This window comes from Sorex araneus, chromosome 1, assembly GCF_027595985.1.
Source record: "Sorex araneus isolate mSorAra2 chromosome 1, mSorAra2.pri, whole genome shotgun sequence".
Classification (NCBI taxonomy): Eukaryota; Metazoa; Chordata; class Mammalia; order Eulipotyphla; family Soricidae; genus Sorex; species Sorex araneus.
Window position 1 is genome coordinate 384,382,728 of NC_073302.1, and position 1,069,431 is coordinate 385,452,158.

Genomic DNA, 1,069,431 nt, shown 5'->3' on the forward strand with positions numbered 1-1,069,431 from the left:
GAAGCCAGAGAGGGCTGGAGTAGATCCAGAGAGAGGACGGAGCTGGGAGTGCGGGAGATGGGAAAGATGGAAGATTGAATAAATGGTAACTAATCAGCAACCAGCTTGGTCCTCGTTCTTTCTTCGCCTGTCTTTGGCCAATGGCCGTCCTGATCCAGCCCATACACAGCAGTTCCAGAGCACTGAACGCAGGTGGTGAGACAGAGCCGCCCGGAGAGCCCGCGAGTGCACGTGCCCAACAGCGTGCTTTAGTTTTTTTGCAAATATGTTAACCAAAATTAACTTAAATGAATACATCAGGACTAAAATAGTAAATGGGGAATATTGTGAAAATTATTGATATCATTAATGATGAATTGCCTAGTCTTCTATATTAACAAATTACCTTCTACCCTAGGTTTTGATACCAAAATGAAATCCAACAGGATTATAAAGTTTAAAAGATTTAGAAATTTTAACTTAGACTTTTGGGGGTCTGGGAGTTGTTAGTTTTGGGGCCAGACCTTGAGATGCTCCCGGCTCTGTGCTCAGGGATCACTGCTGGTGGTCTCGGGGTACCACATGGGATGCCTGGAATAGAATATGTGCAAGACAAGTGTCCTACCTACTGTACTCTTACCCCTGACCCTGTGCTTTTTACACTAAACTGCATTGTATGTTTAAATTTTTCTTTTTAACCATGTGTATATTACTTTTTTTTTTTTTTTTTTTTTTTTGCTTTTTGGGTCACACCCGGCGATGCACAGGGGTCACTCCTGGCTCTGCACTCAGGAATCACCCCTGGCGGTGCTCAGGGGACCATATGGGATGCTGGGATTCGAACCCGGGTCGGCCGCGTGCAAGGCAAACGCCCTACCCGCTGTGCTATCGCTCCAGCCCCGTGTATATTACTTTTAAAGAATAAAATAATTGCTTCAAAATAAAAAATAAAGCTAAAACATTAAGTGGATTAGTTAAGTCACACAGTTAATATAGAGAAGATATTTCATTCAAGTCCAGGGCAATAGAAGTTGGACTTAAGAGCATTTAATGTTGTTGACATTAATTGTACATTCATCAATTTCACCTAACAAGGATGCAATCTACATTACAATCTTAAGGGTGATGTCATGGAAGCTCTTTTTGGGAGGTTAATATTTTTGCTTTCTTTGTACTGTTTCTTTTTCCTAATTGCGCTGAAAGAGAAAAGGACTTGACATCTTCAATTTTAAATAAGTGCCACTAACCTGTTTTTCAGTCCTCTTTTTAAAGTCTTTTCTTATCAAGTAAATTTAGTACTTTGTATGGGTGTGTAATCATTACTCAAGATTTTGACTATAAAATTGCAAAATCTACATAGGAAGAATAAAATTCATCTTGAAGTTTTATTTAACCAGAGTGAATTATAGGAGTTTGAAGAAATTTATCTCTGGAACATTATAGAGCACGACTATATGGCTTGAACCAGGAAAATTTACCTTTTCTCCTTTTTTATCTTTTTAATCACAGAACCCATTTAACTAAAAGCATGCTTCACAGAGCATTGACCTTTAGACTGTAATGGCTTCCTTGGGGCTATTACATCTTTAAGGGGAGTGCTTTTCTCCAATCTTTCAATCCACAAGTAAAGGTTACAAAGTTTAGACCACAAAATATCTAAATCTTTACTTGCAAATTTACTTTTTTTCACCAAAAGCCAAAACCATTAGCCCACTTTGAAGACTCCTAAGTGTATAAAATGACCTTAAAAATCAAATTTTTCTTTGAGAAAAAGAGGTTTTTTAAAAAACATAAACTAGTAGGGTAATAAATTTCACTGAAATCCTAAAGGCCACCTACAGAACCTGCTCTAATCAAGATTCCTGGATTTTGTTTTGATGTTTTGTTACATTTTTTTGTCACATCCTGCAGTGCTTTGGGTTTACTACTGGCTCTGTACTAAGGATTACTCTTGGAGGTTTCATGGACTGTAGGAGTGCCAACTGGGGATCCAACCTGATTACCAGCGTGCAAGGCCAGTGCCTTACCTGCTATACTCTCCAGTCCACATTTTCCAGTTGAATTTGTAGGGAAGATTCAGTTATGTTTTATTTTATTTATCGTACCATATAAAAGCTATAAGAAATTTGGAGTCATTATGTAGATTACTAGAAATCCTTTTCTTTTTGCTTATGTTTTTAACATTTACTAAACATATTATTAGTTTTTAGTCTAGTGCAACATTCATAGAAATTTTTGAAAAGTAAATTTATGAATAAGGGTGAAAAATAGAATTATCATATAAATTTTGTGGTTTATCGACCGATATTTTCTGTATAACATACATACATATTTGCCTGTATTATGATTAGGTTAATCTGCAAGTGTTTAAAAGATTCCAATAGTATTGCCATTAAAAGAATGGAAGATTTTACTCATTTTAAATTCCAGAGGGTTCTGAAGCAGAAAACATCTCTGTTCCATCGATCTTCAAAGTACTGTGTTCTGGTTCCTTTGTGTCTGGCTTCTATCCCCTGGTCCTTCAATGGAGATCAAACTCCAGTTATCACCTTTATTCATCTATTTATTTTTACTGAATCACAGTGAGATACAGTTACAAACTTTCATGATTATGTTTCAGTCATACAATGATCAAGCACCCATCCCTCCACCAGTGTAGTTATCACCTTTAGATTCTAACCAGCACTATCAAGCATGAGTTAAACAAAAGAACATAACACTTCTTTCTAATGATCTAAATATGCCATTGCTATTTATTACCATTTGTTAATGGCCAGAACACACTCTCAAGACTGACAGATAGCCCCTTTCAAGAAGAACTGCACAGTGTGTGTTTCGGTTCTAGTTGTGTGTTGTTTTCTGGAAAGCCATGGTTGATCATACCCTCATTTTTTTTTTAATTTATTTTTTAATTGAGTCACCGTGAGAACAGTTACAGGGCTTTTAGGATTGAGTCTCAGCCATACTATGCTCAAACACCCATCCCTTCACCAGTGCACATGTTCCACCACCAAAAACCCCAGCATACCCCCCTTCTGCTCCCCCTCTGCCTGTGTGGCAGATGATTTTCACTTTATTCTTTACTTACTTTGATTACACTCAATTTTCGACAGGAAACTCACTATCATTATTTGGAGTTTTTCCTACAACAGTCAGATCTGTCGGGGTGGCATCATTAGAGTGTATGTTTTCTATTGTTGGTAACAAAGAGCATATGATGTTGCACGGTCACAAAAACGGCCGCCCAGTTTTGGAATTCTGGTATTAACTCCAGAGGTATTTCTGCCAGCAGCCGCTGCATTCTGAGATTGGCTTCTGTGGCGCTGGGATCACGGCTGTTCAGGAGCAGAGGAGCTGTTCATGGGTGACCGCTTGAGTCTCATTTGGGCAGGAGGGAGGGCCAGTTCTGCCTCCCCCAATTGCAAGATTCCCCATGCATCCCGTCCCATCACTGCAAACTCCTACCTCTCTATCCAATTGGTTCTGAACGGTGGCGGTTGCCATGCTGTCAGGGGGGAATAGGCCAAGACACAGAAACCCTTCCCCTCCCCAGGCTGCACAGGGCCGTAGCTAAGTTCAGAGTCCAGGAGTATATCTGCCAGCAGCTGCTGCGTTTTGTGATTGGTTTCTGTGCCTCTGGGATAATGGACGCTCAGGGGTGGCAGAGCCATTCCTGAGCATATATTTTTTGTATCAGGAAAGGTCTCGCGGTTTGGAGATGTCCCAGTCCCGCATACTGGAGCCATGTTAGTAGAAGCTCAGTGTCACCGGGGCTCCATCTGGAGAAGGCGTGCTGGCTGTACCTTCTCCGTCTGGCATCCGGGTGTTGTTGGTCCAGTCTGGGGTTCGGAGCCATTTCTGGCTTGCAGTGCCTGCCAGAACGGCCCAGATTCTTCACTGTTGGTTGTGGCATACCCTCGTTTTAATGATGTAATTCTAAGGAAGATTTAATGAAGATTCCCTACTAGGATCTTACTCATTCCTTGGGGCTAGAGACATTGTACAGCAGATAGGGCATTTGCCTTGCATGCCACCAGCCCATTTTAGATCCCCTGCACTGTATAAGGTCCCTGGAGACCACCAGGAGTCATCCCTGAGTGCGAAGCCAGGATTAAACCCTGAGTTCCACCAAGTGTGTCCCCAAAACAAAAAATGAACTTTACTCATTTTTTTACTCTTGCATCCCTTATATATATGAAATTGAAATTTAAGGTGTAACAGAATTCCTCAGAGAAGAGGCAGTTTTGAAATTCATGATTTCAAAATTCCTGTTTTCATGTGCCTGGGGTATATGGATTTCTTATTTTCATGTTAGCTCAATAATTCATTTATAAATGTTGTTTAAAAACACACACATACACACCATTCCCAGCCTTTTAATTGCTCCTCTTGAGTTCTAATCTTTCATATTTCTGGAAATGGAAGTCACTCAATTATGTGTTTAGTTGTCTCTGCTTTTATTTGGCTTGGTTTAATCAATATATCAATATGCTCTATCTCCATTCTATCTCCTATAATTTTTTTCTATTTCTATGTTTTCTTTCTCTAACATGTTTTATTAAACATGGCTTATACTTCTCTCATTCATTCTTCCTGTCATAATTCTTTACAATTTTAAGCAACATAATAGAAGGGCCTTCTGAAGTATTCTAAAGTCTTAGTTCTTTACTTTCCTCTTCTTTCTTTCTGAATCTCACTCAGTGATGCAATTATTACATATTTTTATTTTTCTTTGTCATTACCAATAACTGATATAACTTCCTCAATCTCAGCATTTTTCTCTTTCTAGTAAACTAACATACCTATATTTCTAGCATAATCCTAGTACTTTAACATTAATAACTATTCTATTTTTCTGTGCTCCACAAGTGATTAGCAAGATATTAATCTATGTAATCTTTTCTGTCTCTGGTGCACACTGTTACAAACCTGTTTCCTATTGCTATGCTTTCCCAATTTATATTCTTTGGTTTAACATTAAAATCACCTTCGTTCATGAATCTTCAACTCCTTTGTTCTTTTAAGATGAAAGGGGATCATATCCAGCAGTACTCAGGGCTTAGTCCTATTTCTGTGCTCAGGGATCTCTCTTGGCAGGGCTTAGGGGACCATACGTGGTAGGAGAAATTGAACTGACATCAACAGTGTACAAGGCAAGTGCCTTGTCTCTTTCATTCCTTTGTTTTCTTTTATTCTTTTGTTTTGACATACATCAATAAATTCCAGTTTTTCTCTATTTTTCATGTGCTTAACTGAATTGTTGAATTTGGCAGAAAAAATAATATACATATTGACTTCTCCCTTTACATTCAGTACTATGAACTAAACAAGTAAGAGGATTTTTAATGGCTTTTTTGTATTGCAAGGCAATCATATTACATTTCTCATGGCCATCTATGGTGTTTTCTTGAAAATTATTTTACATTTTCCCCCCTTCCCTCAAATCTCCAACATATCCTTCCTCCCCTATTCTCGTTCTCAGTGCTAACCTTGCTTCTTATTTTACAGAAAATAGAAACAATCAGAAAAGATTTTCCATGTTCTTCCAATGACACTCTACTTACTAATTAACTTTAGATTGTTTTTCTACCTCCCATAGGTAGGGTTTTGCCAGCCTTGTCTTCAATGTTACCTTAGGAATTCTGGTCTGATGTTGAGGTCTTTAATCCACATCTCAAAAAACAAAAGCAACCGGTGTTGGCATGGATGTGGGGAGAAAGGGACTCTCCTTCACTGCTGGTGGGAATGCCCACTGGTTCAGCCCTTTTGGAAAACAATATGGAAGATTCTCAAAAAATTAGAAATTGAGCTTCCATTTGACCCAGTAATACTACTCCTGGGAATATATCCTGGAGAAGCAAAAATGTATAGTAGAAATGACATCTGCATTTCTATGTTCATTGCAGCACTGTTTACAATAGCCACAATTTGGAAAAATCTGGAGTGCCCAAAAACAGATGACTGGTTAAAGAAACTCTGGTACATCTACACAATGGGATACTATGCAGCTGTCAGAAAAGATGAAGTCATGAACTTTGCATATAAGTGGATCAACATGGAAAGTATCCTGTTGAGTGAAATGAGTCAGAAAGAACGAGACAGACATAGAAAGATTGCACTCATATGTGGAATATAAACTAACAGATAGGTACAAGCTTGTAATGATGCAATTTCTGGCAGAAATTTCTCTGAACTTAGTTACTAAAATACTAAAATACAGAAATCCAAAACTGTGCGGCTGCTACTGCGGCCGCTCAACCTCATATATCATTCTTAGCAATGGAAAACAAATTATCAAATGCTTCCTTTTCAGCAGGTCTGACTTTGGGGGGAGAAACTTCAAACAATAATAGTGAGTTTTTTGTTGAAATATTGAATGTAATCAAAGTAAAGTGAAAGGAAAGTGAAATTTATCAGTTACACAGGCGGGGTGGGGGGCTGGGGAGGTGGGGGTTGGGGAGGAGGTATACTGTGATTCTTGGTGGTGGAATATGTGCCCTGTGAAGGGATGGGTGTTCGAGCATTGTATAACTGAGACTTAAACCTGAAAGCATTGTAACTTTCCACATGGTGATTCAATAAAAAAATAAATTAAAAAAATAAACAAAATTCAAAAAATAAAGACTAATAGATGCATGTACTAAAAACAAGAAAATGTGTAATTTGCATTCACAAGTTCTTAACTCTGTGCAAATCTCCTTCATACAGTTTGCTTTTACAAAATCTGTTAATATTGAGCTACTTTATGTAAAAAATAAAATAAAATAAAGATTTTATTTATTTATTATTATTATTTTGCATTTTGGGACACGCCTGGCTATGCTCAGGGATTAGTCCTGGCTCTGCACTCAATAATTAGTCCTGGCATTGCTCAGGGGACCATAGGGGATGCCAGGGATTGAACTCATGTCTGCTACGTGTAAGGCAAATGCTATACCTGCTATACTATTGCTCTGGCCCTCAGCATCTCCTTTTAAACTCAGGAGCATTTACTCTTCTGCTAGCATTGTTATTTTCCCTGTTCTCTACTCCATAATTAATTTTGTCATTTATTTTTTTATTATTTTGGAGCCACATTTGGTGGCACTCAAGGATTACTCCTAACTTGATGCTCAGGGGTCACTCCACTATGTGGAGTCCTGGATCATTCCAGAGTCAGCAGCTTACAAGGCGAGAGACTTAACCCATGTATTATCTCTGTGACTCCTATTCCATAATTTTAATTTTGCTTCTTTACGTCAATTTTCTGCTGAGCCAGAAATGTATTCTAGAAATGTATGTAAGTTTCACTCAATTGTCTACAATCCTCTAATTGTCTCCCTTTGTACTTGGGATAAAATTCAAACTCCTTACACAACTTTGCAAAGTACACTGTGATCTGGCCTTGTCAATCAATGGAACTCCTCTTGTGTCTTGTACTGTGTTTCTCCGTTACTCATTGTATTCCAGTCACGGTAGCCTTACAAATCTCATCAATCTTCTCCGTAGTCTATGGTTTTGTTTCAGTTTTTCTACTGTTCTGTAAGATTCTTGATACATGTGTCTCAGTCTTTCCATTTATATTTTGGCTTAAAGTCATGTTCACAGGGAACTTTCCATAATTATCTTTGGGAGGTTGGGGGAGACAAAGTCTTTCATTTACCTTTAAAACAAAAATTCTTAGCATAGCATTTGACACTGTATATGATACTTTATTTATCAATTCTAATCTTTTGTACTAAATTTTTAGCTTAATTTTAGCATGTTACATATCTACGGTTTATGTTCATAGTACACAGAAAAGTACTTTTGAGTAAATATTTAAAAAGATTAGTGAATAAATAAATGATGGAAGAAGGAAAGTAAGACCTAATTATAATAAATTTCAGTCAAGATAACTCAACTTTTTCACTAACAGTCCCACTGTCTTGATTTAACAAATCAATGTGATTTTTAATTTGTCTTATATTATCTTTAATTTGTTATGTCAAGAGAAGGGTGGTTTTCCTCTAATATGATTGCTAAACTTTGATTTGACTAAAGGGATTACAAAATGATCTATATTTTATCACTATCAGGACTACAATGTAGCAAATAACTAAGCAGAGCAGCAAATAACTGGGCCTAGTGTATTTCTGACGAAGTAAAAAATAAAAAAGTGTATTTTGTGTCTTGTAGTGACTAACAATGACAAAATGTACTAGACACAGGAAAAGTTCCCTTATATTTCTCCTTTTCTAAGGAAAAGTGAGTCACCACATTCTTGTCACCTTTTCATCTATAGCATATACTTAATGTTCACTTTTTGTATTCCCTTAGCAGAGTATGGAAATGGTTAGTTACTTTAATGTTCCAAAGCTACTGTAAAGAGAAAATACTTTAATGTGGAACAGATGTCCAAGTATTGGGGCAATAGAGATATTATTTAGGTCAACGAAAAAGCAGATAAAAGGGCAGGGGAGGTTTACTTGTGATGAATGAATCCCGGAACCCAAAGCAACTGCAGTGAGAAAAGTAGACAATGATTGGCATCTTTAGGAATCGAGATCTTTACTATTTTGAGAGGGTTGTGGTCAAAGTTTTCATGAAGAAATAGTACCATAAATTTTTGTTTCTGGGTGACACATGACATTTGCAGACAGGATAGGATGTCTTCCTAAGGGAGGAGAAGTGTCCAAGAGCTGCAGTGTCTCAAATTGTTCAGAATTTATAGCAGGGGTCCAACAATAGACAAATAAATGGGTTTTGTCCCTCATCCCTTCTTCCTCCCTCTTGCCATCCTGAGAATTGCTGCAGAAGATTTCATTTTAATACTACTTTATTCAAATAATCTTGAAGAATTAATGAAGATTTTAAGCTTCAAAAGTCTCAGCTTTGACAAATAGAGTAATGCCAAAGAGGGTTTGCATTAGTTCTAACTAAAATGGTAGATACTGTCTTATGAATAGGTAGGTAAATGAACTAAGTAACTATATAATTATACTAAAAATATATTTATTATATAATTTATCACAATAAATTTATCATATAACCTATCATATAATTTATCACAATATACTATAATATTGTGCTATTTGAAATAAAATAAAACATTCATAATTTATAATTAAATAAGATTATTGGGGTATTCAAATAAAATATAGGTGAACTTTTTTAAACTTAAGGTAGAATGTAATATATATAGAGAGAGTAATATATATATACATACATACATACACACACACACACACATATAGCTGTCGAAGAGCCCAGCAAGTTACTGAGAGTATCCTGCCCACACCGCCCACACCGGAAGAGCCTGGCAGGCTACCCATGGCATATTCGATATGCCAAAACAGTAACAATAGGTCTCAGTCCCCTGACCCTGAAAGAGCCTCCCAACATTGGGAAAGATGAGTAAGGAGAGGCTGTTAGAATCTCAGGGCTCGGAGGAATAGAGACGTTACTGGTGCCCGCTAGAGTAAATCAATGAACAACGGGATGACAGTGATACACTGAAGGTAGAAAGACTTAGAAAGTGAATCAGGAATCCCAAACAATATCATAAAGAAAACTCAAAAATTTCTTCATCTTTTAAAATGTTTTGTTTCTTTTTCGGCCACACCCAGCAATACTCAGGGGTTTCTCCTGGCTCTACACTCAGGAATTACTCCTGCCAGTACTTGGGGACCATATGGGATGCTGGGGATTGTATCCAGTACAACCGCACCGCATTAGTCTTCAAGTGCTCTACCAACCTGTACTATAACTTTAGCCCCTTCACTTTTTTCTAAATGTTAACTATTGCTTTGAAGTTTTCTTCAGATAGTTTATAAGTATCTGTTTTATTAAGGATTCTGTTCTGTTCCATCACCATATATGAGTTCTCTTTACTGATGCTTCATTAGGTCCTATGGAGGTCTATGGCCTGTGACAGAGCAGGACAGGGGCCAGATGTTTGTGATCATGAGTGCCTGGTAGCATCTAAAATACTAGAGTTGTAAGGATCTGGGCTATAGTTGTGGTGTCTTGGCATTGAGGGCCTAGCAGCAGTTGTAGTACTGGTTTGTCTAAATAGATCCTTAGGACTGACATCAGAAATTCCTGGCAGGACTGGAGAGCTGTACAGGTTCCTTGAAGTTGCTAAAATGTAGTCATGCAGACCTCCCCATTTACTAGGCAACCTCAGCCCAGAAGGGTCAGAAAGAGACTGGGAAGAGATGGAGTACTCTCTGAGAAGCTAACAGGAAGCAGAGCCTGGCTCGCTGGGGGTGAGACCAGGAGTAAATCCTAGGTAGGGCCCTCCCTCTAAACTGATTATGCTTTGGGAAGTTTGTGGCTTGCTTGCTGGCGAGAGGGATGTAATTAGTTTGCTAGAAGACAGCTCATGATTAGTAGGGACTGAATCTATTTGCCTTTGGGGAGAAAATGTTTTTAATAGCTGTCTTTCTGCTTCCAGCTTGCTCAACTACTTGCTAGGAGTGAATGGATTAAATCTCACATCAGGGATTTGCCTTAGGGCCTATCATTTACATCCAAGTAGTTTCTAAAATAGCATCCATAACAAAAGCAACAACAAAAAAACTCTGAAAAACTTATGGCTAGCATATAAGAACTGTAAGAATATTTAAGAACATTTTTTTTAATCTCTCATAAAGTCCTTGAACTCTGATACACACCTCAGAGCAACTGTTTTTGAAAAGGATTGTCCCCATCCTATATAATAGAGACTATGTGAAGTATTTCTTTATAATCCTTCATGGCAGAAGATGAAGGCAATGAAAAACTATTTTAATTGCCTCACACTATGAATATATACAAATCATTTTCACATAGAACTAATGGCCAAAAATAGTCCTGTGGCACTATCTAACGTCAAGGCTGCTGGGATGTGTATTGTTCGGTGTGGCCTGGAAGAAATAAAACAAAAGAAAATATGATAAAACTAACCTCAAATAATCTTGTCTGCATTTGGCCATAGAAATGTTTATGTCTTTATGTTTTAACACAGAAAAATGCTCACAATACAGCACCCAAAAAACATGGTTTGGGACAATTTATCTGAGTAGAAAATGGCAGTAATGTGGGTATGCATAGGATAACATTGGTTTGTCTTTTCTGTCTTGCCGCAGGGAGCTTAGGTTTATTGGGCTGCTCCCATCACAGTGCTCCCATTCCTTTGTGTTTATTTGTAACTTCTTTCCTTGTGCTCTGTTGACTTGTAAATATTGTTTTTCTCTTCTCCTTAAGTCCTTCGCAGTTGATTCAGAGCAATGTCCTTTTAGTATGGGCACAAAAAGACAGTTAATTTTATGCTTTTGAAACTTGGGATCTAATGGACTCTCAGTGATGTTTACCTCCTGGGCATCTATTCTCTTGACTTAAGCCTCAGTTACCCTAACTTCCTAGCACCCCCAAAAGAGGGTCCTGATGAGGGACTGGATGGACCCAGGGCTAGCAGTGAGCTATGTGCTACCCTGGCATCGAGATGGGCCAGGCCAAAGTGCCATAATACTTAACTATAAGTTAAGAGCATGGTCATGGACAAATTCTGTCATGATCCAAAAAGTATCATTTATCACTGTATCACTATCATCCCATTGCTCACTGATTTGCTTGAGCAGGCACCAGTAACATCTCCATTGTGAGACTTGTTACTGTTTTTGGCATAACGAATACAACACGGGGAGCTTGCCAGGCTCGGACCCTGCTAGGATTAGGAATGATTAATCTGGCCTGAGCACTGTAGTCTGAGTCTGTGGCAAGATGTTCCCAGGAAAGCTGCTCTATAAGCCTCAATGTATGTCTCACTGTGTCCATACAAATATAACTAATATTAAGATGTTAATTAAGATGTCAATTAAGTTGTAGGACTAAAGAGAAGAGGTACACCCCTAGGTGGTGTTTCTTCCCTTAAGCCTGATGGGCAATCAGGAAGAGCTTCCTTATGCTGATTTTTCTACTGGACTGGGTATAGGTTGGCCCAGAGTGCTAGGCTTGGAGAGAAGAGAGAACTGGAGGAGTTAGGAGAGAGAGCAGGGAGCAAGATGGAGCACGGAGAGATGAGTGGGAGAGACAGGAGGAGACAACAGGAATGAGGGGCAATGTAAGACTAGAATGGGGGGCTCAGAGAGACTAGAACAGGTGCGTGGGGAGAATGGAATAAATGGCAACTGGTCAACCAACCAGCTCGGCCCTCATTTCTTCCTCTGTCTACCCCATGGCACGAGCCGCTCCAGCTGGGTGAGTGACTCACTTCCCCAACCCCGGCGGCGAGGGAGAGAGCTGTGGGGGCCTTCCCTGACCACCCGGAGATTATACAGGTGTGCCCCAAAAATACAAAAAAAAAAAGAAAGGAAGCACAGAAATATAAAATGACTTGGGTTATCTGGAGTTATTCTAATTTGTTTTAAAACAAATTTGTAAACTTTTAAGCCCTTTCCTATCATCACGTAAAATTTCTTTCAACATACTTCTGAACTGATCCTGGATGTTGCAAGATCCAAGTTAAGATTATTGCTATAACTACAAATAAAAAAAATAGACTGCAAGTGTCAAATAGACAAGTGAGTGAACAAGAATAAAATCATGCTTTGTAAATGGAATCATAAGCCATTTTGCAATCAAAGTAATAAATGCAGTTCAGAAAATATTAATGTACTTCAGGTGTTAATTGCATTTGTCATTATCAAGTGCTCTGTAATATTAGTACTTAGCTATTCTAAAGTCATTCAGGTATGTTAAACAATTAAACATGAGTCTGAGGAATAGCTTTATTTAGCCTTTTCAGTTATAGAATTATATATTATATTCAGTGTTTTCTACATTTTCTATGAGACAATAAGATTTTAGAATATTTTTGCAATATAAAAATTTATATTTCAGTAGTTGCAATATTTCAGTGGTATTTAAGTATCTCTCCCTGCTTCTTAAGTTTTGTGTAACATCTTGCTAAAGTTACTTTAAGGAACAAATGGAAGTATTTAAACCCTGTATGTTTTTCACTAATAAAAACCTAGTTTTTGTTCATGTCCAGTTTTAAATAATTCCATCATCTTTGAAGTGACCACTGGCCACCAAAGCAGTGATGACATAACAAAAAAGAGAAATTCAGACCATTTATGGATAAAATTATTCATACTATTAGTTACACAGCTTGTATAGTGCCACATATATTAAAGGCATTCCAACCCAGTTGGGTTGGAATGGAACCAAATCCTTGAACTAAAGCTCTTATAATAAAATAACATGTTGTAGATATGTAACACTGCCCCACCCCATTGTACCTCTTTTTGTTAGTTTAGGCAGGAAGTGTGAACTAAAAGTGAGCATGTTTAGCATTTCCATCATAAAAAGTAAAACTAAAAATAAAATTAGAAAAATAACCTCTGAGACTTTGATGTGTGAAAACATTTACGATATGGCATTCCTCAGGTCCTGGGGCATTATACCTCTAGATAATTCAAATGACAGCAACTTTGGGACTGCATTTAATGAAAATTCTAAGATTTCTAAAATAGTGCTTATAAGTAAGCCATCATCTTTTGAAGATAAGTGTTGTCCAAAACCATTTTTATCTAAAAGACAAAAAAATAAATAAATGGGGATGCTTTTTGTGAAATTAGTGGACTTTAAATCACCACCCCTGAGATGAATTTAGGAGATATGCCTCTATCTAAGTTTCTTTTCTGGGGCATTCTTGTTGAATCATAGAAGTGCCTTAAAAATATAAATGTCTATCAAGACTACCAAGTCATCCCTCCATCCTTTGACAAGGACTCTTGGTTACAAGGACACCAGCAAACCCTCAACGAGAGGGGCCAGCTGTCCCAGTTTCCTTAGAACTGAGGGGTTTCTAGAGACATGGGATTTTCCATTCTAAAATTAGATCAGTCCTAGACAAAGTGGAATGCCTTGGTCACCCTACCAAGCCTCAGGCTCCTAGACCTCACTGGTTGCTTTTCCAACAGTTCTGTTGGCTCATATTCTCAATGAATGTTTTGATTCAACTGGAATGGACAACATTTTGCAGCAACACTGATAACTACTGTTCTAAAATCAGGACGGAAAAGTCAGAGTCACTACTCCTTTCTTAAAGTTTTTTTTTCTAGGATTACCCATACAGAATGATATTTGGACACCTAAACTGTATGTTTTAATTTCTACCTTGCTTTTACCTGCCTCAGACATGGGGGTGCTGAAGCCAATGAGATTATGGTAAACCCTTGGGATTATGGAACTTGGTCTGCCAGGTGTCTGTTATTGCACACACATTGTATCTACAATAGGCCAGTTATTCATTTGTTTAGTTCAACAAATATTGGTCAAATGTAAATATGTGGTAACACTAATCCAGTTGCTGCAGAATCCAGGATGAACAGTACAGAGAAAGTACAGATATAAGCTCTGTACCACAAGTGCTTATATCTCAGAAAGGCAGAAGCTTTAAATAAAAAAGTATAGAAAGAAAAAGAACATGACCCTTCAGTTGATGCTAAGTGTTCTGAATTCAATAAAACACTGCCATGCTTATTAGCAACCACTAATAGGTAGCAGTCGAATAATAAAGTCCTAAATTAGAACTCCTCAAACCTTAATGTGCATATGAATTGCCTGTTAAAATGCAGATTCTGCTTCAGTAGGTCTGGAGTGTGGCCACAGATCCTGTGTTTCTAACTGGCATTCAGGCAGTGCTGATACTTATAGTTCGGACTACATGGATTAGCACAGTTCTAACGTTACAATAGGGAATCATGCTTGGAACATACTTGGAAGAGAATATTCAACTATTAGCCCTATTTAGGTCAGAGAGGCTTTAAATAGGCTTTGCTCTTAGAAAATTCTTGGTATCAAATGGGACGTGGTGATGAGTAGGAAAAACATGGAAACTTTTGAGAAGATAATATTCTTTAAAAAAAAAAGTTTCTTTCAAAGACCAATAGAAGTCATAGCATGTTATTGCATACACGCTAGCTTTATATTAAGGCCAATTCTTATTGTTTATGCAGGCATTTAGAGCATTTAGGTTTCATCTGTACCTTCTTCACCTGGACTTCCATGCAGTGTATTGTTTATAAAAAGAGTTGTTGTGAATGATAGAATAGTAAGGGTTACAAATGGATTATTCATCTATCTATGCAGTAAGCATCCTATAAGAAGCAGTTACCTTTGGGACGCTCTTTGCAACTGAACTGCGGGAAACAGCATCGGAGTAGCAGTGAGGAACCCATGTGTGGAAGATGTGGACCTACTGTGGCTTATCTAGGTAGTGCGTTACAACTCTCATCATCCCAACAGTAGAACCACAACAAGCTCTGTGTAAGCCTGAGGGGAAAGCGTCATTGTAAAACTGAAGACAGCTGCTTCCATAATAGAACTAATTGCACCCTGCATCAGAGAACAAAATTAGTAGCGAAAACAGTTATAAAAACTGACAGTGAAACATGACTCACTTAGGAACTGCTGCCAGTCAGGAACATTGTCATTGGCCACTGTTCAAAAACTCACACCTGCATTTTTGAATAGTAAACATATAAGATGTAATTACTACAAAAACATACGCCACTTTTTACTTGTGACAATACTATGTTTCACTCCCCTCACTGTTCTCCTCTGCTGCCTGACACCATGAGCAGCACAGACCAAACTGACCATATTACTTATTTATCCTCAGAAGTTCTAGCAGATAGACTTAAGTGTAACCAAACATTACCAGCCATGATTCATGCATAAAAACTTATCTTTCTCAGGCATCTCTTTTGCTGACATATTTCCTAGATGTCTTTGAGGCTGTCAATCAAGGAATAATGAATGTGGAGCTACGTGAACCATCAATTCTAAAGTGTATTGAATGTATGGCTGAGCTTCAATAGGCAAGCTTCAGTGACTTAGGGGATCATCCCTGACTCTCCCCTCACAGCTAGATAGAAATTTCAGTCTCAATTAAAACCAGATGTTGAGAAAGGACTTCATCTCTTCTCACAGATGAAACTCACATTTCTGTCTTCTTCACTGCAGTCTGTCTTAGAGAATTTGTGGGTTCCCCACATAGTACACATAGACTTCATTTCAGGTACAATTGAAAGGTTGTTTCCTCGTGGTGGCGGGTGGTGACTAGTGGTAGCAAATAAGCTCATTGGCTTCTAACCAAGAAGGTGGAAGGTAATGGTCACTAAGGAAATGTGACTTGGGCTGGCTATTGCAGCTTCTTTTTAAACACGACCTCAGTATTCAGATTGTGTTAAACCAAACTTATTAGCAAAGTAAGGTGAGTAGAATTTCATTCCAAAACAAATCATAAAGCAAAATCTGTTCAATGTTTTTGAGGACCGTGCCTGTGGAATGTTCAAGCTTTTGCTAAGGGAGCCTGTAGTTGCTGGGAAGTTATAAAACTGTGGAGTGACTAATCCTTCTTTCACCTGCTCAATTAATTAGCCAAACCAAAACATAAATCCAGAAACACTTGAGAACTCAGCTGGGTTTTGATGGTGCATAAGAGGCGGGTACTAAACATGATCTGCATTTCTTCCTGTAAATAATGGCAAAAAAATTTATAAATGTTTTTCAAAGGTCATATTCACAAATTCTAGAGATGCTTGCATAAGTGAAAAGGGAAATGTAATAATTGATTTATTTATTTATTTTTATTTCTTTTGCTTTTTGGGTCACACCCGGCTATCTACAGGGCTGAGTATACTCCTGACTAGGCCGGGATTTCTTATGTTGATTTTGCTAAAGGACTGTGTGTAGTCCAGAGGGTAAGGTGGAGAGAGGTAAGTAGGGGGAGACTAGTGGAGAAGGAAGTGTGCGTGAGATTGAATACATGGTAACTAATCAGCAAAAAAAAAAAATGGGGGAACTGGAGCGATAGCACAGCAGGTAGGGCGTTTGCCTTGCACACAGCCAACCTGGATTCGAATCCCAGTATCTCATATGGTCCCCTGAGCACTGCCAGGAGTAATTCCTGAGTGCAGAGCCAGGAGTAACCCTGGTGCATCGCGGGGTGTGACCCAAAAAGAAGAAGAACAAAAAAAAAAAACCCTCCTGAGGGCCCGCAGGCAAAATACCTCTTAAGGTGTTTTTCTCCTTTCCTCAGTCCAAAAACTCCATCAACAGCTTAATACTAGTTATTTTTGTATGGACACAATAAGAGATAAATTGAAGGCTTGTAGGGAAGCTCTCCTGGCAACATCTTGCCAGAGACTCAAACTACAGCACTCAGACCAGATTAATCATTCCTACCCCTAGCAGGGTCCAAATCTAGTTATTACTTTTTGGATCATGACAGCATTTGTTCATGACCAAGCTCTTAACTTACAGTTAAGCATTAGGCACTTTGGCCAGGCCCATATCGATGCCAGAGTAGCACAGAACTCACCACTTGCCCAGGCTCCATTTCGTCCCTCATCAGGACCCTGCTTTTGGGGGTGCTAGGAAGTAAGGGCAGCTGAGGCTTAGGTCGAGAGAACAGATGCCCAGGAGGAAAATATCATGTAGAGTCAAATGACTCCCAGGTTACAAAAGCATAGCATTTGCTAAGTCTTCCTGTGTCCATACGAAAAGGACATTGCTCTGAATAAACTACGCAAAGGACTCAAGGAGAAGAGAAAAACAGTATTTACGAGTCAACAGAACACTAAGAAAGAAGCTACAAATAAACACAGAGGAATGGGAGCACCGTAACGGGAGTAACCCTATAAACCTAAACTACCTGAGGCTATGTTATCCTACAGTACACCATAATGATTTGATTCAGGAGTATGTATTGTACAAGATTACTACAGTAAGTTTCATACTTATTGCCACGTTGCTACAATTATGTTGAGAACATTTAAGATCTACTCATCCAGCAATATGTGTGTGTTTGTGTGTGTGTGTGTGTGTGTGTGTGTGTGAGAGAGAGAGAGAGAGAGAGAGAGAGAGAGAGAGAGATGATGATGATGATGATGATGATGATGATGCTCGGGGGTTACATCTGACTCTGCACTCAGGAATTATCAGGAATTACACCTGGTGGTGCTCAGAGGACTATATGGGATGCCAGGTATTGAACCTAGGTTGGCCTTGTGCAAGGTAAACACCCTACCCATTGTACTATCACTCTGGCCTTCACTTATCAACTTCTAAACGTACAACATACTATTGTTAACTATACTCCCCAGGATGTATTATGTTATGAGAAGTTTGTGCCCTTAAGCCACCTTCACTTACTTTCCTTTCTTATTCACTTTATTTCCTTTTTTACTTGTCTTTGAGCACCCTGTATTTAGCAATATATTCAATCAGTCTTGGTACTTCTAGGATTTTTCTACTCTGAATATACCTGATCAATCACTTCAAGACTCAACACAATAAAATGAAGAGATAGAATAGCAGGTAGGGCACTTGCCTTGCTCATAGTGGACCCAGGGTCAATCCCTGGCATCTGGTTCCATGCATCCTCCAGGAACAATCCCTGAGTACAAAGCCAGAAGTAACCCCTGAGCACCACCAGCTGTGACCCCAAAACAAACTCCCTCAACACAATTGACTGATTTGGTCAAGGAACAATTCCCTGCCTCAGAAGTCAAAGGAAGGTGCTTCTCCTCAGTGCAAAGCAGCTACTCATTCTACCCTGCTTACTCAATGAGGCACAAATTTGAGAGCTAATGAAATTCTCAGGCCTCATTTTTCAGAGGTCTTTTTTTTGAAGGAGTATGGAAGAGGATCTGTTAGGGTGAGATCTCTTGTAGATAAATAGCATCAGTAAGCCAATCATTAGGGTATAAGTGAAACAATCTAAATACCCAAATATCCCTTCAATTTTATCAGTTGTCTCATAATCAACATGTAAATAGAGAATAAAATAATCATGTTATACTTCTCATTTATCTGCATTGGTCAAATTTGGGTCGCCTTTAAAATATGTAAGTATAAAATAGTGCAAATTCAGTGTTGGATCTGTGATTCCAAAATAATTTATGCCCATGCATGCTGTGTGCACGCACACACACATATCTGGAAAGCCTTTGTTTAATAAACCTATCTTTCTAGAAATATTTACTATTGAAGTATAAAATACTAAGACTAAATGTGTTTGCCAAGCATTGAAAATTTTTCAAAAATCATGTTATCAACTTCTTGCTAGAAATAACATAAAACTTGGTGCCAGCCAAGTGCTAACAAATAGTCTTTTATACTGGCAGCACACTAATTCCTTGGTCTTAAATTTCTTCTTCTCTCACATGGCAATATTTTAGCAAGCTGTTGATTTTTTCTACTTCAGCTCTGGGCACCACTATTTCCAAAACTTTAGGAACTCTGAGCAATCTGTGATTTCCTTCATTTAATCTTTCTGTGTCCCCCTCCCAAAATATGAACTGTTAACCTCTCTGAAATAAAATTAGAAAGAACTTTGAAAAATTTAGATGAAATGCTTAAAATGCCCATTTTTTAAAGCTGTGCAGCACCAGGATCAGGTTTCGTTTCAGATCATAAGGGGCAGGGGAAGAACCTAGGGCCCTAAATATAGATCAATTGGTTGGTTGGAGTGTATGCTTTGCATGTAAGATGCCATGGTTGGAACCCTGGCATAGCATGGTTTCTTGGTCACCATCAAGAATCACTTTGGACACTGGGTTTGGAGCAATACCTCAACAATGTAGGAAGGGAGTGAGGGAAAGAAGGAAGAAAAGAAGGAGGGAAGGAAGGAAGGAGGGAGGGAGGGAGGATGTAAAGGAAGGAAGGAAGGAAGGAAGGAAGGAAGGAAGGAAGGAAGGAAGGAAGGAAGGAGGGAGGGAGGGAGGAAGAGAGGAAGGGAGGGAGGGAGGGAGGGAGGGAGGAAGGAAGGATTCAAATGCCATGAGTGAAAAGGTCTCAAATGCCATGAGTGAAAAGGCTGAGAAAGGACATAATTTTCTTACTCTCCTTCATCCCAGAGATGTGCAACCAGAAAAGTCAGAAAAAAAAATTGGTAAATTGTGAAACAGTTGCAAAGTATTCCAAGACTAATTCAGGGCATGTGAAAGAGCTAGAGGTGAGCCAACCTTCATGGTTGCTCTGAAGTTTCTGAATCTTGCCCTTTCTATTCTACACCTGCCTTCTTTGCCCTAGTAGAGTTATGGCATCCCTTTATCTTATTTTTCTGCCTCTAGCCTCTTTAGTGCCACTAAAAAAAAGGGTTTGTTCTTATTTTTAAAGACTATCTGTGTTTGAATACAAAGACTATCCACAGAATGGGAAAGGATATTTACACAATACCCATCAGATAAGGGGTTGATATCAATGGTATATAAATCACTGGTTGAACTCTACAAGAAGAAAACATCCAACCACATCAAAAAATGGGGCGAAGAAATGAACAGAAACTTTACCAAGGAAGAGATACGAATGGCCAAAAGGCACATGAAAAAGTGCTCTACATCACTAATCATCAGAGAGATGCAGATCAAAACAACCATGAGATACCATCTCACACCACAGAGGCTAGCACACAACCAAAAGAACAAAAGCAACCTCTGTTGGAGAGGATGTGGGGAGAAAGGGACCCTTCTACACTGCTGGTGGGAATGCCGGCTAGTTCAGCCCTTTTGGAAAACAGTATGGACGATTCTCAGAAAACTAGAGGTTGAGCTCCCATTTGACCCAGCAATACCACTGCTGGGAATATATCCCAGAGAGGCAAAAAAGTACAATCGAAACAACATCTGCACATGTATGTTCATCGCAGCACTGTTTACAATAGCCAGAATCTGGAAAAAACCTGAGTGCCCTAGAACAGATGACTGGTTGAAGAAACTCTGGTACATCTATACAATGGAATACTATGCAGCTGTTAGAAAGAATGAGGTCATGACGTTTGCATATAAGTGGATCAGCATGGAAAGTATCATGCTAAGTGAAATGAGTCAGAAAGAGAGAGACAGACATAGAAAGATTGCACTCATCTGTGGAATATAGAATAATAGACTATAAGACTAACACCCAAGAATAGTAGAAATAAGTACCAGGAGGTTGTCTCCATGGCTTGGAGGCTGGTCTCTCATTCTGGGCAACTCAGAGAAGGGAACACCAAGTAAAATGTGGTTGGAGGTCATGTGGGGCAAAGATGATGCGGGCCCAATATAGACTAGAGACTGAACACAATGGCCACTCAACACCTTTATTGCAAATCACAACACCTAATCAGAGAGAGAGAACAAAAGGGAATACCCTGCCATAGTGGCAATGTGGGGTGGGGGGAGACGGGACTGGGGAGGGGGGGGAGTGATGTTGGGTTTACTGGTGGTGGAAAATGGGCACTGGTGAAGGGATGGGTTATCAAACTTTGTAAGGGAGAAACATGAGCACAAAAATGTATAAATCTGTAACTGTAAAAAAAAATAAATAAAAAAATAATAAAAAATTAAAAAAAAAAGACTATCTGTGTTTTTCCCTGGTTTAAAATTCCTTCATGGCTCCTCATCACCAAAGGGTTTTCGAAACTCTTGAATATGTTGTGTACTGGTCTAGGCCTCTCCCTTATCCCAACTACATTATCTAATGATAAAGTCAATTCAAACACAAAGACAAAAAATGTAAATTAAAGGAATAAAAAATAGCATATTAAACTAATCACAAGAAAATTGGAGTACCTATATTGATTTCAGACAAAGATGATTTCAGAATAAGAAAAATCATCAAAGAACGAGATTTTGTAATGATCAAAAAATCAATTATGACTGATAACATATCGTTATTGTGCATAAACCTTAAAAAAGACAGCAAAATACATCATATAAATACAGAAGTCCAAGAAGAAATAGGCAAAATAACTTTACAGTTGGAGACTCAATACCCTTGTTAATTACTTAAGGATCAAGCAGTGAGAAAATAAATCAGGATAAAATGCCTTGAACTACATAATCAATCAACTTGCTCTCAGAGACAAATATAGTCAACTCTACCTAAAGCAATGGAATATACACTCCTCTTAAAATCACATGGAACATTACTAAAAATTTTGAAGACATAAAGAGCTAAAAATATAGAAACCATCAAAAATTATATTCAGATCACATAAAAAAATCGATAACAGAAAGATAACTGAGACATAAGTCCCAAATATTTGCTAGCTAAGAAAGAGAAAAATAAAAGCAAAATGAAAATATGACATCAAATATTAGATGCCATGTGCGGGGCCTAGACAACAATTTATGGCATTAAATTATTGTATTAGAAAAGGAAATAGAGCTACAGATAGTCACATTTTCCTTTCTTTAGTGAATAATTTTTACTTATAAGAATGATTATTTTTAACTTTGTTTTGTGTGTGTGAGTGTGAGTGTGTATAGCTTTTTTGGGTGGAGGTAGGGCTCACACCTGGCAATTCTCAGGAGTTACTTCTGGCTCTACACTCAGGAATTACTACTAGCAGGGCTTGGGAAATCATATAGGATGCCAGGGATTGAGCCTGGGTCAGCTGCATGCAAGGCAAATGCTCTAACTGCTGTACTATTGCTCTGACCTGGAGAATAATTATTTTTAATATCCCAAAAATGTAATGCCATAGGACAGTATTTTAACATCATACAACAAAGAATCCACAAATTGTACTTTATAGGAATCATTGTACAAACTTTGAAATTTGGTGTATTTTGCCATATATGCAAATACAAGACATTTGTGTTCTCTTGAAGTAAAGATATAAGTTAGAAAATAGCATACTTATATATAGCATATTTGTATTCAAATCATGCTACCTGTGGCATATTTGATATGCCAAAAACAGTAATAACAATGGGTCTCATTTCTCTGACCCTAAAAGAGCATCCAATACTGCAGTGTTAAGAACGATGAGCAAGGAGAGGCTGATAAAATCTCAGGGACGAACTAGGCTGCCAAAATGAAGAAGGACTAAAATGACTGTTCTTTCAATGCATGTATGCTGGTATCAGAAGCATCCATCTAAGACCTGATGGTACAAGCTCAGAAGATCAAGTACGACATCATTGGTCTGACCAAGACGAAAGGGCATCGATCACATCACGCCATTTTCAACACTGGAGAAGAACTGTTCCTCAGAACATGTGACAATAGAGGCGTCGGTGATATTGGTGTCCTTGTTAACATGGATTTGGCCATGAGCATTGATTCATTCGAATGCCTAACACCCCATATCGGATAATTTTTTTTTTTTTTTTTTTTTTATTTTATTTTTTTTTTTTTTTTTTTTTTTTTTTTTTTTAATTTTATTGAATCACCATGTGGAGGGTTACATAGTTCTCAGGATTATGTCGGTTATACAGTTCTCAAACACCCTTCACTTCACCAGTGCCCATCTTCCATCACCAACCCCCCCAGTATACCTGCCGCCCCCTCCCACCTCCCCAGTCCCAACCCTTGCACATGACATGTTTCACTTCGTTTACGCCTTATTTCGATTACATTCCATGTTTCAACATACAACTCACTACCATTGTTGGGGTTTCCCCCAAAAAAGAAAAGCAGTCCTATTGCCAAGGAGGCATTTGATAGTTCTCCATTGCTAAGAATATAGAGATATTAAGTCCCGCTGTTTGTTACATAGTTTTTCTTTTTCCCCCTTGCCCCGCGCCACCGAGTTCACGCCTGTTTTAGTAATCGCCACGCTGCCTGACAAGGGAAAAAAAAACCGAAAAGGATGGTTATTTCCCGTCATCAGCAGGCGTGGGGCTCTGGCTTAGTTGATAGACTTGTAGAGTATCTGCAAGCAGTCTCTGGAACCGACGGTCTTGCGCTGGTGTCGGCTCCGGCTCGAGATTCCACCAGCGTCCCGCTGTTCCTTGTACATAATTTTTCCCCTTATATCCCATTCCCACGCCACCAGGTCTGTTTGCTTAATGGGCATCACACTGTAGTTGATGACACACCGCGTTTCTTCCCGAGAAAGAAGAAAATTTCTTCTCAGCCGGCGTGGGGATATAGCTTAGTTCAGTCTAGTGAGGTGGCTACCACTTTGATTGCCTTCAATATTTCAGCAACAGACTTACTATTAGGATCTCCCACAAAAGTCCGCCCCATTAGAAAGGAACCATTACATATTGCTCATACTAAGATGACATTAAGTCGCGCGGCCGCGGCAGCGGCCGCGCGGTTTTGGGTTTCTGTATAAAGTCCAGGGAAAGTACAACCAGAAATAACATCACTATAAACTTTTACCCTTTTATGGTGCTCATAAGATGGAGAAACCTAGAGAGAGGCTCGGCGTCTCCGTTTTGCGCTCAGGAAAACCGCGGCCCCTGCGCTGTGTTCAGGAGGGAGGAGTTGAGAGAGAGACAGGTTAAAAGAATTGGGGGATGCCCGGGTCCCACAGCTTCAGCACGCCGTGGGGTCTCTGGTCCCATGCCGGAATTAGTTCAGTGGGCTGCTTGGGGTCCGAGGGCGTCCCCTCGGGCCCCTCCATCATGCTCCTTCCACAGCCGGGTCCAAAAGGAAGCACACGTGGGGGAGGTGGGTTTAAGTATCTAACTGCGGTGGGCGGGGGTCGCCGCCCCCGCCCCCTGGGGACTCCCGCAAGCGCGCTCACGTCCTGTTTTGGCTGAATCGGCGACTCCGTTTTGCGCTCAGGAAAACCGCGGCCCCTGCGCTGTGTTCAGGAGGGAGGAGTTGAGAGAGAGACAGGTTAAAAGAATTGGGGGATGCCCGGGTCCCACAGCTTCAGCACGCCGTGGGGTCTCTGGTCCCATGCCGGAATTAGTTCAGTGGGCTGCTTGGGGTCCGAGGGCGTCCCCTCGGGCCCCTCCATCATGCTCCTTCCACAGCCGGGTCCAAAAGGAAGCACACGTGGGGGAGGTGGGTTTAAGTATCTAACTGCGGTGGGCGGGGGTCGCCGCCCCCGCCCCCTGGGGACTCCCGCAAGCGCGCTCACGTCCTGTTTTGGCTGAATCGGCGACTCCGTTTTGCGCTCAGGAAAACCGCGGCCCCTGCGCTGTGTTCAGGAGGGAGGAGTTGAGAGAGAGACAGGTTAAAAGAATTGGGGGATGCCCGGGTCCCACAGCTTCAGCACGCCGTGGGGTCTCTGGTCCCATGCCGGAATTAGTTCAGTGGGCTGCTTGGGGTCCGAGGGCGTCCCCTCGGGCCCCTCCATCATGCTCCTTCCACAGCCGGGTCCAAAAACCCATATCGGATAATTACGCTTGAATAGATGTGGCTCACTACCGGCAGTTTCTATCTTCGTCGTCTACACACCAACATCCAACTATGATAAAGAAGAAACTGAGAAGTTCTACATGGAGCTGGTAAACTTCTATAAAGAAGACCACACCTTCTACAAGATCATTGTCAGTGATTTTAATGCTAAGATAGGAATGAGAAGGTTGCCCAAAAACTTGACATCAGGACCCATGACCTAGAATGGAACAAACGGGGTGAAAGACTGTCTGAGTTCATCATGTTGACCAAAACCACCCATGATAACTCACAGTTCCAGAAGGCTGATTCTAAATGTTGGACATGGAAGTCTCCCATTGGACCATTCTACAATGAAATTGACCACATCATATTCAATCAATGGTTCTGCCTGACGGATATTGCTGTTGTCCCAAAATTCCAAATTAGATCGAACCACCATCTGCTTTGTGCAAAATTCTACTTCACAGATTGGGGAGAAAGTACTGCAAAGTTTAAGTTTAAGAAGAGAACTCCCAGAATGACCACCAACTGGGAGCTTTTTGGCACTATTGTGGCAACGTGGGAAGATGCCATCATTGACAACATCGACGAGGAATATGATCAACTGGTTCAGCACCTCCATCACTACACGAGGAATGCCAAGAGTGGGAAAGCCACAAACAGATGCCTGTCTTCGGAAACCCTCGAACTCATTCACCAATGTGGTTTGGCACGAGCCACAGGCAATCACATAGCTAATGTCCGAGCTCGTAAAGCTGTGCAGAGAAGTGATAAAGGAAGACCTCAAAGACAGAAGGGCAGCAATGTTGGCCGATGCGGCAGAGGATGGGAAAAGTATTCACAATGCTCGCCTGTTCTTCGCCAACTACAAGACCAAGATGACTGCCCTCCGACATCCTGATGAATCTATCACATCTTCCAGAAGGGCAATGGAGAGGATTATTCATGACTTCTACTCAGATCTCTTTGATAGCCACGTCCACCTGCCCACATACCAAATTCCGCAGGATGGGTATGTCGTTCCCAATGTTCTTCCTTTCAAAATCCTACATGCCATTTTGTCAGTAAAGACTCATACAGCACCTGGTCCAGACAAGGTCAGACCTGAGCACCTGAAGAATCTGAATCTCCTGCCAGTACTCGTCAATACACAGGCTTGGCTCTTCACATGCTGCCTGTCCGAATGCAAGGTTCCATCCCAATGGAAAACCAGTAGCACCATTCTGTTGTACAAGAAGGGAGATATCCAAAAAATCAACAACTATCGCCCGATTTGGCTGTTATCTATAGTCTACAAGTTGTTCACTCGCGTCATCCTGAATAGAATAGGCAGAACACTAGACAAAGGACAACCATGCAAGCAAGCCGGGTTACAAAAAGGATTCAGCATGATTGACCATATCCACATGATGACCAAGCTCATTGAAGTTTTGCGAGAGTTCAAGATGCTGCTCTGACTAATGTTCATCGATTTAAAGAAGGCCTTTGATTCTGTTGAGACTGATGCGGTCATCGAAGCCCTAGCCAAACAGGGCATTCAAACTCAGTACATCAGGATCCTCCTCGAGCTGTATTATGGATTCACTGCCAGGATCTCGCCATTCTACAAGGAAGCGATCATCGATGTAAAGAGAGGGGTTCGGCAGGGTGATACCATTTTACCGAAACTCTTTAATGCCACCCTCAAGGACGACTGGAATGGGAAAAAATGGGAGTAAAGATAGACAGTCAGCAACTACACCACCTCCTCTTTGCTGATGACATCATTCTAATAACACCAAACATTAGCCAAGCAGCACAAATGCTGGCCGACTTCGACCGTGAGTCTGGAAAGGTCAGACTGCAGCTGAATCTCAGCAAAATGATATTCATGAAAAGTGAACTAGTCCCTGACGTTCCATTTGCTCTCAATGAAATGAACATCTCCGAATGTAGCAGCTATGTGTACCTGGGTCGAGAATTCAACGTGAGGAATAACTTGGCGCCAGAACTGCGAAGGAGGAAGAGAGCAGCATGGAACACCTTCAAGAGCACCAAAGAAGTGGTTAAGAGGACAAAGAACCTCCAGCTTCAGGCACATCTTTTCTTTTCTTTTTTCTTTTTTTTTAAATTTTTTCAATTTTATTGAATCACAGTGAGATAGTTACAAGCTTTCATGTTTGGTTTACAATCTCACAACGATCAAACATCCATCCCTCCACCAGTGCACATTCCCCACAACCAATATCCCTGGTATAACCCCCCTTTCCCACCCTCCCCCTGCCTCTATGGCAGACAATATTCCCCATACTCTCTCTCTACTTTTGGGCATTATAGCTTGCAATACAGACACTGAGAGTTCATCATGTTTGGTCCATCATCTACTTTCAGCATGCATCTCCCATTCCAACTGGTTTCTCCACCATCATTTTGTTAGTGATCCCTTCTCTATTCCATGTGCCTTCTCCCCTCCTCTCATGAAGCAGTTTTCCAGCTATGGGGAAATCCTCCTGGCCCTTGTATCTACTGTCCTTGGGTGTCAGCCTCATGTGATGCTACCCTACACTCCACAAATGAGTGCAGTCCCTCTATGTCTGTCCCTCTCTTTCTAACTCATTTCACTTAGCATGATACTCTCCATGTTTATCCATTTATAAGCAAATTTTATGACTTCATCTCTCCTAACAGCTGCATAGTATTCCATTGTGTAGATGTACCCAAAGTTTTTTTAATCATTCATCTGTTTTAGGGCACTCGGGTTGTTTCCAGATTGTGGCTATTATAAACAGTGCTGCAATGAATATATAGGTACAGATGTCATTTCTACTGTGCTCTTTTGCATCCTCGGGATATAGTCCCAGAAGTTGTACTGCGGGGTCATATGGAAGCTCAATTTCTAGTTTGTTTTTTTTTTCTTTTTGGGTCACAACCCAGCGATGCTCAGGGGTTACTCCTGGCTTTAAACTCAGGAATTACTCCTGGCGGTGCTTGGGGGACCATATGGGATGCCGGGGATCGAACCCGGGTCGGCCGCGTGCAAGGCAAACGCCCTAACTGCTGTGCTATCGCTCCAGCCCCTCAATTTCTCGTTTTTGAAGGACTGTCCATATTGTTTTCCAGAAAGGCCGGACCAGTCAGCATTCCCACCAACAGTGAAGGAGTGTCCCTTTTTCCCCACATCCACACCAGAACTAGTTGCTTTTGTTCTTTTGAATGTGTGCCAGTCTCTGTGGTGTGAGATGATATCTCATTGTTGTTTTGATTTGCATCTCCCTGATTACTAGGGATGTGGAGCATTTTTTCATGTGCCTTTTGGCCGTCTGTCAGTCACATCTTTTCGACTCCACTGTTCTTCCTGCACTAACATACGCCTCAGAGATCTGGGGCATATAAAAACAAGAGGAGAACACTATTTCAGTATCCCAAAGAGGAATTGAAAGAACTATGCTTGAAATATCACATTTCACTCAAGTGAGAGAAGGAATCCAGAGTTCTGACCTCTGTCAACGATCAAGAATCAGGGAAGCTTTCTTATTAGCCACGGCGTCGAAAATCAGATGGGTTGGACACAATGCGATTTAGAGACAACTGGTGGATTAGAGCCGTTATCAACTGGATTCCATAGGACGTGAAAAGACTGCATGGTCACCCACCTACAAGATGGTCAGACTTCTTCATCAAAACCCTGAACGAACAGTTAGAGGCTCTTCGTGTACCTGGTCCGAGCAGATGCCATTGGGCTACACTAGCATATTACAGGGACGAATGGAGGCATTACTGGTGCCCACTCCAGCAAATCAAAGATCAACGGGATGACAAGTGATACAAGTGATTTTAAAATTTTAATTTTTAAAGGCGTTTATGATATTTTCTTATATTCAATATTCCAACACTTATCCCATCACCATTTTACTTTCTCACCATCATTATTTCCACATTTTCCCAATCACCCCTCAAGCCTGCCCCTAAAGCTGGCTCTGAATAATTTATTTTATACTGTTTGTTATAAATAATATGCTAACATGATTAAAAATTTTTTTCTTAGTAAAATACTACGTGAATATTGTTGCATCTTACCATGGAGCCCTTAAGCCCTTAAAAAGAGATTACTAACATGTTATTAAAGGTTAATCTTGTGTGTTTATATCATGTCAATCAAGATTGGTTGTCTTCTACTTTACATCCCATCCACTGTGGTATGCTACTCCTAGTTTATCAGTAATGTAGATGTTTCATGGCCACATTTAGTCCAGGAATTCAAAAATTTTGAATGAGGTGATAAAACAGGAGTTAAGTTTTTAACTGGATGGTGACTTTGGGTGCCCCAGATGACTTGGCCTGGTGCAGGGTCCGGAATTGTTTCTGCAACTTTTTTTTAATCTCTTTTGAGATTTGTATATGAATTTATGGACCCTGGCTAGTTAATGAGCTTATTTGGCATTAGAGGTAGTTCAGTTTTCCTGAAGGATAGGGAGATGTTCTTCACCTCCCTGTTCTTCAGGGAGGTAGCCCATCCCAGACTCCATGAGAGCCTGGAGATTTCAGTCACAAGACCTGCACACCTGAGTTTTTTTTTTAATAGATAAATTTCTGGATGAGGCTCATCCTGAGTAGTGGGGCTCAGCCATGAGTATGGTGATAATTGTGGGATGTGGAGGTTTTGGCTCCTGTGCCTCTGTTTGGGTGGGTGCTAGATTCACACCGCCCCCTCCAGTGTATTCTGACAACTCAGCCTCATTCAGGGCAATTTCAATGTAAAATCTGAAGTAAGATTTGTGAACTTTCTCTACTGCTCAGTTCATTCCAATATACATTTTTTACACATTGAATGGATTTTTACATATATCTGATTTATAGTTTTTTGCATCGGTCATTTGGAAAATACTGGTTCCTTGAGTTATACAAACTTTCTAAATGTTGGCACATTTTTTACAACATAGTATCAACAAATCACATTCATTAATACCACACAATTCTTATCTGGAAAGCCTTTAAGTATTGGGAAGCTGTCAAACTCACAGTGGCAGAAACAAATTTTCCAAAATTCTAGTTTTTGCTTGATAGATCAATTTTTATTGTCGGAAATAAATACTGTCAGTTGTTTTCCTTGAAGTGACAAGCTCACTTTGTTCATTTTTGAAAAAATGTCTGCTGCATACTCACGACTGAATAACCATAGTTTGTCAGTCATTCTCTCAAATTAAAATGGCATATTAAAAAAACAGCTAGTTTAGCTCTGAACTTGAATATCTGCACATACTTCATCATACATCAGTATGCAGCAACAGCGCTTTGTATGTTCTAGTTTTTGTCATACTGAAAAGAAGTATATCCAAGAGTTGGGATATTAAAGAACGATAAATTTCAATAATATATCAAAGTCATTTTTATTTTTTAATTGAAGTCTATTTCTTGTTTTGGTTTTGGACCACACCTGGCAGCATTCAGGACTTATTCCTGGCTCTGTGCTCAAGCGTCACTCCTAGTAGATGGAACAAAAAGCGTACCCAGTATCGAACACAGGTTAGCGTCATGCAAGGCAAGAGCCCTACCTGCTATACTATTCCTTTGGTTCCAAATTAAAGTTTTTCTTAAGTGACATTATTTTTCCTGTAAGCGCATGGTGGTAAAAAATACAGCTAGTAGTATGGCAACAATGGCACTGTTTGCTCTAAGTCACTCACATTTTTACCCACCATCACTTTGCCACTATCAGTTCCCCACAGTCAGTAGTCACTACAGAACAAAAGGAAATAAGGTCTTAGTGTTTAAATGTAAATAGTTTTGACACCATAAGCTCCTTGAAAGCCATTAAGTACTACCAATGGGCCCCAAAGACTTTGAAGCTTGTTATATTTTTATATGCCAGGGACTTATGAAAAAAATAGTCTGTTTCCATGTGCAGATAATTCAGTAACTGTTATGTATATCACTGTCATTAAGATATGATCATCTTCCAACATTATATCTGTAAGTATAGTGGAGAAGCTAAGAAAAATACTCACAATACACATATATGTGGGCGTGATGGAAGTGAAAATGTAAATGCATATAGTCAACTAAGCAGTTTCGAGGTAAATGGTCACTGGCAATGTGGTGATTTGCTGGTGACCATTCTAGAAAACGATAGCAGGCAATGATCATCTTTATCTCTTGCGGAATGACATTACAGCAGGTGGGTGAAACACTTAGCAGCAGGAAATGTGGAAAGACAAACAATGAAACTGAGGCCAATACAGATCCTGCCATTTGTAAACTCACACAAAGCTAGCCATTAATGAAATGTTAGGCACAATATCATTTTGAAGAGAAAGAGGAGGAGAGAGCACATCTAAGTCAACATGCCAGATTTAAGAATGTGGCTTGTTCAGCCATCTGTGGTTTGGGATATCAGCTTGCTTTGCCCTTACCATCAAAGGTGCTGAGTCTCTAAGAAACATAGACTCTACTCAGGAAGTGGTGAGTTCAAACCAAGTGAAATACATTCACGCGTTCTGGATGTTTGAGTATCCATTAGTGCAACTAGTGATATAAATCTGTACAGGGAGTAAGTCTTTTCTTACTAACGAATATAGTTGAGGGGGTATTAACCAATACTACAGCCTCTTCAGTCAATTGCTTTAATACTCCTCAGTTTTACAGGGAGGGGAAACCCAACAGCATCTTCCAGGACTGAAGTAAAAGCAGAAGTGGATGTAAACAAAATTAAAAAGTCGGGTTTTCAGGCTGGATCTGTAATAAGCTTTCAGCTGAAATGAAATGTAATTAGCGAGTACGATAATGCAGTTTGCTTCATTTAGCTCTTCAGTGGGTTTATAAACAAATTCTGTCGGTTAACTTGTAAAGCAGATGTATCCACTACACTCTGGCTAAGCACTAACACACACAGCTTCATGCAGGTGCAAGGAATACAACAAGAATGATTCATTTATCAATGTATGAGTGGAGAGTCGTGGCAACAATGAACATGCGCCATTTTTAAATGCTCCCCAGTAAAGATGGTTAAGAAATACTTAATCTGAGGGATTAAGAAAGAAAATCTGGGGGACAGCACACAAATTCTCAAAGTAAACCTTAGTGTTTAGTTTGTATTGCTTCTTTGAAGTCAATGTCAAGTGTCATTTGGGGTTTGGACTGAATGCAAGTTGCTCCTACCTCAAGATTAGCTGTGACTATAAGATCGGATCAGATCATTTCAAATGTTTTTGTATTTTTATACTTTAATCATAATGCCGTGGAGGTAAAAAAAAATGAACTTATTTGAAAAAGTGAGTAAAATAAAATATTAAACTCATCCTAGAAAATATGTTTAAAATATTGGGGCTGGTGAAATAGTATAGCAGATAAGTGCTAGTTTTGCAAGTGGCTAACCCGAGTTAAATCTCTAGGATCCTGGTTAATAGCCTGGCTTTGCTTTTTGGAAAACAATATGGATGTTTCTTAAAAAAAAAAAAAAAAGAAATTGAGCTCCCATTTAACCCAGCAATATCACTTCTGGGAATATATCCCAGAGATGCAAAAAAGTACAGTAGAAATGGCATCTGCACTTGTATGTTTATTGAGGCACTATTTACAGTAGATAGAATCTGGAAAAAACCCGAGTGCCCAAGGACAGATGACTGCTTAGAGAAACTTTGCTCTATCTACACAATGGAATACTATGTAGCTGTTAGAAAAGATGAAATCATGAAATTTGCATATAAGTGAATGGACATGGAGAATATCATGCTAAGTGAAATGAGTCAGAAAGAGAGGGACAGACAGAATGATTGAACTCATTTGTGGAATACAAAGTAACATAATAGGAGACTCACACCTATAAGAATAGTAGAGATAAGGGCCAGGAGGTTCGTTTTATAGCTTGGAAGCTGGTATCATGTGCTGGGGGAAAAAGCAGCTGGGATAGAAAAGGGAATACTATGTAAATGATGGTTGGAGGGCTTGCTCGGGATGGTAGATGCTTGCTGAAAAGAGACTATGGACCAAACATGATGGCCACTAGGTACCTGTATTGCAAATCATAACACCCAAAAGAAGAGAGGGTAAGAGGGAATGTGTCTTCCACAGAGGCAGGGGGTAGGAAAGGGTGGGGGTGGAGGAAGGGATACTGGGAAACTTGGTGATGGAGAATGGGCATTGGTGGAGGGATTGGTACTTAGACGTTGTATGACTGAAACGTAATCATGAAAGTTTGTAAGTCTCTAACTGTATCTCACTAAATTATCATTCATTAAAATAAAAGTTTTTAAAAGTTGGCTGGCTTTAAATTCTAGCTTTCTAGGAGTTGGAAAGATAGTACATTTAGTAGGGTATTTGTCTTGCACACAGCCAGTTGGGTTCAATCCCCACCCATTTGTTCCCCTGAGTACTACTAGGAATCATGAGGTGCTGAGTCAGGAGTAAGACCTGAGCACCTCAGGTGTAAGCCTCCAAACAAACAAACAAAAAATAAATTTTAACTTCCCTCAGTTATAAATCTCAGTTATAAATAAGGAATGAGTAAGCACAGAAAAGGACAGAGTATCCTCACAAGTTATTTTGTCAAATGTATAAGATAATGGCATTTCGACTGGTTCAGCCCTTCTGGAAAACAATTTGGACGACTCTCAAAAAATTAGATATTGAATTCCCATTTGACCCAGCAATACCACTGCTGGGAATATATCCCAGAGAGGCAAAAAAGTACAATCGAAACAACATCTGCACATGTATGTTCATCGCAGCACTGTTTACAATAGCCAGAATCTGGAAAAAACCCGAATGCCCCAGAACGGATGACTGGTTGAGGAAACTTTGGTACATCTATACAATGGAATACTATGCAGCTGTTAGAAAAAAGGAGGTCAAGAATTTTGTAGTTAAGTGGATGGGCATGAAAAGTTTCATGCTGAGTGAAATGAGTCAGAAAGAGAGAGACAGACATAGAAAGATTGCACTCATCTATGGTATATAGAATAACAGAGTGGGAGACTAACACCCAAGAACTGTAGAAATAAGTACCAGGAGGTTGACTCCATGGCTTCGAGGCTGGCCTCACGTTCCGGGGAAAGGTCAGCTCAGAGAAGCGATCACCAACTACATTGTAGTCAAAGGCCATGTGGGGGAAGGGAGTTGCGGGCTGAATGAGGGCTAGAGACTGAGCACAGCGGCCACTCAACACCTTTATCGCAAACCACAACAGCTAATTAGAGAGAGAAAACAGAAGGGAATGCCTTGCCACAGTGGCAGGGTGGGGTGGGGGGGAGATGGGATTGGGGAGGGTGGGAGGGACACTGGGTTTACGGGTGGTGGAGAATGGGCACTGGTGAAGGGATGGGTTCCCGAACTTTGTATGAGGGAAGTATAAGCACAAAAGTGTATAAATCTGTAACTGTACCCTCACGGTGATTCTCTAATTAAAAATAAATAAATTTAATAATAAAAAAAAGATAATGGCATTTCAATTATATCTGTAAAACATTTAATAAAGATAAAGAAAAAGATAAAAATATTGGGAATTAACTAGTACCTTGATTTTTATAGTCAGAGATGGTGTGTATGGTTGTCATTCATATTTGCTAGAAATGCACATAGAAATGCTAACATGTCTAGAATCTTGTGGTATTAACTATTAATAAAATAGGGTAAATGTTAACATTTTATTTAACACTGAGAATCCCTGTGTTCTAATCCTTGTCGTGTATTTTTAATTCAACTCTCAGGAAGTTTTCTTTCAAGGATTCATAGACACATGAATAATTGTTGTGCATTTTCAATGTAAAGCCATTAAGACTGGATATTTACTAAGAACTTTTCATTTATATTTTTCCTATATTTCCTATATTTATTCTTTTTAATTTTTAAAGGGGATATTATATTAATTGGTCATCTTTCCCTTCTACTTTATTCACAGTAATAGCTCTTTGTAGCTGAGGCTATAGTTCAATGTTAAAGTGCATGCCTCATTTGGATCAAAGTGATAGTACAGAGGGTAGTCATATGCCTTGCATATGGCCAACCCAGGTTCAATCCCAAGCATCCCATATTGTCCCCTGAGCACCACCAGGAGTAATTCCTAAGTAACGAGCCAGAAGTAACCTCTAACCATCTCCAGGTATGGCTAACCCCTCCCCACAAATAATAATTAAAATAAAGTGCATGCCTCACAATAATAACTATATATTTCTTATTTTTAATATATTAATTTTAATATCTTAATTTTTAAAGTTTATTTTATGTATTCGTTTGTTTTGACTTAGGGGTCACAGTCAGGAGTGCTTGATGCTACTTGTGTGGTGTTTAGGGGCTGCCCCACTGATGTGGGGGACTATGTGGTGTGGAGTATCAAAACCTGGTATGGATCACCAAACACACAGTCTGGAATTCCTGTCTCTTGAGTCATCCACCAATTATTTAATATCCTAAGTTTTGTTATTTTATTGAGGTAGCATTGATTTACAAGTCTAAGTATTTATACATTTTAGAGTATATTGTTACCACACCTTGCTCACCACCAAAATTCCCAAATCCTACCACCACAATCTACTGAACACTTTTAATGTTCTCTTTAACCAAACTCGGTCATTCTCTAAGAGTTTCAAAGTTTTTTCCTCATTGGACACTGTTCTGTTACTTTGTTAGTTTATATCCACATATAAATTACATCATTTAGTAATGTCTTTTTCCTTCTGTTACTTCGATTAATGTGAACATCACAACCACAGTTCCATCTATGTTTAGCAAATGCAGAATTTCATTTTTTTTCCTAGTTGAGTTGTATTCCAATTTATACCACTTGCTCTTTACTCACTCATTGGTTGTTGGGGACTTGGGTTGTTTCCAGGTTTTGGTGACCGTTAAAAAAGCTGCAATCAACATAGGTGTGCTCTTTCATTTCAAATTAGCATTGTGTTTTAACATCTTTTTTCCCTCTAATAAACTCAAACCTGTTAAAGGTAATTTTTATCTTGATCTACTTAGCTATTTTCTATGATATGGATCTGAATTATGGCAACATTTGTTTCCACTGTGGGTACCTAGAATGTTATTTTAAAAACCATACATGCTAAATAAATGTTTCCATATTCTCCCTCCATGCTCAGAACCGGGAGACTTTTTATTCTCAAACCATCCCATGTGGATTGTTTTTATTTTTCCATAGGTTTGTCTCTGTGCATATGGAACTTTCTGTCTCATTTCAATTTTTAAAATCTATTCTTAGATTCCACAATGAACCAATATTTCTTTGGTTCCATCAGAACTTCTATTGGAATTCAAAAGGATTTACACATTTTCAGGAATGCTACACTGATTTCTACCCTTTAGTCACTGAAGATGAGGAATTACTAGTGATGAGGAAATTTTAGTAGTTCCTCTGCTACCTTCTGGGCATTGTTTTTAATATTGTAGCCTACTCTATCCCAGCTAGAGTAGCAATTCTTTCCATGTATTTCCTTAAATTATGAACAACCTCCCTACTGCCTCTATTCCACATCATTAACCCACTGTTCCCTACCCTGCTACTCTCTTTATCTCCTCCCCAGGATTTTTCTTTAAGTCCAGACAAGCTATAGTCTTGCAGAGCCATTCCTTACAATCCTGCTTTTCTTGAGCTCTAGAGTCAAACTCCGCTGTGATCTCAAACTTGCCTCAGAACAGGCTGTAACTGAAACATCAGCTGAAACCACAAAGAACAACTGCCCTGGAACCAACTCTAAAATAAAATCATGACCTTCAGAGAAATACATAAATATTAATTACAAGGGTTTTCTGGTTGTTGTTGTTAATAAAGAACTGTCTTCTGCAAAGTGTTTCAGAGAGAAGCAGAAAAACTATTTTTAAAGTAGAAGCCAGGGATTCCCAGAGCTCCTCCACGGTAATTCAGAATGCATTAGCACCACAGTGAAAGCTCTTCCTGTACATATCATCAAGGGAATTTTTAAACCCAGAGTGTGTATTTGTTTTTAGAAGAAGATAACAGTTACTATACATAAAAAACATTTTATTTGTATCTCCGCAAAGATGGTTGAAGTTAGTGTAAAAACAGCCGAAAAACTATTTCTGTAGTTATGGTTCTTTTTAGAAATGTTACTTTTTTGTACTCAAAATAATTCTAAGTGAGAACTTAGAATTTTTCAAGAACTACAATTTTTTTGTCAAGATCTGTAATAATTTGAGTTCTTTCCTAATGCAACAAATTTTATCATACATATGATATTTTTATGAGTACGGAGAAAATAGATTTGTGTTAAGATGAAAATTAAAGGAAAGGTGTTATTATATGAAAAATACGTAGTAATGATGACCCACCAAATATACAGTGGTACAGGCAGTAGAAGTAACTCTTGAAAAGAATGGTAGATAGAAGGGCCAGAAAGACTGCTCCATAGCTGGAAGCCTGCCTCATGAGCAGAGGAGAGAAGGCAACTGGAATAGAGAAGGGATCCCTAAGAAAATGATGGCTGAGGAATTGGTCGGGATGGGAGATGTGTGCTGAAAGTAGATAATGGACCAAATATGATGACCTCTCAGTATCTGCATTGCAAAGCATAATGCCCAGAAGTAGAGAGAGAGTATGGGGAATATTGTCTGCCAGGGAGGCAGGGGGAAGGTGGAAAAAGTGGGGTATACCAGGGATATTGGTGGTGGGGAATGTGCATTGGTGGAGGGATGGGTGTTTGATCATTGTTTGATTGTAACCGACACATAAGCTTTTAAGCTTGTAACTATCTCACGGTGATTCAATAAAATTGTTTTTTTTTTTAAAAAAAGTAATTCTTGAAATAAGCTACACTTGGAATGGTACAAAATTCAAGGATGCTTTCATGATAGGAAAGAAAGTAGAACTAATGAACATTTTGTTTAACTTATAAATTAAAACTTAATTTAAGGATTTATTTTATGTGATATTGCATTATTTTTAAAAATATTTTTTGAAGTAAGGGTGCCTGCAGGCCAATTTATTCTACTGGGTTTTTAATTATATAATATTAGTGATCTCTGGGGCTTGGGTGAAAAGGTAATTGCATCAAAAAGGATGAAGTTTGTTATCTAATTACCATCCAACATACTTCATCCTCTCTTCCAGTCCAGTAAAAGTTGATGGATATATTATCATGATAATAAATGTCTCATTTGTGTTATTTATTTGGAGATAGAAATTGCATAAACTATATTAACTTTCTTCAGTATAGAAAGATACCTTTAAATATAATTTCTGTTTGTCAACATTTTAAGGTTTGATGAAAAATTCATGATGCAGAATGCTGTTGGCAAGGTGGAGTGATAAAACAAGTGTCTACACTCTTCCATACTTAGTAGTGTTCTTCAAATTTTAATATTCATAAGAGCCATCTGGGGATATTAGTAAGGTGCAGCTTCTGACTTAATAGGTGATCTAGTAGATAGGTTTAAGATTCTGCTTTTCTCAAAAACTCATAGATGATGCCAATGCATCATCTGGTGCAGTCCAGGCACCAGACTGAAAAAGCATCTTGATTTATTGGCAAATTTATAAATTTTGGAGATCATTTTGGGTTGAGAAGACTTAGCATGATTTTCTAATACATTTTAAACTACAGTTTTCTCATGTTAGCCAAATTTATCTTGCAAATTTAGCCAAATTTAGTTCTCAAATTTACCCCAAATGAGTCTATAGATGCACATATATATATAATTGGCAATTAATCTTTAATAACATAGGCTACTCAGACTGCACAAGACTCTATATGGATCCTATAAATTGTGACTGAGAGATTAAAAGCTGTTCTTATTCCACTGGACTGGATCTTGAGTCTGAGTTTTATAAATCAGCAAAGTGCAAAAGAAACTGCCCTCTGAGGACGTGACCTCCCCTAGCATGTTATTCCTACTGTGAGAATTACTGACAAAAGCAGCAAAACAAAATGTTGTGTATATCTTAATTATTTCTGAATGGTTATAAACAAAAATAAGTCAAAACATGCTATTTGGGATCTGAGACTTAAGCAAATGAGCTTTGCTTTCCAAGCATGGTGGTAAGCAGAGGAGATACCACCAGCTCAGCAGGGTATGACTGAGAACTAATCACCGGCCCATTTTGCTATCTCATGAAAAGCATAATTTACAGAGTTGTGATAAAAATAACAATGATAACCGTGTGAATTAATAAACTCACCAGCAAAACCACCATTCAAATACATCTGGGATAATTTAATTAACCCAAGCTGCACTTTCTCTGTCAATTCCAAACTTACAGGAATTGAATTGTTAAGTACATTTTTCACTCTGTGATTCTGAGAAGTTTATTTTTACCTGGCAAATTATTTTAAACATGAGACAAAGCAGGGCCACAGTGGTGAAATCACATAGGAAGTCTGCATTCCTGCTCCCCTGGTCTGGGCCCTGGCTGTCCCAGACTCTGTGCATAAAGAACTGGTGTGAATTTCAGATCCTGGGTCTGCACTAAATCACGAGAACTAGAGAAATTAGAAATGACACCATTTACCCAGGGGCCTTTGCCGAGGAGTATTTTTTTTGGAACTTTTACATCAGTCTAAGAACTCACTGACTTCATTAAGTCACGTGTGTGTGGCATTGTGTTAGGAAGGAAGGAAAGAAAGTGTTATTAGCTAGGTTTTTTTTTGTTTTGTTTTTTTTTTCCTTTGCCCTCAATCACTCTCTTTCTCATTTTATTTCATTGCATGTGGTATTTTCCTTTCCTCCCAAGATAACTATTATATCTTTCATCTCAAGATTTTTATGCAGCAATCTGTGTTAATTTTCCTGGTTCAGAGGAAATATATTTCTTTATGTGCACATAGCTTTAGAAACAAACTCTGGGTTGCCAGTTAAGAAATGGTTCTATAGCACATCATTTAACTTGCTGATACGTTATTTTTCTTCTTTTACCATATCTTCTTTCTTCTAGCTTTAAGACCTACGTTCCCAGACTAAGAGAAGAAATCAAGAAAAAGTGTGTGTGTGTGTGTGTGTGTGTGTGTGTGTGTGTGTGTGTGTGTGTGTATTTCCAGGCAGATGATGGTCAGTGAAAATGATATGTCTAGTTGATAACAAACACTGTCTTAGCCTCCCACAGAACACAAACCCTGAGGGCTTGGAAGAACAAAGCTATTCTCAGAGATGAGTGGGGAAGGGTAGGGGTCACATGCAACCTCTCATCCTGGTGGCACCAGCCGGAGCCCACAAACTATTTTATCATCCACTGACTCTAGCAGATCAAGGAAGAGCCTATTTTAGCAATTCCCTTTATGTAGCACATTAGCACTGTCATCCCTTTGTTCATCAATTTGCTCAAGTGGGCACCAATAACATCTCCATTGTGAGACTTGTTACTGTTTTTGGCATATCAAATACTCCATGGGTAGCTTTCCAGGTTCTGCCCTGTGAGCGGGATACTCTTGACTTTATGACCCTTTATGACTCAATAAAATATTCCAGTCTTTTGTTTTCCCAGTTCTTTTTCTCTGCTTTTTCCTAAGATACTGATCCTAGTCTAAGTCAAAGGAAGTTTTTTAATCCTGCCCCCTTTTATTTTCTTTTATCTACCTTTTATTTTCTTTTTTGTTTGCTTTTGGTGAAGATCTTCATTCAGTGTTCCTGTGTTTGCATCCATGCTTCCCCTATGCCTGTTTAAATCTGACATTTTACTGGTGGAATGAGAAGTCCCATTCTCTTTAGATTGCGAATTTATTTGACCTCCAGGTCAAAAGAAGCTTCAACCATTGCTTGCAGGAACTTTGCATATTCTATGTTTTTTCAAAAGTTAAAAAAAGAAAACCAGTGACCCAGAGAACTAGTTAGCTATTTTATTATTGCCCAAATTAATACAAGGATCTAAAATATATGTTTTGGGCCTATATTTTATCTAAATATATTATGGTCAATAATACTATTTCTTAAATTGCTGTTAACAAAATCATCATATAAAATATAATAAAATTCTGTGGGAAGATTTGTAGACAGTAAGAATTATTACTGAAAGCATGGGAAAGGGCTGGTAGTGATTATGTTATAAAAATTGATTATGGTGATGGTTACAGAACTCTTTGAAAATACTAAAGGATCACCTGGAGAACTTTAAAAGTTTACCAAGGTCTAAGCTCCACCCAAAACCAATTGGAATGGAAGAATCCATGAGTATACTGAACAACCACTTTAAAAAAAAAAAAAAGAAAAAGAACCTCTAGTTTTCTCTCCACCTATCTATCTTGTACTCTGCTCTCATCTTATATAGAAATAATCTGTAGCACTGTAGCACTGTTGTGCTGTTATTCATCGATTTGCTCGAGCGGGTGGGCACCAGTTACGTCTCTATTGTGAGACTTGTTGTTAGTATTTTTGACATATCAAATACACCATGGGTAGCTTGCCAGGCTCTGCCGTGCAGGCAAGAGACTCTCGGTAGCTTGCCAGGCTGTCCAAGAGGGATGGAGAAACCGAACCTGGGTCAGCTGCATGCAAGGCAAACGCCCTACCTGCTGTGCTATAGCTTCATTTTATAGAAGTAATCACTTTTATTAATTTTTACTTATCTTTCAAGTTTTCACTAAACTAGAGATTCCCCAACTGTATGCATCAAGATCAACTGGGATGCTTGCTAAAACATAGCAATTGGGTCCCATTCCCGATTCACAATGCCTGGCCTTTACATTTCTAACTCATTTATAAGTGATGGTGATATTGCTGACCTATAGAACCTTCTGCTACAAAAATGAAGAATCAGACCAAGGAGATATCAATAATTGGAATATAAAAAAAAAGGGTAGGGGGCATAACTAAACAAGATCTTGAAGTTGGTAGTGAGGATTTGAAGAGCCTGGTAGGATGAGGATATGTTATTCTGAAACAATCTAGTGAGGGAAAGACAAGATTCAAGATACTGAGAAACTTGAAATTGTGAAGATTATTCACCATCCAACCCAGGTTTAATTCCTCCGACTCTCTCGGAGAGCCTGGTAAGCTACCAAGAATATCTCACCTGCACGGCAGAGCCTGGCAAACTTCCTGTGGTGTATTCAATATGCCAAAAACAGTAACAACAAGTCTCACAATGGAGGCATTACTGGGGCCCGCTCGAGCAAATCGATGAGCAATGGGATGACAGTGACAGTGATTCACCATGCATTTGCACCTTCAATATGGTCACCACCAGCCACAAAAAGCTATTTAGTCCTGAATGTGATTATTGTAACTGAGGAAATATGTTTTAGATTTTAATTCATTTTGTATGAAATAACCTGTTTTGTGAATCTGTTTTAATAATAAATATTATGAACTCTAAATATGGATTATACGTTTCTCATGAAAATCTGGTATCTAAATTAAGATGTGCTGGAAGCTTAAAATATATATCAGATATTGGGTAATAAATGAAATATATACTTTATCAGATAGGTGTTAAGCAATTTTGTCATGTGAATGACAGAATGTAATTACACAAACCTAGTGCTCTTATGTTTCCATTGGACAGCACTTGTTTCATAATGCTCAACACAGTAACCAATAACTACAAGCTATTATTTAAATTTTCATTAATGGGTTATATGAAATCTGTAATTCAGTACCGAGTCTCACTAGCTATGTTTTTAGTGTTTAATAATCACACATGTTTAGTGATTGCCATATTAGATTGTGCAGACTTAAAACATTCATGTCATCATAGGAAATTCTATCAAACAGTTTTGGTGGGCTGGAGAGATAGCACAGCGGGTAGGGCGTTTGCCTTGCACGCGGCCGACCCGGGTTCAAATCCCAGCATCCCATATGGTCCCCTGAGCACGGCCAGGGCTAATTCCTGAGTGCAGAGCCAGGAGTAACCCCTGTGCATCGCCAGGTGTGACCCAAAAAGCAAAAAAAAAAAAAAAAAAAAAACAGTTTTGGTTCATGCATTTTTAATGACTTAAAAAAAGAGATTCTTTCCTTAAGGTGATGCTAAGAATTCTAAAGAGAAGAGTAATGGTATGAAACAATAGATATAGAAATGCTTCCGTTTTCAAGAAAGTAATAAAAATAAAGTGAAGGCATAGTTATGAATCCTTCACTGAAGTGAGGAAATTCAAGACTGACAGAGTCAATATGGTAGCATGTCAAGGGAAACTGCCTGGGAAGCAAGTGCATGGATAGGTCAAGTAGAGATGGGAAAGAACTAAGAATAAGATGACAATGTATACAAAGAATAAAATTTCTTAAATGTAAAAGGGTAAGGGAGAGAGGTAAAGGGCATCAATACCTTCCAAAATGCTAATTTTCATTATTGGAGTAGAGCATTTCAAAAAGTAATAATGGCTAATGTAACTCTTTAAGCTGATCTGAAGTTCCTAATGAAGAGTGCAGCCAGAAAGTTAGATTGTTTTAGTTTTTGAAGAGGATAGAGATTTTGAAGAAGATGACAGAGAGAGAGAGAGAGAGAGAGAGAGAGAGAGAGAGAGAGACAGAGACAGAGACAGAGACAGAGACAGAGAGAGAATATCCACAATGTACTAAAGGTTGGGGGATGTCAGTCAGAAGAGAAAAAAATTGAGAAAGTCAGGAAAGAAAAAAGTTTATATAAGTTGATGATCAGAATCCCTAAGGAAAATTTGCAGAGGAAAGAGCAGGAAGAATGATCAGAAGTGACATGAGAAGCAAAGAGTATGTTGCTCATAAAGCCACTCCAAATTTCCTCAAGTATAATATTTCCCTCTTTGGATCCCGGGGCCACTTTGCATTTCTTCAGTAAATTGTTTGTGTGTTTTGAGATATGGTATTTATATACTCATCTAACAATTCCCCCTACCCCTCATCTTTCTCAACTCCCTACTAGCACTTACTCCCACCTTTATATTATGCATACACATACTCTCACCAGAATAAGTTTTTCAGCGGCTAGTTCCTCCATTAATCTAGTATAAAGATACAGATAACTTCACAATAAATTTGATTTAAAGTTCTTAGAAACAAAATCATATGGAGGCTGTTATCTATAAGTTAGAAGAAATTTGAAGATTGCTTATAATTAGACATCATAGAAACTTGTTTTCTGTGTCATCTAATTTATTATTTGGCTAAAGCTTTGAATGAAGACATCCTTAGACAAATAAGAGTCTCCATACATCACTACAGATTTTCAAGCAGAAGAAATATAATAGCAACCTATAGGTTGATTTCATGCTAGAAATGGGACCCATGAAGAATAGTGAATCATTCACCTAGCAAGTTTTTATATAAGGCACTGTGCTCAGGGTTGCCTATGTGCACAGTATGACAATAGTCCTAGGACAGAGTCCTAATATATAATACAGAAATATGAAATAAAAATAAAGAGGAAGAAGAGGATAGTGAACTTCAATATCCTGTTATGCAAATATGGCTACTAGTTAACTTGAGCATTACATTGTTAGAGAAAAATTAAAAGTCCAGAGACACAGTCAACTAGAAATTAATATCCATCTACATGAGAACCAGAATTTCAATCTTATTTTTAAAACTCTAAGATTATTATTTTAAGCCCTTATGACCCAATGATCAGGACTTTCTGCAGAAAGAATAACTCCATTACACAAAAATAATGATAATATAGAGCATGTGCTTTCAGCAATGTCAGTCCATGTCATCTTTGATGTCCCAGAGAGGACACGTGATATATGCCAGGATCACTGAAATGTTAACACCAACTTCCTCCTTATTACACTTCATATCCTTTCAGGGATAATTAGCAATTTGATGAAATTGATTTTGAAAAGGGGAGAAACAAAGACAATATTTTATTTACTTTTTTCCTCCTTTTTTCCCCCTCTAAGATCTGTTTCCCTCTGTGCCTCTTGCAATTGAAGTTCATTCTGTAAACAATTGAGTCTCATTTTGCTCTTGAATTTTGGGTAACTTTAGAGTTTAATGGCCAGCTGTAATTCCCCTATCTGTGTTTGCATAACCTGGACCGTCAACAAGAAAATGCAGTTCTGTGGATGCTGGGCAGTGCTCAGGAAGCAAAATGGAAAAACTTATTCAGCCCAGGGAGGCCTCCATTTGGGGCTTCAAATTTGGGTATTTGGAGCCAAATCCTCATTCCATGTGACTCCAGGGGAGCTTTGGTCAGTGTGTAATTCAGTGTGGGTTGGGCAAGGAAAAGACAGAAGAACACGAAGCTGCCAAGTCTGAGGCCGATTACGCAGTTGTGACCTGACCTAGAATACAGTGCCGAGTTGTGTGTGGGTAACTCAACCAGAAAAACACTTCTGTGGTCTTATTAGTCGTGAACTTGAGATCATTTTAGGAGAAGATGAATTGCCCCTAAATGATTGATCTGGTATTTGGAGGAAATGCTGTTCTCTCTGCTTTTCCCAAATGGAGACACTAACCAGACGCTTGTCCCACACCCAGAGTGTTATTTGTGGTATGGCTTGTACTGTGGCCTGTGGGGGTATGATGACCTTGGACTAACAGTTCCCCTTTAAGTAGCAAACTTATGTTTTTCATCTTAACATGATATGCCGGAGGCACTGAATAACAACCTGCATCCTTTAACACACCACATGTCTGTGCCAGGTTTAAGCTGATAAAAGCTGGAGGGAGTGTTTTTTGAGTGGTCTGACTGAGGCTGGAAATAGCGATATTCAATAGACAGAGAAAGCCCTCCCTTTTTGTCTGTAGGCCCCCTCGAAGAAAATCATAGAGACGCTCTATGAGCTTGCACCCAAAGTAGCTTAAAATTTCAAGCGAAAGGAAATGTCCCTCCCCTTTCTTTGTAAGGTTTTGCAGCAAAATAACCTGTTTGCTGGAGAGATTAGGTTTGTCAGCTTCAGTTTTGCATGAGAAGGTCTGACCTTGAGAATTACAGAGCTCCCAGGAAACCCAGCAATGGAGGAAAAAAGAAAAAACAAAAAGCAAGACTGGCTGCAATCACCTGGGCAATCTCATATCTGATAAGAGTCTGGAAGAGGAGATTCAAGGAAACGGTGAGTCCAGCATACTGGCCACTGTCTCATTCAGAGCCATAGAAGAATCAAAATCTGGGAGCAATGCTCTCAAGATTTCCACATGTCACAGAGATGGCATTCTTTTATTTCTGTCCTAAAAAAAAAAGAGGTAGAGTCTGAATTTCCTTGTGTTGCTCTACATGTCCTATATCATGGACCTGTATAATGGTGTTAGATGGACTCTCTGTTTTTTCTCTGCCTTGTTTTACTTTCTGCCTTTGTGAGGAGTGGGGGAGAAGCTGAACTGTACACCAGCAAGACTCTTACTTGTAATGTTACTTCTTACGTGCAAACTAAAAGAAATAAAACACTATATGGACATACTGGAGAGATAGTACAAGGATTAAGATGATTACCTTGCATGAGGACAGCTCTAATTTGATTCCTGGCATCACATATAGTCTTTTGAGCACAGCCAAGAATATCCCTGAGCACATAGTAGGTATACACCCTGAGTCCAACTGGATATGACCAAAAGCAAAACCAATCATTCTATCAGTTATTTGGTCAGAATAAAACACTTGGGGATAATATATTCTATTCAAACAGTGTCTGATCACCAACAGAACAGTTCTCCCACATCTGATGATCAGAAAAGACCTGTAAAGTAGGTCAGTTAGCAGAAACAAGTGGTGGTTAGGGTGTGTAGGTAAAAAGGAACACTCATACACTGCTGATGGGAATATAAACTGATCCAACCTCTGTGGAAAATAGTACAGATGTTTCTCAAAATAATAAAAATAGATCTTCCATATTATTTATTCATCTCACTTTTAGATAAGTATCTCAAGAACACTGAAAAGATCTGTGTACACTTATATTCCTTGCAGTACTATTTGTAATAGCCAAATCTGGAGACAATCCAAGAATCCAACAACAGATGAGCAAATAAAGAAATACTGTATATGCACAACAAAATACTACTAAACTATGCGAAAAGATGAAATTCTGGCTTTTGCTTCAACAAGAATAGAATTGAAGTTGCTGTGTCATAATAAGCAAAATAAGTCAGAGGGAGGAGAACAGAAATAATGTAGTGATCTCATTCATATGTGGGATCTAAAGAGACAAAGGGAATAGACAAAACAACCCCTCGGATTCTGCCTGCAGAACTGAGGTTACAAAGGGAGAAGGTGAGAGTCTTAAAGGCAAAGAAAGTCCAATAGACACTGGTTCAAGGATACTGGTACTTTACTGGAGGGCATGGTGGAATAACATGCTTTTTTGTGGAGGTATAAAATTGTACTTCTAACACACATACAGTCTAAGGGCAGGAGAGATAGTTCAAGGGTTAAGGTGTTGCCTTACATGAAAATGACCTTGGTTTGATCCTGGCACCCAGGAGTAAGCTCTGAGCACAGAGCCAGGAGTAAGCTGAGCTTTGCTGGGTGTGGCTCCAAAAAAACCCCACACAAACAAAAAACATGTGTAGCCTAGTAAACACATGCTATCTTAAAAAAGATGTAGGAAGAAAGGAAGGAAGAAAAAAAGGAAGCTATTTTCCAATTTCACAGATTGGAAATAGCCCCTGGCTGATTCTATAAATAACCAGAAACCAAAGAAGTACCTGGCAGATCAGTTGCAGTCTTGAAATATTGTCATTCTACCCAGTTCCCTGTCAAAAATCTTAACTCAAGTTGCAATAACAAGTAATAATGAGTGACCCATGGCATTCACTGGCATCATGCTTTCATCTGTGACCCCTACTTCAGTTGTGGTCACCTCAACAGAAGTGTTTATAATCTTCCTTCTGGCTACTTCAGGCCTCACTGCCAGCAATCCATCAGAGTCCTCTCCATTAAGCTCTTCTTGTTGACAATACTGGATTGGAATAGTTTCACTTTCCATGTGACAGAAGCCACTTTACTAGTGAAAAATCCAACCAGCAGCCTCTTCTTCCACACCCGATTCCTTGTCCTTTCAGGTCATCCTTGTCACTATCAGTTACCAAACATGCTTGATCTTCATAGACTTTGCATGTGATTAAAATCTCTAGGAATAACCATCCATTACTGGGTATCTAGATAAGTATACACACCTGTTCATACCTTACCTTTCATGGCCAGCACAGGGAGGTTTGGGGCATTTGTTTTTAGAGCATGGAGACTGGTTTTGGTTTTCAAAACACAAAAAACTTCCATAATTAGAAATAAGTAAACTTTTTGTAATGCTGGTTCTCCATATTTGGAATGTTCTAACCATACATATCCAAATGGTTCTCCCCATCACCTGCTTCAAATTAACTCTTCAATCTCACCTACTCAATGACTCCCGCTTTCTCAGCATCAATGCAAGACAGGAAATTTAGCTCCACATTAGAGCACTATCCTTACATGTATGAAGTCATGGGTTCAATGCACAAAAAATCCAAACAGAGAAATCTCAACCCATCCATTTCCAGTCCCATTTATCTTGCTTTATCATTACCTCTCCATGCATGTATCACCTCAAAGGATGCTATTTTCTTATAAAGTTGATATGGAAAAGGGTATGCCTAATAATGTAGAATATCACTTTTAAAAAATTGGTTTCATCACAGTCACTTGACTTAAAGTTGTGATTTTAAAGAATCTTTTGGGAATATTATGTGTCCTGACATTAAATGTACTGTTATTGGCCATTTAATATGTTAGTCATTACTGTAAATTCTTCCTGCAAGACTTAAGTTTTAAGAAAGGAGAAAGTAGGGAGTTGTATTCCTTGATATGTTCCTAATGCCAGCAGTAGTACCTGGCACACAGTAGGTGCTCAAAACAATTTTTTAAATAGATATTTTCCCTCCTGCACTGTAGCACTGTCATCCCATAGTTCATTGACTTGCTCAAGCGGGCACCAGTAAACATCTCCAGTGTGAGACTTGTTGTTGTTACTGTTTTTGGCATATCAAATACGCCACAAGTAGCTTGCCAGGCTCTCCCGTTTGTAGGTGGGATACTCTCGGTAGCTCACCAGGCTCTCCGAGAGGGACAAAGGAATCAAACCCTGGTCGGGCTTGTGCAAGGCAGACGCCTTACCCACTGTGCTATCACTCCAGTTTTATCTTCATTCCCTTGCCCTGAAGATGGTTTACATTAGTCGTGAAAATCACAGTTTCTTTCTACCAAGTGGCTCCCAACTCACTGACTTGTGAACATTCACACATATATGTTATGTCAATAATCACGTACCTTTGAGACTAAATGGAGTATTTGTGGGGGGAAAAAGGCCAGGATATATCTTTTAATTTAAGGGATATAAGGATTTGATATCGAGCTACATTTGTTGAGACTTTTAATAAACTTCTTGTGAGCCCCCAAATCTGTTATTTTAAGCACATAAAATCTCAGTGCCATTTTTCATGTATGAAATGTTTATGTTCTCTGCTTGTGTGATCCTGCTGCATCTTTTCTAATTTCTTTCCCAGTAATTGCCAGCACATGTGTTTTACATAGGCTGTTGGAAGATAGCATGGGGTGAAGGGAAAGCTACTCCATGCTTGTTAGTATATAGACAGAATAATTCACGGTAGAGGCAAATGGATGATGAAAGTACATAGAGGACCATACCAAAAATTTAATGAATTAGCTGGAAAACTTTCCTTACCAAAGAGATCAATAATTTTGCATTTATAAAATGCAAACAATTTGTGAAGGGCAATGAGGAAAAGGAAAGATGATGTGAAATATAACCTTCTACTCAAGAACTGAATAATTCACATTTCTGCCAAGCTAATCAGAATATTGATACTGGTTAATTTGTGCATTGCCTTCTCAGTAGGGAAATCTATTTGGGAAACTAAATTATAAACTGATGGTTCCTTGATGAATATAAATTAAGAGCAAAAGGAAATTGGTTGGTCTTGACGTGGTAATAGTAATATTCCAACTCAATAACTAGAAAATCAGACAATGGACCAAATATTCACACCAATTACATTACATGGTCGTATCCACAGCTACAACACACACTGACAATGATTGTTAGCAGTTACTTTTATTCTTAGTAATAACCTAACAGTGGTAGGGCGTTTGCCTTTCATGCGGCCGTCCTGTGTTCAATTCTTCCACTTCTTTCGGAGAGCTCGGTAAGCTACCGAGAGTATCGAGCCGGCACAGCAGAGTCTGGCAAGCTACCCGTGGCATACTGGATATGCCAAAAGCAGTAACAAATAAGTCTCACAGTCGAGAGATATTACTGGTGCCCGCTCGAACAAATCAATGAGCAACGGGATGACAATGACAGTGACAGTGACAATAACCTAACACTTTTTCTGTACTTTCTATTCTATCAGTCCCTTCCTCCCTCCCTATAACCCCACCTTCCCCAGAGGTTTACACCTAGCCATGCTTAGAGTTTGCTTCTAGCTCTGTACTCAGGGATCATTCCTAGCATTTGGGGGGATCATATGTGATATCAGGGATTGAACTCAGCCCACCAATATGAAAGGTAAGAGCTTTTACCAGTGTATTTTTGCTCTGGCCCAATTTTTCTCATCTTAATATATGCTTGGACATTACTTACATGTTTCAGTTTATGAGATCCTGGTTTAATAGATCTGCTGGTATTATTGGGGAAGGGGGTTGGAGAGAGACGTGGTGGTGCTCAGGGGCTACTCCTGCTCAGTACTCAGGGGCTATGCATGGTAGTATGTGGGGAACCATGCAATAGCAGAAATGAAATCTAGGGTCTCATACATGTAAGACAAGTGCTCTAGCACTGAGTATATTATGGGCATCTATCACTTAGCCACATCCCTGGACGCCTCAGTTGTGATCTTTCTGTGCTTATTGCTAACTGCTGATAATGAGCAGACCCTTTCCTTTCTTCCCCATAACTACATTTTTGTAGGAGTATTGAATAAGTTTCCCTCAACACACCTTAAGTGTATGTGTCCAACAATGTTAGATAACCTCCATAGATTAAGTGAATTGTGATTTGCTCAACTATAGAATTCCCCATTCTAGCATTAGACTTTGTGTTTATAATGTTTTTACACACCCCTACATGAAAATTTCCCTTGTACCAGCTGACTTAATTCTTACAGTACAAACACACATTTTAAAAATATATTAATATATATAGGTATTCTTTACCTTCTATATCTGTTCAGAGGCTAAGTATGACATAAAATATAAATATCACCAATAAGAAGATACACAGATGTGACTACTATAAAATATGCTAAGGACAGAGACAAAATAAAGTGATAAAAGCTAACAAAACATTTATGATGACAGGAGAAATAATCTGTCACATAAAGACAACTGTCAGAGAAGAGACGACATCTGAATAGGTGATTCTCAAAATAAGAACTTCAAATGACCAGAAATAAGAAAAACTTCTGTCTTACTAGTGACTATAGACATGTAGTGTCTATAGTAATGAGATCAAGTCTGACAATAATTGAAAGAAATTGATAATATGTATGTTGAAGAGTGTGGAGAAAGGAACAATCTCATACCTCTGACTGGAGTATAATCACAGCCTTTTAAAAGAAAAACTGTCAATTCTTAGTAAGATCTTCAGTACAAGAACCTTTGATGGTAATTCCACTTCTATTATCTATTTCAGAACAATTCTCTGAGAACATAGAGCTATTTGAGTGAATATAATTATTTGCAATAGTGTGTATAATAGCAAAATCTCCCACCCCATATTTATATCACAAATCATATGATGTATCCAGAAAATAAAAGTTGGGTAGCCTTTAAAATGAAAGAATGGGTTATATGGAAGGATGTTAGATAATGTCCATCATGTATTTACTGAATGATAAAAACAATCTGTAGAGTGATATCAGTAGTATTATCCCATTTTTATAATAAATAATTTTGGGGTGCTGGGGGTAAAACCCAAAACTTCACACATTAAAAGTATAAACTCTATCACAAAGATATGTCCCAGTTCCCAACAAATATATGATTATATGTGTCAAAAACAGTCCTGAAAGAAACATACCAATCTAAAAGGAAAAGAATATTCTTTATTTCTGTAATTTATAATTCTGTAATTTATAATTCCATAATCTGTAATTCTGTGATTTGCAATTCTCTGTCTAAGAGTTTTTATATAGCTCACATTGCATTCCTATGGCTGCTATAACAAAGTCCCATATTTCTGATAATGGTACCCTTGTGAGTCACTGTCAAAATCTGGACTCCTTCTCTGTCTCTTTCTCCTTCCCCTTCTCCTTCCCTGCTGCTCAGATGAGAGATAGAACAGCCTTTATTTATTCTTTTCCCTTTTATTTTTACACTGGTGACCACTTGATTATAAATACATAAACGCATGGGACTTGTGGATTTTTACTCACAATAGTGATGTAGTTTAGCAGTTCTATACTTTTCCAAGGATATAGGGTCAAAAAATAGTACATGTATTACAGCTCTTGGGAACGCTTTGCTCAAGTCTGTTTCCCTCTTCTTACTAATCTTTCATAATGCCCCAGTTTCATAATGTGATTTAGTGAAATTAAACTTGAACAGCCCAAATTATATAATTAATTACATTTGCCTTCAATTACATTGACTAATTGATCCAAGCCTACTCACAAGCTACCTGCAGCCTGAGGTGGAATGAGGCAGGTGGTGAGGGCTCATTAGTTTAGTAGTTCATGTGTACTAGCTAATTTGATTTTTCAGATTGGGTTTTTTTTTGGGGGGGGGTGTCACACCTGGTGGTGCTCAAGGCTTACTCCTGACTCTGCATTCAGGGCTCAGTCTGGCAGATTTGGCGAATCATATGGGCTATTGGGGATCCATCCCAGGCCAGTCACATTCAGGGCAAGCTGTAATAACTCTCTGGCTCCTTTAAATTGCTTTAAGTCTCTACCAGAAGTCAGGTGAATTTCACTTATTCCAAGTACCTTATATTATATTTGCTTCTGCAGTCTCTTATCAGGGAAATTTTATCATAGATCACCCAGAGAATGAGCCCTATTGTCAGGCCTTTCTTAATATAATCCATCCTCCAAAGCCAGATGAACTTTCCTGACAGTGCAGTAATCAATGTTAATCCTAGGTGCATATGGGAGTTAAAGAGCACTATGCATACAGGAGGAATCGTTATGTGCCCCTTGAGTATCATATCCAATGCTGCTTCTCTTCAACAGTTTATAAGGAAGTAAACAATTCATAAGGGAGTGGATAAAATGATTGCTGAGAATTTATCCTTCTATTGATGAATTTAATGTCTGACCTGTAAAATATGTATACCTGGGAGCAGCAGCATTAGTATCTCAGAACTTTCTCAGTGGAACATCTTGAGCCTTTAGTCTATTGAACTAGACATCTTTAGACTATTGAATTAGATTCTGAGGTTTAATATAATCCTGGGGTATTCTTCATACATTTAAGTTTGTTTTGAGAAGATTTTCTTTGTAGGAAAGCAAGGGTCTTTCTGTTTAATGAAGGATTCTTGTGTCATTGATCAAACTGTAAGACCTAAAGAGAGGTAATCAAAAAAAGAGTGATGTCCATTTATGCTCTTATTTTCCATAATGCCATTCATTTACAACTGCTCTTCTAAGTCTGCTCTTTAATATAATGAATGCAGCATTGCTTTTGATCCCACTCTTCAAAAACTCTGTATTCCCTTAAAATCCTTCACTCTCACAATTATATGATGTTCCGAACTTGACTTTATAGCTGTATTGATTATTCAACTTCATATTATATACTCCATCCAGTAAGTGTATTCTTTGGTGAAAATAATGAACAATCTTCAATTATTACTCCTTTTACTACTCCTGTTTGAATTTGCTTACATAGCTTCGTCATTTGCTCTTCTAACTGCAATGTCTCTTTTCCATGTCACTGTCACTGTCATCCCATTGCTCATCGATTTGCTCGAGTGGGCACCAGTAGTAATGTCTCTCATTGTGAGACTTACTGTTACTGTTTTTGGCATATCCAATATGCCACAGATAGTTTGCCAGGCTCTGCCATGCCGGCTCGATATGCTCAGTAACTTGCCAGGCTCTCTGAGAAGGGTGGAGGAATCGAACACAGGTAGGCCACATGAAAGGTGAATGCCCGACAGCTGTGCTATCGCTCCAGCCCCTTTTCCATGAAACCTTTTAATATCTCCCCAATAAAAAAATGATCTCTTCTTGAATCCTTAGAAAATTTTACATCTGTTTTAAACTAGATATACTGACATTGTAGTCATTTTCTTCTTGCTAAACAGATCCAGCTTGGTGCCAAATAAATTGTAGGTGACTGATAGCAAATGAATGAGTAAATCTGTGATGTCAGTGTCTCATCAGATTATTCCTTGAGGATCAGTAGATTCAAAGAACTGGGATTCTGTTTGTTTCCTAACTCCTAAACTGTTATTCCATATTTCTTCTCATATAATATATCCAGTGTTTAGACTCTACTAAGTAAACTTGCTGAAGTCAAAGCTGCAAGATAATGTCAGTCTTCCTCTGTCTATGCAAATCCCAGACTGATATGGCTTTGTTTCTGCTGGACAGTCAGAGTTGTCGTCTTTGTATGATTTGTGCACTGAGAGCACTTCTAACTTACTGAATTACTGTAAATATGGCAGACTTTAGAACAACATTTTATCTAAATAATACACTTAACTTAGAAAAAATATCTTAAAGAATCATTGATAAAAAAAGGACACAAGGGGCTGGAACGATAGCACAATAGGTAGGGCATTTGTCTTGCACGTGGCTGCATCAATTCACAGCATCTCATATGGCCCCCCCCTCCGAGCACTAACAGGAGTAATTCCTGAGTGCATGAACCAGGAGTAACCCCTGTGCATCGCTGGGTGTGACCCAAAAAAGCAAAAAAAAAAAAAAAGAAGAAGAAGAAGAAGAAGAAGAGGACACGATATGGCTACAGCCAGAAGATGAACTGTTCAAATTTTTGAATGACTGCTTCCAGAATTTCTCATTTGGACTTAAAAATAGCATTTCTAGGCATACACTTCAGAAACTGAGCTAATTTTATAAAATTACTTCATATTTATTTCACCTTCTCTTATATTGTCCTGTCAGATAATAACATTAAATTCTGACCAAACTCTCGGTTCCTCTTTTGAGATTTACTGCTTAGTTCATTTTTGCTTAAGGAAACTAACTTGGGTATCTTTATAGCCATTGAGATACCATAAGTCAAATATAAACATCATAGAGAGCTAAATGAAGTTTCCTCTTAACTAACTCAAGGTTTTATTTACTTAAATAAAAAGTGAATCATGGGGGTCAGAGAGAAAGAGTCCAGGGCTAAAAGTGCCAGCCTTGTATATGTCCAACCTCTGTTTGATCCCCAACACTGCATGGTCCTTTAAGCATCACTGGGAGTAACCCTGGGAGTAGAGGCTCTGAATGTCACCAGCACTGCAGCGCTCCAATAGTGCTCATCCTTGGGCCCCCACATTGAACAATTGCCAAGTGAGGCCTCTAGAACTCCTGAGCATTGCTTGGGAGGATTCCCCACCCCAAAAAAAGAATGATAAATGTACTTACTTTAGTTTTCTCAATGGTGGTAAACTATATGTGACATAAATTTTCCAATTTAACCATTTTACTTTATAACTGAGAGGCTTCTAAAATCTCAGGGCTAGGACAAATGGAGACATTATTGAGACCACTCGAGAAATTTTATGATCAATGGGATAATGATGATGATGACTTTATAATTATTTGGTGTTAAGTTCACTTATATTGTTATGCAACCATCACCATAACTCATTTCTAGAAGATTTCCATCTTTCCTCACTGAAACTCCATATTTGATAAGCATTAAGTTCCTATCCCCTTCTGTTTCAGCTCCTTGAACATACCAGTATTCCTTCCTCTTTGAATTTGATTACTCCAGGTACATCATAGAAATGGATTGATAAAAATATTCATTGTGACTACTTATCTCACAGCATAATGTCTCCAACATTTATCCACATATCAGGTGTCAATAAAGTTTTGTTTTTTAAGACTGAATAATGTTCCTTTGTGTGTATATACCACATTTGGTTCATTTAGTCTCTGTGGTCTAATGCATGAGATGTTTCTACCTTTGGGCGATTGTGAATAATAAGGTAAGGAACAAGGATTCACAAATTGTTTAGATTTTTGAAACCATATAAAATTTTAGAATGTATATTTCTGGAACGGACACAAAATGTCTGGCATTTTTTATCCTGATTCAGTGTCAATATTCGCGACAATGCTGATCACTCATAATTCATCAAATAATAGCTAATTATCACCATCTAGATTCCTGTATATGTCACTTATAGCATTCATAAATTCAAAAAGGAAATCTAAGCAATAGAAATAGAAATTATGGGTACTTCACTTGAGCACAATATAAAGATTATTATCTCATAGAAATTGGCATTTAATTTAAAAAAGACTTCAAATCAGATTATTACTCTAAAATAAAACCCCATCTGATTTAGCTTTGAGGCTGAATAAATCTTAAATTAAAATTAAATTTATTCATTTTTCCCTTTAATTTTCTGATGATTTTAAACAGTAGCATTACCTGGGAGCTTCTTTCCATGTTTTAGGATATTTGGAATAGAGTGGTTTTCTGTGACCACATTTATATTATATTTATCCACCTTATACCACTAGATTTGTTGCCAAAAAGTGAATGTGGTATTAATGGGATGCAGTCCTATTGACAATAATAACAGCATGGATTGCTAACCACATGATAAGATCAAGATGCATATTTGAATTGGCTGTATTTATGTTCCAGATGCAAGATGATTATCTGACAACAGAGGCAACATGATTTAATATACAAGGCCCAGGGCCAGGAATTGGGAAATCTGGGTTTTATTCCTGGCTTCATCACTGAGGCCATGTATATATGAATGTAGTATTTTGTAATTGCACTGTTCTTGTTGACCCCAAACTGTTTCCCACCCAGTTCCTGTCACCAAAAGTGTTTTACTATGTTCAATTGTAATACAATTGTGTTTCTCCTTTTTCCTTTTTCTCCTCTCTTTATTCAACTCCCTTATTTCTCACAAAATTATACTAAATTTATATTATGTAAGAAACATATAAATAAATGCATTTTCAAAGTTACCGGTAATGTTAACTCTCCCTTAATTTTATTGTCCCAATCCCAGGTACCTCTCCTAGATGATTTCTAAATCTGCTCTATTTGTTTGTCTGTTTTAATTTCATTCATTTTCTGATTGTGGAGACTAGTTTCACTGCTTTTACTGCCATCCTTCTTTGCATACCTACACTGGCTCAAGTTCCATAAATCACTATAAAATACTTTCTAAGATGTTCTCTAGTGCACCTCGTATTTGTGAAAGGAGGTGGGAAGGAGTTACCACTATGTTTCAACAATAAGTGAAAACCAAAACAAACAGAAACATCAGAAACTGTTATTCAGCATTCAGAGCAAACTGCAGAGACCAAGACACAAGTACGAAGACTTCCAACTGACTGCAGAAGAATCGTGCAAGTAGCAAACCATAGAACCAAGGTCTGAAGTCTGGAGCCCTGATAGTATTGATGCATTTCTACAGGCCTAGAGGTGAACAATTCTAAAGTTAAACTTGAGCAGAAAAGTTGTGGGCGGGGGTGGTATTCATAGGGGAGTCCTTTACTTTTATAACTTTGCATTCCACTTTCTCCTAGTGAATTTTGGAGAAAAACTCCCTTGTCCTTCTCACCAGGGGAGAGGAGGAAAGGGTGGGGTAAAGGTATGTAAGGGTGTTGAGAAATTCATGTAAAGTTCACTGTGTCACTGTGTCACAGTCATCCCGTTGCTCATAGATTTGTTTGAGCGGGCACCAGTAATGTCTCTGATTGAGAGACTTATTGTTACTGTTTTTGGCATATCCAATACACATGGGTAGCTTGCCAGGCTCTGCCGTGTGGGCTCCATACTCTCAGTAGCTTGCCGGGCTCTCCGAGAGGGGCGGAGGAATCAAACACGGGTTGGCCGAGTGAAAGGCGAAAGCCCAACCGCTGTGCTATCTCTCCAGCCCATAAAGTTCACAGTCAAAAATATTTTTTGATAAATGAAATCAAACAAATAAATGAAAAGTTGGTCATTGATAGGAAGACAATGTCAAGTTGCCATCTAACAAATTATAGATTCAGTGAAATTCCCATTAAAATCCCAGACAGTTATTTTGTGGCATATTGACAGATTGTGAAGTTTATAGGGACAGGGAAAAATACACAGAATAGCTAATACATTACTGAAGAAAAAGAAGAACACTAGAGAATCAAGATTGCTATTTTTAAGATTTATGATAAAGATATTGCTATGGCAGTGAGGTACTAGAAAAACACTAGATAATCAGATCAATGGAATGGAATAAAATTGACCCAGAAATAGGTCAATTGATCTTTAACAAAACCAAAGGCAAAGATAGCCTCTTCAAGAAATGATATTTAAATAACTATATATTCATATCAAAATATTTAAATAACTATATATTCATACCAAAATATTTAAATAACTATATATTCATATCAAAATATTTAAATAACTATATATTCATATCAAAATATTTAAATAGCTACATATTCATATCAAAAAAAACTTAAACAAAAAACTACACACATTTTATATTCCTCATTAGATATTAACTCAAAATACATCACAACCACAAGTATAAAATAGCACTGTAGCACTGTCATCCGTTGTTCATCGATTTGCTTGTGCGGGCACCAGTAACGTCTCCATTGTGAGACTTGTTACTGTTTTTGGCATATCGAATATGCCACTGGTAGCTGGCTAGGCTCTGCCATGCGAGCAGGATATATAAAGTATAAAACTATAAAATTAGAGGCAATCAAAATTTTCAATAGCTAAATGCACAAACTTAGTATACCCAAAGTGTAATATTTATCTCTAAAAATTCATTTAAAGACACAAAAGTAGTTTAAACACGTATTGCTGAATGAAAGAAGCCAGTTTGACAAAACTTCAAATTTTATTATTCCAGCTATGGTATCTGGAAAATGCTAAGCTCTGGTGATAATGAAAAGACCAGGAAACCACTGGTCTGCTGCCAGAATGTGGACCAGTCTTCAGGACAGGGGTCAGTCTGCAGGTTAAAAAAAAGATTGAAGAGCATTACCATGAATCATAAGAGCAAACAAGAAAACAATTGAAAACTAGAAGAACCTCAAGTTGCCAGGATTGGATTCTACATGAATGGAGAATTGCTTTTTGGTTGTTGTTGTTGGGGGGTTGGGTGGAGGGAGGGAAGCTGGGCCACATCCCATAATGCTCAGGGATTACTCCTGGATTCACACTCCAGAATTACTCCTGATGGTGCTCTTGAAGTATACATTTCATTATGAATCTGCATTATCTGCATTTCTGGGTTGTTATCTTCTACGTGGTCAACAGAAATTGCTCAGATTGCCATAAACTTCACTGGAATACTATTCTGCCTCATCAGGAAATGCAGTAGGGTGGAGGTAAGAAATTTATAATTGCAAGAAGTCAGTCTGGGAATGTGACTCACTGGTAGAGTACATACCTTGAATATGTGTGAGGTACTAGATTCTATCCCTAGAGTCAAAAAACAGAATCAAACCAAAAATCCTGCAAAAAATCTAATGAAAACCATCTGCCATATATAGTACTCTACCCTTAGATATAACCAGTCACTGAAGAAGCCAAAAGCTATAGAATGGCATAAATTTTGATTTTTTTTTCTTTAACACATGGGGAAGAGGCATAGAGAAGGTTGAAGACCTGTCATATTGAACAAAATGTACCATTTGGGTTGTATTTTTTGTTCCTCTTGTGTGCCAGTAGTTGTTTCTGACTGATTTAGTAGTATTTGCAGCAATAAAATAATATTGCCAAAAATAAAAACCTGTGTTTATTTGACCTAGATACTGCTGACAAAAACACAATTTTTGGGCAAATAATGGTAAGATTCAAGTATTTTTTTTAAATCAAGAAATCTGGTCATTCTCAAGTGTGAGTGTATGTATTTGTATATAGATATACATATGTAAACATATAAACAAGCATCATGTACACGCAAATATATATATTCTACACACATATGAACACAAATAGATATCAAGACTGTATATAATACAAATACATATTGAAAACATATATTTGTTGTGGTGGTGCTGCTGCTGGAAATTGAACTCAGTGATACTGGAATCAAAAATCAAATACATGCAATACAAACCACTCAGACTGCATCTCCTATTCTTACCCTCCCTAGAGAAGAGAGCAAGCATCAGTGCAAAGGGAAATTGCAGAAGCAACACCTAGAAACAGGAGCACTCTAAGGGGAGAATCCTATGCCTCCTCCTTATGGTTTTGAGCATTCTACAAGTACAGAGAAAAAGAAACTCCTGTAGTAACAAACTCTAGAAATAATCCCTGAAAGTAAATTCTTAAAGTCTGGATTTTTCAGGTGATATTTTGAAGCTCTCTGACAGTGTGTCTAGAACATATAATCATAAAGAATATGCCTTTTATAAAGGCAAAAAATGCTTTAATAATTGGGGGGAGGGTTGGGGACACATTCAGTGGTGTTCAGGGCTTAGTCCTATATCTGTACTCAGGGGTCACTCATGGAAGGTCTTGGGGGACCATAGCTGGTGGTCAAGTCTATCTTGACAGCATACAAGACAAATACCCTGCTCTCTGAACTATGACTATGATCCTGAAGCTATAATATTTTTAAGTTACATCATAAAAATTACAGAATAACCTTACGTAAATAGCATTCTAAACAATATTTGTACTAATAAAGTTATTGGAGCAATAAATGTTGGTCTTGAAAATTGGTTCAATAAACACATCCTGAACAAAGACAAAGGTCTCCTTTCTCCTTTGAAACATATATTCCATTATAAATCTGCAGATAAACAAGTAGCGAGCTAACTCAAATGGCAGAGCTCATTCCTATCACATGGGAAGCCCAGAGTTCAATTTCCAGCACTGCCTGACACCCCTCCTTCCAAGGCACTGGGAGAACCAGAGTTTCCCAACTTCAGTGTGAGCTTCATACCTGAGAGACTAGTCCTGCTCCTTCTAGCCTCTCTGACCCTCCCCCCCACCCCCGCACTTCTAAATGTGGCTCATGTAAACATCAATTTTAAGAAAGAAATTAATCAATAAAATTCACTTTTAAAAACCCAGAAGACTTTAGAGAAGTAATTGGCTGTGTGGTCAACAGCACAAACAACAAAATATACAAACACTAAGAACGTTATCATTATAAATTGCAAGTAAACTCTTCAAGACTCTATGGTCATCTCAAAGGGACTACGAGTCAAATGAAGGAGGCTTCCATGTGACAGAAGTAAATCTAGTTAAAATGTGTTTAAACCTATGGCCATCTTTGAAAGGTGTAATTCAACTCGTAATTTTGAAAATTGATAAAGAGCATCAAGCATTTATTTCACTTTTCCTTTATAAACTATTGTACGGGGTAAGCAAACAGAAGATAAGAGTAAGGTTTGATAAATATTATAGTTTATTTAATAAAGAAATATGGGATTTAGATTTAGAATACCATTATTTTGTAACCCTCAATGAATTAATGATTCAACAATAACTGCTAAAATCACACACAGATGATCCCTAGTGAAAATATACCCCTCACTTTGAAACAGTTCTGACCAATAATAGAAAAAGAAAAAGGGAAATCAAACCTAAACCCAACAAACCTTTAAAATGTTAAATAGGGGCTGAACCCATAGCACAGTGGGTAGGGCATTTGCCTCACACAGTGCCGACCTGGGTTCGATTTCCAGATCCCATATGGTCCCCCGAGCACCACCAGGAGTAATTCCTGAGTGCATGAGCCAGGAGTAACCCCTGTGCATCACCGGGTGTGACCCAAAAAGATAAATAAATAAATAAATAAATAAATAAATGTTAAATAAGCGTGACAGTACCATGAATTAATGCATCCTGCAAATTCTCAGCTCTGAAGTTACAGGACAAACTGTCTTCAATTAATAACTTGCTAATAAAAGAAAAAAGGAAAGAGAATGTGTATTAGAAGAGATGTGGGAGATAAAACAACCAATCATAATATGAGAAACTTTATGGATTCTGTCTCGAATTCAGACATAAAAACTGATTTTCTAAAAATATCTTTTATCGCATAAATTAATGAATATGTCTACCTGGACAATGTCTGATAACTAAGAAATTAATTGGGATCTTACTTAATAGACTTGATAATGATACTACAGCTATTCTAGAGAATTTTTTTTTTGGCGGGGGTTGTATTATATCTGGCAGTGCTCAGGGCTTATTTCTGGCTCCAAACTCAGGGATCACTCTAGATGGGCTCAGGGGATTTTAATGACGTCGGGGATTGAACCCTGGTTGGTTGCAGAGCATGTGTTTCACCCACTCACTATCTCTCTCTGTTGCACTACAGCTTTTCTTATCATTTAGAGATACATATTGAAGTATTTACAAATGAATAAGTAAATTATATAGCCTTTGATTTGAGATAATAAGGGAGGAACATATGTTATATGTTAATAAATAGTTGGCTAGATAATAAGAAAAAAGAGACATGGGTGTGGTATATGAAGCAAAAAGTGATAATTGGTAAATAGTTCAGGAGTTCATTGAGACTTGTTCCACTTGTATATATGGATGGCATTTCTCATAATAACGTGTTTCTAAAAATATTTAATTGGAATATAATAAAGGAAAGAATGGAAATTCAGACACAACCCCCCCTTCAGGAAGTTCTGCTTGTGGTTTTTTCTCCAGGAGGAATTGCAGATTCTATAAGAAAGGGGTCACAGTGGAAAAACATGTGAATCAAAAACTATTAAAATGAAGTCCAGAAACTGTATCTGTTCCAACATTTCTGTGATATTAGATCCTAAGTGGTGCTGAGATGAACTTTAGAAAATTTCAAATTCCCTAAAGTTATCCTCAATATGTTTCTCTCTATGTGCATATTTTTGAGAAGAAAGTACATGGCTTTCCTTGGCCTCTTTTCCTTAACAAACTTTTCAGAACCACTACCAAAAGTGGGGAAATGAAGACAAGCGAGCTTCACAGCCAGCCTCAAAGGAGCAGTTGTGGGATCTTGCAGGATGGCTGTGAAGCAGATACTTGGATAATCCCCACAGTTTAACTAATGATCAATCCTCCCCCTACTCTTGCTGAAAAAAGGTAATGATGAACTCTGGCCCCAGGCAATCTCCCCAACAACTATTGTCAGTTCTCAAGCAGCTGTAACAGCAGCAATCCTTCTTGAAGGGTATTTGGAGATAAGTACTTTCAGTTTAGAATATCTGTGGGTCCTGGAATTTTCTAATGCTTCGTGAAGACCCTGCTTATTAAGGGTCCCTCAGACACTAAAAATGAAGGTAAGAATTTAGGAAACCCTGTGTTATTTCAGCAAACCAGAAATCTAAAAGAAAATGGAATAGAAACCTCTAGGGAGAGTCACTTTGGCTAGTCTATCTCAATGATTTACCCATCTCAATGATTCATGCAATCTGTGATACACTCCAAGATGAAAACAAAAGTGGTGCATTTTCCTAGATATTAGATATATAAGAGGTATATATAAAAAAGTAACCAAGGGCTTTTTGTCTACTGGGGGGAAATGGCAGTCTGATATGATATGGGTAACCACGAAAATGCCTTCAGAATCACAAGCAGGTTTTCAATTCTAACTCATACACAGAGGTTCAGAAGCTTACCAAATGCTCATTTTTAAGAACAATACTAATGATAAAACAGCACAAAAACTAATGTGATCACTATCATGGAAATTAAGTTTAACAACAATTTTTGTGTATGTTTAGCAATTTTCTAAAAAAAGCGAATTAAAAATAGCCATTTCAGGGACCCAGGTTATCGAAAGAGAAATTTATGCTTCTAGTAGAGAAATAATTCCAGTATATTCTGCTGCCAACTATCTTTGATTATTTATTCAGTATTTGATCACTGCATAAATATTAGAAGATTTTATCAATCCATTTTTTAAACATAATTAGCACTTTTGGACTTAAATTGGTCTGAATCAGTGGTTTGGATTATGGCTCTACCAGTGATCCTGAGCAGGTTAGGTTGTTTTTTTTTTTAAGGACTTTATACTGGAAGCAATGCACTCACCCCAGAGATTTGCTGACAATTTAATAAAAAATAATTCATGTAGGAATTTTGTACAATGTTTGGTTGACACAAAAAATAGTAGCAGTAGCAGCAGCAGTCATAGTAGTACTTGCTCTTGTTGTTGTAGATTAAATTTAATACAGTCCAACATATTTTTGTTAAAATAGTTTAGTGGGCTGGAGCGATAGTACAGTGGGTAGGGCGTTTGCCTTGCAAGCGCCAACCTGGGTTCTATTACCAGCATCCCATATGGTTTCCTAAGCACCTCCAGGAGTAATTCCTGAATGCAGAGCCAGGAATAACCCCTGAGCATTGCTGGGTGTGACCCACAAAGAAAAATAAATGAAATAAAATAGTTCAGTATATTCTATGACAACTCAATGTTAACCTTATTGAGGTGTTTAAACAGATACATTCTAACGGGAATGGGGGACATCTATCATGGCCAAATTTTAGAATTTTATGGAACAATTCTAATTAACTTCAAACTAATTTTTAATTTGAATAATTATTCTTTTCATAAAAAATGATCTCTTACTCAGTTGCCCTAGTTAGAGAATTGAAAGAGATTGATCAAATAAGCTTTGCTCAGACCTACTCCTGCCAGCTAGGAGTATATCCACCACTGATGGGTGGGCGAGGAAGCATATACCTGCCTTGATAATTTCTTTCCATCCAGAGAGGTGGGTTTATGTCAACTATAATGTAAGTCACAAGTGAGCAGAACTTCTATAATGAAGCAGTGTATTTAAAAATCTAACTACATAAAGGAGATTGACTCTTTCTACCTAATGATCTGGGCCACTACTTAAATGTAGGATGTTCTTAACCATTGGAATTACCTCAAGTCTGATGCCGACATACAATGCTATTCAAGAAGTCTGATCTCTGAACAGGTGCTTCATGCTAAACATCTATAGGCAACAATTATGATATGAAGGGCGATGGATAGTATCTTGGTTCTTTGGCTTCCAGAATAAGATGAAGATTATTCCTTCTCACTACCTAGTTGAAGCTGGATATAAAACTGAATAAATTTCACAGGGCACAAGCCAAACACATACCAGTTCTGACAGGGAGTTGTCAGGAGTGTAAACAGGGAGTCAAATGAAAGTTTAACCTTCAGTTTAGGAACATGTGTTGGAGAATGTGAGGGAAGGTTCTCACAAAGATATTGATAAAGGGCTTCCCTGGCTTCAGATCAAAACTAAAGTAGTATAAAAAAAAAGCACAGATAATTTTAAAAAGTATAGTCACTGACACTGTCACTGTCATCCCGTTGCTCACCGATTTGCTCGAGCAGGCACCAATAACGTCTCCATTGTGAGACTTGTTACTCTTTTTTGGCATATTGAATATGCCATGGGTAGTTTGCCAGGCTCTGCCGTGTGGGCAAGATACTCTCAGTAGCTTGTTGGGCTTTCCAGGAGGGGCAGAGGAATCGAACCCGGGTCAAACCTTTCATACCCTGAATTTAAGACCTTTAAACTGGAATACACTTTAGCATCTGTCCTGGAATATGAAGTTTGTGTGTGTGTGTGCGTGTGTGTGTGCGTGCGCATGCATGTGAACATATACATATACATGCATATGTGAAATTTTTATGGGACAAAGTCTACAGCTTTCTACTCTCAAGGTATTGCATAAAAATACTCATAATGACCAGTCAGTGAAATCCAAAATTTTTTAGAACAAAAGCTACTTATGCCCAATAAACCTACACTGCAGGCTTGTGTACATGCACACTCAAACACAGAAAGAAAATGAGACACTTTAAGAATGTCAATAAACCTCCTCAGACGTGTCTCACACTTTAAACTGAATGCTACTAGTTTTAAACAGTGCTATTCACAACATGCAATGTTATTTGAAAGCATGAGCCTCGGAGCTAAACTGATTTAAAAGTTTCAGCACTGGAGCATGAGTGGTAATACAGGGTAGGGCATTTGCCTTGCATGCGGCAGATGCAATGGATTGGAACACCAGGACCACATGTAGTCACGGGAGTTCTGCCTGGAGTAATCCTTGAGCTCAGAGTCAGGAATATGCCCTGAGCACTTACAGGTGTGCCTTCCCAAAGTTCCAACACTAAGATTATGTATGATTATTTATCCTTTTTACAATAAGTTTTCTCACCTGTAGTACCTCCTTTATAAAACGGAGACCAGAGTTAAATGAAAAACTGCATGTAAAACCTGAACCGTAGCATCTGCCACTTCGTAAAGTTTTAACTATTCTTTAGCTACTCATTGTTTTAGCTACTCATGCTGTTCATTACACATGCTAATTTTTCATCTCTAAAAGTTCTATTTGGATCTTATATGTATACAAAGAGATAGTTATATATATGACATACCTGCTATTTCTATTCTCATCATTCTTGTTTTTCTCAGCTCTTGAGCAAATGGAGAATATAATATGGCCATTGTTTAAAGTTCTCATCCTCTCATTTCATCATCTTTGTCATTTCTGTTTCCAGTAATTGATTTTTTTTCCTACTTGTGGTCTATATTTTCCTACCTTATTACACACCTGGTAAATTTTTATTGTATGCCAAACTTTGTAAATTTTGTCTTTGATAGTGGGATGTTGTTGTGTTCCTTAATTAGCATTGGATTTTGGTCTGGCTTGCAGCTGTAAGTTGGAACAGGTTGGTTCTTTTGAAAGCTTCTATTCTCTTTTCAAATTTATTAGAGTAAAAGCATTGGGCTTTGGTCTACACTGATTTAGTCCCCTAATGAGTTAATAAGGTAATATCTGTTTAAAAATTCTGACTCTTTTTAAAAAAATTCTTTCTACTCTGACTAATGGGGATCCATTATTTAGATCCTTATAGCCTCCCTGCTTCTTTCCATTGACTCTGTCTTTTGTGGGAGATTCTTTATGCCCTTTTTGTACAAATCAGGTCTGTTAGGGATTCTCTGCAGACTTATAGCACTCCCTCCTCTCTCCTATCCTTTTTCTCCTCTTCTCTCTCTTTGCCTATATATCTCTTCTCTCCAATAGTCTGTCCTCAAAACTATGGATGCCTGGAGTTTTCTAAAACTATCTCAATTCTGTCAGAGCAGGAAGTACTGAGAGAGCTGCAGCCTGGACATTGACTTCTGTCATTAGGCAGCAACTATCACAAGACTTGCTTTATTTGCTTTCCTTCTTTCATGGAAAGCAGTCTCGGGTGGCCTGTGTCTGACATCTAAATTTTTTTCATATATTTTGTACATTTTTCAATTTTTTCACTGTGGGAGGTAAATCCATTCCTTGTTATTCCATCTTATCCCAAAGTGGAGGTCCTTGGGTTATTATTATCTTATGCATGTCCATTTTAGGAATGAAACAGTCCTTAACAAAAAGTCAGATTACAAAGAGTAGTGAATGTGATATAACACAGACTATTCAAGTTTACATATGCGGTTACAAGATGCCATTAAATACACGCACCAATCTAAATCTGCAACATCTTGTTTTTCATTTTGTACTTTATTTTTTATAACATTTGATTTTTTGATTACTTGCATTGGCCAAGTATTTAGATAAAAGTTTTAAATTAGGAAGATTTCATATTATTTAAAATTCTGCTTAATGTATTAAAGTATAATATATTTTAATATATTAATATAATGTATATAATAATATAATAATATAAAATGTTAAGGTATTTTTTGAGAGACTGAGTAAATTAAAAAATTCTCTTAAAGAAGGAAAAGTTGAACATTTTCCCCCAAATAATGATAATATGTAATCTTCTAATGTTGGAAATAACACTATTCTTACATAAATAAATCACTGTATCACTGTCACTGTCATTCCGTTGCTCATTGATTTGCTTGAGCAGGCACCAGTAACGTCTCCATTGTGAGACTTATTATTACTGTTTTTGGTATATCGAATATGCCATGGGTAGCTTGCCAGGCTTTGCCGTGCGGGCGGGATACTTTCGGTAGCTTGCCCGGCTCTCCGAGAGGGACAAAGGAATCAAACCCAGGTCAGCCTTGTGCAAGGCAAACGCCCTACCCGCTGTGCTATTGCTCCAGCCCTAAGTTAATGCTATGATGTGAGATTCTTCCATTGAAAGGCTTTTGTTTGTTTTTTGCTTTTTTACTATATAACCTCATGATGAGAATATAAAACAATAACATATTGTTCAACAGTAGGTGAACTTGTGATGTGTGTGCAAGAGACACAAAGAAAGAACCACAAACATGACAGGGAATGAATTAGACAATTTTTTTTGTTTAAATAAATATTTTATGCTTGCTAATATGGTACTTAATCTGCAGGCTGAAAGTTAAAAATACATAATTGAAACTGAGAAATTCAAACTTTAAAAAATTACCCTAGTGATTACAAAATGTAATCACTGCATTTTGTATTATAATGAGTGAGCTTGTGCTACCAAATGTTTATTACAAGTTGTTCAAATAAGAAATGCCTCCCAAATCCACAAACTGCAGTATATACGTCTTATAAAAATTACTCTTAAATCTTACATTTCCCCTTAGAGACATTTATTGTTCTTAAAGAACAGTATTTTTTTCTTATTTCTAAATCTGCCTTCGATTAAACTAGAGAACTCTATAAATCAATAATAACCTTTTAGATATCAACCCCTTCGTAATTATGCCCTCAAAATCCAAGTAATTGTTTGCATACTTTATACAGAAATAAGTGGGGAAAAACATATGTTCCATTTGATTTGAGGGAATATAAAGATTTAGATTGTTTTCTAGCATTCGTAAAGTTTGGAGTAATTCTCTTTTGTATTACATTTGAAAATTAATTTATTTCATATAGAGAAACAAATATATCAAGTGATGCGATGCAGCTCTGGAGGAAAAAAATATTGCGTGTTAGGAAACAATATGGATTTTCATAACATAACTTTCATTAAATATAATACCATACAACCAGTAATCCTAAGAATTTTTTTAATTTTAGTCAAATCAATCTCTAGATATCTTTCTGATGCTTCTAGTCTATTTCCCAACAGGAAGTGGCTAAACATGCAAACAGGAGGGAATCTCAGATTATGAAACAATACAGGCATCTTGAAGGCGTCTCTCGTTGTAGAGTGAAATGACAGCAACCAGAGAAGCCCTGAGGCTGTTTTCCTAGAAGCCTACCCTGGGTGCCACCCATCTGTGTTCAGTTAAAGTGAGTGCGAGAGAGAAGAGTGTGCAAGCATGCGCACATGTGTGCGTGTGTGCGTACGTGTGTGTGTGTGTGTGTGTGTTGTGTGTGCGCGCGTGCACGTTTAGGTGGAAGGGAGAGAAGGACAGCCTCTCAGGTTGCAGAAATGAGTGGGGGCTCTGATACAGAAGGAAACCTTCTGCCTGGTGCTTCTCAAACAAGTACCCCTCATCTGCCCGTCCCTCCAGAGAAGTAATTTCACCAATACCAGCTGCAAGGGGAATGTTTTGTGTTTTCTTTATTCAAAGTGAAAGATGTTAAACAGAAAATTTCAGAAGCACTTTTGTTTGGGAAAGGGGAAAGGAAGATCACGGAAACTGGAAAACATCCATGAAATTAGCTCTAAATCATGGCCAATACTGATCATTTCCTGACAAGCTGTCTATCAGCCAAGCCACACTAGTTTATTCAAGGGCTCTGGTGACTTACAGGAACATCATGGGACAGTGATGTTGCAGTGGTAATTAAACGTTGTTGCAGTTGTGAGTATTTTTAAGTTCTAACTTAACAATAGTGGGTAGAACAAAACTCTATTATCTGAGTTCTCCAGACATTTTATTAAAATATCTCTTTTAGACATCCATCGCTTTAGCAGGAATTCGAGGAATATATGTGTAAAGACCCTAGGTGTCTATTTCACTTATTAAAAGACAGTGATAGGAAACAGAACAGAAAGTATGTATTCACTTGACAGTGGCAGCTCCAAAGTGAGTATTTGTGGGAGAAAATTTTTCTAAATACAATATCTATAAATAGCAGATGGAAATGAGCTAATTTGACTGTATGATTTTATTATTCATTATTCATCACCAAAAAATCTCATCTGCCTTTAATTGATATAATTATCTATAAAACCTCTCAATATTTCTATAGCCTAGGTATCATTGCGATTTTCTTCCAATTGATATTCCCTTCTATCATCACTTCAATCTGTGTCTTTCTCTTCTTTCAATTTCTCTGCACTGGATCTCTGACCCATTTTGACATATTTTATTCTTCAACCTGCATTGGTCATTGTTGCAATTCTAATTCTTACGTTGGAATTCAGGAGGAGGGGTATTCCAGATCAACTTTCCAAAAGTCACATCTACTATAGCAATATTATTTGTGTTCACAACTTCGTGTCAAATTATTTACTAAAAAAACTACCATAAATTGTTAAATGGTTCCTTCAAGCCCTTTTCCTGGGAAAGAGATAAGTTTATTAACTGGACTTAAATGTATACTTTGAAAATAGTTCCCCAGCTTAGTTATAATAAGAAATGCTCATCTCTGCAAGACTGGTGTGTATCTAAGGTTTGAATATCATCTGGGTACTTCGAAGAAGAGGGAACACATATGGAATATCTCACATATTTGAAGAATTATTTAAAATGAGAAACAGGCTCACCTGGATAACATTTTGTCTTTAAATTTTACTGACCTAAATTTGCAAGCCACAATGCAAAAGATGCATAAGGAACTGTTTAAATTGTTGCACTCTTGCTGTTCTGGTATTTGACAAGTTATATGAGAGATTTCTTCCTGGGCGCAAAGTGTTCTCTTCATAAGGGCTCTGATAAAAATCTGTCTCCACATTTTGCAATTTGTATGTTCCTGTTACTTTGTCTTGTTTCATAAACCAGAAAGCACTTATCTGCCCCAAATCATAGGATTCTCACAAGATTACAGGACAAAGATCCTGTACTCAAGAAACTTAGCATGTGGTTGGAGAAGCAAAAACTAATAAATGTAGGAAATAAATGGAGACCATATATGTTTTGAAGTGCAATAGGAAATGGTTTTGCAAGGGGATTAGGTGAAGGAAATGCAATGGCATAGATCAGGCAAAGAGGTAAAGAGGTTACCTTGCAAAGCTAACATTGAAGAGAGACCTTGGAGCAGAGAAAAATTCCACGAAGAAGCATAAAATAATACTGCATAGATGATAGGGAGTTAGGAAATTTACTTTAAAGACAGACAAAGCATTTTGAACTTAATGCCACCATAGAGTATTAAGCGGAGAGTGACATGATGAAAGTGTTTAGAAATAACAATCTGACAATATGTTGGAAGAATGGTGGAATTGTATGAAAGCAATGGGCAGTGTCAGGAAGCTGGTGGGGTAATCTACAGTTATCCAATCTAGGCAAAGGTTCATAACAGAACTAATAAAAAGAGCGCTAGGTACATGGCTCAGTTGTGAGTCCTAGGTTTGATTTCTAGCATGATATGATTCCATGAGCACATCTAGGAGTAGCCCCTGAGCCCAGAACCAAGAGTAGCTTGTAAACATAGTCAGGTGTGGCTCAAAAACAAACAGCAGAAAAGCTAATGAATGAAATCTACCTGTGCTATTTTGAAGAAAGTAATAATGGTATATGACAGAATAACTAGGTAAGCACAGACTAAGTGTCCAATGTAACAAGCACTATCCCAAGTTTGGAAATCTGGAAGAATGGTTATATCACATAGAGAAATGAGTTTTGGGAAATAAAATTTTGTAACTATAAAAAGTATTTCAGAGTATAGTAGTGTAAAATACCACTAGTGATGTAAACACACATATACACACACTTTCTCTCTAATGACACAGTAATCTGAGTATATTAAAAATAATTTAAATAACTTAAAAAAGTTATTTGTATACCCACATTAATGGCAACATTATTCACAAAAATAAAAAGATGAAAATAACCCCCAGTGACCATCTACTAACAACAATTTTTTTTAATGTTTAATTGCATATAATGGAATATTATTTGGCCCTTTAAGAGGAATAAAATGCTGATATATGCTTCAGCAAGGATGAACTTTGAAGACATTATATAAAGTTAAATAAACCATAATCAAAATAAGAGTTCATTTATTTGAAATAACCATAATAATCTAATTTATAAATAATGAAACTAATATATTGGTGACCGGGAGATAAAAAGAGGGAAAAATGGGAAGTTACTCTGTTTGTTTGTTTATTTATTTTTATTTATTAGATTTTTTGGGTTTTTTTGAGTCATATCTAGCTGTACTCAAGGCTTTTTCCTGGCTTTGTGCCCAGAAATCACTCCAGGAAGTGTTCAGGGGAATGACATGCAGTGCCAGTGATGAAACTGGAGATCATGTGCAAGGAAAGTGCCTTAACCCTTCACACACAGAAAAGTTACTACTTAGGAAGCATGGAATTTCAGTTTAATATGATGAAAGAGTTCTATAGATTGAAAAAGGTGATGACTACACAACAATGTAAATATGCTTAATGCCATCAAAGGGTGCACTTAAAGATGGAGAAAATGGTAAGTTTTATATTATGTATAGGCCACAACATTTTTTGGGGGAGGGGTGGGTTTGGGTCACACCCAGAGATGCTCAGGGGTTACTCCTGGCTCTGCACTCAGGAATTCTTCCTGGCGGTGCTCGGGGGACCATATGGGGTGCTGGGAATTGAACCCGGGTCAGCTGAGTGCAAGGCAAATGCCCTACCTGCTGTGCTATGGCTCCAGCCCCAACAATTTTTTTTAAATGTTATATTGTAGACAGAATATATAAACACTAAACATGACCAGGGGCTAAAGAAATAGTACAGCCAATAGGACATTGTCTCACATGCAACCAGTCTGGGTTCATTCCTTGATTCCCCATATGGTCTCCTGGCTCCACAAGGAGTTATTCCTGATTGCAGAACCAAAAGCAAACCCCAAGCACAACTGGATATGGCCCCATACAAAACAAAATAAATAACTAAACATAAACAAAAGAAGTGTCTTTTTAACCTGGGTTTAAATTTAGACTTCTGCTTACTAGTTCCCTGTCTTCTTTTTTTAGCATCTGTAAAATGGGGACAATAATGGAGATCAAAATACTAATGCACTCTTCAGCACTAAGTAGGTGCTGCATAAATGTTATTTTCCTTTTCAGTTAAAAAAATTACTTTTGGAAGCAAGAGAGATCATACAGGGGTTAAGGTGCTTGTTTTGCTTTCCACCAACCTGGATTTAATCCTCAACACTGCAAATGGACCCCTTAGCACAGCCAGGAGTGGCCCCTGAGTATCACTAAGTATGCCTCCAAAATAAAACAAATCAAGTCACTATAATTTTAAGTTCTTCCCTTCACAGAATTAGGCTTCAAGTATATTAATACTATTTTTGTTTGCGTAACAAGGAATAGTTTCAAAGCAGAGATATGGTGGCTGTCAGCGAGGAAAGAAATGTTATACACTTGTGTAGTAAAGGCCTTTGATGTGTAGACAGAAAATATAGGCCAAACCTACAGCTCTGTGTACCTTCTGACTGCACCCCAAGAACAGCTATCACATAAGCTTGACTTTTTTTCAACCTTAAAGAAATTTTATAACTAAATAAATGATTACTATGTGAGAACTAAGCTAAAACCTTCAAGTTTTAAGAATCTAGAGTTTGCTCAGAAGTGGGTACAGCATCCAGTATCTCTCAGTAGAATTCATTAACAGAGAAAATGGGTCAAGGGAGAAGTAACACAATGCTATGTTGAAGAGCTGTCACTGTCACTAGTTAAAAAGGAAAATTGGGGGGCTGGAGTGATAACACAGCAGACAGGGTGTTTGTCTTGCATGCAGTCAACCTGGGTTTGATTCCCAGCATCCCATGTGGTCCCCAGAGCATCACCAGGGGTAATTCCTGAGTGCAGAGCCAGGAGTGATCCCTGTGCATCACTGGGTGTGATTCAAAAAGCAAAAAAAAAAAAAAAAAAAAGGAAAATTGCAAAGTTTTCAAGAAGTGTGTAATGTGTGAATATGTGGCTATATTTGTTTAAACATCAAAAAATGTTACAAAACACTTATTTTCTTAAATTCTAAACATTGTCATGTTCCTGCTGTAAAAATCAATATTCAACCTAAAGTATGTCAAAACGAGAAATACAGTAATGAAAGAATCCTTCCAAAAATATAAATAATTGACAAAATCTCTCAGATCTGTAAAAGGAAACCTTCATCAGGTAGGGAGATAATTCACAGGACAAGAATGCATGCCTGGTATACATAGGACTCAATTCCTAGCACCACATGGTAATCCCTACTACCCAGGGGAGTTATCTCTGATGGTCTCCCTAACACTGCTGAAGTACCTCTTCACCCCCAAAAGATGCAGATTCTACATACAAAGCAGGGTTCGTGAGTTCAGATAGGTTCATTATATTGCATCCCCCATATCAACATATTTGAAACTGCAAAGACCATCTGAGATAACTTGTGATAAAGCCAAGACTAAAATCAAGTGTTTCTGTATTCAGTTCACTACACATTCAGTTATGTACACTTTAACACTAGGATGTCACAGGGTAGGGGAAATATAACTCCGTTAAATCTTATATCTTATACTGACATATCAGAATCAATACAAAGCCATTTATTGATTATAAATATGATCTTCAGACATCATCTCATTCAAAACAAACTCTAATTTCCAATTGCACTCAATATCCATAGTGCATCTTCCATAGTGCACATTCAGTTTCACCTTGTTGCCTGGCTAGTAGCCAGTTCTCACATGCCATGTATATAACAATCTCTTAAGACTGAAATTTGGGCAGCATATCTGTCTCTTGAACTGCATCACTGGCATCCTAAAGAGACACTAGTGTGGTCTTAATTCATAGAAAACAATCATTTCCACTGTACGAAACTCAAAACCCTAGGGAGGCAGTTTAGTAATTTAGCATTTTTGTTTCATGTGAAAATATTATTTCTAGTTCATAATGGGAAGTTCAAAAACATTGTTTCTTATCATTAAAAGCTTTCAGAAGTGTGTAATCTGAGCTTTTTATAGGTATGTTTCCTATAAAATGCCCTGAGGAACAACATACCGGTCTTTCTACAAAGAAATACCTTCAATATCTTCCGTTGCTTGAAGAAAAAGGTCTTTAATTTAGAGATGAATTAGTCATACACATAAACACTTTAAAGTCTTTGGAATCTGCAGTTAGTTTTAACAAGCTTTTAAGGTAAATTAGGAGTGTGTGTTGTATCTGTTATGTTATGATGACTGTGATTTACAGGAGAAAAGAACACACCAATTCATCCACTCAAGTTCTTTTGTCTAGGGAGGGCATCATACTCTGTGTGGGCTCTTCGTGAAAATTGGATAATATACGAGTCTCGACCTCAGGGATCTTTCAGTTAAGTGAGGGCTCTACAGAGAACTGTGATAGTTTCGCTACTCGAATAATCAAAGAGTATCACAGTCACCATACCCATCCCACACATTTCACCATTCTCTTTGCTGTTGATATTGGGGCTAGTGCGGAACAGGAGAGGAAGGAAGATATTTGCTCTTTTTCAATCTGCAAGTTCAACCTTTGAGTTCATGAATGCCAGTTCCCTGTGACCCTTCTCACTTACTCCCCTAGGACCTGCTGTTGTTCAGAATCAGAACTGACACCAACCTCTGTGGTTACTTGAGTATAAAATGCCAGGCGAAACCACAGCGTTGTTGAACACAGAAATCAAGAGACCCAAACTCTGATAACTGAACATAGAAAGGTATCTGTTAAGAGGGCAGCTGGAGGGAGGGAGGGATATGGGAGGGATTTGTGGAGAAACATTGACACTGGTGTTGGATTTGGTGCTGCTGTATTGTATGTCTAAAACTCAACTATAAATAACTTTGTAAATCACAGCACTTTAATAAAATTTAAAATAAAATAAAGAACCCATTGGCCAGCAAAACCAAATTATTATTATTATTATTATTATTATTATTATTATTATTATTGTTTGCTTTTTGGCTCACACCCAGTGATGTTCAGGGGTTACTCCTGGCTTTTATTCTCAGGAATTACTCCTGGCGGTGCTTGGGGGACCATATGGGATGCCACAGATCAAATCTAGGTCGGCCACGTGCAAGGCAAATGCCCTTCCCGCTGTACTACCTCTCCAGCCCCCATATTATTTTTTAAATGCCAGGTTAGACACCCCTCCCCCCACCCCACCCGCACACAATGGACTTCTACTTAAGTGTGTGCCTAGGGCATTTTTCAAAAAGGGGCCTATACCCATTCCCAGACTCTGCCTATGATAATCTCCTGTAGCCAGGGAGTCCCTGACAACAGATTGTCTCTGTGCCTGGACATCGCCAGGTATGTGCACATCATTAGTTTCAGTTGCCCTCCCTGCCTGACTTAGTCCCTAGAAAATGCACTAGTGAAGACTCCACCAGCAGCCTCTGCAGATGCTTGAGAAGGACCACACAATTATGAATGCTATGGACCCTAAGCCAATGAGACATTAGGTTTCCACAAACTCAGAGTTGTTAGCTAGAGCCATCCTACACTCGACACTACTAGGACTGTTGCCAGAGCATGATGCAGTTGTGTGTTCACCTGTAAGCTAAGGAAGGTCTTTCCTTACCAATAATTTTTCTTTACCAATTTTATCCACAATGTCTAAAAGAAGTGACTGCTTCTTCATATCTGCAGCTACCTATGCAATTATTCTGGGTCATGAAGAATCTGGAAAATGTGCCATCATCAATGGGATACAAGACTTGACTCCAAGGAAGGAAAGGGAAATGCTTGAATTTTCAGACAATCAATTCAAAATGATTGCTCTAAAGATGCTTAAAAAAAAAACTATAAAGAGAACATAAAAGAATAATTTAGCACAAATAGAAAAGCAATCAAAGAGAAAAAAAAACAAGAAATTAAGCAAAGATAAAAATTTATCAATGGTGACCCCAAAATTTATATATCTAAAAAAACCTAATAAATTTTGATTTTGTCTTGGTTGGAGATTTTGGATCACATCATTGTGCTTAGATTTTATACCTGACTCTGTGCTCAGGAATCTCTCCTGGTGGGGCTCAAGGGAACATATGCAATTTCTGGCCATCAAACCAGTATCTCAGGTCAAGCGCCTTATCTTTCCAGCTCAGAATTGTACAAATTTTGTACTAAAGAATACACTGACTGAAGAATTTATTAGAACGTTTCAAAAACAGATCGGACCAAGAGAAAGAAAGAATCACTGATCTTAAAGTGAATTATTTGAAATTAGCAGAGAAAAAAAGATAAAAAAGAATGAAAATAAATGACGAACGCCTATGAGACTATGAAAGTCGCCTTTCAATATATGGACATTGGATTCCCAGAAGGAGACAAAAGGGAGACAGGGGTAGAAAGCTTATTAAAAAATATAAAATCCAAGAACTTCCCAAACCAAGGGCAAGATTCAAATAAGCAATTTCATGAAGTTAACAGGTAACTCCAGTAACAACAACACAATAGAAGTTAAGTGAGGTGAGGAATTTCTTAACTAACCTCATGTGGTAAACACTTCACAAAATGTATACGTGTGCCAAATCATTACATTGCATATACTACACTTACACAGTGTTATATGTTATATATGTTACATATATTATATGTGCATTACATCTCCAAAAAGTGGGAATGGAAAAAATAAAAACTGCAATATCCACATACTAAAAAAAAAAATTTTTGGCAGAGAAGGAGGGTAAACTAAGCACTTTAGAAGTTAAATTTTATTGAGGTCATTTAAAAAATTGTTATGTATGTAAAATTATTATATATAGAAAACTATTATTATATATAGATAACTATATATAATTATCTCTGTATATCTACATATTATCTAGATTCCACAGGACATCAAAAGAACGTGTGGCTGTCTACCTACAAGATGGTCAAACTTTTTCGTCAAGACCTTGAATGAATGGTTTGAGGCTCTTTGTGTTCCTGCAGTGAGCAGACACCATTGGGCTACACTAGCACTCAACAGGGATGAATGGAGACATTACTGGCACCCGCTGGAGCAAATCCATGAACAACAAGATGACAAGTGATACAAGTGAAGTGATATAGATAACTGAACACTTATTCCACAAGCAGCCTTCAAACAAAACAGGACAAAACATATGATTTGCTCATAGAATTCTGTAATTTGCCATAACTAAGCTCTGTAAGAATACAGTAAGCCACTGAGGTATAATGCAGGGTAATATGGGAAAATGTACCTAGATGAAAAGATTTGAAAAAATATGCATGGGCAAAACAGTAAAAAAATATATCAGATGTTAAATTTTCAGAGGTAATTTTTTCACTGGGGAAAAAAGCCACTAAAAGACAATGATAGTCTCCAATCTATCTCATGTGTCTTCCCAACTTTTCTGTCTTCGCAAAGAGATATCCATTCCTCTTCTCTTTTTCTCTATGCTACAAGGCAAAAGGGGGTAAATATTCTAGAGGGTCTGACCTCACCAACCCAGGGGGCTAAACTGAATTCAGTGACTATGTCAAGGATGGTATGGACAAGCATTCAATAAGATTTTGTGTCTTTCCATTTATTACCCATTTAAAAACATTTGACCCATGCCTTTCAACACTTTAGTAAAACTTGTTTCTTCTTGTTCAAAGTTACAGATGCTGATGGAGCCTGTAATGGACATTCCATTTCACTTCTCCAAGGTGCATGGAGAGAAAGCTGTTCCAGGGGCTTCACCTGTGGCCCATACCTTCAATTACTTTTAGCAGGAAATAACCAGGTGATTTCTTGGTAAAAGGAAATGAATGACAGGGACAAAGGGGAATGGGCAGGATGAGGTTAGGAATATGGCCCTAAGAAAAAGAATCACCAGTATGGAATGTTACAGCAGTGGGCCCAGAGTGTGCCCAATAACCCAAATAACCTTAGATGACCAGACATCCAGAAGATAATTATCTCAGCATCCTAACCCTTGCTTTTGTCAGCAAGCAGTTACTAAAAGACAGAGCCATGCACCCCTTAAAGATTTAAGGAGCTGAAATCTCTAGGGAAATGCTCAGATAGATAGGGGCATCTTGGTAATGAGATTTTGGGAAATAATAAAATTTAAGAAGAAATTGCCTGGCCCTAAAATAACCCTGAGGCAGGAGGGCAGGAGGAACACACACCTTTGAGATGCAAATGCTGAGCTCCGGAGAGGTGAGGAAATTGAGGCTGGACCCAGAGAACGGTCCCAGAAAAGGAGAAGCTTCCGAAAAATGTTGATTAGAATATGAAAGGACCTTGGAGTGTGTGGGGGTTGAGTGTGGGGGACTTCGGGAAGGGGGGGGTAGTCTTTCTCTGTGATAAAGCCCAGGTGAGCTATTCTGTATTCAGAGAACTCCAGGCAATTTGGAGGAATGGTATCACTGTATCACTGTAAACTCGTCGCTCATCAATTTCCTCAAGTGGGCACCAGTAACCGCCTCCATTGTGAGACTTGTTACTGTTTTTTGGCATATTGAATATGCCACAGGTAGCTTGCCAGTCTCTTCCGTGTGGGTGAGATATTCTTGGTAGCTTGTTGGGCTCTCCGGAAGGGGCGGAGGAATTGAACCCAGGTCAGCCATGTTCAAGGCAAACGCCCTACCTGCTGTGCTATCGCTCCAGGAGAAATTATATATATTATATAAAACTTCTCCCAAAAGCTACTTGAGGCTCTGGAGAAGCCTGTGTTCTCTCTTGAAAATCTCTCTCTCTCTCTCTCTCTCTCTCTCTCTCTCTCTCTCTCTCTCTCTCTCTCTCTCTCTCTCTCTCTCTCTCTCTCTCTCTCTTTTCTCTCTCTGACTGTGAGTGTGTGTGTGTGTGGGGGGGGGGGGTGTCTGTGTCTGTGTCTATCTCTCCCTTCACATTTCTCTAAATTTTTTTAATAAAAAATACTATTTTGCCTTATCTAAAATAGGAAGAAAAGTGCTTATCCACCCCTTTATGTTAAAGGGATATAAAAATAAAAAGGTTTCCACCCTTCTCTGGAATCCTCCTTGGAGATCATGGGGAGCTTTCCCATAATCCAAGAGCTTCCCTGCCTTCTTTTCCCTTCTTTTTCTTTCTCTTAAATAAAACCCTCTGATTTCAACAGCAATAAAAATCTAAATTTAATATTTTTCTGTTTGCTTATTCCTGGCAGCACTGATAAGGTTCTTTCCCAAGAGGCCTTAATGATTGTCGCATATGCAGTTCTACTTTTTCTTATGCCTTTATGGCCTGGGAATGCATTTGTGTTAGTTAGGTTACCACTTTCATAAAAACTAAGTCTTAAAAACTACTAAGTTTTCTTGTAACTCACTCTTTCTCATTTAATTCTGACTTAGAAACTACCCTAACAAAAGAAATTAACCTCTCCTAATTCCTAATCATTTCTGGCAAAACAGTTAATAGACAAAACATATCTTTGAGGCTATATTCCCTATTCTTCTGGTACTGATTCATTATTTGGATATAGAATATTTAAAGGCTGAATATCTTTTTCTCTATAAAGAAAATGTATTAAAATATTACATTATATGTGTAATTTTGGCATCTGTTAATGATAAGTTGTGTTTTGCCAATTAAAGGTAGTAGATCATTTTAATGCTTTGAATATTTTAAAAATATCTAATAACTTCTGTGTACTATGAATGCAACTGCAATCTTTGAAATACTTCAGATCAGTGCTATAAGCTAAAAATTAATTACGTAGGTTCTTTTTCTCTCTGGAGAAGTCTGTGTTCTTTCTCTCCCCTCACATCTTCCAAAATAAATTTTGTTCAATAAAAAGCATCTTGCTTCAGTGAAAAATAATTATGTAGACATCTTAAATATGATAAAATTAGTGATTTTACCATTTGGTAAAATGGTTAAAAAAAAGAAAATTAAAAAAAAGTTTTTTAAAAAAAGAAAATAATTAATTTTATGAATCAAAAATAAAAAAAAAGGGATGGAGTGATAGCACAGCAGCAGGGCCTTTGCCTTGCACGCGGCTGACCTGGGTTTGATTCCTCCACCCCTCTCGGAGAGCCCGGCAAGCCACCGAGAGTATCTCGCCGGCACGGCAGAGGCTGGCAAGCTATCTGTGGCATATTCAATATGCCAAAAACAGTAACAACAAGTCTCACAATGGAGACGTTACTGGTGCCCGCTCGAGCAAATAGATGAGCAATGGGATGACAGTGACAGTGATGAATCAAAATATAATCAATAGTTTATACAGATCTCTTCCACTAATTCATCTAATCTATGCAATGATAACTAAGGCTAGTATACAGATATTTTGTCAGACTTCAAACACATAAAAGGAATCAGTATATATATATATATAGATTTATATATATGTATTGTCATGATGCAGATATATTTGCAATTAGGAGCATAGAATAAATTTTATTTATCAGTTTATAATGAAGAGCTTGAGTCTCATCTGAAGTGCCTGGTTCAACATTCCTTTAGGTCCACCTGTTTATTAAGTGTTTCTCTACTGATGGTGCCAAACAAAATATAAATTAAACCTGTGATCAGAAATAATCTCGAATCACAAATCATGAAATCCCGTTAATCACCGATTTCTCAGGCCGGCTCAGTAACATCTCATTTCATCCTTTCCCTGAGATCTTAGAAGTCCATCTTAACTCGGCCCTCCTAATGATGTTGCACTGGGGGCTCTTCAGGGTCAGGGGAATGAGATCCAGCTTGTTACTGGATTGTAAAAAACAAAAGCTCGCCGAGGGGCGAGTGCATTTGTGGGCTCTCCGGGTGGCTCTGTCTCAACGCCCGAGTTCGGTGCCCCGGAACCGCTGTGTGTGCTGTCGGTCAAGGGCAGGCGACGGAAGGAAGAAGGAAGAAGGCCAAACTGATTGCTCGATCCGTTTATTTCATTCTCTCTCTCCGCTTCTCTCCCGCTCTCGTGGATCTCTCTGGATCTGTGGATCTGACCCCCGTGGATCTGCCCCCGTGGATCTGGCCCCATGGATCTGGCCCCATGGATCTCGCCCATGGATCTGGCCCCCCAACCCACTCTTACAGCCTAGTTAAATCTCCACAGCATGAGGGGGTTGGGTGACAAAGGTGTGGTCACCATCAATAGGGTAAGGTCCTTTCCCTTAGGGGATGCTTCTCCTAGGACTTAATTCTCTTTTAGCAGGAGGATCCACCCAAGGGCAGAGTCCCATGAATGTGTTTCTCTTCTCAGCCAGCAAACATATAAGAATTCATAATATTAATTATTTTGTATGGACACAATAAGAGATGCATTAAAGCTTATAGAATTGCTCTCCTGAGGCCATCTCAATCTCAGACTACAGTGCTCAGGCCAGATCAGTCTTTCCTATCCCTGGCAGGGTCCCAGTCTCATAATTACTATTGGATCATGACAGCATTTGTCTATGATCAAGCTCTTAACTTATAGTTAAGAATTAGGCACTTTGGCCAGGCCCATCTCGATGCCAGTGTAGCACATAACTCACCGCTTGCCCTGGATCCTTCCCATCCCACGTCGGGGACCCTACTTTGGGGTGCTAGGAACTGAGGGCAACTGAGGCTTAAGTGGAGAAAGCAGATGCCCGGGAGGGAATAATATTTGAGGCCAATTAATTCCCAAGTTATAAAAGCATAATATTGTCTTCTTGTGTCTATACAAAACAGACGTAGCTTTAAAGTAAATTATTCAGAAGTCACAAGAAGAGGAGAAAGCCAATATTAATTTATATAATATAAATTCAGTATCCTAGGAAGCTCTGACCTTACAAATTAGCAGAATCAGATTAAGGGAAAGCCACGGATTAACTCTTTTGGGGAAGAGAGCATAGAGAAGTGATTATAGCTAAACAAAGGGATGGGAGAGAGTCGAGAACACCTTGATGGGTGAAGACTGGGGTAAACCTAAACTGGGAAAAACCAGGACAAGCAACTTGTGGCAAGGAGGGAAAGGACAAAGTAATGTCATCCTACACTGGATTTTGCATATGAATACACCATGGGAAGCTTGCAAGGCTGTCCCATGTGGGCAGGAAACTCTCAGAAGCTTGCCAGTTTCTCCCAGAGGGAGAAGTAGGGTAAAGAAATCGCGTGGCCGCTTTCACGCTTCTGAGAGCTTGCTTTTAAGTCTCTCTCTGGATGTTGGCTGTTGATGGGATTACACACACCTGGGTTTCTCTGTCGGTACCTTCATGCATGAGGCCTGTCCAAACGTGTGGAAAGGGGCCTTGAGCATGGCTGTAGCTAGGTTCTGGTGGTCTTCGGCTGCCAGGAGCTCTGCTCGTGGTGGGGAGGGAAGCTGGAGCCCATCCCCTGCGAGGGGCCCCGGGGAAGACAGCCAGGCGTGCGGGCAAGAGACTCTCTGATGAGAAATAATACAGAGAAATAATACAGCAGTCAGGGCACTTACCTTGCATGCAGCCAAATCCCCAGCTCCATATGTGGTCCCCTGAGGTCCATGAGGAGTAATGTGAGCACAGAGCTAGGAGTAAGCTCTAAGCATAGCTCGGTGTCTATATCCCACCCCCTACCCCCGCAAAACCAAGCAAACACAAAACGCATGTGTCAGAACCACAGAGTAGCACGCAGGAAATGACTGACCTCAAACTGTGGCTTCACCAAAACACACCTTCAGCCTCTACAAACCAGAATTATGAAGTTGAGCTGAAGAAATAGTACAGTGGATAGGGCTCTTGCCGTGCACTGAGCCAACCCAGCGTTGACACCCAGCATTTCCTATGCCTCCCCCAGCCCTGCCAGGAGTGATCCCTGATCAGAACTGAAGTAGGCCCTGAACACAGCCTGATATGGCCCCCCAAAAAAACAAAAACAAGCGAGCAAATCCAGAGTTACAAGTGCCTTAAGGAGCCAGATCTACCAGAAAAGAATGAATTGAGTTTGTAGACTAGCCTGAAAAAGAGAAGCAGAACGATCAGGACCTGGATGACATCAAGCACCCAAAATGACATTCTGTGTAATGTGCTTTGTTTAGTTGTTTTCTCAGCCCCAACACGGTATATATTTCAAATAAAACGCACTTGAACTTGACAGACAGCTGAGAGCACCGATTGTCTCAAGAGCAGAGATTCTTTGGAAATGATAAGGTGCAGACACTGTCAAATGGCTCCCTTTGCATTGCACTGCAATCTCCAGCCATAAAGGCTGCCAGGACCAGCAGGGGCAACGCTCCCAGCCATCCCTCAAAATACCAGGGTCCAGCTGTCTGCGGGCTCCCTGAACTACCTAATGACAGAGGCCTGAACAGCCCAGTTTGGGATGTGTTTGGGGGGAATCTCTGAACCTGGTACTCATGGGGAGAAGCAGCCAGTGGGGGAAGCTGTGTGTTCCTGGTGAGAGAGGCAACTAAGGAGAGATGCCTTGAGATCAGGCTTGCTGACTTGCTCCTACTTTTGAACTCTGCTTTCTCAGGATTTAGATGGGCAGCAGGTTCACTGCAGAAGACAGGTTGGGCCTATGGATTTGCATCTTCTGGGACTATGATTTTGGGAAATGTTCCCCTTGAAAGAAATTATCTCCTTGCTATACTCCCAAGATTTCAGGTTATAGTTAAGACAGAATGTGTGACCTGAGCAAATTCTAGTGTAAATTTGGTCTGTCAGGCAGAATTTGGTATGGGAGGAAAAGACAAGAGGATAGACCACTGCTCATGAAACTTTTGGGAAACTTGAGAAAGCTTAGACACTTGAGAAAACTTGACATAATCGACTCTATATAATACACATGCATTCATGGAACTCATGGGTTCTGGCAGACCACTGTAAAAATGATTTATCCCTGAACTTATTCAACACATTAATTAGAGTCTGTCTTGTGCCAACGTAAAACTCAGAAATGGGATGTTACTGAGCCCTTAGTTTCATTAGCAGTGTGGTTCTCATCTAGGTGGGACTAGAAAAAGTGTCCATAAAAATTTCATTTGAAAGGAAAGGTGGTGTTCAAGTTACCCCTCTACTGTCCCAGCTCACTAAGTTAAAAATATTAGTATCCTAAATTTCCATATGGAAATATGCTGTGGCAAGAGCCTCTTTCTTCTGCTGTTTTAATGGAATGCTCTGGAACCGCAGTGGCCAGCACAGGAGACTAACTTTGGTGAATGTATTTGGGTGAGTTATACACAGGGAGAGAAGTGACAGACTACTCACTTTTGTTGATACATTTTCTCAGCAATGTTACCAAGAAATACAACCACACCTTTGAGGCTATAATGTCCTAAAACTCACTATCATTTTGCCACATGCAACACTGACCCAGGTCTTATGTCTTAATATGTCCACTATTAATCCCCGTTTCCCCATTGAAATGTGTCTCTTCCTGTGCAACCCTGGTTCTTACTCATGACATTGTTTTATTCACCACAACCCACTAAGGCTCCCTAGAGGTACTGCTCTCCAATGTTAATGATAAAAATAATAAACTTTTCTTGCACGCAGCCAACCCGGGGTTCAAATCCCAGCATCCCATATGGTCCCCTGAGCACCGCTAGGCATAATTTCTGAGTGCAGAGCCAGGAGTAACCCCTGTGCATTTGGGTGTGACCCAAAAAGCAAAAAGCAAAGGTGGTCTAAGGATGCAATTCTATAGGATACTGGCTAAGGTACATGCTTGACATGTGCTCATCTAGGGTGTAATCCATGGTAACATGTAATACTCTCAAGCATCACTGGGTATAGTGTGGGAGGTGTCTGAGCACCACCAGAGTGGCAAGGAGAACCCCCAGCACTGCAGTGCCTGAGCACCTGCATGTCCCTGGACCCTAGCATTGAGTCACCAGGCCTGTTTGGCCAGAGTAGCACCAGAAAGAGCCCTGGTTTCTCCTGAGCACTGCTTGGGATGCACCTAACCCCAAACCTTACAAAGAACATAGCCATGGAACATAGTAGATCTAGGATTCAAAGCCATATTTATTTATTTATTTATTTATTTAATTGCATCACCACAATAACATCACACAGCTTTCATGACTGACTTTCATTCATGCAATGATCAAACACCCATCCCGCCACCATTGTGCATTTTCCACCACCACCACCACCCCCCCACCCCACCCCCTGCCTTTATGGCAGGTGCTTTCCTTCTCTCTCTCTCTCTCTCTCTCTCTCTCTCTCTCTCTCTCTCTCTCTCTCTCTCTCTCTCGACTTTGGGGCATTATGCTTTGCAATATAGATACCGAGAGGCCATCATTTCTTTGACACCCACTCCACTCCTTCCCTCCAAGCTATGCTCTGAGTCAAAATGCCGTGTGGCCTTCCCTATGCGCTCATCATACTTCTCTCCAGTCTCATCTCCTCTCATGTTCCTCACATTACTGACTTGTCCCCTATTTTATTTCTTGATCAAAAAGCAGTCATAGTTCTGCAGTTCTGTACACTTTTAATTTCTTCAGGGATTCAGCCTTGATTTTTTTACTGTAACACTGTAACATTGTCGTCCCATTGTTCATGGATTTGCTCGAGCGGGCACCAGTAACGTCTCCATTGTGAGACTTGTTACTGTTTTTGGCATATTGAATACGCCACCGGTAGCTTGCCAGGCTGTGCTGTGTGGGTGGGATACTCTAGTAGTTTGTTGGGCTCTCCAAGAGGGAATAGAACCCAGGTCGGGGGCATGTAAGGCAAATGCCCTACCCACTGTGCTATCGCTCCAGCCCATCTTATGAATTTTTACCTCTCCTCTATGTTTTCTTCCAGCTATTTTCTTAGGTTTATTTTATAATTCTTTCTGTTTCTCACATTTGGTGATTAGTTTATTAAAAATTTAGAACTTCTCAATGGGGACAGATTGCAAATACATTTCCATTTAAGCATAGCTTTCCACCAATTGATAGTGTTCTCAATTATTCCATTCCATGATAATATCCTCTATTTTCCATTATATTAATTCTATAATTTATGAATATTCAAGGTATTTTGCTAACTGAAAATATCCACATAAGTCATATTCTTGATATTGATCTCTTAATTATATGATGATCAAAAAGAGAATCTGACATTAGCACGTCAGTGACTACTTTTATAAATTTCTATGTTCCTAGAAGGAATGTGTTTTGCCAGTTGTTGAGTACAATTTTCTATGTAAGTTTATTCTTTAAAGTACATTGCTTATGCTAGTTTGCTGGATCTTCTGTGTATTTTATGATTTTTTTGTCTTTTGATTGATTGGTTGCCCAAATGGATATTTTGCTAAATCTCACATCAGGGTAGTAGATTTAACAATTTCTCTTTTAACTAAAAATATGCCTTTTATATAATGGATCTGTGTTTCTAAGTCTATGCTAGTGAATTACTTCATTGTTATTTAGTTGCTCTCTCCTCTAGATTACTCTCGCAATAGTCTTTTGTGTCTACTAGAAGTCTATCATGTATATTGTGTCTAATCATAGTATAATTATACTCATTTTCCTTTAAAAGTATTTGCTGATTTTATCCTTTTTTCTTCTTTAATTTTCAACAGCTTGGTGGAATGTCTTTATGTTTTAGGTGTATCTTTTGAGAAAACATCACGGAATAATCTTCATTGTCTATTGGAGTTTATACTCGCTGTAAAATAAAACATTTAAACCATTTTCTCTTTTTTAAATTTTATTCATCATACAATTATTCCTTTTAATTATTTGGATTTATTTGTGTTTTTCTGATATTGTTTTCTTCTTATTTAATTTTTGTTCATTTTACTTTTCTGTTAGTATGAAAACTATTCTATTCATGCACATTGGGCAATTCTACTACAAATGCTACTGTGACTAACTAATTTTAGTCAGTCGAACTAATATCTTTGTATCCTTTTATAAAGTAATAGTCTTCTGTTTCCATTCTTTGTTACCACTAGCCCTCAGATAAATGCTATGCTATTGCCATTTACTATGATCTCATTAATACTAATATTTATTGTTATTGTTTACAATTAATATTATTTAGATTTAATGACATGTTTATATATTCTTTGCTTTCCAGTTTTTATATGTCACATTTTTTTCTTATAGAATCTTTTTTTTTCCTTCTGATGTACCTTTTTCTATTACTTTTTCAGTAAGACATTGGTGGTAGACTTTTTTTGTCTCAAAATGACTTTAATTCAACCTTGTTCATGAAAGATGATTTTACTGGTAATACAATTACCTTTTCTTGAAAGATAATTTTAACTTCCTTCTTGAAGGGTAATTTTACTCTCTTTTTTAAAGTCAATTTTACCGGGTACACAATTCTTTTAGAAGTTTGTAGATAATCATCCATTCTCCTTTGGTCTCATTGTTGTTCTTATAAAGTCCCTTCTATATAAGTAATTGTAATAATAAAGATAGCTAAAAATTTTAATGTGTCAAGGACCATTTGATGCTATATTTATGTACACTATCATTTGACTCTTGTATCTATACTGTGAGGTAGGTTATACTAATTTATAGACGGTGAAACTGAGGTAAACAGCTTATTATTTATAAAGGTTATTATATAGAGAGCTTAATTTTAAACAGATAATTTAGTGCCAGAGCTTGTACTATTAACCATGCTACTCTGCAGTTTTTGTGATTTATATCTTCTGTTTTAAAGATTTTATTTTTAAAGAGATGCCAATCTGCAAAGAATTTCAGTACCCATACCAAAAAATAAAAAAGATTTTATCTATACTACCAGTTTTGTATTGTCTCGCTAAAATACGTCTAAAGATCAAAAGTTTGTGGGGTAGTTTGAGGTGGAATTTGAGGCCTTACCAGCTGTGTTCAGGGCTTCCTATGAGCTCTGTGCTTAGAGACCACTCTTGGGGATGCTTGGAGTGCAGTGGCAAGGATTAAAGAAGGGGTCAGCTACACACAAGTAAACACCTACTCCCTGTAATATCTTTTTGACTCCTAAGAGTAGAACTTTAATGATCTTATTTAGAATTTATATAAACTTTTACTTATTACATGACCTGTTGATCCACAATTCTGGGAGATTCTCTGATGTCACTTTGAATGTTGTTTCTTCTCTTGTTTGAAACAAGCTAATTTTTTTATGTCAAAGTAGTTTAGTCAGTTGCTCATATTTTGCATGTTTTAAATCTAGCTGAGATGTGTACTAATGCCTTTTGTTGAGAGGGAGTCTCCAATTATATGGAGGGACAAGTCTTGGTCAATCAGACCTATATTTTAATATAAGGACCCGAGGATACATCACTATATGAGCCCTGCAGCCAAGTAAAAAAATGTGCTGTCCAATGGTGATTGAGGGCCTTTGAAGTCACACCTGATGGTGTTAGGGGTCCTCCAGGACTGCACTTGTTAATTCTCAGTGAATTCTGTGGGCCAGTAACCCAACTGAAATTGGCTACATGAAAGGTAAAAGCATTAAAGCCTGAACTATCTCAGTCCTCTATAATAATACTGCCTATAGTTTGTGTTTATTGATTTTCCACTTTTGTTTAATCCACTGTTTATCTTATTGTGTATCTAATTTAATTTTTACAAATGTATAGAAACTTGATTTGGTTCTTTAAAAAATTATCTTGCTATATGTCATAGTCTCTTTTTTGGAGGGTCTTTTTTAATAGTCTAATTTATGTAGATGTTCCACACAGTTATTAAACATGTTTATATGGACATTTTAATATATGTGGTCTTTATTATTATTATTTTCTAATAGTTATTTTCCTTATAGGCTTTTAAAAATCTTGGGTGTCAGTTCAAATATTTCTTTAAATAGACTTTAAGGCTTAATATGAGTTTCTTCTTCAAAGTTTGCATTCTTTCTGTGGGACCCTTGGAACCATTTGTACAAAGAATTTGTTTGTTTGTTTGTTTATTCTGTGGTGCCAAGGTTTGAAGCATTCAGGTCTTATGCATACAAGACAAGTACTTGTTCACTGAGCCACATCCTGGGATGAACATATAAATCATTTTAAACAAACTTCTCAACATGAACAGTGTAATAAATGTTTCCTGACACTCTATGGGTGGTCTTTTGGTTATAATTTTTTTAGAAGACATCCACTATCATTTTTCCTAGAACAGAGAAAAAGATAAGTAAAATAACTCATTTTCTTCCTCTATAGGGTATTTCCTTCCCCGAACTTCATCCAATTCTAGGCAATCCGGTGTTATTTAGTTGGTTTCTGATCAAAACTTCCACCTGCGGTATGCCCTTGACTATTTGCCCCTCATTCCAGCCTTTAGAAACCTCAACTCTGGCATTTCCTTGCCTCCCACTTCCCCGGAGCAAACAACTGGCCTGTGCCCCCTTACTTCTCTCTATCTCTGCTTTCCTCCAAGAATTTTCTTTTAGTTTTGTCAGCTTAACTCTCTTCTAATATCATTTCATTTTAAATATTTGTATCTAGCATTTTTGGCACTCTTACAAATTTTTAAGTTCCTTGAATTGCTAACTGATCAGAAACAAGAGCATCATTGTCCCTACTCTTCACTGCCCCTCTACTATTTGTTTACAGGCATGGTCTTAAAGATTGTGTCCAACCAAGTTAATATGTTAAAATCCTAATGCCTCGTGTTGATGGTATTAAGAGCCTTTGAGAGGGAGTTTGATCCAAACAAGGATAGAGCCTTTATGAATGGTATTAACACTCTTATAAAAGATCTTGCAGAGCGTCATCAACCTTCTTTGGACTGCCAGTCTCCAGAATTATAAGAAATAAATTTCTATTTTTTAAGCCACCCACCCAGTCTGTAGTTGTGGAAATACTTTGTGGCCCCAAACTTCAGTACATTACATGCAAATAAAATATTGAGCTTCTTTCCATTTTGTTATTTGAATTGCTATTTTCCCTTGACTTTACTTAAAAATGCACAGACTGTGTAAAAGACAGGGGAAATAGTTCAAGTGATAGAGTTCAGCTCTGGCATGTGCTGAACCCAAAGTTAAATTTCCAGCAACATGTTTCCTACCCCCAGCACTACCAGGTGGTCCCCAAGCATTACTGAATCAAGTAGCATTGAATCATTGGGTCCAAACACCAAACCAAAAGATCAAGCATTGCCCGGAATGACCCAAACTCTTCTTCCCACCTCCACTGAGTATGGTTCCCATATGAAAATATGTATATATACATATGTCACTGTCATCCTGTTGCTCATCGATTTGTTTGAGTGGGCACCAGTAACGTCTTTTATTGAGAGACTTATTGTTACTGTTTTTGGCATATCCAATATGCACGGGTAGCTTGCCAGGCTCTGCCGAGAGGGCTCGATACTCTTGGTAGCTTGCTGGGCTTATATATTTATACACACATATATAATGCACTTTATAAACATTCCAACTTTCAAAAACTTGATGGCAATCTAATATTTGTAATTTTTCTATTCCAAATGGACTGCAGTGATAGCAAAGCAGATAAGGCATTTGCCTTGCACGCGGCCGACCTGGGTTCAATTACCTCGTCCCTCTCGCAGAGCCCGGCAAGCTACCGAGAGTAACTCGCCCACACAGCAGAGCCTGGCAAGCTACCCATGGTGTTTTTGATATGCCAAAAACAGTAACAACAAGTCTCACAATGGAGACGTTACTGGTGCCCACTCGAGCAAATCATTGAACAGCTACAGTGCTACGGTGCTATTACAAATAATGTTACACAAAATGTGGCACTTAGCTTTTAGCTTCCTAAACTCTATGCTCCAGAGTACTTAAATTTTTCCTAAATATATGTTCTTGAAGCAACAATATCTTATAGAATTCAACAAATCCTTACAGCAATTGGAAAAACAAAAATTTAGGGCCAGGGAAATAGTTCGGAGTTCAGGGACACAGGCCTTTCTTGTCCCCCAACACTCAATGTCCTGTGTTCCAGAAGAGACAGGTATGGTCCTAAAAGACAGCTGAGAACCACTAAAATGACTCTGATAGTGCCCAGCAATCCTGGACCTGAGCAGTGCTACATTTTCTGGCTCTAGCATTGAACTCTCCAGCCCATTTGACTAAGCATGTCCCTGTATCAAGAATAGTCCTCAGGCCAGCTGAGCAGTATATGGGAACCCCCTACCCCGCCAAATATAAATTATAATTATTAATTTCATGAAATACAGAAGAAATGATATTGTGTTATTTAATCCCCGTGCTCCAAAGTTGAAAAAATGTTCCATAAAAAAAATCTATGATAGTCACCTGAAAATATTTCTAGATCACTGCCAGAGATTATTCTATCAATACAAAGGAAATTAAAAGTTGACAGATAAAGAAATTGCTACTACAAGAAGTTTCACATTGATTTTAACATCTGAAAGCACTGGCACTGGCACTGTTATCCTGTTGCTCATCAATTTGTTCAAGCGGGCACCAGTAATGCCTCTCATTGTGAGACTTGTTGTTACTGTTTTTGGCATATCCAGTACTCCACAAGTAGCTTGCCAGGCTCTGCCAGGGGGAAGGGAGGGCTTGATACTCTCAGTAGCTTGCTGGGCTCTCCGAGAGGGGCGGATGAATCGAACACAGGTCAGCCACATGAAAGGCAAACGCCCTACCGCTGTGCTATAACTCCAGCCCATCTGAAGGCAAACCATAATAGTAAGGATTTCCACAGAAATTCTAATAAGTTACCTTATAAACTTACTCATGTCACATCACTAATGTGATGGCAAGGTCATCCTAGCAAAATCTGTCAAATGTGAAACTTCTGACAGTGCTCAATTTAAGTTTTTTTTTTTTTGGTTAAAACTATATCACTCACTAATGTCAATAAATTTGGATCAAATAATGAGCATGTGAAAGGCCCTGAGCTCAATGCCATTTAGAAAAATTAAGGTGTGTAAATGCATATGTAGTATTTGGTGGCAACATTTTAGAAATTCTAGACTTTTGTCTTTCTGTGCAGAACTTATTTTATTGACCAGGATTTCCCTGAAGAGACAAGCATAATTTAAACTTTTTCTAATAAAGAATTCATTCAATTAATATTTTGTAAACAGGCTACAAAAGCCATGAAAGCATTTTCCCATTGAAAAAAGTTACTTTCAAGTGTGAGTAGAGCTATTATATTGAATATATTAAGTTCAATGAGAATAAGGTGAGAAAAGAAATCAAATGTAGTGAAAAAGGAACAAAAGTCTTCTCAAAATCTTCAAGATGGAATGGATAAAAATAGGAGTGAAAAATAAGGAAAACATGAAAGAGCACAGCATATTCTGAAAATGCAGGATCATATATCATGTAAGCAGAAAAGAAAATAGAAAGCATTCAGGTAAATATGAGCTTTTGTAGAAAGTTGTAGTGATAGAAAATTAATTTTTGGTCAGAAGGTAAAGAATAATACCAGTTCATCTGGACAAGATAGTTCAGAGAAAGAAGTAGAGAAAAGAGAAGGTAGGCAGAATGTACTGAAACATGCAATTATTGCAAGAAATAAAAAGATACAATCTCCTCTGTGATAGATTTATTATGTAGGACAATGCTTCGAAAAGTAAATAAGCATAAACATTCACCTGGAGATGGTCTAAGATTTAAACACAAATTCTTTTTTTTTTCTTTTTGGGTCACACCTGGCGATGCTCAGGGATTACTCCTAGCTCTGCACTCAGGAATCATCCCTGGCGGTGCTCAGGGGACTGTATGGGATGCTGGGAATCGAACCTGGGTCGGCCACGTGCAAGGCAAATGCCCTACCTGCTGTGCTATTGTTCCAGCCCCTAAACACAAGTTCTGATGCAGTAGGTCTAAGTGGGCATGTGACTCTGTATTCTAAAAATCTCTCACATGACACGGTGCTGACCGACAGACCCACAGGTAAACCAAGAATTCTTCCAAGTCACTTATAGAATTTTATATAGACTTTGTTTTATCACTCAAAGCTGCGCTTACTTACTAACATTTTTCAAAAAATAAAGTTGGATGTTTTTTTGTTTTAAGTTTTATAGGGAATACTCCATGTACACATTGTTGCAGTTAAACCCTTGAAAAGAAAAAAAATAAATTCCAAGGTTTTCTCTTTCAGGATTCATAGCCTTCTGGGATCTCCTTCCCTCTTTCATAAAATGCAGTGTCTCTTGTCAAAGATGACTCAATTACTTATTTTCTCATTTTGTGCTTATATCATATAGAACCTTTTGCAAAAAATTGTTTAAAAATTTATGTATCTATTTATTTATTCTTGGTTTGGAGATCACACTCAGCAGTGCCCAGGGATTACTCCTGGATCTGCACTCAGAGATCATTCCAGGGGAGGCTCAGGGGGCCATATGGGGTAGAGGGTCTGAACATGGGTCTCTGCATGCAAGGTAAATGCCTTGCTTGCTGTACTATCACTCTGGCCCATAATTAATTATTTTTATAATTAATTCTTAAAATAAAGTATTGAAATATAGAATAAAGTCTATATCTAGATTTCAGTGAATATTTTCCTCACAATACCAATCACTGGACTTTGTACAGAGCAAGTACTTGTATCTATTTATTGAATAATCCAGATACCCTAAGTTGTTTCAAAAAATTTTATGTCTAAATGAAATAGGTTGCACACATAATCTTTTTTCCTTATGTGCATGTAAATTTTGCATTTCAAAATACTGAGCTTTGCACACAGTCTATAAATCTTGCTGTTAAGACATTTTCCTTCATTATCCTAAATTTATCTCAATTTCAATCCAATTAAAAACTGTTTACTAGCGTTTCCCCCCCATATAATTGAGCACAGTATAGTTGATTTTTCAAACTGTAAACATACATCTGTGAATAATTCCTAAATGCCACAGTATATAGGAGATCCTGCAGCATAATGGAAGTAATTTATTTCCAAATTGCTCCCATTTCTCTTATGACTTGTTTGCGAAGCTTTAATAAAATCAAGTCCAGCAGGTATGACAAGAGGCTGACCTCTTTTCTGAGTATTATGCATGCGACCCAAACGAAAGGTTCCTATAGCTTTTCTATAGCTCATAAATTCATACATCCCCAAAGCCATGTCCCTTGTTAGTCATTACAGCAAAGAGAAGTGGCAATACAGCATAGTATTTAAGAGCATGGGATCCAAAGTAAGACTTTTGTGGCTCACATTCTATTTCTACAGTTCTCCAATGTGTGACTTTAAGGGAGCCATTTAGGGCCAGGGAACTAGTACAGGAATTAAGGTGATTGTCTTACCTGCAACCAACTCCTGGTCAATCTGCAAATCATTCAGAAACATTATTTGAAGTTACCCCTAAGTACAGAGCCAGGAATATGTCCTGAACAATGCTGGTGGTGGTCCAGTTCTCCCTCACCCCTAAATGTCATTGAACCTTTCTCAATCTCAGTTATCTTATCTGTAAATAATAATACATACATTAAAGGACTCTTGTGAAGAGTGAATTGGTACATGTAAAGAACTAGATCTTAGTAGTTATTATAATTGGTATTAAGTTAATTTTTCATTCCTTCCTACCCCTACAGCAATCAATTTCTAGACAACCAATAGAGTTGACATTGTCACTGTATCACTGTCATCCCATTGCTCATCGATTTGCTCAAGCAGGCACCAGTAATGTCTCCATTGTGAAACTTGTTGTTACTGTTTTTCGCATATCGAATACAACACAGGTAGCTTGTCAAATTCTGCAATGTGGGCGAGATACTCTTGGTAACTTGCTGGGCTCTCTGAGAGGGGCGGAGGAATCGAACCTGGGTCAGCCGTGTATAAGACAAATGCCCTACCCACTGTGTTATCACTCCAGATCAGCTATTCAGTATTCAAAAAAATATACATTCTTACAATTGATATTCATAATTAATGGCAATCTTTGTTGGGCCATTTAGAAAGATGAATCTGATGAAGACCCTCTATAGGTCTAACCCATTTACCTATAAAGGACTTGATGAACAAAAATAAATGCATGGCACAGCACATCTAGTTAGTATGAGAGGTAGAGCCCAAGAAACTGTTCACTGTTATTTTCTCAACGCTCAGCATGACTGATTTTTAATAAAAGGAGGATAGTTGTGGAGATGACATGTAATATTCCATACAACTGGTAGATAAAATTTGGGAAGCGTAAGAAAGAAGAGCTGAGAGGAACAAACAACATTGCATGGGTAAGAGACACCACAGAGGAAATAGTATGAATGAACTCGCCTAACTGAAAAAACAAAGCAAGGGAAAGGGAAAGGGAAGTAGCAGCGCACACATTAGCAAGTGTGAGAGTTGGAGTTTGATTCCAACTTTGATTTGATTCCAAATTATCATCATCCGAATTTGATTCCAATTATCATGGATCTCTTTAGCACCACCTGGATTATTAGCTCTGGTAGCCCAAAAGCACCACTAAGTGGAGCATCTCTAAAAATGGTACAGTGCTGAGCACCACCAGATGTGCTGTGGCCCCTAGAGAACAAGGCAAAACTCAAAAGCTTGGCTCTTGGTGAGAAAATATGGTCTACACTCAACACATATACTTAGAACTAAGTGTACATACCAGGCACTGAGATTTCCATAGCACTTGTGTTTGGAGTCAGGATTATAAATAACTTATCAAACATGTCACCAATAAAAGGTATATCAGAGAGAGATGAACCTAGAGCTGCGGCACGAGAAGCAGAGCCTCCGCGCCTATTGACTGTGATCCTGAGGTCTCCTAACCCATTTTGGCACCAGAGCGGATGCTTGAGCCATGCATTTTGACTGTGAACTGAGCTACAACCTCGTGCAGCCCAGGGAGGGATTTTTCTCCCTCTCCACCCCATTTTTCTGAGCGAAAATGGCGGCAGCGGCAGCAGCAACGCGGTGAGAGCCACCCTCTAAGACCCCTCCACGAGGAGGTAGGACTTTCTTTAGTGACGTAGCCTGTAGGTGGTCCTGGGAGGGGGGGGTGTTCCCGGCGCGCCTTCTGCCCAGAGATGAACCGAGAGCCGCGGCACGAGAAGCAGAGCCTCCGCGCCTATTGACTGTGATCCTGAGGTCTCCTAACCCATTTTGGCACCAGAGCGGATTCTTGCAGCCATCCATTTTGACTGTGAACTGAGCTAAAATATTAGAAACCCAAAACCGCGCGGCCGCGATAGTTCTGTATGGAAATATGAAATGTGCTCAATATATATAGAGAATAATGGGAATATCATTAGCTACTTAGATGGGGGGTGGGGTGGGAGGGGGGTGTATTGGGGTTCTTGGTGGTGGAACGGGTGCACTGGTGAAGGGATGGTAGTTTAATCAGTATTTGACTGTGACTTAAACCTGAAAGCTTTGTATTTTTTTTTCTTGTTTTCACGGTGGTTCAATAAAATATTTCTTTAAGGAAAAAAAAAAAGGTATATCAGAGAATCATTTAAAAAACTACAAAAATTTGATCAAGCAATTCCTTCATTTTTAGAAACCTATTTTAGGAAATATGTTAGGGCAATTAAAACTGCATAAAAAAACATTCAATACAAAATTATATTCAAAATGCCCAATAGAGGTAAGGAATTGAGAAAATTATACTGTATCAATGTGATGAATTGCCTAAGTATTTATTGCACCTATACTAATTGAAAAAAATTATAAGATTATATTATCTGCTTATCCAAAAGTCACTGTCACTATCTATCATTCTGTTGACCGTCAATTTTCTTGAGCAGGCCCAGTAACGTCTCCATTCGTCCTAGCCCTGAGATTTTAGCAGCCTCTCTTTACTTGTCATTCCCAATGGTGCTGCATTAGAGGCTCTTTCAGGGTCAGGAGTATGAGACCCATCTTTCTTACTATATTTGGCATATGAATACGCCTTGGGGAGCTTGCCAGGCTCTCCCGTGAGGGCAGGAAGCTCTCGGTAGCTTGCCAGGTTCTCCGAGAGGGAGAACAAGGCTATAAGATATCGAGTGGCCACAAAGCAGCCATGTGCTTCCAGGAGCTTGGTTTTATAGTCTCTGGATGTTGGCTCTTGATGGGATTACAAGGCGCCTTGGGCCATTTGTGGATGAGGCCGTCTATCTGTTGGAAAATGGGGGATCTGGGTGGAAGAGGCCCAGTCCCGATCTGAACAGCCTTGAAGATCTCAGTCCCAGGTCCCACATACCTGGGTTCCTCTGCCAGTTCCTTTATGCGTGAGGCTCCTCCAAGTATGTGGAGAGTGGCCTTGAGCATGGCTGTGGCTGGGTTCTGGAGGTCTTCGGCTGCCGGGGCTCTGCTAGGGGCCGGGAGGGAGACTCAATCCACCCCCTCCGAGGGGCCCCAGTGAAGACAGACAGGCACAGGGGCAAGACTGCATCACTCTCTTCTGGGAGCTTGGTTTTATAATCTCTGAATGTTGGCTGCTGATGGGATTACACGTTAATGTGTGTAATCCCATCTAAAAGTATGCAAAGAAAAGATTAGAAAGAAATATACTAGAAAATTAGCTCCTCGTGCCTGCTGGGAAATATAAGGATTGGTTTCTATAATGTTCAGAATGCACATACCCTCATACTTCATCTCAACCCTTAGCTATACATTAACAAGAAGTATTTCTATTGACCCCCAAGTAGAGTTGACACAGACAGTAAAAAATCAAATATCAACGTCTGTCAAATGATCATTGTAACTAAATCATAGTCTGGTTATTATGGTCAAATGATTGGTCATATGTCATTGATAATAAGATTCAAATACATTTTTCATTAATAAGCTCTTAATGTTACCTAAATTAGATGATTATGTTATTACATGTCTCAACAGAACTGCATTTTCCATGAGAAAATTTGAACAATGTGTCAACATAGTCTGTTCCAGAAGATTGCTACCAATCATCAACTATGTGCAAGGCACTGAGTCAGGTCATTGTATAGCTTTCAAAGTTATTTCTATGTCCCAGTCACACAGCTAAGTGAGAAGATAGAAAAGAAATCAAAGTACATACACTTTCTGTCCTTAAGAAGCTTCTAGTCTTGAGACCAGGTGATGGTAGAGTGGATAAGGTGCATTCTGAGGCCTGAGTTTGATATCCAGGACTCCGTTGAGTCCCACTGAGCCCACCAGGAGTGATCCCTGAGTGCAGAACTATGACTAAGCCCTGAGCACCACCTGCTGTGGCGTCCAAAAAAACAATGAAACAAAAAAGAAGCTTCTAGTCTTAGGACGTGTGAGTGTGTGTGTGTGTGTGTGTGTGTGTGTGTGTGTGTGTAGAGGGGGGGCATGTAGTGGAATAAGCTACAATTATAATTCATGGTGTGTGAACAGAGGAAAAAATGCTACTTGAGGAAAAATCAAGATAGAGACATCAAAGATGGGGTCCAGGTGCAAGTGGCATTTTTGTTGAGGACAAAAGCATAAAAGGAAATTAGCCAGGTAAAGAGACAGATTGCTAGGGAATAGCTAGACAAAGGCCAGAGGTAAGAGTAGATCCAATAGATTTTACTAGAGGAATGCGAGTTAAGTATTTTCTATAGTGCAAGAGAGACTCTGCGCCAGTCTGTTTTCACTCAGGGCACCCCAGAGGGGGGCGGGTAAGAACTCTTCCCACCCCAAGGGACCCAGCCCCAGCAGCCGACCTCCACTACCCAACCACCGTCATTCTCCAGGCCACGACTCAAGTCAATTTGTGGAATCCTATATGCTCCCCTGAGCAGAGCCAAGAGTAACTCCAAGCATTACCAGGTGTGCCCCCCTCATCCTCTCAAAAAATTTAGATTTCATTCCAAGAGCAGTGGAAAGATTCTAAAAGTATTAATGGGGGGGGGGGTGATGATCATATAAATTAGCATTTTAAGAAACTCACTGTGTAATAGAACAAAGAATGAATGAGCAAAGTGAAAGAGACTAGGGCAAGATTTGAGTCAGGAAAAGTCTATTATATTATAATAATTATGAAAGCAAGACATGGAGTGGGACTAGACTCAGAGAAAGCAGAGGAAATACAAAGAAATATGGTTTCAGGAGATTCTGAAAAGTGACAATCAATGAGTTATTGATTGGTAACGTAGTAAATGTGGGAAAAGAAAAAAATCAATGATGACTTTGAAAAAAAGATGGAGATTACAAAGTAGAGAGTGAAGTTTATTCCCATATAGAATAAAAGGTAGGACAGAATATGATTACTAACTTACAAATAGAAATACAAGAGAAGGCTGGACAAATAATTCTTCAGGGACAGGGGCTCATAATGTTGAAACATCTTCAACCTTAGGAGGCATTGGATGTATAAATATTAAAGACTATCAGTTTGAAAAAGGTGGAAGGATATTTTAATTCTCTGGTGATATCGATCCTGTAATTTGGATTCTTTTCATTGACCTGCATTCTCAGGATAAGGAAGATTTACAAGGAAAGGCACAGACAGTTAAAAGTCCAAAGGTACTTCAATCTGCTCATCAGGACCTGGAATTCCTGCCTGAAAATGTTTGTGGCTCCATGTAATATTTCTCAAACTACGGCTATTTGAGGTTATGTCCAGGTCTTTATCAGCTAGGGAATTGCTGTTCTGAAAGTGTACTTGGTGGAAGACTTGCCAAACTTGTCAGAAACAAATCACTCTCTCTACTGCCTGAAAATTTCCTTTCTCTTAAAAAAAAAAAGAGCCGATTTTGATATAATTTTTCAAGACTTTGCATACCAGATTTTGTCCTGGAACAGATTTTGATGTAATATCAGACCTCTAAAAAATAAGTACTGGAATCTGAACACTGACCCTTTCTACTTCAGTTCTGCTAAGTTGAGCCCTGCAATCAGAACTTTCAGCAGTACTATGAGAGTTCAGAGAGGAGCTATCAAGCCTTTTAAATTGCCAGCCCAGCACATGTGGGATACATCTTGAACCATAAAATATGTTTTTCTAAGACCTTTCCTCAATTGTGAAAATTTAGGTTTAACAAGGACCAAGGAAGCCTATAAATCAAACACTATAAAATATTAAATTATGCACCTTACTTTAAGTGGGGTACATATATTTTATCATCTAGCAGTATGTGTTTGTATTTTCTGGAAATAGTGATTTCTTGAGTAGTCTGGGGGTTGGGGAACAAAACTACATTAGTTTTCAATTTACGGAACATGATGTTAGTGATTACATTAACTTAATCTAATATTATTTCTCATATTTAAAACAGAATGAAAGCCTTCTGTTTTGATTGTTGTTGGTTTTAAAACTATAAATGTGAATGCATAAATGTGAGTATGTAGGTGTGTATAAAAAATAAGGAAAATATTTAAAAAATAAGACTGGCTTTCCGTATAACAGGCTTAGTTTTTAGTGCAGCTGCATAGTCTCTATCTCATGGGATTAGAAGCTCAGCCTGAAGTCTCATTTAATTACAGAGCATTGACTACCATGAACTTCTTGCATCTGGACCCAAGATTAATAGGGAATATTTTGTTTCAGAGATCTGTATTATTCAGGATTTTTGTAGTTCAATTTCTAGCATTTGGTAAAAACAAAAGAAAACGTTCATAGGCAGCTAGCTGAACTTATTCTGTCACTGTCACTATCATCCCATTGCTCATCGACTTGTTCGAGCAGGCACCAGTAACATCTCTCATTATGAGACTTATTGTTATGTTTCTAGCATATCCAATACGCAAGGGATAGCTTGCCAGGCTCTGCTGTGCGGGCGCAATACTCTCGGTAGCTTGCCAGGCTCTCCGAGAGGGGCAGAGGAATCTAACACGCGTCGACTGCTTGAAAGGCGAATGCCCTACCGCTGAACTTATTAAATAAGTTTATTAAAGTTTACTGCCACTTTTTCCTTTGGGGTATTTGAAAATATAGGTCTCTTCACTTTTACTTGTGGACATTAAAGCTTACAGAATAACTCAGTTTATCTATAAACAACTACAACAATGATACTCATCTCACAGGTTTTCATGGAGATGACAACAGGTAATGAAAGGATAGCACATAACACCAAATACTGTTCAGTGTTGGATATTATTCATTGCTTTATTCATTCTAAAGTAACATTTGAGCTGGAGGTTGAACTAATTAGGTGATAAGGAGCTATCTATCAGAAGATTCTAAAAGGAGAAAAAATGAACAAAATGGCATCTCTGGACCTGATTGAGGACCAGAGTGACTGGAGTGAGGTGACAGTGATACAAGATGAGGCCTGATTGAAAGATAGTGGCCAAGCACATAGGTCTAGAAGGCCTCAGTTAAATCTGGACTTCCCATGATCTTTGATAAGGCATCAGATAATTTGAATCAGGATAAGGATGTGTACTGAGCTGCATTTTAAAAAGAAAAACATTCATATTGCTGTATGGAAAACTATGAAGTGAGAAGTGGTCAGAGGTTTAATAGAGAGAAGTGGTCAGAGGTTTAATAGAGAGATCATATAAAGCTTAACTTTATATGACCTTAATATAAAGTTAAGGTGAGAAGACTCAAAGGTGTACTAGAGTGGCCACACAGAAAATTAGACATCCTGGTGGAGAAAACCAGCAGGATGTTACATTTTATCACGTGGGGTGCAGAGAGAAATTTGGATTAGAGTTCTAAATGTGGGCATCATCAGCAAGCTGATAGTTAATAAACTCTGGGGATGGGTGAATATGAGTTGTCAAGAGTACATCAAGAATTGTAGGAGGCAAGGAAGACCAAGTTCTGGAATACCCCAAGATTTAGAAGAAAACAAAAGAGAAGAAACTATGTGAGCAAAGGAGCAACCAAATAAGCAGAGAGAAATTCAGGAAAGTAATGTCATGATGTCCAAGACAACAATGGAAGGAGTGGAGTCTATGAGTTAAAAAGTTGGAACAAAGAGAAAGATGAAAAACAGAAGAGGTCAATGGAGACTGACTCTTTTGGTCGGACAAGGAGACTTGTGGTAAGTTGTGGTAGATTTGTGGTAGTTTGTAATAAACTTGAACCTAAGTATTGTGAAAAATAATTTTAGGCAAACCTGCTGCAAAATTTATAGGAAAGATCAAAGAAATGAGATATGATTTTAAAACATACTTGTTTAAATTAATATAAAGAATTAATTTTAAAATGATATAACTAGGGCTAGATAGATAGTATAGTAGGTAAGGCATATGTCTTATATACAACTGACTCTGGCACCCCATATATTCCCCATACCTACAAGGAGTGATCCCTGAGTGCAGAGCCAGGAATAAGCCTTGAGCACAGCCAGATATGGCACAAAACAAAATAAAAAACAAAATAAAATAATATAACTAAGTTATTGATAGCAATTTTTCTACTCAGTAGGCATGAGGCACTATGTACTTCAAAATATTGACATTATAATCCCTAAAATGAAAGAGATAGATATTGTAGATATGTAAGTCAACTTATGTAAAGGGATAGAAAATTGTCCCACTATCTTGGAACTGGTAAATAGAGGAACCAGCATTGAAATTAAATCTCTCCAATTGCAAAGTCTGGTTTATCCAGAAGCTACAATGGCTATACATCTCTAATCTCAATTATATTCTCCAAGTGAATGTATATAGAATTGACCGTAGATATTAAGTTAATATGTTAGCCAATATTTTCCATTTCTCTGTGATCCCCATTACACCTAACTAATGACTTCATAGAACTGAGATTTCAGAGGTGCGTCAGGTCTCAGGAAAATGTGAACAATGACTCATCAAGAACTTGCCTTGATTTTCTCTACGTTCTGCAATTCTCAGCATTGGCTTCAGACTCAAGATGCTTTCTCTTATGTACACTAGATACCTTCTACTTTAAGCAGGCTGCATGTTCTATTGTTTATATTCTGAACAGAGAAAACCTTCTTAGGCGTGGAATATAGCCACTGTCTGAGCCAACTGAGACCACATTCAATCCTTCATCAGTCGTCAGGGAGCTGTCAAACATTGGTTGACCAAGATTAACCATCACCTCTCCCTGGAGCTGAGCATCAAGGGACAAACTATCAAAATCTGAACTGTTGAATACAGAATGCCCAGGTTTTCTTTGAAGCTGCAATCCTGTCTAAATAATTTATGAAGGGTTCAATTTATATATGTCCTTCCTCACCTGAACTTAGATCACACATTACCACAAACTGGAGTTATAAATGCTGTCATTCTCCTTTGCAGTGTTTCTGTGTTAAGGATTCTGCCAAATCTTCAGCAATTTATTTCTTTTTTTCCTTTGGAGATAAATTTACACAACTGTATGTATTTTAGAAGTACAATTTCACTCATCTTCCAAGTATGTTACCACACCACAACTACCACCAAAGTACCTCTATCTCTCCACCACAATCCAGTGGACCTCTTCACCCATTCAATTAGCCCCCTCTCATTCCTACCTGTTTTGTAACCACAGACCTGTGGTCTGAGTCCAAGGGTTTATTTCAGATGACGTTGCTTACTTCCCTGCTTTGCTTATTTGTATATCTTACATACAAATGAGATCATCTAATATTTCTCTTTCTCCTGAGTTATTTTCCCTTAATATAACCACCTTCAGTTTCGTACACACTGTAGCATAAGATTTTTTCCCCTATTGCTGTGTAATATTCCGTTTTATAGGTATATATGTATCATTTTTTAAAGGATCATCTACTCTTAGGCACTGGGATTTTCCCATGTACTGATTATAGTATATACCATTATAATGAACATAGATGTGTATATTTCTTTTTGAATTAGCATTTTGGAGTTTTCATGTTATATACTTAGGAAAAGAATTATCAGATCATAAAATTCACACACAATACTTGATATCCAATATATATATAAGAACTCATACAACTCAGTAAAAGAAAACAAATTTCCCCATTAAAAATAGAAAGAAGGACTGGAGTGATAGCACAGCGGGTAAGGCATTTGCCTTACACGCAGCGGACCGGGGTTCAATTCCCAGAATCCCATATGGTCCCTGGAGCACCACCAGGGGTGATTCCTGAGTGCATGAGCCAGGAGTAACCCCTGTGCATTGCCGAGTGTGACCCAAAAAGAAAAAAAAATAGAAAGAAAAAGCTGTTGTAGACACCACTAAAGAAGACATGCAGATAGTCAGTAGTACATAAAAAAAAATCATCATTACTTATTATCAGTGAAATGGAAATGAAAAGGACTATTTTGGGGCTAGGGCAATAGTACAGCAGGTAGGGCATTTGCCTTGCACACATGGCCAACCCAAGTTCAATCCCCAGCATCCCACATGGTTCCCCAAGAATTGGCAGCAGTAATTCCTGAATACAGAGCCAGGAGTAAACCCTAAGCATCACTGGATATGACCCAAAAAGAAAAAACAAGCAAACAAAATGACAACTTCACCTCATACCTGTGAGAATAACTTTTATCAAAAATTCTGGAACAAGTATTGGTGGCGGTGTGGAGAAACAAGTGTTGATGGGAATTTGTGTCCAATTTCTAAGGAAAACATCATGGAGACTCTCACAATATTAAATATTAGAAACTGGATCTTCCATATGATCAGTTTGCTATTACATGGGAACTATTTTCAGGGCAACCAATACTAATTTTTCCCCAAGCAAAAAAAATTAATGAAACTTTTGTTGGAATGGAGCTTTGTTTAGCCTAAGACTTAAGGCTGTAAATTACTCAAGGGGATACTCTGTCTTCTGTTTCACTGGTGCCTTTACTTTTAGTGGGTACTGAATAAATAAATTTGGCTTACTTTCCCTTGCAAAACACCAAAAAGTTTTCATCTTTCCCTTGCAAAACACCAAAAAAGTTACTATAAGAAGAAGTCATCAAATGTTGGGTCACTACTTGATAAATGTAGATGTAAAGAAAAAAAAATGTGTGGAAAAAATATGAAGAATTTTGGCAATCATGAACAAAGATTTTGTTTCATTTTGTTTTGGTTTATGACCATGCCTGGTGGTGCTCAAAGGCTATTCCTGACTATGTGCTCAGGAGTGACCCCTAGTGGCACTCAGGGATATGTGATTCCAGGGATTCAAACCAGGGTTGGCTATGTACAAGGCAAATAACACAGAAGGTAAGTGCCCCATAAGCTTTCAAAATTTTCATTTTATAAAATAAAAACAGTAAAAGTTGCCTAATTTTTTAAATTTCCAAGTCTAACCTCATCAGATAATGTTCCACCACACACTTAATTTCAGTCACCTAAGTAAGTAAGATAATCATCTTAATCTAAAATATAATTATGTCAGAGAATTAACTTTCATAATTATAAGATGCATTCCTTCATTTATACTTTAGTAGCATTTTATGAAGAATCTCTAGGAAGTAATGGAGAAAAAGAGAGATCTAAGCTTTGATTATTTACCATGAACTTAACACTTTCTTTTTTCTTCTTTTTTTTAAATTTATTTTTTAAAATGTTTTTATTTTATAAGTTAGTTCACAATATCTGATTAGATTTAATATTCAAACACCAATCCCACCACCATGACACCTTTCCACCACAAATTCTGGATGTTTCCATCCCAAACCCTAATCCCTGTCCCAAAACACAACTTTTGTATTGTCTGTTATGAAGAACTGCTGAACATGCTTACAAAAACAGTGTCCATATAAAAAACAGTGTGGAGATTGTTCTGTTTGGGCAGGAGCCATTAAGACATTCTATAGAATATCATTAACATGTTGTTAAAGTTTGGGTGATGTGAGCTTTGGTATATATATCTGAAAATATGTATAAATGCATATATATGTATATATAAATGTATTTCCCTCTATGATTTGTTGCATACTGTCTGAACCCCATCAAATATGGTGTGGTAATTATGGAGAATGGGTAGGGAGTGTCTTATGATGTGTCCAGGAATACATTCACTCATATGTAAGGCTTGGCCCCAGCGGGTGGGAAGCGGCCTGGAGTGTAAGTGGCAGTGGTTGGCTTGTGGGGGTCAGCCAAGCCTCACACATGACTAAAGTTCCATGGAACCCAGGTAATGGGGAATTTTGTGACCTTGAACTCTGGGCTCAACGGGACCCGGAAGTGGAGATCCTCTGCCCATTTCCCTCAGTCTCTGGCGACCCAGGGGTCACTCCCATAAACCAACTCCTGCCGGCGCCAGATAATCTCATCCACCCTCCAGATCCCACGGCTCCTTCTCCCAGAAGGGAGCATAAAATGAGGCTCCTATAACCATGCCACTGAATCCACACCAGGCTGTTCTCACTCAAGGCAACCCAGAGAGGGGCAGGTGAGAGCCCTCTCCGCCCTAAGGGACTTAACACTTTAGTGATGGATTTCTCTCTAGCAGCTAGAGCTCCATGAAGTCCTAAGGGTCTGACTATATACCTCACAACAAAAATTTGAGTACTTATCAGATATCTATCAGCTGAAGCGTTTAAGAAACTTCTTTATGTAGTAAAGAAAATACCGAATATCCAATGATTTATAATCTACAAAGCAAGCTGCAGTCTGTCAGAAAAAAAAGAAATGAAATGAAATGTGTCTTTGATACAACTCTAAGGAAGACTCTGAGGGGCAAGTAACCGAGCCTCTCATTCATGCCATCCCTGGTCACCACCCCAAATGTATGCACCTCCAGAAAGAACTGTTCACTGGTTAGCTAAATTCTATGTTCTGTGTTTTTGTTCCTCTAACCCAATTCTTAGTCTTCCTCTCCTCTTCTCTTTCCAAACCATCTCACTGGAAAACCCTGTGAACCTATTCCAAAGCAAACAAACTCTGCACTCCAACTGCTACACAGAACACTTCCTATGTTTTCTTGCCTTCCTGAAATTTGATGCTTCTCCCCCAGTTACTATTTCTTTGGCAGCAGTTTGAAGGACCATATTCCAAAACACCATATTCCATAGTTCTATAGTCTTTTCTCTCCCCAATTCATCTTCCAAACTATAATTTACCTATTATTAAGTTTAAAAGATGTTTGTTGTTTGTAATTCATGCCATTCAGCCTATCATCAACTTCTCCTCAATCATCAGCCACTAACTTCTGGATTATGGTCTTATTGAAAGATTATGAAGTCAATATCCTAAGACAACCAACACTCTCTTCCAGAGAACTATCCTATTCAATATCCATGGTTAACAGTGACTTACCTCATAAACTCCTGTCCACTCTAGTTGCCTAGTCTTGTCATATCTCAGACACTGTCAACACCCTCTAAAATCTTAAACTTGAATGTTCCACTCTCCAGTAACACATTCTGATTCTTCCAGATCTTTAAGTATAACTTTTTCTTCTGTATCTCCAATGAGTTTGTCTAACTAATCTACCATAATTACTCTGACCAGTCATCAATGAAGTTCTTGTTGCAACTCTGTAGGTGGGATTCTGTCCTTAGATTATTTAATCTCTTCTAACCTTTTTCTTTGCCTTGATTTCCTCCACTGATTTCCATAATATTATGGTCTCCTGGTTTTCTGACTATAACACTGTCCATTCCTCAGTATCTCCCTCTACCAACTCCATAACTATTTTTCCATCCTACTCTCAAGGTCCCATTTTTACCTATCTTCTCAGTTTTGTGTTTTTGCCAAGTAATTTCATTATTTCTCTCAAGCATAAGCACCAGTGAAACTTAAATTTTTTCCCATGAACCCTTTGAGAATAGAATAAAAAATCTGTATTTCATTCCTATAAAAGGACCAAAGGCATATCTCAGTAGCGAAACATTTGCCCTTCATGTGTGATTCCTTGGCTTCAACCCTTAGCACCAAAAACAAACAAATGAAAAAATTTATAAGCAGAAAGATGATAGTACAGGTTTTCTTCTTTTGTCTGCTGATGTGGTAAATTACATTAATTGGCTTTGAAATATTGAAACAGCCTCTTATTCCTAAAATAAATACCACATGATTTTGATAAAGTTGTCTTTTCATATAGCACTGGCTACTTCTTGTTAATATTTGTTTGGAAGGGGATGAACAGAAAGTATCTTTATTGGCATGCCTTCCCCCCACATACGCCTGCTGTTGTTTACTTCCAAGGTTCTCAGGGTTGTTGTTTCATTGACTGTTATAGTATGTCCAGATTTTCAAGTAGAAACTATAGAGAATATAGGCTTGCTCCATCTTCACTAATAAAAGAAATCTATTGCTTTTTGGTGTTTTATATAATAGAGATATGTGTTTAAACAAGTGAATCATCCTATTTACATAAAGTTTATATTCTTGATTTTGTTTGTTTTAGTTTACACTTTTTTTTACTGCATTAAAATTTTTATATTGATATGATTTTTGTTGAATATTATATCTATGTATATATCTATATTATATCTATACAAGGACTGGAGCGATAGCACAACCAGTAGGGTGTTTGCCTTGCACATGGCTGACCCGGGTTTGATTACTCCGTCCCTCTCAGAGAGCCCGGCAAGCTACCGAGAGTATCTCGCCTGCACGACAAAGCCTGCCAAGCTACCCGTGGCATATTCAATGTGCCAAAAACAGTAACAACAAGTCTCACAGTGGAGATGTCATTGGTGCCCGCTCAAGCAAATCGATGAACAACGGGATAACAGTGTGGCAGTGCTACAGTGCATTATATCTATATATTGTTGTATTTTTTTGTTGTTCATTTTTATTAGTTAACTATTTCTTCCTCCATCCTCTGTCATTTAAAAAAATCTCCTATAACGTCTAATTTATAAATACTTACTTTTCACTTCCTGGGTCATAAACAAAGGTCTTTCTTTTTCTCATATTTTTGTTGTTGTTGTTTGCTTGCTTGCATGGTTTTGGTTTTGGATCACTCCAGTCGGTGCTCAGGGCTTACTCCCAGCTCTGTATTTAGGGATAATTTCTGTGGGGCTCAGGGAACCAACATATAGAGTGCCAGAGATATGAACCAGGCTCAGCCACATGCGAAAATGAATCTTACCTCTTCTATTGTCTCTGATTTATAAGCAAAAGCAATTATAAGAAAATTAGATATCATCTGTTTTCTTTCCATTTTTTTCATTATTTTATTATTCCATTTACTCCTTTCATTTAATTTTTCATCTCTTTACTCCTTTCCTCAATAGGTGATCTTTAGAATTTACTCTTCTTTAAGAAACTATTTTTCTCACTGAAATAAAACCTTTTCAGGCTCTTACTTCTCTTGGTTGTAGAGAAACTTAGTACTTTATTTTGTTTCAGACTAGCATTATTTGCTTGCATTTATTCCCTTTTCCAGGATCATTCTCTTGACCCTTAAATTACATACTTGAGTAATATTTACATTTTTATAGGTAATGGGAAGATGTTGAACACTCTTTTGACCTCTTTGTTAGTTTTTATTTCTTATTCTTAATTCTCTGTTCTGATTTATTTTTCTCAAGTATTTGCTTTGGATGGGCTGGAGCGATAGCACAGTGGGTAGGGCTATTGTGCCTTGCACGCGGCCGACTCGAGTTCAATTCCTCTATCCCTCTCGGAGAGCCCAGCAAGCTACCAAGAGTATCTCGCCTACATGGCAGAGCCTGGCTGGCAAGCTACCCGTGGTGTATTCGATATGCCAAAAACTGTAACAACAAGTCTCACAATGGAGACGTTACTGGTGCCCGCTCAAGCAAATCCTTGAACAACAGGATGACACTGATACAGTGATATTTGCTTTGGATATTATAAAAAAGAAAAAGTTCTCTGTTGAGAGAAGGAAGAAAAGTGCCTGCCTTAGAGACAGGAAGGGGTTGGGGGATGGTGAGTGAAGGGAAGGAACCTGGGGACACTGGTGCTGGGAAATATACACTGGTTGAGTGATGGGGGTTGGAATACAGTATGACTGAAATCCAATCATGAACAGCTTTGTAAAAAACAATAAATTAATTTTTAAAAAGTTGTTGTATCTCACCGTGGTGTCATTAAATCCATTGTCTGAGGATTTACTAAAAAATAAAATGAAAAGAAAAGTTCTCTATTCAGGAATTCTTTATTTATTTTCAGTTAATATTTTGCCCCCAAATAGATGAATCTCAGAAATCTTGTGATCAAAAGAAGTCAGACATAAATGAGTACATGTGGAATGACTCCATTCACAGTTCAGGAACAAACAAAACAAGCAAAACTATTACAGATGATAGCAGTTATAATAATACACTGGGCAGTAAAATAAGGGTGCTTACAGTAGTGCTAGAATGCCTGTTTTCTGTTCTATATGGTGGTTACATTTATGAAAAACATCAAGTCATGTGAGTTTTTTATATTACTTTGTGTGAACTATGCTTCAATAAAAGTAGATGGTCAAAAAGAAATTAAATATATTGTAAATCAATAACTATGGAAGAAAATTGAAAAATAAGAATAAACATGTCTCCATTAAAAAATATAATAGCCCTCAAACTAAAGCTATTAATGGTGATTCCTAGAAAAATTCATAGAGTCAAATATATTTAACATATTGATATCAATGTATACCATCAGTGGTTCACACTTGAATGTGATTAAATTAGTATAAATTGCAGCGCTGGTATCAATATATTAATGCTATTTAAATTGTGTTGATTACAAAAAAAATGAATGAAGAGATTCCCAATATCATCCTAAAATATGAAGAAATAACCTCATATTTTGTTCATAAATGTGTAAGAACAAAGAATAATCAAGTATGTAAGTTCTTTAAAAGTATTTTATTGAAGTGACTGGTTTATATCATTACGTAGGCATCAGCTAATCAGCATTATAACTTGACATATGATTATTTAATAATTGCACCGAGTCTAACTTTCACCCACATATTCTTAATCCATTTATTTGATTTACTATTTTGTGCTCATTAGTTTTTCTTTGTTTTATTTTGCTTATTCTTTTTAGTTAATTTTTCAGGTGTCTGAAGAATGGTTTTATTTTGGATGTGTAAACACTATTATGAATATCACAAAAATTGCATTTCCTATCAATTAGATAGATAGATAGATAGAATAGATAGATAGATAGATAGATAGATAGATAGATAGATAGATAGATAGATAGATAGATAGATAGATAGATAGAGTGTCCCTGTCATTTTACCCACATACTTTCCTCCTACACCTCTGGTAACCACTGTTCTCTTACCTGAACTAAGGATTCTGATTTGTTTTGTTTGTTCACCTGCTTTGTTTCTTCACAAGATTTTTGCTTTGTGGTCATCATGAAGTTTGGATATAACTTTCTAAGTGTAGGTATGATGTTCGGTTTTTGGTTGTTAATTCTTACCTTTGAACACATTCCAAAACTATACATTTTCTAATCTCACCACATTTTCTGTTTTTGACATCTCAGTTTTTCATATTTATCTTACATTTCCTTTAATTACTGTGCATTAATTAGTTTTGACACTTTTTAATTTTAATGCTTGTAGTGATTGACCTGCTACTTTTATTGTATTTAATACCATTTCCATTTAGATTTCTTTTCTCTCCCAACCCTTCCTAGTGTGCATGTATATTCTTAATGTTATTTATTATTATTTATTTTCACCTTAGAGAAATCTCTTTAGCCTTTCTTACAAAGTCAGTCAGTTTAATGGTAATGAATTCCTTTAGCTTTTGCTCTTCTGGGAAACTTAAACTTACCTTCCACTCTGAATATTAGTATAGAATTCTGGTTTGGAGTTTTTTCCTTCTAGTATTTTAAGGTATGTCTTGCCACTCTCTTCCAGTCTCTATGATTCTATTGAAGAGTCTTCTGATAAACTTATCAGATATCCCTTGTAAATCACAAACTGTTTTTGCCTTTTGTTTTTGAAGACTCTCTCTTTATCTTTAACTTTGGCCACTGAAATTACAATTGGGGAGGGAAGTCTTTTTGGATTTCTTTTATTTGGAATTTTGTACTTTTTCTACCTAGATATTAATTTCTTTCTCTAGATTGGGGAAGTTTTTGACTGTTCTTCTAATTTTTGCTTTTTCTGTCTCTCTTCTCTTTTTGAAACCATTATAGTGTGAACATAATTCCTTCCATTTAATGTTGCCACAAAGATCTATTATTTACTCTCTAATTTTTTTTCTGGGAGTATTTCTTATTTACCTTCAAAGCTTCCTGTGACTTGTCCTCACTAAACCAGATTGAAAGGTTGGGATGCCATAGGGCATAATATTTTGGGACTTCAGACCACATCAGGGTGGGAGTTTCTTCCATGGCAAATGTCTCTGCTGCCCTTTTTATTGCTGTACTTTTATCCTTTGTGTGGAAACTCTATGCAGCTTTCTATTTTACTCTATGTAAATGATTTCATTTTTATTTGCAGGATTTACTCTATTACTGTCACTGCCATCCCGTTACTCATCGATTTGCTTGAGTGGGCACCAGCAACATCTCCATTGTGAGACTTGTTGTTACTGTTTCTGGCATGTCAAATATGCCACGGATAGCTTGCCAGGCTCTGCCGTGTGGGGGAGATACTCTCGGTAGCTTGTGGGGCTCTCTGAGAGAGGCAGAGGAATCAAACCGCATGCCAGGTGAATGCCCTACCTGCTGTGCTATCGCTCCAGCCCAGGTTTCACTCTTTGTAAACTACTTCATTTATATTTGTATTGTTGTTGTTTCTATAAGAAGGAGTGAGTTCAGGTATTTTCTATACTACCATCTTGAACTAGAATTCTCAAAAAGCTGAAAAAGAACCTGCGCCGTGTCACTTCCCAACCCCCCTTGCCCTACTTCCTGCTCCCTGCATCAACATCCTTCAGGGACTTGTTAACTGGATGGAAACAAATTCAAGCAATGAAAAAAGCACATGATTGACATCTATCCTGTGGATAAAATTTCTGGCTCCATAACAACTAATTAAACATTTCACAATAGAGTGACCAGCATATAAATAAATCAGACTTCATAAAAAGATGTTTAAAATTACAATCTATTAAAAAGTAGAAATTATTTGGAAAGCATGACATAATCAAGTGTAAGCTACTCTCTTAGGCATTTATTTTTTGGTAAAAGATGAATAAGGACAAGATATGTTTGTATCAATATCGTTTACTCCTGTAACAGAAAAAGCAAGCATCTTTGTAACATTCTATATTTTTCCACTGAGGTCCAACATTTTCTCATTTTCTCTTTCTTTCTAATCTCTGTGCAAATGAAATTTGTGAAGCAATCATTCCTTTCCTTGATCTGATGCTTTGTTTGCATTTTCATTCATCTCCTCATTTCTGAGGTTCTGCATTCATGCATATAAAAGGAAAAGTTAATAGAGCAGCAGGTCTTGGTCTGAAATCAGCACTTTGAGTATCAGCCCATGTAGAAACAGATTTTTTGTGAGCTGAATGGAACTGATAAAATAATAAATTGTCCTGCTGTGTAAAAGTTATGGGAATGCTATTAATGGGACTCATGCAGATCCTGGGGACGAACCTAGAAGCTGCAACAAGAATCTGATACAAAAGAAGAAGCTAAGTAAAACACTACAGACAAATTAACCCAATATGGAAAAGTGCACATGTGCATTAGGAGTCAATATCAATCATTAGGACATGCCCAGCTTTTGATATATCCAGGTTTTTTTTTTTCTCTTTTTTTTTTATTTTTTATTTTTTATTTTTTTTTTATTTTTTTTTATTTTTTATTTTTTTTTTAATTTATTTATTTTTAATTAGAGAATCACCGTGAGGGTACAGTTACAGATTTATACACTTTTGTGCTTATACTTCCCTCATACAAAGTTCGGGAACCCATCCCTTCACCAGTGCCCATTCTCCACCACCCGTAAACCCGGCGTCCCTCCCACCCTCCCCAATCCCATCTCCCCCCCACCCCACCCTGCCACTGTGGCAGGGCATTCCCTTCTGTTCTCTCTCTCTAATTAGCTGTTGTGGTTTGCAATAAAGGTGTTGAGTGGCCGCTGTGCTCAGTCTCTAGCCCTCATTCAGCCCGCAACTCCCTTCCCCCACATGGCCTTCGACTACAATGTAGTTGGTGATCGCTTCTCTGAGTTGACCTTTCCCCGGAACGTGAGGCCAGCCTCGAAGCCATGGAGTCAACCTCCTGGTACTTATTTCTACAGTTCTTGGGTGATAGTCTCCCACTCTGTTATTCTATATACCATAGATGAGTGCAATCTTTCTATGTCTGTCTCTCTCTTTCTGACTCATTTCACTCAGCATGAAACTTTTCATGCCCATCCACTTAACTACAAAATTCTTGACCTCCTTTTTTCTAACAGCTGCATAGTATTCCATTGTATAGATGTACCAAAGTTTCCTCAACCAGTCATCCGTTCTGGGGCATTCGGGTTTTTTCCAGATTCTGGCTATTGTAAACAGTGCTGCGATCAACATACATGTGCAGATGTTGTTTCGATTGTACTTTTTTGCCTCTCTGGGATATATTCCCAGCAGTGGTATTGCTGGGTCAAATGGGAATTCAATATCTAATTTTTTTTTTTTTTCAATATCTAATTTTTTGAGAATCGTCCAAATTGTTTTCCAGAAGGGCTGAACCAGTCGGCATTCCCACCAGCAGTGAAGAAGGGTCCCTTTCTCCCCACATCCTCTCCAACAGCGGTTGCTTTTGTTCTTTTGGATGTGTGCTAGTCTCTGTGGTGTGAGGTGGTATCTCATGGTTGTTTTGATCTGCATCTCTCTGATGATTAGTGATGCAGAGCACTTTTTCATGTGCCTTTTGGCCATTCGTATTTCTTCCTTGGTAAAGTTTCTGTTCATTTCTTCGCCCCATTTTTTGATGGGGTTGGATGTTTTCTTCTTGTAGAGTTCAACCAGTGCTTTATATACCATTGATATCAACCCCTTATCTGATGGGTATTGTGTAAATATCCTTTCCCATTCTGTGGATAGTCTTTGGATTCTGGTCACTGTATCTCTTGCGGTGCAGAAGCTTTTTAGTTTAATGTAGTCCCATTTGTTGATCTCTGTTTTTACTAGATTGCTTAGTTCCGTGCCACCTTTGAAGATACCTTTATCTTCAATATTGTGGAGGGTTTCGCCGACATTGTCTTCAATGTACCTTATGGTTTGTGGTCTAATGTTGAGGTCTTTAATCCATTTTGATCTGACTTTTGTGCATGGTGTCAGGTCAAGGTCTAAACCCATTTTTTTGCATGTGGTTGTCCAGTTGTGCCAGCACCATTTGTTAAAGAGGCTTTCCTTGCTCCACTTCACATCTCTTGCTCCCTTATCAAAGATTAGATGGTCATACATTTGGGGTTGTGTGTAGGGATATTCCACCCTGTTCCATTGGTCTACGGCTCTGCCTTTGTTCCAGTACCATGCTGTTTTAATTGTTACTGCTTTGTAGTAAAGTTTGAGGTTGGGGATGGTGATGCCTCCCATCATCTTTTTCCCAAGAATTGTTTTAGCTATCCTTGGACGTTTGTTATTCCATATGAATTTTAGGATTGCTTGATCCATTTCTTTGAAGAGTGTCATGGGTATATTTATAGGGATCGCATTGAATCTGTATAATGCTTTAGGGAGTATTGCCATTTTGACAACATTGATTCTCCCTATCCACGAGCAGGGTATATGTTTCCATTTCCTCATGTCCTCTTTGATTTCATGGAGTAGCGTTATGTAGTTTTCTTTGTAAAGGTCTTTTACTTCCTTGGTTAAGCTGATTCCGAGGTACTTGATTTTCTGGGGCACGATTGTGAATGGGATTGCTTTTTTCATGTCCCTTTCCTCTGCCTCATTGTTTGCATATATGAAGGCCATGGATTTTTGGGTATTGATTTTGTAGCCTGCAACTTTACTGTATAAGTCTATTGTTTCTAAGAGTTTCTTAGTAGAGGTTTTAGGCTTCTCTAGATATAGTATCATGTCGTCTGCAAATAGTGAGAGTTTGATTTCTTCCCTTCCTATCTGGATGCCCTTAATCTCTTTTTCTTGTCTAATAGCTATCGCAAGTACTTCCAGTACAATATTGAAGAGGAGTGGAGAGAGTGGGCATCCTTGTCTTGTGCCTGATCTCAGAGGAAAGGCCCTTAGTTTTTCCCCGTTGAGGATAATGCTTGCCGTAGGCTTGTGATAGATGGCTTCGACTATCTTGAGGAAAGTTCCTCCAAACCCCATTTTGGCGAGGGTTTTCATCATGAAAGGATGTTGGATCTTGTCAAATGCTTTCTCTGCATCTATTGATATGATCATATGGTTTTTATCTTTACTTTTGTTGATATGCTGGATTATGTTGATTGATTTCCGAATGTTAAACCATCCTTGCATCCCTGGGATGAATCCCACTTGGTCGTGATGTATGATCTTTTTGATGAGTTGTTGGATCCTATTTGCCAGTATTTTGTTGAGGATCTTCGCATCGGTGTTCATCAGGGATATTGGTCTGTAATTTTCTTTCTTAGTGGTGTCTTTGTTTGCTTTTGGTATTAGGGAGATGTGTGCTTCATAGAAACTGTTTGGGAGATTTCCTGTTTTTTCAATTTCCTGGAAAAGTTTGAGGAAAACAGGCAGCAGGTCTTCTTTAAATGTTTGGAAGAATTCGCCAGTGAAGCCATCTGGGCCTGGGCTTTTGTTTTTGGGGAGGTTTTTAATCACAGCTTCAATTTCCTTAACATTGATGGGTCTATTCAGGTATTCCAAGTCTTCTTTGTTCAGTCTTGGGAGATTGTAAGAATCGAGGAATCCATCCATTTCTTTTAGGTTCTCCTGCTTTGTGGCATATAGACTTTCGAAGTAGTCTCTAATGATCTTTTGAATCTCACTGGTTTCTGTTATGATGTCCCCCTTTTCATTTCTGATTCGATTTATTAGGGTTCTTTCTCTTTCTTTCTTTGTGAGTCTTGCTAGCGGTTTATCAATCTTGTTTATTTTCTCGAAGAACCAGCTCTTTGTTTCATTGATCTTTCGGATTGTCTTTTTGGTTTCCATGTCATTAATTTCTGCTCTAATTTTTATTATTTCTTTCCTTCGATCTGGTTTGGGTTCCCTTTTCTGGTCCTTTTCTAAGGTCTTGAGTCGTGAAGTCAAGCTGTCTATGTGGGCCCTTTCTTCCTTCCTGAGGAATGCTTGGAGAGCTATAAATTTTCCCCTTAACACGGCTTTAGCTGCGTCCCATATATCCAGGTTTTTTTTTTTTACAAGTTCTAGCACTGTCTAGTAGTCATAATGGAACCATATCCCATGTTTCAACATCTTAATCCTCTTGCCAAAATAATCATTTCCCAGGGATATGGGGGTGTAATTGTCATTAAAAGCAATCTATTACATTGTTAAGTTGTACAAATATTTATATTCAATTATCAGGAGAAATATAATTATCTGAACTACATTACACACAATGTCTTAAAATACAACAGAAGTACAAATGCTCATTTGAAGTCCCTAGGCCTCAGACTTCCCTTTTGTGATCTCCAGCTCAATCAACGTCTACTTAGTCCAGTTAGCATATTCTTCATTTAGGAAATTCCCAGGCAACTTCAGCCTCTCCCTTCAAGTCAAGAACATCCTATACCTTTGACTCTGTCCCTCATATGTTTGCATATAGAACCACTACACAGGAAATGCCTCTTCTGGATTCAGAAAGTGAAGGTAGTCATAGAAAAGTTGATAGCCATGCAGGAAGTAAGCCATTAGTATAGGTGGGAGTGGGGTGTGGGGTACACAGGAAGTGGGACAGTGAGAGAGGCAGAAATAGAGACACAGGCAAAGATAAGGGGACACAGGCTTTAAGGGAAAAAATTAAGGAACAAGAACTAAAGAGTAAAAGATTGATAAATATGGTTCTACAAAGAAGTCACCGATCATTTTATTTCTTTTGTAAGATTTTATTTTATCACTTTCTAAAGTGTCTTTATTTTATTCCAGGAATGGAGTGTTAAATTAAGTAGAAAAGGCTATCATCCTGGAATATGGACTTTTGAGTTAACTGAACTGATAAGGAAGATTGACTTTCTGTCCTTACACCCCTGAAGAAGAAACTGCTGACGCTCATCTCAAGGTATTCCTAGGATAGAGGGCATGTATGATTTCTTTTGTTTGTTTTTTGTTTTGAGGACACAACCAGTGATGCTCAGGATTTACTCTTGGCTCTGTACTCAGGAATTACTCCTGGTGGTTCTCAGAGAACCATATGGGATTCTCGGGATCAAACCCAGGCCGACTGCATGCAAGGCAAATAAATGCCCTACCCAGGGTACTATCACTTTAGCCCATGTGTGCTTTTCTGATAAAGAATTATCAGATTAAGTAGAGGTATAATAATCCCTTTGTAAAGAAGCAGAACATTAGTGAACAAATTACCCCCTTTAAGCACACAGGATAGATTGTGAAAGATTCAAACACAGATAGTTGAGGAGGCAATCAGGAACAACCTGGCAGCCCTGATTTAAGCCCATTGGGGAAACCATGTCACAATCAAGTCAGCATGGAAAGAAACTTGAGTTTGTGTGGAGCTGGAGCCAGTAAGTAAGGCAAACATTATTTAAAAATGAAGTCTGGCCCAGTCAAGTGTCTGTAGTCACATTCACATTCCCTTTTTCTGAAACACTTAGGGACTTAAGAAATGCAAGGAACACTGGTAGATATTCTGAAAATATAGAATTTGACCCCTCATCCATATGAATTTCTAATTCCATCAGAAATGTAAAGAAACTTTTTTTTTTTTGGCTTTTTGGGTCACACCTGGCGATGTTCAGGGCTGAGTCCTGGCTCTGCACTCAGGAATCAGTCCTGGTGGTTCTTGGGGGACCATATGGGATGCTGGGAATTAAACCCGGGTCGGCTGCATGCAAGCAAACGCCCTACCAGCTGTACTATTACTCCAGCCCCGAGTAAAGAAACTCTTAAATAGTAGGAGATAATTTCCAGATAGGAATAAGGAAACAGAACATTATAACTATGAAGCAGTATATTTTATTATTTTCAGCATGCTCTCTGATTTGTATGTACATTCTCACCAATGCTACGTGGGCAAACTCAAATTCTGCCATGAACACCTCTAAGTAATACCTGTAGTATTATTTCTTAGTGTATCATGAAAGTATGCGGTGAATGTACTGACTGATAATAACCCATCTTGTGCAATTTCTTATATCTTCTTTGTGGCTATATTTTGGATATCCATTGTGATCAGAAATTGGGACAACATATTACACTTAGAACCCCGTATATTCCTTCATTGAACAGCAGACAGAAAGCTCTATAAACACAATTAATCTGTGCTACTTGCCTATGCTTATGAATAGTTGAGCATTTTCTACTATGCTTCATAAATAGAAGTATTTCCTCCTTCATATACATTATTTAATACATTTGAAATTTCACCTATAGATAATGACTGTCAGTATAACATGTAGTCCTAAGTGGAATTAGTCTTCCTTACACTTGTTGGATAACTACAAGAGAGAGAATATATAATTAATGTTGTGCTTTTTAGTTATTTGCTTTTGGAAGTGGCAGGATTTAAACCCAGGGCCTCACACATGCAGTGCAAGTATTGAGTCATTTTCCTGGCCTCCTCATATGTTTTTAATTAGCCCATATATCATTACTAAAAAACATTCCCCAAAAAAGAATACTGTCATGAATAAACACACATTTTCTCTCATTGCTAATATGGATTCATTTTTCAGAGCATTCTATATTAATTTACTTTTATTCTTTTAGGAAACTTTTCAGGTACTGTGCATGAAATTAATTGAACAAAGAGCAACCTAGCATAATGGATGAGCTTCCCTGGGAGATACGGTCATCTACACTTTAGGAAAACACAACATGGACTTATAGGGGTAGCTCTAGTTTTAGAGCACATGCCTGAAATGTGTGAGGGCCTGAATTTGATTCACAGCACTAAGTACCACTGGCTATAGCTCTGATGACTCCCAAGAACAATCCAGTTGCCCCGTTGAACACTGCCAAACTGAGCCGAGAATGGAAAGCCCTTGGGCTCTCAGCACAGATTTTTTTTTTTAAAGAAAATTTAAAATAAAGAAAACGCAATCTAAATACAATTAGCATTGTAGCACTGTCTGTCGTGCCATTGTTCATCAATTTGCTCAAGAGGGCACCAGTAATGTCTCCATTGTGAGACTTGTTACTGCTTTTGTCATATTGAATATGCCACTGGTAGCTTGCCAGGCTCTCTGAGAGGGATGGAGGAATCGAACCCAGATTCGCCAAGTGCAAGGCAAATGCCCTACCCTCTATGCTATCGCTCCAGTCCCTAAATATAGTTAATAGTTTCTTTTTAATTGTGTACTTTCAAGAATTTCCACTCTGCAGAGTTACTGCAGGCTGCAACAAAGCATGGGGTACAAACATTAACACATAACACTTGACTTGTATCAAACTTTTAATGACAAGAGTTACACCTATAACTAAAGAATGTTTTCTATATTAGGATTTGGAATTGGTCCTCAGAGACTCTTTATTTCAAAGCCTTTGGGGAAATGCTAACCCAACACTAAAAAACTTGTGTGAACAGTCATTAGAAAAACCAAATTTAAGAATATACACTGTCTGCTAATTATAAAGAGGAGCCTGAGAAAGAATCTTCCAGGCCTGGCCACTAATCTGGTGAGACTGTATCTGCATTTGAAAAGGTGATGTCAGGCCCTTTACAGCTGTGACTCCTTGGCCAATCAAAAAATGGTGTGCAGCTGGGCTTGGTCATTTGTTCTCCCTGATCTTATCAGACAGGCTCCTTTTCCCATTTGACCTCCCCGTTCCCACTTGCATCCTCAATTTTCTTCTATTCACAAATTCATGGGATAGGAAGGCATTCATGTTCTTCTAATCCGCTGGTTTTCAAACTTGTTTATTTAAATCAAGAAATCCTTTCCTCAAATTAAGTTTCTCCCATTAGCCTGGAGCCACCTGGAGGAGCTCTGTCATTTGAGAGGTTACGGGGAACAGCTTATGGCCCACCTGTTATAAGGACCTATCCACCCACTGCGGACTTCAAGACCGAAATTCTATTCCCTCTGTCCAAATGAAGGAACTGATTCTTGAATTTTACATTTCCCAAAAACTCATTCTTGGCTTATGGGAGCAGAGGCACTTCTTATGACATAGGATTGGCCTCTGCGTGCAGCCATTTATTTGGCTTCTCCTTTTGAGAACCTGAAATGCTTGTACCCAAATTAGCAATTAACTGATTGGGTGCCTGCAGGACAGAGAATTACTGTGGACCTGGTGTGATTGGCTCGAGGATTGGCAGCAAGCATGGCCAGACAGAACCCAGGTTTCCTGATTCCCAGGCAGTTGCTCTTTTCTGTCCAACACCTGGACTTTCTTGCCAGTGTAAGACTTTCTTACAGTCTTCTTTCTAAGCTCCTTTGAGCTTTCCCCTCACAGTCAAGCTCTTGTCCACTGAAATTCAGCTCCTACTACTCTGTGAGGCTGCCTCATTATACCACTGCCACTGCAAATGTTGGAGCCAGAAAACTCTTCTATCCAAGGATGGAGATTGGTATAAATTGGGAATAGATCCCCGTACTTTCATAGTGGACATACATATAACTGCTGGTTCCATGACTGGTGTGGCTTCTCAGGGAGCTATGATTTTTGATTCACTGGCCCATATGAACTATTTTTTTTCCTACAATCATACTATTTTTGATTGATCATGTACACTCTATATAGTCTTGACTCTAGGTTATTTTTTGACTCCTGTCCTCAGCAAACAGTATGGTATTCTGGTACCAGCCAGGGCTTTGGAGGCGGAAAGACCTGGATTGCTTCCTTTCTCCTCTCTCTATCACTGAATCACTGTGGACCTGGTGTGACTGGTGTCACAGTTAAGTGACTTTCTAAGAGCACTGAGTTTTTCAAGCCTCGGATTTCTCTTTTATAAACTTTGGAGGAGAGAAAACTTCCCTGCAGGATCCTTGTAGGGAGGGGATGCAATCAGCATGTACTCAGCTCTCTCGGTGCATAATAAATATCTGGTACCACTGTCATGATTACCACCATTACCGTTTCCTTTGCATAATTTGTTGGAATAAAGCAAATTCCCCTAAGGTAAAGTTTCATAAAGTTGTCACAGGGAGGTGGCAGAGCATCTGATCTTAGAAACTCCCCTTAGAGTTTCCCCCCTGGGTTTTCAGGCTTGCCCAGTACTACCAGTACCTTTTGGAAGAGAACACATGAGTCCAAGATAAGATGGGTAGACATCTCTGTAATCACCTGAGAGCGAGCTTATTTCCCACTGATAAAGGGGTCGGAAAATTTCCAGACCTTTTAAAATGGGTTTTTACTAACAGTCTATCAAGTCTCCAGAGGGAACTATCATGTCTGAGACAGTCAGGATCCTTTTTTACTGACAGTTTGAGCTGTGTGGTTGAAATCATTTTTGACAAGAAAAAAACAGGCTCAAGAACAATGAAATAACGGATCGTCCACAGTGACCAATTTTCAAACTTTAATATCCACACAAATGTTTAATTATGGCACACAGCAAAAAATAAAATAGAATTTCATTGTGAAGATTGATGTAATTTTTTTCGTTTCTTTTTGTACTGAGAAGTAAAAAAGTGAAATAACTTCAAAAATCACTGCTATTAAGTCAAACTCTAAATCAAATACATTGTTCTAAGATATTTGTCAAAAGTTGTTACAGAGCACAATTTGCTTTGCTGAATCAATTAGTTTTTGCAAAGTTATTTTTATGTAGAACATTTGTTAGCTGGCTTTTAAAAATACATCTATATGGTTAGTGTTTTAAATGGTATACACAGATGTTATGCATATATATGATATGAAAAGGAACACTTTATTGAAAAAAGTTAAGACTTAATAAATCATAACAAATTCAATATTACATTCCATGTTGGGATTCTTTGGATACATCAGATTCAGAAGCTCTTCGTAATAGAAAGCATTTGTGTTTCTAAGGAAAATTCACTCAAGGAAGGACTGGTGCAGACTCTCCAGCTACATTTCCTTGCTCTTTTATTCTCAATGAAACAATAATTATTCAATCAATCTTGTCAACAAGTGGAGGCTGGTTTCATTTCAGTTGTTTACTAATTGTTGTTGGGTATATCTTTAGATCCTTGGAAATGTTGTCCAATTGTGACAAACTACTAATGAAGCGAGACTTGGTTAATTAGGGAATAAGAGCAATTAGCTTGTCAGCAGTTAATTCCTACAGTCCCTGAAGGAATGCTTCATTTAGGGATATGTATCACAGGAGCTATTGACCTCTAAACCTTCCCTCTTTTCTGTCACTGTTGTTTAATGAAAAGTCACTTATTTTGTCAGACTAATAACAGAGGTAATGAAGTAGCCCATGGCTTCAGTTTACTGCTCTGTTTTTCTCCAGCTAATTTTAGAAAGTTTAAAAATAGATGAATAGGTCTATTTTTGGCATCATTAAAAGAGGAAGCCCAAGGTGGGACTTTACGGAATCCTTAAATGCCTGCCGACCACCCCCAAAGCTATCTGGATTTTATTAGTTTTCACAGTGCTTTCTCTGCCAAAGAAAATTTAGTTGTGAGTTTTTTAATTTAAAAGACTTTTGTAAGCCAAACCAGTTGGTCTGAAAAGATGGTTCCAAAATATTTTCTATTTTTTCCCCATATCTATGGGAAGAATCTATCTTGAAAAGCAATAGGAATTTGGTGGAATGGTATTAGGTAGCTCATCTATAACCTTTTTGGGGGTGTGAGTGGTGGGCTGGGGGCACACCTAAGAAAATTTGATTTAATGGAAAGAGAGAAGATGATTTCAAAATATGTTAACTTTTTGCATGTTGATGACCAGAAACTATTTTGAAAAGCAATGGAATTAGGCAATTCATCTCTAACCTTTATGGGGGAATGAATGGTGAGGGCACACCTACAATGCTCAGGGTTTACTCTTGGCTATGCTCAGTGAATGTCCTTGTTTATTCATTTTGGGGGCTGAGAAAGTAAGTGAAGCTAGGATGAGGACTTACACATAATATGCCTTTAAAATATCTTAGGGGCTAGAGAAATAGCACAGTGAGTAGGGCATTTGCCTTGCACGAGGCCCACCCAGGTTTGATTCCCAGCATCCCATATGGTCCCCCGACCACCACAAGGAGTGATTGCTGAGAGTGCAGAGCCAGGATTAATCCCTGAGCATCACTGGGTGTGACCCAAAAAGCAAAATAATAATAATAATAATAATAATAAAGAAAATAAAATGTCTTAGGATAACTTGATTTATCCTTGCCAAAGCAATAATTTAAACAAGGATAGTATGGTTATTATCATCCTGGATCTACCATTCTCATAATAAATCTGGAAAAAATTTTTCTCCATATATAGACTGTGGCTGAGAATCCTGAGATTTCACTGAAACAATTTTCTGTTTCCCATCTCTCATTCCTACAAAAGGTTGGGGTAAGTGATGGTGGGGATTATATGCTGCTTCTTGGAAAACTAGTCAAGACCCAGGGTCTATCCACCCCACAACATATTTCTGGGCTTCTCAGACCTCACTTTGCTCTTCTCAGGAGCTTTATGGAAAACTCTTCAAAATTTAAGCCACTATACCAACTATAAGAAATGTAAGGGGAATAAGCGTTGAAATTCAAATGGAAGAAATTAATCTCATCTCACCACAGAGTTTCGCTAAATTTGTCACCAGTATTAGAGTATTAGAAGTAACCGTGCTGAGTTTATTGAAATTCAAAGGATCCAATAAATAGTATCACTTTCTTTTCATTTGAGTTCTGAACAAACTAAGAAATAAAACAACAGAATAAGTTGGATAAAAATCCACATTACTTTTACTCTAATATGATAGAGCCACAGTTCAGATTTTACCACATTCTCAAAATAAATTAATGTATTAAAGAACCCTAAATATAACATCCCCCCCTAAATATAACATTGCTTTTAGCCATTATATTGGACAATGTGGTTGATATTGGAATTAGGCTTCTAACACAGATAAGCAGGCTTCCTAAAAGGACTAGGTCCCAGGATTAAAATGACTTAGCACCCTAGTATCGAGATCATACATCTGTCCATATGCATGGGAAAAGTAGGCATGATTACCTTGGAGTTGAGCAGAGTTATTCCTGGTGGGGGCAGCACACAGGAGAGAAGAGTTGGTTTCACATGTCCTGCTTCTCTGTCCAAATCAGGCCTCTTCTCCCACAGGAGAACAATAAGAATGTGACAAGAATCCAAGTGTGTTTCCCAAGCAGAATTTCTGGGGATTCTTTTTGAGGAGGGAGTCACACCTGGCAGTGCTTAGGGATCATCCCTGTGGCACAGTACTTGGATTCACTTCCACAGTGCAGTGGATGGAACCTAGGGTGTCCTGCATGCAAAGCACAGGCTTCAACCCTTTACTCATCTCTCCAGGTTCACTCATGGGGAGATGGCATTGGAATTGGGGTGGTAAATGTAGTGAGTTCTATACACATACAAAAGTGATGTTTTACCCTCGAAATTCTATGCTGTTTTAAATTAATAAGAAATCTATTTTAAAGGGAGAAAACAGAGAATTCCTTACATTTTAGTAGATGAGATATAATAGTTGCCCAGTGACTATATTTGGAAAAATCATTTAAAAGTTAAGCATACGCTAAAATATGAAAATAAATCTTATTTATTTAAAATTAAATCAACTATCAGTTTTGACAGTGTCAATAATCACTGTCACTGTCATCCCATTGCTCATCGATTTGTTCGAGCAGGCACCAGTAACATCTCTCATTGTGAGACTTATTGTTACTGTTTTTGGCATATCCAATATGCACGGTTAGCTTGCCAGGCTCTGCCGCACAGGCTCGATACTCTCAGTAGCTTGCCAGGCTCTCCTAAAGGGGCAGAGGAATCAAACACAGGTCGGCCGCGTGAAAGGTGAACACCCAACTTCTGTGTTATTGCTCCAGCCCAGTGTCAATAATCTGTAAAGAAAATAAATAACATCTATAAAACTCTTGAGGCACCATTTTGAAGGACACATAAGAGAATGCACCAATTTGAGGTATTTCAAAGTAATCATTCAGTCACGGGTAGAGTGGGGTCTGGAGAGATAGTCCATTACGTAAAGTAGCTTTGCATGTTGCTGATCAATGTTTGATCCACAGCACTGTTGTAAACTAATAAGAAATCTATTTTAAAGGGGAGAAAGCAGAGAATTTGAGTAGATGAGATATAATAGTTGTCCAATGACTATATTTGAAAAAATAATTTAAAAGTTAAGAGCACTGGGACTGGAGCGATAGCACAGCGGGTAGGGCATTTGCCTCGCACGCGGCTAACCCGAGTTCAATTCCCAGCATCCCATATGGTCCCCTGAGCACCGCCAGGGTGCAGAGCCAGGAGTGACCCCTGTGCATCGCCGGGTGTGACCCAAAAGGAAAAAAAAAGTTAAGAGCACTGCATTTGGTTCCCTGAGCACCATCAGGAGTGATCCCTGAATACAGAACCAGGAATTAGATCTAAGCACAGCCAACCATGGCAAAAATTCCTCAGAACAGTGACAGTGCTTAAACCAAATTAATTGAATTGTTTTTTATTAAATGTTTGCTATGTATGTATTCTACCAACCTGCTCTATCTTCAACTTTCTGATGAGTAAAGAAAGACAGAAAGATAAAGGTAATAAGAGTTGTCCCACCATCCTCTGACACAATTTTTAGCATAAGGAACAATTACGAGGAATAATATGAAGAGAAGATATAATCTTGTTTCCTTGTCAGTTGTGCTCCTTAGAACACTACTGCCTTCAAAAGAAAGTGTCATTGTCATCTTTAGGTGCTCTTAGCATTCCAGTTCTGCTGTTCAGTCCTGGATACTTATCTTATACTTGCTTTAAGTACTGTTGAACCCCATGAGTGGTAGGTCATGAATTCTCAGCTCATGAATATTGGGCCTGCTGTCTACCAATGGGGCAGCTATGAAAAAAGGCACTATTCTGCATATATTATATCTCCTCTGTTCAAATGTGAGCTGGAGTAATAGCACAGTGGTAGGGTGTTCGCCTTGCATGCAACCAACCTGTGTTCAATTCCTCCGCCCCTCTTGGAGAGCCTGGCAAGCTACCGAGAGTATTGCGCCCACATGGCAGAGCCTGGCAAGCTACCTGTGGTGTATTCGATATGCCAAAAACTTTAACAATAAGTTTCACAATGAAACATTACTGGTGCTGGTGCCCACTCGAGCAAATTGATGAGCAACGGGATGACTGTGACTGCTCAAATGTATTTTATTTTCACATCAGACTTTATGTATTGAATACAATTTCAAAGACAAAATTATCAAGATTTCCAAAATGTAATAAGCAAAATGCAGGGACTTTTGAGCACAGGGCCCAGTGCAATAGCACAGATTATGTGCTCATGAAGCACTACTGGGTAGAGAGTTGGACTTAAGAGAATTCAGGCTGCAGATAAAAGACAGGAAAGACTGAGTTTCAGGATAGGGTATTTGAAAGATGAAACAACCCCTTATTCTTATTTTAAGCAGTTGCCATTTTTGCCAGGAGGTGAAAGTACAAATAATAAATGATCCTTGTACCAACAGCACTGGAGGCTGCAAGCTATTACCGGCAAGAGTATTTTGGGGTAACTTACCCCTCAATTAATACAAAGTACTTCTTTTTAAATTACTATTCAGAGTGTTATGGAGTGCATTTAGCTTTTGTGCTAAATCCCATTCCACTAAGCACAAAATTAGGTGAGTTTTTGGTGGATTTTTGTATACATCTAGCGACAAAATCTTATTAAAGTTGTTTATAATTTTTCAACAGGGTTAAATATATACATCTAGAAAATTTAACAGTTTTCAAAGTCATTAAGTCTTTTACATTTCCGATCGCTTCAGAGGTTGCAAAGTGATTTTACCTACAGAATTCCCACTTAGTCCACGTAATGAAACTTTGTGATAGGATAGGCAAACATGTTACCCTATGCCTGGACAAGTTTACCCTCCCGCAAATTGGATTATATGAACCTATGTCCCTCCACAGTCTAAGCTAATCAGAAAGAAGCAAAGAAGATCATTCAGCCCAAAGGCTAGGAAATGAATGATCTACCGTGACCAGACTATAAAGATGAATTGGGACAATTGGCTGTATCTCTCAGCAGAGGTAATGCAATTTGCCCAACACCGAACTCTGTATATAGCACATACCGACTCTCAACATTTCTAAGATAGAGCTATTGAGACATTTTCCCAAATTGTCTCTTTCTCGGTCTTCTTCATCTTTGTAAAAGGCACTTCCATCCACTTATTTGCTCAGCCAAAACCCTAGGAGTCATCCTTCAGTCTTTCTTTTCCTCCCTCCAATCTCTCAGCAAGCACCGCCAGTTCTATTGATAGCTTCAGTCTGTTTCTTTTTCTTTGCTACCGCCCATCCTCTGGTCCAAGCTATAATCATCTCTAGTCTAACTTTACAATAGGCACAAAACTTTTCTCCCTGTTTCCTTTCTTCAGCCCATTGGAGTCCATTCTCCACACGATAACCATTATGAGCTTTATAAACTGTAAACCAAACAAACAATGTCAATAATATACTTAAATTTTTTGGAATGTAAAATGACTTATTTGCCTCTGTTGAATTAGATGTATTTATTTACTTTAATATCTCTCTGTCATTTTTCTTCTTAGGGTAATTTTTATTCTAAGGTTTTGGTATATCACCTTTTGATTTTTGAAAATTATATCTTAAAGATATCCACTAACCTTTCAAATTTGAAATAACAGCAAAATAGTGCAGTTACATGTTGTACAATTTTGATGGAAAATTTACATTTTTATGCTTTCAAGTTAGTGGTTATTTCCCTTCATAATTTGACACATGGGTATTTCTCCTCCACCACCAAAAAAAATGAAGTCATGAAATTTGCTGATGGATGGACATGGAGAGTATCATGCTGAGTGAAATGAGTCAAAAGAAGAGGGACAGACATAGAATGATTGCATTTATTTGTGGAATATAAAAAACATATTTTATATATTAGTAAGTGCAAGACCTTATTTCACTAAACCCATAATTATTATATAATATCAGTCCTTAACTCTTACTATCTTTCAGCTGTAAATCTATGTTATCTGATACAAGTATTATAGCTGCTTTGTCTTTTTTGAATTACCATTTGCTTGTAGGATTGTTTTTGTTTTGAAGTCACATCTAGCTCTGTGCTGAGTGATCACTCCTGGTAATGCTCAGGGGACCATATATAATGCAGGAGAGCCAACAGGGGTCAGCCCTGTGCAAGGCAAGCACCTTAGCTCTGTATGATCTCTCTGGCCCTCATTTTATACCTTTTAATCATTAAGTTAATATAACCTACATTTCAGGTGATTACTGAAATATATGTATTATTTTCATTTTAAAGGCATTTTCTTTTTTTTTTTCTTTTTGGGTTACACCTGGCAATGCTCATGGGTTGTTCCTGGCTCTGAACTCAGGAATTACCCCTGATGATGCTCAGGGGACCATATGGGATGCTGGAAATCGAACCCAGGTTGGCCACATTGAAGGCAAATGTCCTACCGGCTGTGCTATTGCTCCAGCCCCCTTAAAGGTACTTCTTGATTTGCCTCTGTCCTTTTGCTTTTCCCATGTTTTCTCTATTGTGTTTTAACATCTCTTTTTTTTTGCATTCTGTTTGGTTTCTTCCATACTTTCTTATGTATTGCTTTCATGGCTTTAGACTGTCCTAAAGTTTGTATGTAAAGTTCTACAGTTATGATCTATTAGGTGGCTCAATTTTACATTCATTTTCGTGGGTCACCATTTATTTTCCCCCACATACACACTCTTACATTGTGTGATTTTGATGTCTAGCTATTACTAGTGAGATGGCTTTTATTTTTTGAAAACAACCTTACAGATCTCTTGTAGGACAGATTTGTTGGCAATGAATTTATTTCATTTTTGTGTATCTGTAAAACTCTTTATCCCTTCCTTTACCTTATGTGATAATCTGGCAAGAGATAGTATGCTCAGTTAATAATTATTTTCCTTGAGAATTTGAATGCTGTGTTCATCTTCTTCTTTCTTAGTTTCAGTGAAAATGTCTGCAGATGATTCTATAAGTCTTCCTTATGTTTTTCCCCCCCTAGATGCTTACAGAACATCATTTTTCACTAGGTGCTTATATTGTCCAATTCTTTAACTTTTGACACTTAAATTCAAATACCGAGAGATTGTTTGAGTTTATTTTATTCAAAATTATTTCAACCCTTTATATTCATTTGGGTATTTAGACACTTTCCCAAATTATGAAAGTTCTTACTGACTCTATCTTTTCCCCTTTTGCTGATTCCTCTCTTTCCGGGACCCTTATGACTTAGATATTACTCCTCTTACTGCAGTACTGTAGTGTGCTTACATTATTTTCACATTTTACAATTATTTTTTTCATAGGCTCATCATGAGCTGAGATGTATGCCAGTCCCTTACGTATCAGCTCACAGAATATAGACTCTGTATTCTTGCTAGTACTGGTAAACACCCCTATAGTATTCTTAAACTCAGCCATTGAATCTTTTAAACTCCATTGTTTCTGTTTAAAATCTTTACAGAGGGGCTGGAGCAATAGCACAGTGGGTAGGGCATTTGCCTTGCACGTAGCTGATCTGGGTTCAAATCCCAGCATCCCATATGGTACCCCGAGCACTGCCAGGAGTAATTCCTGAGTGCAGAGCCAGGAGTGACCCTTGTGCATTGCTGGGTGTGATCCCCCAAAAAAAGTAATAAATAAATAAATAAATAAAATCTTTACAGAGCTTCTATGTCCTTGTTAGAAGTCTCATTTGCTTGATCACTGTTTTTATCATTTAATTTAACTTCATGATTACTCCTCTTTAAGTAGGCTATTAAATTCTACTACATTTGAATTTTCTCTCCAATTTTTTTGTTTCTTACCATAATTTCTGGGAAATTTCCATTTTTTCATTTTAATCATGCAGATGAGCCACTATATATTGTTACGAGTAGCTGTTTTCCACTAGCATACTACTAAATATTATATCAGATCTGTAGACTGCAGGATATAAATCTAGAATATTACCCAGGATACTGTAATATCTGTTACTTGGTATACTGATTGACTCTCCCATGCCTATTTAGATGTGGGAGGTATAGAGCTAGCATGGCATAGAACTCGATGCCATGAAAAACATATATTACCAAAAGTTTCCATGAATTCAAGCCTCTCAAGGGACTCCTGGCATGGAGCCGGGGTGAAGAAAAGTTGGGGGTGTAGTCTGCAACCACCTTCTATTCTAGACCTGAGGATATCTCCTCTGCAGTCCCACAGTGCATGCTTTTCCAGCAACTTCAGGCTAGCTTTTCCTTCCCTGTACTCTGACCCTGATCTGTAGCTTTCAGAGGGCTGCAGGCAGGAGCCCAATCTAGCAGCTTCAGGTCTAGACTTTGATCAGGCTGTAATGTCAGCAGTTGTATTCAGTGAGGTGATTCTCAGATTCGGGGGGGATGGGGTGGAAACAGGGGAGGGGGATCCTCATTCAGTTGCTATGCTCTAGTAATTTTGTATTATTAGCTTCAAGCCTGGACAAAAACCACAGAAACTGGCCTCGGGCATCCATAGCACCAGTGGGGTGTAGGACGTCTTTCCCATCTGTTCTGGCTCTCGCTTCCGGGTGTCTTGGCAGCTGCAGTTGCCAGTGTCTATCTGTTGGCCCAGTACTAAGCTATGGCACTTTGCTCCCCAATATCCCGCTGCTCTCCAGAGGCAAACCACACGGTGCTGGACTTGACCCTGCTCTGAGCTTTTGAAGTACATCCTGCTATGTCCTGGAGCTACACCAGTGGTCTAATTTCCAGTTGTTCATGCTCTCTTCCCGCATGTCCTGCTGCCTTTTCAGTGCAGGCACTGCTCCTCCGGTCACCTCGTCCTATTTAACGTCCCATATTTCAGCTCATTGAACATTTAGCTGAAAAAGCGGGGGGGGGGGAAATATGGTATCTCTACTGCCAGCCATCTTGCTAGAATCCCTGTTCCTTAGTTATAGAGAATATTAGAGGCACATTTTAGAATTTGAATTTTTATGAATGGCACATATATAGCCCTCCAAAATATTTAGACTTTATCATTAATTTTGTCTAGTAATAAAGAGAAAATCCACACCTGATCATATAAACGCATTCAGAAAAAAAAAATCTGAAAGCAGAGCATGTTCAGAAGGCTCAAGAGAGTACAGTCTGCCAAGATGTGACTCGAGTAGCCGCACGTGTACAGCCTCTCCGTTGCTGGATGACCATGATCCCGGAGGCCAGCTAAACTACTTTTGGTACCAGCAGCTTCTTGCAGAAATGTCTCTAGACTGTGAACTAAGCCATGGCCCCATGCTGCCCCAGGAGGGGAAAGGATTTTCTCTCTCAGCTTTTCCTTTCTAGAGGGGGTGGGGAGGGAAGTCGTGGTGACCGCCATATTATTAGGGCCATTAAAGAGAGGTATGAGCTTGCAGTGATGCAATTTCTGGCAGATATTTCCTTGGACTTAGTTAGTAAAATACTAAAATACAGAAATACAAAACCTCATATCTCTTCATTCTCAGCAATGGAAAACAAATTATCAACTGCTTCATTTTCAGTAGGTCTGATTTGTGGGGGGAAACTCCAAATAATAATAGTGAGTATTTTTGTGGAAATACTGAATGTAATCAAAGTAAAGAGAAAGTAAAGTGAAAATTATCAGCTACTCAGGCAAGGGGGTGGCAGTGGGAGGGGAGGTATACTGGGGTTCTTGGTGGTGGAAAAGTGCACTGGTGAAGGGATGGGTGTTCGATCATTGTATAACTGAGACTTAAGCCTGAATGCTTTGTAAATTTCCACATGGTGATTCAAAAAAAAAAAAAGAGAGAGAGAGTACATGTTAAGAGGATCAGCAAGACTTGAAAGAAGAAATTGTATTTCAGTTAGACACAGAAAAAAAGGGTAACTATGTGGCAAAGGTAATATCGAAAGAAGATTTAGAAAACAAAGTCATAACACCATGGTAGAAATATACTCTACATAAACTTAGCAGAAGTAGAGGCCTTGAAAGGAAAATGATTCACTTGGTCGTAAGAGCCAGCAAATGTGTCAAATGATTTGGAATTTGGAAAATTGGTATGTAAACCAAAGCCACAGAATCCACAAGAGACACTGGACTTATGGCCAAATCTGAATTTTTTGAAACTGGTTCTTTAGAAAAATTGAAATATTAATACTTTACTAAAGTTCTATGAATCAGCATGTTTGAAAGCATTGCCACATACATTTTATGGATGCTGTTTTGGTTTATTTTATCATTATTTTGTTAGTTTGTTTTGGAGGCCACATCTGGCAATGCTCACAGGTTACTCCTGGTGCTGCACTCAGAAATTAATCGTGGTGATGTTCGAGAGATTATATGGGATGCTGGGGATCAAACCTGAGAAGGCTGTGTGCAAGGTAAACACCCTACCCATTGTGCTATCACTCTGGTCCCATTAGGTTGTTTATTATTTTAAAAACATTATTAGGTATGTAAGCAATTTATATGAAAAAAGTGATACATTCATACCTTTACAAGATTGTAAAATTACCTAAGAAATCTGGTATGATTTAGTTTCCTTTTGACAGAGTTTATTAATATATAATATTTCATTTTATTATACTATATACATTTCCAGGATGCCTCATTATAAATCAACATAGGGAATAATTGTATGGTATCACTGTATCACTGTCATCCCATTGCTCATCAATTTGCTCGAGCGGGCACCAGTAACATCTCCATTGTGAGACTTTTTACTGGTTTTGGCATATCAAATACACCAGATACTCTGCCGTGTGGGCGAGATACTCTCAGTAGCTTGCTGGTCTCTCTCAGAGGGGTGGAGGAACTGAACTCGGGTCGGCCACATGCAAGGTAAACACTCTACCACTGTGCTATCACTCCAGCCCAATTGTATGGTGAATTGGACATTTATTGGTGAGTTTATATACAGACGAACTATTTTTAAAAGGTCAAACTTCATTGGTAGTAGGAAATGTGAAGAGATGGGTGATGGAACATTGTATGACTAAAATCCAATCATGAACAACTTTGTAGCTGTTAATATCATGGTGATTCAATTTTTAAAAAATCAATAAGCTTTATCTCATATTTGCAGTAACATGTGCAGATAGCCTCTCAGCTCTGCATATAGGTAAATAATTCTGTTAAAAAAATAAATAAAATTATCAAACTTAATTTTCAGTACTCCGATATGTCAACCAAAGACATAATGATATTAACCTCTCTTTTATACACATGCCATAGATAGAGTATCAAAATGTACAAATTTTTTAATCTGAAAAAGATGAATTGGTAGAAGCAGACAGGCTGATTAGATACTGCTTCTGTCGTGCTGTTGCTATGTGATCATCCATAGATTTCTTTACTTCTTTGCTTCTAGTGGTTGATGCTGTGATAATTAAATATAATGCATGTCAAGTGCTTAGCTCCAAGCCTGGAATACAGTAAATGCTTAGTAAATTTTACCTATTGTGATGATAATAAGGGTAGCAGCTGAAGCTAAAACTTCTCTTAGCTACTAGCCAGATAAGGATATAAAAATTAATAATTTGTTTTTCATGTTCTTTGTTTATAACACAATCTATAAAAATTGGACATTTCAATAGTAAAATTTGAAAGATGAAAGTTTGAAAGATTATAATTGAGATCAATCAAAATTAAGGTCCTTTGTTCATTAAAAGAAATTATTAACAAGGTAAAAATACAGACTATAGAACTGAAGGAATATTTACAAAACATATTTGAAAAAATAACATTTAGAACATAAATAGTTTATAAATGAACAACAAAGGGACAAGCACCTCATTTTTACATGTACAAAGGAGTTAGTTGAATAGACATTTCCACCCCCCCCCGAAAAAAAATAGCTAACAACACTTAAAAAGATGTTCAGTGAATTAGTCATTAGAAAAATGAAAACCAAGGGGCTGGAGCAATAGCACAGCGGGTAGGGCATTTGCCTTGCACGCAGCCAACCCAGGTTTGATTCCCAGCATCCCATATGGTCCCCAGAGCACCGCCAGGGATAACTCCTGAGTGCAGAGCCAGGAGTAACCCCTGTGCATCGCTGAGTGTGACCCAAAAAAGCAAAAAAAAAAAAAACTACCCAAAACTACAACAAATTATTTATTACTTTAAGCCATTAGAATGGCTATAATTTGAAAAAGAGTATAATGTCAAGAATTTGTGATATTGTGAACAGATTAACTGCTTATACCATGCTGGGTGGAATATAGCCTTTATGAAAAATAATTCTTATTTATAAAGTTAAACTTAAAACTGACATATGACCTGTCTCACTTATAGATATGCACCACCCCAAATTAAAAATCTATCTTCAAGCAAATATATACACATGTGTGTTCACAGCAGCACTATTCATAATAACCCAAAAGATAAAGTATGCATCAACTGAGGAATAGATAAACAAGTTGTAGTATCTATATACAATGGAATATTGTTTAGCAATTAAAATCAAAGCTCTTGGCTAAAAGAACTAAACTGCATGCTTGATAGCCCTGAGTTAGATCCTTAATGCTTGAGGCCCTTGTTGTATCCCCATTATCATATCACTGGGCATCGCTGGGTGTAGGTCTGGTGGGCCCCGAAGTAGCACCAGGACCAAATAGTACATCCTTAGCAGCAAGCACTGTCAGTCTGTATCACGGAAAGTGATCCCTGTGAACGCAAGTACACTGAAGAGAACCTTCAAAAGAGTAATATTGCATGCTACTAAGTAGTTGAAATTAGAAAATATGCTGAGTAAAGAAAGTCTTTCATAAAATATCACATGGTATAAGTTTATTTATTTGAAATATCAAAAAGAGGTAAGTCTATAAAAACATAAAGTCAATTGGTGGTTGCCAGGACATGGAAGAAGGATCAGGGAGTGACTGCTTAATGGTATGAGATTTCAACTGGGTGAAAATTATATAATGGCTGCAGCTGGACAATATTGTGAATGTTCTAAATGTCACCCAATGTTAATTTTTATGTGATTTCATGTTATATAAAAATATGAAAACAAATTTATTTTCAGAAGAATATTTACATTAGAACCTATCTTAACCTCTATTTTATATTCCCATACCAAATGTTTCTTCCAATATACCTTGTTATTTCTTGACTTCTATTTCACTTCATATAAATCTACTGCTGGAGTCAATAAACTATGCTCTACAGGCCAAATTTGGCACATTTTTTATGTGTCCCCACAATTAAAAATGTAGATTTTTTGTTTGGTCTTTTTTTTTTTTTTTGCATTATTTTGGTGCCAGAGATCAATCCCAGGGCATCACACACATATGACAAGTCTCTACCACTGTGTTACATCCCTGACCTCTGCATTTTTAAATGACTAAAAAGATATTTTTTAATATTTGTACCTCGTGAAAATCAGATATAATTCAAATATTAGTGCCCATTCATAGTATTTGATTAGAACATGGTTGTCTCATCCTTTTATATATTGTCGGTGACTGCTTATATTAAAAGTATTCAGTTGTTGCAACAAAGGTAATATGGCCTGCAAAGCTAAAATATTTGTTGTCATTCAAAGAAAATGATATTCATCCCACTTCACTGAATTATAAACATCTAGAGGGAAGGAATCTCTCACAACACTCAGTCTGGTGACCTGTACATTTTAGAGCAGTAATTCACAAAAGTAGGTGATACTGCTCACTGGGAGGTGCTAGAAAGATGGTCAGGGGTTAGAGTGAGTGATGGACAGTAGGCTTCAATGCAAGTGTAGAGTGCTTTCTGTTTGTTCTCTTAAAGAAGTAGTTTTCCACGTGGGCCCTAAGTCATTTACTTTTTCATGAAAGGGAGTGGAAAGCTAAATATGTTTGGGAATCCTCTGTTCTTGAACTTTGGTAAATGTCTCTTTATTAAGTATGTGGGGGGGCCACACCCAGCGGACTTCAGGACTTACTCCTGGTTCTTTACTCAGGGAACGCTTTTGGTAGTGCTTGGGGGACCATATGTGGTATCAGGTAAACCTAGGTTGCCTGTATGAAAGACAAGTGCCTTACCCACTGCACTATCTCTCCAGTCCCTTTAAATACTTTTAATACTCAAATGGCTGTCATAGGAGCTCTGCTTCTACATGTGCCAAGTCTAGAAAGTTAGTTTTGTTGTTTTTTAGCATTTTCTTTGCTTTAATTATTCAAAATCCACAGATGAATGAGAGCATCCAGAGATTATATTTTGCTTCTTGATTTATCTCATTAGCATGATCACTCCAGTACAGTCATTTTGCCTCATGGGAACAATTTCATTTTTTAAAAAAATGGTGGTCATAATATATTAAGTGTATAAAACTCAGGTTACTTAAAATTTTTTTAATTGAATCATTGTGAGATATGCATTTACAAAGTTGTTCATGATTGAATTTCAGTCATACAATGTTCCAACACTCATCTCTTCATCACTGCACATTTCCTGCCACCAATGTTCCCAGTTTCCCTCCTGTCCCTCTCCCCTACAGCCTACCTCTGTTACAAATACTTTAAATACTTCTCTTCTCTTCTCTTCTCTTCTCTTCTCTTCTCTTCTCTTCTCTTCTCTTCTCTTCTCTTCTCTTCTCTTCTCTTCTCTTCTCTTCTCTTCTCTTCTCTTCTCTTCTCTTCTCTTCTCTTCTCTTCTCTTCTCTTCTCTTCTCTTCTCTTCTCTTCTCTTCTCTTCTCTTCTCTTCTCTTCTCTTCTTTCTCTTCTCTTCTCTTCTTTCTCTTCTCTTCTCTTCTCTTCTCTTCTCTTCTCTTCTCTTCTCTTCTCTTCTCTCCTCTTCTCTCCTCTTCTCTCCTCTCCTCTCCTCTCCTCTCCTCTCCTCTCCTCTCCTCTCCTCTCCTCTCCTCTCCTCTCCTCTCCTCTCCTCTCCTCTCCTCTCCTCTCCTCTCCTCTCCTCTCCTCTCCCTCCTCTCCTCTCCTCTCCCTCCTCTCCCCTCCCCTCCTCTCCTCTCCCCTCCCCTCCCCTCCCCTCCTCTCCTCTCCCCTCCTCTCCTCTCCCCTCCCCTCCCCTCCCCTCCCCTCCCCTCCCCACTCCCCTCCCCTCTCCTCTCTCTCTGTCTCTCTCTGTCTCTCTCTCCCATTCCCTCCTTCTTTATTTAATTTAATATACTATGAACAAAGGAGTGCAATATTAGTGTCTTCATCGTCTTTCTCAGGTCTGTTCTTTCAGTTTTCATCATCTGTTTTGAAGAAAGTTACTGTTGGTAAGAATGTAGACTGGGTAAGTCCTTATGGAAAACAGCATGGAAATTCTCAAAAAATCAAAACTACAATTCAATTATCATATGATCCAGAAACTCTATCCCTAGATATTGATGCAGAGAATGAAAACTTTAAAAATACTTATTTGAAAAGATATCTGCAATAATTAATAAATAAAGTTTGATGTAGAAACAACTCACATGTCAAACAACAGATGAGTATATAAAAAAGATGTGGTGTTTATACAGATTGGAACACTACTCAGCTATTAGAAAAGATCGATTCTTTCTCCAACATGGATGTAACTATAGGGAGTCAAGCTAAGAGAAATTAGGCAAAAGGGTAAAGACAAATGCCAGATGTTCTCTCTTATGTGGTATATAAAAAAAAGCAAAGAATGGGAACAGACAATGCCCAGATATTCAACAAAATCAAATGCTTAGGTTAATCACAGAGCAGAAGTTATTCAGAGGGGGGCAATGGGCTGAAAGGGTGGATGGGAAACAGTGTGCTATTGTGAAGGGTTAGGTTATGGAGGTTATGGTGGTTTATGTGGTGTGATCATGTAAATATTAACAGTAGTATAAACCACTGATAACACAATAAAAAAAAAGATGATGGCAGGTATTCTGTGGGTCTCCATTGTAATAGGCTGGAATGTTAAATAATGCATTATTTTTGACTTTGTGCTTGGCAGGTTACTCAACATATTTAGGTGAATCTCATTTTTAGAAATATATAGATTATTAACTTCCTGTTTTTCCTTTCTCAAATTTTTGATATGCATCTACAATTTTATAGGTCATATTTAGTGGAATGATATTAAAGGGTATTGAAAGGCTGAAGGCATTTTATGAATGCGAATTATTATGAAATAAAGTCTCAGGATGAGAGATTTGTCTCAATGTTTCTCACACATATCTTGCATGTGTGAGATCCTGTTTCGGGCAAGCACTGCCAAAAACTCATACACATAGGCATCATATGTAAACAAACTTAGCTTCATGACTTGTTGGTTCTAGAATTTTTCTACCTGACATCTCCATTAGTGGGCTGGAGCCCACTAACCAACTAACCAACCACTAACCAACACACAGTGGTAGGGCATTTGCCTTGCACGCAGCCGACCCCAGTTTGATTCCTTCGCCCCTCTCGGAGAGCCCAGCAAGCTACTGAGAGTATCTCGCCCACACTGCAGAGCCTGGAAAGCTACCCGTGGCATATTCAATATGCCAAAAACAGTAACAACAAGTTTCACAATGGAGACATTACTGGTGCCTGCTTGAGCAAATTGATGAGCAACGGGATGACAGTGATGACATCTCCATTTCGTAGATGAGAAATCGAGGTCCAGTGAGGTAAAATTTTGCAGATTATCAGTTTTCCAGTATTCCATATTGCCACACTTGTGGTTAGAAATTGCATTTCAAATCTTCATGATTCCTATAACACTTGCCTATATTGGTTTTCTCAATTGCAGTTTTTCAGGGAAAATTCTTTTTTCTCACACTCAAACTCTCGTATTCCCATGGCACGATTTCAACTTAGTCTCTTCGTCTGCAAAACATTGCATTATCTTGTTGGTTTTATCAAATAGTGGTATCTAAGTAGTATATTTGTATTTCATCCAACCAGAAAAATATGTGGCTAATTAGAATCCAGAATTAATAATATAAGATAAAGAAAAAGAAACAGAGATAAAATAATTTTTTCTTATCTGAACTATTTTGATATCAGATTCAGCTTCAAAATTATGGTTTTATACAGGGACATAAATTAATCTGTCTAATTTAACCTATTAATCAGCAATCACACTAATATAGAACAATAAGTTACAGTTTGGGGACATCAAGTTTAAATGAGATCCTAAATAAAGCATATAGTACAGTTACTATAACATCATCATCATTATCATCATTGACCATCCCCTTGATTGTCGAATTTCTCAAGTGGTCTCCATAAGGTCTCCATTCGTCCTAGCCCTGAGATTTTAGAAGCCTCTCTTTATTCATCCTTTCCAGTGGTGCCACATTGGAGACCCTTTCAGGTCAGGGGAATGAGACCCCATCATTGTTACTGGTTTTTGCATATGAATATGCCACGGGGAGTTTGTGAGGCTCTCTCATGTGGGCAGGAAACTCTCGTAGCTTGCCCAGAGGAAGAACTAGGCATCCGAGAGCTTGGTTTTATAGTCTCTCGATATTGGCCCTTGGTGGGATTACACGACCCCGGGGGCAGTCCCTGGGTTGACCGCCTAGCTACTGGAAAATGGGGAATCTGGTTGGAAGAGGCCCAGTACCAATCTGAGCAGGCTTGGAGGTCTCAGCCCCGGGTTTCACACACCTGGGTTCCTCTGCCGGTTCCTTCATGCGTGAGGCTCATCGAATGTGTGGAGAGGGACCTTGAGCATGGCTGTGGTTGGGCTCTGGAAGTCTTTGGCTTCGGGGGTTCTGCTCGTGGCAGGGAGGGAAATTCAACCCACCCCCTCTGAGGGGCCCCAGTGAAGACAGCCAGGCACGGAGGCAACTATAGCATACTATAACATAGTATGTTGTAACAAAATGCTAATTTTTTTCTGTGTCACTTTATAGGAGATATCATAGCTTCTCTTAGAAAATATATCCTAGACACCTACATCCCACTGCCACCAGGGCAATCACAAGAGAAGGGCTGGCCAAGTTCCCACCCTACCAAAGCCTCAGCAGCAGTACTTTCACCCCAACAGCCACCTCTTTGGGGATTGAAATCTCTGGGTCTTCTAGGAGCTGGAATGGGTGACCTGCCCACACCTCCCTATATTTCTGGAAGCCCCCGCAGCCACACCCACATTCCACGACCACCGCCATGTAAGCTCTGGCCCTGATCCAGAGATACATAAATCTTGAAAGAGATCAACTAGCTGCAAGTATTCCTTGGTTTTCCAGTCACAGCTGAGCCCATCCGAGTGATCTCAGGAAGGGGTGGGCCAAATTCCTGCCTTACCAAAGCCCAGGAGTGAATTTCCAGACATGAATGAATGATGCAAACAAAGAACCTAAAATTCACAATTCCTCTTAAGGGAGTGCAATGAACTCAACTAAAGATAGAGATGGAACTGCAAAGCATAAGAGATGCTCGGGGACTGAAAGTACACGTACAAGTGCTTTAACTTATAAAGGGTTGATAAGAGAATAAATATGGGCTCTTCTTAGTCATGTAAAGGTTCACGCAGTCAGGGGGCCCACGTCCAAGGAATACACTAAAGGAAGTGTGGGCAGAGGCACAAATGACAGATTTGAGTCTGTCTCATGATGAGCCAGCCTAGAGCCTTCAGAGCATGACTTCCAGAACCACAACAGACTCCAACACTTTCCACAGAGATGGGGAGGAAGCTGCTAGAACAAACACTATACTGAAATTTGCCCCAACTATGAACCTAATCAAACCCCAATGTTTTCCTGAGGTTAGAAAAAAACCCGACTGAGCATTTTATAAACAATATCTGTTTGCCTTTTGTCCCTTCTCTGCAGCCAGAAGTGGAAGTTCTAAGACCCATTAAAAAGTTTGGGTTTTATTTTGTATTTATTTCTTTACTATATGCTTTTCCTAGCCAAAACCAGAAAATGCTGGAACAGCTTAAGTTCATTCTCCTGAGATATCCAAATCAAAGTCATTTGGAACTACTTTGGCTAAGCATCTGAATTTTTCCATTCTTATCCAAACCAATGTTCAGTTCCTTGCAATTTACTTATATGTATCTACCTTCTCAAGTGTTTTGAGGTATTTCTTTCAGCATACATGTTGACCTTCAAAGGATATCAAGCAATTGAGTGCTGGCAAAAGCTGTATGAGTTCATAGCTCCCTACCATCATCTAACAAAGACAACCAAAAGTTCTGGCAACTTTGTCAACTCTCTCTATTTTCCATAGAAAATAGGAAAATTTAGAGAGGAAATGTCTAAGATCTTCTGCATAGTGATTTATTATATTCTACTTTATTTTATGTTATTAAATTTTCTCCCTCTTAAGTTTAAGAATCACTTTGGCCAAGTAAAATTTTAAGGCAACTCATATAATCTAGCCATCAAATTTACAAGGAAACTAGTTGCATTCCTTTCTAAAGACCATGGGGACAGGGGTTCCTTTGGTCAAACTTGCACTATCAGAAAAAAAATGCATTTTTATTGGGGGACACAATTTCTATTTATAGAAGCCCTAAGTGTCACCTTATTTTAAATGACCTGTATGCATGAATATATTACCTCTCAGGAAATTCTTGAGTATAATAGTAAGTTCAATGCCACAATCTTAATCTTTTTGTGTTTTGATTAGGGACATACTTAGTGGTGTTTGTGCTTACTCGTGGTGTGGCGATGAACTGAAGGATCACTCCTGGTGGGGCTCAGCGGCCCATATGGGTTCTGGGGATCAAACTCCAAGTTGGCTGCAGACAAGGCAAGTGCCCTGTCTGCTGTACTATTTCTCTAGCATCTACCACAATCTTAACCTTATATTTTTAAAAAAATCAGCTTATCTATAGTAGATTATTTCCCTTTTAATTTTTAACTTGGTTTTCTTTAGTGTTTAATGGTTTTGTGGAACTTCCACTATTGATGGCATATGGGGACATAAATAGGCAGAAGGGTGGCAGAAATATCATACCAAAAAATCAGGCCTCAGATAACTTTTCTATCTATGCAGTAGGATGAAGAAAATGCATGATACTGTCCTATTCAAAGCAGCAAAGAAAACGTGATGGCACGCCCAATGTTGTGTAACTGTTTTAATCCCAGCTTCTCTTTGGGTAATTATATATTTTAATTGTTTAAGGATAGCACACAACTTTGGCTGCACCTACCTGCATGTTTGATATTATGTTCATTAGCACAATCGTTTTCTAATACCAAAGGAGAAACATTTTTATGATCAGGTTGATAGAGGTCTAAAGTCAGCATCCCATTCTCAGTTTCTGGTGCTTCTAAAATGCACAAGTGCTTCTTTAGCTTTAAAACTTTCACCTGCTTTTTCCTTTCATGTAATTCACCTTTGTTCAGTTATTTTTCACCACCCCTGGAGTGTTTTCAAATATATTTCAAACCCCCAAGCAACCCCCAATTCAACTGATTGACTTCAGAGAACTCTAATGCTGGCCAGGCATTTTGCTACAACCCCATTTAGACGCAGCGGGAAGAGCAGATTTAAAAGGCAGATTACGTTTTTAGCTTTTTTAAAACTGCTTTATTAGAGAGGCTAAAAGCCACAGTGGTGGTAAGCTGGATTCTTTTGAAATGCAAGCAACTTCAAGACATCGAGGGAGCAGTCCTTGCCTGCCGAGCTCCTCCCTTTGGGTTTTCACTGATGGCAGAGACCAGCTGGCTCCAAGCATTTTTCTTAAGGGTCCTTGTGGCTCCAACAACAGACTCTATAAAAGCTCCAAAGAGGTTTCATTTAAGGGTCGGAGACCTTTGAAAAACAGCTCACCATGTTCTCCACCCCTGGACTTCTGGCAGGCCATTTTGCGTGAAAGGGTTGGTTCCATGCTGGCCTCCATTAATTGTAGGGGTTGGCCAAGGGACAGTAGGTAGAGAACCATGATGAGAATGTAAAAAGCTGCTTAGAGAGGAAAAACTACTTATGGACATAATTTCTGTGGTAGATAAATTAGATAGGTGGGGAAAGATAAATAGAGAGATGGAGGCCATATCAGTAGCTGTGACTCCACATATTGTCCTAAACAAGTTATGAACACTTTCCCTTCCATCTGTTTAAGACATCCTTGAACTATACAGGGAACTTCTTGTAAAGCAGTTGAAAGTCCATATCAAGAAGACTGGCTTAATGAGATTTCTAGAAAGCTAGTGAAATTTCTTAGAGGAAGTTCTTTTAGACATTCTGGAACAAAATGAACATTACAGGTTTTGAGAATGTTGCTAAAGTGCGCTGGAAGAAGCAGGCTGGATCCTATTGATAAGCAATTTTCTTAAGCTAAAGAGCTAAATAATCAGAGAAGGTAAGTAAATGGCATCTGGCTGGCTACCCATTCCCTCTGCAACCCAAAGAGCATCAGGAACTCATCATAACTTTTATGCCACACCTCCAGACGACCTTAGAATTCCTTCCCTGCAGCAGACCCCTATAATCCTGGATTTGATGGGAAATTTTCTTAAGTGTGTACGGATTACTTTAGAAGTCAGCAAACATTCCCATGGGTGAGACAAACAAGGGACCGGATCCCGTGGAGCTGGTAGAATGGAAGCTGGCGGAATGACAACTGCATCTTGTGAGCATGGCAGGAGGGATCTAGCTCCAATATTACCCCACAGAAATCTGGGGAAAACATGCCAGCAGATTTTTCAGTAATAAATAAAAATCCAATTTTTAAACTTGGATTCTGTTGGATTTTTAATGTTGAATCCAACAGAAGGATGGATAGGGAGTGAATTAATACCATGTGGGTCAAACCAATTACAAATGCAGAAAAAGTCAAATAAAAATACACCTGGCAAGTCATTGTAGTCTCTAGGTTTAGAAGAATTGAAAGGAGATTCCAATTTGCTCTTATCTTGCCTGAACTATCTTGCTACCATTTGCAGCTTAAAAACAAAAGAAAGCCATCTCACCGGGGCTTGAAGAGGGCATGTAACAAATTGCAGAAAATTACAGTCAATGGTTTGTGGCTGCAGATCTCCCCGCGTAATACACTAAGAAGTCCTGAAAAAATAGTCAAACTTTAAAGATCAAAGTTTCCACAGCTACAGAGGGGACCTTTCAACCAACTTACTTTTGTCTAGCTCCTCCCCCACCTCAGCCCCTTTTTTGTCAATCACAAACAGTTGTCCCAGGACTCAGCTTCTGACATTATCAGAGCCTAAAGGCAATGTCAGAGACTGTCTGCTCTGAGCTTCTTTCAAGCACTCCTCCCCTCTCCAGCCTGGGTGTCCCTTTGGGCTGTTTACATACGATTTCCTCTGGGTGGAACTTTGTTTTTTCTTTCCTTCTTTTGAGGCTGTTGTTTTTTCTTAAAATAGGAGGTCATTTCAGGCAGAAATGTGTTTTCGCCCCCTTGCTTCCTCTATGGCTGGGACTGGGGCCCTTTTGGAAAGAAGGAAATTTCCACTTTGTTTACAAGGAGGGGCTGGTTTTCTTTGGATATCCCACGAACTTGCTGGATAGGGAGTTTGGAGTTTCTAAGATTATCTAAGGAGTTCAGGAAACTCATTTAAACGGCATGACGATTTTTTGTTTACAAAAGGCAATGCATTTGGTCGCACCCATTCTTTTTTCTCCTAATTCATGTTTTTCCATCGCATTTTAGCTTCCCATACGTATGGCAGCCCTATATTTCAGTTCTCCACCTTGTCTTCCCAAGATCTTTCAGCTTTACATGTCAATCTGGATTATTTGACCAACATTCTGGACCAATTTCAGTATGAGTCATGATTTTATCCTTCGGGTTGGAAAAGTAATTTTCCCCTTCTTTTTAAAAATGTAGCCCTGACCCAATAGTTTTACTGGAAAGGACAGACTTGGTCATGCATACCTTTCTCCACCCCAACCAATCTGCTCAGGCCACATCTGTCAAGCAATCCATACCTCCATTTCCAATGTCAATACGCTCCGCAGTGGGTGTGGAATGTTTAGGCAACTTTGTTAATTTTACCTGAACCTCTAGAAGAATATATTCTAAGATAGTATACCCACTGGGGGCTTAGAAAAAATCTAGAAATTTCCAAAGCCAAACAAAATTAAAATTGTATCACTTGTATCACTTGTCATCCTGCTATCCCGAGGGTGCCAGTAATGTCTCCATTAGTCCCTGTCACATGCTAATGTAACTCAATGGCATCTGCTATCTCCAAGAACATGAAGAGCCTCAAGCCATTCATTCAGAAGAAGTCTGACCATCTCATAGGTGGGTGGCCAAGTGTTCTTTTGACGTCCTGTGGAATCCAGTTGGTAACATCTCTAGTTCAGTGGTCATCTCCAAATCGCATTACGTGTCCGCCCATCTGATTTTCGACGCCTTGGCAAACTACACAGCGTCCCTGATTCTTGATCGCCAACGGAGGTCGAACTCCGGATTCTTTCTCTCACTTGAGTGAGATAAGATATTCCAAGCATAGCTCTTTCAATTCCTCCTTGGGATACACGAATAGCATTCTCATGCTGGTTTTGTAAGGCCCAGGTCTCTGAGGCATATGTTAGTACAGGAAGAACAGTGGAGTCGAAAAGATGTGCCGGAGCCGGAGCTTCTTTGTCCTCTTAACCACTTCTTTGATGCTCTTGAAGGTGTTCCACGCCACTCTCTTCTTCCTGTGCAGATCAGGCGCCAGGTTGTTCGTCATGTTGAGTTCTCAACCCAGGTACACATAACTGCTGCATTCAGTGATGTTCATTCCATTGAGAGCAAATGGAACGTCAGGAATTAGTCTGTTTCTCATAAAATTGTCTTGGTGAGATTCAGGTGCAGTCGACCTTTCCACATTCACTGTCGGAATCAGCCAGCATTCGTGCCACTTGGCTAATGTTTGGAGTTATTAGAACGATGTCATCAGAGAAGCGGAGGTGGTGGAATTGCCAACCATCTGTCTTCACTCCCATTCCTTCCCATTCCAGTCATTGCATAATGTTCTCAAGGGTGGCACTGAAGAGCTTCTGGTGAAATGGTATCACCCTCCTGAAACCCCTCTCTTTACATTGATGATCACTTCCTTGTAGAATGGTGAGATCCTGGTGGTGAATTCATAATACAGCTCAGCTCACGGAGGATCCTGACATACTGACTTTGAATGCCCTGTTTGGCTAGGGCTTTGATGACCAGTTCAGTCTCAACAGAATTAAAGGCCTTCTTTCAATCGAAGAACATTAGACAGAGCAGCATCTTGAACTCTTGCAAAACCTCAATGAGCTTGGTCACTATGTGGATATGGTCAATGGTGCTGAATCCTTTTAGGAACTTGGCTTGCTCACATGGTTGTACTTTATCTAGTGTTCTGCCAATCCTATTCAGGATGACTCGAGTGAACAACTTGTAGACGACGAACAACAGGCAGATCAGGCCATAGTTGACAATGTCGTGGATGTCTCCCTTTTTGTCCAACAGGACAGTTCTGCTGGTTTTCCACTGGGATGGAAACTTTCATTCAGACAGGTAGCGTGTGAAGAGCCCAGCCAGTGTATTGATGAGTTCTGGCGGCAGATTCTTAAGGTGTTCAGGTCTAACCTTGTCTGGACTGGGTGCTGTATGCTTCTTTACCGACGAAATGGTGTGTTGGATGTCAGAAGGGGGGATGCTAGGAACGACATATCCACCCTGTGGAATTTGGTATGTGGGCAAGTGGACATGGCTATCAAAGAGATCCGAGTAGAAGTCGTGGATAACCTTCTCCATTGCCCTTCTGGAAGATATGATAGATCCATCAGGATGTCGGAGGGCAGTCATTTGGTCTTATAGTTGGCAAAGGACAGGTGTGCATTGCGAATTCTTTTCCCAGCTTCTGCCACATTGGCCAACACTGCTTCTCTTGCTCTTTGAGGTCTTTCTCTTTTTACATTTTTTTAAAAATTTTTATTGAATCACTGTGAGATAGTTACAAGCTTTCATGTTCGGGTTACAATTACACAGTGATCAAACACCCATCCCTCCACCAGTGCACATTCCCCACCACCAATATCCCCGATATACCCCCATTTCACACCCTTCCCCTGTCTCCATGGCAGACAATATTCCCTATACTCTCTACTTTTGGGCATTATGGCTTGCAACACACACTGAGAGGTCATCATGTTTGGTCCATTATCTACTTTTGGCGCCCAAGGACAGTAGGGGAGAAGGCAGATGGAATAGAGGTCTTTCTTTATTGCTTCTCTGCACAGCTTTGTGAGCTCAGTCATTAGCTTGTGATTGCCTGAGGCTTGCCCAAACCACGTCGGCAAATGAGCTCGAGAGTTTCCAAAGACAGGCATAATTTTGTGGCTTTCTCTCTCGGCGTTCCTCACACAATCGTGGAGGTGCTGAACCAGTCGATCATATTCCTTGTCAATGTTGTCACTGATGACAGCATCTTCTCATATTGCCGCAATTGTGTCAAAGAGCTCCCAACAGGTAGTTGTTCTGGGAGTTCTCTTCTTAAACTTTGCAGCCCTTTCTCCCCGCTCCATGAAGTAGAATTTCGCACGAAGAAGACAGTGGTCTGATCCTGTTGGAATTTGGGGACAACAGCGACATAGGTCAAGCAAAACCATTGACTGAATATGATGTGGTCATTTTCGTTGTGGAACTGTCCACCGGGAGACTCCCACGTCCAACGTTTAGATTCGGCCTTCTGGAACTGTGAGTCACCATGGATGGTCTTGGTCGACAATGGTGAAACTCAGACAGTCTCTCAACCTATTTGTTCCATTCTAGGCTGTGGGCCTGATGTGGAGTTCTTCGGGTGACCTTCTTGGTCCTATCTTGGTGCGAAAATCACCAAAAATGACCTTCTAGAAGGTGTGGTCTTCTTTATAGAACTTCTCCAGCTCCATGTAGAACTTCTCAATTTCTTCTCTGTTGTAGTTGGATGTTTGTGAGTAGACAATGAAGATAGAAAATTAAAATTACTACTATAGATAAATTTTGTAATGACTTTGGTAGATCTGATACACAAAAAGTACAGCTGGTAGGTGCGTGACTTATATGCAACGGACCAAGGTTCAATCCCTGGACCACTGTATAGCTTCCAAGCACTGCTAGGAGTTATCCCTGAGGAGCCAAAAGTAAATCCTAAGCCTTGCTGGGTGTGGCCAAAAGGACCCAAAATTAATTAATTACTTAATTAACTTATTCAAGATCATTCCCAATATAATATATATTTGAAGAACCATGATCACTGACAGAGACTACTCAGTAGCCTTTTTTCAGTGAAAGTCAGTCATCAGATCTTGATTTTGAAATTTTTACATATCGTGTGACACTACAAATACTACTATTTATTCCAATCCTAATAAAGGCAAGCAATAAAAATAAGACAGTTGTCAGGTAAAAAGGCTTAAGAACATAAAATATGTGAGCAGAGGAGTTTAGGATGATGGTTAGAAACCATAGCCTGGGTAACAGGCAGATGTGGGATGGGTTCTCAGCCATATTGTTACCAGCTGAGTAGCCTTGGGCAAGTTACTCACTTTGTCTGATTTTCAATTTCTCATCTGTAAAATAAGGATAATGATAGTATCTGCTTCATAGAGATGTTTTGGACTAATGTGTTAAAGACAAAGTTACCACTAACCCAGTAATAATTCTAAACTTTATAGGGCATTTACTATGGTTTAGGAACTACTTTGCCTGAATAAATCTATGAAATAGGAATTATTGTTATTATCCTCACTGTATGAGGATGCTAGGGGTTCAGAGATGTTAAGAACATATCCAGGGCCACAAAACTGCTAAGTGACAAAACAAGATTTCAACCCTAATGAAATGACATTAGCTTAAGTTCTTAAATATTGTGTAGCTTTTATTATTAACATCCTTTGAATGTGCAGTGAGTGCTCACTAGTCCAGAGATGTCCTAAAATCATTTCACTTCTAACATAATATCTCAGGTTGCTTCTAACTACAAATGCAATAATACCATATAGTAAATGGAGCAGAGATGTTCAAATGGCAATTGGATCTCTGTGTAAAAACACAAATGAGAAGAGGGGGCCCAACGGGGCTCTACCTCTCCCGCTGTCCGCGTTCGGTAGTCTCGCACCGCTTCCCCACCCTGGGGAGGTTGATGGCGATGATGAGGCAGGCGAAGGAAGGAACGGAGGCAAGTTGGTTGGTCTCGATCGCAGTTTATTCCAATCTCCTCTCTATACACTCCCGTCTCTCTCTCTGCTTCTCCCCCGGTTCTCGATCTCTCTCTGGATCTTCCTCTAATTCCCTTTCTGCCCCGCTCACTCTCACTTCTTTCACCTTGTGCTCTGCTTATGTGTGTGCCACTGTGCTCTCTGAGTCTGTCTCTCTGCGCCTGTCTCTCTGCGCCTGTCTCTCTGCGTCTTCTGTCTTCTTCCTCTGTCTTCTTCTGTCTCCTTCTTCCTCTGTCTTCCTTGTCTTCTTTCTCCTATCCCCATCTCTTCTATCTCCCCTCAGTGCTCCCCAGTATTAGTTTATATAGCAAATTACATAGGGTGGTGACACAAAGGTGAGTTTAACATCAACAAATCAACAAAGAAGGGTAAAACCATTTCTCGAGGAGATTAACAAAATCTCATCTAAGGAAATCTCATCTAAGGAGATCCACTCAAGGGTGGGGGTCCAAACAAGGGTGTATCAGGGTGTGAGCTAGTAATCTACTTAAATAGTTATAGTAAATCTACTTCTAATATTTCTAGCAATGTCATTCTGTATGAGCACAGTAAGAGATATAAAGTTTGGTTTTTCCTGAGGGCATCTCCAGACCACAGTCCTCAGGCCAGGTTAATCTTCCTAACCCCAGCAGGATCCTAATCTCATTGTTACTTTTGGACCATGACAGCATTGTCCATGATCATGCCGTCAACTTATAGTTGAGTATTGTGGCGCTTTGGCCTGGCCCATTTCGATGCCAGGGGAGCACATAACTCACCGCTTGCCCTGGATCTGTCCTGTCCCTCGTCGGGATCCTGCTTTTGGGGTGCTAGGAACTGAGGGCAACTTGAGTTAAGAAAGCAGATGCCCAGGAGTAAATATTATTGGAGTCAATCAACTCCCAATTTACAAGCACAATATTGTCTTCCTGTGTCCATACAGAAAGGACATTGCTTTAAGGTAATCTATGTTCCCTAAGGCAAGGCTAAAAGGACAAACCCCATGTTATCCTACAGATCTCTATAAAGTAATCGCACTATTTAGTTACCGTCATTGGGCTTTTTTGTCAGCCAGAAAAATAAATAATATACTTCTCATATTTTTATTTTTGTTTTGGGGCCACACCCAGCTTTGTTCAGGGTTTACTCCTGGATTTGCACTTAGGGATCACTCCTGGAGGGCTCAGGTGACCTTATGGGGTGCTGGGGATAAAACCCAATGTGCAAGGTAAGTGCCTTACCTCTTATACTATTTCTCCAGAACTTTGTTTTCTTAATTTTTTTGAATACCATACTTTTAAAAAAAGATTTACTTTACATCTTTAAATAATGTACTTTTAGATTTTTACATTTTTAAATAATATACTCTTTATTACCTCACGAAAGTAAGCTATCAGATCTTGATTTTGATTTTCCAATGCCACTCCACACATAAATGCTACTGCTTATTCCAGTCCTGAGAACAAATGTATATAATGAAAATAAGATAGGTGTGTGTTCAGATAAGATGGCTGACCTTTCTTTAATTTCTTAGTCTATTTACTTTCTTACTCTATCTTTTAATAGGGACCACAGCTAGTGGTGTGGGACAGGGAGAGAGGAAGCATGCTAGCAGTGACAGGGATGGACCTCAGACCACAGCATATACTCTACCACCTGCATATGCTCTGTCTTCCTGTTTTTTAACATGCATTCTAAAATGTTTTCAACAATATGAAACGAGGAAAAGGCTTCTAATACAATTTTGTATTTAAGCCAACTTAAATTCAGTTGCTTGAAACATCTATCTCTAACATTCTGGTAAACTTAGTTTTCCTCTAAAAGAAAATATATGTGTATGTTTGGAATTACAGATTAAAGGAATGTCAATTCTAAAAGGTAAACATTGATCTAATTTATCTAGATTCTAGAAAAGAAAAATTTTATAGTAAACCTTTGGGAAAATCCAAGTAACATTTTCATTATTCTGAAAAATGAAATAAATTGGAAGAAGTGGGAAGACATGACATCAAAAATAGAAGCATAAAACAGGACTAGAAAATTTTCAATATAGTCTAATAACCAAGGAATTTAATTAACATCACATGGTACGTTGCATATTTATGATAATATACGAAGACCACCGGAACCTAGCTACAGCCATGCTCGAGGCCCCTCTCCACACCTTCAGACAGGCCTCATGCATGAAGGTACCGGCAGAGGAACCCAGGTGTGTGTAATCCCATCAACAGCCAACATCCAGAGAGAGACTTAAAAGCAAGCTCCCAGGGGCTGGAGGGATAGCACAGCGGGTAGGGCGTTTGCCTTGCACGCGACCGACCCGGGTTCGAATCCCAGCATCCCATATGGTCCCCTGAGCACGGCCAGGGGTAATTCCTGAGTGCAGAGCCAGGAATAACCCCTGTGCATCGCCAGGTGTGACCCAAAAAGCAAAAAAAAAAAAAAAAAAAAAAAAAAAGCAAGCTCCCAGAAGCAATATCTTTAGCCTGCACACATGGGACAGCCTTGCAAGCTTCCCATGGTGTATTCATATGCAAAATCCAGTAACAAGCTGGATCTCATTCCCCTGACCCTGAAGAGCCCCCAGTTAGGAGGGCCAAGTTGAAATGTGATTGAGTCCGCCTGAGAAATCGGTGATTAATGGGATTTCATGATCCGTGATTCGTGATGATAATGTACTATCCTTAAATATAGTTGATATTTTGTTATACAGTTTTAAAATGACATTTTATTTGCACATAAACAAACATAGTTAATATTAGGTGAAAAAGAATGGAAATAATATAAATATATTTATGTAAGTGCTAAAGAGGTAGCACAGCAGGTAGGGCGTTTGCCTTGCACGTGGTTGACTCAGGTTTGATTCCTCCGTCCTTCTTGGAGAGTCTGGCAATTTACCGAGAGTATCCCACCCGCCTGACAAGAAACCCGTGGCATATTTAATATGCCACAAAACAGTAACAAGTCTCACAGTGGAGACATTTCTGGTGCCCGCTCAAGCAAATCGATGAGCAATGGGATGACAGTGATACAGTGATTGTATATAGGGGAAACTGAGGCTCAGAGAGCCTGAGATTTTATGGCTTGGCATACCAGATAGCTGGTTACTTATACAGCCAGCATTCATCATCTCCTGCTATTTAGAATGGTAGATTAAATCACAATACCTACTAGCACTTTGCTGTGCCTAATTTAGCAGTTTACTTACAATAAAGAGGCTTGTTTTTCAAGAGTTGGTAACCAGGAATAATTTCTGTGGGGAAAATTTCCAGGACAAGAAGTGATAATTCGCATGGGTAAACTTCTCATAAACCACCTGAGAAGGCCTTCAGCAGAATTGGAGGGGGGAAAAGATCATTGGCAGGAAAGGGAGTAGTTAGAAAGAGCAAATATTCCATTTTCCCACATCTAACTATGCTCATCCCACATTTCATTTTCCATTACAACTACTGTCTCTCATCTCAAACTGTAGCATTTGAGTCTTAGCCCCACTATTTACAAACCTCTTTCTCTTTTTTTGTTTTCACTTCTTTGCTATATAACGGGATTCATAACTAATAATTTTCTAGGGTTGATTCAAAAGGTAAGGAAAAAAACCCACATGAAAGTCTAACCTTAATATTGACTCATGATAAGTATTTTTAAAAAATCACCCATTATTATGATTATTTTACTCAGAGATAAAAATGGTAGAGCCAAAATTTGAGCCAAGCCTACCAAACTTCGGAAATAATTTTTGTTATTGCAAGCTAAACCATAGCCAGCTCTAATAAAGACACTATTCATAAACAATTCTGATGTTTCAGTCAGGACACAGGCAGACAATCCGTAGCAGCAGATTTTCAAGTTCGCTTATTCATAGTGAACTACTAAAATCACTGCCCTTATAAACCCAATGAAATCTTTCTTCATTGCAGCTCTGAACTGAGGAAGTGTAGTGTGAGGTTTAGCATGTTGTTCAATAACTTTTCACGAGCTGACCTTGACTTCCAGGAAAGGAAATTACAGAATTATCTATCTCAAGATGCACTATCAAAAATAAATGGTTCCCCGTCTTCTGAAACTCTTCTTGTAACCCCACTCCCATCCCCCAACTTCCCAGGTGAGACTAATCTTATAGCTGATACATTGTGGCCTTCCTGGAACTGGAGGCAGATTCCAGTTCTTTCAAGTGGGTTCCAGCAGCCTCTGATTTTGACCTCCACCATAACTGCAAGCCCAGCTCCATATCTCTTGAATTGCGAGGCCATGACAATTGGGGCCGCATGACAGCTCACTGTAAAATCACTGTCACCCCGTTGCTAATCGATTTGCTTGAGCGGGCACCAGTAATGTCTCCATTGTGAGACTTGTTACTGTTTTTGGCATATCAAATACGCCATGGGCAGCTTGCCAGGCTCTGCCGTGTGGGCAAGATACTCTCAGTAGCTTGCCAGGCTCTCCCAGAAGGGCGGAGGAATCGAAGCTGGGTCAGCCAGTGTGCAAGGCAAACACCCTACCCACTGTGCTATTGCTCCAGCACTGTGACAGCTCTACACATTAAATTTCACACTGCTCACGGATATATTTCCTGTCACTGGGTGAAGACTGGCAGGGAAGCAAAAGAACAACAGCTAGACTAATCCCCCAGAGACTCCTAGGAAAACTAACTACAAAGATTCACCCTCAGCACATCAGGAGCACAGCAGACCTACTGGAGAAGAGGCTAGAAGCCCTAAGCTCAAAGAGTGAAAACAACACAGAAGATTCAACCAATTAATGAGCACCAACCAGCTCAGTAATTTCTCAGAGAATTACTTTAGAGACAGCATGATGAAGAATTTCATAAGCGAACAGGAACAATGGCAAAACACAAGAAAGTGTGGAAGTTGAAATATGAAAACTAACCAGAAATGACAGAACTGAAGAGCATGGTAGATGATATTTAAAAAAAAAATTCAGAAGAAAAAAATTAAGGAGTTCCAGAATGAGATGAGATGGAGGAAACCTCTAGAAAACAACAGAAGGTGGAAAAAAGTCAGAAATGAACAGCATAGCAGCGAAATATGGGATGAGTTAAAGAGAAACAATATAAGAATCATCAGAGTCCTTGAAGACCAGGAAGGCAAATTAAATTGAAAACCAATAGCTAAAGAAAAAAGGTAAGAATATCTCAGAGTTGAATGCAACACTCAGATCTGAGGGGTCCTGAGAAGTCCTAGTGAAAATAGACTCAAATAGAAAACAACTCCAAGACACATTGTACTCTGACAAAATCCAAAACCAGACAGAATATTGAAAGCAACAACATTAAAAGAACTTACATACAAAATAAAGCCTGTAAGATTCACAATGTATCTATCAAATGAGATTCAATGAGTCAGAACAGAATGGAGGCATACAGTGAAATACAAACAAAAAACCAACTTCAGTGAAATGAACATCTCACCAAGAATAGTCTAACCAGTTCCATTTACTGTATCACTGTCATCCCATTGCTCATCAATTTGCTTGAGCGGTACCAGTAACATCTTCATCCTGAGACTTACTGTTACTGTTTTGACATATCGAATATTCCATGGGTAGCTTGCCAGGCTCTGCCCTGCAGATGGGATACTCTCAGTAGCTTGCTGGACTCTCGAGAGGGATGGAGGAATTGAACCCAGGTTGGCTGCGTGCAAGGAAAACGCCCCACCCCTTGTGCTATCGCTCGAGTCCAACCAGTTACACTATCATTCATAGTTGAAAGAATGATGCTGAATTTCACGTATAGGCAACAGTTTAGGGAATTCATAGCCTTGAAATCTACTCTGCAAGAAGCATTAAAGGTGCTTTTTTAAAAGACAAGATAGGGGTACAGTGATAGTACAGCTAGTGGGTGCTTGCCTTGCACACTATCAACCCAGATTTGATCCTTGGCATTACATGCGGTCCTCGAAATCCCTCCAGGAGTGATCCCTGAGGCAGAGCTAAGAGTAATCCCTGAGCACCAGTGGGTGTGCCCCCTTAAAAGAGATAAGACAAACCTCACCATTTGACATTGAGTATGCATTTACTCATGGCACTGTGGTTTCTCTATACTAGGATAAGAAATGATTTTATTTGTAACTTGCTAAAGAATTTTAGACCTTTTCAACAATAAATTAAAGCTTCCTTTATATTAAAGGTTCTACGTTTGATCAGGTGGTTTTTTAATTTACATCCTTTGTAGACAGTTTTATTACAATATTTTACTTACAAATGCAGTTACTTAAACAGTATCTACTTATAAAATTTCCTAACATAAATTCAATATTTCCTTTCTTAGGATATAACACTTTTAACGTTCATAGGCCTATTCAGATTTTCCCCCTTAAAATGTTCTTCATTCTCTTCCCTCTTACTAAATTTTACATTTGTTGGATTTATCTTTTTCATGCAAATTTCAAAATGTGTTAGCACAGAATTATTCATAAAATTAATTTTAAATTTGTATACCTGTACAAAAAGGGACACAATTTTTTAGAGAATTTATTTTATCAACTTAAGAAAAAAGAGGGAACCCCTGCCTGCTTTTTTGAGGACACAGGAAAGTCCAGATTGCCTCCCATCTCGATGACCACTTCCATTGGAGTCCTGGTTCAACAAGTCTTTCTGGTTTTATGGGAGTCGAGTCTATGCTGAAGAAAGAAAGGGAGAGAATACATAAATACATATTTTAACTTTTCCACACTCTTAGGCATTGGTGCCTAGGTGGCTAATGTGGTCATTATCAAGGAATCCCTCCTTCTGTAAACTAAGAGGAAGGTTCTCAGAGTACACAAAGGTGTTTCCACTCCAGGTCAATCCAGCTTTGGGATGATATTCTATTAATGACATTTTCCTTCCCCTACCAAAACAACAATGAAAGTTTCCGTGTGTTAATCACATAGCCTTAAAAACAAAAAACAACAGATGCAGGGAGAAAGTACAGTGGTGAGGGCACATACCTCGCACGGGCCTGACTCTGGTTCGACTCCTGATGCTGCGCGGTCCTCTGAGCATCGCTGAGTGCAGCCCTTGGAGGCCCCGGCACAGCCAGGACGGCCTGAGTATCCCGGCCTCACCAGCCCCAGCAGCATCACGTTCTCTGACCCTTGCTCCTGCGCAGATGGCAGAGAATCCCCCCGGTGGTGAGCCTTGGTTTCTGCTCTACCTCCAAAAAGTAAAACAAGATTCTGTGTTCGAAAAATAAAACTTGAGGGGAAGTATTTCAAACTGTACAGCCCCCAGAAACACTCAAATGTTAAAAAAAAAAAATGCATGTCCTTCTCCTGGCATCTCTAGCATCCACCGCTTCCTGTGCTGCCTCTATTAGGCATCTCCATTTCCGCAGTGCTGCTTCCACCTTTGCCTGTGCCTGCTTTCCCCTTTTCCGTTCTTTCCATTCTTTGCTGGGACCTTTTTAGACTGGCAGTGGCTTTGGAGGAGTAATTTTAAAAGAAAATCTTACAGGTCCTCTGTGTGGTTCATCCTACACCTTGCCTTTATATTCCTTAGTGTCCGCTGCAACTTTGGGCACTGTGGCAATGACAGTGGGACATAGCGGATGCAGAGGGGCAGAGCTTTGGGTGGGATAGGGAGTCATTCCTGTATTTTTACACTGGTCATGTATCACTGTCACTGTCATCCCGTTGCTCATCGACTTGCTCGAGCGGGCACCAGTAACGTCTCTCATAGTGAGACTTACTGTTACTGGCATATTTAATACGCACGGGTAGTTTGCCAGGCTCTGCCGCTCGGGATCAATACTCTCGGTAGCTTGCCGGGCTCTCCAAGAGGGGCGGAGGAATCGAACTCGGGTCCGCCGTGTGAAAGGCGAACGCCCAACCGCTGTGCTATCGCTCCAGCTCACTGCTCATAAGTAGCCATTTTTTTTAATACTTAAAACTCTTTAATTTAGGGGTTGGGGCAATAGCACAGCGAGTAGGGTGTTTGCCTTGCACGTGGCTGACCTGGGTTCGATTCCCAGCATCCCATATGGTCTCCTGAGCACCATCAGGATCGATTCCTGAGTGCAGATCCAGGAATAACCCCTAAGCATCACCGGTTGTGAACCAAAAAGCAAAAAAAAAAAAAAAAAACCCCTAACTCTTTAATTTAAAATTGGGAGGTTATTATGAATAACCAATGAATAACCATAATAATAACTTAAAATATTATTTCAAGTTAAATAAGTCAAAATGAATTTAATGAGATTAAAATTAATAATACATGAATGCCATACTCAATGTCAAAATTTTTAAAAATCAAGTACACCCAGCTGGGCTCACCCAGGTTTACTCCTGACTCTATACTCAGAAATCACTCCTGGTGGAACTCAAGGGCCATCTGTGGTGTTGGGGATCTAACAGTGAGGTTGGCCTTGTGCAAGCCAAATGCTTTATTCCAAGTTTTAACTCTCCAGTTTCCATAGACCAAGCTATTAACCATAATTCCATATTTCCTTTGTACTTTCTCTGTCTGGACTGGATCGATAGCATAACAGGCAGGGCATTTGCCTTGCATGCGGTTGACCTGGGTTTGATTCCACTACCCCTCTCGGAGGGCCCGACAAGCTACTGAGAGTATCTCACCCGCATGGCAGAGCCTGGCAAACTACCCGTGGGTATTTGATATGCCAAAAATAGTAACAAAAGGTCTCACAATGGAGATGTTACTGGTGCCTGCTTGAGCAAATCCATGAACAACGAGACGACAGTGCTACAGTGCAGTGCTACTTTCTCTGTCTATCTGAAATACACTTTCCCTAGATGCCCTTCAAGATACTCCCCTTCCTCTCTCAATTTAGGCCCCTCTTCAAACATCATTTTTTATGAATGGGTGAACTGTCTTGTTTGTCTGATCTAAAACAGCACCTCTTATGAATCTCTATGCCTTTCATATCACTTTGTATTATGGCACTCCTTTTAGCCTGATTATGATATTGAATGTTTATTTGACTATTCATGTAACGTCCCTTGTAAGATCAAGAGAAACATACTTCACCACCATGCTGTCTCATACCAAAGCTGAACGAGTGATGTCAAGTCTCTGGGCATTTACACTGAACATCCCACTGTCTCACTAAGGTGTTCACTTCTCCACTAAGTCAGTCTAATAGCAGTCTAATAATCTAACCTGCCCTAATGCAATGTTTTATACATAGCTCATAAAATCAAGTGATAAATTTTAGAAAGCCATTTCAAGAAAGTTTTAATGCTCAACCCCACTAGCTCTATGAAACCAGAACTGTCATTTTCTAGTGGGTAACATTTCCCAAAGGACTGCAGAGAAAGCACATTTTTCACTCAAAGTACATTTTTCTAGGCATATGTATTCCCAGGAGTAAATTGAGGAAGTAGATTCCTTGAAATTGATAAGGATCTTGGGAGCCGTGAATAGCAAAATAGACCCTCAGCCTCATTCAGTATAGACTGCTGGACTACATCTCCCAGGTGTGAGCCATTAATCAATCCCATTAAGTTATAATTCTCTGCTAAGCTAAGAAAACACAACCCAAACAGTAGCAAACATTTTCTCCCCTCTGCCACTTACCCCTAAATATGAAGGGCAGCTTTCTAAAAACTTCAGTCTTCTTGAGATTAGCAGGTCTGCAAAATATCCATCAGATTTGTCCAGAAAAAAATAATGTGCCAAATTCGATGAAGTGAGAGACCACTGTTTGATTCTGACCACTCACACACAAAGCTATTGCCATTGCCCAGATAAAGCAATGCAGAGCAACGCAGGATGACATGACTAAAATAAAACAAATCATTTGCAACGTGATTTCCTGCTGAACAGTGTTGTAAGCCATCCCATGGTATATAGTTGTTAGCTAACACAGAACAGACCCCCAGGCTCTTGAATACCAAATCCTTTTATATGACAAATGACATTGTGTGTGTGCTAATGAATGGTGACCACAGTAAAATGGCATGATATAATAGAAACATCAATGGCTACAGCAGAGGAAGACAACACTGTACTTCATCAGAAAAGCTTAGCTTGATCAGATGTGATGGACCAAAGGGATAAATGGCTACTGGGGCTGTCAAATCTACACTCAGCTGAAGGGCATAGAAAGTGTTCAAGGTGGCTTATTTAAAGGGTAACACAATGAAGCATAATTTATCAAGTGTCTGGCACATACAACCTTAAGGATTAGAGGTTAACGAGCTAAAGATACACAAAGATCCATTTCTGCTGTTAAGAGCAGGAATGTACTGATTTAAGTGAGACCTTATTTAATTTGTTTCTTATAAGACTCCAGTAAAGAAGATGGAGCATGTTCTATTAACCCCATTTTATAGACTAGAACGTTAAGACTCAGAATAGTAAGTGCTGTGTTCAAATCTTAAAGATAGCCCTTAATCATAGAACTTATCATCAAATGTCATCTCCTAATGAACAAGCTCCTAACTTAAATCTGGTTAATTGTATCAGTAAATGAACCATTCTTTGATGTCCACACCCTATATATTCTTCCAAGGATTCCTACTTGATTTCAGTCCAGTCTTGTGCATAGGTCTCTGTTCAACAATTGTTTTTGTTCCCTCCGGTTCCATGGTGACTTCCTCCCCACCCTTCTATTTCAAGTATTTCTTGAGCCCATCTCAAAGGTAAGTTAATACAATTTTCAATTCGCTTTTAAAAATGTTATTGGTGATATAATCAAGCCAGGATCATCATGGATAAAGAAAAATTAGAAGTCAGTTTTTTAAGAAAGAGGTGTGTTTCTTTTCTGAGAGTTATGAAATGTTCTAGTGAACAAAGATTTTACATTTCACTTTGTTCCTGAATCAGTAAATTTACTAACATATTAGATACTCCTGGACTGGAGCAATAGCCCAGCAGGTAGGACCCGGGTTCAATTCCTCCATCCCTCTCGGAGAGCCCAGCAAGCTACCAAGAGTATCCTGCCCGCATGGCAGAGCCTGGCAAGCTACTCGTGGCTTATTCGATATGCCCAAAATAGTAACAACAAGTCTCACAATGGAGACATTACTGGTGCCCACTCAAGTAAATTGATGAACAACAGGATGGCAGTGATACAGTGCTATTAGAGACTCTTAGCAAAGCGAGCCTCAGTGAAAAAGGAGTTGAGTAGTAAATCATGTAATTTGATGCCCCTGTCCTACAAATGAAAAATGGAAGCCCAACATGGCAACCCAGTTTACCCAAAGTCACCCAATTCCTTAATGCAAGTTCCAGAACCCAACCCAGCTGTTCTGTCTACTAATTCCTTCTGAGTTTTCTGTTGTGTGGATGTGTGTGGATTTTTTTTAATCTTTATCTCTCAGTATGACTCTTTGAAGGATAATTAATTTTGCTGATTTTTAAATTCATGTTTTTATTGAATTGGTTTGGTTCCATGAATCCCTCTGTTCTCCTGCCTGTCCAAAATGATAGGTCACTCCTAATAAAACGCTTCTCTCTCATGACTCCAAGAGACTATGATACCTAAGAGGTTACCATCAAGCAAGAAGGCACTTGTCCTACCCCCTGGGGCAGTGACATATTCCCTTGCAAACAAGGAATTCTTGTTTCAATATTTTAGCTTAGATTCCTTCAATCATTTGCAGAGTTAGGAGATCATGCCCAGACTTATGTTGGCCAGGTAGAAACTAATTTTCAACCTATGACTCAGGAGATATTAAACTTTAGCATACTTTGATTCTCTTAGAATCAGGTAACTTTCTTGGTGTCCTTTGTGATGATCTTCTTTTCTACTTCGTGTTTCTAGTTCTACCTTGTATTACTCAATATTTTGTTTCTTTCGTATTTGTGTATTTTTAGATATGTTTATTTTGTGGTTCATTACTTAATTTATGTAAAACTATGTAAAAATTAATTGGTCAAATATAGTAATTTATGGCAAGCTATACACTGAAATCAGAAAATTGAAGTTATTCTATTATCTCCAATCTCTATGACTTTTGCTAATAATTGATACTTCCTGAACCTCAGTGACTCCACAGAGAAACATAGTGTTGTGCAACAAAGATAAAAATCCTACAATATAGAACCCGGGGAAGGCTGAGTGACTGTTGAGATGGCTATTGTGGTAGCAAGGCTCTCACCGAATCTGAATCTGAAGGTGGTAGGTTTTCAAGAACCTAAGAGCCACTGTGTTTATCAGAGTCTCTTTCACCAATGTTCTGGTTTCTCTTTTCCATATTATCAGCACTTTTTAGAGTATGTTTCTAAATGCCAAATTAATTTTTAAAATCGTATTTAAGTGAAATGAAAAAATATCATGGCATAATTACTAAACTGCTTTTAAAAATCATATTAAAGTGACATCAAAAAATATCATGGCACAATTACTTAATTACTACACATGTATCACTTAAGAACTGAATAAATCAAATAATTTCTTTAAGAGAAATGGATTAAATAAATGTCAAATTCAGGCAACATTGCACTTAAGAGGGTGCAATAGAACACTGGATGCATCCAGGGAAACATATTAAATTTTACAAATACCAAATCTTATAAATTTAGTAGAAAAATTTTAAAAATTCATTAAATGGAAAATTAAAATGATCCCAGATTTTTTTTCTATTTTTTAAAAATCAGTATCAAGATGGTAGTCTGAGCATTTATTTTAAAGCTAAAACAATTTTTGTTCTGTTTTGGAGTCATACCTGGCTGTACTCAGGGTTTACTCCTGGTTCTATTTTCAGGGATCACTCTAGGCAGGGCTCAGGGAACCATTATAGGTGCCAGGATTGAATCCAGGTTGACTGCAAGCAAGGCAAATGACTAACCTGTTGTACTATCTCTCCAGTTCCCCATATTGTCAAAACAGTTCTACAATAGCTGAAAAATTAATGTTGACAAGCACATGATCACATGCTGGATATTTTCTTATTCCATTATATTTTCTTTTCGCATGTAGATTATCTATAGTATGCAATAATGCTTTGAATTCTACATTCTTACGTTATATTTTTAAACATTTTATTACATAAATGACTGCTAAGAATCCATCATTAATAAACTCTTACCCTAATCAAAGACATTTACTTGGAAATTCAATTAAATTCCGCGGAAGAGGTTTTTTAATAATTCTCATAGTCTTCATTTTAGAATTTCCATACATTTCCAGTTCTACTCACCACTTCATATATGTGTAACAGGAATTCAATATCTGACATTCTATATAGTCCCCCAAGCACCACCAAAAGTAATTTCTTTTCTTTTTTTCCTTTTTTTCTTTTTATAAAAACTTTTTATTAGAGAATCACTGTGATGTACAGTTACAAACTTATGAACTTTTGTGTTTGCATTTCACTCATACAGTGATCGTTTACCCGTCCCTCCACTAGTGCTCATTCACCTCCACCAATGATACCAGTATCCCTCTCACCACCCCCACGCCATCCCCCAACCACCCCACCCTGCCTCTGCGGAAGGGCATTCCCTTTTGTTCTCTCTCCTTTTGGGTGTTGTAGTTTGCAGTAGAGGTATTGAGTAGCCTTCATGTTCGGTCTATAGTCTACTGCCAAAAGTAATTTCTGAGTGCAGAGTCAGAAGTTACCTCAGAGCATTGCCGGGTGAGATAAAAAATTTTTTTAATTGAATCAACATGTGGAAAGTTACAAAGCTTTCAGGCTTAAGTCTCAGTTACACATTTCTCGAACACCCATCCCTTCACCAGTGCACATATTCCACCACCAAGAACCACAGTAAACTTCCCTCCCAGCCACCCTCCTCCCTGTGTAGCTGATAAATTTCACTTTACTTTCTCTTTACTTTGATTACATTCAATATTTCAACAAAAAACTCACTATTATTGTTTGGAGTTCCCCCCCCAAAGTCGGACCTGCTGGAAAGGAAGCATTTGATAATTTGTTTTCCATTGCTGAGAATGAAGAGATATGAGGTCGTGTGGCCACAATAGCGGCTGCAAGGTTTTGGAATTCTGTATTTTAGTAAATAAGTCCAGAGAAATTTCTGCCAGAAGTTGCATCATTGCTAGCTCGTACCTCTCTGCTACTTTATATTCCACATATGAGTGCAATCTTTCTATGTCTGTCTCTTTCTTTCTGACTCATTTCACTCAACATGATACTTTCCATTTGATCCACTTATATGCAAATTTCATGACTTCATCTTTTCTAACAGCTGCATAGTATTCCATTGTGTAGATGTACCAAAGTTTCTTTAACCAGTCATCTGTTTGGGGGCACTGTGGTTTTTTCCAGATTGTGGCTATTGTAAACAGTGCTGCAATGAACATAGAAATGCAAATTTCATTTCTACTATACCTTTTTGAAAAAACAACCTTTAGAGTTGTAATAATGAGGGAGACAGTGAGGATATACAATACCCCCAAAATAAATTTTTTCAGTTATAGGACGGAGAGTCTGTTTGATTTTATTACATTAACTTTTTTTACTAGCAGCTTATTCTAATTCTGCATTCCATTTGGCTAGATAGACATACATAAAAATAGATTCAGGAATAAATCCTGGACTTATTTTAATATTGTGCTAGGCTGTTGAGTTCATGCCAGTGTCCCTCAAGTACTTGAACCCTTTCTAAATGAGTCATGATACCTAATGTGATGGAGATATTCTGTAAATAGCTGAGAGACTGTATCATTCAGAGCATAATAACCAGATTTTTTAAAAAAGCTTGTACATGCTTGCTTACAGACCCATCTATTGTAGGTGTAAGTACATAGTACATAGTACTGCTGTATGTACCCCCACTGTGTTCCTTTGGGCATCATGGTTTATAATTTTGTTAATAATAGAATTTCAGGCATACCATGTTCCAGTCCCACACCTGCCATCACCGCCAGTTTCCTTTACCAATGTCTCAAACTCCCCTCCCACACACTGTTACCCATCCCCTTAGTAAATTCACTAAATAAAAAAAATTTACTATATTTTGGGCTGGAGCGATAGCATAGCGGGTAGGGCATTTGCCTTGCATGCGGCCGACCCAGGTTGATTCCTCCTCCCTCTCGGAGAGCCCTGCAAGAGTATCCCGCCCACACGGCAGAGCCTAGCAAGCTACCCGTGGCATATTCAATATGCCAAAATATGCCAAAAACAGTAACAACAAGTCTCATAATGGAGACATTACTGGTGCCTGCTCGAGCAAATCGATGAGCAGTGGGATGACAGTGACACAGTGATTTTAATATTTTGTATCTGTTTTTGTTCGCAATCTGTTTTTCTTTTTATTATTATTATTATTATTTTGCATTTTTGGGTCACACCTGGCCATGCACAGAGGTTACTCCTGGCTCTGCACTCAGGAATCACCCCTGGCGGTGCTCAGGGGACCATATGGGATGCTGGGAATTGAACCCAGGTCAGCCGCGTGCAAGGGAAACGCCCTATCCGCTGTGCTATTGCTCCAGCCCTTGTTTTTCTTTTTTAACAAAATTGATTGATTTTGTCAATTTGGTAATTAGTTCTGCTCAATTGGGAGACTCTCTGAAGAAACTAAGGTTCATAAAAATGCAATTTTTCTTGTTATTTTCTTTCATATTAAAAGAATTCCATCAGTTGTAGAAGATGAATCTATATCTTAGAGTCTTATCTCATATTATAGGTATATATTATTTTAATTCCTACTTACTTTATTTTTTAGGGTTTATTAAAATGGTTTTAGAGGTAAAACCCAGGACCTCACCTATGCATAGCATTATTGTCTCATTTAGCTGCATCCCTTGCTTTGGAAATTAGTTTGACATGAACTATTTTATATCAGCTTTCAAGGCTTAGTACATGTGGACATTGTCATACTTTTTGTTTAAAATCTGTTTTTGTCACACTTTGTTTAATTAGAAGCTGGATGGAGCGTTATTTGTTCAATCTTCTGAGGTCAAAGAACTACTTTTTTCTGGTTGATATCCAGGCTAATAAGCTAAGAAGTAAAATTAAGTATTTTTTTGTTTTTCTAAAGATAAACATTGGTAGTCTCTGAATATAGGTATTGATAATAGTATACAACTAGCTGGGCTTTAGACACCAGCTATGTAGGACAAAGAATGTACCATTGTTGCAACATTAAACGATTCCATCCTAACAGAGCTGAACTTACCACAATGAACGGGCAGGGTCCATGGTATAGTAAGAAGCAGACACTAGTGGAGGGTGAGATGTTGCAATGTTGTTTAAATAAAAAACTATTGTTATAAGTCAGTGCCTCAAATAAAAATATTTATTTATTTATTTATTATAATTTATTTTATTGAATCACCGTGTGGAAAGTTACAAAGTTCTCAGGCTTATGTCTCAGTTATACAATGCTCAAACACCCGACCATTCACCAGTGCCCATATTCCACCACCAAAAACCCCATTAAACTCCCCCCACCCCACCCCCACCCCCAACTGCACAACTGATAAATTTCACTTCATTTTCTCTTTACCTTGATTACATTCCATATTTCAACACAAAACTCACGATTGTTGTTGGAGTTTCCCCCCCAAAAAAAGACAGCCCTATTGCCAAGCATTTGATAATTAGTTTTCCATTGCTGAGAATGAAGAGATATGAAGTCCCGCTGTTCCAAGTACATAACTCTTTTTTTTCTCCTTCCCGTGCCACCAAGTTCATGCCTGCTTAATAGTCCTCATAATATGGCTAACGCCATGCCGCCCGACAAAGGAAAAAAAACGAGAAAGAAGATATTTCCCATCCTCAGCTGGCATGGGGCTATGGCTTAGTTCACAGTCTAGAGACATGGCTGCAAGCAGTTTCTGGAACCAAAAGGTCACTTCAGTGGCCTCCAGATTCTGGTAGATCAGCAGCAAAGCGGCCGCACAAAATTGTGGCCACCTAGGGGGAATCGCGGTGTAGCGTGCACTGGTATCGGCCCCTGCCCGAGACTGCCCAAGTGTCCCGCTGTTCCAAGTACATAATTTTTTAATTTTTTTTCCTTTTTTCCCCTTCCCGCACCACTAAGTTCGTGCCTGCTTAATAGATCTCATAATATTGCTGACGCCACGCCGGTTCTCCCCGAAAATGGAAAAAAAAAACGAGAAAGAAGGATATTTCCCGTCCTCGGCCAGCGTGGGGCTATGGCTTAGTTCACAGTCTAGAGAAATGGCTGCTACTTTGATTACCTTCAACATTTCAACAAAAAACTCACTGTTATTGTTTGGAGTTTCCCCCCAAAGTCAGACCTGCTAAAAAAGAACCGTTTCACATTGCTGACAATTAAGAGATATTAGGTCGCGCAGCCGCAAAAGCAGCCACGCGGTTTTGAATTTCTCTATAAAGTCTAGGGAAAATTCTGCCAGAAACTGCATCACTGCAAGCTTTTACTTTCCTTTTGTGGTGCTCATAAGATGGAAAAGCCTGGAGAGAGAAATTCTTCCCTGCTGGCGCCGCATGGGGCAGTGGCTCAGTTCACAGTTTGGAGGCATTTCTGGGAACTGCTTGTGTCCAAAGTAGTTCAGTTGGCCTCCAGGATCATGCTCATGCAGCAGTAGCAGTGGAAAGGCTACACACATTTGGCCGCTGGGCTTAAATATCGGCAGAGGGCGGGGCCGATACCCCTGGCCCCTGGGATCTCCTGTGCGTCCCTCGGCAGCTGAGCTAGTACTTCCATTTTGTGCTCAAAAAGTGGCAATCGCCATGAGCCCAGGAAGGAAGGGTTGAGAGAGAGAAACCCTGCCCGGCTGACGTCACATGGGGCAGTGTCTCAGTTCACAGTCTGGAGGCATTTCTGGGAGCTCTCATGTCCAAAGTAGTTCAGTTGGCCTCTGGGATCGTGCTCATGCAGCAACAGCAGCGGAAAGCTCAAATAAAAATTTTTATTTTTTTTTTTTTTTTATTTATTTATTTATTTTTTTTTTTATTGAATCACCAAGTGGAGGGTTACAAAGTTCTCAGGATTATGTCAGTTATACAATATTCAAATACCCCTTCCTTCACCAGTGCCCATCTTACATTCCCAACCCACCCAGTCTATCTGCCGCCCCCTCCCACCTCCTTAGTCCCCACCCTTATACGTGATAGGTTTCACTTCATTTGCGCTTATCTCAATTACATTCCATGTTTCAACACACAACTCACTACCGTTGCTGGGGTTTCCCCCAAAAAAGAAAAAGACAGTCCTATTGCCAATGAGGCATTTGATAATTCTCCATTACTAAGCATATAGAGATATTAAGTCCTGCTGTTTGTTACATAACTTTTCTTTTTCCCCCTTGCCCCGCGCCACCGAGTTCACGCCTGTTTAGTAATCGCCACGCTGTCTGACAAAGGGAAAAAAAACCGAAGAGGATGGTTATTTCCCGTCATCAGCCGGCGTGGGGCTCTGGCTTAGTTGATAGTCTAGTAGAGTGTCTGGAAGCAGTTTCTGGAACCAAAGCTCTTGCGCTGATATCGGCTCCGGCTCGAGATACCACCAGCGTCCCGCTGGTCCATGTACCTAATTTTTCCCCTTATTTCCCATTCCCACGCCACCAGGTCTGTTTGCTTAATGGACATCACACTATGTTTGACACCACGCCACGTTTCTTCCCGAGAAAGAAGGATATTTCTTCTCAGCCAGCGTGGGGATATAGCTTAGTTCAGTCTAGAGAGATGGCTACCATTTTGATTGCCTTCAATATTTCAACAAAATACTTACTATTCTTGTTAGGATCACCCACAAAAGTCCGACCCATTAAGAAGGAACCATTACATACTGCTGATACTAAGATGACATTAAGTCGCGCGGCCGCGGCAGCGGCCGCGCGGTTTTGGGTTTCTGTCTAAAGTCCAGGGAGAAAGTTGAAGGAGAGAGAGAGAGAGATTTCCGCACGGGGGACCTGGCGGAAACTCTCAAGTCACATACTGCAGGTTGCTGGTGGGCTGCCGGTGTCCCAAGCAGCTCCGTCCTCTTCGTCAGTCATTCTGGGGGTGCGGGCGCGGAGAAATGGGAAAGCCCACGTGGCTGCACTCTCTTTAAGTGTCCGATGTGGGCGGAGACCGGTACTTCCCCGCCCTCGATCCCCCGCCAGCCGCGCCGCGCACTTGGGTGCGTCTCTCCATTTTGTGCTCAGAAGTGGGATAGATGCTGTGCTGTGCCCAGAGGTTGAGGGGAAGAGAGATAGATTAAAGAAAAAAAAAAAAAAGAGAAACGCCAGGCCCCCGCTCGGGGGACCTGGCGGAAACTCTCAAGTCACATACTGCAGGTTGCTGGTGGGCTGCCGGTGTCCCAAGCAGCTCCGTCCTCTTCGTCAGTCATTCTGGGGGTGCGGGCGCGGAGAAATGGGAAAGCCCACGTGGCTGCACTCTCTTTAAGTGTCCGATGTGGGCGGAGACCGGTACTTCCCCGCCCTCGATCCCCCGCCAGCCGCGCCGCGCACTTGGGTGCGTCTCTCCATTTTGTGCTCAGAAGTGGGATAGATGCTGTGCTGTGCCCAGAGGTTGAGGGGAAGAGAGATAGATTAAAGAAAAAAAAAAAAAAGAGAAACGCCAGGCCCCCGCTCGGGGGACCTGGCGGAAACTCTCAAGTCACATACTGCAGGTTGCTGGTGGGCTGCCGGTGTCCCAAGCAGCTCCGTCCTCTTCGTCAGTCATTCTGGGGGTGCGGGCGCGGAGAAATGGGAAAGCCCACGTGGCTGCACTCTCTTTAAGTGTCCGATGTGGGCAGAGACCGGTACTTCCCCGCCCTCGATCCCCCGCCAGCCGCGCCGCGCACTTGGGTGCGTCTCTCCATTTTGTGCTCAGAAGTGGGATAGATGCTGTGCTGTGCCCAGAGGTTGAGGGGAAGAGAGATAGATTAAAGAAAAAAAAAAAAAAAAAAAGAGAAACGCCAGGCCCCCGCTCGGGGGACCTGGCGGAAACTCTCAAGTCACATACTGCAGGTTGCTGGTGGGCTGCCGGTGTCCCAAGCAGCTCCGTCCTCTTCGTCAGTCATTCTGGGGGTGCGGGCGCGGAGAAAAATCTCAAATAAAAATTTTTAAATAGAAAACATTAAAGATTTTGTCCCACTCATGCTCAATATTTACATGATTTTGTTGCTTTATTGTCTATCAGTTAAATAAGTATATGTATTATATCTATTGTATATGAAATTTCTGTATCTGTGCAGTGGCAAGAGAGGTGTTTTGGGAATGGGAATAAAAGAGCCTGATTGCTAGTAAAAATAAGTCCTTGCATTTACATGGAAATTTGAAATTGAAAGAATATTTTCTATATTGCCCCTTACAATGGGACAGTTATGTAGATGAGATACAACTAATTGGTCTAATATTAATCAAAATAAAATTCTATGAAATTCAGTTTTTTTAATTTACCCAATCCTATAGAACTAGAAGATTCTGGGTCAAACCTTGTGATTCTGACCCTAATCTGACCGGCTTTTCACCATTTACAGACATAATTAAGACTTTCACCAAGTAAAATTCTCCCCTTTGACAGTTTTCCATAACTCCCAATGTTATTTAGTTTTACAACAACCCAACTCAAGAAATCTGTGAAATGACTTTTTTCCTTTGATGTGCCTTTCCTCTCCGTGGAATGGACCCAACATTTTTCTCCACTAAAAAGCTCATTTTATTTGGTGAAATGGTACCTGAAGAAAACAACAAACAGACTAGGGGTTCCTAAACCATGGCCTGAGGGACAAGAAACATTACCCTCTCTGCTATTGGGACATCTTCAGCAACTCCAATGGATTTTCATCTGGGTTCCCATTTTTCCTCTCTTCAGTCAGCCAAAGTCCACATTTCCTTTGCTGTCACCACACACACAGTTTGACCCCAGTCCAGAATGGCAGCTTCCTCGGTCCTTTGAGGTCATAGCCAGCACTGTTCCGTGGACTCTCTGGCAGTGGACACTTGGGGACAGCTGCTGCTTGAGAGTCTTCTACAGCAATTCCGGCCCCTTCCTCAACAATGGCCTTGTGTGCCCTCTGGCTCTCTGGGACAATCACCCAGATCCTGCTTAGACCAAACCTCCCACCTGGTATGTTACTTGGGGCCCTCAATCACACAGGACAGTGACTGAGTGTTTGGTGTTGCTTGATCACCACTATCTCCTCCTAAAACCTCTCCCCCAGCTGCTAATTCAGTTGAGGCTATCAGCTTCCCATTGTCGCAGACAGGTAGCAGTTGTTGTTGGAAAATGTGAATCTTTTCTAGACTTTCCCATTCCTCCTTTGCTGCTTTGAAAAGATATAAGGGGTGATCCGGTGCAAGGAGATATTTTTGCATCAAGGTCTTGTTTGTTTCTGGGTTGTTTGCTTGTTAGTTTGGTGGTGGGGAGCACACCTGGCTGTACCCAGTTCTTATTCCTGGCTTTGCTCTTAGGGATCATTCCTGGTGGTCTTGGGTGATCATATGTGCCATTTAATTTTGAACAAAATCTTTGGGTCAGAGGAATCATTCAATGGACTCTATGCATTAAAGCATGATTTCCACTCAGGAGGGCCAGGTTCCATCTGTAGCCCTGATGGTCCCCTGAGCAACATAAAGAGAAACATCCACTTCCAGCACACAAACAGGAGTAGCCAACCACCACCTTCTCCCACTTCCACCCCCACCCCGCCCCATCCCCAGCACCTCCAGGTGTGATTCTTTAAGCAAACAAACCAAATGAAGCTTCCAGGCTGGAGAGCTAAAACAGGAGGTAAGGTGCTTGCCTTTCATGAGGCCAATCCAGTTCCATCCCTGGGACCATCTATGGTTCCCCAGGCACTGCCAGAGATCACTCCTGAGAAAAACTGAGAATAGGTCCTAAGTGCTACCAGGATTCAAAATAGAAGCACTGTAGCACTGTCATCCCGTTGTTCATCGATTTGTTCAAGCGGGCACCAGTAATGTCTTCATTGTGAGACTTTGTTGTTACTGTTTTTGGCATATTGAATATGCCACGGGTAGCTTGCCAGGCTCTGCCGTGCGGGCGGGATACTCTTGGTAGCTTGCCGGGCTCTCCAAAAGGGACAGAGGAATCAGAAATTGAACCTGGTCTGTCACGTGTAAGGCAAATGCCCTACCCACTGTAAGAAAAAAAAAGAACAAGGAGAAAAACTTTTATCAAATAATCTTTAGAATCTCCTCTACATTCTGCAAAACTGATATCGAGCACTGTGAGGAAGACTGCTGTCCTAGCAATAAGGCCAGCGAGCAGCAGCTACTAGGTTGAGACTGAGTTCTGTGCAATGGCTGTGAGGAAAGGCTGGTAGTGTATTAGTCAACAGGAAGAAAAACCATGAAAGGGGGTACAATCCTCCACAGGGCACTACACTCCATAGCTTCTGTAAAACCCAGTGCAATAAGAGACAGTTCCCGCAGCTCCAAGTTCCAAGCCTTGAAAGTTGCCCTTAAATATTTTTAAGAAATACATTTCTGATATATCTACATAGCCCTCAACCTTCTGAAGCAACCTTCCATCCACATTTACCAAGCACCCTCTCTCCTTGACACTTACACATCCATTCCTTTATTTCCTGTATTCATTCATTCCCCACCAGACAGAGTGCTAAGCAGTAGGGACAAATGACACTGAGTACCCCTGGCCATTCTGGGGATTCAGGACCAGGCATGGCCAGGAAGTTTTGTTCCCAAGATTTCTCTGTCAGCTTAATGTTCTGCCTTACCTCTTCACTTCCACCCCTGAGTCCTATTCTCTGCTAAGGGATAACTAGGATGCACTGTCATTTTGTTGTTCATCGATTTGCTCGGGCGGGCACCAGTAACATCTCCATTGTGAGACTTGACTAAGATATTGTGATAAATATATAAATCCATGAGGCCACTATCTTAACTAATATGTTTTTTCCCATATAAATGTGTACAGAAGTCCATAAAACTGGTATTTAAGGCCTATATTGCAAAGACCATAAACAATAAGCGTTGGCGGGATGTGGAGGAAAAATGACTTATTCACTGTTAGTGAAAACGTAAACTCATCCATTTTCTTTGGAAATCAGTATAGAAGGTTTTCAAGGTGCTAAAAATAAACTTACCACATAATATAGAATTCCAAGGGGTCAAAAAGATAGTATACTGTGTACAGCACTTTCCTCACATGCAACCAATCTGGGTCTAATCACTGACATCCTGGGCATTGGATCCAGTTTAGCTGCATGGAAGAAGTGAGAACTTAGCACTGTTGGAAGTGACCCCTAAGCACAGAGCCAGGAGTCATCCCTGATCACTACTGGGTATGGCTTAACCCCTCCTCACCCTCAACCCCCTCAAAAGGGAAAAAAACAAAAGTAATCTGAATTCTACTCCAGTTATTTTACTTGAAGAATATAAAAACATTAATTTGAGGGGCTGGAGAGATAATCAGAAGGATAGAGCATCACATGGCATGCAGTAAACCCTACATTCCAGTCTTAGAACCACATGACCCAAAGACTCCCTTGAGTATAGTCTCAATATCCCCCAGCATGACCCAGCTAAATTAACACTGCATCACCAGTTTAAGAATAAAACCAGCAGACCAATACTGTTGGGCCACTTTGTCAGGTCCCCAAAAGGACCGCTGTAGAGGGAGATCCCTATATAGTTACACACACACACACACACACACACACACACACACACACATTTGAAAGTCTATATGTACTCCTATCTTCATTGCAGCAGTATTCCATAGCTTAGATATAGAAACAACCCAAGTGCACAATGATTATAGATATGTAAATATGCATAATAGAAAGTATAAATATTCAGCTCTAAGAAAAAAATCATCTTACCATTTCTAATAAACAGGAAATTAGAGGGTGATATGCGAATATGAGTCAGAAAGAGAAAAAACAAACCACTGTTTATAGCATATAAGGAAACAAAACAAGAGGAAAAAAAAAGCCAATCCAAAGCTAATGCAGACTGCAGAACTGTGATTACCAAATAGATGTGGCTTGAGGGATCCAGGCACTTTGTTGATGGCTGCAGTATGTGAGTTTACTTTCGAAGAGGTAGGATAATACACTTTTGAAACAAATACAGTAATATGAACTATAGCTACCACAATAAAAAGGAAATTAATCTAATTAAATAAGGCTCTTCAAGAATAATTTTAGGGAACTGAATACATACTACAGCGGATAAGATACTTGGCTTGACCCCACATGAGCTTGACCCCAGGTACCTCATATGGTCTCCTGAGAACAGCCAGGTGTGACCATAAAACCAGCCTTCTCCACAGATAAAAAAAATAATTTAAGGGGGCTGGAGTGATAGCACAGCGGGTAAGGCATTTGCCTTGCACACGGCCAACCTGGGTTCTATTCCCAGCATCCCATATGGTCCCCTGAGCACCACCAGGGGTAATTCCTGAGTGCAGAGCCAGGATTAACCCCTGTGCATTGCCAGGTGTGACCCAAAAAAAGCAAAATAGATAAATAAATAAAAAATAATTTAAGTGTTAATATCTCTCAACAATTCAACAAATACAGAGAAGATAAATGGACTGGGGCAATGAGTATAAGTAACCAATCATTACAATCAGTGGCTGTCCTTTAAATTCATGTAAATGGCCTTCTCTCGACAAAAAATTGATTTACCTTAATTACTTGATAACAATATATCTTTTTTTACCTTACACAATTAATGAATGTTTGTCTTAAAAATGTAAATCCAAGTCTATAAGATCAATTATGTCACAGTAATATTATCAGAAAGATAAAATAATGTTAACACTGGTATGCATGAAAATTATCCTATTTTTCCAATATATAATCATCATTTTAGAATGCTGGGTCATGTGCTGAGGTTGGAGAGATAGTACAGTGGCTAAGGTATTTGCCTTACACATGGCTGACCCAGGTTTGATCTCCAACACCCCATAAGTGCCTTAGAGCCTGCCAATTGTGTGGCCACGAATAAACAAATTCAGGAGGATTGCTCCATAGTTGGAAGCTTGACTTATGAGCGGGGGGGAAAAGGCACCTGGAATAGAGAGGAGATCACTAAGAAAATGATAGTTGAAGGGATCGGTCCTGATAGGAGATGTGTGCTAAAAGTAGATAAAGGACCAAACATAATAACCTCTCAGTATCTGTATTAGAAACTATAATGCCCCAAAGTAGAGAGAGAGTATGAGGGAAATTGTCTGCCATGGAGGCAGGGGGACAGTGGGAAAGGGGGGGTATACTGGGAATATTGGTGGTGGGGAATGTACACTGGTGGAGGGATGGGTGTTTGATCATTGTGTGAATGTAACTCAAACATGAAAGCTTGTAACTATATCTAATGGTGATTCAATAAAATACAATTTAAAAAAGGGTCTTATGAGTATTTAAAAACTAATAAAGTAGAGAAGAGAAGGAAAGAGTTATTTCTGATAACAAGACCAAATGATCTATACTTTTTGAGTTTCTGAAAATAGTAGAGTCAGGGCCAGAGAGAAAATGCAAGGGTAAGGCACTTGCCCTGCAAGTGACCAATCTGGGTTCAATTCCTGCAACTGCATATGGTCCACTAAGCTCTGACAGACACTAAGTTCTATGCACAGAGCCAGAAGCAAGCCCAAGTACCACCAGGTGTGGCCCAAAGGTAACTACTACTATTACAACTGCTACTACTAAATGGCCATGAGTCTTAGAAACGCACTATTAGATATGGAAATGTAATCATATGGGGTTCTCTAGCCAATTTCTTTTTTTTTGTTTGTTTTTTGGGTCACACCCAGCAATGCACAGGGGTCACTCCTGGCTCATGCACTCAGGAATCCCCCTGGCGGTGCTCAGGGGACCATATGGGATGCTAGGACTAGCCAATTTCTTAAAAGAACATTTCTAGTTAATTATTACTTCTTCCAGAACACTAAATTTCATAGTTTACCAATAAGAAAACCCAAGCATTTTTAAAGTCAATAAAAGAAGCATTTTTTAGAAGCCGTATTATTTTGTTTTCTAGTAGAATACAAGAAACTTTCAATCTTTACATACAAAAAGATAAAAAATATATTGACAAAATATTATTATATTTGGTTAATATATTTTGCATCTTATATATGTGTGTATATATTGTTTTACAAAGAAATACAACAATTTGGTGGTTTCTGGGATATGATTGTGCCAGAGCTGATATTTTAGGAAAGTATCAAGCTTACTATTCTACTTTTCATATTTGTGTTTGGTACAGTGTGCCACTGTTAGCTATTCCTCATTGGGCACAGAATGTGTATGCCTTTGTAGCCAAAGTTTAATATTCATACACACTATGGCATGAAGGCACTCCTGAAAGCTAGAGGATACAGAACAATCTCGGAGCACTGTCAGGTCTGGTGTTTTCAAATAGAACTTGCTACTCTGTCTTCCGGCAGAGTCTCTTCCCCCACATTTGACTGTCTTCACTGGAACCACTCGTAGGGGGATGGGTTGAGTTTTCCTCCCCGCCCTGAGCAAGCCCCTGCAGCCAAAGACCTCCGGAACCCAGTCACAGCCATGCTTAAGGCCCCTCTCCACACGTTTGGACGAGCCTCATGCATAAAGGAACCGCAGAGGAACCCAGGTGTGCGGGAAATGGGGTTGAGATCTCCAAGCCTGCTCGAATTGGGACTGGGCCTCTTCCACCCAGATCCCCCATTTTCCAGTAGCTAGGCAGTCACACCCAGAAACTGCCCCCTGAGGCCATGTAATCCCATCCACAGCCAACATCCAGAGACTATGAAACCAAGCTCCTGGAAAAGCGAGGCCGCAACATATTATAGCCTAGTTCTCCCTCTCTGAGAACCTGACAACCTACCAAGAGTTTTCCTGCCCACACAGGAGAGCCTGGCAAGCTCCCTGTGGCATATTTATATGCCCAATACAGTAACAATGATGGGTCTCATTCTCTTTACCCTGAAAGAGCCTCTAATGTGGCATGTTGGGAAGGATGAGTAAAGAGAGGCTGCTAAAATATCAGGGCTAGGACGAATGGACATGTTACTGGGCCCACTTGAGCAAATTGAGGATCAATGGGATGATAGTGATCTTTTTGATACCTAATATTAATTAAAACCATAAACATACAATTTGACTTTAAGTTCCACCTTAATATAGACAATAGAAAATAATCACATATACTAAAACATATAGTTCAAAGGTGCTATTATATTATTGTTTATAAAAATGAATATTGAGAAAAGAAGGGGTTCACTAATTAAAAAGTTTCATATGTATACATTTGAATATCACATGTTATAATATCATTAAATACATAAGGACAGTCAATACATGAAGACTTTTTGTTTTCTCAAAAACTTTCATGTGATGTGTGAGAGAGTACATGTATAGAAAACAATTTGTTTTCAATGTCAAAATGTTAACAATGGCTAGTTATTCCCAGTGTTTTATATATATACCCTGGATCAGAGGTGAATTTATTCCTGTATTTAGTGTTTTTTTTTATCATAGTTTGTAAATCTATTTTCACTTTAAAGGGAAAAATAGCACTTAACAACAGAAGATGAAGAAGGAGTTGGAGAGAAAACTTCCCTGCCCCCGCCAAAAAACAGAAAATAATTGATCACAGGAGTTTTTTTTTTCCTTAAAAGAAAAAAAAAAGAAATTCTGTGCACAGAATCCAATAAGATGTATCCCGCAGAAGGAATGGAGTGTTATAGTAGCTAACAGTCATTCTACAAACTGTGTGTTACAAGCCAAGAGCACCTCAAACTGGAGCAGTGTCTTTTATCCAATTTTTTAAAAGCCTTTTATTTTAGTGACTGGACCAGAAACAAAAGCCTTCAGCAGTTGTCACTGCTCAAGTTCTTAGCTGCAAACATACACCAGCAGACTACCAAACTGACCTGAAGCCAGCCCGAGAGATAATGAAAGGATTAAGACACTTGCCTCCCACGCAGCTGACCCTGGTTGCCTTTAGTCCCTGGAGCATTGCCAAGAGTTACTGATGAACCTAGAGTCAGGAGTAGTCCCTGAGAACCTCTGGATATGGCCCAAACCCCAAAACTCGCCCTAAAAGGAACTCTAACCAGCGACAGTAATGCATTTGCTTTCTCACAATGTTGCTTGTAACCAGGACTTGTCAGCAGAAATTAAAAAAAGGGGGGGTGCAGTTGAGGTTCCTCTCCTTCACCTTTTAAATCCCAGGATGATGCCTAAAGCTTCTTTGAAAGAAGGGTTTTAAAGCAGAAGAAAAGAAGCAGCCTCATTTTACAAATTGGGAAACCGATGCCAATGAAGACTAAGTTATTCACCCAAGTGGAGATGCCAGGGCAGCAAGGTAGGCAATCACTTGTTCTGCATGTGACTGTTTTCAGAGCACCAGCTCGGTTCTTTACAAGAAATCCGAATGTTTACTACGTCACCCGATAAAAGAGGGTTATCCTCATCTCAAATCTGAAGTATTTGTTTCCTGGCTGAAGAATAATTAGCAGTGATTCCAATCATTGGGGTTCTTCTGGAAGGCAGCAAACCAAAATATAGCAGTCTTTAATATATCTAATGAAACTCCCCTGAAAAGCCATTGTGCTAAATGTCACAAGAGATTTTCATCTTAGTATTTAGTGGCTGCCAGGAGATGAGTCATCGCCATGGAATTTAATTTTAAATGGTTTTCAAATAAACTTACTGGTGCCCACTAATAATATGAAACTTTGGAAGGTGATGGGATGGCTATCACGATTTGAGACTTTTGAAATGTATATATCAAAAGCTACCTCTGATAGTTATGAAGATCTATCATATTCTCTGTCCCTATTGTTTCTAAAAAAGCTCTCAACCATGCTGCCCCCTGCCAGAATATACACTTTGGAATTCTTGCCTTATTTGCCTGCCTGAGACTCAAAAATATCTATCCCCATGCTCAGACATGTTTCTCTGGGCTCTATCATTAAATCCCTGATTTCTGGATGTGAACACAGAGGGCTTAAGCTTTGGTCAAGGTCACTCAGTGAGTCAGCAGCAAAGCTGGGAATGCAACCCAGACTTTCTGACTCCCTTGCCCTGTCCTCAGACCATCAAACCATATACCCCTGACCAGGATGAAACCAACTCCTCTGTCTCAGGGTTCAGCCTGAGCTGAGTTGTAGCTGCATTTTACTCTTTTCCCTTTTGAACATTCATAGGTCGTTTATTTCAGCAGATCATTGTTTGATCTCATTATTGTTCCCTCTACAGAGTCTTTAACATCCAATTTTTCAAATAAGTGTTATCTTAATTTGGAAGAGCAAGAAAAAATCTCTTTTCTCCCCCAACGTATCACGTTGTATAATTCTGGCAGTGCAGTGACTTCGACAACCCACAGAAGCTCTTTCCTTTGTTCTGCCGATGGTCAGTTCCTCTGCCAGCTTCTCCACGTGGCCCTCCTTGTGTTAGGGTCGGGCGTCCTGTGGTTCTGGCAAAATCACTATCCAGGGACAAGCCAGGCCTTGACGTGGCTGTTCCTTCTCCTGCTCTTTTCAATGTTCCTTGACCACAAGAGAACCCAGTTCTCCCGCCAACTACACCCCACATGCCACTTGAAATGTAGTCAGCAGTGAAGATCGAACAGGACGCCAGCCAGAGTCCAGAGCAACGTTTCTCGAGACAAGGGAAAAGCAATACAACTGGGTCTGCTGCCAGCAAGTACCATCTCCTGCCAATGACCACAAGTGGGGAGAGCAGGGTTTAATCCTCTGAGGAGTGGAACTGGCCCGTGAGTAAGCTGCCCTCTTTTTGCTGCAGTCCATAAAAATGTCTCTCTCAGCATTTTCTATCTGTCATGTTTGATCATAAATATTTTTCTCAAAATGAACCAAACTGTTTACTCCCCAAAAGTCTCTTGCCATTTTGAAGACAACTTTCCCAAATGGCTGGGGGTTTCCACAAGCCTTTTCCATGCCTTCTCCTGTCAGCGCTTAGGATCCTGCCTGGCAATGACTTTGCTCAGAAGCCGTGAGTTTAGTATCAGAGCAGCAGAGAAAAGGAGTCAGGGTATGAGAGGAGCATGTCCTTATGGGGCTAGCCAGGTTCCTTATTGTTCTTCCTACGTTTATTCCATCTCCTCAGTTCATGCCAAGCAGACCGTGGTCACATGAGAGTCCCCAAAGCTTCACACACACACACACACACACACACACACACACACACACACCCCACCCAGCAAAGTGCCACAGCTGCCCGGGGTGACTCTGATACCTCTCCTCCATCACCAGTGACAGTCTCCAGGGTCAGGGCTCTGCTGACATGGACTACCAAGTCACCATGGACACAGCTTGGCTCAAAATCGCCTTCTTTAAAGGTCTTAAAATTACATGCATTTGAAAGCCCATCCTGCTGGTCTTTCTCATCACACATGTTCCCAACACACACCATTATTCTAGTTTTCCGCTCTTTCTGCACACACCATCAGCTACTGTATTCCCACGAGAAGAAATATGTTTGCTTAATGTTGACAATGCTGGATAGACTCCAGGGAGAATGACAACATAATTTTGTTTACTATTCCCTCCAATTTATAAAGAAGTAAACTTCATTAACTTTTTCTGATAAAACACAAAGACGCTATTATTTTCTTGTCTTACCCATGAAATTAAAAAAGAAAATAAAAGACCTTTGATGTCCCCAAGAAAGCAGGATTTGTTTGGGGTTTTTTTTGAAGTTTCTATTGCTCTATCCAGATGACCTAGAGAATGATACTGCCTCTGCTGACCTCTGACCTGGGTTGGAAATGCCTAGCTCAGCAGTTCTGTGTAGTAGCACTGTAGCACTGTTGTCTCGTTGTTCATCGGTTTGCTCAAGCGGGCACCAGTAACATCTCCATTGTGAGACTTGTTACTGTTTTTGGCATATCAAATATGCCATGGGTAGCTTGTCAGGCTCTGCTCTGCAGGCAGAATACTCTGGGTAGCTTGCCGGGTTCTTTGAGAAGGACAGAGTAGTACTCAACAAAAAACAGTCTGCCCCTCCATGTATAGTTAATGGTCTACCTCACTTATTGGAAAAAAGAGGTGCTACACCTCTGGCTAGTATTATACAGGTAGACATTTTTTTAATGGAATAGAACGCAATCCTTAATATTTACTTTTTATTTGGTTTGGGGGCACAACAGCTGTGTGCAGGGCTTACTTCTGGCTTTGCAGTCTGGAATCACTTCTGGTGGGGCTCAGGAGGCTATGTGTGATGCCAGGGATGGAATTCAGGTTGGCCACATGCAAGGTAAGCACCCTACCTACTATACTACCACTCTTGCCCCTAAAAAATAGTCCTTAAAATGTCAAAAAAAAAACCTTGTGTGCCATGGAAATGTTCATAATCTATAGTTAGTTTAGTGCAATAAGACAGGTCAATGGCAGCATGTAAAGGATGATTTTGTGGTTTTTAAAAGGACGGAGACATTTTCTATTCATAGAGTAACAAAACTACAAAGAGAGGTATCTTATGCAAAGCAGTCTGTGACTCAGAATATTAGAGTATTAAAAATATATGATGTGGGGTCAAAAGATAGGACAGTGATCAGGATGCATGCCTAGCATGAGCCCCACACAGGTTCAATCTCTTTCACCACGTGGTCCCTGAGTATTGCCAGATGCAGTACTCCTGGAAAGCTTTCAGCTCTTGGGAGTGACCCAAGTAGTTTCAGCACTGCAGGACTTGAGCAGTTTTGCATCCTTGGACATTTGCATTGAAGGCCACTGGTCTGCTGATGAAAATTGCTGGCGAGTCCCTGAACCTACTCTTGAGTATCACTTGGGAGGTACCAAGTGATATGTGGAAGGCAAACTTTAGTCACAGATGGGCCTAAAGGGATGGAAGTAGGGGCTGGTGGAGAAGACAAATCAGCCTGGTCATTTTCAAAATCTGGTCAAGTTTTAGGGCCTCGTTTAGACTGGTGTTTTCTTGATTTTCAATCTGCAGGGTGGAAATCTTTTATGAAAGAAAAAGCATATGGAAAAAATAAAAGTTTTAGGAAACAGCTTTCACTTAAAAAAAGCTAGAGAACCAAACAAATGAATGACTCCAAAATATTATTTTCTTTATGAACTGTTCTTCTTTCAATAGGAAATGGTGGTATATGAGATTGTGTCCACAAATCCAGGCAGTCTCTGACTGCTTACAGAAATGAAATTGCTTCAAGTGGCAGGCATTAGGCAATTGAAGGAAAAGAATTTCAGGCTCTTGCACTTATTCAAATGTGTTTGGAGAATAAATATTCCACAGGTCTTAAATAGTCCTTTTATATGCTTTATTTTAAAGGCAGCATCTGAAGATCCGAGCATCAACAACAATGTGAAAGTTTCCTAACAGGCCTTTCTTGTTCTTTGGTTTAATGTACAGAAGTGAAAAGAAAGAATGTGAGGAAGAAGGCCTAAAAACAAAACAAAACAAAGTCTATAAACTCTAGGAACCAAACTCTATTAGGAGACAGAAAGAAACACCTTTCTCAAAGACAAATTGTTTTTTGCACATTGAGGAAAATATAGACAAAATGCTCTGAGATTTAGGACTCAACTATGTTTTCAATGATATGATTTCATTGGCAAAAAGAAACTGAAATAAAAATCTTTAAAATGGGATTCATCAAATTAAAGAGTTTCTGCATGAAAAAACATAAATCCCCAAAACCAATAAACAAATAAAAAACATGAGCTAAATTACACCAAACTGAATGGAAGAAAAATATTAGCAACCAACTCATTAGCACTCATCTGATAAAATTTTAATACAAAAAATGCATAAAATGCTCAAAAATGTCAACAACAAAGCACCCAGAAATCCTATCAAAAGATGAGTAGAAGAAATAACAAACACTTCTCTGAAGAGTACAAATCCAAGCCAAGACAATGATATACCATCTCACACTAGTGAGAACAGCACATATTAACTAACTAACTAAGTAAATAAATAAATAAATAAATAAATAAATAAATAGGAGTAATCTGTGTTGGTAGGAGACGTGATTTGAATAAATCACTTCTCATGCACTGCTGGTGGGAATATTGTCTGGCTTACCACTATTGAAATATATGGAAATTTCTCAGACATGTAAAAATGGACTTGAAATATGATCCAGTAATTCCACTTCTTGGTATCTATCCCCATGCACAAAAGGATTTATTCAAAAGGGTATATGTATAGCATTCATTGCAGCTCTTAGCACGATACCTAAGATATGGAATCAACCTACATGTCCAACAATTAATGAGTCAATAATGGTGTAGTATGTATACACAATGAAATACTATGCAGTTGCAAGGAATGGTGAAATCATGCAATTCCTTGCAACCTGGATGTAATGGGAGGATATCACATTAAGAAAAGTGAGTCAGAAAAAGGACAAACACAGGATGGTTTCACTTATCTGTGGTATATAGAATAACATAATGAGGAAATTAATGTTATCAAAGGTACCTATATTATAGAAATGACAAAGACAAGGAAGAAATGAGATTTAGGTTATAATAAAAAGAGGCAGACGGGAGGTAATAGGAGCAGGGTTCTATGGCACGTCAGTGCTAAAAAGGTGTGGTATATTTATATATATATAAACCACAAAGTCAACAACACTAAAACCATGAGATCCAAACTGCAACCGGGGCTAGAGCAATAGCACAGCGAGTAGGGTGTTTGCCTTGAATGCAGTCAACCCGGGTTCAATTCCCAGCATCCCATATGGTCCCCTGAGCACCGCCAGGAGTAATTCCTGAGTGCAGAGCCAGGAGTAAATCCTGTGCATTGCCAAGTGTGATCCAAAAAAGAAAAAAAAAAAAACCTGCAACAACCAACAAAAAATGTGCCTGTGAAAAAGTCAGGCTGGAGAATGGGAGAAAACCTGGGGACACTGGTGGAGGGGAACTAACACTGGTGGTAGGACTGCTGTTGGAACATAGTATGTCTGAAATGCAACCATAAATAATTTTGTATGTTATTGGGCCTTAATAAATAATTAATTTGGGGGGCTGGAGCAATAGCATACTGGGTAGGGCATTTGCCTTGCATGTGGCCAACCTGGGTTCAATTCCCAGCATCCCATAAGGTCCCCTGAGCACCGCCAGAAGTGATTCCTGAGTGCATGAATCAGGAGTAACCCCTGTGCATCGCCAGGTATAACCCAAAAAGCAATAAAAAATGAAAAAGAAAAGAAAAAATAGATTTTGAGACACACAAAAGAATTTCGGAATCAAGTAGCTTGCTGCAGAGATGCCTCCAGACTTTACACCAGGCCCTTTCACCGGGGTGCTTCACACAGGCCCAGGATCCCATTGCTCACTGATTTGCTTGAGCGGGCACCAGTAATGTCTCCATTGTAAGACTACTTGTTACTGTTTCTGGCATATCTCATACAAACTGGAATTATATTCTGTTTGCTTTCCTGTGTCTAATTTCTTTCATGAAACATGTTTTCAACATTTAGCTATGCTGTAGCACATATTCAAATTCTACCCAAATTTTCCCTTCCTTCCTTCCTTCCTCCCTCCCTCCCTCCCTCCCTCCCTCCCTCCCTTCCTTCCTTCCTTCCTTCCTTCCTTCCTCCCTCCCTCCCTCCCTCCCTCTCTCCCTCCCTCCCTCCCTCCCTCCCTCCCTTCCTCCCTCCCTCCCTCCCTCCCTCCCTCCCTCCCTCCCTTCCTCCCTCCCTCCCTCCCTCCCTCCCTCCCTCCCTCCCTTCCTTCCTTCCTTCCTTCCTTCCTTCCTTCCTTCCTTCCTTCCTTCCTTCCTTCCTTCCTTCCTTCCTTCCTTCTCCTTCCTTCCCTCCTTTTATTTCTCTTTTTTTCTTCCTCCCTCTCTGCCTCCCTCCTTCCTTCCTTCCTTTCTTTCTTTTATCTTCCTTTCATCTTCCTCTCTCTCTCCCTTCCCTTCCCTCTTCTATTTCCAGGTTCGCCCACACTTAGCAATGCACAGAGATCACCCTTGGTGGTACTCAAGGGACCATACTCAGTGCTGGGGATCAAACTGTGGTCATCTACACACAGGGCAAGCATCTAACCCCTGTACTATATCTCTCTGGCCCATGTGTACAATGAAACTCTTTAAGTTTCATTATGTAAAGAGGACATTTCTAGCCGTGAATTTCAAAATTTTTATTGACTTTTCTTTATTGGTAGTACTTGTTCTCCAACTTTGTTAACCCTCCATAGAAAAGCAGAAGTCCTGATCTTCCCTGGCTTTGCCTCACTTACATTCTCCTGAGCACTTGGAAGACTCTCCCTATTGTGTAAGAATGCCAAAGAGATTTGGGGTTTTGTTTTTATTTTTCTTTCAGATCTTCTGGCTTTGTGAACTGACAGACTTGGTCTTAAGCCAAAAGACTGAAAGTCTTACTTTGAGGTACTTGTGGTCAACCCCAAACTTTTATTTCCTCTCCTAGACCTGATTATTTGCTGTATTTTTCCTTCAGTTGAGAAGGTAGAGTGCATTGGCAATGGAAATTCAGACCAACCCATGTTTTTACATCTCTCATTTTAATACCTTTTAGTCTAGTTTTTTTCAACCTGGTTTACTTAATACCACTTTTTACTACAGATACCCGTTAGTCCCCTTTATTGTCCTACAATAAAACTTATGGTATAACCTGTATGTATAAAATCATGACTCTTTAAAGTCAAAGTAATGCCACAAGAGTTATATTAATTACAAAATGATAATAATTTTAATAAAATAAATATAACATGGTATTCTTAGGAATAACTACATTGGAAGAAATAACAAAATAGTCAGAAGCTGGAGAATCATTTTTGAAAATAATATAGATACAAACCAAGACAAATGTGTTACATAGATGTAGACAACAAAATCACTTGAACATTGCTGTAATTTTCCAACAATTATGCAAATTTTCAGAACAACTTTTAAAAAGTTTTAAGCAAAATGTGAAGTTTGATTTTTAGAAAATGTAAGTGTATTGAAACTATAGTTAGTACACATAGTGCTTGTATTTGCCACTGAGTTTGGTTTTCCTTTTGAATATCATACAACTTATCATACAATCATGACATTTTAGTTGGACATTGAATGGTATTCAGAACGTTAAATGGGATTCAGAGCGATTCTTCATCAGAGGTGGAACAGACTAAAGGGATGAAATGCGTATTTGCATGATTTTTTTTCAGAAGCTGATGACTATCAGCTTTCTTTTTTTTCCTTTTTTAAAAATTGAATCACCATGAGATACACAGTTAAAGCCCAAAAGTAGAGAGAGAGTATGGGGAATATTTTCTTCCATAGAGGCAGGGGGAGGGTGGGAAAGAGGGGATATACCTGGGATATTGGTGGTGGGGAATGTGCACCGGTGGAGGGATGGGTGTTTGATCATTGTGAGATTGTAACCCAAACATGAAAGCTTGTAACTATCTCACAGTGATTCAATAAAATTTTAAAATGTTTTTTTTAAAGTTTCTCAGAATTGGATTTCAGTCATGCAATATTCCAACAATGTTCATCAGTGTTTGTTTCTCACCATCAACATCCCCAGTTTCCTTCCTGGGAAGACAAAAGACAACCCCACCAGCCTGTGGCAGACACTTCTCTCTCTCTCTCTCTCTCTCTCTCTCTCTCTCTCTCTCTCTCTCTCTCTCTCTCTCTCTCTCTCTGTCTCCTCTGTCTCTCTCTCCTTTTACACAATACAAATATTGAAAGGTTATCATGCATATCAATTATATCAATTTACCTCCTTTTATCACTCAGCTATTGTCCACAGTGGTCATTCCCAACTATCATTGTGACAGTGGTCCCTGCTCTGTCTTTACTGCATCCCTCTCACCCACTCCACCACCCACCCAATTCCACTGTGGCAAGCCTCCAACTATGGACCAGTCCTCCTGGCCCTCATTTATACTGTCTTTGGGTATTAGTCTCATACTATTTTTTATATCATGCAAATGTGTGTGATTATTCTATGTCTGTCTGTTCTGTCTCTCTCCATCTTTATTTTGGAGACTTTATTGTCTCCAAAATGCCATGACTTTATTTTTCCTGGAGCTGCAGGGTGTTCCATTGTGTAGAAGTACCATAGTTTCTTTATCCATTCATCTATTCTCAGGCATTTGGGATGTCTCCAGATCCTGGCTATTGTGAATAGTACTGCAACGAACATAAAAGGCTTCCATGATTTAATCCCCTATACTGACGGTCCCCCAAGCACCACTGGGAGAGATCACTCTTCAAGCACTGCCAGTGGTGCTCTCTCCAAAATTATTTCATCAAATACCACTGTATCACTGTCATCCCATTGTTCATCGATTTACTCAAGCGGGCACCAGTAACATCTCTATTACATGCAGCCCTGAGATTTTAGTAGCCTCTCCTTACTCATCTTTCCCAAGGATTGGAGGTTCTTCCAGGGTCAGGGGAATGAGACCTATTGCTAACTGTTTTTGGCATATTGAATACACCACAGGTAGCTTGCCAGGCTCTCTGAGAGGTATGTATATATATTTTACTGTATTTGGGATATGAATACTCTATGGGGAGCTTGCCAGGCTTTCCTGTGTGGGCAACAGACTCTTGGTAGCTTGTCAGGTTCTCCAAGAGGGCAAAAAAGACTATCAGCTACCAGGAGCTTGGTCTGATAGTCTCTGGATGTTGGCCGTTGGTGGGATTACATGGCACGGGGGGAGGGGGCAGTTTGTGGATGTGGCTGCCAAGCTACTGGAAAAAGGGGGATCTGGGTGGAGAAGGCCCAGTCCCAAACTGAGCAGGCTTGGAGATCTCGGCCCAGGGTCCTGCACACCTGGGTTCCTCTGCCGGTTCCTTCATGCATGAGGCTCATCCGAACGTGTGGAGAGTGGCCTTGAGCATGGCTGTGGCTGGGTTCCGGAGGTCTTCAACTGTCAAGGCTCTGCTTGGAGTGGGAAGGGAAAGTCAACCCGTTTTCTCCGAGGGGCCCCAGTGAAGCCCTTCATCAAAGAAGAAGTTCATCAAATAAACAGAAGAATTCTCCATTAGGCAGTACTCTTACAAATTTTAATAAAGTTGAAATTTCTACTATTCATCCACCAAATGATAATAATAGCATTCAATCACTCTAAAAATCAAAAACAAAGCCATGGGCTAGACAGATCATGCAATAGGTAGGGACTTTGTACAGAGCTTAACTGTGGTTCAATCCTCAGCATGTCATATGCTCCTCTGAGTTTGCTAGCAGTGATTCCTGAGTGTAGAGCCGGGAGTAACCCCTTAGTACTGCCAGGTATGTCCCTAAAGCAAGCAAACAAAAGACCACAATTTTAAAGTCATGCAGAAGAGTGTATAACTGGTCTCATTTTTCAGAGATGGAATCTCTCAAATATGTAAAGTGTATTTCCTTCAGTGTTCAAAGGATTCCCTAACATGTGTACACACCCTATTTCCAGAGGAAAGTTTCAGAAATAAATCCTTCTAGTTTATATGCAGTTTTTCAGTAATTATTTTGTGTTCTTGCTCACACCATTGGCCTGAAATATTCTTTGCTTTTCTCTTTGATACTACATCTACCACCACCTGTACCACACTTCCATAAACATATGCCAGTATATAAACAATTTTACTGGAATGAAGTATAACCTCAGAGATTAAGCATGCAAATTATGTCATTACAATTTTTCTTACAAGTTCTTTTCTTTGCTACATTTCATTTTTCTCTTCTAAGTTCTCCCTTAATTGGTACACACAGATCCAAGCCACAAATCTTGGCATAACTCCCATACTATTTTTTTAATAGAGTAAGTCTTTTTTTCTCCATTTGCCAATTTTACCTCCAACTCTGTCCCATGTCTAAAACAGTCTTATAGTTTGCCTGAACCAAACTTTCAAGCATTCTGCAATAGGGACAGCCATTACCCTGCAAACAGAGATTTCCACTCTATTTAACATCTACTGTCCCAAGTCAGAACTGCCACATTTCAAAAACATGTCTTAAGAGAGCAACTTACTTTCATAGCTCCAGAGAGTCTGACAATTTTCTGTATGCCCCATCACTTGTTTTACTGGTTCAGATCTTCACAGTAGTATTACAAAGTAGATAGGGAAGTGAGATTTTATTTTATTTTATTTTATTTTTCTTTCTTTTTAAAATTTTTTTAATTTTTTTTTTTAAATTTTATTGAATCACCGTGAGATAGTTACAAGCTTTCATGTTTGGGTTACAATCCAACAATGATCAAACACCCATCCCTCCATCAGTGCACATTCCCCACCATCAAGAAAGTGAGATTTTTAATACAGAGATCAATGGCACAGAATTATGAAATTAACCAAAGCTACATAAAGGATCACGGCAGAGCCTGGCAAGCTCTCCATGGCACATTTGATATGCAGAATACAGTAGCAATGATGGGTCTCATTCCCCTTACCCTGAAAGAGCCTCCAATGTGGCATCACTGGGAAGAACGAGTAAAGAGAGGCTGCTAAAATCTCAGGGCTAGGACAAATGGAGACGTTACTGGCGCCCGCTCAAGCAAATAGATAATCAATGAGATGACAGTGATACAGTGACAGTGACACGTAGAAGACAGTAAGTCAGATACTGCATTGCAGTATGGCAGGTAACCACAGAGTGGAATGCAGGTATGTGAGGCACTGCTGAAAGAGGGGATCCCAGCCTGAACAGGTTCTTCTTTAGTGAACCAGACACCTAACAGTCCCTGAGGCAAGAGCCTCCTTACCTAGCTAGTAGGAAGGAATGTCCTCATCTAGCATAATCCTGCTTCCTTCCTCTGTAAGCAAGCCTGCTGGAGTGACTTTAAACTGGTTGCCTCTGTTCTTACGGCTCAGACTTCAGATAGGAATCCTCTGAGTGCCTGTGGCACATGCTCAAGAAAGCATGTGCTTACTTATATTTCTTACATGTTTCTTACTCCCTGAGAAAGCCATGGTTTTTCTGTCTCTTGCCAAGCATTTAGCAACAGCAGAACTGAGACAATAATTTTAGTTTATTTTTCTTTGTCTCTAATTTTTACTCTAATTCAGTGGGCTTTTCAGGCACTTATTTACTAACTTCATTAAAATAAAAAACCTCTTTACTCAACTATTTCATATGTATCTTTTTTGAATGCTTTAGAGATTCAGCGAGTGTCTCAAAAAAATCTTTTTTTCTTTCCCGCTTTTCTTTTGTCAGCACAGCGGGGAAAACCCCTCATTTCCTAGTCTGTCATCATCTCCCAGAAATGCCTCTGCCCTTCAGATGGTTAAAGGTGCCCTTCCTTTGACCTTTTCCATCACTGTCATTTTTACTGCGTTCACAAAGGAACAACTGGCACACTAAAAGGTATGTTTGGCCTTTATTTTAGTTTAAATGTGTGATAATATTTCCAGGAAAGTATTTTTCTTTCTGAAGTATTTTGGAGGCAGAAGAGCCTTCAGGATGTAAGACTTCTCAGAACCACAGTTACCACCTGTTCTTCTTTAACTAACTGAGCCCCCATCCCCTCAGCACCCAACCCCACCCCAACTTTCCAAGCCTTGTTTGTTAAACCTGTTCTTCAGCCCATCCTGCCATAAAATCCCACACAGACTTCCAGGCCTACCTTGCTTCCTCAGTGACACTTCTAAAATGATTCATCTGCTTCTTTCAAAGCACACTATCTCACATCTGCTAACCACTGACTTAACTTTACTGAACTTTAGTCTTCCAGAGTACAGCTTCAGACTTTTCACACTTCACTGCTGTTGTTTCCTTGTGTGTTTGTTTTCAGGTTTGGGGGCCATAGTATGAAGTGCTCAGAGTTCTGAACTCAAGAGTGTCCTCTAGTGGTAATTGGTGTAATAGCTGCTGTGCCATATAGAACAGTGATTAGCTACATGCAAGGCAGGAGTCTTACCCTTACACTATCTCTTGCACCCCTCCGCCCCCCCACACACACACTTTGATAATGTGCATGTGCAACATGATAACTACAACCATTGTTCAAGTAATGTTACTATTGCAAAACTGACCTGGTCTACTCTGTTCCCCACTTCTTCTCTGACAAATACCATACTTTACACAGTCTGTTATTTTTCGTTCATTTTCTTTACTTAACATTCCACATTTAAGCAAAGTCATTTTGAATCTGTCTTTTTTATGTTTTATTTCACTTAGCATCATCATTTCAAGCCTATTTCATGCTGTCTCAAAGGCAAGATTTTATTTTATTTTTTGTAATAAATGAGAGTTATTATATCAAATACATATTGGCTACAACTTGGTTATCCAGTAATATCAGTGTGTGCTTTGTTGCTTCCATTCCCTTTCTATTGTGAAAAGTACTGCAGTGAATTTAGGGTTGCAAATATCTTTTCAAATCTGTGTACTCACAGTCTTTGGATAAATAGTTAGTAAATGAACAGCTGTATTATATGACGTTTCTGTCTCTAGTGAAGATTCTTTAGACCATTCTCCATAGAGGCTACATTAGCTGACATTCCCATCAAGGTGTACAAGAGATTCTTTTTCGACAGTGTCCCTAGGACCTATTCCCAGCTTTTGATATGGGCCTTTTCACGGGTTGAGTAAATCCTGATCACAGCTGGGTATAGCCCAAAGGCCACCCCTCATCTAATATCTCTCAAAATAAAAAAGTATATATGGAAAGACAAATCTTCAAGACTATCATGTAAAGGTAGACAAGCCTGTCTAAACCACAGGAGTAATCTAAGAAAGGACAACAGACAGATACATAATCTTTTCAGTCTGACGCTATGCCTGTTGCTTTTAGAGTTATTGTCACTCATTGTCAAGTGACTATCTCACCAAACACAAGAGTGGAAAGATCTTAAGAGATTAAATGGTTGATCACACTTGGATTTCTCATATTAGTCTCAGGAAGTCTCAAAAAAAAAAAACCGAAAAACCTAGATTGTTTAGTGACTGCAAACTTACCATTTTATTCAGTTGAACTAGATTAGTTCAATTCAACAGATGTTACTGAGTCACGAGCGTGATAGAGGCACGTGGAGTGAAATAACTCTTAAACACTTCTAATTTGTTGATTCACACATTTAATACCATCACTAAAATCATACATATAAGTAAGCGAATCCAATTAGGAACATTCCTATAACTAATATAACATTCCAAATCATACCCTCACCTCTAGCTGACTAAACCCAGAGGCTCTTTTTTGGTATAATTGGATTGCTGTTCATGTGTGCTCTCTCTCTCCCTCTCCCTCCCTCCCTCTCTCTCTCTCTTTCTCTCTCTCTCTCTCTCTCTCTCACCCTCCTCACTAAATCACCATGAGATACACAGTTACAAAGTTGCTCATGATTGGGTTTCTGTCATACAATGTTCCATTACCTGTCCCTTCACCAGTGTACATTTCCCACCACCAGTGTCCCTAGTTTCCCTCCCACCTCCATACCCCCAGCCTGCCTCTATGGCAATCATTTTTCTTCTCTCTCTCTCTCTCTCTCTCTCCCTCTCTCTTTCTCTGTCTTTGTCTCTGTCTGTCTGTCTGTCTGTCTGTCTGTCTCTCTCCCTTTCTCTCCTTCTCACTCTCTCCCCCCGTCCTCTCCTTTAAGGCATTACAGGTACTTGAAGGTTATCATGTTTTTCCCTTTACCTACTTTCTGCACTATTATTCTTCAGAGCGAACATTTCCAAATATCATTGTCATAATGGTCCCTTCTTTATCCTTGTTGCCTAGTTGCCCTCCCCACCGCCACTTGTGGCAAGCTTCCAACCATGAACCATTCCACCTAGCCCTTGTTTCTTCTGTCCTTGGCTATTAGTCTCATACTATGTTTTTTATAGCCTACAAATGCGTCCAATCATTCTGTCTGTCCCTCTCCCTCTGACTCATTTCACTCAGCTTAATAGTCTCCATGTTGATCTGTATGTAAGCAAATTTCCTGACGTGTTTCTTGGTGGCTGTGTAGTAGTAATCTGCTTTGTAGATGTACCATAGTTCCTATATCCGGTCATCTGTTCTTAGGCACTCACATTGTTTCCAGATTCTGACTATTGTGAATAGTGCTGCAATGAACACAGAAATACAGATGGATTTTTTGCAGTCTTTTTTTGGACCCCTCAAACATAGGCACTCTTAATGTGACACATTTAGGCGTTCGGTGAGCTCCACAACCTCAGCTCAGGGATGTGCATCAATCCAACAAGAGGTAGGCAAAGAGAGGGGCGTTGTCAGCCATGCTGTTTCTTGGACAGGTTGGAGACAAATCCTCCCAATCCCTGAGAGTCCATCCCAATCTCAGGCATGCTGGGGCAAGGCAGAGATCCAGAGGTTCACCCAGGTCCAAAGTACATTGGAGACAAGGAAGAGATCCTGAGGTTCCTTCTGAGCCTGACAGGCACGGTCAGAAGCCTGTCATTTAAGAGTTCATTGTCCAACCTCCAAGTGGTCCCGGCCGCCGGAAGTCACGTCCTCGACCAACCCTCAGCGCCATCTTGCCACATTCAACAGAGAAGAAAGAAGCCAGGCATTCTGGTGAGCAATGCGGCCAGAGAAATGCTCCAGACCCGAAACCGGGCCAGCAACACCGGGGAGCCGGACGGAGGAGGTGCAGCCTGCACACCTTCTCCAGATGGAGCCCTGGTGACACTGAGCAGCAACTAACACGGCTCCGGCTTGTGGGACTGGGACACATCCGAGCCCAGCTAATATGGCCGTGCGACCTTTTCTAAAATCTTAAAACATACAATCTTTTAATGGAAAATTAATTATCAAATGCTTCCTTAGTAGGGCTGTCTTTCTTGGGGGGAAACTCCAACAACAATAGTGAGTTTTGTTTTGCAATATGGAACGTAATCAAGGTAAAGAGAAAATGAAGTGAAATTCATCAGTTATACAGTTGGGAATGGGTGGCGGGGGCGGGGGGTATACTGGGGAGTTTGGTGGTGGAATATGGGCACTGGTGAAGGGATGGTGTTTGAATATTGTATAACTCAGACATAAACCTGAAAACTTTGTAAAAAAAAAAAAGATTTTTTTCTCAAAAAAAAAAAAAAGAGTTCATTGTCCAATTATTTTGGAGTGTCACCAAGCAAACTAGCCAGTCAGGATTCAAGGCAGGAAGCATCCACCCAGCATTGATAGCCAGATGTTTGAGGGCCAGGGTCCATGTCTCATTCTCAGTAGCCTTGTAAGCAACTTGCCATCTAACTATAATATACACAAAATGAAGTAAGTTTCACAAAAATGGTGTAACTTCTGTTCACACAGAATGGAGTGCCTTCCTTTTAAAATTCATTCAGGGATTTATTAATCACCTACTTCGCACAAACTATTTTAGTAATCATATTGATACACTAGGAAAAATGAATTCTCTCTTTGAAGGAAACGCCACTTAATTTGAAGGGGAAAGCATATAGAAATAATGAACACTGTTTTTTTAAAAAAATATTTTTAAAAGTAGTTCCAAGTGGAATTTAAGAGCTGCACTCACTCTCTCCCTACCACATACACTACCTCTTACTATCTAATTTAACTGCAATTTTTATCTCTCCCAAATTTGAATTTACCAATTAACCTGGACTTTCCTAGTAAGCAATCTTTATGACTTCACCTTATTACCTTTTCTAAGGCAGGGTGCTTTGCTTAAATTAATATTTCTTTTCTTTTGCTACCTGCTTTCTGATTTTAAAAAATCCTTCATTTTGCTCAACCTCTTATCGTGTCTACTTTCCTAGTTACTAGACAGGATGCTGCCCTAAGAATTATTTAATAAAGCCTATAGAGGCTTAAATATAGACCTGTATATTTAGTGGGATACATCTTTTTTTTTAACAACACAAATATCAGGGGCTAGAGAGATAGCTGGGTTTTTTACATTCAGGATGATATCCCCAACACAGCATAATAAGATCCTCAGAGCACTTAGGGGGCATTGTCATATCAATTTGAGAGTAGTTCCTGAGGGTGCACCCAAAATAAACAAACAACAATACCCATAAAAAGGGGAAGGCATATGCCCTAGAGAAGTATAAATACATGATCTTGGGTATGAATGACGGTATGAAAAGAGGGCAGATACCTCTCATGTCAGTGTTTGTAGATGACCTCATGGAAGATGACATTTAAGTTGAACCTTGAAACTCAGTGGGAACTGAAAGAGATAAGGGAAGAAAAGCATCCCCAAAGAGAAAAGTTTACAAAAATAAGTGTGAAGCTAAAGTAAAATAAAAAGCAGTTGCTTATGACTGGAATAAGGTCAGAGACAACACAAATAAATGGTTTCTGAAAAAAGGAAAGTTAGCCTATGTCCACCATACTTATAGATCTCATTTCTAACCAGAAAATTACAACTTTCAAAAACAGCTATTTTAGAGAATACCATAAACTTACTAAATTTAAATGAGTAATATTTTTGTTAATATAATTTAATGGGTTAAGTGCTTTTTTTAATTTAATTTTATTTTTATAAAGTAGTTCACAATGTTTGATTACATTTAATATTCAAACACCTCCAACATTACATCTTCCCACCACCATATTTTTTTAAATTTTATTTTATTGAATCACCATGTGGAAAATTACAATGCTTTCAGGCTTAAGTCTTAGTCATACAATGCTGAAAAAACCATCCCTTCACCAGTGCCCATATCCCACCACCGAAGACAAAAAAAAAAAAAAACACCACAGTAAACCTCCCATCCCGCCCACCCCCGCAACCCCCCTGCCTTGTAACTAATAAATTTCACTTTACTTTCTATTTACTTTGGTTACATTCAATATTTCAATACAAACCTCACCATTATTATTAGGAGCACCCCACTAGAGTCGGACTTGTTGTGATGAGAAATGAGGTCCCGCAGCCCCAGTAGTGGCCGCGCGGTTTTGTATTTCTGTCCTTTAACAACTAAGTCCAGGGAGATTTCTTCCGGATCATTGCAAGCTGGTAAACCCCGTCTGTGGTCGTCATAATATGGCGGTCCCCACGCCCTTCATCCCCGGGAAGGGACAGGCGAGAGAGAGAAATACCTTTCCCCTCCCGGACAGGCATGGGGTCGCGGCTTAGTTCTCTGGCTGGAAACAATCTGCAAGAGCAGTCCATGTTGTAGTTGGTTCAGCTGGGTCTGGATTCACGCGCACACCACCATATTTTGGATGTTTCCATCCCAAACTCCAGCCCCTGCCCCAAGCAGAACCGAAATAATTTATTTTGTTTTGTTTGTTATGAATAAACTGCTGAAATGTTCCAAAAAAACTTTCTTTAGAGGAGAGTGTGTGAAGATTGTTGTATTTAGCCCAGGGGCCATTAAGCCCTTCTATATGAGATTACTAATATGTTGTTAAGCTGAGCCCTGTGTGCTTATATATATAAGCACATATATATATACATATATACATATATATGTGTATGTGTATATATATATATATATATATATATATATATATATGAGAGTCTCTTCCAACATGCAAAGAGAGACTTAAAAGCAAGCTCTCAGAAGAAAGTGATGCAGAGAGTCTCTTGCCCGCACGCCTGGCTGTCTTCCCCGGGGCCCCTCGCAGGGGATGGGCTCCAGCTTCCCTTCCCACCCCGAGCAGAGCTCCCGGCAGCCGAAGACCACCAGAACCTAGCTTACAGCCATGCCAGAGGCACCTCTCCACATGTTCAGACAGGCCTCATGCATGAAGATACCAGCAGAGGTACCCAGGTGTGTGTAATCCCATCAACGGCCAACATCCAGAGAGAGACTTAAAAGCAAGCTCTCACAAGCGTGGTCTCGTGGTATCATGTAGCCTGCTTCTCCCTCTGGGAGAAACTGGCAAGCTTCTGAGAGTTTCCTGCCCACATGGGACAGCCTTGCAAACTTCCCATGGTGTATTCATATGCTAAATGCAGTAACAAGCTGGATCTCATTCCCCTGACCCTGAAAGAGCCCCCAGTGTGACATCGTTGGGAGGGCGGAGTCGAGATAGACTTCTAAGATTTCAGGGAAAGGATGAAATGAGATGTTACTGAGCCCGCCCGAGAAATCAGTGATAAACGGGATTTTCGTGATTTCGTGATATATATACATATATATATATACATATATATGCATATCTGTAAAAATATATTTCCCTCTAAGGTTGGTTGCCTTCTACTTTAAGCCCCATCAAATATAGTGCGCTATTCTTGGAGTATGAGTGTTGTGAGGTATGAGATGGTCCAGGGATAGATTTACTCATGGGTGAGGCTTGGGCTCAGCGTGTGGAGAGCAGCTGTGAGCATGGTGGCAGTTGAATTCTGGAGGTTTTCGGATTCTGGGGCTTGTTCCTTTGGGGCAGGGAGGGGCCTCACCTGCCCCCAACCCCCCCTCAGGGTACCCTGAATGAAACAGCTTGGTGCAGGTTGTGTCTTTTTATGCTCTCTTCTGAGAGAGGACAGTGAGTCTCTGGATTGTGGCTGTTGCCATTTTATCTGGCCAGATTAAATGCTTTCAAGCAACACAAAATGCTAAAATGAACCCTTTCTTTAAAGGGCTGTTTTTCTGAGGACAGTGGTGCTGGGATTACACTGGTAGAGGAATGAGTGTTGGAATATTGCATGACTGAATTGCAATCATGTTGTAATGCTCTATCTCACGGTGAATCAATTAAAAAAATAAATAAAATATTTTTTTTAAATAAAGGGTTGCTTTTTTTAATTCTTAAATTTTTTATTTATTTATTTATTTTAATTTTTAGCGAATCACCATGTGGAAAGTTACAAAGTTCTCAGGTTTATGTCTCAGTTACACAATATTCAAACACCCATCCCTTCACCAGTGCCTATATTCCACCACCAAAAACCCCAGTATACCCCCCACAACCGCCCCCTCACCCCCAACTGTATAACTGATGAATTTCACTTCATTTTCTCTTTACCTTGATTACGTTCCATATTTCAACACAAAACTCACTATTGTTGTTGGAGTTTCCCCCCAAGAAAGACAGCCCTACTACCACGGAAGCATTTGATAATTAGTTTTCCATTAAAAGATTGTATGTTTTCGGTTTTTAGAAAAAAGTCACGCGGCCGCACTAGCGGCCACGTGGTTTGGAGCTGTCCCAGTCCTGAATCCCAGAGCCCTGTTAGTTGCTGCTCAGTGTCACCGGGGCTCCATCTGGAGAAGGTGTGCTGGCTGTACCTCCTCCGTCTGGATCCCCAGTGTTGCTGGCCCGGTCTAGGGTCTGGAGCATTCTCCAGCCACGTTGCTCACCAGAATGCCTGGCTTCTTCTCTGTTGAATGTGGCAAGATGGTGCTGAGGGTGGGTCAAGGGCATGACTTCCGGCGGCCGGGGCCACCTGGAGGCTGGGCTGGCGCCGCCCCACTCCAGTGCCCCCCCCCCCCCCCGTGGTTTGGAGCTGTTCCAGTCCCGAATCCTGGAGCTGTGTTAGTTGCTGCTCAGTGTCGCCGGGGCTCCATCTGGAGAAGGTGTGCTGGCTGTACCTCCTCCATCTGGATCCCCGGTGTTGCTGGAAGGGTTGCTTTTTTGATGAATGAACTAGAGAAACCAAAATTAGTCTAGTTTTTTCTATATGAAAATACAGATAAGTTACAGTTAACATCAATGTTAAAGGTTAGTTCTGGACAAAAGAAATATGGAAAGCCTTTGAAAATATACATTGACAAAAGACTTATAAGGGCTGGAGCCGTAGTAGAGCAGGTCGGTTGCTTTCCTTACATATGGTCAACCTGTGTTCAAATTATGGCAAACATATGGTCCCCTGAAACCCATTAGGAATGATTCCTGAGTACAGAGCGAGAAGAAAGCACCGAGCATTGCTGGGTGTGACCCCCAAAACAAAACAATATCAATGAAAGACATACTCTTGAATTATAAAATTGAGATGACCAAGCAGTTGAGAGGAGGGGGAAGAAAGAAGAAGTGGACTAAGTGTAACATAAGGACAGCAGCAGAGGGACTTTGGAGCACTTGGGCAGTGAAGTGAAGTAATTGTGTGCATCAAAACCAAGAACATTAAGACTATTATAAGCGCATGACCTAAATAATAACAATATTTAGAAATAGAAAATTCAAAGAAACTTTCACAGTCAAAAGGAGGTTAAAGGACTTGACTACAAGACTAGTTAATGTTAGATAGAATGAAAACAAAAAGGAACAAAGAAAATTGCACATTAAGAATCAATGGTGGGGTTGGAGCGATAGCACAGCGGGTAGGGCATTTGTCTTACAGCTGCCGATGACCCGGGTTTGATTCCCAGCATCCCATATGGTGCCCCCGAGTACCGCCAGGAGTAATTCCTGAGTGCATGAGCCAGGAGTAACCTCTATGCATTGCCGGGTGTGACCCAAAAAGCAGAAAAAAAAAAAGAATCAATGGTGGCAATGGTGGTATAGGAACTAAGTATGGAAATGGGAAGAGTGCCCTCCCAGTTTTATTTGTAATATTCATGGAGAAAAATCATGGAGTTAGTGAAGTCATTGGCACTTCAGAATCACTTCTCCTCTATAGATAGAAGCTACAAACCCCTCTGACCCTGATAACAAACGATGTAGTAAATGAACTTCTCACTGGGGTCAATTGCTATAATAGATAGGAAGCTTATGAATATTGTGACTTTATCTTCTTCAAGAGTTAGTACTATAAAATAATGCCATAAGTGTCCATTACCAGTTACAATGTTGGAAGAGGCTTGATGACAACTCCGATATCTAGAAGACAAGGTGAAGCTATTAAGAGGACATCCCAAGAGCAGAAGATAATGGTGGCAAAAAGGATCTTGGTGGAATCAAGAAACAATCAGTAGGTTTGGAAGATAGTTAAAGTGGGGATTGATCAAAAATAAGTGAGTCACATTATTCATCCCTTATACACCATGTTAATAAGCTTAGCTCTCCAGATAAGAGGAGTACATAAAGTCACTTTCACTGGACACTAGAACTTTAGTGGTTTGTACAGTGAGTCATATACCTACAATATTGTGAAGCTATACCCCCTGATATTCTATAGGACTATAAACCAAACCACATAGTAATTTGTATTATTTTTTTGTTTGAGGGCCACAATCATCCATGCTGGGGGCTTCTCCCAGCTCAAAGCTTAGGGAATGCACTCAGTAGTGCTTAGGTGATTCTGTGGTACCAGGGATCAAACCCAGGTTCCTGTATACAAAGCATGCACCCAAACCCACTGAGCTATCTCCCTAGCATCCAGTGTATATCTTTTAATTGATGATGAATACAATTTTTTTTTAAAAAAACTCTCATTCTAGAGTCAGGGATCATCATCAAAACATCAAAACAAGTAGCAGTCTTTTGCTTTAGAGGAATCAATATATCAGGTAGATAAACATGAGCAGTAGCCTGAGAGAACTATTCACGTTGCCCTGTAGTTGCAGTCAATGTGTTGGTCTTCCTAGCAGAGTCATTGGGGCCTTTGTTGTTGTTTGTTAACACAGCTGAGGAAAGTACCACATGTAAATGTGTGTTTCAGGTCACTCACCACTGATTGTCAGAAGATTACTTACATCAATTTTTTAAACCCAAAATTTTACTAATGAGAATATCACACACATTGAGGAATGTTTAATTTATCTGGGGGAACTGGAAACCAATCTCTTGCAAATTTCAGCACATTCCTCTAGGCTCACTTTTTTACCTGGCTGAGTCAAGCAGCAAACAGCTATTGCTTAAGACAACACCATACAAGGGCCTCCACACTGCATTGCCTTGGGCCTCGCTCTCTGACTAAACCCTTTGGGATTGCTTGGAAAATTACAAATGACCAGGGAAGCCTTCTTCACTTATCTTTCGCAGAAATCCCTCTTAGACGTCTCTTTTAATCAGCAGTCTGCTTCTGTTATCTGGTTTTTTTTTCAGCCCCAAACTCTTTCTACTCTGAAAGGAATATAGACTTTCAGTCAGATTTTACTTTTTGTGATTTTTCAGGGGCTGGAGCGATAGCATAGAGGGTAGGGCATTCGCCTTGTATGCAGCCGACCCATGTGACCCATGTTCGATTCTTCCGCCCCTCTCGGAGAACCCGACAAGCTACGGAGAATATCAGGCCTGCACGGCAGAGACTGGCAAGCTACCCGTGGCGTATTCAATATGCCAAAAACAGTAGCAACAAGTCTCACCATGGAGACGTTACTGGTGACCGCTCGAGCAAATCAATAAGCAACGGGATGACAGTGACAGTGACATTTACTATTATTCAGTTTATTTGAAACCTATCTATAGAAGGGGTAAAGTAATATATATATGGGGTAAAGTAAATATATGGTGCCCAAGGCTGGAATATATGGTATCCAAGGCTATTTCTATGAGGCATTCAAGAACCAAATTTAATCTTTTTTCTTGTTATGATGCATTACATAATAAATATATCCAAAGGAGTAGTAGAGTGTATTTGAATTTTGAATTTGAAATTCAAAATTTTTGGAAAGGTATTTGGCAAAGTTCCAGAATAGTAAAAAAATATGGCCTGGTATAGTTTTGTAGGTAGCATGACTCACATCTGAAATACCCAGTATATCAATTGATTGCTGGAAGTGTTCTAGTCTTAGGAAATGCTTATAGGAAGTGCTCTAGTCTTAACCCCACCCTATTCCTCAAATTTGTGATCACCTGGATAGCAACTTATGTATCTGCAATTTTAGACATGTGGTAACTGCTCAGTAAATGTTGAATTTAGTGGAGAGGAAACTGAGGGCACTTGGGGGTTTTGTTTGTTCTAGGAAGTTGTTTGGTTTGGGTTTTGTGTTTGTCTTTGTTTTGTTTTGTTTTTTTGCAGGGGGTGGTGGTTGGGAATTTAGGGACATCCATGTTGGTGCTCAGGGCTTACTACTGGCTTTGAGCACAGAGATCACTCCTGGCAGTGCTTAAGGACCTCATGTGATTTAGGGGTTTGAACCCAGGTTCTTCTACCCTAATCACTATACTATCTCTCCAACCCTCAGCAGTTTCAGTTTTGGTTGACAGTTTTGGGGTCACACCTGGTTGTGCTCAAGTGTTACTCCTGACTCCTAATAGTTTCTGGTGGACTCGGGGTGGGGATGGGTATATATGCGATGCTGGAAATTCAAATCCAAGCCTGGCTGCATGCAAGGTGAATGCCCTGCCCACTGTACAATTGCTCTGCCTCAGCAGATTTTAACTTCAAGTCCAGGATAGAATTTGAATCTGTTAACTGAATAGGGGAAAGTAACTAATTTTTAAAAATATAATGTAACTTTATATGAAATAAAAAATAAATTATACATTTATCTTTAGTATATAAAGCTAGTATTTTCTTATTATGATGATTATCTACAACAGGTAACAGTATTAGAAGTACCTATAGCTATCACCCATAGAAATCACAAATATTTTAATGTCACATTATAGTTTTGAATCATGTCAAAATATCTTTTGTGCTCATCACTACTTGAAATTATAGCAATTTATATATCCACTCTAGTCATATTGCTCATGGAGTACCATGTTATTAATTTGATTTTATTTTAGTACTTTAATAACTGCCTCTCCAATATACATAGTAATCTGTACAGTGCTGTTTGATTATATAGACTTAGATTATCCTAAACAGTTTTCTGTAAAAAAAACACCAGAACGTAAAGGGGTTATGGAACACCCTCTGTGCACACATACACACCAACCCCCTAAAAATAACTCAGGGAAACAATGAAGGGGGAAAAGAGACAGAAGTTCACCAAATCCATACTCACAATATGTCTTGCTTTATCCTTTGACAAAATGTTAGCATGTAGTCCTTAAAATCCCTCACTATCATCAAGACAGTGACATTAAATCTTCTAGGCCTCTTGGGACCTGCAGTTAGGTATCATTTCAGCTACTATTAGTGACTGAGTCTTGGTGAAAACTGAAGCCCACCATTAAAATCTAATCAAAGTGGGATTCTGGGGAACTACATTTTGTTTAATATCTTGCTTATCCAGGAACCCCAGTTCTAGCTAGGGATGAAGTTTTTTGTTGTTTGATTGTTTAGGTCTTGCTGGGCAGAGAAACTCCTGATTTTTTTTGCTTGCCATCCTGGTTAACCAAAGTCTCTCTGCTGCTAAATGATGGCTGGCTACTTTGCAGGTCTGGGAAATGTATTTGGCCTGCTCCCAATCTGGACTGTCTGCTCTGCTTGCTGGGTTTTGCAAATCTGAGCTCAGTTGCGGGTTTATTTAGTTCCAGGAGACTGAGGTTGGCTTTTCACATTCCTAGGTCTCGTGTGTCTGAAGACCTTCAGTTTGGCTTTACAAACGATCCGATGGTGTAACACTAGCTCCTGAATGGTAACATAAGTTTGGTAATAATAATAAAACAGAAATAGGGAGCTATCAGAGATTATTAGTACTGGCATATGAATTAAACCATATTGCAACAAATCTGTTTCAAGGGTAATAATCTTAGTTTGGACAGAATCGAATTCAAGACCTCAGCCTCACTGGCGTTACCCACATCCACTTCCTCTAAATATGAAGCTTTCCAGATATGCTTCAATGATACATGCTCCCAACTAGTCTTCAAATAGTCCTCAAAGAATAAAGCCGTTCTTACCATAGTTTGTTTTTCAAATGCCCCAACATTTTTAAGGTTCAGCTAGCTGAAGACTCCCAAAGCTACAAGAAGGCCCTTCATTACAAAAATATTTGTTTCTTTTGTTCCTCATCGATTTCTCTATCTTTGCCCATAGTAGTTAAAAAAATATTTTGGTCTACAAAAAATATAAATAGGTGCAACACAAATTAAATATAATTACAATAATTTATCTAAAGGTTATTGAAAGAATTTTGAGGCATGCCATATGTTAAAACAGTTATTATCTAAATGCTATGTAGGTGAAAAAAGTGGATTCATTAGTATCATAAATCTTGGTAAACTTCATACTATCCCTTCCATGAGAACTGTAGAAAAAGATTTACACCAGCTTTAATAGTACTTTAGTAATATAAAAACCTGTTTCTAAGCAAAATTGTGTCATTGGTATATTTTGATTTGTTACCATTCCATCTTCCTTTCATCAGTGCTGCCTTATTCTAGCAAGCCCGAATTTCTGGAAGTTCAGGGTCCACACAATGCTGTTCATTATACAGATTTACTTTTGATGATGCTTCCACCCTTACACCAGATTCTGAACAATTACTAACACTGCTTCCACATTCTTAATACATTTATCATTCCTACAAGCTATTCTTTCTCAGCTATGCAAAGCTAACCTGAAAAGTATTATGTATGTGGGCATGTTATCTGTAGGCCACTGTCTAATGTGATATTTTTGTTGAATGGTGCATGTGTCTTTTATTAGGAGCAGATATTTCATTCATCCTGGAAACATGGCAGGAGAATATTGGCTTTTCAAGATCATTTCATATATTATAACACATTGGCAGCTACCTAGTTTATCTGTACATAAATCTAGCCCAACCTGGTAACACATGCCAACACTTATTTGACCTTTGCTCTACCCTGGCATTTGAAAGACTTGAAAAAATTGCCCCCTTTTCTTACTACCTTATTTTCTTCGTTTATAAATTGAAAAGAAAGGAGGGAAGTATCCCCAATAATTCAGTCTTTTGTGCACACAGAGGAGCAATATTAGGGTTATCTGTACTCTGCTTCATAAAACATCAACCAGATTAAGTCAGAAATCTGCAAGAGATGAGGGTTTTTTCACCCTCACTTTGCATCAGTTCTTAATGATGATAGAGTTGCCAAATGGGGTAATTTAGGAGCAAAAGGGTATAGCTCAATGTTACGGCAATTTAGGGGCAAAAAGGTGTATCTAAATTCAAAATATAGACATATTAGATAAAAATATAAATATAGAGGCAGTATAATCTCCCATGACTTGACTTATGAAGATGTTAAAATGATCCTGAAGACCATATTCTACAAAGAGAACCACATAAATCTTAACAACAGAGCAAGTACTGCAGAGTAGGTTTAGATAACTGTTCCATTTCCTCTGCTTTTAGAATCCTGTGATACCACAAATGACTCTTGAGTCACCAATTACTAATTGCACAATTGTGTGGCAGGTATCAAGTTTATCTAACCTGAGTTTAGTTTCTCAGTGCTTCGGGAGCATCCTTACTGTATAATAGGAAAGAAAGGATTGAATTCACATTTGTTCTGGAAGAACTATTGTATACTTGAGAGTCCCTCAATATGAAAAACAACAAGTACATCACAATACTTCCTGTTTAATATTATGTAACTTTCCCTTCACATAATGAGCTCAGAAGGCTTTCACCAATACCTGTGTTCTGCAAAGTGTAGCCACATACACACAATTTATGTGAGAGGGAAAGCTAACCTGCTGCAGAAAAGAAATCCTGAACCAACACTGCCCTCCTCCCCCACAACCATTTCCCCCTACGAAACAACCCGTGGCTTAAATAAATCAGTGGGTTTCTGGGTCTTGTGTGAGTTTGAGGGGAGTTTTATTAGTTTGTAGTTCAGGAGCACAGACTAAAGGTGGCTCAGCTCTCTCCAAGTGTCAACCTAAATTTTATTTATGAACTTACTATATGAATCTCTTAAGACACCAAGCTAATAATTTTATCATGTAAAAGCTTAAAAATTGACTTATAAATTGACTCATTGCTTATGTCCTGTAAGTTTACCTTTATTTGTTTATTTCTTTACTTCGCGTGGGACAGCACATCCAGATGTGCTCAAGTCTTATTCCTGAATCTATGCAAGACCACTCCTGATGGTGCTTGGTGAACCCTGTGTGGTACCAGGATCAAAGCAGCTGATCACACGCAAGGCACTGTACTATCTCTCCAGCCCCTTAATTTATCTTTATTTTTTTTAATTTTTATTTATTTATTTTGCTTTTTTGGGGTCAGACCCAGCGATGCTCAGGGGTTACTCCTGGCTTTGCACTCAGGAATTACTCCTGGTGGTGCCTGGGGGACCATATGGGGTGCCGGGGATCGAACCCGGGTCGGCTGCGTGCAAGGCAAACGCCCTACCCGCTGTGCTATCGCTCCGGCCACTCCAATTTATCTTTATTTTTAAAAATTGCGGTTTGATGACTATTTTTCATATCTTACATGTAGAAGACAAGCTGTTGACACAACATAGAATTCTTTCTCTTTTTAAGAAATTTCTATTGGAAACCAAATACACGTGGCTGCAGTCTTGTTTTATAATTCTTCCGTTCAATGAAAAATGTAAAGGATTGATAATAGAGCTGTGTTCCCAATGTCTTATTTGCGGTTGTGTTAATATGCCAATGTCAGACTTCCCTTTCTATAGAGGAAGCAAAACTTCAACACATAAACAAATAGTTGAATACCTGCCTTCGTGTTCCATTTTTGTTGGCACTGAGCTTTTGCTCTGAATGAAAACAACACTTTTTCTTCTTCTCAAAAATGTGACTTTAAAATGACCAGGAAAGAAAACTAAAAATGACAGCAATGTGTTGGCATATGCCAGGAAACAGCGGTGCATGTTTTTATTTTTATAGTGCATTGTGAAAGACATTTGGCAAAAAAGTTTGAGAGACTTATAAGAACAATTCTTAAAAAAAATTTTAATGACTTAAAGGATGATTAATATTTGTCTCTGAAAGATAGTCAGGAAAAGTAAGACAGCATATAAAAGAGCATATTACTGCAACCCAGAAAATTAGTTTTGCCATTCATGTCCATAGAACACAAGTTTGTTTACTCCAGGGACGGAAAACTATTGTATTAGATAAAACTGTCACCTGGGCTGGAGCGATAGCACAGCAGTATGGCGTTCGCCTTTCACGAGGCTGACCTGTGTTCGATTTCTCCGCCCCTCTCGGATAGCATGACAAGCTACCGAGAGTATCGAGCCCGAGCGGCAGAGCCTGGCAAGCTACCGTGCATATTGGATATACCAAAAACAGTAGCAATAAGTCTCTCAATGAGGGCTGGAGCGATAGCACAACGGGTAGGGCGTTTGCCTTGCACGCGGCCGACCCGGGTTCGATCCCCAGCATCCCATATGGTCCCCTGAGCACCGCCAGGAGTAACTCCTGAGTGCAAAGCCAGGAGTAACCCCTGTGCATCCCCGGTGAGACCCAAAAAAGCAAAAAAAAAAAAAGTCTCTCAATGAGATACGTTACTGGTGCCCGCTCGAACAAATCAATGAGCAATGAACGGGATGACAGTGACAGTGACAGTGAAAACTGTCACCTGGTTTCATTGCTGGGCCAGATTTATTGGTCAAATAGATCCATGGTATCTGGGAGTTATTGAAGACTGCAGCAAGATAGCTGGGGGTTAGCCTCAGGAATCTGAATCAGAGGCTTCTGGGAAGAAGCTGATATGCCAGAAGTCTGTTATGGATTCAGAGCCAGAATGCTGTCTCCCAGATCATTCTTCACAGATATCTGCACCAGATTGGTTTAAATTTGGGGTCCCCGACAGGATTCTGACAAATGGCCAAGAATCACTAGGTGCTAAGTTCCTGTTTCTCAGGCCTCCTGTGGCTGTCCCACAGTAGTCTGGGTCCAAATCATTTCCTGCTACATTTCCTTTCTCCATTGCCATGTAGAAAAGTGTGATGGGGCATGAAAAGTAGGATTGCAAGCCAAATAATACACTCTATTTTAAAAGACTGGTCAAATATACTTAAATAAGAAATAATTTTGCTTGTAACCTCAAATGTTAGCCGGCAAACTTATAAGAAATCCAGAAGACTATGGATGGAGTAGTATTGACTTCAGGGTAGGAAAAATAAGAAGTAATGTGAGATTCCAGAGTAGGTGCCATATTAGACAATGTGTCTGAAGGTGGACCTTAAAGGCATTTGGCTATAGTTAAGGCCCGTGACATCAAAGTGTGAACTGAGGTTTGTGATAAAATCTCTTTTCATAGAGTCTATAAAAATTAGTTACACCGTAGAACCAATTTTGGTTTGTATTATTCAGGACAATTAATACTCAGTTTCTTGCCTTGTAGCATGCCCAATATTAACAGAATTGTTGCAAACTAAGGTTATCCAATAGATGAATATGATATGTATGAAAATATATTTTGGGCAGGTAATTCAATGGAAAGCATGTGTAAACACATTCAAGGAGCACTCAAAGAACTAAAACATGAAAAGTAAATCAAGAAGGACAATGAAGGAAAATGTGGGGCAGATTTGGAAATCCAAACAAACTTGCTTCTGAAATGATGTGATTAATAAAATAGCCAAAGAATGGTCCTCAAGCATCAAAGCAATGATGAAACAAGAGCATTTTCCAAAGTTCCAAGTGGAATAAGGGAATCATTTCGCAGTACGAATTATAACAATATACACACAACATTAGTTCTTCTTTCTAGTCATAACAAAAATTACTTGAAACATATACAGAGTGAAGGAAAGAATTTGGGCTTGAATATTGAGAATTCAAGAAAAGAGAAGTTATTTTCTCTGGAGACTGAAACATCTACCCACAATATATGTGTGTATGTATATATATGTATGCATATGTGCATAGATACACACCCACACTCGCATACACCCATTCTTTTAAAAAAATTTTTTTACTGAATCACTATGAGATACAGTTACAAGCTTTCATGTTTGAGTTTTAGTCATACAATGATCAAATACCCATCCGTCCACCAGTGCACTTTCTCTACCACCAATGTCCCCAGTATGCCCCCCTTTTTAACCCCTTCTCCCTTCCCCCACCTCCGTGGCAGACAGTTTCCCCCATACTGTCTCTCTACTTTTGGGCATTATGGTTTGCAATACAGATACTGAGAGGTTATCATGTTTGGTCTTTTATCTACTTTCAGAAAACATCTCCCATCCAGATTGATCCTTCCAACCACCATTGTCTTAGTGATCCCTTCTCTATTCCAGTTGCCTTCTCCCCCATCTCATAAGATAGGCTTCCAGCTATGGGACAATATTCCTAGCCCTTGTGTCTACTGTCCTTGGGTGTCAGTCTCATATTATGTTATTTTATATTCCAAAAATGAGTGCAGTCCTCCTATGTCTGTCCCTCTCTTTCTGACTCATTTAACTTAGCATGATACTCTCCATGTCCATCCACTTAGAAGCAAATTTCATGACTTCATCTCTCCTAATAGCTGCATAGTATTCCATTGCACTCACAAATTCTTTTCTCCTTTGCCTTGAGTCTGAAATAATTTAATCTTCTTGAAAATTTTGTATAAAGTAGAATATAAATATTTGCATTATTAACATAAATTTAATGGAGATAAAATAGCAAGAACAAAGATTTTGATTGAGGCATTTTTCGCCAACAAAAGATCAGTTGAATGAAGTTGTGATGACTTGAGAAAATAGAGTAGGGTACATCTATCTAGATTAAGGTCATTTGGAAAGTTATAGAGCAAATTTTAAGTATATTTATGATACTTAAATTGTTTTAAGCATTATCATTTTATTAAATTAACTTTGCTAAACATAAGCCATCATATAAAATTGTAGAAATAATCCTTTCTAGGGCCATAGAAAAAGTACAGTGGGTAAGGTACTTGCCTTACATGCAATGGACTCATGTTTGATGCCTGGCACCCTATTTGCCCCTCCCTAAACCCTACCAGGAGTTATCCCTGAATAAAGAACCAGCAGTAAGTCTTTAGTATTGCTGGGTGTGTCCCCCAAACAAAAATATACCAATAATTTTTCTTAATTTGCAATAAAAAATCAGCCAGTTTCCACTTAAACCAGGTGATAAAAATAACACCCATAGTAATGGAGTTCGTTAACATGATATGACTTTTGCTTTGATGTTGCTAAAGGTATGTAACCTATGTAGTATTTTACACCCCAAAGTTTGACTTGAATATAATCACAAAAAAAGCAAGTAAACAAATCTAGGATACTAAATGCTATATCAGGTGATTTCTATGAAAGACAAAACAAAACTACTTTGATTAAAGGGACTAAAAATATGTGACAATGCTATTCATAATATTTTATTCCATCCTTGTTGGAGTGTAGCTCTAAATGTTATAGGATAACATTGATTGTCCTTCCTCGCTTGCCACAGGGAACTTAGGTTTAGACATTCCTGGAGACACTCCCAGAGACACTCTCATTCCTTTGTTTATCTGTAAACTCTTCTCTGCACCCTCCTTCCCAACCAGTTAATCACCTTTTCTCTAATCAGATTCTGTTATCTTGTAAGATCAGATCCTTCTAAGGATTCTGAACTGTATTATAAGTTATGTCTTTGGCATAGTTTACCTTAAAGCAATGTCCTTTCTGTATGGACACAGGAAGACAGTTAATATTGTGCTTATAACTTGTGAGTTGATTGACTCCAATAATATTTACTCCTGAGCATCTGCTTTCTCAACTCAGTTGCCCTTGGTTCCTAGCACCCCAAAAGCAGGGTCCTGACGAGGGATGGAATGGACCCAGGACAAGCTGTGAGCTACCCCGGCATTGAAATAGGCCAGGCCAAAGCGCCACAATACTCAACTATAAGTTGAGGGCATGATCATGGACAATGTTGTCATGATCCAAAGGTAATGACGAGATTAGGACCCTGTTGGGGTTAGGAAGATTAACCTGGCCTGAGGACTGTGGTCTGGAGATGTCCTCAGGAAAAACCAAACTTTATATCTCTTACTGTGTTCATACAGGATGACATTGCTAGAAATATTAGAAGTAGATTTACTATAACTATTTAAGCAGAATACTAGCTCACACCCTGACACACCCTTGTTTGGAATCACACCCTTGAGCGGATTTCCTTAGATAAGATTTTGTTAATTTCCTCAAGAAATGGTCTTACCCTTCTTTCTTGATTTGTTGATGTTAAACCCACCTTTGTGCTACACCCTATGTAATTTGCTATATAAACCGAGACTGTGGGGCAGAAGGGGGGATAGAGAAAGATCCAGAGAGAGATCCAGAACCAGGAGAGAAGCAGAGAGAGAAAACGAAATAAACTGATCAAGCAACCATTTTGGCCCTCGTTCCTTCTTTCGCCTGCCTCACCATCTCCATCAAGCCATCAACCTGGGGTTGGGGAAGCAGCGTAAGACTACCGAACACGGGCAGTGGGAGAGACAAAGCCCCGCTGCCCCCCTTCCCTTTTTTGTATTTTTACACAATCCTGGATCAAAAAAAAGCAAAAATATATTTGGAAGACAGAGAAATTTGAATATCAACTATAATAAGAATTACTAAATTAATATTATACTTATTGAGTGGTTTTTGTAGGAAAGTATCTTTATACTTTAAAAAGTGCATGCTCAGCAGAGGCAGCGTAGATACCTTGCATGTGTGAGGCCCTAAGTTTGACTCTGGACTTGCAATGTGAGCAAGAATGAAAACCATAAGGATCAGGGGAGGGCAGGGAAGACTAAAAAATGATACAGGGACAGTGGTGGAGAGTCTTAGGCACTTTGGTGGTGAAAATACAGTAACTTTGTCAATCAAAACCATGAAAGTCAATACTATTGCAACCATGCTATCTAACCGACACTTAAATAAAATAATCTTGCTAAGTATTAAAAAAATAGAGGGGTAATGGGAGGGAACCTGAGGACAATGGTATTGGGAAATGTACATTGGTGAGAGATGGGTGCTGGAATACTGTATGGCTGAAATTGAGTCATGAATAGCGTTGTAAGGGTCAATTTCATAGTGATTCAATAAAAAAGTTTAAAAAACAAGAATTAGAACACTGGGATCTGAGAAAGAGTGTGTCTGGGAGGATTTATTTCTACATGGTTCACCTGGGTTCATGTTCCACATATGGTACCCTGGTTCCTGCCAGAGTATGGTTGGGAGAGTAGGAGAGAGAGAGAGAGAGAGAGAGAAAGAGAGAGAGAGAGAGAGGAGAAAAAGAGATAGAGTTTTGTTGATTAAGTTAGTGAGATTTTGGTATTGTATGTGAGTTAACATAGGAGAAACATAAGCCAGTCCTTCTAAAAATAAAATCAGATTTATCCGGCGGTTCAGTTATATAAAAAATTTACATTTTCAGGCTGGAGCAATAGCAGAACGGGTAGGGCATGTGCCTTGCACACAGCCAACCCGGGTTCAATTCCCAACATCCCATATGGTTCCCCGAGCACCACCAGGAGTAATTTCTGAGTGCATGAGCCAGGAGTAACCCCTGTGCATCGCCGGGTGTAACCCCCCCAAAAACTTACATTTTTCCATTTTTTCTCTTGAACTTCAACTTTTCAATGATAAAAAAAACTTACATTTTTCCATTTTTTCTCTTGAACTTCAACTTTTCAATGATAATAAGGAATATAGTAGTTCAGACATGAAATAGCAAATGTTTAAAGCATAGATGTCTCTAGCTTTCTCAGAAGTAGGGAAACTGCCTGATGCATTTACCCAGAAGAATCTCTAGGCCTCATTAAATAGAATTATGCCACAGGTCCATTTTTAGCAAATTACTAACAAGATGGACAGAATTTTCATGATTGACATAGGCTAATTATTTGAGATGAAATGGATGCCAGGTCATCAACCAAGTAAGCTCATATCTATTGATTTAGACATATCTAGTCATATGTAGACATGTAAGAGCTATTGTTTTAAAATAAGAGTTATGAAAATACACTATAGAATTATCATAATAAATACAAGACCTAATCTAATTTTACTATTCAAGTCTTTCATTTTCTCCAATTTCTGAATTTTATTTTTTTTTCTGTTCTTCTTGGGGAGGTAATCATTTCCATATTATCTATTTGTATCTTTCTTGGGGGACTGGAGCGATAGCACAGTAGGTAGGGCGTTTGCCTTGCATGCAGCTGACCCGGGTTTGATTCTTCTGTCCCTCTCGGAGAGCCCGGCAAGCTACAGAGAATATTCTGCCCACACAGCAGAGCCTGGCAAGCTACCCGTCTCGTATTTGATATGCCAAAAACAGTAACAGCAAGTCTCACAATGTAGACATTACTGGTGCCCGCTCAAGCAAGTCTATGAGCAACAGAACAACAGTGCTACAGTGCTATCTTTCTTGGGTCCTTTATTTATTAAAATATTCACTTACATATTATCACCAGAAAAGAGAATGACCTAATTAAACTTGTATATTGGCAAATATATATTTGTAGATTGCTTAAGGATAATAACAAATACCAGTTCAGCAGAAGCCACATATTTTCTTGCTGACAAGACAGCTAAATATTTTCTTGGCTGAAATATTTACTCTTGTCTGGACATTAATAACTTTCTATTAATTAAAATACAATACTCCTTGTCAGAGATTGCTTGCTCCTGTTTAGTTAACTCATTTGTAACAAATAGTAAATGGAATAATAATACTGCTTAATCTTCATAGGTTAGTAATTTATATTTTATATTATAATTTATATTAAATTTGCTTAAAATTATTAGTTCATATTTAAATCAGGTAAAGTGTGGTCTATTATCTAAAGTGCCATATGAATATTTTAAAATGCTCTATCTTTTCACTGTTGCTATATTCTCATTGAATAAGAGCTAATTCAGACTTTCTTAAGCATTTCAATACAATGAATTCACATTAGAATCTAACAGTTGGAGCAAACAATCATTTCCAAACCAGACTAAAGTCTTGTTGAGCTTGACAAAAGACTGAAAGATAAAAGCTAAGCGTTAAAATCAGAAGAATATTTACTAAGGTTTAGTTAGTACTTGTTAATAATACATGGTAATAGGAATCAATTTTTGAAATAAAATAGTTTTAATCGAAATAACAATCCACCTTATTCATTATTTTTAAAATATCAGGTAACTATCACTACCAAAATTTCTGTATATACTTACAGAGATAAATATACAAGCAGTTACAAGCCACTTATTTATAAAGAGGAACATCCTAAACACCACGTTTGCATCCTTGTTTTCTAATGTGGTCAAACATTTTAAAGATCATTCTTCATCAGCACACACTTTTTTTTAAATTTATTTATTTTTTAATTAGTGAATCACCATGAGGTACAGTTACAGATTTATACATTTTTGTGCTCATGTTTCCCTCATACAAAGTTCAAGAACCCATCCCTTCACCAGTGCCCATTCTCCACCACAAATAACCCAGCAATTCTCCCATCCCCCCCAATCCCATCTCCCCCCACCCTACCCAACCACTGTGGCAGGATATTCCCTTTTGTTCACTCTCTCTCTCTAATTAGGTGTTGTGGTTTGGTTTGCAATAAAGGTGTTGAGTGGCCATTGTGGTCAGTCTCTAGTCTACATTCAGCGCACACATCCCCTTTCCTTCCCCCCCCCCCGCCCCCCGTGGCCTTCAACCACATTTTACTTGGTGTTCCCTTCTCTATCTGAGTTGCCCTCTCCCCAGCATGTGAGACCAGCTTCCAAGCCATGGAGTCAACCTCCTGGCACTTATTTCTACTATTCTTGGGATCAGCACACACTTTTTAAGATCTACTTTTCTATCGTTTTTTATAAAATAACTAACCTGTCCACAATCCCATTGACATGTAATGAGATTACTTCTAGTTTTTTGTTTATAGAAATGATGCTGTAATGATAATTTGTTTGTTTTGTTTAATGTCCACAGCTGGTGGTGCTCAGGTCTTACTCCTAAGGAAGCTTCTGCATTCAGTGATCACTCCTGGTGGTGCTCAGGTGACCTTACGGATGCTCAAGGTTAATCTGGGTCAGCCTTATGCAAGGCAAGCACTTTACTCATTGTACTATCTCTCTAGCCCCTGACAATTGTTTTTGTACATTTAGTACCATAGGAGAAATTCCTAGAAGAGTTGTGTGGGTTGTTTGTTTGTTTGTTTTGGAGGGGTGTCCATACCTGGGGATCCTGAGGTGTTACTCCTGGTTCAACACTCAGGAATTATTCTTGGCAGTGCTCAGAGGGCCATATGAGGTGTTGGGGATTGAACTCTGGTCAGTTATGTGCCTCTCTACTTCATTGTTTTTCTCTGATGAATTCCACAGTTGACATTACCACAGAATGATTATTTCATGATTTCCAAAGCAATTCCATTAATTTTGAGGATCTATAGACATTTCAGAGACTTTAAAATAGGAAAATAATAATTGTTTTTTAAAAATAACAGTAAATATTATCAATAGTAATTTGTGGGGTTAGAGGTATATAATTTGAAAAAAGGTGTTTTTAAAAATTTCTTTATATTTAGTACTACTCATCTTTCATTTTCTTTTTCCTTTTACAGATCCTTTGTGAAATTTTGAAGGTTACTGGAGTATGACTTATTTTTGCAAATCAGATGTTTCTTTAAAATTCAACAAATTTTCAATGAGGTTTAATTAGGCAGAGAAGAGGTTCAGAACTCATTTTAAAGCGTGCATGATAATTAGGGAACATCAAAGAGTATTGTTACATTCCAAACAGTAAACAACTGGCTGTTAATGATTTAACAAATTCCAAACATCAGTCGACAGTACAGAGAACTGATGCTTTTATTTTTATAAAGCCAAATATAGATTAAGCTAATAATTTACCCAACCCTTCTTTTTAAAAATTGGCTTCACAGAAGATTGCATTTATCATTGCAAAGGGCAAAGTTCACAGAATTTTGTAGCTAAGAGAGGCATCTTCACCTCACCAACAGATGAAGAAACTGTCTTGACCTGTGTCATATTTGCCACCAAGAGGCTGACTAGGATACAGTTGTCTTGGTTCTCGATCTCAGTCACCTTCTATAACATGGTGCAGTCTCTGTATTAATGTATGTAAAAGCACTGACAATAATGTGCAATAAATTGTCTTAGATTTATTAAAATTCCTTAAGCAAAGATGGAAAGAAAGCACAAAGGGCTCAAGCCCATGTCTGCTATGATAAGCCCTTGGGTCTGTTCCTAGGCAACGCATGTTGTCACCCTGATGATGGCCCCTTAACACTGTTGGGGCCCTACTCCTACCCCGGCAGTAAAACAAAACGAATACACTAAAGTTTCTAATCTGGGCCTGTAGTGAAAATACATTGGGTAAGGATCTTTCACATGGTCCCCCAGGGTTCGATACCTGGCACCCCTTATTGTCCCCTAAGTACTGCGGGTAGTGTCCATTGAGCACAGAATCAGAAGTAAGCCCTGAGCATCACTGGCTGTGGCCCAGAAACAACTATTCTGAAATCAATGTTTTTAAAGATATTTCATATGAGAATCACTATGATAAGTAAGAAACCAACGAATGAAGAAGGGAAGTCTTCTCTCTCTTTTTATCTTTTTAAATTTTTAAAATTTTATTGAATCACCATGAGATAGTTACAAGCTTTTATGTTTGGGTTACAATCTCACAATGATCAAACACCCATCCCTCCACCAGTGCACATTCAACACCACCAATATCCCGGGTATATCCCCCCTTTCCCACCCTCCCCCTGCCTCTATGGCAGACAATATTCCCCATACTTCTCTATTTTGGGGCATTATAGCTTGCAACACAATGAGAGGTCATCATGTTTGGTCCATTATCTACTTTCGGCGTGCATCTCCCATCCCAACTGGTTCCTCCAGCCATCATTTTCTTAGTGATCCCTTCTCTATTCCATCTGCCTACTCCCCTCTGCTCATGAAGCAGGGTTCCAGCTATAGGGCAATCCCCCTGGCCCTTGTATCTACTGTCCTTGGGTGTCAGCCTCATGTGATGTTATTTTATACTCCACAAATGAGTGCAGTCAAAGAAGGGAAATCTTCTCATCCAGGAGTCAATGGGATTAAAAATGTTCTGGGGCAAAATGGGAATTCCTACTCGAACTCATTACCCTTTCTCCTTGGGTTTCTTAGACATGGATACATGTTTGCTCATTTTGAAATCCTCACTACCCTAAAATCTACAATACTTTGATTGCAATTGTAATACTCTGTACTTATGTCACTTCTTGGCAGTTTCTCTTATTGTACCTGATCCTTTCAGTAAATCGTCACAGAAACTTTTTCTTCTATATTCTAATTAAGAAACCCATAGCTAAAAGAGAGTGGTTTGTCTAAAACCTGACAACCAGAAAATTGTAGAACTAGCCTTCTGGCCTTTAGTCCAATGAGTTGGTCATAATATTAATCAACCTTAGTTTTCCAAATTCCTAATATTTACTCTTATGGAAATTCTAAAATTGCTTTAGAAGGGATATCCTTCAGAGAAAGCTTGGAGAACTGAAATATCCAAATTATGGCATGCTTTCTTGGAAAAGGAAAATAGTAGCGCCCAAAAATTCCATGGAAGTGCTTGTGGCTGGTAGTGAACTGTGGGGATAGCATTTTGCTAGAAGCATGAAACCACAATCAGCTTTGAGTTCCTCAGTTTGTTTGTTCCATTACTTGTCTAACTTGTCATGGGGATAAGGAAACTTAAAAATAAAATATCACCAAAATTAAATGTATCTGGAAAGAAGTTTACAAAAATGTTACCAATTTCTGGGTGGTTGGATTACAAGTTAATTTTCTTTTCTTTTTTTTTTTTTGTACATTTTCCACGCTTCCTATAATAATCATTCCACATTCATAATCAGAAATCCTATAATTCAGTTATAGTTTTATATACCTCTCAGTCTCTTTAAAATGGAAAGAAATTTAAACTTTCTTAAAATGCATACTTAAATGGGCAGATAATTGGAGACAATCTATGTAAAAATTAACATCTTTTTTAAAAAAAGGTCAAACTGAATAAGCTAAAGAACTTTTCAGGTATTAATTCTTCTAGAGCACTTTTAATGAGCAGTTACAATGTGCCAGGTATTTTTAAGCAATTGGAACACACACTCACACATTTATTTGGGGGGAGATGACACACCTGGCAATGTGTGAGCTCAGGGCTCACTTCTGACTCTGCATCCAATGAACTATCTCTCCATCCCCACCACTGGGAATACTGCATTGAACAAAACAAATTAAAATTCTTGCCTTTGAGGACCTTTAATTTTAGGAAAATCCAGATACATATACTGGCCAAAATAAAGAACTTTAATATAACAGAATATGCTAGACTTTGATAAATAATTTTTGAGGTAAAAACATTGTGAAAAGTAGAAGAGAGAAGAATGTGATTGGGATAAGGCCATTTTGGTTCTTGAATTTCGGGATCAATCACCGAGGTGGTGAATGGGAAGAGGTAAGGGAGTAAGCCACATGCATTTCTGAACGACAAGAGGTCTAGTTAAAAAAAAAAAAGCAGCAATGCAAAAGACTTGGGAGTAAGTATGCTTAGCACATTATAGAAACAGCAAGGTGACCAAGTTATCAGGAATATCATTAGCAAAAAGGAGAAAAATGGAAGGTGCCATCAATAGGAAAGGAATATTATCAGTTTGGTGCTTTAGAGCCACTTTGGTAAATATAGCATCAGACTTGCCATTGCAAAGAGTGATTTGAGGCAAACAAAAGACATGAGGAGGGATAAAAGACTGAGTGAATGTTGTAAATATGTAAGCAAGTATATTTGGCTTGAATCAATAATTGTTGAATTATCAGATTCAACAATAATCAGTAATGTTGAAGGTAATGCAAAGTAGAAAATGATGAGTTAATGAGAAGTAGACAATTTCTGGATATATTTTGAAAGAAGAGTCAACCGGATTTGCTTATGAATTGAATGGGAGTTAAAGACAAAGAGTTCTGGTCATTCAAAAAATTTCTGATGGAGCAGTTAGAAGACAAGAGTTGTCATTTTTTAAGGAGAGGAAGCTTATGGGAAGCATATTTTTCGGTGGATAAAATCAGGAGCTCAGTTTTGGACATTCTAATTTGGTGCTGTCTAACACTATCAAAATAGAAATGTTGATTTGACATTTAGATATTACTTGTTGGGAGCTCATGGCAGTAAAAAGTAAAAATAAAAAATTGGGAGTCATGAGGATAGAGATGACATGTAAATCCAAGTGTGCAGATGGGTGCAACAAGTGCAAAAACAAGTGACGCTAGGTTAGAGCATGACCTGAAGAGAGCCGTGAGTTCCACCTAGAACACAGGGAAATGAGGAACAAGGGAAAATGAATTTTGAAAACCAAGTCATTAGAGGTGAGCCAAGTGCAGCAGAGAAAGCTTGTTCTTGAGAATAATTAGTTTACAGAAAATTTTGAATTGTTTTTTCCCCAGAAATTAGCAACCCTTAACAACTATACCAGAAGAACACTTTAGAGAAATTGGTGTAATGAAAAAAATGAATGTTTTAGAAAGACATGGATTGAGGACCAACTCTAGCGATCCACCACATATCGTCTGGGAAAATCATTTAGCTACTTCAATTCTGGGTGCCCATATCTATATTATAGGTGGAATACTAGTGATTTCATTTTATTACTATGAGAAATAATGCAAATAAAATCTGTGTTATTATTCCTAACAACAGGTCCTCAGAATATGTCATTTCCCTCTTTTTAACTAAATGGTGTAATTTGCTGGGGCCAACATAATAGAATTATTTTTCTATCTAATCTAATGGATAGAAAAATTCTGAAAATCTAGATGACTCAGTTTCACACATTGCCTCATTAATTACACAGATGCCCTATATGTATTCTTAAATTAAAAAATATTTATTTGTGTATCTTTTAACGTTTTTGAAGTTCTGGGTCACACCTAATAGTTTTCAAGACTTACTTCTGACTCTGTGCATAGGGATTACTCTTGGCAGAGCTCAGGGGATCATATAGATACAACTGATTGAACCAGATCAGTTGCTTGCAAGGCAAGTGTCTTATATTAAAATCTCTCCAGTTTCCTCATATAAACTTTTAATTTGGCTTCTCAAACTTAAAAATCTCAACTGAGAAATAATAGTAAAATCATGGCTTTTGTTCTCCATGTTATTTATGTCACAAAAGCAAAGAAGGTTTATAAGAAAGTACAGGTTTAGAACAGCATGAACTCCCCCCTCTCTCTCTCTGTCTCTCTCTCTCTCTCTCTCTTACACATGCACACATACACATGGACACACAGAAATTAGGCATAATTAAATTAATTACTGAAAAGTTTCAAAAGATATAATGATTACCTTTGAGGAGGCAAATTGTAATTTTTCATACATTACTTTTCCTTTTCATTTATAAATGGTTGCCTTTCTGATTTAAATTTTATGTTGGGGGCCAGAGATATGGCATAGAAGCTGCTTGTGTTGTTTACAGCCAACTCTAGTTCGATCCCCAGTACCCCATAGGATTTCTAGGTACTGCTAACCCTGAGTACAGAGCCAGGAATAGTTCCTGAACACCTCTAAATGTGGCCCCAAACCTCCCTCCACAAATATTTAGATGAATTATAAATGGTGGTGTTAGAATTTCAGAGCCAAATTTCATTGTTACAATCTGTGAACCAGGGTTGGGGAAATAGCTCTACAAGCTGAGTACATGCTTTGCATGCTGGGGGACCAGGTTTGATCCCTGGGACCACATGATCCCTTGTCAATGCCCCGAGTGACCCCTGAGCAGAGCCAGGAATATCCCCAGCACTGCCATATGAGATAATGAAGGGGCAGTTTTGAAAAGAGAAGAAATTTTCTCCTGCTGAAAAAATTAAAAAATAAAATACATTTTTAAAAGATAAGAAGAAACCAGAATTGTTCAGTGTTTGTTTATTTTATCACTTTGGCAGGAAGCAGAATTACTAGTAATCCTTGCCAAACTGGACCTTTAATTAGGAATTTGTCATTTTACAGATGTTTAGGTAAATTATTCTGCACTTCCAGAATCCCGATCTCTGTGAGTCAGAGTGGGCCCAAAGATTTCTGCTAGTTTCTCCCTTCAGCACTCAACAGGTTTCTGACCCGATCTTCTCTGTTGTGTTATCAGATGTGACCTTGTTCTTGTTTCTTCACAAGACATACCCACATCTTCCACCATGTCTAACACACTCAAATGTGTTCCAATCTTATGCTCCCATCCTGTGACTTAAAATAATAATAAAAATAAGTAACTATGGTGGCTAGAGATGCATGCTATGGAATTCATTTGCCAAAATTTAATCCTGATTTTTGGGGGGCAAGTGGGGGGCACAACTGGTGATTCTGGGGGATACTCCTGGCTAGCATTCAGGAATTACTTCTAGTGGGCATGGGTGTCCTATGGGATGCAGAGATTGAACCCAGGTCAGCTGCATGCAAGGCATATGCCCTACCCAATGTACTACTGTTTGGGCCCCATAATTCTCAAATTTTTACTGAAGAATTTTATGACCCTGTTCACTTCCTAGACTAATAAGAGGACAAATAGTATTACACATATTTCCTTAGAGATTGCAAGAATTAATTGTATTTATTCCTGGAAAAATGAGGACATATTGGGAGGGAAGCAAAATTTATAAGGAAATCTATTGACTATGTTTTTAATCAAAATTTTTAACAAATGACCTTGCTTCTCAATCTCAAGCTTTAAGTGACTTTTCATTTCTTAATCCAATTACAGACATTGCCCAAAATATTTGTTTGTCTCTCACCAGATCAAACAAAAATCTTTTATTTTGTCAGCCATATATAGCAATACTCTGGATACTATTCCTGAGGTATTTGGGGAACCATATCTAGTGTTCCTGTATGCATATTCTGGCTCTTGTGAAAAATACTTAGAGACCCCATCTTGGTAAGAGGTTTGTATGTAATTCAAATGCACAGTAGAGTAGTATGTAACTCCAAGATGCAGTCTGTCAGCAAGCTGATCTGTCCTAGCCTTCTCTGTAGGGAACCCCTCACTAAGTGAGACAGTCAGAATAATGGCTTCCCAAAGACATCCATACCCGACTACTTGAAACCTGTGACTATGTTACCTTACATACCAAAGAAACTTTGCAAATGAGATGAATTAAGGAAATGGAGAGATTATCTTGAGTTATCAGAGTAGGCCTAATATAATTACAATGGCTCCAATAAATAGCATCAAGAAATAGGAGTCTTGGGGCTAGAGCAATAGCACAGCGGGTAGGGCATTTGCCTTGCAAGCGGCCGACCTGGGTTCGATTCCCAGCATCCCATATGGTCCCCTGAGCACCGCCAGGAGTAATTCCTGAATGCAGAGCCAGGAGTAACCCCTGTGCATCGCCAGGTGTGACCCAAAAAGAAAAAAAAAAGAAAAGAAATAGGAGTCTTAAGATGCTACTTGAAGATGCCCATGTTACTGGTTTCATAGGCACAAAAGGGAACTGTGAGTCCAGGATCACAGTCAACCTCTAGAAGTTGGAAAAGAGCAAACAAAATGAAACAAAAAAAAACAGATTCTTTGTGAGAACCTCCACAAGCACACCACTCTGTTGACAGACTGTTTTTAGTTAGCAATTTGGTCTTCTTTCTGTTTCTGTTTTTCGTCATACCCAAGAGTCTTTAGAGTTTACTCTTGGCCCTGTGCTCAGGGATCATTCCTGGCAGGAGTCGAGGACCATGGGCCATCCAACAATTGAATCCAGTCGGCTGCACACAAGGCAAACACAATACCCTTGATACTATCTCTCCAGTCCTCAATTTGGACTTTCGACTTCCAGAACTATTTGATTAGAAATTTGTGTCTTAAGCTACTGTGTTTTTGGTCATTTGTTACAGGATTGATAGAAAACTAATACATCAGGTCACACATTGTTTCTCCCCTGCTTCTCTCTAACAGAAATTCTCATTATTCAACTGATTTGTCTGATGATTGTCCACTCAGTACTTCATTGTCTATAAACTTCACATGACTAGGAGTTGTGTCTTCAAACTGAGACCTACTGAGTAAATGAATTACTAATAATGTTGTTGAAATTGTTTGACTTTAGTCAGTGACAACAGAGACCAGGAATGTGGTATTCTTTGTAATGTGTTCTCAGGAATCTTCTAGATCCAGGTAAGTGGGAAGACTGGAATGAAGAGATATAAATGCTCCTCTTGGAAATCAGAAAATCTCAACTCAGTTATATGAGTAACAATGTGATGTTGATTACAAAATTATTTTTGAGCAATTAAAATGCAAACAGAATAGTAATATTTTGGAAATTCAAAAGAAAGGCATTATGGGCACAGTGGTAAAAATGCAAGGCATTTATCTAAGAATCTATGAGGACTTTTCACACCGTGCAATGCTCTGGGATTTTTCCTGGCTCTGCACTCAGGAATTACTCCTGGTGGTGCTCAGGGGACCATATATGATGCTGGGAATCAAACCCAGGTCGACCGCGTGAAAGGCAAACGCCCTATCTGCTGTGCTATCGCTCCAGCCCAGGACTTTACTCATTTTGATCTGTAGTAATTATTCTGATTTCTCACTAGTAAAATGGGGACAACAAATCTATGCAATATTTTCTTTGATAATTGAGTGAGATAATATAAATAAGAGCTTTTAATGTGCACAAAAGAAAACTTTCAATAGAGTAGCATAAATAACTTAGGGACTGGTTCATTGTTTTCAATATTCAAGGCAATGTTTATGAAACTACATGGTTTCCCAACTTTCCAGCATCAGGAGCCACTGAGGCTGAGCTATCTCATTTTGAAGAGCTGTGCTTCCCACATCTCCCAACTCCTTTCTCCATTTCCAAATTCATAATTTCTGCTCAGTGCTGAAATGATTTGCCAAACCATTCTGTCATCTAGGATTTCTCTTTGCCTACTCCCCTTCAAGGTCTGAACCTCAGCCAGAAAAAGGGTTTTGGAGGTTAGTTAGGAGACTCTCAAACACACACACACACACACACACACACACAAACAAACAACAGATGTGGTTTTTTTAGGGGCACCAGAACAAGACAGAAATATAAGGTCATGATGATTCCTTCTTTGTGGTCAAGATGGTTGAGCTACATTTCTTTAGGGCAATTTTGATTGCTGATGTCCTTTTTAAAAATACATGAGCATTGAACTCCAATTGTTTATTTTCAACTGCATATTTCTTTCTCACACCACTCTGTAAAGCTGATTAGAAAAGCAGCTGATTCTATCCAGCAAATGTTAAATTGTTATGATGCTACTATGCCAAATTTTCTGTTTACTAACACAGTAAAGTGCTTTGTCTTATTTCTTGACCACCCCTTCTTAATTCTCAGCAGCTGATGAGAATAATTAAGAAGGAACTAGTCCCTTGATTCTTTGAAAGCTAAACGGCGAGCTATTACAGTGTGGACCAGAAAGGTCTCCTTTCTTTTAGTTCCCAAATATAAATGTATTGGGTTGCACTTCTCATTCTAAAACCAGAGCTGTGCAGTGGGTGGTGGTGTGGTGGGGTGTCTCATCTGTAATTTCTGCATAGGGTTTTTTTTTTGGCTTTTCAGAAAATTCAAATTTCCCACTGAGTAAAGGATCTCAGTAAATATGGCATGTCTTCCACATTTTTTTTCCTCTCCCCAGAAACTTAGGAATCTAGGATAGGGTATTTTCCTTTTGGAGCCATGGAAAATGCAAGGAAAAGGGTCTGTGGAGTCATGCTTGGCAGGATAGACCCTGGATGAGCTTTTATGATTTATGATGGGCAATGGCTGGGGCTGCTATTAACCACAGCACAGCTTCCCCTGAACACACAATAACTATCAAGTCTGCCTTACAGCTTTGCCTGCTGAGACCCACATGGAACCTCAGTGGGCACAGTAGATGGAATTTAATGCCTGGGATTTCAAAGGCAACATAAACCAATTTCAAACTCTTGCAAAAATAATTCAGACTTAACAGTAGGGATCCTCCCCAATCAGGCACATGAATGAATGTTAGCCTCCTTCATTTAGAAATATAAACCATGGTATATATTTTGCCAAGTATCTAAGGTGTGAAGGCTGAAATCCATCTTTAATTCAGAATGCTTAAATCAGTTCAATTCATCATTTGTACATTTGGGTGATGGTGGGGATCAAACCCAGGACCTTATACATGCGTAGCATGTGCTCTGCCACTGACTAAATACCCATCTTATCATAACTGGTTATGAAATGCCTCCTCTGAGTATAGCTCTGTACATCTGTATATGGTAGATACAGCAATAAGCAATGAAATTAGAAAGAAAAGAAAAATTATTTGCATAATCCATTCCACACATCTGATTTGTTTATGAAATATTCCTTTTAGCAATCCTTAAAAGTTAAAGATTCAGCTTTATCCAGTAAGAGTACTGATACTTAAAAAGACAAGATTTCCTTTCTTTCTCTTAAAAGAATCCACAAACTGTGCTCCAGAATTTATATGTCAGCTCTATTTCAGGGACTCTGGCACTTTTTGTCTTGCTGCTTAGCTACCCTGGAGCATCTTGTGTAATCCAAAATTAAGTTCCATCCCATCTCCATAACCTCTTCTTACACATATCAAGTCTGCTCACAGGTTGTTTCTCAAAGATCAGCAACATGGTTACATCTAGCCAGGAAATAAAATAAAATAAAAGTAAAAGAACAGAAACTTGAGGAAACAAGTAAGTTGTGACACATTCAATTTTATAGTTATGTATCACTGTATCACTGTCATCCCGTTGTTCATCCATTTGCTCGAGCAGGCACCAGTAACATCTCCATTGTGAGACTTGTTGTTACTGTTTTTGGCATAGTGGCATATTGAATATGACATGGGTAGCTTGTCAGGTTTTGCCATGCGGGCCGGATACTCTGGGTAGCTTGCTGGGCTCTATGAGAGGGACCGAGGAATCAAACCAAGGTCATCTGTGTGCAAGGCAAACGCCCTACGTGCCATCGCTCCAGCCATATAGCCATATGTATAATATAATATAATATACAATGAATATATGATATAATTTAATATAATGTAATATAATAGTATATATATGGCTAGAATGATAGCACACACAAAAAAAGTTTGAATACTAATAACTAAAGACAGTCAAAACAATGGCCAGGAGGACTGACCCACACTTGGAAGCTTGCCACAACTGGGGGAAGGATAAGTCTAGTTAGGACAGGCAGCGTTGCTGAGACCCGGAGTTGAAGACGGGGCACTTGAATTAGCTTTAACAGAAGAGAAATGGAGGAACCATAAAACATTTAAGGATGAATTCAGGAAGACCTGAGACCATGGAAAACTTGCCTGCCCTCTATACTATTTTCCAAGGAGAGGTCGCTATGGTGACAGATTATGGAGCCTTTATCAAAATCCCAGGCTGTCGGAAGCAAGGTTTGGTCCATCGAACTCACATGTCATCGTGTCGTGTGGATAAGCCCTCTGAGATTGTAGATGTTGGAGATAAAGTATGGGTGAAGCTTATTGGCTGAGAGATGAAAAATGATAGAATAAAAGTATCCCTCTCCATGAAAGTTGTCAACCAAGGGACTGGAAAAGACCTCGATCCCAACAATGTTATCATTGAGCAAGAAGAGAGGCGGAGGCGGTCATTCCAGGATTACACTGGACAGAAGATCACCCTCGAGGCTGTCCTGAACACTACGTGCAAGAAGTGTGGATGTAAAGGGCACTTTGCAAAGGATTGCTTCATGCAACCAGGAGGGACCAAATACTCTCTGATACCTGATGAGGAAGAAGAGAAGGAAGAGACAAAGTCAGCAGAGTTAGAGAAGCCTGACCCTACAAGGAATTCTTCTAGAAAAAGAAAGAAGGAAAAGAAGAAAAAGAAACACAGAGACAGGAAATCATCTGACTCTGACAGCTCAGACTCTGAGAGTGATACAGGCAAGAGGGCAAGACACTCATCAAAAGACAGCAAGGCAGCAAAGAAGAAGAAAAAGAAGAAGAAGCACAAGAAGAAGCACAAGGAGTGAGAGTAGAAAGAGTGAAGGGGGTGGTGGTTGAGAGGAGGTTCAGGAGCCTTGTGCCTTAACGCCATGACTCCTAAAAAGCCTTGATACTAAGGATATGACCTCCCACCCCATTACTTCTCTCCCTTGGGAAATGACTTCCCCTGGCGCAGCTGGCAGATTTGGGAGTTAGATGTCAGAAACATCTGCTTGAATGAGTTGCTTCCTTATCTTTTTGGTCCCTTTGCAAGTGACCCCATGCAGCTCACCCATTCATTCATTCATTCAACTTCATTCACCAGAAGGTCCTATTACCCTTTGCAGCTGCCACTGCCAGAGCTAGATTCCTGTATGGGGGGGATCTAGGTTAGAGCCACAGGTGATACTACTGTGGTGAGTCTGGCTGTAGTTATAGTGCTGCCCTTTACTTATTATTGGGTAATCTCTGCTGCATCCAATATGGTGGCAGAGGTAGAGTGGCAGTATGAGGGAGATCATGGTGAGAAGTGGTGCTCACTTTTTCCACACCCCTTAATATGACTCTACGCTAGATAACCATTGTGGTCACAGCCAGAAAACCATTGTTTGCAGTGACTGAGCTTTTGTGTGACATTTCACCAGATAGCTCGAGCTAAGATTATTGTTCTACTTTGTATTTACTACTGTGTGAATCAGTTGGTTGCACTTCAGGTTTCTGCTTAAATTCCTGGCACTAAATGAAGTGTGTTTGGTTCTAAAAAAAAAAAAAGTCTAGTTAGGACAGAGAAGAGGCCATGATGACAACGATAGTTGGAAATTAAATGATAATCTGGACAAGAACTGAGTGCTGAAAGGAGGAAAAATGATATACATAATAACTTTTCAGTACCTGTATTGCAAACTGCAATGCCTAAAAGGAAAAAAGGGAGAGAGAGGGAGAGAGAGAGAGAGAGAGAGAGAGAGAGAGAAGTGTCTGCCATGGAAGAAGGTTGAGGGTGTAGGAGGAAGGAAAACCGGGGACGTTGGTGGTGAGAAATGTGCACTGGCAAAGGGTTGGGTATTGGAACATTAGATGACTGAAACCCAAAAATCATGAACAACTTGTAACTATATCTCACAGAAATTTAATAAAAATGGAGGTAGGGAAAGAAATGAGGTGAGCATCTTTTATCACTATTGTTGGATAAGGTTTTCTATAGAAGGTAAAACTTCTGGGCTTTAAAATATAAATAGAAGTATGCCTTTTGGCTATGCATTCTTAACATGGAATCAGTATTAATAAAAGGTTTATAGTTATGAAGCTGACTTTAATGGAGGTTAAATAAATTTCCTAAGATCACTGACTTTTCTATACTGCCTCTCTGTAATGCTTTGTGATATTTGCTAAGTATTACAATGCATGCTGTCAGAGCCCTGAAATTCCAGAATTATAAATATTTTTGATAAGTTCTGTATCCAATATAAAATGGGAACTAAGGCTCTGATAAACACAATTTAAAATAGACACTTTAAGAGACAAAAGACTCTCCCTTAGCAAAGTAAAGTAATATACTGAATATGTGGAAATTCCACTAACTATTGGGAGAAGCCCAGAAGTCCAAATAGGTAGGTGGCAATGAAGATAAGACTTGAAAGTCAAGGCATGACTTTCTGTTATGGTTTTATTTACTCATCATGGTAGTTGTCACTGACATAACTACATAACTCTGCCACTGTACTGTGAAAGCAGCTATAGATTAGAAAGTACACAAACAAATGAGTGTGAATGTATCACTTGTAACACTTGTTATCCCATTGATCTTAGATTTGCTTGAGTGGGTGCCAGTAACATCTCCATTTGTCCCTGTTGAGTGGTAGTGTAGCCCAATGGTATCTGCTCGCTCCAGGAACATGAAGAGCCTCAAAGTATTCATTCAGGGTTTTGACGAAGAAGTCTGACCTTCTCATAGATGGACGTCTATGCGGTCTTTTGATGTTCTGTGGAATCCAGTCTGTAATAGCTCTAGTCCAGTGGTCATCTCTAAATCACATTATGTGTTCGGCCCATCTGATTTTCGGACGGCTTGGAAAACGAGACAGCGTCCTGATTCTTGATTGTCAATGGAGGTCGAAACTCCAGATTCCTTCTCTCACTTGAGTGAAAATGATAATCCAAGCATAGCTCTTTCCATTCCTCTTTGGGAGACCCAAATAGTGTTCTCATCTTGTTTCTGTAGGGCCCAGGTCTCTGAGGCGTATGTTAGTGGAGGAAGAACGGTGAAGTCAAAAAGATGTGCCTGGAGCCAGAGGTTCTTAGTCCTCTTAACTACTTCTTTGATGCTCTTGAAGGCATTCCATGCTGCTCTCTTTCTCCTGCACAGTTCTGGCACCAGGTCGTTCCTCATGTTGAGTTCTTGACCCAGGTATATGTAGCTGCTGCATTCGGAGATGTTTGTTTCATTGAGAGTAAATGGAACGTCAGGGACTAGTTCATTTTTAATGAACATTGTCTTGGTGAGATTCAGTTGCAGTCCAACCTTTTCATACACTTCGACTGACTCGGTCGAAGTCGGCCAGCATTTGTGCCGCTTGGCTAATGTTTGGGGTTATTAGAACGATGTCATCAGTGAAGCGGAGGTGGTGTAGTTGCCGACCGTCTATCTTCACTCCCATTCCTTCCCATTCCAGTCGCCACATGACATTCTCAAGGGTGGCACTGAAGAGTTTCAGTGAAATGGTATCATCCTGCTGAAACTCTCTCTTTAAGTTGATGATTACTTCCTTGTAGAATGGTGAGATCCTGGTGGTGAATCCATAATCCAGCTTTCAGAGGATCCTGATGTAGAGTGTGACTGCATTACAATAAAATATTTATGGGTATTGAAGTTTGACTTTCAGATGATTTTCACATTACAAAAATATTATTCATCTTTCAGTTTTTTTTAGTCATTACAAATGTAGAAATCATTTTGAACTCATAGACTATTTTAGACAGATGGTGGATATATCCAAATCATGGATTAAAATCAGCAATAAAAATAAACAAATCTTAATATATGCAACAATTTGAATGTCTCTCAAGAGCGTGCATCAATGCTGAGTGAAAAAAGTCAATCTCAAGGGTCACATGCTCTATGATTCCACTTATATATAGCATGCTCAAAATGGCAAAATTACAGAGATGTAAAACAGATTAGTGGTTATGAGTTTGGGATGGTTATAGTCTAGGCATGCTTGTGACCATAAAGAGGTAACATAAGGGGAATCTTCATGATAATGAAACAGTTCTGTGTCTTGGTTGAGGTGGTAATAACATCTAGAATTGAAAAAACCACACACATACAACACACACATATTGTACCTCATATTGTACCTATATAAATTACCTGGCTTTGATACTGAACTGTAACTATGTAAAATACAGCTGGGTCAAGGCTACATGCATCATTCAGTACTACTGTTGCAAATTTCTGTTAGTTTATAATTGTTCCAAAGTGAAAATTTAAAAGAAAAAAATAACAACAACCAGCGGGTTATATTGGTTCATGGGCTTAATTTGTCAACCACTAGGAAAAAATCTTTAAGAGTATATAGTAAGAATAATGTAACATGCATAAGTTATGCATGTCATGCAATATAGTTAATAAGGTAATGACAAACAACCTATTTTCTAATGAATAAACTGTAGCACTGTACACTGTCATCCCATTGTTCATCGATTTGCTTGAGCGGGCACCAGTAATATCTCCATTGTGAAACTTGTGACTGTTTTTAGCATATCGAATACACCATGGGTAGCTTGCCAGGCTCTGCTGTGCGGGTGGGATACTCTCAGTAGTTTGCCGGGCTCTCCGAGAGTGACAGAGGAATTGAAGCCAGGTCGGCCGCGTTCAAAGCAAATGCCCTATCCACTGTGCTATCGCTCCATTCCAATGACTAAACAATAGAAATAATTCATAAAGTAATACAACTGGCCAAGTGTGTAAACACACAAAAAAGGAAGGGGAGCACCACACTGGGCACAGGGCAGCAGTACTCTATCTCTCCCGCCGCCCACATTCGGTAGTCTCCAGCCGCTTCCCCAACCCCGGGAAGGTTGATGGCCATGACGAGGCAGGTGAAGGAAGGAACAAGGGCCAGGCTGGTTGGTCTCAGTTGCAGTTTATTCCAATCTCCTCTCTATACACTCCCGTCTCTCTCTCTGCTTCTTCTTCCCCCATGCTACTTCATTCTCTTTCTCTCTCTGGATCTGGATCTTGATCTAACTTCTCTAGATCTGGCACTGGAACTCGCCGGGCCCCAGCCCACTCTTACAGCCTAGTTAAATCCCCAAGCATGAGGGGTTGGGGCTTACACATAGGTGTGGTCACAATCAATAGGGGTAAAGTTCTTTCCCTCAGGGGATGCTTCTTTCAAAACAGATTCTCTTTCAGCAGAACAGCCCACTCAAGAGTGGGTCCCATGGGTGTGTTTCTCTTCTCCCTGTCTAACTAACATAAAAGCATTCATAAAATTAATCATTTTGTATGGACACAGCAAGAGATGCATTAAGCTTATAGAATTGCTCTCCTGGGATCATCTCGATCTCAGACTACAGTGCTCAGGCCAGATTAGTCTTTCCTATCCCTAGCAAGGTCCTAGTCTCGTCGTTGCTTTTGGATCATGACAGTATTTGTTCATGACTAAGCTCTTAACTTATAGTTAATCATTAGGCACTTTGGCCAGTCCCATTTTGATGCCAGGGTAGCACATAACTCACCACTTTCCCTGGGTCCGTCCCGTCCTTCGTCGGGACCCTGCTTTTGGGGTGCTAGGAAGAAAGGGCAGCTAAGGCTTAAGTCGAGAAAGAAGATGCCCAGGAGTGAATAATATTCGAAGCCAATTAAATCCCATGTTACAAAAGCATATTAACAACTGTCTTTCTTTGTCCATACAAAAAGGACATTGCTTTAAAGTAAACTATTCGAAAGACACAAGGAAAGGAGCAAGGCAATATTAACTTACAATACAAGTTCAGTGTCCTAGAAAGGTCTGACCTTACAAATTAACAGAGTCTGATTAGGGGGAAAGCTGATTAACTGGTTGGGGAAGACAGCATAGAGAATTGGTTACAGATAGACTAAGGAATGGGAGTGACTCGGGAGCACTTTGATGGGTGTGACCAGATATACCAAAGGTCCTTGTGCCAAGGAAAACAGGACATACCAATGTTGTCTTAAAATTAGTTTAGAGATTATGACCAGATAAACCTAAACTCTGTGGCAAGGGAGAAAGGACAAACCAATGATATCCTACAGCCAAGGGCTAAAATGGTTTGTAGTCTTATAATACAATAATTAATGGCAAGCATTTTTCCATAATATCAAAGATTTTCAAGATTAATAGCATTAATGTTAGTGAAGTTTTTGGAGAAAGGAATAATCATACACTGTTGATAGGTTAGTAAATTGATGAATTACTTTTGAAAGCTAATTTGATTAATTCTATAAAAACTCTAAATAGCCATTCCTTTGCCCCACCATGAACTCAGCTCAGAACTAATTCTGTGGATATACTTACATTGGATGACAAAGATATGAATAAAAACATTCAGTATAAGCCTGGAGAGAAAGTATAGTGGGTAACAAAACCAACTGGAGTTCAATCTCCAGCTCCACAGATGACACCTTAGCCCTACCAGGAATGATCCCTGAGCACAGAGCCAGAAGGGACCCTAAGAAGAATGGGTTTGACCAAAAAAATAAAAACAAACAAAAAGAATATTCACGATGATTTCATTTTTAGGAGTTTGTTGAGCAGTAATTCAGGTACTTTAAATTAGCTAATTTAAAATGTAAAAGAGAACAATTTTTAGTAAAATTTAGTCATACAGACATCCCTGCAATGTGATTTTAGCCATGAAAGATTCCTCTCTGCCGATTTACCATCACACAAAGTTCCCATCTCCAGCCGTGAAAATTAAAATTAATTTTAATTTTAAACTTCTATGGAGCTGCCTTTCTTGTATATTCATCAAAATCATATATTTTAGGGGGATGCAAAAAAAAACTACAAATCATATAGTTTAGCTTTAATTGAGATATGACCAATAGGCAATGACATTAGAGTTTCTTTTACTAGCTCTAGTATAAGCTATAAACATAATTTAAGATCATGTTCAAGTTTATCTTATATCCAATAAGATACAGCTTCAATAATAAAGGGATTAAAGGTTATTAAATAACATGGAGTAGAAATTAATATTAACACATTTGCATGTACTGTCTTTGGTATATGCTAAGCAAAATCAACTGAACTCTGTCACAATGTAATAGACCTGTAATGCCATCCAGGTTTTATACTGTTCACCATCCATAGGGATTACAAAATTGATCTGTGTATTTTCAAAGCAGGAGGCATTGGTACTTTGACAGAGTTCTATTACAGTGACAGTGTTCTTATTATGCCAAATGTCTAATGTACACCTAATGATTGTATTATACACAGAAAGCTGTTATGCACTGATTACCAACTGCTGCTTATAATCTTTTGAATGCATTTTTCTGAAGCTGAAAAAATGATGAAAAAAGTCACAAGAGGGAGGAAATGGAAGAGAAAGTGATCCATAAACAATGGGGCTTCATATAGCTCCATGTGGCTACATCAAACCTCATAATGGCTGAGAATCTCTGACAAGTTTTAGGAGCATGAAAAATATCTCGGTTTAATAGCAATAAAGCAAACATTGGCCTCTAGTTTACTATGTTCAGGAGTATCAGGCTTATAGGTAACACTTGATATCATGTATCCTTTGCAATTTCTGAGCCCCCAGCACCCCACCCATAAATCAACAGCCATCCTAACGAACCAGGCATCAATTTTACTGTGGGAAAGCTGTTTATGTAAATATCCAAAGCTATTTTATATGTTTGTTATGATTCAATTATATTTTCAAATATTTAAGAGGTTCAGTAGAGTGGGATAATAAAAGGACTTTATTCCTTTCAGTAGGGTAGCTGTTATTGATATCCACAAATGGAGTCATAATGGCAGGAAAACAGAAAGCCTAGAGTGTTCTAAATAGGACCAGATCATAAAACTCTGCTATCTCCTTTGCAGGAGACATTTGAAGGCAATCATTTTAGAAAAGTGAGATATTTGTAAGACTATGAGCACATCTTCCCTACGGGGAACAAGCAAAATTTGAGAAGAGCAAAAGCAACAGAGAGAAAAGTTTAAGAAACCAAAATTGGTTCAGCTGCACTGAAGCAGAGTTTGCAGGGAGGAAGGTGTGAAAAAACTCAACTTGTTGATAAGAACCAGTAAACAAGTTATTGGAAATATATCTATGTGATTAGAGAAATTTATCGAAGTGATTCTGAGTAAAGGAGAGGGCGAATAACTTTTGGGTTTTGTTAATTTAGTTATTTATTTTGGGTTTGCGGGCACTCCAAATATCTTATGATTATATCCTGTAGGTGTTCGAGCATTGTTCCTGGTTCTGTGTTGGGGGGTGGCTCTTGGAGGTGCTCAGGGATTGAACTGGGGCTGGCCGCTTCCGAGCACCTTAACCTCTGTACCATTATCTCCAGCAAACTTTGGAGTTTTGAAGACTTACTTTGAAGGCAAGGTGGAGAATGGTGTGGTAGAGGAAAAAGCTATAGGCAGGAAAACGGAGAGATAACCATGAACCATAATAGCATCTACAGATAAGAGAAGAGATCATTTCATGGTGGAATCTATAACACTTAATCTACAGTTGTTCTGAATGAATACAGGGAGAGAAGAAAGAAAAGGAGTTTAGGATGAATCTCGAGTTTCCACTCTGGGCAAAGGGGATGGTTAACGGGGCCATATACGAAAATAAAAATTAATACAGGGGGATCTAGTTGGGATGGTCTGTAATTTGGATATATGCAGTTAGAAAACACCAAAATGCAAATATAAAAATAAATATGATCTTGAAGTTTAAGAAGAAAGACAAGGAACGAGGGTATATATTTGAGACTCAGACATCGAAGCTATTAGAGTAGATGAGATGAGAATAGATACTGGAAAACCCAGAGCAAGAAGGAACAAATGTTTTTTTGTTGTTGTTTCTTTTTTTTCTTTTTGGGTCACACCTGGCGGTGCACTGGGGTTATTCCTGGCTCATGTACTCAGGAATTACTCCTGGCAGTGCTCGGGGGACCATATGGGATGCTGGGAATCGAACCCGGGTCAGCCGCATGCTAGCATGCAAGCCCTAACCGCTGTGCTATTGCTCCAGCCCAAGAAGGAACAAATGTTAAAAAAAATACAAGCTAGATCTTCTGACTGCATGTATTATGGCTTGCCTAAGTACACACAAACACACACACAAATACACACACACACACACAGAGTCACCTAGTTAGGTAGTCGAAAACTCTGACTCGGGAAGCAGAGTGGTATGAATACCAAATTGGCTACAACTAAACCATAAGATATAAAGCAAGCGTCCTGGGCTCTATATGCCTTACTTTTTTAAACTCTGGGAAAGAGATAACAATATTAGCACCTCAAAGTGATGGATATTAAATGCAAAAGCATATATAAAACATCTATCTCAGTAGGAGCAGTCCTTAAATAGAAGTCCTTACTATCATGTTTAATAAATAGAAGGGAAAAATTTCTTTGACAATTATTACATTAGGTTGGAAGATATTAATTTTAATACTTAAACTTCGTTACATTCACATTTAAAATTTAGAAGGCTCAACTTTATGTACACCAATTGTCATTTTCTCTTTAAATAGTGGTTGTACTACTGGGAATTGGTTGGCCAAATATCAAATTTTTTGTGGCAAGCAGTGTCTATTTACATTCTATCTTAGAATAGCTCAGTTTGAAGCTGAGAAAGACACAGGAACTACTTACAAAATGACCTAAATGTATATTGAGGTATTGGTATTAGATCTAAAAACAATAAATTTCTCTTTTAAAAATGAGTAAAGTACCATATCTAGAGGGGAAAGTGTGTAAAGTATAGCAATATTGTTTAGTCTATTTGGGGGAGGAAAGAGCGCATACAAAAAGAACATGATAAATATGCCAAGTTTATACAATATGTGCTCTGTGATAAATATTCTAAGCATGTACTTCAATAATTCTCTCATCAGAGAAGCCTTGTTACCCCCACCATCAGCACATACTGATAATTAATCAACTGAAATGAATCTTTACAGAATAAACAAATCTGTTATACATGAATGATGATTATGTCTCTTTCAGTTGTGAAGGCTTTTCATAACTTATTCATGCCAATGTTATGAAGACTTTCCCCTTAGGGAACAAAAATCTTTTTTGGTGAGATCTCTTTTTAGACTCTTCCTGGTGATCATAGGCATTTTAGCCATATCCAGTGGATGAAGGCTATTCTAGAGAGTTTATAGAGATTCTAGGTGTTATCTCTTTCATTCCCTGGTGGGAAGGAAGAAAGGAGCCGGCGGGGAGGGCGCGTGGGGAGCGGCGCGGGGAGAGAGCATCCCTTCACTTAATCTATTTCACAAGCCCTTAAGTCTTGCTAGCAGAGCAGAGATGGTTTTTCCTAACTCTCGTGGATCTGGACGTGTAACTCTTACATTTAAATGTGAATAGATAAGTTCTACTAACAAATTTGACTTGGCTGCCTCAAACTTATCTTTAAGTTTGCCTCAAACATTAGCTTCTGTGTTTAAGAAATATGTAAATAAAATAGATTCTGCCAGACAAAAAAGAAGCTTCAGGATGGCCCTGATATATATATATATATATATATATACATATACATATATATATACATTAAAAAAGTCCATGATTAAAATGTACAGATACATGCTCTAATTAGTTCCTAATATTATCCTCATAATCATATAAAGACTAGAGTGCATGATTTGGATGTGGGGGGTCGTAGGTTTGATCCTGGGCTACTGGAGATAGCGCAGAGGGTAAGGTGTTCACCTTGCACGTGGCCAACCCGGGTTCGAGTCCTCTGTCCCTCTCGGAGAGCCCGGCAAGCTATGGAGAGTATCCTGCCTGCAAGGCAGAGCCTGGCAAGCTCCCTGTGGCATATACAATATGCCAAAAACAGTAACAAGTCTCACAATGGAGATGTTACTGATGCCCGCTCAAGCAAATCGATGAGCAACAGGATGACAGTGACAGTGACAGTGAGTCATATATAAGCAGATGATTCTTCAAAACTGGTCTCTTGCAGCCTGGCTCCGAACTGTCGTATAAGAATATGGGAACTGCAGAAAAGGAACTGCATGCTTACTGTCCTTTATAAAAGACTCAGTTTCCTTAAGTCAGGTTCCTCTACTGCAAAGCAAACTCACAAAATGTGCAGTTATCACCTGACCCTGTTTCTATCACCTGGTGGCAATTGGGGCTTAGGGAAACAAAGTAGCTATTTCTGTGAGTAATAAACTGTCTTTTGTCCTCTGCCAGCATCAATGGCATGCTTTCACTTGAAGACTAGTTAAAAATCTCAGACCTTGGGGCTGAAGAGACAGTATAGGAGTCAAGGCACTTGCCTTGCATACATTTGACTGGGTCCCTCTCTGGCCCCAACTATGGTCCCCAGAGGACTGCCAGGAGTGATAGCTCAGCACAAAGCTAGGAACAAGTCTGGAACACAGCTGGGTATGCCCCAAACTACCTCCCCAAAATTCTCAGACCATAGACTATTCTAATAGAGGTAACATTGGTTTACAAGACTCCAGATATTTTTATAGTTCTTGTTTTGTGTTTTGGTCACAAGCAGGGGTGCTCAGGACTCACTCCTGGCTCTCTGTTTAGGGATCACACCTGGTAGTGATCTATGGATCTGGTAGTGATCTATGGACCATATGTGGTGCCAGATATCAAATTGAGGTCATCAAGACAATCATCTTATCCCCTCTTCTATCTCTTCAGCCTCTCCCTGTTTTCGGGGTAAAATGTTACCACACCAAACTCACCACCGAAGTGCCAATAACCCTCCGTCATGGCTATTAAACCCTTTTTGTCCACTCTTACTCCCCTTTCTGTAATTTCAGTTCTGTGATAATCAAAGAATTTGTGTTCACTAGTCGTTGTCTATTTCCATACTTTGTTTTTTAATATACCACATATGAGTGAGACCCTGTGGTAAACGTCTTTCTTCTAATTTTACTTAGCATGATCACCCCTCTATTTTCTTTAATGTTGTTGTAAAAGGCAAGATTTCAACTTTTCTTATAGCTGAGTACTATTCCAGTATTCTTTATCCACTCGCCTGTCATTTGGTACTTGAGTTGCTTGCAGATCTGGGCTATTGTAAATAGTGCTTTAATGAACATAAGTGTACATTTATCATTTCAATTTTTTATGTTTTTTGAATAGTTACCTAAGAGTAGACTTGCTGAATCATGTGGTAATTCTATTTTTAACTTTCTATTAATAGAAATTGCCATACTATTTTCCAGAGAGGCTAGATCAACTTACATTCCCACTAAAATGAACAAGGAGTTCTTTTTCTTTACACTCTTTACAAATTTTAGCACTACATCTAATATTAAAGAGGAGCTATTTTAAGATTTACCATATCTTAAACATTTCTTTTGCAGACTCAGGGGATAGTTCAAAGTTCTAGAACATATGCCTGGTGTTCAGAGGCCTCCAGTTAGATCCTCCACACTTCATGTTTCTGCAAATACTGTGGGGTGGCCTTGGTGGTCTCTGGCACTTCAGAACAAATACCTTGGGCTATCAGGTCTTTGGAGTCAGCCAGCTGTCACTGAGAGTGGTCCAAGGCCCATCAAACACAGTTGAGAAGGGCACCAAAATTGTTTTGATTACTTGGCCCACCTGAAATAAAATATATTTATACATAGTGTTATGTAGAGAGCAAAGAAGACAAGTATTTCTGAAAATGTGGAAGTCTGAAGTGATTTAGAAATAGTCTGTTCTATATCATCCACAATGTAGAAAAGTAAAAAAAAATGCCCATATGACAAAAATATAATTTTTCAAATTTAATATTGTTTTCCCAAAGAGACAAGTATAAAATATGATAGGAGAATGAAAACATAAAAATTAATCAATTCAGTTAATTTCATTTTAAATTTAGGCATATGAAGACACGAATTTACTATTTGCATTCTCTGGATGGCTCTGTAAAGTTACACTTTCCTTAGAAACTTAGGAAAAAATTTGATGGTATTCATCTCATTTAACTTATGACAGAAAAATTAAAAATGTGATGCACATTCACCTGTTAGGGGATGGTTGAAGGGTTAGTATATTCCATTTTTTTCTTTTTTTGTAGGAATACTGCTATTTATTCAGCCATTGATTAAGTTGATTGAATTGGGCATGAACTCCACATTACTTTTTTTTTAAATTGAATCACTGTGAGATACAGTTACAAAGCTTCCATGTTCAAGATTCAGCCATACAATGATTGAACACCCATCCACTGCATCACCAGTGCACACTTTCCACCACCAGTGTCCCCAGTATATCCCAACCAACACCCCCCTCCCCTACCCCCGCCATCCAGTCCTCACCCTGCTTTCATGGCAGACAATTTTGCCAATACTCTCTCTCTACCTTTGGGCATTATGTTTTGCTCAAATTTTCCCACCACCATTCAAGCCTGCCTGCCAGGGGCAGATGCTAGATCATTTATTGTCCATTGTTCATTTTGAATATAATGGGTGATGCAGCGCGTGTTTCTAGAATCTTAGATTGTAAATGGTTGGGTTCCAGAGACATTTCTGTCGGGCACTAATCCATTTTGGGATTCAATTGGGCGCCTCTGGACCAGGGTTGTTGGTGTGCTAAGATGGCAGCCAGAGGCATATTGTGCATGTGACAACCAGGCTGAGGAGAGGATGAGGAGCCAGGGAGGGACAGCCCCTTGCCTCTAAGCCATTTGTCATGGAGATTTAGTCCTGGAACCCAACCCGCATACTTCGACCTTGCTTTGGAAGCTCTTGGTCATCGGAATTCCATCTGGAGTAGACAGGGAGCTGTACCTGCTCCTTCTGGGGTGCCCCAGTGAAATTGGTTCAGTATGCGGCCCAAAGAGATCTCTGGCTCTGTGGTGTCTTCTGGGACTCACTGCTGTGTCTCTGGAGTTTGATCTCTTTTGAGATTTATTTATGGGTCTCTGAAGCAAGGCCAATAATAGAGTTTACAGGGTGGCGCTGGAGTTGGCTCATGGGGGTGACTGCCAGTGCTTCCATGTATATTGGGATGTGGGATGTGGGGGGAGGTAGCCCACCCCAGCTCGTGAAAGTCTGGAGATTTCAGTCACAAAATCTGCATCCCTAAATTCTCAGCAGATTATATATTGGTGAGGTCTGTCCTGAGACGGACATGAGAGGTATGGGAGCGATTTGGGATTGTGGAAGCAAGCGGCTGCTGGGAGCTCTGCTTGGGCAGGTACAGGCCAGCCTGCCTCCTCCAATTTACCCCAGTTTGTTCCTCCACTCATGGGTCCGAGATTAACTGTAGCTTTTGATCTCTTTCGAGATTTATCTATGGGTCTCTGAAATAAGGCCAATAAATGAGCTTGTATAGCTGAGCCAGACGTGGTTTGTGGGCATGGCTCCCATATACCTAACTTTTGGCCACTTAATTTCTTGGTAAACTTTGTCCTAAGTTGTTAGGGTCTGGCCAAAGGCACAGCAGCAATTTTGGGGCATCAGGAAGCCTGAAGATGCCATCAGGCTGCTGATACACTCGCCCTGCAGGTATAGGTTGACCAGTTGGCGGCACCGTACCTCCCTAGTATATTCTTAAGATATGATTTGGTAGCCACTCACCAGTCTTCTCAAGGATTATTAATAACATGTTTATAAAATGCTGTTCAGTGAGGCAGAACAATAAGTAGAATTATGTTATACCTGACTGGAGCGATAGCACAACAGTTAGGGCATTTGCCTTGCACTCGGCTGACCCGGGTTTGATTCCTCTGTCCCTCTCAGAGAGCTCGACAAGCTACCGAAGAGTATGCCACCTGCATGGCAGAGCCTGGCAAGCTACCCGTGGCATATTCAATATGTCGAAAACAGTAACAACAAGTCTCACAATGGAGACATTACTGGTTCCCACTCAGGCAAATCAATGAACAACGAGATGACAGTGCTACAGTGCTAATAATACAATGCACCATTATAACCCTTATCACTTTGTATAAAGAAAAGAACTGGAAACATTTCTTTAAATGTTAAAATAGTTATAACTAGGTTAGGGGAATATGAATGATTTAATTTTTCTTCTTTGTTCTCTTCTGAATTATCAAGATCTTTGTAATCTAATAAAAATTTAAATTATTACTGACACAATAAGATTACAATCAATTCTTAGAAATTATATTACAGTAAAGTTATAACTTTTTTTTTATTACACTCAGGTTCATTTTAGCCTTTCTCTTCACCAGTGAGAAAGTGTACTATCAATGCAGTTTTGAGTGATGGAGTAGATTACTAGAGTCTTATTTGATTCTTCAGTCTCCTACACTGTTATGGTGCTCGGGGGAACCATGTGGGATGCTGGGGATCTAACTCAGGTCAACCGTGTGCAAGGCAAAGGTCCTACCTGCTGTACTATCACTAGGGCCTACTGGTGGCTTTTAATGATGAATCTATGACCAACAAGATATAGTTGAGTGGTAGAGCTTTTGATCGTAGAGCTAAATCTATCTTTTTTATCTGAATCTATCTACATTTAACCAGGGCTGCAGAGCAAGTGACACGAGAGATGGGGACACACATATACATATTGAAGGAAAGTAAGAACTCTTTGCTGTTTAGTCACAAGGAGTAGGCAGTTACCTATCTGACACATGAGTCTTGCCATTGTGAGTGACTCGCTAAAGTAGAGGTTACCTTCCATTTGAAAAGCAGTTTGCTACTCAAGTAGAGCATTTATCACTGTCTTAAAACATATACACCATCCCATCCTCTCAGAAGCCAATGACTCCTATTTTACTTCATGTATAAGATTGGCTGGCTGGCTAAATGTATCAGGCAAAATAAGGATTTGCTATATTCAATGACAAGTGGTCACTACATTAGTAAAGAAACCGAGTCCCGAAGAGAGAAGTGAAAAGTGATTTGATTAGTGTGATTGGGCTGCCAAGTGGCAGAAATGGATTAGAATGAGAAGACCCCTGGCTCACAGTTCATTGTATCTTAAGGCACTTACTTTTCACAGTGCTCACAGAGCTCATGAATTAGGTCATTCATTGACCTAGTTGACAGTTTTTAGAGCTAACTAAGGATCACAGGCTATTCACCTTTCTTAGCTCCCAAACCTAAGCTCCTCACCAAAGCTGAGAAAACAAATGAACAAACAACAATAACTACATCCTGTGATCAGTATTAAAGAGAGTAGAAACAGGATGCAGAGAGAGGAAATAACCAGGAGGTAGACCCTTTAGGAAGGAGGTCAGGAAAGTCCTGGGAGAATTGAAAGAAGAGAAAGAGGACATAGGGCAAGACTAGAGGTGTCTCAAGCAGAGGGGATAGGAATGAAAGGGAGGCTCGGTGAGACAAGTGGGGTCACCATCTGTGATATTTTTTCCATAAGTGAAGTCTTACAGAGAAGAGATAGATATTCAGTCTCATGCATCCTCTTTCCTATTTGGATATTTGGAGAGTTTTAATTCTAATTCAAAATTTTGATGCTTTGTTTTTTTGGGGGGAGCTGTTTGTATTTTTTTAAATTTTGGGGTCACACCCAGTGATGCTCAGGGGTTACTCCTGGCTCTGCAGTCAGGAATTATTCCTGGCGGTGGTCAGAGGGCCATATGGGAGTCAAACCTGGGTTGACTGTGTGCAAGATAAATGCCCTACCTGCTGTGCTATCGCTCCAGCCCCCAAATTTTGATGTTTCGGGGTAAAGAAATAATATAGCAATTAATGTGCTTGCCTTGCACACAACTGGCCCCAGTTCAATTTCAGGTACCTCACATAGTCCCTGATCATGGTCACTCCTACGCACAGAGCCAAGAGAAAGGCCTGAGCACTGCCAGGTGTGGCTGCAAAACAAACAAAGGTTATGTTTAAAGATCATTTTTTGCCACCTTTGACCCCAAAGGAGCGAGTTCTGCTATGACTAAGCATTCATTTTTTTTTTGAGAGAAGAAAACCAGTATTTTATTTATTTTATTTTTTTAATTTTTTTTATTGAGTCACCATGTGGAAAGTTACAAAGTTTTCAGGTTTAAGTATCAGTTATACAATGCTCGAATACCCATCCCTTTACCAGTGCACATATTCCACCACCAAGAATCCCAGTATAGCTCCAACCCTCACCCCACACCCCTAGCCCCCCACACCCCTAGCTCCCCCATCCTTAGCCCCCCCCCCGCCTGTGTAACTAATAAATTTCACTTTACTTTCACTTTGATTGCATTCAATATTTCAACAAAACTCACTATTATTGTTTGGAGAGTCTCTCCCCTAAAGTCAGACCTGCTGAAAAGGAAGCATTAGATAATTTGTTTTCCATTGCTGAGGATGAAGAGGTATGAGGTCGAGTGACCACACTTAGCAGCCTCACGGTTTTGGGTTTCTGTATTTTAGTATTTTAGTAACTAAGTCCAGAGAGATATCTGCCAGAAGTTGCATCATTGCCAACTTGTACTTCTCAGTTACATTATATTCCACATATGAGTGCAATCTTTCTATGTCTGTCTCTTTCTTTCTGATTCATTTCACTCAACATGATACTTTCCATGTTGATCCATTTATATGCAAATTTCATGACTTCATGTTTTCTGACAGCTACATAGTATTCCATTGTGTAGATGCACCAGAGTTTCTTTAACCAGTCATCTGTTTGGGGGCACTCTGTTTTTTTCCAGATTCTGGCTATTGTAAACAGTGCTGCAATGAACATAGAAATACAGATGCCATCTCTACTATACCTTTTTGCCTCTCCAGGATATATTCCCAGGAGTGGTATTGCTGGGTCAAATGGAAGCTCAATTTCTAATTTTTTGAGAATCGTCCATATTGTTTTCCAAAAGGGCTGAACCAGTTGGCATTCCCACCAGCAGTGAAGAAGAGTCCCTTTCTCCCCGCATCCACGCCAACACCTGTTGTTTTTGTTTTTGGGGATGTGGGCTGGTCTCTGTGGTGTGAGATGATATCTCATGGTTATTTTCATCTGCATCTCCCTGATGATTAGTGATGCGGAACATTTTCTCATGTGCCTCTCAGCCATTCGGATTTCTTCTTTGGGAAAGTTTCTGTTCATTTCATCACCCCATTTTTTGATCAGGTTGGCAGTTTTCTTCTTGTTGAGTTCAACTAGTGCATTGTATATCCTTGTTATCAACCCTTTATCGGATGGGTACTGCGTAAATATCCTTTCCCATTCTGTAGATTGTCTTTGTACTTTGGTCACTGTTTCTCTTGAGGTGCAGAAGCTTCTTAGTTTGAGATAGTCCCATTTATTTATCTCTGTTTTCACTTGCTTGACCAGTGGCATGTCAGCTTTGAAGATACCTTTGGCTTCAATGTCGTGGAGGGTTTTGCCAACCTTGTCTTCAATGTACCTTAGGGATTCTGGTCTGATGTTGAGGTCTCTTATCCATTTTGATCTGTCTTTTGTACATGGTGATAGATGGAGGTCTAAGCCCATTTTTTTGCATGTAGCTGTCCAGTTTTGCCAGCACAATTTGTTAAACATGCTTTCCTTGCTCCACTTCACATTTCATGCTCCCTTATCAAAGATTAGATGGTCATATATTTGGGGGGATGTGTCAGAGTATTCAACCCTGTTCCATTGGTCTGCCGCTCTGCTTTTCTTCCAGTACCAAGCTGTTTTAATGACTACCGCTTTGTAATAGAGTTGGAAGTTGGGGAGGTTGATTCCTCCCATTTTCTTTTTCCCAAGAATTGCTTTAACTATTCGTGGGGGCTTATTGTTCCATATGAATTTCAGGAGCACTTGCTCCATTTCTTTGAAGAATGACAAGGGTATCCCTATAGAGATCTCATTGAATTTGTACAATGCTTTGGGGAGAATTGCCATTTTGACAATATTAATTCTTCCAATCCATGAACACGGGATATTTTTCCATTTCCTCGTGTCTTCTTTTATTTCCTGAAGTAGCTTTTTGTAGTTTTCATTATACAAGTCCTTTACCTCCTTAGTTAAGCTGATTCCGAGGTATTTGATTTTTTGAGGCACAATTGTGAACGGGATTGCTTTTATCATGTTGCTTTCTTCTCTCTCACTATTTGCATATAAGAAAGCCAAGTCCACCTGCCCACATACCAAATTCCATAGGAAGGATATGTCAATCCCAATGTCCTCCCTTCCAAAATCCGACACACCATCTCATCGGTAAAGACACATACAGCTCCCAGTTCAAGCAAGGTCAAACCTGAATACCTGAAAAATCTGCTGCCAGTGCTCGTCAGTACACTGGCTCGGCTCTTCACACAATATCTGTCTGAATGCAAGGCTCCATTCCAGTGGAAAACCAGTAGGTCCGTTCTGTTGTACAAGAAAGGAGACATCCATGACATCAAAAACTATCACCCAATTTGCCTGTTGTCCATCATCTACAAGTTGTTCACTCAAGTCATCCTGAATAGAATAGGCAGAACACTACACGAAGGACAACCCTGTGAGCAAGCTGGGTTCCAAAAAGGATTCAGCACTATTGACCATATCCACACAGTGACCAAGTTCATTGAAGTTTCTCAAGAGTTCAAGATGCTGCTCTGTCTAACGTTCATCGATTTAAAGAAGACCTTTGATTCTGTTGAGACTGAGGCGGTCAGCGAAGCCCTGGCCAAACAGGGTGTTCAAACTCAGTACATCAAGATCCTCTGTGAGCTGTATTGCGGATTCACCACCAGGATCTCACCATTCTACAAGGAAGTGATCATTGACATAAAGAGAGGGGTTCAGCAGGGTGATACCATTTCACTGAAACTCTTCAGTGCCACCCTCGAGAACGTCATGAGACAACTGGAATGGGAAGGAATGGGAGTGAAGATAGATGGTCGGCAACTATACCACCTCCACTTCGCTGACAACATCGTTCTAATAACACCAAACATTAGCCAAGTGGCACAAATGCTGGCCAATTTCAACCGCGAGTGTGGAAAGGTTGGACTGCAGCTGAATCTCAGCAAAACAATGTTCATGAAAAATGAACTAGTACCTGACATTTCATTTGCTCTCAATGGCACAAACATCTTCGAATGCAGCAGCTATATATACCTGGGTCAAGAACTCAACATGAGGAACGACTTGGTGCTAGAACTCCGCAGGAGGAAGAGAGCAGCGTGGAACACCTTCAAGAGCATTGGAGAAGTGGTTTAGAGTATGAAGAACCTCCGGCTCCGGGCACATCTTTTTGATTCCACTGTTCTTCCTACACTAACATATGCCTTGGAGACCTGGGCCCTACAAAAACAGGATGAGAATGCTATTCGGATATACCAAAGAAGAATTGAAAAAGCTATGCTAGAAGTATGAATTTTCACTCAAGTGAGAGAAGGAATCTGGAGTTCCGACCTCCGTCGATGAGCAAGAATCAGGGATGCTGTCTCCTTTGCTTGGGCATCAAAAATCTGGGCTGGACAAGTAATGTAATTTAGAGAGGACCCCTGGACTAGAGGTGTTACCGACTGGATTACATGGAACGTCAAAAGACCGCATGGCCTCCCATTTATGGTCAGACTTCTTCGTCAAAACCCCGAATGAATGGTTTGAGGCTCTTCATGTTCCTGGAGCGAGCAGATACCATTGGGCTACACTAACACGTGGCAGGGATGAATGGAGACATTACTGCTGCCTGATCGATTAAATCGAAGATAAACAGGATGACAAGTGATACATGTTACAAGCTTTAGAAGCAGATTTTCTTGGACCAGGGAAGTGATTCAAGTGATAGAATACATGGCATGCATATGAGAGACACTGGATATGGACCTGGATATGCATCACAAAGCTGCAAAGTACCACCTGCCTGTATACTACTTTCCTAAGCACTGCCAGGACTGCTCCCCAAAAAGTAGATTTTCCCATTCTAAAGGGATCTACTTCCTTTCTTCCTCCCACCCCATCCCTCCAATATTTTCCTGCATTTGAAAGATCCTGAGATAACGAGCCATATGTGTTATCCGTGTGTAAGAGAAATGTAGAAACTATAACAATAGAATACAAAATAATAGAATAGCATATATGGAGGGAATCTCGGTCGATAGCTGCTCTGATCCTTTTGTTCTAGTTTTTATTTCAAAACATAACTTTGTGTGCCAATTGATTTAAACACTTTCAATTAAATACCAGGGCACCTTTTAGTCTCTGTTTTATAGATCAGGACACTGAGACTCAGAGAGGTTATGGACTGAACTAAGGTTGCACAGCTCTAAGTGGTAGAGCTGGAACGAAGCTATAAGGATTTCTGATTTTTAACTCACCAGCTTGCTGAAGCTAGTTAGACAAAAAGACAATTGAACTAATGAGAAAACAATGAGTCAATAGAAGAATTTACGTGTTGCAACCAACTCTTTATTTTTTTTCCCCCTCTCCATCTTTGATTTGCTGCAAAAAAGAGTACAGAAGGGAGAAATGGTAACTGAATAGAGTTTTGTTGTTGATAATTATTACTTACAAAAACAAAAACCTCATCAAGCCAGTCTTGCTTAGTAAGATGGTTCAGTTAAGCGCTTAATTTATTTTAAGATAGTATAGAATACTCAGGGGCTGGAGAGACAGTACAAAGATTAAGGAGCTTGCCTTGGATGGGGTTTAATCCCTGACACTACATATGATGCCCTGAGCACTGCTGGGAGTCTTCTCTGAGGACAGCCCGATGAGTATAGACCCCAAACCGATAATAATAATTATAGCAATAAAATAATAAAGTATTTCAGCAATTGTTTTTGTTCTGAGGCCAAACCAGGCTGTGCTCAGGGTTTACTTCTAGCTCTGTGCTCAGGGATCGCTCCTGGCAGGGTGCAGGGTACACATGGTGTGGCAGGGATTGATCCTGGATCTGCTGCATGCAAAGCAAGCACTTCCCCATTATCTAATTTCTATGACCCTGTTTTAATTTTTGCAAGACAGACTGTTGTCGTAGCAGAAATGTTAAAGGTTACAAAGAGCCAGGGAGCTCAACTGCCCTTCCGATTCTGCCTGCTGCTCTGGCCCCTGCCTGCTCTTCTGAGCGTGCTGAGGAGCCAGCCTGGTTTTTCATTTGCCTGTGCTTTGAGTGGCATGGCTGGGCCCAAGGGAACTCATTCAGATTTATAAACATAGACATAAGCATTTCTAAGCATGGTGTAAGACTCTGGAGTATTCTGTTTCTGGGTCATAGAAATTGGGCTTAAACTCTTTGAAGACTTTGATGAAATTCCCCTGGGCAGCCAGTCAGCTTTGCTTTCCTGAAGTCATATGACGCCATGGTTAAAGGTGCCAAATATTGTACTCTAAGAAGTATTATTTCTCTACAATTTGCTACACCTGTGACAACATTTTCAGGACAAGGTGTATTAGGCAGAACAATGATTCTCCAGATATTCATATCCGCATTCTCAGAACCTGTGAAAATGTTCACTAGGTCTTGAATTTGACATGGCAAGAGAATTGAAATAGACAACACTGAAGTCATGATTTGCTACAGGCTCAATTTAGTCAACCTCAACATCTCTATGTTGAAACATGAACACCCTAGCATGCCAGAATGCAATTGTATTTGACAGTAAGATCATTAAGGAGATAATTAACTAAAAATAAGGTCACTAGGTCGCTCCTTCATCTACATGTGACCATATCTTTATTTGATAAGGGCATCAATGCACACATAGGAAGACACAGGCAGAGGAAAACCATCTACAAGCCAAGGAAAGACCACAGAAGAAATTAACTTTGCTGTGCCGTTGATCTCAATTTGAACTTCCAGAATTATGAGAAAATAAATTTCTCTTATTTAGGATAATCAATACATGGCACTTTTATGTGTCTACCCTAAAGAACAAATCAACTAATTTTATACTGGAAAGTTATCCTGGATTATCTGTGCGATCTCAATATTATCCAAAATGACCTTAAATGTAGGAGAGACAAAAGAGGAGATAAGACTAATACAATCTGAGAAGCACTGACCCTGTAATTTCTGGCTTTCAAAGTGGAGGGAATAAAGAGGAAAAAAAAGGGTCTGTGTGGGGGAAGCCATGATTCAAAAAAGTCTGAAAGTTTCTAGACACTGAAGCTGATAGAGAGAAGGAAATGGATCTCCAAAAGTTTCTTTTTTCTTTTTTTTTGCTTTTTGGGTCACACCACGCTATGCACAGGGGTCACTCCTGGCTCTGCACTCAGGAATCACCCCTGGCGGTGCTCAGGGGACCATATGGGATGCTGGGAATTGAACCCAGGTCGGCCGCATGCAAGGCAAACGCCCTACCCGCTGTGCTATTGCTCCAGCCCCAGGATCTCCTAAAGTTTCTAAAAAAGCACAAAACTCTATTGATACCTTGACATTACTTCAGACTTCCAAACTATAGGACTCTGAGATAATAAATTTATATTGCTCTCATGAAGTAAGTGGCAATTTGACCCTGCAGCAACAGGAAACATGGGCAAGGATTCTAAGCCTGTTTTATGTAACACTGCAATCTTTTAGGTAAGAGACGTGATTCTGCATGGTGTGGAAAGCCTTTGTATACATGCCATTACATGTTCTCTAAAATATCCCTGGCACTTGCCAATATTATGTAAGATATCAGGGACATTTCTTGTAAATTAATGACTCAGATAAGGTACAGAGAAAGAAAATGCTCTGCTCTAGCATCTTCATATAGGAAATTTTGAATAAAATTGGAAAACAGGAAATTCCAACTTAAAAATTAGACCAAAGGAAATAAAATAGTACACAACACACACACACATTCTAGAGTGTACAAGACATGTGCTCCATCCCCTTGAGCTAATTCTTTGCCCCTAAATCATCTTTTATTTAAATTTCTATTATTGACTATAGACCAAACATGATGGCCATTCAATATCTCTATTGAAAACCACAACACCTAAAAGGAGAGAGAGAACAAAAAGGAATGCCCTGCCACAGAGAGCAGAAGGATTCATGTTTTGAATGCATACATTGATATTTGAGTGCTTTGAATGTCAGTTAATGTCGTAGGCTTAAAGATGTAGCATTGAGTCAACAGGGAGGCAATTCCTGCTTTCATTCTAATTAAATGTATTTCAGGGGATGATAAAGAATAGAATGAAATACAAAGCAATAAGTGAATAAAGTGGGAGCAGAAGATTTTTCATGGTGACATTTGATGAAGCTCTGAATAACAGATCTGTGAATTCTCTGAAAGTCTAGTCTACATATTGCATGCTTTTGCTCTGTGTCAGGGTTCAGTTCTAAGCAGGGCAGAAAAAAATGTTCAGCACTTGGGTTTAAGGCTTGGTGGCAGAGGCAATAATATCTAAGTAGTCACTTAATTTGCAGAAATATAAATTATGTATATGTAATATACTGTCTACTTAGCAGCATCAGTTGCCTGCTAAATCTTACTTAAGAATCCTCTTAGGGTACAGAGCAATTGCCTAACACTTTCAACTGAGAACTTTTATAACTATTATAGACATCAGTCCTTTTGTATCAATTAAAAAATTTAAAGAATTTGTATCAAGTTAAAGAATCATAATTTCAGAATCTTTGGCAGGCCTGGGACTTACTTTAACTGAAATTGCAAATATATGTTCACTCCTAGATTTAAAAAAATTCTACATAGCTATAAGACTTAGGAATTTAGTCATTTGTCACTGATTTGGGATATATGGCCATTGACCAGGAAGATATAAATGACATTGAAAATTGATCATTTTGATACTTTTTCTCCAGCAGGCCTTGAGCTATTGCTATTATGGCCCCACTTACATATGGAGGAAACTAATGCTCACATCTTATAGTTGGTGAAACTGAGAGTCCCCCTGTGTTCTCTTAAAGGTGAGAACAGATGCTCACAATCTTGTGTGTCTGCTCTGTTTTTAGGAACTAACTGCCCAAGGTCTTATTTGGGGGGCAAAGTATCTCAAAACTGACCTTCCTTTAGTGTGATCTCAGTAAAACCCTATCATGCTTGATCCAATATGCCACAGAATTTCAGAAGCAAATGACTAGTCTCTGCAATAAGGCCAACCTGAGAGCGCTTATGCTCTTACTCAAAAGCTGCTGCATTTGCTCTGTTATACAACTTCTTTACTTCCCCTGGCATTAAGATGCAAAATTGCATTTTTTTTCTTTTTTTTCAAAATGGAATTCACACAAAAGGCCATCATGTTAATTTGTCAAAAATGTCTTGATAAAAGGGGAGTCCCCTTTTTAGCCACCTAATCTGGGGAGCATATTGATGGAGGGAGTGGTGTCTTTTGTGTGCATATTTGTTTATAATAAACGTTTCAAGAGCCTGGTCAAAGGGCATCTCTGAGGCAGAGCTGCTCAGGGCAAGGTGAAAGCTCAGGGCAGGACGTGCTGAGCTACTCGGAGCTCCCAGGACGGGGGCACATGCTCAGGCTGTGTGCTTGGTTGGCCCATGAGTTTTCCTCATGATTTAGGTTGGCTTTGTTCCCAGCACGCCAGCCTGGCATCTGGTGCTATAAGACAGGTGGCTCTGGGCCTGTATTCATTTCCTCAAGCTGCCCGAATAAGGAACAAATTTTGGGTGGCATCGTACAGTGATTATTGGTTGATCTGGACGTTAGAAGTTGCAAATCAAGGTGTCATCATGGCCAGGTGCCCTTTGAGACTCTGGGTAGAATCCTTGCTTGTTTCTTTTTAGCATCAGGTAAGAGTTGTTGATCCTTGGCTTGTAGCCTGGTCATTTTAATCTCTGTCTTTCATCACATGCTTTCCCTGGGCATGTTTCCATGTCTTCTGATAAGGAACCAGTCATGGTGGATTAAGAGGCTACCCAATTCCAGGATGATCACCTCTTAACTAATTACATCTTCAGTTTCCAAATAAGTCACTTCTGAGGTAATGGAGATTAGGGCTTTTGAGGGACACATTCAAGCATGAGAGAACCTCTTCAGTCTGATTTCAGCAGTAGCACCCTTTAAATGATAGGGAAAAGGGTGATCTGGGGACAGGAGGAGGGGCAAGTATGACATAAGTCACTTATCAGGAGAGGACTGTTAGGACAAAACCATGAGTCAGAAGGCAAAGCAGTAGGTTCCAAGCCAATATATCTTCTCAGAAGTGTTTCATATCAGCACAGCTATTGTTTCCCAGTTAAGTGAGAGTAAAGGAGCAATATTTTAACTTTTTGAAAATTTCATATCAGAGGAGTTCTAGAATGAGGAGGGGCACTTTATTAATAAAGTTTTACTTCTGATATGAATTGAAATATTCTTTTATCCACATGTAGATACACTTGGACACAGAGTGGCATAGGTTTGGAAAGCTGATTGATGACCCCCTAAGAGATGTCCATGTTCTAAATCCTTGGAAGTTACTTTGATGGCAGAGACTTTGCAAATGTCAGGAAAAGAGGCAGAGAGAGTCTTAAGGTTGGAGTAACAGAATAGCAGATAAGGTGCTTGCCTTATGCAGAGCTGACCTGTGTTCTATCATATGATGCCCTGAGCCCACCAGAAGTGATCTCTGAGTACAGTCAGGAGTAAGCCCTGAACACAGCTGGCGGTGATCCAAAAAACAAAACCAAAGCAACAACAACATAAAAAAAAAGTTGTATTATTTTATTGGATTTAAATGCCATCACATGTATCAAAAGGGGGAGGCAGAAGAGATCACAGATGGAAGCAGCCATGTCAGAGAGCTTGTACACGCTCCAGGGCACTGCAGTAGGTACTCACTATAGCAGAAACAGTAGGTACTAGTTTCTGTATATGATGTTACAGTTGTAGGAGAGAGTATTTCTGCTTCTAAATCTCTTTGTAGCACCTGGGAACACCATCCACTAGATTTTTTTCCCCCTGCAATCTACCAGTTCTCCTATTTTCTGCTTCTGTCTTTCTTCCTTCACTTTGGCTTTCTCCTCTACATAGGAGAATGCCCCTGTCTTTGGGGGTGGAGGGGGACTTTGTTAGACCATTTCAGTAAATGTTAGTTACTCTTGTTTTGAAAGGCAACCATAAAATGTGTATACTGTGCATGCATGCTACACATTCATCCTACACGTGCGCGCACATGCGCACACACACACATACACACACAATACACACCTTGAGATATTCCACTGTACTACTTTTACTGTCTTTTTAACATCTACACCAAGAGTCCAAGTTCACAAAAGGATAGTTCCTTTTGATCTTTCCTACACCTCTAACAGTCTCTGTTGTCAGGCTATTATCCACTTTCAATCTTGTTATATCTCCTAATATAAGAAGCACCATCTTTTTACACTGTAAACCCGTCCCAGCTACATCCTGTCTTAAAGCCCTGCATTTAATGTGTACACCTTTCAGCGTGGCAACCAACAGTGGCCACGAAATGGTCCCTATCTGCCATCTAGACTTGTATTACCCTTGTTCCACAGCTCATGATCACCCACTCTTATAACTTGCTATGGTTCTTCAGTGATTGCCTGCTCTCCTGCCTCTCCTTATTTTCACTGGCAAGATACTCTTCTCTCTCCACCTCATTGCACTCAGCCACCTTCCTGCCTTCAGCTTAGAATCATAGTGTCCTGGCAACACTGGGATTGTCTTTCTTAGCTTTTAAGCTCCTTAAAAGTTGGGGGTGGGGCTGTAGCAATAGCACAGCGGGCAGGGTGTTTGCCTTTGCACACAGTCAACCCCGATTCCATTCCCAGTATCCCATATGGTCCCCCAGACCGCCAGGAGTGATTCCTGAATGCAAAGCCAGGAGTAAACCCTACTCATCATGGGGTACGATCCAAAAAGCAAGGCAAAAAAAAAAAGTTGGGGCCATGTCCTCAGAATTTTGTTGTTCCTTGTACCTAGTCTAGTGCCTGGCATCTGTGCCTGGCATTTGGTAGGCAATCAATCAATGTTGATTGGTTGAAATGATTGTAATAAACCTTTTGCGTTATATCCACAATTCTCAAATCATTTCGTCTGTTTTCCTTGGCTTATTTCAATTTTGATGGGAGACAAATGAAATCCTGAAAGAGAAATATAATCTGTCCTCTTGTTGATTTTATTAGGACCTGTGTAGGTGTGTGACCCTTTTGACTTCAAATGACCTAGTATGTCAGGCTGAAATGAAATAGCTGCACGACTGTATACTGCATATATACACCTGTTTGACATCTGGAGATGACCAGATTTGACCCTTTTAAAAGTAGACTTGCTGGCTACATTACTTTGTCTTCTGCCCTTGACTGAGCAACGCTATTGGTATCAAAACTTTTTGGGGTCCATACCATGACAGTGCAGAGGGAAGTCTCTGGAAAGAACTCACCAAGACAATCCTGCCTCACCTTAACGTGACCTCATCCTTAACGTGACCTCATAAAGTTCTCAGCTTCCCCACAAACTCAGTGCCCTTCCCGAGGGTGTCCCGCGGGGGGTCCAGCAATAGGGAGTCCCCTAGCCCAAGCCGGCGGCTTCCTCTGCAAGGCCGCCTGCCCGCTGCTGATGGGCTGCCCCCCAGCTATCAGCCCCTCGGTCCTCACCGCAGTGGTCCCCGGGGCTGGACCCGGCAGCCGGGGTCACGTGCCCGCCTGCTGCCCACCACCCCCCTGGATCTGAGCCCGCCCCGGCCGCAGGGGCAGAGGCCACCCAGCTCACGCGCGCCCGGGCCGGGCCCAGCCAATGGGCTGGCGGCGCCCGCATGACCCGCGCCGGCGGGAGGGCGTGGGGAGGCAGGCCGGGCGCGCACGCTGTCGGGCCCGTCTCGCCGCCACCGCCGCCGCCCGCACGCCCAGTTGAGTGAGCCGCGCGGGTGCCCGGCGCCAGCGAGCCAGGGAGCGGGGCCCGCAGCCGACCGCAGGCGGGGGGCGAAACATGGCGGGGGCCAAGGTAAGCGTCAGCCCGTTGCCCGGGGGAGCGCGCGGGCGGCCGGGCGCTCACGTGCTCGCCGGGTGCCCGGGGAGATCTGCACGCAGAGCGGGGCCGGTGCGGAGGGTCGCCGCCCGGCCCACCCGGCAGCTGCGGGACGCCACTGGGGACCGACCCGCCCGGGTAGGTCTGGCGGCCCGTGCAGGGGCAGCGTCCAGAGCTCGCAGCAGCAACTTGGCCGGCTCGGATCCTCCCCCTGGGCCGGGGAGGAGAGTCGGGGCTTGATCGGCATCCGGCGGGCAGAGCTAAGGCCGGGGAACAGGAGGCCCAGTGCGCCGGCGGGGCGGGAGCCGGCCGGGCCCCGCGTCGGGGCCAGCAAGTCCCCTCGGCCATCCCTGGGCGCTCCATCCACCTCTGACCCCGGTTTGTTTACTCGGGCTTCTACGGGGCACTGCCGGGGCTGCTGCCTATTAGGTTTCGGAGACTCCGCCCCTCGGGTGGGGAAGTCACCTTGACTTCCGTTTTGGAAACTGCCTGGGAGGATTGGCCTGCACTTGTGTGGCTAAGAACGCCAGAGGACCCCCCCCACCACCCCCAGTCCTCTGCCCCCTACCTTTCTCATTCTTCTCCACTTCTCTCCCCATCTGATAACACTTATGTACCGGCCTCAGAGCCTTTGAGAGGCTTCTTTTTCGAAATGACAAAACAGATTGTCTTGGGGAGCCTGCAACTCCTGTGAAGTTCTACTTAAAAGGAATTCTGCATAATGTGAATCATTCACTAACCTAGAGGGAAGGCAACTCTGACAGCTTAACCTTTTCCTCTTTCACCATTTCTTGAAACCTGGACACTATTTCAGCCTCTTTGGACTTCATTTCAACTTTTCTGGCAAAATACCATCTTTAGTCCCAATCACTTGACTCATTGGAATTTATGGCTTTTAATTTTAAGTTCACGAAAGCAGCCCTTTAATCAAGCCTATACAGCTTCGGAGCTCATTTTAAGTGCAGTGAACTTAAATATACCCAACATTTCAAACATTTGTCCTTAATCAAAACTCGGTGATAACCCTCAAGAGGAAAACATGGCCAACACATCATATTCCTATTTATTCAGGCAAACTAATCACATTTGCAATGGAAATTGTAAGCAGACAAATATATTTAAATATGCTCTATGACTTAAGTCTTTTAGCTCCCCAAATCTGCAGACTTCTTCATGTAGTTACACGGCGCGGCCTGAGTGACCTTTCTTTCTATGAGTTGTGTGCTCACTCCTGAGCATTGCCCAGTCTGATGTAAACACATGTGGACACACATGCAGTTATGTATGTATAACCTAGAAATTAAGTGATATATTATCTGCCTTAATTTTTAAGGTGGATTCTCAAAGGACATTGGTACTCATTTTTTGAAGCTAAAACCATTTCATTTTGGGGCCTGGAGCCATAGTACAGCGGGTAGGGTACTTGCCTTGCACATGGTTGACCCAAGTTCAGGCCCTAACTCCTGCATTCTCTGTAGTTCCCAAGCATGATTCACCCAAGGAGTGATTCCTGAGTGCAGAGCCAGGAGTAACCTATGAGCATCTCCAGGTGTAACCCCAAAATAAACCAAATGGAAAAATAAATAAAACTGTTCCATTTCAAAACTTTAGCCCTTAACTCTTTTTGGTGTTAAATTTGCATTAAATTAGAATACAAGACGTAGTATGAATTAGTTCCCTCAAGGTGACTACTTCCAGGAGAGTAAGTGGAAGATGGTACTCATACTTTACTGGCATTTTTATATCTTTAGATTCTATTAGATGATTTTACTTAAACACTTGAGGGACTAGATTGAAGGATATGCATTTAACTGGAGTGTAAAACAAGACTTTATTAAGTCATGAAGTAAGTGACATAGATGTAGATTCTTTAGCTTGCTTTTTTTTTTTTTTTTTGCTCTTTGGGCCACAACCATCGATGCTCAGGGTTTACTTCTGGCTCTCCCCTCAGGAATTACTCCTGGCAGTGCTTGGGGAACTGTATGGGATGCCAGGGATTGAACCTGGGTTGGCCGCATGCAAGGCAAATGCTCTACCCACTGTACTACCTCTCCGGCCCCTAGGTTGCATTTGTATTAAAATATCATATCCTACCAATAAGTATTGCTGAATTTACACCAAGTATTGAGATTCAGGTGAAATGAACCATGTCATGCTTACTCCTCGGGAATTTGTATTTTTGTTTATTCTTACCAGGATTTCTCATGTCCTGTGTGTGTGTGTATGTATATTTACCACTCAACAAATCATATCAGAATCAAACCAGAAGATGAGAAAAACAGGATAAAGGATGACTAAGATGAACCAGGACTCAAGTTAGTGGAAAATACAGATGTACTTGCTAGAGGTGACTGAGTTTTGTGCTAACTAGAGCATAAAGGTTACGAACATGAGAGCTGTTACATGAACAAGAGATATTCGTGTACTGTTGAGAGTAGTTTCTGCCCAGGTCCTTTTATATACTATGAGCAGATTGCATTTGAAACTGCTTCATTACTACAGATACATAAGGACGTTTCTTATAACATACTTCATTGTAGCTCAAGGGCAGTTTAATAAATTTTGTTCACAAATCAGCTGCACTTAGTCTAAGAATGTCCCGTTTTACTGGCCTTGGATATCATACTTGTGGGGTGATTCTGTCCCTGATTGTTAGGATTGGGAAACTTGAATTAAAAACCATTTGCTATTGAACACAGAGCATAGACTAAACAGTCTCAGCTGGAGTTAGGATTGATACCTATCTTTAAGACCTAAGCAGCCATACTCGAAGAGATGCCTACCTAAATAAGATGTTTGAAGAAATTAGACCAGGAATTTGGGACTCAACAATTGTAGGTAAATTCTAACAGTTATGGGTGGATTTCAGCTACTGTATGTGAACTTCTGCACACTTGTGGATTGTTTAAATGTTTAAGAAGAGTTAATATTTTTGGGGATATATTTAGCCTCCACAGCAATTTTTTGATCTTCTGCACATTTATTCTTTGTTTCCTTGTGTGTTTTTTTTCTTTTTTTAAAAATTCTTTCACTTATCATGTCACCTGTTCATTCACCAGTTTTTCATGTCTCTTAAATACTTTAAATAGAAAGGCCAAGGGACTTGAGTGATGTCACAGTGGGTAGGGCATTTGCCTTGTACACGGCCTACCCGGGTTCGATTCCCAGCATCCCATATGGTCCCCCGAGCACCAACAGGAGTAGTTCCTGAGTGCATAAACCAGGAGTAACCCTGTGCCTTGCTGGGTGTGACCCAAAAAAACCAAAAAACCCAAAAAATCCAGAAAGGCCAAGAATCTACTTTTTGGTTTCATATTTAAGATTATGCAAGAAGAACTGTTTACAATAGCCAGAATCTGGAAAAAACCCGAATGCCCCAGAACGGATGACTGGTTGAGGAAACTTTGGTACATCTATACAATGGAATACTATGCAGCTGTTAGAAAAAAGGAGGTCAAGAATTTTGTAGTCAAGTGGATGGGCATGAAAAGTTTCATGCTGAGTGAAATGAGTCAGAAAGAGAGAGACAGACATAGAAAGATTGCACTCATCTATGGTATATAGAATAACAGAGTGGGAGACTAACACCCAAGAACTGTAGAAATAAGTACCAGGAGGTTGACTCCATGGCTTTGCGGCTGGCCTCACGTTCCGGGGAAAGGTCAACTCAGAGAAGCGATCACCAACTACATTGTAGTCGAAGGCCATGTGGGGGAAGGGAGTTGCGGGCTGAATGAGGGCTAGAGACTGAGCACAGCGGCCACTCAACACCTTTATTGCAAACCACAATAGCTAATTAGAGAGAGAAAACAGAAGGGAATGCCTTGCCACAGTGGCAGGGTGGGGCGGGGGGGGGGGGAGATGGGTTTGGGGAGGGTGGGAGGGACACTGGGTTTACGGGTGGTGGAGAATGGGCACTGGTGAAGGGATGGGTTCCCAAACTTTGTATGAGGGAAGTATAAGCACAAAAGTGTATAAATCTGTAACTGTACCCTCACGGTGATTCTCTAATTAAAAATAAATAAATTAAAAAAAAAAGATTATGCAAGAAGAGTACTACTTAATGGCAGAGAGGTATTTCTTTTTTCATGTAGTAACATTGATTTAGATCTCTTAGATCTAAATCTCTTAGAGTTTTGCAGTCAACTCAAAAAGCTTCTTCTTTTTTGCTATTTACCTTTATAGGAATAATCCTTTCTTATATGGTAAGTGACAAATCTACTGTTTATGTTGTTTTGCATATTTCTTTGAAAAGCATCCAGATTACAGTCTTGGAGATGTTAAGATTAGTGGTGAAGTGCCATGTATGTTTCCTTGTTTTAATCCTCGGCAGCAAAACTAAACTAGTTCTGAGATTAAGGGTTTGCCCTTATGTGGCCTACCCTGGGTTAATCCCTAGCACTGTGGGGGGCCACTCCTGAGCACATCAGAGCACTGTCAGGCGTGGCCCCAAATCCAGCCCAGTCACTCCAGAAGAAATCCAAACACAATCCGGTGTGAGTTAAAACAAAAATAATTTTTCAAAATATTTTCTACATAAGTCCACGAAACATGCATTTTTAAAAAAGTAATAGAGAAATTGGTTATTATCTTTTCCTTTTCTGCCTTTTTTTTAAAAATTGTTTGTGAGAATTCCTTAAATCTTTGCTGGAATCTAAATATTAAACAGGATGAAATAAAAACAGGTGAAATTGTTGAAAGTTATAAAATGCTCACTTGAGCTCAGACATGAGAGATGTTCAGGTATAGACCAGTGCTTTGGATGAAATTAACCTAGAGTGAAAGAAAAAGAAAAGTGGAACAAATTAAAGCGTTAATATAATGAAAATTTGATTTACAAACAAGTATACTTACTTAGTATTCCTGGGTGATTTGTTTCACTGATGATTAATTCACATTAAATTGCATATTGCATTCTTTGTAATATTTCAAATGGGACTAAATTAAGGATATGAAAATTAACTGGACTTGTTGAGGCCTTCAAAAAAATCAGAACTATACCATGGGTAAAATCTCTCACGAAAGTGCCTCAGTAGGTTGATGTTATAACTAGGAACATGGTAGCATCAGGTAAGAGGCTTTATTGGGGAGGAAAGGGGAAACTTCTCTCTCTCTCTTTTTTTTTTTTTTTAAATTTTATTCAATCACTGTGAAATAGTTACAAGCTCTCATGTTTGGGTAACAATCACACAATGATCATGATTAAATACCCATCCCTCCACCAGTGCACATTCCCCACCACCAATATCTCCGGGAACATCTCAAAGGTGGTATTTCTGAAGGTATGGTTGGAGGAAAAGGAAAAACAGGCAGTTGCAAATGAAATGGTGAAGAGAGGGAGAACAAATGCTGTTATAAGGTAATCACTGTTTCATTGTCATACTGCTGAGTGGGCATCAGTAACGTCTCCATTGAGACTTGTTACTGTTTTTAGCATATCACATATGCCACCGGTAGCTTGCCAGGCTTGCCAGGCTCTACTGTGTGGGCAAGATACTCTCGGTAGCTTGCCGGGCTCTCCCAAAAGGAATGAAGGAATCGAACCGCGGTTGGCTAGGTGCAGGGCAAACGCCTTATCCGCTTGCTGTTGCTCCGTTATAAGGTAATAAGAACAAAAAAAAGAAAAGCAAACATCGAGTGCTTCTGGATGTAAAAGTCAATTATAAAGATGTTTCATTAGTAACTTAATGCCCCTCATAGTTCTGTGGGTTACATGGTGTCCTCTTTATTAGTGGTCTAAAATCTGATGATTGGATAGTGAAGGAGCCCAGGTTGAAATCCAGCCAGTCTGCCCCCAGAGTCTGTGCTCCTCTCCCCTTTATTTTGTGGCCTTCCCTTTGTTGAGCATGACAGGGAGTGGAGCTAATATAGGAGTGGTAGGAGAGATGGTTTCAGAGGGGCTATTAAGTGTCTCAGTGAAAATCAGAGTTTTACATAGGAACCACTAACAGAGTTCATACTATGTGACAGGCACTTTTCAAAGTACTTTTAAAGTAATAACTTAATTTTCATAATACCAAGAAATAATTGGTTCATATTTTTGTCATTATTATTATTTTGCTTTTTGGGTCACACCCAGTGGTGTTCAGGGGATACTCCTGGCTCTGCACTCAGGAATTACTTCTGGCAGTGCTTGTGGGGTGGACCATATTGGATGCTGGGGATCGAACCCCGGTCAGCTGCATGCAAGGCAAATGCCCTATTCGCTGTACTATCGCTCTAATCCCTTTTGTCTTCTTTTTATAAAAGAAAGCTGATGTTTTGGAAGGTTAGGCCATTTCTCAAGGATGTATAACATGTAAGTGATACAGCCTAGATTTGAACCCCTCACCTTCCAAACCTTAAAAAGAGTTCTGTCTGCAAAGTTGCATGTAAAAATTCACTCATCTGCCATTATGGACAAGTGTGTTTCCTGAGCATTCCCATTCTGCAGTTTGTAGAATGTTTGCCACTCAGTAATTGTTGCATTGAAGGGTTTGAAATGACTTTTAAGCCAAATTGCACAGGGCAGGAATGATCATACACCTTTTAACTCTTTTATTGATATGGAAACTGCCCAGTATTTGATGATATCATGATATATTCACAGAGCAATTTTTATGCTAGGCATAAGGAAAGTTTGAGTGTTTTTGTTTTGGTGCTAGGGCAGTGCTCTGGGCTTACTCCTGACTGTATTCTGGGATCACTTCTGGTAGGGCTTTAAAGTTTTTAAATGTGAATGTGCATCTAAGTTTTCAACTAATGCTCTAGACTTGTTTCATGCTCTATGTCTTGGTTATCTTCTGGAGATTTCTTCTTGGCTAAAGGGAGTATAGTGGTTTGTCAGTTCAGAGGAAGGGTGTATAGGGCTCTACCAGTTCCTGTGTTTCTTGACAATGTCTTTTTCTTTTGCCCCCTCTTACCTGCATACATACCATGTTTGTACAGTTTTGTGATCAGCCTCGACATAAGATTTATCAGCACACTGGCTAAAGACTCTTGTGAAGTCTGATTGGTTTTCTATGTCAGCGTAGTAAGTGCCTAAGGTGTTAAGTGGTGCAGAGTAAATCTGGAGTTGCAGCCTTTTATCTCCTAGCAACATTGGTGTCCACTAATCTTGGCCAGTGCCTACATGTTACTAGTGTTCCCGTTAGGCCACAGTGCTTCTGTGTGTGGGGTTGGCAGGAGGTGGGGTAGGGAGAGAGAGAGACTGGGGAAGGTTGAAAGCCAGTGTCTAATGTAAGAAAATTAAGAAGTGGGTCTTTTGGGATATTAAATTCCATGGTTGTTGTTGTTGTTGTTTGTTTTATTTGTTTTTGCTTTCTGGGGGGCCACATCTGGAAGTGCTCAGGGCTTACTCCTGACTCTGGACTTAGGATCATTCTTGGAAAGTTTCAGGGGACTATATAGTGTTGGGGAATCAAACAATGTTGGCCATTTGTAAGGCAAGAACCTTACCGACTGGACTGTCTCTCCAGCTCTCATTGAATTCCTTTCTAAGCTTGTTTAGACGGGTGTTCCGACTCTTCCACTCTTGGACCTTTTGTCTCATGTCCAGCCTTGGTTTCTGTCAGTGTTTTCATAAAATGGGCCACTCCTTCCTGTGTTCTCTGTCTATGAGTGTTAGGCCCACGGAACACAGTTCGTTCTGTATATGCTGTTCTTAAGTATCTTCCCTCCAAGTTTCCCTGGCAGTCTTTGGGTGAGCATTGGAACACAGGATGTGTCACTCTTCTAGGGAATCAGAAGCTTGAGCCCTTGTCACAGTTATAAAATTCCCCCAGCAAAGTATTTGCAACTGAGCAAAACCCTTTTTTTTATGACCCGTTAAACCAGACCCTCATGTTGGGTCAAACTGGCTCACTTAACTGGTGGCTCTGGTCTGTTAACTCAGAATTATTCCCAGTGGCTGCAGTGGTGGTCTGGTTTGCTGATTGGAAACATTTAAGAGATACAATCCTCTCCGTTTCCTTTGGAAATTTGCTGTGCAGTTGCATGAGTGAAAATAGGCCCGGATGGTTCCTTTTGACTTCAGGTGCTGACAACATAGAAAAGTTGGCAGTGTTGAAGTTCTAAGCAATTCAATCTAAATAAACCACTCTATTTAATGACAGTCATTAGGCTGGCATCTTCATCGTGATTTCCATATGTAGTCACAGTTTCCACGTGTTATCCTCAAAAACTGTTGACTTGATATGAGAGCCAGGTATTTCAAGACACATTTACTTATTTATGGTAAAATATCTTTCTCATAAAACTTGCACAGTAACATTGCTAAGGAAATCATATGTAAGAGAGGGTAGGCACAAATTAAATAGGAGGAAAGCATATAACTTTTTAATTGAATGTTTACATATTCTTGGGCGCCTTCCCAAAAGAATGGGGACTGGAAGAAGTGGCCAGAGCAAGAAACTTCTATACTTGTTAGGCAAGGAAAAACAAATTTGTGAAAAATTGACAAAACAGAGGTGCTTGGGTTAGGTGTAGTCAGTGGTCAAGAAGGAAATAGATAAAGTGTAGTTCAACAAGGTTGGCTTGTACACAGATTTCTCAGCCTCAAATCTCCATCTCTGGTGATAAAATTCCTCCTGATTCAAGGAGGGGATCTTTCATATGGAATGTTCATATCTTTTTCCAGGAAGAAAGGCAGACGTATTTGGGGAAAGTCAGAATCTGCTTCCTGCTCCAGCTATTTTTACAACCCACTTCAGCCTGAGATACTCAGTATGCCAAAGAACCACATTTTAAGGCTGCATGTTCTGGTTCAAACAGGCTTAGGTGCTTATTTTTTGGTCACACCCAGCACTGCTCAAGAACTGACTTCTGGCTCTGTGTTCAGGAATTACTCCTGGTGGACTCAGGGGATCATATAAAAAGCTGGGGATCAAATCTGGGTCAGCTGCATACAAGGCAAGTGGCCTTCCCCCTGTACTGACTATCACTCTGGCCCTCTAGGTGCATTTTTAGTAGCTTTCCCAAATTAGACTTATGGGGTTTTCTTGTGTCTGATGCTAGGCATCAGTTGTAAGCTGAACTCCTCAGGATGCTGATCACTCAGTTGGTACAGCATCACTTTCTCATGTGACAAGAGGTTTAGGAACTGGGGGGAGGTGGGGTGGGGAATGTCAGTAACTCTTGTTTAGTGAAAAAACCCTGGACTGGAACCTGGATTATAGTTGCCACTGATGGTGAAAGTCACTGAGAATGTGAGTCCTTGGTGTCAGTCCATAGGAAATGAGCCATCTGTGACAGATGAGATGACCAAATGGAACAGAATAAGGAGAGCTCCTTGGGAATTATGAATTGATGAAGGAATGTCAAGATATTGGGACTGTGGGTCATTGCCACACACTAAGAACTAGGCGACATAGATTTTATCTGGCCTATCTGCATAAGTCTGTTGTGCTTTTTTTTGAAGCTCATAATCCACTAAATCAGAGGATTCTAACTTATTTGGATCACTGCTGACTTTTCAGGGAGAAAAAATTTACTCAGTGCCCCCTAGAAATCTATCTTTAAGCACATAAAGACAAGGTACACCCCCACTTACACTTGAGGCTGCCACCACCTGCTGATAGCACCCCCGGAGGGTGACATCACCCCCTCTTTGGGAAATACTACAGTAAGTTGGTCACCATACTGATGAGCCAGTGTGACAGCTTCAGTAACCCAATTTCCAGTTGTCTTCCTGGAGCCTTGGTATTAGAAGTTTTGGTCCAAAGACCAGGAGCACTGGTTTTGCTTGGGACTATGCTAGAAGTTCATTATCTTTGCATCAACACTGGCATTGTTATCTAGATGAACAGTATAGGATGAGGAATGTTGGTCTGGCACACTCATTGCTGTGTAATTAAATGTAGCTGCCTTTTTAAAGCTAAGAGTACAGCTCCCTTTGAATTGGTTATACATTTGGCCCCCATTCTGCAGAGTTATACACATAATGACAAATTTCTGGATTCTTTGAGCTAATTTTGATTCTACAGTAGGGCCAAGGTATTATTTTGGAACCCACCTGAGAATAATTTTTTAATGGTTATGTGGCCTGCTTGCACATTTATGTTCAGGTCTTCATTACTATTTAGCTACAGAGCAACCATAACTTTAAAAAATTTTTTTTATGTTTTATTTTCATAAAAGTAGTTCACGGTAGTTCATTACAGATAATATTCAAACATCAATCCCACCGCCGAGCACCTTCCCACCACAATAAGAGGGAAGAATGTGAAGGTTGTTGTATTTCATTCTGGAGCCACTTAAGCCCGAATATAAGAAAACATAAGCAAGTATGTTAAAACCAAATAAATATGTGCTGCTTTTGGTAAGTGGGTTAGAGTATATAGATTATAAGAGCTCTATAAGAGGTGAGGCTCGTCCAAGCATGTGAAGAGTGGCCTTGAGCATGGCAGCTGTTGGGTTCTAGACGTTTTCAGCTACCAGAGTACTGCTTGGGGCAGGGAGGGAAACTCAACCCGACCCCCTCCTTGGTGCCTGAGGGAAGATAGCCTGGTGCAGGGTCTGGACATTCTGTGGTGCTGTCTTTCAAGAACTTTAGTTTATAGTCTCTGGGTTTTAGTGGAATGGGATTACACGGGATTACAGTTTGTGGGTGTGATTGCCAAGCTACTGGAAAATGGGTGAGTTGGTGGGAGGAGACCCAGTCCTGATCTGAGCGGGCTTGGAGACCTCAGTCACGGGTTCCCACATACCTGGGTTTTTCTGTTGGCTCCCTCTTGGGTGAGGCTTGTCCAAGCTTCTGGAGACTAGTCTTGAGCATGGCGGTGAGCAATCATAACTTTTAAGCTGGTCCTGCCTTTGATCTCTGCCCTGTATTCCATTCTCCTTTCTGTCCAGAATAGCCACAGAAAGTTTCTAAGCTTGCTTCTTTGGTCTGTTTTAACAGCATAACTTTATTCAGGGGCATTAATACATAATAGTTAAAACAAAACAAAACCAAGCATTCAAATGTGTTTCTGATGCCTACTGCTTGCCAGTTCTTAGGTTTATTAATGTATTTCCCAAAACGAAATTGGATCTGATTTCAGTAAAATATCTGGGTAATATGAAGATACAAGCTTCATTATTTGCTCTTCAAGGTAGCAGTTGATGACCTCTTCTGACAGATAAGAAACTTAAGTCCCAGAATGGTAACCAAAGAACAATAGATGCATATCTGGGTGATGCTTATAAAAGCCAGTGCTGCCCTGTCTAGGAAATACTTTGATTTTTCTCAACAATCTGCTGACATGTAACTGCTGCCGTGTCTTTATTATATTCATAGCTGCAGAGACGTCTAATACAGCGTGGTTCAATCTCTTGAGGCCCATAGTAACTGAGTAGCTTGTCCAGGTCTCACACCTTGTGAGAAGCAGAGAGCAGAACTGGAAACATAGGCAGCTTGCCTCCCCGGCTCATGCATGTAATAACCATACAACGGTGTCCTCTTTAATTACCTTGCTGCACAGTGTGGCTTCGTGTTGCCTACAGAATGAAATTTAAACCGGCTAGCCTGCCTTCGTGGACTTGGCTCTTGGCCTCGTTTTCCGGTATGACCTCATGTTAACTTGCCCTTCTTGGAACCCTCACAGCAGTTTATGAATGGGCGGCATACCTAACTGCCACTCACAGTCCTTGCTGTCCAGCTATGGCAGCAGTGTAAGAGGAAAGAAAAAGGGGAGCCTATTTATTTGTTTGTTTAACTTGGGGCTGAGTCAGGGTCTAGAACTTTTTGGCCCTTTACGATTGGGGACAGCTTTTGTTTGGCTGGTCTTTCAGTTCTCTCCAGTTTTTAGAACAGGAGTCTTAGTTTTGTTTCTCCATTCCTTGAAGTGGCTGTTTGATTGCCACTGACCCTATAATGAAGCTTCAGTGCACATTTGGCATTTGGTTAACCTTTCTCTTAAATCTTGTCAGTCTGCTGGTTGTCCTTTCCTGTTCTCTTCTCAGTAGAATCAGGTCATCTTTCCCATCATTTCATACAGTTTGGTCTGGCTGATGTGTTGCATGGTGTTCCTCTGTCCTCAGTGTTCCTGACAAAGTGTGAGTTCTAGATGTTTGATTCAATTCAAAAGTTTTTTTTTTTTTTTCACTTGCTGCTTTTGACTAGGATATATCCTAGGTAGTGATGTTGGGTATTTCAGGACACTGGGTGCTTGGTCCGAAGGCATCACTCAGCAGGCACACAATCCTGGTTCTTAAGATGTTGTGTTTGCTTAGTGGGTTTGAATGTTACCATTCTGGTCCACCAGCTTTTTGCATAATGGATTATTTTAGTTGGCTCAGCTTTAATACTAACAATTGTTCTCTCTGGTGCATTAAGTTAAATGTGCTTTTTATTCTTTAAATATACACACACACGTGTGTGTGTATTCACATGTGCCATTTGTGTATATGCAGTAATCCTGCCTTATTCACGGTTTTGATTAATGTGGTTTCAGTTACCCATGGTCAGCTGTGATCCTAAAATATTATATACAGTACATTATTTTGAAAGAGACCACATTCATATAACTTTTATTATGGCATAGCTTGCAAATTAAGCTTTATCTTTGGTATGTATAGGGAAAACAGGGTTTGGTCTTATCTGGGCCATAGCAGGCACTCACTGGGCTTAGAAAGTATCTTCTCTACAGAAGAGGGTCTCTTCTACACTGTTTCTCAAGCTTTTTCTGAAGATGGCCTCTTTGTAACCTTGTTTCTTTCCTGAGATAACCCTGTTTTACTACTCTGCCCCCTGGTCTCAGCTAGTCGCCCCATATTTAGACAATTCTTCCCTGTGGGTCCCTTGAAATATCCTAGGGAACCATATGGTCCTCATTTAAGAAATGTTGATCGACTATGTATAATTATCATAAAAACAGTGATCATTAAAATAAATTGAATATTAATAGGCATAGGATATGTCTTGGATGATGAAATAGTAGTAGTAGTAATGTTTATATATATAGCATGTGAAGTACTCAATGTCACTGAAACTGAATTGTACACTTAAAATGTTTACATGTCAAGTGGTAAAGATGTTAAATTTTATCTATATTTTACCATAATAAAAGAAGTCAATTGCAAATTGTTTATAAGAAAAAAATCTATCATTTTATAATGAGTAACTATTATGGCTCTCTAAAAGGTATCAAAATAAGATGGACAGTAGCTAGATGAAGCTCTTGTTCACCAAAATGCCAATCAATACCTAGGGATTATAATTAGAAAAAGAATAAAAATAATTTCCCAGGGACTGGGGCAATAATACAGTGGGTAGGGCATTTGTCTTGCACACGGCCTGCCCAGGTTCAATCATGTGGTCCCTGGAACTTGCCAGAAGTGATCCCTGCGTGCAGACCAGGAGTAACAATCCTGAACAACACTGGCTGTGGCCCACAAATAGAAACAAAAGAGAACAAAAATTTCACCACCTGTAACTAATAATTGATTTGGGTAGGGCCTTTAATGGATGATAAAATCTTTCAGTAAATGATTGTTGGGATTTTCATTGTTTCAAAGTACCTCCCTTTAAAATAGTACTTCTCAGGGGGCTGGAGCGATAGCACAGCGGGTAGGGCGTTTGCCTTGCACTCGGCCAACCCGGGTTTGAATCCTAGCATCCCATATGGTCCCCTGAGCACCGTCAGGGGTGATTCCTGAGTGCATGAGCCAGGAGTGACCCCTGTGCATTGCCAGGTGTGACCCAAAAAGCAAAAAAAACAAAAACAAAAAACAAAACAGTACTTCTCAACCAGGGGCTATATGGCTCCCAGGAAGCCCCTAGGATATACCAAGGGTCACAGGTGAAAATCATGTGAAGGGTCACAGTACTAGACTAAGGCACAGCATGAGACTAGAAGTTGTTGGAGCGGGGCTGGAGTGATAGTACAGTGGGTAGGGCGTTTGTCTTGCACGCTGCCATCCCAGATTCAATTCCAGCATCCCATATGGTCTCCCAGCACCGCCAGGAGTAATTCCTGAGTGTAGAGCCAGGAGTAACCCCTGTGCATCAATGGGTTGATCCAAAAAGCAAAAAAAAAAAAAAAAGTTGTTGGAGCTTATAGGACAGGGGCATGGGAAGGAAACAAGATTGGAAGGGGGCCATGGTTGGAAAAAGGTTGAGAAACTGTTATCAAGTACTTACTTATTAAGACTTAGGGAAGATTCTTTTGTGGTGGAAAGGTGTGCCATAATCTGGGTCCAATGTATCATCATCAGGGAATGTTCACTAGCAGTGCATACCCACTGATGGGATGCAATGAGAAATACCCAGTGTGGCCTTTGGAGAATTATTTCCCCAAAATATTGAATCCAACTTGTATCATGGGGAGGGGAAACAACAAGACAAGTCCAGACATTCTATAAGAATTTTAGTCTCCAACCCCGTTTTACCACAATGGCACCAAAAGCCAAGAAGGAAGCCCCTGCCTCTCCCAAAGTTGAAGCCAAATCCAAAAAGCTTTGAAGGCCAACAAGGCTGTGCTGAAAGCCGTCCATAGCCACAAAGAGAAAAAAAAGATCTCACATCATTCACCTTCTGAAGACCCAAAACGCTGTGGCTAAGAAGGCAGCTCGTGTACCCTCAAAAGACTGCCCCCAAGAGAAACAAGTGTGGCCATTATGCCATCATCAAAGTTTCCTTAGACCAGAGTCAGCCATGAAGAAGATAGAAGATAACATCACATTTGTGCTCATTTTGGATGTCCAGGCCAACAAGCACCAGATTAAAGAGACCGCCAAGAAGCTCTGTGTCATTGATGTGGCCAAGGCCAACACCCTGATTGTCCTGATGGAGAGAAAAAGGCATATCTTCAGCTGGCTCCTGCCTAGGACGCCTTGGATGTTGCCAACAAAATTGGGATCATCTAAACAGTCCAGCTGGCTGATCCTAAATATGATTTTTTTCACCATTTAAAAAAATAGAATTTTAGTCTGACTTTTTAAAAGAATGGTAATGTTAGGGGCTGGAGAAATAGGACAGCCAAGACAAGTAGGAGACTTGTCTTGCATATGGTTGACCCTGGTTCTACCCCCAGTACTTGATCAGGTCCTCTCAGCCCTGCCAGGAGTGATTCCTGAGTGCAGAGGCAAAAATGAACTCTGAGAATCACTGGTGTAGCCCCAAAATAATCAACAAAAAAGGAAATGTTATAAATGAATAGGATAGAGTGAAGACTACTCCCAAAGAGATATGGCAAATAGCTGTAATATATGGGTTCAAAATAAATAAGATAATGGCCAAATTGCAACTCAAAGACTCTTTATGAAATTATGCTGTATTAATTTCCTGTGGCTGTCATAACAAAGTATCATAAACTCAGTTGCTTAAACAGCAGAGATTTTATTGTTTTCCTGTTCTGGAAACTAGAAATCAAAGTTAAAGGTGTCGGGAGAATTGTTTTTTTCTCCTTTTGGCTTCTGCCTGTGTTTTCACATGGTGTTTTCTCTGTCTTCCTGTGTCCTTATGCCGTTTTCTTATAAAGACATCTTTTAGTGGATGAGACTCCACTGTAGTCACCTCAGTTTACCTTAATCACCTCATTAGAGATCCTTTTTCCTATTACTGGGCTTGGGTGTTTATTATATGTATTTTGGGGAGACCACTCAGTCAGTAACTCAGTCTGAGCTTTAAAAAATTGTTTTGGGGTCTATAATGATATTGAGGTTCTGAAGAGTAATTGCTCTTTGGTTTATTTTATGTTTCCTCCTATAAGATTCCTACTGTACATTTATAAGATTCTAAGTTCTTTACTATAATCCTAATATATACAGTCCTACTGTAAAATTATAAGTTCTCATGATGGATACCTCTTGTGGATAATAAACATACCTCAAAAAGCCTATTTGATAACTCTCAGAAACAGAATTGTGCACATACATGGCATGCAGTTACAAAGTAAAGGGGGAAAGGAGAGTTTTTGTTATATGCAGGTAGTTTGTTGGAGACACTTCCTGTTTTCTAGTAAACCATTTTCTTAATCCCTCCATCCTTCACCAATGTAAATGATAACTTCAGCTTCAGAATGCTGCAGAAACTGGGCATGGATTATTTCCAGGAGAATGTACAATGCAGTCAGAACTGCAAAGCAAATCTTGGAAGGGTTTGGGTTGTCCCAAGATAGATGAATTTCCATGGTGACAAAGAGGTATCTGCAAAAGCGGGTTCCTAGAAAAGCTTCCATTGACTAAGAAAGCCCAGCTGCATGATGGAGAAAAATTCACAGCCGATATGCACAATCTGTGTATTGCTATTATCTAGACAAGGCAGGGAAAAAACTCGTAATATACCAGGCTTTTATCTGACTCTGTCAGGGTCACTGCCAAAGATTTTTTAATTAAAAATGTTCTTATTAAGGCAAGACAAACTTCTCAGCATTTGGCATTGAGTATGATGTTCACTTATGCCCTTACAGTTGTCCTTTATTAAATTGAGAAAGGTTTGTTTATTCCTCACTTGCTACGTGATTTTATACATTCATAATAATACATTAACATTTCAGTTATATTAAATATTTCATATCTGATTAAATATTTTTACATCTGTAGAGATTTCTTATTACAATATTTTGCTTATTATTGTAGAGTCTTAAGCAGTATTTTTAATATTTTATAACAAAGCCAACTTCCCATTTTCAGGATAAAACATACCTTTATACTTTTATAGGATATTCTGTTTTCCCCCTTAAGTCTTTATTAATTTACTTAACTCTTAATTTTTGACTGGAGTGATAGCACAATGGTAGGGTATTTGCCTTGCATGTGGCCCACCGGGGTACAGTTTCTCTGTCTGTGAGCTACTGAGAGTATCCCGCCTGCACAGCAAAGCCTGGCAAGGGACCCGTGGTGTATTCGATATGCCCAAAACAGTAACAACAAGTCTCACAATGGAGACATTACTGGTGCCCGCTCAAGCAAATCGATGAGCAATGGGATGACAGTGAACTCTTAATTTTATGTTTTTTAGCATTTATCTGTTTCCCATAAAATTTAAAATATATTAGCACAGAATTGTAACATTTGTTTTACATTTATATATCTGTAAAAAGGGAAAAGAAGTAGGTGGTTTGGGGGGCAAGGTAGTTTATTTATTTATTCTTTTAATTGAAACTTACTCAGATGTGAGAGGAGAGAAAGAGGGAAGATGTATCCCAGAGAAAACTCAGGCAGCAAAGAAACAGAAATGAGCACACAAGATCTGTGTTTAAGGGAGAACACTGGCTTGAAGAGAGCATAGTGTTTGAAGTGATTTTTTTTGCTTTATCAATTTGTCATTATTTACAAATTTGTGCAATTCCAGATTAGTTCTGTTCATCTATATATGTGTAGGTGTTACCACTGCCATCATTTTAAGAGAGAGAGAGAGACAGAGACAGAGAGATCTGTGATATGGAAGAGAAACATAAAAATGTTTTTATTATAGCTTTTAATGAGATTACAGTGTTAAATTTCATGATTTTGATGAACAGAGTTACACCACCTCAGCACCAAAGTGCCCATGAGCCTTTACCCCTGTCTGTAGTAAGTTACCTCTGGTCCAGTCTTCATCCTCTCCTACCCGCCGTTTGTCCATTCATTGTTTATTAATCAGTTTTGCAATACAAGGCCAAAGGTTTGTTACTGTTTGGTTCTGTCTATACCCTGTTTTCTCTCTCTGTGTATTGCAGATATGTAAGATCATTTGGTGTTTTTCTTCTTCCTCTCAGTTATTTCTCATTATATAGTACCTTCTAGTTTAATTCACATTGCAGCCAACTACATGATGTTATCTTTCTGTATGTGCTGCCAAATACATCACAATTTTTTAAATCCATTTATCTCTCATTGGACATTTGGTGTATTTTCACATCCTGGTTATTTTACTAAACACTTTATAAACATAGCTGTGCATATGTCTTTTCAAATTAATATTTTTGTGTTTTGGAGGTAGATGCCAAGATGTAGAATTGCAGGGTCATGGAGGAGTTCTAGTCATCTCTTTTGGGCATACCCAGCACTGTTCAGGGCTTACTTTTGGTTCTGTGTCTGGGGATTACTTCTGGTAGTGCTCAGGGGACCATATCTGGTACTAGGGATCAAACTGGTCTGCCGACTGTAGGTAAGTGCTTTAATCCCCATTCTGTCTCTCTAGCCCCATTCTTGCTTTTTTTTGGGGAGAAATCTCTATACTTTTTCCATAGAAGATAAATGAAATTACATTTCTCACCAGCCATGTATAAGGTTCCTTTTTCAAGGTATCCCAACAACACGGGTCGTTTCCAGTGTTTTTGATATCTGTCATTATTACTGGTGTGATGTGGTGTGAGATGATATTTTGTTGTTCTTGTGATTTGCATTTCTCTGACCATAAGTGATCAATACTTTTTCAAATTCCTATTGGCTATCTATGTCTTCTTTAGAAAAATGTCTGTTTATTTCCTCCCTCCATTTTTGATGGCATTATTGGTTTATTTGTTGAACTTTGTGAGTGCTTTCTATTTTGGATTTTAGTCCTTTATCTGATATACAGTGTGCAAATATTTTCTCTTGTATAGTAGGGTGTCTTTTATATTTTAGCTCATTTCTCTTGCTATGTAGAAACTTGAATACAGTTCCATTTATTTATTTTTCTTTTTGTCTTCTTTGCCAGTGAGATCAAATCATTGATGACACCTCTGTATTCCATAACCTGGAGAATTCTGACAATGTTTTGCTCAGTATATTTTATTGAGCAGTATATCCAGTCTAATATCAGATCCTTAATCCATTTTGAGTTAACATTCGTGAATAGTTCCAGTTTCAGATTTTTGTATGTGGCAATCTAGTTTTTCAAACATGTTTGTTGAAGAGGTTTTCCTTGTTCTACTTCATGCACCAAGTTTCTTTTTCATAGATTAGATCAATTCTGATCCACTGGTCTGAGAGTCTTTCTCTATTTGAATACCATACAGTTTTCTCCTAGGCATTGACATTTATTGCAGGTTGATATTAGCTCTGTTTGAGGATTACATCTCTACCTCTTATTTCCATCATCTCTTGTCTGTAGTTCCATAAACAAAATCTCATTTAGTGCTTGTGTGTGTGTGAGTGTGTGTGTGTGTGTGTGTGTGTGTGTGTGTGTGTGTCTGTCTGCCTGTCTGTCTGTCTGTGTGTGTTTATGATTCTTGGCCACCTGGGCCTGTGGTTCAGAACAATATCTCTGAGGTTTTATTTCTGCTAAGGCCCTGCAGAGCTAGAAATTATGTAAGCTACCCCAGCGGTGCTTTGGGGACCTTTAGGGTCACACCAATAATGCTTGGGGGGTCATGTGGTGCTGGGGATTGAACCAGAGACTGGTTGGGTGGGTCTTAGAGATTACTCTTAGATCATTTTTGCTGGCCACTGCAGGTTGAGGAGAGCCTGGTCTTGACCTTTGCTCAATTTTCTGTTGACTTATTTGCCTTTTCTTATTGATTTGTTCTAAAAGCACTTTAAAATGAAGAACCTTGGCCTTTTGTCCTTTCTGTTGCACATTATTTATTTTTTTGTTGTTTGATGTTTAACTGACTCACTCACTTTGGATATTTGGATATTTTAAAATGTTTACATGATACAATTATTAATTTTTTTTTTTTTTTTGCTTTTTGGGTCACACCCAGCGATGCACAGGGATTACTCCTGACTCTGCACTCAGGAATCACTCCTGGCAGTGCTCAGGGGACCATATGGAATGCTGGGAATTGAACCCAGGTCGGCTGCGTGCAAGGCAAACACCCTACCCGCTGTGCTGTTGTTCCAGCCCCATAATTATTATTTTTTTTATGACTTTTGTATTTTTTAAAAATTTTTAAATTTTATTGAATCACTGTGAGATAGTTACAAGCTTTCATGTTTGGGTTACAATCTCACAATGATCAAACACACACCAGTGCACATTCCCCACCACCAATATCCCGGGTATACACCCCCCTTTCCCACCCTCCCCCTGCCTCTATGGCAGACAATATTCCCCATACTCTTCTATCTACTTTTTGGCATTATAGTTTGCAACACAGACACTGAGAGGTCATCAGGTTTGGTCCATTATCTACTTTCGGCATGCATCTCCCATCCTGACTGGTTCCCCCAGCCATCATTTTCTTGGTGATCCCTTCTCTATTCCATCTGCCTTCTCCCCTTCGCTCACGAAGCAGTTTCCAGCTATGGGACAATTCTCCTGGCCCTTGTATCTACTGTCCTTGGCTGTCTTGGGTGTCAGCCTCATGTGATGTTATTCTATACTCCACAAATGAGTGCAATGACTTTTGTATTGTATGGATTCTGGATGGTCTACTTTGGTTAAATACAGATTCCCCTCATAGTTAGCAGACTTCTCCCTGGCCAGGGAGAGAATGCAGAGAGCAGGAGCACATGCTTTGCAAGCTCAGGCTGGGGGTTTGATCCCCACACCACAGGCACTGGGAGATTCCCCGCGCACTGCTGGATGTGGCACAAAACAAAAACAACACAGCAAAAGAGACTTACAAAGAAGCCTGATGTTTTTCTAGTACTTTTGGCCTATCTCTTACTTTCTCTTTCTCTCAAGGGTAAATCTGTACCATCTGTAATTATTCAGACACAAGAGAAAGGTAGGGAGCTGCTTTATTTATCTATCTGTTTATTTATTTATTCTTGTTTTTCAGTTCCAGGAGATCATGACCCTTCACTAGCCCCACGTCATCAGCTGGCTTACGTTGCTGTCAGCTCACCCCAGGCCCCCTCCCTCTACTGCTTTAGATTCTTTTTCTTGCTGTGGGTGTGGGTGGGTGCTCACACATACAAGCACTCTGCCCCCAAATTTCATCCCTGCTCCTGATTTATATTCCTGTTTTATTTTTTCTTCTAGCGTCCTGATGCTTAGCAAATCATGTGGCACCAGGGAGCAAACCCAGGACTCCCACATGAAAAATGTGCGCTCTAGCCCTTTGAGCCTTGGCCCCACCATTTAACTTCTTAGGCAGATAGCTGACTGTTTTGGAAAGTCCAGGAGTCCTCCTGTTAGGATTCAGCTATCTCGCTGATGACAGATCAGCTGATGCCCTGTGAGTAGAGAGGAGAGACCAGTAGCTGGGAGAGAAGGCACTGCTACATTCTGCCCCAGGCTGTGTTATTTTCATTCTATTTTTAATCATTCTTTTTTTAATCAGATGAGAAAATTATAGTTCATGTTGCTGGTTAGTGATAGAGTCAGAATTTAAACGTCCAATTGAAAAGCCCTTAAAGCAGGTGCCTAGGACATTCTAGGACGAGCATCTGCTTGGAGGATCTGCAAAATCATTCTGGAAGAATGAGACTTTGTTGTAGACCTGAAAAGAATAGCATCATTTTGGGGCTAGGAATGGCTTGGTGTTAGCCTTACATGTAGGAGACCTGTGTTTGAGCCCTGACACTGAAAAAAAAAAAAAAGATTTTTGTTTGGGGTTGCAGAGTGGGGGAGTTGGGTTTTGTGCCACACTAGGCTATATTTAGAACTTATTTGGCCTCAAGGTCATTCCTGGCAGAACTAGGGAACCATATTTGGTGCCAGGGGTTCTAACTGAGGTAGCCTTTTGGAAGACAAATGCATATCTCCTGTATTCTCTGCCCCTGAAAGCCTTTCATAAGATCACACCTTAAGTTTTTCTAGTTATTCTTAAATATCATCAAACATGTCATTTGGTAGACATTTTCTCTGTTGTCCTTTAGTTTCTTAAAATTGTTTTGAAATTATTTAAATTCAGACACAATGGTTGGTGTGCTTTAATTTTTTTTTTTAATCCCTTGATTCTCTTGCTCAGTTTTATGCTCTCCCTCTTTCTCTTTTTGCTCTGAAATCCAGTATAACTTAGGAGTAGAAATTATGGACCATGCATTCACACTGTGGCTCTGGGCCACTTTCTCAACCTCTTTTGCACCTACAAAAGAGCCATGTTTTTTTCTAGGGTTCTTCAACTCCTTACGGTTGTCGGAAGGGTCATTGTGCTTATGTTTGGAGCCAGAGTTGGGATAGAAGAAGTGTTTATAGAAGGCTGAGCTTTGCATTTGGAATCAGAGAAACTGCTCAGAGTCATGTCACAGGTCTGCCGGTGGTGGGAGAAAGGGAGGGTGAAATTGTGAGTGTTCTTTGGGACAAGGCTCCTGACTGTGTAGAGAGCTCTTGTTCATTTTCTTTTGGCTCCTCCTGGGTTCTTGTCTATACTGAAGTTACATGATGTTGATGTACAGCAGAATTTAGAAGGCATTATTTCTTGGAAGCAACTTTTCTTTTGTCCTTTGATTTGCTGCTTTCTCTTCCTCTGCATTTATTAAGTTACCTATTCTCTTCCCGAAGCCATTTTCACTTTTAGTGGCATTATCTGGGCTCCCGCAACTTGTGATCTCCTAAGTAGAACCTTTCAGCACTTAATAAATATGTCATATACTTTTTATATTCCTTTGTTCCACATCAGGAACATACATTCCAGTCTTCAGAGCAGCACAATCAATTTTTATTCATTTAAAGAGCAGTAGTAATTTGACACTTGCTAATATGTAACAAATTATATTGGGAGCAGTAATTACAATTGCAGCTGGTTCCTAATTATACTGTAACCTTGATGCCTTAAAAAAAAATTTGAGACTGAGTTCAGCATATAATACTACAAAATAACATTCTTCATTAGGCAGGTCTGCCTTCTGCTGAACCACGGGCACTTAAGTAGCACAATGCCAGAACAAAGATTGTGTGTCTTAAATTGCATTTAGGCTATAGTGTTGTCCAGTGCTCTGGTCATTAAACTAGCTTAAAGTTCTCCATTTTGCTTACCTACTCTTGGCGTATCTTGCAGGTGTTATTATAATGTGCCAAAGCAACTTGAACCCTAAGTCATTTTTGGCTCTGTGATTTACTCCTGGATCACTGAAAACCTGCTTCTTAAATGCCTTAGCTTCCTCATCCAGAAAATGGGAATATTAGTGATGCTTCAGTATAAATGTCTTTAGTACTATTTCAATGATCATGTGTAAATCCCATGTCTAGCATAGAAATCAGGCCCAATAAAAGGTGGTGGGTGCCAGTTATCTGTAATCAATAGTTTAGCTCAAAGACTTTCCCTCCGTGACCCCCGACTCTAACAGAATTATGTTCTTAGTTCCACTCCCATTGTACTTTGTGGTAGAACATATTGCCACACACTCTGAACCCTCCACTCATCCATCTGGCGTTTATCCCTTCCTATCTCCTCCCACCTTCAGCCCCCACTTGATAGGCTTCCCACAAGTGATTGTGTTTCATGAATGAGCAAGAGGGGCCACACTACCCGAGAGAGTGGATCTCAACTGGTAGCGGGATAGTTTTTGCTTCCAGGAAATATTTGGCAATGTCTGGAAACATTTTTTTTTTTTTTTGATGTCACATCGGGAGAGCGGAAAGGGAATACTGCTGGTATTTAGCAGGTAGAAGCCAGGGTTGTTGCTCAACATCCTACAGAACACCAGAGAAACGTTCTATAACAGATTGATTTGACCCAGAAGGTCAGTAGCACCAAAGTTGAGAAACCCACGGGGAGGACAGCCTGTCTGCCTCTGTTGTGACTGAGCAAAAGACAGGACTTAGGGCAGTGCAGACCCACTACTTGGTCTCAGTTTTCTGAGCTGTTAAGGAGGCCTACCTTCTTCCAGAAAACTTTGACAAGGAAGGAAGATTTTGCAGGTGGCCTTGACCTACCTTGTCACCTTCCTTTCTCCTTTCGATGGTCATGGCTACCTAAGATCTTATTTCCTTTCTTGAATAGACTGTATTCTATTTCTTGAATAAACTAAAGCTATATCTTGAATAGCTTTAGATTTGCATAGCATAAGAGAAGGTATATTATTTTCCATATGCCCCTGGCCCACATATGCCTGGTCTCCCTCATTATTATTATTTTTCATCACGAGTGCTCTCTCTGCTACAGTGGATGAACCTACACTGACACATCATCATCATCTAAAGCTTGGCTTAGAGGTGTTTGTTCTGTGATTTTGGACATTTATAATGATACAGAATTGCTGGTATACTGAATTAGTTTCACTGATTTAAAAATTCCCAGTTCTCTCTTCTTCTGCTCAAACTGATCTTCTTATTTTTCACTTATCTTTTTTTTTTTTCTTTTTGGGTCACACCTGGCGGTGCACAAGGGTTACTCCTGGCTCTGCACTCAGGAATCGCCCCTGGCGGTGCTCAGGGGACCATATGGGATGCTGGGAATCGAACTCAGTTTGACCGAATGCAAGGCAAACGCCCTACCCACTGTGCTATCGCTCCAGCCCCCGATTCACTTATCTTTTTAATCATTTTCCAGTTTTGCTTTTTCCACGTCATATAGTTGGAATCTCACAGTATGTAGCCTTTTGGGTCGACTTCTTCCACTTTGCAGTGTGCATTTAAGGTTCTCCCATGTCTTTTCATGGTTAACAGTATAGCATGTTTTGGGAAATCTGAATAATTTTTCATAATTGCGTTGTTGGGACCATGAACAATGTTGCATGTCTGTTCATTCATTTGAAGAAATTTTGATTGCTGCCAGCATTCAATGATTATGAATAAAGATGTTTTAGATATCCATGTACAGTTTGGTGTTGAGGTGTTTTCAGTCCTTTTAGATAATTACCAGGAAGCTTAAATTGTAAGAATACTTAGTTTTGTAAGAGACCGCTAATTTGTCTTCCAAAGTACCTGCACCATTTTGCGTTTGCACTAGTAGTGGCATGAGGTGAGGGTACACGGTATATTTCCATTCACTTTTTTTTTATCTGTATCTATCTTTATATTTTAAATTTCTTGCAGATGACATATAATTGGATCTTGTTTTATTTATATATCTACATATATATTCTGGCATTATAATTAATTGATATCATTAATCCATTGACTTTTTTTTTTCCTTAAAGAAATATTTTATTGAACCACCGTGAAAATAAGAAAAAAAAATACAAAGCTTTCAGGTTTAAGTCACAGTCAAATGCTGATTAAACCACCATCCCTTCACCAGTGCACGCGTTCCACCACCAAGAACCCCAATACACCCCCCTCCCACCCTACCCCCCATCTAAGTAGCTAATGATATTCCCAATATTCTCTATATATATTGAGTACATTTCATATTTCCATACAGAACTCACTATTATTGATTGGAAATTTTCCCCAACAATCAGGCCTGCTGAATAGGCATCATCTAATAATTTCTCTTCATTGGTAAGAGTGAAGACTTTGAGTCTTAGGTTTTAGGTTTCTAATATTTTAGCTCAGTTCACAGTCAAAATGGATGGCTGCAAGAATCCGCTCTGGTGCCAAAATGGGTTAGGAGACCTCAGGATCACAGTCAATAGGCGCAGAGGCTCTGCTTTTCGTGCCGCGGCTCTTGGTTCATCTCTGGGCGGAAGGCTTGCCAGGAACGCCCCCCCTCCCAGGACCACCTACAGGCTACGTCACTAAAGAAAGTCCTACCTCCTGGTGGAGGGGTCTTAGAGGGTGGCTCTCACCATGTGGCTGCTGCCGCTGCCGCCATTTTCGCTCAGAAAAATGGGGTGGAGAGGGAGAAAGAATCCCTCCCCGGGCTGCACGAGGTTGTAGCTCAGTTCACAGTCAAAATGCATGGCTCAAGCATCCGCTCTGGTGCCAAAATGGGTTAGGAGACATCAGGATCACAGTCAATAGGCGCGGAGGTTCTGCTTCTCGTGCTGCGGCTCTCGGTTCATCTCTGGGCGGAAGGCGCTCCATTGACATTTAAATTGGTTATTGATTGCTCTATTTGGGATGCTCTGATTTTCCTAGATTTTCTATTGCTTGCCATTGATTTAGGGGGGATTTTTCAGTCATTTCATTGTTTTTCTCATCTCCCAGTATTCCCATTTATACATGTTGCAGCTTTTGTACTTATCCTGTAGTTCTTTGATATTCATTTTTATTTTTCCTCTAGTATTTTTTTCTCATCATCTTTCAGTAAGAGCTCTTAGAATTTAGTGAAATAAGTTTATTGAAGAAACTTCAGAACATTTGCTCTCATATTCAGTCTACTGTTAGGCCCACCAGAAGTTTTCCTTCATTACTATTGCAGAGCTTTTAATCTAGTTTTTGGTTTTTGTTTCTGTTAGAAGTTCTACTTTCTGATTATTACCAATCTTTCTTTACATTCTGTCTTCTTAACCGCTAGTGTCATTAGCATTTTAATTATAGTTGTTTTACATTTGGTTTGATATTTCATCACCAATGCCATGATTGGAATCTGGTTTTGATGCTTTCTCTCTTAAGATTGTGCTTTTGCCTTTGTATTTCTTTTTTTCTGATGGCCCACTATGATGTATAGAACTGGTATGGCTGTGTAAATACATCTCTTGCAGTGTGGGGATCCTGCGTAGAGGAAGAGGAAGTGGCCTCAAGTTCTTGGACTAGGGCTTGGTCTTTTGGAGTGCCTGTCCCTCTCCCCACCCGTACACCATCTGTCACCAGTGTGACTTGGATTTTTCTTCCTCCTAGGTAGTAGAGGATTGTGTAGTTTCCAGAGTTGGGTATTTATTTTCTCTCAGGCTAGGTTGACTCTGATAATAGCCTGCAAGTTAGAATCTTAATAAATATTTTCTCCTGAGGGCACACTTTGTTACAAAGAACAGAAGACTCAGGTGTATTTCAAAACATTGCTCTTGGGCTCTCCCAGTTGGAAGTTCAAGGCTGTTTCTCCTTAGTATTCACTGTGCAAATTGCTTTGAACACTTATGGAGAACTGCCTGCAAAGGTTCCTAATCTTTACTTGCCTTCCATCGTTTTTCAGAAAACATTAAAAAAAACCCAAAAACATATAAAGAAAACTTAATGCCACCTTGAAAACCTACTTGTGTTAAGTGAACAAACAGAAAGAGCCCCAGTTGCTCCAAGACTCCTACTGTCTTCCTTCCCCTCATCTTACCAGAGCTCCTTCAGAGTGTAGGAGTTAAGAACTTGTTTCTCATCTTTACTTGTAGGCAGTCAGGGCAAACGCCCCAGGATGCAGTGCTGCCTGGGCTCTGTGATACTGGGGATTACACGGGCCACCCTTCAGATACTGGGGAACTAACTCTAGGACCACATCCCATATAGTATGTGGGGGTGGCACCTACACATTCTTGGAGGCTTTGGGGTGGGGTGGGGGGTGGGAGGGTGGGGAGGAGACTGTGCTGCCGGGAGCCAAGGCATGGACCTTATCCCCTGTACTATATTTCTGGCCATTTTGCTTATTTTTTTACAAGAGGAAACTAAAGGTCAAGACATGAAGTGGCTTGTTCATCGTAACCAAGTAAGCAGCACCCTGAAACCCAACTCTTTAAAGTTGGTGATGCCTGCTTTGTCCCTGTAGAGAGGTGGAAACAGAAAACGATATTTCAGAAAAGACTCAGACTGTCTCATCAGATTTTTAGGGTTGATGACATTTTTTTGAATGCTAGCTTTAGCTTAATGATAATAATACAACCTAAAATTAGTGTGTTTAAAGCTATTCTGGCATAACAGCCAAAATACTACTGTTTACTTTTAAATTCTTGTTGTATTCTGTATCTTAGTATCAGGAATTTAATCATGGTGGCTTGATAGTTGTTTACAGTTCATTGACAGGAGAGCAGTCCAATCTAACACAATTTACACCTACTGAATCTGTTTTATATATATATGTATATGTATACATATATATATACACACATACACATCCAGTACCTCGAAATGACCTACTGTGTAATTTTACCCGACAGGTTAACATTTCTAGTGTCTGATGTTCTATAAGTCAACACAAAAATGTTATATTAAGTAAGACAAAAATTTGAAGATTGATTCGACAAAAATATATGTGGTTTAAAAAATGCTTGACATGATCTATTGTTTATCTGAGTATCTATTATTCCACATTATTCCACTTCATTTATTAGAATTTAGGGATTCTGTGATTTCATCTAATAAACAATACCTAGCTTACATAACTGCAAGGGAGTCTGGGAATTGCAGCTTTAACTTTCAGGTTCTGCAGTATAGAATGATACAAGGAAAGAAGGGTTGATTCCTAGTTTCCGCATTGTTTGGCCATACCTACTGGTGTTTTCCATTGGGATTCAGATTCATTCACTGAATCCATTTTCTCAGGTACTAAAGACCATACTAGAAGAATTTCCTCCCTATTTCTGACATCATTTGTGTGTGTATGTGTGTGCGTGTGTGTGTGTGTGTGTGTGTGTGTGTGTGTACGCGTGTTTCCCTTGCCCAACTATTTTTAATTTTTTTTGGAGTGGAGGGTGAGGAGTTGGGCCACACCCTGCGATGCTCAGAACTTATTCTCGATTCTGTGCACTAAGGGATCACTCTTGGTGGGATTGGGGGACTGTATGCAGTGCTGAGAACTGAACCCTGTATTTAACCATGTGCAAGGCAAGTGCCTTACCCTCTATGTCTCCCCAACACCTGTGTGTTTTTTATGAACTATCATTTCATATTTCATAACTGGGCTATATAATTATCCTATGACAATATAGTTTCAGTAGTAGCTGTTTGTCTTGACTTGGAAGGGTGATAGAGAAGTTTCTAGCACCAGCTTTCAGAGCAGTAGTTTTTAATCTTTTGCCCCGGACGACTGGTATCTTCTGTCAGAGCACCAGTGGTCCGATGGACATTTAATAAGCAGTGTGGGTAGTCTAGTGGTTTTCACCTTTCACACCTGCAGACAGGCACCTGCAGACCAGCACTGTGGGCGGGCAGTTGAAAATTCCCAGATCTGCAGATTCTATGTTGTGTTTGGAGAAATAGTTTGAGAATTTGCATTTCTAAAAGTTCCCAGGTGATGCTGATTGTCCTGTGACCACAAATTTGTGAACCATTGGTGTAAAGGTAACCACCTGTTCTCACCTCTGATTTCTGTCCACCTGGAAGACTTTTCTTTAATCAGCATTTTTGGTAGCGTCTACTCAGTTTTCTTTCTTTGTCCAAGTTAGGGATGTAGACAATTCCTTACTTTAAGACTTATGTCTCGTCTTCCCCATTGAAGAGGAGAGCTTTTCTTTTTCTGCTTCTTCTTCTTCCTTTTTTTTTTTTTAACATTTTTCTTCAGATTACTACCCCTTCTTTGTATAGATTCTCTACAGCCTTCTGTTAAATCTAGCAGCATTCCTGAGTACACAACCTGTTTCACTGTGATTTGTAAAAGTAAAGAGTCTTTAACAGTTTGGCTTGATTCCTGTGAAGGAATCAAGAAAACCAGAGTTTTAAATGTTGTTACTACGTGGTAGAAATAATCCCTTCCAATGTCCTTATGCCTTTTGCTGCTCTAACTCTTACTAAAATAATAGTGAATGACCAAACATTTCGTGGTGGGAGGGAATTGGAGAGAAGATCAGATAACGGGAGATGCAGGGACAGTGATGGAAGGTTGTAGACACATTGGTGGTGGTGTAATAATTTTTTATATTGATAGCATAAGCTTTAGCACTATTGTTACTTCCTAAACTATAATATTGTAAAGGTAAAATAATACTTATTATTTTTTAAAAAAACTAAAGACCATAAATATGGGCCCAGAAAATTATAAATTAAAAAAAATAAATGATAATGAATTTATTTGTCTTGAAAATACCTTTGTCTTCTTCTTGGCATATTTCCCCCAATCCCTTTCTTTTTTTCTTTTCTTTTTTTTTTTTTTAATTAGTGAATTGGGCTGGAGCACAGCAATAGGGCCTTCGCCTTTCATGCGGGCGACCTGTGTTCGATTCCTTCGCCCCTCTCGGAGAGCCCGGCAAGCTACCGAGAGTATCTTGCCCACTACGGCAGAGCCTGGCAAGTTACCGGTGGGGTATTGGATATGCCAAAAACAGTAACAATAAGTCTCTCAATGAGAGACATTACTGGTGCCTGCTTGAACAAATCGATGAGCAACGGGATGACAGTGACAGTGACAATTAGTAAGTCACCATGGGGTACAGTTACAGACTTATAAACTTTCGTGCTTGCATTTCAGTCATACAATGATCGAGTACCCATCCCTCCACCAGTGCCCATTTTCTACCAACAGTAGTTTCAGCATCCCTCCCACCAACCCCACCCCATTTCCCCCACCCCCCATCTCTGTGGCAGGGCATTCCCTTTTGCTCTCTCTCTCTCTCCTTTCGGGTGTTGTGGTTTTGAGTCGAGGTATTAAGAGACCATCATGTTCAGTCGATAGTCTGCGTGCAGCCCACCTCTCCCATCCCGAGCAGGCCCTCCTAGCACCCTTTACTTGGTGGTCCCTTCTCTCTCTGAGCTGCCTTATTCCCCAACAAGTGAGGTTGGCTTCTAAGCTGTGGAGTAATCCTTCTGGTACTTATCTCTGCTGTTCTTGGGTGTTAGTCTCCCATTCTGTTACTTTACATTCCAAAAATGAGTGCAATCTTTCTATGTCTGTCCTCTTTCTGACTCATTTCACTTAACATGATACTATCCATGTTGCTCCACCTATATGCAAATTTCATGACTTCATCTTTTCTAATAGGTGCATAGTATTCCATTGTGTAGTTGTACCAAAGTTTCTTTAACTAGTCATCTGTTCTCGGGCACTCGGGATTTTACCAGATTCTATCTATTATAAACAGTGCTGCAATGAACATGTAAGTACAGAGGTCATTTCTACTCTACTTTTTTTCTATCTTCCTGATTCTACTGAGTTATGTTTTGCGACCCAGCACATGGTCTATTTTGGAAAATGTTCCGAGTGTACTGGGGAAAAAAATGTATTCTTTCTTTTTGGTATGCAAAGCCCTGTATAGATCTATTAGACCTCTCTCTTCTATCTCTTCCTTCAAAGCCAGTGTTTCTTTGCTGAGTTTTAATATTGTAGATCTATCTAGAGGTGATAGAGCAGTGTTGAAGTTTCCAACTACTATTGTGTTGTTAGCAATGTCCTTGTTAAAATCTGTTAGCCATTGTTTTAAGTATTTAGCTAGTCCCTCATTAGGTACATACATGTTTAGGAGTGTGATTTCTTCCTGCTGTACATATCCGTTGACTAGTAAAAAATGGCCCTCACTGTCCCTTTTAATCTTTTTCAAGCTGAAATCTATGTTGTCAGATACTCTTATGGCTACTTCAGTTTTTTTGAGGGAGTTGTTTGCTTGTAGTATTGTTTTTCATCTTTTGACTTTGTGTCTGTGTTTGTTCTGACTGTTCAGTGTGTTTCTTGTAGGCAGCAGAATGTTGGGTTTAGTTTCTGAATCCATCTTGCCACTCTGTGCCTCTTAATTAGTACATTTAGACCATTGACATTGAGGGAGATTATTGTCATGGGTTTTGTGCCCTCTTTCTGTAGGGGTTTGTTGTGCTTGTAGGGTTTTTTTCTTGTCTTGCAGTAGCCCCTTTAGTCCTTTTAAGTTTGGTTTTGAGTCTATGAAGTTCCTGAACTGTTGTTTATCCATTAAATAGTGTATCATTCTTTCAAGTTTGAGTGAGAGTTTAGCCAGATAAAGTATTGTTGGTTAGGTGTTCATTTCATTGAATTTTTTCACTATATCCCCCCATTGTCTTTGGGCTTGGAAAGTTTCCTCTGATAGGTCTGCTATAAATCTAAGGGGTGCTTTTTTGTACGTGATTTCCTTCTTTGACCTTGCTGCTTGCAGTATTGTGTCTCTATCTGTGGCATTCATCATTCTGACTATGATATGTCTTGGAGTCTTTTTACTAGGGTCTCTAGGGTCTCATTTAGTTGGCACTGTTCAGGCTCCTTGGATCTGGATGCCTGCATTCGCCATATCTGGGAACTTTTCAGCAATGATATTTTTAACTGTGGCTTTTCACTGGGGTCGTCTCCCTGTCCTGGTACTCCGATGATTCTAATGTTGTTCCTCTTGAAATAAACCCCTAAGTCTCCGATTCGCCTAAGAGCTACTTTGAGGTCTTTTCCCATTGCTTGATGTTGCCTATAAGCTTCCTTCAGCTCATCTTCAAGCTCACTGATTCTGTCTTCGGCTGTGGCCATTCTACTGTTGAGGGCACTGAGATTTAATTTCATCTACAGAATCCTTAATTCATTGCACTTCATTCTGTAGCTTTTTTATTTCTGCTCTCATTTCTTTCTGTATTTTCTCAGCTGTCTGTTCCATTGTTTCTTTCATGTCCTCCTTTAATTTCCTGGATGTCTGTTGAGCCATTTCTTTGAGTTCATTTAACATCTTCAATATTTCATCTCCAAATTATTTATTGGAGAGATTGTATTTTATTTATTTTTAATTTTTTTATTTTATTGAATCACCAGGTGGAAAATTACAATGCCTTCAGGTTTAAGTCTCAGTTATATAATGCTGAAACCACCATCCCTTCACCAGTGCCCATATTCCACCACCAAAAAAAAAAAAAAAAAAACCCAGTATATCTCCCATCCCGCACCGCCTCCCCCCCCAAACTGATAAATTTCACTTTATTTTTGTTTCATTCAATATTTCAACAAAAACCTCACTATTATTGTTCGGAGTTCCCCACTAGAATCAGACCTGTTGTGAAACTGCTCAGCCACGCGGTTTTGGATTTCTGTATTTCAGCAACTAAGTCCAGGGAAATTTCTTCTAGATATTAGATCTTAGATCATTGCAAGCTTGTAACTTACATCTGTGGTCCTCATAATATGGCGGTTGCCACGCCCTTCACCCCCGGCAAGGAGAAAGGCGAGAGAGAGAAATACCTTTCCCCTCCTGGGCAGGCATGGGACTGCAGCTTAGTTCTCAGTCTGGAGATATTCTGCAAGGAGCTGCCCATACCAAAAGTAGTTTAGCTGGCCTCTGGAGTCATGCTCGTGCAGCTGCAAGGAGGCCACACACGTGCGGCCCCCCGGGATCACATCTTGGCAGCAAGCCTGGAGAGATTGTATTTGTGGGTAATGCTTGTTGAGGCGCCTGGACCCTTTTCTTCATCATCTCCTTGTAGTGGGGATTTTTGTTATTTCTTCATGTTTTTGTAGTAGTATGGTGGTGGAACCTTCCAGTTCACTATGAGTATTGCCCTCTTCCTCTCAGGTGCTTCTCACTGGTTTAGGTGAGGTCTCTAGTGAAGCTTCGGAGGATGTGTTCTTTTATATTGGACTTGTAGAGCTTCTAGTGATGCCAGTATTATGGTGCAATTGGAATACGCGACTGGGCTATAGTCCTAATGTGTTTGAGATGGCCAGGATAATCTCCACAGAATTAGGTGATGGAAATGAAGATGTGATTTCCGAGTGCCAGGAAAGGGGAGAATAACTGCTGCTGCTTCAGTGGCAGCTGGCCCCAAATAGGCCACGCCCACTACTGCCATGTGAGTGGGGTGACAGCTGGGAGGGGGGGGGCAGAAACCTGGAAAAGGGAGAAAACTGGGAGCTGCACTATAGGGTGGCTCAATGGTGAATGGGATAGTGCTCGGGGAGGTGGGGCGGCCCCAGGTACAAGGAGATGCCTGAGTTGCGGGTGTGGGGCACTATCCTTTTCATTAAAAGTCATTCAAATTGTGCCATTGTTATTGGCAGAATTAAAAAAAAAATTCTAGAGTATACCTTGCTAGTATATGATTTAATAATGGTATTGATCACTGAGTCACTATCATCCCATTGTTCATTGATTTGTTCGAGTGGGCACCAGTAACATCTCCATTGTGACACTTGTTGTTACTGTTTTTGGCATATCAAATACACCATGGGTAGCTTGCCAGGCTCTGCCGTGCGGGTGAGATATTCTTGGTAGCTTGCCGGGCTCTCCTAGAGGGGCGGAGGAATTGAACCCGGTTGGCTGTGTGCAAGGTGAATACCCTACCCGTTGTGCTATTGCTTTATAGCCTATATTAATTATTAGAGCTGATTTTTTTCTTGCCAAATTTTAGCTCAAATTTTGCCTTTTGTGACACAGATTCATGGATTTGACTAAAACTTACATACTCATGTGAAGCAAGGGCAGACTTTTTGGAGAGGAAAAAAATACATTCTACTCCCGTATGCTTCTTTCTCACTTGAGCTTGAACTGGTATAAATGTTATATGACTGCTACATTTGCTCTTTTATTTATTTTGTAGTAAATAGAAACATTTTTATAGATTTTTGCAAAAAAAAATTCTTTTCCTTCTTGGCAACTGACTCTCAATATTTGAAAACCAGTTATTTCATTTAAAACTCAATATAAAAGTTGAAGGATAGAATCTATTAATAAATACAAATTGAGAATAATGATAAATAACAGTGGATGATAAGAATAGTAGTTATAAATATTTATGTAGTATAAGTGTAAGAGTTAAACAAAATATAGCCCTATAATTCAACCATTTGTAAGCAGTTTTAAAGTTTGGTGAGTCTTATAATTTCAAAGAATGAACTAAAACTGTGTGATGTACTGTGGGAGTACCAAATTCGCCTTTTCTGAATTGGCAAACACAGTTATACTGTGGTTCTGTGGCTCCACTTTTCCTGATTCATAGAACTTCCTGGCCATTGGTTTTGCAGTAAGGTAAAATCTGTTAAATACACCTTGAGAATATTGCGACTTCTAATCATAAGTTTATGTTGTCTTCAGTGAAACTGTGTGAATAAGGTTTTCTCTTTCTGCACATACTGCCAAAATAAGTAAGACTGAGAGATTGACGTAGATATTTAGATTGTTCCCACAGCTCTAGGTAAATAAGTGAAATTAGTGCAGAGATGTGAAATAAGAGGCTGAGAGTCCCTTTCCCAGAGTTAATTTTCTATTAAGCTATATTTGGGTAGAGTAGAACCTTGGTAGATTGTGCACAAGATATCATACAAATTTCCCCGGGTACGCCTTGTTGAAATTGTATCAGGGGCTGGAGAGATAGTACAGAGGAGAGGGTGTTTGCCTTGCATTCGGCCAACCTGGGTTTGATATCTGGCATCCCATATGGTCTCCTGAGCATCATCAGATGGGACCCAAAAAGAAAAAAAAAATTAATCATGGTCATTAGGCATTTGCTATTCCTGAAATTATGAGTCTGTTTTCAAACAGTAGTACCAGGTAGGATAGCAAAAGAGATAATGACTTAGCCTTAGTGGTTCCTTTGTGATAATATAGTGGCTAGGGCACTTCCCTTGCATATGGCACACTCACATTTGATGTTTAGCACTGCTTATGGTCCCCCAAGCACTGCCAGGAGTGATCCTTGAGTACAGAGCTTGGAGTAAAACCTGAGCCATTAAAAACAAAACAGAACAAAAGGGCAGCCTTGGTATTTGCTCAGTGCTTGGATAAATGGCTTTAGAAGACCCATGAGTTACCATTCCTTTCCTTTTTTTTGTTTTTGTTTTTTGTTTTTTGCTTTTGGGGTCACACCTGGTGATGCACAGGGGTTACTCCTGGCTCTGCATTCAGGAGTTAACCCTGGTGGTGCTCGGGGGACCATATGGGATGCCTGGAATCGAACCCGGGTCGGCTGTGTGCAAGGCAAACGCCCTACCCACTGTGCTGTTGCTCCAGCCCCATCCTTTCCTTCTTCTTATGTTTCCCTTCTCAGTGAAACAAATTACTTATATTGGCTTTTTTTAGGAGTAAGCATGATAGAATATAAACATCACTTTTGGATTCTTTCATTCAGAGATCCATAAGTATATTCATACTATGTTTCATAACCATCCAGGACTTCCCATTTTCTAGATGAGAAAGGTGAGGCTCAGAGCTCAGGCTCAGAGCTCAGGATCACAGTCCAACACTAAAGCCATGTTCTTAAACATGGCACACATGGACAGTGCAAACCAGTGTTGTGTTGGAAGAAATCAGGAGACTTAAAATTAAAAAAAAAATTGAACATATATACTTTTATTGTACTTGCAGTTATAACCCATTTGAAGCAGCTATAATGCAGCTTGTTGGAAAAACCAACACCATTAAATTGTAAGCTTTGAACCTGATTTCCAGCATTTAATTGTAATGTAAATGTAAATTGGTGTCTAATCTGACTCTGGGGGAAATAATTAACCCCTTCTGAGTCCTTCTATTTCCCCTTTTATAAAATGGGCACAGTTACATGCTCTATCAGAGATGTGATGTTCTAGTGAAGTGATAGTCATACTTGAAAATTAGCAAGTGTCCTATACAGTTAGGAGATAGGACTTCTAAGTGTTAAGTCACTCTGTGGATTGTTTTCTAGACCCTGAAAGTGTCATTAAAGTGACAGGCTTGGTTCTTTGTCTCAGAGGTACCAGTCCTCGGCATGAAATGTCATCTTATAATCAGTAGGAAAAAAAGTGCTGTGTAAATTTCGGGCATGGGGGGGTGTCACTCTGAAATAGTGAACTTGCCCAGGAAAGGCTTTGGGAAGTGCAGAGCATTATGAATTAATGAGATTTTAAAAGATGTGGTATTCAGATGGAAAAATAGTCAACCTTGTGGAAATTTTCCTTTGGTTTTAAAAGAAAAAACCAACGAAGGAACTTAGGGTCACCATATGCCATTTGACAAAGGTTCACTTATGGGCTGCCTTGAGCTATGGAACTTGGATGGAGCTTCCCTGTTCTCATGACAGAGAGTCAAAATGCTCTTTTGAAGACCAGTTTTCCTTAGTCATACTCATCCTACCACCTTTTCAGAATATAGACCTTCGAGGAGGGAATCTTTTCTGAAACCTTTAGGTCAACATTCATCAATCTTAGGTAGGTTAGCAGTCTATTTTTTTTTTCCTTAGTTGAATAACAAAGAGAACACTAGTGAATTCAGGCTTTTTAAAAAAGATTATACATTCTTTTGGCTAAAAATAGTACTGGTGGTTACAAGAACTCAGCCAACATTAAAAGAGTTATCAGTCTTGCTTTGGGAAACAAGGTAACCAACCAACTACTTTCAGAAAGACTACCTCTCCCATTCCAGTGATTAGTTAATAAAATTATTCCTGACACTGGCAGACAAGGCACTCGAGCAGTTACATATTTAGAGACAGAGAACCCATTGTGCCAAGATCTCAGCAGAGCCTTAGCAAACACAGAGAAGGACTTTAGAACAATTTGCATAAATCTCCCCCTGGATAGTGACATGGCTCCAGTTTAGGGGTGGTTCCAAGAACCCCTCCCTGGTTGTATCATGGGGTGACGCTGTGTTTGGTGAGAATTCAGTCTCATGACGATTCCTGCCAGCAGGATTGGGTGATGGGACACTGAATAAGCCCACTGTTTGGTTCTACATAAGGACTCTTTGTGTTGCTTGAGGCAGCCATGTTCAAGTTAGTCTTGCTTTTCCCCCAATGATGTTTTTGGACTTTGTGGGCTGGAGAATTAAGCACAACACCTATTCTGAGTTAATCTGTCAGATTTTATTCTTGGAAGGCAACCACAGCCCCTTGTATTTCTAGAATGTAGAGAATAACACCATACTATGGGGAGTCTGAATTTTTAAAAAAAGTTTAAAGTTGGGAAAAAAAGAGGAAGTCTTGCTTTAGCATGTCCAGATAACTGTGGGAATTCCCCCTGCTTATATGATTAGCCTGGTTCACTAATTTTTTTTTAAAAGAACTATGTTCTTTTGCACAGTTAATAACCAAGTTTGTACTTTAATATTTAATATTCCCTTCTACAAGGACTTGACTTACCCTGGAGAATAGTTAAAGAATGCCAGGTGGTTACAAATCTGTTTCAACTTTCCATTCTTTTTTTTCTGTCTTAAAAAATGCTATACATTAAACGAGATATTAGGAGCTTTACTAATTTCTTGCACAGAATGTTATCATTCTAGAAGCCACATCGGATTCTAATTTAAAACTCAAGGAGCAGTTTGTGCACTGGGGAAATTTGGTGCTTTAAGTACAAGAATGAAATCCACTAATTTCTAACCTAGAGTTTATTTTCTTTCAGTCTGCTAGTTTGATTTCTCAGCTTTGTTCTAAAAATATAAACATTTTTATGTTTATTTATAGGTGGCTTTAACCAAGAGAGCAGATCCAGCTGAGCTTAGAACAATATTTTTGAAGGTCAGTATAAAGGAATCTATTTTGTTTCTTATTTGATTTGCGTTCTCTAACTTTCAAAGATTATTTTCAAGCAGCTCTTTATTTTATTGTTACATATATACTTAAATCCCCAAAGGTTACTTATTTAAGACTTAGGAAAGTGATCCTTTACAAGTTTATCTTTTAAAAATTATATTGGAAACTTGTAGGTGATTGTGATGGTGCCAAGGTTTTGCATTTTAATTTCTTTTTTCCCCTTGTGGTATCAGGTATTAATGAGGAGTTGCTGGAGGATTTAGCCATGTAGCCCATTTACCTTCCTAGGATTGACCTCTGCAGTTTAATGATAATTTTTTTTTTTTTGGTCTCATAAGATGTTTAATGCTTTTTGTAAATATCTCCAGAATTATTTATCCAGAGAGAAATCTCTTGCCTTGGTATAAACCATTGTTACCATCTTCAGCATCTTCTTATTACAATTGTGACTGGTGACAAGGCCTCAGCTTGTGTAATAGTATATGCTGGACCACAAAAGACGCCAAAACATAGTTTATTTCCTTGTGTTCTTACCTTTCAATTACTTTTGGGCAGTGAAGGATTAATACTGTAATAAAACCACTTCAGATCCTGTTCACTGATCCCATTTTTATGTTATTCGACTGGAATTAAAGTGCTTAAAAAGAAAGAAGCCACTTTTGTGAGGAAAATTTAGAAAGTATACATTTGGGTCTTTTCTGAACACTACAAAAAGGCAGCTGTGCCTATAAAGGAGAACAAGATTTCAAATGAGAAAGTTAATGTTCTTCTTAAAAAAGTAAAAAGGCTTAGAAATTTATTCTCTGGTCACTTTCCTCATCAACATTGTTACTATGTAAAATAATTGAAAAAAAAAGGAATCTGAAAACTGACAAATTTACTTGATAATAATGAATTGTTATTAATTGGTTTGAGGGCTGGATAATGGTTTCTGACTAACAGAAAAGGTGAGTCTTTTTTTCTCTTAGAGACAGGCACTGGAGTATTCACAGAGTAGATTAGTATGTCTAAGATTTGCTCTTAAATAATCCAGTTTGTTGGGGCAGGAAAAAATGGAATAGGTGGTGATGATAAATTTTGTAATGGCTAATAAAATGTTTTATTACATACTCCTCTCTACTTTGTAAATGTTTAAACATCTTCATAATAAGAAATTACAAAAACTTATGAAGATTCAAGATGATTTATTTGAAATGCCCAGGACCTGACATGCATTGGATATTGATTTAGAAAATGCTTGAAATTAAATAATTTGAACACAAAGAAATACAAAGATTGCAAAAGAAAATGATTAAAAATGAGTTTTTAAATTTAGGAAATGCTTGAAATTACATAATATGAACACATGAAAAACAAAAATTGCAAAAGAAAATGGTTAAAAACATAAACACTTTTTTGCAGGGAGGAAAAGACAAATTTGTAAGGAAGTTTGAATATTATATTTGAAAGCAGAATTCTTTATAAATTATTCTTAACTCAGAAAGGACAGGGCAGAAAGGAGAGAGAGAGAGAGAGAGAGAAAGCGAGAGAGAGAGAGAGAGAGAGAGAGAGAGAGAGAGAGAGAGAGAGAGAGAGAGAGAGAGAGAGAGAGAGAGAGCCATAGCCCACCAAGAAGTCAGGCGGGCTGAGATGGGGAGGTGAGTAGAAATTCCCAGGTGGATGAAGATTCTAGATGATGAGAAACCCCAAAACACAAAGCATTTGTTTCTTATCTACAATTAAGTCTCTTGCTATGCTATTTGGGCCTACCCTGTTGGAATGAGGTGTGTCTGAGGGTACCATAACGTGTTGTAGTATATGTATTTAAGCTGCAGTTAAGGAAGTCCATTTGCAGAAGAGCATCTACAGTGTGTGCCAAAAAGTCAATATGAAAATTGGCTTAAGCTTTTAACTTGAGCTGGCATTCTTAATCGTTCACTGCACTCAGGAGCAGTTTTCTAAACCAGCAGCAATTACCCGTGTCCGTCCAACAAGAAATCGGAAAAATATCTGCTGTCTCAGTAGAAAGTGTGTATTGAGTGCTTATAGGTAGGGTGATGTCATCTATAAGAAAGCCTCCATGTCAGAGTGGTCAGAGTGGAGTATAGTCTGAGGCCAGGTGGCAGCTGGCAAAGCGAGGTTAAGATTTGCTTTGGGTTCCAATAGCTGCATTCATTCTCAATTATGGACCTGTCTGCATTGGGAACAGATCAGATTGGTAGAGACAAAGGAGGGTAAGAATTCCATGCAACATTCTGGAGAGGGACCCCGGTTGCTTCTGTGTAAGTAGACCTGCAGTCTGGCACTGGGGTCTTTGGGATCAGATCGAGCACTGCTCTCTTTCCTTGGAGTGGCTGGGACCACATGGCTTCTTAGTGAGAGGTCTGCGGGACTTACAGACCCAAGGGAATGATGTGAGGGGAAGTGTCCGTGCAGAAAACGGTGATCAGCAGTTTCTGGAAGGGATTGTGGATCTGGCAAAAACTTCTGGTGATCTCATCAGTCCTGGGTAGTGTGGTACCCACACAAATCCACCTTGGCTCAACTTGCTGAGGATCTCTTGTTTACCATCTACCGCAGACGGGGTTGTGGTGGGGGAAGAATAGGGAAGGAGGCGCCATGGGGGCTGTGCCAGGCACGTCTTGGCTATGGCTGGGCTCTTTAGTTAAGTACGGATCAGCAGTAAGCATTCTGTAAACCTGACTACTTTGCTGACTCCCTGTGACTTCTGCCTGACTTGATTTTCTCCCTGCTGAATGTCCCAATTGTGTCTCTGCTAAACTAGTTAGGAAGGATTCTTCTGTAATGTGGGGGAGGTGGTGCGACGCTCTAGACCCTAATACTGGGAGCAAAGGACTTGGCAGCTGTGGGGCTGGAGAAAGTTGGGGAGCCAAGACAAATAAAGAAGGGAGCTAAGGGACAAAAATGGACCCAATTTGGAGGGGGTTGGGGGTATTTTATCTTTTATGAAATGGGCTTTTTGTTGTTGTTGTTTTGTTTTGAAGGGGGAAGGTGGGCCACACCTGATGGTGCTCAGGGGCTATTCCTGGCTCTGTACTCAGGACTGATCCTTGGCCCTGATTGGTGGATCCTATGTGGTGCCAGAGATGGATGCTGAGTCCTTGGCAAGTGCCTGAACTTTTGTGCTCTCTATCTGGAGTTAAAGAGTTTTGTCTTTCTAAGAAGATACTTTATCTTTTTGAGAAGAGTGACAATTCCATCCTACCCCCTTTAAAAGTTATTTATAATTTTAACGTTAAAGACATAAATAAGGATACATACATCATGTCTCTTACCCTTACTATCTTATTGCATATTGGGAGGGGAATAACCATAATGTAATTGCTAAGTTTGACTTGATTTGGTATTTTTTTAAATTAAAAAACAGCTTGAAAATCTTTAAGAAGTATTTTAAGGTGTTGTTCACTTCATTTTTGTTTATTAAATTTTAATATCACCAAGAAAACGATGTGGGGCAATTCTGTCTTCCATGTGAGATAGAAGGACCTAGGGTCATGTGCAATGATTTTAAAATATAGGCAGGGCTGGATTTGGTGTAAAATGGTCCCCAGCTGAAGACATTGGATATTACCCTCCAGCCTGTTCTTGTGATGAGTGGCAGATAAAGCCCTGGTGGGATGTGTAGATAGTCTGTTTTTAACTTAAACACTGATATTTTAAAAAAATCTCCTTAATAGTCTTGGTGTTGCTTCATATTAATTAAACAGGTATATATTGAATACTTACAGTTTAAAATACCATGAAACTGCAGTGAGTGGGATTTGCAAAAGGAACAAAAGCATTATTTCTTAAAGAAGTTATAATTTTCCATTGATGCATTTCACAGGAATACAGCAGGTTAAAAAAAAAAAAGAAATTTCAGTCAACATACTCAAAGTGTCTAGGTATGTGGTTAAAGGACAGGTCATAGGAAATAGGGATAGAAGTCCCCCCTGGAACAAGGGTCAGAGGGAATTTGAGATTCAGACATGAGTGCAGGCTCGAGATGCAGGGCAGAAGGAATGGGGGCTGACTCAGGAGTAAAGAGGACCCCACTCTGGGGAGATCTCTACAAGATGTGTCAGGTGCCAAAGTACCTCTCTAACCTAAAAGATTCTTTTTCATTCATCAAAGTCTATATTTCTGTTTATCAGTTAAGGTTTATTATGGAACTTTGGCCCACATCATTTATATTAAGAGTTCACGATCACTTTTTTGCCTGGAGACCTGTGAATAGCTGGCAGTGTTATCATGTCTGATTCAGAATGCCTCTGAGAACCAGGTGGACCAGTGGGGCTTACAACTTGGCTCAAGGGCCAGAGAGGAGATGTGCTGTCTCATCTTAAGCAGTGAAGGTGGAAAAATGGCATTGAATTCCCTTTTCTTGGGCATTTGCTCTGTTTAGGCTCTGAATTAAGATGCCTTCCGACACGGAGGAGAGCTGTCTGCTTTACTGTGTTCAGAGAGTCAGAGGCTCATCATCCAGACGCACTCTCATAGATACATCCAGATATGTTGGCTTGTTTAAATTTAGCATCGCATGGCCAGTCAAATTGACATAAAAAATTAACCATCACAAATATGTTGGGTTGAATTCTGATTATATTGGAATGGAATTCTAAAAGCCATACTTTTTTTTTTTTTTAAGCATACAATCATGTTTACATTTCAATAAACTGTAAGGTAGACTTCAATATAGCTCAGTGGTAAAGTGCATGCCTTGCATATGAAGCTCTGGGTTCCGTTCCTGAAGTGCCCCACTTCCCCCCAAAAATATTATAAAGGAGAGAGGCTTCAGGTCACTTATATGATTCACTCCCAAAGAAGAATTTTATAATATTATGTAGTATTTTATAAAAATAGAGTTCTGCTCAGGTATATAACTCCTGTCTTCCCCCATACACCCCAACAGAGACCCTATAGTGCTAGAAGGCCTTACAGTGATCTGCCACAGTCCACCAGTCTCAGAAACCTTGCATATATTTATTTAAAATCAGGAAAAGACTACACTAATTTTGATGATGATCTAATTTTGAAAATTGAAGAAAATAAATTTTAGACTATCACAACTCTGCCCAGATTACCATGTCCCTACTTTTTTTTTTTTTTTTTTTTTTTTTGCTTTTGGGTCACACCCAGCAATGCTCAAGGATTACTCCTGGCTCTGCACTCAGGAATCACTCCTGGCAATGCTTGGGGGACCATATGGGATGCCGGGGATCGAACCCAGGTCGGCCACATGCAAGGCAAACGCCCTACCTGCTGTACTATCGCTCCGGCCCCTACCATGTATGTCCCTACGTTTAAAAGATGAGCCATCATCTCTAAAAATTGAGACAGAAAAGGGTTAGAGAGTAAGAGAGTACAGCAGGTAAGGTGCTTACTTTGATTGATCCCTAGCTCCCTCTATAGTCCCCTGAGTCAACCAAGAGTGAACCCTGAACGCAGAGCCAGGGGTAAGCTCTCAATATGGATGGGTGTGCCCCCAAAAAAAATTAAGGCAGAAAAAAATGTATCAATGAATTTTTTAAACATGAACTATTTATCTGAGGTGTGATACAGTGCACACATCATACCAGTACACAATGGGAGCAAACTTAGAATTAGCACTCAGAAGCTCAGTACCCACCTCTCACATGGGTATCCCACCACTAGTTTTGTCACACTTTCAACTTTAAGCGAGATCATATCCATCCCACACTGTGGTGTAGGTTTTAGTTTATCCCTTTTGCTTTGTTGATTCTGTGGTGTAAATATACCATAGTTGATTTATAGATCCTACTGCCGATTGAGGCTGGAATGATAGCACAGCGGGTAGGGCGTTTGTCTTTCATGTGGTCGATTCCTTCGCCCCTCTCGGAGAGCCCAGCAAGCTACCAAGAGTATCTCACCTGCGTGGCAGAGCCTGGCAAGCTACCCATGGCATATTCACTGTGCCAAAAACAGTAACAACAAGTCTCACAATGGAGACATTACTGGTTCCCGATCGAGCAAATCTATGAGCAACGGGATGACAGTGACAGTGACTGCTGATTGACATTTGAGTCACCAAGGTAATGCTACTATGTGCATTACAATCTGAAGCAAATTTGGGGGACATTATATATTGTCATGTGGATATATATGTATGTAGGTACATATCTGTACTCCAGATGTCTTCTTGGTTGAAATAGCTGGATTTATGAATATATATGTATTTGATTATAGTAGATATTGCTAACTGGTTTTCTTATTTTTTATTTAATATTTTTTGGCCACACCCAGTAATGCACAGGCTTACTCCCGGCAGGGCTCAGGGTACCAGGGATTAAACCCGAGTTGACTGCATGCAAGTCAATCACCCTACCCACTGTATTTTCTCTCCTGATGAGGCTTCTGCTAATCAGTTTTCTAAGCTGAAAAGTTTGTTCTCAACCATCCATATGTGAGAACTGAATTTACTTCAGAGTTTTACCAACGTTATTGGCAAAAAAAAAAAAAATAGTACTTCTGTTCATTGTTGGACTAGTAGTTGTCAGATGCAAGAGAAGTCTTTGTGTACTCCTGTACTCCTCTGGGTTATATGAGGCTGGACAATTTATTCAACAAGATTTAGGTTGTCAAAAGGCAAAGAAAATTTTTATTAAGAACACATATACATCTTGTATACATGGCAAGAGACCCAGGAAAACGAACTCTTCCACATGGTTCTGGACGCTACATTTTAGTAGTGAGGGGGAGCAGAAGATGTTGGGGGAGGGGAGAAGAAAGGGAGGGTCATTTATGAAGGTTATCAAAGAATATTCAGTAAAGTTAACTATGCATATTTAATTCTCCAGGGAGATGCTTCTAGGAGAGAGGATTACATGAAAATATTTTAAAGACAACCTTTGCCCTGTTTTTAATGACCCTTCCCATGAAATTAATATTTTTTTGTTTTTGTTCAAAGACATATATGGGGTGACAGATGTTTTACTCCTCACATAGTATATTAAATGTAGTTCTATTTTTCATTTTCAATTAACTTTTTTTTTTTAAGGGTTCAGCAACTTGACAATGATTCTAAAGGCATTTTGGGAAAATCAAAGAGGGATCATGGCCAAAAAAAATTTACAGATCGAAGTAATACTATGTTTTTTAACCTTTCATTCATGTGAGAAATATTTGTTAAATACATTTCACTGTCTGCCAAGCACCATTCTGAGAACAGAGAAAGACAAGGAAACAAAAAAAAAAAAAAAAAAAACCCAGTCTGACAGAGTTTTTTCTTTGGTTATAGCAGTGAAGATGCGTGAAATCTTGCAAGAGTAGACAGGTCAATTGACAAGGATCGTCCTGAAACATTTCTACTGCAGTGTTGACAATAACTGTCTGTCCAACCTGGCATTCTCCCTGTGGATCTGCTCTGAATACATAGTGAAGATGGACTTGCTTAGTGGAGATGGACTTACAAACCTTGCCCCAGAGACTAGATAATAATTTAGTATATGGTACACATGGTAGACACAATATGGGAAGGGACAATGATGTGATTTATGGTCCTGGGACAAGTAAGAGATTACATGAAGGGAAATTAAGGTTAGAGAATTATCATCTCAAATCCTATCCAAAAGTAAAGGATCAGCGTATTTAAATGAATGAGTTAGCCTTTGTGTAAAGAAACTGAAGCAATATAGTGAATATTTAATCTTGAGATGAGGAAGCACTAGTTCCTAAACTTAAAATTAATTGCAAAAAAGAAGAAAAATAAGCATACTTAATTATATAAAAATACCAATCTGGAAAAACATTCTCAAGAAATATGATAGATGAAGGGGAAAGGGCTGTCTGTGTTCATGTACGTTCACTGTGGGTGAAAATTGATACACAAAGTTTCCTCCAGATTGGTGTGATAAGAAGAATAAAGTTCTTCTTCTTTGAACAATTTCTCTTCCACAAGTCTAGCCAAGAGTTTAGACAAATAATATATACAAAGCCGGTTATCTCAGCTCTATTTAAAAAAAATACAAAAAATAGTTTAATGTCAACGATGATCTAAATGTCTGTTGGTGGAAGAGTTAAATTTTGTTGTTAAAACAAGTTATTCACTAATGTTAACAAACATGTATAGTACTGAGTCAACTATAGGCTTGCTGTAATTAGCACTGACATTTCCTTTACATTTTCATGTTTCCATAAACAGATTTAATTGGACTATCTTTTGTAAATGCTGGCTAGAAATATTAAACCCCTATGATATAAGTAATTTAGCTACCTGCGTAAGCAGGTGCTGTAGTTATTCCCACTGTGGGCTAGCTCACTGTGCTGTACGGGGCTGTCCTAAGCCCTGTAGGATTTTTTTTCCCTAACAGTTTTCCTGGTATCTACCAACTCGAGGCCAGTATGTAGTTGACATCCCTCCTCCTCAAGTTACATCAGTTGGAGGTCAACTTGTGAGCTAGGCAAGAGCCATCCCTGCTGCACTGATTGTTTGGCACTCCCATAAATTCCTTAAAAAAAAAAAAAAATCAATGGACTCAGGGGCCAAGGAGCTAGCTCAAGGGCCTAGAACACAGGTTTTGCTTGTGAGAGCCCTGGATTCAATTCCTGGCATGCCTGGTCACCCCAGCATTAGAGAGTGACCCCTGAGGATAGCTCCTCAGCCACCCCCAGCAAATAAAATTAAGTTGACCTTCCACTGATTAGAATTGTTGCTTTGTAACTAACTTCCACTTAAGGGCTATTATTAGAATTGATTGGTTGTCTTGTTTGGGTTAAAAGAAAAACAGGAAGAGCAAAGATAAAGGACTCCTCCCCAAAGGGCAGGTAACAGAGAGAAGGCTGGTTCTTATAGAGTGGATTTGACTGTTAGGAGCTATCAGCATACTTAAATTGGACAAACAGACTGAATCTGCTCCAGTTAAGAACTGTTAGCATAAACCTAAAACTTGGGGCATTTGATATTCTAACTATGCAAAATTATGCAAAATAAATGTTCCTGTAAGGTGTGTTATCTATTAATACCTGATCCTCTACCCTTTGAATCTTCAGCCTTTCATGTATTGATCTCATGACTATATGCTTTTAGAAAATGAAACATCTTTCTTTTCTTTTTTCAAACAGTATGCAAGCATTGAAAAAAATGGTGAATTTTTTATGTCTCCCAATGATTTTGTCACTCGATACTTGAACATTTTTGGAGAAAGCCAACCTAATCCAAAGACTGTGGAACTTTTAAGTGGTGTGGTAGATCAGACTAAGGACGGGTAAGTTTATTTTAATTATTTTTAAAGATCTCATTTAAGTTTTTCCATTGAGTGAAGCTTGTATTTTTATTTCAGTATATAATCAATATTTTATTTTATTATTGATATTTTACATCCTTTATAAAATAATTTGTTTTGTTTGAAACAACTGCCTGTTGCTTTATTAGGAAGTCACTGTACACCTCTGTGTTTTTTTATTGTTTTTTTTTAATTTATTTTTTAATTAGTCACAGTGAGGATACAGTTACAGATTCACACATTTGTTATTCCCTCATACAGTGTTTGTGAGCCCATCCCTCCACCAGTGTCCATTCTCCACCACCAATGAACCCAGTATCCCTCCCACCCCCCCAGTCCCATCCCCCTACCCCACCTTGCCTCTGTGGCGGGGCATTCCAATTTGATATCTCTCTTTCCTTTTGGGTGTTGTGGTTCCAAATAGGGGTATTGAGTGGTCATCCTGTTCAGTCTCTAGTCTACTTTCAGCACAAATCTCCCTTCCCACGCAGGATCTCCAATTGTATATTACTTGGTGTTCCCCTCTCTATCTGGGATGACTTTCCCCCAGCATCTGAGACCAGTTTCCAAGCTATGGAGCCAACCTCCTGGTGTTATATACTACCATTCTTAGGTATTAGTCTCGTACTCTCTTGTTCTATATTCCACAGATGAGTGCAATCTTTCTATGTCTGTCCCTCTCTTTCTGGCTCATTTCACTTATCATGATACTTTCCATGTTGATCCGCTTATATGCAAAGTTCATGACTTCATCCTTTCTAACAGCTGCATAGTATACCATTGTATAGATGTACCAAAGTTTCTTTAACCAGTCCTCTGTTCTCGGGCACTCGGGTTTTTTCCAGATTCTGGCTATTGTAAACAGTGCCGTGATGAACATATAAGTGCAGATGTCATTTCGACTATACTTTTTTGTTTCTGCAGGATATATTCCCAGCAGTGGTATTGCTGGATCAAATGGAAGCTCAATTTCTAATTTATTGAGAATTGTCCATATTGTTTTCCAAAGGTGCTGGACCAGTCGGCATTCCCACCAGCAGTGGAGAAGGGTCCCCTTCTCCCCACATCCTCTCCAACAGTGTTTGCTTTTGTTCCTTTGGATGTGTGCCATTCTCTGAGGTGTGAGGTGGTATCTCATGGTTGTTTTGATTTGCATCTCCCTGATGATTAATGATGCAGAGCATTTTTTCATGTGCCTTTTGGCCATTCATATCTCTTCCTTGGAAAAGTTTCTGTTCATTTCTTCGCCCCATTTTCTGATGGGGTTGGATGTTTTCTTCTTGTAGAGTTCAACCAGTGCTTTATATACCCTTGATATCAACCCTTTATCGGGTGGGTATTGGGTGAATATCCTTTCCCATTCTGTAGATTGCCTTTCAATTCTGGTTACTGTGTCTTTTGCGGTGCAGAAGCTTTTTAGTTTAATATAGTCCCATTTGTTTATCTCTGTTTCTACTTGATTGTTCCGTGTCATCTTTGAAGATACTTTAGCTTCAATATCGTGAAGGGTTTTGCTGACCTTGTCTTCGATGTACCTTATGGATTTTGGTCTGATGTTGAGGTCTTTAATCCATTTTGGTCTGATTTTTGTGCATGGTGTCAGGTCAAGGTCTAAGCCCATTTTTCTGCATGTGGTTGTCCAGTTATGCCAGCACCATTTGTTGAAGAGGCTTTCCTTGCTCCACTTCACATTTCTTGCCCCCTTATAAAATATTAAGTGATCATACATTTGGGGTTGTGTGTAGGGATATTCCACTCTGTTCTGGGCTGACATTCTTTGGCTCTGAGAGTCCTCCATTTGTTGGCAAAGTCACATGTCTGTATATTTTTAAATATGTGTATATTTTTAAATGTATAGTGGTTTACAACACCTAATTAGAGAGAGAGAACAAAAGGGAATACCCTGCCACAGTGACAGGGTGGGGTGGGGGGAGATGGGATTGGGGAGGGTTGGAGGGATGCTGGGTTTATTTGTTGTGGAGAATGGGCACTGGTGAAGGGATGGGTTCTCGAAATTTGTATGAGGGAAACATGAGCACAAAAATGTATAAATATGTAACTGTACCCTCACGGTGATTGGTGATTCACTTATTAAAAAATAAATTTAAAAAATTCAAAATAAATAAATAAATAAATAAATGTACAGTGGTTTAAATATACAGTGAAACTACGGGACAACAGTGCTACAGTGGTTTGAGATACAACCAAAGTAAAATCTTATGATGTACTGCAAATAATTTCAGTTTTTACTAATACTTCTTTATGCACCTTTCATTCCAACTTGCATGGGAATATCCTCTTTTAATGAAAGTCTTGCAGATTGGTAAGGAAATTCGCAATTGCATTTTCTTTAATATCTTAGAGGAGTACTCTCTTTGATGCAGAAGGAGTTACTTGGATTATCTCTGTTTTCTCTCTTCCACCAAGATGGGATTCTTTGGTAGTTAATGTAAAGTCTGAGGAGTATTTCTCATGGGCCTCTCTGCTGTTTATAGGGGGTAGCTAAGATGGATACATTTTATTCAAGTTCATTGTGGCAGCAAATATATAGAACATAGGTAAGTTCTACCAAATACTTTTCTTAGGATACTGCCTGCTTCCAAACTTTCTGTTTTTATGATTCATAGGAATAATTACAAAACTACACACAATAAGAATTTTCTGACTCGGTATTTGAGTCAGTTTTTCTCACAGTTAAATTTTTTTTTGCTATCTAAATGTCAAACCAATATTATCAGTGCCCAGTATGTATGTTCCCTTTATCTAGTTTAGTTGGTAATGTCTTTTACATTTTAGATATTTTAAATTTTAGATTTTCCATTTGAATTTAATGTAATTTAATGAAAATTTAAAGTTCACATGTTTACATATTGACATATTACTTAAGTGCTCTCTTTCTACAGGTCTCTTATCCAAAAAACATAAACATAATTTTCATTTTTGGCTTCACCATCTGATTCTTAGCTCTTAATATCAGCATTTATCTTATAAGAATAAGAACTTTCTGCTACTGATCACCACCTTTGCCAAACTCAGGGAAATTTTCAATCATGTTAAATACTATCTAATAGCCATTCTCCATCAAAATGTACCAAATCTGTCCATCCACCTTCACCTTTAATAGTTAATTGCTTTTTTTTTTAACATCCAGGATCCAGTCAGATTTTTATACTACATTTAATTATTATAACTATTTTAATCCATTACAAACCTTTATCCTTCAAAAAATAATAAAGACTTTTAAAATCTAGAGTAATTATTTTGACAGTCCCACATTCTGGGTTTGCCTGCTTGAATCCTCACTGGTTCATTTAAATGAGGATTTGAGAGCAGGTTAAGATTCTGTACCGATTACCCGACTGCCCTAGGAAGCACATTGTTCTAGCAATATGATGCTCTTGGATCTTTTGTTTAAGGGATATCTGAAAAATATGTCCATTGTATATGGCCAGATTTTGCTTTGCAATTAGCACTTGGAGAACGTGCAAACATCCTGTTTCCCAGCGCCTGTTCACCAAGTAATTTTAGAAATCTTGGGGATTGCTTTATGAATTATTATAATGGGGTTTGAAAAGTGGTGAATTTTCTTTAATTTCTCCCATGTTTATGCTCTAGCATTCTTGAACAAAGCAGAGTGTCCTCCACCTCCTTTTATTTTCTCAGTCTTTTATGTTAGTATAAATTCATGAACTAACAATGTAATAAATTAAATTTGATTTATTACAATTTATTATTCTCTCATTTACTCAAATTTCCCAGGTGGTCAGTAGGAGTCCCTTCATACTGCTGTCTGTACCCCTAACCTTTGAGTATTTCTTGCTTTGGCAAGTGAAATGAACAAGGATCACAAGAATTTTTCTCCTTCTGTACCAGAATCACTTTTTTCAAAAAGTCCTGGTTCTTTTTAGCTGTGACTGGAGCTTAGAAACAAAGAGCTGACTCTGACTTACTGCTATTTTTCTTCCGATTCACCAGAAAGATTTGAAATACAGATTTTTCCCAAATTAAAAATTTTACAACGTTTTTGTTTGACATGAGCATTACTGAGTTTTTTCCTTTTGTGTTATCTGTATCCCCTTTTCATTCAACATTTGGTTGCTAATCACATTAACCTATTTGTGGGCCATTTTATATAGTTGATGAAAACTTTCCAGTGTACTTTTTCTTCTTTTCTGTATCTGCCCCATTAACACATTCTTCCTGTATCTTTTTTTTTTTACTGGTAGTCTTAAAAATACATCCTTTAGGGGCTGGAGCAATAGCACAGCGGGTAGGGCATTTGCCTTGCACGCGGCCGACCCGGGTTCGATTCCCAGCATCCCGTATGGTCCCCTGAGCACCGCCAGGAGTAATTCCTGAGTGCAGAACCAGGAGTAACCCCTGAGCATCGCCAGGTATGACCCAAAAAGCAAGAAAGAAAAAATACAGCCTTTATGCATTTGACTCAACAGTGTCAGGTTGTTTTAATAATAAAATAATGTGACATATCTGTACACACACAGTCATGTGTGCTCACAGACACAGGTTCCTCCACCCTCCCAAAAATAATAATATAGCAAATCTGAAACATTGCCTTTGTTTTCCTGGTTTTGATGGTGAGATAATTGAGGCTCTCTGTGCTCAAGCAATTTGCTGACAGAAGGTGTCCAGCTCTCTGACTTCAAGATCTTGACCTTTCCAGTGGTCCTGGCTGCCTCTTTTCTCATAATCAAGCAGTCCTCTTCAACTTGACATTTTCTTTCAAATTTTGTTTTATCTTAATCTCAGTGTTTTATTTGTGACAGAGAAATTCTTAGCTGACCCTACTTCTTTGCCCTTTCTTTCTTTTTTTTCCCCTTCAAAGCTTAATAATATCTCAGTATCAAAAGGGATAACAATCATTAATGATATTCTCACCTTTCCCATGCCTTTATAGTGTTATTGCAGTTTTTAATTTTCTGTAGCTGGTAATATTGTCGTGAGTATTTTGAGAGGGGGGAGAGAAAGTTTCTTTTTTATTTATTTCCTCAGAAAGAGCTTAGAAGAGAGGGCTGGAGTGATAATCACAGTGGGTCGGGTGTTTGACTTGCATGCAGCCGACTTGGGGTCGATTCTCAGCATACCATATGGTTCCCCGAGCACTGCCAGGAGTAATTCCTGAGAGCAAAGCCAGGAGTAACCCCTGTGCATTGCTGGGTGTGACCCAAAAAAGAAAAAAAAATAGAGTTTAGAAGAGAGAATCCTTGGTTTCACGCAAAAACATTTTATGCCTTACCATTTATTTATGTTGTCATGATTCTTTCCCAAAGAACCGAGCAAACTGAAGAACTTGTCTGGTGTATTATTTAAGAGAAGGGCCAAAGAGCAACAAAATCTGACAAATGCTCTACAGAACAGTTTACCAAGGGCTGGGTCAGGCGGGAGGGGCCCCAAGTGGAGACAGTGGTGGAGAGTGCAGTATTTGAACATTGCATGTGTGAAATCCTATTGCGGATAGTATTATAATTAATGGTATTTGAAAAAAGAGAAAAAACAGAATAGAACCAGTATTAAAGCCACAGGTTGACCAGGTACTGTGGGCAGGGAGGGAGTAGCAACAAACTGTGAGATAATAAGGGATCTTTCTGGAACTAGAAGTTGGTTGAATGCCCTTTGAGCTGGGGGCGAGGGGAGATTGGTAACAGGGTGGAGAATGGTGGACCAGAGTAGTGCAGACAGTGAACAGGGAAGAGAGATGGCAAAGGTCTTGGACAGGCTCATTAATGCAGTTTAAATAGAGAGATTAGCATACGTGGAGCATGGAAAGTTCAGGGCAGGGTGTGCAAAGGTTTGCCGTAGCCACACTGTGTTGGAATTTGTAGTTTATGTTAAGGATTGGAAGGTTTTATTTGAATCTCATGGTAAGCTGATTAGAGCTGAGTCAGGGAACTGTACAATTTGTCTATGCTGAAGCATTTCTGTAATGTTTCCTGATTTTCTTTGGTCTTCACTTGTTTGTTGTATGGAGAATTCGCTCCCTTTTGGCTATCCCTTTGGAATGGGTGAATGATGAATTGAATCAATTTGTGAAGTTCCTTGTAGGAGCTGAGAGGACACTGCCAGGGCCTGGGAATCTTTTGTTTTCTGGATTTCCCTTGTGAGCATCCTGTCTTTGCATCTGAGAAAAAAAGGTGCTTCTCAGAACTCCCCAAGGACCAGATTCTCTTACCTGAGCGAAGCTGTGAACTGTCTGATGCTGATGCTGTTAAATTTTTGGATTTTTTTTTTCTTTTTGGGTCACACCCAGCAGTACACAGGGGTTACTCCTGGCTCATGCACTCAGGAATTACTCCTGGCGGTGCTCAGGGGACCATATGGGATGCTGGGAATCGAACCTAGGTCGACCGAGTGCAAGGCAGATGCCCTACCTGCTGTGCTGTTGCTCCAGCCCCCTGTTTTATTTTGTTTGGTTTTGTTTTTTGATGGGTATTTTTTTTTTGCATTGTTTTTTGGACCTATACCTGGCAGTGGTCTGGGCTTACTCCTGAATCTGTGCCCAGGGATCGTTCCTGATTGAATTGCGGGTCCATAGTGATGCCGGTATCCAACGGTACTTGCCACTTGTGGTTCAGCCACATGTGGTAAGCAGCTGTCGTACCTGCTCTACTGTCTCTCAGGTCCCTGGTGTGTCTTTTAGATTTGATTGTCATTAATATGGTTCTGTTTAAAATGGGAATGAAATGTACCTCATGTAGTTTTTATGTTGTTCACTGAATTGTCTACTAAGAGTAATGTAGAAATTATCTTAAGGTTTGCAAGCATGTTTCTATTTGTGTATTTTTATTAGCTAATGTCTCCTTAGGGCTGGGTCAAAGCTGCTTCTACTAGTGCTGAACTTCTTCCCTCCAGAGAATGAGTAGGCTGAGGTCTGGGGGTGATCAGCATCTGGAATCATTACAGGTCTCACCTCTGCTGTGTGGGAAGATACTGAATGGTTTTGGTATGCGCCAATCACAAGTGAATGTACCAAATAAGTTTTTCACCTCAGGTGTGTACCTTTTTTTTTTAATTATGATAACACTGTGATTTACTAAGTTGTTCACAATAGTTGTTTCAGGCATTGAGTGTTCCAACACCAGTCCCCATCACCATTGTGCCTTTCCCTCCACCAGTGTCCCCAGTTTCCCACGCACGATCATAGTCTGCCCTCTTGCAGGTACAAATAAATTTTCTTCATATTGTTTGTAACTGGGCTGGAGCGATAGCACAGTGGTAAGGTGTTTGCCTTTCATGCAGCCGACCTGTGTTTGATTCCTCCGCCCCTCTGGGAGAGCCCGGCAAGCTACTGAGAGTATTGCGCCCGCATGGCAGAGCCTGGCAAGCTACCTATGGCATATTGGATATGCAAAAAAAACAGTAACAGTAAGTCTCACAATGAGAGACATTACTGGTGCCTGCTCGAACAAATCGATGAGCAATGGGACAACAGTGACAGGACATGATTGTAATAACATGAAGACTGTAGCACTATAGCACTGTCATCTTGTTTTTCATCAATTTGCTTGAGAGGGCACCAGTAATGTCTCCATTGTGAGACTTGTTACCGTTTCTGGCATATTGACTACAACATGGGTAGTTTGCCAGGCTCTGTTGTGCGGGTGGGATACTCTCGATAGCTTGCCGGGCTCTCTGAGAGGGATGGAGGAATCGAACCCGGGTTGGCCATGTAGCAAGGCAAATGCCCTACCCACTGTACTATCTCTCCAGACATAAAGACAAATGAAATTAATGAAATTAGATCAATTTGTGATTATTGTCATATCTGATAATGATGTTACTAAAGTCATTGTCTGAGGATCACTACTGAGCATCTGTGTTATGGTTTAGGCTCATTGAGCGTGGTGGGATTCTATGCAAGTTTCCTACCAGATTTGTTGTGATCCTACTGGGCTGACAGTACTATAAAATTTTGAGGTGTCACACAGCCATTTATGTGACCACATAGTCCAGGAGCTCTCGAACAGTTTGGTGGCTTGGCACTTTGATGAGGTTTAGTTGCAGAGCTGGGTCATTTCTTTTTTTAATTTTTTTAAAAAATTAAATCACAGTGACATACCCATTTACAAAGTTGTTCATGATTGAATTTTAGTTGTATAATGTTCCAACACCTGTCCCTTCACCACTGTACTTACCACACCACCACTGGTCCCATTTTTCCCCCTCACCTTGCCCCCCGCCTTTTCTTCTCTCTCTCTCTCTCTCTCCAACTATTATTGTCATGTTGGTCCCTTTTATACCCTACCTGCCCTATGCCCCCACCCTCACCCCAACCCCCCCATACACTCTTGTGGCAAGCTTCCAACCATTGGCCAGTCCTCCTGGTCGTTTCTTATGTCGGAGAGTGTCGGGTATGACTGCAGGCTGCTGTGTGTTCAGGAAGAAAGGGAAATCTGCCCACCCCCATTCCAAGAAGACCTCAGATTTCTCAGCCTGGACCACTCTACGTGGGAAGATTCAGTGGTGTCATGTCCTTTTCAAGATGTGACTGGGCTGTTTCTCTGCCAGCAAGAGAGCAGGTGTGGGCAGGCACTGCTGAGGTGTGTGTATACCTTTTTATACTTACAGTGAGAGAAAAGTTGGCTCTTCTTTTGAAAAAACTAATGTCGGGAATCCTAACTTCACAATGATAGCTGATATATTTAGTATAACCCCTTGACAGTCCCCATTTTGTTTTATCCAAATTATAACACTATAAACAGCATCCGTGCATGATTCCTTTCTCTTGCAAGCACAGAGAACCGGCCCACGACCATTCTCATTTGAAGGCATGAGGAATAATGTCATTGAAGAAAAGTTGAGGAGATGTGGGATTTAAAATGGGTGGCTTTTTAGATTTAGATTTTTAGTTCTCTGACTCCCCCATGTTTGCTATTTGTTTAGCTTTCTGAGGGAAAAGAAACCATATGGCCTTTTAAATACTTCACAAGGTGAAGGAGGATGTAATAATGTTGTTGATGACAAAATCATTTTTATATACCTGTTTTCACTTTGTGAGGCTGTCTATGAAATCCAGGCCTTGGCCACATGCTGGGAGTTAATGAGGTTTACAATTGGCAATGCTTAAAGAGTATTAGGGTAATGTATTTAAACATCAGCAGTTCACAGTCTGACATGCTCATCATCTGTCAAATATAAGCCACAATCAGTAAGAAGAGGTCTTTTACTTTGCTAATGAGAAAAGTTTTTCACACTCCTAGGTGGACACAGATTTTAGCTAAACACCTGAGTTTCATAAACTAGAATTAAGCAAAGGTATCTCTTTAATTAAAAAAAAAAAGAACTTGATAATAATCAACAGCAGTCACCTGAGAAGCTTAAATTTTCTTCTTAGTCATCAGACTCCCAAATTAATCTACCAAAACAAAAAGCCTCATTAGCAGCTCTCATTGAATCAGTGTTATTTTTCCTTTCTCTGAAGATGTCTGATTAACCCCCTTTCTTTTTGCATTACTCACTTTGTGTTAATATTTGATGTCTGAAATCATAGGGGGGTGCGTGCAATGTGGTGGCTAGACACTGTCTGCAAGGAGCAAATTAGAAAGAATTCTTAAAAAGGTTGATATTATGTTGCTGGTATATTAGAAAATCTTTCGGAATGTCAGGTGCCTAGTTATATTTTTCTTTTTTAATTCCAGAAAAGGTTGATTAGTGCCGAGGTGCTGATTTCCCTTCTCATTCATATGTACAGAGAGCTCTTCTCTTCCCCCTTCTGCTTACCCAGCCTGGGCCTCTTTGGCGCTCAGGGCTTTTGCTCGGCTCTGCACCCAGGCATGCTTGCTGATGGTGCTTAGGGGACCATGTACAGCACTAGGTATTGAACCCGAGTGGCCGCCTGTAAGGTAACCACCCCGTCCACTGCTGTATCTCTCCAGCAGCCCAAAAAGGGAGGGTATTTTAAAAGTTGAGAGATAATAACACAATGTATGCTAATGGAAGACTGAAGAGAGTGGAGAAAATTGACAGTGTGAGAGGGGAAAGGAAGAAATTGAAGTTTGCATTATCTGGCAAGGAAGTGGCCTCTTGTGAGAACATGGAGAATTTGTCTAGAAACAGCTGTTCTCCAAGTGTGGCCAGTGTGTCCCTAGGGGTTTCTGAGACCTTGTCAGGAGCCCCTACAAGTCAAAACAATTTACATGGTAAAACTGAAGCATGAGCCTCTTCCACTGTACTGTATTTCAAGAACTGGTTTGTGAAAAGCCCTGGTGGGTAACACTGCTGCAGTGTTGATGTCAGTTACACTGCTAGTTGATGTCAGTGGCTGGTCATCATAGTCTCCATCATTATGCATTCATTACAACAAAACAAAAATAAAGCCAATTCTAGTTCAGAATGTCCCTGAAGAAACAGGGAAATTCTTAAATTTTTATTTATTAAATCTTATTCTTGTGTGCGTCATTTGAAGATTCTGAATGGTTAAAGGGGGAGAGGGCACATGAGAACTGTGGCTGCCGGTGGTCATGTGATCATTATGTGAAGAAAAGCACTTGAGCAGCTGCTTTGAGGTTGTAGCTGTCCTAGTCATTTTTCTGTGGAAGATCATTTTTGTATGAAAGAATGAAAGACTTTCATATTACAGCTTCCCAAGACTTCAGACTTTTCCAATGTGATTAGTGACACATATTTAAGAAACAAGTGCAGAGTGTTACAAAAGCCTGCATTGGTTAAAGGGTCTATTCAAAGGGCCAGGCGCTGCCAGGGCTAAGTGTCAGAGTGGTAGGGCAGGTGCCTGAGTGTATGAGACCCTGTGTTTGATTCCCAGCACGCTGTGCTCTGCCCCTGCCCCAGTACCCCCAAGTTTACCTCTCACAACCAGAAGGAGAAAAAATGAAATAAACACACAAAACCAGTGTGCAAGAAGATAGGCTCAAGAATTTTAAAGTACCATGTAGGAAATTTTGTTGATACGATTTTAGATTTCACATTAGAACTAATTTTCAGGAACTATCACTTGTTGGGATTTGTTATTATATCCTAGAAGAATAACTACAATGACCTAAGGAAACTATTAAAAATATTCCTGTCGATTCCAACTATGAATTTGTGTGAAACTAAAATCTTTCATTCCAACCCAAACAGTACATTACAAGAGATTGATTCCAGCTGCCTTTCATTAAGGCAGGCATTTAAGAGATTCGCAAAGATAGAAAATTGCTTTTTTTAAAAACTCACTGTATATGTATATTTTGTTGTTTTAGGAAGTACTTATCTTTCATACAGATAGCACTTGTGACAGTACTCATTTTTAATGGATTAACAGATATTTTTATATGATCATTTAAAAAATTTTTATTATATAAGGAATGATAGATATAGCCCACATAAGTGAAAATTCTGGGCAGGAGTAATAATGCAGTGAATAGGGTATTTTCCTTCCATGGTGCCAGCTTGGGTTTGATCCTGGGCACCCTGTATGGTCCTACTGAGCCCCGCCAGGAGTGGTCCCTGAGCACAGAGCCATATTAAGCCCTGAGCACTGCCCACAAAAGAATATTTTGTAAGGTTCCTTCATAATTAATAAACATCCAAAGGTGTCTTCAAACCACACATTTGAGACACACTGATCGTGAAAAATGGAAAGACTGTTAGAGTACAAATTAGAGGTATTTATATAGAAGTTTTAGTGGGATGTTTGAGGCGATTTTCTGATTTTCTTTTTTTATCTAGGAAATTGAAGACTGGGAAGGTCTAGGTTAAGGGATTAACATTCTGGAAGAAAAGAATGCACCAGATAAGAATTTTGAACCAGGAGGGTAAATGGATAAGGGAAAACAAGTAACTGCTTGGTGGGATCAATTTAGGGATCAACCAGAGGATTTGTGGTCATGAAAATCAAAATGGGAGTTGTTTGGGCTGTTGTGTGTTTTCCAGATGAATTTTGTTGTTAAATCCCTGGCACATTGTAGGAAGTATTCCATATAGGCAGATTTGAGGGCTTTACTATTAAATAATCCAGAGTGGGATTATTATTCCTTGAGGGGAAAGCAATGAAAGTTTTGGTAATGAGCAAGAGATTACGCCTGACTAAGGGGCAAGGAGAGGATGTTAGAGAAGGGTAAAGAGGTGGTGGTTGTAATGAGTCATAGATTTGATGTGGTTGAAAGTTGTTGAAATGAGAGTATAAGAGGAAGTATGAAGAAGTTTAGAAGCCAGGGCCCAAAAGTAAGGTGCTTGAATTAAAGAAGATGGAATATTGCCATTATTGATAATGGCTGAGCCTGAATATGGAAGTCTGACTGGTGAAGGGTGGAGAGGAAGTCACTGGATGGTAAACAGTTAAGACATCTTAGGTGTCCGAAGGATCAGTATTTTAAAAGTATTTAGAGGTGAGGAAAGACTAGGGTTGTAGGGGCTGGAGCAATAGCACAGCGGGTAGGGCGTTTGCCTTGCTCGCAGCTGATCCGGGTTCGAATTCCAGCATCCCATATGGTCCCCTGAGCACCGCCAGGAGTAATTCCTGAGTGCTGAGCCAGGAGTAACCCCTGTGCATTGCCGGGTGTGACCCAAAAAGCCAAAAAAAAAAAAAAAGAGTAGGGTTGTAAAGCTTGTTAGGAGTCAGATATGTTTGTAACAGGGATGGGGAGGGATAGAAATCAGGTGAGAGAAACGAAGAGGAGAGCTGAGTGGTGTAGGTGGATAATGTATACAAACCTGGTGGGAGTTAGGAAGAGGTACAGGTACAGAATATGGCTCAGTGATAGAGCACTTTCTCCCATGTATGAGGCGCCCTACATTTTATCCTTAATATTGGGTGGGGGACTCCATATTTGATGGAGTTCAAACAGTAAGCAACAAATCATAGAGAGTAGTATATATACATACATATATATTCACTGTATCACTGTTTTATACACACACATACAAACACACACACACACACACACACACACACTTCAGAGAGCCAAGCTACCGAGAGTATCCTGTCCACATGGGCAGAGCCTGGCAAGCTACCTGTGGTGTATTCAATATGCTAAAAATAGTAACAATAGGTCTCATTCCCCTGACCCTGAAAGAGCCTCCAATTGTTGGGAAAGATAAGTAAGGAGAGGCTGCTAAAATCTCAGGGCTGGGAGGAATAGAGACATTACCAGTACCCGTTCGAGTATCGATGAACAACAGGATGACAGTGAGACAGTGATGGGGGGGAGAAAGGACATACTAGGTGATAGCTCAAAGGGCTGGAGTGGGTGAGTGGCATGCACAGAATTCCCAGGCTTAGTCCCATGCACCACATAGCTTCCCTAGTGTTATTGGGTGTAGCCTTACCCCCCCTCCCCACACACACACCTCAAAGCAAGCAAACAAACAAAAAATAGGAAGGAAGATGGTTTGGAAGTGACAGCAAGGAAGAAAGAGTTCATGTATTCTCTTCATAAGCCTGGTGCAGTTCAGGACTGTAGAAGCAAACCTTATTACTGTGTCAGAGGGAGCTGAACAATATCCAAAACACTGCTCAGAATGTCTAGGATCCTATTGGAGATTCCCAGCTAACTGACCTGGTGTTCATAGCAAGAGTTTGAGGATGCGATGCTGTTTGGGTCCAGAAATGCTGGGGATACTTGGGCCACCCTGCAGTTTTGGGGCCTCCAAAGCCACACCCAGCAGTACTGGAGCAACCATGTGGTATTGGGAATCAAATCCTGGGCATGAACCCTAATTTCTGTATCTCTGTTCTTCTCTTGAGGGAGAGCTGGTTGTTGGTGAAGGTGAAAGGATGTTAGAAAGTGTCATTTGGGAGAGATCCTTGTAAAGAAGGGATCAAGTGTGAAAGTTTGCTCATCTTGCGCTCTCTAGGGATCAAAGTGTTTCTAGGAGAAGCTGATAATATGGGGCATGCAGAGTCATGTGTGTCATTCTTGGTAAGCTGGGATACTGGACGGCTAGTGGAGGTCAGTGAAAAGGTAAAGGGCCCGTGAGATTAGTTTTGGTGAATTCCAGGAGATGTGGGCTGGGCTGCAAGGATCTTTGCTGAAAGGCAAGGTGGATTATAAAGGGCAATTTTGTCTTTTTGAAAAAGATTGAAAGCAAAAATGTCCTAGAGGACTGGAGATCTGTTGATGTTTCTTCCTAGTTCTTTAGATTAAAGGATAAAGGAAATAAATAGTTATGCGTTAACAAAGGTTTTGGATCTGGCACTCATAACTTTTACCCCTTTTCTTTCCAATCCTCATAAATTGACTACTTTTATTTATTTATTTATTTATTTATTTATTTATTTATTTATTTATTTAGTTAGTTCTGTCCTTTGTCTTGGGGGCACACCTGGCGATGCTCAAAGGTTATTCCTGGCAGTGCTCAGGCGACCATATAAGATGCTGTGAATTGAAACCAGGTCAGCTGCCTGTAAGACAAGCACCTTACTATCTCTCTAGCCCCAAACTGACTAGTTTTAACCTTCTACTTTAATTCATAATGATTGCAGAATCAAAGTTTAAATAATTTGCTTAAGATCTTAGAGCTCATGAATTGTGGAACCAGGATTTGGAGCTTTTTGACTTGTGCCCTAATTATTTTACCATAAAGTGTTTTTTGTATTTATTAAAAAAGTAACTTCTTTGCTCTAGGACTAGTTGTCCAACCAAAGGTGGATCTGTGAAATCTGCCCCAATTATCATCTACACTAACAGATTTAGGAAAAGCTGTTTTCATTTTCCTCACATTTACTTTTCAAATATTTTTCTTTTACTTTTTTATTGAATCACTGTGAGATAGATCATTACAAAGCTGTTCATGATTGGGTTTTAGTCATACAATGTTCCAACACCATCCCTTCACCAGTGTACATTTCCCAGCACCAGTGTCCCCAGGTTCCCTCCCATCACCCCTACCCCTCCAACTACCCCCTGCCTGCCTCTGTGGCAGACACTTCTCTCTCTCTCTTTCTCTCTCTCTCTCTCTTCACTTATTATTAATCTAGGAATAGTATTTTTGGAACATGATTTATCTTTTACGCATTTAGGGGGAGAAGAGATGGTTGGGATGGTGGCTGGTTGGCCCATACCAAGTGGTGCTCAGAGCATACTTCTGCCTCTGCACTTAGGGATCACTCCCGGCAGGCTTTGGCAAACCATATGCAATAAATGTTGAAGATGGAACCTTTGCTGATCATATGCAAGACAAATGCCCTTGCCGCAGTACTATATTTCCTTTACATTTATATTCATGTTACATTTATATATGGTATATATATATATATATATATATATATACACATATGTATTCCTTTTACATTTCTTAGATGCAACTTTGAAATATTTCTTGGCTACCATATTCTCAGAGGTCATACTCTCATATTCTCAGAGTTCATTCAGCCACTTGAAATACTTAACTATTCCTTCTTGTTCTTCCCGAGCATATCAGGATGCTTGAAAAAGCAAGTTCTGTTTCAGCCCTTTTCTTGTATGATTGTCTGGTCTTGAAAAGTGTTCAAAACTAAATCTAAAATTTTAAAGGGAAGGGAATAAAATGTAAAAAGTTTTTCTCTGGTTACTTGCAAATCTGTTTTTATACCAATGTCAGTGTCATAGGCACAGGATGTTGCAGTTGCTTAATTTAAAACAGTCTTTGCACTAAGCTGTGAGGAATTCCTGAAGTGAAATGTGAAGCGATTTAGTGCCTGTTCACTTTCCCATTGATCGTGGTATAATTGTCAATGAGTCACTTCCTAGAAAATAGGTGAGAACCTCAGACTTAATGAACATTTTTGAGGGGAAGGGTTCTATCACAATCTGACATAAAGATTTTTGGATCTTGAATCTGGAAAAGAGAGAAAAGACTGTAACTACTTAACTTTTATAGAATTTGTAGATAGGACTTTGTCTCCATAACAAAGGGCACATGGTCAGGTAAAGAGTTTTTTAGAGTGCAAATCTGAGCCTTGATACTTGAAAAATCAAGTTTATTAGTTCATTTAATAAATATTTATTGACAACAGCAATTTACCAGGCACTGTTTTAAACAAAACAGTCTTATACAATGGAGTACTATGCAGCTGTTAGAAAAGATGAAGTCATGAACTTTGCATGTAAGTGGATCAACATGGAAAGTATCATGCTAAGTGAAATGAGTCAGAAAGAAGGAGATAGACATAGAAAGATTGCACTCATCTGTGGAATATAAAATAACAGAATAGGAGACTAACACCCAAGAATAGTAGAAATAAGAACCAGGAGGTTTGCTCCATGGCTTGGAAGCCAGCCTCACATGCTGGGGAAAAGTCAGCTCAGATAGAGAAGGGAACACCAAGTAAAACGTGGTTGGAGGACCCGCTCAGGAAAGGAGATGCGTGTTGAAAGTAGACTATAGATTGAACACGATGGCCACTCAATACCTCTGTTGCAAATCACAACACCCAAAAGGTGAGAGGAAACAAAAGGGAATGCCCTGCCACAGAGGCGGGGTGGGGTGGGGGGGATGGGTTGGGGGGTGGGAGGGAAATTGGGTTCATCAGTGGTGGCGAATGGGCACTGGTGGAGGGATGGGTTCTCGAACATTGTATGATGGAAACACAAGCACGAAAATGTGTAAATCTGTAACTGTACTCTCACGGTGATTCACTAATAAAAAAAATAATAAACTAAAAAAATAAACAAAACAGTCAATCTTGTGCCTTTATATGTAACAAATATAATAAACCAATTGCTCTTTCTAACACAGAAGGGAGGAAGATGGTGAGGGACTGTGAACTCTGGGGTGCTTTACTGAGGGAATATCTCTCTGAAAGTGACATTTGAGCACTGACTTCAGTGGAAGACTGAGTCAGGTGAGAATCCATGAGTTGAGCTTTCTAAGAAGAGGGAATAAGAGATTCAGGCAGAGGACTTGTTTGAGAATCAACACAGAGACTGTTGGCTACATACTGGCGATACATGGACAGTGGGAGAAGCAATCTAAGGACCAGGTTATATGGATCTGGTAGAATTTTATTCTTTATTTAGTAGAACTCACTGGAGACTTTTTGAATATAGAACTGATGTGATCTGAATTTACCTTCTGAAAAGGTCTTCATGGCTAATTTGTATGAAACAAAAGGAAGTAAGCAAAACTAGTGGGAAGGGAAACAAGGGTAGGACAGAAATGTCAGTTGTGTGGTGGTAAGAGGTAGTTGGATTTAGGATTTTTCTGATAGACTGAATGAGAAGTAGAAGGCAGTCTAAATCAGTGTTTCTCAAATGGAGGCCTTGTACCCTCCCGGGATATTTCAAGTTCTATTTATGCTCAGACTATTTCCTGTTAAGCAAAGTTTCTTAGCAGCCTATTGAGCACAGTTCAAATACTGCGTTCTAAGCTTACTTCACATAATTCATTTCTCTTTGTGATTTTGCCACCAGCATGTTAATATGGATGGGTTCATTAATTTCTATGTATTATCGGTTTCTATGTTTTAATGATCAAAAACCAGATGGCAAGAGCAAAGTGTCCTCAGGATACTGATCTACCATGTCATCCCTATAACATTGTCTCCTCCTTTCCATCTTATCAGTCACTCTGTTTTCCTGGAATTTTTGCATTTTCTGAATCAGAGGGATAGTACCAGGGATAATGGTAGTAAGGAGCTTGCCTTGCATGTGGCCACCTCCAGTTTAATCCCAAGCATCGCATGTGGCCTTTCCTTATTCTCAGTAGTGACTTCTGAACACAGAGCCAGAAATAGCCCCGAACACCACCAGGTATGGCCCAAATCCCAGGCCCCCCAACAAAATAAATAAGGGTATGTATGTGTGAGTTTCTGTATGTGTATGTGTACATGTGTGTATTGTAGGCATAGTATATGTGCATGTGTGTATGTGTTGGACAGGGATCTCTAAAGCATTATAAAAGCAGTAGGCCAGATAGGTTTTATTTTATTTTTTTAATTTTTAAAATTTTATTGAATCACCACGAGATAGTTACAAGCCTTCATGTTTGGGTTACAATCTCACAATGATAAAGCACTCATCCCTCCATCAGTGCACATTCCCCACCACCAGTATCCCAGGTATACCCCCCCTTTCCCACCCTCCCCCTGCCTCTATGCAGACAGTATTCCTCATACTCTCTCTCTACTTTTGGGCATTATAGCTTGCAACACAGATACTGAGAGGCCATCATGTTTGGTCATTATCTTTTGGCATGCATCTCCCATCCCAACTAATTCCTCCAGCCATGATTTTCTTGGTGATCCCTTCTCTATTCCATCTGCCTTCTCCCCTCCACTCATGAAGCAGTCTTACAGCTATGGGGCAATCCCCCTGGCCCTTGTCAGATAGGTTTTATAATGGACAACATCTGCTTGCCTTGTGTCCAGCACCCAGATCTTTCCTGACAGCTCACACCTTCCAGTATTTCTCTCCTATTATGAAAACCTCCCATTTCCTCTTCTAGCTTCTGGCCTGCCTCTGATCTTTCTGCAGTGGTCATCAGGAGTGTTGTCTTTCGTGGCCCTCCACAGTTTGTCTTGGCCCATTGTTGCTTGAGTCCACTCTTCAAGTCCTCGGGTTTTCTCTTTATTGCTCGACGGAATCTGCTTCTGTTGGATACGGAGTAGGAAAAACTGACTCCTCCTTCTCTGTATCTCTTCTTTGCTACTCTCACAGAATTCCTGACGTCAGTTGCTTCTGAGTTCCAAGTACGTGTGGGCAAGCAATTTTGTGATGCCAGTGGTGTGCCCTCCCGTGTAACTCAGTTTGGACATGAGCTGTCTACTTGGAGATAGTCCCAGTTCCAGTGCTTAGGGCCTCATGCCCCCAAAATGAGAGAAGACCCACAGGCAAACTTCCAAGACAAACTCAGTTCATTTGGTCTTGTTTTGAAACCTACACAGGACAACTAGAAAAGTGTTTACTGCTGTGAGTTTACAACTCCACTGTGGGTCTCTGAAGGACTGGTTATTTGAAACTTCCTGGTGAGGGCATCTCTGACAGATGCTAGGTAAAAGAATCAGGTTGATTTCTGACCCAGAGCCAAGTTCAACCACGTCAGGAAAGGTGGCAGTGCACTAGCTGCTGCTCAGGATGAATAAAAGAGGGGCTGGTGACAGAGCACAGTGGTAAGGCTCTGCCTTGCTTGGGGCTGACCCCACTTGGAATCCCCAATACCACATATTGTCCCTGGAGCACAACCAGAAGTGATCCCTGAGCATTACTGGGTGTGGCACAAAACCAAAGCAAGCCAAACAAAACAAGATATATAAAGGGAGCGACAGGATAGCAGATTTACATAGCACTATATTTATGTCATTTCAATTTTGTGTTCATCTAAATATGCCTTAAAAATAAGACTGGAGTGATAGTAAAGTGGGTAGGGCATTTATTTTGCATGCAGGAGACCGGGGTTCGAGTCCCAGCATCCCATATGATCCCTTGAGCACCACCAGGAGTAATTCCTGAGTGCAAAGCCAGGACTAATTCCTGTGCATTCCTGGGTGTGACCCAAAATGCAAAAATAAAATAATAATAGAATAAAAAATAAAAAGACTGTTAGATAAGCCAAAAAATAGAAAACACTGCAACTCTTATTAATTTTCTTTTAATGATGCAAATTCAGAAGCAGCACAACCAATGGCTATTGCATGGCCTTCAGGTGGCTGGTTATTTAGTCATTCCTAAGCAATTTTGAACTCCCAGTAATAAAACCCTGCCTCTTATGTGGTTTAGTCTTTTGAAACTAAGGTTCTCAGCATTATGCAGGAATGTTGCTCTCTATCCAGAGTGTGACCACTTCTTTTGCTCTTGGCAGCTGCTACCTTCCATAGTCAAGACATGACCTTCTCTCACTCTGATCATTCTAATAGCCTCTTCACAGATCTCATTTCAATTTTTGCTTTTCCTTTCCATCTTTCCAGGAAAATAGCCAGAGTGATCCAGTTAAAACTTAAGCTGGATCATTTCACTCACTGAAGGTTTGATTTTACGGTTCCCCATTACAGAGAAAAGGCCATAGCCCCTTACAGTGACCTCCACAGCCTTATAGTATCATCTCTCATTCCCTTACTCCCTTTTCATCTCTTGTTGTTCTTCCCCCTTAAGTTCTTCTTCTTCTTCTTCTTCTTTTTTTTTTTTTGTTCCAGCCTCACTGGTTTTCTTGCTGCATTTTGAACTCAGTTTTTCTTTAGGACCTTTGTACTTTCTCTTCCCTAAGGTTCACCCACTTCTTTAGATCTTAATACTTTGACAAGGCACCTGTGACACTTTCTCTGGGAGGCCTTTTCTGAGTTTGCTGTTTTAAATTGTCCTCACCTCCTGCCCCATGCCCTGCCCCCCTCCCCTCAACACACCAATCCTTTTACTGCAGTGGTTCTCTTAGTGATTATTTTGTAATGTAAGACGTATTCATAGTGCAGGGTGTAGGACATTTGCTCTGCCCGTTTGATGGGTTTGATTCCTCTGTCCCTTTCGGAGAGCCCGGCAAGCTACCAAGAGAATCCAGCCTGCACGGCAGAGCCTGGCAAGCTACCCATGGCATATTCCATTTGTCAAAAACAAGAAAAGTCCCACAGTGGAGATGTTACTGGTGCCCGCTCAAGTAAATCAATGAACAAAGGGATGGCAGTGCTACGACAGTGCTACAGTGCTACCTTCTCACAGCTCAATTGACTGTAAATTCGCTAAAGACTGGGATTTTTATGTGCTTTGTTTATTGCAGATTCTAGAACAGTGTGGCTGTCACATGGTAATTTTTCATCAATATTTATGGAATGACTTTGAAGGACTGAAAATGTAAATTGCATTGAGAAAGTGAGGTGTTACTATAAGATGAGAAGAGCATGAAAATCTCAAAGTCTCTTCTCTGGTTTCATGTTGATATCAACATGTTAAAATTTCTGGTTGTTGTGTAACACCTTTCACCTCCCCCCCAACACTAACATTTTATGCAATCCGTTTTCATAACAATTGTGAAAATTTTTAGCAAACCTCTTCCTCTTTTGCTGTCTTTATTATTTTCATCTTCTCCAGGTAGGTCACTTCACAGTAGTCTGAGGTCTTTTTTGGTAAAATTACCCTTGACCAATTTTCAGTATCAAGAAAATAACCATTGGATTGGGTTCTTGATCCTACTTTTTTTTTCTCCTTCTTTAGTCTTGGGGCCATACTGTGCTCAGGGCTTACTCCTGGCTCTGCACTCAGGGATCACACCTGATGCACTTGGGTTACCGTATGGCTTGCCGGGGATTTAACCTGGGTGAGCCACAATGCAAGACAAGTAGCTTACCTGCTGTACTACCACACTAGCCCCTCTTGATCCCTTTGAACCTCCTGCCTTTCCTCTTCAGCACCCTTTGGAACCTGGATTTTGGAATCAGGTGCCAAGGGCTGTGCTGACATCATCACTGGGTGTTGGTCCACAGTCCTGGCCCCTTCTCTGTTCAGCTCTACTTGTTGCATCTCTGTTTACTATTTGGTGAGTTACATTTTTTGCAGTACAGTTAATAATGCAGCCAAATATGAAAAAAGTGCTCATTGTTTCTCATGATTAGGAAAAAGCAAATTAAAACAACGTAGATATAATCTCACGCTCATGAGAATGACACAGATAAGAAAGTTCAGGGACAGTCAGTATTGGCAGGGTTGTGGTGAGAAAGGAACCCTCATCCACTGTTGGTGGGAATGTCATCCAGTTCAGCCTCTATAGAAAGCAATATGGAGATCTATCCACAACGTAGGAATAGAACTCCCATATGATCCAATAATACCACTTCTTGGCATCTTTCCCCCAAATACAAAAACACCAATGTAAAAGGATATATGCACACCTATGTTCATCACTGCACTTAGTACAATAGCCAAAATATGGAAGCAACCCAAATGCCCAAATATGAATGAGTGGATTAGGAAGTTGTAGTGTATATATACAATGGAATACTATGTAACTCTAAGAACACAGTAATGCAATTCGCAGCAACATGGATGAAACTAGAGGTTATGTTGAGTGAAGTCAGTCAGAAGGAAAAGATAGTTACAGAGTGATCTCTTACATATGTGGGACTTGAAGAAACACAGCAGGGTAGCAGCAAAGGGCCAAAGCTAACACGATGTGAGAACTGATTCGTAAAACTGAGTTTGGGAGTGGGGGGGGGGCAGTGAGAAGGCGGTCCTTTGGGGAGGGTTTAGGTACATTGGTGTTGTGTGTGGTATTAGAATCAAGTGCATGATCAACCACTGTTAACAGTATTATGAACCACAGAATCTCTATCAGTAAAAATATTTTAAAAAGTGATGCCAAGAACATTCTTTTCCAGATGATAATATGTGTGTGTGTGTGTGTGTGTGTGTGTTTTAATGTAGTGTATTTTAAATTCATTATAAGTGTTCTGTTTTCATAGGTTTACATCCATGGGGAAAAAACCTGTGTAAAGTACTGAGATTTTGCTGTCTTTCGCATTGAAACTGTCTTCTATGGCCTTAAGTTTCCCCAATGAGTGCTTTTTTCTAGAAATCTTTTTTTCAAGTCAGAAAGTAAAATAGTCACCAGCCTACTGAAGGAAATGCACTAAAATGCTGATGTTGTTTTTCCGTAATTAGCAGTAATTGTACCTAGAAAAAGAAAGTCTCAAAAGTCTTGTAGCTTAATTTGCTTTTGCAAAATATAAAATACTCCCAACAGTTTCTAATTTTGATTATTCTTTACAATTGCTGTTCTGTGTTGTAATTGCCTGCTTTTAAAAAAGCTTGGTATTGTTATAAGACATTTAGAAATAGGACTTGCTAATGAATGCAGAGATATCGTGTGGAATAGGATTTTGGACAGAAGTTTTTCTTTCATTTCCTGTTTTTCAGCATTTATAGATTCTTTAAGAAAACAAAATATAAATCTAAGTAAACTGGACTCAAGCATTTATATTTAATGCTTTTTTTAATGAAATCTGCATTCATAAATGGTCTGTGTTAATAGGAATAGGTGAACTCAGTATGCTTTGTTCATTATTTGTATAGCAAACACAATGAAATATGAAAATTTTTATTTTCCAGATCTTCACCAGTTACTAAGAAGCAGGTTATGTTCATATAAGAAAATTTGAATTTGTATTGGGCATAGGGTAGAAACATATCAATTTATTACGGATTTTGGATAAAAATCCAAAAACACTAGGCAAGCAATTGTAAGCAGAATTCACTTTTAATTTCAAGTCTCATTAGTAATATTTCTTTATTTATTAAAGAACTTGTCCTAGTAGTAAGGACATTGTATATAATTTAGTTTTAACTTTTAAAATTTATTTTAAACCCTAGGTGCCTTAGATAATTATTCATAACATGAATGGTCTTAGAGGCTTCAAAGATGTCACTGAATCTATCCAGATGTCACTATATCTAAAAATATTTTGCTTAAAGATCTGTCCTTGTTATCAATTTGTTTCTCTTGATTTACCTCAGTTCAGAGCAGAGTGTTAAAAATAAAATGTAATATTCAGTATCAAATAATTTTTTCCTTTGCCCCACTGATCAAGATTCTGCTTACCATTTGCAGATTGCCATGATGATGTTTATGGGATTGTGGGACGTAGAATCTTGGCCCTGAGCTAAGTCAGTGCATTTTGTGTGCCGTTTCCTCCTTATTTTGGATTAACAAATTGGCACATGAAAGAGAAAAAATGATTTTAAGTCACGTCATAGCTAGGATTTTTATTCTTTATAACCAAGAGCTCATTTGTGCTTGGCAGGGCTTTCTCCTGAGTTATTCTTAGCTTGACTGTGGACAATTTGGGGCTGCCCTCTGAACCGTGATGCTTTTCACATCCAAGATTTTGGAGCCTGCCTTTCTCTTGTAATGGAAGAGATGACGAGGAACATTAGGCGAGCAGTGCCACTTGATGATTCAAAGAATCCTAATCCCGTGTTCTGGGAATGGAAATCTGGTTGGGAATGTGGAGAGGTTTCCCCCTCTCACTTGTGATAAGTCTGTAGAGCAAGCACATTGTTTTCTTTTTATATGGATGTTTATTTGGGGTGACATTGGTGGAGGGTTGTTGAACAGCTCTGAGGACAGAGGCTAATGCTCTACCGTCCCTTGTTTAAACTGTTAGTTGCCATACCCAAATTATATAAGATTTCCATTGAATTTTCAATAGTTAAAATATTTTACATAATGCACCATATATTCTCTACTTCTTATTTATCACTAAATGTCTTAATTTTTAAATGCAGTTTGTTCTTTAGACATTTTCTTGTTACCAAATCTGAGTTTCTTCTCTCCTCCCCCTTGTTAGAAAAGAGCGTGAAACAGTCTTTAATGTCAAAGATGCAGTTGGTGGAATTATGTTCCAATTCTGAGTAAACTTTAAAATCCTAATCTTTCTTTGCTTACATTGAATATTGTGACCCTGTTGTTGAGAAGAGCTACTCCTGAAACTGACTTGAGTTCTCTTACCTTAGCAGAAATTTCTGCAAATTCAATTTGGAATCAACACGTGGGCACTTTTTTTTTTCTCCTGTTTCCTGGTCGTAAATACAGAAAATCATAATCCATTTTAAGCTTCTTATAAATGATGGAGCACTTGTTTACATGGGTAAAATGACTCTATCTAAGTAGTGTATTGAAGTTCATGTTAATGTTTGCTATTTAATGACACCTAATGATATTCAATGAAGGGTTATGCTAAACCAGAGAGAAAATGTGTTACCCAGGCAACTGCCTCAGGCAGACTAGAGATTCAGGCATATGGCTCTATAGTACACATTATTTCAGCATCTTTAAGCATAAAGACCCACACATGTAATTGACTGTGAAAAATTACTGCTCAGTTACTGTATTGTATGGTCATAATAGAAGTAAGTGAATACGTCATTGTTGTTGGAACAAGTCTGTTGGGAATCACTTGTAGACTCTACCATTTAAGGAGCAAAAATACAATAAGAAGAAAATAGCTGGTTTAATTAACATGTAAAATTGGGTTAATTTGAATTCAGCTGGCACAGCAGATATTAATGTTGGCTGCTTTTTATGTGTGTGATATTTTGGCTCAGGCCTCTCCACTTTTATTTTTTCTTGCCCACACCATGAATAATTTTATTTTTAAGTATATGATAAAGGCTATTTCAGTTTCTTAAGTTTTGTTTTGCCAACGGGCTAATGTTACGATCACATCATGAAAGAGTTTTGTGTATATCTAAAACATAAGATTTATAACTGAATGAAAGAAAATGTTAAAATGTTCCTGAGTAAAATGGTAGTGTTTCTTGAAGAGGAATTACTAAAATTTGATTTTATTAATTTTTAAAAAAAGTTTAGTGTATTGTTTATGATTTTTTTTAAGTGATTAGCTAGAAATTCAGTGCGGTCAGATGCAAGAAAATAGCATATTGCTTTTGCACATTTGCTTGGGTGTTTTTTATTTTTGAATATCATCTTAATTATCATTATATTGTTTCAGTGTTTCAGATCAAACAGATTGGGGAAAAGCATTGTATTTCACTTAAAATAGCTTTAATTCAGTCCACTTTTTGTGTTTTAAAATACTCTTTGGCCAAAGAACTCTATAGGTAATGCAGGTGTCTGCAAAAATTGTGCCTGAGAGATTTCTGTTCCCTACGCTGTTTTCGGAGCCTTTGGTGTTCACAAAGGCTCTTGAGTGGAGGGGGCTTTTTGTGCTTCGGCGCTCTGAGCCAAGAAAGGGAACAGTCGAACTGTAGTTCAAGTCTGATAAGCCAAGAATCTGGCAGTGTATGCTTTATGCAAACGTTTAAAATAACTGGTTGTACAGTGGTATTCTAATAGCTAACCTGCTGTATGCAGCAGAGAATAGACTGGGATGCAGTGGACACTTGAAAAATCTTACCACATAAATTTGTGTGCCTGCTGACTTTCTAGTTACTGATTTGTTATCTGAAGGTTATCTTCCCATTATGCTCCCCTTACCAGTCTAATAAAGTTGAATCCTCCTGATTCAGCCTTCATTGAAAAAACAAGTAGCAATGTAGGAAACTTTTTAATATGCTTTACTTGCCTACATAAGTTTTCCCAAATGGTTTATAAGTTCGCCCCTTCCCCCTCTTTAAAGGCAATCCCTAATTCAAAATGAAAAATGAATGTTTATGCTTTATTTTTTGAACTTAGCACACTTTTTCTTTTAAAAGACCCAAATCTTTGGATAGATCTCAGAATGCTATTTAACCCATATGTGATTAAGTACAGAATATTTGTGATGCACATTATTAAATTCTGCTCTCAAGATTGATAATTATACCAAATAGAAACAGTGTAATAAGATACTTTTTTAGAATTTTTTTATTTTTAATTTTAGTGCTGTCTTAGTATTTAAGGCTAGTATAGAACATTTAGAGATTTGTAGGGTCAGAGAGTAGGGTTTGTCTCATATTTTCAAAAGCATGTGGCGGGCAGGGATATAGCTGGACAGGCCAGAGTGCGTGCCTTGTTTCTGTGAGGTCCTGCGTTGCATCCCCAGAGCCTCCTGCTGGTCCTCCCCTCCAGCACTGTTAGGGTGCTCCCTCCCCCAAAAGCAAATAGTGCTCCTTTTTCTTAATATAATTTTGTGGAAATTGGCTATAATAGGAGTCCCTTAGTGATTCAAAAGCTAAAACATGGGAGGTTGGGGGAGGTGGTGGGACACCGGCAGATTGTCCCGCCTTTATTGGGTGGCAGTTGTTTAGTAGGAAGGAATGCGTTTAAGTGAGTGTATACAGGTGAAATAGTTTCATAGTATAATTTACTTGTTGGAAGAGAAGTTGAGTAGGGATCAATCATGTCAAGTACATGTTTAAGTCTTCTGATGAGGTGGGATGTTGGAGTCATAGGAACTCTTTGTCTCAGTCCCACTAGTGGCTTTCTTTCTTGAGCAGCTTGAGTGCTGTTTGGTTGAGCTGCAGGGCAGTGCACGGAGAGAGGAGGTCAGAAAGGGCAGGTCTGCCTCGAGCGCTGTGTTAAGTTCACAGTTGGGAGAGCCTTTCTGTTGATCTTCTTTTGGCAGTGCGAGGGGGTGATATAGGCAGAGGTGGTATTTATAGGCTGAATTCATGATAACAATACAGTAAAATTGCTCATAAAATCTTTAATAGGTTTTTAAACTCCAGCAGTAGCCTGCCTGTTTGAGCAATATTCAATCTGCCAGATTTCATTGGTGCCAATGAATTTAAATAAGCTGCTGGTAAATGCCGTGAGATTTGAACCTGAATGCCAGGCTAGCGGTGCCCAGCTGGCCTCTGAGCAGATGCGTACCTGGCAATGCCAAGGCAAGTGGTACAAACAACAGAGACACAGGATGGCTCCCTGCTACCCAGGAGAGAAGAATGTGGGCTTGCAGAGGGGAAGTCATTGGCCAGAGCAGCTTCGGGAAAGGTGATCTGCTCCAGCTCCCGGGAATGTCATTTATTCAGCCAGGCAAAAGAAAAGTCTAGAAACCCCGCCTCCTTTATTATAGATAGTCCTTAAACTATAAAATCAGGTAATCATTCATCATCTCTTTCCAGAGCATGTCGAACAGTTGTGATGAATTTCCATAATTGGGAGTTCATTTGCTCACTGACCATCAATAGCATATTAAATGAGATCTTTACTTATGAGCTCCTTCAGATCCTCTGTGACTTCAGAGTCTGTGTTTCTGACTGAGTCTCTGCTGCCTGGACCATCCCAAAGTGTGTCTGATTTGCCCTGGGATTCAATAACTGCTGCTATTTATAGGGCAAGGGCCACCATATCCCCCGACTTCCCATTCGCTTCCCCTTCCTCCACCCTGGACCTGATTGCTTCTTGTTTATATCTCCTATTGTCCTATGTGGACTGGAGAGATAGCACAGTGGGTAGGGCATTTGCCTTGCATGTGATCGACCCAGGTTTGATTCCTCCGTCCCTCTCAGAGAACCTGGCAAGCTACCAAGAGTATCTTGCCTGCACAGCAGAGCCTGGCAAGCTACTCATGGCATATTCTATATGCCAAAAACAGTAACAAGTCTCACAATGGAGACGTTACTGGTGCCCACTCGAGCAAATTGATGAACAGTGGAATGACAGTGCTACAGTGCTACTGTCCTATGTAGCCCTGCGGTCCCTGCTTCTCCCTGTGTCCCTGAGTGTTGTTTCCATGAGATCATGTCATTCTCTGCCGAAAACCCATCAGCTCTGCCTGTTTCCCCTGTGCCCCTGGAAGGGTGTGCTTGCAGCCTTGGTTGCTCTGCACACTCCCTGCACTCTCAACTCTCCTTCCTTCACTTTGGCTGCTCCCAGGTCTTCCCCACTTTGTGGAATTTGATGAAATTAGTCTGCCTAGAGACTTGCTTTTCTTGATCAGAGCATTCTTCTGCCCTGCTTGTCCTTCCAGATATTCCCAGTGCTTCCTCCATTTTAGCATTCAGAGCACAAGTGGCATCTCCTGACTCACTGAGTTAGGCAGAGCAACCCCCTCATCAGCCACACACTTGGCTACAAGGTAGAATCATGGGGGAAGTTTATGAAAACAAATGATTGCTCAGGCCCTACCTCACATCAAGGTTCACTGTGGGGGACTTGGAGTGAGGAGAGGACTGAAAATACTGCTTTTATGCATCCCTCTGTTTTATCTGTATACAGCACTTATCTGATTATGGAATCATCTTTATGTCTCTATGTCTGTGCTCATTGCCTGCCTTTTCTACTAGGTCGTATTCCTTGAGGACATTCATTCTGTCAGTCTTACTCATTTCCCTGGTATCATTAGTGCCTACATCATTGCCTGGCATATATTAAGTGTAGGGTACACGTTTGCCTCATAGCCTGAACAAGGTATATTTGCAAGGTATTTGGGAGATGAAAGTGCTAGAAACCACCCCTAAGGAACTAAAGATGTTAAATTCATGGACGCCAAAGCCCTTTTGATAAATGGATGATCACAGGGGAGCCCAGTTCTGGCTTGGGCTTTTATTTCTTTTCTTTCTTTCTTTCTTTCCTTTTTTTTTTCCCTTTGGCATTTCCTTGGATACTTGAACTTGGGTGGTCTGGTGATTGGAACCCTGTTTTTGGAGTTAGATTTTTCTTTTTATCTCTGCCATTAATCCCAAGCAATTGTTTGGCTTCTGTTACAACACACGGAAGAGGGTTATAAGGAGAAATTATTTTTGCGAAGCGCTCTTGTGGTCAGGAACCTTAAGTAAAAGTGGTAATTGGATTTTGATATGGTGCATTGTCTACAACCAAACTTCCTGAAGTATGAACAGATCAGATCCTTATGTGCAGTTGCTTAAGCTTTTATAGCCGCAGAGTTGGCCCAGAGATCGGAGTCAGGCAGAAGATGAAAGGGACCACATGGGGGCCTGAGCCACCGCTGCGCGAGAATAAGCAACAGCGGGGAGAAAGAGGAGCACTGAGCGTCACCCAGCACGGCCTGCGGGTTCAGTGACTCTTTTCCTTCACTTGTTCCTTTTGTCAGCCCCCAGTTTCTCCTCCATGCCTACTGCCACTAGCCAACTTTAGATCTTTGCTCTTTGTTTCATTTACACTTTATTATTTTTGCAAAAATAATTTATGTATTAGATAGATTTAAAATAGAAAATTGAAAGTTTATTTTCATGTGTGAAAAATGTTACAAATAAATATTTTTTCATATCTTTTTTCACTGCAAGTATAATCCATTATTTATTATTGAAAAGAGTAAACAATGCAAACATAAAACTTTAAAATTCTTAAATATAAGGCCTATAGATAGCCACTGCTAATACTTTTGAATATTTTCTTAAAATTGCATGTTAATCTATGAATTATTTTTGTCTACTTTAGGTAAAATGGGATTGTTTTCTACATTTTATATTCTGATTTTTTTTTTATCCTTGATAGCATGAATTTGTTTGCAGTATTTTTTAATTGTTTGCTAGTATTCTGTTTGTGAAAATGCTTTTACTCAGTCATTCATGTGCTGTTGGATTTTGAGCTGTTTTTCCTTTTTTCTTACTACTATCAACAATGTTTCATGAATGATGTTGGGGGAGCACACCCAGCGTGCTTGGGTGTATTTCTGGCTCTGAGCTCAAGGATCACTCTTGGTGGTACTCAGGGAACTATATGGGATGCTGGATATTGTATCAGGGTCAGCCACATGCAAGGCAAATGCCCTGCCTGCTGTACTATTGCTCTGGTCTAGCATGAATGTTTCCGTGCCTTATTTTTAGGATAAAGTCACATGAGGTTAAAGAGTGGAGGCATCTTTATGACTTTTGCTGTGTTGTCCTCCTGTCATCATAGCACCACATGCTCCATAAGGGAACCTTCTCCCTCTGGTTGTCAGAATGCTACCACAGAGTCAGCCAACACATCTCCAGACTCTCCTCCTTCCAGTTCACTGAACACTTCTCTGCCAGATCAGTCAAAATCAGATGTACGTACTGTTACTAAAAATTTCAGACATGTGTTTGCCCTCAGCATAACAATCCTGTGTTCCATTGCACATGCCTTCACTCCAGCAAACATAGTCTTCCCATGACTTTGCATCTCCAACCTCCCTTTCTTGATTTCCTCTTCAGTTTCACCTTCCTGGACACCTTCCTGCCCTTCTGCTTGGCCGATGCACAGCATAAGAGTAGGCACCAGGATCCCTTACAGTTGGTAGCTCGCTCCTTCCTTCCTTCCTTCCTTCCTTCCTTCCTTCCTTCCTTCCTTCCTTCCTTCCTTCCTTCCTTCCTTCCTTCCTTCCTTCCTTCCTTCCTTCCTTCCTTCCTTCCTTCCTTCCTCCCTCCCTCCCTCCCTCCCTCCCTCCCTCCCTCCCTCCCTCCCTCCCTACCTACCTCCCTACCTCCCTCCCTTCCCCTACAAGATGTCTGTCTGTCCCCTTAGTCACATCTCCCTCCGATACCATGTTTCTGATCTCACAGGTTTCCTCCACTTCTTCACTGTTTCAATAACTTTTCCTTCCTTTGAGCTCATTGAGTAATTTACCTCCAGTTCTCTTAGGTTTCCATGTTTTTCATATAGCATCATAGTTTTTAGTCTCTCTTCTCTGTTCTGTTCTAAGTATCTCTAAGCCAAAAGCTGTTGAGAAAAGTGGGGAACAGACCTCAGGTTCTGCTACTTAAAGAGACAGTGTCCTCATGTTGGTAATTACCCTTCTAGTATCTTTCTTTACACATACACACACACACACACACACACACACACAGAGTAAATATGTATATGCTCTCACATTGCCCTGAGTAAAATGTACAGATGCAATCAAACTCTTTTTTTTTTAATAAATTTATTTATTTTTAATTAATGAATCACCATGAGGGTACAGTTACAGATTTATACACATCTGTGCTTATGCTTCCCCCATACAAAGTTCGGGAACCCATCCCTTCACCAGTGCCCATATTCCACCACCAGTAAACTCAGCATCCCTCCCATCCTCCCCAATCCCATCTCCCCCCCACCCCACCCTGTCACTGTGGCAGGGCATTCCCTTCTGTTCTCTCCCTCTAATTAGCTATTGTGGTTTGCAGTAAAGGTGTTGAGTGGCCACTGTGCTCAGTCTCTAGCCCTCATTCAGCCCGCAACTCCCTTCTCCCACATGGCCTTCGACTACATTATAGTTGGTGATCCCTTCTCTGAGTTGCCCTTTCCCCAGAATGTGAGGCCAGCCTCCTAGCCATGGAGTCAACCTCCTGGTAGTTGTTTCTACAATTCTTGGGTGTTAGTCTCCCACTCTGTTATTCTATATGTCATAGATGAGTGCAATCTTTCTATGTCTGTCTGTCTCTTTCTGACTCATTTCACTTAGCATGAAACTTTTCATGCCGATCCACTTAAATAAAAAATTTGTGACCTCCTTTTTTCTAACAGCTGCATAGTATTCCATTGTATAGATGTACCAAAGTTTCCTCAACCAGTCATCCGTTCTAGGGCATTCGGGTTTTTTCCAGATTCTGGCTATTGTAAACAGTGCTGGGATGAACATACATGTGCAGATGCCATTTTGATTATACTTTTTTGCCTCTCTGGGATATATTCCCAGCAGTGGTATTGCTGGGTCAAATGGGAGCTCAATTTCTAGTTTTTTGAGAATCGTCCATATCGTTTTCCAGAAGGGCTGAACCAGTCGGCATTCCCACCAGCAGTGTAGAAGGGTCCCTTTCTCACCACATCCTCTCCAACAGCGGTTGCTTTTGTTCTTTTGGATGTGCGCTAGTCTCTGTGGTGTGAGGTGGTATCTTGTGGTTGTTTTGATCTGAATCTCTCTGATGATTAGTGATGTAGAGCACTTTTTCATGTGCCTTTTGGCCATTCGTATTTCTTCTTTGGTAAAATTTCTGTTCATTTCTTCGCCTCATTTTTTGATGGGGTTGGATGTTTTCTTCTTGTAGAGTTCAACCAGTGCTTTATATACCATTGATATCAACCCCTTATCTGATGGGTATTGTGTAAATATCCTTTCCCATTCTGTAGATAGTCTTTGGGTTCTGGTCACTGTATCTTTTGCGGTGCAAAAGCTTTTTAGTTTAATGTAGTCCCATTTCAGTCAAACTCTTTTAATCCTTTTTCTCTTTGGTTCAGTATTTAATAGTGATATGTATTGTTTTAGCTCTTGTACCTGAACTTTAAGAGTTGTAAAATTGCTGCTAAATGAATTTCAGAAAGTGTTCTTGTAGTTTAGAAAACAGAAGTCACTTCTTTTATAAAGTCTTTGATAGCTGAAATACTTGGTAAAAACCTGTTCTTCCCAATTTTCTAAGAGGTATAGGCCTTGATGAATATCACTTCTGCACTTGCATCTATATCCTGCTTTTAGTTGCTGCAAGAAAGCCTTAATGTCAAATATCGTACCTTAGAAAAGAGTTCTAGACATCACCTGAATGATGTGATTTATCTTGAATGGCAGCTAACATAGTCAAAGAAGTATTGAGAGTTGAGAGTGAACAAGGAGCAAAGTGGGCTCACCAGCCAGGTCTGAACTTGATTAAGTTTGTATTCTTTGTTGTAACTTATACCCATTAAATCTGTAAAGCAAGATTAAAATACTGTTTATGAAAAATATATACAAATGTTTAAGATATGTTGTAAATGAATTTAGTACTATGTAATTATTCTGATAGCCTTCTGGTCAGATTACCTTAAAAACCCCAAATGATCTAATGAATAGTAAGACATTATGATTTCATGGTTCATCTGAATACCTCCTACATAGATGTATAACACTTGTATCTAATAGGATTACCAAATTACATACCTTTTTGGTATCTGTAACATGCCTAAAATACCAAAGTATTCATTGGCCAGTTGTGGTTATAAAACCACATTGACGTTGCCAGAGGAGGATTTGTTCGCACGTATAGGTAATCTTCAGGTTTCTCATTCCATTCGGGGAGAGGAAAGATGCTCTTTTTTTTTTTCTAATTAAATCTGATGTCCCTTTTCTAGAATAACACTTTGATTCTGTGAGTTATGTCTGTGCAGAGATACTGTAACAAATGCGGTGTTTTCTGTTTGGACAAACTGCCAGCTAGTTCACGAGTGGAGCTGTGTGACTGCATGGTTGTTAGTGCCTGCCCAGAGCAGGGCTGGGCGTGAGGAGCGGCACAAAGGGGAGGCAGGCAATCACAAACACATCGCTTCTTCCCACTGCTTCAGTCATCTGTAATAGTTTCTCAACCCTTTCCCAACCGTGGTCCCCTTCTGACCTGTTATTTCTTTCCTGCGATTGCCTGTCCTGTTGGCTGGCCCTCTGGTCTTGTGCAGTGGCCCTTCAGCTCCACAGTTTTCACCTATGGCCCATTGGGGGACCTAGAGGGGCTCCTGTGGCCCCCGACTGAGAAACGCTATCTAGAGCATGGTGAATGAGCAACCCTCGTCCACATGTTCTGGGTCATTTCCTTCCTGTCTTTAAATAAATGGCCTTTCATATCTGTGTTTTCAAACCTGGCCCTTGTTCATATTTTAGGGCTGCCATAACCAAGCACCACAAACCAGGTGGCTTATTAGATAGAAATGTGAGGGTCTGAAAGACAGTGTAGGAGTAAGGCCAGAGAGATAGATAGAATAGGTTGCTTCCCTATCTCCCCTGCTTTGCATATGATCCCCCAAGCTCTGCCATTGTGCCTGTCCCCCCAACCCTGCCAAAAACCAAAACTCTTAAGATTTTTAAATGTCCTCTGTGTGAGCAACACTTTGCTTCTGCGTTTGCATGATCTTATAGCTCTCGGGCTGTCATGCTGCACCCTGCTGTAAACAGCACTTACTCCAGGAGTCTCCCCTTTGCTCCTTCCCAGTAGGGAATTCCCTCTCTCCCCTCTCTCCTGCCTCTGATTTTTCTCACCAGCCAAATTCCCTCACTGTCAGATGGAAACCAGAATACCTGGTCTGTAGGCGAAAATGCCAGATGACAGTTATTTCCCCTGACACAAGTTGTTAACCCCTTCTAGTTTTCTCAGAAGTAAAATAAAGAGAATAAAAGTCAGACTTTGGAACGTGAGATCTTGTACAGAAAGTAAAGTGCTTATCTTGCATGTGGCTCCCCCAGATTCAATCCCCAGTCTCACACAGTCCTTGGAGCATCGCCAGGGACCGACCACTCCTGAACACAGAGCCAGAATATCCCCTGAGCACTGTCAGGTGTGGCCCAACCTCTGCTACCCCTAAAATCAACTGTAAGATCTTTTCTATATTAAAATTTGTTCTTTAAATGCCATGCCTCAGGCCAAGGGATATGTATGGCTCAATGGTAGAGCACCCTCATCTTCTGTGTGTGAAGCCCTGGATTCAATCCCTGGAACTGGAAAGAAAAATTCTACACACATACCTCCATGAAACAGTCCACGAAACAGTTCTTTGAGAGAAAATAAATCTCTTCTTCCTTTTTTCAACTATAGTGCTGGAATTTTTTATTCTCTTGGTTTTATTATTTCAATGCTTACATTTTAGTGGTAATCATGCACATGATTATTTTCTTTTCCCCTTCCGACTTCCTTCTGGTCTTGGGGGACAGACTGCAGTGAAGAATAAAATGCTCCATCCAGACACCACTCTGGAACATGCAGCCCCTGGGGGTTGCTCTGCACTGGGAAGGAGATGTTGAGCGCTAGGTTGACTGTGTTGACTGTGCATTGTGCAGTAAATGTGCTGAGATTTTTCCATTTCTGTGGCATCATTATGATCAGGTGACACACTAGGAAATCACTAAGATAACTTTGTAACAGTTACTTTATATAAAGATGTTTCGTCTCTACTGGATTATTAGAAGTAATTAAGCGGTCTGTGAGACTTATACAGAGCACCCATTTTTCCTCTTTTTTTCTCCACCTGTTTTTCAGAGATTCAGACCATCTTACTATATCACTGAAATATTTGGGTACTTAAAATACTAAGGACTGGAGTGATAGCACAGTGGGTAGGGCATTTGCCTTGCATGCGGCCAACCCGGGTTCAATTCCTCCATCCCTCTCAGAGAGCCCAGTAATCTACCGAGAGTATTCTGCCCGCATGGCAGAGCCTGGCAAGCTACCTGTGGCATATTCTATATGCCAGAAACAGTAACAACAAGTCTCACAATGGATACGTTACTGGTGCCCACTTGAGCAAATTGATGGACAACGGGACGACAGTGCTACAGTGCAGTGCAAAAATACTAAAGAGTGGCAAAGGACATTTCGAGGAAGATTGTTAGGAACCTGGTTACTTGTTAGAAGTCAAAGCATCCCCGCCCTGTCCTGCTGTTCCTAACAGATTTAAGTGTGTCATTACTTTCTTCAGAAACATCCAGTCACATTTGCTGCTTAGAGGAGAAGGGGCAGGTCTGGCTCTTGCCTTCAGAGCCTTTCTGCTACTGTATTTCTCATATCATTTTTGCATGTTTCTATGCACACAACTGAACAGAAGCAGTGGCCCACCATGTTTTTCTTTGCTTTTTTGTACCTGCTTCTCTGCAGTTTCCCAGTTTCAAGTGCCCAGCTTTCTTTGGACATTACTACAAACCTATGTTTTCAGTCATTTTCCAATGACCAGTCCATTCTCTTCTCTGCCACAAAGCTTCTTTTTGATTTCCAGCTAGAATTCAGATATACACTGTTGGTTCCTTTCTTCTAATTTGTCTTCCTCCACAATTTATAGAGCTGTGTGTCTGCATTCTGGACTCAAAAGTTCCTTGGGGTCACATTTCACGTCTGATTTTTCTATACCCTTCCCCCTTTCCTCCTACTTCAGTCCTGAAACATATGTCAGAAAGAACTGAATCTCAGGAATCATTTTAAGCACAAGTTATTAATGTATTAATGAATGACGGAAACCACTCTATTTTGCTGTTGTGGAATCATATCTCAATCTAAAATATCTAAGCTTTAATTCTAGGATCCAGCAAAATGTGCCTGAAGGAAGATTCAGACCAGAAACAAAAATGATACATTGGGTAAAACAGTTATGTTTGTAATTATAAAGCATTTAATGTGCCACCATATCCTCAAACTGTCATGTCTTTCAGATTCTGTACATTGTTCTTTCAGTCCACTATATGTAAAAAGAAGTGCTAAGTGTTTATAAATGTTTTGCATGTTGCATTTTATTTTTTGACAGTGACATCCTATATTTTTTCCCCATAGTGTGTATTTGTCCTGTTTTTATTTTCCACAAGCCCCTGACTTTATGTTTTGTGCTTGTTTCATGTTATAGGTTAATATCCTTTCAGGAGTTTGTAGCATTTGAATCAGTCTTGTGTGCTCCAGATGCCCTGTTCATGGTGGCTTTTCAGCTGTTTGACAAAGCCGGCAAAGGAGAAGTCACGTTTGGTAAGAGGGGTGTGTGTGTGTGTGTGTGTGTGTGTGTGTGTGTGTGTGTGTGTGTGTGTGTGTGCGTGCATGCGCGCGCACCTCTGAGTAAGTGCTGATTTGTGTGCTTCTGTTTGCCTTCTTCTTCAGAAACGGAATCTATGAAAATGATTTTAGAAGTTAGCAGAGCCCTTTTATGAAAGATATTTTGATGCTCCAGTTTAATGAGAGCATCCAACAAACCCAGAATTTGAATACCCTGTCAGTTGTATATGACTATAGTAGAAGAATGTTCCCCGGGTATAGTCCCAGGGTTTGCTTGTCTCACCACACAAGCAGGGTAGGAGCCAGAGTGATAATACAGTGGCTAGAGTGTTTGCCTTGCATGTGGCCTACCTGGGTTGATTTCCAGCACCCCATATGGTCTCCCCAAGCACTGCTGGGGGTGATTCCTGAGCTAGGAGCCAGTAGTAACCCTGGAGCATTGCCAGGCGTGTTTCCAACCCCTCCTCCTTGCCCCCCCTTCGCACACACACACATAGAAAAACTTAACAAACCGCAGGGTATGTCTTGTATCTGTTTATAAGCAGCACTTGATGTTTACTTAGAATTAAACTGTGAGATGATATATGCATATTTATAGATCAAGAAGCTACTAAAACAGTTATGGAATTTCAGAGTGTCAGCTGATTTTAGAGGCAGGGGCACATCTCCAAAAATATTTAGGAGGCCTGGAGGCCCCTTCAGCTAATTCTCAGCAAATCTTCCTGGGCAGTTCAGCACAAGAGTTCAGGATGTGGCGCTGCTTGGGCCCCTCGGTGCCAGCAATTACCTGGGCCACCTTGGCAGTGCACAGGAGTCTCCAGGGTCACCTGGGAGTGCCAGGGTATCTTCTGGACTCCAGCTTGGGGACCATGTTGTGCCAGGGTTCAAACTGGTGATTGAACTGACCTCGGCTGCAATTGCCTTCACTCCGGTGCTGTCTCACATGCCCTTGATTGTAACATATTTTTTCATCAGGTAGGGAAGAGTTACCAAATATACAAGCTGTCTTTTGCCAAAGAACATATTTGTATATTTCTGAACTAATTTCTGAAATCATATGCTGACGGGGTGACAGCCTCTGGAGTGTTTTGACAGCATATACCCTTGTAAGAAACTGATAAGCTTTTCCAGGAACACACAATGGGTGTGAAATCATTGTTAAAAAGAAATGGTGTGGGGCAGGAGCGATTGTATAGTGGGTAGGTGGTTTGCCTTACATGCAGCTGACCTGGGCTTAATTCCCAGCATCCCATATGGTCCCCTGAGCACTGCCAGGAGTAATTCCTGAGTGCAGAGCCAGGAGTAACCCCTAAGCATTGCCAGGTATGACCCCAAAAACCAACAATCAAGCAAAAAAAAAATGGTGTTGGGGCCAAACTGATAGTACAGCAAATAAGTGTTTGTGTTGCGTGCTGACATCCCAGATTCAATCCCTGGCACCTTATATGCTACCCCGAGCTCACAAGGAGTGAGTGATTCCTGAGGTAGAGCCAGGGTTAAGTCCTGAGAACCTCCTCCTATGGCCCCCAAACAAATAAACAACAACAAAAAAAGAAATGATGTTAAGCAGAATCAGACTTAACTATCTCCAAAACCCATGGTATTAAGACAACTCCTCTCTCTGATCTGGCTTTTTGAGATGAGTAATGGGACTGTTACCTCCGATTGCTCCCCCAACTTCTCGTCTGCCCTTTGTCTTCCTGAAGCTTATCTTCCTGCAGATACACCTTTGGCAGGCGGGTGGTGAATGTAGGTTGGTGATTGGGGAAGCAATCCTGCTTCCTTTTCACCTCTCACACTGGTACAGCCAGCTGTGACCATAGGATGTATGGTATTCACACTAGGCAGAAGTTCATTCCGGAAAGGCCTGGATGAACTTGTCTTCGGTTCTTGCATTTTATCCACAGGAGAGCAGTTAGTTACTTTTGAGCTCTGTCTATATTTCCACAGAAGGGCTTGTGTGAAGCTGTACTTCTGTGACTGAGCTCAGAAAGCACCTAGTGTCTGTCACCAGACAGTGTTTCTGTGTCCATTAATGCCAGTTCTGCTACACCCGTAACCAGAGATCAAATGAAATGCTGAGTGAGTGATCCGCTGTCACATTTCAGTGAAGCCTTGTTCTGTTTTCTCTGAGACTTTGTTTATGTTTACCATATTTTGTGTCTGGATTGCTCCCTATGTTTGCTGCAATGAAAAGATCTTGATTAGACCAATTTTGTTCCTTTGAGACCTAGTTTATTCTTCTATTTCGTTGGAGGGAAAATTTACCTTTAATATTGCTGCTTTCACCATGTTTACCTATGTAGTCATATCCAATATTTGTAACTGCAGTTTCTGTTTGTAACAGATATACAATAGGATAGTGCATAAGGGGAAAGATCTAATAATTTATGATTCTGTATGTGCAGAAAAAATATTTTCATAATGGATTCATTTGCATTTTTGTGATATTTTAAGTGATTTGTAAACCTTTGTAAAGCACATAATTATGTGTTGCATAATGATGTTTGAGTTAACAAAGGACTCCATCAATGACAGTGATTCCAGTAGGAAATAGATATTAGCTTAGGTATGAAGTAGTTAAGTGGTAACCTAGGTTTGTGTCATTACACCGAATCACAGTAGTTTTCAACCTTTGGATTGCAGAAATTTCCTGCAAGTCCAAGAAAAATATACTGCCATTTTACTAGTAAGCCCTGTCATTGATAAAAATCAAACATAGCAATGGAACATATATTTTTTTTCTGTGAAATAACACTGATATTATACTTTCTGGCAAATAAGAAGCAGGTTTTGTGCTAATAACATTTGAATTCAATTTTTGCTTTCTCCAAAATTTAAGACTTCTGTTATTAGCATTTGGTGCTATGTTTCTGGTTAAGTTTAAATCGTTACCAAATTTTCATTTTATAATAATAGATTTTAAAATAGTATACATATTGCAGTTGTCAGTACTAATATTTATTCTTAGTTCTTTGAAAACTATGTCTCCCATTTTCACTGGTCTGTAGGTTTAAAGTGTTTAAAAAATCAGTGTACTGTATGTACAGGTCTGTATGATAGTCATGTGAGTGTTCCTTTTTCTTTGCCGTATAATAGTCCACAACAGACCTCTAACCTTTATTTGCTTATTCTGCTATTGATGGACAGTTGTACACTTCTAGTATAGATTCCTAAAAAATGAAAAGCAGTTTTGAAAGACAGTGCTTTGAATAGTCCTTTATATGTTGGTGATTGTGTGTGTATATATATATAGGCATTTCTATAGTCCTTTATATGTTAGTGATTGTGTGTGCATATATATATATATATAGGCATTTCTATAGTCCTTTATATGTTGGTGATTGTGTGTGCATATATATATATATAGGCATTTCTAGAAGAACTATATCCTTATAAACATGTGCATATTTAGATTCAGTAGATATAATGTCAAATCATTTTCCTAATTTCATTTACTGTTTATTCTCACATCTTCAGTACATATAATATTTAGTTATTCTTCATCTTTCACAATAGGTAATATCAGTTACTTTTATTTTAATGATGACCGTAGTCTGCATTTCCTTGGTTACTTATGGGCTGATCTTTTGTAATAGGTAGTATCATTTATTTTTATTTTACTTACGCCCTTAATCTGCATTTGGGTTACTTATGAGCTGTCTAACTTAAAAAAAAAATTATTGTCCATTTGAGTATTTCTTTGTAGTAGTAAATAAGGCCTTTGTGGGTTATTAATTACTTTAATCTATGACTTATGTCTTTATCTTACACTTAATTGTATGATTTGTGCTTTTACTTATAGAGTAGTCTAAGAAACCAAGTTTTTAATTTCAATGTACAAAGCATCAGAATTTTTCTTATGCATAGTATATTTTGATTCCTGCTTAAAAAGTCTTTGCCAGTCCCAATGTCATGAAAATATTCTCATATTCTCTTCCAGTTTTGCTTCGCATTTAAGTTTATATTTGTCTTTCTGGACTGTATTGTTTGTTTATTTTTGCATGTTGTATGTAGAAGACTGAGAAACTCACCATTTTTCTTGTATATTTGGGTCACATTTCTCCATTTACTGAAAGAATCACTTTTATTGCCCCACTGTGACACTACTATCATATTACAAGTTTAGGTTAGTTTCTTAAATCCTTTTATAATTATGTCTGTTCTGCAATTAATGCTACACTATCTTTATTGCTGCAGCTTTATTGTAGTCAATCTTTTTATATGATAAATCCTTCACTTTATGTTTCTTTATGATATTAGTTAATCTTGGCACTTTGTTATCAGAATAGTTTTAGAATATGTTGATAATTTTCATAAAATACTGACATTTTGAATGCTATTACAGTGGATATTTATTTCAAGTATCCTTACATACCTCTATGTGTGTATAAATATTAGTCTTTTATTGTTGTTTATTTTACTTTTTTGTTAAAATCCTTACATTTTCTCTCTGATTCATCCCTTAGGTTTTTATTTTTTTTTTATTTTTTTTAAAGTATCAAAGTTCATGTAGTGATATATAAAGATCTGTCCAGTTTATTGTTGGAAAAATCTGAGTTGGTCAAGATTATGAATATTGTAAAGGAAAGTATTATCTAAGTTACTTATCATGTGCAGACACTAGTACACGTCTATCTCTGTATGATAAGAATTGACACCAAACTTCTCAGGAGGAAGGGAGTAGGAAATGAGCTATATTAAGCTATATTAAGTTCTAAGTTGGGGAGTAAATATTATTCATTTTGAAGTTTATGAATATTTTAATAGATTTATGTTACATCATCACGTTTAACATAAAATCCTGGAAGAAAGTTTAATGTGCTGTGAGTTTGAACATTACTGATATCAAGTTCTGGTTAATATAAAGGGAGTTATGTGTCAAAGAGTCTAATCATGATAGAGGACATGCAGGGTAAGAGGGGAAAGGAAAAATTGTATTTATTGATTTTCCAGTCACTGAAATAAAGGACAGAACTAACTACTAAAGTAACATCTCTGTTATGTAATGCAATACTTACAAAGCTTCAGTATATAGAATTTAAGATTTTTTAAAAAATGTATCACCTTGAGATTGAGTTACAGGGGCTGGAACAATAGCTCAGCGGGTAGGGTGTTTGCCTTGCATGCGGCCAACCTGGGTTTGATCCCCAGCATCCCATATGGTCCCTTGAGTACTGCCAGGGGTAATTCCTGAGTGCAGAGCCAGGAGTAACCCCTGTGCATTGCCAGGTGTGACCCAAAAAGCAAAAAAAAAAAAGAGAGATAGAGTTACAAAGTTGTTCATAGTCAGGTTTGTTGGTTTCATATTTTTAAACTTTTCTTTTTTTCTTTTTCTTTCCTTTTTGGTGATGCTGGTGATGATGATAGGGGCTTGCGAGCACTCCTGGTGCATTTTGTTGTGGTACACTTGGATGGGAGTGCAAATGAGGTAGTGAGGGTTGCACACTAATTAGACAGCAGAGCTTGCACTCATGGCCCTGGTGTTTGCCAGGGTCACACTCCTTTGAGCTGGGAGGCTTGCACATATACAGTACTCATGTACATTCCGGTTGTAGCACTCCAGGGTTCTCACATGTGTTCACCAGTTATCACATACTGCAGTACTCGCACTGCCTTTATGTACTGGGGCGGAAGGGGTTGCACCTTCAGCAGTGCTCAGGGTCTGTTCCCGACTCTGTGCTCAAGAGGGACTCCTGGTGCTGCTCAGTACGTGCTGGAGATCCGAACCAAATGGGGGTCGGCAGAGTGCAAGGTAAACACCTAAGCCCTGTACTATCAGTCTGGCCTTCACCTTTTATCTGCTAGTTGCTGTGCCCAGACACACTTGGCTCTCACATTGCCAGGAATGGCCTGTGGCTCTGGAGATTATGTGCAGCAGAACTGAAGTGCTCACGCATGGCACTGGGAATTTGACTTGCAGCCTCCTGCTTGCAGGGCAGGTGCTTTAACCTTTGAGCCATCACCCAGCCTCCATTTTCATTTCATGAAGTGTTATTTTTTTTTTTTAATGCAAGAATAGGGGCAGCAAGCTTTTTCTGTCAAATTCCAGTTAGTAATCTTTCAGCTCTGTTCCAGCAAAACTTTACAGAAGCTCCTAACGGGCCAGAGGACTGTACTTTGCTGACCTCCTTCCTCCAAGGTTACTGAAAGGATCAGATAAGCTGATGATGTGGCACTTGATAGACTGGGTGTGTTATAGTGGTGAGTGAGTTTTGCTGTGATTTCTCAAACAAGGATCGTTTTCTCAAACAAGGATCGTTTTCTTGGTTTTCTTGATATGTAATATGGTTTGGGAGATTGTAGTTATTAGTTTCAGCAATTTGTTAATGAATTCTGAAAGCGTGCGTTCATGGAAATGAAAATGAGTGTGCAGGGGGAAATAAGAAGTCAAAGTTATAAGTTATTTGAACTTTATTGTTACTAAATTTCATTCATTTTCTCTTTCAAGTCATTATAGTCAAGATGTCTTTATTGTGGGTAGTCAGTAGTTCTGGGTCTGTCTAGATGGTCTGAGGGGCCCTTCTTCGTATCACCAAAAACACTATGTGAGTACAACAGCTAGACTGATGACTTTCCCCCTTCCTTCAATTTTTCTTTCTTCCTTTCTTCTTCCTTCCTTCCTTCCTTCCTTCCTTCCTTCCTTCCTTCCTTCCTTCCTTCCTTCCTTCCTTCCTTCCTTCCTTCCTTCCTTCCTTCCTTCCTTCCTTCCTTCCTTCCTCCTTCCCTCCCTTCCTTCTTTTTTTGGTTCTCTCCCTTTTAAAAGTGAGCAGTGGAAACTTTGAAATGTTTCCTTTGGTCGTGCTGTGACCCTTGTATGGAGAGGTTACATTATGGGAAGATGTGGGCTGGTCTGCTGCAAAGTGTGGCCAGCGATGTGGCCTGAACCATAAGGAGAAGCTCTCAGCTGGACTGGACCTGAAGAAATAAGCACGGCCTGTTCTGAAATGGTGCTGTGCTATTTCCCTGGTTCATTGGTGGTTGTTGGAAGAAATCCTTTTGCCTCAGTAACGTGCATTTTACATAGTCTCATTTAGCCTTCACAATTCTCTGAGATGGTAAAATTTCCCCTTTGTAATAAGTATGGATCCAGGAATTCATGAAAAATTGTACTTTTGAATATATATCTCTCAAAAAACAATTGAAAACAGGAACTCAGACAGTGGTATGCCAGCGTTTATAGCAGAATTACCCACAGTAGCCACAAGGTGAGAATGACTCAGGAATCTGTAGACTCATGAGTGGATAAAGAAAATGTGGTATATGCATACAAAGATATATTGCTTAGCCTTTGAGAGGAAGATAGGGCTGTGGGGAATGAGATTCACTGGTAAAATGCACATTTTACATGCAGAAGACTTGGGTTCGATCCCCAGTACCACGCAAAAACACATTAATAGAAGGAAGGGCCTTCTTGTAAATTGTAATGTGGATGAACCTGGAGCATATTATGCAAAGCAGAAACATATGCTAAGTCTAACTTTACATAACTATTGCTCCAGCCCCAAATGGAGATGTTACTGGTGCCCGCTTGAGCAAATCAATGAGCAACGGGATGACAGTGACAGTGACAATGAACTTTCCATAACTAGTTACAGTCAGTGGGAGGGACATAGCTTTGGATCTAGTTAGACTTGATTCACTTCAAGGATGTGGGCTCAGAGCTCCTTAAATCTACAGTCCGTATCCTGACTGTAAATACCATGCTGGTGGCATTAGACAGTAGTTTTGAGCTACCAGGACTCTCACCGATACCCATCTGCAGAAACATCCCACTGGTACTCCCAAACTCTTGCCTCTTCATTCTCGGTTTGCTGAGTTATGGAACAGCATCTTATCAAACTGCATATGTCTTGGAGCACTGATGGGGGGGTATGGTGAGCAGCATAGCAAATAAATAGCAATGACAGTGCTGCTACTATCTAAAAAAAAATTGATATATTTCTTTTTTTATTTCTAAGAAATTTTTTTTTCTTTTTGGGTCACACCCGACGATGCACAGGGTTACTCCTGGCTCTGCACTCAGGAATTACCCCCGGTGGTGCTCAGGGGACCATATGGAATATTGGGAATTGAACCCGGGTCAGCCGCCTGCAAGACAAACGCCCTACCCTCTGTGCTATTTATCCAGCCCCTAAGAATTTTTTAAAAAATAGAAAAACTTAAGGGCACTGGTGGAAAAATTTAGGGGCACTGGTCTGGATTTTGGTGATGGTGGAGGTGCAGTAACTTTTTAATACCAAAAGCCTAAACATTGATCCCATCGTAACCATGTGGCCAAAATTACAATAAAGTAAAATTTAGGAAAACAAAGCAAATATTGATGAATAATCATGCTTAATATAAGTGATAGTGTATTTAAATTCTGCTTGGGCAGCCCACAAAACATTTCTCCCATTTTTAGTTGTCACGGGTGGTGTAAGACAAGAACTTGGCAGTGGAGTTTCACTCCTAATTCCCATTGCAGTAAGTGAACAGTTTCAAAGTGGAAGTTTGCGGTGCTCAGGGAGCTCTGTCATGATGGACTACAGGTACAGGGTAGGCTGCCATAAAAAAATAAATAGGTTCAGAGCCAGGATCCCTTTGGGACAGTGAGCATCTGACTAACCCACACTTTCAGATTGGGCTAGACCTTTTCTTGTTTGCCAGAGGAGGTTTCGCATCCTTATCAAGCACCTTTTTCTGTGTAAGGGCCTGTGCTTGGTGGTGTCTGCATCAAAGGCAGTACAAGATTATCTTCTTTTATGTATATGTATAAAACTGTTTTAGACACCATAATTTACAACACTGATAATGGCAGGGTTTAGTGCAGAAAATGCAGAAAACATTCCAACACCATACCTTCTGTCAGTGCTGTTGGCTTCTCTTTACCATTTGAAAGAGGTGAGGGAATTGTTGGTTCTAGAGATGAGTTGCAAGAATGAAGGGACAGTCCCAGTCAAAAAGAATGACTGCTGTCTAGGTTCTAAGACTGAAGTGAGCTTGGCATAGGCGTATTTAAAAAGTAGCAAGAAGAGGTCCCAAGTCAGTTGGGAAGTGGGGGGGGGATTGGAATGTGAGAAGCTCAGAAAAGTAACAGATTCAATCAAGAAGGGCAAGGATGGGACTTTTAGACCCTGATGATAAGCGAGTTGGGAAACTACTGGAAGATTTATTTTCTTTTTTTAACAGAAAAGTGCCATGATCTGGTTATGTATTAATGGTGCCATCATGGATGCTGTATTGAGAATAGATCATTAGCCAAAAAATTGTCAAAAGTCGCTATTACAGTAATGCAGTCATGAGATCACAGTGGCTTGGACCAGAGTGAGATACAGGTTAGCAGGGTAGTGTAGATCTTCTATCTGAATATCTGAAAGTGCAGGGTTCTCTGATAGATCATGATGGGGGCTCAATATGTTGACAAGAATAATTGCAAAGCCTTTGGTCAAGTCACCTGTATGGGGGGAGTTCAGTCAAGATGGGAGAACTATAGACTTGGAGGAGGCAGTCAGGCAGTAAGAGCTCACCTTCTGGTGTATTTGTTTGGTGCCAATGAGATATCAAAATGGGGAAGTCAAATAGGTACTTAATTATATGAGTGTGGAGTTTGGGGGATAGAAATTTGGTATTTATCAGCAACTATGTGGCATTTGAAATGATTAAACTGCATGAGATAAAAGAATGAGAGATGTCCTCTCTTTTTGCCACATCCAGTAGTGCTTGAGCATCACTCCTGGCAGGCTCAGAGAACCATATGGGAATCTGGGGATCAGACTCAGGTCGGCCACATGCAAGGGAAGCACCCTAATGTCTGTGCTCTCTCTCTGGCCCCAGAGAGGCATAACGCTTGAATGCTTCCAGTCTTATATGATTGAAGAGGCAGCAGCAAGATGACAGAAATATTTGACTCATCAGAGAGTTTATATTTAGGGAGAGAGGCAGCAAATATATAATTGTAAGGCATGCTGTGTGTAATGTACAGTGTGTGAAATGGGTAGAAGGATTGAAGGAGATTGCAGCTGAGCCTGAAGGTGTCTGAAGAATTGTGGCAAACACTGAGGTAAGGTGCTATGGGTAATATGATAGGAAAGTTTGGAGCTGTGGGATCAGAGGTATAGTCCTGGGTGTACAACAACACCCTAGGCAGAGATCATGGGATCGGAACATTAGTTCATTTTTCTGTCTGCACTGAAGGACCATTTCCAAGAACTGATTTCATTCTGATAGTCTCTGGGGGAGAGGAGATCAAAGAAAAAGGAAGGAGGACCAACCAGGCAGGCACTGCAGTTCATTCTGCTCCAGAGCCATGTGTTTTCATATCAGTTCCAGGGAAAGAAATTCTTTTTTTTTTTTTTTTGGCTTGAGACTTGTTGATTACTTGTTATGTACCTGCTTCCATGTACTGTTGTTGGTGTTCCCTTTTTCTAATGAAGAATGTCCTTTGGGAGTCTAAGTATCCCATCCCTTTCATGGAGTTAGAGCCAGTGTGTGTGCCTGATGAAGGCCCATGTGTTACCAGCTGTGCCCTACTGCCTCCCTCTGGTGGTGGGGACACTGTGGCATTGGCCTCTTCAGCTGAGTGAGCCCTATTTAGAGGTTTCAGTCTGTATTTGATGGTACAGGGAAGATAATCTTTTTCTTTTCTTTTATCTTTTCTAAGAGGTAAAGAACAAGCCAGTGCATTAGTTAAGATTTTGCTAATGGAAAATAATTATAAGGAAGAATATACCTGAATTAGAGTTCTTAGGATAAGTACATAGAAGGCAGTCCTGTGTGTCTGTGCTACTAATGATGGCCAAGCAATTTGTTGAAATATACTTGACACAGGCTTTATTCTGAAGAGTTGTATCTTCTGATGTGAGCAAAATTGTGGGCAGAGGGGAGAATGTTGGGGTAGTAGAGGAGGTGGGGGACTGGTCTTTTTACAGGCTAAAGATAGTAAATGAGGGGCTGGAGCAATAGCACAGCAGATAGGGCATTTGCCTTGCACGTGGCTGTCTTGGGTTCGATTCCTAGCAACCCTTATGGTCCCCTGAACACTGCCAGGGGTAATTCCTGAGTGCAGAGCCAGGTGTGGTGCAATAAGCCAAAAATAAAAAATAATAAGTGAGACCTTTGACTGTACTATGTCACCACAAGACATGGACACGGGGAATGATGGAGCAACCACAACAGACTTCCTGTGGGGTTCTTGGATGGAGGGAATCAGGAGCTAGATGATGTTTGGAAAACAAGAATTTTGTGGCATTGATTGGAATGAATGAGGGCAAAATAGAGGTAGCCATGACCACAGTTTAGGCTTCCCCATACCCTCTTCAAAACTGCCAGACAGTCATTGCATTTTATAAGTAGAGAAACTTTGTCACTGTTTGACAAGACTTCAGTGGTCTCTTATAGGCTGGTGCAGACACACTGTGGAAGGTAGTTTCCCGAACATTTTCATTTCTTCTACTTTCTTATTTCCTGATGTCAGAAAAGCAAAGCACTTTTGCTACTAGTTTTTGGAAAGTGTGTGTGTTTAATGACAACTGTTCATCTGAAGTAATTGGTGACACTCTGGTGATCGATTTCTTCAATGTGCTAATTTGTGATCAACTATTTGTTTACATTTCTTTAGTTTCTTTAGTATGCAGCATCAGTGATCATTTCAGTGGAAGTAGACTTTAATTATCTATTCTAAAACAGATTGAGAGCTATGGATTTACAAGAGTGACAGTCAGGTCCCTGAGAAGTACTTTGTAGGCTGCATTTGTTAGGGCGCGGATTGAGATCTCCCTATAACGACAAAGAGACTCCAGAGACTGCAAAGAGCAAGCAGGGTTTATTGTAAGACTGGCTAGCCAGGGTCCAGCCACCTACTGGACACGGAGGTCCAGCAGGTTGGGCAAAAGACCCCGAGCTTCTCCAAAGGAGATCTTATATAGGCCTTCCCTGGCCTGGCCGTTACAACAGAGCCTGCGCATTTCATAGCCAATAGATTTGTAATATTACAAACTTTCTTAACCAATCCATTTAAAAGGACATTACTCCTTAGCCTAGCCTATGGTTTTAGAGATCAGTATTTGTGCCAATATTCAGGAATGTCCCGGTTCTGGGGGCAGTCCTGGGTCTTGTGATATGGGTCGTGTGATATGGGTCTGGTTATCTGGTCTGACCACCACCCTTCTTGCGACCCAGGGTGCCTGTATCCAAATTCCTTGCTCAGGGACAGATAGACAAGTTATTCTACAATGCGGGCTCCTGTAAAAAGAGGAATCTATTTAGCTTTCTTTTCTTAAGAAAGCTAAATAGATTCCTGTGGTCTGTCCTGGGCCAGTTCCTCACACATTTTAACGTTTTATTTGGGGCCAGTGTATTGAGGCTGGGTACGTAGGACAGCTGTGCATACGGACCCCAGTTTGGTTCCCTCCTCTACATATGCTTCCTTGAGCACTGCCAGAAACCACCTCTGAGCCCAACTGGGTGTTGTCCAATCCTCTCAAACAAATACATATTGTTTTTTAATTTAATTTAATTTTTTAAATTTATTTATTTTTAATTAGTGAATCACTGTGAGGGTACAGTTACAGATTTATACACTTTTGTGCTCATGTTTCCCTCATACAAAGTTTGAGAACCCATCCCTTCACCAGTGCCCATTCTCCACCACCAGTAAACCCAGCATCCCTCCTACCCTCCCTAATCCCATCCCCCCCGCCCCACCCTGCCACTGTGGTAGGGTATTCCCTTTTGTTCTCTCTGATTAGGTGTTGTAGTTTGCAATAAAGGTGTTGAGCGGCCACTGTGTTCAGTCTCTAGTCTGCATTCAGCCCACATCACCCTTCCCCCGCATGGCCTCCGACCACATTTTACTTGGTGGTCCCTTCCCTGAGTTACCCAGAATGAGAGACCAGCCTCCAAGCCCTGGGGACAAACTCCTGGTACTTATTTCTACTATTCTTGGGCGTTAGTCTCCTGCTCTGTTATTCTGTATTCCACAGATGAGTGCAATATTTCTTTGTCTGTCTCTCTCTTTCTAACTCATTTCACTTAGCATGATACTTTCCATGCCGATCCACTTATATGCAAAATTTATGACCTCCTTTTTTCTAACAGCTGCATAGTATTCCATTGTGTAGATGTACCAAAGTTTCTTCAACCAGTCATCTGTTCTAGGGCACTCGGTTTTTTTCCAGATTCTGGCTATTGTAAACAGTGCTGCAATGAACATATAAGTGCAGATGTCATTTCGACTATACTTTTTTGCTTCTCTGGGATATATTCCCAGCAGTGGTATTGCTGGGTCAAATGGGAGCTCAATTTCTAATTTTTTGAGAATTGTCTATATTCAAACAAATACATATTTATTTGCATAATTCCCATGCATGTTTTTCTCCCTTTGAAATCTTTTTTTTAGTGAAGAAAATTTTGCGAAATATGCTTTATACGTATTTTATATTTTAAAGTTTTAAAGTTAGCATTCTTAGTATGTGAACATAAGCACCCAATTTCATAATCTAAGTGGTGGTGCTCTGTGTGGAAGGAGTTGGGCAGGAATAGAGGAGATGGCTGCATTGTATAATTGTATTTTTAAAGGAAAGCTTCTAACCTCTAGGGTTTGGGGCAAGTGTCAGGGAGTCTATGAATGGTCCTAGTTTTTAGTACTATGTCTAAATGTGACCTGCCTGAAGGTAGGAATCTGCTTTTTTTTTTTTTTAATAAAGGGGTACTTGAATCAAGTGGACATCATCATAGTTGAGACTTTTCCAGCACTGCAGTTACATGCTGTAAATGTAGGAAATGGTTCATATTGGGGCACATTTAGTGGTTTACTGTTCAGTTTGCTCAGTTGTCCTGTAGTCCAGAAGATCCTAGTCCAGTCTTGTTCTTTTATTGGGAGCCTCTTATCCCTTAATTTTCACTGCTGAATATCATAAGTTTAGGTATGTTCAGGTTGTATTTCATGCTTATGCTAGTAAGGACTATAAAAAAAGGACTCTTCTTTTAACCATAAAGCCTGAATTTATTCATTTACTAAGTACTGAAATCTGCAGCAAATCTAGTTTTATCAGACTTTTGAGCAGGATCTTTTGTGTGTGACCTGAGAATAAACTCTACAGAAATGATGAGATGAATTCTGGTTTATGGAGGGCCACTTTCTGCATTCACAGTTAGGTTTCAGGCAGGATACCTGCTATGCTAAGAGTGAATCTGGTATCTGCTAATAAAAGTGGATCTGGTATCTAGTATCAGGGATGGCATATCTGTAGGTACAGAAAATATATCAAAACAGTCTGTTTGGTCAGTTTGATTCAAGTTTAGAAAATGACGAGTTAAAGCATGGAAATGAGAAGTTCAACATCCAAATTTAATATCAAATATAAAAGGCTGGAGGTAAGCACCCCAAATTATATTTAATATAAAGGGCTAGATGAATATCAGTATTAGACACTAGAGGAAGACAGAACTTTTAACTGTGAAATTTTAAGCTCACTGGAAAAAATGGCCACTTCCTATTATTTTTATGGAGATGCTTAAGAAAATGAATATTTAAACTGATGCAATGTACAGAGGGTAAGGCACTTACCTTGCATGTAGCCTACCAGGGTTCAACCCCTGGCATCCCATATGGTCCCCTGAACCATCCCACAAAATAAAATATTCAAAAAGCTGAACTAAGGGATAAAAATAGGAGTCAGAAGGAATATTATTTAGGAGAAAGTTCTGTTTTATTGATTCTGGCATTTCACAAACATAATGCCTTATTTTGGTACCATAAATGCATTTTCCTAGTTTTTATTTTATTATTAATTCTTTTAATAGGAGGTTTTACCTGGAGTTGCTCAAGGACTACTCCTGGTATGGTGCTCAAAGGGCCATTTGATGCTGAGAACTGAACCTCAGCCTCCTACATGCAAAGCATCCACTCAGCCCTTTGAGCTGTCTCTCTTGTCCCCTTTAGGATATTTCATTGTATTGTATTTGGGAACAAAAGTATATTTCTTCTATAGTTACAATTTCAGTCGAGAATGAGATTCTAATTAAAAAGTGTGTGTTTGTATGTGTGTGCGCGAGTGCATGCATGCATGTGCACGAACACACATCTTTAGCCCCTCCCCTCGCCCCCACAACCTCTTCCTACCTCCCTTCATTGGTGATAATCTTGTAGTGGCTGAGAGTAGCCCGGTTGTAGTGCTTGAACATTGTTAGCTGTGGTCTTCACTGGGGCTTGTACACTTGGCTGTAGGGTGAAAGAAAACCATCATCATGACAGATATGATTACGATGCTCAATGGAGGTCACCACGGACTCACTCACATGTGTGCAGAAGCTGTACAGGCCGTTGCTCTCTCATGTTCTTACTTGTGGTACTTGTCAGTGGTTTCATCCCCTATCATGGTGCTTATATGTAACTGACTGTAGTGTGACTGGAAATCATTTGTGGCACCAGAGATCACAGATGGCATAGTACCAGGCTCAGACAGCAGGGCCACCCAGATAGTGCTGGGGTTTGAAGTCATCAGTGGACACACGTAGGACACATCAGCCCCTGCACTGATGCCTCTGGGCCCAGTGTGTTTTGAAAGTAAGTAACATAAACATTAATAAGAATCGTGGCATGACTTTGCTCTGAGTGTCTTGTCTAAGACCCTAGAGACTGCTCAGAAGCTGTTTCAGTTCATTGGGTCAAAAATCCACTATTTACGAAAAGCTAAATACAGATTTGCACGATTGACCATAATGGCTTCAATTTTGAAAGATAGTAGTATCAGAGAGCACTTCCAGTTGGTAGGATAATTTAAGAATCGTCCATGCTCAGATGGCTAAAATATTGTACTTTTTTGCTATTTTATCACTCCATTTTAAAAATGGGGTGGAGGAGGGAGGATGGTGGGGGGGTTGGCACGAAGCAGGCCTGTTGAGAAAGTGTAAGAATGTCAGTTGGAGAGTAAATCACAATAGCCATGTGAAGCCACTCCTTAGTTAACTACTGTCTGTCTGAATGTTTGCTGTTCCCTGGAAAACTCTCAGTATGGAGAGACCTAACTGTGGGGTCTCAACCCCTGGGTGGGGTGGGGGAGCAGGGGGATGGGAAAAGAGAAATTCTGAGTTGGAAAGAAGATCGTAGAGAACAGAAAACTAACTGTAAATCCTTATGGAGCACTGGTAAAAGTTGACTATTTTAAACTGTGCTGCTCATTTTAAAAATAGTAAAATTATACCATTATTCTTCCAGTATAAGAGAGAGAGATAAAAATACAGATTTTCTAAATTGGAAAATTTGCTGTAATCTTGTTGCTAATGACTGATTTCTTCCAACAGTTGCAAGGCAGTTTTTGCTCTGATAGGTTGATAAAGGAAACAAAATCAAGAACATATTGGAAGTTCTCAGAGAAAATTACAGTTTAGGTATATGTTGGGGGTGGATAGTTAGACATTTTAATTGAAATAAAACAGTTTTATACTAATATAGGATCATTGTGGGTGTACATTTGTAGTACATCTGCTCTTGAAGCATTTAAGTAGGGTTAAATGTATGTTAATGCTTTTTGCAAGAAAATTATTTTTGATAACATCTGTCTAAGGAAACTAGCTTAGGAAATTGGTTTTTTAAACAATATAGATATTACACTTGCATTTAGAGAATGAATTAAGATTCTTTGTACTGCTTTAAGAATTTCAAAGACTTGAATTTTTTTTGATTGTGTTCTGTAGTAGTGATGAAAGTTAACAATAATTAACACAACATGATTAAAGCAAGCTTACATATCTGGATAGTAACCACAGCCAGGTAATGTGCCTCCAGACACCATTTTAGCTAACCTACTCTTGCAATTATGTGTCTGCCGGTGATTTATTCAATCTCGCAGATAGATTGAAAACATCCTAGTTGGCCTTGTGTTGGTGTCTTAGAGAATGTATGTGATAGATTAGTATCTAATGCTAAATATCTGCTGTCCTTTGACCTTTTTGTTATTGTTAAACCAACACACCATGATGATTTAGTAGTCAATTAATCTTGGGGATTTATAGAATGGGAAGGATTCTTATCAATAAGGCTGCCCCCATTCTCATTGTATGAGTGTGGGGTTATTTGTTATGACTGTGGACTCTCTGGCTCCATCTCAAACCTACTGAATTAAAATCTTAGGGTGTGGGGCTTGGGAATGTGTTTGGAACATGCTCTCCCAGGAAACACAGCAGTTGAACAATGACTGGCACAATTTATAGCTTTCTTTCATAGGTAAGGAAGCAGCCGAGAGAAAGGGAAAGTCTGCTGGTTCCTAGGAACCAGAGGTGTCTTGGGGGATGTTTCTTTCTGGGATTCTACTTGGTCTTATGTCCAGGTAGTGGCCTCCTGAAGTACAGAACTCCCAAGAGTTTTAAATGCACCCTAAGTTTTACAGTTCCCAGCACTAGACATACCTTCAAAATGATACTCAGCTCAAATTGCCTGTATTTGTGATTTGGGGTAAGAGAATTTATCCATGCAATATCTGTGTTCAAAGCACTGATAGTAAAAGTTTACGGGGGCTTATAAAAAAAACTCGGTTTTAATCAGAAGATCTGTGAGCGTGTGTGAAGTGCTTACTCTGCACTTTGTTTTAATGGCATCCATTTTCTCCTGAAGCTTTCCTTGAGCAAGTCCAAACTGTAGCCAGAATACTTCTTTCCTCTTCAGACCCTTCATTGTGATTAATAGAAAAAAGGCACTTGTCAGAAGGGTTTGGAATGGCAACATTGATGCTGGAACACAAGGCAGTCGAGATGGGTCTGCATCCACTTACTCCATTATGTTATTTAACTTACACATTCAACAATTTGTCTTTTGCTCCCTGCTTAAAAGACAATCGTCATATAAGCTGTTGTTAACCGTATCAGCAGGGTGGAATATTATTTCCCCTAGAGCCAAACCACAACTTTCTTTAAGGATTTAGTACACGTTAGAAAAAGCACCCGGTGAAGTGGTTCAGCAATAAAGTGTTACTTGTTCAAGGACTGTCCTTTTGCCTCTGAGAGGAATTACTTTGGGGGTTCATAGAAACATCCTTTTTGTGTTTATTGTATTAATGGCATTTTTAGGATCCATGAGAGATAGTATGGTTCAGTGTTTGAAATAATGTAGCTTGATGAACCTTTTTTTAGTTTAATGGGAAACTCGTTTTCATTGATTTGCAGCTTCAAAAAGTGAATATTTTAGAAATTAAAGTACATTAATTTATTCTGTATAGAAACAAAAACATTGAAAGTTAAAATTTGCATAAGTGAAGACCTTGATGATTTGAGATTATAGTGCAGTGAAGGTTAAGGAATAAGAGCCCATAGAATTTGTAAAAACAAATTCAGTCTAACCACTTAATGGCATGTGCAAGTAATTTGCCAATTAAATATTTCTAGTATCTGAAAAACCTTCCCAGTAAAGAGTGGAGGTTCTTAATCTTTCTTAATTTTATACTTTCAGAAACATAATAGAAAATTACTTAGTTTTCCATCACTTTTCATTCAAAATTTTAGTATTTGAGCTAAGAGAAAGATAGATTTTAAATATTTGAGGAAATTATTGCTTTTTGTGCAATGTATAAAGTATGATATTTCTGAATTATACTGTGCCTGATTTTTCTTTCTATCTTTTGTAAATATTTGATGCACAGATAGCAATTTTAATTATAATTATGGCTTTAGATTTTTGGAGTTTTGCCACTTTCATGGTCACAGAGTATGTTTAGAATACTCTTCTGGGTTCACTTAGCTCCAGAAGAATACCCTAAAAATAGACATTTAATCCCATTTTATAGATTGAGAGTTGAGTCCAAAAAGTAGATATCTCTAATTAAGCCTCATTGCCAAGAAGCTTTACTAGCTCTACATTAGTAAAAAACAAATAAAACCATTAGCTTTATTGAGATATGTTTTGTTCACTTAATGCAGATCAGTAGCTTTTTGTATGTTCAGATCAGTTCTGCAGTTGTCACATCCAGTTTAGGGGCAATTTTCGTCACCCCAACAAGTAATCCTATGCTTTAGCAATCTTCCCCCTGTCTTTCCAGTCTGTTCTACCCTGTTACCTCCAGCTCATGGCAACCTCTAATCTACTTTCTGTCTCTATGAATTTGCCTGATATTTCAAATATTGGAATCATGCAGTATATCGTCTTTTGTGACTGGCTTCTTATAATCCTGTTTTCAGGCTTCATCTATATTGTTGCTTATATCAGTACTGTTTTCCTTTTTTATATATAAATTTAAAGAGATCTTGTCTATGACTCATCTTTTAAAGATCTCCACTGTTAGATTATAGTTCTAAACATTTTAGTTATAACATTGGTTTGCCATTTCTCCTCCGACCTTTCTCCTCAGCAAGGATCTTAGATCTACTGAGTAATACCTATCACAAGGCTTCCAAAGCACTCCCATTTCCTCAGTATTCATCTTTAATTTCTTTGTGTTCTACTTCCCCTGTCTGTTAGTCATTCATTTCCCCTAAGCAGTGACCTGTAAAGTCAAACTCTTCAGAGATCTCTGGATATGTATTTGTAAGTGAAATATCTTCTCTTTTTCTTATGTTCTTTGCATAGTTTACTTTAGAGCAATGTCCTTTTTGTATAGACACAGGAAGATAGTTATGCTATGATTTTGTAACTTGGTAGTTAATGGACTCTGAGTAACTTCTGGGCATCTGTCAGATTTACTTTACTTAAGCCTCTGTTGCTCTCAGTTCCTTGCACCCCAAAAGCTGGGTCCTGATGAAGGGACTGGTTGGATCCAAGGCAAGCAGTGGGCTACCCTGGCATCAAAACCTGACAGGCCAAGCACCATAATGCTTAACTATCAGTTCAGATCACGATCATGAACAAATTGTGTCTTGATCCAAAGAGAAACAACTGGACAAGGACCCTGCTAGTGTTAGGAAAGAACTGTCTGGCACTGAACTATCCCAGCACTGTAGTCTGGGATCTATAGCAAGATGTTCCCAGATGAGCCACCCTATAAGCTTACTGTATCTCTTACTGTGTCGATACAAAATGACAAATATTATTAAGAAGTAAGTAAATCTAAGATGATTGCTTATGGACTAAGGAAAGGAGAAGTTTGTCTTTAGAGAAAAATACAGGCCTTTGACGTGATCTCTTGGCAGTTTTTTGTCTTAGAAGAGCTTCCCTGGAAGGAAGGGCTTTACATATGTTGATTGTGCTACCTCATATGTGTGTAATTGCTGCCCCCAGCCACTGGAGATTGTTCTTTATAACTAAGCTGTGGGAGTGGGCTGGAGAGAATGAATATGGGCAGTGAGTGAGACTGGAAGAAGGCAGAGAAAGTGTAAATGGCAATTGATCACCAACCAGCCTTGCCCCTGTTTTCTCCTTTCTTCCATTGCCATCAGCCATCTGGGTGGGAAAACGGCCTGACCACTGGTGTGGCAGGAGAGAGAGCCCTCTTCGTCTTTATATTTTGTGATTACACACTTCACCTTTTCCACTATAGTCATAATCTATGAAATTTACTCATCTGGTGACATTTGCTGATTGTTTTTGAGGTTTTTAGGAAAGAAACAATTGCCATTTTATAATTGTCTGTGATCTTTAAAAAAAAAAAAGGCAATACCCACCCTCCCATCCCCCCTCCTTCCCTCCTTCTTCTTCCTTCCTTCCTTCCTTCCTTCCTTCCTTCCTTCCTTCCTTCCTTCCTTCCTTCCTTCCTTCCTTCCTTCCTTCCTTCCTTCCTTCCTTCCTCCTTCCCTCCCCTCCCTCCCTCCCTCACACCCAAAAGGAGAGAGAGCAAAAGGGAATGCCGTTCTACCACAGAGGCAGGGATAGGTGGAGGAGAGGGGGTGGGGAGGATGCTGGGACCATTGGTGATGGAAAATGGGCACTGGTGGAGGGATGGGTACTTGATCATTGTATGACTGAAAGCAAGCACAAAGTTTGTAAGTCTGTAACTGTACCTCATGGCGATACACTCATTAAAAAAAGAAAAAGAAATGTAACAGGAGAGAAAAGGAAAGATCTATGTTCAAAAGAGAATATGGGTTTCTCCAGAGTTGTAGAGTTATAGCTCTTAAAAGGAGGAAAAAAAAATTAACCCAGTGTGATAGTAGAGTGAGTGTCTTTTAGTGTGATGGTGGAAATTTCATGAACTTATTGTGATTTGGGTTCATAGATACTTTTTCCTGTTCATAAACTTATAGGAGACTGCAGAGACAGTCATTTCATAAGATGAAAGTTTTATTGTTTATCAGAATAGGATGTGATTTTCTTGAAGAAAATGAGTTAATTTTTCAGAAAGGTGAAAATTAATAATTTTTTAAAGAGTTGGTTAGTCAAAAAATGAATAGGAGAGAGAGAAAAAGACAGACAGAGAGACAGAGACAGAGAGAAGGAAAGTGCCTGCCAGAGAGCCATAGAGGTAGGCTGGGGTGGAGGTGGTGGGAGGGAAACTGGGGGTCATTGGTGGTGAGAAATCTACACTGGTGGAGGGATGGTTGTCACATCATTGTATGACAAACCTGATCATGAACAACTTTGTAACTAGATATCTCATGGTGACTCAATTTAAAAAATAAAAATTTAGAAATGAATAGGAATATTGGTGGCTTTTCTTTTTACCAAAATCTTCCTTTCCTCTGTACATTATAGTCTTTTGGTTCAATTAGAATAACTTAACAATCCCAGACACAAGCCTCTGTTGGTCACTTAGGAAGAAGAATGAAAACTAAACTTCATAGAAATTGTAGTAAATGATAGAAAAAAGAAAAATGTAGTTCTTTTTTGGAAGTCTCAGAACAAACTGTTCTTTTATAGTTTTTATACCAAACTTTTCTTCACTGCAAATGTAGCATGAGCTCCTTTTAGAGTTTAAAAATAATCATATTTTCTGCTGGCAGGTGATGTGAATAACTGTGTCTGCCTAGAGCAGGATCTAGCATGTCTCTGTGACCTGGTGGCTTTGCTCCAAAGTGCTTTGATTATATCCCTATTCACTTCAAAAGAAATGAACCTTTCATGAGCACTGTAGATATGACTTATACAGAAGAGTCTCTGTTTCGAGTGTGGGACCCTGGGTTCAATACCCAGTACAAAAAAAAAAAGGAAAGAAAGAAATGAATCCTTCTCTATGGTATTGCTCCCTTAAAAACACCCTCATAGATATAGGGGAATAAGTGGTTGACAGCTCTTCGGGGCCAAGGTCAAATTTTATCTTTTCCAGAAGCTGTTTTCCTCTACTTCTGTGTTTTAATCCTTCCTGAGACTTCTGCTTTTTTGCCATGAAACCCTCCTGCAGTTTAGCCTTAAATAAAATCTGTTGTTTGGATCTGGTATTTAATTATTGTTTGTGAATTAGGATTGAATACAGGACCATATCTTCTCCCACCCTTTTTTTTCTCACACGAGCTTATGGCCAGCTCATAACTGCTTTTTAGATAATTGCTAATGGCTAAGGCTGGCAGTTATCATCCTTAGATTATTAGATTGTATGTTGGAGTTGCTGAGAATTGACACAGGGATAAGCACTTATATACTATCCAACTCCAGGGAATGCCAGTAACACAAGACCATGAGCTGAATGTCATCCACCAGATTGTAGTGTAGTGGCTCTATGTGTCTTGACTCATCCTGTGATGCTTTCCTACATTTTTCCTTTCATATGTTTGTTTATATCCATAGAAAGTTAAGGATTGATTGAGTCTAACCCATCCATGTCTCTTAAGAATGTTGCTTTTCAAAATGAATTTGGGTCTTTGTATCAGGAAAAACCTGGAATGCTGATTCAACTGCATTGTTCAGCCCTTGGTAGATTGAATTAATTCGGAAGTGGAGCTGGAGACTTTAATAAACAAGACTGATGATTCCTATGCACTTCACTAAAATGTTAGAAAATGATTATTGAAAATGGCTTTTAGAAAGGTGGAGACTTTAGAGAATCACTTGCTTAAACATCTATTCTAAACCTTTTCTAAGTCATTTAATTTCAGCCATTACCTAGTTTGCTCTCTGTCCCGCCACCTTGCCAACCACAGTGAGAAAAGTAGATCTGAAAAACAGAAACTTTGCTGCCAAGCTACTCCTAATCTACATGGAAAGAAAAGGTTTATAGTAAATAGGTATAATAAATATGTATGCACATCTATGCATACCTATACTGAGAGATCTTTTAAAAACAGAAATTAATTGATCATTCTCAATATCTCAGGTCAAAAAGATTTGCAGTTTTTATAGTATTATCTCAAGGTTCACATATAGCTCTTCAGAATGTCTAGATTTCCAGGCTTTAGACAAGCATTTTGATAAGAAACAAGTCTATAGAGAAGTGAAAAATGCTCTAGACTAAGAGTTCAAAGTTCATGACTCTGAATTTAATGTAGAGCTCTGAAAAGCAGTAAAAGGTTAGTTTAATTATAGGAAAAATAAGAATGTCAGTTAAGTGAAGCAGGCACATGTTAAATTCATTCATTGAGTTTTGAGTAACTTTTATAAGCTATACAAATACTAAAATGGCTGCATGCCTTAGCTTTATATGCCAAACAATATTTATGTATTGCCGCCTATTACTTTTAATAGGACATTGAAGGAGAGGTCAAGAAAAGGACTTCTTTTTTGACAGTTATCCTGTGATTATTATATTAAAACTTTATTTCACCAGAGTGCTTGGCAGAAAAAAAAGACCCCAAAGCTATTTTGCCTATTATCTCTCTAAAGTTTTACTATATTGTAAAATTTTATGGTGCAAAAAAAAAGAGTTGCTGTTATTTGAACATCATTTCTCATTATATATATATGTATATGTATATGTATATGTATATGTATATGTATATATATATATATATATATAGGTTTAGATCAGTAGATGCTTTTGTTGAATCTCCATTGTAACTGCGTCATCCAGAGGCATAGAAAATTTAGACTGGAGAGGCACTTTAGATGATATTTGTTTCACCATTGAAGGCCTCACACATACAATTAAAACTGGATATCTGGCATAAAATAAGTCCCTACGGAATTTTAGCTACTTTTAATAGAATTTGAACCCAGGTCATTTGAATTTCAGTTTGGTACTTCTCAAGTTTGAGAGTGTGAAGAAAACTTGAAGGTGACTTACCCCCTACCTTCTCAGTTCCTCTAGGAACATGAACTTTATTTTTTTTCTGAATCCCAATTCTTGATTTGCTTCATTTGTTTTTCCTGTATCTTTTAATATTTCCCCCTAGAAGTAGAGAGATGGAGAATAAATTTAGTCATTCATTACAACATGAAAGAAGTTTAATGTTGTGCTCTTAAACTTTTTATTGCCCTCATCAGTGCCAACCTGAGGTTTTCTGCCTCCTTTTCTAAAATTAGTGCTCAGCATAATTCTGGTATTTACTGTCTTTTCTGCATAAGCACACACCCCACCTGACAGTTATGTGGGACTACTGTTTCTTCATAGCAAGACTTAAAATTTTCTGGAAATATTAAATGAGCTTATAAGTGTGATGAGGGCAAAAATCGAACTTTGGAGGAAGCAGTGGAAATATGTGCCCAAAATTTTGGCACCCATTAGAGAACTTGAGAACTTGCTTTTTTCTTTCTTTAAATACATATTGGGGACAGGGAAATCCAATGTGTTGGGCACTGTTTACTTATAAATATGAGCAGGTGATAGATATATTTAGATATGCTGACCAGGTCAAAATTCATTGACTTATTACTAATTGTTTTCTCTATCCTCTAAATCAGATGATCCTAAACTTATTTGGCCTATCACCTCCTTTTCCGACTAATACCACTCAGCATCACTCTCCAAATCTACCTTAATTTTTTGTGAGGGGCCTTATCCAACAGTGCTCAGGGCTATTCCTGGTTCTGTTGAGGGACAATATGTGGTTCTTCTTAACCCTGTACTGTCCATTTTCCCAGCCCCCAATCCGTCCCCTCCAGTCTACAATTTTTATTTTTATTTATTTATTTATTTTTTGCTTTTTGGGTCACACCCAGCGATGCTCAGGGGTTACTCCTGGTTCTGCACTCAGGAATTACTCCTGGCAGTGCTCAGGGGATCATATGGGATGCCGGGGATCGAACCCGGGTCGGCCGCGTGCAAGGCAAACGCCCTACCCGCTGTGCTATCGCTCCGGCCCCAGTCTACAATTTTTAAAGTGAACAAACAAAAAGCACCCACAATTGCATCTGGAAATGCTTCCGTTTTCTTTAGTGGGTGATAAAACCTGCCTTTGGAAACACTTAAGTCTAAAATAAACAACCAACTTTGGTTGTGAGGAGATGAGTAATGACCGAAAGCCTGAAGCTTGAAACAAGTAAGGTTTTTCATGTTATTTTCCCTAAGAATCCTCTTTTGGTTTTGTAGTTGAGACTAAAACAAGGTGAAGAATTAATAGTAGTAAGACAGCAGGAATAAGTCTCTCAATGAGAGATGTTACTGGTGCCCGCTCGAACACATTGATGAGAAGGGGATGACAGTGAAGACAGCAGGAAGAGAATTATAATGAAAAGCAGGTCTATTTCTTCAAGCCCAGGGGATTGTGACATTTGAATGGGAGAGATCCGTGTTCACCCACCTGAAACAGGGAGGTAGGCTTCTGAAGCACAGGGCAATAACCAGCAGGCTTTTCAACCTTTTATCTTGGGGCAAATTGCGATGTAGAGGAGCTAGAGCAATAGCACAGCGGGTAGGGCGTTTGCCTTGCACATGGCCGACCTGGGTTCAGTTTGCAGCATCCTATATGGTCCCCTGAGCACTGTTAAGGGTAATTCCTGAGTGCAGAGACAGGAGTAAGCCCTGTGCATTGCCGGGTGTAACCCAAAACAACCACCCTCCCCCCAAAAAATTGCGATGTAGAACCTGTTTTGGCACCTTAACCACCGGAGAATGCTTGGGGGAACAAAAAGTCTTTCGAATTTGAAAAGCCTTGTGGCTGGAGCTATAGTGCAGTGGGTAGGGCGTTTGCCTTGTATGCGGCTGACCCAGGTTCAATCCCCAGCATCCCATATGGTCCCCCAAGCACCACCAGGAGTAATTCCTGAGTGCAGAGCCAGGAGTAAACCCTAAGCATTGTCAGGTATGGAACAAAGATAAATAAATAAAATAAGCAAAAATTTGAAAAGTTTCAAGCACAGCACTTCACCCCTATAGGGGAGGTGAAGACTAGACTGGGGATGAGAAAGAAGCTATCTCCTGCCCAGTGCAGCTCAGAAAACCAGAAGCCGGCATCGGTGGAGCTGAGCTTCCACACTATAAAGGAACTGTTGCAATGCTGCACAATAAAATAACCAGGGAGAATAAAACACACCAACAGTTCTGACAATAAAACAGTGATAACGTGAACAGTAGGATATTCAGTCATAAAGTGGCATTGTCTCACCTATTTAGGAATGTCTGTCAAGCTGAAGGTGTTCAGTTTAAAGTATAAAGCATTTCTTCCCATCGCCTTTGTCTGCAAGTGTGGTTTGATAGTGTTTTTAAAGCCCCAGTAGAGTGTGAGTTCTTGAACATGTCCTCAATGTATCCACTTCATTTTAAATCTCAAAAACTTTCTAATAAATCGATAAAGGGCTATGTTTAAGAGTTGTATAGTATTCTGTGTGTTTCTCCATATCTACTTCTTGCCACTTAACATTGCTATATTTCCTGTGTCTAGCAAGTAGTCGTTGACAAAACAAATGAGATGATATTAGATTCAGCTTTTTGCTTTGGGTTGGGGTTGGTATTTTACTGCTTTTCAGATTCATTCTTTCTTTCTCTCTCTCTTTCTTTCTTTCTTTCTTCCTTTCTTTCTTTCTTTCTTTCTTTCTTTCTTTCTTTCTTTCTTTCTTTCTTTCTTTCTTTCTTTCTTTCTTTCTTTCTTTCTTTCCTTTCCTTCCTTCTTTCCTTCTTTCTTTCTTTCTTTCTTTCTTTCTTTCTTTCTTTCTTTCTTTCTTTCTTTCTTTCTTTCTTTCTTTCTTTCTTTCTTTGACTTCTACTTGCCTTCCTTTATTTTATTAAAGTTTTGTTTTTGTTTGGGGGCCACACTGCTCAGTGCTCGGGGCTTACTCCAGGTTCTGTGCTTAGGGGTCATTTCTGGCAGGACCCTAGCGACCATATATGGTGCCAGGGAGTGAATTGGGTCAGGTTCATGCAAGGCAAACACCCTACATGCTGTGCTATTGCTTTGGCATTGGGCTTATTAACTTTCTTTTTCTTTTATTATTTTTTTTTACTGATTCTTCAAGAATTCAGATTTATTTCTGCTAGAGTTTTATGATTTGTGGATTTTTAAAAAAAAAATATTTGTTGGTTTGGGCAGTGCTCAGAGTTTACTCCTGGTTCTCTGCATAGGAGTCACTAATGGTGGGGGCTCGGGGACCAAATGGGGTGCCAGGCATTGAACTTGGTTCTGCTGTTTGTAAGGCAAGCACCCTACTTGCTGTATAATCTCTCTAGCCACATACTATGTGCATTGTTAAAGCTGAATTACATTTTATTTTTCTTTTTTCTGTTTTTTCTTTTTGGGTCACATCCAGAGATGCACAGGGGTTACTCCTGGCTCTGCCCTCAGGAATTACTCCTGTCGGTCCTTGGGGGACCATATGGGATACTGGGGATCGAATCCAGGTTGGCTGCGTGCAAGGCAAACGCCTTACCTGCTGTGCTATCTCTCCAGCCCCTGAATTACATTTTAGATCAGAAAACTTAGAGATTGATCCCATTGTCATGCATAAAATATAACCAAAGAAGTTGTCTCTCATGACTTCTGGAAGCATGTGGAAAAGTCTACTTTTACTTTCCTTCTTACTGTAAATCTATATGATCTATATTGTCTTCATGATGCCTTAGATTCTGTTCATTAATATTTTTCACTTTGGGGAGGTACCTTTTTTTTTGCTTTTGCTTTTTGGGTCATACCCGGTGATACACTGGGCTTACTCCTGGCTCATGTACTCAGGAATCACCACTGGTGGTGTTCAGGGGCCATATAAGATGCTGGGAATCGAACCCGGGTTGACTGCGTGCAAGGCAAATGCCCTACTCGCTGTGCTCCAGCCCCTATAGTACCTTTTGAAATGTCTTTAGAATTTACCATTTAGAAATTGTTCATAGATTACTAAATGAAAGTGAATTAAATTTTATAAAGAAGGAAATAGGGGTATCCATTTAATACTGGACTTAAAAATAATTTTATTATTTAGGTTACACCCAGTAGTGTGTGGGGTGTGTTTCTTGTAGTACTCAGAGACCCACATGGTGCCTGGAACTGAACCCTCCTGTGTATGTCTCAGCCCTTTGAACTATATCAGACTTTCATAAGGAATAGCATGATTTGCTTTGTTCTGATCACTGTATATCTTTTTTCTCTTTTCAGAGGATGTTAAGCAGGTCTTTGGACAGACCACAATTCATCAACATATTCCATTTAACTGGGATTCAGAATTCGTGCAACTCCATTTTGGAAAAGAAAGAAAAAGACACCTGACTTACGCGGAATTTACTCAGTTTTTGCTGGTGGGTCTGGCGCGGAAGGGTTAAAAAGAGTAAGGGGTGGAAAGAGAGCTCAGTGGTGGTTATGGGATTAAATGAACTCTTAGTAGAAGTTCTTCATATCTAATAGAGACCCTAGGAAATTCAGTTATTTCCCTGAAAGTGCAAAACTGGAACTTAAAATCTTGATTTCCGTCCATTTCCATGACTGCTTTTTTTTTTGTTTTTGTCACTCCTGCAGTTGTCACCCAACTGGGTGGGTGGTTGGGTCAGAATACGAGGATGTGGTGATGCTCAGTTCCTGTATGCCAGGGATTATTGATGGTGCTTGGGAATCTTGGGGGATCATGTAGCACCAAGGATGCAGTGTTTTGGATCCAACTGGGGTTGGTTAAGGCATGATTTAAACCCCTGTACTGTCCCTCTGACCCCAGATTCCACTACTATTGACCAACATTCTCTTTACACCTGAGGAGTGGACAGACATCATCATTAGTGTGTAGCTAGTGAACCATTTCACCTAAGTTCTTCCTTATACAACACACTGGCTGTAGTATATGGCTGTTGCTTTGGTCCATCCTCTTGAAATAATATGGCTGGCAACCTGTGCATTAGGATAGTAAATTTCCTAGGGGCCTCAGATGGGCAACCAAGTGTGAGAGCTGTTTTTGAAGGACACTTTATTGATGTCCATGATCAAACTGTACTGTTTGTCTGTGATTCTGGGTACACACTTTCCCATTCCCTATTCCTTGTAACTTTCTCCTAATGCCAACATTATGATTCTATTATTGGGCAACTCTTCTGTGGAAAAGTACAAACAGTAAGTTCGAAGTTTAGTTTTGCTCTTGAGCATAATTTTAATTTTAATTATTTTTTAAAAAAACTTGGTTATGTTAGAGACTGAACACAATGGCCACTCAATACCCCTATTGCAAACCAGAACACCCAATTGGAGAGAGAGAGATCAAAATGGAGTACCCTGCCATAGAGGCAGGGTGGGGTAGTGGGGAGATAGGATGGAGGGGAGGGATACTGGGTTTATTGGTGATGGAGAATGGGAACTGGTGGAAGGATGTGTTTGTGAACATTGTATGAGGGAAAAACAAGTTCTAACATGTGTGAATCTGTATCTGTACCCTCATGGTGATTCACTAATTAAAGAATAAAATAAAAAAAAAATTAAAAAAAAAAACAACTTGGTTGTGGGGCTGGAGCGATAGCACAGCGGGTCGACCCGGGTTTGAATCCTAGCATCCCATATGGTTCTCTGAGCACTGCTAGGGACAATTCCTGAGTGCAGAGCCAGGAGTAACCCCTGTGCATTGCCAAGTGTGATCCAAAAAGAAAAAAAAAAAAACTTGGTTGTGCAAGCAAACCAGTGGTGCTCAGGGGCTACTCCCAGCTTGGTACTTGGAGGTCATTCCTGGAAGTGCTTAGGGAACTATAGTAGCAGGCATCAAACCTGGAGATCCATATGTGCTCCAGCTGTTTGAGGTATTTCTCTGGCCGTGAACCATAATTTTTAAGATCTGATATTAATATTTAGAAGGTAATAATTAGCGATATGTAGTTCTTTATGTATGATAAATTACTCTTAGATTTTTGTTCATTTGTTTCACAAATTTTCTTGTATTTTATTAAATATTTTTTAAAACACTAGTGTTTGATTCCTTGCCCCCTCTCAGAGAGCCTGGCAAGATACCGAGCGTATCGCACCCGCACTGCAGAGCCTGGCAAGCTACCCGTGGTATAATCGATATGCCAAAAACAGTAACAATAAATCTCATAATGAGAGACGTTACTGGTGCCCACTCGAGCAAATCAGTGAGCAATGGGATGACAGTGACAGTGATAATTTGATAATTCATTGACTATGTTTAAATTTGGGGCAGGAAGGAAAATTTACCTTGAAAACCACATTCTTTCTTTGTTGCATTAATGTCACCAGGGAATGCTGGTGCTCCTGCTGCTTTTCTGTGCTGGAACTCTTACCAGCACCTTCTGGATGTGGCTAGATGCACAGCTGGGGCATGGAGGTGGAGGGGGGCGAGGGCACACATGTGTGCTCAGTGGCCTGTGCTCATTTGGACAGCTTATAGGGCCCAGCATATGTGCTAATGTTCACATCTCCTTTTTACTTTCATTTGTATTGTTGTGATATGTAAAGTCTGCTATTTAGTTGGATTCTACTTTCCTGACCCTTAGGAACTTAAAATGAGTTATCTTAAACCTACCTTTGTATTTTTAAAAACACGTTAATATCTGTGAATCCCTGCTTTCAAGTCTATATAAATATAACCTTTCTTGAATAACTCAGGTGGAGAATGGAATGTGAGTTGTTGGATTTTTGCTGTTGTTTACATAAGACATTGGCGCGCAGTAGGAGGTGGTAGTCATTCTGATGAGGAATAATTACAATAATGCTATTGAGACAAATGCCTCAAATTGACTTTATGGAACACAGCCTAATTAACTTTTAGTCTTAATGGGATGTTAGCAATAGTAAGGATGATCGTGTTTCCCTTTAAGCAAGTATCAATTATGCTGAATTGAGTTGTCTGTAAACCACTCAGCGGCTTCTGGGCCTTCCTCGAAATATGGAGTCAAAGATTAGATGACTCAGGAATTACTGTTTGATTCCAGCAGCAACTTGTAGGACAGTCACTTGAATCTGACTCCATTCTTAAATGTTAAATAACACAAGACCACAGTATCCTGGAGGAGACGATTTTAATTTTGTATCTAGAATGCAAGTGCTAACCCTTCAGTTAAGTAAAATTGTGATTTTTTTTTTTAAATTTGAGCCTGCTTACTTTTATGTCCCACTCTAGAAATAGACTTGAAAGAAGTAAGAGATGTATCACACGCTTTATTTAATGCCACTGAATGCCTGGTTTATTTGAGGTAGAGGGGAGGGCAGCTTGACTGGTGTTGATTTGGAGACTATTCCTGGTTTTGTGTTCAGGAACAAGACCTGGCAGTGCTCAAGGGGCCATATCAGTGCTGGGGATCAAATTGGGGTCAACTGCCTGCAAGGCAAGCACCTTTACCCCTGGACTGCCTCTCTCTGGCTAAAATGCCAGTGTTGATGTATGCCATCAGAACTCCCCTCCCACAGTGCAAATACTTTGTTTGCTTCCCTTCAACTCTTTTTCCAGATGCCTGTAGGATTTCAAACCTCTGCTTCATATGCCTTGTTTCCTTTTTTGACTTTTTAATTTTTTCTGGGTACAGGGAACTTCTTTGCAAATATAAGAGAATTTAATCTCTGTGTTTGGGGCTCCTGCTTTGTTAAGCATGTGCCCGCCTTTCTGCTCTAGGGCAGGACTCAAAAGCCCAGGAACCAGCTCCCTGGCGGGCGCCAGGGTTATAAAAGCAAATGCCTGGCTCCTGGAAATATGAAGGAACTGCCACTGTGCATGCCGCTACCTGTCACCTAACGAGAAAGAGGAGCAGCCTGAGACAGCCAGAGACAGTGGTTTAGAGAATCTGAGTAATGGCAACACTGCAGTATCTCCTTGAAGGCCCTAGGTGGTAGCTCAGCTTGATGCCAGCCAACTGCAGAATGACCTGTGAGCATGTTCCTTGTGCTGCTTATTTGTGCACATTTGCTTGTGATTGGCAGGCAGTCACATTCTCTTCAAGGTCGGATTACTTTTTCCTCATTTGAAAACTGTTTCACTTTATCTAACCTAGCATGAGTTTGGTATAAGCTTCCCCGAGGCTGTTTGGATTTTAGGTGCCCATGTGTTCTTCTGTGTATGCTCTAGACAGCTGCCTGGCCACTGATAGTAGTTAATGCTGCTTAGGGGAATGCTTAAATGCCAGTTCACCATTTCCTTTGGTTATAAAATTGATAAAGGAGTGAATTAGTTGGATATTCTTCGGGCTGACATGGCCTTCCACATGCCTTGTATCCACGTAATGGTGTTGAGTGCAAGTCGATTGGAACCAAAGCCTCCTTCCTTGGGTCTCTTGAGACCCATTAACCATTTCTTACGAGTGGCTATTGTAGACAACTGTGAGTACAAAATGAAAGTACTTCAACTTTTCTTCAACTTTTCTATCTGATTATTTTGTAGAGTTACTACTAAGCCACTTATAGAAGAAGTAATGATAGTATCAGTCTTTATAATTTACAAAGTGCTTTTAACTATTCTTTTTCAGTAATAGCATACCCCCAATATCGTGGTAGATAATTATCATTATTCCCATTTTTATGCAAAAGAATAAACAGACTCCAGGGTAAAATTTTCCATTTGCAAGTCATTTTCTGGGGGAAAGCACATGAATTTTACTAGGTTCCCAAAGGAGTACCCCAGGAAATACAGAGCGACTTTTATTGAGTCTAGCCTCTTCTGCAGGATCACAGACATGTGAGGGATTCATAATGAATCTGCCACGTGTTGCCCTATCTCTGTGTCAGAGTCTATAACGAGTTGGTTTCTTTTCCTGATGGGGTTGGGGATGTTGTTGGACAAACAGCACTCCTGACCCATTCCTGTTTATTGCCACATTTGATTATAAAAATTCCTTAGTAGGGGAGTGTATTTCAATTATATTCTGATGTTTTATAATCATAAGTACATGTTTCACACAGGATTTTAATATTGAAGTGACAGTGATTCCAGTTTTTGTGATATAAAGGCCTAGTTATTATTAAAAACACTATACCTGTTAATTAAATAACTACTGCTGTTAACTACCTCTCATAAAGTATTTTCCAACTTAGAAAGTAATTTCATGTTTATTTGTCCTTAGAATCAGACTAGTTGTTAAGTCATTGTTACTGTGTCTAAAAAAATGAGCACGGCAGAAGTCTGAAGAAATTTCTGGATGTGTCTACAATCTGACAGAACTGAAGTTGATTTTAATTTTCCTAAATTTCTACTGTTTTTCTGATTTGAGTATGAAATTTCCATAAGACGATTATTGTAAAATGCACAGTTCTCTTCTTCTCCAGTGAATCTGAGTCTTTAGGTCTGGATGGGGCCTAAGAAATTTCCATTCCAGCCAGTGCTCTAACTAGTGACATTGCAGGTAACCTGGGAGCCACAAACTGAAAAACAACCTAGGCCAGTGTTTCTTAAGGTAAATTTCAGAGGTGTGCTGAGTGATTTATTTTTCTGAATAGGGGGCAGTAGGCTAAATAAGTTGGGGGACCCCTGCTTCTTTACAGTGGTTAACGCCCCCATATAGGATTGCGTAACTGAATGTGGAGGTTGTGAAAGGTATTATATATATTTTGTATTGTGTATTTGTAGCTGTAAATGGTTTATGAATGTTCAGTGACCAAAAACTAAATTTTCAAGTCAAATGCATGATAAATCCGAGGTCAAGGGCTGGAGAGATTGCTGTTGGGTAAGAAACATGCCTTGAAAGTGACCACATAAACTCAATCCCTGATACCACATATGATACTTGAGCACTGCCAGGAGTAATGCAAGGAAAATACCCTATCCACTGTACTATCACTCCAGCCCCTAATGATTTAAATTATTTCAAGTGCATTGTATCATTAGTTTTTAAATCTAATTTTTGTTTGTGTGTTTGTTTGGGGGCCACACCTCAGGGATCACTCCTGGCAAGCTCCAGGAATTATATGGGGTGCTCAGGATTGAACCCAGGTTGCCTGCGTGCAAGGCAAGTACCCTACCCACTGTACTATTGCTCCAGTTCTTTGGCTAACCCATTTTTAGACGTGTGTGAGCTGGAAGTTGAGCAGCACAGTGGGGTGAGGTGACTGCAGTGCAGTGCTTGACATGCTGTTGTCAAGCATTTATGTGTGTATTGCAGGGATGTTCCTCATTTTGTTGGAGTTAGGATGGTCATGGGAGAGTTGCGTTCCCCATTTTACAGAGCCATAGTTGACATGTTTCCAGAATTTGTTCTCTAGAAAGAAGATTCATCATGAGACCAGCAATGCTCAATACTTGTGGAGGGGTCAGGTTAAAAGTTGGGGTTCTGAGGTTTAGCCATGAGACAGGATGGCTGACTAGGAAGAAAATCACCCTCCCATGTCTTATCAGATGAAATGTTAAGTATGGTGTGACCTAAAGTTTATCACAGGGTATGAGTGTTTGTTTGATCATACTTTTAGGAAGGTCTTTCTTTTGTGCAAAGAGGGTGATGAAACCCCGAAACAAAAATCAAAGTTGGTATTGCTGAAACCAGCAGCTGTGACCAGCGTTGTCTGATGTCCCAGACTGGCCTTCATGTTGGTCAGGACTCTAGCTGTCAGATGTCCCCCGACAGCCCTGTTGGATGCCAGATCATGCCATATTCGTTGTGACTGAATGATTTTGTGTTTTTTTGTCAAATAAAAATATTTTTTGAGGGGGAAAGGTATTTCTCATGCATCAGCATGACATGCATATTGAAACAAGTACTTTCTGTATAAATGGACATTTAATTTATTCAGATTCTGGAAATCTACTGCCTTGCTACGTATCCCTGTAGAAGTCAGGTATGAACTCTGCTAGTCAGTTGTGATCTGGGCTTTATAGTCACAGTCATTAACAGTTTGCTGTTTCATTTGTCATGGCATCCTGGTACAAGACCAACAAATTAAATGCAAGAAGGCTCTATGTTTTAAAAAAAGAGCCACACCATCAGCCACACCATCAGCTCCAAACAAACCAACCACCATCAGCATCAAACAAACGAACCACCAAAAAAGCCATAACCCTCAACCAGGGCAACTTCAGATTCCTAAGAATCGAGAGCTTTTCAGGTGTTAACAAAAAACAGTCACTTACAATAGAAGTTACAGTTCAGCTTACAGTAGGAGTTGCTGAACCCTTAATTGCTTAAACTGATTACTAGACAACTAAGAAGGTCTCTGTTTAGAATTGACTAACCCAAGCCATTTGTGCCTCCCCTTTGCCCCCCAACTTGCCATCTGTGTTAGGTAAAGTATCAGGACTCTAGATCTTTAGTAGCCAAAGACCACGGTTATATTTGCATTTTTAACATGTGAATGCTTTTTATGTTGATTTTAAGTTGGACCAGATGGGGTCTGCAGTACCGCTTTGGTACTGTCTAATATAGTACCATTTGATGTTCAGAATGAAATAATACTGAAAGTGGCCACATGCTTGCCCTCAGCTCTTCTCATAGATTAGACTGTGTTTCGTGGCCAAATGGAAGCCATTGCTAGCTTGGCAATGGGTGTTCAAGATTTGGTAATGTCCCGTCTCTGGAAGAATTGGATACAAGGAGACCTTTTATTTACAATTCCCTGTCTACTCTCTGGGCAGAGGAAATCACAATTCATTTGTCCCTGTGTAATACATGTGTCCATGATGTTAGTCAGCTTGCAGTTTTATTGAGAAGCCTGTTGTGCAGGCCTTTACAGTACATCCTGGTAAAAATGAGCACTCCATATGGCATCTTCCTAGCTGGTACCCACTGTGAAGTTTAACATTAAATCAGAAGAGCAGTGAAATTGAAATGGAAAAGCTCTGTTCTTGGTTTCTGCCAAGGGGTTGCTGTACATGTCGTGCTACATGCAATGCTGCTTCTAATGACCCTTTTAATCAAACACCCCACCCAGTGAATAGGGTACAATTTCACTCCGAGCTTTGAAAGTCTGACTATATGGATTGAATGTAGGGAGTGCAGAAAACAAGCTTAAGAATGGAAATTATATCTCCCTGTACCTATGATTTCATTGCTAAATTCTGTTCATTGCTAAACTCTGCTTTTAAAATATGTGGATCTTTAGTTAGAGTAGGTTTAGCTAAGTGTAATTAATCCAAAATAGGATTATGAAGGAATATGCCATGGACACATTAAATGGTAGACAAGTTCTGATACTTGATGTTATACAGAATTTATTTGAAATTTGACTAAATGCAATACCTTGTATTTGGTAAGCAAACTCTCTTTATGGAATTTTCTTCTTTTTTTTTTTCTTTTTGGGTCACACCTGGCGATGCAAAGGGGTTACTCCTGGCTCTGCACTTAGGAATTACTCCTGGCGGTGCTCAGGGGACCATATGGGATGCTGGGAATCGAACCCAAGTCGGCCATGAGCAAGGCAAACGCCCTACCCTATGTGCTATTGCTCCAGCCCCTGGAATTTTCTTATTTTCATAAATAATTAGTTATGTTACATTCATAAGTCTTCTACCATGAACCCTAAGAATTTTGGTTTTGGGGCCACAAATGTCAGTGATCAGAGGCTACTTCCAAGGCGTTGTTGTGCTTGAGAGTCACTCTAGGCCTGCTTAGGGGACCCTGTCTCCATAATCAAAGCAAAGTCACCAGCATGTGACAAAGCATGCATTCAGCCCATTGCTGTCTCTCTGGCTCCCTAAGAATCCTTTGAATCATTTCTTTATCAATGATTCCACATTTTATTAAAGTTTCAGGCATTAAAAGAAAAATTTTACTCTACAAGACATAAAACTGCAAACTTGCTAGGGCTCTTTGTTTTGTGTTCTTGGCTTTATAATATAAATCATCTGGATCTACTGCTTGCTTTGAGGGTCTACCGGTTTATTTATATATTTATTTATTTTTGTTCCCGATAAATTGTTCTCAGCTGAAGCACAAACTTGCATGTCTGAATAGAGGTGGAGAGAATTTTTGCATTCAAAATATACCCACTTGAAAATTGGAGATTATTAAGGAAATGACAGGCCTGGAACTATTAGAAACACGAATGTTAGACCTAGAGTGGTATAACCCCTATATATGTTTATTTCTGTACAACTAGCAATTTTGAAGAGTTTGATTTTTTTTCTCCCCCTACAGCAATCTGAATGGGTGTGTTGAAGTAGTTGGAAACTGCTGCAATAAAAGCCTATTCCATTAATCATCATGCACCAGAATAGAGGGAACAGAAAAGAGTTCACCGGCAAATATTAAAGAAAAATTGGGCCTCCTTTCATGTCCTCGAGCAGAGCTGCTGGGGAGATAGCTGCGTGGCTCCTTGTGACGGGACCTTGTGGCCTTAGCAGGAGGAGGGGTCTGTCCTTTCTCGTCCACACTGTTTCCAGCAGCAGCATTTAGTGAGCCCTTGAGTGCCAGACCTGTTAAAAGCTCTCTCGGTGGAACACAGCTATCTTCCCAGCTCTTAGGGTGTTCTGTAAGGTCTCGGGCTCTCAATTTTATTTTCTGTCCTCACTTAGGTGTCAGTTCCATTCTGTGCTCAGCCTGCTCTTTGTTTGTGCTATGGGCTGATCTCGTTGCTTTCTGGTATGGATATTGTTTTTCTTCCGGATTTTGGTTGGCCTGGCTCTGAAAGAATAGGCACTGTGGGCGTGAAGATTCTGGGTGTGGAGCGAGGCCAGCAGGGAGCATGCCCACTTTCATCCTTACAGCCTTGCTGTGACCCTCACTGTCCTTGACCTCATCTTTCAGAAGATGGAGGTGATGACTGGCAAGCCCCTGGTAAGGTTGTGGGAAGATTTAGAGGGGAAGCAGGTACACTCAGCAGTCCTGGCGCACAGCACGCACTTGATAACACTTGAAATCTTGTTTTAGTTTCCCATATTTACATTTCTGCCTGTGCTTCAGTTTTCTTTGTTTCTAATTTCACTTTTGTTTCTAACATAAACTCGGCTCTTCCAAGTGTCTTTTCTTAGTCATCCACCTCATGTTTTCTCTGTAAGTGTTTTCCTCTGTGGCTGACTCTCCTATCTTCCCCTTACATTCAAAATGAGTATTAGTAAAGATATATCCCACTCCACTTTTCTATGTAGATCATCACATTTTCCCTTAACTCTCTTTTCTATCTATTTGTCAAGATCTATTTGTAATTCTCCGATACTTTCATCCAAGGCAACAAAAATTAGTGGTTCAAATCTTAGTCTTAAAACCAGACAGTATCTTGGTGTAGATCTCACATCTCAGCTGTGTGACTTTGGACTACTCAACTTCCCCAATCTTCAGACGCCTCTCTGTCCACTAAAGATAATTATTACTTCCTAGAGTAATTAAGAGAGACTTAGATGAAATGCTCTCTTTGAAGATCTTGGCATAGTGCCTGGGCCTATAGTTGGTGTTCAGATACTGAGCTTATACAGTTGCTCTCCATCTTATTTTGTCTGTATTTCTGTTTCTCTTTTAGTTCAAAATGACTCAGTAGAGCTACTGCTCTTTACTAATAAGTAACTTCTTGTTGTTGTTGACTCCTCTTAAATTGCAAGGGATTTTAGGAGTCTTTAAACCATTGACCTACACAAAATTCAAAGGTACTATTTATTAATAGTACATTTATGAATAACACATCTTATAGCCTACTTCTCCCTCTAGGAGAACCAGCAGGCTACCGAGAGTTTCCTTCCCATGTGGGAGAGTCTTGCATACTCCCCATGGCATATTCATATGCCAAAACCAGTAACAGTGATGGGGCTCATTTCCCTGACACTGAAAGAGCTTCCAATGAGGCATTGTTGGGAAGGACGAGTAAGGAGAGGCTTCTAAAATCTCAGGACTAGGATGAATGGAGACATTACTGAGACCACTCGAGAAATTTGACGGAATGATGATGATGATGATGATGATGATGATGATGATGATGATGATGATGATGATGATGATGATGATGACTATTTATTAAATACATGTCAGGAATATCATCTGGATTTTACAACTCTGTACAGTAGATGTTGCTGGGTCCAATTTGTGAAAGCTCTAGGATCCAAGCCCATTTCTCTGAATCCTCTCAATGAGGTTCAGCATGGTTGATACTTTGAATTCTCTCCATGGCTTTTCCAACTTCAAGTTTTAGTTTTGTTTGTTTGTTTGTTTTTGTTATTTGTTTTGGGCCACAACTACTGTGCTCAGGGCTTAGTCTGGCTCAGGGATCATTTCTGGAGGTGCTTTGGGGATCACATGGGGTGCCAGGGCTTAAACCCAAATCAGCTGAGTGCAAGGCAAACAAATTACCCACTGTATTATCACCAGCCCCCATGAGTCAGTCCTGGTGATGCTCAGGGAGTCATATGGTGTGCCAAGGATTTAACCTGGGTCAGTCAGTCATCCTCAAGGCAATAACCCTACCCACTGTACTATCACTCTGCCCCCCAAAACTTTAAATTTTTGTCATTATAGAATATTGTTTTTATAATGCCCTCATGTATAAGATCAAATAAACTCTTTAATATATATATTCTTTTGCCTGTCTTTTAAACAGCATTTTCAGTGACAAGGTACTTTGCTAGGTAGCCCATTTCATTGCTGAATGGGTCTACCAGTTAACTGTTCTTTGTTTTGTGCTAAACTCTCATTTTCTCACCATTGACTTAAAACAAAAACAAAAACAATTTCTTTTTTTAGAGCTAATCAGATTTCAAATATTTGAATGTAACTGTTTCTGTCATTGTTCTCTTCTTTTATAAGTACCACAGGCTAACCCTTTCTGGTTCTTTTTGAAAATGCACTATCTTACATAGGCTTCGGTTTGTGCGTACTAGATGCACTGTCCTTATCCCTCAAGTTTCAGGTCCAGGAACCTTGTGTCTTGGTCCTGAGTATGCTCTTAGCCTTTCTTAAGTAGCTCTAGAGGTGCCTATGAAGGACTTTTATTTAAGTAGTCAGCCTGGTAATTTATTTTCAAGGTCATTTATTACTAACCAAATACTTAACACAGTGCTTGTGTGCGGATTCTTTGAGTCCGTTTCATTTGTATTTCTTCTTCTTTGTCTCATGGGTTTGGGAGAAAGAGAACAAACACTAAGCAAGGCTAGGTACAAGACAAGACTTTGATTTTGTTTCTTTCCTCCTCCATCTCTGTTGTTGCTAGAACATTCCTGGTGCTCTGAGTACACAGAAAACTTTCACCTTTATGAAAAATTTCTAGGATTTTTTCAAAATAAAAACAAGTGACAAAGGAATCTAGAACATGAAGAATAATATAAAAGCAAGTGGATTTTTGCTGGTTTCTTAGCTATTAAGGTTCTTCACATTAGGTGTCAAATATATTTTGCATTCAAGTTCCTAACAGTACTGTTATCCGGACTCCCCATGAGGTAGTGAGAATGCTGGAGCTTTATGGTGTTTAGAGTGGAACTGCTGGGCTTAACTTGCAGATTTCTGAGTACTGTCCATGAGACCTTTGTTTCCTCCCCTGCTGTTGTGAGATCAGTAGTAGTACTATTAGTACTGATAGTACTAGTAGTAGTGAGATCAGTAGTAGTAGTACCTCAGAGAGAGTTGCTCTGAGTAGTAAATGACATCATTTTTGTAACATGCTTAAAATAGGGTCTGGGGCATTATACATTCTCACTGGATGCTGTGAGCATGGTTGTTCTGGTTGAGGATATACGTTCATTCCTTCACCCTTTAGTCTGTTTAATTGGACATTACACATATGTTTGTCTTTGTGTTCTAGTTTCCTGCAGAGACGGAATGGTCTGGGAAAGCAGTGTCAGTTTGGTATAGCAGTGTGAGGATCTCTCACACTGTTTGAATTGTTAACTAGGGGGGAAAGTAAAGAACAGAACGTACTTTATTCTATGGTTTAGAGCAGTCTTTCTCAGTCTTTCCTACCATTGTCTCCTGATACTTTTGTTTCCTTTCTGTGTCCCTGCTGTCCTACTTGTTGGCCATGATCCCATGCCGTGGCCTCAATGTATACATCATTCCCCTGTGGTCTCCTTGGAATATTGCTCAGAACACTAGTTTTGGGTACCCATGGATTACCAGCGCTTTGCCACTGGGTATGGAAATTCAAAGGAGACTGTATTCATTTACTTTTAATTGAATACATACTGTGGTCATTTTACACTGCAGGGTGTTTAATAATCTGTTTCTTTCTTTCTCTTAAATTGGAGGCACTTGTACAGGGAACCCCTTTTTGTTCAACCCATTATTATTTTTTTCACTCGTTTTTTTAGGATATGTATCACTAATGAATATGTCTCTGTGCATTGAGAAATTCCTAGATATACTTAAAATAGTCCACCACACCATATGTGAAGGAACAGGACAATCTCTTTCTCTTGGCATATAAAGGGGGAAGATCGAAATTTAGACTATGAGCAAGTTCTCTAATTGGGGTTCAGATAGTGCAGAAACTCAAATCTGTTTTTTTCAGCTAGAACCATAATACTGTTTAAGTGGTGGCCTTGGGCTAAGCTTGGAGGAAGTGGCAGTGTTTCAGGAGCTAGAAAGAGAGGCACAATCTCCTAGGTGGGAGAAGTGTATTTTCCATATGAAGATGTTTATATATAGAAGGTCTGGCTGGGGTGGGATCACAGAACTTCTAGATGAGGTTTAGAGCAGCTAGTAGAAGATTTTGGGGGATCCACATCAGAGATGGCTTTTGTGATGAAGAGCCATCACAGGTTTCTGTAGAGCAGTGAGGTCAGATGTGAGGTTCTGAAAGGCAGCTGTGTGCAGATTGGATTGCAGACATCAGAAGAGAATACCAAACTGACAGCTGGGCCAATGGTGGGTTCTGAGAATAGCACAAACCTATAACATCAGTGGGAAAAAAAATGCATTTGAGTGAACCTTCCAAGGTTTAAGACACATAGTTTTATAAATAATTTATTTTGAGGGAAAGGACATTTAAATACCTAAGAATGGGATCCATAGAGATAGTATTGTGTGTGTAGTACTTGCCTTGCACACGGCCAACCTAGGTTTGTCTCTGGCACCATATGCGTCCCCTGCACCATTACCAGGAGTGATCCCTGACCACAGCCAGGTGTGGTCTAGAAACAAAGAACTGAAAATGACAGGTAGAGGAAGTGGCCTGTCTGTGACTGAGTAAAAACTGAGCATTAATCTTATCCCTAAAAGAAAAGAGGCACTAGGTTTGAGGACATGTAAAATTTGTGATGTGTATAATTTTTAATTCTTTATGCAATATGGAAGTATTTATTCACTAAGTAATTAGTAACTGGATGTGTTCTCTGGGTCCTTGGTTCCAGTTCAGCAATAGGAATGAAGAATTGGAATCTGGAAATTCAACCCAGTTATTTAAAAAAAAACAAAACAAACAAAAAAAAAACCCTTTAAGTCCTTGGGAGAGGAGCTATGTTGGAGGAATGAGAAGACATAAGGACAGAGGACTAACATGCCGCCAATTTAGTTAAGTGACGAACAGAGAAGGGAGGAACATCAGGTTTCAGCTTCAGCAGGGGCACTGGGTCAAAACTGGCGTGTGCTGTTACTGAGAGGATTTTATTATGTATAGTTACAAATCTAGGGTTGGGCCTACTATCTGTGATCATATGAAGTAGACGTACAGTGTTGTCACAGTTTGGGCTCCTGACCCACATACAACCCAGCACCTAACTTTGGAACAGTGATCTACAATAGTAATATATGGCCTCCTCTGGAAGCATCTTGATCTTCATAGCCTTGTATAGAAGGGGCTACTAGCATCCAGATGAAACAGTAAAGGGGAGAGATGCACAGGGCAGCCAGTCATAAGAGTTTCACCTGCCCCCAATACTAGTAGAACTGAAGTCTTGGAGCCAGAATGATAGTATAGCATGTTGGGCATTTGCCTTGCACACAGTTGACCCAGGTTCAATCCCCAGCACTTTGTATGGTCTTCTCAGTCCAGCCAAGAGTTATCCCAGAGCAGAGAACCAGGATCTCTGAACACCACTGGGTGTGGCCCCAAAGCAAAGACTGAGAAGCCCTGTGGTAGAGGAATAGCATGTGCCAGAGGCTTGCCGGTTAGCCGCTGTTATTCCACAAGTACCAGATTACTGTTAAGAATTTTCTTCTCGTCTTTAGAGAGAAGTTACTATCCCTGTAGGTGTTTTTTCTCTGATGATTCACATCACCGAAGCTGAATTTGGCTAGATCTTCAAATCTGCTAACTTTGTTCTGGTTTTTACTTTCTTACTGTCTTGGGTCTCTAATAGAGCAAGAAAATTCTTTTGTTTGGGGAGGTAAGAAGTTTAAGGTGGGTGTACTTTCTCAAGACATGTTTACTGGACTGAGCAAAGTTCTCTGGAAGGGGATAATAATGTAGCGAGTACAATTTAACAAACAGTTGGGTTTTAAGAAATCAAGATAGAGTCTATATTTCTTCATCCAAATTTAAAATTAGTAGTCATTTGTAATAAGTAAACGGTTACTTCACTTTCTTATTTATAGGAAATACAGCTGGAACATGCAAAGCAAGCCTTTGTACAAAGGGACAATGCCAAGACCGGAAGAGTCACAGCCATCGATTTCCGAGACATCATGGTCACCATCCGCCCCCATGTCTTGACGCCTTTTGTAGAAGAGTGTTTAGTAGCAGTAAGTTGTACCTTGCCCTGACGGAATAGTGTATTCTATCTGCCATAAGTAAATAGGGTGGTTAAAAGACAAATTATTTACAATGATGTGCTTTTTCCTATTTTAATTAAAATTTTGTTTACAAAAAGGAAAGAATTGATCTCAGCATTTTTCTGCTTAGATACTGACGTTTCTCAAAATGTGATCTTATACATTGCTAATTCTGCAGCGAGGGTACTTGGGCTAGTTGTAGTAGGTAAATTAATTAGAAACACACTAGTTTTTAAACCAATATGGAGCTTCACTTCTGGTGGATTTTTAGCCATTGCTGTATATCATGGACCGTGAGAGTGTCCTGGGGGTCTACACATAGATGTAAGTATATATAAATGGATGTGTGTTTGTGTGTGTGTGTGTGTGTGTGTGTGTGTGTGTGTGTGCTTAAGCCCTTAGTATAGCATAAAAAATCAACAGGGATAATTTTTAAACCTGCAGATACTGAGGGCTCTTCCAGGCTTACTGATTCAGAATCTGTAGTTGAAGATGACTAGAACTTGAATTTCTAAAGCTTCCTAGATGATTCTGATGGTCACTTGAATTTGGAAGCCAAATCCCTAATCTCTCCTTTTGTTAGTATCAGGGACAGGAGTTTTTCTGTTTTCATCATCTGAGTTTACTGCAGTGTGTCCAGAGGCAGGAACTCAGGTTAGCTTTTCTTTTTCTTTTTTTCTTTTTTTTCTCCCCCTTTTTTATTTCTCTTTTGGAGACATGGCATATTAATCTCGCCCTCATTTCTTCGGTCCATTCCTTTCTTACTTCATCTCAAACTCTCATGTCAGCATTTTAAAATGATTACTAAGTGAAGAATTATGTGGTTGTTACTTATAAAGAAGTGCTTTTCTATTAAAAATATTTTGCCTTGTTAGGGAAGGATAGAATTTGAAACCCCAAACTGAAGTTCCATTAATAATGGATATGCTGTCTATTTCACTTGTCCCCTGTGGAGAAATATGGTTTCTTACAAATTCTGGTTATCTGAACTCTGACCACTTTAACCTTTGTCAAAGCATCTGACATCTCATAATTTATCATAATATGCTTGTTTGCCAAAATCTTACAATGTAATCTGTATTTAAATGATTACTTATTGCTGATTATAAGTAACATGACAATTCATGATATTAATGCTAGATTTCCACTTTCTATAGTATAATCTGTTGCCATGATAATTTACATCTGAAAGTACACTTGTATGCATGTGCATATGTATAGTCCAGGTTTGCATGTATAAGCCTGTAAGAATTGTTCATTAGGTGAAATAAACAAACTTATAAAACATTTCCAACTGAAATTTGAACTCCATAAATTACTAACTACTGGTCCTGTTCTAAATCCTACACATGTATTTATTTAGTTTTCTCAGCATCGTGTTTGGAAAGGACATTCTGCTCATGATTAGTTTCAGTTACTTCTAAAAATCATTTATAGGTTATTTTGAACGTGAAAGAAAAATACTTAGAATCTTTTAAAAAAATTCATGCATTTTGATTGCTTTTAAAACTAGCATTTGATATACATACTTCTGAATCTTCTTCATTCTATTTTTTCTTATTTCTTTCATTTTTGATTTATTTGAGGCTGCTGGGGGCACCACATCCCATCAAGTTAGTTTCTCCTATTTTAATGGATTTAACTCGCTTCTTAACAACATGGAACTCATTAGAAAGATCTACAGCACTCTGGCTGGCAACAGGAAAGATGTAGAGGTAACTAAAGGTGAGTGAGAATAAGTTGCAATTCTTGCCTACAATATCTGGATAAATTATTATTATAGTGAAGAAGAATTTACGTTACAGATTTTTCTGTCACTTTGACACACATTAACATTGATGTTCTTCATCCTTTGATCAGATGAAGCAAACGAAGCCATTTTATGCACATTTTAAATAAAGTCAAAAGAGCCATCAGATGAGAGTAAAATATCTTAAATGTTTTCAAATCTTGTTAGGATTCTAGCTTCACTGACAAGCTCTAAAATGGCCTTTAAAGATACATGAAGAATTCCATAAACTTATACTGGGTTCATCCCCAGTCTCAGGACAACATATTATTACTTGTTTCAATGGGATTTTAAAATCAGGGAACAGCTTCATTGGTATAATCTCCCGGGATCTGAAACATGTGAAGTTTCAGACCTGCTGCTTTATTTACCCTGACTGCAATTTGACTAACAATCTGTGTCATGGATTCAGAACCATTCAGTGTCACTAGATTTTCAAGTCAGTTAGAGAACATTTTCTGCACTTTTTCCAATGAGCAACCTGCAAAAATCCTTCAGTTTGCATTGTCTAGAATTCTATAACTAACAATAATAAAGTTTGGTGATGTTCACTCATTCCAGTGTTGTGAGTTAATGCTGGCTTTGGTGACTATTCCTTCTTGAATCTTTCCCTTTTAACTCTTTTTCCATACAGAGGAGTTTGTGCTGGCAGCTCAAAAATTCGGTCAGGTTACACCCATGGAAGTTGACATCTTGTTTCAGTTAGCAGATTTATATGAACCACGGGGGTAAGTTGGTTGGCTTTTTTTTTTTTTTTGTAATTAGTTTAATAAAAGGAGGTTTAGGAGATGGAGCTAAAAGAAATGTAGCAATTAGGAGGGAAAAAAGAACATATTAAGCACCGTCTGAAATATATGCAGAGAAAGCGAACATTTTTAAGTTTTATAATATCAATTTTAATATATCTGTGTTTATTATTTGTGTTTTTCCTTCCAGACGAATGACCTTAGCAGATATTGAGCGGATCGCTCCTCTGGAGGAGGGGACATTGCCCTTTAACACAGCTGAGGCACAGAGGCAGGTGAGCAAGAAGGAGCAGACTTGCTTCCCAGCATTTCTTGAGTCATGTACCCAACCCTATGCCCCTTGCAGTGGCGATTTGGGCACTGATAACTGACATGTTGTTTTTCCATGTTGCACCCCAAATCCAGACATTTTAAAAGACTGAAAAAAGGGGTGGAGAAGGGCATAGAAATGTTCTGATTAACAGACTCATCAGCTATTGCTTGTTTCTTTCGAAGCGGCAGTGATTTCCTAACTGCATCGGAAGCCTGATGCGCCAAACATAGGAGGATCTTTCCTACCCCCATCTAAATCTCCCAGTGAGTGATGTGGGGACAGAGCCCCACTTGGTGCTGCTGTCCCTTGTGGGGTGGCATGTGGCTGAGTGAAAGCCTTCTTGGCTCAGTCGAGTGGGACTTTGCCGGTGCATTGTCTAAGTGCCATGCCTTCCGTTTTTTCTGAATATCAAAATGAGATAATTTTGTTTAGTCTGGAGTCATAGTTTGAGAGCTTTTAGACCTATTTTCTCTGTGAAAGGATTCATAAGTTATGTGGAAACAATTTGAGGAATGCTAAATTTTATTTTATGGTTAACAGAAACCAATCTCTTGAAGTTGTGAGAGTCAGAAACTTAAGACGGGGCCTCCCCATTTAACTCTTGCTCCGCCGCCTCGAGATGAGAATTAGAGAATTACAAACCTTGAGAGCATATGTTGTGCGTACATGATGTTTGTCAAAAAAATCCACTCACAGATGAGCTTTTTTTTTTTTTTTTGGGGGGAAAAATACCTCCTTTAAGGCAAAGCCATCTCTGACTCCTATGAGACTTAACAGTTTTTGGCTCGGAGCTCTAGGTCTGTACTGAGACGCCAGTTTGACCACAATGGGTTGATGCAGGCTACATTTTTAGGACTGGCAGGCCTCGAGCCAGGACCCCCTTCTTTCAGCCTTTCCCACCCAAACGCAGCGGCGAGTTTTGTGTGCAATGTGTAACTCAAAAGTAGTGGGTGTGTGCTCAGTAAATCCTAACTAGGCACCTCTGGAAAACCAGCTGGCTGTTGTTAAAAGAGGAAGCTGGTTTCCCGGAGTGCAGGAGAGAGAACTGTGTAATCACGTGCAGAGGTGAAAGCAGCATTGCTCTCCCTTCTCCCTTTGATTTTTAAACACTGCTTGCCAGATGATTATCTCTTCATCTCCACGCTACTTGCAGTTACAGAAATTTGGGGATTAAGAGAAAGAAAAGTATTTTTATTTTTTCTTTTTTCTTATCCCTCTCCTTCTCCAGCTGGCAGTGGTTGCCCACATTTTTTTTTTTTCCCTTTCTGCCCTCTGCAGCTTTTGAGAGTTTTTGATGGGTGCTTGTTGATATGGTCGTGAAAGGTTAGAATAGCCTGATGAGATTTACAGCAGGAAATGATTGGCTGCTGCTTGGAGGTTTAAAGCAATTCACAATGGCCTTGCCTGGAATATGCTTTACTCTCTGAAATCCAGTGGGTCTGACAACACTGACAGCTTTAAGCAAGGGAGGTCATCCACCTGGTAGACTCACTACTAACTTTTCTCCAAGTGGAGGCGATGATGCGGAGGGATTTCTTGCGTAGGCATTCCATGCTTCTAACTTTAGAAAATTTGTGAAACCATCTGGAATTTCATTGAGCTTTATGTTTTAGATGAAAAGCTGTGATAGTTGTAGGCATCTCCCTTAACACCCGATGTTTTTCAAGTATTTTCATGCATTATTTTGATGCCAGAAGCATTATAAGCTTTCTGTGTTCTGTGTTGACAAAGGCAAAGCTGGGCCTTTCTCATGTTTGCAAAAAATGAAGTTGCTGTTGACTTCCTTCTGCACTGGGTGGAAAACCACATTGGAATGTGCAGGAGGAATATTTTAGATTTTTAAAAGTTCTCATTCCTATGTAAAGCTGTTTTCAGTTCAATGCTTTCGAAGGAGATTCCAAATGATCTCATTATATTAGAATTGTGTTTCATAGAAAACAACTAAATTCAGTGAGTTAATAGCCCTGTTCGGTAATTGTTTTCATTGTTCACAGATTTTAATTTCTGGCTTTTGAAAAAACAGAGTTTATTGAATGTATTTATTCAGCAGGTGACAACTCTGTGACATAAAATTATTATTTCACTTATGAAATTATTATTTCACATTATATTCTATAATGTTCTGGTATTTTTAAAAAAACACTGTAAGGACCATAGGTCAAAAGAACAATAATAAAATAACTGTCCAGGCTGAAGCATGAATTTAGAAAAGATGGTGAATAAAGAAGAGAAATTGCAAGAAAAGATAACTCTAAGATAACCACCAGTAGTTGTAACCACTGTAAAAATTTTGCTGATCTATCAGTAAGAAAATGATGGCTAGAGGAACCAGTTGGGATGGGAGATGCATGCGGAAAGTAGATAATGGACCAAACATGATGACCTCTCAGTGTCTGTCTTTCAAGCTATAATACCCAAAAGTAGAGAGAGAGAGTATGGGGAATATTGTCTGCCTAGAGGCAGGGGGAGGTTGGGAAAGGGGGACATATCCGGGATATTGGTGGTGGGGAATGTGCACTGGTGGAGGAATAGGTGTTTGATTATTGTGAGATTGTAACCCAAACATGAAAGCTTGTAACTGTCTCATGGTGATTCAATAAAATTTTAAAAATTAAAAAAAATTGCTGATCTCTTTGTGGCAGTATATAGCCAAAATGTTAGTATTTTGTATGCATATAAACTTAATTTATATTTTACATTAGTACATGCAGTAAAGCAACATTGTACATAGTCTTTAGCATTGTTTAAGATTATTATGAAATATTTTAAGTATTTTTAAAAGTAAGTAGAATTATATGATATTCTTTCTGTTTTATTTATTTATTTATTTATTTATTTTGGCTTTTTTGGTCACACCCAGCAATGCATGGGGTTACTCCTGGCTCTGCATTCAGGAATCACTCCTGGCAGTGAGGGACCATATGGGATGCTGGGGATCGAAACCGGGTTAGCCACGTGTATAGCAAACGCCCTACTTGCTGCACTATCGCTCCAGCCCCATGTTTTATCTTATATTTATGAAAAAAAACCTTCTTAACCTCAACTGCTTTTCTGAATCAGCCTTTTTGATGACATGCTAATTTTTAAGGCAATAACAATATTTTCAACAATCTGCTGTTATTAAGCATTTAGTTTATTCACTATTTTGCCTTCAAAATATACCACTTTTTAAGTACTTTTAGTTCGTTTCTTGTTTCCACATTTGACTTTTTTTTTTCAGGGTTTTTTTTTTTTTTAAGGATAATTGCATTGTCAGAGTTTGCATTCATTTTAAGGGTTTGGGTATATATTACCAAGTTTTCCTCCAGCTTATATTAGATTCAATGCTAAGAATAAAGTTTGAGAAGCACTGATTTCTATAACTCCTCCCAGACTAGATATTGCCATTAAAACACACACACACACACACACACACACACACACACACACACACACACACACACACAAAAAAAAGCATAGCAGAAAACCTAGCAATTTGATTGACAAAGATTGATGCCAGATTAATGCATTTAAAATTTATATCTCTTTGGTCACTAACGAGAATTGATCATTTCAGAGTAGGTCCAAAATATTGAGTGAGTGAGAATATATTAGCTTTTATTTGTTTAAATTTTATATCCTCTATTAACCCTTAGAACTCACAGAATATAACCCTATTTTCGTCTTTGTCATTTTAGTCATATCATGAACTTAAGGCAAAGTGAGTAATTAAAAAAATAATAATAATATGTGTTCCATTTTGTCTTTCCTCTTTTCTATCACGTATCTTTCAATTTCTCTGTATGGGAAGAAGAAGGCCTCAGGTGATTCATCCAGACCAATTCTCCTACAACTTGCAGAGTCGGCCTACAGGTTTGGTCTGGGTTCTATTGCTGGAGGTTAGTCATGACAAGTGCAAATCTTTATATTTTATCAATTTTTTTTATTTTTTCCATGTTGACTGTTATATGACAAAGCCTTTCTAGTTTACCACAACCTAATTGCTATTTCATACCTATGAGATAAGCTGTCTAACACCAGTTAAAAGTGAGCTAAGGCTGTGGTATTATTCTTTTTAACTTTTTAAATTTTAAGCTGTACACATTCTTTAATTAGGAAATTTTTGAATGGAAAGTCAGATTGTTTATTTAGGATATTAAAAGTTGTTCCAGTTTTAAAATTGGTATGTTACCAAATTGTTTCTTTGACTGTCTTCTCTTTGACTTTACCTATACTTCCCCTTTCCTCTGGTTGAACAAAACTCCTTCTGAAATACTGACTTTATTTGATTGCAGCTGTGGGAGCCACTGCGGTGTATCCCATTGATCTTGTGAAAACTCGAATGCAGAACCAAAGATCCACTGGTTCTTTTGTGGGAGAGCTAATGTATAAAAACAGCTTTGACTGTTTTAAGAAAGTGCTGCGGTATGAAGGCTTCTTTGGACTATATCGAGGTTAGTGCCATGTATTAAATTCATGTAAGGTGAAGTAATCGTTCAAGGTTTGGTTTTCCATCTCGGTGCCTGAAATGTATTAGAGAGACTGCGTTAAAATGGAAATACAGCAGATTCTCAATTATCCATGCTAATGGCAGTAGGCTGCAGGCATCTCGGGCATGGCTAATCAAAACAGTCCATAATCTGAAAGCCATTTATATTGCTCTGTAGTAAGTTTTATTTCTTAAAATAATTATTTTTACAAACATCTTCAGTGAATTTTTAAAAGACTCATATTGTTTGTGTTCTTGCAATAATTCCACTCACCAGCTAATTGGGTAAGTCATCCTGGGGACAAGATGGAGCCTACTTGGAATGAATGATTCTCCTTGAATATACTACAGAAAAAAAAAAAATCAGCTGAGTAACTGAGATTTCAGTTACTCACTCCATTACAGCCTCTTTCTGAGTCTCTTTCAAAATCCCTTCCCTTCCTCCTGACTGTATCCAGTTGTCCATAATACTTGGTTGGTACTCAGGTGCTCCCTTAATCATCTAAGGTTCATCAGTCAACATAAACAGTCACAGAGAATCTGTCATCATTGATAGAAAGGAGATGCCCCCCCCCTACCACCACCACACACACACCCTGAATGCTTCTTCGCTGGCTGTGGTATAAAAAGAATTCCCACCCCCATTGACTTCTGCAAAGAAAAGAGACGCTTAGCCACTGCTAAAATATAGTAACCAGACAGAGTACAGTGCTGATTATTTTGCCATTTGGCACCTACAAAGCTGGTAAGAGCTTTCCTCTTCTTCCCTACTAGTTCTGATTCCAGAAGAAAGTAAAATAAAGTATTCTGCTGATACAAACCTTAAATTGGCAGCCATGTTTAACCTGTGCTTCTAAGCCTCTTATGCCATCTGCTGATTCCAGTCTTCAGCCTAAGCACCCAACATAAAAAAAAAAGCAAGAAAACAAACAAACATTCCACTTGGAATCTTTCACCTTAGAAACCAGGAGGTTACAAACTCCAGAAAAGTTCCATTTTGCTGGTTCTATTGTGTAGATATAGAAAACCCCCATCAAAGGCCTTTTGATCTCTTCCCAGTCCTCTTTCCCTCACCCCCCTGCCTCTTTGTACAAAGGGAGCTCTTTGACCTCAGGTGATTGATGATGACCCCTATAGGGTCACCGCCCTCCGTTTGAAATACGTTTCCCTTCTGGTGACAACAGCCTCATAAATGAAATGTCTCCCAAGTAGAACAAGGTTAATGTCACAGTTCTTGCTTTGCATTGGTTCAGGTAAAGGTAACCACCTCACCTGTTCTTACGGTTTATCATTGCAGGCCGAGTTTTGCGTTTCCATTGGATAGATGTTTGGTTCTTGGCATTGCTTCACATAGGGCTTTTAGGAAAGCCTTCCTTGGTGTTGGAGTAAGGGTGCTTTTGGGTTTAGAGAAAGACCTTTTGTCCTGTTACTATCTCTGTGCACATGTGAACCCTGATTTGTTTTTACTGCTGAGTCCCTTCTCTTTCATCATCGACCACACCTGATTTTTTATTGACTCTGGATTTCCTTCGTCAACTTGTCTTTGAAACTCCATTGAGGAATAAAACAAGAACAAAAAGAAAGGGAAAATAATTTAATTAATTAATTAAATCCCTGTCGATGGAACAACTTAAGGCATACCTGAGTTACTGAGTGCCGAATTAATCTGGACCATCCATCCCCATAGACCTCTTGATGTTTTAATCTATGAGATGAGTGTGACTGATTTTAACTCCTCAGAGGAGTATTACTGGAGACTGATTCGGAACACCTGAGAGGCAGGGAGTCACTTTTTTCCTGGTTTACAAATTGCCAGTTATCTAGACTGTTTGGGGTACAACCCTAAGAGTTTCTCTGTCAGGGAACTGATAAGTAAAATGTGAATATTAAGATTCATTCTGGGATCCGGAGAGATAGTGCAGCAGGTAGGGTGTTTGCCTTGCATACAGCTTACCTGGGTTCTATCTTCAGCTTCCCATATGTCCCCCTGAGCAACACCAAAAGTAATTCCTGCAGAGCCAGGAGTAGCCCCTGAGCATTTCGGGGTGTGACGCCACACCCCCCTCCCCCCCACACACACAAAAAGGAGATTCATTCTGGAAGTCACCTGCATTCTCCTTGATTTCTTATCTTTTCTAGTAGATGATTTTAAAATGAAAGGTTTACTATAAAACTAGTTTCTTTCTTCAATTTGGGTCTTGAGGGCAAAGAGTTGATTGGGCATTGGGGTAAAATAAGATGATTTGTTGTCCTGCCTCCTAAGTGACATTCCTATTCTGTTTAGTCCAGGCCCAATTCCCTGAAATATTTCTGAGAATCAGTCTTTGAACTTATGTGTATGAGGATATATAATAACCAAGTGTAATTTTTTTGAGTATAAATTGCTTGTTAAATAGAATTTTATTTAAAAAATTTATTCCAGGAAAAGTACTATATTTCAGTTTTGAAAATTTAGATTTGCTACTGATAGTGCTTCACCTAGCAATATTGGAGAAGGTGTCAGAGTACAGCTCTAGTTTATAAACATGATTCGAAATATTGAGCATATTTTTCTCTCTAATGGGATTTGCTTGACATGTAATTTTTCTTCATCAAGACGTACATAATTGCTAAAATGTCCTGAATAGTATAATTTGGAAATGCTGCATAAGAAATGTCTCGCCCCTAATTTAAATTTATCTTAGTTTCATTTGTGTATATTTGGGAGAAAAGCTGGCAGTTGGTTCTGAAAGAAGGTGTTTGCAGCATCTGTCCTTATAATAAAGTTAATGTATTTCTCTCTCATCCTCTCACTCTCCTTTTTCTTACAGCAGGAATACAAATTTATGTTTTGGGGGAAAAAACGAAAAGCAAATTTTGTATTTAGAAGCATTTTCTTTGTAGAACTACTTGAGTGAGGGCTCTTTTTCTCTCTTCCATCTCACTGCAGTGACAGGGTTTGCACACAGCCTCTTTTGTTTTTTCTATTTGTTGGTTGGTTTGGGGGTCACAGCCAGCAGTGCTCAGGGCTAACTCTTGGCTCTGTGCTCAGGGGTCATTCCTGGAGGGCTCTGGGGACCATATAGGGTGCTGGGAATCAAAGCCAGGCCAGCCAGTTACAGGGCAAATGCCTTACCCGTCACTGTACTATCACTCCGGCCCTTGCACACACATTTGTGGTGCATATCAGGATCACACCATTTTGATGTGGTTCTCACCCACACTCAGCTTGCATGTGTGAAGATCTCACACTGTTCCAAACGCCAGAACCACTGGGACTGTATTCTTTGGGCTTATGTGGGTGATCTTAGGGATTCAACTCAGTGCCTCAGGCTTTAATGGTGGCATTTTTGCCACTGAGCATTCCCTGGGTCCTGAAAGATTATTTTTAAAGAAGTCTTTCAGCACTCTGCCATTTCTTGTCATTTCTAGCAGTTACCAGATTCTGCCCTCAGTTCTGGAAGTGATCCATTAGTAATTAGGGAATGCGTTTGAATCACTGCCCTGTAGTCCAAAAGACTGATGGTACAACTCTGAGGATTGTTAGTGATTGTCTTCAGTAGATATCGATTCCTGTTTCTTAGAGAGCCTTGAGTAATTTTAGTTTTGTGAATTGGTTAGTTCTTACTCTCTACATTTCTATCTCTTTGTAACTTTTTTATATTTACAAGGGTAAGTTTTGGCTGTTAAAAAAGAGTTCTTGAAGTATCCTGTGTGACTCTTTATACAGGTCTTCTCTGTAATACAGATGATTCTTTATAAGAAAATCTTTAGGTTTTTTAGTTTTGCTTTTTTTTCCTCCTGACATTCTTTGAAAATTGGACTCCTAAACCAAGTCTTTTATTTAAAAGAAAAAAACATCCATGGTAATCCAAAAAGTCTTCCTTTATTTCCTCCCCAGTCTACAGATTGATTTTATGCACTCAGGTGTTTAAAATCCTTAATGAATTACCTGACAACTCATTTGGTTTGAATGAACTTCATGACCAAATGAGTCAGTTATTGGCCTGCTATACACTTGGCATATTAAAGAGAAACAATTGATTGGGTAATCATCCATAATTAACTGCTCTTAACGTTCCAGGAATAACTAATTTCTGCCTTCAAACTTTGCTATACTCGCCTCCTTCAGATACGTCAGGGAATGAGATTAGCTATTTTAGAAACTGGAAGTTGTTATCAGGTCCTGGGAAAGAAGGATGTATTCAAGAGGAAGGAACCATAAAAAAAAAATGCTTCTTTCACGAAGGCTTTTTTATTTGTTTGGTTTTGGTGGGAAAAGCATTAAAGAAAACCTAAAAGGCAAAATCAGATAATTTTTTTAATTCATCCTAAATTGAAACATCATTTAATTTTTTAGTTTTGTTTCCTTAATACTAGAACTCAAACAAGTACCTCATATATGCTAGACATATATTCCATCACTGAGTTAAATTTCTCTCCCCCTTTTTTGTCTTTTAATCAGCTTATTGATCCGGACTTGCAAAGTTTCAAATGTGTCTGTTTTCAGTTGTCTGTGGTGCAAAAGTAGTCCTCTTCCATCCTGGAATGTTCTCAAGGTGACATCTAGAGGATAGAGTGGTGATATTTCAGTAAGTTAGTGATAAGTTTTTCTAGTGTGTTCTAGGAAGGTTTTTCAGGTAGTTGGTTTAAGCTAGGTCTTTTCTTATAGCCATTGGTTCTATAATCGTCTTTGGTTATAGAAGGGTCACATTTTTTTTTTGTGGATATGAATAAATTTTAAAATTATACCATCAAATCTAGAAGATATTCTGTAGCTGTTGGGGCTTTTGTTATTGTTGTTACACATAAAGATTGGAAAAAAACAGTGAATTAGTGAACTCTGCTGAGTCATATATGTCCATCCATGCTGACCAAGCTTTTAAGGAGTGCAAGATGGATTGCCTAGATCTTATTTTTGTGACCAGTTCTTAACACATATTCATTTATAGTAGTAAGCTGTGAAAAGATCAGAAAGCAGATACTTAGTTATTAAAAATTGAACAAAAGACTTGGACAGTACGCAGGCTGAACCATCAAGTCTCCAGAAATCTAGAGTGATGAGCACTGACCACAGGTTCTTGGGTGAATAGACGGAGGCAACAGAGTTGAACAGTGGTTATGTGGAAGTATTGTCAGAGGCTGAAGAAGGCCAGAGAACAATGATGAGCCTAGGAAATCAGGAAAAACAAGATAAAGGGGGAAATTAGATGTAGCCTGGAGAAAAGGAGATTAGTGAACAAATTAGTTCCAAGGCTCAATAAAAAATTTATAGCCAGCTACTGCTGCTGCTGATAATGAAACAAGAGAAATAGCTTAAAGCTTGGCTGCCAAAAAAATATTTTAGATTGGAGAAAAGTTAACCTGGACTTGAAAGCTGCCTGAAAAAAACAGCATGAGAGGATATAATCTTTTCCCCTAATGATTTTTACTTCTAGAGAGCCCCCCCCACGCCCCATGCCCTCAGAGGACTCAAAGGAACTAATATTTTTCTAGATCATAAGCACTCTCACTTATTGTAGTTTTGATAGCTTCACTAAGGCATCCTAAGCCATACCTAAAATAATAGATAGCTTTTCAATTTTTCTGTTTTATTGGGGACCATATCTGGTGGTTCTCAGGGCTTATTACTCCTGGCTTGGCACTCAGGGGTCACTCCTAGCTGACTCAGAGAACCATATGGAGTGCCGGAGATTGAACCCAGCCACATGCAAGGCAAGTGTCCTACCCACTGTACTATTGCTCTGGCCCTGGCTCTTAACATTTTTTTTTAAGGGTATGTTTTTTCATATATTTACTGGCTGTTTATATGTCCTCTTTGAGGAAGTTTCTGTCATTTTTCTCCCCCCACCTTTTTTTTTTTTTGGCTTTTTGGCTCACACCCAGCAATGCTCAGGGGTTACTCCTGGCTCATGCACTCAGGAATCACTCCTGCTGGATCTTAACATTTTGAGTAGAACATTTAACCCTGATAAATGAGTATTTAAATCCTAATTTCTTCTCCCCCTCCCCATAATGTTGCCACCTCCTCTGTTTCTTGTAATGGAGAAACTTCAATGCAACAAAGCTATGAAAGCAGATAGTGTAATGTGTGTATATGGCAGTGGGAGTGGGAGGGGAATACTTTCATGCCTAGGGGCACCGAGTCTAAAGCAGACAGACAAATGGGAGGAGGAGAAGGAGGGAAGAAAGGAAGCTCCCACTAGTGTGGAGTGAAGGCCATGGAAATAAAGGCAGGAATAAAAGCTGTGAGGGAGGCAGGGTGTGCTGAGTGCTGATAACTCTAGAATGAAGGTTAATCTGATGTTGAAAGCAGGGTCGGCTCTCTGAGGACAATGGGGGCCACAGTAGCTAGTTAGTGGCCTGGATGGCCAAGTCAGGAGGGTAAGAATTTTGAACAGGAGCATTTACCTCTGGGCTGACACTAGGTAACACAGGAAAGTTCTGTATGTGGCTTCAGCTCTAGGAGTTAGGGGTGTCATTATATATTAATCTCTCTGCCAAGTTCCCTGGAAGGAATTTGTTTCTACCCTGTAGGCTTTCCCATCTGCACCCACGCATTTGATGTCCTGTAAGTAAGGGAGCTTCTCAGGGCTGGCAACTACTTGAATGGGCTTGTCTAACCTGAGACAAAGATTCTGCTTTGTCTATTAAAGTTCATCCTTGTTATGGACCTCAGCATCTATGCCCTGCTCATCTTATCCAGCTTGATCCTTCAGCCACCTGCCATGTTCTTTGCCTGTGGACCATCAACCTGCGTCCTGACCAGTTGATTTTCCTGAGCCTTGTGACCATCATTCTCCCTAACTCACTTCTTCATGTCACAACTTGCAGCTTGACTCTGATAGTGCCTTCAGCATTTTACAGAGTAATATTCAGGACCTAGAGGCCTGGGGAGACTCTGGGTGATGTCCACGGCATTGCCACTTCTCGTTCTTTGCTGAAAAGACCAGTCAATACAGGGAGCTGGTGTTTCCACTCATATTTTTCCTGACTGGCAAAGAAGTGTGAGCGAGGAGAATGGATTTTTAGAGCAAAGAAAGAAATTGGAGTAATCCGTTCACTGGAGCAAACAGGGAAAGCTCAGCACGGGGGCTGTGGACCCCTCTCAGAATAGGGTCGATCTGGGTTCAGCTCTTAATAGTACTGCATCATCATCTCTTGGGACTGTGCAGCCACTTAGGGTTTTCCAGAGTCAAGATTCTATGGGGGATGAGGATGTTGATGAAAATCAAAATAAGCAGCCACACACTAATTTTACAGGTTTTTTTTTTTTTTGTATGCTTAGCCTCTTTGTGTACTAAGTCATTTCTCAGTTCCACGAAGGTAGAACCATGTTTGTCCTTGTTTCACACATAGGAAAGCAAAGTGCAAAGAGCTTGTGTAACTTGCCCATAATGACATATCTAATAAGTAGCATCAGGACTCAGAGGCAGCACCCTGGCCCCAGACTCCAGGCTCATGATCACCTGATACTTGTCACTGTAAATTATACATTGTAAACATCAGAGGCTGAGAATCATTTAAACTCCCAACTAAAACACTTTGGTTTTGAAACATAGCTACAGATGTGTTATTCTATATGTGCTAGTTCTTAGCTTTGCCAAAAGTAAACGGAGCCACTAGTCATCATCAAACAGGATGGACCTTCATTTGGGGGATACAGCTCTTCAAAGAAGGAACATAATGCAATAAGGATGATAATCATTTTCCTCTTTTTTTTGTTTTTTGTTTGTTTTTTGTTTTTGGAATCATGCCTGGTGATGCACAGGGATTATTACTCCTATCTCTGCACTCAGGAATTACTCCTGGCAGTGCTCAGGGGACCATATGGGATGCTGGGAATCCAACCTGGGTCTGCCGCGTGCAAGGCAAATGCCCAACCCACTGTGCTATTACTCCAACCCCATCATTGTCCTCATTTAATTCTGTACTGTGAAGTTTATTCAGGTTGGATATTGTCTTCTAAGCCAGAAGAGAATTGAGGATATACCTTGAACATACAGGTACCCAAAAAAAGCATAACCTTTAAGTGGATGAGGTACTTCCCTTGCATGTGGCTGACTCATGTTTAGGCCACAGCATCCTACATGTTCCTGAGTCCACTAGGAATGATCCCTGAGCATTTTTATTTATAAGAAAATAAAAAAAGTCATTACCTTTTCTGTTGGGGGGTAAGGGAGTGCAGAGCATCATACCCTGTGATGCTCAGGAATTACTCCTGACTCTGCACTCAGAAATTACTCCTGGTGCTGCTCGGGGAACAATATGGGATACTGGGGATCAAACCCAAGTCAGCTCCATGCAAGACAAATGCTCTACTCGCTGTACTATCTCTCTAGCCCCTTATCAAATTTTTAATGCATAACAGAGCTGTGAACAGTATCCTTGTCTTTATTTACTCATGTGATATTGTTATAAAGCATTTGAGTCATAGTTAATAGTGAACAACCTACTGCCTCCTCTATGGATGAGCAATCTAGAATCCAAAAGGTAGTCTCTATTATCACTTAACATGAAAAAGGTGACAACCCAGGAATCCAACCCAGTCTTTCTCCATCCAGACTCCATGCTCCAAGCCATTTCTTTTTGTCTGCCATATGATTAGAAATAAGTAAGTTTAATTAGGACAGCATTGTTTGAGTTTCTTTGTAGTTTATTTATTTTTTTTTTGAGGGGGAGGGTGGGAGGACACTCAGTGGAGCTTAAGGAATTACTTCTGGCAAGCTTGAGGGACAATATGAGGTGCTGAGAATTGAACCCAGGTCATGCAAGACAAGCATCTTACCCACTGTACAGTTGCTTTGGCCTCTATGGTTTCTTTTAACTCAGATCTTAGAATTATCTTTCAAAGCTTTGTTAAGTAAAAATCAGCATTCTGCCCCCACAGCCTCCTTCTGGGGTACTAAAGGAAGCTTAAGCTGGAGTCCTTGATGAAAACTTCATTCTTCCCTACACCTCTACCTCTGATCTCATTGAGTTGCACATGGGACTGAAGTCGGAGGGGATAGTGTGATTTATATCTCAATCCCATGAAATTTGAAGACAAAATACTACATTAATATTGTGCCTTGTAAATCTTTTCTCACATTAGCAGCCTTCTGGGAAAGTTTGCCAAGGAAGCATTGCCATATGTGCTGATGGAGCTGAACTAAAAAGAGAAGATTAGAAAACTAACCACACTAATAAATTTCATTTGAGGCAGTTGGAAAACAGACTGCTGTTTTGACAAGTTAGAAGCAACACACACATCCATTCTGTTTTTAATGGTTAAAATGAATTTCCAGAATCCAACAGAAACATCTTATATTAGAAGCCTAATTTTTCTGCTGAGTTACCCAGATGTAAGACATAAATGTACTTTAAACTTCAACGTGATCATGTTGAAGTGCCTTAACTGGAGTGGCTGTTTTCGACATTATTGAGCCATGTTACCATCCTCCCTTGAAGATCAATGTAACCGGAAGGCGATCAGAGTTCCCATCTGTTTGACTTTTCATAGCCCCACAGACCATGACCCCTCCCAAAGGGCATTTACCCAGGAGACTAATGGTGTCAAGGCCCACATCTGTGGTGCTGTGCAGTCTGCAATCCACAGCCACCCTCATTCCCTGCTTAACCATGATAGTGATGAGAATGGTACGTATCCAGCCCCCTTCTTGAGTGTCAGCTTCCGGCCAGGTCTTAGGAATGAGTTTGTACTTGATATTCTTACTGAGTTGAAGATACTCATTTATTATAGTGAAACTTGTGATCTCTAATTTTATTACTTTAATCTCCTAAAGCTCTCCCTGCCTTGAATCTCTGTCTTTGCTCTCTGACCTTCACTGGCCTCTTGGACATTTTTCCCTTTGGGGACTTGACTTTAAAAGCTACCCTGGGGGTTGGACTGATGCACAGTGGGGGTAGGGCATTTGCCTTGCATGTGGTGGACCTGGGTTCAATTCCCAGCATCCCATATAGTCCCCCGAGCACTGCCAGGGGTAATTCCTGAGGGTATGAGCCAGGAGTGACCCCAGTGCATCGCCGGGTGTGACCCAAAAAGCCAAAAAAAACAAAAGCCACCCTGTATACCTTCAAGTTTGACCCTAAGCTCCTTAATGTGACCTGGCAGAGAAGCAGCCTCTAAAGCCAGGCTGCCTGTTTGGTGACCCAGCCCGCCATCCAACAGCTAAGGTATACTGGGCAGATTCTTTGAAGTATGCCTCAAGTTTTTTCACTTGTAAAAGTGAAGAAAAATAACATGTACTGGGGATAGAGTGATCGCAGGGAATAAGGCTCTTGCCTTGCATATGCCTGATCCTGGTTTGATCCCCAGAACCACCATATGGTCCCTTGGGAACAGAGCTAGGAGAAAGTCCAAAACACTACTGAGTATGGCCTCCAAACCATGGTAAATAAATAACATGTATTAGGCTACCAGAAGGTCTGTGATCTGTCCATAGCCTCCACAGTGATAATTGCCTTGTTCCCGCACAAGTCATGGTCTTGAGAATTTGGTGCCTTTGAGTACACATTTTCTTATATTATCCTCCACTATATATTTCTTCTCTCTTGTGCACCTCTGCTTTTCATAAAATATCCAGGTCAAGTATTTCCTCCTCTTCTTCTTTCATTTTGTTTTGAGACCCCACCCAGTGATGCTTAGGAATTACTCCTGGCTCTGCACTCAGGAATTGCGCCTGACAATGCTCAGGAGACTCCATGGAGTGCAGGGGACTGAACCCAGGTCAGCTTCATGCAAAGCAAGTGCACTGCCCACTATAATATAGCTCGGGCCCTCAAGTGTCTTTTCTTTGATGTTTTTATCTCTCCTGTGGGCTTCATAATGGCTTCCCTCCACTGTATTTTTAAAGTGCTTTGCTGCTGCAGGATTGTGGTACTTGCCTCTCTCTTTGTAGGTGTTCTGCCCCCTTTTGGGTGCACTGTGACACTTGGAGTTCCCTTTCTCTCCAAATTTCTCCGGGAATTGACTTGTTCTTCCTAGTTCCTTCTAGGATGACACAGTGGTATGTGGTAAATGTTTTGGAACAAATATTTATTTTCCTCTATTTCATCTTAAATATGAGACTTTCTCTTATTTTTTTATGTTCACAGTGCATCAAATTCAGCTAAATTTATAGTGTGAAAGACAAATCTGAATAGCTTAAACGGCTGACTGAAGTGATTATATCTACCACTGTAGTCATTTGGCTCTGTGGGCTGTTTTTTATTAGTCATTTAAAAAGACTGTCACGGGGTAGTTATAGAGACAAGAGACCATCATTTAAATCACAGTGCTTTCAACCCATCCATGGTTTTGGTCTACAATTTAATGATGAGAAAAATACATCTAGCATGTTAATATTTAACTAAGCATTTTGGTACTTGACCTGAATGTAGAGAGTATAATGGAAATTGAAAATGGTAAGGTGTAGTTTAAACAGCTTATCTCTGCAGTTTACAAGTAGAACTTAATGTTGTACTTCTATAAGGAAATAATACGGCCTACCTCCTCATATTATAGGTATCATGATTTCATAGGCATAGGTAAAAGACTAATAGGTGATTTCGGTTAGGAGGTGAATTGGCATCCTCTAATTAAGAATAGAGTAGTCCCTTGCACAATACAGAAATTTGTAGCTTGGACTCTTCTGCTGGCAAAAATTTGCATATAACTTAGTCAATCCTCCATATAGATGGTCCTTATTTGATTGAATAAATTCATGTAGAAATGACAGAAAGAAATTCTGTATATTAGTGAATCCATAGAATTTAGATTGTTCAAGGGTCAACTATATAAGATTTGTAAAGATGTTCTGTTTCAATTTTATCTCTTGTGTTGCTTTGGCTTATTTAGATTTCAAAGAGCACAGCCCTACTTAAGCTAACAAGGTTGTGATGGTTGCTTTTGAAAAGAGTTCATATGAGAAAGATGGACACAGGGCCTCCAAGTTCATCTGGATCTTGGCCACTGTGGGACTGCAAGATGGTCAAGGCTAACTCTTCCACTTGTACACTTTTATGGTACTTTGTGTTCACCTAGACTATTGGTGTTTCTGTTATTTTTGCTCCATATTTCCTTCTTACCTTGATTATCCGTAGCTTCTGGTTACTTGTGGGACTGGCATGTACATGATTTCAACTGACCACCTACCCTTATTCTGTGCACTGCATCATCTCTGTGCCAACTGGCTGCATTGGCTGGGAATATTCTGGTACTCGGGGAGTTGGGGGTTGGGAGCGGGGAAGGCGCGGGATCCTATTGGGTTTGCTTTATTTCTGTTACCAGGCCACGAGATCCAGGTTGTGTGCCCTCTTCAACTGCACATCTTTTAGCTGTGTTTATATTGTCCAATTAATTGTTGCCCTGAAGGGAAGTGGGCTCAGAAAATAAGACTGCCTAGCAAAGGTCTCCTAAACTCAAATGCTTACAAGATCCAGATAGATTATGGATGTTAACCAATGAAGCTGGACATGAGTGGACATGAAATATTTGTATATGAACTACACTGTAGAGTTGAGGGATGAGTAGTATTTTCTGGTTTATTTGGGAGCAATACACAGTATTGTTCGGGGCTGCTCCTCCCAGCAGTGCTCGGGCTGACCATGAGGACCTGAGCCCACACGGAGAGCTTGCTTTCCATACCCTTGAGCTATCTGTCTGGCTCTTAAAAGCATGACTGGAGTAACAGGCCTTAGGCTTGAATTCCAGTATCACTATTTATCAGCTAATTAATTTTGAACAAATTAAGTGAGTTGTAAAACACATAAAATGGTGCCTAACACATAATAAACACTTTGCTATATGCTCTTAAAGAAAGATTTCCATTTGTAACCGCATAATCATGTAATTCCACAGTGAAATGAATTTTCTCTCATTTGTTTAAGAAAATGCAACTCTCTTTATCTATTTAGTTTTCCCTTTTTTACACTTCTGTGAATGCAGAATTTCTGTTGTTGAAAATATCAGCATAACATGAAAATGCTAAATTGCAACTAAAATGCTAAATAACAATTATCATTGCCATGTTGGCATTAGGGCATGGTGGGTTCTTGGTGAACTGATGGGATAAATCCAGTATATACACTGGTCCTCAGACAACCCAAGCAAATTGCCCTAAGGTCAAAAAGAGGCCCAGAGCTAATCCCAGATGCATCAGTTTTTCTACTGTATTTATCATTGTACTTGACACAGTGTGCTTCTCAGTAACACATATCTAAAGGCTGGTACACACAACTTCATCAGTTACAGTGGTGTCTTCTTCAGGTGGACTGTTTGAGCAGCCCCGTCTTACCAGAAGAAGTTGCAAACAGACCTTCTAGTACAGGTGAATCTGAAAATTGGTGAGGGATAACCCTAGGAAGCCTTTCTCAAAGACAGCCGTGTGGCATAGGGAAAAAATATTATGATCCAAAAGACAAGAAGCATATGCTTTTGAATTTATTTCCTTAAAAGAACAAATAAACGTTGGAATATTTTAGTTCAGATATGTAAGTCTACTACTATTCTAACAACTTTTCCTAAAAGTGACTTTTCTCTCCACCTCTTCCTCATGTGCTTTCAACCTACTATGTCGAAAACAGGTCTTCACTTTCGGCTCTAACCTATCACTTTCCATATCTCTATTTAGTTGTTTGTATTAACATGTCAGCAAACATAGTCAAGCCAGTTTTCTATTCTCTCACAGTCTCCTCTCGCACAAACAGATACCGATGCGCGTGCACACTTGCACCCTGTATGAGTGCCAGGACGATGTGCTGTTTATTTTCTAAACAGTAGCTGAGTTGGTCTTTTTAAAATATTAATTAGTACATCCTCTCCTCTTCCTGATTGAAACCCTCTCATTCTCATCCAACTTTGAATAAATCCAGCTCAGGAACCTGGCCTGTGATGTGGTTGTAGCATCTGGCCTCCCATCTGGACGTCTCAGAGGCTGCCTCCTGTGACATGGCAAACTCCTGCTCTTGCTCATGTTTTAGCCTAGTAGACTCATTCCTTCTCTCCTCTTCTTTCTTTGCCGTTTCTGTTTTCTCCCATTCTGAAAGAGATTGCCCATCTTCCTTGTTCTCTGTTGTCCCTTCTTCAGAAATGCTTTTCGCTCTTTCCATTAAGAGCAATCAGAGTGAAAACCTTGTTTCTAAGGTGTTTATGGAATCATAGGTGCTAAATGAGTAAATGGATGAACTGTGGGTATTGGGGGTAGAGGAGCAAGAATAGCATCAGAACTACACACACACACACACACACACAGGCACGCACGCACGCGCATGTGTGTGTGTATGTATGTGTGTGTGTGTGTGTATGTAAGTGTGTAATTCCACGTCTTTAGGAAGCAGGAGGGAAAAGAACAAACTTGTTGAAAATAATGAGGTTTCCTATATACTTAGTGCTGTTGGTTTACTCAGTGTGAGAGGGGCTTCATTAGGGCCTGATGTGGATATTTGACCTTAGTACTCAAACATTCCATTTCAGGTATTCCCACTAAAGATAATAGCAGAAAATTGAGTAGTGATTGCCTCTGTTTTTAAATGGTGCTCCCCATTTTTGGAGCTGCTGATTTGTTTTGTTAGTGTAATTTGTTTAATAAACTTACACATTTCATTGATTTTTAGGTTTGCTGCCACAACTATTGGGAGTTGCTCCAGAGAAGGCCATAAAACTTACAGTAAGTTTTTTAAGCTGATGCTTTTATTAAGAGTGTTTGTACACACTTAGGAATCTAGCAGGTATTCTTAAATAAAACAGCAGGTTTGTATTTCTCTGGCGGGTCTAACTTATTTGAACTTAGGACACTCAACCACACAGTTTTCCATTATTTCCCCCATTTAATGCTGGGCATCCCCCAAATGTGATAATATATTTGAATACAACTTTTAGTTTTGGCCACCATCACCTTCTCATCCTTGTAATAGTAGCAGTAGCAGTAGTTAAATTTTCTTCAGCATCTACCACATTAATTACTTTGTATTATCAGTTATCTTAATTTCCAAGTCCCACCCACATTAATAAGGAATCTGAGGCCCATGAGGTATAAAGAATTATCCGTGTTGACCCAGCTCATGAATGAAGAAAGTGGAGTTCAAATCAGACTTTTATGACTCCAGAGCATGTACTACTTCATTTGCATGCAACATTTATAGAATTCTTGCTTAGGGCGTATTCTCTAAGCATTTACCAGAGCCACATGGTTGGATATGAGTCCCAGTTCAAGTTCCAACTCCATCAGAATGTTTTTCCAAGGCCACGCTCCCATATGGTGGCAGGTACTCAAAAGGTGTTTCTGGAATGGATACAATTTACAGTAATATCACCAAGGTCATGAAGCCCCAGTAAATTCAACTCTAGTCTTAGCTCAGGCTATATAGCTGTCATCCCTGAAAGTCTTCTTTTACAATCTTGTTATGTGCTCTTGGAAAAATGAATCTTATATGGTATATGTCTTAAGGAACATGATTGATCCTTAAAATGGCTTACAGTACACATTATTTTGTGAACATTATACTTAACTAATTAACGCTATTGATGTTCTTTGAGAATCCTTGAAAATTTTTTAGTCCTGAATTTATATTAAGCTAAAAGATCTTAGCCAAATTTATCTCAATGATAAATGCTGTTTTAGATTAAATCTTGTTAGAAAACTTGAAGCAACTTTTAATCAGACCAGATGAAATACTTTTTAAGTTAATGAAACGTATGCTTTATTTTGTCTCTTTTGTCAGTGTGTTCTTTATATTATTCTAATTGCAGAACCTTAAATTATTTTTAGCTTACAATCCATCTGTAGCTTAATATTTTTTTCTCTGAAACCTTAGGAATATGTGTCTGAGTGTGAAACCATTTAAGACTACATACAGGCTATTAAGAACACTTCTGAAATGTCTTTTTCGATCTATTAATTTATACAGTTAATGATTACACTGGTAGACAGAAACATTATGTACATAGATATTTATATATGTTTAATGACTTTCTTTATATTTTTCATCAGCTTCTATAAATATTTTTCTTCAAGGTGAATGATTTTGTGAGGGATAAATTTATGCACAAAGATGGTTCGATTCCACTTGCAGCAGAAATTCTTGCCGGAGGCTGTGTAAGTACCTGTGTAGAACTCTGTGTTGGAAAGACTTAATGCTCATACATATCACAACTCTGGCAAACAATTGTGGACTAAGACTTCTGTTTAACCACAGATCCTGTGCAAGGGCAGAGTCTGCTAGGGCACCTCGGCTTTTCCTAGACAGGCGAACCATTCCTGAGGTGGAAGGGTAAATGTTTCTGATCTTATTGCCTGTTAAGTCATGCCTGTTAAATTCATCATTGCTTGTGGTTGTTTCTGCAATAGAAGTCATCTGTGGCAGAAGTGCTTGGCGTTTGAAAAATCTTTGTTAACCTTTTCTAAAGTTAATTTCTATGCATTCTTTCCTCATGGCACCCTCTGCTGGGTCAGGCACTAAAATTTGTTATTTGAAGTCATCAAGCCATAGCTCTTTGCTTTGCTTTACCTTGTAGATGCAAGCAAGCTTCCCAGGGCTTCTGGGAGAAGGATGCAGAGAAATACTGGCTGAACATGCTCTACATTGCAAAAGCGCTTTGAATATGTCTTTGTGTGGACAGATGGTCTGCCTCTTATTCTTCAGTTCAGCAAAGCATTGTGCCTTGTTTTCTCTCCTGTACCATTTGCTCATGTGAATATATATACTTTAAGTAAATCAAACTTTTCTACAAAGACTGGTGCTATTTAAAGTTAAAGTTGGTTAAATAGACTTTGATCACTAGTGCAATACACTATGGGTTTGTTTTCCACATAAACCAGTGTTTCTTATAAGAAAACGAGCTCACCTAAAAAAGTAATTAGCTTGTTTTATACAGGAAATGGTGTTCACAAATTTACCTTGTCTTGAAAATAGCAGTGTAGAAGTTGGACAAACCCCTGAGAATATTCAGCATTTGTTTGGAAAGGGTTTATTGTCCTTTCTTGTAGTGATTCCTTGAATGTAGCCAGAGGTTGGAAGAAACTCACTCCTGCTAATTCTTAAGAGAGGGACAGAATTTGACTACTCCCTGACTCTATCTGTTTGATCATTGACCTGTCAGAGGTGGCCACATATCAGACAGCTGAGTAGGAGTCCCTTGTTCTTTAAATTTAGGAGCATTCATGGTGGGGAAAAGGTGAGGCTTTAATGACCAAAATATAAAAGCAGGGGCTGGAGTAATAGCACAGTGGGTAGGGCCTTTGCCTTGCACGTGGCCCACCCAGGTTCAACTCCCAGCATCCCATATGGTCCCCTGAGCACCGCCAGGAGTAATTCCTGAGTGCAGAGCAAGGAGTGACCCCTGTGCATCACTGGGTGTGACCCAAAAATGCAAAAAAAACCCCAAAGCAAAACAAAACACACACACACAATAATAATAATAATGAAAAAAGAGTGTTAGAGCTGCAGAAATTGCTCTTACAGATAAGTATTCATCATTTGAAAATCACATTTACTTCCATTTGAGAAGCTGTGTTTTTTCATTTTAAAAAGGCAAATCCACTATCAGCATCGAGGCCGATGACAGGGGACTGAGCTAGCAGGGCATTATTTCAGTAGGTCAGGTGGGTTTATGTAATTTTTTTTTCAAGTGAGGTTTTAAACTTGCTGAAAAGACATGATTATATATCTCTGTAAGTATTTAAAATGTAAAATTAATTATGTGATACCACTCAAGATTTTGGCAATAATCTTGAGATTTATTTTCTTTTTATGAAAGCATTTTGCCGGCGCACAGGTCTGGGTGCCAAGGAGATGGGTTGTGGCATGTATTGTCTGCCGTAGGTGGTCTTGTTTGCTCCTATGTGGTCGCCCATTTCAAACACAAAGCACAGATTGGCATCAGAAGTGGTGCCTGGTGATTGTAAGGGGTAGAGCCCTTTTTCAAACCTGAGCTAAACACAGGCTTAAAATTGGAGCCACTTGGGCTTTATAGCTACTTAAAATATCTGTGAAATGAGGTTTGCCGTTCTTCATCTCAAAGGCGCGTAGACAGTGGTCTTGGTGTTTCAAGTCTCCTGATTTGCCCCCTTTGCTCCACCCCCCACTTAACAAGGGGTGTGTGTGTGTGTGTGTGTGTGTGTGTGTGTGTGTGTGTGTGTGTGTGCTCGAGAGCATTCGTTCATTCTTGTAAGCAATATGGTGAGTCACAAACAATCCAGGTCTTTCTAGTCTGTGAGTAGATGGTTGAATTATTCCATTTTTTTCTATTCTCAATGTGCATTTTTAAGTAGTAGTAGCATCTCTCTTTGTAGACCTTGGCAAATATTCCCCACCCCTGTAGCTAGCTGCACACCTTGGACAGTCATTGTGCGTTTCACAGCCTTGTCTGTCTAGCTGGGAATACAAAAGGTTTGGAAGGGTTGTGTCACATGAGTATTTCCAGTCTTCGTTCACCCAAGCATTGCCTGGCAGTGACTTTTAAGTCCCTTGGGAGCTCACCTTAGTCATTATTACTTAGAATTAGTACACATGACTGACTTTTGCACTTGTAACCAAAGCTGCTCGATTCTTTGAAGAAAGCCTTTTCTGTTTCCTACAAACTAGAGGGGAGAGAGGCGGTTCATGGGAGGGATAGGATATGTAGGGAAGTCTTTGTCTCATAGCTTTCATAGCCTTTAACTAAAGTACTAGTCTTTTATTATCTTTTAAAGACCCACAAAAGTGATAATACAGTTGAAAGTAAAAAAAATTATTGGCACTAGAAAAAATAGTAAATTAATTCCATTGCTTAGTTTATTTTTGATATAAGATCTGTAGTTGGAGCTATTAAAGTATTGTTTCATTGATATGTGTAAAAGGGTGAATCTGACCTTAATTTTTTGTGCTTGAGATTATTCAGTTCAGAGCATTGTTTGAAAAAAAATATTTCATTTCTCTGGGCATTTTGATAGACTCTACACTTGACAATAGTGATAATGTTCAACAGAGAGCAAGACTAAACTTGATGCTGAGAAAGGGACTTAACTTACATCCTAACATTGAGAAGTTCTTTATGGTTCATGATTGTTTGCTTTTTTCTCTAAGTTAGTTACCTACTAAATTGAGCTAGAACTTATAGGAGTTTGACAGAGTCCTGCACCCTCAGGAGTCTGCACAAAACAGTCTCTCTCTTTCAGCCCATCCTTCCCCTTTCCAGAGTCAAGCTCAGGTTGTGATTGTGGATAACAGTCATAGAGGCTCCTAGTAAAAGGGGCAGAGGACCAAGGACCTTTACTACAATTCATCTTATGGCTAGCAAAAGTCACCAATCCCTGTGACTTAAAAAAAAATCGTCTATTATTTCTGTGCTTTCGATTATTCCTGTGGTGCTGCTACTAAAGAAAAAATAGGGGCGCAGTTGTAGTAGGTAGGGCACTTACCTTGTACCTGGATTCTATACCCAGCCCCACATATGGTGTCTCAAGCATCTCTAGGAGTGATCCTGGAGCACAGAGCTAGGAGTAAACTCTGAGCACTGCCAGCTGTGGCCCACCTCCATCTCCCAAAGCATATGTTACATATTATGCAGTCTTGACTGTGTTCTGTACTTTTGGTGGAATAGAGGGTTGGAATCCCAAGGGGTCTGGGATCTAGTGTTTGATCCTTCCATTTTCAGACTGTTGTCTGATAAGAAAATATAAGTGGTGCATGGCTGATTTCAAAGAAAATATAAATATGATCTTTTATTTGGCATGAAAATAAGTCTGCATTGAAGTGAAAAGAAAGAAAATAATATTCATCAGCATGAAAGTCAAATAGAGTATGAACTTCTGTCATACAAAGCTCATATTTAGTAAAAGTTATTTACATATCAATAGGAAAATATAGAATAATTTCAGAAAGACAGTTGAATGTGCTCTTGGTTTTTAAGCCTTCAATAATGGGGCCATAACATTTTTCTAACAAGGTATATATGTATATGTATGTCTGTAAATACACCTAGTGCTTGTGGGAGCTTATATTTATTTTAAGTGGAAACAAAAAATAACTTACATGTTCAGGTTGTTTGCTCTAAAAGGATTGGTGAGAATATCACCATTGGGAAAATCATGGAATGAAGAACGATATTAATTGCTTTCTTTTATAAGTTAAGTATGAACTCTACATTCTGATTAATTTGGTAATTTCCATGTGCATGCATTTTTTTTAATATACAATTGTGTGTCAGATACCTTTTTTGTTTTGTTTAGTTTTTTGTTTTGTTTTGGGACCATACCCAGTAATGCTCAGAGGAAACTCCTGGCTCTGCACTCAGGAATCATTCCTGGCAGTGCTTGTGGAACTATATCGGATGCTGGGGATAGAACCCAAGCTGGCTACCAATACTCAGCCCACTGTACTATTCCTCCAACCTTTCATATACCCTTTTTTTTTTTTTTTGCTTTTTGGGTCACACCTGGAGATGCACAGGGGTTATTCCTGGCTTTGCACTCAGGAATTACTCCTGGCAGTGGCTCAAGGGACACCATATGGGATGCTGAAATTGAACCCAGGTCGGCCGTGTGCAAGGCAAACGCCCTACCCACTGTGCTATTGCTCCAGCTCCCAGATACCATTTTTAAAGCAAGTTTTTCTTAGTTATTTTTCCTTGTGGACTAGAGTAATAGCACAGTGGGTAGGGTATTTGCCTTGCATGCGGCCGACCCAGGTTCTATTCCTCCTCCCTCTCGGAGAGCCTGGCAAGCTACCGAGAGTATCCCGCCCGCACAGCATAGCCTGGCAAGCTACCTGTGGTGTATTCGGTATGCCAAAAACAGGAACAACAAGTCTTACAATGGAGACATTACTGGTGCCCGCTCAAGCAAATCTATGAACAACGGGACAACAGTACTATTTTTCCTTGCGTAACAATTGATTTTGATATATCAGAAGTACTGTAAAGGTACAGTTGTCATTTTATGTACCATGTTGCTATTAATGGAAGTGCAGATGGCTAGTGAAGAGGCACTAACGCTTGGGTTTTGCAACAGGTGAAGCTGCTGATGGAATAGATCAAGCCAAATGTGCTTATTCACATACCCAAGTCCAGGTTGTTTCAAAAGAAAAGTCGGACTGGAGTGATAGTACAGTGGGTAGGGCATTTGCCTTGCACGAGGCCGACCTGGGTTCTATCCCCGGCATCCCATATGGTCCTCTGAGCACCACCAGGAGTAACCCCTGAGCATCTCTGGGTGTGACCTCCGCCAAAAAAAGGTCATCTCTGATCACTTAGGAATAGAACCAACCTTTAAACACTCCTATTTTACATGCTTCACCACCCCAATACCACCACCACCATCACCACCCCCCTCCCCACAAAAAAGAATGGCAAACAACCTTAAGAACAGGGCAGTGATTTTTTTGGAAACATTGACATTTATTATAGCTTATTTACAATTATTTACATTTCAGGAAGAAAGACAGTGAATGGTTAACATGTAAAATTATCATGTCAGAAACATGAAGGAGTCATGTAAAAGAGACTGAAAATATGAGAGACTACTTCTCATCTATTTAATTTGCTTATACCTGGGATGCTAAGCAACAAGAACTCTCAGATGTTATCGTTGGAAAACAGAATGGTGCCCATTTCCTTGAAACATGGTTTGAAAATTTCATATAAAACAAAACAATTCTTATTAAGTGATTAGCAATTGCATTTACCCATAGGATTCAAATTCACAGTTTCAGAAAAAAACCTGAACAAAGATATAGTTTTGTTTGTAATACTGTGTCTATTTTTTTGGTTTGGGGATCACACCCAAACTGCAGTTATGGGAATTGAACCTGGGGTTCCCACATGCAAATTATGTGTTCTAGCCCTTCTTACCTCCAGCTATAGAAGTTTTATTTTGTCACAGTTTAAAAGTAAGTAGATGTCCTTCAGCAGGGGAATGTATAAGAAAGTTGTGGCATATCTAGACAGTGGAATAGTACCTAGTTTAGGAGGAAAAAAGCTCTCAGAGAACCTTGAAGGAGAGTTGGAGGAAGCGTAAATGCATCTTACTAAATGAAAGAGATCATCAAAAATGGCTCCCCACTATTCCAAGTATAGTGCACTTTGGAAAGGCAAAGCTGTGGAGAAAAGAGAAAGATTTCTATGGGTTGTGGCAAAGACGACATACAGAGGGGACTAGTACAACACCTGTTTATTATGATGATAGATACATGTCATTCTGCATTTTTCCAGATACAGAATGTATAATACCAATAGTGATCCATCAGTAGACTATGGAGTTTAGGTGATTAAGATGTGGTTTTGTAAGTTCATCACTTGTAACAAATGTATCACTCAGGTGGGAAGGTTGATAATGGGAAAACTTTGTGTGAGGGACAGTGAATACATGGAAATTTATTTCAGTTTTGCTCTGACCCCAAAAAAGTACTAGAGTACACTTTAACAGTGAACTGAATTAAATCCTATGAAGGGGCTGGAGCAATAGCACAGCAGGTAGGGTGTTTGCCTTGCACGTGGCCGACCCGGGTTGGATTCCCAGCATCCCATATGGTCCCCTGAGCACCGCCAGGGGTAATTCCTGAGTGCAGAGCCAGAAGTAATCCCTGTGCATTGCTGGGTGTGACCCAAAAGGAAAAAAAAATTAATTAAATCCTATGAGTAAGGCAGGAGTTGGATGAGGGTAACTATCATTATCTAATTTCAGAGGTTTCTAAAAAGATTGTATTTTGCTCAGGAAATCTGGAGAATGAGATTAGGATTCTGTACTAAAATAAGAAGGTGCAGAGTGATAGTACAGTGGTTAAACCACTTTTCTTACATGTGACCAACCTGGGTTTGATCCCTGGTATCATACCTATATGTCTCCTGAGCATTTTCAGGAGGGATTATTGAGTGCAGAGCCAGGAGTAGCCTCTGAGCATCACCTGGTGTGGCCCAAATCCCCCATCCCCAAAAGAAAAATAAATAACAGAATTCTTCTGCCTCTCTATTTCTATGTAAGGTCATTTCTTCAAACTTTTGTTTGGACTCGGGGCAAAACTAAAAGAGATATATGATGGTGCTGTGGGTTTCTAGGGATACTTTACCTGGGTAAGGCTGTCTTTGTTGGCACAGAAATGTCATTAGAGTCCAGTCTGACTCATGATGGACACTGGGCCAGATGTCTCTTTTCTGTTCCCCTCTTTTTTCCCACTTTGAAAATATCCCGGAGTTGTTTGGATTCCACACAGTCCAAATGTTGGATGATCCTTCTGGTTTTTTAATAAATAGAGGAGGGATTTGTTATGCTATGAAATATGAAGAAAGATTGGGTCACAGCTTTCATGTAGTTAAAGTACATTAGAAGTTGAAGGTCTGTAAATCATTAAATGATTTGGGGAGTAGAAGTGAAAATAGACATGTGTAACAGGCAGGACCCAAATGTGAACGTATTTGACAGGTCTGTAACTTAATTGCTTTTTAATGTCAGTCAGACAGATTCTACTTGGGTTTCTTGGCCAGTCTTCTGTAGGTCTATTGAAAACCTATGAAGTTGAAGATAGGAAGCGAAACATTTGTAGAGAGTACAGATACTCTTTCTCTGATTTACCACATAATTAAAAACAGGGAAATTTTATTCTATATGTCTCCGAACAGGTGGCAATAATTTTTTCGAAATTCTTAATAATCTTTTAAGTTCTTAATAATCTCCTTAAGATTCTTAATTTAAGAACTTAATGTGTACATTAGAGACAGGAGCAGTAACACAGACCATAAAGGGCATTTGCCCTTCACGCAGCCAACCTGGGTTTGATCCCCAGCTCCTGGTATGGTCCCTCAAGCCCACCAGAAGTGGTCCCTGAGCACAAAGCCAAGATTCCTGACCTTGGGTTCTCAGAACATGTACAATAAAGCCTCAGGTTAAAATAAAACACAACAAAACTCCCTAGATTGCATGGCATAAATAGCAGAAATTTATCTGTCCACATTTCTGAAATTTGGAAGTCCCAAATCATGGTGTGCGCATTTTGGAGTTTCTTCTGAAGCTGTTTTCTTGTGGAGGGCCAGCTCCCTGCTCTGCCCATGTGTGGCTTCCTGTCCTCCCTTAGTCTGTGTGTGGTATGTAGCTGATCTCTTTCTATAGCACTCTGTGATATTGGTGTAGAACCCACCCCTATGTTTGTGTTTTGTCTACTTGCCTCTTTAAAGGTTCTCTCTCCAAATATAGTTGCATTCTAAAGTACAGGATTCAGACTTAAAAATGAATTTTGAAGGAACCCAATTCAACCCGTCACCTTGGGTATTAGGAGAAAGATGCTTTTCAAACTGAAGTTCCTGATTAATGCAGGCTGACCATCTTTTTTTTTTTTTTCTTTTTGGGCTACACCCAGCAATGCTTAGGGCTCTGCACTCAGGAATTATTCTTGACAGTGTTGGGGGGACCATATGGGATGTTGGGAATCAAATCCCACATGCAAGGCAAATGCCCTACCTACTGTGCTATTGCTCTAGCCCCTAACCTTCCCTCTTGTGAGAGCACTGGGCCCACCATTTTCCTCCTAAGAGTTGGATGGAGTCTCAGCCTTCTGACCCATCTCCCTCCCCAAGTCAGCCAGCCTCTGGGAGGTTGAGTACCTTTCTTCCACACATCTGAACAGCAGTTAACTGATATGGGAGACTGTGATTTAATTTAATCTGTTCTTTGCTAAGTATCTCCTTTGTACCTGTGATCTTGTATATGATGTTAATACTTATTTACATACAAATTACTTGTGCGTCTTTATTTAACATTGAGCTAGTAAGACAGTAAGTGCTGACACTTAAGCTTTCCTAAGAAATCTTTATTTTCCAATTTATTCAAACATGAAATACTATCACCACTTGACTGTTCACTTTGTACATAATGGAAATCATTAGACATTTACTAGTGTAGGGCTTTTAATAGTTACAATTTTATTTGTATACAAATAATCAAAATAAAGTATTTGGGTTTTAGTTTTTGAAAAAAAGTCATATTCCATAACTTCATGTTAATCTATTTTTGACACATGTAAGCACACATTTTAGGATGTCAGTGTGCAATTAGATATTCTTAGCACATGTCATTTGTGAAAAGCACTTTAAATCTAAGTATATTCAATTGAGCATAATTAAAATATCAAGATACATATTCTTCATATACATTTTGCCACTTAATTTTTTAAGTAGCTATAAGTATCTACCATGTGAATTCAAATTAAAAAGAGGTGATTAAATTACAGTTAATGCTTTTGATAGAAAATATAACTGGAATTACAATCTGTTAAAATATATACTGCTTTGTTTCCTATGGACAACAGATTGAATTAATAGATTTTTTTAAATTCAATATTGTTAATATTCTCTGAATACTCTGAATATTTAGGATGAGAAGAGAATATTAAAATTTTTGGATCTTTAGAATCCTTTTAACTTGACTCCCTAGGTTTCAAAAGAAATGTTTGGAAATGCTTTCTCTGTGAATAAAGAAACAAGCCGAGTTCAGTACAGGCAAAAGTCAATGGACTGTAAGGGGACAGGAACTAGAGCTTCTTGGTGAATCCTTTGAATGAGCATTTTTCTACCAGGGCCTCAGGTGATTCCTGGAGGCCACAAGTAAAAGTCACATAAGTGGGGGCCCACTTATTGTCCAACTGGTAGGACAGAGGGCTGTAGAAAGGATCAAAGGTCAGGAGGAGGCCATGGTTGGAGAAGTTTGAGGACCACTGCTTTAGATAACATGTTCAGGCTGCTGCTGTTTCCTATAGTTATCATAACTTATTTTTTTTTAAATTGTAGTTGAAGTAATATGGTCACAGTAATAATAATATTTGTGCTTCTGGTGTACAAAATTACTGACTGCACCACAATCCACCACCAAAGTGCCAGAGATCCTCTGACAACCATCCTTATGACACTCCTAGCATGTTGGTTCTGTAGTTAGAATTCAAGGGTTTGTTATTATTCAATCCTGTTTACTAGCCATGCCTTGATTTTTTTTTTTTTCTTAAGAATGAAGGCAGAGGGCCAGAGCAGTAGATCAATGCGTAGGTGCTTGCATGTGGGCAATCTGGGTTTGGTCCCCAGCACTCTATATGGTCAGGCGTGATCCCTAAATGTAGAGCCAGAAATAAGGCTGATGACTGCTGGGTGTGACCACAAAATAAAAAAGGAGAGGGAGACAGACAGACAGACAGACAGACAGACAGAGGAGTTTCTGTGACTTTATTATGTCATCAGTTTAGTTGGTTTTTCAGGCAATATGTATATAGGTTACCAGTGTATAAAGTGTGTTTGGTGAGTCTTTATTCTCATTACATTTTCTGGACAAAGGCACACAGATTTAGTGTGTAATATTCCTAATTCCTTTCACCTAGGCAACTTTGTTGGGCCTGGTGTGCCCACGTCCTTCATCTGGTGTGCCCATATCCTTCATGGGAAACTTCCCAATCTCTTTGAGTGCACACAGTGTATGTTTCTTGAAGCCCACCCCCCGATGCATTTGTGAATGTTGGCGGTACATTCTCTGCTTTTTTCTTTGGCCCTTTGGTTGGCCCTTTTTGCTTACTACCCTTCTCAGTGGGAGCCATTTTGTTGAGCCAGGAAGAGAAAGGAAGAACTGAAGGTATGGTGGGAGAGGGAAAGCCCCGAGTTATGCATTTTTATACTAAAGTATTCCTCAGGGTTTAAAAATAGGGATAATTCAAAGCTTACAGGCCAATATCCTCATGACTTATTAGCTGATCTGCAGATTGCAGACCGATTATATTGTATTTGGATAATTCTCTCTTCCATATTTTTTGATATGCTTTCTTGCCCCTGAATCATTTATAACTTTAAGACCAACTCTCCAAGCCATGAAAACCAAATTAACTAACCATTCAGGTAGGTACTATTCAAATAAGAAACAAAGTTGAAAATAAATCTTTTGGGGAGCCAGAGAGTACAGTGGGTAGAGCATCTACCTTGCACAGTGGACCTGGGCTTGATCACTGATAACCTTTATTGTCCCCTTAGTGTACCAAGAGTAATCCCTGAGCACAGAACTAGAAGTGATCCCCTTTCACAATTGGGTGTGGCCCCAAATCAACAACAACAAAAAGAAAATTTTTTTTTTTTAATTTAAGGTATTGACTTTTTGACAGCCAGCAGATTTGCATAGTAATTCTGATTTGGGGTTAGGAAGCTAGCCTGCCTGAGTTCAAGTTATCTTTGGCTCTGATCAGTGTAGAGATGGAAGGGTAGAGAAAAGGCCACAGCTTCCATATCCTGTAAGGAGCAGACTGACGAAGTATTAAAGCATACCAAGACAAAAGGGAGAAAGAAAGAGATACCACCCAGACTGGACAGATCAAAGATGTTCCCTGATGATATATCATGTCCTCTGTGGTTGAAAATATGGTCCACAAAAATTCATTACACAGTAGCTCTGGGAGGAATCCCATACTGAATATTAAATTTTACCAACAAAATCTTGAACTGTTGGTTAACTGTGTACACAATAAATAAAATGACAAGAAATCTTGGGGTTAAGTTGGGCTGCCTTTCATGCAGCCAACTAAGGTTCTGTTGGATTCCTGGCACTACACAGCCCCGAGCACCACTGGATATGACCATGGAGGCCCCCAAGCGTAACTGGGATGCCCAGGAAATCCTTTGTGTCTCAGAGTACCAGGCCACTGCTTGGTCCCATCCCTCACCTTCCTCCTTAGCCTCCCTCCACCTACTAGGCCCCCCACCTCCACTTGGCTGAGAATTGCCAGGAGTGATCTCTAGGCTTCCGGAATATCTATGGGAGCAGCCCCCCACCTCCCCCTTCCCCTGCCAGTGAAAAGACAAGAATTCTTGGAGGTAAAAATCAATAGAGGTGAGAATTTGCTCAGAAAGGTTGATGAATTGTATTCATTCTCACAATCTGCAGGAGTGATGCCTTTGAATTGGATCAAAAGCATTCCCCAGTGCCTTTTCAAGAAAAAGAAAAGTTAAGAAAACTTTATGACTCATTAGATTGCCCCTAGAAAAGGGAGTTAGATATGGGCTATATAGCTACAAATAGAAGGGATCCACTTTATCATCCCTGTGCCTTGGCTCTGCTTCTCATATTTGTATTTATTTACTCTAAAGCTATTTTTAACTTACTTTTTTACATTATAAATGTTAATATTTATATAGAGAAGATTCTCCATGTAACTGTTATTAATATTCCTATTTCAAAATTCTTCAGGAAATCTTGATGATATTTTACTAGAAAGATTGCTTCAAATTTTAAATATTTTATGGAAAAAATGACCTTTATAATATTTGAGTCTTTACTTAATGAAAAGTTGTCTTTTTTACACTAGTGTTTTGTATTAATTTATAGGTAATTTACAACTGACTTCAAGTTCAAGTATAATACCTGTTTGTTTTTATCTTTTTCTTTTGTTTTTTATTTTTTTGGCCACATCTAGAGTAAGCACTGCCCACATCAGGGCTTACTCCTGGCTCTGTTCTCAGGTATCAGTCATTGCTGGGGTTCGGGGATCATGTGTATTATTGGGGATTAAACCTGAGTCAGTTGCTTACAAGGCAAGCATCCTACCTGCTATACTACCTCTTCAACCCGTAACCTCTTTCTTTCGCTTTAAAAATCTATATATTCCTCTTAAAGTTTATTTTCTCTTATTTCTGTACATGTTTCGAAAGCCTTCATTACCACCACAGGTAGGAACAGAATAAAGTAAGTTAGTATAAAAGTTTAGGGGGGTTTGTTTGTGGGCCAGATCCCTGATGTCAGGGCTTACTTCTGGCTCTGTATTCAGGGGTCACTCCTAGCCTTGCTCATGGGATCATATGAGATGCCAGGGATCAAACCCAGGATGGCCCCATGCAAGGCAAGCACGGTACCTACTATAATGTTGCTTTGACCCCAAATGAAATGGTGTGTGTTGGGGGCTGGAGCGATAGCATAGCGGGTAGGGCATTTGCCTTGCAGGCAGCCGACCCAGGTTCAAATCCCAGCATCCCATATGGTCCCCTGAGCACCGCCAGTGGTAATTCCTGAGTGAAGAGCCAGGAGTAACCCCTGTGCATCGCCAGGTGTGACCCAAAAAGCAAAAAAAAAAAAGAAAAGAAAAGGTGTGTGTGTGTGTGTGTGTGTGTGTGTGTGTGCACCCGCCTGCACCCAAGTATGTGTAAGTGTGTTAGTGTATGAGTTCTCTATTCCTCTTCTGAAGCTTATACAATGTTTTAGATATCAGGGTTTTTTGGGGAGGAGGGACTGGGCCACTTCCTACCATGCCCAGAGTTTTCTCTTGACAGTATGCTCAAAGATCACCCTTGAGTGTTGGCAGGACCATATGTGGTTCCAGGGACTGACCCCAGGTTGGCCATGTGCAAAGCAAGCACTCTATCTACTGTTCTATCTCTCCAGTTCCATCCCTTTTAATTTTTTTTTTTTTTTTTTTTTTGCTTTTTGGGTCACACCCAGCGATGCTCAGGGGTTACTCCTGGCTTTGCACTCAGGAACTACTCCTGGCGGTGCTTGGGGGACCATATGGGATGCCGGAGATCGAACCCGGTTCGGCCGCGTGCAAGGCAAACGCCCTACCCGCTGTGCTATCGCTCCGGCCCCCCCTTTTAATTTTAAAGCTGTAAAAGTTTTTGGCACATGTTGTTCATATTATTCAACATTCAGTACTAGTACAGTGTTAATAAAATATTTTTTATCCAGTACTTTATAATAGACTGGCATATGCCATATAATATATTCCTCATCTATAGTGCTATGCACATACTGCGCAATTAAATGAGAATTTTGTGAGGAGCTGAGCTCTCTATGGTTCTGAGACCCCTGGGGTGGGTATAGATAAGGAAGGAATCTTAAGCAGTGTTTAAACTCACCAACTGCTTTGTCTTCCAATCTGTTTCAGTTTAAAGATAGAATACTTGAGTAATTGCATGAACTCGTCTTTAGATATCATTAACTACTAGACCTTGTCTGTGTGGCACATTAGACTAACTGTACCATAACTGCTTCTAGAGAGCCAGAATATTTTTCTTTTATTGGATTCTGAGAGATCTGTGTCATTACTGTAGATTTGCTCTAAGTTCAGAACTTTATCCTCTCTCCACTTGCCAAATCCTAATCCTTTTGATTCTATTTTTCTTTGTCTTTGAAGCATTAATAGTAAGGGCAACTACTAGTTGTCAGATTTTTGCCTTGAAACAGAATTATTCCAAATCGCTATGTGTGGCATTAAAGCAAACCACAGGCTTCACACTTTGCCTTCCACCTCCACTGTTCAGAACTTGTACTGTTTTGCTTAAGCATACATAACACAATTATCCCAGCTATGCTTTATCTTTTCACTCTCCATAGATCTTTTCTTCTTAATTACCCTAAATACATTTTGATTCTACCTCGTTTGCTCCCATGAACAACTATCATTCCTCTTTCTTCCCTTCCCTAAAATGTAGATTGCATACACTGGCTGTAATTCCTGGGGATTCATTTTCCACTCATGGGTCACTGCCCTATGTCAGCAATATATGTTGGTGGTCATTTCCCTTCTGACCTTTTTTCTTTTGGAAGCCCCTTTCCTGTCTATGATTCTACTATGATTCAGGGTAGCTATGATTCTACTACCCTGAGGTATGGAATGAGGTCTCTGATTCCATCTCTACCCTGGTTTCTCTGCTTTCTTCCATGAAAGGAATGTAAAATGAAAGGAATTCCCGGAACGGAATGTGGAGGGAAAGGGCATGTAAACCCCTGCCTTTTCCTAGCACATATAAGCCATGACTCATTCTTTAACTCCTATATGTCTCTACCCATAACCCCCCGAATGCTCTTCCATGGTTTTCTAGATGTGTCCTATTTCTGGTTCACCAGAAAACCATGGAAGAGCTGGTTCTTTGTTTTTATTTTGATTTAACTTTAATTAGTTGACAATTTTGTTTCTAATACTATAGGAATTCTAGGGATACAGTTTCAGTTTCACACCTTTATTTGTGTGTGTCTCACCACACCCATCAGAATTCTAGTACCATTTCAGTGGGCACCCTCTTTCTATTCTCCCCTCCCTCAGTTTTGTCTTTATAACCCTTTGTTTTTATTGCATAGATACAAAAGTGTAGATTTTATTTGACCCTCCTCATTCCTTTTGCCCCATATGCCCTATATTCACCTGCCAAGCCCTAGTGATCTCTGTTGCATCCTTTTCTCTCTGCGCCTCACCCTCCCTCATTACAATGTAATTGTTCTAAGTGTGGTCTGTCTCTCCCCTACTCTGTTGAATTGTTCTCCCTACCTCAGGGCTCTTCCTCCCCTAGAAGTTCCATTTCCTCTGACAATTATTCATCTTTCTCTGGCAGAGATTCTAATCAGGACACTCTGTAGCTCCTCAACTTTACTTACTAGCTCCATTTCTACCATCTGTCGTCACATCCTCCTCCCCTTTTGCCCCATACACATACAAAGGTGCCACCTGTAGAGTGCAACTTACTTTTTCAGAGTGGTATTCAGACCTTGTATGATTTGGCTTCAGGAATCTTATTACTAACCTTCCTTCATGTCACGTCCATGCCATCTAAAGCAAGTTTCTTCTGTGCTGACACATTCTTAGCTTGTGTCATGAACCAGGTCTAGCTTTGAATCCAATTACTACCTTCCTGTCAGGATGAATTAACCAAGTTATATATCCTTCTCCATCCCTACCAGCCATGATTTGCTCACTTAGAAAGATGCTATCACATTGTTTCCTACTTTGGTATGCTGTAATGACCAAAGAAACAATTCTTTACAAAACATATGACACAATATTTGCACACGATAAATTCTCAAATGCTAGTGAATGATAATGTTGATCACATTATAATTTTCACACATATTAAATTTCACTGGTCAAATGTGGTACTGGCTTTATAAATATGGCAAGCCCTTGTCACATTGCCTTTGTGCCATTCTCTGCCTGGAATATTTAAATCTTTTTTTTTTCTTTTTTTTGGTTTTTGGGTCACACCCGGCGATGCACAGGGGTTACTCCTGGCTCATGCACTCAGGAATTACTCCTGACGGTGCTCGGGGGGCCATATGGGATGCTGGGATTCGAACCCTCGTCGGCCACGTGCAAGGCAAATGCCCTACCCACTGTGCTATTGCTCCAGCCCCTGGAATACTTAAATCTTAATTATACTTCAGTCACCAGCTGATGGGCTATATATTTTTTCATTTTCCAGTTTTTAATCACTGTCACTGTCATCCTGTTGCTCATCGATTTGCTCGAGGGGGCACCAGTAATGTCTCCATTTTGAGACTTGTTGTTACTGTTTTTGGCATATCAAATACACCACAGGTAGCTTGCCAGGCTCTGCCATGCGGGCGAGATACTCTTAGTAGCTTGCCGGGCTCTCCGAGAGGGGCGGAGGAATTGAACCCTGGTTGGCCGCGTGCAAGGCAAACTCCTTACCACTGTGCTATTGCTCCAGCCAATTTTTAATCAAGATATGTAATACATATATATATGATAACTTTATTCTTGCGTCTTCTCAAGTGTTTCTTCCTTGTATTTGCCCTTTCCCTTTCCTACTTGGCAAGACTTGTCTTTGCGTTCAAGATCTTTTTGCAATCTTTGTCCAGTTTTAGTCTAGTAATAACCACTTTACTGAGATGAATGCCCACATGGATAGTTGTGCCATTTGCATTATCCCGCTGGACTTGTTGCCTGTAAGCCTGGACTACTTTGCCAATTTGCAGACCTTTGTAGTGTCCTCTCACAATCTGAACCTCTTCATCCTTCTAGGTGGGCATGGATCACACATCATACTGTCTCAGCTCTTTAGAAAGAGGGGAAGGCCTAATCTTCCTACAAATGTGGAAAGGTACACTGAAGTGCCTCTTATGGTTCTTGCTCCCGTGAGAAGTCACAAAGGGATTGAACTTCATTTTGGCAGTTAGCACTTCAGCGATGACCGCAGAAGGGAAGAGCTGGGCTATATTATGTCTTACCACTTCCCTAGATTATTCTTGCCAACAGAAATCTTTCAAACCTCACTTGAATTGCCTAGGGAATTTATCTAGACATTAGCTCTTATCATCTCTTATTGTTATCTTTCCTCATGCACCATTTTCTCTTTTTGTTAGGCAAATATTTATTGAAAATTCACTAGTGAGTTGTTTATCTCCTACTTGCTGACCATGTGACCCTGCTCTAGTAATTTTCTCATGCTGCCATGATGTATGCCACACATGGAACGGATTAAACCCCAGACATTTATTTTCTCTGTTTCTGGAGGCTGGAAGTCCAAGATCAAGGTGTTGTCACTGGTAGTTTTTTTGTTTTTTCACAGATGACTGTGAAGAGGATTCCTCTTATAGATGACCACCTTCTCGCAGTGCTCATGTGTCATATGTCGTCTCAGTGTTCTTGTCCTGTGGTGACATGCATCACATTAGATTAGAATATCATCATTATATCATAGATTATCACTTTTATGTAATTTACTCTTTATACAAATACAGTCACATTCTCAGGTACTGAGGATGGTTAGGATTTCAGCACAAGAATTTTAGTTAGAACACAATTCAACCTATAGCTGTTGCCTTTCTTTTCTATACCTCAGTTTTCCCTTATGTAAAATCTTGGTGGACTATGTGAGTAAGTGCATATGTAATAAATATAAAATAATGCCTTAATAAACCATTATGGATGTTAATGAATATTTATAATCATTCCTCCTGTTTCAATCTCCGTGAAAACAGAAACACTTTCTGTCTCATCTTGTGTCCTTGCAGTTCTTAGGGCATACTTTGAACATGATTGCTTATAAATATTTGGTGAACAATTTGCTGTGAATGAATAAGTTCATTCTTTTAGTGTATCAGAAGTGAGGCGACAATGGGTATATATATTTCTCCTTATGAGGATCCAGATACTGAATGGGAACAAAAACAATACCAGAAATCTGTAGAGAAATCAACTGTCCCTGTTACAAAATAATGCCACATAGAGCCAGTTCTCGTATGAAAAATTTTCCTTCTCTCCTACTTGCCACATACTGCAAAAAGTCCTTGGAAAATAATTTGTGACAAGATTGCACACACAAACAAAAACCACTATCCTCTCAAGAGCTCTCAGTGATGAGGGACACAGAGACATTGTGCACAATATATGTTCCTGTCCAATGTCTGAGGGCTCCGCTGGCTTTGATCTCTGCAAGGGAGGGACCTGGGAAAGGTGCTGTGAATGGATAATAGAGCAGGAGTCGGCGGAGCAGCCGGCAGTGTGCTGCTCAGTGATCCAGTCTGGTGCTGCCCAGACCCCGTGCATCTGATGATAAGCATCTTCTGATGGTGCCTTGGAGTCTCTCATTTCTTTCCCGCTGGACTCCAAAGGACTGATTCATCTCCGGCACCTCTGCAACATGCCACTCTGGTTCTATAGGTTCTTTCTTTTTGACTCTGTGAGAGGTAGCAAATGCAGTGTTATTCTTTCCCATGTGTCACTGAGTTCTTTCTTCCCACTGCTTCTTGTTCCCTGTGGCTCTCTAAAGTGGATTTGACTTTTGCACCATCCTTGGTGATTAATTACTTGGTTTTGCTAAAAGAATTTGTATGTATTGATCGATTTGCAGCCAGGGACTTGAGTTTATGTTCTAATTTTATTTTATATGATACCAACTTTTATGGTCCTAATGAAGATCGAAGATAATGAGTTAAGGATAAACTCTATGTCTGATAATCCTGTACTTAAAAATAGCACTGTTTGGATATGTAGAAAAGTTCCTTTCTTGAAAGAATATGGAAACTGGTTCAGAAATCACAGCTTTTAAGCATCTTCTCAAAATTGAAAGGGATCTAGCAATGATGTATCTAAGTAAAATGATTTTTCTCAACTCCACTGCATGTTCTATTCACATAGAAAACATTTTTAAAAGAGTTCATGCAGGAATTTTTATTTGTCTTGAGTGAGGTACAGATGTCACATATTTTAAAAGCTCCATAAGTGGTTATAACCTTATTACATCCAGGGTGGAGAATCACCAGTTTAGGAACTAGGGGGGATAAAATGGTGTGTTTGGTATAGCTGGTATCTTGAGCACTGTGCTCGCTGTAGTACCGTCACCATCTCTTGGGTCCACGTAGCCAGATAGCCATGTAGGCTGGTCAAAAGGGCCTGAGGCTTTGTCTTCATGTGCCAGACTTAGCCTTCTCCTCACTTGTTGCCTGCAGTTCTGTTCTTTCTGTTCTGTCCTTCAAGAGGATTGCTCTACAATGACTGTTTGCTATTTTTTTCATGGCAGACATGGTTTATCGAGGCTGGTGCTTTTAAAAAGAAGTCTTCAGGGCCAGCAAGATAGAATAGTGAGTAAGGTGACTTGCCTTGCATGAGACTGACCCAGGTTTGATCCCCAGCATGGTAGGTGGTTCCCTGAATACCAGGAGTGACCCTTGAGTGCAGAGTCAGGAATAATCCCTGAGCATAGCCAGGTGTGGTTCAGAAACAAACAAACAAAAAGTAGCCTTGGGTCTAATTCCAATTCAGTGACTAGAGTGATTGTACAGAGGTAGACACTTGCCTTTCAGGTGGCCAGCCTGGGTTGGATCCCTGGCACCATATCTTGCTCTGAGCACTTCCAGGAGTATTCCCTGACTGCAGAGCCTGGGGTAAGACGTCAGCACAGGTGGGTGTGGTGCCCAAACAAAAACAGCAGCAACAAAAATATGCCAAACCCACGTCTCCTCATTCTGACAAACATAAACACCCCTGTGTGTTGTGAAAAAGTGTACATGTAAACCCACCAGACACTCATAGACTGCAGGCATTGGAGATTGGTCTTTCCACTTCCCTGCAGGTCCCAGCAGCCTGGAAACAAAGTGTGGCCATCCTGAGCCCAGGAGCCTTGGAGGCAAATGTCTTAATGTGTATTGAATGCACCAGCCTCTGTGTAGATCATCCCACACTCTTCTGAGATGTTCCCACTTCAGAAGGTTTCTTTCAACCGCAGTTGTTTGACTTAGAGTTATGTAGGAGGGACATGAAAGTGATAGGTGAAACATAGCAAATGCAAGGAAGAGGAAGCTAGTCTGTGGAGCTAACTAGACAGATAAAAACTACTGCCTTCTTGACAGTTTTTATTTTGCATTTATGGGGGATGGGAGAGGGGAATCTTTGGATCACACCGGGCAGTGTATGCTTCTGGCTCCGTGCTTAGGGGTCTGTCCTGGCTGTGTTCAGAGGATCATGCCACGCTGGGGATAGAATTGGGGCTCCTGCATGCAAAGCATGTACCTATTCCTCCCCCATTTATAAAATATTTGTTTGCTTGTTATTTGTCTTTTTGGTTATGACGTCACACCCAGCAGTGCCCACGGCTACTCCCAGTTCTTGATTCAAGGACTGCTTGCAGCAGTGTTCAGGGGACCTTGTGACTCATCCTGCATCCAAAGCACGAGTTCAGCCTATTCTATCTCTTTGACCCTCTACAGTATCAATATTGGGCACAAGGAAAAATCTTGGTCTCTTTTCAAGAACAAGCTGTTTTAAGGTTTAATAATAAAGGAAAAGTTGTAAGACAGCTTGACTTAGAAAGGTAATTGATGAAACAATTATAAAGGTAACTGATTTTTTTCTTTCCTCTGTTTTCATTGATATACTGTGTATATTATGTAAGTGATACAAAGAATTAATTAATTTATGTAAGAATTTTTTCTACATATGATCTATGTAGAAAAAGTACAGCAGATAAAATAGCCCCCATTTGAAATCCTACTTCAGAAGCTTGATAGTGTGGAATAGTGGGAAGAAAGGTTCATTTAATCATAGGAGAATTTTTGCCTAACTGTATATAGTGAACATTTTCCCCATCATCTTTTAATTAGCAGCATGAATCCACTCAAATGTATTTAGTCCATTCCTTACCATTGAATATTGATGTTGTTTTTAATCTTTTATTTCAAGGCATTATAAGCAAAACTTTCAGAACCATCCTGGTAGCCAGTTTGGGTTAGTATAGGGCATTTTTGAATGCACATACATGGCTTATTAGGATCTGAGAACCTAACAAGACATACTTTCCTATGATATGGAAGCAAATTGTGCCAGTTACCATGATAGCACCTTAAACTTATAATATCAGCTTTATGTCTCAGATCCGATTTGGTGAGATCCCTTCTTAATAAACATTCTGAACTATACTGAATGTCAACCTGTTTTGGATGATATAAAAATGTAATATATTGTGACAAGGAATAACAAGTTGAAGTGCAGTAGGAAAGAATGTAATTGCTTATTATAAATATAGGCTTAGCTTCAAAATAGCTAGCTTAAAATTTCCCTTATGGTGCACTTTAAAGATTTCCACTGATGAGCTCGGAGGTGTGGCACCCAGCCATTGCTGGAATGAAATAACACACATTGTTCAAAGTTTGGACCATAATTGATTTAATGCATATTTTCACTTCTTTGACATTTATCTTATATGAAAAGAACAATTCTATACACAGGTAACACATAAATAAAATTATGGGAATCTGTAACTCCATAAAATGGTGTTTGATGATCAGCCTGATATTTTTAAGAGAGAAAAAAGAGCTTTCATCTAAGTTTACATGTTCTCTGGCAATTTTGAATTATTGCCAAAACCATGAAGTTTATTATGGGAGAATCTTTGTCTACCCTTTTCCTTCCTATTTGACAGACAGATCTGTGTCTCTTTATTTGGATACTAGCTGTGCATTTTATTATTGCCTTTGTGCCCTGGGGTCACAGTTGTTTGTGTTTCAAAGATATTTGTCATTTGTGAAGACTTTAGTGAAGTCAGTACAAGTGTCTTGCTTCCCTCTTCCTCCATCTAGTCTTCCTGCTTTTAGCCTCTGCCTAGAGGAGATAGGCTGTCTGTACCCATCCTCCTAGACTGAAGCAGCATTCACAGTTTAATTGATCAGGCACAGACTGAAACTACAGTCTCTCCAGGATATATCTTCTGAGCTCCCTTAAGAATAATCACTCATCTCTTCTTGATCAGCCTTTCTATTACTCTGCTTTGATCCTAATTTTCATTTTTCTCCTTCTTAGGCAGGAGGCTCCCAGGTGATTTTCACAAATCCTTTGGAAATCGTCAAGATCCGTTTGCAAGTGGCTGGAGAAATCACTACTGGTCCCCGAGTCAGTGCCCTGTCTGTCTTACGGGATCTGGGGTTGTTTGGAATCTACAAGGTAATTGTCCTTTTTGTCCTTCATTTGACTATGTGCATATCCCCTACATGAGTAATTGCACCTACATATGAAATAGATTCCTCATATTTCTATACTTGGAGAAGACATTTCCCTGGAGCCCATGAAATACTCTCATGCCTGTTAGAAGTGCCCCCTACCCCTTTCTGATGTCTGCCAAAAATCTGTCTTTAGCAATTCACAAAACAGGGCTGGAGTGATAGCACGTTGGGTAGGGCACTTGCCTTGCACACAGCTGATCTGGATTTGATTGACTGCAGTCTTTATGGCCCCACAAGCACTGCCAGGAGAAATTCCTGAGTGCAGAATCAGAAGTAACCCCTGAGTATCATCTGGCGTGGCCCAAAAGCAAAACAAACCAAACCCCATAAATAAAGATGATTGTGATGTGAATGACACCAACTGGTGCCATTCTGTGCACAGTCTTTGCAATAACACTGACTCAACCTTTATCTGGATTTGTTACTCATAGTACAAAACCTTGATTTTGGGTGTTTCTTTAATAAGGTTAGAGGAAGGATCTTTTGGGAGATAAACTGAGTTTGGTTTGTTAGAAGGCTTATACCACACTTGGAATTTATTTTCTGATCATCTGCACTGTCCCTATTCATATGTGTATGTTACCAATTCAAATTATGCTGAACCTTAATAATTTTTCACTTACAAAAATAGTTTTTCAAAATGATTTCAAGACCAAGCTTTTTTTTGGGTAGGGGGAGTCACACTCTGTGGTGCTCCGGGCTTACTCCTGACTCTGCACTCAGGGATCACTCCCAGCAGGACTTGGGGGAACCATATGTGGTGCTGGGGATTGAGTCTAAATTGGCCATAAGTATGAACAAATTAATCCCCTACCTCTCTCTGACCCACAAAACTCAAAATTTTATAAAATCTCTGAAGCTTATTATTTACCAGATCTACCAAATAGTAGTGAATTTGACTCAGCTTCATACATGCCCAACTTATAACACCCTATCAATTTACATTGTTTACCATTTTCCAAGGAGGATATTAAAAAAAAAAAACAGTTCATGATCAGTGTGGATAAAACCTTTGAGCATTTAGTGATAAAAGTCAGGTATCTACTTAAGAGTTTCGGGGCTGGAGCGATCGCACAGCAGGTAGGGCGTTTTCCTTGCTCTTGGCTGACCCAGGTTCTATTCCCAGCACCCCATATGGTCCCCCGAGCACTGCCAGGAATGATTCCTGAGTGCAGAGCCAGAAGTAACCCATGAGCATCGCTGGTGTGACCCAAAATGAGAAAAAAAAAAGTTTCAGTTACTTACACATAAATATATAGAAATCACATTATGTAATAAATTTATTACATACTATATTTTTCTATAAACATTAAGAAATATTCAACTTCTTTTAAAGACTTTTGAATCAGTATTGTTTACCACATTGGTGCTTTTTGAAGCTGTTGCTTACATGGTTTTACTTAGTACATTGTTTTTATTTTTATCCTAAGATGAAGCATTTTTCATGCACTGTTGTCCCAGGAAATGTCACCTCACAAATATGCATTAGGGTTATAGTTATGTTATTTTCCTTGTTTCAGTTACAAAATGACTTACATATTTTGTAAGGTAACTTTACATATTGCTTTTTGAGTCAATTTTATATTATTTTATTTCATTGTTGTTGTTATTGTTGTTTTTGGACCACATCCAATGGTAAGAACCATTTGGTGCCAAGGGTTACAACCTTGACCTCTTCTGTATGCAGCCCATTGAACTGTATCCCTCACCCTCAAGTAAACTTTAAATGCCTTGTTTTGACACTTAACAGAGCATTTATGATCCTAGTGGAATTTATGAGATTCCCAAGGGATACTTTCGTACCCCTTTCTTTGTAACTCAACCTCTGCAAATGACTTTGGTAGAACTCCAGTGTGAGCAATAATTGAAGTTGTTTCAGGCAAGTATGCCATCCCAGATGGAGTCTGTACTTCACAAGATCAAGTAAATGGAAGATTACCTCTACCTGAGACTTTGTAAATTTTGAAAAGAATAAGATGACCTTTTCAACACTTGCTTTGGGGGTGGGGGTAACTTTTCTTACATTCAGTCATTTGTGGTGCTTACAGTGCAGTGGAATACCATGTTACAGGTATTTTATTTACTAAATTATTATCCAGCTGTAAGATGTAAATGATTTTGTCATGACATATGACATTGATCAATTCTAAGAAAAATAATTTTTTCTAATTTTTTAGGGTCTTCTTAGGCAGACTGTAATATGATATAAAGCATGTCATTTTACAAGATGCTAAGCAGGTGGATGTGGGGAAAAAGGGATGTTCTTTCACTGTTGGTGGGAATGCCGATTGGTCCAGCCTTTCTGGAAAACAATATGGACAGTCCTTCAAAAACTAGAAATTGAGCTTCCATATGACCCCACAATACCACTTCTGGAAATATATCCGAGGATGCAAAAAAGCACAGTAGAAATAACATTTATACCTATATGCTCATTGCAGCACTGTTCACAATAGCCAAAATCTGGAAACAACCCAAGTACCCTAGAACAGATGACTGGTTAAAGAAACTTTGGTACATATACACAATGGAATACTATGCAGCTGTTAGGAGAGATGAAGTCATGAAATTTGCTTATAAATGGATAAACATGGAGAGTATCATGCTAAGTGAAATGAGTTAGAAAGAGAGGGACAGATAAAGAAGGACTACACTCATTTGTGGAGTGTAGAGTAACACTCCACATTGTATGCAGCCCATTGAACTATATCCCTCCACAAATGTAACGCTGTAAATGTAAAAACTGTAACACTCCACAAATGAGAAAGCAAATGGAATAGAGAAGGGATCACTAAGAAAATGATGGCTGGAGGAATCAGTCGGGATGGGAGATGCGTGCTGAAAGTAGATAATGGACCAAACATGATGACCTGTGTCTGTGTTGCAAGCCATAATGCCCAAAAGTAGAGAGAGAGAGAGTCTGAGGAATATTGTCTGCCATGGAGGCAGGGGGAGGGTGAGAAAGGGGGGGTATATCCAGGATATTGGTGGTGGAGAATGTGCACTGGTGGAGGGATGGGTGTTTGATCATTGTGTGATTGTAACCCAAACATGAAAGCTTATAACTATCTCACAGTGATTCAATAAAATTGAAAAAAAAACAAGATGTCAAGCAGTTTTTAAATGGGTTGCATGGTAAAAAGCACTTGATACTATGTGATAACTACTATCAAAATATTTCATGAATCACGAATCACAAAATCCTGTTGATCGTCGATTTCTTGAGCCGGCTCAGTAACCTCTCCATTTGTCCTATCCCTGAGATTTTAGAAGCCTCTCTCCACTTGGCCTTCCCAATGATGTTGCATTGGAGGCTCTTTCAGGGTCAGGGGAATGAGATCCAGCTTGTTCCTGGCTTTAGCATATGAATACACCATGGGAAGCTTGCAAGGCTGTCCCATGTGGGCAGAAAACTCTCAGTAGCTTGCTAGTTTCTCCCAGAGGGAGAAGTTGGTTATAAGGTATAAGAAAATGTCTAGATGGATAAAATGGTAAAAACTTGTTTGCTGACACAGAAACAAAGACTGTTAAATTACCTGCAAATGATACAAGACTGAGACTTAGACTTTTTCATCTTCACAGTATTTCATAATCTTAATCCTCTTTAACACCTCTTGGAAGTGGTTGGTCTCTAGATTTGGTAGTTAGGAGAAGAGAAGCTGCCAACGATGGTATCTGAGCTGAAATGGAAGCTCAGAAGTTTCTTGTCTCCACTTTTGTACTAAAATTGCTTTCCTGAAATGAGCAGGATTGCTCAAGTTTGAGCAAGAGTCCTCTCCAATATAAAGTTAGTTTAATTACTAGCCTGGTGGTTTAATCTAGTTCAGAGGCATTCCACAGGGCTTCTTGCTTCCTTACAAAAATGCTGCTTTTGGTTTATTGGTAATTAACAAGTGAAGTTGCTAACACTTTGAGCTTCTGAGCGCTTAATTTCTTTGCTAGAGAGTGACCAGAAAGTCACCCCCTTTCTGCTCATCTTTGGTGTCATCAATTGGATTCACTGAGACCTGTGAGCCTGGACTTCATTCCTGGGTTCACCTCTGAACTCTGATTGGCTTTTTAATTTTTTTTTAATTTTATTTTATTGAATCACTGTGAGATAGTGTTACAAAGCTTTCATGTTTGAGATTCAGCCATACAATGATCAAACACCCATCCCTCCACCACTGCACATTTTCCACCACTTATGTCCCCAGTTTCCCCCCCCCCCCGCCCCCTTCCCAGAACTCACCCTGCCTCTATGGAAATCAGTTGCCCTCATACTCTCTCTATACTTTTGGTCATTATGTTTTGCTCGAATTTTCCCACCACCATTTAAGCCTACCTGCCAGGGGCAGACACTAGATGATGTATTTCCCATTGCTCATTTTGAATATCATAAGAGCTTGAGCAGCCGCTTTTGCAGCCATGTGCTTCTAGGATTCTAGATTGTAAATGGTTGTGTTCCAGAGACATCTCTGTATGGCACTAATCCATTTTGGGATTCAGTTGGCAGTCTCTGGACCACAGCTGTTGGTGTGCTTAGATGGTTCCTGGAGGCAATTGTGGGCATGACAGCCAGTCTGCTGAGTGGGTGGGGACCCGGGGAGGGACAGCCCGAGTCCTCTACCACCATGTTGCCCATAGATTTCATCCTGGCACCCGAATACCTGGGCCTTGCTTGTGGAAGCTCTTGGTCGCTGGATTTCATCTGGAGTAGATGGGGAGAGTGCACTTGCTCCATCAGGGGTGCCGGTCAATCTGGCTCCCTTTGGGGCCCAGAGGGATCTCTGGCACTGTGGTGTCTTCCAGGACTTGCTGCTGTGTCTCTAAGCCAGGGCTATTGGTGCACTAAGATCCCTGATTGGCTTTTTAATCTTCTCAGATTATCCATTTATATTATCCTAGCTTCCAATCACAGGCTTTGTTTTAGAATACTCCATCTCAGGATGATCACCTCTGCACTTGCATGCATGCTCATTTTGGAGTTTAAGATCCTTTTAAAGCAGAAGTTCCCAAATTATTTGATCTTCCTCCCTTTTTCCAGGAAAAAAGAAAAAAAAAAGCTGTCAGTGCCCCACTGGAAATTGACCTTTTAAAGGGACCCACCACACCACACCACCCACCCACCACCATAATTGCACTTGACGTATTTTTATTTCAGAATAACATTTTTTAGAAATAATGCTCTTCTTGGTGTCTAGTCTTGAGTGGATAGGAAGATGAACATATCCTTCAGACCTTTTTGAATCTATATACGTTCCCCATGTGTTTCTTTAAAAAGGTGGTCTACTGTCTTAATGGTGGCTGCCACAAGTAATCTTCTTGCCCTTTGCCTTGGTCCTTTGTTTGCTGCCTTTAACATCATAATGTGCGACCTAGGAGGAGCTGGGGTTCCTCTGTCTGTGTGTTTAAGCCTGCAGTGCTTAACCTCACCTAAATTGGACTTAACTGGCTTTCTATTTTTCTCCTGAATTGACTTGCAAAATACTCAACTATCCTGTGACTTCCCAGTAAATGGCAATTAGAATAGTTGCTTTAGAAATAGATTTACAACTGAAAAAAAAAAGTGGCTGTGGTAAACATTTCACATTCCTGAGGTTAGAAGTAGTTTAGAGAAGACATAGTAAACTCCGTAAACAAAGTTGACCCCCTCTTCATGCCCCCCACCCCAGCTCCCTCCACTGCTTTTGGTAAGTTTGAAATTTAATTATAGCTGTGAGCAGGTAGGTGACTGAAAACATGATAATTAATTGCCTTTGGAAGAATATTTGAATGATTTTTTGTTTTTTGTTTTCCACATTTGAGGATGTATTTCCCTTCCCTTTCATAACTTTAGTTTTATTTTGCAAATCTCTGGAGCACTCCATAAATAAAATAAACGTATAGTAAAGACAACTGTATGCTTCTACTTTTGACCTTTTTTTAATTTTTTATATTTTTGCTTGTTGGGTGGCACCCAATGATGCACAGGGGTTACTTATGGCTCTGCAGTCAGGAATTGCCCCTGACAGTGCTCAGGGTACTGTATGAGATGCTGGAAATCGAACACAGGTCAGCTGAGTGCAAGGCAAACGCCCTACCCACTGTACTATTGTTCCAGCGCCCCCCCTTTTTTTTAATAGGAGCTAACTACTTTTTTTTTTTTTTTGCCCCTTTCCCCTCCACCCTCCTGACCAACAGAACTTTTAACATGGCAGTCTAGTGCAATGATTCTCAAGGCTGATCACACATTGAAATAACCTGAGCCCTTAAAAATACTGATACCTAATCCCTTCCCTCAGATTATTCTGATATAATCAAATGTAACCTGGTACTGACTGTCATCTCTATTATTCTAGTCCTTTTTGCCACTGGGCTTCAAACCCTGGTCCATGGATTGGTACTGGCCCTCAGGCGTAGAAAGGTTGAAAGCCATTGGTCTGCTGCCTTTGTTAAAATTGTTTGTTATGTCTGTTATAAGTGTGGACTAGTATGCAGGACTGGACTCCTAGCAAGAAGGTGAGAAAGGCTTTCTAAGGCGGGGCTGAGGTGGGGGAAGGCCACAGAAGGTAAATTCTAGCTGGTCAGTGGGGAGATAAGACATTAATCTAAAGTAACAGATTAATCTAGAAATAGCTTTTTTCCTTAATAGAGAAAAAAAAGAAAAGACTGCATTAACGGTATTTGGAAGTTAGTGTTAAAGAAAGGTGAACAGTGGAGATTAAAAATTGACTTCTAGATATCTGGAAGGAGCAACTACCTGATTTTGCCTTTGCAGTTGAGCAGTGGAAGCCCAGACATCTTTGTAGATATAGCATAGTGCCTTAGGGGCAGTTCTGAGACTGAGACTGTTTGCTGAATCCCTTTCTAGGACTTAGCTACTCTCCCTGGTTGAATGTAGCCTCAGAACCCTGAAGAGTGATGAGGGTTGTAAATACCCTTTAAAGACTTGCCACAAGCATGAAGCATTGAGTGTTGAAGAATACCAAACTGGTGGGAGACTAGCCTTTGAATGCAGCACACACATTTTTAAGAGGTAGGAAGAATTATTTCATAAGTGGCCATTAGGTGGAAAAAAACGAACTAAACAGTGTTGTGGAAGCTGGCGAGGGAAATGAGATATAATGGAGGGGAGAAAAGTGAATGGTACCAAGTGCTGTGAAACCGAGGGGGAATAAAGTCCAAGGAAAGGTTTTAGGCTTAAAAGTGGAGGTCAGTGTTTATTTTTAGTGAATCAAGTAGAATGGCAGAGGTAGAAACTCATATGATAGAATTTTAGCTATTGCAAGTCACTCAGCCTAAAGGTGTGAAAGGAAAGAAAAGGGAAACATAACAACAATTGGAAGAAAAATTAGAGTTGAGAAAATATGCTGGTGGAAAGAGAAAGTTGAAAGATTTCTTGTTTGTTTTAATTTTGTTGGAAGAACCATGCCTGTCTGCAGAGACCAGGGTGGGGAACATCCGGTTGTGGACTGTATAAGGCCAGCTAAATCCTGTGGTCTGGCCCTGGTACAGGACAGGACAGACACAGATGCTTCTCTTTCCACTGCTTGCAGCCTCTCTACTGTGTTCTATGGCCCCCAAACAATGTTATAGATATGAAAGTGGCCCTGAGCAGAAAAATGATTCCCTATCTCTGATGTAGACACGGAGGGAAAGAAAGAGTCACTTACGGTGGATGGATTTAAAGCACTTCCAAGATAGCTGATCAAGAATGCTGCCAGGACTTTCATAAGGGAGAGAGAGAAAGAAAGCTCATGAAAATTAAAAAATAATAATTTATTTTTGCATATTTCTTTGTGCTAGGCTTTAAACTCTGTTTAAAGCCCTATGTGGTTTACTTCACTTTATCCTTACTATGACCTATGAGGCTGATCATATTTTTTTCCTTATTTTAGAGCTCTAAGCTACAGCTGAGGAAAGGAAGCCTTGATGGGTTTAGGGTAATTTGTCCAAGGTCACATACCTTGTAAGTAAATGGGGACTGGGTTTCAAACTCAATTCAGTTTCTCTTTGAAACCTGAGCTGTTACATAACCAGATAGGAGAGAACACATGGCTGATAATTCAGGGAAGTTTGAAAACAAGGATATGCATGCTAAGCAAGGGTATAGAGCAGTTGGCAGGTTTGGTGCCTTTGTTGACAGTGAACAGGCCAGGGAAACGAAGTTGAAAAGAATTGAGTGGACACTAAGTATCATGGAAGTACAGGGCTTGGATCAGGGTAGTTAAGAGATTGTTTTTATTACTAAATATTGACTGTTGTAGGAGAATGACTACTGTGCTCTGTTTCTTTTTTTTTTTTTTTTGAGTGAAAACAAAGTAGTTTAGGTCTTATACCAATTATTTATAGAATTTTAAACTATTCTATCCATTATAAGGTGAGGAGTCCTGTTTGTTTTAACTCTTGTAAGAGCAACAGAATGAAGGACCAATGCTAAGCAGAGTCTTAATCTGACAGTTGGGTAAGAGCCCCACCGTACTTTCAGACAATAACTACTTATATTCAAAAGTAGATTTGTGCCGTCCTGAGAAGTGTCAGACATATCTTGTGCTGGCCCGAGAGATAGTACAGGTAAGATGTTTATCTTGCATGCAGTCAATCCTGCTTCTATCCCCATTCCCATATAAGGTCCCCTGTGTACTACCAGGGGTGATCCCTGAGTGCAGAGCTAGAAATAGTCCTGAGCACAGTTAGGTTTGCCCCCTCCCCAAAATCTTGTCATAGCATGGACATTTTAGACATTTTATGTTATTTTAGTACTTAAAGAGAGGATAGGAGGTACCTCAAGGGGTCAGGGGTTGCATCTGTTATGATACAACTTTTAAAATAGTGTTGAAAGTTAAGTGATGGTATCTGTGTTGTGCTTAAGAGTTAGTTTAAAAGAATAAAGACTAATAATAATGTAAAAGAAGTAATAAAGTAAAGAAAACAAACTGAGGGTCTGAGATGTGGCCCTGATTGAGCACACATCCTTTTTATTTGTTTTGATGCTTAAATAAAATGAAAAAGACACCCAATGATGCTTAAGGTTTACTGCTGGCTCTATGCTCAGCAGTTACTCCTAGGGGGAACATATGGGTTACTGGAGATCAAACCTAACACCCCAAATGCATGCAAGGCCAGAGCCCTACCTACTGTGCTATCTCTGCAGCCCTCAAGCACCTGTCTTGTATACAGAAGGTTCACTCACCAGTATCACCTGCCTCCACTTAATAATTCTGGACATATGTCTTCTGGCCCCTGGCACTGCCAGGGGTACTTTCCTCAGATGGAAAAAAGAAAGAAAAGAGAACAAACTGAAAAGATATTGTTAAAAAATTGATCTGTTCTCAAGCATTAGAAAGATAGTACAGCAGGTAAGGTGTTTGCCTTGCAATTGGCCAACCTGACTGCAATTTCTGCCATCCCATATGGTCACTGAGCACCATCAAGAGTAATTCCTAAGTACAGAGCCAGGAGTATACCCTGAACATTGCCGGATGTGACCCAAATACAGAACAACAACAACAGCAGCAGCAGCAGTAATAATAGTAATAAAGTGTCTGTTCCCTGTTCCAAATACATGATCTATCGAACAGAGGATAGTAATAGCATTTACGTATTCTTGGAATTTTAAGCACTTACTAAAATAATAAATGAGAAAAGCATTAACTAGAACTTAACATTACTCATGACATGGCAGTTACTGTTAAGTTTTAAAATAAGACGTCAGCTAACAGATTCTTGCAGATATATGTAATTCCTTTCACTCTGCAGTGTGATTACTTCTGCATGATAGTCAAAGGTGGGATCACTATCCCTCTCTGCACCAGGCATTATGCTTTGAATTTGGAAATAATAATAAAAGGAGACCTTGCAAATAAAGTCTTCATAAAGTAATTCCTAGAAGACATGAATGAACTGGAAAAAGCTATAAAGTGGGTCTGAAAAATACTAGTAAATGATTTCTTAAGATATTCATTCATGCACAGATTTTTATTGAAGATTTGCACACTTCTAGGTACCATACTTACTAAAATGAATATAGTGTTGTTACATTCACAGTTGTCAGTGCAAAGTTAAGAGAGTAGAACCATATAATTCTAGTGCCATAAAGTTCTTGTTAAAAATAATTTTAATAAGTAGCACTGTTGCCCCGTTGTTCATCGATTTGCTCGAGCGGGCACCAGTAATGTCTCCATTGTGAGACTTCTTGTAACTATTTTTGGCATACTGAATACACCATGGGTAGCTTGCCAGGCTCTGCCATGCAGGCTACACACACTCAAGAATTTTAATAAGTAGTACATTTAAAAAAAAAATCCAGATACAAAAGGGTCACTGGCAAAATGTTAAGTGTCTGAGATCCAAGCTGCAGATGACCTCTGAAGTTGCCAGGAAGTTCTCATTGAAATTCCTAACAAAACCAGGGAGAATACTATCCTAAAAAATGCTAGACTAGAAGAATCAGATGACAGCCCTGGATATTTCATATGGTTACTTGGTTTTAGCAGCAATGACATAAGTCGCATAATAGGCCATTACACAAGTGATATCTCAGCAAGATACTGAAATTCACTGTGTTGAGATCTCAGGTATGTGGGACCTAGCTGTCCCCTCTCCTTGGGCCAGAGAGGTGCTGCCAGGTTGTGTATACAGGGTTAATTCACTTGAGGAAACCATGAGGAATGCTTAGGGATCAAGACATGACATGCTGCCCATTGTTTGTAGCTCCAGGATCAAAATATACAATTATACATGCCAAATAAATTCAAACCTGTAAGGTAGGAAAAGAGGGGTGGCTCTAACTACAGGTGCCAGGAGCATTAAATAACCTTCTTAGACAAGGTGCACCACTGTTGTCTTGAATGCTGCAGGGTCCCCCCTGTCTGGCATTTCCCCCCATGCTAGACAATGTGCATTCACTGCAGGAGTCTCTGTTAAGCCTCCGTCTCCCAGACCTGCTGGCTCCTGGTGCCCAGCCCCGACACAGAGGTGCCTTTGTGAGTGTAATTACCTTTCCCTGTATTAGAAATAGTCTGTTTAGAGCCCTGTTTGCAGGTACAGCCAGAATAAGCAGGAATTAGCATGTGAAAAGACCTGCCCTGGCCCTGACTTCTTTATCAGTTACCATCCTTCAGAGCTGGTTTTCCCTCCAAATTGACTGGGCAGGTGTGATATCTTCTAAAATGAAGAGCTTTGAGGGATAGGGAGAGTTTGGGGAGTATGGGGCCAATGACCAATGAGAGAGAGAGAGAGAGAGAGAGAGAGAGAGAGAGAGAGAGAGAGAGAGTTATATCTTTTGACAGTTTTGTATCAGACAAAGCTGCAAGTAAACTTGAGTGGATGATTCCATCAACTTCAGAATTGATTAACGCTCCCTCGGACTTTCAATATAATATTCATATCTGAAAAAAGAGGATAAGAAAAAAGGCGTGAAAAGCAAAATAAGTAATTCCTTTGCCAAGGTGACACTGTGGACAGCATCTCTAAGCCTGTCTAATTGGCCTTTCTCAACTCTTGAGACCTACCCCTAGCTAAAGAAGCTTTCCTGGACCTTGTGTAGAATGATGACTTTTAACTGATCCAGAACTGGAATAGAGCCAGAGTCAAATAGTTTCGATTCAAGTCATTTTACACCCAGGTCCTCCCAGAGAAGGCTTTTATCATTCCGGCTGTTATTAGTGTGTCTTTTATTTAAAAATGAAAAAATATAGACACTAATTGCCTCTCTTTGGAGAGGAGGTGCTTTAATGAATAGTAAGAAATTAGGTGATTGTATTTTGCATTTTTTAATTTTCCCCCAGACAGTTTTACTATGTTTACAAAAGAAATTCAGGGCCAACCAAAGGGCTGCAATGTGGGGAAGGGTTGTTCTTATGGAGCAGGAACATTTCAGTAATTAGGTAATACACACACTGTAATATTTTCGATTTTTAATGACCAAAATGCGCACGCATTTGGCACAAAATGTGTGTGTGTGTGTGTGTGTGTGTGTGTGTGTGTGTGTTGGCCAGAGTGGCTGTTCACTTAGTAAAAATTATAAATGGGGCAGGTAAGATTCAAGTCAAACAGGTTTATGTTTGTTGTAGGACAGAATGGGTGTTCACCACAAAGTGCAAGATTTATCAGGGAATCTGGGAGAGAAACATTTCACCTTTGGAACTTTAAAAGCCCTTTTCACATCCTGCCTTCCTTTTCATTGTGCCTGAGCCACAGGTCAGGTATTGCCTAAGGCAGCCTTACAAATTGGCACCTGCCTTTACACCTCAGACCCTAAGGAAATGGTAGGGAAGGGAGGCCAGGGAAATTTAATAAGTCAATGCCTGTTTCTGCAGCCCTGCTCTCCGAGCTAGCCTTCTTTGGGAATTGGGCTTTGATGCCGAGGGTGTGAGAGTGATTTGCTCCAGGGAAGTGCCTGAGCAGGTGCTCCCGGCAGGCGCCAGAGAGGCCAGGAAACAGACTTCATCACCCCTCCCCCTCGAGTCTTGACCGCAGCGAACACTTCACACAGGACTTCACAATGATTACTTCATTTGCTCTCCAACTCCTGGCTTCCCCCACCCTCAAGAAAGCAGCCAAGGGAGGAAGTTTTGACAGTGAGGTTGGGAGCTTGATTTCTCCCTCCGCTCATCACTACAGTGATGGAGAGAGGTTAGACCTGGTGTTCCTCAAGACCTCAGTAAAAATCTGAGTTTTTAAATGTTGCATCCACTCTGTCTGGGTTGCCCTACCTCCAGGGAGCTGGGCTGGTGGCAGTTCCATGAGTTCACTTTCTTTCTCCGTTTTCTTCTTTTTTCAAGCAGCTAGTTTAGAAAGCAAAGCCTCTTTGTCTTAACATTCCACTCTAGCTTGTATAAATATAACACATTCCTAACCATTTCTTCCTATTTTATTTTATTTGCTCTCATTTGTTTTTGCTAAAGCTAAGCATTTCCCCCTCAAACCTCTGAAGCTATTTTTTATTTATTTCTTCATTTATTTTAAAATGTGGTAGTTCTGGTAGTACTCAGGTCTAGTATATGTGCACCAAGGCCACACCTGGCCACCTGGTGCTACTAGGGGTGAAGAATGCAGTGCTTGGAACCACGTCACGGCCAGAACATGTCAGACACGTGCCCTGATATTGGAGATGTTTTGACACGTGGGGCTGTTTTGAAATAGTCTCTCTTAAAATACATTAGCACAGAAAAAAACAAACTTTAAAAAAAAACCCATCAGAGCATTACGTCCCACTGAGATATGATTTATTGTATATTTAGAAAAGGAGGGATAGTCCATTCTTGGAAAAACAGCTGGCTGCTTTATGCTATTTCTCTACTCTTCTTGTATCATGAGTTATAGTTCTCATGGCTCTCTGTTTATATTGAAGCCATGTTGCATAAGATAGATGGGTTAATTACTGTCTCATACAAAAAAAAAAAAGACTACACTCCCCCCCACCCCGGAAAAAGAAAACTTTAATACTTAAACATAAATTTATCTACTACTTCCTCTTACCTTTTTTTTTAGATACCCCTAGCAAATAATGTTTCTTATTTTTGAAATCCTGAAAATTAGGGACCAAGGATATAGCTCACTAGAGTATATGCTTTAGCTGTTTGGGGTCTTGGAGAACTCAAAAAGCTACCGATAGTATCTCACCCACATCGCAAAGCCAGGAAAGCTACCTTGTATTCGATATGCCAAAACCAGTAACAAGAAGTCTCACAATGGAGACGTTACTGGTGCCCGCTCAAGCAAATCGATGAGCAACGGAGTGACAGTGATACAGGGTCAATCCCTGGCAATCTGTGGTTCCCTCTGGAAGAAACACTGAAAGTTTGGTTTTGTTTTCTAACATTTTTTTCTAAGATATTGATAAGTTTACCTTGGAGAAAGCTGGCAACATATACCAGAGCCTATTTATCTCATTCTTCCCCCCTGCCACCCGAAACTGTCAAAGCCAGTTCAATGTCAACAGAAATAGGCATATCTTATTCCCCGAATGATAGCCAAAGATAGTGTTTTTAAAATTTAATAAGACTTTATATCCTGGCCCTTGGTTTCTTACCCTCTGGAAGAGGCAATATTGGAAAATACAAAAGCATGGAGAAAACTCAACAGCACTGAGAAGTGTAGACATTGTGGAGCCACGTGAAACCCGCTACCTATCTCCCTCCCAATTAAAGGAGCCTCAATGGAAAAGGTGACTTTTGGGGTTTAAGTGAATGAAGAAGTATTTGTAAGAGGTTGGTGTTCCCAGCTTAGCAATCATCAAAGAGGATGCAGAGTGATAGATGTTCTTGATCTGATGAAAGGGGCATTAGGTATCTTTACCTTCTGATCATGTTGAATAGGGAGAGGATAGCTCTGGGAAGGGGAAAATACTGGGCTTGATCTTCAGGGGAAGCGAGACCAAAGGTAATGTTAGTTTTCATAGCAAGTTGAAAGGAAATTTTGGCCATATTGCTGAAGAATAAAGATGTCAGACCATACTGTTTTAACCCTATGCCCTACAAAAAGCCACGCATCATGACTTTAAAAAGAAGACAAAGCGCTAGAGCAATACTACAGTGGGTATGGCATTTTTGCCTTGCATGGCCCGACCTGGGTTCGATTCACAGCATCCCATATGGTCCTCTGGGCACCGCCAGGTGATTCCTGAGTGCAGAGCCAGGAGTAACCCCTGTGTATTGCCAGATGTGACCCAAAAAGCAAAAAAATAAAAAAGAAAGAAAGAAGACAAGACTGAGCTCATAGCCATGCAAGCAGGCAATAGCTCTTGAATGCCGGGATTATTTTTTAATGAAATGCTCCTAAATGTATTTGGAAACATTAGTATGATACTTATATATGGTTGGCGAGAATAGAATTTTTTTAGTCTATTGTTAACTAAAAACATTCTAGGAAAAAATGTTAGGAAGGGTTTTTTTTTGATTGAGGTAACTTAGTTACAACAGCTTCCATATTATTGTTTTACACTTGTGTTTTCCTCTATTGAGAGAGTAGGGCAGAAAGAAAATCGAACTAATCTTTCTTCGAGTTGGTTATTAGGTTTTTCCTTTGAGTATCTACTACTGGTCAGGGTCTGCATGTGGGCAGGACCCAGCGGAATTTACAGGGCAATTTGGAGGCTTGTAAGAGAAAGGGAGAAAAATTAAAGGGTGATGATGTTAACTTTACAGAGTAACTTGCTAGATTATAACTAAAGAAAAAATGATGAAAATTTGTACTATTTTGGTGCTGTCCTGTATTTTGCACCCTTGAAAAATCTGGAGTAGGGGCTGGAGCAATAGCACAGTGGGTAGGGTGTTTGCCTTGCACGTGGCTGACCTGGGTTCGATTCCCAGCATCCTATATGGTCCCCTGACCACTGCCAGGGTAATTCCTGAGTACAGAGCCAGGAGTGACCCCTGTGCATCATCGGGTGTGACCCAAAAAGCAAAAAAAAAAAAAAAAAAAAAGGAAAGGAAAGAGGGAGGGAGGGAGGGAGGGAGGGAGGGAGGAGAAGAAAGAAAGTGAAAGAAAGAAAAGAGAGAGAGAGAGAGAGAGAGAGAGAGAGAGAGAGAGAGAGAGAGAGAGAGAGAGAGAGAGAGAGAACTAACTGAGTGTGGTGGGGTTTGGCAGTGGTCAAGGTAGAAAGAACTCAAAAGTCTTCAGTTTTGGCTCCATCTCTGCCATTACCGCCAAGACTGTCCCATAAGCAAGTCAACAGCATAGTCCTCAACAAAAGTACAATTGATAGATTAACTGTTCTGGGTGTCAGTTTGCACGTGTATAAAATGAAGAATTTGGATGTGGTGAAGTTTGTGGCTCTTGATTTCATCTAGGCATTTAATGTTTGGGGGTAGACAAGATGCAGAAGTGTGGGTTCATTGGCAGTGCTAGATGTGAGTCTGCTGGGTTTGGGTGGGGTTTTTTCTTTCTTTTTTTTTTTAAGCTACTCAGAATGAACAAAGACATCTTAACAAATCCATGGGAAAGTTGACTGAGGAATAGCCAACATGACAGAATTCAGATTCCAAGCATTTGTTCTGGTTGGAAGGATAGGTGAAGTTTAATAGGATTTAGCATAAAGTACTGCTTATATTACTTGTTTAAAGCAACTAATAAAGTTACAGTAGGCTAGGTTAATAGCAGTTAATATGAAAAACACTGAGGTTTTATTACCCATATGCTCAGTTTAAGGCTGGAGGATAATAATGGTGTCAAAAAAGCGAAGGCTAAAATAGCAAATGTGTTGTGATAAGGAAATTTGAGAGATTGCAGCCTCGCATTAAGCAAAAATGCCCAGGATCCAACATCACTAGATTAACATCACTCAGTAAATGTCACCTGACTTGGCTCAGTCTGTTGACTCTTGATGGATTCATTACTTTCTTCCAAGAATCTGTAAATTTGGTGGAAATTTGATACAGGGGTGACTTGCTTTCCATTAGCCCTGCCTAAGATACATATTTACATATTACTGTTTTTATTTCTTTATTACTGTTGTTGTTTGGAGGCCATACCTGGTAGTGTTCAGTTCATTATATTTTAACCCTATTTCTGGGCACACATCTCGGGTTTTTTTCTTCTTTTTTTTTTTAAAGTAAGAATGTTTATTTATAAAGTTATTTATAGTTGAATTTCCAGCATACAATATTACAACACCAACCCCATCACTAGCATCAACTTCCCTCCACTAACATCCCTAGATTCCCTCCCTGCAGCCTGCCTTCTTTTTTTTTGTTTTTTTACATTAAAGAAATTTTTTTTTTTAGATTTTTGGGTCACACCCGGTGATACACAGAGGTTACTCCTGGCTCTGCACTCAGAAATTACTCCTGGCTGTGGTCAGGGGACCATATGGGATGCTGAGGATCGAAACCGGGTTGGCCTATTGCTCCAGCCCCCAGCCTGCCTTTTTTCACAGGCTCATTTTAAAATTTGGTTATTGTAGTTTGTATCTCATGCTTTCTATTTTGTTCGTTCTGTGGCCAAATCTATAAGTATATCATACATTATCACTGCCAATGTATCTGAGGTCCTTGCCCCCTACATCTATTACCTCCCATGTGTTTTTTTCTTCTCCCCCCTCATTGCTTTCATTTCTTCCTTATCTGCAGTCCTATAATATAGGAGCCAGTGTAGTCTAGGTATCCCCTTTTGATACCATGTTTACTCTTGTCCTTTTATTCTGTATGCCACCAATAAGTGTGATCATTTGATATTTGTTCTACTGACTTACATTGCGAGCCTCCAGTTCTGTCCATGTCGCAGACAATTGCATGCTTTCATCCTTTCAGCTGCATTGTATTCCATTATGTATATATACCACATCTTCATGATCCACTTTTCTATCATTGGACACCTAGATTTTATCCATGTCCTAGCTATTGTGCTAAGTGCTGTAGTGAACATTTGCATGTGTATGTTCTTTCGAATGAATATTTTTGTGTCTTGGGGATAGATACAAAGAAATGAAATTTTGGGGTTGATGGCAGCTCAGTTCTTACTTCTCTGAGAAGTCTCCATACAGTTTTCCTTAGGGAGTAAGCTGGACGACATCCCACCAAGCAGTGAATGAGTTGCTTTTTCACCACATCCCCACCAACACAAATTATTCCCAGTTTTCTCGATATGTGCCATTCTCATGGTGTGAGATATCGCATTGTATTTTAACTTGGATTTCTCTGATAACAAGTGTTTAATACTTTTTTATGTTCCTATTGGCTATTTGTCTCTCTTCTTTAAAGATATGGCTATTCATTTCCCTCCCTATTTTTTGAAAGTTTTTTAATTTTTGGCTTTTGTTGTTGATCTTTGTGAGTTCTTTATATATCTTGGATATTAAACCTTTGAAGTGTTGAGTGCAAATATTTTCTCTCATTGTACACTGGGTGTCTTTTAGTTTTAGCTCAAATTTCTTTTATCATACAAAACTCTTGAATTTGATTTATTTTTGTTTATTTTTGTTTCTGTTGTCTTTGACAATGGAATCATGTCATTGAAACACTTTTGAGTTCAAATCTTGACTGTTCTGCTGATATTTTTTTCAGTGTATTTTATGGATTCTAATCTGATCTCATGATCCATGATCCACTTTGAATTAAGTTTTGTGTAAATTGTGAGATATGGATCCAGCTTCATTTTTTTTCTTTTTTTTTTTGGGTCATACCTGGTGATGCACAGGGGTTACTCCTGGCTCTGCACTCAGGAGTTACCCCTGGCAATGCTCAGGGCACTATATGGGGTGTTGGGAATTGAACCCGGGTCGGCCTTGTGCAAGGCAAAGGCACTACACACTACTATTGCTCCAACCCCTGGCTTCATTTTTTTTTAATGTGTTTTTCCCTTCATCATTTGTTGAAATAAGGATTTTTTTGTGGGGGTCCACGCAGCGATGCTCAGGGGTTACTCCTGGCTCTGCACTCAGGAATCACACCTGGCAGTGCTCGGGGGACCATACATGATGCCAGGGATCCAACCCGGGCCAGCTGCTTGCAAGGCAAATGCCCTCCCTGTTGTACTATTGTTCCAGCCCTGAAAAGGGGATATTTAATCCACTTCTTCTACCCAACTTCTTTGTTGAAAATTAGTTGACCATAGATCTGGGGATTCATCTTGGGTTCTTGATCCTAACCCATTGATTGATCAGGGAGTCTATCCTTTTTACAGTACTGTGCTGATACTTATCACTATAGCTTTATAGTATAATTTCAAGTTAGGTAATAAGAAACCTCCCAGTTTCTTACTCTCAGTATGATTTTGGTTATGTGAGATGCTTTATTACTGACTTGAATAATGTCATCTGACTTTGAATGGGGATTGTATTGAACCTATATAATAATTTAGTAGGATGATTATTTTGACAATATTGATTCTTCCAATCTTTGAACTGGGAATATTTTTCCAAGGTCATCTTCTCTTAAGTGATTCATAGTTTTCATGGTATAGATTTTTCAAATCTTTTAAGTTAATACCTAGGTACTTAATGTTTTGGGCCAATATTGTGAGTGGATTGGACTCTTTGATCTTTTTCTCTTGTGGGTCATTATTTATGTATAGGAATGTGAGAGATTTTTGTGTTTTGACTTTGTAGCCAGTTAATGCTGTGTTGGTTTATTGTTTCCATGAGCCTTTTGTGGGCTCTTGGGTTCTTGTATCTATATTGTCATGTCATTTGCAAATAGTGATAATTTTATTTCTTTTCCAATTTGAATCCCATCGATTCCTCTATCTTGCTTGGTTAGAAATTGCTAGGACTTCGAATACTATATTGAATGAAACTGCAGCCGGTAGACATCCTTGCCTGGTGCCTGATCTCAAAAGGAGTACTTTCAGTTATTACCACTAAGATTGATACTGTGGTTTTGTTAAAGATGGTGATTACTCTCTTGAGGAAGGTTCCTACTGCCCTTCTTTTGTTATGAATTTTTATCATAATATAATTGGTTTATTTTCTAGTATATTAACGGTGAGATGTCATGTTTTGTGCTGCCCATCTTTTGAGAATAAATTCCTCTTGAAATGTTATCATTAGGGACTTAGGTTCACAGATGGAAATCCAAAATTGGGGATTTGAGAGTATAGAGAGACAGTACAGAGAGATAGCAGGTAAGGTGTTGTCTTGCCTGCAGCTGATCTGGTTTCAATCCCTTTTCGTCCCCCAGGCCCACAGGTGTGATCTCTGGGCATAGGAGTAAGCCCTCAGCATCACTAGGTATAGCCAGAAAACAAAACAAAAAATCCAAAAGTGATTTAATAAGAGAATGAATGAGTGCTCCTGCCTTCTGCCCTCCACATACCACACAATAAGCTTAGTTTAATTTATGACTTAAAATTTAGATTCATTACTTGCAAGATGGGCAGAGCGATAGCACAGCAGGTAAAATGTTTGCCTTGCATGCGGCCGACTCGGGTTTAATTCCTCTGTCCCTCTTAGAGAGCCGGACAAGCTATCAAGAGTATCCCGCCTCCACAGCAAAGCCTGGCAAACTACCCGTGGCATATTCAATATGCCAAAAACAGTAACAAGTCTCACAATGGAGACATTACTAGTGCCAGCTCGTGCGAATTGATGAACAGTGGGATGACAGTGCTACAGTGCTACTTGCAAGATTTATTTTTCCTATTTACCCTTCAGACTATAAGTACACATTTGCTTTTCTCCAGGATTACTATCTTCTGAGATCAGGGATATTCGTGGAGGTGCTAAGGGATCTATGTGATTCCAGTAAATGAGCCTGGGTCAGGCACATGCAAGACGGATGGCTCACCCATTGTTCTGTCTCTCCAGTCTCAGTGAAGTTTTCTTGATAGAATATGCATTTCATGTTTGTTTGTTTGTTTGTTTGTTTGTTTTTTCCAATGTGCAGGGTGCCAAGGCATGTTTTCTGCGGGACATTCCTTTCTCTGCCATCTACTTCCCGTGCTATGCTCATATGAAAGCTTCTTTTACAAATGAAGATGGGCAGATTAGCCCTGGAAGCCTGCTATTAGCTGGTGCCATAGCTGGTGAGTGTCCTCATATACCTTTATTAGCTTCCTCCACCCCTCTACTTTGCTCTTTTATTTATTTATTTTTTTTGCTTTCATTCCTTGAAGGTATATATGAGATAACTATAGATTGCTTTGAACTACTGAAAAGAAATGGCAAATAAATTAGTCTTATTTGTAGTAGATTGGACTATTAGATTTGTTTTAATTTCTTGTTTGTTTGCTTCTTTTTTTTTGAACTAAATAGATTTGAGAGAGCGAGAGAGAGAGAGAGAGAGAGAGAGAGAGAGAGAGAGAGAGAGAGAGAGAGAGAGAGAGAGAGAGAGAGAGAGAGAGAAATGCACTCAAGAGAGAAGGTGGGATTCCCCACGCAAGTACACATCTTAAGAGGGGAGATACGGGCGACACATGTGCTCAGGCACCACATGTGCTCGGCCATGTGCTCGGTCAAGAAGCACACAGGCTCAGGCAGTATATGCGCCTGCTTCTTGGTTTTTGTTTTTGGATCATACCCAGTTATGCCCAGTGCTTATGCATTCAGGGATCACCCTCAGCAAGCTTGGGCTGCCTGTGATCGAACCCAAGTCACCCACTTGCAAAGCAAACACCTGCCCTTTATACTATTGCTCCAGCCCTAACTTCTTTCCTTTTATTTACTTTTTTTACTTTTGTTTTTGTTTGGGGGCCACACTCTGCAGTCTAGGGACTACTTCAGTGCCTTCAGTATTGATCCCGGAGGAATTTGGGTCAAATCTGGGCCTCCCACAAACAGCCCATATTCTCCAGCCTGTTAGGCTTTTCTCTCCAGGTCAGGGCTAATTTCTTAACTCCCAAAGAATGACATTAAAATTTGGTGTATTTTGTGGTACTATTGGATTCCAGTTCAATTTCCATATCATTTTGTAGTTTTACTTGCTAGATAAGAGTAAAAACTGTTCCACTGGAAGTTAAAAAAAATTAACTGAAATAATTAACAAAGGTTGAGAATTTGGGCAATAGCTTCTGTCATTCAGATAAAAGAAATGAAGTGACTTGGGCCTGTTAGATATCTGATTCCTCTTCTATGTGTAAGGAACAGAGTATTGTGTTAATTGAACCTCACAAAGGACTATATATACAGTGAAAATACCTAAAGGAAAAATTAGATACTGAGCTTGACTTTGTTTCCAATGTAAATATCTAGAATAAATATGATTATTCCTATAGGAATCAATTTATTCTTTGATGCCGCATCTTGTCCAGAGAGTCTAAAGGGGCTGGAATTCTCTTGATTAAATCCCAGAATGGATCAAACATTTAATGTGTTAACAAACCTTAGCACCCATGTGAAGGACTTAGTGTAGGGCCTAGCATATAGTAAATAGTAGTAAGCAGTCAGTAATTGTTACCAGTATATAAGTGCCTGATTATAAATCACTCCAAAAGTCATATGTGAAATCAAAAGGTAAATATAAGAAATCAGACTCAAAGTCAGGACTCTCTCTCTAATCCTTTTTTTCCACAAAATAATGTCTTTAACTCTTTTTTTGTGGAAGATAGCTCTACAGAAGTTAGTTTATCTATGAGTAGGAGTTTCTGAGGCTAACCATGCTACTGGAATGTATTTTTTTTTTGTCTCCTGAGGTTTACTTTTCTATTTATATTATGAAAATGGTGTTGCTCATTGTCAAGTATTAGGAAGATTTGAAAGACGAATAATATATTTTCCATTATTGCACTAAGTTAGCAACCATTGTGAATATTTGCTAATTTTTTCCAAGTTTTTAACATAGCTACACACACTATGTGTATGTGATATTTGACATTATATATTGGAGAATTGGTAGCCATCATAGTGCAAATGGTTAGTGGCAGTTCTGTAGAGTCAGAATACTCAGGTTCAAATTCCACTTTCTCTACTCAGGACTTTGTGACCTATACAAATTACTTAATTTCCCTCTGCTTATTTCACCATAAAAATGAAGTGTTAAAAATAGTCTTAGTCTTGTGGAGTTTCACACCCAATTCAATCATCTTATTCAATGGCTAAATAAATAGCAGTACTTCTACATTAAAAAAATAGTTTTAGTCACACAGATTATTATGAGGATTAAGTTAATTAACAATTTTCATCATCATCATCATCATCATCATCATCATCATCATAATCCTTAGAGGGCCAGAGAGATAGTACAGTGGTCAAGGTGCTTGCTTTATACATGGCTACCATGCTTCCAGGTTCTAGTACTGGGTTCTGGCACTGGAACCCTACCAGGAATGCAGAACCAGGAGTAAGTCCTGAGAACAGTTGGGTCTGACTCCCAAACTAAATAGATATCCAAGAAAGTATGTGGAACTTATGAAGCAGTTTTAAAAGTTTACTAGTAATACACATATTTTTATTATATGGCATTTGAAGCATAAGTAAAGGGGCAAGAGAGATAGGACAGGGGTTAAGTTTCTTTCCTTGCAGGGGACCAATGCCCTGTATCACAGGGCATTGTAAGTGATACACATTGTATCACTGGGCACAGTAAGTGATACACATACTGTGCTACAAGCACTGCCATGATGATCCTTCAGCACAAAGCCAGGAGTCAACCATGAGCACAGCTGAGTATGGCCCAGATCCTAAAATAAGCAAATAAACTAACAAAAAATAACGTGGGTTTTTTTTTTTGCCTGCTTATCTGTCTTCAACTTTAGATAATTATCTGAAAATTAATTTAAAGTTTTCTCAAAAAGGTAAATGCATGATATTATAAAAATTAATTTTCTGCTTTTTTTGGTGTTTTGAATCATATACTGTAAAGAACATGTCCCTAAAGTGAGTTTTTTTAATGAAAAATACAATTGTTTTCAAGGTATTGGCATGCTATTCTGAAAGTATTTACATCCCCAGACCGCTATAATTTTAGTTCTCAGAGCTGTTTTCCAGATAACTTCTAGTATTCTTATCAGTTGCTGCATAACAAATTACTCTTAAACTTAGCAGGTTAAAACAGCAAATGTTCATCATTTTACAGTTTCTATATCAGGAGGGAAAGTTCTTTGGCTCAAGGTGACTCGTGAGATTGCCGTCAGTACAGAGTCAAATAGTACCTTGGGTTCTGTGTCCTGACTGGAATTGGAGAGCTTACTTACAAGATGCTTCATTGCCGTGGTTATTGGCAAGATGCCTAAATTTTGTGGCATTTCCATAAGTTGCACATTTCCATAAGTTGCACATAGCAGCTGGCTTCCTTCAGCTCAAGATCAGATGTGGGTTGGTGTGGGCATTTGAGGGCAGGAAGACAGGGAGAATGAAAGAGAAAGCAAAACAGAAGCCACACCTTGCTTCTAGAAGTCACACATCACACTATCCTGTTGGTTACAGCTGATTGTTAGATGAGAGGAGACTTTCTAGACCTAGAGCTGTGAGGCAAAGATCACCAATGGCCATTTTAGAAGCTAAGTACCCTAGGTACTACAGAATACATTCATTTTTCTTTTATCCTTCTTCCTCAGCTTCTCCTTTCCTGTAGCATAGGAATGTATAAGACACAGTTTGTTGCATTTTTTTTTATTATTCAAAAAACACATCCGCATAAAGCTTTAATGTTTCTTTAGACTTTTATTTACTTATTTATTTATTTTTGAAATATAAAAATAATAAATATTGAATCTTTTATTGGTAACATTTGTGTTCCTGATTTGATATTAGTGGTCTTGTGTGTTTTTATTTTTTTTTTTGAGGACCACTAATGCCATATTTATTTATTTATTTATTATTGAATCACCATGAGAACAGTTTCCTTAGACTTTTAGAAACCAGGACAGACCAGGAAAAGTCACTCAAAATCTTTGCTAGCCCACCCTAACCCTGAAAATCAAACAGATCTTTGGTGGTCAAGCTCTCACCTGTATCTGCTTCTTTCCTGGCTTTATTTGGAGCATTTGGGTGCTATTCTCCAAGTTCAAGTAAAAAATCTCCACACCATAGATTCCCTAGCCAAAACTATGGTGTAGACACAATTTCTCACAATACCCAGCAGCCTTCTCTGTAGGAAAACTGAGACCTGGGAATGGACATGATGAAGGGCACTTCCTAGGCTGCCATATCTCAGCAACCCACATACCACAAATAAGCTTTACTGAAAAGTTGTAGTAAATATCCAGCATGTTTCTTTTGGTGTTTTTATTCAACACACTAGGCATTCTGAAGATGTACTAAATATCGTGCAAGTTTCTCTTGGTATTTTTATTCACCACACCAGTCATTCTTCCCTGCTCCTCACCCCCATGAAAACTATCCATGAAAACTTCTCTAACAGAAACTTATTACTTCTTTTATTGCCTTCCAGTCCTTCAGTGTCACATTCTTACATCCCTGTATACCATTGTAAGGGCTGTTGCGTTTCTAAAGCAGACAGCCACACTAAACTCTGTCTAAACCAGGAAGTAAGACAAAATTGGTAGTGTGAATACAGTGGGTTTCTAAGCATTTTTCCTGTTTCCTTCCATTATGTTGGAGGATAAATTCCTGGCTCCAAAGTTAAAATAATTCCTCCAAGTCAATAGGAAATTCAGTAAGACTTACTAGTGAAACACTGGATATAAAGTGAGCTTTTCACATGCAAAAATGTGATGCATTTTATAAAAACTGTTACTTAAGATTAATGTCTGTGGAGTTGAGTAATGAGGAAAGAGGAAGAGATACCGCTTAGTAGTGTAAATGCAAACATGTAGTATGCAGATTTCCCCAGACGCATGCATATACTGTAACTTTAAAGCTGTCTGTTAGAAGGATAAGATGTAGTTGTGAGCCAGACCACGTTGGTTTGGACAGAAATTCTTACAGAATTATTAAGCCTTAAAAAAAGCAAAGGAGATTTATGCATCTGCATTTGACCAATTTGGTTTGGAATAGGTTCATAATGGAAAAGTAATAAAACCATAAGAGACAGTGTCTTCTGAGTACAGTCTTGCTTTTCAAAAATCTAAACATGGACTGCCCCATTTTGGGTAAAGTTGACTGTAGAAAAATTTCCCATTGGTAATTTTGGAAGGGTTTTGTTGTTGTTCCTTTTTCATTGATTACCAGCCAGTATAAATTTTAAACTTTCTGTCACATTTTTTTTTCTAGAGATGTCAGACTGAAGAAAAAGGAATTCTGAAGTGTTATCGGTGGAGTCTCCTCTACTCACCCACCCAGCTCCACCCCTCAGTCACTCACACACACACATTCACACACACACATACACACACACACTGTTTGCTTAGCTATCTGTAGCATTTTTCTGATGTAATTGGAGAGGTTAGGGTTTTGAGGCTGGGGGTGGCTGTATGTGTGCTAGAAGCACCTCCTGTGACTGCCAGCAGCCACAGAAAAGCATGAAGAGGAAACACATAACAAGCTTCACCTCTGAAAAATTGGACCTATTAACTTTGCAAGTTTCTAATTTCAACATGAAAGAAAAAAAAAACAACACTGACTTTTCCTATCTATTCTTGATCTTTTGAAATAGTGTTATGGGAAAATAATTCCTTTTTGTTTTTAAGTGTTACTGGAAAATAATGTCTTTTTTGTTTTTAATTAATTTTAAGGAATGTGTACATTGGAGGACGCGATTTGAGGGAAGGAGAAGTGGAGTGCCTGTAGGTGGATGGTGATCTCCATTCACCAACCAGATAGTCACCGCTGTGCTTCCCAGAGAGGACAGTGAAATAGACATTTGATTTCATTGGGTTCTTAACTGTCTTCCTGAGACCATCCGTTTAGAGCACAGTTATTTTTATATAGTGAATATGTGACCAGACTCTGATGTGTTGTCACTCCTGCAGGTATGCCTGCAGCATCCTTAGTGACCCCTGCTGATGTTATCAAGACTCGATTACAGGTGGCTGCCAGGGCTGGCCAAACTACTTACAACGGTGTGATAGACTGCTTTAGGAAGATTCTTCGGGAAGAAGGCCCAAAAGCTTTGTGGAAAGGAGCTGCTGGTATGGAAAAAAAAAATCATTCGTAACTAAACCTTTGCAAAAATATTTTGCAAATTAGTTTTTGTATCTAATTTTCTGTTCTCTCCCATTTTTTTCAAAGCTCGTGTATTTAGGTCCTCTCCGCAGTTTGGTGTAACTTTGCTGACTTATGAACTGCTACAGCGATGGTTCTACATTGATTTTGGAGGAGTGTAAGTATTCCACTAAATCTGCAGCTTCTAATGCTCAGGCATCATTGAGAAAGGCGTGGCAGTTTAGTCCTTATGATGAAATAAGAAGTGTGGGAATAAGGACCCAGGCATAACTAAGAGCTGGAGCACCTGTCTTGTAGACATGAGGTGTAGCGTTTGGTCCTGGATACAATGTGCCATACTGAAAATATTCTTTAAATTACTGCAGTGGAGCTGGAGCGATAGCACAGCGGGTAGGGCATTTGCCTTGCACACGGTCGACCCGGGTTCGATTCCCAGCATCCCATATGGTCCCCTGAGCACCACCAGGAGTGATTCCTGAGTGCATGAGCCAGGAGTGACCCCTGTGCATCGCCAGGTTGACCCAAAAAGCAAAACTAAATAAATAAATAAACTACTGCAGTGTATGACAGGGCCAGTGACACAGTAGGTAAGGTACCTGCCTTGCATGTGTCTGACTCCGGTTCAAATCTGCAGTACCACATAGGGCTCCTGAGAGCTAAGGTACAAACATTATTTGTGACCCCATCAAAATAAAATAATACAAAGCTCAGATTCTTTTTTTTTTTTTTTTTTTTTTTAGGAAACACGTGGGATCAGAGCCAGGCTCCAAATCCAGGCTCAAGCTGCCTGCTCCCAATCCCGATCATGTGGGGGGCTATAAACTGGCAGTCGCAACATTTGCAGGGATTGAAAATAAATTTGGACTTTACTTACCTCTCTTCAAGTCATCGGCTTCTACCTCAAAAGTTACTAGTGGATGACGGTCAGAGGACTGAGCCTGGAGTATTGCTGCCACTTTCTTGTTACAGTGGGAAGGAACCTAGCATCTCGGATTGGAGTGATGTTTCATTCTTTTCACTTCCATTTCTAGTTGAAAATTCTGTGCAAGGCTTTTTATAAAATATAATCATGTATATCTTCTGTATGTTCCTTTAACCTGATCATTGGAAATGTTGAATAATTATTATTTGGGGGGCCTTTGTATCAAACATTTGCTGGGTTTCGGTCGACTCTAATATGATTTGAGGAAATGAGTTTGTCAGAATAGAAATTAGAGCTGTTCTCCTTGGACTAGGATTTTAGTCCTGAAGAAGTTACAGAAAGACAATCATAGTGTTCACAGCAAACTGTTTCATATACATTTGACTCAGTGGGAAACTGGGCATATATTTATAACAAAAAATAATGAAAGAAATGTTAAGTTGTCCTAAACAGCCAATCTGGTTTCAGATTTTAAGGATGCACTTGTTTTGTCTCCGGATCATATTATGAAACTTTTGTTTGAAACATGGAGGTTTTTATTCCTTTTTGTAATGGAAACCATACTGAAGATGTTTAATAATCATTCTGTTACTGGTATCAAAACCACTAAAGAGAAGTTCTTGTATTTTCTGGAAGTGATGTTGGCATTTTATTTTGTGGACAGAGAAGTGATGAGATGTTGCACCTTTTTTGGATGGACTAGTTTGGATAACTGCTGACATGATGTAAAACAGGCTAATTCTCCTAGTTCAGTGCATAGTGTAGTGAAGTGTATATCCCCATCTGACTGCTACCCGCCCAAATTCCCTGAGCCCACCCATAATTGGCACTCATTTGCTTTTAAATTCCACTTTATCTTGAATCATGTAAGACAAATATACTCTAACATTAATGTTTTAATTTTTATTTAATTTGTGGTGCCTTGCATAATGGTCAGAAGGCTGTGTGTTTGGAAGGGAGTAAATAAACTATTTTTAAAACTATTGAGTCATTTCCTCTTGTGTACGCCATGTGGTAAATGACAACAGTCTTGACATTGGGCTCCATAGTTCACACTGAAATGTATTTTGTTCAGACTGACACAAACATAAAATCCTCGTCTCTTAAGGTAACGTGGACCCTTGTCTTCAGATAACATCAGCGATCAGCATGAGTAAGAGAACCTACATTTCATCCTGGAAAAGCAAGGGACATAGGTAACTGGCACTTATTCTGGTCATCTCCGGTACTTTCAGTAGTGTTTTGGGCATGAAAACTGGTATGAGATGATTATTATTGTATTTTCTTATCATCTCTGACTCTTCCTCATGCCAAAATCATACATGTGGTCATAATTGGCATATTGTCATCTTTGGTCAACATCATAATTATTTGCGATAAGTAGAAAGTCTTGAACAGAATTGAGGGCTTATCTGCTTAGGCTACCATCATGTTCTTGAAAAGGCTTCTGAAAAATTCCCCAAATTTCCCTCCTTCAGGGATTCCACTTTTCAATTTCTATCTTGCTGGAGGCCAAAGGTTAATGTTACTGTTAAAAATTCAAATGAGGAAACAAATCCAGAAGTCTTTTGTTTTTAAGTGGGTGAAAAATTTGGTGATTCTCACTAAAAATAAGACAAATGCATACATAGCTCCCTCCATGATTTGGGCTTGATAAAACCCAAGAGAAGACACTGTTCTCACCCCAACCCTGTTCAATAGGATATCTGTATTTATAGTTTATTCTCAATATTAAATATGTCCTAGAAATTTTAATAATGTTAAAAGGGCTTACACTTTGGTCTGTACTTTATACACCATCTACTTTACACACCATCAAATGTGTTGTGCTACTCTTGCTACATCAGTGGTGTACAGAGAGTATGAGATGCTCCAGGAATTCTAAAATTTTAAATACAGTTATACAGCTGAGGCTGATGTAATTTTTTTTAACTGGATGGTGACTTCGGGATTCGGAGGCACCTTTGCAGCATGTTGCTCTAATATTGCTCTCTTCCAAGAGATTTGTAAATCTCTGGATCATGGCCATTAATGAGCTTATATGGCACCAGAGGCCGTTCTTGGGCATGACTGACAGACAAAGAAAAGTTTCTTAAGCGTGCATCTCTGCATTCCTCACTCGCTTGAAATTTTTTTAGGATCATATTCCTATGCTCTTAATATGGACTTAATCTCAATAGTGCTGTATTGCCCTACCTGCGTCCCTTAAGAGCTCTTGAATTTGCTGGGAGAGCGGCTTGGCTTTACTTAGATTTACCTGCAGCCAAGGTCAAACCTCTTGTAGTAAGTGAAAGCCAGAGGTAACCAGGAAGTCATAATATATAAGGTCACAGGGCTGTGTCCCTTTAAGAATTTTGGTTCTTTTGGGGGATAGCAGAGACTTGAGACACTTTGAAGGAAGGCAAATTTCCATCTGAGTTGTGCTCAGTGGGTGGTGTGACTGTGACATCCCTAAATAGGACTGCAATCACCCTGTGGTGAAAACCACCTCAAATTTGTTCTGGGTTTTCCTTCTTCCTGAAGTGATAGCACAATAGGTCTCCAGTGCTGTGGCTGCAGCCAGGCCATTTCCCTCCTTGATACTGAAGAACTGAAAGCAGTGTAACTCCCACAGGCATGCCTGCCCACCCAAGGGGTCTGGCCTCCCCCTGCTCTGCGAGCCCCAGAATCTCTCAGCTTTGCCCTTAGTCTACTTCGTGGTTGCCTGGGGGTAGGGGAGACTCCTGACTCTCTTAGCAGCTTTTTTTTTCCCAAGGAGGGGGAAAAATGTGAACCTGACCACAAAGTGAACACACTGATTCTTGGGTTCCAGTCGTGGCTGGGTTTCTTGAGGCTGGGTGGCACGCTGTCGCCAAGCTCATGCTACACCTCATAACCCACAACCATTTGCTGAACTCCCCGGGGTCGCCTTAATCCCAGCAGCCAGGGTTGCACAGGGGAAAATAAGAGTCCTGGCACAGAAAGGAGTCATTTAAATGCTTATTGCATTTCAAGCTTCAGTTTTTACTTAGCTAAAATATTTACCATTGCTGGAAAACAATGTTTAAAATTTTGTGCTTATGTATTATTTAATGGTGTGGCCTATGTAAACCTCAGGATGCTTACATTTTGACAGTCTTCTGGAAATGTTTAACAGCACATAACTTTAGTGAGTGGGAATAAAAAAAAACGGGAACAAATTGTGCTTGAAACTGTAACCACCTCTAGCTGTTCAGCAAGTCAGCCTCAGGTAAGAGAGAAATCAATGGAATTTGTTAATTCCTGCACTGGTGGATTTCCTTTAAATCCACCTTTTTGGATTTACTCTCAAAGTCACCATGTGCTTTTTACCCCAGAAGCTGTACTTATGGGGGATGAATTTATATCCTTGCCACTGAGCAAAATCCTCTTCTAAATTGAGGGTAATCAAATGTTTTCAGGATGTAGATTTTTCTAGAGATTTGAGGGGGGGGGGTGCAGTCAGCCCAGTTGCTCTGGGTTTACTCCTGGTTCTCTGCTTAGGGAACATATCTGGTGTTGCACTCTGTGTGGCATAGGGATCAACCTGGGTCAGCCACATGCGAGGCAAGTACCTTACTCCTGTATCATCTCCCTCCAAAGATTTTTTAAAAGATGGGATGGAGGGCTGGAGCAATAGCACAGTGGGTAGGGCGTTTGCCTTGCATGCTGCTGACCCGGGTTCAATTCCCAGCATCCCATATGGTCCCCTGAGCACCGCCAGGAATAATTCCTGAGTGCAGAGCCAAGAGTAACCCCTGTGCATCGCCAGGTATGACCCAAAAAGAAAAAAAATTGATGGGATGGAAAGATAATTCATGAATAAAGCATTTGCCTTGCATGTGGATGACCCAGGCTTAATCCCCGGCACCCTGTATGATCCTCTGAGAGTGACAGAAGTAAGCCCTGAGTACAGGAGGTGCACAAACAAAAAGTACATTCCCTGGTAAAAGAAGTGAAATGTTCTTTTCACAAATGGTACTGCCACAAATGGGATGTGCTTTCTCTTTTGTTTTACTTTTAGGGGAAAAAACCTTCACCCTCACTAAAGAAGTTCTATATTCCATGTTATGAAGACTACAGGGGGGTTACTACTTTTTTAATGTCTGAGACAGCTGAAAGCATATCACCTCTATCTTTTAAAATAATACCAATCTTGAGTTTGAAAGTCCAGGGTGGACTGCCAAGAAGGCAGGGCCTATATCTGATTATTGTCCTATGTGCCTGGAACTTACTGGGATCTTGGTTATTATATGGGTGGATGAAGGGGTGGATGATGGATTTTTGAGATATATTTTTCAATGAATGATTTATTATTTTCTCTTCTACAGGCTCTTTCTGCTATTGGAGTTAAAGCCATAGTTGAAAAGCAATCACAGCATATTTCACAGCATATATTCATAAGTCAGAAATATGTTTTTATTAAAGCAGCTATAGTTCTAATGTACCAGTTCTAATTTATCTAAATTAGAACTTTAGAATAACTTAGAAAGACTTAAATTTCCTGCATCTTGTTATAAATAAAGCTGTAGGCGTGAGGAGATGGAAGTTAACATGCTTGCCTTGCATTGGCCAACCCCAGCTCGCATCCCCACTACCACGCTGGTTCACTGAACACAGTCAGGTGTCACCCCTGAGCACAGAATCAGGAGTATACCCTGAGAACCAGAAGATATGGCCCCTAAACAAAAAAATAAAACATTTAGAAATAAATAATAAAGCTTTTTTAAAAATCCACACCTTTTGAGATAATGTTGGGATTGAGATATATCAAAAAGTTTTCCTTATTAATCAATTCTAATTATTTACAGCTCAGTCCTCTCTGTTCCTCTCTGGCAGTTGAGGGGCACAGTAGTTGAGCATTCTTTTAGAGCTGTTGAAAACAACAGGAACTTGCTTTCAGAAGGGTTTGTTTTTAGCTAATGCATTAATTGACTCCAAAAAGAGTCCAAATGGAACACTATGCTTTCATCTGCTGGGGTAACCTAATAAAATAATGTTGTTTGTTTTTAGATTCCCGGCTCTTAAGGAGGGTTTGCCTTAAGCAAAACCACAGTCCCCTCGAATAACTTTAGAAAGAAAGTTAAGAAGACCCACTAATTGTGCCTGTCTGAGGCTTGCTTCTCAAGGTCACAGACACCCCCAGCTTACTGGTCTGGCCACCGGGCTATGGTGCCCACCACTGTTCTGATTCAGTTAGACAGGCCGCATGCCCTTTTGCAGGATATTTAATTTTGTAGTAGAGCAGTTCTAGTGTTTTGTTTTATTTTATTTTGAAAACCACTCGTTTATTTGCACAATCTGCATGAACTATATTATCTATTCTGAATCTATCTGCATTGAAGAGAGCTTTTCTCTGGAGCCTGTTACTGGCATGTAAATAAACACATGCAAATCAAATTTAAACACTCATAATTAGGGGCCAGTAAGATAGAAAAAGATAGTAAAAGGGTTAAAACACTTGCCTTGTAGTAGGCTTTTAACCTACAGGGCTCACAGGGTCCTGTTTGATTTCTCAGCACTCCATTTGTGATCCTAAAGCAGGAGGCCCTGAGCATCTCAGGGTGTGGTCCCGAAACAAACTGATAAACATCCTAGAGTAAATGTTTAACTCTTTTTTGTTATCATCTTAAAGAACAGTGACTTTTTTGTCTGATGCTCTGGTGGCACTGTGTCAATCAGGAAAATACCTCTTCGGGGCCCCTCTGGAAAATCCTTTCACAATTCCACCACCTTTTGTCCAAAACAGCCAATGGGTAGCCAGTGACCAGTGCACAGGTGGTTGTACACCATTCCCCTTCCCTCCCTCCCCACCTTCCACATGTACTTGAGCTTTGATCCCCCAGTGGGAGAGCAATTAAGTTCACCAAGCTTTCTGGGTATTTCCAGCCATGTTTCTGGGAGGAGCTAATCCAACTGAGCTCATCCAATTCGGCCTCGGACTTGACTCCGGCTCGGTCCAGTTCCCCGAAACCCTAGGCACAGTACCACTGGGCAGACTAGCCCTCGGACGAACTCCTCCTTCCTTGGATGCGCTGCACGTGCTGTGGCACCCAGGGCATGCAGTGTGTGAGGCATTTGGGAACCCGGCTGCACCATTTAGAAAACCATGGCACCATCCTCGTGCCTCGGTGCACACCACCAGGTAATTAAATAGAAGCTGTCGGAAGAGACATGGGCCGACGCATTCTGATCTTACTTCGAAGGGACAGGGAACACACCCAGCACTGCTCAGACCACACGTGGTGCTGGGGAATCCAGGGGGTTCAGAAGCATGCAGGGTGAGTGCCATTAACTCCTCCGTACTAGCCTCATGGAAAAGGAAGTACTGCTTAATGGAAAAGGACAGGAAAGCCCTGCCCCTGATCTCTCCTACCCCCGTCACCATGTCATCATCATCTTTTGCTATTTCCCACAGCTCCTGCTCTGTGGGTTTTTTGTTTTTTAATTTTATTGAATCACCGTGAGTTAGTTACAAGCTTTCGTGTTTGAGTTATAATCACACAGTGATCAAACAGCGTCCCTCCACCGGTGCACATTCCCCACCACCAATATCCCTGGTATGCCCCCCTTTCCCACCCTCCCCCTGCCTGCATGGCAGACAATATTCCCCATAGTCTCTCTCTACTTTTGGGCTTTATGGCTTGCAACACAGACACTGAGAGGTATCGGTCGGGATGGGAAATGTGTGCCGAAAGTTGATAATGGACCTGCTCTGTGGGCTTGACTGTTGTCAAATGGGACATAAGCAAGTAAACTCTGCCTCACCCTGGAGGTCTTTGGCCAGTATAGATTCATTAAATAGATGGTATTACATGCCAGACATGACTTCATTAAATCTTCCCACAACCCTTCGTGGAGTGTACTGGTTTGCTAACTAAAAAGGAGAAAAGCTGGGCTCAAAATTAGGGATCTTACTCACATCTCTCAGCTAGAAAAGGAGGAAGTCAAGATTAGGGTCCCAGTGTAATGGCAGCCAAGCTCTGCCCTTTGCCTACCACAGTTCTCAGGAAAACAAAATGCAGAAAGTTCTTATGATGTCACACCCCACCCCACCACTCCCCCAGAATTTCTCATTGTCCCCAGTATCAGATATGGCCATCTAAACATTGAGAAATGAAGAGGGATTTCATTTGCCATGTTAAGTACTCTGACTATCTCAAAAAAATTCTAGAGCCTGAGGACCAGGTGAATTCTGACAAAGCTTTGAGGTTCATCTTAAACTGTTTTATGACCTATTAAAGTCAGTGAAGAGAGGATTAAGGTAAACTTGAAGCATTTGCCCCATGGGTTTAAAATTGGAAGGTAATGTGGAAAAAAGCAGAGGTAAATTTACAAACTGTTACAGTGTAATATGATATCATGTTAACTGAATTGGGCCATCTTAAAATTCTCTACTATAATTAGAAAATGCCATTCTTCAACAAAAGTTGGAAATAATGGAAAACCAAGTTAAAAGTAAATATCTACGGGTACTTGGCCTCAAAGTGTGTCTGGAGGGAATGGAGAAAGTTTACAGAATGTGGGATTTGCTGGAATTACTTTTGGACATAAAATCTCTGTCACCACTAATGGTGGAAAAGTCTACTCTAGTCCCAACAAGTTTCCTACTACCCCTAAAGTTAGGGGATATCTTACACTTTATTTCCTACACTCTCCCTCATTCTTTTATAAATAAAAGTGAATTACTGACTGATCAATAGCACACATTTATAACAGTTTCTTCTTAAGCAAAACAAACTACACACAAATATATTTTATACACATACATACATACATATATTATGTATTATGTCTCATTTTAAAAGTTATGTATTTCAAAGTGTGAAATTCTTGAAAAAATTTACCTAGTTCTTAATATAGAGATATGCTTTCTTAATTAGAAAGTTGATATCACCTGACAATTGTCTGCTCCATGTAAGAGTTTGCTTTTTATTAATTTATATATTCATCTTGTTTTAGGGCCACTGGCAATGCTCAAGGGTTACTCCTCGCTCCGCACCAGGGAATTATCTCCTGATATTGTTCAGGGAACCATATGGGATGCCGGGAATTGACTACACTAGGCCAGCTGAGTGCAAGGCACACAACTTACCCACTGTACTATCTCTCTGCCCCATGATAAGTTGCTTTTTAAAAATCACCTATTCACTTGAGCCAACTGTAGTGTTTTATAGTTTGTCTACATGACATTAGAGTAATACTGCACTGTAGCACTGCACTGTCATCCCATTGTTCATAGATTTGCTCGAGTGGGCATCAGTAACATCTTCATTGTGAGACTTGTTGTTACCGCTTTTGGCATATCGAATTGTCAGGCTCTGCTGTTCGGGCGGGATACTCTCGGTAGCTTGCTGTGCTCTCCGAGAGGGGCGGAGGAATCAAACTGGGTCAGCCACATGCAAGGCAAATGCCCTACCCGCTATGCTGTCGCTCCAGAGTAATACTGAAACTGAATGAGGAAAGTTGGAAAACTTTCCTTTTTTTATTCTGTAGATGGAAATGAGATTATTGTATTGTTCACAGTTATATTATATATTGTATTATTCACAGTTCACAGAGTTATATTCCGGTAGAAAGGAGAGGTTTCTCCACACTGTGACTGCAATTTATAAAGTAGGTGACACTTTCTCTTTCTCTTTTTTGGGGGGCTGGGGGCTGGGATGACCTCCCCTGTGCTGCTCAGGAGCCCTGGAGGTACCCTCAGACTGGGAAGGCTCACTGTAGGGTCCAAGGCCACCCTGCAGTGCAGGACGACCAGGGCCTCTCCTGTGGTGTTCCACAGACCGTGTTGGGCGGGGATCAGAGCAGAGTCAGGAAGTCTCATGCGAGGCATGAATCATAGCCCCTCTGTTCTCCCTCCGCCCCCACCCAGCTTCTTTTTAAAACAAGGTCATGTTTGTAAGAGCACTTTAAAGAAATTATCAATTCTGTTTTCTTTTTTTGGTATCTGAAATTACAGTGCTCTTTCCTTTTACTTGTTTTTGAGAGTGTCTTGATTTGTTTAATCCATCTAACACATTGAGCTGTTATTACAAATTATGATATTAACATTTGACATAAGTTAGATGAAAGAGAAAACGACTGTTTTTTGTTAAAGCTGTTTAAAAATAAATGTCATTCCGTATGATTTAGGAATAGCCTGACTAGGTATTTATCCAAAAGATATCAAAACATTAATTCAAAAGGATGTTTACACTCATATATTCATAAGAGCATTAGACATACTAGCTAAAAACATGGAATCCATCTACATGCCCGTCAACAGGCGACTGAATAAGGAAGTGGTGGTATATGAACTCAGTGGAATACTACTCTTACATTCAACAAAGAATGTGTCTTTGGGGACAAAATGGATAGATTTTGAGGTAATTTTGGTGGTGTTTTTTTGGGGGGGCAGTTTGGGCCACACTTGGTGGTGCTCACTGAGGGCTTATTCCTACCTCTATACTTGGGAATCACTCCTGGCAGGGTTAGGAGATCAGAGAGTGCCAGGTATAGATTCCGGGTTCTATACACTTGAGGCGAGCTCCTTACTTACTATACTACCTCTTTAACCCTAATTATATTAAATACAATTAATAAGGAGGTGAAGAACAACTATTAGATGGTTTCAATCATGCAGGATATGAATTACTTAAATAAACCGTCCACAAAACTAACCCTGAAACTCACTGAAAACTGGTGGTTTCTAGAGGGAAAATGGATGGGAACTGGAAAGCATGTGTAGTCATTATGTGGTGTCATTTGATTGTAGGATGATTCTGGAACTTTGGTCATGATTGTGTTCAGGCTACAACTCTCCATTATAGAGGTATGGCTCTTGAATTCTAAGGTATTGTGGCCCAGTAGTAAATCAGTAAAATTTGAACAAAACTAAAATTGAAAAAATAATAATTTCAGAAATATCTATAATAATGTGTCACTGAGACTTGTTGTTATTGTTTTTGGCATACCGAATATGCCATGGATAGCTACTGGTGACGGCTCAAGCAAATCGATGAGCAACGGGATGGCAGTGCTACAGTGCTAAGAATGTGTCATTAAAGTCCTGGACTATAAAACGCACGCGCGCGCGCGCGCGCGCGCGCACACACACACACACACAAATGGCTAGAGAGATAGTACAATGGGCAGTGTGTTTGCCTTGAACATGGTCAAACAGGGATTTGATCCCCAGCCCCCCCATAGGGCCCCCCAAGCCCACCAGCAGTGATCCCTGAATACAGTGTCAGGAGAAAGACCTGAGCATAGCCAGGTGTGGCCCCTAAAAAAAAAACCTCTAACAAAATCAACTTTGTAGAAGCATGTGGGTGGGGGAGTAAACGCAGGAGCCAACGATTCCTTGCAAAAGTGAGGCTGAGATTCCATCTCCTGTGCTGCTCCTGAGCACTCAGTGCAGTGCCTGCGTCTGTGCCATCTGGAGTGCCTTACATCACAGTAGAGTGGGCGGTCTCTCAAGCACCTCAGCCAGGTGTGTGTGTGAGTACGACAGCCTAGAAGCATGCAACCCCCAGTGAGCATCACAACTAGCAACTAAAAAAAGTATGACTTAAAGCAAACACATCTGAGCACCACCTCAAACTCCCAGCAAGTACTACATCTGGAATGTGAGTGAGCACCACAACTAAAGTGAACAGCTTCCCAGGGAGCACCGGGTCATGTGTGCAACTACCTCAGCTAGATGCTCCAGGAGACGCACCCCTGCCAGCGAGCAGTGTGACCCCCATCAATGCACCAATAGCAGCAAGGGAAGGGAAGAAAAAATAAAATCTTTGTAACCATGGAGATGAACTTCCATTTACATTCTTTTCCTGATTATATCTTTGTGAGATTTTGCCTTTGGCCACAATGAAGTAGAGTAGGAAGCACCAGAAATATTTATTATAATAAATTTATATTCTTAGCTCTAGAATTTTATGTATGTTTTATTTTGAGATTATTATTGGGGCGGGGGGGGGGTAGTTTCATACCCAGAGGTGCCAGGCTTACTCCTGACTCTGAGCTCAGGGATCACTCCTGGTGGGCTCATGATATGCCAGGGATTAAATTCAGGTCAGCCATGTGCAAGACAAGCACCCCACCCTCTGTTCTGATACCCTATTTCTGAGATAATTTTTTTTCTTTCTGGGTCACACCCGGCGATGCACAGGGGTTACTCCTGGCTCTACACTCAGGAATCACTCCTGGCGATGCTCAGGGGACCATACAGGATGCTGGGATTCGAACCCGGGTTGGCCGCGTGCAAGGCAAACGCCCGACCCTCTGTGCTATCGCTCCAGCCCCCTATTTCTGAGATAATTTTAAGGCATTTTTTTTTCAGTACGGGGGTCAAACCCAGGGCTTCACACAGGTGAGGCATGTGCTCTGTGCTCAATCACTTAGTACATCATGAGAAAAAAAATTATCACAAGACAAACTAAAATTGTAAAGTATGAAAGAAAGGAGAAAAATACCTCCCATCCTGTCATCTTAGTGTCTGAAGTCAGTTTCTAGCCACTGTACAGGGACAAGCAATTTCCCAAACTGAAGACCTGATGTCAAAAATCAGTAATCCTAGATAATTAAGTTGTCAGACAATGAACTAAACGAAATGAGAGAGAACTTCTCGAGTACTGTCTCCCTGGTTTTGCGGAATCCCCTGGTCCTTAGCTGTGTACTCTCTCTGTGTGCATTTATGGGAAGGAACTAGTCTGGATTTGGGAGGGTCATGAAAAGGAGGAAGCAGAAAAATTCTGTAGCTCAGGGTTGAGTTTTCATCAGCCATGTGGAAAGTTTTCTCTTGTGCAGAGACCATCGGGAAGAGAAGTCAAAGTACTTCGATTTATGGTTAATTAAGCCTACAATAATCGGACCCATAATAATTAGTAATAATTAGACTTACAATAGTGGATTTCTGTCTTTAAAAATCTTAAAATCATACCTATGGTTCTTACTGGTTCCAAGTAACTTAACTGCCTTTTTAAAACACAGGGCTGTAATGCTTAAAACAATGTAACAAATCCCACACTGACAGGATTAAAGTAACAAAATATATACTAAAACAGTCATAAAAATAAGCTTAAGAAAGTAAAAGCTCTCGGGCTGGAGCGATAGCACAGCGGGTAGGGCGTTTGCCTTGCACGCGGCCGACCCGGGTTCGAATCCCAGCATCCTATATGGTCCCCTGAGCATGGCCAGGGGTGATTCCTGAATGCAGAGCCAGGAGTGACCCCTGTGCATCGCCGGGTGTGACCCAAAAAGCAAAAAAAAAAAAAAAAGAAAGTAAAAGCTCTCTAACAGGAGATACAGTACAGTGGGTAAGTCACTTGTCTTGCATGTGGTTTATTCAAATTCAATCCCCAGCACCTGATATGGTCCCCAGGAGTACAGTCTCAGAGATGAGCCCTGAGCACTACTGGGTGTGTCTCGAAAATAAAACAAAAAAGGTAAAAGATCAGTAGAAAAAGACCCATAAATGATAAATTATGGAACCAATAATATGATCAAAAAAACCCTCTCAAACATTTTTTAATTGAAATAACATTGCATTATAGTATTATCTAAGTTTCTGATGTATATCATTAAAAATCAAAATGTGTATATACCACGTTAGGTTCACTATTAAAAACTTTTCCCATTCTCTTCTGGTAATCATTAATTAGTCTGTCTTATAGTCTAGAAGTTCATATTTGTTTGCTTTGTTACTTTTATGTACATACTACATAGGATTGAAATCATTCGTCTTTCACTTTTTGATTATTTCAAAGGCATGCTACCCTTTAGATCTATAAGTTGAATAATTTTATCTTTTAGAAAAAGCTCTAAGGCATGCTACCCTTTAGATCTATAAGTTGAATAATTTTATCTTTTAGAAAAAGCTGAATAGTATTCTGTTAATGGCTATATACTATATATCTCCTTATCCATTCATCATTTGATGGGATTTTAGGTTATTTCCAGTTCTTAAGTCACTGTCACTGTCATCCCATTGCTCATCGATTTGCTTGAGCGGGCACCAGTAATGTCTCCATTGTGAGACTTGTTGTTACTGTTTTGGGCATATCAAATATGCCACGGATAGCTTGCCAGGTTCTGATGTGTGGGCGAGATACTCTCGGTAGCTTGCTGGGCTCTCTGAGAGGGGCGGAGAAATCGAACCCAGGTTGGCCACGTGCAAGGCAAACGCCCTACCCACTGTGCTATCACTCCAGTTCTTAAGTACTGTAAATGATGCTGCAATAAACATAAGAGTCTGTGTATCTCCTCAGATTATTGTTTTTGCATTTCACAGAATAGATCATATGGAATTTATATTTTAATTTTTTAAGGAATTTACATTCTTATGGAAATGCTCAGGAGTTCCTCCTGGCTCTACACTTAGAAATTACTCCTGCAGATTCTCAGGGTCTGTTTGGAAGGCTAGGGATACCTGGGTGTCAATGCAAGACAAATGCCACTATACTATCACTCCAGGCCCCAAATCTACTATATTTTAATACACAGCTAATTGTATTTGAAAATAACATTTAAAAATATTTTGCTAATAGCAAAAACTTAATATCTATTTAGATAAAAATAGAACTAGAGTCCATTAACAGACCCATGTATCTGTAGCTGGTTGATTTGAAATTGGACATTTTATTTCAAAAGAAATGCAATAGTCTTTTTGAAAATTATATGTACATGAAATTTAACCTTAGAAGCCAGGGATGTGGCTCAGTGGTCAAGCACAAAGCATAAAGCACATGCCTCATATTTGTTTGATCCCCAGCACTGGGAAAAAAACAAAAAGAAGAAAAAACTTACCACACACCCCCCTGTACAATATTATCTCAGAATGAATTATGCATAAAATGCTAGAGCTAAGACCAAATATTTTATTTTTATTTACTTTGTTTTGGAGCCACACCCAGAAATGCTCAGGGATTCCTCCTACCTCTGTACTCAGAAATTACTCCTGGTGGTGCTTGGGGTCTTTAAGGGATGCGTGGAACCAAACCCAGGCTGGATGTGTGCAGGGCAAGTGCCCTACCCTCTGTACTATCTCTCTGACCTCAAGACTATACATTTTTTTTGGCTTTTTGGGTTACACCTGGATATGCTCAGAGGTTACTCCTGGCTCTGCACTCAGGAATTACTCCTGGTGGTGCTCTGGGGACCATATGGGATGCTGGGAATCAAACCCGGGTTGGCTGCGTGCAAGGTAAATGCCCTACCCTCTGTACTATTGCTCCAGTCCCAAAACTATACATATTTTATATGAAAGCCATAAAAGACACAATTGAGGCCTGAGGAGACAATACAGCATGTAAGATTTTTGGGTGTTGATGACCCTGGCTCTAAGCTTGTCACCATGTATCTTCCCCCAGCACCACTAGGAGTTATTCCTTAGAGTATAACTAGAGTTATCCCTTAGAGCATAACTAGTTGGCCTGAGCACAGCCAAATGTAGCATCAAAACAATAACAACAACAAAGCTACAAATGGGTAATTAGACTTCAACAAGTGTTATATTTCTGCATATCAAAATATAATAGGAAATGAAGTTACAAGCCATATACTGCGAGAAGTATTTATTAACACAACTGATCAGAGTTATATGTCTAGTATAAATTTAAAACTTCTTTAATTTATATCAAGCAATCCACTTTTTACATGACCAAAACATTTGAGCATCATTTTACAGAGGATATAATAATTTGCCTATAAAATGGCTAATTATTATATGAAAAGGTGCTCAAATCATTGCTCATTCAATTTATGCAAACTGAAATTGCAGTTAGATACTGCTTCATTTTCACCAAGTGGCTGAGATTAAAAGAGCAATGATACCAGATATTGTAATACTGTGGAGCAACTAGACTGCTTTGTTGTGGGAATGCAAAATGGAATAACCACTTCACTGACCCTTCCTGAAAAGATAAACACAGACTCACCATGTGACTCAGAAATTTCAACTAGTATTTACCTAAGAAAACATATGGCTAAAGAAACAAATATACAAGAATAAGCACAGCAAAATTATACAAAAAGTCCCAAAGATAAAATAGCACTAGTGATCATCAACTGGTTAAATAAATACAATATATTCATAGAGTTGAAAAGCAGTGATTTAAAGGGCATATTTCTGAAGGATTCAGTACATGGGTGAGTGTTAATAAATGTATATCAACTGAAAAGATTGATACCATCATCATAATGTAGTTTTTACTTATATGAAGCTTAAGAACAGAACAGGCAAACTAATTAATGTTGATAGAAATAAAAGCAAGAAAGAACCATGAGAGAATTTTCTAGGTCAACTAAAATGTTCAGATCTTATTTGATATGTTGGTTATAAGAATGCTTATAGCTTCTAAAATTTGTTGAATCAAATATAGTATCTACATTTTAATGTAATTTATATCTTAATAGCAATACAAACTATTCTTTTGGGGCCAGAGTGTTGGTACAGTGGATAAGGTGCTTGCCTTGTATGTGGCTGACCCAGCTTCGATCCCTGCCAGCCCTTATGGTCTGGGGAACCCCACCCAAAGTCATCTGAGTGCAGAGACAGGAACAAACCTTGAGCACTGCTGAGTGTAGCCCAACACCCCCAAATCCCAAATTCTCTCTCTCTCTCTCTCTCTCTCTCTCTCTCTCTCTCTCTCTCTCTCTCTCTCTCTCTCTCTCTCTCTCTCGCTCTCTCTCCTGGGGCTCAAACCAAGGCTGGGGCTCAAACCAAGGGCCTTACCTATACAAAGCACGAGCTCTACCCCTGAGCCATGTCTCTAGCTCTGTTTGTGCATTTTAATTCTACTTACAATGTTTATTTCTCTCTCAATGCTTTCTCTTGTGGGGGACAGAGATGCTTTTAATCTCATTTTCTGTGGTTGCTGTTATTTTAAACTAGATTCTTCATAGTTGCAATGCTTATGCATTTAAGACACCTGCTGTTTCACAGATAAAATGTTAGAAAAACCAGCCATTCAGAGGAATAACCTTTATTATATTAAAGATGGAATTTGAAAGTATGTGTTTGAGGGTTTACAAACTCAGCAGTTCAACTAGACAGAATACAAACAGTACAGAGACCCTGTGTGTTTGCTTTTTTTTTTGTCTGGCAGTTATATCTGCAATGCTCAGTGGTTACTCCTGGCTGTGCTTGGAGGACCATATGGGATGCAGGGGACCAAACCCAGGTTGGTCGTATTCATGGCAAATGCCCTACCTGATATAATGTAGCTCCAACCCCAACCCTATGTATTTGGTAAATCAAATGAATATCTATGAGATTGGAGTTGTCAGAGTGGATTTCTAAACATTCAGGTAATAGGATGTAAGATCATAGAGGAAGTTAAAGTCAAATCAAATAGGTATAGGGCCTAAGCAACATTATAAGGAATTTTACTTTACCTGAAAAGTTGTGAGTAGCATTGGTGTATTTTTCAAGCCATGAAATTTAATGTTGTAATGGTACAGAATTGGTTACTTAATGGTTATATTAAGAAAATAAAGAGGGTCAAACGTGAAAGCAGGGACACAGGAAAGAGAGATAATGATGGTTTGGGTTCTGTGGTATAATGTATTTGTATTTTTGATCATTTTTTTCACACGAAGTAGGAAATTAGGTCTTTCACTCTATTTGAAATATTTTCCTTTTTGCTATCTTTCAGTGTCACTGTTGAATATTGCTATAATGTACCTAGCATCCATTTTCAGCATTTACTCGTAAACTGAGCCAACCCATATGTAAACCAGGCTTGGGACTTTATTACTTTCTTCACTCAGGTTTATAGAACCTACCTTTCCCATGTATATCCGTAAAGACAAGTATGGGTAACTGATGCTGGTAAAATCTTGTTGAGTGACACTGGGTTTTTGAGTCTGCTAAATATACCTGCTGGACGAATAGGGTTTTCTTACTTGGTGTTTCTATTAGATCTAGCTAACTTTATGACTTGGTAGATGACTTGGTAAGATTGATAGGATTTAATTTATAATAGGAAATTTGTGTGTCTAATATCTTATTCCATAATGAAGAACTCTGTTGCAACCAGAATTCAGTAACTTGATGGAAGCCATTTCTTTTCTTTTTCTTTTTTTTTTTTCCTTTGGTCGTGGTGGGGGGGGCTGTTGCGGGGCCCACTTAGTGATGCTCATGGCTTACTCCTGGTTGTACACATCGGAATCATTCCTGGTCATGCTTGAGAGCACATATGGGATGCCAGGGATTAAACCCAGATCAGCCCCTACAAGGCAGTTACCCTGTACTCTGTACTATCTCTTCAATTTGTGGAAGTCATTTCTTTAAAGTCATATAATTCATTGCTTCCAGTAACATACCTTTCTTCAGAACTTGAAGGGACACCATTGTAATTTCCCTACTGGGGCTTGCTCTAATTTTCATGACACAACTTTTCCCAGAACTGATGTGGATTTTTCCCAGTACCATAGAATATAGTGGTTAAATGAGTAGAGCTCCCTGACTTGAATTGCTACATAGCCTCTCCCACTTGGAGCCCCCACCCAAAGTCTTGCATGCCACTTGCTATATGAATAAGAGCAATATTCTTAGATATGAACTGTGTTACCTTCAGAACCCATAGATGGGTTATCAGGTGAAAACCTTCTTATCATTTGGGAGCTAGAAATCTCAGCAATTTGTCTTTTCCTTTGAAGGTGACATATCAGCATGCTCTTAACCATTCAATTCTGAAAATACACATGGAAGAAATAGGTCCCTCATCTTTGAATCTATTCTCGAGCCTCTGAAGTAGGCTTGCCAAGATTTCTCGCAAATTAGTTAACTCTTGTTATACTGCCTAATCAGCATGATTCTGCCAGTAATAGATTAGTGCAATGCTCTGCAGATGATCAGAAATTCTTGACCTCTTTGGAATATGACAAAGACTGAGAAATTATCATATCCCTGAGGAATATAGTAAATGAAGAACATTCTTTCCTGCTAAATGAAAACTAAGATTGGCAAGTATTTTTTATTTTATAAAATAGATGTAAGGAAAAACAATACAGCCAATTAATCAATGGTCACAGGCCATCACCTTATTAATGTATACTCAGAAGAACTTCACATAAATAAGAGTAGTTATAATCATAACCACTGCTTAACTGAACTTTTAGTTCTCTGCAGTCCTCAACTTCCCACTTCCCCAAGATCCATCTTAGTTCATGAAAGAGCCGAACTGGAATATTAAATGAATAGTAAGAGTGACACTAAGAATGCCACCAAGAGTGACACTAAGAGTGACATTACTCTCGACCATACTCCTATTCCTACCCTGAAATGTATTGTTTTTTAATTTACTATCTTTCTGGGGTGAGCGGCACACCTGGTGGTGCTGATGGTTTACTCCTGACTCTGTACTTAGAGGTCACTCTTGGTGGGCTCAGGCGACCATACATGGTGCGGATTTTGAACCTGGGTCAGTCACTTGAAGGCAAGTGCCTTACCCACTGTGCAATTGCTTAGGACCCAATTTACTATCTTGAAAAAGTGGGAATATAGCAGATTCAGAGATCTGCACCAGGCCTTTCCTTTAGTTTAGCTCTTCCCTCATATGCCAAGAAACCAATGCCGAGCATATAAATTCTACTTGAACACTCAACAGAGAAATGTGGGTCTTGAGACTAAATAAACCCATTTGTAATCTAGACTTTAATAAGGACCTCACATTAATACCTGATAACTACCAAAAGTTTCTGGTCTAGCATGAGATTATAATGTGAATTTGGCTTCATTATTGTTTGTTTGTTGTTTGCTTTTGGGCCACATCCAGAGGTGCTCAGGGCTTACTCCTCACAGACTCAGGAACCATATGGAGTTCTGGGGCTCAAACCAGGGTCTGTTACATGAAAATCAAGCACCTTACCTACTACACTACCTCTCTGGCCCCTTGTTTATTTATACTCTATAGCAATAATACTCAGACTGCCTGGGATTTTCTTTCTTTGCATTGTGCACTGATCTAAACAAATGGTCAATCTTCATTATAAACAACTTTTCCTTTAGAGGACTAAGGGTATCAGTTCTTAAGATACTTGTGATAGGGTTTGTCGGCCTAGTAAACTGGGGATACCTCTTCAGTCAATTAATATTAGATTTGAAAACTGGCTTTAGTATGAATTTATAAGTAGAGAAATATAATTTTCATTAGAGGCAATTGCTCCTTCATTCTTAACTTTGTGTGTTCCGTTATAGAGGTAAGAAAATTTTACCTGTGGCCAAAACTCCTTGGCTACATCGCTGATCTAACTGGCCATTATGGTAATTGTAAATTCCTGTGTTGATTGCTAAATGTCACCACTTAGCTGTATTACTCCAAGATCTCATCATATACATGGATATTAGCAAACCCTGTTTTGTAATGAACTCTTCTGTCAGTTTTGATCTGCAGGAAAGACCATCACTAAAATATCTACCAGAGACTCCTTCACTGCCAACCTATTGTCACAGTAAAGTTGCACATGCAAAAAAGTTCTTCAGAGCCAATGAATTCTAGCCTAGTAAGTATTTTATGTTCTGGATGAATCTGCTGATTGAACCCTTTAGAATAAATCCCAGTGTCATTAATTCCCTTAGTGGTGTATTCTTTTTCCTAATCAAGCACAACATGGCTCCAGCCAACTTGTGTTAAAAGTCTTCACTCACCCTCAGTTATCATTTCTCGGGATATCAGCTAGGATACCTTGAATGACTGAGCTTGAGCTAGCCAAGTGTGTCTTTCTAATCACATAGTCACTTAGTGCTCAGATTGAACCATGGTATGGATGGAGTTATTAGAGTAATCTCACTTCTTCAGTAGGTTGGAGGACAAGGCTGATTGTACCAAGAGACTAAGAAGAAAGCAGTATGTTTTCTTATAATCTAATTCTGATCTCATATAGCATATCTTCCTCCAGATCCCACTAGTGACACAAGGATAACATAGATTCAGGCTGGGTTGACACTATAAAAAAACTAGAAGAGGGGCTGGAGCGATAGCACAGCGGGTAGGGCATTTGCCTTGCACGCAGCTGACCTGGGTTCAATTCCCAGCATCCCATATGGTCCCCCAAGCACAGCCAGGAGTTAATTCCTGAGTGCATGGGCCAGGAGTAACCCCTGTGCATCATCAGGTATGACCCAAAAAGCAAAGAAAAAAAACCCTGGAAGATTTTTGGAATTTGGCTACCACAAAACAATATATATATATATATATATATATATATATATATATATATATATACTGATATACTCTTGTAAGTTCCAAGTGACTCTGATCTTTACAACTTGACAGTTTTTGTGAAATCATCCAGAATTTGATCTGTAGAAGCAACTCAAAGATTATTGTTTTATTTTTAAATCCTTTAGCATATACTTGAGAAACACTTTTCCAGTACTTTTCATTGGATGTCTTTTAAGCCTATTTCAGACATATATTTTATCTTTAAATATTTCATTTCTATTATGAAGAACTTCAATATCTATATACCATAGAACACTTGACAAAAAATATCTTTTTTTTAAACAAAAGAAATCTCACAGTTTAAGGAATCTCTACCAATAAAACAACAAAACAACATGGAAATTCTTTTCCTAAAAAGCTGAAAGCCTGTCTTTAAATGTTTTTTTTTTTCATGATTCAACCACTATTTATTTTAATTCTCTCTAGGGATGAAATGACCCTTTGAAAAAAAATTTCTATTAAAATTATATAGCTATATTTCCTGGTTTAATACTAATAAACAGATATTTTCTTCCATAACCTTCTTTAAAAATGAAATACATAGAACATTTTATATGTGTTCATCTTAAACTGTTTTTCTTACTCCAGCATTTGGGATAGACTTTATGCTAGAGTATCCCTGATGGAGATAAAGAAATACGTTTTCCGAAACCACACACATTCCCTCATAAAAATAAAACCAGGAATCTTGGTTTATGTCTAGTCAGGCCCACTGCTTACAAATTCATTATCATTCTTTAACGTGGTCCAACTTCATCTTCCCCATCAACTTGTTGTAACGGAATTCTAGTAAAGCTTTCCGTAAGGAAAGGATGTCATGGTTTTACAGACCTGGTTTGGAACATACTGGCAACGTTGGTGTCATATTTAGGAACCACGGACTCTTGTTGGGCTGTGTTATCTTGAATGACAAGTATCAGCCATCAGCTATATTTGAAATATTGTTAAACTACCTAGAAATAATAAGCATTAAAATTCATTCTGTTCACTGTAAGAAATCTCTAATGATTTCATGTCCTCAGTGGAACCAACATACTGTAATTGTTATTTGGAACTTAATGTAACCTCAACAGCAGCAGAGAGACAATACAGTCCTCTCATTATGCACATGCTCTAAGATCGTTTATTTTAATGCTTTCAAATAAATATGTTCCATGCAGCACACCACAGTAAATAAGGAGCAGCAATGTTCTTCTAGTAAATCCATTCATAATGTGAGTCACCATGTAAAAACACCACATCTCAAGTCTTTGGCCCTGTACCATATCATGAAGCACACCACATCTGCACCTAATCATATCTGGCTTCATATGGATTTAATAGGACTATGCCAGAAGTGCATGTAAGCACAAATTTAACCAGAGGTTTCCAGCTATTAAATACAGCTACTAAGTAGTTAAAAAAGCAACAACTAAATCCATAAAGGCTTCTCCCTCCGACCCGACCCCCTCAACTTTTGAGACAGAAATATAAAGAGAGAGGTGCTCTGGTGAATTTCAGGTCAGTGGGGAGCAGAGTGAGATACAACATTCATAGTACTTGAGCATAGCTGGCACAACATAGCACCCAAACTGTGGATATTGGCAATACCGATACTGAACGGACACTGAAGATGAGCAAACTAGAATGCAGACGCTGAGCTCTAGAATGTGAGGTTAGGAACTGGGATGATGACAGCCCATTTCCACTAGGCAGATAACTCCACAGTGCCTTCTTCTTCGCTATCAGCTCGGTTAGCACGGATCTCCACGAGGGTTCTGGCAAATCGGGTCCATTCATCATTGTGGGGAACTGCAAGCTGCAAAGCAAATTAATGAAAAATGGTGAACAAGAAACCTTTCATGCCTTAAAGCCTTAAGGCCCACATGACTGTTTCTCCTGAAGTAGATATTCCCTTGGAACGCAAAGGAAACTAGATATTCTTCTTTCAATCTGTTAGATCCCTGAAGCGTTGCTTTTAAACTGACAGCTTGAGAATAATGTCACTCTCAGAAGAAAAATCCGTCATGAAATTTATAAAACTTAAAAAAAACTTATGTAAACTTATACAATTACAGCACCCACATTAAAGCACTTTCAGTAATGAAAATTCATCATAAGAAGACCTGACTTAGGCTGGGAATGTGACTGAGTGGTAGATCACTTCCCTTGCATGTGTGATTTACAATAAACAATGCAAATAAAAATAGGATTATTCACAAGGATTTGAAATAAATGTGGTATATCCTTTCTAAGTAAATTCTATTGTTTTAAAGAAAGTTTTGGGGATCAGAAGGCTCGGTGCCTAAAGCACTTGCTTGACTTGGAAGAAGCACAGGCTTCCTGCAAGTTTGAGTTTGATCCCTTATATCACCATCTATACCAAATGCATTCCTGGATCTCTGATGTCTGAGGTCCTTGCACTCCAAGTGACTTCTGGTCAAACAATAGTAAGATCTGTACAAGTACTGCAACTAAAGGCAAGCATTGTGGCCCCAAGTATAACCTTTGGTGAACACTAAAGCCAAACATATGAGCACCATAACTAAACATGTATGTAACTCCTGGTCATTACAGTGACATCATTAACAGAGGCAAGAGAAGGGGGGGGGATAAATTAAAAGTGCTGTTGCTGAATCAATATATATGGCAAGATGTATATCTTTAATATGTACAAAGAAATCTTACTACTAAGAAATAATGCTTCCGCTTTTCTATCAAGATCTTGATGATGATACTAGTAAACAAGAGTAGCAGTAGCATTTAACAAGAGGTTTGCTTATAAATGTTTTACTTGTGTTTACTTGTTCCTCACAACAATGGTATGTAGGGTAATCTTACTATTTTCATTTTACAGAAGATGGAATTGAGGCACAAAAAGATTAAATTTCTTTAATCTTACCAAGACTGTCTAGATACCAAATATCAGTGTCAGTATTATCTAGTGTTTGCATTCTTAGCCAGTGTGTTACATTACTTAGCCAAAAGTGGGGATAGAATATAAAACTTCCCAACTAATATCTACTTTTGCACACAATTACTTGGGAAAATGAACTAACTCTAAGTAATACAAACTACATGCGTATATTTTATCAGCTTCTTTAAAGGATAATAATTTATCTACATACCATCCAAGAGTGAATTGCTGAAAGATATCCAATTGTTTAGAATAGAAAATAGTTCTTTGATTATGAGAAGCAGGATCACGTATAAGTCTGAATAGTTCTATACATATATTAAAATTGGTTATATATTAGAATCATTTTTTGAAGGATTACCTAATAGGAGTATGTTATCCTTCTATAGGTACAGTATTACACATGCTGTTCACATATTTCATAAATAGTAATAACATATTGATTATAATCAATCTGCATGATTAGAATATTTAAGTGGAAAGCAAGTAAATGTGAACTCTTAGATCACTTTAACAGCTGAGAAATAATCTATTCTACACAGCTAAACAGTTACAACTTGAATTTCTTATACAGGAATTACATATTCAAACATTATCTGTCGAAGACAAAATAATGGAAATGGCAATTCCATTCTACCAAGTATGTCCTTAAATTAGTGTTATAATACAAAGGTTAAATCTTTTAAGAACATAATTCTGGAAATGATGCATAGGTGGAAGAAGTAAGGTATTTTAATAAATGCAGTACCAGTAGAACTCTCATTTAGTCAGATGAATGAGTTTTTGAATGGTTAAATACTTCACTGGTTATTGAAATGAATCCAAGTTTCTTTTTTTAGGCAGTAATACAAGTTCACAGTAACATTGAATGACATGGTTACCCCTTTGCACAATCCATTTTCTTTACTTTGAGCTCTTTTCTTCTGCTCTACTATTCTTTATTTTTCTTTTCAATTTTAGAAAAGTACTGCAGTGAAGAAATGAGGCCCTCAAAATAAATGAACAAAAGAGCGACAAAAGGCATAAGTGGCAAAGAGTTGTATCATATTTATATGAAAAACAGGTCCACTCCTTTCTTTTCCAAGTCTTTCTAAAAAGAACCACAAAATTAAAACCCCATAGACAAAGGCCAATCATAATACATTTATAAATTTTTCTCATAAAGTGATAATCAAGCTAAAGTACCTCATAACTTTACATAATCTTAAAAACTGTAAAAGCAGGTTTTACTTAAATTTCTTAATATCCTATATATATATATATAACATATGCTAGGAATTTGTCTCCTGAACATAACTATATTATTGATTAATGTTATGCAAATTTAAATTAATATATGATGTCATCTGCCATGGCAATGTATCAGAACTGCCCACTAAAGAGAACGGGGCAATATGCTGCCATAGTTTTGTGTAGTAAAAATAAGACTTAAAATATCAACTATAAGAATGATTATGAAACATTAATATTTGAGGATGTACCAGATACCTTTGGAGATACCTTTAGGGTAGCCACATCATTTATGAGATGTAATATTTACATATAACATTTCAAAAGCAATTTTATAAAGTGTAATTGTCTCTGTCCTTCAAAAAATTGTTTTATTTTATTTGGGGGCTCCTCCTGGTGATACTCAGGGGCTCTCCTAGCTTATTGCTTGCTGGGGGATTGTTCAATGCCAGCATCCGGGGATCATTAGTGGCAAGGATCCTCCATGCAAACTATGCACTCCTGCCTCTAGAACTCTCTCTATAGCCCCAAATTTAACTGTTTTTGATAAACAAAAATACACTATAATGGAACTATATTTTACCCTTTTCATCAAGGTGGAAAAAATAATGCTATATGCGAACACTTTTCCTTAAAAATATACATTCACTCATACGAATGGTCTTGCAAATTTCAGTGCATTGTGTTTTTGTTTTACATCCATGAAACTTTGATTAAAGTTGAAAAAAAATATTAGAAATTTGTTTTTCAAAAACTTGTCTTGCCAGATATTTTCTGCTGTAGAATATCACCAATTCCACAAAAATATTTGCTTTGGTTCACAAAGGAAAACATTCTAGTGTAGAAAATGATAAAAACAATTGCTCTAGAGCTTAAATTAGCTAGCTCATCCTATTACACTTTTTTCATCTAGTTGACTATAAAAATAACTCAGGATGATTGTAATGTTAGATTTAGAAGGTGAACTACAGACTTCTCCATTTTTAGAATTAAATATCACCATCAGGAAGCATTTTAAGTATAATCTTAGCTTGAATGTGTGAATGTGTATTCACAGGCTGTTTCCACACCCAAAGTAATAATTTTTGGCATCTTAATTACTTGTAGGTAAGACCAAACAGGTGTCCTAACAAACAAGAAGACCACTCTTCATTTTACGTCCATGATGTAAATAGCATCTGTTGGACAGAACTACTATCCTTCCCTTTGGCAGTTCCTAATTCTTGTCACTTTGTACTCAACTGATTAGAAATGGCAAGGGGAAACGGGGAGAGAGAGAGAGAGAGAGAGAGAGAGAGAGAGAGAGAGAGAGAGAGAGAGAGAGAGAGAGAGAGAGAGAGAAGGAGAGAGAGAGAGACTGACTTATGAATATTGATGCATTTGAGACTTAACCCAGTATTTTTAATTTTTTTCTTTTTTTTCTTTTTGGGTCACACCCAGTGATGCAAAGGGGTTATTCCTGGCTCTGCATTCAGGAATTACTCTTAGTGAGGCTGGGGCAGCCATATGGGATGCCGGGGATCCAACCCAGGTCGGCCTCATGCAAGGCAAACACCCTAACCGCTGTACTATTACTCCAGCCCTCAGCCCAGTATTTTTAAAAGGTGATTGGTGACTTTAAATTCAGTGTTAATTACCACAATCATTAAGTAGGGAAATATGTTTCCATGTTTGTTCGTAATAAAGAATGAGAATGTAACCAGCATAAGAACTCAGTCAGTCTTCACTCATTTGGTCAGCCTGGACTGAGAATCAACTATATCAACCTCTTTGTAAGGATTAAAAACAGAAGTGGAGGGGCTGGAGCAATAGCACAGCGAGTAGGGCATTTGCCTTGCAAGTGGCTGACCCGAGTTCGATTCCCAGCACCCTATATGGTCCCCTGAGCACTGCCAGGAGTAATTCCTGAGTGCAGAGCCAGGAGTAACCCCTGTGCATCACCGGGTGTGACCCAAAAAGAAAAAAAAACAAACAGAAGTGGATCATTGGGACTATGAAATACAAATGAATTACATTTTCTTAGGTCAAAACACACAAATATTGGCATAGCTGTTTTCCTCTTTAATTACTTTCTTTTTAAATTTTTTAGGCATCATGATTTACAATAATGTTAATGGCAGGGTTTCATGCAAAAAACATTCCAGCACTACTCTCCTACTGAGTGTGTTTCCCTCCACAACTGTCGAGTGTCCACTCCCACACTTGCAGTCCTCTCCCCTCTATATGCCCACCAACTAAAGACCAGTTCTCTGTTTCTGTGCTTTTGTGTATTTTATTTTCTTATTACGTTTCTTTATATCATATGAGGGAGACTATTGTATACCTGTCCTCCTCTTTCTTTTTTTTAAAATTTTTTAAAAATTTTATTTTATTGAATCACCATGTGGAAAATTACAATGCTTTCAGGCTTAAGTCTTAGTCATACAATGCTGAAAAAACCATCCCTTCACCAGTGCCCATATCCCACCACCAAAGACAAAAAAACCCAAAAAAACAAAAAAAACCCACAGTACACCTCCCATTCTGCCCACCCCCGTACTCCCCCGCCTTGTAACTGATAAATTTCACTTTACTTTCCTTTTTCTTTGGTTACATTCAATATTTCAACACAAACCTCACCATTATTATTAGGAGCACCCCACTAGAGTCAGACCTGTTGTGAAGAGAAATGAGGTCGGTTTTGTATTTCTGTACTTTAACAACTAAGTCCAGGGAGATTTCTTCCGGATATTCGATCATTGCAAGCTTGTAAACCCCATCTGTGGTCGTCATAATATGGCGGTCCCCACGCCCTTCATCCCCGGGAAGGGACAGGCGAGAGAGAGAAATACCTTTCCCCTCCCGGGCGGGCATGGTGTCGCAGCTTAGTTCTCTGGCTGGAAACAATCTGCTAGGAGCAGTCCATGTTGTAGTTGGTTCAGCTGGGTCTGGATTCACGCGGGTGCAGCTACCTGTCCTCCTCTTTCTAACTTTACTCAGCATGATTTTCTCCAAATCCATCCAGATGGCAGCAAATTACATGATTTCATCTTTCCTTATAGCCAAGTAGTATTCCATTGTGGATATGTACCAGATTCTTTATCCAGTCATCTGTTCTCGGGCACTTGGGTTGTTTCCAGAATTTGGCTATTGTGAATAGTGTGCTATGCTGAATGCACAAAAGAGTGTAAATGCCTTTTCTGAACAAGATTTTGGGGTCTTGGAGTAGTTGCCAAGAAGCGGAATTGCGGGATCTAAACTTTACCTTTCTGTAGTAACAAATGCTACAGTTCCTGGTGTGTCATGTGTGAAGCAAGTAGGAGGGAAACATAGACTGTTAATGATATGGCTTCAGCTTCTTTCACCTTTCTACTGCAGCATTAAAGGTTAAATCTAGAATATCACTTTAGTGTTGTCCCTCTGAAAACACCATTTTATAATCTATTGGAAATAATTTACATTTATGATAGGAAAAAGCGGCACAAAATTCTAATATTGATGAATATTGTTAATCAATGAAAAGCATAAATAGTATACTAAAGCACCGCATGTTTATCTCAAGGGGATACTATAAAGGACTCAAAAGAAAGTGTCCAGTACTAGACTGAGTGAATCTGGAAATATTTTTGCCTTTACATTCTTTCTTATTCAGGTTTTCCTATTGCTTCCTCTACAGAATTCACCATTGCCAGGTCACCTGTGGTCAGATGACTATTTCCGACTATTTTTTTGCTAACCCTACAAAGTATTTTTATGCCAAACACATGCAGGACTCCTGATTCTTTAGATAATAAAATTCTCAACTCTAAGAGTGACTGCCCTTCATTGATATTATATGACCCTATTTTTATAGCTGAGGGAACTAAGGTCAAAGGCAGTTTCTAAGGTAGCAATTTGGCCATAAGGAGGAGGTAAAATGGCCCTCAAATTTGGACAGGAGATTTAAGCCCTGCTCTCATCTTGGTTACTGTCAATGGTCAGGCACTTAACCTCTCATTGCCTCAATTGTAAAATGGGAATGATGCTGTCTGGCCCATTTATCATCAGAGATGTGGAGAGGATGAGAAAGGTAATCTAAGTTGGAAAACTACTGTGAGATCATTATGGAAGTCATGCATTATTTTTCTTTACACTGTTACTTAAATTGAATATGTCCCTTAAAACAATATGGAAATGACTATTTAGTCCTGTGAGTTTTGTTTTTGTTTTCTTCAGAATTAATTCTTGTGATCAGGGAGAGAGCTTAGGGGTCAGGAGTACAGGCTGTGTATGTGTAAGAACTAGAGTTTGATCCTGATCATTGTATGCCTTGTCCCCACCCCACCCACTGTAAGGGACCCAGTACTGCTGACCCTATCATTGAGACCAAGCATTGAACCAGTAGGTTTGGTTGGCCATGTATCACCTGGAGTGATCTCTGAGCTCCTGAACACTGCCTGGAATCTCTCTCACCTAGGCCCAAAACAATAATAACAAAAACAAAAAAGCAACCCCCCAAACAGCACAGAACAACAATAAAGAAGTATGAATTCTGGTGATGGTTATTTGAGGACAATAAAGAACAGAGCACAGGATGTTCTTTTTTGTTATTGTTATTCAGTCACAGTCAAGGTAGTTAAGGGGCACTTCCCACAAGGTGCTCAGGGGCCATTCCCGGCAGTACTAGAGGAGCCATGCTATGATGGGGTTTGAACCTTGGGCTCCTGCATGCAGAGACTGTACTATTGAGCTATCTCCTTGTTCACACTGTTTTGCTTTACTTTTACTTTAAAACATGCTACTCCCTTTTGTTGCTGTTGCAATGACCAGGAATCACATACTTGTTGTAGTACTTAGTTGTGGTGATTGCGAGGGTGTGCACACTTGCTTCTAGGGCCCAGACACTTTAATTGTGGTCCTTGCACACACTGTGTTGTGATGTGACACACTGCAGTTTTGGTACTGGAAATGTCACTCAGTTTGTGCTGCAGTGCCTGAAATTGAACGCATGCCTGCAAAACAGGTAATTTACAACAGAGCTATCACAGTCTCCGTAAACCACTGATGGGAAGGAACCAAAACACAGCTTGCTAAATGATTTCATGAAGACCAAGTTAAGTTTGTCATTTGAGTGTGGAGAATGCAGGAGACTCAGCCTTTAAGAAATGCCAGTAGGGGCTGGAGCGACAGGAATACAGTTATGCAGATGACTCAGGTTCGATCTCCAGCACCCATATGGCTCCCAAGTGCCACCAGTAGTAATTCCTAAGTGCAGAGCCAGGAGTAAATTCTAAGCATCGCCAGTTGTGTCCCAAAAGCCACAAAATTAAAACAACAAAACTATCAGAAGATGCATTTAAAAAATAATAATAAATACCAGTATAGTGTGGAGAATGGTAGACACTATGTTTTTAATTATCTGTGAATAGGTTCAACAGGTTGCCTTTGGATCTTCCAGATTCTGACAAGATGAGGGCAAAATTAAAAAGTGAAAGTGATGGCGGGAAAGTTCTTGAAAATTGATCTCTGTACTAGCGATTTCTGTGACCTCGTCGTAGATCTGCCTTCTCCTTCTGCCTGGATAAACTAGAAGGGGCGTCTCTGCCCCTGCCCACTCCACTTCAGAGCAACTCATCAGCCTGGCCACTGGGGGTCTGGCCTGGGCTCCGGATGCCTATCAAGAGAGGCAGAGATTACAAACCGACAAGATTCTGAGAATGGAGCCAGGGCTGAATTTCTTCCACCTCATTGTCAGCCAGACTATCATTCATTTTGCCCCAGGTAGGCCATTTATTTGCTGTGTCTTCTCAAAAAACTTGTACTTACATCTCTTATGTCTACTGCGTCATTTTTGAGAAAAACCATCTTTGTTTTTGTTATTTGGGGCCACACAGATTGTTGCTCAGGGTTTACTCCTGGCTCAGCTTAGGAGATCATATGAGGTGCTGGGAACGGAACTGAGGTCAGCTGCATGCAAGACAAGAGCCCTAACCACTGTACTTTCTCTCTAGCCCCAGAAATATAGTCCTGAGATTGATCTACTAAAACTGTTGTGATTTTTTTTAAAGATAAAACAAACAAAACCCTAAATAGTATAGTGCTTGGCACATGCACCCTGAATAAATGATGCTGTCTTCTTGTTTTGTTTTCCTTTATAATACCTCTGCTCTCCTCCAGGTTTTATTTTATTTATTTATTTTTTTTTTTGCTTTTTTGGGTCACAACCGGCGATGCTCAGGGGTTACTCCTGGCTCTGAACTCAGGAATTACTACTGGCAGTGCCTGGGGGACCATATGGGGTGCTGGGGATCGAACCCTGGTTGGCCGTGTGCAAGGCAAACGCACTACCCACTGTGCTATGGCTCCGTCCCCAGGTTTTACTTTTTAATTTTACTTCCTTTCTTCTTTCCTTCATATAGAGACACCTCTATATGAGCATATAATAATAGAAGAGCATATCTTATGTTTTTATTACATTTGATTTTTTAAAAACACACAAGTCACTTCTTAAATGGTCATACTCTCAATAATATATAACTTTTATGAGCAGGGAATGGTGAATGGGTTCTTTCAGATACCAAGAAAAATTCTTCTTGAGCATCGTGGGGGGCTGTAGTCCCTGGCTTTGCAGGCCCGAGTAGTTCTGCACTCTGGGAGCTTGCATTGCACTGCGTGAAGGTGAAGTATTTTGGGGTGTGGCCACTGGCCTTCTGTGCATGGCTTTGGAAACCTTCCCCTCCTCTCCCTCCGCCAAAAGTTGGCATGAGCACCAATTGCTTATGAAAATCTTAAACCTATATTTATTATAAATATACAGAAGTGTCCACATATGTACATATGTATACACATCTTTTATTTTTCAGTCTGACCAAAACTATTTGTTACTGCCCTTTCTGCAGTGAGAGTGTACATTTTTAGCTCGAGTCGTAAGGGTTTGTAACCACTGAACATGCTGTTATAAAAATCAAATGACTTTTTATAACCAGGCTTAAACACTCAAATATCATTCATGTGTCCCTTTTTATAAGCACATTGCTAACCATTTTGAACAGTTTTTAGTCCAGTCTCCCTCATTTGTTTGTAATTTTAAAAGGTTTATAGTACCTAGCAGCTGATTTTAAATAGCTACATTATCTGCCATAACTCTTACTAGCCCAATGATATATTTTTTATGGTAAAAATATCTGTCTCAGGCATTGCTTAGCATAAAAGTTGGTGATTTTTTTTCAAATCTTGACTAATTAAGACATTAGAGAAGTATTTGTAATTTCATTTTGGTTTCTTAGATACATTAAGCATGGCAAACAAATTAAAATGAGTAGTACTCTAGGTTTCAGCATAAATATTCCATGGATGTGTGGTTCATCAGCCTCTTTGTAATCTTTCAATTAAATGGAGTCATTAAAAAAATCTAGGGCGATTATGTTCTCCATTGATTCTGAACAGATACACAGCAATTCATCTCCTATGTTAACCTAAAAACTAAAGTTTTCTGTTAAAAAGATAGCTTACAAATTACATTTTCACTTTAATACATATTGATTTTGTTAATGCATTTATAGAAACTGTAGAAGTGCATGTCAGTTTCCACAGAATGGGTGCCAAACCCCTCAAAGCTCTAAAAGCTTTTTTAAAAGTACAATTATTAATGGCACCCAATTTGGGAGATTGAGGACTTACTGGTATACAAATACACGTTTGTGTTCAGAGGAAGCCTATATTTTTTAGGACAATTCCGTTTGCCACACACACACAGATGGAAGCAAAGTGGGAGGTAATAAGCAATGAAACAGCCTCTGGAATGACCAAGCTATACACGCTTCACATAAATACAGCTCCACTGTATTTAACTCTCTGGAGAGTCTAGCATCACTGGTAACAATGGATGAAACCACGGATGAAATTCCAAGCCAGAATGCAGTATACAGAGAGCGTAAATATTCTACAGTGTTCCACCACAAAAAGATATACTGCCTGATAAACTTAGTACTTATAGCAGCTTTAGAGAAGTTCAAAAAGTAGAAATTTCATTAGTATTCATTCTGTAGTACCTGCTGTTCCGAGTCAAATAGGTTAAAATTTCTGTGAAGTTTAGCAGCATGCTAACCTATAGAAGTCTGTAATCTAGTTTGGGTTATATGGAAGAATTTCTTTTCTCTAAAAATCCCAGTGAAGAGAACTCTCATTTGCCCATGAAACTTGGCATCTCACTACCAAAGTTGTCCTGGTATCTTTAAACATGTGGCTAACTTTTATAGCATGTTTGTTAGAACAACACTTTAAAATTCATTACCACCCAAATAAGAAAAAAAAATGTAGGGCATAAAAGTAAAAAAAGTAAATGGTAATAAGTCTAGGTTTATGTCAACTTTAATAATCCAACATGCACTGAATAAAATATTTTAGATACCAGTTTTACAAATATTTTTAAATGTTTATGTTAAGGGGCTGGAACAATAGCACAGTGGCTAGGGTGTTTGCCTTGCACAGGGCAGACCCAGGTTCGATTCCCAGCATCCCATATGGTCCCCCAAGCACTGCCAGGAGTAATTCCTGAGTGTAGAGCCAGGAGTAACCCCTGTGCATTACTGGGTGTGACCCAAAAAGGGAAAAAAAAGTTTATGTTAAAATTTATCATTAATGAAACATAACCAATCTTGAAGTGCTTATGTAAGGGAGGGGGAAGCTAAACAGCTGAGGAAAAAAGCTAATTCACAAAGGGCTAAAAATGATGTTATTCACATTTGTATTAAAACCTTATCATTTTTCTTCCTTTAGAAATCTCTCAAGTATTGTTTTTCATATTTGGAGTAATCTATTTCTTTGTCCAAACAATGGGGGAAAATGCTAAAAACATTGTCTGATGGGCAATAATGGCAAACTTTTTAAACTTCAATTACCACTCTTTCCATAATACAAAAGACCAAGAATATGACGGGGAAATGAAAAAAAGGCATGAGCTACTCAAGCTGATCTGTCACATTAGCTGACTAAACATATATCCTTTCTCTGCCTAATATTATTAACTATAGGTGTTCTAGTAAATTCCTAGCAACCACTGCATCTAAGCAGTTTTGACAAAAAAAGAAGGCTTATTGCTAAACACCTTAAAAACATTTACCAAGGTAATAAAAGAAATGTCATTCCCTCCTACTGAATGTTTGGGCATAAAAGAGATATTTTTATAATGTAGTTCATGATTTACCATATCTATAGTGTCCAAAAAAAGCACAATGGAGAGGAAGCATTTTTTTCCCAGTGAGTTGACAAGTGTTTGAATCACTGTTCGGCTCTCATTACCCTAGTGGCCAATAGCTTACTTTGAAAATAAGCACAGAAGGGGAGAAGGATCAGGATGCAGGATGCAGAAAAGGACAAGCACTTCTTTCTAAATAATACTCTATATATCATCTTCCATGCAAATACAGTTAAATGGATTGTATTTTCTGTCCATTGATCAGTAGCCAGCTTTGAAGCTGCATTCTGAACACTTCACACAATTACCTTAACCTACATTTACATGCGAAACATTCATTCACCCAAATATTTACTGATCACATATTATCTGCTAGGCCCTGTGCTGACCAGTTTATTCTGTTCAAATAGTGAACATAGGTATTTACACTGTGTGTATGATATGTGTTTTGAAGTGGCTCTACTATCAACCACAGTAAGGGTGTCACAGTCATTCCCACCCACTCCCCCCACCCAAGTTAAAGGGTGGCTAGGATTTAGAATGCTAGAAGGTGCTCATTTTTTACTTAAGGTTTCTTAATGCTAAGACAAGTAAAACTCTAAGATTTCATCTAAATGTTTAGAAACTTTTGGCTGGCAATAAAGAGAAAGCTTTATGGAAATGAACCACTAGTCAGTTTTACCTACCAGACTGAAAAAAAAAAAACAACAAAAAAAGAGTATAAAATTTCTTCCCCAATCGTAAATCTTGATCTTCAGTTTTATTAATGTTTTAAAATGCATAAAAATGAGGACCAGAGAAATAGAACACAGGTGGGTTCAAGCACTTGCTCTGTACCTGATTAAGCTCCTCTACCAGCAGGTGTGATCTGGTAAGCACAGGTGGGTGTGGCCCCAAACCAAAACTAAATAAAAATGTAAAAAATATTCTGATACTCAACATTTAAAAAAATTCATGCAAAATCCAAAATTCTTTGATAATGGAATATATCATTGATAATATATCTAATACATAAGAGGCATATAATAGAATATATAGTATGGAATCTATACTATATAATTCAATTATTGCCTCACTTTGCAAGTCTGATCTATATGGCATATAAATATTTATTCATTAATACACATTAGCAGATATTTGATTTTATGTTATATTTTTGATATATCAGTAGAATCACTCTTATAGATGTAAGAAACAAATGACTGTTTCTATGTCACAGGTCAGTGCTAGTCCAGATTCCCTTGATGGAAACAGCTTCATGGTTGGCTGGTTTAAGCTATGATTTTGAGGCTACTATTCTCAGCATTAATTTTTCAAGATAAAACTTAGCAGTTTTGAAATTATGAAACTAAACATAATTTTGTCAGCCATAAAAAAATTAACACTATAATTAACGCCTGCTTCAGAATTCAAACTGCTATTGAGGATGACAGTTTGAAACCACAGAAGAATTATAAAGATGATTAATTATACTAACTGGTACTTATTTCAGAAGGTTTATATTCATAGACCATTCATCGCCAAATGGGAATATATGCATTTCAGTGAATATTATAAATTACTATACACATTAATTTGGTTTTTATAAAATTAGATATTAAGGTTTTCTTTTCATTTAATCAACTACTCCAGAATACATAAGTCATAGTTATTTTCTTATCAATTCAGCAAAACAAAGTGGCTTGAATAGATATTAATTTAATAAACACATTTTGAAAGACTGTTGTTACCTGAATAGCATGCTGTTTATATAATAATTTAATCATGGTTTATTTACATATGTAATTATAAAAATAAAAATCATTGCTTCTGTATTCACTATAAGATGAATAGTTATAATTTTACTTGGAATTAATGGCTATATTTTATATTTTTCCTTCTTGAATTAACTACATTTCTAAGAAGAAATCAAGTTAATGTTTAATTTACAATCATACATTTAACTAGATTATTTTGTTTCTATACATATAATTTATTATGACAAGAAAATAAGTTAATGTATTGTTTTAAAGTAGCACATTTTATATAATTTTATTTTTTCACACCTCAAATCTATCCACGCAAATATGCCTTTCTGCTTTTACTTGACTGTTGAGTGTTGTGGCTATGACAGTAAAAAATCAGGTAAATCTGAAAATGAAAAGTCTAGTTGAAAACCATGATGCTTTGTTTCCAGATATGTTATCAAATATCTAGAAGTTATTAACAAAAGTAGGTGTTCGGATTTTTTATTTTTACTTGGATATTTGGCTCAATGGAAGAATTTATGCCAAAGTCTTTTCTGTGGAGAAAAAAGCCAAAAGAAGTGTTTAGCATTAGTTAAAGAAAATAGTATTTATTCACTGAAGAATAAGCCAGTACTTGCAAAGACCTTCAAGAATCTAGCCAGAGTTGGCCATATTCACTTAATGAGAAACACAAGTGTTTTGGGTGATTATAACTGGACTTCGGAAAGTTGAGCCCAACTCTTCTAGAGGTTGCCAAAGCTTAACCACACTATCAAGTTCGTCATCAGCAAGGGATAATGGGCTTCATAAAACACAATAATTAAATTGACTGGTTTCAAATGCAGTTCTTTTTCATTAAGGGACTGCTATTTGAATTAACTCTCAAATCTCAGTTTAATTTCATATCTTGTGTGCTGCATACCCGCTTTGCCACGGAGAGGGTGCTGTTTATATTCTGTATACAAACTTGATGTCGAAAATTGCCATAGCCTCTGTCCTACTGGGAAACATGAAGTAATTTTGCAAAGCAAACAATTATTGCTTAAGTGTAATCCGCTTAAAACCCATAAATGTATTTATTTTGTGTCACTCAAATCCGGTTTAACTCCAAGAACTTGTAGTTTATCAAATGCTACTATATAAAACTGCTGTTTAATGTACAAGAGAAATGAGTCATCGGCTTTCCTTTTATTCTTATTCTAGTTGGTTACAAAAACTATTTGAGGGACATTTTAGCAGTTCGTGTATTTTTACCTCGATCATCATTCTAAAGTATATTGCAGAGGCTGTTTCTTTTCCCACCTGGGATTCTAAATAAACTTTTCATTCTAATTTTTCATACGTGTTATAAAATGTTTGCAAAGACTTTAAAAATCAGGCTTTACATTTCCAGCATTTACATTTGATCTCTTATAGTCACCTCTACATTTCCTTTGCAAGAAATTTTAATATATTAATAAACATAATTTTTTTATTTATTGAAATTTCTAATAAAATGACTTGTATTCTTTTGGTCCCAGAATAAATGACATCAAAAAAGCTATTTGAAACATAGCCCAAGTTCAGGATTAAAATTTAGAGATTAATGCATGTTTTTAGGTAATTAGTGAATGGGATACCAAACAAATAAAGCTCGGGCAATAAGACGTTTATCTCCAAAATTACCGTTTGTGAGTTGTCATTTTATTTTTCAAAATCTCCTTTAAGCTGAAAATTATTTTAGAATTTTATCATTTGGCTGCTGTGGAAATATAATCAGGGATTTGAAACTTATGTGTATTTATCACAACCAAAAACAAAGTCTTCCCTGGAAGAGGTTAATGGAAAAAGGAATAATAGGAGTTGGAAGATAAACTGCCTCTTTCAAAACTAGAGCTGCAAACAGCATTCTAACTAATTCAGATAAGCAGCAAACATAGTTGTTAGGGGATATTTATGACAGCCGCATCTGTGTGACAGCATTGAAGCATTAACAATGGCATCGGGCTTTCTATAAAACACATCTGCAAGAAAGACAGGTAGCTAGGCTGACTATCAATCATGGGACACGTGAATAATTCTATACTCACTGGCCCATGTGCTGTTAAAATCAGCTTCAGATATGTAGAAAAGAAGCTTAAGGAGTCATGGCAGTAAGTACTTTTTAAAATTCTTTGCAGTATGTGTATTTACACATCATTTTAAAAAATCCAACAATGATTAACAGCTATCTGGAAGTATATTTTAAAGCAGAATATTCTCAATATTTTCCGAGGTTATAGTCATAGTTTTTACTACTTGCTATTGTTCCCATGTTTTTATTCAATGGGATTATACAGTTCTAAATAAAAAAAGACCGCATCTCAAAGTATGGAGAGGAAAATCCTTAAAGCTTATTCAAGAGCTAGGCTCATTTAAAATTTTAGATCTTAGGAAATGCAAATTGTGCGTGCAACCACTGCTTAAGTTGCCTTTAGATGCACAAATAAAATTAAAAATAGAGTTAAACAATTAAGGAGGGTTGTCTTCTTTTCAGTCTTTCATTGAATTCACATAACTTCTATTTATGCGAATCGGAGTTAAGCACCTGCTCCGCAAAGTAAATAGACCCCTATCTGTGAAAATAAATGTGTACAGTATATTTTCTGGGTACAATACTGAAACCAAACAACCAAAAAATATGTGTGATATAAACAAAGCATCATGTGGCCTACCTCAAAATATTGATGTTATACATTTTACTTCCTTAGTCATAGACCCTGAAGTATTACTCATGCCTTTGTCATGTAAATGTAACAAACGATGTTTGAGGAGGGGTTAGATGGACAGACTCAATCTGGTGATTTCGATGAGCTCATACACAATCCTCTGTTTACCCCTTCAGAAGTTCATAATAAATTGCATCAGTAAATCTGGATTCAAGCCACTGCTCTCTGCCATCATCTTAAAAGTCATGGAGGATAATTGTACATAATAGAGGAGGGCATGATCGTGGGGGCACTGTGCTGGGACTCCCTGCAGCAGCTGCAACCTCAGCTGGGACAGGAGATGAGACAGACAATTGTTAATGACTGGTGACACCAGAGTCTCTTTCTGCACTGCCCTTCTTGCACAATGCCGGGTCTCACTGGAGAGCATGTTTACCTGGACTTGAATGAGGATGTCTCCATTGGTCACAGAAGTTTCTTAACAGGGTGCTCTTGAGAGCAGGGCGGATGAAGAAAGGCTGTCCTTCTCACTTGAACTATAGAAGGCATCACCGGGATCTTGCCCCCAGACTCTATTTTGAGCTAAAATTACAAAGGGATCAAAGCAGGGTCACGGGCAGGGGAATGAGAGTGTTTATGGGCCGCATGATGTTCATAATGTAGAATAGCTGCTCTTCTCCATCTACAATTTTAAACAGTTTTAAGAAACAGGTAATGGATCATAAATACAGTTAACCACATTTCTAAAGATTTCACCTTCTTCCTCATGATCTAGGTCAAAAGGCCCAAAATGTTTATTTCCGATTGGCATCATGAGTGGTGAGCAGTACTGCTCTGGGCAGGATCGTTACATGATTTTCAGGGCCCAGTGCAAAGTGAAAATTGGGCAGCTTGTTGAAAATGTCTTAATAACTGCAGAGCAACGCCAGCAGGGCATTTAACCAAGCTTCAAGCTTCTCTAAACACAGGGCATGAGAAGATTACACATTACATAACCATGAAGCTAGTCTTGATGTTGGACCAGGATTGCTAGAAGATAACCTGCCGTTCCCTCCTTCCTCTTTAGCCTTACTGAAGTCTTAAATCAAAGAGGCCATGGCAGAATGAGCACGATAGCTTCCCAGAGTGGACTGAACTTAAAGAAAATGGATCAATTAAATGTGCTCTAAAAACTGTCAGACACTTTTTTTTTTTTTTTTTTTTGCTTTTTGGGTCACACCCAGCGATGCTCAGGGGTTACTCCTGGCTTTGCACTCAGGAATTACTCCTGGCGGTGCTGGGGGACCATATGGGATGCCGGGGATCGAACCCGGGTTGGCCGCGTGCAAGGCAAATGCCCTACCTGCTGTGCTATCGCTCCGGCCCCTGTCAGACACTTTCTTTGATAAAATTTATTTATAAATGTGTTCCATCTTCTTTCTTTCTTTCTTTGTTGTTGTTGGTTCAACAACAACAAAAGTTTATAGGCCAACATAATCTGGTGAGGAGCTCTGTTTTATGTTTACATTTCATTTTAAAAAGTAGTTGTGTGGGGGACAGGGGGGAAATTGGATTGGGGACACACCTGGTGGTGCTTAGGGCTTGCTTCTATCTCTGTGCTTGGGGGTAACTCCGGTTGGTGCTCAGGGGACCATGCAATGCCAGGCATCAAATCCAGGCTTTTGGCATGCTTAGCTTACACTCAGCCCTAGGAGCTATTTCTCTGGCCCAGGGGTTCAGTTTTAATGGGGACCAGAGGACCAACTGTGAATACAGATAATGGTAGTACAGTCTACTTAGAAATCTGATCCTCAATGCCATATTTTTATAGTCTTCCTCTCTATTTTTTCATTTCGATATATTTTCCTGCTTAAACCTCTTCCCTCTTGCTAGCCATACACCAACTTAGATTTGACCTTAAATTCTATATGGGCCAGGGGCTGTGAAGGTACTTTTTCTGGCTCTATGGAAGTTTAGGTGATTTGAAATTGGCACTGATCAGATCTGTGGCTCTCTTCAAAGTACTGTTATGGTCTGGCAACTCTAGGACAGTGAATGAGGTAGTGGTGATTATAATAATTGTAACACTTGTCCACGGAGTGATCCTTTGTGTCTTAGAAGTAGACTTCAGATAGGCTTAGCTATAGGAAAGCCCTCTTTTCGTTTAGTATATGGAGCCACTACAAGGCTGTGGTCTCTTGAGAATATGGTGTAGAGGTGAGAAAAGAGAAAGAAAACTCCTTCCTCCTCTGGTGGTTCCCCAGAAATAAAAGCAAGTAAATTTATAATACCTTACCAAAAATGCTTAGGAAAAATAAAACTACTTAAGTCAAAATTGTCTTGCTTATTCTGAGTTTTTCTGAGCTATCCAGTTTGCTTTGTATATAAACAAACAACGCACAATTTTTTTTTTCAAAGGTACAAACCTATTCTGATTTTTGGTCATTCTGTGAAAGGGCTACAAGATTATCATTTTTTTTTACCTGGTCGTAAAATTTGTAGGGATAAACAACCCTACAAATTGTTTGGCCTATTATGTGTCACAGAGATTTTTCTATAGCCTGTCTAGACTCCAGACAATAGGCGAGACTGGCCTATAGTTGCAGACATTTCTATAGTCTGTAATATCACTTAGAAAAGTAAGGGCAATAATACAAAAATGAAAACCAGCCTGACCTGCCAGCACGATAGTGGAAATATGAGTATAACAACACTTTACAATTTAGAAATGATGATAGCAACCTAAAAGAAGTTTTAGCAGTCACATATCAGACAAGAACAACTTTTGCAAAATCATACATTCTCCCATAAGTGAGTCCCATTCAAGTAATTTCGTCTATAGACAATAAAGTCACTTCACTTCAGAAAATTCTATATTATATATTTGGTGTGTATTTTTATTACATAGAGATGTGAAGTATGTGTGTGTGTATTGCATATATTTTGGTCAGTATAGAGACTATTCAAAAGCTCTTTCTTTAAATAAAGCAGGATATTAAACTATTTCACTTTTCAGATCACTTGGGTAAAACGATTAATGCTTCATAAGCTCTTAAGAAAAGTTAGGGGCATTATACATAAATGAGAAGGTGAAGAACGAGTTCAATTTCATCTATATTTTTGGAATTTGTCTCTGAGCATATCTCCATGTATATTTTTTCTCCCATAATTACATTTGTTATAAACAGGAGAGAGAGAGAGAAAGAGGGAAGAAATACAGCTTGTTTATTTTTCTTTATATTACCCTTATTTGCTAGCTTTTTTGTTTTGGGAAATGAAACAATGAGGAATATGTGTTTTGGTCTTTGTTTAGTTATATTTTGATGAAGACCATAAAGATGCTTTGAATACTAGTAATACTAAAGAAAATATTACTGTAAAACTACTGACAATATTTTAAATTCAAAGAGTATTTTTCCCCAAAGATTCCACACTATATCAGTAGTTAAAAGACCACTAACATCTTCACTGTTGAGGATATTAACAGAGATTTTGTTGCTATTCGAATGGCTCTGCTTATGGGGCCAGGGAGTGTCTAGAGAAATAGATAAAAATATAGTATTGCAAACCATAATACCCAAAGTAGAGAGAGAGTAAGAGGAAACTTGTCTGCCGTAGAAGCAGGGGGAGGGATGGGACTAAGGGGTTGGGGGAGGGATACTGGGGACATTGGTGGTTGAAAATGTACACTGGTGGAAGGATGGGTGTTTGATCACTGTATGAAACTCAAACATAAAAGTTTTGTAACTGAGCTCAAAGTGATTCAATTAAAAAAATTATTTTTAAATGTAGTAAAACCAAGGAATTCTTCAAGTTATTTTACTAAGCGCCTTACATCCCATAATGAAAATCCCATCTCTAAAGTCATTCTGTTTCTACCTCTGGATGAATTAGAAAAAAACAAAACAAAACCCTAAAACCAGAACACCAGCACCATCTTGTTCATTTCAATGCAATCAGTCTTATCAGAGAGCAATACATATTACCAATAGTTCCATTGCAGAACCACCAAATGTGCAGAACATGGACAAAATTATGACAAAATCTTTGTATGAACAACTAAGTCCATTCATGAGGTACTCATAGAGCACTTCCTAGACTTTCGTAAAGTGTGGTACATTTTCTGTCTGGAGTGCAAATATTAGATAAAGCTTGTGCCAAAAAAAATTACATGACATTTATTTTATTTTGCTTTAAAGTTCAATATTTTCTTTGTGTTTAAGAAAAATTCTTTAACTTCATGCAACCTAATTGATTGATAGTGTAATATTAAATAAAGGTCATATATGAATTTAAAGAAATTTATCTGAAATTAAAGATACAGTTCTTTCCTTTTATAGGAGCCACAATGCACACGAATACTCTTATATATCATGTAATAAGATATGCAAGAGAGGTCTACATATTATACCATTGACTACAGTGAAAATAGCACAAAATTCCAATTTACCTCAGCCTTTTAAAATGTCTATATTTTAAGTTTACTCTGCATTTTTATTGAACTTCTGAACCAAACTTCAGTCTTCAATAAACAAAAAATTACAAATTCAATATCAGCATGTTGAATATGGCAAACTTTATCCTTTTGATAGTGATGGAAAGTTCCATGCTTCCTCAACAGGATAGCTGGGAATTCACAGTACTCAGAAAGGAACCTTGGATCATTAACTAAAGTGTCCTGTGCATGGAGACACAAGACCAAATTAGGCCCTAAGGAAGATTCGCCAAACTCCCACAGAAGTCAATGGAAATTTGTTAAAACACTTGATAGGACTCTGGTGGCCCACATGGTCTTGTCAGTAATTTGACTTGGTCTTTAAACAAGATCGATAAAAGAAAAAAACAAAACAAAACAAAACAAAATACAAAAACCAAACAAACAAAAGTTTTGTACCTCTCCAACATCATAGATCCAAATACGGCCTTCTGAGTCTCCAACAGCCACTTCTCTGCCCGCCTGAGCCCAGCGAACACGGTTTAGGGCAGATGCCCCCTCAATGGCCACACTCGCTGTCGGAACCTGCCACAGAGGTTATGAAAGAAACAAAGAATCTCTGAATACGAATTTAAATACATGAATTTAAAATGTACAAAGATAGGCTTTAATTGGGTGAGTCCTCACGGCCTCATGTCTGTGAAATATATACATCCCCGATGCAGGGGTGAAAAGGATGCATTGTACTAAAATCATATGCTCCACTGGTTTAAGGGGTAGACATGAGACACTTTAACACAAAATGGCAAAGCAGAGGAGTCTTTCCTCCAGTCAGTGGGCAATGAATGACATAAACATTTCTTCAAATTCTGCAGGGTGTATGTCCAACATATAAAAACAGCAGCAAAATACGGTGTTCATGATCAGATCATAATTTATGAGCTGATGGTGAGAGAGATTTCAGGATTTATTGAGATTAAGAATATTAGAAGATAAGAATATTATAAAAGGCAGGAAGAGAGGGCATTTGGTAGGCAAAGTTATTTTAATGTGTCTTCAAGGTAAGAAAAAAATATATATATATATTGATTCCTCAAAACCTTGATTGGGGTGGGGGTTGGGGTGATTGGAGGAAGACATGTATGCAAGTGAACAGCTTGAAAACTTTAACTTCTCTTTCTTTTGTCCTGTCTTTCCCCTTCCTCTCAGTACAAGATCTAGACAGCAGTCAGTAACTTTGGAACTGTCTCCAGGGTGAAACTCTGATAGAATGTAGCTATCTGCTTGTAGAAAATGTCTCCTATCATCTTTGATGAAATCTAAAAATGTTGGTAATTACTGTAATAACTATTAGAAAAGTAACTAGAGGTACTGAGATGAAACCTACGGTATTAGTTCCCACAGACTTTTGGAATTCTATGTAGAATTTAGGGAGAGAACTTCAGTGAGTCTACCACTCTTCTAACACCGGTTGTGTAAACTCTAAGGTTAGAAGTTTATAACAGAAAAATCAAATCTCCTAAGTAGGCTTCTGTAAGAATACTGAATAGGAAATGGCGGCATAGCATTAAAAATGGAAAAAGATTAATGTTAAACAAATAAAAACCTAAAAAAATAAATATTTAGTGAAGGGTGGGCTACTGAGCTCACGTCATGCCTTTAAGACCTTTATCTAATAAACATGTCATATTTGGATAGAAACACTGACATGTGCTGTGCCTTAGCACTTCGGGCATACTGTTATACAGGGAATTGAAACCATCTGTTTAGATGAGATTATTGACACAATACCTATCTTTAAAATAGCAGTAAAAACTTCATCATATGTAAAAATCTATGTTTAAACATAATCTTGAAAATAAAATTCTTATATTTGCTTTAATCATCACATGTTAGTTATGAGCAAAAAAGTAAAACAAAAGCTCCCTGCTATATTAATTTTTTTTTTAAAGAAGTACACAAGTTCTACAATAAATGTGCCAACCGTTGAAGGTTGGAGCCTGAGATTTTATCTAAATTTTTCAGAGGCCAAAACAATATAAATTTAAATGGATTATAAGTCTGTCAATACACTTTATTATTAGTGTGCTTTTCAGAAAATAAATGTGAAATTCAGAGATAGAGTTTGTAGGATTTATTTCAACTCCACAATGTACAGAGGTCACATTGGATCATACCTTTTCTAATTCTACTTTATATTAGATTTTACCAGTGAGCAGTGTAAAAAATTGAAAAAAAAATTGACTATGTTAAAAAAAATCATTCAAGAGAAATTGAGTTTTTGGTATATTTTAAAGAAATTATAAAGTAGGTTATATAGAAAACCGCAACAATTTCTATTTTAACCTTCAAGATATTGTAAAGGTAAAAAACCACAATTGGCTTGTGTATAGTTATAGTACTAGACAAAAATAAGGTACATGAAGGAAATAACAAATGTATTTTATTAGTTTGACTAGTAATGATCTTTCAAAAGTTAATGAATTTGTAGTAAAAATAATCGAAAGTCTGTTCCTTTTTTTGTTTGTTTTTACTTTTGTACGTTGGTTTCACAACTTTTAAGATTTCTAAACAGTTCAGTCATTTTAATTGCAAGGATAAGCTAAAGACAGCATAGATTACCTGTGCCAAGGCCAGTAATCCTGAGGATGGTCTGAACTACCCTCACATAGGAGCAGCTGGTATAACTGGGTCTAAGAGCACAATAATTTGAACAACGAAACACACTGGGATTTCAGGTTCTTTAACAAAAAACAAAAACCAAATCTAATTCCTAATCTGACAAATATTCGAAAAATCCTGTTCAACTTGCTAGAGAGAAAAAAATGATTTGGGGTTTTAGAAAATGTTTAGTTCATTACTGGAATTGAATCAAATTCAACAGAACTACTATTGCAAAAGCAGAATTGTATTTACCTCAAAACTAAATGGTTTGCATGCCCATTAATGACTTTTTTCATGTTCAGTTATAAAACTTTTATATTGTCCCTTGAAACCCAGAGAAAGAGATGGGAAAATTGTGTTTGTTAGTGTCAAAAATGTTCCTTTTGGTTTACCTGGGAAACTCTGATTGAAAAATAAAATACATGGATATTATTAAGGAGTTTTTAGAACACGTACTCCTTTGCACTGTGGTTGGTACTACTGAATGTCACCTCTACTAAATCTGATTTCTGTTATGGGTGGTCTGCTAAGTCGATCTGGAACATGTGTGTTTTGTGGTTGCTTAAATTTATGAATTTATTCTAGCAGATAGCAACAGCATGATTTTAATCAACGGTGATGAAAGACTTTGGGAGGCCATTACAATGTCGAGTATGAACATCTTTCTATTAAAAGCAGTAATGTTATAAACATTTCAGCATCTAGAATGATGATCATTGTACATGCTTATTATGCCTTTTGGTTATTTTCAAAGATGCTTCATTGCATGGCTCTTATCCTTATCACATAGTTCTTGTAGCCAAAAAGAAATTAAGATTTAAATTAAAATCTCAAAAGGTAACTGTGGCAGTGGCTATAGGTATCTAAAGTCCAGAAACTTGCATGATACAATGACTCAGTAATAACACCTGAATAATGCTGTCCTGCCCCTTTCTACCAAAAAAAAAAAAAATACTAGGGGACTGTGTTCCTTCCCATCTCCTCCAGCTGTAGTCTTCCTAATTAAAAAGGCTGAGCTATTTCCTCCTCAGAACACTTCAAAAGTCCTTTCTCTTGCTCCTTACTTGACATATATTTTGCAACACTTGTTCCTCTTACCTGTCCATTCTTATTTAACGAGATGTGCAGGACAGAGGTGCAGAACCCAGGAGATGTGAAGAAATCCTTTTATTTTGTTACATTGAAGGACACTTAACATTATATGGAAAATAAACACAACAAAAACCTTGAATAGCTGAATTGGTTCTTCAATAAAATTTGAAGGTTTAAAAAAGGGAAAATGCGCATAGCTCAATTTTAAAAACAATTATATACAGTGGTTTTTTTTTTTAAAAAAAAGAAATCCTATTTCTTTTTTTCTTAAGGGCATTTTCATAGCTTGAAGTATTTTAAATAGGACATTCAAACCTTTTTTAAAAACGTTTAATATAGGTATCTAGAATTAGGAACTATTGTAAAAGTCTGCCTGTGAGTTTATTATCTCACACAAGGATTATTTACCTTGCAAAATCAAATGGAAGGTAGATACAAACCTGAGGAAAATCGTCAACAGAATCATCTTTTATAGATTCCAAACAGAAATTCGACAAATAGCAACACAAATGGCCCTTTGAAAAAGTCGAATCTAAAGCCAGCATCCACAAAAGCTTACTTTTCCAAGTGTTTGCGAATAGAGTTATTTCAACACCACTCTGAAATATGCCTGTGTGTCCTTCCCCGTAGGGAGAGGCGTGAACTCGTATCATTTTGCTCTTTGCAAAGAAAATGGGCCAGGATCTGCCACGGTTTAGAGATGAAATGAGATTAAATGATTTTTGGCCGGTGTATCTGCCAATGCACTTCACAACAGCCAGGAACGGGGGTGGGGTGGGGGGTTGAGGGTGGGGGGTCGCAGCTCAGCTGCAATCGGAGGGTCAGTCCCTCAAAAGTCCGTTCTGGAGAGAGGGGGTGACCGAGGAGGGGTCGGCGGCGCCCCCCTCCCAGTCCTCCCAGTTCCAGGCGCCTGCGCCGCCGCTCACCTCGGTGTCATTGTTGAGGTTCCAGAGGTCCAAGCGCCCCATCCCGTCCACGCAGGCAAAGAGCGCGGGATGCACGGGGGACCACATGACATCGTACACATAGTCTGCATTGTCTTCAAAGGAGTAGAGCGGCTTGTTGTGCTGTAAAGCAGAGAGACCGTGAAGACTTTGTGGCGCTGCTGCTGCCTCGGGCTGTCTAGTGAACCTAATTAAAAACTTTGCACATTCACAAAGTGTCATAAAACTTTCCGAGATGAAAGTCCTGGAGAAGTGAACCGCAGCTTTAATGTGACTCGAACTGTCCAGTGGCATAAATAAATACCGCGGATGGGGGTGGGGGACTGTGAAGGGGCTGGGGGCTGTGACGGGCTGGGGGAGGCGGTCAGACACGGTGGGACGAGACATTCCAGACAGGTGGACCGGACTTAACTCGGCTTTCTCGCCCGGTAAGGCTCTGCTAGGCGCTCCGAGCCCAAACCCAATTGTGGCCGGCGGGGATCACACACGCCGGGATGCTCTGGGTAGCCCGGGCGGTCTTGGCCCAGGACCTTCCGCATTGAAGGCAACGCCTGCCACCTTGTGGTCATTGTCTGTAGCTGCAACGGCTGCAGCGGCCTCTCGTCCAACTCTAGGCCAAATTCCTACTTTGAAAGGTTAAATTGCGCCGTGTGTGTGAGGACAGGATATTATAAAAGGGTTTGTAGCTCTTCTGGGAAGTGACAAACCTCGAGACTCTTACATTCTTTTCCTCACCTAGGGTACGTTTCCCTAAGTAATTGCACCAATGAACTCATTTAACAGCCTCAGAATCTTCATAGGTGAGGGAACCTCATTTTTTTGGATAACCCAGTAGTTGCAAAAAGCTCTGAAACCGGTGTTTTGGCGGGCAAGTGCCTTAGCACACCCCCACTGCATACAAATGCTTCCACTCCGGAGGGATACAATAAATTAAAATGGCACTCTTGATTCCAGTGAATATTGTCACATCAAAATAGCACAGAAGTCAGAGGCAAGTTTGAAAGTACACCAGAAATAAAACGTAATTGGACTTCATGAATTATTCATTCCATCTGGCTTGTCTTATTCTAATTTCTGCATAATGGCTTTACTAATCCCTGATCAATTAATGTAAAATGAAATTTAAATGATAATGAAAGCCCTAGAGATAAAAGAAATTAAGTATTCTTATATCCTCTGACAGAAATCTAAACAATGGGAGTTTTTTTCCCCAATGTCTTCTTCATCCAGTCAGCTGTCTGTACTCCCTTCATTGGTTTCACTAAATGCCTGTACAGGCCAAAGTAATAAGATCAAAAAAGGATAACATAAAATATGAACAATCAAAATCCTTCTGCATAGAATGTTCAAAGAATGAATTTAGGGGGAATCAGCTCCAAATATTAGATCAGAGATCCTAAACTGGACTACTAGTGCATGTGAAATGCATTTGCTAAAGTCAAACCAAGAAAAATCTGTGAGAAGACAATAAAATTTTCATAAACTAAAGCTTATGCAAAATTTTGTTACAGTGGTAACTTATTGATTCCTCTTTCCAGGAATTATGTTGTTTTGGCATTGTTTGGAAGTGGACACAACTGCACAACTCAGAGCAGTACAATAGATTTCAGATGGACATTTTGTGTTTGTATGTCTATATATATGTGTGTGTTTATGCTTTTGTGTGACATGAGTATTTTTTAATTGAGAAGTATGTAATAGAGGAGGAATCGGACACGAAGATATGCATTGAGATTTCAGATAGGGATAAGTTGACATTAACCTTATAGTTTTCTATTCTAATATTCTTTAACTATTTTGTACCCAAATGCTTCTTGTATGCCATGTTTGCATTGTGATTTGGAACTACAATTATTTGCTGTATTTTCTTTGTTAAAAAGTGTGGTTTCTTTCCTTTCCCCCACAATTTAGAGGTGATTTAAACTCCCTTTTTCAGAAAATCTGACCATCCAGTGATCTTAAACTAACATGACCTATTTTATCACTTTTCTGTACAACTATTTTAAAAAACATAGTATGGAGTAACTCACTTTCATTGACCACTTGTAAATATTACACTAAATTAAATTAGTAAATTCTAACTTGGTATCATCTCAGTGTTTCTATACCAAGTTCTTGATTTTATAGCTATTAGTCTCTTGAATGCTTTTCTTAAACGCTTTTCCTTCCAGAGGATGGAAAAGACAAATATGGGTTTTAAAAGTCAATTCTCAGTGTCTTCTCTTAGTACCCAGGCTCTAGCATAATTGAATATAATAGAGAAGTCTGGAAGTTGACATATACCCATATGTATACTGACATACATACACATATGTACATATATAGAGACAATAAACAAATAACTTATCTACTTTCTTTGTTTTGACCAATTAGAAAACCATTCTACCATAGTCATTTCTTTTCCAAAAGCTCATATTTCTGGATATGTTAATTGTATAGAGAATTCTTGTTTTTGTCTTTTTTTTTCTTTTAGTAGCTTCTTCTCTGAGAACTTAATTAAAATCATACTATGCCCTGGAGATTTCACTTTTTAAACATCTGGAAATAACTGCTATTATTCATGTCACCAAAAATCAGTTTTATAGTATTGTGTTGAAATGTTGTTATTCTTTAGATTTTCTCAAGTCTGTTATCATCTTCCACTCCCAAGAGTGAACTTCCTGGTACTGTGCAAATAATTCTAAGTTATGGTCAATGTAACATTTGGATAAAGGATAAGGGCTTATATTTTCAAAGATGTGCTTTAATATTAATAAATCCTTAAGCTGGGAAACTCTTGCTCAAGACTGAACCGCTTTCCAAGTTATGGAGTTGGCTAACATCTGTGAGCCACTAGTGAGGAAGTTTAGCCTACGGTATGCTAAAAACACAGGTTAGGGCCAGTCCACAGTGATAAGCAGTGCAACTCTGCACAGCAATTCAATACTTTTCATAATAGGGATCACATGACACTGTTTTATTTATGACTTACAGCCTACCTAATTTAAAAACCTCATTAAAGTTTGCTTCAAATGCTTAGTCTAGAAGGAAGGTGTGATATAAGTACACACATATATAATGAAATACTAAAATTTATCAGCATCAGGGACTAAGTATTCTGCCTTTGAATTTCACAACAGAAGCAGGTGACTCGACAATCCAGCTTCCTATTGCATGTTCACCAGTTATAGAATGTTACAGCTTTTGCAAAAGTAGAGAGTGTGGGAGAGGTGAATTTTGACCAGTGATTCTGAGAAAGTTCCTCTGGCCTTTGAATATGTATTGCAGTGACTGAAGCTTGGTGATTTGAAATAATCATTTTATAAAATACTCCAGGCTATTTAGAAAATGAAATATTCCACTGTATGTTATTCTAGAAAGTGTCTTCAAAGCAACCAGATTTTAGTACCCCCCAGCTCCCTGTCCCCACCCCCCTGCCCCCCACCATTCACCTCCGTGTTTCCCATTTGTTCCTATTTGTTCTGGTTTTGTTTTTTGAATCTTTTTTTGTTTGTTTGGGGGCCACACCCGAGGTGATAGGCTCCTCCTCGCATGGTGTTTCAGGGTCTCACCTAGTGGTACTCAGGGCACGGCACAGGGACTCTGCCCATTCAGCCTGAGTGAGCGCCAGCCCTTCAAGAGCCCTCTTCCCAGTCCTGTGTTTGGAATTTTTAATGTAATGTTTAGCATTGGTAAAGTTTTAAAGAAAAAAAGAGGGAAAACTGCATGTTACACAACCTACTGCATGTGTGACACACACCAGTGAAATGAAGCCAGGACACCCAGTATTTTAGTCAGGTTTTCAGGGCTGTGCCCAAAACACTAAACTACCCAGACAGAGATCAGCTTGATTGTAAGGCCCTGCACTCACACAGAAGGGTGAAGCCGGCTACTCTCACCTCCCAGACAGACATGAAGGGCAGAGAAGGGTAAATTGTGGGGTGTTTGCTCTGTGCCTGAGTCTATACACACATTGTCTAATTTAATCCGCATAAAATCTCTGTAAGGTAGACGGTATTTATAAAAAAGAAAATTATAGTTCAAGAACGTTAGTAACTTTCCCAAGGCCATGAAGGTTGTAAGGGGTAGACTTGGATTAAGCACCCCGGCTTTCTAGCTGTTAAACAAGTCTCCTGTTTGCTGGAACTGTGCGGTCTTCTGTAAAAGACAGCAATAAACAATGGTCTTCAGTCTCCAGAGAGGAAGCTGCAGTACCCCCAGTTATCTTCTACTCTTTTCTGTCCCATTCAATTCAAACAATATGTAAAGCATACACTATGGAACTTGGACAAAGAGTTTACCATGGTCCCAGTCCAAATGTTTCCTGTCCTGAGTCTGTTATGAATTGCCCTGAAGATGTTCCCTGTACAATTTTGGCCACTTAATGACATTAGCAGAACTATACTTCTCGCCAAAACTAGGAAATAGACTGGAAAAGACCCTTTACATCAGGGATAAAGCAGACCCTACAGTAGACAGTAGAATAAAACGATGCACATTTTATTGTATGTGGTTTTAGATCTAGGCTTCAGTTCACTGCTTACACAACTTTGGGTGAGGGGCAGCAATTATCCTATCTGAAATATGAGGCTAACACAGGGGGCATGGAATAGAAATGGCAACAAGAGACTGGAAAATCCATAGGTACTGGGAAGTTTAACATATCATTCTTGAATATTTCTCTTTTGGCAGATTGAAAGCAGGAACAACTGCCCATAAGGGTTCCTATCGGCTTCGTGATTCTCACTAAGTATGTGGAAAATTTTTACAAAAAGTTATTTAAAACTCATAATTAAGGCCATCTTCTATGGAATTCATTTTACAGTGATTCCCTTTATTTTCACTTTGTATTTTGTAAAAATGCACATATAAAATAAATCACTTGTGGTCTGTAGTGAAAAATTTCATATTATGAAAGTAATAACAGACCTCCTATTTGACCGATTGGAGAAGGAATACAAATTTTAAATTTACCTAAGAGAGGCAGGTAGAGTTCAAAAATAAAACTTAACATCATCAGTGTTTTACAATACAGATTCATTCTTTAAACTTGAGCTGTGGTTTTCTAAGTATACTTCTGACAGCAAATAGAACTGCATATTTTCCCAATCAGTTAACTTTAAAATGATTTTATGAGAGATGGGTTTATATTTCTGATGTCAGAAATGTACCAGAGTAATATTTATGACATTTGCCAAAATTAAAAGAATATGATGTTTGTTTTATTTGCCACTATATTGTTTTATTTCCTTTTTATTGTGTACTTCTAGGCATCTCAATAATATGCTTTAGTATTTTGAAGGTTAGCGAATAGCAATATTTCCATTAAAATGCCTCCTAACACTTTGAAGCACTGTGGTTCTTGAGGTTGCCATTTGCTTCTAAATGATTAGCTGTCAAAGCAGACTTAGAAATATTTACTTAAACCATAAAAATTTCTTCTGGAGTGGAGAATAAGTGGGACCGGGTTGGGAAAGGTAGAGGTAAGGAAAGAGGACAGAGAACTGATGGCAGAATTTCTATATCTTTATTCTGAAATTAAAGGAATACAAGTAAATCTTACTTGCAAGACTATATCATGTTTGAAAAAAATCATGACCAAAATACTAAAAATGAATGGAAAGAAAATATCCTTCAAAAATTGTCATGTGGGTTCTTGTGAGGTAGTTAAAATACATAGCCTGCCATTTTTTCCAAGAAACAATATAATGTGAGACCACATAACACTTTTTTTTTTCCTGTTTGGGTCACACCTGGTGATGCTCAGGGGTTACTCCTGGCTTTGCACTCATGAATTACTCCTGGCCATATGGGATGCTGGGAATCAAAACCGGGTCGGCCGCGTGCAAGGCAAATGCTGTACCCGCTGTACTATTACTCTAGCCCCAAGACTACATAGCACTTTTTTAAAAAAACAACAAAGGACACAGAAACTTCACATTCATACAAAACATGAACGCCTCTATCATATAAAGAAAGTGCTTAAATAACTAAACAAACAAAAACAAAGCAAAAGTCACACCAAATCAAAAAAAGAAAAAAAAAAAGAACCTATCACAATAAAATCCCCAAATCTTTTGGTTCAGAAGAGGTGCTATGAATTTGTTACTATTACAGAAAAATTGTATTTGCAACTTAATTCGGGGAGTACTTTTAAAGCATAGGGTGTTCTGTATTTACACTAATTTTCATGGCTAGCATGCAAATAACATGTGACAATTGTTACTTTATCTGTATCTATCATGATCAGAAATTAAAAATTAAACATGAATGCTTTGGGTTAGCTTATTCTCAATAGGAATAGTAGGTCTGTTTGAAGTTTGCACATTAATTGAAACTATTTAAGGACATTAATTTGAGTTACAATTTAAAATCATTTAAAATCATTTGAAAGAAGGTCACAGAAATCCAGAAACTTAGCATTTGCCTCTTTATAAATGTAGAAGTTTTACTAAATAAGTCCTGAAGCCACATGAAAGGTGTTCTTTGTTGCACTACCTTCCTCTTCTGCTTATTTGCATGGAAGAATCCTCCTAATCCAGGAGGCGCCACCAATAAAGAGGATAATTATCCATATAAAAGAATGTATACATATTCACAGGTTTTGACTAGTATTTGAGTTTTAAAGCCACGGAAAAAACTGACAAGCTTTGCCTAATTCATAAAAGAAGTATTTCCCACACCGGCATGATTTTTATGACTATTAGCTCCACCTAAAGGTTCTTAAAAGTAGACATTTTCATAGCATGAATCTGTACCAAATAATTGTGAAATCGCTACGCAAGCGGAGATGCGCTTTTGATTGTCAGTTTGCATTCACCTTACCTGTTGCATCTATTTCAGTACATCTGGTCTTCGTGTTTATTTGAGTTTGAGCAGAACAGAAATTGCCTAAGGAGGGCAGGCTGATTTGGCTCCTTGGAGCAATGAAGAGGCTTTCTGTGCTGGGGGCTTTCCTGTCCGTACAGATATCCTCTCTTTGAAAGGCCAGTTATAGAAAAGAGAAGGCAAATTCAAGAGAGTCCCTGCTTCATTGCTGCTGCCCCAATTCTGTTTCTCTGTGGCTGAGAAGTTATAGGCAACAGGACATTCTTTAAGACGTAGGAGCCAGAGAGATAGTACAGTGGGTAGGGCATCTGCCTTGCACAGAGCTGACCCAGGTGAGGTGATTAGTGACTATATTAGGTGTTGAGGGGCAAGGGGTGGATATTAGTACGAGGATTGGGGCATGTAGTGGAGGTGTGGTTATGTGTGCCTTGTGAGCTCAAAAAGATGAGAGTTAGAAGAATGAGAAGATGAACTACAGGCCTGAATATTTCTCTACTGCACAACCTCATTGTGCTACTGGGTAGTTTAAGGAACGTTTCTCCTGGGGTTCTTAAAATGTTAACCACCACTATAGCCTATTAACTTATTAACCACCACTATAGCCTATTAACTTATTAACTTTTTTTTTTTTTTTGCTTTTTGGGTCACACCCGGCAGTACACAGGGGTTACTCCTGACTCTGCACTCAGGAAATACTCCTGGCAGTGCTCAGAGGACCATATAGGATGCTGGGAATCGAACCTGGGTACCTGGGTCGGACGCATGCAAGGCAAGCCCTACCCGCTGTGCTATTGCTCCAGCCCCACACATACAGTTCTTTTTTTTTAATTTTTATTATTTTTTAAGGGTACAGTTACAGATTTATACATTTTTGTGCTCATGTTTTCCCCATACAAAGTTCAAGAACCCATCCCTTCACCAGTGCCCATTCTCTACCACCAGTAAACCCAGCATCCCTCCCAACCTCCCCAGTCCCGTCTCCCCACCCCCCCACACACTGCCACTATGGCAGGGTATTCCCTTTTGTTCTCTCTCTCTGATTAGGCCCACACATACAGTTCTTAAAGTTTTAAAAATTATAAGTTGAAATCTATGGATTATAGCCACATTCCCCTTTTATGTTTATTTCTAAGTTGCCCAGGTAAATATTAATAAAATAAGTATTAGTAAACTTTAAAGCTTAATTTGGTTGGTGGCCACATGCCCTATCTCAAGTAAAATACCACTTAGATACATTTCATTTCTTTTAAAGCAACCATGTACTCAGATATCCAGATTTTTATCTTTTTTATTTTACATAATATTAGTATACTGGGTACTAATAAATATCAAGGTGTAGAGAACCAGCATGGAGAATCTCCCATAGCTCAAATTTTTTTCTGAAATGTAGGAATATGTATAAAATGCACCCTGCTTTGAAACAGATTACCTTACCTTATTCTTGTTTTTCCTAATAAATCAAAATTATTTTCTGTTCAAAAAGAAACATAATTTAAAGATGAATTGAGATCATTTAGGACATTGAAAAATGGCCATGGAAATATAACCTAGTATTGATGGTGAGCCCTGAAAAATGTGCATGTCTTAGAGGTCACAGAAACATCAAAAATATGGATAATATTGGGACTGGGCGGTGGGAGGGATACTGGGTTTATTGGTGGTGGAGAATGGGCACTGGTGAAGAGATGTGTTTTCGAACACTGTATGAGGGAAAAACAAGTTCGAAAATGCTTGAATCTGTATCTGTACCCTCATGGTGATTCACTAATTAAAGAATAAAACAAATTTAAAAAAATGGATAATATGGACCCTTTGACTTGGTCCCAGAAAAGCTATTGGGTGTGTGTTGGGGGGGGGGTGTGGTAATGATGAGTTTTAATTTATCTTCCAAACATAATACATAAAATGCAGGTTGTATCAGGAGGTGAAGGAATCTTTGAATCTCATAATTATGTAGGCAGTTATACCTGTTATTGTTATTCTCTCTATCTCTCTCTTCAAACATTATTGCTGAAATGGAGAAGGTTACGGGAGTTAACTCATGGAGTTTATCACTGAAATGGAAAAGCAAATGTTTCCCCCTGGCAGAAAGAGAAAAAGAAAGGATTCACCAAGCCCTTAGTTCTTGCACAAGGGTAAATCCCAGTTACCTGGCTGAATTTTAAATCTCAGAAGCATTTGTATTTATATGGATTATTCACATATGCCTGTGTAACTATTTAACAGCTACAGGTATGTGTTAGTGGGCGAACATGGGATGGGGAGGATGGAGATGGAGGTAAAAAGACAGGAAATGTGAACATAGGCTAAGTCTGGCTGTGACTTGATGACTACATTCTTGTGGTTTCTTTCAAAGTTAAAGTATTCTCCCTGGGTGAGCTTAAAAAGAGATCCCCTCCCCCCAACTTCCACCCCAAGACAAGGAAAGTAGGAATAGAATTTGATGATTGGCACCAGTGGCTTTACTGAAAACCAATTTTAATATTTGCTACCTTGTGTCAGGAAGGGGGCAGGGGTGGGAGGGCTGTGGTGAAAATGAGAATAACAAAAGAGAAAAGAAATTCATCAGACACCACCTGAATGTCATGTTTATCAGAAAGGCAGCCAGCAGGGCTTTGGGGCTGTGAAAAAAAAAAATTGCACTCTGTCATCAGGTAAGTGTTAATGGCAGTAAACTATTGATTTTGTTACTCTTCTTGCCCATTTTGTGATTTTGTGTTATGTTTAGAGACTGAGAACTAAAAACTTTACCTTTGGATTTTTGTTTTGTTCTGCTGCTATTATAGACATTTAACAAAATGCTAGCAACAATCAATATGCTCAGGGACTTTTGTTAGAATGGTGCCATTTTTATTACATGTTTCTATCTCAGAATAAAAATGATAAAATAATGTATATAAAATAATATGCAATATATAATACAATATATAATATATATAATAATATAGCACTGTGGCACTGTCGTCCCATTGTCCATCAATTTGCTCGAGTGGGCACCAGTAACATTTCCATTATGGGACTTGTTGTTACTGTTTTTTGGCATATTGAAAACGCCACAGGTAGCTTGCCAGGCTCTGCCGTGCGGGTGGGATAATCTTGGTAGTTTGCTGGGCTCTCTGAAAGGGATGGAGGAATTGAACCTGGGTTGGCCGAGTGTAAGGCAAACGTCCTACCCGCTGTGCTATCACTCCAGTATGATATATAATAATATATAATAATCTAGTCATGAAGTTGGAGAGATAGTACAGTGGGTAGGGTGTTTGCCTTGCACGTCGCCAACCTCAGTTTGATCCCTGGCATCTCATATGGTCCCCTGAGCACTTCCAGGAGTAATTCCTGAGTGCAGAGCCAGGAGTAACCTCTGAGCATCGCTGGTGTTATCCAAAACAAAATAAAATGAGCTAGCCTACTTTAACAGAACAGGTATTTCACTTAGATATCAAAGACTACTAATCCTTCAGCAATGATTTATTAAGGGCCTACCATATGCTTACTAATTTGAGCAATTAGAAGAAATAAAAAGTCCAACTCTGCTCTCAAGGACTCACAATCCATGAAGAGAAATGAAGAGTATGATATAATATACTGTTTACAAGGACATCTACTTTCTCTCTTTGTTCTAGAAAGATATACGGTGTCTAACATGTTGAATATGCTGCAAATTTTAAAATAAACATGCAAGATACTACTTGCAAAATTAAGAGTAAATACACAACAGAGAGTTCTAAAGAAGGCAGGTAGAATAGATAGCTATTAGTGGATCCTGTGATAAGCTGATTATTATAATCTGGTACTGAAATAACACTAAGTTTCCTGATAACTAAGACAAAAGGGAAAACACATTGGATCAGCAGGAGGTACATAGATTTCACCTTTGAAGAAAGAATGTAAATCTTCCTCAGACACATCCCTGGGAAAAATTCAAGCAGGAATTTGCCATGTCTGTGAATTCTTGGAAAAGAGACTGACTTTCTGTCTTGTTTATAGCAAAGGAAGAGAGCAAGTATGTAGCCAGGTGCTACATCCTCTGGTATAGTAATTAGGTGCCAGAAGAAATCAGAGATTGGGGGCGTGGGTGGCATGTTGGTGATTACCTTAGTCTGATGTGGTCAAGGAAGGTATTATCTAGGACAGCTGATGGAACCCGCCTGAAAGACCCAAAGGCTTTGATAGATGGCAAGAAAGCCAATCAAGGAAGGGAAAGAAAAACATGCAAAGACCTAGACAGGCAAATCAGCAAGGAAATTCCAGATGGATCTAAAGGCAAGCGGTGGGAGCAGTCAGGTGTCACTAAGTATTTGTTCTAGGGAATCACTATATCACTGTCATCACTGTCATCCCATTGCTCATCGATTTACTCGAGTGGGCACCAGTAACGTCTCCATTGTGAGACTTGTTACTGTTTTTGGCATATCGAATACACCTCAAGTAGCTTGCCAGACTCTGCGGTGCAGGCAAGAGACTCTCGGTTGCTTGCTGGGCTCTCCGAGAGGGGCAGAAGAATCGAACCCAGGTCGGCTGTTCTAGGGAATACAAGGAAATAATTTTGGTTTGTATAGGGTCAGGACTGGGATGAGACTATGTTACTAATGGTCTTAATTACAGAGCTAAGATTTCCTGATACAACCAGCTACTTATTTATTCCTGCTGTATTGATCAATATATTGTATACTAAATAAACTCAAGATGTCTAACATTTGTGCAAGTGTTTTCAAGTTTGCTAGTGCAGATGAGTGAACAAGTACTACTAGTAGAAAGAGTGAAGCAGACCAGGGGAGAAAGATCTGGCATATGTTTTAAACAAAGTGCATTTGAGTCCCTAGAAGGGAAAGCTTAGGCACTGTGAATACAGGACTCTGACAGATGCAGGCTTGAAGCTCATGTCAATGAATCATTCACAAATATGCTGAAAGAGAAGATAGTAAAGCTAAAAGGGGAAAAAGAAGGACTGTGGTAGAAAAGTTTGAAAAACTGGGCCAAGAGAATAAAGGCAAGAAAACAGTGATGGACTCCAAGGAAAACTAGGAGAATAGTACCGAGGCTTGTGTAAGCTGTGAGTATAGTGGTGTATAGCATGAGGAGTACTAGTAAGATTAGTACTAAGGAAGTCTCTGCATTTACAAGAGGGGTCACTGAGGGCGTAAGAGAGACATGACAAAGGCTAGTATGGTTGGTTGAGGAATGTCTTGGAAGTGGGGCAATTACAAGTTATTAGTGTGCAGTTATTAGGATTTTAGGGATGGCGATATTCTTATTTATTTATTTCTCTGGAGAAGAATAGGGATGGCAGAAACAAGAAAATAGCACATGAACTCTAAGGAATTCCTACTCCAAATCAGCCACACGAGAACTAGACATCCTTTACCAGTAGATAAAAATTTTCTGATCTTGCTGGTAATGATAAGAGGAGTCTTTTGTTTCAGTATCTCAAACATCACTTCTGACATTAACCACGTTGCAGCAACTGTTCCTGGTACTTCCCCTCAAAATCCATATTCTTTAGAGCTCTGTTGTTGCTGGGACTCAGCCTCAGAGGGATTAGAAACCCGCCAGGCACACACACACACAATGGGTGATGTGTGTGAAAGAACCACACAGTAAGCTTGCCGTTGCTACTAATTTTTGTTTGTTTATACCCAAGGATCAACCTTGATAATCAAATATCCTTAACTCTTCTTACGGACTCAGGGATCTTAGTCCTCAAATTCAAACTCATATTTGGAGTTTTAATCCTCCGTACTTCAGAATGTGATTGTATTTAGAGATGAAGCCTTTAAAGAGGCAATTAAGGATAAATGAATTCATATTGAAAACCCTTAAACCAATATGTCTGGTGTCTTCCTGAGAAGAGATCAAGACACATTTACATACAGAAGGAAGACCTTGTTGGGACACAGAGAGAGATCTGTGCGCCAAGGACAAAGGTCTCAGAAAAAAAAAAATAACCCTGCTAAAACCCTGACCATAACCTTCTAGTCTCCAAACTGTGAGGAAATAAACTTGTGTTTAGCTGCCCCCGGCGCCCCACCCCCTCCTCTCTGCATTGCTCCTGTATTTGGATTAAAACTCCTTAGCAAGTCTCCTTTGAAAAGAAAATAAGAGCTCTATTTTTCCTTGACTTTTTTTTTGGGGGGAGTGGGCTTTTTGGGGTCACACCCGGCGATGCACAGGGGTTACTCCTGGCTCATGCACTCAGGAATTAACCACATGGGATGCTGGGAACCAAACACGGGTCGCCACGTGCAAGGCAAATGCCCCACCTGCTGTGCTATTGCTCCAGCCCCTTCCCTTGACTTGTTAAGCATATGGACACATGCAAATCTATTCTACAATTCTGCATATATGAAATTCTGCCTGTAAGAAATTGCCATCAATAGCTCAAGACTGAAAGTTATCACTAATTCCTTCCTTCTTGCACACACCCCTTTGCAGTCAATGAGGATGGTTCTACCTTGCACTTTGCTGTGTTTTCCATTGAAAGGGACCTATAGCGACAATTCAACATATGAAGACTATTCAAAGTACTGCTTTTCAGAGAGAGCAGTACCTCTTTAAGTGATTGTTAAATCATTCCCTATCATGTACTGTTGAAAGAGAGTACAAGTGAGGATGGAGTGTGGAAAGCTATGTTATGTTCAGTGCTATCTTAATAGCAGTAGGAAAGACCATCCCAGGGACCCAACTAAACTTGAACCTGAAATTTCAGTTATGTTCAATTTAGTGTCACTTTTGCTTGAAGACAGAATTACTTTGCCCTAAAACAGAAGTCTTCTGATCTTTGAGATTCAAATTATTATTTTTAAATTTAGTTATTTATTTATTTTGCTTTTTGGGTCACACCCAGCCATGCTCAGTGGTTACTCCTGGTTTTGCACTCAGGAATCATTCTTGGTGGTGCTCGGGAGACCATATGGGATGCTGGGAATCGAACCCTGGTCGGCCGCATGCCAGGCAAACGCCCTACCCTCTGTACTATCACTCCAGCCCCTATTTTTAAATTTTTAAGTGAAAAAAAAAGTGTTTATTGAAAGAAATGTAGGATATGAGGGGGGGAGAGAACGAGAGGATTGTGTGTTGAGAGAGAGAGAGAGAGAGAGAGAGAGAGAGAGAGAGAGAGAGAGAGAGAGCATTGACTTCAAAGAGCAAGCTGAGATTCCAGTTTATTTGATTTAATTCGTCACCCTCTCTGGGCTCTCTCCTGACTTCCCTTTTTGAAAAAAGTTGCCACAGTGGGGTAAGATGGGCATAGAATGTGTGGCTGGGAAGAGGCAGAGCAAGCAGGCAGGGTAGACAGAGAATGTCATGAGTCCTAAAGCTGCACCCTCTCACCCAGCACTGGGGTTATTAACCTTTAAACTCAAGAGCAGGCAGCACTTTGCGAACTCTCTTTATCAACTGCCTTAAAGGATAATTACTGCTGAATAGGTTCTTGGAGTTGGAAAAATTTCAAAGAATTTTTTAATACATCTCTACAGTTCTCTTAACAATAGGATCTATCAAACGGTGAGAGGAAGGCACTGTTGAAAAGCACCAACAGGAGATCCAAAGAATGCATTTGATTGCCAAAGTGACTAATTTATTTCTACACAGTATTAATGATGCTACAATAACCAATATCTATAGCTTGGTTTTGACAGTTTATCACAAGGGCTCCCATTGTTTAAAAAAAGAGGAAGTATGAAAAATAGTTTTATTTTGCTACATTTCCATTTGCTAACAAAACTCCCCATAAGCAAAACCAGAGGTCATTAGCAAACAACCAAAACATGCCTGTCTGCAGAAGAATGCAACTCCCTTCATCATTTAAAATACAGCTCTGCTGAAAACCCAAATCATGACAAATCCTTAACATGAAAAATTCACTGCAGACTTGAAACCACCTGACTTTACTTTGGGTTTGTGCTCCTTAAAATTACCTAGAAAATACCATAATCTTCTCTTGGTGCGGCTGGATGTGAGCCAGGGCGCCGGCTCCAGAGGCAAAGGGCAAAACTAAAAATCATGTCTGAACAGACAGCTCCACCCTCTCTTCCAAGTCCACTTGGCCCCAGGACAAAAAGTGAGGTCTAAAGCACATTCATCGAGGGCCTGGGTTTTTGGCCGAAACTCAAGCCTCTCACAGGACAAACAAAAAATGAAATTCAAAATGTTATCACCCTCGCCTTAAGAAGTCAAATGGGCTTAAATGATTGTCCTGTCGTATTGGATGACTAGTTCGCCTTTGCAGTGTGATAGGGCCCTCCTAGATCTGTGTTAAAATGTAGATTTTTATTTAGGAGAAGGGTCCTTGGTTGACAGATTAAATTCCAAAGTGATGTTTGATAGTAATTTGGTGTTCTCATGCATACACATGCACACATGGGGAGAGAAAGAGAGAGACAGAGACAGAGAAAGACAGAGAGACAGAGAGAGACAGAGACAGAGAGACAGAGAGAGAGAGACAGAGAGATTCATACCGAACTCCAAACACTGAAATATGAGCCTGAAGCTGACTATAAGCAGAATGGTACAGTGACTCTATTGTGGTGATTTGCCTGGCATGGGTGCCCCCAGACTTTGGTAAGCCTCCCAATGCCCTTCAGTTTCCTTCACCAACAGTTTCAGTTCCAGGACTCACTCTTCCCAGCACCCACCCACTCTGACACCCCCCACTTGCATACTCTGGAAGGGTGAGAGCCAGGAGAGACCATCAAGTAATTTTTACCTCCTGCTGAGTTAGTGACAGGCTCAGTACAAATAGCTACATTGACAAAGTACCTCCCTGCCACAGATCCCACGCCAGCACTCAATGTTAGAAAGTCCCGGGCTAGGAATACCACCATCTGATCCCACTGGGACAGATCAGGGCTAAAATGGCAGGGCCAGGCTTTCCAAATCTGTTTTTTTCCCCTAGTTTCCTAATCAAAACCCTCTGTTCCAGCAATCAGCTGCACACGGAATCCCTTCTGGCCTTCAAGCCTTTGTTCACGAAGTTTTCTATCAATGCAGAATGGTCCATGCTTCTTCAGGAAAACAGTCCAGTCTTATAATCTTGATCAAGCCTTGCCTGAACCCACAGCTCTCAGGCATGTATGTACACGTAGTGACACCTCCTTCCTTCAGACCTCACTCCGTTGTTTCCCAGCTTTTTTTTTTTTTAGATACTCCCTGGGGGCTGCTTTGGCAGACTCAAAATTACAAACATAAATTTATGTAACATATAAATATACATTTAAATAAACCATTCAGTCCTAAAGTGTTAGTTTTTTGTATAAGAGCAAGTCTGCATTTTTGTTTGTTGGTTTGTTTTTGTAACCTTTATGTTTTCTGACCTGGATTTGGTTCAACACAAAATTGAGTGGAAGCTATATGGAAACAGAATTCCCATTTACTTCTGCTCCCCACACCCACAGTGTTCCCCATTACCAACAGCCCTCACATAGTGGAACATTTAATGGACTTGCATGGACACACCATCATCATCCACCAAAACCCATAGTCTCCATTAAGGTTCACTCTCGGTGTGGTGCATTCTGTTTTTTGTGACATGGGTATCTTGATATGTATTTTTTGTTGTGATATCAGAGTAAATTCTCTGCCTTTTTAGAACATGATTTTTGAAATCATTCTGTCTCTTACTTCTTATAGAGAAAGAGATTCTAGGAGTCCGTGTTAATTGCTAGTGGGAATGTCAAATGTCTAGCCATTCTGGAAGACAATTTGTGATTGCTTACAAAATTAAACACACTCTTGTCACACACTCCATTAACTGTACTCATTGATATATCTGAAAGGAATTGAAGACTAATGTTCATGCACAGGTCTGCACATAATTGTGTGTATCAGTCTTATTCATAATTTCCAATATCTGAAAGGCAACAAAATGTATAACTGCACCAGTAGAAACCTTGATAAACAAACTGCAATATATCTAGCCATGAACTGCTATTCTATGATGAGGAAGTGAGATATTAAGGCAATAAAATATATGGATGAAGCCTAATTGCGTATTACTAAAAGAAACCAATTAGAAGAGATTACATATTGCATGATTCTAGTATTGTGATATTCTGGAATAGACAATCTACAGCGACACTGGAAAGATCAGTGGTTGCCAGGGGTTGGACAGGGGATGGAGATGGAAGGAGGCTCTAAAAATGGAACACAGTATTTTCAGGACAGTGAGAAATACTCTTCATAATATTATAGTGATGCATATTATATATACCATTGTACATTTGTTTAAAAAAATAGCATATGCAATGTGAAATCTTTACTTAATGTGAAGTAAGAACTTTGGTTGATTATAAAAATGTACTACTATATTACTATATGTTTTCTAATGATAACATGTTGGTCAGTATATAGATGTTTCTTTTTTATTGGGGGGGGAGGGTTGGGTCACACCCAGCAGTGCTCAGGGGCAACCCCTGTGCATTGCCAGGTGTGACCTAAAAAAAGAAAAATAAAAGAAGAGGAATAATAAAAAGTAAATAAATACATTTACATATTACATTTAGGGCTGAATTTGTTGGTGTTAATTAAAATTATTTTAAAAAGTTTTATGACTATAGATTGATATAATAAGACCAGACGAAATATGAAGTTCTTCAACAGCTGATTCTATTACCAAATGGTAAACAGTCTTTGATAGCTCAAATATTAAAATCACTTTCAACACTGATTTCTTACTCATTTGTTATCAGTGTGAGGTAGAAAACTATGGGATTAGAATGATATATAAATCATTTTATGCAGCGTGTGGGTTGGAAAAATTAACAGTTAAAATAAGTATAGCACTGTAGCACTGTCGTCCCATTGTTCACCAATTTGCTCGAGTGGGCACCGGTAACATCTCATTGTGAGACTTATTACTGTTTTTGGCATATCGAATATGCCACGGGTAGTTTGCCAGGCTCTGACATGCAGGTGAGATACTCTAGGTAGCTTGCTGGGCTCACCGAGAGGGACGGAGGAATCGAACCTGGATCAGCTACGTGCAAGGCAAACGCCCTACCCGCTGTGCTACTGCTCCAGATATTAAGTAATAATATCTAAAGCAATATACAAATTCAATGCAAAATCTCAATAGCATTCTTCACAGGAATTGAATACAAAATTATAAAATTTATTTGAAACTAAGTTTATAATCCTGACTAGCAAAAATACTAATAAAAAAGAACAAAAATTGGGGTACTGTGCCCCCCGATCTCAACTACACAATAAAGTATGGTGTTGGACTAAATACAGACATATAGACTAGAGAAAAAAAATAGATCCTAGAAATAAACCACATAGATGGACAACTAATTTATGACAAAGAAAATAATACCTTTCAATAGAGCAAGTCAAATCTTTTTAATACATGGTATTGGGAGAACAGGACAGCCACACACAAACAAATCAAACTAGATCACTAATACCAGACACAAAACTTAATCAAAATCAATACATTTTTGAATGGAAGACCTGAAACCATAAAATACATAGAAAAAAATGTAGGTATTAAGCTCATTGACTTTGGCCTTAGATATGTTTGGAGAATTTGACTGCAAATGCAAGGTACATATAAACAAAAATAATACAATGGAACCAAATCAAACTAAAAGACTTCATAGTGAATGAAAATTTGATCAAAACAAAATGACATCCCACTTAATTGAAGAAGACACTGACACATCATATACCAAGAGAGGATTCATATCCCAAATATACAAAAATCCCCAGACAATATGTTAAATTAAAACACAGTTTTAAAATGAGAGAAGGACTAATGACACTTCACTAAGGAAGACATACAGGTGTCCGATTAGCACAGAGAGAGATAGATGTTCGTTAACTTCATTATCAGTGAGATGCAAATCAGAACAACTGTGAGCTATCACTTGACAAATAGGAGAATGACTATAACTCCAAAGCAAGAAATGATATTAGGATGTGGAGTAAAGGAACCCTTAAACAGTGCTGTGGGAATATAAATTGGTATTGCATTATGGAAAACAATAACACTGTAGCACTGTTGATTCGGCCAATGGAAAACAGTATGGTGATTTATTAAAAAAATTTGAAAATATTCCATAGGATCCAGTTATCCCACTTCTGGGAATTTATCAAAACAGACAAAACATATAAAGCAAACACATTTTAATTCAAAAAGATATATGCATTCCCATATTTAGTGCAACATTATCTACCATAACAAAGAACAGACTAAGTGCTCAAGAACTGATGAATGAACACTAAAGATATATACACTCATAACACATATTAAATACTATTCAGCCATAAAAGAAATGAAATCCGGGACTGAAGAGGTAGTACAGCAGGTATGGTGCTTGCTTTGCACACAGCTGGCCTGAGTTTGATCCCCGGACACAATATATTCTCCTGAGCCTTATCTGAAGTGATCCCTGAGTGCAGAGCCAGGAATAAGCTCTGAGCACAGCCGGTGTGGTTCAAAAATGACAAAACAAACACATAAAGATATGAAGTCCTATAATTTGCAACAACATGGAGAAACCTAAAATATATCAACTCTGATGAAGAAGGGCCAGAGCGACAGCAGGGCGTGTAGGGTGTTTGCCTTGCACATGGCCGACCCAGGTTGGATTCCCAGCATCCCATATGGTCCCCTGAGTAATTTCTGAGTGCAAAGCCAGGAGTATCTCCTGTGCATTGCCAGGTGTGACCCAAAAAGCCAAAAAAAAAAATTATCCTTCTGGAATATAAGGCCAAGAATTGGTTACAAAAAAAAAAAAAAAAAGAAGAATTGGTTACCGGAAGGAAAGGGGAAGTGAATATGATATATCAGAACAAAGAAAATAATTTGTTTGGTAAAAGATAAAATTGAACTTTTAGTGGTGAAAGTAGCATAGTATATATGTGTGCTGATTTTCAATGACGTACACCTGAAATTTATATAATGTTAAAATGTAATTTTACTTCAACAGTAAGAATTTTTAAATTTTATTTGTTTCCTTTGGTGTTTGGGTCAAACCCACATGTGTTTAGGGCTTATTCCAGAATCTGCATTTAGGGATCACTTCTGGCAGAAATGTGGAGAATATATGTGGTGCCAGGAATAAAACCCTGTCAGCTGTGTGCAAGACAAATGTCCTAACCACTGAACTATCTGTCTGGCCCCTCTATATTATTTTTAAATCATAATATTACTTCTCTTTTCTTAAAAAAATTCTATGACGTTTCCACAAGAATACAAACACTGAGGCTATAAGTAGCATAAGGAGATGGTATAATGAGAGGTATATTTTAGAAGGTTTTGTGACATTGTGTAAGAAGAGAGACCAGTCAGAGAAATTGGTGATAATTTGTCACAAACATGACAAAGAAGTCCTGGTTCTTCCCTGCTCTTAAGGGATTATTTTACACATTGGGCCAAATTTTTTGGGGGGTCCATAGCCATATTTCAGTGGGTAGGGGTGTTTACGTTCCACACAGCCCACCCAGGATTGATCCTCAGCATACCATATGATCCCCAGAGCACTGCTGGAGGATTAATTCCTGAATGCAGAGCCAGGAGTAAGCTCTGAACATCACCAGGTGTGCCTATCCCTTCCCCCCACACCACCTATTTTTATTTTTCAGAATTGAGAAGGGTATTCCTAAAGAAGAGCATGACAGCTCTAATTTATTACAACTTTACAACTCTAGGTTGACTCAAAATATTGTAAAGAGAAAAAAAATACTGCAAAGAGAAGAAACATGGTCACACAAGCACACTCACAAACCAAAGACACGCTCACATCATTGTGAGAGCCCAAGGATTACTGTGTTTCACAAATTATTTTAGGGGCCAGAGGGACCCAGGTTTGATCCCTGGCAACACAAATGGTCAATTGTGCCCTGCCAGGAGTGACTCCTGGCACAGAGTCAGAAGTAAACCTTGAGAGCTGCCAGGTGTGGACCAACACCCCCCTCGCTTCCCTCCTCCCCCATGCATACACATACGACTTATCCTAAAAGCAGAAGAAGAGCAAAATTATTTAACTTTGTTGTAGGAGAGCAATTGGAAGTGAATAATCAAATTAATTAAGTAGAAATTAAGCTCCATAGGAGGGTAAATCAGGAGTCTTAAACCCAACCCTCCCACCGCACTGGTGACCGTCTACAACTTTTAATGCAGCTGGGCCTGGCAAGGTGCTAAAGGGAAAATCGGGTGTAAAGGTTGGGGTTTTAATAATTAAAAAAAGGTCCTAAGTGAGATGGAAATTGACAACTTATAAGAGAATTCTTCTTACTTTTAACTTGGGCATAGTTCAAGCCAATGTACCAGGGGACAGGAGAGAAAGCTATTTCACTCTACGGCCAATTCCACAACATTCCTTTCCAGAAACTTCCACAGAGCTGGTGATCTTCCAGTAGTAAATACTGAGGTCTGTTTCCCCAGAATTTATGGGAGGGCCTGTGACTCTACTTTGGAAGGAAAAATGAGAGTTTTCCAAGATTAATTATATTTATTTTTCCTCTATAAAGCTCTTATTTGTTCTTTACAAAGTACTGGAAAAATGAGTACGATCTTCCAATTTTTATTGTTCCAAGTTGATAAAGTAGAACTCTATCCCTGTAGTCAAATCTTGGTCATTCTATATGTGTATAATTCTGGCAAACATTACTAAACATAGGATAAAGATGAATAAAGCAATATCCTAATCTGAAAAAAATTGTGTAAATATTTACTAAGTAGTTAAAATAGTGTGGAAATTGTAAAAGCAAGTGATATTGAGTATCCTAAGGGATTAAATGAAACAAACCTATACTTTCTTTAGAAGTAAGAAAATTAGAGTATCTCTTTGTTTTTTAAATTTATTTACTTGATTTTTGGGCCAAACCTGGTGGTGCTCAGGGCTTAACTCCTGGACCTGCATTCTGGGATCACTCCTTGGCTTAGGGCACATATAGATTGCTGGGGATCAAACCCAGGTCAGTTGTGTGAAAGGCAAATCCAGCACCTACTGTACTATCAATCCGGCCCCTCTCTCCTTCTTATATTGGCATATTTGCCTCTTCAAGAATTCAGGACTTGAGTTGGGCCACAGGTATGAAATGCCTAATGGGATTTTGAGAGAAGGTTAGAAGTATTGCTAACAGAAGTTTGTTGGATTCTCAAGCACCAAACTTGCATTGTCCCCTGAGCACCGAAACCCATACAACAACAAAAACAAGAAAATCACAATATTTTTGTTTGTTTTGGTGCTACCCCTGGAAGTTCTCAGGAGCTATTCCTGACTTGGTGCTTGGAGATTGCTCCAGCTGTGCTGAGGGTTAACCGATGGTTTTTATATGCAAAGCACTTACTCCAGCCTGTTGAGCCATTTCTTTGCCTTTTAATAACAATAATGATATTAATGAAAAAGAACTAATTGCAAATACAATGGAGGAACAGTTGAGCATAAAAGCAAGCAGAAAGTTCAGATGTGATCATTCTGGAACAGCCCATTCAAGATGAGGTCATGTGGCACGAGATTGCCTAATATATACTTAGGATCATGTGATATCACCTGGTACAATGTGAACCACGTGGAAGTATTCAGTTGAATGCAGTTCCTATGATTAATGTGATTATTATCATTATAGTCTTTATCCTCATGAAAATTAAAGTGTAGCAGTGAATTAGGAAGGAAGTCTCACGAAGGGTTGTAAAAGGAAACATTCTGGTCACTCAAGTTGTGGAATTTCACAAAATCCAGTCAACTCAGCTTGAAATAGGAGGGGGTTTAACGTGGAACACAAGTGTTGCTGGTGATCAGATGAGGCAGTTATGGATATATTCTACAGTTATCATGCTACCCTACTAAATAGTGGTTCTGAACCCTGAGGGAGCGGCGAGATATCTTTAGTGCCATTTTTGCTATTTGGTGTCAGGCAAGAGGTGGCAAGACCCCACTTTATCATTAGCTATCCTTCCCTGTTACCTTCAGAAGAAACTGGACACTGCACTGCACAGAATCACAGATTACCATTCATCATCTGGCGCCTAGAGATAGCCTTTTGTTATTCCTTTTTAGCCACTTAAACCCACTTGTTCAGCCCAACTAAACTACTTAAACTCTAAAATATCAACATAGTTCTTACTTTTTGACTTGCATTGTTCAAAGGGCTTTGCATGTATTGGCCCATTTAAATTTTCACTCATATATTAGGAGATTAGTAATATTTTTACTAACATTATATAGATCAGTGTTTCTCAGTGGACCATATCATCTGTCTGGAGACACTGGAACAATTTTGGGGAAGCAGTTGTACTCAAGTAAAAACTGGGAGGCACTTTCTATTTGCTCTCATAAAGAAGGTAGATTTCCAAAAGTGACATAAGTGACTTTTTTTCTGAAAATAGTAGGCCAAATAAGTTTGAGAACCTCTGATATGGATGAATAAACTTTAGCTCAGACAAGTTAAGTGACATTTTAAGAGTCAGACAGCTACAGTATTCTGTTTTAGACTGCAGTTCTTTTTATAGGAATGCTCTTCCTTTTCTCCTTTCACCTAATGAACTCTTTCAAACGTTTGAGAAATTTCTTAGAACATTTTCTGCTATATTTCCCCTCGGATGCTTAAGTTTGAGTTAGGAGTTTCTGTTTTGAACTATGATTTAGGGAAGAGTTGTAACCCTTCCATTCTGGAGGAAACCACATTCCACAAGTGCCAGGCTTCCTCCAGGCTGACTTTAGAAAGAGAATTTCTGCATTTCACCCAGGGACAATACACAAGAAGTGGTTGACAGGCCTGATGGGAAATGCACCATTTTGTGCATGGATGAAATGTGAGGGGGTGGGGTGGGGGGTTGTGGGGGGGCTGGGGATGGAGCACAGTGGTACTTTGGGTTTACTCCTGGCTCTGTGCTCAAGGGTCACTCTTGAAGGTATTAAGGAGACCATATGTCATGCCAGGGATCAAATCCATGTTAGCAGCATGCAAGGCAAAGTCCTATCCACTGCACTAACTCTCTTGGCTCCTACCCATCCCCTTGAGTGACAGGTGCAACAAAGGACTCCCTGATTATCCTGCCAGTGGCCCAGGTCTTCAGATCAGTCTCACAGACTGATTGAATTGCTCATCTACTTTGTAAGAAAAACAGTGAGGAGACCACTCTGTTCCTGGATGGTTGCCTCTGATTTTTTTCCTTCCAAAATTACAGTTTCCTAAATATTTCCTAATGGGATTTTTAGAGCTTAACCTCAGGTTTCTAATTATTATATTTCTAAATTATGGCTATGAGTTTTACTGCCCAAACCACTGCTAACTAAATATTTGCTATAAAGTACCTTTAATGTATATCTCTTTAAAACCCAGGGGTATTCATTTATGTATTAATTCAATGATTTATGATGTGTCTATCAGGTGCCAAGCACTGTGCCAGGTACTAAGGAAATGGACGAAATTATATTGGCCAATACTCGAGGGGCTCACAGTTTGACAGGGAAAGGATGGAAAGTCTGAATACTTTGTGCATCAGTGAGCAAGATAACTTTATTGCATTATCTGTGATATGGCCAAATTGAACATTTATTAAAGTGCATAATCGTTTTAATAAAAGGATTGAAAATGTGATAGCCAATGTTTTCTTAGAAACAAAAAAAACCTAAAAATAGTTTTTTTTACACAAATTCAAAATATTATTCATTTTTAGTAGTTAAGAGGATAAAAAAGTCAGCTAAGAATAGTCATTATATATTTTCACCCTGGCAGAGCATGTAAACATGAAATCGAGGCCCAGGGAGACGGCCTAGGGATTGGGGAACATCTAGAGCAGGCACAAAGCCCTGGCTGCAGTTCCAGAAACAGATGCCCTCTGAGCACCACCAGGTGTGATGGGTCACCTGGAGGTCCCCATCACTGGCTTGGCAGCTCTTGTGGCCCTCGATGGCTTTGGGCCTGAGCAGCAGCATTGAACTATTAGGTCTAGTTTGTCACTTGATCAAGTGTGATTCCTGGACGCAATTTAGCACTGATTTGGAGGGTCCCTTTTCTCTCCAAAAAGAAATAAAAAGGGTTTGAGCGAGAGTACAGTGGGTAAGGTGCTTACCTTGCATGTGGCCAACCCCTGTTCAATCCCTGGCACCCAATATGGTCCCCTGAGCTCACCAGAAGTGCTCCTGTACACAATGCCAGAAGTTAGCGCTGAACATCACTGGGTGTGGCCCCCAAATAAAAAAATAAACAATCAAAATGATCTGCAGAATGAGATGGATATTAACTGTTAGATGGGATTGTATAATATCAAGATGCATTTGAAGAAATACACTGTGATTTCTGTCAAGCAAGTGTATACCAGGAATGTTTCTCAAATGATAGCATCCTGGGGTACCATCCTGCCATCACACCAACTGTCGGCACATGAATTATTAACTGACTCCTTATAAATGATGAGTCAACTAAAAAATGGAAAATATCAAGTGCAGAAAAGTATTTGCAGGATAATATCTCTACAAGCAGAAGCACCAGTCCTTTGAAGTCTAAGGGAAGGGCCTGAGCTGGCAAATTTGTGAACAGTATCAAGAACCTAAATCCTTGTAAAGCTGTACCAGGATCAAAATAAATATTAACTCAAAGTTTAATTGGAGTCCACTAAAACTTTCCAACTGAATGCAATGATAAAAAAGTCCAAAGACTCATAACTTGTCTAGCCACTAAGCTAAACTACAGTACAGGAAAAAAAATTATCCAAAACCTCAGCAAACAGAAAAGCTGAGTGGAATAATGAATGTTTTAATCCAGCCAAGATTTTGGACTTTATTTCTAGCATCAAAATCCAGCATTTCTTGATGGATGGGGAACGTAATGTGCTAAGATAGAGTAAAAGGTAGGAGTTGGTACTCAATAGAATTTGTTTAGGCAGTGCATTATGTTTGTTTTCATTAAGGCACTGTGATGTCCAAATTTATTAATAGTTGGGTTTCAGGCATATGATGTTCTAGCACCTCACTTTCCCACCAGTGTTCCCAGACTCCCTCCCACTACCCTATTCTCTGCCAGCTTCCTTGACAGATACATTTTTAAGTTTGTTTATTGTAATTTGGGTCTCCTACTTTCAGAGTTGTTGGCTTTGTGATTTAGAGGTGTGATATACCACACCTCTACACCACTGATGTACCAGAGGACTCTGACTCTTTCCCTATTTTTTACCATCACCTGTTCTTAATGCCTGTCTTTTTGTTGTTGTTTGTTTGTTTTTTGTTGTTTTCCAAATAAACTATTCCCACAAAGTTTTTGCTTTTTGCTTCAGTATGAAGCCTTCCCTGACTGTGGTTTAATGATGACCCTATGGACAGCGGCGGAGGGAGGTTCGTGGACAGTGGAGAGGGAAGGCAACGTACAGTGCTCTAAATCCTCACTTTTTTTTTTAATCAACCCACATTCTTTTTTTTTTTTTTTTGCTTTTTGGGTCACATTCGGAGATACACAGGGGTTAACTCCTGGCTCTGCACTCAGGAATTACTCCTGGTGGTGCTCGGGGGACCATGAGGGATGCTGGGAATCGAACCCAGGTTGGCTGTGTGCAAGGCAAATGCCCTACCCGCTGTGCTACCACTCCAGCCCCCCACTCACTGCCTTTTTCCTTTCCTTTTTTTCTGTCTTTAGAATTTCAGATTTTTTTTTTTTTTGAGAATTCCAGGTTCCTGCTTTAGCATCTCTCATTCTTGGTGGTTTTCTTGGGATTTTTTTTCTTAGTGCTTATTTCACCTGAACAGCCCACTTGCTGCTTTCCTCCTTTCCAGATGCTTCCAGCATGTCTTCTGAACCTCCCATTCCAGGATAAATTCATCTGCTTGCACCGCTAGTTTTCTCTGTGAAAGTTCCCTTGACTGCCTTCCTCGGCACACTCCTGTCACTCCCATAACTTACGCTCTCCCTGCTGTCCTCTACTAGCATATGTGCTGTTTCAGAAGATGAGAGGGGTCATCTTATTACTTGCTCATCAGGACAAGTTTCACAGTTTTTCAACCTTCCAGTAAAATGCCATTCTTCTTTCAATTACAGATCATTGGTCCGTATCACCATTAATTCTTTTGATCACTCTTACTAAGTAATTAAAGACCAGCACTGGGATCACTTTTTCCCCCCTTTTTTTTTGGTTTAACCTGCTCATGTCATTATTCTGACCTACTGCAAAGCTGTGGGCACACTTTTATTATCTCCTTTTATTTCTGTGACTCTCTCATTTCCAGTGAATTTGCATTTGCTTAACTTCCATTTTTTGGACCATTTCGTAAAAAAAAAATCACATGAGATCATTTTGGTTGTGAATTAATGAATCCAAATACCTCTCTTTCTAACAACCATCATCTGTTTTACTCATTTCCTTAACTTCTTTCATTCTAATTATCTTACAAGGGCGTATAACCCCTTGTTCCCTTTGTTTTCTGTCATGCTTTATTTCTTTAATGATCCAGATTAGAATCCCTCAAATGCTCTCTTGCCCATATCTCCAAATCCCAAATTCTATTGTCCCTCAATTACATTTTGGTAACACTCCAGTCCAGATTCCATCTAGCTGTCTCCTTCTTGCATTTTCACATTGTTCTTCAAAACTCTCAGGGGCTGGAGCGATAGCACAGCGGGTAGTAAGTAGGGCGTTTGCCTTGCACGTGGCCAACCAGGTTCGATTCCCAGCATCCAATACAATCCCCTGAGCACCGCTAGGAGTAATTCCTGAATGCATGAGCCAGGAGTAACCCCTGTGCATCGCTGGGTGTGACCCAAAAAGCAAAACAAAACAAAACAAAGCAAAACAAAAAACAAACAAACAAAAAAACCCAACTCTCTCTTGAAGAAGTCAGCTGTGAAGATTGATGTCACTAAATCTTTGTAATGTCCAAACCCAGTGAGTCTTTCATATTCATGAAAGTTTGTCTAGTTTCCATAACCATTCTCTTCCTGTTCTTGTTTATAAGAAGCTGAAAACTAATAATACTCTACAATTCTCTCCGGTACTTAACAGACTATTTTTACTTCTACCTCACTAAGGAAACAGTATATGAAAACTCTATCTACTTCTCACTTTTAAGCCCTGTTCTCTTTCGGGGATGGGGTGGCAGGACTGGGTCATAACCAGTGGTGCTGAGGACCTACTCCCAGCTATGTCTTTAGGGACCACTCCTGATGATGCTCTGAGGACCATTTGCAGTACTGGGGATTAAATCAGGGATGGCTGCATGCAAGACAAGCATCTTAACCCCTGTCCTATCTCTTTCCTGTACCTCCTGTTTTTTCTGTTGCAAGAGAAATCACTGACCAAATTAAAATTCACTCATTTTGTGCTCTGTATCCCATATATTCATTTATAGGGCCATTTCTTGACCTTAACAGATTTTCTATTCTCTTATTTTTGGGGGAAGGGGTGGTGATGAGGATAGTCTCACATCCAGATCATGGAAGGTTCAGGGGACCATATGCGGTGCCAATGATTCAACCTGGGTCAGCTGCATGCAGGGCAAATGTCCTACTACACAATCTCCAGCCTCCTTCTACTCGTTTTATTTACTCTTCTGCTATAAAAACTTGTAAAAATTTCTGCATTTTTTTTTTCTTTTTGGGTCATACCCGGCGATACACAGGGGTCACTCCTGGTTCTGCACCGAGGAATTAACCCTGGCGCCGTTCAGGGGACCATATGGGATCCTGGGAATCGAAGCCGGGTCGTCCTTGTGCAAGGCAAATGCTCTCCCCGCTGTGCTATAGCTCCAGCCCCCAAAATTTCTACAAATTTTTAAAATAAAATAAATTAAAAAAGAAAAATTCCTTTCTTTCCCCTGTATTTTTTTCTCCTCTTAGCAGAACTGAATTTTTATTCGATGTTTCCTTGCTTTAATTCCTCCTCAATTTACTATAATATTCATCTTACTGACTTGCCTTCTCAGTGGACTAATTTGAAACAAGTATTTATCATTAGATGATATAAATATTAATACATGCATTTCTAAAAGGTAATACCATTTAAGTTATTGTGTCATCACTATATATAAAATAATAATTTGTAAATATAATCAAATATCCAGTCAGTATTTAGATTTTAATTATATTCTAATTTTTCTAATGGTTGACCTAAGATTTTTTTCTAATATTTTTTTGAACTAAGGTCACAATAAACCCATACTTGAGACTGGTTGAAATGTCTCAAGTCTGTTGAGTTCCATTTTGTTTTAATATAATTTCCACTTTCATTATTTTTTCCTTGACTAAAGGAAAAGGTTGGTTTTGTTGAGATCAGCCATTCTACAGATTTCCGGTAGTCTTGATTTGGCTGGTTGCATCCCCAGTTTATTTAAATTTTGTATCTATACTTAATGTTTCTATGTTAAGAGATCTGATAAAATTCAGATCAATGTGGGGGACAAGCTTACTTCAAAAGTGATTATGTATACTTTTATAATTCTGAAGGTTGCTTCGATTTGCATGATATTTTAGTAATAATCATTGCTTCAATTAGCAGGAGGGAGTTACAAAATTTTGATATTCAAATATTTTAATTTTTTTCCTATACTAGCTGAAGGAAAACTCTCCCTTCATCAAATATGCAGTAACTGAAATACTAATCATATGAAAAGGTAAAGTAAATGGTTGATTCTTTCAGAATAAATGATCAATTAATTTCTTTACATACCAATTTTCAAAATAATGAATTGTTTTCCCTAGTATTTTCCAAAGACGATCAATGAGTTTCCTTCTCTCAAAATCATTATGAACTTATGAATGTTACCTTTATTGATATTTTGCCCAGCAGAAATTTATTGAATTTGGCTTCCAAGGACTAGGACAAGACATTTGTAATGTCTGTTAGCTTGCTTACTTTCTGCTATAACAGAAAGTTCTAGCCTCATTTTGTACATTTCCTGTTGCAGCTCTAGAATCAGTAATTTCTTCTGAGTATCTCTGGTGTTTTTTGTAGAATGGATAATAGATAAGTCATACTAAAATTTAGGACACACATATTTCACCTGTGCAAAACCCTGGGATCAGTCCTTGGCACCACGTGTTCCCCAAGAAACACTTGGAGTGTGGCCTTCGTGTCCCCCAAGAATCCCTGGACCCAGGCACCACTGAACCAAGTACCATCAGGTCCAAGCACTGCCAGGGGTCTCTAGAAGAATAACAATTATTAAAATATAAGGCCTTTAAGAAGTCTGTACTTCTAGCTCTGGTATTGCTGGTAATGATACTGTTACTGTTCATGTAAGATTTATTAAATATAGATGTAGATACAAGGGACAGGAGGACTGTCCCATAGCTGGACGACTGCTTTATGAGTAGAGGGGAGAAGGCAGATGGAATAGAGAAGGGATCACTAAGAAAATGATTGCTGGGAAAAAAGTTGGGATGGGAAATGCATGCCAAAAGTAGATAATGGACCAAACATGATGACTTCTCTGTCTGTGTTGCAAGAAGCCATAATGCCCAAAAGTAGAGAGAGAGTATGGGGAATACTGTCTGCCATGGAGGCAAGGGGAAGGTGGGAAAGGGGGCTGGTATACTGGGGATATCAGTGGTGGGGAACATGCACTGATGGAGGGATGGGTGTTTGATCATTGTGTGACTGTAACCCAAACATGAAAGCTTGTAACTATCTCAAGGTGATTCAGTAAAATTAAAATAAATAAATAAATAAAAGAGAAAAAATATTGATGCATCTTTCAGTTTCCTGCCTTATAACAAATAGCAGGAAGTCATATGTAAGATATTTGTGTGTGCTTACTTTCCCAACTTTTAAAACTATGTAGATATAATACAAAACAATGGCAATATACTATTGAGATGTTTTGTGATCCTTCCTTCCTTCCTTCTTCCCTCCCTCCCTCCCTCCCTCCCTCCCTCCCTCCCTCCCACCCTCTCTCCCTCTCCCTCTCTCCTTTTTCTCTCCTTCTCTTTCTTTCTTTCTTTCCTTTCTTTCTTTCTTTCTTTCTTTCTTTCTTTCTTTCTTTCTTTCTTTCTTTCTTTCTTTCTTTCTTTCTTTCTTTCTTTCTTTCTTTCTTTCTTTCTTCCTTCCTTTCTTTCTTTCTTTCTTTCTTTCTTTCTTTCTTTCTTTCTTTCTTTCTTTCTTTCTTTTCTCTCTCTCTCTCTCTTTCTCTCTTTCTTTCTGAGATTTGGGATATTGAGCCACACTTGCTCAGGGTCTATTCCTGGCTCTGTGCTCAGGAGTGACCCCTTTTGGTGATGGAGATACAACAGGATTGGTGCATGCAAGGCAAATGCCTATGTCCTGTACTCTATCTGACCCTGTGACCTTGCTTTTCTAATTAAAAAATATTCCTTATAATGGTGAATATGGGGCTGGAGCGATAGCACAGAGGTTGGGCGTTCGCCTTTTACGTGGCCGACCCGAGTTCCATTCCTCCGCCCCTCTTGGAGAGCCCGGCAAGCTTTGTGCAAGCCCGTGCGCTTTGGATATGCCAAAAACAGTAACAATAAGTCTCTCAATGAGAGACGTTACTGGTGCCCGCTCAAACAAATCAATGAGCAACGGGATGACAATGACAGTGACAGATGGTGAATATAATACAAAAGTACAAGTACTGATTACAAGATTACCCACCTGAAAATTATGTTATAAACTATTGTTACTTAAATAATTTTTTACAATTCTGCACATAATAATAAAAAATTTAAAAATATTTATACTCTAAGATTACTCTCTGATACAGGTTTTCATTTCTTTGTACTACCAAATTTTTGGCGTGCCACTAAATCTTTTCATTTAGCACCCTATTGAGGAATATTTTATTGTTTCCAATTCTTTCCTATTCAAGTATTCTTTTTTTTTTTTTAAATTTGGGCCACACCCAGTGGTGTTTAGGCTTATTCCTGGCCCTGTGCTCAGGGGTCAATTCTGGCTGCATTTGAGAAACCATCCTCAGTGTGGAAGTTTGAACTACTCCAGTGTCAGCTGCACACGTGGCAAAGGCTTTACCTCTGTACTGTCTTCTGGTCCCTTCTGTTACATTTCATGAAGGTGCTGCCAAACAGTGCTCATATGCTTCAAATGGCACAATACTAGTGCTGCTGAGGCACAGTGGTGCCAAGACATCCATGACTACACCCAGCAGTGTTCATGGGACCATGGAGAGTTAGGATGCTAACCTAAATCCCCAAGCATGCCATGCCTGCATCCCTGCCTCTTGAGTTATCTCCCTCACCCTCGATTTTTTTTATAAATATTTAATAGGGCTAGAGAGTTAATAAAGGCCCTAAGGCACTTGTCCCGTGTGTGGCTAACCTTGTTTCAGTTCCCGTTACACGGTTCTCTGAAAATAAAGCTAGAAGTAGCCCCAGAGCAGATAAGCACCCCCCCATTTTTAAAATAATATATTTATTTGATCTAAATACAAAGTAATTTTAACATGGGTCAATTTGAAATATTTAATATGAGATACTTCACATTCTTTTTCTCCCCTTATCTTTGAAAATCAATGCTTTTATTTGGTTTTAAAATGAAGTTACCTAATTTTTATATTATATATTTATTGTCGGGAATATGGTTTTACAAGAGTGAAAGTGTTTATATGCTTTAGGAATTTAATACTCTCCGTACCTTGCCGGGCTCTCTGAGAGGAACGGAAGAACTGAACCCGGATCAGCCATGTGCAAGGCAAACGCCCTACCCGCTGTGCTATTTGTTACTCAAGTAAGAAAGGATTTAAATGACATTTAGAAATTATAAACTAAGAAGAAAATACCATGCTGTTTTAATGACTACCACTTTGTAGTGGAGTTGGAAGTTGGGGAGGTTGATTCCTCCCATTTTCTTTTTCCCAAGAATTGCTTTAGGTATTCGTGGGGACTTATTGTTCCATATGAATTTTAGGAGCGCTTGCTCCATTTCTTTGAAGAATGTCAAGGATCGCATTGAATTTGTACAATGCTTTGGGGAGTATTGCCATCTGGACAATATTAATTCTTCCAATCCATGAGCAGGGGATATCTTTCAATTTCCTTGTGTCCTCTTTTATTTCCTGAAGTAGCGTTTTTTAGTTTTCATTATACATGTTCTTTACCTCCTTTGTTAAGCTGATTCCGAAGTACTAGATTTTTTGAGGTGCAATTGTGAACGGGATTGCTTTTCTCATGACACTTTCTTCTCTCTCATTATTTGCATATAGGAAAGCCATGGACTTTTGGGTATTGATTCTATAGCCTGCAACTTTACTATATGAGTCTATTATTTCTAAGAATTTCTTGGTAGAGGTTTTAGGGTTCTCTAGGTATAGTATCATATCATCTGCGAATAGTGAGAGCTTGATTTCCAGAGCTGCAGACCAATGGAACAGGGTTGAATACTCTGACACATTCCCCCAAATATATGATCATCTAATCTTTGATAAGGGAGCAAGAAATGTGAAGTGGAGCAAAGAAAGCATGTTTAACAAATTGTGCTGGCAAAACTGGACAGCTACATGCAAAAAAATGGGCTTAGACCTCCATCTATCACCATGTACAAAAGTCAGATCAAAATGGATTAAAGACCTCAACATCAGACCAGAATCCCTAAGGTACACTGAAGACAAGGTTGGCAAAACCCTCCATGACATTGAAGCCAAAAGTATCTTCAACGCTGACACACCACTGTCCAAGCAAGTGAAAACAGAGATAAATAAATGGGACTATCTCAAACTAAGACGCTTATGCACCTCAAAAGAAACAGTGACCAAAATACAAAGACAATCTACAGAATGGGAAAGGATATTTACACAGTACCCATCTGATAAAGGGTTGATAACAAGGATATACAATGCACTGGTTGAACTCCACAAGAAACTGCCAACCTGATCAAGAAATGGGGTGATGAAATGAACAGAAACTTTCCCAAAGAAGAAATCTGAACGGCTGAGAGGCACATGAGAAAATGTTCAACATCACTAATCATCAGGTAGATGCAGATCAAAACAACAATGAGATATCATCTCATACCACAGAGACTGGCCCGCATCCCAAAAAACAAAAGCAACCAGTGTTGGTGTGGATGTGGGGAGAAAGCGACTCTCCTTCACTGCTGGTGGGAATGCCGACTGGTTCAGCCCTTTTGGAAAACAATATGGACGATTCTCAAAAAGTTAGAAATTGAGCTTCCTTTTGACCCAGCAATACCACTCCTGGGAATATATCCCGGAGAGGCACATCTGCATTTCTATGTTCATTGCCGCACTGTTTACAATAGCTACAATCTGGAAAAAACCAGAGTGCCCAAAAACAGATGACTGGTTAAAGAAACTATGGTATATCTATACAATAGAATACTACGTAGCTGTCAGAAAACATGAAGTCATGAAATTTGCATATAAGTGGATCAACATGGAAAGTATCATGCTGAGTGAAATGAGTCAGAAAGAAAGAGACAGACATAGAAAGATTGCACTCATATGTGGAATATAAAGTAGCTGTGAAGTACAAGATTACAATGATGCAATTTCTGGCAGATATTTCTCTGGACTTAGTTACTAAAATACTAAAATACAGAAATCCAAACCTGTGCGGCTGCTAGTGTGGCCTCTCGACCTCATATCTCTTCATTCTCAGCAATGGAAAACAAATTATCAAATGCTTTCTTTTCAGCAAGTCGACTTTAGGGGGGAGAAACTCCAAATCAATAATAGTGAGTTTTTGTTGAAATATTATATGTAATCAAAGTAAAGTGAAAGTAAAGTAAAATTTACCAGTTACACATGCGGGGTGGAGGGCTGGGGAGGTGGGGGGTAGGGGGGAGGTGTACTGTGATTCTTGGTGGTGGAATATGTGCACTGGTGAAGGGATGGGTGTTCGAGGGTGGCCGGAGCGATAGCACAGTGGGTAGGGCGTTTGCCTTGCACGCGGCCGACCCGGGTTAGATCCCCGGCATCCCATATGGTCCCCCAAGCACTGCCAGGAGTAATTCCTGAGTGCAAAGCCAGGAGTAACCCCTGAGCATCGCTGGGTGTGACCCAAAAAGAAAGAAAAAAAAAGGGATGGGTGTTTGAGCTTTGTTTAACTGAGACTTAAACCTGAAAACTTTCCACATGGTGATTCAATTAAAGAAAAATTTTTTAAAAAAGAATATACCAATAAATTTGACTACACTGAAGTGAGACAAAGTGATTTTACTATCGCTACTATACAAATTTAATAGCTACCTAGGGCTAGAACAGAAATGAACCTATTTATAACTATTCACATACACAATATAAAACAGCAGTAGACAATCATGTGTAAAAGAATCAGGATTTTTTTTTTTTTTGGATTAGGGGGTAGGAAGTGTATTTCATTTGTGCTGTTGCTCTTCAAAATAAATAACTGCTCAAAGTTATATTTAAAGCTCGGTAGATCCATCCATGGTGTATTCGATATGCCAAAAACAGTAAGAAGTCTCACAATAGAGACGTTACTGGTGCCTGCTCGAGCAAATCGATGAACAACGGGACGACAGTGCTACAGGAATTTAACACTCCTCTATTCTCCCAAACCTATAACCCAAATGCTAATATTCCTTGACTATGGCCCACTGTACCATTTTAGTTCCAAAGGCACCCCCCCTGCCACCGCACACCTTAATAGCTCCAATTTTGGAATTAGAGTCTAAGGGGCTCCCCACTCCTCATTGGATAATGATTATTCCCTTACTTTGTTTATTTATATACTACATATGAGTGATATCATCCAGTATTTGTCTTTCTCCAGAGTCACTAACATGACTCCCTCTGTTTTATCCTTGTAGCTGCTAATGTTCAGATCATTTCTTATAAGTGAACAGTAGCTCACTGTGTACATATATTGCATTTACATCATCTACTCTGCTGCCCTTGGCATCTGGGTGATTTCCAGATCTTAGCTATATTAAATACTGTTGCAATGATCATAATTGTATATACACATTTTCTAATAGTATTTTGTTCCCTGTGTGCTCTTTGGATAAGTATCTCAAAGTAGAATTGTTGATCATATGGTACTTCTACTTTTAATTGTTTAGAAATCATCCTACTGTTTTATACATACACTAAAATAATTTACATTTGGGGGCTCTTAATTACTAATCTTCTATTTCTCCTGCCTCTTTCCTAATATTCTGTTTTATCTGGATTATAAAATTTTAAAATCCACTTTTTTGGACTTCGATAACCATTACAGTTCTTACTAGGACTAAGTACTAGTTCTTACTAGGACTAAGTACCTGCAGCCCAGGACCCTCCCTCTGTTTTCATCCCACATATCAAACTGTCGAGTGGATTTGTGAACAATGATACCTGGACCCTCAACTCATGGTGTACAAACTTCACAGGATCACCTTCACAACATTCTCCAGTGCAGAGAATGTTAGTTACCATAAATCAAGTCCTCATAAACCTAGTTTCCCTCATTGACAACTCCTTCTCTTACCTTTATGGGTTAAATCATCATCATGTTCTTTCTTCTAACTTGTTAAGTGGATCTCAAGTCCATCTGCTATTTTCCACCTCAAATTGCTAGTCTAAATCACTGTCACTTCTTTGCTATTCTACTGCACTTTCCTCTTGGGTGATCTCTCCTTTTCTTGTTCTCAAACATGCTGAGAATGATCTTTTAAAGTACAATGAATACAGAGATATTTGCCAACCAGAAAACCTTTAAAGGATCCAACCAAAAGCCAAAACCTCAAAAATCACAAATCCCCAAGTCATATATTTACATTGGTGCTTATATTTGACATTAAGTGCTACAACACTCAGAAGATCAACACTCAAGTCACTATAGAGATAACTGGCATGACTGGCAATGAAGGGAATGTCAGGGGCAGTGTGAGAAGTGGTAAAAGGGATGTCTAGTAATTAAATCAACTGTTTGAATTTTTTTTGCAATTACAATGTGTTAAAGTATTAGTGAAATATAAAATAAACTTAAATAAAATGGACTGTAATATGTAAATTCTCTACTACTTTCCCCAGGGAACAAAATTGTCCTTTTACCCCAATGTTGCCAAAGAATTCCATGGAAGATATTCTTACCTTTGTCGTCCACAGTTTGACAGTCCAGTCAAATGATGATGTGACAAACAGGTGTGAAAAGTCGATAGGCCCCACTGCCATGTGGCAGTTAATTCCTGTCACTGGTCCTTGATGACCTTCAAAGACTTCGCCAATCCCTGCTTTGCTGCATGAAAACCCCACACGAGCAGAATTTTAGTTATTTTGCAAAATGGTGATTGCTTCAACAGCAGTAACAGCAACAAACTTGTCTTTAAATGATTACTTCTCTATATCTTAGAGAAACATCATATGAAGCCACTTTCACCGTCACCCTGAGAGAAATAAATAAATTACTTGCAAACATACAAAACAAATTTTTTTTGTGATAGTAAACAATGTGGGCAATAAAATATTTTTTAATCTGAATTTAACACAAAATAATATAATTTTATCCTTCTACAGCAATTTATTTGTTTATTGCAGCTACTTTGATATTGGGCATATATGCTTAATTCTCCAAAGCTTTAATACTTTTAGTAAGATTGTTCTATTTTTATGCTATAAAATATATGACATTTGGCATATATTTCAAGTCTTTTTGTGGGGAAGAAGCTAGACTAGGAGTTGTTCAGAGATAAAGTCTAGCTCTACACTCAGCTATCACTACTGGGAATTACTGGCTGGATACTGGCTGGACCATACAGGGTGCTGGGGACTGAAACCATGTCGCATGAATACAAGGCAAGCATCCTACCCACTCTCCTATCTCTGGTATGTTTCATTTTGTTTTCTTTTAGGAAAACTATAAACTTCCTGAGATACTGCATAGAGACATCTTATCTTTTCAGGGAAATTTCTCAAATTAGGTTGATATATACCTGAAAAAAATTATCAAACCCATATTACTACAAAATAATACACAAAATATAAATACAACATGGAGGAATGACTGTTTTCACGAATCACATAAAAGGAATTTATATAGCCATTAAACATTAATTGTGTGTTAAGGATGCTTTGTCTTGTTGCTGTTCAGCATATAGGTAAACTCAAAATAGCTTTGTTGAAAGAAATGACAAAGAGGCCAAACTTAGGCCTATTTTATTCAATTGAGGCACATTTGAGAAACAGTCATACAAACTTTTCAAGTTACCCACAGACTTATCTTGCTGATTTAACTAAACTGAGTTTATTTCCAGTATCTGCTCATGCCCCCATATCATGCTCATATCCACAATCACATAATAGTTTGCATTGCATGCCCAACTAGAAAGTAAACAAAATGCTAAATATTATAAAAATCGATGGACATGAAGTTTTAAATATGACAAATATATGGGAATTATGGAATCTAAATATTATGTCAGTAGGAGTAAAAATGAATTGCATTGTTAAAACATGCTGACTTCTTGAGTACCAATAAATGTCAGTGTGTTGAACAAAATTTGAAATCAGTAGCAAAGTACTGCAGCATGTATTTCATGTAACAGGCACTCAAAAATTATGCCCAGTGAAACTGCTAACAGCAGTTCCACATGCGATCATTTAAATTTGCCCTAATGAACACGAGGAACTGATCTTTGAAGTGGTCCCTAGTGAGACTCCACTTGCTCTTAACAGCATCCTGAAGGGGTTTATAGGGTGCAAAATGAGGACCTTGTTTAATTTATGGAAGTGGATTTGCACGTTCTGTATGTTAGGTGAAAAATAGAAATCCCTATCCTTTCCCTTGTATCCCTACCTAACTCATTTAAAATTACTACAAAGTCAAACGCCTGCTGATTTACAACTTTACTTAGACCTTTATTTTAGATTTCAAATGGATGGATTGATGTGTTAGGCAAAATGGAGCTTGTTGTAAAAATATTTATGATGTATCCTCTCGGTACTGTCTTTTGAACCACAGAGGACATTTTGACATTGATTGAAAAGGACAGTAGCCACAGAACAAATGTATTCACCTTGTAAAAGGTTATTCAGATTAGAGAAACTTTGCAAATCAAAGAAACAACTGAAAGGTATCAGTGGACATGTCTTGTAGCGTAACAGAAAATTAAATTCCAGAATTAAGTCAGTTGAACCTAAGTCTTTTGTGTCTCATAAAAGTATAGCTGGAGTTGTAATTCCTTATTCAGCTTACTGAACTTTCTCTATTTCCTGCCACCTATGACACTACCTCTTTTATAGGTATTTGTCTGTTTATCTTTTCCCTCTTCATCAGTTCTTTGAAGATAGGGACCAGATTTAGAAAATGTCTGCATGCCTGGAAGCATCTAGTAATATACTTTGCTCAAAGTAGGTGTGCAGCAAATGTTTGTATGAATGAACAACTTTATATAAATCGTCTTATCCTTTGATTAAACTGTAATGCGTGGTTTTAGCCAGTTTTTATTAAGTAGGAGCATTAGACTGGGAACAATAAAGTATATCTCTTTCTAGCCATCTTTCAATCATATGAGTAGGAATCAAGAATTAGTTCAGGGCATAAAATAGTGGGTACCTCACAGGTTATATTGAATGGCTAGGAAAATGACAATGTTTGTGGCTTGTTACTTCTACAAATCACTAAAACACAGGAGCATGAACTTGGAAGAATTTGTAGTTCTTTGATAAATCTAAATAGCCTGGGACACAAGAGATAAAAAATCAATGGAACTAGTTCTACTGAAATTAAAGGGAAATTAAGCACCAAGTGAACTTAGTAAAGCTTTCAAAATATATGAAGTTGCTTGCTTCAGTTTAGTGTGAATTTTTATAATTTGATCTAAATGATAAGTTCTGTTTTATTCAGAAAGCTTTGGTTTTCAGTAGCATCTGTAGTTTTTATCAACTGCAAAGTGGCTTTTGTATGTCGTTCCAGCATTTCTTAGTGGGGTACAGTATCTTAAAACTTTGTTACTTGGTATTGTTATCTCTTTACTGCTGATTAGATGTTTAGCTGATCCCTTTCTGGTGCCAGGCAACAGAAAGAGAACAGGCAATTAAATGGGAATAGATTTAGTAGAAGAAATTAGTAAACAATTGAATTACTGAGATAAATACGTAATACTATTTTAGAAACATATAAATTAGCAAATCTGACAACCTATATAAAAAGAAGCTGATAATGAAAATATATAAATGAAAAAAAAACCTGACAACATGTAGTCCTATCCCCCTTTTCCACTTCATGGGAATTTGTTATAATAAGTCATATCATAAAATAACTTGTTATTTTATTGCCTTCTCTCTTCAGCCAGAATAGGAACTCAAGGTCTGTCCTTCCTGCCTCCTTATGATGTGATGGTATCTGGCATACTGACATTTGGAAGCTGCTTGGTATTCCTGTAAGAATGAATGATAAAGGAACAGAAACAGTTGAACCACACAGGAAGGATAGTTTTTTTTTTTCCCCTCAAGAGAAACAGCAGAGACTTTGCTGTGGCATATATTCTATGTTAGAGCTTGAGGGGTTAGGATGTCTTCACTGAGTCAAGAAGAGAAATGCCAGACACAGCAGAAGAAATTGAAAGTACAAACTCTAATGGTGTCTTGGGATAAATAATGTGAGGGGACTGTTTTCCCTGAAGGGGGTGTGAATGGAGCCTGCAGGCTGAGAATGGAAAAAGGCAGGTAATCAAGGGTCACAAGTATATGCCATGAACTTTTTTTTCAAGGCAGTGTGAACTATCAAAGACTTAGAAATGGCTGAGGACCACAGCAAATACCAAATACTAAGAGATAAAGAGGAATGGGAGTTGTGCTTCGTCTCTTCAGAAATGTCTCCCTCATAATGCAAGGTGGTTATAATCCAGAAAGCAGTAACAGACTTTGGGAAATGGGGAACGCGTCATCTGCAAGAAAACAGAAAATCACCTTCCATGACGACAGGCTGTGTAGACTATACCCTCCTCACTGCCAACCACGAAGTTATTGACGTCTCCTGTCGGGAAAGCCATTCCGGTAACAGCCACGGGTTTGGACTTATTGTATACCAGCTCCATGCTCTCCTACCAAAACAGGGGGTGGTTACATTCCCTGTCAATTCCTTGCCATGCCAAAGATAGCACGGAAAAATCATTTGGCTAAATCATCTGTTTGCTTTTCACACAGCGTTACAAAAGATCCCGGCTGTGCCAGAAACCACGCTTTACTGCCCCGACATTCATGCTTCTGTGTATCTCTGGTTTCAGGCCGGCTGGATTTCATCAGAGTATGTTGCTGCTTCTTAAGTCAGGCAGAGATGACAGGTGAGAATTTTGGAACTAATGGTGCAGAAACTAAAGATAATACTGTAATGGTTACACTTGTCAGCCCCAGGCCTTAATAAAACACACAATACCCTTATATTTACAAACATTTTCAAAATCAATTGTTCATGAGAATACACATGTATTAATATCAGATGTACTAAGCACACTTCTCAAAGGAGGAGTGTGTGTCTTCCATAAACTAAGACCAGAAAGCTGACACTTGGGTCAAAAATATCCCAGATTTTAACTGGGGCTAGATTTCAGGAAGGGCCCTATTGGATGTGTACACTGCAAGCCTGCAGAAAGCAGTATTAAAATAAGTCTCATGATAGTAACAGAAAGTCTTCATTTTATCTAAAGTGATTAAAAAAATTGGAGTTAAATATTTTAAAAGGTATTCCACACTTGAAATAGGTTTTGTGACAGGGAAAGGCAATTCAATATAATTCATATCTCTGAATATTTCTGATAGTTTGTATCAAATAGTCTACTTTGTGTGCTTGAAGCAAGTCAAAAGAATTATTTTGGGAGAGCAAATAATGATAGTCGCTTAAGAATTCAGTGCTTTTACTCGAGCACGTAAGACAGGTCATTTCTACTAAGGTGACTGAACCTGTAGTGCATGCTGACAGTCCAGGAAGGACAGATCACATGATCTCGAGTGATTTGCTCACAGTACATGAGAGTCACACACAGCCAGTGCAGCAGTGAATGGGATGCCGTGACATTTCAGTTCAGAAAATGAGAAGACCTGGTGGCCTTCTCTATGGCTAACGTGAGCTGCAGGGAAGGTATAGACTCTTGGTCGACCACCTGGGAGAATCAGAATGACCAAGGCAACATTTTTCAATGCTCCTATCCCTCTCTGCCACCACAGGGAAGCCACATAATGAAACTCACAATTTCTCAGAAGGGACAGGAATCTGTGGCATGCTGAAATAAAGAACGTCGGGCTTGTAACCCCTGTATGACTGGCTTTAGCCTAAACAAATACACGTTTAATCAGCAAAATGGGCAATTAAAAATTTCCAAATAGAGGGTTTGCTTTTATATCTGTTTGTAATCTCCATGCAAAAAAAAAAAAAAGCCAGAACAGTTCTTTGCTGAAAATTTTGAGAGAAAACCATAAAATGCCCACAGACAGCCACCAACTTATATAATGTTAAAAAAATCAGCAAAAAATAGAAAAAGGTAAATTGTATGGACCTTGTCAATTCTGTCTTTTTTTCCAAGTCACCTACAAATAATTAAAAAAGAAAAATATAGTAGATTCAGCCTAGTATTCTCTGCCTCTGTATTTGTGGAGATTTACAGGAGGCTATTTATGGTTTCCACATTTGTTATATATCTTGAAATTTCAGTGCCTTCTAAATTATGTGAGTAACACTCTAGGGTCATTATTTCAGAAACAGAATAGAAATATTAAAATTGAGAATTATCTTCTATAATTTTTTTTACACTTTAGCTAAAGGCTATGACTAAACTTTATTTTTTAGCTAAAAAGCAATGAAATATTATCCTCCTCCCCCCAGGACCCCCTCCCCCATCGCACAGTTACAAATAAATGTGAAGAAGTGTGTATGTTTGTTTATGGTCTCTCTACATACATATGTAGACATATGAATATTCTGGAGGTTGTGCTGAGATGTCTCCTCTACCCTATGGTCCTACTTCTGCTCCTTTGTTTGACTCCCATTACTATATTCAGCAGTGGTTTAGACATGTTGGCATTATTATTTTTTAAATTTTCTATTTGTTATTTATTGAGCAAGAAATGGCATGGGTTATAATAATAAATATCCCAAAGGCAAAACCAGTTTGGCTAAGTTGTCATATATATAGATTCGGTGTCTAGGCTACAGAAATAAGCAAAGGCTTGAATTCTGTTTTGCTGGGGTATTTTTTTTTTCAAAGCAAGTACCTATTGAGAATTGCTCTGCTGAGCTCCAACAAAGCTGCAGGGTAAGCACAATTCATACCACAGGTAACCTTCAGAAATACCATGCTTTAAAATGGATCCTTTCCTTTTCATTTGAAACTGACCTTAGATCAGTTTTGCAATAATTACATAATTTGTGGTACAGGAAATGGTTTTGGCTTCAAGGGGAGGCTGCTGATAATAGGCTCCCCTCTTTTAAGTGCATCCATTGATTTCAGTTCCTATAGAATATGAGGATATAGAATATGAGGAATATAAAATCCTCATATTCTATACAAACTATGTTCCTTTAGGAAGCTATGTTCCTTTAGGCAGCTCTATTTTAACCAGGATGCTTTTCAGTGTAGGGAAAAGCAAACCTACCTGTGGAGTAGAGAGCATGTCCAGACTCCAAGAACACATTTTACCATCAGTGGATACAGTGATGAGGTTGTGAGCATTCTGGGTCCCAACAACATTTACACAGTACACGGGATGCTGCAAACACATAAATATGGCAGATCAGACTCCCGCCTAGGAGGAAAGGCTTACATTTGAGTGTCAAATGCATTATTCTGAAACAAGGATTAAAGAGTGACATTATCATATGATAATACAAGCCTGAGGTCATTTGAAACTTTTTGTTTGAACCCAATTTCTTTCTAAAAGCTTGGGCAGCAACGCAGAGTAGTGGAAAAACTTACAAAGCATCACCTTGCTCAGTCAGTTGCAGTGCAGCAGAATTTAAGGAAGTGAGAGTAAATGAGAATTGATGGGGCTGAAGCAGTACAGGAAGGCAGATTTGGATTGCTTGAGTGACTATCTACTGCATAGTTTGGCTTCTAAAACCCCCGTGAATGATGGAAAAAGTCATCAGAAGGGTAGAACTATTGACTTTTGGAGGGAATCATTGTTGGAGTTGAAACTGGAATAAATAAAAATCTGAGGTTTGATACATTGTAGTTACCATGCCAAATGTTTGTTAACAAAATTTTTTAAAAAGTGGCTAATATTCATCAATCTCTTTAAGAGAGAGAAAATGATGATAAGAATTACTGGCACAAGACAGCTAGTGAGATAACATTAGGTTTTTGTATGCTACTGCAAAAATCTAGGATAATGATAAGCTTATTTTTTCGAAATACCACTTGAGGTAGCATGGATATTTAGATTTGACTGAAGCTTGAGAAAGGTCATTTTTTTTTTATCCCAGGAATTGTAAGTAAGTTGCTCTAACTTAGCTTCTCTTATAACTGTAGTAGGTTATCCCACTCTGTAGAATCCTAAACGGTAGGCTAAAATCATTTGCAGCTGCACATAAAATACTAAATGGAAGGTTAGCATAAGCAGAACCTAGCAGTAATTTGGGTTAGATTTCAGGCAGTTTAGCCACCCGTAGCCAAACCACAACTTACTTGATGCTTCTCTGTGCAAATAGCTGACAGTCAAAGTCTTACTCTTGATGAGATATTGTCCATAATACTAGCCACAACTACAATGAAGCAATCTATAATATAGGAAAGTTGATATAATAGAAAGGATGATTCCCAAACTATTAATTATCATATAAACTACTTGTCAGAAGGAACCGTAATGATCATCTAGTACAGCTTCTCATCTGCTTCTACCAAGAAGTGTTCCAAAACTGGCTTAAACACTTTTTTTTTTAAACAGAGAGCCATTTAAGCATTAATTCCTAGTGAATTCTTCCTTCCAGGTTAGGAGATGAAGGAAGCTCATGGAGATACTTTCAAAGCAGTGTCATCTGACAAGACAGAGATAAATCAAAATATTACAAAATCATTTTGACTATTTAGAGATTGTTGTTGTTGTGCCACCCAACCAAAGTCTTGTCTTATTCAGACTGTTATCGTTTTCTTCTGGATTTCAGTTCCTTCTTCAATTTGATATGCTGTGTTCTGTTTGTTTGGTTGGTTCTTTTTGCCACACCCAGCAATGCTCAGAGATTACTCCTGGCTGAGTTCCTGGAAACATATGTAGTGCTGGGGATTGAACCCAGATTGATTGCATGCAAATCAATTGCCTTACGTGCTGCTCCATTGCTCTAGCTGGTATGCTATATCTTGTACAAGTTGCACTTACAGTCAAATTCTGAGACTCGAAAATAACTGTCTTATCTGTATTCTGACCAGAAGAGCATAGAAATCAGAGGACAATGAATTTTCACCTCTTCTATGATTAAAAACAAAACTGTCTGTATTAAGGCATCCTAAAATTACATTTGCATTTTTTTGCAAATGTTATCTCTTACTCAGATGAATGGATAATCATCTAAGTTTCTGTTTTGTTCACACTATGTTTTTACAGAAACTTTCAAATGAATTAAGATCACTGATGGGTTGTGAGACTATAGACAATGCTCTTTCCCAAGTCTCTAGTATATATGGAAGTCACAATAGTGTGCTACAAAATTTAAGACCTGAGTCATACCACATGCAAAGTTTTGCATGAAAGTCAAGTGGAAAAATAGAGGGAACAAAATTTTGCCTAAAAGTAGGAGACTTACTAACATGGGAGGATGGAGAAACAAGGTCCAGAACCTTGTTAAGAACCTGCGGTCCACTATTGTTTTTTAGCAGAAGTCCAGTGGAGTTTCTTTGTTAACCATGAAGCACCAATATGAATCACCCAAACTTTAATGGATGTGGACTACTTAGGTTAGGGTGGACAAAGGAGAGACTTCTGAGAGAATGTACAGAACCAAACGCCTACCAAGAGAAGGACTGTGTGTGGTACCTCTTCCCTGGCTTTAATCAATACTTCTGGCCTGTGCTTTCATGAGTAATAAGACTCAGTTTAAAAGAAAAGAAAGAGATGTTAAAAAAAAAAAAACAGAACAGAAGCAGACACATGGGCCTGCCTGCTCTTATGCGTATGCAGACATATACCACTCTACTCAATGGAGAGGAAAAAAAAGCAATGGTGCAGCTCAATTTCCCAGTATAGATACCAGATTGTTTTTATTTATTTTGGGAATAAACTTACTGTGTGGCAGAAACATTCTGTTTTAATTAGGATTTCCTGTCATCTCAAATGCATATGTGTGGTGGGTGTGAAAGGAAATTAGTAAGTAATCTGTGGTGGACTTCTTTTTTCTTTTTAAATCCTGGTAGCAATCAACCAGGCATTAATGAAGTTAAAATACAGTTGAACTATTAACCATGTATGCACTTTCTAGCTATGAATTCAACAGAACACAGTAAAAGAGGAAAACCCTGTTTTATTTTCTAGTAGGAATAATGTCACTCTATTTGATAAGAACAGCATTTTAAGTAATGTGATCACATCTAAAGTTACTTGAAAAATAAACACATTCTTTGAAAGGGCTTTAGAATTCATATTTCCTCCAAGGTATTATTGCTGAGTGTTATAGATTTTGGAAATATATGTTCCTGAATGATTAAATATAAAATCATATTTTTGATTATTTTATATATATAAAATTCTAAAGGTAAGCTTACAAACGTACCAGTTACCCACTGAGAGACACAAAATGGTTTCATACTACTTGAACAAACACCTGCACAAGCCCATCTTCTCTTGGGTCACAATTTTCTATTATTACTTTGGAGAAATAGGGTAGACAAGAGCAATTTTCCAAGATTCCAAGAACTAGTTTCACCTGTATGTGTCTTGGGTCTAAGTCAATCAGAATTAAAGCTGACTTGCTCTTTGTCATTTTGCATTGTCAATCTTATGACAGAGGAAGAATTTTCTTCTTCCTGGTCTTAACTAAAGTACCTAGCCATTTTTTAAAAACATCCAAATTATTTTGAGACCATAAGATTAAACAAATGAGGTAACCACATTAAGGAAATAGAAACAATGGTAGGGCTGTATCCTTGGCCACACTTTGAGCATTTCAGAGAAAAAAACATCAGTCACCCTGCATGTCAAGGTAGCAAGGATTGATGGAGACATGCCTGTCTTCTCATGCCTTGTAACAATTGCTAAACACACCTGTCATTCTCTTAAAGGAAATGACAGAGTAGTTGTCTTATGAACACTGTTCTGAACCTCTTCTGCTAAATTATGGGTAATGGTTTTGAGATGTTGACTTTTAACCCTAGGGATTATATTGTCACTGTAGACTTTACCATTGAGACATGCACCACACACTTTGGAATTTAAAGTCATAGCACTTATTCAGTCATAAATCAAAAAGGTCTGTTGGCAATAGTCCACTATACCATCCCTAGACATAAAATTCTTACTCTTCATGATCTATCTGAAAATGGGAGTCTTCACCTTATGATGAAAATGCCAAGTATTTCTTTAGAAAAACAGTTTCACAGGTGCCCTTTTCAACTTTTCTCTCTGTTCTTTTGTGAAGTTTTAGTCTATCCTCAAAGGTGACCCTTGGGATATCCCTAAGGACCTTTTTTGTTTGTTTTGTTTTGCTTTTTGGGTCACACTCAGCAGTGCACAGGGATTACTCCTGGCTCTGCACTCAGGAATTACTCCTAGCCGTGCTTGGGGGACCATATGGGATGCTGGGAATTGAATCCGGGTTGACCGCATGCAAGTCCTACCCACTGTGCTATCACTCCAGTCCTCCTAGGGACCCTTTCTGTGTGCTCAGATTTGTAGATTATAAAGATGTCCCACATGCAGTGCTCCTCTCATCTTCTTTTCACCCAGCTTTATTTAATCAGTCAGGAACAAATCACTATAAATTAAATACTTTTAACTTGGAGCTACTAACAGCACAGAACAACATCAATTTTCAGTTGAATTATCCCCCATTTAGGGGGCTGAGTGACGGCAGACATGTGACAGAAGCTTACCGTGTGTGCAGCGGCTGACAGTGGTGTCCGCTGCACTGGTGTCCTTCGATGACTGCGATTGTCCCACAAGACGATCTGGCCAGAATAAGTCCCACCAACGACCAGGTTGGGATGGAAACGAGCAAAGCAGACTGACATCACAGAGGACTGTGAAAAAAAAGGGAAGAGAAATGTGCTATGAAATGAGGGGATTTGTTTCTTCCCGAAGAGAAAATGGTTCATCACATACATAAAACAACCTGAAAAAAAAGCATTTTTTTTAGTTAGATTTTCTAAGTGCATGGCACAGAAATTTCCCAGAAGAGGCTGACCAGTAGTTACCCCTTGGAACTTGAAATTTGAGGGCTCAGCCATATCATCAAATAGGCATAAAACCTATCTGAGGTGAAGCATTGTTGTGTGGTCTGAAAAACTTAGCTTATAGACATTTACCATTTATCAATAAAATTGCATCAGAATTTATGTTAACTCTCCATGAAGCCTTTGGTAACACACTTCTTTGAGGGCACAGGCAATATGAAAGTCATATTAGGTACAGTGTTGGTGAGGCTTTGAGATGTGTGTTTTTCTTTCTGTTTTGGCTTAATGTAGACTTCTAGGAAGCATACTGACCTCAGACTGATTTAACTGGTTCCTCTCCCAGTTTTCTCACCCCCTATGGGTATTATCCTGACCTTGATCTTGCCCACTTCAGACAATTCTTAATGTTATTCCTTGCCTGTCTTAACAAACAGAAATGGATTGTAGTCCAGTTATGCCATGGTCTGTCATAGAATAATGCATTTGGTTTCTCAAATTCCACAAAGGCACTACCTTTTAAAGAAAATTGGTTAGCTGAGCCAGAGCCTTGTTATATCTAAAATGAAACAAGTTGGCTATGACACATCTGCTAAGAAGTCCATTTTGATTCCCTTGTGCTCTCCATGTTTGAATATATAAGTAAAATAATTATTTTTAACAAATGTATTTCATCCCTTCAATTAAATCTAATGAATAAGAAAAGCATGTACCAGATACAATAGAATACGAAGATAGCCACTTTCTTCAAGAAACGTGACATGGTCTTGGAAGCAGGCCTCACATGCTGGGGGAAAAGGCAGTTCAGATAGAGAAGGGAACACCAAGTACAGTGTGGTGAAAGGACCCGTTCGGGATGGGAGAGGCATGCTGAAAGTAGACTATAGATTGAACACGATGTCGACCCAATATCTCCATTGCAAACCACAACACCCAAAAGGAGAGAGAAAACAAGAGGGAACGCCCTGCCACAGAGGCAGGGTGGGGGGAGGGATGCTGGGGTCATCAGTGGAGAACGGGTACTCAAGCAATGTATGACTGAAACACAAGTACGAAAATATGTAAATATGCATCTGTACCCTCACGGAAATTCATTAAAAAAATAGTGCCCTGGTAAAGGAAACTAAAAATCATGTAAGCAAACAGACTGGGCTGCTGTGCATTCATACAGTACCTTTTCATGAAGGAGGTGTCTCTGCACAGTCACATGGCAGGATGACTATGGCAAGTGAAGGGTAAGATGGCTCATTGCTCCCACTTGTGCCTTGAACTTGACAATCTTGTCAGGGCACAATTTGTACACTTATATGGCAAACTTGGCTATGAATGTATGACATGCTACTAAATTCTGAGAGAGAGAGAGGGAGAGAGGAGAGAAAGAGAGAAAGAAAGAGATATAGGGTAATGGGAAGATCTGTTTTAGTCAGCTGAGGAGAGAAGTGGGGATGGTTATGCATATCTTATGAAAGCGAAAGTAGCAACTTGTGTATATGTGGAGCATTCAGCAAGTGGAGAGGAAAAGAAATGTGTTTCTGAGAGCACAATGTAAAGAAAGGACAAAACAGTTATTGGTGTATAACTCACAATTACAATTTGGTTTGGCTGGAAAAGTGACTGTGTAGAAGACAGGTGATAGCAAATGTGTTGGAAAGACAGCCCGCACCAGACAAAAGTAGGACTGTTCTGAATGGCAGACTCTATTTGATTGTGTGTTTGGGCAAGTGTGAGTAATCACAGCTTTCTAAGTAAAACAGAAGGGAAAAAGTTGTTGAACTGATAAGCCATCACCTTAAAGAACTGATGGAAGAACTAGAGAGAGAGTAAAGGAGGTGAGTTGCTTGGCTTGCCTGTGGCTGACCCTGGTTTGATCCCTGGTACTGCATGTGACCATCCGGCAACAACATGGGTCACTCCAGAGCGCAGAGCCAGTAAACTCCCCTGAGAACTGCCAGGTGTGACCCAACTCTCCCCTCTCCCCAATGCCCCTCCCTTAACCCCCACCATAATGATGCAGGGCAGGGGCTGGAGCCATAGCACAGTGGCAGGTAAGGCCTTGCACACAGCTGACCTGGGTTTGATTCCCAGCATCCCCTATGGTCCCATGAACATAGCCAGGGGTAATTCCTGAGTGCAGAGCCAGGAGTGACCCCTGTGCATCGCCAGGTGTAACCCAAAAAGCAAAAAAAAAAAAAAAAGAAAATAGATGCAGGGCTGCAGATACAGCACGGTGGCTAAAGCACCTGCCTTGCACATGTCTGACTTGTGTTCAATTCCTTGGCACCACAGATGATCCCCCAAACACCATCAGGAGTGATCCTGAGCACAGCATCAAGAGTAACCTGAAAATCTCCAGGTGGGGCTCAACCCTCACCAACCCCACCCCCACCATGAAAATGTGATTGAAAAAAAAAGATCTCTTTTTTGCTGGTAAGTTAAGCATACATTTCTAAAAAAAGAAAATCATATCTGCTATTGCCTAAGGCTTCCTTATCAGAAACAGTCTCCAATATGCTGAAGTAAAATAAAGAATGTGGACTATTTTCAGTGTTGTGTTTTCCCAGTTTGAATGATTTTCAGTTTCAATTCCTTGAACACAATTCGATGGTGAACATGCTTGTGCTTCAATCTGGTTTTCATAAAATTCAAGAATAAGTCTCAATAATGATACTGAATTTAAGAAAAAGAAAATAATGCTGGTCAGCTTCTTGTTTTACACATCCCACAGAAACGTTTCTTAGTTTTCAATTGATGAAATTCTTATGTTGCTTGAACTAAGTTGGAAGCATTTTTTTTAAGCTTTGGAAAGACTTAAAATTATCCAGGTGGTATCGACAATTGAATTTACCAAAGCTCCAATCAATATATACAAAGGAATGTCATTAAATTAGAAAAATCCAGAATTCAACCACTCGATTGCTACTGTATTTCAGTTAAATGCAACAAATACTCCACACCATGCAGTTTGTTGGGAGATTAAATTAGAGAAAAATAAATGAAGATGGTATTTTTATGAAACCGAAACACAAAGTTTACAACTTGAATCCAAAGTCATGGGGGGAGTACTCTAATTCCACTTTTTTATTCATTCATTTTCCACTTTCCATCTATCATTAAACATATACTACCAATTAAGTAGTAACTAAATCAAGCCTCCAAATCTCATTCCATAAAAGCCCTCCATCTTGAAATCAAAATTCTTTTTTGGGGGGGAGAGGGGTACTGAAGCATATCAAGTAGTACTTAGGGCTTATTCCTGGCTCTGTGCTCAGGGCTCAGTCCTAATGGAGCGCAGGAGATCCTACCTGGTGCCTGAGATAGATTCTGGGTTAGGCATACACAAGGTATGCACCTTCACCACTGTACTGTCTACTCCTCAAAGCTATTCTTTTTGTTTTTGTTTAGTTTTGGTTTATTTCTTGGGCCACACCCACTTGCTATACTCAAGGAGTATTCCTGGCTCTGTACTCAGGAATCACTCCTGCTGGTACTTAGGGAATCATATGTGGTGCTAGGCTATAAGTGAGGCAAATTCCTTACCTTCTGTACTATCTTTGTGGCCACAACATTAGTTTTATTTATTCATTTATTTTTGGTCACACCTGGCTGTGCTCAGGGCTTATTCCTGGCTCTGCACTCAGGGATCACTACTGGTGGTGCTGTGGGAACCATATGGGCCACCAGGGCTAGGATCTGAGTCAGACGCATGCAAGTCAACTGTGTTGCTGCAACAATTTATATATGCATGAGGAAAAAAGCAAGGCATACTAATTTGTGTTTTATATTTGGAAGATTAGGAGTGGAGATCAGTTATAAGGTTGATCAGTTTCACTTATTTTGTTAAAATTCAATATGCCTATTATATAATTACTATAATATATAACATATAATTGGATTGGAGCAATAGCACAGCTGATAGGGTGTTTGTTTTGCACATGGCCAACCCAGGTTCGATTCCTCCGTCCCTCTCGGAGAGCCTGGCAAGCTACCGAGAGTATCCCGCCCCCACGACAGAGACTGGCAAGCTCCTGTGTCGTATTCAATATGCCAAAAACAGTAACAATAAGTCTCACAATGGAGACGTTACTGGTGCCCATTCGAACAAATCGATGAACAATGAGACAACAGTGCTTCAGTGCCTCAATATATAATATTATATGTAACATATAATATTATATAATATATATATATAAATAATATATTTAATTACAGATAAAATCATATGTTTTTATAACCTACATGTTTGTAAAGGTTCAAAATGAATCTCTTGAGTATGCCACATCTGATATGCCCTGATGTTTGATATGAAATTGGCAAACATTTGGATGATAGACTAAATTTTATTGAAATTTATTTTGTTTTACTGTTTCTGGGCACACATCTGGTTATGCTTAGGATTTACTCCTACCTCTGTGCTCAGAGTTCACTCTTGGTGGTGTTCAGGGAATCATATTCAGTGCCGGGGATTCGAACCTCCTTAGTAGTTGCAAGGCAAAAGCCTTACCCCTGTACAGTCTCTCTGGCCTCTGAATATTAGATTTTTCACCCATTTTTTGTTTCCTTTTGATACATGGAAACAGTGCCCTGAAGCCCTGATAATGAAAATTTCCTCTTCTAATTTGGAAAGTCTGCATCAGTTTTAAAAAACAAACCACCTTAGAAAAACCCTGTCCTCTATAAAGCTACCAATCCAGCCATTGTTGTTAACTGATGTAGAGTTTACTTGCTGTCACTTGAAAGAGAAAATTATTTTTATCATCCTATCATTTATATCTGTTTTGTACCACTATTAAAATATTTGTGGAGGAGGGGGCTTAGGTTTAATTTTTGTGCTTACTTTTTTCGTTTGTTTTCTTGGCTTTTTTGGGTCACATCTGGTGGTACTCAGGGGTCACTCCTGGCTCTGCACTCAGGAATTACTCCTGGTGGTTCTCATAGAACAGATGGGATGCTGGGAATTGAACGCTGGTTGGCCACAAGCAAGGAAAATGTCCTCCAGGCTGTACTATCATTTTGGCCCCTGTGTTCACTTTAAAAGTATGTTTTCTGAGAGACAGCTTATAGGATAACATTGGGTTTGTCCTTTTAGCCTTGCCGCAGGGAACTTAGTTTACCTTAAAGCAATGTCCTTTCTGTATGGACACAAGAAGACAGTTAATACTATGCTTTGTAACTTGGGAGCTGATTGACTCCAATAATATTTAGTCCCGGGCACCTGCTTTCTCAACTCAGTTGCCCTTAGTTCCTAGCACCCCAAAAGCAGGGTCCCAAAGAGGGACGAAATGGACTCAGGGCAGGCTGTGAGCTCCCCTGGCATCAAAATGGGCCAGACCAAAGCACCACAATACTCAACTATAAGTTGAGAGCATGGTCATAGACAAATGCTGTCATGATCCAAAAGTAATGACGAGATTAGGACCTTGCTGGGGTTAGGAAGACTAACCTGGCCTGAGGACTGTAGTCTGGAATATATAGTGAATATCCTCAGGAAGAACCAAACTTTAATTTTGATATATCTCTTACTGTGCTCATACAGAATGACATTGCTAGAAATATTAGAAGTAAATTTACTGTAACTATTTAAGTGGATTACTAGTTTAGGAAAGAAGAAAGTGACACACCCCGGATGGGATCCCGCCCTTAAGCGGATCTCCTCCTAATCTGGAGTTATCTCCTTAGATGAGATTTTGTTGATCTCCTGGAGGAGTGGTCTGACCCCTCTTTGTTGATTTGTTAATGTTCAACCCACCTTTGTGTCACCACCCTATGACTACTATATAAATTAAGACTGTAAGAGATGTAGAGAGAGAAGACACAGAAGCAGGGAGAAGACACAGAAGCCGAACATAGAGCGAAAGAGAATCAGGGAGTCATCGGAGCCAGAAGCAGGGGAAAAAAAGAGCACTAAGCAAGTCAGAAATAAGAGTCAGAGTCAGAAGTGAGAGCAAGAAGGCCTTCAGAGAGAGAGATCGGAAGAAAAGAGATCGGAAGAGATCAGAGGAAAGATGACAGAGACAGAGACAGGTCAGGAGACAGAGAGAGAGAGAGAGAGAGAGAGAGAGAGGGAGGGAGAGAGAGAGAGAGAGAGAGAGAGAGAGAGAGAGAGAGAGAGAGAGAGAGAGCGCCGCCCCGAGAGCCCTCGAACACAACACACACATCACCCTTCCTGTGCATGCACGTTTGTATTTTTTTACAACAGCGTAAGGAGCGAGCACATGCTTTGCATGCAGGAGGTCATATTTGTTCCCTGATGCTGCACGGTTCCCAGAATACTACCAGCAGTGACCTGAGCTGACCTATTGAGAATAGCCCTGATCACTGCTGAGTGTGACTCTACCCCACCCCCAAATTATAGCACTGCTATTTTTAAAAACTTAACTTTTCTAAGACTGGAGCGATAGCACAGTGGGTAGGGCATTTGCCTTACATGCGGCCAACCCAGGTTCGATTCCTCCGTCCCTCTTGGAGAGCCCGGCAAGCTACCGAGAGCATCCCGTCCACATGGCAAACCCTGGCAAGCTACCCTGGTGTATTAAGTATGCCAAAAACAGTAACAAGTCTCACAATGGAGACATTACTGGTGCCCCCTCAAGCAAATCGATGAACAACAAGATGACAGTGCTACAGTGCTAACTTTTCTATACATTAAAATTTTGTATTAATTCAGTTATTTAAGAAGATGTTATTAAATTATATGGTTAATATAATTTAGACAAGCAAAATTAATTGGAAAACTGGTTTCCAAACTTGTTATTCTTGGATCTATAAGAATACATATTCATATAGCTATTTTTATAGTTTTCACTTAGTTTATTTTTTTAATCATTACAACCTCAGAATTTTGTTGAGTAATAATGTATGAACTTTAAACATTCAAGTAAAGGTTTTTCCAGGAGTGGAAAAGTAATGAAAGTCCATGAGAATGTTACCAGTCTTTTTTTTTTTTTATCCCAACCCCCAGAATGTTACCAGTCTTATCAAAGTAAACTTTTCTAACACAACAGTTGAACTCAGTTTTCACAAGAAAAGCAACTTCATTTATGTGACCATATGGCCTGTCGGATCATAGCCATAGAAATAGATTGGAGCTGTATAGATAGCATACTGGTTAAAGCACTTGCCTTGCAAGTGGCTGACCTGGGTTCTATCTGTGGCACCCCACATGGTCCCCTGAACCCACAGGAGTGATCGCTGAGGACAGAGCCAGGAGCACCATTGGGTGTGGCCCCCAGCCTCTTCCAAAGGAGAAAAACAGAAGTTGCTCATATGTTAGAGCATGATATAAAACTGGTGAGCATAACTGTCTCCTGATGCAAATAACAGTGTTACATGAAGAATTACCATTTTCAATAAGATGAGTATCACATTTTGGTAATTTGCATACTCCAGTCACCCAAAATACATGCAGGATTTTGAGACCATGTTTGTTTTGGTTATTTTTTGTTTGTTTGTTTTGGGGCCACATTCAGCAATTACTCCTGAAGCTGCAGTAAGTTATTACTCCAGGTGGTGCTCGAGGATCCATATTGGATGCTGAGGATTGAACCCAGGTCGACTGTGTGCAAGGCAAGTGCCCTTCTCACTGTACCACTGCTTCAGTCTCAATTGATATTGTTTTGAGAATCATGTCATTCTTACTTGATAATATCTCATATCCTCTATAGGTGTAGCAGCCTAATGAAGTGATTTATTGGTCAGCTCTATAAAGGAAGTCCTCCTTCCTACCCACGTTCTCATATATCCATGAGCTGACTGACTATACAAGGTTTCATGCTGTCATTATCTTGAGACAAACAGTTTATTTTGTTCCATTGCATACTGAGAATACAAAAATATGGTGTGCAAGATAATTCCATAGAGAGGAGGGTTGAAACCAAGCTTTCAATGGCTCCCTTGGCCCACTGTACACCTCTGCATTCAATTCAAGAAGGTTCCAATCCTTCAAGTCGTTATAGGGGGGCTGTTTTCTGTTTTGTAGAACTAATTCAGACCAGCTTAAAGATAGTACTTTCCTTAAACACAATTTCAGATACCCAGGGCGAACAACCTTTGATCATTGCTGGCTGTGAAGCATATCTTCTTTCTTCACATTTGATCTAATTGTCCATGTCCTTGTATGCGTGGCATTCTGCCCACTACTTAGCCATTATGCTTGGGTGAAAGAGATATAAGTCCTGTATTCAAAAGCATCTCCTATTTTAAGTAACATCTCTTGTGTGGAGAGGCCTTTCCCCAGAGAACAAATGTCCATATTGTTGACTAAAGCTATTTAATGGTGGAGAGCATTTAATTTTTCTAAAAGAAAGTGCTTAAATAACAGAGGGCTGTAAGGCAGACAAGTCAGATGCTTCTGGCTACTCATGACCTAGTATATATTTCTGCAAGTGCCTAGGAAAAACCCAAAGACGTATTTTTTGCTAATAGAAGCAAGTGCCCGGCAAGCTACCAAGAGTATCCCGCCCGCATGGCAGAACCTGGCAAGCTCCCCATGGTGTATTCGATATGCCAAAAACAATAACAACAAGTCTCACAATGGAGACGTTACTGGTGCCCACTAGAGAAAATTGATGAACAATGGGATGACAGTGATACAGTGACAGAAGCAAGTAAAACTGTAGAACATGGCTGTCAAAAGCCCCTCTTACAGTCACTCATATAGCACCACATATCTGATGTAAGGATGGGAAAGCCAAGACATAAGTCAGTCACTTAACTTTAATTGAGATGAAGGAAAGCATTATTTTATCTTCAGAGCTCTCTTTTCTTTTGAATAAGTATCTAGTGTACAGGACATTCTTTAAGGGAGTGACCATTTACTAAAAATTATTAACGCATTGAAAATATATGATATTTATATATAGGATATGAAAATTACAATAGGTCTCATTCCCCTGACCCTGAAAGAGCCTCCAATCATTGGGAAAGACGAGTAAGGAGAAGCTGCTAAAATCTCAGGGCAGAGTGAAATAGAGAGATTACTGGTGCCCGCTCGAGTATATCTATGAACAACTGGATGACAGTGACATTGAAAATAAGGGTGTACACTAAGAAAGAAAATTATAGACCAATATCCCTTATGAACACCGATGCGAAGATCCTCAACAAAATATTAGCAAATAGGATCCAACAACTCATCAAAAAGATCATGCACCATGACCAAGTGGGATTCATCCCGGGGATGCAAGGATGATTTAACATTCGGAAATCAATCAACATAATCCATCATATAAACAAAAGTAAAGATAAAAACCATATGATCATATCAATAGATGCAGAGAAAGCATTTGACAAAGTCCAACATCCGTTCATGATGAAAACCCTCACCAAAATGGGGTTTGGAGGAACTTTCCTCAAGATAGTTGAAGCCATCTATCACAAGCCTACGGCAAGCATTACCCTCAATGGGGAAAAACTAAGGGCCTTTCCTCTGAGATCAGGGACAAGACAAGGATGCCCACTCTCACCACTTCTCTTCAATATAGTACTGGAAGTACTTGCGATAGCTATTAGATAAGAAAAAGAGATTAAGGGCATCCAGATAGGAAAGTAAGAAACCAAACTCTCACTATTTGCAGACGATATGATACTATATCTAGAGAAGCCTAAAGCCTCTACTAAGAAACTCTTAGAAACAATAGACTTATACAGTAAAGTTGCAGGCTACAAAATCAATACCCCAAAATTCATGGCCTTCCTATACACAAACAATGAGGCAGAGGAAAGGGACATGAAAAAAGCAATCCCATTCACAATCGTGCCCCAGAAAATCAAGTACCTCAGAATCAACTTAACCAAGGAAGTAAAAGACCTCTATAAAGAATACTATAAAACGCTACTACATGAAATAAAAGAGGACATGAGGAAATGGAAACATATACCAAGCTTGTGGATCGGGAGAATCAATATTGTCAAAATGGCAATACTCCCCAAAGCATTATACAGATTCAATGCGATCCCTATGAGGATACCCATGACATTCTTCAAAGAAACGGATCAAGCAATACTAAAATTCATATGGAACAACAAACGCCCACGGATAGCTAAAAAAATTCTTGGGAAAAAGACGATGGGAGGCATCACCTTCCCCAACCTTAAACTTTAATACAAAGCAGTAAGAATTAAAACAGCATGGTACTGGAACAAAGGCAGAGCCGCAGACCAATGGAACAAGGTGGAGTATCCCTACACACAACCCCAAATGTATGATCATCTAATCTTTGATAAGGGAGCAAGAGATGTGAAGTGGAGCAAGGAAAGCCTGTTTAACGAATTGTGCTGGCACAACTGGACAACCACATGCAAAAGAATGGGCTTAGACCTCGACCTGACACCATGCACAAAAGTCAGATCAAAATGGATTAAAGACCTCAACATCAGACCAGAAACCATAAGGTACATTGAAGACAAGGTCAGCAAAACCGTCCACGATATTGAAGATAAAGGTATCTTCAAAGATGACTTGCAACTGGCCAAACAAGTGGAAACAGAGATCAACAAATGGAACTACATTAAACTAAAAAGCTTCTGTACCGCAAAAGATACAGTGACCAGAATACAAAGACTATCTACAGAATGGGAAAGGATATTTACACAATACCCATCATATAAGGGGTTGATATCAATGGTACATAAAGCACTGGTTGAACTCTACAAGAAGAAAACATCCAACCCCATCAGAAAATGGGGCAAAGAAATGAACAAAAACTTTACCAAGGAAGAGATACAAATGGCCAAAAGGCACATGAAAAAGTGCTCTACATCACTAATCATCAGGGAGATGCAGATCAAAACTACCATGAGATACCACCTCACACCACAGAGACTAGCACACATCTAAAAGAACAAAAGCAACCACTGCTGGAGAGGATGTGGGGAGAAAGGGACCTTTCTACACTGCTGGTGGGAATGCCGACTGGTTCAGCCCTTTTGGAAAACAATATGGACGATTCTCAAGAAATTAGAAGTTGAGCTCCCATTTGACCCAGCAATACCACTTCTGGGAATATATCCCAGAGAAGCAAAAAAGTATAGTCGAAATGACATCTGCACTTATAGGTTCATCACAGCACTGTTTACAATAGCCAGAATCTGGAAAAAACCCAAGTGCCTTAGAACAGATGACTGGTTGAAGAAACTTTGGTACATCTATACAATGGAATACTACACAGCAGTTAGGAAAAATGATGTCATGAATTTTGCATATAAGTGGATCAGCATGGAAAGTATCATGCTAAGTGAAATGAGTCAGAAAGAGAGAGACAGATATAGAAAGATTGCACTCATCTGTGGAATATAGAATAACAGAGTAGGAGACTAACACCCAAGAATGTTAGAAATAAGTACCACGAGGTTGGCTCCATGGCGTGGAGGCTGGCCTCACATTCTCGGGAGAGGGCAACTTAGAAAAGGAATCACCAAGTAAAATGTGGTTGGAGGCCATGCGGGGAAAGGGTGATGTGTGCCGAATGTAGACTAGAGACCGAACACAATGGCCACTCAACACCTTTATTGCAAACCACAACACCCAATTAGAGAGAGAGAGAACAAAAAGGAATACCCTGCCACAGTGGCAGGGTGGGGTGGGGGGAGATGGGACTGGGGAGGTGGGAGGGATCTGGGTTTACTGGTGATGGAGAATGGGCACTGGTGAAGGGATGGGTTCTCGAACTTTGTATGAGGGAAACATGAGCACAAAAATGTATAAATCTGTAACTGTTCCCTCACGGTGATTCACTAATTAAAAATAAATAAATTTAAAAAAAGAAAAAGAAAAAAAAATAAGGGTGTATGGGCTGGAGTCATAGGGCAGTGGATAGGGTAGTTGACTTGCATGTAGCCAATCAGGTTTTTGTCTCTTGCATCCCATGTGTTCTGAGCACCACCAGGAATAGTTCCTGAGTTAGAGCTTAGGAATTAACCTAAGCATCACAAGTTGTGACCTAAAAAGCTCAAATAAATAAAAAATAAGAGTGTCTAAGATTGAGTTAGTTTACCTGTAACTTTTAGAATCTTTATATTTAATAAAAATAAATCTGAAATTTGAGATTTTGAAGATTAGCTAGAATGTGTTCTGATGAACTTTATCTTAGATTTCTTCAGCATTATGGGGCCATTCGGTACTGAGGCTCTATCAAATAACTCTACCTTGATTGTGTACTCAGAATACAAAAATATAGTGTGCAAACCATATTTATATAAACCTTCATATCGACTAGGATGGCTGTAACTTTAAAAGTGTCATGCCAACCATATCCCAATAAAACTTGGAGAATAAAAACAATGTCATAAAAAAAAAGTTTGGTGAGATACGGAGACTCTATACATATCTTTGTGTGGTAGAAATGTAAATTAGGACAGCCACTCTGGAAAACAGTATGGTTGTTCCTCAAAAAGTTATACACAGAACATATGACCCAGAAAATGCTATCCTAGGTATACAATCATAATGACTAAAAACATATGTCTACACAAAAACGTGCACACTGATGTTCATACAGCACTATGCATAATATACCCCAAACAGAAATAACCTATATATACTTCAACAGAAAAAAGGACAAGCAAAATTTATGAATTCATATCATGGAATACTGTTCACAATAAAAAAATATAAAGGAATGCTTTAGTGATACATATTATACTATAGATGAACCTTAAAAACATTATGATTGGTGAAACAAGTCACAGAAAGCCACATATTTAATTTCAATAAAATTCCAAAATAGATAAATACAAAGAGACAGAAGGAGATCAGTGGTTGTCTGAGGCTGGGGTAATGTCTACTTTTGGATACACATTTTTACAAGGGAGAATGTGGGATGTCTACTAAAGGGTAAACATCTTTTTGAAGGGTTATTAAAAGATTTTTGAGTTAGTTATTAAGTTAAGGTTGGCCAACTTTATGAGTATATAAAAATGTGGAGTTGTATGCTTTAAAAGGATGAACTGGGTGATCAGAGAGATAGTATAATAGATAAAGTATTTGCCTTGCACATGCCTGACCCAGTTTGAGCCCAGCACCACATATGGTCCCCCAAACCTAGCCAGGAGTGATCCCTGAGCACAAAGCCAGGAGTAATCCTTAGCACTGTCACATGTGGCCCTCAAACAAAAGCAAAAAACCTGAAGGGTAAATTTTATGGCAAATGAATTTGATTTTTATTCTTGTTGTTTGTATTCTTGTTTTCTGGCCTAATCTGGAAGTGCTCAGGAATCACTCCTGGCAGGCTTTGGGGACTGTATGGGGTGCTGTGAATAGAACTCTGTTTAGCTGCATGTAAGGAAAGCACCCTGCCCACTGTACTCTTGCTTTGGCTCTTGATTTTTATTCTTAAAAAGTTGGTGTACACCGCAAAAGATACAGTGACCAGAATATAAAGACAGTCTACAGAATGGGAAACCCCATCAAATAAGGGGTTGATATCAAGGGTATATAAGACACTGGTTGAACTCTACAAGAAGAAAACATCCAACCCTATCAGAAAATGGGGCAAAGAAATGAACAGAAATTTATCAAGGAAGAGATACGAATGGCCAAAAGGCACATGAAAAAGTGCTCTACATCACTAATCATCAGGGAGATGCAGATCAAAAGAACCATGAGATACCACCTCACACCACAGAGACTGGCACACATCCCAAAGAACAAAAGCAATCGCTGTTGGAGAGGATGTGGGGAGAAAGGGACCCTTCTACACTGCTGGTGAGAATGCCAACTGGTTCAGTCCTTCTGGAAAACAATATGGACGATTCTCAAGAAATTAGAAATTGAGCTCCCATTTGACCCAGCAATACCACTACTGGGAATATACCCCGGAGAAGCAAAAAAGTTTAGTAAAAGTGACATCTGCACTTATATGTTCATTGCAGCACTGTTTACAATAGCCAGAATCTGGAAATAACCCGAGTGCCCAAGAACAGATGACTGGTTAAAGAAATTCTGGTACATCTATACAATGGTATACTATGCAGCTGTTAGAAAAAATGAAGTCATGAACTTTATATATAAGTGGATCAACATGGAAAGTATCATGCTAAGTGAAATGAGTGAGAAAGAGAGAGACAGGGGCTGGAGTGATAGCATAGCAGGTAGGGCGTTTGCCTTGCACTCGGCCGACCCGGGTTCAAATCCCAGCATCCCATATGGTCCCCTGAGCACTGCCAGGAGTAATTCCTGAGTGCAGAGCCAGTAGTAACCCCTGTGCATCACCAGGTGTGACCCAAAAAAACAAAAAAAAAGAAAGAGAGAGACAGACATAGAAAGATTGCACTCATCTGTGGAATATAGAACAATAGAGTAGGAGACTAATATCCAAGAATAGTAGAAATAAGTACCAGTAGGTTGGCTCCATGGCTTAGAAGTTGGTCTCACATGCTGGGGAAAAAGGCAGCTCAGATAGAGAAGGGAACACCAAGTAAAATGTGGTTGGAGATCCCACACGGGAAGGGAGACACATGCTGAAAGTAGACTAGAAACTGAACACAATGGACACTCAATACCCCTATTGCAAACCACAACACCCAATTGGAGAGAGAGAGAGAGACCAAAAGGGAATACCCTGCCACAAAGGCAGGGTGGGGTGGGGGGGAGACGGGATTGGGGGGTGGGAGGGATACTGGGTTTATTGGTGGTGGAGAATCGGCACTGGTAGAGGGATGTGTTTGCGAACATTGTATGAAGGAAAAACAAGCTCAAAAATGTGTGAATTTGTATCTGTATCCTCATGGTGATTCACTAATTAAAGAATAAAATTTTTTTTAAAAGTTGTGTGTGTTGGGGGTCAAGGGGTGGGAATCACCTGCCCAAGTTCCTTGGTTTAAATTTCCTGGACTTAAAAAAAAAAAATTTTCCTGGACTTGACGTTTTATTCCTATCTTTTTTTTCTTTTATTTTATTTTAATAAGAATTTTATTTTATTGAATCACCATGTGGAAAATTACAATGCTTTCATGCTTAAGTCTCAGTTATACAATGCTGAAACAACCAACCCTTCACCAGTGCCCATATCCCACCACCAAAAAAAAACACACACATTACACCTCCCATCCCGCCCTCCCCGCCCTCCCCTTGTAACTGATAAATTTCACTTTACTTTCTATTTACTTTGGTTACATTCAATATTTCAACACAAACCTCACTATTATTGTTAGGAGTACCCCACTAGAGTCAGACCTGTTGTGAAGAGACCGCTGCCACGTGGTTTTGGATTTCTGTACTTTAGCAACTAAGTCCAGGGAGATTTCTTCCAGATATTGGATCATTGCAAGCTTGTAAACCCCATCTGTGGTCGTCATAATATGGAGGTCGCTATGCCCTTCACCCCCGGGAAGGAAGAGGCGAGAGAGAAATACCTTTCCCCTCCTGGGCGGGCATGGGGATGCGGCTTAGCTCTCAGTCTGGAGACATTCTGCGAGGGGCTGCCCATACCGAAAGTAATTTAGCTGGCGTCTGGAGTCACGCTCGTGCAGCTGCGGAGAGGCCGCACACACATGCGGCCACCGGGATCACATCTTGGGGGCAGGCGGGGCCGGTGCCACCCAACTTCCCAAGAGCACCCTCGCGTCCTATTGCTGCAGTTCGTAAATCCCATCTGTGGTCATCATAATATGGCGGTCACCACGCCCTTCACCCCTGGCAAGGAAGAGGCGGCAAGGAAGAGGCGAGAGAGAGAAATACCTTTCCTCTCCTGGGCGGGCATGGGGCCGCGGCTTAGTTCTCAGTCTGGTGACATTCTGCAAGGAGCTGCCCATGCTGAAAAATTTAGCTGGCATCTGGAGTCACGCTCATGTAGCTGTGGAGAGGCCGCACACACATGTGGCCCCTGGGATCACATCTTGGCGGCCCCTATCTTTTTTTCTTAAGTAAAAAAAATTAAGTCACTTTCAGGTTCTCATATGGAAAGATTTCTGTGGTGTCAGACCACAATTCTCTCTTGCTTTAATAAAGCGTTCATTTAAAAAAAAAGTTGGTGTACATATAAGAGTCTGATCTAGGGGCTGGAGCAATGGCACAGTGGGTAGGGTGTTTGCCTTACATACTGCCGACCCGGGTTCAATTCCCAGCATCCCATACGGTCCCCCGAGCACTGCCAGGAGTAATTCCTGAGTGGATGAGCCAGGAGTAACCCCTGTGCATTGCTGAGTATGACCCAAAAAGCAAAAAAAAAAAAAGTCTGATCTAATGGAGCTTACTATATTATTTCTTACCTTCAGGAAAACTATCTTAACTATTCTCATCTATTTTTGCTAAATAATATATTTAATCCTCTCTACTTTCCTTAGAGGATCCTCTTTCATTTCAGTCACCAGTAGGCCCTAGGGTGGATATGGTAGTTGGGACCACGCTTAAGAGACCCAAGAGCTATTCTGCTCTGATGCATACTAGATTTGTGAATTTTTTAAGTCTTGTAATTTCAAATCATTTATCTTTAAATATTGTGCTGAAAGATACATAAGTAAGGTGTATCATCTGAATTGAAAAAAATTTATAGTCAAGGTCATGTGTTTATGATGCTGTTAACATTCATGGTTTTAGGATAAATAGTCACCTCAACTCACCACCACAAACTTGCCCCAAATCCCTCACTCATGTTCTTGTGTCACATTCTGTCAAACTGCTCCCTCCTAATCTCGTAAAACATTTTTAAGTGTATAGTTCAGCAGTATTAAACAAGCCACATTTTTTTTGTCCAACCATTACTACCATTTTTTTACAGAAAAAAATGTCATCTTTTCCAAATGGCAACATCATTTCCCTTCAGCGCTTATTGCCTATTTCTCCTCTCCTCCCATGAAATCACCATTCTACTTTCTACTTCTGTGGATTTGTCTGCACCAGGAATCCCTTATAAATAAAATCACATAATCTTGAAATCTATGGTGTCTAACTTTATCAGTGTAGGAGGCCTTGGAAGCTGGAGTCAATCTCCTACTGTCACTCTCCATGTCGCTCCTGAGGACTTTGCTGATCATGTTACGACCTTGTTAGCATCCTCACTGCCTGCCAAGACAACCACCAAGACATTTAGTTGAAGACCTCCAAGAATCCAGCCATACCCATGCTCAAGGCCACTCTCCACACATTCGAATGAGCCTCATGCATGAAGGAACCGGCAGAGGAACCCAGGTGTGCGGGATCCGGGGCCGAGATTTCCAAGGATGCTCGGGACTGGGCCTCTTCCACCCAGATTCCCCATTTTCCAGTAGCTATGCAGTCACACCCAGAAATTGGCCCCATCGCTGTGTAATCCCATTAATGGCCAACATCCAGAGACTATGAAACCAAGCTCCCGGAAGTGTGCAGCCTCATCTGGTAGCCTAGTTCTCCATCTTGAAGTACTTGGCAAGCTACCAAGAGTTTATTGTCCATGCTGGAGAGAGCCTGGCAAGCTCCCCGTGGCGTATTCATATGCCAAATACAGTAACAATTATGGGTCTCATTCCCCTGACCTTAAAGAGTCTCTAATGTGCACCATTGGGAAGAATGAGTAAAGAGAGGCTGCTAAAATCTCAGGGCTAGGATGAATGGAGATGTTACTGAGCCTGCTCGAGCAAATCGATGATCAATGGGATGACAGTGAGAGTGACAGTCACATCTGCATTGTTTTTTTTTCCCCCTGCCCCACCCCACATCTGCATTGTTATGGTTAAATAATATTCCATTATTTTCCTCTCCTTCTATATATATTATAGATGAACAACAAGTCTCACAATGGAGAAGTTACTGGGGCCCGCTTGAGCAAATCGATGAGCAACAGGATGACAGTGATACAGTGAACCCAAGTATATATTCCAAATTTTGTGCCTCAACTCATCTGTTACTAGACATTGAGATTGTTCTAGTAACTTTTATCCTCTGAGAATAATTACTACTATGAATTGTGTGTGTGTATCACACAAACACATGCACACACGCACACACACATATATCTTCAAGACCCTGCTTTTTTGATTCCTTGGAATATTTACCCCAAAGTGGAATTGCTTATTTCACTAGAATTCCACTGGATTATATTCTATTTTTTATATTTTGAGAATCTGTCAAATAATTATCTACTGCATTATTTATATTCACTCCTAGTAGCGATGCACAAAGGTTCAAATTCTCCAATTATTTTTTTACCTTCTCTTCCTGGTGCTATTGGAGGATTTAAATTAAAAACTTTAAAGACTGATAAATAATATGCCCCCATACAGAGTTAGAAATTCTATTTTGTGATTTGAGGAAAGATTCCCAGGAAGTTACAGAGGCCGCCTTGTTCTGCTCAGTAAACCTTTTTTTTTTTTTTTTTGCTACATCTGACAATGCTCAGGGATGACTCCTGGCTCTGCACTCAGGGACCACTCCTGGCCATGCTTGGAGGACCTTATGGGATGAGATGCCAGAGATTGAGCTTGGGTCAGCTGTGTGCAAGGCAAATGCCCTTCCCGCTGTGCTATGGCTCCAGCCCCTACGCAGTAAATCTTTCCAAAACAACTGCAATTGTAATGGTTGGTTCTGCCTTGATGATTTAGAATGAGAAACTATCTCTTAGGATAGTTATTACAGTTTTTATTTCATAGCTCAGCTCTTTTAGTCTTCATATTTCCTAGCCCTGCCCTTCTGTCTGTGACATAGCATCTCTCTTTGACTACGCATGTTTTCTTGTCTGGTTATAGCTCCTGATATTGAGGAAACTTCCAAATCCTGACAGTTACAAACTTGGTTAATGAGGAACAAGAGGAAAAGGAGACAGTGCAATGTTAATACTAGGGGTGATTCTGTGGTGAAAGCCAACATTATTTTTTATATTATTTTTCATACTCATTGTTCACACTGACATTCACATTTACATATGCATTATTAACATTCACATTATTTTTCACATGCATACTCATAATGCAAATGTTGCTGTCAGTTTAGGGGAATTTAGGCTCTAAATTATGGTTGGTAGTCCCTTCAGCATAATTACTTTTGAGTGTTTGTGTGTGTGTGTGTGTGTATGCATGTGTGCATGTATGTGCATTGCAGGATCAAACCCAGGTCTCACACATGGAAGGCAACTGCTTTACTGCTGAGCCACACTCAAGCCCCACAAGCGCTTTTGAATACAGCATAATTCTACATAAGACTACTGAATAACTTTCTCACTATTCCAAAGGAGTTTTCTAAAACAGGATTTTAATTTTTCTTCTTAAATTTTTTCACATCTATTTATTTGTTATTTTGGGCCACACTGGAAGTGCTCAGGATTTATTCCTGATTCCATGCTCAGGAATCAATCCTAGTTGGGATCGGGCATCCATTGGAAGTCAGGGATTGAACCCAAAAGCACATTACCCATTATACTATCTCTCTAGCACATCAACACACACACACACAACCACATTTCCTACATTTTCCTACCTTGAATCAGAGTGGCAATCTACTTATATGTGATGTTACTTTATTTCTGATTTACTACTTATCATTTACTGGACCCTCTTAGGCTAATTTAAAAAAAATCAGTGTTATTCCAACTTACCTTAACATGAAATGAGGAACTTAAATAAGTTCTCAATGTTCAAACTACACCCATGGCAATTCAGAATTTCTGGGGATAAATCCTAAACATTAATATTTTTAAAAATTCCACAGGAATTCTCATGTGCACCCAAACGAGAAGTACTGTTTAAAATCAATGGTTTTCAAACGTACCTGGAAATAAAAAGTACTTGGAAAATTGATTAACACACAACTTTTATGTCCCAACCTAGATCTACTGAATAAGAATAAGAAGGGGTCTTATGGTCTTTGCATTTAACAAGCACCTATGTACTTCTTGTCTTTGAAAAAATTAGAAAAACCCTGTTCTAAAACAACATGTCAGTAGAGGACATTCCAAAATCACTGTGGAATGAATTTCTTTATGCACTAATAAGTGTCATTTTGAGATGGTTCCTTCATAGGACTACCTGTCATGTTCACAACCTGTCCAAATGAGACACATATGAGACCATCAAAGTTCCTCTGCTACAAGTCTGTTGCTTCATTTCCTTCAGTTTTTTTTATTAGAGTTTGCATTTCCCCTTGTTTTGCCTTTTCTCCTAAATGATTAGGTTCTTGTTTTTGGTTTTTGAGCCACACTGGATGGTGCTCCAGGCTTAGTCCTGGCTCTCTGCTCAAGGATCAGTCCTGGTGGGGCTCTGGGGACTAAAAGGAGTTTCAGGGATCAAACCTAGGTTGCCCGTGTGCAAGATGAATGTCCTACTCACTGTACTATAACTCTGGACCCTAAATTATTAACTTCTTAGATAATACTCAGACTGGAGCGATAGCACAGTGGGTAGGGCATTTGCCTTGCATGTGGCTGACCCGAGTTCGATTCCTCTGTCCCTCTCGGAGAGCCTGGCAAGCTACCAAGAGTATACCACCCGCACGGCAGAGCCGTGGTATATTTGATATGCCAAAAACAGTAACAACAAGTCTCACAATGAAAACGTTACTGGTGCCTGTTCGAACAAATCGATGAACAACGGGACAGCAGTGCTATGACAGTGCTACAGTACTGGATAATACTCAGTGAAAATAAGAGTGAAGAATTTGCTCCCAACTTCTCAGTAGTGTCATTCTCCAGGCTGACAGCAAATACCGAAGAGTTTTCTTGCTTTTTATCAGAAAAATCAATGAACCTTATGCTGTCATGCTAGGGTTCATGATTATTTATTTGTAGGGTTATTCCAGAATTTTTGAGTGCATGCTAAAGTGGAACATATTGTATACCTTGCTGTATCAGAGTCATTAAAGTAATTTTACCTCTATGATTTCAGATTAGGAAATCCAGGCTCAGAGTAAAGCCACTGGCTTAAGATCAAATGAATAGTAAATAGCAAATCAGAAGTTTAAACAATGGTCTGGCTAACTTCGAAGTCAATATACCATGAAAACTTTAATCAATGAATGCAGGTGCCTTTTCTCTTTGAGATATACAATCCCCACTTCTGAGTGCTACATTCTGAGCTCATTGGAAAATAGCTATCACACAACAAACCTCATATATTCCACATAGCAGGAAGACTTTTAGGTTTCTTATCTACTACAATGTCCTTATCATTGACTCTTTTCTTTATTCTTTTTTTTTCTTGCTTTTTGGGTCAAACCCGGCGATGCACAGGGGTTACTCCTGGTTCTGCACTCAGGAAATACTCCTGGTGGTGATTGGAGGACCATATAGGATGCTAAGAATTGAACCTGGGTTGGCCGCGTGCAAGGCAAGTGCCCTACCTGCTGTGATATCACTCCAGCCCCTCTCTGACTCTTTTCTAATTGAAATTTTGTTGCTAAAATCTCCATTTTCAGATGAGTGAACCAACCTGGTCGGTTCACTCATCTGAACCAGGCTGGAAGCCTACTAGTTGTAATAGCTGAACAGAGTGAACGAGTACCAATTATAGTGAGATTTGCCAATGGTATGGGTACTGCCTACTGAGAACTGGTTGAGGTTAAGCATTTCAAAGGCTTTGTGAACCATTTGTGTTACTACTGACAATCCCTGCTTTTATTGCCATTGCTTTGGGAGAAAATGGTTTATTTTTCTCTTTTCATTATGCATTAAAACAAAGCAAAACAAAACAAAACTTCGGCTAGTCCAGTACAAGTCTTTATCAAGTGAGTTTATCCCCCATATAATGCTGTGAGTTGCTATCAATAATTGTGATAAGGGAGCTGTGACCCCAGGTGCTTTAAGAAACAGACCTTCTACTTAGAGACAAAGTCACAGTATCTGGGGAACATACTTCCCAGCTCAATAAGTGTAAAATAATAAACATTTAAAATCAAAGAGGTTGTTAGGAGGTAGAATTGTCTTGGGCATTTTGGTCACATTTTGACATTGAAAGAAAGTTGGGGTCCAATATTTATCAATATTTAGGAAAATGTTCAAAAAACAATTACCAATAAAAAATTTGAGGTTCAGAATACCTAAGTTTGAACTAAGGATTTCTCAAGACCTTATATTGCAAACACATACCAAGAATTTAAGATGAAAATGACCTGTTACATAAGTTTTTAAAGATCTTCAAGCTGAAGGCTACCCAACAACAGGATAAAGAAACTTATTAACAAATTATTCCAAATGCAAAGCCATAGAAAGGAGCTGCTCAGACCATCACCCACAGCTTGAAACTTCCTTGCTTCAAGTGCTAGTCTAGTGGCAACACACACAAACTACTCAATGGCCAAATTGCTAGAAGGTTCCATTTCCTTGTTTGTAAAAGGAAAGCTTGTTTCCTTTGTAAACTCTATTTGTGAAAGGAACATGGTCCTCATATTTCAATAGCAGTCAAGAGTTCTGTGGGTAAAACAGTAGAAAATTTAATATTTGATGAATTTTTAACAATAGTTGTAGACTACAGAATGGTTGTGAAGATAGGACAGTTTTTATCCCCCTTACACTTTGCTTCCCTTATTGCCTAGCACTTCACGGTGCTTATATTAGTATAGAACATTAGTTACAGCTAATGAACACAATTACTGAAGTTCATCCTTTATGAAGATGTCCTTAGCTTTTACCCAGTGTTCTTGTTCCAGGATCCCTTTCAAGACATTACAAATTCTTTAGTCATTATGACTCATTAAGTTTTTCTAAGTTGTGACACTTTCTTAAATTCCCTTACTTTTTAAAAATTTTGGTGCATTCTGATTTCCCCCATATTTTAAAATTATATTTATAGTGACTCATTTTAATGAATAAAATACCAAATTTATTATATATACATATAATACATATGTTGCATATATATAAAATATCTTGTTAATTATTTTGTCATCTCTTTCTTAGAAAATATGAAACACACGTTGGTATATCTAGGTTGGAATAGGGATATGGCATAAACTTGCTTTATAAAAATTAAAAAAAGAATTCCAATATGAATGTATGGATTGTTTTCCTATGCAGAAAAAAGCATCAGGTTTCTGCAAATCAAATATCTAAATCCTGCTCAATTTTTTTTAAAAAAGGAAGTTGATGTTTAGACCTGGCATGTGTTGACATTCAACCCTTTGATTTATGTGAGTATGAACTAGAGAGAACAGATTAGTTTATTCAAGAGAGAAGAAAAAGAGTTCCAATTTGACAGGAAAGAGTGTAGGCAGTATTAACTTCAGTGCTTGTTAAAACATGAAGGATTAATAGGAAAAAAGGGAGGGAAGAATTGTAAATGTCTTCAGTTTAGTATCTTCAAAAATGCTTGGGGTTTTTGAGAAAGGCTCACTCAACCACATGAAAGTGATGCCAAGGGATGCAGCCACACGACTTCTCTAACCCCAGGGCTGGACTGTGCCACTTATACCATCAAATCATCTAACTTGAAGTGTAGCCACAAATTCAATTAATATTTTATTGAAAAAGTACTAAGTCCTTGAAAAGGGGTAAGAGAGCACTCAGAGATATGCCCCTATCTCAACTTGCTGAAGAAAGAGCTAACCCCTTCATCTATGAATCTCCCTCTTCCTGCATAAAAAAGTCAACAATGATTGTCAACTATAAACTCCAATAGAAAAAAAATCAGGTATTTTTTAGGTATTATATTTTAATCCAATAATAAGTGAATTAGATTCAGAGCTATTTTATTAGAAAGTATGTCCAAAAATGAACTCTAGGTTAGATAAGTTTTTTTGCTTTCTGGACCATTTCTTATGAAATTTATAGGATTCAGATTTTGTGCAAGATGCCATCAGAAAAAAAAAGAAACACAAAATGTAGTTTCCAGGAGCCGGAGAGCTAGTACAGCAAAAAGGGAACTTGCCTTGCACACAGCCATCTCAAGTTTGATCCTAGCACTACATATGGCTCCCCACCTTCACCAGGAGTGATCCCAAAGTGCAGAGGCAGAAGTAAGCCATGAGCACTGTTGGGTGTGTCACAATAAATGAAACAGAACAAAAATGTGGTCTCTAGATATAACTCAATAACTTCCTGCTGATAAATATACATTTGAAGTATACACACAAAAGGCATAAAGCATGGAGTCCTACATTTAATCATATTACCAATCCACTTAGGTCAGAAATTGGAGTGCAGGGGGGCAGCATATTAAAAAAATAGCATGACTATGTGGATAAGCTTGTAAGATTCACTTATTTTTTTCCCCTATGGTGGTTTTGTTAGTTGTAGCACTGCATAGAATCCACTGTACTGACAATAATAGAGTCATAAAACTATTTCTTTCTCCCATAAAACGATTCCGTAAGTTTGATCTCCAGAAGCGAGAGAAGTAAGGTCCTACAGTCAATGAAGTAAGCAGTGTGGCTTGAAGGTGGAAGCAGTCTTTCTCTCTCTCTCTTTTTTTTTAATTTGCCTGGAATTACTTAGATATGCTTATGCCTAAGGCATGGAGATGAACCAGATGACCTCTTAGAACTGTGTCTAACTTGGTGGTTGTATTGATAAACAGCTACTTTGAAGTACTGAAAAGAACTAGAAAAAAAACTGGATTTAAGTGCTTGCTATACGATTGATGCAAAAGACAAGGATAAACTGATTTTAGTGATTGTCACCCAATCCCAAGTTCCACCCATCCCTTAATTCCTACACCAGTGCTTTTTCTGCTGAAGGTTCTTTGATGTTTAACAAGAGACTCAAAGACAGAAAGTGACTAGAGTGTGGAAAGGACAGAAATCTGTTCTGGTAGTCAGTTCATTTCTAAGCTGAGATAAATCCCCTCTTAACGTAACATTTATGTCTACTTGGAAGACTGACTGATAAATGGGTATCAAATTCCCATCTGTTCAACCTGAGTTAGATTTTAAAAGGTCAAAATAGTAAACAAACCCAGAGACAAAAATGTATGAATAAAAATTCCTTTGGGATCAAATGATTAAATTTACAGCACTTGAGGCATTTTTTTTCTGTCCTCTTTTTCCTCAGGATAAAACCCCATCTCATACAAATTTGAATGCATACATTCAAAGCTATTTACCTGAAGTTTGATGCTACTAGTTTCAGATAAAGAATCTGAAGACACATTAAACATTAACTGTGATTAAGAGTCCTGTCCTACTGACAAATATAGGTGATAGTGTCAATTATTCAGGAAAAATGTAAACTTGAATTCTTGAACACATATATTAGAGTGTACCAATATTCATGCTAGTTGATTATCATAATGAAGTAGACTATGTTACTCTTTGTAGGTATGTAAATAAAAATGTACATAGTATTTTTCTCATTTTTTTTCTTTTTGGGTCACACCCAGCGATGCACAGGAGTTACTCCTGGCTCTGCACTCAAGAATTACTCCTGGTGGTGTTCAGGGGACCATATAGGATGCTGGGATTCGAACCCAGGTTGGCTGCATGTAAGGCAAATGCCCTACCCGCTGTGCTATTGCTCCAGCCCCAATACTTTTCTCATTTTGCTTGAAAAGTTTGATGTCAGAAGACATCAAAATATGGTTTTCACAGTATTTGAGTTTTGTTTATAGATGTGTTATGATGAGTGTTTTATCTTTGGAACTGATTGCAGCAGAGACCCACAGAGTACCCAGTAAACTTCTACAAGTGTTGGAAAGGGGAAGCTATCCAATGTTCCTGGGGAACAAGGAACAATATGAAACCAGATAATGAAGAGTTAAGAAAAACTTCTCAGCTTGCTAATGAACACCATCCTGCAGGGTGGACCACCCTCCTCTTAAGTAAGAGGTAATGCAATATGCATCTAACTCAGTTGTGTTTGGGCTTCATCCAATCTAAGAGAATCAGTGTGATAAATTATAATGAATTGTCTGCAATATTTCACAAAGTGACTGTAACAGACCTAAAGAACAAGATCCCTAAGCTTGATTTTTCCATTCCATTGAATACTTTTGCCTTATTCCTGTCAGACTATTCCAAAATTTGAAAATGTTTCTTATAACTTCTCCACACTGAAAGTTACGTGCCTTCAGCCCTCATTTGATTAGATCCACAGTTGTTGGTTGTATCTAGTAAATCAGACCCCACATTTGAAAATGACACCAACAGTGAGACTAGCCAAATAATATAGCAAGAGAACTGTGCAGAGCCTTTAGTTTCCAGAGAATTTCTATACGTGTTATTTTCTTTTGTAATCTGTATCATGTGCTGGGAAATAGTTTAGTAAGATGGAATAGATTCCTATTTTTATAAAAAAAAAAGAAACTGGATGCAGGTATCCTACTGTCCATAGATAGAAACTTAAAAAAAAAAGACCAAGGAACTCTGGTTCTAACAGGATTCTGTTGCTACAGCTGTGAAATTCCGTTCATCATCCTAACTCCATTAGGATGTAGTTTCTTCATTTAAATTGAGAAACACTGTCACTGAGACAAGTCCATTTTCTTTTCATTTGATGGCACTAAAAAGCAGCTCAGTATTTCAGAATGCAAAAGCAGAGCTACTTTCTAAAAGCTATCCTTCAATGAATGACATCGATTGGATTGGTATTAAGCTTTTCTCTGTGCTCGGAGGACAGCAAACAGCCATTAGGGTAATATACAAAATCTGTGTGGGAAGGGCAGGATGGAATTTTTTCCCTCTATTCATAAGATACAGATGTTGTTGTGTAAAGATCCATGGACTGGTAATCAAGACTGATTTTCTGTGTGAAAATCATTTTAATTCTATCAGACTTAATTTCCTCATGGGCAAAATAAAATGGGCATGTTGAACTTGTAAACTTCACATTGGGAGAAAAATGTCCAACTTTTCTCCGTCTTGTGTTTTGTGCCTAAGACAGTTTCTGAGAACTAGTATATATTTGTGTAGTTTCCCCATCACTGCTGTAACAAATTACCAGCACTGAGTAGCTTTAAACAATACAAATTTGTTATCTCATGGTTCTGCAGGCTAGGATGGCTAAGATCAAGCAGTAGATCTGTCTGAATTGCTTTTTGGAGGGTCTAGGGAAAAAAATCAATTCCCTTCATTTCTTTCCATATTCTTAAGACCAGTTTCCTTCCTTGTCTCATATCAGATCTACATCTTCAATGAAATTATTACTGGTTGAGTCTTGCTCATGTCATATCACTCTGACTCTTCTATAATTCTTCCATCATCATATTTCCTTCTGAGTCTAATTCTCCTGCTTTGCAACCCTCTTTCAGTGATAAGGACTCTTGTGACTGATTACACTGGGCCACCAGATAATGCAGGATCACCTCTCCTTCTTAAAATCCTTATTCACATTTTTGAAAATCCCTTTTGTCATGTGCAGTAACAAAGCACTAGGTATTAGGAGGTGGACATCTCTAGGTTGCTGTATTCTGCCTATCACACTGTTCAATTTGTAAATACCTTTTTAAAAATAGTAAACTAAGTACGTTGAGTTACTTGCAGTTACTAAGTTGCTAAATGGCCTATGTTTAGTCAAGTCATAATTACATGTACATTATATATCACATTTTTGACCCCTCCTAGATATACAAATCATTCAAGCTCTTGTTCACCTGGCACTGTTTGTACATGAAAGTGCACTGAATGGGGGTGGTTCAACAATGTACCTCCAGCTGTAGAGCATCTGCCCAGCACTGCCAGGTGAGGCACTGGGCCCCTCTGAGCACCATCATCTCCAACTATTGTCAGAAGTGGTGCCTGAGCCCCTGAGCACTCTGAGGATGTCCCACTTAAAAATTATTTTAAAATGTGAACTCTACTATCCCTTGCCAGGTAAAAGAATATAATCTACAGTGATTCTATTATATACATAACTGATGTCAAAGAGTAATTGGGAATAGATTTTTTTCTAACCAAATTAAGTGAATTGCTCACTGACACAGATAAATGTTTAACCAGGAAAACACCCTTCTCCTTCCCATGCATCCCATCTTATGCTAAATTCCTTTCTCCAATTACCACTTCAAATAGATCAGCCAATGAAAGTGAAGGGATGGTAATCTTCTGGCAGAAGAAATGATAGACAGAATACATTGGAGTCTTATAGAGAAAACTCAAGTTCTACCATTATTAACAATGGCCAAGCCACATACATCTCATCCCTCCAAAATAAATTTTTCAAATACAAGTGTCACTGAATTACACACTCTCTAGCAGTGTCATAAACCACTGTAAAAGTCAAGGTCCACACATTTTTAGTCAAACTTTTTTCAAATTAGTTCTTATGTCATTAAATATATCTGACAATAAGTTGCCTCCAAATGCCACTTAGCTCTTGTACTATCAATGCAGGTGAGCTTCTGAGATGATTTTGGCAAGCAGGCTAAAAAAGAACTTTAGTGATGGACAACTACATATTTTCATTTTGAAGTTTTAAATTATTTTGAAGTGATTGACATTTTAAACCTTTAAATTCAATGTTACTTCAGTAAACTTTCTATCAGTCCTTTGTCAAAACAATTACCTATGCCCTGTCGTATCTTTAACTGAATTATAGCATACAAGATGGGATGGCAACCTATTATATTCGCCCAATGCCAGTTATATCAATGTAGCATACATAAATGATGTCAAAGCATAATTGGGAATAATTTTGACTATGTGATGCCTGGCATCTAGAAGTTAACTGAATACTGTGCTTAAGTATATTGACACAAAGAGAATAGTATTGAGAATCAGAGTGACATGCAACAACATTTCATCATTTGATGCTCCAGCTATTCTCATCTTTTAAAACTTGCAGTGATACCTTAAATTGTCAATGACTATAATATCAAAGTCCACAGTTTTACTTACTGGTTAGTTAAAATACAAAACAGTATGTCTCTGTGCTTTAGAGAAAATCATTCTGGAGAAATTGTGAAGTGTAAATTCTTGAGTATTTGTTTCTGTAGTTTTAGTAGATAATTAAATATTTAGTGCCCACTGCTCATGTTTAAAAACCTCCTGAGGTAAGTTCATGTGGGAAAATGTAATTGAAAAGATATTAGCTCTACAATATTTTCTTTTGAGGGTGGCACTGAAGAGTTTCAGTGAAATGGTATCATCCTGCCAAACCCCTTCTCTTTATGTCGATGATCATTTCCTTGTAGAATGGTGAGATCCTGGTGGTGAATCCATAATACCATTCATGGAGGATCCTGATGTACTTAGTTTGAATGCCCTGTTTGGCTAGGGCTTCGTTGACCACTTCAGTCTCAACAGTATCAAAGGCCTTCTTTAAATCAATGAACATTAGACAGAGAGGCATCTTGAACTCTTGCGAAACCTAAATGATCTTGGTCACTGTGTTGATATGGTTGATCATGCTGAATTCTTTTTGGAACCTGGCTTGCTTGCATGGTTGTCCTTCGTCTAGTTCTGCCAATCCTATTCAGGATGACTCAAGTGAATAACTTGTAGATGAGAGACAACAGGCAGATCAGGTGGTAGTTGCCCATGTCGTGGATGTCTCCCTTCTTGTAAAACAGAACATTCCTGCTGGTTTTCCATTGGGATGGAACCCTGCATTCAGACAGGTATCGTGTGAAGAGCAGAGCCAGTGTATTGATGAGTACTGGCAGCAGATTCTTCAGGTGTTTGAGTTTAACCTTGTTTGGACCGCGTGCTATGCACTTCTTTACAGATGAAATGGTGTGTCAAATTTCAGAAGGGAGAACACTGGGAACGACATATCCATCCTGCAGAATTTGGTATGTGGGTAGGTGGACATGACTATAGAAGAGATCTGAGTAGAAGTCATGGATAACCTTTTCCATTGCCCTTCTGAAAGATGTGATAGATTCATCAGAATATTGGAGGGGGGAAGCACAGGCAGGCATTGCAAATACGTTTCTGGCTTCTGCCACATCGACTAACACTGCTGCTCTTCTCTCTTTGAGGTCTTCCTTTATCTAAGCTTCCTTTTTCCTAAACTTCCTTTATCTAAGCTTCCTTTACCTAAGCTCTGTACAGCTTTTCGAGCTCAGATGTTAGCTTGTGATTGCCTAAGGCTTGCGACAAACCACATTGGCAAATGAGCTCAAGATTTTCCAAAGAAAGGTGTCTTTTTGTGGCTTTCTCTCTCTCAGCATTCCTCACACGATCATGGAGGTGCTGAACCAGTCAATAGTATCCCTCATTGATGTTGTCAACAACAGGATCTTCCCATATTGCCCCAGTAGTGCCAAAGAGCTCCCAGTTGGTGGTCTTTCTGGGAGTTCTCTTCTTAAACTTTGCAGCCCTTTCTCCCCACTCCCTGAAGTAGAATTTCATATGAAGGAGACTATGGTCTGATCCTGTTTAGAATTTTGGGAGAACAGTGACATTGGTCAGGCAAAACCATTGATTGAATATGATGTGGTCATTTCATTGTGGAACTGTCCACCGGGAGATTCCTATATCCAACGTTTAGATTCGGCCTTCTGGAACTGCGAGTTACCATGATGGTCATGGTCAACATGATGAACTCTCAACAACATGACAGTCTCGCACCCTGTTCATTCCATTCTAGGCTGTGGTCCCAATGTGGAGTTCTTGGGGCGACCTTCTCAGTCCAATCTTGGCATTAAAATCAGCAACAATGACCTTGTAGAAGGTGTGGTCTTCTTTATAGAATTTCTCCAGATCCATGTAGAACTTTTCAATTTCTTCTTCGTCATAAAACATCATGGGACAACTGGAATGGGAAGGAATGGGAGTGAAGATAGATGGCCGGCTACTCCACCACCTCCACTTTGCTGATGACATCGTTCTAATAACACCAAACTTTAGCTAAGATGCATGAATACTAGCCGACTTTGACCATGAGTGTGGAAAGGTCAGACTGCAGCTGAATCTCATGAAGACAATGTTCATAAGAAACAAACTAGTTCCTGGCATTCCATTTCTTCTCATCAGAACAAACATCTCCAAACGCAGCAGTTATGTGTACCTGGGTTGAGAATTCAACATGATGAATGACCTGGCACCTGAGCTGTGCAGGAGGAAGAGAGCTTCAAAGAAGGTGTTAAGAGGATGAAGAACCTCTGGCTCTGGGCACATCTTTTCAACTCCACCATTCTTCCTGCACTAACATACGCCTCAGAGACCTGGGCCCTATGAAAACAGGATAAGAATGCTATTAGGGTATCCCAAAGAGGACTCAAAAAGAGCTATGCTTGGAATATTATGTTTCACTCAAGTGAGAGAAGGAATCCAGAGTTCTGAACTCCGTCGACGGTCAAGAATCAGGGACGCTACCTTGTTTGCCAAGCGTCGAAAATCAGATGGGCTGGACACGTAATGTGATTTGGAGATGACCGCTGGACTAGAGCTGTTACCGACTGGATTCCACAGGATGTCAAAAGGATGCCTGGACGCCCACCTACGAAATGGTCAGACTTTTTCGTTAAGACCCTGAAGGAACGGTTTGAGGCTCTTCTTGTTCCTGGAGTGAACAGACAACACCGGGCTACACTAGCATGTGACAGGGACGAATGGAGACATTACTGGCGCCTGCTTGAGCAAGTCAATGAGCAACGGGATGACAAGTGATACAAGTGATATTTTCTTTACTTGGCTAATTTCTTTGCCGTATATTTGTACATGAGCTAAACTAAAACTAAAAGAAATGCTCAAACTGACATGGATGGAATTAATATTTAATATCAAGAAGCCAGGTAAATAAACAGACTAAAACTGAATTTCTAAGTACTTACTTCTGTACCAGGAAATGTCAGAACTTGGTGGCAATAATACTTTTCATATGGTAAATGCAAGATACTGTCCTGTGTCTATATTTGTTAAGTCAAATGAGGAATTGAATACATTGGTTCAAAGGCAAAAAAAAAGGACGTTAAAGAGAGAGAAAGAGAAATTAAACTACTTTTTCTCCCAGGACAGTCCAGGAAGGCAATAAAAGTTTAATTTTTCTATATAATTTGAATGACTCTTTCCATTTTTATTCACCCCTACCTTTTCAAAATATGGATAAGGGCTATAGCTAGCTATAAGTTGTCACACATCTGGAAGACTATTTTAAAACACATTCAAAATGTTTTGATTACATGATGCCAAGCATACGGCAATACAAACTTCTCTTCAGTATTTTCCTTCTATAGAGTTCTGTCTTGTGTAGATAGTCTCTGTGCCAAATAGTGAACTACATATTTTATTTGTGGAATGTCAAAATGTATACATACGCAAAGGTAAGGTTTTCCTTATGATTTTGATTTAGGTAGGCTTAACTTAATGATGTAAACAGAGTTGCCATTGATTCTTGCATTACCTCCATGCCCCTCTAACTGTGCTCTCCCCCCAAAAGCCCTTCAGTGGCCTCTGGTCAGTCCCTCGCTAGGAATATTTTCTCCCCAAGTGTACAGCACTCACTCACTATTCCAAATAGTAACGGACTTTATTGGTTTCATTCCACAGCAAGGATGAGGAAAAGTGAAGCTTCTAGTTTTCCCTGCCTAATAGGAACCAGTCTTAAGAATACCTGTGGTTCACCAACCATCCCCAAACCATTTGCAGGATCTTGAGGTGGGAGGTAGATATTCTTCATGTGAGGTCGTCTCCCTTCTAATGCAAGCTAGCTTAGACTTCCAACGGCATTTTCACAAACTAACTTAACTACTCCTATCTCTACTATACTTTTAATCTTTAGGACTATCATACTAAGCCTTAAAACACCTCAGTAAAATGTATTCTGGGCAAAATATGCACTAACTATGCTGGTTTTGATGCTTGCAACCTACCTCACATCACTTTCTTTTACTTTGGACCTAGGGAAGATGATTACTTTCTGACAGACTGGGCACACACCATATTCATCGCCGTGACATTGACATCTAGCCTAGTATTTGTTACAGTCATATACATTTAATTCTTTTAGCCAAAGTGCAGTCTGCCAGGTGTTGAAGTAAAGATCCCTACATTTCAAGCATGAAATCAAATTGCTAGTAGTCAGGTGTGAGTCTAAGCTGTGTTCCTGATTTTGGTAGGCATGAACAGTAGATTAGTGTGGCAGGGTTGCCAAATTGTATTTGTGTTAAGGTGCTACTGATAAAATATAAAGCTTAGGACCTTCAGGAGACTGTACATTAACAGCTTGCATTAATTAGGCTTCCTTGAGATAAAGAATACTGTTCTGGGAAAGAGAATCATCCTGTTTCCTTCTTCCTGGGATGTGCCCTAATTTGATTGGCTTCAGTTTTAAAAGCCCTTTGCTGGGATCTTCAAGGTGAACAGCTACAGTGGTGCTGTAGCAATGGAAACCATTAAGTCATTGTAAAGATCATTCTAGATATAAATGAGCAACAAATTTAAGTGCATGACGAGGTTGGACATAGGAAAGCCTGAGGATTGAACATTAATGTTCCATTAAGCTGCCTTTTATATCACAAGAGGTTCTTGAATTGTTTCTTGTGAATAATACCTTTGAAATCTTGTCTTGAAACCCTAGGAGTAAAAAAAGGAGGTGAGGTACTAATTTGAAGAGTTCAGAAAAATTAAGTTGCAGATTGGGTGAGATCAATAGAAATGTGAATTATATTGTTAATATAACCTTATTTTTAAAACTAATTGATGCAAAAATAAATACAAATGGCCAAAAGGCACCTGAAAAAATGCTCCACATCCCTAGTCATCAGGGAGATGCAAATCAAAACAACAAGGAGATATCATCTCACACCACAGAGACTGGCACACATTCAAAAGAACAAAAGTAAGCAGTGCTGGCATGGATGTGGGGAAAAAGGGATGCTCCTTCACTGTTGGTGGGAATGCCAACTGGTCCAGAATTTCTGGAAAACAATATGGACAGTCCTTCAAAAACTAGAAATTGAGCTTCCACATGACCCTGCAATACCATTTCTGGGAATATATCCCAAGGATGCAAAAGAGCACGGTAGAAATGACATCTGTACATATATAGTAATTGCAGCACTGTTCACAATAGCAAAAATATGGAAACAACTTGAGTGCCCTAAAACTGACTGGTTAAAGAAACTTTGGTACATCTACACAATGGAATACTATGCAGCTGTTAGGAGAGATGAAGTCATGAAATTTGCTTATAAATGGATAAACATGGAGAGTATCATGCTAAGTGAAGTGAGTCAGAAAGAGAGGGACAGACATAGAGGGACTGCACTCATTTGTGTAATGTAGGGTAGCATCACATGAGGATGACATCTAAGGACAGTAGATACAAGGGCCAGGGGATTGCCCCATAGCTGGAAGACTGCTTCATGAGCAGAGGGGAGAAGGCAGATGGAATAGAGAAGGGATCACTAGGAAAATGATGGCTGGAGGAACCAGTTGGGGTGGGAGATGCATGCCGAATGTAGACAATGGACCAAACATGATGACCTCTCAGTGTCTGTGTTGCAAGCTATCATGCCCAAAAGTAGAGAGAGTAGGGGAATATTGTCTGCCATAGAGGCAGGGGGAGGATGGGAAAGGAGGGGTATACCCGGGATATTGGTGGTGGGAAATGTGCACTAGTGGAAGGATGAGTGTTTGATCACTGTGAGATTGTAACCCAAACATGAAAGCTTGTAACTATCTCACGGTAATTCAATAAAATTTTAAAGAAAACTAATTGATGTACTAGGAAAACTTGAAATATATTACATAAATATATTAATATTTAAATACGAGCATATATAGACACAAAAACAGTTTTTTGACATTATCACCATAATACTCTACTATATTCTATTTGATAGCATAATATATTTCCACTTCATCTTAAAATATATTCTAAATTAAATATTTTAACGTTGCATGATTCTCTGAGCTAAAAATATACATAAAGAAAATGTAAAGGAATTCAAAATCACTGCCATGCCCTTGGCAGGACTCTACTGGCTGCTGAAAATTTGGGTACTCGGGCTTAGTGACTGAAATCTCCAGGCTTTCTTAGCGTCAGGATGGGCTACCTCTCCACACTTCTCCATACTCCTGGAAGCACCAGCAGTCACCCTTACGAAACAACCCCAGTGCCACCATGTAAGCTCTTCTACCGGCCTTGCTTCAGAGACCCATACATATATCCTGAAAGAGATCAAAAGTCCACAGTTAATCTTGGACCCACGCAAGACTGAACAGACCAGGGTAAAGCAGAGTGGGGTGGGTCAGTCTGGTGTGCACCTAAGCAGAGCCCCCAGCAGTTGCTTGCTTCCACAACCCAAAGTTGTGTCATGCACTGGCCAGACTTCACCGTCTCAGGACAGACCTCACTGAGATATAATCTGCTGAAGATTCGGGTATGCAGGTTTTGTGACAAAAGCAGAGAGAGAGAGAGAGAGAGAGAGAGAGAGAGAGAGAGAGAGAGAGAGAGAGAGAGAGAGAGAGAGAGAGAGAAAGGAGAGAGAGAGAAAGAAGAAAAGCCGGTGGGGGGATGGTGGGAGGGGACATTGGTGCTGGGAAATGTACACTGCTGGAGGGATGGGTGTTGGATCATAATATGACTCAAACCCAGTCGTGAACAGCTTTGTATTGGTATAGTTCAAAAATATTCAATAAAAAACTAAATTAGAAAAAAATGAAAGGGAAAAATGTAGTGTCCTAAAGAGTTAATAGTTACAAATATATTTAAACTCAAAATTACACATACACAAAATAAAACCACTAGGCTACTCTGTAAATTTTACAAATAACAGCAATTGGTGAGTAATATTTCTAACCTTTAATCAGTTTCTGTTGATGGAAAATCAGAATCAGGAATCATTACTTTCAGAAAGACTATTTAGACAACCAAATGACATGATCACTGTATAAATATAATTCAAATTATCTGAGTTTAAATACTGACTTTGACAGTGAGTAAAAATCATTTACTCTTCTACTCAGGAAATTATTTTAATATTTTTAACCACATTTTAGATGAGATCAATTCTTTAAGATGAAGTAAGACAGAGAATCAAAATAATCTTTGTAAATTGAGCTCTATTGCAAAAAACTGTTTTCCATTCTTTAGTTGGGATATTAATGGATAACCTTTCGAGTGCCTTTTTCTGTTAGTTCTCTTCTTCCTCTACTTCTGTCCTTCACAGCTCAAAGAAAACTTAGCTCATGAAAACAGACTCTTTTTAATGATCCCCTTCCCTCTGCTTTCTCCCATTCTCTTTCATTCACATTCCCAACTTTGCATCTCTCTTCTCATTTTCCTTTTTTCTTTCCGGGGAATGACCACCTCAAAGGATTAATTCAGAACAGGCAGCAGAAAATGGTAACAAGAGTGGGCAAATCAGGATGTGGATTTAAAATCAAGAGCTATTTTAGAGGAGAGTTGCTCAAATTAAACATATGTTAAGAATATGGGTTTGTTGTTCATGGCATACCTGCTGCCTGCTATCCTACCCTCATCGGATCAGTCTTCAAGGGCAGAGCATTCCCTAGTGGAATAATAAATAGAGCAGCTTGAGGTTATGTATCTAAGCAGCCCTGTGAGCATCCTTTACTTTTGGTCTGACTTCACTGGTGGGACACAGGTGGTAACTGAACTAGCTGAACTAGTGAGCTGAATTTTGGCCCTTCAGGCTGAGAGTCAGAGAAAATAGAATTCAGACTTCAAGCAATCAGGCTTTGGGTAGACATAAAATAAATCTATGTCTTGGCACTCATACTGTGCTTTGTTTGAACTGATACTGCCTATTTTCTAAGGCATCATCTTTTTTTTTTTAATCTTGGTATTTGTGAACTAGGCAGTAAAAATCTTTGTTTTTTTTAAAAACACTGAAACATAGTGTTTTTCTTTGGTCCAATGTATCATCAAACTGACTGCCTACTGTAGGCTAAAATGAAAGTATTTATTGTATTTTCTTTCATTTGCCTACATATTTTTTTCTGATTTCTGATACCCAAGAATTATTGATATGAACAAATTGACCTCTCATCTCTAGAGGTTTTCAGTAGGAGTCAAATGCAATACCAGTATCTTATTTTCTGTCTGTTGTATATTTGTATGTGTGGAGTATTGGGGATTGAACCAGGGCTCACACATGCAAAACATACACTCTTCTACTGAACTGAGCTAGGACCCCAGTCCATCCATCTGGTTATTTATTTTGGCCCTTGCAAGTAGTGCTCTGGAAATCTGAGAGCCACTTCAAAGGATCTTAGCTAATTGGGAGGGTGGTTCAATGGGTGGGTATAAGGACATGTTACAGCTTAGGCCCTGCAGTGATAGGGGTCACAGAAGTACCCCCTGTTGTGTCTAAGGCAATTCAGGGCTTAACACCAAGCTATGTTTGGGAGCCATGTGATGCTAGGGATCAAACCCTGGTTAGGTGCTAGCCTGTATGCATCGTAACCCTTACAACTAGCTGTGCTGCTCTAAATGATGATCTTCCCTTGCTATAGAAGTTTTTGAGGGGCTGGAGCAACAGCACAGCGGGTAGGGCATTCATTTGCCTTGCATGCGAACACCCCCGGTTTGATTTCCAGCATCTCATATGGTCCCCTGAGCACCGCCAGGGGTGATTCCTGAGTGCAAACCTAGGAGTAACCCCTGTGCATTGCCAGGTGTGACCCAAAAAGCAAAAAGAAAAAAAGAGTTTTTGAGATTGACACGAATTCATTCCATTCATAAGCAAGATTCAATAGTATTGATTCCTCAGGATAAGTATTCATGGTATGGATAACGTTAAATTATCTCTAAATATTTTAAAGGCAATATGTAAATTTGGTTTAGAAATAGTATAGGATTGAGAAGTTCAAAAGTCTCTTCTATTTCTTTTAACATTATTTCTAGGAAAAATCTCAACCAGTTTTGGCATTATTTATAATTATTAATAAAGAGTAATTCCTTTCACACTGCATAAAATATACTTCTTAACTAAATGAATAATGTTGAGGAATGTAAAGATTCTAAATCCTTGACTCATTTTATAAATGCCCATTAGTATACTATACATCTAACATGTATCACTGAATCACTCACTGCCTTCCCGTTGCTCATCAATTTGCTTGAGCAGGCACCAGTAATGTCTCCATTGTGAGACCTGTTGTTACTGTTTTTGGCATATCGAATACACCATGGGTAGCTTCCCAGGCTCTGCCGTGCAGGCAATATACTCTTGAAAACTAGATACTCTCGGTAGCTTGCCGGGCTCTCCGAGAGGGATGGAAGAATCGAACCCGGTTTGGCTGCGTGCAAGGCAAATGCCCTACCCGCTGTGCCATTGCTCCAGTCCAACACATCTAACATGTAAACAACAAAAGGTCCTTAATTCTTCATTTAAACAACCAGGCTTTGATGTGTAATTATAAATTAATATTACCAGATACTGTTGATGTTAAAATATTTTAATTTCTATGACAATCACCTAAACCAGCAGATAACATATGAGAGGACCTGATAATAAAAATGCCTATATGAACAAAGGAAAAATTTGGAGGGAATACAGATATTTAATAAATTTATTTAAGGGGCTGGAGCTATAGTTCAGCAGGTAGGGCATTTGCCTTGAATACAGCCAACCCGGGTTTGATCCCAGCATCCCATATGGTCCCTTGAACACCGACAGGAGTAATTCCTGAGTGCAGAGCTAGGAGTAACTCCTGTGTATCGCTGGATAAGATGAAAAAAGAAAAAATAAATGAATAAAAATAGAAATTCGTTTGGTTGTCAAGGTTTCATTTAGTGAACCTGATTTTCGCCATGTTGTTCAGACTTGTGACATTTTCGAAAATTTGGTTCAAATATTTCTCTTCCAAAGGGGAATACATACTGTGAAGTCCTAAAGATGGAAGGCTTTTATGGAGTCTGTCTCAGCAGATTTCTATATATATATATGTACATGTATATATATATTTATATGTACATGTATATATTCTATATATACATGTACATATATATATATATATATATATATAAAGGAAAATCCAGTGAAATGAGGTCCAGAAATCCAGCGAGTTTTACAACATGATCATGAGTGTTAAAGAAAATGTCACAAAAGGCATAGAGCGTCTGTGAATGTTGCTGAGTGGGGTTCGTGGGAGGGAGGGACGGTAGATCTTTCCTTTTCCCAAGGACTCTCCCCCAAAATATTTTCAGTAGTTTCAATGGTAATAAGATTTATACCTTTGATGAAATGATGATAAAGGAAGCCAGATACAGACAAATATGATAAGGCATAAAGGAAAGGTGGAAGAAGGGGGATATTCATACATGCTCGTCTCCATCCTGGAGCACCCAAAAGTCAGCTGCCTTGCTGGAAGACTTGCTGTACTTGACATTCCAAGATGACTCTGCCTCTGTTCACAATAATTCATTAGGATGGGATTCCATCTTGCTATGAGTATACTAGAAAATTCTTCAACATAGGGCAGAGATGTAATGTTTTTTCCTGAGACAGAAGTATGAGTGACTTTTAAACAACAAGATAAAATTCTCAGGAAAAGAGAATTGTTTGAGAACATTTAGATAGAGGAGGCAGATGGTCTAGAAAACCAGGAAGCTGTCTTCAAACTTCTGCAATTCAATATACTAATTATGCAATTCAATATATTAATAGGCCACATGAAAAAAATAAGTGATCTACATGTGAGATACACATAGAAAGAAGAAAAACAAAAAGAAGATCTCCCTGCCCTTTCTATAGAAGGACAATTTAAACTATTTTAAATAATTACTGGGCTTAGCTGGGGTTTACATTCTTTTTGCCTAGGGAAATGATTAGAAGATGAAACAAAAGTACAATCTCTGGTATAGATATTAAAGGGTACACATGCAGAACTACATATCAGTAGTTAATATAGGCTAATACAATGTCTCTATTGCTAAACATAATGAAATTTATAAAGGAAATTTCCATGGGTTAACAAGAATTCTGTGTAGAGTCTGCTCCCCTTCACTGGGATGCGTGTGTGTGTGTGTGTGTGTGTGTGTGTGTGTGTGTGTGTGTTTATTTCAGTGCTAACAGAGTTCATTTGCTTAGATTGTGGAGATTTTTCCAGCCATTATTAACTACAATTCTATTTTTCATACTTAGAAAAATGCCCCAAATGTGTTCGTATATGGTGGAGACTGTGCTACTTTTGAGAGTCAAGGCCATCAAATGCTGTTTGGAACCTTCTGTTTCTATTTTTGTAAGATGTTTGTTCCATACTTACTGAAAGGCATTAAGCTCTTGAATGAACATTCTTCTAGTAGCAATTTTAGCATTACTGAATGTTTTTATTTGTGTGGCAGGTAGAATATATGATAAATATACATCATTAAATCAATACAGCTCTCATGTAGAAGTTCTTTTCCAGGAATTATTTGCCTGTTGCCCAGTGTGGGATCAGAGGTGTGGGGATACTTTTGGTTTTTGACACAGAATGAAGATGATTGGAGCAGCTTTTAGAAATTGGGGTCTTTTGGAACCCTGGACAGCTATACATCTTTTACCAGAGAGCACAGTGTGACATCACTTTTCACACAGAGACCCCCTAAGGCTGAAAACCACAAAGAAGACAAAATAATTTACTAAAATGTGGACCAAGACCATATTCTTTCAGAACTAGTACACGCAGGGGGAATGCTGAACGTGTCATAAGGAGCACTTTACTTGTTTGTGAAAAGCTTCTCAGATTCTTTGCAAGGTGAGGGGATCGTAGCAATACTTTGTGGACTTTCAGGACACGTTTGGCTTCTCTCTGCTTCGTGCTCTGGAACGATTTTTTCCCCATTTTTATGCTGTGTCTGTAACACAACCTCTTTACATAGTTTATCTCAGGAAATGACAATTGGCTGTCGAATCCCCTACAAATTGATTGGATATGACAGCTTAAAGGAATAAAAATTCTGCACAGAAGAAAGTTTTTACTTATACTCTTGTATTTTCAATCCTCCTTTACTCTTTCTTGCTTAATTTTATTATTTCAATTAGATCATTTAAAAATCAACACATCACATACCAACCTCCCCTAAGAGCAATCATAAGATTTGATGATTTTTCTGATACACAGGCTAGGGTTTCAGATTTGCATTATTTTATCTACTGAGTTAACTATGAATTCTAAACCAAACTAATGCTGCCATGTGTTTTTAAACATCTCTAATCTAAACCATCTGGAGAGGCATGGTTTTGCAAAGGCATCCCTTTCAGGACACTCTGTGGATTTTGTCACTGCTTGAGGTTTTGGCAAGCCATCAACATTACTATAATTCTCTTTTATGAAATATAGCTTTTGACTAGGATTTTAGAGTCTTGGGTGTGTGTGCGTGCATTTATATGAGTGTGAGCATTTGTGTATGAGTTTTGCTTCTGTTCGTTTCTCTTTTCAGAAGACCATATTTATAACAAGTCTATTTGAAGGAAATATATTTTTTTCTCTGTAAAGAATAAATTTGCTTTCAACTACTCATTATGATGCCAGGCCAAGTTATCAAAGAAGCAAAAAAGCACTGTTAAGTACTTTATTGTATATAGGTGCTGGAAGTAGTTTTATTTTATTTATTTATTTTTGGTTTTTAGGCCACACCCAAAGGTACTTAAGTCTTACTCTTGGCTCTGCACTCAGAGATCACTCCTGGTGGTGCTAGGGGGACCCTAGGGGGTGCCAGGAATTGAACCCAACCTGGCCGTGTGCAAGACAAATGCCCTGCCTGCTGTATTATCGTTTCAGTCACTGAAAATATTTTTAAAACCAATCAAAAGGAGGAAAGTTACCAGCTTTAAAGGAAAACAGTTGAAAGTATAGATATAAATTAACTATGGCAATACTTATTTGTATTAATATACATGTAAATATGCATTTAAGAGATTAAAATAGTTAATTTAACAATTTCACAGAAGAAAACAGTATCTTGTATATTTTTTCGGTAACTAATGAATATGCCACTTGAAAATTGTAAGTCAAATATATATATGGCAAAAGCAAAGTGTAGAATACTTTGTTACAACAAAGGTTAAAAAAAGACAAGATGTAAAGTTGTTTTCACTTTTTAAAATTCCTAAAATTGACTAATATTAAATAGGTGAAATCAAAGTAATAATGTGGCCATTAAGCAATATGAAGTCTCTGTATTTACTATATACCATATATAGAATATACCATAGTATATTCAGAGATTCCCTTTCATCAAATGATATAAAGCAATCTTAAAGTAAATAGACAATCAGAACCAGGGAGATATCACAATGATTTGAGCATGTGCTTTGCATGCAAAAGGCAAGGTTTGATTCTGGCACCACACTACCCTCTAGCACTACCAGGAGTGACCCCCCCTTACCCCCATGGGGAAAGACAGGTGTAGATCCTTACATTGCCTATGTGACCTCCAACAAGTAAAACAAGTTTACACACAATCAGAAGATTTGGATCAAGTTTAAAGAGGGAACAGGGGCTGGCACGATAGCACAGCGGGTAGGGCACTTGCCTTGCACGCGGCCGACCCGGGTTCGGTTCCTAGCATCCCATATGGTCCCCTGAGCACTGCCAGGAGTAACTCCTGAGTGCAGAGCCAGGAGTAACCCCTGAGCATCGCTGGGTGTGACCACCCCTCAAAAAAAGAACAAATAAGGAGGGAACATTAAAACGTCTAATTTTAAGAAATATTTGACCTGAAGTCTGGATGTAGCTGTGCCTTGAATAAGAAGACTTAAAAGGAAATGCTAATCGTTCCCAGAGGTGAGAGTTACTCAATATTTTTGGTGGGTGCTCCTCTGACCTGGGGCAGTGTCAATGCTCCATTACTCATGGTTTCTTTCCTAGAATGAGGTTCTCTATTACTGTCCCTCTGAGGGAGAGTGTCCTGTAAGATGACTCCTTTGTCTTAGAACACCTGACAGTCTCTTAACCTGTTTCTGCTATTGTATAATGTAGGGTAAAGAAAAGCACAGTATATACCGAGCCAATTTCATGGGGCATCCCAGATAGAGCAGGTGCAGTCTCCCACCTACTCCAGATGGAATCTCGGTGACCAAGAGTTTCCACAAGCATGACCCCCCCCACACACAGCAGCAGAAGACTTGGCCTTCCCCTCCCTGGGTTCCTGCCTGTCCAGCAGACTGGCTGTCATGCCCACAATTTGCCTCCTGGTGCCATTTTAGTGCACCAACAGCCCTGGCCCAGAGACTCCCAACTGAATCCCGAAATGTATTAGTGCCATACAGAGATGACTTCAGAACACAACCATTTACAATCTAGAAATTTATATTACAATCACAGCTGCATGAGCTCTTATGATATTCAAAATGAGCAGTGGAAATAAAATTATCTAGCTTCTGCCCCTGGCAGGTAGGCTTGAATGGCGGTGGGAAAATTCGAGCAAAACATAATGCCCAAAATTAGAGAGAGAGCATTGAGGAAATTGTCTGCCATAGAGGCAGGGTGAGGACTGGGATGTGTGTGTGTGTGTGTGTGTGTGTGTGTGTGTGTGTGTGCGCGCGCAGGGGGATACTGGGGACATTGGTGGTGGAAAGTGTGCACTGGTGGAGGGATGGGTGTTCCATCATTATATGGCTGAATCTCAAATATCAATGCTTTGTAACTCTATCTCACAGTGATACAATAAAAAAAAGTAACGTGGAATCCATGCCCAATTCAATCAACTTAATCAATGGTTGAACAAATAGCAGTACTCCTATATTATAGAAAGAAAGAAAGAAAGAAAGAAAGAAAGAAAGAAAGAAAGAAAGAAAGAAAGAAAGAAAGAAAGAAAGAAAGGAAGGAAGGAAGGAAGGAAGAAGGAAAGGAAGGAAGAAAGAAAGAGAAAGGAAGAAAGAAAGAGAAAGAAAGAAAGAAAGAAAGAAAGAAAGAAAGAAAGAAAGAAAGAAAGGAAGGAAGGAAGGAAGGAAGGAAGGAAGGAAGGAAGGAAGGAAGGAAGGAAGAAAGAAAGAGAGAGAAAGAGAGAAAGAGAAATAAAGAAAGGAAAGAGAGAGAGAAGAAAGAAAGAAAAAAGAAAGAAAGAAAGAGAGAAAAAGAAAGAAAGAAAGAAAGAAAGAAAGAAAGAAAGAAAGAAAGAAAGAAAGAAAGAAAGAAAGAAAGAAAGAAAGAAAGAAAGAAAGAAAGAAAAAAAGAAAGGAGGGAAGAAAGAGCAAGAAAGAGCAAGAAAGAAAGAGAGAAAAAGAAAAGCACGGTATAATAGTTCAGAGAATGAAAGTCCCATCAAGCCTGGCACTGGATCAGACATAACTTTAGGAGGATCAGTCCTTAACCAAGATGCTGACCCAGTCTTAGATAAACATTCAATAGAACATTTTTCAGACTTGTTTCATGGCTTTTTTCCCAGCATCTAGAAAGTGGGTCAGCATGGCAAATGGCCAGCTTGTCTCTTCATACTTTAGTGCAGAGTTTGGAGGGTGTCTATGTGATGCTTGTGTTGGAGGCAATCAGTGTGAAAAATGAAATTAAAACAGCATGGTACTGGAACAAAGGCAGAGCTGCAGACCAATGGAACAGGGTGGAATATCCCAACACACAACCCCAAATGTATGATCATCTAATCTTTGATAAGGGAGCAACAGATGTGAAGTGGAGCAAGGAAAGCCTGTTTAACAAATTGTGCTGGCACAACTGGACAACCACATGCAAAAGAATGGGCTTAGACCTCGACCTGACACCATGCACAAAAGTCAGATCAAAATGGATTAAAGACCTCAACATCAGACCAGAAACCATAAGGTACATGGAAGACAAGGTGGGCAAAACCCTCCACGATATTGAAGATAAAGGTATCTTCAAAGATGACATGGAACTAAGCACTCTAGTAAAAACAGAGATCAACAAATGGGACTACATTAAATTAAAAAGCTTCCGCACCGCAAAAGATACAGTGACCAGAATACAAAGACTATCTACAGAATGGGAAAGGATATTTACACAATACCCATCAGATAAGGGGTTGATATCAATGGTATATAAAGCACTGGTTGAACTCTACAAGAAGAAAACATCCAATCCTATCAAAAAATGGGGCAAAGAAATGAACAGAAACTTTCCCAAGGAAGAGATACGAATGGCCAAAAGACACATGAAAAAGTGCTCTACATCACTAATCATCAGAGAGATGCATATCAAAACAACCACGAGATACCACCTCACACCACAGAGCCTAGCACACATCCAAAAGAACAAAAGCAACCGCTGTTGGAGAGGATGTGGAGAGAAAGGGACCCTTCTACACTGCTAGTTCAGCCCTTTTGGAAAACAATATGGACGATTCTCAAAAAACTAGAGGTTGAGCTCCCATTTGACCCAGCAATACCACTTCTGGGAATATATCCCGGAAAAGCCAAAAAGTATAGTCGAAATGACATTTGCACTTATATGTTCATCGCAGCACTGTTTACAATAGCCAGAATCTGGAAAAAACCCGAGTGCCCTAGAACAGATGACTGGTTGAAGAAACTCTGGTACATCTATACAATGGAATACTATGCAGCTGTTAGAAAAAATGAGGTCATGACGTTTGCATATAAGTGGATCAGCATGGAAAGTATCATGCTAAGTGAAATGAGTCAGAAAGAGAGAGACAGACATAGAAAGATTGCACTCATCTGTGGAATATAGAATAATAGACTAGGAGTCTAACACCCAAGCATAGTAGAAATATGTACCAGGAGGTTGTCTCCATGGCTTGGAGGCTGGTCTCTCATTCTGGCAACTCAGAGACGGGAACACCAAGTAAAATGTGGTTGAAGGTCATGTGGGGGAAGGATGATGCGGGCCGAATATAGACTAGAGACTGAACACAATGGCCATTCAACACCTTTATTGCAAACCACAACACCTAATCAGAGAGGGAGAACAAAAGGGAATACCCTACCATAGTGGCAGTGTGGGGTGGGGGGAGACGGGACTGGGGATGGGAGGAGGTATGTTGGGTTTACGGGTGGTGGAGAATGGGCACTGGTGAATGGATGGGTTATCGAACTTTGTATGGGTGAAACATGAGCACAAAAATGTATAAATCTGTAACTGTACCCTCAGGTTGACTCACTAATTAAAAATAAACTATTAATAAAAAATAATAATAAAAATAAATTTAAAAAACAATAAAATAAATGCAAACAGGAAAAAAAATGAAACCAGGGAAATAAATGCGTCTATACTTAGTACATGGCAGAGCTGAGCAGGAGGGATGATATTCAAAGTGTGCATACTCGTGTATCACCAATTTTTAAAATACTTTGTATTTGAGGGTAAGATATTTTTCCATGTCCCCCAGTGCTCCCTTACAATGTCTGACCCAAAGTGGGTCCTCATTTGTGCAATTTGGACAGTGTCATGAAGTATGTTACATAATGACTTTTATTCTGGCATACTAGATGATAATTGTAGCTGAAATTCACCTGGTTCTCTGAGGCCCACAGTGAGTACTTTATAAGTGCTTGTTTATTTACTCTTGTGTCTTACTCAGCCCAGGCTACAAAGCTTCTGAGTGCTGGGAACCGAATTAGAATTAGAAAACCATATACAATAATGGTTAGGAGAGGAAAACAGGCCATGAAGACTGTAAATTGTATAATAATTTATAGGTTATATAAATTCAAATACTATCTTAAATACATTATACAATATATATGTATATATAACCATTAACTGCCTTCCATGATTTAATAAATATTTCATGATTATTTATGAAACAAATGTTTAAATGATTTGGATGAAAAAACTTTGAAATTGTCTCAGGCTTCCTATTGGCATTTATAAAAAGCATACACAGGGATCTGACTGGTGTATCCTCATGATGGATGGAGCAAGCCACATGATGAAATTAGGGTATGGTGGGGACTGCTGCAATCTGAACAACCACTTCTTAATGCCAGTTGTTTCTATGAGAACCTGGCCATGGCAGGTACCCCATTAGATAATTTTTTTTGTTTTTGCTTTGGGGACACACCCAGTGGTACTCAGAACTAGCTCCAAGCTCGGCATTCAGGGGATCATTCCTGGCAGCCTCAGATGACCAGACTGAAGTGCCAGGAATCAAACCTGGGTTGGCCATGTGCAAGACAAATGCCATAGCTGCTGTTTTACTGCTACGGTTCCCAATGGATGAATTTTAAGTTAGGCAAAAAAAAAATTCAGATGAGAATAGTAAGAATGACCAAGTTTACATTTTCTTCCGCATCATTATTATAGTGAAACAATGAAAGCAACGAAAGAGAATATGTCTTACCCACGCCCCTCACGTAACACTGACATGTTATTACAGACATAGTATCCATATCTCTCACTTCCAGTTAGGATGTTGGATATGGACATCAAGGCATTTGTAGATGGGGCCTTTGGGAATTAGTTTTTAGATGAGGCCATGATGATGGAGACACGTAATGTAATTAATGCCTTAAAACATAGATATCTAAGAGCACTTTCTCACTCTCTTTCTCTCTCTCTCTCTTGCTCGCTCTCTCTGTCTCTCTCTCTCATCTCTGTAAGTCAAAGAGGTCTCACCAAAAATTAAGAAATTAAGTAAGTTGATACCTTGTTCTTAGACTTATTAGTCTTCAGGACTATAAAAAGATCATCTTATATTCCTTAAATCAGGTCTATGACATTTTGTTATAGCAGCACTAGCTGACTAATACATCTGTACTACCATTTATTCTCACAATAATAGGAAGAAATATGTATAAGTTTATTGGTATTTTACCACAGATACCTGAGAACACCCATATCCCTTAAACCAAGGTTTCTTTGACCTCAGTAAATGAGAGGTGAGAGGGTGGAGAGGATACGGGACTGGCAACCATAAAAGTGCTCACTGACATATTACTCTCATTGAGCTATAATTGTAATTTCTGGGGCAACTTCTTGATGAATCACAAGTGGAGAAAGCCTGGTCCAGACAGTTTCCACATAGGGGATGAGGAAGGAAGGGCATTAGGGAAAGTGAGAAAAAGCTTCAATACACAAGGGGTCTGGGAGTTCAATATATAAGCATATCAATGGGACTGAGCTAGTAAATTCTAGATTGGAAAAAAAAAGTAATACTAAAGTTTCATGTTATTCCTTGCAGTGTGTTTTTCTAGTGCACCAGAAAAACTATTTGAAAACAATTTGTTCAGATGTTTTCTTATGATCCTTCACATCAAATAGTTCTTTAGGTCTCTAAGGGGAAAGAGATTTTAAAAAAGGTCCTTTATTCTATTTTCAGATAAAGAATCATCTGTAATACAATCTGTTTGTTAAAATCTTGCCGATAATTCTGATTTCCCTAGGTGAATCACTGTGATCAATTATGAATCTTCTTTCAGTACTTTTAGAAAAAGATTCCTGAGGGCAGACAACAAATGAAAATTGGCAAAGCAGTTTCTCTGCTTCCAGCTTCCTAAGCCAATGCAGAAAAAGAAGTTCCTGCTGTTTAATTTAATAAGTATCAGTGTCTAGCTGAAGCCTTCTATCATTGGGCCAGTCATTCTCAATTGGCATTAAAAAAGTGTTTCCGAATGTCTGTATTTCATTTCTGCATGCACATTTAGATGTCCTTCTGCTTTTCCCTAATGCACAAAATAGCACTGTTATGTTGCTATTTCTCTTGTCTGATCCATATACTTTAAATCTTTTATGTAAGAGTTTTACTTATGCTTATGCCATATGTAATTATTTAATTTTCTGTAATTGAATACTTTAAAATCTGTACCACAGTTTGTCTAACAATGGCTGAAATTTCTTCTTCATCCTGGATGGAGGGTTTCTATGTCTTGTCTTGTATCTAGAATTAATTTTAAAAACTAGATTAGTTATCATGTCCTGGTATTGGACTTATGCTTCAATTACTTAGCATTGATTATGTGTCTTTATTTTGTCATCCCAGTAACTCATAATGACTACATCATCATTATCATCATCAGGATCATCATCATCATCATCATCATCATCATCATCATCATCATCATCATCATCATCCTGTTGATCGTCGATTATCTCGAGCGTTCTCAGTAACGTCTCTATTCGTCCTAGCTGTGAGATTTTAGCAGTTTCTCTTTACTCATCCTTCCCAATGGTGCAGGATTGGAGGCTCTTTCAGGGTCAGGAGAATGAGACCTATCATTGTTACTGGTTTTGATATATGAATAAGCCACAGGGAGCTTGCCAGGCTCTCCCATGCAGGCAGGAAACTCTTGGTAGCTTGCCAGGTTCTCCAAGAGGGAGAACTAGGCTATAAGACGTAGTGTAGCCTCGAGCTTTGGTCTCTGGATGTTGGTCATATATATATGTATGTATGTATAGCACTGTAGCACTGTAACACTGTGGTCCCATTGCTCATCGATTTGCTCGAGCAGGCACCAGTAATGTCTCCATTGTGAGACTTGTTGTTACTGTTTTTGGCATATCAAATAGGCCATGGGGAGCTTGCCAGGCTCTGCCGTGTGTGCAGGATACTCTTGGTAGCTTGCCTGGCTCTCCGAGAGGGACAGAGGGTCAGTTTTCTGCAAGGCAAAAATGTCCTATCCACTGTGCTATCACTCCAGCCCCAGAGAATATTATAGCAGTTAGGGTATTTGCTTTGCATTCAGCCAACCCAGGTTCAATCCCTGGCATCCTGTATGGTTCCTCAAGCCTGCCACAAATGATCCCTGAGCTAAGAGTCAGGAGTAAACCCCGAGCACCAGTAGCTGGTGCTCAAACAAACAAACAAAAAAAAGTAAAGAAAATGTGTTTTTAAAAACAATTTTCATCCAGGAACTAAGCAATTCACTCTTTAAAAAAATTAAATCAAATTATAACAATTATCTGATCATACTGTATCTTGGGAAATCAATTTAAATTAATTTATATATATATACTTTTTTTGCTTTTTGGGTCACACCTGGCAATGCACAGGGGTTACTCCTGGCTGTGCACTCAGGAACCACCTCTGGCGGTGCTCAGGGGACCATATGGGATGCTGGGATTCAAACCCGGGCCGGCCGCGTGCAAGGCAAACGCCCTGCCTGCTGTGCTATTGCTCCAGCCCCTTAAATTAATTTATATTTTTGCATCCATGTACTTTTATTGATTTGCATTATGAATCACCATTGATCCTCCTTGTAGGAGGGACTTGCGTTGATGGGAGGAAATAATGAAGTTTATTACAGTAAATCTCACACTTCCCCCAGAGTGTGTAGTATGCTTTCCTTCCATGATGTTACAGTAAACACTTGACACCTGCCTATCATCACTAAACTGAGTGGTTATATAGGAGTGGAACTTCAAACTTCAAGTCTTGATTTTCTGACCCTCTTCTAACCATGAACACAGTTATCTTCTTGTGTTTCCATCATTTTTCATGAGGGAACTCTCTTTGAGGTCATTGGAAACCTCATGCAAAATCAAAAGCTGCATTGCAAAAGGCATGAGTTGCAATCTCACTTGTCCCTGTTATTTATAGACTCTTAGCAAGCAACAAAATGACATTAGCCTGTTCACATTCTACATTCACGCAGAAATAGTGAGGGTTTCAGGTCCTTGTCAGATAATCTTTCAAAAGAGAACACTAAAACAAAGAAACCAAATGAGGAGAAAATAAAAGTAAAAAGTAAAAAAACCCTCGCCACACCAAGTCTCTAAATATAGCTTTTCCACTTACCTCAATGCAGATCATTCTAAGATATATATTTTTGATTCTATTCGTTCTGTTTAAAAGAGAGAGACCACACCAGGGTAAGCAATACAGGGTGGTCAGATGCATAATCTAATGACAGTGTGTGGAAGCCACCACAGAAGACAGCCAGAGATCTCTGCCAGTGTGTGGTGGGGCTGATTTCTATGCAGAGTCCACTGATATTTTCCAAGTATGGATTGTGCTTGTTGAAATGAAAATAGAAAATTCAGGTCCAGAGCTCACACTAAAGATTTCATGTAGTGAATACATAAAACTGTCCGTGAAACTAGAAGTCTTTGTCTATAAGAGAAAAATGAATCAGCATGCTGAAATTCTTTTTATTATTAATCTTTGAGAAGAACACTAAACTGATGTCTGGTTCTTGTGATTTCTAATGCCTTGCGACTTGGCTTTTCTGAGCCATTGAATTTGTATGCAATTACATACTTCTGAAATATGTGAAAAATCAACAGAGTTCAGTAAGAAATGTATAGCTAACGCAATTATTCCAAAATGAAAAAAGTTCTTATCCCTATGTCCAGTCTTCTTTGCTACCAAGCAAAATTGTCCAATTTTGAAATGATTTTAAAAATCATTACAGGAACATTTGGATGCAAATCTGAACCACCTGATATCAGTGAGATGGTGTCTAGAAAGAACCAGTTGTAATAAACATGTCTTACCAGAAAAGTAGAAAGGATTTAAAAAAAAAGAAGAAAACGTTAGTGAGGGAGGGTTTCTGGCTTTTCTCATATGTATTTCAATTCTGTGGGTTCTCTTAATTCCTTCTTAGGTTTAGAAGATTGCAGGGAGTCAACCTCTGGGACCATGTCTAACCAATATCATATTAGTTGCACACCGATAAAAATGCACCTTGAATGAATGTACCATTTAAAATGTATATATGTTAATGCATTTTGTGTGTGAATTATTCCCCTCAAAATAATTTAGTAAAAATAAATAGTAAAAATAATAATATAGTAAATTATTTTCCCCCAAAAAACAAGAGAGCAAAGAAATCCCTTTCTTTTCAGTCCTTACTGCTTATAACTATTACAAAATAATACAGATGGCTTTCACTTTTATTCAATTTCCAAAATCTTTGGGATTTGTTTTTTTATTCAGCACTACTGTGTTTCTACTGATGTATTTGCTGTGCAATATTGTAAATATAAAACACAAGGTCAAATTGTTATTGTCATAGGCTATGTATGGTCAGTTATTAGAATGAAAAAGTTAAACTATGATAAATGTTCCATTGGCCAAAACAAAATACTTAAGCTTTTTTCAAAATTCAAGATATTCTTTTTTTAAAATTTTTTATTAGAGAATCACTGTGATGTACTGTTACAAACTTATGAACTTTTGTGTTTGCATTTCTTTCATACAGTGATCGTTTACCCATCCCTCCACCAGTGCCCATTCACCTCCACCAACCCCCACCCCATCCTCCACCACCCCACTGTGCCCCTTCGGCAGGGCATTCCTTTTTGTTCTCTCTCCTTTTGGGTGTTGTAGTTTGCAATAGAGGTACCGAGTGGCCTTCATGTTTGGTCTATAGTCTATTTCTAGTTCTCATCTTCCAACCCGAATGGGTCCTACCAACATCCTCTATTGGTATTCCCTTTTATATCAAGATATTCTTTATGTATGTCAAAATAACTTAAACAGTAATTTCTCAAAATTGTTCTGCTTATTCCACTCTTTTAGTATTTCCTAATAATTCAGCCAAACTTAAAACAGAATATAATTAGGATTATAAATGTTTATTTACAGGAAGAGCATATTATGCTGACACATTTGATTGTCTTAAAAAATGTTCTCATTTCAAAAGTTCAAAAATGAATGCTCTTTACTATGCAGACCTAGATTTGTATTGTTTTTAAGATACTAAATTATAAAAATATGAACAGAATTAGAGGTTACTTAATTGGGTTGAACCTGGAACTTTTACTATAGCAGCTCCTATTCTGCAAATTATATCTGATAATGTTCTAAAGTATACACAGAGTTTAGTATAGAAAGACACTATAGCTCATTCATATAAAGTCGCACAATGCTTCCAAATATCAAAAAGGCTTACCTACCCTGTTCAACTGATGTATTTGTGTTCAGAGTATTTTGCCACTCAGTACCTCTGGATTGTTATATGTGAGGAACTGAGACTTTGAGCTGGAATGTTTGTTTTGCATTTTCTTGTGCATAATCACAGGTTAGGGGCATTAATAAAGGGGTTGGTGTATTGGACACTTGTAAGGCCTATTATTTAGGCAGAGTAATAGCAACAGAGCAAAGCATGATGTGGGTAAGTGTGATATAATTTCAACCTATATTGTGTTAAATAGAAGACAATGTCAGCACACACAAGAAGTTAAACATCCAACATTTGAATTGATCCCTGTACTTGTAGATGGGAATAATACCTATATTAATGTATTTCAAGAAGGATAGTTGCTATTTCTTCCCCGAAACTGTCTACAGAAGTATCATTCTCATCTGTAAATCAAGATGGTGTCAGTCAAAAATCCCACTGAACTGCATTTCAGAGAGTGGAGGAAACTTGAAATGGTAGCGCTTCAGAGATGTCCATGTGGGTGGGCAAACATATGTTGCTACTAAGCAGAGGAAGTGGTATACCAGGATTTCTTCATAAGTGTGAGGTCTTTATAAACTCATCCTCTTGGGAACTATTTTAAATAGAAAGAAAATGACACATGTCCGCAACCAGGCTTCCTAATTATTTAGAGAGGGTTGCCACTTTCCTCAAACATTAGGTTACTGTGGGTGAATTTTCCAAAATTGTCAACAATTCCTTTTTTTAAACGTGGTTCTTCCTTTCCACATGAGACAGAAGCAAGGCAGCAGAAGCTATATTTAGTATTGTAGGAGATGTAAGTTATTTTTACTGTGCTGACTCCTACCTGACAGTGGAAGACATATTCTGGTGTGGTTTTCTTAAATTTCATGTTCCAAACCAAGGCTACTCCATCTGGTTCATGGGGAGCATCTTCATTGTTATTGTAGGAAGCAACCATCAGCTCCGGGTACTAAATGGAAGAGGTGACAAGGATTAATTAACGCTAATATGATAACACAAAGAAACTTCTTTATCCCGAGAGATACATGCTATATTACATACTCTAAATAGTGCTTTCTGTTTAAGTTATGACATACTTAATACCAATTCAGTGCCTCAACATAGTGCCATGGGGCTTCTGCCTCCATTGTTTCCAGTGTGCACAATGTACTTGCAAATGACTACCAAACTGCACACATTTCTGAACCTTTATGTATCATCTGATATTTGGTCAATTTTCTCCTGTCCTCTGTATGGCTTTCATTCAATATTTATTTTCTGATTTTTTTCTTAGTCTCCCTGGGTTATTCATATTCATGTTCCAAGTGGGTCTAATTTGTGTCTTAAATTTTTGTATATATTTATATACAAATATATTTGTATATTTGTATATTTGTACACTAAATCTATACACTCTACCTGTATGATCCCATCTATCCCAATAATGTTAGCTAGTAATAATATATAGTTATATTGTTCACATCTGTATCCTTCCGCTTGAACTCAAGCCTTTCATAGCTATTGATCACGCCTACTGGAGATTGCCGTAGGTCATCCCATGGACACACCAAATGATGTTCATAGAAAAATGGGCCCTAATCTTCTGCACAGAATCAGTGCTCTTCCAACGTTTCCTATTTGATTCCATCTAGTATTACTCATCTAGCTGCTCAGGTCAGACATTCCATGTTCATTTCCACTTCTTCCTCTTTCTTACCTCCATGGAATGTGCTTTGCTACTTCCTCAATATCTTTCAAATGCATTTCCCCCCTATACATCCATCTTTCATTCCAGAACCTCCTAATTTCATTAGATGAAGGTAGTTGTTTCCTGTTTCAAGGTTAGGTCCCACCTTCCCCTATTTAATTTTCCTTCCTTTGCCAATGAGATTATGTAAAGCATATATTTATTTATGCCATTGTTTTGCTCAAAATACTTTGGGGCTTATTATCATTTTCAGGAAAAAAATCAGGTTATATAAAATATTTTATGTTATGTTCATATTGTACTTCCTCCACTTAGCTTCATAATTTATCTCTGACCCCCCACCCTATGATCCTGCCTTGTTTCCCATGAAAGTGCTTATCAAACTGTATTATATTTTCACACCTCTATCCCTTATGAGATTAAACTCTTCAAGTGTCAGGATTGGTTTTTATTGACTCTCAATAGTAATCACTAGCATATTATAAACTTGTGCAAAACTCTGTTGAATTATGAATGCTCTTCTTTTACTTCAGTAATTCATGCTCAGTGAAAAAATTTTATATTTAATACTTTGTTGTCAAACAATGCCACCAATCAAAGAATAAGTGCAAAAGAATACAATGAAATAACAAAGACTAAAAAGTCTACTCATCCTCCATGAATTCTGTGCTGTGGCTGGAGCGACAGCACAGCGGGTAGGGCATTTGCCTTGCACACGGCCGACCCAAGTTCGATTCCTTTGCCCCTTTCGGAGAGCCCGGCAAGGTACCAAAAGTATCTTGCCAGCATGGCATTGCCTGGCAAGCTACCCATGGTGTATTCGATATGCCAAAAACAGTAACAAGTCTCACTTTGGAGACATTACTGGTGCCTGCTCGAGCAAATTGATGAGAAATGGTACGACAGTGACAGTGACAATGACAGTTATCAAACAAACTATCACTTCTATCATTTGTCATCCTGTTGCTCATCAATTTGCTTGAGCAGGTGCCAGTAACATATTCATTAGTCCCTAGTGTAGGCCAAGAATTTTTTTTTCTTTTTGTGTCACACCCAGCAATGCACAGGGGTTTCTCCTGGCTCATGCACTCAGGAATTACTCCTGGCGGTGCTCCGGAGACCATATGGGATGTTAAAATCGAACCCTGGTCATCTGCATGCAAGGCAAACACCCTACCCACTGTGCTATCACTCTAGCCCCATGAGGAAGAATTTTGTGAGATATACTTAAGAGATAGGATGCTTTATATGAAAATGCCACCCCCAGTTGGGATAAGGCAGCCCCATTAAAAACTTAGCATAAAGAGGCTGGAGAAATAGCACAGCGGGTAGGGCATTTGCCTTGTACGCGGCCAACCTGGGTTCAATCCCCAGCATCCCATATGGTCCCCCGAGCACCACCAGGAGTAATTCCTGAGTGCAGAGCCAGGAGTAACCCCTGTGCATCACCAGGTGTGACCCAAGAAGAAAAAAAATTAGCATCAGGATTACAGCATATCATATCAATTTTTTCTCATAACTTACTTTTTCCGTCTTTTTCACTATGTTGCTCACATATGTAACAGGAAATTATTCTTATAAATTTGGATATAATTATTTTCTATCAAAAATAATTTAACCTAAGTTGTTTATTATCTTTTTTGAGCTCCTTAATCTTAAGCAAGCTGCATAGAGTTATAGTTTACTGGTTGGGGCAGAGGAAGTATAAGCCTACTCTGATAACACATGTATGTGGCTAGCAGGGGAAGTAATCATTCTTTATTAGAAAACACTCCTCTGTGGATAAATCAAAGGCCTATTAAGGAAGGCCTTTGATTCCGAGCCCATTCAAAGAAACTAACATCCAGATAAACACATAAGTCTCCAGACTGCCCATCTGAAGTTTAACTATGGCACATGTGAAAAGGCAACTCTATAAACATCAACATGACTACCAAGTGGCCCGTGAGCAGCCAGATGTGTCTAGAATAATATTCTACAGCTTTACATCTGTGTCTCATCGTTGGTTCTGACTTGTAGTTTTTCTTTTTTTCCCCATTAGAGATATTTTAAATTATTTGACTTTAAAATATCTTTGTAAAATAAGGTAAATTTTAGTAAAATACCAGTGGAATGCCTATGGCATAATTTCTACAACTGGGATTATAGATACAAAAAATACTGATTTAACTCATATGCAGTTTTTATGATTTCAAAGTCTCCTCTATAATGCTTTTTCATTGTTTATTTAAACATGTTTGGTTGACTGGTCATATTTTCCTATTATCCAATAAAAGAAAATGTCTAAACAATTGTTTAGACCTTCAGGACTAAAATTATGATATTAAAGAGAATATGAAACTTATGAAGTCTGTGATTACTCATGGGGCTGGAAAATGTAATAATAACTAAGGAGATTTTTACAGAAATGACCAGATCTTCTCTCATCTCAACTGTTTGTTCTTATATAGAAATAAATTCTGACATGGAGAGGAAGAAACTGACATGAGTTCAGTAGTCATTTTGTGCCAGACACTTTAGTTACATGATATGTTCAACTCAGATGTCTTTGCAATCCTGTAAAACAGGCAATGGTTTTCCCATTACTAGACAAAGAAACCGAAGGTCTCTGAGTAAGTAAATGAGTTTAAGTTATGTTGCTGATGGATGATGAACTGAGAATCATGCCTATATCAGGCTTCAGAGGTCATGCTTATTTTTGTTTACTGAGGAAGTGCCTACTGCACCTAGTGGAAATAAAAGACAGTGTGCTGTTGGGGTCAGAGTGACAGTACAGTGGGCAGGGCATTTGTCTAGCACTCAGCCGATCTGGGTTAAGTCCCTGGTATCCCATATGGTCCCTGGAGCAACACTAGGAGTAATTCTTGAGTGCAAAGCCAGGAGTAACCCCTGAGCATCACTGGGTGTAACCCAAAAAGCAAAAAAATAAATAAAAAGAAAACAAAACAAAAAAACAACAACCTCCCACAAAACAACAACAGCAACAAAGCCTAAAAGATAGTGGGCAATATATAAAACATAGGACAAGAATATTGACAACTACATGATATTCTTTAGAAATTCACAATTTCATAAAGGGAGGTAAGACACATTTACAATTAGAAAACAAACGTTTTAAAAAAGCAGAACATGATATATACTAAGATGGAGGTTTAAGTAAGGTATTATAGGAATCAGAGGAGAGAACAACCATATCCATAGGGAAGATTTATGACTGGGAAAGAAATTGTAACAGGTTTTGAAACAACAATAGAGATGTGAGTTAGACCAGAGGAGTAGGTGGAGAGGAGAGGAGAGCATGGCAAGTGCACACATACTCTTGGGAGCAGATTTCTCTTAGCTAACTTTCTGGCTTGCAGTGAGTTTTCTTATCTTTGGAAATTATCTCAGTTCACAGGTGACTAACTTCTCAGGGGAAAAAATATTTAATGTGGTATTGATATTTGACCCAGATGGGCCAATCACATCTCTTAGTGGTTACTGCGTATTTCAAAGCAAGTCACAGAACCTGTGGGTTGACAAATAAGTCAGGTTGTGGCAGCATCTTATGGGTGAGGTTCCTCTAGATGTCAATTTCTGCTCTTAGTTCCAGTTCTTTCTCTTTCCTATGGATTTTCATAGTAACTTAATAGTTCTCCAACAAATTATTCATTTGTTTGAACTACTCAAAGGTAAAGATTCCTTCCTTAACTAAAACACTAGATAAGAATTTGATCTGGGTTCACACTCATCTATGGAATATAAAGTAGCAGAATGGGACACTAACACCCAAGAGTAGTAGAAATAGGAACCAGGAGGTCTGCCCCACAGCTTGGAAACTGGCCTCACATGCTGGGGGAAAAGGCAGCTGAGATAGAGAAGGGAACACCTAGTAGAGAATGTTGGGACGACCAACTCGGGTTGAAAGCTGCGTTCCGAAAATAGACTATAGACCAAACATGATGGCCACTCAATACCTCTATTGCAAACTACAACATCCAAAAGGAAAGAGAGCAAAAGGAAATGCCCTGCTGCAGAGGCAGGGTGGGGTGGTGGGGGTGGTAGGAGGGATACTGGGAACATTGGTGGAGGTGAATGTGCACTGGTGGAGGGATGTAAACAATCACTGATCTCTGTATGACTGAAATGCAAACATGAAAGTTCATAAGTTTGTAATTACCTCACAGTGATTCACTAATAAAAATTAAAAAAAAAGAATTTGATCTGGGGAAACCAGGTTGTGGTATTTCACTAGGGCAATTAAATGGAGTAGTTTTAAAATGAAGAAAGAACTATGAGTGCCTTAGGATATCATAACAGAAGTCATTGAAATAAACAGCACAAAATAATGATTTTAAACTTTACTGTGGAAGTAGTCGGAGTCGTGTTCTCAAGTACTTATGTTACTCCTATTACTATATAATATTTATTGAGCACTCTAAAAAGTATTAAACACAGTTAAAAATTTGAAGTGCTTTAAATACACACAGTAAGTATGTAAGAAGGTATTATTATAATCAGTTTATAAGAAGCATTATTATAATCAGTTTATAAGAAGCCAGGTAGTTTGCCTCAGGCAATATCCAAAGTATAAAGGAAATCTATACAAATATAAATGGGGAAAGTACTTATGTATAGTGACTCATTAGTGTAGAGAATTTTAGACAGGGAAACGAGTGGGGAGATTATTTCCTAATATATGCAAGGTTGAGGCCACGACATAAAGTAGGTGTCAAACTCACACATTAGTTGGTCTGAACAGGTGTCAGTTGGAGTCTTTTTGCTGTTGTAAATTTGACATGATTTGTCAACTAAATGAACTGTCAAAGATTATTCAGGCTTGTATCCTGGATTACTCCAAGATAGGGGGAAGCGATATATATATATATATATATACACATATATATGCATATATATGTATATATATGGAGTGTATACGGTGGGAATAAATTCATGAGTCTGGAAAACTAATAATGTAGTATATTCACAGTCTTATTAACTCTTTACACTAAACACTTTTTTTGAATGACAAAGATAATTTCCTAAGTACCCATATTTCCTCCATGGAATAAATGTTGGCAGACAGTTTGCAAATATTACAAGGTCAATTTTTTCTTTCTTAGAGTGTTCAAAATAAAGTTCTGCAGAATTCTTTTTTTTTTTAGCACCTTTGGGGTCATATCCAGTGATTCACAGGGGTTACTTCTGGCTCTTCAGTCAGGAATTACCCTTGGCGGTGCTCAGGGGACCATATGGGATGCTGGGAATCGAACCCAGGTTGGCTACGTGAAAGGCAAACACCCTACCTGCTGTGTTATTGCTCCAGCCCTCTACGGAATTCTTATACTCTCTTCCTTTTCTGTTCTCTGTTTCAATTTGTTGTACTCAAGTGACCATCCTAGGCCTACATGTCACTACTTCCAGACTGTAACTCGGTCCTTCTTTTATTTATTATTCTTGTATTGCATTTAGATTTACTCATAAAGTCACTCCATCTTACAAGTCTTTAAAGCTGGTCGTTTTTAACATTCCATCCCAAAATATTATGATATAGGATCTAAGTATTCCAGCTCCACATAGAAAAATTTTCAGACCTATAAACCTCTTCTCCACCTACCAGGCAGGTTATACAAAAATGGATCACTCTGTGGTGCAATTTCTGACTTTACAATTTCACTTTCTGCAACAAAAACGGCCCATGGGATGCTGTGTAAAAACAAAATCCATTCATGGGCAACATGACTCATCACATGAAGGAACCAGCCCGAACTGCTGCCAGCCTTGCTTCCACATTAGGGAGCATTATCAGCTGACCCAGGAACGCAGTAAAAGGTGCCTCTGAGGAATGTGTCAGATAAGGTTCCTGTGCAATTTCCAGACTCAGAACAAGTGAACAAGAAGAGCTAAGTGTTTCATCAGGCTTGGATCTAATTTCTGCAAACACCCGAGCATGCCCTCAGACCACCCACCTACTGGCGGGAAGTGGCTGGGCAAACCCTGCTTAGATTATTCTCTGCAGAATCATGAGCTGCTTGCTCTGTTGTTTGGATGTAAGAGGAAATTCAAGAGGAAAGAACATTCACCCACTTTGTGGTTGATGACAGTTTGGGTGTGGGGGGTTATACATCTCTTTAGTGCTCCTGTTCTCCAGGGGGATTAGATAGGCTCTCTACATGGTTTACTGTTCTAACACACTCTCTTCTTTCCCCATCTGTCTAAGTTCCAGTCTTCTGAGAAACTCCATCTGCCCAGGGACAGATTCTATCTCACTGAACTCTGAGAGCGCATGATCTCTGTGCTGTATCACTCAGCACTTAGACTATCACTTGGCTAGAGATTTAGAAGCCCTTTGTGGGAAGTAAAGGTAAAGACCATGTGTCATGATATACAAAAAGTCCTGGATGCAAATCTTGCGCTACCACATCCTGGATGAATAATCCTAGTTTTTACTTTGCTTTTCTGAACTTCAGTTTCTTCCACTTAAAATGGTAACAATGATAGTGACAACCTAATTTTGAAGATGAAATAAGATAACACCTTCAGAGCTGTTGGCACTCTGATATCTAAGAAACACAAATTAAAAGCTAGCCATAGCTATTATTTCCCCAAAGCATAAGCTAAAAGAAAGCAGAAACTGGTGTGTGCATACCAACACTAATAATTTCTACTTCCCTTATTTGTTACATGTCATGCCATAGAGAACATAACATTGTCAATCAACAAATAGTCTCAGGTATCAGACTACCTCAATTCTAATTCTGGCTGCACCAAAACTAAACAATGCATACCTCTGTGCACATTTGCTAACAACTCAGTATTGGGTAAATAAATTGTCTGCCAGTTGAGCTGTCCATTCAGAAAACTTTTTTATTTAATTTGTATGCTTTCCCTCTGAGTGCTACACTAAAGATTTTAGACTCCCGTCCTTTTTTTACAGACAATGAGTAATTTTAATACAGAGAGTGAAACAGTCAGCTTCACATTTTAGAAAGCCTAGCTATCCTGAGGGAAAACTGTAGTGGATAAGGCATGTTATAGAGAGACTATCTAACATGGTACAAGATGATGAATAAACAAATGGAGTAGTAGACAACCTTGTTGTCAAATTGGGTCTAGGAGACAAGAGAGGGGAAGATACTAATGTTAATGACAAAAATTCTGCTTTAGGCCCTAGCATGATGGCTTTAACATAGAAAATACAATAAGTTAAAAATGCATATGAAATAATTATTTGTTAATTTAAGATTCTGTGAGATACCTGAGTAGATATATCTGCTGTAGGAAGTATAATTGAATACAGGGATTGAGATGGCTATATGAATAGGCTGCCTGTGAATTATTGAAGTTTTAGCACTGAAAGAGACATTTCACAGAGAACATTTGAGGAAGAATAGCAGAACTTTAAGGCATGAGCATAAGGACCCCTAAAACAGAAGAGCAAATAGAAGTCTTGGAGAAGTTACAGAAAAGAGTAGATTTGTGGAACACACGGAAGGATGGTTTCTAGAAGTATGGGGAAATCAAGTAAGTTGGATACCTCTGGAAAGGACAGATGAAAGTTTTAAAATATCCATTGGATTTGATAAGTAAGAAATCATTGGTGACCTTAATAGGAGCATACTGACATAGTGGTCTAGCTTCTTGTTTTGTACTAGTACACAGTGCTCAGCTCAATGAATGTGAGTAAGTGAGTGCAAGACTCAATAAAATGAGAAAGATGGTCAACAGACAGAAAACTGTAGGTCAGTGAAAATTTCCAAAGTTTTTAATTATTAACATAAATTTCACATAAATTTAAGTTCAGTTTGTCTCCTCCCAATAACAGCACTTACCTGGAGAGACCAGTCCATACAAGTGACTACTCGGTGCTTGGACCAATGCTCATCATAGAACTGACGATTGAAAGAAAGGTTGGCTCCAGCCTGGACATCTCTAGGAGGATTTAAACATCAAATATAAATAATAACACCACAAAATGGGGTTTTATCTTTATGCTTCCCATAGTGAACAAATGAGATAGCAAGAGAATGGCACATTATACTCTGAGATCAAAATATCAATTTGAGTAGCAAATTCTAATCATAAATAAACTAGAGATGTTTTAAGTCTCCCTAACCAGAAAAGACTTCTACATGTTGTTCTAAGCATGGTGTCAAATTTGTTTCAGGTTCCTGTATTTCTCTGTGTGTGTGTGTGTGTGTGTATGCGTGAGCACATATGTATGCAGGGGGCAGGGACAGGTATTGTGTTACTGGGGATCTCATTCTAAGTATGTATGCTACCACATGTTCCTGCTACTCAGGTTCCCATCATGGCTTTCCCTAAATCATTGTTCTTTAATATGTTCTATTTTGAAGCAGAGTTTACAGTAAATCTTCTAGTTGTTAAGGAAGTACAAGGCAGTTGAAGATTATTTTACATCAGTCTCTTTATCTGGCCTTCGACCTGGAATGATATGCATGTTTCTGTTTACCTGTAATTTCTTATTAAGTAGCTATCTTCTTGCTCAACATCAAGAACTAAAATGAGTTTGCCATAGATGACAGTGTTGGAAATAACAAATTTATTAAATACTTAACATTGACGAAAAACATCTAGCATTGGCAGCTATTTACTTGGATAATATCAACTGATCACAAAACCTCTTTGAATAACTTTGAATTCACCAGGAATTCACTCCACAAGATTGTTTAAATTGAATAATACTTATTTAGTGCTAGCTTCTATTGGATCTGGATAAATGCTGCCTAAATTGTCTGAGATTTTGTTTAGGAATTTCTCCATTCTCAATTTTTCTCTACTCATTTCACGTGTCTTATATAACTTATCTTCAGCCTGGTTGACTTGACTCCAGATTCTTTCCCTGGGCACTTTTCAGCTAACATATAATGAAGTTTTTCCCTTCTTATCTTTCCTTACTCTTACTCAACTGCAGCTCCACCACTCCAAGCTCAGATAAGAGACAAATGTTCCCAAGTTATTCCCAGGAAGCCAGGCACCCAAAGGAAAATAGGACCACCTGCAATATCATTTAAGCCATAAGACAATGGCTTTCTAAAAGAAAAAAAACTCAGACTGTGTAAATTCTAAATATTTTGTTGCTTGAAAGTAGTCTAAAGATGTTCCCAACTATATAGCGCATTTTCACAACTTCTCAAAACTTTTGAGGCTGTTATATTTCTTTGAGTTTCCTCAATGATGACATTCTGTCCATATATGTATTTTAATTTTATAAATATTACCAAAGTCAATTCTGATGAAAAAGGCCAATGATCTAACTTTTTTTAACCAAAATAAATATGTAGCTATAAAACAATTTTTCAAAAGGTTTGTAAAGTTCCTCCCTACATTTTCCTTCTCCTTTATCAGAGAAGGTTTGGTCTAATTCAAGTACACTTGCTTTTCAGCTTCCTGTCTGTTTAGACATCAAAAACAGAACCACTGGATATAACATCTATCCTGTTGCTGCTTATAAGAATGTTTTTGCAGAGGACAATGTACATGACTCTGCCAGTCTCTATCACCTGGACTGTTCTCCAGATATCAAGTTCAAAAGCATTTCACGGAAGCACATGATAATTACAGGGAAACTCTAAGCCATAAGTTATAACCAAAGCCCTTAGTCAAAGCTGTTCAGCAAGATCAATCCTGGAATTTCATTCTCCCCTGATATGTTAGGTTTGGGATTTGCCTTGTCAACCTATAGGTGTATTTTAACAAATAGTATTATCGCGGTATATTTTTCAAAAAGACACAAGAAACTAACCCATCTTTTTCCTCCAATTCTCGACCGCTGTAGTCAAAGAAGATATCAGAGTCTTCTGCCAGTGCTCTTTCAATTACCCTTATAGTCCGATCAAAAAAGATGAGGAATTCCTCTGAATGAAGGATCTGCTGTTTCTCTTCTTCTGTCAACTCCCTTGGAGGGGCTTTTTTATGTCAAAGAAGATTGTTGGGAAAGAAAGAAAAGGACAATTAAAGCATTTCAAGAGAAGCCCAACGTGATGGTCTTTAAGTATCTGTATTGCAAATTCTAATGCCCAAAAGTAGAGAGAGGATGGGGGAAACTGCCTCCCAGGGAGGGAGGGGGAAGGTTGGAAAGGTGGGGTATTCTTGGGAGATTGGTGGTGGGAAATGTGCATTGGTGGAGGGATGCGTGTTTGAACATTGTATGATTGTAACTCAAACATGAAAGCTTGTAACTGTATCTCACGGTGATTCAATAAAATAAAATAATAATAATAATAATAATAATAAACAAAAAGAACAAGTCAAAAAAAGGAGCCCAACCCTTGAGAAAGAATGCTTTTCAAAGAAGTGCTAAGACACATTGAAATAAACTATTGCTTATATCGATTTTAATTTATTTCTAAATTCACAATAAAGATTTTGCAGGTGTGTCCACTGGCAATTTTGCAATAAAAGGACTTCCCATCTGCACTACTTTAAAGTGTTGCAAATAAAAGGGTTGCAAATAAAAATAGATGAAAAACTATTTTTAGCAATCTTCTTCTGATATTTCCTTAAAGTAGAACTGAGAAACAACTCAAAAAACTTTTGAAATATTACATAACAGAAATCTATTAAACTTTAAGTGACAGATACTACTATAAGGCTGCATGTATTGCATAATTAAGAACTACCCATAAAGTGAGCCAGACAGTTCCTCCTCTTGTTTTATTTTGTATGGCTAGCTGGTAAGGCTGACAGAATAACATTGATTTCACTCAAAAACTAAACCATATCCTTCCAAATCTGATTTTAATAGTTCTATAAAACACCTCACTTTTTTTCTCTGCAATGCTGGGTATGTATCCCATATCCTCCACATGCTAGGCTAACCCTCAACCATTGAGCTACATTCCCAGTCCCTTGCAATTATCTTTATAGTTTATTTTCTAGCATGATTATTAATTTTAATCAAACTAAAGTTTTAAAATACATGGGAAAAGAATAAACTAGCATAATGATTTATAGAAATGTTACTTGATGTGATCAATGGCATCATCATCATCATCATCATCATCATCATCATCATCCCATTGATCATCAATTTTCTCGAGCAGTCTCAGTAACGTCTCCATTCATCCTAGCCCCGAGATTTTAGAAGCCTCTCTTTACTCATCCTTCCCAACAGTGCTGCATTGGAGGCTCTTTCAGGGTCAGGAGAATGAAACCCATCATTGTAACTGGTTTTGGCATATGAATATGCCACGGGGAGTTTGCGAGGCTCTCCCATGCGGGCAGGAAACTCTCGGTAGCTTGTTAGGTTCTCCGAGAGAGAGAACTAGGCTATAAGATGTCTTCCAGGAGCTTGGTTTTATAGTCTCTTTTATAGTCGTTTTATAAACGGATGTTGGCCATTTATAAGATTACACGGTGCAGCGTGCAGTTTCTGGATGTGATTGCCTAGCTACTGAAAAATGGGGGATCTGGGCATAAGAGGCCCAGTCCCGATCCGAGCAGTCTTGGAGATCTCAGCCCTGTGTCACACACACCTGGGTTCCTCTGCCAGTTTCTTCAGGTGTGATGCTTGTCTGAACGTGTGGAGAGGGGCCTTGAGCATGGCTGTGGCTGGGTTCTGGAAGTCTTTGGCTGTGGAGGCTCTGCTCTGGGGAGGAAAACTCAACCCACCCACTCCACGAGGCTTCGGTGAAGATAGCCAGGTGCAGGGGCAAGAGACTCTGCCATCAATGGCATATTGAAGCCAACATTCTGAAAAATATTAAAATTTCTATACCTTTTATTGGTTTTATAAGTATGGGAGGTGTTGGGCCATACCCAACCCTCCTCAGGATACTCCTGCAGGCTTTGGGGGACTATATGTGGTGCTTGGATGGAACTAGTGTAAATCCCTGTTCCAGCTCTCCAACCCTTAAACTTGTGATAACGAGTATCTCTTCTCTGCTTGTCTCCCTTTTCTCTATTCCAGACTGTGATTCAGAAGGTCCAATGGACTTCTAGAATCTACTGATACAAAAAACTAGAATGATTCTGAGGTAACTGATTCTACACCCTGAGAAATGTATTCTGGGTAATGTAACTGAAAGCAGTTTATATACTGTAATATAAGTTCTGGGGCTAGAGCGATAGCATAGCAGGTAGGGCATTTGCCTTGCACGTGGTCAACCTGGGTTCGAATCCCAGCATCCCATATGGTCCTCTGAGCACCGCCAGGAGTAATTACTAAGTGCAGAGCCAGGAGTAACTCCTGTGCATCACTGGGTGTGACCCAAAAATTAAAAAAAAAAAAGTTCTTCAAAGGAGTTTTAAGATCTTCCCTTACTGTTTGTAGCATGCTAATCATACATAGAAATACTTTTTTGCTGACTAAGACTCCACAGTCCTCAAGATACAAGTGTTCTGGGGCTCACCAAGAAGCACTTTCAAGTTTGGCTGAACAATACTGTCAGCTATTGGCCTCAGAAACAATAAAGCCAACATTGGGCAGAGAATAAGTCACAGAAAATCTATGAATGCAGCCTATAATTAAAATACTCTCTGTTTGTTATGATACTTTAATGAATTGAAGTTCTTTAAGCTGCAGTTTTTTTCTATAATCTGGGTCAATGATATCTAAACTAAAGCATGATTTAAGGATCAAAGATATATATATATAAAATATGTATATGTAATAGAACATTTTAAAGCTTGGCTAATTTATAATATTTAATTATGTATGTATGAAAAATAGCCAAGCATTAAAATATTACACAATTAGCATGAGTTAGAATTTATTAGTTTATTTTTAAATCTCCCATAAATGAGGCATTTAATTTTTCATTCTTATGTAAATTCAGAAAACAGTACAGCTACTTAATGAGTATCCGCAAAAGGGGGAAAAGTCCCTAAAACATGCTCATTTTGTTTTGGTTAGCACTATTATATACATGAACATCACTAAACAAGAATGCTGTAGGGTACAGAATAATATCTTAAGAGCACAGTTCAGTCATTCTTGATGGATAGCTTGAAATAAATTTGAGATTAAGCAAAGAAATAGGATTTCCTCCTTTTTACTTCTTTCCATATGATAAAAAACCAACACTTTCTATTTTATTTATTTTTATGAGCTATCTCCATTTCACCTGTATCTTTCCTTAGAGGTCCTTCATCTTGAACAAAAAAAATAGCGTCCATATAATTTTCTGTAATTTTTTCTTCCCTGAGCTTATTGTCACTTTGATCTCAGCTTTTAAGACAACTTCTTTATGAGAAACATAAATGGCTGATCAAAGTATATTTTCAGAGGCCAAGTTCAGGTAGGTGAAGCAGTAGCCTCTCCAGATACTATGTTTGACAGTGCAATATTTGGCTTCAAATTAAACTGCTGCTGAAGCAAAACAAAGGATATATTTTATATTAAGCTTTGATGTTTAACGCGGATCAAATGGCATGATCTGTTAGCACAAAAAACAAGACACATGTGCAGACAGGCACTATTTAGAATTCATAAACAATATTTCACGTAAGAATTAAATAAGATACCAGTTATTTCTGATAGAAAAACAACTGTCTCACATTTAAAAATCTTTAAAAAAATAAATAAATAAAAATCTTTAAGGTGATAAGTGCTATTACATGGAAACTAAATGGTGTATCCAGGAACCCAAACCAAAGGTTATATTCAGAGATATAGGGATGGAAAGATAGCAGAGCGCATAGGGTGCTTGCCTTGCATGCAGCCGAGCTGGGTTCAATCCCCAGAATCTCAAATGGTCCCTTGACACTGCCAGGAGTAATTCCTGAGTGCAAAATCAGGAGTAAGCCTTGGACATCCCAGGTGTAGCCCCCAAACAAAACCAAAACAAACAGAGATAAACTTCTCCAGACATCATATTTCATGAAAGAAACTTGACTGATCAATGAAATCCGTAAAGTTTAAAAGAGAGATCTAAGCAATTAGAATCAGAATTACATTACTGAACAGAATATACAGAATTCCATTCATTCACATATTATATGAATGAACCCACCTCCTCCAAATTTCCTAAGTTATGTTTCTATAGCTCTTCTCTATCCATGGAATTTAATTATTTTAGCACATTGAATACACAAAAATGTAGGGTTTAATTTAATAGCAAAAGACATGAAAACAAAACACAGACATAGTTTTCATATTATTTTGCTTATACATTAATTTAAAATTAATAAAGTTTGTTTTTGCAACACAAAACACAAACTGTTTGGTCAACTGTTAACACTTTTTCCATCTATGATGCATTAAGAAAGACCTTTGTAAAATAGTAAGAATTATTACTGGTTTATTTTTGTTGTTTTTGGTTTCTGGGTCATACCTGGGTTGCTAGGGGGCTAGTCTTGCAGTGGCCAGTGAATCATGTCATGCCAGGAATGGAAACTTGAGTTTCTTCATGCAAATCATGTGTTCCCTTTCTTTGAGCTAGTTCCCTGGCTCAAAATCAATGTTTCTTTGTGAAAGAAGAATATAAACACCTAACTTACATATAATCCAAATGACAAGATAGTTTTCAGACTTACCTAAATAGCTATATTTTGCTTGATTAATAAGTATGAAAATAAAATACTGATCACAAAATTCAAAGTTTAGAAGACTTTGAATTTAGAAACTCAAAATTTTGAATTTAGACTTTAAATTTAGAAATTCAAAGTTTATAAATTTATACCTTTGAACTTTAAATATATTATAGGACTGGAGTGATAGCACAGTAGGTAGGGCATTTGCCTTGCATGCGACCGACCTGGGTTTGATTCCTCCGTCCCTCTAGGAGAGCCTGGTAAGCTACTGAGAGTATCCCACCTGCACGGCAGAACATGGCAAGCTACCCATGGCATATTCAATATGCCAAAAACAGTAACAACAAGTTTCACAATGGAGACGTTATTGGTGCCTGCTCAAGCAAATCGATGAGCAACGGGACAACAGTGCTATAGTGATACATTACAGAAACATTTATTTCTGAGGCCAGAGACATAGTACAACAGGTAGGGTGCTTGCCCTGCACATGACTGACCTGGCTCCATCTCTGGCACTGCCAGGAGTGATACCTGAGTTTAGATACAGGAGTAAGCCCTGAGAAACATAGAGTATAACCCAAAACCTAACAAAAAGTTAATTTATCTTTGTTTTACACACAAAAATAGTCTTTACATTTCTTTCACAATGATTTCATCCTATTTTCCCTGTTCTCTTGAGTTTTCTTATTAACTTTACTGTACATTTTAAATTTATTTTTCATTTATCTGTTTACTACACATTATACCACTTGGTCTCTAAGAATCTTGGGTTTTTTCACTGTATAATTATAAAATTCATAATAAAATTTATGAATAGCAATCTCACTATTGGTTAGAAATTATTTTTGAAATGTCCATTTCAGAAATGTTCTGTTTTGATGATTACCTTTGAATTTCAATAGAAAAATAGCAAGTTTTAAAGAATATACATAAAAGATTCAACAATATCAGCAAATCCACATAGCTCAACTCTTAAATCAGATTAAAATAGGGATAGTGGCTGTTGGGGGATTTTTTTACTAGTAAAATCTGTTCATAAACAGAAGCAAGAAAACCAAACTAAACTAATAAATAAGAGTATCCTTCCGTGAGATTAATATGAGGCTTATTAGTTAATGTGCATATACAAGAGTTAGATTTCTAATTTGGTTACACTAAATCTCGAAACATGAAGATATTTATGTTTACATAAATATTTATAAGAAGATAATATTGTATATCTTCACATATATAAAATTACTGATTTGATTAAAATCTAAAATGCACCTGCTGTTTTCCTTGACTTTATTGTGGAAAATAAGTGAAAACTAGCAACAAATCAAAGCCCTCATTTTTACAGTTTAATGCATTTTGATGTCACATGAAAAAAATTGTCAAAAGTTAGCATACAACTGTTTTTATCTCATCCCCTACCACCACATCCTCCCCCTTGCCCCCCACAGCTTACCCCATAAAGCCAAATTTCCAAAAAACATGTTCCCTGGTTTGAAACTGTGTATGTTAAGTTTCAACCCAGAGCAAATTTTTATGACTGAGTAATAAATCCCTGAAACTCAGGGTTCATAATGAAAGTGCTGACACAGCCCTTACAACTCACCAGTCCTGTGAAGGGCGCACGATCATATCTCCAAGAGATTCTTTTAAAGTTTGCAAAATACTGCCTGACTTTTTTAATTTTTAAAGCTAGAGAGTTTGATGCCAACATAAACATGCCTTTAACCCATTATGTGCTAATTTGCGGAAAAGCCATTAATAGAGAATAAGGCACAGGGTGAGAAGGTACTGGGAATTGGACTTGGAAACTTTTTTTTTCACTGTTAACAGAACTTTAATCAGTCCCATGAAGCCCGAGTAACAATTAAAACTGGAATACCCTTTTTGCTTAGGACTTAAGAAAGAGTTTGTAGTACTTTGCCAGAAAATATAATCTGGTGATGGGGTTAGAGAGTGTGTGTGTGCAGAGGGGAGGAAATTCATACTGAGATACATTAAAAAACAAAAACAATCTCCCACATTTGGGAAGCCTGCCTCATGAGCTGGGGGAGAAGGCAGCTGGTATAGCAAAGGGATCACTAAGTCAATGATGTCTGGAGGGATGGCTCGGGATGGGAGATGTGTGCTGCAAGTAAATAAAGAAACAAACACGAAGGCCTCTCAGTATCTGTATTGCAAACAATAATGCCCAAAAGTAGAGCAAAAACAAGAAGAAAATAGTTTGCCATAGAGGCAGGGGGTCGCATGGGGGTTGCTAGAGAGATACCGGGGACATTGGTGGTAGCAAATGTACATTGGTCAAGGGATGGGTGTTTGATTGTTTTATGACTGAAACTTAATCATGAAAGCTTTGTAACTGTATCTCAAGGTACTTCAATAGTAACAAACAAATAAAAACAACCTTGTTCTTGGAACCAGATAGATAGTACAGTAGATAGGGCATTTGCCTTGTACGTAGCCTACCCGGGTTTGATCCCCAGAAACCCATATGGTCCTCCCCCTACCCCTGACCGAGGCACCACTAGAAATAATTCCTGAGTGCAGAGCCAGGAGTAACCTCTGAGCTTCAGATGTGATCCAAAAAGAAAAAAAAATCCTTGTTTTCTATCACCCAGTGTGTAGGATAACATTGGTTTGTCCTCTCTGCCTTGCCACAGGGAGTTTAGATTTATTGGATTACTCCATCACAGTGCTCCCCTTCCTCCATGTTTATTTGTAACCTCTTTCTTTGTGCTCTGTTAACTTGTAAATATTGCTTTTCTCTTCTCCTTAAGACCTTTCCATAGTTAATTCAGAGCAATATCCTTTTTGTATAGACACAGGAAGACAGTTAATGCTATGCTTTTGTAACTTGGGAGTTAATTGACTCAGAATGATAGGTATTCATTCCTGAGCATCTGTTCTCTCAACTTAAGCCTCGGTTGCCCAACTTCCTAGCACCCCAAAAGCTGGGTCCCTACAAGGGACTGGATGGACCTAGGGCAAGCAGTGAGCTACCCTGGCATCGAAATGGACCTGGCCAAAGCGCCATAATACTTAACTATAAGTTAAGAGCATGGTCATGGACAAATTCTGTCATCATCCTACTGGAGTAGGATTCTGCTAGGGTTAGGAATGATTAATCCAGTCTGAGCACTGTAGTCTGAGTCTGTGGTGAGATGTCCCCAGGAGAGCCACCCTATAAGCTCAATGTATCTCTTACTGTGTCCATGCAAAATAATATTAAGAAGTAGAATTAAGATGTTAATTGCGATGTTAATTAAGTTATTGGATTAAGGAGAGGAGAAACACCCCTAGGCGGTACTTCCTTCCATGAGCCTGATGAGAGATCAGGAAGGGCTTTGGATATGTTGATTTTGCTACCAGACTGGGTGTAGTGTCTACCCCCAAAGTGCGTAGTTGGAGAGAGATGAGAGAGAAAGACCAGGGCAGGTAGATGTAGCGTGGAGAGAAAAGCAAAGGGGACAGAGGGAGAAGAATGTAGGGGAAGAATGCAGGAGCAGGCGCGTGAAGAGATGAGAGGCCAGGCTATGAAAGGAAGCGCGGAGAGATGAGTGGGAGAGACAGGAGGAGACGGGAAAGAGGGGCAGTATGAGACTAGAATAGAGAGCTTAGTCAGCCTGGGGCACACGCGTGGGGAGAAAAGAATAAGTAGCAACTGATCATCAACCAGCCTGGCAGCCTTGTTTCCTCCTTTGTCTGCTCATGGCACGGGCCATCCCAGATAGGATAGTGGCTTGAGACCACCAAAGGCAGGCAGTGAGAGAGAGAGCCGCGTGAGGCTCTCCCCAAGCCTCCTGGAAATTACATATCTGTGTAAGAATATTTTGCAAAAAGAAATATAATTCTTTTATTTATTTTAAAAGATTTTTCTTTTATTAAAGCACTGTGATTTACAAAGTTACTCATTGCTGACTTTTAGACATACGTATTACAGCACTGATCCACCCACCAGGGTAAACTTCCTTCCGCCCCTATTCTCAGGTTCCCTCCCATATCTCCCCTCCCACCCCATATCCCCAGGACCCCCACAAACTACCCTTTGACAGGCACCTTTCTAACTTTCATTGTTAAAGTTTGGGTCTCTTGATTTTGTGTTGCTGGCTCTGGTTTGGGCATTTGGCTTCACCATTCCCTAACACGACCTTTGTACCTGGCTCTTCTGGCTTGGTCCCTGTTGCATCTCAAATGTCTCTTTTCCCCCTCTCCTCCACTCTTTCCTTCTCCCTATACTCTGGGGCCAGGGTTGATCAGGGCATCCCTCCTTTAAGACACTGCATTACCTCACCCAGTTATTCTAAGTACCACATACAAATAATTACTTTGATAAACTCAGTCGAGTTTTTTCCTTTGCTATACCTTTATATGAATATGTTTTTGAGATATGTTAATGACATTCTGTCTCACCAGCCTTTTAAAAAGCCTGTTCTTAACAGAAGTTTAAATGTGAAATCTCTATCAAGTCAATTTATTATCTTTCAGAAAATATTTCTTACGTCCCTGGGGATGCCATTGTTAAAGATGTTGAAGCTTTTCCCTGCTAAAGTCATCACCCAGAACTCGAGAGTAATCAATCTTGCTCAATGCCTGGGAAAGCCAAGTAAGTATCAATGTGACCAATATGTACCCATCCCTACAAAAGTCCCCAGTGAAGACTATGTGTCATGCGCTGTGCCAAAGCTGTACATGCATCTTTAATATGTACTAATCAAATGAGTATCTAAGGGCATGTTCATATTTGGAAGTTCTTTTTTATAAACACTCCATTCTCTAGTCACTCCATTTGCCTACAATGATAGCTTTTTGTTGTTGTTGTTTGTATGAGCTAAAAATTTTTAGAGAAATAGCACCTGTAGTGGTTATATTTTTATTTCTTATTTATTTTCTTTCTTTTCGTCCTTGTTTTTTGAGGCCCAGTGATATTTGAAAAATACATTTTACAGAGCTAATTACACAATCTGCCTCATGAGTTTCTCTACTGTGTTACCTATGGGTAATATTTGGAGCCTCTTTCTAGTTCGCTACCTATGAAATAAGGATAATAATATTTTCTGCTTTAAAATAATGTTTTAAGAAGATTTATTTATAAAAGGCTTTTGGAATTATCCACATCTGATTTTAGTTTTATAAATGTTAGTCATTATTGCAACTAGACCAGTTGCTACTCCTTATGTGCGCAGTAATGCAGCAAGCTTCCAACAGTTCAGTTAACTGCAGTTAAATCACATGACTATTGCAGCTAATAGTCATGTGATCTACACACAAACACTAATAATATGTAGTGTTTGTGTGTAGATCACATGACTAAATCAAAATGTACTGACAAAATAATTACCTTTTTATTGTTATCACTGGAAATAGATGAAGGAGTGAAGTGGATGATACAACTGTTGACAGATAATAAGTCTTACTTTACATTATTTAGTAAATATTTGACAAAAATTATTATTGGGTTTGCTACTAAAATTGTAGATGGTTTGGAATTTGTTTGATTCTATTGGTTAAAAACAAATTACATGGGAGCCACTGCAGCCAGAACCATGTTGCTTCTGAATGTCCTTCTCACCCTGTATCAGGAGCTAGAAAAAAAGAACACGCTGGGCAAAGAATTTACATCAAGATCAGTACTGAAATACTTTACTGTTTGTGATTTAGTTCAATAAGGACCAGCCACTCAGACTCTCTTATACTGGGGTTTTGCAACTCCAGTGAGGGTTGAGGAAAGTGAGAAACACAGAGACCTTGTAAAAGTCATGCTCTTCCCTTCATAAAGGGTCACACTGTGTTGCCCTTTTTAACATTTCAATTGCTAAAGAATAAAATATTTGAAAAAAAATTACTAGCTCTGAAGATCTTGGTTTGTCACTCGTTATGCAATATATTGAACAATCATAAATAAACTTATAAAGAGATTATGTTTATTTTTCTTAATTGAATCACAATTACAAAGTTGTTCATGATTGGGTTTTGGTCATATAATGTTCCAACACCCATACCTTCACCAGTGTATATATCCCACCACCAATGTCCCCAGATTCCCTCCCCCTCCACCCCCCCTCCTCTATGCCAGGTACTTCTCTCTCTTCTCTCTCTCTCTTCCTCTCTCTCTCTCTCTCTCTCCCCCCCCCACCCGTTTCCTTTTCATCCTTATGATTTGCAATAGATACTGAAAGGTTATCGGGTTAGTTTATAGTTTTCCCTCTAGTCCCTTAGTCCCTTACATTGGTAAAAATAAATAAAATTAAATGATGACTATATCTCCCATGCCTTACCTTCCTTCACCTCCTGTTTTTTGTCTTGATTTTCCACTTCAGAGTCATGACCAACTTTTGGCTCTACCATTTCATCATCTTCCTCATCCTCTAGAAAAAAGTAAGAGAAAAATGGATCATTTTCTTTCCTTCAAATCAAAGCCTTTCATTGATGGTGGGAGGTAGGGGCAAAGGGTAAAGTTCCAATTATTAGGGCAACTTCTAAGTAAATCAGTTCACAACGAATGCCCCCAAAGTATGTTTATGAATATATGAATTCATTATCTTCAAAAGGGACCTCTTTGAAAGTCCCTATCATTGCTGAGAAAACTGCCCTGAGTCGGCACCTGCTACATCTCTCTCCAAGCCCTCACCACATGGGATGTCTCAGAATTGCCTCTCTGACCCCCAAAGCTTCCTTGGAGATGGTCTAGGAACAGATCTTAAAATGTTTCCACCTGGAGCACATTCTCCACAAGGGACACCTGCTGTGCAGACGACTCATTTCCAATTTAATTCTCACCAAATTAATTTGGATTTGACCTACAGGAAAGGGTTAAATACAGGTCTGACCCTAGGTCAGATACCACTGCCAAGTAAACAGCCAGGGGGTAGAGCCCCAAGAGTCATTGCCATGGGCCTGGGAGAAAGCAACCAACATAAAATGGAATTTACACAATCAGAGCAGCTCATGCATTAATGTGAATTTAATGAGCACGAACAAATGGATCCAGTCAGCCACCACTGCCAGATGTTATAATGCCCTTCCTGCCCTATGCAAATGATGCTCACTCTCTTTGCTCTCATTCTGCCTTTCTTAGGGGTCCCTTCCTTACAGAGCACTTGGAGTCAGTCACAGTGTAGAATCTATGAGGAGAACTAGATGTCACATACATAAAATATTCCAATTTAAAGAAACAACTTATGAAATAAAATAATATAAATTAAAACGTTCATCAGAGTACATATGTTTGATACCACTGTTTTTAAGCATTATATTCAGTCATTGATTTCATTGGTTAAAGTGAAGTTTATGAGAAATGACTTCTTTTTATTCTTCCCTCGCTTACATTTACTCATGTTAAATTATTCAACAAATATCTACAAACTTTCTAAAAAAATCTAAGCTCTATAGACAGTCCAGTTTCTATCACAGTAAATACTAAGGTTTACATTAAACCTTTAAACTTCAACTTCATAGAAAATGATTTATAAACATCTGCTTAATGTCAAATAAATATATATTGTATGAAAAGCAATTACAAAGTTCTGCTATATTAAGCAAATGTGTGATGGGAATATCACCATAAAAATATGAACGTGCAAAAATGCATTGCAATATAGATGCACATATCTTGAATGCTTGAGACCTTGGGTTTGACCTCTGCACCACATACCTAAATAAACAACAACTATAATACAATATTCACACTTACCCACCATGACTCCCCCACTGCAAGTCCTTGGAAACAAGAACTACACATAGATAGATAGATAGATAGATAGATAGATAGATAGATAGATAGATAGATAGATAGATAGACAGATAGATTTGATTTGGAATTTCTATTTTATTGATTTGGAATTTTTTAAAAATTGAATCATACGAATTAAAAAGTTACAAAGATATCTGTGGTTGAGTTTTAGGCATATATTGTTCCAACAGCAATCCTTCACCAGTGCCTAACTGTTACCACGAATGTTCCGCCACCAAAGTTCCGAGTTTCACCTCCCACCTCCAAACCTGTCTCTGATGCAGGAATTTTCCCCCTTTGTCATTGTCCTACTAAGAAAAGATAAACTTTTGATGCAATCTGGATGGATGTAGAGGAAAAAGAATAGTCTAAGAATAATCTCATATGTGGAATATAAAGAAACTTCCTAGGAAAATACCAAATGTCCAATTTAAATGAAGAACAGGAGAACTGGTAGGAAGTAGGAAGGAAGCTTGGTACTGGGGCAGGGGTGGGAAGAGTAAGTTAGGAAAGGGAACAGTAGGACAATGGGGGAAGGAAAAATATTTTTAATGTGAATTTTCATTGATCAGCATTCTGCATGTGTGAAGGTTGTGCAATCAATTTCATTACTTTATAACCAGATTATACGCATTTATACATATTAGAAAGAATACACAGCTTTTAAAAGGGGGATTGTTATGGATAATTTATTATTATATTAATTAAGACATTTATTATGACCATATTATTACTAACACATACCTATGAAATAAAATAATTACTCTTAGCACTTGAGATAGTTTAGGGGTTAAGATGCTGGCCTTGCTAATGCTCCCAACACTGGATCCTTCAGCATCATCCTGGAGGATCCTGAATAGTGATCCTGATGGTCCCCAACACTGCAGTACCCATAGAGTACCACATCTTTGGGCCCTAGCATTGAACTGCTCACCAGTGACCGACAATCGCCAGCAGGGCTCTGGGTTATTGGAGTATAGCTTGGGAACTCTCTTCCCAAGAAAATTGCCCTTAGAGTTTCAAAATTACTTTATTACCTAGATTTTTAGACAAATGAACCTTAAAAATGTTATAAATAGGGGCTGGAGCAAAGAACAGCGGGTAGGGCGTTTGCCTTACACGTGGCCGACACAGGTTCGATTCCCAGCATCCCATATGGTTCTCTGAGCACCGCCAGGAGTAATTCCTGAGTGCATGATCCATGAGTAACCTCTGAGCATCACGGGGTGTGACCCAAAAGGCATAAAAAAGTTATGAATAACATATAAATCCTTTTCAGAAAGATATTATATCTGTTTAATAAAAGCTAGTTAGGAAGTCTTGAATGAAAGATTCACAATATGTCTTCCTGATCCCAAAATCTAATATAAAATTAAGTTAGATAGGACTTGGATTTTTGTCTTTTCTGGTAAACCTTGAAAGGAGAGGCAGTTTTCAAGAGATATCTAATCTGTGGAATGCGAATCCACTTCAGAACCTCCAGAAACTTCAGAACTTATTTTACAAACATTTCTAATACTAACATTTTTCAATACACTATAGTATAATACGAAACATCTTAATTACTCAACCATGTCCTGATATATAATAAATACAATAAGATGACAAAAAAGTGATAAAGCCTTTTATGGGTTGAAATTGTCGCCAACTCTGAAAATTCAGTGATAAAACAAAAAACTCAGAACCTCAAAGTATGATTACATTGGAAGCAGGATTTTTGCAGATGTAATTAGCTAAAATGCAGTCAAATTCAGTATGACTTGGGTCATTATAAGAAGAAGAAATTTGGACACAAACTCACACAGAAAGAAAGTCATGAGAAGATGAGAAAAAAGATTGGAGTGAAGCTCCTATAAGCCAAAGAATGCTAGAAATTGCCAGCAAAGTACCAGAAGCTATGGAAAAGCACATGCTTCCTCACACTATCAGGATGTAGCTACCCTGCCAAAACCTTCATTTTGGGATGCTCATTTCAATAATTGTGAGAATGTCCATTTCTCTTCCTTAAAAAACCTAGTTAGGGCTATTTTGTGGTAGCAGTCAAACCAACTATGGTTGCTAAAGCCTTTTATGATTCTACAATCTAGTAAAAAGGGAAAAAAAGATATGAGGATGATGATAACAACAACAACAATAACAAACAATTATACCTAAAGTAGTGATGAGTGCTTTATATGCATTTCTAACTTATCAGTACTTGGAATGACTAGCCTAGTCTATAGGCTAGAAGATGGAGAAATTTTCCCCAGCCTCTCAAAGAGGTCAAGCTTCAAATTCTATCTGGTTCTGTTTCTATGTATCATCTTTTTTAAAAACAATTTATTTTATTGAATCACCATGTGGAAAGTTACAAAATTCTCAGGCTTATGTCTCAGTTATACAATGCTCAAACACCTGTCCTTTCACCAGTGCCCATATTCCACCACCAAAAAAAACAAACCCAGTATACCTCCCACCGCCCCACCCCCCAACCCCCCGCCCCCACCTGTATAACTGATAAATTTCACTTAATTTTCTCTTTACCTTGATTACATTGCATATTTCAACACAAAACTCACTATTGTTGTTGGAGTTTCAACACAGAACTCACTATTCTTGTTGGAGTTTATCCCCCCAAAATACGGCCCTATTGACAAGGAAACATTTGATAATTAGTTTTCCACTGATGAGAATGAAGAGATATAAAGTCGCGAGGCCGCGGTAGCCGCACGGTTTAGGATTTCTGTATTTTAGTAATTAAGTCCAGGGAGATTTAGGTTGGAAATTGCATCATTTCCCTTCCTTGGGCAGCATGGAGGAAAAGGTTAGTTCACAGTCTGGAGACATGGCTGCAAGCACATGCTGGGACCAGAAGTAATGTAGCTGGCTCTGGATCTTGCTCGTTCAGCAGCAAAGCGGCCATGCAAAAGCAAGGTCACCCGGGTCGAATCTCGGCGGAGCGCAAGCCGGTATCGGCCCCCGCCCGAGACTGCTCAAGCGTTCCGCTGTTTCAAGTACAAAACACATTTTTTTTTCCCCATGCCACCAAGTTCATACCTGTTTAAAAGTCCCATAATATGGTGGACGCCACGCCGCTTCCTCCCAGAGGGAAGAAAAACCAAGGAAGAAGGATATTTCTCCCCTTAGCCGACGTGGGGCAAAAGCTTAATTAGTTCACAGTCTGGCGACAGAGCTGCAAGCACTTGCTGGGATCAGTAGTAATGTCTCTATGTATCATCTTTAAGTCTAATTATACATACAACTGTATACTTCACAACTATAATATGCAATGATATAATATATTATATAAATAACTATATATAGTTTTATATATAGTTATATAGTTTTATATATATATATTTATATAGTTTCAATCCTCAAAATGAGGTAATGTAGAAATGCTGTGGCAAGATAAAGAAGAACCTGAAGTGCAAGTATGTATAACATTCAGTTGTAGTGTAAGGAACTGCACTTCACTTGGAAGTTCTTTGGGGTGCACATCACATGGTGTCAACTTGTACTTCTACTTTCAGAGGTAGATATATATAGGGTTCAGCTGAGGTCTGGGTTTTTCATCCTTAAGAGCTATACATAATGGATTGCTTTAGATATGAAAAATAGATTAAGCTGGGCTGGAGATATAGTACAGAAGACAGGGCTCTGACCTTGCATGCAGCCAACCTGGGCTTGATTCTTGGTACCATGCATGATCCGTCAGGCCCAATCAGGAATGACCCTTGAGTTCAGAGCCAGGAAAAAGCCCTGAGCATAGCCAAGTATGATTAAATAAAAACAACCCAAACCCAAACCAAAGCAACCCCTCACACTTGCCACATATACATCCAAAGATAAAGCTAGATCCTAGGGGCTGGAGCAATAGCACGGCAGGTAGGGCATTTGCCTTGCACGCGGCTGACCCAGGTTCGATTCCCAGTGTCCCATATGGTCCCCTGAGCACTTCCAGGGGAAATTTCTGAGAGCAGATTCAGGAGTAAGCCCTGAGCATCTCCAGGTGTGACCCAAAAAGGAAAAAAAAAGCTACATCCTAATTCTTTATTATTTATGCTTTGGAGTTCACCAACTTGAGACTCATCTAGCAATGCATAAAGCAAGCAGGAATTCCTCAAGAGAGACAAACACATAGTCTGAGGACACTACTTCAGAGAAAACACAACCATCCCTTGCTTTTTGAAATGTTGTTCTATGTCACTCCATTTTTATGACAAAAGCTGAAAAGTAAAATTCACTTTGAAACCCTTTGAGAGTCAGTGTGCTCCCTAAGTGGAGAGAAGGGCCCCACTAGGCTCTATCCTAGGGAACTACACTCTGTATGTTTTTATCTCTCCACCCACTTGCCTTCTTGTTGTGATGACTGAGGATCACATACTAGGTTACAGTACTTGAATTCTTTCTTTAGTTGTAGTGCTTGCCATGTATTGCACACTTGGTTGTATTACTCATGTTCTTATTTGTGGGGCTCTCCAGAGATCACTCATCTTTTTAAACAGTAGTGATAGCACATTCTGTTGTGGTTCTAGATATTCCAAACAGCAGCACTGCCAGGATTGCACTCAGCATGTTGAGTGGTACTGGGGTCCCATGCCTGCTTCATAGGAGCTCTGTCAGCCATCCCAGGGCTCTTATGATGCCACACCTCTGAACTGTGTCTCTGTATTGTTAGCAAGATATGCCCTAATGTATCAATAAAAGCCTAAGAGAGCTTCCAAGAGCATTAGGCTTACTGCGAAGCTCAGGGCGTTTGGTTTAGATCATGGTGAATAGAACACGAAATACTTGCATGAAGTTTTTAATATCACTGACAGTTGTGTTACCATTGATTGCAGTGAAGTATGAATTTGAAAGGGCAGGTTACAGGGTGTTTTTAATACCTACAAAGGATTGCATTATAGAACAATGTTTGCAATTAACCAGTCAAACATGCTAGTCGCAATTCAAGCCCTCCACATCTGTCACATCAGCCACAGTGGATAGGTAGCTTCAGCCATCAACACTGAGGCAAACCCAGAACGAAAATGCAGATGTTAGTGATTCACTCACTCTGACGCATTCAGCACACAATGCTAACAGACGGCTCTCTTCCTCTTTCCTACATCCCAGTCTCAGGGACCTCTCACTACCCCAACTTACAAGGACACAAACACCCCATAATCATCACCTTGCAGCCTTCCTGTCTGCTTACTAGCTTCTTGATTCTGATAAGTGAAATCATGCTCTAGATAATTATTTCTCCCATATAGACTATATATATGAGCTGTATATTTATATATCATTCTTCGTTCTACACCAGTGTTATTTTAGGTCTTATGTGTTATTTGGTATGAATTAGTAGGTTATTTACTTCTGTGGTTTCAGAAGCATAGCATCCTTTGCCTGTTTGTTTGGAGGCATATCCAGCGGGGCACAGAGCACTACATCTGGCTCAGTGCTCAGGGTTCATTCCTGGTAGAGTTTAGGGGACTGTTGACTGTATGCAAGATAAATACCTTACCCACTACACCATTACTCCAGCTCCTCAGGATCTTTTACTATGCATGAATAGTTATTAATTCTTTATATTGTATCACTTGATTTAAGAAAAAGATTCATAGGTGCTCTACCTTTGACAGCAAAGAAAACTTGTCATTTATCTGGGTTCAAGGCTACAGAACACCACTTGGTAGCCCTTTAATTTGTGTGTGTGTGTGTGTTAAGTGGGAAAGAGGCCACATCCAGTGGTACTCAGGGTTTCTTCTGGCTCTTCGTTCAGAGACCACGTCTAGCAGTCCTCAGGGGACCATATGGGATGCCAAGGATCAAACTCAGGACAGCTGTGTGCAAGGCAAAAGCCCTACCCACTGTATTATTTTCCGTGCCCTAGTTCCTTGATTTTATATAACTCACAGAAACTCTCTAAGGCCCTATTTTCCTCATATGCTCAACTAGGATAATCTCTCTTAAAATACAATGTTGTTGTAAGAATAACCAAACAAAATAATTGAGGTGAAATTGCTGTCTAACCCACTAATAGGATGAGATAACCATGTACAGACACCTTCGAACAAATAATGCTTTAGTTGCATGTTAACAAATATTTACTGAGCACTTACTAAAGATCACATTCTAAAAATCTGACAGAAAACCAGACACAAAAAACCTCTGAGTTCATGGGACTTGCATTTAAGTTAAGGAAAGAAACTGCAGACAATAAATTAATAAATAAAACACACTGTACCAGATAAATGCAATGGTAAAATAAGAAATAAACAGAGGAGTCTCACGTGCACATTAGACAGAGTGGGAAGAGTTGAAGTTCACTGTGATCAAGAAAGGCCACACTGAGATGATATTTGGAAAGAAGCTAAGAAAGAGAGAGAGCTTATTGCAGGTCTTAGGAGAGTAAGATGAACAGCAAATAGATTCTTCCATCTCATTCTAAGAACCCAAAGTGTGACCTATCAAAATGGATTTATTGCCAATTCCACTGACTATGGAATACATTTTTTGCTTGTCAGAATCATCTACTTTGGGCTGCTGTATCTTCTAGTTCTCAAAATAAACTCAGTTTCACCAAATGACTTTCAGCTTTAAATAGTATCAAGTTTTTACCTTTCCATGGATATAAGCATTTTTATTTTAATTCCTGGAAGAGTCAAAACTCAGTCTCATTACAGAAAATGTCATTACTGAAAAAATGTTATTCTATGGAGTTTGTCTATGAAAGGCAAAGGTTTGTGATGGCAATTTGTTAGCTTATGCATAAAGCATGTGGGGAAATTGGTTATCTAATTATTTAAACAGAAAATCCTTTTTCAGAGAATCATTTTGATGATAAAAAATAAAACACACCAACATATGTGTTAATTTTTAAAAAACCATTCTTCATAAATTTTAAACATAAAATGGAAACATAAAAATGGAATCATATTGAAATTAAATAATATTAAATTTTGTATCATACGTTTTAATTAGGGGCGGGAGCGATAGCACAGCGGTTGGGCGTTCGCCTTTCACGCGGCCGACCCGAGTTTGATTCCTCTGCCCCTCTATGAGAGCCCAGCAAGCTACTGAGAGTATTGAGCCCGCACAGCAGAGCCTGGCAAGCTACCCGTGCGTACTGGATATGCCAAAAACAGTAACAATAAGTCTCTCAATGAGAGACGTTACTGGTGCCCACTCGAACAAATCGATGAGCAACGGGATGACAGTGACAGTGACAAGTTTTAATTACATATATTTAAATTGGGCTGGAGTAATAGCATAGCTGGTAGGGCGTTTTCCTTGCACGCAGCTGACCCAGGTTCGATTCTTCCATCCCTCTCAGAGAGCCCAGCAAGCTACCAAGAGTATTCCACCCACACAGCAGAGCCTTGCACTACCTGTGGCATATTTAATATGCCAAAAACAGTAACAACAAGTCTCACAATGGAGACCTTAGTGGTGCCTGCATGAGCAAATCAATGAACAACAGGATGACAGTGCTGTATTTAAATCATATATATAGGTTGTAATACGGTTAAAGTCCCATGATGAGACATGTGAAAAAACTTTTTAAGAAATTACACGTGACCCTTTAAAGTGCTTACAAATCAACTGTAGGTGTTAATTTTAATCGGTGGTAGAATTCTTTGTCAATCACCTTTTAAAGACACAAAGTAAGTGTTACCATGAATTTGTTAAGGAAATAAAACACATGCGATTGGTTTGTTTCTCTGCATACTCAATGTTTGTCTTGCTCAGCAAAGAGAGTATATTTTTCTTTAAGACTCTGGTTTCCTTTCTGGTGTAACTGGAATTTCTTTCTGTTGAAGCCATTTTAAAAAACAGTTAAATAACTTGAAAGAAAAGGATTTATACAGAACCACTACACGCTACTGATATATGAGTTGTGCCACTACTTCATACCCGGTTACATTTCCTCTGAGATTGGAGGGGGAAAAATTACCACCCATGTATGGTTTCCTGTACCAGATCTACTAAAGAAATTAAACTAGTGGCAGAAATTAATTACCTGTCAGTCCAAGGGGATAATTTCAAACAATGGCATCTTTTAGGCACATTATTTTATTTAGCACTCTATTCCTGCCATCTGTAATGGCTACATTCCTTTTCTCTAACTGGAAAAAAATCTTTAGCAACCACTGTTCTTCCTTAAAAATTTCTGAAGGTCTAAGAATGAATAACGGCATGTTTGGCAGCAATCACATATAACACACTTAGCACCAAGTCTGACACTTTGTATGAGCTCCTGAAGGATAAGTTTTCCCTACCAGTCTGTGGTTCAGAATGAAGCCAGCAGAGTCAAGTTGAATATTGCAGAATCCTCACCGTTGACTTGTTTTGAATGCCTTACAAATTTGAGGCATTGGGAAGGGAAAGCAGTGAAACATTTGTCACTGCTACACACACACACACACACACACACACACACACACACATCCCCCTCTTAACTCCTATCTAGTTTATGTTCCCCAGTACTGTTGCATTGGTTACAACAGAACCCTAATTTCTTTTTCCTGAAGCTCGAAGAGAGACATTTGACATCTTCCTGTTCTCTATCTCCTAGTGACTGGAACCAGGCAGAATTGGAACAGACTGTGCTCCTATCCCAGGTTATATCTTCTGGAAGGGGACAGTCAAGATTAATTTTAGGAAATATATTATAGATGTCCACGATCCTCAGCAGATTGTATCAGATACAAAATCAGGGTTCTCTTGGTTCTTGTCTTTCCTCAAGCCTGTTCCTTTTGCCTCCTGTTGATTTTGTGAGCACCAGATTTCCTTTCAATAAATTTCACTAGAGGTGGTGCCAGGACCAGATTTCCTTCAAGTAAATCCCCCTGGACTTAATGCCTGCTTCTTTCAGCCAGAACCCTAAGCAACACAGTGCGGCCCTCTGTGAAGGGAAGAGTTTGTCTTTTACAAGGTCGGTTCTCACCTTCCCCAGCCCTCACTGGGCTTGCAAAATCCCAGGATAAGAGGGTCTGAGTGACTGGCCAGAACCCCCTTGCTGCTTTGCTCTTGGATTTTTCATAAGGGAACTTGTCCGCTTCATCTGTGGTTCACAGGAGACTCTAATTCTGATCAGAGAAGAGTGTGGGAAAGTGAGTGGGCCATTTCATACCAACCTTCTTCATTCAAAAGTGGGGGTCCCATCTTGCTGCTGCTAGAATGGGAGCAACAAAGCAATTACCATGTGACTTTAAATAGGACAGACTAATGACTATAAGGTGCACAATTACTATATGTGCCACTAAAGAAAGGCACTGACTACAAATTGTATATATTAATCAACTCTAATGTGAAAAATAGTGAATATTAGAATTTATTTAATATTTTTTGGTTTAAACATGAACTGAAACTAGTTTCTGGAAGATAAAAAGGGAGGGCAAGAACAGAATAAGTCCTAAATTAAGCTTACTACTTGGTGAACAGACTCGGAGAGGAAAAAGACATTGTTTAGTCTTTTGTTTAGGGGATGTATTACTTTCAACATAAGTCCAAGTGTCATAACCATTTTTACATGCTTTTCTGAATGGGTATTTCAGATGGTGATTCTTTTTATAGCTTCATTAATGTTCAATTGACATAGGAATCAATCTTAGAAATGAAACAACTTTATTTTTTTAAATTGAGTCACTATGAGATACACAGTTATGAAGCTGTTCCTGATGAGATCAAATAAAACTTTCTTGTTGTTGTTTTTGGCCACACTCCAAAGTTTTTAGAACTTACTCCTGGCTCTGTGCTGCGAGATTGCTCCTGGTGATGTCCAGGGGACCATATGAGATGCCATGTTGGCTGCATTTAAGGCAGCATCCTACCCACTGTACTATCTTTCTGGTCCCATTTATTTTTTTAATTTAAAAACAGATTCATTTAAGTGAAGATTTGCTTTGAAGTAACGTTTTTGGCTTAATATTTCCTCATTTCAAATACCACTATGAATAGTATTTATACCTATTATCTTCCACCATCATCCACAAACTAAGATATCCCTGATACTGGTCTTCTATTGCATATTCCAATACAATTATTCCACTGGATCCTAACATTCAACATGTTCAAAGAGAAACTTGTATCTAACACTGGATTTGCCTCTGGGGATCTGCCTCTGAACATCTAAATTCCCCATTCTGCCTACAGTGTCACCACTTACAGCTGGACACTAGTGTACCACACCCAATTGTTATCTACCAAGGACTATTCTCTAACTTCTTTTGACTTCTCCAATATCTGGTTTATATTCAGCTCAGCCTTTATAATCTCAGGCGTGGACATCATTACCATAGTTTGCCTGGAATTTTACAATAGTTTTAGCTATTAGTAAAACAGACTATGAGTAGGTAGACTTCCTACCCTTATAATACTACTTTATACTTCTAGTGCTTTCCTTTTTAATTAAAAAAATAACAACTTCTTTATTCAGGATCTTTTAGAGATCCCTATAGATTTCAGTATAAAAACCTACCTCATCTTCAAGGTACAATCGCCAAGGTCCCAGTAGGTTCATGCCTCAAAAGAACTGCATGTTGTATTTTTTTTCCTGTCTGTAACTATCTTCTTTCTAATGTCCAGGAGGTGATTATTCCTACCCTGCTTGGTGTAGCTCTAGCAGCTTTAACAGTTCCTCCTAAACTGATTTGTTAACTCCCCTCCACTCTCCTCCAGCCCTCCTTGTAGACTTCTTTAAGACAACACAACTCAGACCACATGAAGCTATGCCATAGGTCTATCTCCATACCAGATTAAAAGTCACTCAAAGACCTTATATTACTAGTACAATCACTGTCAAATAATTCACAGCACTGTGAAGACAGTTATGATTATTCTAAAAAGGTAGTTATAAACCACACAGCGTAGGACACTACATAAAAAAACTTACTATGGATTTCTTTTCAGATATATATATATTTCACTTTTAATAATCATAATATTATGTCATTAATAAATATTATTAAAAAATTTAAATGAGTTCAAAGCATTAGTGGTGCTAAATATGGCTTTTGACACTCCACTTAATTCCTTCTTAGCCTCTTGTCTCATGTACATTCTGAAATACCTCTTTAATGACAGCTAGATTCAATGAGAATTCAATGCTGCTACCCAGACCTGCAGAGAAGTTGGAAGGTTTCGAAAATACAAGAGCCATCTTCTCTTTTTGCCTAAAAAGGTTAATATGGAGGTTATAGTCATGGTCCAAACAACAAATGATACAAATTTGACCTCAGATGGTTTAGCTGACAGTAGGCATGATGAATTGGGCTGTGAATTTAGACATATGTTTGCACAGCAGAAGGTAAGGGCTCTTGTACAGAACTCACTCAAGTAAGTCACCCTATCCTTGGACCAACTTTGTGTATACTTCGCCAACTTTACCAGGAGTCCAAAGACAGCCACCCTCTTGATATGTATCACGGCAGCCAAAATAAAGTATAACATGCACCACTGAATGCTTATACAAACCAAGGTGAGCGCCTCTGTGCTTTCAAAATATGCAGGAAAGACATATTTTGTGGGATTTTCAGTAAGCACTTTGTTAAATATACTACATACTAATATTTTAAAAACCGTCGCTTTCTGGTGAGGAAAATTCTGGCCAGAGTAAAGAAAACATACATTTCTCATCATACAGAGCCCTCCTGTTAACACTCTAGGCCACATCAGTTCTCTCCTAAGGCTCTAACATGACAGTACTTGGAAAGTTTACTTCCTGATTGAATGTCACCCAAGGCATTGCAAATGAGAGTAAATGAAAGAAAATATTCAAAATAGAAGAGGAAGCCAAAGAATAGTATTTTTTAGCAGCATTTCCTGAAACTTGTAACTAGACTGATATATAATATGTATTAAATTGAATTGACAAGGATTAGTCAGCTTGAACGGACAGACAGAAATCAAGAGAACAACGCCCTTCTCAGAGATGCCCAGGCAGGAATCTGTTAGTTACTTTAGCATTTGACGTTTGCAGAGTGTCACTTTTTCTATAAATTTTCCTTCTTAAAATTTTTTTGCTGTTAAAAAAATTTTTTTTACTATCATGTTATTTAAGTAGAGAGAGAGTATGGGGAACACTGTCTGCCATTAAGACAGTGGGAGGGTGGGAAAGTGGGGGTATACTGGGGATACTGGTGGTGGGGAATGTGCACTGCTGGAGGGATGGGTGTTTGATCATTGTGTGACTGTAACTCAGACATGAAAGCTTGTAACTATATCTCATGGTGATTCAATAAAAGAAAAAAAAAGAAAAACTTTTTTCCCTAGTTCCCTATTGGGCTAGAGCGATAGAATAGCAGTAGGGCATTTGCCTTGCATGCAGCCAACCCAGGTTCAATTCCTCCACCCCTCTTGGAGTGCCCGGCAAGCTACTGAGAGTATCTTGCCTGCATGGCATAGCCTGGCAAGCTACCTTTGGTGTATTCAATATGCCAAAACAGTAACAAAATATGCCAAAAATAGTAACAAAAACAGTCTCAAAATGGAGATATTACTGGTGCCCGCTCAAGCAAATCGATGAGTTCCCTATTATCCAGATGAGTTCAGCACGTGGATTCCATCATCATTTGACTCTAATTAAATTTTCCTATATTTCTGAAATGGATTTTGACTCAACTGTGTATGAGCATATTCCAGATATGAGTGTAGGTAGGTGAAACCATTCAGATTTGCTATTAGAGCCACCTCCCATCTTCCCTGTGTTTTTGCCTTTAACATTTTTCAGGCCACTGCCTCCCAAGGAAGTCATGGAACTTTGAAGTCATGAAGCTATAGAAGAGATAAGTAGCGTGAACTAATTTATACTAATGAAATAGAGAATGATCACCCCCAAATCAATGCAATCTGAAGCAACTGCAAGATCTCTGAGGGAAGAAGATTTGAAAGAGCGGGGATAGGCATCTGTTAAACATTCTTAAAAGCAGAAATCATCAAGGTGTTATCTAGCACTTCTTTTATTAATAGGTGGATCAAACCTTATTATTTTTACCTGCTTGTATCATTTGGTCAGCTCCTTTGTCCTCTCCATTTCTACCTTCCTCTTTGGTGAGGGCCACTACTGCTTCCTCTGTAACTTACCTCCCCTGAAATTCCTCTATGGAGTTTCATCGTCCAGCCTCCCTATGCAGCAAACAGCACTAACAGACTAGCTCATACTTTTAATACAGAACCCTGCTTATATAATTTAACTATTAAAAGCCCTTGACAGTGCCCATGACCTGCAGAATAAAAGCTAGGCTTCTCAGCAGAGTCTTCAAGTCTTCTAAGGTCTGGCCCCAACATGTCTTTTCTGCCTAAATTTCTTCATCTGTGTTCATTTCCCCTCACTGCTGGTCACACCCACTTCAGGCCACATGATACTGATACTGTGTTTGCTGCACGAATTTCCACAGTCCAATCAGATATTATATTCCCTTTCTTTTACAAAGTTTGAGCACCTACATATTTCAGATATGACTGTAGACAGTAGAGTTCAGCAATAAAAAAAATAGAAAGAACTTCCTGCCTTCATGGAATTTACCTTCTACATTCTAGTAGGTGAAATAGAAAATAGGCAAGATAAACAAGTAGAATATAATGTAGTTTAGAGAGTTGCAAGAGCTAAATAAGAAAAAAATAAAGAAGAGGAAGGAGAGGGAAATGATGGGTATCACAATTTTCATAGGTTTTCAAGAGTCATCATTGTGGAGAGATAGCATTTAAAAACAAATTCATGGGACTGAGAAATAAAGCTATGTAGAAGCATGAGGAAAATATTCTAGGTAGAAGAAGCAAAAACACAAGGGAAGGAGCCGGGGTTGGGGGTGGGGAGAGAGAGAGAGAGAGAGAGAGAGAGAGAGAGACAGAGAGACAGAGACAGAGAGACAGAGAGACAGAGACAGAGACAGAGACAGAGAGACAGAGTACAACAGGTAGAGCACTTGCATGTGTCCGATCCAGGTTCAAATCCTTGTATCCTACATAGTTGCCATTCCACTTCTGGGATTGATTCCTGAGTATAGAGTCAGGAATACCCTGAGCGTTGCCATGTATCTCCCTGGCACCTCCCCACAAGACAGAAGAACCACAAAGGCAACAGAAACTGAGAGCCTGTCTTCAGAAGGAAACTTACTATAAGGAGAGGCTGGAGTAGGTGAGGAAATGGTGGGAAAATGGTGGAGGGAAGCTGACACTGGATAGAGGGTTTGGTGCTGGAATAGTTCATGCATGAAACCCTACTAATAACAAATCATAAATCATAGTATCCAAAATTTAAAAATCAAAAAATTAAATTTACACAGTGTCCCTATACCCACTATGAAATCTACAGTCCTTTATTTTGCTTCATTTCTGTTCAGGAGATATTTATTTCATGACCTAATGTGGCTCTGGTCTATTTTAGATATGGGAAAACCATAGCTTTCTATTTACTGAATTATACATTTCAATATTGATTGTGGAGCAATAGCACAGCGGGTAGGGTGCTTGCCTTGCATGTGGCCAACCTGGGTTTGATTCCTCCGTCCCTCTCTGAGAGCCCGGCAAGCTACTGAGAGGATCCTGCCCACACAGCAGAGCCTGGAAAGCTACCTGTGTCTTATTCAATATGCCAAAAACAGTAAAACAAGTCTCACAATGGAGATGTTACTGGTGCCTGCTCGAGCAAATTGATGAACAATGGGATGACAGTGCTACAGTGCAATATTGATTGTCAATGTTTTATGTACATTATCCTACTTAATCTTCATCTTCATGAAGTTAGACATAACTAATGCTCTCTGTACATATGAGGAACTTGGGGCTTGGGAAGGAAGATGATCTGACTACGGTGATAATAGAGAAGAAGTAACAATTTCAAGATTTAAACCCATTTGTCAACTTCCAGGCTACCCTGATTTGCTCTAAAGTCATACCAAACTAGAACTATACTGGATGCTTGTGACTTTGACTAGCCAGAATTTGTCACTTCCATTCTTAAAATAACAGTACCTTTATTCCTTTATGAGGGTGGGGGGAGCCCATCTCTCCTAACCCTCTATGAATCCTTAATAATTAAGGGAAACTTTGTATCTGAGATATGGGCCAATGAGACTAAATTTCAGAGTGACCATGAAACAAGAGCCTGAATAGGATACTTCTGAGAGTGAATGTAGGTGTAATTATCCTTTACACTAGGCTGACAGGTGTGCAGGAGTAGCACTGTAGCTCTGTCATTCCGTTGTTCATGGATTTGCCTGAGCAGGCACCATTAACGTCTCCATTGTGAGACTTGTTGTTACTGTTTTTGGCATGTCAAATACACCACAGGTAGCTTGCCAGGCTCTGTTGTGTGGGTGGGAGTACTGTCTTCATTTGGACTGGGTGACTCTTCTGGCCAATCCAGGATGTGTGGTCTCTCTCTATCCCAGGGAAGTGAACTCCTTCCTTCTATCAACTGGGTGAGTTCTAGCTCAGCACGGCTACTCTAATCATGAAGGGTGTTAATTCCTGTCTCCCACTGGCTGAGATTAGATAAATATGGCACTGAAGCTACCCTGGCTTTCCATACAGAGCCTTTAAAAATATCAATAGATAAAATAATAGATTGTGGTGATAGTTTGAAATCAAAATTGAGTAATAGCAGAAGTCGGTATGCCCCTTGATCTAGGGTTTAGAATTTTATTTTGGCTCAAGTAGTTCACAGTTAGTTTCTCTGTCACTTGCAATCAAAAAGTAAAAATTGTCAGGAACTAATAATTATCAGGTGCCTACTTCATGTTCTGTATTCTCGACATAATCGCTTCCATTATACATCTAATCCTGTGGGATGCGGAGGGCCGAAGTCTTGCTGTACTGGCCAAGTTCAAATTCTGAATCTTCTATTCAGGAGATACTTAGACTACTCCAGTAAGTCCTTGTGTCTCAGCTTCTTCTCTGTTCATTACAAAATTGCCCTCCTTGGATAATGATGAATTATTTAATACACTTCTTGGATTATATAATATACTTAAGATTGTTGCTATTGATGAGAAAATTGAACAAAGAAATGAAATTACTGAAAGTCATATGACTACTAAACTGAAAAGGCAGATTTCTGAACCAAACTTTTGAGGACCTAAATTATATTCTGTTTTAAGTGTGACCACACTCTTTCCCCATCATTCATTGAATAACGCTGTGAAAGCTGTGAAGACAAAGAAGTCTTAGTGGGTTTAGGGGTGATAATAAATAATGACCAGTGGAAGGAGAAGTCACGAATTTAGTGAAACCATTTTGGAAGACAGTGGAAAACAAAGCTGCTATACTTTTTTTTTTTTTATCAGTCTCCAGCTTCTCTTTACCTGTCTGGTCAATGTTCAGTTAGCTTCAACATGGCAAATGCGCTGGGCTTATCTTTTACAGGAAAGTCTGCTTAAATAGCATTTTCTTTCCCAGTATGAGAGCATGCTTACAGGATATTTCCTGTCCTCTCTCTCAGTGGAAACTGCACTCTTCTTTTTCTGACCCTGCTTTACTAAATTGGACCGGAGCAATAGCACAGCGGTTAGGGCCTTTGCCTTGCATGCAGCCGACCGGAGTTCGATTCCTCTGTCCCTCTTGGAGAGCCCAGCAAGCTACCGAGAGTATCCCGTCCACACAGCATAGCTTGGAAAGCTACCTGTGGTATATTTGATATGCCCAAAACAGTAACAACAAGTCTCATAATGCTACTGGTGCCCGCTTGAGCAAATCGATGAACAATGAAACGACAGTGCAACAGTGCTTCACTATATTAGCTTCTGAACCTTTTTCTTGATCTTGTCAAGAACTCACATCTCACGACTTTTGCATTTGTTATGCCTTGTACCTGGAGCAATCCTTTCGTAAGCATTTAAAGTGCTTTTGAAAAATTGATTTATAATTGCTTTATGACATTTTTAAATTTCATGGGGTTAACTTTATACATCTGTTAAGTGTATAATACGAGCACATTCTGACCCCCCCACCAAAGGTCCTGTGAGATCCCTCTACCAATAAAGACTATTTCTCTATTTTTCCTATTTCCTTTATCTCTAGTAACCACCATAGTTTTCACTAAGCCTAGGCATTTTGTTGTTGCAAATTAATTTGCATTAGTTATTCATATTCAACCTAGGAGCAAAATAATCTAATAATTGTCTTTCACTTCCTTTATTCACCTCAAAATTCATTTATTTTGTCAAAATATATTATTTCATTTTCTTTAATAGCAAAATAGAATTTCAACATATATATGCAGAAATATAATAGCATTTTAACCCATTCATCTTCTGATAGACATCTGTTTTCATTCCATGTTTGTGCTATTTTTAATAATGCTACTTTGAACATAAAAATTCAGATACCCTCTTAAATTAGTTTCTCCATATTCTACGTAGGGGTGGTATTGCTGAATCACATGAAATTTCCATTTTCATACTTTTTATGGAATTTCTATTCATGTTCCCATAGAGGCTGAACCAAGATACTTCCCCACCAACACAACACCACAATTAAAAATATGGGTATTTGTGGTGTCAGGAATTTAATCAAAATGCAACACAGACACTCAGTTACATCTCTAACCCTGCACTGAGATTTTTTTCTTTTTGTAAAAATGTGTTTTATCTGGAAGTTTTGAGGATGGGAGGGAGAGAAAGAGAGAGATAGTAACACACTCAAAGGAGAACACAAGCTTTTCCAAAGATGGAAAGAGTCCCTGAACAGAAAATTTGTTAAGCAAATACTCAAGTATCTTTCTCATTACTTTTTAGAATTTCTGTTCCTAAAAGGGAATTCCCTGCCATAGTGGCAGGGTGGGGTGGGGGAAGACGGGACTGGGGAGGGGGGGAGGGATGTTGGGTTTACTGGTGGTGGAGAATGGGCACTGGTGAAGGGATGGGTTATCGAACTTTGTATGGGGGAAACATGAGCACAAAGATGTATGGATCTGTAACTGTACCCTCACGATGACTCTCTAATTAAAAATAAACTAATAAAAAAATTTAAAAAATTAAAAAAAAGAATTTCTGTTCCTTAAGAGTCCTTCCTTATCCAATATGCCTTACCCATTCTTCCCCAAGATCTGACACTTACTTTCCCCTTAACCTAATTTTTATAATATCATAGCAAAAACGTTAGTCAAAAAAATATCATAGCAATGTTAGCAATACTCTAGCAGTGATACCTCCATATACTTATTTATGTAAATTTGCTGCCTGTCTCCCACCACTAGAATAGGATTTCAACAATATTGTGACTGTGTCTTCTTTTCTGTATCTTAAGCCTCTAAAAACTAGCTGGAGGGGCTGGAGCGATAGCCCAGCGGGTAGGGCGTTTGCCTTGCATGCAGCCGACCTGGGTTCGATTCCCAGCATCCCATATGGTCCTCTGAGCACTGCCAGGGGTGATTCCTGAGTGCAGAGTCAGGAGTAACCCCTGAGCATCGCCAGGTGTGACCCAAAAAAAAGCAAAAAAAAAAAACTAGCTGGAGTATGGTTGGTGGCAATACAAATTTTTGGATGATGAAGAAACTGAATAGAAAAAAGGACAGCAAAGCAGAACTACATCTCGAAACCAACACTCACACTATGCCATAGTTGAACGAAGTTGTGGCAGACTCTCCCAGCAAAAACTGGGCTCTCCTCAGTTCTTTCCATGGACGAATATAAACCCACAGATATGATTTCCTGAAGTGGCAGATATCTATCTCTTTAACATTATTATTCTATAGAAAATAGAAATGAGATCTTCTGAGTGTTAATTTTGCTGTCTTTAAAAAAAAGTCTTGTTCTTATATCCTATAACCACACCGGAGAGAACTAGGAATACATAAAATTTAATCTCAGTCCAATTCTCAGGGAAGATCGTTGGCACATTTGTTTGCTTTTATCCTGGCATTAGCAACTAAATTTGAGGCTAAATTATTTCCCCTGGTTTCAACATCAAGTTTTCCTATTGGCTCAAGTATGGAGTCACTTGTCTGTCGATGTAATAATTTTCTATTAATTATGAGAAAAGAAAGTTAGCAGTTTCAGGGTCTTAAGGGAAGAATTTGTCTAATCCAAGAAACTGATTTTCCAGTTACTTGGACTCAGTACAACTCTCAGTTGTGGTCAGATTCACAGATTTCAAAGTACCCCTTGTTTTTACTTTCTGGTCAGTCTAGACAGACATGGTTCTTTCCTTCATTTTTCAAGTTGGAGAGACATCCAGTTAGTCAAAAGAATCTGAATCTCTAGTGAATAAACTGTGAAGCACTTCACCAGAGACTGCATAGCTTTCTACTGAGTGTCCTTCCAAACAGAACAACCTCAGTTGTACTAGGAGAGATTTCACTTCAAAGGCCCCATGTGATCGTGAGAATGAAACTATGACAGCAAAAATAATGACCACTCTTGTCTTATTCAGATCAGAAAAATAGTCTAGTGGTTACAACATGCAGTTCTGGATTTTTCTTTATTCTCAGCTATCTCAGTTTCATTCAGGTTGTCCTCATCCAGCCTAGCTGCCCCGTTAGTTAAAAATTCTTCTATTCATCATAATTGGACATATATTCTTGAGAATCTACTATATGCAAGACAAAGGCTATATCTTATAGGAGCCACAGAAATCAATGTAGAGGGTCTGGAACTTGGCTTGGTTTTTGGATAGAGAAATGACTGATACTAAATATCTACAGAAGAAAAATGCCTGGAAGATAGGCTATGGGGATTCAACAAGCATGAAGTTAACTTCTGGTAGGGGAAGTACGAGGAAAAGGAAAACAGCTTTTTAAATTGAGTTTTATTTCATTTGGACATTAAGAAATATGGCATCTAGATCAGAATAGAACTACAGAATATCATTCCAAGAAGATGAAAGACCATGTATGAATGCTTAGTAGAAAGATGTGTATAATGAATGCCAATGAATATCTCTCCTTAAATACAGGAGATAGTGGAAGACCTTATCTATAAGCAGGATAAATACATAGATAATTAAATTTACACACATTTAATATTTTATCTATTCAGAACTATTGAGAAGAATTGTAGATGTAAATTTCTTCTAGTGATGTCAAAGAGATTTTAGTCTCTTTGGTATCTTAGCACTGACAGAACCTAGGAAATCTATTTACCCCTTAGGAGTTTTGCTATATTTACCAATTTCACCCTACTGGTAGCATTGAGGAAAACATGATTTTATTCATGAACTATACTACATAATATATAAAATACATGTTTCTGAGTTCCTTAAGATTTATTTCCCCATCTGTAAATTAAGGCTACCACTGTATTATTTAAACAATAAAGTACATAAAATAATAAAGATGCTCTGTTACCCATAAAGATATAAGGTATTAATTATTAAGGTAAATAATATTAATGATAATTACAGCTTCTTGAAACCCAGTTATATCCCAACCACAGATATATGCAAGATAGAAATAAAGTTATGCAATAGGAAAGAGAAGAGATTTTCCAGGTAGGATTCATAGAGTAAAATGGCTGGAAAGATCCAGAGAGACAACTGTTGCTAGGTTGTGGTAGAATTTGGGAACGAGGAGTATAATGCACACAGTACAGTTCAAACAGCAGAATACTAAAAAAAATAAGGTTTCAAATTGTGTGGGACAGACTCTGAAAGCTTTGGGGAGTAAAGAGAGTGTATAAGCTATGGGTCATTATACAGACACTCAAGCAGAGTCAGGCCTTACTGCAGGTCTAAAATTGGCTTTAAACATTATTAGCTAAGTTAGATGTTCTGAGATTCTGTGGCACTCCTTAATGGCACAGAACATGGAACAATAAAACAGACATCTACTTTTCACCCAATAATTGGCCTATAAAGGTCAATATTCTGACTTGAATCAATCTAGATACACAATGAAGCAAGGTGTGAGGTCATGAGATAATAAGCTTATGTTCGAGAAAACTGATGCATAGTTTTGTGAGAAGAGAGCAGAATGGTGATACAGTATGGAGATAACTAGATTTATGCTTGATATCTTGGAAGCTATGCTAGAGTCATGGGTTTTGATAGAACAGTGAGACCGGGGGAAAGGGTAGATTTTAAAATTACTTGGTGCCCATATAATGAATAGGCAACTATTTTAGCACCAGTGGTAATGAAGTTTTAACGTAGATTAGCCAAGGAGAAAGACTCAAAACCTATCATTAACAATATTGTAAACCATGCTGCCTGAAAAAAAACTACTTTTAAAAAGGAGAATCAAAACCATGACAATCACTATCTGAACATGGTGTTGTGGTGGAATGGGTTTTTTTCTATCACAAATAGGAATCGTTACTCCTGGTCCTGACCACTTTTGAGTAAGGTTGTGAAATATTCTATCCTAAGGCTGGAGAAATAACACAAGGGGTAAGGCTGGCTACTTTTCTTGCAGCTGACTCTGGTTTGATCCCCGGCACTGAGCACTGCCAGGGGTCACTTCTGAGCAGACATTTTAGAATGACTCCTGAGCACCACCATGTATTTCCCCTCCCCGAAAAAAACCCCCAAACTCAAATTCTATTATAAAGGAAGAAATTTTCTTCACTGACTATTTCATGTTATTCCTAGGGTGCATAATCACAAATATGTGTAGTTGAAAATATTCATAGAGACAAGCTGTGGAAGTATTGTGAGACTAAATGATTAAGTATTTAAGTTATCTAGCATGATGCATAGAACGAAATGAAAATAAAAGAGGTACTTGAAAACTATTTTTGTTTTCTTGTTCACTTCCATTTCTTCTCCCCTGTCTCCTTCCCATTGGCCTAGGTTAGTATTGTCACAAACATGGCCTATGATTATCTAAGCAGTCGAAGGCTCCCTGAGTCCACAAGGTCAACTTGTGGCAGAGCTTGAATAGGAATTTAGATTCGCCAGATTCTCTCTCCAGAGTTACCTCCATGTGCAGAGACAAAGAAGGGCCTTGATTCCAATTAAATGTGAAACAGGAATGTGTCTCAGCAGAGGATTATCTGACACGCTCACAGCAAGCTTCACCTGTCAAGATGGCTACTGACTCATTTATTTATTCTCCTTCCCTAATCCAAATTTTTCTTTATGAATCAAGTCATTAAATTATACAAAGTTATTAAAGCACCCCCATGGCATCTAGCCAAGCCACTGCGGGTCATCAAACCCTCACTTCTTGAGCCCATGCTTGGCAGAGCCAAGTCTGTTAGTGTAACTCTGCACCATTAGAATTTGAAGATTCTTCTGGACGGGCTAATTAGACCAAATCACTTAAACAGGTCTAGACGATGCTGAATGGGGTTTAGGATCTGGATCAGGGCCTACTGTGATCCCACAGGCTTGGCTGTTCCTATCCATCTGCAGAGACACTTCCTTCCTTGCTGAACATACGGAGTATTCGCCTTTTAAGGCAAAGTGAAACCTTCTGTATCCAAATTACTGCAGCTGTAGGGACTGAGAGAAAAATATTTTATGATGGTGTACTTTGGATACCTCAAGTTTCTATCAATATAAAACTTTTCTTGGCAGCAAGCAAATCAATTTGGCAAACTGCATTTTCTAAACACTTAGGAGGGAAACAACAAAAAAAGAAAGGGAGATGGACTTTCCCCTCCAAACTCTTTTGATGGTGTTGATTCATCCCTTTCACATTGTTATTTTAGATGATTATTCTGAGATTAAAATAGGACATGCCATCTACCAGCTTAAAATTTCAGAATCTCCTCGTTTCCCAAGCTAGAGAAAGGTCAAACTTGCATGTCTGGCATATACCATGTCCCATGGGGCTGGAAAGATTTTTCAACAGGCTTGAGTACATGCAAAGTGTGCTTTGTATGCTGAAGGCCCAGGTTCTTTCCCCCGCTCTACATGGACTGAAGAGCACTGATAAAAGTGATTACCAAGCACAGACCAGAATTGAGAATATCCTACAAGCATTGCACCACTGGGTGTGGCCCAGAAACCCGAACCAGAAACCATACCTGAGTTTTCATACTTTTACCACATCACATCCCCAGTTCAGATTTACCTCAATACTTCAATATATTCAGAAGAGCAGTATAGTGAAATGGTTAGATGTAAACTCCTTAAAGTTGGATTACCTGGCTCAGGAACACTGCATTGCATAATTTTCTAATTCCATTGGAATATTTGGGGCCAAGAGGAGGAATGTTGGGCCACACCTATCAATACTCAGGCTAACTCCTGGCTGTATTTAGGAATCACATCTGGTGATGATTGTGGGACCATATGCAATGCTGGGGATTAGACCAGTGTTGGCAATATGCAAGGCAAGAGATAACTCTTTGCCCTGAATATTTCTTTAGCCTTGCTAACATTTATTAAACATTAAGTGCTTGGCATATTTCTACCTAGTGGTTATATTTCTGTAATCATTTAGCAATAATTAACATTTAATCATCTTTATAACCAGTCAAATAAATACTACTTATAGCCCCCATTTAATTAAGGTTTTAAAAAGATAAGTGGGTGTGTAAGAGTGTACAAAGGGTAAGGTGCTTGCCTTGCATATGGCCAATCCTAGTTGAATCCCCTATCTCTCAAGTACTAATTCCCCAAGCACTGTTTCTTACATCTTCTTTCTATGGTAAATCCCATATACAATCAACTGATAGAGTTGATCTCTTTAGCTTTCAAAATACTTTTTATTCCCTCTTTTCCATAAGCTATTACCCTGGATTTGATGTACACCCACATAGATTTCTTCAACTACTATTGCTGCCTCCTAACTGAATTCTGTTGCCGAGTGTGTCTTTTTTTTCCTTTTTGGGTCACACCCAGTGATTCACAGGGGTTACTCCTGGCTATGCACTCAGGAATCACTCCTAGCAGTGCTCAGGGGACCATATGGGATTCTGGGAATCGAATCCGGGTTGGCTGCGTGCAAGGCATAGCTTTATCCGCTATGCTATTGCTCCAGTCCCCCACCCCCCCACTAACACACACCGAGTGTGTCTTTTTATACCGTGATGCATTAATGCTATTAGGAGCTATTAAAAGATTCAGTTCAATCCTGGCTAAAATTCTCAATCAAGGCTTTAAGATCAGCACTGAAAAATCTTCAAGATTTGACTCTAATTATTCATTTTTATTTTTATATGCTTTCTCTGTAGGATCCCTATGTCTGGTCATCCAGAGACTCTCACAGCTCTCTGCATTACACTTCTTCATCTCTCTAAGTCTTCATACACACTGTTTTCTTTGCCCAGAATAACTCTGATTGCTTCTTCATCCAGTTAACTCTAGCACCCTTCATAGCTTTGTATCTAAAAGACAAACAAAAACCCAACTCCTCTAGAACATCTTCCCTCATCTCTGTTTTAATTTGCTACTTCTCTTTGGAGCAACAGTGTCATTTGTGGTTGATGATTGTCTTCCCTATCCTCTAAATTACTAAAGGTCAGTAATCATGTTTATTTGGTTCTTACAGACAATGTCTTGGTTATTTTTAGCTTGGTATCACCTCTTCCCCTGGCTGCCATTATGAAGGCCATTGATTAGGCCAGGACATTTTCATATTGACCTTGGAATTTTGAGGGAGGAAAGAGAGGGGCTAAATTTTTCACACCAGACTTTTGTAAGCTAGTGCGTAGAGAGAATCCTGAAATGTCTGCAGAGCCTCAGCTTACACCTCCTCGGACAATAGGTTCCCAGTCAGAAATTCCCAGCAAGATCCAGAGAAGTGATGCTTAAAATGAGTAAAATTGAATTACTGAGACAGAACTCCAGAGAGAAAACAGCTCAAACAATTTATTTATTTAAGATGAAGTGCTGACTTCAGGGAAAGTAATGGGATGCAAAGAAATGATGGAGTAGGAAGTAGGAGGTGGGAAGGAGAAAATCACTCTGTGATTTCTTTTTCCAAGTCAAAAGTTGTACAAAGATGCTACTGACTCAAAAATTCTAAGCAGCAAGTCTCAACTTTCTCTGATAGTCACAAAGTTCCTATAACTATTAATTTTGGTAGTAATATTTCAGTGATGAAAATCTTAGCCTTGTTTTACATTAAGTATTCTACAATCACTTATGTATTGTGCTGACATTAAAACGCTCAATATTACTGTCTTAGAGCTCAGAATAAGGATTTTATGCTTATAGACAAAGACACTGACCTAGTTAAAGTGCAAACAGTGTAACTTGGTTAGAAAGATTCCAGTGGGTAAAATGCCGCTTGCACGTGGCCAATTCTTGTTTGATCCACAGCTTAGTTTATGGTCCCCCAAGTGCCACCAATAGCACAGAGCCAAGAGCAAGTCTAAACCACTGATGGCACAATGGCTCTCCATTCCCCAGGATAAACTCCATATAATAAGAATATAGAATAGCCAGATGAAGCAAATGTCAAAGTAGTGACTTGGTATCATATTAAAAGAATAGTGACTGGCTTGATTATTAAATATGTTTGCTTTAATATAGCTTTGTAGTTCCAATAGTCAATTAGAGGGAGAGTTTTATTGAGCATTTATTGTGCATGACAAGAGAGATAAAACTTTCATCAGAGAAGTCACTTAGTCAGATAAGCTAATAATATTACATTACAATAAGCATGTAATATTAAGTAGTATTTATGAAGCAACTCAAATGCAGATACCATATTGATACTGGTCCTAGTGTTTTATGCTTTGAAATGTGACCAGATACTCAGGGATAGAATTAAAACAGCTCTAAGATACTCCTGTTATTGGGTATCAGTATTTTAGGGAAATGTAGTGTTGATATTCAATAATGTAGAATATTCAAATATAGTAATACTTTGCAAACTGTACCTATTTTTGTTATCTAATATACAAGCTGGCCACATATAAAAAACAAACATTATATTATTCTTAATAACAGATACTCTTATCTCTTACAGTGGTCAAAGATAGATACAGGACACTCAAAAGAATCTCAAAACCTAGCAGCTCACTGCAGAGATGCCTTCAGACCTTGTGCCAGGCCCATTTCACCGGGGTGCCTCAGAAGGGAACAGGTGTTGTCCCTCCACCTGCCCCCTAGGAATACTGGTGGCAGCCATCTTCCAGAACCCAGTGAAAAGCCCAGGTACTCAGGATTAGCGATGGAAACTCCAGGCCTCATGGGATAGGGAATGGCCAACCCTTCTCATCTCCCCGCCCCCATGGGACCCTGGATGTCACACCCACATCGGCCTCTGGGGACTATTTAAGCTCATTAATTGCCATGAACCAGAGACACACAAAAGAATCTAGGAAACTAGCAGCTTACTTCAGAGATTTCTCCAGACCCGAATTATCTAAAATTTTACATTTCTAGAAGTGTGCTGCTCGAGACATCCTTTGTTATTCATAGCGGGCAATACAAATAAATTATCTAGCATCTGCTAGTTCTTGTTAGATAGGTTTGAGTGGGGGAGAGAAATTCAAAATAATGGTGGTGGGAAAAAGTGATGGTGGTGGGACTGGTGTTGAAATATTGAATGCAATCCATTATTGTGAAAAACTTTATGAAAATAAAAACTTTTTTAAAAAGAGGTCAAAGATCAGGAATGTTACACAGAATGGAGCTAGATATGTATAAAAGAGCAAATGACAATATTCTTCACGCAAACTGAAGCGTAAATGAGAAAATGACTGTAGGTTATGTTCCTGGTCATGCCAAATAATTATAAATTTGATCATTTTTCACTCGGAATTGAGCTTGGGTATATGTTATATAAGCTGGTCCTCTGAAATTTTTAGGAGAGCAGAGAAATGTGTTTTCTATGGTGAGAGATTTTATATATCTTTGCTTCTTAATATATATTGCACAGAAATAGCTTCCTATTTTAAAATATTCTGCTCTCTTGAATAGTTTTGTAAAATATAATCAATCTCAATGAAAAATTACAAAACTTAATCCCTGTAAAAATACCTAAATTGTTACTTTCAATTTCTTTACTTACTTTATTATGAATTATAAACTAGCAACTTAAAAACTGGACCCTTCAGAAAACATGCATTGCATAAAACTGACATGCAATCACAGAAATGTGAATACATATTAGAAGCAATTATTCATGTATTTTTAACAAAAGACAAAAGAAGAATATTCAAAATGGAAGTACACTTAATTTTTAGAATTTGCTTTTACCGGTTGATAAAAAGGTGTCAAAGAGATGAGGACCAAGAGATACCTACAGGGGCTGGAGCAATAGCACAGCAGGTAAGGCGTTTTTTTGTTTGTTTTTTTGTTTTTTTTTTTGCTTTTTGGGTGACACCGGAGATGCACAGGGGTTACTCCTGACTCTTCACCCAGGAATTACTCCTGGCAGTGCTCAGGAGACCATTGGGATGCTGGGAACCGAACCTATGTCGACCGAGTGCAAGTAAACGCCTTACCCGCTGTGCTATCGCTCCAGCCCCAGGGTGTTTGTCTTGCACACGGCTGACCTGGGTTAGATCCCCAGCATCCCATATGGTCCCCTGAGCACCGCCAGGAGTAATTCCTGAGTGTAAAACCAGGAGCAAACCCTGTGCATTGTTGGGTGTGACCAAAACCAAAACCAAACCAAAACAAAAAAGAGATACCTACAAATACTATATGTACTTGTACTTGTCAAACAGAAACTTCTTTGATGGTAGAAATGTTCTATCTAGGCTATCTATTATAATAACCTGAGCTACACATGATAACTGGGCATGTGAAATGAAGTAGTTCAAAACAAACTGTATTTGAACTTATTTCATGTCATTATTTTAAATTAAAATAGTTTCATGATTTTAGTGGTCCCCATACTGGACATTACATATGTCTAGCGAATGATGACAGCAACAGAAATACTTTAAAATAATCAATTTTTAAAGGAGGTGTGAGAAAGGAAAACATTAAAAAGTGAAATTGCCTCTTTCTAGGAGGATAATGGCCTTGAATTCAGAAGCCCTATATCTGCACTCACCAGCCCACAATATTCTAGCCCTATTACTGCCTTTGGAGTTCATGTTTTCTTTCAACCTCCACACAGCTATTGCCAGAACAGTGAATGACGACCAGAGAGCTTTTTCTTTGTAACAGCTGAGGTTAATGAGATCTCCGCAGTCCTCAAGACAGTCAAGGCTGCCTGGCCAAAGTGTTGAACCAAGGTGTTTGTGCCTGCATAGAATTAAGTCACAAGTACAGCACTTACTTCTGACAGCAGATTTATAATAGGAAAATCTCAGCAGGAATGAAGAGTTGGAGACCCCAGCCACAGGCTTTTCATAAACTTTGCCTTGATTCAGTGACTCAAACAACCAGCAAGAAAGGCAGACTGCAGAGGTAACCCTATCATCTTTTCTCCAACCAGCACTATTCCATCTTCTTGGCTTCCTCACACTGCTAACATGAATTCAAATCATCTGTGTTTAAAGTTAAACTCGGTGATTGACAGTTCTTTATAGTTTCAGTCCTATTGAAGATTATTCTAGATATCTATCAGTTATTACTACAAGCACAGTATGATATTCAATACCTACAGTGAAAATTGTTTTTAACAGTGTAATGTCTGATCTGTTTTGAAAGTGATTTTAAAATAAAGAACTAACCATAACCAGGTGGTGAAAATCCAAACATGTTCCTTTTTTCTTTCTTTCCTTTTTTAAACAGGGGCAAGAGAGTGGGGAGAGAAAAAGTAAAATATATCCTGTAAAAGACTTCTCTAAGAGACAAAGTATTTTAGCTTTAAAGCATGTTTTCTTTTAAAAATATATCTAAAAATTTATAAAATCTATCAAAGTATTTACAGTTACTGTAAGCTTTGGACTTTATTCTTTCATGCTTGCTCACAGAGTCTTCGTTTTCCCTCTATTTTAATTGAGGTACTGTGATTTACAATATTGCTAATGATAGTTTTATGCATACATCATTTCAACACCACAAGATGCAGGACTCATTTGAAAAACATGGCTATTATCTAAGAGATTATAAAAATATAATTCAGCATATGAAAGTATGTAGGAAACTTGTCGTTCTTTCAGCTAGAAAAGTCAAATAGTAGTTGCAAGACAAATATTTGCTGAGTGAATGAATGAGCTTGTTAAGATATGAACTAACCATTGTGATTCATAACTATGCTAATGAAAGCCATTACTGCTTTGACCTGTATTATACAATTCCAAGGAGACCAGCAGAGTTTTGTGGTCTGACTCTAAAAATTCTGCTGGACAAACAGACCTCACAGGTCTAATGTGATCAATCATTCCCTAAACTCCACTCTGAACTCAGTCACACACCTCAGCAAGTCCAAATGTGAATAAAGAGAGAGACAAAAAGCAACATGATGTGAATAAGGACAGAGGAAGGGCAGGAAAGGAAACAGGATCATAAAATGGGAACACATCAACACCTTTGTTTTTTTTCTTTCAGCTTATTATGTAGCTCTTACAAATTTTACTTCTTCATTTACCACAAGAAGATTTTTTTCCTTCTTTTTTTTTTTTTGCCTGGTACAGAAATAACATAGTGTTCACTTCAAAATAGACTATGAGTGGGAGGAGTTATCTAAAAGCCCCAAAGAGGGCTATGTACCCTTGGACTTCATAAGTTTTTCAGCTAGAACTGCAGGTCAGGAAGTAGAAAGGGGTTACCTTAGCTTTACTAGTAAAGTGGGAATAAAAGGGGTGGGGGGACATCTGGGATCCTGACTTGAATGAATGTCTTCATCTTGATGAGGCACCTCTTGTTGCTGAGTTCCCAGTGGCATTTTCAAGATTCCTGTAATCACTAGTTGTCACTCTCCACCATTAGGGAAGGAGGGGAGTTTCAAAAAGGGAGGAAAATATAAGCTAAAAAAATCTACCACCTTATGTCAGAAGCGATAAATGCATTAACAATGATTTGGAACAAATTTGAGAGTCAGAGGGACAGAAGATTTCATACTGAGAAAACCATAAATGAGCAGTCACAGGGGAAACTGGCCTTAACACAGAGAAGACTAAAAAAAAAAAGAAGAAAGAAAGAAAAAAGAGGGAAAGGGCCAATAAAATGGAAAAATAGAAATGGAGGAAACAATAAGCGTCTTCAGCTTTATTATCAGACTCATTTTATAGGAACCCAGAGCACACATTTTGGCATCGATCAGGCGACCAAAGGCTTATTAAATAAAAAGATCTTTCCCTATTTGTCAATTGGCTTTTTTTCACCATCTGCAAATAATGAAACAGAAATTATTCTGAGGGAGATTGAAAGGAATAAGTTCCATGAGGCTGTGGAGAACCACAGAAAAATGTATCCAGAAAAGAAGCATCAGGGCGGTTCTTCCTGACCTTCACTTGGCTGGAAGTCTGGGTGCTGTCTCCAAGTCAAGAAGCATGAAAGCTCTTATACAAGAAACCCCTCAGAAGTGCAGCTCTTTGCTGCATGAATACCACAACACAGAGAAAATCTGCCATGTAGGCGTGCAGTTCTCCCACTTGAAAAGAGATGGTGATACCAGCGTGTCACGGAAAGATTTTCTTTCTTATTTCATGAGCTGTGAGGCATTTGAAACGTGGGTGAGGCATGAGTTTAGGATTGTGCCATAAGAGAAGACATTTACTTATGATATTTAAGCTTCACCTTTATTAAAAAGGTTGCATTGAATATATTGCTTAAACAAATACAGACATATATTGGTATAAAGGAAAAAGAGAGAGAATAAAAAAAAAAAACTCAGGTCTCAAGCAAATTTGCAAGAGCTGGAAGAATATCCAAATTGATCCCCAGTTGGGCCACACCATGTTTTACCATAATTGTAAAAACTCTCCTGTCGCACATCTCAGACTTCATAAGTGCTGCCGTGACCTTTAAAACCTTGTAGGTTTTGTGAAAAGGAAAGCCCCAAACTATATTTAGGACAAGATGGAATGAACTTGTATTTTCTTTGCCAAAGATTTGGGGGTGGAATAAGGAGGAGAGCTGGCACTTCATTGAAAAAATATCGAAAATGCTGCTTAGGAAAAAAAATCAATTTCAATTATATCACAAAATTTCTGGAACTGGGACTGTCTACTGAGCAGAAAGTAATGTTAATAGTAAAGAACTATTTATGAAAACTTTAAAAGGTATAATCATTATCACCAAAATACACGGGTCTATTTTATTCACCTCTGTTCATTCTTAGCTCAAAAAACCATTTTATTTTGAAGAGATCTGAGACTAATCTCAGGGAAAGAAAGCCTAAAGAAAACGGAATCTCTACAACAGGTCATGACTTCAGATGCCTCGAAGTCAAGGTGCTTCAAAACTTTGTCTAAATCTCTGAGGCTAGCTTTTATGATCTTTGCTGAGGGCTACTTCACCCTTACTTTGATGATTTTGTTGGTGTTTCTAGGCTCATCATGGTCTTGCTATGCACTTCTGTTTCATGAATGTAGCTGTAGTTGCCTTTGTCCCAGTTTACCCTCAAACTCCTCCTCAATCCTCCATTTCTTGGACTGAAAATGACCTATTGACTCTTCACTCAAGTCCCTCAATTCAGTTTTGTCAAATGCTCTGTGAAAGTTACATAGGCCATAAAAGACATAAAAAAACAAACAATTCATGGGTCATCATTACTTGCTGGCAATAAACATTGTTTGTAGAAGAACCAATGGCACATATTGAATAGAATTATCCTAAAATTCTTTTCATTGATTTCTCCCCCCACTATTCTTTGGTTAAAAATAGGAAAAGTAGATGTGGATGAATCAACACAAATCCACTAACATGCATGGAAAAAGCAAGTAAGTAATCAAACAAAATAGCCGAAAGCAAACAGCAAGATGGGACCAACGCAAAAATTTCAGAATGCCTAAAGAACAGTGAGTAATGAATGACATCTTTATTTTCAAAATATGCCAAGCTTGTTTTATTATATGTTCCTGATGTTATTTCAATGGGTGTCCTTTTAGAAATATAAAAGCTTCATAGAGGACTTATACTTTCCATTTTCATTTTTTTTTGAATGGGGAATGCCTCTGTATAAAAAGGTATCAAGTTGCCCAGAAGTGTGATAAAGTAACAGAAGGTAGGAGGGGGGAAACAATTTTCAGAATGAACATATGTGAAAGTCCAGGATTTAAATCTACCTGTTAAAGTATTTTATTCATAAGATTTCTGAAAAAGAAAGATGAAAGATCAATGGTAAATAGGTCCAAGACCCTTTATTAATTCTTAGAGCAAAAGAAAAGCTAACGATTTCACTATTTTTGTATCGCTAGATGATCTTCATCCATTTGACCAACCACTTGATTGTGATAGATGTGAAATTTTAGAGGCAAGGGTATTTATTGAAATGAGCTAAAAAACCAAAACCCATCTCCATCTCTTACATTTCCTTGCCAATTATACTTTCTGGCAGTAGTATAGAACAAGAACAGAAAAACTCTTAAACCCTGATTGGTGAGAGCGCCATGCTGAATGACTTTCATCTTAGCATTTAAAGTAAAATTCAACCAGGCTAGTGAACAGGCCCCATCTACCAGTTCTAACAATCCCCCAGGATTTACTTTCTCCTTTTTCAACAATCTTAAGAATTTTTCTTTCAGGAAAGCAATTCCTCATTAAAAGTCAGCAACTCTGGTAAGTTGGGCTTAAGCTAATGGCCACTTAGAGCCAAACACACAAATGTGCAATAAATTAGCTTTCCTAAAAAATGGGGTTTCCAGAAGGTGTATGCATTTCTCTCTCCCTTATCCCTTAGTGGTTCTGTTCAGTACACTAATGGGTAGTACTGCACTACCCATTAATGATTCAGTACACTAATGGGTGTTCTAAGGATTGTTGTACTTGCATGAGTGAATGTATAAATTCCAAAGATTTATATGTGCAAGTAAGACCCTGAAAGGCATCTTCAGAGCTACATTTTCTGACTAAGCACACATATAAATATTTGTTCTTAACAATTCTTACCCTGATCACTTACTTTCTCCTTTCGGATCAACTAAATTTGATCTTTGCCCAAACTCAGGCCTCATTTATTTCTTTATAACATCCAAGTTTTCCAAGCTTTTACCATAATTTCTTTCAAACTTGCATACAAAGGTTTACACACCTTTCCATATAGAGTAGGATTTCAAAGACATAGAAAACCTAGGATATGAAAACTGGGTAATTTTCTTATCTATAAGGAAGCATATATATGTATGTATGGCAACATTATCCTACAGACTGGATAAAGACACTAAGCATTTGTGTGACATGAATTACCACTAGCTATTAAAGAATTACTAAGTTGGTTGCTTCTTCACATTCCACTTTTTCCTAGCAAAATTCTCCCTCATCACTTTCATCATTATTTATTTCAAATGCTCTATTTTTCCACATTTTCCTTGACTGTTACCTGCAAAATGGCAGATTTTGTTTTTATCCACCATCCTTTCTCACCCCGCCCCAGACTTTTTTCTTGTTTTTTTTTTGGGGGGGGGTTGGTGCAGTAAGGAACTTATCAAAGGTTTCAGGAGATGGAAAGAAGTTACAACACAGCAATGTAAACTACTTGGAAATACTTAAAAAATATTTCTCGGGGCTGGAGTGATAGCACAGCGGGTAGGGCGTTTGCCTTTCACGAGGCCGACCTGGGTTCAAATCCCAGCATCCCATATGGTCCCCTGAGCACCTCCAGGGGTGATTCCTGAGTGCATGAGCCAGGAGTGACCCCTGTGCATTGCTGGGCACACCTGGCTTTTCACTCAGGAATTACTCTGGGCAGTGCTCACGGGACCATATGGGATGCTGGAAATTGAACCCGGGCCGGCTGCGTGCAAGGCAAATGCCCTACCCGCTGTTCTATCATTCCAGCCCCTTCTTAGTATTTTTGAAGAAGAAAAATCTTCCTCAACAATGTGTGAAGACTTTGCTTTGCCTCTATTTTCTCTTTTTTCCATTACAAAAGAAACACCGGCCCTGTTTCTAAGCTTCTCTTACTCTCACACAGAGCATTTACAATCTTAGTTTTTATGCCCATTTAACTGAAAAAGAAACTGAAGAGAGATATCAAGCATTAGAGGTTGGAATTGGGAAATTGCCCCACCCCAGTTTTACGCATAAATTTCCCAGGAGTGGAGAGACACTCCAAGAAAGAAGCTGATTTGCAGCAATCTGGGCATATCTAACCCCAGGATCAGACATTTATATGAGATTACCTCTGCAGTAGGACCTGAGGAATAAACATAAAGCATGAAGACATGCTTCAGGAAATGGTTTAAGGACATTTTAAAACTAGATTACACAGTAGTCTGCCTTAGAATTTTCTGTAACATAATTATCAATAATTTTTCCATAGCTTTTGAAAGGCACACATCTGCCAAGGAAGAGGGATATAATGATACTGACTAGCACCAATGCCAGCATTAACAGGTGTTTTCAGAAGAAAGGTACCAAAGTTTACAGTGTACTCTTTGTACTGGGATTTCTGCATATATTGTTTCTCTAATATTTGTAATCCATCCTTCATTGCATTATTGGTATTTTAATTTTGACCCTTTAGAGAAAACTACAATTCAGAGAAACTAATGTGAGCCTATCTTCAAAGTTATTTTAATAATATTATCTACACTTGGAATCATACCCTCAAGTAATCCCAGACTATCTCATCGCTTTCTCTGGCTCTGTTCTAATGTTATAGACCAGTGATATCTTTGCTGTACAATGTCTGGGATGGAAAGAAAGACACCTCCCTCTACCTGGCTTTATCTTCTTTACTGTGCTATTTTTTTCTGCCAAAAACACATACCATCATCCTATATACTCTATTTTCCTATATCTACACTTTATTTATTTCTTCCCTACTCCCCCAAACAAGATGTAGATTCTCTGTGGGGAGAGATGGTGCATGCCTGCTTCACTGTAGTATTTTAAGTATTTAACATATGCTCAGGAATTCACTAACCATCATAGCTTATGACTTGTCTCTACTCCAGTTGATTTTATTATATCCCATGAATAAGTCAATAAGGCCCAGGGCTTAGGTATATATTTCTTAAGTGCTCAAATATGTTGTGGATTGTGCGTAACAAGACTTGCATCTTTATTTAGGGTGCTAATGAAGATTTTGTGTTGAAGGTGGGATTTAGAGAGTTTGGATATACTTATATATTTACTTCAGCACCTCAGATTATCATGTTAATGTGTTTATATAAACATTCTAATTTAAGATAAAACACTTTAAATTGGGTAAAAAAAATCTTCTTTGCCTTAAATATCATCCTATATTTTGATGCACTTGCACTTATTTTAAAACCCCATTACACCATTCCCTCACAAAAACAACAAAACAAGCATCTACTCTTTTAATACTTCACTATAAAAAGAATGGTGTTTGTTTCTTTTGTATTATGTTTCTCTTGGGTCACAAGACACCTGATGATTAATGTGAAGAAAATAATTGGTACTAATCCGATCCTTCAGAAACTTGTCTATCTCCCAAGAGTATCTTTAAAATTAAAAAAAAACCAACAAGGGCATTCTGAAGTGAACTTATTACATGAGATGACTAATGTTACATATAGCTATTTTATAACACTTATTGATAAAAAGTACATTTTTCCTTTTTATCAGTAGGGAAGAATGAGAGTTTTTGAGAATTGAGGTTGTAAACAAGTGAAGATGGGCATTATTTACTTAGGAGGCTAAAAAAGTTCTGTATCCTTTCCCACACACTGCCCTCTCACTTTCATCTTGTTGATTATAATTATTTCCCTTTATAGAAAACCATACGGTCGAAGATATAGTACAGTGTGTAAGGCACTTGCTTTGCATGTGGCTACAGAGCTTCGATCCCCAGCATCCCATATGGTGTTGTCAGACCCTTAAGGTTGCCTCCTGAGTGCAGAACCGGGACTAAGCCCTGAGCACAGCTGGGTGTAGCTTAAAAACAATATATATTTTTTTAATTTTATTAGTGAATCACCCTGAGGTACAGTTACAGACTTACAAACTTATGTGCTTGCGTTTCAGTCATACAATGATTGAGTACCCATCCTTCCACCAGTGCCCATTTTCCACAACCAATGGTCCCAGCATCCCTCCCACCACCCCCACTCCATCCCTTCCACCCCACCCCACCTCTGTGGCAGGGGTTCCCTTTGCTCCCTCTCTCCTTTTGGGTGTTGTGGTTTGCAGTAGAGGTATTAAGTGACCATCACGTTTGGTCTATAGTCTATTTTCAGCACACATCTCCCATCCTGAGCAGGCCCTCCTAGCACCTTTGACTTGATGGTCCCTTCTCTACCTGAGCTGCCTTTTACCCCAGCATTCGAGACCGGTTTCTCAGCTGTGAAGTAATCCCTGGTACTTATTTCTACTGATCTTGGGTGCTAGTCTCCCATTCTGTTACTTTATATTCCACAAATGCGTGCAATCCTGAGACATTTTTTTCAGATGGTTTGACGTTACCTTGAGAGTAAAATGGCATTTTTATTCCTGCCTCTGTTACCAAAGATAAAACATAATTATGATGCATTTTACCTTTTGGTGAATAGTATGACTTATTTCTTTTAAGAGCCTTTACCCCACTTAATATGATCTTTGAAGCTAACTTTAATGAAAATCCATATTCCCCAGCCCTTGGGATCGATTTCTTTTTTTTTTTAAATTTATTTATTTTTAATTAGTGAATCACTGTGAGGGCACATTTACAGATTTATACACTTTTGTGCTTATGCTTCCCTCATACAAAGTTCGGGAACCCATCCCTTCACCAGTGCCCATTCTCCACCACCAGTAAACCCAGCATCCCTCCCACCCTCCCCAATCCCATCTCCCCCCACCCCACCCTGTCACTGTGGCAGGGCATTCCCTTCTGTTCTCTCTCTCTAATTAGCTGTTGTGGTTTGCAATAAAGGTGTTGAGTGGTCACTGTGCTCAGTCTCTAGCCCTCATTCAGCCCGCAACTCCCTTCCCCCACATGGTCTTCGACTGCATTAAAGTTGGTGATCCCTTCTCTGAGTTGCCCTTTCCCCAGAATGTGAGGCCAGCCTCCAAGCCATGGAGTCAACCTCCTGGTACTTATTTCTACAATTCTTGGGTGTTAGTCTCCCACTCTGAAAAACAATATTTTTTTAAAAAGAAAAACCATAACCTAGTACCTGAAAAACATTGCACTGTAGCACTGTCGTCCCATTGTTCATCAATTTGCTTGAGCAGGCACCAATAATGTCTCCATTGTGAGACTTGTTACTGTTTTTGGCATATCGAATATGCCACGGGTAGCTTGCCAGGTTGTCCTTCAGGCGGGATACTCTCGGTAGCTTGCCAGGATCTCCAAGCGGGATGGAGGAACCCGGGTCACCTGCATGCAAGGCAAAGGCCCTACCCATTGTGCTATCATTTGAGCCCCTCAATTTATTTAATTGTATAAATTGAGGAATACTGAACACAAATAAAAGATACTATAAGATTAATAGAAATGTTTTACTTAGACATTATTATTGAATTGCTACTGTAATATGTAGTTAAATGATCTTTTTCCAGAGATAATATAATAAAATAGATTAATAAAGAAATAATCTCGTTATTATAAAATTTTAGGAGCAAATAATACCTTCTTATCTCTATCTGTATGTATGTGTATTATACATATATCTCAATTATTTGCTTTACAATGAAATTTGGAGTCCCAAAAAAGACACCAACATAAATTTCCCTAATTAAGACAGAGTCTCTTGCCTGCACGCCTGGCTGTCTTCCCTGGGGCCCCTTGGAGGGGATGGGCTCCAGCTTCCCTCCCCACCCCAAGCAGAGCTCCCGGCGGCCGAAGACCACTGGAACTTAGCTACATCCATGCTGGAGGCCCCTCTCCACATGTTCGGACAGGCCTCATGCATGAAGGTACCGGCAGAGGAACCCAGGTGTGTGTAATCCCATCAATGGCCAACATCCAGAGAGAGAGACTTAAAAGCAAGCTCTCAGAAGAGAGTGATGCAGAGAGTCTCTTGCCCGCATGCCTGGCTGTCTTCCCCTGGGCCCCTCAGAGGAGATGGGCTCCAGCTTCCCTCCCCACCCCGAGCAGAGCTCCCAGCGGCCAAAGACCACTGGAACCTAGCTACAGCCATGCTGGAGGCCCCTCTCCACACGTTCACTTTGCAGCCACACGATATCTTTAGCCTACTTCTCCCTCTGGGAGAAACTGGCAATCTTCTGAGAGTTTCCTGCCCACATGGGACAGCCTTGCGAGCTTCCCATGGTGTATTCATATGCTAAATCCAGTAACAAGCTGGATCTCATTCCTCTGACCCTGAAGAGCCCCCAGTGCAACATCGTTAGGAGGGACGAGTAGAGATTGACTTCTAAGATCTCAGGGAAAGGAGGAAATGAGATGTCACTGAACCCGCCCGAGAAATCAGTGATTAACGGGATTTCGTGATTCGTGAATTAAGACTAGAATTTAATACACAAAATATTTTTCTTAAAATATATTTATTTTATTTCTATTTTTACTACTATTTATTCTTGCCATGCCTATTTGCCATGCCTCCATCATCCCAGGTGATACTAGTACTTTATAATATATTTTTAAAAACTCTCCTCATACATGACTTATTTCAATCCTTAGAATATGAGGTTTTCATATATATGTCTCCCAGTCTGGATGTCAGATGAGAGGACTGATCAAACAAAATCAATAATGTGGTTAAGGTTGAAATGTGACAGAGCCTAGAATCCAGGCCTATCTGATGCCAAGTGGACTTAATTCAAAATGAGGATGCTGCAATAAAAAGATTCTACATTCCCAAGCCATAAATTGCCATATGTCATTATTCCTCATTTCACCTAATAGGCTAAACATCCCCTTCACCACTAATTTTTATCTTTTCAATATGAAAAGCAATTCTTTATTGAATTAGCTAAAATGCAATGTAGCCGCAAGCTATCAGCTTCTGTCTTTAGAGACTCAGAAACTTTATCAAGTTCACCACCATCGTGAATGTTATTATAACTTGAGAAATAGGTAGTTTATCAGATTAGTCTGCTAAATAAAGTATCAGTGAGCAAAGATATGCAACCAATTTGTTATGTGTAAGATTTACCCATCTAGATAAAAATGCTCTTTGCCCTTCTGAGCTAATGTAAATGAGAGAAAAAATGTCATTGACAGACTGGATGATAAGAAAACATAACAAACAGTTACAGTCTCACCAAGAGGGAATTCAGAACCATGCCCAGCTATACACACTTAAAAAAGATTCAGGTACAAGGAGGAAAGCTGTGCCTAAGTAATAATGAGTTATACTTTAGCTAGAGGAGATGGAAAAATAAAATAGAACTTGTGCATGTAATGTAATTTGTGTTCAATCACTAAAATGATAATATATGTTTAATATTTTAATATAAATACTATTTTTGTATTTCTGAAAGAAAAATGTCATAGTTTATACATATTTCATGTCTATTTATGTATGCACAGAATATATTAGTAAAGTGAATATATAAGTTCTAAGAAGGTACACACAATACACCAAATTGCTAACAATGCTGAGATGAGTTGAATTTATGGTTGTTATATAAATATATTTCAGTTTGTTTATTTGTATTTTTTTCTGTATTTTGTTTCTTCACATTGAAAATAGATTGATATCATAGAAAAAGTATGTAAAATGTAATAGATTTTTTGTGTGTAATTTTAATATTTTTGCTGAACTATTTGAAATGTTTTACATATTGTGACATTTTATTCTTTACTTTGGCAAGCATCTCATAAACACATGCATTCCCCTACTAGTGAAGCTTTCAATCACAAGAAATTAATGATGATATTCCAATATTATCACTTACCCAACCATTTCTGTAAGTCTTCAGCTGAACTTCAATGTCCTTTATAGCTCCTATCTTTCTTTGTTTTTGCACTGTACCCGGCCATGCCCAAGATTTACTCATGGCTCTGCACTAGGGAATTACTTCTGGTGGTGCTCGGGGAACCATATGAAATGCTTGGCATTGAACACAGGTTGACCACATGTAAGGCAAGTGCCCTACTCGCTGTACTATCTCTTGAGCCCCGAATAGCTGCATTCTTTTGAAACCACCATACAGTTAAGGATTATACATTGAATGTTGTTATATCTCTTGATATTTTTAACCCAAAGGTTCTTAAGCTTTTTCTACTTGTGACCCTACTTGCCCTGGAAGTGTAGCACTGACAAGTGCTTCTAGAAATACTTTAAATTGATGTGTAGTTGATCTTTAATTTTTGGTTGTTGCATTCAGAAATCTTTCACTGTCACCAATTTTTCATTACCGCCACATTCAGTCACACACATTTTTTTAAAAAAATTGATTCACCATAAACTACAGTTACAAAGCTTTCATGTTTAAGTTTCAGTCATACGATGATCAGACACCCATCCCTCCTCCAGTGTACATTTGCCAACACCAATATCCCGAGTATCCCTTCCGCCACCCCACTGCTTCCCCACCCCGCCCCCATCCCACCCATCCGCCGGCCTCTATGGCAGACAATTTCCCACTTACTGTCTCTCTACTTTTGGGTGTAACGGTTTGCAAAGCAGATACTGAGAGGCCATCTTGTTTGGTCCTTTACCTGCTTTCAGCACATATCTCCCATTCTAAGCAATCCCTCTAACCATCACTGACTTAGTGATCCCTTCTCTATCCCAGCTGCCTTCTTCCTTAGCTCATGAGACAGGTTTCCAACCATGAAGCAATATTCCTGGCCTGTGTCTCTACTCTCCTTAGGTGTTAGTCTCATATATAATCTCACATTTTAAGTAGTTACTTCTTAACAGAAACTAAACTCAATCTTCATAACATCCCTCTATTCATGCTTCCAAAAACTATTTTGTTTTGCTATTTTTTTTAGTGACACACATTAAGTAGATATTTGAATTCTTTTTACAAAAATTCACATTTCCCTCCCTCTATTCTTGTTGTGAATAGCAGAGGTCTTGCACTCTAGGTTGCAGTATTTACTGGGTTTGCATACTTTGCTGCAGCACCAGGAATTCTAAACAGCAGACTTATATGTGAGGCAATACCAGGGATTAAATCCAAGTCACATGCTTGCAAGGCAGGTTCTCTCTCTAAATGATCCCACATTCATATTCCCATGGAATATTTCATATCCTGATAATATATCAGTTTCTACACGAAACTATTCTATTTTTATTTCTATTTTTCTCTGTTCTTTTTTCGTGACACCTTGTTCTTATTTTATAAATATGAGACTATCTTTTTATTCAAACTGTACGATTATAACATTATTTCTTAGCAATTACCTTTGTTTCCTTTATTATCTTTTTCCCTCACATTTTTCTCCTACTTTTGTTTCTATTCCAGGCATGGGTTTTAAAAATACACCTTGTTTCACTTGAAAATCAGCTACAGATTCTTCTGTATTTATCTCTACAAATATGAGCATCACTTTTAAGTCAACATACCAAATCTGTGACTATTTCAAATTTGTGTTTAAGAACAACTATTCAATAAAATAACATAATATGAGACTGACTCCCAAGGACAGGAGAGACAAGGCCAGGAATATTGCTCCATGGCTGACAGCCGGCTTCATGAGCTGGGGGAGAAGGCAGCTAGACTAGAGAAATGATCACAAAATCAATGATAGCTGGAGGATTGTTCGGGATGAGAGACTTGTGCTGAAAGTAGATAAAGGACCAAATGTGATAGCCTCTCAGTATCTGTATTGAAACCATAATGCCCAAAAGTAGAGATATATGGGAGAAATTGTCTACCATAGAGGCAGGGTGAGGACTGGGTTGGCGGGTGGTGGATACTGGGGACACTGGTTGTGGAAAATGTGCACTGGTGGAGGGATAGGTGTTCAATCATTGTACGACGGAAATTCAAATTTGTAACTGTATCTCATGGTGATTTAATAAATTTTTTTTTAAAAAGAACAACTATTCAGATTGCAGCTCTCCTATTTGTAGTTATCATTCATGAATTATATTCAGGGAAATAATTCATTGCTAAGAACTTTACTACAATGTTGTCTTTAGGTTTAATACCTCTTTTTCCTTCTCAGCATACTATTCATGTATAGACTTACATTCTTTTACTTTCCTTAGTGCATGTGGAAAACACATAATTGTATTAAGTTCTCAGTAACTACTTCTGATAATAATGATTGTATATGGATCATTCTTTAAATTTACTTTAATGTAGAAATTGAGGCATATATGGTCACATCTGATTAGGCTCTCTAGTAGAAAGGAGAGGGTAGATTATCTGTACCACAGCTAAAATAAAGCAGTGTTCTTTATATAACCTTGAGGTGCTACACTAAGATTTTCAAGTTTCAGTTTCATGTAGGTGAGAAACTTTACATTTTTCTTATTCTAACATTATAAAGGATTTTGATTTTCAGGTTATGGTGTGATGCAGCAACCTTAAAATTCAAGGAGAGGGAAGAAGTATATTGGGATATTAAAATTTTAAGTGTAAAATTAACCAAGTTAATGTCTTTGAACCAAGTGAGCTTAACATCCCTTTCATTTAAGGGGTTTCATTCTATAATATCATGTTTTCTTTTATAACTTTGTATTTATTCTATCAATAGCTGTCTTAGTCAAAACAACATCATTTGTTTGTAAAAAAAGAACTATCTACCAAGCCATTTTATTCCCAAATATATAAGTGATTGGGTTTTAGAGAGCTGTATCAATATTTTATATGTACAGTCTCAATTTCAAATAAGGAAAGCCTTAAGAGTCTTGCCTAGCCAGCGGCCGCTCATGCTGCCACAGATATTTTCCTGAAAACCAGCAATCTGTTGTTAGATCTCAGTCTTCATTACCTATGTCCATGAGTAAGATCCTAGCTATCACACCCAAAAGGCCAATAGGCTGCAAGTCTATTCCAATTTCACCAAAATACCAATGGATACAAGGAGCTGTACAAGCCCATTGTAAAAGAGCACATTCTCTGAAAGCATCACTGGAGTCCTCATGTAAGGAACAGAGGAAAATCTGAGAGGAAGGAAATATTCTAGAAGGGGAAAACAAAAAGGTGACCACCATTGACCGAGCCCATCCAGAATCCTTTTTCGCAACAAGAGGGAATTGGGATAGTGAACTTGAAGGTCACTTCTCCATACCACCACAACAACATGAAGAAACAGCCCAAATTACACCACAAAGAGAGGATGATGAAAGGAGTTCAGAGCCTCAATAGGCATTTCCCACAAATTTGAGCTCTCCGATAAAGAATTCAGAGATGAAATGCTAAAGATGTTCAATTAACTAAAAGTAACCATGGAACAGTTATCCATTAAATTAAAGGACAACCCGAAAGAAACAATGGAACAGACAGCCGAGAAAACACAGGAATAAATGAGAGCAGAAATTAAAAAGCTATAGGGGCCGGAGCGATAGCACAGCGGGTAGGGCGTTTGCCTTGCAAGCGGCCGACCCGGGTTCGATCCCTGGCATCCCATATGGTCCCCCAAGCACTGCCAGGAGCAATTCCTGAGTGCAGAGCCAGGAGTAACCCCTGAGCATTGCTGGGTGTGACCCAAAAAGCAAAAAAAAAAAAAAAAGAAATTAAAAAGCTACAAAAAGAAATGTCACGAATAAAGGATTCGGTAGATGAAAGACATTACTTACCAAAACTTATTGGCTGCAGCTAAAGTAGTGTTAAGGGGAAAATTTATCGCCCTGCAAGCATTCCTCAGGAAAGAAGAAAGAGCCAAGATCGATAACTTGACTTCACAGCTCAAGACCTTACAAAAAGATAAACAAAAGGAGCCCAAACCAGGCAAAAGAAAAGAGATAATAAAACTTAGAGCTGAAATTAATGACATGGACACACAAAAGACAATCCAAAATTTTGATCAATGAAACCAAGAGTTGGTTCTTCGAGAAAATAAACAAGATTAATAAACGACTAGCAAGACTCACAAAGAAAGAGAGATATAAATCTAGTAAACCATATCAGAAATGAAAAGGGGGACATCAAAAGAGAAACCAAAGAAATTCAAAATCAGAGGTTATTTTGAAGATCTGTATGCTATGAAACAAGAGAACCTAGAAGAAATGGATAAATTCCTGGATTCCTATAATCTCCCAAAGTTGAACCAGGAATACCTGGAATATCTGACTAGACCTATTAATATCAAGGAAATTGAAATGGTAATCAAAATCTTCCCAAAAACAGAAGTCCAGGTCCTGATGGATTCACTAGCGAATTCTTCCAAACACTTAAAGAGGACCTATTGCCAGTTCTCCTTAAGCTTTTCAAGGAAATCGAAGACACAGAAACTCTCTCAAACAGTTTCTATGAGGCACATATCTTCCTAATACCAAAAGCAAACAAATAAATCACACAAAAAACTATAGGCTGATATTCCTGATGAACACGATGTGAAGATCCTCAACAAAATATTAGCAAACAGAATCCAAAAACTCATCCAAAAGATCATACACCATGACCAAGTGGGATTCATCCTGGGGGTGCAAGGATGGTTTAACATTTGGAAATCAATCAACATAATCCATCATATCAACAAAAGAAAAGATAAAAACCATATGATCATATAAATAGATGCAGAGAAAGCATTTGACAAGATCCAGCACCCATTTATTAGAAAACTTTTGCCAAAATAGGTATAGAAGACCACGAGATAACACCTCACACCACAGAGACTAGCACACATCCAAAAGAACAAAAGCAACCGCTGTTGGAGAGGATGTGGAGAGAAAGGGACCCTTCTAAACTGCTGGTGGGAATGCCGACTGGTTCAGCCCTTTTGGAAAACAATATGGACGATTATCAAAAAATTAGTTATTGAGCTCCCATTTGACCCAGCAATACCACTGCTGGGAATATATCCCAGAGAGGCAAAAAAGTACAGTCGAAACGACATCTGCACTTATATGTTCATCGCAGCACTGTTTACAATAGCCAGAATTTGGAAAAAACCCGACTGCCCTAGAACAGATGACTGGTTGAGGAAACTTTGGTACATCTATACAATGGAATACTATGCAGCTGTTAGAAAAAAGGAGATCATGAATTTTGTATATAAGTGGATCGGCATGGAAAGTTTCATGCTGAGTGAAATGAGTCAGAAAGAGAGAGACAGACATAGAAAGATTGCACTCATCTATGGTATATAGCATAACAGAGTGGGAGACTAACACCCAAGAATTGTAGAAATAAGTACCAGGAGGTTGACTCCATGGCTTGGAGGCTGGCCTCACATTCTGGGGAAAGGGCAACTCAGAGAAGGGATCACCAACTATAATGTAGTCGAAGGCCATGCGAGGGAAGGGAGTTGTGGACTGAATGAGGGCTAGAGACTGAGCACAGTGGCCACTCAACACCTTTATTGCAAACCACAACAGCTAATTAGAGAGATAGAACTAAAGGGAATACCCTGCCACAGTGGCAGGGTGGGGTGGGGGGAGATGGGTTTGGGGAGGGTGGGAGGGATGATGGGTTTACTGGTGGTGGAGAATGGGCACTGGTGAAGGGATGGGTTCTCGAAACTTGTATGAGGGAAACATGAGCACAAAATTGTATAAATCTGTAACTGTACCCTCACGGTGATTCACTAATTAAAAATTTAAAAAATTAATAAAAAATAGGTATAGAAGGGACTTTCCTCAATATATTCAAAGCCATCTACTACAAGCCTATGGCAAGCATCATCCCCAATGGGGAAAAACTAAGAGCCTTCCCTCTAAGATCAGGGATGAGACAAGGATGCCCACTCTCTCTACTTCTGTTCAATATAGTACTGGAAGTACTTGCCTTAGCGGTTAGGCAAGAAAAAGATATTAAGGGCATTCAGGCATTCAGGTAGGAAAGGAAGAAATCAAGCTCTCACTATTCACAGATGATATGATACTCTACTTAGAGAACCCTAAAACCTCTACCAAGAAACTCCTAAAAACAATAGATTTGTATAATAAAGTTGCAGTCTATAAACTCAATACCCAAAAGTCCATGGCTTTCCTATACACAAATAACGAGAGAGAAGAAAGTGACATGAAAAAAGCAATCCCGTTCACAATCATGCCTCAGCAAATCAAATACCTCGGAATCAGCTTAACTAAGGAGGTAAAGGACTTGTACAAAGAAAACTACAAAATGCTACTTCAAAAAATAAAAGAGGACACGAGGAAATGGAAATATATTCCCTGCTCTTGGATTGGGAGAATTAACATTGTTAAAATGACAATACTCCCCAAAGCACTGTACACATTCAATGTGGTCCCTATAAGGATATCCATGACATTCTTCAAAGAAATGGAGCAAATACTCCTGCAATTCATATGGAACAATAAGCCCCACGAATACCTAAAGCAACTCTTGGGAAAAATAATATGGGGGGAATCATCCTCCCCAACCTCAATCTCTGCTACAAAGTGGTAATAATTAAAACAGCATTATACTGGAACAAAGGCAGAGACGGAGACCAATGGAACAATGTTGAATATCCTGTTCAATTATATTATCCCTCAAATATATTATCATCTAATCTTTGATAAGGGAGCAAGAACTGTGAAGTGGAACAAGGAAAGCCTCTTCAACAAATGGTGCTGGCAAAACTGGACAGCTACATGCAAAAAAATGGGCTCACATCTCTACCTAACACCATGTACAAAAGTCAGGTCAAAGTAGATTAAAGATCTCAACATCAGACTAGAGTCCATCAGGTACATGGAAGACAAGGCTGGCAAAACCATCCATGACATTGAAGCTAACGGTATTTTCAAAGATGACACGCCACAATCCAAGCAAGTGAAAACAGAGATAAACAAATGGGACTATCTTAAACTAAGAAGCTTCTGCACCTCAAAAGAAACAGTGACCAAAATACAAAGACAGTCTACAGAATGGGAAAGGATATTCACCCAATACCCATCTGATAAGGGGTTGATATCAAGGATATACAAGGCACTGGTTGAACTCTACAAGAAGAAAGCATCCAACCCCATCAGAAAATAGGGGGTGGAAATGAATAGAAATTTTCTCAAAAAAGAAATCCTAATGGCTAAAATACACATGAGAAAATGCTCTACATCACTAATCAAGGAGATGCAGATCAAAGCAACAATGAGATATTATTTCACACTACAGAGACTAGCCCACATCCAAAAGAACAAAAGCAACCAGTATTGGCGCAGATGTGGGGAGAAAGGGACTCTCCTTCACTGCTGGTGGGAATGCTGACTGGATCATTGACCCAGCAGTACCACTCCTGGGAATATATCCCGGAGAGGCAAAAAGGTATAGGAGAAGTGACATCTGCATTTGTATGTGCATTGCAGCACTGTTTACAATAGCCAGAATCTGGACAAAACCGAGGTGACCGAGACTGGTTAAAGAGACTTTGGTATATCTACACAATGGAATACTATGCAGCCATTAGAAAAGATCAAGTCATGACCTTTGCATATAAGTGGATCAACATGGAAAGTATCATGTTAATTGAAATGAGTCAGAAAGAGAGAGACAGACATAGAAAGACCACACTGATCTTTGGAATATAAAGTAATAGAGTGGGAAACTAATACCCGAAGAGTAGTAGAGATAAGGACTAGGAGGTCTGCCCCACAGCTTGGAACCTGGCCTCACATGCTGAGGGAAAAGGAAGCTGAGATAGAGAAAGGAACACTTAGTAGAGGATGTTGGGAGTACCAATTCGGGTAGAAAGATGCATGCTGAAAGTAGACTATAGACTGAACATGGTGGCCACTCAATACCTCTATTGCAGACTACAAGAACCAAAAGGACAGAGAACAAAAGAGAATGCCCTGCAGCAGAGGCAGGGTGGGGGGGTGGGAGGGATACTGGGAACACTGGTGGAGGAAAATGGGCACTGGTGGAGGGATGGGGAAACAATCACTGTATGACTGAAATGCAAACAGGAAATTTCATAAGTTTGTAACTGTACCTCACAGTGATTCACTAATAAAAATATTTTTAAAAATAAATAAATAAATAAATAAAAATACTCCACTGAGCTTTAAAAAAACCGAGTCTTGCTCCTAACTGTCTATGAAAAATTTTTTACTTGGATGCTCATTATTATCTCTTTGTCTTAATTTTCCTCATGAGGTTCATAATTAGGAAAAACAAAACTTGCCTTTAATTTAATTTGAGCTTCCTGTACTTAATAATGCATTTTAGACGAATGTTAGAAATACAATTAACCTGACCAAATTTTCAATATTGTTTCACATTTTCAAATCATTGAGATTAACCACGATTAGTTATTTTCTGTGTCTACACATGGTTTCTACTACACGAAAATTAAAATGTTGCATTTGCTGCATTCATTTCTCTCATTTCATCTGGTTTAAGATCACTTGGAAATTATTAATGGCACTTAAAGACAATTAACAGTGTCAAAAATATCTTCTTTTTCACTGAAAGGATGAGAGGACTGTGGTTGTTCTCTAAGAAAATCTTTCACTGGCATCAGTGATGACCCCAAACTGAACTTATGAATTAAATATGTTATTTTGAGTATTGGATTTTATTTTATGTTATTTCTTTTACCACCACAAAGTTCAAAATAAATTTAAGAGTAGCAAAGGAGAAAAGGCTATAGAATTCTCAACAAGAGGAACTTAAAAGCAAGCATGGCATTAGCGTTAAACGTTTACAATATTTTATATGAAGTTTAGTTAGTAAGACTTCATGTCTCTGTAAGCATTGAATTCAAATGGTGTACATATCACAAACAAAACCTGTCATATTTTTCAAAAGGCAATTCTTTGTGCAAATGTAGCTTTTGCCAATCGGTATCCTAAGCTGCCAAAATGTTAATTCACATGAGCATCAAATATTATTTTTGCTTTGCTGGAAGCAAGATTATTTTCTTATAATTCTAGAAAATATTATGTTTCTATATTGAATTAGCCCTTTGAGTCACATTAATGTGTTAAAAAGATTTTACTTGGGGTTCTTGATTTCTATGGCAATGGTGCTTAAATGAACATGAACAAATGACCGGGCATGATGTGAACAAGAACTCCGAACCAGCTCAAACCATTGATGACTTTGGACTCTTCTTTGTTGTTATTGCTGATGCGATCATCTCTACTATTTCATCAGATATGAAGCTAGTATGAATTTCTGAGTTTCAATCATATATTTTAAATTCTACAAATATAGGGATATGGAAATGGCTCAACTGGCTGGAATATAAGTTCTGCATATGGGGAATTGGGATTCAATCCCAGTGTTTAAGTTCCCTCAAGTGCTTGCAGGTTTGCACCCCCAACAAATCCTTCATATCTATAAATACTCTGATAAACCATAAAACTTACAAGTGATATCCTTCTAGAAGACCCATTCTTCCTGACTTGGAAGTTAGACTTTTTCATTTTAAGCCAATGGGATTAGAGTCATTTGATCAAGATATAAGGGAATGCCCTGCCACAGAGGCAGGGTGGGGTGGTGGGGGGATGGGGTGGGGGTGGTGAGAGGGATACTGGGATCATGGATGGAGGTGAATGGGCACTGGTGGAGGGATGGATAAACGATCACTGTATGAGTAAAATGCAAACACAAAAGTTCATAAGTTTGTAACTGTACATTACAGTGATTCTCTAATAAAAAATTAAAAAAATTAATGATCAGAGCCTACACCTACAATCCTGAATGAATAATACCACTTTTATAAGGCTTAGTATCCTCAATTAAAACTATGTGGGCATTCCATAATGCCCTGCCATAGAGGCAGGGTGTGGTGGGGGTGGGGGATGGGAGTGGAGGGTGGGAGGGATACTGGGGATACTGGGTTCATTGGTGGTGGAGAATGGACACTGATGGAGGGATGAATTCTCAAACATTGTATGAAGGAAACACAAGGATGAAGATGGGTAAATTTGTAACTGTACCCTCATGGTGACTCACTTATTAAAAATAAATTAATAAATTAATAAATAAAAGTAATTTTGAAATAAAAAATAAAAATAAAAACAGCTTTTATTTCTAAAAAAAATAAAACTATGTGGGCACCATCTATCTGTTCATTGCAGAAGTTCCTAGAAGCTTCTTATTGAAAGACTCCTTGTTTCTAATACACATACATTTTCTATTGGCTAGGATTAGGCAAACTGACATCGATCCTACCTAGGATCACTTCTAATGCCCTATTGTTTATCTCTCTTAGGTAAAGAGATTTGTAATCTATTCATATTTTTGTCCAGAAATTTGATGGCCTAGTTGAATCCCTCGATTCCTCCGTCCCCCTTGGAGAGCCCGGCAAGCTGCCGAGAGTATCCCACCCGCACGGCAGAGCCCTGCAATTTACACGTGGCATATTCAATATGCCAAAAATAGTAACAACAAGTCTTACAATGGAGATGTTGCTGGTGCCTACTGGAACAAATTGATGAACAGCAAGACGACAGTTCTACAGAGCTACAGTTGAATCCCTGACAGCACATATGGTCCCCTGAACCCTGTCAGGTGGGATCCCTACGCACAGCCAGGAGTAAACCTGTGTACCATGAGCTGTGACCCAAAAACCAAAATATAAATAGCATGGCCTAGCAATAAGAATAAACTTTCTGTACTGAGAAATTCAAACTGCCATGTTTTAAGTCCTGACCAAGCTCATCACTCTTTTCATTTTTTCCATTTCATTCACTGTAAATATGCAACTTCTTTGTTGTCAAAATTTGCCACCATATTGTATATATTATTTTTCAATATGTACAGGAAAAAATCAGGATATTTACCAATTTTATATTGCTGCATATCCTTCTTATGCCTCTCCACATACTTGGTTACAAACATACAATTGTTGAAACATAGATTGTAAATCTCCCTTTGCAAATGTCTGTAGAGTTTACCAGCTATAAGGATTTAAAAATACTTTTCTATGGGTTTTTCTGTCAGTTTTGCTTGTTAGTGGTAAATACAAGACCCACCAGTTTACAGACCTGTCTGGAAGCTCTAGGTTATATTCGCATTGCTCTTTTAAAGCGGCCCTGCTTATCTCAAAACTGGCCAGAATTGGAACAGTGAGATCAACAATTTATCTGTTTTTTAAAAGGTTTCCAGGAAGTGTGGTTTGTGAATGGGCACTGCACTTGATGGATCTGTATGAATTACTGCCTCTCTTAATAGTAAAGCCTAAACATAAGCGACATGCTCACCAACAGAGGATAATATTATAATTTAATTATGTTGGATGAGGTGTTCCCAAAGGATGTTCAGAAGGCAAAATTGGGCCACTCCCCACCTACCAGGCCAGTGATTCTATGCATGATACAGTATTGTTCAGGTGGGATTCCTGACCTTATGGAAGTGCTCAGGGTTCTCCAGGACTGTACCTGGTGATGCTTGAGAGGCCATGTGACAATGGCTATTAAGCTGTGATTTACCCCATGGAAGGCATATGCCTTAATATGCCTATGCTGTCTTTCTGGCTCAATAAACTAATTTTATTTTATTTTTTAAAAATTTATTTATTTTTAATTAGTGAATCACCATGAGGGTACAGTTATAGATTTATACATTTTTTGTGCTCATGTTTCCCTCATACAAAGTTCGAGAACCCATCCCTTCACCAGTGCCCATTCTCCACCACCAGTAAACCCATCATCCCTCCCACCCTCCCCAATCCCATCTCCCCCTACCCCACCCTGCCACTGTGGCAGGGTATTCCCTTTTGTTCTCTCTCTCTAATTAGATGCTATGGTTTGCAATAAAGGTGTTGAGTGGCCATTGTGTTCAGTCTCTAGTCTACATTCGGCACGCATCACCCTTCCCCCGCATGGCCTCCGACCACATTTTACTTGGTGTTCCCTTCTCTGAGTTTCCCTCTCCCCAGAATGTGAGGCCAGCCTCCAAGCCATGGAGTCAACCTCCTGGTACTTATTTCTACAATTCTTGGGTGTTAGTCTCCCACTCTGTTATTCTATATACCATAGATGTGTGCAATCTTTCTATGTCTGTCTCTCTTTCTGACTCATTTCACTTAGCATGATACTTTCCATGCTTATCCACTTATATAGAAAATTCATGACCTCATTTTTCCTAACAGCTGCATAGTATTCCATTGTATAGATGTACCAAAGTTTCCTCAACCAGTCATCTGTTCTAGGGCACTCGGGTTTTTTCCAGATTCTGGCTTCAATAAAGTAATTTTAACTTGGTGCTATTCTGGACAATATGAAATGGCTAGAAATTCATAATGAGGAATCCTGTTTTGATATGGATGTAAGATCTTGAAAGCATATTGTTAACTCCAAAAATGTGACATACAGAATAGTCTGTACTATATAATACTATTTATGTAAAAATAAGTATATGTGTAATATTACTTTAAATATGTGAAATGAGCAAAATGTCTAGAATATAGGTTAGCAAACTTTCTCTGTAAAGGACCAGTCAGTAAATATTTCAGTTTTTGTAGGTCCTATGGTCTCTAGTATAACTACAAAACTCAGCTATTTGCTGTGTAAAAGTATCCAGAGATAGTATACAAACTGTTATGCACGGTTCTCTTCCAAAGCAAAAAAACATAAAAGCAAACCAAATAAACTAAACCATTTACCAAAACAGGCACTTGAGATAGGTTTTTATTTCTTATCTGTAATAATACCTAGCAAATAATGAAGAGGTCATCTAATGTCCAGTTTCTTAAACTATACGGCACAATCCCATATGGGTTGTATAACTGAATGTGGCAATTTATCTTATTTTTTTATTTAATTTTTCTTATCTTAGTTTGGGGAGTCATACTCAGCAATGCTCAGGGCTTACTCCTGACTCTGTGCTCAGGGATCACTCCTAGTAGGGATCAGGAGATCATATTTGGTTCCAAGGACCAACTGGGGTCGGCTACATGTAAGGCAAGTTCTTTGACCCCTGTATTCCCTCTCTGGAACCCAGGGAAGTTCTTTGCTTATATATTGATATGTGCATAAATCTGCATATATACTTTAATGGAATCATTGTGAATTACAATTAAAAAGTTATTCATGATTGGGTTTCAGGTGTACAGTATTCCAACACTGACCCCTTCACCAGTGTCCACTTCCTTCCACCAAGTGTGGGTGGGAGGGATCCTTTAAAAATATTATTTATCCATGATTTATTACCAGTAAATGTTTGATTTGCATGCCTGTTTGATATACCTATATATCTGGGGGTCATTTAAAGATTTCTTCAGTGAAATAAGTCATGAGTAGAAAAAGTTTAAGACTCAATCTAATGGGGAGATCCAGAATTAATGAGGAAAGTCAAGGGAATTTTTGTCTTTATCTAAAAAAATCTAGATAGGTTTTATATTTACATAAAGGATGTACTCAAGAACAACTTTTATAATTAAAAATATTTCAAAAATAATTATAATAATTAAAGAGTAGTTTAAAAAACCTTTCACCTGTCACAGAAAATAGCACTACTCTGACTTAATAAACTTTTCTAAGATGTCCCCAGTATGCATTCCATGAAGTAGTCTTCCTGCCAGGAAAAGGCCAGAGCTCAAATTTCCTCCTATCAGCTCTCTTGGGCCCATCAATGTATGGCAGCCCTGAGCCTTCAGAATTAAAGGACAAAGAACACTGGGGCAGAATCCCACTCTGAAAAGTTCACAGCGCAACCAGTAAATTGTAGGACTTCTGAAGTAAATGAGGACAAGCTGCCCTGTGTTCTGTTTCCTTTTTAAATATTTTTTTTACATCAAAAACACATTGCAGGATAGTGAAGACTTCAGGGACATCCTACAAAAACAGACTGTATAATTCTGATATTGAAAGCAAGTCCTAGTTTTAATTAACTGCCAGTCCTCAGCCACATCCTCCAGCTCGAGATAGCCAATAACAATCTTGTAATTTCTAAATGTGAATGCCACTCAGGTGGAGACCAAATAGTGAGGGTTTCAGCTTACCTCTTAAAATGTAAACATGAAATTTCAGATAGCCATAGCAACCAGACCTCCCTCCACCTTAGACACCTTCTTTCTGAGACAGAGAAAGAGAGGGAGGGGAAGAGAGAGAGAGAGAGAGAAAGAGAGAGAGAGAGAGAGAGAGAGAGAGAGAAGGAGAGGGGGGAGGGAGAGAAAAAGGCTGGAGGAAAAAAGCATTAGTGGTGGGTGGCATGTAGACCGCTGCCCATTAAAACGATAACATCGAAATATAAACAACTAAGCCTTTTCATCATGTATTGACAAACGACTTACAAGGCTGGTAGTGAAATCCTTTAAAACTCTTTTCAGACATGTTGGAAATTAAGACACCAGCAGTAAGTCAGATTGACAAGTGATTACAATTAATACTACCACAATCATTAGTAAAATATTAAAATATATATTTGTATGCCAACATTTAATAACAGAACAAAATCCAAGGAACACCAGCATGCCTCACAGACTTTTTTTAAAAAAAAAAACAATGCAGCTACTAGCCCACGCTATAGCAAAATAAAGAATTCATGGGCTAGGAACCTAAGGTGGCCTGATTCTGAAAGACCTTACCACTTCTCAGCTCGAGATGTTTACAGCCTTTAGTCACTGTCCTTCCCAAAGGACTGTCTTAAATCAGGACTGCCTTTCCAGCATTCACGAAGTTCTTATTCTAGCCTGTCACCCTTTTCTCAGGAAGTGTTTAAGAGTCAGGTATTAGTACTCAATTCCCCAAAAAGTTACTCTACCATGTAATGTCAGGAGTAGTAAGAACAAAGTAGTATATCCACACAGTGGGATACTTTATGACCTAGAAAGTAAATAAACTACAGCTATGTGTAACACAATGATATTATATTATGCGCATGTATAACATAATGTTTTATACTTGATGGTTATGTCTGTGGAAAGCTCAGAAATAGGCAAAACTACATCATTAGAAAGCAGAATGTGTGAGTTATCAATGGCAGGAGTACATTAAAGGTACACTCCTCCATTTCTCCTAATAGTCTCATAATATTTTTGCTAATATTTGATCTGGAGCTTGGTTACATGGCTATGTTCACTCCTTTGAAATATCAAGCCATTTAATCCTGACTTGAGTACTTTTCTCTATGCTTATTATACTCAAAGTACTGACAGATGATGACAACCAACAACCCTGAAACAAGAATTATTGAGCAGCGGCTGTGCCAGGCTCTGGGCTGAAACTGAGTAGAGTGTGAACATTCTTATGCTTCAGAAATTCATAAATAATTAGTAGGAGAGATGGCTTTGGAAAACAAAGCCATCATGTTTTGATGACACAGGCTATGTACAAATTAGGTAAGAGGTCCCACACTTTCTTCTGGCCTCATTGCAGAGCAAATCCACAGATGGGGAGGCCGTGTCAAGCTTTGAGCAATGAGCTCAATATGCACAGAGTGAAAGAAATGGCACACTGGGCATGGACGCACAGGGCCCTACAGAAGTGAAGAGAAGGAATGTTTCTGAAAACCAAAATCAAGAACGAATCATCCCCCTGGGAGGAGTGGGTAATTAAAATGTGTTCATCTTTCTGTGCATGTCGAGCACTTCACAGCTCCCAAGACCCATATCCAATTGCAAAACTCTCAGCTTCGAAGGAAAAATGTCTCTAAAGACAGCTGAATTGGCCATCAACACCACTAAGTTCAGCGAAAGAAGGCCAAAGAAAAGGAAGGCTGAAGACAAGACAGAAGCCAGGCTGCAGGCATCAGGGTTTTTCTTTGTTGTTGTTGTTGTTTTAACTTTTTTATAGAATTACTGTGATACAGACCCTTACAAAGTTGTCCATGATTTGATTTCAGTCATACAGAATTCCAACACCTATCCCTCCACCAATGTAGGTTTCCCAGTACCACTGTCCCCATGTTCCCTCCCATCACCATTCATTACCCACCCCATCTGCCTCCATGGCAGGTGCTTTTCTTCTCTCTGTCTCTATCTCTCTGTCTCTGTATTTCTCTGTCTCTGTGTCTCTGTGTTGTTCTGTCTCTGTCTCTATCTCTGTCTCTGTGTTGCTCTGTCTCTGTCTCTATCTCTGTCTCTCTGTCTCTTTGTCTCTCTCTCTGTCTCTCTCTCTGTCTCTCCTTTTAGGCATAGTGCTTTGCAATACTGATACTGAAAGGTTATCAAGAATATCCCTTTACCTACTTTTAACCCTCAGATCTTGTCCAGTGTGATGATTCCCAGCTATTACTGTCATACTGGTTTCTTCCCTATCAGTTTTCATGACAAGCACAGCAGGGGCTATGGCCACCATTGTGCTTCCTACTTCCTCTGCATTTGCTGCTGTGTTTCCTCCCTGCAAGCACCCTGGGAGTCTGAGGAAGAAGATCTCCTTTTGGTGGATGTCAAAACTGAGGTTTGAGAAGGTTTACTCACTGACAAGTACCATAGTGCCAAGAAGCAAGAGAACCACTGCTGGACCCTGGTGGCTTCATCCCTGAGGCCTGTCCTTACAGTGGTCCTGCATGGTCTTCTGAAAGGCATTAGGATGGTCACCCCAGAGATAATAAGATGGACTGGTGGACCATTTATTTCTCTCCATAGCTTTTAACTCTTTCCAGCCTGAAAGGAAGAACCAACGTCATTGTCTCGGATGCATTTTCCCGCAGCGTAGAGGGGCAAAGGCTAACTGTCCTCAACTTTTTCTGGTTGCAGTTCACCTCCCTCCTCAATGTAAGTTGGGTCCAGTTTCCTCTCTGAGTACATTCTTGCTCTCAGCCACCTCACACTGTAGAAGGATCCTTAAAATTTGTGGCACTCTAGAAAATGTGTTCCTTGCATTGAGGTTGTTTTCAAAGAAGTATATGAAAGAGCTTAGGTCGAAGCCTTACTGAAAAAATATCTGGAGAATGTTTTCTGCTACTTAGAAATGAGGATTAATAGCTTTTGGCTAAAGCTTCAGTTGGGAGTTGGAAAGATAGTTCAGTGGGTAGGTGGCTCTTTGCCTTGCATTCGATCCCTAGCACCCCCTATGGTCCCCCAAGTCTCACCATAAGTGATCCATGAGCAAAGATTGAGAACTAATTCCTGAGCATCACTGGGTTTACCCCCTGCCCCAATAATTAAATAAACAAGCAAATAAATAAAGCATCTAGTTGAGCCAGGCTATCAAGTCATACCATCTGGGAAATCTCTTTAAACAAATGTCCACTAGCCTGAGAGAGGAGGCAAGGCAACATTCCAATGGAAGACAACAAAACTGTGTTTTCTGAGTCAGACCCTCCATTTTATCTGTGCTGGCTGTTTACTCCACAATGGAGGCTCTGATAGCAAACTGCTCAAACCAAGCCGAGCATGGCTGGGCAGGGCACAGGCTTCCACCCACCCCACAACAGAGCCCTCCTGCTATTTCAGGCCTCGGCTTCTATAGCACAGACGCCGCTGCCCTCCATTCTGGGTTGTGTGAAATTATGTGGTGGTTTGGTGAAGTCAACAAATAACTAGAATGAACCGCATTTTGGGAAATAAAAAAGCAGTTGGCATCAGTTTTGCTCTTTGGAAGGTCTTAAATAAGGACAGCTATCCTCCGTGGCTGCTTATCCGACAGTTAACTTTTTAAAAACAAAACAAAACTTTGTATTGGGAAATGATTTCAAAGAAGCAGCTTAAGCGTCAAGGACACATATCTTACATGTGCAAGGAACTAACTTCAATCTGGTACCATATAACTCACTCGAGCCCCCCACCCAGCAATGCTGAGAATAACCCCGGAGGTCCCAAAGCACTTCTGATAGCCTCCAATGCCATAGGTCTAAGCAGTGTCACATCAACAGACCTGAGCATGGAACCACCTGACCTGGTTAACAAAGCAATGCTGTGTGTAGCCCTTGGGGTCCCCAGAACTCTGCTTGGGTGCCCCCCCACTAAATTGCAGAAAGAATACCCATATATCCTCTATCATTCACCTATTATCAGAATTTTAAACAATCTACTGCAATGAGAACTCTTGAAGTTCAGTGAAATCTGCTTTCATTTTTAATTACTTCCCACAGGAGTAATTCCTAGAATGAAATTTCTCAGGATATATACATTGTTAAAAAAAACTTATAAGACTGCCAAGCTGCCTTTCAACAATATTGTGACAATTTTAGCTCCTGTAGCAATGGCAGAGAGAGCCTCCTCACTGGTACCTTTGCCAACCCTAGACATTTATTTTGACAATTAAGTATCTGCAAACCTGCTCCTTGTTAAAAGTTGGGTTTCTTTCATTTATTCATTAGGTTAAAAATTAGCTTCATTGGAAATTGTTACTCTCTTGTTAGGGGTTTGGGGCCAAAAATGTTTAAACAAATGAAAACTACAGAAGACAAAAGTATACTTAAATCATTATTTTAAGTCCAGTAAAAGGTAACTTCATATAATAAGACAGACACAAAAAGATAGAAGGAAGGTTTGTTGCAAGCTGAATCACAAATGTCATTGTGAACAGAGCTCTTACTCTGCATCCATGAAGGATAAGATCATTTTGTAAAGTGCTTGTCAAATTTTGGCTATTTTCTATTTTCTTCAGAACTGAATGTTAAAAATCAATAGAAATGTTGCTGTATTCATGCCACTTTAGAAGGGTTAGACAGACTCATGCCTGCAACATTCAAAGTCATTTCTGTTTAGAATCTTGGGAAAGAACCTATTCCAAACTTCCAGAATCACAGCTGGCAGCCTATAATTTAGAGTTGCATACAGGATAATGTGTATTAGTCCATTACTAAGCTGTAAGTTGACACCAACCTATGGAATTGCTTTCTCAGAGGAAACGTTGAAGAGCCAATGCCTCAATCATTTCCAACAGGGCTGGTGAAAACATTCAGACAATCCATTAGATCCTTTCATCTCACATTTTGATGATTTTCATCAAAAGGGAGGTGGAAAGGAGGTGATTAGACACAAATTTTCACTCTGGTGAAAATCCAAACATGTATTTTGAAGCTCAAGACATTGATAACATATTGGCAAGTTCTTGTCCCCACTTATGTGAAACATTCCAGCCACACAGAATATCCTAATGGTGACACACACACTCAGCACCAGGGGATGGTGAGCAGAGACTAAATCAAATATCACAATCTGTATTTGACAAGTAAGAGGGTCTTCAATGAATACCAACAGGAATCCTAAATCCCCAAGGACTAGGTTTGGCAATTTCAGTTGCCAAAACCTATGCTGAATTGCATTTTTAGCTGCAAGATCAGAAGGTTATTCTTTGATGTTAAAATGTCTATGGTGGTTAAAAAGGTTTGGCTGAGAGCCATATTAGAGTCAAGCAAGGGACTGCACTGTATGGGAGAGCCTGCTTTAGGAAGGGTCAGACATAGTCCCCTCTTACACTGTGTCACAAGTTCTGCTGGGCTAAATGTGCCCACTCTGGCTACTTTAAGTTTAACCACTATGCAGTACTAGCTTCCTATAGAGACTAACTGTGAGCTTTGTCTATAAGCAAACAGAACTTGGTCTAAACTTAAGCCTTCTACCAAAAGTAGTTAACATTTAATGAATGTTGAAAACATTTTTTCTTTTTTTAATCACTTTTTAATCCTTTGTGCTTTTATATTGAATCATCGTGACATACACAGTTAACAAAGCTGTTCATGATCAGGTCTCAGTAACACAATGTTCCAACACCCAACCCTCCACCAGTGTATATTTCTTACCACCAATGACCAATGTCCCCAGTTTCCCTTCTGCCCATCCCCCCCAAGCCTGTCTCTATGGCAGGTACTTTCCTTCTTTCTCTCTCCTGAAAATATTTTCTAATGTGTTATTTAATGTGTTTCTTCATTCCTGTTCTTAACAAAAGCAGGAAAACTATTATAATGTAGAACTATTATTTAGTTCTACACTATCCAATAAAAATATGTGATCTAGATATGTAATTCAGAGTGTTCCAAAAACCATGTATAAAAGGAAAAGATGAAATTAATTGTAATAATACATTCTATTTAATGCATTCAACTTATTATAAATTCAATATGTAACTAACATAAAATTGAGACAATGTGTATGGTTTTGTACTAAGGCTTTCAAATTCAGTGTGTATTTTACAATTATAGTGCATCGCAGTTTGGATTAGCCATATTTCAAGAGCCAAATAACCCTAAGCATCAAGTGTGATTTTTGAAGGAACACAGACCTAGAGAATAAAATATGCATCTAGATCACCAACTCAATATAAAGACAATTTGAGTTGCATAAAAGAGAAGACTATGTCTCATGACCACCACTGCTCACTTCCTAATCTAAGTAATACAGTGAATTTGGGGGAGGTGCTCTTTAAATTATCTATTGAATGCCCTTGTGCAAGTTTTCTAACAGGCTTCATGAAGACATTGCATCCCACTGGGGAAAGCTGCTCTCCGTAGTAACTGCAAAGTAATGAGTATGTTTTGTTTAAACATGGTGAGTAATATAGTTATAAAAAGATGCCCAAGATAAAGAAAATTGTTTCCATGCCATTGTTGTGTCATTTCCTGGTAGCCTTCATACCATCATTAAGTGACTATAAGTATCTGTAAGGAAGAGGCTGAATTATTAAAATGTATTAGTTTTTTTTTTTGGTTGATTGGTTGGTTAGTTTTGGGCCACACCCAGTAGTGCTCGAGTACCTCTAGCTCTGTGCTCAGGGATCCTCCAGGCAGGTTTAGGGGACCATAGGGGGTGCCAGTTATTGAACCTGAGTCTGCCACATGCAAGTAGGGCAAATGTCATATTAACTCCCTGGACTCTTTAAAACTTTAAAAAGTATTAGTAAGTAATGCTTTATTATAGTCTTCCCCTCCACTAAAATGTCACTTGATGGAAAAACTTACATAATTTTCAAATGTTTGTGCATCTTATTCAAAGCATATATTTTGGGCAAATTTACATTGCTTCCTTATAATGACATACCCTCTTAACTGTGTATGGAACTTTTGCATGTAAGCTATAAAACATTGCTATTTCACAAAAATGATTCTTCGAGTACAGTTTTCCTCCATATAATACAACCTATAATTTAGTAATAATAATAACATTTTACATGTGGATATCCCTCTACTGTTTACAAAGCATGATTTACACTGTCTCATTAAGCTTCACAAGAAACCCTGTGAGGAGTGGAAGGCAAAATAAAATACACTGGCTATCACTCAACATTTCACTTCCTTTGGGCACACTGACTATTTACAAGATCAATGCAGGGGGTCTCTTTTTTTTAAGTTATTATTAACAAATCTTTCCAGTTACTTGATATACTAAGTCCTAAAAGTCAACTGGTTTTCATGCTGAACAAAAATATAAGTGTTGTCTACTCATTCTTGGTGAAATATATTCTACTAGCCAAAGCAATTCCCTTCATACTCAGTTAATTCTAATGTGTTAAAATGGCATATGTGAGTCTTGGTTCAAAATCTGATTGACTATGTAAGGCACTTGATGCATAGTCCTGCCCGTAGTGAGAACAGATACACCCAGAACAGTCTCCCCTACTGTTAGCCCATCAACACCATTCAGCCCTACAAAAAACTACAAAACTAAAAAGCCTCTAAAGAAATTAAAATTCCGAGGTCAAAAATAGCCTTTAGACTTTAAATAAGATATGGTAAGTAAGTCAAGAAAGAGATCTAATAGAAGAAATGATGAAATAAAATCAGAGACTTTAGACATGGTAGAACTCACCACCAGATAACTAAGTTTCCATTTTCAGCCAAACACAAACTAGGAAAATTAAGATGACTTAAAAATGATACAAAGAATCAGCTTAGCAGATTTTAACAAGCATTTAAAGGTTTTGCAAATCCTAGGTTTGCTTAGGATGCTGGTTTTTCCTTGGTTTTTATACCTAAAAGTCAGGTACAAAAATCAGACGGAACAAGTTTGTGCATGGAGTGAAAAAATATACCATTTAACTAATTCTGTATCCACTCCATGTGTCCCAGCTCACTCTTACACGTAACAGTGTGGGCAAGTCTGGGTATCACAGAAATAGCCCTTTTCCCTTGATGTGGAAATAGGAAGGAATGAGAAGAAGGACCTGAACTTCATGTGTGGCTTTCACTTTCTCTTATTGTAAATGCCACACATGGAGTGCAGAAAGAACGTCAAACCGAGGAAAATAGGTTTGGGTTTCCTTAGTTAAACATCTCAGTAGAGTTGTAAGTCCCCTCGTGCCAAAGCAAGCCAACCAATTAGGCCTTCTCCAATGAATTTTGCCTTCTGTATCTGAGAGAAGTCTAAAGGTTACCCACTTTTTTGTGTATTGATTTATATTTTAAGATAATTAAAGAGTATTTTAACTTATTTGTAATCCAACTGAAAAGTGTCAAGTGCTTGCTTACTCTTGTAAATTATGATACATAAAGTTTAGCAACCAACTTCTCTTATGCATGATATTGACTCTTACTATGTTATCCGAGTAACATTTTAAAATACATTTCAAAATGTACTGGAGCATGTTTAAGGAAGTTTCTGGATTAATAAATCACCTTTCAACTACTGATATTAAAAAAAAATCTGAAGAAATATTCAGTTTGAATGAAGATTACAAATATAACACAGCAGCTGTTCAATTTTATGTCATTGAAATTCTAGTTTCATGTTTTAATTGCTACTGTGAAAAATTCTTTGATTGCACTTGATGAAATTAAGTTTTGCCTTTTTAATGATTAAACATAGGAAAATTCAAGTGTGTTCTAGTTAGGAATTTAAATTATTGTGTGTGTTTAAAAGATGAAGTAAAATCTACTGGGACATTATTTTATCTCCAGGCTAGATACAATATGCCATAATTGCATCCAGCTCTTGTTCACTCTCAGTTCTTTCAAACTGACAAAAATAGTTTTCAGAGAATAAGACAGCAAGTATTTACTGGGTTAAAGGAAAGGAAACTAGGAACACGTGGCTCATAACCGTATTGTGACAGGTTCCTTTCAGAGAAGGAAAAACGACATCTTCATTACCACGTGTATGATAGTCTCATGAGTCACTGGTCACTCAACACATTCCGAAATGTGGTGCACATTCAGCTCCCAGGATTTGGTCCTGGAAGATGACCAGGGTGTTTGCAGACAAGAAAACAGCCCCAGAACCCACTGGCTCCTCAAACACCCCTCAGATCACGTACAGGTTTTTGATGAAGAAGCCCAGACCATGTGTTTCTTAATGTAGGCAGAAGAATCTGTCCCAGACTGTAGCTGAACACTAAAATGAAAAAAAAAAAATCGAAAGGAATTAGCCTTGGTCTGAAATGAATAGAAGGGAAATAATGGATGTTGAAAGGGGGGACATACCAAAGGAACCTCCTAGAAAATATTTCTCTGTCCTACAGATGAATGAATAGCATGTTCTAAGTCTTGTATAATTTGGAAAAAAAAAACCTTTTGCAATCATAGCGCATATTATTTATAGCTATAAAAAAATAAAGCCTCAAAACCTTTATAACTTGTCAATATTCAGGATAAATTTTCTATTTCTGAAAAACAGTTGCATTCTGGGTTGGGGATTTAGACCACATCCAGCAGTCTTCAGGGCTTGCTCCTGATTCTCTGCTGAGGAATTACTCCTGGCAGTGCTTGAGGGACTAGATACGGTGCCAGAAACCAAACTGGGGTTCTCCATGTGTGCAATAAGCACCTTTACCCCTATTATCTCTCCCACAGTTTCAACTTCTACCTATTTAGTATTTTATTTGGGCTTTCCCAAATAGTGTCCAGGTGGCCCCGGGGCCCTCCCCAGGGATTCTGGGCCAAGGAGACCAGAATTCATTTGAAGGCCTAAGGATGTGCTACTGGGGTCCTGCAGTGCTACTGCAGATTCGCCAGTGTTGGCGCATAGGGGTCTCCAGGCTATACCCAGTGACCCTTATATGTTAATGTGGTGCTGGGGATCAAACCAGGGTCAGATGCAAACAACGGGAGTGCCTAAGCCCCTATACTATCACTCTGTCCCCTAGAACAATTGCAAATTTTTAATGAAAAAAATCATTACTTCATTTCAAAGACATCTTACTTTCTTTCATAAACACTGGACTTATTAATACAAAAGAACACACTGTTATTTTTATAAAGATTATAATAATCTTTATTTTATGAAGGTTGCTATCATACTAGCAGGGACTGTGCACAGAGAAGGAAAGAAACCATTTGATTATTATTATTTCTAAACCATCCATGGAAAATTATGGAACTCCTGACTGAATGCTAAGTGGCTGCTCACCACTAACTTCTTCGGTTTCCTCCTCAGTGGGTGGTCAAGGTAGTCCTAAAAATGGGGAGCAAACTTTTTCATTCCTTGGTTCTCTAATAAACACTTTCTGTTAAATAGAATATTGAGTCTATTTATATGCAAAGGCAACTGTGATCTTCATCGCTTCACAAATGGCCCCTTTAACAATGATATATATGTTATCTGTTATATATATGAGCAAACTTTGAAGAACCTGCTTTCTTTTATCTAATTAAGTCACTCTTCAACCGAGAGTTAGAAAAATCATTACACTTAGATGTAGCACTAATCTATGATACTAAGGGTGGGAGGGACTGTCTCAGGAGGAGGCTCCCAAGAGGTACTCCGGAACCCAGGGGCCACACTGCTGAATCTTGGCCGACCTGGTGGGATGCATGGACCCAATGACGCAGTGCTGCTGGGGCTCCGGGGTGCGGGGATTAGTGGACCACCCCAGTCATGGCTGGAGTCTGTAAAGCTGCACTGTGGTGCTGAGGGTTGCTCCTGGTTATGCTTAGGGGGCCACGCGGTGGTGGTAGTCTAGCCCAGGTGGCCTAGCATGAGCCCCAATCACTGTACTATCTCCCGGCTACAACAACTTGTTTCAAAACTTTAAATTGAGAAGTTTTTGTTTTATAGAAAATATGCAAAAATATCCCAGTCATCTCATCTAACTCATCTGGTTTGTGCCACTGCTATTAATCTCCTATTAATCTTGGTGGGTTATGTCTGTGAATTCACCCTTTCCTGAATGTTCTTGATGCCCCTATTCAGCCCAAAATCCTTCTAGGATATCGCCGTTCATGTCAGTACCATGTCTCCATGTGACATTTCCTCAGACCTCTTGTATTTCTGATAATCTAGAAAGTTTTAAGGAGCATCGGCGGCCTGATGCTTTGGAAAATATCTGTCTACTGGAATGCCTTCTTTCAGATTTATTCATTTCTGCTTCCTTTCATTGTTGTTGTGATGACTGAGGTTTGCACAGTTGGTTGCAGTGCTGCATGTTTTTAGTTATGATGCTCACCTAGGGTCACACACTTCGGGTGTGGTACTACATACACTCTTAAGTTGCAGTGGTCCAGTGACAGCATACTTGTTGGGATGGTCATAAAGAGCAGTGCTGCTGACATCCTGTTTAGCACATGACACAGGGCCAGGGATGGACCCAAGGCTTCATGCATTGAACATAGTCTCTCTATAATCAAGTCATATCCCAAGACCCACTGCTAGAATTTGCTCGATGTTTTTCTCATGATTAGATGAGGACTTGGGGTCTGGGTCAGAAAGATCACAGAGGTAAAGTGTCATTTCCATTTAATTCTACTAAGGGTCCATGCTGTCAACTTGACTGACAACAGTTGATGTTGACCTTGATCACCTGTATGAGGTGGTGTCTGTCCTGCTTCTTCACAACAAAGTCACTACCCCTTCCCTTTCCATATTATACTTCAAAGAAGAATGTCACTGTATGTTACACACATTAAATGAGATGGGCATTACAAACTACCTCCATAAAGATATAAAGAAAAATTATTCTGAATTCTTTCATGTGAAAAATTTGTCTGTTCTCCTCAATGTATTTAGTCATTTCATCTCTCTTCTTCACATCATATGATTCATTGATATTAATTTTATACTTTCAGTTATAATCTAGTACTATTCTACTTGTAGTGCAAATAAATTTAGTCACTGGTAGTTCTTTCAGTTTTAAACCTAATGATTATTTCTTTAAAAGATAACATAGCTGACCTGTCATTAATATTTTCTGTTATTTATTTCTGTTTTTAGCATATAGAATATGCCACGTGTAACTTGCCAGGCTCTGCTGTGATACTCTTGGTAACTTTCCAGGCTCTCCGAGAGGGGCAGAGGAATCAAACCTGGGTCGGCTGCGTGAAAGGCAAACGCCCTACCCACTGTGCTATCGCTCCAGCCCAGTAACAAGTCTCATAATGGAGACACTACTGGTGCCCACTCAAGCAAATCAATGAACAATGGGATGACAGTGATACAATTATTTATTTCAATTTTGGAACCACACCTACCAGTGCTGTTCCTGACACAGTACTCAGGAATGAACCCTGACAGTACTTGGGGACAACATGTGGTGCTGGGGATTTGAACCAGGGTTAGCTGCTTGCAAGGCAAGTACTTAAACCCTTACACTATCTCTCTGAACCCTCACTTAATATTTCCCCATAAACTATATATGAAATAATACAACAACCTCCATGTTGATTTTGTACTGTTTCAATGTCAAGCTAGATTCTATAATTTGGTTAGGTGATGGCTAACACAGAGAGGACACAAGGCCAAGTTCTTTCCTTAGAAGATTATCAAATCACCGCCCAAGTCCACCTTTTTCACAGACAGATGACAACGGACCATTTGGTTTTGCACATAGACTTTCTTTTCTCATCTTCTTTTACCTATTTTTCTCTGAAATGCGGCTTATGAAAAGAACTTTAGGGGTCAAAACAAGAGTCCAACAGGTAGGATGCTTCTATTGCACGCGGCCAGCCCAGGTTCAATCCCCAGCAATGGTTCCCCCAGCCCATCAGTGCAAATTACAGAGCCAGGAGTCACCTCTGAGCATTACCAGATGTAGCCTAAAAAAGGTGTATGGGGGGTGGGGGAAGAGGGCAACAGTGCATAAGGTAGGGCACTTGCCTTGCATGTAGCTGACCTAGATTCATCCTGGGCACCCCATATGGTCCCTGAGCACCACCAGGAGAAATTTCTGAGCATTGCTGTGTGTGGCTCAAAAACAAACACCTTATTTTGAATGCTCATAAATATGAAACTGAATATAAAGATAGTTGACCCTTATTTGTGAAGCTGAACTATATTTGTGAATTAGAATGGAGATGGCATGACACTGGCGCTACATAGCACAGCTTATGTTTTTCTAAGTAGACAATTCAAAACTATCTCTCTTTTGGCCCCCACCTCCGTCTTTGAAAAATTCTCTACGCCATTGGGTCTATAATGAAATACCGTGGTTTTATTTTATTTTAATCCTTTGACATACTTATAACTTGTACAAAAGTTGTAGGATTAATTGTTCATTTATAAGAATGCATAGTCATATAGAAAGAAAAACAGTAAAATTCTGAGTTTACTACTGAGAAAAATTAACTTAGTGGTAATTAAATATTACTTTATTAATATTTATGGATCACCTACTCTTTGTAAAATAACAGCTTCTCCAGTGCCCTCTACCATTTCTTTAAAAGTAAGAGTGAAAAGAGTTTCCAAAACTATTGAACATAAATCTTTTAATGATCACACAGGCTTAAGTTCTAGTAATTGTTAGAAATGGAAAAAGCATGAATTTAGGAAATTCTAGGTGGTCTTCCAAATGAAGAAGCATGAATTTAGGAAATTCTAGGTGGTCTTCCAAATGGTCTTCAAACATTTGTTTGAAGCAGGAATATGCGAGAAAAGGGTTGATGGATAACAAAAAAAGTGTATCTTAATAAAAATTTTTAAATAAGCAAATAAGGGCAGGAAGAAAATAGATATCACCTCGAAAGCCTCATCAACCTTCTGTTCTCCTTTAGGAAATAAATTCATTTTTTCCCTCCCAAGGAAGTTTTGGATGGCAGTGAGTGAGCCACATGCACTAGAGCTCAGGAGCTACTCCTGACTTTGTGCTCAGGGGGGTCACTCTTGTGTATTTTCGGGACCATATGGTTACTGGGAATCAAATCACAGGCAGCCTTGTCTTCCCCGACAAGCCTTGTCTTACTGAACTACCTCTCCAGTCCTTTCCCCTGGCATTCTTTTCCAACTTTGAAAAATGTCAGATTTCCTTTAAAGCTGCCAACAGCAGTAAGTATAAACAGAAAGTTAACTGCTTAAGATGTAAGTATACATCACACACACATCCATGATTGTACACACACACACACACACACACACACACACACACACACACACACACACACACCTACCTGTTCCTGCTTCTGTCCACTCATACCTTCATGATTTCCTTCATAAATTGGAAGATGCTTTACTACTATCAGGACAGGATCTCCTCAGTCTTATTCCTTGCTTAATAGAGGAGACGGTAGTAGAAGGAAATAACCGAAAGGAAAACTACAAACCTCCAGCCAGGAAATGACCAGTAAGCGGTCACTAGAGTACACTAAAAATGAGGGCTTATCATCTGACTTTCAAAATGTGAGGAGCCATCTAAGGAAATCTGGCCTGTGAAAATTAAATTACTTGGAAGACCTCCCGTTGGGAATCAAATTAAATTGATTCTCTTGTGAAATAGAAAAGTGTGTGGGTCTGTTTACGGTTTTGTTTAGTATTGTCATTTTCCCCCCACTTTGAAGAAAGGGAAATGGAGGCAGAAAGGTCAATTGATCTCTTGAAGGCCACCCAGAGAGCCTCTTGGGCTCCTGCATCTTTTTAAAATAAAGGTTTACTTTAGATACTCAAATAGACATTTTTAAAAGTTGTGCAAATCCAAAACCTCAACCGCTGGTCCCCATGTTTACCGTTCGGGATTATACAAATTTCCCGTGGTCCTCTGAGGCCTCATCTAAGAGACTTGATTGATGCTCCTCTGGACCCCAGGCCAAGGGGCAGACAGTTCCATGGAGTGCACTGCCATTAGCTAATGGAAGACATTTTTCATCCTGTGAAAGGACAGATGACTGCAGCCAGCTACAGGGCCAGCCAAAAGTGGCACCTACCAGTAATGCAGGACAAAAAGCGTCCAATGCCCACATGGCAAAGGAAAACCACCTTAAGCAAAGTTCAGATTCACCAAGAACTGGATCAGGGTGTTGTTTGGGGCATTCCCTTGTGCCACCATAAAAAATGGAATCGCAGTTACAATTATTCTGCTATTTTTTTTCACTTCAACAACCTGTAAATGTACCCGGGTGACAGGAAGGGTGGGGAAGTTCTGTAGGAGATACTTTCTAAGTGGTGGAGGTTCTAACACTTCTTTGTAAGAAGAGCTTAGGTACAGCATTTTCTTTGGAAGGAGACTACGGGGAGAGTTGGCTAGAAATTTTGACTTGGAACTGTGTTTGCATAGCAGTTTATAAAATATCGAGAGGCTGTCAGTAGTTCATCTCAAGGAATGGAGGCCTGGGAGAGATGTAAAGCTTAGATCTCTGATCACTTCTTAGCATTGCCATCGTATAGAAGGAAATTCCTGCACGGGGATAGAAAATGCTTTTTTTTTTTAATCTCTAAGATCATGCCCATCACCCACCAACTTCTCCCTACCGAGGCCTTCCACCCTCACGCCCTCAAATCCACAATCTAGATGGCCAAGGTGGCACAGATATTTTCTTGTCATTGTACCAGGTCAGGGGATACCTGGCAAGGCTACTTGGAAAGCGAAAGTGTAAACAGGTTTTTATTTTCCCCCTTCTCTTGGCTCTCTATGAATAGGACTTTCACACAAGAACCTCAAGCTGATGGAAAAATTAGATAATCACACCCATTCGCCCTGAACTCATCCTTAGATGGGTCAGCTAAGGGCTCTGTGAAAAATGAAGAAAAACGAACCCCCCAGTTTTACTGATACCTCTGCTAGATGAGACAGCAGAAGACATCAAGAAACAATATTAACAAGTCTCACTATTTTCTCATTCTGACTGCTTTGATGGAATAAAAATAATATCCGTGTGTTTTTAAATATGCTGAATTCAAGCAGTGTGCGGTTTTCCAAAAACTAAGTCAACAGCGCCCTCTACTGACTATTTCTGTATGTGCAAGATCTAAAATATAGCCGGGAAGGAAAGCCAGGATGAAAGGCAGGAAACCATGCAAAAGAAAACTTCTACATTGCGAAAATTATAGATACTCACATAATACAGGTTAACTATGAAATATTTCAGTTTCTAAATGTTCAGTTAATGTTCTTTGTCAGAAGCTTTAATAAAAGCAGGCTATTTTCATAAAAGTACATAAAGAAAATGTAGCACAATATTTTCCTAATAGGACACGAATGTCGACTGATTATTTATTCTCTCATTCTTACAAACATTCAAATATCAAAGAAATTTTTCTTTTAAGATAAAACTACAAAAATAAATGCATGATATTTTTTGAAATTCACATAATTTAGACCCTTTTCCACTCATACGCGAGCTCTACTTATGTGCTTCAGTTTCAAATTTAAGACAAAGTAAAGTTCACCAACCAAAGACTTTTATTGGCAATGAAAAATAAAGTACTAAATCCCACAGCTAACTGACTTTATGTGGGAAATATTTGATTTTGAGAAATGTTTTTATACTTGGGAGAGAATTTTTAGAAGCATTTCCATCTGTTCCTTTTAAATAAATATTTTTAAACTTGCACGATTTCTAAATGTTCTTTGTGAGGCAGTCTGAATACAATATTAGTACACTGAGCATATACTCTCCAAGAAAAAATCAATTCTTAAAGCCTCAGAAGTCCACAGATTTGTAGCAATAACTGGTAGGGAATAACTGGTTATTTACTTTAAGGCAGATCAATTTTCTTTATTTTGATGAGTGAATTTTTAAAAATTTGATTGTTGAGTGGATATAAATAAACCAATCTCTAAATACAGTTTCAGGTTATCTGCCTGTGAGCTGGAATGGGGCATCCTTTTCATTGACACAGTCCAACTTAAACAGAAGAAATATTCTAATCTAATTAAAGAAAAACCAGGTTAAATATTCTGACTTTGTTAATGTGTCGTTTGGATTACATAAATTTGTAGCTTGTTAAAGCCCAAAGTGAAACTTTCTGATTTAATTTCACTGAAAATATATTCTATGGATTTATATATTTTACCTTACTGTAATTTGTCACAGAGAGAAGTAGACAGTATGCATTCAAGAAAATTCATGAAATATTTTACAAGTTTCTCACACGTGTCACTTTGTGTAATTTTACCATCAAAAAGGACAGGAGAGTTATTTGGTCTAATCCCACTTCTCTTAGCATTAGCATTATGGTGAGGCTTCTCTAAGCAGTCAATAAACTGTTTCCAATAATAGTTTTCAGAAGTATAGAGACATAAAACATAAATACTGATTAATCTTTGGACTGAATTTTCTACTGAATTCCTACAAATTCAGTAGAAAACTAAAAACTTTAGGGTCAACCTATGTTGAAACCCCAGATTGCATTGATTTAGAGTTATGTGATTTTTGACACATAAGTGAAACCTTTCTCATTCTCCAGCTGATCTGAAAGTACTGTTCAGAGTTGTATCAGAGATTGTGCATGCAAAGCTTCTGGCACATAAACATTCAATTCATAAATTCAATGACTGTTATCTGTTAGTTTATTTATTATCATGAGGTGTGTGTCTTCCTTGGTTTGCTTATTTCTAGATAAAAATGTCTTCTTTCCAAATTAGAAAGAGCTTCATTGTTTAAATAATGTGAAAAAAACATGATTGGACAGGAAAAAGAGCAAATTTCTTTGTCTCATTTAAGGTATATCTGAGATCATTCACTTCAGGGTCAAACTATAGTTTAAAGGATTTAGGGTAGAAAACAAAATGCTGCCAAGACTGCTCCTAGAAATGAAAATTTAAAAATCTCATTTGAGTAAAGAACACACAAGAGAGTCTATTTACAGAAATACCTGGGCCATTTTATTTGCTCCATTTCTTTTTTTAAAATCTGATCCCTAGATCTCTGGCCATGCCAGAAATACTACCACAGACCAAGGCACGTGGTACCCAGAATCTTACAGACTAGATCACATAAGAGATTTAAGGAAAACATGAATCAATGCAAATGCCATTTCCTCACAGGCAGACTTCATTCTCAAATTGCACACAAATGAAGCCACTAATAAATTATTAGGTATATTCATTTCAAAATGCCTGTCCAATATTAACTAATTTGACCATATGATATATTCAAAGCGATAATTATCATTCTCATCTTGCAGATGGGGAAATAAAGCAGGATGATCATCACATTTAAAAAGGAACATTATTTCATATTATGACTAACATCACATTCAGTGGCCAATGTATTAAAGGGTAAAAATATTCTGTCTGCATACAAAAATGACATGACTGACCCATCCTGGGTAAGATGCATGTTTCAAGATTTCTTTGAAAATTATTTGCTCCCTCCCTTCATCCACAACCACAAGAGGAATTTCAAGCAGCCTAGGAAGAGAACCCAAACACAAAGAATTAAAATAAATTCTGTTGAAGAGAGATCCTCGTGCCATGGACAAGAACAGTGGCACCATCCTCCTCTACTGCTGGAAGTGGCTCAGAGCTTCCTTGCGGTTAAGGAAATGAAACATAATTTGTGGTGGTGATAAGATAAAATGTGCTTTGATTTGTCTTTCCAGGACTGGCAGGTCTGCTCTTGTCAGGCCCCGTTGCCAGGTGATTCCAGTAACCTCGCAACCCTATGCTTGTCTGGGCGAATACATATAATTTTAGCCATAAAACAGCACAATGCTAAGGGGCTGGAGAGTACATCAATGTGTGACTCTTACATTTGCCACGAGAAAGTCCGGAGCTCTCTACTGCTTTGGAACTGATCCCATTTATTTAATTATGAGTTCTCGCTCTTAGCCCACTCCAGGCCCGAAGTAGCTTCTCTGTTTACCCCAGCTTGCGTACAAAGTTTGGAACTTTAATTTCAGAGAATATGTGGAACATATGGTGGAGCATAACTCGAGATAAGAGAACTTAGAATCCATCAGTTTGTTAGTGAATAGACTGAAAATTGAATTCATGGTCCAAAAGTCTGGCAAGAATACTGCTTCCTTCGTTCTGTGTATGGTTTGTGGTTGGCATTCTCCGGAAAGCTCTTCCGACTTACGTCTCCCCACCTTACACTTTGGCTGCCTTTCTGAGCAGCAAAAAGTCAGTTTATAGAATAAGTTTTAACTTTATTTCAAGAGAACCTACTGATAATACCATGTATGAATCTGAAGATATAACTATAGGAATATCTGCTTTTATTTTTGTTTGTATTCATTTTTTTGGGGGGTGGATGGTGGGGCAGCACACCTGGATGTGTTTACTGGGGTTTACTCCTGGCTCTTGGCTTCTGGAGGTGCTTGAGTGAAAATATGCAGTTCTGGGAGCGAACTGGGGCCGTCACATGCAATGGTGTTAACCGTCAGTACGAACTCTCCAGCTGAAGGTTTTTGTTTTGCTTGAGGGCCACACCTGGTGATGCTCAGCAGTAACTCCTGGCTCTGCACTCAGGAATCACTCCTGGTGGTGCTCTGGGGAGCAGATAGGATACTGGGGATCAAACCCAGTGGGCTGCAAGCAAGGCAAATGCCCTTCCCTTCCATACATTCTATACTATCGCTCTATCCCTTAGCTCTGGCTATTAAATAGAGATGAAAATCATGACAGGAATTACTGGTCTCCTTACGAAAACAAAGCAAAGGAAAAGACCCGCTCAGAAATATCAATAGATTATCTTTGCCAACAGGGATAGAACATGTCTTAAGTTTTTTTTTTGTTTTTTTTTTTAAGTCAACTTGCTAAAGTTGGTTCTCATTTAGGATGGGGGAGGGAGAGCAGCTATTTCCGAGGATGCATAAAACCAACCATTGCCACAATACTAACACACAGGAAGTCCAAGTTAGTCTGTGCCCCCACAGATCTCCTGCCCTGAAGACAATCCTCCCACTGTTTAGAAATTGATCCAGAGGCAGAGGAAGGACAAAAACTATAGCATGTTAGCCTCTGATCCGGGCTGGGCTCCGTGGAAGGTCCACCCCCAGACACAGGCGGTTCCTGTTCCTGCCTCCCCAGCTGTCTGGCATGCTGCCTCTCGCATGGGTCCAAAGAGCCCCCGTGCCTGGTTCTGGAAGTGTCTACTCAGCTTCACGGAAGTCCTTCATGGCAGAAGCATCTTTACACAACCTGAACAGAACTAGTCACAGTATTCATTATGGCAGGTCCTTGAATGATGTTCTTTTGTTCCATATACCTGTAACATTAACGAGGAAAGAAAAAACAAACCTTTCCCAGCAGATTTACTATCTCTGCGGAGTTCGCATATTCTTCCCATATCTGTGTGGGTTTTCTCTGGACTCCCCAGTTTCCTGCCGCAGATGTGCACATTAGGTTAACTGGCATGTCTAAAGAGCCCTGTGTGAGGGCATGTGGGTGTGGGTGTGATTGTGGTCTGGGATGGAAGGCTGTTCTGGCCAGGATTGGTTCCTGCCTGTGTCTGGAGTTGCCTGGATAGTCTCTAAGCACCAGTGACCCGGAACTGGAAAAAGCAGGTTGGAAAATAAATGAGTAAATGCAGATTATTGTTTAATATTCGAAGTGTCTGGGATCTTTATTTACAAGTGTGTGGTATTTTTTATATCCAGAAACACGCCATAGGAACTTACTCTTGTTTATATCAACTAGCTTGTGGCAAAACTAGTCTCATTATCTGTCATTCCACTTAAAGTCAAGTCACTGAAACACCCAAGAACGAACCTACTAATGTCAGGAAAGGAGTTACTGTTTGCATTTTTTTCATCTTAAATTTTGTTTTTTTTGGGGGGGCCACCCTGGCAGTGCTTGCAGGATACTACTTCTGGATCATGGGTTGCTACTGGCAGTGCCCAGGGGTCCATGTAGTGCTAGAGGTTGGATTTGGGCCTCCTGTATTCAAGGCTTGCATTGGTTCCATCAGGCCATCTCTCTTGCTGGCCCGAGGCTGATCTGTCCAACCGGAGTAGGAGAGATTCACTGTCATTGCACAAATGTGTCCTCAAGCGCTGAGTATAGAACAAACCAAGTACCTTCCCTCCATCACTGCCTCTCCTCCCTTCCCCGGACTCAGAATTTTCAATGATCAGTGTGAAACTGAAACGAGAAGCCTTAAACTCAGTTGGGATCCTAAACTTGAACATCTAGGTACTGAGGAATTTATCCTAGAAGTGAGGGGGTATCCTTTGGAACCTGTTGGCATTTCTGGTTCTTGTAGTCTCTTTGTTTCTGGGCTACCCCCAGGTTCTCAGAGCATACATACACCTGTTCCTGTGCTCAGGGGTCACTCCTGGAAGTGCCCTGGAGATCATATAAAGTGCTGAGGCTCTAATCTGTCAAGCACCTTGCCTGCAGTACTATCTCTCCAGCCCCAGCAGCTCTGAAATTTCATTGCACAGCTTGTAACTGCTTGGGGCAACCCGAAAATATTTGCTCTAATTTTCCACCTAATTTCTCTGAATGGTGATATAGCTCCCTTTAGGGCAGTGAATCTCCACAGGAGGCCCTGAGTCAGTAGACAAAGCACCACCTGAGAAGTTATTACTTACAGTTGCAAATTCTCACACCTCAAACCTATAAAGGACTTCCTGGTGAGTCTCGGGTTTGCTCAAATTGGGAATTGCTTCTCCAGAGTGGGGTTTTTGTTGTTGTTGTTGTTGGTCCTCCCCACCGCCCCTCTCTTTTTCCCTACAGATTCAACCATTTTCTCAAATGAAACTTGGGCCTCTGTCTTGACTGAGCCCATTTCTAGTCAGGCAGATTCTGGGCTGTGTTTTCCTCCTTCTTTCTTCTAGTTGGCCATCCCGATCACCTGAAGAAAACATCTATGTGCACACAGCAGGGCCTTGGTGTACTCTGGAGATTCTCTGCTGGCCCAGTTCCACTTCTGGGGTCTTATTTTCACGCAGAAATGCTCCACTCACCCTCTGATTTCTCTTGATCATCCTAACGTCTCAGGTTCACCTCACCTGACTTCAAGAGTCCCTTCCATAACATCAGACAACTGCAGAATCATCGGTTTTGTTGTACTATGCCAGGTACCCATGATTTTAGCAGTTGGTTGATTTCTAGTCACACCAGCACTTGAGTGAGACCTCCTGGTTTGAACTCTTACAAGCTAAGCCCCTGAAAGCATCATGGCCCCAAAGCACGGCTTTCATCCTGAGAGCCCTTCTCATTTCCTATTTTAAATCATTACAATATGCTCATGTTCACCACTGTCCAGAGGACAAATAATCACACGAAACAGATGATGATGATGATGAGGTAATGTCTTCATGGCTATGGCTTAATATATGTACAGTGTTGAGTTATATGCATTATCTTTTTTCCTTTTCAAAACAAGGTTTGCTGATGACTGGAGAGAATGTACAGGTGGTAAGACTCTTCCCTTTCACATAACTAATCCAGGTTCAATCACTGATACACCATTTGAAGTTCCACCAGGAGGATCCCTGAGTACCGCTGGGTATGGCCCAAAAGCAAAAAAACAAACAAACAAACAAAAAACACCCAAGCAAATAAGAAAAAAAACCCAAAGCTTATTATTCCTCTGTTTTATAGGATGGATACCTGGGTGCTTTTCTAAGTTCATGTAATCAGAGTATCACTGTATCACTCTTATCCCTTTGTTCATTGATTTGCTCGAGTGGGCACCAATAACATCCCCATTGTGAGACTTGTTGTTACTGTTTTTGGCATATTGAATACGCCACGAGTAGCTTGCCAGGCTCTGCCGTGCGGGCAGGATACTCTCAGTAGCTTGCCAAACTTTCCGAGAGGGACGGAGGAATAGAGCCCGTGTTGGCCGCATGCAAGGCTAACGCCCTACCCGCTGTGCTATCGCTCCAGTCCTCATGTACTCAATTAGCAACAGAAATGAGACTGGAAGATAGTATCTAACTCATATATGTCCACACATATAATGTTGGTACCTATAAACTTCTGAATGTCTTGTCATAACACCCAAAGCCCAATACAACTGCTCACTCGTTGTTCTTTTATGAGGACACACTGTGCCACTTACCCAGGTCCGCTTATCTGTGCTAGTGCTGGGAGGCCTGGCCTTTCCTCAAAGCTCCCTAAATTTTAATCCATACTCCCTAACCCAGATTAAAGCTTATCACTTTGACCACAAATGTTCACTTTATGCATATCAGACATGCATAGGTGTAAGACCAAGGCTTCCAGGCAACCGAGTGTGGAAATACAACGCACCCAGATACTGAAGTCCTAAATATCAGCTCTGGGTGAGAAGTGGGAACAGATGGTCTCATGATTGAGAAGGATTAATTTAGAATGCCATGTGTTGTTTCAGGCACATTCATGCAGTAGTAGCTAGACTTAGGTTTTAGCTCTAGAAGCAACAAGCAACAAGTAGTGTACACACACACACACACAGACACACATTAGTTTCATAGGTTGAGACAGAAATGGAAGGTGTATGAGCTATCCTTTTTATGGGTCAAAGGAAGAAAGTCTTTATTCCTACAAAAACCCTCCAGGAAGCTATAAGAACAAGACTCGGAAAACAGACCAGCTAAGTTTTAGAGTGAACCCTGGACAAAGGATTAACTCTGCAACTGAAAGTCTCCTGACCTGGGTGTCACTTTGAAAGTACTCCTTACACAAAGACATCTCCAAATTTTCTATCAGAGAAGTGCCTCTAATATTTAGCAACTAATTTCATTTAATGGGACAACTTCAAATAATCACTGTATTTTATTTGTAATGGTAATGTAGAAAGTAACACCAATTTCCCTCTGCCCATAAAGTTTCTATCCTTAATCTGTTAATATAAAGACACACCTTCTGTGCCAAACAGGACAGACATTGGTGCAGGCGGGATAAATATTGGTCAGGACAGACATTCATGAACAACTTGAAATACAGTGGTGGGAAGGTGTAATGGTGGTGAGACTGGTGTTGCAATATTGAATGTAATCAATTACTGTTAACAACTTTATAAAAATAAAATAAAATTTAAAAAATAATAAATGTGGAAGATCCGAGTGAAGTACTATGAGAATGGTTGGTCTTGGCTCTGAGGATGGAAGAACTGTGGTAACTTCTGGAAGCCTGAGAAAACCTGAGAGTGGGTTATTTCCTGGTACCAATAGGAAGGAGCCTAGTGCTTCCTGCACCTTGGGTTCTTGATCCCCAAAGAGGTGAGACGGCAAAAGTGTGGTGTTCTCCAAGGACAGTAAATACAAGGAGGATTGCCCCATAGGAGGAAGCCTGCTTCATGAGAGAAGGGGAGAAGGCATATGGAATACAGAAGGGATCTCTAGAAAATGATGGCTGGAGGAATCAGTTGGGATGGGATATGCATGCCGAAAATAGATAATGGACCAAACATGATGGCCTCTCAGTGTCTGTGTTGCAAGCCATGATGTCCAAAAGTAGAGAATATAGGGAATATTGTCTGCCATGGAGGCAGGGGGAGGGTGGGAAAGGGGGGTTATACAGGGGATACTGGTGGTGGGGAATGTGTACTGGTGGAGGGATGGGTGGTTGATCATTGTGTAATTGTAACCCAAACATGAAAGCTTGTATCTCTCTTCTATCTCATAATGTTTCAATAACATGAAAAAAGAAAAAAAGTGTGGTGTTATAAGCTTATGTGTTTGTCATTGGACAAGGGCTGGGGAAATTGTAAAGTTCGGCTATTTAGTGCCTGGAACGTGTGTGGAAGCTAGGATATGACTGAGTATAAAGCAGAATGGCTAGGGCCTTGGAGTCTGCAAAAGGGGTCTGGATTTCAGAAGCCAGAAAGGAATAGAAAATTGTGTCTGAGCTTATCTCATAGACAAGGCCTTGTGCTCTTCATGGCACAGAGACAAATGCTATGATTAGGGAGCCTCGGACTGTAATTGCAGAGAAAAAGACCTGACTGAGGTAGAAGATAAATCAGGTGTCACTTTATCTGGGTAGGAAGCAGAATTGCTGGAATTACCTGTGAGGTTTTCAAATTCCACTAATACAATGACCAATATGACAGAAGGTGAGGGATGTCACAAGGATAAGAAGCCATACTAACATGAGTTTTGAGTATAATGAATATAGTAATTCAGAGAATCAGGTACTTCGGAAAGTCCTGTACTAGATTCAGGCATTTTTATCTGCTGTGCATAAGAGAAAGTTTCAGCACTGCTCCACCATCTTGGTTCCACCTTGAGAGGGGGAATTCAACGGTGGGACACTTTCAGATTGATGGAGAAACCTCTTCTGCCCAGGGCCAATAGGAGTGGCTCATAGAAAGTGTGGCAGGATCCTGTTTGGGGGTAATCACAATATGTCACTGAAAGGGGAGAGCTGTCAGTGTGGACAAATGTTCATTGCTATGTGATTTCTATTTATTGAGAAACTGCTGGATGGCAGACGTCACATTGGTCCTGCCAGACATGCTCCCAGTGCTCATGCAGCTGACAAGGGGAATTGTTTGATAAATTATAGATGATAGCAATATTATTTTTTTTAAAAAAAGGGTGACATGACCCAAAGTCACTAGGGTGATTGGGTGCCATGGAGTTGGGAGCAGCTGCAATGTTCAACTGAGATGTTCTGTAGGATGTTGCCTGAAGACTGAGTAGAAAGAAAATCACCAGGCCTCTAAGCTTAGGGTGAAGCTGAGCAATGGCTGTGAGTCAGGAAAAGACTTGGTGTTCAGAAGGAACAAAAAAGTCAGTAATGATAGAAAACAGTGAGAGATGAAATCAAGATGGACAGCAAGGACACAGTATGGAACATTTTAATTCAATGGCAACTGATCGCTATGACGGGGTTTCAAGCAAAAGAACGGGCTGAGTATATTTTCTAAATGTCTGTCCAGCTTCTCTCTTCCTTCTACCTTTTCCTGATATTTCTACATCCTTCATGCTCACAATGCAACTTTCTCTGCCTTTGGGAAGAGTAAAGAGCACATAAGTGCTGTCCATTCTCTGCCCCCATCTCCAGCTCAAAAGACCTCAACATTAGACCACAAACCATAAGGTACATTGTAGACAAGGTCGGCAAAACCCTCCACGATATTGAAGATAAAGGTATCTTCAAAGGTGACACGGAACTAAGCAATCTAGTAAAAACAGAGATCAACAAATGGGACTACATTAAACTAAAAAGCTTCTGCACTACAAAAGATACAGTGACCAGAATACAAAGACTATCCACAGAATGGGAAAGGATATTTACACAATACCCATCAGATAAGGGGTTGATATCAATGGTATATAAAGCACTGGTTGAACTCTACAAGAAGAAAACATCCAACCCCATCAAAAAATGGGGCGAAGAAATGAACAGAAACTTTACCAAGGAAGAAATAAGAATGGCCAAAAGGCACATGAAAAAGTGCTCTACATCATTAATCATCAGAGAGATGCAGATCAAAACAACCATGAGATACCACCTCACACCACAGAGACTAGCACACATCCAAAAGAACAAAAGCAACCGCTGTTGGAGAGGATGTGGGGAGAAAGGGACCCTTCTACACTGCTGGTGGGAATGCCGACTGGTTCAGCCCTTCTGGAAAACGATATGGACGATCTAAAAAAATTAGATATTGAGCTCCCATTTGACCCAGCAATACCACTGCTGGGAATATATCCCAGAGATGCAAAAAAGTATAATCAAAACGACATCTGCACATGTATGTTCATCGCAGCACTGTTTACAATAGCCAGAATCTGGAAAAAAACCGAATGCCCTAGAACGGATGACTGGTTGAGGAAACTTTGGTACATCTATACAATGGAAAACTATGCAGCTGTTAGAAAAAAGGAGGTCATGAATTTTGTAGTCAAGTGGATGGGCATGAAAAGTTTCATGCTGAGTGAAATGAGTCAGAAAGAGAGAGACAGACATAGAAAGATTGCACACATCTATGGCATACAGAATAACAGTCTCTTGGGAGACTAACACCCAAGAATTGTAGAAATAAGTACCAGGAGGTTGACTCCATGGCTTGGAGGCTGGCCTCACATTCTGGGGAAAGGGCAACTCAGAGAAGGGATCGCCAACTTTAATGCAGTCGAAGGCCATGTGGGGGAAGGGAATTGCGGGCTGAATGAGGGTTAGAGACTGAGCACAGTGGCCATTCAACACCTTTAATGCAAAACACAACAGCTAATTAGAGAGAGAGAAACAGAAGGGAATGCCCTTCCACAGTGGCAGGGTGGGGTGGGGGGAGATGGAATTGGGGAGGGTGGGAGGGATGCTGGGTTTACTGGTGGTGGAGAATGGGCACTGGTGAAGGGATGGGTTCCCAAACTTTGTATGAAGGAAGCATAAGCACAAAAGTGTATAAATCTGTAACTGTACCCTCACGGTGATTCACTAATTAAAAATAAATAAATTTAAATAAAAAAAATAAATGCATGGGTGAAAACCTGTCTTTGTCATATACTATAATAATAAGGTTCTTACAGCCAAGAAGTGGTTAGAAAATATCCTCATTCTACTAGACCTCAAAAATTATCCAGTTATTGTTTCACTCACCCTCCCTGACCAACTCCCTCCAGTGTTTTCAGCTGGATTCACTTTGTTGGTTCCTCAATGAACTCCCCCTTTCCTCCCCATGAACTCTGGTCCTGCCATTCCTTCCCTTTTAAATGCAGTTTTTCTACCCTCCCTGGTATCCTTCTTATCCTCCTCTTTCCTTTTAGCATCAGTCACAGTCCAGACACTGAAGAGCTGTGCCTCCCCCTTTCGTCTACCCAAGGTCGTGTAGGCCCATAGACCTTCCCTTCACCCCTTCTCCCTGTCTTTCAGCATATGTCTTAGTCTTTTGTTCCAATAGAGGTCGAAATAACACTTAACACAGTACATTTATTACTACTGACTCTTGATAATACAGGATGCTAGCTTTCTAGTAATGCACCACAGGGACTGCCTGTAAACCGCCTGGCAAGCTATTTCTAACACAACCCTTTGGAAGGTCATTTCAGATTTCTAGATTCTTGAGCTGCTTCTGAAATTTCAAGGGACTGTACATGTCTCTTTACTTGGGTCAAAAGATATCTTACAGATTAGGTAAAATTTAAAAACATCATGTTGAGGTTGTTTAGATAGTAAACTTGAGCCAATTGATAATTATTGCAAAAGGATTACTTCCTTTAAAAGTTATTATCAACTGGCCCAAGTAATATCACTTTTGGTTATTTAATTTTGTTCTGACACAAAAGACCTCATTATTTTCCAAAAATATTAATTATCTCATAAAGCCTATCTGTGCTTTTGAAATATTAGCTCTATAAAGGCATAGAAAAATAGTTCAATCTGTTAATAAATAAGTTAAAATATTTAACTTATTAACTTAAGACTGATTACAAGCAGTTACTGATCACAATCTGTTATTATCGGTAATCAGGTATCAAATGACCAATTTTTTTAGACTGAATGTGGAAAGATCTCTCGCTTTCCAAAATCCTCCATGATATAATTCCACATAAACTACTTGTATAATGTTATGCAAATAAGTACATAAATGTCTATAAAACTTCAGATGTGTTCTTTGAGACACCACCTATCACAGATGCTTTGACATGCTCAAAGAGAGCATCTCATACTCTCTTCCTTAAGACAGACCAAACCGTAGACACTTGTTTATATTAAATTAGAAATTATAAAAAGTAACATATATACCTATATATTATATATATCTCACTGTCACTGTCACTGTCATCCCGTTGCTCAACTATTTGCATGAGCAGGCACCAGTAACGTCTCCACTGTAAGACATGTTGTAACTGTTTTTTGGCATATCGAATATGCCATGTCTCTGGTGTGCGGGTGAGATGCTCTCAGTAGCTTGCTGGGCTCTCTGAGAGGGACAGAGGAATCAAACCCTGGCAAACGCCCTACCCGCTGTGCTATCACTCCAGCCCAATATATATAAATATATATACATATGTACATGTATATATATAGACAATTTCAAAACTTTTTACTAATATTTTTATTTACTTGCATGGTTGTCAGGCTTCTGTTACTTTTCCTATTTTGTGTATTTTATTACACTTAAGAAATGAGGTAAATTTTGCTAATATTTTCCATTTTACAATTGATGTTTCTGTGAAGCAATATTTACTGACTGGCAGGGATATAGCTCTGCAGCAGAGGAACTGCATGTTTGAAGCCCTAGGTTGAATTCCTTGTACTGCTCCTTACCCAGATCCAATAAAACTACAAACCTATAAACAAAAAAATGTTTGTGACAATCTTTACTGAATGTTAATGGGGACAAAAAATTGAATAAAAGAGCTGGAGTGATAGCACAGCAGGTAGGGCGTTTGCCTTGCACGTGGCCAACCTGGGTTTGATTCCTTTGTCCCTCTCAGAAAGCCTGGCAAGCTACTGAGAGTATCCCATCCGCACGGCAGAGCCTGGCAAGCTACCGAAGACATATCCGATATGCCAAAAACAGTAACAATAAATCTCACAATGGAGATGCTACTGGTGCCCGCTCACACAAATCAATGAGGACGACAGTGCTACAGTGCTACAGTGTAGTTATTCCATTGTGTGTCTATTGTCCCACAACTAAACTTAAAAGTCAGGAAGAGAACCAATCTAACTGGTAGTCATTGTCAAAAAGAAGATATTAATTTGAACTATGGAGGGCTAGAAAATCTTTGTGCAGTGGAGCTGGGTCTTGTGTTTTGCAATGGAAGGGGAAGGATTGAGATAATTAAACTGTAAAGGGAATACTACGAAGTGCAGGGAACAGTGAGCACAGAGACAGGAGGACAGGAATGTGTTATGTTGACTTTAGTGAAGAGTGAAGAGATTAGACTAGCTGGAGCCAAGGGCTCATGTGTGGGAAGTATGGGAAGGTTAGGCATGCAAACCATGGGCAGCTTTGAGTGCCAGCCTGTTCTCCTGGAAGACAGAAGCACTGACATTTTTCTTCAAAATGCATGGAGTCATTCTCGAATTATATGATGGCTTACAAAAGTATTCATTACATGACCTTAATTCACTTTCAGACACTCACTTAAACTCATGAGAATAATGCCCTATAAAACACAAGACAGGAATATGTGCTTACATCCAAATATTTCCCACTGTTTGTGCATTACCTGAGAAGGATGAGACATGAAAAAGCACGTAGCTCAGAGATCAACAGCCCTGTCTCTGAAGCGGCTGTAGATTTCAAAGGAGATGTTCTGCAAGCAGATCTCTGTAAGGAAGCTGGAAAAATGCAGCTGCTTGGAGAGCTTAAGTGATTTAGCTTAATTCCTCTGTAAACTGTATTTTAAATGACTATGAAACCACATCTCCGTGGCTGGTATTGTTTAAAGGGATGGAAGCCCAGCTAAAATACTTTGGTTTTCTTTCATAAATATTCAGGTTTGTTATAATAAGGCTCCTCCCCTCCCCCCCACCACTTTAGTTGTCTCTGAGAACAGCTTCTTGCGAGTACATTGAAAACTCAGCAGCTCACTATATATCTTGAGGGTGCTGACACTCGTGTCTTATTTTCTTAGGGATCTAGTGAAATGCGCTCTTTCAAGTTTCTTTATAGATGGCTTTTTATAAATAGGAAATTTACTACGTATTGACTTCTACAAAGACAATTTGCCTCCCTCCCCAAATATACGCATAAAGGTTAAAAGGCTATTTCTAATACAGTGAATATAGCAACCCTAATTCACAGTGTTCTCTTAATAGAAAGAGTGCATTGTAGGAATAAGCAGAGGCAAATCCTTCACCACAACCAGAGGCCCACTGTGAACACCTGGTAGAAAAGCCCTGATGATAGTGCTTTAAAACCAGGGGGAACTGATCTTTAAAAGAGGTGCCTTTTGAAACAAGGGTAGGTATTAATAAGAATTGAGTTGTACAGTGTTAGTAATCGGGACATTTCACAGCACATCTAGTTTTCATGATCATCATATGCAGTTTCCTAACTTAAGAGTTATGAAACTTGGGAAAGATACCTGAGGAAAGATAAGTAACTTGCTGCAGGTCACAGGTATAAATGTTGACAAAATAATGGAAACCCAAGTCCCTCTGGCTCATACCAGACTATGCTGAATCCGTTATACCACATCAAAGGGACAGTTCTTGAAATAATTGAAACTCAAACCTAGTATTTTTAAAAGGTGCATTATTTAAAAACAATAATAGAAACTTTAATTCATATGATTGATCATGTCTTCCAGAAAGCTCAAAATTGTTCTTGCTTCCACTGAAAAGTAGTTCACATAACCTGAAATACATCCCTAGAGGTAAGGCCTGTTAGAAGAACCGTGTCCCCAAGAAATATACAAGCCAATTGGAGAACCTAAATACAGAGAGATCAGAATGTAGAAACAGGTGATGCAGGTTACAAAGTGACCTAGCTGAAATGGAAAATTTTTTACTGGTCAGTGGAAAAGTGAAAGCAAAAATAAAGCTGGTGGTTAACCATGAAGGACGGGCAAATTTTAACCTGCCCCCAAGTTGGCAAGATAACAAAATATAATCTATGAACAATAAAATTTTTGGAGCACAGTGGCATACTGGACTATTATCAGAATCTCAGTATATGCCTGAAAGCCCCCAGAGAATAATTTAGGCAATTAAGTAGAATTTGAATCTGTTAGCATAATCAAGAATTCCGTACCTGTGAGTCACAAATCAGAACAGAAGAGTCAATGTTAGAATTAATCTCTGATTAACCTCTAAATCCACTGTCAATAAGCTTGGGGTGGGTGGCAAAACTAACCTCTAAGAATAAGGAACAAACTCAAATAAGAGTTTGAGCCGGCAGCTAAATATGTCTACAAAGCAGAAAACCTGGTCAATACTTAGATTTGGACTCTTAGGAGCTATCCAAGGTACTGACGGATTTCGTCCCGTCTCCTCCCCCATGGACAAAGGTCTGTCCTGTTTCTACAAACATGACCTTTTCCAACCACCCATGCTAATCTGCTTTCCAAGACAACTTGTATCTTATCTTCTGCTATTTTAGCTTCTAATTCTAGGTCATTGTTTTAAAACGCCAATTGAAATTTCACAAAAAAGAAAACAGAGTGCCCTCATAGGTAAAGACATCTTTAAAAAGATGTTAGATATTGTAGAAATGGACATTGAAATATGTAAACTGAAAATATACATTTTCAATGACACAGAATTTAATTTTAGGGAATAGGCCTTTAAATTTCAAAAGGTTACTAAATAGGATATTGACATGACAGTATTGGAGAAATTTATGAAAAAATAGGATGGATTAGGAAGGAACTATTAAAGAGGTAGTTCAAAAATGAGTTAAAATACTTTTGAGTATATATCTTATATTAGAAAAAACTCTTCTTAAGGATTATGATATCAAGAAAAGGATTTCCTAGGGACTCAAGATCACATTCCATTCCTCTATATACAAAATGGGTATTCCTGAATCTAAGTCTAGTTGGATTAAATCAATTGTGAACTTTAAAAAATGCCCTGTTGTGCTCTGTTCCTACTTTGACAGACTATACACCTTGCTACTTTTGTTATAAATAATAAGATCAATTTCTCAATTTCTCAATTGGTCTTATTATTTATATAAAAATAAATATCTTTATTCTTAGAAAATTCTCGCAGACAAAGCAATCATTTTTAGCTCCATATTCTGTGTTCTTGAAACATGACGTATCATTTAACCAGCAATTCAACTAGCAGTTTCTTTAAAATCATACTCTCTTCATTTTCCCATACATTGTCCATAAAGCTGATGAGAGGATTAAGTGTCTGAGGTTAAACTTTCAACCACATCCTTCTTAACAGAACTCTAAATGTGATGTACTGTGGATTCTGTAATGTCAATGTCCCTGTATCACGTATGATGTCAGGCTTAAGTGTTATACCTTAGAATTTCTAAAGGACCCAGCAAGCCCAGTTTTCAGCTTAATATTACTTATACCTCCAATAAAGCAAGCAAAACATATTTAAAATTTTTCATTGTAACCACAATGTCACCAGGTAAACACATTCTCAGGACAGACAGTGCTGCGGCTCTCCAGCTACCTTTGTTTGTCTCTGAGATTTGCTTTCTGCCATAAATCAAGGTGTCCCCCAGTTCATTCAACTAATGGCAGTTTGGTAGTTATGTATATTCCCATTCTTTGAAGCCCAACAAATGAGTATTCAAATTCTGCCTCTATCATATGAAGTCTGCCTCTGTCGGTTATTGCTTATGTCCTTGGAAAAATTGTGCAACCTCTCCAAGCCTAGGTTTATTATCTATCAAAGAGAAATGATCAGACTTCCAAAGCTTGTTGTATGAATAAAATTAAAAGATATAAAGCACTGAGCAAGCTCTAAAATATGAAAGCGTCTTCAATAAAACATGTATTGTGATGGCAAGTAAATATTATAGCATTTCACTTCCAACAGAATATTCACATGAAAGGCAGTTTTCCATGGGCTAAAACACTTCAGACTCAAAGGATCCCCTCTTGTATACCATCTTTTGTGCTCCACAAGATAAAAGTGTCCTACCTTTATCAAAGCTCTTGATCTTTTCCTTCATCTTTTCTTTATTCCGGTTTGTGGCCTAAATTACTCCTCAACTGAAACCAGGAATACCTAGCACTGCCATGCAGGTAGATTAAAAAAATGCTTCATGGCAGGGGAGATGACATTGAGAGCTGGAGCACATGCTTTACATGTACTTCACTGAGTTTTATCCCAGGTACTGCCTGGTTCCCGAGTATGGATCACAGATGGGTGTGCCCTCAAAATAAAGAATTTCACAAGGAACTGGGAATATGACTCAATGGTAAAGGGCCTGGCTTGAATTTGTGATACCTGACCCTGATCCCCAGAACCACTAAAGAAAAATGTCTAAGAAAATATAGGTTCCATACTTCTAATGAGTCCAGTACCACAATTCATTTGAAGCAACTGGATGAAACATGTCAAAGTACTTTGGAGTAGTGGAACTTCGTCTTTACTCAAAAAAAAAAAGTAGAAATAAAAGAAAAGAAGGCAGCTAAGTTCTTTCTTATAATCACCACTGACTACCAAAAGATTAACTGTATTAAATTGTGTCACACTTTATTTTTTTTCCTCAGTGGGGGTTAACAATAGCAAATAATACCTGCCAGCAAGATACAGGTGTGCATGTGGAGTTTTTTAGTAGTGTGCACTACAGATAAGACTGCACTGCTAGGATATCCCAAGCTCATTCGTTCGTAATTTTGTAATGCTACTGACATCAGTGAGGGGGTCCAGGTCAGCCAAGCAATAGTCAGTGATAATTAATACATGTGACTGACAAAAAAAGAGATCATGGAGGAAAGATGGAGCAAAGTTTTCTCCTGTAAATTAAACCAATTGAAACACGATGGCTGACTGACTGAATAAACAAGGAGGGGTACACACAGCTGGGTTTTTTCTTATGTGATCCTAATGGCCTGAATAAAGAACGGCTTTAAGAAAGGTTAAACTCCCAACATTGGGGAGAAAGGGCTTGGAATATTTCATGAGGAGGAGGAGGAGACAAGTGGATTTAAAACATACAATGTTTTTAGATGAGTGTTTCCTTTGCATGGAGGCACGGCATAAATATTACCTTTTAAACTGACATGTTTCTTAAAATATGATAGTTTCCCCAATGTATAACATGAATGTAAACAAGATGTCTGTCAATTACAGCTATAACATATTGCTTAACACACCAAACTTATAGTATGCATCTATTATTCTTCATGCTCTTAATGAAAGAAACTAAGGACACTGCATAAATTCTTTAACACATGTTTCATTTTTCAAGCTGACTTGTGCTGTAGAACATCATGTTAACAAGAAGTGATGCTAACAAGAAGCTTAAACCAGTGTAGCAAATGGGGCATTTAAATATATATAAACATACTGGCATTCCCTAAGAAAGGAGTTATTTGGGTGGAACTAAATGGATCCCTAGACAGACATATTTTACTTTAATACTCCTATTTTTCTATTTTTCATGCTAACCATTTTGGTTCTTCTCACTGGCAGAAAAAAACTGTTAGAGAACAATAAAGTCAGCATGAAGTTATCTTCTGGGCTCATTCTAAACAGTTATGTAAGGGGCAAGATAGAAGACAGTCATCTAAATTTCACCAAGTATTTTTGGTCACTTTAAAGCCGCATTTATTATTATATTTGAAATGTTAAGTATCCATTATTATGCATACATCATGCTAGAATACTGTCAACTAAGTGAAAGACAATATTTTACATACATGGAATTTTTTAATTGGAATAATTAATAATAAAAATACATAGGGGTCACTTATCCTCAATTTTTGCCTTTAGCAGGCTAATAAACAAAAAAAACATAAAACACATGGGTCTTCTTCTGTTCTAGGAGACAGTGATTTTATCAAATTTTAGATATGTTAATATAGTCAGTTCTGTAAATCTGAATAGAAAACTATTCTCCCACAGCTATGAGATGGCGATCTCCATCTCTTGGAAAGGTGAACTTGACAAATTAGGTCCAATCATATCTTTACAATGGGATAGTGACTGCACTTTCAGACCTGGAATTATTTTAAAAATCTATAAAGCTGCCTTCTCTTGCCCCAATGGGACACAGAGATGACACCACATCTGCCCACCGTCTACTTAAGCTCCCACGTGGCCACTATCCAGAGACACACACACAAATCTCCACCAAGCAACTTGCAGCAGAGATGGCCCAGGACTCTGAAATAGGCCTTCTCTGCTGGGCTGCTCCAGACGGGGGCAGGTGCTGTCCCACCACCTGCCCGCTAAGAGCTCTGGCGGTTGCCATTTTCTAGAAGCCAGCAAGAAGCACCAGCTCCCACGTGGCCACGATCCAGAGACACACAAAGGAATCTCAGACACGAGCAACCTGCAGCAGCAATTTCTTCAGACTTTAATTATTAAAATCTTAGAATTCCTAAAGCACACGGCCTCTCTTGAGGCTGCGCAACATTGTATTATACCCATAACAAGCAAAACAAAACACATTGTCTAGCAATAGTATTTTCGGCAGTTATGAGGGGAGGTAGGACTGGTCTCGAAAAATCAAAGGTAACTAAAGTAGAGAAAGAATACCTTGCAAAATGTCTGCCACACAGAAAGGGGGAGGTATGGAATGGGGGGGAATACTGGGGATTTTGGTGGTGGAAAATACGCACTGGTGAAGGTATGGGTGTTGGATGACCGTATGATCGAAGTTCAAACATGAAATTTTTGTTACTGTATCTCATGGTGAATTAATAAAAAATTAAATTTTTAAATTTTTTTTTTATTGAGTTACCATGTGGAAAGTCACAAAGTTTTCAGGCTTAAGTTTCAGTAATACAATGCTCTAACATCCATCCCTTCACCAGTGCACATATTCCACTATCAAGAATCACAGTATAGCTCCACCCAGCACCCCCACCCCTAGCCCCCCACACCCCTAGCCCCCCCCACACCCCAAGGCCCCCCGTGTAACTAATAAATTTCACTTTACTTTCACTTTGATTGCATTCAATATTTCAACAAAACTCACTATTATTGTTTGGAGAGTCTCTCCCCTAAAGTCGGACCTGCTGAAAAGGAAGCATTAGATAATTTGTTTTTCATTGCTGAGAATGAAGAAGTATGAAGTCGAGTGACCGCACTTAGTGGCCTCACGGTTTTGGGTTTCTGTATTTTAGTATTTTAGTAACTAAGTCCAGAGAAATATCTGCCAGAAGTTGCATCATTGCCAACTTGTACTTCTCAGTTACATTATATTCCACATATGAGTGCAATCTTTCTATGTCTGTCTCTTTCTTTCTGACTCATTTCACTCAACATGATACTTTCCATATTGATCCATTTATATGCAAATTTCATGACTTCATGTTTTCTGACAGCTACATAGTATTCCATTGTGTAGATGTACCAGAGTTTCTTTAACCAGTCATCTGTTTTTGGGCACTCTGTTTTTTTTCCAGATTGTGGCTATTGTAAACAGTGCTGCAATGAACATAGAAATGCAGATGCCATCTCTACTATACCTTTTTGCTTCACCGGGATATATTCCCAGGAGTGATATTGCTGGGTCAAATGGAAGCTCAAAAAATTAAATTTTTTAAATATGAAGGTAAATTTTTAAAATATCTAAGTGATACAATCAATATTTCTTCCAAAAAGGAACATATTTGTGGATTACTAAGAATTATGAGAAAACATTATTGCCTTTTGAATGCTGCACATTTCCATTCTGCTGTAACAAATTACAACTAAGTAAATTAAAACAATGAAAATTCATTCTCTTTAAAAAAAATCTATAAAGCTGATCATACCCATGTAAACACAAGCCAATCTTATTTAAATAAAGGCTGTCCAAGAAAAATATGCTGTCAGCCCCTCATGACCTGAATTCTGAATTCTGGTGAACGAGATGGACTTAAATCTGGCATACATAATAAAATCATATTAAAGCTTTGCAATAAATAAGGTGGTGCTATTACTCATTAGTAACTTTTAAGGTAAGCTATCAACTGTCTCCTTTCACTCTTTCTCATGCCAGCAAAGATAACATTTGTTCCAGGTATGTCTTTCTTGGGATTCTCCAAATACTCCATTAGTGTCTCCTCTCCCCAGGTTCTGCCTTTGTTCTTGTTTGCATCAGAGTAAGAGAAACCAGGGGCCTGACCCATCTTTCACCCAAACAGACCATGGAGATCTGGCGCAGTGCTGTGCCTGCCTCCCTTTTCCACAGTATGGCCCTGAGAGCACTTCTGAACAAAAATGTTTTTGCCCTTTTCAGTATAACCCATCTCAGAATCTTTCTTTCACACATGACACGGAGAGTGTCTGTCTCAAGTCCGACATCCTGTTCTTTTCTCATTTACTATTATTTTTGTATTGTGGATTATACCCAGCTCATTCCATGGGAATAACTCTCAGTAGTTCTTAGGGAACCATCTAGTGTTCAAGACCAAACCCATGGCTCTTGCATGCAAAGCACGCGCTCCAGCTCATTAAGCTAGCCTCCTGGCACCTTTAAATCACCTTCAGTTACCAGAAGTTTTAAGCAGGGAATAATGAAACTAAATATTGCATGCTTACTCTGAACCACCTGGCATCTCATGTGGAGTCAAGGAACCAGAAACCAGATAAGATTATTTTAGACACAGATCCACCAGAGCTAGATCACTTGAGACTCTTTTTTTTTTTAAAAAAAAAACTCTCCTAAATGTGTGCCAGCTCTTATTGGCTGAGATCAAATCTATATAGCAGTGACTTATGGTATAAATTCAGAATGAAGAACTGACTCCTCTTTTTTTAATTAGTGAATCACTGTGATGTACAGTTACAAGCTTATGAACTTCTGTGTTTGCATTTCACTCATACAGTGACTGTTTACCCATCCCTCCACCAGTGCCCATTCTCCTCCACCAATGATCCCAGTATCCATTTTACCACCCCCACCTGATCCCCCACCACCCCACCCTGCCTCTGCAGCAGGTCATTCTCTTTTGTTCTCACTTTTTTTGGGTGTTGTAGTTTGCAACAGAGGTACTGAGTGGTCTTCATGTTCGGTCTATAGTCTACTTTCAGCTCACATCTTTAAACCCAAATAGGTCCTCCCAACATCCTCTACTTGATGTTCTCTTCTCTATCTGAGCTGCCTTTTCCCCCAGCATGTGAAGCCAGTTTCCAAGCTGTGGGGCAGACCTCCTGGTCCTTATCTCTACTACTCTTGGGTGTTAGTCTCTCACTCTGTTATTTTATATTCCACAGATGAGTGTGATCTTTCTATAAACTGATATTTTTAACAACCTACATACAACTATGTCTGTATCTTTCTGATTCATTTCACTTAACATGATACTTTCCATGTTGATCCACTTTTATGCAAATTTCACGACTTCGTCCTTTCTAACAGCTGCATAGTATTCCATTGTGTAGATGTACCAAAGTTTCTTTAACCAGTCTTCTGTTCTAGGGCACTCGGGTTTTTTTTCCAGATTTGGGCTATTGTAAACAATGCTACAATGAACATACAAATGCAGATGTCATTTCTTCTACATTTTTTTGCCTCTCTGGGATATATTCCCAGAAGTGGTATTGCTGGGTCAAATGTGAGCCTAATTTCTAATTCTCTGAGAACCATCCATATTGTTTTCCAAAAGGGCTGATCAAGTCAGTATTCCCACCAGCAGTGAAGGAGAGTCCCTTTCTCCCCACATCTGCGCCAACACCGGTTGCTTTTAAGAACTGACTCCTCCCGCCACGCGAGATCGACCCCGGAGGCAACTGAACTACTTTGGACACGAGCGGCACCCCCAAAATGCCTCCAAACTGTGTGCTCGGAGCTACTGGCCCAGGCGCCGCCAGCGAGTGATGCAGTTACCAAGAGAATTTTCCCTGGACTTCATATAGAAATCCAAAACTGCGCGACCTAATATCTCTTGATTGTCAGCAACGTGTTAATGTTCCTTTTTAGCAGGGCTTACCGTGGGGGAAACTCCAAACAATAGTACTGAGTTTTTTGTTGAAGAGTAAAAGATTGTAGCGATAGAATTTTAGGCAGAATTTTCCCTGGACTTTATATAGAAACACAAAACCGCGCGGCCGCGGCAGCCTAATGTCATCTAATCATCAGCAATATGAAATGGTTCCTTTGTAACGGGTTGGACGTTGGGGGACCATAATAGGGTTAAAGTCTGTAGTGACGTGTAATTTCTGGCTGTACTTTCCCTGGACTTTATACAGAAATTCAAAGCTTCGAGGCCGCTGCCATGGCCGCGCGACCTAATGTCATTTAATCATAACTAATATGAAATGGTTCCTTTGTAACTGGTCGGACTTTGGTGGGAAATCCTAACAAGAATAGTAAGTCTTTTGCTGAAATATTGAAGGCCACCAAAGTGGTAGCCATCTCTATAGACTGAACTAAGCCATATCCCCACGCCAGCTGAGAAGAAATATCCTTCTTTCTCGGGAAGAAACGCGGCGTGGCGTTAACCATAGTATGATGTCCATTAAGCTGACAGGGACCTGGTGGCGTGGGAATGGGATACAAGGAAATAAATTATTATGTACTTGGAACAGCGGGACGCTGGTGGAACCTTGAGCTGGGGCCGATACCAGCGTATTACTTTTGGTTCCAGAAACTGCTGGCAGACATTCTACCAGACTATCAACTAAGCCAGAGCCCCACGCCGGCTGATGATGGTAAATAACCATCTTTTTCATTTTTTTGTTTTTCCCCTTTGTCAGGCAGCGTGGTGATTACTAAACAGGCGTGAACTCGGTGGCGCGGGACGAGGGGGGGGGGGGAAATAGAAAAGTTATGTAACAAACAGCGGGACTTAATATCTCTACATTCTCAGCAATGGAGAGCTATCAAATGCTTCCTTGACAGTAGGACTGTCTTTTCTTTTTTGGGGGGAAACCCTAGCAACAATAGTGAGTTATGTGTTGAAACATGGAATGTAACCAAGATAAAGCGTAAACGAAGTGAAATTTATCACTTTCAAGGGTGGGGACTGGGGAGGCGGGAGGGGGCGGGAGGTATAATGGGGTGGTTGGTGATGGAATATGGGCACTGGTGAAGGGAAGGGTGTTTGAGTATTGTATAACTGACATAATCCTGAGAGAACTATGTAACCCTCCACATGGTGATTCAATAAAATTTATAAAAAAAAAAAAAGAACTGACTCCTCTCTCAGTCTAGGTTACTCAGGTATTTTGTCAGTGTGTAAGCAGATGTAATCCCTCAATAAAACACAAAAGGGTTAATTCATCCACTCTTGCATTCCAGATTCCCTCGCCTACATCAGTAGGCACTTTCAGTCAGCAAACTGAACATCCTGAAAATGGTATCTGCTGTTACTTAGTCAGTCTCAAAAAAAAAAAAATAAGCCTCATGTTAAAAGAATAATTTGGGCTCCACTAAGGTAATGTATTGAAAACAGTTCAAGAGAAACTGGGAAGTGGAGGGGTGTGTGAAGCACACACTCTAAATAAAATTAACTCTTGAATTTATAAACCACTAGAGGTGGTGTTTGATGTACACCATGATTCCGCCTCCTTACACTACTGCTTTTTAAAAATTCCTATTGTGTTAGTTATTTAATCTGGTAAATGGAGCCAGCAGATGCAATGACAGCTTCTACTACACATGTAGAGAATTTTGTCTCTTTGACTTCAGTCTGTATGATACCGCAAGTTCCAGAAAACTAGTCTGATCTTGGCCCAGCACTCACAGGCAGTTGGAGTTGGTCTGAACAGGTTCCAAAAGCACCCTGCTCCAACCCAAGTGGGCACTGGTCAATTACTGCAGAGCATCATTTAAGCAGAAAGGGATAGTTATCGAGGCCTAAAATCTGCTGAAAGCTAAGTTACTGCCATGTCAGCAGTCTGACTTTCCCGGAGGCTCCAATACACTCAGTTTGGCTCCTTTGTCACTAATCATTTGCATCCAGGCTGACATGGTGGCTTTTAAAAAAATAGGACTTGTCACACTTTTTCTCCTTCGTATACAAGGCAAACAAGCAACAATCAAAGAGGAAATTAAATATCCTTTCAATACTTAATACTTTCTTTTAAATACTCATGTAAAATGGAGTAATGTTTTATTAAATAGCCTTTTGAAGGGACCCAAAATAAGAAATAAACTGATATTTTTTAACAACCTACATTGAACTCATTCTCTAGGTATTATTTACAATGAAAATTCCTGTCAGTTATTACTAAGGTTTTTTTAAATAAATAATGTGGATAAGATTAAATGCTATAAAGCCTTTTTTCCAGATAAACCAAGACTTTAAGACAAGCCGAAGTCTGTTTGGGGCTCAAACCCTTGTATTTTCCTGCTCTAATATCATTCAAAATAAGTTTTCATGGTGAATGGATAGCTTCCATGGGGCAACCATTTTCCACACAGATTTCCAATTCCGAATCTCCTTAGCAATGACCTCAGCCTGACTCCAAATTTAACTGTACACATCTAACCTCAAGCGCAACTTCTCCACCAAACCCCAGGTTGTCCTTAGTTTGCTTTCTAAAGCAATGTGTGTATTGTAACTAGTTCGTGATGATGGTGATTATTATATTAATAAAGCTACTGTTCCCTGGAGATGTGGCTTTGTGGTTTCAAAACAGCCTTCTACCCTAGCCAAGAAGGAGGCAAAATTCTTGTATGGGTTGTTTTGCAATGGTTTGTGGCAAAGAGCAGCAGAATGTCATAAGAAGGAAACAAGAATTAGAAGGGAAGGGAAATAAGAAAAATACAAACTAGGATTTCTTTGCAGTGGTATGCTGAATATAGGCTATGGAGCACTGCTGGAACATAGTAGTATGAGTCGCTCACTCTATGTAGCTTAAGATTTCCTCTATGGATAAATTCTCTACACTGGTCATAGAAAGCAAACTAAATACTTCTACGGATTTTAGAGCTTCTCCAGATATATTTGCATGAAAATATATATATTTCCATAATAAATATATCCTTGCATGCATAATACAGTAAGCAGCTCATGCTTTCTCCTGCCTGCTCTAAAGTCAGAAACTGGGAAAAGAACTTAGGAAAGATGAAAGCAAAAGATAGAACAGCAATGAGGAGAGTTGGAAACATCTGTGGATAGTTGTAGGATGGTTAAAAGTTGCTCCAAGATAAGAGGAAAACAATCTAGAGGTGTGATTCAAGCTATATCCCTACATCCTTCACCTTGGTTCTGAATGTCCTTGCATGCTTGAGACTAGAATAGAAGAGATGATGTCTGCATGGAGTGTTATCCTTAACTGTGATTTTTTTCAATTGGCTGATGGTTTCATCCCATAATGTGTATGTGTGTGGAACACTTTTTCTCTTCCTACTTACTGCTGATCATCTGCATTTTTCAGATTATAACAAAGTAGAAATGACTATGTTTTTATGTTTATAAAATAACTATTTTAAAGCTACCATGGTGATTTTGGTGATTCTAACATGCAAACCAGGTTGGGATCTTATTCACAGAAAGATGGCTGTGCTTGGACAATCTATCTGCCTCTAAATCCAAGGACTGTGCCCAATCCACTGACACTTAAAGTCTATAGAAGTCTGTTCATTTAACAAAGTTCAGTTCTCTTTATTTATAAGGTACTATACTGGAACATAGGGCCAAGAGTAACAAGACTCCAGGCTCATATAGTTAAGATTCTTAGAGATAAAATATTTGGAAGCCAGAGTGATAATACAGCAGGTATTGCATTTGCCTTGCATGCGACCAACCAAGGTTTGCTCTCTGGCACCAAATATAGTCTCACAAACCCTTCAGGAATGATCCCTGAGCACTAGTTGGTACGATTCCAAAACCAAACAAACAGATGATAAAATATTTTTAAAAGTGCCTGAAGAATTTCAAATGAAAATGCCTACCTTTACTTCTGAGATATAAAAATAAAAAAATATTACTTCTATAGTTTTTTTTTTAATCATGTAGGAGCACTGCTATTTGTTCAGCCATTGATTAAGCTGACTGAATTGGGCATGAACTCCACATTACTTTTTAAAATTTTTTAAAATTTTACTGTTTTGGCATATGGAATATGCCACGGGTAGCTTGCCAGGCTCTGCCTTGAGGTTGGATACTCTTGGTAGCTTGCTGGGCTCTCCGAGAGGGATGGAGGAATCGAACCCGGGTCGATCTTGTGTAAGCAAACACTCTACCCGCTGTGCTATCACTTCAGCCCAAAAGTTAAGTAAGTTGACATGTCTTTGGCAAATCGAATACGCCTTGGGTAGCTTACCAGGTTCTGCCGTGCAGGTAGAATACTCTTGGAGGCTTGACGGGCTCTTTGAGAGGAATGGAAGAGTCAAACCCGGGTCAACCGTGTGCAAGGCAAAGCCCTACCTGCTGTAAATTCCCTACCCACAGCGGGTAGGGTGTTTGCCTTGCATGCGGCCAACCTGGGTTCGATTCCTCCGTCCCTCTTGGAGAGCCCAGCAAGCTACCGAGAGTATCCTGCCCGCAAGAGCCTGGCAAGCCACCCATGACATATTTGATATGCCAAAATCAGTAACAACAAGTCCCACAATGGAGACGTTGCTGGTTCTTGCTCGAGCAAATCGATGAACAGGACAACAGTACTACGACAGTGCTACAGTGCTTTGTTAATTTTATAAGTTAGCTCACAATGTTTGATTATATTCAATATTCAAATACCAATCCAACCACCCTTATACCTTCCCACCACCAAATTCAGGATGTTTCCATCCCAAACCCCAATCCCTGTCCCAAAACACAACCAAAATAATAAGAACTGCTGAACATGCTTATAAAAAAAGCTCATATATTACCAAAAAAAGTTCATATAGGAAACAGTGTGAAGATTGTTCCATTTTGGCAAGAGCCATTAAGACATTCTATAGGATATCACTAACATGTTGCTAAAGTTTATGTGATGTGCGCCTTGGTATATACGTATATCTGAAAATATGTATCACTGTATCATTCTCATCCTGTTGTTCTTTGATTTGCTCAAGTGGGCACCAGTAATGTCTCCATTCACCCCAGCCCTGAGATTTTAGCAGCCTCTCCTTATTTGTCTTTCCCAATGACTGTAGGCTCTTTCAGGGTCAAGGGGAAAAGACCTGTTATTGTTACTGTACTTGGCATATCGAATACATCACGGGGAGCTTGCCAGGCTCTGTTCATTTTTCCACTGGCCCAGTGAGGTGGGGTGGGGGGGCGAGCCCCAAGGGGCTCTCACTGAAAATATGTATATATGCATATATATATATATATATATTTCCCTCTATGATTTGTTGCCTATTATCTGAACTCTATCAAATGTGGTGTGGTAATTATGGAGAATGGGTAGGGAGTATTTTATGATGTGGTGCGAGGCTGCAAAAGCAGCTCTGCGGTCCAGGAATATGTTTACTCATATGTGAGGCTTGGCCTGAGCCCATGGGGAGCAGCCTTGAGTGTGGTGGCAGTTGGGCTGTGGAGGTTTTTGGCTGCCAGAGCCGGGTCCCTTGGGGTGGGGAGGGCTCTCACCCGCCCCCGTCTGGGGTGTCCCGTGTGAAACAGCCTGGCATAGAGTCCAGTGGCATGGTTATGGGTGCCTCATGTTATGCTCCCTTTTGGGAGAAGCAGCCATGTGATCTGGACGTGGCCGATGACGAGATTATCTGGTGATGGCAGGAGGTGGCTTATGGGCGTGACCCCTGGGTCACTGGAGACTGGGGAAAGCGGGAAGAGGATCTCTGCTCCTGGTCCCGTTGAGCCCAGAGTCCAAGGTCACAAAGTTCTGCATTACCTGAGTTCTGCAGGACTTCACTCATGTGCGAGGCTTGGCCCGAGTGTGTGGGAAGCAGCCTTGGGGTCAAGACATTCAGCAGTGCTCTATTTCACGAGTTTTAGTTTATAGTTCTTGGGTCTTGGCCGTTGATGAGATTACATGGCACCAGGGCAGTGTGTGGGTGTGACTGCCAAGCTACTGGAAAATTGGGGATCTAGGAGAGGCGGGGAGGAGGCCCAGTCCCAATCTAAGCGGGCCTGGAGCTCTCAGTCACGGGTTCCTGCCTACCTCCTCTGTGCGACAGGCCCTAGCTGCGTCTTCTGATCTCCTCAGAGATTTATGGGTCTCTGAAATAAGGCCAGTAAATGAGCTTATATAGCTAAGCTAGAAGTGGTTTGTGGGTGTGTATCTCACATTTTTAGCAGTTTAATTTCTTGGTAAACTTGGCTCCAAGTTGTTGGGGTCTGGCCAAAGGCATAGCAGCAATTTTGGGGTCTCTGAAGTCTGAAGGCACCATCAGGCTGCTGATGTACTCGCCCCGCAGGCACAGGTTGATCTGCTGGTAGCACCATACCCCCAAAAGTTTTTTTTGTTTTAAATAGTTTTTTTGTACTCTTTTGTGTGTTATCAAATCCAGGATCTCACACATGTAAGGCCTTACAGCAGGCATGCATTCTATGACTAATTCAAATCCTTGACCCTGTTGTTGTGTTTTAAAACAGGAAGTTTGTAATGTTGTGTTTGTTTAATAGGAAAGTTCCATTTGCAACAAATATGTGGGTCCTAATCTCTGGGTTAAGTATAAGCTGTTCTTATTATTCATGACAAGGAATTTAATCAATTTTTTGTTGAAAATTCAGAAGTTTTACTTGTCTCAACAAAAAAAAAATAAAAAAATACACACTTGCAATCTAGAAGTAATAATTCCTTCAGTATAAACTCTGGATTGAAGAAAAGCCAGTCATTACTTTTATTTGCAAAGAAAGAGGGTAATTTTTATGGAATATATTTTCATACATAAAACAAAGTAGAATGTACATAATTCTACCACCTACTATGTTACTCAGACACTGAATTCTGCAGCAGTCTTTGTCTAAAAATCAGTGAACTAGCATGTGTGAGTTCAGACCAACTTACCTTCATACTCAATCACGCCAAGAAGTTATAGGAAAATAGCTTATGAGTCACAGAAAGGATGAGGAAGTGGACTAAGAAACATTAGAATATTCATTCACATTGTCTAAAACGAAAGGCAGATCAGACATACAGTGGAGTCTTAGAACATGAATCCAAATTCAACAGTGAGATAATCAGCTGAAAACTCTGTGGGACTTCCTAAATTAACACAAAACTCAAGTCCCCAGCAGGTGGTTGAGTTTGATATTCAAATCATTAACATTTTGCATGCGGTGTTTTCATTAGAACAAGTTTACCACATGATGGACAATCTGTGTATATTTGCAGATGTTGTGTGTAGAGCCATCAAACCTTCATAGAGAATCATTCCCAGCAACCTCCACCTCACTGTTGCTGAAGGCAATGTCCAATCAAAGTGCAGAGCTCAGCAAATAAATGAGTTGCTTTGACAGGAAATTCCAACAGCAATTTTAATTCTGATCAGGCTTCAGGAAATGGAAAGAATAAAAACACATCAATTATAGTGACAGGAAGTTTTAAATCACATGGCGAGCAGCTGCTGCCAAAAGATGTGTCTGCCAGCTTTGTTAAGGAGCCCGGTATTTTGGTGTGACCAAAATTTTACACCAAAATGTTATAGGCTGACATCACTCCCTAATTGCATGTTATCTCTCTACAAGGGTAAAGAAAATGACATGCTACTGGAAGCATATTATTATTTAAAAAAAAAACTCTAAGGGTTTGGAATGTTTAAAAAAGGAAACAAAACAAAAAGAAAAAGAACACACAAAAATAAACTCCTTTGCACAGAAAGCAGATCATCTTGTCTCTTGTCAACTTATTCTTGATCACTCCTGGACAATTAAAAATTGTGTTTAATGGATTTTTGCTGTTCTAAAATTGTAGTTGAGGTAATAGGGTTACAATAGTGCTTATAGTCAAACTTGTGTGAACAAAAAAAATGATGACGTTCCACCACCACCAGAGTGCCTGAGTCCACTCTGCCCTAGTGTCACTCATGGACGGGCTGCTCTTTCTGTTTCATGATAAAGAGCCAGATTCATCTCTCCTGACATTTCGGCTTCCTGTTGAAGAAGTCTGTCCCCTCTGCACTGTGTTTCTTAAGACTTTTAATGTTGGCCCAAAAGACAAGAATGCTGAGATGAATTCCAACAGAGAACAAGTCCACACAGGCTCAATGGGCGATGCTGTGGACGGAGGGAGGGCGGGGGTGGGGGGGCGGGGAGAGTTAACTTTCTTCATGGAAATATATTGAGCAGACACTACCTTCAAAAGAGTTTAACTCAGTCAGTAACTCTAGATAAATTATAACAAATTCATTTTCTGAAGATTTACAAAGTGCCTTTCTATAAAGTTCAAAGGACCTCAGAACTTTCGCTGGTGTGTTGCCTTTCCTGCTTCCGGCTTAGAAACCTGGGGATAGATGTTAATGACCTAGTGCTCATAAACGGCCCATGGAAGGGGTTGTAACTCAAATTCTACTTTTCCTCACCCAATTAAAGGCTTCTCTTTTTGTTAAAATTCCACGGACCTTAGCATATTTCTCCATTTAATGGATGGAATCCTGGTCAACATATTGGGAGACAAACTCTACCCACTGATAAACTAAAGGCACACTTTTCATGTGTCTTATAAGTTTGAGACCATAGAATTTAAAAATTCAATTTATAAGCCATTTTCACTAGGATTAGTAAGTTTTATCAAACTGGTAAGGCTAGTCATACTGAGTAACACTTAACACATGTTTGGATTTAGGTATTTAGAATTAGGACCTATATCTTGATACAAACCTGACAAACTGTGCTTTTTTATCTTTTGTATGAGCTTAAGTAAAAAGTGAACAGAAATGATGAGAAAGTCTTCTGGAGAGAAAGGGATGGTTATAGCCACTTGGAGTTCTCACAACACCATGAAATAACAAGCAATCTAATTTCTTTTGGCTTTTCTTATGTGTGTTTTTGGCAGCATAATTTAGTAGAAATCAGTTATTTAGTAGTTACTGATTTAGTGGAGAAGGCGAGATTCTGATTAAAACCAAACTGCACAGGAACACAATACCAAGTGCTTAGTTGCTATGTCACTTTAGGCAGTTTCTTATGCTTGTTGTTTACAGCCTCATCTGAAACTGGGCTTAATAATAATATTTAACTGCTAAAGTTGCTGAATTTAATGAAACAATAGGCTTAAAGTACTTTATATACAACTGACAAGTGTGTATTTTTAATTAGATATATCATACTTGGTATTAACATTGATCTTAATAATCCTCTCCAGTTTACTTTTTTGGGTTGTATTTTGCCACCTGTGGGTGTTTCTGACCCTCTCGGTCTCAGTTCTTTTTTCTATGAAGACTCTTCTTTTGAGCTGTTTTGACATTAATTTAGGGCTTAGGTTCTTCATTGCACAAATCTTTGCAGGTGGCCTTCTGTTCTATCCCATATAAAGCTCCTATGGCCTGTGGCTACAATTGCCAGAGAGAGGATTCCCCTCTGGTAGCAAGCTATTGTTTCTTCTCAGCAGCTCAGCTTCTGCTGTGATTAGCCTACCAGCCAAGACTTTATAAATCGTGAAGACTAAAGGCTGGAGGAATAGCACAGCAAGTAGGGCATTTGCCTTGCATGTGGTCAACCCAGGTTTGATTCCCAGCATCCCATATGGTCCCCAAGGCACCGCCAAGGCATAATTCTCTGAGTGTAGAGCCAGGACTAACCTCTTGTGCATTGCCAGGTGTGACCCAAAAAGAAAAAAATCGTGAAGACTAGTACTGATTTTGGGGTTTCTCTCGAATAATTTCCCTAGCAGAAGAAGAACAGAGAAGATGCTTATTTTGGCTTCCCTCTCTAGCTGACCTAAACTTGGGGTTATTCTTCAGGGTCAGGCATTCCAATTTTTATTAGGAATACCCCAGGTGATAATTGATAAAATACAGTCCTGTCATACTGTTCTTATCTAGAGCAATCTTAGAAGAAGTTAGGTTATCTGGACCGAGAATAAGTCGCATAACCTTTCTGCTTATACCTATAGTGCTAATAATTTTTGATCACCAAGAATTCTGGGTTTGGATGAATGGAGAGACAGGTCACTAAAAATGCATATAATAGTTTTGATAGCAGCATATTAACTAGTTATCAAATTAAATTCCTTCATATGAAGAAGCAGAGGGCAAAATCCAAGGCTTCATCAGACATTCTATGTAGTTTGGGACCACAAAAATTTTCATCTTACATCAAAATCTTTATTGCAATCCTTCACTGGGCATACTTGAATTCTCTTGGAATTCAAGAGTTTCCAAACTGAATTCTCCAAATCCCAACCCAGGCAGCACACTGCTGTTTCATTTAATATTTCTGTTTCCTGTTCTTGCCACTTGGCTTTGTTTGACATCTGTCTATATTAACTATATTTTCTTGACATTACTAACTTTGGCAGCTCAAAGAAGCAAATCCATTGAGTCTGGCTGTGCTATTCTTTGGTATTTCCTAGATCTCTATGTTTTGCACCATCAGCAGTCTTTAACACCTACATCTGTATGATTGGTAGGTGATATTCATGGAGTGCCAGCAATGTGGAAAATCCTGGGAAAAAAAGGAGAGAAAGGTTCATGTGCTCAACTAAGTAATTTATGAGACTATAAAACCTAAGGCACATTTCTTATTATACTGAACTTTAAGTGTTACTGGGAGTCACCTCTCACATTTGTCAATTTTAGGCTCTCAAAAGGGCTACATATTTACATACTTAAACACATGAAGGGTAATTTTATAGAGTCATTAATATCTGCTACAGAGATTATGTATTTCTTATCTGTCCTTTCTATTCTTATAAAAACCTAGGGGAAAAATTAAGAAATGTAAGAACCAGCCGTTCTTCTATTGTGAAGTTTAGGAATGGTGCTCAGGGTTTATACACACTTGATGGTTCTCAGGGCTTACTTACTCCTGGATGTGTCTCAGGGATCACTCATGGAGGGGCCCTGGGGATCATATGGGGTGCTAGAGACTGTACTCTGGTCAGTGGCGTGCAAGGAAAGTACTTTATTTATTTATTTTGATTTTTTTTATTTTTGTGGCTTTTTGGGTCACACCTGGCGATGCACAGGGATTACTCCTGGCTCTGCACTCAGGAATTACCCCTGGCTGTGCTCAGGGGACCATATGGGATGCTGGGATTTGAACCCGGGTCGGCCGCGTGCAAGGCAAACACCCTACCCGCTGTGCTATCTCTCCAGCCCCAGTACTTTACCTGCTTTACTATCACTTGGGCCACTGAACAAGAATTTAAGCCACAAGTTTATACTTACACATTTATTTCCCAAAGTGGTTTCATATAATAGGCAATTTTTTTCTTGCCTATTTAAACATGTTGATATCACAGCCTTTCAGGAAGAAGTAACATGTTACTTTTGAAATTAGCCTGCAATAAGAGTTCTAACACTATTGTATGTTTAGTTGTCAAACTCCGTTGTCCCAAAGTTCATAGTTAAAGAATTTCAAAGCTGCATTTCTATTTACTTTTCTTATTACTAATTTTGTTTCTTTTTAACTTAGACTAAAGTCAAAATAGCAAATCATCTTTTAAAAAATAAATATTTCCTGGTGCTTTTTGTTGTTGTTATTATTTTAAAACACCTTTTGTGTGGTGGATTAACCATTAAACATAAGTGACTTTCCTCTCAGATCTGGAGGTTACAAGTCCTTGGTCAAGGTGTTGGCACGGTTGAATTTATCTGAGGCCTTTCTTGACTGATGACTGGTCTACTCCTATGATTCACATTGTCCTATCTGTGTCCCCATGCCTAACTTCCTCTCGTAAGTACACCAGTAAGTTTGTAGCAGGTCAAGGGCTGAAGAGATAGTATACCAGGATATGGCTCAGGCCCGGCCTGGGTTCAATCCTTGGCACCCCATGTCATTTGAGCACTGCCAGGAGAAGTTCCTGAATTCAGAGCCAGGAGTTAATCCCTGAACATCACTGGGTGTGATCAAAAAACTATAAAAACATTGGAATAGGTCAAACCGATTTCCTCATTCTAATTACCTCTCGTCCGCACGGCAGAGCCCGGCAAGCTACCCATGGCATATTCAATATGCCAAAAACAGTAACAAGTCTCACAATGGAGATGTTACTGATGCCCACTCAAACAAATTGATGAGCAATGGGATGGCAGTGACAGTGACACAGTGAATTACCTCTTCAAAGACAGTCTAATACAGTCTTCTAATACAGTCACATTCTGAAACAGTTGGGGTAGGATCTTAATGTGAATTTTGAGAAATGACATAATCTTGTAAGTCTTACAAAAAAAAAGTCTGCAGGAAAGCCTTCTTCTGTTCATTGATTTGCTACTTAAAGCTAAGTTTGGGTGAATTTTTAATAGACAAGCAATTCTCACACTGTGGTTCATAGTACATGACCTTAGCTAGAGTACTTGTTAGAAATGCACATTTTGGGGTCACAATTCAAGCCTTCTAAATCAGAATTTTTTTAAATTAATTTATTTTTTAATTAGTGAGTCACCGTGAGCGTACAGTTACAGATTTACACATTTTCGTGCTTGTATTTCCCTCATACAATGTTCGAGAGTCCATCCCTTCACCAGTGTCCATTCTCCACCACCAATGAACCCAATATCCCTCCCACCCTCCAATCCCATCCCTCCCACCCCACCCTGCCTCTGTGGCAGGGCATTCCCTTTTGTTATCTCTCTCCAATTCGGTGTTGTGGTTTGCAATAGGGGTATTGAGTGGCCATTGTGTTCAGTCTCTAGTCTACTTTCAGCACTCATTTCCCTTCCTGCGAGGGATCTCCAATCACATTTTACTTGCTGTTTCCTTCTCTATCTGCAATGCCTTTCCCTTAGCATGTGAGGCCAGCTTTCAAGCTATGGAGCCAACCTCCTGGTATTATATACTACTAATCTTGGGTGTTAGTCTCCTACTCTAAATCAGAAATTCTTAAATAGGTAAAGACTGAGCACGCTGTATATTATAATATATCCTCCAGGTGATACATATGCATACTCAATTTTGAAAAACCATTAGAATTAGCAAAATGTCAAATTTAATGTACTATGAGAAGTACTTTAAGAGGGATACTGTGGTGTATAGTCTTTTTTAGAAAGCGAAGAGCCATTTTAAAAAATGTGAATGACCACCTTCTAAATCTTACATTCTGTAAACTCTGAGTTTCAATGCTGACTTTTTTAAATGGGAAGGCACATCAATATGTCAGGTGATTTATTCTTGGTTGTTATTTTGAAGTACATATACACTATATGTGAATATAGATTGCTGACCTATATCTTTAGCTTATTAATTTCTACAAGGGCTACTACTTAATATCTCCTGAGTTCTATTTCCATTTATTCAGTCAATCTTCAATTTTCAGCCCTTTCTAGTCACTTCTCACAAGCATTTGTTAGCCCTTGCAAGAAGATCTCAATGCTGAACACCTTACACTGATCAAAATTCCTTACATCACATTACCTCAGAATTACCAAAAATTGCAGATTTAAGAGGAAGTCTTTCCAATTTTTTTCCTCTTAAATTCTAGAATTACAAATAAGTTTGATTGAGAAGACAGATGTCATTCTGGCTATTCTGGGCAGAGGAATAGAAAAATTAGTTCTAGCAGCTACTAAGTCATGCTTTGATTGTTTTTTTTAATATTAAATATTTCAGCAGCAAATAATGAAATCTAAAAAACTCAGAGGTGACCCATTGAAATGAACTTTATTTCTTTTGCAGACAAGCATACCCTTGGAAATTTTTATTTTTCTTTGAGAAAAAGTATATTTTTGTAAAATACACAAAACATCTAGCTACTAACCAACACCAACACACACATACACACAACACATGCTCATGAGCATAATTCTTTTGCAAGTTATTCGAAGACACTCTGCTTTTTTATTAAGCTGAAATCCACACAAACAGTGAAAGCACCTTTAATCTAAGTATTGAATCCAAGTGATATATGCTATGCTTTGATTATTTTTAATGATATTTTATGAAGGTATTCAACTTAAATGGAGGGTTTTCTAAGGCAAAATGACAATAAACACGGTCCTCATGGCATGTATATTTATAGAGATTTCTTTTGTAGGAAAGTAGCTCTTAAGCTTGATTACTCATAGATCTAGTGTCCTTTGGAGATGGATTAAAACTACGGAATCTCCCTGAAAATATCACACTCAGGCCCAGATGCAATTTTAAACACAGTGTCAGGGAGCATCCAGGGAGTTCTTCAAATAAGAACTTAGTGTTACAGGATAGTTCAAAGACAGTAACTGTTTCCTCCAAAGATTTGTATAAGGGAGTCTTCTATGGCTCACATGACATTTTACCCTTGGCCAGAAGTTACAGTAAGTTTTTAGGGTGAAGACATGATTAGAGCTGTTCTTTGCCAGTCCCCACAACCCCAACACACAGACACACACACACATTACTTTGTAAGAAAACTGTTGTATACATTGAATACAGACTGAATAAACAGAAATGGGATATCAACCCATTTCCATGTCTAGTTACCATGGGAGCTGAATACCATTACTCATAAAGGGCATACCTCCAACTTTCTCTTTGTGCTTGTTTCTGCTCCTTTCCATATGTTCTTCAAATGAAGTGGTGGTATCTTTTCAACTGTTGTGTCTCAATTATCTGGAATTTCCTCAACCCCCCCCCCACCATTTTGCATCTTAGGCAAAGGATTACATAGTCAGCTAAGTGGCATAGTTGGTCAATTCACTAGTGTCCATGAAAATGCTTTGAAAACACTTGCTCTAATAGAAAGGGCCCATCTGGTTTGAAACAGAGTAGTGCTATCGTGAGAAGAAGCTTCAATTGTGGAAGGGCAGAGAGTGAATGCTGACTTGGCCATTTGTTAGCAAGTTAAGCTCTCTCAATCTTCCTTTCTTTAGAAAAGTTGGATAATGCAATTTGACATGGGAATGAATATTATACAGAAAATATGCGGATGGCATATATTAGGAGCTCAGTGATGGATAGCTGCATATATTGGTGGCATTCATATTTTATTTTAAAAAATATTTCTTTTGAAAACTTTATGGTTTTCTTTTGAAAATTTCATCTTTAAAACTTTATTTAAAATATTTCTTTTGAATAACAATGTAGAAGTTTAAGGAACCTATGTGTTAATTTAATACATTTATATGTTATAAAATTACCACCATAATGCTATCACCTTCAAAGGACAATTATCATTATCTTTTTCTGACTGTGATTATGGCTGTAGTCACTATGCTGTACATTAGGTCTCCAGAATGTATCCCCTCCTACCTATAAATTTGTATTCTTTAACCAAATCTCCCCAATTTTCCCACTCTTGACTCCACATACAACAATATCATACTTAGAACAGTGCCCTCAGGACCCATCCATATTGTCCCAATTAGATCTCTTTTTTTTTTCTTTTTTGGTCACACCCGGCAATGCACAAGGGATTACTCCTGACTCTGCACTCAGGAATTTTTCCTGGTGGTACTTGGGGACCATATGGGATGCTGGGAATCAAACCCGGGTTGGTCGAGTGCAAGGCAAACACCCTACCCGATGTTATCGCTCCAGCCCCCCAATTAGATCTTAAAGCAGGATTCCTACCACACTTTTGTTAGTTCATTTTTCCTTCATAGAAATGTTTGTCTCCTGATTAGGGAACAAAAAAGGAGTGCACGAAATAAGAGTTTTTAATGACATGTTTTACAGTTAATGACATTTGTAAAATTTTAGTTTTAAGAAGCTATTAAGACCAGATGTATAGCATATCATAAAAAATTCTAATAGCCAATTTGGATATGTAAAAATTATGTGAGAAGGTATTTGGTGATTTTAAATAAATACTTGGATTTTTTATGTATTTAAGACATCTTTAAAGAAGGGCGTCCAAGTAGAATAGTTGTAAATTGTAGTTTTTAAGCTTAAAAGTATGTTGATAACTATAAGTAATGTGCTTTTTTTACATGGATTTTTTGCACTCATGTGTATGTTCTTAAAAACATGAATTACATTTAATCTTTACTACAATGCTGTGAGCTAAAGAAACTGAGATTCAAAAAATAGAGAACAGGGGCTGGAGTAATAGCACGGTGGGTAGGGCATTTGCCTTGCACATGGCTGACCCAGGTTCGATTCCCAGCATCCCATGTGGTCCCCTGAGCACGGCCAGGAGTAATTCCTGAGTGCAGAGCCAGGAGTAACCCCTGTGCATCGCCAGGTGTGACCCAAAAACCAAAAAAAAAAAAAAGAGAGAACACATTTGTACATGAAGCCTGTAGCTCTTTTAACCTATAATATCTCCTTAACCTCTCATCCATTCTTTTATCCATTCCACTTACTCCCTTAAGACATCACACCCTATTTCCTTTGCTCTTTCTTTATTCTATTTTTTTACTCAAGGAAGGCTCACTGTTCCCTTTACTGCTCACTGGATTCCTCTGTCCTCAGCTCATCCCTCTTACCTGTCATCCATGTCCAGTGAAGTCTTCCCTATTTTGCTGCCTCTCTGCTTAAAGCCATAGTCCTTCCATCAAATCACTTCCTCTGCAGTCCTACAATGCCTTCAAACTGCAGCCCTGCTGAATTCTACAGAACTAGTAGACATTTTATGTGCATAATAAAAATTTTGTGAAAGATTTCATTTCTTGGTGGTGCTTTATGGTTTGAAAAGGCTAAATAAGGGGGAAATGGGTCAAGATGAGCTTTACTTCCCTCTTGTTCTTTAATCACTGCCATCAAAGAACAATTTTCAGAATCAAAATTAGAATCTTTCCAATCAATAGGCTTCACTGTCCAGTTTTATCAGATAATTCATTCTTTAAAAAAGACAAGAAAATATAGCAGATGCCTACTTATAAGACATTAAGTCTATCCTTGATATCTTGCAAAAAATTTTTTTAAATGATGTGTTATATCTCATTCTTTAAACCTTTATATATGCTCTTGTCAAAGGAGAATTGTTAAAATTAGTCAGTTAAATTTTAAAAGGAAGTGCCACAAGGGCCTACATTTTAAAAAAATATTTAAAAGAATAATACGTATAGCTGATGTAAAGTGTTGCCAGATTTTAATTTTTTAAAAAATTCTTCACTGTCAATATATTGCTGGTGTTGAAATAGTATCCATGTCTCTCACAGCTTCAACAAACATTTTTAATACATTCATGCATACATTAGTTAGTGTAAACATGACTCACTTAAGTAGTTTTTTTCTTAATTTTTAATGTCATCACCATGTCATTTCACAGAAATTACCTTGGGGCTACTATGAAGCTTTTTCCAACTCTCTCATATAAAACATCATTACGCACTAACAGAAACTCCATTCAGTCAAAAAGAATGACAGACTGGCTGGAGGCAACATTATGTACCGCATGCAGTTTTAATTAAATTCATTAAAAATACTGTGTCTCTCAGTAGATTTGGGGGCAGATAGAACCACTTAACAATAGCCAAGACCTAATCCAGTTTGTCAGAACTAATAATAATACAAATACAGTTTCTCACACAAGGACACAGCCAAAAAAGTTCACAAATGAGCAATTTTGGTACTTTTTAAAAGAGTAATATTTATAAATTACTGCAAGATGTTACCAGCCTCAGACCATGGTTGCAATGTCTAATTCCAATGAGTTGATAAAAGGTGTTATTAATAAAAAGGCACATTTGGGGCAGCTGACATAACTAATTGATCAAGTAATTTGAGTAAAAATACAAGATTTCACAAGGAAACCTGGACAGGGATGAAATCACTCAATTTTCCAAAAGTCAGAAGGCCTTGAAAAGAGAGAAGACCACAAAACACTTTAATGTTTAACCAAAAACCAAATAAAGCCATCCCAATGTACAAATAGGCTTCAGATGATATAATGTGACGAGAGATTTCAACTATGTAGGCAAACCTTTCATTTTCCTACCCAAATATGCCAAGTCAAGTATTACCAAAATAGAGAAGCAAGAGGAAAGTCGTGTTTCTTCAGTGTGTTATCTCTGTAAGGGTAGCAAGGATGAAATTTTCCCTCTTAATTTTTTATTCTCTTTGACTGAACTTATTCTCAACACAAGTCTTGGAACTTAATCGTTACACCACTGGCCCACCCAGGCATTCCTTCCAGGGCTTCCAGAATCACTGCATGTTCAGAGTTTCTGCAGATGTTGATCTTGATACTCAAGGAAGTAGTAGATGTGGGCAGCAGATATATGCAGTTGATGGGTCTCACTTCACAGGAGGCTTGGGTTAGATTTTCAGGCTATGTACCAAGAGGTTGAGGTTTTAAAAGAGCAAGTTAATTCTATAACCCTTTCCAAACTCTGAATTAATTGAGGAAAAAGACCAGGGATTTTTTTGAACATCAAACTGATCATAACTACTTATAAGAAATAGATTGGCAGTAATAGCTTTGAAAGCAAATGAACTCTGTATCTTTCCCTCCAAATTCTGAACCCTAAGACTACTTTCATGGGACAGAGCAAATAATCTTATTGGTGTCAGTATCTGTAACTGGCTTAGGGATGATAGTGGTATAAGGAAACCATATTTCCCATGCATTACACATAGACCCCAGTGCTACAATTTGTGTTAAGCCATTATTCAAGTATGAGCCACCAGTAGTATGTACCAATATCAGCATCTAAGAAATAAATTTCATTATATTAAATAATAAGAAATGGTCAATAATTATTCTCTACCAAGCTTTTTATATCATTCTAACTCTATCATGAGAAGAAAGCGAAGATTCTTTTCAGTCTACTTTTCCCCCATGAAGATTATAATTGGCATGCTAATGCCTTCAACAGGTTGTCTCAAATTAAACCACTTGCCTTCAGGAGGATTTGTCCATGCTTGGAAGTCTGTCTCAGGTACTGGGGGAGAAGGCAGTTGGGATAGAGAAAGAACCACTATGAAAATGATAGCTGAAGATGATCACTCTGTATAAGAACTGTGTGCTAAAAGTAGGTAAAGGAACAAACATGATAACCTCTATGTCTTTATTATAATCCATAATGTCCAAAAGGAGAGAGAGACAGAGACAGAGACAGAGACAGGAAAAAGAAAAGTACTTGTCATAGAGACAGGGAGGCTAGGGAGGGAAACTGGGGACATTGGTGAAGGAAAATGTACACTGGTGGAAGGATGGGTATTGTAGCACTGTATGACTGAAACGGAATCAAGAACAGCTTTGTAACTGTGCATCTCACAGCTATTCAATTAAAAAAAAATAAAACCTCTTGCCTTTAAAAAAATGTATGGGGACCAAATGGAGTTCTGCTGATATTTCTATAGTCTTGGCTATTTATTACAACTATCTCATTTGCTTTGTCACAAGTGAAGAGGCATCTATTTATTAGTTACTATAAAATAAACTGTATGTAGAATTCATGTTTCCAGAAATGCACAATAGTCCTACAATATATCTTGTTTTCATTTAAAAGTTTTATCACAAGTTTATCAGAAAATTTTATAATCATACTCAATGATTAGAGGAATTTTTTAAATCAGTGTTTTTGATTCCACAATAATTAAGAGCTAATCCACAATAAAAAATATAGTAAGATATAAATGACACTTTGAACCTCATTTTCCCTGTTCTAACTGTCCTCAGAATTGCTTTAATGCATTGATGCCAATTCTACAATTTGTGCTAATTAAAGTTTTTAAGTGTGAGCCATGGATGGATGGTACCTGCTGGTATCAATGTGTTAAACAAATGTTTGCTGTAAAGGTCATGCCTGTTTTGCATGTCATGCCCATGGAAAGCATTTAGAGAACTGAGGTGAGGTAGACTCCTCAAAATCCTTCTTAATACAACAATCCAGCTAATTGAAAATTAAAATTAATTTGAACTTTTACCTTATATGGATTTTTTAAAAAATCAGCCATTATAGATTCTTGACTCTTGGCCACCTTCACATATCATATATTTTGCCGCAGATCAAAACAACAATGAGATATCATCTCACACCACAGAGACTGACACACATCCAAAAGAAAAAAATAAACCAGTGTTGGCGTGGATGTGGGGAGAAGGGGACTCTCCTTCACTGCAGGTGGCAATGCCAACTGGTTCAGCCTTTGGGGAAAACAATATGGATGCTCCTCAAAAAACTAGAAATTAAGCTCCCATTTGACCCAGCAATACCACTTCTGGCAATATATCCTGAAGATGCAAAAAAGTACAGTAGCAATAATATCTTTACTTACATGTTTGTTGCAGCATATTTACAAATATTACAAATATGCAGCATATTTACAAATATTCTGTTTATTGCAGAAATTTACAATAGCCAGAATCTGGAAAAATCCCGAGCGCCCAAGAACAGATGACTGGTAAAAGAAACTTTGGTACTTCTACACAATGGATTACTATGCAGCTATTAGAAGGGACAAAGTTATGAAATTTGCATATAAGTAGATCAAGAGAGTATCATATTAAGTGAAATGATTCAGAAAGAGACGGACAGACACAGAAGGACTGCACTCATTTGCGGAATCTAAAGTAACAGAATGGGAAACTAACACCCAAGGATACTAGCGATAAGGACAAGGAGGATTCCTTCATGGCTTGGAAGCAGGCCTCACATGCTGGGAGAAAAGGCAGCTGAGATAGAGAAGGGACCACCAAGCAAAGGATACTTGGAGGGCTCACTCAGGATAGGAGATGCGTGCTGTTGAAAGTAGACTACAGACCGAACATGATGGCCACTTATTACCTGCATTGCAAACCATAACACCCAAAAGGAGAGAGAGCAAAAGGGAATGTGCCTGCCACAGAGTCGGAGGGTGGGGTGGGGAAGGGTGGCTGGAGGGAGCATTGGTAGTGAAAAATGGGCACTGGTGGAGGGATGGGTACTTGACCATTGTATGACTGAAATGTAATCACAAAAGTGTGTAAGTCTGTTATTGTACCTCACAGTGTTTCATTAAAAAAATTAAAATAATAAACAAATAAATAAAATTTTTCACAGCTTCCCCTAATTCTTTTTTTTTACACAAACTATACTACGCTCATAGAAAATGTATTCTACTCATGAGTATTTCTTTGGAGGAGTATTGCTTTATCTCTTTTGGTTAAATTAACTTGCTTTTATTGTTATCACAAACCCCTATCATAAAAACTACCCAGTATCTATATATTTCTTGACTTGTTTTTTTGCTTTTTGGGTCACACCCTGCATTACTCAGGGGTTACTCCTGGCTCTGCACTCAAGGATCACTCCTGGAACTGCTGGGGGGACTATATGGGATACTAGAGATCAAACCCGGATCGCCTGCAATCAAGGCAAACACCCTACCACTGGACTATCGCTCCAACCCTCCAGTATCAATATCTTTTACAGAAGGGGGAAACTATTTGTATTTCTATCCTGCAAGTCTGGTTTCTCAAGTTACCCACTCCCTTCCCTACAAACCACTCATTAAAATACTACAGTGCTATTTCTATATGCCATCTTATTGTTTCCTCTGTCTCATGTAGTCTTGCTCCTGTTAACCTTTCGCTGTTTTTTTTTTTTTTGCGGGGGGGGGCACACTCAGTGCTGTTCAGGGGATAACTCCTGGCTCTGCACTCAGGACTCACTCCTGGGCTCTGGGGCCCATATGATATGACAGGGAGTGAATCCGTGTTGGCTGTGTGCAAGGCAAGCACCCTACTCACCTTATCTCTCTGTCCCCACTCCTTTTAAAATTTAGTTTTGTTTTGTAGACAACCCCAGCCACGCTCAGGGCTTACTCCCAGTTCTGAACTCAGGGACCAATTCTGGCGGGACTCAAGGGATCATCTGTGAGGCTGGGGACCAAACTCGGGTCAGGATGTATGCAATGCAAAAGCAACCTATTTGCTGTACTATCTCTCTGGTCCCTCACTGCTTATATAGAGAAAATATTTTATACTAAAACATTAATTTTAATGACTTTTACTTTTTTTGGTCCTTTAGGGTCACACCCAGCGATGCTCAGGGGTTACTCCTGGTTCTGAACTCAGGAATTACTCCTGGAGGTGCTTGGGGGACCATATGGGATGCTGGGAATCGAACCTGGGTCAACTGCGTGCAAGGCAAACGCCCTACCCGCTGTGCTATTGCTCCAGCCCCAAATGCTTTTAAATTTAAAAAATGCTTTCATTTAGTGACTCTGTTCAGTTTAGAATATTTCCTTTATTTTTTTCTAACAATGTCAGTTTAGTGACAATGAATTCCTTTTAGCTTTCACTAGTCTGGAAAGTAACTTTTTGATTCCTATGCCCAACAATATTGCCAAGCACAGAATTTTTGGTTGTTTTTTCCTTTAATCACAAACTATATTATGCCATTCACTTACAGTCTGCGAGGTTTCTGTGGAAAATATGATAGCTATATGAAGTTTCTCTTGACTGTTGCACATTATTTTTCTCCTGCTGCTTAACACCCTATCTTTACCTTTATTTTTTTGCCATTTTAATTATGTCTTTATGGACTTCTTAATGTGATTATTCTTAGTTATTTCAGTTTTTTTAACATATATACACTGACTCAAGTTATGGCAAGAAGGACATCTGAGAAGAGACCAAGAACTAAAACGGCAATTGCTCACATTTTCAGGCCAACACAGCTGCATGCGACAGCATTAGGTGCCAGTGCCCAGATGGACAAAGTCCATGAGTGAGCTGCAGATGTCAGCTTCCTGTGCACTGTCCAAATCTGGCACAAGGCCAGAGTCCCTTTTATTCCTTCTCTGTCAGTAAGGCCACAGGATTGTATGAACCTGACCTCTCTGTCCTTCGCCACAACAGTCAGTTAGAGTATAAGCATTCCCACCCAGTTTTAACTGTGCATACCATAACTGACATGATATAAGAGGTCGTTTCTTTTCTACATTTTCACCATTTCTCCCCTAACAGCCAGTAGTATTATAAACGACTACAGACAAAATAAAGGTAGTGCATTCTCTCTTCATTTTGGACTTATAAAAATGAATTCTGTAACAACACTGTAAGTGCAATAATCAATATGAGTGTGTGGGCACATCAGAGTTTTATCTTTACCTCTGTCTCATTCTTCTTACACCAGAGGGGTATTTTTAAGACTAATTGTGGTTATCTAGCATCTAAACACCTTTTTGAAGGGGAGTATACCAAAAATAGATTCTACTAGGTTCACAGTCTTCCTAAACATAATGGCACTTGAATCATGGCAGTTATTTCCATGTCTGGCCCCTTATGGCTAGCACAGGTGCATGTAGAATAAAGAATTTTAGACCGCTCTTTAAATTTTGAAGGGCGAATTTTAAAGATACAGTGTGCAGCAGAAAATTTCAATGCTGCACTGACTGCATGGTTTAAAACCTGAGTGTAAATGGTGAGTGTCCAGTGACAGTCCAGAAATTTAAGGATTTCTGAACAGATTCAGTGGCATGATCTTGTTATGTTAGCTACTACCTCAGTTCTCCTAGCAAAATAAGTAATCTGTGTGACTTAAGCAACAGAAATGAATATTCTCAGTTTTAGAAGCGGGGAAGTCCAAAATCAAACACCAATATGATTCACTTACTGATGAGAGTTCTTTAGCTTACAGATTCCTCCTTACTGTGTCCTTATGTGGCCTTTCCCTGGTTCATGCATGTGGGATCATTGAGGCTACCAATCCTATAAGATAAGATTAGGATTCTGCCCTCATGGCTCCACTTAGAATTAATTACCTATCAATAGTGTTATTTCCAGATACATCCTTCTTGGGAGTGAGAGCTTCCTATTTCTGTGGTTTTGGGGTTTTTTTGTTTTGTTTTGTTTTGTTTTGTTTTTTGTTTTTGCTGTTTGGGTCATGCCCAGTGATGCACAGGGGTTGCTCCTGGCTCTACACTCAGGAACAACTCCTGGTGGTGCACGGGGGCCCAGATGGTATGCCAGGGATCGAACCTGGGCTGGCTGGCTGCATGCAAGGCAAATGCCCTACCACTGTACTAACACTCCAGCCCAGAGAGCTTCCTATTTCTGACTTAGTTTAACTTTTTCCTCAATTCCCTCAAATATCGCTATTCTTTCCAACAGATATTTTCTGTTTAAGTTGATCAGAGTTATTTTTTATTGTGTTTTATGAACCCAGTCACTTAAGAGATTGATTTTTGAAGGCTTGGAAAAACGGGTGCTGTTATTTGCCCTAAAGGAGGTTAAAGAAGGAAAATATTCAGTTAGAGTCTGGGAAAGGGAAATTTTCAGCTGTAACACATAGCTAGATATTCCCCCCCCTGGTGGCAACCTTAAACATGTTCATTAAAAAGGATTTAAGGGATCAAATTGTCATTGCCATTGAATAGTGTGAGAGGCATGAAGAATTTAAAGACACCAGGGAAAAGCGGCTGCTACTAATACAACTGGGCAGCTTATAGAAGAGATGACAAGTTCAAATTGTTATATTTTAGCTGAAGAAATAGGCTCAGGGCATTTTTATGATTGTGATAAATGTCCCCAAAAATGCCTGCCAAAACCAAAAGCAAGGTTTGAATTCTGTGGGTTCCCAAAGAAAGACTATTGAGTTGCAGTCTCACCAGGTCACTTATGGGAGAGTGACAGTGCTGTTCTAGGAGTCATGGAAAAATGAAGAGAGGGGGGATACTGAGGCCTGGGAGTACCTCCAAACCATACTCTACACTAAATCCTGCTTGACAGCTAAAGAACACCCATCTTATTTCTCTATCATCGTATTAATCGGGGTTGAGTCAACTCTCTGTAAGCCTTGATCAGTTTATCTTCAATACACAGCATCATGCTCACAGAATATGGAAAGCAAGTTGTGTCAATACATTAAGACATGCTTGAGATGGGAGAAAAGTCATTGAAAATATAGGGTCCTGCTAATTCTGCAAAGTTTCAGTGGGTCGAATGGTTTCATGAACCCCAAAGGATGTGGCAAATACCTTTTCCTCCATCTAATCCTATGTCATAATGCTTGTTGGGGCATTTGGCTTTTATAGGCAATATATTCTATATTCACATCACTAATTTCATCCATTTACTAGATGACTTAAAAGGTTTCTATCTTCAAATAACAATGCTACTTAGAAATCATGGTGCTGCTGACCCAACGATACCCAAGTGTCTGTGGAAAAGTCGACAAATAGCTTTAAATGGAATCACAGAAAAATACTTAGATTTTTACAAAAATGATGTGTGCAGCTTCTTAGTTTCGTTATTATCTGTATCTTTTTAGATAAATGTTACTTTGCTACCAGCCTGGGACCTTGTGAAAGCAGGTAATTGTGGATAACAAACTATATATTATGAATTAGTAGACTCTGATTCAGCTAACCTAAAAGTTCACTATTACCTCATCAGCACAGACAAGTGGTACATGCTGTGTAGCAGATAAATGCCATGAGCCAGCTACTCAAAATCCCGGTACTCTTCCATGGACACTGTCACTCCTTTCTCAACTAAATGAGAAATGCTATGTGAGTGTGAAGAAAAAGAAAAGTTAGAGCCCAGACTGGTTGTTTAGGATGTTGTTTTTTGGCAGACTCTGCTTTTCCAATTTTATTGAAAAGTAAATTTACATCACCGTGTAAATTTTAGGTGAATGTCGTAATTTGGTCTACGTATATTGTGAAACCCAAAAGATTTGCTGCCCATGATCTCATATAGACACACAAAAAAGAAACAAACAAACAAAAAAAACTCTTGTATTTTTGTTTGTTTGTTTTGGGACCACAGCTGGCAGTGTTCAAGGCTCACTCCTAGTTCTGAGCTCAGGGTTCACTCCTGGCAGATCTCGGTGGACCATATGGGATGCCAGGGATAGAATGTAAGTTGGCCCTCTGTAGAAAAAATTTCTTTGCGATGAAAATTCTTAGAATTTATTCTCCTACTAGCTCTATTATATCTCCGGTATACAGCAGTGTTAGCTATAGTCGTCGTGCTGTACATCACATCCTGAGTAATTATACCTGGAAGTTTGTATCTTTTGACCAAATTCCTCCAAATCTACCCAATCACAGATCTATTCTTTTTCTGACAGCATGCCCAAATTTGTCCTCTAGTTCTAGCAAATTTTATAAGAACACAATGTCTTCAAAGTTAATTTTTGCTGCTACAAATGGTGGAATTACCTTGTTTTTCATTTTTAATAGCTGAATAATTTGGGAAATTCTAAGTGATATTGTCTGACTTCATAAAACCAGAGTTATAAATTGCTGAAAGAACATCTTGTTTATGTGTAGGCATGAAATTCAATGGACAAAAAAAAGTAGAAAATACCACTTGGATTAAAAAAAGTTTTGATAAGCAAATTTAATTGCCCACATTGGTTTGAAGAATAGATTGTATGAGAAAAGTACCTATGACAATTTATGAGAAATGACTAATGTGTTGATCAGAATGCCACAATTACAGAATAAAAATAGAATATTTAGGAAAGATGTGCATAGTGAAACCTTTCAAAATAGATCAAGAAACAAAATATTTATGTACAATTAGAACTTAGGTCCTGTGGAAAGAGGGTCTAAACAATCATATGGAAAAGTTACTATGTTCTGTAGCATCACTAATTTCTCTTTGCCACTGGTGATTTGGCTCAGAGTAGCTTCAGCAGCAAGAATATAAGGTTTACATTCTATTTCCTTGAGTCAGTCCTGGTTAATGCCCAATGAGTTAGTGATAAGTTTAAACCTCCAATATCAGAATTACAGTGTTCAAAGAATAGTCATGGCAACTTAGTAGACTTTTTTCCTATCTTGACACAGTAATCAGCTTCTCTTTAAGAAAATACTTGTTTCACATTATCCAACCGATTGGTCATATATTCACTAAAAGCATCTAATGTATACTACTAAAAACATATACTGTAGACTTTGACAATGAACTTCCCTTAACAAATGCCTGTCTTGAGACTTTTTCAATCCTTATTTTGAGTCTATGGGCTACAGAATATCCTTTCATTCATATTCAGAATTTTCTGCTTAAATCAATCTTAGTTTCCAGATTTTGAACAGACTATGAAATCTGGATTATTTGTCCTCTAGTTCTAGCAAATTTATCCTCTCACCTCTTATATTTGATCTATCACTTTTTCATTACCTCATTCATAAAGAAGAGAGCCAACGTTATTTTATTTGCCAAATTAGATATTCATCTATTTTCACAACAAGTCTTAAACACTATGCTAAGGACACAAAGAATGCACCTGTTATCAGCGATAAGAACTTAAGAGAAGGGGTATCTTAAGAGATTGCAAGGATTAGATTTGTAAATAGACCTGGAAGCTGTTAGTTATCAATAATTACACACTTACTTGATATTAAATCTGTAATATTCTTCTCAGTAAAATGTTTTTAATCATCTACCTGCAATGGCATTAGCAGTGACCATTACACCAAATTTTATTCTCCATTTTCTCTTTATTACAATTTTGGCTTCATATTCAGTTGCCATTTACCACTCTTCTGTTTGGTAAATGGCCTGTTTTCTAGTGGTGAATTTTTTTAATTTGACTATATAATCTATTAAATTTTGAAAAAATTCCTGAATTGTAGTTTCTGAATTCAGAATTAAAATTTCTGAATTTTAGTCAGAACTGTTAGTTTCTCCATTGAAATATCGAGCTTAGGTGTTCTCTAAAACAACATTGATTTTAATATCTAATCTTTAAAAGAAACCAGGGGTCAGAATGATAGTATGGCACACTGGGCACTTGCCTTGCATGCAGCCAACCTAGGTACAATCCCTGCCACACCATATGGTCTCCTGAGACCTGCCAATATGACCTGAGTGCAAAGCCAGGTGGAAGTCTGGAGTAACACTGGGTGTACTCCCAAAACAAACAAAAGAAGAATACGAAATAGAGAATTTTACACATATTATCAAATTAATGGAATTTAAACCTTCCATTCTTATTTCCCCATGGATCACCAATTTTAGGCGACTGTAACATTTTTTAAAAAACTTTATTGAATCACCGTGAGATAGTTACAAGCTTTCATGTTTGGGTTACAATCTCACAATGATCAAACACCCATCCCTCCACCAGTGCACATTCCCCACCACCAATATCCCGGGTATACCCCCCCTTTCCCACCCTCTATGGTAGACAGTATTTCCCATGCTCTCTCTCTACTCTTGGGCATTATGACTTGCAACACAGACACTGAGAGGCCATCATGTTTGGTCCATTATCTACTTTTGGCATGCATCTCCCATCCCACTGGTTTCTCCAGCCATCATTTTCTTAGTGATCCCTTCTCTATCCCATCTGCCTTCTCCCCTCCACTCATAAAGCAGTCTTCCAGCTATGGGGCAATCCTCCTGGCCCTTGTATCTACTGTCCTTGGGTGCCAGCCTCATGTGATGTTATTTTATACTCCACAAATGAGTGCAGTCCAGGCAACTATAACTTATCTCCTGGCAAATAAACATCAGCCAAGAATCTCTCTCCTATTGTTCATAAATTTACTGCTTGGATTCTGGAAAGACTACCTCTTCTCTGTCTCCTCTTTGTTTTTAGTGCTGATAATTGCAGCCTTCCCCAAACCCTTAATGAACTCACCTATAACTTGTGACAACATATATTTCCTGAAATGCAATTCCTTTGAACTTCCAGTAAAAAACTTGGCCCAGAGTAACAATACAAAAAGTAGCTTGTTTTCCTTGCACATCACTGACCTGGATTCAATTCCTGCCACCCCACATTGTCCCCTGAGCCTGACAAGAGTGATTCCTAAGTGCAGAGCCAGGAATAACCTCTGAGCACTGCTGGGTGTGACCAACAAACCAACCAACCAACAAACAGAAAAAGAATAAACTCAATTTCTGAGAATTCAAGCCTGCCTTTGTTTACCTTCATCATTCATGTAGTGGAATGTTATCATATGTGGAATCTGAGTCCCCCCCTCACACACACACCTCCCACTCAAACACACAAAGGGGCAATCCTCAGAATCTATCGAAGTACCCACACTCAGTCACCTGACCGCTATGATTCCATGAGTTGCTTTGTGCTTCTGGTTTGTTGAGTGTCTGGAGTTGGTTTTGGTTTTTGCTTCAGGATTTTGTAAGAACAGATTTTTTTTTCTGAGTTTTCTTAGTTTATGAAATATTATGCACTTGGTTTAAAGTGACAGATTTTCCTGAGAGAAAACTAAAAACACTGAGCAGGGGTTGAGCACCAATTTGATGCTCCAGTGCTCCCCACCTTTTAAAGGCAGCCATCTCTGAAGTACACAACTGTGTAAAGATAAGGCTGTCACATTTAGATTTCTTAATAAGTCACTTGCCACATGTAAGAAAATTCAGTGCAATGAGAAACACCTGGTCACCTATCAGGAATAAGCATTCACCATGAAAGGCACACACTCAAAATCTAAGTCTCAGCCATGTCCTTAAAACATCTGAAATTATATTTTGCTCTTCTGAATACTATTTTTTTAAAAAATAGCATTTGTCATCTAAATGTTCTAATGGTAGGGCACATTCAGGAACTCTAGCTGGTTTTGTGATTTAAAAAATTACAATAGTCCAGAGAGATTAGTTCAGTGGGTAAGGCACATGTGGTTGATCTGTTTTGTTTTTTTTTTTTTTGCTTTTTGGGTCACACCTGGCGATGCACAGGGGTTACTCCTGGCTCTGCACTCAGGAATTACCCCTGGCCGTGCTCAGGGGACCATAGGGGATGCTGGGATTTGAACCCGGGTTGGCCGAGTGCAAGGCAAACGCCCTACCCGCTGTGCTATCTCTCCAGCCCCATGGTTGATCTGTTTTGATCCCTTGCACCTCATATGGTTCCATGAGCAAAATCAGGAATGGTCTCAAATCATATAGATACATCCTCCTTTACATGAAAAAGTATTATACTAATCCTATGTGAATTAATTACTACTTTAAAAAGACAAGATTGTGATAAAAATAAGTCATATTCTTCAAAGAAATGGAGCAAGCGCTCCTGAAATCCATACGGAACAATAAGCCCCCATGAATAGCTAAAGCAATTCTTGGGAAAAAGAAAATGGGAGGAATAAACCTCCCCAAATTCAAACTCTACTACAAAGTGGTAGTAATTAAAACAACATGGTACTGGAACAAAGGCAGAGCTGCAGACCAATGGAACAGGGTTGAATACTCTGACACACACCCCCAAATATATGATCATCAAATCTTTGGTAAGGGAGCAAGAAATGTGAAGTGGAGCAAGGAAAGCATGTTTAACAAATTGTGCTGGCAAAACTGGACACCTACATGCAAAAAAATGGGCTTAGACCTCCACCTATCACCATGTACAAAAGTCAGATCAAAATGGATTAAAGACCTCAACATCAGACCAGAATCCCTAAGGTACATTGAAGACAAGGTTGGCAAAAGCTTCCACGACATTGAAGCCAATGGAATCTTCAAAGCTGACAAGCCATTGCCAAGCAAGTGAAAACAGAGATAAATAAACAGAACTATCTGAAACTAAGAAGCTTCTGCACCTCAAAAGAAACAGTGACCAAAATACAAAGACAATCTACAGAATGGGAAAGGATATTTACACAGTACCCATCTGATAAAGGGTTGATATCAAGGATATACAAGGCACTGACTGAACTCCACAAGAAGAAAACTGCCGACCCGATCAAAAAATGGGTGATGTAATGAACAGAACAATTCCCAAAGAAGAAATCCGAAGGGCTGAGAGGCACATGAGAAAATGTTCAACATCACTAATCATCAGGTAGATGCAGATCAAAACAACAATGAGATATCATCTCACACCACAGAGACTGGTCCACATCCCCAAAAACAAAAGCAACTGGTGTTGGCGTGGATGTGGGGAGAAAGGGACTCTCCTTCACTGCTGGTGGTAATGCCGACAGGTACAGGCCTTTTGGGAAACAATATGGACGATTCTCAAAAAATTAGAAATTGAGCTTCCATTTGACCCAGCAATACCACTCCTGGGAATATATCCCGGAGAGGCAAAAAGGTATAGTAGAGATGACATCTGCATTTCTATGTTCATTGCAGCACTGTTTACAATAGCCACAATCTGGAAAAAAACAGAGTGCCCAAAAACAAATGACTGGTTAAAGAATCTCTGGTACATCTACACAATGGCATACTATGTAGCTGTCAGAAAACATGAAGTCATGAAATTTGCATATAAGTGGATCAACATGGAAAGTATCATGTTAAGTGAAATGAGTCAGAAAGAACGAGACCGACATAGAAAGATTGCACTCATATGTGGAATATAAAGTAGCTGAGAGGTACAAGCTTGCAATGATGCAATTTCTGGCAGATATTTCTCTGGACTTAGTTACTAAAATACTAAAATACAGAAATCCAAAACCGTGCGGCTGCTAGTGCGGCCACTTGACCTCCTATCTCTTCATTCTCAGCAATGGAAAACAAATTATAAAATGCTTCCTGAAAGCAGGTCCGAGTTTAGGGGGGGAGAAACTCCAAATAATAATAATGAGTTTTTTGTTGAAATATTGAATGTAATCAAAGTAAAGTGAAAGTAAAGTGAAATTTATTAGTTACACAGGCGGGTTGGGGGGCTGGGGAGGTGGGAAGGTGGGGGAAGATATACTGTGATTCTTGGTGGTGGAATATGTGCACTGGTGAAGGGATGGGTGTTCGAGCATTGTGTAACTGAGACTTAAACCTGAAAGCTTTGTAACTTTCCACATGGTGATTCAATAAAAGAATAAATTAAAAAAAATAAGTCAAGCATGTGCATGTGCGCATATGTATATATAAATAACAACTTATGTGAATTAAGTATTTCTAAAACTCTAACTACAGAAACTATCTAGAACGTGTTTCAAGTCTATGTAATATGGGACAGTTTAGTAAATAAATAGGCATATCTTTGGAGTTTCCAACATGCAATTTAGGACAGATCTACAATTTTTATTTTACTCCAGTTTACTAAATAAGTTCATTTTATCAGTTACCAAATTTGCCAATTAGAAATATAGTTTGGGATGATGTCTTTGTCTAATGTCTCACAGTTCTGTGGAGTCTAAATAAAATTTAAGGAAAACATTTAGATAGGCATAGGATGATGACTTTTTTTTTTTTTTTTTTTTCTTTTTGGGTCACACCCGGCGATGCACAGGGGTCACTCCTGGCTCATGCACTCAGGAATTACTCCTGGCGGTGCTCGGGGGACCATATGGGATGCTGGGATTCGAACCCGGGTCGGCCGCGTGCAAGGCAAACGCCCTACCCGCTGTGCTATCACTCCAGCCCCGATGATGACTTTTTTTATCACTTGAAACTTTAAAGTTAAAATGAAACAGGTTAAATGATAAATATTCATTGAAAATTCACATAAGTTAAGATTAAATACTAAAAGCATTTATTATTGAGCATAGATTATCTACTTTTGGTTTCCTCTTAAAGAACTAAATACACTTGGTTCCAATGTTAAACATGTTTTGTGTCACCTATGGTCATCTATTATGAAAAAGATACATTCCTAGAAGTGATGAAATGTATTTTTAAATTTTCCAGTCACAAACTGCTGATCTAGGAATTCACAATTGGTTACAAACTATAAATTCAGGTTTTTAAAAAGTAAAATTCTAATATACACATGTTTAAAGATACTGGAAATAAAGGAAACCTCAGTATGGAAGGAAAGTAGGATCAAGTATCTGTTAGGATTTTCATAGAAAATATCTAATAAATAAAAACTATTACCTCACAATTAAGAGCTAGCTTTTATAACTAATTAGGTAAGCTTATATGTTTGACTAAAAATAATAAGCAGATTTATTTTAGTCAAATATTTAAACCTTCTGACAATTTCCCAAAATCAAATTTTAAATGAATGTTTTACCTTGAACTAACTTTAGGATTTTCCAGTTGCTAGAATATCTAAAATGATTTTGTGCTCTTCTAAGAGAGATGTTAAACAAATTAAACGCATTTGCATTTAAAATAAAAAGAAGCATTGTTAAATATAAGACATGGTGTTCAATCTTATATTTGTATGGATATGGTTTTTGTATATTCTATAGAAATCATATGAAATTCCCAAAAATCTAATATCTCTTAAATTATTTACCCAATTCTAGTTATTTTTAAAAACTGGTTACAGAAGTAACTAAATTTTCTTATCAATAATCAGTTCTCATCAGATATTAAACTATGTATCACTGTATCATTGTTATCCCATTGTTTATCGATTTGCCCGAGTGGGCACCAGTAATGTCTCCATTGTGAGACTTCTTGTTACTGTTTTTGGCATATTGAATACGCTATGGGTAGCTCGCCAGGCTCTGTCATGTAGTCGGTATACTCCCGGTGGCTTGCTGGGCTCTTTGAGAGGGACAGAGGAATTGAACCCAGGTCTGCCTTTATGCAAGGCATATGCCCTACCCGCTATGCTATCACTCCTTCCCATTAAACCATGTCTTTTAAAATTTTATTGTGTTCTCATTTACAAAATACTTTGGCCAATTTGTTACAATCTCAGTGACATGTAGAAAGAACTTTAATAGGTATTTTATATGGACTATAGATAACAGGGATTGTTAGACTCTGAACTATTTACAAATTCTCTAATAAAATGGATTCAACCAGAATAAGTACCACCCCCAAAATTAATATAATTATTGTAACATTTTGGTTTTTTTTTTGGTCTGAAACATTTCTGTTCTTTAATGAATTGTTAAACTACAGAGTGATTTTGTTAAAGGACACATTTGGAAACACTGATGAAATATTTGATTTTTATCCCCTTCTTGATTCTTCCATTTGTAAACCTTTAGTGAATATTCTCATTTCATAGTAATATGGCTTTTAAAAAAGTTCAATATAAGTCTGTTCTCCTAATAACAGAACATAATTGAACAATGGTTATATAACCAAGGATTTGATTTAGTGGCATGTTTGAAAATTATATGCACATAACTAAATATGTTATGTGTTAAAAGCTATTCCTAAAGATAGCTTTTAGGAATGAAAGTTTACTTTATGGAGCCAATAAACCCCTTTAGAGGGAAAAAAAATACCAGCCTGGTACCTTGCTTTAAGGGTTCTCAGCAACTATAAAGTGAATAAGGAAAGTCACTTCCTAGTAGTCAAAGGAGTTTCTGAATATTTTAGAGAGCAGAAGAGAGAAATTTACTGAAAACTACAGATATTGCAAGTAAAGTCTGACAATGAAGGATATCCTTGACTTGTCGTCTAACACAGTATTCCAAAGCTCCAATCAAAGTAGTCGAAGGAAGACTGTTTTAATGCTCTAATTGTACTTTTAGTATGTAACAAGATGGGACTTAACTTGCAAGCAAAATAATCTCTGGTTACCTTTGCTAGAAATAGAGATGATTACAGACAGAAAAAAAAATAGTTGAAAATAGTTGAAAAATAGTTGAAAAAAATTGATTTCTATTAGAAACTTTATTCCTCTAAGCACAGCAAGATTTATTTATTTTTATTTATTTGTTTATTTTCTTTTTTGGATCACACCCGGCGATACACAGGGGTTACTCCTGGCTCATGCACTCAGGAATTAATTACTCCTGGTGATGCTCAGGGGACTATATGGGATGCTGGGGGTTCAACCTGGGTCAGCCGAGTGCAAAGCAAATGCCCTACCTGCTGTGCTATATTGCTCCAGTCCCCAAATTCATTACCTTTTTTTTTTTTTGAGGAGGGGACTTTTTGGGTCACACTCTGCGATGCACAGGGGTTACTCCTGGCTTTGCACTCAGGAATTACTCCTGGTGGTGCTCGAGGGACCATATGGGATGCTGGGAATTGAACCCGGGTGGGCTGCATGCAAGGCAAACACCTTACCACTGTGCTATCGCTCCGGCCCCTGATTTCATTTTTAAAGTCCCAAATATTTCTACTTTCTATTTGAATATTTTATTAAAAATAATTGCCATGCTTATACTCCCAAGGCTATAAAAGTATAATAACGAATCAAGTGTCAGCAGCTTAGAAGCAAATATTAATTATGCAATATCAACACCAGAGGTATAAATAACAAGGAAGTTACACAGAGTCTTTGGCAGTCTTTTGGAGAGCATGAAGACAGGATAGGAAGGGTGGTCATCTGAATATACTCCGGACTACTGGGGGTAAAAAAGACCCAGTATGAAGTCAGTTATGCTAAACTCATGTCACTAAATGTAGAATTACTATCAGCCCTTCCGAGAAATATAAACTTTATCTACCATCTATATTCTAGGTTAACATTAGCAAGGTGACCTGGTTGACAAATTCTACTGTCTTCCAGTAGGATTTTTGCCTGAAACAATACTCTTATCTCACCCCTTAACGCCTTCTTTTTGGTACAATTCTTCAGAGCATCTTTCTCTAAGGCAAAATGCTGCAGGCTCAAAAGATTGTACTGTTGGTTGAGGGCACTTGGCTGCAAGGACACCGAACCTTTTTGATCTTCAAATTCATTCAAGTTAACTTTTTAAAAACATTTTTAACAGATTCATGCAAGACTAAAGGAGACTTCTGACAGTGTGCCATAAAGTGAGAAACGTATAGTTTTTAAAAAGGAGTATAAAAATACACAAGCTTTAATTTATGAGCCTCCAAGTACCTTGACTTCCTAGATCCTAGGGTAATTTCCTGTCAGTTCTGAGCAGTCTGCTATCTTTGCATTTAGCTCTCAGTCTAGGTCAGGTAATGTTAAAGGGACAGTGGCATCCAGAATCCAAGCCCTTAATCATTAGTTCAATTCACTAGGAAACAGCCAGTCCTTCATTCTGTCCTAAGATCCTCTTGGAAACTGTTAATGGCGGGACACATCTTTTTTTTTTTTTTTTTTTGAAGTCTGCTGGTTCAATCCTTCCCCCAATCCAAGGTTCTGGGAAATAGTACAAATGAGGTCTTCTGTTGGTAAGTTTCCAGTGACTTTCAGATATTGATAGCAGAGTAGCAACTATATTTGCTCACTATAAAGAAAGCATTTTATGGGGCTGTAGCGGGTAGGGCGTTTGCCTTGCATGGGGCTGACCTAGGTTCGATTCCCAGCATCCCATATGGTCCTCTGAGCACTGCCAGGGGTAATTCCTGAGTGCAGAGCCTACCATCACCAGGTGTGACCCAAAAAGAAAAAAAAAAGCATTGTAATGGAACTCTTAGAAGCCATAAAATTGGTGGACATAGATTGAGCACCAAGCAGCATAAAGAGCCAAACCCAGCTAAGAGCAGTAAGGAGTAAATTCGTCACAAAATGTAGTAGATCATAAATCACCTCAAAGAAAGCCTATTGAATACCTGTTTTGTAGCATTAAGTATGCTCATTTTTACAAAGTATTATGTTGTTTTCAGATATACCTGTTTTGTAGCATTAAGTATGCTCATTTTTACAAAGTATTACGTTGTTTTCAGATATGCTACTATTGCATACCTAATAGACTATAGTATAAACATAACTTTTTGGGGGGCAAACCAGAAAAATTGGGATTAACGTTATTATCGTAGTTTAGAGCAGAACACAGTATCTCCAACACAGCCGCATATTCCTGATAAATACTAACTGGCTTCAAGTCTTAGCTTTTTCATAATATTTTTTTTAAAAAAAAATCAAGCACCATAATTTACAAAGTTATACACAGTTGAGTTTTAGACATAAAATATTGCAGCACTGATCCCACTACTAGTGTCAACTTCCCTGCATCAATATTCTCAGGTTTACTCCAGTATTTTCTACCCTCACCCCAGCCTCCAGCCTGCTCTCTTGAGAGGCATCTTTCTAAATTCAGTCGTTAAAGTTTGGGGCTCTGAATTTCATGTTGTTGACACGGCATTTTGGATATTTGGATCTATCATTCCTTAACTACTTTTGTATCTTAATTATCTGATCTGGCTCTCACTGCTTCTCATCTTCTCTTCTCCACCCCACAGTGCTCCACTCTTTCTTTCCTATTCCTTCCTATACACTGGGGCCAACTTGGATCAGGGCATATGCCATTTTCAAAATACTGCATTCCCTCATCAGTTATTCTAAATACCACATATGAGTGATATCATCCTGTGTTTATCCTTCATCTGGCTTGCTCTGTTTAGCATGAAGTTTTCCAGCTCCATCCAGGTGGCTGTGAAGTGCATGATTTCATTACCTTACAGCTGTGTAGCACCCCATTGCTTATAAATACCACATTATATCTTCATGATTCACTGATGTGTCATTGGACACTATCTAGGTTGATTCCAAATCTTAGCTATTTTAATGGGTGCTGCATGAACACTGGTGTGCATGCAATTTTTGAATGAGTGTTCTTCAATTAAAAACTGGTAAGTTTTATTTCCAAAGAGCATCAGTAGACCTGCTTATTAGTTACCTAAGAATTGCAGTTCCAGAAGTTATCTAAGATATATATGTATGTGTATATATGTGTATGTATCACCATCTATAAAAATGGTGAAGTCTTATTTAAGACATCCAAGAAGGACAACTACTATTGTGATGAACAGTTCAACTAGACAAGACCATTTGAGATATATTTAAAGGCGAAGGTTTCAAAAAGAATGGGATATTTCCTTTAAGTGGCAAGTAGTAGCCTACAAAGAGGACTTAAAAAATTTCAGAAGATAGCAAGTACCTACATGACTCTAAAATTACATAATATCCAGTACATTTTTTCTCCTCCTTTGAGTACTCATTCTAATAACTGTTTTTCTAAATTATCTTTTCATTCTGGAGTTTAAGAGAAGATAGATAATGTACATCCCATAGTCTCCTGTAATTCTTTAGCTTTTTAAAAATCCACAGCAACTACAGAACCAGAAACATCAAAACCACACACAAATATTGCACCCTCCTAGGGGTCTACACTGACTATAAAATTCTGGCCCAGGAGTCAGGGTTCCAGATGTGATCAAATCAGCTGGGACAATAGAAGAGATTGTCCTCCAAGGATCTCTTCCAGAGATGATCAGACTTCAAAAGAGTGTCTGGTAAAGTGCTACTAGTACTTCCTTTAAAGAATCAAGAATAAACTGAAAATAGATTAATCCAGAGCCTGACAAATTCTGGTAGGTATCCAGATCCTCAAATCTGACTTTGTAGACTTTGGGGGATTCTGCCTTTGGGAGATTAATAATATTCAGGTTATTGGCCCCTTGTTAATAAATTGCAGAAACAAGTCTCACAATGGAGATGTTATTGGTGCCTGCTCGAGCAAATCAATGAGCAACGGGATGACAGTGATACAATGATACAGTGATACAGTGATATTTAGAGATGTATTATAATCCGAAATGAAGAAAATCATCATAGGTAGCTCAGTAGTTTGTTAGTCCTTTATATCATTCTGGCTACAACCCAGTTCTAGAAGCAACTAAGCTCACCTTTTGAAGGCCAGAAATTCAGCTTAACAAAGCAGAGTCTACATAATCTGTACACTTCCCCAAACATCATATATCCATCTCAAAGTGCATCTAGTTACTATAACATAAACAACGTACAGTTCTTTTCTGAGGAAGTGAACTATTTCCCTGTAAATGTTCTACCTTGTTATTTCTAGAAATTCTTATTTGGATCTGCTTTGAAAACATCAGGGAGGCAATTCTGAACAGAAGGAAATAGATGGAATTTGAAAAAGGAGTTTAAAGGAAGAAACATGGGGTTCCGTGTAATACAAACTTTCTAGTCCCAAGCTTTTATAAATTTTCTTTTCATTGACAAATCCTGAAAGTCTTTACATAAATTAATTAAAAGTTATATAAGTGGAAACCATACTCATTTAAACAGTCTCTAAGGCCTGAGTATGTCTTATCTTTGTGCATGTCTGTATGTATATTTACATATATTTTTCTATGCCCAGATGTTATAGCCAGGAGATATAAGGAGATCTATTCAGTTGGTTAGAGATAGTTTCTATATTAATACATAAAACATTTGTGTTAGCACTTATGAATTAATAAAAGGAAGTTTAAATTTGCTGTTGAATACATTAAAACAGGTATGTCATGTCTTCAAAGTTACTAGTTTTTAAAATGCTTCTCTTTTTACTGCCTTAATAATCAAATAGGTTCAATGATCTCTTATCAAAAGAAAAAAAGACTGGAGTAATGATGACTGACTTTGTCTGATTAAATTTTTGTTAGTTATCTAGAATTATTTTTGAAACCAAGTAAATCAAATACATAACAATACTGTGCTTTAAGGTATGTTTACTTAAAAGTAGTTTCTAATTTTTTGTTAAATGACAGATACTTGAATATTATTTTAGATTATTTAAAATACTGGATTGTTACTTATTGAGCATAAGTTTATCTACTCTCAGTTTCTTAAGATATTTGCATCTAATAAAAATTTTGTGTGACATTTGAAAATTTCCTATGTGGAAAAATATAGTTTTAGGACTTATAAAATTCTAAGCCTGGCAACCACAAACATAAAAATTGTCCAGGATTACTTGCTTCTTAGTCTTTTTCTTATTCTGAGTTTAAACATCTCTGTATTCAAGTAGGATAGACATTTTCAATTACAGGTATGAGGAATGAAAATGTAGTTTGCTGGGAAAATAATTTTGTTCTAAGATTAGGATGACTGTTTCAGAATGAGAAAGAGGAATATAACATAGAACAAAATCTGACTAGAAAAAATCTGAGAGGTTGGTGTATAAAACTCAGGGAAGGTATTTCATATACAGTCAAGCTGGATATAGTTGAATAATTACACATTAGGTTTTTTAAACAGGCTTCTAAACAAAAATTATAAACAAAAACTGATTTTCAGTGTACTTGCTAACAGATTATATAACATTTTCTTAGAATTTCAGTATGTGTTAACATGAGACTGATGTCCAAGGACAGTAGATATAAGAGAAAGAAGACTGCTCCATAGTTGGAAGTCTGCTTCATGAGCGGGCAGGGGGAAGGCAGCTGGAATAGAGAAGGGATCACTAGAAAATGATGGTTGGAAGAATTAATCTGGATAGGAGTTGTGCGCTGAATGTTGATAAAGGACCAAACATAATAACCTCTCAGTATCTGAATTGCAAACCATAATGCCCAAAAGTAAGAGAGAGTAAGTGGGAGGGTGGGAAAGGTGGGAGTATACTGGGGATATTGGTGGTGGGGAATGTGCACTGGTGGAGGGATGGGTGTTTGATCATTGTGTGATTGTAACTCAAGCGTGAAAGCTTGTAACTATATCTCATGGTGAATCAATACAATTTTTAAAATAAAAAATAAAAGAAATAAATAAAAGAATTTTACTATGTGTGCTGTGAAAGCGAGCATAATAAAACATTTTCTTTACCTTTAAAAATATTTTGTATTTTATCCAAATAATTACTGTGTATTTCTACTGTCTTATCTGAATTTTTTGATTAAGAAAACAGTCTTTTCTATTTTTCCAGTTCACATTATCCTATTTAATCAAGTGTTTTTAAACTTTTTATTATTTTTAGTCAATTTTCCCAATCCAAAAGTTTAATGGATTCCTTTTGAAGTAGACAGACATTTCCTTGAAAATAGAAATATATTCTCTAATGAAATGGGAAATGTTAAGCCAGTCTTAGTTGATTGTGAAATTTCATGGAAAACACTATCAAAAAGAAATGCCAAGCCTTCTGTAAGTTTTGTGTGTTTGTGTGTGTGTGTGATTGTGTGTGTGTATATGTGTAATAGGTTATTCAGGAATTAAGCAGTAAGTTTTCACTTCACCTCATAGGTTCTTTTCTTAGATATGACTTCAAAGCATCTTCTCAAATTCCTTGGACTCATTCATTCATTCAACATCAGAAAATTTTTTCCTCCCACCAATGTTAAAATGAAACTGCAGTTTAAAAAATACATTAACTCTCTACTGTATAAATCATTCAAAAAGCTGATATATACTATAGAATATATAGAATTTTATCAACAATTGTGTTAATTATAATTAATGTAAAATTTTCTTGTCAATTGCATTATAATAAACTCATCAGATCTTTACCATTATCTTTTTAAAGTCTTAGTTACAGTTATTGTTTCACTCTGATTCTTTTATAAAAGTGCCCATCTTCAAGGAGGGTCATGGAAAAAACTGACAAGTAAGGTTTTTAGACTTTTAAGAATATAAAACCAAACTGGGTTACACTTTTCTAAAGCAGAAAAATTGGTTTTAAGTAAAACAAGTATTAATTGCATAGGATTGAATATGCTGAAGAGGGGGATTCCAATTTTTTTTAACTTGGAAACATTACTAGTTTCTTAATGTTTTTCCAGATTTAACAAAAACTTTTCTTTAGCTATATGTCTTACAGCAACTTCGTATATTTTATAAACAAAGATGGAACATTTATTTTTTGATCTCTATCCTAACCTCTAGAATTTGAAAACTCCTGAGTACAGACCTGTAACTGGACTGGCTCCTGAATTCTGGTTTCCTCGAATATCTGGTTATATACTAATGTTTTGAATTTTTTCTCACCCTGCTGATTTGGAGCCACTGAGAACAAATACTGACCTTAAATCTCCCTGAAAGGGATTATACGAGGCCCTGCTTACTACCCAGAAGGCGGCCAACTTCAGCCTTGAATCGAGTTTGGCACAGCTGGTTCTGTGTAAACACTCAAGATTTCCAAATCAAATTGGCAAGAAAGAGTAACCGACACTATTATGTTTTAGTTCTACCCAAGATGCCATATCAAAATCTTCATATCTTAACTTTTTTAAAGTCTTTTTGAGGGGTAATTTACTAAGCGGTGTTCATGAGACCTACAAAAGTCAGGCATGGAACCTTTTCTTTAACATTAGCATTGATCTAGAAAGATAATGCTACCACTTGAATATTCCATGGTTCAGCCTGTTGGATTATCACAATGGTAGTGTTCCTGTAACTCTGACCATCATGAACTTCTTCCTGATCTTCCTTTTTTTTTTTTCTTAACTCATTTTTAACCCGCACTTAGCAGGGGTCAGGGAACCTGACTCAGCTGTGTGCAAATCAAGTATTGGCCTCCTGTACTATTTCTCTGGCTCCACCATCTCCAAACTCAGTTCTCTCCTCTCATGTCAGACTCCTAAACCCAAAGGTAAGTTGCTCCAGTTAACAACTCCTAATCCTTGGGACCATCGCATTCATATTTGTTCAAAGATAAATACTGTATGTTTAGCTACATAATAGGTATAGAAAAGCCTGAAGACACCGCCAAAATACTGTTAGAACTAATAACAATAAAACTTCAGAAATCGATATTAAAGACAATCCAATTTAAAATTTCACTAAAGAATTAAAAAAGCTGCAAATAAGTTTATCCAGAAATGAAAGGGTTAGCTACACTGACAGTTATAACATTGATTAAAGAAATGGAATGTCAGTCCATGCTCATTGTTTAGAAAAATAAAAATTGTTAAAATGTCCTTATTAATAAAAGTAATTTTTGCAGATTCAGTGCAATCTATAAAGATTCTAATAACATTTTCCTCAAAAGTAGAGACTAAAAGATCCTAGATAGTTAAGCAGTCAAAAAAAACAAGGAGCAAAACCTCACTTTCCCTTGTTTCAAATTATACTACAAATTTATAGTAATCAAAATAGTATGACACTATCATAAAAATAGACATATCTCAATGGACAAAGAATTGAGACCACAGAAATATACCCATATATATAGTTAATTTATAATAAAGGAGATAAGACAAGATTATATCAGTGGGGAAAAACTGGAAAGCTACATGTAAATGCATAAAACTCAAGCACTGTCAAAAATTAACTCAAAATTGATTAGCCTTCAATGTAAGACCTAAAATCTTAAAATTATGTGAAAAAACATAAGTGGTAAAATCTTTGACTCTTAGCAATTTTGTAGGGGTAGGGTATATGTGTTGACTCTAAAAGCAAGGTAAGCAAAGCAAAAATAAAGGAATGGGACCATCTCAAATTATAAAGATCCTGTACTACAAAAGTAACTGATGAAATCTAACTTACTAAAAGAAGATATTTATACATCATGTGCTCAATAATAGGTAAATATATATAAGATCAAAAATGGGAAGAATCTGAAAATGTCACATAAAAGCTAAAAATAACAAGTGTTGGAGAAAAAGGGAAGGTCTGTAAGTTGTTCGTAGGAATGTAAATTAGTACAGCCACTATGGAAAAGAGTAGAGATTCTTAAAATAGAACCATAACATCAATTCCATTTCTAGATATTTATTCAAAGGAAACAGAATCATTAGGGCTGGAGCAATAGTAAAGTGGGTAGGTCGCTTGCCTTGCATGTGGCCAACCCAGGTTCACTCCCCAGCACCTGGTATGGGCCCCTGAGCACTGCCTGAAGTGATCCCTGAATGTTAAGCCAGAAGTAAGCCCTGAGCACCACTGATTGTATCTGCCAATCAAAAAACAACAAAAACTTTACAATAATTAAAAATATATTTCATATATTCATGGCAGAATAACTCAAGTTACTAAATGCAGCCTAAGTATCCATTGATAGATCGATTGATAAAAATGTGATATGTGCAATATGCATATATATTTATGTGTGTAGTGATATGTATACATTTAAACATATGCATATAGATATGTGTGTACACATATATACAACAACATGATACATAGCCATGATTAGGGATGGGCTTAAGAGTTCAGTGCCAAGTGATGTAGCTCACTGGTAGAGCACTTGCCTTGCATATATGACAAGAGTATGACAGAGTGAAATTTTCAAAACACACACACACACACACACACACACACGAGATTAGCATCCTCCCCAGAAACACACAACTTGGAGTTTCTATGATGTCTGGCATTATTGAGAACCTATTCCAAGCCACTCTTATTTACTACAGTAAAGATGACAAACCTAACTTCCTAACTAAAGTCAGGACCTCATAGTCAGTTCAGTAAGGTATTAGTAACAGAACTAATGGGACAGTTTATCAGGAAACCATTCTTTGCCTTTTCTTACAACTTGGGAATAAAAGGACATGCTTCAAAATGTTTCGGGAATAGATCTATATTGCTTCCAAAATCACTATTTTTGATTCTCAGTTTTATAACTGTGTAACTAATGAAAGCAAAGAGGGAAGGTCTAAACTTATAATGAAAAAAGCAGTTATTAAGCAGCATTCATGGGGATTGCATTCAGAAATCATCCTGGTTTAAATCATTCTGTGCAGTTTTTCATAATAACTCATTACATTAAGAGAAGGTTCCCTATTGGGCATATGAGAAGGGCTAAAATTTGAGTTAACTCAAAATACCTTTTCTCTTCACTTTAAAGGGTTAAAATCTGAAAGCTCGGGAACTTCATTAGTTTCCCATCTGTAAAACCAATCAGAGGTCTGAGGTCATTATTTTGAGTACTGTTTTCTGTAGCATTTCATACAACCATGCCAATAATGGTGCTTATATACATCACCACTTTAAATGTTCTCCTTCCAAGAGCCTCATAAAGTGCACAAGCTCATTGTTTCCTGCCTCTGTGTAGCTGCAGATGTCATGAACACGTATCATGGCTCAAGTCCTGAGCTAGAAGCCTATCTAAACCCACTCCATAGTAGACCTTGCTGCTGCCTCCCAGTTCTCCTTCGGTCAGTTCCTTTCAGCTGAAGGGAAAGGGTGGCAACAGCGCCCTCCACAGACAGGTGGCTGGATGGCTGGCTCCTTGCAACCCAAGATGACAGAACTGTGATGAGAGAACAGTTTGCTAGACCGAATACAAAGCTTTTCCTGTTTACCCCCATCAGATATTACCTTAATGTCTTGAGGTACGACAGCTAGTTGTTTTGTTTTTTTCAGTTCAAATCTATATTGTGGAATTTGAGCCCTCGAAACTCCCATCACTATCCAAATTAAAAAAACATCAACCAACCAAACAAAAATCCCCTCTATGAATCTTGCTAACAAAACAGAAGAATGTCTGCTAATGGCTGGGAAATAAATTCTTTCTTTCCTGCTGCTTGGACCACAGCATAATGAGGACTCCCAAACTCTCTCTGCAGCCATAAAACGGGAAGCACAGGCTTTTCCTTTTGATGTGTTCCAGTTTAAAAGTTTACAGTTGATGCCTTTTCATCCTTAATTTATCTTCTCTTGTAAATATTTCGGTACCATTTTCAGTATCTGAGGGTTTATATATTTTCCAAAAAAATAACTCACTCTTTCTCCAATTTCGGTTGTTTAACTTTATATTATGGGTCAAGTTTTGGGCTAAATAAACATACCTCAGGCTACAGCTCTGCAAATACCTCTGGCAGCAAATTAACTCAAACAAATGTTTTGGTTGGGCTGTGAAGCTGTTTTTTAATGATCTTCCTGATCTGCCTACAGGTCCAAGGATAGACTAGGTAAACTCTCAGGATTTTCTAACTTCATGTTTTCTGCCCCATTAAAATACAGTTCTCAACTCTGTTGGAGGGGTTGGTTTATAATTTCACCACCAGAGGGTGCTCTTTGTTTGCTTTCATTTCCTTAACTGACTGGAAATGCTATCAAAGAATATTCCCGGGCTAGCCAGGAGAGGATTTTGTAAGATCTGCAGTCAGTGCTCTAATTCAATGAATTGTTTTCATCTTAATTTTAACACTGTTTAAAACAAAAACTGGACATCTCTGCAGCTGCACAAACCAAACTGCTCTGATGTGTATATTTGCTATAAACTAAACAGAATACAAATCACTTCCGGTCTTATGCCTTTTGTTCAGTATTTACTTACCACATGAGCAGTATTGAACCCAGAATGGTAATATCTTATTCATCATAACAAAAAAAATAAAGGACAACAATCTGTATAGTATAATAACAGTGTTACTCTCTCACAATGCAACTTTCATTGATCTTATTTCAGTATACATATCCCTCTTTTGCTTTGGTATAGTTTTTACTGCTCGGAATTATTTTATTTAGCACCTTCAATGAATATAATTATACAAATATGAGTTACTGGGATTTTCATGCAAATTTTTCACTTGGTAATTTCTGGGATGCCTGGAAGGAGATATATACTCTAGGAAGTCTCCTGAAAAGATGCCTTTTAGCTTAAGTCCCCCATTTCAAAGGCCTGGCAGGCAGAGACCCTTCTTTCTAAGATAACGAGCTGTGACCAGGAGCTCTTGAGGCCCTGCCTCTAATCCATTCTGCCCCCACAGTTCCTAGAACTGGCGTCAAGACCCCTGTCTAATCAATTTGACCCAGTAAGACATACATTCTGTGCCTCTGCCACCTAAATTTCCAGAACTGACCACACTACTCCCTTCCCAGGAAAGGCTCAAGTTGTCTTGGTATCATATGATTAGCTTAGAACATGTCATAGTTGATCCAAATTATTATATGTATTTATTGTCCTTCCTATGTGATTGGTGTCTCCTGTTCGCCCCCTCACAGAACTAATCTATATTAAAAGCAGACGTTTCCCCGCCAAAAGCACCCAAACTTATGCATTAAGAAGTCTCTCTTAATTACACTCCACAAACCTCTTTCTTTGGAAGCCTCCGCTATGTCACTGGAAACAGTGTACTATATCCCTTTGATAAAATTGTTTGGTTCATGCTCAAACCATCTCACTCTTCATCAATTCTTTTACCACCCCTTGGCCTGGGCCCAGGAGGGCATGCTTTTGAGCACTCCTTTCAACCCTTCAACAGAGAGTGCAATTACATTCATTTATGAGGAACTTGCCTGGAAATAATTTTCAGTTGTCGTAAGAATTTAGTGTGTTGCAAGGCAAATAGGTGTCAATTTTTTTCCTATAAAACACTGGGTTATACTGAACATTTTAGGGTTGCGTGAACCTTAAGTTCTTGTTACATATTCAACCCTACTAACATTTAGACTAAGATGAAAAGATATGATTGCATTCCAGAAGGACATTTTGAGGCATCATTTCTAGATTGTAGTTCCTGTCTCCTACTAATGATAAATATATACTTCTGGTTTGAACAATCATTGAAATTTGATTGTGGTATCCTTTGATGGTGTTCTCTCTCCTTACACAGTTTGACAACATATGCTCTCAAATGCAGGTTTCCCTTGGAAGAGCACCACTGTGGTTCTTTTCCAGAGCGTTCATATTTAGAGCTAAAGGAGTTCCAAGTTTTCATTGTGTAAGTATTTGTGTTCTGTGAATATCTCATGGTAAGATATGAAATCGGAAATAAGAACACAAGTCTCTGGAAATTTCCACAGAGGTTACGCAGAAAGTAAATGAAAGACATAGTTCACCTTCAGAATGATGTGTGGCCAGAGGAGTCTGCGTCTCCTTGGAGTAGGACACTACTTCCCTGGGCAGGAAATCCACTTGGGTAACCTTCGACACACCCAATTTATGCAGTCTTCGCCTAGAAGTTAACAAAGGACAAACACTTAGAAAGAGAAGGTGCTCCTTATAGAAGAGCTCTCAGTAGTGAGAACTTCCAACACACTCAGTTTTTCAGTACCAGGCAGGACTTGGTGTAGCACTAGCCCTAGGTGAGACATCAGCACCCTTGGGTGCTTGACCCATTTGTTCCCTAATTTTCTGGATGATAACAGGTGGTTCCCTTATGATTTTCTATCAGAAAGCCTGGTCGTGATCTAGTTCCAATGATACCCCTCCCACACTGGGCATACTGAGTTTGCCTGATTGACATTTATAAAAGAGGATTACATTTTCAATATAGGATTTTAGGCTCCTAGGTTGAGAGAGGCAAAAGAAAAGTCAAGCTTGTCAAGTATGAAAGAAAGCAAGACAAATCTTTAATGGAATTATTTTATGGGAGCTGTAGCGGAACTACATTCCAAGTGGGAGAATAACAGTTCTCACAGGAAAGGAACTGACACAGATAAGCAGGTAAAACCTTTTTGAGAGAACACCAAGAAGTAAGTCTACATGACAAAGTTTCAGCTTCATATTATAAAACTGTGTGAATGTGAAAAAATCATTTATAAAATATTTATAGAGCACTTTAGGTGTTTTCAGGTCCCTAATGCCCAGCAAGTCATCTATTTCCATAACATCTCTCTGAAATATATGGGCACATCATTTTAATTTATAGATGAGAAGGGTGAATTCAGTATAAAAGGTCAGTATAAATACATCAATGTAAATTGCTAAAGTCCTCTGGGCCTGAGTCCTGGTCAAATGCTTTTTCCATCAAGCCAAATTCATATTTGACTTTCTTACAGTGCTCTAAACCTCCCCACCAAAAAAACAAACAAACAACAAAAACCATCTGTAATGCCTCTTGAGTCATCCAGGAAACAATAGTGGAGGCAACTTAGTATTGTGGTTAAGCACACTTATAAACTTATGAAACATGTTTGTGATCTTGAACAAGTACCTAACTATTCTATGGCTTAGCTTCCTCATCTATAAAATGAGGGCTTAAACTGTTGTAATTTACATGAAAATAAATGACACACACATCGAAGGTAGATACTGCATGCAGTTATGTTAATACCTAACTGATGTACAAATGATGGGAAAAATGATATCCATGAATTTATAGACATCAATATGTTAAAGCAACTTCTAAACATTTTTGGTATGTAGATTTGACATTAGCAGATAAAAAATGGACATTTCATTTCATAGACATAAATTATCTGAGTGTCATTTATGTTATGTATGGGGGCATGGGGAGGGAAGGTGGGAGGAAGACGAAGGTGAAATAATAGTTGTAGAGGTGAAATAGCCATCTTGCCCAAATCTTACACTAGCTCTTTAGAACTCTGGAAACACACCCTATCCTATTATTTCTAATTTTAACAGGCGGCATGCTTCACTTTTTAAAAACCATTTGTAGTATAAAATGAAAGATCACATACCACAGTTAGAAATTTCAACCCACAATTTCCTATGCATTACTAGGAAACAAATTTTTTGCGTGTGTTAGAACAATACGGGACCAAAGATGTCCCACAGACTAAAGACTCCAGAGTCCCAGCATGTGTGACTACGGCTGCACACAAGTCCAGATGGAACACGCTGTGCTACCTCAGAAATCTAGTCACAAAAATGTCAAAGGGTGTGAACGGCCCCACACAGGATTAGGGGGAAAACACAGAAAGTGGACTAGAAACAAAATTACTAAACGAAGGAAGAGGGTCAAGGTTTGAAAGGGAATCTAAGGCAATATTTTTTTTTAATTTATTTATTTTTAATTAGAGAATCACCGTGAGGGTACAGTTACAGATTTATACACTTTTGTGCTTATACTTCCCTCATACAAAGTTTGGGAACCCATCCCTTCACCAGTGCCCATTCTCCACCACCCGTAAACCCAGTGTCCCTCCCACCCTCCCCAATCCCATCTCCCCCCCACCCCACCCTGCCACTGTGGCAAGGCATTCCCTTCTGTTTTCTCTCTCTAATTAGCTGTTGTGGTTTGCAATAAAGGTGTTGAGTGGCCACTGTGCTCAGTCTCTAGCCCTCATTCAGCCCGCAACTCCCTTCCCCCACATGGCCTTCGACTGCAATGTAGTTGGTGATCGCTTCTCTGAGTTGACCTTTCCCCGGAACGTGAGGCCAGCCTCGAAGCTAAGGCAATATTTTAAACCTGCCTTGAACTAGGAATGGATGTTTTTCCCCTTGGAGTGGCTGTTTTGTCCGAAGAAAACATGAATAGATATCCCAGAACTGACTAAGGCAAAACTCTTCTCCTGTTTAACAGTCAGAGCATCTTTCTAAATCCCCATCACCAGGAGATGGAAAAGACAAAGAAGAATCCCCCTCCCAACTCCATCCGTGCCCAAAGCTTTAAATTACTCCCTGCCTGACATGGAGAGATCATACTGGATCCTAGAATGTCATGGACATCTGTGTGAGGTGCAAAGGTCTCCCCACCCCCCAAAGGCACTTGTATCTGCAGGCAGGAGTTCCAGGGCATCGTGCTGATGGACTGAAGCAAGAGGTCTGTATGCTGCGTGCCAAGCAGCAGGCACTGGGCAACAGTCTTGATGTTCTCTAATCTGGTAATCTCTAAGAGTAAATTCAAACCAACTAGTGAGATGGTACAGGGTAATGCTGATATCCTGTACTTATAAAGGAATAAAGGAATAGAAATGTGGGTTTAAATCTGATCACTTTTCACTTGAATAGCAGGTAAAAGACTCGGACAGGTAACTAACCCCCGTAAGCCTCATGCTTCTTATCTATTAATGGGTATATTTCATTTCATTGTTGTAAAGATCCACTGAAGTTAACACTTGTAAAGCACTCTTGATACTCCTAGATCAAACATCTCTACTTCTACTTTTCATTAACTAAGTTCTTATTGTTTATAAAAATCAGTAAAGGGAGATTTATAAGTGTCCTAAATTAAATTTTCTTTAAGATGGTACACTTGAAGACTCTATGTGCCACTAAGTAATAAGGACATTCTGGTTTCTTAGTAATGGGCACACATATTGGTTTGAGCTGCTTGAGGAGTGTTTTTATTTTTTTTTATTTTTTGCTTTTCTTTTAATGAAAATTAGTTTCAACATGAAACTTATTCTTTCAAAACATAACTTGTAAAGGTGGTCTTATTCTGCAAACAAAAGCATTTTCTTTCCTCAATAATTATCAACATTTCAGCCAGCCCTCCATTTATGCTGTTTGTGAGTTCAGCATCCCAATTCAATCCAAACGATTAGAATTTGTTTTACAAACCTGCCCTGATGCTGCTGATCAACAGACACATTGATCAACTTGTGCATTTTCCTTGCTTGAGTATGAGTCTGCCTTATGTGACTTATATTCTGCTCGAATTCCTTAAAACTCTTTAAACAAGGTCCTGGCAGAGCACCCAATCTTCCCACATAGTCTTAGGCTAATTACACTAATTAGAGCACACGGTCTTGGTTTATTACTAACTATGCCCTGTAATATGTCACATTCAGATGTTTTGTCATTAAAATTTTACATTATTTTAAAGATGAAAAAATACTCTTCATAGATCATATTTAACATTGACATTTTGCATCATATTCTAATTTTGTATTGAGAAAGCAAAGGCTTAGTGATGTTAAGTAGTTTTTTTTTTTACATCAAAAAGGTATTAAATGAAAGAGCAAGGATTTGGCTTCCTGGACACTAAGTTCAAGGCCATGAACTTACAGAGGGGCTTTGCTAACCGTCCTTTTTTTCCCGAATGTCTTTTGACTATTTGTCCTCTCACTGAGGTACACTATTAAACTATTAATAGTGTATTAATATGCTATAACATTTTATATATCCAAGAATATGTGCTCATTTCCTAAGTATGAGATGGAATTTCTGAGAAATGGAATGACCAAGATTCAGAGGACATGATGGAAATACCATATTTTCTGAGGTGAAAACCAATTTTTCTTCCTCAGCCAGCTTAGAAAGGCTGTCCAGAAGGTGGCGCCCCAGTCATAAGAAATTCATTTTTCAGAATTTACTTCAGCAGAAACCTCACTTGTTTCCTGATCAGCTGAGCTGATGGAAATCCAGCCCTGTACATGAGTCTGATAGAGACCTTTTCTTAAGATACTCCTATAATTTTTATCAGAAAACAAATTATAAATACATATATATGGAATAATGTTAATTGTATGTTTTAAAGTATGGACATAATATCCTATCTCATTTTCATTCAGTGTCTTAAGGATGCTAGTTAGCAAAGAAATAAAAAAAAATTATAGCATTCTCTAATACTTATGTATGAGAAATTATGTATAACATCTAAAGTAACAATTTTTATTTAACATAATTCCTTGTCCTTTAGTTAAAGAAAAGGTTTCCTATCTCCATGCTGATTCTACTCTTCTAATCCCAAGATAACCTTTTCCCCCATTCTAACACCCCCTAAAAGCTTTTGTGTTGCTACTGTACACATCTACTTCTGCTATAGGCCTTGTGTTACGTTATTGTATTCGCCCCTTTTAATGTCTAGCCTGAGAGAACATTTAAGTATCTCTACTGACTAATTTCTATTTGTCAGGACTTAGTTCAGGTACAAAGCAGGAGATAAATACATAGTAGAGGAAGAAAGGGAGATAGGAAGAAATGAAGGAGAAGCAGGGAGCAGGCAGGATACAGAAATATAAATTTAGACTTCAATTATCCATGCCATGGGAGATATGGCCACATTATTAAGTCATGCATCTCCATCTAACTAGATTATTCTAAATGAATATTTTATTTTTTTAACATATTGGATTAAATGTTTGTCATGTTTAAAATGACTATAAGAAAACAATTCAAATCACTAAGATATTATAATAAGGTCACGGATATTTGGGTTCATTTAAAATATAGAATAAAGCCAAATGAAGTCAGAAGCCCTAAAATGGGGATTCTTCTTCCTTTTTTTTTTGCTTTTTGGGTCACACCTGGCAATGAACAGGAGTTACTCCTGCTTTGCACTCAGGAATTACTCTTGGTGGTGTTCAGGGGATCATATGGGATGCTGGGAATCGAACCCGGGTCGGCCGTGTGCAAGGCAAACCCCCTACCTGCTGTGCTATTGCTCAGCCCCTAAAACAGAGATTTTTAAAGAGGATCCTTGTTTAACTATAGCAACTCAACTTGGGAACAAATCATAATACAAGTGCAGAGGATACACCCAAACCAGCATAACCAGAAACTTCCCCCTCCCTTACCCGTCCCCCTACTGAGTCTGATGATTTTAGCAGCTAAAGACATAGTTAGCAATATGAAGGTGTAGACACAGGTACTACATTGTCCTGTCAGATTTACTTGGACTTCCCAAAATCCTGAAACATAAAACCCAGTGCATAGGGAAAATGTCTCTGAACAAATCTTATAAAGCTCAATGAGCCATGCCAGGTGGAGAGTTAAATAGATTAATGATGGAATAAGAAAATGAGTGTCTTGGTGGTAGAATATGTGCACTGGTGAAGGGATGGGTGTTCGCGCATTGTATAGCTGAGATTTAAGCCTGAAAGCTTTGTAACTTTCCACATGGTGATTCAATAAAATAAAAAAAAAAGAAAGAGAAAATGAGTGTCAGACAATGGAAAGAGAAGCATAAACATGATTAAGTGGAAGAACTAATCTATATATAAACTAAATATCATATGGAGACTATAGAAGCATTGGACAGTGAAATATGGATTGCTCAGACTGAACAGGCATGGTCCTATAATGACACAGGGGACACTCTCACAGTGCAAGAGTTAGATTCTCCACTAACAGTCCTAAAGTCTTCCTCACCATCTAGTTCTGTCAACCTGACTAAGCAAAATGTCTGAGCAAAGCCTGTGGCAATAAATGTGAAAAGTTCACTGTGCAAAGGAAAAATAGGCCTTAATAAAGACAAAATAATGAGGCTATTTGAAATTTGGAAAGGTTCTTCACTAGTTTTCAAAGTGTAAAGATTTCTGTTTTACCATTAGCATCTATACACCCATTACTTTGTCTTTGGTTGGACATTATGAGTCAGACACAGAAAACTCCCTTGCATGAATCACTATCCCCATTATACTTTGTGTTACTGGTTCAACTGAGCTATTTTTCTATCTACCCACAAAGACTCTGGCATAGCTTTGTCAGGTATTTAAATTATTCAAGGAAGATGGTCTATGATATATAGTATAGCTGAAGAAAGCTAAGACTATATAGACTTACTCCCAAGTAAAGTAATTCTGTCCTATCATTAAAGCATAAAAAGCTTGCTCATTTGCCACTGAAATTCTAATAATAAAGATTTGTGAACAGTAGTCTCACTGTATTGGTTAGCTAGACCTAGTGACAGAAGATGTCAACTGTAGAGAAGATGGCAGAATTAAGACCATGGGAAGCTGGCGTATGGCAGTCTAAAGAGAGTAAGTCAAAAAAGAGGTCATTGTAATTATGGGAAGTCTTTGGGTTTGGGAGGAGACCAGAATCAAGTAGATAAAAATAGGAATAAAGGCCAAATATTTTTCCTTGTAAGTCTCTAAAATTTTTTTAGTTCTTGAAGAACATACTCCATGACACTGAGTGTAATAATGGTGTCATTTCCTTTTTCTAAACATCTTATGTGGATACATTCAGTGTCTGGCAAAGGAACTACCTGGCTAACCTCATCTGCCACCACAAACAAGTTTTTTTTTTTTTTGGTTTTTGGGTTACACCTTGCGATGCACAGGGGTTACTCCTGGCTCTGCACTCAGGAATTACTCCTGGCAGTGCTCAGGGGACCATATGGGATGCTGGGATTTGAACCTGGGTCGGCCGCGTGCAAGGCAAACGCCCTACCCGCTATGCTATCACTCCAGCCCCCACAAACAAGGTTTAAAGCCTAGGACTTAAAAAACAGGGAACAAAGAGATCAAACACATACATCAGAAGGCTAATATGAACAAAAAGAGCAAAAAGCCAACAGGAGTAATTTATAAGTGGAATGGAAGTATATTATAGGCAATCACTATGTGTTTAGCCCTATAAAGACAGTATCACTGAGAATAGAAAGACAGATGTAAATCTTGAAGAACAGACAGAACTCCATCAAATAGAAAGGAATGAGGCAAATGTTCTGCATTATATAAAAAATCTGCAGACTGAATTCACATTTTATGCCTTAGAAGCCAGTTTTTCAGTATGGAAGTCCGAAGGAGTGTGATCGGAGATAAATTTAGCAAGGTACATTAAGTCTGGTTGATTTGAAGACCTTAAATTCCTAGATTTAAACAAGCTGAGCTTTAGACACTTGTGCAGACAATGAAAACTTACAGAAAGTCACTAAGAAACTAACTGGTAAAAGAAATTTTAAACATATTAATATAGCTTCCATATAAAATAATGAAGTCTATATCTCTTTCTGACAATGAGCTACCAGAGGATACATGTGGGACTTAGGAGCACAGAGAGGGAAAAAAAGAGGATACTGAAAAAGATCTCTAAGCAGGTGGGGGGAAGGGGTGGGGTTCAGTGACCAGAAAAAAGGAATTATCCAGTGAAATAATTACTAGATTTATGAACAACAGTCTATGTATGTATAGATTGAGTCAAGATGAAAAGTAATCATCAGGATTGATTGGCACTAGAAATGAAAAAAAGTGGATTTTTTTATGGTTGTTGTTGACACTGTAAGAGAATTAATGGAGAACTTCGCAGTTATATGATGATCGAAAGAAAAGCAACACACATAAGATAATTTCCATGCTTCATGCATTGTGGAAGAAAAGTAGGTAGTGTAAATAAAAGACAGAAATTCAGAGCTGCTTTGGGATAAAAAAAAAAGAGTATTCTAATGACTAGTATTTTTATTAATGATTGATATTATATTATCCTTTAGCACTGTAGCACTGTCGCCCTGTCGTCCCATTGTTCATCAATTTGCTTGAGCAGGCACCAGTAACGTCTCCATTAGGAAACTTGTTGCTACTGTGTTTGCATATTGAATACACCATGGTAGCTTGCCAGGCTCTGCCGTGCGGGTGGGATACTCTCAGTAGCTTGCTGGGCTCTCCAAGAGGGACAGAAGAATCGAACCCGAGTCGGCCGCGTGCAAGGTAAATGCCCTACCAGCTGTGCTATTGCGCCACCTCTTTAGGTAGTTATAATAATGTTAAATTTTATGGTGAATACTTTCAAGAGATGTAAGGCACACTGGGTTAAAAAAAGATAAAAAAAATATAGCTCACTTAGAGTCATGATTAAACATGGATATGCTGTGTTGAGATTCGGCTGTCATCAAGAAGTTGGAGCATCACATAGAAGTGAGCCTGGCTCACTGCATCACCATATTCCATTTACCATCTATGCTCAGGGTGGACAGTTTCCTGCCAGGGCAGGCACACAGCCGGATCCTAGTTACCTCAAGAAAGATGAGTTTCCATTTGCTACATTCACATTTTAAAGTAAGTTGAAATATTTGTTTCACTTCTATGACATTTGCTTCTTACTGTGCACAGATATTAGTCTGGCAGCTAAAGCATGTTTTCCTGAACAGAAGCAAATGTCAAATCTGGCTTAGTCAATAGGCACATTCAAAGGGTTTTCCTTCAATTTCATAACACAATCAAATATTAAAAACTTCTGGGATGAGAAAGAGAGGAATCTAAATAGTCAAGGTTGGTAGAGGTTCTGCTACGAAGTACACATTTTACAAAGAAAACTGAACATTCAGAAGCATTAGGATGGGAGTATGCTTTCTCCAGCATTGCATACATATAAGAATTACTATCCAGTGATATAATGATAAAATATATTGAAAATTGTATACACATGGTTTTATTGACTTTTTAAGTCTGAATAATTTTTTTACAGAATATCACAAACTTATAGGATTAATGAGTCAATAATCGAGTCAATAATCAGTACTTCAAGTAACTGGGTAACAGTATAATCATACTTAGTGATTATAATTTTCTCTAATGTAATAAAAAGTATTTTTATTTTTAAAATCAGTTATTAATCCCGTTTACAATTAGGCCTCAGAAAATCAAGTACCTCGAAATCAGCTTAACTAAAAAGGTAAAGGACCTGCACAAAGAAAACTACAAAATGCTACTTCAAGAAATAAAAGAGGACACGAGGAAATGGAAACACATGCCCTGCTCATGGACTGGGGGAATTAACATTGTCAAAATGGCAATACTCCCCAAAGCATTATACAGATTCAAGGCGAGCCCAATAAAGGTACCCATGACATTCTTCAGAGAAATTGATCAAACTTTCCTGAAATTCATATGGATCAACAAGCGCCCATGAATAGCTAAAGCAATTCTCGGGGGAAAAAAGATGAGGGGGGGCCATCACCTTCCCCAGCTTTAAACTGTACTGCTAAGTGGTAATAATTAAAACAGCATGGTATTGTAAAAAAAACAGACCCACAAACCAGTGGAATAGGATTGAACATCCTTACACATACCCTCAAATATATGAGCATATAATCTTTGATAAGGGAGCAAGAGATGCAAAGTGGAACAAGGAAAGTCTCTTTAACAAATGGAGCTAGCAAAACTGGACAGCTACATGCAAGAAAATGGGCTCAGACCTCTACCTAACAGCATGCACAGAAGTCAGATAAAAAATAGATTAAAGATCTCAACATCAGACCAGAATCCATAAGGTACATTGAAGAAAAGGTCAGCAAAACCCTATATGACATTGAAGCTAAGAGTAACTTCAAGGACAAAATGCCATTAATCAAACAAGTGCAAACAGAGATAAACAAATGGGACTATCTTAAACTAAGAAGTTTATGTACTTCAAAAGAGACAGTGACCAGAATACAAAGACAGTCTACAGAATGGGAAAGGATATTCACCCACTACCCCTCCAATCAGGGGTTACAATCAAGGATATACAAGGCACTAGTTGAACTCTGCAAGAAGAAAACATCCAATCCCATCAGAAAACGGGGTGATGAAATGAACAGAAACTTTCTCAAAGGAGAAATCCGAACAGCCAAAAGACACATGAAAAACTTGGTCCCAAATTGTTGGGGTTTGGCAAAAGGTAGAGTGGCAATTTGGGGGTATCAGGAAGCCTGAGGGCACCATCAGGCTGCTGATGCACTCGCCCTACAGACAGGTTGATCTGTTGCTTAGCCATTTTAAATTAGTATTGTGTAGTATGATGTTAGTTAGAGGTCTAGTTTTATTTGTTAGCATATGACTATCCAATTTTCTTGTACCAATTATTGGTAAGAGATTTTTACTCTGTTGTGTGTATATATAAAAAACTATATATGTATCATATATATACATATATATGATACATATATATGTGCATGTGTGGGTGTGGGTGTGTGAAATTTCATTTTTCAGTTTCTGGGCTTTCAATTATGTTTTACCAGTGTGTCTGGTTTACTTTTACTATACTGTTTTACGTTCTATTATTTTATAGTATAGTTTGAAACTGGGGAGCATGCTATCTCTATTTTAGTTATATTTGCACTGCTATGTCACCAAAATATCCAGTCAAATCAGGTGAGGTGTATGAATACTTGATAATCATAGAACTGCAATCAAGGGCATTTATAAGTGATACTAAATTATGTTTACCATCTGATAATTCAGTGGATAATACTTTCAACTCATTCAGTTAATTTAGCCTTTGAAGTACTCTAACTATTCAAATATGTAATCATTCATTGCAATACTTACTGCAGAAGAGGCAAATAAACGCTAACTCTAAAAGCCATAGTGGCTATAGCAGCAACTTGCTTGAGGTGTGACTTTGTGGCCCTGGACTCTGGCTTTACTCCATTTGAATCTTTTCTCATTTGTGAATAAAGGACTTATATTTTGTCTACCTTTTCAAGAATCAGCTCTTGGTTTCATTGGTGTATTTTATTTCTGCTCTGATTTTACTTATTATTTTCATTCTGCTGACATTGGCTTTGCATTTTCCTATTTTTCTAACTCTTTGACACGTAAGCATAGATTTTTTTTTACTTGTGATTTCCCTGGTCACAAAAGTTTTTTTCTTTTTTTTTTGGGGGGGGGTCACATCCGGCGATGCACAGGGGTTACTCCTGGCTCATGCACTCAGGAATTACTCCCGGCGGTGCTCGAGAGGACCATATGGGATGCTGGGAATCGAACCCGGGCTGGACGCATGCAAGGCAAATGCCCTACCCACTGTGCTATCTTCTCAGCCCCGGTCACAAAAGCTTTTATAAACTTTTCTTTTAGTTTCACTGTGGCTGCATCCCACAAATTCTGGTGTTTTCTCTTTCACTTGTCTTCAGTCCCCCACCCCCTTTTTTTCTTCATTTTTTCTCCTTAACTTAGTAATAGCTCATCAAAATGCTTCTGTCTTTCCTTATCTTTATTATTTTACTTACGGTTTCGTTTCATTACATTGTAATGTAAAAAACTGTTTGATATGATTTCAATTTTCATACAGTTCTGAGAGTTGTCTATCCTAAAGAATGTTCCATGATCACTTAAAAAAAGCTGTGTATTTCAACACCCAAAAGGAGAGAGAGAGAACAAACTGGGATGCACTACCACAGAGGTGGGGTGGGGTGTGGGGGGATGGGATTGGGGGGTGGGAGGGATACTGGGTTCATTGGTGGTGGAGAATGGACACTGGTGGAGGGATGGGCTCCCGAACACTGCATGAGGGAAAAATAAGCACGAAATGTTTGAACCTGTAACTGTACCCTCACTGTGACTCACTAATTAAAAAATTTAAAAAATGTAAAAAAAAAAAACAAAAAAAACTGTATTTTGTTTTGGGGAAGTGAAATGCTCTGTAACTATGTGCCCTGTCAGACCATCTCATCTAATTTCTCACGTAAGGCCCTTGTTTTCAAGTTTAATTTCACTCCCCTACACTATCTGAATGTCTGTACTATTGTTCTGGCCCTCCCCTAACCTACTAGCCTATGTTTTTCTCTGCCTTAAGCCTTGGGTAAGGCATTGTGGGATATTTTCTATTCCAATATAATAACTGATTATTTATTTATTTTCTTTATTTTACTTTAATGAATCATCATGAGATACATTTACAGACTTATAGACTTTCATGATTGCGTTTCAGTCAAACAACATCCAAGTACCCATCCCTCCACCAGTGCCCATTCTCCACCCCCAATGTTACTGGTGTCCCTCCCCTCACCCCCCACCTTCCTGCTCCTGCCTCTATGGCAGGCAAAATCCCTCTTTCCCTCTTACTCTCTCTGTCCTTTTGAGTGTTATGGTTTGCAATACAGGTAACAAGCACCCCTACCCACTGTGCTATCACTCCAGTCAGGTATAACACAATTCTACTTACTGTTCTGTATCACTAAACAGCATATTATAAACATGTTATTAACAATCCTTGGGAATACTGGTGAGTGGCCACCAAATCATAAATTAAGAATATACTATGGGGTTGCGGTGCTGCCAACAGGTCAACCTGTACCTGTGGGGCGAGTGTATCAGCAGCCTAATGGTGTCTTCAGAGTTCCTGACACTTCAAAATTGCTGCTGTGCCTTTGGCCAGACCCCAACAACTTGGGACCAAGTTTATCAAGAACTTAAAAGGCCAGGAGCTGGAGCAATAGCACAGCGGGTAGGGCGTTTGCCTTGCACGCGGCCAACCCGGGTTCAAATCCCAGCATCCCATGTGGTCCCCTGAGCACTGCCAAGGGTAATTCCTGAGTGCAGAGCCAGAAGTAACCCCTGTGCATTGCTGGGTGTGACCCAAAAAGAAAAAAAAATAAGTAAAAGGCCAAAAGTTAGGTATGTGGGAGCCATGCCCACAAACCACCTCCGGCTCAGCTACACAAGCTCATTTACTAGCCTTATTTCAGAGACCCTTAGATAATCTCAAAAATCACAAAAGATTTTTGAGATAATCTCAAAAATGATCAAAAGCCACAGTTAATCTTGGACCCGCGCAAGGTGAACATACAGGGGTAAATTGGAGGGGGGCAGGTTGGCCTGTGCCTGCCCAAGCAGAGCTCCCAGCAGCTGCTTGCTTCCACAATCCAAAATTGCCGCCATTCCCCCAGCCTATCTCCACCATCTCAGGGCTGACCTCACCAAGATATAATCTGCTGAAAATTCGGGTATGCGGGTTTTGTGACTGAAATCTCTAGGCTTTCATGGAGTTGGAGTGAGTTACCTTTCCCCACTTCCCAATACACATGGACACACTGGCAGTCACCTCCACAAAACAACTCCAGTGCCACCCTGTAAACTCTATTACTTCAGACACCCATAAATAAATCTCAAAAGAAATCAAAAGCCAGAGACACAGCAGTGAGTCCTGGGAGACACCATAGTGCAGTGCCAGAGATGTCTCCGGGCCCCATACCGAGCCAATTTCACCGAAGAACCCCAGAAGGAGCAGGTGCACTCTTCCTGCCTACTCTAGATGAAACCCCAGCGACCAAGAGCTTCCACAAGGAAGGCCCAGGTATTCGGGTTCCAGGACTAAATCTCCACCTGCATGGCGACAGAGTCACCGGGCTGTCCCTCCCGGCTCCCCGCCTGCTTGTTGGTCTGGCTGTCAAACTCACAATGTGCCTCTGGGTGTCATCTTAGCGCACTAAAAACCCTGGTCCAGAGATGCCCAATTGAATCCCAAAATGGATTAGTGTCCTACAGAAATGTCTCTGGAACCCAACGATTTACCAACTAGGAATCCAGAAGTACATGGCAATGGCATCCATGATATTCAAAATGAGCAACGGGAAATAAATGATCTAGCATCTGCCCCTGGCAGGCAGGCTTGAATGGTGGTGGGAAAATTTGAGCAAAGCATAATGCCCCAAAGTAGAGAGAGAGAGTATTGGGGAAATTGCCTGCCATGGAGGCAGGGTAAAGACTGGGATGGTGGGGGTGACGGAGGTATACTGGGGACACTGGTGATGGAAAGTGTGCACTGGTGGAGGGATGGGTGTTCAATCACTGAACGGCTGAATCTTGAACATGAAAGCTTTGTAACTATCTCACAGTGATTCAATTAAAAAAAAAGTAATATGGAGTTCATGCCAATTCAATCAGTTTAATCAATGGCTGAATAAATAGCAGAGTTCCTATATTTAAAAAATAATAAAATAAAATGGCTAAGAAATAGATGGAAGACCCACAACTATAAAATGCATAAGAGAATATGCAGGTGATACAGTTTTAAGGTTGATATCAAGTTTTGTGTCTAGGGAGTTGAGTCCAATGGAAAGGGAAACAAAAGCAAAAATAAACAAATGGGACTACATCAAACTAACAGAATTCTGTACAATGAAAGAAATTTGCATCAAAATAAAAATACATCCCATTGAACAGAAGATATTTGCAAATCACACACCTCGCAAGGCAGACTGACATCCAATTAATATAAAGAGCTAATAAAACTCAAAAAAATAGCAACGTTATTTTTTTAAAAAATCAGGCAGAAGGTTGAAGTAAACACTTTTCCAGAGAAGACTCAGAGATGGCCAATAGGATAACAAAAAGATGTTCAGCAACTTTTCTTACTAGCAAAATGCAAATCAAAACCACAACACGTCATTTCACTCTGTGAAAACGGCTATTATCCAAAGGACAGGAGACAACAAAAAACTGGAGATGATGTAAAGAAGAAAAACTTAGTAATGTTGGTGGGAATGTGAATTGGTTATGCCAAGCAATATGGAGATATCTCAAAAAAACAAATACCGTATCATCCAATTATCCCACTCCTACATATTGGTCAAATTATTATGATAAAGAACAGTGATTCAAAGATGTATATGCACTTCTATATCCATGACAGTACTGTTTACAACTGTCAAGAACTGTAAACAATCTAAGGGCTTTGATATTCATTGACACATTATTGTAAAAATATGTGGTAAGTCAAGTCAGTGAACTATCTGCAGTGCCAGTAATTCAACCAGAGTTGGTCACTAGAGTTGGCTTCATGCAAGGCAAGTGCTTTAACCCCTGTACTATCTCTCCAGTTCCCCAAGTAAAATCTTTTTAAAAATGATCTTAAAACAATATATGCACCCTAAATAGAATATATCTAAATAGAATATATCTGAAAAAGAAATGAAATTAAACCTAGAAATCAAGGAGTATAGATTTGCATATTAAACCTGCTATTTGGTCATTAAACATTATTTACTATTTGTACTATCATCTACAGATATTTTGTAGCTGTTTGTTCATTTTTTAAAATTTTGAGCCTTATCAGCACTACTCAGGGATCACTTTCGACTCTGTGCTCAGGAGTCATTCCTGACAGTTTGCAGGGAACCATATGTGATGTTGGGGACCAAACCAGGGTTGGCTGCATGGAAGGCAAGCCCCTTAACCCTATGCTATCTCTCAGGCCCTAACGGTTAATAATTAAGAAAAAACTGTATGGTCAGTTCATTATCAGATCAATGAAAAATAATCCTTTATAAAAGCTCAGGTGTATATGAGAAAGTAGAGAATACCATACATAGTGAATATGTAAATAACTTTTTCTCATTTTAATTATTTTTTTAAAAAAATGACTGTGCAAAACAAATTTAAAAGAATGCATGTGATTTATATCAAATGTATCATTAAATTGTATGACAATAGCACAAAAGATAGTTGTAGGTAAACAAACTCATACTCTATGTGAAGAGGTAGAAAAATATATAGAGAAGTCAAAAGTCAATCTCATAACCCTTTGAACAGTGATAACAAGTGGGCAGGATGATTGTATATGGAAACGATATGATTATTTTGCAACTTTTCTGTAAGTATAATATTTATTCAAAGTAAGATTTAAAAATAAATAATGACAGTTGCCCATATATTTAAGGTAAGTGCATTCAATCTTGATAATTTTGATTTAATAAAGTTGATTTAATAAGTACAGATGCCCTCAAAGAAAAAAAATAAAAATGAACTTAAAATGTAAAATGACAAAGAACTTAGAAATTAAGAGGATGAAAAATATATACCATGTTGAGACCAGTCAAAGCAAGCAGGAGTGGCTATATTCATAGCAGACAACCAAGATGTCACAGCAAAAATTATTAATAGTGATTAATTTCAAAGGGATCATACTTTTAAGAACATAAGAATTCTAAACATTTATTCATGAACAATAACATTTCAAAACACATGAAACAAAAACTGATAGCACAGAAAAATAAAAATTCTACTGAAAACTTCAATGCCTCTCCCCCAGTAATTGATATAATAATAGAAGTAATAGAGAACAACATAATCAATCAACTTGACTGAACTGAATTATATAAAAATTGAACTTGATAACAAAAAACATATATCTTTTTTTATGGATGGCACATAGAACTTTTACTAAGACAGATCAGATTAGTAAACATAAGTCTCAACAAGTTTTAAAAAACACGAATGATATAAAATATGTTCTCTAGGGTCTGAAGCAATAGTATAGTGGGTAAGGTGCTTACCTTGCATACAGCTGACCTGGGTTTGATCCCAGCACCCCAAATGTTTCCTCAAGTCCCTCCAGGAGTGATCCCTGAGTGCAGAGTTTGGGTAAGTTCTGAACACCACAGGGTGTGGCCCAAAAGTTAAAAAAAAATATTTTAATCGCTAGAGAATTAAATTAGTTTTAACAGAGGAAATGTCACTAGTTCTCCCTCGGGGAGAACCTGACAAGCTACCGAAAGTTTCCTGCCCACATGGGAGAGCCTCGATAACTCCCCATGGTGTGGTCATATGCCAAAACCAGTAACAATGCTGGGTCTCGTTCGCCTGACCCTGAAAGAGCCTCCAATGTGACAACATTGGGAAGGACGAGTAAAGAGAGACTTCTAAAATCTCAGGGCTAGGACGAATGGAGATGTTACTGAGACCACTCGAGAAATTCGACGATCAATGGGGATCAACGAGTGTTAAGAGAGGACTGGAGCAATAGCACAATGGGTAGGGAGTTTGCCTTGCACGTGACTGACCTTGGTTTGATTCTTTCGTCCCTCTCGGAGACTCTGGCAAGGTACCAATAGTATCCCACTCGCGTGGCAGAGCCTGGCAAGCTACCTGTGGCATATTCAATATGCCAAAAACAGCAAAAACAAGTCTCAAAATGGAGACGTTACTGGTGCCCGCTCGAGCAAATCTAGAACAACGGGATGACAGTGCTACAGTGCTACAGTGTTAACAGAATGGTCTGTGAAAAATACCCAAATATTCTGAAACTAAATGCCACACTTAGAAATAAGGAAAACTCTCAAAAACTAATTTTACTTCCACTTCAAAAAACTAGAAAAGGAAAACCAAATAAAACACAAAATAAGCAGGTTCAAAGAAAACAAAATATAGGCACAATTTATTTATTTATTTTGTGTTGTTTTGTTTTGCTTTTGTTTTTTGAGCCACACCTGACAATATTCAGGGCTTACTTCTGGCTCTTCACTCATGGCTCCTGGGAGGCCCTGAAGAACCATATTGAGATGCCAGATTCAACCCAGGCCAGTCACGTGCAAGGCCAGCCACTCTGCCTGCTATTCAACTGCTCTGCCCCTGCCCCCCCCACCTCCATAGGTACTATTCAAAGCAAATAAATTTGCCAACAGAAACACATTACTTGATAGAATGTCAAACCTCACTCAGAAAAGTGTAGATAATCTCAAATCCCAAGACTTAGCTTCAATAATTAAATCTGTGTTTAAACATTCCTCATAATAAAATTTCAAACCCAAAAGGTTTTATAAGTGAATTGCATTCTAAGAATTCTAACACATTTAAGAATCATTAAAGTTTTAAATCATAACAATAAAAGCATGATCCACAGAAGACCAAATTTATAAATTGGAATCTGAGAACAACATTAAAAAACGTGTTTATTTGAAAGCAATGGTAAAACAACAGAGAATATATGTTAGACTAGGAGAAAATATTTACACATATTATCAAATACAGGATTATATCCCAAGTATAAAGAACTCTCAAAATTCTAATAACAGTCAAAATAGTACCAATTTAGAAATAACCAGAGAACATATTCAGATGGATAAGTACACAGGCATCTAATGCCATAAGTAACTAAGAAAATTCAAAGGAATAACACATGTTATACTTCTTTAAAAATCATTACCAATTTTTATTAAGAACATTCAAGTGTTAAAAAATGTGGAGTAACTATATCAATAAAAAAAACTTTAAAAAGGAATGAAGAGTTACTGAGGATCTCTACATTGTTCACTTTGAAAAGGGTTGAACAGGCCTTTCTTGAAGACAATATGGACAGTCCTTCAAAAACTAAAAATCGAGCCTTCATATGACCCCGCAATATCACTTCTGGGAATATATCCCAAGGATGCAAAAAAACACAGTAGAAATGACATCTGTATGACAGTGACAATGTTCACTGCAGCACTGTTCACAATAGCCAAAATCTGGAAACAACCCAAGTGCCCTGGAACAGATGACTGGTTAAAGAAAATTTGGTACATCTACACAATGGAACACTATGCAGCTGTTAGGAGAGATAATGTCATGAAATTTGCTTATAAATGGGTAGACATGGAGAGTATCATGCTAAGTGAAATGAGTCAGAAAGAGAGGGACAGACATAGAAGGACTGCACTCATTTGTGAAGTATAGAATAACATCACATGAGGCTGACACCAAAGGACAGTAGATAGAAGGGGCAGGAGGATTGCCCCATAGCTAGAAGCTTGCTTCATGAGCTGAGGGGAGAAGACAGATGGAATAGAGAAGGGATCACTAAGAAAATGATGCTGGAGGACTCAGTCAGGATGGGAAATGTGTGCCGAAAGTAGATAATGGACCAAACATGATGACCTCTCAGTGTCTGTTACAAGTCATAATGCCCAAAAGTATAGAGAGAGTATGGGGAATATTGTCTGCCATGGAGGCAGGAAGAGGGTGGGAAAGGGGGTGTATACTGGGGGGTATTGGTGGTGGGGAATGTGCATTGGTGGAGGGGTGGGTGTTTGATCATTGTGTGATTGTTACATGAAAAACTATATCATGGTGATTCAATAAAATTTTAAAAAATGGGTTGGAGATTTTTAGTTAACGATTTCTTCTGTGAGTCATTCATTTTACCTGATATTTACCCCCAATCAAATGAAAGCACCTGTCTATAATTTTTTAAGTCAATGTTCATAGTCATTTTATTTGTAAGGAACGAAAAGTAGATACAAATGTACATTTTAAAAAGTAACTATAGGAGGGGCTGGAGCGATAGCACAGCGGGTAAGGCATTTGCCTTGCACTCGGCCGACCCGGGTTCGATCCCCGACATCCCATATGGTCCCCCAAGCACCACCAGGAGTAATTCCTGAGTGCAAAGCCAGGAGTAACCCCTGAGTATCGCTGGGTGTGACCCAAAAAGAAAAAAAAACAAAAAAGTAACTATAGGAGCCAGAAGATAAATAGCACAGTGGTTAGGATACATGTCTAGTAAGCACCCAGGGTATCTTCAATCTCAGGCACCACATGATTCCTTAGGCACCCCTAGGTGTGACCCAGGAGAATCCATGTCTGCTAGGGTGGCCTAGGTAATCCCCATCCCTGCAGAGTCTGGGCAGAATGACCTTCTTGCACTGAACACAGGCTGGGTTACCCAAAATTTCTGGTGGGACTCCTCTCCCGAAAATCATCCAGGAACTCCCCACCTCAGCCCCAAAAGTGACTTATGAGTATGATGTTTCTATACAAAAGAGAGCACTCAACCTTAAAAAGGACCGACCCTCTGGGGATGGAGGTGTTGCTCAGTGGTAATGCCCATGCTTTTTAGGTATGAAATGAAAAGTTTGATCCACAGTGCTTCCATTTTCTTTGAAAAGAATAAATACTGTTAAACATTTAATAGAAATCTTGAAATAATTATCAGGAGTAAAAATCAATTAAAAGAGTACCTGCTCCATGACTTATTCATGTGCTATTCGAGGAGATGTAAACTAATGTTTAATGACAGAAGTCAGATAAGGAGAGGAGCAATAATAGCGAGGAGGCAAAGGGGCAGAAGGAAACTAAACTTGGGGATATGAAATAAGTTAATCCTTTGGATTGGGTAATGGGTAATGGTTTCATGGATGTTGACACTTACTAGAATACTTTTATTGGCTTTGTTACTTTAGGCCTCATCCAGCAGTGCTTGGGGTTTATTCCTAGCTTGGCTCTCAGGGGTCACTCCTTGCGGTGTTCAGGGGATCATATGCAATGCAGGGTATTGTTCTGGTTTGGTCACATGCAAAGTAAGCATCTTATCTTTTGTAATATCTCTCTGGCCTTAAACTAAAATTCTTAAATGTTTTTTAGTGTCAATTATATTCCATAAAGCTTTTTTTTTTCAAAAAATCAAGTGACAGAGAAATCTATAGCTATAACTTATCCTTCGCCATGGATCAAGAAGAGGAAACAAAATTGTCCTTAGCAAGTCTAGTTGCCTGAGATTCATTTAAAAAATTATGTGTAATTAAAAGACATTCTACACATAAGGGTTCTCAGAAAATTTTCATTAAAGTAATATTTGAAGCTATAATGAAGCTAAAATAACCTCTCAAATAATCACTGAATGTTCCTCCCAAACTAAGATAAACCACTCAGTGAAGAGAAAGACTAATATCTTGTCTCTGGCTCATAGGACCCACTATGAAGGAAAACAGCTGAGGAATTAGAAGCCATAGGTATGTCTTCCTTGCATTACAGATCACAGGCTTGTTGGTTTGGTATTTTTTTTAGGGGAAGGGGGGAGGAAGGCACACCCAGCAGTGCTCAGAGACTATCCTGTGGCTCTGCTTAGAAGTGATGCCCTGGTGATGCTCAGGGAGATCATATGTGGTCCTAGGGATTTGAACCAAGGTGCATGAGTTGCTAGGAAAGCTCCTGAATCCCTGTACTATCTCGATGGCCCCATAAATCACATGTTTGAATTCACATAATCAACTGGGGTTTTGCCTGCAAGATAGACAAAAATAGAAAAAATCCTAACTATTACACATCAGCAAGTGTAAGCGAGCAATGTCACAATCTGTTTAAAAATCTGGAATGTAAGTGTGTAGGGGTGAGTCTCTGCCAATTGCATCTCCTCTCTTAAGCGCAACAAAATACTGAAGAAAATAGCGGTTTCCCCATAGCCATGACCTATATATCATTATTTCTCTGCTTGGTTTAAGGCCACGTTTATTGGTTATTTAAATAATGCAAGTTGAAAGTAGCATGAGAATTTTTAATAAAGTTAAAAATTATGTATCAGTTATCAGAAATGGTAAGGTATTTTTAGCACTGCTGTGAGTCTTACAAAATCTTCTGCATATAGAAATGATCCTGGACTATGAACTAAGCTACAGCCCCGTGCCACCCCGGGAGGGAAAGTGTTTTTGTCCCTTGGCCTTTTCCCCTTTTCAGCAGCATGGCAACTGCCACCTTTCAGAACCAATTGAACAGAGAGGTAGGAGCTTGCAGTGATGGGGTGTGTGAGAAATCTCACAATAGGGGGGTGGAACCAACCTTGCTCCCTGCCTAGACGAGACCCCGAGCAGCCACCCACGAACAGCTCCTCCGCTCCTGAACTGCCATGATCCCAGAGGCACACAAACCAATCTCGGAATGCACCAGCTGCTGGCAGAAATACCTCTGGACATAATTACTAAAATACCAGAATTCCAAAACCATGCAGCCGCTGTCTCGGCCCTTCGACATCATATGATCTTCATTATCAGCAATAGAAAATAAATTATCTAATGATGCCTTTTTTGGAGGTCTGATTGTTGAGGGGAAATTCCAAATAATAATAATAATAATAGTAGGTTTTCTGTCAAAAATTGAATGTAATCAAAGTAAAAAGAGAGTAAAGTGAAAGTCATCTGTCACACAGGCAGGGTGGGGGGTGGGATGGGGGTATACTGGGGTTCTTGGTGGAACATGTGCACTGGTGAAGGGATGAGTGTTCGATCATTGTATGACTGAGACTAAAACCTGAAAGCTTTGTAACTATTCTCTTGGTGATTCAATAAAACAAAACAAAACAAAACAAAATCTTCTGCATATAGGGGCTGGAATGATAGCACAGCAGGTAGAGTGTTTGCCTTGCATGTGGCCAACCCGAGTTCAATTCCAAGTAGCCCATATGGTCCCCTGAGTACCGCAAGGAGTAATCCCTGAGTGCAGAGCCAGGAATAATCCATGTGCATCACCGGGTGTGACCCAAAAAGAAAAAAAATCTACATATAGAAAAGAAGATATGCTGATGGCATTTAGCCTAATATGTAGTGAGCCCTTCAGCATCCTTGCACACTTAAAGCAGGCAATGAAATTGATAGAAACCCAGAGATACATGACCCATAATCTCAGAAATTCAAAATAAACAATAAAATCCCACCTTGGAATTTATTGGATTATATTTAAAAATAAAAATTATTTCTATGAAATCCAAAGATTTGCTGGTCTCAGAAGTACCCAGTGGTGTATTGGTCAGCATTTAGTAATAGGCAAGAAAACAAGAAAATGAAGAAAAATGAGCAAGGCTGTTTGTAACATTTTCCAGTTGAATAGATGTGAATATTTCCATTACAACTGATTTCACTGAATTTAAAATTGATATGACATAGTTAGCTCTCCTAAGTCTCAATACCAATTAGTGCAAGCATTCCACTGAAAATTCATCATGTGCGCTGATAGCAAACTCCAATCCTGTAAGAGAAACCAAGTTCCCAGATTATGTCTGTATGTTTTCTTATAGATGGATTTTTCTTTTGAATGACATTTTGACCTGTAACCAAACATTTCCATCTGCAAAGGGTCTTTCAGCAAGTAGATGACCATCTATTATAGATTTCTCAATAATGAAGATTTCTCGATAAATTTGCTTTTGTTTTAACAGAAACAATGTATGTCCAAATTTAATTCAAATTAAATTCTTCATTTGAGCCCAAAAAAATACTTCAAAGAAACAAAAAAGACAGGACATTCTGATACTGATTTTAGACAAAGGTTAAACTAAGGAAACTTGTTAGTAAAGGAGAGGATGGTTAGGATAAAGTCAATGGATCTACACCTCAGAACCCGAGCACCCAATCTTGAGGTAAATGTGGGCTTTTGCATTTCTGTTTTAACGGGTGCTTATATGCAATTACAGCAATTAAAAGGGGGAGGTTAAAAAAGTCATCTTTTTGTGGTGTTTTCCACAAAGAGAGACTTTCTTCCAAGCTCAAGTTTATAATGAAAACTAGAAGAAACAAGCTGATTTAATAAACTGGAAGGTCAACAACAAAAGGGGGAAAAAACAAGAGCAACACAGCTCCAGCATTTTAACACAACTGTAGCAGAGAAATAATAAAAGGAGTAACAAAAGAGCAGACATATACCCAAGTTCTGAGTCTGACTGCAGCTGGAGCACTGAGGGGTCTGTGTCCCACTGAAGGGTCCTAATCGTGCAGCACAAAGGAAAAAGAACACAGAGAATTAACGGGAGGGGAGGGAAACAAACCAAACCAAACTGTATCATTCATCAAGGCAATGTCATATACAGTACATACACAGAACATCTCCCCACTTCCTCATCCCCTCCACCCTGGCAGCAAGGAAGAGCCTGTGAATACCAAGCAACAGAAGAAAATGAGGAGCCATCCTTTCCTTTGAAGTCATTTGTGAGTGTTTTTGGGTTTTGTTTGTTTGGTTAAAGGCGCCCAAGAGCCCTTCCTGGGTGATTCTTGGCCACACTGGCACATGGTTCATTCAAGGGCCTGAGGGTACACTGCTGCTCAGGATTACCTCAGTCACACCAGAAGTGCTCAGGGGACCTTGAGCACTGTTACTCAAAAGGCCTGACTGCATGCAAGATATGCAACTCAGCCTCTGTATTATCTCCCTGGCCACTTGTCAATGCAAGCAATGATTGTTTTCAAGAAACGGCCCAGAGTCAAATAATCAAGCTGCTAAATCTGATTGAAATGAGCATTTAAACTTCTTAAGAAATCTCTGACATCCTAGAACTATCACATTAGTGAGGACAAGAATCTCCCATTCTTGAAGAAAAGCAACCACAAAGATGAAATAGACCAGTGAAGTAGGGCAGTTGGACCAATATGGAGCATTTCTCTAGGGTTCAGTAAGTAGATGGCTTCCTCTAGTTGCTCAAAACAAATTTAACTCATCAGATTTCTAGACTCTTCATGTTTTTTTGTTTTTGCTGTGTTTGGGGGCCATACCAAATAGGATCACTCCTGGCGGGGGATCAGGAGGCTTTATGCAGTGGTGGGAACTGAATGCAGGTTTGTCATGTGAAAGGCGAGTGTTCTATCTACAGTACTAAACCTCCAACCCTGCTTTTTTATGCATAAACGTCAGGATGGCCACCAAAAGTATCATTTGTCTCGGTGGAAAGTGAAATCTTATATATTTCAAATATTTCATGACAGAACATACAAGGAGTAATAGCTAACAGGCATTCAATTTTCTTGCTCTCTTTGAAAGGAAGGGAGCATAAATAACTTCTGTGAACACAGTGCACGAAGGAACTTTCTGGGGCAGGCCCCTTCGATTTCCTGCATCTAAGCAGCTACAGATGAAGCAGTCACAAGGTCTCCGCTGGAAACCTCTGGAGAGCAGAGTCAGCCTGTGCAACACCGAGGTGTGTGACAACTGGGCATGTTGCTCAGGTTCTGGGGCCCAGAACCCTCTTGTTTATTCCAAGTGTGGTGGTAGCAGCATGTCTTGAGAGCGTTCTTGGAATGCAGGGACTTGGGTGCCCCTCAGACACACTGACTCATTGCACTTTAATGCGGCCCCCAAGTGATTCAGATGCAGCTTAAGCTTTAATAAATCTTGCTTTGTTTTCTTGTCTATGAAGGCTTACTGTGGTTTATGAGTCAATTTATGAGCAATTGGCCTGCAGCTATTTTCCAAACATATCCCTAACTACTTTCCCCTTCGCCGTATCTTCCTTGGTGTTCTTCCGCCAAAATGATGTGTGGCTCATACCTTTGCTTCGGAGGCTCAGATGTCATGTTCTCAGGAAGGCTTTCCTCCCTTCCCCACTGTATTTCAAGGAACAATCCCATTTTACTCTCCATTTTCTTCTTTTATTTTACTCCCTGACCCAACCCCCTATTGCTTTGCTGCTCTTGTGGTTGCAATGACTGTAGGTCTCACACACCTGGTTTTAGAACCCATCAAGGGGGGGCTGTGGTGCTCATGAGTGCTCACCAGTGCTCACACACATGAGCCTTTGTGTCGAGATTACCTGCTCTGTTGTATCGGGTCCCAGACAGCAGTGTTTACAAGGATGGCACAGTGGACAGTATTGGGATTCAACACAGGCCCTCACACAATTTGAGTCTGGTACTTTTTTCTACTGAGTCATCATCACCTAGGACCCCTGCTTTAATAAAAAAAAGTCAAAAATATTGGATTTTGGGTCACACCCAGTGATGCCCAGAGCTTACTCCTGGCTCTACATTCAGGGATTACTCCTGGCAATACTCAGGAGATCATGTGCAGTGCCAAGAACTGAACCTGGGTTGGCCACATTCAAGACATAACCTGTGTGCTATTTCTTCAGTCCCTCACTGCAGCCTTACTTTTATCCTAGAATTAAACTGTATAATTTTATTATATCAGTTTATTTACCACTGTTGGCCTTTGGGTTAAGGTTCATTATGTCAGCTTTAGCAATAGCTATAAATTACAGGAAATTGCCTACAAATGTGTCTGGCATACCTGCTTATTATATAAGTTGAATTATCACTCTGATTTTCCATAGAGATCACATGCTATTATACCTCTAAAGCTATTACATCTAACATACATATTATTAATTTTATGAACCAATGCCTTATCCATGTGAGGTATGTATAAATCCCTCCTGCAGAGATATCAGAACGCATTTTCACATCCCTGATTGGCTATGACTTATTTGCTATCTTACCATAATATTTTTAAAGATGACAATTCAAATATAATCACCAAATCCAGTTAGCAAAATACAAGTGGCCATAATTAAGGGTTTCAGTATTAATTCTTGTATATGTGAATGGCGGGAAGGGTATTTCCCATACATACAACAAGCAATGTTCTAATGCCAGCAGGGCATTCTACAACTAGGTGTGTTCAAGAATTCAGTTTCATTCTGACACTACATACCTATAAACAACAACAGATTCTGGAGGTTGAGGCTTCCAACCCTATTGAATCCTAGAAAGTTGTGCACATCCTCACCATCACTTCAGACATTGGATACAATCCTAGGTTAGTACCTCTACTTCTTACCAACTTTAAGGATTTCAGCAACAGCCTCTTTGTACATCAGACACCAGTTGCAAGTCAGGATTATCCATACTTCTGACCAGTATGGCTATCAATCAGGCATTCCCAGGATCCCCCGCCTCAAAATCAACTAATTTATCAGATTTGAGCACTGAACTCAGAAACATTTTATTTACAAAAATACTATTTGTTATTACCTGGGTTCCTTGGGACTTCACTCACGTGTGAGGCTCACAGAGAGGGGAAAAAGGGCTTCAATGTTTAAAAAGAGAACTCCCAGAATGACCACCAACTGGGAGCTCTTTGGCACTATTGCGGCAATATGGGAAGATGCCTCCATTGACAACATCGACGAGGAATACGATCAACTGGTTCAGCACCTCCATGACTGTACAAAGAATTCTGAGAGTGAGAAAGCCACAAACAGATGCCTGTCTTCGGAAACTCTCAAGCTCATTCGACAATGTGGTTTGGCACAAGCCTCAGGCAATCACAAGCTAATGTCCAAGTTTGCAAAGCTGTGCAGAGAAGTGATAAAGGAAGACCTCAAAAAGAAGAGCAGCAGTGTTGGCAGTAGCTCTTTTCCTGGCAGAAGCTGGGAAAAGTATTTGCGATGCCCACCTACCCTTCGCCAACTATAAAACCAAGATGACTGCCCTCTGACATCCTGATGGATCTATCACATCTTCCAGAATAGCAATGGAGAAAATTATCCACGACATCTACTTGGATCTCTTTGATAGCCACGTCCACCTGCCCACATACCAAATTCTGCAAGATGGATATGTCATTTCCAACGTTGTCCCTTCCGAAATCTGACACGCCATTTTGTCCGTAAAGAAGCATAGCACCTGGTCCAGACAAGGTCAGACCTGAACACCTGAAGAATCTGCCACCAGTACTCTTCAATACACTGGCTCGGTTCTTCACATGCTACCTGTTTGAATCCAAGGTTCCATCCAACAGGAACTTCTGTTATACAAGAAGGGAGACATCCACAACATCAGCAACTATCACCCGATCTGTCTGTTGTCTGTCATTTACAAATTGTTCACTCAAGTCATCCTGAATAGATTAGACAGAACACTAGATGAAGGACAACCGTTCGAGCAAGCCAGGTTCTGAAAAGGATTCAGCACGATCGACAATATCCACATGGTGACCAAGCTCATTGAGGTTTCTCAAAAGTTCAAGAGGCCGCTCTAACATTCATCAATTTAAAGAAGGCCTTTGATGCTGTTGAGACTGAAGCGGTCATCAAAGCCCTAGCCAAATAGGGTGTTCAAACTCAGTACATCAGGATCCTCCACGAACTGTATTACGGATTCACCACCAGAATCTCACCATTCTACAAAGAAGTGATCATTGACATAAAGAGATGGGTTCGACAGGGCAATACCATTTCACCGAAACTCTTGAGTGCCACCCTCGAGAACGTCATGTAATGACTAGAATGGGAAGAAATGGGAGTGAAGTTTGATGGTCAGCAACTACACCACCTCCACTTTGCTGATTACATCATTCTAATAACACCAAACATCAGCCAAGTGGCACGAATGCTGGTTGACTTCAACCAGGAGTGTGGAAAGGTTGGTCTGCAGCTGAATCTCACGAAGACAATGTTCATTAGAAACAGACAAGTCCCTGACGTTCCTTTTGCTCTCAATGGAACAAACATTTCTGAATGCAGCAGTTATATGTACCTAGGTAGAGAACTCAACATGACAAACGACCTGGCACCTGAACTGCACAGGAGGAAGAGAGCAGCATGGAACGCCTTCAAGAGCATTGAAGAAGTGGTTAAGAGGATGAAGAACCTCTGGCTCCAGGCACATCTTTTCAACTCCAACATTCTTCCTGCACTAACATACACCTCAGAGACCTGGGTCCTACGAAAACAGGATGAGAACACTATTGGGGTCACCCAAAGAGGAATCGAAAGAGCTATGCTTGGAGTATCACACTTCACTCTAGTGAGAGAAGGAATCCGGAGTTCCGACCTCCATCGATGATCGGAGATCAGGGACGTTATCTTGTCTGCCAAGGTGTCGAAAATCAGATGGGCTGGACACATAATGCGATTTAGCAACAACCACTGGACTAGAGCTATTACCCGCTGGATTCCATGGGACATCAAAAGAACACTTGATTGTCCACCTATGAGATGGTCAGACTTCTTCGTTAAGACCCTGAAGGAACGGTTTGGTGCTCTTCCTGTTTCTGGAGCAAGCAGACGCCATTGGGCTACACTAGCACACGACAGGGATGAATGGAGACGTTACTGGTGCCCGCTTGAGCAAATCAATGAATAACAGGATGACAAGTGACTACTACTTGTTATAAATGGTAAAATTTCAAATAGCCAGAATGAAAAATTGCATAGGTCCAGACTGGGAAAGGTCAAGATGTTTCCATGCCTCCTCTAGGTATGCCATTCTCCCTAACTCCCCTCACATTCACAGACATAAAAATTCACAGAACTCAGTTCATTTGGGTTTTGTGAAAGGCTTAACTTCCTATGTCTGAGTGGCCATTGGTGGTTGAACCCAATCTCTAGGCCCTCTCCCCTCCTATGAGGTCAGGAGGTGGGACTGCAAATTCCAATCCACAACCCCTGTTGGGTTCTCAGAACTAACAGTCTAAATTTTGGGTTGCTTTTCAGAAACTGTTTCATTTAAATGACAAAAGATATGTCTGTCTCTTAGGACAATCCAAGAGATTTTAGGAGCCCTGTGCCTTGTGAAGGCCTTGGAAGTAATCACAGTATTATATGCACTATTTTTTAGACCAGTGTTTTTCCAAGTTTAACTCACATACAGACACCCAAGAGAATTAGTAAAATGCAAATTCTGGTTTCGTTTCTTGATTGTTCCACTACACGCCTAGCGGGCTCCTACAGGTGCAGATGCTGCCCCCTGTGGAGCACACTGGAACAGCAAGGTCCTGACTTAGATCCAGGATTTTCAAACTGCGATGCTGATTGGAATCACTAGGAGACTGCTGCTCCTTCACTGCAGAAATTTTAATACAGTAGGTCTGGAGTGAAACCTGAACAAATCTGCACACTGACAAAAAAAGCTTGCTTACAGCTGACCCCGAGGCCACCTTGAGAGAATGATTAACGAAGACTATTGCTCTCATTAGTCGAAGGCAGAAAGCATCACTGGCCCTCAAATAGGAAGCCCTTAAACCTGTGATTCACTCAAATCTGACTTATCATTCAAGCTATTTCAGACCAATTAACTCTGAATGTCTAGTGTGAGACCCCAAAATCCCTCTGTATTGCAGTAACTCTCCAGGTAAGTCTAAAGAGCAACCAGGTACTGGGCTGGACCAGTTTTCTGCTGGAGGAAAGCAGTCCATCCTAGTTGCTTTGCTTCTTTTCAATTGGTGAAGACAATGGAATCCATCCCACTGGAGTTCTTCTATCTTCAGGCAGCACACCTTCTATCTTCAAGGATATTTCTTTTGCTAATGACAGAAAAGCAGCCACTGGCCCATGCCAACTATAAATCACCACCTTGTTAGGAGTAAAATCTGCCACTTACTTGGACAACAAGGGATGACCTGTAGTGACCTTTCCCACTTTTTTTCCTGGGGCAACTGAAGAAAAGAAGCAGCTCCCAAGTGGTCCATTGCATCTGACCCTGACCACCCACCTGAACTCCCTGGACCCATAGGAAGTAAAAATGATGATTGACTTGGCCTCAGTCCCTTAAAACAACCATAGATTAGCAGTCTGGAGTTTGTATTTACTCAGCCAACTCAACAAAGTTGGTTTATAAAAACTCTTTTGGAGTTGTAAAGGCCACCTTAGTGTCATATATATTATTCAGCAAATTATTTTCCCATTATGATGCGTCGGACTGCATAGAACGAACTTGTTTTTAGAAAATTAACTTACAGCCAATACATTTAGTGGATCAAGGTTGTCTGTGTTTCCAAGGATGGCTATTTACAGAATTGATATTTACAGAAGAACTTCTGGCAGATGGCAGTACCTCGTAGAGGTCCGTGCCTGGCCCTTGGGCTGGAAGGTTTGCATTCTGAGTGGGCTCCGTTGTGACATCATGGCAAAAGTCACCTGGGTCCCCCAGCAAAATGTAAATAGAAACCTAGTTAGAGAACTTTTAAGGTATTTTTCTGGCTGATATTTTAAAACATCAAGTGATTATAATACAGTCCTTAAGTTTTCCTTTTTACAGCTGGAATAATTTTACTTAACCACTTGACATAGTTCTTACTTTCCAACCAGCTTATTAAGTTACTGTACTATTGAAAATAAAGTGATGGTTTTTCCACAGGTTCCTCTTGCACAATTTAGAATGCTGCCAAGTACCTAAATATGAAAATAAAATTAGTAAAATTATAAGTAAATGTATATAAACATAGTGTTCCGTCACAGAATATTTTCACATAGAATTCAGTGGTTTATTCTGGTGTTATTTTTTAGTTATTTTTGGAGTCAAGCAATTAATGCAGGAGTAAATATATATCACTGTAAACTGTATCATTGTCATCCTGTTGCACACCAGTGTGCTTGAGCGGGCACCAGTAATGTCTCTACTGTGAGACTTTTTGTTACTGTTTTTGGCGTATTGAATACACCATGGGTATCTTGCCAGGCTCTGCCGTGGGACGAGATACTCTTGGTAGCTTTCTGGGCTCTCCGAGAGGGGCAAGGAATCAAACCCAGGTCGGCCACATGCAAGGCAAATGCCCTATTAGCTGTGCTTATCGCTCCAGCCCAAATATATATATATATATATATATATATATAATATATATATTATATATGTTTAATTTAGGTACCATTATTTACAATAGGGTTAATATTTCCGCAATATACCATACCTAACGCTAGGGTGCAGGGAGAAAATACTGCAAGAAAAATGTTCATTCATGTATTTATAAAAATCTATTAAGGTATTATTATGGAAAGGATTATGGTACTATTATGGAATGGTACTATGAGAAAGAATTAAAATTCTCAAGGAAACCACAACTTAAATGAAGAGATAAAAACATCTACAGGGGCTGGAAAAACAGTACAGTGTGTAAGGTATGTGTTTTGCAGATGGCCAAAGCAGGTTTACCCCCAGCACCCAAAAGAGTTCCCGTGAGCACTACCAGGAGTGATGCCTGAGTGCAGAATCAGGAGTAAGTACTGAGTCAGCACTAAGGGCCCCCATTCCCAAACAAGACATGCATGAACAGCTTAGGGCCGTAAATGTGACTCAGTGAAAAAACACCTGGATACCATGTGGGAGACTATTTGGGCCTCAGCATCACACACACTGTATATATTTCTATATACACACAGTTGAGTAGAAATGGCAATAAATGAAACATTCCATATACGCAGCATCGCAGGTGTGTTGTGGGACATGTGGCTTGAACTTAAGAATTTCACATTTTACAAAGGAAATGAGACATAGGAATATTTATTTATACTTAATGTGGTCCTGAGAACATATCCATGAAAAAGTAGCTCTTATTGCTTGTCCAAGGACTGGTACAGTTTAATGTTTCAACAAATATTAGCTGAAAAAATAAATGCCATAGGAAATGTGATTAATAATGCTAGTTATAATTTCCTCCCACAGAGTATGAATTCTGTGCCAGTCAGCCAGGCATTAGACTGTACTTTCACTATTCCTTGAAGCTAAAGTTGTAGAAGCCCTCTGAGAAGATGTGGTAGGAAAATGTACATTTTCATCAGTGCCTAGTTTATTTGTCTTAGGTGGCTAGTGCAAGTGAGCCTTCTAATAAGACTTATAATTTGGAGGACAATTTATTATGACAACAATCGCTGCTTGACAGGTAAATTACATAAGCTTGAAAGTGTCTTCTCTTTGAAGGTCAGCTTCCTGGGAAGTCAGAAGACCAGCAGTGGCTTTGAGATCAGCGAAAGTGAAGCTGAACATTTAACAGCTGTGACTCCCTCCCGCTCTGTTCCCACCCATATCTCCATCAGTCTGTAACATCAGACAGACCCCCCACAATGCTGCTTGAGTCCCCAATTTCCCAAATCCCTTGGTAGATCAGCTTAGCCCTTTCTGACTAATAAAAATATTTATTTAACAGTATCAGTTAATTTGATCACTGTTTTTCTCTGGGAAAACTTGTTTTGTTTTATATAACTACTTATTGGGGGCTGGAAAGGGGTGGGCCCCACCCAGCTTTGCTCAGGGGCTATTCCTGGCTCTGTCCTCAAGAGAGACTCCTCAGGAAACCACACATGATGCCAGGGATTCAAAGCAGGGTTGCAGTCACATGTAAGGCATATCCCTTACCTTCTGTATTATCTCTCTGGCCCTATTTGTTTATTTTTAAGAATGAGAAACTGATTTGTTTTAGGTTGATTTATTTATTTTAACTCTCTAAGGGAGGATCTCTCTCTTGTTTTGGTTTAGTTTGGTTTTGCTTCCTGTTTGTAGAGATACTGAATAACCAAATCAGTAATTCTTTACCTACTTTGGACTACAAAGCATTTTCATGGTTTTTTGATCCCACAGTTAGATTGTCAGTTCTGAATATGCCAGTTAAGTTCACATTTCCCAACTTTGCTCAAGAATGCATAGGTATAGATGTCTTCTAATCACTGAATATTATCATTCATTTCTTTGTTCCTAAGCTGTCAGACAAGGGAGTATCTGGCATCCAATATCTCAGAAAAGTTAACTCATAATTTAGAAAAAAAGTTTGTATTTCCATATTTATTTTAAAAATTGAAAAAAATCAAAATTCTTCAAACTAGTAGTGACCTAGAGAAACTAACAGAAAATCTTATATTTTAAACTTTATATTGATTCATCACTACCCAGATATTTTTTAAAAATCCATCCCTAGCCCCACCCCTGGCTAAATTTTATTTGTTCATTTTCAGCGAATTGGTCATGGAAAGATGTGATGTCTTTACTTTTAATACCCAATTATCTGTGTGAGTGTTAGTTTCTTCCAATTTAGCTTTTTTTTAATAAATAGCAGATTGGTGATTTTCATTATTCTTCCCATGTTTCTTAGAGCACTAAGTAGAAAACCTTAACATTTTCCTCAATAGGATCTTTGTGGTAAGGATTTAGTGGTAAAGTACATATTTTCATGTATAAAACCTTGGGTTAATACCAGGGAGGAAGAAAGGAAGGAAGGAAGGAAGGAAGGAAGGAAGGAAGGAAGGAAGGAAGGAAGGAAGGAAGGAAGGAAGGAAGGAAGGAAGGAAGGAAGGAAGGAAGGAAGGAAGGAAGGAAGGAGAAAAAGTATCTTTGTGTTTAAATTGTGGGGGTGTGGTTTTAAGAAAGAGATATCTAGTAAGTACTCTATCATTTGTGACTAACACTAAATGTGTCTGAGCCACTCACATGGCTGATGACAATTTAACACATGACACTTGCATGTACCACATGTGGTTTAATTAACATGAATTGTAGCAGCAATGTCAAAGAGTTAAATTGAAACTGCTTTTTTAAAATACTGGGCTAGTTTATGGCAATATTCATCATCATCATCATCATCATCATCATTATCATCATCATCATCATCATCATCCCGTTGATCATTGAATTTCTCGAGCAGTCTCAGTAACGTTTGTCCAAGCCCTGAGATTTTAGAAGCCTCTCTCTACTCGTCCTTCCAAGGATGCCATACTGGAGGCTCTTTCAGGGTCGGGGAATGAGACCCAGCTTGTTACTGGTTTTGGCATATTAATACACCATGGGGACCTTGCAAGGCTCTCACATGTGGGCAGGAAACTCCCATTAGTTTGCCAGGTTCTCCCAGAAGGAGAAGTAGGCTATAAGATATTTCGCGGCCGCTTTGCGGCAATATTCATAAGCAGCCTTATTCATAGACTGGTTTTACTCTCAGGAATTCAGTCTACAAAAATAAAACCTCACATTCAATAACAATAATAACAAAAGCAATGAGGGTGATGGTAGTGGTGCTGATGATAATAACAAGGGTCCAGCGTACTAACACAAAAACCATGGCTAATTTTGAAGGATTCTCGTTCTTTTCATCCATAAAGATGGAATTTTGCCAACATAGTTACTTTCTCCCTTTATCTCTGTACCCTGACACTAAGTGATCCTTTAAACATTGCCTATAAATCATGAGCCCAAAGTCTTATCACCATTGAACTTCAAGTCCCACCCTTTTCATAGACCATTTGTACATTACCATATGCACAAGTCCTTTCACCATTTATTATCTTAACTATTCCCCATTTCCACCTCCATGACTGCAATCCTTCTTAAGAACTTCAATTCTTTCTATCATACCAATGGTTCCCCAAACTAGTCCCTGGACCTTGAAAGCATTCTCAAAATGCATGGCGCAACCCAGACCTACAGCTTAGCTATCTGTGGTTTTAATAAGCTCCCAGTATTTCAATAAGTGACCACAAAATATGGGAGCCACATATCTCAATTATCTCAAAAAGGCAACATTTGTCTCCCAATCTAATCTTTTTTTTTTCTTTTGGGGTCACACACAGCGACGCTCAGAGGTTACTCCTGGCTTTGCACGCAGGAATCACTCCTGGCAGTGCTCAGGGGACCATATGGGATGCTGGAAATTGAACCCGGGTCAGTAGAGTGCAAGGCAAACACCCTACTGCTGCGCTATCGCCCCAGCCCCGCCAATCTAATCTTTTTATATTGCCTCAAACATACATTCTACTCATAGTCCTTCCACCCCACCCCAACACACTCCGGAAAATTTTCTTTGTTTATGCCTTTCCCATCATTTTTTTTGAATTTTCTTTTCCCCTCCCTACAGGAAGACCCAGCTCAAATGCCTTGCTTTCTAACTAAATATATTCATCCTCAATAACTTCATTCAGAAATAACTTATCTCCTATGGGACAAGAGTGAGTCTCTTATTTCACAGTTCTCTTTGCCAATTTCCATGGCACTTGATCTCTGTTGTAATGCTACATCAGTCTTTAAGGCCAATTCTGAAGGTGGCCAGCTGAAGGCAATGAGCACTTCATAGAGCACACTGAGCCAGACGTACTGCTTGCTAGTTTCCCTCTGACATTTTTACTCTGAGCCTAGTAACTAGATATCTGTCTTATAAATGGAGAGGAAAACCTTTACTTCTTGCCTTAGTTCAAGTATTACCACCAATAGTTCCTTTTGAGCAAAGTCCACCTTTTGCCAATTTGTCCAGCAACACTGATATACCTTGTTTTTAATCTGTATCCTCATGACTCACTCATCCTGTTCTCATCCCACCCAGACTTTTGCAAGTTGTGTGTGGCACGTGCATGCTCACACATGTACACTACATACACATAAGTATACATAGAATAAAAAATATATATACATAGTATGTTTCAAAAAACTATCTGGGGTAGTAATGAATCAAAATCAGTTCTGGTACTTGAATAAACTATAAATCAGTTACAGATTTGAGAACAATGGCTTTTAACATTATCTTTCATCTCTATGAGTGCAACTATTTAAGAGCTGTAACTAGTAGCAATATTTCCTTACACGGCTTCAAATTAAATCTGTCAAAATACCAGAAGCAGGTTCTTTAGAAATAAAATATTTTTATGCTTATATACTCCTCACAGATCAAGTATTTATTGTTGAATCTTGCGCACAATACATTCTCAATTATCTGCTCAAAATAGATGAATGAACGAATAAATAAACAGTCTCTGCCTGCCTTTGTGCAGATGGGTCTGAAGAATGAGGACAAGCTGATTCACAGAGAAATTATTTTGAATTTATTAAAAGCAGAGACATCGAGCTGGGAGATATTACAGCAGTGAAGACGCCAGACCTAGGTTCAATTTCTAGCACCACATTGGTCCCCTGGTTACTGCTGGGTTCCTTCTGCCTTAGGGGCCCCCAGTACCACTGTCGGGAGGCCGGAGTAGAACAAGCAGCGACGAATCCTCAGACCCATGGACCCACGGACTGACAACTGCCAGGTTGTCTGGAAATTGCCAGTGGGACCCATGCATCTCTCAAGCACCATTTGGGAGGCGGAGAAGAAAAAGGATTAAATCAAGTCTACCTGATTACATTCAACTTTACTAAGGAACTTCAAAGGAACTCATTGCATTTTATAGCACAATGGCATCACATGGGCCCAGGGGAGTTTTCAGATTCACTTCCAGTCTAAAGAGAGAGCCTAACTTTAAAATGCTGACAATTAAACTGTTTTCTGATAAGAATTAAAGACAATCTGGCTCTTCTTTTCTATCAAGGAACAAAGGGGATAAGTTCTTGGAGCAACTGCATTGAAAACCAACATTTCAAGTGCCTCTCTTTCTAAGATGACACGACAGCTTAAGTCTAAGTCCAAGTCCCCTGAGTCCTGCAGTTCTTTCCAAACTCTTTTCCACAGATATCTCAGTCAAACAAATCAGTAGTCACTTATCAAATAAAAAAGTTTGGGCAGATGTTAACATGCTACCAAACAGAATATCTCTAATCACTGTTATCCTTAAATATCTGTTTTTGCCAAATGCTGTTTCCAAAAGTAATACACTGAATAATAAGGACATTTAAAAATCATCATATCACTCAATCTGTCACAGTCATTAGCATGATGTCAATTAAGAATTAAGAGTGACATTTAAATAATAATTGGTGTTTTACTTCCAAGTCAATTCTTTCCTTACATCTGGCAGTGATGATAATAAAGAATTTCTGACTTTGGGACTAAAACTGAAGCAGTACAATATATAACGTATCAGGCTTTTATTTTTTTTAAAAAGAAGACTTTCTTAATTAGCTATGGGAGAATTCTCTCTCTCTCTTAGCTAACATGAAACTCCAAAATGGGCCATATTAGGCCTTAGCAGGAGCCATCTTAACTGGATTCAAAAAGAAATTAAGACTCCCCTACCCAAAGCTAGGGCACATTTTCTCCAAATTTTACACAGAGAATTTGGGGTTAAGCAAACAGATTCTCTAGAAGGAAGCTCAACAACTTCTTACTAAAATAGATAGTTACTGTGTTATAACCATCTGGGCACATGCCTGAAGACAAAATGACAAGATATCAAGCATTTTTAACCAATCAGTTAACATGCTTCATAATAGAAAACTCTGTAGTGTACATTTACTTTAATTTCCGTAAAGACTGACTCTTAACCAATATTGAATCAATAGTTTCAGTTTTTCTGAAGTCCAATTAGCTAGTAGCTTCCTGTCAACTTGTCTTTAAATATATAAATTATTCTATACCCCAAATATTAAGCCTAGTAAATTTCCTCCCAGGTTTTGCACTATTTTGCTGACAATTTTACTGACTTTTTTGCATTATTTTGCTGACAAAAAAAAAAAACACTTTTTTAACCTTTATTAAAACATTCTTCATGTTTTTCCTTTAACCTCTAATTTATCAGCCCTTAAAAGATGATGCTGGGGGGGGGGGCTGGAGCAATAGCACAGCGGGTAGGGCGCTTGCCTTGCACACAGCCAACCTGGGTTCAATTCCCAGCATCCCATATGGTCCTCTGAGCACTGCCAGATGTAAGTCCTGAGTGCAAAGCCAGGTGTAACCCCTGTGCATCGCCAGGTGTGACCCAAAAAGCAAAACAAGAACAAAAAAAGAATGATGCTGTTTTCACTAAAAAAGATCCAAAAGTCCGTTGAGGTATATATAGTGGCAGAGAACTCTACAGACTCCAATTGTGGATAAAGCTGAATATCCTGACATTTTTCTGTTGGACCTTAAGCTCACGTGGCCCCTGAATACATTTCCCTCTCCTGAAATCATGGAGAAAAGAAAGATGGTTACCGGGTACAGCTGTCCAAGCTGACTACAAGGAAATTATTCTAGTTTCCTTATTTGAAAGTACATTAGATAGAAGATCCAGAGAAGTCAAATAGTTTATCAAATATCTGGATGTTGCCATGTATTCTGTCAATAGGAAACAACACTACACAGAGGAGGCTTAATGTTCAAACTGAATAAAGAAGACTATGTAAAAGTCTGTGTATTTAAGCTAAATCTAACTGAAATATAACAGAAAGCTGAAAATCTGCATGAAATCTAATTCATTTCCTTTGTATTTTTGTTTTGAAGAGCTTAAGAATTTCAGAAGAGTTTACTTTTTATTTAAAATTTATTTATTTTTTAAATTAAATCACCATGAGATACAGTTACAAAGTTGTACGTGATTGGGTTCATTCAGACATACAATGTTCCAACACCCATCCCTTCAATAGTGTACATTTCCCACCACCAATGTCCCCAGCTACCCCCACACACACCCTCTCTCGCCCACCTGTATGGCATGCACTTTTCTTTTCAGTCTCTCCCTCATCCTGTCACTGTCATTCTCCTTCCTCCACCCCTTCCTCTCCCTTTTTCTTTTTCTCTTCTCCCTCTCCATCTCCCTCTTCCTGCCCTTCCTCTCCCTCTTCCTTTCTCTTTACTATTGTGCATTATGGCTTGCAATAAAGATACAGAGAGGTTATCATGCATATCATTTTACCTACTTTCAGCACTCATTTCTGGTCCAGAGTGATCATTTCCAAATATTATTATCATAATAATCCTTTCTCTATGCTATCTGCCCTCTATTCCTCACATACCTGTGGCAAAATTTCAACCATCGATCAGTCCTCCTGGACAATTTCTTTTCTGTCCTTGGATATTAGTCTCCTACTATGTATTTTTATACCCCACAAATGTGATCATTCTATGTCTGTCCCTCTCCTCCCGATCCATTTCACTCAGCATAATACTCTCTATGTCCATCCATTTATAAGCAAATTTCATGAGTTCACTTTTCCTAGTATTTGCATAGAATTCCACTTTGTAGATGTACCATAGTTTCTTTATTCAGTTGTCTGTTCTCGGGCACTCGGGTTGTTTCTGGATTCTGGCTACTGTGAATAATGCTGCAATGAACATAGAAGTGCAGATGGTGTTTCTGCTGTGTGTTTTTGGGCCGCCAGGGTATACTCCCAAAAGAGGCATTGCTGGATAAAATAGGAGCTCAATTCTATTTTTTTAAGGAATGTTTATATTGTTTTCCAAAAAGGCTAGACCAGTCGGCATTTCCACCAACAATGAATGAGAGTCCTTTTCTCCTTGCATCTAAGCCAGTACTGATTGTTCTTGTTCTTTTGGATGCTTTCCAATCTTTGTGGTTTAAGATTATATGGCATTGCTGTTTTGATTTGTATCTCCCAGATGATTAGTGATGTAGAGCATTTTTTCATGTGCCTTTTGGCCATGTAAATTTCTTCTTTGAGAACATTTCTGTTCTACTCCTCTCCCCATTTTTTGATGGGGTTGGATGTCTTTTTCTTGTAGTTTTACCAGTGTTTTATATGTCTTTGATATTAACCCCTTATGCAATGGGTACTGGGTAAATAATCTTTCCCATTCTATGGGCTGTCTATGAATCTAAGTCACTGTTTCCTTTGAGGTGCAAAAGCTTCTTAGTTTAATGTAGTCCCATTTGTTTATCTTTGCTTCCACTTGGTCACTGATGCTTCATCTTCGAAGATGCCTTTAGCTTCAATGTCATGGAGGGTTCTACCTATGTTTTCCTCCATGTACCTTATGTTCTCAGGTTTGATATTGAAGTTCTTAATGCATTCTGATATGACTTTTATGCCTGGCATTAGAAAGAGGTCTAAGTTCTTTTCTTTTTTGCTTTTAGCTGCCTCATTTTCCCAGCACCACTTGTTGATAAGGCTTTCCTTGCTCCATTTCATATTTCTTGCTCTGAGTGATCATATATTTGAGGATCTGTGTCAGGATATCCTATTGGTCTGCAGGTCTGCCTTGATTTAATGCCATGCTGTTTTAATTACTACCACTTTACATTATAGTTTCAAGTTGGGGAAGGTGATGCCCCTCGTCTTAGAAGAGTTTTCATCTGTTTCATTTAGGTTTCCTAAGGAGGGAATCATCTCCCTAGAGAAAATCTCTGTACACAATGGTTGCTGGTTGATGGAGGATGATAGCTGAAAGGACAGACACTGATTTTAAATATTGCAGATAACTGCAGAAATATGAAGATAGTGTTGATATAATACAAGATTTAAATATGTTGAAATGGAAAAATAGAGATATTTAATTATAAAATCAATGTCATAAGTGTGCACAGTTTGATATCATTTTTCCTGTGATGGCAAATATATTATATGAAAGACTCAGGTGTGAAGATTACAAATCTATGGCAGTAAAATATTTTTCTTTGTGTTTGCTTGTATAAACCAACTGATATTGTTTCTGTAATAAGATTAATAAAAACAAAATATAAAAGAGTGTCTTGGATGCACCATGTTGGTTAGAAAGTTAAACAATGATGATAGTAAGGCTAGAGATGATCAAAAAAGAATACAGAAATTGTTATTACAACCATCCCTATGCCATATTTTACCAAATAACAATATTCAGAAATATCCCCTCTGACTATTTTGTTAAAAATATTAAGTTATTACTTTTTGGTGTTTTGGCTAAGATCAAATATAAAGATGTAAGGCACTGCGTTGTCATAAAAGAGATTGCACAAAATGTTATCACACTGATACATGCTTTGGTTCCAAAATCATTCTGAAAATTTACTTCTTCAGATCATGTGTCACGAAGGATGTAGCCTATGCCTCCAATGCCCAGATAACAGTTCTAGGGTCAATAATTTTGTTTCAGTACATGCTCTGATACCATGCTGTCACTGAGAATCCTAAAACTTCACAATCAAACCAAGACATGCCCTAGTATAGAGTTTTATGAGAGCCATCCATGTTTAGGAGAAAAATACATGTAGGCTGAGTGAGCATCATTGAATGATGAAATGAAATGAGATTTATTTCTGGTTAAATATGTAAAGGTTAGTGATAAAGGGTTTGACAACCCAGAAAGTGGTTTTCTGGGACATCTTGCTCTCGACTTTGTCATGTTCAATATTTTCATTTAATTAATTGATTGAAGATGGATGCATGCTTATCATATTTGACAATGAATCAACAGTGTTGGGAATGCAGTTCAGCTGTAGGCTACTTACTTCATATGTATGTGACCTTGGGTTCAAAAATTTACAGTCAAGAAAAAATTGGGCATTGAGAGAAAGTACAGTGGATAAGGTTCTTTTCTTGCATATCGCCAACATAGACTCACATCCCTGGCATCACATACAATCCTCCAAGTTCTAAAGGAGTGATCTCTGAGCCAACACCCAGGAGTAAGCCCTGAGCACAGTTAGGTGTGACCCTCTTTTGCTCCCACAAATAAAAAATAAAATGATTACAGCATATTTTATGAAAATCTAAAATGAGATCTTCCTACTGGAAGGAGTTCTTAAAAATATGAAAATGCAACAATAGCCAAAGTTCACAATATATTTCATTTATGCAGATTTCCTTCAAAGTGTTTTTCACCTATAACTTGTTTCATAACTGTATGGAGTAAACTGCATTTAACTTAGGTCAAGTACATTAGAAATAATGTTTGGTAGAGATATGGATCTTGGAAAATTAAATTTACCTCCCTAGGATATATTACTGATTTCTGGCTATGTTCTACATGTGTTTTTCTTAAAAAAAAAATGACTTAGTGTTTCTGTGGTTTGTAAAAGGACTATTTAATCATTAAAAATATCAAATATATACTAAACAGACTTAACATTAGATGAAATGTCAGTCCTGAGGAATAGATCCATTTATTCAACTAAACATAAGTCATTCTTTCAAGGCACATTGTGCTAAATTCTTCATTCATGTACAAAAATACAGACTACTGATTTGAGGTTAATATTCTTTGTTACATTGAGAAAAGTACTTTTATTCCTAGTTTACTAAGTTTTAAAGTATAGACATAGATTTTTTAAATTTCTCATGCATACTGCAATATTGAATTTAATGTGTACTACAAAGTTTGCTTTTCCTCTTTGGGCCTTTTAATGTGCTGAATTTTGGTGACAGATATTCCTATACTAAATATCCTTAAACTTTAAAAATAATCCCAAATAATCACTGCATAGGTGCTCATAAGATTGTGTTGGATTCCAGCTACAGATAGATATTAATGGAGTTTTCATCTTTGTAAATAAGTAAAACTAATTTTAGGGTATTTTCTTAGTCAAATTTTAATTTTTTTTAACTTAGGAGTTATTCTTAGTTCATTATGATTAACTGAAAAATGTTTAACTGGTTTATTAGAACTAATCAAAAGAAAGATTAAAATACTATAAATATGAATTACAAGCAGAATCATTATTACAAAAGCAAAGGTTGCAAAATACTTTGCATTGCTTTAAGCTTAAAGATGTTTAAGTAATAAAAAATAGTCACAAGTGAAAGTTTTTTCCCCCTATTGTCACTGTCATCCCGTTGCTCATCGATTTGTTTGAGCGGGTACCAGTAACGTCTCTCATTGAGAGACTTATTGTTACTGTTTTTGGCATATCCAATATCCAATACGCATGGGTAGCTTGCCAGTCTCTGCCGCGCAGGCTCGATGCTCTCGGTAGCTTGCTGGGCTCTCCGAGAGGGGCGGAAGAATCGAACTGGAGTCGGCCTCGTGAAAGGCGAACGCCCTACCGCTGGGCTATTGCTCCATCACAGCTTCCCCCTATTACTTCTTTGAAATTTTACTGAATTTTCTCTTGAAGCCAATATAAATTTTTTTATTATATTTGATTTGTAAAAAAATCATTGTTAAAGCCTTTTCTGAATAATAGGATCTATTAAGTATGACATTTTGAAAATTAGCCACTCATAGGGATTTATAAGAAATGATTGCCTATTTAGTTCTCTAAGAAACTTTTGGGCTATATTTTGGCAGATCGATGACAGAATTTATTGCACCTCAAGTAGGATGAGTCCAGATTTTCTACCCAAATAGTCAAATTTATGACTATAATTATATTCTTAGGAATTACCAAGTTCTTTTTTTTCCCCATCTCATGTTTTATAAAGTGTTACAGTTAAAAGTAATTGTTTCCAAAGACTTTTTGGAACAAAAAAATATATTCTAAGTAGAATTTTGAAAACTAAAATAAGGGGCCAGAGAGATAGTACAGGGTAAAACACTTGCCTTGCACACTGCAGACCCAGGTTTGATCCCTAATACCCCTTTAATTTCAAATAAGGACAAAATTTACTAGTTTAACCCTCATAGTATTTTCAGCCTACTTAGTGCTCAGTTTTATTGAAAATCAGAATTTTCTCAATGACAATCTTCTATAATTTCTATAAACCTATATTTAGCAAGAGATTTACTCATTAACTTCTAGCTGTTTTTTCTTCCAGAACATAACTATAAGGAATCAAAGTTAAGAGGGAGTTTGTGGAGGCAGGGGATGGACAGCCCCTCTTCCAGAGAGATTTGTTAAGTTAAAAAACAAAAACACCAAGTATATGAAAATGAGGAAAAGGAAGAGTAATGTTCTCTGAGAAAGAAATGAAAGGTGGTGACCTCAGAAGAGTTATAATGTCACCTTGCCTTAAGATTTCAGCTCTCTCTAGAAAGTTTTCCAGAAGAGCTCAACTGTACAGTCAATCAGTAACAAAATTTAATGCTGCCTATGTCAGCTCCTTGAAGCTAAGCATCAGTCACATAGCAGCATCACTAGAAATACGTGGTTAAATTTACTGACTCTCTTTACTGATTGGTCAGTGGATCCTCTAAGGAGTGTAATCGCATTCCTTACACTGTAGAGCTCTTGTGCAAATGTTAAATTTTACAAAATTCTGTTATTATTACCTTTCTCCCCCTCAAAGACCTTGGGGGGTGTTCATAGTAAAAGACGTGAAGATGTGTCCTGCCCCAAAACCCAGAGGCAATTTGCTAAAATAAACCATCCTGGTGCACACAGAAACCTCTACTTCCATTTTCTCAAACTGAAAGCACTGTTTTTCAATTTGTAAAACATTGGTTTTAAGAGGCTCTCTCAAAATAAAATATTCAAGTCTGAAAGATGCCAACTGGCAGATATGGGTAAAATAATTCCAGTCCTATATATTGGTTTCAAAAAGCAAAACCTAAAGCTCAAGATAATATTAAACTATTCTCGTTTCCATAATTTTGATTACCTAAGTTATTCAGGAATATATAGAAACAATGTGCCTTCAGAAGATGATGCTTATGACAATGTATTAATTGAAAAAAGAGAAAAATACACAATGTTATACTTCTCAGTAACATATATGAGATAAGAAATGTACATGGGTAGATAAGTAAAATGCACACAGGTAGACAAAGCCAAAGGCTGATTTATTAGAATAAGAGTGCTATAAAAGTTGTTTTTTTGTTTAAACATTTGTCAAAAAAAGCCAGAGAGGTCATAATCTGGCCCATTCTTTAAACAAAATTACTAATACTTAACGCATAAGATATTATTACATAAACATGAATATTAAAGATGTGGGAAAACTATGTTCATATCCTCACAGGAGCGCAACCTTGGTTGTAAAGAGATCATATGTGTTTATGGCTAGTATGCTTGTCAATCAGCTGCCAAAAATCCCACTCAAACCTCTGACACCTTCAAGTCTGAATCCTCGTTGAGGCAGTTGGATTAAGAAAACCACCAAAAATATATACAAATTAATGAACTTTCTCTTTTCTCTCTTTAGTGATCAAATTAGGGATATTTATACCTGTTTTTAGAAGTTACATAATCTTAGATTATGTACCTTGTAATAAAACTTTGACAACTGACTCTGACCATATAATAATGATGATAATAACGAAACTATACAATTTAAATAAGCAAATAAAAATGCTTGTAAATTTTAAATTATTTTTATAACATCCCAATTTTATTTACAATATTTTCATAAAAACCCAAACCAAAACAGAATGAGAATTCATATATATATACATTTCATTTGTTTTTGGCTCTTCCCTGCTTTCTTTCAAGCTCCAGTCAATGAATCTGTTCTGTATTTGTTATACTACTCACAATATGCTCTATTAGCCCACTCAGAAAGGGTATTTATCATTTTTAGTATTCAAAAACACTGCTATGCCACTAAAAAGGACAATGCACCATAAATTAAAACATACAATGGCTGAGTGAATATACAGATGTGTACATTTCACAGTGCACATGGAGTTAAATGATTCCAAGTTTCTCTCTCTCTTTCTCTCTCTCCCTCTCTCTCTCTCTCTCTCTCTCTCTCTCTCTCATCAACATCCTACTGTGACTTTTATAAAGAGAAATTCTTACCTTGTTAATGGTCCTAGGTCGCCTGAGTCTTGGCTTCCAGCTTCACTGGGAGTGCTCACTGATTTCGAGGAGGGAGACATAGGGGTTGGGACTAAATAATGAAAATAACAGGTATCCCATGTTAAAAAATGCAGCGGCTGCACTGGGGAAGAGCAGTGTCAGACAAATCAAAACAAATGGGCCCAAATTAAATTGGTTGTATGGCCAGGAGAGATTGAGATGGGATAAAGAAAATAAAGAGGAAAGAAAAGGGGGGAAAATCAAGTGAATTTTTTCATATCTTAGAAATTAAAATTTGAAATGAAATCAGACAGAACTAACTTGAAGAGTCTATGGCCATGTCCACCTTAACAAAGTAAAATGGAGAATCACAATTCTCAGTTCAAGTCAAATATCTCTAGGTAACTCCAATTCTCCACTTTATTTTGTTAGTACAGATGTGACCTATTAAAAATAAAACGAGTGTCTATAAAACTTTAAAAGATTATGAAAAATAATTCTGAATAACTTTAAATGGTCAAAGAGAGTCAGAAAGTGTGTTCAATGACTGATATTTTGGTGGGAAATCTATAATCTGTGTAACATAACTTGCATTTTCTCTGAGAGGCTAAGTGACAGATAGAAAAAGGCTACATGTTAAACCTGGTAATTTAAAAATCTCTTTGGAAACAAAGAAAATGCCAGGCTGCTTTATTTTTACATTTAATTAATAGTTTCGTCCCTTTGTACTATTTACTATGCTTGGGATTTGTTTTTCTCTGCTTCCAGCAGCTCTAAGAGATGCTTTCTGGGCACAGAAGTAGACTGCCATTCTGAAGGCAGGAGAAACCAGTTCAAAGACTGAGGTCAGTGCAAGCTGAAAATCTGGGAGCAAGGATTAAAATAGCAAGAATTTTAAAAGGAAAGGGGAAATACAATTTCCCCCTTCTATCTTACAGATATAAGCCAAATGTCCTTTAGATAGAAACTGTACCAAGTAGCTAAGATGGCTCCAGGCCAGACAAATTCAGCAGGTTCTTAATATCACACATGCCAAAGAAACCATATGGGCCGAAAGAAATTTTAACACATAAGTGCAGATTCCCATTTGGTTTCAATTATGTGCAATTTCCTTTTATTTATTTAAAAGGGTAACGGGTTTAACTATTTTGCCCAAATTATATAAAACAATGGCATATCTGTCGAGAAACTAAGACTTTTCATGATCCCACAATTCACTCACTGATTACCCTCTACAAAAAGTCAGAGGGTAAGCCAGAGAGAAGGATGGTAATGAAAATGGGGTCCACTCTTGTCAGGGTCCTTTAGCAGGGACTCAGGGACAGTTAAAAGTTTGGATTAGAGATATTTACATTTTTTCTTAAAGTTTAATTAGTGGCTTAAGGTAGAATAGGAACAACAGCAGAGTTTACCATTTAAATTAACCAATAAAGTTCACATTGCAACAGAATTTCAAAGGCTTCTGTGACCAAAACTATTATGGACTGTAAAATATCTAATTTATAAAACAAGTCAACTATGTACAAAAAGTCTTATCAACCTCTTAAAGGTCTGTCAGGTAAATATTCAGTAGTTACATCCTCCATATTGAAATATATTATTTTATTGTTATAGATAGAACTTTACCTACTATAAGATTAATTATAATTTTTTCATAATCATTTAAGTTTGTGAATAAGGATTAAATTATACCCAATTATAACTTATAGGCTAATTATATACTGATTTTGTACTTATTTATATTATTGAAGACATCATTTTGTTATATATAGGAAAAATTTTATCCTCAGTGTATATAATCATAAAAAGGTTTTGTATTGTTATATTTAAAAGTAGCTATTTGAATTTAAGAAACAAATTATTTTTTTTCAAAAGGATTATTATATTTATTTATATGCTATTCTGAAAAGTCTTTATTTTTCATTATATTGGATATCATGTAGTTTTATAGACACCCTAAGATTACTACTATGTGTATAGAAAGCAAACAAAAAAAAGGTAACATCACATGAGAGAAATCCAGGTAAGTGGCAAAAAAAATTATGTAAAAGTTACTTGTAATACAAATAAAACAAATAGTTTGACATTCAAATACTAATGATAAAATGAGATCACAGATAGTTAACTAGGAATGAATGAGTTGGAGCAGGGGGTGTTGCGATGAAAATGCTAACTAGCCAATATAACCATGATATAAAGTTAAATACACTTTAACTTGTCAATTACCTGCTTATCACCATTTTAAATTTTCCTTCAAACTTCCAAGTATTCCACTTTCCTTATGGAATCGCTTTCTGCCTGTTGTGGTTATGAAATTCATTACCAGTCTTTATGCTTTTATGCTGGCAAGGAGACTGATTTTCAGAAACAGAAATAAGGAATAACTTTAAAAAGCTCATGCTTTCTTGCATGTAGCATGTGGCCAGTTATTTGGCAAGTATAAAATTCCCTAACAGTAACAAGTGGAAAAGATTCACCATATAATCGGTCAATAACCAGCAAATTGTTAACAATTCTACAATCTATCCTTCCATCTCCTTTCATCCCCTTCATTTCCAAAAATAAATAATTTCAACCAAATGTCACAGAACTTCTTAAAAAATATATAAACAAAGATTGAAAAGAACAGTAAATGCTGGACATGGTAAATTTAAATAGTAATGTGAAACATTTTTAAGTACCTAGAGGTGGCTCAGGTGATATACCAATACTTTGAAGCAGGGCTTCTGTCTCTCGACGTTTGCGATCCAGATCAGAATCATCCTGAACAGGTTCTTTTTTCTGCTGCATATCAGCCTAAAACACATAGAACACAGTAAAGAAAGTTAAAAATAGGCATAAGTATATGCTCTTCCTAGCTGAAACAAAGTGGTAAGTACATGGCAGCAAAGACCATGCAAATGCCCAACAGAGATAGTTTTATGTAAAGGATGAAAAAAAATCTCAAACTATCCTATTTAATAATTACAACATAAGAAAGTCCCAAAGATTCTAGTAAATATTTTTAGAAATAAAAACCAAGCATAAGAAAATAACAGGGTACAAAGTTAATATACAAAAATATATTAAGCTCCTATAGGCAAATAAAGATGTAGCAGAAAGACGGAAATTAGGAAATACACATTATTTATAGCTGCATCAAAATAATTAAATATAACCAAAAATAAGTAAGACCTGTAAATGAAAAGTAGAATGACTAAAAGAATTACAAAATATGGATTAAGAGAATTACAACAATTTAAATGATTATGTTACCTCAGGCAATACACAGATTTAACATAATCCCTATCAAAGTCCCAGCAGGACTTTTCATAGAAATAGAATACCCCCAACAACAAAAACAAAAAAACACTAAAATTCAAATATCCCTGAAACTGTAAAGATCCCAAACAGAAAAAATCCTCATGAAGAAAAGAGACCAAAATGCAAGTAGCACATTCAACTTCAAACTATCCTACAAAGTAGTATTAATGAAAACAGTATGGTAATAAAACAAAAACAGACACATAGAGATTGATAGAACTGAAAAGTCCAGAAATGGAGAGCCCACATATATGGACAAATATATATATGGACATATATACTTTTTAGCAAAGGAGCAAAGAGCTTATAATAGAGTAAGGGAAGCTTCATCAGTAAATGCTGTTGGGGTAACCGAACAGATACCAGAGTAATAATACTAAATTCCTAGAAGGATTAAAGAATCAGATATAACCTTTCTTAAAAAAAAATATGATGCCCCGGAGCCTTGCCAAGAGTTATCCATGAGCACAAAGCCTAGAGTATTTCTAGAACTCTGCTGAATGCTATCCCAAAACAAAATAACTGGATGTAAACTCTGAAATCTTAAAATACTTAGAAGAAAGCACAGGCTATATAAAATTTGACATAGGTCTTAGAAATGTCTTTGAGGATTCAAAACCAATGGCAAAGGAAACAAAACTAAAACTGAACAAATGAGACTACATCAAACTAAGTGGCATATGTAGAGTGAAAGAAAATTTCATCAAAAGGTTAACACATCCTACTCAACAGGAGATGTTTGTGTATCACACAGCTAAAAAGGGGTCAATACCCCAAATATATAATTAAATCCAAAATTCAACCAAAAGCATGCATGTTTATTAAAAAGTACACAGAGAATCTGAATAAACATTATTCAAAGAAGACATACAAATGGCAAAATAGAGTAATGAAAAGAGAATGTTTACCATATCCTCATAAGAAATGCAAATCAAAATCAGAAGATGTGATTTCACACCTGTGAGAATGTCTCTTCTTTAAAAGACAGGAAATAACAAAAATTGGAAAAGATGTGGAGAAAGGAAGACCTTACATATTCTTTCAAGGGAATGTGCTCTGGTGTAGCTATTACATGCTATAATCAATATGAAAATACCTTTAAAAATTCCTTTAAAAATCAATACGGAGATTCCTTAAAAAATTAAAAATAGAAACTTTATATGACCCAGTAATCCTATTTATGGATATAAAATACAAAAACAAGTTTTCAAAGAGACACATGCACTCTCTTGTTATTGCAGCATGATGAAGTACAAACAACCTATGTGTCCATCAGTTGATGAATGCTAATAAGTTCTTCTCCCCCAAAAAGGAAGAAATCTTTTTGCAACACCATGGAGGGGATTAGATGGCATCAAGATTAAATAAATAAGCCAGAAGGAGAAAGACAAACATTATGATTGCACTATTACATAGCATATTATAGAAAACAACAGATGAACTAGTAAGCAAAAATAATCTCTATGCTAAGATTTCTCAGGGACTACCCCAAAGGAAAGAAAGGGGAGTGGATAAATGAAAATAAAAGGGAAAAATACAGAATGAAGGACAAAATGAGACTATCAGACTTGAACTTAATGTACAATATATTCCTGTTGACTTTCAGTGTATATCTAAAACTTATATAATGTAATAATAATGCAATCTTACTATAATATAAAATTAGCACTGTAGCATTGTCATCTTATTGGTCATAGATTTGCTCTAGCGGGCTCCAGTAACAACTCCATTGTGAGACTTGTTGTAACTGTTCTGGCATATCAAATACGCTACGGGTAGCTTGCCAGGCTCTTTATACGGGCAGGATACTCTCGGTAGCTTGCCAGGCTCTCGAGAGGGACTGAGGAATCCAACCTGGGCCAGCCGCATGTAAGGTAAACACACAACCTGCTGTACTATTGCTGCAGTCCATAGTAAAAAATTAAAAAGAAAAAATAATTCAGTGACTTTTCTTTGGGTTCGTCCTAAACTTTGCCATATTGTATGACAGTTTCTCTTATTAGGCTTATTTCTTTTTTTTTAAATTTATTTTATTGAATCACCAAGTGGAAAGTTACAAAGTTCTCAGGCTTATATCTCAGTTATACAATGCTCAAACACCCATCCCTTTACCAGTGCCCATATTCCACCACCAATAAAAACAAAAACAAACAAAAACAAAAACAAACAAACAAAAAACAGTATACATCCCACCCCTCATCCCCCAAACCCCCCCTCCCCCGTGCGTGACTGATAATTTCACTTCCTTTTCTCTTTACCTTGATTACATTTCAGATTTCAACACACAACTCACTATTGTTGCTGGAGTTTCAAAACAGACTCACTATTTTTGTTGGAATTTATCCCCCAAGAATACAGCTCTATTAACAAGGAAATATTTGATAATAAGTTTTCCACTGATGATAATGAAGAGATAAAATGTTGCGCAGCCGCAGTAGCTGCCTCGCGGTTTACAATTTCTGTATTATAGTAATTAAGTCCACGGAGATTTAAGTTGGAAAATGAATCATTTCCCGTCCTGGAACAGCATGTAGCAAAAGCTTAGTTCAGTCTCCATACATGGTTGCAAACACTTGCTGGAACCCCAAATCCTAAATCTGTCTCTGGTTCCTGCTCGTTCCACATCCAACAGCTGTGCAGAGGCATGGGCACCCGGGTCGAAACTCGGCCAGAGCTTATTTCTTACTGGGAGAAAATTTTGTTCAATTCTCTCTCCCCTTTATTGACCTCCTTATCTCATCTGAAAAAAAGCATCCTAGGGCAGGAGCAATAGTACAGCAGGTAGCGCATTTGCCTTGCCACAGTCAACCCAGGTTCAATCCCCGGCATCCCATATGGTTCCCTGAGCACAGCCAGGAGTATGTCCTGAGTGCAGCGCCAGGAGTAACCCCTGAGCATCGCTGGGTGTGACTCAAAAAGGGAAAAAGAAAAGGAAAAACATCCTATTTCTTGAGGCATTTACATGTATTAGAATCAGGATATCAGCATACATGACATAAGTTGCCCCATGATAATTACTTCTAAATTTACAGAAGTGAAGATGTTTTTAAATTTGTCCAAACCAATTATCCTCTCAAGAGGCAAATTGAGCAACCCTAAATTGAGCATCACTACCTTCTTTAGAACTGTAGAGTACATGCAAAGCAGTATGCACAATTTATATCACACCACCCAAAGCAGAAAGAGTTGACACAACTTTTGAGTTTTTCCCAGATGACCTATATGCTAAAAGGTAAATATGAATGTAATACTAAATATCAGTGAAGAGACATAAAATAGCACAGGATTTAAGATGGATGCATGCGTTGCATGCCAGGAGGTCTGGATTGATCTCTGGCAACACATGGTTCCTCAAGCAGCTCTGGGCAAAGCCACGTAGGCCCCAAGCATGGCTATGTTTGTCAGATAATCCCCAGCATCACAGGGTCTGAGTAGTAGCACACTCTTGGGCCCTTCTATTGAACCACTTACTCGGTCAGCAGTAGCCCTGTACTTTCTTAGCGCTACTTGGGAGGCTCCTCCCCCAAACTGAAATAATAAAAATAATAAACTAAGTGTTTTGTGTTTATATAAATCTAAGCTATACAAATATAAGACTAAATGAATCTATGTTCATATAACTGTACTCAACATTTCTGCATTATTCATCTTGGACTTAAAACACACTCACAGTTTCAAACTCTATGTCATTAGAGAGAAAAATGTTATTTAGGGATTGAATAACATTTCCTGAGAATACTGAAGCATTTAAGAAACTCACATAATCTAATATTTTAAAATGACAAATCACTCTCTACCTAAAATAGAGAAATTCAGGCTGTCACTGTGAGAAGTGAAATAATTAGACTGCCAGGTTTACTGACAGCAGATAGATTACCATTTTGCTTACCACTATAAGATCATATCACATCTTGATTGGGACTTGATACACAGTAGATGATTAATAAAATATGTGTTGAATTAATAAATTAATATGTATTTTGGAGGGCTGAAGTAATAGCACAACGTGTAGGGCATTTGCCTTGCATGCTGTCAACCGGGGTTCGATTCCTCCATCCCTCTCGGAGAGCCTGGCAAGCTACCAGTGGCGTATTCAATATGCCAAAAACAGTTACAACAAGTCTCACAATGGAGATGTTACTAGTGCCCGCAAGAGCAAATCGATGCGCAATGCGATGACAGTGACAGTGATACAGTGATACAGTATTTTTGGAAAATGTTAATCTATAGCCACAAACTCTTAGAATGCACATCATTTATGCTGATTTTCACCTTATCTGCTGAAGAAGCCCCTTTACAACAGCACTGTAAAAAGGAATCATCTAGCTTCTAGCAAGCCAGTGTTCACAAAACCATTTCTACATTCTAGCAACAACAAAAAAAAATCTTTTTTTTTTTTTTTTGCTTTTTGGGTCACACCCGGCGATGCACAGGGGTTACTCCTGGCTTTACACTCAGGAATTACTCCCGGCGGTGCTCAGGGGACCATATGGGATGCTGGGAATCGAACCCGGGTCGGCCGCGTGCAAGGCAAACGCCCTACCCGCTGTGCTATTGCTCCAGCCACCCCCCCCCAAAAAAAATCTTTTACCTAACCTCATTCTTTCAACAAAAAGTTACTGAAGGACATCAGCATACAGTCACAATGAGACTGAGACATTCCAAACTCCACTAGGACATCTTATGTTGCTTGAACAGGAAAAGATCTGACTGATGTTTTCTTTTAAATAAACTTAGGGTGTGTCTCTTTTTTTCAATGTATGTCCCGAATATGGTCATATTTTGTTTTAAGCCTTAGATAACTTTAATTATTTTGCAGCAAGGAATATACTAAAAAGTGAATCACATGTTAATGTGCATAATCATTTGTTGTGTAAATATGGTACACTTGACCTCCACTCCCACAATTAAAATGCTTCAATAACTCACTGTACACCTTCAAATATTCTTAATTTTTATGGAAAATATCTATGTACATTAATAAATGCCCATCTAGATGTAAGAGAAGCTAGGGAAAGCTATCAAAAACTCAGAGTTGTTCATGAAAATGTAAAAATTAAGTAACTGGAGCTTACTGGGAATAAAGTTAGTTTCTATTTGTTATAATTAGCACACAAACTAAATTTACTCCAGATAGTTACCCTAAGTACCATATTCATTAAGTTTTAACTTTCCCATATAAATACTACAGTCTCTTACTCTTTTATTTTCAATGATTCAGTAAAGAGTAATTTAATTGTATAATGATTTAAAAGGTGCTAGGTGTCTTTCCCAGAAAGTAATATTTCTGGGAGCTGGGGAAATAGTGCAGTGTGGGTAGAGCATTAACCATGCACACTGCAGACCTGGGTTTGATTCTTGGTACCCCACATTGTCCCCAGAGACATGCCAGGGGTCATCCCTTAGCACAAAGTCAGGAGTATGCCCTAAAGTCTGCCTGATGTGGCTTCAAAGTTTTTCTATAAAGTCATATTTCAGCTTGCAAAAAGTAATCACAGCTGAGGTCCAGAGAATATAATTGGAGGAATAAAATTTGTCAGTTGAGAACTACCAGTCACTCTTTCATAGACAGTTTTATGGTTACTAGACAAGTGAGGACAGGCCAAGAAACCACTGTCCATCCCACCTCACAGCAATTCAGCAGAAGGTCAGGGACAGGGCAAACCTTTAGGGTGGCCCCATTAAGCACAACTAACTGCACTAAAACAAATTTTTCATGAAAACGGGTCTGTGTCTTAAATGGTGGCCACTATATTTATTTTAAACATCAGGTTTCACCCATAATACCACAACCCAAAAAGCAGCTGACATCCAAAGGAGTGGAGAGTGGTAATATTATTCATATACACAGTGTTCTGGATTTTGTGGATACAGTCATCCTGGGTGGTCCTAATTCACACTAGGTTTCAATCACAGCAAAAATATCCACTCAAATTAGCACTGAAAGCATTTCTTGTATCTTTATTTTAAATTCATTTCTTATATTTAAAATAAAAGGCTGTTTTATAAAATTTAAACCATTAGATTTAAATTATTTCTCTCTACAACACAACACACACACACAGAGTTTTAAACTAAGGAGGTGCCAGTGGCCAGCTGACTGGCATGTTTCACAGGCTCAAAATCCGGAATTCCCAAACAACTTTCAGCCAGGAATCCCAGGTGTGTGAACAGGATGTCTTTGCTTTGTACCTCACAGCTGTCTAACTGGTTTATGTGTTCACTCACCCACTCATTCAATCTCTAATCCTTTATTGAAAACTTATTATGCTAGGATCTGTGCCAGATATTTACTCCGTGGAAGAAAAAAATCATATGGCCCTATCCTCAAAAGCTAGCATCTTATTAGGAAAGAAAGATGAGGGACTCTGTGCCAAGTCATTTGATAAGGTGTCTAAAAGAGACATGAACTTGATAGCCAGTGACAGACAACAGAAAGAAGAGAATAGAGAAGATGGAAGAGAATATTTAGAAATATTCTCCCTATCAAGAGAGTGTGTGAGCAATAGCCAAAATCTGGAAACAACTCAAGTGTCCTAGAACAGATGACTGGTTAAAGAAACTTTGGTACATCTACACAATGGAACACTATGCAGGAGAGATGAAGCCATGAAATTTGCTTATAAATGGGTAGACATGGAGAGTATCACGCTAAGTGAAATGAGTCAGAGAGGGGCAGACACAGAAGGACTGCACTCATTTGTGGAGTATAGAATAACATCACATGAGGCTGACACCCAAGAACAGTAGGTACAAGGACCAGGAGGATTGCCCCATAGCTGGAAGCCTGCTTCATGAGCGGAGGGGAGAAGGCAGATGGAATAGAAAAGGGATCACTAAGAAAATGATGGCTGGAGTTATCAGAATCAGTCGGGATGGGAGATGCATGCCGAAAATACATAATGGACCAAACATGATGAACTCTCAGTGTCTGTGTTGCGAGCCATAATGTCCAAAAGTAGAGAGAGAGTATGGGGAATACTGTATGCCACGGAGGCAGGGGGAGAGTGGGAAAGGGGGGTATACCAGGAATACTAATGGTGGGGAATGTGCACTGGTGGAGGGATGGGTGTTTGATCATTGTGTGACTAACCCAAACATGAAAGCCTGTAGCTATCTCATGGTGATTCGATAAAATTAAAGAGAGAGAGAGAGAGAGAGACTGTGTGAGGTCCAAATGGCAAGAGTTGATTTGGGGGGTCAAAAGGAAATGGGGAGAACACCATTTTGCCTGTCCATTACCTAAAGATGATTTTAAATTGAATAAGATTGGAGAAAGGATGGCCTCAGATTTTAACTTGGACGACTATATGGGAAAGGGGTTTCTCTTTATCCATTTTGAGACGAAATAAAGGGAGCCATCTCAAAAACTTTTATTACAGAGCAATTCCCTCATTTGAAAAAGAGCAATAACAAGGGATTAATTCCAGTTTTGTCTGAATTTTTCAGTAACAAAATGCTACATTAGGAATCTAAGACCCTTCCAGTATTGAGAGGAATTTTTGAAAACTGCCTTCACCAGAAGACGTGTGCAGTCTGCAGAGCCCCCTTCTCCTGATCTTCTCTTTCAGCTGGTCCCGAAAGCAAGAGTAACAGTGCTCCTGGCCAAACAGTTCCATCTGGCCCTTTCAGCGCTTTGCAGTATCTCCTGCAGATCTCACAAACTTCTCTGAGGAGGGCACCACTTTTTTCTTTTTGGGTCACACCCGGCGATGCAAAGGGGTTACTCCTGGCTTGCGCACTCAGGAATCACTTCTGTCGGTGCTCAGGGGACCATACTGGATGCTGGAAATTGAAGCCCGGTTGGTGCAAGACAAACGCCCTACCCACTCGTGCTATTGCTCCAGCTCCTCTTTCTCTATGTTACAGGTGCAGATTCATGATGCCTGATATTCAAAACTATTCTGGGGAGAGCAGAAGCAAGATTCCCTGTCACATTCCTCATAAGAGACTGTGCATAGCCAGAGCTTTTACAACCTTCTGTTATAACAGTACTGGATGCTCAGTACCAACCAAATCATCACAGTCTACAAACAGTATGGACACCAAACCAAGAAGTTCTATTTCCTGGAAAAGAAGAGTTACAGAGGCACAAGACAGGAAGTCAGCATAGACCTCAAAGATGAGTTCACCTGGTCTGTTCTGATCTTTCAAAACAGAAGCTTTGTGATGGAGATTAGGAATCTGTATTGCCATAGAAGGCAGGTCAGGTTACCACAGACTTAACTATCTCTGTCAATTTAGAAAGGAGGAAGTGAAGATTAACAGACTTTAATTGTGGAACTAGCAAGAGGCGTGGTGGGTTCCTTAACATACTTTTATCTGCCTCTGTCTGCAATGCCCCATCTCTGAGGGTGTTATCAGCTGTGTGACAAGCCAAATCCCCTCTCGCACGGGGTAGAAACAAAAAGGAGGACTATTTTAATCAGTCTTTTTTGCCTATGATTTCTGTCCAAATAAATGTATAAAATGACAAAGACAAAGCAGCTGACAGCATAATTTGGAGCCAGATTTCCTCTATCATATAACATTTGGTGGGGGGGGGGTAATTCTGAGATATTCAAGTTGGCTATTAGAATGTCAGTTTATCAGGAAATTGGTTATTAGTCAAGGATAACAGGTGCTTTCAAACTACAGTAAGTGTTGACATTTGAAGGAAAGAAAGCATAATAACTTAATGCTTTTATTGGCTTTGTAGGGAAATGAATAGCCAATCCTTGTCAGTCCTCAGCTCTACTTTACTTGGTGATTACATACATAACAGCAAAGATCTCCAAGGGTAAACATTATGTGCACTGTCAAGGACAAATAAACGATGGTATCACTCAAAGGGTAATGATACAAAGTGAGATGCCAGAAAGGTAAAATGCGACTGCAATTACATCATACTTTGCTAAAAAATAATTGTTATACTTCTATTAGTATAAAGCTCTCTGAGCTTTAGACAATGAAAAAACACATATTTCATTTGTAAGGTATCAAAACTATATTTTGAAATACAGTTTCTTTCTCCTTGAAGAAAAATTGTGTGGAGAGGAGCAGCTCCTGTCTCTATATACAGTATCATGATATATAGAGTTTCTTTCTTAAAAAGATTAAAAAATGTCTTGATTCAGGCTTTTCCATAAGAAATGGACTATTTCTGGGGGCTGGAGCGATAGCACAGCGGGTAGGGCGTTTGCCTTGCACGCGGCCGACCCGGGTTCGAATCCCAGCATCCCATATGGTCCCCTGAGCGCCACCAGGGGTGATTCCTGAGTGCATGAGCCAGGAGTGACCCCTGTGCATCGCCAGGTGTGACCCAAAAAGCAAAAAAAAAAAAAAAAAAGAGAGAGAGAACTATTTCTACCCTTCCCCGAACAATTAAAGAATTCAAAATTACTCCTATGTTGGTTTTAGGAAGACAAACATGGTTCGTTGGCAGGGAATTAGGAATAGAGTCTTTAAGGAAGAAAAGTTACATTTTCTTTCTTTCTTTTTTTTTTTTTTTTTTTTGCTTTTTAGGGTCACACCCAGCTATGCTCAGGAGTTACTCCTGGCTCTGCACTTATGGTTGGGGACCATATGTATGGGACACCAGGGATCTAACCCAGGTTGGCCGTGTGCAAGGCAAACACCGTACTCACTATACTATTGCTCTGGCCCAAAAAAGTTACATTTTCATCTCTGAGTTTTGACTGCTTTGTTGGTATCAAGAAGTTTCAAATAAAGGCCTATAAAATATCTTCTAGTTTTAACATATATCATAATTGAGTATATTGAGTAGGCTCATTTTAATTTTCTTTCTTTTTGTTCTCTTTAATTTTTTTATATTGAATCTCCAGGAGATACATAGTTACAAAGCTATTCATGACTTAGTTTCAGTCATACAATGTTCATTTCCCACCACCAATGTCCCCACCTTCCCTCCCAATACCACCCCCAACCCCCAAGCAGCCTGCCTCTATGGCAGGCACTTTTCTTCTCTCTCCTTCTCTCTCTCCTTTTGCATTATGGTTTGCAATAAAAGCCCTGAGAGGCTATCAGGTTTGTTACTTTACCTACTTTCAGCATGCAGTTCTTATCAAAAGAGATCGTTTCCAACTATCATTGTCGTAGGGCCCCTATTCTCTCTCAACTGCCCTCTCCACAGCACCTGAGGCAGGCTTCCAACCATGAACCAATCCTCCTGGCCCTTGTTTATACTGTCATTGTAATAATTAGTCTCCTGCTTATTTGTTTATATCCAACAAATGAGATTCTTATTTTTACTGTTGTTCTTGTTGTTGTTGTTGTTGTGTAGCAACTGGCAGTGCTCAAGGATCACTTGTGGTGAGCCTTGGGGATAATATGGGGTGCCAGGGATTGAATCCAGGTTAGCTAGGTGCCAAGCAGGTGCTCTACCCACTGCATCACTCTATCCCTCAAGTACACTCTCCTACACTCTCCAACTTCTTGGCAACCATGGGAGGAAGGTGCAGCTTTTCCTTTACTAGACCCACAAATCTTATTTGTCCTAAAATATATACTATGGAGAAAACCATGGAAATATCTGGAAATTTCTTTCTATTTTCAAAAATGTTCTTAAGGTACTACTAAGTGCTTTAAAACATTAATCCTTTTTAATTTTACTTAATAAAACTTTTGTTTGCTTTTGGGCCACACTGCCAATGCTAAGGGGTTACTCCTGGCTCTGCACTCAGGAACTATTCCTGGCGGTGCTCGGGGAACAATATGGGATGGCGGAAATTCAACCTAGGTCTGTTGCATTCAAAACACTGTAATATTACTCTGGTTCCAAGTAATCCCCACAATCCCACATCAACTATGTTGCTTTTTACTACAATAAAGATAGGGAACTGAACACAGAAAGGTTAAGGAATTTCTAATAACTAATATGTTGCAAACACTTCATGATACTATACTAGTCACATCTGGGTTGAAGCCAGGGTTTGGGATCTCTGGACCAAATGCTATTTACCATTTGGTTTCTATGTCCAGCTCATACAATGTGCAATGACTGCATGACTCTGAGTATGTAGGCACTCGCTCACGATTCATAATAGGATCCTTTCACAGAGTCTTGTTTATGGATTGGCTAGTCCCTCTAAATCAAGCGATTTTCCTTTTTGCCTCACGACACCCACAAGACCATGTATTTACCTCTTTCTTTTTCCTCTCTTCTTCCTTTCTTTTCTTCTCTTCTCTTATCTGGGCTAAGCGCTGTTTTTTGCGCTCTAGTTCAGCTTTTAAGTCACTTTTGTCAGACATTTTGGTTTCCTAGGAAGAAAAGAAAAAAAGTTAACATATAAAAATAACTTTATTAAAATAAAAAATTATTCAGAAGAAAATCTGGTTTAAAGTATGATTGAGGGATGGTCAATGAAATGTGCTACATAGCTTATGTGGAAGAATCTAAGAACAAATGAGTTCTATTTGCCTTGTTTTATATAAAATATTCTCCTTTCATATTCAGCAAAAAAGATTTAAGAAATTCAATGTTATAGTCATTCTGGCCTTCAGGATAATAATTTACCCCAGAATAAGCAAACTTTTCCATACAAGTGTCTGAACAAATAACAGAAAATAAGAGAATCAAAAGAGAACCATCACCATTACTTCCAATCTAAATGATAATGGACCAATTCATCTCAATACTGAGAAAAGAAAACTGGCTGTCATAAACCTTTAGAGATGTGCCCTGATCTAAGGACTTAATAAACGTTCCTTCCCTGAGCTTGGGAACAGGGAGATTTCATTGTGCCCAGTATTATATTCATTGGAGAAGACAGCCACTGAAGACCTAACATGTTAATCTTCCTCTCACTCTTTAAAACTCTTACTGAACTGTCATAATTAATTTCACCTCCAGCACAACCCTGTTTCTATAAAACTTAAATTTGCATACTGAATGCAATAATGCTTATCCTGGCACTTTTTCTTTCTAAGCAAAAGACGCTTGTAAACACATTAAACGGGAGTTAATAGCATGGTAAATTCTTCGGGAAATTTATCTGAGTGTTATTTAGTTTAATGGTTATGGTGATGCTGGTGGCAACGCTGCCAGAAATATTTTCAAATAAAATGAGTCTGAAGAAGACTTTCACCAATTACTAGTGATTATGTCTCTTTTGTACTTCCTACCAAACATGAACAAGATGGAAGCACTGGGAAATGAAGACCCTCCTTCTGACCCAAATTCCTCAAATAAAGAGAGATTTTTTAAAACATAAACTATCACTTATCTTATGAGTATTCATTTGCTTATTACTAACATGGAACTATGAAGTATGTTAAGGTATCCCTAAATAGATGACAGTAATCACTGTGTCACTGTCATCCCATTGTTCATTGATTTACTCGAGTGGGCACCAGTAACGTCTCCATTAGTCCCAACCCTGAGATTTTAGCAGCCTCTCCTTACTCATCTTTCCCAATGATTGGAGGCTCCTTCAGAGTCAGGGGAATAAGACCTGCTATTGTTACTGTTTTGGGCCTACTGAATACACCATGGGGAGCTTGCCATATATATCGTGAATATATATACATAAATATATATTTATATATACATATATTTTTTTTAATTGAAGGGGCCAGGGAGATAGCCCCAAGGGCTGACGAGAGCCTATGCTTTGCAAGTGGAGATCCTGAGTTCCATCCCGGGCACTGCCTAGTCCCCTGAAAGAGGCTCCCGCAGCACTGCTGGGCCTGGGAAGTACAACAGTGATGAGTGGTAACGCCCCCCAGCCCCAAATGATTTACTCAGAGGATGAAATTGGGTCTCTGCCGGGATATCGCTTCTCCTGCCTCCCTTCCCCATGTCCAGGCATCCCACTCTTCGCCATGCAAGGAAACCTGACATGTCACCACCAACACCCTCGGGTCTAGCCTCAGTTGTTTTTTTTTTCGTTTGTTTGGGGACCCTAAGCAGTGGTGCTGGCAGACCCTCTGGTCCAGGGACAGAACCCAGTCCCCCTGCCCGCCAACCATGTGCTCGGCCCACGGAGCTATTGCTCTGAATCTGCTCTTTTATCCTTTTAAAAATAGCTTTCTTGGGGCTGGAGAGATAGCACAGCGGGTAGGGCGTTTGCCTTGCACGCGGCCGACCCGGGTTCAAATCCCAGCATCCCATATGGTCCCCTGAGCACGGCCAGGGGTAATTCCTGAGTGCAGAGCCAGGAGTAACCCCTGTGCATCGACAGGTGTGACCCAAAAAGCCAAAAAAAAATAGCTTTCTGGGGGATGTCAGAACAATAGTCCAGTGGGGAGGACATTTGCCTTGCACATGGTCGACTTGGGTTTGATCCCCGGGACCCCATATGGTTCCTGAGCACCGCCAGGAGTAACTCCTAAGTATTGCCAGGTGTGACCCCCTCAAAAATAAAACAAAATTAAAGTAAAAGTAGTACTTTGGGGGGGGCAGAGCTATAGTATAGTACAGCTAGTAGGGTGCTTGCCTTGCACACGATTGGTCCTGGGTCGATCCCCCAGCATCCTATAGGGTCCCCTGTGCACCACCAGGAGTAATTCCTGAGTGCAGAGCCAGGAGTACCTCCTGAGCATAGCTGGGTGTGACCCAAAACTCCACCCCTCGGGCCTCCCCAAAACATTTCCTGAGTCAGAGTGACAGAGTAGAGCAGGTAAGGCACCTGCCTTGCTTGTAGCTGACCTGGACTGGATCCCTGGCAACACACAGGATGCCCTGGGCCAGGCCTACACCAGGGATGCTGCTTCCTTCTGTAACAGATCCCAAGCACTGCCAGAGACCATTCTAGGCTGGGGGGAGGGGGGCTCTTGAATCAGTGCTTCAATTAACAAACAATGAACCCTTGCTTTAAAAAAGCAAACTTTGGGGCTGGAGTGATAGCACAGCAGGTAGGGTGTTTGCCTTGCATGCAGCCAAGCCGGGTTTGATTCCCAGCATCCCATATGGTCCCCTGTGCACCACCAGGAGTAATTCCTGAGTGCAAAGCCAGGAGTAACCCCTGTGCATCGCCGGGTGTGACCCAAAAAGCAAAAAATAAATAGATAAATAAATAAAAAGCAAACTTCTGGGGCTGGAGCAATAGCACAGTGACGGAAAGCATAAATGGAACCAAAAAAATACCAAACAATGAAAAAAATCCCCAAATATCTTGCCACTGTCTTTCAAGATCAAGAAGCTGCAGTTTCTATAAGGCATGCTTTCAGACAAATATTCACAAAATTAAGAAGTATAGTCTGTCATTCAAATTTACATTCCGTGTTTATCTTTTAACAAATATTTTTTAAATTCTTCATCTGCACCAGGCACACTATAGTCAGAGTACAAAGATGGCAAAGCCATATCCTCCCCCAAAGAAGTACATAACTCAAATTTATGGGCATGTGGTGTGGCTGAGGATGTTCTCTGAGATGTTGGTCTATTGATTATTCAGTCCCAAGTACTTTGCACTCATTATCATATTTAATCTCAGCAATCAGAGAGGAATTGTATTAGTGTTAAATCATCCTTGACAATGTGGATCAAGGAGCCTCAGCAAGATTGAAGAATACATTGTTAATATATGGTAACTCTAAATTCAAGGATGTTTATCATCTGAGCTTCTACTATAGATTTCTGGTCCCTAGTGTAAAATTCAGAGGGAATGTGAGCAAAAGAACATTCAAAATTTTATGAAGAAGGCCAGGGAGCTTTGAGGAAGAAGCAGTTGAACCACATATGGAATGATGCCATGAGCTACAGAAGAGAAGACAGTGTGCAAAATGTGCAAAGCTGATTTTAATAGAAAAATAAAAGGGTATAAAAGATGTGTCTGAATCTATGTCAAGAAACAGACACTTTAGGGATTGGAGCGATAGCACAGTGGGGAGACTGTTTGCCTTGCACACGGCTGACATGGGTTCAATTCCCCAGCATCCCGTATGGTCCCCCGAGCACCACCAAGAGTAATTCCTGAGGGCAGAGCCAGGAGTAACCCCTGAACATCGCCAGGTGTGGCCCAAAAAGCAAAAAAAAAAAAAAAAGATACTTTAATTATGGGCGTAGATGTGCAGAGATAACCAGTGAAGCCATGAGAAGGAAAAAAAAGGGAATTATTTTAATAATGAAAAGAGGCAAGTTACAGTAACTTTTTTTTTGGAGGGAGGAGGGATATGGGGGCTAGACCCAGCGATACTCAGAGCTTACTCCTGGCTTAGTGATCAGGGATCACTCCTGTGGGCTCTGGGCACCAGATGGGGTGCCAGGGATCAAACCTGGATCAACCACTTCCAAGGCAAGTGCCCAGACCACTGTATTATCATTCTGGGGTCCTTTCAGTAGCTTTTTTGAAAGAGAAAGTTACCACTTGTTTCAGCTTATTCTTTTCCCGTCTGCAAAAATACAGATAGGAGCAAAAACCAGAAATGAGACAAGCTATTGAGTGGCTGGTGTCAGCTTTGAATAAATCAAATATCTTCCCTCCCCTTCCCTGAGAGGGAAGGGGACTACGGAGACTGAAATCAGAGAATGCAGTGCAGAGAGGTCACATCTAAGGAGGATGAAGTAACCCTTTTTTTAGGTGCCAAAAAGAAAGTCAACAATTTGCCTTAATAGAGTATAGGATAGCAATCAAGCTGGGAAGAGAAGGCAATGAAGACAACTGAAAATAATTGCAACAGTCAATAAGTTGAGTGTATATATTACAGATGGAACAAAATCTGAATGGGGAATGAAACTTTGAAGCCAAATTCAGAATTACCTACCTACAAAATGACTATTTAGGGGTTGGAGTGATAGCACAGCGGGTAGGGTGTTTGCCTTGCAGGTGGCCGACCCAGGTTCGATTCCCAGCATCCCATATGTTTCCCCAAGCACCCCCAGGAGTTATCCCTGAGTGCATGAGCCAGGAGTAACCCCTGTGCATTGCAGGGTGTGACTTTAAAAAAAGCAAAAAAAAAAGACTCTTTAAACTTAAATCCCAATATTTAAATCCTACCAGAACCTGTAAATAACATGAGAAAGTTCAGCAGTGGCTGAAACCAGAGAACAAAACACTACAATGCCTGAAGACAGTCAACTTTTCGTGGTGGTTTACACAGAAGAAGATGAGCTCCAGAAGTCATAACTTGTGCTGTTGGGGTTTTGTTTATTTTTTTAAGAGAAAACACAGAAGCTGACAAACAGGAAGTGTGCCACTGAAATACCATTTGCTAAAAAAAATCAAAGCAATAGATAAAAATCCCAAGAGGAGAAAACCAGAATGTCATTCCAGAATCACTCTTTCCAAGTGGGAGGTCAATCTAATTAATTGTGTTGTCATTTTTCTGCAGTCAAACATGGAATGTATGCATAGAAAAAGTCACCATTAAAGCAATATCTAGGGGGAGGGGTATGGGAATAAAGCAAAACTTATGTTATTTTGTACCAGAAGGAATTGTTGAGACACTTCTTAGAAAACTCTTCCTTTGCAGTTCTCCAACTTTCAATCTCCTTTTTCCTGTTCAAAACAGTGCACAATTTGGCTTTACATTAAGAAGCACATCATGTAATATGAGCTCACTGTATTTTTTACTTTCTAGCAAAGGACTTTCTGTCAATGAGGAGTGATAGTCTTGGTGCACTTCTGTAAAGTGCACATCATCTTGCAACTGACAAATATGTCTGGCAATCTTGGCCGTTTCAGTTGATGTTGCCAGCCATAGAGTCAACAATATAAAAATATAAAAATAATACCAAGGGGAAGAATCCAGGCCGGCGGGCACCACATACCGCACCAGAGAATGCTCTGGACCCCAGACCGGGCCAACAACACCGGGGTGCCCCAGATGGAGAAGGTGCAGAGTCCCCGCGTTCTCCAGATGGAATCCTGGCGACACTGAGCTTCTACTAACATGGCTCCGGTATGTGCAGACCAGCACTATTTCTCCTATCCTGATATACAAAAAATACATTCAGAAGCAGCTCCTTGGCCCCTGAACGGCCATGATCCCAGAGGTGCACAAACCTATCTAGTAATGCATCGGCTGCTGGCAGAAATGCTCCTGGACTGTAAACTAAGCTACGGCCCCATGCAGCCCCGGGAGGGAAAGGGTTTGTGTCCCTCGGCCTTTTCCCCATGTGGCAGCATGGCGACCGTCACCTTTCAGAGCCAATTTGACAGAGAGGTAGGAGCTTGCAGTGATGGGGCGTGTAGGAAATCTTGCCATGGGGGGGTAAAAGGGGGAGGGCGGAACCCTGAGCAGCCTCCCATGAATGATTCCTCTGCTCCTGAACAGCCATGATCCCAGAGGCACACAAACCAATCTTGGAACACAGCGGCTGCTGGCAGAAATACCTCTGGACTTAATTACTAAAATACCAGAATTCCAAAACCACGTGGTCACTGTCACGGCCATGCAACATCATGTGCTCTTCATTATCAGCGACAAAAAAAAAGATTATTTAATGATGCCTTTTCGGCAGGTCTGATTGTTGGGAGAATATTCCATATAATAATAGTGGGTTTCCTGTCAAAAATTGAATGTAAATAAAGTAAAGAGAGAGGAAAGTAAAAATCATCTGCCACACGGGCAGCGTGGGGGGTTGGGGAGATATACTGGGGTTGTTGGTGGTGGAACATATGCACTGGTGAAGGGATGGGTGTTTGATTATTGTATGGTTGAGACTTAAACCTGAAAGCTTTGTAACTGTTCTCATGGTGATTCAATAAAAAAAAAGTAAATTAAAAAATAAATAAATAAAGGATATGTCTAAGTTTTGAAAAAAAAATAACACCAAGGGATATCGTTTTTTAAGACTATATTAAATAGTGATATTTTAAATAACACTTTTCTTTTTAAAGGTAAAGATTAAAATACAGTTATAGGGGGCCGGAGCAATAGTACAGCGGATAGGTCATTTGCCTTGCACGTGGTCAGCCAAGGTTTGATCCTGGCGTCCCATAAGGTCCCCCAAGAACTGCCAGGAGTAATTCCTGAGGCAGAGCCAGGAGTAACCTCTGAACATCGCTGAGTATGACCTAAAGAAGCAAAACATAAAAAAATTAAAATAAAATAAAATACAGTTATAGAGTACCTTCCACTTATGGTTTCTGGATCTATTCCAAAATAGCTACTTTGCATCAATCCCAAAGAGAATAAAAAGTCTGAAGACAATACCTCATAAAGGGCTTGAGAACTGTACATTAAAGTAAATGGATGGGTCTTTACACTAGTGAAATGAGTTATATAGTGGCATTAAACGTAGTGTCAGCACGGAACTTCACAGGCTTTTTTTTTTTTAGCTGGATGGGGGGAGGAGGGGCATGCTTGCCAGTATGGCCCACTAAATCTTCCTGCACAGCAAAATAAGAAAATGAGAAGCCAAGTATGGGAGAATATGAGTTATGGGACTTCCTGTGGCTAATGTAGGTTATTGCAAAGGCAATTCTGATGCTCTCAGTTTAAGAAAATATGAGTTAAAGCTACTTGCAACTAATTATTGCTCACTCACTGCACTCACACAAAGTACTACCCTGCCATTTGCAAATGGCAAGGAGTCAAGTAGATAAATTAAACCAGGTTCGGGTTTAAGTCCCTCCCTATGTATTTTTCAATCTAACTCAATTATCAGTGACTATTTCTTAACTGTAGTCTGACTTAAGGTACATGCCACTGGGTCCTTCCCAACTCCAGTCATCCCAGGATCAGTGCATATATTTTTGGATTGCCTGTCTGCTCTCTTCATAGCTGATTACCCTTTTCTGAACTTGCTCCTCTTTGGTCAGATTCCCCTTGATTACACTCTCTGTAACCCACCTTTATTTCCATGTTTGCTTTTTTCTCTTACCTTGGTATCTTAGTTCTTTCTTTCCTATAAGCTCTTCATGTTTACTATGACCAAGTACAATCTTCTTTCACCTCTTTCATTTCTTTTTTTTTTTTGGCCTTACAATTACATCTACTTAACAATATATATTCCAAAGTTAGAACCAACCACTCTTAGTCTGGGATGCACACACCCATCCCTAACCCCCATAATTTTTTTGTTGTTTAGAGTCACATTGGGGATGCTCAGAGCTTACTCCTGATCATTTCTGGTGAAGTTCAAATAAGGGTCTGGGGATCAAATCTGGGTCAGCCACATTCAAGGCAAATGCCTACCTGCTGTTATGTCTCTCTATTCCCCCCATAATATTTTTAAAATGACAATTCCTCACTGCTGTTCCTCTCTCATTCATTTCCCAGCTTTACTAAAAAAAAAAAATCTTCATTCTTCTAAACAATTCTATTCACCTTCTGCCTTGATCTATGTCTGATCCTGGCTAACTGCCATTCTTTTGATTCAAGTAAATGAATTTATATAAGTCAAGATTTTTATAATTACATCTAACAATAAGAAACCCAAAAAAGTTATTTCTTCTCTTCCTTCTTTTCTACTTCTTCCTTTTCTTTCCCCTCTTCATTTATTATTATTATTAGCGATAGCACAGCGGTAGGGAGTTCGCCTTTCACGCGGCCGACCCGTGTTCAATTCCTCCGCCTCTCTCAGAGAGCCTGGCAAGCTACCGAGAGTATCAAGCCCACACGGCAGAGCCTGGCAAGCTACCCATGGCATATTGGATATGCCAAAAACAGAAACAAATAAGTCTCACAATGAGAGATGTAACTGGTGCCCACTCGAACAAATCAATGAGCAATGGGATGACATTGACAGATTATTATTATTACTATTATTATTGGACTGGAGAGATAGCAAAGCGGGTAGGGCATTTACCCTGCATGCGGCCAACCTCGGTTCAATTCCTCCATCCCTCTCGGAGAGTCCGGCTAGCTACCGAGAGTATCCCACTCATACGGCAGAGACTGGCAAGCTACCCGTGGTGTATTCGATATGCCAAAAACAGTAACAACAAGTCTCACAATGGAGACGTTACTGGTACCCGTTCAAGCAAATCAATGGACAATGGGACAACAGTGCTACTATCATTATTATCTTGCCAAGTCTTTTCCCAAGTAATTCTACCCTAGTTCAATAAAAGTGATCACTCCAAGTTCACTGCAAACATTTTACAGTGTTAAATGATGCATAAATAAATGTGTGTTACTGTTTTAATGTATAAATAATTTTGATGTGGTTTTCTACATGATTTAATTGCAATGTAGTCAGAGCAAGAAACACAAATCTGTGCTCCCAGAAATTCAAAGTCTTTTCAAAGAGAATAAACAGCTTCTCACACTAAATAGATAATGAAATAAAAATCACATGGTCAGAGAGATATATCTCAAAGGGATAAAATGTATTCATGTAGTGATTTAATTAAATATAAGTAAAATTCTTCTTCACTGACTTGAGGAATACAGGAGCTGGTCTACCTATTTCAGGTAGAATTCTTTCCCTAACCCACTCACTACAGAAAAACAGACAAGAGCAAAGAGGAATGATTTATCTTCCAGTGAAACAGTTATAGGAAGGATCCTCCTGCTGATCCATTATAGAAATAGCTCCTTGTTCTAAGTCTTTGGGGAGACAAAAGAAGGAGATAAATGAGAAAATATGGAGACTGAGGAGGGAAAAAACAAGTGCCATCTTCACAGTTAACTAGCCTATTTAATCTAGCATTCCCCTTTGCATGTCTTATGTATTTTTTTCCATAAAGAATGGAAAATTCTTAGTTTTTCTTAAGGCCACCAACATGAGGTGTTGTCTTCATTTTCTTTTCTGCACCTACTGCCCTTGCATATATGGTTTGGTCTTGCCTAGAACCAAGAGTCGTTATACAGAAAAGTGAATGGTTACTTCTGTTTACACAAAACCTGAAGAGGCTTAAGTTTTGAACAATATTGATTTCTATTTCCTTTTGCTTGTCTAAGTAGGCAGCAGTTTGAGATTCCATGTCTAATGTGGGCATAGGCGAATGAAATTTTCAACTTAAAATCAGAGTCTTGGGAGTCTTCAAGCGCTGCCCAGCTGTTGTGAGGCTCACTGAACCAGAATGCCCAGAAAACAAGTTCTCTTTTCCTGCCTGGAAACAATTGTTCTTGTCAGCTCTTCACTATCGGTTATTGAATTTGTCATTTGCCACCAAGTTGAAAATTGTTTATTAACAACCTCTTTTCACCTGCCTGTCTTCTCATAAAATATAGCTGCCTCCTTCCATTTAGATGGGAGGTCAAGAAATGAAAGACACTGTAGTCATTAGAGAATTTTTACAACTTATCACCATCAATAAAAGGGAGATTATAAATATCTTAGGAGGGAACTCACTAGTGAAAACTATGGGGCATTACTGATAAATATTTATAGTCATAATTTCAGTATGAAAACAAAAATTTTACTTCATTTCCACCAGTAATGTCTCCAGTGTAAGACTTGTTGTTACTGTTTTTGGCATATCAAATACACCACAGATAGCTTGTCAGGCTCTGCCATGCGGGCAAGATACTCTCGGTAGCTTGCCAGACTCTTGAGAGGGATGGAGGAATCAAACCCAGGTTTGATTCCGGGTCAGCCGCATGCAAGGCAAACGCCTTACACGCTGTGCTATCACTCCATTCCAACAAAATTTAAATCTAAAAAATACTCACACTTTCCAAGACAAAAAATAGTAAAATGAATATAATTAATTTAATTTTCATATATTTCCGGAGACAGAGACATAGTATAAGGGATAAGACAAGACTTGCTCAAATTCTGGCTTGCTCCCTGTCACCACATATGCTCCTCAAGCATTCTCAGGACTTGTCTCTGAGCACAGAGCCAAAGGAATCACCCCTGAGCATTACTGGTTAACCCCTAAAACTACAAACCATTGTTCATATGTATGATTAATAGCTCCAGTTCAAGTATTATTTAAGAACTTAATAATTTAGGGTATGCATATAATCTGTTGTGATCTTTGATTTTAGCTGTGAATAAAACGAGTCCTTGTATAGAAATGCAGCCTCCCAGAATAGTACTTGAAGAGCCTCTTTAAGTAATTTTGGGTACTTAAAATATTACACCAAAAGTCAAAAGACTGCTGTTTCTTCACAGTCAATGGAGAAGGCATTTAATTAATGAATATTTATATGCTCTCATTAAAAGTCTACTTGTTTATCTTAAACCTTGAATGAAAACTATCTGTGTATGGTTTTATAGTCATATGTTAATAATTTTGAAAATATGAGTTAGTCAAACTGTTGACACATTTCATTATATCCAAAATCGGGTTAGTTATCAGAAATGTTATCTTCAGAAAAAATTTTAGGCTTTGTAAAGATATCAAGCTACTGATGACAGTTACCCCAATTCTAATTTTTGCTAGAAAACATATTTCACATTAATTTTATTTCCTTATTACTTTCTTCATTGGAAAAGAGTAAAATTTAAAACTGCATGTGTGTGATAGTAAAGTTTGATGTCAGTACTTGTACAGTTTGAGCTCTTCCAATTAATAACAAGGTAGCACGAATTTCACCCACCATTGGTTTTTACAATCACTGCAAATGTTAACAGTGAAAATGACAAATAATTTGTTGAGATTATATTAAAAATAGTTGACTTTTTACAGATCTCTGAAGAAATGTTCAAGTCCAAATATCTCACTTTGACTTAATCTGCTTCTGATAAGACAGAGTTGATTCTAGGGTCTGAGAAGTAGTACAGTGCCTGATTTAGGTTCGATCCCCAGCACCTCTCCCATAGCCCCCCACCCCCAAACCTCCCCCAGAGCCAGGAGAACACTAGGGTGTGGCCCAATAGCAAACACAGAAACAAAGCAAAAAACAGTTGGTTCTACAGCCTATAGAGACATTACTCAACAAAATTTTGCTCTGTGTATGCAAATAATCCAAACAGAAGAAGTTAGAGCTTTTTCTTTTGCTGTGAAGAAAACATGGTAGCAAAATCATTTGAGTCTAGAAAATTAAGGTTCAATTTAATTTAGAATTCCACACACCAATGATTTCAAACAACAAAATCATTGAAGAATTCTGGATATAGAGTATAGAAAATAAAGTAGAAAGGGAAGAAGTGAGACCTTGAAGGAAAAGTTTTATAGAACTATGTGTAGAAGACATCTTATTCCTCCTCTCTAAGCCCGGTAAGGAAGTAAACTAAAATGTCTTTTCCCATCTCACCATTTTCCTTGTTGCGTTACCACATATACAAATTAATGACCTTTGCCTGGCTCAAACATGAAATAAGACCGTTGTTAGCTATAAATAGAAGGTAAACTCTGTCATGTGAAAAGGTTTTATTATTTTGTCATTTTTAATTTTTAAGGAAATCAGGTGATATTTCTAAAGTAAGTCTTTAGGATCTCTCTTGATGGATTTTAGACTATATTTAAGACTGTTTCGAATTATCCCTCATCTTACTTCCACTGCTTTGTGATTCTGAGCTACCCAAATTGTACTTCGTAGTCTATAACTCCATCACTGGCAATTGCAGCACATTAGACAGGAGAGACTCTCAAGTATTCAGTACAGAGACCCATTATATTAGAGAGAAAAATCAATCCGTAGCATATCTGCCCTCTCATCTAGTTAAGAGAGTAGAGATGAGAGCTCTTCAAATGGAAAGGATTAAAAAGTCATTGTGATCTTGGCCCAAAAGTTCTAGAAATTGTTGAGTTCTTTTTGACCCCCTGCAGTGTCTCCTACCAATTTAGAGCCTCAATATGCATCTCCTTGGAAATAGGATTGTTCCTCAATTAAGAGAATCAATCATGGATATCTCAGAGTATCTTCCCTCAGGAAACACTCAGATAATAGTAAGAGTCCTTGGGAAATGAGGTTTTCAAGCAGCATCCTTAAGAGTATTCAAGTAAAAATGGAATAGTTTGGACAAACTAGAGGGTAGTGTTTTCAAACTGGGCTACTAAGAATTAGGGCAGAAAAGGAATCAGAAAATAGAATCAGAAGAAAGGAGATGGGAAGTTCCTGGAGAATATCCCAAAAAAAACTAAGGTAACTGAAGGACAGTCATGATCAAATTCTGTGACTCTTTCATCATACAAATGACGGAAAACATGTGTATGGCTTAGGCCAAGGATCAAGAGAAAAAGCCAAATAAAGAAGGCAACCTTGTTATATAAAATACGAAATTATGTATACCTAGGTTCTTGGAAGCTCTAAAATACTTCAGAGCATTCACAAGGAAGCTTTCCTATCTAAATGGGTACTTTCTAGAAGCAGATTGAAAGAGATGACTTCTCCACAAATCATGAGATGAGGTTCCCTTAAATCTACAGTGTCTTATTTTGATCAGATAGTAGATAACTGGGTCAACACCCTTTTGATGTTAAATATCAGCTAAATGGTTTAATTATTTACATTTTAAAGGGTTAAGGATGGATGAGCGATAGCACAGCAGTTGGGCGTTCGCCTTTCACACTTTCACACGGCCGACCCAAGTTCGATTCCTCCGCCCCTCTCAGAGAGCCAGGCTAGTTACCGAGAGTATCGAGCCCTCGCGGCACAGCCTGGCAAGCTACCCGTGCATATTGGATATGCCAAAAACAGTAACAATAAGTCTTTCAATGAGAGACGTTACTGGTGCCTGCTCGAACAAATCGATGAGCAACGGGATGACAGTGACAGTGACAGTGATACTTCTTGATATTAGGCTATAACCATTAACTCAAAGCTGGTCAATGCCAAACACAGGTTGTTCCATATCAAACTGCTTTAATATCACCCCTGCAAAAGCATAAATTTACCTTTTTAATCCCACCCACAAGACAATTCCAGGCACCAGCATCCGTTATTCAGACATCATTCCTTCGTAGCTGTAAGAAGACTTAAACCACTGCTACCCCTCAGAGTTCTCTGGCCCAGAGACTTCACCTTGCTGCCTAATGACATGGCCTCCCTCCGTGATCCCATTTCCTTTATGGGTCAGTTCCCTGAGCTACTGATTCCAGAAGGTCTGCTAGAAACACCTTGTCTTCCGTGAAACTCTAGCCAAATACCTCCCAGTAGAGTTTGATGTGCATTATTGTTGACTCATTTCCTGTCTTTCACTTACCAATTATAAAACACAGTACACACACCCACAGCCAATTCTAATCAAAATTCAAAATATTTACGCATCTGCCTTTGCCTACACGTTTATCCACATTGCGCACTGCCCATCCTCATCACTGGTAATCTGACGATTGCAATTCTCCTCTAAGTAATCTTCCTGTCTGCACACTGCACTGGCTTTCTACCGTATCAGGGTGATCTTTTTCTCATTTAATCTGATTAGTGCCCTTCCCTACCAAAAACACATCTACTGCTTCTTTCTAGATGCAAATGAGTCTCAGTTCCCTAGCATGGCACATAAGACCGTCCTGTTGTTCATTTCCTCACCTATATCCCTCTACCCCCTATTTCACATTTCACTGGCATGTACTAAGCTGATTTCTTCCTTTGTAGCTTTGCAAATTCCAAAAATGCTCCTTTTCACCATTAATTGAGGACCCATATTTGTCTTTCTGTATCATATCAAATCTATAAAGGGCTCATGAAACCTGAACCAAGCATCTCTTCCTGGTGGCCACAAAAGACCCTGTGCATGGTCTGCTGACACAGGTACAAATCATTCTGCCTTGCTCTTTGAGTTTACATGAATCTCTCTTACTACACTGAAAGCTCCTTTATGGGAAGGGCCCTATCCAACCTATTTCCATAATTTTAGACTGTAACTGTAAAATCTCTGTAAAATATTTCTTGAACTTCTAAATAAGCATAAAATACAAGTGTTAAATCTCTCACAATTTCACTTTTTGGAGCTGTCTAATGATCAATAAACAATCACCAAACTTATTAGGCTTATTAGGCTCCTTATTAGGCTGCACATTTTTATTCCCATGGGTGGTGAGCAGGAATTAGTATTTTCAAGTACAAGTATGCAACAAAAATAAAATGTTAGCACTGCCTCATATATTAAATTTTTTTCTTAGATAATTTTTCTACCACTTTAAGTGCATTGATACAACTTCAAGCCTGCGCTAAAGGTTTTAATTTCTACTTTATAGATCTCAAAAGATTCAGCAAAATATGCCGCTCTCCACCCAGATGTGACCCCAAGTGGCTGCACACAAGCGGCTCCTCCGTTGCAGAATGCCCATGATCTCGGAGGCCTACTAGCTACTTTCAGCACCCAGCAGCTTCTTGCAGAAATGCCTCTACACTGTGAACTAAGCTATGACCCCATTCACCCCACGAAGGGAAAGGTTTTTCTCTCTCAGCCTTTCCTTTCGCCAGCAGTGTGGCGACCGCCATCTTCTAAGGCCCACTAAACAGAGGTACGAGCTTGCAGTGATGCAACTTCTGGTAGAAATTTCTCTGGACTTAATTACTAAAATACCAAAAATCTAAAACCTCTCAGCCGCTGTCTTGGCCGAGCAACCTCATAGGTTCTTCATTCTCAGCAACAGAAAACAAATTATCAAATGATGCCTTTTCGGCAGGTTTGACTTTTGGGGGGAAATTCCAAATAATAATAGTGAGTTTTCTGTTGAAATATTGAATGTAATCAACGTAAAGAGAGAGGAAAGTGAAAATCATCAGCCACACAGGCGGGGGGTGAAAGTAGGATGGGAGGTATACTGGGGTTCTTGGTGGTGGAATATGTGCACTGGTGAAGGTATGGGTGTTTGATCATTGTATGACTGAGACCTAAACCTGAGAGCTTTTTAACTTTTCACATGGTGATTCAATAAAAACTTTTAAAAAATGTTAAGAGTCAGCAAAATATAAAAATATTTTGGGTCAAAGATATTAAAGGGATATGATATTTGGCTTGCATGTGACTAACCCTTGTTTAATCCATGGGACCACATTTGTCCCTGAGCTCAGAACCAGAAGTAAGCCCTGAGCAGCGCTGGGTATAGCCCAAACCCATTCCCCCCAATGAAAAATAGCAAAAGATTTAGCAAAATACATTCAATTTATAATTTACAGTTTATTTCTGTTGCTTATCTCAACAATTCTTTCACCAACTAATTCAGATACCTTGAAGATAAATCTTCATGCTTAGAGTTGAACTTTCTCTTTTAAATGATGCAGAATAGCAGTGTTTTAGAACAGAATCACCCACTGCATTTGAAGCTGTTTGCTTCTGAGTTGCTAAGAGAAATAAACATGTCTAAGACTAACTACGCTCAGGTAAAGTCAGAATGAACTGATTTTAAAATAACTTATCACAATCAGATCTTCAGACATGACAGTTTTCCCTTGTCTCCTGCTGTCCTAATAAAAAGAACAGAAATTCTATGCATAAAATTAAATTAAGATAGAGTTGGCCAGTGGTCAGCCTAAAGCAATAACTCTGTCCTTACTGAGCATACAGGTAAATTCAAGGGTTAGATGTTCTTGTCACTTAGGAATGAGAGCAAAGTAAACTATTACATGGAAGGAAATTGTATCAGAAAAGGGAACAGAAAAAAAATCAACATTCAATAAAATGAAAATAGATTTTCTCAATGTATACAAGCAATGAAAAGATTCACAAAATCAATGTTTTAATCTTCTAAAAATAAGTTAGTGGGGCTGGAGCGATAGCACAGCGGGTAGGGCGTTTGCCTTGCACGTGGCCGACCCGGGTTCGATTCCCAGCATCCCATATGGTCCCCTGAGCACCGCCAGGAGTGATTCCTGAGTGCAGAGCCAGGAGGAACCCCTGTGCATTGCCAGGTGTGACCCAAAAAGCAAAAAAATAAATAAATAAATAGATAAATAAATAAATAAAAAGAAAAATAAGTTACTGAGACAGCTTTATATCTTAAAATCATTTCAATACTCTTCCAAATTCACTATAAATACATACGAATTTGTTAAGCCTACCTAATTTTCATGAGAACCAATTCCTGTTGATGTTACAGCAAGCAAAGAAACACCTATTGGTGTTAAGGTAATAATAACCCAAAGAAACCATATGATAAATGAAAAGTCAAGGTTCATAATTAATCTTCAGAGTACACACTCTTAGATACAGCAAGTGTACAGAGGTTTGCATTTTCCTTGGCCTCCCTTTCCCTTCTCTATTGTCCTTGGACTCTATATTGGTTTAATCCACATCCTGTACTCTGCCTTTGACAAAGTAACTTTTTAAATATCAGCAATTTTTCTACTCAGGTTTGTTCAATTTGTGGTAGTACAGAAAGTCAGCAAGAGACACTAAAGATCCTGTAAAGGAAGGTGTAAAGCAATGTGTAAAGCAATCCTGTAAAATACGACTGTGCTCACAGAAGGCAGTGAAAGGCCCCCTGGGAATAACTGACTTGACAAACCAACCTTCTCTGAGGAAGAGCTGAGGACAGCAGAGGGGAAGTATGAATGCCGGGGAAGAACGGACAAAGGCAGGGAGGAAAGAGAGAAAACGGCCAGTCTGTGGGACAAGTTATCAGATAAGAAAGGAACACTGAGTACAAAAGAAGGTGGTAAAGATGAGGGTGGAAACAGTCAAGGATCAGTTCCCACAGGATGAGTGGCTATCTCATTTGGCATACAAATGAGAGGATTCTCTGGATTTCAATGTTTTCTTTGCTTTTTTAAAGCGCCTGCTACAGAGGCAGGAAGGGGGTGTATGAGAGAAAACAGGGTACACTGGTGGAGGGAAGGAGAAACTGGTAAAGGTCTTGGTGTTGGAACATAATGTCCCCGAAGCACAATCATGAATAACTTCATAATTCAGTCACTCAATAAAAAATTTTAAAAAATAAAATTAAAAAGTAGGAACTAGGAAGATGGTTCAAATTACCAGAGTTCAAGCTTTGCTTGTGAGACCCCTGTGTCCAATTCCTGACACCTTGTGGCTCCTGAGCACACCTCCAGGGTATGCCCCTCCCAAATAAATGTTACTTGAAAAAAATGCTACTCATTCATTTTTAGGTGAGGGTATATAATGTGTCAAGCTACCCTGTGCAAAACAAAAATTAAATGATACTTTTTACATTTTAGGGGCCATCCCTCAGTGCTCAGGGACCTAGGAACCATCCCAGATATCTGTTACGCAGTAATGATTGATGATGCAGTGGTCAGTGGCACAGTGCTGCCATCCAGAAGGACTAGGGGCACTCTGGGTCACACCTGGAAATCTGGGCGTAAAGGACAGGAATCAGACTTGGGGGCACTACTTTAAGAAATGTCCCAGGTGTGAGGGGCAAATAATAAAAAAAGAAAATATAAGTCTCCCCTAACACCCAAGAATAGTAGAAATAAGGACCAGAAGGTTTGCCCCATGGCTTGGAAGCCGGCCTCACAGGCTGGGGGGAAAGGCAGCTCAGATAGAGAAGGGACCACCAAGTAAAGGATGTTTGGAGAACCCACTTGGGATGGGAGATGCGTGCCGAATGTAGACTATAGATCTAACACAATGGCCACTCAATGCCTCTATTGCAAACCAGGACACCCAAAAGAAGAGAGAGAACAAAAGGGAATGCCCTGCCAGAGGCGGGGTGGGGAAAGGGATGGGGGGGTGGGTGGGAAGGATATTGGGATCACTGGTGGTGAAGAACGGGCACTGGTGGAGGGATGGGTACTCATAATCATACTCATAATACATAATCATTATACATAATCATAATCATACTCATAATACATAATCACTGTATGAGTGAAACACAAGCACGAAAGTTTGTAAGTATGTAACTGTATTTCATGGTGATTCACTATTTAAAAAAACCAATGATTTAAAAAATAGAAAAAAATAAAGGATGTAGACTCTTAAAATTAAAAAAAAAATTTTTCTAGAAAAGAATTATTATCTCTCCTCCAGAATTTGGGTTGATTCAATAAGAAAGAAGAATGAGTTTAATAGAAACTTTTTTTCAAATAATGAAAGGCTTCTGTTTACTTCTTGTCATATAAATGAATAAACTGAGCTGTGTGCGGACAAATAAAAGAAATATATATATCTCCCAACAACAAAACATACCTATTGTCTAAAAAGGTACTGTTCTAATTACTTAGCATGATATTTCACAATCCAGCTCCATTATTCCCATTGCACTGCCCTTGAGTAAATACCACATAGCAGAATGGCAAAAAGGAAAAGTTTACTGAGAACTATGGGTCTTAAGACAAGCTAATCTTCCAAGCCTTCATTTCCTCATCTACGTAAAATGCTTAGCACATTGTGATAATGCAATAGATGTTGATTCTGGGAAAAAAAAGTGTGTGTGTGTATGTGTGTGTGTGAGAGAGAGAGGGAGAGTGACAGAGACAGACACAGAGAGAGACAGAGACAGAGAGACAGAGACTGAGACAGAGAAACACAAGTTGCAACCCACTGGTGAGTCAGAAAATCAGGTTAGTTACTAGTCACAGGTAGCAATGTTTGTGATAAACAGATTAGAACTATTAGAAAGAACTGCACATGGCAAGAACAACTATCACTCCATGAGACCTACTTTGGATATAAACACACATTCATCGTTATGTTACATTTTAGTGACTACTGTTAGTTGAATTTTTAAAGGTTTGAACTATGTTGGACTACATCAATTTGAAAACTGATACATTTTAAATTCTAAATTTCTCTCTACCTTTATTTTTTTGCAGACACCCATAGATCACAGTATTGACCTATTGTGCTGAGGTCCACAGAGAAAGATCAATCACAGTAGACTACTCTGGGATCTGAGTCCCACAATTTCATCACAGTTAATATGGGATACATGCTGGACCTATAATTCACTTGCAGCGTGAATTATAAGTAGGGAAACATTATCAGCATGAACAAAGAAAGCACTGCTCTGTTTGTTCAAATCTACCAGAGAATGAAAGGGAAAAGAATACAAAATAAATCCCTGGCTATTTCAAAGCACAAACACATCCAGGATGTACTTACAAAGCTTAAAGTGTCTTCCAGCTACGCTCATCTGCCAGTCAGAGTGCAGAAAATAGTGCAGCCACATATGCAGGACTATGGCACATTTCCTACCACCCAAGTCAATACAAATGCTGATTGCCACCCTAGGATTTGGGTATTTGCTATCTGCCCCATCAGCACAACCTTTCCATTTCTTTCAGAAAGCAAATCCCATCTGAAAAAATTGGCTGCCAAGTTCCTAGGCTGGCCCACCACATAACATTCTGCACATGAATGGATAACTTTGGTATGAGGCCGTATTCGAAACAGATTTCTCAACCAGCTCTAAAAGGCTTAAAATGATCCTGCTACTTGTATATCTTTTTAAATTCAGGATTAAAAAAAAATTTATCTGGAGTCAGTTTCAAGCCATCTGCCTCTTTCAGTGAAAATAGGATGCAGGCTTATATATATATTAGCTTCTGAAGAAAACGAATTTTGGCAGAAAGAATTAAAGGAAAGAAAATGTAGAGCTCAATTTTCAAGACCATGCTAAGAAGTAACAAAATACCCAAGGCAAGCAGTACCTTACATGAACATATCTAACTCCCTTCTCTCCCACTGGCTTGCCCCCATCACTGACATTTCCCTGACTGAGCATCACTGCAATTAGATCTTTACCATTTGGGAATCACCTTGGGAAGTAACAAGGTAGAAACATTAATATGATTTCCCCAATTGGAGTGACACTGGGGGTGGTGGGAAACGACAGCATGTCTATAAACTGGAAAGAATGGTCATAGAGCAGGATCATTTTCTGAGTTAGCCTAAGTCTTATCTCAAAAGGCAAGATATCTCTCCCAGGAGAGATGACAGCCAGTTCCAAAATATCAATTAGGGCCTACCAAAACTGCCACATAATTAGTGAACTGCAAAAGCTATTATGATGCAAGTAGAATAGAGATTTAAATGACATGAAACATGTGACTTTTCCCTAGGTTTTCCTCAGTGTGTATAGGAAAAGGACACGCTGGCCAGCTGATTATTTTCCTATGCACCTGTGACAAGTCAACTTACTGACACTAAGTCACCATCTAGAAGCACAAGCATTGACACCTGCTTCCCAGCTGTACACTCAACAATCAATCTCCACACCTCCATTGAAAGCAATTCTAGTCTTCAGCTAGCCCTTGCCAAAACTCCTGGCATCTCCCTAGATGTCTCCTTCTGTCAAATTCCACACTGAGTCCAGTAGAAAATCTTCCAGATTCTATTTTCCAAACATTTCCAGAATCCAAACTTCTGATCCTTTCTCCTGCCATCTACCTACCAATGCTGCCACCATCTCTCATTCAAATTATTACAAAAGCCTTCTAAGTCATCATTTCTACTACTGTCCCCTCTCCTTAAAGACGACCATCAACTACAATACTATCCATTAAAATATAAGTCATGTCACTTCTTTGCATAAAAGTCTCCAGCAGACCCCATCTCAGAGTAAAAGCCAATATTCTACAAACACTTCTGGGAGGCAACACGACCTGGGCTATTCCTTTCCTGATTCCACATAGATGGTGCTTTGTTGCTATTAATTATACACATCAGATATATTCTCACATCAGGAGCTTTGCCGTCTGCCATTCCCTCCTTCTGAGACCTCCCAGTTAACTTTCCCCTCAGTTATCTGAATGATTTCTGCAACATTCAGTTCAGGTTCCATTTCATGTATTCATTACTTGATCACACAGTTCAGAAATACAAACTACTGGCTATGAGGAATAAATATCCCAAGAATTCGGAGCTCTTACTTCTTTGCGAATGTATGGTCATGTGTTCAAATCGCTGTGCCCTATATGTCCTGAGGACAATCCTGGTAGCTCTCTTGTTTGAGCCTGGCATTAAGTGATGTCTGGTTGCCCACAACCAGGTAAGTGTGAGTATCACAAGAAGGGATATGAGCCCCACAGAGCACCACAACTGCAAAGATGACCAAGCATCATGGCCAGAAGGTGCCACCTCTGATGAACATGTGCGCGAGTACCACAGAGAGCCCTGGTGATTACCACAATTTGTCCCATGTAAAAATGTGAGCATTTGTGAGGACATGTGCATGACCCTCCAAAGTAAGCACTATGGATAAAACTGATAAAACTGCAAGCACCAGCAGGCATGTGCAAAATCCCCCAATCAGTCATTGGCCACTGCAACATTAAAAACAGTGGTAAGGGGAAGAAGGGAAAGAAAGAAAAATAAATAAAAGCAACAAGAGAGCTAGTACTTGGTATGACACTTGCTGTGAATATGGTTGACTCTTCTTTGATCCCTGCACTACACATGGTCCCCTGATGACTTCCAGGGCTGATCCCTAAGCACAAAGCCAGGAGTAAGCCCTGGGTTCCATGCAGTATAAATTCCCCCAAAATCTCAAAAACAAATAAAGCAAATTACCCTCCCCCACTGCATCTGCATTCACATCATTTTCATTTTCCACTGCCTGATTTTCTTTATATACTTATTGCAATCTAACATATTATACAGCAAAATTAAGTATTTCTCATTATTGTATCCCTTCTAGAATTTAAGCTCCAATGAAGATATTTTCTCCATAATGTTATTGATGAATTGCCATTACTCAGTACAGCGACTAATGCAGAGTAAATATTCAGCAAACATATTGAACAAATGAATTTGGCTTCAAAATTGTGCTTCAGTGAGCTCTTTCTGTCCTTCTAGTCTAGTTCTCTACAAAATGGATGAAATTTACTTGGTTTCTGGATTCTGCTTTAGAATTCTACCCTTTTGTTTTGATCTGGAATCCTCAATGGCCATACACTGCCTTCCTTTTTATACTGGCCCTTTCAAATTTATTACTATAATGGGACTACCCCTTTATTTTTTAAAATCCATTATTACCTCTGTACTTAGCCTTTAGAAATACCTTTCAGAAGGCGTGGTATCCGACATTTTGTGGGTCCTTTGAGCAGGTATGAACTTTTGGCGCGGGAAAAAAAAAATGTGCTTTGAACTTGAAACAGCCGAGGGATACCGGGGCAGTCTCAGCCCGGGCCGGAGCTCGGGCTCCGGCCGAGTTTCGACCAGGGTGGCCATGCCTTTGCACAGCCGGTGGATATGGAATGAGCAGGAACCAGAGACAGCTTTAGGATTTGGGGTTCCAGCAAGTGCTTGCAACCATGTATGGAGACTGTGAACTAAGCTTTTGCTACACGCTGTTCCAGGAAGGGAAATGATTCATTTTCCAACTTAAATCTCCGTGGACTTAATTACTATAATACAGAAATTTTAAATTTTTATCTCTTCATTCTCATCAGTGGAAAACTTATTATCAAATATTTCCTTGTCAATAGAGCTGTATTCTTGGGGGACAGATTCCAACAAAAATAGTGAGTCTGTTTTGAAACTCCAACAATAATAGTGAGTTGTGTGTTGAAATCTGGAATGTAATCAAGGTAAAGAGAAAAGGAAGTGGAACTATCAGTCACGCACGGGGCGGGGGGGAGCTGGGGGGTGAGGGGTGGGATGTATACTGGGTTTTTTTTGTTTTTGTTTTTGTTTTTATTGGTGGTGGAATATGGGCACTGGTGAAGGGATGGGTGTTTGAGCATTGTATAACTGAGATATAAGCCTGAGAACTTTGTAACTTTCCACTTGGTGATTCAATAAAATAAATTTTAAAAAAATAATAAAATAAAAAAATAAATAGAAATACCTTTCAATCCCTCAGACTATTACTGTTTAACTCATTGTAAGCCTAAATCTTTTAAGGCAAAGGACTAAGATTCTATGTTGTCAAATGAGGTCAGCAAACTAACTTCTAAGCAAGGTGATGGAGAACCCACGGGAAATAAAGTTTCTCCTAGAAATTCAGTGTGTTGTCATTTTATGTTTGTGGCCTAACATATAACACTTACTTTGTATCAGGTTGTACAAGTACAGTACTAAATTGCTCAAGAGTTTGAATTACCTTACAATCTAATACCTAGATCTTCAGAGATTCAGACTTCCCTCCATTCCTTATCTAGTGCTTATTGTGAGCAGGCTTTATCACATGTCGGTCTCAATGGGTGCTCATGAAACACTACAGATAACTATGCTTGTGTCCTGGGGGTGCAGTGCTGCCAGCAGGTCAACCTGTATCCACAGAGCGAGTGTACCAGCAAGCTGATAGCGCCTTCAGTCTTCCTGATACCCCAAAATTGCTGCTGTGATTCTGGTCAGATCCCAACAACTGGAGATCGTTTCCCAAGAAATTAGAATGCCAAAAGTTAGATATGTGGGAGCCACACCCACAAAACACCTCCAGCTCATGTATACAAGCTCATTTATTGGTCTTGCTTCTGAGACCCATAACAAAATCTTGAAAGAGATCAAAAGCCACAGTTAATCTCAGACCAATGCAGGGTTGAACAGACTAGGGTAAACTGGAGGACGGTAGGTCAGCCTGGTGCCCACCCAAGCAGAGCCCTCAGCAGCCACTTGCTCCCACAATCCAAAATTGTCACCATGCCTCCAGCCAAACTCCACCATCTCAGGGCAGACTTTAGAGATATAATCTGCTGAAAATTCAGGTGTGCAGGTTTTGTGACTGAAATCTCCAGGCTTTCTCAGAGTCAGGATGAGCTACCTCCCCACACCTCCCTGTACTTTCAGAAGGCATGTCAGGCATGTCCACACTCCAAAGCTACCACTCAGTTAAAAAAGCTACTCCAGCCTTACCTTCCCAATAAAAATACTAAATGCCCTGAACAAACACGATGGCCTCTTGGTTCCTGTATTGCAAACCACAGAGAAAGAAAAAAAGTGCTATAGAGGCAGGCTGGGGGTGGGCGGTGGAATGTTGAGGGGGATGATGGGAGAAAAACAAGGGACACTGATGGTGGGAAATGTACACTGGTGGAGGGATGGTGTTGGATCATTGTATGACTTAAACCCAGTCATAAACAGCTTTGCAATGGTCTATCTCACAGATATTCAATTTTTTTAAAAATACTGATGCTCAAGAGAGGTGTCTGCCTGCTCATTCTCTCTATACAGGGACACACCCAGATATATTGATGTAATCACTGATCTCATTTCCTCTGGCAGATCTGAGTACAGTTTTCCAACCATCTGTGTTCTTGCTTCATAGTGACCCTTTATAAGGGGGGGAAAAAGGACAAAGAGGTGGGTTGGTGTACAAGAATACTTTGGGAATCTAAACAAGGTTATCAATGTATTTATAAAAGAGGGAAATACTACTAATCAACCATCTTTTCTCGTTACATAAGAGTCTAGAAACTCAAATAGTTTGTTCCAGGCAAAATTTACCTATATGTGACTGGAATTCAACAAGTTGAATTATTGGGATCCTTGAATTATGAATTATTGAGCCCATATGAATTAATTTATCAGGCCCTCATGAAGTACAAACTGCTGTCATGGTACTGTCTCAATGTGATAGTACTTGTACAAATGATGACAATAGAGTCTGTCTTTAAAAGCTTGTGATATGGCAGGATCTGAAAACAGTAGCTCAATTCTAGGGGGAATAGGATAAATATATGATAAAGACTTAAAGTAGGTGGAGTTCATGCCTGTTTCAGGAAGAAGAAGAAAAAGAAGAAGAAGAAGAAGAAGGAGAAGGAGAAGGAGAAGGAGAAGGAGAAGGAGAAGGAGAAGGAGAAGGAGAAGGAGAAGGAGAAGGAGAAGGAGAAGAAGAAGGAGGAGGAGGAGGAGGAGGAGGAGGAGGAGGAGGAGGAGGAGGAGGAGGAGGAGGAGGAGGAGGAGGGGAGGAAGAAAGAAGACTTAAAGTAGGAGGAAAACAAAAGAGCATGCAGAACTGGAGAATCCATGGGCTTCTTGAAGGCAACATGAGTGTTTCTTGTGAATGAGCTTGAATGAAGCTGAAGTTACAGGTGGCCAACAGCAGCCTGGGTTTGGGTAATCAGAACAATTCAATGAGATCATAGAACACAGTCACATGAGCTAAAGGAGATGAAATGGCAATGAGGAGAGTTGGAGGGCGATGTGTCTGGTGCTCCACACACAGGTCATAAATAAACCAGATCAATTATTTCTGACCTCAGGTCCGATCTATAGTGTAAAACCTGATCAGAGGGCACAGAGCTTCCCTTTTTAGTATGTAAGTGCCTGACTAAGCTTTTGCTGTCCAGGTATTTACTTCAAAAAAATAACCTGATTTGAAAAAAACACATTGTCAGTTGCAGGGTGATAAAAAGATCCAGACTACTTCTCCCTACTGAGGCTACTTGGTTTTACAAATCCTGGTTCATACAGATAGCTACGTGTATCCCAACCCTCCAAGATACAAGAATGCACACACACACGTGTATGTGTTGTGTTTCTTTCCGTTCTTTTCTCTTCCTACTCCTAATTCCCATTTTCATGATAAATGAAATGAAATCAATGAAGTAATTGAAATAAATGAAATCAGCAAATGCTGATCCACCAAAAGTCTAACCTTGCCTCCCTCAGTTTCAACTAAAGCAGAACCCCAGGCCCATACTCTTTCTTACTAAAGACTCAACTTCAGCCAGCCCAGGTGTGCTGCATTGTTCCCAGGTCTTAAAAAATAATAAACTTCTATTTTTGTTTTGTTTTGTTCTATCTGGAGGCCACACCCCTCGGTGCTCAGGACTTATTTCTGGCTCTGTGCTCATGGATCTCTCCTGGTGGGGCTCAGGGCACCATATGGGGTGCAGGGGATCAAACCTAAGTCAAGGTAAGCACCCTACCCACTGTACTATTGCTCCAGCAAAACTTCTATGGATTTTTTGGCCTAGGGGGGTCACACCTGATGATACTCAGGGGTTACTCCTGGCTCTGCACTCAGGAATTACTCCTGGCGGTGCTTGGGGGACCATATGGGATGCCGGGGATCAGGCCCAGGTCAGCCGCATGCAAGGAAAATACCCTACCCACTGTACTATTGCTCCGGCCCCCTAAACTTCTATTTTTTAAACCTTATTGCTGAGGGGCACCTTGTGATGATAATAAAAAGTGTATGAGATCCAGTGACAATACTGTGACAATTTTGTGCTGAGACAAGCACAAAATATGCCTCACCGGAGTGAAATTACTGGTGAAATAACATTACTATGTTGAAAATCCACCCAAGCTATTTCAATGTGTAAAGACAATGCAAACAACTAGAATTATCACTTGCCTTACATACATATCACACCTTTGCTTCACATCAAGAAAAAAGTGAGAAACTAAGTGCTCAAAATAGGTATATTAGCATTTGTAATAAATTCTTTGCATAAGATAAGCACTCAGGGTGGAAATTTCATCCCACAAGTAATTTTTCAGTTTTCTATTCTTCACACTGTAAAAAAGCACATAGGAACTGGGAGGTTCCAGCATGTGTTTCAGCCTCTGCCACTGGCGACATAGGTCAGACTTTGAACATTCTCGGGGTGCAGTAAGAGACCATGGAACCAAGAATGAGCACTGAAATGCAGGCTATTGCCAGTTTGGAATGAAGTGAGACAGTCGGAATTTACTATGTTTGTTTGTTTTTAAAGACTGTGACAAACCATTGCATTTCCTTCATCTGGGCCTGACACAACTATAGCATTCCCAGTATGTGGGTGGTGCTTAAGGAATGTTTGTTGAATGGAGAAAGGAATGAACAACTGTTACAATCTGAAAAGTTACATTGGGAAAGAATGATTTAAAAAAATTTTTTTTCTAGTTTGCCTGTTCCCTTTTTGCTAGTAGAGAGCCTGGCCAGATATAAGAGTGATGAAGGCTTGCTGGTAGACACAGAGATTCTTAAATTGAAAGAAAAGAAAAATAACAAACTATCAAACACAGATCTGATTTCCCACTGTTGCAACAATACTTTAATAGATAATCCTTACTTGGTTGTGGACCCCTCCAAGGATTTTTGAGGGTGAATTTTCTGAGCATTAGGAAGTTTATAGGCTGCCCAGTCTTCTTTTTTTTTTTTTGAACACTTGAATCATTTTTTTTTCATGATATAAATTCTCCTTTCACTAGAGATTTGAACCACAAGAAATAGGAAACTAATACTGATTTGCCAAAGTGAGAGCCTCACATCCAGGCTTTTACTTGCAAATATCCCACCTACTCTCTGAAAACTCACTGACTCTTCTGAACCTCAGGTTCTTCTACCTTGCATCCAAAGAGTATTGGGGAAGAGGGTGTGACATATTTTATGCTGATCTTAACCTTTGATCACAATATTGTCACTGGATCCCCTACACTTCTTGCTACCATTATAAGGTGCCCCTCAGTAATAAGTTTTAAAAAACAGAAGAAATACAGTGTGCATCTGCCAAGGGCAACTCTGTGGTGCTGGTCCCAAACCCAAGGGTGTTTTAACTCTGGAATAAAACCAGCAGGATCGGGGAGCTGGAGCAATAGCACAGCGGGTAGGGCATTTGCCTTGCACGTGGCCGACCCGGGTTCGATTCCCAGCATCCCATATGGTCCCCTGAGCACCGCCAGGAGTAATTCCTGAGTGCAGAGCCAGGAGTAACCCCTGTGCATCGCTAGGTGTGACCCAAAAAGAAAAAAAAAAACAGCAGGATGCCTCTGTAATTAAAGCCACAGTGGATCCGAACCACACTTGATTTTCATTTAATATGAGTTTAGAGTGCTAGGGGTAGATGCCCAATGACAAGAACTGCTTCTTCCAAAGACCTTCTTCCAATGATCTGAATTTCAAGAACAGAGCTGAGGACAATGTCATATTCTTGAGGTCTCCAAACCAGGATTGCCTCACATGCCAAGGAGGATGCGAGCTGGCCATCTGATCCTTACCTTGTACTTAAATGGTTCAGTCACTGCTCTACCAGGCACAGATAAGATGTTCATTGTGATGCTAAGTGAGGAAGGGAAAGTTCTCAGAACCTTTAGGAATTACCAAGCCCATGTTCCTTTTGGGACCAGATACTGACAGCTGACACATTTTAGGATTTTAGTATATGTTCTAAGCACATCCAAAGGACACAAAGGAAAAATTAAAGGGATGTTGCTCAGCTGTAGAATTCCTGCTTTGCAAGTGTAAATTTCTGGATTCAATTCCTGGCACTGAAAAATAAATAAATAATAAAGTCAATGCCTTGAACATATTTTGGAAGGAAAGATTAAAAGGAAAATTAAGTGTAATTTAGTCTTCCAAACCCTAACTGATAGCCTTCCAGACTTACCACTAGGAACTATGTGCTATTGTAACTGTAAGTTCTGTTTTTCTGATGAAAAAAAGGAGATCTAGAGTGAGAAAGTATCTTGTCAGGGTCCAGAGCTAGTGGTAAAGCTTGGATTTCACTGTTATAACTAGTCCTGGGATAAAGTCAGACAAAGAACAAAAGAGTATGATGAAAATAATTATTAAAATAAATTTGTTTTAATAATTATAAATTTGTTTTAACAATTATAAAATTGTTGAGCCTGTTTGAAACTTAGGTCTGATCAGCCTGCAAATTCATAGAATGATCATTCAGTTGATTATGAATCATTTTTCTTCTTTGAGCTTCCACTGCACCTTGTTATATATTTATTAGGGTATACATTTATTAGGGGACTGGAGCAATAGCACAGCGGATAGGGAGTTTGCCTTGCACGTGGCCGACTCAGGTTCGATTCTTCTGTCCCTCTGGAAAGTCTGGCAAGCTACCGTGGTGTATTCAATATGCCAAAAAATAGTAACAAGTCTCACAATGGAGATGTTACTAGTGCCCGCTCGAGCAAATTGATGAACAACAGGACGACAGTGCAGTGCCCTATGTGATAATAATGTTTATATATATTATCATAAAACCATACAGATAACTAGGTCATGAATTGTATACATTTACTTTTTTTCTCTGATTAGACATCAGTTCCTAAAACTAAGACACTTTCATCTGTACATGAAGCACTCCAATAAGTATTAAACAAACATACTTGATGAGAAAAGCTGCTGAAGGGAGCTAATTCTCATCACACACATATTTCATTTAGTCACCCTCAATAAAATCTAGATGGTTAAACTCGTAATTCTAGGATCTAGTTATTGCTTAGTATACTAAAATCATTCATATGCATTTAATTACTAAATGGGCAATCTTTCAGATGCTACTAAAGTAGGATGTTGAGACTTCTCCATGTGCGGTTGTATTCCAAAGAGCTCCAAGGGACACATCTCAGAGACGGAGGTCAGCAGCAGGACCGGGTTTGGGAAAACCTCTCCCTTCCACAGTCATTTGGGTTAATCACAAAATCTCTTGATCTCAATCCCCCTTGTTATACTTTACCTCCTTGCAGTCAAGCAAGGCTATATGACTTGACTAGCCAATGAAATGGAATGAATTAGGGTAATACAGTCTATGAAACCCTTCTCAGCAGGGGTCTGAGTGAATATAATAAGCAGATTCCCTCTGACTATGAAATAAAAAAAGGACTGAGAAAAATCTTTTGTAGAAATCCTCCTCTGAGGTTGTTACAACCTAATCAGTAACACTCTAAGGGGGCTAGAGCAATAGTACAGAGGCTAGGGTGCTTGCTTTGCATGTGGCCAACCCAGATTTGATTCCCCAAGCCCCACTTGGTCCACCAAGCCATCCAGGAGTAAGCTCTGAACACCACGGGGTGTTGCCAAAAAACAATAATACTTTAATCCGCCAAGTCCATTTGGAGGACCAACATTTTGACTATTTTTCATCCTCCTTGATTCGGCCTTGGAAACTGCAATTATTCCTTCTTTTTATCCTTTTCCCCTAACTTTGGCAGGAAATTGCCCTCAAAGGAGTGTGTGTTAAGGGTTTCCTCTAAGAAGCCTTCAGAAGAGTCAAACAGTGGTCAGGTTCTTTTGGACTCTTTTCAACTGTACCCCTTTCCTCTTCCTCAACAGTGTAATTTTAGCAAGAATCATTTTAATCCATTTGATTAGAATCCCATATCTAGCCATGTGATCACCGATATAGGATTGATAACCACTAGGGGTTCTTCACTCCTTCATGCCCAGGTGATAGCTAATCATCCTGACCTGACTTCAGCCAAGAATCCTATTCGGTCAACTGAGACAGAATCCTCCCCCCTCTGACCCTCTTAGTAGCTTCCCATCCAGTGATGCCCACTCTGATCTTTGGCTATAAATTCCATAGCACAATAGGTAGTGTTTGCCTTGCCATGCAGCCGACCCGGGTTCGATTCCTCCATCCCTCTCGGAGAGCCCAGCAAGCTATCCAGAGTATCCCGCCCGCAGAGCAGAGCCTGGCAAGCTACCCGTGGTGTATTCAATATGCCAAAAACAGTAACAAGTCTCACAATGGAGATGTTACTGGTGCCCACTTGAGCAAATCAATGAGCAACAGGACGACGGTGCGCGACGGTGCTACATCCCCTTTAATTTACTGTATACAGTGTTGAGGGCCCACTTACCAGAGAGAGAGAAAGAGAGAGAGAAAGAGAGAGAGAGAGAGAGAGAGAGAGAGAGAGAGAGAGAGAGAGAGAGAGAGAGAGAGAGAGAGAGAGAGAGAGAGAGAGGAGAGAATTACTTTTTATGTTTGGCCGCTTCTTATAGCCAGAATGAGACAAGGTGGCACAGCACAGCCCCTCTGGAGCCTCCAGACAGCCTGGGGAGAACTGGGAGACGGCAGAGGCACCCCGTCCTATCATTTTTTGTGGGGCCTGGTTGACAGAAGAAAGTGAATTTTACCTTATTCCTTCCTTTCCAAATCTAAATTAGGAGGCAAAAAAGGGTGGGAGGAAGCATTTGTAAAATGCTTAATATGCCTTTGTTGCTTTCGGCCTGCACTGTCCATGTCCAGCTATCCCTGCCCAGTGTTTGGAACGCAGAGGAGGTGATGGCAGTGGTAATGTTTCCAGTATATTGGCCCTTCCCCAAATTAAATACATGGTTCTCTCTGGGCAGAATATACCACAGAAGGGGAATAGTCACATATAGCACCTTCCATTCCACCTTACAACTACATTTTCTTTTTGGAGGAGCAAGGAAGGGGGAAAGAGGATAATGCCTCATTCAGTGGTGCTCAGGGATTACTCCTGGTTCTGTGCCCAGAGATCACTCCTGAAGGTTCTTGGGGGATCACAAGAATTACAAGATGAACTCATCAGTTGTATGTGAGGCAAACGCCTTAACTTCCATTCTATCTCTCCTACAACAAGTTTGAAACCCAAATTTTCTCTCTATTCTAAACCAAAATCTACAGTTTTTTGACCTTCAAATTTTATTAATTTGCAATTATTTTGTTAAAACACGGGGCTCTCCAACAGTTGACCTTCTTATAAATCTTTTGCATGATAAGAGAACTTTTTTTAAAAATTTTTAAAATTTTATTGAATCACAGTGAGATAGTTACAAGCTTTCATATTTGGATTACAATCTCATAATAAGATAAGATAAAATAAGATAAGAGACCTTTATCCTTGTTTGATATGCCAACTAGTTTTCAGCAGTTCTTGAAACACACTAAAAAGCTTAAAAGAGGAAGCAAGAAAATCTATATTCAAAACCCCAAACCTGGCCTTTAAGATGTCGTTGGGTGGTCCATATTTGTGCTGGGAGATTTTGATTTCACTTGGCATTTCAACTTCTGTAAATAGATTCTCACTTTCCTCTGAGCCTGCAAGCATTCAAAAAGGAAAGATCCTCTTTCCAAATCAGCAGTAACCTATACCTTCTGCGAGTGAACACTTTTCAAGAAAACAAGCAAAGCACTTTTATTTTTTCTTCCACAAAATACACACCAATTCCCACAATCCCTTGCCATATTGTTAGTAATGAGATGGATGGTAAAAAAGGAGGCACACGGTCATTTTAAACCAGGACATCGTCTAAACACACATTCCCCACAGGGCTGGCTACCCTTCAGCCACCCAAACCCAGCCCCCTTAAATTTGACAAGCTTAGTCTGAGACAGAATCCCATAGTCATCCTGGACTCTTGAGCTCCTAGTCACATTCAACAACTTGATAAACTTCTAAAGATTTCCCTAAGCATGCTCTAGAATATGAACTCCATTCCAAAGAAGGAGAATTCATTCCATTTCAATTGTTAGAACTTCAATTTGCTAAACAAAGAAATGGGTACTATTTCAGGTCAGACATTCTCAGAGGGAAATTGAAGACAGAGGATATCAAATATTGTTATCATTATTTATTCATCAGCACTATTCAAAAGGTACAGATGACTTTTGGCTTCTTCTAGACCTTAGAGTAAAATTGAACTCTGGCAAATGAATCAAAACTTCTCCTTCCGTCCATTGAAAAAAGGAAAAAAAGTACTCCACTACTCAGTGGAAAGAGTCAGATCAAAGTCAGATCAAAAGAATTAAACTAAAGGGTTCTCCATGGAAAACACAGAACTTAAGCCATCTTGCCTGTCACCTCTGGAATAAAATAAAGGGTTGTCCTCACTAGGAGTGAAATAATACGGTTTGCCTTTCTTTAGAAACAATACCTGTTCATCTGTCTATGAGGATAGAATGATCCTGCTAAATCCTTTGTGAACTAAGTGGCAAAAACTGAAGAAACGAGTTCTGTTAATTTGTATGGAAAAAAATCTTAAGGATCCCTTCCTCCAAATAAACTGCCAAGGCATACCAAATAGTAATTTATATATCTATATATATATAGATATATATATACACTGTCCAGCTTGTATAAAGCAACTCCCTGAAAAGGTGCTCAGTGATAACTTTACTGAAAATCAGTGATTCTTAACCTTGACTATGACCACAGTTTGAGTGAACTGTGCTTTGTAGGGTGGTCCGCAGTTGCCCTAATCATTACCCATGAGATACAGTCGCCACTCCTCCCCAATGTGATCGTAAATAATTTTTCTAGAAACTGCTAAATATCCCCTAGGAAGGAAAATAACCCTTCACTGAGAATGACTGATCTAAAATATAACCAGAATAGTCATTTATCTCCCCCCGCTCCCCATCACCTGCCAATGGAGCAGGAACTAGGAGCAGAAGCTTCTTGATGCCTTCTCCTTCTAACCAACACACCTTGAGTTTGAGTGACAGATATACAGTGGGGCTGACTCTGGCAGTTCCCCTATAAGAAACCATCACATACAGCACCAATACTAGAATAATGTATGCTTTTCAAACTGTCATCAAGTTACCAGGGGCATTCATACTATGAAGGCATTTTAATGAGCATGAAGGCAGGAAAAAAAATAGTGGCATTAATTTCCAGATATGAAACTCCCATCTATACCCTTGTATAACCATCCAGAGACTCCTCTTTCACTTCCATTTTCACAAAAGTCAAGAGAGAGACAAAGAGTTAGAGAGATAGAGACAGGGAGAGAATCCCAAATCTTACTATGATACTTAAGTATAAAAACGTCCCTTCAGATATTTTAAAAATTGATGCTGAGTAGTAGTTTCATTTTAAGTAGATTCAACAGATGACGTCATGTCATAGTTGACAATATTCTGGAACTTACATTTACTATAACTAAATTCATTATGAGCTGATTAGATGACCACCTAAATTGTGTAGGGTAAGGGAGCAGAAGATTTTTTAAAATCTTTTGTGAAAAGAATTTCAGAACAAAATAAAGCAGACTGCTGCCTACTCCTTGCAGATCTATGGACCAAATGCAATCATCCTCCACACAGCACCCCGGCACTCATTACTTCCATCATAAAGAATGCCCTTCCAATTAGCATTAATTTCTGCTTTATGCATTTGCCACACTGAGGTCATTAGCTAGTTCTGATGACAAAATGAAACAATGTTCCACTCTGTGAGAGTACAGTAAAAATAGAAGTGGGGGGAAAAAAAAAGGTAGGGAGTTACTTATGAAAAAGAAAGAGCAGCTGTTTGTAAGACTCTCAGATGCCTCTGAACTAAAACTAAAGGGACACGGGCCATGTGGTAAGAAGGCAGAGGCTCTCCCCTGTGAGAGCCAAGTGAGTGCTCATCACTAGGACACAGGCACTACATCTAACCAGCTCCAGTACAGAGCAACTTTGAAGGAAATTCACTTCTGCAGTTACTGGAGTCTGGACTTGCAGCTCTCCTTAAAAATAAATAAATAAATAAATAAATTTTAAAAATTAAAAAATAAATTAACCTTGAGTTGTCTTCTCTTTGGACTGTGGCAAACTCACTGCTGAGCAAGACATGGTTTCAACATCCCCTAGACAATTTAGGAGGCAAATACATACTCTGGGGAACTTTGATGGGACCATGATCTTTGGGTGATATATTTGAGAGGGGAGACGCTGCCGCACAACTCAAGGGAAAGCAAGACTTGTCTCTGCTTAGCCGCAATGGAGGAAGTCTAATTTTCTTCTTCGCTATGATAAGATTTTTTTGACTTTTTCTATCAGCATGACAGCAAGTTCTCGAGGAACTCTTTGTCCTGTCATGATAAAAGAAAAAAAGCTATACTAGAGAGTACTTTTTTGGTATCCTGTATCGACAAATAATATGATATGATTAAAAAAGAATAAATGGATGTTGGAATCTGGCCAACCTGAGTTAGAAATACAGTCCTTGAACTGGCCTTATCTGACCTTGACATGTATGTCGCTTAATGATTCCAACCATCAGAGTCCTAGTTTGGCAAATGAAGATTTTTTTTTTTTAATGTAGCCTTACTGGGTTGTTGGAATGAGTCAAAGGAACCCTAAGCATTCGGAAGGTAAGTATTTAATGAACAGTAAGCAGTGCCAGGCCTTCACCCAAGGGTAGCGTGCACTATTAGTCATGGTAGAGTTGCATTTGGAAGTCCCTCGCATGCCTCAGTGAAACACCAAAAATGTCCTGATATCCAAGAACATTTTTCTTGGCTGACTCTAGCAGGATTGCTTTGCTTTATTTCAGAATATCTCAGCATAATGTTTTCTGCTCCTCCCTCCTTTCCTAAACAGCACTCTAAAACCAGCGGCTCTTAAAATCTAGTACTAATCACAAAGAAACTTTTAAATACCCAATCAGGAAATGCTGTGTGAGTACATGCGTGTCTTACGACTGTTAGACACCTAAGCAGCAGTGTCTATACTACAAGGCAACCTTAACTCAGACATTCTACATGTCAGAGAAGAAAAATGAAAGAATGATGTGCAAATTTCAAGTCAAGAGGAAGAAGGATTTTTACATAGTCTCAGGCAAAGGTTTATAAATTTCAAAGAAATAAAAAGAGAATCCAATTCTCAAAAGAAGCCAAACCTAGATCACTGTTCTTTCAAAGTTCTCCAAAGAACACCCACCTTGTACACACACAGAATTTTTCTACTGAAGGTGGAAGCCATAAAGGTTTCTAGTAAAAGAAAACCTCCATCAAAGGATCAGGGAAACAATATAATATTAGAGATCCACACAGTATTATGGGAAATTAGCTAGTGCAATTAAGTAACTAGAGCTAATATCTGATTTCAGAAGGGTTATGGTCTAACTTTGAATTTACCATATCATCCACAGATAGCAATCAGCTTGTAATAAACATTCTTTACACTTGGCGGATAAAGAAAATAACAATGGCTAACATACAAGGTACCAAGGCAAAAACAAAGGCACACCCTTCATTTTTGTTTCAAAAGGAAACTAGCTAAAATGGATAAATTCTGACTTTAGCATGATCAGACAGGTTTGATTTGAACATTACCACTGGGATTTACTGATAAAATACCTAGTATATTATGAACCTTTGTTTTATATGTGGAGCAAAGTAAAGAAAGACCAAAGTGATGAGAGTATATGTTTATACTTGTAATGAATTTATTTGGCCTTTCCATTCAATGCGAGGTTGAGGGGAGGGAGAACAGGGGCATATTGAGATAGCTATGAATGAAGATTGTCCATGCTATCTGTGCTAAGTTTGTGGCTGGGTTTAAAGGCTTAACATGTATTTTATAAGACTAATCTACAGCTGTTCTCTGACTAGACAAAGCAGCACCCAGGCTAGATCCATCTCTCTTGACTTAGCCTCGGAGTAAAAGGAAGTGCTCGTTTATTAAATATAGACACAAAAGGAGCATTGGGAGAAGTAAATACTATACTAACTGTAGACTCAAGTAGGATTATTTGAGGGCATTAAAGTGGATGGAAAAGAAACTCAGAGAAGTTCTTCATAACCATAAAATCTGATGAGAGAAATGGTGACTGGCTTCCTATTACAATCCCAGAAGTTTGCCATTGATTCAGAATCAAGAACCACCCCTTGTTGAACTCTGCTTCAATTTTCTACAGATTGGTTTTATTTTCTCTGCCCATATACCTTCTAGTAATTAATGCTGTAGATCTCTAATTCAAACAGTTGGGACATATTGCTATAGGGAAAGGAGAAAATTCTGGGTGTGGGTAGGGGTGAAGTCAGCAGAGTTACAGAATCACTGTGATCCATGTGTGTTTGAAGCCCAAGTTAAGGTAGGAAAAAGAGATGTGGGCAATGTTATGGCCCCAAAACTGAATCCCAAGTTTAACACACTGGAAAAACCTGCATTGGGCCTCCCACCACATTGTCTAAATAGCACAGTGCTGCTGCCCAGAGACTTCAGGAGAAATAAATGTCTCTCCGGGCACAGGATCCTCAGATCTTAAAAAATATTGGAAATATCTGAAACATTGTATGCCTGGAATTTAACTGTGAATAACTTTGTAAATCACAGTGCCTTGATAAAAAAAATTTAATCGTGTAAAATGTGGTCCTATGAAAAGGAAATTTAATGACTTAGTGGCAAGGCTGTCTAATTTTACTTTATCTTTAAAAAGTCAGAAGAGCAGAGTTTGAGCCTCTATCTTTCCACTCCAAACTTTTAATAGAAAACTTTAAACTATAGAGGACATAAGTAGTCAGTGGGATACACGTTCTCACTAAGACAATCAGGTTGAAACCTGCATTGAGTGATCCTATTTCAAATTTACAGACTCTGATGGCCATCTCTTATCCATAATTTACACAATAAAAATGTGTACATTAGTCACCCCTATCATTTCTTATGTTAACCATAGGTTGCCTTTTTGCAATGAACTGTCTTCCCGTTAGCCATGCTTTCAATGCTAATGAAATATTTTGCAGGAATTTTTGATAACCCAGAACTACAATAAATTGTTTATTATGTCCACTGGAAAAACATTCCGGGCAAGAAAAATGGCTGGCTGTGTTTCTGTCCCTTACCTAGAAGTGGTAAAGGCCAGAATAAAATCTTTGCATTTAACTGGGTCTCTCATTTCATAAATCATTTCTGTCCAGATCCTGGTTTTCCGTTTAACCTTACTAGCCAAGGTACAAGTCATGCGCCCAGCTCGCACTCAGTTCCCTACCGGGTTGCCAGGATCTCTGCCCTTATGATGACGACGCAGAGATTCAGGAGGCGCCAGGAGGATGGCTGGGTGGGAGTCGGGGAAGGAGAACCACGCAACTGGGAAGGTGTTTATGAAACCACGTCCCCTGACCACACTTTTTCCGAGCAGAAGGAAACCGGCACCTTGCGTGAGTGTCTAATGAATGCTCTGCTGGAAGTGCCTCCTCTCCCTCCGACTTCACGGATAAATCGCAAAAAATAGCAGCTAGGAGCTTTGCAGACAGCTCAGGAAAATAGCCAACAGCATCCTCTCCCCTCCCTCGGTCGCTCCCCCTAGAGTCAGCTGGTGGCCCACAGGGGTGAGGATTTCACTGCCGCTTCGCCTTCTGCTCCCCCAGCAGACCAAGCCGGGCGCGGTGTGACGCCCCTTCCCTCCCCCTCTCCCCCCCAGGTGGGCGACTGAGCGGGCGACACCACGACCCTCCCTCCCCCGGCCTCTGGGCTCTGCTGCAGAGCCGGCGCAGAGGGCGGCCGCTGGGGGGCTCTGGGCGACTCGGGTCCTGGGGAAGGGGCCGCGGCGGCCGCCACTGCCGCTCCATGCGCGGTGGGGGGGCGGCGGGGGGCAGTGCGCGACCCTCACACCCTCCGGGTTACCTGGCTGCTCGGCGCGGCCGTGCGGGGCTCCGGGGCGGAGGCGGCGGCGGCGGCTCCCGGGCTGCGGCAGGGCGGAGCGGCGGCGGCTCCCGGGGCGCGGGCAGGATGTGCTGTCTCACGCTGCGCCCGCCGCGCGGCTCGCCTCCTCCGGGAGCGATCACTTCCTCCCCGCCGCCTCCCGCAGCCCGACTCCCGCGGCTCCCCCCGCACCGCACCCCGCGGAGGGGCTCGCCCCGCCCCCGGCCCACGCCCTCCGCGCCCCGCGCCCCTCCCGCGGGAGGACCCTGGGCTGCGGCTCCCCCGCTCACACCCCACCCGGCGTGGAGCGCAGAACCCGGGGCAGGTCCACTTGTTCCCTAGGTCAGAGGGAGAACTCCCACTTTTTCGTGGCAGCCAAGAGAGGAGCTTGCTGGGAATGGGGAGCGCCTGCAGACTTGCCAACGTGGGACAACTTCAGTCCTGGAGAGTTGCTTGAAAGTCATTGAACTAGGAAGAGAACTCAGATCCGTCCTCGAGCAAGGCTTATCAATCATTTCTCTACGCAGTCTGATGTGTCTTTATTTTCTCTCAGGAGAAAAATATACACAGTTGGCCTATACGAGCTTGCTTCTTACAAGTCTTGGAAATCTGGGTAATCAATCTTGGACTCCCCCAGTGCATACCCTCAAACGCTTTCATTTTCAGGCCCAGAAATGGACCTGAAGTGATATTCCCATTTTTTTTGCAGGGTTGGCACCGTTTTATAGATAAGCTTTACGTTATGAATAATTCAGTGGCTCAAAATTGAGGAGGTTGTAATCCCTTTTCTACGAAGAAGCTAAAATCCAATAGAAAGTGGACTTTGGTAGTAGACAGGGTGTGGTAACGTGCTGCCCCTAAAACTATAAACAGTTATAGTCTTGTAAACCCAATGTTAGATCAATAAAAAAATAATTTTTAAGAAATGCAGATGGAAGTAAAGTCAATATATATTAAAAAGCAAACATAAGGAAATGGCTAAAGCAGTAGAACTTACTAAGAGAATTCCAGTTAGAGCCATCTGGTTGGAGTGGTTGGAGTAGGGGGAGGTGGTAGGAGGACTAGAATTAATATGCATGATATTTGGAATGGTAGACTTTTTAGCAGTAGAATCAGAGGATAGAACATTTTCAGTCATTTTCAAAATTCTAGAGAAACGGAAGTACAACGGGTACAGCAAATGACAAGTGGGCCATCTTCCTGGAAATGACAGGTTCTTGGGGAGGTAGGAACAGACAGAGCCTTAAGAGATGCTAAAGAGCAGATGAGATATCAATATCATCGGAGATACTTGGGGAGGCGGAGGGGGGGCATCTAAGGGTAGGAACAAAAGCTGAAAGGAATGTAGGAGTGCAAATGTCTTTTCTCTCATTGTGTTTTTGGACCCTTGTGGGTATATTCAACCAAATGCAGTTGCTGGTTCAAATGGAAGCTCAATTTCTAGCTTCTGAGCAGTGGACTAAATAAAATTTGAAAAACAAACAAATGAAAAAATGAACAAGAACAAAAAGGAGAACAAAAAGTTAAAAAGACCAGTTCAAGGCTCATTATAAGAATCCAAGGCAGAATTTCAAAGGCCTCAAACTTTCAAGCTATATTTATCTGAATAGGTTGTTATATGTGCTAGCAAAAATTAAATCCTCAATAAAAATACTATAATTATTTTTATCTATCAATTATCCAAGTATATTACAGATACTGGGTGTAGGACTAGAAAAGAATAAGTAATAAATGGTCTCTATATCCTATCACTGTTATCACTGTCATCCTGTTGCGATTTGCTTGAGCGGGCACGAGTAACATCTCCATTGTGAGACTTCTTGTTACTGTTTTTGGCATATCGAATATGCCATGGGTAGCTTTCCAGCTTGCCGTGCGGGCGAGATACTCTCGGTAGCTTGCTGGGCCAAGAAGAATGGAGGAATCGAACCCGGGTGGGTCGCGTGCAAGGCAAATGCCCTACCCACCCTATATCCTAGAGATACAAAATCTAATGGAAAGGAGCAAGTGGCATTAAAGTCAAACATCCTATGACAAGCAGAATAATTGAAGATATTTGCCAGGAGAACTAGATAAGGGCAAAATATATTCCAGTTGGGAACTCTATTACTTTATGATCTGAAACCATATTGGTGAGGATCTTGTGCGTAAGGGTATAGTTTGACCTGAATTTCTACAGGTGTTTGAGAATGGGGTTACAGAGCAAGTGGAAACAGAGGCATGGTTCTATTTTTATTGGTAGATCTTATTCTTTTAAGCATTCTAAAGCTTAAAATAAGAAATTGTGCAGAAAGTACAGAGTTCCCATATCTCCTTCACAGATTTACCTATTCTTAATATTATATTAATGTAATATATTTACTACAACAGATAAATCGTTATTGATACCATATTACTGACTAAGGTTCATAGATTACATAAAGCTTCATTCTGTGCTGCAGAGTTGCATGGGTTTTTGACAAATGCATTTTATCACGTATTCTTCTTACATTAGCATATAAAGCAGTTTAGAGATTAAAAATTCTCCATGCTCCACGATTTCAACTGTCTTTCGCAGTTCACAAGATCCCCTAGCAAGTCTGGAAATAAAGTGTGTTGGTGGGGATCTAATCACAAAGAAATCCTCATTCACTATTGGTGAGAATACAGTCTTTCTCAACTCCTATAAAAAAGCAATATGGAGATTCTCAAAAAAAAGTAGTAATAGAACTCCATGTGGCCCCGATTACAACATTTTGGCATCTACCATCAAGAAACAAAACTCAAGAGGATGTATTTACATCTATATCCATTGAGAGGCTTAATACCTGGTAATTTTTACTGAATCCTACAGTGCCAGGAATGAAACCAAGTCAGGCACTTGTTAGACATGACTCCCTAACACTTTCTCCTGGGCCCTCTACATTTTTTCATTTTCTTTATTATTGTAGAAGGGGTGAGGACATTGGTTCAGGGCTTAATCCTGACTCTATGCTTAGGGGTTACTCCTGGAACTACTCAGAGGACCATATGAGGTGCTGAGAATTGAACCCAGGTCTGCTATGAGCAAGACAAGAAAAACATCATAAACCCAGTAAAGTATCTCTCCAGGCCCCCTTCCCTCCCTTCCTCCTTCCCCTCCCTCCCTCCCTTCTTCCTTCCTTCCTTCCTTCCTTCCTTCCTTCCTTCCTTCCTTCCTTCCTTCCTTCCTTCCTTCCTTCCTTCCTTCCTTTCTTGCCTGAGGATATCCATATGTTTCAGCAGCATTTCTTGAAAAGTCTAAACAAGTGTTGACTTGATGGGTATCACATTGAGAGATTGGAGAGATCTTAAAAATATAGTTACATGATGCTGGTTAAATTAGTTCTTTATAGATGCCTGCCTTTCACGTGTCAAGAAAGCAGTTTTTGTACTGAGTTAGAAAAGAATGCTCTTTTCTTCATTCAACAATCAGAGAAGTTAGATCTAATTACGTCCTGTTTATACAAATGTATATACAGAGCTGACAATCAAATGTTCCGTGATGAATCCTTGAGTATTAAAATCAATTGTTAATTTGCATGTTAGATTTTCGAAAATGGTATTTACTAAAAATTACTTTGGTTCAGATGACCACAAGGGCCACCCCTGTGGTCCTCAGGGGTCTACAGGGGTATGTTCAGTTAATGTTTGTGACTTTGAGTGCAGGCATCTGGTCAGGTACATATATATCCCTACACCTGCATTATCTATCCAACCATATGATGGACATTTTATGCAGTGAAAAGGACATTGGAATAAGAAAGAAAAGGAAATTTTCATATGAAATAATGTTTCTCAATATCTACAGGAAAAAATGCCAATCTAAAATTTTATGTACTAAAACTCAATCTCAAATCTAATTTATGGATAGAAATTAAGAGAATAAGATTTTTTTTTGTTTTTTGGGTCACACCCAGCAATGCACAGGGGTTAGTCCTGGCTCATGCACTCAGGAATTACCCCTGGCGGTGCTCGGGGGACCATATGGGATGCTGGGAATCGAACCCAGGTCGGCCAGGTGCAAAGCAAATGCCCTACCCGCTGTGCTATTGCTCCGGCCCCAAGAGAATAAGATTTTTGATAAAATTATCATAAAATAAATATTGGACACTATAAAGACTCCAATATACTTGAGAATGTATTTGTTTCATCTTGCAAACTACTTATTGTTAAAAATTTAAAAGGTTTCCAAGGAGGATTTAAATGACTAAAACATGCTGGGAAAATTCCTAACTTGCTAGCTGTTAAGAGGTTGTTTTCCAGCTTTCCAGAGATATCATGAGTTCTGCTACACTGAAATCAGTCTCTCTAAGTATAAACATAAATCTACCAAGCACTAGTTTTTGTATATTCACACACACATTTCTAGACTCCTTCGAAACTCAAGTCTCTTAGAAATCAAAGTAGCAATAATGATATTTGTCTCCTGCCATATTTCAATGAGTTAATCCATGTGAAGCACTTGGCACAGACCCTACCATATAATTAGAAACATATAATCAACATTGACTGTAGTTGCTATAATTAATTCAGTCTATGTGAAAAATCTAAATAATAGAACTTTGTACACTCTAAATTCAATATCTAACCTGCAACATTACCAGACTTCAGGGACCACTTAGACCTTGACATCGCTCTCAATATTTTGGTCAGGGATTCCCTGCACTCTGACTTCATGTGGCTACAATCTGACCTTTCTAGAAATCCTCTTCATACAGGTCTAACAAAACTGTTTTTATTTTTTAATTTTCTCCCATTGAAAGTTGAATCCAGGTCTTCAGTCAAATTAAGCATTAGCTCTATCACAGAGCTATACTACTAGACTATTTTTTTAATTAAAGTAATATTGGATTATAACATTATATAGGTTTCAAGTCATAAATGTCAATATGAAATACATTATGTTAACTATTAAAAGTCTAATTCTATTCTTTCCCATACCATTGAAACTTTTACATATTCAGCCACCCAAACCCATGCCCCACCTTACTTCTGATAATTACTACTCTGATCTTATATGTTTATATTTGTTTTACTTAGTTCATTTATTTCATTTGTTTCTTTAACTGCCACATATAAATTAAATTATATGATGTTTACCTTTCTCCATCTGACTTATTCACTAAACATAATACTCTTTACATCCATTTATGTTGTCACAAATGGCAAATTTTTTTTTGATAGCTAAGTAGCAGTCCATTGCATAACAACAAAACTTTTATAAACTAGATACATTCAACCTGCCTGAGAATTTCCTCTTCAAATGAATATTAAGTTTATTATATCTTGGTTAAGAGAAAATTGAAATTCTTATCAGTGTTCCAATGCCTAAACACACACACACAAAAAAAAAAGAAATGTAAACCCTCTGAATAAGTTCTTAAATATGTAAAGTGCGTAAAAGCAAAAAAATACTTGAAAAAATCTCTAGACAGCATGACATAAGAATTATATTATGTTCAGAATAAAAACTTGTAAGGAAACAAATTTAAACCATTCCTCAATGGCATATAAGGTTTTGTGTTAGACATATTTCAGGAAAAATATGTTTTATGTATTTTTATAACATAACTGTTTCTGCCAAATGAAGATAAAAATAATTTACTTTAAAATGTGTTTATTAGGATATAAATATTATTAGAAATTGAAGAGCAGAATATGGAATTCAATAACAATCTCTAAAACTATTCCCATTTTTAGTCTTCTGGACACTTTCTCTTAAGAGATGTTCACTATGTTTCAATATATTAAGTGCCAAAAAACTAAGAATAAAAAGGTCAGCAAGTGGTCAGGGAGACAGCTCAAAGGGCAAAAGCACTATGTTTCCATGTGGGAAAGTTCTTGGTTTGATCCCTAGGACCAAATGATTCCCTAAAAACCATTAGAAGATATCTCAGAATATCAGTACCACTAAATGTAGCTGCCTCCCCCAAAAGATCCACAAAAAATCCACAATAATCAATATACAAAATTTGCCTTCATTTTAGAATAAGTTTAAAGATGTTTGTTTTATATAATTTCAGATTTTATAAATTATTTTTGAATAATTTACGAATATACTTTAATATGCCTTAATAATCTGTACAGTAGTGTTATAATCACTTGTAATTCCACATGCTTCACTTATACCTAAATCTGTCTTTGTCCATCTTACCTCCTCCTTACATTTTCTTTGTTTTATATTTTGTAAGGATGATGCTAAACCAAAGGTGTGTTTTGAATGATTAATAGTAAAATGCAACAGTAAAACTATCTTTCCAGAAAAAAATGAAAATACTTAGATCTTCTCAGGATCATTTTATTTTATTTTATTTTATTAATTTTTATTTTATTGAATCACTGTGAAAAAAAGTTACAAAGCTTTCAGGTTTAAGTCTCAGACATATAATGATCAAATCCCCATCCCTTCACCAGTGCACATGTTCCACCACCAAGAATCCCGATATAGGCCCCTCCCACACCCTCCACACCTGAGAGCCTAATGATCTTCACTTTATTCTCTCTATACTTTGAGTACATTCAATGTTTCAACAGAGGACTCACTATTATTATTTAAAATTTTCACCCAACAATCAAATTGCTGAAAAGGCATCAGTTCATAACTTGTTATCCATTGCTGAGAGTGAAGAATATATGAGCTCTGTCACTGCCGCATGTTTTTGGATTTCTGATACTTTAGTAATTAAGTCCAGAGAGATTTCTGCCAGAAGTCACCGAAAGACAAGGCCGAGAGAGAAAATCCTTTTCCCTTCCCGAGTGGCCTGGGGTTGTAGCTCAGTTCACAGTCTAGATGCATTTCTGTAAGAAGCCGCTGGGTGTCAAAAGTCTTCACAGGATCATTTTAAGTATAGAAATTTTTGTGTTATTTTAAATTCTAAGATGGTTTAAATATATATCTTTTATTTCCTGGGTATGAAATCAGTGCCTATATTCTTATTTCTTTTGTGTTTTTCTTATTTTGTTTTAAAAATGAGAAATTTAGAAATTAAAATTACATTTTAATTTGTTTCTAAAAGATAAATCAATCTACACTGCTAAAAATATTCAGAACACATTTAAAAAATAATTCTCCCTTTAAAGTATTTCCTAGAAACCTATTTCATGGTTTTGATAACCATACCTTGAAAAAATTGATCCTGGGGCTGGAGCAATAATACAGTGGGTAGGGCATTTGCCTTGCACACAGTCGACCGGGGTTCGATTCCCAGCATCCCATATAGTCCCTAGACTGCCAGGAGTAATTCCTGAGTGCAGAGCCAGGAGTAAACCCTGAGCATCACAGGGTGTGACCCAAAGAGAAAAAAAAAAGATTAAACCTAATAGCACTATCTGCCATAGCTCTTTCAACAACTTTTAATAGTTCTCACATCCTATTAAGAGTAAAGCTAAGACCATAAATAATGAGGTTTGATGCCAGAACCTCAGTGATTCACTTGTTATATAGTCACTTTATATCTGAATTTTGGATTATCAGATATGCTATAGCCTGATTTTGCACAGTCTTCTTGGAAGAATTTGGGTTAAGATAGCTATTCATTTAAGATTTATTTACCATGAACAAGTCACTTAATGCTTTGGTTTCGTTGTTAATCAAATTAAGACCAAGTTTCACTTGGTTTTCCTGAGATTTAAATGAGTTAGTATATTGAAAACATTTTTTAATGTCACATACATATTGAGTGCTCATTAAATTGTGAGCTATCATTTAGAAGTGTGTTTTTATAGTTTTTCATTTTTCTAAAGTTAATTTTGCTTTAATTCTTTATTTCTGACATTGAAGGATGATAAGATTAACACTAGCATTTCAGTTATTAGTGTTAGGAAAAAAACTCACAAAAAGACAACAAAAATCATAATCCTGAGAGGAACCAAGAAGAAAAAAGAATATGCCTTGTCAGTGGGTTTTCGAGTTTTTTTTTTTTTACCCAGAATCACCCTCAAACCCAACACACACACACACACACACACACACACACACACACACACACACGATCTCTATAGAAATAAAAATCTCTGGAGTCAATAGTACAAACCATTCCATTAAATCCAAATAAATAAATACAACGAACAGGGCTAAGTGATCAGGATACGATAACACAGTCACATAAGAAACCTCTCCCACCCTCCTTGCCACTTGCTTCGGTTCCTGAAGCAGCTGTGCTCAGACCTTGGTTAACTGGCCTATGATCTCCCACTACCAAGTCTCTGTGCCTTGTGTGGTCATTCTCTGTAGCACTGTAGTACTGTGGTCCCATTGTTCATCGATTTGCTCGAGTGGGCACCAGTAACGTCTCCATTGTGTGACTTGTTGTTACTGTTTTTGACATATTGAATACGCCACGGGTAGCTTGCCAGGCTCTGCCGTGCTGGCAGGATACTCTTGGTAGCTTGCCGGACTCTCTGAGAGGGACAGAGGAATCGAACCCTGGTCTTATCCACTGTGTGCAAGGCCTTATCCACTGTGCTATCACTCCAATAGTTCATTCTCACTGCAGTCTAATTCCATCTTCAGACTTTGCTAAACAAAACGCCCTTTCAAAACTTAATCACACCCAATGCAGACATTTGTTATTTCTACCTGTGGTGATGCTCAAATTCAAGGTTGTTTTCTTAATCCCAAACATGGTCAGTCTGACAATTTATGTTTTGTTTTTTGGGCCACACCCATCGATGCTCAGAGGTTACTTCCTGATTTCTGAGTGCAGAAATCACTCCTGGCAGTGTTCAGGGGACCATAAGGAATGCTGGGGTAAGTGAACCCAGGTCAGTTACAGGCAAGGCAAATGCCTTAACCAACGTACTATCTCTACAGCCCCTCAGCCTTACAATTGTTATGAACCCATCTGTAGCTGTGGATCAGAGGGGGTGGGGGGGCTATCATTCTAACAGCAAATTGCATGAATACTATTACATAGTCAGTGGAGTATGTGGTAAGATACTCCACTGAGTGGAAACAATCTATTAGAAGCAACCTTTTGGTAAAATTGAGCTATTTGAAACAAAATGGAAAGAACCTGAGGTGATGAAGCTATGTGAATTGAATAATGTGAAAGATCATACTGGATGATCTCATATATAGAACATGAAAAGGTACCATAAACTGACCATGAAACAACAAAACCAATTTCTAGACTCGGTGAAACTGGTGGTTACTGGAAGAGAAAGTAGAGAGTACAGAAATGGGTAGAAGGCATTGGAACTGTGGTGGTGAGCAATGAATATATATATTTTGATAGAGGTTCTAAGCTATATCCCAGAAATTCCACAATGTTGTAAACAGTGATAAGTCAAATTTAAAAAAGAAAAAGGGGCCGGAGCGATAGTACAGCGGGTAGGACGTTCGCCTTGCACGCGGCCGACCCGGGTTCGATCCCCGGCATCCCATATGGTCCCCCAAGCACCGCCAGGAGTAATTCCTGAGTGCAAAGCCAGGAGTAACCCCTGAGCATCGCTGGGTGTGACCCAAAAAGCAAAAAATAAATAAATAAAAAATAAAAAATAAAAAAAACCCTTAGAATAAGACTTTTTAAAAATTCAGTAAGACCTTTTTGTAAAAATTATCAGATTTGACCTTCCCTTTCCATAAGGCTTTGACCTTTCTCCTTGAGATTCCTAAATAAAAGGCCTTTTGTCCTGTGACCTTATATATGTATTACATGTGTTTATATGTCTGCATGTATGTGCATTTGATAGGAGGAGGTAGGAAGATGATGACACTTCTTATATACACACAACATGTATATGCTGCACTGTAGCACTGTAGCACTGTTGTCCCATTGTTCATCGATTTGCTTGAGCGGGCACCAGTAATATCTCCATTGTTAGACTTGTTACTGTTTTTGTCATATTGAATACTCCACAGGTAGCTTGCCAGGCTCTGCTGTGCGGGCAGGATACTCTTGGTAGCTTGCCAGGCTCTCCAAGAGGGATAGAAGAATCGAGCCCAGTTCGGCTGAGTGCAAGGCAAATGCCCTACCCGCTGTGATATCTCTCCAATCCTATATATTATATAATGCATATTTTCTGAGGGCATGGGTTGCTGATTTCCTTGTTGAGGGTATACATGTACTTTTATCACTTCAAACAGCAGGTTACAAAATTTGATAATTGTATGATTGATAAGGATTGAGCTCATGGTTCATAGTGATACTAAGCACTTGAACTCAGCATCTGATGATCTAATGATTCTTTGAAAAATAAAATTAATCATCTAAGTTGCTAATTTACTAAGTTAAGTTAGAGAAATGTAAAGTGAAATCCCTACCTGCAAGCCACTCTATTTTTTTCTACTAAAATATGCTTTATAAACTTGCTCAATGGCTAAGACAGTATAATTACATTGTTCCAAAATACAATGCTGTAAGGAATGGAAGTCTATATCCTCGGATAGATCCCCAAGAAGAGTGTTCCTGGCTGTATGGAGGCAGGTATCTCCTCAATTTGTCAATACAGACACATATTGTATTTTTCTTTTTAATCCAGGCTGATCCATATGCCCAGGTCTTAGCAATTCTTGGTGGAAAATTTCTCTTCCTATCTTGATATTTTGCAAGGCATTTGCCTTGCATGTAGCTGACCTGGGTTCATATTCCCCAGGTGATAGGAAGAGAATATAGAAAGATTTTGTCTACAATTCTATCATCAGCTGGATTTATTTTCTGTTAAATAATGTATTTTTAATCTGACATGCAAATGATTTTATTGCTCCCTGAGTGTGATTGATGACTGAATAGCAAAGATTTTAAATAATTCATTTCTACTTCCATTATTAATGACTGGACTAATTACATCTTTCAGAAAGATTTTTTTAAATGCATATCCACAAGAAAGTAGGAAATTGTGTTTATCCATCTCTTGCTATGCTACATCCTACACTAAGAATTTTTTTTATCTAAAACTCTTTGTTTTATCCCATTTTTGGATACTTACAAGTAAGATTGTCTAGAACCTCATTCAAGTCTAGATTTAGTTGCTTAAGGGGTACTGCACTGAGCTTGTTCTTCATCAAACTCCAATTTCTCAATGCAGATAAATTCCTGAAGGCTCTCCGGAGGCCACATTTCCCAATCCCTTTTAGTTAGATCTGGTCTTAAAACTAAGTTTTTCCCAGGAAAGGGAGTAGAAATGACCTGGACTGCTGAAGTCTCTGGGGCACAAGGCAATGAACTTCCATGCTCCTTTATCATTTCCTGCAAAACACATAACCCTTGCCTGTGACACAACTCCACCACAAAAGTGAAGAACTTATTGAAAAATCAAACTTATTGACAGAAAAAAAACTGACATCTCTGTACTACATAGCCAAACTATAATAACCACACAATGCTTAACATGTATTTTTAACTTTAAACACAGCAAAACTTAGTACCTAAGATTAGATATTACACAAACTCAAACACTATTCTTGGTCCTAAACTCATCCTGACCCTAACCAATAATCAGCCTGAGGGTATCCTATACCAAAAACTACCAAATAGTCTAAATTTAACATTTGCCCTATCTTTATATGATATGGTGTTTTTGAATTTGAAAACAAAAAAAAATCTATCACCTCTTGTTTTGTTTGTTTGTTTTCTCTTTGGGCCATACCCGGCGATGCACAGGGGTTACTCTTGGCTCTGCACTCAGGAATTACTCCTGGCAGTGATCAGGGGACCATATGGGATGCTTGGAATTGAATCCGGGTCTGCCGGGTGCAAGGCAAACGCCCTACCCGCTGTGCTATTGCTCCAGGCTCTCTACCACCTCTTAACTCAGAAAGCCTCACCCTCCCAGCCCTTACCACAATCCTCAGCCTAACTTCAATCTATGCTCACCATGACTTAAGCTTAAGTCAAACCTTACTAATTAGCAAAATAATATAACAATTGCCCAATTTATTTTGTTTTGTTTTGGGGCCACACGCAGTTCAGGGGTTATCCCCGACTCTGAGCTCAGGAATTACTCCTGGTGGTGCTCAGGGGACCATATGAGATGTCAGGGAAGTGAGCCCAGCTCTGCTACATGCAAGGCAAAGTCTACTATCACCCTGGCCCAAAATTGTCCATTTTTAATCCCTATGCAAATCTTAATCTTGCATTAATAGTAACAAAAACTATATCTCATGCTCAGCTGAACATTCACTGTACCACTGAATCACTGTCATCCCGTTGTTCATCGATTTGCTTGAGCAGGCGCCAGTAATGTTTCCGTTCATCCATGTCGTGTTCAGGGTCAGGGGAATGAGGCCCATTGTTGTTACTGTTTTTGGCATATCGAATATGCCACAAGTAGCTTGCCAGGCTCTGCTGTGCGAGATTCTTTATTGCTCTCTTCCGGGAGCTTTGTTTTATAGTCTAAAAACTTCCGTTTAGTCTTAATTTAAAAATTGCTTTACACTTAATTTGCATTTTTACTTATGAACATAGAAAAGCCTAATACCTCACATCATTACAAACACAACCTTATCCCTAGACCTTACCCAAATCCTAAGGATAACCGCAATTTTATGCTAACCATGACCCACATCTAGGCCTAAATATATAAAACAGGCAGAACATAAAATAAATAATATTCACCTAATTGTTAAGAAGTTAACTTGCAGGCAGGAGCAATAGTATAATGGTAGAGCATCTGCCTTGCAGCAGTGGACCCCATATGGTCCCCTGAGCACCCCCAGGAATAATTCCTGAGTGCAGAGCCAGGAGTAACCCCCGAACATCATTGGGTGTGACCCAAAAAGGAAAAAAAGAGAAGTTAACTTGTATTTATAACTTTAAGCACAGCAAAACTTAATACCTCTAACCCCAATACAAACTTTAACCTATTCCTATCCTAACCTTAACCTGGCCTAAATTTATGCCCCAAACTACCAAATAGCTTACATTTAAAAACCACCCCTTAGATAAATTGCATTTTTATATTTGAAAACAAAAAAATGTGACACCTAAGAATTCTAAAAACCTAAAACTAATCCTAGCTCTTACCCCAATCTGAAGGCTAAACCTAATCTAACCTAGAGTAATTATGACCCAGCTTAGATGCTAGTTAGCCAAAATATAACAATTTCCCAGTACATACCATGTGCTTTTAACTTCATATTCAGCATAATTTAATACTTAACTTCTACATAAACCTAGTATTTACCTTAGCCCAATTCTAATGCTTACCTATACTCAGCCTGACATTAGCTAATGCTAAAATCTACCAAATACCTTAAAGTTTATAATTGCTCTTATAAACTATAGTAAACTTACATTTTTATCTATCAACACAAAATTTTCAAATGTAGGAGTCAGCTACTGATTAAGCTAACTAAAGTGGGCATAAACTCCACATTACTTTTTTTAAAACAATTTTTATTGAATATTCATGAGAGAGACCATTACAAAGCTGTTCATGATTGAGTTTCAGTGATACAATGATCCCTCCACCCTCCACCAGTGTACATTTCTCATTTCCCACCACCAATGTCCTCCCCCTCATTTCCCTCCTATCAACCATCAATATCCCACCCCTAGAATTCCCCTATGGCAGGCTCTCTCTCTTTCTCTCTCTCTCTCCTTTTTCTTTCTTGCACATGGTTTGCAATACAGTACTAAGAAGTCATTGTTTGTTATGAGTGTTCAGTATTTTTATCAGAAAGGTAAGACTAGAGCAGCTTTTTTAACTGGGTGGAAGTTTTGGGGTGCGGACGTGACTGCCGAGCCTTCTGAAAGTACAGGGAGGAGGGGTGAGTAGCCCATCTCAACCCCAAGAAAGCCTGGAGATTTTAGTCACAAAACCTGCTTGCCTGAATTTTCAGCAGATTATATCTTGGTGAGTTCCCTCCCTGAGATGATGGACTCCAGCCGTTGTGTGATTCCAAGATTAACTGCAGCTTTTGATCTCTTTCAAGATTTATGTGTCTCTGAAGCAAGGCAAGTAGAAGAGCTTATATGGTGGTGTTGGAATTGATTCTTGGGGGTGAGAGCTGGTGCTTTCAGGTGTATAGGGAAATGGGGAGAGGTAGCCCATTCCAACTCTGAGGAAACCTGGAGAGTTCTGTCACATCCCCCACATATCTGAATTTGGTTAATATCTCTGTGAGGTCTGTCCTGAGATGGAGTCGGGCTAGGGACATGTGGTGATTTTGAACTGTGGGAGCAAGCAACTGCCATGGATCACCCCCCTCTGACCTTGCCCTGGCCTCTTCAACCTTTTAACAGGCCAACCTTTTAACAGGGTCCGAATTAACTGCAGCATATGATCTCCTTTGAGATTTATTTATGGGTCTCTGAAGTAAGGATGATAAATGAGCTTGTATAACTGAGCCAAAGGTGACTTTGGGCATGGTTCCCACATGTCTATATTTTGACCATTTTATTTCTTGAAAAATTTGGTCCTGAGTTATTGGGGCTCAGCCAGAGTCACAATGGCAATTTTGGGTATCAAGAAACCTGAAGGCACCATCAGACTGCTGGCATACTTGCACTATGGGTACAGGTTGATATGCTGGTGGCACTGCACCCCCTAACACTAGCATTTACCCAAATCTTCATGTTAACCCAAATATTACATAAACATACCGTTTTAAGGTTTAAAGGTACTAATTAGCCAAAATTTATTACTCACCCAATACTGAGCTTGCACTTTTTCCTTTCAACATCAAAACTTAATACCTAATTCCTATGCAAACCTAAACCCTAGCCCCAATTCTAATACTACCCCTAATTTACCCTTTAGAATTAATTAGAAAACATTAGTCTACATTTTACAATTCGATTATACTTACCTGTAATTTTATCTATAAACACAGAACAACATCTCATACCTTCTTCTCAAACCTAAAGAAAACGTAGCCCTTTACTCAAATCCTAAGGTTAACTCTAAACTTAATACTAACCATGAATCAAGCTTAGGCCTAAAGGGACTGATAGCCAAATATAGGAATCATCAAATACTTAATTTTCACATTTAACTTTAAATACAGAAAAATTTAATGAGTAACTTCCACACAAACTCTAATCCGAATCCAAGCTTAATACTGTTCTAACTTTAATTTACTCTCAGCCTAAACTTAGCCTATGCCAAATATTACCAAATACTGAAAAGTTAACAAATGACCCATTCTTAAGTGGTATTTTGAAATTTGAACATGGAAAAATCTGCCACCTAATAACTCAATAAATCTAGCCCTAACCCTAGCCCTTACCACAAAACTAACAAAACTTAACCATACGCTAACCATGACTCATGCCTAGGTCAAAACATACTAAATAGAAAAAATACAGCAATCACACTATGTTTAACTTGCTTCTTAAAATTTACCCATAATTTAATATATAACCCCTACTAACACAGTGGGTAGGGCATTTGCGTTGCACACAGCCTACCGTGGTTCAATTCCTCCGTCCCTCTCAGAGAGACTGGCAAGCTACTGAGAGTATCTCGTTCTTATGACAGAGCCTGGCGTATTCAATGTGCCAAAAACAGTAACAAGTCTCACAATGGAGATGTTACTGGTGCCTGCTCGAGCAAATCAATGAACAACAAGACGACAGTGCTGCAGTGCTACTGTATTACAGTCACAAACCCTAACCCTGATCCTAGGACTAATCCTAACACTAGCCCTAACCTATGTTCAGCCTTCCCCACCCCCTGCCCGCAGCAGTTTGGGGCTCTCCCTGACACCCCCACCCCGCCTGGCACCTCTTGGCCACCGCCAATTAGGGGTGTGTCCTCACCCTAGGGGTCGTGTGCTCAAAAGTGGACGTGGCCTCTTTCCGGAGCACAGGCCGATTACGCAGCCGCACTTGTTTTTTTTTTACCTTTCCATGCATTGTGCTTTGGCCACAATTGATAGAACCCACTCCTCTGAAGAATTCCCGAATCATCTTAGTCACTATATGTTAATAGTCAAGTAACTTAGCCTATCCTAATTTCACAAAAACTGTCAGTGAACACATCAAGTTGCACTTAAAAGTCCTTTGTAAAAAGTGCATAGCCATCACATCTCCAGTTGAGGCCCCTCCCAAGCTAAGGAGAGCACTGGATAGTAAAGCCCATAACAACGTGAAGAAACAGAGAAAATCCCCACCACCAGGAGAGAGCCAAGAAAATATCTCACTAACCTCAGAAGCGACTTCCCAGAAATACAACCTCCTCTCGGATAAAGAATTCAGAGAGGAAATTGTCAGAATCGTTCACGAACTCAAAGCAACTATGGAACGAACTTCCAATAAATTAAGGGAGGATATGGATGCAGCATTGGAACGCTCCACCAAGATAATCCAAGAAATGAGAGCAGAAATTTCAAAGCTACGAACAGAAGTCACACAACTAACCTATGTTCAGCCTGAACTTAACCAATGTCAAAAACTACCATTCAGTCTATACTTGTATTTTTATCTATGAACACAGAAAGCCTCACATCTCACACCTTCACAAACCTAACCCTACCAGTATCCCTTACCCAAATCTTAAGGCTAACCTAACCATATTCTAATCACGATTCAACCCTAAGCATAAATGGACTAACTATCCAAAGTATAATAATTGCCCATATTTAAAGTTCATTTTTATCTTTAAACAGAAAAATTAATTAAAAAAACATACACAAACTCTAACTCTAAACCTACCCATATTCTTATCCTATACCTCAGTTGTGCTCAACCTGACCTTAGCCAATGTTAAAAGTTATAATTTAGGCAAACTCTAACAATTTCCCAATCCTTAACTTTTATTTTTAATCTTAAACACATCAAAACTTAACACATAAAACATACACAAACCTTAAATTTAGACCAAATCCTTACACTAACCCTAATTTATGATCAATCTGACCTTAGCCAGTGCCCAAAACTCCCAACTAACCTAAAGTTTACCTCAAATGGCACTTTTAGGTTTAAACACAGAAAAATTTACCACCTAATAACTTAACAGACCTAATCATAAACTAGCCCTTACCACAATCCTAAGGCTAACCTAACCTTATGCTAACCATGACTCAAGTCTAAGCTGAAATACAAAAATTAGCAAAAACATACCTAGCACCCAATTCTGAATATGCCTTTTTCACTTTATTTTTTTAAATTTTTTTATTTATTTACTTATTTATTTTTAAATTCTTTTATTGATTCACCATGTGGAAAGTTACAAAGCTTTCAGGTTAAAGTCTCAGTTATACAATGCTCAAACACCTTTTTCACTTTAAACACAGAAAAGCTTAATACCTAACCTCTATACATACCCTAACACTAAACCTAATCCTAATCCTACAACAAATCCTATCCTATACTCAGCCACACTGCCAGACCTTAGTCAATGCCAAAAACCAGCATTTACAGTCAATTTAAGAATGGCCCTATAATTAACTTGTATTTTTATCTATGTGCCCTATAATTAACTTGTATTTTTACATGTGAACACAGATAAACCTAACATCTAAACTTCCACAAATCAAATCCTTATCCTGAGCCCTTCTTCAAATTCTAAGGCTAGTCCTAACTAAATGCAACCATGACTCAAGCCAGTCCTAAATGGCTGAATTACCCAAAATATGATATTTGTCCAAGACTGAGTGTGCTTTTAAAACTTTAAACACAGCAAAACTTAATACACAAGCCCTAGACAAACCTTAAACTTAGTCTAATCCTGTCATAACCCTAAATTTAGCCTATTTCAAGAATTATCAAATAGCTAAATTTAACAATTTATTTCTATTTAATTGGGATTTTAAAATTTCAACACAAAAGACTTGCTCTTTAAGCTAGTGATGTCCTTTGAAAATCTATCTTCTTGCTTGGCTGTTTCTTCGCTTGCTTAATTTCTGCTCTAAAGAAGTCTGTGTAATCCCTCAAAAATGTACTTCTCTTTCTCCCCCCCCTTATATCTTTCCAAATAAGTTTCAATAACAACTATCTCCTTCACCAGAAGACAAAATGAGACACAGAATATCTAACATGTAATAACTGCATAAACTTAATCCTAACCCTAGAGTTTACACTGATCTACAGGCAAACCCTAATCTTATGTACCAAAGGCTCAGTTCAAGTATAAAGAAAATAATGAGTCAAAATTTATTACTCCTCTTAATCCTAAACCATAGCAAGCTTGACCTTTATTTAGGCTCCAAAAAAGGAATTTTTCAAATTCTCATGATGTTTCTATACTTAATTTTCATATTTGAGACCAAACACAGAAAAAGCTAACATGCAAACCTCCACAAATTTAAGCCTAATGCTAGCCTGAGGCTAATCCTATGTTATACTCAGTCTAACCCAAGCAGTGGCAGAAACCTAGAAAGTAACTGAAATTTCACAACCATCCAGTATTTCACTTTGCCTTTTCTCTTAGAATGCAGCAAAATTTGCCACTTAAATACTGTATATTGCCTAACCCTAGTCCTATCCCTAATCCTCATCCCAACCCTAACCCATAGTAAGCCTGCCCTACACTGAGACAGAAAACTGTGAATATTCCAAATTGTAATGATCTTTATAAACTTAATATTCATTTCTGAGACTAAGCACGGAAAACCTAACATATGAAATCTCCATATTGCTATTCGTAACCCTAGCCTAAGGTGAGTCCTATCATTATACTCCGTCTGACCAAGGCAGAGTAAAAAACCTACAAATTTAAACAACAGCAAATCTAAGCCAATAACAAAACTTAGCCCAAAAAATAACAATGGCCCAAACCTATATTTTCCTTATTTTATTATAACACCACAAGACTTGACACCTAAACATTCCATGCACCATGACATATTATAATTAAAAAGGTAAAAACCAAAGATCAAGAGAATTTTAAGAACCTCAGAAGAACACCTACCTTGCAAGCATGAGACCATAGATTTAATCCCAGCATCATCCCCATCTACCTGAGTGCCAGCCCAGTGGCTCTGCTATTTGGGAGTACCAGGGCTACAGCAAAAAATGTTCAGTCTCTGTTTTATTGCAACTTAGTATGTGAAAGTATCACAGCTACATGTTTGAGCATTGCAAGTAAGTATGAAAGCACTTAAACCAGTGTTTTGTAGGAAAAAAATAACAAGGAGGAGGATTTATATAATTAAAAAAATAAAATAAAATAATTGATCTAAGGAATAGTTCAAGTGGTAGAATACATGCTTAACATAGGAAAAGTCCTGAGTTTAATCCCTGGAAATATATGGCCCTCTGAACATACTGATAATAGCCCTGGTGGCCTCTGAGCACTGCTGGTTGTGCTCCTGGTTGCTCCTCAGAGGACTTGAACCAAATACTGCTGACTTGCGGGCTGAGATCTACTGGGAACCATCCTAGAACCCTGTAGTGCTGAGTGTTGCTGAGTTTGACCTCTGTAGTGCAAAAATAAATAGGAATAGGAATAAACAAACTAAAGTAAATCACCTTACACAGCATGAGAAAAAAATCATGTCCAAACGATTACCCTGCCCCGAAAAATAATTAGTAACAGATTTATCCATTCAAGTTTTAGGACAGAAAATGGCACAATATATTAAAAATGTTAAAGGAAAGTAACCTGATGACCGAGATTACTGCACCTATAAAGATTATCATTCAGAACAAAATATTTTAAAGTTCTGCTATCCTCAGAAGGACTTTAAAGTATGTAAATTACTGAAAAAGGTGGGGTTAGAACTGACTTTGAGAGGATTTGGTGCTACTGCTATTTTAAGGAACACATTGTTTCTCAACAGGGGATGAGCCCAGAGCCAGAAAACATTTCAGATTTTAACATATTGAGGTCCTCTATATGCTCTAAAAAGAGACAACAAAAATGCTGAGAATCATTATGCTGAACATTTGTGTTATATATACACAATATAATTATTACCTTCATTAAATGAGAATTCTATCAAATGTAATTAAAAATACAACATAAAAATCATCTGTTTCATTCTATTTTACTGTTGACTTACCATTGATTTACAATATTATGAAATCACAACCCACATTTAAGTGTGCAATTAATTACAAGTATTCACACAACCAAATATTCATGCCATTCCAACAACAACAAAAAAATCTCTGCTTATTCTTTCTAGCCTCTTTCCTCTCTCTTTGGCAACCAATGTAGTTTTCACTCAATCTAGGGATTAGTTTTTCCAGGTCATTTGCTTTAGTAATTCATATTTGACATATAATAAACCATCCAATGATTTATTTCACACCCTTTCTTATTCCACATAAAGTAAACACCTCAAGTTTCATTTATTTGGTCCCAAAATACAGGAGTTCACTTTTCTTTTTAAAATAAAAGAATAGTTTCCACTGGTTATATACACCAAAGCATCTTTATTCAGTCCATTGCTGATAAGCATTTAGGTTGATTCCGTGTTTAGGCCATTGTGAATTATGCTGCTATATACAGAAGGATGTAAACTTATTTCAAATTAGTTTCAATATTCTTCAAATACATTTATAAAGTGGTTTTACTGGATTATATTATTTTAATTAAACAATATCATTCTTATTTCATTCTTATTTTAATTAAACAATATCCCATTGAGGCTTCACCTGTATAAACTTCCACTGCAGTGCACTAGAGTTCTAAAGGGCTCTTTTTTTTTTTTTGCTTTTTGGGTCACACCTGGTGATGCACAGGGGTTACTCTTGGGGCTCTGCACTCAGGAATTACCCTTGGCAGTGCTCGGGGGACCATATGGGATGCTGGGATTTGAATCTGGGTTGGCCGTGTGCAAGGCAAAAGCTCTACTCTCTGTGCTATTGCTCCAGCCCCAAAAGTGCTATTCTTAATGGCAATGCATGGCAGGCATTTCTTCAAGCATCCTATCTTCTTTTTTATTTTATTTTATTTAATCACTGTGAGATTGTTATTAGCTTTCATGTTTGGATTACAATCACACAATGATCAAACACCCATCCCTCCACCAGTGCACATTCCTCACCACCAATATCCCTTGTATACCCCTACCCTGCCCACCCTCACCCTGCCTCCATGGCAGACAATATTCCCCATACTCTCTCTTTACTTGTGGGCATTATGACTTGCAACACAGACACTGATAGGTCATCATGTTTGTTCCATTATCTACTTTCAGCACACATCTCCCATCCCGACTGATTCGTCCAGCCATCATTTTCCTAGTAATCCTTTCTCTATTCCATCTGCCTTCTCTCCTCTGCTCATGAAGCAGTCTCCCAGCTATGGGGCAATCCTCCTGGCCTTTGTATCTACTGTCCTTGGGTGTAAGCCTCATGTGATGTTATTCTATACTCCACAAATAAGTGCAGTCCTTCTATGTTTCTCTCTCTCTCTCTCTCTCTCTCTCTCTCTCTCTCTCTCTCTCTCTCTCTCTCTCTCTCTCTCCCTCTCTCTCTCTCTCTTTTTTTTTTGCTTTTTGGGTCACACCCAGTGATGTGCACAGGGGTTACTCCTGGCTCATGCACTCAGGAATTAACTCCTGGCAGTGCTCAGCGAACCATATGGAATGCTGGGAATCGAACCTGGGTTAGCCATGTGCAAGGCAAATGCCTTACCTGCTGTGCTATTGCTCCAGCTCTGTCCCTCTCTTTCTGACTCATTTCACTTAGCATGATACTCTCCATATCTATCCATTTATAAGTAAATTTCATGACTTCATCTCTCCTAACAGCTGCATAGTATTCCATTGTTTGGATGTCCCAAAGTTTCTTTAACCAGTCATCTGTTCTAGGCACTTGGGTTGTTTCCAGATTTTGGCTATTGTGAACAGTGCTGCAGTGAACATATAGGTACAGATGTCATTTCTACTGTGCTTTTTTTATTCTCAGGATATATTCCCAGAAGTTATATTGAGGGGTCATATTTCTAGTTTTTGAAGGACAGTCCATATTGTTTTCCATAATGGCTGGAACAGTCGGCATTCCCACCAACAGTGAAAGAGCATCCCTTTTTCCCCACATCCACGCCAGCACTGGTTGCTTTTGTTCTTTTGAATGTGTGCCAGTCTCTGTGGTGTGAGATGATATCTCATTGTTGTTTTGATTTGCAGCTCCCTGATGACTAGCAATGTGGAGCATTTTTTCATGTGCCTTTTGGCCATTTGTATTTCATTTTTGGAGGAAACTTCTGTTCATTTCTTCTCCCCATTTTTTGATGAGGTTGGAGGTTTTTTTTTCTTATACAATTCTACTGGTGTCTTGTATATCCTCGATATTAATCCCTTATCTTCTAATGTGTGTGTTGATCAGATTTTTTAGGGCCCTCTGGGCATTTTTTGTTTCTTATTTCTCTACTTTGAATCTTTATGCTTTACCTTGAGACATCCTCATTGTCTCTCTTCAAATACAGTAAAACAGATCTAGGTCCAGAACATGGTCTGGGTTTGAGAGACAAATTCCCAGCCTTGGGTAATATTGTCTTTGGAAAGTAGGTTGTTCTCTTCTGTGTGGGGTGGTAGGTCCTCCTGTGCTTCTACCTACCAGTCTCATACTCATCTGAAGACTCTAGGTTCCAGAGGCCAGGAAGTCCCTTTGTTGTCTAATTACTTTCCTGGTTTTACCACTTACTGACTGGGTGATCTCAGGTCACTTGTCTTACCTTTATTCACTTTTATTTCTTCACATATAAAATGGATAATAAATAGGTATCTAATAAAATATATTTTATAGGTTTGGTTTAAATGGATTGACATAAATATCGATGAGAGCAACAGGTTCAGATAAAGTGCTTGTTATAGTCATTTTTATTGCAATTGTTATTAAGTGGGAAAAGATTCAAATCAGCTTAAGATATTTATATCTTGTTAAATAAATTTTAATGCAGTATAAAGTAGATATCACACAATTGTTTAAAATGGAAAAATATGTATGTTAATATAGGAACATTGCAGAAAAGCTTATATAATATGTAAACAAGAGAGAAAGGTAATAAATACTGAGATTTGCTGGGATATGCATAAAATGTTGAGCAAAGATAAATTAAAAACTAATAATAAAGGCTTGATTATGGCTGAAAAGGGCGGAGCACTAACTAGCATATAGTGACACCTTGCATTTGAACCTAGCATTACGTGTTTTTTTTTTTCCCACTCCACTAGCACGGCCAGGAGTGACCCAGTTGACCATAAGCTCCGCCAGCACAAACCATCAAGCCCACGTTAGTGACATAGTATCTGTGAATATTTCTCTGTGGCGATTTACCCCAATAAAACATTTTGGTTTGGCACCATTGACCTCCGCTTGGTCTAGAAGAGTCAGTAGCAGAGAATGAGACAGTGACTACAGACAGCAATCTAGCCTACCCCACCCAAAAGCAAATAGTTTGACCATTTGTGTAATACTATTTCTGCTCCTGCTTCCGTGACCCAGCCTGTTCCTTGGCCCTGAGCACCCCAGGCTTTCCTCCCCTCATAACTGCCAGCTGAGTGGTCGGCACTCCGACCCCAAACGCCACAGCAGTTCTGTCTTCCGGCCCAGAGGGAACAGGGATACTGATCTTCAAGGTCCCTCTTCCATACCACCACCACAACATGAAGAAACAGCGCAAATCCCCACTGCAAGCAGAGAGCGATCAAAGGAGTCCAGAAACCTCAATTGGCGTTTTCTACAAACTTGAGCTCTCTGATAAAGAATTCATAGTTGAAATCCTCAAGATGTTCAATGAACTAAATGCAAAGATTGACAACTTAAAGGAGGACCTGGCAGAAACAATACAACAGACAGCCGACAAGATATGGGAAGAAATGAGAGCAGAAATAGAAAACCTTCAAAAAGAAATGAAGGATTCGGTAGATGAAATCAAAAACTCTCTGGCTGCCCTCAACAATAGAATGACTGCAGTGGAAGACAGAATCAGTATGCTTGAAGATGAGCTGCAAGAAGCCTACAGGCAACAACAAACCATGGGAAAAGACCTCAAAATAGCTCTAGGGCGAATCAGAGTCCTGGGGGAACAACATTAGAATCATTGGACTACCAGAAGGACAGGGAAGCAACCCCAACGAAAAAGCCACAGTCAAACGAATCATTGCTGAAGCGTTCCCAGAACTGGACAATGTGGGCATCCAGATTGAAGGCGCCCGAAGGGTGCCAGCTAAAAGAGATCCTAACAGAAAACCCCCAAGACATATCATAGTTACAATGCTGGACGTCATCCATAGAGACACAATGCTGCAAGCAGCAAGGTCAAAGAAGGAAATCGCATACAAAGGAGCACCCCTTAGATTCACAGCAGACCTATCAGAGGAAACCCTCCAAGTCTGAAGGCAATGGTGGGATATAGTGAAAAAACTCAATGAAATGAATGCTTCACCAAGAATACTTTATCCGGCTAAACTCTCATTCAAACTCGAAGGAATGATATACTACTTTGGGGATAAACAACAGCTCAGGAACTTTATAGACTCAAAACCAAACCTAAAAGAAGCACTAAAGGGGCTATTGTAAGACAAGAAGAACCCCTACAAGTACAACAAACCTTACACAAAGATGGCACAAAATCCCAAAACAATAATCTCCCTTAATATCAATGGCCTGAATTCACCAATTAATAGACACAGACTGGCAAAATGGATTCAGAGACTGAACCCAACATTCTGCTGCCTGCAAGAAACACATCTGAATAGCCAGAACAAACACAGACTCAAAGTCAAAGGATGGAAAACAATCCTCCAAGAAAATAACTCCCTTAAAAATGCTGGGGTGGCTTTACTAGTATCGGACAACATAGACTTCAGGTTGAAAAAGATTAGAAGGGATAGTGAAGGCCACTTTTTATTAATCACGGGATATGTACATCAAGAAGAAATCACACTCCTAAACGTGTATGCACCCAATGAGGGACCAGCTAAATACCTACAACAGCTGCTAAGAGACCTTAAGAAGGACATTGTGAGCAACACAATAGTAGTTGGAGATTTCAACACCACCCTGTCACCTCTGGACAGATCAAGAAGATTAAAACTCACCAAGGAAATACTGGCTTTGAAGGAAGAAATAGAAGAGAGAGGGCTAATAGATCTATACAGGGCTTTATATCCCCCCAAAAAGGAATACACATTCTTTTCCAGTGCACATGGAACATTTTCCAGAACAGACCTTGCGCTGGGCCACACAGCATACCTCACAGAATCAACAAGATAGACATTGTACCAGCTATCTTTTCAGACCATGATGCACTGAAGATAAAAGTTAATCATGGACAGATGCAGAAAACCAAATCAAACACCTAGAAATTAAATAGCTCGATGTTGAACAATGAGCGGGTCAGGAAGGAAATCAAGGAAGAAATCAAAGGGTACCTGGAAACAAATGAGAATGAAAACACAAGCTACCAGAACCTGTGGGACGCAGCTAAAGCCATATTAAGGGGAAAATTTATAGCTCTGCAAGCATATCTCAGGAAGGAAGAAAGGGCCCACATAAATAACTTGACTTCACAGCTCAAGACCTTAGAAAAGGACCAACAAAAGAAGCCCAAACCAGGCAGAAGGAAAGAGATAGAGCAGAAATTAACGACATGGAAACCCAAAAGACAATCCGAAAGATCAATGAAACCAAGAGCTGGTTCTTCAAGAAAATAAACAAGATTGATAAACCACTAGCAAGACTCACAAAGAAAGAGAGAGAGAGAACCCTTATAAGCCAAATCAGAAATGAAAAGGGGGACATCACAACAGAAACCAATGAAATTCAAAAGATAATCAGAGACTACTTTGAAAATCTGTATGCCACGAAACAAGAGAACCTAGAAGAAATGGATAAATTCCTCGACTCCTATAATCTCCTAAGGTTGAATCAAGAAGACCTGGAGTACCTGAATAGTCCAATTAACATCAATGAAATTGAAATGTTAATCAAAAGTCTTCCCCAAAACAAAAGCCCAGGTCCAGACGGATTCACTAGAGAGTTCTTCCAAACATTTAAAGAGGACCTAGTGCCAGTCCTTCTCAAGCTTTTCCAGGAAATTGAAGAAACAGAAACCCTCCCAGTTTCTATGAGGCTCATATCTCCCTAATACCAAAAGCAAACAAAGACACCACAAAAAAGAAAACTACAGGCAAATATCCCTGATGAACACAGATGCAAAGATTCTCAACAAAATATTAGCAAATTGAATTCAACAACTCATCAAAAAGATCATACACCATGACCAAGTGGGATTCATCCCGGGGATGCAAGGATGGTTTAAAATCCAGAAATCAATCAACATAATCCATCATATCAACAAAAGAAAAGATAAAAATCATAATCATATCAATAGATGCAGAGAAAGCATTTGACAAGATCCAGCACCTGTTTATGATGAAAACACTTGCCAAAATGGGTATAGAAGGGACCTTCCTCAATATAGTCAAAGCCATTTATCTCAAGCATCTTCCTCAATGGGGAAAAACTAAGAGCCTTCCCTCTGAGAACAGGGATGAGACAAGGATGCCCACTCTTTCCACTTCTGTTCAATATAGTACTGGAAGTACTTGCAGTACCGATTAGGCAAGAAAAAGATATTAAGAGCATTCAGGTAGGAAAGGAAGAAATCAAGCTCTCGCTATTCACAGATGATATGATACTATACCTAGAGAACTCTAAAACCTCAACCAAGGAACTCCTAGAAACAATAGACTCATATAGTAAAGTTGCAGGCTATAAAATCAATACCCAAAAGTCCATGGCTTTCCTATATGCAAATAATGAGAGAGAAGAAAGTGACCTGAGAAAAGCAATCCTGTTCACAATTGTGCCTCAAAAAATCAAGTACCTCGGAATCAGCTAACTAAGGAGGTAAAGGACTTGTATAATGAAAACTACAAAACGCTACTTCAAAAAATAAAAGAGGACACGAGGAAATGGAAATACATCCCCTGCTCATGGATTGGAAGATTTAATATTGTCAAAATGGCAATTCTCCCCAAAGCATTGTACAAATTCAATGTGATCCCTATAGGGATACCCTTGACATTCTTCAAAGAAACGGAGCAAGCGCTCCTGAAATTTATATGGAACAATAAGCCGCCACAAATAGCTAAAGCAATTCTTGGGAAAAAGAAAATGGGAGGAATCAACCTCCCCAACTTCCAACTCTACTACAAAGCGGTAGTCATTAAAACAGCATGGTACTGGAACAAAGGTAGAGCTCAGACCAATGGAACAGGGTTGAATACTCTGACACCCCCCCCCAAATATATGATCATCTAATCTTTGATAAGGGAGCAAGAAATGTGAAGTAGAGCAAGGAAAGCATGTTTAAAAAATTGTGCTGGCAAAACTGGACAGCTACATGCAAAATAATGGGCTTAGACCTTGACCTGACACCATGCACAAAAGTCAGATCAAAATGGATTAAAGACCTCAACATCAGACCAGAATCCCTAAGGTACATTGACGACAAGTTTGGCAAAACCCTCCACGACATTGAAGCCAAAGGTATCTTCAAAGCTGACACACCACTGGCCAAGCAAGTGAAAACAGAGATAAATAAATGGGACTATCTCAAACTAAGACGCTTCTGCACCTCAAAAGAAACAGTGACCAAAATACTAAGACAATCTATAGAATGGGAAAGGATATTTATTCAGTACCCATCCGATAAAGGGTTGATAACAAGGATATACAATGCACTGGTTGAACTCCACAAGAAGAAAACTGCTGACCCGATCAAAAATGGGGTGATGAAATGAACAGAAACTTTCCCAAAGAAGAAATCCGAATGGCTGAGAGGCACATGAGAAAATGTTCAACATCACTAATCATCAGGAAGATGCAAATTAAAACAACAATGAGATATCATCTCACACCACAGAGACTAGCCCACATCCCCAAAAACAAAAGCAACCGGTGTTGGTGTGGATGTGGGGAGAAAGGGACTTTCCTTCAATGCTGGTGGGAATGCCGACTGGTTCAGCCCTTTTGGAAAATATGGACGATTCTCAAAAAGTTAGAAATTGAGCTTCCATTTGACCCAGCAATACCACTCCTGGGAATATATCCCGGAGATGCAAAAAGGTATAGTAGAAATGACATATGCATTTCTATGTTCATTGCTGCACTGTTTACAATAGCCACAATATGGAAAAAACCAGAGTGCCCAAAAACAGATGACTGGCTAAAGAAACTCTGGTATATCTACTCAATGGAATACTACATAGCTGTCAGAAAACATGAAGTCATGAAATTTGCATATAAGCGGATCAACATGGAAAGTATTATGCTGAGTGAAATGAGTCAGAAAGAAAGAGACAGACATAGAAAGATTGCACTCATATGTGGAATATAAAGTAGCTGAGAGGTACAAGCCTACAATGTTGCAATTTCTGGCAGATATTTCTCAGGACTTACTAAAATACAGAAATTCAAAACCGTGCAGCTGCTAGTGCAGCCTCTCGACCTCATATCTCTTCATTCTCAGTAATGGAAAACAAATTATCAAATGCTTTCTTTTCAGCAGGTCGACTTTACGGGGGAGAAACTCCAAATCAATAATAATGAGTTTTTTGTTGAAATATTGAATGTAATCAAAGTAACGTGAAAGTAAAGTGAAATTTACCAGTTACACAGGTGGGTGGGGGGACTGGAGAGTTAGGGGGAGGTATACTGTGATTCTTGGTGGTCAAATATGTGCACTGGTGAAGGAATGGGTGTTTGAGCATTGTATAACTGAGACTTAAACCTGAAAGATTTGTAACTTTTCACATGGTGATTCAATAAAAGAATAAATTAATAAAAAAATACTATTTCTGCTCCCAACCCTGACTCCCTAGTTCCATATAGGGAGCAGTTGCTTTAGGAACAATTAGTGAGCACATTAAAAACAAAGGCTGAGATACTTCCATAGCTGTAGCCATAGGATGTCAAACAATCAGAAAACACCTTTCGTCTATAGCATTAAAGTCATGGTAGTCTCCTAGCCTATTCTAGCAATTTTTTCCTGCTTCTGCACCTCACATTTGCACTTCTCATTTTCCAAACTAGGCTAAACTTGTTTTGCTCAAGTGACAATGCAAACCTTGAGTTTTTATTAAGAGAATAACTCCCTATACCTCTGCACCAAGCATGGCTTTACTTATTTGAAATAAAAGAGAGAGAACCAGAGATATAGAATTGACGTTAAGGTATTTGCCTTGCATTTCATTGCAGAGCACTGCTGGAATTTTCACCCCAACTACCCAAAAAAGTTAATAATAGTACGTTTTTCTTTTTTTTAGTGTTGAGCATGAAAACCTGACATACAAATATGACATTCATCATATTTGCATGCATATGCTGATATATACAAATAAAAAGAATTCAATATTATACATTGGAACTAAGGATTGCCAAATTCATAAATGAGTACCATATCCTGAAAGCAGGACTGCTTAAAGTTTCTGATTACTCTTTCCTTTTCAAAGAATTTCTGATAAATACCAACACATAGAAATAAGTATCTGAGAACTCAAAGCATCCATTACTTGGTAAGAGTGGCACTTGTAGGGTAAACTGAGTAAGGCTTGACTTATTTTGATTTAGCAGAAGAAAGTACACTAAGAGTAATTGTAGGTGGTCACGGAGCTGTTCAACAGCCTCAGAGATATTAATCCTTCAGGTATAAAATATGGAGAATAAATTAGAGAGAAATGATGAATGTTCTTGAAGAAATTCATTCCTCAGCTCCTGGAACATCTTAGGATTTCAGTAACTAATATTATTTTTTATGGTTAATGATATCATATCTTCCCTATTGTATTTGGGGCCATTAACTTACCATTCCTACCACTTTTTTACTTTTATTTTTTAGGATTAATAATTGTAAATTATAAATTAATATTTGGTTTACAATATTTATAAATATAATGTCATTGGCGGACCCATGTTCGATTCCTCGCCCCTCTCGGAGAGCCCGGCAAGCTACCAAGAGTTTGGAGCCCGCATGGCAGAGCCTGACAAGCTACCCGTACATATTGGATATGCCAAAAACAGTAACAATAAGTCTCTCAATGAGAGACGTTACTGGTGCCCTCTCGAGCAAATCGATGAGCAAGGGGATGGCAGTGACAGTGGCAGTGGCAGTGACACCCACCAAGGATGATCCCTGAGTGCAGAATCAGGAGTAAGCCCTGGGTACCACAGTTGTGGGCCCCCCCAAAAAAAAACAAAAATAATGTCATCAGCAAGAAATATCTCTATGTAATGTCAGATATTTCTATACTAAATATTTCAGGATGCCTTGCTTTATAAAAACATTCTTCCATATAACCTAAAGAAATGGCCTAGAAAATGTACCTCCTCTGTCAGTATAATTATTCATTATAAAACATACTTTAGCTGTAGGAATAGCCAAAAATATAACTTTTACTGCGTGTAACAGTTATTAAGAAAAACACTGTCCTGTCAGTTATTCTTTGTTTTTCCCCATTCCCCTCCCATTAAAGTAACATCTGGTGCTAATGCTTTTAAAATTATTTTTAAATCAAGGAAAGAAGGGGTGAGGAGTTATAATATGTATATAGGTTCTAACCAAAACTGCTAGTGAGCATTAGAAGAAATCTATTTTAGTAATCTGAGTCAGGAAAACATAATGCGATCAGAAAATCAACTATCACATCCTAAAAATGCAAAAATAGAAATCTCTTGCTAGTCTGTTGAACTTAATGAAATACTGATTAAATTAAAAAATGTTAAAAAAAAAGAAAAAGACATTTTGAACAGCAAGAAAGCAGTAAAGCATATGCTGATTTGTTAGGTAATGGTGACCTCTACTGAGCACAATTTAGAATTGCAGCAAAATCTCACTTTTCAAATATATTTAATCATTTATTTTATTTTTTTTTTGGATTTCTTTTTTTCTTTTTTAATTTATTTATTTATTTTTAATTCGTGAATCACCATGAGGGCACATTTACAGATGTATACACTTTTGTGCTTATGCTTCCCTCATACAAAGTTCGGGAACCCATCCCTTCACCAGTGCCCATTCTCCACCACCAGTAACCCCAGCATCCCTCCCATCCTCCCCGATCCCATCTCCCCCCACCCCGCCCTGCCACTGTGGCGGGGCATTCCCTTCTGTTCTCTCTCTCTAATTAGCTATTGTGGTTTGCAATAAAGGTGTTGAGTGGCCACTGTGCTCAGTCTCTAGCCCTCATTCAGCCCGCAACTCCCTTCTCCCACATGGCCTTCGACTACATTATAGTTGGTGATCCCTTCTCTGAGTTGCCCTTTCCCCAGAATGTGAGGCCAGCCTCCTAGCCATGGAGTCAACCTCCCGGTAGTTGTTTCTACAATTCTTGGGTGTTAGTCTCCCACTCTGATATTCTATATACCCTAGATGAGTGCAATCTTTGTATGTCTGTCTCTCTCTTTCTGACTCATTTCACTCAGCATGAAACTTTTCATGCCCATCTACTTAAATACAAAATTCATGACCTCCTTTTTTCTGATCATTTATGCTGGAGCGATAGCACTTCGGGTAAGGCGTTTGCCTTGCACGAGGCCGATCCAGGTTCGATTCCTCTGTCTCTCTCTGGAAGCCTGGCAAGATACCTAGAGTATTCCGCCCGCATGGCAGAGCCTGAAAAGCTTACCCGTGGAGTATTCGAGATGCCAAAAACAGTAACAAGAAGTCTCACAATGGAGACATTACTGGTGCCTGCTTAAGCAAATGGATGAACAATGGGATGACAGTGCTACAGTGATTCAGTGCTACAGTGCTATAGTTGAGACAAAGTAGTTACAATAGTGCCAATGTGTATGGTTTTTGGTGTGCAAACTCACTGCACCTTCATCTCCACCAAACTGCTCAAGACCGTTGATTACCGTCCATTGGTCACCTTTAACTTGTCATAAATTTTTGGACTAGTAAATGAATGAACTTAAAGGTTATTTTAATTAGGTTTATTAACAGCTGTAGTATAACTTGTTTTTCCAGCACTTCTGTAAATAATGCCAAATACCTTTCTTATAACTATTCTATGAGGTAGTTATTAAAACTTTTCTTTTTTAGAGATCCAGAAAGTGAAGAGACATCCAAAAGAGGAGGTTACAATGTGACCTAGTGGAACAAAAATGTTATTATTCAGTTACTCAATTATTTTAAGTAAATGGTTCACAGAACAGCATATATGTTAGGAAAATAAGTCCTGTGCTCTTCAAATATATATGTCACCACACCATGCCCTCCCCCAATGTTTAGTAAATGTCTCCCTTCTGCTAGCCTCATTTAAAAGTCAGAATGTAAAAGATTTTTTGTTTTGTTTTCTCTGTTCCTTTGCTATAATCATAACTACTATTATTCTATTCCACTCATTAATTTGCATTTTTAATATTTCTGACTTGTTATACTCAGTCTGACACTCCCCAGACTTGAAACATATTTTCCCATGACAAGATTTTATTTCTTTTTTTCAAATGGAGTATTCGTGTATGTACAGCACGTATTTTTCAAATCTATCATTTGGCACATTGTTTTTTTTTTCCATTTATTGGCTATTATATATAGTGCTGAAAGTGAACTTAGGAGTGCCTGGGCCTTTTTTTGTTTTTTTTTACATTCCTTTGATATGCTAAGTGAAAATTTGATAGATGATACTTTCAATTTTTTTAAAGTATTTTCTATACTGTTTTCCATAAAGTTTAGACCAGTTTACATTTCCACCAATAATGTATTTTCTTTGATTTGGTTAGGTCTTGGAGCCACACCCAGCTATGCTCAAAAGTTATTTTTGTCCCTGTGCTCTGGGCTTACTTCTGATGATCCTGGGGAACCATTTGGAGTGTCATGGACTGAACCCAGGTCAGTCACAAAGAGGCAAGTGCTTTACCCCTGTACTGTTTCTCTAGACGACCTCATACCATTAACAGCATAAAATGATTCCTTTTTCTCCATATCCTCTACAACTATTATTATTTCTCGTGTGTGTGCATTGTGAGATACATATAGATAGGTAGATAGATAAATAGATATAGATAGATAGATAGATAGAGATAGAGATATCTCTCACACAAATATGTATATATGTTATCTCACAGGTGTAATGTGATCTTATTGTCGTTTTGGTTTGCATTTCCTTGATATTAGGTGATGTGAACATTCTTTATGTCTTTTGTTCTATTTGTATGTTTCTTTTTTGGTTTGTTTGATTTGGGTTTCAGGCTCCTCACCTGGTGATACTCAAGCAATACTTCTGGTTCTGCATTCAGAAATTACTGTACTTGGGGGACTATATGAGATGCCAGGGATCAAACTCAGGTAGGCTGTTTTCAAACATCCTACCTGCTCTATTAACTTTCCATTCCCGATCTGTATATGTTTATGAAACTGGTTATTCACAGCTTCTCCTCTTTTGACTGAGCTATTTTGTTGTTGTTGAGTTTCTCATTTTTTTATATATCTTGGATATATAAACCCCTTGTTTGGTTTGTGTGAATATCTTATCCTATTCTGTGGATGTAGTTTTTGGATGGTGAAGGTGTTTGGACCACATCTGGCAATGTTTACGACCTACTCTCAGCTCATTGCACAACGTTGCTCTCAGCATTGCTCAGAGGACAACATGGTGATGACTATAAAAGCAAGGTGGTCTTCATGCACCATAATATTTACACTAATCTCTTCAGCTCAGTTTTTTTTGTTTTAATGATAATTTCACCTTAAGGAAGATTTTCATTTAATTTAGACAAAGTAAATTTGTTTAATTTTGCTTTTTTCACATACCATTGCAGTCGAGTGAATAACTTGTACACGACGAACAACAGGCAGATTGGGTGTAGTTGCCGGTGTCGTTGATGTCTCCCTTATTGTACAACAGAACGTTCCTGCTGGTTTTCCACTGAGACAGAACCTTGCATACGGACAGGTAGCGTGTGAAGAGCCGAGCCAGTGTATTGACGAGTATTGGCGGCATATTCTTCAGGTGTTCGGGTCTGACCTTGTCTGGACCGGGTGCTGTACGAGTCTTTACAGACAAAGTGGCATTACAGATTTCAGAAGGGAAGACTTTGGGAATGACATATCCATTGACATATCCATCCTGTGCAATTTGGTATGTGGGCAGGTGGACGTAGCTGTCAAAGACATCCGAGTAGAAGTTGTGAATATCCTCTCCATCACCTTTCTGGAAGATGTGATAGATCCATCAGGACGTCGGAGGGCAGTCATCTTGGTCTTGTAGTTGGCTAAGGACAGGCAGGCATTGTGAATACTTTTCCCGGCTTCTGCAGCATCGGCCAACAATGCTGCTCTTCTCTCTTTGAAATCTTCCATTTATCACTTCTTTGCACAGCTTTGCGAGCTTGGACATTAGCTTGTGATTATCTGAGGCTTGTGCCAAACCACGTTGGCGAATGAATTTGAGGGTTTCAGAAGATAGGTGTCTGTGGCATTCCCACTCTTGGCATTCCCTGCGCAGTCATGGAGGTGCTGAACCAGTCGATAGTATTCCTCATCAATGTTGTCAACGACGGCATCTTACCAAATTGCTGCAATAGTGCCAAAGAGCACCCAGTTGGTGGTCATTCACTCAAGTCATTCTGAATAGAATAGGCAGAACACTAGACGAAGGACAACCATGCAAGCAAGCCGGGTTCTGAAAAGGATTCAGCACGATCGACCATATCAACACAGTGACCAAGCTCATTGAAGTTTTGTAAGAGTTCAAGATGCTGCTCTGTCTAACATTCATCGATTTAAAGAAGGTCTTTGATTCTGTTGAGACTGAAGCAGTCATCGAAGCCCTAGCCAAACAGGGCATTAAAACTCAGTACATCAAGATTTTCTGTGAGCTGTATTACGGATCCACCACCAGGATCTCACCATTCTACAAGGAAGTGATCATTGCCGCAGACCACCCAGTGGAGACCACCGACCACTGGGGACCAGGGTCGAAGGAATCAGGAAAAGTCAGGAATCGGCGAGGGAATGACAGACAGCCACACTATAAGCTGGTGAACTGCTGCAACTTTATTCTGCAAAGCTGTGCTTATATATTGTTTCTCCAAGGAAATAGCAATAAGCAGGGGATTACAACATCAGGTTACACCATTAGAACACTACTTTGATGATTATAATTCAGCAGAAAAATTATTAACGAAGTACAATACAATATGAGTTAATTCCGCATATTGCTTCTGTGACCTCTTGTTTTCCTGTAAGGCTAGGGTAAAGCTAAGGTTCTTTGAAATGTCTGTTTCGCGCCAATGATCACATCCGTGTTAGTTAAGCATTAAATGTTTAAGGCCCTTTCTCCCGTCAGGAATTTGTTATAATATATTGCAAAAGGTTTAAATAATAAACATCAGGGTTTTCTTCATCTAGCTAATCTAGCCATAAATGGGAGCTCTGAAAACAACCGTTGTTTCCCTTCATAGTTTACCCATCTATTCCCAATATTGTCGTTAGCTCCTGTAAAAAAGGGGGGTGGATCTAGGTAATCTTTTACTGCAGAGGAAGCAACGTGGCGGCAAAGTCTGCCATCGCACTTCCACAAAATATTGTGTCCCTGCAGGGAATCTTAGCCAACTCTTCTTTCTGGAAATGTTTTTGTCTCACTATGCTGTGATTTCTGCAACACCTTTGTTTTTACTTTCATTTCGTCTATTGCTTTGGTTTCCAAGAACAGCTGTTTTTATCCTCAACCTTGTTTAGAAAAAACCCAATGAGGCGTCTCCAGCATTCTACTATGCTTCTGAGACAGGCGCTTAAACAAAAGGAAAGGGGGGCTTCAGATATTAATTCATCTAATTCTGGCCGGCCTGTGGTGTTGGCAACATCCTGATCAGGAAACGCTCGTACTGTTCCAATACGAATGCACAGATAAGAAATGCACAGAAGAAAGGCACAGATAGTTAAGCTAAGGCAAAACCAAGGTTGTCTTGTGCTCCAGCAGTTTCTGGTGTCATCAGGTCACGTGATGACCACAGATTGTAGGGGAACTGCCTGAGGCCCCGCTCCAGGGAGCTCCCACCTCAACCTCTCATCTGCAGACCTCCAGTGTAGCAGCATTTTGCTACAGCTACACAGGTGTCACAGCTGTGGGCGTAGCAGATCATAAAGAGAGGAGTTCGGCAGGATGATACTATTACACTGAAACTCTTTGGTGCCACCCTTGAGAACGTCATGTGATGACTGGAATGGGAAGGAATGGGAGTGAAGATAGATGGTCAACAACTACATCACCTCTGCTTTGTTGATGACACCATTCTCATAACACCAAAATTAGCCAAGTGGCACAAATGCTGGCCAACATCCACCGTGAGTGTGGAAAGGTCGGACTGCAGCTGAATATCAGCAAAACAATGTTTATGAAAAACAAAATAGTCCGTGATGTTCCATTCGCTCTCAATAAAACAAACATCTCCAAATGCAGCAGCTATGTGTACCTGGGTCAAGAACTCAACATGAGGAACGACTTGGCACCAGAACTGCACAAGAAGAAGAGAGTAGCATGGAACACCTTCAAGAGCGTCAAAGTGGTTAGGAGGACAAAGAAACTCTGGCTCTGGGCTCATCTGTTCAACTCCACCATTCTTCCTGCACTAACATACGCCTTGGAGACCTGGGCCCTACACAAACAGAATGAGAACATTATTCGGGTATCCCAAAGAGGAATCGAAAGAGCTATGCTTGGAGTATCACACTTCACTCAAGTGGGAGAAGGAATCCGGAGTTCCTACCTTCATTGTCGGTCAAGAATCAGGGACAATGTCTCGTTTGCCAAGGTGTCAAAAATCAGATGGGCTGACATGTAAATGTGATTCAGAGATGACCGCTGGACTAGAGCTGGTCCTGACTGGATTCCACAGGACATCAAAAGATTGTGTGGCCGCCCACCAACGAGATGGTCAGACTTCTTTATCAAAACCCTGAATGAATGGTTTGAAGCTCTTCCTGTTCCTGGAGCGAGCAAATATCAATGGGTTACACTAGCACGCGACAGGGATGAATGGCGACGTTACTGGCACCGCTTGAGCAAATCAAAGATCAATGGGATGACAAGTGATACCATTGTAGTCCCCGAAAATATCATTAAATTCAGTATAATAAAGTATATTACCCATATTTTTTCTATTTATTTTATTATTTTGCACGCATCTTTAATTTCAATCATTTTCACTTTTATCGTTGTGTGCTTTATATATGTTGGACACCAAACCTTTCATCTGAAATGTTGAATGAAAATATTTTTCTCATTTAGTTAGCTGTCATAGTTTTAGCCCATATTTCTTTAGCCATGCAGATGTTCTTTTAATTTATGTAGCAAAATTTGTTTACTTTTAATTGAGTTGCCTTTGCTCATGATATCAGAACACTGAAGATACCTTTGAAGTCCAAATCTTGAAGTATTGTGCATATTTTTTTCTCAATGTACTTTATAGTTTCTGGTCTTTGATACACTTTGAATCGACTTTGTATAAGGTATAAGATATGGATCCATCTTTAATTTCTCATACACAGATATCCAAATTCTTTAGCACCATATGTTGAAGAGACTATGTTGACTCCCTTTCATGTTCTCAGCTCTCTTATTGAAAATTAATTGTCCATATATAAGAGGTTTTATCATTAGATTGATTCTGACCCAATGATAATTTCATCAGAGGGCCTATCTTTATTCAGTACTATGCAGTTTTGATGACTATAACTTTATAATGCAGTTACAAATTAGGTAATGAAATAGCTCCAGATTTCTTATTTTTCAATATGCCTTTGGCTATTCATAGTCTTTTCTGATTTCCCTCTTTCTACTAGTTTTGTTTTTGAGTGTTTTGTTTGTTTGGGGGATGACAGAGCTTAAGGTGCTACTCCTGGCTCTTCACTCAGAAATTACTCCTGGCAGGATTTTAGAGACTCTATAGGATGCCAGGAATCAAACCCAGGTTGGCTATGCAAGGCAAACATCCTGCCCTTCTACTATTCTTTGGATTTGTTGTTCCATCTCCAGATTTGTTTACTATTCCCTCTCCAGCGGTGTGTTTAGTTGATTATTTGGGTTTTTTCTTCTTTCATAATGTAGGACTGTATTGCTATGAATTTCCCTAGTACAGATTTTGCTATATTCTATAGATTCTAATAGTTTGTGTTCTCATTTTCATTAGTTTCAAGAAATCTTTTAATTTATTCCTTGATTTCCTCTTTGAGCAACTGTTGTTTACAAGTTTTCTGTTTAGCTTCCAAGTTTTGGAAGTTTTCCCCATCTTCTTTTTTAAAAAAAAATTAAATCACATGAGATACACAGTTACAAAGTTGTTCATGTTTGGTTTTCAGTCATACAATATGTCAACACCCATTCCTTCACCAGTATATATTTGTTACATCAATGAACATGCAAAAATTCCCTACATCATCAGGGAGATGCAAATCAAAACTGCAACTAAGTAACATCCTACATCTTATACCACAGATATAAACACACCAAAAACAAGAAGAACAACCACTGTTGTCATGGATGTGGGGAGAAAGGGATTCCCATTCATTTATTCTCCCATTCATTGCTTGTGGGAAAGCTGACCAGTACACCCTTTTTGGAAAACAATATGAGCATTTCTCAAAAAAACAAGCAATTGAGCTTTCATACTACCCAGCAATTTCACTCCTGAGAATTTACCCCACTGGCCCAAAAACACAACACAGAAAAACCATTTACACATTTTTTGTTCTTTCCTGGCTTGTAAAATGTCATATGAAATGCCTGTTGCAATTCTATGTCATTTTCTTTACACTTGAGTATTTTCTTCTCCCTTGCTGCTTTAATAGCTTGTCGTTGGCTTTTAATTTTGCCATTTAGATTACTATGTGTCATGGTGTTTTTTTTTGTTTACTAGTCATTGGGCCTCTTGGATCTACGCACGAGACTGTGAAGACATCAGAAAAGCTCTCAGTTACCCTTCTTTAACCAGTTGTTATTCCCCTTTATCTTTTGCCTCTCCTTCTAGTATTCCTATGATTTAAAGATTATTCCACTTTCTATTATCTATCACAAACTTAATTCTTTTCCATTCATTTCTTTTTTCACTTAGTTATTAGTGATGGCTAGTTTTTTATTTTGTTTTCAATATCACTGGTCTTCTGCATGCTAAATTCTATTGCTATGACCTGCTATTGTATTTTTTTACTTCCTCAATTCCATTTGTATGGACTCTTTGATATCCTGGATCAGTTCATCTTTAAGATGGTTGAATTTTTCTTCCAGTGATTGCTTTATTTTCATGACCATTGTATGGAGTATTGATTTGAGTTCCTCATTGATGAGGCTTGAAGGTTTATTTGAGCTTGATGATTTGCCAGGGCTTCTGTCTCTGTCTGCCAGAGCAGGGGAAACTTTTTTTTCACCATTATTTCTAAAGCTTTGTGGGTACTACAATTTGAACTTCAAATTCTCAGATACCTGAGGTCTGATCTTATTTGTTACTTTTTGGCAAGCCGCACTCTTTATAATCTACTATCTTGACAATGTCTGTGTCCTCAGGTTGTTACTTCACTGATCATGCAGTTCAGCATCTAATATTTTTGTTTGTTATAGAAGGATTAAAATAAGCATATTTGAGAAAATATATGAGACTCAAGAACCCATGGAATTTGTGGGGATAAAGGAGTGATACTGTCACATAGGCGCATTTGCATCCACGAGGTTTTGTTCCAAAACAGATGCCAAAGGTGCTTCCTCAGTCCGAGAGACCCAGAAAGATGCCTTAGACTGCATAGGAGCCAGTGGCCAGAAACTGGTTGGAGCCCTGACACACCTGGATGGCAGAAGAAGCCAGTCAGTGTCAGCTCCTGGTTCCTTAGGGTTGAGAGGAGTTCTGGAGGGGCTTCCTCAGTCCAGGGAGCCAAGGAAGAAGTGGTATAAGTCCTTAGTGAAATACTGCTAAGTCATTAGAATAATTCAATACCTTGTGGACAAAACGTGTGAAAACTTGGTGTGATGATACTTAGTGAAACAAGCAAGATAGTAATCGGCATTTATAGGATGATTTCACTTACATGTGCACAAGTACAGAAAGCTTGCGAACAGAATAAAACTAACTTTTAAGTTTGAGAAAAATTATGGTGATTATTGGAGAAAAAGAGATGATTAGAGAGCCTGATTTTGGTCAGACTTTGGTGGTGGATGTGGAGGGTGGATCTTATATGTATACATAAGTGTGAGGCTGAACCACAAAAATTCCAAAATATTATAAACAAATGATAAATCCAAAAATAATTATGCTAATTCTTCAGTTTCAGAAGACAGAAGAGAGAATTCTTTCTAACTTATTTTATAGGATGTACCTTTCTTATATAAATAGCTATCAAAAATTATAATAAAAGTTATAGAATATAGCATCTATTATATCTACATGAATATAGCACTGTAGCCCTGTCATTATGTTGTTGTTCATCAATTTCCTCGAGTGGCCACCAGTAACATCTCCATTGTGAGACTTGTTACTGTTTTTGGCATATTGAATATGCCACAGGTAGCTTGCCAGGCTCTGTTGTGTGAACAGGATACTCTCAGTAGCTTGCTGGCCTTTCCAAGAGGGATGGAGGAATAGAACCCAGTTTGGCCGTGTGCAAGGCAAACACCTTACCTGCTGTGCTATTGCTTCAGTCATGAATATAGATGCAAATAAGCAAAAATCAGTAAACATGAAGATAGATTAGTAGGAATTACACTTTCTGAACAACAAATATGAATTTTTGGTAAAATTAATTGATCATAAGAGATATACAGAATAAAGAGCCAGAGAGATCCTACAGCATATAAGGAACTTCCATTTTATGTGACCAACCTGGGTTTGATCCCTGGTGCCCAATATGGTCCCCTGAGCACTGCCAGGAGTCATCCCTGAGCACTTACAGGTGTAGCCCAAAAACAAAAGAGAAAATAAGAGAGAAAGCATGTGGATAATTTTTTAAAAATAAGAAGTGTTCCTAGATCTTGGCAATACATGGGCCTAGTAAATCACAAAAATATCATTTAAAATAAATCTATATAGTTAAATTTAAAAAAAAATCTAACAAAAATCCTAAAAGATTTAAATGAAATGACACATTCCAAATAATACAAGTCAAATAAAAATAAAATGCCCATCAAAAACCACAAAGATATCACAGGAAGTCATAAAATATATCAAATTACCAAAATAAAAATAGTGCCCACTATTATAGAATAATAACTATCAAAATCGTCTTGTTGAGATTCAGCTGCAATCCGACCTTTCCACACTCGTGGTCGAAATCGGTCAGCATTTGTGCCGCTTGGCTAATGTTTGGTGTGATGAGAACGATGTCATCAGTGAAACGGAGGTGCTGTAATTGCCAACTGTCTATCTTCACTCCCATTCCTTCCCATTCCAGTCGTCGCATGATGTTCTCAAGGGCGGCACTGAAGAGTTTCGGTGAAATGGTATCACCTTGCCGCACCCCTCTCTTTACATCAATGATCACTTCCTTGTAGAATGGTGAGATCCTGGTGGGTGAATCCACATTACATCTCAACAAGACGATGTTCATGAAAAACGAACTGGTCCCTGAAGCTCCATTTGCTCTCAATGGAACGAACATATCCGAATGCAGCAGTTATGTGTACCTGGGTCGAGAAATCAACATGAGCAACGACTTGGTGCCAGAACTGCGCAGGAGGAAGAGAGCAACGTGGAATGCATTCAAGAGCATCGAAGAGGTAGTTAAGAGAACAAAGAACCTCCGACTCTGGGCACATCTTTTTGATTCCCCTGTTCTTCCTGCACTAACATATGCCTCAGAGACCTGGACCCTACATAAACAGGATGAGAATGCTATTAGGGTATCCCAAAGAGGAATTGAAAGAGCTATGCTTGGAATATCATGTCTCACTCAAGTGAGAGAAGGAATCCGGAGTTCTTGCCTCCGTCGACGGTCAAAAATCAGGGATGCTGTCTCGTTTGCCAATGCATTAAAGATCAGATGGGCCGGTCATGTAATGCGATTCAGAGACGACCGCTGGACTAGAGCTGTTACTGATTGGATTCCACGGGATGTCAGAAGACCTTGTGGCCGCCCACCAACTAGATGGTCAGATTTCTTCATCAAATCTCTGAATGAATGATTGGAGGCTCTTCCTGTTCCTAGAGTGAGCAGATATCATTGGGCTGCACTAGCTTGAGACAGGGACAAATGGAGACGTTACTGGTGCCCGCTGGAGCAAATCGAAGATCCATGGGACTACAAGTGATACAAGTGAACTATCAAAATAGTTACTATTCTATAATAACAAAATTATTTATTGATAATAAAAATTAAATAAAAAGTCATTCTCAGGTTGTTGTCATCAGGCCTGATTTGAAAGAAATTTTGGAGAAACTTCAGAAGAAAGTAAACAATAGAAACCTGAAATATCAGAAAAAAAAGAGCAATGAATGAGTAAATATAGGATAAACTACAAAAGAACAAATACTTAGAATTTAAATACTTAGAATTTAAAAAATTAGATCATTAAAAGTGAAGGTATAATTTCTAATACATAAATATATAATTTAAATATTATGTAGTTGATAAAAACTGAAAAATATATTTTCAACTGGAAATTTATTTTAAATTGACAAATATATCTTAAACTAGAAATTTATTTTAAATTCAATGATATAGCTAAGTTGTAATTACAAAGAAAGAAGTATGTGATTCAAATACTAACAAAAATGAAAGTGATTATGTTAGTATTAAAGTAAACCTCAAAGGAAAGAACATATTAATAATATCTTGGGGCTGGAGAGATAGCACAGCGGGTAGGGCGTTTGCCTTACACGCGGCCGACCCGGGTTCAAATCCCAGCATCCCATATGGTCCCCTGAGCACGGCCAGGGCTAATTCCTGAGTGCAGAGCCAGGAGTAACCCCTGTGCATCGCCAGGTGTGACCCAAAAAGCAAAAAAAAAATAATAATAATAATAATAATATCTTACAAAATAATAGGACCTATGCCAATAAATGGCATAGCTCTCAAATTACATATACCAAATAATCAAATTTCAAATATGTAAACAAAAACAACAAAACTATAAAATACAAATAGTCAAATTTGCAATTACAATGGGAGATCTCCTTACTCCTCAGTAACTGATGCAAGACAAAGTCAGAAGGATATAGCAAAACTGGAAAGTACTGTCAGTAAATTGAATCAAAATCATAGTTATAGAAATCCTGTGCTACAGTGGCAGAATGCATATTTTTAATTGTATACAAAGTATTTACCAAGGTCACATTATCAGCCTTACAAACAACCGTCAGCAAATTTCAAATAATTGAAACCATAGAAAATGATATTTGCTGGTTTTAATCTCCAGCACTGCATTTGGTCCCCCAACACTGCCAGCAGTGATCCCTAGGACATAGAGCCAGGAGTAATCCTAAAGCAATACTGAGTGTGACCCCAAAACCAAAACCAAACACATTAATAAATAAATATAACATGTAAAACTAGGAATAAAGAGGCATTTTTTTCAAACTCTTGAAGGGCATCTTCCAAAAGCTACAGTGAATACAATGAAGAAAGACTATATTTTATCTCTAAAATGAGAATGAAAAACCAATGCTCATTCTCACAATTTAATTAGCTTAAGTTATTGAGATTTCTAGGCAGTGAAATATGGTAAAAAAAAGAAAAAAGTGAATATCGACACGGCTTTTTTTCTCCCGGAAGGGAACAACATGACACCTGCCACAGCCATGCCACCAGACTCTGTGCCAGGCTGTTTCACTCAAGGCACCCCAGAGGGGGGTGAGTGGGAGCCTTGTCCACCCCAAGGGATCCAGCCCCAGCAGCTGAAAACCTCCAGAACCAACTGCCACCCACGATCAAGGCCATTCCCCACACTCTCTGTCAAGCCTCACATAGGAGTGAATGTATCCCTGGACCACATGGCCGCATCATAAGACACTCCCTATCCATTCTCCAAAAGTACCACAACACATTTGATGGGGTTCAAATAGTAGGCAACAAATCATAGAGGGAAATATGTATATAGCACTGTCTTGTCTGTCTGTCTGCACTGTAGCACTGTCTTCCCGTCGTTCATCGATTTGCTCGAGCGGGTACCAGTAACGTCTCCATTGTGCGACTTGTTGTTACTCTTTTTGGCATATCCAGTAAGTCACAGGTAGCTTGTCAGGCTCTGCTATGCTGGAGGGATACTCTCAGTAGCTTGCTGGTCTCTCTGAGAGGAACAGAGGAATCGAACCCGGGTTGGCCACGTGCAAGGCAAATACCCTACCCACTGTGCTATGTATAATTTGCTTTTATTTAATGCATGAAGTTTGAATAGTATCTTCTCACTTATGTAATTTTTCCATATTCTGAGATGAACTTTCTCTCCGTGTACTCCAGATGGCAAGGTATTACTCATTATTCATGGTCAAGAATATAAATTTCAGGTCTGGGGAGATAGCATAGCTAGTAGGACACTTGTCTTGCATGAAGGTGATCTGTTTGATCTCTTGGAACCCCATATGGTCCCTTGCCAGGAGTGATCCTTAAGCCAGGTGTAAACCCTGTATACTGCCATATATGCCCAAGAAAGCAAAACAAGAATATACTACCTATTTCCTTTGTTCCTTAATATTTAGAGAGATTTGGTGCATAGGTGTTTGATATGCACTTGTGGAATTAATGAAGGAATGGGTGAATAAATTTTGCATTTAGTTAGTTTAATGGTATTTTTTCTAGTTTTAGCTATTTGGATCAGTTTTCTAAACAGACCATGCTTTAAAATTATTAGAGGAGTGGGAATGTTGTTCACAAAAGTGTACTTATCTGTCATGGATAAAGTCCTAAGTTCACAAACAAAACAAACAAATAAAAACAAACCAAATAAGATATTTGGGATCATTTGCTGATCCCTCTTACTTTACTGGTGAGTTGTAAAGAAAGAATTCTGAGGAAATGACTTCAAACAATTTTCAATATTTTATTATAGAAATTTTCAGAGAGGTAGGATTTTACAGTGAACACCGGTGTATTTTCTTCTCATATTTTGGTGAATTAAAAAAATCTAGCCATCTATTTATTGCACTATTCAATTGCCAATCCCTCTTATATATTTATTTTGGATTTAAAAAGAACCTGTAGGAATTCCCCCTTAAATGCTAAAGCATAACATTTTACTAACCCGAAATCAGTAATCATTTACAGCTTAGTCTCCTCTTGAGCTAAAGTGTAAATACGACAGATGTGTGCATCTGAAGTGAACGTCTGCTGAATTTTGATATGTTGCCCATGTGACTTAATTTTTTTAATCAAGATATCAAAAATTTCCACCTTAGAAAATTCCCTTTTTTGTCTTTTATTTGTTTACCTTTGCTACTACATCCTTTGGGGAGCTGTTTTTTGATTTCCACTCCCCTAAGATTAGTTTTGCAAAGTGTATGCGAAAGATGAATTGAAAACCATAGAAAGGTGAGGAACGTGCCCTATTCAATGGTCTTTAAACTAATGACGATAAAACCTAAGAGCTGATGAAGGAAAGTTAAAGTGACTTCCTGAAATGACAAATGACATGGGTTTAGGGAAATGCCAGAGGTACACAGCCAGCATTCCATTAAGACTTGTCTCTTGATAGATTTTTTGCTGGGTGTTCACCAAAAGAGACACAGTTTGTATATATATATATATATATATATATATACATATATGTATATATATGTATATATGTATATATATATGTGTGTGTATTAGTATACACATATATGCACATATACATAGTTTCAGATGTATACACAAAAACTCACATCACTCAACCTTTAACAACATGTTAGTGATATTCTAAAGAATGTCTTAATGGCCCCAGCCAAAATAGAATAATCTTTGCACTGTCTCCTCTATGGATACTTTGTTGTAGCATTTTCAGTGGTTTTCCATAACAGACCATATAAAATATATCATTTTAGTTGCGCTTTGGGACAGGGATTGGGGCTTGGGATGGAAACATTCTAAATTTGGTGGTGGGAAGGTGTAATGGTGGTGGGATTGATGTTTGAATACTAACTGTAATCAAATATTGTGAACCACCTTATAAAATAAAAAATATTTAAAGAAGTGAATATAAAAAAACAGCAAAATATTTCTGTGTACATATAATAAAATTGTGTTCATCAGATGTTAGCAGGTTTGGGTTTTTTTCCTGTAAAAGGACAAGTAAAAAGTAGTAGCACTGTTGCACTAGCGTCCCGTTGTTCATCAATTTGCTCGAGTGGGAACCAGTAATGTCTCCATTGTGAGACGACTTGTTACTGCTTTTGGCATATCGAATATGTCATGGGTATATCCCGCCCACATGGGTAGCTCTGCCATGCGGGTGGGATACTCACAGTAGCTTGCTGGGTTCTTCTAGAGGGACGGAGGAATTGAACCCAGGTCAGCCTTGTGCATGGCAAATGCCCTACCCACCGTGCTATTGCTCCAGCCCAAAAGTAGTAAATGTTTTTAATTGTAGAAAATATTACTTTTACAACAGCTATTACCTTTGCAATTGTAGCGTGAAAGCAACTGTTTCCAACTCCACCCTAATGTTTTATTTAACATTTCCTTTGATGCTCGGAGGACAATTTAATGCTCACAGCAAGAAAAATAAACTTTGAAGTTAACTTGATTAATCACATAAATTCAAAATGTACCATAAGTATACATGTAAATGCAAATCTGTAACATTCTTAAAGTCAAATTTGGGAAAAATTATTTTACTTAATTTAAGGTAAAGAGTTTTTATTTTTAAATTAATTTATTTTTTAAATAATGTAGTAGTACTGCTATTTGTTCAGCCGTTGATTAAGCTGTTTGAATTGGGCATGAACTCCACATTACTTTTTAATTGTACCACCGTGAGATAGACTTACAAAGCTTTCATGTTTTAGATTTAGCCATACAATGATGAAAAAACCCATCCCTCCACCAGTGCACATTCTCCACCACCCACATCCCAGTCCTCACCCTGACACTATGGTAGACAATTTCACCAATACTCTCTCTCTAATTTGGGGCATTATGGTTTGCTCAAAATTTTCCACCACCATCTAAGCTTACCTGTCAGGGGCAGACGCTAGAAAATTTATTTTCCATTGCTCATTTTGAATATCATGAGAGCTCACAAGTTCACGATTATAAATGTAAATTTCTAGATTGTAAATGGTTGTGTTCCAGAGACATCTCTGTATGGCACTTATCCATTTTGGGATTCAATTGGGAGTCTCTGGGCCAGGGCTGTTGGTGTGCTAAGATGGCACCTGGAGGCACATTGTGGGCAAGACAGCCAGTCTACTTGGCAGGCAGGGACCCAGGGAGGGACAGCCTGGGTCCTCTGCCCCCATGTGGCCTAGAGATTCAGTCCTGCAACCCGCATATCTTGGGCTTGCTCGTGGAAGTTCTTGGTCACCAGGATTCCATCTGGAGCAGGCGGGGAGACTGCACCTGCTCCATCTGGGGTGCCCCTGGTGAAACTGGTCTGGTACGGGGCAGGAGAGAACTCCTGCACTGTACTGTCTTCTAGGACTTGCTGTTATGTCTCTGGGTCAGGGCTGTTGGTACGCTAAGATCCACATTACAAAATTTTCAGCAGATTATATCTTGGTAAGGTCCATCCTGAGATGGTAGAGTCAGGCTGGGGGTGTGGCGGTGATTTTGGATTATGGAAGCAAGTGGTTGCTTCCATAATCCAAAATAGGGGCCTCCACTTGGGTGGGCACAGGCCAATCTGCCTACCTCCAAATTTACCCCAGTCTGTTTAGCCATGCAGGGGTCCGAACTTTTCTGCACTTTTGATCTTTTTTGAGATTTATTTAGGGGTCTCTGAAGCAAGGCCGAGAGTAGAGTTTACAGGGCAATGCTGGACTTGGTTCGAGGGGGTGACTGCCAGTGCTTCCATGTGTATTGGGAAGTGGTGGGAGGCAGCCCACTCCAACTCTGAGAAAGCCTGGAGATTTCAGTCACAAAACGCACATACCAGAATTTTCAGCAGATTATATCTTGGTGAAGTCTGTGGGGTCAGGTGAGACGATGAGACGGTGAGACAGTGAGACGGTGGGTTCAGGCCAGGGGTATGGCAGTGATTTTGGATTGTGGAAACAAGTGGCTGCTGGGGGCTCTGCTTGGGTGGGCCAACTTTCCCCCCCTCCAATTTACCCCAGTCATTCAGCCATGTGCGGGTCTGAGATTAACTGTGGCTTTGGATCTCTTTTGAGATTTATCTATGTGTCTTTGAAATAAGGCCAATAAATGAGCTTGTATAGCTGAGCTGGAGATGGTTTGTGGGTATGGCTCTCACATACCTAAACTTTTGGCCATTTAATTTCTTGGTAAACTTGGTACCAAGTAGTTTGAGTCTGGCCATAGGCACAGCGGCAATTTCGGGATATCAGGAAGCCTTAAGGAACCATCAGGCTTCTGATGCACTTGCCTTGAAGGTACAGGTGGACCAACTGGCGGCACCATACTCCCGAAGGTAGAGTTTTTAGATAAACTCACCAAAGTGCATTCCATGGAAAAAAATAAATAAAGTGGACTTTATCAAGATGAAAAATATTTGCTTTCTAACATCACTGTTAAAGGTAAAAAAGACAAGTTACAGATTGGAATGCATACTAACAAGTAAGTCATTACCTGACCAAGAAATCTTATCCAAAAGAGATAACAAATGTTCTGTTTAATAGTAAAAATAATATTCAATTTCTTGTGAGTCTATATTTCAAAGGTTAAAAAAATAGGAACCACTAAGTTGTCATTGTTACAGTCACCTCAATGATAGTGTTATGTTAATAAGTTCGAAAATATAGATGAAATGGGTAAATAACTAATTCAAGAAAAAAAATATCCTGCCAATAACATTAAATAAATGAATCAGTTAAAACAACTTTTTGTACAATAAAAATATCAAATGAATTCTATAAAACTTTCAAGGACACATTTTATTCAAGGAAATTAAGATATGACAGTTTTCTTTCTAATGTGAATAATGTCACAAGTTTTACCTCTCCAATTCAAACATATATTGCTAAATCGTTTTTCCCTTCAATATATGTTACAATTGTAGATTATGTCTGTTCTAGTTATTCATTAAAATTTAGTATTAAGGATACTTCATAAGTTCTGGTAAGGAAACTAGCTGATATTCTTCTTGCATCACAATTTGTTCAGTGTAGTTTTCCTAATATTTTAAATCTTGCCTATTTCATTTTTGCATACTTGAGCATTTTTCTGAAATTATTGATATTTATAATCATGTTTCTAACAATTCTTATATTTTCAATATTTGGGTCAACTTTCATAGATGACATAGAGAAAATCCTTTGATATTTGGAGATTAAAGAATGTCAAGTTTCTGTTAGTATACCCAGTTTTTGCTTTATCTTGGGTCTGAGCTTCTCACTGTTCATTTATGTAGTGACATGACAGTTTATTTCTTTTATCCTTGTTTGAAAGGTAGAGGTTCTACCTTTATGTAGTTGGGGACTTAATAAAGGCAATTTGTCTTTATGGTGTCTATTATTCTGTCTTTTGTAGGTTGCCTATTTTCAAGATGGATATATTTCCATCTTAAGATCATTTCTTGTCTTTTCTAATAATTTCCTGATGTGCTTTTCTTTTTCAATTTCTCTCAAGTCTACTCTGCTCTGCAATGACCTTCCTCATCTTTCAGTTACCAAACCACATCCTAATCATGTTATCTCAACATATTTTATACAACATATACCATTTTCAGTAGTCAGTAGTTCAGCATGTACTAGTACTTACTTTAGTATGAAAGTACTAGAATAGGGGCTGGAGTGATAGCACAGGGGATAGGGCATTTGCCTTGCATGCAGCCAACCCGGGTTCGATTCCCAGCATCCCATATGCACTGCCAGGGGTAATTCCTGAGTGCAGAGCAGGAATAACCCCTGTGCATCGCCTGTGTGACCCAAAAAGCAAAAAAAAAAGAAAGAAAGAAAGAAAGAAAGAAAGAAAGAAAGAAAGAAAGAAAGAAAGAAAGAAAGAAAGAAAGAAAGAAAGAAAGAAAGAAAGAAAGAAAGAAAGAAAGAAAGAAAGAATTAGGATATGTTGAACTACTGACTACTGAAAACATACATTATTACATCCCACTTCTACTTTTAGTTGCTCATAATTTATTTTTTGTGGAATATAGTGCCTTAATATGTTCTAATCTACATTTCATCTACACTTACATGTGTAATTTACTTCTATTAGAGAATTATGCTCATACTATCTCTCTTTGTTTGACCAGTATTATTTTTCTTCTCTCTAAGTTTTCCATGGTTTATCTCTTAAAACTTTTGTTTGGAATTTGCCATCTAATCTTTCCATACTGAAAATTCCATATCAATAATGACTATCTCTGGCCTATGGTCATTTGGTTGCCTGAATGTTAGCTGTCACTTTGATTTTAAAGTCAATTTAGTGAAATCAAGGAATATTATAATTATAAACCTAGATATTTCCATGTGGTTTCAAATCCTCTAGCTTGATGTGTTAATTATTTAGCAATAAATTATAATAATCAACTTTGCATGCTGCCATGTTATATATTCATTACTCTGTGGTTGAGACAATTTTATATCTATTATAGTACAGATATTTTGGTAATTTTGACTTTATCAATTTGTCATTTGTATTGTTGAAATTTTCCATTGATGTATCATTTAACCATCCCAGAACCCCCAGGTCATTATCTGCATTACAATATTTATGATATGCAACACCATCTGTTTGGAGACGTAAATTTTTCTTTCCTTATTTTTTCTAATTTTGTCTAGATTCAGCATTGATTTGAGCCATAATTATCATATCCTTTTACTAATCTAGTTTTCTCTTTTCTGGTTAGATAAAATATCACACATCAACCTTCCTTCTATTTTAGATTAAAATGTAATTTATATTTATACTTATTATATTACTTTAGAAGCCATGCTTGCTTAGTTGTTTGCCTTAGTAAATATTCTTTTTATTATTATAAAATAGATTAAAATATATTATAAAATATGAAAAATTCTTTATATTATTATAAAATATTTTAGAATTTATTCATGGCTTAAAAAACACTACTAAATTTCTTTCAGGTCTTTACTGGAAGAAATAAAATAAATTTCTTCCAGCTCCTCAAATGCTGGTTTATTTCACATAGACACAGGGTCACTCTAAATATGTGGCACTGTAACATGTATATAAATAAGGTCAACAGAGACTCAGAAGCATCTTTATGTTCTAAATGTGAAGAAATATCAGACTCAGACTAATTAGAGTCCTAGAGGAGAAAATGTCACGTTGCTATGTGGATAAATGCGTGTTAGTGTCAGGTTATTTTAAAATTCTAAACATAATGCATGGCATTTTTTTCCTGAAAAAACAAAATAGGCACAACAATAATTTTTTAATGGCTTCAAATAATGAATTTCAAATTATGAGTAAAGTGCTCTAGTAAGGAATGATGAAATCAGACTGTGCTGATCAGATACTAAGCAATTCAAGAAAGTTATCTTGTGCTGGGCTGGAGCGATAGCAAAGCAGGTAGGGCATTTGCCTTGCATGCGGCTGACCAGGTTTGATTCCTCCACCCCTCTCGGAGACCCTGGCAAGCTACCGAGAGTTTCTAGCCCACACAGCAGAACCTGGCAAGCTATCTGTGATGTATTTGATATGCCAAAAACAGTAACAAGTCTCACAATGGAAACGTTACTAAGTGCCCGCTTGAACAAATCGATGAGCAACAGGATGACAGTGACAGTGACAGTATTGGGCTTGGCTTAATAAACTTGCTTTTGGAAAATGAAAAAAATGCTGAATTTTCAAGGTATCAGTGGAATTGAAACAGGGTGAGTTGAATAGAGTCATCAGTCTGCGAGTCCAATACTGAGAGATAAAGAAAGCACTATAATATGCTGAACTACTGACTACTGAAAACGGTATATATAACCCCAAAATTAACAAACTGCATGTACACTTTCTAACATCACTTCATTTCTGCAGAAGGGGAATATCTGCATGTGCAAAAAATAATGAAGATAAGCAGAAAGTAACATTAGAGTTGGCAGTTGATTGATCCAAGTGATGCAGTGAAAATTGTGAACATAAGTGTGTACATACCATATTTTTCTCACTGCTTTGCAATTCCTATCCATTATTACCTCTGCAAACAAAGCTTTTTGTATAATTTAATCAGTAATAATCAAAGCTTTTCTTTTTGTCTGGGACTCAACATTGATATTCTCCCAGGTAGACTTGTTACACAAAATCTGAAATCAACAAAAAGCATTTTGTTTGTCCTGAAGGTGTCACTATAACCATCGGATATCTCTTGCTGCTCAGCTCTCTTCTCTCAGGCCTTCTATAGTCAAAAACTCCTGTATAACTGAGACTTAAGCCTGAAAGCTTTGTAACTTTCCACATGGTGATTCAATAAAATTTAAAAAAGAAAAAAAGATAGAAGCCAATTTATATGGCTGATGGTTTGTACTGGTAAGTCTATGTGCATGTTTCAAGTGTTGTAGCTTTGATACATATAATTAAAGGGTATTTATTCTTTAAAATGTAAAAAAAATTTTTTTTTTACAAACCATATTCACTACTGTGCCCCAAACAAGTAAGAGCCTGATTGATTTAATCAGGTTTTTTCATCCCTCTTGTACTACCCTGTATTTTTCAAGAGTCCCACAGGGATTAAAAATGGAAAATGCAAGGAATTTAACTGGAAAGAATCTAATAAGTTTTTAAGAAGAATAGTACATTGGATAGAGCTCTCCAGAGAAGTGAAAACAGTATGGTGTGTGTGTGTATGTGTGTGTAAGATTTATTAAAAAATAACTGACTCATGTAATTATGGAGTCTAGGAAAACCAAAATCTGCAGATCACTGGTCCCACTTTATTTTTTTAATTTTTTTTATTTTTAAAATATTTTTATTGAATCACCATATGGAAAGTTACAAAGTACTCAGGCTTATGTCTCAGTTATACAACATTCAAACACCCATCCCTTCACCAGTGCCCATATTCTACCACCAAAAACCCCAGTATACCTCCCACCCCCGCCCCACCACCCCCAACTGCATAACTGATGAATTTCACTTCATTTTCTCTTTACCTTGATTACATTCCATATTTCAACACAAAACTCACTATTGTTGTTGGAGTTTCCCCCCCAAGAAGGACAGCCCTACTACCAAGGAAGCATTTGATAATTAGTTTTCCATTGCTTAGAATGAAGAGATATGTAGCCCCACTGCTCCAAGCACATGACTCTTTTTTTTTTCATTTCCTTTTCCTCCCCCCCCCACTCATCCCCCTTCCCTCACCTCATAGTATGGTGGACGCCACGCCGTGTTTCTCCCCAAAAATGGGAAACAACTGGGAAAGAGGGATATTTTCTCTTCTCAGCTGGCGTGGGGCTGTTGCTTAATTCAGTCTAGAGAAATGGCTGCTACTTTGACTACCTTCAATATTTCAACAAAAAACTCACTGTTATTATTTGGAGTTTCCCCCCAAAGTCAGACCTGCTGAAAAAGGAACCCTTTCACGTTGCTGACAATTAAGAGATGTTAAGTTGTGTGCCTGCGGCAGCGGCCACACAGTTTTAGAATTCTGTATAAAGTCCAGGGAAAATTCTGCCAGAAACTGCATAGCCCATCTCACAGTCCCAGTGCATTGCTGTAAGAAGCTGCACTGGATGCCAAAACGTGTTAGAAGTTCTCTGGAATCAAAGTCTTTAGGCGCAGAGGGTCCGTTTCACTCTCAGCAGCTCCCAATTTATCTGGGCCTAGGGCGTGCTGGTTACACCCACTTCCCATGATTCCCTAGGAGCCCCATGTGTAAAAACCGTATACCTCTGGGTTAGGAGTCTTAGAAGATGGCTCTCACCACGTGGATATTGCTGCCGCTGCCATTTTCCGTGCAGAAAAACAAGGTGGAGAGGAAAGATCCATCCCCGGGCAGCGTGGGGTTGTAGCCCATCTCACAGTCCCAGTGCATTGCTGTAGGAAGCTGCGCTGGATGCCAAAATGTGTTAGAAGGTCTCTGGAATCAAAGTCTTTAGGCACAGAGGGTCCACTGGTCCCACTTTAATCCCAAAGTTATGAGGAAGCTACTATCCAGGAATTGTTGATATTTCCATTTGAAAACCACTGACAGGAGAATACTCCTTAGCTGGCAGAGACAGTAAGCCTTTTGTTCTATTTAGACCTTTAGTCTGTTGGATGAAGCTCATTTACCATATAGAAGGTTCTGCTTTTCTCAGTCTACTGAATAAATGTTAAAGTTCTCCCTTCTCCCCACCCTAAATTCACAAAGAGCTGGGCCTTAAACATGTCTTGAGGGCCAGAAAGATAGTACAAGGGTAAAGGCTTTTGCCTGCAGGTGACCTTGACCAAACAACCCTGTCATCCTGAATCCAGCTGGGTGTGGTACAAAAATTTTCTCTCTCTTCTTTTACTGTTTCAGGACATAATATATTTTGAAGTAAATTGGTAAAAACTTAATAAAAAGTCTTAGAAAAAGCAATTTGATTTGCTGTAAGTAATCAAGAAGAAAACAAATTCACATAGAAAACAGGGGATATGTCTGTAGACAGACCTTAATCCAAGCACTCAAAAGATGTCATCAAGTGATACTTTGTTTTTTTTTTATTTTTTTTTTAATTTATTTTTTTTAAAATTTTATTTCATTAAATCACCGTGTGGAAGATTACAATGCTTTCAGGCTTAGGTCTCAGTTATACAATGCTGAAACAACCATCCCTTCACCAGTGCCCATATACCACCACCAAAAAAAAAAAAAACCCACACAGTACACCTCCCATCCCGCCCCCCCATCCCCTACCTTGTAACTGATAAGTTTCATTTAACATTCTGTTTACTTTGGTTGCATTCAATATTTCAACACAAACCTCACTATTGTTGTTAGGAGTACCCCACTAGATTCAGACCTACTGTGAAGACAAATAAGGCGGCCGCGCGGTTTTGAATTTCTGTACTTTAACAAGAAGTCCAGGGAGATTTCTTCCAGATATTAGATAATTGCAGGCTTGAAAACCCAATCTGTGGTCGTCTTAATATGGCGGCCACCGCGCCCTTCTTCCCCGGAGAGAAAGAGGTGAGAGAGAGAAATACCTTTCCCCTCCTGGGCGGGCACGGGGCCGAGGCTAAGTTCTCAGGCTGGAGACATTCTGCGAGGAGTTGCCCATGCCAAAAGAGGTTTTACTGGGTCTGGATTCACGCTTGTGCAGCTGCGGAGAGGCCGCACATGCGTGCGGCCCCCGGGATCACATCTCGGCGGTGGGAGGTCAAGTGATACTTTGATCTCTCTCTCTCTCTTTCTCTCATTCTCCCTTCCTTCCTTCCTTCCTTCCTTCCTTCCTTCCTTCCTTCCTTCCTTCCTTCCTTCCTTCCTTCCTTCCTTCCTTCCTTCCTTCCTTCCTTCCTTCCTTTTCTTCTTTCTTTCTTTCTTTCTTTCTTTCTTTCTTTCTTTCTTTCTTTCTTTCTTTCTTTCTTTCTTTCTTTCTTTCTTTCTTTCTTTCTTTCTTTCTTTCTTTCTTTCTTTCTTTCTTTCTTTCTTTCTTTCTTTCTTTCTTTTTCTCTCTTTCTTTCTCTCTTTCTTTCTTTCTTTCTTTCTTTCTTTCTTTCTTTCTTTCTTTCTTTCTTTTCTTTCTTTCTTTTTCTCTTTCTCTCTTTCTATCTCCCTCCCTCCCTCCCTTCCTTCCTTCCTTCCTTCCTTCCTTCCTTCCTTCCTTCCTTCCTTCCTTCCTTCCTTCCTCCCTTCCTTCCTTCTTTCCTTCCATTTCCCTCTTCCTTCCTCTATTCTCTTTCTCACTCTACTTTTCCTCTGCTGAATTTTATTTTCATATTTCATATAGTGTCCTTTTCTCAGAATACCAGACAGCACCAGGCTCTTATTGTCATACTCTGAGTGTAGAAAAAAGCTGGATTTCTGACTGTATTTCTTTTGTTTCATGTGTATGTTCTTGAACCATCACTGTGGATAGAGGAATATGCTGCTGCTTTTGTCCAGGTGATAGCACCTACAGCCTTCTATCTATATACACTTCTTCAAAGATGTACATATCAATACAAGTCATACTTCACACAATAAAAAAATGGTGCTTAACCATGTCCTAAAAAAAAGATGGTATAAACAACCCCCAAATCATAAATAAACCCTTATAACTCCAAATCAGAATCTCTGGGTGATAAATATTCTAGTTTTTATCCTACTGTGATTTCTCAGTACACTAACAAATGATGATTAAGTGAAAAACATAATTCACATATTTACACATATAGGGAGAAATTAAGGCAATTGGAAAAGAGGAGAAATAGGAAAGATTTCACAGTGTTTTTCAACCTTGAATAGCTGTAACACTCAGAACTGTGAAGCAAAATAAGACCATTAGTCATACAGTGTGGCCTTCCCTGGAAGATTCTCTCATTGACCTTTCCCATTGAGGTAGCAAAGATCCTTTGGCAAGGATAAGCTTTTCATGGGTTACATTTTTCTGGCATCTTATTTCCTAAAGGGTCACTTTCAGGCCTGCAATACCTCAAGATTTGAGCAATGGCGGTCTACTGTTTGATGAATTTAGGAATTCTTTGATTGTGAATCTGTCTGCTTTTCTGTTTAGTTTTGTTTGTTTAGGGGCCACACCTGGAGGTACTCAGGACTTAGCTCCTGGCTCCACAGTCAGGGATTATGCTTGGTGGGGCTAAGGGGACCATATAGGGTATCAGGACTCAAACCCCAGGTCTTTCACACACAAGGCAAACACCCTACCTGCTTTACAGTCACTGTGAATCAATCCTAACTATTCTATTCTCCCCTAAAAAAATGTATATTTTATAGCTCAAATAACTTTTTGTTTTACGTGAAGTCATACAAACTGGAATAACAAAGACAATATTGGCATCCAGAGGAATCTACTTTTACTCCTTTTTACACACTGCTTCCCCGTGTACCTTATAAAAGAAAAGTTTGTTTGCAAAATTTCCATTTTAATAAAGCTTTTGTATATAGTAATTCTAATGGGAAATTTGTATTACAACCTCTCCTCCGTATCCCAATACATTTCTCTGTCCTTTCCTCTACAGTCCCCCAAATATATGTGGAAAATAAACTAGAGAATTTCTCACATTGTCCTGCAGGTGCCACTCTCATCACAGATCATCTATTTGCAGGTCTGCAGCATGATCTCACAGAGGAGAAACAAATTTCACATTCTAAAAGATGAAGGAAGCTGGCTCATTCAATTTATGCCGCTCAGTGCTAGGATCTAGAGTCAGTTTTTATTGTTCTGTAGTTCACAAGTACTAGTAAGTACAACATTTTAATTAATTTAATTTTAAAGGTCAAGCATATACAGAACACATTAAAATTAAAAGAATAGAATGAGTTTTTCCTTCCACCAAATTCACATCAAGAGCTATCTAAGTTGCTAGTTTATTTAGCACACAGTTCATTAATACATTAGAAAATATGTTGGCTTCTTTGTTTTATTTTTATGATAGGGTCATACAAAATTTACTATTCACCATTGTGATTCTTCTATATAGCATGTAACAAAATGTCTCACAATGGAGACATTACTGGTGCCCGCTTGAGCAAATCGATGAACAACAGGATGACAATGCTACAATGCTACAATACCATATAACATGATATCTTGGAGACCCTTGTATATCAGTACATAGAATTTTTCTTTTTTCATACATTAGAGCATCTCCACAATAAGGATGCACCTAAACTTATGACTCAATTTTTTATTGATGTACAATAATTTCTTGCTATTAAAAGTTTGGCTGAAGTAAGTTGTCTTATATGTAGTCTATTTTGTATGTGTGAGAATATCTGAAAGTATCTGAGAGCACATACATTTACAATGTTATAGGTATTTCCACATTGTTCACCACAGGGCTTGAACCAGTGTATATTCTTGCTAGCTATGTATGAAATTGTTTTATTTTCACACTGCTTGAACAGTGTGTGGATTTTTGCCAATCTATCTGTGAAAAGAAAAGCACCTCAATTTAAAAAATTATTATAATTGTATTTGAATATCTTTTGGGTTAAAAGCTTTTTTAAAAAAATAATTCTTTAGCTTGTAATTAATAGAAAGTCCAACTTTGTGGCATAAGCAAGAAAATACTTATTTTTCATAACTGAAAAGTGGGTAAATGCAGAACTTCTAGCTTTTTTTTAAAATTTAATTTTTTATTTTTTATTAGTGAATCACCGTGGGGGTACAGTTACAGATTTATACATTTTTGTGCTCATGTTTCCCCCATACAAAGTTCGAGAACCCATCCCTTCACCAGTGCCCATTCTCCACCACCAGTAAACCCAGCGTCCCTCCCACCTCCCCAGTCCCGTCTCCCCCCACCCCACACTGCCACTATGGCAGGGTATTCCCTTTCGTTCTCTCTCTCTGATTAGGTGTTGTGGTTTGCAATAAAGGTGTTGAGTGGCCATTGTGTTCAGTCTCTAGTCTACATTCGGCATGCGTCACCAGCATGTGTCACTTTTCCCCCGCATGACCTCCGACCACATTTTACTTGGTGTTCCCTTCTCTGAGTTGCCCAGAATGAGAGACCAGCCTCCAAGCCATGGAGACAGCCTCCTGGTATTTATTTCTACCAGAACTTCTAGCTTTAAAGCTCACTGGGACATCCATCACAGCCTTTGTTCCCCTGCCATCTCCTTCCCAACATATATACCAATGCTCTTATGAAGGTCCCCTTGGTGAAGAATCTATGATCCCATAGAATTATAAAACACGGATAAAGGAATAGACAAGGAAAAAGATACTTTCTAACAAAACACTCAATTGTGGTGATTTTTGTTTTGTTGTGCTTTATTTGGTTTGGGTTTTTTTTGTTCTTTTGTTTGTCTGTTTTGTTTTGGCTTCACCTAGTGGTGCTCCTGGCAGCACCAAGTATTACACTAGGGATTATTCCTGGGGATATAGAGGACTGAACCGGGGAAGGCTACATGCAAGGAAAAGACCTTAACCTCTGTACTCTCTCTCTCTAGATCCCAAAGCATCTACTTTGCAGAGAGAACAGAATATGATTCAATGTGGCCTCTGGTCCATAGCACCTCTCATGATACACAGGACAGAAAGAGCAAAGTATCTCTGACCTGGAGGCAATGGAACTCCTTAGTCAGCTTGCTTGCTCTGTTTGGTTCCCTGAAGGCTCTCCTTGGTCCTGTGGTCCTGTATCTTCACAGTCATTGTGAGTTTGAGACTGAGTAGTGAGAGAATCTTGTGAGTCACATCTCTATCACAGCATTCTTTCTATTGTATTAATTTAGGATGTTCAGGATTGCCTGAAAGTTGAATGTTCAGTCTGTATTAGTTATATTTGGGGGTTCTATGTAGCAAGGTTAAAACACTGTGAGTCATAAATATGAAATACAGACTGTACATTCATATTTTTCATATTTAGACACTATGCTTTAGTGTCAATGCTTTACTCAAGTTACCATAAATCATGTACCTGGGAGTAACAATAAAATCATGTACCTGGGAGTAACAATAAGTGACAATCCACTATTTGTAAACAAGGATGTTTAGCTTTAAGATCTTGGGGCTGGATTGATAGTACAGCGGGTAGGGCGTTTGCCTTGCATGCGGCTGACCCAGGTTCGATTCCCAGCATCCCATATGGTCCCCTGAGCAATGCCAGGAGTAATTCCTGAGTGCAAAGCCAGGAGTAACCCCTTTGCATGCTGGGTGTGACGCCAAAAAATTAAAAAATAAAAAAATCTAAGTTTGTAGATCCTTCTTTGAAAATTTATAATTGAGTAACTAACAACTGTAATAAGAAAAAACTCATCATTCTTGTTTAACCTTGTTTTATCATTCTTGTATACCTTTCTAGTCATCTCTGAAGCTGCTTCCCATTCACTCTTTTTTACCTTTCAAAGCAATATCCTGTTTGTCCTGTAGATGCCACCATAACCAAAGAATATTTATTTCCAGTTCTGCAGTCTCAGCTCTCAAAGTCCTGGGAAGAATCTAAAATCTGGAATAGAGTTCCATCTATATACAATTCGTTCTTAAGACCGCCTCTCCCCCCATTCATGAGTTAAGAGTTTAATAGCAACAACATATGTTAAATTCATTTATATTAAAATTTTAGTACCTTTATCTGTGTATGTAGTTATAGCATTCAAAAATCAAAATGTAAAATAAGTCTTCCTTGAAGTCTTTCTCTACTTTTGATTCTTATCTACCAGTATGTCTAATGTAGCATTTGCCGTGATAATTCACTTATTGCCTTTCTTCCAGAGATTTTAATGAATATAGAAACAAATATGAATAAAGATGCCTTCCCTGATTCCCCTTTAATACACAGCTGATCCTTCTACATTTCTCTGTTTCCTTTCCTTTTCTAAACAGCTTATAAACTAAAGACTTTAGTTTCCATTTAAGTTTTTAAGAAATATTCTTTGCAATAGATTTAAGTCTCCTACTATGAATAAAACTGACCCTTCAGTTATGAACATTTAGGTTGATTTCTATTGTTTGCAAGAGTAAACAATGTTGCAGTGAAAAACTTGTCCTGTTATCATCTTACATGCAAGAATATATGTTTGCGGGACAAATTACACAAAAGAGTAATTGCTGGGTCAAAAATTACATGTATTTGCAATTTAACAAATGTGCCTAATTTGCTTTCAGTAGGGATTGTTAAGTCACACTCTAACCAGCAATGCAAATTATTTCCCCACAGCTTGACCACCATAGTGCTGAATCAATTTTCATTTTATTTTTGTCAATATAATAGTTTGGAAAATGCTTTCATTTTGAATTCATACTTTTACTATGAATAAGGTTGAGTAATTTTAAACCTGCAATGTTAGAAAATCTGCAAGTAAAAACAGCTCTCAGGATAGCATAGAAAAAAATATGTATTGTCTTTACAACTAAAAAATCATTTAAATTTCTATCATTGCAGATTCCAAGGTTGCCTTAGGAGCTGAAATATTACAGGCAATTGGTGGGAGGTAACATGAGTATTGCACAGGCAACAAAATAAATTAAAAACATTAGTAAGTATCAACATGATGAGGTAGACACTAGGATCCATTTTTAACATGTAAAGAAATTGACTTTTAAAACATTTGAGTACCTTTTTCAAAAGCAGCAAAGACAATAAATTATAGAACAGGATTAGTATCCAGGAGTATCTGATTGTAAATCTATTTATTTTACAAAACACTTTTGTCTAAGAATACTAGAGGAAAACCAATCACTACCCTAAGTCAACTCTCAAAAAAAAAATTTTTTTTAAGGAGGATTCTCTTTGTGTCCTATAGGTGCCACTATAGCCCCATCATCAACAATCAGCTGTGATTTATCAGTTATTCTGCACAGAGCTGAAATTTAAAATGGAAGAAAACTTGCTCATTTCTATTATGCACCTGACATTTCAGCACCAGCATTCAAATACTTTGTAGACTTCCAGAATCTCACTGTCATTCTTAATCTTTTCTTTAAACACATGCTTTAAAATACCCATGATGCATTTATGTAGTCATAATAATTTAAAAATATAATAAAGGTACATGGTAAAACCATCCTGTTTCTTTCTTTGCAAATCTTGCATTCATCACCCTATGAAATGAATAAATATTTCTGTTTTTTTCCAACTTTTCTATCCTTCTTGAAATAGTCATGCCCATTTAAGTAAGTATAAGAAGATAATCTGTTCTATTCCTATTTATACAGACATTTTAAACAAATATCTTCACTAAAAGTTTTTTAATAACATATCATGAAGTTATGTCCACATTAGCACTGAGTAAAATTTCTCTGTTTTTTTTATATCACCAATATTTTTATGTTTTTATGCACCATGATAGCACAGCGAGTAGGGCGTTTGCCTTGCATGCGTTCGATTCCTTCGCCCCTCTCAGAGAGCCGGGAAAGCTACCGAGAGTATCCCATGCGCACGGCAGAGCCTGGCAAGCTACCTGTGGCGTATTCAATATGCAAAAAACAGTAACAACAAGTCTCACAATGGAGATGTTACTGGTGCCCGCTCGAGCAAATTGATGAGCAGTGGGATGATAATTGTGACTAATTGACGGATATATTGTCATATTTTAGATTACAGACAATGCTATGATATATGTACGATTATTTTATTTTTAATGCACAAGAATCATTGTAGAAATAATCCTGAAATGAAGTTAAAATGTAAATGCATTTAAAAGTTTGATAAATATTTAAAAATTATCTATTACCTGGATTGTACTATTTTAAGACTTCCACCAGAAAGTATGGCAATTCTAATTTTACTTTAACTTTTCAATATGAATTATCAAGATACTAGATATTAATTAATATGATGATTGAATGTATATAAGTGTTTTTATTTTTAAACTCCATATTTAAAATGAGATCAATTATTTTCCAGTAGGTGAGACCCAAGAGGTTTATGGAGAATTTTTTTGTTTTGCTTTGTCTTGCTTTTAATTTTGGGGCTACATGGCAATGCTCAGGAGTTACTTCTGGCTCTGAATTCAGGAATTACTCCTGACAGTAATGCTTGGGGGACCATATGGGATGTCAGGGATTAAACCCTGGTTAGCAACATGAAAAACAAGTGCCCTACTGACTGTACCAGCCCCCAGTTTAATTTTTCTTTTTACCAGAAGGATTAAAAACCCCATGTCTCAATGAAAAAAAGAGAGAAAGAGAGAAATTTATTTTTTGCTAAACATGAACAATTTTGGATTTCAAGATCTCTTTCTCTCTTTCTTCACTTATTCGATCCCAGTTTCCCTGTATCTTAGATTCATTTTCTGTGGTACTCTTTGACAATTTCAGAGCCTTGAGGTTGGCAAAATGTTCTGGACCTTATTCTTTTATTGTAGGCTTGAATCTCAATGATGAATTCACATTATTTAGGTGTAAATATTATAGTACTCAGATGGTCCACATCAAAGTGAAATCTCTCTTCTTGAGCCAGGAACAGAGGGCAACCTTACACATACTATATGGATTGAGGTTGGGGTTAATATTTATGAATAAATGTTGGATTTTTAAAAAAAATTAGAACTGTATGACAATGAAAAATGATGAATGTCAAAATGGGCACCAACTGATATACTTGTTTGTTTTCCCATATATGCATCTTAAGAATTGCTCCTAACTTCACTAACATATTGGATAAAAGACTGAAATGGAAAAAAATAGACATACTCATAACTATAGAAAAACTAAAATTCTCTTTGTAGAGGAATTTAGTGTAGTCTTAACTATTTAAAGTATTCAATATCTAGGTGATAAATATACATGGTCAGATCTAAATGTGTCTCCTTACACTGATAGGACTTAAAGCAATTTACAAATATTTAGAATTTGGTATATTGACAAAAAGAAAATATTATAGGGATGTTTGATAAATTATAACATTAATCACTCTTATTCAGTAGACACTGATTGAGAAAGGGAGATATAAATGTGCTAAGAACTCCACTGGAAACACAAAATAATAACTGAAGAATAGAGCAAGAGTTGCAACTAATAGTAAACTATTCTAGTAGTAGCTGATAGTTGTACTGTATTGGGAAACATAGTAGTAGTAACTAGAACATCACTTCTAAATAATTTAGAGTTCCTCAAGTGATGTAATCCTTGAAATTTTTTTTTGTTTTAGGTAGTCCTTGATAAGCTACAGTTATTAGTAACTCATTAATAACTCACTTTCTATGCAAGTAAATTCAGGGGTCTGGGATTGCATTAGGGTTAACAGCTTTTGACCTAATAATTTAGCCCTAAATTCTATAAAGAACCCTTTTTTGCAAATAACACATTAATATGGATGACAATATTGCTCACATCCTGCCCACTTGGCAGAGCCTAGCAAGCTCCCCATGGCATATTCGATATGCCAAAAACAGTAACAACAAGTCTCACAATGGAGACGTTACTGGTGCCTGCTCGAGCAAATTGATGAATAGAGGGATGACAGTGCTATTATAATATAAAATGGAAACTAGACCTAAAGAAAATAGGGTTTGAGGTAGTAAGCCAAGACATGAAGAAGTGAAGACCTTTGTGATTTTACTTCTTCAAAAAGTAAAGTCTTGAAGGTATGATGATGGAAAGAGCCCCAGAATCTAGCACATTGCTACACTAATGTACTTTCTATAAAATACTTTGTTTTCAGTGCTTACATCAGTAATTATCAAAACTTTTATTTCTACTAAAGTGTATAAAGTGAAACGTAGTTTTTTTTTTAAAAAAAATACCCAACTAAGTATCCTGGATATAGGAAAATAGAGGAGAGGGGATGCAAAAGGGAGGAATACTGGGGACATCAGTGGTGGGAAATGTACACTGGTGGAGGAATGGTGATAGAACATTGTATGACTGAAATCCGATCATGAACAGTTTTGTAACTGTATCTCACCGTGATTCAATTAAAATCACGGTGAGATACAGTGATTTTAATTGAATTAAAAAAATTTTTTTTGAAGAAGTCACTCCCTCTCCACACCCTGCTGCCACTGGCAAAAAAAAAAAAAAAGAGATATTTTAACATCATGTTGACTTATTCAAACTGTGTATTGGGGAGGGGGGAGTGAAAGAGCAAAATATACTCTATGTGTCCTGCAGGGGTCACCTTAATCACGGGATTATCTCATTTGAACACTCATTCCATATATATCAAAACTGCTATAGACTAGACATTCTAGAAATTGATAGAAGCCTGTGAGGTCACTATATATGGCCAATTGTTCAACTCCTGATCTCTCTCTCTCTCTTTCTCTCTCTCACTCTCCTCACTCTCCACATCCTGCAGTGCTCAGGGCTTACTTCTGGCTCTGTGCTCAGGGATCACTGCTGGCAGGGCTGGGGAGCCAGGTATAAGGCTCTCTACCTGTTGTAAAATTTGTCTGGCCCCATTTTTTAAAAAGGTGATTATCAAAAATGTTGCCAAGTAGCTATTTTATTTTTTCTTTCAGAATTCTAAGATATTGTTTTGAGGAGAAAGAAACGCTTGCTCCCTTGCCCGCTTACCCTGCTCCTCTAGATATCTGTTATTCCAGATACCTAGTTTCTATTTCCCTGGCAGTCTCTGTAATAAGGAACAAGAATGCTTTGTAAAATCTGGGACTGTTGTTTTTCATCCTACATATTGATTGGTCATGACCAGATGAGTCACTGGGGAACATAACTCAGACAGAGGTGTGGAAATTAGTAAATTACATGACTGACTCCATGTAACAATCAATTTTTCTAGCTATTTCTTTAGTTTTCTTTATCCTGTATTGTATAGGGAGTTACTCATTAAGTTAGTAGAGCTGTAAGCTCCAGATCAAAATGGCTGCAACAGGTACTGGGTGACATCTGAGAAACTTCTCTTGTTTTTAAACTAGCAGAAGCAGTTTCAGTTTCCAGTGAAGTTCTTCTACCAAGACTTTTCTTCTTCATCTGGACTGTCTTCCTTCCTTCCTTCCTTCCTTCCTTCCTTCCTTCCTTCCTTCCTTCCTTCCTTCCTTCCTTCCTTCCTTCCTTCCTTCCTTCCTTCCTTCCTTCCTTCTTTTCTTCCTTCCTTCCTGTTTCTTTTTTCTTTCAGTCTATCTATGCCCCCTTTCCTTCTACCCCCTTATTCTTGCATTTCTTTAAAATATTACAATGCATATTTATCACTATATTCATGCTATTGTATTATATAAAACCATCTCCACTCATTTGCTTTATTTGTTGAGTTCTCATAGAAAACTACCCTTGTCTCTTAGAGTTGAATTTTTATATAATTTGAATAAGCAAAGTACAAGAAAATCCACCTTTCAATTTTCAAGTTCACATGGAAAGGTAAAAAATATTCTGGCAAGTAAAATTAGAATAACATAGTGCTGAGTGTACTATCTGAAAGGAAAATTGATGTTCCCTTCAAAAAATTCACTAAATTAGTTTAATTGACCAACCGTTTATGCTTTTAGATGACTAAAACCACAGACTGTTGCTTTAAGTCACAAACTCATCAGAAAGATCATGATAACCTAGAAAACATTTCAAAGTATTAAAGAAATAGACTTTGAAATCATTATTATTACAATCTCTTGCAAGTTCTGTGTAGAAGCTGTGCATATGAAAGTAGAAAGAACATGAGTCTGGAGCTAGAGTAGCTCAAACATAATCTAATCTACAATTATTTTGATGTGTTTTTCATTGTGATGCCTGGAAAATTATCAAATATATGAGATAACATATAAAACAATTAAGAAGTGGCAATAATATATGCTATAGACTATACCACTGACATTGTGGAAAAGTCTATATATAGATGCTGTAATTAAGACAAAGCTCCTCATAATCAGAGATATTAGTAATTATTTGTTAACCAAGTAAGAGAATGGGCATTTCAATACCTCTGGAGCTGGTGCAGAAAAGAACATACATTCAGAGAAATGTAAATATTCCCTTTTATGAGTAGAGCAGTGTAGGTGCAGAGAGAAATGATGAGTCATGAGTTAAGGGTGCAGAAAATTCAAGTACTAGAAGAATATATCATCAAGGGTCTGGTGGGTCTGGGAAAAGCATTTGGCTTCCATCTCAAAGGGGAAACCTGAAAGGTTTTAAGCACAGAAATGACATAACTTGATGTGTATTTTATAGTGTTCACTCCAGCTGCTGTGTTGAGAAAGGATTGGAAGGGAATAAACCCATGGAGAGAAAATAGCATGAGCAAAAAATAATGTTAGCCTCATCTGGGAAATGGTAAAGGAAATGAAGATAAATAAGAGGATGTTAGAGGTACTAAGAAACTAAACGCTTCGAATGATGACAGGGTACCTTAGGAAATTAAAGGAATTAGAAAAGATGCTGAACTGGTTGAACTCTACAAGAAGAAAATATCCAACCCCATCAGAAAATGGGGTGAAGAAATGAACAGAAACTTTACCAAGGAAGAGATACGAATGGACAAAAGGCACATGAAAAAGTGCTCTACATCACTAATCATCAGGGAGATGCAGATCAAAACAACCATGAGATAACACCTCACACCACAGAGACTAGCACACATCCAAAAGAACAAAAGCAACCGCTGTTGGAGAGGATGTGGGGAGAAAGGGACCCTTCTACACTGCTGGTGGGAATGCCGACTGGTTCAGCCCTTTTGTAAAACAATATGGACGATTCTAAATAATTAGATATTGAGCTCCCATTTGACCCCAATACCATTGCTGGGAATATATCCCAGAGAAGCAAAAAAGCATAGTCGAAATGACATCTGCACTTATATATTCATTGCAGCACTGTTTACAATAGCCAGAATCTGGAAAAAACCCGAGTGCCCTAGAACAGATGACTGGTTAAAGAAACTTTGGTACATCTATGCAATGGAATACTATGCAGCTTTCAGAAAAAAGGAGGTCATGAATTTTGCATATAAGTGGATCAGCATGGAAAGTATCATGCTAAGTGAAATAAGTCAGAAAGAGAGACAGACATATAAAGATTACACTCATCTGTGGAATATAGAATAACAGAGTAGGACACTAACACCCAAGAATATAAGAATAGTAGAAATAAGTACCAGGAGGTTGACTCCATGGCTTGGAAGCTGGCCTCACATTCTGGGGAGAGGGCAACTCAGAGAAGGGATCATCAAGTATAATGCCGTCGGAGGCCATGAGAGGGAAGGATGATGCGGGCTGAATGTAGACTAGAGACTGAACACAGTGGCCACTCAGCACCTCTATTGCGAACCACCACAACTAATTAGAGAGAGAGAACAAAAGGAAATGCCCTGCCACATTGGCAGGGTGGGGTGGAGGGAGATGGGATTGGGGAGGATAGGAGGGATTCTGGGTTTACTGGTGGTGGAGAATGGGCACTGGAGAAGGGATGGGTCCTCAATCTTTGTATGGGTGAAACATGAGCACAAAAATGTATAAATCTGTAACTGTACCCTCACGGTGATTCACTAATTAAACATAAATAAATTTAAAAAAGTAAAACATAAGAATACTAAAAGTAAATAAATAAATAAATAAATAAATAAAATGTCAAAAAAAAAAGAAAAGATGCTGAAATTTCTAGTTCTTACAACCATGTGGACATTGGGGAGAGTAACTTAGATGACATCAAAAAGAAAAAGAGAAATAATAATGGAGACGGACTGGGGTGATTATAGGTAACTAAAAATTCTGTATGATAATCATGAGATGCTAATGTTATTTCCAGAAACTCTACCCACTTGCTATGAAATATATTTGTATCTCAAAATCAATATCTATGCGATATTTCTTAGAAAGTTACCAGTGTGTAGTTACTATCCAAAGTTCAGAGTAGATGAGCTTCTCTTTATCTCTCAGGGTAAATGTGCTGTACAGAAAATAAGAATCTAGATAGAAGATAGACGTTAACCACGGACAGAATGCTGGTGGAAATGCCGAATGGCTCAGCCCTTTTGGAAAATAGTATGGACGCTTCTCAAAAAATTAGAAGTTGAGCTCTCATTTGACCCAGCAACACCACTTCTGGGAGTATATCCTGGAGGTGCAAAAAAAGTATAGTAGAAATGACATCTGCACTTACATGTTCATTGCAGCACTATTTACAATAGCCAGAATCTTGAAAAAAAAAAAAGAGTGCCCGAGAACAGATGACTAGTTAAAGAAACTTTGGTATATCTACACAATGCAGATATACCAAATACTGGAATACTATGCATCTGTTAGTAAAGATGAAGTCATGAAATTTGCATATAGGTGGAGCAACATGGAAAGTATCATGTTAAGTGAAATGAGTCAAAAACAGAGGGAGAGACATAGAAAGATTGCACTCATCTGTGGAATGTAAAGTAACAGAATGGGAGACTAACACCCAAGAACAGCAGAGATAAGTACCAAGAGGATTACTCCACAGCTTAGAAGTCAGCCTCAAATGCTGGGAGGAAAGGCAGCTGAAATAGAGAAGGGACAACCAAGAAAAGGGTGCTAGGAAGGCCCACTTGGGATGGGAGAGGCAGCTGAAAGTAGACTGTAGACCGAACACGATGACCACTTAATACCTCTGCTGCAAACCACAACATCCAAAAGGAGAGAGAGAGGGAGAGAGAGAGAAGAGAAAGAGAGAGAGAACAAAAGATAATGCCCTGCCACAGAGGCAGGGTGGGGTGGTGGTGGTGGGGAACAAGATGGGAGAAGTGGGAGGATGCTGGGACTATTGGTGATGGAAAATAGGCACTGGTGGAGGGATGGGTACTTGATCATTGTATGACTGAAACACAAGCATGAAAGTTTGTAATTCAGTAATGGTACCCTCATGGTGATTCACTAATAAAAAAAAGAAAGAAAGAAAATAATAATCTAGCATCTATAGCTTAGTAAATCTTAAGGCAAGGACTGTTAATGAGAATATTGGGGAATTTTGCTAAAGTTCTTAGAGAGCTTATTAAGAATAGATTTTGGGGGAGTTTATAAAGAATCCCACCTCAGATAAATTAATCAGAATACCTGGGACCAGGGCACAGGCATAAACACTTTTTTCAATACTTCCCAAGTGATTATAACATTTAACTGTGACTTAAAATTCTGATTTAAAAAATGAGAGGCAGAGGAAAATTTTCATAAAATCTCAAGTGATACAGTGTTTAGAAGTGCAAAGGATATAGCCAGAGATAGCAAAAGATCAACAGAAATAAAAAGATACAATTACTTTAGGACTAGTAAAAATAATCATTGTTGGGGCAAGAGAGATAGTACAGTGGGTAAGACAATTGTTAAGCATGTCCCTGACCCAGATTTGATTCCTGACATCTCTTATGCCCTGAATATATTCAGGAGTGACCCCTAAGCACAGAGCCATAATTAAGCTCTACCACAACTGGTTCTGGCAGTCTCCCCCCTGGAAAGTATCGATGATAGCTTGGAACATTGTCAGGGATAAAAGAGAACTGACAGACTGCTGTAGAAATTTAGGATTGTGATAAGAAGTGCCTTTAGTGTCAATGGCTTAATTAAGCCAGAAGTATATTTATTGTTCACGTTTAATAAACCCGGGATAATCAATTCAATGGAACATTATTTTGTTTCATTCCTCAGAGGCTATAATTTAGATTCCTCTGTCATGTATGCTTTTACTTTTCAAAGTCCATCTTTGGTCCAAGACAGCTCCAAGGGTTTGAATTACTTCTAACGGGAAGGAGACAAGACCCAAGAAGGCATATCCTCTCCTTTCCAGGTAATTTTTCCAAAGTTTCACATATCACTTATTCTATTTGTCAGAGCAGTCATGGACACAAAACTGCAAAAGTTGCTAGGAAATTTCATCTGTAGGTAGTCAAATACTTAGATAAATATTGTGGTGGTGTTATCATGGAATAGACATGAGGTTAAGAAGAATAATCCGTATCATGCTTTCTAAATGGACTGAGAAATAGTGGGAATAGAGTACAATCAAGGCCTTGAAGATTTTTTTTTGCTTTGTGGAGGAAAAGAGCATAAGGACAAGAGCTCCTGTTAAAAAAAGCTCATGGTGCACATTTCCTCTCTCTCTCTCTCTCTCTCTCTCTCTCTCTCTAGGGTTTTGTGCTCTGCAATGCAAGTATTGAGTGGCGATCATGTTGGGTCTATAGTTTACTTTTGGCAGGCATCTCCCATCCCGAGGGGGCCCTCTAAATACCCTTTACTTGAAAAATTTGTAAGAGTTCTCCTGGTAAAGTAAGATTTAGATGAGTCTAATCATATTTAAGCTCAGATTTAGGATAGTATATATCAGAGGATCTTTGAGAAGAATGGAGAAAGTTTGTGTAATAGTTGTGATAAAGAATGAAGTCTTAGCTGAGAATTATAAGATGATCAGATCTATTGAAGATTTAAATAAGTTAAAAGACCACAAATCAGTGGGGTAATCAATCTGCTTATGTTGAGACTTCCCTTCAGGCATTCTGCAACACAAGCATGATAACTCAGAATATGGATTACTTATTTTGAAAAATTATTTTCACTGGAAAGTACCAAGTGCAATGCCAGTCCTTGATAGTAAGCCTATATAATTTTTAATATCTATGATTCCTCCGTCCCTCTCAGAAAGCCCGGCAAGCTACCAAGAGTATCTTGTCCCCACGGCAGAGCCTGGCAAGCTATCCGTGGTGTATTCAATATGCCAAAAACAGTAACAACAAGTCTCACAATGGAGACGTTACTGGTGCCTGCTCGAGCAAATCGATGAACAACAAGATAACAATGCTACAGTGCTACTTTTCAAAATAAAATAATTTAAAAATAATAGCAATAATAATAATTACTAAAATACAGGGCAGTGTCTCTTGCCCTGATGCCTGGCTGTCTTCACTGGGACCCCTTGGAGGGGGTGGGTTGAGTTTCCCTCCCCACCATGAGCAGAGCCCCGAAGTCAATGACCTCTATAAAACCAAGCTCCCGGAAGCTTGTAGCCTAGTTCTCCCTCTCGGAGTACCTGGCAAGCTAAGGAGAATTTTCTGCCCACATGGGAGAGCCTGGCAAACTCCCCATGGTGTATTTATATGCCAAAACCAGTAACAATGATGGGTCTCACTCCTCTGACCCTGAAAGAGCCTCAATGCAGCACCCTTGGAAAGGACAAAGAGAGGCTTCTAAAATCTCAGAGCTAGGACAAATGGAGACATTACTGAGACTGCTTGAGAAAATCGATGATCAATGGGATGATGATGATGATGATGACTAAAATATAAAACTATTCTTTACTTACAATAATTTTTATTTAGTTATGCTTGTGACTATATATAACTCCTAGTTTTATACAGTACTTACCAAACTTTTCATGCTTATAAATAACTAAGGTGTTTTTAAAATTAGATCATATCTTTATTTTCAGATAAACAGTTCAAAATACTTGAAGATGAAATTCACACAGATGTGATTTAAGAATAATATACATGATCCTGTTGCAGTTGGTCCAAATATAGCCCTGAAAAGTTCTCACTCAGACATCTTCACAATTAACTTCCATTTTACTCTTCTATTCAGGGCACCTGGAATTTCCTCAGACTTTTCATTGTTGACTCAAAATCTCACTTTCTTGCTAACTTATTTCAAGAATCACTACTTATCAATTTTACCCAATTATTAATATGCTTCTTTTGCATTTTGATTTTGATGTTTATATTCATGATAGTATCTTGGATTTTCTCATTATATCATGTGACATTATTTACCAGAATAATAAGACAAAATTATTGACATCTTCCATCCTTACTTTAGATTATATTCTCCTTAAGTGTTATAGACCGGTCTTCGAACAAAGTAATATTTGACACTGGAAGTTGCCTAGTAACTATATACAGAATTAATAAAGAGGTGAACAAACATAGAATTTACAGAGGATCTAGAAACAGAAAATAATTGGGGCACAAAAACATCAATCAGTGTATTGGAAAATAAAGATGTGAAAAGCAGAATAAAGTAAAGGAGAAATCAGTTTTAGCAGGAAGAGAATCATTAGGAGCTGGAAGACAACGTAGGTGATTTAATCACAAATAGTTTTAAGAAACATGAAAAAAGGAGTCTTCAGGCAACTTGAAATAGACTCTTAAGTACCTGACAAACCTGAGAAAAATAGGTAGCTAGAAAATCAATGCATTGAAACCCAACAAAGCTTCAATGTTCCATCCCTTTTCAATCACTTGGAAGGAAAATGATATGTTTAGTACATCCTTCTTCATGTTTGTACCTTTAAATAGGGTATTTGGATTCACAGACTGTAGCCAGCTCAGATTGTCTCTCCTTCCAGCACAGTGTCATACTTTTTAAATGACACCAGCCTTCCAAATAAGATTGATTGTAAACTTGAAAAGGTTATATGTGATGTAATGAATAACACATGCTACTCCCTCAAGCACATCTCTGGAACAACACACATCTAGCATCCTGTATGTTCTCAGAGTTCAGAAAAAAAATTGGAAGAAGTCTTACAGGCAAGCAAAAGGAAGCTTCCTAATATGCTAATTCAATAAAATACTCCATCTTGTATTTATTTAACCAGTGAATATACAGTAATTAAACATTATTTTAGACATTGTCGAAATGTTTGTCAATGGGTAGATCAACTGATATGATGTGTCAGTAACTATACAAGGTGCTAAGAAGATAAGATAATTTAAACCTGAGATCCACTGTTAAAAGTTATTATAATCTACCAGAATAATAAGACATAAATAATGTCTTTTGAGAAAATATGGTGGATGCTATCCAAAGATTTTACTTTTTACAGCGAGAATGCAGAATAAAGCACAAACAAAACTATGAGTTTGTTTTCATTTGAAGTCTACAAAATAATTTTTGTAAGAAGTGTTCACATTGAATCTTGAAGATACAACATGGAGCCTTAACATGAAGACTTCATAAGGAAATAAATGGGAAATGATATTGGAAATGTGTAAAAGACAAGAGCTAATTTTGGAAAAGGTCTGGATTTTATGAAGGACAATATCTGTCAGCAATACTACAAGTGTATATTGAGAGTTTGATAAAGTTTTATTTCACACATGACTTAGCAAAGATTGGCTAGCTGCTAATTTTTATTAAGTGTTTATTATTGAAATAAATTATTTCAATTAAGGCTCGGAACACTAATCTCATATGTGGGATGTATGGTTCTTCTTCTCAGAAGATAAGTGATATTAGAAAAGATCAATTCAAACATCTAATTTGAAATAGAGCAAATTTATTAATGGTTTTATTAGAGATAAATAATTAGAAAGTAATCTTTTAAAATGATTATAATATAAATGCATTATGTCTTTTTTTTTCTTTTTGGGTGACACCCAGTGATGCATAGAGGTTACTCCTGGCTTTGCACTCAGGAATTACTCTTGGTGGTGCTCAGAGGACCATATGGGATGCTGGGAATAGAACCTGGGTGGGCCGCGTGCAAGGCAAATGCCCTACCCGCTATGCTATCACTCCAGCCTCAAAATGTATTATATCTTATGCTAACACATATACATTATAATTGCAGCTTCATATTAATTATTATAACCAGAAATAATGATTCAACTGTTTTGGGGGGGGACATCTTTTTCCAAGAAAAGTATGATTGCATAACACAACATTTTTACTTTACATTTTAATTTTGTATGCAATCACCAACAGGGCTGATTTTGTAAAATTATTTGAGTTCTTTATGAATTTCCTGAGGGGGCTGGAGCGATAGCATAGCGGGTAGGGCGTTTGCCTTGCACGCGGCCGACCCGGGTTCGATCCCCGGCATCCCATATGGTCCGCCAAGCACCGCCAGGAGTAATTCCTGAGTGCAAAGCCAGGAGTAACCCCTGAGCATCGCTGGGTGTGACCCCCCAAAAAAAAGCAAAAGAAAAAAAATATGAATTTCCTGAAATCATTGATATAAAATTATTTTCCTTTGAAATAATTATTATGTCATTGATCTAGTTAATTTACTTCGTGGAAGCTTAGATTTTTTAAAAATTTGCTAATGTTTATTTTTTTACAGGAGAATGTTTTTATTGTCTACTGATAATGAAAGAAATTTAGTACTTTTAACTCTGCCAATGTTTTAGCACTCACTTTATTTATTTTATTTTATTTTATTTTTTGCTTTTTGGGTCACACCCAGCGATGCTCAGGGGTCACACTCCTGGCTCTACACTCAGGAATTACCCCTGGATGTGCTCAGGGGACCATATGGGATGCTGGGAATCGAACCCGGGTTGGCTGCATGCAAGGCAAAAGCCCCACCTGCTGTGCTATCACTCCAGCCCCTGTTTTAGAACTCACTTTATATGTGATTGAAACAAATTTCCATTTTTGATGACTTCAGGGCACACTGCATCACTTCAACCTTTTGCACATTAGTTTTATAGTCAATTCAATATACTTTTAGTATATTGAGTAAATTATACTCTTAGTAAATTATACCCTTGGTAAATTAATTTTAATTTATCATTTACCAAAATCATAGAGAGTGTTCATGTCTCGGTAAGAATTAACAATGGGAGGTCAATGTAAGGAGCATCTCTGGGACAGGCTGGGTAGGTGAAGATACAGAAACAATGCTTGAGGGAAGGACATACTAGAACGTGTATTACTAAAATAATTTATGCAAGTACTTTTACCATTAGGAGGGTAGGGCGTTTTCCTTGCACTCGGCCGACCGGGGTTCAATTCTTCCATCCCTCTTGGAGAGCCCGGCAAGCTACTGAGAGTACCCCGCACTCAATGCAAAGCTTGGCAAGCTACCCGTGGCATATTCAATATGCCAAAAACAGTAACAAGTCTCACAATGGAGACTTTACTGGTGCCCACTCGAGCAAATTGATGAACAATGGGACAACAGTGCTACAGTGCTAGTCTTCTAGTTTATTAAGAACATGTCCCCCACTCTCATCTCTTGCATTGTAATAACATCAGCTCAGACCCTTAGTGCATTTCTGTCATATGCCCTGACTATTTCTGGAGCCTAGGAATCTCATTTTTTCTCTTAATCTATTACCCAGAATGTGTAGCTTTTCATGCCTTTTAGTGTTGTCATTGCCTGAAACAGAATCTCTTCCACCAAGCTTTTATCTCTCATTCATGTGACCTCAACAAGTTTTTTGTGAATTTTTCCCTTTGCTATTAAAAAAGGTTAATGTACACAAGTATAATTGCCATTCACCTAATGCAGTAATTCTGAGAAAGAACAATTAGAAGTAGCAATATATTGCAAATTAAAAATGTCAAATAAACCAAAAGCAAATAGATTCTCTAATAATGCATTTTCATTAAAATGCATTGATATAACACATTTTCCCCAAGGATATAACAGTATATTATATTATATTATATTGTAATTCTTTGAAAGGACCATGAATATTTCCAATCCAGCAACCATAGAAAGTAACCATATACCATTTTATATTTGATTGTAAACTAAGTATTACTGACTACCTTTTTAAAAAATTTAAGTTCAAGCACTAGATTGCTTATACTATTGATGTAGAGAAAGAAAATTTCTGTCAAGACATGATTAGAATATAGTTTGTTTTTTCTAAGAGGCATTTTGAAGAGCAAAATTTCAGAAAAGAATGAGAATAAGTTAAATACATAAATAAGCTGTGTTGTTAGTATAGATACTGGGTATTGTGGTACAGAAGCTATACTCTTACTTTATATTAGTGAATTTGGGATAGATAAGAACTTCCCAATGCCTTCATCTTTCCTACAAAAAGAAAAATAAAATGCATTGCAAAAGAAAGAAAGAAAGAAAGAAAGAAAAGGAAAGAAAGAAAAAGAAAGAAAGAGAGAAAGAGAAAGAAAGAAAGAAAGAAAGAAAGAAAGAAAGAAAGAAAGAAAGAAAGAAAGAAAGAAAGAAAGAAAGAAAGAAAGAAAGAAGGAAAGAAAGAAGGAAAGAAAGAAGGAAAGAAAGAAAGAAAGAAAGAAAGAAAGAAAGAAAGAAAGAAAGAAAGAAAGAAAGAAAGAAAGAAAGAAAGAAAGAAAGAAAGAAAGAAAGAAAGAAAGAAAGAAAGAAAGAAAGAAAGGAGCCTTCTTCATAATTAACCAGGACCAGAATTGTTTTTGGATGTTTAGGTTCGTGGTGAGTCCAGTCTTTCAAAGAATAGGGCTGAGAATCACAGAATCAATCTGGTTTTTAAAGCTATCTTTAGAACAGGAATTAATTAGGTCAATTCAAATCCGACCTTCATTTGGAAAACAGATAAGAGTTGGCATTAAGGATTAATCCACAAAACTCAGACTGGCAAAGGAACTGATATCAAATGTAAGAGCCAGCTTATTAAAGCCCTTTGACATTTTCCCTGCTGCCATCTAAGAGATGTGTCTCCATTCTAAATTTAGATAATTAAAAGGTCATACAAGTTCCTAAAATTTTTAGACTTCTATACCAGTTGGCAAAAAGTTGCAGTATTGAGTGTCTAAGTGTTCTGACCTTTCAGCCCTTTTTAGATTTCCTGTACCCTCCAACCCATATTTCTCCACAATAAAAATCAACTCTTGGTACAGTTCAAAACTCTACTCCAGCACCAGAATAAGAGTCTGATAGGATGACATGATGTAGTTAGATGTTTCATGTTATCACAACCTGAACCTCTAAACCTGAATTAAACTAGAGCCTGCAGACTCCAATCTTTCAAAGCATTTATTAATATTTTGACTTTATAGAGATATCAGACTGTAACTTAAACACCCATTTTGACTTCCTGTATTTCTGAGGGGGCTGGAGTGATAGCCCAGCGGGTAGGGAGTTTGCCTTGCATGCTGCCGACCTGAGTTCGATTCCTCTGCCCTTCTCAGAGAGCCCGGCAAGCTACCAAGAGTATCTCGCCTACATGGCAGAGTCTGGCAAGCTCCCCGTGGCATATTCGATATGCTAAAAACAGTAACAAGTCTCACAATGGAGACGTCACTGGTGCCCGCTAGAGCAAATCGATGAGCAATGGGATGACAGTGACAGTGACAGTATTTCTGAGATCAATGCTACATGTTCTCAACAGTTTTAAATTTCAAGATTTAATAAATATAAATTAATGATCAAATATTTTGTATGCTGACATAGTCTTGTCAAAATCTTTACCTTTTACCAAATAAAAATTCAAAACTATATCTGCTTTAATTATTCAACAAAAGAAAGAGGACAAATATTCTAAATAAAACTTCTTAAGGAGTTTATCCTATAAAAAAAATCACTATATGGTCTTCGCCTTTCTCAGTTTATCTTGGATTAGTGAAAATTAACCACAGACAGTGGTGATCTGTAGTACTTTTAAACCTCACTGTATTCTACATTCTAATAGATTTCTAAACTTATCCCTAATGAAACCCATGTTATTCCATTGTTTCATTTCAGTGCACAGATTGGTTTGATGTTCCAGATAATGCATTGACTGCACCCTGACTCAAAAGTATAAGATGAAGAATGTCTTATTATTGACAACATTCTATCATTTTTTCCCTCATACTGCTGAATCTGAACAGAAATTATGGATTTCTAGTATCCACTTGTAGCTCTTTCCTGAGGCTGAACAGAGCCCCAAATTTTATAACGTCTTCTTTTATCCTTTCTATGAAACATGAAAGTGTACTTTAACTTATGTGTATATTATATAGCATTGATGGGATTACACAATGCTATCAATGCGGCCAACATGCAGAGACTTAAAAGCAAGCTCCCAGAAGAGAGCGATGCAGAGAGTCTCTTGCCTGCTCGCCTGGCTGTCTTCTGCGGGGCCCCTCGGAGGGGATGGGCTCCAGCTTCCCTCCCCACCCTGAGCAGAGCTCCTGGCGGCAGAAGACCACTGGAACCTAGCTACAGCCATGCTGGAGGCCCCTCTCCACACGTTCGAACAGGCCTCATGCATGAAGGTACCGGCAGAGGAACCCAGGTGTGTGTAATCCCATCAACGGCCAACATCCAGAGACTTAAAAGTGAGTTCCCAGAAGCGCTATCTTGTAGCCTACTTCTCTCTCTGGGAGAAACTAGCAATCTTCTGAGAATTTCCTGCCCACATGGGACAGCCTTGCAAGCTTCCCATGGTGTATTCATATGCTAAATCCAGTAACAAGCTGGATCCCATTCCCCTGACCCTGAAAGAGCCCCCAGTGTGACATCGTTGGGAGGGCTGGGTCAAGAGAGACTTCTAAGATTTCAGGGAAAAGACGAATTGAGAGGTTACTGAGTTCGCTTGAGAAATCAATGATTTATGGGATTTCGTGATCATGACCAATTATATAGCATTATTGTGCTTTTATAATAACATTAAATATTCCCTCAATATAATGATATAAACAATAACAATGTCAGTATTGATATCCTGTGAAAATAGTCAATACCTTTCCTATCTAAAATAGTTCACTGGTTTTGAATAGAAAGTACCTGTATGGATCTTTCATCTCTATATTCAACTACATCAAAGAATGAGTGCTTCTAATACATATTAGAAAACTACTGAAAGGGCTTTATCTCATACTTGATAATTTTACAAAACTATGTACAGAGGGAAGAAAAGGCTGCAGTAGCAAAAAGGCATAATTGATTACACTATTAGGAAGATGTTACAACATGAAACAAACCTCATAAGAGTCAAAGAAGATTCAGTTAATAATGTATTTCTAACATCAATAAAATTGGTTGTTTTTCATCTGTATTGAGATATTCCTGATTCTTTTGAGTCCTCATATGATTCTATTATGGCATGATGATTCTCATTATGCTTCCCTAAACCCTATCAACAGATAGTCTAGACTTTAATTATCTCTATATTTAGTTAAAATAGTCAAGCTTCATCTGTTGCCAGAATAGTTAATATACTTGGCTCATTACTCTGAAAACACTGAGTACAATTTAGCTCACTGAAAATATACTCAACATTAGCTTATGTAAGTAGCATAAAAGTCCATTGCACGATGACTTTATTATTTTCCTATAGCAGGGACTCAGAAAATAATAGCTATTATGTTTAATCATATTTTAACACACAATTGCCGAAAACATCAATTTTTGTTTGTATAATTTATTCAGTTATCATAAGAACACACATGTCATTCCAATTATACATAACTAAAAGCTTTCCTAAAGTCATAAAGCTAAGCATTCACAAAAGTAGGACTTATTTCAAAGCCTGAGGTCATCACTATGCTTTAAGAAGTACTGATTCCTTAGATTCAAACTTTATATGTGATATTTGTACAGACCACAGTTTGCCCTCTAACAGATAACAAGATGGAATGGAATGTTTTGACCCTAGTATGAGATTACATTAAATATGAAGATGGAATTAAATATATATATATATAATGGGGCTATTCCTTTGCTCAAAATCCTTGGTGGGGGGAGGGGAGAAAGAGAAATAGAGAGAGAGAGAAGAGAGAGAGAGAGAGAGAGAGAGAGAGAGAGAGAGAGAGAGAGAGAGAAAGCACCTGCCAAAGAAGCAGGCAAGGGATGGAGGGTGGGGGTTGATGGGAGGGAAACTGGGGATACTGGTGCTCAAAATGTACATTGTTGGAGGGATGGGTGGTGGGATACTGTATGATTGATTTTCAGTCATGAATGGCTTTGTAATGCTCTGTCACTGTCACTGTCACTGTCATCCCATTGCTCATTGATTTGCTCGAGTGGGCACCAGTAACATCTCCATTGTGAGACTTGTTACTGGTTTTGGCATATTGAATACGCCACGGGTAGCTTGCCAGGCTCTGCTGTGTGGGCGAGATACTCCCGGTAGCTTGCCGGGCTCTCCAAGAGGGATGGAAGAATCGAACCCGGGTCGACCTCATGCAAGGAGAACGCCCTACCCGCAGTGCTATCGCTCCAGATTTGTAATGCTCTAAAAATAATAATAATAAAAATCCTTGGGAAAGTAATTTTGGATAGAAATACCAAAATTTTTGAGTTTCTGGAGACCTGGATGATTCTCCACTGCTTGTTCTTCTACTTACTCTAAATCAGCTAGTTGGGCCTAGAAGTTTGTCAGCACTCCAAAACTTTTTCTTTCTCAAGACCTTTCTTCTACCCTCTTGCCTGTTATGCATTCTCTTTATTCAGACTTATATCCCTGGTTTTATTTAAGGGCCATTTGCGGAGAACTTTTCCTTAACTTGCTAATCTAATCAGGTCCCTGTATACTGTTTTTCCACTAGACTCTTGGTAGTTATCACAATTTAAGTAGACAAGAACATGAGTTGATGCAGAGCTCAGAGAATGATGGAATCAGACAGGGAAAAGACTGTGCCTAGGTTTTGAAACTGTATACCTAACTGTTACATCTTGTCAACACTCCCCATATGTCAAAGAGAGTTGGTGAAAAGTCTGTTTTTAAAATTGCAATATAAAATTGTGGTAGGTTTTTTTCAAATCCTTAAACAACTGTCTTCATTATTGCAAGTAACCAAAATAACAATGCATTGATACATCAAAATGCCTATATGTAGAATCAATAGATTTTTGCTACAGAATATTACAGGAGAAAAGTCATAGGTGGTTTACAGATTATTAATTTCTAATGCTGAAGTATGTAAAATTATACTTTTTATATGCCTATTAACGACCATCATTTTATAGTAATAATGGATTGAAGAAATGGGGAAATGCCTTACTAGGAACTCTCACAAAAATTAACTTTTTCTCATGGTTATCCAATACAAAATAAATAAAAAAATAAATTCTAAAAAAATAAAGCAAAAAATTGACTTTTGATTACAAAAATAAACACTTAAAAATATGAACTGCACGGTAACACTGTCATCTCCTTGTTCATCAATTTGCTCGAGCAGGCACCAGTAACGTTTCCGTTGTGAGACTTGTTATTACTGTTTTTGGCATATTGAATACGCCTCGCCTCGGATAGCTTGCCAGGCTCTGCAATTTGGACGGGGTATTCTCTGGTAGCTTGCCAGGCTCTCTGAGAGGCACGGAAAAATGGAACCCAGGTCTGCCGCGTGCAAGGCAAACGCCCTACCTTCTGTGCTATTGCCCCAGTTCAAATTGTTTTCTTTTTTGTTTTGCTTTTTGGGTTACACTCAGTGATGCACAGGGGTCACTCCTGGCTAATGCACGCAGGAATTAACTCCTGGCGGTGCTCGAGGGACCATATGGGACGCTGAGAATTGAACCCAGATAGGTCGAGTGCAAGCCCTACCTCCTATGTTATCGCTCCAGTTCAAAGTGTTTTCTTTTTTTCTTTTGCTTTTTGGGTCAGACCCAGGGATGCACAGAGGTTACTCCTGACTCATGCACTCACAGTGGGTAGGGAGTTTGCCTTGCACGCGGCCGACCCGCGTTCAATTCTCAGCATGCTATATGGTTCCCCGAGCACTGCCAGGAGTTAATTCCTCAGAGCATGAGCTAGGAGTCTTACACCCTGTGCACCGCTGGGTGTAAGCCAAAAATATGAACAGATAAGTAAAATTTATTTTAAAATTTCTATTAGAAAATCTTAGTAAAAATATGTCTCTTATATTTACTTGAACTCATATTCTGAATTTGTTAAATTAGAATTTATTTGAGTTTCAATCTTGGAAATAGAAATATATAATAGAAAGTGACACGGAAAGTGATTTCAAAAATACACAGCTAATAGTTTTTAGTTACAACCAGGTTAGTGTGGTCTGGAAATATTTGAAAGATATACAATTCCAAGTAATTGAGTAAATACTAACTGGGTCACATGTTAATTTTTAAATTATCAAATAATTCATGAAGTGTTATTATTGTCACCAATTTTGACATTTTTGGAGAGAGATAAGCAAATATTTTGTTAACATGTGCAGTGCAGTGATAATTTATTTATTTATTTATTTATTTATTTTTAATTTATTTACTTTTTAATTAGTGAATCACCGTGAGGGTAAAGTTACAGATTTACACATTTTTGTGCTCATGTTTCCTTCATACAAAGTTCGAGAACCCATCTCTTCACCACTGCCCATTCTCCACCACAAATAAACCCAGCATCCCTCCCACCCCCCCAATCCCATCTCTTCCCACCCCGCCCTGCCACTGTGGTAGGGTATTCCCTTTTCTTTTCTCTCTCTAATTAGGTGTTGTGGTTTGCAATAAAGGTGTTGAGTGGCCATTATGTTCAGTCTCTAGTCTACATTCAGCACGCATCACTCTTCCCCCGCATGGCCTCCAAACACATTTTACTTGGCGTTCCCTTCTCTATCTGAGTTGCCCTCTCCCCAGAATGTGAGGCCAGCTTCCAAGCCATGGAGTCAACCTCCTGGTACTTATTTCTACTATTCTTGGGTGTTAGTCTCCTACTCTGTTATTCTATATTCCACAGATGAGTGTAATCTTTATATGTCTGTCTCTCTCTTTCTGACTTATTTCACTTAGCATGATACTTTCCATGCTGATCCACTTATATGCAAAGTTCATGATCTCATTTTTTTCTAACAGCTGCATAGTATTCCACTGTATAGATGTACCAAAGTTTCTTTAATCAGTCATCTGTTTTTGGGCACTCGTTTTTTTTTTTCCAGATTCTGGCTATTGTAAATAGTGCTGCAATTAACATATAAGTGCAGATGTCATTTCGACTATACTTTTTTGCTTCTCTGGGATATATTCCCAGCAGTGGTATTGCTGGGTCAAATGGGAGCTCAATTTCTAATTTTTTGAGAATCGTCCATATTGTTTTCCAAAAGGGCTTCACCAGTCAGCATTCCCACCACCAGTGTAGAAGGGTCCCTTTCTCCCCACATCCTCTCCAACAGTGTTTGCCTTTGTTCTTTTGGACGTGTTCCAGTCTCTGTGGTGTGAGGTGGTATCTCATGGTTGTTTTGATCTGCATCTCCCTGATAATTAGTGATGTAGAGCACTTTTTCATATGCCTTTTGGCCATTCGTATCTCTTCCTTGGAAAAGTTTCTGTTCATTTCTTTGCTGCATTTTCTGATGGGGTTGGATGTTTTCTTCTTGTAGAGTTCAACCAGTGCTTTATATACCCGTGATATCAACCCCTCATTTGATGGGTATTGGGTAAATAACCTTTCCCATTCTGTAGATTGTCTTTGTATTCTGGTCACTGTATCTTTTGCAGTGCAGAAGCTTTTTAGTTTAATGTAGTCCCATTTATTTATCTCTGTTTCCAATTGGTTGGCCAGTTGCATGGCATCTTTAAACATACCTTTATCTTCAATATCTTGGAGGGTTTTGCTGACTATATCTTCAATGTATCTTATGGTTTGTGGATTAAAGACCTTAAGGATGTTGAGGTCTTTAATCCATTTTGATCTGACTTTTGTGCATGGTGTCAGTTCGAGGTCTAAGCCCATTCTTTTGCATGTGGTTGTCCAGTTGTGCCAGCACCATTTGTTAAAGAGGCTTTCCTTGCTCCACTTCACATCTCTTGCTCCCTTATCAAAAATTAGATAATCATACATTTGCGGTTGTGTGTAGGGATATTCTACCCTGTTCCATTGGTCTGTGGCTCTGCCTTTGTTCCAGTACCATGCTGTTTTAATTTTTACCGCTTTGTAGTGAAGTTTGAGGTTGGGGAGGGTGATGCCTCCCATCGTCTTTTTCCCAAGAACTGTTTTAGCTATCCATAGGCGTTTGTTGTTCCATATGAATTTTGGGATTGCTTGATCCATTTCTTTGAAGAATGTCATGGGTGTCCTTATAGGGATGACGTTGAATCTGTATAATGCTTTGGGGAGTATTGCCATTTTGACAATATTGATTCTCTCTATCCATGAGCAGGGTATATGTTTCCATTTCCTCATGTCCTCTTTGATTTCATGGAGTAGCGTTTTGTAGTTTTCTTTGTAGAGGTCTTTTACTTCCTTGGTTAAGCTGATTGTGAGGTACTTGATTTTCTGGAGCATGATTGTGAATGGGATTGCTTTTTTAATGTCCATTTCCTCTGCCTCATTATTTGTATATAGGAAGGCTGTGGATTTTTGGGTACTGATTTTGTAACCTGCAACTTTACTGTATAAGTCTATTGTTTCTAAGAGTTTCTTAGTAGAGGCTTTAGGCTTCTCTAGATATATCATATCGTCTGCAAATAGTGAGAGTTTGATTTCTTCCTTTCCTATCTGGATGCCCTTAATCTCTTTTTCTTGTCTAACAGCTATCGCAAGTACTTCCAGTACTATATTGAAGAGAAGTGGTGAGAGTCGGCATCCTTGTCTTGTGCCTGATCTTAAAGGAAAGGCCCTTAGTTTTTCCCCATTGAGGATAATGTTTGCCGTGGGCTTGTGGTAGATGGCTTCAACTATCTTGAGGAAAGTTCCTCCAAAACCCATTTTGGTGAGGGTTTTTATCATGAATGGATGTTGGATCTTGTCAAATGCTTTCTCTGCATCTATTGATATGATCATATGGTTTTTATCTTTACTTTTGTTGATATTATGGATTATGTTGATTGATTTCCGATTGTTAAACCATCCTTGCATCCCTGGGATGAATCCCATTTGGTCATTGTGTATGATCATTTTGATGAGTTGTTGGATCCTATTTGCTAATATTTTGTTGAGGATCTTCGCATAGGTGTTCATCAGGGATATTGGTCTATAATTTTCTTTCTTAGTAGTGTCTTTGTTTGCTTTTGGTATTAGGGAGATATGTGCTTCATAGAAACTGTTTGGGAGAGTTCCTGTTTTTTCAATTTCCTGGAAAAGCTTGAGGAGAACTGGCAACAGGCCTTCTTTAAATGTTTGAAAGAATTCGCCCGTGAATCCATCTGGACCTGGGCTTTTGTTTTTGGGGATATTTTTTATTACAGTTTCAATTTCCTTAAGATTAATGGGTCTATTCAGGTATTCCAAGTATTCTTTATTTAGTCTTGGGAGATTGTAGGAATCAAGTAATTAATCCATTTCTTTTAGGTTCTCTTGTTTTGTGGTGTATAGACCTTCAAAGTAGTCCCTAATAATCCTTTGAATCCCATTGGTTTCTGTTATGATGTCCCCCTTTTCATTTCTGATTCGGTTTATTAGGGTTCTCTCTCTCTCTCTTTCTTTGTGAGTCTTGCTAGTGGTTTATCAATCTTATTTATTTTTCGAAGAACCAGCTCTTTGTTTCATTGATCTTTCGAATTGTTTTTTTGGTTTCTGTAGGATAACATGGGGTTTGTCCTTTTAGCCTTGCCTCAGGGAACATAGTTTACCTTAAAGAAATGTCCTTTCTGTATGGACACAGGAAGACAATATTGTGCTTGTAACCTGGGAGTTGATTGACTCCAATAATATTTACTCCTGAGCATCTGCTTTCTCAACTCAGTTGCCCTTAGTACCTAACACCCCAAAAGCAGGGTCCCAACGAGGGACAGGAAGGATCCAGGGCAAGCAGTGAGTTATGTGCTACCCTGGCATCGAAGTGGGCCAGGCCAAAGCGCCACAATACTCAACTATAAGTTGAGGGCATGATCATGGACAATGCTGTCATGATCCAAAAGTAACGAAGAGACTAGGACCCTGCTGGGGTTAGGAAGATTAACCTGGCCTGAGGACTGTGGTCTAGAGATGTCCTCAGGAAAAACCAAATTTTATATCTCTTACTGTGCTCATACAGAATAACATTGTTAGAAATATTAGAAGTAGATTTACTATAACTATTTAAGTGGATTACTAGCTCACACCCTGATACACCCTTGTTTGGACCCCCACCCTAGAGTGGATCTCCTTAGATGAGATTTCCTTAGATGAGATTTTGTTAATCTCCTCAAGAAATTGTCTTACCCTTCTTTGTTAATTTGTTGATGTTAAACCCACCTTTTTGCTACCGCCCTATGTAATTTGCTATATAAACTGAGACTGGGGGTGGGGTGTACTGGGCAGGGAGAAAGAAGACAGAAGGAGACAGAAGAAGAGCAGCAGAAGAAGAGAGAGAAAGAAGACAAGGGCATAGGAGAGACAGAAGAAGGAGACAGAAGAAGACAGAAGGAGAGTTAGAAGAGACAGAAGAAGGAGGCAGAAGAAGACAGAGGAAGAAGACAGACACAGAGAGACAGACAGAAGAGAGCACAGTGGCACACACATAAGCAGAACACAAGGTGAAAGAAGTGAGAGCGAGCGGGGCAGAAAGGGGAATTAGAGGAAGATCCAGAGAGAGATCGAGAAACGGGAGAGAAGCAGAGAGAGAACGAAATAAACTGATCAAGCAACCAGTTTAGCCTTCTTCCTTCCTTCACCTGCCTCATCATCACCATCAACCTCCCCAGGGTGGGGGAAGCGGCTGGAGACTACCGAACGCCGGCAGTGGGAGAGATAGAGCCCTGCTGGGCCCTTTACTCTTTTGTGTTTTTACACAGGTTTCCATGTCATTAATTTCTGCTCTAATTTTTATTATTCCTTTCCTTCAGTCTCGTTTGGGTTCCTTTTTCTGGTCCTTTTCTAAGGTCTTGAGTCGTGAAGTCAAGCTATCTATGCCGGCCCTTTCTTCCTTCCTGAGGAATGCTTGGAGAGCTATAAATTTTCCCCTTAACAGGGCTTTAGCTGCATCCCATAGGTTTTGGTAGCTCATGTCTTCATTCTCATTTCTTTCTAAGTATCTTTTGATTTCTTCCTTGATTTCCTTCCTGACACACTTATTGTTCAACATTGAGTTGTTTAATTTCCAGGTGTTTGATTTCGTTCTCTGTGTCTGTGTGTGGTTAGCTTCTATCTTCAGCGCATCATGGTCTGAAAAGATGGTTGATACAATTTCTATTTTTCCGATTCTATTGAGGTATGTTCTGGGGCCCAGTACATGGTCTATTTTCGGAAATGTTGCATGTGCACTGGAAAAGAATGTGTATTCTTTCTTTTTGGGGTGTAAAGCCCTGGATATGTCTATTAGGCCTCTCTCTTCAATTTCTTCTTTCAGAGTCAGTGTTTTTTTGATGAGTTTTGTTCTTGTCAACCTATCCGGAGGTGATAAAGGCGGTATTGAAGTCTCCAACTACTACTGTGCTGTTAGTGATGTCCTCTTTAAAGTCTGTTAGGAATTTTTTAAAATATTTAGCAGGTCGTTCATTAGGTATGCATACGTTTAAGAGTGTGATTTTCTCCTGTTGTACATACCCCTTGATAAATAGAAAATGACCTTCACTGTCCCTTCTAATCTTTTTCAACCTGAAATCTATGTTGTCAGATACTAGAATAGCCACTCCAGCTTTTCTAAGGGAGTTGTTTGCTTGCAGGATTATTTTCCATCCTTTGAATTTGAGTCTGTGTTTACTCTAATTGTTCTGGTGTGTTTCTTGCAGGTAGCAGAATGTTGGGCTTAATTTCCGGATGCATTTTGCCACTCTGTGTCTCTTGATAGATGCATTTAGGCTGTTGACACTGAGAGAGATTATTGTGATGGGGTTTTGTGTCATCTTTCTGTGGGGGTTGTTGTTCTTATGGGGCTCTTCCTTGTCTTACAATAGCCCCTTTAGACCTTTTTTAATTTTGGTTTTGAGTCTATGAAGTTCCTGAGCTGTTGTTTATCTGAGAAATAGTGTATGGTTTCTTCAAGTTTGAGTGAGAGTTTAGCCGGATAAAGTATTCTTGGTGAGGCATTCATTTCATTGAGTTTTTTTCACTATGTCCCACCATTGTCTTCGGGTTCAGAGGGTTTCCTCTGACAGGTCTGCTGTAAATCTGAGGGGTGTTCCTTTGTATGTGATTTCCTTCTTTGACCTTGCTGCTTGCAGAATTGTGTCTCTATCCACAGCATCCGTCATTCTGACTATGATATGCCTTGGAGTATTTTTATTTGGGTCTCATTTTGCTGGTACTCTTCCGGACTCCTTGGGTCTGGATGCCTGCCTTCTCCAGCTCTGGGAATTTCTTAGCAATGATGTCTTTGACTGTGTTTTTTTTCACTGGGGTTACTTCCCTGTGCTTCTGGTACTCCAATGATTCTTATGTTGTTCCTCTTGAAGTCATCCCCAAGGACTCTAATTCACTCTATAGCCATTTTGAGGTCTTTTGCCATTATTTGTTGTTGTCTGTAAGCTTTCTGCAGCTCATCTTCAAGGTCGCTGATTCTGTCTTCGGCTGTAGTCATTCTACTGTTGAGAACATCTACTGAGATTTTTAATTCATCTACCGATTCCTTTATTTGTGTGACTTCTGTTCGTAGCTTTGAAATTTCTGCTCTCATTTCTTCCTGCATTTTTTGTTAGATTATTCCAGTGCTTCATTCATATCCTCCCTTAATTTATTGGATGTCTGTTCCATGGTTGCTTGGAATACGTCAACTGTCCTGAAGATTTCCTCTCTGAATTCTTTATCTGAGAGGTCGTAGACGTGAGTAGCCCCTGTTGAGATTTCTGAAAGCTTTTCTTCCCTCTCTTCGTGGAGGGGATTTTTGGTGCTTCTTCATATTGTTATGGAAGTATAGAGTTGGAACTTTGTAGTTGTTTACTCCTATTCCCTCTTGCTGTGGGAAGGGAGGGGCTCTGGTTGTGCTATTGCTGATGGCAGCCTTGTTCCTATTCTGGAGTTCTTCCTTATACTCAGGCACTCTTCCTGATTGATGTGGGGCCTCTAATGAAGGCTTAAGGCTATGTTCTCTTTACGAAGGTTTTGCCAAGCTTCTCTTATTCACTGATAGTTTTTATAAAGTTAAACTAAGCTAATGGGCTATTTTGCATTAGTGATTGAGATGACTAAAGTGATTTTCAAAGAAAAAGATTATACCTATTATGCTAAGGGAAAAAATAACCACTGTGGCTGCTCCAGCAGGAGGCCACGCCCCTTTTGATACCATGCCCCCTGAGATACAGGCCACCCCCTCAGTATCTTCTTGGCGGGGGTTACTGGGGGTGGGGTGGGGTGGAGGGGAACTGGGGAGGCATGGCCGGGCAGTCTGCAGTGATAATTTAAACCAAAATTCACTGGAATAGTTACACTTCCAATTATCCCTCTTACTACTACAAAGTACATTTCAAATATATTCAAATATATTCTTTAAACCACAGAAATTTCAGGAGAATTTAGGTAACATATGGTATATTTCATTTCAGTCTTTTTGTTGGATACCTTTTAACAGGTATAATAAATTTTTGTTATATAAGATTTATAATGAATTTTAAAGTTTATCTCATGATTTATAAAAGGAAATGTGGATGTAATTATAAAATATTTGAGGGAAATAAATTAAATAGGGAAAATGTCACTACCCACCAATAACTACAATTAATATTTTGGCATATGCCCTTATAATATTTTGCTAATATATTTTCTTCGGTTGTCATATTACTAATTTCCTAACAGTAAGCAGAAATATTAATAAATTCCAGATTACTGTCTACTCTCTTTCACCTTAGTTTAGTCACATGAGTAGATAAAATATAATATTGTGCTATAAAGCATTTATAGTGCTCTTTATTGTTATCAAAGTTCTAAAATACATAAAATTAGATTATCATAGAAAACTTAGAGTGCTTTCAAAGTAACAACATTTTAAATGATTTTTGGATATAGGGAGTTAAGATGCATTAATGATGTTGTGGTGCTTTCACCTGATATCAGACATACTCTCTGACCTAGAATAATAGATGAGGTCTCAAGTTGTGTCCAGATTTAGCTCAATAACAGGATCAATGCATAAGTCATACATTATTGACATCTCATTGTGAGGAAAATTATACAAATTATGTGATATTTATCTAGATTTATAAACAAAGTAATCCTTAGAAAGGACAATCTGTTGATAATTGAGATTAATGAGCAGGGAAGTAGTCTAAGATCATTAAATGAGCTATGTTATAGGGATCTTGACAACCTGATGTTAAGTATAATGTGCCAACATTATATTCCTAAAATTTAAAAAATATTTCCTCTTTTAAGTCAATGTTATCACAACAAAAACAAAAACAAATAAAAAGTAAATATTAATAAACAAAAGGAAAGAACAATCTGCTAAGTTGTTCTATAGATCTATTCTTTTTGACAAATGTAATAGTCTATGCTACCTGGTGCAATAGCAGAGATGAAACTTGGATTAATCAGCATTTTCCACCACCTCAGCAAAATATTGTCCTAATACCCTCAATAAATGAATAAATAAATAAATAAATAAATAAATAAATAAATAAAATGAACAGGACAGATGTCAAAACTCATTCTCAATGAACAATAAGGAAAAGAGTCTGTAGAGTTATTTTCTCACTCTCCTTCCCCTAATTGTACGGTGTGATTTGTAGTTAAACACGCAGTGGCGCCATCCCTCTGCTTTCTTCTCTTGCTTGCTTTTTTTCTGTTTGTTCGGAGGCCACACCTGGTAGTGCTTAGGGCTTACTCCTGACTCTATGCTTAGGGGTCATTTGTGGTAGTACTCAGGAATCCATATGTGATGCTTGGTATCAAACTGAAAACCATCTACTATATTGTGAATACCTGTGGATAACTGTATTACCTTCTCATCCTATCCTTCTATTCTTTATATGCCTTCATTTTATTTTATTTTATTTTTTGAAAATTTTTATTAGTGAATCACTGTGAGGTACAGTTACAAACTTATGAACTTTCATGTTTGCATTTCGCTTACATCCCTCCACCAGTGACCATTCTCCCCCACCAATGTTCCCAGTATCACTCCCACCACCCCCACCCCAACCCCCACCACCCACCCTGCCTCTGCAGCAGGGCATTCCCTCTTGTTCCCTCTCCTGTTGGATGTTGTAGTTTGAAATAGAGTTATCGAGCGGCCTTCATGTTCAGTCTATAGTCTACTTTCAGCTTGCAACTTTCAACCCCAATGGGTCCTCCCAACATCCTCTACTCGGTGTTCCCTTCTCTATCTGAGCTGCCTTTTCCCCCAGCATGAGAGGACAGTTTCCAAGCTGTGGGGCAGACCTCCTGGTTCTTATCTCTACTACTCTTGAATGTTAGTCTCCCATTCTACTACTTTATATTCCACAGATGAGTGCGATCTTTCTATGTCTGTCTCTTTCTTTCTGATTCATTTCACTCAACATTATACTTTCCATGTTGATCCACTTATATGCAAATTTCATGACTTCATCTTTTCTAACAGCTGCATAGTATTTCATTGTGTAGATGTACCAAAGTTTCTTTAACCAGTCATCTGTTTTTGGGCACTCCAGTTTTTTCCAGATTTTGGCTATTCTAAACAGAGCTGCAATGAACATACAAGTGCAGATGTCATTTCTACTATACCTTTTTGCCTCTTTGGGATATAGTCCCAGGAGTGGTAATGCTGGGTCAAATGGGAACTCAATTTCTAATTTTTTGAGAATAGTCCATATTGTTTTCCAAAAGGGCTGAACCAGTCGACATTCCCACTAGCAGTGAAGGAGAGTCCATTTCTCCCCATATCTGTGCCAACACCGGTTGCTTTTGTTTTTTTGGATGTGGGCCAGTCTCTGTGGTGTGAGATGGTATCTCATTGTTGTTTTGATCTGCATCTCCCTGATGATTAGTGATGTAGAGCATTTTCTCATGTGCCTCAGAGCCATTTGGATTTCTTGTTTGAGAAAGTTTCTGTTCATTTCATCACCGCATTTTTTGATCGGGTTGGTAGTTTTCTTCTTGTGGAGTTCAACCAGTGCCTTGTATATCCTTGATATCAACCCCTTATCAGATGGGTATTGGGTGAATATACTTTCCCATTCTGTAGACTGTCTTTGTACTTTGCTCACTGTTTCTTTTGAGGTGCAGAATCTTCTTAGTTTAAGATAGTCCCATTTATTTATCTCTGTTTTAACTTGCTTGGCTAGTGGTGTGTCATCTTTGAAGATACCGTTGGGTTCAATGTCGTGTAAGGTTTTGCCGACCTTGTCTTCAATGTACCTTATGGATTCTGGCCTGATGTTGAAGTCTTTAGTCCATTTTGATCTGACTTTTTGTTGTTTTTTTGTTTGTTTGTTTGTTTGTTTGTTTGGGTCACACCCAGCGATGCACAGGGGTTACTCCTGGCTTTGCACTCCGAAATTGCTCCTGGCAGTGCTTGGGGGACCATACGGGATGCCGGGGATCGAACCCGGGTCGGCCGCATGCAAGGCAACCGCCCTACCCGCTGTGCTATCGCTCTGGCCCCTGATCTGACTTTTGTTCATGGTGATAGGTGGAGATCTGAGCCATTATTTTTTTTTTGTAGGTAGCTGTCCAGTTTTGCCAGCACAATTTGTTAAAAATGCTTTCCTTACTCCACATTTCTTGCTCCCTTATGAAAGACTAGATATTCATATATTTGGAATGGTGTGTCAGAATATTCAGCCCTGTTCCATTGGTCTGTGGCTCTGCCTCTGTTCCAATACCATGCTGTTTTAATTATTACTGCTTTGTAGTAGAGTTTGAAGTTGGGGAGGTTGATTCCTCCCATTTTCTTTTCCCCAAGAATTGCTTTAGCTATTTGTGGGGCTTCTTGTTCCATATGAATTTTAGTCTGCAACTTTGCTATACAAGTCTATTGTTTCTAGGAGGTCCTTGGTAGAGGCTTTAGGGTGCTCTAAGTATAATATCATATCTGCTAATAGTGAGAGCTTGATATCTTCCTTTCCTATCTGAATGCCCTTAGTTTTTCCCCATTGAGGACGATGCTTGCTGTAGGCTTGTGATAAACAGCTTTGACTATATTGAGAAAAGTCCCTTCTATACCCATTTTGGCAAGTGTTTCAACATAAACTGGTGCTGGAGCTTATCAAATGCTTTCTCTGCATCTATTGATATGATTATATGATTTTTTATCTTATCTTTTGTTGATATGATGGATTATGTTGATTGAATTCTGGATGTTAAATTATCCTTTCAACCCTGGGATGAATCCTACTTGGTCATGGTGTATGATCTACTTGATGAGTTGAATTCTATTTGCTAATATTTTGTTGAGAATCTTCACACCTGTGCTCATCAGGAATATTGGCCTGTAGTTTTCTTTTTTTTTTTTGTGGTGTCTTTGTTTGCTTTTGGTATTTAGGGAGATATGAGCCTCATAGAAACTCTTTGGGAGGGTTTCTTTTTCTTCAATTTCCTGGAAAAGCTTGAGAAGAACTGGCAATAATGTTTAAATGTTTGGAAAATTCGCTAATGAGTCAATCTGGACTTGATCTTTTGTTTTGGGGAAGACTTTTGATTACAGTTTCAATTTCCTTGATATTAATAGGACTATTCAGGCATTCCAGGTCTTCTTGATTCAGCCTTAGGAGATTATAGGAATCCAGGAATTTATCCATTTCTTCTAGGTTCTCTTTTTTTGTGGCATACAGATTTTTAAAGTAGTCTCTGATGATCTTTTGAATTTCTTCGGTTTCTGTTGTGATATCTCCCTTATCATTTTTGATTCAGTTTATTAGGGTTCTCTCTCTCTCTCTCTCTCTCTCTCTCTCTCTTTCTTTGTGAGTCTTGCTAGTGGTTTATCAATCTTGTATTTTCTCAAAGAATTAGCTCTTTGTTTCATTGATCTTTTGGATTGTCTTTTGGGTTTCCATGTCATTGATTTCTGCTCTAAGTCTTATTATCTCTTTCCTTCTGCCTGGCTTCGGCTCCTTTTGTTGGTCCTTTTCTAAAATCTTGAGCTGTGAAGTCAATTTATTTATCTGGGTCCTTTCTTCCTTCCTGAGAAATGCTTGAAGGGCTAAAAATTTTCCCCTTAACATGGCTTTAGATGCATCCCACAGGTTCTTGTAGCTTGTGTCCTCATTCTTATTTGTTTCCAGGTATCTTTTGATTTCTTCCTTGATTTCCTTCCTGACCCACTCATTGTTCAACATCGAGCTATTTAATTTCTAGGTGTTTGATTTGGTTTTCTGCTTCTGCACACGATTAACTTCTATCTTCAGTGCATCATGGTCTGAAAAGATAGCTGGTACAACGTCTATCTTCCTGATTCTGTCGAGGTGTGTTGTGTGGTCCAGCACATGGACTCTTCTGGAAAATGTTCCATGTGCACTGAAGAAGAATGTATATTCTTTTTGGGGTGATATAAGTTCCTGTATAGATCTATTAGCCCTCTCTCTTCTATTTCTTCCATCAAAGCCAATATTTCTTTGCTGAGTTTTAAACTTCTTGATCTATCCAGAGGTGATAGGGCGGTGTTGAAGTCTCCACTACTATTGTGTTGCTCTCAATGTCCTTCTTAAGGTTTGTTAGCCGTTGTAGGATTTTAGCTGGTCTCTCATTGGGTGCATACATGTTTAGGAGTGTGATTTCTTCCTGCTGTACATATCCCCTGATTAATAAAAAAGGGCCTTCACTGTCCCTTCTAATCTTTTTCAACCTGAAATTTATGTTGTCCGATACTAGTAAAGCTGCTCCAGCTTTTTTGAGGGAGCTGTTTTCTTGCAGGATGTTTTCCATCCTTTGACTTTGAGTCTTTGTTTGTTCTGGCTGTTCAGATTTCTTTCTTGTAGGCAGCAGAATGTTGGGTTCAGTCTCTGAATCCATTTTGCCACTCTGTGTCTCTTAATTGGTGAATTTAGACCCTTGACATTGAGAGATATTATTGTTATGGGGTTTTGTGCCATTTTTCTGTAAGGGTCTGTTGTGCTTGTAGGGGTTTTTCTTGAGTCCTTCTTTTAGGTTTTGTTTTGAGTCTATGAAGTTCCTAAGCTGTTGCTTATCCACAAAATAGTGTATAGTTCCTTCGAGTTTGAATGATAGTTTGGCCGGATAAAGTATTCTTGGTGAATCGTTCATTTCATTGAGTTTTTTCACTATATCCTACCATTGCCTTCGGGCTTGGAGGGTTTCCTTCAATAGGTCTGCTGTGAATCTAAGGGGCACTCCTTTGTATGTGATTTTTTTCTTCAACCTTGCTGCTTGTAGTACTGTGTCTCTGTCCGTGACGTCCATCATTTTAACTATAATATGTCTTGGAGTTTTTCTGTTAGAATCTCTTTTAGCTGGCACCCTTCAGGATTCTTGAATATGGATGTCTACATTCTCCAACTCTGGGAACGTTTCAGCAATGATTCGTTTGACTGTGGCTTTTTCATTGGGGTTGCTTCCCTGTCCTTCTGGTTCTCTGATGATTCTAATGTTGTTCCTCTTGAAATCATCCACTAGGACTCTGATTCGCCCTAGAGCCATTCTGAGGTCTCTCCCCATTGTTTGTTGTTGCCTGTAGGCTTTCTGCAGCTCATCTTCAAGCTCACTGATTCTATTTTCAGCTGTAGCCATTCTATTGTTGAGGGCACCCCTGAGTTTTTTTTAATTCATCTACTGAATCTGATGTAGGCAGGTAGATAGGGAAAGGCCCTTGGCAATGAAACAGATTAACAAAGTCTCTGGGAAGGAGAATCCTGAGACTGACCCACCTTGTGGATACAGAAAATAAACCTGATAAGACCTTCAGCAGACCCTGAGGAGGTTGGACCCCTCCCCATGAAGTTCCTCATTCCCTCGACCTCTCCCTTAATCTGATTAAAATGTGATCCAGCCTAAAGAAGACCATCACCACTCCCAACCTCCCTGGTAATCTCCTTAGCAACGGACTTTTACCTGGGAAGAAGCCCCCACTTGGGGGCAGGTTGGAGAAACCCTATAAAGGCCACCTTGAACAAAGGAAGTATGCGCATATGCTGCCTGAGCCCATGTGCTGCTTGTGCCATGTGGCCGAGCACATGTGTCGCCCGCATCTCCCCCCTTGAGATGTGTACTTTCATGCTTTCGTGTCCAGTGCTAGGATGTGTGTAGAGCTCTCTCCACCCTTGGAGAAGTCCGCGTTCTCTCTTGAGCGCGTTATTCTTACTATTCTCTTTCCCATTTATCCCTCCTCCTTCCCTCAGAAACCTCTGAATAAAATCTGTTACTTCACTGCTTGTTTACTCCTGAAATTCTTTTCCGTGAGCGAGACAAGAACCCAGTAACCCTGGGTCCCGGGTGTTTGAGGCGGTTGGAGAGAAAGTGACCGTCTTCCTCCTCCCCGCTTCACGTAAGTCACCAGTGGGGCCCATGTCAAATCCTTTGTTTGCGACTTTTTTTTTTGTAGTTTTTTAAATTTCTGTTCTCATTTCTTCCTGTATTTTCTGGGCTGTTTTTTCCATTGCTTCTGTCAGGTCCTCCTTTAATTTAATGGATTTCTGGTCAATCTTTACATTGAGTTGATTGCACATCTTCAGCATTTTATCTCTGAATTTTTTATTAGAAAGCTCAGGTTTGTGGCAAACACCTATTGAGGCATCTGGACTCCTTCCTCATCCTGTCCTTGTGGAGGAGATTTGCGCTGTTCCTTCATGTTATTGTGGTGGTATGGAGAAGTGACCTTCAAGATCACTATCCCTATTCCCTCTTGTTCTGAAAAAGGATTCTGGATGGGCTCAGTCAATGAAGGTCACCTTCTTATGTCCCCCCTCTAGAACATGTCCTTCTCAGATGTTCCTCTGCTCTTTATGTGAAGCCTCAAGTGATGCTTTTGGAGAATGTGCTCTTTTACATTTGGCTTATACAGTTGTTTATATTCATTGGTAGTTAGGAGAAATTGGAATTGACTAGCAGCCTATTGGCGAATTGCTTTGGGGATAGCTAGGATGTTACTGAGAGACATGGGTGATGAAGACTGAGATATAAAAACAAGTTGCTTGGTATTAGGAAAGTAACTGCAGCCGCGTGAGTGGCAGATGGCTTAAAAATTGGCCACGCCCACTTCTGCTTTGGCCACGCCCACTAATGCAATGTGGGTGGGATGCCTGGGAGAATGAGGAAGGGGAAATGGCAGTCCGGGTTTGATTCACTGATCTGATGGAGGGAGCCTATATACCTTCACTTTAAAGCATTTCTTAGCTACTTCTCCCCAAACTTGGTGGTTGTTGTTTTTTCTTTTTGGGTCACACCTGGCAATACACATGGGTTACTCCTGGCTCTGTACTCAGGAATTACTCGTGGGGGTGCTCAGGGTACCATATGGGATGCTGGGATTTGAACCTGGTTTGGCAAATGCCCTACCCTCTGTGCTATTGCTCCAGCCCCCAAACTTGTTTTTAAATAATTTATTCAAACACCAATAAAAGATACATTAGAAACTTCTAGGAGAAGATTTCTAGGAGAAAACTTACATGAGCCTGAATATAGAGATGACATTTTAGATTCAACATCAAGGTGCAATCCATAGAAAGATCTTAAACGGACCATAAACGGACCTTACCAAAATAAAAAAAAAAATTCTGTTCTGTGAAAGACACTGTAAATAAAAGTAAAAAGACAAATCACGGGTCAATAAAAAAAGTATTTACAACAGTCATATGCAATAAAGTATTATTATTTAAATGTGTAAAGACCTCTTAAAACTCAATTAAAATGAAACAAAACAAAAAGATTACAAAATGGACAAAGATTAGAAAAAAATCCAAAGAAAAATACAGATGATAAATAAGCATATAAAAATATGTTCTACATCATAGGTATTTAGGAAATTGCAAATTTGAAAAACTAGAAGCCATTAATACCTCTAACAACTAAACACAGTTAAAAAACATTAAAAACGCTAAATGCTGGCAAGGATGTGGAGCAACCAAGTTTACCTTAAGTAGGTAAACAGATAAGCAAGCTAATTTTTTTAATGGAACATTATTCAGATTATAAGTTACCAAGCGAATATTAAAAGACAAGAAGGCACTTAAATACATACTGCTAAAGTAAAATAAGCAAGACTGAAATATAATAATTTTGTAAAGGACAAAGCTATAGAAACAAAAGAGCATTGCAATCAATGCAAAAACTCAAGAGTGGGGGAGGAGGGGAGAGGAATAAATAGGTAAAAAGTTCAGGGGGTCTTTAATGCAGTGAAACTATTTTGTATCTTACTGTAACTGTGAATAAGACCTTATGAATATATCAAGACTCACAGAACTCAAGACACAAAGAATGAACTCTAAAATGAGTGATAAAAGTTAGTGAATAATAATGCATCAAAATTATTATTTTGAATTATTACAATATTATCAATTGTAACAATATGTCATATGAATATCAGATGCTAATATGAGGAAAAGATATTAATACATTTACAAATTGAAGGAATATCTGGCTGCTTCTAAGTTTTCAAAATTATAAATGAAGTTACTATAAACATTTGCACACAGGTATTATGTGGACATACACCTTTTCATTAATTTAAGTAAATAATAAAAATATTAGATCCCATATAATCTGGGTTATATTATGATTAATTTACCATTTCTCCAATACTGTATTATGTTAAGTATATTTTCATATACTTAGTTATCATTTTTATCTTTGTTAAAGTTTCTGCTCAGATTTCTTTGTTTATTTGGGGGCCACACTTGGTGGTGCTTTCTTAAATTTTTAATTGTTTCTTGTTTCTTTATAATTTAAGTTGGTTCATTTAGTTGATAAGCATTATCATTATCATTTCTAAACATTATATTTGATTCTTTAAAATATGCAAAGCTAAGTTTTTAATAATTTCCTATTCCATTAGGGCAAATAAAACTGATAACCTGATATGCACAAATAAACTTCTAAACAAGTGGATACAAGGGACTCCTTAAGAACAAAGTGTCATTATTGCAACAGTACCATTGAAACATCATTGTGATAATTAGAAAATAAAGTAAGAAACTGTTATTTGACTTTAAGAGAAAATTCGTTAAAGTGTTATCCTAGTGTTTTACTTGTTGTTAAAAATCCACATTTAAAAACCAAATCAACCAGATTGTCTATTAACACTGATCACTTTAGCTAGATGATCACCAAGTCTCCATCTTACTAGTGCTATGTGAATGCAGCATACTGTGAAAGTAAGCACAGTGTACCTGGATGCATAACATACACTTCCCACATAAACTTCTTTTAAAATTTTTGAAATCAATCCTCTCTGCCATGTCTCTTCTATTTGTTAGAACTGCTTTGCACATATAAACATGGAAAAGAGCCCTGAGTAAGGATTTCTCTAAGTAATAAAAAGCAATGCAGCCACTTGCTCTTTTACGTAACAAAGGACAGAGTTCATAGATAAATATGACTGGCTCTGCATCTTAGCAGTATCTGTAATAAAGATCAAACTAGAAGGAAAAATCTTTCTCCCTTTGCTGAATTGGCTACTTCAGCTGACAGCTGTCCTTATCACCAGGGGAAAAAAGAATGTACTTTGAGCTCAGCATAAATCTTTTGATATATACATTTTCAAGAAATTAAGATCGTTTTATTGCTGTGTAATATTGTGATTACCTTTATTTTCAACTTACTCAGGATTATATGCATTTGTTCTATGCTGTGGTGGAGAAATTGTAAAAATTTTATTTCAAATCAGAATTCTTGAGTGTATAGTAAAGTCCAATCAATATGTTTGTAGGGTTCAATAAACTTTTAGAGCACGGTTGTTGGGGAAAACAGAACATTTTATCAAAAACCCGAGTCTGATTAAAGATTATTACTATAAAGTATAAAGTCTTGAACATGCTCTTAAACCAATTTTTTAAATCTTATTTCCCATTTTCTAAATTATGAGGCTGTTTTCCTTACCTTATTAAAATGCTTTAAGTCTTAAACTATATTTATTTCATAAAATATTTTCATAATTTTACAACCTAGTATTCATATGTAGAGCAATTGTTAATTTCTCTAACAGACAAAAATTTAATGAGAACAAAGAATAGTTTGAGAGCTATCACTGTTAAGAATCATTTAATAACAGGTTAGTTTTATATTCTAAATTACTTTCTTTTGCTGTTCTGCTAGTACATTATTCAGGCTGTTAAGGGAAGATGGTATATCCTATGAACAGAATTATGTATGGCCTATTCTGTAATGCATGTGGGAGCTCCATTCTCTGATTGCAGCATTATCATCTCCCATTATAGCATGCACTATAAATCATTCTGCAGACAGAAGACAGAGTTGGATCCTCAAGTAATCTGTGAACAGTGACAATCTTAATAACAAGGTTACATGGCTCTGTCCTCAGCGTAATGGGGGGTGGGTGTCTCTGGCATACACGATACTACATTTCCATTAAATACTTAGATGTAATGATCAATAAAAGAAGATCTATTTCTATTCCATGGAGCAGCTTCTAACAGGGGCAAAATGAAGAAGATATACATAGAAGAAAATAGCATACTGGGAGGCCCAGATAATACAAAACGAATAATAAAACATCCTTTGTATTTCTATGGCTTTTCTTCCAATTAAAAACAACAATGAAAACAACCCCAGAACCATCTTATTAATGACTCTTTAAGTGATGCTTATTTTCAGAACAACTTCATGGCTTAAGTAGGCAAATATGATTATTGCCATTTTTAGAGATATTAAGGGCATTGAGTGAATTACCCAAACTCAGTAATTTTCTATTTCCTACCACTATCTTTCTAAAATTTCTGATTATGAAAAAAGCAGACAAATGCATTCTACTTATTTTGCAGCTTTATTTGATTTTTGTGTCTTATCTCCTCAACTAGAGTTTGTGAGTAGGTAAAGTAGGTAAAGTAGGTAAAATTCACACTTTACCATGTGAAAAGAGAGCTGAAAAAGAAAACACAAAAATAGTATTCTTATAATTGCATAAAACTGTAATTATTCGTGTCCACATATCTGGTTTCAGAGTGACCAAAACTGTGATACTGATATTCACATACTTGGTTTCAGAGTAACCATAAAAGTTTAGTGTGTGATATCCACTTGACATTTTTCTAAAATTTAAATTTATTTTAATAATTTTATTCAAGGAGTGATAGCACAGCGGTTAGGGCGTTTGCCTTGCATGCGACAAACCTAGGTTCTATTCCTCCATCCCTCTCAGAGAGCCTGGCAAGCTGTCAAGAGTATCCCACCCGCACGACTGAGCCTGGCAAGCTAGGCTTGGCATATTCGATATGCCAAAAACAGTAGCCACAAGTCTCACAATGGAGACGTTACTGATGCCCGCTCAAGCAAATCAATAAGCAACGGGATGACAGTGATACAGTGAATTTTTTTTTTTTTTTTTTTTGCTTTTTGGGTCACACCTGGCGATGCACAGGGGTTACTCCTGGCTCTGCACTCAGGAATTACCCCTGGCCGTGCTCAGGGGACCATATGGGATGCTGGGATTTGAACCCGAGTCCGCCACGTGCAAGGCAAACGCCCTACCCGCTGTGCTATCACTCCAGCCCCTGATACAGTGAATTTTATTCAAGCCTTTGCCTACTATTCTTAAGAAACATTGAAATGAAAAATGTTTCTGATGATTCCCTAGTCATTTCATGCCTACAGTACCTTCTATCCTTCTATATGTCATGCATTCATGCTAAATTCCATGCCACTCCCACAAAGAAATAATAAGTACTTGTATGCATGTGTTAAGAATTTTTTATTGGTCAAATGATTTTCTAGGTTCCTTCATAAGAATATTTTTCATGGCTCTACTAAATCTTAAGATTTTTGACAGAGATGGTTCTCTTCAATGAGAGACTTGAACATTTTGGCAACAGTACTTTGAAAGTCTTGACTGAAAGAAAGCCCAATAAGTAAAGATAACATAATCCATAAGCCTAGGACTCCCAGGACTTGAAAAAGTTGTGGGGGTTTGTTATGTTTTTTAACAGAATTTGAATGTTCTACACCTGGCATGTGATAGGTACACAGTCATTAGTTGCTGATGGTTGGTTAGATAAATGTGTAATTTAAGAAGGTGACATACTCCAGGTATAAGCTTCCTATATAAACCATATCTTAAATTTCTCATGGACTTTGAGGTCTCAAATTTATTTTGATGCCAATATTTCATTAATCAAAAATAATATTGGCATTATTTCCCACTTCATTTTGATTCACCTTCTTAGACCTGATTCACAAAAAAGCTCTAAAGAATATGGTAGCTTTTATTACCTTCTCACACAAGGAAGAAATTATAATCAGTACCACTTAAAAATTAGGAACTCATTGTTTAGAGTAATTAGTACAAGAGTTTGGGTCAAGTCATCTGAATATATATTTATATCTTTTATATCAAACACTTCTCTGTATTTCATGGTCCTAAAACTTAGCCACCCACAAATATTTAAACACTCCTCTACCAGTAATTATATAACAGATGTAAGTGCTCACACTAATGCTTCCCAGAAACACTTAAAATTCTGGAAAATTCACCATCATCATCATCATCATCATCATCATCATCATCCTGTTGACCGTCGGATTTTTTGAGCGGTGTCAGTAACGTCTCCATTCATCCTAGCCCTGAGATTTTAGAAGCCTCTCTTTGCTTGTCCTTCCCAATGAAGAAGGCTCTTTCAGGGTCAGGGGAATGAGACCCAGCATTGTTACTGGTTTGGGCATATGAATACACCATGGGGAGTTTGCGAGGCTTTCCCATATGAGCAGGAAACTCTTGGTAGCTTGCCAGGTTCTCCCAGAGGGAAAACTAGGCTATAAAATGTCGCTTCCAGGATCTTGGTTTTAAGTCTCTGGATGTTGGCTGTTGGTGGGATTACACAGCACTGGTGGCAGTCCCTGGGTGTGAACACCTGGCTACTGGAAAATGGGAAATCTGGGTGGAAGAGGCCCAGTCCCGATCAGAGCAGTGTGGAGAGGGGCCTTGAGCATGGCTGTGGCTAAGGCTCCGGAGGTCTTCGGCAGAGAGTCTCTGGAAAATTATAAAGTCAAAAAGAAATACTTTACATACAAAGGAATAAAACTATAGAGGTTAAAGCGCTAACTAGATGGATTCATTAGTTTGGCCCAGGAGCCCCATCCCTTATTTCCATTATGTCGTATTCTTAAATAACTTCCTTTACTGAAAATTTATATATTTGTGCACATAGGAAGATAAGGAGACAAAATAAAAACAAAGTTTTATGCACCTGTTAATACTACATGCAGCTTTTGATCCTTCATAGACATTTATTATTATGTCCTCAGTAACAACTTCAGTTTTAGTACAACAAAATTGTATTTTCTCATTTAATTAATTTTTTTAAAGAGTATTCCAATTTAAGGTCAGAGAGATAGTATAGCAGATAGGACATTTGCCTTGTGTACAGCCAACCTGAATTTGATTCCTGGTATCCTGTATGAACCTCTGAGCATCTCCAGGAGTAATTACTAAGAGTAGAGTTAGGAGTAATCCATGAGCATCATCATCAGGTGTGGCCCAAAAACCAAACCAAAGGGGAAAAAAAGTAAAAGAGTGTTCCAATTTCAATTAATATTTTTTCTTTGAAAGCATTATCTGTTTATCCTAAATGTATGTTTTATTTTGTGTGTGTGTGTCCTTTACTGCTTTTTTTTAAAGGGTCCTCAGGGACCCTGGGGATACTCCCAATGGAGATCAAATATTTATGCAATGTTGAGGAGTCTAATTCGGGACATGCACATGCAAGATAAACACTTCATCTCTGTGCTCTTGGACTCCTTTCCATGTAATTTACAGTCATTGAGAAAATATTTGAAGTTACTTTAATTTATTTTTTTCGTCTCCCATTCTCTGCCCCCTTTATTCCATTTTTCTTTACATTAGTCAGACCACACTAACTTTAAATTTGATTGGGGAGACTGAAGAGATAGAACTGGATAAAGATATACATTTGCATGCAGTCACTCCAGGTTCAATCCCTGTCACACATAATTCCCTGAACATTTGTAGGAGCAGCTGGGTAATTGTAACACTATAGAGGCTGAGCACCACTGTATCCCCGGGTTCTTACGTGAAATCACCAGCCTGGTCAGCCAAGAGTCACAGTGATGACTGGTTAAAGAAACTGTGGTATATGTACACCATAGAGTAGTACTCAACTTGGAGAAAAAAATGAGACCATGCAATTCACTTCTATGTAGATAGATCTGGGGGATATCTTGCTGAGCAAAGTTAGAAAGAGAGCGATAGGCACAGAATGATCTCTTGCATATATGGAACATAAAGGACCAGAGTTAGGGAAAAGTAGATACCTAAAGGCAGAAGAATCTGAGGATTGGTCTTCAGTAGGAAGCTTAGGCCACAGGTGGTCATGAGATGGATGTAGAGACAATGATGGAAGGGAGTGAACACTCTTGTAGAGGATGCAGAAAGCTCCATGCATGAAACACTACTAATAACAATTTTGCAAATCCTAGTGCCTAAATTATGTAAAATGAAAAATATTATGAAAGAATATATAATAGGGAGAGAATCAGAGGCCTCCTGAGCACTCCTAGGACCACCCCCTCGCTCCACCACCACCACCACCATAAATTTTTAAAATTTGGATTATGGAATTCTCAGGTTATACAGGTAATTGTAATTGGTTGACAGATAATATTTATTTTTTGCAGAAGTTTCTGATAAAAAGGAGGGAAAGGAGAAAAAACTGAAAATATTAGAAAGTGTTCTTCAAGTAGTAATGAGATAAGATTAAAGATAATTTTCTAGGTTGCGCCCTCAAATATTACAAAACTGAATATGTGGACTTAATATTGTAATAGTTTCACTTGATCAAGTTTCTTATAATCCTAAATTTTTTTTAAATTTCATTCTAATACATCTTTCTAGTTAGAAGTCTAATATACTGCTAAAGAATCCATAATAATTTAGGGCTGGAGCGATAGCACAGTGGGTAGGGCGTGTGCCTTGTACCCAGCCACCCAGGTTTGACTCCCAGCATCCCATATGGTCCCTTGAGCACCTCCAGGAGTAATTCCGGAGTGCAAAGCCAGGAGTAATCCCTGTGCATCGCCAGGTGTGACCCCAAAAGCCAAAACAAAAAACAAAACAATAAAGAATCCATAATACAAAAATAGATTAGTAACTCTTGGTCCACATTCTGAAATACTATAGGTCAAACAGAAGATAATAGCTTCATAACAGATATTCATCACTTGTCATCCAGTTGCTCATCGATTTGCTCGAGAGGGCACCAGTAACATCTCCATTCGTCCCTGTCACGTGCTGGCATAGCGGAATGCTATCTGCTCACTCCAGGAACACAAAGAGTCTCAAACCATTCATTCAGGGTCTTGACGAAGAAGTCTAACCATCTCATCAGTGGGCGGCCATGTCTTCTTTTGATGTCCTGTGGAATCCAGTCAGTAACAGCTCTATTCCAGTGGTCATCTTAAAATTGCATTACATGTCTGACCCATTTAATTTTTGATGCCTTGAACAAGACAACGTCCCTGACTCTTGATCTTTGACCGAGGTCGGAACTTCGGATTCCTTCTCTCACTTGAGTGAAATGTGATATTCCAAGCATAGCTCTTTCCATTCCTCTTTGAGACACCCGAATGGAGTTCTTATTTTGTTTTCGTAGGGCCCAGGTCTCTGACGTGTATTTTAGTGTAGGAAGAACAGCGGAGTCAAAAAGATGTGCCCAGAGCCTGAGGTTCTTCGTCCACGTAACCACTTCTTAAACACTCTTGAAGGTGTTCCATGCTACTCTCTTCCTATTACACAGCTCAGATGCCAAGTTGTTCGTCATGTTGAGTTCTCGACCAAGGTACACATAACTGCTGCATTTGGAGATGTTTGTTCCATTGAGAACAAATGGAACATCAGGAACTACTCCGTTTCTCATAAACATTGTCTTGGTGAGATTGAGCTGCAGTCCGACCTTTCCACACTCATGGTGGAAGTTGGCCAGCATTCGTGCCGCTTGCCTAATGTTTGGTGTTATTAGAATGATGTCATCAGTGAAGATAACAGATATTAATCACTGTATCACTGTAACTGTCATCACTGTCATCCTGTTTCTCATCGATTTGCTCTAGCAGGCACCAGTAAGGTCTCCATTGTGAGACTTGTTACTGTTTTTGGCATATTGAATACGTCACAGGTAACTTGCCATGCTCTGCCATGGGGGTGAGATACTCTCAGTAGCTTTCCAGGCTCTCCGAGAGGGATGGAGGAATTGAACCTAGGTTGGTCACGTGCAAGGCAAACACAAATGCCCTACCCTCTTTTTTTAATTCTAGATGCTAAAGGGTGTATTTCTGGTTGTGTAAAAATAAAATTAACTTAAACTAGATTAGAGATAAATTATAAAATATATACACTTGTTTTGTAAACTGTGAAAGGGCTGTATAAAAATAAATGTCATAAAATCTTTATATATAAATGCAAAGATTTTATCAATATTAACATTAGGAAAATCTAGAAATATATACTATATCTTGAAAAGCATTTTGTTTGTAAAACTTTATGAAGCTTTCAACTCAATGGAGAAAAAAAATTATGTGTATATTAATTATATCCATTCATATTTTAAGCTGATTTATAAATTATAGATGTCCTTCTTCTCTGATAGGGTCTTTACCCCCAAACTAAAAGGTTTTACATATAATAAATTAACTTTTAAACCTGTGCAACACTGTGAAAGAAATTTACATAAAAATAGAGACAGTTTACCAAGTGGGAGAATATGTTCGCACATTTCAATCCAACCAGGGGTAAATATTTAAAATATATAAGAATTCATTTATTATTTACTCTTGTTTTTGTTTTTCTTGTTATTGGGATCAAGTTGCCAAAGTGTTTCCCAAGACTAGAGAGAATGTGTAGAGAAATTAGCCTCTATACATTGTTGATCACTGTATCACTGTCATCCCGTTGTTCATCGATTTACTCCAGCGGGCACCAGTAACGTCTCCATTGTGAGGCTTGTTGTTACTGTTTTTGGTATATGTTAGTATAAATAAGTGCAACCATTATGTAAGATCAACTAGAGATTCTTCAAAACATTTTGAAACATTTATACAATTTGTGTATCTCACTCCTAGATATTTACCAAAAAGTACAGAAGTTGTAATTTGAAGAGATACACATGCAAACATGCTTCTTGCAACATTACTCATGATCATCAAAAACTGGAACAATCTAAATACAAGAGACTGACAAATAGAAGAAGATGTATTATATATGCACAACAGAATACTATTCAACTAATAATATGGAAAAGTTGAAATGTTGCCATTTGTTAGATATAGTGAAATAAGCCAGAGAAAAAGAAACACTGTGATTCCATTAATATATGGCATATCAAAAAAAAACAAACATAAATTAAGTAGAAAAAACTTTTTTTGAGGGATGCACAGGGGTTACTCCTGGCTCATGCACTCAGGAATTACTCCTAGCGGTACTCAGGGGACCATATGCGATGCTGGGAATCGAACCGGGGTCGGTTGCATGCAAGACAAACATCCTACCTGCTGTGCTATTGTTCCAGCCCCAGAAAAAATATTTTTATTATGGAAATTATTGATTACCAAAAGGGAATGAAGTAAAAGAATGTGCTTAGAAGAAGGTTAGCAATTGTATGGCGAAGAATAGATCAGGAATCGCAGTACTTAACTTAATGTAATAGATGTATAGTAATTTTCAAGGATGCATATCATTTCATTATATAAATTATAATGCAATGGTATTTAATGAATAAACAAATATTGTTATGGGTCTGGCATGGTAGACTGAAAACTAAGCTTTTGGAGCCATTGTAATTCTGCTCCCTAAATGAACTTTCAAAGCTTGAATTCCATTGCCCTAAACCATAGCAGAAGACATGCCAGTACAGGAATATGGAACATTTTATAATTCAGTGTGGGGATAAGGCTTCGAAACTGAAATAGAAATTTTGTAGGGAAAGCTTGATGGGTATGCAGAATATTGGAAAATCAGGATAACAGTTGTAGGAAATTGAGAGACTTCTCTCCCTTGAAAAGCTGACCAGTCAAAGAGAATCTGAGTTAAAATTTCTCAAAAAATATTTAGGTTTCTGCTTTATCAAGCTAAATGGATCCCCAACAACCAGTAAGTCCTGTTCCTCACATAGCACTTGTAATCATCAATCAATATGTTGCTTATTTATATAAATATAAGCTATAATGTAAATATACTTATTTATATATTTGTACTGTAGCACTGTAGCCCTGTTGTTCATTGATTTGCTCAAGCAGGCACCAGTAACGTCTCCATTGTGAGACTTGTTGTTACTGTTTTTGGCATTTCGAATAAGCCATGGGTAGCTTGCCAGTTTCTGCCGTGTGGACGGGATACTCTTGGTAACTTGCTGGGCTCTCCGACAGGGACAGAGGAATCAAACCTGGGTCGGCCCCGTGCAAGGCAAACGCCCTACCCATTGTGCTATGGCTCCAGTCCCATATATATGTACTTATATAAATATAAGATCATCTGACAATAGAGGGAAATATCTACTATGGACAATTTTTTACAAAACACACCATCCTGATACATCATACTTATGTATACAAAACTATAATTAATATGGTTTAGAACATGGAAGAACATATTAACTCTCAAATAAAAACAATTAACTAATCAGAAGGAACCCAGGAAAATTCCAAAAATATTAAAAAAAATAAAAGTTTCAACATTTTAGTAGAAATCTAAGAGGATAAAGATGAGAATATCTCTTAGAAAGTTAAAATTAAAAGTTAATGGGCTGGAAAATAGAGAAAATAACAAACAAACAAAAAAAACTAGTCAATCAGCCAAGAAGACTCACACTTCAATTACTAGAAATTCCCTGAGAGAATAGAAAACAAGGAAAAGATGACACTGTCAAAGAGGTAATAGGAGAAAATTTCCAAAAGCAAAGGTCACGCTTTAGCAGATTGAAAGAATTCATCTGCTCAATGAAATAAGGATCTGTATTCAGGCACTTAAACATAAAATTTTAGAACATGGTGTTAAAAACACTATTTTCCACATTATCAGAGAGAAAAAAAATGAAGTGAAAAAGATTGTGAGAGCCTGTAAACAGAATACATGAACAGAGAGAGATAAGTTAAAGTTTTAGGGCCACAATTGTGCAGATGGTGACTAAATATATGTTTGAAGGAAGAAAAGAAAATACTTCATTTGGTACATCTCCAAGGGGGGTGGAGCTCGGAGAACTAGGGAAGCTAATGTAATTGCCATATTTAGAAGTTTTAATACTTATGTTTGATGGGCATTGGGTGGGGTGGATTTGTAAAAAATTAGAGCTGCATAAAAAGCTAAGCAAAAGAATTTCAATTAAAAAAAAAAGACGAACTCAGGAAAGCGAACAAAATAGAGAAAGGAAAAGTAATCACACAATCGCATATGACCCAGTTGTTACTATGCTTAAACACACATTCAAGTATAAATATTGAACGAAGTTCTAGCCCAAACTAGGGCACAACATAAATAGCAGGAATTGAAAATGAAGGTGGACATATCACAGCACTATTAGAATATCCAAGATACAGAAGCAAGTTAAACATCCATTATTGGAGAGATTTGGGAAATACTATATTATATACTATGAAATGCTAGTCATCTTTAAAAATGAAAAAAATCTTGCCAATTACAACAACATGGATAAACCTAAAGGACGTCATGCTAAGTAAGATAGGTTAATCACAGAAAGATAAATGTTTCAGGATTCCACATACATGAAACATTGAATAGCCAATCTCCTAGAAAGCACTTAATAGAATAGTAAATGGCAGGGTCTAGAAGGAGGGAGTTTTTGTTTAATAGGCTGGAGCGATAGCACAGCGGTAGGGCATTCACCTTTTTCTCGGCTGACCTGTGTTCGATTCCTCCGCCCCTGTCAGAAAGCTCGACAAGCTACAGAGAGTATCGCACCCGCACAGCAGAGCCTGGCAAGCTACTCATGGTGTATTGGAAGTGCCAAAAACAGTAACAATAAGTCTCACAATGAGAGACATTACTGGTTCCCCCTCAAACAAATCGATGAGACAGATGAATGAAAGAGGGAACAGAGTGACAGTGACAAGATTTTAGTAAAAAAGGTAAGTTCTGTAGACCCATTGTACTTTTATACAACATATATATATATATCATATATAGTCATTTGCTTGTAACTAGCTGAATCATATTGATACCTAAATTTTAAGAGGGTAAATCTCATGTCATACTTTTTTATCTTGATAACTGTACAAAAAGATTATCTTTAAAAGTAAGGGGGGGAAGCAAATGGTTTCTGTAACTGAAGATAATATTCTATTATTCTCTGACAGTTCCTCATCGATATGTCTCACTGACAGAATGCTTACATCTTCTCTTTCATGTGGTCTGTGTGAACCAGTAATCCAGTTGACTGGCCTCAGTGATTTTGGTTATTAGAAAAGTCTGAGTCTGCTTTTGCATGTGACTTAACCTTGAAGCTACCTTAAAGATTGGCTAAGGCAGCATTGAGCAGACAAGCACCCTTATCTTAAACAGAAATCGAGAAAACAGAAACTACAGACGAAATTTAAAGAAGTCATCAAGAATGCCTTTAATAAGTGGTAACTACTGTTGGATAACATTGATTTGTCCTTTCTTCCCCACTCCCTCCCTAGCAGGGAGTTTAGATTTATTAAGTTACACTCACTACAGTGTTCAGGCTCACCCAATTCCATCAGGCACTCTTAATCCTCTGTGTTTATCTTTGGCCACTCCTTTGTGCTCTTTGTCCCCTATTATGCTACCCACTAATATTCCCAAATCAGACCCTGTGATTTGTAAAGTCAACTTCTTCTGATGACTCTGGATTTTGTGTATGTGAGTGAAATGTTGCTTTTCTCTTTCCTTTATGTCCTTTGCATAGTTTACTTTAGAGCAATCTCTTTTTTATATAGACACAGGAAGACCGTTAATACTATGCTTTTATAACTTGGGAGTTAATTGACTCAAATAATATTTACTCCTGGGCATCCATTATATTTACTTGACTTAAGCCTCAGTTGCCCTTAGTTCCTAACACCACAAAACAGGGGTCCTTTCAAGGGGGATGGACACAGGGCAAGCCATAAGTTTCCCTGGCATTGAAAAGGGACAGGCTAAGTGCCATAAGATGTATAAAAAGTTAAGAGCACGGTCATGGAAGAAACTCTGTCATGACCTAAAAGGATGTAAAATGAATAAGGACCCTCCCGGGGTTAGGAAAGACTAACCTGGCCTGAGGACTGTGTCTGGGATATATAGCAAGATGTCTTTAGGAAGAGCCACCTTTTTTTTTTATATAAATTTTATTGAATCACCATGTGGAGGGTTACATAGTTCTCTCAGGATTATGTCAGTTATACAATACTCAAACACACTTCCCTTCACCAGTGCCCATATTCCATCACCAACCACCCCATTATACCTCCCGCCCCCTCCCGCCCCCTCCCGCCTCCCCAGTCCCCGCCCTTGAAAGTGATAAATTTCACTTCGTTTACGCTTTATCTTGGTTACATTCCATGTTTCAACACATAACTCACTATTGTTGCTAGGGTTTCCCCCCAAAAAAAGAAAAGACAGTCCTACTGTCAAGGAAGCATTTGATAGCTCTCCATTGCTGAGAATGTAGAGATATTAAGTCCCGCTGTTTGTTACATAACTTTTCTTTTTCCCCCCCTTGTCCCGCGCCACTGAGTTCACGCCTGTTTAGTAATCACCACGCTGCCTGACAAAGGGGGAAAAAAAAAACGAAAAAGATGGTTATTTCCCGTCATCAGCCGGGGTGGGGCTCTGGCTTAGTTGATAGTCTGGTAGAATGTCTGCCAGCAGTTTCTGGAACCAAAAGTAATACGCTGGTATCGGCCCCAGTTAGAGGTTCCACCAGCGTCCCGATGTTCCAAGTACATAATAATTTATTTCCTTGTATCCCATTCCCACGCCACCAGGTCTGTGTCAGCTTAATGGACATCATACTATGGTTAACGCCACGCCACGTTTCTTCCCGAGAAAGAAGGATATTTCTTCTCAGCCGGCGTGGGGATATGGCTTAGTTCAGTCTATAGAGATGGCTACCATTTTGATTGCCTTCAATATTTCAGCAAAAGACTTACTATTCTTGTTAGGATTTCCCACCAAAGTCCGACCAGTTACAAAGGAACCAGTTAAGAAGGAACCATTTCATATTGGTTATGATTAAATGACATTAGGTTGCGCGGCCATGGCAGTGGCCTCGCAGCTTTGAATTTCTGTATAAAGTCCAGGGAAAGTACAGCCAGAAATTACATGTCACTACAATTCTTTTGGTAATTGCATCACTCGCTGGCGGCGCCTGGGCCAGTAGCTCCGAGCACACAGTTTGGAGGCATTTTGGGGGCGCTGCTCGTGTCCAAAGTGGTTCGGTTGCCTCTGGGGTCGATCTCCTGTGGCGGCACAAAGGAGCGTCCCCACATGGCTCTGTGCTTAAATATCCTCGGCACAGGGTGGACCTGGAAGTCCCGCCCCATCAGCTTTCCCGGGCTTCCTGCATAGTCTAAAAACTGGCTGTTGCCTCGCTGCATTCAAAAAGAAAGAGTTGAGAGAGAAAAGACCATACCCCACTGGCAGCGCCTGGGCCAGTAGCTCCGAGCACACAGTTTGGAGGCATTTTGGGGGCGCCGCTCGTGTCCAAAGTGGTTCAGTCGCCTCCGGGGTCGATCTCGCGTGGCGGCACAAAGGGGAAGAGCCACCTTTTAAGCTTAATATATCTCTTACTGTGTCCATATAAAATGACTAAAAATATTGTTAAGAAGTAAGTTTAAGATGACTATTTAAATGGATACTGGCTAAGGAAAGGAGAAAGCAATATACCCATAGGTGGAATTCTGCCCTTGGGTAGATCACCTAGGAGGAATTTAGAGTGCTTGCACCCAGCGCTAGCCCCCAACGCTGTGTAATCCTGTCAACTGCCAGCATCCAGAGACTTAAAAGTCAGCTCCCAGAAGAGAGTGACACAGAGAGTCTCTTGCCCGCGCACCTGGCTGTCTTCCCGGGGGCCTCCTCGGAGGGGATGGGCTCCAGCTTCCCTCCCCACCCCAAGCAGAGCTCCTAGGGGCCAAAGACCTCCGGAGCCTAGCCACAGCCATGCTCAAGGCCCCTCTCCACACATTCGGACGAGCCCCACACATGAAGGAACCGGCAGAGGAAACCAGATGTATGTGACCCGGGGCTGAGACCTCCAAGCCTGCTCGGATCAGGACGGGGCCTCCTCCGCCCAGATTTTCCATCTCCCAGTAGCTAAGCGGTCACACCCAGGGACTGCCCCCGGTGCCGTGTAATCTTGTCAACGGCCAGCATCCAGAGACTTAAAAGCCAGCTCCTGGAAGTGCAATATCTTATAGCCTACTTCTCCCTCTGGGAGAACTTGGCAAACTACTGGGAGTTTCCTGCCCACATGGGAGAGCTTCGCAAGGTCCCCATGGTGTATTAATATGCCCAAATGACAAGGTGGGTCTCATTCCTCCGACCCTGAAAGAGCCTCCAGTATGGCATCCTTGGAAGGATGAGTAGAGAGAGGCTTCTAAAATCTCAGGGCTTGGAAGAATGGAGATGTTACTGAGACCGCTCGAGAAATTCGACTATCAACGGGATGATGATGATGATGATGATGATGATGATGATGATGATGATGATGATGATGATGATGAGCACCCAGCTGAGATTTTGTCCTTAGATTATCTCCTAGAACTTCCCCTGGAGGAAGGGCTTTACAGATCTACTCATTGTTTATGATGATGTTCACCTGCACCTATGTATAATTGCTACTCCCAACTCTTTATGATTTCTCTATAACTAATGCTGTGAGACTTGAATAAATGCTCACTGATTACCAACCATCTAGCTTGCGCCTGTTTTCTCTTTCATTCATCTGTCCATCGCTGTTGGCCAGCTCTTGGGGCTGTGGGGGGGATGGTGATTCAGCCCCCAAATGCACCCAGAGGACCCTCAGGTCACTCGGGACCGGCCAGTAACCACTCCTCCCAGGAACACCAACAAACTATATTTTGCTATGAGTCAATAAATAAAAAATTTCTTAAAGCAGAGAAGATTAAAATTTATCTTAAATTTACTTCTTATATTTACTGTATCTATCAAATTCAGTTATGAGAAACAGATCATATGCAATTTTCCAAAGGGGAAATAAAAGGGTTATAGTGATGAAATGGGAAAAGGGTGCTTCTACTACTGTTAGGATACATGGGTAGTTACTGGAAATTATATGGTGCAAACAGAATAGGGGGCTTGTACCTGGCCCTTAAGAATCATTAGGTCTTGGGCTGGAGTGATAGCACAGTGGGTAGGGCGCGCCAACCCAGGTTCGATTCCCAGCATCTCATATGGCCCCCAAGTACTGACAGGAGTAATTCCTGAGTGCAGAGCCAGGAGTAACCCCTGAGCATCACTGGGTGTGACCCAAAAAGAAAAAAAAGAATCATTAGGTCTTTATTTTCGCTTTTGTTTACTTCTTGTTTTGTTTTTGTTTTTGATTTGGGGCCATTTCTGGCAGTGCTCAGAGTTTATTTCTGGCTTTGCACTCAGGAGTCTCTGCTGGTGGACTTGCTTTTTTTTTCAGTGCTAACTTCTATTTATAGAATGATTTTCTCTACAAAAGTAGATAAGTTGAGGATTATTGCTGCAAAATGGTCTCCATACCCCAAAAAACTATCATCATCTAGCTTCACTGGAGATAATCAGAAATTCACTAAAATCATTAACTCCTAGTTTAAAATGAACTGAAAAGAAAATTTGAGTGTTTCGATTTTTGGTCCTATGTGAACATTGGTCAAAAGGATAGAGAGGTTTTGTCTGAACATGAATATATGATTCTACTTATAGCAGGAAACAGAGAGGGAGTGAAATACAAAATGAGGTTAGAAACATATTCCATGACTTTCATATTCTTTTTAATTGGATCATCTCATGAGATATCTCATGAGATAGACCATCACAAAACTATTCATGATTTGGTTTCAGTTATACAATGTTCCAACACCCATCTCTCCACTAGTCTATATTTCCCATCACTAGTGGCCCCAGTTTCCCTCAAACAACTCCCATACTCCCCACTCCCCACCTGTCTCTATGGCAGGCACCTTTACTCTATCTCTCTCTCTCTCTCTCTCTCTCTCTCTCGCTCGCTCGCTCGCTCTCTCTCTCTTGCTCTCTTGCTCTCTCTCTCTCCCTCCTTTTGTGCATTATGATTTGCAATACAGGTACTTTGTTCAGGGTGTTCAGCATTTTTAATTTTCTTAGGAAGTTATAGCTGGAATGCGTTTTTTTTTTTAACTGGGTGGTGACTTTAGGGTGTGGATATGACTACCAGGGAGATAGGGAGGTAGGCAATCCCCTGAGAAAGCCTTGACATTTTAGTTACAAAATCCGCATGGCAGAATTTTTAGCAGGTTGATGTTCATCCTGAGATGGTGGAGTCCAGCCAGGGGCAAGGTGGAGATTTTGGATTGTGGAGGCAAGTGGCTGCCCAGGGCGCTGTTTGGGCGGGTCCTATGACCTTCAGATTTAATCCCACTTTTCATTTTTGCCTGCTGAATAAAGCAGCCTGGGTTCTCTTTGTACGTTTCTGGAGGTTGTTGTGTTTTATACTGGCAGATAACTTAGAGGATTTGAAATACAACCTGCTTAGACCTGTCTGTAAAAGCTTATGGAGGTAAAGTAGTGAAAGGTTTGAGCCTTTAATCTGCCTTCTACTTAAGACCACACAAGGGAACATTTATTATCTTAAATCCTCATTGAACTGGTTTAATAATGATTTTTTTGTAATGGAATTCTATCCAAATTTATGCCTAAGAATAATTTAAAGTACTTGTGTAAAAAAGGTGTGATTTTTCAAGTTTTCGGTATAGTATTAAATCCTAAATGGCTTTGTTTGACAGAGAAAATTATTTAATAGGCTGTATGTGATGGGGGGAGGGATGGGAGGGAACCTGGGAACATTGGTGGAGAGAAGTAACATTGTTGGTGGAATCTGTGCTAGAATATTACATATCTAAAACCCAACTATAAATGTCTTTGTAAATCATGGTGCTTTAATAAACTAAATAAAGTTTTTAAAATAGAGCAATTTTCTGAAAAATCATCACATACAATATGCATCAAGAGCCTCTGACAGAACAAATGAACAAACATTTCTGAAAATAGATTTTTGAATAGGTAAAACACAAACTATTTTAGGAATAAAATAATAAAAATTGCTTCAAACTTTAGGATAAGTAGATATTCCAAACAGTTGCATATGGTGCAATTTGAACCTCAAATAAACAAATAAACCTCTAGAAAATGTTGACAGTAAAAGGTCACTTAGAAAGAAACAGGAAAAGTAATAGTCTTAAAAGCATTAAGGAAATTGAATCAGAAGTTAGAAATATTCTCAAAGAAAAAAAACAGTTTCAGTCAGTATTTCAGTAAATAATTGAAAATATTTTTAAAATCTGTGATTATTTAAGGAATAAGTACACCCTCATAAAATCATCCCAGTGTATATAAAAGTGTAAACATTCTTAAGACCATTTTATTACATACTTATGACTTTGATACAAAAACTAATGAAACTTCAGATTATCTTGCTTAATGAACACGGAAACAAAACATCAAATATTAGCAAACACAATCTAGAATTGTGTGTGTTTTGGTTAATGCATTAATTTGTTTGATCACAGAAGTGGAAGTTTGATTTTTAAATAAAAATTAGTAAGTATAATATTAACTGAGGGAAAAATGATATGACTATTTAAATACAATTTTAAAAGCCATAATGAGATTTCATATCTAAGTTATTTTCTAAGTAACAACATAAAAATATAAAAGACTTCCTTAAACTGATAAGGAGCACTTTTTTTTTTTTTTGCTTTTTTGGGTCACATCTGGCAATGCACAGGGGTTACTCTTGGCTCATGCACTCAGGAATTACTCCTGTTGGCTCTTGGGGAACCATATGGGATGCTGGGAAAATTAAACTGCAGTGAATATAGCACACACAAAATTAAAGTCTGGCAACATCATATGCTGATGAGCATGTGAGAGAAGAACATATTTTATTTTGCTAGAAGAAAATAATAAGTCATTTTTAAAATAAAATTCAAAATGTGTACAAACTTTCACTAGTAACACACCTGGAAATTCATGCACACATGCACCAAGAGAAATATCCAAAGTGTACATGGTAGCTCTGATGATTATGACGTCAAATTCTGAATAAACTAAATGCCCGTAAGCAACAGGATATATAAATTGTATTAATTACAATGAATTATGTGTATAAGTGAACTTTCCAATTTAATTATCATTCTTTGGGTTACATATTTACAGAAGTGTTAATATTTCTGGTTTTGATGTACACTGTCACCTTACCACCACCAAAGTGCGTAAGACCATCCACCAGTGTCTTTATTCCACCTCAAAATAAATAAAAATAAAACCTTTGAAGTCATGAACTTTGCATATAAGTGGATCAACATGGAAAGTAACATGCTAAGTGAAATGAGTCAGAAAGAGAGGGACAGACATAGAAAGATTACACTCATCTGTGGAGTATCAGAGTACGAGACTAATACCCAAGAATGGTAGTTGGCTCCATAGCTTGGAAGCTGGTCTCACACACTGGGGGAAAGTCATTCCAGATAGAGAGGGGAACACCAAGTAATATGTGATTGGAGATCCTGCTCAGGAGGGGAGATGCATGTTGAAAGTTGACTAGAGACTGAACAGGATACCACTCAATACCCCTATTTCAAACCACAACACCCAAAAGGAAAGAAAGATATCAAATTGGAATGCCCCGAAGCAGAGGCGGGGTGGGGTGGGAGGATGGGACTCGGGGGGTGGGAGGGATACTGGGTTCATTGGTGGTGGAGAATGGACACTGGTGGAGGGATGGGCTCTTAAACATTGCATGAGGGAAAAACAAGAACAAAAATGTGTGAATCTGTAACTGTACCCTCACTGTGACTCACTAATTAAAAAATAAATTAAAAATATAAATAAATAAAAATAAAAACTTTAAAAAATGATGGACTATATTGTTGGCATAAGTCAATTTGTTTGAACATATTCGATATTATTTAGAGAGTCATGGAAAGAGTAATACTATTGCATAAACAACGTTATAAATGCATAAATGCAGAATTATAGTTATTTAAGAAAAAGAATGGAGCGGGAAGGGAGTTTGCATTGCACGCAAACAACCCTGATTTGATTCTTCCACCCCTCTCAGAGAGCCCGACAAGCTACCGAGAGTATCCCGCCCCCACGGCAGAGCCTGGAAAGCTACCCGTGGTGTATTCCATATGCCAAAAACAGTAACAACAAATCTCACAATGGAGACGTTATTGGTGCCTACTCGAGCAAATTGATGAGCAATAGGAGGACAGTGATACAGTGAAGAAAAGGAATACCTCACAAAAGAGAAAGAAACACAAAAGACACCTCAAAATTCTTGTGCTGTTTCTGGCCTGGAAAATGGTAAGTGAATCACTAAATTTATTCATAACATTTTACAATATCCATAAGTATTTTTGTGTTTATTAGAAACATCATTTTTTACCTCTTAAAAATGACAATATCATAAGTATTTTTATATTTACTGGACATCTCATTTTATTTCACTTCTTTACAAAAACAATTGTAGTATATCAAGCATGATTTAACACTACACATACGGTCACATCATCTGAGGTAGTCTGTAGCCAGGTCCAAGAATTCAATCAGCCATGGCTTGTGATGGCAAAGTCTTCATTGCCAAAATGAGTGTATGGGACCTCTGTAGACTTCTTAAACTGGTCACACACAACCAATTTAATCTAATCTTTCTTTCATCTAATCTATCTAATTCTTCATTAAATTCCTTCATTTGCAAATCTATCTCCCAGTTATAAACTTAACATCCCACATAGATTTGCCTAGGTGCCATCAGCAAACATGAGTCAACAGAGAGCTTGATAGTTCTGTTCCCTGTAATTTAAATCTAGTATCTGGCTGATATTTCAGGCTGTGTAAGTTTCTTCAAGGATAATGAGAAGATAGAAGAACAAATTGTTCTAAGATTGACTGGAGAGGGAAGCTGAGTAGGCAGAGAAGTAGAAGGGAATTTCATCCAAACCCACAATTCAAATACAAAATAAGAGACTTTATTTTTTATTTTTTTATTTTCAATTTTTTATTAAAGAATCACTGTGATGTACAGTTACAAACTTATGAACGTTTGTGTTTGCATTTCACTCATACAGTGATCATTTACCCATCCCTCCACCAGTGCCCATTCACCTCCACCAATGATCCCAGTATCCCTCTCACCACCCCCACCCCATCCCCCACCACCCTGCCTCTGCGGCAGGGCATTCCCTTTTGTTCTCTCTCCTTTTGGATGTTGTAGTTTGCAATAGAGGTATTGAGTGACCTTCAAATTTGGTCTATAGTCTACTTTTAGTTTGCAGTTTGCATCTTTCAACCTGAATGGAATAAGAGACTTTATTATAGGGGCACTCAAACTAGTTGTGGGGTGATATCTGAGTGTTTACCAAGAAGAATGTTGCTTATAAAGTAATAAGTGTCAAGGTAATAAGCATCATATAGGAAGAAGGAAACATTTGATCAAACTTTTTGATTGATCACACATAATGTTCATAAATATCAGTATATTATTCTGTAAATAAAGGTAATAAATTGTAAAGATTAAAGATAATACACTGCACTTTTTCTTAAAGAGAGACATTCTGGTAAAAACAAATGTGTTTGGATTTCTGACTTGATTTTCAGCTCCACTACCTTTCAGCAAGATGGTTTCTTTCTGAAGATTCACTTTTTCCTCACCAAAAATGAGGTGAGGAGAATAATTTTGAATATCTAACAGGACTTAAGTATAATGATCCAAATATTGATACTTATCTTCAAAAGCATATTTCAAAAAGCAAAAGTTGGTAACAGGATCCTGTTAAACTGATACCCCCAGCATGCCCTAAAACCAAATTCATATTTCTTAGTTTGAACTAGTTCTTTGTAGGTTCTTAACAGAGGAAAATATATTCAAGAATATATATACCCTGTATTCCTAGCTATATTGGATGCAAGTTCAGTGTTTGATGAACAATGGCAATTTCCTGAAAGAACTTTATTGAAGAGTAAGTCATTCCAAAGTACAAAGAGTTTTATAAGACTGGTCAACTTGGAAAATCACTTTGAAGGGAATACAATTGTGTTCTTGAATAGAAAATGAATCCAATTTCAGAATAACTCAAGATTATTTTTCTTCCTATTTTCCTTCTCACTGAGGTACTTGAAGTGTTCTAGTATTGGAAATACTTGTTTGCAACTGTAAGGGTACGTGCCATAGCTTTAATTAATTTCAGGGCATGCATTATGATTTGGAGTATATTGTCACTTGATTTAAAATATTGGGAACATTGGTGGAGGAGAATGGGCACTGGTGGAGGAATGAGTAAAGGATTATTGAATGACTGAAATGCAAATATGAGAGTTCGCAAGTTTGTAAGTACTGTAACTCACTGTGATTCACTAATCACTGTCACTGTTACTGTCATCCTGCTGCTCATTGATTTGTTCAAGCAGGCACCAGTAACGTCTCTCAGTGTGAGACTTCTGTTACTGTTTTTGGCATATCGAATACGCCATGGGGAGCTTGCCAGTCTCTGCCGTGCAGGCGCTATACTCTCAGTAGCTTGCTGGGCTCTCCGAGAGGGGCAGAGGAATTGAACACAGGTTGACCGTGGGAAAGGCAAACGCCGTACCGCTGTGCTATCGCTCCAGCCTGATTCACTAATGAAAAATTTAAAAAAATAAATATTATTCCTTACTCAGCATTAAAAGGTGATTTTACTTTTATATTTGATAGGATAAACAGTTCTTCTACCATCATGTCATCTCTTTCATTAATCATTCAAACTGGAAAATTCACCTGGAGGATTTGATCATTAGTAATCCTTTTTCAAAAGCCCTCCAACTCAAAAAAAGAAATAAATACCCCAAACAGAGTAGGAGACTAACACCCAAGAATAGTAGAAATAAGTACCAGGAGGTTGACTCCATGGCTTGGAAGCTGGCCTCACATTCTGGGCAACCCAGAGAAGGAAACACCAAGTAAAATGTGGTCGTAGGCCATGCAAGGGAAGGGTGATGCGTGCCAAATGTAGACTAAAGACTGAACACAATGGCCACTCAACACCTTTATTGCAAGTCACAACACCTAATTAGAGAGAGAGAACAAAAGGGAATACCCTGCCACAGTGGCAGGGTGGGGTGGGGGAAGATGGGATTGGGGAGGGTAGGAGGGATGCTGGGTTTACTGGTGGTGGAGAATGGGCACTGGTGAAGGGATGGGTTCTCATGAGCACATGAGCACAAAAATGTATAAATCTGTAACTGTACCCTCACGGTGATTCACTAATTAAAAATAAATAAATTAAAATAGAAGAAAATTGGGTGCATAATTTAATGCTCATTTTTGTGCTAAGAAATGGGGGTTGGAGGGATACACCAAGTTCTTTTTAATCATTAAATATGTCATTTTTAAAATGAAAACTAAAAAAAAAATAAATACCCCAAACTGCACTATAGACAACACAGTTTGCTTTTTTCTTTACTTATTTTATTTTATTTCTTATATAGAATCTAAAATGTATAGAGCTCAGTGTCAGTGACGTTGGTTTCTGAATACTCTATTAAACAGCAGTTCTCCTTAACAACATCATTCTTTTCAAAGATAAAGAGTAAATGAAGTTATGGCCAGTATCCAGATAAAGTGGAGGAAAAAAAAACCCTGAATAATTCCTTAATTCCAACCTCATAGATACTGTTTTTTTTAATTTATTTATTTTATTGAATCACCATGTGGAAAGTTACAAAGCTTTCAGGCTTAAGTCTCAGTTATACAATGCTCGAACACCCATCCCTTCACCAGTGCACATATTCCACCACCAAGAACCACAGTAAACCTCCCCCCCCCCGCCACCTTCCCACTCCCCAGGCCCCTCACCCTGCCTGTGTAGCTGATAAAATTTCACTTTACTTTCTCTTTACTTTGATTAAATTCAACTGGGTTTTTTAACTGCTGAGTTTTGATTCAGCTTCTAGATTCTTCTCAATTCCAAACTCCCAGCAGGAAAATTGTGTCAGAGCCAGGACATTAGAGATAGTTAAACTTTATAAACTCTTGGTTCCTCTCAGCTCACCTTTTACCACAGACATTGCTGCAGCCAGCAATTCTACAGCAGGTACAGTCTAATAACACTTCATATTAGCTTCATCACTTACTTCTTTTTGACCATGGATTTTTCTGCTACTGTCTACAAATACTCTGGAAATCTATCACATTTCTTTTTTTGTGCAGCCTAAAACACAGGAAGTAAATATTACATTTTGAGCAACAGAGCACGTGAGGCCATGATAAACACCAAAAGACCCTTCTCCCATCAACAGTAGTTCATTCTGAGGCAATCTGCACTGATTATTCGAGTCCCAGGGCTTCACAGTGTGACCAACTCATCATGTACAGTTTCCCCAACTTCCCTCTGTTGCTCTCTGCTTTCATTTTTGGGGACTACTTGTCCTCAAGTATTTGCTTTCTGAAGGGAAAACCAAAGCAAACTGCATTTTAACCTGCAAATAAGATATTTATACACAAAACAGTTTGATTTGTATTTTGTTTTGCGTCTTTAAAAATCTCTTTTTCATGGATTGCTGAAAGAATTTAACTATATTTTTTGTTGCTTGATTTTAAAAAATAATCTAAAGATGCTGGAAATATTTGCACTGATTTTGTTGCTAATAGTTTAAATAGAACTTTTCACTTAAATTTTAACTTCACTTAAGATCTTGATTTATACTTCTTCCTTTTTAGTATTTGACTTATTTTGTCTGTTATAAGAGATCATGTTGATCAAACATGACATCAAATTTACCAAAGTTTATCTTTCCTCTTGGAAAATATTCAATATTCCCTTTTGGAAAATATGCGAATCATCATTAAGCTTTAAAACATGTAGGGGGGGCTGGAGCAATAGCACAGCGGGTAGGGCGTTTGCCTTGCATGCGGACAACCCGGTTCGATTCCCAGCATCCCATATGATCCCCTGAGCACCGCCAGGGGTAGTTCCTGAGTGCAGAGCCAGGAGTAGCCACTGTGCATCACCGGGTGTGACCCAAAATGCAAAAACAAAACAAAAAAAAAAACAAAGGAAATAAACTTGAACAGATGAACAGATTTTAAAAAAAAAAAAACATGTAGGGGGACATTAAGTATCTTGGGATATGTTTTCTACTGCTGCTATCTATATTTTGGGAGTCTGTGGAAATAGGAGTTAAAAAGTCAAAAGTAAATAATCCCTTTGTATGTTCCTCAGTGGAAAAATTTTGATGAAGAGGATGTAAATAGGATATATAGGCATTTTTGAAAATATAGTATTTCAATTTAGTTCTGAGATCCCAGAAAGCTACCGAGAGTATCCCATCCACACGGCAAAGCCTGGCAAGCTCCCCGTGACATATTCGATATGCAAAAAAAACAGTAACAACAAGTCTCACAATGGAGATGTTGCTGGTGCTCGCTAGAGCAAATCAATGAACAACGGGACAACAGTGCTACAGACAGTGCAATTTAGTATTGATATTAGAATACTTCCCTTTCCCATCTAGCCAGTGCAGGCAACTTTCCTTATTTCTATTACTCTACCTTTGTTTATGCTCATCTTTAACCATCCAGCATTTTTCTCTGTTCCCCTTCTGTTACTGCACTAAGAGACATGTATTTTCACTATGATACTGGATAACACCTGCTTGGATACTTGAATAGAAATTCAGATACATAACACACATTTCTCATAAATGAACCAATAGCCGTTTTTCTTTCCTTCTTTGTACTGGTCTTGAGTATTGTTTTAACAACCAAGATAATAAGTATTTTATGTGATATCAAGGGGATTTTTACTCACATATATGTAGATCAATAGCTTAAAACAATATATATTTTATGGCTTAAGCAAAAAGAAAATTAACATCCAATGACCATGAGATGGATTTATTTCCACAAAATGGCATTCTCTATAGAATTTTGTATATATTCTAGATACTATATTATTTATATATAAAGGAGATATATGTATGTACATTCTTTGCATTCTTTAATGCAAATATTTCTAAGAGTTCCAAGATGATGCTCAATAGAGTCCTGCTTATCTGATGTGCCATGAGGAGTCAGTTATGAATTCTGGCTTAGTTTCCAATCTGGTCTATGTATTAAGGGTCTTGAATATGAGAAATTGTTGTATTAAAAAGCAATGGGACTCCTATAAATAAATTGGATGTCCAAAGGAGGCCTCATGAATGTGTGTATTCATCTATGCACTTTCCATAAAATCTGGAAACCCAGATTTTAGAATTTACACTCTTCTTAGATTTTCACAAGAATTTTAATAACACAAGCATATGGTTAAATTTAATCAACAAAGTGATCAAGAATAAGCTAGAATCCCAAGGAGAGCATTCTATCAGTTATTCTATATACTTTCTTCTTTTTGTGTTTACTCTACCCCATAACTCCCAAACTACCATAATCCTCTGCAGCTCATGAATAACCTGACTTGGAGTGTATTAATACATTTGATTTTATTTCCACAATAAACATAGTGCTTTATTTAATATAAATCCAGACAATATTTATTTCTCTCACACATTAAGCATTACCCTTGGTAAGTAAGTTAACATCTCTAAAGAAATGTGCAGTGAAATTTGCCTTATTAGGTAAATTTGGATATAACATAGTTGATGATGATTTTCATAAATCTGATCCACCCCTTCTTAAGTAAGAGAAGATAAAATGGTGTGAGGCAAAGAGGACAAAGGATTAAGGGGAAATGGCAAGCTTCCTCAAACTATTTGAAGAAATCTGAGAAAATAAAATTAAATTAAAATGAGTCAGAGGGAAAAAAATGAAAATCTTGAATATTCTTCAGAAACAAACTGAATTATTCATAGGAAAATTTAAACAAAGTTTTAGTAGTTTATGGGCAGATATAGATAGAATACTTTTAGATACTGAAACATCCTGCATTTCATAAATAAAAAAATAAATTCAAATAAAAGTAATTGTTGATTACATTAAAACCAAACTTAACACAACCTAATTTAATTTATTTATTAATATATTAGTCAACATATTAATCCACTTATTAATCTATATATTAATTTATATATTAATTTTTCTTTAATGGCCACAATAAGCACTACTCAGGGATTACTCTTGGCTCTGTGCTCAGGGGCCACTCCTGGCAGGGCCCTGAGGACCATTCATGGCACTGTGGATTGAATCAAGGTCAGCTGCATGTAAAGCAAGTGTGTTACATGCTGTACTAACTCTCTGGTCCCAGCATAACTGAATTTTTAAGTCTAACTTGCATTAGGTTGCAGTTTTACATAAATAAGGATTTTTAAAGTTTGCAACATATCATCTTATTAGACTTTCAAAAGAACCATCTTAATATTACAAAATGACCATTTAATAGTAAAAAAAATTTTTAATCGAAGAAAATAGGGAACTTAAACAAATTATCAAAATGAATAAATACTTCTACCAGTTTTTCTGATGACTATGCTGATTTTCTTTCTTGAAAAAATACTTCCTTTCCTAGAAAACCCCATCACAACTAGATAGCTGATCATTATTTTTCCTCTAAACTGTCCTAAACTGTGCCCAATGTTTTGGTCCATGCCTTGCTCTGCGTAGTCTCCAATTACAAAATTAATCTGAAAAGAAGAAAAAATCCAACAAAACTCACAGATAAAGTCAGCCAACAGGCGCAGTTTCAGTTAATAAATAGGATGAGTAGTTGCAAATTTATGTCACAACATTACTTTGTCAGTAAAATTTTCATCCCTACTCGTATAAAGAATGATGCAATAGCACTCAGGTTGAAAGTGGGGAAAAGTTAATTCAATAGAAAATCAGGGCTAAAATGTGTAACAATCACAACAAGAACAATAGCAAAAGCTTTTATCTACTAGGTGCTTATTTTATTCCAGGTACTATGCTGAAAATATCCATCATATAAATTAATCTCAACTTACAGCAATTTTATAAATATATTTTGTCTTTTCCATTATAAATGAAAAAGTTTGCCTTGATTAAAAAATAACCAAAAAAATCAAAGGCCCAGAGATAATACAGCATTTAGTATACATTTTTTAACATGTGCCTAACCTGAATTCTATCCATCGTATCCTGGGCATCAGTCAGTGCAGCCCTGAAGATCTCTGGGCACCTGGTTTGGTCCTGGATACCCCTTGCTCAGCAAGGCCTGAGCAGCATTGCATCTCTAGATCTTGCCTTGGGTAAGAACCTAGTTATAATAGAATCATCCTTTGGGATACCCACTCCCCATTAAAATAAAACACTCTAGACTTTGATACCTACTCTAGACTTTGATAATGGGAGAGGTGACCCATTGTAACTAAAACTCTTAGCATTGTCACATTATCGTGTAAGAGAATCAGAACCACAAGAAATGTTCTTGACATTTTCCTTAGTATTTTCTTCTCAATCATGTATTTTAACATTTGTTTTCTTCCCTCATCTACTCTATGGCTGTAAATTAATGTATACCGTGTGTTGTGTACTGCTTACTTTTTCTCATGTGACAGAAGATACTCATCTCTCTTTGTTCATTGTCAGGAACAAGTTTCACCATGACAATCCAGGATGATTCTCATTCATTTATAGCATTGTTTTCTCACTGCTTTCACAAGGAACATTTACGTAAACTTGTTTTCAAGGTACCAGGATATTGGAGCAGTTTCAATAATAAAGTTCCTGTGGCATCATTCTTTGTAAGAACTTTCAAATTTCATCACCAAGTCATGTTGTCTATCAGTATGGATACCAGAACAAAAACATGGCCTTCAAAGCAATACCTGTGGGCATTTTAATGATAGTCTGGATTTGGATGTCCCTTCTGTTATTTGTTAACTTCACTAAGCTCTAATTTCCTCATCTTTAAAATGAAGATATAAAATGAAGATAAGAACAGTCTGTCTCATCAGGTTGATGTCAAGTTTCATAGAGATAAGACTCAAAGATGTGTTAATAGAGTTCCTGGTGCAAAAGAAAAATAACAATACTTAAGAGCATCTCTTGCTCCCGTGCCTGGCTGTCTTCCTCGGGACCCCTCGGAGGGAGTGGGTCTCCGTTTCCCTCCCTGCCTCGAGCAGAGCTCCCAAGGCCGAAAACCTCCAGAGCCTAGCCACAGCCATGGTCAAGGCCCCTCTCCACACATTTGGAGGAGCCTCATGCAAGAAGGAACCGGCAGAGGAACCCAGATGTGCGGGACCCAGGGCTGAGACCTCCAAGCCTGCTCAGAATCAGGACTAGCCCTCTTCCGCCCAGATCTTCCATTTTCCAGTAGCTAGGCGGTGACACCCAGGGACTGCCCCCAGCGCTGTGTAATCCCACCAATGGCCAACATCCAGAGACTACAAAACCAAGCTCCTGGGAGCGTCCACACAACATCTTATAGCCTAGTTCTCCCTCTGGGAGAACATGGCAAGCTACAGAGAGTTTCCTGCCCACATGGGAGATCCTCATAAAGTCTCATGGCATATTCATATGCCAAAACCAGTAACAATGATGGGTCTAATTCCCCTGACCCTGAAAGAGCCTCCAATGCAGTACCATTGGAAAGGACGAGTAAAGAGGGGCTTTTAAACTCTCAGGTCTAGAAAGAATGGAGATGGTACTGAGACCGCTTGAGAAATTCAATGATCAACAGGATGATGATGATGATGATGATGATGATGATGATGATGATGGTGGTGATGATGATGAAATTAGAAATTCCTCCCTCTGTGACTTCTTGCATATGCAACTTTAGCCAAATCATTCATCTCTCTAACTCCTGATTTTACAATAAAATAGACTAAATTATATTATACTAGAAGATATACTAGACTACAGATTTAGAATATTCTCTAGAATATTTTTGACTTTGATACAAATCAAAATCATTTCTGTATATTCATAGTAGAGATTTAATCCTCATCAAATACTATGATCTCAGCATTATAAGTAGGTTTTGACTTCCTAAATTGTACTGACCAATAGAATGTAAACATAAATTATTTGCTTCTCCAGGTCCAAGGCAAATATGAGCCTATATGAACTCTCTCTCTCTCTCTCTCTCTCTCTCTCTCTCTCTCTCTCTCTCTCTCTCATACACGTGCTCTCTCCCTTTGTGTCTTGATATCACCAGAGAACAAACATCTGTCTGGACTGCATTCAACTGAGACATTAATAAGACATAAGTATTTGTTGTGTTAAACAAATCCGACTTTGAAGTTTGATTCTTTCAGCAATTAAAAGTTACTTCCTCTTAGTTATATGGCACTTAAACTCCTATATGCCTAATAGGTGTAACTGGGAAGGGGAGAAGAAAGGAAAGAATGTAATTTAAAATTATCAATTGTTCAAAGGTATGAATGAGAAACATGAAAGAGGTCAAGAAGCCAAAGTTGGATTGTTTCATATATATATATATATATATATATATATATATATATATATATATCCAAACTTTCTGGACATTTAATAGATGCCTTCCTTTGCCTGCTAGCTTATTCTTAGGTTGATTTCACTCTACCTACAAGAAGCCTCTAACTCAGAGGTCAGAAATTTCTCAACCTGCTTTTTGTAAAACTTCTTACTACTTCTACTATATCACCTGGCATTATAAGATCCTTGAATCATAATCTGTGTATTAAAATTACACTATAAGGAAGATCTTTCATGCAGATGTGAAATTGAATGCTATTTAGTCTCTAATAGGCCTACCTTATAAGATTGCTGTCAAAACCAAACTAGATTCCAGAAGCTGAAAATTGTGAAGTGCTGTGTAGTTAATTCAGATGGATGATGTGACTATAGAGCAACAATGTCATAAGGTACATGAGAAAAATGATATTTTATAACAGAAGTCTTTATTTTTAAAGAAAAAAATCATGACAGTCAAGATACAAAATATGTTTAGAGATGTATGTAGGACTCTTAGAGAAACCTAATTTTATTTTACAGAACATACCTCATTTCCCTAATTTCTTTCTTTAAAAAAGTAAAATTAACATAAAAATAATGACATCATCTGCAGAATAACAAGCTATAAGAACTTATTTGTGAAAATGTCATTTAAAGTAGCCACATATTTACTTATATCTGGATAGTTTGAGAAGACAGAAATAAAAAGTTTGCATTCATATTTTCTTAACTGGCATTGGTAGGCATATTCATTGATTATGTCATTTTTATTGATGATTTATTTAAATGTGACTTTCAGGGTAAATACATACCATTCAGCTCCATGTCATTTATTAAGATGAATTAATTTAAGCTATTTGTGATTTGCAAGTGATTATGATTTGGAAGTCATCTCATAGGATCACTGCAGACCTAATCCAAACAAAATGTCTCCTAGTTCTATTGGTTGTTGCCAAGCCTCAGTAGAATGCTAAGAATAAATATAGCACAAGAACGGAAATGGGTCTACTTGGTGTTCTGTTTGTGATTGTTCAAGCAGATGAGTGACAGATCTGAGAGTTGATCTCTATCGACTGCACAGAAACCATCATATAATTAATGTCAATGCTCAGAATTGATTGTGCTATAAAAGCAGTAGTCTCTCACATGATAAAAGGGGAAGGTAAACAGTGTTACTTGGATAAGAAAACGAGGCTAAATGCAATGAATTTTCTCGTTTAGGGAGAAATAGTACTTCACTATACCAGCAGTCATCATTCGGTAATTGCTTTCTTGACTCCTACTAGAGTCTATTTTCCTGAAAACAAATTTTACAGATATTAGTAGATGGTGTGAAAAGTCATTCAGTAGAATAATGGCCTAATATGTTCTCTCTGTTTAGCAATTTATAAGAGATCAGATTCCTCCAAATTCTGACTAACAACGAACCCTTTCATTTCATATTCAAGTTACATAGTGAATTTATGTTAAAATGTAGGTGTGTTTGTGTGTGTATGTGTGTGTGTGGTGGGAGGGGGGCTACCGGGGATTGGTTATTTCCAGCATAACACACACACACACACAAACACAATATAAGCACTCTATCACTGAGCTACACATCCCCTAACCCTGTGAATTTTAAAAGAGGCAAAAATCTTGAAGAGTTGTCAGTGACTCTAGATTGAATATAACTAATCATCTATTGGCACTGCAGTATTGACATATTAAATCGCTTTTTTGCTGCTTACCCATGGCTAGCAATCAGGGAGGGAGTGATCAGGGGTAAACAAAAGAACAAGAGGGTATGTGAGAAGAGTGAGAGTTAATGCCTAAGAATGAAGGGAAGGAAAAGATTCACGCTTGCATTTTCAAGAGTTTATTCTTCTAACTGCAAATACACTGAGTGGAGGAAGTGAGTGAGTGACTGAGTATGTGTTCAGGGGATTGATTCTCCCCCAAACGCCTGCTAATCTCTTTTTATCTCAGTTCTACTTGTAAATTTTCAATCTTTTCAAACAAGAAAAACTATCACTATAGATTAAGACTCCAAAGCTTTTTGCTATATAGTCTAATCATATATTTGATGTATTATTGATATGTTACAGATGGGTGAAATAAATCTCTATGGCATTCTTGCTTTATTCAACACGCGACATTCTTAAAATTTCTTTGCTTCTTGACTCCTTATTTTCTTCCTAACTTAAGTTCTGCCTTGATGAGTTACCTCAATTAGTAGTTTTTAAAGCAAAAACCTGAGCAGTAAATCTTACTCTTTAGTTATTTGAAATGTCTGCAAGTCTTCAAGGTAAATTAGATGGATATAGAGTTTTACATAAAAATTGATTTTCCCTCAGCAATTTGAAGATGTTTTATTGTTGTGTGGCATCCATTGCTAATGAATGTAATTGTCTTAGCAAGCTAGATAATATTTCTTTATGTGCACTTTGATTTTTCTCTCAATATTTTCCTTAAGCATAATTTTCTATTGTAACAAGAATTTTCTAGTCTTGGGATTTTGATAACCTAAAATCATGGAAAATACTCATTCATGATCCCTTTTACTATTTATTTTCTCCCTTACATTTTTTTGTTCCTAGAGCTCTATTAGACAGATGACCAGCCTTCTTGATATCCTAGGCTATGCTTAGGGCAATTTGAGCATATGCATAGATTCACTGCATTGTGTACTTCAAATGAATGAATTATATGATAATGAAGCATATCTTAATAATGTTGCTTTTTTTGCCACTTCTACCTGCACTCAGAGTTATTCCTGGCTCTGTGCTGCGGGAATGACTTCTGGAGGTGCTAAGAGAATCAAATGCATCACCAGGATCCTCTCTCCAGGCCACTAAGAAAGCATTTAAACAAGTAATACAGTTACACACTGTATGAACTATCACTCATTGAAGAGGAAGTTTGACAAGTGGAAGAAAGATCTGAATAAAACAGTAGTGTTACCTGGTGGACCATTAGTTTTAAAATATTTTTTCAATCTGTAAAACAAAAGAAAACAAAACAACAATAATTTTCAATGAGTCTGGAATTGCTCCTCTCTTGAGTTTATGAAGTACTGATATGAAACTTGCAAGTGTTTGATTAAATTCATTAGCAAAAGTGGCCCAACCTGGCCTTTTCTCTGTGTATAGCTTGCTTATTGCTATTTTTTCTTAATGTAGGTATATTTACTAACTAATAAATATAAAAACTATATGATTTTCATATTTATTCAGTCCATTTTTATAGTCTGTACCTTAGTATATGTTGATATATTTTATCTTGACATACAATGTTACATTTTTCTTTAATCTTTTTTAGTTTTGTAAGGTTAGTAGTTATGTTACAACTTTCATTCACAATTTTTGTTTTGTTTTTGGGTCTCGTCCAGCTGTGCTCAGGGATTACTCTAGGCTCTACATTCAGGGATTACTCCTGACAATGCTCAGGGGACCATATATGGTGCCAAGAATTGAACCCAGGTCAGCTATGTTCAAGGCAAGAGTCTTACCTACTGTCTATCTCACTGGACCTTCATTTGAAAATTTAATAAAGTTAATCCTTTCTGCTTCTTGATAAGTATAGCCTAAGTTTTTCCATTTTTACTTTTCAAAGGTCTAGGTTTTTAAAGTTTCATTGATTCGTGTCTATTATTATACTCATTAATCTCTATTATACTCATTCATTTCTGGTAGAAAGACCAAAACATGCCATCCACAGCACACTTCATTAAAATCACCATATAATGAAATCAAGTAATCTTTTGTTGAGGTAGCATCCTTTCTTCCTTCCTAATGTTAGTAAATAAGTACTTCACTAATAGAGCAAGATGTATTTTATCTAACCGAAGAACTAGAGGAATTAGTAATAAACTTTTCTCCACAAACATGACTTTAAATTTTTTATTTCATTTGCATCTCTTAAGTTTGGAGTCTTTAGAAGATTTTATCTACCAAACTTCATGTATTAAGCAACAAATATCCCTGGCTCTACACTCAGGAGTCATTCATGGCAGTACTCAGAGGAACAAATTGGGGTGCTGGGGATTGAAACTAGATAGGTTGAATGCAAGGAAAATACCTTACCTGCTATACCATCTCTCTGGCCTCTAAACATAAACATTTTGTTCTGCTTATGTTGTCACTATTTGTTTTCAATCTAGATTTAAATTGGTTTATGGAATCAAAGTTTATGGTAGCATTATGAAATCAAATACATTTCTATCAGGACTGGAAGGCTATTAATAAACAAGATTAAGTAAGAATCTAGCCTCCTAGAACATAGAATTCTTGGTTGCTTAATAACCAACTTTTGTTTTAAGCCATTTAGGTCAAACACTATAATCACTGTTGTACTTGTGCTCTGAGAGTTGCTTTTGGCTCAGCATTTCTGTCACAGAATTCCTCTAATGTAGTCAGTGGCAATATTAAACTAGAATTACAGCAATTTGGTCTTGGTAATATGATAAACGTATAATGCTTAGAATTTTTGGCCAGCGTCCTGGTTCTCATGAAGGCACCCTAGACTACTGCAACAAATTCTCAAGTGCACTTGCAGGATATTCCGTTTTTTGGTAGAAGCATAGCAATATCTTTCAACTACCACATGAACTATTACAATCAAGCTATAAATATTTAAACAATAGATATTTTCTTTTAGCTTTGAAACACAATGAAAGAACTGCCCAATTACTATGACCTAGATCATTTTGCAATCTCTGGTTATTCATTTTAATTCCTCTCCCTCCCACTGTTCTATTAAGAATAACTATATAGATGTTATTAATATTTTTGAAATATTAGAATTGCTCCAAGAACCTTTTAGTCCTCATGAGGCCTAGGTTGGCAACTTGTGGATAAATGCCTCTAAACTATCATGAACAGGATTGAAGTGTATATTATTGGCATTACATTCTTCATGGCAATATAATACTTCATACGCTCAATCAACTTTCTCAAAGAAACTTTGCTAGAAGCAGAGAATTTGCAAAGAGGAGTTAATTTATGATGTCATATTTGGACAGATTTTTTATTCAACAAATTAAGCAAACATATGCTATGTGCCAGATATGGGTGAATAAAGCAAGAAGGTACTAGGGAATATTTTAAAATTTAAATTTCTAATGATGCCATAATATTAAGTGTCAAGTGGAAACAAAAAAATGAATGTCAGTAGAGACAGGACATGCAATTTTGATAAGAATTGGGTGAGAAAGTTGTCAATGATGTGACATTTTAGTCTGAACAGAGAAATTAGTAAGAAAGTTAAAGGTTAGTTAGAGCAGGTTCAAAGGTCAGATTCCATTTGATGTCCCTAATATGAATTTGTGACTTGCAAGTTTGCATCTTTCAAAATTGGGTCTCTGATTAGCTTGTAATATTAACATCTTCAATCTACGAACTTGAAAGCCAAGTTCTGTAATGTTTCCGTGATAACCCATCAGGCCTTAAAGTGTTTCTTTTTAAACTACAGGTCATTGCAGAATCATATGTGAAAAATAGAATTATTCATTCTATTTTGTTAATGTTCTTTGGAAAAAAACATGATATCTTTTCTGTCACAGCATTTTTGGGGAGGTTAGAGGGTGGTGCTTCCAAGCACTGCTCAAGGGACCTGGGGGCTACTCTGAGAGACACTAAGGAAATTTGGCTGGGTAGCTCAATTCCAGGGCATGAGGATGTGGTGCTGCTCTGGCTACCTGGTGCTCGAGTCACTTGAGCCACTCCAGTCTGGTGGCCTTGGAGGCATCAGGACCATACTCAGCACTGCTGGGTACATGTGGCTGCGGCCCTAGGGCTATAACTGGCAATGTCTGAGAGGCCATGCAGTATGAGGGACCACACCTATGTAGATGTCTAGCATGCACCCTAACACTGTATTATCTGCTGGATCTAGTTTCAAATATTTTAGTAAAGTTTTTCTTTGAGTTGTGAGGTTAAAGATGACTTGTACTCTTTGCAAAAATGTGTTCTATATTATTCAGTTCTTACTGAGTTTTTAAGTAATCAAGAAAATATCAAAATCATTTGATACTTAAATTTTAAAAAACAGCTTATATACAATATTGTATATAGAAAGATACTGTTTTTTATAAAAATATTAAACGTATGTATATAATAGTGTGTTTATATATTTACATATGCCTTGTGGGATTTGGGGAGGGAGGATAAAGTGGTGTTTGTGTCTGTTTGTATATTAATATGTATATATATAGAGAGAGAGAGTGATTTAGAAATTGGAAGTGTAGAGACCAAATGTTAATAGTTATATTTTAGTGGTTGGGTTTAGATGTTTTTTTAAGCTTTTTTATGGAACCACTCTGAGATAGACCCCGAGTATTTAGGTGATTTTTAAAAGTAATTCTTTTATATTTCAAACTCTTTTTTTTTTTTTTGCTTTTTGGGTCACACCCAGCGATGCTCAGGGGTTACTCCTGGCTTTGCACTCAGGAATTGCTCCTGGCAGTGCTTGGGGGACCATATGGGATGCCGGGGATCGAACCCAGGTCTGCCGCATGCAAGGCAAACGCCCTACCCACTGTGCTGTCGCTCCAGCCCCTATATTTCAAACTCTTTATTGGAGAACAACACAAAGAACAGAGATAAAAGCACAAAAGTATTGGTTTAGTTGTTGCTACAAATAACGACTCATTGTAACAACCAAACATAAAAAAAAAAAAAACTTACCAGTACCTCCAAACTCCTTCATGTCCTCTGCTTCCATTCTTTATTCCTTGATTTAAAGCTCTGCAAGTTAATTTTGAGTAGGTTTGATATTGAGATAAATGGAGTTATATGATACTTATTCCTTAACCATCAGCTTATTTCATTCTGCTTTTATCAATTACACATGGTCTTTTGAAGCACAAGGAATGTTTCAATTCTTTTTCATTGTATCCAGACAAAATCTTCAAATTACTTTTGTTTTATGTGTGCTAACATAGATGCATATTATGCATACACAAGACTTATTTTAGATGTTATTTCATCCTCATTATTTTCATTCTTGAGGTGAAGAAGCCAAGGCACATGGAGAATGAAGAGGTTGCCACACAGCCTCACAGTCAGTTGAGGTAAAGACAGAATTCGATTGCAAAGAAAAAATTGGCACAACGCTATCCTGTCCTATATAGAATATAGCCTGACCTTCAGTGGCACAATGTGACAGCTAACAAATTTCCCTTTTGATTTAAACAACATAAATTTTCTACCTAGCTAATGGAACAAACATCTGTGGAATCACCCTTTGGCCTATACTGAGCAAAGAGGAGCAATGTGAAGTAAGTTGTCTTTCCAACCTTGCTAACTTCTTTCCTCCTGCCTTGCATCCTTTAGCTTTAGTTTTGGATTCCTTACTTCATCACTTCCTTCCTACCAGCTTTGCGTCTTTCCTTCCACCAAATGCTAATGGAAAACCCCTGTGTACCATACACTATTCTGCGTATTTACTATCCAGCTGTACATGAAACAGGCATGCTCTTGGCCTGCTTGGAACTTACTATTAGCAAGCTAGTGTCATTTGTAAACAAAAAAGTGCCAAATGTGATAAATATTAAACTCTGGGCAGTGAACCTAGCCCAAATTAAGAGCTAAATGTTTGATCAATGAATTAATGTTTTAATAAATGAACAAATGAAAAGATGGATTGACTGACCTTTAAGATTTCATAACTCTGAGAGTCTAACCATAACAGAATAATTAGAATTTTTTTCTGATTACCATTTTATATCCTTATATTGATATGAGTGAAAAATATTGAGGAAGAATTAAGCTAAATCTGTCAGTCAAAAAACTTCATAAGAAAATCAATTAAATAGCTCAAAATCATTTCTGCACTTTCAGGGGGGAAAAAAGCGCTGCCTGATGATATTTTTAATTGAATTCAAAAGCTATTACCTACAAGAACCTTTAATTTATTCTTACCCAGTCAATCGAAAACAATTTAAGCAAAGCAGAATCTGTTTTCTTCTAAGTTGCAACTGAGCTGAGAGCTGCCATGCCAAGTTTCACCCAGTGTGAATTTCAGCAGCTGAATGATAAACACCAGGAAGATACCCTTTTCTAGAATGCCAGCAGGACTGCTTTAACCAAGCTTATGCTACTAGGCAACGATCTACAAAAACCAATATTCTGTTGCTAATTACCCCATCTAAAAGGCAACAGAGGAGATTATAGAAAAAAGCAATCTTACTAATTTTCTCTTACTATATCTTGAATCCTTATCCATAAAAAGGTGAACAAAGTTTTATCAAACAATACTAGTTCTCATTAAAGAGTGGAAAGAGCAAGATTGTCTTCCAATAAGACACAATTCATGATTCTGTACAAAGGGCTTTTCCTCCAATATTAATTTACAAATGTGGGTAAACGTGACACAAGTAAGGCTTCAGGGAATTTATGTGGTAGGAACTACAAACCCCAAACAGATATCAAGATTGTGAGCCAAGATACAATCTGGACTCACTGGTTCAATCTTTCATTCTTTCATCACTTGTAAACCAGACAGGAAACTTTTTAGTCTAATAAATTGTTTGAATAAAATTAGATAAACAAATCATTAAGAATGTCAAGGATAATTGTGCCTTGAAGAAAAATTTCAAGGTTTGGTCATGGATATGGCTTGCAGAAGAAGGAGGGGAAAGGAAGGGAAGAGAAAAAGACGGAAGGAGAGGAGAGGAGGGGAGAAAATTCCCAACATGATATTGTGATATGATAGGATAATTTGAGAATCTTTTCTGACAGCATGGTAAAGAAGTGTCTCTCTGACTATTCCTTAGGCATGAGGTATCATACATTACAAACTTAATTTGTATTCATTTAAAAATGAGTGTAAACAAGTCTATATTGATGCAGATTACAGAAACTGAAATATTAATCTCTTTGCCAGCCAATGAACGTACTTATTAGATGGAAGAGGAAGAAAGGGGATGTGGGGGAAAGATTTATTAGGGACTCAAATATGCCAGCACAGGAAACCAAAGAGGAAACTCACATTTTCCATTATGATCATGGGATGAACAAAAATTTCATAGAAAGTCTAAATAAAAATTATGTTAAATGAAAAATTAATTGGGTTGCACCAAAATTAAAAAGAAAAGAGAATTCACAAATGTCCAATAAGCACATGAAAATATGTTCGAACCACTGAGCATTAGGGAAGTATAAACTAAACACACTATGCAGTATACTTATGGAAAGGCTAAGATTAAAAACTGTCCATACAAAGTCTTGGTAAGAATGTGGAAAAACTGAAACTCTCAAACACTATTGGTATACATATATTTTTATCTACTATATTTTTAAATATTTTATATGCAATAGCTAGAAACTAGTTCTTCAGCAAATCACAGACGGCAGCTAAAATGCAGTGTTAATCCTAGAGAATAGAATGCTACTCAGCATGAAATGAACTCCTAACACATTCAACAATACAGGTAAATACAAAAAGCACATTGAGTATTCCTTTATATTAAATTACAAGATGAAGATAAATATATAGTAATAAAAAAGCATATACATTGTTGTATGGGGGTGAAAGTCAAGTTTGTGAGAACAAATGGACCTGAGGGAAACTGGGGAGTGATGGAACATTCTATATTTTAACTGTGGAGGCTGTAAACATATATAGTTGGCAAAGTATAGATGCATACAAAATTTATTTCACATAACTTACAGTTGACATTAACTCAATAAAGTTGATAATTAAAACCTAGCTTCTTTACAAACATAATCATGTTATTTCATAGTATCAGTGAGGATATGTCATTCATTACATCAATTGAGAAAATTTGAGACTGGAAAACTAGGGCATATACAAAGGCAATATAATAACCATGGACCCCCAATACTTACTTACCCAGTAATATCGGATCATCTACCATTTCAGAGTTGAAAAATACTCTGAGAGAAAAAAAAGTTCCTGGGTCAATAGATTGTAGAAATATTGAAATTTTATCTAATTGTATCTAATTATATATATTGTTTTCTAATTATAAAATTAAACTAATTTTTCTAATTAAAAATAAGGTCAGATTATTATAAATGTTCTGTAACATAAATATTTTTCACATATTACATTTATTATAATATGTCACTGTCACTGTCATCCCATTGTTCATTGATTTACTCAAGCGGGCACCAGTAACATCTCTATTACACTCAGCCCTGAGATTTTAGCAGCCTCTCCTTCCTCATCTTTCCCAATGATTGGAGGCTCTTTCAGGGTCATGGGAATGAGACCTATTGTTACTGTTTTGGGCATATCGAATATGCCACGGGTAGCTTGCCAGGCTCTACCGTGTGGGTGGGATACTCTCGGTAGCTTGCTGGGCTCTCCAAGAGTTATGTATATATCTTTTACTATATTTGGGATATGAATACACGATGGGGAGGTTGCAAGACTCTCCCATGTGGGCAATAGACCCTTGGTAGCTTGTCAGATTCTCCAAGAGGGAGAACAAGGCTATCAGATGTCATGCGACCGCTTTGTATGGCCTTATAGTCTTAGTATAAGCTGTCCCCTCTAAAGGGCCCCGGTGAAGACAGCCAAGTGCAGGGGGCAAGAGACTCTGTGTCGCTCTCTTACGGGAGATTTTTATAGTCTCTGGATGTTGGCTGCTGGTGGGATTACACAGCATCAGGGGCAGTTTGTGGGTGTGGCTGACAAGCTACTGGAAAATGGGGGATCTAGGTGGAGAAGGCCCAGTCCTAATCTGAGCAGGCTTGGATATCTCAGCCTCAGGTCCTGCACGCCTGGGTTCCTCTGCTGGTCCTTTTATGCGTGAGGCTCATCTGAACGTGTGGAGAGTGGCCTAGAGCATGTGATAATTTATATTACATCACTGTCACTGTCATCCCATTGCTCATCGATTTGTTCAAGCGGGCACCAGTAACGTCTCTCATTGAGAGACTTATTGTTACTGTTTTTGGCACATCCAATACGCACGGGTAGCTTGCCAGGCTCTGCTGCTCAGGCTCCATACTCTCAGTAGCTTGCCAGGCTATCCGAGAGGGGCAAAGGAATCGAACACGGGTTGGCCAAGTGAAAGGCAAAAGTCCAACCGCTGTGCTATCGCTCCAGCCCTTTATATTACATAAATAGATGCATATTTTGCAAGTCTTTTGAAAGTAACATTTATGATAATATATAATATTTATGTAATACTTGCAAAATATACATCTATTTATGCCAAGCTCTCTTTAATTAAACAATTTTTTAAACATTAAGGATCATGGATGGCAATAGCAGTTAGACAACAAAAATATATTAAGGGCATACAGGTAGGAAAGGAAGAAATCAAGCTCTCTCACTATTCACAGATGATATGATACTATATTTAGAGAACCCCAAAACCTCTACCAAGGAATTCCTAGCCACAATAAACTTGCATAGTAAAGTTGCAGGCTATAAAACCAATACCCAAAAGTCCATGGCTTTCCTATATGCAAATAATGAAAGAGAAGAAAGTGACATGAAAAAAGAGATCCCATTCACAATCATACCCCAGAAAATCAAGTACCTTGGAATCAGCTTAAAGAAGTAGGTAAAGGACCTGTACAAAGAAAACTATAAAACATTACTCCACAAAATAAAAGAGGGCACAAGGAAATGGAAAGATATCCCCTGATCATGGATTGGGAGAATTAACATTGTCAAAATGGCAATACTACCCAAAGCATTGTACAGATTCAATGAGAACCCTATAAGGATACCCATGACATTTTTCAAAGAAGTGGAGCAAACACTCCTGAAATTCACATGGAACAATTAGCCCCCACGAACAGCTACAGCAATTCTTGGGGAAAAGAAGATGGGAGGCATCACCTTCACCAACCTCAAACTCTATTACAAAGCAATAATAATTAAAACAGCATGGTATTGGAACAAAGGCAGAGCAGCAGAGCAATGGAACAGGGTTGAATATTCTGACACACACCCTCAAGTATATGATCATCTAATCTTTGATAAGGGAGCAAGAAATGTGAAGTGGAGCAAGGAAAGCCTCTTTAGCAAATGGTGCTGGCAAAACTGGACATCTACTTGCAAAAAAAAAAAAATGGGTTCAGATCTCTACCTAACATCATGCACAAAAGTTAGATCAAAATGGATTAAAGACCTCAACATCAGACCAGAATTCATCAGGTACATTGAAGACAAGGTTGGCAAAGCCCTCCACTACATTGAAGCTAAAGGTATCTTCAAAGATGACACTACACTGACCAAGCGAGTGGAAACAGAGATAAACAAATGGGGCTATATTAAATTAAGAAGCTTCGGTACCTCAAAAAAAAAAAACAACCAGTAACCAAAATACAAAGACAGTCTACAGAATGGGAAAGGATATTCACCCAATACCCATCTGATAAGGGGTTGATATCAAGGATATACAAGGCATTGGTTAAACTCTACAAGAAGAAAACATACAACCCCATTAGAAACTTTCTCAAAGAAGAAATCCGAATGGCTAAAAGTCACATGAGAAAATGCTCTACATCACTAATAATCTAGGGTTATGCAGATCAAAACAACAATGAGATATCATCTCACACCACAGAGACTGGCCCATATCCAAAAGAACAAAAGCAACTGGTGTTGGCACAGATGTGGGAAGAAAGGGACTCTCTTTCACTGCTGGTGGGAATGCTGTCTAGTTCAGCCCTTTTGGAAAACAGTATGGATACTTCTCAAAAAGCTAGAAATTGAGCTCCCATTTGACCCAGCAATACCACTCCTGGGAGTATATCCCGGAGAGGCAAAAAAGTATAGTAGAAATGACATCTGCACTTGTATGTTCATTGCAGCACTATTTACAATAGCCAGAATCTGGAAAAAACCCAAGTGCCCAAGAACATATGACTGGTTAAAGAAACTCAAAGAGGGAGTATTAAAAAAATGGAGAACCTAGAATTTCCTGCTATCAACCCATACTTTTCTGTTATTTAAAAAACTTCTCTTTCTATTGTACAATGTCATTTGCTGATAGAAATATAAATTTCACAAACATCCCCAAATCTTTATGTTGTTATTAGCAGAGTTAACATGAAAACGGGAAAGTCAGGCCATTTAGTACAGAGAATAAAGCTTAAGTAAGAAGTGGGGATGAGACGAAAAATCCTTTCAACCCAAATGAATTAATTTTCTGCTATAACCTCTAATTTACCAACATGTCCTTGGCTTGGATGTTAACCTTTCGTGGTAATTAAAGTTTGAGTGTTTAAGGAAAAACAATGTGTTTGACTACTGGCAAGACCTTAGGAAAATGTCACTGTGAAGGCAAATTATTTTTCATCTGTTTAGTAAACTTTTTGACTGATGAAAAAATCAATAGTTCACCAAATTCTTCTTGCAACTGCTGTTTGTCTGATGTACCTCCCATGTCATTTAAAAACAATAAACACTAATGAGAAAAATCGCCAATGGCTGATGTGGTACTGACTTAAATAGATTTGTAGCTGATAAGTGACTGATAAGGTATTTGCTTGAAACATTTTTTGAAGGACAAATCCATTATTTGTTGCCCCTTGTCCAAGGTTCATGGGAAAATTAACTTTAATTATTCCTGTAGGTGCCAGAACACAGCAACTTCTCCTAAAAACAAAGGCCAACACTGCCAGTCACTTGTTTGAGAAGTGTTTTTCATAAATTAAAACATTAAAACTGATTAATTAAACCACAAGGCAGTTTTTCTTTAGTATACAGTGCATTAAATTAATTTTTCCTCCTCAGTGCAGATGCAGAAGAAAAGTAGTAGCTTTCTTTAACATTGCATTAAAAATATACTGAAATAAGTTGTGGAAAGTGCAGTCATTTTTGTGTCTAATAATTATATGACTTTCCATTTCCTTTCAACTTTGTGAATTGCATAGATACCTTCTCCATCTTCTCTCACTCTGAAACATACCAAGAAGACTATAAAAAGCATAAACCAGAAATTCATATTTAAATGAAAATTAAAAGAAGATACTGTTGGACAAGGTAAAGAAGCTACCGAAAAGTTAGAGCTCCTTATTACTAGTCTACACATAATTGTGGGTTTGTTGCAAAAAAAAAAAAAAAAGCTTTATTTGCTCCCTTAGAATAAAAATTACAAAGAAGCAATATAGCACTGGAAAGAAGTTTTCTTGAAAGGTGCTTTTACCAGGGCAAATGGAAGACAGTGAAGGGGATCAAGACCCAATATAACTCTCTGAGGGGTTGGAGCAATAGCACAGCGGGTAGGGCGTTTGCCTTGCATGAGGCCAACCCCGGGTTTGATTCCCAGCACCCCATATGGTCCCCTGAGCACTGCCAGGGGTAATTCCTGAGTACAGAGCCAGAAGTAACCCCTGTGCATGGCTGGGTGTGACTCAAACAGCAAAAAAACAAACAAACAAAAAAACAAAAACAATATAACTCTCCGAGCAGTTCCATGTACACTTTTATAATTATCTTTATTTGTAAGTAAAGCAGGGAAGATTTATTTCTGAGTTTTCTGAGAAGTGGGGGGCTTCTTCACCTCACACACACACACTCACAAGCAAACAAGGCTCCCACCTTGTTTAGCTTCTTATAATCTTCTATCCAGGAGTTACTGAGTTCGATGTTGCTGGTATTGAGACACATGAACAACTTTTTCTCTCATCTAAAGTTCACCCTTAATTCACATTAGGATGTTGTTCATGACCTCCATCTATGTCCCTGAAGATTTCAGAGGAAATATTTATACTGAACTGACTCTGGAAATTGTCTGGGAGAAACACTGTTTACATGGAACTTTACAAAATAGTAACATATCAAGCACAGCTACAACTTCTTGAGGAATCTGTAAAATTGTTCTCAAAGTCAACCACTACTTTGAATTATAAAAGACTCTATGAGGATTTAGAACAATTTGTAACAGTGATCTTATATCATGATTTCAGATATGTCTAAAATATGTGATTAACACCCTTACTTTCAATAATTGGTATCACAAGCTTGCCCCCACATGCTCCCACCTCCGGCCAATTTCATTGTGAATCTGGTAGTGATCCATTAAACTGATTTAATGACCAATTGATTGATTACAACTCATAGTTTACATCATGCACTGCACCAGAAAATGAAGAACTTTTCTCCTAATCTTGAAATATTTCAAAGAGTCACATTTTAAAGATTCTAGAGCCATGACATCTTAAAAAATTCATATTAAGAGTCAAAAACATAGTACAGGGAATAAAGTGCTTATGTTATGCACTATGGCCCCCAGGACCTATGTTCAATCCCTGGCACCACATATGCTGAATCGACAATTTATATTCTCCAAGTAATTTAATGTGTGGCCAGAATTAAAAATATTGCATAATGAAGAAACTAATAATAAAAGACACTTCAAGTTCCTTTATTAATTTTTAAAGAATCTCTCCTGATAACGTTATATCATACAAGTGGTCTCCATTGTAGGGGACTTAAAAATAAACTTAAAAGATAATTTGCTAGAAGTTTCGGATCTCATGATGGTGAATAAATATTGTGTATATAGGAAAACTTAACTTTGAATGTTGAACTAGAATATTATATTCTGTACTTCTAGTAGAAAATTTAATTACATTAGATACTAGGTTGCTATATAACAAGCCTTTTGTTAGATGATATTTTCCCCCAACCATATGCAAATGTCAGTCTTCTGAACACATGAATAGTAGCACAGACAACAACAGATAAGTGGATAATGTTGTCATTTATACAGAATGAAACACTTTTCAGTCATTGAAAAATATGAAACATTGTCTTTCATGAACTAGAAGATCTCATACTAAGTAAAATATGTCAAAATGAAAAATGAAATATTGATGCAATCACATAAACAAAGCAAGAAGACAAATAATATTCAATGTAAACAAACTCTTAGATATGATGGCAAAAGTGAGATCATCAAAAGTGAGGCAAATGAATGGGAAGGATCTGGGACAATGATAGAAAAATATTGGCATTTTGGTTGTTTACATTTTTTGTCAATCTTTTCCCCCAAGACACAAACATTTTTGCTCTTGTAAAATACATGAAAATAAATAAAGTAGGCCAGGGTAAGCTATGAGGTGTTAAGTGTATTATATAGTGTGCTTTGTTTGGGGGCCACACCCAGAAGTGCTTGCAGATCACTCCTGCTGGGCCTCGGAGTATACACAGGGTGTCAGGGATCCACCTACACTAGGCCACATACCAAGCAAGCATCCTTCCTGCTACACTCTCTCTGGTCTCATATTAAACATATTTTGTGTTACATTTTCCACTGAAGATGGGTTTATCAGGATGTAAACCCATTGTCAGTCAAGGATCTGTATTAATCTACTCAATAGGTTGTTTACCAGTTTACTCTGTTCATTACAATATAATTTTTAAAGCAGTTTATAATCTCTGTTTTTCCATTTGAGCAGCAGAATTGCTGAAGGCCATGAGGTCTAAGATCTTGGACTCAAGCTTTGGACGCAGGACAGGTTGTTATAGAGCTGCCTCAGGTCTGCGTGACCTTTCCCCCAGTGCGCTTTATTTCCTTGAACAGAAACTAGATGCCTGAGTGCTGACAAAAGGAAACGGACTGCAGCTCCACAGCGACCTTTTACCTACTAAACTTCCCCTTGTTAACTCCGGTGCCAAGCTTACCTCGCGGACCTTGAGTGTGGGAGCAACCTCTCACCGACTTTGCCGGCACCTGCTTGGCTTCTAAAAGACTGTTTTCTTGCCTTTAAACGCAATGTTAATGAAAACTATGCATGACAGAAGCTAACTTAATCTTCAATTTTAAGAAAAATGAATCTATAAGTGTGTCCCTGGAAAAGAAAAGCAATCTCTTTAATACTCAGTTCATTCGCAGGTCCCCATAATAGTTGAAAGAAGAGGTAGAAGAATGTTAATGAAAAAGGGATGAAATAAAAAATAATTTAAAATTATTAAATTATTTTAAATAATTAATTAAATAATCAATTAAATAATCAATTAAATAATTAATTAAATAATTAATTAAATAATTAATTAAATAATTAATTAAATAATTAAATAATAATTGAATAATAAAAAATAATTCAAAGACAGCCAGGCCCCTTTCACCAAAAATAAGTGTCACTCAACTCAGTATTGTCAGATCCTTAATTTTATTTTTAACTGAGGACTAAACTGATAAAGGACTGTGTGTTTTCTGTTCAAGTTAAAGATAGTTTTCTTTTTGGCAATGTCTAATGGCTATTGTAAATATGAGAGGAGGTCACTACCTACCTACCTACCTACCTACACACACACACACACACACACACACACACACACACACACAATATTTGTGTCCTTGAACAAATTAACTTGCTGTTGACTTTCCATAACCTTTGGGTTTGTTGAACTCAGCTTCACAATGGCCTGATTTGGATCAATATGATAATGGGCAGTCCTAAAGTGTCAGAAAGGATACTATTAAAAGTCTTAGAATTTATAAGTCCCAGAAGAGTATGGGAACAATACTGAGACTTAGAAAGCCTGTTTTATATTATTCATGTGACTTATTGACAACTTATCCTATGCCTCAGTTATTGCAAGTGAAAGTGTTGTTTATGTTTTATTATAGTTTTGGTAGTTGCAATACTTTTAAGGTTTATCATAACAAAACATTTCTGCATCTCTACTAAAGTGTCACTACTAAAGTGCCTACAACCCTCTACCACTGCCCCTGTGTCAGCCCTGGCCTTCTTTTCCTCAAACCAATCCCCGACTACATGGTATTTGGTTTTGCATTCCAATGCCAAGGTTTGTTATTGTTGGGTATAGGTTATTCTCTTGTTTTGTCTCTCTATATTGCAATGAGTGAGATCATCTGGTATTCATTCTTTTCCACTGATATGTTTTGCGTAACATGATAACTTCCAACTTTATCGACTTTGTTGCAAAATACATGATCTCATCTTTCCTTACAGCTGCATAATATTCCATTATATATATCTACCACAACTTCATTATCCATTTATCTACCTTTGGACTTTTGGATTCCTTTCATATCCTAGTTGTTGTGTTAAAATTAACAAAGGTGTGCAGTTATCTTTTTTTCAATTAATATTTCTTAGTTTGGGAGTAGATGCTGAAAGAGTGGAATTACTGACTCATATGGAGCTCTATTTTAGCACTTTAGAGAAATTTCCCTAGAGGTCCAACAGTAAATGAGGGGTTTGTTTCTTGCCTTATCCGTGTCATTATAATTTGTTTCTATTCATTCTGATATATGCCATTCTCACTAATCTCATCTCATTGCTTTGTTAAATTTTCATTTCCCTTATAATAAGTGATGATGAGGACTTTCTATAAAACTGTTAGTCATCTGAATATCTTCTTTGGAGAACAACATACATAAATAAAAACCAGGAACTGTTTTTTGTGTGTGTGATTTTATTTCTCAGTTTTGTTTTAGCCACGATGATTTATAATGTTACAATACTGTCAATGGTTGGTTTATGGGTACAATCTTCCAACATCAGACCCTCTACTGCAGTGCCTATTTCCTTCTACTGCCCAGAGGTGGGATTCCTGGATCATATTAAAGTTCAATTCTTAGGGGTTTTATTTTTTTTTGAGACATGCCACATTGCTTTCTAAAAAATGGATAAGTATACATCCCCACCAGCAGTGGAGGAGAAGGGTCCTTTTCCCCACACATCCATCCATACCAACACTATTATTATTATCATTATTCTCACTTGTCACTTGTCATCCCTTTGCTCATCGATTGGCTCGAATGGGTGCCAGTAACATCTCCATTCACCCCTGTCACGTGCTAGTGTAGCCCAGTGGCGTCTGCTTGCTCCAGGAACACGAAGAGCCTCAAACCGTTCATTCAGGGTCTTGACGAAAAAATCTGGCCATCTCGTAGGTGGGCAGCCACGCGTTCTTTTGATGTCCCGTGGAATCCAGTCGCTAACAGCTCTAGTCCAGCGGTCATCTCCAATTCGAATTATGTATCCAGCCCACCTGATTTTGGACGCCTTGGCAAATGAGACAGTGCCCCTGATTCTTGGTCGTCTATGGAGATTGGAACTCCGGATTCCTTCTCTCACTTGAGTGAAACATAATACTCCAAGAATAGTTCTTTCTATTCCTCTTTCGGTGACCTGAATAGAGTTCTTAAACTGTTCTCATAGGGCCCCGGTAGCTGAGGCATATGTTAGTGCAGGAAGAACCGTGGAGTCAAAATGATGTGCCTGGAGCCAGAGGTTCTTCATCCTCTTAGCAACTTCTTTGATGCTCTTGAAGGCACTCCACGCTGTTCAATTCCTCCTGCACAGCTCAGATGCCAGGTCATTGGTCATGTTGAGTTCTCGACCTAGGTATACATAACTGCTGCATTTGGAGATGTTTGTTCCATTGAGAGCAAATGGAACGTCAGGAACTAGTCCGTTTCTCATGAACATTGTCTTGGTGAGATTCAGTTGCAGTCCGACCTTTCCACACTCACAGTTGGAGTTGGAAGCAGCATTCATGCAGCTTCGCTTATATTTGGTGTTATTAGAACGATGTCATCAGCGAAGCAGAGGTGGTGTAGTTGGTGACCGCCTATCTTCACTCCCATTCCTTCCCATTCCAGTTGTTGCATGACATTCTCGAGGGTGGCACTGAAGAGTTTCGGTGAAATGGTATCACCCTGCCAAACCCCTCTCTTAACTTCCATGATCACTTCTTTGTAGAATGGTGAGATCCTGGTGGTGAATCTGCAATACAGCTCACAGAGGATCCTGATGTACTAAGTTTGAATGCCCTGTTTGGCTAGGGCTTCGATGACCACTTCAGTCTCAACAGAATTAAAGGCCTTCCTTAAATAAATGACCATTAGAGCAGCATCTTGAACTCTCGTGAAACCACAATGAGTTTGTTCACTGTGTGGATATGGCTGATAATGCTGAATCCTTTTCAGAACCCGACTTGCTCACATCGTTGTCCTTTGTCTAGTGTTCTGCCAGTCCTATTCAGGATGACTTGAGTGAACATTATGATTATTATTAATTTGTCTCAGTCTCTGTGGTGTGAGGTGATATCTCATTGTTGTTTGATTTTCATTTTCCTAACTATCAGTGATGCTGAGCAATTTCTCTCATAAACCTCTGACCATCTGTATGTATTCTTTGAGGAAATTTCTGTCCAAATGTCCTGTAGGAGTGTTGCCTGAGCATAGACAAATATGACTCAAAATTAAACAATCAAAAATCTTCCCAAAGAATAAAAACCCCATTTCAGATGGATTCACATTTCAGATGGATTCACTAGTGAGTCCTACCAAAACTTCAAAGACAGTGCCCAAAATCCTCAAGCTTTTCCAAAATATCAAAGAGATAGTAATTCTTTCCAACCACTCCATGAAGTCAAAATTAATCTTTATACCAAAAAGAAAAAGATAAATTAATAATAAAAATTATAGTCCAATATCCCTGATGGACACTGATTCAAAGATCAACAGAATCTTAGCAACTTAATCCATTAATACACCAAAGGAATCATACATCATGGATTTTATCCTACAGATACACATAGAGTTCAATAAACACAAATCAATTAATGTAAGTGTTGTGTAAATGAATAATATTTTTACGCTTGACATTGACAGTCTCCTTGGTGGGTGGGAGAGCTCTTATAATGGGATGGGGAGAGAGGAGACAGGGTGCTACTCAGGAGGTACTTGAACGCTAAAGGAGTAATAATTGGTTGCATGTCCCAAATCTGACTCATTGATGCACTGATCACTAGAGAGTTTTCCTGAGAAGAATCTTGAGGCAAATTAGACCAAATGGGAAAAGGTATTTTGATCTATTACAAATACTGTCTGCCTCAGATGGAAAAGTAGGGACTAACTGCCTGAACAAAACATTACCCCATTTAACTAGTATTTTGAAACAAACCAAAGAAAGTGAGATTGATATTCAATAAATTTTTTTACTGCCAACATATAGCATACAATTCATAGTACATATTAATAGGGCAGTTCACTTTAATTAATTGAATAAATGAGATAATATGGGATGTTTGTATAATTGATTAACAGTTTGACATGGATATTTAGTATGATACTGATACAGTTTTAACTACCTTTTCTTTATTGGATTAGGTAAACAAATAATTAGAAGAATTGACCTTAAAACTAGGCCTTGTACTTAATTGTGATCCGTTTATTATTTGGAACTCATAAATATTATCTAGCCATGGTTTTCTACTGTGAATCTATGACTAGTGTTGACCAGCGGGTACAAAAAGATTTATAACAACTGGAAAGCAGGAGTCAAACAATGTTAAATTGGCCGGGCCTTGTCAAATTCAGAAATTTTCCATAGAAAATTCTATCTGGACACTCTGGTGGGGACTGTGTTAAGAAAAAAATTTTGTTTTCGGTAATAAGTAATTTCTGCTTGGTAAAAAATAATCTCAGGAAGTTTAGGCAGTGATCAGCAGAGAGAAAGTACGAGTCACAGAATTGGAAGTAAAGTTTCAGCTGACAGTAAGTCAATGTCAGTTTACACAGGATAATTGGCAGGGATGACATGTGAGAGAAAGATATGACTGTGGAGTTCATCGGTATGGAGTCTCCCAAGTCTCTTGGTATGTCCCAAGGAGGCTAGAAATAGAAGGCAGGAGAGTGACAGCCAATTCCCTCTCCTGATTCCACTTTCCAATTAGGTCAAAGGCCTACTTGAACAAATATTTTCAAATTCTTCCACCTATTCTTTGGTTCCATCAGTTTAAGTTTTAGAAAAATGTATTTCCTTTTTAATACATTTATTTTCCTTATGATAAAATGATGCATTTTATTGCTCTACATTTGGAAAAAAACATATGCATCAAGCAAATCAATGAAAATACTAATATATTTGACGAAATAAAATGACCACTACAGACATTTCCACCAAGATATCATATTATGAGATGTTCCAAACTGGGCAGCATTATTTCCCTAACCCCAAAGTGGGAAATACTTACTTCACAATTGGACTAAGGAATGGGCAAATATAACCTGTGAAATTGCCTCCAACTAAGATATCAAAATCAAATATTATGGTATCTTGGTGATAATGGGGTTAGTTTAATTATTATAAGTATCTCAGGATGGTCAACTCCTTTGTATTTCTGCCGATTTTGTTCTGTGAAAAACAGAACATGTTGGAGGGTATGGTGGAAGAGAATTAGAAGTTTTCTTAAAAATTGTTGTAAACCAACGGTGTAATTTCAATACATGCTAACTGCTAGGCATAGTAATTTACAGAGCTCCCATCTTTATTGATTGTGGATATCTATGAAATGCTAAATAGGCTTCTGTGAAATTGGGTCAAAAAAAAAAGATTTCATATTGTAGAACATACCATTAAAAAACATGTGTGACGAGGGTATGGTGCTGCCAGCAGGTAAACCTGTACCTGTGGGGTGAGTGCATCAGCAGCTTGATGATGCCTTCAGACCTCCAGACACCTCAAAATTGCTGCTATGCCTTTGGCCAGACCCCAACAACTTGGGGACAAGTCTACCAAGAATATAATGGCCAAAAGTTTGGTATGTGGGAGATACAACTGCAAACCACTTCCATAAGCTCATTTATTGGCCTTATTTCAGAGATCCATGAATCTCGAAAGAGATCAAAAGATGCAGTTAGGACCTGTAGTACAGAGGTAGGTGGGAACCCATGACTGAGAGCCCCAGGCTCTCTTGCATCAGGACTCCGACTCCTCCTCCCAGGTCCCCAGTTTTCCAGTAGCTTGGCAGTCACACCCACTGGCACCATGTACTCTTATCAATGGTCAAGACCCAGAGACTATAAACTAAAGCTCCCAGACGAGAGTGTCAGAATGTCCTGACTCCGAGCCAGGCTGTCTTCTCTGGGGCACCTCGGATGGGGACAGTTTGAGTTTCCCTCCCTGCCCCAAGCAGATCCCTGGCAGCCAAAAACCTCCAGAACCTAACCACCACCATGTCCAAGGCCACTCTCGACATGCTCAAAATGTTTTTATCCATTTTATCCATTTCACTATGAATAGACAGGTTTGTATTCAATTATTTGTTCTTATAGATTACACTACAATGAATAATAATGTACATACATCTTAATGGCCTCTGTTAGGAATAGAACAAAAGTCAAGATATGGAATGGCGGAGAAAATGAAGGAAATATCCTGAAAGTTTTTGTTAATTTTCTACTTCCTTTGTTTACTTTCCCATATTATTGAATAAAAGCAAACTGTAACTGACAAATTTTTAGGTGGCCAAAAAGTGTATTAAGCCAGTATTTAGAGCTGAGACAAAAATTCTTATTGCCTAGTCAAGATTTGCATAATTCATTATTTTGATTGCTATTTTTCTAATAAGGTTGAAACCACAAGTACAAAAAAAAAGGTAGTTTGCTTTGGCATTGTCATAGTGAGGGAAGAATTTTTATGAATTATTATGCCAGGAATCAAACCAAGGGCTGATTCAGAAAGCACTGTAGCACTGTCATCCTGTTGTTCATCGATTTGCTCAAGTGGGCACCAGTAACATCTGCATTGTGAGACTTGTTGTTACTGTTTTTGGCATATCGAATATGCCACGGGTAGCTTCCCAGGCTCTGCCATGTGAACGAGATACTCTCGGTAGCTTGCCTAGCTCTTTGAGAGGGGCGGAGGAATCAGACCCAGCTCAGCCGCTTGCAAGGCAAATGCCCTACCCGCTGTGCTGGGTCTGATTCAGAAGAAAGAGTTTTATATTTAAAAAAAAGTGTGGCAACAAAAATAATCTCTCCTTTACTCACTTTCAGTAATGACTTATAATATCCTTTGATTTCTCATCTTTTATCAGTAATTACAACCATGACTATTTCTCTCCATTGGGTTTCCCCTATGCAACCAACCTAAATTTTCCTTCCGACTCTCTTTACTCCTCTGCTTTATTAATGAAATCACCACTTCTGCCTTCAGATTTTTTATCACAGAACTTTTTTTTATCTGTTTATAGGCCACACCCAGCAATGCTTAGGAGTCACTCCAAGAAAGGCTTTGGGGACCATATGGAATGCTGTGACCGAACCTTTGATAAAGTCTAGATACACTATAAATTGCGGCCCACCCAAGTTTGATTCCTCTCCACTCTCAGAGAGCCCAGCAAGCTACTGAGAGTATCTCGCCCGCACAGTAGAGTCTGGTAAGCTCCCCAGGGCGTATTCGATATGCCAAACACAGTAGCAACAAATCTCACAATGGAGGTGTTACTGGTGCCCGCTCGAGCAAACCAATCAATGAGCAATAGGATGACAGTGACAGTGACAGTGACTCTATAACAAAAAGGCCTTTTTCATTGTATTTCTCCAAAATCTCAACATCTCTCTTCTTTGCTTATAAACAACTTTTCTAACTTTATAGTATAGATGATATGTCAACTTCGTCAGGAGTCTTCCCTGACTGCTTTCTTCCTGCCTCACCCTCAATATATCTTATATATATCACTCTATTTTTTTTCCTTAAACTTCTTTAAACGTCATTCTTAAAGACAAAGACTATTACTTCTTTTATCTTCCTGTCCTCATTGGTATTCAATGAAAGTTATTTGTTTTGAATAACTTTTAATTATTCAAAGTTTGAATGACTTTAAAAGCATGGCTTGCAGATGTGGGGAGAAGGAGACTCCTTCACTGCTGGTGGAAATGCCAACTGGCTCAGATCTTTTGGAAAACAGTATGGACAATTCTCAAAAAATTAGAAATTGAGCTCCCATTTGACCCAGCAATACCACTCTTGGGAATATATCCTGGAGAGGCAAAAGAGTATAGTAGAAATGACACTTGTATGTTCGTTGCTGCACTGTTTACAATAGCCAAAATCTGGAAAAAAAAATGAGTGCCCAAGAACATATGACTGGTTAAAGAAACTTCGGTACATCTACACAATGGAATACTATGCAGCTGTTAGAAAAGATGAAGTCATGAAATTTGCATATGGGTGGAGCAACATGGAAAGTATCATGTTAAGTGAAATGAGTCAGAAAGAGAGGGAGAGGGGCTGGAGCAACAGCACAGCGGAGAGGGTGTTTGCCTTGCACGTGGACGACCTGGGTTCGATTCCCAGCATCTCATACGGTCCCCTGAGCACCTCCAGGAGTAATTCCTGAGCACAGAGCCAGAAGTAAACCCTGTGCATCACCGGTGTGACCCAAAAAGCCAAAAAAAAGTAACTTCTAAGCATTGCCAGGCATAAGCACAAAACCAGAAACAAACAAAAAAAATTAACAAAAAGAAAGAGAGGGAGAGACATGGAAAGATTGCACTCATCTGTGGAATATAAATTAACAGAATGGGAGAATAACACCCAAGAATAGTAGAGATAAGGACTGGGAGGTTTACTTCATGGCTTGGAAGCTGGCCTCAAATGCTAGGGGGAAAGGCACTTTAGATAGAGAAGGGAACACCAAGTAAAGGGTATATGGAGGACCAGCTCCGGTTGGGAGATGCGAACTGAATGTAGACTATAGACCGAACACAATGATCACTCAATGCCTCTAGTGTAAAATAAAACACCCAGAAGGAAAGAGATAATGCCCTGACACAGGGAATGCCCTGCCACAGAGGAGAGGTAGGGTGGAGGGGAGGGGTGGTGGTGGGAGGGATACTGGGATCATTGGTGGTGGAGAATGGGCACAGATAGAGGGATGAGTACTTGATCATTGTATGACTGAAACACAAGCACGAAAGTTTTTAAATCTGTAACTGCTATTACAGATTATTCACTAATAAAAATTTGTGAATATTAGTGAATTCATGGTTATTCACTAATAAAAATTAAAATAAAAATAAAGGCATGGCTTAAATCTAACAAATTGTATAGGGAGAACATTATTCCATCCTTTAAAGTCTTAACAGTTTCACGTTGTCTATTACAGGGTTTTCAGGGTTCTCAAAAATTATTTAAAGGTCTATGTTATAGCACTCATTTCCCACTTCTTCCTTTGTGATATTAGATGGCAGTGAGACTAATCTTGCCACGATTTTGACAAAATATCCCTAGCTCTTACATGTACACTTTTGCTCACACTTAAATTTCCTTCACCACTGTCTACCAATAATTACCAATAATCATGACATTCCCAGACTTGGCAACACTCTTCTTCCACTGTCGAACATATTTAAGATTACCACCTTTTAGCATCATTGTCATCACTACCAATATAGCACATTAATCAAATTATCTCTTATTACCATTTAAAAATACATTTAACTTGTAGATTTGTACCATGAGAAATAAATGAAAGTTTTTCTAAATTAAAAGTAATGACAATAATAGACATTGCGTTTCATGGGCTGCTATTAGTCTAAAATGCTTCAATGAAACTTTCCCTATCCACTAAATTTAGGGTACTTCCCATCCAATATATTTGTGTGCATTTTATTTATAGTCTTGTCATAATTTTATGGATGTGACTTGTTTTATTTTGCTTTTGATCCCACCATAAAACCTATGTACTTTTTGAGGGCACAAATCTTAGTTATTTTTTCCCACTTAAATATGCATTTTTGAATGATCATCTGTCTGTTACATATTTTGTTAATATTTTATCTTTAGATTTAATATTTGAACATTAAATATTATTTATAAAATTTGTTTATCTTTTCATCATGGTTTTGAAAGTCGTATATATATATATTATTTTAAAATTCTAATTATTTCCTTTAAGAATGTTTCTAAATGTGGTAAAATTAAATGGGTATCTAAGTATGTTCTTGTTAAATTAAACATTACCAACCCTCTGGTTCTAGAGAGGGTTTTATGTTATTAATTTCCTGTCAGGAAAACTGGATTAGAATTCTGTTAAGACTGGTAAGAATATTCCTTAAAATGTTAGGAATTAAGGGTCTCAAGTAGGTATGCAATGTTCAGAATTGTTATAATCAAATAACTTACTAGAGCTTTCATGGTCTACTTTTGGTCAAATAAAGACATTTATTTATCCATTCCTATCTCCATCAAACTATCTTTTCTGTTAAATAATAGCTGAGAGATTTATATCCAGATAGGCATAGGTCCTGGAACTCTCAAGGGAGAGTCACTCCCAAATAATCTTTGTAGTTTTACCTCCATAGCCGCTAGAACACCTCCTCAATCAGCCCTGAGCCTGGGAATGGAAGTGCCACTCTCTTTCCAGGTCACACACTAATCGTGGCAATATATAGTATCTTAGCCAACTGGGTAAGCAACTTGACCTGGCTATTCCAGTCTAACCAACATAAATGTTGCCAGTTATAACAATAGTTCCCATCATAGAGATGTGATGCAGAAGAATGCAATGCACTGTGACAGGAACTGGTAAATAGTTTTGGAAGTGATGCCATGGAACAAAAGTTTAGTGACCTCAGCTCACATTAAGCCCTTAGTCACCTCTATGAATGGTAAATGACTTCACCTCATTTGTAATTATCCCACAAAACATAGGGGACTGGAGCTCAACAGGCTTATGAATACAGTGTTTGCCTAAATTAGACTTGTCAATAATGCCATATCATTTGCTTTTTTCTTTGCATGTAACTCAAAGGAAAGAGAAAATTTTTTAGATCTTCCATTTAATTTCCATGGTTTATTCGATATGCCAAAAACAGTAACAAGAAGTCTCACAATGGAGACCGTTACTGTTGCCTGCTCGAGCAAATCAATGAACAACAGGATGACAGTGCTACATTCAATTCCATTTCTCTCACACCACAGACCTTTACTTAGTTGTTCTACTTTATGAACTCTTTTATTGTTGCTGTTGCTTCATTGAACTATGGCAATGTAACACAATTCATAAATACACTGCACTGTAGCACTGTTGTCTAGTTGTTCATGGATTTTCTCCAGAAGGCATCAGTAATGTCTTCATTGTGAGACTTGTTGTTACTGTTTTTAGCATATCAAATACACCAGGATAGCTTGCCAGGCTCTGCCACTGGGGGCGGGTTACTCTTGGTAGCATGCCGTGCTCTGGGCTCTCTCAGAGAGACGGAGGAATCGAACCAGTGTAGGCCGTGCAAGGCAAATGCCCTACTGGCTGTGCTATAGCTCCAGTCCAATTCAAAAATATAAAAATGTAAATTATAATGATATCAGAACCTAATAGAGTAGCAATTTGGTATTGCCCCACTGTTTCCACAGCTAAGCTCGAGGACTTGGCAAAGCTCGGTAAGAATAATAAAAATGCTTCAGCCATGGTGTGTACCCCATCCTTTCAGGAAACGGGGCCTGTGGTAATTTAAGAACACAAACAGCTACAATATGATGTCATACATGCAAGGCATCTATTTTAAAGAAAGGGGTGCAAAGAGGCCATTTAAAAAAGTTTTCTTGGCCCAGGGAGTTTGTTCTATTTTAAGAATAGAATATAATGTTTTAGGCAAAGATTTGGATTAAGAACATTTCATACAGAGGGGAAAGTAGTGAATTCTCTCGGGGGGGGGGGGGGGGTACAAAAGTGGCATCGCATCGACAAACTTATCTCTTTTGTTTTAATTAACAGAGATAAGCACAATGTATAGAATGTTGACCCGGGTGGAATTCAGTTGACGGCCTTTCACCACTCAAGAAAAAAAGTACATATGTTTTGGGCAGTTCTCCAACTGTCAGCAGTAGGAACTTCATGTTCCATACAGAGCTCTTCAGGAGAAACCACCAGAGTTCTTGGCATTGTTTACTCCTTTCTCTCTCCAATGACAAGCCAGCCCATACTTGGAAACGCAGTTGATTGGATACCATTAAAATCCCCGCTTTGAGCAAGAGCCAATGAATGCCAGGAACCCGGGGATTCTGGAAAGAGTGTTTGGCCAGGAACGCGTGACTTTGAAACAGTGCCTCACTTGTAAACAAGGACGGGACAGACGGCCCCGGCCAGCACGCGTCCCCCAGCACTGTCCCAAGCGTCTGATCTTTGGCCCACTTTCCCCTCCAGATGTGCACTTCAGCTTCCTCCTGCGACCCGCGGAGTACTCCCAATGCCAGCACGGTGTCGGGTCACTCCGCGGGGACAGCCACCGGAGGTAGAGGGAGGCGGGTGGGGGCGCGAAGGCGGGGCCCAAAGTTCTTTTGATCGCAGCTGATTGGCGAGCCCCCAGTTCAGAATGTCCTCGAGTCCCAGCGACTCCTCCCCGTTTGGGGGTGGCGGGGACGGGGGTGGGGGAAGCGAGGCACACAAATAAAACCCAAGGAGGCGGACGTGATGGGAAGACGCTGACTTGAGAGTCTCGAGCACAGCACACACTGCCCGACTCCTGCACCTCCAAGCACCCTAAGAACTTTATCCAGGGCGAGGTGCACTTACTCCCAAGAACACCTGGCCCTGCCCTGCCCCCGCCGACGCACCCACGAAGCTCTTCCTCGACTCGGGTTCTGCTCCCTGCAGCCTGCGCCCCTCCAGTCCGCCCCAGCTTCGAGCAGTCCCGTGGGCTTGACGATGAAGGCGGCCCGCTTTGTGCTGCGCAATGCCGGCTCCCTGAGTAGTGCCAGCCTGGTGCCTCGCGAGGTCGAACATTTCTCGCGCTACAGCCCGTCCCCGCTGTCCATGAAGCAGCTGCTGGACTTTGGTGAGTGGAAATACAGGGCTCAGGCGCGGGTGTCAGAGCTCTGGGGTTGGACTTATTTATTTATTTATTTATTTATTTTTTCCCAGCCCGGGTGCTGGGATTGCTGCTAAAACAATTGGGATTGTTGCCTGGAGCCTGCACCTTGCGTTTTCCTAGACTTGCCTTCTTTCTAAGAGTTTGTCCCTACAGTCCAAGTCCACTTACAGCCTGTTGAGACTGGATGGTTTGAGCTCATATTTCCTTCCTTTCCAAAGTTTCCTTTCAAAACACTTCGCTTTCAGTCACCATTTAATAATGAACTGGAAAAGTCTCCACCTTCCTCACAGCATAGGACTTGCTAAAGAGGCTTCCTAACATAGATTAAGAATCCACACCTTTGGGGGCTGGAGCGATAGCACAGCAGGTAGGGCGTTTGCCTTGCACGCTGCGGACCAGGGTTCGGCTCCCAATATCACATATGGTCCCCTGATCACCGCCAGGAGTAATTCTTGAGTGAGAAGCCAGGAGTAACCCCTGTGCATTGCTGGGTGTGGCCAAAAAAAGCTAAAAATAAGTAAATAAAAATAACCTTGGAGGATTCTTCAAGTTATTTGATATTTAGATGAATACTCCCTCCCTCTTCGCACAGGGAACTTTTTATTAGCACTATAAATTCATAATCTGTTTTACTAATACATTTCTTTGCTCACCACTACACTTTTTTTTTATGAGGTCTTTAATCCACTTTGGTTTTTTTTAATGTTTTCTGGTTCTTTTTTATTTAATTTTTATTGAATCACCGTGAGAGAGTTACAAGCTTTCATGTTTGGGTTACAATCTCACAATGATCAATCACCACTACACTTTTGCAAGTAATTTGCGCTTTGGCTATAAATACTTAAACCTTATCCAGTATTCTTAGAAGGAAGGCTTCAAAGAAGGAAAGTTTAAATGTGAAATTATTTATAACTGCTTTGGAAGTATCATAATTCCCACCATATTACCTTCTTAATTCTACCATTACCATAGATTCACATCTAAAAGTTATGAACTTTGATGTCTCCGTGATAGTGTGTCGTTGATCGGATCCACAACTCTAATCAATACCAAGAGCTATGGGATAGTCTGTTTTGTTAGAAATGAATCTTCCTCAAGAAGAGAAAACAATCTTTCTCCTTTTTTTTTTTAGCCCCTTATGAAAAAAAAAAAATCAAAACAGGCCAGAGAGAGACCATCAGGAAGTGTGCTTGCCTTAAGTCTGCACCTACCGGCTTGACCCCTAGCCCGCCTATGGTCACGTGAACCAGGAGTGATTCCTGAGTGCAGAGCCAGGAATAAGCCCTGAGCACCTCAGGGTGTACCCCAACAATAGAAAAAAAAGAAAAAGAAAAAGACACGTTCATGAGTCATCCATAAACAGTAACCTGCGTGAGAATGAAATAAAAATTTAATAATGACAGTATGTGCTCTATATTGGGTAATGCCATACACACACACACACACACACACACACACACACACACACACACACCAGGCAAATGTGTTTTCCCAACAACTATATTTTATTATCAACTGTGTCTGTTACAGGTTCAGAAAATGCGTGTGAAAGAACTTCTTTTGCGTTTTTGCGGCAAGAATTGCCTGTGAGACTAGCCAATATCTTAAAGGAAATTGATATTCTTCCTGATCGACTAATTAATACCCCTTCAGTGCAATTGGTCAAAAGTTGGTAAGTGGTTAACTGTCTTAAAACCATGTCTAGTTTTAAGCGTTATTAAAATATGAATACTTACAATATATCGACACCATAATTGGATGGCAGAGAAGCTCTAGATTCAAATCCTGCTTCTGCTATTTCTACTAATTGAGGAATCTTTGGAAGTTTTAAAAATAACATTCTCGAATTCTGCTTCTGTGACTTCTATTAATTGAGGAATCCTTGGAAATTTTTAAAAAATTCTGTCTTTCTGTTACCCTATTTGTTATTGAGAAGAGTAACATGTATGCCTCAAAGGGATTCTTAAGTATAATTAAATGAGGCAGTCCATTAAAAAAAGCCATTAAAACAGTACCTGGAACATATCTAGCATACATTAAGTGCCAATTAATACCCTGTGTCATTAGGTTTTATAAATAAATATCCTGAAATTTAGAAAGAGTTGATGAGCCAAAGAAACATAATTTCAGAGAATATAATCAAAATATTCACTAAAGCAGATATGTCACAGAGACTTCACCTAACCTAGTGACTATGTCTATTTGCTCCTTAATTTAAAAATATACTCATAAATAATTAGAATGAAACACAAACATAATCAACAGCTTGCTTGATACTTTAATTTTAAGATTTATACCACTCTACCCGTGCATGTATTAGGAAAAGAACATGGAACCTTTCCTTAAAAGTTGTTTCTGCTATAAGAAATGAGAACACTTGGCAAACAACACTTAGAAAACTGAATACTGATCTGTAACCACTTGAGAGTCACAAATTATAGGAATAAAAATTTTAAGTTAATAGTTTTAAACATGGTGTTTCCAAATATGTTTAATATTTTCTCTTTTCAAATAGTTTGAATATACCATTTGTATCTAACTATTTAATTTTAAAATTAAAATCATGTATTTTCACTTCACAGGTATATCCAGAGTCTGATGGATTTGGTGGAATTTCATGAAAAAAATCCAGAGGACCATAAAGCTTTATCAGAGTAAGTTCTTTGCATTAGAATAAATGTCTGAAACTTTTTCAGGCAAACTTTTAACATTTCCTTAGACCTGGATTAAAGGACTTCAATCCTTTAATTTTTCACAACATTGGGTTTTGGATTATTGGTTTATAAAATGGTGAAAAAGAAACATAGCATTGAAAATGGTGATGGGTTTGAAAAGTAGACAGTAATAAAAAAATTAACCAGATGTTAAGATTTTTAGTATTTACTATTGCATTCCATTAATAACTATCAGTCTCATCAGTGATGACACATTTTTTAAGAGTAACCGTTTCTAGTTAAAACACTGTAGCACTGTCGTCCCACTGTTAAAAGAATAAGAAATAAGAAACTTCTAAATTAAAAAGAAATTAATTTTCAAAGTATTTTAGAGTCATCTTTAATATTAATACTTATTATTTTTTCAAGAGAATACTTGTGAAGATGTAGAATAAATACATGATTACAGAGTTGGTATAAAAATACCAACTATGTAAGCTAGAAGAAAAGTAAATCTGTTCATGGAAACAACTATTTTTCTTTATTTGTGAAAAAATGATGGTGTGTCTCTCAATGTAGTCCAAGCACTGCACTGTAGCACTGTCATCTCGTTGTTCATCGATTTGCTCAAGCAGATGTGGTCCAAACATTATATTATTTTATTTTTAAAATGGACACTTAAATAATGCCTTAGTCTCCTGGGAAGTAATCTAAGGAAAGAAGGAAATTTATGTAAACTTTTATTAACTATGAATTCATTGGTTTAGTTTTGTAGATACTCTCATCAAAGTTCGAAATAGACACCATAATGTAGTTCCTACAATGGCCCAAGGAATCATAGAATATAAAGATGCCTGTACAGTTGACCCAATCACTAATCAAAATCTTCAGTATTTCTTGGATCGATTTTACATGAACCGTATTTCTACACGGATGCTGATGAATCAACACAGTAAGTTACTCATCATGGTCATGATATAGAGATTGGTTGAAAATAAAAGCCAAAATTTAACTGTTTCATTATGTTTGAAAAACAAACATTTCAAGATGTTTCATTATTGGATCTTATTCATTCACAGCAATAGTTCTGATTACTATTAAGCTGGTATTTACAACAATATCTTTTACTTTCCTAACAGTTCTTATATTTAGTGACTCCAAGTCAGCAAACCCAACCCACATTGGAAGCATTGATCCAAACTGTGATGTAGCAGCAGTAGTCCAAGGTAATTAATAGATTTCTGCATGCTTTCCCCCTTTTATTTTTGCTTTTTGGGTCACACCCAGTGATGCTCAGAGGTTACTCCTGGCTCTGCACTCAGGAATTACCCCTGGCGATGCTCAGAGGACCATAAGGGATGTTGGGAATCAAACCTGAGTCGGCCGTGTGCATGGCAAATGCCCTACCCACTGTGCTATTGCTCCAGCCCCTGAATCCCCTTATTGAAAACATATATAATTGATAATATTTGTAGTTGAGGAGAAGATGAATAAATTATGTTCAAAGTGTTTCATTTGAATATTTTATTCTGTCATAAAACCTTTTGCTTTTGAGGGTGTCTTTACAATCATTTATAATATTTTTTTAAAGTGAAGATACCAGTTGCTAAAGTGCCTTGTTTTACATGTTATTTTTATCTCAGCAAGGTGCATATTCCTATTATAGGTATAGCTATAGCCTAAATACTTCCTAACTTTTCTTTAATAAAGTGCTAAAAGTTGTTTTTTTATATATACCATAAACATGTACTCTCGTATCTGTTATAGAGTAAGTATAGCGTGCATGCTGAGGATCACTGTTCATTAAAATTTTTAAAGCCTACCTGTCGTGAATTCATTTTATCATTATGAAAATATCTTTCAATTTCAGATGCCTTTGAGTGTGCAAAGATGCTTTGTGATCAGTATTACTTAACGTCTCCAGAATTAAACCTCACACAAGTGAATGGTAAGCTGTAAATAAAATATACTTTATGGGAATATTTGTGTTCTCCCTGTTAAGATTACCTCTGGTAAATACATAATGGAGTCTATGTTCTTATTTTTGCCTAAAATTGTTACACATTTCTCAGTTGAATCCAAGTTCTCTTAACTGGAAAGCTACAATTGAGCACAGTCAGCTGCTAATGATGATGAATTAAAAATAGCTTAAACAAATAATTTAGGTTTTAGAGTGGCAATTCAGTTCCAGTGTTTTAAATCAAAGAAAGAGTACTCACTAACAAATATGTGGATAGAACAACCGGTACTAGGGAGAAATTGCTTGGTAACAGAGATTTCACCAAAATGATTACTAACGTTTTAGAAGGAAATTGTGGGTTTATCTGCACATGTGTGTACGTGTTCATTCCCAGCAAGATATGCGTTGACTCCTGAACTATACACATCTTTTCCAAAATTATCCCTCTTTCTGCCAGGGGTGAGAATGGTAGTGTTGCCTGGGATAAAAATCTCGGCCTATATATGTGAAACATGCTAAGAAAAATACTCTAAATTTCACTACATGAGCCAGCCACAGGACTGAGGGAATCAACTCAGGGGCTAGAGTATATATACATAGGAGTTCTGTGTTCAGTCCTCAGCACCATGTGGTCCCTTGAGTGGCACCAGAAACATCTCCTGAGCAATTCCAGGTATGACAAAAATATAAAATAAGCAAGTCAATCAGAGAGGACAAAGTCTTATATGAAGTATTTACTAATATCATCAAGTAGATAGTTGAATGGTGATTTCCAGGAACCAGGAGAGGTATAAAATGAGAAGTTGCTATTTAATACCCATTAAATGACTTTTGTCAATAATAAGTTTGAGATATCTACAATATGATTTGTGCCTCTATTTTTAATACTACCATGTGGTGCATTTTAAAATTTAAAGGGCAACATTCATGTGAAATAATCTTATAAAAGAAAATTTTGGTTATATTAGAAGTACATGCCATTGTTTTGGAAGCAGGCCATACTTCAGAAACTTCGACTTTTAGGACACCTGAAAAATCAGGTCTTTCTTTATTGACAGAAGCAATGTGATAAATGTGATAAATTCATAGCACTGTTGTTATTGTTTTTTAATTTTAACCTTTTTTCCTATTTGCTTCTCAAAACAAGATAACACAGTTAAATTGAAGTAACCTCCTCTTTTTCATGGAAAGTAAATAAAATCTGTTCAAGGACAGTGTTTTTTGGTTGTGAGAGTTAAAAATCAAGTTATTAAAAGTAATAATAGCCTAATTCATGGATTTGGGATGTGTAAATTTAGGTAACTGTGAAACTAAAATTAGAAGTACGAACAGATTTTAAAAATATATCTCATCCTTAGCAGTATCTAGCAATGTTGTTGCATAATACTTGCAGACAAACTGCCTTGAACTGTTTGATAAAAAGGAAATTGTGCCAGACCTCGTGTTTAGTTATTCAGACTTTGCCAAGTCCCAGACACCAAAGAATAATACTTTTTTTTTCAAACATTATTGTGAAGCCTTTGTTTCTGTTTCCTTTAGCCTGCTGGTTAAATTTAAGCATAGTAAGATGACAGCATTTAAAAACTGAGTGACACAAAAATAAAGAATGATTGTGTTATTTTATTGTGGATTAAAAATTTAATAAAGTAAGCCAGCACTAATTTTGGTGTTGTATTCTATGAGCACATTATTTTTTTTCTTTTTTAAAAATGCATCTAACTTTAGCCTCTAAAATTTTCCAGTACACAAATTTTGAAAGTATAAGAAAAATCTACATTATTTAATCTATAACGTCATTGTTGTACCCTTCATTTAATATTTTACATCTGTAGAAAAATGCAAAAATTAATTACAAAGTACCAATTACGATAATCCATTTTGAAAATAAGCAGTCGTGTTTACTACTTAAGAGGGAAGCTTTTGGGATTATACTTTAGAGTGAGGAGGGTGGGGGATATTTTAATCTTGTTAATACCTAAAATCTTATTCTGATAGTCTTATTCTGATAAAAAGCACTAGTCATTCCTCCCTTTTATTTTGTGGTTTACCAATTCTAAATAAATTTCATGTTTTTTTTCTAGGAAAACTTCCAGGCCAACCTATTCACATTGTCTATGTCCCTTCTCATCTTCATCATATGCTTTTTGAACTATTCAAGGTATAATATTTCATGATAATTTTGTTTCTCTTTAACAAAATATTACTAGCTTTTAAAAATTGTTTCTGTTATTCTTACTGAAAGCTTCTCAGTCTTCTCCTAAGCATGCCTCTGTGTTCATAAGAGGAAGCTACTTTCAGTGCTTGAAAGAGTTCATGCAGTTCTTTGAAACATCATCAGCACGTATTTGAGAATGCACAATATGACTCATCACATCTCAATGCTCTCTGTTCTCATTATTCTTTCAGGTGTCCAACAAAGCACTAGTTATTCCTGCCTTTGTGAAGGAAGGTCATGGGCTAAATGAGTCTGTGAAACAGACCTTTTATCTTCCACCTCCACAAACTGATCCATCTCTAAATCCAAAGGTCTAGGTTCAGAATTACTATAGGTGGTAGGATCCTAACCTGATCTTGTATACTAAGAGAATGGTCAGTTCCTTCAATTGTCTTCTTTCATATACATTTGAATCAACTGGGGTTTTGATAAAGCAAAAAAAATGTAACTTAGTGGGTCTGAGATGAAACCTGAGGTTCTCACTTTTTAATAAACTAATAAATGGAGCATTGAGCCCTACTACAACACTGTAGCACATTCCTCAAGCTTTTGTGTGCATTTGAATCACCTGGCCAGCTTTTTAGGTTTTCATTCTGTAGATCCGTAACTCCCTCTTAGAGAGCCCGGCAAGCTACGGAGAGTATCGAGCCCGCACGGCAGAGCCTGGCAAGCTACCCGTGCGTATTGGATATGCCCAAAAAAACCCAGTAACAATAAGCCTCTCAGTGAGAGACATTACTGGTGCCTGCTCGAACAAATCGACGAGCAACGGGATGACAGATCCGTAAATATGCAATTCTATATTTTTAGAGCTTACTGGCATCACTTAACTGGTCTAGGATTGTCTGCTGCTAGGAGTCAAATCATTTCATGGATTCTAAAATCAAATATAAAACTCTGAACTTAAACCAAAAAAATTTAAAAAATACCAGGAGCATTTAGATTCTTCTCAAGGGTCCCATCAAATACTATAAAGAGAAAAGTAAAATCTGCCTCTGATTCTGATAAAATTTTTTTTTCAGAATGTAATGTGCTTAACTTATTCTAATACTAACTAGTGCAACGAGTATTAATCGTACTACAAACTTTAGTTCAGCTGATTGCTAGAATTTTGTATTATAGAGAAATCAGGAAACAAACAACATGCCCAAAGACTAGAGGAAAAGGGTGAAATAAGCCGAGACTTTATATGAGATTCATCCAATTCTCTGAAGACTTTTTAAATTTCTTCTCTGTTGAAAGACAAAGATACTTTTATTGATTTTATTTTAAATTGCAATGGGCCCATTTGTAGTTTTGTTGCCATCATTGATAAAAGTTAAGATGATAATCAAATGCAAATTGAAATTTAATTTATAATTATTTGCTATCCTTTTAAATATCAACAACCTTCTCCCAACAAATTTTATAAAAGCCAATAAATGGTTCAATGATTCACTGTTCATTTGTTACATAATAGTCTTTGGTGCTTGGATGTAAAATGTAATGGAAAGACAGAAAGGAGAGAGCCAGGAAATGGACTATAAAATCCAATTTCTACATTTAAATTAAGCTTACAAATAAGAGCTTGACAGCATGCAGAATTGTTTTTCCATTAGACATTTCTCCCAGGAGTTATGTTGCAGAGTAAATGAATATTTTTCATTATACATTCTGTATAACACATTCATAAATGGCTATTTACAGAGCTGTTTTACTACTAACTTAAAGAATATGAACTTTGAATTACTCTCTGTGCTACTTTTATTTTAAACATAAAAACTGTTTTTTATTGTTCTCCATTTTTCTGCCATGGAATTACTTATGGTTTTGTTTTTTTTAGAATGCAATGAGGGCAACAGTGGAACACCAGGAAAATTGTCCTTCTCTTACACCAATTGATGTGATTGTTGTTTTGGGAAAAGAAGATCTTACAATTAAGGTGACTACTTTTTGCTTTTCTCTGGAGTTTCTCTCGGGAGTATTAACAACAACAACAGTGAAATAATAGTAAAGCACTCTACTTTGAGCATTAGATCTAAGTTATCGGCCTCAAAAAACTTTCGAATAAAAAAAATACTTTATATAGATCTCTGCATAGTGCTTTTTAATGTTAAGGTCTAATGTTGTCTGTGCTTAAGATTTCAGATAGAGGAGGTGGTGTTCCCCTGAGGATCATTGACCGCCTCTTTAGTTATACTTACTCTACTGCACCAACACCTGTGATGGACAATTCCCGGAATGCTCCTTTGGTAAGACCAATTATATGACTAAATTCATCCCACCTATCTATTACTAAATGTAAGCAAAAATTGGAAGGCAGTTGGTGGCAAGTTGATTCATTTAGTTAGATTTGGGAGATATATAGATAGCACTGTCGTCCCGTTGTTCATCAATTTGCTCGAGCAAGCACCAGTAATGTCTCTATTGTGAGACTTCTTGTTACTGTTTTTTTGCATATCCAATACGCCATGGATAACTTGCCAGGCTTTGCCGTGCTGGTGGGATACTCTTGGTAGCTTGCTGGGATGGAGGAATTGACCCCGGGTCGGCTGCGTGCAAGGCAAGTGCCCTACCCGCTGTGTTATTGCTCCAGTCCAGTAGTGAAACAGTTCTACAAAGGTATCTCTGATTGGAGCTACTTAATATAGGTTCTACTGTGTCAGTAGTAGAGAGGATAATTGCTCCTTCTTATACTGTATCTCAGTGAACATGTACATCTATTTTTACCAGTAACTGATCTTTCCCCTCTAGGCTGGCTTTGGTTATGGCTTACCAATTTCTCGTCTCTATGCCAAGTACTTTCAAGGAGATTTGAATCTCTTCTCTTTGTCAGGATATGGAACAGATGCCGTCATCTATTTAAAGGTACTCTTTGAATTCAATAAGAAAAAATACTTCTGAAAATATTGCTTTTTTCACATCGCTTAGTTCTCTTGTTTGCTGTGTAATCCAAAAACAGAATTAATACAAATAATGAACATTTCCTATATTTTGAGGGAGTATGTGTAAGTATAAAATTTGTTATTTAATCTTGTAGCCTACCAAAATAGAAGCAGGATCAGTCTACCTGCCTCTAAAAAAGCAAAATCATTTCCAAATAAGCTCATTAGTTTCAAAACGAGGGCATGCACATATGGACTTTTTAAGGTAACTTCTTTTGACATCTCTGAGAATAGTTGTGTTTTTCTTTTATTTAAATGTATGGGAAACTTATACTAATAATGTTCCAACTGGGAGAACAACAAATATCAAGATAGTTAAGACCTTCAGATGACCTTATTAGAGAAATCCAAGAAAGGAAAGCTATTCACAACTGTCAGTGGGATGCCAGACATTTCCTGTTTCAACCCTAAAACTTGGTCCAGGCTTTTCTATTCTGATAAAGCCTCGATTTGTTAAGGTCATGGTCTTGGTTCTGTTAATCATTTACCAACTATTTCTACTGAAAACATAGCAACTAAATAGGCAATAGCAACTTAAACATAAAGCTCTGGCTCCCATTTTGCACATGAAAATAGCATATTTCTCCCACTATCTAAAAGTAGAATGTGCCTATGAAAGTTTCATAAGCTGAAATGGCCTGAAGTGAAGAATCAGTTACCATTAATTTATATAGAAAAGTTGTTGAGCATTCTCAGACTCAAGACCTGCAAAATCATACCAAATAACAGAATGAAAAATAATACTGACCTCTAATAAAAGTACAAATGATGTAAATTCCTGTATAGGAGAAAAATAATATATGTATAGTTTGAAGGTGTTCTCCAGATTCTGAATGGGCACTCTGTGAGATTTTTCACTACCACTGACTGTGCTAAAATGATTACAGAAAAGTATGACTTTCATTTTCAAAAGGCAGGCAGGTATAGAGCAGGCTTGCAGGATGTTTTGAAAAACAACGTATTGTATGGTATCATAATAAATCTCACAGAGTGCCCATTCAGAATCTGGAAAACACCTTCAAACTGTCTTTTCCCACTGCATTGATTAGTTTCAATTATGTCTAGTCTTATGCTAGTTATAAAGTCTTTAGGAGATCTCTTAGGCTTTTCAGATACTTTAGACACATACTGCTACTGGATGCACAAAATAAATGCAAATAAAACAAAGATGCTCACAGATATATTTCAAAGCGGTGGCAACTTGACACTGAGATGCTGATTGTAGTGGCCTGAGAAGTTAGGCTGTCACACTCTGACTGCTCAGGCTGTGTGCTACCTTCTGATGGCTTCAGCAAAATCTGTACTGGTATTATTTTTGTTCTGCCTCTGATGTAGTAGAAAATATCCTCTTCGAACTCCTTGACACTAACAAAAACAGGTGCTAATGTAGGTCTTGAGGAAAGCCAAATGGTGCAATTCAAACTTTTGAAAAAAGTAATGCTTAATGAACTTTGGCATTTTAATCATTAATGTTTTCACTTTTACACAAGTAAATGATCTTTCACATATTGGGAGAGTCTTCTAAAAGAGTAATATTTAAGACTCTCACTTTGCCGCCAAGACAAGAGTTTCGCCTTGAAAGAATTGCTTTGCTGTTCAACTCTCTGACATTAACAATGTTCTGACTTATGTATAGTACTGAGCATAAATTATATTCCTTAGTTTGTAACTATGTATTTTCTATCCAGGCCTCTCCTATGTGGAAATGATACTTTTTTTCAGTTGTTTAATTTTTTTTTTACTAATGCAGTATCTGTTATTTATAGATTCTTCATGTGTTCTTATTCCTAAATCAATCAGAAGAATACATTTAAATATTGGAATACATGGGCCTAATTTTTTTTAAATAATTACGTTAAGTATAAATTAGGTTATGATTAATTTCCTTGGTTTGATAGTTTTCCTTCTCTTTACTTCCAGGCCCTGTCTTCTGAGTCTATAGAAAAGCTCCCAGTCTTTAACAAGTCAGCCTTCAAACACTATCAGATGAGCAGTGAGGCTGACGACTGGTGTGTCCCAAGTAAGGAACCAAAAAACCTGGCGAAGGAGACACTGGCTGTGTGAATGGGGGCACTTGCAACACTGGAAGGGATCAAAGTGGGCTCACACTAGTGCCGCTTCCTGAACGTTTGCATGTGAACTCTGGTTTCCTCAACAACATGACGACAAAAACTCCTTGATTAGAACATTGAGGCAGAGGAAAGGGGCTTGTTTCTGTTACCCAGGAGAGCACAGTGCTGGACGGCAGGAATGAACAGATGACTGACTCTTTTATTCTTCTCACTTAGAATATGCATGAGTTGATAGCAAATCCTAAAGAAGAAATAAGCTTCAGTTTTCCATTATTTTATCAACAAGAATGGGAAAGGGAGAGATGTGAAGACTTAGGCCAGAAGTTGCAATTGACTGTGTTGTTGAATGACGTTAAAAACAATTGGTATTTGCTAAATACCAAGTATCAATATATCAAGCACTGCCCTGTCATTCAAGGATTGGGACTTACTTTACCTTGTGTGATTAGAAATGTAAATGTACATTTTATGTGCAGATATGAATCTGTATATTTAGTGTGTGTGTGTATATATATGTGTGTGTGTGTGTCTGTGTGTGTATCCTCTAAGAAAAAAATGTTGGCAACCTAAAAAAATACTTGCTTTGAGAAGGTACGAGTTAAAACATTTTATTCAGTGTTGCTGCCAAGGTTTACTGCCAATATGAAAACTCAGAAGGAAACCTTTTAGTGAAAAGTAGAGCCCTTTAATATGCTGCTTTTCCTGTTCATGCTCACATAATAAGAAAACATTTATTGTTAGGTACCTGGTTGTGGGTGAATTAAAAAGTCTGCACCAAATTCAGAGTGTTGGTAGTGGAGTGAGATAAGAATTACCAGGGTGACTGCAACCTATCTCTTGTTTTGCTGTGTTTCTAAATGATTTGAAAAAAAAAATCAATGTTAAGGAAAGAAGTTTGTTCAGAACCTGTGTCAGGAGGAAGGACTGCTTTCTCCCAGGTAATCCAAAGATATCCATGTTTCTAGGATTGAAAAGAGGGAATATATGCATATATGTTTATATGCATATATACATAAGCATATGTATATATGCATATATGTTTATATGCATATATACATAAGCATATGTATATATGTTTACATACATATATATGTATTATATTATCTACACTCCAGTGTTTATTTGCCTGTAACACAATTCCAAGGTGCAAATGGCTTAAGAAAATCAGAATTTAAGTACTCCTTGAGTACTTTTACCAAATAAAATAATTAAGGAGTTTTTATGCCAGGATGTTTTGTGAACCATAGAGATTTAAGAGCTGATATGTAAAAGCTGTAAAGCGTATGAAAGTTTTGGAAAGTTGAGTTGGATATACTAGGCAAGTTGATGGTTCAGCCTAGTAGATTATATTTAGAGAAGAAAATGAATGTAGGAAGGGAGGGAAGCAGAAGACAGGCATTTTGTGTATGTTCTTCACAAGTAATTTGAAGAAAAGTAACATTTTTCTATATAAATTATTGACAAGAGCATTTGTATCTTACTAAGGACTATGGTCTTTCTAAGTACTATATGGCTTCTTTAAATGATTATCTTGTAAAATAATAGGCCTTTCTGAAATTAATAAATTCATCCGTGTCAAATTGATGTTTATAAGTGGGCAATAGAAAAAACTAGAATTGTCAGCATTGTAAAATAATCAGTACTGTTTTGTGTGTTGAGTTTAACGTGCATATTTAATGTTGTTATGGTTTAATGTCTTGGTGCTGCAGATAGAAGCCTCAAACTATGTTTTGTAGATTCAGACTTAACTATTAAAGTTTCAGGCAGTGACTCTCATTGATTACACAAAACTATTTGCAACCAATTATTTGACTTTTCAGTTTTTACTGAAATGTAAACATTTTTGCATATAGATACATGTATTTGCCAAAGATTTAAAGCAGTCAGTTAATTTTAACATAGCAATACTGTGAACTATCTTGAAACAGTAGAGAAAAAGAAATACATCTCCGTAACAATAATGTGTAGAGTTCTATAAAATAGGAATAGTCTACACTGGCATTTGTAAATCTGTTGATGAGTTTTAGGATTCTAGTGGCTGATACTGAATGCTCAAGCGCACTTAAATTCTTAATGCATAAATTGTACTTTATTTCTAGGTTGTGTACAGAGAAATTATATAATTTTATAATAAATATTTTTATTAAAATAGTAAAAACAATCTTAAAGTTCTTTACTCAAAATTAATGGCAAACTACTGATTATTTGAGGTAAATGTTTTCTTCATTTTTATTCAATCATATTCATGAAGACTTGAAAAAAGCAAAAGTAACTTGCAATCTTACTGTAAAACAAAAGGTATTTATAGCACTCCAGAAATTTCTGTCATTTGCATTCTTATGTATAACACAAGTGTATGTTTATCTACATGTATTTAATAATCATTTTTGCAATATTTATATTCTCTACATATTTTGGTAAACTCACTTTAGAGTTCCAGTTTTTGTATTTACATAGTAAGTACAATAGCGCACCAAAGTAATTACCTAGATCACTTAGGTATTCCAAATAATTTCTGGATTAATATCTGAGTAAAAATAAAATACCAATAAGATCATTAAATGAAATTAATGATTTTACTATTATTATACTGTCTTTTTTACCAATTTAATCCTACTTTATCCTTACACAGCAACCTTTACCTGTTGCTATCCTGTCCTTATTGGCAAAGTATTGCAATGATAATAAGAAAAGGAGGAGGTAGGAAAGAATGGGAGAGGGAGTAGGAGGTAGAAACAAACACAAAGACACAGAGAAGTTATATTAAAATAAAATTATAAAATCATTGGAAGAAATTTTCCATGATAAAATTCTAGACTATTGCCAGAATGATCATACTTGAATAGAAACAGCATCAACTGAAGACATTAGGTCCTGAACAATCTAATTTAACTAATTCCCTTTTATAAAGACAATCTTCTTATTTCCTTCATTTCTTCTATCTGAGAACTACTGTATTATGTTTCAAGGAAGCATATGGTCACATGCACAGACAGATGCACACATTTGCATAAATCCCCCCCCACGAGCCAGTGCACGTACTCGCACACGCACACACAGAATTCAGCTACACAGTTGTCTTAGATTGAACTGTTTAAGAAAGTTAGTGCTGTTTATCACTCAGAATCTTCACCCATAGTGCCATAAAACTTGCAAGACAGAAAATTCTACAATTCTCCATGTACTTGTAATGTGTGCATAAGAGAGATCAATGTGATCCAGAAGCACAAATATTGATTCTGATAATCCAAAAGCTTGAATACTGATCCGGATAATTATTTTTTATCCTACTATGCTTTCAGTCACTAGTTACTTATATAGATGGAGATGTCTCATAACTACTACAAATGTACATGGAATCTCCAGGTCATTTTTTCTGTCCTTACAAACCAAGTGACTTTCAGGTGACAACTTTCAAGTCAACTTTAGGTTAACTTTCAGGTTGACTTCCAAGTGACTAGGTCCCAAATACTCACTCCCTTATTCCCCATGAACAGTTAGAAAAGTAAGATTGTATCTTCATAAACATTCTCTTTGGAGGAATTTTTTACTTTTAATAAAAATTTGAATTACTAACTTACTAAACATTTACTGCATAAATGCATAAATTAATTTATGCCCATCATAGCACATCATCATTGTATTTTAGAGCTGGTTTGAATTCTATATTTAATAATTGCACATAATATTTTATAATATTTTTAAAATTTAAGTTGTAGTCAAAAATTTTATTGCAGAAACTCTGGAATACGTTTACAAACTGTAAATTGCAATTGAGGTTTATTTGATATCATTTTCCATTAGCAGTCTTTGGTCATTATCACATCTTTAAAAAGAAATTAAATAATGGTTAAGATTATTATTACTAAGAAAATTTCTTGAGAAAATAGATCAGTATTTCAGCATTTATGGGTATTTTCCCTTCTTGTTCACCTTGGACTCAGATGAGAACATATTACCATCCATATTTTATGGCTCCTTAATGGAAATCAGCAACATCTTTTAATGAGATTTTTCAGTTCCTACCCACTGCAAATAAACATTAAAAGTCATTCAAAACCAGCATAAATGTCAGTAGCCTTGTAACTGTGTTAAATCTATTAAATGATGTGAAAATGATGTGAGTTGTCTTAGTGATAAATCCTGCAACAAAATAATAAAGTTATCATAGAATTATGAGACATCATTTTCATATTTACTGCTACCATTTAATGTAATTAAAATGGCAAAGCACTGCTTGTCAAATAATGTGATTTAGCTAGGAATTACTTATTAGCATGCTATGTTCCCTAAGTGTAAAATAATTTTAATAGCTTTGTAGCACTGTTGTGCCATTATTCATGGATTTGCTCGAGTGAGCACCAGTAACATCTCCATTGTGAGACCTATTGTTAACTGGTTTTGGCATATCGAATATGCCGCAGGTAGCTTGCCAGGCTTTGCCATGTGGGAGTGATACTCTCGGTATCTTGCCAGGCTCTCCATGAGGGATGAAGGAATCAAACCCAGGTTAGCCACATGCAAGGCAAATGCCCTACCCTCTGTGCTATGGCTTCAGTCCAGTATTTTAATGTCTAAGAAAAATAGTTTATTTGACCACAAATTGTTGAGATTTAGTACTTTAGTCATTCTTTATTGAATATCTTGCCTCCAATTTGTTTCATTTTGTTACTTTTTGGGGGTCACACCTGACATCCTCATGCAAGGCACATGCCCTTCCCACTGTACTACCACTCCGACCCCCCTTGCCTCCAATTTGTCTTATCACTGTTAAGCTCAAAGTCATTTGCAGGTTTCCACTTCCTAATAGTCTCATTTTATGGTTTATACAATCTAATCTACATGATTACCCTTTCAAGCTGTACTTTACTGCTCAACTTGTATTTTTCAAGTCACTGGTATATTTTCTTCTAAATATGCAGCAGAGATATTTTATTTTGCTCATTGTTAATATGTCTATTGAAATAGTATATAAGCCTCTTTTCTCCATTATTTTCTACATTCTGCTCTACTTTCTACACTGAACTCAGCAGCCACATCTAAGTACTGATCATCTCAGCCAAAGTGCCTATTCTCCCAACTTCCTCCTCTAAACTTTCACCTGGGAAGGACCAGTTTTGTCCTCATAACTGAATTCCCAAGATTACCAGTTAAAGGCTATAGAGATCTATACATATAGAAATGGCATATAGTTAAGTGGTATACTATCCAGATGCCCCAAATCCATATTTATCTCTAGATTAATAAGATTGTAATATATACATATGCATTAACTTAAATCTTCATTTCAGACACAAAGCCACATCTTTTCCTTTAAGGAATCTTGAAAGAACACTTCCTTTTACTCGAAAGAGTCCTACTGACATAGATAATCACGAATCACAAAATCTCGTTGATCGTCGATTTCTCAAGTGGGCTCAGTAACCTCTCCATTCATCCTATCCCTGAGATTTTAGAAGCCTCCCTCCACTCGACCTTCCCAACAATGCCACATTGGAGCTTGCTTTTAAGTCTCTGGATGTTGGCCGTTGATGGGATTACACACACCTGGGTTCCTCTGCCGGTACCTTCATGCGTGAGGCTTGTCCAAACGTGTGGACAGGGGCCTTGAGCATGGCTGTAGCTACGTTCCCGTGGTCTTCGGCCGCCAGAAGCTCTGCTCCAGGTGGGAGGGAAACTGTATCCCATCCCCTCCGAGGGTCCCCGGGGAAGACAGCCAGGCATGTGGGCAAGAGACTCTTTGACATAGATATAATAAATTAAATAATGACAAAATATTTTAATAGCATTAAAAATATTTAATAAAAATTTTAAGGCAACAATAGAGACACAGTAAATCCTAACACACATATCTGTGCAAATATACTAACATTAATTGCTATAAAAAGTTTTTGAGGAAAAATAGTTTTAGGCTAGCAGAACTAGATTCAAAGAGGGCAAGTTACATGATGGAAATGGATAGAAGACCACTAAAGAAAGTGTACGGGAAGAAGGCTTCAAAGGTAAGTTGGAGTCATAATACCTGGGACATCAAGGAGATAATGGTCAGGATAATAAAAAGGATAAAAGCAGTTCTCTTGACTGAAATTGCACCCTGTTTTGGTGACTGTTTACTTAAAAATTACAACAAATAAAATGATAAAATTTTCTGAAATAGAAAACAAAATACTGGGGCTGGTGCGATAGCACAGTGGGTAGGGCGTTTGCCTTGCACGCGGCCGACCCGGGTTCTAATCCCAGCATCCCATATGGTCCCCTGAGCACCGCCAGGGGTGATTCCTGAGTGCAGAGCCAGGAGTGACCCCTGTGCATTGCCAGGTGTGACCCAAAAAGCAAAAAAAAAAAAACACTCAAATAAATAAATGAAGAGAACAAGAGACATGTGACTTGATGAATGGAAATTGTGGGTTTCCATCCAAGAGTCTTGGTTCTCTGGCATGCTAAATTGCTATCTTAGCATTGTCACTTCTGCCATGAACAATTACACTTCTGCATTGAACAATTACAATTTTTTCTAACTTAGCTTTCTGATTATTGAAGAAGAAATAATGAAATAATCTCTTACCCATAGAATGTTACTAAAATTAAAATGAGTTAATATACGTAAAATATTTGTAATTCACTTTAGCATAGAATGAAATTTATATAGATATTTACTATTTAAGTCTAGATACTTAATCTGAGTTCCAATGATAGTAAGTGGATAGCCATAATAATAAAGTAATACCGCTTATATACCAAGAGTAACACACCACATTTTATGGGGTTTAAAGTAGAAGGCAACCAATCTCAGGAAGAAAAATTTAAAAATTTTTAAATATATATATATATAAAAGTACATGAGGTTCAATCTTTAAGAACATTTTAGTACTCTGTTATAGAGGTCTTAATGGCTCCAAGGTGAAATATAACAATCTTCACACACTTTCCACTAAGAAAACTCTTTTGGATCAGTTTTAGTAGATTATTCATAAGAAGCAATGCAAAATAAATTATTTTGGTTCTACTTTGGAGGCAGGGTTTGGGGTTAGGGGTGGAAACATCTGAAATATGGTTGTGGGAAGGTGTAATGATGGTGGGATTGTTGTTGAAATATTAAACGTAATAAATTTTTGTGAACAACTTTATAAAAATAAAAGTTAAATTTAAAAATTAAGTTAAAAAAATAAAGTACTGGATTTTAGGTATGAAGCCTTAAACTATGTTATCAGGTAATATTAGCAATAGTAGAAAATTTGCTCTAGAATACCCTATTGCTTGATAACAACCTTGAGGTTTTTGTTTATTTATTTACTTATTTTACAACCTTGAGTTTTAACTTTTAGGCCAAAATGTTATTTGTGATCTAAAATTGATGAATTAGACTGAAATCTGCTAAAGCAGAGATAAAAGACAGACCTTGAACTCCTTAGTAATGCTGTCCAACCCAAAACTGGATAGATAATGGTGCCATCAATTACCCAATGAGATCTAGTAACTCTTTTTAAGTCCTTTTGAAAGTACTAAACAAAAGTCCATCTCTGGATATGGAGAAAACTGATTACTACATAGACAAATAAACACATAAAGAGCCTAAGGCCCACTGAGGAATTGTGAAATGGATGAAAGAGACTCACATTACAATTGTTTGGGGTTTTGGAGTTTATTTATTTATTTAGGCTTTTTGAGTCACAAGCAGCAATGCTTAGGGGTTACTGCTGGCTCTGAACTCAGGAATTACTCCTGGTGGTGTTTGGAAGACCAAATGGGGAGCCAGGGATCAAACCTGGGCCAACTGCATGCAAAGCAAATGCCCTACTTGCTGTGATTTCCTTATAATTGTTATTTTTAAGTAAAATAACAGAGGCTGACTTTCGTTAGGCAGCCTGTTTCCTCTTCCAAATATCACATTTTGTCTTGTAAAAGCAATCTTTAAATGACAACAAAAATAAGCACAAACTATACATGTAAAGAAGTCATTGGAAATGCTTCCCTGGCTTGTCAAAAATAAGATTTTTTTCTCACCTTTTTCTAAAAATGTCTAATAATAGTTTTTTGCAACTAAAAATAGATCTTGTGTTATGTTAGAGGTGATCATATTTTGACATAAATCTGAGAGTTCCAAGCAGGATCTAACTTACCATGAGCTAATCTGGGGAAAATTATATTAGAGGAAGAACTTGTACTGAACACAAAGAATCAAATTTCCTAAGCAATAGCAATCTACAAGTCATAACGTGGACTTGATACTTTTAAAACATTTCAATAACCACAATATATATTTCAAATATTAGAATAAAAATTATATCACTAGACTCTCTGTAAAACTCTTTTTTCAATTTCTTTAAAATGTTTTTATTAATTAAAAACTGTAATTTACAACAGTATTTATAGCTAAGTTTTAGATTATAAATAATAAATATATATAAATATGTAAGTAAATATAATATTTCAACACTAGTCTCACCACCAGTGTCAACTTTCCTCCATCAGTGTTTCCATATTTCCTCTCTACCCCCAAATCCCTTCCCACTCCCCACCTGTCTACTTGGCAGGCATATTATAAGGCTCCAGTAGCTGAAGCTAGATCTCATGTTTTCAGTGTTCTTGAGTCTATGTTTTGGATACATAGCTATTCTACTCTCCCATATTACCAGTATAACTGAAGACCCGATATCTGTTCAACCATTACTTCCCATTCTTTTTTTCTCTCATCTTTGATTTCTATCCTTCTCTGTCTTTCTCCTTTCTAAATACTGGGGTCAAGGGTGGTCTAGGCATTCCCCCCTTTACTACATGTCCTCAACCAATATTCTATATACCACAAATCAGTGAGATCATTCTGTATTTTTCTTTCTTCTTCTGAGTTACTTCACTCAAGATGATCTCTTCCAGTTCCAACCAGGTTGCAACAAATTGCATGATTTCATCATTCCTTGTAGTTTCATAGTAGCACTGTTTGTAGCCCTGTCTTCCCATTATTCATTGATTTGCTCAAGCGGGCACCAGTAATATCTCCATTGTGAGACTTGTTGTTACTGGTTTTGGCATATCAAATACACCATGGGTAGCTAGCCAGGCTCTGCCGTGCAGGCGGGATACTCTCGGTAGCTTGCCAGGCTCTCCAAGAGGGACAAAGGAATCGAACCTGAGTCAACCATGTGCAAGGCAAACACACTACCCACTGTGCTATCGCTCCAGTCCAATATTCCATTTTATATATAGACCACATTATCAAAATCCATTTTTCTGTTGTCATACACCTACATCTACTCCTTGTCCTTTTTAAGTTGCTGTAATGAGTGCAGCAATGAATAATGATGTGTATGTGTCCTTATGGAGAGTGTTCTTATGTCCTGGGAGTAAATGCCCACGTGTGGAATTTCTGGATCATTTTGCAGTTCAATTCTAATTTTACTGACACATTTCATATTGTTTTCCACAGGGATTGTCTCTGTACAACACTCAAAGTGAATACTAAGTACAAAGTTATCCTATAAGGGCAAGAGCAATAGCACAGCGGGTTGGACATCTGCCTACCTGGGTTTGATCCTTGGCATCCCATACGGTCCCCTGAGCACCACCAGAAGTTGTTCCTGAGTGCGGAGCCAAGAGTAATCCCTGAGCATCTTCTGGTGTGACCCAAAAAGCAAAAAAAAAAAAAAATCCTATAAGATTCAGTACATGCCAAGCATTTTTCTAAGGATTTTATATTAAGTAATTTGTTTCCCCTTTATAACAATTATTTATGTCATATGTTCTTTCATAACTGAAGTTCCTTTATCCTCACAACAGCTATTATATTTTCATAACCATTTTACAGATAGGAAATTCAGTCATGGAGAGATCTAGAATGACGCTCCTATACCCCAGAGCCTTTGCTGTAGAGAAAATGTCCTTCTTTGAGGAATGTATCCAGGATGGTACCATTAGCCTCATCAGCACCACTGAGTCCAAACAACCAGGATTAGGCACTTGAATTTCTTCAGAGAGATTACCAGAAGGACTGAACTTCTGGCAGTCATCAGTTGTTTTGAATTGTTAGAGAAGCTCTCAATTTCTGCTGAATGACAATTTAGTCATTGAGGCAATACAGTTCTTCTACAAAGATATCTTAAGTATCACATGTTATTAGGGAATAATTACCATAATTAATCACAAGGATTCCTATGCCTAAGGACATTATAATCTGTTTCTAGAATATGAAAGTTGAATCTATAAGTGCTGATACATTTTAATTTTTCCATTTTTCACATTATCTTGAGAGTCATATAAAAGATTTCAGAGCAGAAATCTTTTATCTATTGTACTTACTTAGAATAATAGCTATCAGCCATGTTGGCTCAAATTATCACCCTTCTATGGTGTTGCAGTGAGAACCAGATTATCACTGAACATATATACTATGGTCTTACCATAGATGAAGAGCCCCAAAGGAATGTGGAAATTTATTTTTAAAAAATGACAATTGTCCCTTCCTGAGCCAGTGAGAATAAAATGTGCTGCCTAATGGACAGTATTCTCTCTTTTGTGGGAGAGAATATGAATAATTTTTTGTTCTCACCCTTTATATTATAAATAAATGTCTCCAGGAGACATGTAGAAGACAAATTTTTCTGAATTTACAACTGCTAAAATGTTTCCATGCCTCAGAGTCCTATTATTGTTTAAAAACAAAAAAGCAGATTACTCGACAGAGAAAAATGTGTTACTATCTACTCAGTTATCTTTAGGTTTCAGGAGCTTCCTATAACCTGCATCCTTGTGAGAACTTGAAATATGCTCTGAAAGCCCTAAGTGGAAAAAACATAAACATAGTCATTCTCTGTCAATTATGCCATTACTGACCATCACAAATGAATATTCTAGAGTGTTCTGAAAGGGCAAAATAAGACAAACTATTTCTTAGAAGGAGAGGATTGGATCACAGAGATCATCCCTGAGAGCTAATATTTAAATTAAGGTATGGAGAAGAAATTAATACAGCAAAAGCCCAAGTGAAGAATGATGGGGTTTGGCACTGAGAGAGAATATAATGGAAAGGCAAAGAAAAACTTTATGAACACCTGAGCAGAAACCTCACTTAAGCAGTCAGTTATTTTACAAGCAAAATGGGTTTATTCAGAAACAGAAAAACAAATAAAAAACAAATTCAAAAATAAAGGATAAATAAGGGAACCAAAAAAGTAAATTTTTTGAAGCACATATTTTTTCTTAGAATAAAATAAGAAAAGTTTTTGTATTCTATTGGTTCGAGCTTTATCTCATTGGCAGAGTTGATGCTGAGCAAGGAGGTTACCACTTCTTCCCAAAGTGACAATAAAGCAGCATAGCTTCCCATTAGAATCTATAATTTATGCAGGTTACAGATGATTGAGATTTTTTAATTTTCTCCAACCCGTTTTAAAATAATTGGGGGGGGCTGGAGTGATTATACAGCAGGTAGGGCATTTGCCTTGCACTGGTTCAATTCCCAGCATTCCATATGGTCCCCTGAGCACCAACAGGAGTAATTCCTGAGTGAAAAGCTAGGAGAAACCCCAGTGCATCTCCAAGTGTGACCCAAATATCCAAACTAAATAAATTAATTAATTAAATACACGAGTAAAATAATTTTATATCATATTTCACAGACTGAAGAATCCTATAGACAGCTTTGCATATTTAGAGCAGAAGAGTCAACTCGGCCAATACCTTGATCTGGGAATTCTAGTATCCAGAACATATTTACAAAGGCCCAAGAGGTTTGCTGGATTTAAAGTTAAAAATATTAACTGTGTTAAAAAATGGATTTAAAAAATCAATGGATTTTTCTACAGAAATTATATGATATTAGATATATCATATAAATATCATTCACTGAAAACAGTAAAACACTTAGGAATAAATTTAACTGGGAAGTAAAATATCTGAGCAATGAAAACAAGACTTGACTGAAATTAGCCAAAAAAAATAAATAGGAATACGTCCTGCATTAATGAGCATCAATAACATTAACATTGTTAAAATGGGCCATATTCCTCAAGTCTCTCTGCTGATTCAATACAATCCCCATCAAAACACCCGAAGTATTGTTCACAGAGATGTAAGAAAGAATTCTAAAATTTGCAAAAACATACAACAGACCCTGAGTAGCCAAAAAAAAAATCCTACAGAAAAGAAGAATGTTAATAAATACCAGGAGGATTAGTCCACAGCTTGGAAGCTGGCCTCACATGCTAGGTGAAGAAGCAGCTCTGATAGAGAAGGGATCACCAAGCAAAGGGTGCTAGGCGGGCCCACTAGGGATAGGAGATATGGGCTGAAAATAGACTATAGACTGAACATGATGCCTACTAAATACCTCGGTAGCAAGCCACAACACCCAAAAAGAGAGAGAGAGCAAAAGGAAATGCTCTGCCACAGAGGAGGGGCGGGGTGGGGGGGTGGGAGGGATGTTGGGACCATTGGTGGTGGAAAATGGGCACTAGTGGAGGCATGGGTACTCGATCATTGTACGACTGAAATGCAAGCATGAAAATTTGTAAGTCTGTAACTTTATCTCACTAATAAAAAAAGGAAGAATCTTAGAGTTATTAGAAAGTATACAACAAAGCTATAGTAATAAAAACACTGCAGGTATGGTATTGGCACAAAATTAGAAATACAAGACAAAAGGATCAAATTTAGAGAATTTAAAATGAAATTCCAATATATTTGGGCAAATAATATTCAAGAAGAAAACTAAGAACAGCACTGAAGAAAGAATAGTGTAGTAAACAAAAGGTGCTCAAAAATCTGGAGAAAATCAGGTAGCAGTGGAATTGGAAACTTATCTCATCCTATTCATAAAAATTAACATGAAATGGATCAATTATAAATATAATAACTTACCTCATAAAAGTACTAGAGAAGAACATCATAAATATTAGTTTTGGCAGTGATTATTTTGTACTTAATGCCAAAAGCACAGAGAACAAAATGTAAAAACAACAAAGAAATTATGTTGAATTATGTTTCTTTAGTGGAGTTGGGTTTGGTGCACACCCAATTATGCTTAAGGCTTATTCCTGGTTCTGTGCTCAGGAATCAATGCTGGAAGGCTCAGGGAACCATATACAGTGCCAGAGATCAAACCCAAGTCAGCTGTGTATAACGTAAGAGCCCTACCTGCTGTATTATTGCTCCAGTCCCTGAATGGAAATGTTTCTTCACACACACACACACACACACACACACACGCGCGCGCACACACACACACACGAAATGACTAGGAATAGTACAAAAACTTTACAAAAATATATTGGGTAAGGGGTTAATATGCAAAATATATAAAGAACTTAACAAAAATTATTAAAAATAGAAACTGGAGCTAGGGAAACAAAAAAACTGGGGTACCTACTTTGCATGTAAGAGGGCTAGGTTCAACCACTAACACTGTCTGGAATGGCCTGAGTACCCAAATCCCTCAGTATTACCAGGAATGGTCCCTGAGTACCAAAATGGGAATAATTCCTAAGAAGGCCAGGTATTTTCCCAAAACTAAAGACATGGAAAAACAAAAAGTAAATAGACATTTGTTCAAAGAGCATATTAAAATCACCAACAGGCACATGAAAATGTGCTCAATATCACAAATCATCAGGAAAATCAAAATTATAATGAAATGAGATATCAAATCATATTTGCTAGTATGAGTATTGTCAAGAATATGAGAGACACCAGGTGCTGACTCGGATGTGGTTAACAGAAACCTTTATATCTCATGGAACACAAGAGAACTGATCTACAAAACTAAATTTGGGTTAGGGGTTGAAAGTTAGGAACCTAGGGATCCTTAGAAGAGATTGGTGTGTATACTGGTGATGGATGTGGTACTGGAATATGTTTATGAGAAACTATCATTAACAATACTGTAACTCATAGTATCTCTATCAAGAAAAATAAATATGATTTAAAATATATGTTCACATTAAAAAATACAAACAGAAACATGTAAACCCTATTAATGGTAACGTAAACTAGTTCACCACCTTGGAAAAAATATAGAGGTTCCTAGAAAAAACAAAAATAGATAACCACATAATCCAGTGAATCCACATCTGTATATATACCCAAAGGAAATGAAAGTAGAAGTTCAAATGAGTTATGCACACACATATTTGCTACAGTTTTTTTCTTCCCCCAAGAGCCAAGATGTGAAAACAACCCAAGTGTCCATCAGTAGGTGAATGGATTTTTTAAAAATAAATGGTGTGCAAATATGGAAATTTATTTGCAAATATGGAATTTGCATATAAGTGGATCAACATGGAAAGTATCATGTTGAGTGAAATGAGTCAGAAAGAAAGAGACAGACATAGAAAGATTGCACTCATATGTGGAATATAATGTAACTGAGAAGTACAAGTTGGCAACGATGCAACTTCTGGCAGATATCTCTCTGGACTTAGTTACTAAAATACTAAATTACAGAAACCCAAAACTGAGAGGCCGCTAAGTGTGGTCACTCGACCTCATACCTCTTCATCCTCAGCAATGGAAAACAAATTATCTAATGCTTCCTTTTCAGCAGGTCTGACTTTAGGGGAGAGACTCTCCAAACAATAATAGTGAGTTTTGTTGAAATATTGTATGCAATTAAAATGAAAGTAAAGTGAAATTTATTAGTTACACAGGCGGGGGGGGGCTTAGGGTGGGGGGGCTAGGGGCGTGGGGGGGTTTGGGGTGTGAGGGGGCGGGGTGGAGCTATACTGGGATTCTTGGTGGTGGAATATGAGCACTGGTGAAGGGATGGGTATTCGAGCATTGTATAACTGAGATTTAAACCTGAAAACTTTGTAACTTCCCACATGGTGACTCAATAAAAAATTTAAAAAAAAAATAAAAAAAATAAATGGTGTGTTGTACATACTTAATGGAAGATTATCTGGCTATGAGAAAGAAGGAATATCTTGCCATTTGCAACAACACAAGTGAACATTGAACTCATTATGAAGAGATAAGTCAGACACAGAAAGTACAAGTACTAATATGATATTAAAGTATCATGTAGCAATAGTAAAAGAATTAATCCTGTTTACAAACAAAACAGAAACTTAAATGGTGGTTGCCAGGGCTTGGTAGGGGGTTTAGATCAATGGCATTTAGAAAGAAAAAACTTATAACTAGTGCTTAATAAACCATAAGATCTAATGTACGGCATAATGAATATAGATAATAATATTATATCATTCTTAAATAAGATGATAATTGTCTAAGTATTGCCTTAATGGCAATATATTTCAACTTATAAATTTATCAGTCATATGATATAAACCTTGGTTTTACAAAAATACCTGTCAAATTTACCAGAAACACTGTGTTCTAACATTTAAGAACATAAAAAATGATAGCAATATATGTATAATAATAAAAAACTATAAAATGCTTCTAGTACATAACTAAATGCAAGATGGTGTCAAACTAAATTAGTAGCAGAGATGTGACCATGAACTGGTGATGTTGGTAAAGTTAATCAGAGAGGGATTTCTAGAAAAATGTGTAACTTGTAGTAGTTTTGTTGTTGTTTGTTTTATGTTTGGTTTTGAGCCAACATGCAATTTTTAGAACTTACTCCTGATTCTGTGCTTTGGGATCACTCATAGTGAGGGGTGGGGGATGACATAAGATGCTAAGGATTGAATCTGAGTTAGCCTTGTACAAGGTAAGTGGCCTACCCCATACATTATATTTCCAGTCCATTGTGTGTGTGTGTGTGTGTTTAAAGAAGTTAAAAATCTTATTAGGAGAAAAAGATACATGTAGACAGGGGGCTGGAGCAATAGCACAGCGAGTAGGGTGTTTGCCTTGCACGTGGCCGACCCGGGTTCGATTCCCAGCATCCCATATGGTCCCCTGAGCATGGCCAGGGGTAATTCCTGAGTGCAGAGCAAGGAGTAACCCCTGAGCATTGCTGGGTTTGACCCAAAAAAGCAAACAAACAAACAAAAAAAGATACATGTAGACAGTTAAAAAGGAAGAAATTGGGGGTTGGAGCAATAGTACAGCGGGGTAGGGCATTTGCCTTGCACGTGGCTGACCCGGGTTCAATTCCCAGCATCCCATATGGTCCTCTGAGCAGCGCCAGGGGTGATTCCTGAGTGCAGAGCCAGGAGTGACCCCTCTGCATTGCCAGGTGTGACCCATAAAGCAATAAATAAATAAATAAATAAAAAAGAAGGAAATTGTAAGTAAAATTTCCAAGAACAAAATAACTATTATGTATGGGGGCAAGACAAGGGACTCAGTGCGTGGTATATGCTTATATACTTTGCATTTGACAATATATGAAAGTATGATAATAAAATTTTGACAACTCAGTCTGCTTAGAGGCTACAAGATGCCTGATCCCTGATCACTTCTCACACTTTCCCAGTTTTTCTTTCATCTACCTTGGATCTCACTTCCTATATGGAAATCTTTTGTTCACTGTACTTTAGGCTGGATGTAACCTAAAAATATATCTTTGGATTATCTTTGAATTCATCAACTTGCTAAGTTTCTGCAAGAAGGAACAAAGTCATGCTATTTGTTCTCCAGTGAAGGACTAGATGTGTTACTAGGATTAGCCAATTTGTTATCTCAGAAGAAGGATTTAGTTAAGTAACAGGATAAAATCACAACAGGACCAGCTTAGAGAGATAGTACTGTGATTTTAGGCTCTTGGCTTGCACTTCAGTTGACTTCATTTCCAATTCTGATCCCTTGTGCACAGACCCAGAAATAAACCCTGAACACAGCCAAGTATGACCCCCAAAATCAAAACAGGACTGTGAATACTGATGGTGTAATAAATATTCCTGCTCCCCTAGGTCAAGCAAAAAAAGACTTTATTTCTGTAAGAAAAAAGTAATAAATTTTATGATCAGAAAATGTGAAATAAAATCTTGGAAAAGGCAGACGGTAACATTATCAGGAGTCTTGAAATAAATAAACATGATCTGACATAGAAGTCATCATCAATTTTAACCAAGGAGCTAACTAATCAAAGCAGAATTTTATAAAAATTAGAACTGCATTCGTGTATAGGATAGTCTGAGAGGCAGAAAGTTACTTTAGAGTTTCTTTGAAAGTCAAAACATGTTTAAATCTCTGTAGAGCTAAACTGAAGAATTCCCAACAACATATCATTTTCTTTCCTTTCTCTAAAAGGAATGCTGACATGGCAAGTTAAACAGTTTACTGTGGTTTTGTGTTTTCTTTTTAAACATAATTGTCAAGCACTGCCATACTCTTTTCAGCAGAGGAGTTCTATGTACAGGGACTTTAACTTCCATATAGAAATTTTATTGTGGGAAGTTTTACTCAACATGCCTAACTAGTTATTTTTACTTGTACATTAAAAATTCGTTTCCAGTTCAATGATTTATCTTTTAACATGAAGATATTATTGAGGGCTCACTGCCCAAGAATTCAAAACATTAATGATAAAATTTTAAAAACTAGAGAAACTACAGTTCTTAGGGTAGACTGGATAATAACTTTAGGGTTTTATGGAAAAAAAGATCTTTTTATAATATGATTTTCTTTTATATCTCTATAAAATATAGAGCTCCAGCTTCCCTCCCTGCCCCAAGCAGAGCTCCCGCAGCCGAAGACCCCCAGAGCCTAGCCACAGCCATGCTCAGGGGCCCTCTCCATACATTCAGATGAGCCTTACGCATGCAGGTACCAGCAGAGGACTCCAGGTGTGTGGAACCTGGGGCTGAGACCTCCAAGCCCGCTCGGATCAGGACTGGGCCTCTTCCGCCCATATTTTCCATTTTCCAGTAGCTGGGAAGTCACACCCAGGGACTGCCCCTGGTGCCGTGTAATCCTACCAATGGCCCACATCCAGAGATTTAAAATCAAGATTCCAGAAGACATCTTATAGCCTAGTTCTGCCTCTGGGAGAACCTGGCTAGCTACCAAGAGTTTCCTGCCCACATGGGAAAGCCTCGCAAACTTCCCATGGCATATTCATATGCCAAAACCAGTAACAATGCTGGGTCTCATTCCCCTGACCCTGAAAGAGCCTCTAATGCAGCATCGTTGGGAAGGACAAGTAAACAGAGGCATCTAAAATCTCAGGGCTAGGATGAATGGAGACGTTACTGAAACCTCTCGAGAAATTTGATGATCAATGGGATGATGATGATGATGATGATGATGAATAATGGTTATACAAAAAAACAAGTGCAGATTTTGAGCACTGGATTCTTTTTTGAAGATTACAAAAAAAAAAGCTCATTTTCTTCTTTTTGCAAGAAAAAAGTATAGAGGGTAGTGACACTCTCCTTCTAAATAAGAGAACCAATGTTCTTGTAAAGCAGGGTTTGCAATTTTATACAACCATGAGGTAAGAAGCCAATATAAAGATTCAGTTCTACCATTCTGTGTTTACTGACTTCTTTATTACTATCCATGTATTCTAAAACCATACCAATTTACACTGAAATTCCTTGGCTATAATGAGAAATTATAGCTTTACGCATGAAGGAATTGGCAGAGGAACCCAGGTGTGCAGGACCCGGGGCTGAGATCTCCAAGCTGCTTGGATCAGGACTGGGACTCCTCCATTCAGATGTTCTTTGTCCAGTAGCTAGGCAGTCACACCCACAAACTGCCCCCTTCCCGTAATCCTATTAATGGTCAAGATCCAGATACTAAGATACTATAAAACAAAGCTCCAGGAAAAGGCCTCTGATTGTCTAGTTCTCATTCCCCTGATCCTGAAAGAGCCTCCAGTGTGCACCGTTAGGAAGGAGGAGTAAAGAGAGGCTGCTAAAATCTCAGGGCTAGGATAAATGGAGACATTACTGGTGCCTGCTTGAATAAATGGATGAAAAACAGGATGACAGTGATACAGTGATATCTTATATATTGGCTTTAAAGTTGGTTTGATTTTATTTGTTTAGTTTTTTCTGTTTTTCTTTTCCACGACCCCAAATATGAAATTAGAATGCCAGCAGTGATTGTCATTAAGAATTAGACTTGGGAGTTCAAATCCCATTTGACCCAGCAATACCACTGCTGGGAATATATCCCAGAGAGGCAAAAAAGTACAATCGAAACAACATCTGCACATGTATGTTCATCGCAGCACTGTTTACAATAGCCAGAATCTGGAAAAAACCCGAATGCCCCAGAACGGATGACTGGTTGAGGAAACTTTGGTACATCTATACAATGGAATACTATGCAGCTGTTAGAAAAAAGGAGGTCAAGAATTTTGTAGTTAAGTGGATGGGCATGAAAAGTTTCATGCTGAGTGAAATGAGTCAGAAAGAGAGAGACAGACATAGAAAGATTGCACTCATCTATGGTATATAGAATAACAGAGTGGGAGACTAACACCCAAGAACTGTAGAAATAAGTACCAGGAGGTTGACTCCATGGCTTCGAGGCTGGCCTCACGTTCCGGGGAAAGGTCAACTCAGAGAAGCGATCACCAACTACATTGTAGTCGAAGGCCATGTGGGGGAAGGGAGTTGCGGGCTGAATGAGGGCTAGAGACTGAGCACAGCGGCCACTCAACACCTTTATTGCAAACCACAACAGCTAATTAGAGAGAGAAAACAGAAGGGAATGCCTTGCCACAGTGGCAGGGTGGGGTGGGGGGGAGATGGGATTGGGGAGGGTGGGAGGGACACTGGGTTTACGGGTGGTGGAGAATGGGCACTGGTGAAGGGATGGGTTCCCAAACTTTGTATGAGGGAAGTATAAGCACAAAAGTGTATAAATCTGTAACTGTACCCTCACGGTGATTCTCTAATTAAAAATAAATAAATTAAAAAATAAATAAATAAATAAAATATATTGTTAAAAAAAAATAAAAATAAACTGGAACTCACCAACAACAATAAAAAAAAAAAGAATTAGACTTATTTTACTTTTTATCATTACAATTCCTAGCAAGTTGATTTTTACTCGTTATATTTCTTATTGCTGCATGGTGCCAAGATAACTGTCTCAGAACCAGGCATCCTGCAAGTGTTTTGTTTGAAAAATACAGTCTCAAAGGCCAATAATGTATCTGTTTATCTTTGTTGCTCTATTAGAAACTTTCCTATAGACATTTACTTATACCTTTCTCATCAATTTTCAGTCACATGATTTCTTTGAGTTATAAATAACAATGGGAAAATGATAAATGTTACAGAAACATTGTTTTCTTATATTTTTTAGACTATGTTAATAATGTCATGGCACTGAACTAAATCATGGTTGTATAAGAAGTAAGAAGGAAGAAATGGCCATTGGGTCTGTTTCCTGTCAGTGAAGTTTGAAGGTATATTAGAGATTTTTAAAACTTTTTATTGAATATCTGTGAGATAGACCATTACAAAGTTGTTCAGAATTGGGTTTCAGTCACACAATGACCCAATACCCTTCCCTCCACCAGTGCACACATCCCACCACCAATGTCCACAATCTCCCTCCCAGCACTAGATTGACCCACCCCCTCCGATTTACCCTGGTCTGTTCAGCCTTGCAAAGGTCTGAGATTAGCTGCAGATTTTGATCTCTTTTAAGATTTATTTATGAGTCTCTGAGGCAAGGCTGATAAATGAGCTTATGTATGTAAGCCAGAGGTGGTCGAGGTGGTCTGTGGGTGAGGGTCTCACATACCTAAGTTTTGGCTGTTTAATTTATAGGAAATCTTGGTCCCGAGTTGTTGGGGTGTGAGACACAATTTGTTGTGAAACACAATTTTGGAGTATCAGGAAGCCTGAAGACACCATCGGGCTGCTGATGCACTCATCCTGTGTATAGGTTGACTTGCTGGCAGCACTGCATCCCTCCCTCAGAGATTTATGAGAATTCTTAGAAGGTAATCCATTACTGAAAGATAAAAAAATGACATTACATAAAATCAGAGACTTTTGATGACAAGAAACTTTAAATACATAAGCCACATGAAATAGCATTTATATGGACACAAATAAGCATTTACTCACCTTTACTAGAGACTTGATAGTAAGTAATTTAATTCAAGAGATTGGTGGATGGTCTTGGTCACTTGGTGTTAGTGAATTGTGCTAACTGCACATCAAAATCAAAACATTAGCGTTATTGTAAACATGTGGCCTTAAAGTGAATAAAAAAAATAAATTAGCAGTAACAAATTAAAACCGAATAGAATGCATTCTGAATGGATATTTTTAACAAATGGCCTTATGAATGAGTTTAGGATAGCTATACTAAAGCTTTGAAAGCTCTAATGTCCTTACAAATCATGGGAGAATAATTTAAAAAATGTAATTACTTACATAGTAAGCTAGGGTGGTGCCTGAGACTGGACTTCTATTTTCCAAGTGATTCTAAAATCTCTCATCCATGACTGTGCTTTGAAGAGTAGAAAGCTAGAAGAAAACTTTGTATGCTTTATTATTTCAGCAAGCTCAATATGAAATTTACTTTGAGTTAAGATGTTTGCTAATAATTACCTTTGACTTGGGTGATAAAAATTTTTAAAAAACCTAAGCACTGCACTATTCATACATACCAGTTTGGATTATTAGCAAACCTCACTTTTGCTTCTTTCACATAGCTTCAAGGTCAGGCAAGCTCAAGTGACAAGTGAGTTTCCTGGTTGGAGAGACAGCACTACGGGTAGGGAGCTTACCTTGCATACAACCAATCTGAGTTTGATCAGGATATCCTGTATGTCCCCCTGAACCCCATCAGGAGAGATCCCAGAGTACAGAGCTGGAAGTAGGATCTGAACACTACTAAGGATGACCTAAAACCAATACAAACAAACAGCAAGAACCAAAAAAATATGACTTCCTCTTAAAGATAGTAGAAAAGGAATATCTCTATTATGACTCCAAATGCTTTTAAAGAATAGGGAATCTTTTAAATGGATTCAGAAACAAGAGCCAGATTTTTGCTTAGTGGTAATGTGTATACTTTACAATCGAGAGACCAAAGTTTGATGCTAGCACCAGTAAAAAAGAAAAACAACAGAAACCTCCTCTAAGCAACTTGATAAGTCTGACTTTATGGTTTCAGATAGAAATTCTTAGATATACAAAAATTAATCAGTATATCTGGTTGTATTTACCTTCCACACCCCTTTAGATAGATAGTAGTAAGAACATGGGAACTAGTTGTTCTTTATTAATCTGTGTACAGCTACTTGAAAAGTTCTTTTAGTCACCTGTTAGCAGAGCCAAGGTAAGAGAGTGAAAATCATGATAAGTCACCTAACAGGATTCAGGCATACCAAAAAGGACAAAGGTTGATGCAGGGAAATAACGTCTAACACTCCAGATTTCTGGGAGAAATGAAAGATGTTCCCTCAATAAACAGGATCTTTAAACCAAACACTGTATCTTTCCCTACTTGGGGACAATTAAATTCTTAACCTGACTTTTCTTTTCTTTTTTGATGACTCAGACACTTAGCTCTTTTCAAAGTTCTGTCATCCTTCATAGTATCTTTGTGACCATGGGTGGACAACAGCAAGGGTAGAATGAATTGCTCTTTATCAGCCTCTATTGGTGTTATAGACTGATTGTATCTCCTTAGTTTTATTAATTGTAGCCAAAACCCTCAATATTATGAAGTTTGGAGATGGTACCTGGAGGGGGTAGTTTCTGTCTCTTGATCTTTCTCTTTCCCTTCCTCTCTCCTAGATTTCTGTGACAAACCTTTTCAAAATTTTGTAAGTGTATCAAAGTCTGATTGCAAAAGAAGGAATCCCTCCACCCTTTTTGTTTATAACACAGTTGAAAGATTTTCATAATGAGAGGTTGAGCATTCAGAAGAAAAGTAATATAGAAGTAAATTTCAAAGCCACATTCATGATAGGCACTTGGGGACTGCAGACTACAGATTAGAAGGATCATCATAGATGCTCACTACAAAATCAGTCATAGATAACATAAAGACATCATGGCTCTTACATCTTTCTTGCTATGTCCTTCACTTACAAAATCACCTCTTGCAAATGCATCTTCATGACAGGAAGTATCTGAATCCTATACAAAACTACAGCTGCATTGGAGCCTGAGAAACATTACTTTTAGTTTTATGGCCTCTGTGTGATTAATAAGAGGTTTCAAATAGTAAAGACCAAATAAAATAGCAGTATCAGCCATAAAAGTACATTTCAAACTCAACTTAGGAAATGCTGGTTTGCATGCCTTCATGTTATGTCACAAAAACACACAGTCACTCTTCTGTCTAGGTTTGCAATCATTTTTAAAGATATTTCAGATCCATTTATGTGTATATGTCTGTGGGAGAGGTATCTGTGTGTATGTGTGTGTGTTGTGTGTGTTGTGAGAGAGAGAGAGAGAAAGAGAGAGAGAGAGTGAAGAAGGAGGATGAGGATGAGGATGAAGAGGAGGAGGAGGAGGAGGAGGAGGAGGAGGAGGAGGAGGAGGAGGAGGAGGAGGAGGAGGAGGAGGAGGAGGAGAGAGGAGAGAGATATTCAACAACAAAATTCTGGGCAGTCAGTATTTTAACTCCATACCCACTGTTAATGTTAGTACCTCTCCACTGATGACCCAGTGTCCCTTCCTCTCAATAACCTTCCTCATATACATCCCTCCCCACCACAGACTGTTTTTTCCTGGATTGCCGTTTCTATAATTGAGGGCAAATGGTTTTGAGGTTTGATTCTTATTGGCGTTTTGTTTGTTTGGGCTTTTTGTTTGTTTGTTTGTTTGTTTGTTTGTTTTAGAAACATACCTGGCAATGCTCAGGGGTTACTACTGGCTCTGAGCTCAGGAATTACTACTGGTTTTTCAGGGGGACCACATAAGATACCAGGGACCAAATCCCAGGCAGACCGCCACGTGCAAGGCAAATACCCTACCCCCGTACTACCACTTCTGCACATGGGAAAATTATTTGATATAATTTTCAACCTTCTATTCCCTTGTCTTCCATTCTATCTATTATAAACAAGTGAGAATATTTATTCTCTCTTTTAAACTTAAACTTCGCACATACTTTTTCCCTCTGCATATCATTTTTATTCAAATGTCTATTTATATTCTTCATTTTTGATCAGATCATTGGCTTCTTACTTTTTTGTTGCTGAGCCCTGTTGGTGCTTCATAAATACTGAATATTATTTTTTTATCTTATGTTGTGTGTAAAAAATTACAAAATTTTATGCAAAATTTTATATTATTCTCTCATTCAGTTGTACATCTTTTTACTTTAGCCCCCGGTTTTTCACCATATAAAAACTTTAATGTAGTTCTATTTATTTACTTTTCTTTTGGTTTTCTCTGCCAATGAGCTTGCATCACTGAAAATGCAATTGAAGTCAAGAATCTGGAGGAATCTAACTATTTTTTTTCAATATTTATAAGGATTCTGGTCTAATTTGGTGGTCTTTAATCCACTTTGAATTAACTTTTGTGCAAGGCAAGAATCAAAAGTTTTTTTGCATGTTTTCCCAGCATCATTGATTGAAAATTTTCCCTACTCCGTTTCATGTAACCAGCACCTTTGTAGTAGATTAACTGTCCATAGATCTAGGAATTTTTATCTGGGCTTTCAGTTCTAATCCATTGCTCAGAGAGTCTTGCAACATCCATTTTTATCCCTGTGCCAAATTTGTCTTTACAAGATTCTCTAAATTCACATGGCCTCATCTATGCTCCACCCCAGAGTACTGTTCGTCCTGATTCCTGATAAAGGAAACCCAACAGTGGTTGGATTTTGATATTATAATAATCATAAAGCTCTGGAGATACATCATTTAACATTCTGGCTATCTCAGCCTCCCCTGCAAATCCTAAGGATCAAAGTCCAGACTTTGACATGGCTCTCATTAGTTTTATTATAGCAGAATCCATGTAACTATAGTAATTTTGGTTCCAGAAACTAACTGGAGGGAAGAAAGACAAGTTAGCACTTGAGAATATTGAAGATGAGAAAAAAGGAAGTCAGTAACTAGATTTTTCATTCTTCTTTCCACCAAAGGATTCTATTCAGGGGCTATGAATTCATAAGGTTTCTCTAGAAATCTTCGGCCTTACAATAACCACCTGAATTTTCTTTCACTCTATTTCAATAGCACAAACCTTTGTTTTTACCCTTTCTCTTTTTCAGGGGAGAATGAGTGCATACCAAGTGGCGCTCAGAGGTTATTCCTTGCTCTGAGCTCAGGTTCTTTTCTAGTGGTACTTGGGGAGCTTTTTGGTGCTGGGGACCATCACAAGTTTCTGGCCTGCCAAACCTACTTTCGGCACTTTGAGTTTTCTCTCTTTTTCCTTCCTTTTATTTTTAGTCTTGATTCTCTGGAATTTTAATGTGACTGTGAGAATGACTTAGGTTTCTCTTCCTCATGAATGCAGGCTAAGATAGTATCCTCAAGGACAATATCCTCTTGTGGGAAATAATTTTTTTCTTTATCAACCCACATTCAACTTCTCTTCAAAATATGATTCTAAACATCCCCCTTCGTAGGAATTCTTTTTCACTAATCTCTTCCTTACGTCTTGACTAATTTTTTCCTAAATATTTTACTGAATACTTTTGGACTGTATTGATTGGTGATTTTATTAACTTATTTTGCACTTTCAATGTATATTCTCCCCTTTCCTCAAGTTAAGTGCATAGATTGTCCATTTTTTTCAAAGCTATATTTCCTCTGTTACATTTTATTCAAGAAATCTGCAAGAGACTGTCCAGTGTTGATGAATCCTGTTCCTCCTCCAACCTGCCTTGCCTTCATTAGCATTTCTTTAAACTGCACTTTACTTTCCCAAGGCAACCCCAGATTTTCAGGCCAGTCTTCTACTCCTCTTTGGTCCTACCCAGAAATGATAACTATCTTCAGTCCTTTATGTAATATTCTTTTACTTCCATGGTCTCAAAACACACACACACACACACACACACACACACACACACACACACACACACTTGGACTGGATCCTATTTTAAACTGATAAATCGTTTATATTATAGCATTAATGATTAAAAGGAGAGCCCCTTGGATACACCCATACACATTAGGAAGGGTGCGGGGGAGACCTGGGGATCCTCCTAGTGATTCGCCATCAACCAGGCAGGTAAAAGCCTGTAGTGCTTGATCCTTTTGCAGCGTATGTGCCTTGACCCTGTACTGCCTCTCTGAATGTGAATATATTTAGTTATTTAAAATTGAGGATAGAGGGTTGGAGAGATAGCATAGCAGGCAGGGCACGTGCCTGGGTAGGCCCAACCTGGGTTCAGTCCCCTGCATCCCAGATAATCAGATAATTCCCAACATACTGCCAAGAGTAATTCCTTGGTTCAGTGCCAGGAGCAACCTTTGAGTATCACAAGGTGTGACCCCAAAACAAACATAACTTATTAATTAAATGGGGAATACCCATATCTTAAAGTTCTGAAATCAGATTATTTATGCTTTAAGATGTTCCCAGAGAGTTAAACTCCATATTAGAAGGAAGGTCTGATGATCTCTCAAGACATCGGCATCTTTGCTCATAAGAAAAAAAGACTGGAACACTAACCAGGATTTTCCCAAATGAAATATGCTCTAGTTCCACATCTTGAAAGATTTTTTTCTCTTTAGCTTTCCCTAACTATGTAAAGAAGGAGAGGCTTCTAAAAGAGAGTTACAAAGAACAAGGACTCAATATTACCTTCAAGTTATCAGCATCTGTCAAGCTTATAGTGAAAAACAACCAGCGATTAGTGGTGAAAACTTTCTGTCTGATTGATTTGTCTTGATTGTTTGAGCAAAGACTGTTTTGTAGCAGAAGCCAGAATTTGGCATCTTGCAAATTAACTGTGGGCCCTTAAATAATAAAAACCTATAGCTCCCTGTCTATGAAACATTGGAGATTTTAATTCTAAAAGTTTCTAATAATAGAGAATAACAAATGTCTTATTGAGAAATGGTCTTCAGTTGGAAAGTTACCATGGCAGTGGAAGGTGGGGATGGGGAACAGTGGGTTAGAATTGTGGGAGACAGAGAGACAGTGGTGGAGGGAAGTGAAAATTCTGGTGGAAGATGAAAAGATGAAGTGATTTATGCAAGAACTCCTACCATAGGGCCAGAACAATAGTAGAGCGTGTAGGGAGTTTGCCTTGCACTCGGATGACCCAGGTTTGATCCCTGCATCCCATACGGTCCCCCAAACACCACCAGGAGGAATTCCTGCATACAGAGCCTGGAGTAACTCCTGAGTACTTCTGGGTATGACCCAAAAAGAAGAAGAAGAAGAAGAAGAAGAAGAAGAAGAAGAAGAAGAAGAAGAAGAAGAAGAAGAAGAAGAAGAAGAAGAAGAAGAAGAAGAAGAAGAAGAAGAAGAAGAAGAAGAAGAAGAAGAAGAAGAAGAAGAAGAAGAGGAGGAAGAGGAAGAGGAAGAGGAAGAGGAAGAAGAAGAAGAAGAAGAAGAAGAAGAAGAAGAAGAAGAAGAAGAAGAGAAGAAGGAGGAGGAGGAGGAGGAGGAGGAGGAGGAGAAAGAGGAGGAGGAGGAGGAAGAGGAGGAGGAGAATTAAAAAAATTAAAAGATTTCCACTTCCGCCGCTCCAGTATGACTGAGGAGGACAAGGGAGCTGCTTTGGACACCAGCAGCCCACCAACAACCTGCAGTATGTGATTTGAGCGTTTCCGCCAGGCCCCCCGTGCGGGAGCCCGGCGTTTCTCCTTTTTTTTTTAATCTCTCTCTCTCTCTCTCTCTCTCTCAACCTCTCCTGGGCATAGCACAGCCTCCACCCCACTTCTCTGAGCACAAAATGGAGACACGCACCCAAATGCGCGGCGTGGCTGGCGGGAGATCGAGGGCGGGGAAGTACCGGTCTCTGCCCACCTCGGACACTTGAAAAGAGAGTGCAGCCACGTGGGCTTTCCCACTTCGCCGCACCCGCAGCCCCAGTATGACTGAGGAGGACAAGGGAGCTTTCCCACTTCCGCCCGTGCGTGGGCCCGGTATTTCTCTAGGTTTTCCCATCTTATGAGCACCATAAAAGGGTAAAAGATTGTAGCAATAGAATTTCAGGCAGAATTTTCCCTGGACTATATACAGAATCCCAAAACCGCGCGGCCGCGACCTAATGTCATCTAATCATCAGCAATATGAAATGGTTCCCTCTTAACAATCGGAGTTTGGTGGGAAACCCTAACAAGAATAGTAAGTTTTTTGTTGAAATATTGAAGGCAACCAAAATGGTAGCCATCTCTCTAGATTGAACTAAGCCATATCGCCACGCCAGCTGAGAAGAAATATCCTTCTTTCTCGGGAAGAAATGCGGCGTGGCGTTAACCATAGTATGATGTCCATTAAGTTGACACGGACCTGGTGGCATGGGAATGGGATACAAGGGAATAAAGTATTATGTACATGGAACAGCGGGATGCTGGTGGAATCTCGAGCCACAGGCCGATACCAGCACACTACTTTTGGTTCCAGAAACTGCAGACTTTCTACCAGACTATCAACTAAGCCAGAGCCCCACGCTCGCTGATGACAGGAAATAACCATCTTTTCCGTTTTTTTTCCCTTTGTCAGGCAGCGTGGTGAATACTAAACAGGCGTGAACTCGGTGGCGTGGGTCAAGGGGGGAAAAAAATAGAAAAGTTATGTAACAAACAATGGGACTTGCTTGAAACCCCAGCAACAATAGCGAGTTATGTGTTGAAACATAGAATGTAACCAAGATAAAGTGTAAATGAAGTGAAACTTATCAATTACAAGGGCGGGGACGGGGGGGGGGATGCGAGGTATACTGGGGTGGTTGGTGATGGAATAGGGGCACTGGTGAAGGGAAGGGTGTTTGAGTATTGTATAATTGACATAATCCTGAGAACTATGTTACCCTCCACATGGTGATTCAATAAAATTTAATTAAAAAAATTAAAAGATTGTTTTATGAGGCTGGAGCAATAGCACAGCAGGTAGGGCGTTTTTGCCTTGCACGCAGCCAACCTGGGTTCGATTCCCAGCATCCCATATGGTCCCCTGAGCACCGCCAGGAGTAATTCCTGAGTGCAGAGCCAGGAGTAACCCCTGTGCATTGCCAGGTGTGACCCAAAACGCAAAAAAAAAAAAGATTGTTTTATCATCACACAGCAATGCAATTATTTGCCAATAAAATATTCAGAGGAAGATATATTAATTTGGCTTACATTATGTCTTCACTATACCTCATAAAATATGATAAAACATTGTCAGTGGCTAGGAATTTTTGTTTCAAAACCAGGCTCACCATCAAAGATAAAATCACTGATGTAACTTGTTCTTGAGACCATACAATGGGAGAGTGCTATGGGGAAAAAAATACCAACTATAAATTTATAAAATATTTTGCTTAATATCAATTATTTAGATTGATTTTTTCTAATATTTATTTTTATACTTATTTAATAATTTCCCCATTTCTAAATCAGATTATAATACATATTTAATATTTTTTGAAATTTTAATGTTATGTTCTCATGTTTTATGTTAAACATCAAATATTCTTTTTTAATAACAGGTATTTTTCTGAATTCTTAATTCTATTTTTACTAAACTATATATATTAATACAAGCTTATCAATATATTATAAAATAGATACAAGGATATCAGTATGTCATTCTCCTCTAAAAGTATTGTCATGATTTTCTGAGGAAAATCAAACTAAATAAATAATCATCCATTTCAGTTGACTGAGTATTGGCTATCATTTTTGATGCTCCCTTCTTCAAACCCCTTTTCCAGCCAACTTTTTATCTCTATTTTTTACAGTGTCTTCTGATGTGCCACTGTGGAAAAGGGAAATAGCTATTTTGTCGACATCAATACTTAGTGTATGCTATCTGCATAATCTTATATCATCTTCAGGATTACTTTGTGTTGTTCTTTCAAAACTGGCATTTGATTTGAGGAAAACCAGCAAAGTTAAACATCAGAAGGAGGGTCCAGAGAGATAGTGCAGTGTGTATGGTGTTTGCCTTGCATTCAGCCAACTGGATTTGATCCCCAGCACCACATGTGGTCCCCAAAAACCAAGTGATCCCTGAATGCAGAACCAGAAGTAAGCCCTCAGTACTGCTGGGTGGCCCATCCCCTATTCCCCCCAAAATGAATGTGGTGAAATGGACTTAGAAAAAAATTCTAAGAAGTCCTTTAAAATGGAAATTTTCGGAGGCTGGATAGATAGTAGAGCAAGTATGGCCCTTGATTTTCATGTAGCTGATACAGGTTCTATCCCTGACATCCTCTATAGTCTTTCAAGCACCACCAGGAGTAGTTTCTGAGAACAGAGCCAGGAGTAATCTCTGAGCACCGCTGATGCTGAAAGAAAGAAAAACAAAATAGAAATTTGAACACACCATGTATGCATTTTGTTTTCTCCTAACCAAAACTGAAAAATGAAACATGTCATTTTTGCTCTTTATATTGAAATAGACACCTTTTTAAGATTTATTTTCTCTAGGTAACTATACCTCAGGAAAGTGAAACATGAGAACAACTAAAACTATACTCTTTGGCAGGAAAATTTTCCATCACCTCATATTATGGCTGGTACAAAATAGGTCTCAATATATTTCTATTGAATAAATAAATGATGAAATTAATGCATGGTCATACTTAGGAAATGGTGAAGTCAGTTCTTTTTGACCATCAATATCTTCAACGGAAAATGTCATCCTCACAGCAACACTGGTAGCAGTCACAGTCCTGTTTCTGCAGTCTGACTCAGGTATGTATTTTAGCAAGATGTCACTTGAAATCTTGCTTCTCCATATTGTAAGATATTTCCCCCCCCCCCATAATGGAATTTAGTCTCATGAGAGTTCTCTCCTGTATATGTGAAACCAATTAGCAAGTACAAAGTCCAGATTCAGCTTATCTTGGTTGGGTTTGACTTTCTATGTTTTGAAGTTGCATATGGTAGGTAAAGTTTCTCACAGCAGAATCCTTAACATTCTCCACTGAACTTTTCTATTTTCACTCGCTTAATAAGCAATAATAAGGGCATTTGTAATGTTTTCATTGCTACAAAATCTTAACTTTAATGTTATTAAATAAAGAATAATTGGATTGAGGGATGGATGGAGAGAGTTATAGTAGTTTAGATAGTTGACAGCATATGAAAGCAGTTTAGTAATGTAACTTCATAAACAAAAATATCAGTAGAATTTTAGAAACTTAGAAAACTATGCAAATAAGTTTCAAACTAGAAATCATATTCTATATAATTATAAGAATGTTAAAACTCACTGTATAACTGAAATGCAAGCACAAAAGTTAGTAAGTCTGTAACTGTACCTCATGGTGATTCAATAATAAATTTTTTTACAAAAAAGGAAAAAATGTTAAAATTCAATTTAAAATATTATTTTAGTATTATTTAAAAAGACATCTGATACCTTTGAGAGAAAATTATATATACCATGATTATTGTATTTTATGCTAATCTTCTTCTTCTCCTCCTCCTCCTCCTCCTCCTCCTCCTCCTCCTTCTTCTTCTTCTTCTTCTTCTTCTCCTTCTTCTCCTTCTTCTCCTTCTTCTTCTTCTTTTTTTTTTTTGCTCAAGAAGTTGGTGTGACCATTACCTGAAACTTTATTTTAAAAACTGTGCTGGAGAACAAGAATAACCAGTGTTGGTGTGGATGTGGGGATAAAGAGATTCTCTTTCATCATTGGTGGGAATACTGAATGGTCCAGCCTTTTTGGAAAACAATATGGGCATTCCTCAAAAAATTACAAACTGAGCTTCCATATGACCCAGCAATTACACTTCTGGGAATGTACCCTAAGGATGCAAAAACACACAGCAGAAATGATATCTGCACTTGTATGTTCATTGCAGCACTGTTCACAAGAGCCAGAATCTGGAAACAACCCACATGCCTAAGAACAGACAGCTGGTTAAAGAAACTCTTTTACATCTACACAATAGAATACTATACAGCTACTAGAAAAAAATGAAGTCATGAAATTTGTTTATAAATGGATAGACATAGAGAGCATCATTCTGAGTGAAATGAGTCAGATGGAGAGGGCAGACATAGAAAGATTGCACTCATTGTGGGATATAAAAAAATAACAAAACAGCATGAGACTAACACCTGAGAACAGTAGAAACAAGGACCAGGAGGATGGGTCCACAGATGGAAGCCTGCCTCAAATGCTGGGGGAGAGGGCAGTTGGGATAGAGAAGGAACCATTATGACAATGATGGTTGGAAGGGATCACTGTGGATGAGAGATGTGTGCTGAAAGTGGAGGCAGGAACAAACATGATGGTCCCTAGGGATCTGTATTGCAAACCATAATGCCCAAGGGGAGGGAGAGGGAGAGGAAGAGGGAAAGAGAGAGAAGGAGAGTGAGCAGGAGTGGGGGAGGAGGAGGGGGAAGGAGGGGGGAGGAGGAGAGGGAGGGAGTGGGAGAGGGGGAGAGGAAGGGGAGGCGGAAGAAAAGGGAGGGGAGAGGGGGAAGGGGAGGGGAGGGAGAAAAAGAAAAGGAAAGAAAGAAAGAAAGAAAGAAAGAAAGAAAGAAAGAAAGAAAGAAAGAAAGAAAGAAAGAAAGAAAGAAAGAAAGAAAGAGAAAGAAAGAAAGAAAGAAAGGAAAGAAAGAAAGAAAGAAAGAAAGAAAGAAAGAAAGAAAGAAAGAAAGAAAGAAAGAAAGAAAGAAAGAAAGAAAGAAAGAAAGAAAGAAAGAAAGAAAGAAAGGAAAGGAAGAAAGGAAGGAAGGAAGGAAGGAAGGAAGGAAGAAAGAAAGAAAGAAAGAAAGAAAGAAAGAAAGAAAGAAAGAAAGAAAGAAAGAAAGAAAGAAAGAAAGAAAGAAAGAAAGAAAGAAAGAAAGAAGAAGGAAGGAAAGAAAGGAAGGAAGGAAGGAAGGAAGGAAGAAAGAAAGGAAGAAAGAAAGAAAGAAAGAAAGAAAGAAAGAAAGAAAGAAAGAAAGAAAGAAAGAAAGAAAGAAAGAAAGAAAGAAAGAAAGAAAGAAAGAAAGAAAGAAAGAAAGAGAGAGACAAAGAAAGAAGAAAAGTGCCCACCATAGAGGCAGGCTTAGAGGGTGGGGGATGCAGGAGGGATACTGGGGATATTGATGGTGGGAAATGTACACTGGTGGAGGGAAGGGTGTTGGCCATTGTATGACTGAAACATGATCATGAAAGCTTCGTAACTATATCTCATGGTTATTTAATAAAAAAAATAAAAATAAAGTTAAAAAGTTAAAAAAAACCTGCTGGTATTTTAAAAATTACTTTTATTAAACCCTCTTTGGTGCATTATTAGGATGTAGGAACCCTTGTAAGTTTGAGCTGGAGAGATATTCCAGCAGGTACATTACTAAAATAGGAGGTTACGTACACTTGATTTATTCAGATGTACACACTGTCTCCAAATGGAATGATCTGTGAGCTATGACTCCTACTGGTAGCATATCCTTGAATAGATACATATATTCTTCTGACATCTGTTAGCTAGGTTTGTGTGTGTGTGTGTATTTTTCTTTTCTTCCACAAGTAGGATTTACAAGTCACTGGTAAAATCCAGGACTCAGTTGGAAAAATCAAGTACTTATTGGCCCTAGTTAGAAAAGGGGCAACTATCTCTTAGGGAATAAACAACAGTGGGAATTTTAACACCACCAAGTCTCTGCTCAGGTCTAACTCCGATCTCACAGTGTAGGTGTCCTAGTCTTCTGCTCTATGATCCAGAAAGTAATTCTTTTGTGCTGTACCAAAAGGGAGCACCCCTGTGAGCTTATTGAATTGTCTGACTCAGTACACCATTTGGTACACAGGAACCCAAATGGTGTACTGAGTGATTATGTATGCTTTTCCTATACATGACCGACCCAGTTTTGATCTGTAGCACTCCATAAAGCCCCTTGAGCACTAGTAAGAGTTATACCTGAATATAGAGTCAGGAACAAGCCTTGAGCACTACTGGCTATGACCAAATATAGTGCCCTCTCCTAATGGAATAATTGTAAATATATTTTTTAAATGTGGCACAATTCTATCATGAAATATATGTAGGGGATTCTTTACACTTTGCCTTCATTGACTGAATTTCTTTCACATTTCTTACTGGAGTTAGAGGAAAGAGTTGATTCAGGCAAGCAGCTACTCAAATTCTACCTATACCTGTTTGAAATGAGAAGGGTTAATGGTGTGTCTCCTTGGTGTTGCTGCAAAGGTCCATAGCCCGGGGCAACGAGAAGCAAAACAAACTAAACTTGAAGGAACATATTTGCAATTAACATTGGATAGCAGTTGTTCTGAGCTGTATAGTGGCCTCTAGTAATCATTTAAAAACTAGCTAATGGATAGAGTAGTGTAGGGACATAGCCTGCAAACTTTGGTTTGCAAAGTTTAGAGAAACAAGAAGAGGTATTGACAACCCATAGCAGACAGTGCCCCTTTGAAACAGGAGAGAGGCCATAGTGTCTGTTCTTGGCTTTTATCTGACTCTCTCATAAGTTTCTGGCAATCGTCCAAAGAGAACAGCGTGTTCCCAGCTAAGGGCATAAAGGGCTTTAAAAACATGTTTATGTGTGCAGTCCAGTAGGCAGGGCTGGCTTAGTCACTGGTGTCATCCACTGTCTCTCTGAAGTGTCAGGGAGACATCTTTAACTCAGATCCACTGTGTAAGTGCTCTCAAATTTTATTGCCCTGGGCTTAGGCTGAGACCATTTTTGTTTTTTATTTTTTCTGTGCTCACCATTGTAACTGGCACAAAGATCAATCTTTATGAAACCTGGATGTCCCCGCAAATCATGATCAAAAATATTTTGTTGCAAGAAATAAATATAGATTGAGTTTCAGCCTAGCCTCCTTTTCCGGTAATGAAGGGCTCCTTTAGAAACGTGCACCTGTTTTCTAGGGCTAGATCTTCTGGTGAACCTAATTCTGATCTCTAGCCATGGTTACTCACTCACTTAGTGGGAGCTAAGATAATGCAGATTAACACCAGCTCTGGG

At 38.8% G+C, this 1,069,431-nt stretch overlaps 4 protein-coding genes, 1 non-coding gene and 1 pseudogene across 10 annotated transcripts; 3 read left to right on the forward strand and 3 right to left on the reverse strand.

The window, feature by feature from the left end:
• Window positions 1-60,111: 60,111 nt before the first annotated feature.
• Window positions 60,112-60,326, reverse strand: LOC129401193 (small nucleolar RNA U3). Its single transcript, XR_008628144.1, has one exon. It is a non-coding gene; the product is annotated as a small nucleolar RNA U3 (small nucleolar RNA).
• A 165,655-nt stretch (window positions 60,327-225,981) lies between these two features.
• On the forward strand, window positions 225,982-227,513 carry LOC101541578 (zinc finger CCHC domain-containing protein 17-like). Its single transcript, XM_012935880.2, is given in 1 exon segment — window positions 225,982-227,513. A coding segment is annotated over 1 exon segment (726 nt). The 5' UTR covers window positions 225,982-226,063; the 3' UTR covers window positions 226,790-227,513.
• A 26,994-nt stretch (window positions 227,514-254,507) lies between these two features.
• Window positions 254,508-455,902, forward strand: SLC25A13 (solute carrier family 25 member 13). 5 transcript variants are annotated; one of them, XM_055119718.1, is made up of 19 exons: window positions 254,508-254,665; window positions 292,479-292,532; window positions 301,608-301,750; window positions 337,994-338,059; window positions 338,312-338,427; window positions 366,745-366,884; window positions 381,936-382,082; window positions 383,699-383,837; window positions 384,536-384,629; window positions 384,838-384,922; window positions 388,751-388,838; window positions 389,235-389,393; window positions 404,003-404,055; window positions 405,403-405,483; window positions 427,397-427,537; window positions 447,882-448,020; window positions 453,805-453,963; window positions 454,064-454,154; window positions 454,738-455,902. In XM_055119718.1, the coding sequence occupies exons 1-19, from the start codon at window positions 254,651-254,653 to the stop codon at window positions 454,916-454,918; spliced, it is 2,091 nt and encodes a 696-aa protein (XP_054975693.1). In that variant the 5' UTR covers window positions 254,508-254,650; the 3' UTR covers window positions 454,919-455,902. The 5 variants fall into 5 exon arrangements, with proteins under 5 accessions (XP_054975693.1, XP_054975696.1, XP_004602261.2 ...); XM_055119721.1 differs by having other exon boundaries at window positions 388,754-388,838; XM_004602204.2 differs by lacking the exon at window positions 337,994-338,059.
• LOC129399573 (60S ribosomal protein L26-like) lies at window positions 421,521-422,803 on the reverse strand (annotated as a pseudogene).
• A 13,554-nt stretch (window positions 455,903-469,456) lies between the features above and the next one.
• DYNC1I1 (dynein cytoplasmic 1 intermediate chain 1) lies at window positions 469,457-864,934 on the reverse strand. 2 transcript variants are annotated; one of them, XM_055140999.1, is made up of 17 exons: window positions 864,738-864,934; window positions 826,266-826,382; window positions 814,502-814,616; window positions 811,821-811,911; window positions 789,763-789,822; window positions 766,319-766,434; window positions 624,777-624,866; window positions 613,781-613,943; window positions 611,847-611,946; window positions 603,172-603,297; window positions 549,600-549,746; window positions 545,176-545,289; window positions 542,497-542,630; window positions 538,681-538,825; window positions 501,917-502,057; window positions 497,694-497,819; window positions 469,457-476,924 (listed from the first exon to the last, which is right to left on the reverse strand). In XM_055140999.1, the coding sequence occupies exons 2-17, from the start codon at window positions 826,371-826,373 to the stop codon at window positions 476,814-476,816; spliced, it is 1,887 nt and encodes a 628-aa protein (XP_054996974.1). In that variant the 5' UTR covers window positions 826,374-826,382; window positions 864,738-864,934; the 3' UTR covers window positions 469,457-476,813. The 2 variants fall into 2 exon arrangements, with proteins under 2 accessions (XP_054996974.1, XP_054996977.1); XM_055141002.1 differs by lacking the exon at window positions 789,763-789,822.
• A 157,319-nt stretch (window positions 864,935-1,022,253) lies between these two features.
• PDK4 (pyruvate dehydrogenase kinase 4) lies at window positions 1,022,254-1,038,667 on the forward strand. The gene is made up of 11 exons (XM_004602199.2): window positions 1,022,254-1,022,687; window positions 1,024,254-1,024,395; window positions 1,025,306-1,025,377; window positions 1,026,145-1,026,329; window positions 1,026,517-1,026,603; window positions 1,027,248-1,027,325; window positions 1,029,419-1,029,495; window positions 1,031,375-1,031,473; window positions 1,031,673-1,031,783; window positions 1,032,286-1,032,399; window positions 1,034,397-1,038,667. Exons 1-11 carry the CDS (start codon window positions 1,022,558-1,022,560, stop codon window positions 1,034,538-1,034,540), a joined length of 1,239 nt encoding a protein of 412 aa, XP_004602256.1. The 5' UTR covers window positions 1,022,254-1,022,557; the 3' UTR covers window positions 1,034,541-1,038,667.
• The last annotated feature ends 30,764 nt before the right edge of the window (window positions 1,038,668-1,069,431 follow it).

Excerpts from the sequence above, each read along its gene's own strand:
- DYNC1I1 (XM_055140999.1), bottom strand. The coding sequence starts at position 826,373 with ATGTCTGACAAAAGTGACTTAAAAGCTGAACTAGAGCGCAAAAAACAG. Across the intron at positions 624,867-766,318 it reads GGCCACACATCATTCTGAAG|AGGATGAGGAAGATGATGAA; the intron begins GTGAACTATGTC and ends ACTTTTTTCTAG. Across the intron at positions 603,298-611,846 it reads GTATGGACTGGTCTCTCCAG|TACCCGGAGCTGATGGTTGC; the intron begins GTAAGTGCTGTT and ends TCTTCCATTTAG.
- SLC25A13 (XM_055119718.1), top strand. Across the intron at positions 384,923-388,750 it reads CAGCTGAGGCACAGAGGCAG|AAGAAGGCCTCAGGTGATTC; the intron begins GTGAGCAAGAAG and ends CTGTATGGGAAG. Across the intron at positions 453,964-454,063 it reads TTTGTGGAAAGGAGCTGCTG|CTCGTGTATTTAGGTCCTCT; the intron begins GTATGGAAAAAA and ends TTTTTTTCAAAG.
- PDK4 (XM_004602199.2), top strand. The coding sequence starts at position 1,022,558 with ATGAAGGCGGCCCGCTTTGTGCTGCGCAATGCCGGCTCCCTGAGTAGT. Across the intron at positions 1,024,396-1,025,305 it reads GTGCAATTGGTCAAAAGTTG|GTATATCCAGAGTCTGATGG; the intron begins GTAAGTGGTTAA and ends TTCACTTCACAG. Across the intron at positions 1,031,474-1,031,672 it reads AAGAAGATCTTACAATTAAG|ATTTCAGATAGAGGAGGTGG; the intron begins GTGACTACTTTT and ends TCTGTGCTTAAG.